The 1,036,513-nt window shown below is 53.1% G+C and overlaps 376 protein-coding genes and 4 non-coding genes across 405 annotated transcripts, besides 439 other annotated features; 210 read left to right on the top strand and 170 right to left on the bottom strand.

Moving 5' to 3' along the window:
• Positions 1-1,321: part of a mobile genetic element that runs on past the window's edge.
• Positions 1,312-2,855: a mobile genetic element.
• Positions 2,837-2,927: a dispersed repeat.
• Positions 2,854-4,725: a mobile genetic element.
• Positions 3,716-3,927: a mobile genetic element.
• Positions 3,719-3,927: a mobile genetic element.
• Positions 3,725-3,921: a mobile genetic element.
• Positions 4,719-5,097: a mobile genetic element.
• Positions 4,866-4,901: a tandem repeat.
• A 2,349-nt stretch (positions 5,098-7,446) lies between the features above and the next one.
• Positions 7,447-7,477: a tandem repeat.
• A 117-nt stretch (positions 7,478-7,594) lies between these two features.
• On the bottom strand, positions 7,595-11,290 carry EKO05_0006690 (uncharacterized protein; the record flags this gene model as incomplete). Its single annotated transcript, XM_059636850.1, has 1 exon — positions 7,595-11,290. One exon carries the CDS (start codon positions 11,288-11,290, stop codon positions 7,595-7,597), a length of 3,696 nt encoding a protein of 1,231 aa, XP_059492833.1.
• Positions 11,291-11,344: 54 nt separating this feature from the next.
• Positions 11,345-11,370: a tandem repeat.
• Positions 11,371-11,374: 4 nt separating this feature from the next.
• Positions 11,375-11,431: a tandem repeat.
• A 330-nt stretch (positions 11,432-11,761) lies between these two features.
• Positions 11,762-11,800: a tandem repeat.
• Positions 11,801-12,657: 857 nt separating this feature from the next.
• On the top strand, positions 12,658-15,999 carry EKO05_0006689 (uncharacterized protein; the record flags this gene model as incomplete). The annotated part of the gene is made up of 2 exons (XM_038940262.2): positions 12,658-13,182; positions 13,243-15,999. The coding sequence occupies 2 exons, from the start codon at positions 12,658-12,660 to the stop codon at positions 15,997-15,999; spliced, it is 3,282 nt and encodes a 1,093-aa protein (XP_038798187.2).
• Positions 16,000-16,185: 186 nt separating this feature from the next.
• Positions 16,186-16,248: a tandem repeat.
• Positions 16,249-16,352: 104 nt separating this feature from the next.
• Positions 16,353-16,404: a tandem repeat.
• Positions 16,405-16,473: 69 nt separating this feature from the next.
• Positions 16,474-16,505: a tandem repeat.
• Positions 16,506-16,516: 11 nt separating this feature from the next.
• Positions 16,517-16,557: a tandem repeat.
• A 257-nt stretch (positions 16,558-16,814) lies between these two features.
• Positions 16,815-16,832: a tandem repeat.
• Positions 16,833-17,663: 831 nt separating this feature from the next.
• Positions 17,664-17,713: a tandem repeat.
• Positions 17,714-18,123: 410 nt separating this feature from the next.
• Positions 18,124-20,785, top strand: EKO05_0006688 (Acetate--CoA ligase; the record flags this gene model as incomplete). Of its 2 annotated transcripts, XM_038940325.1 has the most annotated exons (6): positions 18,124-18,212; positions 18,449-19,643; positions 19,694-19,954; positions 20,001-20,130; positions 20,178-20,452; positions 20,723-20,785. In XM_038940325.1, 6 exons carry the CDS (start codon positions 18,124-18,126, stop codon positions 20,783-20,785), a joined length of 2,013 nt encoding a protein of 670 aa, XP_038798186.1. The 2 variants fall into 2 exon arrangements, with proteins under 2 accessions (XP_038798186.1, XP_059492832.1); XM_059636849.1 differs by having other exon boundaries at positions 20,178-20,785.
• Positions 18,360-18,397: a tandem repeat.
• Position 20,786: 1 nt separating the features above from the next.
• Positions 20,787-20,854: a tandem repeat.
• A 13-nt stretch (positions 20,855-20,867) lies between these two features.
• Positions 20,868-20,949: a tandem repeat.
• A 523-nt stretch (positions 20,950-21,472) lies between these two features.
• On the top strand, positions 21,473-24,006 carry EKO05_0006687 (uncharacterized protein; the record flags this gene model as incomplete). Its single annotated transcript, XM_038940391.1, has 2 exons — positions 21,473-23,515; positions 23,569-24,006. 2 exons carry the CDS (start codon positions 21,473-21,475, stop codon positions 24,004-24,006), a joined length of 2,481 nt encoding a protein of 826 aa, XP_038798185.1.
• Positions 21,487-21,561: a tandem repeat.
• Positions 23,622-23,658: a tandem repeat.
• Positions 23,703-23,748: a tandem repeat.
• Positions 23,889-23,915: a tandem repeat.
• Positions 24,001-24,032: a tandem repeat.
• A 2,154-nt stretch (positions 24,033-26,186) lies between these two features.
• Positions 26,187-27,598, top strand: EKO05_0006686 (uncharacterized protein; the record flags this gene model as incomplete). Its single annotated transcript, XM_038940375.1, has 2 exons — positions 26,187-27,126; positions 27,177-27,598. The coding sequence occupies 2 exons, from the start codon at positions 26,187-26,189 to the stop codon at positions 27,596-27,598; spliced, it is 1,362 nt and encodes a 453-aa protein (XP_038798184.1).
• Positions 27,599-27,859: 261 nt separating this feature from the next.
• Positions 27,860-28,315, top strand: EKO05_0006685 (uncharacterized protein; the record flags this gene model as incomplete). Its single annotated transcript, XM_038946186.1, has 1 exon — positions 27,860-28,315. The coding sequence occupies one exon, from the start codon at positions 27,860-27,862 to the stop codon at positions 28,313-28,315; it is 456 nt and encodes a 151-aa protein (XP_038798183.1).
• An 881-nt stretch (positions 28,316-29,196) lies between these two features.
• Positions 29,197-30,100, bottom strand: EKO05_0006684 (uncharacterized protein; the record flags this gene model as incomplete). The annotated part of the gene is made up of 2 exons (XM_038940383.1): positions 29,197-29,993; positions 30,049-30,100. The coding sequence occupies 2 exons, from the start codon at positions 30,098-30,100 to the stop codon at positions 29,197-29,199; spliced, it is 849 nt and encodes a 282-aa protein (XP_038798182.1).
• A 469-nt stretch (positions 30,101-30,569) lies between these two features.
• EKO05_0006683 (uncharacterized protein) lies at positions 30,570-31,534 on the top strand (the record flags this gene model as incomplete). Its single annotated transcript, XM_038940528.1, has 4 exons — positions 30,570-30,841; positions 30,896-31,125; positions 31,182-31,283; positions 31,335-31,534. The coding sequence occupies 4 exons, from the start codon at positions 30,570-30,572 to the stop codon at positions 31,532-31,534; spliced, it is 804 nt and encodes a 267-aa protein (XP_038798181.1).
• Positions 31,535-32,486: 952 nt separating this feature from the next.
• EKO05_0006682 (uncharacterized protein) lies at positions 32,487-33,757 on the top strand (the record flags this gene model as incomplete). The annotated part of the gene is made up of 4 exons (XM_038940575.1): positions 32,487-32,630; positions 32,682-32,786; positions 32,839-33,143; positions 33,208-33,757. 4 exons carry the CDS (start codon positions 32,487-32,489, stop codon positions 33,755-33,757), a joined length of 1,104 nt encoding a protein of 367 aa, XP_038798180.1.
• Positions 33,706-33,735: a tandem repeat.
• A 1,087-nt stretch (positions 33,758-34,844) lies between the features above and the next one.
• On the top strand, positions 34,845-36,773 carry EKO05_0006681 (uncharacterized protein; the record flags this gene model as incomplete). Its single annotated transcript, XM_038940244.1, has 3 exons — positions 34,845-35,493; positions 35,543-36,250; positions 36,301-36,773. 3 exons carry the CDS (start codon positions 34,845-34,847, stop codon positions 36,771-36,773), a joined length of 1,830 nt encoding a protein of 609 aa, XP_038798179.1.
• A 406-nt stretch (positions 36,774-37,179) lies between these two features.
• Positions 37,180-37,637: a dispersed repeat.
• Positions 37,638-37,852: 215 nt separating this feature from the next.
• Positions 37,853-38,201: a dispersed repeat.
• Positions 38,202-38,258: 57 nt separating this feature from the next.
• Positions 38,259-38,586: a dispersed repeat.
• Positions 38,484-39,653: a mobile genetic element.
• A 215-nt stretch (positions 39,654-39,868) lies between these two features.
• Positions 39,869-42,717: a mobile genetic element.
• Positions 42,136-42,175: a tandem repeat.
• Positions 42,617-42,659: a tandem repeat.
• Positions 42,675-42,701: a tandem repeat.
• Positions 42,718-42,876: a tandem repeat.
• Positions 42,877-42,921: a mobile genetic element.
• Positions 42,907-42,921: a tandem repeat.
• Positions 42,922-42,981: a tandem repeat.
• Positions 42,982-43,000: a tandem repeat.
• Positions 42,982-43,447: a mobile genetic element.
• Positions 43,448-43,621: a mobile genetic element.
• Positions 43,622-46,893: a mobile genetic element.
• Positions 46,849-46,887: a tandem repeat.
• Positions 46,858-47,451: a dispersed repeat.
• Positions 47,033-47,072: a tandem repeat.
• Positions 47,452-47,737: 286 nt separating the features above from the next.
• On the top strand, positions 47,738-48,322 carry EKO05_0006680 (uncharacterized protein; the record flags this gene model as incomplete). Its single annotated transcript, XM_059636848.1, has 1 exon — positions 47,738-48,322. The coding sequence occupies one exon, from the start codon at positions 47,738-47,740 to the stop codon at positions 48,320-48,322; it is 585 nt and encodes a 194-aa protein (XP_059492831.1).
• A 310-nt stretch (positions 48,323-48,632) lies between these two features.
• On the bottom strand, positions 48,633-49,626 carry EKO05_0006679 (uncharacterized protein; the record flags this gene model as incomplete). The annotated part of the gene is made up of 2 exons (XM_038940459.1): positions 48,633-49,469; positions 49,525-49,626. 2 exons carry the CDS (start codon positions 49,624-49,626, stop codon positions 48,633-48,635), a joined length of 939 nt encoding a protein of 312 aa, XP_038798178.1.
• A 3,821-nt stretch (positions 49,627-53,447) lies between these two features.
• EKO05_0006678 (uncharacterized protein) lies at positions 53,448-54,464 on the top strand (the record flags this gene model as incomplete). The annotated part of the gene is made up of 1 exon (XM_038946185.1): positions 53,448-54,464. One exon carries the CDS (start codon positions 53,448-53,450, stop codon positions 54,462-54,464), a length of 1,017 nt encoding a protein of 338 aa, XP_038798175.1.
• Positions 54,465-56,001: 1,537 nt separating this feature from the next.
• On the top strand, positions 56,002-59,276 carry EKO05_0006677 (P-type Na(+) transporter; the record flags this gene model as incomplete). Its single annotated transcript, XM_038940458.1, has 2 exons — positions 56,002-58,293; positions 58,347-59,276. 2 exons carry the CDS (start codon positions 56,002-56,004, stop codon positions 59,274-59,276), a joined length of 3,222 nt encoding a protein of 1,073 aa, XP_038798174.1.
• Positions 59,277-60,027: 751 nt separating this feature from the next.
• On the top strand, positions 60,028-60,947 carry EKO05_0006676 (ATP adenylyltransferase; the record flags this gene model as incomplete). Its single annotated transcript, XM_038940476.1, has 2 exons — positions 60,028-60,141; positions 60,201-60,947. 2 exons carry the CDS (start codon positions 60,028-60,030, stop codon positions 60,945-60,947), a joined length of 861 nt encoding a protein of 286 aa, XP_038798173.1.
• A 1,322-nt stretch (positions 60,948-62,269) lies between these two features.
• EKO05_0006675 (Argininosuccinate lyase) lies at positions 62,270-63,749 on the top strand (the record flags this gene model as incomplete). Its single annotated transcript, XM_038940444.1, has 2 exons — positions 62,270-62,324; positions 62,410-63,749. 2 exons carry the CDS (start codon positions 62,270-62,272, stop codon positions 63,747-63,749), a joined length of 1,395 nt encoding a protein of 464 aa, XP_038798172.1.
• Positions 63,750-64,538: 789 nt separating this feature from the next.
• EKO05_0006674 (uncharacterized protein) lies at positions 64,539-66,005 on the top strand (the record flags this gene model as incomplete). Its single annotated transcript, XM_038940279.1, has 3 exons — positions 64,539-64,912; positions 64,998-65,096; positions 65,153-66,005. 3 exons carry the CDS (start codon positions 64,539-64,541, stop codon positions 66,003-66,005), a joined length of 1,326 nt encoding a protein of 441 aa, XP_038798171.1.
• Positions 66,006-66,291: 286 nt separating this feature from the next.
• Positions 66,292-66,295: a direct repeat.
• Positions 66,296-66,463: a long terminal repeat.
• Positions 66,296-71,580: a mobile genetic element.
• Positions 66,302-69,738: a dispersed repeat.
• Positions 68,635-68,867: a mobile genetic element.
• Positions 68,722-68,867: a mobile genetic element.
• Positions 69,739-71,570: a mobile genetic element.
• Positions 69,830-69,848: a tandem repeat.
• Positions 70,048-70,184: a mobile genetic element.
• Positions 70,447-70,748: a mobile genetic element.
• Positions 70,522-70,760: a mobile genetic element.
• Positions 70,549-70,769: a mobile genetic element.
• Positions 71,411-71,580: a long terminal repeat.
• Positions 71,581-71,584: a direct repeat.
• A 79-nt stretch (positions 71,585-71,663) lies between these two features.
• EKO05_0006673 (uncharacterized protein) lies at positions 71,664-72,515 on the bottom strand (the record flags this gene model as incomplete). The annotated part of the gene is made up of 3 exons (XM_038940275.1): positions 71,664-72,276; positions 72,329-72,392; positions 72,440-72,515. The coding sequence occupies 3 exons, from the start codon at positions 72,513-72,515 to the stop codon at positions 71,664-71,666; spliced, it is 753 nt and encodes a 250-aa protein (XP_038798169.1).
• A 723-nt stretch (positions 72,516-73,238) lies between these two features.
• EKO05_0006672 (uncharacterized protein) lies at positions 73,239-74,786 on the top strand (the record flags this gene model as incomplete). Its single annotated transcript, XM_038940276.1, has 3 exons — positions 73,239-73,509; positions 73,558-74,406; positions 74,458-74,786. 3 exons carry the CDS (start codon positions 73,239-73,241, stop codon positions 74,784-74,786), a joined length of 1,449 nt encoding a protein of 482 aa, XP_038798168.1.
• Positions 74,787-74,946: 160 nt separating this feature from the next.
• EKO05_0006671 (uncharacterized protein) lies at positions 74,947-75,429 on the bottom strand (the record flags this gene model as incomplete). The annotated part of the gene is made up of 1 exon (XM_038940550.2): positions 74,947-75,429. One exon carries the CDS (start codon positions 75,427-75,429, stop codon positions 74,947-74,949), a length of 483 nt encoding a protein of 160 aa, XP_038798167.2.
• A 297-nt stretch (positions 75,430-75,726) lies between these two features.
• On the bottom strand, positions 75,727-76,868 carry EKO05_0006670 (Alcohol dehydrogenase (NADP(+)); the record flags this gene model as incomplete). Its single annotated transcript, XM_038940319.1, has 2 exons — positions 75,727-76,743; positions 76,794-76,868. 2 exons carry the CDS (start codon positions 76,866-76,868, stop codon positions 75,727-75,729), a joined length of 1,092 nt encoding a protein of 363 aa, XP_038798166.1.
• A 2,651-nt stretch (positions 76,869-79,519) lies between these two features.
• On the top strand, positions 79,520-81,147 carry EKO05_0006669 (uncharacterized protein; the record flags this gene model as incomplete). The annotated part of the gene is made up of 5 exons (XM_038940424.1): positions 79,520-79,643; positions 79,689-79,751; positions 79,801-79,883; positions 79,934-80,331; positions 80,382-81,147. The coding sequence occupies 5 exons, from the start codon at positions 79,520-79,522 to the stop codon at positions 81,145-81,147; spliced, it is 1,434 nt and encodes a 477-aa protein (XP_038798165.1).
• Positions 81,148-82,925: 1,778 nt separating this feature from the next.
• Positions 82,926-83,881, bottom strand: EKO05_0006668 (uncharacterized protein; the record flags this gene model as incomplete). Its single annotated transcript, XM_038940555.1, has 3 exons — positions 82,926-83,136; positions 83,189-83,370; positions 83,417-83,881. 3 exons carry the CDS (start codon positions 83,879-83,881, stop codon positions 82,926-82,928), a joined length of 858 nt encoding a protein of 285 aa, XP_038798164.1.
• Positions 82,941-82,962: a tandem repeat.
• Positions 83,882-85,429: 1,548 nt separating the features above from the next.
• Positions 85,430-85,466: a tandem repeat.
• Positions 85,467-86,099: 633 nt separating this feature from the next.
• Positions 86,100-89,702, bottom strand: EKO05_0006667 (L-2-aminoadipate reductase; the record flags this gene model as incomplete). The annotated part of the gene is made up of 2 exons (XM_038940546.2): positions 86,100-89,301; positions 89,368-89,702. 2 exons carry the CDS (start codon positions 89,700-89,702, stop codon positions 86,100-86,102), a joined length of 3,537 nt encoding a protein of 1,178 aa, XP_038798163.2.
• A 378-nt stretch (positions 89,703-90,080) lies between these two features.
• Positions 90,081-90,114: a tandem repeat.
• A 426-nt stretch (positions 90,115-90,540) lies between these two features.
• On the top strand, positions 90,541-92,478 carry EKO05_0006666 (uncharacterized protein; the record flags this gene model as incomplete). Its single annotated transcript, XM_038946183.1, has 1 exon — positions 90,541-92,478. One exon carries the CDS (start codon positions 90,541-90,543, stop codon positions 92,476-92,478), a length of 1,938 nt encoding a protein of 645 aa, XP_038798162.1.
• Positions 90,611-90,640: a tandem repeat.
• Positions 91,451-91,506: a tandem repeat.
• A 252-nt stretch (positions 92,479-92,730) lies between the features above and the next one.
• Positions 92,731-92,773: a tandem repeat.
• Positions 92,774-92,875: 102 nt separating this feature from the next.
• Positions 92,876-92,892: a tandem repeat.
• Positions 92,893-92,931: a tandem repeat.
• Positions 92,932-92,970: a tandem repeat.
• A 438-nt stretch (positions 92,971-93,408) lies between these two features.
• Positions 93,409-93,437: a tandem repeat.
• A 133-nt stretch (positions 93,438-93,570) lies between these two features.
• Positions 93,571-93,599: a tandem repeat.
• A 98-nt stretch (positions 93,600-93,697) lies between these two features.
• Positions 93,698-93,732: a tandem repeat.
• A 120-nt stretch (positions 93,733-93,852) lies between these two features.
• Positions 93,853-94,003: a tandem repeat.
• Positions 94,004-94,148: 145 nt separating this feature from the next.
• Positions 94,149-94,232: a tandem repeat.
• A 22-nt stretch (positions 94,233-94,254) lies between these two features.
• Positions 94,255-94,280: a tandem repeat.
• Positions 94,281-94,405: 125 nt separating this feature from the next.
• Positions 94,406-94,459: a tandem repeat.
• Positions 94,460-94,766: 307 nt separating this feature from the next.
• EKO05_0006665 (uncharacterized protein) lies at positions 94,767-96,539 on the bottom strand (the record flags this gene model as incomplete). The annotated part of the gene is made up of 1 exon (XM_038946182.1): positions 94,767-96,539. One exon carries the CDS (start codon positions 96,537-96,539, stop codon positions 94,767-94,769), a length of 1,773 nt encoding a protein of 590 aa, XP_038798161.1.
• A 506-nt stretch (positions 96,540-97,045) lies between these two features.
• Positions 97,046-98,056, top strand: EKO05_0006664 (Amidase; the record flags this gene model as incomplete). Its single annotated transcript, XM_038946181.2, has 1 exon — positions 97,046-98,056. The coding sequence occupies one exon, from the start codon at positions 97,046-97,048 to the stop codon at positions 98,054-98,056; it is 1,011 nt and encodes a 336-aa protein (XP_038798160.2).
• Positions 98,057-99,911: 1,855 nt separating this feature from the next.
• On the bottom strand, positions 99,912-101,921 carry EKO05_0006663 (uncharacterized protein; the record flags this gene model as incomplete). Its single annotated transcript, XM_038946180.1, has 1 exon — positions 99,912-101,921. One exon carries the CDS (start codon positions 101,919-101,921, stop codon positions 99,912-99,914), a length of 2,010 nt encoding a protein of 669 aa, XP_038798159.1.
• Positions 101,922-102,425: 504 nt separating this feature from the next.
• Positions 102,426-104,209, bottom strand: EKO05_0006662 (uncharacterized protein; the record flags this gene model as incomplete). Its single annotated transcript, XM_038940626.1, has 2 exons — positions 102,426-104,117; positions 104,177-104,209. The coding sequence occupies 2 exons, from the start codon at positions 104,207-104,209 to the stop codon at positions 102,426-102,428; spliced, it is 1,725 nt and encodes a 574-aa protein (XP_038798158.1).
• A 657-nt stretch (positions 104,210-104,866) lies between these two features.
• Positions 104,867-105,680, top strand: EKO05_0006661 (V-ATPase V1 sector subunit E; the record flags this gene model as incomplete). The annotated part of the gene is made up of 3 exons (XM_038940628.1): positions 104,867-104,899; positions 104,971-105,479; positions 105,530-105,680. 3 exons carry the CDS (start codon positions 104,867-104,869, stop codon positions 105,678-105,680), a joined length of 693 nt encoding a protein of 230 aa, XP_038798157.1.
• A 2,781-nt stretch (positions 105,681-108,461) lies between these two features.
• On the top strand, positions 108,462-110,120 carry EKO05_0006660 (uncharacterized protein; the record flags this gene model as incomplete). The annotated part of the gene is made up of 5 exons (XM_038940315.1): positions 108,462-108,584; positions 108,633-109,396; positions 109,446-109,451; positions 109,502-109,812; positions 109,867-110,120. The coding sequence occupies 5 exons, from the start codon at positions 108,462-108,464 to the stop codon at positions 110,118-110,120; spliced, it is 1,458 nt and encodes a 485-aa protein (XP_038798156.1).
• Positions 110,121-112,393: 2,273 nt separating this feature from the next.
• On the top strand, positions 112,394-112,762 carry EKO05_0006659 (uncharacterized protein; the record flags this gene model as incomplete). Its single annotated transcript, XM_038946179.1, has 1 exon — positions 112,394-112,762. One exon carries the CDS (start codon positions 112,394-112,396, stop codon positions 112,760-112,762), a length of 369 nt encoding a protein of 122 aa, XP_038798155.1.
• Positions 112,487-112,526: a tandem repeat.
• Positions 112,763-114,963: 2,201 nt separating the features above from the next.
• Positions 114,964-116,646, top strand: EKO05_0006658 (uncharacterized protein; the record flags this gene model as incomplete). The annotated part of the gene is made up of 1 exon (XM_038946178.1): positions 114,964-116,646. The coding sequence occupies one exon, from the start codon at positions 114,964-114,966 to the stop codon at positions 116,644-116,646; it is 1,683 nt and encodes a 560-aa protein (XP_038798154.1).
• Positions 116,644-116,647: a direct repeat.
• Positions 116,648-116,865: a long terminal repeat.
• Positions 116,648-118,977: a mobile genetic element.
• Positions 116,863-118,729: a mobile genetic element.
• Positions 118,757-118,977: a long terminal repeat.
• Positions 118,978-118,981: a direct repeat.
• A 220-nt stretch (positions 118,982-119,201) lies between these two features.
• Positions 119,202-121,088: a mobile genetic element.
• A 348-nt stretch (positions 121,089-121,436) lies between these two features.
• Positions 121,437-121,461: a tandem repeat.
• A 497-nt stretch (positions 121,462-121,958) lies between these two features.
• On the bottom strand, positions 121,959-122,316 carry EKO05_0006657 (uncharacterized protein; the record flags this gene model as incomplete). 2 transcript variants are annotated; one of them, XM_059636846.1, is made up of 2 exons in its annotated part: positions 121,959-122,128; positions 122,180-122,316. In XM_059636846.1, 2 exons carry the CDS (start codon positions 122,314-122,316, stop codon positions 122,026-122,028), a joined length of 240 nt encoding a protein of 79 aa, XP_059492829.1. The 2 variants fall into 2 exon arrangements, with proteins under 2 accessions (XP_059492829.1, XP_059492830.1); XM_059636847.1 differs by having other exon boundaries at positions 122,199-122,316.
• Positions 122,317-124,628: 2,312 nt separating this feature from the next.
• Positions 124,629-125,221, top strand: EKO05_0006656 (uncharacterized protein; the record flags this gene model as incomplete). Its single annotated transcript, XM_059636845.1, has 3 exons — positions 124,629-124,709; positions 124,761-124,962; positions 125,058-125,221. 3 exons carry the CDS (start codon positions 124,629-124,631, stop codon positions 125,219-125,221), a joined length of 447 nt encoding a protein of 148 aa, XP_059492828.1.
• Positions 125,222-126,324: 1,103 nt separating this feature from the next.
• Positions 126,325-126,368: a tandem repeat.
• Positions 126,369-126,933: 565 nt separating this feature from the next.
• Positions 126,934-126,963: a tandem repeat.
• Positions 126,964-128,054: 1,091 nt separating this feature from the next.
• Positions 128,055-128,077: a tandem repeat.
• Positions 128,078-128,088: 11 nt separating this feature from the next.
• Positions 128,089-128,124: a tandem repeat.
• Positions 128,125-128,240: 116 nt separating this feature from the next.
• Positions 128,241-128,282: a tandem repeat.
• A 25-nt stretch (positions 128,283-128,307) lies between these two features.
• Positions 128,308-128,340: a tandem repeat.
• A 108-nt stretch (positions 128,341-128,448) lies between these two features.
• Positions 128,449-128,526: a tandem repeat.
• Positions 128,527-128,610: 84 nt separating this feature from the next.
• Positions 128,611-129,466, bottom strand: EKO05_0006655 (uncharacterized protein; the record flags this gene model as incomplete). Its single annotated transcript, XM_038940246.2, has 4 exons — positions 128,611-128,930; positions 128,984-129,052; positions 129,109-129,261; positions 129,319-129,466. 4 exons carry the CDS (start codon positions 129,464-129,466, stop codon positions 128,611-128,613), a joined length of 690 nt encoding a protein of 229 aa, XP_038798152.2.
• Positions 129,467-129,515: 49 nt separating this feature from the next.
• Positions 129,516-129,587: a tandem repeat.
• Positions 129,588-129,739: 152 nt separating this feature from the next.
• Positions 129,740-129,772: a tandem repeat.
• Positions 129,773-130,047: 275 nt separating this feature from the next.
• Positions 130,048-131,124, top strand: EKO05_0006654 (uncharacterized protein; the record flags this gene model as incomplete). Its single annotated transcript, XM_038946177.1, has 1 exon — positions 130,048-131,124. One exon carries the CDS (start codon positions 130,048-130,050, stop codon positions 131,122-131,124), a length of 1,077 nt encoding a protein of 358 aa, XP_038798151.1.
• Positions 131,125-131,180: 56 nt separating this feature from the next.
• Positions 131,181-131,212: a tandem repeat.
• Positions 131,213-131,449: 237 nt separating this feature from the next.
• Positions 131,450-134,683, top strand: EKO05_0006653 (uncharacterized protein; the record flags this gene model as incomplete). Its single annotated transcript, XM_038946176.1, has 1 exon — positions 131,450-134,683. The coding sequence occupies one exon, from the start codon at positions 131,450-131,452 to the stop codon at positions 134,681-134,683; it is 3,234 nt and encodes a 1,077-aa protein (XP_038798150.1).
• Positions 134,684-134,964: 281 nt separating this feature from the next.
• Positions 134,965-134,995: a tandem repeat.
• Positions 134,996-135,047: 52 nt separating this feature from the next.
• Positions 135,048-135,084: a tandem repeat.
• A 79-nt stretch (positions 135,085-135,163) lies between these two features.
• Positions 135,164-135,326: a tandem repeat.
• Positions 135,327-135,413: 87 nt separating this feature from the next.
• EKO05_0006652 (uncharacterized protein) lies at positions 135,414-136,536 on the top strand (the record flags this gene model as incomplete). Its single annotated transcript, XM_038946175.2, has 2 exons — positions 135,414-135,600; positions 135,662-136,536. The coding sequence occupies 2 exons, from the start codon at positions 135,414-135,416 to the stop codon at positions 136,534-136,536; spliced, it is 1,062 nt and encodes a 353-aa protein (XP_038798149.2).
• Positions 135,505-135,561: a tandem repeat.
• Positions 136,537-137,379: 843 nt separating the features above from the next.
• EKO05_0006651 (uncharacterized protein) lies at positions 137,380-138,050 on the top strand (the record flags this gene model as incomplete). The annotated part of the gene is made up of 2 exons (XM_038940627.1): positions 137,380-137,496; positions 137,556-138,050. 2 exons carry the CDS (start codon positions 137,380-137,382, stop codon positions 138,048-138,050), a joined length of 612 nt encoding a protein of 203 aa, XP_038798148.1.
• Positions 137,728-137,769: a tandem repeat.
• Positions 137,994-138,039: a tandem repeat.
• Positions 138,051-139,290: 1,240 nt separating the features above from the next.
• Positions 139,291-141,789, top strand: EKO05_0006650 (uncharacterized protein; the record flags this gene model as incomplete). The annotated part of the gene is made up of 4 exons (XM_038940305.2): positions 139,291-139,836; positions 139,889-141,376; positions 141,423-141,645; positions 141,695-141,789. 4 exons carry the CDS (start codon positions 139,291-139,293, stop codon positions 141,787-141,789), a joined length of 2,352 nt encoding a protein of 783 aa, XP_038798147.2.
• Positions 139,684-139,745: a tandem repeat.
• Positions 141,790-142,108: 319 nt separating the features above from the next.
• Positions 142,109-143,329, bottom strand: EKO05_0006649 (uncharacterized protein; the record flags this gene model as incomplete). The annotated part of the gene is made up of 2 exons (XM_038940360.1): positions 142,109-142,565; positions 142,617-143,329. 2 exons carry the CDS (start codon positions 143,327-143,329, stop codon positions 142,109-142,111), a joined length of 1,170 nt encoding a protein of 389 aa, XP_038798146.1.
• A 6,076-nt stretch (positions 143,330-149,405) lies between these two features.
• Positions 149,406-150,278, top strand: EKO05_0006648 (uncharacterized protein; the record flags this gene model as incomplete). Its single annotated transcript, XM_038940525.1, has 3 exons — positions 149,406-149,453; positions 149,517-149,924; positions 149,973-150,278. 3 exons carry the CDS (start codon positions 149,406-149,408, stop codon positions 150,276-150,278), a joined length of 762 nt encoding a protein of 253 aa, XP_038798145.1.
• Positions 150,279-150,315: 37 nt separating this feature from the next.
• On the bottom strand, positions 150,316-151,230 carry EKO05_0006647 (uncharacterized protein; the record flags this gene model as incomplete). The annotated part of the gene is made up of 1 exon (XM_038946174.1): positions 150,316-151,230. The coding sequence occupies one exon, from the start codon at positions 151,228-151,230 to the stop codon at positions 150,316-150,318; it is 915 nt and encodes a 304-aa protein (XP_038798144.1).
• A 132-nt stretch (positions 151,231-151,362) lies between these two features.
• Positions 151,363-153,364: a mobile genetic element.
• Positions 151,575-152,321, top strand: EKO05_0006646 (Translation initiation factor 1A; the record flags this gene model as incomplete). Its single annotated transcript, XM_038940551.1, has 3 exons — positions 151,575-151,595; positions 151,685-151,952; positions 152,134-152,321. The coding sequence occupies 3 exons, from the start codon at positions 151,575-151,577 to the stop codon at positions 152,319-152,321; spliced, it is 477 nt and encodes a 158-aa protein (XP_038798143.1).
• Positions 152,110-152,129: a tandem repeat.
• Positions 152,489-152,524: a tandem repeat.
• EKO05_0006645 (DNA repair protein RAD16) lies at positions 152,595-155,472 on the bottom strand (the record flags this gene model as incomplete). The annotated part of the gene is made up of 2 exons (XM_038940373.1): positions 152,595-155,378; positions 155,428-155,472. 2 exons carry the CDS (start codon positions 155,470-155,472, stop codon positions 152,595-152,597), a joined length of 2,829 nt encoding a protein of 942 aa, XP_038798142.1.
• Positions 155,473-155,838: 366 nt separating this feature from the next.
• Positions 155,839-156,349, bottom strand: EKO05_0006644 (Assembly factor cbp4; the record flags this gene model as incomplete). The annotated part of the gene is made up of 4 exons (XM_038940561.1): positions 155,839-155,969; positions 156,029-156,140; positions 156,187-156,259; positions 156,312-156,349. The coding sequence occupies 4 exons, from the start codon at positions 156,347-156,349 to the stop codon at positions 155,839-155,841; spliced, it is 354 nt and encodes a 117-aa protein (XP_038798141.1).
• Positions 156,350-157,381: 1,032 nt separating this feature from the next.
• EKO05_0006643 (uncharacterized protein) lies at positions 157,382-160,715 on the top strand (the record flags this gene model as incomplete). Its single annotated transcript, XM_038940336.1, has 3 exons — positions 157,382-157,907; positions 157,966-160,527; positions 160,585-160,715. The coding sequence occupies 3 exons, from the start codon at positions 157,382-157,384 to the stop codon at positions 160,713-160,715; spliced, it is 3,219 nt and encodes a 1,072-aa protein (XP_038798140.1).
• Positions 157,388-157,432: a tandem repeat.
• Positions 157,619-157,714: a tandem repeat.
• Positions 160,716-161,343: 628 nt separating the features above from the next.
• EKO05_0006642 (uncharacterized protein) lies at positions 161,344-163,023 on the top strand (the record flags this gene model as incomplete). Its single annotated transcript, XM_038946173.1, has 1 exon — positions 161,344-163,023. The coding sequence occupies one exon, from the start codon at positions 161,344-161,346 to the stop codon at positions 163,021-163,023; it is 1,680 nt and encodes a 559-aa protein (XP_038798139.1).
• Positions 163,024-163,049: 26 nt separating this feature from the next.
• EKO05_0006641 (uncharacterized protein) lies at positions 163,050-164,445 on the bottom strand (the record flags this gene model as incomplete). The annotated part of the gene is made up of 3 exons (XM_038940379.1): positions 163,050-163,479; positions 163,548-163,868; positions 163,946-164,445. The coding sequence occupies 3 exons, from the start codon at positions 164,443-164,445 to the stop codon at positions 163,050-163,052; spliced, it is 1,251 nt and encodes a 416-aa protein (XP_038798138.1).
• A 46-nt stretch (positions 164,446-164,491) lies between these two features.
• Positions 164,492-164,532: a tandem repeat.
• Positions 164,533-165,207: 675 nt separating this feature from the next.
• Positions 165,208-166,603, bottom strand: EKO05_0006640 (uncharacterized protein; the record flags this gene model as incomplete). The annotated part of the gene is made up of 2 exons (XM_038940610.1): positions 165,208-166,455; positions 166,532-166,603. The coding sequence occupies 2 exons, from the start codon at positions 166,601-166,603 to the stop codon at positions 165,208-165,210; spliced, it is 1,320 nt and encodes a 439-aa protein (XP_038798137.1).
• Positions 165,581-165,640: a tandem repeat.
• Positions 165,641-165,700: a tandem repeat.
• Positions 165,701-165,742: a tandem repeat.
• Positions 166,462-166,508: a tandem repeat.
• A 437-nt stretch (positions 166,604-167,040) lies between the features above and the next one.
• On the bottom strand, positions 167,041-168,844 carry EKO05_0006639 (Rab proteins geranylgeranyltransferase component A; the record flags this gene model as incomplete). Its single annotated transcript, XM_038940576.1, has 4 exons — positions 167,041-167,369; positions 167,550-168,542; positions 168,593-168,711; positions 168,771-168,844. 4 exons carry the CDS (start codon positions 168,842-168,844, stop codon positions 167,041-167,043), a joined length of 1,515 nt encoding a protein of 504 aa, XP_038798136.1.
• A 1,394-nt stretch (positions 168,845-170,238) lies between these two features.
• EKO05_0006638 (uncharacterized protein) lies at positions 170,239-170,500 on the bottom strand (the record flags this gene model as incomplete). The annotated part of the gene is made up of 2 exons (XM_038940634.1): positions 170,239-170,430; positions 170,480-170,500. 2 exons carry the CDS (start codon positions 170,498-170,500, stop codon positions 170,239-170,241), a joined length of 213 nt encoding a protein of 70 aa, XP_038798135.1.
• Positions 170,501-172,094: 1,594 nt separating this feature from the next.
• EKO05_0006637 (uncharacterized protein) lies at positions 172,095-173,048 on the bottom strand (the record flags this gene model as incomplete). Its single annotated transcript, XM_038940623.2, has 2 exons — positions 172,095-172,393; positions 172,445-173,048. The coding sequence occupies 2 exons, from the start codon at positions 173,046-173,048 to the stop codon at positions 172,095-172,097; spliced, it is 903 nt and encodes a 300-aa protein (XP_038798134.2).
• Positions 173,049-173,156: 108 nt separating this feature from the next.
• Positions 173,157-173,880: a mobile genetic element.
• Positions 173,261-173,763: a mobile genetic element.
• A 480-nt stretch (positions 173,881-174,360) lies between the features above and the next one.
• EKO05_0006636 (uncharacterized protein) lies at positions 174,361-176,476 on the bottom strand (the record flags this gene model as incomplete). Its single annotated transcript, XM_038940355.1, has 11 exons — positions 174,361-174,809; positions 174,862-174,924; positions 174,980-175,093; positions 175,143-175,189; positions 175,237-175,368; positions 175,423-175,502; positions 175,553-175,648; positions 175,702-175,767; positions 175,815-175,891; positions 175,944-176,262; positions 176,348-176,476. The coding sequence occupies 11 exons, from the start codon at positions 176,474-176,476 to the stop codon at positions 174,361-174,363; spliced, it is 1,572 nt and encodes a 523-aa protein (XP_038798133.1).
• A 401-nt stretch (positions 176,477-176,877) lies between these two features.
• Positions 176,878-176,920: a mobile genetic element.
• A 17-nt stretch (positions 176,921-176,937) lies between these two features.
• Positions 176,938-177,294: a mobile genetic element.
• Positions 177,229-177,462, top strand: EKO05_0006635 (uncharacterized protein; the record flags this gene model as incomplete). The annotated part of the gene is made up of 1 exon (XM_059636844.1): positions 177,229-177,462. The coding sequence occupies one exon, from the start codon at positions 177,229-177,231 to the stop codon at positions 177,460-177,462; it is 234 nt and encodes a 77-aa protein (XP_059492827.1).
• Positions 177,267-177,379: a mobile genetic element.
• Positions 177,363-177,444: a mobile genetic element.
• Positions 177,447-177,645: a mobile genetic element.
• Position 177,646: 1 nt separating this feature from the next.
• Positions 177,647-177,938: a mobile genetic element.
• A 2,834-nt stretch (positions 177,939-180,772) lies between these two features.
• EKO05_0006634 (Succinate--hydroxymethylglutarate CoA-transferase) lies at positions 180,773-182,393 on the bottom strand (the record flags this gene model as incomplete). 2 transcript variants are annotated; one of them, XM_038940296.1, is made up of 7 exons in its annotated part: positions 180,773-180,984; positions 181,044-181,337; positions 181,390-181,646; positions 181,708-181,955; positions 182,009-182,138; positions 182,197-182,228; positions 182,298-182,393. In XM_038940296.1, the coding sequence occupies 7 exons, from the start codon at positions 182,391-182,393 to the stop codon at positions 180,773-180,775; spliced, it is 1,269 nt and encodes a 422-aa protein (XP_038798131.1). The 2 variants fall into 2 exon arrangements, with proteins under 2 accessions (XP_038798131.1, XP_059492826.1); XM_059636843.1 differs by having other exon boundaries at positions 182,009-182,393.
• Positions 182,394-182,848: 455 nt separating this feature from the next.
• Positions 182,849-184,896, bottom strand: EKO05_0006633 (uncharacterized protein; the record flags this gene model as incomplete). Its single annotated transcript, XM_038940521.1, has 9 exons — positions 182,849-183,181; positions 183,251-183,502; positions 183,558-183,895; positions 183,946-184,018; positions 184,085-184,178; positions 184,247-184,310; positions 184,384-184,424; positions 184,471-184,479; positions 184,541-184,896. The coding sequence occupies 9 exons, from the start codon at positions 184,894-184,896 to the stop codon at positions 182,849-182,851; spliced, it is 1,560 nt and encodes a 519-aa protein (XP_038798130.1).
• A 454-nt stretch (positions 184,897-185,350) lies between these two features.
• Positions 185,351-187,501: a mobile genetic element.
• Positions 187,501-187,521: a tandem repeat.
• A 572-nt stretch (positions 187,522-188,093) lies between these two features.
• EKO05_0006632 (uncharacterized protein) lies at positions 188,094-189,320 on the bottom strand (the record flags this gene model as incomplete). The annotated part of the gene is made up of 1 exon (XM_038946172.1): positions 188,094-189,320. One exon carries the CDS (start codon positions 189,318-189,320, stop codon positions 188,094-188,096), a length of 1,227 nt encoding a protein of 408 aa, XP_038798129.1.
• Positions 189,321-189,731: 411 nt separating this feature from the next.
• On the top strand, positions 189,732-190,749 carry EKO05_0006631 (Acetyl-CoA C-acyltransferase; the record flags this gene model as incomplete). The annotated part of the gene is made up of 3 exons (XM_059636842.1): positions 189,732-189,872; positions 189,953-190,596; positions 190,662-190,749. The coding sequence occupies 3 exons, from the start codon at positions 189,732-189,734 to the stop codon at positions 190,747-190,749; spliced, it is 873 nt and encodes a 290-aa protein (XP_059492825.1).
• A 1,161-nt stretch (positions 190,750-191,910) lies between these two features.
• EKO05_0006630 (uncharacterized protein) lies at positions 191,911-193,967 on the top strand (the record flags this gene model as incomplete). The annotated part of the gene is made up of 2 exons (XM_038940503.2): positions 191,911-192,705; positions 192,777-193,967. 2 exons carry the CDS (start codon positions 191,911-191,913, stop codon positions 193,965-193,967), a joined length of 1,986 nt encoding a protein of 661 aa, XP_038798127.2.
• Positions 191,968-192,019: a tandem repeat.
• Positions 193,968-194,051: 84 nt separating the features above from the next.
• EKO05_0006629 (Homogentisate 1,2-dioxygenase) lies at positions 194,052-195,897 on the bottom strand (the record flags this gene model as incomplete). Of its 2 annotated transcripts, XM_038940489.2 has the most annotated exons (4): positions 194,052-194,171; positions 194,234-194,352; positions 194,443-194,800; positions 194,869-195,897. In XM_038940489.2, 4 exons carry the CDS (start codon positions 195,895-195,897, stop codon positions 194,052-194,054), a joined length of 1,626 nt encoding a protein of 541 aa, XP_038798126.2. The 2 variants fall into 2 exon arrangements, with proteins under 2 accessions (XP_038798126.2, XP_059492824.1); XM_059636841.1 differs by having other exon boundaries at positions 194,052-194,800.
• Positions 194,406-194,430: a tandem repeat.
• Positions 195,898-196,588: 691 nt separating the features above from the next.
• On the top strand, positions 196,589-198,121 carry EKO05_0006628 (uncharacterized protein; the record flags this gene model as incomplete). Its single annotated transcript, XM_038940425.1, has 2 exons — positions 196,589-196,744; positions 196,829-198,121. The coding sequence occupies 2 exons, from the start codon at positions 196,589-196,591 to the stop codon at positions 198,119-198,121; spliced, it is 1,449 nt and encodes a 482-aa protein (XP_038798125.1).
• A 371-nt stretch (positions 198,122-198,492) lies between these two features.
• EKO05_0006627 (uncharacterized protein) lies at positions 198,493-200,493 on the bottom strand (the record flags this gene model as incomplete). The annotated part of the gene is made up of 3 exons (XM_038940320.1): positions 198,493-199,774; positions 199,890-200,287; positions 200,350-200,493. 3 exons carry the CDS (start codon positions 200,491-200,493, stop codon positions 198,493-198,495), a joined length of 1,824 nt encoding a protein of 607 aa, XP_038798124.1.
• A 568-nt stretch (positions 200,494-201,061) lies between these two features.
• On the bottom strand, positions 201,062-203,104 carry EKO05_0006626 (uncharacterized protein; the record flags this gene model as incomplete). The annotated part of the gene is made up of 6 exons (XM_038940510.1): positions 201,062-202,047; positions 202,114-202,301; positions 202,352-202,513; positions 202,581-202,755; positions 202,817-202,857; positions 202,914-203,104. 6 exons carry the CDS (start codon positions 203,102-203,104, stop codon positions 201,062-201,064), a joined length of 1,743 nt encoding a protein of 580 aa, XP_038798123.1.
• Positions 203,105-204,590: 1,486 nt separating this feature from the next.
• Positions 204,591-204,801: a mobile genetic element.
• Positions 204,802-207,980: 3,179 nt separating this feature from the next.
• EKO05_0006625 (uncharacterized protein) lies at positions 207,981-209,393 on the top strand (the record flags this gene model as incomplete). Of its 2 annotated transcripts, XM_059636840.1 has the most annotated exons (2): positions 207,981-208,137; positions 208,192-209,393. In XM_059636840.1, 2 exons carry the CDS (start codon positions 207,981-207,983, stop codon positions 209,391-209,393), a joined length of 1,359 nt encoding a protein of 452 aa, XP_059492823.1. The 2 variants fall into 2 exon arrangements, with proteins under 2 accessions (XP_059492823.1, XP_038798121.1); XM_038946170.1 differs by having other exon boundaries at positions 207,981-209,393.
• A 471-nt stretch (positions 209,394-209,864) lies between these two features.
• On the top strand, positions 209,865-210,554 carry EKO05_0006624 (uncharacterized protein; the record flags this gene model as incomplete). Its single annotated transcript, XM_038946169.1, has 1 exon — positions 209,865-210,554. The coding sequence occupies one exon, from the start codon at positions 209,865-209,867 to the stop codon at positions 210,552-210,554; it is 690 nt and encodes a 229-aa protein (XP_038798120.1).
• Positions 209,925-209,975: a tandem repeat.
• A 723-nt stretch (positions 210,555-211,277) lies between the features above and the next one.
• Positions 211,278-211,298: a tandem repeat.
• Positions 211,299-215,151: 3,853 nt separating this feature from the next.
• Positions 215,152-215,182: a tandem repeat.
• A 660-nt stretch (positions 215,183-215,842) lies between these two features.
• Positions 215,843-215,876: a tandem repeat.
• Positions 215,877-216,422: 546 nt separating this feature from the next.
• Positions 216,423-216,478: a tandem repeat.
• Positions 216,479-216,837: 359 nt separating this feature from the next.
• Positions 216,838-216,902: a tandem repeat.
• A 1,119-nt stretch (positions 216,903-218,021) lies between these two features.
• Positions 218,022-218,059: a tandem repeat.
• A 978-nt stretch (positions 218,060-219,037) lies between these two features.
• EKO05_0006623 (uncharacterized protein) lies at positions 219,038-220,344 on the top strand (the record flags this gene model as incomplete). The annotated part of the gene is made up of 3 exons (XM_059636839.1): positions 219,038-219,389; positions 219,450-220,180; positions 220,234-220,344. The coding sequence occupies 3 exons, from the start codon at positions 219,038-219,040 to the stop codon at positions 220,342-220,344; spliced, it is 1,194 nt and encodes a 397-aa protein (XP_059492822.1).
• A 781-nt stretch (positions 220,345-221,125) lies between these two features.
• Positions 221,126-221,159: a tandem repeat.
• Positions 221,160-222,211: 1,052 nt separating this feature from the next.
• On the top strand, positions 222,212-226,375 carry EKO05_0006622 (Non-specific serine/threonine protein kinase; the record flags this gene model as incomplete). Its single annotated transcript, XM_038940273.1, has 5 exons — positions 222,212-222,846; positions 222,895-223,641; positions 223,695-225,685; positions 225,736-226,014; positions 226,158-226,375. 5 exons carry the CDS (start codon positions 222,212-222,214, stop codon positions 226,373-226,375), a joined length of 3,870 nt encoding a protein of 1,289 aa, XP_038798117.1.
• A 530-nt stretch (positions 226,376-226,905) lies between these two features.
• On the bottom strand, positions 226,906-227,908 carry EKO05_0006621 (uncharacterized protein; the record flags this gene model as incomplete). The annotated part of the gene is made up of 2 exons (XM_038946167.2): positions 226,906-227,841; positions 227,894-227,908. 2 exons carry the CDS (start codon positions 227,906-227,908, stop codon positions 226,906-226,908), a joined length of 951 nt encoding a protein of 316 aa, XP_038798116.2.
• Positions 227,154-227,208: a tandem repeat.
• A 459-nt stretch (positions 227,909-228,367) lies between the features above and the next one.
• EKO05_0006620 (uncharacterized protein) lies at positions 228,368-229,618 on the bottom strand (the record flags this gene model as incomplete). The annotated part of the gene is made up of 1 exon (XM_038946166.1): positions 228,368-229,618. One exon carries the CDS (start codon positions 229,616-229,618, stop codon positions 228,368-228,370), a length of 1,251 nt encoding a protein of 416 aa, XP_038798115.1.
• Positions 229,619-230,157: 539 nt separating this feature from the next.
• Positions 230,158-230,200: a tandem repeat.
• A 124-nt stretch (positions 230,201-230,324) lies between these two features.
• On the top strand, positions 230,325-231,102 carry EKO05_0006619 (60S ribosomal protein L24; the record flags this gene model as incomplete). The annotated part of the gene is made up of 3 exons (XM_038940352.1): positions 230,325-230,375; positions 230,546-230,689; positions 230,815-231,102. 3 exons carry the CDS (start codon positions 230,325-230,327, stop codon positions 231,100-231,102), a joined length of 483 nt encoding a protein of 160 aa, XP_038798114.1.
• Positions 230,895-230,943: a tandem repeat.
• Positions 231,103-231,809: 707 nt separating the features above from the next.
• Positions 231,810-232,319, bottom strand: EKO05_0006618 (uncharacterized protein; the record flags this gene model as incomplete). Its single annotated transcript, XM_038946165.1, has 1 exon — positions 231,810-232,319. One exon carries the CDS (start codon positions 232,317-232,319, stop codon positions 231,810-231,812), a length of 510 nt encoding a protein of 169 aa, XP_038798113.1.
• A 1,043-nt stretch (positions 232,320-233,362) lies between these two features.
• Positions 233,363-233,626, top strand: EKO05_0006617 (uncharacterized protein; the record flags this gene model as incomplete). Its single annotated transcript, XM_038946164.1, has 1 exon — positions 233,363-233,626. The coding sequence occupies one exon, from the start codon at positions 233,363-233,365 to the stop codon at positions 233,624-233,626; it is 264 nt and encodes an 87-aa protein (XP_038798112.1).
• Positions 233,627-236,819: 3,193 nt separating this feature from the next.
• On the top strand, positions 236,820-237,941 carry EKO05_0006616 (uncharacterized protein; the record flags this gene model as incomplete). The annotated part of the gene is made up of 2 exons (XM_038940380.1): positions 236,820-237,058; positions 237,110-237,941. 2 exons carry the CDS (start codon positions 236,820-236,822, stop codon positions 237,939-237,941), a joined length of 1,071 nt encoding a protein of 356 aa, XP_038798111.1.
• Positions 237,942-239,232: 1,291 nt separating this feature from the next.
• Positions 239,233-240,177, top strand: EKO05_0006615 (COPII coat GTPase; the record flags this gene model as incomplete). Its single annotated transcript, XM_059636838.1, has 4 exons — positions 239,233-239,249; positions 239,304-239,305; positions 239,567-239,800; positions 239,861-240,177. 4 exons carry the CDS (start codon positions 239,233-239,235, stop codon positions 240,175-240,177), a joined length of 570 nt encoding a protein of 189 aa, XP_059492821.1.
• Positions 240,178-240,583: 406 nt separating this feature from the next.
• Positions 240,584-242,049, bottom strand: EKO05_0006614 (uncharacterized protein; the record flags this gene model as incomplete). The annotated part of the gene is made up of 2 exons (XM_038940468.1): positions 240,584-241,823; positions 241,967-242,049. 2 exons carry the CDS (start codon positions 242,047-242,049, stop codon positions 240,584-240,586), a joined length of 1,323 nt encoding a protein of 440 aa, XP_038798109.1.
• A 246-nt stretch (positions 242,050-242,295) lies between these two features.
• On the top strand, positions 242,296-243,504 carry EKO05_0006613 (uncharacterized protein; the record flags this gene model as incomplete). The annotated part of the gene is made up of 1 exon (XM_038946163.1): positions 242,296-243,504. The coding sequence occupies one exon, from the start codon at positions 242,296-242,298 to the stop codon at positions 243,502-243,504; it is 1,209 nt and encodes a 402-aa protein (XP_038798108.1).
• A 1,666-nt stretch (positions 243,505-245,170) lies between these two features.
• Positions 245,171-245,204: a tandem repeat.
• Positions 245,205-246,209: 1,005 nt separating this feature from the next.
• Positions 246,210-246,798, top strand: EKO05_0006612 (uncharacterized protein; the record flags this gene model as incomplete). Its single annotated transcript, XM_038940255.1, has 3 exons — positions 246,210-246,335; positions 246,385-246,642; positions 246,742-246,798. The coding sequence occupies 3 exons, from the start codon at positions 246,210-246,212 to the stop codon at positions 246,796-246,798; spliced, it is 441 nt and encodes a 146-aa protein (XP_038798107.1).
• Positions 246,799-247,327: 529 nt separating this feature from the next.
• Positions 247,328-248,119, top strand: EKO05_0006611 (GAL4 enhancer protein; the record flags this gene model as incomplete). The annotated part of the gene is made up of 3 exons (XM_038940499.1): positions 247,328-247,567; positions 247,670-247,728; positions 247,786-248,119. 3 exons carry the CDS (start codon positions 247,328-247,330, stop codon positions 248,117-248,119), a joined length of 633 nt encoding a protein of 210 aa, XP_038798106.1.
• Positions 247,874-247,925: a tandem repeat.
• A 131-nt stretch (positions 248,120-248,250) lies between the features above and the next one.
• Positions 248,251-248,343: a tandem repeat.
• Positions 248,344-248,817: 474 nt separating this feature from the next.
• Positions 248,818-249,594, top strand: EKO05_0006610 (ATP synthase d subunit; the record flags this gene model as incomplete). Its single annotated transcript, XM_038940348.1, has 2 exons — positions 248,818-248,829; positions 248,959-249,594. 2 exons carry the CDS (start codon positions 248,818-248,820, stop codon positions 249,592-249,594), a joined length of 648 nt encoding a protein of 215 aa, XP_038798105.1.
• A 1,801-nt stretch (positions 249,595-251,395) lies between these two features.
• On the top strand, positions 251,396-252,120 carry EKO05_0006609 (uncharacterized protein; the record flags this gene model as incomplete). The annotated part of the gene is made up of 3 exons (XM_059636837.1): positions 251,396-251,515; positions 251,582-251,883; positions 251,952-252,120. 3 exons carry the CDS (start codon positions 251,396-251,398, stop codon positions 252,118-252,120), a joined length of 591 nt encoding a protein of 196 aa, XP_059492820.1.
• Positions 251,889-251,915: a tandem repeat.
• A 488-nt stretch (positions 252,121-252,608) lies between the features above and the next one.
• On the bottom strand, positions 252,609-253,775 carry EKO05_0006608 (uncharacterized protein; the record flags this gene model as incomplete). The annotated part of the gene is made up of 1 exon (XM_038946162.1): positions 252,609-253,775. The coding sequence occupies one exon, from the start codon at positions 253,773-253,775 to the stop codon at positions 252,609-252,611; it is 1,167 nt and encodes a 388-aa protein (XP_038798103.1).
• A 1,973-nt stretch (positions 253,776-255,748) lies between these two features.
• EKO05_0006607 (Mannan endo-1,4-beta-mannosidase) lies at positions 255,749-256,969 on the bottom strand (the record flags this gene model as incomplete). Its single annotated transcript, XM_038940484.1, has 4 exons — positions 255,749-256,238; positions 256,308-256,627; positions 256,686-256,789; positions 256,837-256,969. 4 exons carry the CDS (start codon positions 256,967-256,969, stop codon positions 255,749-255,751), a joined length of 1,047 nt encoding a protein of 348 aa, XP_038798102.1.
• Positions 256,970-258,578: 1,609 nt separating this feature from the next.
• Positions 258,579-258,647: a tandem repeat.
• A 258-nt stretch (positions 258,648-258,905) lies between these two features.
• Positions 258,906-261,961, top strand: EKO05_0006606 (uncharacterized protein; the record flags this gene model as incomplete). The annotated part of the gene is made up of 2 exons (XM_038940286.1): positions 258,906-261,224; positions 261,284-261,961. The coding sequence occupies 2 exons, from the start codon at positions 258,906-258,908 to the stop codon at positions 261,959-261,961; spliced, it is 2,997 nt and encodes a 998-aa protein (XP_038798101.1).
• Positions 261,962-262,777: 816 nt separating this feature from the next.
• On the bottom strand, positions 262,778-264,668 carry EKO05_0006605 (uncharacterized protein; the record flags this gene model as incomplete). The annotated part of the gene is made up of 2 exons (XM_038940485.1): positions 262,778-263,690; positions 263,737-264,668. The coding sequence occupies 2 exons, from the start codon at positions 264,666-264,668 to the stop codon at positions 262,778-262,780; spliced, it is 1,845 nt and encodes a 614-aa protein (XP_038798100.1).
• Positions 264,468-264,492: a tandem repeat.
• Positions 264,669-265,824: 1,156 nt separating the features above from the next.
• EKO05_0006604 (uncharacterized protein) lies at positions 265,825-267,054 on the bottom strand (the record flags this gene model as incomplete). The annotated part of the gene is made up of 1 exon (XM_038946161.1): positions 265,825-267,054. One exon carries the CDS (start codon positions 267,052-267,054, stop codon positions 265,825-265,827), a length of 1,230 nt encoding a protein of 409 aa, XP_038798099.1.
• Positions 267,055-267,087: a tandem repeat.
• Positions 267,088-267,253: 166 nt separating this feature from the next.
• Positions 267,254-267,304: a tandem repeat.
• Positions 267,295-267,331: a tandem repeat.
• Positions 267,332-267,364: a tandem repeat.
• A 3,301-nt stretch (positions 267,365-270,665) lies between these two features.
• EKO05_0006603 (uncharacterized protein) lies at positions 270,666-271,877 on the bottom strand (the record flags this gene model as incomplete). Its single annotated transcript, XM_038946160.1, has 1 exon — positions 270,666-271,877. One exon carries the CDS (start codon positions 271,875-271,877, stop codon positions 270,666-270,668), a length of 1,212 nt encoding a protein of 403 aa, XP_038798098.1.
• A 625-nt stretch (positions 271,878-272,502) lies between these two features.
• Positions 272,503-272,736: a dispersed repeat.
• Positions 272,737-272,771: 35 nt separating this feature from the next.
• Positions 272,772-272,973: a mobile genetic element.
• A 91-nt stretch (positions 272,974-273,064) lies between these two features.
• Positions 273,065-273,123: a dispersed repeat.
• Positions 273,124-273,254: 131 nt separating this feature from the next.
• Positions 273,255-273,292: a tandem repeat.
• Positions 273,293-273,772: 480 nt separating this feature from the next.
• EKO05_0006602 (uncharacterized protein) lies at positions 273,773-274,406 on the bottom strand (the record flags this gene model as incomplete). The annotated part of the gene is made up of 2 exons (XM_059636836.1): positions 273,773-273,885; positions 273,950-274,406. 2 exons carry the CDS (start codon positions 274,404-274,406, stop codon positions 273,773-273,775), a joined length of 570 nt encoding a protein of 189 aa, XP_059492819.1.
• Positions 274,407-274,906: 500 nt separating this feature from the next.
• EKO05_0006601 (uncharacterized protein) lies at positions 274,907-275,450 on the bottom strand (the record flags this gene model as incomplete). Of its 2 annotated transcripts, XM_038940428.2 has the most annotated exons (2): positions 274,907-275,007; positions 275,057-275,450. In XM_038940428.2, 2 exons carry the CDS (start codon positions 275,448-275,450, stop codon positions 274,907-274,909), a joined length of 495 nt encoding a protein of 164 aa, XP_038798097.2. The 2 variants fall into 2 exon arrangements, with proteins under 2 accessions (XP_038798097.2, XP_059492818.1); XM_059636835.1 differs by having other exon boundaries at positions 274,907-275,450.
• A 4,096-nt stretch (positions 275,451-279,546) lies between these two features.
• EKO05_0006600 (uncharacterized protein) lies at positions 279,547-279,924 on the top strand (the record flags this gene model as incomplete). Its single annotated transcript, XM_038946158.1, has 1 exon — positions 279,547-279,924. One exon carries the CDS (start codon positions 279,547-279,549, stop codon positions 279,922-279,924), a length of 378 nt encoding a protein of 125 aa, XP_038798095.1.
• Positions 279,925-279,947: 23 nt separating this feature from the next.
• Positions 279,948-279,971: a tandem repeat.
• Positions 279,972-280,029: 58 nt separating this feature from the next.
• Positions 280,030-280,078: a tandem repeat.
• Positions 280,079-280,449: 371 nt separating this feature from the next.
• Positions 280,450-280,764, top strand: EKO05_0006599 (uncharacterized protein; the record flags this gene model as incomplete). 2 transcript variants are annotated; one of them, XM_059636834.1, is made up of 2 exons in its annotated part: positions 280,450-280,549; positions 280,601-280,764. In XM_059636834.1, the coding sequence occupies 2 exons, from the start codon at positions 280,450-280,452 to the stop codon at positions 280,762-280,764; spliced, it is 264 nt and encodes an 87-aa protein (XP_059492817.1). The 2 variants fall into 2 exon arrangements, with proteins under 2 accessions (XP_059492817.1, XP_059492816.1); XM_059636833.1 differs by having other exon boundaries at positions 280,450-280,604; positions 280,651-280,764.
• A 251-nt stretch (positions 280,765-281,015) lies between these two features.
• Positions 281,016-282,013, bottom strand: EKO05_0006598 (uncharacterized protein; the record flags this gene model as incomplete). The annotated part of the gene is made up of 3 exons (XM_038940624.1): positions 281,016-281,315; positions 281,366-281,891; positions 281,937-282,013. 3 exons carry the CDS (start codon positions 282,011-282,013, stop codon positions 281,016-281,018), a joined length of 903 nt encoding a protein of 300 aa, XP_038798093.1.
• A 477-nt stretch (positions 282,014-282,490) lies between these two features.
• Positions 282,491-282,534: a tandem repeat.
• A 391-nt stretch (positions 282,535-282,925) lies between these two features.
• Positions 282,926-283,777, top strand: EKO05_0006597 (uncharacterized protein; the record flags this gene model as incomplete). Its single annotated transcript, XM_038946156.2, has 1 exon — positions 282,926-283,777. One exon carries the CDS (start codon positions 282,926-282,928, stop codon positions 283,775-283,777), a length of 852 nt encoding a protein of 283 aa, XP_038798092.2.
• Positions 283,778-284,963: 1,186 nt separating this feature from the next.
• EKO05_0006596 (low-affinity phosphate transporter) lies at positions 284,964-287,734 on the top strand (the record flags this gene model as incomplete). Its single annotated transcript, XM_038940559.2, has 5 exons — positions 284,964-285,046; positions 285,123-286,323; positions 286,369-286,713; positions 286,760-287,537; positions 287,589-287,734. 5 exons carry the CDS (start codon positions 284,964-284,966, stop codon positions 287,732-287,734), a joined length of 2,553 nt encoding a protein of 850 aa, XP_038798091.2.
• Positions 285,471-285,528: a tandem repeat.
• Positions 287,735-288,383: 649 nt separating the features above from the next.
• EKO05_0006595 (uncharacterized protein) lies at positions 288,384-289,343 on the top strand (the record flags this gene model as incomplete). Its single annotated transcript, XM_038946155.1, has 1 exon — positions 288,384-289,343. One exon carries the CDS (start codon positions 288,384-288,386, stop codon positions 289,341-289,343), a length of 960 nt encoding a protein of 319 aa, XP_038798090.1.
• Positions 289,344-289,781: 438 nt separating this feature from the next.
• Positions 289,782-289,839: a tandem repeat.
• A 378-nt stretch (positions 289,840-290,217) lies between these two features.
• EKO05_0006594 (L-glutamate gamma-semialdehyde dehydrogenase) lies at positions 290,218-292,044 on the bottom strand (the record flags this gene model as incomplete). Its single annotated transcript, XM_038940605.1, has 2 exons — positions 290,218-290,429; positions 290,484-292,044. 2 exons carry the CDS (start codon positions 292,042-292,044, stop codon positions 290,218-290,220), a joined length of 1,773 nt encoding a protein of 590 aa, XP_038798089.1.
• A 911-nt stretch (positions 292,045-292,955) lies between these two features.
• EKO05_0006593 (4-hydroxy-2-oxoglutarate aldolase) lies at positions 292,956-293,453 on the top strand (the record flags this gene model as incomplete). The annotated part of the gene is made up of 1 exon (XM_038940311.2): positions 292,956-293,453. One exon carries the CDS (start codon positions 292,956-292,958, stop codon positions 293,451-293,453), a length of 498 nt encoding a protein of 165 aa, XP_038798088.2.
• A 701-nt stretch (positions 293,454-294,154) lies between these two features.
• EKO05_0006592 (uncharacterized protein) lies at positions 294,155-296,065 on the top strand (the record flags this gene model as incomplete). The annotated part of the gene is made up of 4 exons (XM_038940258.1): positions 294,155-294,574; positions 294,625-294,731; positions 294,821-295,300; positions 295,351-296,065. 4 exons carry the CDS (start codon positions 294,155-294,157, stop codon positions 296,063-296,065), a joined length of 1,722 nt encoding a protein of 573 aa, XP_038798087.1.
• A 502-nt stretch (positions 296,066-296,567) lies between these two features.
• EKO05_0006591 (Aspartate transaminase) lies at positions 296,568-296,951 on the top strand (the record flags this gene model as incomplete). The annotated part of the gene is made up of 1 exon (XM_059636832.1): positions 296,568-296,951. One exon carries the CDS (start codon positions 296,568-296,570, stop codon positions 296,949-296,951), a length of 384 nt encoding a protein of 127 aa, XP_059492815.1.
• Positions 296,952-298,519: 1,568 nt separating this feature from the next.
• Positions 298,520-300,925, top strand: EKO05_0006590 (uncharacterized protein; the record flags this gene model as incomplete). The annotated part of the gene is made up of 6 exons (XM_059636831.1): positions 298,520-298,569; positions 298,618-298,740; positions 298,792-299,069; positions 299,123-300,117; positions 300,167-300,347; positions 300,396-300,925. The coding sequence occupies 6 exons, from the start codon at positions 298,520-298,522 to the stop codon at positions 300,923-300,925; spliced, it is 2,157 nt and encodes a 718-aa protein (XP_059492814.1).
• Positions 300,926-301,250: 325 nt separating this feature from the next.
• EKO05_0006589 (uncharacterized protein) lies at positions 301,251-302,608 on the bottom strand (the record flags this gene model as incomplete). The annotated part of the gene is made up of 2 exons (XM_038940556.1): positions 301,251-302,348; positions 302,399-302,608. The coding sequence occupies 2 exons, from the start codon at positions 302,606-302,608 to the stop codon at positions 301,251-301,253; spliced, it is 1,308 nt and encodes a 435-aa protein (XP_038798085.1).
• A 2,434-nt stretch (positions 302,609-305,042) lies between these two features.
• EKO05_0006588 (proline dehydrogenase) lies at positions 305,043-306,341 on the top strand (the record flags this gene model as incomplete). Its single annotated transcript, XM_038940497.2, has 2 exons — positions 305,043-305,485; positions 305,537-306,341. 2 exons carry the CDS (start codon positions 305,043-305,045, stop codon positions 306,339-306,341), a joined length of 1,248 nt encoding a protein of 415 aa, XP_038798083.2.
• A 323-nt stretch (positions 306,342-306,664) lies between these two features.
• On the top strand, positions 306,665-307,702 carry EKO05_0006587 (Pyrroline-5-carboxylate reductase; the record flags this gene model as incomplete). Its single annotated transcript, XM_059636830.1, has 2 exons — positions 306,665-306,776; positions 306,846-307,702. 2 exons carry the CDS (start codon positions 306,665-306,667, stop codon positions 307,700-307,702), a joined length of 969 nt encoding a protein of 322 aa, XP_059492813.1.
• Positions 307,703-308,673: 971 nt separating this feature from the next.
• Positions 308,674-309,807, top strand: EKO05_0006586 (uncharacterized protein; the record flags this gene model as incomplete). Its single annotated transcript, XM_038940495.1, has 2 exons — positions 308,674-308,806; positions 308,858-309,807. 2 exons carry the CDS (start codon positions 308,674-308,676, stop codon positions 309,805-309,807), a joined length of 1,083 nt encoding a protein of 360 aa, XP_038798081.1.
• Positions 309,808-310,218: 411 nt separating this feature from the next.
• Positions 310,219-311,246, bottom strand: EKO05_0006585 (uncharacterized protein; the record flags this gene model as incomplete). Its single annotated transcript, XM_038940464.1, has 3 exons — positions 310,219-310,320; positions 310,370-310,719; positions 310,772-311,246. 3 exons carry the CDS (start codon positions 311,244-311,246, stop codon positions 310,219-310,221), a joined length of 927 nt encoding a protein of 308 aa, XP_038798080.1.
• A 470-nt stretch (positions 311,247-311,716) lies between these two features.
• EKO05_0006584 (Proteasome endopeptidase complex) lies at positions 311,717-312,732 on the top strand (the record flags this gene model as incomplete). Its single annotated transcript, XM_038940420.1, has 4 exons — positions 311,717-311,760; positions 311,819-311,838; positions 311,906-311,956; positions 312,008-312,732. 4 exons carry the CDS (start codon positions 311,717-311,719, stop codon positions 312,730-312,732), a joined length of 840 nt encoding a protein of 279 aa, XP_038798079.1.
• A 338-nt stretch (positions 312,733-313,070) lies between these two features.
• Positions 313,071-317,542, top strand: EKO05_0006583 (Dicer-like protein 2; the record flags this gene model as incomplete). The annotated part of the gene is made up of 5 exons (XM_059636829.1): positions 313,071-313,219; positions 313,266-313,314; positions 313,368-313,620; positions 313,669-313,819; positions 313,870-317,542. The coding sequence occupies 5 exons, from the start codon at positions 313,071-313,073 to the stop codon at positions 317,540-317,542; spliced, it is 4,275 nt and encodes a 1,424-aa protein (XP_059492812.1).
• A 4,525-nt stretch (positions 317,543-322,067) lies between these two features.
• Positions 322,068-322,093: a tandem repeat.
• A 26-nt stretch (positions 322,094-322,119) lies between these two features.
• Positions 322,120-322,169: a tandem repeat.
• A 90-nt stretch (positions 322,170-322,259) lies between these two features.
• EKO05_0006582 (uncharacterized protein) lies at positions 322,260-326,337 on the bottom strand (the record flags this gene model as incomplete). Its single annotated transcript, XM_038940295.1, has 3 exons — positions 322,260-325,355; positions 325,545-325,919; positions 325,966-326,337. The coding sequence occupies 3 exons, from the start codon at positions 326,335-326,337 to the stop codon at positions 322,260-322,262; spliced, it is 3,843 nt and encodes a 1,280-aa protein (XP_038798077.1).
• Positions 322,724-322,781: a tandem repeat.
• Positions 326,167-326,196: a tandem repeat.
• Positions 326,338-326,633: 296 nt separating the features above from the next.
• Positions 326,634-326,695: a tandem repeat.
• Positions 326,696-326,936: 241 nt separating this feature from the next.
• On the top strand, positions 326,937-328,267 carry EKO05_0006581 (N-acetylglucosamine-6-phosphate deacetylase; the record flags this gene model as incomplete). The annotated part of the gene is made up of 2 exons (XM_038940382.1): positions 326,937-327,269; positions 327,362-328,267. The coding sequence occupies 2 exons, from the start codon at positions 326,937-326,939 to the stop codon at positions 328,265-328,267; spliced, it is 1,239 nt and encodes a 412-aa protein (XP_038798075.1).
• A 594-nt stretch (positions 328,268-328,861) lies between these two features.
• EKO05_0006580 (2-(3-amino-3-carboxypropyl)histidine synthase) lies at positions 328,862-329,645 on the top strand (the record flags this gene model as incomplete). Its single annotated transcript, XM_038940601.1, has 2 exons — positions 328,862-329,012; positions 329,062-329,645. 2 exons carry the CDS (start codon positions 328,862-328,864, stop codon positions 329,643-329,645), a joined length of 735 nt encoding a protein of 244 aa, XP_038798074.1.
• A 217-nt stretch (positions 329,646-329,862) lies between these two features.
• Positions 329,863-331,344, top strand: EKO05_0006579 (2-(3-amino-3-carboxypropyl)histidine synthase; the record flags this gene model as incomplete). The annotated part of the gene is made up of 2 exons (XM_038940402.1): positions 329,863-330,043; positions 330,098-331,344. 2 exons carry the CDS (start codon positions 329,863-329,865, stop codon positions 331,342-331,344), a joined length of 1,428 nt encoding a protein of 475 aa, XP_038798073.1.
• A 343-nt stretch (positions 331,345-331,687) lies between these two features.
• Positions 331,688-332,743, top strand: EKO05_0006578 (2-(3-amino-3-carboxypropyl)histidine synthase; the record flags this gene model as incomplete). Its single annotated transcript, XM_038946153.1, has 1 exon — positions 331,688-332,743. One exon carries the CDS (start codon positions 331,688-331,690, stop codon positions 332,741-332,743), a length of 1,056 nt encoding a protein of 351 aa, XP_038798072.1.
• Positions 331,860-331,895: a tandem repeat.
• Positions 331,880-331,940: a tandem repeat.
• Positions 332,618-332,756: a tandem repeat.
• A 165-nt stretch (positions 332,757-332,921) lies between these two features.
• On the bottom strand, positions 332,922-335,462 carry EKO05_0006577 (R8 protein; the record flags this gene model as incomplete). Its single annotated transcript, XM_038940252.1, has 6 exons — positions 332,922-334,301; positions 334,504-334,951; positions 334,996-335,130; positions 335,177-335,317; positions 335,361-335,397; positions 335,444-335,462. 6 exons carry the CDS (start codon positions 335,460-335,462, stop codon positions 332,922-332,924), a joined length of 2,160 nt encoding a protein of 719 aa, XP_038798071.1.
• Positions 335,463-335,780: 318 nt separating this feature from the next.
• On the bottom strand, positions 335,781-337,677 carry EKO05_0006576 (Ubiquitinyl hydrolase 1; the record flags this gene model as incomplete). Its single annotated transcript, XM_059636828.1, has 4 exons — positions 335,781-335,860; positions 335,911-337,136; positions 337,186-337,605; positions 337,673-337,677. The coding sequence occupies 4 exons, from the start codon at positions 337,675-337,677 to the stop codon at positions 335,781-335,783; spliced, it is 1,731 nt and encodes a 576-aa protein (XP_059492811.1).
• Positions 337,678-337,923: 246 nt separating this feature from the next.
• On the top strand, positions 337,924-338,532 carry EKO05_0006575 (Arp complex subunit; the record flags this gene model as incomplete). Its single annotated transcript, XM_038940377.1, has 3 exons — positions 337,924-337,926; positions 337,976-338,428; positions 338,479-338,532. The coding sequence occupies 3 exons, from the start codon at positions 337,924-337,926 to the stop codon at positions 338,530-338,532; spliced, it is 510 nt and encodes a 169-aa protein (XP_038798069.1).
• Positions 338,533-338,888: 356 nt separating this feature from the next.
• On the bottom strand, positions 338,889-339,538 carry EKO05_0006574 (Thioredoxin-dependent peroxiredoxin; the record flags this gene model as incomplete). The annotated part of the gene is made up of 3 exons (XM_038940482.1): positions 338,889-339,000; positions 339,052-339,393; positions 339,489-339,538. The coding sequence occupies 3 exons, from the start codon at positions 339,536-339,538 to the stop codon at positions 338,889-338,891; spliced, it is 504 nt and encodes a 167-aa protein (XP_038798068.1).
• A 610-nt stretch (positions 339,539-340,148) lies between these two features.
• On the top strand, positions 340,149-340,761 carry EKO05_0006573 (uncharacterized protein; the record flags this gene model as incomplete). 2 transcript variants are annotated; one of them, XM_038940532.1, is made up of 4 exons in its annotated part: positions 340,149-340,225; positions 340,277-340,459; positions 340,509-340,633; positions 340,700-340,761. In XM_038940532.1, the coding sequence occupies 4 exons, from the start codon at positions 340,149-340,151 to the stop codon at positions 340,759-340,761; spliced, it is 447 nt and encodes a 148-aa protein (XP_038798067.1). The 2 variants fall into 2 exon arrangements, with proteins under 2 accessions (XP_038798067.1, XP_059492810.1); XM_059636827.1 differs by having other exon boundaries at positions 340,509-340,761.
• Positions 340,762-340,846: 85 nt separating this feature from the next.
• EKO05_0006572 (uncharacterized protein) lies at positions 340,847-341,347 on the bottom strand (the record flags this gene model as incomplete). Its single annotated transcript, XM_059636826.1, has 3 exons — positions 340,847-340,893; positions 340,940-341,285; positions 341,333-341,347. The coding sequence occupies 3 exons, from the start codon at positions 341,345-341,347 to the stop codon at positions 340,847-340,849; spliced, it is 408 nt and encodes a 135-aa protein (XP_059492809.1).
• Positions 341,348-341,626: 279 nt separating this feature from the next.
• Positions 341,627-342,739, top strand: EKO05_0006571 (rRNA processing protein; the record flags this gene model as incomplete). The annotated part of the gene is made up of 3 exons (XM_038940563.2): positions 341,627-341,674; positions 341,725-341,797; positions 341,850-342,739. The coding sequence occupies 3 exons, from the start codon at positions 341,627-341,629 to the stop codon at positions 342,737-342,739; spliced, it is 1,011 nt and encodes a 336-aa protein (XP_038798065.2).
• A 372-nt stretch (positions 342,740-343,111) lies between these two features.
• On the top strand, positions 343,112-345,492 carry EKO05_0006570 (uncharacterized protein; the record flags this gene model as incomplete). The annotated part of the gene is made up of 5 exons (XM_038940346.1): positions 343,112-343,283; positions 343,331-343,393; positions 343,449-343,484; positions 343,533-343,701; positions 343,749-345,492. The coding sequence occupies 5 exons, from the start codon at positions 343,112-343,114 to the stop codon at positions 345,490-345,492; spliced, it is 2,184 nt and encodes a 727-aa protein (XP_038798064.1).
• A 267-nt stretch (positions 345,493-345,759) lies between these two features.
• On the top strand, positions 345,760-346,959 carry EKO05_0006569 (Type IV protein arginine methyltransferase; the record flags this gene model as incomplete). The annotated part of the gene is made up of 1 exon (XM_038946152.1): positions 345,760-346,959. The coding sequence occupies one exon, from the start codon at positions 345,760-345,762 to the stop codon at positions 346,957-346,959; it is 1,200 nt and encodes a 399-aa protein (XP_038798063.1).
• A 139-nt stretch (positions 346,960-347,098) lies between these two features.
• EKO05_0006568 (uncharacterized protein) lies at positions 347,099-348,001 on the bottom strand (the record flags this gene model as incomplete). Its single annotated transcript, XM_038946151.1, has 1 exon — positions 347,099-348,001. One exon carries the CDS (start codon positions 347,999-348,001, stop codon positions 347,099-347,101), a length of 903 nt encoding a protein of 300 aa, XP_038798062.1.
• Positions 348,002-349,237: 1,236 nt separating this feature from the next.
• EKO05_0006567 (uncharacterized protein) lies at positions 349,238-350,608 on the top strand (the record flags this gene model as incomplete). The annotated part of the gene is made up of 1 exon (XM_038946150.1): positions 349,238-350,608. One exon carries the CDS (start codon positions 349,238-349,240, stop codon positions 350,606-350,608), a length of 1,371 nt encoding a protein of 456 aa, XP_038798061.1.
• A 511-nt stretch (positions 350,609-351,119) lies between these two features.
• On the top strand, positions 351,120-352,855 carry EKO05_0006566 (uncharacterized protein; the record flags this gene model as incomplete). Of its 2 annotated transcripts, XM_059636825.1 has the most annotated exons (3): positions 351,120-351,205; positions 351,651-352,533; positions 352,583-352,855. In XM_059636825.1, the coding sequence occupies 3 exons, from the start codon at positions 351,120-351,122 to the stop codon at positions 352,853-352,855; spliced, it is 1,242 nt and encodes a 413-aa protein (XP_059492808.1). The 2 variants fall into 2 exon arrangements, with proteins under 2 accessions (XP_059492808.1, XP_038798060.1); XM_038940434.2 differs by having other exon boundaries at positions 351,120-352,533.
• Positions 351,223-351,253: a tandem repeat.
• Positions 351,897-351,989: a tandem repeat.
• Positions 352,009-352,040: a tandem repeat.
• Positions 352,246-352,280: a tandem repeat.
• A 561-nt stretch (positions 352,856-353,416) lies between the features above and the next one.
• Positions 353,417-355,208, top strand: EKO05_0006565 (uncharacterized protein; the record flags this gene model as incomplete). The annotated part of the gene is made up of 2 exons (XM_059636824.1): positions 353,417-353,661; positions 353,762-355,208. The coding sequence occupies 2 exons, from the start codon at positions 353,417-353,419 to the stop codon at positions 355,206-355,208; spliced, it is 1,692 nt and encodes a 563-aa protein (XP_059492807.1).
• Positions 355,125-355,172: a tandem repeat.
• A 450-nt stretch (positions 355,209-355,658) lies between the features above and the next one.
• Positions 355,659-355,687: a tandem repeat.
• A 75-nt stretch (positions 355,688-355,762) lies between these two features.
• Positions 355,763-355,803: a tandem repeat.
• Positions 355,804-355,965: 162 nt separating this feature from the next.
• EKO05_0006564 (uncharacterized protein) lies at positions 355,966-356,196 on the top strand (the record flags this gene model as incomplete). The annotated part of the gene is made up of 1 exon (XM_038946149.1): positions 355,966-356,196. The coding sequence occupies one exon, from the start codon at positions 355,966-355,968 to the stop codon at positions 356,194-356,196; it is 231 nt and encodes a 76-aa protein (XP_038798058.1).
• Positions 356,197-358,651: 2,455 nt separating this feature from the next.
• On the top strand, positions 358,652-359,471 carry EKO05_0006563 (uncharacterized protein; the record flags this gene model as incomplete). Its single annotated transcript, XM_038940511.1, has 2 exons — positions 358,652-358,998; positions 359,054-359,471. The coding sequence occupies 2 exons, from the start codon at positions 358,652-358,654 to the stop codon at positions 359,469-359,471; spliced, it is 765 nt and encodes a 254-aa protein (XP_038798057.1).
• Positions 359,472-360,267: 796 nt separating this feature from the next.
• EKO05_0006562 (uncharacterized protein) lies at positions 360,268-361,808 on the bottom strand (the record flags this gene model as incomplete). The annotated part of the gene is made up of 2 exons (XM_038940508.1): positions 360,268-361,573; positions 361,624-361,808. The coding sequence occupies 2 exons, from the start codon at positions 361,806-361,808 to the stop codon at positions 360,268-360,270; spliced, it is 1,491 nt and encodes a 496-aa protein (XP_038798056.1).
• Positions 361,809-362,289: 481 nt separating this feature from the next.
• Positions 362,290-364,330, top strand: EKO05_0006561 (Rhamnogalacturonan endolyase; the record flags this gene model as incomplete). Its single annotated transcript, XM_038940466.1, has 2 exons — positions 362,290-362,939; positions 362,995-364,330. 2 exons carry the CDS (start codon positions 362,290-362,292, stop codon positions 364,328-364,330), a joined length of 1,986 nt encoding a protein of 661 aa, XP_038798055.1.
• Positions 364,331-364,528: 198 nt separating this feature from the next.
• Positions 364,529-365,104, bottom strand: EKO05_0006560 (uncharacterized protein; the record flags this gene model as incomplete). Its single annotated transcript, XM_038946148.1, has 1 exon — positions 364,529-365,104. The coding sequence occupies one exon, from the start codon at positions 365,102-365,104 to the stop codon at positions 364,529-364,531; it is 576 nt and encodes a 191-aa protein (XP_038798054.1).
• Positions 365,105-366,501: 1,397 nt separating this feature from the next.
• On the top strand, positions 366,502-367,070 carry EKO05_0006559 (uncharacterized protein; the record flags this gene model as incomplete). Its single annotated transcript, XM_038940460.1, has 2 exons — positions 366,502-366,887; positions 366,941-367,070. The coding sequence occupies 2 exons, from the start codon at positions 366,502-366,504 to the stop codon at positions 367,068-367,070; spliced, it is 516 nt and encodes a 171-aa protein (XP_038798053.1).
• Positions 367,071-367,527: 457 nt separating this feature from the next.
• EKO05_0006558 (fructose symporter) lies at positions 367,528-369,289 on the bottom strand (the record flags this gene model as incomplete). The annotated part of the gene is made up of 2 exons (XM_038940309.1): positions 367,528-368,849; positions 368,899-369,289. The coding sequence occupies 2 exons, from the start codon at positions 369,287-369,289 to the stop codon at positions 367,528-367,530; spliced, it is 1,713 nt and encodes a 570-aa protein (XP_038798052.1).
• Positions 369,290-371,154: 1,865 nt separating this feature from the next.
• Positions 371,155-371,183: a tandem repeat.
• Positions 371,184-371,212: 29 nt separating this feature from the next.
• On the bottom strand, positions 371,213-373,873 carry EKO05_0006557 (uncharacterized protein; the record flags this gene model as incomplete). The annotated part of the gene is made up of 2 exons (XM_038940461.2): positions 371,213-372,222; positions 372,271-373,873. 2 exons carry the CDS (start codon positions 373,871-373,873, stop codon positions 371,213-371,215), a joined length of 2,613 nt encoding a protein of 870 aa, XP_038798051.2.
• A 2,079-nt stretch (positions 373,874-375,952) lies between these two features.
• On the bottom strand, positions 375,953-378,689 carry EKO05_0006556 (Protein arg-6, mitochondrial; the record flags this gene model as incomplete). Its single annotated transcript, XM_038940618.1, has 2 exons — positions 375,953-376,246; positions 376,302-378,689. The coding sequence occupies 2 exons, from the start codon at positions 378,687-378,689 to the stop codon at positions 375,953-375,955; spliced, it is 2,682 nt and encodes an 893-aa protein (XP_038798050.1).
• Positions 378,690-379,515: 826 nt separating this feature from the next.
• Positions 379,516-379,665: a tandem repeat.
• Positions 379,666-380,017: 352 nt separating this feature from the next.
• Positions 380,018-380,791, bottom strand: EKO05_0006555 (Vesicle membrane receptor protein (v-SNARE); the record flags this gene model as incomplete). Its single annotated transcript, XM_038940530.1, has 3 exons — positions 380,018-380,040; positions 380,091-380,322; positions 380,684-380,791. The coding sequence occupies 3 exons, from the start codon at positions 380,789-380,791 to the stop codon at positions 380,018-380,020; spliced, it is 363 nt and encodes a 120-aa protein (XP_038798049.1).
• Positions 380,633-380,666: a tandem repeat.
• Positions 380,792-380,835: 44 nt separating the features above from the next.
• Positions 380,836-380,916: a tandem repeat.
• Positions 380,917-381,971: 1,055 nt separating this feature from the next.
• On the top strand, positions 381,972-383,373 carry EKO05_0006554 (Mannan endo-1,6-alpha-mannosidase; the record flags this gene model as incomplete). The annotated part of the gene is made up of 2 exons (XM_038940341.1): positions 381,972-382,062; positions 382,115-383,373. 2 exons carry the CDS (start codon positions 381,972-381,974, stop codon positions 383,371-383,373), a joined length of 1,350 nt encoding a protein of 449 aa, XP_038798048.1.
• Positions 383,374-384,138: 765 nt separating this feature from the next.
• Positions 384,139-384,665, top strand: EKO05_0006553 (uncharacterized protein; the record flags this gene model as incomplete). Of its 2 annotated transcripts, XM_059636822.1 has the most annotated exons (5): positions 384,139-384,175; positions 384,275-384,337; positions 384,388-384,449; positions 384,516-384,592; positions 384,644-384,665. In XM_059636822.1, 5 exons carry the CDS (start codon positions 384,139-384,141, stop codon positions 384,663-384,665), a joined length of 261 nt encoding a protein of 86 aa, XP_059492805.1. The 2 variants fall into 2 exon arrangements, with proteins under 2 accessions (XP_059492805.1, XP_059492806.1); XM_059636823.1 differs by having other exon boundaries at positions 384,516-384,665.
• A 481-nt stretch (positions 384,666-385,146) lies between these two features.
• On the bottom strand, positions 385,147-387,352 carry EKO05_0006552 (ferric-chelate reductase Frp1; the record flags this gene model as incomplete). The annotated part of the gene is made up of 3 exons (XM_038940552.1): positions 385,147-386,077; positions 386,129-386,717; positions 386,773-387,352. The coding sequence occupies 3 exons, from the start codon at positions 387,350-387,352 to the stop codon at positions 385,147-385,149; spliced, it is 2,100 nt and encodes a 699-aa protein (XP_038798046.1).
• Positions 387,353-388,274: 922 nt separating this feature from the next.
• EKO05_0006551 (uncharacterized protein) lies at positions 388,275-388,913 on the top strand (the record flags this gene model as incomplete). The annotated part of the gene is made up of 2 exons (XM_038940386.1): positions 388,275-388,744; positions 388,802-388,913. The coding sequence occupies 2 exons, from the start codon at positions 388,275-388,277 to the stop codon at positions 388,911-388,913; spliced, it is 582 nt and encodes a 193-aa protein (XP_038798045.1).
• Positions 388,914-389,706: 793 nt separating this feature from the next.
• On the top strand, positions 389,707-390,407 carry EKO05_0006550 (uncharacterized protein; the record flags this gene model as incomplete). Its single annotated transcript, XM_038940390.1, has 2 exons — positions 389,707-390,111; positions 390,162-390,407. 2 exons carry the CDS (start codon positions 389,707-389,709, stop codon positions 390,405-390,407), a joined length of 651 nt encoding a protein of 216 aa, XP_038798044.1.
• A 767-nt stretch (positions 390,408-391,174) lies between these two features.
• On the top strand, positions 391,175-392,045 carry EKO05_0006549 (Nascent polypeptide-associated complex subunit beta; the record flags this gene model as incomplete). The annotated part of the gene is made up of 3 exons (XM_059636821.1): positions 391,175-391,206; positions 391,462-391,634; positions 391,780-392,045. The coding sequence occupies 3 exons, from the start codon at positions 391,175-391,177 to the stop codon at positions 392,043-392,045; spliced, it is 471 nt and encodes a 156-aa protein (XP_059492804.1).
• Positions 391,959-391,982: a tandem repeat.
• Positions 392,046-393,080: 1,035 nt separating the features above from the next.
• Positions 393,081-394,361, top strand: EKO05_0006548 (uncharacterized protein; the record flags this gene model as incomplete). The annotated part of the gene is made up of 1 exon (XM_038946147.1): positions 393,081-394,361. The coding sequence occupies one exon, from the start codon at positions 393,081-393,083 to the stop codon at positions 394,359-394,361; it is 1,281 nt and encodes a 426-aa protein (XP_038798042.1).
• Positions 394,362-394,633: 272 nt separating this feature from the next.
• EKO05_0006547 (uncharacterized protein) lies at positions 394,634-395,662 on the bottom strand (the record flags this gene model as incomplete). Its single annotated transcript, XM_038946146.1, has 1 exon — positions 394,634-395,662. The coding sequence occupies one exon, from the start codon at positions 395,660-395,662 to the stop codon at positions 394,634-394,636; it is 1,029 nt and encodes a 342-aa protein (XP_038798041.1).
• Positions 395,309-395,372: a tandem repeat.
• Positions 395,663-396,223: 561 nt separating the features above from the next.
• Positions 396,224-398,577, bottom strand: EKO05_0006546 (Non-specific serine/threonine protein kinase; the record flags this gene model as incomplete). Its single annotated transcript, XM_038940622.1, has 3 exons — positions 396,224-397,941; positions 398,007-398,468; positions 398,538-398,577. The coding sequence occupies 3 exons, from the start codon at positions 398,575-398,577 to the stop codon at positions 396,224-396,226; spliced, it is 2,220 nt and encodes a 739-aa protein (XP_038798040.1).
• A 301-nt stretch (positions 398,578-398,878) lies between these two features.
• EKO05_0006545 (uncharacterized protein) lies at positions 398,879-400,836 on the top strand (the record flags this gene model as incomplete). Its single annotated transcript, XM_038940505.1, has 2 exons — positions 398,879-399,103; positions 399,157-400,836. The coding sequence occupies 2 exons, from the start codon at positions 398,879-398,881 to the stop codon at positions 400,834-400,836; spliced, it is 1,905 nt and encodes a 634-aa protein (XP_038798039.1).
• A 546-nt stretch (positions 400,837-401,382) lies between these two features.
• On the top strand, positions 401,383-402,360 carry EKO05_0006544 (uncharacterized protein; the record flags this gene model as incomplete). 2 transcript variants are annotated; one of them, XM_038940288.1, is made up of 5 exons in its annotated part: positions 401,383-401,491; positions 401,543-401,880; positions 401,934-402,059; positions 402,110-402,288; positions 402,339-402,360. In XM_038940288.1, the coding sequence occupies 5 exons, from the start codon at positions 401,383-401,385 to the stop codon at positions 402,358-402,360; spliced, it is 774 nt and encodes a 257-aa protein (XP_038798038.1). The 2 variants fall into 2 exon arrangements, with proteins under 2 accessions (XP_038798038.1, XP_059492803.1); XM_059636820.1 differs by having other exon boundaries at positions 402,110-402,360.
• A 1,176-nt stretch (positions 402,361-403,536) lies between these two features.
• Positions 403,537-407,008, top strand: EKO05_0006543 (uncharacterized protein; the record flags this gene model as incomplete). Its single annotated transcript, XM_038940598.1, has 7 exons — positions 403,537-403,660; positions 403,711-403,726; positions 403,779-403,801; positions 403,851-403,968; positions 404,018-404,117; positions 404,164-406,493; positions 406,543-407,008. 7 exons carry the CDS (start codon positions 403,537-403,539, stop codon positions 407,006-407,008), a joined length of 3,177 nt encoding a protein of 1,058 aa, XP_038798037.1.
• Positions 407,009-407,531: 523 nt separating this feature from the next.
• Positions 407,532-408,875, top strand: EKO05_0006542 (Mitotic exit network component; the record flags this gene model as incomplete). Of its 2 annotated transcripts, XM_059636819.1 has the most annotated exons (4): positions 407,532-407,554; positions 408,143-408,306; positions 408,357-408,450; positions 408,497-408,875. In XM_059636819.1, the coding sequence occupies 4 exons, from the start codon at positions 407,532-407,534 to the stop codon at positions 408,873-408,875; spliced, it is 660 nt and encodes a 219-aa protein (XP_059492802.1). The 2 variants fall into 2 exon arrangements, with proteins under 2 accessions (XP_059492802.1, XP_038798036.2); XM_038940639.1 differs by having other exon boundaries at positions 407,532-408,306.
• Positions 408,876-410,360: 1,485 nt separating this feature from the next.
• On the top strand, positions 410,361-411,459 carry EKO05_0006541 (uncharacterized protein; the record flags this gene model as incomplete). The annotated part of the gene is made up of 2 exons (XM_059636818.1): positions 410,361-410,648; positions 410,701-411,459. The coding sequence occupies 2 exons, from the start codon at positions 410,361-410,363 to the stop codon at positions 411,457-411,459; spliced, it is 1,047 nt and encodes a 348-aa protein (XP_059492801.1).
• Positions 411,460-412,345: 886 nt separating this feature from the next.
• On the top strand, positions 412,346-414,059 carry EKO05_0006540 (uncharacterized protein; the record flags this gene model as incomplete). Its single annotated transcript, XM_038940264.2, has 3 exons — positions 412,346-412,602; positions 412,648-412,932; positions 412,979-414,059. The coding sequence occupies 3 exons, from the start codon at positions 412,346-412,348 to the stop codon at positions 414,057-414,059; spliced, it is 1,623 nt and encodes a 540-aa protein (XP_038798035.2).
• Positions 413,662-413,716: a tandem repeat.
• Positions 414,060-414,438: 379 nt separating the features above from the next.
• On the top strand, positions 414,439-415,427 carry EKO05_0006539 (Alcohol dehydrogenase; the record flags this gene model as incomplete). The annotated part of the gene is made up of 3 exons (XM_038940473.1): positions 414,439-414,480; positions 414,526-414,844; positions 414,922-415,427. The coding sequence occupies 3 exons, from the start codon at positions 414,439-414,441 to the stop codon at positions 415,425-415,427; spliced, it is 867 nt and encodes a 288-aa protein (XP_038798034.1).
• A 1,696-nt stretch (positions 415,428-417,123) lies between these two features.
• EKO05_0006538 (Acetylornithine transaminase) lies at positions 417,124-418,683 on the bottom strand (the record flags this gene model as incomplete). The annotated part of the gene is made up of 3 exons (XM_038940253.1): positions 417,124-418,197; positions 418,248-418,487; positions 418,540-418,683. The coding sequence occupies 3 exons, from the start codon at positions 418,681-418,683 to the stop codon at positions 417,124-417,126; spliced, it is 1,458 nt and encodes a 485-aa protein (XP_038798033.1).
• Positions 418,684-419,061: 378 nt separating this feature from the next.
• EKO05_10t4 lies at positions 419,062-419,167 on the top strand. Its single transcript has one exon. It is a non-coding gene; the product is annotated as a tRNA-Met (tRNA).
• Positions 419,168-419,416: 249 nt separating this feature from the next.
• On the bottom strand, positions 419,417-420,153 carry EKO05_0006537 (uncharacterized protein; the record flags this gene model as incomplete). Its single annotated transcript, XM_038940299.1, has 2 exons — positions 419,417-420,016; positions 420,073-420,153. The coding sequence occupies 2 exons, from the start codon at positions 420,151-420,153 to the stop codon at positions 419,417-419,419; spliced, it is 681 nt and encodes a 226-aa protein (XP_038798032.1).
• Positions 420,154-421,151: 998 nt separating this feature from the next.
• EKO05_0006536 (uncharacterized protein) lies at positions 421,152-421,922 on the top strand (the record flags this gene model as incomplete). Of its 2 annotated transcripts, XM_059636817.1 has the most annotated exons (3): positions 421,152-421,251; positions 421,384-421,867; positions 421,916-421,922. In XM_059636817.1, 3 exons carry the CDS (start codon positions 421,152-421,154, stop codon positions 421,920-421,922), a joined length of 591 nt encoding a protein of 196 aa, XP_059492800.1. The 2 variants fall into 2 exon arrangements, with proteins under 2 accessions (XP_059492800.1, XP_038798031.2); XM_038946145.2 differs by having other exon boundaries at positions 421,152-421,867.
• Positions 421,923-422,909: 987 nt separating this feature from the next.
• Positions 422,910-423,648, top strand: EKO05_0006535 (uncharacterized protein; the record flags this gene model as incomplete). Of its 2 annotated transcripts, none has more annotated exons than XM_059636816.1 (2): positions 422,910-423,409; positions 423,642-423,648. In XM_059636816.1, 2 exons carry the CDS (start codon positions 422,910-422,912, stop codon positions 423,646-423,648), a joined length of 507 nt encoding a protein of 168 aa, XP_059492799.1. The 2 variants fall into 2 exon arrangements, with proteins under 2 accessions (XP_059492799.1, XP_038798030.1); XM_038940432.2 differs by having other exon boundaries at positions 423,482-423,648.
• A 1,158-nt stretch (positions 423,649-424,806) lies between these two features.
• Positions 424,807-424,832: a tandem repeat.
• An 812-nt stretch (positions 424,833-425,644) lies between these two features.
• Positions 425,645-427,004, top strand: EKO05_0006534 (uncharacterized protein; the record flags this gene model as incomplete). The annotated part of the gene is made up of 3 exons (XM_038940326.1): positions 425,645-426,078; positions 426,127-426,751; positions 426,798-427,004. 3 exons carry the CDS (start codon positions 425,645-425,647, stop codon positions 427,002-427,004), a joined length of 1,266 nt encoding a protein of 421 aa, XP_038798029.1.
• Positions 427,005-427,150: 146 nt separating this feature from the next.
• EKO05_0006533 (Peptidylprolyl isomerase) lies at positions 427,151-427,673 on the bottom strand (the record flags this gene model as incomplete). Its single annotated transcript, XM_038940363.1, has 2 exons — positions 427,151-427,594; positions 427,641-427,673. The coding sequence occupies 2 exons, from the start codon at positions 427,671-427,673 to the stop codon at positions 427,151-427,153; spliced, it is 477 nt and encodes a 158-aa protein (XP_038798028.1).
• Positions 427,674-427,859: 186 nt separating this feature from the next.
• EKO05_0006532 (uncharacterized protein) lies at positions 427,860-429,455 on the top strand (the record flags this gene model as incomplete). The annotated part of the gene is made up of 1 exon (XM_038946144.1): positions 427,860-429,455. One exon carries the CDS (start codon positions 427,860-427,862, stop codon positions 429,453-429,455), a length of 1,596 nt encoding a protein of 531 aa, XP_038798027.1.
• Positions 429,456-430,257: 802 nt separating this feature from the next.
• EKO05_0006531 (uncharacterized protein) lies at positions 430,258-431,893 on the top strand (the record flags this gene model as incomplete). Its single annotated transcript, XM_038940316.1, has 4 exons — positions 430,258-430,633; positions 430,681-430,830; positions 430,884-431,007; positions 431,059-431,893. The coding sequence occupies 4 exons, from the start codon at positions 430,258-430,260 to the stop codon at positions 431,891-431,893; spliced, it is 1,485 nt and encodes a 494-aa protein (XP_038798026.1).
• Positions 431,894-432,056: 163 nt separating this feature from the next.
• Positions 432,057-433,876, bottom strand: EKO05_0006530 (uncharacterized protein; the record flags this gene model as incomplete). Its single annotated transcript, XM_059636815.1, has 2 exons — positions 432,057-433,156; positions 433,219-433,876. The coding sequence occupies 2 exons, from the start codon at positions 433,874-433,876 to the stop codon at positions 432,057-432,059; spliced, it is 1,758 nt and encodes a 585-aa protein (XP_059492798.1).
• A 516-nt stretch (positions 433,877-434,392) lies between these two features.
• On the bottom strand, positions 434,393-436,223 carry EKO05_0006529 (Amidophosphoribosyltransferase; the record flags this gene model as incomplete). The annotated part of the gene is made up of 2 exons (XM_038940294.1): positions 434,393-435,630; positions 435,683-436,223. The coding sequence occupies 2 exons, from the start codon at positions 436,221-436,223 to the stop codon at positions 434,393-434,395; spliced, it is 1,779 nt and encodes a 592-aa protein (XP_038798024.1).
• A 1,038-nt stretch (positions 436,224-437,261) lies between these two features.
• Positions 437,262-441,029, top strand: EKO05_0006528 (uncharacterized protein; the record flags this gene model as incomplete). Its single annotated transcript, XM_038946143.1, has 1 exon — positions 437,262-441,029. One exon carries the CDS (start codon positions 437,262-437,264, stop codon positions 441,027-441,029), a length of 3,768 nt encoding a protein of 1,255 aa, XP_038798023.1.
• An 820-nt stretch (positions 441,030-441,849) lies between these two features.
• EKO05_0006527 (uncharacterized protein) lies at positions 441,850-443,693 on the top strand (the record flags this gene model as incomplete). The annotated part of the gene is made up of 3 exons (XM_038940427.1): positions 441,850-441,978; positions 442,031-442,165; positions 442,212-443,693. 3 exons carry the CDS (start codon positions 441,850-441,852, stop codon positions 443,691-443,693), a joined length of 1,746 nt encoding a protein of 581 aa, XP_038798022.1.
• Positions 443,694-443,830: 137 nt separating this feature from the next.
• Positions 443,831-443,847: a tandem repeat.
• Positions 443,848-443,963: 116 nt separating this feature from the next.
• Positions 443,964-443,993: a tandem repeat.
• Positions 443,994-444,174: 181 nt separating this feature from the next.
• Positions 444,175-444,216: a tandem repeat.
• Positions 444,217-445,127: 911 nt separating this feature from the next.
• EKO05_0006526 (Kynurenine--oxoglutarate transaminase) lies at positions 445,128-446,420 on the bottom strand (the record flags this gene model as incomplete). Its single annotated transcript, XM_038946142.1, has 1 exon — positions 445,128-446,420. The coding sequence occupies one exon, from the start codon at positions 446,418-446,420 to the stop codon at positions 445,128-445,130; it is 1,293 nt and encodes a 430-aa protein (XP_038798021.1).
• A 5-nt stretch (positions 446,421-446,425) lies between these two features.
• Positions 446,426-446,486: a tandem repeat.
• Positions 446,487-446,984: 498 nt separating this feature from the next.
• On the top strand, positions 446,985-448,640 carry EKO05_0006525 (DNA-dependent ATPase mgs1; the record flags this gene model as incomplete). The annotated part of the gene is made up of 1 exon (XM_038946141.1): positions 446,985-448,640. One exon carries the CDS (start codon positions 446,985-446,987, stop codon positions 448,638-448,640), a length of 1,656 nt encoding a protein of 551 aa, XP_038798020.1.
• Positions 447,150-447,187: a tandem repeat.
• A 633-nt stretch (positions 448,641-449,273) lies between the features above and the next one.
• EKO05_0006524 (uncharacterized protein) lies at positions 449,274-449,910 on the top strand (the record flags this gene model as incomplete). The annotated part of the gene is made up of 2 exons (XM_038940588.1): positions 449,274-449,363; positions 449,422-449,910. 2 exons carry the CDS (start codon positions 449,274-449,276, stop codon positions 449,908-449,910), a joined length of 579 nt encoding a protein of 192 aa, XP_038798019.1.
• A 2,107-nt stretch (positions 449,911-452,017) lies between these two features.
• On the top strand, positions 452,018-453,493 carry EKO05_0006523 (uncharacterized protein; the record flags this gene model as incomplete). The annotated part of the gene is made up of 3 exons (XM_038940306.1): positions 452,018-452,457; positions 452,510-453,050; positions 453,101-453,493. The coding sequence occupies 3 exons, from the start codon at positions 452,018-452,020 to the stop codon at positions 453,491-453,493; spliced, it is 1,374 nt and encodes a 457-aa protein (XP_038798018.1).
• Positions 453,494-453,951: 458 nt separating this feature from the next.
• Positions 453,952-453,976: a tandem repeat.
• A 2,389-nt stretch (positions 453,977-456,365) lies between these two features.
• EKO05_0006522 (uncharacterized protein) lies at positions 456,366-459,184 on the top strand (the record flags this gene model as incomplete). Its single annotated transcript, XM_038940608.1, has 3 exons — positions 456,366-456,696; positions 456,750-458,121; positions 458,176-459,184. 3 exons carry the CDS (start codon positions 456,366-456,368, stop codon positions 459,182-459,184), a joined length of 2,712 nt encoding a protein of 903 aa, XP_038798017.1.
• A 306-nt stretch (positions 459,185-459,490) lies between these two features.
• Positions 459,491-459,519: a tandem repeat.
• A 68-nt stretch (positions 459,520-459,587) lies between these two features.
• EKO05_0006521 (uncharacterized protein) lies at positions 459,588-460,775 on the top strand (the record flags this gene model as incomplete). The annotated part of the gene is made up of 1 exon (XM_038946140.2): positions 459,588-460,775. One exon carries the CDS (start codon positions 459,588-459,590, stop codon positions 460,773-460,775), a length of 1,188 nt encoding a protein of 395 aa, XP_038798016.2.
• Positions 460,776-465,181: 4,406 nt separating this feature from the next.
• On the top strand, positions 465,182-465,475 carry EKO05_0006520 (uncharacterized protein; the record flags this gene model as incomplete). The annotated part of the gene is made up of 1 exon (XM_038946139.2): positions 465,182-465,475. The coding sequence occupies one exon, from the start codon at positions 465,182-465,184 to the stop codon at positions 465,473-465,475; it is 294 nt and encodes a 97-aa protein (XP_038798015.2).
• Positions 465,355-465,385: a tandem repeat.
• A 967-nt stretch (positions 465,476-466,442) lies between the features above and the next one.
• EKO05_0006519 (uncharacterized protein) lies at positions 466,443-470,006 on the bottom strand (the record flags this gene model as incomplete). The annotated part of the gene is made up of 1 exon (XM_038946138.1): positions 466,443-470,006. The coding sequence occupies one exon, from the start codon at positions 470,004-470,006 to the stop codon at positions 466,443-466,445; it is 3,564 nt and encodes a 1,187-aa protein (XP_038798014.1).
• Positions 469,437-469,471: a tandem repeat.
• A 285-nt stretch (positions 470,007-470,291) lies between the features above and the next one.
• On the bottom strand, positions 470,292-472,527 carry EKO05_0006518 (ATP-binding cassette long-chain fatty acid transporter pxa2; the record flags this gene model as incomplete). The annotated part of the gene is made up of 3 exons (XM_038940516.1): positions 470,292-470,373; positions 470,426-471,960; positions 472,012-472,527. The coding sequence occupies 3 exons, from the start codon at positions 472,525-472,527 to the stop codon at positions 470,292-470,294; spliced, it is 2,133 nt and encodes a 710-aa protein (XP_038798013.1).
• Positions 472,528-472,912: 385 nt separating this feature from the next.
• Positions 472,913-472,940: a tandem repeat.
• Positions 472,941-473,473: 533 nt separating this feature from the next.
• On the top strand, positions 473,474-475,726 carry EKO05_0006517 (uncharacterized protein; the record flags this gene model as incomplete). The annotated part of the gene is made up of 4 exons (XM_038940342.1): positions 473,474-473,876; positions 473,944-474,508; positions 474,596-475,241; positions 475,298-475,726. 4 exons carry the CDS (start codon positions 473,474-473,476, stop codon positions 475,724-475,726), a joined length of 2,043 nt encoding a protein of 680 aa, XP_038798012.1.
• A 113-nt stretch (positions 475,727-475,839) lies between these two features.
• Positions 475,840-475,893: a tandem repeat.
• A 2,102-nt stretch (positions 475,894-477,995) lies between these two features.
• EKO05_0006516 (2-methylcitrate dehydratase) lies at positions 477,996-479,749 on the bottom strand (the record flags this gene model as incomplete). Its single annotated transcript, XM_038940256.1, has 3 exons — positions 477,996-478,594; positions 478,648-479,425; positions 479,480-479,749. 3 exons carry the CDS (start codon positions 479,747-479,749, stop codon positions 477,996-477,998), a joined length of 1,647 nt encoding a protein of 548 aa, XP_038798011.1.
• Positions 479,750-480,443: 694 nt separating this feature from the next.
• Positions 480,444-481,362, bottom strand: EKO05_0006515 (Acylglycerone-phosphate reductase; the record flags this gene model as incomplete). Its single annotated transcript, XM_038940310.2, has 2 exons — positions 480,444-481,254; positions 481,301-481,362. The coding sequence occupies 2 exons, from the start codon at positions 481,360-481,362 to the stop codon at positions 480,444-480,446; spliced, it is 873 nt and encodes a 290-aa protein (XP_038798010.2).
• Positions 481,363-481,705: 343 nt separating this feature from the next.
• Positions 481,706-482,629, top strand: EKO05_0006514 (uncharacterized protein; the record flags this gene model as incomplete). The annotated part of the gene is made up of 2 exons (XM_038940569.1): positions 481,706-481,784; positions 481,836-482,629. 2 exons carry the CDS (start codon positions 481,706-481,708, stop codon positions 482,627-482,629), a joined length of 873 nt encoding a protein of 290 aa, XP_038798009.1.
• Positions 482,630-483,556: 927 nt separating this feature from the next.
• On the top strand, positions 483,557-485,423 carry EKO05_0006513 (Meiotic Sister-Chromatid recombination aldehyde dehydrogenase; the record flags this gene model as incomplete). The annotated part of the gene is made up of 2 exons (XM_038940278.1): positions 483,557-483,736; positions 483,819-485,423. 2 exons carry the CDS (start codon positions 483,557-483,559, stop codon positions 485,421-485,423), a joined length of 1,785 nt encoding a protein of 594 aa, XP_038798008.1.
• Positions 483,778-483,812: a tandem repeat.
• Positions 485,424-485,457: 34 nt separating the features above from the next.
• Positions 485,458-485,588: a tandem repeat.
• A 32-nt stretch (positions 485,589-485,620) lies between these two features.
• Positions 485,621-487,133, bottom strand: EKO05_0006512 (Glutamine synthetase; the record flags this gene model as incomplete). Its single annotated transcript, XM_038940392.1, has 2 exons — positions 485,621-486,394; positions 486,450-487,133. The coding sequence occupies 2 exons, from the start codon at positions 487,131-487,133 to the stop codon at positions 485,621-485,623; spliced, it is 1,458 nt and encodes a 485-aa protein (XP_038798007.1).
• A 167-nt stretch (positions 487,134-487,300) lies between these two features.
• Positions 487,301-487,342: a tandem repeat.
• Positions 487,343-487,578: 236 nt separating this feature from the next.
• Positions 487,579-487,616: a tandem repeat.
• A 665-nt stretch (positions 487,617-488,281) lies between these two features.
• Positions 488,282-489,363, top strand: EKO05_0006511 (uncharacterized protein; the record flags this gene model as incomplete). Its single annotated transcript, XM_038940512.1, has 3 exons — positions 488,282-488,328; positions 488,528-489,073; positions 489,123-489,363. The coding sequence occupies 3 exons, from the start codon at positions 488,282-488,284 to the stop codon at positions 489,361-489,363; spliced, it is 834 nt and encodes a 277-aa protein (XP_038798006.1).
• Positions 489,364-493,239: 3,876 nt separating this feature from the next.
• EKO05_0006510 (Tryptophan synthase) lies at positions 493,240-495,576 on the top strand (the record flags this gene model as incomplete). The annotated part of the gene is made up of 4 exons (XM_038940293.1): positions 493,240-493,287; positions 493,343-493,430; positions 493,492-495,519; positions 495,572-495,576. 4 exons carry the CDS (start codon positions 493,240-493,242, stop codon positions 495,574-495,576), a joined length of 2,169 nt encoding a protein of 722 aa, XP_038798005.1.
• A 631-nt stretch (positions 495,577-496,207) lies between these two features.
• Positions 496,208-498,330, top strand: EKO05_0006509 (Succinate dehydrogenase (quinone); the record flags this gene model as incomplete). The annotated part of the gene is made up of 5 exons (XM_038940452.2): positions 496,208-496,353; positions 496,413-496,996; positions 497,054-497,193; positions 497,246-497,722; positions 497,773-498,330. The coding sequence occupies 5 exons, from the start codon at positions 496,208-496,210 to the stop codon at positions 498,328-498,330; spliced, it is 1,905 nt and encodes a 634-aa protein (XP_038798004.2).
• Positions 498,331-499,942: 1,612 nt separating this feature from the next.
• Positions 499,943-499,961: a tandem repeat.
• A 233-nt stretch (positions 499,962-500,194) lies between these two features.
• EKO05_0006508 (uncharacterized protein) lies at positions 500,195-503,606 on the bottom strand (the record flags this gene model as incomplete). Of its 2 annotated transcripts, XM_038940447.1 has the most annotated exons (2): positions 500,195-500,220; positions 500,273-503,606. In XM_038940447.1, 2 exons carry the CDS (start codon positions 503,604-503,606, stop codon positions 500,195-500,197), a joined length of 3,360 nt encoding a protein of 1,119 aa, XP_038798003.1. The 2 variants fall into 2 exon arrangements, with proteins under 2 accessions (XP_038798003.1, XP_059492797.1); XM_059636814.1 differs by having other exon boundaries at positions 500,195-503,606.
• Positions 503,607-504,924: 1,318 nt separating this feature from the next.
• On the bottom strand, positions 504,925-505,973 carry EKO05_0006507 (Very-long-chain enoyl-CoA reductase; the record flags this gene model as incomplete). Its single annotated transcript, XM_038940457.1, has 3 exons — positions 504,925-505,586; positions 505,642-505,857; positions 505,934-505,973. The coding sequence occupies 3 exons, from the start codon at positions 505,971-505,973 to the stop codon at positions 504,925-504,927; spliced, it is 918 nt and encodes a 305-aa protein (XP_038798002.1).
• Positions 505,974-506,171: 198 nt separating this feature from the next.
• Positions 506,172-508,039: a mobile genetic element.
• Positions 506,965-507,263: a mobile genetic element.
• Positions 506,965-507,299: a mobile genetic element.
• Positions 506,971-507,296: a mobile genetic element.
• Positions 507,316-507,473: a mobile genetic element.
• Positions 508,040-508,055: a dispersed repeat.
• Positions 508,056-508,136: 81 nt separating this feature from the next.
• On the bottom strand, positions 508,137-510,337 carry EKO05_0006506 (Arginyltransferase; the record flags this gene model as incomplete). Its single annotated transcript, XM_059636813.1, has 6 exons — positions 508,137-508,259; positions 508,316-509,183; positions 509,233-509,355; positions 509,405-509,543; positions 510,090-510,155; positions 510,310-510,337. The coding sequence occupies 6 exons, from the start codon at positions 510,335-510,337 to the stop codon at positions 508,137-508,139; spliced, it is 1,347 nt and encodes a 448-aa protein (XP_059492796.1).
• Positions 509,621-509,668: a tandem repeat.
• Positions 509,712-509,766: a tandem repeat.
• A 115-nt stretch (positions 510,338-510,452) lies between the features above and the next one.
• Positions 510,453-510,482: a tandem repeat.
• A 785-nt stretch (positions 510,483-511,267) lies between these two features.
• Positions 511,268-511,858, top strand: EKO05_0006505 (Diphosphoinositol-polyphosphate diphosphatase; the record flags this gene model as incomplete). The annotated part of the gene is made up of 2 exons (XM_038940606.1): positions 511,268-511,322; positions 511,431-511,858. 2 exons carry the CDS (start codon positions 511,268-511,270, stop codon positions 511,856-511,858), a joined length of 483 nt encoding a protein of 160 aa, XP_038798000.1.
• A 1,597-nt stretch (positions 511,859-513,455) lies between these two features.
• Positions 513,456-514,043, top strand: EKO05_0006504 (uncharacterized protein; the record flags this gene model as incomplete). The annotated part of the gene is made up of 1 exon (XM_038946137.1): positions 513,456-514,043. One exon carries the CDS (start codon positions 513,456-513,458, stop codon positions 514,041-514,043), a length of 588 nt encoding a protein of 195 aa, XP_038797999.1.
• A 410-nt stretch (positions 514,044-514,453) lies between these two features.
• Positions 514,454-515,960, bottom strand: EKO05_0006503 (uncharacterized protein; the record flags this gene model as incomplete). The annotated part of the gene is made up of 2 exons (XM_038940245.1): positions 514,454-514,888; positions 514,947-515,960. The coding sequence occupies 2 exons, from the start codon at positions 515,958-515,960 to the stop codon at positions 514,454-514,456; spliced, it is 1,449 nt and encodes a 482-aa protein (XP_038797998.1).
• Positions 515,961-520,392: 4,432 nt separating this feature from the next.
• Positions 520,393-520,625: a dispersed repeat.
• A 314-nt stretch (positions 520,626-520,939) lies between these two features.
• EKO05_0006502 (Lysophospholipase) lies at positions 520,940-521,764 on the bottom strand (the record flags this gene model as incomplete). Its single annotated transcript, XM_038940640.1, has 3 exons — positions 520,940-521,470; positions 521,519-521,609; positions 521,658-521,764. 3 exons carry the CDS (start codon positions 521,762-521,764, stop codon positions 520,940-520,942), a joined length of 729 nt encoding a protein of 242 aa, XP_038797996.1.
• A 205-nt stretch (positions 521,765-521,969) lies between these two features.
• Positions 521,970-523,667, top strand: EKO05_0006501 (DNA-(apurinic or apyrimidinic site) lyase; the record flags this gene model as incomplete). The annotated part of the gene is made up of 1 exon (XM_038946136.2): positions 521,970-523,667. One exon carries the CDS (start codon positions 521,970-521,972, stop codon positions 523,665-523,667), a length of 1,698 nt encoding a protein of 565 aa, XP_038797995.2.
• A 1,388-nt stretch (positions 523,668-525,055) lies between these two features.
• EKO05_0006500 (uncharacterized protein) lies at positions 525,056-527,574 on the bottom strand (the record flags this gene model as incomplete). Its single annotated transcript, XM_038940570.1, has 3 exons — positions 525,056-527,100; positions 527,153-527,320; positions 527,403-527,574. The coding sequence occupies 3 exons, from the start codon at positions 527,572-527,574 to the stop codon at positions 525,056-525,058; spliced, it is 2,385 nt and encodes a 794-aa protein (XP_038797994.1).
• Positions 527,575-528,193: 619 nt separating this feature from the next.
• EKO05_0006499 (uncharacterized protein) lies at positions 528,194-533,044 on the bottom strand (the record flags this gene model as incomplete). The annotated part of the gene is made up of 1 exon (XM_038946135.1): positions 528,194-533,044. One exon carries the CDS (start codon positions 533,042-533,044, stop codon positions 528,194-528,196), a length of 4,851 nt encoding a protein of 1,616 aa, XP_038797993.1.
• Positions 533,045-533,373: 329 nt separating this feature from the next.
• EKO05_0006498 (E2 ubiquitin-conjugating enzyme) lies at positions 533,374-533,979 on the top strand (the record flags this gene model as incomplete). Its single annotated transcript, XM_038940573.1, has 4 exons — positions 533,374-533,426; positions 533,483-533,571; positions 533,623-533,754; positions 533,804-533,979. 4 exons carry the CDS (start codon positions 533,374-533,376, stop codon positions 533,977-533,979), a joined length of 450 nt encoding a protein of 149 aa, XP_038797992.1.
• A 2,393-nt stretch (positions 533,980-536,372) lies between these two features.
• Positions 536,373-536,445, top strand: EKO05_10t3. Its single transcript has one exon. It is a non-coding gene; the product is annotated as a tRNA-Lys (tRNA).
• A 4,015-nt stretch (positions 536,446-540,460) lies between these two features.
• EKO05_0006497 (uncharacterized protein) lies at positions 540,461-541,983 on the bottom strand (the record flags this gene model as incomplete). Its single annotated transcript, XM_038940543.2, has 3 exons — positions 540,461-541,131; positions 541,181-541,519; positions 541,590-541,983. The coding sequence occupies 3 exons, from the start codon at positions 541,981-541,983 to the stop codon at positions 540,461-540,463; spliced, it is 1,404 nt and encodes a 467-aa protein (XP_038797991.2).
• Positions 541,984-542,836: 853 nt separating this feature from the next.
• Positions 542,837-542,860: a tandem repeat.
• A 465-nt stretch (positions 542,861-543,325) lies between these two features.
• Positions 543,326-543,362: a tandem repeat.
• Positions 543,363-544,783: 1,421 nt separating this feature from the next.
• Positions 544,784-544,833: a tandem repeat.
• Positions 544,834-547,283: 2,450 nt separating this feature from the next.
• On the bottom strand, positions 547,284-547,997 carry EKO05_0006496 (uncharacterized protein; the record flags this gene model as incomplete). The annotated part of the gene is made up of 1 exon (XM_038946134.1): positions 547,284-547,997. One exon carries the CDS (start codon positions 547,995-547,997, stop codon positions 547,284-547,286), a length of 714 nt encoding a protein of 237 aa, XP_038797990.1.
• Positions 547,998-548,282: 285 nt separating this feature from the next.
• Positions 548,283-548,320: a tandem repeat.
• A 297-nt stretch (positions 548,321-548,617) lies between these two features.
• On the bottom strand, positions 548,618-550,354 carry EKO05_0006495 (uncharacterized protein; the record flags this gene model as incomplete). The annotated part of the gene is made up of 1 exon (XM_038946133.1): positions 548,618-550,354. One exon carries the CDS (start codon positions 550,352-550,354, stop codon positions 548,618-548,620), a length of 1,737 nt encoding a protein of 578 aa, XP_038797989.1.
• A 1,304-nt stretch (positions 550,355-551,658) lies between these two features.
• EKO05_0006494 (uncharacterized protein) lies at positions 551,659-551,949 on the bottom strand (the record flags this gene model as incomplete). The annotated part of the gene is made up of 1 exon (XM_059636812.1): positions 551,659-551,949. The coding sequence occupies one exon, from the start codon at positions 551,947-551,949 to the stop codon at positions 551,659-551,661; it is 291 nt and encodes a 96-aa protein (XP_059492795.1).
• A 1,585-nt stretch (positions 551,950-553,534) lies between these two features.
• Positions 553,535-553,565: a tandem repeat.
• Positions 553,566-553,784: 219 nt separating this feature from the next.
• On the bottom strand, positions 553,785-556,188 carry EKO05_0006493 (uncharacterized protein; the record flags this gene model as incomplete). Its single annotated transcript, XM_038940571.1, has 2 exons — positions 553,785-556,032; positions 556,097-556,188. The coding sequence occupies 2 exons, from the start codon at positions 556,186-556,188 to the stop codon at positions 553,785-553,787; spliced, it is 2,340 nt and encodes a 779-aa protein (XP_038797987.1).
• Positions 554,806-554,848: a tandem repeat.
• Positions 556,189-556,446: 258 nt separating the features above from the next.
• Positions 556,447-556,471: a tandem repeat.
• A 1,041-nt stretch (positions 556,472-557,512) lies between these two features.
• On the bottom strand, positions 557,513-559,807 carry EKO05_0006492 (slightly ste11-like protein; the record flags this gene model as incomplete). Its single annotated transcript, XM_038940339.1, has 3 exons — positions 557,513-559,006; positions 559,067-559,212; positions 559,366-559,807. 3 exons carry the CDS (start codon positions 559,805-559,807, stop codon positions 557,513-557,515), a joined length of 2,082 nt encoding a protein of 693 aa, XP_038797986.1.
• Positions 558,783-558,818: a tandem repeat.
• Positions 559,751-559,774: a tandem repeat.
• A 482-nt stretch (positions 559,808-560,289) lies between the features above and the next one.
• On the bottom strand, positions 560,290-561,617 carry EKO05_0006491 (slightly ste11-like protein; the record flags this gene model as incomplete). The annotated part of the gene is made up of 3 exons (XM_038940321.1): positions 560,290-560,467; positions 560,519-561,312; positions 561,360-561,617. The coding sequence occupies 3 exons, from the start codon at positions 561,615-561,617 to the stop codon at positions 560,290-560,292; spliced, it is 1,230 nt and encodes a 409-aa protein (XP_038797985.1).
• Positions 561,159-561,197: a tandem repeat.
• Positions 561,618-562,669: 1,052 nt separating the features above from the next.
• Positions 562,670-564,972, bottom strand: EKO05_0006490 (Glutamate carboxypeptidase II; the record flags this gene model as incomplete). The annotated part of the gene is made up of 3 exons (XM_038940318.1): positions 562,670-563,549; positions 563,607-564,561; positions 564,675-564,972. The coding sequence occupies 3 exons, from the start codon at positions 564,970-564,972 to the stop codon at positions 562,670-562,672; spliced, it is 2,133 nt and encodes a 710-aa protein (XP_038797984.1).
• Positions 564,973-565,780: 808 nt separating this feature from the next.
• Positions 565,781-565,828: a tandem repeat.
• A 51-nt stretch (positions 565,829-565,879) lies between these two features.
• On the top strand, positions 565,880-568,873 carry EKO05_0006489 (uncharacterized protein; the record flags this gene model as incomplete). The annotated part of the gene is made up of 1 exon (XM_038946132.1): positions 565,880-568,873. One exon carries the CDS (start codon positions 565,880-565,882, stop codon positions 568,871-568,873), a length of 2,994 nt encoding a protein of 997 aa, XP_038797983.1.
• A 1,070-nt stretch (positions 568,874-569,943) lies between these two features.
• EKO05_0006488 (uncharacterized protein) lies at positions 569,944-572,193 on the bottom strand (the record flags this gene model as incomplete). Its single annotated transcript, XM_038940301.1, has 5 exons — positions 569,944-571,077; positions 571,138-571,512; positions 571,560-571,631; positions 571,679-572,060; positions 572,147-572,193. The coding sequence occupies 5 exons, from the start codon at positions 572,191-572,193 to the stop codon at positions 569,944-569,946; spliced, it is 2,010 nt and encodes a 669-aa protein (XP_038797982.1).
• Positions 572,194-573,328: 1,135 nt separating this feature from the next.
• On the bottom strand, positions 573,329-575,113 carry EKO05_0006487 (uncharacterized protein; the record flags this gene model as incomplete). Of its 2 annotated transcripts, XM_038940405.1 has the most annotated exons (2): positions 573,329-573,655; positions 573,710-575,113. In XM_038940405.1, 2 exons carry the CDS (start codon positions 575,111-575,113, stop codon positions 573,329-573,331), a joined length of 1,731 nt encoding a protein of 576 aa, XP_038797981.1. The 2 variants fall into 2 exon arrangements, with proteins under 2 accessions (XP_038797981.1, XP_059492794.1); XM_059636811.1 differs by having other exon boundaries at positions 573,329-575,113.
• Positions 573,390-573,415: a tandem repeat.
• A 381-nt stretch (positions 575,114-575,494) lies between the features above and the next one.
• Positions 575,495-575,524: a tandem repeat.
• A 1,028-nt stretch (positions 575,525-576,552) lies between these two features.
• EKO05_0006486 (uncharacterized protein) lies at positions 576,553-577,529 on the top strand (the record flags this gene model as incomplete). The annotated part of the gene is made up of 2 exons (XM_038940261.2): positions 576,553-577,125; positions 577,191-577,529. The coding sequence occupies 2 exons, from the start codon at positions 576,553-576,555 to the stop codon at positions 577,527-577,529; spliced, it is 912 nt and encodes a 303-aa protein (XP_038797980.2).
• A 300-nt stretch (positions 577,530-577,829) lies between these two features.
• On the bottom strand, positions 577,830-579,909 carry EKO05_0006485 (Deoxyribodipyrimidine photo-lyase; the record flags this gene model as incomplete). The annotated part of the gene is made up of 2 exons (XM_038940317.1): positions 577,830-579,249; positions 579,302-579,909. 2 exons carry the CDS (start codon positions 579,907-579,909, stop codon positions 577,830-577,832), a joined length of 2,028 nt encoding a protein of 675 aa, XP_038797979.1.
• Positions 579,910-580,839: 930 nt separating this feature from the next.
• Positions 580,840-580,874: a tandem repeat.
• Positions 580,875-581,076: 202 nt separating this feature from the next.
• On the bottom strand, positions 581,077-582,910 carry EKO05_0006484 (Glutamate decarboxylase; the record flags this gene model as incomplete). Its single annotated transcript, XM_038940418.2, has 5 exons — positions 581,077-581,220; positions 581,275-581,399; positions 581,449-581,763; positions 581,811-582,300; positions 582,350-582,910. 5 exons carry the CDS (start codon positions 582,908-582,910, stop codon positions 581,077-581,079), a joined length of 1,635 nt encoding a protein of 544 aa, XP_038797978.2.
• Positions 582,911-583,361: 451 nt separating this feature from the next.
• Positions 583,362-583,388: a tandem repeat.
• Positions 583,389-584,026: 638 nt separating this feature from the next.
• On the top strand, positions 584,027-585,433 carry EKO05_0006483 (uncharacterized protein; the record flags this gene model as incomplete). Its single annotated transcript, XM_038946131.1, has 1 exon — positions 584,027-585,433. The coding sequence occupies one exon, from the start codon at positions 584,027-584,029 to the stop codon at positions 585,431-585,433; it is 1,407 nt and encodes a 468-aa protein (XP_038797977.1).
• A 453-nt stretch (positions 585,434-585,886) lies between these two features.
• EKO05_0006482 (uncharacterized protein) lies at positions 585,887-586,759 on the bottom strand (the record flags this gene model as incomplete). Its single annotated transcript, XM_038946130.1, has 1 exon — positions 585,887-586,759. One exon carries the CDS (start codon positions 586,757-586,759, stop codon positions 585,887-585,889), a length of 873 nt encoding a protein of 290 aa, XP_038797976.1.
• Positions 586,760-587,277: 518 nt separating this feature from the next.
• On the top strand, positions 587,278-589,773 carry EKO05_0006481 (Ribonuclease P; the record flags this gene model as incomplete). Its single annotated transcript, XM_038946129.1, has 1 exon — positions 587,278-589,773. One exon carries the CDS (start codon positions 587,278-587,280, stop codon positions 589,771-589,773), a length of 2,496 nt encoding a protein of 831 aa, XP_038797975.1.
• A 415-nt stretch (positions 589,774-590,188) lies between these two features.
• Positions 590,189-590,683, top strand: EKO05_0006480 (60S ribosomal protein L43; the record flags this gene model as incomplete). Its single annotated transcript, XM_038940414.1, has 4 exons — positions 590,189-590,198; positions 590,256-590,335; positions 590,396-590,520; positions 590,620-590,683. The coding sequence occupies 4 exons, from the start codon at positions 590,189-590,191 to the stop codon at positions 590,681-590,683; spliced, it is 279 nt and encodes a 92-aa protein (XP_038797974.1).
• A 1,412-nt stretch (positions 590,684-592,095) lies between these two features.
• Positions 592,096-592,120: a tandem repeat.
• Positions 592,121-594,262: 2,142 nt separating this feature from the next.
• On the bottom strand, positions 594,263-596,437 carry EKO05_0006479 (beta-glucan synthesis-associated protein; the record flags this gene model as incomplete). Its single annotated transcript, XM_038940417.1, has 5 exons — positions 594,263-594,320; positions 594,370-594,850; positions 594,898-595,420; positions 595,471-595,753; positions 595,812-596,437. The coding sequence occupies 5 exons, from the start codon at positions 596,435-596,437 to the stop codon at positions 594,263-594,265; spliced, it is 1,971 nt and encodes a 656-aa protein (XP_038797973.1).
• Positions 596,438-597,282: 845 nt separating this feature from the next.
• Positions 597,283-597,338: a tandem repeat.
• Positions 597,339-598,720: 1,382 nt separating this feature from the next.
• EKO05_0006478 (uncharacterized protein) lies at positions 598,721-599,604 on the bottom strand (the record flags this gene model as incomplete). The annotated part of the gene is made up of 2 exons (XM_038940257.2): positions 598,721-598,950; positions 599,040-599,604. 2 exons carry the CDS (start codon positions 599,602-599,604, stop codon positions 598,721-598,723), a joined length of 795 nt encoding a protein of 264 aa, XP_038797972.2.
• Positions 599,605-599,937: 333 nt separating this feature from the next.
• EKO05_0006477 (glucose repression mediator protein) lies at positions 599,938-602,760 on the bottom strand (the record flags this gene model as incomplete). Its single annotated transcript, XM_038940545.1, has 4 exons — positions 599,938-601,980; positions 602,028-602,207; positions 602,259-602,545; positions 602,595-602,760. 4 exons carry the CDS (start codon positions 602,758-602,760, stop codon positions 599,938-599,940), a joined length of 2,676 nt encoding a protein of 891 aa, XP_038797971.1.
• Positions 600,752-600,849: a tandem repeat.
• Positions 602,761-602,899: 139 nt separating the features above from the next.
• Positions 602,900-602,968: a tandem repeat.
• A 34-nt stretch (positions 602,969-603,002) lies between these two features.
• Positions 603,003-603,048: a tandem repeat.
• A 53-nt stretch (positions 603,049-603,101) lies between these two features.
• Positions 603,102-603,200: a tandem repeat.
• A 660-nt stretch (positions 603,201-603,860) lies between these two features.
• Positions 603,861-603,907: a tandem repeat.
• Positions 603,908-608,944: 5,037 nt separating this feature from the next.
• Positions 608,945-609,004: a repeat region (potential rRNA).
• Positions 608,945-609,155: a repeat region (potential rRNA).
• A 230-nt stretch (positions 609,156-609,385) lies between these two features.
• Positions 609,386-609,409: a tandem repeat.
• Positions 609,410-609,472: 63 nt separating this feature from the next.
• Positions 609,473-609,674: a tandem repeat.
• A 328-nt stretch (positions 609,675-610,002) lies between these two features.
• Positions 610,003-610,028: a tandem repeat.
• A 1,040-nt stretch (positions 610,029-611,068) lies between these two features.
• On the bottom strand, positions 611,069-611,533 carry EKO05_0006476 (uncharacterized protein; the record flags this gene model as incomplete). Its single annotated transcript, XM_038946128.1, has 1 exon — positions 611,069-611,533. The coding sequence occupies one exon, from the start codon at positions 611,531-611,533 to the stop codon at positions 611,069-611,071; it is 465 nt and encodes a 154-aa protein (XP_038797970.1).
• Positions 611,086-611,187: a tandem repeat.
• Positions 611,534-611,795: 262 nt separating the features above from the next.
• EKO05_0006475 (uncharacterized protein) lies at positions 611,796-612,198 on the top strand (the record flags this gene model as incomplete). Its single annotated transcript, XM_038940333.1, has 2 exons — positions 611,796-611,986; positions 612,054-612,198. 2 exons carry the CDS (start codon positions 611,796-611,798, stop codon positions 612,196-612,198), a joined length of 336 nt encoding a protein of 111 aa, XP_038797969.1.
• Positions 612,199-615,642: 3,444 nt separating this feature from the next.
• Positions 615,643-615,665: a tandem repeat.
• A 1,034-nt stretch (positions 615,666-616,699) lies between these two features.
• Positions 616,700-616,936: a tandem repeat.
• A 252-nt stretch (positions 616,937-617,188) lies between these two features.
• Positions 617,189-617,232: a tandem repeat.
• A 132-nt stretch (positions 617,233-617,364) lies between these two features.
• Positions 617,365-617,420: a tandem repeat.
• A 119-nt stretch (positions 617,421-617,539) lies between these two features.
• On the top strand, positions 617,540-620,466 carry EKO05_0006474 (Sodium- and chloride-dependent GABA transporter 1; the record flags this gene model as incomplete). The annotated part of the gene is made up of 4 exons (XM_038940359.1): positions 617,540-617,811; positions 617,933-618,428; positions 618,569-620,392; positions 620,443-620,466. 4 exons carry the CDS (start codon positions 617,540-617,542, stop codon positions 620,464-620,466), a joined length of 2,616 nt encoding a protein of 871 aa, XP_038797967.1.
• Positions 617,847-617,875: a tandem repeat.
• Positions 618,055-618,110: a tandem repeat.
• Positions 618,111-618,151: a tandem repeat.
• Positions 620,467-620,631: 165 nt separating the features above from the next.
• Positions 620,632-620,665: a tandem repeat.
• A 650-nt stretch (positions 620,666-621,315) lies between these two features.
• Positions 621,316-621,345: a tandem repeat.
• An 811-nt stretch (positions 621,346-622,156) lies between these two features.
• Positions 622,157-623,874, bottom strand: EKO05_0006473 (uncharacterized protein; the record flags this gene model as incomplete). Its single annotated transcript, XM_038940350.1, has 5 exons — positions 622,157-622,581; positions 622,631-623,305; positions 623,353-623,437; positions 623,487-623,615; positions 623,665-623,874. 5 exons carry the CDS (start codon positions 623,872-623,874, stop codon positions 622,157-622,159), a joined length of 1,524 nt encoding a protein of 507 aa, XP_038797966.1.
• A 1,177-nt stretch (positions 623,875-625,051) lies between these two features.
• On the bottom strand, positions 625,052-627,510 carry EKO05_0006472 (uncharacterized protein; the record flags this gene model as incomplete). Its single annotated transcript, XM_038940371.1, has 14 exons — positions 625,052-625,076; positions 625,129-625,259; positions 625,322-625,395; positions 625,447-625,493; positions 625,548-625,619; positions 625,669-626,074; positions 626,128-626,258; positions 626,305-626,395; positions 626,454-626,539; positions 626,595-626,732; positions 626,780-626,850; positions 626,898-627,005; positions 627,057-627,218; positions 627,274-627,510. 14 exons carry the CDS (start codon positions 627,508-627,510, stop codon positions 625,052-625,054), a joined length of 1,779 nt encoding a protein of 592 aa, XP_038797965.1.
• A 1,255-nt stretch (positions 627,511-628,765) lies between these two features.
• Positions 628,766-630,241, bottom strand: EKO05_0006471 (uncharacterized protein; the record flags this gene model as incomplete). The annotated part of the gene is made up of 1 exon (XM_038946126.2): positions 628,766-630,241. One exon carries the CDS (start codon positions 630,239-630,241, stop codon positions 628,766-628,768), a length of 1,476 nt encoding a protein of 491 aa, XP_038797964.2.
• A 498-nt stretch (positions 630,242-630,739) lies between these two features.
• EKO05_0006470 (Mannose-6-phosphate isomerase) lies at positions 630,740-632,061 on the bottom strand (the record flags this gene model as incomplete). The annotated part of the gene is made up of 3 exons (XM_038940514.1): positions 630,740-631,627; positions 631,678-631,867; positions 631,916-632,061. The coding sequence occupies 3 exons, from the start codon at positions 632,059-632,061 to the stop codon at positions 630,740-630,742; spliced, it is 1,224 nt and encodes a 407-aa protein (XP_038797963.1).
• Positions 632,062-633,065: 1,004 nt separating this feature from the next.
• EKO05_0006469 (putative alpha-1,6-mannosyltransferase mnn11) lies at positions 633,066-634,201 on the top strand (the record flags this gene model as incomplete). Its single annotated transcript, XM_038940474.1, has 3 exons — positions 633,066-633,396; positions 633,470-633,911; positions 633,991-634,201. 3 exons carry the CDS (start codon positions 633,066-633,068, stop codon positions 634,199-634,201), a joined length of 984 nt encoding a protein of 327 aa, XP_038797962.1.
• Positions 634,202-634,542: 341 nt separating this feature from the next.
• Positions 634,543-636,858, bottom strand: EKO05_0006468 (Mitochondrial ribosome small subunit biogenesis protein; the record flags this gene model as incomplete). Its single annotated transcript, XM_038946125.1, has 1 exon — positions 634,543-636,858. The coding sequence occupies one exon, from the start codon at positions 636,856-636,858 to the stop codon at positions 634,543-634,545; it is 2,316 nt and encodes a 771-aa protein (XP_038797961.1).
• A 180-nt stretch (positions 636,859-637,038) lies between these two features.
• Positions 637,039-637,087: a tandem repeat.
• Positions 637,088-637,417: 330 nt separating this feature from the next.
• Positions 637,418-638,968, top strand: EKO05_0006467 (Aspartate transaminase; the record flags this gene model as incomplete). The annotated part of the gene is made up of 5 exons (XM_059636810.1): positions 637,418-637,528; positions 637,649-637,709; positions 637,761-638,416; positions 638,471-638,818; positions 638,867-638,968. The coding sequence occupies 5 exons, from the start codon at positions 637,418-637,420 to the stop codon at positions 638,966-638,968; spliced, it is 1,278 nt and encodes a 425-aa protein (XP_059492793.1).
• Positions 638,969-641,243: 2,275 nt separating this feature from the next.
• Positions 641,244-641,930, top strand: EKO05_0006466 (Phosphorelay intermediate protein; the record flags this gene model as incomplete). Its single annotated transcript, XM_038940250.1, has 3 exons — positions 641,244-641,276; positions 641,437-641,618; positions 641,675-641,930. The coding sequence occupies 3 exons, from the start codon at positions 641,244-641,246 to the stop codon at positions 641,928-641,930; spliced, it is 471 nt and encodes a 156-aa protein (XP_038797959.1).
• A 659-nt stretch (positions 641,931-642,589) lies between these two features.
• EKO05_0006465 (uncharacterized protein) lies at positions 642,590-643,708 on the top strand (the record flags this gene model as incomplete). Its single annotated transcript, XM_038946124.1, has 1 exon — positions 642,590-643,708. The coding sequence occupies one exon, from the start codon at positions 642,590-642,592 to the stop codon at positions 643,706-643,708; it is 1,119 nt and encodes a 372-aa protein (XP_038797958.1).
• Positions 643,402-643,434: a tandem repeat.
• Positions 643,467-643,494: a tandem repeat.
• A 78-nt stretch (positions 643,709-643,786) lies between the features above and the next one.
• On the bottom strand, positions 643,787-644,896 carry EKO05_0006464 (uncharacterized protein; the record flags this gene model as incomplete). The annotated part of the gene is made up of 2 exons (XM_038940364.1): positions 643,787-644,569; positions 644,753-644,896. The coding sequence occupies 2 exons, from the start codon at positions 644,894-644,896 to the stop codon at positions 643,787-643,789; spliced, it is 927 nt and encodes a 308-aa protein (XP_038797957.1).
• Positions 644,897-645,221: 325 nt separating this feature from the next.
• Positions 645,222-646,794, bottom strand: EKO05_0006463 (uncharacterized protein; the record flags this gene model as incomplete). Its single annotated transcript, XM_038940597.1, has 2 exons — positions 645,222-645,967; positions 646,020-646,794. The coding sequence occupies 2 exons, from the start codon at positions 646,792-646,794 to the stop codon at positions 645,222-645,224; spliced, it is 1,521 nt and encodes a 506-aa protein (XP_038797956.1).
• Positions 646,795-648,202: 1,408 nt separating this feature from the next.
• EKO05_0006462 (uncharacterized protein) lies at positions 648,203-649,219 on the bottom strand (the record flags this gene model as incomplete). Its single annotated transcript, XM_038946123.1, has 1 exon — positions 648,203-649,219. The coding sequence occupies one exon, from the start codon at positions 649,217-649,219 to the stop codon at positions 648,203-648,205; it is 1,017 nt and encodes a 338-aa protein (XP_038797955.1).
• Positions 649,220-651,913: 2,694 nt separating this feature from the next.
• EKO05_0006461 (plasma membrane fusion protein prm1) lies at positions 651,914-654,512 on the top strand (the record flags this gene model as incomplete). Its single annotated transcript, XM_038946122.2, has 2 exons — positions 651,914-651,950; positions 652,264-654,512. The coding sequence occupies 2 exons, from the start codon at positions 651,914-651,916 to the stop codon at positions 654,510-654,512; spliced, it is 2,286 nt and encodes a 761-aa protein (XP_038797954.2).
• Positions 652,199-652,239: a tandem repeat.
• Positions 654,513-656,053: 1,541 nt separating the features above from the next.
• Positions 656,054-659,562, top strand: EKO05_0006460 (Vacuolar morphogenesis protein 6; the record flags this gene model as incomplete). Its single annotated transcript, XM_038940633.1, has 4 exons — positions 656,054-656,135; positions 656,192-658,771; positions 658,821-658,929; positions 658,989-659,562. 4 exons carry the CDS (start codon positions 656,054-656,056, stop codon positions 659,560-659,562), a joined length of 3,345 nt encoding a protein of 1,114 aa, XP_038797953.1.
• Positions 656,339-656,378: a tandem repeat.
• Positions 656,443-656,487: a tandem repeat.
• A 406-nt stretch (positions 659,563-659,968) lies between the features above and the next one.
• Positions 659,969-661,025, bottom strand: EKO05_0006459 (Alkaline phosphatase; the record flags this gene model as incomplete). Its single annotated transcript, XM_059636809.1, has 4 exons — positions 659,969-660,319; positions 660,372-660,756; positions 660,808-660,885; positions 660,949-661,025. 4 exons carry the CDS (start codon positions 661,023-661,025, stop codon positions 659,969-659,971), a joined length of 891 nt encoding a protein of 296 aa, XP_059492792.1.
• A 60-nt stretch (positions 661,026-661,085) lies between these two features.
• On the bottom strand, positions 661,086-662,071 carry EKO05_0006458 (Alkaline phosphatase; the record flags this gene model as incomplete). Its single annotated transcript, XM_059636808.1, has 3 exons — positions 661,086-661,447; positions 661,508-661,817; positions 661,868-662,071. 3 exons carry the CDS (start codon positions 662,069-662,071, stop codon positions 661,086-661,088), a joined length of 876 nt encoding a protein of 291 aa, XP_059492791.1.
• Positions 662,072-664,234: 2,163 nt separating this feature from the next.
• Positions 664,235-665,896, top strand: EKO05_0006457 (putative U3 small nucleolar RNA-associated protein 7; the record flags this gene model as incomplete). Its single annotated transcript, XM_038946121.1, has 1 exon — positions 664,235-665,896. One exon carries the CDS (start codon positions 664,235-664,237, stop codon positions 665,894-665,896), a length of 1,662 nt encoding a protein of 553 aa, XP_038797951.1.
• Positions 665,897-666,199: 303 nt separating this feature from the next.
• Positions 666,200-668,773, bottom strand: EKO05_0006456 (ribosome biogenesis protein tsr1; the record flags this gene model as incomplete). The annotated part of the gene is made up of 3 exons (XM_038940579.1): positions 666,200-666,745; positions 666,800-668,604; positions 668,662-668,773. The coding sequence occupies 3 exons, from the start codon at positions 668,771-668,773 to the stop codon at positions 666,200-666,202; spliced, it is 2,463 nt and encodes an 820-aa protein (XP_038797950.1).
• Positions 668,774-668,996: 223 nt separating this feature from the next.
• Positions 668,997-669,050: a tandem repeat.
• A 608-nt stretch (positions 669,051-669,658) lies between these two features.
• On the top strand, positions 669,659-670,849 carry EKO05_0006455 (UV-damaged DNA-binding protein rad7; the record flags this gene model as incomplete). The annotated part of the gene is made up of 5 exons (XM_038940477.1): positions 669,659-669,720; positions 669,771-670,026; positions 670,075-670,236; positions 670,283-670,663; positions 670,748-670,849. 5 exons carry the CDS (start codon positions 669,659-669,661, stop codon positions 670,847-670,849), a joined length of 963 nt encoding a protein of 320 aa, XP_038797949.1.
• Positions 670,850-671,702: 853 nt separating this feature from the next.
• On the top strand, positions 671,703-673,385 carry EKO05_0006454 (UV-damaged DNA-binding protein rad7; the record flags this gene model as incomplete). The annotated part of the gene is made up of 1 exon (XM_038940518.2): positions 671,703-673,385. One exon carries the CDS (start codon positions 671,703-671,705, stop codon positions 673,383-673,385), a length of 1,683 nt encoding a protein of 560 aa, XP_038797948.2.
• Positions 671,756-671,809: a tandem repeat.
• A 280-nt stretch (positions 673,386-673,665) lies between the features above and the next one.
• On the bottom strand, positions 673,666-675,635 carry EKO05_0006453 (uncharacterized protein; the record flags this gene model as incomplete). Its single annotated transcript, XM_038940448.1, has 2 exons — positions 673,666-674,414; positions 674,465-675,635. 2 exons carry the CDS (start codon positions 675,633-675,635, stop codon positions 673,666-673,668), a joined length of 1,920 nt encoding a protein of 639 aa, XP_038797947.1.
• Positions 675,636-675,892: 257 nt separating this feature from the next.
• Positions 675,893-675,920: a tandem repeat.
• Positions 675,921-675,982: 62 nt separating this feature from the next.
• Positions 675,983-677,196, top strand: EKO05_0006452 (Protein transport protein yif1; the record flags this gene model as incomplete). The annotated part of the gene is made up of 3 exons (XM_038940443.1): positions 675,983-676,031; positions 676,150-676,409; positions 676,483-677,196. The coding sequence occupies 3 exons, from the start codon at positions 675,983-675,985 to the stop codon at positions 677,194-677,196; spliced, it is 1,023 nt and encodes a 340-aa protein (XP_038797946.1).
• Positions 676,093-676,127: a tandem repeat.
• Positions 676,841-676,880: a tandem repeat.
• A 478-nt stretch (positions 677,197-677,674) lies between the features above and the next one.
• Positions 677,675-677,696: a tandem repeat.
• A 109-nt stretch (positions 677,697-677,805) lies between these two features.
• Positions 677,806-677,846: a tandem repeat.
• Positions 677,847-678,176: 330 nt separating this feature from the next.
• EKO05_0006451 (PHO85 cyclin-5) lies at positions 678,177-680,270 on the bottom strand (the record flags this gene model as incomplete). Its single annotated transcript, XM_038940302.1, has 2 exons — positions 678,177-679,753; positions 679,811-680,270. 2 exons carry the CDS (start codon positions 680,268-680,270, stop codon positions 678,177-678,179), a joined length of 2,037 nt encoding a protein of 678 aa, XP_038797945.1.
• Positions 680,271-681,777: 1,507 nt separating this feature from the next.
• Positions 681,778-681,820: a tandem repeat.
• A 58-nt stretch (positions 681,821-681,878) lies between these two features.
• Positions 681,879-681,912: a tandem repeat.
• A 1,712-nt stretch (positions 681,913-683,624) lies between these two features.
• Positions 683,625-683,655: a tandem repeat.
• A 2,213-nt stretch (positions 683,656-685,868) lies between these two features.
• Positions 685,869-686,363, bottom strand: EKO05_0006450 (Cytochrome c oxidase subunit 6B; the record flags this gene model as incomplete). Its single annotated transcript, XM_059636807.1, has 3 exons — positions 685,869-685,967; positions 686,018-686,130; positions 686,306-686,363. 3 exons carry the CDS (start codon positions 686,361-686,363, stop codon positions 685,869-685,871), a joined length of 270 nt encoding a protein of 89 aa, XP_059492790.1.
• A 260-nt stretch (positions 686,364-686,623) lies between these two features.
• EKO05_0006449 (uncharacterized protein) lies at positions 686,624-687,169 on the top strand (the record flags this gene model as incomplete). The annotated part of the gene is made up of 5 exons (XM_038940531.1): positions 686,624-686,758; positions 686,816-686,831; positions 686,887-686,949; positions 687,008-687,020; positions 687,079-687,169. The coding sequence occupies 5 exons, from the start codon at positions 686,624-686,626 to the stop codon at positions 687,167-687,169; spliced, it is 318 nt and encodes a 105-aa protein (XP_038797943.1).
• Positions 687,170-687,534: 365 nt separating this feature from the next.
• EKO05_0006448 (Peptidylprolyl isomerase) lies at positions 687,535-688,054 on the bottom strand (the record flags this gene model as incomplete). The annotated part of the gene is made up of 2 exons (XM_038940441.1): positions 687,535-687,672; positions 687,725-688,054. The coding sequence occupies 2 exons, from the start codon at positions 688,052-688,054 to the stop codon at positions 687,535-687,537; spliced, it is 468 nt and encodes a 155-aa protein (XP_038797942.1).
• Positions 688,055-688,389: 335 nt separating this feature from the next.
• On the top strand, positions 688,390-692,298 carry EKO05_0006447 (protein transport protein S31; the record flags this gene model as incomplete). Its single annotated transcript, XM_038940384.1, has 5 exons — positions 688,390-688,598; positions 688,651-688,770; positions 688,821-691,855; positions 691,904-692,199; positions 692,254-692,298. The coding sequence occupies 5 exons, from the start codon at positions 688,390-688,392 to the stop codon at positions 692,296-692,298; spliced, it is 3,705 nt and encodes a 1,234-aa protein (XP_038797941.1).
• Positions 692,299-693,110: 812 nt separating this feature from the next.
• Positions 693,111-693,195, top strand: EKO05_10t2. Its single transcript has one exon. It is a non-coding gene; the product is annotated as a tRNA-Val (tRNA).
• A 390-nt stretch (positions 693,196-693,585) lies between these two features.
• EKO05_0006446 (Ribonuclease P) lies at positions 693,586-694,834 on the bottom strand (the record flags this gene model as incomplete). Its single annotated transcript, XM_038940500.1, has 2 exons — positions 693,586-694,713; positions 694,772-694,834. 2 exons carry the CDS (start codon positions 694,832-694,834, stop codon positions 693,586-693,588), a joined length of 1,191 nt encoding a protein of 396 aa, XP_038797940.1.
• A 2,050-nt stretch (positions 694,835-696,884) lies between these two features.
• On the top strand, positions 696,885-698,731 carry EKO05_0006445 (RNA helicase; the record flags this gene model as incomplete). The annotated part of the gene is made up of 4 exons (XM_038940280.2): positions 696,885-697,116; positions 697,547-697,963; positions 698,013-698,373; positions 698,425-698,731. The coding sequence occupies 4 exons, from the start codon at positions 696,885-696,887 to the stop codon at positions 698,729-698,731; spliced, it is 1,317 nt and encodes a 438-aa protein (XP_038797938.2).
• Positions 698,732-699,246: 515 nt separating this feature from the next.
• Positions 699,247-700,125, top strand: EKO05_0006444 (Sedoheptulose-bisphosphatase; the record flags this gene model as incomplete). The annotated part of the gene is made up of 2 exons (XM_059636806.1): positions 699,247-699,425; positions 699,513-700,125. The coding sequence occupies 2 exons, from the start codon at positions 699,247-699,249 to the stop codon at positions 700,123-700,125; spliced, it is 792 nt and encodes a 263-aa protein (XP_059492789.1).
• A 256-nt stretch (positions 700,126-700,381) lies between these two features.
• On the bottom strand, positions 700,382-701,269 carry EKO05_0006443 (uncharacterized protein; the record flags this gene model as incomplete). The annotated part of the gene is made up of 1 exon (XM_038946119.2): positions 700,382-701,269. The coding sequence occupies one exon, from the start codon at positions 701,267-701,269 to the stop codon at positions 700,382-700,384; it is 888 nt and encodes a 295-aa protein (XP_038797936.2).
• A 2,970-nt stretch (positions 701,270-704,239) lies between these two features.
• On the top strand, positions 704,240-705,259 carry EKO05_0006442 (uncharacterized protein; the record flags this gene model as incomplete). Its single annotated transcript, XM_038946118.1, has 1 exon — positions 704,240-705,259. The coding sequence occupies one exon, from the start codon at positions 704,240-704,242 to the stop codon at positions 705,257-705,259; it is 1,020 nt and encodes a 339-aa protein (XP_038797935.1).
• Positions 705,260-712,036: 6,777 nt separating this feature from the next.
• Positions 712,037-712,146: a tandem repeat.
• Positions 712,147-712,442: 296 nt separating this feature from the next.
• Positions 712,443-712,471: a tandem repeat.
• Positions 712,472-713,428: 957 nt separating this feature from the next.
• Positions 713,429-714,634, top strand: EKO05_0006441 (uncharacterized protein; the record flags this gene model as incomplete). The annotated part of the gene is made up of 2 exons (XM_059636805.1): positions 713,429-713,699; positions 713,748-714,634. The coding sequence occupies 2 exons, from the start codon at positions 713,429-713,431 to the stop codon at positions 714,632-714,634; spliced, it is 1,158 nt and encodes a 385-aa protein (XP_059492788.1).
• Positions 713,810-713,865: a tandem repeat.
• A 3,331-nt stretch (positions 714,635-717,965) lies between the features above and the next one.
• On the top strand, positions 717,966-718,706 carry EKO05_0006440 (uncharacterized protein; the record flags this gene model as incomplete). The annotated part of the gene is made up of 1 exon (XM_059636804.1): positions 717,966-718,706. One exon carries the CDS (start codon positions 717,966-717,968, stop codon positions 718,704-718,706), a length of 741 nt encoding a protein of 246 aa, XP_059492787.1.
• Positions 718,707-720,445: 1,739 nt separating this feature from the next.
• EKO05_0006439 (uncharacterized protein) lies at positions 720,446-721,204 on the bottom strand (the record flags this gene model as incomplete). Its single annotated transcript, XM_038946116.1, has 1 exon — positions 720,446-721,204. One exon carries the CDS (start codon positions 721,202-721,204, stop codon positions 720,446-720,448), a length of 759 nt encoding a protein of 252 aa, XP_038797933.1.
• An 870-nt stretch (positions 721,205-722,074) lies between these two features.
• On the top strand, positions 722,075-722,510 carry EKO05_0006438 (40S ribosomal protein S30; the record flags this gene model as incomplete). The annotated part of the gene is made up of 4 exons (XM_059636803.1): positions 722,075-722,129; positions 722,187-722,281; positions 722,330-722,434; positions 722,487-722,510. 4 exons carry the CDS (start codon positions 722,075-722,077, stop codon positions 722,508-722,510), a joined length of 279 nt encoding a protein of 92 aa, XP_059492786.1.
• Positions 722,511-722,992: 482 nt separating this feature from the next.
• Positions 722,993-724,269: a mobile genetic element.
• Positions 724,270-724,824: a mobile genetic element.
• Positions 724,825-724,966: 142 nt separating this feature from the next.
• EKO05_0006437 (uncharacterized protein) lies at positions 724,967-725,520 on the top strand (the record flags this gene model as incomplete). Its single annotated transcript, XM_038940272.1, has 3 exons — positions 724,967-724,990; positions 725,042-725,399; positions 725,456-725,520. The coding sequence occupies 3 exons, from the start codon at positions 724,967-724,969 to the stop codon at positions 725,518-725,520; spliced, it is 447 nt and encodes a 148-aa protein (XP_038797932.1).
• A 692-nt stretch (positions 725,521-726,212) lies between these two features.
• Positions 726,213-731,454, top strand: EKO05_0006436 (uncharacterized protein; the record flags this gene model as incomplete). Its single annotated transcript, XM_059636802.1, has 6 exons — positions 726,213-727,008; positions 727,065-728,214; positions 728,261-730,461; positions 730,512-730,671; positions 730,721-731,297; positions 731,350-731,454. 6 exons carry the CDS (start codon positions 726,213-726,215, stop codon positions 731,452-731,454), a joined length of 4,989 nt encoding a protein of 1,662 aa, XP_059492785.1.
• Positions 731,034-731,075: a tandem repeat.
• A 682-nt stretch (positions 731,455-732,136) lies between the features above and the next one.
• Positions 732,137-732,174: a tandem repeat.
• Positions 732,175-732,710: 536 nt separating this feature from the next.
• On the bottom strand, positions 732,711-734,276 carry EKO05_0006435 (uncharacterized protein; the record flags this gene model as incomplete). Its single annotated transcript, XM_038946115.1, has 1 exon — positions 732,711-734,276. One exon carries the CDS (start codon positions 734,274-734,276, stop codon positions 732,711-732,713), a length of 1,566 nt encoding a protein of 521 aa, XP_038797930.1.
• Positions 734,277-735,691: 1,415 nt separating this feature from the next.
• EKO05_0006434 (uncharacterized protein) lies at positions 735,692-736,294 on the top strand (the record flags this gene model as incomplete). Its single annotated transcript, XM_038946114.1, has 1 exon — positions 735,692-736,294. One exon carries the CDS (start codon positions 735,692-735,694, stop codon positions 736,292-736,294), a length of 603 nt encoding a protein of 200 aa, XP_038797929.1.
• A 472-nt stretch (positions 736,295-736,766) lies between these two features.
• Positions 736,767-738,099, top strand: EKO05_0006433 (uncharacterized protein; the record flags this gene model as incomplete). Its single annotated transcript, XM_038940370.1, has 2 exons — positions 736,767-737,183; positions 737,242-738,099. 2 exons carry the CDS (start codon positions 736,767-736,769, stop codon positions 738,097-738,099), a joined length of 1,275 nt encoding a protein of 424 aa, XP_038797928.1.
• Positions 736,910-736,963: a tandem repeat.
• A 252-nt stretch (positions 738,100-738,351) lies between the features above and the next one.
• EKO05_0006432 (uncharacterized protein) lies at positions 738,352-740,529 on the top strand (the record flags this gene model as incomplete). The annotated part of the gene is made up of 1 exon (XM_038946113.1): positions 738,352-740,529. The coding sequence occupies one exon, from the start codon at positions 738,352-738,354 to the stop codon at positions 740,527-740,529; it is 2,178 nt and encodes a 725-aa protein (XP_038797927.1).
• Positions 740,530-740,662: 133 nt separating this feature from the next.
• Positions 740,663-740,689: a tandem repeat.
• A 35-nt stretch (positions 740,690-740,724) lies between these two features.
• Positions 740,725-741,943, bottom strand: EKO05_0006431 (vesicular-fusion protein S17; the record flags this gene model as incomplete). Its single annotated transcript, XM_038940560.1, has 7 exons — positions 740,725-741,144; positions 741,199-741,210; positions 741,260-741,453; positions 741,504-741,602; positions 741,665-741,724; positions 741,786-741,849; positions 741,911-741,943. 7 exons carry the CDS (start codon positions 741,941-741,943, stop codon positions 740,725-740,727), a joined length of 882 nt encoding a protein of 293 aa, XP_038797926.1.
• Positions 741,944-742,321: 378 nt separating this feature from the next.
• On the top strand, positions 742,322-742,948 carry EKO05_0006430 (uncharacterized protein; the record flags this gene model as incomplete). The annotated part of the gene is made up of 1 exon (XM_038946112.1): positions 742,322-742,948. One exon carries the CDS (start codon positions 742,322-742,324, stop codon positions 742,946-742,948), a length of 627 nt encoding a protein of 208 aa, XP_038797925.1.
• Positions 742,717-742,763: a tandem repeat.
• A 2,118-nt stretch (positions 742,949-745,066) lies between the features above and the next one.
• On the bottom strand, positions 745,067-745,348 carry EKO05_0006429 (uncharacterized protein; the record flags this gene model as incomplete). Its single annotated transcript, XM_038946110.1, has 1 exon — positions 745,067-745,348. The coding sequence occupies one exon, from the start codon at positions 745,346-745,348 to the stop codon at positions 745,067-745,069; it is 282 nt and encodes a 93-aa protein (XP_038797923.1).
• Positions 745,349-745,388: 40 nt separating this feature from the next.
• Positions 745,389-745,430: a tandem repeat.
• Positions 745,431-745,600: 170 nt separating this feature from the next.
• On the bottom strand, positions 745,601-745,876 carry EKO05_0006428 (uncharacterized protein; the record flags this gene model as incomplete). Its single annotated transcript, XM_038946109.1, has 1 exon — positions 745,601-745,876. The coding sequence occupies one exon, from the start codon at positions 745,874-745,876 to the stop codon at positions 745,601-745,603; it is 276 nt and encodes a 91-aa protein (XP_038797922.1).
• A 933-nt stretch (positions 745,877-746,809) lies between these two features.
• Positions 746,810-747,121, bottom strand: EKO05_0006427 (uncharacterized protein; the record flags this gene model as incomplete). The annotated part of the gene is made up of 1 exon (XM_059636801.1): positions 746,810-747,121. The coding sequence occupies one exon, from the start codon at positions 747,119-747,121 to the stop codon at positions 746,810-746,812; it is 312 nt and encodes a 103-aa protein (XP_059492784.1).
• Positions 747,122-747,647: 526 nt separating this feature from the next.
• On the bottom strand, positions 747,648-749,723 carry EKO05_0006426 (uncharacterized protein; the record flags this gene model as incomplete). The annotated part of the gene is made up of 3 exons (XM_038940344.1): positions 747,648-747,676; positions 747,729-749,466; positions 749,514-749,723. The coding sequence occupies 3 exons, from the start codon at positions 749,721-749,723 to the stop codon at positions 747,648-747,650; spliced, it is 1,977 nt and encodes a 658-aa protein (XP_038797921.1).
• A 34-nt stretch (positions 749,724-749,757) lies between these two features.
• Positions 749,758-749,825: a tandem repeat.
• Positions 749,826-750,002: 177 nt separating this feature from the next.
• Positions 750,003-750,047: a tandem repeat.
• A 905-nt stretch (positions 750,048-750,952) lies between these two features.
• Positions 750,953-752,070, bottom strand: EKO05_0006425 (uncharacterized protein; the record flags this gene model as incomplete). The annotated part of the gene is made up of 2 exons (XM_038940429.1): positions 750,953-751,845; positions 751,896-752,070. 2 exons carry the CDS (start codon positions 752,068-752,070, stop codon positions 750,953-750,955), a joined length of 1,068 nt encoding a protein of 355 aa, XP_038797920.1.
• Positions 751,213-751,242: a tandem repeat.
• Positions 752,071-753,652: 1,582 nt separating the features above from the next.
• Positions 753,653-754,833, top strand: EKO05_0006424 (uncharacterized protein; the record flags this gene model as incomplete). The annotated part of the gene is made up of 2 exons (XM_038940431.1): positions 753,653-753,940; positions 753,988-754,833. 2 exons carry the CDS (start codon positions 753,653-753,655, stop codon positions 754,831-754,833), a joined length of 1,134 nt encoding a protein of 377 aa, XP_038797919.1.
• Positions 754,834-756,057: 1,224 nt separating this feature from the next.
• On the top strand, positions 756,058-758,016 carry EKO05_0006423 (uncharacterized protein; the record flags this gene model as incomplete). The annotated part of the gene is made up of 3 exons (XM_038940537.1): positions 756,058-756,573; positions 756,823-757,574; positions 757,629-758,016. The coding sequence occupies 3 exons, from the start codon at positions 756,058-756,060 to the stop codon at positions 758,014-758,016; spliced, it is 1,656 nt and encodes a 551-aa protein (XP_038797918.1).
• A 796-nt stretch (positions 758,017-758,812) lies between these two features.
• Positions 758,813-759,046: a dispersed repeat.
• Positions 759,047-759,093: 47 nt separating this feature from the next.
• Positions 759,094-759,327: a dispersed repeat.
• Positions 759,328-760,302: 975 nt separating this feature from the next.
• Positions 760,303-761,232, top strand: EKO05_0006422 (uncharacterized protein; the record flags this gene model as incomplete). Its single annotated transcript, XM_038946108.1, has 1 exon — positions 760,303-761,232. The coding sequence occupies one exon, from the start codon at positions 760,303-760,305 to the stop codon at positions 761,230-761,232; it is 930 nt and encodes a 309-aa protein (XP_038797917.1).
• Positions 761,233-761,784: 552 nt separating this feature from the next.
• Positions 761,785-761,811: a tandem repeat.
• EKO05_0006421 (DNA (cytosine-5-)-methyltransferase) lies at positions 761,803-764,269 on the bottom strand (the record flags this gene model as incomplete). The annotated part of the gene is made up of 5 exons (XM_038940491.1): positions 761,803-762,562; positions 762,613-762,870; positions 762,920-763,730; positions 763,778-764,101; positions 764,164-764,269. The coding sequence occupies 5 exons, from the start codon at positions 764,267-764,269 to the stop codon at positions 761,803-761,805; spliced, it is 2,259 nt and encodes a 752-aa protein (XP_038797916.1).
• Positions 764,041-764,088: a tandem repeat.
• Positions 764,200-764,231: a tandem repeat.
• A 577-nt stretch (positions 764,270-764,846) lies between the features above and the next one.
• Positions 764,847-765,649, bottom strand: EKO05_0006420 (uncharacterized protein; the record flags this gene model as incomplete). Its single annotated transcript, XM_038940439.2, has 3 exons — positions 764,847-765,296; positions 765,357-765,414; positions 765,507-765,649. 3 exons carry the CDS (start codon positions 765,647-765,649, stop codon positions 764,847-764,849), a joined length of 651 nt encoding a protein of 216 aa, XP_038797915.2.
• Positions 765,060-765,094: a tandem repeat.
• A 240-nt stretch (positions 765,650-765,889) lies between the features above and the next one.
• On the top strand, positions 765,890-766,891 carry EKO05_0006419 (N-terminal methionine N(alpha)-acetyltransferase NatE; the record flags this gene model as incomplete). Its single annotated transcript, XM_038946107.1, has 1 exon — positions 765,890-766,891. One exon carries the CDS (start codon positions 765,890-765,892, stop codon positions 766,889-766,891), a length of 1,002 nt encoding a protein of 333 aa, XP_038797914.1.
• Positions 765,949-765,973: a tandem repeat.
• A 357-nt stretch (positions 766,892-767,248) lies between the features above and the next one.
• Positions 767,249-767,324: a tandem repeat.
• Positions 767,325-769,054: 1,730 nt separating this feature from the next.
• Positions 769,055-769,115: a tandem repeat.
• A 674-nt stretch (positions 769,116-769,789) lies between these two features.
• Positions 769,790-769,875: a tandem repeat.
• Positions 769,876-769,908: a tandem repeat.
• Positions 769,909-769,940: 32 nt separating this feature from the next.
• Positions 769,941-769,981: a tandem repeat.
• Positions 769,982-770,166: 185 nt separating this feature from the next.
• Positions 770,167-770,231: a tandem repeat.
• A 1-nt stretch (position 770,232) lies between these two features.
• Positions 770,233-770,295: a tandem repeat.
• Positions 770,296-770,549: 254 nt separating this feature from the next.
• Positions 770,550-770,578: a tandem repeat.
• Positions 770,579-770,719: 141 nt separating this feature from the next.
• EKO05_0006418 (uncharacterized protein) lies at positions 770,720-773,418 on the top strand (the record flags this gene model as incomplete). 3 transcript variants are annotated; one of them, XM_059636799.1, is made up of 6 exons in its annotated part: positions 770,720-770,756; positions 770,942-771,062; positions 771,114-771,154; positions 771,220-771,652; positions 771,702-773,265; positions 773,334-773,418. In XM_059636799.1, the coding sequence occupies 6 exons, from the start codon at positions 770,720-770,722 to the stop codon at positions 773,340-773,342; spliced, it is 2,205 nt and encodes a 734-aa protein (XP_059492782.1). The 3 variants fall into 3 exon arrangements, with proteins under 3 accessions (XP_059492782.1, XP_059492783.1, XP_038797913.1); XM_059636800.1 differs by having other exon boundaries at positions 773,328-773,418; XM_038940455.1 differs by having other exon boundaries at positions 771,702-773,418.
• A 1,331-nt stretch (positions 773,419-774,749) lies between these two features.
• On the top strand, positions 774,750-776,790 carry EKO05_0006417 (Hexokinase; the record flags this gene model as incomplete). The annotated part of the gene is made up of 3 exons (XM_059636798.1): positions 774,750-775,206; positions 775,264-775,343; positions 775,402-776,790. The coding sequence occupies 3 exons, from the start codon at positions 774,750-774,752 to the stop codon at positions 776,788-776,790; spliced, it is 1,926 nt and encodes a 641-aa protein (XP_059492781.1).
• Positions 776,563-776,605: a tandem repeat.
• A 266-nt stretch (positions 776,791-777,056) lies between the features above and the next one.
• Positions 777,057-777,085: a tandem repeat.
• A 22-nt stretch (positions 777,086-777,107) lies between these two features.
• Positions 777,108-777,181, bottom strand: EKO05_10t1. Its single transcript has one exon. It is a non-coding gene; the product is annotated as a tRNA-Lys (tRNA).
• A 148-nt stretch (positions 777,182-777,329) lies between these two features.
• Positions 777,330-777,366: a tandem repeat.
• A 359-nt stretch (positions 777,367-777,725) lies between these two features.
• Positions 777,726-777,765: a tandem repeat.
• A 367-nt stretch (positions 777,766-778,132) lies between these two features.
• On the bottom strand, positions 778,133-778,981 carry EKO05_0006416 (uncharacterized protein; the record flags this gene model as incomplete). Its single annotated transcript, XM_038946106.2, has 1 exon — positions 778,133-778,981. The coding sequence occupies one exon, from the start codon at positions 778,979-778,981 to the stop codon at positions 778,133-778,135; it is 849 nt and encodes a 282-aa protein (XP_038797911.2).
• Positions 778,982-779,800: 819 nt separating this feature from the next.
• On the bottom strand, positions 779,801-780,794 carry EKO05_0006415 (uncharacterized protein; the record flags this gene model as incomplete). Its single annotated transcript, XM_038946105.2, has 2 exons — positions 779,801-780,651; positions 780,758-780,794. The coding sequence occupies 2 exons, from the start codon at positions 780,792-780,794 to the stop codon at positions 779,801-779,803; spliced, it is 888 nt and encodes a 295-aa protein (XP_038797910.2).
• Positions 780,795-781,682: 888 nt separating this feature from the next.
• On the bottom strand, positions 781,683-784,397 carry EKO05_0006414 (uncharacterized protein; the record flags this gene model as incomplete). The annotated part of the gene is made up of 1 exon (XM_038946104.1): positions 781,683-784,397. One exon carries the CDS (start codon positions 784,395-784,397, stop codon positions 781,683-781,685), a length of 2,715 nt encoding a protein of 904 aa, XP_038797909.1.
• Positions 783,465-783,492: a tandem repeat.
• Positions 783,493-783,599: a tandem repeat.
• Positions 783,600-783,612: a tandem repeat.
• Positions 783,624-783,640: a tandem repeat.
• Positions 783,811-783,855: a tandem repeat.
• Positions 784,151-784,176: a tandem repeat.
• A 71-nt stretch (positions 784,398-784,468) lies between the features above and the next one.
• Positions 784,469-784,522: a tandem repeat.
• A 79-nt stretch (positions 784,523-784,601) lies between these two features.
• Positions 784,602-784,641: a tandem repeat.
• Positions 784,642-784,747: 106 nt separating this feature from the next.
• Positions 784,748-784,785: a tandem repeat.
• Positions 784,786-784,840: 55 nt separating this feature from the next.
• Positions 784,841-784,872: a tandem repeat.
• A 386-nt stretch (positions 784,873-785,258) lies between these two features.
• On the top strand, positions 785,259-785,834 carry EKO05_0006413 (uncharacterized protein; the record flags this gene model as incomplete). The annotated part of the gene is made up of 4 exons (XM_038940304.1): positions 785,259-785,326; positions 785,377-785,466; positions 785,524-785,738; positions 785,791-785,834. The coding sequence occupies 4 exons, from the start codon at positions 785,259-785,261 to the stop codon at positions 785,832-785,834; spliced, it is 417 nt and encodes a 138-aa protein (XP_038797908.1).
• Positions 785,835-788,857: 3,023 nt separating this feature from the next.
• EKO05_0006412 (uncharacterized protein) lies at positions 788,858-791,421 on the top strand (the record flags this gene model as incomplete). 2 transcript variants are annotated; one of them, XM_059636797.1, is made up of 3 exons in its annotated part: positions 788,858-789,169; positions 789,251-789,782; positions 789,845-791,421. In XM_059636797.1, 3 exons carry the CDS (start codon positions 788,858-788,860, stop codon positions 791,419-791,421), a joined length of 2,421 nt encoding a protein of 806 aa, XP_059492780.1. The 2 variants fall into 2 exon arrangements, with proteins under 2 accessions (XP_059492780.1, XP_038797907.1); XM_038940270.1 differs by having other exon boundaries at positions 788,858-789,782.
• A 252-nt stretch (positions 791,422-791,673) lies between these two features.
• Positions 791,674-791,696: a tandem repeat.
• A 33-nt stretch (positions 791,697-791,729) lies between these two features.
• Positions 791,730-792,968, bottom strand: EKO05_0006411 (uncharacterized protein; the record flags this gene model as incomplete). The annotated part of the gene is made up of 1 exon (XM_038946103.2): positions 791,730-792,968. The coding sequence occupies one exon, from the start codon at positions 792,966-792,968 to the stop codon at positions 791,730-791,732; it is 1,239 nt and encodes a 412-aa protein (XP_038797906.2).
• Positions 792,969-793,896: 928 nt separating this feature from the next.
• On the top strand, positions 793,897-794,473 carry EKO05_0006410 (uncharacterized protein; the record flags this gene model as incomplete). Of its 2 annotated transcripts, XM_059636796.1 has the most annotated exons (3): positions 793,897-794,118; positions 794,181-794,318; positions 794,405-794,473. In XM_059636796.1, 3 exons carry the CDS (start codon positions 793,897-793,899, stop codon positions 794,471-794,473), a joined length of 429 nt encoding a protein of 142 aa, XP_059492779.1. The 2 variants fall into 2 exon arrangements, with proteins under 2 accessions (XP_059492779.1, XP_038797905.1); XM_038940338.2 differs by having other exon boundaries at positions 794,181-794,473.
• A 2,101-nt stretch (positions 794,474-796,574) lies between these two features.
• EKO05_0006409 (uncharacterized protein) lies at positions 796,575-796,988 on the top strand (the record flags this gene model as incomplete). Its single annotated transcript, XM_059636795.1, has 1 exon — positions 796,575-796,988. One exon carries the CDS (start codon positions 796,575-796,577, stop codon positions 796,986-796,988), a length of 414 nt encoding a protein of 137 aa, XP_059492778.1.
• A 498-nt stretch (positions 796,989-797,486) lies between these two features.
• On the top strand, positions 797,487-799,128 carry EKO05_0006408 (uncharacterized protein; the record flags this gene model as incomplete). The annotated part of the gene is made up of 2 exons (XM_038940557.1): positions 797,487-798,380; positions 798,433-799,128. 2 exons carry the CDS (start codon positions 797,487-797,489, stop codon positions 799,126-799,128), a joined length of 1,590 nt encoding a protein of 529 aa, XP_038797904.1.
• A 446-nt stretch (positions 799,129-799,574) lies between these two features.
• Positions 799,575-799,790, top strand: EKO05_0006407 (uncharacterized protein; the record flags this gene model as incomplete). Its single annotated transcript, XM_038946102.1, has 1 exon — positions 799,575-799,790. The coding sequence occupies one exon, from the start codon at positions 799,575-799,577 to the stop codon at positions 799,788-799,790; it is 216 nt and encodes a 71-aa protein (XP_038797903.1).
• Positions 799,791-799,865: 75 nt separating this feature from the next.
• On the top strand, positions 799,866-800,057 carry EKO05_0006406 (uncharacterized protein; the record flags this gene model as incomplete). The annotated part of the gene is made up of 1 exon (XM_059636794.1): positions 799,866-800,057. The coding sequence occupies one exon, from the start codon at positions 799,866-799,868 to the stop codon at positions 800,055-800,057; it is 192 nt and encodes a 63-aa protein (XP_059492777.1).
• Positions 800,058-801,196: 1,139 nt separating this feature from the next.
• EKO05_0006405 (uncharacterized protein) lies at positions 801,197-801,462 on the top strand (the record flags this gene model as incomplete). Its single annotated transcript, XM_059636793.1, has 2 exons — positions 801,197-801,304; positions 801,358-801,462. The coding sequence occupies 2 exons, from the start codon at positions 801,197-801,199 to the stop codon at positions 801,460-801,462; spliced, it is 213 nt and encodes a 70-aa protein (XP_059492776.1).
• Positions 801,463-802,851: 1,389 nt separating this feature from the next.
• EKO05_0006404 (Golgi membrane exchange factor (Ric1p-Rgp1p) subunit) lies at positions 802,852-805,468 on the bottom strand (the record flags this gene model as incomplete). The annotated part of the gene is made up of 3 exons (XM_038940625.1): positions 802,852-803,753; positions 803,802-804,899; positions 804,952-805,468. The coding sequence occupies 3 exons, from the start codon at positions 805,466-805,468 to the stop codon at positions 802,852-802,854; spliced, it is 2,517 nt and encodes an 838-aa protein (XP_038797901.1).
• A 1,120-nt stretch (positions 805,469-806,588) lies between these two features.
• On the top strand, positions 806,589-807,133 carry EKO05_0006403 (uncharacterized protein; the record flags this gene model as incomplete). Its single annotated transcript, XM_038940506.1, has 2 exons — positions 806,589-806,796; positions 806,883-807,133. The coding sequence occupies 2 exons, from the start codon at positions 806,589-806,591 to the stop codon at positions 807,131-807,133; spliced, it is 459 nt and encodes a 152-aa protein (XP_038797900.1).
• Positions 807,134-807,820: 687 nt separating this feature from the next.
• EKO05_0006402 (uncharacterized protein) lies at positions 807,821-809,668 on the bottom strand (the record flags this gene model as incomplete). The annotated part of the gene is made up of 1 exon (XM_038946100.1): positions 807,821-809,668. One exon carries the CDS (start codon positions 809,666-809,668, stop codon positions 807,821-807,823), a length of 1,848 nt encoding a protein of 615 aa, XP_038797899.1.
• Positions 808,196-808,240: a tandem repeat.
• A 2,285-nt stretch (positions 809,669-811,953) lies between the features above and the next one.
• On the top strand, positions 811,954-814,068 carry EKO05_0006401 (uncharacterized protein; the record flags this gene model as incomplete). The annotated part of the gene is made up of 1 exon (XM_038940523.2): positions 811,954-814,068. The coding sequence occupies one exon, from the start codon at positions 811,954-811,956 to the stop codon at positions 814,066-814,068; it is 2,115 nt and encodes a 704-aa protein (XP_038797898.2).
• A 498-nt stretch (positions 814,069-814,566) lies between these two features.
• EKO05_0006400 (Malate synthase) lies at positions 814,567-816,577 on the bottom strand (the record flags this gene model as incomplete). Of its 2 annotated transcripts, XM_038940487.1 has the most annotated exons (5): positions 814,567-814,599; positions 814,828-814,852; positions 814,903-815,687; positions 815,737-816,161; positions 816,214-816,577. In XM_038940487.1, the coding sequence occupies 5 exons, from the start codon at positions 816,575-816,577 to the stop codon at positions 814,567-814,569; spliced, it is 1,632 nt and encodes a 543-aa protein (XP_038797897.1). The 2 variants fall into 2 exon arrangements, with proteins under 2 accessions (XP_038797897.1, XP_059492775.1); XM_059636792.1 differs by having other exon boundaries at positions 814,567-814,852.
• Positions 816,578-817,461: 884 nt separating this feature from the next.
• Positions 817,462-819,342, bottom strand: EKO05_0006399 (uncharacterized protein; the record flags this gene model as incomplete). The annotated part of the gene is made up of 3 exons (XM_038940602.1): positions 817,462-818,716; positions 818,765-819,052; positions 819,107-819,342. 3 exons carry the CDS (start codon positions 819,340-819,342, stop codon positions 817,462-817,464), a joined length of 1,779 nt encoding a protein of 592 aa, XP_038797896.1.
• Positions 819,343-819,487: 145 nt separating this feature from the next.
• Positions 819,488-819,925: a mobile genetic element.
• Positions 819,750-820,091, top strand: EKO05_0006398 (uncharacterized protein; the record flags this gene model as incomplete). Its single annotated transcript, XM_059636791.1, has 1 exon — positions 819,750-820,091. The coding sequence occupies one exon, from the start codon at positions 819,750-819,752 to the stop codon at positions 820,089-820,091; it is 342 nt and encodes a 113-aa protein (XP_059492774.1).
• Positions 819,793-819,835: a tandem repeat.
• Positions 819,836-819,910: a tandem repeat.
• Positions 819,926-819,980: a tandem repeat.
• Positions 819,981-820,570: a mobile genetic element.
• Positions 820,325-820,699, bottom strand: EKO05_0006397 (uncharacterized protein; the record flags this gene model as incomplete). The annotated part of the gene is made up of 1 exon (XM_038940632.2): positions 820,325-820,699. The coding sequence occupies one exon, from the start codon at positions 820,697-820,699 to the stop codon at positions 820,325-820,327; it is 375 nt and encodes a 124-aa protein (XP_038797895.2).
• Positions 820,424-820,570: a tandem repeat.
• Positions 820,571-820,617: a tandem repeat.
• Positions 820,618-820,692: a tandem repeat.
• Positions 820,618-826,128: a mobile genetic element.
• On the bottom strand, positions 821,142-823,331 carry EKO05_0006396 (uncharacterized protein; the record flags this gene model as incomplete). Its single annotated transcript, XM_038946099.1, has 1 exon — positions 821,142-823,331. One exon carries the CDS (start codon positions 823,329-823,331, stop codon positions 821,142-821,144), a length of 2,190 nt encoding a protein of 729 aa, XP_038797894.1.
• Positions 821,148-823,354: a mobile genetic element.
• Positions 821,217-823,354: a mobile genetic element.
• Positions 821,220-821,380: a mobile genetic element.
• Positions 821,220-823,354: a mobile genetic element.
• Positions 821,328-823,159: a mobile genetic element.
• Positions 823,359-823,555: a mobile genetic element.
• Positions 823,362-823,555: a mobile genetic element.
• On the bottom strand, positions 823,626-824,837 carry EKO05_0006395 (uncharacterized protein; the record flags this gene model as incomplete). The annotated part of the gene is made up of 1 exon (XM_038940600.2): positions 823,626-824,837. The coding sequence occupies one exon, from the start codon at positions 824,835-824,837 to the stop codon at positions 823,626-823,628; it is 1,212 nt and encodes a 403-aa protein (XP_038797893.2).
• Positions 823,629-824,836: a mobile genetic element.
• Positions 823,629-824,845: a mobile genetic element.
• Positions 823,629-824,848: a mobile genetic element.
• Positions 823,656-824,215: a mobile genetic element.
• Positions 823,671-823,948: a mobile genetic element.
• Positions 824,853-825,307: a mobile genetic element.
• Positions 824,907-825,322: a mobile genetic element.
• Positions 824,913-825,325: a mobile genetic element.
• Positions 825,418-825,440: a tandem repeat.
• A 2,644-nt stretch (positions 826,129-828,772) lies between the features above and the next one.
• Positions 828,773-829,494, top strand: EKO05_0006394 (ribosomal protein S8A; the record flags this gene model as incomplete). Its single annotated transcript, XM_038940249.1, has 3 exons — positions 828,773-828,777; positions 828,830-828,898; positions 828,960-829,494. 3 exons carry the CDS (start codon positions 828,773-828,775, stop codon positions 829,492-829,494), a joined length of 609 nt encoding a protein of 202 aa, XP_038797892.1.
• Positions 829,495-830,150: 656 nt separating this feature from the next.
• On the top strand, positions 830,151-831,308 carry EKO05_0006393 (Alkanesulfonate monooxygenase; the record flags this gene model as incomplete). The annotated part of the gene is made up of 1 exon (XM_038946098.1): positions 830,151-831,308. One exon carries the CDS (start codon positions 830,151-830,153, stop codon positions 831,306-831,308), a length of 1,158 nt encoding a protein of 385 aa, XP_038797891.1.
• A 137-nt stretch (positions 831,309-831,445) lies between these two features.
• Positions 831,446-831,503: a tandem repeat.
• A 227-nt stretch (positions 831,504-831,730) lies between these two features.
• Positions 831,731-831,762: a tandem repeat.
• Positions 831,759-831,827: a mobile genetic element.
• A 75-nt stretch (positions 831,828-831,902) lies between these two features.
• Positions 831,903-833,617: a mobile genetic element.
• Positions 832,262-832,300: a tandem repeat.
• Positions 832,460-832,701: a mobile genetic element.
• Positions 832,460-832,707: a mobile genetic element.
• Positions 832,538-832,701: a mobile genetic element.
• Positions 832,544-832,701: a mobile genetic element.
• Positions 832,547-832,701: a mobile genetic element.
• Positions 832,553-832,677: a mobile genetic element.
• Positions 833,618-833,860: 243 nt separating the features above from the next.
• Positions 833,861-833,885: a tandem repeat.
• A 375-nt stretch (positions 833,886-834,260) lies between these two features.
• Positions 834,261-835,502, bottom strand: EKO05_0006392 (uncharacterized protein; the record flags this gene model as incomplete). The annotated part of the gene is made up of 1 exon (XM_059636790.1): positions 834,261-835,502. One exon carries the CDS (start codon positions 835,500-835,502, stop codon positions 834,261-834,263), a length of 1,242 nt encoding a protein of 413 aa, XP_059492773.1.
• Positions 834,446-834,484: a tandem repeat.
• A 495-nt stretch (positions 835,503-835,997) lies between the features above and the next one.
• EKO05_0006391 (ATP synthase F0 subcomplex subunit OSCP atp5) lies at positions 835,998-837,198 on the bottom strand (the record flags this gene model as incomplete). The annotated part of the gene is made up of 3 exons (XM_059636789.1): positions 835,998-836,204; positions 836,280-836,594; positions 836,722-837,198. The coding sequence occupies 3 exons, from the start codon at positions 837,196-837,198 to the stop codon at positions 835,998-836,000; spliced, it is 999 nt and encodes a 332-aa protein (XP_059492772.1).
• A 76-nt stretch (positions 837,199-837,274) lies between these two features.
• On the bottom strand, positions 837,275-838,781 carry EKO05_0006390 (battenin CLN3 protein; the record flags this gene model as incomplete). Its single annotated transcript, XM_059636788.1, has 3 exons — positions 837,275-837,782; positions 837,836-838,574; positions 838,667-838,781. The coding sequence occupies 3 exons, from the start codon at positions 838,779-838,781 to the stop codon at positions 837,275-837,277; spliced, it is 1,362 nt and encodes a 453-aa protein (XP_059492771.1).
• A 91-nt stretch (positions 838,782-838,872) lies between these two features.
• Positions 838,873-838,909: a tandem repeat.
• A 501-nt stretch (positions 838,910-839,410) lies between these two features.
• On the top strand, positions 839,411-840,183 carry EKO05_0006389 (uncharacterized protein; the record flags this gene model as incomplete). The annotated part of the gene is made up of 2 exons (XM_059636787.1): positions 839,411-839,732; positions 840,011-840,183. The coding sequence occupies 2 exons, from the start codon at positions 839,411-839,413 to the stop codon at positions 840,181-840,183; spliced, it is 495 nt and encodes a 164-aa protein (XP_059492770.1).
• Positions 839,527-839,571: a tandem repeat.
• Positions 839,884-840,040: a tandem repeat.
• A 72-nt stretch (positions 840,184-840,255) lies between the features above and the next one.
• Positions 840,256-840,294: a tandem repeat.
• EKO05_0006388 (uncharacterized protein) lies at positions 840,293-843,069 on the top strand (the record flags this gene model as incomplete). The annotated part of the gene is made up of 2 exons (XM_038940433.1): positions 840,293-842,091; positions 842,139-843,069. 2 exons carry the CDS (start codon positions 840,293-840,295, stop codon positions 843,067-843,069), a joined length of 2,730 nt encoding a protein of 909 aa, XP_038797888.1.
• Positions 842,140-842,163: a tandem repeat.
• Positions 843,070-844,450: 1,381 nt separating the features above from the next.
• On the top strand, positions 844,451-845,935 carry EKO05_0006387 (Fructose-2,6-bisphosphatase; the record flags this gene model as incomplete). The annotated part of the gene is made up of 3 exons (XM_038940515.2): positions 844,451-844,622; positions 844,677-845,263; positions 845,312-845,935. 3 exons carry the CDS (start codon positions 844,451-844,453, stop codon positions 845,933-845,935), a joined length of 1,383 nt encoding a protein of 460 aa, XP_038797887.2.
• A 107-nt stretch (positions 845,936-846,042) lies between these two features.
• EKO05_0006386 (uncharacterized protein) lies at positions 846,043-846,945 on the top strand (the record flags this gene model as incomplete). The annotated part of the gene is made up of 1 exon (XM_059636786.1): positions 846,043-846,945. One exon carries the CDS (start codon positions 846,043-846,045, stop codon positions 846,943-846,945), a length of 903 nt encoding a protein of 300 aa, XP_059492769.1.
• Positions 846,443-846,476: a tandem repeat.
• Positions 846,837-846,881: a tandem repeat.
• Positions 846,882-846,895: a tandem repeat.
• A 123-nt stretch (positions 846,946-847,068) lies between the features above and the next one.
• Positions 847,069-847,095: a tandem repeat.
• A 627-nt stretch (positions 847,096-847,722) lies between these two features.
• Positions 847,723-849,254, bottom strand: EKO05_0006385 ([Pyruvate dehydrogenase (acetyl-transferring)] kinase; the record flags this gene model as incomplete). Its single annotated transcript, XM_059636785.1, has 5 exons — positions 847,723-847,786; positions 847,846-848,837; positions 848,889-849,085; positions 849,138-849,162; positions 849,213-849,254. The coding sequence occupies 5 exons, from the start codon at positions 849,252-849,254 to the stop codon at positions 847,723-847,725; spliced, it is 1,320 nt and encodes a 439-aa protein (XP_059492768.1).
• A 244-nt stretch (positions 849,255-849,498) lies between these two features.
• Positions 849,499-849,545: a tandem repeat.
• A 440-nt stretch (positions 849,546-849,985) lies between these two features.
• Positions 849,986-850,028: a tandem repeat.
• Positions 850,029-850,344: 316 nt separating this feature from the next.
• Positions 850,345-850,370: a tandem repeat.
• A 74-nt stretch (positions 850,371-850,444) lies between these two features.
• Positions 850,445-850,483: a tandem repeat.
• Positions 850,484-851,164: 681 nt separating this feature from the next.
• Positions 851,165-851,769, bottom strand: EKO05_0006384 (iso-1-cytochrome c; the record flags this gene model as incomplete). The annotated part of the gene is made up of 2 exons (XM_038940524.1): positions 851,165-851,475; positions 851,754-851,769. The coding sequence occupies 2 exons, from the start codon at positions 851,767-851,769 to the stop codon at positions 851,165-851,167; spliced, it is 327 nt and encodes a 108-aa protein (XP_038797885.1).
• A 914-nt stretch (positions 851,770-852,683) lies between these two features.
• Positions 852,684-853,915, top strand: EKO05_0006383 (uncharacterized protein; the record flags this gene model as incomplete). Its single annotated transcript, XM_038940449.1, has 5 exons — positions 852,684-852,926; positions 853,008-853,091; positions 853,146-853,159; positions 853,440-853,854; positions 853,901-853,915. The coding sequence occupies 5 exons, from the start codon at positions 852,684-852,686 to the stop codon at positions 853,913-853,915; spliced, it is 771 nt and encodes a 256-aa protein (XP_038797884.1).
• Positions 853,916-853,931: 16 nt separating this feature from the next.
• Positions 853,932-853,988: a tandem repeat.
• A 155-nt stretch (positions 853,989-854,143) lies between these two features.
• On the bottom strand, positions 854,144-856,579 carry EKO05_0006382 (uncharacterized protein; the record flags this gene model as incomplete). Its single annotated transcript, XM_038946097.1, has 1 exon — positions 854,144-856,579. The coding sequence occupies one exon, from the start codon at positions 856,577-856,579 to the stop codon at positions 854,144-854,146; it is 2,436 nt and encodes an 811-aa protein (XP_038797883.1).
• A 415-nt stretch (positions 856,580-856,994) lies between these two features.
• Positions 856,995-858,503, bottom strand: EKO05_0006381 (uncharacterized protein; the record flags this gene model as incomplete). Its single annotated transcript, XM_038940324.1, has 2 exons — positions 856,995-858,405; positions 858,457-858,503. 2 exons carry the CDS (start codon positions 858,501-858,503, stop codon positions 856,995-856,997), a joined length of 1,458 nt encoding a protein of 485 aa, XP_038797882.1.
• Positions 858,504-858,922: 419 nt separating this feature from the next.
• On the top strand, positions 858,923-859,666 carry EKO05_0006380 (Required for respiratory growth protein 9 mitochondrial; the record flags this gene model as incomplete). The annotated part of the gene is made up of 1 exon (XM_038946096.1): positions 858,923-859,666. One exon carries the CDS (start codon positions 858,923-858,925, stop codon positions 859,664-859,666), a length of 744 nt encoding a protein of 247 aa, XP_038797881.1.
• Positions 859,667-860,676: 1,010 nt separating this feature from the next.
• On the top strand, positions 860,677-861,316 carry EKO05_0006379 (Iron-sulfur assembly protein 1; the record flags this gene model as incomplete). Its single annotated transcript, XM_038940335.2, has 2 exons — positions 860,677-861,226; positions 861,276-861,316. The coding sequence occupies 2 exons, from the start codon at positions 860,677-860,679 to the stop codon at positions 861,314-861,316; spliced, it is 591 nt and encodes a 196-aa protein (XP_038797880.2).
• Positions 861,317-861,453: 137 nt separating this feature from the next.
• EKO05_0006378 (uncharacterized protein) lies at positions 861,454-861,889 on the bottom strand (the record flags this gene model as incomplete). Its single annotated transcript, XM_038940337.1, has 3 exons — positions 861,454-861,609; positions 861,660-861,770; positions 861,824-861,889. 3 exons carry the CDS (start codon positions 861,887-861,889, stop codon positions 861,454-861,456), a joined length of 333 nt encoding a protein of 110 aa, XP_038797879.1.
• A 321-nt stretch (positions 861,890-862,210) lies between these two features.
• Positions 862,211-863,194, top strand: EKO05_0006377 (uncharacterized protein; the record flags this gene model as incomplete). The annotated part of the gene is made up of 1 exon (XM_038946095.1): positions 862,211-863,194. One exon carries the CDS (start codon positions 862,211-862,213, stop codon positions 863,192-863,194), a length of 984 nt encoding a protein of 327 aa, XP_038797878.1.
• Positions 862,445-862,469: a tandem repeat.
• Positions 863,195-864,522: 1,328 nt separating the features above from the next.
• On the top strand, positions 864,523-865,011 carry EKO05_0006376 (uncharacterized protein; the record flags this gene model as incomplete). The annotated part of the gene is made up of 1 exon (XM_038946094.1): positions 864,523-865,011. The coding sequence occupies one exon, from the start codon at positions 864,523-864,525 to the stop codon at positions 865,009-865,011; it is 489 nt and encodes a 162-aa protein (XP_038797877.1).
• Positions 865,012-865,458: 447 nt separating this feature from the next.
• On the bottom strand, positions 865,459-866,936 carry EKO05_0006375 (Agmatinase; the record flags this gene model as incomplete). The annotated part of the gene is made up of 6 exons (XM_038940637.1): positions 865,459-865,703; positions 865,760-866,292; positions 866,348-866,431; positions 866,507-866,597; positions 866,649-866,742; positions 866,799-866,936. 6 exons carry the CDS (start codon positions 866,934-866,936, stop codon positions 865,459-865,461), a joined length of 1,185 nt encoding a protein of 394 aa, XP_038797876.1.
• A 1,103-nt stretch (positions 866,937-868,039) lies between these two features.
• EKO05_0006374 (ethionine resistance protein) lies at positions 868,040-869,669 on the bottom strand (the record flags this gene model as incomplete). The annotated part of the gene is made up of 2 exons (XM_038940435.1): positions 868,040-868,983; positions 869,033-869,669. 2 exons carry the CDS (start codon positions 869,667-869,669, stop codon positions 868,040-868,042), a joined length of 1,581 nt encoding a protein of 526 aa, XP_038797875.1.
• A 1,176-nt stretch (positions 869,670-870,845) lies between these two features.
• On the bottom strand, positions 870,846-871,580 carry EKO05_0006373 (uncharacterized protein; the record flags this gene model as incomplete). Its single annotated transcript, XM_038946093.1, has 1 exon — positions 870,846-871,580. The coding sequence occupies one exon, from the start codon at positions 871,578-871,580 to the stop codon at positions 870,846-870,848; it is 735 nt and encodes a 244-aa protein (XP_038797874.1).
• A 1,028-nt stretch (positions 871,581-872,608) lies between these two features.
• Positions 872,609-873,958, top strand: EKO05_0006372 (Non-specific serine/threonine protein kinase; the record flags this gene model as incomplete). Its single annotated transcript, XM_038946092.1, has 1 exon — positions 872,609-873,958. The coding sequence occupies one exon, from the start codon at positions 872,609-872,611 to the stop codon at positions 873,956-873,958; it is 1,350 nt and encodes a 449-aa protein (XP_038797873.1).
• A 156-nt stretch (positions 873,959-874,114) lies between these two features.
• Positions 874,115-874,630, top strand: EKO05_0006371 (uncharacterized protein; the record flags this gene model as incomplete). Its single annotated transcript, XM_059636784.1, has 1 exon — positions 874,115-874,630. One exon carries the CDS (start codon positions 874,115-874,117, stop codon positions 874,628-874,630), a length of 516 nt encoding a protein of 171 aa, XP_059492767.1.
• An 818-nt stretch (positions 874,631-875,448) lies between these two features.
• On the top strand, positions 875,449-877,032 carry EKO05_0006370 (uncharacterized protein; the record flags this gene model as incomplete). The annotated part of the gene is made up of 1 exon (XM_038940381.2): positions 875,449-877,032. One exon carries the CDS (start codon positions 875,449-875,451, stop codon positions 877,030-877,032), a length of 1,584 nt encoding a protein of 527 aa, XP_038797872.2.
• Positions 877,033-877,798: 766 nt separating this feature from the next.
• On the bottom strand, positions 877,799-879,562 carry EKO05_0006369 (uncharacterized protein; the record flags this gene model as incomplete). Its single annotated transcript, XM_038940470.2, has 2 exons — positions 877,799-879,071; positions 879,120-879,562. 2 exons carry the CDS (start codon positions 879,560-879,562, stop codon positions 877,799-877,801), a joined length of 1,716 nt encoding a protein of 571 aa, XP_038797871.2.
• Positions 879,563-879,767: 205 nt separating this feature from the next.
• EKO05_0006368 (uncharacterized protein) lies at positions 879,768-880,589 on the bottom strand (the record flags this gene model as incomplete). Its single annotated transcript, XM_059636783.1, has 1 exon — positions 879,768-880,589. One exon carries the CDS (start codon positions 880,587-880,589, stop codon positions 879,768-879,770), a length of 822 nt encoding a protein of 273 aa, XP_059492766.1.
• Positions 880,590-880,677: 88 nt separating this feature from the next.
• Positions 880,678-880,710: a tandem repeat.
• A 202-nt stretch (positions 880,711-880,912) lies between these two features.
• EKO05_0006367 (uncharacterized protein) lies at positions 880,913-881,694 on the top strand (the record flags this gene model as incomplete). Its single annotated transcript, XM_038940548.1, has 4 exons — positions 880,913-880,950; positions 881,090-881,103; positions 881,203-881,286; positions 881,342-881,694. The coding sequence occupies 4 exons, from the start codon at positions 880,913-880,915 to the stop codon at positions 881,692-881,694; spliced, it is 489 nt and encodes a 162-aa protein (XP_038797870.1).
• A 261-nt stretch (positions 881,695-881,955) lies between these two features.
• On the bottom strand, positions 881,956-883,788 carry EKO05_0006366 (tRNA(Ser) (uridine(44)-2'-O)-methyltransferase; the record flags this gene model as incomplete). Its single annotated transcript, XM_038946091.1, has 1 exon — positions 881,956-883,788. One exon carries the CDS (start codon positions 883,786-883,788, stop codon positions 881,956-881,958), a length of 1,833 nt encoding a protein of 610 aa, XP_038797869.1.
• A 396-nt stretch (positions 883,789-884,184) lies between these two features.
• Positions 884,185-884,218: a tandem repeat.
• On the bottom strand, positions 884,217-884,869 carry EKO05_0006365 (Glucosamine-phosphate N-acetyltransferase; the record flags this gene model as incomplete). Its single annotated transcript, XM_059636782.1, has 2 exons — positions 884,217-884,561; positions 884,684-884,869. The coding sequence occupies 2 exons, from the start codon at positions 884,867-884,869 to the stop codon at positions 884,217-884,219; spliced, it is 531 nt and encodes a 176-aa protein (XP_059492765.1).
• Positions 884,589-884,637: a tandem repeat.
• Positions 884,870-885,372: 503 nt separating the features above from the next.
• EKO05_0006364 (uncharacterized protein) lies at positions 885,373-887,802 on the bottom strand (the record flags this gene model as incomplete). Its single annotated transcript, XM_038946089.2, has 1 exon — positions 885,373-887,802. The coding sequence occupies one exon, from the start codon at positions 887,800-887,802 to the stop codon at positions 885,373-885,375; it is 2,430 nt and encodes an 809-aa protein (XP_038797867.2).
• A 198-nt stretch (positions 887,803-888,000) lies between these two features.
• Positions 888,001-888,030: a tandem repeat.
• Positions 888,031-889,019: 989 nt separating this feature from the next.
• Positions 889,020-895,106, bottom strand: EKO05_0006363 (DEAD-box type RNA helicase; the record flags this gene model as incomplete). Its single annotated transcript, XM_038940312.1, has 3 exons — positions 889,020-891,030; positions 891,082-894,945; positions 895,081-895,106. The coding sequence occupies 3 exons, from the start codon at positions 895,104-895,106 to the stop codon at positions 889,020-889,022; spliced, it is 5,901 nt and encodes a 1,966-aa protein (XP_038797866.1).
• An 864-nt stretch (positions 895,107-895,970) lies between these two features.
• EKO05_0006362 (uncharacterized protein) lies at positions 895,971-900,824 on the bottom strand (the record flags this gene model as incomplete). Its single annotated transcript, XM_038940323.1, has 4 exons — positions 895,971-897,030; positions 897,078-897,307; positions 897,358-900,297; positions 900,357-900,824. The coding sequence occupies 4 exons, from the start codon at positions 900,822-900,824 to the stop codon at positions 895,971-895,973; spliced, it is 4,698 nt and encodes a 1,565-aa protein (XP_038797865.1).
• Positions 900,825-901,165: 341 nt separating this feature from the next.
• Positions 901,166-901,205: a tandem repeat.
• A 38-nt stretch (positions 901,206-901,243) lies between these two features.
• Positions 901,244-901,290: a tandem repeat.
• A 1,363-nt stretch (positions 901,291-902,653) lies between these two features.
• Positions 902,654-904,630, top strand: EKO05_0006361 (uncharacterized protein; the record flags this gene model as incomplete). 2 transcript variants are annotated; one of them, XM_059636781.1, is made up of 5 exons in its annotated part: positions 902,654-903,236; positions 903,284-903,385; positions 903,434-903,680; positions 903,727-903,883; positions 903,932-904,630. In XM_059636781.1, the coding sequence occupies 5 exons, from the start codon at positions 902,654-902,656 to the stop codon at positions 904,628-904,630; spliced, it is 1,788 nt and encodes a 595-aa protein (XP_059492764.1). The 2 variants fall into 2 exon arrangements, with proteins under 2 accessions (XP_059492764.1, XP_038797864.2); XM_038940456.2 differs by having other exon boundaries at positions 903,727-904,630.
• An 857-nt stretch (positions 904,631-905,487) lies between these two features.
• Positions 905,488-905,770: a dispersed repeat.
• A 344-nt stretch (positions 905,771-906,114) lies between these two features.
• Positions 906,115-906,139: a tandem repeat.
• Positions 906,140-906,479: 340 nt separating this feature from the next.
• Positions 906,480-907,209, bottom strand: EKO05_0006360 (uncharacterized protein; the record flags this gene model as incomplete). The annotated part of the gene is made up of 2 exons (XM_038940586.1): positions 906,480-906,752; positions 906,808-907,209. The coding sequence occupies 2 exons, from the start codon at positions 907,207-907,209 to the stop codon at positions 906,480-906,482; spliced, it is 675 nt and encodes a 224-aa protein (XP_038797862.1).
• Positions 907,210-907,657: 448 nt separating this feature from the next.
• Positions 907,658-907,694: a tandem repeat.
• Positions 907,695-908,117: 423 nt separating this feature from the next.
• Positions 908,118-908,161: a tandem repeat.
• Positions 908,162-908,293: 132 nt separating this feature from the next.
• Positions 908,294-908,384: a tandem repeat.
• Positions 908,385-908,651: 267 nt separating this feature from the next.
• Positions 908,652-908,762: a tandem repeat.
• A 469-nt stretch (positions 908,763-909,231) lies between these two features.
• EKO05_0006359 (transcription factor of the MADS box) lies at positions 909,232-910,063 on the top strand (the record flags this gene model as incomplete). The annotated part of the gene is made up of 3 exons (XM_038940591.1): positions 909,232-909,477; positions 909,598-909,732; positions 909,785-910,063. 3 exons carry the CDS (start codon positions 909,232-909,234, stop codon positions 910,061-910,063), a joined length of 660 nt encoding a protein of 219 aa, XP_038797860.1.
• Positions 909,351-909,375: a tandem repeat.
• Positions 909,512-909,543: a tandem repeat.
• A 2,441-nt stretch (positions 910,064-912,504) lies between the features above and the next one.
• On the top strand, positions 912,505-913,379 carry EKO05_0006358 (uncharacterized protein; the record flags this gene model as incomplete). The annotated part of the gene is made up of 2 exons (XM_038940549.1): positions 912,505-912,697; positions 912,775-913,379. The coding sequence occupies 2 exons, from the start codon at positions 912,505-912,507 to the stop codon at positions 913,377-913,379; spliced, it is 798 nt and encodes a 265-aa protein (XP_038797859.1).
• Positions 913,380-913,539: 160 nt separating this feature from the next.
• EKO05_0006357 (uncharacterized protein) lies at positions 913,540-914,013 on the top strand (the record flags this gene model as incomplete). Its single annotated transcript, XM_038946086.1, has 1 exon — positions 913,540-914,013. The coding sequence occupies one exon, from the start codon at positions 913,540-913,542 to the stop codon at positions 914,011-914,013; it is 474 nt and encodes a 157-aa protein (XP_038797858.1).
• A 1,025-nt stretch (positions 914,014-915,038) lies between these two features.
• On the top strand, positions 915,039-915,785 carry EKO05_0006356 (uncharacterized protein; the record flags this gene model as incomplete). Its single annotated transcript, XM_038946085.2, has 1 exon — positions 915,039-915,785. The coding sequence occupies one exon, from the start codon at positions 915,039-915,041 to the stop codon at positions 915,783-915,785; it is 747 nt and encodes a 248-aa protein (XP_038797857.2).
• A 499-nt stretch (positions 915,786-916,284) lies between these two features.
• Positions 916,285-916,317: a tandem repeat.
• A 515-nt stretch (positions 916,318-916,832) lies between these two features.
• Positions 916,833-918,730, bottom strand: EKO05_0006355 (uncharacterized protein; the record flags this gene model as incomplete). Its single annotated transcript, XM_038940251.1, has 3 exons — positions 916,833-918,190; positions 918,237-918,500; positions 918,553-918,730. 3 exons carry the CDS (start codon positions 918,728-918,730, stop codon positions 916,833-916,835), a joined length of 1,800 nt encoding a protein of 599 aa, XP_038797856.1.
• A 3,670-nt stretch (positions 918,731-922,400) lies between these two features.
• EKO05_0006354 (uncharacterized protein) lies at positions 922,401-923,967 on the bottom strand (the record flags this gene model as incomplete). Of its 2 annotated transcripts, XM_059636780.1 has the most annotated exons (4): positions 922,401-922,768; positions 922,976-923,255; positions 923,309-923,554; positions 923,848-923,967. In XM_059636780.1, 4 exons carry the CDS (start codon positions 923,965-923,967, stop codon positions 922,401-922,403), a joined length of 1,014 nt encoding a protein of 337 aa, XP_059492763.1. The 2 variants fall into 2 exon arrangements, with proteins under 2 accessions (XP_059492763.1, XP_038797855.1); XM_038940611.1 differs by having other exon boundaries at positions 922,401-923,255.
• Positions 922,999-923,046: a tandem repeat.
• Positions 923,679-923,706: a tandem repeat.
• Positions 923,716-923,818: a tandem repeat.
• A 179-nt stretch (positions 923,968-924,146) lies between the features above and the next one.
• Positions 924,147-924,180: a tandem repeat.
• Positions 924,181-924,192: 12 nt separating this feature from the next.
• Positions 924,193-924,226: a tandem repeat.
• A 174-nt stretch (positions 924,227-924,400) lies between these two features.
• Positions 924,401-924,452: a tandem repeat.
• Positions 924,453-924,802: 350 nt separating this feature from the next.
• Positions 924,803-924,863: a tandem repeat.
• A 17-nt stretch (positions 924,864-924,880) lies between these two features.
• Positions 924,881-925,136: a tandem repeat.
• A 209-nt stretch (positions 925,137-925,345) lies between these two features.
• Positions 925,346-925,385: a tandem repeat.
• Positions 925,386-925,830: 445 nt separating this feature from the next.
• Positions 925,831-925,879: a tandem repeat.
• A 122-nt stretch (positions 925,880-926,001) lies between these two features.
• On the bottom strand, positions 926,002-926,478 carry EKO05_0006353 (uncharacterized protein; the record flags this gene model as incomplete). Its single annotated transcript, XM_038946083.1, has 1 exon — positions 926,002-926,478. The coding sequence occupies one exon, from the start codon at positions 926,476-926,478 to the stop codon at positions 926,002-926,004; it is 477 nt and encodes a 158-aa protein (XP_038797853.1).
• Positions 926,105-926,189: a tandem repeat.
• A 2,764-nt stretch (positions 926,479-929,242) lies between the features above and the next one.
• EKO05_0006352 (uncharacterized protein) lies at positions 929,243-931,699 on the bottom strand (the record flags this gene model as incomplete). The annotated part of the gene is made up of 8 exons (XM_059636779.1): positions 929,243-929,353; positions 929,629-929,769; positions 930,269-930,477; positions 930,627-930,720; positions 930,858-930,892; positions 930,941-930,959; positions 931,007-931,122; positions 931,177-931,699. 8 exons carry the CDS (start codon positions 931,697-931,699, stop codon positions 929,243-929,245), a joined length of 1,248 nt encoding a protein of 415 aa, XP_059492762.1.
• Positions 931,700-931,924: 225 nt separating this feature from the next.
• On the top strand, positions 931,925-932,906 carry EKO05_0006351 (tRNA(Phe) 7-((3-amino-3-carboxypropyl)-4-demethylwyosine(37)-N(4))methyltransferase; the record flags this gene model as incomplete). The annotated part of the gene is made up of 2 exons (XM_038940475.1): positions 931,925-932,359; positions 932,406-932,906. The coding sequence occupies 2 exons, from the start codon at positions 931,925-931,927 to the stop codon at positions 932,904-932,906; spliced, it is 936 nt and encodes a 311-aa protein (XP_038797851.1).
• A 433-nt stretch (positions 932,907-933,339) lies between these two features.
• Positions 933,340-934,324, top strand: EKO05_0006350 (uncharacterized protein; the record flags this gene model as incomplete). The annotated part of the gene is made up of 2 exons (XM_038940292.1): positions 933,340-933,374; positions 933,421-934,324. 2 exons carry the CDS (start codon positions 933,340-933,342, stop codon positions 934,322-934,324), a joined length of 939 nt encoding a protein of 312 aa, XP_038797850.1.
• A 79-nt stretch (positions 934,325-934,403) lies between these two features.
• On the bottom strand, positions 934,404-936,468 carry EKO05_0006349 (uncharacterized protein; the record flags this gene model as incomplete). Its single annotated transcript, XM_038940631.1, has 2 exons — positions 934,404-934,770; positions 934,832-936,468. The coding sequence occupies 2 exons, from the start codon at positions 936,466-936,468 to the stop codon at positions 934,404-934,406; spliced, it is 2,004 nt and encodes a 667-aa protein (XP_038797849.1).
• A 238-nt stretch (positions 936,469-936,706) lies between these two features.
• Positions 936,707-938,720, bottom strand: EKO05_0006348 (Isocitrate lyase; the record flags this gene model as incomplete). The annotated part of the gene is made up of 5 exons (XM_038940327.1): positions 936,707-936,714; positions 936,764-937,017; positions 937,070-937,906; positions 937,959-938,247; positions 938,306-938,720. 5 exons carry the CDS (start codon positions 938,718-938,720, stop codon positions 936,707-936,709), a joined length of 1,803 nt encoding a protein of 600 aa, XP_038797848.1.
• A 117-nt stretch (positions 938,721-938,837) lies between these two features.
• Positions 938,838-938,922: a tandem repeat.
• A 370-nt stretch (positions 938,923-939,292) lies between these two features.
• Positions 939,293-940,927, top strand: EKO05_0006347 (Citrate (Si)-synthase; the record flags this gene model as incomplete). The annotated part of the gene is made up of 5 exons (XM_038940567.1): positions 939,293-939,340; positions 939,395-939,422; positions 939,478-939,634; positions 939,686-940,664; positions 940,715-940,927. The coding sequence occupies 5 exons, from the start codon at positions 939,293-939,295 to the stop codon at positions 940,925-940,927; spliced, it is 1,425 nt and encodes a 474-aa protein (XP_038797847.1).
• A 498-nt stretch (positions 940,928-941,425) lies between these two features.
• Positions 941,426-941,470: a tandem repeat.
• A 45-nt stretch (positions 941,471-941,515) lies between these two features.
• Positions 941,516-941,598: a tandem repeat.
• A 37-nt stretch (positions 941,599-941,635) lies between these two features.
• Positions 941,636-941,690: a tandem repeat.
• Positions 941,691-941,791: 101 nt separating this feature from the next.
• Positions 941,792-944,833, top strand: EKO05_0006346 (Beta-glucosidase; the record flags this gene model as incomplete). The annotated part of the gene is made up of 3 exons (XM_038940638.1): positions 941,792-942,367; positions 942,420-942,578; positions 942,635-944,833. The coding sequence occupies 3 exons, from the start codon at positions 941,792-941,794 to the stop codon at positions 944,831-944,833; spliced, it is 2,934 nt and encodes a 977-aa protein (XP_038797846.1).
• Positions 942,057-942,125: a tandem repeat.
• Positions 944,834-945,763: 930 nt separating the features above from the next.
• Positions 945,764-949,211, top strand: EKO05_0006345 ([NU+] prion formation protein 1; the record flags this gene model as incomplete). The annotated part of the gene is made up of 3 exons (XM_038940620.1): positions 945,764-946,432; positions 946,487-949,117; positions 949,170-949,211. The coding sequence occupies 3 exons, from the start codon at positions 945,764-945,766 to the stop codon at positions 949,209-949,211; spliced, it is 3,342 nt and encodes a 1,113-aa protein (XP_038797845.1).
• Positions 949,028-949,046: a tandem repeat.
• Positions 949,212-949,441: 230 nt separating the features above from the next.
• On the bottom strand, positions 949,442-949,627 carry EKO05_0006344 (uncharacterized protein; the record flags this gene model as incomplete). The annotated part of the gene is made up of 1 exon (XM_038940361.2): positions 949,442-949,627. One exon carries the CDS (start codon positions 949,625-949,627, stop codon positions 949,442-949,444), a length of 186 nt encoding a protein of 61 aa, XP_038797844.2.
• A 147-nt stretch (positions 949,628-949,774) lies between these two features.
• On the bottom strand, positions 949,775-951,439 carry EKO05_0006343 (uncharacterized protein; the record flags this gene model as incomplete). The annotated part of the gene is made up of 1 exon (XM_059636778.1): positions 949,775-951,439. The coding sequence occupies one exon, from the start codon at positions 951,437-951,439 to the stop codon at positions 949,775-949,777; it is 1,665 nt and encodes a 554-aa protein (XP_059492761.1).
• Positions 951,214-951,240: a tandem repeat.
• A 293-nt stretch (positions 951,440-951,732) lies between the features above and the next one.
• Positions 951,733-951,804: a tandem repeat.
• Positions 951,805-952,221: 417 nt separating this feature from the next.
• Positions 952,222-952,677, bottom strand: EKO05_0006342 (uncharacterized protein; the record flags this gene model as incomplete). Its single annotated transcript, XM_038940480.1, has 3 exons — positions 952,222-952,316; positions 952,370-952,476; positions 952,592-952,677. 3 exons carry the CDS (start codon positions 952,675-952,677, stop codon positions 952,222-952,224), a joined length of 288 nt encoding a protein of 95 aa, XP_038797843.1.
• Positions 952,678-952,716: 39 nt separating this feature from the next.
• Positions 952,717-952,753: a tandem repeat.
• Positions 952,754-952,874: 121 nt separating this feature from the next.
• Positions 952,875-952,904: a tandem repeat.
• Positions 952,905-952,995: 91 nt separating this feature from the next.
• EKO05_0006341 (uncharacterized protein) lies at positions 952,996-954,575 on the top strand (the record flags this gene model as incomplete). The annotated part of the gene is made up of 2 exons (XM_038940389.2): positions 952,996-953,153; positions 954,254-954,575. 2 exons carry the CDS (start codon positions 952,996-952,998, stop codon positions 954,573-954,575), a joined length of 480 nt encoding a protein of 159 aa, XP_038797842.2.
• A 482-nt stretch (positions 954,576-955,057) lies between these two features.
• On the bottom strand, positions 955,058-956,652 carry EKO05_0006340 (uncharacterized protein; the record flags this gene model as incomplete). The annotated part of the gene is made up of 3 exons (XM_038940501.2): positions 955,058-956,064; positions 956,116-956,352; positions 956,406-956,652. 3 exons carry the CDS (start codon positions 956,650-956,652, stop codon positions 955,058-955,060), a joined length of 1,491 nt encoding a protein of 496 aa, XP_038797841.2.
• Positions 955,957-955,975: a tandem repeat.
• A 1,001-nt stretch (positions 956,653-957,653) lies between the features above and the next one.
• Positions 957,654-958,409, top strand: EKO05_0006339 (uncharacterized protein; the record flags this gene model as incomplete). Its single annotated transcript, XM_038946082.1, has 1 exon — positions 957,654-958,409. One exon carries the CDS (start codon positions 957,654-957,656, stop codon positions 958,407-958,409), a length of 756 nt encoding a protein of 251 aa, XP_038797840.1.
• Positions 958,410-958,796: 387 nt separating this feature from the next.
• On the bottom strand, positions 958,797-962,043 carry EKO05_0006338 (uncharacterized protein; the record flags this gene model as incomplete). Its single annotated transcript, XM_038940621.1, has 2 exons — positions 958,797-961,781; positions 961,867-962,043. The coding sequence occupies 2 exons, from the start codon at positions 962,041-962,043 to the stop codon at positions 958,797-958,799; spliced, it is 3,162 nt and encodes a 1,053-aa protein (XP_038797839.1).
• Positions 962,044-962,737: 694 nt separating this feature from the next.
• EKO05_0006337 (uncharacterized protein) lies at positions 962,738-963,187 on the top strand (the record flags this gene model as incomplete). 2 transcript variants are annotated; one of them, XM_059636776.1, is made up of 2 exons in its annotated part: positions 962,738-962,846; positions 962,943-963,187. In XM_059636776.1, 2 exons carry the CDS (start codon positions 962,738-962,740, stop codon positions 963,185-963,187), a joined length of 354 nt encoding a protein of 117 aa, XP_059492759.1. The 2 variants fall into 2 exon arrangements, with proteins under 2 accessions (XP_059492759.1, XP_059492760.1); XM_059636777.1 differs by having other exon boundaries at positions 962,738-963,187.
• A 13-nt stretch (positions 963,188-963,200) lies between these two features.
• Positions 963,201-963,386, top strand: EKO05_0006336 (uncharacterized protein; the record flags this gene model as incomplete). The annotated part of the gene is made up of 1 exon (XM_059636775.1): positions 963,201-963,386. The coding sequence occupies one exon, from the start codon at positions 963,201-963,203 to the stop codon at positions 963,384-963,386; it is 186 nt and encodes a 61-aa protein (XP_059492758.1).
• A 346-nt stretch (positions 963,387-963,732) lies between these two features.
• On the top strand, positions 963,733-964,835 carry EKO05_0006335 (uncharacterized protein; the record flags this gene model as incomplete). Its single annotated transcript, XM_038940378.1, has 3 exons — positions 963,733-963,735; positions 963,785-964,507; positions 964,557-964,835. The coding sequence occupies 3 exons, from the start codon at positions 963,733-963,735 to the stop codon at positions 964,833-964,835; spliced, it is 1,005 nt and encodes a 334-aa protein (XP_038797837.1).
• Positions 964,836-965,632: 797 nt separating this feature from the next.
• On the top strand, positions 965,633-967,592 carry EKO05_0006334 (Transcription factor; the record flags this gene model as incomplete). The annotated part of the gene is made up of 7 exons (XM_059636774.1): positions 965,633-965,828; positions 965,897-965,919; positions 966,011-966,028; positions 966,084-966,396; positions 966,454-967,220; positions 967,279-967,475; positions 967,523-967,592. 7 exons carry the CDS (start codon positions 965,633-965,635, stop codon positions 967,590-967,592), a joined length of 1,584 nt encoding a protein of 527 aa, XP_059492757.1.
• A 2,970-nt stretch (positions 967,593-970,562) lies between these two features.
• Positions 970,563-971,471, top strand: EKO05_0006333 (sporulation-specific protein 22; the record flags this gene model as incomplete). The annotated part of the gene is made up of 3 exons (XM_059636773.1): positions 970,563-970,884; positions 970,936-971,111; positions 971,163-971,471. The coding sequence occupies 3 exons, from the start codon at positions 970,563-970,565 to the stop codon at positions 971,469-971,471; spliced, it is 807 nt and encodes a 268-aa protein (XP_059492756.1).
• A 106-nt stretch (positions 971,472-971,577) lies between these two features.
• EKO05_0006332 (uncharacterized protein) lies at positions 971,578-973,244 on the bottom strand (the record flags this gene model as incomplete). Its single annotated transcript, XM_038940358.1, has 2 exons — positions 971,578-973,160; positions 973,220-973,244. The coding sequence occupies 2 exons, from the start codon at positions 973,242-973,244 to the stop codon at positions 971,578-971,580; spliced, it is 1,608 nt and encodes a 535-aa protein (XP_038797834.1).
• Positions 973,245-973,674: 430 nt separating this feature from the next.
• On the top strand, positions 973,675-975,774 carry EKO05_0006331 (uncharacterized protein; the record flags this gene model as incomplete). Its single annotated transcript, XM_038940307.1, has 5 exons — positions 973,675-973,834; positions 973,890-973,958; positions 974,013-974,555; positions 974,603-975,393; positions 975,442-975,774. The coding sequence occupies 5 exons, from the start codon at positions 973,675-973,677 to the stop codon at positions 975,772-975,774; spliced, it is 1,896 nt and encodes a 631-aa protein (XP_038797833.1).
• A 900-nt stretch (positions 975,775-976,674) lies between these two features.
• On the top strand, positions 976,675-977,650 carry EKO05_0006330 (uncharacterized protein; the record flags this gene model as incomplete). Its single annotated transcript, XM_038940462.2, has 3 exons — positions 976,675-976,922; positions 976,975-977,167; positions 977,219-977,650. 3 exons carry the CDS (start codon positions 976,675-976,677, stop codon positions 977,648-977,650), a joined length of 873 nt encoding a protein of 290 aa, XP_038797832.2.
• An 890-nt stretch (positions 977,651-978,540) lies between these two features.
• On the top strand, positions 978,541-979,207 carry EKO05_0006329 (uncharacterized protein; the record flags this gene model as incomplete). Its single annotated transcript, XM_038940498.2, has 2 exons — positions 978,541-978,672; positions 978,722-979,207. The coding sequence occupies 2 exons, from the start codon at positions 978,541-978,543 to the stop codon at positions 979,205-979,207; spliced, it is 618 nt and encodes a 205-aa protein (XP_038797831.2).
• Positions 979,208-981,298: 2,091 nt separating this feature from the next.
• On the top strand, positions 981,299-982,630 carry EKO05_0006328 (uncharacterized protein; the record flags this gene model as incomplete). Its single annotated transcript, XM_038940479.2, has 3 exons — positions 981,299-981,602; positions 981,651-982,272; positions 982,321-982,630. The coding sequence occupies 3 exons, from the start codon at positions 981,299-981,301 to the stop codon at positions 982,628-982,630; spliced, it is 1,236 nt and encodes a 411-aa protein (XP_038797830.2).
• Positions 982,631-984,925: 2,295 nt separating this feature from the next.
• Positions 984,926-985,906, bottom strand: EKO05_0006327 (Inositol oxygenase; the record flags this gene model as incomplete). The annotated part of the gene is made up of 1 exon (XM_038946081.1): positions 984,926-985,906. One exon carries the CDS (start codon positions 985,904-985,906, stop codon positions 984,926-984,928), a length of 981 nt encoding a protein of 326 aa, XP_038797829.1.
• Positions 985,907-986,697: 791 nt separating this feature from the next.
• Positions 986,698-987,198: a mobile genetic element.
• Positions 987,197-987,337: a dispersed repeat.
• Positions 987,338-987,343: 6 nt separating this feature from the next.
• Positions 987,344-987,440: a dispersed repeat.
• A 126-nt stretch (positions 987,441-987,566) lies between these two features.
• Positions 987,567-987,753: a mobile genetic element.
• Positions 987,754-987,777: 24 nt separating this feature from the next.
• Positions 987,778-987,935: a dispersed repeat.
• A 106-nt stretch (positions 987,936-988,041) lies between these two features.
• On the top strand, positions 988,042-989,161 carry EKO05_0006326 (uncharacterized protein; the record flags this gene model as incomplete). Its single annotated transcript, XM_059636772.1, has 3 exons — positions 988,042-988,462; positions 988,510-988,896; positions 988,956-989,161. 3 exons carry the CDS (start codon positions 988,042-988,044, stop codon positions 989,159-989,161), a joined length of 1,014 nt encoding a protein of 337 aa, XP_059492755.1.
• A 90-nt stretch (positions 989,162-989,251) lies between these two features.
• Positions 989,252-989,284: a tandem repeat.
• A 180-nt stretch (positions 989,285-989,464) lies between these two features.
• On the bottom strand, positions 989,465-990,304 carry EKO05_0006325 (2-dehydro-3-deoxy-D-gluconate 5-dehydrogenase; the record flags this gene model as incomplete). The annotated part of the gene is made up of 2 exons (XM_038940367.1): positions 989,465-990,124; positions 990,176-990,304. The coding sequence occupies 2 exons, from the start codon at positions 990,302-990,304 to the stop codon at positions 989,465-989,467; spliced, it is 789 nt and encodes a 262-aa protein (XP_038797827.1).
• Positions 990,305-990,786: 482 nt separating this feature from the next.
• Positions 990,787-992,143, top strand: EKO05_0006324 (L-iditol 2-dehydrogenase; the record flags this gene model as incomplete). The annotated part of the gene is made up of 4 exons (XM_038940387.1): positions 990,787-990,894; positions 990,947-991,317; positions 991,367-991,778; positions 991,826-992,143. The coding sequence occupies 4 exons, from the start codon at positions 990,787-990,789 to the stop codon at positions 992,141-992,143; spliced, it is 1,209 nt and encodes a 402-aa protein (XP_038797826.1).
• Positions 992,144-992,981: 838 nt separating this feature from the next.
• On the top strand, positions 992,982-994,134 carry EKO05_0006323 (uncharacterized protein; the record flags this gene model as incomplete). The annotated part of the gene is made up of 2 exons (XM_038940415.1): positions 992,982-993,311; positions 993,364-994,134. 2 exons carry the CDS (start codon positions 992,982-992,984, stop codon positions 994,132-994,134), a joined length of 1,101 nt encoding a protein of 366 aa, XP_038797825.1.
• Positions 994,135-994,447: 313 nt separating this feature from the next.
• Positions 994,448-998,059, bottom strand: EKO05_0006322 (Leucine--tRNA ligase; the record flags this gene model as incomplete). Its single annotated transcript, XM_038940397.1, has 3 exons — positions 994,448-994,847; positions 994,902-997,591; positions 997,646-998,059. The coding sequence occupies 3 exons, from the start codon at positions 998,057-998,059 to the stop codon at positions 994,448-994,450; spliced, it is 3,504 nt and encodes a 1,167-aa protein (XP_038797824.1).
• A 256-nt stretch (positions 998,060-998,315) lies between these two features.
• On the top strand, positions 998,316-998,798 carry EKO05_0006321 (uncharacterized protein; the record flags this gene model as incomplete). Its single annotated transcript, XM_038946080.1, has 1 exon — positions 998,316-998,798. The coding sequence occupies one exon, from the start codon at positions 998,316-998,318 to the stop codon at positions 998,796-998,798; it is 483 nt and encodes a 160-aa protein (XP_038797823.1).
• A 1,157-nt stretch (positions 998,799-999,955) lies between these two features.
• EKO05_0006320 (Vacuolar ATP synthase subunit B) lies at positions 999,956-1,001,866 on the bottom strand (the record flags this gene model as incomplete). Its single annotated transcript, XM_038940408.1, has 8 exons — positions 999,956-1,000,509; positions 1,000,562-1,000,836; positions 1,000,884-1,001,209; positions 1,001,259-1,001,420; positions 1,001,466-1,001,501; positions 1,001,555-1,001,574; positions 1,001,627-1,001,711; positions 1,001,771-1,001,866. 8 exons carry the CDS (start codon positions 1,001,864-1,001,866, stop codon positions 999,956-999,958), a joined length of 1,554 nt encoding a protein of 517 aa, XP_038797822.1.
• An 883-nt stretch (positions 1,001,867-1,002,749) lies between these two features.
• Positions 1,002,750-1,003,667, bottom strand: EKO05_0006319 (uncharacterized protein; the record flags this gene model as incomplete). Of its 2 annotated transcripts, none has more annotated exons than XM_059636770.1 (2): positions 1,002,750-1,002,885; positions 1,003,112-1,003,667. In XM_059636770.1, 2 exons carry the CDS (start codon positions 1,003,665-1,003,667, stop codon positions 1,002,824-1,002,826), a joined length of 618 nt encoding a protein of 205 aa, XP_059492753.1. The 2 variants fall into 2 exon arrangements, with proteins under 2 accessions (XP_059492753.1, XP_059492754.1); XM_059636771.1 differs by having other exon boundaries at positions 1,002,750-1,002,808.
• Positions 1,003,471-1,003,527: a tandem repeat.
• Positions 1,003,668-1,004,246: 579 nt separating the features above from the next.
• EKO05_0006318 (uncharacterized protein) lies at positions 1,004,247-1,006,960 on the top strand (the record flags this gene model as incomplete). The annotated part of the gene is made up of 5 exons (XM_038940589.1): positions 1,004,247-1,004,553; positions 1,004,607-1,005,706; positions 1,005,756-1,006,043; positions 1,006,097-1,006,408; positions 1,006,460-1,006,960. 5 exons carry the CDS (start codon positions 1,004,247-1,004,249, stop codon positions 1,006,958-1,006,960), a joined length of 2,508 nt encoding a protein of 835 aa, XP_038797821.1.
• Positions 1,004,493-1,004,542: a tandem repeat.
• Positions 1,004,825-1,004,904: a tandem repeat.
• Positions 1,005,208-1,005,372: a tandem repeat.
• Positions 1,005,506-1,005,609: a tandem repeat.
• Positions 1,006,961-1,008,986: 2,026 nt separating the features above from the next.
• On the bottom strand, positions 1,008,987-1,010,474 carry EKO05_0006317 (uncharacterized protein; the record flags this gene model as incomplete). The annotated part of the gene is made up of 1 exon (XM_038946079.1): positions 1,008,987-1,010,474. One exon carries the CDS (start codon positions 1,010,472-1,010,474, stop codon positions 1,008,987-1,008,989), a length of 1,488 nt encoding a protein of 495 aa, XP_038797820.1.
• Positions 1,010,475-1,010,809: 335 nt separating this feature from the next.
• EKO05_0006316 (Aminoacyl-tRNA hydrolase) lies at positions 1,010,810-1,011,490 on the top strand (the record flags this gene model as incomplete). The annotated part of the gene is made up of 2 exons (XM_038940572.1): positions 1,010,810-1,011,119; positions 1,011,183-1,011,490. The coding sequence occupies 2 exons, from the start codon at positions 1,010,810-1,010,812 to the stop codon at positions 1,011,488-1,011,490; spliced, it is 618 nt and encodes a 205-aa protein (XP_038797819.1).
• Positions 1,010,998-1,011,043: a tandem repeat.
• Positions 1,011,491-1,012,216: 726 nt separating the features above from the next.
• On the top strand, positions 1,012,217-1,014,238 carry EKO05_0006315 (uncharacterized protein; the record flags this gene model as incomplete). The annotated part of the gene is made up of 1 exon (XM_038946078.1): positions 1,012,217-1,014,238. The coding sequence occupies one exon, from the start codon at positions 1,012,217-1,012,219 to the stop codon at positions 1,014,236-1,014,238; it is 2,022 nt and encodes a 673-aa protein (XP_038797818.1).
• Positions 1,013,820-1,013,863: a tandem repeat.
• A 1,194-nt stretch (positions 1,014,239-1,015,432) lies between the features above and the next one.
• Positions 1,015,433-1,015,526: a dispersed repeat.
• Positions 1,015,527-1,015,774: 248 nt separating this feature from the next.
• Positions 1,015,775-1,015,902: a dispersed repeat.
• Positions 1,015,903-1,016,011: a mobile genetic element.
• Positions 1,016,011-1,019,613: a mobile genetic element.
• Positions 1,016,708-1,016,716: an inverted repeat.
• Positions 1,016,708-1,017,048: a mobile genetic element.
• Positions 1,016,709-1,016,717: an inverted repeat.
• Positions 1,016,709-1,016,773: a mobile genetic element.
• Positions 1,016,765-1,016,773: an inverted repeat.
• Positions 1,017,040-1,017,048: an inverted repeat.
• Positions 1,017,116-1,017,119: a direct repeat.
• Positions 1,017,120-1,017,978: a long terminal repeat.
• Positions 1,017,120-1,023,450: a mobile genetic element.
• Positions 1,018,498-1,018,536: a tandem repeat.
• Positions 1,018,689-1,018,801: a mobile genetic element.
• Positions 1,019,613-1,020,174: a mobile genetic element.
• Positions 1,020,165-1,022,031: a mobile genetic element.
• Positions 1,022,032-1,032,650: a mobile genetic element.
• Positions 1,022,588-1,023,450: a long terminal repeat.
• Positions 1,023,451-1,023,454: a direct repeat.
• Positions 1,024,112-1,024,269: a mobile genetic element.
• Positions 1,025,615-1,025,624: an inverted repeat.
• Positions 1,025,615-1,025,679: a mobile genetic element.
• Positions 1,025,670-1,025,679: an inverted repeat.
• Positions 1,027,114-1,027,149: a tandem repeat.
• Positions 1,028,065-1,028,102: a tandem repeat.
• Positions 1,030,742-1,030,778: a tandem repeat.
• Positions 1,030,994-1,031,027: a tandem repeat.
• Positions 1,031,493-1,031,564: a tandem repeat.
• Positions 1,031,917-1,031,980: a tandem repeat.
• Positions 1,032,651-1,036,513: part of a mobile genetic element that runs on past the window's edge.
• Positions 1,032,758-1,032,779: a tandem repeat.
• Positions 1,032,803-1,032,826: a tandem repeat.

The raw sequence follows: 1,036,513 nt of genomic DNA, 5'->3' as shown, positions 1-1,036,513 counted from the left end.
TATAGCATCTAGAATAATAACACGTATAACTTTAATAAGACAGGCTTTATAATAGGCTAGATATCTACAGAAATAGTTATTACAGGTTTAGAGCGTTAAGGACAGCTAAAGGCAGTGCAGTAGGGTAATTAAGAGTAGACAACAGTTATATAGGGCATTAATGGCATAGGGTAGGCTATTCTACCCTTTATCATCTTTAAAGGCTACAACCACCTCTCTGCCTAGTACAAAGAGGACAACCTGCCCTACAACTAGGTTATTAGAGTCTCTAAGAACAGATAGACTACTAACAAGCTTAGTCTAGACTAGTTAAAGCACTTTAATGCCTATACAAAGACGCGCACTTAAGGAGTACACTAGCTACTCCTTATTAATAGCTACAAGAGCTATAACTCCCTTAACTTCTAACAATACTATAAGAAAGCAAAGATTATTACACTATGTATGCCTCTATACTTATCTTACCTCTTATAACTACTAGATGTAGGTTATTTTGCCCCTCTAAAGAAGGTATATATGCGCTAAGCTAAGAATCTTATATAAAACTACATTACTTATATTACTAAAACTAAGTTTCTACTATACTTTATAGACGCCTATAAGGAGACATTTACTTCTAGCAATATCTAAGGAGGCTTCTAAGGCGCTAGAATAGTCCCCTTTAACCTAGAACAGGTTATAATAGGTCTTAATGTCCGCCTACATACCCTACCACTACCTACTGTAGAAGATAAGCCCTGGCAGTCCTAAACCCTAAGCACTACCCTGCAATTAGGGTCGCAATTAACGCTAGTTTAAGAGAGGATTTAAAGGCATGCAAGCAGCTTACTAACTTTAATAGTTAAGGCCTTTAAAAAGCTTGCTAAAGGCGCAGCTATAGTAGCGCATAAGCTAGTGTTAGCTTAAAGGGAGATTACTAGGCTTTAAGCAGTAAATAAGGCTGCTATGCAACGTAAATTGCATAAAAGAAAGCAGTTACAGCAGGAGGGAGTCCTAACAGCTAAGGAAGGCCTTTAATTAACTACTCTAACTAAGTTTAGGGTGTGTAGAAATATTAAGAAGGTAAGGAAGCAAGTATGTGTTAAAGGAGGTAAGGTAACCTAAAGACGCTATAAAAAGTGCTATAATATAGGGCATAACTTGCATACGTGTAAAAAGCCTAAAGAAGGTGTTACTAAATAATATTATATACTGTACTACTATAAACAATGCTAATATAGGCTAATGCAAGCCATAATAGGGTAGAATGTTGGTGTGGTCTTGGTAGAGTGGCCAACTTACCTATGTAGCTAACTTACCTGTTAAATACGTTAGTATATACGTAGGCTTTGCTAGTAGTACTATATATATTACACTTATATAGTATTATAGGGTGTTTGTCTGCGTATATCTTATATATAGTGCTATTTAGACACCTATTCTCTATATGTCTAAATTACTAACATTTTTAGCATTATATAGTAGAAGGTATAGGAATAAACTTCTCTATTCTTATACTAGCTCTTAGTAGGTATAGTCTATTACGTATAGCTTATTATACTTCTTTTTCTGTTATAAACGCTATATAGACAGATCCTAGTTATTACTTTTATCTCCTTTTATAGCTTATTAGCTAGAATAGGTTTCCTACTATTATTAGGCCTTTATTAAAGGTAGTTATCTCTAACTTAAGCACCTCTAGGTCCTAGTTTGTTTCTAGAGACGTAGGGATGTTATATAGGATTACTTTATGCTATAGTTCTATTAGAAGGGCTTCCTTATAGGTAGTAACTAATTGCTAGATTACTTAGTTTTTAAGTAGGTATTTTATAGTAAAGGAGGGCGTTATAGTAAGAACAATATTATTCCTTCTACTTAGGCTAGTAGAAGTAATTATAGGGAGGCTTACTCCTTTATCTATAAAGGCCTTATTAAAAGTATTATACATCTCTAGAGGGGTAAAAGAAGGTAGTTCTTACTCTAGTGTAAGAACTAGTTAGCGTACACTTAAAGAGTTCTTTATAATAGTAGGTTACTTCTTCTTTATAACTGTTTACTAGTCTATATTCTTAGAGAGGTTAGCTAAAGCTGCAGATGCGTATAAAGTAGGCTAAGTAGAAGGTTAAATAGTAGGAGTCTTAGTAGTTAAGGTAGGTTTCTAAAGGAGTTTTGCTCTTATTTTAATTAATTTAGACACTGTTTTAAGGTTAGATACTTAGAAGGCTAGAATAGAGAGGCCTTATTTATTTATCCTGTTGTTTTCTATATAGTCTTAAAAGATTTCTAGGAGGTCTAAAAGGTTTAATTGTTCCTTGTTTAAGGTAGCTAGGGAAGAAGCCTAGATAACTATTGTCCTAGCAATAGATAGAGCTTCTTTTACTGTTTTAGTAATAGGAGCTTAGTTTATAGGCCTAGTAGCTATGTTAAATTAGAAAGGGGGAAGCCTAGGTGCTGTTAGAGTAGCAGGTCTACTAGCTAGTTATTTAGAGGGAGCAGAGGGTAGAAGTAATGTTATAGTCCTATTAAATATACTAGGTTAGTGTTTTTCTAGAGTAGATTATAGGTGTAGTATAGATAATAAGGGTATAGATAAAGGTCTTAGGATTAGTATAGGCTAGTACATCTCTCCTAGAGGGGTTAGGGAGCTAGGGGGGCTTATTTCTATTGTCCCTGTGTTTAAAGAGTAATCTCTATTAGGTAGTGGTTCCAGTTCTATAGTCCTAGGTCCTAGTCCTAGGTAGAGTTTTCCTTCTCTTTTTTAAGATAAAATAACTAAGAAATAACTAGAAGAGAGCTTGTTTTTGCACAGAAAGAGGTACCTAGTCTCTATCCGCTTTTTAGAGCTAAAAAACAAGGAAAAGGCAGTCTTAGCTTTAACGTACCCCACGGGCGAGCCGCTTAACAGGCGAGCCGCTCACTTTTGCCAAGCCCCCACCAAACTTCTCCTCCTACACCAATGTCTTCTTAACAACACTATTTAGACGCGTTAAAGGAAGCTTAGATACAGCTTGCGCTCTAGGCTCTTAAATAAGACGCAAATCTCTCTTAGCGACGCGCTGCAGCTATCTACAGGGTCCCTTAAAAGACACTAAGCAACTAACACACAGGACGACCTTTACGCGCAGATTCTATAGCTAACTTACAGAAGCTAGATAATAATAAGAAGAAGGTAATTATTAAGTATGTTCTTAAGCTAGATGTGTAAGGATTTTCCCCTTAGCTCTTAGATATAGCTACTATAGCTAATTCTTTGCGCACTAAGCGCAATCTAGGCCCTATTAGCGTAAACTGGCCTAGTATGTTTGTTAAGCAACACCTAGAGCTTAAAGTCAAGTTTAATCGCAAGTACAACTATAAGAGAGCCCTCTGTAAGGATTCTAAGGTTCTACAGGGCTAGTTTGGCCTAGTAGCTAATATTAAAGCTAAGTATAGCATCTAGGATAAAGACACGTACAACTTTAACAAGACAGGCTTTATAATAGGCCAGATCTCCCTAGGAGTAGTTGTTACAGCTTCAGAACGACAGGGTCAGCCAAAGGCTATCCAGCCAGGCAACCAAGAGTGGGCTACGGCTATAGTAAGCATTAATGCCAAAGGATAGGCTATTCCGGCCTTCCTTATCTTTAAAGCCTACTACTACCTCTCTGCCTGGTACAAAGAAGAGGATCTGCCTCACAACTAGGTTATTAGAGTCTCTAATAACGGCTGGACTACCAACAAGCTTGGTCTTAACTAGTTAAAGCACTTTAACAGGCATACAAAGAAGCGTACTATTAGCACCTACTATTTGCTTATTATTAATAGTTATAAGAGCCACAACTCTCTTAAATTCCAGCAATACTGCAAGGATAACAAGATTATTACTTTCTATTTGCCTCTTTACTTATTACACCTTACACAGCCCCTTAATGTAGGTTATTTTACTACTTTAAAGAAGGCATATAGGCGCTAAGCTAAAATACTTATATATAACTAGATTAACTATATTATAAAGACAGAGTTCCTGCTATGCTTTATACGCGCCTACAATACTGTAATTACTTCTAAGAACATCTAGGGAGGGTTCTAAGGTGCTAGATTAGTCCTATTTAACCTAGACTGGGTTATAATAGCCCTTAATGTGAAGTTGCGCACTCTATTACTACTACTACCTGTTAACAACAAGCTCTGCCAGTCGCAAACCCTAAGTAACACCCTTAAACTTAGGTTGCAATCAACGCTTGTAAAGACAAGGATTTAGAGGTATATAGATAGTTTGCCTACCTCTATAGTTAAGGCGTTTAAGAAGGTAGCAAAAGAGGCAGTAATAATTGCGCATAAGCTAGTGTTAGCGCAACAGGAGATTACTTAGCTTTAAGCTGCTAATAAGGCAGCTACACAACAAAAATTACATAAAAGAAAGCAAGTTTAGGTAGAAGGGACCCTAACAGTTAAGGATGGCCTGCAATTAATAACTCTGAAGGAGTTTAGGGCGCGTAGTGATAGGAAGAAGGCAAAGAAGCAGGTGCGCGCTAAAGGAGGTGAGCCCTCCCAAAGACGCTGTGGACAGTGCAATCAGACAGGACACAACGCGCGAACGTGTCAGAAAGAGGTAGAAGTAGTTTCTAAATAGTATTACAGGCCATACTGCACTTTACAGCACCAAACTAGGTTGTTTTAGGCCATAATAGGGTGGAGTTTGGTGGGGGCTTGGCAAAAGTGAGCGGCTCGCCCGTTGAGCGGCTCGCCCGTGGGGTACGTTACTATTCTTGCCTTTGTTCTATTCTTACTGGCCTAACTAGTAGACCTCTAGGAGTAGAAAGAAGGGGTTAAAAGCAGAAAGCTAAGGAAAGGCTTGTTGCTATCTAGTAGGGATAGGATGTTTTTTTTTTGGTTGTTGTGTTTATTAAGGTAAGATCTTAGAAGATAAGATAAGATAAGATTGTTGTTGTAGGGGAGGTCTGTGCTCTGCAAATCCGAATTTTTTTGCAACAGATCAGGTTGGATAACCAGGCAGCGTGCAGCAACCAGACGCCTAGAGGCTCTAGGAAGCTCAGGATAGTATATCCTCGCTGGGTTAAGATAGATTCTGATGTTTTTTCGGTGTGCAGGGCCCTATGTCGAAATTTTGCTTTTTGTTCGGCTTGATGCCTTATGGGTTCACAAGAGTGTAGATGCTGTTTTCTGTTACGATTCAGAGGCAGCGATAGAAGCTTGAACGCGTAATAAACTATCAGCGCTTCAGACGAGACGTTATACGCTACGTACTTGCATTTCCCGCAATCTACACACCCATTTCAGTACCCAAAATCCGCTTTTGCCAAAAATGAGATGTCACGCTATGTTGCGACTGTAGATAGATGGGCATTACGTAGAGGAAAGAAGGCTTGATAGCTTGCTTGAGCACTTTGAAGAGGTTGGTCAAGCCACTTTAGAGGTCACGGTACCGTTATGCAAATCTCTACTATGTGGTTCAATAAAATTTGATAGTACATGAGAACAGTGCTCACGCGTCATAGGGTGTGAAGTTTTCGTTCTACCTCGAGCAAATGACGCGACGACACATTACCACCATGATGCAGCTACAATACTCTATGATCAGATGAGGTACTTCTTGCTTGATGCTGATGAAAGCTCAAGTGATAGTGATGGAGAGAGTCAATGCAGTGAAGCCGAAGACGAAAAGAGTAAAAACCATACTGCCTCATAGAACTCGGTGCTGCATTGGACTGTCCGGTCCCCAACTATGAGGAAAAAAACGAGCAGATTCCGGTTACACTAGAGCAACAACCTGTGCATGACTATCGCAAAGGAAAGGGGGAAGGTATTATGCTTATGCACAATGCCCCACGCAGGGAGGGTGCTCCTCCAATAACCCTCCAGCCCAGGGTCGACTCACATGAGGGATCTGAATTCAAAGAGCCATTAAACCCCGGGTCAGCCACAAATTCCTCGTCTAGAGCTGAATCTGCGAAGGATGTTCATGATGAATCACAGACGCCTGTAAAGGAAACCGGCTATGGTGAAACATGGACGAGGGTTTCTGAATACAATAAGGCTACATCTAAGGCAACGTTTGAGACAGTAGTTGATGGAGCTTGGGATTACATCCGATAAGATCCTTGGTGGATGTCTCTAATGAGCGTTCCAAGAAACAAACAGGCTACATGTAAAGCAATGTTCGATCTAGAGTTGATGACATACTGGTTGAGAGCTGGGCCACGCCAATAAACGATTCTTCGACTCCGCATGAATGGCCAAGCGAGTACAGTACCGGGACCGCTAGTATAATGGCGAGGATTAGGTACCAATTGTCGATAGGAGAGGACACGACGTTGCAGGTGACAAGCGTTGTGTATAACGCGTATGAAGCAGTCCACAACAGGGACACAATAGTGTACGTGTGATCTGTGACTAGTAATCAGTACACAGCTAAATAGGAATAGCGACGTGGGTCCTCAAGTTCACTTTCAGTCCCTTCCCCAGGGTACCATCACAGACGAATGTTACTTCCCCATCAGTACCAGCTATCTTGCAACGAAGACGACTATAACGCTGAGTTCGCTGGAGAATAAGGGAAGGGGAACTTGGCTCTCCAAAAGCGTTGTAAACATAGAAGTATACCAGGTAACTACCTCTGCGAAGATCTTCAGTGGTCAATGCTTTAATCGATCAGATGCCCGTCGGAAACATCATCGACGGCAACACCCCCACCTCCTTGTCCAACTAAAGGAGCCCCAGGACCCTTAAGACAGCAGTCACGCACACCCCAAGCCTTCCTAAGGGTGCAAGCAACAAACCACCCAGCCACGACCGCAAGGCTTCACTATAGCAACAACATCAAAGCTCTTCGCATCCGACCAGAGTATACAACACCACTCTCAACCCCCATGCAACGCAAACAGAACTATGTTCCTTCTCTTCACCCACTCCTTTATTCATCCTAAGGTACTACCACCAATACACGCCTTGAATCTACGGATTCTACATACGCTCGCCCACCCTCCATACATTCCGGGTTCCTCAAGCCAATCATCCAGGCGCGGAAACGCATCTATTTCAACATATCTCACAGTTGCTTCCACCAGGCCTGTTACTCGCTTACGCTATTACACGTATAGCATTTCCAACATGTATTTTTTTTTTTTAAATTCCCACGACCCCCAAGTCCGACCCGTTATTCTCCTCTTTCCCCTCTCACTGCCAACCTGCTCGTTCAGCTTCGCTATCGCAATAGCAGCGTTGGAGGAGCGGAGCGGAGCAGGGGGGGTTGGAGGCAGTGAGAAGTATATTCGCTTTTTGGGAGGTGTAGCGTTTTAAATTCTACTTGCCTGTATTTTTACGGAATTTAAAAACTCGCCTTCTGTTGTCTTCTTCGCCTTTTGACTTGTTGAATTGCTGAGGCTGTTTTCCTACTCTTTAATTGTAGATTTATTGCTCTTATCTGCACTACGCAGAAGCAGCATAGCAGTAGAGTGTAGATGGTACGAAGAAGAAGAAGAAGAAGAAGAAGAAGAAGTGTATGGTGTATTACAACTATCTCTATGCGCGCGCAGCATCCATGTTCTGCCTCGCTAAATTCTTACAGACTTGAAATTCCTGCTTACTGCTGATTAGATCCCTCGGTTGGAAACAACTACCCCCGTACACGCGCGGCATTCTCGTCCCGCTTCCCCATGTTCTCGCCGAATCCGAATCCCTTCTTTCCTTTCTTGCCCTTCTTATCGCCAAATTGCTCGTCGAACTTCTTAATAGCAGATAAACTTGACATGTCCTCGCTGATCGATGCGCTGATCTCCTGCAGCGCGGCGTCAAAGTGGCGCGGCAAGAGGGTGCGGATGGCGGGGAAGTTGTAATTTATGCCGCGCACGAGGTGGCTAGGCGTTGGTGTTGCGGATGATGAGGGGATGGGGTCGGAGGTTGGTGGGGTGGGGAAAGAGGGCGTGGGGGGTGGCGAGGGGGGCCTTTCGGTGTGGTGCAGGAAGGCTGGGGTTGTCGCGTCGTCTTTGCTACCGGGCTCTGTTGTTCTGCTCTCCTCGGGTAGTGGGGTCGTGAGGGTGGCTTCCGCGGCAGCTTTGGCAGCGACTTCGTTTTCTTCTTTGACGCAGGCGAGCGCGGCGGAGACGGCGACGTTTTTCAGATCGCTGCCGCTGTAGAAGGGGGTGCGTTTTGCTAGGTCTTCGAGGTCGACTGTGGAGTCTAGTTGTTCGCCCTTGAGGTGAATGCGCAGAATCGCTTTCCTGTCGGCCTGCGTAGGGAGATCGACGAGCAAACGGCGCGGCAGACGTCTTATAACAGCATCGTCAAGGTCGAATGGCCTGTTCGTTGCCACCATGACGAAGACACTCAGGTCGTTCAGACCATCCCACTCTTTGAGGAACTGGTTGAGTATGTCACGGTGGCTTGTCCGCTCGCGCATGGCGTCTCTGCTTGCGAAGACAGCGTCCGCTTCATCCAAGAACACAATACATGGTGACAGTTTTCTTGCCAAAGAGAATATCGCGGCGACGTTCTTCTCGCCCTCACCCACGTATTTGTCCATGATTTGTGAGCCAGACACTTCGAGCACAGTGCTGCCGGACTCTTTGGCAACGGCCTTTGCGAGCAGTGTTTTGCCGGTTCCTGGAGGCCCGTAGAGCAGCGCGCCAGAGATCTTTTCTGTGGCGAGGATACCGTAATTGAATGCATCAGGGCGGAGAAGGGACAGAGAGGTGATGGTTCGGATCGAGTCAACTGTCTCCTTCGGCACATGAACTTGGTCGAACGTTGTCTTGATTTGATCGGGATTTGCGATGCCAGATATCAGCCGCTTCTCGTGCTTGGTCGCAGAGGCGGTGATACGTTGGAGATCGCGTTGACGCTGCAAATCAGCCTCGCTGTGTCGTTTCTTTGCTTGTACGTGGGCTTCAGCTTCTGGGCCAAGATCCTGCCGAGGCTGCTGCTTTTGTAATGTTTTGTCAAAGGAGAGGTATTTGGCGGTGTCACTCGTCTTCAACAGCCCCATCGCAAGCGCGACGTGTGCCCAGTTCACCTGGCCTTGTTCGATAACGTGCTCTGTGAGCCCAGCCGGATTCGTAACATGCAACCCAAGAGCTGTCAAGGCTATTCTGTGTACCTCATCGTAGGTCAGCACTCGGTTGAGGTATGCCTCTGGTATGATGGCAGCAAAATTGCGGTGGTGCTGTATGGTCAGTTCCATGTCAGAAATGCGTGCAGCTGCCACAGGGTCCAACGAACGAAGCATATCCTGGGTGTGAAGCATGTTAATCCCGCAGAACTTGCCCCTCTCTTTTGGCGATAGGATCGCCGACCCAACCTCGCCCTTTGACATGGCGTTGGACTCTTCCAACAAAGATGTTTTGTCTGAATCCGCTGCCACAACAATGGTCCTGAAAAAGCTGCTCTCTCCTTCAGACTGTAAGCCGTGGACACCGCTAGCCGAGAGGTCAGGAGTGAGCTCCAGGGAGCACGTGCTTCCAACAATCATGATGCTCTCGCCAGCGCTGCGTCTTTTCCGGACAAGCTCCTCAAGCTTCTGGATGATGCGACCGCCGTAATGCGTAGCGTTGAGCTCTTTGAAGTCTCTGACGTAGATGATCTTTGACTTTTTCGGCACTTGCGTCGCTGCTGGGACTGAGCCGACGTCTAGGGACATGCTCATTCCAGGTCTTGCAGCCGCTGGAAGGGCAGAGTCGAGTTCAAGTGGTATGCCTTCCGAGCTCACAGAGTAGTCGAAGAAATGGGGATCGCTCTTTCTCCGCTTCTTTGAGCTGTCTCCTAGGGACGATCGCAACTCATATCCTTCATTGCCGACTATGCCACGACTCTGCTTCAGCTCACTGGCATCAATAAGGGCATCAAGAAGGGTTGCGAGCTTCAAATCTTCGAGTTGTATCTCGCTCTGGCTCTGTACGCGACTTGGCTCGTCGCCGAGTGCATTGGCTGACGTGTCGAATGGATTCGAGGAAGTGGACTGCCCGGCTTTGAACTTGTTTGATAGCTCCTTGATCGAAGCAAGAGCAGATAGAGGTAGGATGAGGGGAAATGCGCCCATCCTCGGTTTTTCTGGTTGTTCCATCGATGAAGACTGAGCGGACTCGAGGTCTTCCTCAGCCCCATCGTCCTTCTCCATGTCTTCAAAGGCATTGGCCAGCTCAGAGCTCAGGCGGTAGGTTTCGTAGCCGAGCGAGCGTATCGAGCGTGGTGATGGCTCTGCGCCTTCTCCAAGATAGTCACCTGCCAGCTGAGCAAGGTCGTTGGCTCGCAGCACAACCAACTCCGAATCCATCTCCAGAGCGATGGCCTCCACGGCGCCACCTATCAGCAGCTCGTGATCAGGCACTGGCGAATGGAGGATCAGATTTGTCTTGGTGGCGGGAAATGTGTTGCCGGTGGACGGGCGCAATGCAGACAACGACGCTGCGATGCTGGCACGAACTTCGGCGAGTACAACAGGCGAGAGGCGCTTGGAACCGCGTGACGATCGTGACTTGGCATGCTCCCTCTTCAGCATGTAGCGCTGGGTCTTGCTGTTCAACTCGTTCACTCGATCGGCGAGCGGCTTGGTGGAATCCGCCTTCAGCTCCTCGGCAGCGCTAAAGAGCTGCTCACGTAGCTCCAACCTCATGCGAAGCTCTTCCGCGCCCATAGAGTTTGCCTTGTTGCCAATGGGGCCTAGCTCCGCGTCGGCGCTCGACTCGGGCTCGACGGTGATTCTGTCCTCCAGGTACTGTTCGATCTTGCGCTTTTCCTGGTCATCCAGGCGGCGCCCCCATAGGCCGCGAACCAGCCGGGCCAGGACCTTGACAGCATCCAAGTCTTTGGAGGCGGGTATTGAGCAGGTCGCGCTCTCACCTGACTCGCCGTGTGTGATGGAGATGGACAGCGCCTTGGGGGTGATGTGCTGCTGTAGCTCTGCGGGGACATCTTCGCGCCGGAGGACGCGTCTCTTGAGGAACCAGTCCGGGATGGTGACTGGGGGTAGGCCCTGCGACTTTCGCCCCCTCTGCTGTCGGCGCTGGGCTGCCAGGTAGCGCCGCGTGGTTTCGCGTGAGCGCTGGACCTTCTGCGCCAGGAGGTCTGGGTCCTCGTTTGCTATCTCAGCCTCGGCCTGCTGCTCCTCGGTTGCCGCCTTGTCGCGGTCGGCCTTGTCGGCGCCATTTTCGCCGATGGGTGTGCTGTCTGGGCCCGAGGGCGGCGTTGACGCGAATGCGAGTACGCGTGTGGTGTGAAGGGAGCGTATGCGTGGTATCGATGGGTAGCGGCGGCCGCGGATGAATCGTGCTGGAGCTCGTCCTGTCGATGCTCGCAGTGCAGACCGTATCGCATACATACGGGCGTCGAGGGCGTTCCCTGAATGCGAGAGGGGATGCGCCTGTGGGGTAGGGGGAGAGGGAGAGGGAGAGGGAGAGGAGGGGAGTGTGGTGAGTGCGTGCGGTGAGTGAGTGCGGCGAGTGAGTGTGGTGAGTGAGTGTCGCCGGCGCGTTTGATTGCTTGACTTTTCTGACGTCCAAGGGTTCCCAGCGGCAAACACGCGCGCTTAGCGCGGCTACAGCACGAATCAGATGATGAGGAACGCCGCAAAGGTTGGCGAAGGCGTGTTGGACAGAAAGGATAGGGCGAGCAGCATTGACAGGACCAGTGTGTCTTTGCGTATCTGTCAAGGAAAAGAAGTCGACTTCATCGTCTGGAGACGGGGCACCAAGACTGGCTTCGGAGAGGGATGCCCTTGTGGCGCTGTCCTGGCCGTGTACGACTCGAGGCTTGTTGCTGAACCACTGAGCGCTGTTGCTGACAAAGCGAGAAACCAAACCAAACCAAACCAAACCAAACCAAACCAAACAACATACAGTGAGCTGGGAACGGGATGGGTAACAGGCAAGCGCTCAGCTCGTCTCGACGCACCCGGCGTAGGCAATACTGACCGTCTACACGACACAAGAGGCAGATATCTTGAACGTCCAAGTGCACAGATCGTCAGCTCAAGCACGGAAGAACAGTGAGGCTCGACTGAGATGCTCGTGCTGTCCCCACACGTGACACGGCAGACGGGTACCTGCATGATCGATGCTGGGGTTCTTCCATGCCCTCATCGTGCCTGCGCACAACCGTACTGACGCTGCACGACTCGCAGGGAAACTGTGGCGATGCCCAACCGTACTGACGCTGCACGGCCCGCAGCGGAACTGTGACGGTGCCCAAGACAGCAAGGCCGCGAAGCTTGGGGTGTGATGGATGCAACGAGGCTAGCCGAGGGCCTCGTACTGGACCGTACCTGAGGCTGAAGAGGCACCGTCTCGACGATCCCCAGCTCTCATCGTCCGTGTTGAGTCTTGACTCTCGACGACGCTGGGCCAGCCCGATCGCCGAGCATGGGTCCCTGGAGCTGCGGCAGGCGCGACTTTTCACCCTCGCCTCTCCACTGCACCCCCAATTGGCGAGTGGGCGCGTGTGACACTGGACACACACTGGACACTGGACGCACACTAGACGCACGCCAGACCCAGCAGCACGTGGTGACGCACTCCAGTCTCGCGCGTGTCTGCGTCCCCTCACCAACGACCACCTTCTCCCGCAAGCAAGCCCCGGATCGTGCCATGACGTGTGGTTGATCGTTGACATGTCTGTTGTTGGCCATCGCTCTCCTTCTCCTCGACTGACCTGGAGAAAGCGATGTCGCTTACCCCGTCCACCGCGCGGATGAGGGATGCAACGCTGGGAGCAGGCATCAAGCTCACGCCGACGCCCTCACCCTTCGCGAGCGCCAAGAACAGCCTCCGTTCTCCCATCAAGGCGGCCCGCGCCGAAGCCACCCTGGCCCTGCGCACCGTCATAGGCACGACCACCAGCACCGCCAATGCCTTTGACAGCCTCCCTGCCGCGCGCTGCCTTGCCTACACAGCCGGCGCAGCCGCCGTCGTAGCCACCGTCGACGCGCAGAACCACATCTCCCAGCGCTTCTACCGCGCCCGTCCCACCACCCACCCCATCAACTCGTCCGCTTCTATATACGGCGGGCCTGCCACGCCCACGCAGAACGAGAGCCGCAACAGAGCAGCTGCTTCGTTGCGCGACGCCGGCCTCGGCCCGTCGCCTCACGCAACGCCAGCGGCAAACGACTGGAGCGACTCGCCCAACAACAGGGCATGGACTGCCCGCGAGAGGATCAAGGCAGCGACCTGCGTCAGCTTCAGTCCAGACGGGAGGTTTCTGGCAGTGGGTGAGGTGAGTGGGCATGCTGCTGTCCGTCGTTGCACTGCATCGCATTCGCTAACACCCGCACAGACAGGCTACAGACCGCGCGTGCTCATCTTCTCAATCTCCCCAGATGCGCCCTCAGACACGCCCCTGACTGTTCTCGCGGAACACTCCTTCGGCGTCAACTGTGTAGCCTTCAGTCCTGACTCGCGCTACCTCGCAAGCATAGGCACGGCGCAGGATGGCTTCCTCTACGTGTGGAGCATCAATTCTCGCACGGGAGCCGCCGCACTGCACTCCAGCAACAAGTGTGTGAGCAACATCAACCGCATGACGTGGATGGGGAACAGGCTCATCACCGTGGGCACGCGGCACGTCAAGGTGTGGTCCCTCGAAGATCGCAGTCCAGTCCAACGAGTATCGAGACCCCGTCAGAGCGACATGTTCTCCGGCAGCACACACAAGCCGCTGTCGGGCAGGAACTGTCTGCTTGCAGACCTGCAAGATGCAACCTTCACAAGTGTCTGTCAGGTAGCACCTAACAAGGCAATCGTAGCATCAGAACGAGGCGATCTGTGCTTGATAGACGAGACCGATCGAGAGCAAAACTTCGCCCGCGTCTCTCACGCTGGCTTCTCCGTCAGCTCGATGGCGGTTGACGACAAGGGGCGACTCCACCTCGCAGGCAGCCACGGAGGCTTGAAGACCCTCACCGTCGCCAGTCTCGTCAGCAAGACTCCACCGCCATCACCGTCGTCTCAGGGTTCCCGAGGTGACTCGCCCACCATCTCCATCACGGATGGCAGCAACCAGATCAGCGCAATTGCCTGTCTCGCCGACCACATTGTGACGGTAGATTCGCAACGTGCTATTCGATTATCACACTTGTGCTCGCGTGGTCCGCCCCAGGACACAGAATTCTCTGCTTGTTGTTCAGACGATGATACAAGTATTGGCGAAGTCATCCACACACTGCCGGCTCATGGAGATTCTGTGTTGGGCGTAGGGGTCTTGTCTCGGCCCAACCATCTGGACGCCTCTTACTATACGTGGGCTGCTGGCGGCAGTGCCATTTTCTGGAGTCAAAACGGCAGTACCCAGAGACTACTGCAAGTGGCGCTCGAAGAGTCCGCTGGTCCTGACGCTGTTTCGAACGAACTCCGTACCGTTCGCGCCTCGGCTGACGCCAGCTTTTTCGTCACCGGAGACAAGCTCGGTGTGTTAAGAATCATTGATTGCAGAACAGAAGCCATCATTTTCGAGTCCCGAGCGCACTCGAATGAGATCACGAGCATTGCCATTTTTGAAGACGACAGTTCGACTCTGGTCGCTTCTGCAAGTAGAGACCGTACCGTGCAGGTCTTCGGTCGAGAAAGAGGCGTCTGGACCCTGCTGCAAACTCTGGACGAGCATGCTGGATCGGTGCTCGGTATACAGTTCTCACAGAACGGCAAACGTCTCGTCTCGTCATCAAGCGACCGCAGCATCGTCGTCCGCGAGATGCTCTCACGGGAAGAGGATGGCGAAACCATGCGCGCTTTCTTCTTTCTCCGCTGCATAGCTTTCAAGTCTACGCCTGTGTCCATGGCGTGGGACATCGATCAGGACGATGTGCTGCTGGCTTCCACTATCGATCGTCAAGTGCACAAGTACGATCTACAAAGCGGCCAATGCCTCAGCAACTTCAAAGCATCAGATACAGATGGGGGTGACGCTGTCGTACTACACTCCTTGGCTCACATCCCAAGAGAATGGGGCTCCCCCCTCATTGCAGGAGTCTCGAGTACGGACAAGTCGATACGCATCTACGACGAAAGCGGTACCCTTCTCGCCCGCGACTGGGGACATACCGAGGGGGTCACTGACATCGCGTACGTGCAGCCGTCGACATTGCAAGAGGACGACTCGCGCGAAAAGTCTCTTGTTACAGTCGCGGTGGACGGAACCATTTTTGTCTGGGCCCTGGCACTACAGGCACCATATCGGCAAGAGTTGTCAAAATCAATGGACGTGCTGGGAGCAACATCACAATCGACACAAAACCTGCTAGCGAGTAAGCCTCCACTGCGCCGTGTGCTGTCACAATCCGAGATCGCCAAGTTCCAGCGCTCGCCAGACGAGAGTGGGTGTCCAACACCCACCGGCAGTCGATCACCTACTTTGAAGAAGAAATTTTCAAAGTATTCGCTGGAGAAGACGCAGACACCGAAGCTTGATCCGTCGCCGTTACCTAGTATTGTGCGGGAGAGGAGAAATGGAGGCCCAACAAACCACACGTTGCTCCGCAGAAAGAACAACACTTCGCCGTCACCTCCAGTCTCACCAAAGGCGCGCACCACACAGAGACGTGGCTCGGTTGACGTTAGATCTCGATCGAACCTCAAAGCGGCAAGCGATGTGGGAAGTCTCGCAGGAGCGAGCGAGAGCCTTTGCAGGCAGCTCAAAGCGTATCGCAAACGTCTCGCCACCAGCACGGAAACGTTGGACATGGACATGGTCACAGAGGTTCAGCGAGAGCTCGCAACGACCGCCAGAGCGATTGGTGAGCGAGCCAAGACGAAAGAGCTTGACGAGGTTGGTGTGTCAAAGCTCTTAGACCAGTACTCAGAGAGGCTGGTCAACATACTCGATGAGAGGATCGCGGCGAGCGTGGCTCTGCGGGCGCGTCAAGACAGCGAGGCTGGGCTATCGACACCGGTGCGGTCACCTGCGGATTACAGGCGGTCACCGAGCCCGCTGAGCAACGCTGGAAACGACACCAGTGCAGGCGATGAGGACTACAAAGAGGTCCACACGCCCACTGCGACGTCCACCGAGACCAAGGAAGAGATGCCGGACAGATGATGTGCATACGGAGTTTTTCAAGTCTGGGAACGCTGGAAAGTTCATGAGGCGTTTGGGTACTGAATGGCGTTTCGAGCAAAAAGGACGTCACGAGAGCCATTCTTTTCGCATCACATACCTTTGCATAGTTGTATACATTACCATACTCTTTAATTCCCAACCCACCCCAACTGCTCCCAATCCCATGCACCCACCAAGCGCGGAGCCCCGCAACGCAACGCAACGCACCGCACCGCACCGCAGCACCGCCCACTGGATGCGCACGTCGGCCAGTACCTACTTGCAGATCTGTCGCGACGCGTGCTGGAGATGGCATGGTAGTACGTCGATGCGTGGAGGAGTGAAGACCTAGACATCATCATCATCATCATCATCATCACCATCATCATCATCATCATCATCATCGCCAAAGCAGCAACGTGGTGCGGAAGCGGGAATGGGTGGGTTGGCGTCTGCCAGATCTGCCAGGTCTGCTAGGTAGTTGGTAGTAGGTACTAGGTATGTAGTGAGAGTACTTGAATATGAATTTCAATAGAACATGAATAGAATAGAATAGAACATCCATCGACACCGTTCGCCAAAACCGCCAGATGCAGGATCCCGAGACCAAGGGCGCGGGGAGCGCTTAGCGCCGCCGCGCACGATCCTCACTTTTCACATCCCTCGCCAGCCAGCCAGCCAGCAGGTAGGTAGCTTAGCTTAGCTGGGTTGGGTTGCGTGCGTGCGTGGTCGTGGCTCTATTGCCGTGGAGAGAGTCGCATGGTAAATACCCCCACCAGGTAGCCAGGCAGGACACTGGACCTTGGGTATGCCGTAGCAGCAGCAGCAGCAGCGTCCGACGTCGCTGGGAGGGAAGGGGGACGTGCGCGCTGTGCTGCTTTGCCGTTGCCGGGGCCTCGGGTTAGAGCGTGAGGGTGCGAGGCTTCCCCAGGTCCGGAGCGTGCGTGTGGATCCGTGGATGCTTGGGTGCTTGGATGCAAGCAGCTGTCGCGTGGGACCGTGGGTGCTCTGCAGAGTTGTGTAACGTCAGGTAGTGAGAGTTGGGTGGGAGTGTATCATCACGAGCAATGTTTTACTATCATGTTTTTCCTTTTTTTCGCTCAAATGTTGATGGAATGCTCGTTGAATGCTGGTTGAATGCTGCTCGGCGCTCAGAGAGCGTGGCAGCTTGGAATCGCTGTACCACCCACGCCTACACGGGACAAGATGCGAGGTGCTCGAAGCGAGCGCACGGAAACAGTGTAGGTAGGTACCTAGTCCAGCGAGACCCCTGGGCCAAACGCAGCATCGACGTTTCCGATTATTTCCTGCTGGGGTTGACCCACATCTAACAGCGTCTGTCATTTCCGGTTCTGTTTTTGTTTTTGCGTAGTAGCAAGGAACAGACGACTGAACAGACGGCGAGTAGCAGTAGCCGAGTGGCGAGACGCACGGGATTCATGTCAGCTCACTCCAAGTGTGGCCGCGGGTATAGGCTGTGGCATGTAATCCGGAGAAACGGAGCAAGGCCTGGTCTACTGTAGGCATACGCGCTGCTGAGTGGTCGGCGGCTGAAGCAAGCCAGCAGCGGGCCCAGACAACGGGCAGAGGGCTGCTCGTCATATTCCATGTCCCCGCAGTGCGTTCGCGCTCGCTCACGAGGGGTACTCTAGGGTTCCGGGCTGGGGCTGCGACGGGCTGCGACGGGCTGCGACGGGCTGCGATCGGCCTGCGATGAGGAGCGCGCAGCTTAAGAAGCCGCGCTCGCCCTTGGACTCGTCGCCGTGAACTGATTGCTTACTTGGCCGACGACCCCGTATACTCACCGCGCAGGAAGGAAAGTGTTCAGTACGAGTACCCCTATTACGCGACGAAAGCTCCACTTTGACAGACCACTTGTTTTCTTCTCCGAGCTTGACCCAGCAGCTTCAATTTGGGCCCCTGCGGCAATCAAACGTCCCACCGAGCCCTTTACCCGGGCATTGAGACCTATAACTGTCCCAGAGACCCGTTTGGCCGATCTCTTTTGGCTCTCCTGCACGCGCTCGCCCCCCCCCCCCCTCTCTCTCGTCCATTGCGCGCGCGGCCCTCGAGCTTTTCTGCTGCACGCCTCGTTCTTGGAAGCTACACAGCAGCGCAAGCACCATGTCTGAAGGCGACGTCAAGCCGAAGAACCCCGTTGTGGCCGAGGCCCACGAGGTCGACACTTTCCACGTCCCCAAGGCGTTTTTCGAGTGAGTTGCGCCTGATTGTGTCGTCTCTGACGCTGCGCCGTGACAGCTGCGGCGTTCCCACAGCTGCGGCGTTCCCAAGCTGCGGCGTTTCCAAGCTTCGCCGCAGAGCGGGGTCACCCCGCCGTGCCGAGTTGCGCCTATGCCTCGCCGTCACCGTCACCGTCACCGTCACCGTCACCGTCACCATGACAAATTGAGCTGCAAGACGCAGAGCAACGGCTGACTCGCGCTCGCAGCAAGCACCCGCACTCGAAACCGCATCTGGCCAACCTGGAGGAGTACCAGACGCTGTACAAGGAGTCCATCACCGAGCCCAAGCGGTTCTGGGGCCGCCTGGCGCGCGAGCTGCTCACGTGGGACCGCGATTTCCAGACGGTCCACGCCGGCAGCTTCGAGAACGGCGACAACGCCTGGTTCGTCGAGGGCCAGCTGAACGCGTCGTACAACTGCGTCGACCGCCATGCTTTCAAGGACCCCAACAAGGCCGCCATCATCTACGAGGCCGACGACGAGGGTGACGGCCGCATCATCACATACGGCGAGCTCCTGCGCGACGTCTCCAAGCTCGCCTACACCCTCAAGAAGATGGGTGTGAACAAGGGCGATGCCGTCGCTCTCTACATGCCCATGATTCCCGAGGCTGTCATTTCCTTCCTGGCCTGCTCACGTATCGGTGCCGTGCACTCTGTCATCTTCGCCGGTTTCTCCTCCGACTCGCTGCGCGACCGCATCGTCGACGCCGAGTGCAAGGTGGTCATCACCACCGACGAGGGCAAGCGCGGAGGCAAGGTCATTGCCACCAAGAAGATTGTCGACGAGGCCCTGAAGCAGTGCCCTGGCATCAGCCACTGCCTGGTCTACAAGCGCACCGGCGCGGAGATTCCCTGGACTAAAGGCCGGGACTGGTGGTGGCACGAGGAGGTGGACAAGTACCCCAACTACATCGCCCCTGAGCCCATGAACTCCGAGGACCCTCTCTTCTTGCTCTACACTTCTGGCTCCACCGGCAAGCCCAAGGGTGTCATGCACACAACGGGAGGCTATCTGCTCGGCGCAGCGGCGACGGGAAAGTACGTCTTCGACATTCACGATGGCGACACCTTCTTCTGCGGAGGTGACGTCGGTTGGATCACTGGCCACACCTACGTCGTCTACGCGCCCCTGCTGCTCGGTGTGGCGACTGTCGTCTTCGAAGGCACACCTGCCTACCCCAACTTCTCGCGCTACTGGGACATAGTCGACAAGTACAACGTCAGCCAGTTTTACGTTGCGCCGACAGCGCTGCGGCTGCTGAAGCGTGCGGGCGACGAGCACATCAAGCACCAGATGAAGCACCTCCGTGTGCTGGGGTCTGTCGGCGAGCCCATCGCTGCCGAGGTGTGGAAGTGGTACTTTGAAAAGGTCGGAAAGGAGGAGGCTCACGTTGTGGACGTAGGTTTCCTGCAGTGTTCAGGCATGGGCGACGCACTAACAGACATCAGACGTACTGGCAGACAGAGACGGGGTCGCACGTCATCGCGCCGCTTGCTGGTGTCACGCCTACCAAGCCCGGCTCTGCCTCGCTCCCCTTCTTCGGTATCGAGCCGGCCATCATCGACCCCGTGTCTGGCGAGGAGGTGCACGGCAACGACGTCGAGGGCGTGCTGGTCTTCAAGCAGCCGTGGCCGAGCATGACGCGCACGGTCTGGGGAGCACACAAGCGCTACATGGACACATATCTGAACGTGTACAAGGGCTACTACGTGAGTACTGTGGTGAGGGGCGCGAGGACCATGCTAAGTTGGATAGTTCACGGGAGACGGTGCTGGTCGCGACCACGAGGGCTACTACTGGATCCGAGGCCGTGTTGACGATGTCGTGAACGTGTCTGGACACCGGCTGTCGACGGCCGAGATTGAAGCAGCGCTCATCGAGCACCGTACGTTGTCGGCAGCGTTGCACCCACGAGCATACTGACACGTTTAGATTCTGTGGCTGAAGCTGCCGTTGTGGGCATCAACGACGAGCTGACGGGCCAGGCGGTCAACGCGTTTGTGGCGCTCAAGGACGGCACCGAGTCGAGCGAGCAGGTGAAGAAGGACCTGATTCTGCAGGTGCGCAAGTCGATTGGGCCGTTTGCGGCACCCAAGGCGATATTCATCGTTCCCGACCTGCCCAAGACACGGTCTGGCAAGATTATGCGTCGCATCATGCGCAAGATCTTGGCGGGCGAGGAGGACCAGCTGGGCGACATCACCACGGTGAGATTCTCTTTCCTTTCCCTTTTGTCCGATTCGGTACGAGTTCATTGCCCAGCGGACGTGTTTGCTCCCAAGGCGCGAGCGGAGTTGATGACGCGTCTGTGTGAGTTGACGAGTGTCGGCGAGGTGTCGTTGATGACACATGTACATGGGTCGAGGACAGTGGCTAACGGTGTTGATGACGCATCTACACGGGTTGAGGACGCATCTACACGGGTTGAGGACGCATCTACACGGGTTGAGGACAGTGGCTAACGACTTTGGGTGCAGCTTTCGGACCCGTCGGTAGTCGAGAAGATCATCGAGATTGTGCACCAGTCGAAGAAGAAATAGACGGCGCGGGCTGGCTTGGCGCGGGCGGGCGGGCTTGGCGCGGGTGGGCGTGATTGGCCGGGAGGCGGGTAGCAGGTGGAAGGCTGATGTAGCTGATGTAGCTGATGTAGCTGATGTAGCTGATGTAGCTGATGTAGCTGATGTAGCTGATGTAGCTGATGTAGGCCGCGGGGGACGGGGGCTGTGAGACGCCGCGCTTACGCAGCCGTTGCTGGTGGTTACCATGTCGGCGCACGTTGATACCTACCTCTACGAAGGAAAGAGTACTTCACAATCAGCACCGACTCGATTCACGTGCTGAATGCGTGGACGTCTCGTATGCACTGATGCAGGCCGCTGACAGACGCCTCGCGCGAAACGACTCGTGTCTTGACTCGGGCGTGGATGCACTGCCAAGCACGCTCGCTGCACCGCCCCTTTGCGCGCTGACGACTGTCCACGCTCGCCCGGCCTCGTGCAGGCTCTCCTTCCTCCTTCCTTGGTCTGTTTCTTTGTGCTTGCCGTGCTGTCCCCCACCGATGTCGTTCGCTTGTCGTTCGCCTTGACTGCATTCTCGCCCCCCGTGTATACTGGAGCTGAGCTGGCTGCCCTCGGAGCCTTCTACGCCACAGCCTCGCTCGCGCACAGCGAACAAGCACTCGACCCCCCCCCCTCACTCGCGCAACAGTGACGCACTGCCCACCGAGGATGCACTTCCTCAGCGCCCTCGCCTCGCTGCTCGCCCTCGCCACGTCGCACGCCGTCGCCGCCTCGTCGTCGCACCGCGCCCCGCTGCGGACGATTCTCTATGCCGAAAACGCAGACATCCTCACGCCCAACCACCGCGCCTCGGCCGTGTCCACGTTCGACCTCGCCTTCGATGTCGGCGCCCAGCGCGTCCGCCTCAGCCTGGAGCCCAACCACGACCTCTTCGTCGACGGCGGCCGCATCACGCACCTCGCGGCCGACGGCAGCGTGGAGCGCCACGAGCCGATGGACCGGCTGCAGCACAAGGTCTTCAAGGGCACCGCCTGGGCGAAGCGGGGGAGCCGCTGGGACCGCGTCGGCTGGGCGCGAGTCGGGCTGCGGCGGGATGGGCTGCGGCCGCTGTTCGAGGGCACCTTCACGCTGAACCACGACCACCACCACGTCAAGCTGGCCACCAGCTACCGCGCGACGCGGCTGCCCGAGGACCCGGACGTCGAGCTGCCGCTGGACGGCGAGGAGCGCCTGGTCGTCTTCAGGGACAGCGACATGGGCATGGCCCCGCACGGAGACCACGCCGAGCTGCGGAAGCGGGCGGGCGTCCACGGCCAGGCCTGCGCGAGCGACCAGCTGGGCTTCAACATGCAGGCCGACCTCCCCGCCTACGCCGGCATGCGCGCCCGCGACAGGACCAGCCGCGCGTCCATGCCCATGGACGCCCTGTTCGGGAAGCGGGAGATCGACAAGCAGCCCGGCGCCGGCGGGGCCGGCGTCAACCTCATCAGCACCTTGGGAAGCACCGCGGGCTGTCCGACCTCGAGGAAGATCGCGCTGGTCGGCGTGGCCGCCGACTGCACGTACCTGCAGTCCTTTGGCCGCGACCGCAACCAGACGCAGCAGAACATCCTCGAGTCCATCAACGCGGCCTCGGAGCTGTTCGAGAGCACCTTCCAGATCTCCCTCGGCCTCGCCAACGTCCTCATCACCGACCCGGACTGCCCAGCCAGCCCGCAGCAGTCGACGCCCTGGAACCAAGCCTGCAGCGACGGCGTCGACGTCCAGGCCCGCCTGAGCCTGTTCTCCACCTGGCGCGGCCAGCAGACCGACAACTACTCCCACTGGACCCTCCTCACCACCTGCAACACCGGCTCCGCCGTCGGCCTCGCCTGGCTGGGACAGGCCTGTGTCCAGGGCTCCGAGCCCAACCCCGGCAGCGACAACGAGCACGTCGCCGGCGCAAACCTCGTCGTCCGCACCGCCACCGAGTGGCAGGTCATCGCCCACGAGACCGGCCACACGTACGGCGCCGTCCACGACTGCACCTCCAGCGCCTGCGCCGACGCCAACACGGTCAACTCCCAGCAGTGCTGTCCCTTGAGCTCGGCCACCTGTGACGCCGGCGCGCAGTACATTATGAATCCCTCGACCGCCCAGGGCATCACCAAGTTCTCGCCCTGCTCCATTGGAAACATCTGTTCGGCCCTGCAACGCAACTCGGTCAAGTCGGACTGTCTTACCAACAACCGCGGCGTCACCACCATTGGCAACCCCGTGTGCGGCAACGGCATAGTCGAGGAAGGCGAGGACTGCGACTGCGGCGGCACCGGCCAGTGCGGAGACAATGCCTGCTGCGACCCGAGCACGTGCAAGTTCAAGAACAACGCCGTGTGCGACGACGGCAACGAGGACTGCTGCAAGGACTGCCAGTTTGCCAACTCCACCATCGTCTGCAGAGCGAGCCAAGGCCCCTGCGATCCCCAGGAGACATGCAACGGCACAAGCCCGTACTGCCCAGAAGACAGGTGGGAGGACGCCGGCAAGTCGTGCGGCAACGGACTCCAGTGCGCCTCTGGCCAGTGCACGTCGCGAGACCAGCAGTGCAAGACGCTGATGGGCTCCTACACCCAGGGCAACGAGACGTCCGCCTGCGACTCGCGCAGCTGCACGCTGTCGTGCCGCAGCCCCGAGTTCGGTCCCGGCGTGTGCTACGGCATGCAGCAGAACCTCCTCGACGGCACCGCCTGCAGCGGCGGACACTGCAAGAACGTGAGTTGTAATCCTTCAACACCCCTCCGCCACCCGCTGATTCTTTTCAACAGGGCCAATGCGACGGCAACGTCGGCAACGAAATCAAAGACTGGATCGACCGAAACCTCTCCCTCGTCATCGGCCTCGCCGCCGGCCTAGGCGGTCTGCTCCTCCTCTGCATCATCATGTGCTGCTGGCGATCCTACCGCCGCCGCCGCAGCCGCGCCAAATACGCCGCCACCGCCGCCGCCTACGGTCGTCTCAACAACAACGGACACCGTGGCGGCCGTCGACGCGCTCCCCCGCCACCTCCGCCCATGGGTCCGAATGGTGGGTATGCACCGCAGGGTGGTTACGCGCCGCAGGGTGGTTACACGCCGCAGGGTATGTCGCAGCAGCAACAGCAGCAGCAGCAGCACAACGTCCCGCCGCCGTACGGGTGGCAGGGCAACGGCGGGATTCCACAGCCGCCGCCGATGCAGCATCGGGATGGCTTGCGGTATGCATAGCATAGCGTGGCGTAGCATAGAATAGCGTCTTGCAGCTTCTCGCAGCCATCTCGTAGCATGACACAACACCGTGTTGTGTCCTTGACTCTTCCCTATATCTATTTATCATTTATTTGTAGAGGACACGCCCTCACCGTCGGCGTTTGGTATTTCTGAGCATTTCTGGCGTTTTTTTTTCTCTTGTTTTTTTCGGCTGTCTTGCATTGGTCACGCTGAAGGTAGAGAAGGGAACAGAACTAAACATGTACACTTACTCACGTAGGTAGATCGATAGATATCACACACAGTCCACTCACTGTCTTCATTCATCTCCGTACCTATCCAGCTAGCTGGCTTCTGTACCCTGTGCGGCTTGATGGAAAGGAGTTGGGGTTTCTGTGTTGCGTCTTGGTTACTGTATTAGATGTAGTGCTAGCGTTACTATAGCTCTGTACTTCTCTTGCGCTGTAGTAACCAGGCTACTAAAGCTCTACGCGAGCGCTGCACGGTGGTAAGCTATGGTTTCTGTAATTATATCTTAGATGCTTGGCTCTAAGCGCTGCATGGCAGGGATTCTTCATTTGCAACCTTTAGTTAATAAGTTCTTCGCTCCGCTTGTTCTTCTTGAACGGTGTCTGTGAGTATGGTCGACTCTTCAATATTGCTCTTGATGTGCGATTGATGTGTGATTGCTAGGCAAGAAAAACACCTCGAGAGCGAGGGTTCCGGTTGGCTAATGGCTGTTTGGAAGTCGGATCCGAGAAGTCGCGGTCAAAGCTTAAGATCTGTCTCAAGTATACATGTAGCAGATGATGACTTGTTTACAATCACCGAGTGTCACCCAAGACAGACCGTCGCTAGCCCAGGGACCAGAATACCTCAACCAAACACCAGTGTCGTACCACTTTCATGACATCACGTCCAAACCTCATCCCAAGGGGTGTCGCCTCTGCTCGAGTCCCTCTTCCAGCCCTATCGCAACTATGGGTTCGCTACATGGGACGACAAGCGCATGGCTGGCCTGGGCACGCGTGATCTAAAAACGAGGTCGATCTTCAAGAAATGTGTAATTTGTTGTTTTAGATGGGAAGAGCGTCGTGACCGAGGACGACCTGCGTTGTTCACAGACCACCACCAATGTTGCATACATATCTCCTGTAGCGCCGTTAACACTCCACGACAGAACTCAATGCATACCAGTACAGCAAACACAAACACACAAACACAAATGGAGGCCTCGTGTATCCTGGTACACCTGCTCATCTCATAATTCTTGCCTCTGCTGGCTTCTATCCCCGTGAGCTGTGCGATGGCGCCTTTGTTCATTTGTAGTTTCGTGTGCTTGGCGAGGGATGAGCTTGGCTAGTCTATAGTTGAGCTGGTTCTCTGTGGACATCAAGGTCTGGTGGGATTTACACGAGATCAAGATGGGCAAGAGAAAGAGATGATCAAAAGAATAGTTTAAGCCGTTGAAAAGTATAAGCATCAACTCTTAAGGGTAGGTGCTCTTGATAGATGGAAGAAGGAATATAGATGTAGCCTCTTAATTTAGTGGTACCTTTTAGAGTAGGGAGTTGGTCACTTGATTTATATCTAAGTAGTTAGTCTTGAGTCTTTCCGGCATTCGCGTTTTTAAAGCGTAGGTTAAGGAGTACAGCTGCGTTTACTCTTGCTTAGAGAATTCGGATTTCTTGCAGTGCAGATTTTCTGTTGATATTCTGAGCTTGTTTGTTATGTGTCTGCGTCGACTGCTGTTTTCTAGCGCGGTGGATGTAGACGACTGCCAACTCTCTTCTATAAGTACTGGCAGATCGCAGTGGCCATGAGATATAAATAGACGTGGAATCCTAAACGAGGCTGTGGCGTCTCCCATCCCCACCCGCATCAGCGCTAGCGTAGCGTGACTGTCGCGACAACAACCGCAGCTCTACGCTTCCCCAGCACTGCATCAACAAGGCCACCTGAGCTCTGGGCTCGCGCTGCACAGTGGTAAGCTGAGATGTCTGTGATAGGCTGCATCGTGCGAGCCTGCAGAAAATGGCTGCGGTAAGGCTTACACTGCGTTGCTGCGGCTGAGCGTGTGCGAGGGTGAGATGCGGGTGGGGAACATAAGGTGGACGTGGCTCCTCTCCAACGCTCTATTTTCTCTCTTCGCCTATTTTCAACCTGAGTTGCTGCTGTCACGTGCTGTGAGGATTTCAATGGATCAGGTTCGGAGAAGCCCGCAAGGCCCGGACTGCGGACCAGGAGAGTGTGAGGTCGAGAATACGCTTGCACCTACGCTTGCGCAAACTCTGGCGTCTGTAACGGATTTGCAAACTGATAGTATAGAACCGACAGCATTTGCTCAGACGTCCTATGTCTTGTCTGTGGATACCAACACGAGACTGGCTGCAACCGCAGTATTCACCGAGACTACGTCAAATACTGCCTACGCGTCTAGTCCAACGCCGACTACCTCAGTGGATCTGGCTGATGTAGTGCCGTCGGCGCAGGCAAGCAGCAAGAGCAACAACGCCAACGGAGTGAGCAAGGGTGCGGTGGTCGGTATCGCCATCGGAACTTGCATAGTTGGTGCCGCGGCAGCGTTCATCATCACTTTCTTTCTGTTCAAGAAACGAGACAGGAAGCTCGTGCAAAAGACATGTCCGTCGGGATATCCCATCTACGCCGACTCATCCCCGGAGCTGGTCATGGTGCAGAAGAGCGCTGCAACGGGCAGTCCGTACGTGCAGGTGTCGCAGACCCAGATGCGCACTCCGGTGCCGGTACCTGCACGTGTTCCAGTGGCGACACCGCAGAAAGCACACTCAGATGCGCTGGCTGGCTTTCTGCCCCCATCGGCAAGTGAACATGACGTCCAGAATCGTGTAGCTAGTTTGTACGGCCAGGTTCATCGACACGTCGATACGTACTATCGCAATGTTCACGCCAGTATCACGCCCAGCATGGACTCGGATCTGGCCTCGTTCGGAAAGGATGTGGATATGCTGGAACTGCTGCAAAACTGTTCCAGCCCGACCGTAGCACTCAGACACGCCCTCGTCGCCTTTGTGCTCAGCATTACAGGGCCACAGACAGGAGGCGAGCAGACGTTATGGCCAGATGAGCTTGCACTCGTCTTCAAAGCGCATGGTTCTGGTGAGTAGTTTAGACAAAACGCAATGTGCTGGTAGCTGACGAACTCACAGACTCTGCTCAAGTCGCCACAGCACAAGCTCTCCACCGCCGTCTCTCAATATACCTCTACATGCACAACAACGCCCTCGCACCCACCACCCCCTCGCAATCCCGGCTCTCCAATCTCTCCACCCTCTCGCTGAGCCGCAAGACCAGCTCCGCTATCCGCGAAGCAGCAGAGCACTTCTCACTCACCTTCTTCCCCTGGGCAGACCCGACGTTCGGCGACCAGGAGCGGGAGAGCGATCTCGCGGGCCTCATAGGCGAGACCTTGGAGTGTAGGATCTGGCTGTGTGGACAAGCTAGTGAGTGGGGTTTTGACTGGGAAATTCCTGGCAGAGGCGCTGTGGTGGTCGCGCCCGGTCTGGTCGTGAAGGACGACGGGCGGGCGCCGAGGCGCGTAGTGCTTAATCAGAGTGTTGTTGGGATTTAGGGTCTATTGTCGGCACGGAGGATTAACGCAGTTGTGGAGGATTTCATATCGATTATCCAACGCTTGATTGGCGAACTGATGCTCGAACCGTAGAACTTGATAGTGGAGCATCACACACGCACACCCAAGGTTGAGCCTGAACAACCACGAAGATCTTCCCTTTCGAGAAACTACCAGATCATAAATCTTCCCCTTTTCCTCTTTTGCACCTCTACACTCAAACTACGTCGATTCGCATCCCCCTCCACATCCTCAACCACAATGGCACCAGGTGGCTTCGCCAGCATCGCACTAGCGCGCACCCTCTCCTCGCAATCTGCCTCTCAGCGCACCACGTGCAAACAGCCCAGCTGCAACACCACTGCACCCAGCGACCCCAAGAAAACTCCGGGCGTAGAGCAGCACGGCACCAGACATGTCAACGTCCAGCGCTCGGCTACAGCTGCAGCGACGAGCACGACGAGCACGCCTAGCGTCCTGGGAACCAGTGGAGAGGCACAGATCTGGAGTCCCACTAAACCGCTTGATAGGTCGATGCAGACCTCTTCTGCACCGTTGATGACTTCCTTGAGAACCTCGATCGGGGGGCTGGAGAATGTGAGAGTCGGTGGCGTTGAGCTTTCGCCCTCGAGGCGATTTGAGAATGCGTTGGATGCAGGGCTGAGGGAGATGAGGAGGGTGGAATGTGAGCGGGTTGGGAGGGAGGTTTGGTGGTGAGGTGTGACGGATGTGTGCTGGGTTTTTCTTTAGTTTGCTGGGGGGATGAGATGGTTTGGGGGATTTGGGTGCTTGTGATATTGTGGGACGATTTGGGAGATGCTTTGGAGGATGGGATTCGAAGTGGTTGTTGGTTTGAAAGAGTTGCGAGTGCCCGGAGCCAGTAACATGAGTCTTTTAGATGGGTCTGTTGTTGACGGGTCAAGGATGGTGGAGTGTTGAGAAGTTTGAGCGATACTTAATTGCAAAGGAGTACATCTGTTGATTGAGACGAAAGGTTTCTGGCGACTATGATTCTTGATAAAATCCGCCGAAGCTGGTGCAGAAGGTAGTGCACGAGCAACGCGGAACAATGCTACTGTCACAAACATTTCCTAGGCCGTATGAGTCACGTCCAGATTTTGAAAAATAGTGCTTAAAATCCAGGGTCATGTTGAGTGGGGAAATGCCAGAACCAACTGGAGAATATGATAGTTAGGATGTTCTCTAAACAACTCCACATACTTGCACAAAATTATAGATTCTGAGGATGTTCTGATGTTTGCTGATCTAACACGAGCTTGGTGATTTGAAAGATACCACTAAAGTGAGAGTGGTGTGCATAGCAGGCCGTAAATTGAGTCTGGGCCTAGTACAACTGGTTTTTTGGAACAGTTATATTGAATCAGGTCAGATTCAGTAATGAATGCCTTGTGCGGGTTGAAAGGTTGCCTTGGGATTATAGGTATCGGCGGCATCAGCCAAGATACATCTAAGTCAACAATCGACTCACAAATCAAACGAAACAAGAATACCAACCGTCCGGCACAATGAGTGCGAGATAAGTACAAGTGTATCGTGCTTCCTATTCTGTGAGTGTGATATGACTGCACACGAGACGATCATCCCTTCGTCATCACACCGCCACCGTTGCTGCCGATGACTTGGCCGGTGATCCATCCGGCTTCAGGCATACACAATAAGCCAACAATGCCAGCCACCTCCTCCAAATATGCCGGCCTACCACCCATAGGCTTCACAGCTGCTATAGTCTCCTCCGAGTCGACACCTTCTCTCGCCGCCGCGAGTGGTGCCATGTAGTTCAATGACCACACCTTATCGAGCATCTCCTTCGGCAACTCCGTATACATACCCGTCGCCATAGCGCCTGGATTAATGCTGTTGACTGTGCAGCGTTCACCCAGTTCGCGAGCCCATACCCTAGTCATGGCCTCAAGAGCTCCCTTGGTGCCAGCGTAGCACGATTGCCACCAAAAGCCCATCGATGTTGTTATGCTAGAAACATTGATGACACGCCCTGTTCGGTCGGTTGGTAGGAACGGAATCGCTGCTTGCAGCACGAAAAGCGGGGCACGGGCGTTGAGGTCGAAAGTCGCGGTGAAGTCCGACAGTGTAACAGAACCCATCGGCGCTGGGTTAACGACGCCTGCATTGTTGATCAAGATGTCAATTTGAAACTTGCCATCTTTGATAAATGCTGTCTGGGCTAAATGGATGAGCTTCTCCGGGCCGTTGGCTGTTGTGATATCGACTTGCGCCAGCAAAGTCTTGACAGGATGTAGCGATTCGATTTCTTTTGCAAGGTTCATCGCCGCAGCAGTAGAGGCATCAGATGCGTAGTTGATGACTACATTTGCGCCCCTGGCAGCGAGATGGCGGGCTAGTGCTGCGCCGAGCCCTTATGCGAACAGTCAGAACATGTATTGTAAGCAGCATGGAAGAGCTGAACAAACCTCTGGAGGCACCAGTGATGATAGCTAGTTTGTTTTCAAAGGGTCGCGACATGTTGCTTCTGTGATGTTAGATTTTCAAACTTGGTCGTAAGTACCCTGAAGTCAACCATGACCGATTCAAGATTAATTAAGACACGCTTTAGCCGCGCAATGCTGAGACGGTCATTGCCATCAAATGCTCGCACCTCAATGCCCCGTATAATAGTGGGTCGACCGGGCATTTGGCCGTTGCCGCCAACGGCACGGTTGCTAGCATGTGCACAGGCAGTGGGTCTAATCCTTCGCTTCCATCGCAGGGTCTCCGTGTATAACTGGGATCTGCAAGGGATCACCAATTCTGAGATAGTGTCGGCAAACGATACATGGGAGCATGGTCGGCCTCATCACTTGAAACGTATGAAATCGCGCAGTATGTCGTTCCAATCACTCGCCTAATCACTCACCACAAATTCTTGCTAGTCGAGAGGTGAATCTCTAACTCATCACAACCAGTTTCACCCTCTATTTGAACAAAACTCGCCATGTCTGGTCAGCGCTTGCAAGATCGTGTTGCAATAGTTACTGGCTCTTCTCAGGGCATCGGCAGGGAGATTTGTAATCAGTTCTTCTTGGAAGGCGCGCTTCTCGTTTGTGCCGACCTCAGACCTCTTGGACAGGGTGAAGACGTTGCTACGCACGAATGGATCCTACAAAAAGGCGGCAAAGCGACCTTTGTGGAAGTTGATGTTAGCAAGGCTGAGAGCTGGAAGACCCTGATCGCAAAAACCGTGGAGATGTACGGCAAACTCGACATGTAGGTGTCCGCCCCATTCGAAGCACCTTAAAGAACCACACTGACTCGTCGTAGTGTCGTGAACAACGCTGGCATCTGCAGCGAAGCCAGAAACCCACAGCCCATTGACCAAGTCGATGAGCATGCATTCGACGCACACATGCGCATCAATGCACGCGGCGTGTTCCTTGGCTCAAAGTACTCGGTGCAGCAATTCCTGAGACAGGAGCCACGTGCAAACGGCATGCGCGGGTGGATCGTCAATTTCGCTTCCATGGTGTCCAACGTTGGTATGCAAGGTCTGAGTGAGTCCAACCCTCCAGGCGGAAATCCTGTTCTACACAAAACTCACACGTTACAGCCGGGTACACCGCATCCAAGGGTGCAGTCTCTGCCATGACAAGGACAATCGCCCTTGATGTAGCCAAGAAGGGAATTGTTGCAAACAGCATTGCGCCTGGATGTAGGTTTTCTCTGTATCATTTCTTGCTTGAAGCAGCTAATCACTTCACAGTCTCTCAAACAGCCATGCTCGATGATGCACTGGGTGGGGCACTCTCTGAAGCGGCAGAGGGCGTTAAGGCCGCCATTCCAAGGAGCATTTTCGGCCATCCGCTAGATCATGCGAGGGCAGCAGTTTATCTCGCTAGTGACGATGCGCAATGGGTGACGGGAATCACGTTGAACGTCGACGGTGGTCTGACGGCGCAGTAGACGCATCTAACCGTAAGTAGGTCTGAATAGCAACTTCGAATACCCGACTCAGTATCTTTCAACGTGCATCCAAATCCCCATGGAAATTTGCTCTCCTCGGATTCCTGCGCTAATTTATGTGGCAGCTGATTACCATGCCATCATGCGGCGTGCTTCATGCGCCGATATGCAAGTCAAGATATCTGCCCAACAAGCCCTGTACATGTCCATTGGGCAAAGCACGCAATCCCAAGCGCAATAATTAATTGGAATAATGCGGAGTTGCTTTTCTTTGTCAATCTAGACAACTACCAAGGGACAACATCAGTCACGTAGACCAATCATTATGCGACGCTCCATGACCTCCATAACCACGTCGTTAGTCTTACCCCAAGTTCATAGATCTGCATACCCAGACCCTTTGAGACAAACACACAAGGACAAGGGTTCCCTGGTAGCCGTCGCTGTGCCACGGCCCGAGCGGCTGGTTTGAAATGTCTAGTGTGGGGGCCTCGAAGCCCAGATAGGTTAAAACGCCGCACAAGTGACAAGCAGGTACTCTTTCAGTCGTAACTGCAAGCAATAGAAGTGCTATAGTAAATGTTTGTCTCGAGATCATCACAATGGCAGGGTTTGGTCCATACGGCTGGCTTCACATGTTCGAAATTGCCGAAAAAGCAACGGATTTTTAATGCTTGAGCGTACGCCGATCGCTATTTGCCGAGTACTAGATGCGACGACACAGACGGCCATGTAAGAAGGTGTGACATTCAGCGGCCAGAAATGGTGCGGATCAGACTCACTGCTGTTTCTGACTCCATGCAGGTGAGGCACAGCCACTCACGAATCGTTGTCTAAGGGAGGCCAGCATTTGGTCGCGGGCAATGGCACGTCTCGTGAATCGGCGTGTTCTCGAGCACTGGCTTGAGAGATATAAAATTGTTGCATATCGTGCAACCGTGAACGGACAATTATGTCGGGCCCAACTTCGCCGTCGCTGGCGCTGGCAATCCTGGTGCTACTGCCTTTTGATATCATCACTTGGGTACTACGTTTCTATGTACGTCTTTCACGGAAGGCATGGGGCCCGGATGACTGGTCAATGGTCATAGCAATCGTGAGTGAGCCCTTCTTAAAGCTCTGGACCTGAGCACTGACGTCGATGTAGCCGCTTTTTACCATATCAACGATAGGTATGCTGGGCATAGCATTCACTGGTGGCGGAAAGATGGACTCTGAGCTCAGTACAGAGCAGAGAGAGACCGCCATGTTTGTAAGTACATCCTGAACAGCCGCGACCGGAAGTTTGTCTCTGATCCGTCTAGTGGTGGTTCATCATGCAGACAATGTTTTGCTTAGCCGCAATTCCAGTCAAATGGGCTATCTGCTTTACACTGTTGCGCATTGCAGACAAAAGAAAGATATACCAGTGGTCAATCTATGCAATCATGGCTGCAGTATTTCTCGTCATGGCATCGACCACGATCTATGAATTTTTTCACTGCACACCAATTCAGATGAACTGGGAGGCCGTTGAAGGCGGCTTTTGCAAGGCACAGAGCAATATCACAGGATTTAGCTTTGCGCTTTCAGCAGTCTCAATATTCTCGGACTGGTTCTGCGCATTGATGTACGTTCAGTCTTGTTCTCTACCCCGATTCCAGTTCTTTGAAGCTCACAACGGGATCGCCTAGTCCTATACCTCTTCTGTGGAACGTGCAAATCGACATTCGTGTCAAATCCTCCATCATTGCACTTCTCGGTCTCGGTATCTTCGCTTCTACAGCAGCCATCGTCCGTCTCACCGTAACCGTGAACCTCAGCGCCACAACAGACTTCCTATACCATGCCATGCCAGTGGCAGCATGGGCCCACGCAGAGCTTGGTCTGGGTGTGGTCCTTGCGAACCTACCCGCTCTACGACCTCTTCTTGATAAACTTATCAGCCTGCGATCTACCATACGCAGCAATGGCAAGCGCATCACTGATCCTAGTGCTGGTGACAACTATCTCGAACTGGAAGAGGGGAAGAAGGGCAACAAGGGTACTCAGAAGGGAACCATGGGCCCTAGCAAAGGCCCTGAAACAAGGATCTATGGCGGCGACCTTGCTGATAGTAGCTCCTCTCTAGGTGACGACAGATCAACCAAGCGGATCGTTCGCAGAGAGCCAAGAACGGATTCAAGTGGAATTCAGATCAATCATCAGATTCAGATCAATCATGAAGATGTAAACATGAGATAGTTTCCGGGCTGTGTAGACGCTCAGAAGCGCATGAGCTGATAGGCGGTGGCTGCGACTGCCGATGGTTTTGGATCAGCTACATTGGTCGGCATACTCGTTGTACGATAGATTGAACCACATTCAGACAGGACCAAATTTTTTTGCGCTTGTAGTCATCCGGACCAGTACAGCTAATCTCCAAAACGTATTGTTTGCTGTAGCTTATCTATGGTCCATCTGCTACCCCAAGACAACTAAAATGAGGTCACATGGACATCTTGGACCGAAGGACATGATCATGGTTTGACCTTGCCTTGTTGTGTCCATCACCCCCACGCACTTCCAACACGGAGCCATGTGGATTTTGCAAACCCTGACTGTCACTCACCGCACGTCTGCTCCTTCACGCAGATTTTGTGCAGCTTGGCCCAATGTTGAATTATCTGCACGATCGACAATATGAATTTCTCTATTCAACTCCTCATGCAGCAACTGCTAAGCACTTGGGTTACTGCACATGCATGGCACAACTTTACACGCGCCAATCATTGCCATTTCGGTAATCCCTGCAGGCGCTACGGATGTCAATAGTTGACTCGGAGGCTAGGGTGCGTCCACACTTCGTCAGCCGCATTAGTGGAATGTAGCTGTTGAGGCTCCCTTGTCGTTCATCCTTACTGATTGAGGCACCTGTCGCATAGAGATGAGACAGCGAAGCTGAGTTGAGATAGCGGTCAGGACAATCTTGGGAAGGATGTATTGACCCTGACAAGTATTCTAATATAACTATGGCCAAAAGGGAATGGCCAACTCACGTTGAGCCATCCGAGGAGGAATGTACTAAGAACCAAACATGAGTCGTGGTGCCAGGGAGCTCATGGGGTTCAAGGCCCATCAGTTGGCACGTAATGGCTAGGCCTGCGGCACGACAAGTCGTTCGGCGGTTGCGAATGTAGAGTTCCGTCGGTGACATATCATTAAAACGAGAAACCGACGTAGAAACCTAGTTAGTGTGCGGCCTGTCGCTTCCGTTTGCCTTACCTTTACCTTCCTATAGTTTTACGTTCATCCTCTACTTTCATCGCCGAGTGTTCCAAACCTAAACAAGATGGTAGACACCCCGTCAGTGGAAAAGCCCTCTGATCAGAATGTGTCTACAATCGACTCTATCAACTCTGATGAAGCATATAAACTGCGGTCCGAAGCCCTCGCGACAGACGCGTCGAAATTAGACAAGGGCTATTTTCTGAGTCCCAGAATAGTGGGATCCTTTGTTGGCACCGGAATCGTCGTCGTTGCAACATACTTCCAGTTCCAGGCTCTTGCCGCTGTTTTGATGTCAGCCGTTTACCCAGAAATCGGCCCCAGTGCCAACGTAGCTCTTGTTAGCACAGTATGGAGTGCCGCGCAGCCAATTGCGCTTCTGCTATTTGGTCGGCTCAGCGATCGCTTTGGACGCCGAAACTTTGCCCTGGGTTCTTGTGTGCTGGCTATCATCGGTGGTGTTGTAGCTGCAACTGCTCAGTCAATCGAGACACTGATCGCAGCTGAAGCCATAATGGGCGTTGCATCTGGAGTACCAGCAGCCTATCCGCTACTGGCTGGCGAGCTCGTAAGCAACAAGCACAAGTACGTCGGCACTGCTCTCGTCGTTTTACCGAACGTCGTTGCTACTGGTTTCGGTGCGTACATCGGGTTGGCACTTGTTCAGGTGGCTAATTGGCGGTGGATCTTTTACATCTACATCATCATCATGAGTAAGCCTTCTACCTTCCAGAAAGTGGATACGCCGACTAATCAACGCAGTACCTGGTACTATACTGTGGTTCCTGTTTTATTATCCACCTTCGTACACTCAGCTGCACGGCAAGAAGTCTAGCAAAATCGCCGAGCTGAAGAAGGTTGACTGGGTCGGTGTAATCCTCCTGATCGCCGGTCTTGCCCTGTTCCTGGTTGGCATCTCTTGGGGTGGTCCGGCTCAGCCATGGTCGTCTCCGAAGATTTTGGGGTTGCTGATTTCCGGCGCTGTCGCAGTTGTGGCTTTTGTTCTCTACGAGACTCTTCTCACGCCTCAGCAGCCGATTGTCCCGATGCGCTTCTTCCGCGATTTACGTGGATTTACTTGTCTGGAAATCATCTCGGCTACATACGGTGTCATCAACATTGCACTATTTGTCATGTGGCCGCAGCAGATTACCTACATCTTTGGCTCGACCGTCAGCTCGTGGCAAGAATCTGCTTGGCTCTCCACTACAGCCGCATTTGGGCTCTGGGGAGGTATCGTAGTCCTTGGCCCTTTCATGTCCTGGATCGGCCACATCAGGTACCAGATCCTCGTCTCTTCCATCTGGATGACAGCCTTTCTGGGTGCAATGGCTAGTATCACCGTCGAGCGTAAGTCCATGGCGATTGCGTTCTCCTTTCTCGCCGGCTGGACCATCGGTTGGGGTGAAGTTATTGCGGCCATCATCGTTCAGTACGTTGTTGCGGACGAAGACCTTGGCGTAGCTTTCTGTAAGTGTAACAACGTCCGGTATTCGTCGATTGTTCCTGATAATCTTTAGCCGTTATCTCAGCTTCTCGTACAATCTTCGGTTCCATCTTTACCGCAGCCTTCATCGCAGTATACACCAACAAGGTCCCTGGATACATCGCCTCTATTGTCCCAAAGCGGGTTCTCGCCGCTGGTCTGCCCGAGTCTCAACTTGAATCATTAATGACAGCCGCTGCCGCCGCCAATCAAACAGCCCTTCTTGCTATTGAGGGCATGACACCGGAACTCCTTCGTACCACGAACATCGCCGTCAGTGAGGCATACTCCAAGTCGTACGCTTATGTATACTACTTCGCCGTTGCAATCGGCGTGCTTGCTATCATTGCTTCCGTGTGCATGCGCGACTTCGACAAGTATTTGACCGACCACGTTTCAAGACAACTGTACCACAAGAAAATTACTCATATAGACCCCCTGGAGAGAGTACACGAACTGAGTCTGAGCAGACAAGGTAATGGGGTTGATGAGAAAACTGTAGTCTGAACGATGATTGAGGATGTCCCGCTGTAGCTGTGCATTGGTACCGGTCCTTCAACATTCGTGCAGGAGACGCACGGAAGAAGATGAAATGTACTTAGAGCTGAGTCGCTTGATGAGTTACCTGAGTGTGTGGTAGTGAGAGTGTCGTACGAAGGATGGGAGAAGCGCGTCACATCAAGTGGGGCCAAGCCGATCTCCTTCATTGGCCAACAACCTCCGGTTCCCGCACGCGCTTGTTCTACGTGTTCTTTGCAACCCTGGAACCTGATAATATAATTGCAACATTATTGGGTCAATTGACTAGCGGTCCATTTATGCAATAATTCAGTGTGAATGCACGGGCGTCAAGCGTGACGCCAGAACGTATCCGTACAGCTATGACCAGACTTTCAACATGGGGCCTGACCTTTATCTCATCCACATCCGCCCCACAGAGCTTCTTAGCGTCTAACCTAGCTCTAATGAACTCTAGCAAAGTCACGCTAACTCTAGCAAGGTCTAGCGAAGTCACGCAAACTCTAGCAGCTAATTAGAGGACGTAGAGGCGGAGCAGGGCAAAGCTCTGCAGAGCGTCTAAGAGTTTTTAGTTTAGTAATATATAGGATGCAATTTTGCGTTTGTAAGGCGTAAGCAGCAATCTTCTACCCTATAGTTGTTACTACTAACACTATTAAATTATATTAGTTTTATGCCTAAATTAGTCCTAAGACCCTAAGATGTTATTTGTGTATAACTTAGAAAACCTAGCTGCGCGTCCTTAGCTGTTGCTACGCGTTAAGATACCACCTACTAGCCCACTCTCTAACATGCTAACTAATATATTTTTGCCTTAGTACAGCCCTGCTAGTAAGTCTATATTATTGCTAACCCTACAACTTAATAATTCTACTAAACTTGCGCCTTAGGACAGCTCTAATTCTTTGTTAGACAGCGATAATAGAGCTAACACTGGCACACTAAGACAACATAGATATGTTAGAACAAAGACAAAGTTTAAAAGGATCCTTTAGACGCTACAAAGCGTTAGCTAGTTATTTAATAACTTTCTTAAGGTCTAGGTTAGTTTAATAAAGTATTAACAGACTATTAAGGTGTGCTATACTAAGTACTAATTATATACCTAGCAGTATAATATCCTTAATTACACAATTAAACACTTTAGAAAGGAGAACGTTCTAGGTAACAACATAAGGTTTGCAGACAGCATTAGGTTAGAACTAGAGTACCTAATTACAAGAAAGCTATTTAGCAAATTTAGGTTCCTAGACACTACACCTAATTAAATTAACTACACTACCGCTATTTAGACTATTAAGACTTATGCTCCTTAGTAGTACAGCATGTTGCAGGTTCTAATAGTAAACTATTACGCCTACTAACCCTTATACGCTGCTGCTAAAGACTACGTTATAGTTAATAAATAATTAGTCTCTATTACTAGTATAGTGTGCTTCTCTTACATAAGACAAGAATTAGACACAATACTAACTATTATAGATCTGTATCTTTAGGGGTTAGGAGTACTGTAGTGTGTAGTTTAGATGCTGCACAGATTAGAGTTGTGTTACTTATACTATGCTAGACTTAAGCAGATAAAAAAGCTTAAAGAACATGCTAAGGTATGTTGTCTTACTTTCCTAGGCTATACCTATGTAAGTCTGCTAGAGTTAGAGAGACATACGTAAGCCTGTTTTTATCTAAGAGGCCTATATAAGTCTGCTAGAGTTTACTAGAGTTTGCTTAAGTCTATCTTACTGCTAGAGTTTGCTAGAGTCTATCTTATACATCTACTAACAGTAGTCTAGTCTATATAACTAAAGATTTAGGCTAATTCTATGCTAGAAGCTCCTCTAGGCCTAGGCCTTAAACTAACAAGCTGTTGCTGTTTATAACAATATTAACTTTGCTAATTATAAGCGCTATAAGCAGGTTAGCCATACTGTAGAGTTTTATTCCTTTACTAACACTGCGTAGGTTATGTGCAACTAACTACTAGCAAGTAGCCTAACCTAGGATATGCACAACCAGTCTATACTACTAGAGTTTAATAACATTATTGCTAGCCTAGGTCTCTGTACTAGTAACAGCTTTGCTTGTAATGTCTTAATATTCTATATCTTTAAGGCTGTCTAGCGCCTACATAGTCCTGCTATTCTTAAGGTGTTTAAGGACTACAAGAACATGCTACTATCCTTTCTACTACAGAGTCCACTACTGCTGTTAAAGACTCAGTTCTGGCAGTTTGCTGGTATTATGGCAAACAAAGGGACTATTAAAGGGACATACCAGGTCTATAATAGCATCTTCCTTAAACAGCTAGGGCTAACTAAAGACAACAACATTACACTAGGAAGTAATTTTGCAAACTAGCTGTTCCTTGTACATAGTGACTAGCTTACAGCGCACTAACTATATCTAAAGTATACAAAACAAACAACAGCATGCTTAGCAGGATTATAACTATTAAGAGTGGATCCTTAGGGTCCCTGCGTAGTTCTATATCCAGATAAATCTACTATACACTATTGTGCGCACTTACAGTACAGTAGCAGTAGGGAAGTTAAACATTTACACAGTGTATAGCAATACTTTACAATAAAACAGGTTACAGAATAGCAAAGAGAACGTGAAGTACCATCTTATAGAGCCTATTGTTGCATAGGGATTTACTGCCTATGTAACTGCGTTGTTCTACAGTGCTATGCAACAAGCCAGGCGCCTTAATATTAACGTTAACATCTACAGCTAGAAGGAGGACCTCTATGCTGCCATCTAGAAGCTTATAGCTACCTAGTTCCTAGAGTTAGTTAAGGACGTCTAGAACACTGCATTTGCTAGATTAACTTAGGTAAAAAACACTGCTAATGTTAACTTTGTTACTATTGTGCCGGTGCACAGAGTAACTACCTCGGTAATGCTGGTGAACAGGGGGGATAACCTCGGCAATCCCTTAGATGCCAGGTATAAGAGGGGCATCCATCCATCTGATAGACAGACACCTTACCTTACCACCTTACTCTCAATCAACCTCTCTACATCTACAACTATCTTCTCTTTCGTCTCTCTCTCTCTGCCTACTAACGGGTGCTTCCTACTCCTGTTCACTATGTGTTAGTTCCTATAAGAGACTAAGTTATTCTTAACAGTGCAGCGCGCGGTAAGGTATAGCAATATTAGCATCCTTTAACATATAGTTAACCCGCTTATAATTACGTTTTTTAGGGCTAGCTAGAGTAACTACAGGCGCAAGATGCTGTACTATTAGTGGCTGCTCTTACCTGCTAATACAGACGTGCTTCAGCATACAATCCTTACATCTAGCTTAGTTAATTAGCGTGGCTTTAGCAACTCTTTTAAGCCTATTAACTTGTTACTTAAGCACCTTAACTGTGCTTATAAGATTAACCTGTAGAATAACAAGAACTCTACTTATAATATTAAGGTAGTGTTTAAGCAGACTGCCCTTTGTAACACCTATGTTTAGTTAGTGCGTAATTACGTTAAGGGACAGTTTAGCAAGCAAGCGTCTAGGGCCTATACCTCCCTATCTGTAGTTAAAGATATATTCCTGTTAGTATAGACGTTATACTCTTACAGATAGTCTACTAAATAGAGTAGTAATTAACTTCCTAGGTTACCTATATACGCGTCTCTAGACATCTATACTAAGGGTATACATAAACTAGAAGCGTAAGTAGATTAGTTTAACGCTAAGCACATCTGTTAATCTGCTATTAGAGTTGTACCTGTTGTTAATAATACCAAGGACACTAGCTTTATTAACATTAATAATATTAACCTGTAGGAGTACGCTATAGTTGTATATAAGGGTTATAATTAGCACAACAACCCTACTATTTAGGTTAAGTCTTAGGAGATAGACATAATTAATTTCACGTAGAAGTTAGTATCTCTCTTACTTAGCAGACTAGAGTAAGTCCTCCTTACTACTAATAGCGAACTTAGTGCCTAGTAAGCACAACAGCTTCTAGAGGACTTTAGACAGGACCTAGGTTAGCCTGTTAAGCACAACAGGGTCTAGAGGACTTTAGACAGGACTTAGGTTACTCTTAACTGTATCTAGTTTGTCTATGCTTATAATCCTCTAACAGACACTAGTTATACGCCTATAGACCCTAAGGACAGTAATAGGTATAAGGTTAGATATGTAGGATAGGCTAATAAGGTTAGTTTATACTATGCGCAGGTGCAGGTTATAGTGTTAACAGAGGAGTAGAACAGGTCTTATAGGCTAGGATTACAGGCACAAGTTAGATCTAGGAGCAATATTTAAGCAGGACAAGGATAGCTGCTGCTAGAGTTTGTAAGAGTTACTAGCGCAAGCGTTAGTTAGCTGCTAGAGTTTAAGATCTGCGCTAGTACCTCCTACAGACTCTAGCAGCTAACTAACGCTTACAGCGTAGTAGGACGCCCCACCTTAGCTAAATCTTCCTGTCCCTGCCTGTACTAAACTACTATTATTGCCTAAAGCTGTCTAATGTCTTAACAACATGCTTTCCTACATACCACAATCTCACCCTTACTAGGGCTTTAACTATTTAGAGCTCCTATTGCTACCTTAACACTACAAGCACAGCTAGAAGTTAGGAGTTAAGAAGGCCGCAACTAGGAAGTCTAAGACTAAGGTTACTAGATACAATTGTTGCCTAACAGTAGGTTCTTGTCTAAAGCGTCTATCTCTTTATGCTAACCTAACCTAGAGAATTAAAACCTAGTCTACAGCTACACAGCCTAAAGCCTATAACAAGTCTTTCTTATCTACTGTCTGCGTATTGCCTCCGCTCCTCTACACACCTTAACTGCTAACGCACTCTACCCTCTAACATTACAGACAAGAAGTAGTACACAACACTTTACAGAAACTAGGCATAAGTTATTATAGGAGACTAGTTTAATTATTAGACTCTACCCCTCTAAACATAATAGACGATTTCCAGCAACGCTGTAAGTGTCCTGCTTACTAGCAAGCCTACTTACTGTAGAAGGTTTGCACTAACTACACACCTAAAGTATATTTAGTCTTAGTATTGTCTTACTAGGCCTAGCCTTCTAAGATATCTAGCTTGCTTTCCTATACAGTACTCGCAACTAACTAGGACCTAGTTAAACTAAACCTAATAAAGATGTTAACCTTAACCGCCACATACTTAGACTAACTACAGTGCTTTTCCCCTAGAACTAGAGGGAGGCAGACCCTTAGGGCTACTGCTGTTTCTATGTAGTAACAGTTTGCAGCTACTACCTAAACCTTACATCGTTTAGGGTCCTGTCTCCTTCTTCTGCAGGCAGAGACTGTAACTGCAGCTCTAGAGACGGCACTAATCGCAGGTCAGCTAGGCGTTAGGCAAACTACTACTGCCTTACAGCAATATGCATACTGCATAGCCCTTAGTCTAACAGTACTTATACCTGTTGTTGCTAGTCTAGCGCAGCCTAAGATCTGTCTCTGCTAGCACACCAGCTATTGTAAATAACTACTAGCGCGCTAAGCTTAACGCTTCTCCCACCCTATTATAGGTTAGGAAAACCACTAGATTATAGTATTAACTAGGGCTTAGCAGTACCTGATTAACAGGTACTGCCTTACCCTAGTAACCTCTCTAGAGTGCCACTACTAAAGGGGCGCGGTTATGCTAGGCACAACAAGCAGGTCTAGCTAGAGGTTCTAGCAAAGGAGCCCGCCCGCCAGTACCTACAGAAGAAGATCCTGAGGTGCTATATATATGTTAGCATTGTTTATATATAAGACTAGAAGGCTAGTTACCCCTAGGTAAGCGCGCTAGAAGCTGCTGGGGGGTTGTTTATAGGACCCCCACCCAAATCTACCTCCTCCTCCTCCTCTTCCTCCTCCTCCTCCCCTCCTCCCCCCACAAACCTGCCAAAGTTGTCGTCGTTGTCGTCGTCGTCGTCAGCAGCAGCAGCAGCGGCTGCTGCTGCTGCTGCTGCTTGCTGTTGCTGTTGCTGCTGTTGCTGTTGCTGCTGTTACTGCAGCTGCTGCTGCTGTTGCTGCTGTTGCTGCAGCTGCTGCTGCTGTTACTGCTGTTGCTGCAGCTACTGCTGCTGCTGCTTACTGCTGCTGCTGCTGTTGTTGTTATTACTGCTGCTAGTGCAGCAAGGCGGCGGCGGCGGCCTGCTGCTGTTGCTGCTGTTGCTGCTACTGCTGCTGCTGTTACTGTTACTGCTGCTGCTGGCGGTAGCAGCAGGCAGCGCGCTATTTATATTGTTAGAATATGTTTAAGACTACAACTATAATAAAATATAAGCTTACGCAGGCACAGCAGATAATAGCCTTAGGGTTAGGGCTAACCCCCCCTAGGTTGCTAATAAAGGCGTTAAAGAAGCAGCAGTTCTGCATATTTAAAAAAGAATTTAAACAGGCAGAGTTATATAAGTTTTAGCTACAGCTATCTATAAACTACAGACTTTTACTATATAGCTACGCTAAGCAGTAAAAGTAAACACTAGCTACCTAACATACTTAACTATAACATTTACTAAAGAGAAACAGGGTCCTATAGACTCTAGTAGGCGCTTCTATTAGCTAAAACAAATCTTGCAAACTCTAGCTATCTCCCTAATTAGCTAAATTTGCAGCACAGTATATGTATAACCTAAACGCAAACTCTATAGTAAAGGCTAGTCCTTTATACAGCAGCTAAACTCTAGTAGGGTCTAGTCCTTTATACAGCAGCTAAACTCTAGTAGGGTCTAGTAGCAGACCTGTTAGGCTAGTCCTCTACACAACAGCTAAACTCTAGTAGAGTCTAGTAGTAGACCTGTTGGGCTAGTCCTCTACATAACAGCTAAACTCTAGTAGAGTCTAGCAGTAGACCTGTTAGGCTAGTCCTCTACACGACAACTAAACTCTAGCAGGGTCTAGTCCTTTGTACAGCAGCTAGACTCTACCTGTTATCTGCAGTTCTACTTAAATACATCTATCCCTTTCTTAGTTAATGTCTACTTACGCCTACTGCAAGACACTAGTGTAAAGCTTAGGAAAGGCTTATTACGTCTAGGTGTAGCCTTTTTAACCCTAGGCGTGCCTAGTGTTAAAGGTACAACAATAGACAGTGTTAAACCCTTATAAGGCTTATTTCTAGAAACCTTACTTAAGGGCGCTTGTGTAGGAGTTAAAGCTACACTATTACTAGTGTTAGTTTTCCTGTTCTAACGCGTACACGTTAATAGTGTTATAAGTCTACTTAAGTGTTAGGACACTACTAGACTTAATGCTACTAGCGTACTCGCACTAGGTAATACTAGCTAGATAAACTGCGCTGTTATGCTGGCATTAAGACAAGCTGCAAGTCGCGCTAATTAAGAGTTAAGACTCCTATCTAGAGTGGCCTGCAACTGTGTAGCAGTAGAGACCTATAACTGCACTATCTAGTTATGCTGTTTCCTCTTCTTAGCCTTAGCTTCTCTCTTAGCCTTGTTCCTCTAGTAAGCATTTACCGCAAGCATAGGGAGCTTACCTACTAGCTACTATGCCTTGTTATTAAAACGCGTCTACTGCTTTAGACAGTTAAAGTTCTTAGCTAACTACTCTACTATGTATAAGTGTGTCTTACCCTTCTTCCTAATGCTCTTAGCAAAGGCGCAAACAAACTAGAGGCGTAAAGAGCTGCGTATAAAACCACTAGGTACTATAGAATAACCTAAATTAACAAACCCTAACTTAAGAGTAGCCCTTATTATTAATAAGGTGTTTAGCTCCTTAAGTACAGCAGTAGTAAGAGAGCTAGCCTGCAGCAGCTTAACAGGCTTTAGCTAGTCTAGCAGCTTAACTAAGTCTACGTGTAAGCTGGCGTTATAGGCAGAGCAACACTATCCTAGCAGAACAATCTGCTGTTGCTCTAGTGGCAGGTTGTACTTGCCTAGGTCCTTAAGAAACCTACAATAATAACATCTACTATTTACCATCTTCAGCTAGAACAGGATGCTATTGCGCTACTTCTTCTTGCCCTTAGTCTAGAATTAAAGTCTCTTAGGTCTGTTATAACTATTAACTATGTTAGTTAGATTAGGTTCCTCCTACAGCTTGTCTATGTTAGTAGTGTTACCTAGTGTTGCATACTGTAACAGCTAGCTTAGCTAAAAGCTACCTACTAAGGCGCGTAAAGTAGACACCTAAGCGCGCTTCCTTAATAACTGTTATAAGGACGCTAGAGTAGACAACTATGCTCCTCCCTCTACTGCTAGGGGCCAGGTCTTACCCTCTAAGTTAAAGAGCCAATATAGTAGCATAATAATAGCCTTACTAGATAGACTATCCCTACGCACACTATAACTAAGGTGTTACTAGAGATTACCTAAGCTCTTACTAATTAGTATACTGCAAGTTATAACCCTTACAACATCTTTAATATTAATACCTATACCTAACAAAGTTATAGTAAAGACAATATATATATAAGAAGTAGAACGTTTAAACTTAGTATATGTCTAGTTATAGTTAAATTTAGTAGTGTTAGTATAGAACATATATACTACGTCTAGAACGCATAAGCCTTTATTAGAAGAGGCTTTAGTGTACTTCTTCTTAGGCGGCAGAGTCTTAGACAGGAACACTAGAGCTTCTATAACCTACAGCGCTGCTGCCTAGAGCTGCTGTTGTCTGTTAATAAAGACAATAGTCTTAGGGATCTTCTCTAGTGTTGCCTTGCTATCGCACACAGCCTTAGTTAACAGAAAGGCTAAGGTGTCCTATACTCTCTACTTTATGCGCAGTATTAGTACTAGGTAAAGAGACATGTTAGGCTAATTAATTAATGTTTGTATAACACGCGTCTTATATACCCTTCTACTACTAACAGCTCTAAAGCTAGCTTTCTAGAGCACAATACCTTTAGCGGCTGTATTAAGAGTAGCAGTGTATCTCAACTATATTACGTCGTTATAAAGAGCAGTACGCAACTTACTTAGCATTACAAACTTTAGTTAGAAGGTTTCCTACTAGGAGACAAGGTGCACCTTATTAATAGCTACTAGTCTAATGCGCGCCTAGAACTCTGTCTACTTTAGTGTATCTTAAAACGCTGTACTAGATGCCTATTCTAGCCTAAGAAGAACGTATATAAACTCCTCCTTAGTAATCTAGTCTATAAGCTTCTTCTTAGCAGTGTAAGTCTTCTTATTTAGTAACACTAGGTTAGCACCTAGCAGTCTCTTAATATTATCTGTCTGCTCTTTGCTAAGCTTGTTTAGTAGCACTTACTGTAGTGTTATCTTCCATATTAGCAGTGTAAATGTATAGAAGATAACACTCTTACTAAATCTAGTACGTGTAATAAGTAGAACGTCTAATCTAGCAAATATAAGCATCCGCAGTGTGCAAATTTGTTCTAGTTAGGGCGTAGTAGTGTAACCCCTATAGCACAGGATAAGCATAAGACAATATTTAATAACCCTAGTCTAGAAATTAACATTTTCTTCTAAACGCGCAGTATTAATAAGTTCTAGGAAGGTCTCTATATCCTAATAGCCAGCAATTTAATCTTTAGACAGTCTAGCCTCCCTATTAAAGAGAGTAAGGATTTGTGTTCGCTCCTTTTCCGTCCTCTCCTAGAGCTCTCTTGTCTTCTGTCCTGCCCTAGAGGCCCTTGCACGCTTACTTTAACCATCTATTAAAGCCTTAGAGCTTCTATCCTTTTACTAGCCTATTAAGCTGCTAGAGTTTGCTAGACTTGCTGCCTGTGCGGGCAGCCAGCAGATAACAGATAGCTGCTAGAGTTTGCTAGACTTACTACCTGTGCAGGCAGCCAGCAGATAACAGATAGCTGCTAGAGTTTGCTAGACTTGCTACCTACTTAGGCAGCCAGCAGATAGCTGCTAGAGTCTGCAAGACTTACTACCTACTTAGGCAGCCAGCAGATAGCTGCTAGAGTCTGTAAGACTTGCTGCCTTTACAAGCAGCCAGCAGATAGCTACTAGAGTCTGCAAGACTTACTGCCTTTACAAGCAGCCAGCAGATAGCTGCTAGAGTCTGCAAGACTTGCCGCCTTTACAAGCAGCTAGCAGATAGCTGCTAGAGTCTATAAGACTTACTGCCTTTATAAGCAGCTAGTAGCTAGTAGACAACTAATCTAGCTGCTAGAGTTTATGAAGTCCTCCCTGTATATTAGATACAGTGCATAGTAGCATACAGCAGCAACACTACACTAGACTAGTTATACTAGACAGGGCGCTATAAGAGTCTTAATAGGGTTATAGACAATGCTAGTAAACACTGTAAATACTTTTAGTAATAATAGGTAGTATAGTAGGTGTTTACTAGTAGTAAATAGGATTAAAGTTTTAACGTAATGCCTTTAGCAGTGTAGTTATTAATAAGAAACCTAGTAGAGTTAGACATAATAGGTATAAGGAGAATTAGAATCTCTTGCTCTAAATATTTATATTGCTGTAAGATAATTAGACGTAGTAGTATTGTACAGTTAATAGCTAACAACAATTGTAACTAAGGCCTAAAATTGCTTTACACTAAACTAGGAACTAAAATCTCTTAGACACTCTGCTTAGGCTTTACGCTAACTTACGTTATTAATCTGTAATTAGCTGAAATTTGCACTAGTATGTGATTGGCTGCTAGAGTTTGCTAGAGTTTGCTAGAGCCTGCGAGGGTGCGCTAGGGTAAGCGGAGTGTCGGATCAATGAGATAACCTGACCTCCCGTTGTCGTACGGTAGTATCCGGAACATGAACGTGTATCCTTCACTAATTCTGGACCCTTGGAATACTCAGTGATCCTCAAACCAGTTTTGTGTTGGCCAATCTTACGACGAATGAAAAATATCCATGATTTATTGTCAAACCCGTATTTTGTTTAAATAGTGACCATATTTGAACACTTCTGACAGACTCAAATCTTGTACCCAAGATTGATGCAGCTTCACTAAGAACAGTCCCTTTCTCTTCACGACTACCATCGGCCGTATCGCCAAGCTTATGGTTTCGTCGCATCGCCTAAATCGTAGAGAGACTCACTATCATCTCAAAATTCTCACCGACACGCCAGAGTGGACTTTGGCAGCATCTCATCCGCGCGTGTCCCCGTCGTCGACAGTTTCGAACAATTACCGACTGCCAGACCATAAACCAACTCCAAAGAGAAGGACAACCAAACGTTCATCATCAACCTCATCAAGTCTGGAAAGCCAAACTTTGACTGCGAAACCAAGTCTCACGACCAAAAGGTCGGCAATTCGCAAAGTCACTAAAGTGAGAAGCCTCAAGATCAACTGGAGTAAGGATATCGCCATTCAAAGAATCGCAAAGAACCTGGCTCTTCTTTGTGACGAAGTCAAAAAGCTGAATCATGAGATCATCCGTCTTCGATCGTGCGTGAGCGCTGTGAGTTTTCAACAGTATAACGACGAAGCTCTCAAGGTCGGTGCCTCAGTCAAGGAATACATACACCGTTTCTTAGATCGGTCATGCGCTGCAAGAAAAGCAGAAGGCACCAAGAAGCTTGGAGATGGAGGCAAGATGTTTCATCGAAATCAACGACTCCAGGAGAAGGTTTTGAGATAAGATATGTGCACCACAGGTTTTTAACGTAGTTTGAATATGGCTTTCAGTCTTCCTTCGTACTCTCGCTCATGTGTCAGACTCTGTACAATAATTTAGGGAGCTTAAAGCAGACGACAACAGACAAATTATACAATCAGTTATCTACTAGTTTGACAAAAACCTAGTTTTAAAGAGAGATGCTGCACAAAAACGATGATATGAGGGGCTGGCACGATCGCGCAAGCTATTCAGTACTGATGATTAGAACAGTGCTCGAGCTTCGCAAAAGCCCTCAGTATGATTGCTGAGTGAACCCTCTGACCATTTCAATCTACTTCATCATCTCTTCAATCGTCTCCTCAAGCCGCTTCGGCCTTCTATTGGCATCTTTCAGCAGCCCCTCGAGCGTGTAATCCTCAATCGCACACTCCCCGTCTTTCAGCGCATCATACGAGCTGCTCCACCACTCTACGCTCGCCCTCTCTGTACCTTTCTCTGCATAGTAGTCCTCATACTCTTTCCTGCTTACAATCTTCAGCTTTATTTCCTCTCCTTTGACTTTGCTGACAAGCTTTGCGATATCCTGCAGTGTCCATGTCTTCTTCTGACTGAGATAGAACGTCTTACCGCTCCACTCTTCGCTCGGCGCCGCGAGTATTTTCGCAGTTCCATAGGCCATGTCTGGAATGGATGTCCAGCTAATTGGTCCGTCGCCCGCGACTATGACTTCCTTTCTTGTCTCGTCTTTCAGACCGAAATAGTACCCGAAGTACAAAGGCCAGGACTCGTTGTATAGCCCCTCCCTGATAATCGTGACCTTGACCTTGTTCTCTTTCTCCAGATCCTTCAAGTATCTCTCAGTTCGAATATGCGCGCGCATCACGCCTGCTTTGCTTGGGTTGCTGAAGCCAAGAGATGTGTAGTAGACGTGCTTCACGCCGGCCTCGAGCGCGGCATCGATAGCAGCGCGGTGGTGCCTCTCACGACCTTGCCAAAGTGGTGCATTGTTATAATCCATTTCTATGCGTGGCGTAGAGACAAGGAAGAGCTTGTTGCATCCTGCGTACGCGCGCTTGAGTGAGGAGGGGTCGTCGAAGTTCGCTTGGCGGATAGTGATAGATTGGGAGCGGAGGTAGTCGAAGCGCGGGTCTTCAGGGTCTGTCGAAGTCTGTGTGATCACATTTAATACATATTGACACATAGCAATAGTGGAGGAACCTTACGCAGACTATGAGCTCTTTGGGGTCGATAAGGTTGTTCTCGAGAATTGCGTTCAAGACGGCACCTCCCAGCTTGCCTGTTGCGCTTGTAAGAGCAATAGTCATATTGCTAGTTTGTAGTGCACTTTTTGTAAATAAAAGTGAAGTGTAAGGTGATCAGGTAATTTGTTGTGTATATGAGTTAGGATCTGTATTATTAATTCTGATGAGGTCATAGCATTCAGGGTCCACTTGGCAGTTGCAGTCTCGAAGGCCGATCAGTAAGAAAAACACTGAAATCGCCTTCGATTCGCAGTCGAATGAGCTGAAGGGAGGAATGATCGCTCTCCAATATCATTGGCACCTCTACAGATTTGATGTGCAGGATTTAAGTGATTCGTAGAAGAAGGCTAGGTATTACATATTATTCTACTAGCGTCATTCTCCTCCCAAAAATGCATCCTGGTCTAGGCGTAAGTGTAACAAAACGGTCCGCTGAGCGTGCTCGTCGCGTCGTCAACAATAATGTTCGGAAATCCGACATGCCCGAGGTAAAGTTGATCTTGTAGTGTAGCATTACGGGTTGGCGGTTGGCTCAAAAATGTGAGCGTTCCAGCAATAACGTGTGTCCTCTTCTTCAAGTCGAGATTCTGCCATGTCCACCAAACGCGATCAACCATACCCTAGAACTGTTAGCTTGAGCACATAAGATACAGATTTTGAAAGCCTACATGATGTTAAAAGAACGCCGGATCAGCTGGTGAGTTGTAGAGGTCGGAAGCAGCGTCGCCACCGATGATGTAGTGGCCACCACTATGGATACCGACGGAGCCTGGAACGAAATTTTGCATCAGATCCTGAAAGCTCCTGATTTCTGTGCTATTCTTGATGAGAAACGCGATTTTTCCGTCCGTGGTCTCGCTCGCAGCTTGCTTGCTAATGTCACGACTAAGACATCGAGGGTTGTACCCAAGGCCATCGGCCCGGGGATTGGGCTTGACGCCGGCAAGATGGTTCTGGAGAGGGCCCATGTTGACTTTCCAGCTGATCTAAGGTTAGCTTGTCTTTTCCACAAAGAGAACTCCTAAGGAAAGGCTTTACAAAATTAGAGGCGTGGTACTCACTCTTTCATAGGACCGGACTTGACGCAGCCACCACCATTCGCAGGCTGGAGAGTCACGAACAGCGAGCATCGCTTGGAACGCAAGACGCGTTGCGTTCAGCAACATATGCGCCGTCTCCTGAGAGACTTGTCGCACTACCGTCGAAAACTGGCGACTTTGTGGGATCACTTGCCCACCATGGCCAGCTGTAGTAGGGCTGATATCCTTTGTAACCGCATTCGTTGCGAAATACATGTTCGTAGGCCCATGTGTAGTATCGATGCCAAGCCAAGAAGATACCAGTGCCATGGATGTTCAGAGTCTGGATGATGTGGGATACTTTCCTGTATTGGACAGTGTGCAGGACAGCAGCTGCAACGGCCCGCGATGTGTATCATTGACTCTTTGAAAGCGAATTGTGAGCGGCCTGCCGTTGCCGTCCCACGCATTTCCGCTGTGAATTTGCTAATTGTTGTCCCGCCGTTGTGGCTCGTGGTCGGCTCGATGACGAACGTCCCGTTAAGATCCTTCTGAAGACTTTTGAGGAGACTGCGTTAGTGTTTCATCTCTTGGGGTCGGCAGAAATTGCCTAGGCGCTGCATCATGTCTGCTCCCATCGAACCTTCAGTTGCATCAAACCTTACACCCGAGCACATTGCGTTCACCAATGCTCCTGCCCTGTTGGCAAAAGCCGGACTGGTGTTCGGTTTTGCTGCCGCTGTTGTGGTTTCAAGGATTTACGTTAGAGTATGCATACTAAGGTCTTTTGGAAAGGATGACTGGGCCATGGTCTTAGCAATGGTGAGTGAACAGCATAATTCTTCCTGCTTCTATACTAACTCATGAAGCTGCTTGCAGCGGGCACTTTTGTTTGCTATGTGCTCGAAGTCCCTCTTGGCGTGGGGAAGTATCTGACCGCTGTACAAATGGACAAAAGCAACTATCGAGAACTGCTCAAAGTACGTCAAGTACATATGATCTGTGTTACAGTGGGACAATGCATGGTCAAAATATTCAGCCAGTCTCTACTTTTTGCGCCTCGTTGCAAGGGGATTACATACCTGGTTCTTGTACGGTGTGACCACCTTTCTGGTTGCCTTCAAGATTGTGTCATTCTGTACACTGGGTATGCTGCCTTCTAAACTCTGCCAACCAGTTTGATGCGCTAGTATCCACCAGTAGGTTGCTACTTACTTTTTCAACCATTCGTGGGCACTCTAGCAGATGGCCATCCATACAAGAAGTTTTTGCCGCTGAGATGTCCTCTCTCGCGCTGTGTCATGCTAATTCTGTCATTTTAGATGTTTCAATGTGTGCCGGTAGCAGCCGCCTGGGATACACGGCTGCGACCGCCACCTATTGGGAAGGGAAGCGCCAAATACTTCAGCATGCAGACATTTGGCCAGATCGGCATGTTCAATTCCAGTCAGAATGCCTCTTCTACTGTGTGGGCAGGTCGAACAACATGCAGTCATCAACATCCTCACCGATTTTCTTTTAGCTTTGCTACCTGTACCCCTCACATGGCAGCTACGGCTCAACCTGCGGACGAAAATCTCGCTCATTTTTGTGCTCTCTCTCGGTCGCTTCGCTTGCATCGCCGGCATTATGAAAATTCGCCTCAAAAAAACCATCCTATCCGACCCGAACCGCTTCATCTACGATGGGTATTCGATGTGGAACTTTGTCGAACTGGATGTGAGCATTGTAGCAGGGTCGTTTCCTGCGATCAAACCCCCATTCAATAAATTCCTGAATGCCGCGCGAGGCTTGACCAGGGGCTGTTCGAAATCTTCTGGTCTCGGCGATCAAAACATGCTCAGATATCAGAAACACGCTAATCAGTCTGATCGCGAGATTGCTTTGGTCGAATATGAAAATGGCAGGCCGTCTGTCAGAGCATCACTACACACACCAGCGTCCAGCGAGAAGGCCATCTAGAGCATGGAGAGAGCGAGATATAGTGAAGACAGCATTCTTCCGCATCACAAATTTGACAAAAGACCAAAAGCTGTCGTAGTGGCAAGCGATTCTCAAACTAGTTGATTTTCGATACAGGTATTAGTGCATTCTGCATTGGTCGATGATGCAAATTTCTGCTTTGTATGGTACCATCCCATTCGTATGTTCTTTAGCTTTCTCTATACTCGATGGAGGTGGGATGCGGGACGTACTGCCACTGTCAATGATCATCATCATAGAGCACAGATTTGCTGATTCCCGCCCACTCAGTTAAATAAAACAACCAGTCGCTTTTCACGGTGGCAACGTCGGGATTCGATGTAACAACGCGATTGGCTGGGCAATTTCCGAATCTTTTGGCCCGATGCGATTGGGCAGTCTGGCGGGCCAGGCGATTGGTCAAGTCTCCTAGCTTACACCGGTACAAGACTGAGGTGTTGTCGCTGCTTATAGAATGGACAGTGTTATCGATGGTACCCGTCAATCTCAGATATGATCAAATCTTAAGCTCCGTTTCGGGGTCCCTGCTTGAACTTTCCACGACATGTCGTTATGATATATGAGGCTGAGCATGCGTAGTTCTAAGAAGCAGGTGGGGCTGAATTATGAACGAAATTGACCGTGGCGGACTCGTTCCCGACTACCCTATGGGGCTATCTCTATCCACTACGCTCAGCATAATCAGAACAAATCGTATGTGCAAAGATACGAAACCGCGATGGAAAAGGATGGAAAGGATATAAAGAACTTCGTGACGCCCGCAGAGATTGCTTCATTAACCTGCAGATTCGGCAAGAACCACTCACTGTCTTTTAACACCCCACAGAAGCGACAATAGTCGGCAGCATTCAGCACTATTCTATCGCTCCCGCAAACAGCACGATGGGCATTGAGAAAGGTTCGGTAGGCATCTTGCCAGCATCGTGGTATTCTTCCCGAGAGATGTACGACTTTGAGCGCCGCGCGATATTCTCCAAGAGGTGGCTGTTTGTTTCGCACAAGTCGCGTCTTACTCAGACTGGCGATTGGCTTCGGTACAGCTTTGCGAGCTACGACATCATTCTTACAAGGGACAGGACAGGGGCCATCAACACCTTTCATAATGTGTGCAGACACCGTGCCTATCCGATCATCGAGAAGGAAGGTGCAGGCAACAACAAAATCCTAGCTTGCAGATACCATGGTTGGTCCTATGGACTCAACGGAAAGCTCGCAAAGGCGCCTGGATACCAAGAGATGAACCTTGACAAGGACCAGAACAGTCTTTTCCGCTGTCACACTAAGATCGACCGCAACGGCTTCATCTGGATCAATCTGGACGCAAAGGAGTCTCCCGAGGTGTCGTGGGAAGAGAGATCCGACAGCTTTGATGCTCAAAATCAACACCAGCAAATCGACTTTGACGAATACAAGTTCGAAACAGAACTAAAGAAGGAGGGATGCAGATTTAATTGGAAACATGGACCCGCCGAGTCCACGTCGGACCATGCAAAGAAGCAGCTCAACAGTACTACCATCTTCTACTTCCCCAATGCTTCTTCTACCGTCTCTTCCAAATTTGTTGTCATTCAAAAAGCCCTTCCCTGCGGACCGAACAAGACTACCAGGCATTTTGAGATCTACCGCCACAAGGACTGTTCGAACACTGAATTCAAGGCCATCATTGATGCGTATACAAACGCACTGCATACGGAGAAGGTGAGCGACAGTGCACCAACTTCCTTCCAGAGTATCTTACGCGATGCTATCACAAAGCATCACAAACAGGAGAAGGCAGTAGGCAAGGAAATTTGGCCATCACGACCAAAGGACGTGGGTGCTGCAGATCAAGCCGACGAGGACGAGGATATTTGCGCAGGCCTTACCTGCGGGACGCAGAAGCAGGTTTTGGCATGGTAGACGGTCACTTTTTGGTGGTGCCCAGCGACTTAGCGGTCATGTTACCTCCTCCTAAAACGTACCAAACATCTTATCCCATTTTCATGATCACCACAAACACAGTGAAATCTAAGAGACGCATTAAAACTACCCAGCACTTCGAATGCTAGTGATCTTGGCTTTCGCAGTATTCTTGGACATATTAGGGAAGCCTATTCAATAATCAGCCAGATTCATAACTCTTCGACGACTATAAACCTCGATCGAAATTGCGGGACCCAATAATCATCTCATCCGTCTCTGGTTTGCTCGACGTGTACTCTGTTCATTCATGTTTGCACAGTTCAACTCGGTGAATTGTCCTTCTGGTGAGAGTCGACCAGGGCGGCCAGTTAAACACCGGTTCTCAGTCAATGATGGAACTATTCAAAACACACCACTTTTCATACGGGGAACACATCGAGGCTGGCAGTTACTCAGAATTACAGTAGCATGCTCGTATTTCATTACTGCGATTATTCTCCAGTACAGGAATCACCTGGACTTTGTTCGGATCGATCTCCGATAGATCTTTGCAAGAAGCAACGGCTAGCTGTCGCATTCCGCCGCACATTTCATTTCAAGCATCAACGCAACAGGCCATGTCATCTACGGTTGATTTCTTTGTATAATGCAACTTGATGGAGATTGTGTCTGACCCGCGGGCTGCGATGGACCGCGCTATGGGTGTGCTATAAGACACAGCTTAGACTCCACAACATCGAAGGAGTCACTGCAACGCTCTCATTGGTTGAGCTATCATACCAGATGACGTCCACTCGGAACGGGCACGAACACGTCATGTGCACTCGCCAGGAGAATAGGCCTGGAGAGAGATCTGCATCCTTGACTTGGCATCTTGGCAAATACCGTAGAACGACTTGATCTTTGGACGTGTGTCTAGGATAAAACGGTGGGTGAAAACAAGACTTCAGGTCCGGGCTGGTTAGACACAATAGAAGTGCGCCATTAAAGAAAGATAACAACGAGAGTCATGATTAGTCAAGGAGTTTGTAGAAACGATTGTTGGTATGACCTGCTCTGCGCCGAGTCCGCCGTCTTCAAGGCCAAGATCGTGAACACTCATTAGTTCGACTTCACTCGCGAAAGTTTTGCATATTTACCTTGGCACATGCCGAACATCCGATCTGTGCCATTTGCTCACACACTTTTTTCTCGAGTTATAAATGTACGCTGATATCGCCTAAGAAAGTCTGTCGCTCACCGAGAATCACAACAGCATTTGCTCAAAAACTTCCAACGCCATTTCAGGCTCTGAAGACCCTCAGATCCCCGCGTCTTATTTCACGATCCTCATTCATATTTCCCTAATCGCCAACCACGGCGTAAACACGGAGGAGTCTGTCCCATAACCCGTGCTGAAGTCCTCTATGGAGTCTACATCATACAACATCGCTCAATTCGTCCACACTGGGACGAGGATAAGAAGAAGAATCACATAATAAACATTGTGGAACACCGAAACACTTTGCAAACGAACTTACAACAACGAAGCGAAATGGGTAACCCAGCTAAATCGCCCGACGAGGGGCACGTCAGTGGTCAATCAAACAAACCACTGTCGCTGCCGCCTCACAGCCTTACTCTCGCCCAAGTTGTGGACGAATTGAGCACCGATACCTGGTCTGGACTTGATGATGCTGAAGCCAAACGTCGATCTGAGGAATATGGCTCAAACGATCTGGGAGAAACAGCTGGCGTATCAGTTGTCAAAATTTTGATCGCGCAAGTTGCCAATGCAATGACAATGGTCTTGATCCTTGCCATGGCCGTCAGCTTTGGTATCCAATCTTGGATCGAAGGTGGGGTCGTCACATTTGTCATTCTACTGAACGTTGTAGTCGGCTTTTTCCAGGAGTGGTCGGCCGAGAAGACCATGGACTCCTTGCGCTCATTGAGTTCCCCGACCGCAAAAGTCATTCGTGGCGGACAGCAATCAACGATACCTTCGGTCGATATTGTTCCAGGCGACGTTATCGAAATCAAGACCGGCGACACTCTACCAGCTGACATCAGAGTTTTTGAGGTGGTCAACTTCGAGACAGACGAGGCACTCTTGACCGGAGAGTCTTTGCCTGTCCGCAAGAATGAAGGAGACGTCTTCCCGGAGAAGACTGGTCCAGGAGACCGTCTGAATATTGCATATAGCTCATCAAACGTCACGAAAGGTCGTGCTAAAGGTGTCGTCTTTGCAACTGGCGTCTATACTGAGATCGGTGCTATCGCTTCACAGCTGCGAGAGTCGAAATCTAAAGTCCGACCTGTCAAGAAGCGCGGCCCGAACGGTCGTGCAAAGCCACACCGCTACCTCGAAGCGTATACACTCACAACAACTGACGCCCTTGGACGCTTTCTAGGCCTCAACATCGGAACGCCCCTGCAGAAGAAGCTGTCCAAGTTGGCTATGCTACTATTTGGTATTGCAGTTCTTTGCGCCATCGTCGTCCTTGCAGCCAATGAGTTCAACGCGACCCAAGAAGTCATCATTTATGCAGTTGCAACCGGCCTATCCATGATCCCAGCTAGCTTGGTCGTTGTTCTTACAATCACAATGGCAGCTGGAACTAAAAGTATGGTCAAGCGTAACGTCGTCGTCAGAAACCTCAAGTCGCTAGAAGCTCTGGGAGGGGTGACAGACATCTGTTCCGACAAGACTGGCACCCTAACTCAAGGCAAGATGATTGCGCGTGGCGCCTGGATACCTGGTGTTGGAACGTACACCATCGAGAATTCTACAGCGCCGCAGGATCCGACGATTGGCGAAGTGCGCTTTGGGTCTGACATGCCAAGCCAGCTTGATCTAAAAGCTGCAGGAGACGCCTGTGGCGATCTTATGAGTTCAGAGAAGCTTCAACCAACTGCATCTAAAGGACTCGAGGAGTTCCTTAACGTCGCTTCCTTGGCCAATCTAGCTGCTGTGAAGAAGAAGGGGGATGGACAATGGGAAGCCCATGGTGACCCCACTGAGATAGCCATCCAGGTATTTGCGGCTCGATTTGGACTCGATCGATCTCGAATGACCAAAGGTGAAGCAGCTATCTGGGAGGATCTTGTGGAGTTGCCCTTCGACTCGGACGTGAAACGCATGTCCGTCATCATGCGACACTCCAGTGGCAAGACACATGCATTTACTAAGGGCGCTGTCGAAAGAGTCATCCAGAGCTGTACCTCCGTCGCCACCAGTTCTGAGGAACTCGGAAGTATCACAGACGAATTTCGTGATGACGTTTTACGCAACATGGAAGCTCTAGCCAGTCTCGGATTACGTGTATTAGCTCTGGCTAGCAAACCTTTTGACATTGAAGTTGAAAAGGGCGCCAACGTGGAGCGTACCTCGGTTGAAAGCGACCTTGTCTTCCGTGGTCTGATCGGTCTGTACGATCCTCCGCGGCCCGAGTCTGCTCCTGCTGTACAGCAATGCCACGAAGCTGGTATTGAGGTACACATGCTCACTGGCGACCACCCCGAGACCGCCAAAGCCATCGCGATAGAAGTTGGTATCCTGCCATCTTTAGAGCGCATGAAGCGCATATCACAAGATGTAGCAAAGTCACTTGTGATGGCCGCTTCAGAATTTGACAGCCTCACTGATGAGCAGGTTGACAAACTTCCTGTGCTGCCTTTGGTAGTTGCCAGATGCGCACCTAGCACTAAGGTTCGCATGATTGAAGCCCTCCACCGTCGAGGTCGCTTCTGTGCCATGACCGGTGATGGCGTAAACGACTCACCATCCCTCAAGCGTGCTGATGTGGGTATCGCTATGGGTCAGGCTGGATCTGACGTTGCTAAGGTATGAGTCCACATCCCCACCAATTGACGTGTTAGAGACTGACGCTTGTTTAGGAAGCATCCGACATTGTTCTCACAGACGACAATTTTGCCTCGATCCTTGCTGCTATCGAAGAAGGCCGCCGTATCTTCGACAATATTCAAAAGTTTGTCCTGCACGTGCTCGCTGAGAACGTTGCACAAGCCGGTACACTCCTTGTTGGTTTAGCATTCAAAGATGCCACTGGCTTATCTGTCTTTCCCCTTGCCCCTGTGCAGGTGGTATGGATCATCATGGCTACTTCTGGCATGCCTGACATGGGCCTTGGGTTCGAGCGCGCCGTCCCGGACATTCTCCAGCGTCCACCACAATCTCTCAAGACGGGTATTTTCACCATGGAGTTCCTGATAGATATGATTGTGTACGGTCTTTGGATTACAGCGCTATGCCTGGCCAGCTTCACTGTCGTCGTGTTCGGATTCGGTGATGGCAATCTAGGCATTGGCTGTAACGAGAGCTACAACGAGTCGTGTGAGCTCGTCTTCCGCGCACGAGCAACAACGTTTGCATGTTTGACGTGGTTTGCCCTCTTCCTGGCTTGGGAGATGATCGATATGAGGCGTTCGTTCTTCCGCATGCAGCCAGGATCGAGGCGCTACTGTACACAATGGATCCTTGACGTTTGGCGCAACCAGTTCCTGTTCTGGGCAATTGTTGCTGGGTTTGTCACGCTGTTCCCGCTTATCTATATTCCAGTGATCAACACCGTCGTGTTCAAACATGCGCCAATCGATTGGGAGTGGGGCGTTGTGTTCATCGAGGCCGGCCTGTTCTTCGTGGGAGTTGAATTCTGGAAGTGGTGCAAGCGGGTTTACTTCCGCCGCAAAGCTCGTGGGTCGCTTGGTGTTGACCACAAGAACATGGAGATCGAAGATCGAGTGTTTGGCCGATACTACACGACTGAGTCCGCATTGTCGACGGAATCGACGAAAGAGAAGGTATAGGCAGGATTGAGAGCGTCGTATTGTCAACCGACGATCGCTGGCATGCTTGGGGATTCAACTCACCTAAGATCCGAGCACAAAAGTATGGTTTGCGTTAATTATTGCTCATGTAGTCAAGAGTTGCCATCATTGGCCGATAGAATAAATCCAACTCAGTCGCTTCTTATTCCTGGGCGTAAATGTTCCCGCAGAGTGAAAGTGGTTGAGACTTAGCTTTGTAATCTCCACGTAGCCACGATTAGACTCATACTCTTGCTCTTCGCCTTCATATCTACAGCCTGGTCGATGGTTGTGAGCGCCTCTGCCGGTATATCCGAGTGGAGATGAGATCTGTGACCGCGTTCTTGCAGCCCTTGTAGTTCAAGAATTCGCCGCCGGTGCTGCGTGAGCCCTCACTTTTTCAAATTCCGGCAAAACCACTTTGTTGTTCAATGACGTGTACGATCAGGTCTTTCTGGGCATCACACTTCATACATACTGTGACTCTGCGAGTTCATCACCGTTATCGAACTACGGAAGTTACCAAGGGTTCACGACTCTTGTGTAATGGCGGTACAGAGCTGAGCGAGATGATGTGAGCTAGACACAAGGAAAACGACGACGCTAAGATGCCAATCAGACTAAACCTAATCGGGCACTAGCGCGCGTTGATGTTGTTTCCTTTCTAAGAGACAATATTTCACTTATCAGGCACCGGCGCCCATGCTTGCTCCCATATCATCTCAATCTCTCGAACACAGATTCGGTAAAAATGAAGGATCTGAATGAGGAAAAGATTACGGCTCTATTTGATGAGCTAGTCTCAGAAAACATCATCATCTACGGGCCGCACGAGTCGATCAGGTATGAGGCTGGACGCTATCCTGTAAGTTACTCGATCCGAATCGGTACGTCCTACATATGGCTGATTCAGGACGTTTTCAGCTCGAATTCCGAGTTTGCAAGCATCTGAACAAGAAACCGCACACCGTTGGTGCAAAACTCAGTTCCAGCTTCGACAAAAGCCGCAAATGGGGACCAGGCAGCGACATGTACTGTCCTGACGAGCGCTTGATTCTGGGTCAGCTGAACGACACGCATGATCTGGCGTTGAACTTGTTCTGCGTTGATCGGCCTCAGCTACTCATGTTGACGCTAGACTCTTATCAGCGGCAATACGACCCACTGGCGCTGGATGACTTCAAGGCTGCGCTGGAACTACTGAGGTTGTTTCCTGGCATGTATGTTATCTACAACTGCAGCGAAGCTGGTGGATGTAGTAGAATGCACAAGCATATGCAAGGCTTGAAGGGTCCACCATACGCGTTTGAGTACCTGATTCACGCGAGTGAAGAAAAGCTGGATGTTCCATTCCGGTACTTCACCCACCATTTTGATCAGACTTTGAGGTCCGCATCGGCAACTGAAGTACTGGATGTATACAGAGTACTCATTGACCGAACACGAGAGGTGCTGCAAATCGGGCCGGAAGATGTCTGTCCTCATAATGTTGTTTTGTGGGACGACAGACTCATCGTGATACCACGAAGAAGAGGCTTCTTAGAAGGTGCAAGTGCAAACTCTGGTGGTATGACGGGCTGCGTATGGGTTCCGGATGAGACCCAAGTGGATGAGTGGAAGAGGCTTGGGTTCACGAATGTTTTGCGGGAGCTGGGTGTTCCTTCGGCATGAGCTTCATCGTTGCCACCTCAGTCTATCGACAAGACGATCTATGTGCCCACGGCGACATACATCTTAGAACTAATAGAGAAAAGACGGAAGTGAACTCAAAGATGATACACCACCACTAGAATGCAAGAGCCAATGTCGCTTCTTCGATGCGCTTATTGTAACCTAGCCACAAGTATTTTGGGTGTATTCGATACACCGCGCAACAAAACAACCCAGTAGGGCCTATGTGCACCAATCGCACCCATGTTTTACTCCTGTGCATGGCTGCTGGCCGGTTGAGTGACCAGTGAATAGCTGCTTCGGCCTACAAAATCATCAGCTCGACCTGTTCTCGCTCTTGAACATCACTCCAACTTCGATCTCGAGACCGTGCGAGCTTTACCACGACTTTGCGGAATACAGACTAGGATTTAGGTACAATCATGAGTATGTCGATTTCGATCTTCTGCTGACAGTCGATTCAAGTTCAGAAAGGACAAGGGAGACAACAGCAGACTTCTGATCGTAGGCTGTAGTCTACGCAAAGGCATTTCCCTCCTGTGCCTGTAGGATAGGAAGTGATTGTTGGCGACTGTAGCCTTAGCATTCCGAACTTATAATGTGCAAAGTCAAGTCCTGACAATAATCGGGCCACGAGACGGGTTCCACAGTGTAGTGTAATCAACGCCGTGTGCACAGAAAAGGAATGTCGCAGAGAGAGACGACAAGGCATTTATCTCTATGAAGATACCCTAAGAGCGGCAAGAAAGAGCGGCAAGAAGATATAGGGAGTGGATGAGCGTGAGGATACCCGGAAGGCTCATCAAGATAGCTGGACTGCCTTTGGCCGCCATGAGCATTGCTGGCTTTGAGTCGGGTGAGCCTTGTGTGGGATGGATCGGTGACAACATGGAGAAAACAGTGAAACTGTCGAACGGAGCTGTGGTATTGGGGGAGTTTAACATTCAGGAGCTGGAGGCAGCTAACAAGCTGCGCATCGTTCCTATCGTCTCAGTGGGTAGTGACATTCGCTTGCTTCTACCGCAAGCAGCCTGCGAGTTTTGCTTGACATGCGCCGTTGGCCAGGAGCCCTCAATTTAAGAGACATGTGAACGAGTTGTATGAAAGCGTGATGGCCTAATGATACGTTGCAAAGAAACATGCGTCTGCGGGGCTGGTGAACGATGAAGGAAGGCGAGGCAGGCGCTAGCAGCTAGCTCCCTAGCGTGACCCCACCCCTGTCGCCGATGCGGAGCGTCATGTCTCTCAAACTTTCTGGGGTGAACAGTCACAACAGTTACACACCACTTTCCTCTCTCCCAGTTTTACAGACAACCTTCACCATGGCTTCAGAAAAGAAAGTTGCCGAAAATATGCTCTGGGGAGGTCGCTTCACAGGTAAGTAGCGCACACGATTGGTCTATCTGTTCGTGGTGCAAGCTGCGTCTCAACCATGGAGAGCTGTAAGCTAACTTGCTCATAGAGGGCCTTGACCCCGTGATGGAGCAATACAACGCGTCTCTCCCGTACGACCGTCTCTTCTACGCACAGGATATCGCTGGTTCCATCGCATTTGCTCGCGCAAATAAGAACAATGGCATCTTGACTGGCGACGAGTTTGCTGCCATCGAGAAGGGGTTCGTCCAGATCAAAGAGGAATGGGCGAACAACACCTTCCAAGTCAAGCCCAACGACGAAGACATCCACACAGCCAACGAGCGCAGGCTCAGCGAAATCATTGGCAAGGACATTGGCGGAAAGCTACACACAGGGCGGAGCAGGAACGAGCAAGTCGCAACAGACATGCGATTATGGTTGAGGGATCAGCTGCATATACTGGAAGGCTACCTCAAGCAGCTCATTCAGACATCAGTCCAGCGCGCAGAGGCCGAGATCGATGTGCTCATGCCCGGCTACACGCATCTGCAGAAGGCACAGCCGATTCGGTGGTCGCACTTCATCCTGGGCCATGCTACCGCCTTCTCCCAGGAACTCGAGCGTCTACGGGAAGTCATCAAGCGCGTCAACCGATCTCCACTGGGCTGCGGCGCGCTCGCTGGCAATCCCTTCAACATCGATCGTGACGCCATGGCTAAGGAGCTTGGCTTTGAGGGCATTCTACCAAACTCACTGAACGCCGTCGGCGACCGAGATTTCGTCTTCGAGACCTTGCAATGGGGATCGAGTCTCATGCTGAAGATGTCACGATGGGCAGAAGACCTTATCATCTACTCAAGTCTCGAATTTGGCTTCGTGCGCCTCGCAGACGCGTACTCGACAGGCAGCTCCCTCATGCCCCAGAAGAAGAATGCCGACTCGCTGGAGCTGATTCGCGGCAAGAGTGGACGTGCTTTTGGACACATGGCTGGTCTTTACGTCACTATCAAGGGCCTGCCGACAACGTACAACAAGGATTTGCAGGAGTCTGTCGAACCGCTAATCGACCACATCAAGACTGTCGGGGACTCGCTTCAGATCGCTACTGGCGTCATTTCCACTCTATCCATCAACAAGGAGAAGATGTACGCCGCACTCGCACCTGAGATGCTTGCTACAGAATTTGCCGACTACCTTGTCAGGAAGGGTGTACCCTTCCGTGAGGGCCATCATATCTCCGGTCGCGTTGTTGCAGCCGCAGAGGATAACGACATTCCCATGGATAAGCTGAGTCTCGAGCAGTTGAAGGCCATTGACTCGAGATTGGGCGATGATGTTGTTGAATGCCTCGACTACGAGCGTGCAGTAGAACTGAAGAACGCCACTGGTGGCACAAGCAAGAGTGCATGTCTTGAGCAGATCGCTATCATGAAGAAGTCTCTTTAGTTTCCTCGACAGACGACATGAATGCGAAGTCTAAGCTCTCAACTATAGAATAATAGAATGCTACACTACTGGACCAAGCGTACCTATTCTCTCACTTCTCGCTGAATGCGTACCCGTCAAGCTGAACAACGATACAAACACAGCGAAGTGATCTCGGACTCTCAGGCTTATCTAGGCCACATCGACCACCTTGTGCGTCGTCCTGAAGCCCTGAGCGGGCGACTGTTTTGGTACTCTTTTAGATGTGGGAAAGTGTGACGTCATGTACCTGAATGGTCAACATCATGCACGGTCTGGACTCTACGTTTTGTAAAGTTTGTGAGGAACGTTCACATGCATACAGGCTTTTTAGACAAGCAAGTTCCTTTGTACCAGCGTTGAGCGCAAAAGAGTTTACCGTGCCATCGACCAAGTATCGGGCCTATCAAATTGCGATCGTCTTTTCGCGCATGCTCGATTGGCCATTGCTGATTCGTTCAGAGCTGCGGAAGCACTAACTCACAACGACTATCTTAATGTCTTGGTCTTTCATTTGAGGCAACGGGCCGCTGTAGGACCCTGCGGCAATATATATTTCGAGGGCTATGTCACTGTGCGTGCCTCCACCTTCCTCTACAATTTGCCGATCTCAGAACGATCCCAGTAAAACATGCAGGGAACATCGACACTACAAACAATTTCTCGGCCTCGTCGCGATGCGTGCAAGCGTAAAAAGTCACGACTGACCATAAAAGACTTTGGGCCGACGGTATGTAAGAAATTGGCAATTACTGCTACTCGAGATTCAGCATGTCATCGACATTGTACACCCTCGTCTCACTGCTTCCTGTGTTCCAATTCGCTATAGCACAGACGGCGGGATCATTCAACACTCTGACCTTCAACGTCGCTGGTCTTCCTGATGTCCTCAATGGTAACGACGTACCTGGCGATAAAACAACCAACACGGCGCGTATCGGTCAGCTCTTAACGCAGTATGACATCGACCTCATCCACGTTCAGGAGGACTTCAACTATCATGCTACGCTTTACGCAAACGACAAGCACCCATATAGGACTGCGACAAGTGGAGGAGTCCCAATCGGCAGCGGATTGAACTCTTTGAGCAACTTCCCTTATACTGATTTCGAGAGGGTGAAGTGGAATCAATGTAGCACATTCGAGTAGGTCTGATCCCTCTAATTGAAGCATTGATACCCACTTCAGGTAACATCATATGCGGTCGTACTTTTCTGACAACCAATGTAGCAGCGCGGATTGTCTGACGCCGAAAGGTTTCACCTTTATGAGGGTCAAGTTCGCTGAAGGCGTTTGGGTAGATGCATACAACTTGCATGCAGATGCTGGGTATGCGACCCCTCACGTATTCGGTAATTTGACATAGTCGCTTATTGTTATAATAGCACCACAGCAGCGGATCTCTCGGCCAGAGCCTCCAACCTGCGTCAAATCTCCGATCACATCAAGACCAACTCGGTTGGAAACCCTGTTGTTGTATTCGGAGACTCGAATACACGCTACACACGCACTGGTGACATCCCTGCTGTATTCAGCACCGAAAATAACATGAAGGATGTTTGGCTCGAGCTTGTCAGAAAGGGCAGCCCGCCCACAGCAGGCAGCGATGCTCTGCTCTGCGACAATCCTTCGCCGAACACTACATGCGAGACTGTCGATAAGGTGTGGTACCGTGGATCTCCTGCTGTCACTCTCCAAGCTACTACATTTGATTACGCAGGAGACATGTTCCTGCAAGAGGACGGCAACATCCTCAGTGATCACAATCCCGTGCTCGTCGATTTTACCTGGTCACTCAAGGGGCAGCTGCAGATTGGCGACGCCTACGGAGGCGAGTACGGAACCTGGTTCAACGATCTGGACTCGCTGGCAAAGGCCAGCAACGCCAAAGTTGCGACTATCACAGTCCGTGGACAGAATCGCCTTGATGGCATCGCACTGAGCCTAGCCTCCGGACAGACACTCACCCACGGAGGAACCGGCGGCACAGCCTCCACTCTGACTCTGAACTCGGGCGAGACGTTGACTGGTGCGACATTATGTCAAGGGGAGAAAGACGGCGAGATGAGGATTTTCTACGCTCAGTTGCGAACAAGTGCAGGTAGGACTGTCAGTGCGGGTGTTAAGACCAGTACATGTGTTGAGAAGACAGCCGCGAGCGGGTCCAGCTTTGTTGGGTTCCTCGGTCGATCTGGAGATGAGATTGACAAACTAGGGTTTGTCAGTTTGAAGGCCTGAGTGGACTGATGCACGGAAAAGCATTACCGTGGTAATCAGTCAACTGTATCCTCAGACAATTGAATTGCCTTGCTACGCATATCATTCACATCTATACCTGTCCAGCTTGACCACGGCTCTCGTAACTCTTGAATCGCTTGATGGTGTGGTACAGAAAGCGAACAGGGTAGGGCCATAAGGTGGTGGGTTGGTGAAGTGCCACGAAACGAGTATATCCATCATAAAAACGCATATGAGCAAGATCATTCAACTAGTCAAATTTGACTACTCTACACAATCGAATCATGCTATGTTGCGGTATCAATTGGGTGTCAATCGGACCGTCTACCCACGGCAGACGGCCCTAGCTTAGTTGGTCTCGGGACAGGTATATATTGCACTCTCCTAGCTAGACAGCAATACAGCGCAGTCTTTCTATTATTCCCTACAGCGGCTAGTTACGCCGCCACAGTTATAAGCCCAGAAGCCTTTAGTTAATTGCTGCGTTCACCTGTTTATATACAGCCTGTACAACTGGCTGTTAACACAACTGGATTAATTGTTAACCCGTTAAATAGAGCATGTCCTAAGAGATAGCACAATAAGTGCATATAAGCAGGACCCGCTAGTAACAAAGACGTCAGTTATACTCAGCAAGCCTGATAACTGGAAGAAGTAGTTGTTTGTAAGAAAGGACACAGCAGACAGAGACAACCTGTGGCCGTACGTCAACCCAAGTCTGTCAGTGGACGAGCTGAGGAAGCTACAAGATAAGAAGCCACAGGAGAAGCCTGTGTGGAGGTTTAAGAAAACTCAGGTATCTGAAGAAGAGCAGGACGATATTGACATTAAGGATCTGTCTGCTAAAGAGATATCAGTCTACAACACGTAGGCAAGGAGGTTTAAGCGTAAGGAGGCAAGATGGTTACAGAGAGAGAAGGCCTTAAGAAGCTTTAACTCTAAGATTGCCCAGACAATCAACGTCAAGCACCTGGATCTTATTGTTAGCTGCTCAGACCCGTACAGTCGATTGACAACGCTCAAGAAGCACCTCTGCCCATCAGTAGGTGAGCGGAATCACCAGCTACGCAGCTGCTACAGAGCTGTGTGTACGAGACCAAGGAGAGCAAATCTGGATACCTGGTTTAACGAGTAGGTGACAATCACCAGACTCCTGACGGAGGCCAAGATGCCCGAAGTGGATGGTAACTGATCTCAAGAGGACTTCATACTGTCGATCAGGGGCCTTAACGATAGCTGGGCAGCTACACAGCTGCATGAGCTAATCAGGAAGGACCAGAGAGGAGAGCAGTACACGTCAACCGCAGATCTTGTAGCTGAATTTCGGTCTTACTATTGACGCACACGTCCAATTGCATTATCTCTTAGCACGTTTGCAACGTTAGGTGTTGCACCCAGCACGGCTAGCACACCTAGCACAGACAACCTGACAGCCTTAGGTGGATTAACACGACGTACGGCATGCCTGTGTGGGAATAGCCACAGATTCAAGGACTGTCAATACGTCAACCACAGCCTACAGCAGTCTAATTGGACGCCAGATGCAGCAGTAGAGAAGAAGTTTGACGAGCTACGCCAGGCTGAGACTACTATAGCTAAGGCACTTAGACACGTAGAAGCTCGCCTTAGGAAGAACGGCAAGCAAGAAACAGAGAGTAAGAAGCAGTCTGTAATCAGCATAGATAATGGCCAGCCAGTCAGGAGCACAACCCACTGCAATGCTATGCTACAGACTACAGCTATAGCTAATCAGAGTCAGCCACTGCTACTTACTAGGTAGATACTAGATCCAGGTTCAAACTGTCACGTGACAAACACTAGAGGATCCAATTAGACTACAACTATGAAGGGAGGACCCACAGACTACGTGTACGCTGGCGGAGTGCTAGCACAGATAGAGGAGTGGGGTGAGGTAGTACTCAACGTTAAGACGCCAACAGGAAGAAGCCAGATGAAGTTAACGTATGTGGCCTACATCCCTGGATTCTTCACAAGCGTGGTTGGATTGTCACGCAGCAGGCCTCTAGGAGTACACTTTGACTCAGGACGTGACTGCCTATACCAGGAGAAAGCGTCAAACGTCATATGTCTATTGCAGTACCAGGATAGACACTAGTTAATTAACAATAAGAAAGAGCAGGCACTGTAGCTGGCTCTATTATCAGTGTATGCGACACGATATCTAGTACCTAGGCCGTTACAAGACGAACAGAAGCCACTAACAGTCACCTAGAAGGATGCCTATAAGCTCCTTAGCCACGTAAGTCAGAAGGCAGTAGCTCAATTAAGTAACCACGTTGACGGGATACAGGTTGAACAGCACCCTAAGGCACCCTAATGGGACACGTGTGAGACGTGCATACAGGCGAAGCTACACAGGATAGTCAGCCAACAACCACCTAGGGAGCCAGCCATCCGTCCATTCTATAGACTTGGCATTAACCTTGTTTAATTGCGTAAGAGAACAGAGCGCTGTTACAACAGAGACCTGTAGATGTTCTATGCCGTTAACCAGTACACGTCTTGGCACGAGGCGTGCTACCTACCAGATAAGAGCTCAGTGACGCTAAGGCGTGCTGCAGAGAGACTACTGGCGAAGATTAGACGTTAGTACAATGCTGATGTGTCAGTTATAAGACTAGACAGTGACTGTGGCTATAGTGAGATGCTACAGATATTCAGAGACCTTGGTATTGTCGTAGAACCAAGAGCCGAGTACACTGAGGAACAGAACGGACTCACAGAGAGAGCCGGCAGCACGATTGTCACGAGGGGACGGGCTATCCGGATCGGCGGAGACCTGCCTATGGAGTTGACTAACAAGTGCTGCATAACAGCTGTATATCTCCTTAATCGCACACCTACAGAAGCACTGTCCTAGAGAACTCTATATAAGGTTGTCCACAGACGTAAGCCAACAGTTGCTTACCTGACTACTATTAGATCCCAAGCATACGCGTTAAACACAAAGCTGAAGCGCAGGGAGAAGCTACAATCACGTGCGTTGATGGGACAGCTAGTAGGCTATGACTCCACAAATATCTATTGCGTGTGGATGCCAACGCTGCAGAGAGTATTGAGGACACGGGACGTGGTCTTCCTGCCGTCAGAGCACAGCATGGAGGAGGTTTACCCAGAGAGACAGAGACTACGTGAGATTGCTACTGTTCTCAACATCCTAGAAAATCTAGAGGAACCAGAGCAACTTATAGGGGAGTCACACGTCAGTGAAATCATTCCCAGTCAAGAAAACGTCAACAAGACAGAGGATGCCCATGAGGCAGAGAGCGTTGACGAAGCAGAGAGTCAGCTAATGAATAAGATGGCTGGTCATCGAGAGTTACAGAAGGAAGTGACAGAGAGTACAGAATGGCTACCGACGCCTGAGGACACACCCGAGCCGAGTTGTCTGCTGGATGGCAACAGAGAGATAGTTGAGAGTAGTCAGGAGAGTGGCAGCATGCCACGAGGCTGGCAGACTCTTATGCCTGAGGCAGAGGCTCCAGATCGACGATCGAATAACGCTCCAAGGAGAGAAGAGATCAGCAGCCAGATTGACGAGGCAAGCGTGCTGACGTTAAGGAGACAGAGACGCCCGCTGGGATCGTACTACACAGCATTTGCACTGGCTGTCAATCCGTCAGAATCTTAGAAACTTATGGGCGAAGCGCCACGCACAAGGCTGCACAGAGACAGGCTCCCAGCACCCCCACAACAGTGGAGAGACCTAGAGAAGCACCTGCACGGACAGGAGTTCAGAGAGGCAGCTTATGCTGAGTTTGCTAGCTGTTAAGAGAAGGGATGCTTTGCAACCACGTTAGTAACAGCAGCAGCAGCAGCCGCTGAGGCACAGATACTCCCTCTGAAGTGGGTATTCACATACAAGTTTAACGAAGATAGGTACCTCTACAAGTACAAGGCAAGACTTGTTGTTAGAGGAGACCTCCAGAACGAGTGGGGAGACACGTACGCAGCCACACTGGCAGCACGTATATTTAGATCTCTAATAGCTATAGCTGCTGCATTTAGCCTTTAGGCGTATCAGTATGACGTGCTAAACGCGTTCCTGAATGCACCACTAGAGCAGCTAGTCTACGTTCGTACACCAGAACCGTTCGTAAGACAGATAGGCGAGCTACTCAAACTTAAGAGAGCCCTATATGGCCTTAAGGACGCACCACAGCTTTAGTTTAAGCACCTGAGCAGAACGCTGGTGAACCTAGGGCTGAGACTAATCAAGGACGTGCCGTGTCTATTTACAAGCAAGCATTTAATTGTGTTCTTCTATATAGATGATATTGTTGTTCTGGTACACCTATAGCATCTCAGCCATTACAGCCAATTTAAGAAGCAGCTGCAGGCAACGTACAACGTGCGAAGACTAGGTGCCCTAAAGTGGTTCCTAGGTGTACGGGTACTTAGAGACTAGGAAGCAGCATCTATATGGCTGGTACAGGACTCTTTTATTAACAAAGTGTCAGCCAAGTTCAACTTAGCACAGACGTCAGGGAGATACCCAGTGGTACCGTTAACTGAGAGCTACCTGCCGTTGAGCACAGAGGAGCCAAACGCCAGCCGCACACAGATATACCAGCAGCTAGTTGGCTTGCTGGCCTACATATCAACCTTTACGAGACCTGACGTGTCGCGAGCACACTTAGTCCTAGCACGTCATCTACAGAACCCTGGGCAGAAGCACGTGGCAGCTGCTAAGCACGTCTGGAGATATCTGATAGGTACAAAGTACTTGGCTATTAGAGCATGTAACAGAGCAAGGAGCAGTACCACATACATCAGCTAAATCAACAATCTGTCAACGTTCTATAGAGCATCTGATGCAGCGTTCGCTAACAATAAGGAATCTAGACAGAGCTTATATAGATACCTGTTTAAACTGTATAGTATGTGTATAGACTAGAAGGCAACACGTTAACGCTTAGTTGCCAAGTCTACTACAGAGGCAGAGCTTATGGCTCTCTCCGTGGCTGGGGGGGAGATGGAATGGTGGAACAGAGTGTTCAAACACCTTAGGTTCAATCCTAACGTGAAGCCAGTCATCTACTGTAATAATCAGCAGACAGTAGGCATAGTTACAAAGCAGGAGGACAGGCTACACACGAAGCTACGCCACGTTAACACGCATTAGATGTGGCTTAGGCAGGAGGTACAGCACAGTTGTATAGACGTTGCCTGGTGCCCTACAGCAGACATGCCAGCAGACGGCCTTACTAAGACTCTAGTACGACAGAAACACAAGAGATTTGTCCAACAGCTTAGATTAGAAGACGTTAAGCATCACCTTATAGACAGCACTCAGGAGGCTGGGATACCAGATCTAGCAGGCCTCACCGGGTGGTACTAGGTAGATAGATTCAGCCTTGTTGTTTACGGCAGCTGGGGGGGAGTGTTGCGGTATCAATTGGGTGTCAATCAGACCGTCTACCCACGGCAGACGGCCCTAGCTTAGTTGGTCTCGGGACAGGTATATATTGCACTCTCCTAGCTAGACAGCAATACAGCGCAGTCTTTCCATTGTTCCCTACAGCGGCTAGTTACGCCGCCACATGCTAAGATGGCTACAACATAGCAAACTACTCATGAAGACTAAAAGCACTACAGAGCTTGATCGAAAGCCAGCCATAACGTCGAAGGAGACGTTCAGGCATTCGCAGTCTTGTCGTTGTAGTAGTGAATCGTCTGATCCGCACACCCAGCCGGTGTCTGATACAAGTAGTTGCCCAGATTGATGTACAGCTGCTGACCCGTGCACACGTACCAAGCCGCAGCGTTCGGTCGTGTGACACCTGCAACAGTCCACGTCAAGCCATCACCGTTCCAAGCAAATTGACCATAGGTGTTCTTGGTAGTTGAGAACGTAACAGAGAGCGAGTTATCGTTGATGTACCTCGTCTCCGAGACGACAGCATAGAGCAGCTTCACAGGGGCTCCGGGCGCGGACACGAGCTGGACGAGTTGACCATCGACGACTTGGAATTGCCCTGCAGTGGTGTAGTCGCCAAGAAGGGCTGCACTCGTTGCATACAGAGGCTTTGTTTGCATGTATTTATGGAAATTTGGTGAGGCCACCGCGCGAATCCAGTAATAGCCTGTCTGAAGCGTTGTGCCCGGACCTGATCCTGCTGGTGTACCCGTCGCTGCAGGGGCACTGGGTACGACTGTGACGCTTGTCTTGGTAGCGGGGGATGAAGGCTTAGCCGAAGTGATCAAGGTTGTGACGGCAGCTCCAGGTTGGCATTGTGAGTAGTAGTCACTACAGGGTATCAGTGAACGATGACTGTTTGCTGGAGTTGATGAGATCTTACTTGATCTCCACACAGGCAGATCCCGCGGCACACGACGTTACTCCGCCCCAATTCACTCCGCCGCCTTGATGTTGTTAAAAGAGACAAGAGAGCATGTTCCAGGAGACTCACATTGTTGCCAGTCTCCCACCGCGGCAGAGGCTGCGCCAGCTAGGAGAACAATAGCACCTACACCAGTGAGACGCATGATGCTCGTGGATTGGATGGCGATAGCAGATTGACTGGTCAGTAAGGGTTTTAATCGGCGTATCTGCAGTTACTTGTACTGGATTTATATAGTAGCATCGTAGCAGAGTCAATCACAAACATGGCGTAATGAGCCGCCGGTCCGGAGCAGCCGTACAAAGTAATTGCACTGTACTAAGCGAGTCCCTGGGGGTCAAGGCCACAAGGTCGTGAAATCATGGCTTGGGGGCTTGTTTGGAACAAGCGTTTACCCTGGGTGTGATATAGGGTTTCAATAGACTCAGTCAAGGTCAAACCTCAGGATTGAGGCAGCTGGATCGTTGCGGTCGCTGCGCAGTTGGCAACAGCTTCGTTACTGGTTCTCATATACTCGTCACTTCAATTTGTGACAAGCGATATTGTGGGATGTCTTCGATTTGTCCTCCCATTGGCAGGATGCAGATGATGGAAACAGACAGGAAGTGTGGCTCGTGAGCGCTGGCATTTGTGATGGGGTGGTTCAGCGTGTGGGGAAGAAAAGGGTCCACCTGGACCGTGCGCGTCTCTTATCGATAGACTTTTCGCGCTGAACGCCACCGCTCCAGCGATCTCACAAGACATTCTATACTCCAAAAAGCCTTTGACGACGCTGTGCCAAAAGCAAGAATTTTCAGAGGATACATTAAAACAAGCCTAAACTTCTTCCGTACCAACTCACGTCTTAGCTTTTCAATTGGCCTTCGTTATGGCGAAGAGAAAGCGCAACAATGCCTCCAGCAATGCCGTGAAGAAGCAGGCGACAGCAAGTCTTCCCAGTCCTCCACACGAGAAGGAGACTGCTCTAGGAGCTCCAAGCATTCACGCTGTGATCTCACCGGAAGAAATGGAAATCGCTGTGGAAACACTTGAATCGCTGACAGAACATCCGGCTTTGATCAAGTCGAAGGCGTGCAAAGAGCTCAGGGCGGCAGTGTACAACTTTCGCCAGGCGAGCACCACAGGAATGGCCGCGGCTGGTATGCTCAGGTGTTACCAGAATAAAGAATCATGCTGAGTACAGACAGAGAACAGCAACCTCACAGGGCGCATATCTGCAGCACTTACAGACGGCAAGTACACAGATGCCATGATTCTCCTCGCAGAGATGCGAATCAGGAAAGAAACACCAACGCTCGGTGCCCTGTGCCGCTGGGTACGCACATTGGACGTGATTTCGGGTCTCTCGATTCACGTACAGGTGCCCAGCCAGACCGTAGTGGGCAAGAATGCTTCGAATGAGGAACTAGTACATGTTCTCGATGCTATCCTCCGAGTCACTGGCCCAACAGACACCACATCCCACGGCATCGATGCAACATCCGGACCCATTTCACTCCAAGAGACATGGAATCTGCGCCCTGCCACAGAACCGACACGCCAGCTTCGCCGCAGCATCGAAGACAAGTCTATCTTTGCATCCTCGGTTATCAACAAAGACAGCTTCCGCATCATCGAAACCACGCCTGGTCCGCTCCGCAAACCGCCCAATCTCCACCCTGCTGTCCTCTTCGCCTCCCAAGATGACACTGTCCTACTTGGCGAAGGCCCCAAGGCAGAATGCTACAAACACCCGATTGTGCCCGACCTGCGCCTCATCAAAGACGTTCTATCTCCCGAGGAATGCTCATCCATCATCGCTGCAGGTGAGACGATGGAATTTATCCCCGACGCGCCGATGCGGCCCCAGGGCGAGGACACAAGCATCCTCGCGCACAACTTCTACTGGATCATCGACCAGGCGTTCCACGACAAACTGTGGTCGCGGGTCAAGGCGTTTGTGCCCGAGTCCCTGGGCGGGAGAGCGGTGCGCGGTATCAACAGAAGGTTTAGGGTGTATAGATATGTGCCTGGTGCGGAATATAGGTGTCACATTGGTGAGTCGACCTCTCTTTTCATCAAAGCTCGGTGCTAACGGGATGTTATAGACGGCGCATGGCCACCTTCAGGCATCGATCCTACCACCGACGCATACCAGTATGATTCCTCGCCGGCTGGTGCGAAACAGTCCAGCCTGTTCACATTCCTCATCTACCTCAATGACGACTTTCGTGGTGGGGAGACGACCTTCTTCATACCGAGTGTGAAGGAGGGTGTCATCAACGCATACCCGGTCAAGCCGATCATGGGCAGCGTGGCTGTGTTCCCGCATGGTGAGGCGGCAGGCGCGCTGCTGCACGAGGGTACGGGCGTGGTCGAGGGTGCAAAGTACGTAATCCGCACCGACGTCGAGTACGATGTAGATGCCACGATCTGATGGACAGACGACCCCATGGCACGGAAATATATCCTGCACTCATCCCTCGCACTTCAACCCTCGTATAGACTTGATGTTCCCGTACTCGTGGCGTCGGCCGTGCTCGTGACTCGCATTCGTAACCGTCTTTCACCAGTCTCTCAAGCACCACTCGACTCCATCACGCACCCTCCTCCGTGCCCCTACCCACCGGCTCCGGCCTCCCCGAGAAGACAATCTTGAACTTGACCACCTCCACAATCTCCAGCTCCTCGCTCTCCCCACGCGCCTCCCCATCCCCTCCCCCCTCCCCATCGCGCATCACCACATCCGCATCTCCCCTCCTCCGCACAACCGCAAACGGTTTTCCCAACTTCTTGCACTCGCCCGTCATGCGCTGGTTCTCGCCCACATACAGATACACGCGCTTCATCCACTTTGTGTCGTCGTCGCCGTGCAGCAGCGGGTTGTGGTACGGAAACACGAGCTTGCCGACGCACGTCGATGTTGTTGTGGGAGAGGTGGGCGCGGGGAAGTGGATTGTGCCTTGGATTTCGAGGAGGGCGAGGCCCGAGGGCGTGTGCAGGAGCGGTGGGAGCGGGTTTGTAGCGGGGGTGGAGGGCTGCGGGGGGGTGGAGGGGGGGTGGAGAGGGATGGTTGGCATTGTGGGTTTGGGGTTTGAAGGAGGGAGAAGGAGGGAGCTGCGGAAAAGAGCGTTGGGCGTCCTGAAAAATGGGCGTTTGAGTTTATGATTTGTCGAACTCACCATCGTGTTTCTAGATTGAAGCTTCACACGCGACGCGCCTGGATGGACCGTGCGTCGCGGGGCAGAAAATGACGGCATGGAAGGCCACAGGTAAGTTGGAAGACAATGTAATCATGGGTTCATGTTCGCATTATTTTGGTATCTATGTACTCATTGACCCCCCAAACGGATATCATTAGTCATTACAGCAACGCTCTAGTAGCGCTTGCCGAAGATCTTGTCGTAGTTGGTGAGGGTGAACCTGTAGCGCACGTTGTCGTTCTTGTAGACACGCTCAACAGCCTGCTTGCAGCCCTCCTCGCTGATGTCGATGGTCTCGATCCAGCTCTTGATGTTCTGCTTCGATGCAAGCTCCAGCATCTCCTCCATCTCGGGACGGTTGCCAATGTGCGACGCACCCATGTAGCAGCCGTTGGGGGCGAAGACCTGGGCAGGCATGGCAGGGAGCGGCTTGTCGGGGAAACCGACCATGTGGAATGTACCGTTGACCTTGAGGATAGAGAAGTACTCGGACAGGTCGAACTTGTCGGTGGCATCGGCGGTGTTGATGACAAAGTCGAAGTGGAACTTCCACTTGTCGGCCCAGCCCTTCTCGTTGGTGACAATGAAATCCTTGGCGCCCATCTTGAGCGCGTCTTCCTTCTTGCTGGCAGTGTGCGAGATGACGGTGGTCTCAGCGCCAAGGGCAACCGACCAGAGGACACCGAAGTGACCGAGGCCACCAAGACCGATGATGCCGACCTTCTTGCCCTTGCCAGCACCTAACCTCTTAAGAGGAGAGAATGTGGTGATACCAGCGCACAGCATGGGTGCGGCGATATGTGTCTCGAGGTTCTCAGGGATCTTGAACGCAAAGTATTCGTGAACACGGACGTGAGAAGAGTAGCCTCCCTGAGCGACGGTGCCGTCAGGGTGCTTGGCACCGTAGGCGTCGACCTGGTTGGGGCAGTAGTTTTCCTGGTCATTCTTGCACTGGTCGCATGTGAGATCGGCACCGACCTGGGCACCGGAGCCAGCGCGGTCGCCGACCTTGACCTTGGTGACCTTGGATCCGACCTTGACTACGCGGCCAATAACTTCGTGTCCTACGCACAGAGGAAGGGGGATGTCTTCTCCCCATCCACCGGTAATGGTGTGAACGTCGGACGCGCAGACACCGCAGGCGTCAACGGCAATATCGACATCGTAGTCCTCGAACTTCTTGAGCGGAAGCTGGATCTTGTCAGCTGTGTTGGAGTGCACCATGCAGATGTGGAGCGTACCTCCTGGCGCTTGAAGGTGCTCCAGTTCTTGATGTCAGTGACGGCAAAAGCGTCGGTGGTCTCTGGGTAAGGCATTGTGATTGATGTGAAACTGAGATGGGTATACAGAAGGTACTAGAAAGGGGGAGCTGTTGGTGTGAGAGAGAAATGCATGCTTAGGGGCAGCTGGTCGTATTTGAACCATTCCCCCCTTTGCGCTCCATAATATCGGCCCATTGGTTTCCGCCAGTGATGTCAGGTGAAAAAGAGACGCTGTGTTGCCCCAGCCGTCATAACCCCCAAGCGTTTTGCCCGATTGGGTGGATCCATAGGCGGCGAGACCTTTGGTAGGCCTTTGGTGCCGGCTGCCTTTTCGCATCGTCACCAGCGCGTCAACGACAAGCGTACTTCTGCCCAAAATGTGAAATCGACGACATTGGCTGCGAACACTTGTGCCTAAACTCCCACGCCGTCGACTGTCAGGAAGGCGAGGGCGCCGTTGTTGAAAATCATATCAAATCTCGATTCCTAATTCGCGATGCCGTCATACTTTGTCGGAGTTCGACGCTGCCCCACGTAGGCAGAGCTTCAGCCTCCCCCACGTGTGGAGGGGCAGCCTTTGATGGACCATCCACCAATGGAAGCATCACTTCGGTTGCCAAGGCTCGAGCCGATCGGCTTTCCGTCCGACAGAGCGTGCACCGAGTCGCATAGACCAGTCTCTTTCCAGTATAGGGTTGCCGACAAACCGACAATGCATCTTCCACTCTTACGCGCTTGTGTGATGGCAAGGGTGGTATCCTCTCCAGTCGAGCATCTCTATGAGCTGCTTGACGCAAGACCGACCAGCGACGGGCCTCTGTGCGCTTCTGCAAACGTGGAAGCTCTCGTGAACGGAGTCCACTTGGAAATCTGTATGTAAGTGGTAGCGGGGGTCGCTATCCAGCGAGTGTCATATCTTGAGCTACTTAGCAATAGCCACTCTTCGTACGTGTATTCTCTGATATCCAGCGCATGACCACTATAATTCCCATCTTCGTGGTTAGGAGGCCATTGTGGGCAGCTGCGGGCTGATGAGAAGACGTATCTACATCGTTCATTTGCTCGGCAGCAGCGATCCTTGTTGGATCTTCTGATTCTTCGACTCTTGATATGCCTGAAAGATCCGGATGGCTTGATTCTTACCTTCCAGGTGGAGGAGTTGTATCGAGGTGTCGCCAACGCTGCCGTACGCCATAGAGCTCCTGGATTACAATGCTGATCAAAATCTGTGTTCGAGAAAGGATTCATCAGTGGTTGAGGGGCGTCTTCCGTCGACCTGGACAGTATCTCTTATACCATGCTGAAGCACGGTAGATCCGCAGGTTGCGACACCATATCCCTGCAAGACGTGCGACGGACGTTTTGAGCGACAGTGGAGAGAGACCTTTCTAGACTTGGACAGCCAAAAGCGCGAAGAGGAATGTTGAAGTAGCAATGGCATCGATGTTGTGATATACCTTCCCGCACGTAGCTCAGCCGGGTGCTCGCGCTAGCATGATTTGTGGGTCGATCTGTTCTTTCCATCAACCACGTCCTCGCCTCTGTCCTCTGACATGATCTGACGTCAGACTAGAACCACTCAATACCGGTGCTCTTTCATCTACAATCGAGTTGCTGTTGCGGTGTTGCGCCGCCCGAACTGAGAACACGCAATCTCCTTGCCTGCACCCTTATTGGCGAACAACCGTCCCCACGTCATTCACCTTTCCATCTGATGGGCCCCTAGATCATTACAGTAGACGGACCTGCATACAAGGCATTGTGGAAAGCGGGCTTGGTATGAGTCGCAGTGATACTACACTCTGAAACCGGCCTTGGCTAATTCGGAATGAGCCCGTCTGGATTGGACGGGCACCGGCAGCAAGATCGCTGCTTCGTCCCAATGCCGGCACTTTCGAACCCTGGGGCAGCGAGCACAGCATTTGTTGAGTAGAATCCCTGGAATTTCCACAGGCCCGGATGTGAACGTTGTGGTCCACGACGTCTACCCGCCATTTGTCTTGAGCCTGAGTCGAGTCGATGCTCTCAATAACATGGCACTGCTTGCCAACACGCTTGCGAGCTCAAAAACACTCGCGATGTGACATGTTGGCTTTACAAGCCACCAGGGCACATATCGAGCGGCGCCTGATTGATCAAATCTGAAGGAGTCGAATCCTCGAAAATCAACCAGGGCTCACAAGTGTGGGTAACAGCGCACTTTGCAGGCCATGGCGCATTTGCACGACACTGTGATACTTTTGCAGCCGCATTTAGAGACGCTTACTGTTGGGGTGCGACGTTGCGCAAGGGCGCCCTTCCAAGCACTTATTTACGGATGCGCAGCGCTGGCCAAGTTCTTGCTTATTTGACGGCAACTCCTGAAGCAACCCAGCTCAGCGACAATACCTGTGGAGCACCGTATTGGACAAAAATCGAGGCCTCGTCCGACAACGAGAGTTGCTTAGAAGTGGTGGCGATCGAAAGGTTCACGTGCAAATGACCCCGGGTGATCACTCGCCGCAGCGAATGAGAAGCCGGCTTCACTATAATCGGTTCGAGTTCTGTAAATGAACAATTGCGGGGGCGCTTTAACTGGGGGGGCTATCGCCGCGTCTAGGACCATAGCAAGGATCGGTGGCTGCCACCGTTATATCAGAAAGCTCACCCTCAAGACATTCGGCGGGGATGGCGATTTTTGTGCAGCTCACCTCCACGCCGTCAAGATGCCCACCTATCCACTCCAACTTACCTGCCTGGGTGTAATATATGGTGCGCCGGCACTGGCAGCAGTTTTCGTAGCGCTGAGAATCTACACACGGCGGAAGTTGAACCTAAGACTGAGCTGGGGTTTGTACTGCGGATCGTCTTGCATCGCGATACTGACAGCTGCAGATGACTGGCTTATCATCCTTCCTACGATCCTGTCGTTAGCTCTCATCGGGCCCTCGCACAGAAGTGAGTGCTTGAGATTGAACACACATTCCAGATTACTAAACCTATGCAGATGTGAAGATGTGGCATGTCGGAATTCACATATGGGACGTCGACCCTAATGAGATTGAGCCAAACTACGATGAATACTATGCTGTATGGCTGTTCCATACTCCGGCTTCGAAATAATACTGAACGGACCTTAGGTGCTCATGGCGTTCAACCTACTCAACATTCCAATCCTACCGCTTGTCAAAGCTTCCATCATCCTTCTCCTCCTTCGAGCCGGATCCATCATCACCTGGCTGAAGAAAGTGCTCTATTGCATCTTGTTCTTTACTGTCGGGAGCTCTCTGGTGCCATGGATCCTGTACATCTTCATCTGCCCACCCCAGACAGGCAACACCTGGAAGCCACGCACGTTTGGAAACCTGCACTGCATGGATCGACACCGGATGGGCGAGATGTTGATTTGGGTGACATGCGCGAACCTCCTTACCGACCTTCTTATACTCCCCATTCCCTTCATCATCGTCCGAAGGATGATGAGCGCGCGTCTGCGATCGAGACTCGTTGTCTTGACAGTGTTCGCATGCAGTCTCGCGTAAGTCTTGACCTGTTCTTGAAAAGCCTCAGTTTCTCACATCTACACAGCGTGACAGGCATCGGTGCCGCCAAAATATATCTCTCCTACCGCGACCGCCTCTACTCTCTCTATGTTCCCGATTGGACCTACCCCATAGACTATTGCATTAACCATATCGAAAACAACGTCGCCATCATCGTAGCCAACATCCCCATCCTCCGCGGCCTCGTCACACGCTGGGTATTTGACTTTCGCAGCACAAAGACAGCACGAACAGACCGCAAAGATCGACCGGTACCACTGAGAAAGCGATCGAATCTATCCGAGAGGGCATACCTGAAAGTGCACAGGAGTCCCATGGTGCGCAGGCTATTTCCCTGCATTGACGACTTCTCATCCAGTCTGGCGACACCAGAGCACTCAAAGCAGCTTCCAAAGCCACGCCTTAGCTCTGGCACTTTCACGACACTCTCTCGCCACACGACTCGCAAATTCAGCGCCTACCTTTCTCACTCGCGGCGCTCAAGTGCCGATTGCTACAATTCGGCGGATTCATGCGAGAAGGCGAACGTGAGGGAGACAGTGACCAGCATTGGCAGCGCACCTACACTCGTTGGCTCAGCGCTGGGGTCAGCGAATAGAGAGTCAAAACAGTGGGACAGCTCGGTGTTGCATGCAAAGCGAAGCAGCCCGACGTTGAGACCGACAGAGCCTTTTGGAACCATAAGGCCCCTGAGCGAAATCCAGCCGCTGGAGCAAGTGAGGATGAGAAGCGCACTCGATGGAGAAGAATTCGATTTCGATGAGGAGATATGGCCGTACCACAATCGCTGAGTAGGCTTTGTACACCCAAGAATTAACCAGGAACTTCAACCTCTTATGCAGTTCCTGCTGCTGTGCATCTCCTTGCGCTTTGTGCTTGAAGTACTCCGCTAGTTTCTACATGCTGTGTACCTCAACATTTTGCATTTCTTCTTGCGCTCAACATACGCGTGCAGCACGGCGCGCTCCACGATGCTGATCGGTATTCGTCACGGCCGCACTATGAGACCAACCGGCGCAGAGGCCCGCCGTTCCCGCTTCATCACGCCATGTACCGCCACTGTCTGTAGCGAAACCCGGGGTAAAACCCTGCTGTTCACGTGGTTCGCACAGGGCTTTCCACTCTAGACGTGTCGCTCGGTACGCGCTCGGTACTTTCTTTGTGCGATGTCCAGGGTGTCTGCATCGGGCCTTCACGCGGGTGTATGTTGGTCCAGCAAGGGTTCAGTTTGTAGGCATCGTTGTGGAGTTTCGTCTCCTTGCGCAAGCCATACTGAGGTTGTTGGAGGACTATCTTGACAAAGGGTGATGCGGCTTACCTTGCTCAAGACTAGTCCTTCAACGATGGATCGATACCGGTGCGAAGGACTTTCCGTTTTATACGTTTACGATGGAGTGTCGAAGACGAAAATAGTACTGTCTGGGAGAGGAGTGGAGCATTCTATCCTTTTGGGATTCTGGAGGAGAACTAGTGTATGTGCATAGGAACCGCACGCCATCCTAGGCAGGCACCTTGGATGCGTGGAAGTGCGGCGTCACTGTCTTCTTTTGGAAACAGAGTCCCGCATACAAGAAATAGAGAAGCTTGCGCCAAAGGATTGGACTACAACTCTGAGCGCGACTGAACGCTTTCAACGACACGTTGTAGGAGATGGAGAGGTGCCAACTAATACTCTGCAACAACCTCAACAACCTACTCCAATGCTACTGACCCTACCTTCTTGCGCAGACAGTATTCCCCTCGTAGACATCAATATTCTGTGGAGTTGATGCAGACTTACAGCGATGGAAACTGTCACTCGAGCACAATAGTAGGGATATGAATGAACAAAGAACCGCGCACATCCCACCCCAACCCACCTCCCACCCCGCAGCCCTCTTAAAAAAAACCCCCAGCCTCTCCATCAAAATCCACATCCTCCCATCCCAAAGTATCCCACAGAACCCAACGTCGACCTTTAACACCTCACCACAAAATAACCCCAAGCAACGTACCCCAGACCCGAACCACGAACCCATGTGACCCACCCTCGCCTCGCGTGATGCCACGCGTGATATACCCGCAATCTATGCGTCCCGCGGGTGATATGGATAAAGTGCCCCCCCAACGGACGCTTCTGGATTCGCTTAACTAGCCAGCAGGCTGGCAGTAGCCGGTTGAGTGGACAGAGGATTGTGATGCGTCACGCGGAGATGCGATGGATGACTGAGATGTGAGAAGTGTGGTGGAACCAAGGCAGGGTGTGATGATCAAATACGTGGAGCTGTGGGAGTGAATTGACAGGTGATTCTCCAAGGGAGGATGCATTACGACGTTGTATACATGTAGTGCTATTGACATGGAACCGAGATTTTGTGGTGTGATGTCTATACGGCTAATGAAAAGAGAGGATTTGTTCTTTTTGGAGGTCGCTGGATCGAGACAGAAAGCCGTGATATCGTTCCACTCGAAGCTGACTACGATCCGCCTTTTATCGCTACATCGCCAGATTATGATGACTCCCGCAATGTGCAGGTCCATTGCGACTGGCCCGGACGTGATCTGGGGTGCGTGAGCTGCGCGATCGTACTCACACCGCGGAGAAAGCGAGCAGCCAGCCAGCCAGCGCGGCGGCAGAAACAGTGGTGCCAAATCGAGTGCGCCTGGTCTGGGCGGACGAAGTCTTCGCTGTGGTCGTTGCGTTGCCGGAAATCTGCTCAGCTAATTCTTTCTCGTCGCTGCGCACGCAGCCCGTTTTCGCAGTGAGCTCACTAGGGCAGACGACGCGTTTGAAGTTTGCACTGTGCGAAGTTGGACTTGGGGCTTAGCGACCAACGAGGAAAGGAGTCATACCTCGGAAACAGAGCGTCTTGGAGCCAGTCGAAACGCCATTTGCAGGCGGGTCGTAGTGGCTCGGGGAGATTTTGGCAGTCTTCTATTGTGGCGACGCCTAGGCCATCTTGGCCAAAGACTGATTGCGAGACGCCATACTGCATTGTGCAGCCGTCAACTGAGGTCGTGTTCCCACCGGGTACCTGGAAAGCAGTCAGTGTCTGCCTTGGTGACTGCCCAGCGACGTACTGCTAATGTGAACCGATTCGCCGTGTTGACGTCGTAGGCTGTATTTGAGCCCTGCACAATCATGCTTTTCCCTCGCAACGGCTCGCTGGTAAAGTCGAGTCGGTAGCACGCACAACACCATGCTTCTTCCGTTGCGGCGCCTCTGAGTTCCTTGGTGAGGTAGACGCCTGCAAAACCGTACGAAAAAGTGTCGTTGACGGCCCAAGGCTGCTGTTCCGAGCACGCATAAGCAGTACCGCCTTTGCATCCGGTGCCAGCATCAATATCGATGGGTTTGTCGTCGGCTGTGCAGGAACCTACGGGATGGAAGACAGGCCCTTTGTTTGTCCACGCGCAAGACGGCTTGCAGCAATCCCAGTAGCGAGTGGTGAGCGCTTCACCACTGTAGTCGAGACTTGCGCATCGCGCTAAGACTACGAAGAGTTCCAAGACGAGGAAGAAGTTGCGGGGAGATGTGGGCGTCATTGCGTGATGAAAGAAGCAAATGTGAAGCAAAAACCAGAAGGCATGGTTTCATGGCAGGGGTAGTTGCAGACCACGAGAATGTATTTGAACGGCATGGACGAGGGGCTTGCTTTGTTTGGACGGCCGCAAGGAGAAATTGCTCTGGCGATGCGGTCGTCGTCTAGGGCTCTCCCGGCGGTGACTTGCTTCGCGCCCAAGCCGTTGCCCACAGGGATCGGCTTGGGTTGTGGAGCCACGGCAGCCAGTCTTACATCTGCACAAGGATCAGCGATTTACTGAGTGGCCGCAAAGTGACATGCATCCGAACCTACTCGGGTCAATGCGCCCCTCGCAATTTACTGAGAACACCTTCCCCACACTTTCGTGTCCCCACGTCCGGGCCGTGGCGCTGTTGCTCCGTTGAGCCATTGCTGATTCTGGTTGACATCCATGCTTTTGCTGGCTCGATCCATTGTGAAGCTGTTGTACTGAAGCTGCTGACGACTCAGACTGCCACAAGGCCATTTTTGGACGTCTCGACATACCTAAGCGAACCACGCCGTGATCGTATCGGCATGCATGGTCGCACAGCGCTCTGCAAGGGCGGAGCATGATCGGTTTCTGGGAGACGATAGGCACGTGGTGGTGTGGCTGGCGGGTAACCCGCCTGCAAGGCACCGGGCCTGTTTGCATTGTTTCGACTTGGAAGCAGGTGCGCCATTGGCTGCGATGGTGATATTGAGATGCTTTTTGTGAGTCGAGAGGCGTTCTTGGTGGTTGTGAGAGCCTGGAGCTTCAGGCAGCAGAAAGCAGCATCCCCAACAACATCCCCTTCGCAACCAGCCATTCGCTAATCTCGGCAATCGATTGCGACCGCGATTGGCGGAACCCCACCACTCACGCGCCCAAAGCAGTCGAACCTCTACCTCACAACCCCCGGCAAACCATCCCTAGCCATCTCTTTCCCAATCAAGCCGGGCCGCGATAGTCCTCCACAGCGTCCTGGACGTCCACAGGCTGATGGACAACGACCCACCAGACCGCCCTGCTCCAACATTCCAACCAACAGTATCCAGGACAGAATCAGCGCTCTCAAAATACAGCCCTTGTTAACGGCCAAGCCCCGTGGGTCTTGACGCAATCCTCGAACCAACACTGCACGAAAGCAGAAAACCGCCAGAGAACGCATCCGTCCCAAATCAGACGATCCCAATAGATCACCATGCCTCTAGAAAAACAATCATAAGCCCCTTTTATCTCGGGTTAGAGTGTGAAGCTAGAACAATGCGTTGTTGGTGTGCTCTATGGCTCTAGCGAAATACGAACACTTATCCTATAGAGCATAAGATAGAGATGGCAATAGTGTGTAGTTGTTTACACGGGGGAGAAACTGTCAAGATGCAGTCTTGGCTGATTAGTTCAGGTCAGGTCGGATGTGGTAGGAACTGCTGGGATTGGTATCAGTATCAGTATTGCCATAACCATCGGCATCACTGTTGTGTGTCAACATGCTCATTCTTACCGTCGCTGTCACTTGCAGCTCTTGCTCTCCTCCTCGCAGCTCTTTGCCTAGTCTAGTCTAGTCTAGTCTAGTCTAGTCTAGTCTCACTTGATCCCATCCACCACCACCTAACCCATCCTCTGCACCACTACACCATCATCGTACGCTATCAACACCATTGCTGTTAACACCGTGGTCAGAAGAGCGCAGACTGGAGAGCAAGGTGTCGAGACGTTGGGTTGTCGAGTTGCAAGACACAGAGTTGCAAAAAGCTAAGCGTAACAAGGTAGCCAACACACCAAAAAACAACCCACATCTAAAAAGAGTAACAATTCAACATTACCAAGTCCAAGTCTATTAAACACCACGCTGCCTACTGCAGCCTACAGTAGCTACTAACAGTCATAATTATCACCTTTACAGCATCTAAGAACCTACTTACAAGGTAGTCCCTGAGGCCCTTCTCCTCTAGCAGAGGCATAGCGAAGCTGAACAAGGTAGCTACTACACTGAGTAAAAACAACATGTTTAGGAATAGTGATGGTTAAAATCCAAGGACCAAGGCTCTGCCTACCTAAGCTAAGCGATACAAAAAGGTATAAGAATAATTGCGCTAATAGCGATTTTATGGCTAGGACAGTGGTTATTGCTGCGTAACCTGTGACGAAAGTAATAGGCTGAAGAGGTAGTTACTGCTTGCATGTGTATATTGCTGCGACTACCAACTTTACACTTTTATCAAACACCGCGCCGCCCACCGACAGTCTTGAGCGTCTCCTTCATAGCATCAGTGAGCTTGCTCGCAAGCAGGTCCTTGAGGCCCTTCTTCTCCGGCGGAGGCATGAAGCCGAGGTCGATGAGGTAGCTCAGGTACACGCCGACCGTGTCTTCGGTGACGGCGCCGCCAGCGCTCCAGTCCTGGCCCGTCCATTGCGCGTCCGCCTTCAGCGCCTTGGTGGCGTTGCGGTCGTCCATCTCTGGTGCCTTGGTGTCGGAGGGCAGGTCGCCGGTGACGAAGTGGTAGAGGGGGAGGAGCGCGTTCTCTTCCCTCGTGCCGCTGCGGTCGGCGACGTAGGCTTCCATGTTGTCCTTCCAGGTGGAGTAGGGCACTTCCGGGACGTTGTAGCCAAAGGATTCGAGGGAGCCGAGGAACTGCTGGAATGTGATGCGCGGGTGCGAGGTGATTTGCGCTACACCCAGTGGCGCGGTGGGTGGGCTGAAGCTCGATGCGACGACGACGCGGGCGACGTGTGTGACAGGGACCATGTTGATCGGGTTCTTGATGTCCGGGCGCGACTTGAGCTGGACGCAGCCCTTGAGGATGCGGACGAGGAAGTCGTCGGTGTTTGTGGTACCGTTGTCTGGGTCTCCGAGGACGTAGCCAGGGCGGATCACGCAGCCAGCGAGGCCGCGCTTGCCAGCCGCGCGGGTGATGTATTCGGCAGCCCACTTGGACTGGCCGTATCCTGTTCCGAGGCCCTTGCGCGCGCCCTCCAGGTCGTCTTCTTCGAGAACGCCGGTCCCGCCTTCTGCCAACGACTTGTCGGACAGCTTGACGAAGTAGTCGGTGTCAAGGACCGACGTGGAGGAAACCAGGCCAAAGTTCTTGGCCTTGCCGGTGGAGCAGAGGGCGAGGGCGGTCATGGTGGATTCCACGTTGGGGCCACGTAGGCGGGAGTAGGGCAGCACCCAGTGCACGAGGGCGCCGTTGTGGACGACGACGTCGACGTCGTCACATAACAGACTCCACGTGTTGGGTGCCAGGCCGAAGTTTGGCTTCTGCAAATCTCCCACGAGCGGTTCGAGACGGTCCAGCCAGCCGTGGTCCCAGATGCCGTACGCTTCGCACGTGTTGCGCACGCGATCGAGCGCTCCGTCCCTATCCCTGGCACGGACGAGGACAGTGACCTTGCCGGGTCTTGAGAGGAGGTCGCGGAGGATGTAGGCTCCCAAGAAGCCAGTAGCGCCGGTGAGGAAGGTGTGGACCTCGTCGCCAGGCTTCAGCGGCTCCCTGGTCTTGAAGTCGCTCAGCTGGGCAGCGAGGTCTCTCGCATCGGCAGAGTACGCCTCGTCTTCCGGGTCGTCCTCGACAGCGTCGGCGGTGTCCAGGCGCAGACCGATGGGATCGATTGCCTGGTCGATGTTTGCGGAGAAGGCACGCAGGGTGGGATGCTGGAAGATGGCCGTCATGGGCACATCGATGTCCTTCCATCCTTGACGAACCTTGAACAGAAGCTGCTGGGCAATGATGCTGTGGCCGCCCAGATCGAAGAAGGAATCGGAGCCGTTGATGCTGTCGGCCGTCACGCCACGATCGCTGAGCAGCTCCGCCCAGATCTCCGCCATGCTCTGTTCGGTGGGCGTCAGCGCTTGGCCAAGCTGAGACGGACGTCTGGCACCGGCGGCAGCGATCTGCGCAGGCTCGGGGAAGGGAAGCGCTGGGCGGTCGATCTTGCCGTTGGGGTTGAGAGGGAATCGCAGCATGGGGACGATGACGGAGGGTACGGCGTAGGCGGGTAGCTTCTTCTTCAGGTGCTCGCGCACGTCGTCTCGCAGGTACTTGAAGCGCTTGAGCATGGCCACCATGTCCGTCTCCTCCGTGGAGGGCACGTTGGCACCGCGCTCCTCGAGCCAGTCGTGCCATCGCTTCATCTCGGGGACGATGTAGCTGACGAGGGACTGGTCTTCGTAGGCGTCGCGCTTGAGCAGGGTGACGTTCTCGCGAACCAGCGGGTGGGCAGACAGGTGGGAGTCGATCTCGCCCAGCTCGATGCGGAAGCCACGGATCTTGACTTGGGAGTCCACGCGGCCGGTGCAGTGGACGTTGCCATCCGGACCGTAGTGACCGAGATCTCCAGAGCGGTAGAGCCTGTCACGTGGGCCCTTGTAGAATTCTCGCCACGGCTCGGGTGCGCTCATGGCCTCGACGCGCTGCTTGTCCTCTCGCGCCCACCTGCCGGGGTCCACGAACCAGTTGTCAACAAACTTGGATGCTGTCATGTCCGGCAAGCCCAGATACTCCTCGGCGAGGCCAGCGGCGCGCACGTAGATTTCCCCGCTCTCGCCCACGGCGCACATCTTGTTGCGGTCCTCGCGGTTGACGACGAGCAGCTGCACGTTGTGCATACCGCGGCCGGCGGGGACGACATCGCCGATGGAGTCGAGGAAGTCGGGGGCGTCTGTGGCGCTCGGGAGCTCGTAGTAGCTGACGGCGCGCTGTGTCTCGGTGGTGCCGTACATGTTGACGACGCGGACGTTGGGGGCAAGGGCCTGCAGTCTGCGGACATCGCGCTTGATCAGCAGATCACCGACGAAGAAGGCGTGGTGGAGGGCGGGGAAGACGGCGGAAGCAGCGCCGACGAGGATCTGGCCCATGGCGGGGGTCAGGTGGGTGACGGTGGCGCCGTGGGTGCGCATCCACTCGGCGAGCTTCTCGTGCTGGATGTCTTCCTTGCTGGGGACGAGCAGCTGGGCGCCGAGGAACAGAGGGGTGAAGATGTCGCGCTGGATGGGGTCGTGGGCGATGCCCGAAAGCATGGTGAACCTGTCCTGGTCCGACAGGCCAAAGGCGTCTGCCATCCACGGGAAGTAGTGCGTCAGGGAGAAGTGTCGTCCCTTGACGCCCTTGGGCAATCCCTCGGAGCCCGAGGTGAAGGACAGCGTGGGGGTCGAGTCTGGGCCGACGAGCACGGCGGGCAGCTCGGCCTTGTTCTTCTGCTGCTCGTGCAGGACATCCCTGCCGTCTTTGGCGCCGCCGAGCAGCGAGCCATCGTCCCTGAGCTCGAGGGCGGGGACCTCTGTGCTCAGCTGCAGGTTCTCTGCCATGTACTGGCGCACCTGGGGCGAGAGGGGGCCCGCTTCCTGCGTGGCCTTTTTGATGACGACGAGGGCGCGCGGCTGGGAGACTTGGAGGTAGATGCACTGGCGGTCCGGGGGGTATCTGGGGCGTGGTTAGCGTGTCGTGGGTCGTTGGCGCAGTACGAGGAAGGAAGCATGGTCGGCGTACAAGGGGTCCAGGACGGAGAAGGTGGCGCCTGCAGCCAGGACGGCCATGATGGCGACGACCAGGTCGACGCCGCGGTGGGCGAAGATGATGACGACATGTCCCCGCTGGATGCCGCTCTGGACGAAGTGGTGTGACAGCACGGCGACGGCGTTGAAGATGTGCTGGTAGGTGAAGGCGCGCTCAGGCGTGCTGCCTGTCGCCGTCTCGACGACGCATGGGCGGTGTGGGTGCTTGCGCGCGTTGGCGGCGAAGATTTGGTGGATGGGGCCCTTGAAGTCAGACCAGTGAAGGTCGGCGGTGGGGTCGGGGATGTTTGGCTGTGTTGTCGAGCCCATGGTCGCGTGCATGAGGGGGGAGGGAGTAGAGATGCGCGAGCATCCCCTGTGAGTGCCTTGGGATGAGTTGGGTGTGCGCCAAGGTGAATGGAGAATGCCCTGGAGTGGAGAGTGTCCTGGAGTGGAGAGTGTCGTGGGAAAAGTCTGGCGTCGAGGGAAGATGAAAGTCTGGCGTCGAGGGAAGATGAAAGTCTGGCGTCGAGGGAAGATGATTAAAATCGACCGAGGAACGACACGGCGGGGACATGCTTCGACTCATGCGGTATCGGCTTCGGTCCCTGTTCAGCCCTACACTAGCGCGACACGACGCGTCACTCTGCGGGAGAGACCACTCTAGAGTCTCTACCCACCAGTACATGGCATCGGAGAAAGGGCGCCCGTCTCGTCCCGTCTCGTCTCGTCTGGTCTCTCTTCCTCTGCGGTCTGTGAAATGCTGTAGGGTGCCGTCACTCCTTTGCCTCCCTCTGTCCCACCCATCAGTCCTGGTCTTGCTTGGTCTTGCTTGGTCTTGCTTGTTCTTGCTTGGTCTTGCTCGTGCTTGGTCTTGCTCGTGCTTGGTCTTGCTCGTGCTTGGTCTTGCTCGTGCTTGGTCTTGCTTGGTCTTGTTTGTGCTTGGCTCGCCTGTCCTACCTCCTGCTCCTGCACCGGCTCAACTCTCTTCCACGCGTATCCGCTCGACCCCCCTCTCGACCCTCTCTCTTCCACCCTATCCGCTCGACCCCCTCTCTCCACCCTATCCGCTCGACCCCCTCTCGACCCTCTCTCTCTTCCACCCTATCCGCTCCACCCTCTCGCAGCCGCAGCTCCACCCATGCCACCCTAATCGCCCTCGCTTGCCATGCCCGTCCAACACACCCTCTTCGGGCGCCCGGTCCCGCTGCCGATGCCGCCGCGGAGGTTCCTGGCGCTCTTCGTCGTCGTCGTGCTCCTCGTCGTCGCCCTCACCCTCCACGGGCCGCCCTCGACCGCCGACCTGCCCACGTACGAATCCGTGGCCGAGGCCGTCAAGCACCCCCACCTGCCAGACGTCGGCCCCCTCCCCGCCGTCCCCCACCCCTTCGGCCCCTCGGTCCACAAGCCGCCCAAGCCCGCCGCCCAGCCCAACAGCTCCCTCGCCACCGCCTACGGCTCCCTCGACTGGCTCGCCGACTTCAAGTGGCGCAACCCCTTCTCGTCCGCCGTCACCCTCGACGAGAACACGGCCCTGCTGCCCCCGCTGCGCCCCCGCCCGCCCATCTACACGTACTACAATGCCCGCCCCAAGCAGCCCCCCGCCGTCGTCGCCGCAGAGAACCGCCTGGTGCTGGCCTGGCGACGAGCCTGGTGGGCCCAGGGATTCCGCCCCGTCGTGCTGTCGCGCGCAGAAGCCATGCGCCACCCCCAGTACCCGCGCTTCCACCGCATGCAGCTCGACACGCGCGTCGCCGACGAAGTCATGCGCTGGCTGGCCTGGGCCAACATGGGCGGAGGCCTCCTCGCCAACTCCCTGGCCCTGCCCATGGCCGCCTACGACAACCCCATGCTGGCCTTTCTGCGCCGCCAGCACTACCCCCACCTGTCGCGCCTCGACGGCCTGGGCAGCGCCGTCTTCTACGGCCACCAGGCCGCCGTCGACGGAGCCATCCAGAAGCTCGTCGACAGCCCGCTGCTGAAGAACACCACCGCCAACACGGACCAGATCGCTGCCACGGCGACAAAAGACGGCGGCGCCGTAGTCAACCTCCTCGCGCCCACCGACATCGCAAAGGACGCCAAAGCCAACGCCATCGCCTACTACAGCACCGACGTCATCCGCAACGCCTACCGAACCATCGCCGACAAGCTGACCAACACCACCCAGGCCGACGGCCTGACCCTGCTCGCCCATCTGCTCAACGCCCATCTCCACCTCACCTTCCAGGAGCTGCACCCCGACGGCCTGGCCATCGCCCAACCCCTCCCCGAGCACACCACCGCTCTGATCGAGCCCTCGATCGACCTGGCCCGCAACCTGACCCAATGCCCCGCCTCGCCCATGCCCAACTCGTGCCCTCCCAACCGCCCCAAGTGCGTGCCCTGCACCGCAAAGCACGCGCCCAAGCTCCAGCTGCTCCCCGACTTCGTCAACAACACCCGCCTCTTCACCATCGGCACCGTCCCGCACCCCTTCACCATCAACTCGCTGCACTACACGCGCGACAACCTCGACGTCAGCTTCCTGCGCAACAACGCAAAGCGCGATCTCTGGATCACCACCTTGACCCGCGACTCCATCGGCACAGAGCACTCGGAGAGCTACCGGCTCATGCACTTCAAGGAGCTCGTCGCCTCCCTGCCAGCCCACTCCCTGTGGCTCACAGCCGAGCGCACCACGAAAGACGATCTCGACTGGATCTTCGGCTTCGAGCTGCCCACCCACGCCTCCCCGACAAAGGAACCCACCAGCCCGAGCGAACCCTCGGAGCTCATCCTCTTCCCGCGCCCGCCCTTCCCGCTGCCCATCCAGGGCATCGATGTCCCCGACAGCATGTGGACGGAAAAGGAAAAAGCCCGCTTGGCCAAGGCCCGCTTGGCCATCCAGACCCAAGACCGCTTCGTGCGCGGCATCGTCAACGCCGTCGAGCGCTGGAACCTCGCCGACACCGAGGCCTGGCGCTTCAGCAGGGCGTACAGCGCGCGCCGCAGAGTCGAGCGCAAGAAGTGGGAAGACGAGGAGAAGGCCTATGTCGGCAGTGAGCAGAAGGCTGCTGCCCAGGCCCACGGGAAGGGGAGGTGGACCGATCGCTTCACGATGTGATTTTCTTTCCTCTACAAACAAGTGTCGAGCATTTCGTGCGCCGTTGTGCCGTGTATATCATGACTCGTTCTCCTAGCCCTTCTAGCTACTCTCTTGAAGTGCTCAACTGTACTTGTATCCCTCCATCTCTATCTATTCTAACTTTCCATCTCCTTATTTTTCTTTATTACCACACACGTATCTGCTGTAAAAGAACACTACTACTAGACTACTAGAACTAAAGGATTAGCTGGTTAGTTTGTAATGTACTGACTATATCTATATCCCTCTCTCTCTCTATTCTAACTATTTATCTCCTTATATTTCTTTATTACCACACACGTATCTGCTGTAAAAGAACACTACTACTAGACTACTAGAATTAAGGGATTAGCTGGTTAGTTTGTAATACAGTTAACTATATCTATATCCCTCTCTCTCTATCTCTCTATCTCTCTATCTCTCTATCTCTCTCTAATCTAACTATTCATCTTCTTATATCTCTATATCTATATTACTACATACGTATCTGCTGTAAAAGAACACTGCTATTAGACTACTAGAATAAAGGGATTAGCTAGTTAGTTTGTAATGTACTGACTATATCTATATCCCTCTCTCTCTATCTCTCTCTATTCTTACTATTTATCTTCTTATATATCTCTATTACTACACATATATCTGCTGTAAAAGAATACTACTACTAGACTACTAGAACTAAAGGATTAGCTGGTTGGTTTGTAATGTACTAACTATATCTATATCTCTCTATCTCTATATCCCTCTCTCTCTATCTCTCTCTATTCTTACTATTTATCTTCTTATCTCTCTGTATCTATTACTACATACGTATCTGCTGTAAAAGAACCCTGCTACTAGACTACTAGAACTAAAGGATTAGCTGGTTAATGTACTGACTATATCTATATCCCTCTCTCTCTATCTCTATCTATTCTAACTATTCATCTTCTTATATATCTCTATTACTACACACGTATCTGCTGTAAAAGAACACTACTACTAGACTACTAGAATTAAGGGAGTAGCTGGTTAGTTTGTAATGTACTGACTATATCTATATCCCTCTCTCTCTATATCCCTCTCTCTCTATCTATTCTAACTATTCATCTTCTTATATATCTCTATTACTACACACGTATCTGCTGTAAAAGAACACTGCTATTAGACTACTAGAACTAAGGGATTAGCTGGTTAGTTTGTAATGTACTAACTATATCTATATCTCTCTATCTCTCTATCTCTCTCTCTCTCTATTCTAACTATTCATCTTCTTATCTCTCTGTATCTATTACTACACACGTATCTGCTGTAAAAGAACACTACTACTAGACTACTAGAACTAAAGGATTAGCTGGTTAGTTTGTAATGTACTGACTATATCTATATCCCTCTCTCTCTATATCCCTCTCTCTCTATCTCTATCTATTCTTACTTTCTATCTCCCTCTCTCTCTATCTCTATCTATTCTTACTTTCTATCTCCTTATCTCTCTAGACTCTATATCTTTATTACTATACACCTATCTGCTGTAAAAGAACACTGCTATTAGACTACTAGAATTAAGGGAGTAGCTGGTTAGTTTGTAATACACTTAGATCTAGATGATAAGTAATACCTAGACTGGTACTAGCGATTTGTGTAATACTGTGTGATGTTGTGTGATTTGGGGCGGTAGTGGCGGTAGTGGCGGTAGTGGTGGTAGTGGTGGTAGTGGCGGTAGTGGCGGTGGTGGTGGTAGTGGTGGTAGTGGTGGTTAACACGCTTGATTGTACTTGTATTCATTCATCCATCCATCCATTCATCTACTCCTTGCCTGTATGTGTACGTCTACGCTTATGTAGATTCCACCCTGCCTACTCATGGTCAACTGGCACATTGAGCAGCGAACCACCTTGGAATCGGCGGCGGGGTGAAGAAGGGTGGGAGGGTTGTGTTGTGTTGTGTTGTGTTGTGTTGTGTTGTGTTGTGTTGTGTTGTGTTGAATTGTTAATTTGTGTGTGTCTGTAAGGAGATGGAATGAAAATAGTCCTACTTATTACAGCTTTATTCATCATCGGCTAGAGTAGAAGAGAAGATAGAGAGGATTGGAGTTGCAAAAGTAGCTCGATGGAGTGTTTGCAGTCTACACACATCCTACCTCCTCTCTACACGTCTAGACTAAACTCTTACCCGCTGAACAGCACATACCAGCAGAGCATCTAAACCCGTCCTGCGCAACTGTGTAACGCGGGTAGGTGCAGCATGTCGAAATCAAAAACAGGCAGTGTTCAGTTCGCTGTATGTTGTTATCAAGGGCGAAACAAAGACCCTCCAGCACCAGGAGATGGTATGTATGCTCCGATAATCATCTCTGCTGACGCTGCTGGTGATACGGCACTTCTAGGTGGTAGTAAAGGACGCGGCTCCAGCCGGTACGACCGATCGAGTTTGCTGAAAAAGTCGCATAGCTGCACGAAAGCCTTTGCGCTGGTACGCATGTGCATAGTGCTGTATTTGGATTTGCTGACGCGAACCACCGTGATCGACGAGGTGGCTGGTTCCAGCGCGTCCGCCACCGTCGTCGCATGTCGTATATCTGCAAAGGCAAAGTCCCAGTTGGAATCGTAGGCAGCCGGACCACGTACAAGCGTCTGCGCCCAGCCGAATACAGGCTCGATTGGGTTCTGGTCTAAGGGGGAGTAGTCTTCCAAGATGAGCGCAACGCCTGCAATGGCGTGGCCCTGGCATTCCCGCCTGCAGTCTGCGCCGCAGAGTGGTATCAGTGCGCATCCGTGGAGTTGGAAGTTGCTGTGCCATGCGCCCGATATGCGTATCAGGTCGTAGGAGCACGACATGTACTGCAACCAACGGCAGGGGATGTACATATCCTGTAACCACCTTCCCCGATGGCAAGGTAAGCACGAGTGGAAATGCCACGGACCCTCGAATGGTGGACGGCGAGTGCCGGAATCGTCGTGTACCGCGTGTTCGACCGTCTGCAGGCAAGGGTAGAAAGGCAGAGAGACCTGCTCTGTCGTGGTGGGATCGGGCTCGCTCAGCGCTACGCTGATTGCGAAGTGCTGCATAAACCACAAGTAGTCTCTTACGAGGCCTGACTCCAGAATCCGATTGCGTACATGCCAGATGTCTGCTTCGTAGTCTACCAGCCGACGTAGCATCTTCGCTTCCTTGGGTTGCAGAATTCCCAGCAAGGAGAACATTCGGTCGCGCGGCACAGCGCATCGCATTGAATTGAATGCCTCGAAGAGGCCCTCGAAGTCGCGACCAAAGCGATCGTTCCGCATGCGGCGCAGCTGGAGGATTCGCGCGGCGATGCCTGCCTCGACATTCTCCCATTGTCGATGTTCGGCGTTGGCCAACTCAGCAATGGTAACATCCATCAGTTGGAAAGGAATCTGAACCGGTCCAGCTACGAGAATGATGCTTCGCGCCAGCAAAAACTCCTGAACGATCCACATCCGCGTCCAATACTCGCATCGTGCAAGAACTCCCATCGCATCATCTTTCTTTCTCAGGACTGCCTCAAACTCCTGCTCATTTGATCCGCGATTGCTTTTCTTCCCGACCTGAGCCAACGACGTAGCGAGAGAAGGGCTTGCGCCAAGCCAGCAGTGAACAGCCTCAGCACTGCGAAAGATTCGATCCATCATGGCGACTTGACTGCTTCTCTCTGCAAGATCTTGCTGGTTGATACAAATCGCATCGACCCACAGGACCACTGGCCTTCCTCTTTTACGGCGGCGGGCACACAACATTTCTGCCAAATTTTGGCGGACGAAAAACTCATGTCGATTGACGATTATGGCTGAGGTCGGTTCTAAAGGCCCCCAGACATATGAACAAGCGACGTATTGTCTAGGATCAATCAGGGGAACATTTATCAGCTCGCATTGGACTTGGTGAGACTGGTTATCGCTCCTTGGCAACAACAGAAGGAGCCGAAAGCTGGGCTCACTCGGATCGAGGGGCGAGTAGAGTGAAGACGGGAGAGCGGGTTCGGGGAGTTTCTTGCGCTGCAGCACCTGTTTGAACGATTTCACTGCGGCGCGGTAGGTGTCCATTGTGCTTCCAGCTCTGTTGTCAAGCGAGTCTCAGGAAGCGTCGTGCGCAAACCAAATCGGAGGCCGCGCCGTCTTCTTGTACACATACTTCCTCGGCATAGCGTTTGAAGTTGAGGTAGGTGGTTATTCAGCCGCGCTGCACCTTTTGTAGGTCGCAAATTCGGACCATCAGTCCCTCCGGTAACTGCACGTCAGCAAAGAGGCGCGCACAATGCTGCCCGACTGCTTCAATTGATGCCATTGCAAGCATTGCGTGACTGAAGTCCTGTACAAAATGGTTGGTAACGCTGGCGCCAGGCTCACATTTGAGTCGCAATGCACGCACGCGTCGTGCCATATGAAGTGCTGAGTTCTGGAGGCAATAAAGGTAAACAAGACAGATGATTAGGACATGACTTGATTACTTGACGGAAGTAGCTGTTTTCCAAGCGCGAGTTCAGAAGACGGTCCCTGCCGTTGCTAATACGTAACCGAAAGACGCTCTTGGTAAGACTGGAAGAAACGTCATGACCTCGCGGTACTTTCATCGACAACATGTGGTTCGTGCGCTTGTCGCAATCCCCACGTTAGGCAAACATCTAAATTACAATCTGGACACAAGCATGTCTTTTGCGAAACGCACCGTGCTGGTAACAGGCTGCTCCGACGATTCGCTCGGTTCCGCACTCGCACTCGCTCTGCACAACCATGGCGACCTGCAGGTCTTCGCAGCAGCACGAGATACATCCAAAATGACTTCACTATCCTCTGCAGGCATCACAACACTCTCCCTAGACGTGACCTCCTCGGATTCAATCAATTCCATTGTGGAAGAGATTTCACAACTGACCAAGGGCAAGTTGGACATGCTCATCAACTCAGTCGGCGGCGGTCACTACCAGCCGTTCCTGCATCTCGACCTCGCCGCTGCCAAGCAGCTCTTCGATATAAACGTATGGGGGTTTGTCGCTACGACACAAGCTTTCCTGCCTCTACTCCTCGCCAACGCCGAGCCAGGCAAGAAAGGAAGAAAAAGCGTGATCGTAAACAACACCAGCATCTCCAGCGTCCTACGTACGCCCTACCATTCGGCCTACTCAGCTTCCAAAGCTGCAATGGCCATGTTCAACGACATACAACGCGTAGAGCTTGAGCCTCTGGGCGTCAAAGTCGTCGATCTCAAAACCGGCTCTCTGGAATCAAACTTTGGCGAGAACAAAAGTAACCCCTACGACCTACCAGAGGACTCACCCTACCAGCCAATCAAGGACGAGGTTCTGAGAGTCGTCACTGGGGAGACCACGGAGGCGTATGCAGAGGATAGGAAGGCCTGGGCGAAGAACGTGGTCAAGGATCTGATGAAGAATCCAGATAGTCCGCCGCCGCAGATCTGGAGGGGTGGAGCGGCGGGGACCATTCAGACGATTAGTAAGATGGACAGCATTCTGCCGGACTATCTCACAGATGGAAGTTACCAGGGGCTGGGTGGGTTGGACAAGCTTGGAAAAATGCTGGAAAAGAAGGGAAAGGGGTCATAGGTGGCATGGTGATGACTGACGAGGATAGGTCTTTCGACTGGAAACGATGTATCAATAGAATAAATTTGGTTCTAAGTAATATCAGGCTGCGGCCGTACAAAGTAAAGCGTGCGGCTGAAGTGCGCCGCTGCAAAAGGCGACTCTTCCTCCTTCACCAAGCTTTCCTGTGATCACTATACACCGACAAAAAGCAGTCCTCATCCCAGTCGCACCCTTAGCTTCGCTCATCGCCGGCAGTTCATCTTACATCTATCTGTACGCGTGGTTACGCAGGAACTGTTGCCTACCCCGCTTTTCCTAGGGGTGTTTAGTCGTTAATCAAGCCGTCGAGCCATCCTTCCACATTCCGGCACGCAACGCCGCCCACGAACAACAAGCAACCTCAACCTCACGCTGTCTTGCAGACTGCAGGCAATATCGCCGACGAACAGCGAGCGACCTTAACTTACTCTGAGTCTTGGACTATAGGAAACGTCACTCCGTCACGACGAAGACGGGAACATGATTAGTACAATTCTGGAAGATGCGTGCGTTGTAATTGCGTCCTTCTATACGCGGCCCCTCTGTCTTTTATCTAGCTCCTCGATGCTACAGGCTACACCTGTTTATAATTGACCGTCCTGTCGCCATTGAGAAGTCGATTCTAGCGAGCAATTTGTCTCAGTAAGAAGCCTACTCGAGCAAACCAAAGCAGCGGGGATTGCGTGGTTGAGCGTGGCTGAGCGTGGTGTGCTGTGATTAAGAAGTGCTGGACTTGATTAGACTGGAGCGGACGTGACTATACTTGCAGAGTGTAGCTATTCGAGGATGAAAATGAGGATAATGATGATATTGTGAGTTACAAATAGAACGTGCAGCCTGCTCGACTAATCGTGTTGTAAGAAAGAAAGTATGCTAGTATCGTAACGTATCTCCTCTATACAGCACACACCAGACTAATATTAGCTCACGGCAAAGAGAGCACAGTCTCTACGCCACCTCAACGCGAACCCCCTCACCTAACCTGCCGCTGCAGAACAACTTTCTGGAATACCGCCCTTGGCCCAGCACACCCCTGTTTCTGGTCTCTGCGCTTGATGAGCAGGATGTAGAAGAGGTCCAACATCAATCCATACCGCGCCTCAAGGATGCAGTATGTCCGCTCTACACACTTCCGTGTATTGAATGCTTCAACCTCACATAAGGCGATGAGTCTCTGCTGTGCGGAATATCGCGATTCAACCCTTTTTTGCGTGGGCGATGTGGCATTGCTATAGACTACGACAGAAGTTATTACCGAATGGGCCCACTCGCTGAAGAGGATGAGGTTGACGACGTCGACTCGCGTGTGAAAAGTCCAGAACCGGAGGCGCGGAATCTCAGCAAACCTAGGGTTACCGAGCGTTGGTTTTGCGGACGGATGGCTGTGTCGGCAGGGACGCTCTATTGAATGCACGAAGGAGCCCAGGTCCGGTTCGATGTCTTTCAGTGCTACCTGTCTTGAAGGCTCAAAGGTAGAAATTGTATGCTGGTTGTCGGCCGCATCCGCTGTGGCTGTCACTTGGGCCAGCTGCTAAGTTCAAGCTTAGTCTCCGCGTTTCTGCGGGTTCTGATTCTCAAAGTGAGTTGGAGGCTAGGCGTTAGAGTCGGCCCCGAGAACTCATTGGCCTGGTTGATTTTTATCGAGCTGTTCAAATCACTGGTGGTTGTGTGAAGAGCTCTGGGTTTACGACCTCAACTCGAGGCGGTGGTCTTGGATAGAAACGATGAGTGCAAATTAGAGGACTAACAGTTTTGCGGGTGCCGTGATACTCAGTACGAATGTTGTCACACGTGTGTCCACCCTCTGGAATCTACGCATGCTGATGTCTGCTTTTCATATGAGTCTTAGTCTCTGTGTAGCTTTTGTCCCTCTCTTAACTAAAGCTGCAACTTCCCCGTTCATGTAGCCATGCACGTAGCCTTCACCAACAACCTGCCATGCGTCTTGCAGCAAGTGTTTTCTCAGAACAAGCGGAATGCTGCACCCGTATAGAATGGCCACGACGTCGCCAGGTCTTGCACGACACGGCGCCATACCAAGGTAACCTTGCTCGGTGATCATCAATCTACGTGCCTTCTTTCGCACCGTATCATGAAAGCGGGACAAGAACGTGTCTGGTTTGTCGTTCAGTCGGTGCATAGGGTGCGAAGGAGGTCGATGCAATGTCGGGGGTGGCGACGTGACCTCGGAACGGACCAGGTTGACAAGCCCTTGCAGGGTGGTGCTGCCGATCCTTAGCTGCCTGTTGTGCTCAAACCACGTCAAGAAACTCCAGTCAACCGGGTCGCCGTCGATGCAGGCATGGCAGAGAAAGAGGAAGTCGGTGACGTAGTGCACCGGTGCTTGAAAGCACAAGTATTTGTCCTGCCGGTCGACGACTAGGGAGCGTGCGACAGCTTCGAGCCAGTCCATAGGCTGCATTGTGGCTCTTGGAGCGCTACGCTGTTCTTCCCCAGACTGCGTGAGATTATGCCCAGACTCGTTACAGACGAAGCTTTGGCACCGTAATTCTTGCGTGTCTAGTCCACCAAGTCCGTGTACGATGTCCAGTACAACACCGTTACAACAGAGTTCCTTCAAACTCTCAGAGAACGTAACGTCCGCTTTCCTCCTTAATTGCGATCCCGGAGCGTCATAGATTGCTTTCCAGCGGGTCGAACGCAACGGTCTGAAATTACCGATGTGTTCGCTTGCACTTTGGCTTGCCATGAGCGGCACAGGAGATGCGAAGTCGATTGTAGTCCTCCAGTCTGGGGCCCAGGTTGGCACTGCACGGACAGGTCCTGGGTCGCTAGCTGCAGCATGTCGGCTGAACAGGTGCGCAAAGCAAATAATATCTAGAGAGCCATGTGTGGTCCAGAACGAGCGAACAAGCTTCGCGAATTGTTGCTCGATGTTAGTGGAGTATTCAGCAGGTCCAATGAGATCTCGATCTTGTTCGGTAATTAGGCCAAGAACGGAGTATATGCGATCTCTGCTGTCAGTTGCGGAGTGATTGCCCAAATACGCCATGATAGCGATCAAATTGATGCCAGTCGAGGCTGGTTTGGTATGCCACTGATGGATGCGACGGCGGTTGAACGCCCCATCAAACAGCTTGCGAGGGACAAGCTCGTGCTCGAACTCGTTGCTGATGGTGCTGCAAAGGAAAATGCTGTAGATTCCACTTTTGAACCTTCCACGACTGATGCTCGCCATGCCGCAATACAGCTTGGCTTCTTTGGGGAGGACGAACTCTTGCAGCGTCCAGACACGTGTCCACCAGGGCCTGGCAAGCAGATTGCTAACAGCAGCGCACTTCTCAGTGAACTCGGGGTTCTCGAGGTTGCTGCGCATGGCGTGGTCGTCGCCGTTGAATGCAATTTGCAAGCTGGACAGATAGTGTAGAAAGTCGATGGCATTTGTGCAGTTGCTGCCATCTTCTTTCTCTTCGCCCAGCCAGATGACCGCTCTTTTTGCTCGCTTGTAGATGTCTGCCATGATGCGCACCTGCTTCCCGCGCTCATGACTGTCGTCCAAATTGATGCACAGAGAATCGATCCACCACCAGTCCAGGGGCTTGAAGTCGCCATGACGAGTGACCATGTGCAGGAACGGGGTGAGACTGCTAAGTACTGGCAATGCCCCCGTCTTCAGGTTGATGCTCGTTCCTCGATGCGTACGCTCACCCCACACATAGCTGGCTGTGTAGTAGTGTGGAGCGCCGGCAAGGGGAAACGTCTGCAGTTTACCAACGAAGACGCCATCTTCAGGCTGCGAGAAGCGGAGGAGACGGATGCAAGTCTCATCAACGGGTTCCGAGAAGACTGAGGTGTTGGCTGGCGATGGTGCGTCAACGTCCATAGAGGTGCACGATGCAGGTTGTCTTTGGTGCGCCGCTTGAATGTACGCCCCCACACGCTATGGGTTGTTGACGAAAGACCATTTACACCCCGTGACTTAGGATTAGGACTGTAGTTCATATACTGCCTGCGTATTCTTATTTAACAATAAGATTGAGCGCCCTTATCAAAGGATAACAACCTTTACATTAAGTGCACCTTTACATGCAGAAAAAGAAAATTCACTCTTTATAAAACTTTCTTCTTTTACTAATATATATCTATAGTAGAAACCTTATAGATATCTAACTTAGTCATACTCTTCAAGAATCAATAAGCTGCTGATACTTCTGTCACAAGGTGTAGAAGGTCTTTCGTAAACACCTATAATTCGCCAGGGTACGAGCTACGGCGATCTCTAAGATGAGAGCGGAATGTCAGATATCAGCGGGCGCATGCTTAGACAACGTCTGTAAAAACTGTATGTGTAATTCGTCTATTCAAATTCTTGGGTCATATCGGGATATCATGCACCTCTACTCCTGGAAGTTTCGTACTCGTCGTCCGTCTCACCCTGCAACCGCTTCCTCCACCATCGCAGCTTCAGCCAATCACCAGGCCCATCGTGTGTGCTGCGCGTCCCTCCTCCAAACCCCCAGGTACCGCTCCTATGCGTGACGAGGTCTGAGTCAGAGTGGTCGTCGTCTTCTGGATCAGGGTGGTCAAGAAGTGCGGAGGAGCTGTCCGCTCGCTTCTTGCTCTGCGATGCACTGCGACTCCGTTGTGAGCCTGCGCTAATACCATCGAACCAAGAGCGCCGCCGCATCTGGTCCAGCCATGCTGATTGTGTGTTTTGTCTTTGTCGAGGGAGTGTGCCTGCTCGTGGGCGACGATCTGACTCGACTGACCGGCGGATTGGTGATGGTAACGAATCTCTGTCGTTCAACTCGTCCCAGATCTCGTTCGTCTCCTCAGAGAGGGTCATCCTTCGTCTCCGTGGCAGTCTGGGGCTCGGTCGTGGGCTGCGCATGTTCGCTTCCGATGCCGGGCTCTGTTTCGATCGAGATGTTGCGGTGTGTGCAGGTCCGGTTGTTGCTCGTGCTAGCAATGGTGTCCTTTCGTCGACAGACCTGCGCTTTGCTTGCTCCATCGCCGATCCATGGATGCCTGGCGTCGCTTGTTCAATGTCCAACGGAGCATCTGGCTCGTCCACTATGTGAGCGTGTAAGAGACCCAGACCAGGCTCGAGGGAGGATTGCGGCATGGGAACGTGCCCGGGGTGCTTTGTCGAAACAGGCGACGTAGGTTCTTCTTCGTTCTCTTCCAGCCTCCAGCTCAGGCACACGACGCCTGCCAGGAGTACCACCGTGCCCAGGGCAATCAGGCCGGCATGCAGACTCGATAGTCGTTCGCTCTGATGGAAGTAGATCAGGCCGTCTATGATGGCGATGATGTTGTAGACACAAAAAACGAGAGGGTACAGCACGCTCGTGCTGACGAGCTTCAGTCCACAGTGCATGTAGTAGAGTTGGGTCAGGGCGAAGGCGACGAGTCCTATCAGGATCATCCAGGACTGCCAGCGATCGAACTGGTTGTGGCGATCGACAATGGTGCGCACCAGCAGCTCCACGGCGCTCTTTGCAATCAACAGCGAGTGGGCGGAGAGGATGCCGCTGACGCAGCCGTAGAACAAGCCTCGAATCAGACGCAGACGGGGGGTGGCGCGCGGGTAGATGCGGTAGAGGGTGGCATTGGCGGCCAGCAGGAAGACGACGATGAGGGCGGTCGCCACCATCCACATGATGAAGTGGCGGCGGGCGAGGAGGGCCAGCAACTGGTCGAGGTTGTGCGAGGGCTCGGCGATGGCGCCGAAGAGGGCGATGAGGAGGGCCCCGGCGGCGACGAGCACGGTGCCGATCAAGGAGTAGCGGGTGAAGGGCTCGTGGAGGATGATGGAGGCGCATATCGAGTTGAAGACGAGGCCCGAGGCCTGCAGGGTGGAGAGGACGGGCAGCGGCAGGGTGGTGATCTGGATGGTGCTGCCGACGACGTTGGCGACGATGAACATGAGCATGCCCAGCTGCCAGCGGCGGCGCTTGTAGGGCGGGCGGCGGTCATAGTCGTCCTCCTTTTCCTCCTCGAGCAGGTGCGACTTGCGCTGCAGCGTCAGGCCGACGCTCTGGATGCTGGTGGACAGGAGGCCGACGACGACGCCAAGCTGTGCGAGCAGTGTGAGCTCCTGGGCGCATGCACGGGGCGCTGCATGGGGAGACTTACCGCAACGCTGGCGCCCGGCGAGAGCTCGACCATGGTGAGGTGGGTGGGCGGGGAGGACTCTGCTACCTCGACCGCGCGTGCATGCTGGGTGTGGGTGTGCTGGGTGTGCTGTTGTGCTGTATATGCTGGGTGTATGCACTGTATGTCTATGTGTGTTCGGTGGTGACGGGCAAACGTCACGCTGATCGAGTGGCCGGGGTAGGCTGAGCAGGGGTCAGGTGGTAGCGGTGATGTAGTGGCGGTGATGTAGTGGCGGTGATGTAGTGGCGGTGATGTGGTGGCGGTCACGTAGTGGCGGCGGGAGAGCAGGCGAGCAGAGCTTGTAACAACAGCCTCCCCGAGCAGCAGAGTCGTGCACTATATAGCGAATGCCCCCTGTGTCGCGTCCAACAAGGAAACAGCCAGCTTGTATGCGAAACCGTCGCAATCCTATGGTCGCCCGTCGCCTTGTTCCGCATTCAATCTGAGGCCTAGCCTCTTTCAGGCGCTAGGGTGTTGAGGGTGCATCATCGCTGCCCGTCGCTCGGACGGCCAATCTTCCAAGCTTCATCCAACTCGACCGCCAACGCAGCCAACGCAGCCACTGCACCTCCACCTCCACCGTCACCTTCACCTCCACCACCCCTCGTACCCTCTGCGCCTCGCACTTCGCCCACACCCTCGACGTCCTCCACACCCCCGCCGCCCGCCATGTCGCAAATCCACGCCCTCTCCGACGACCAGGTAGGCCGCCCGCACAGCGCCCCACCAACCTACGTCCACAGCTCCCGCTAACCCCGTCTCCCCAATCGCAGGTCGCCGGCGAGCTCAAGAAGATGACGGCCTTTATCCGCCAGGAGGCCATGGAAAAGGCAAACGAGATCCGCCTCAAGGCCGACGAGGAGTTCGCTATCGAAAAGTCCAAGCTCGTGCGCCAAGAGACGTCCACCATCGACTCGTCGTACGAGAAGAAGTTCAAGCAGGCCAGCATGTCCCAGCAAATCACACGCTCCACCGTCTCCAACAAGAGCCGGTTACGCATCCTGTCCGCCCGCCAGGAGCTGCTCGACCGCCTGTTCGAGGACGCCGGCAAGAAGCTGGCCGACGTCTCCAAGGACAAAAAGAAGTACCAGGCCATCCTCAAGGCCCTCATCCTCGAGGGCGCCTATGCCCTGAACGAGGACAAGCTGCAGATCAAGGTCAGGAAGGCAGACAATGACGTCGCAAACAAGGCCATCGATGAGGCCCAGACCGAGTACAAGAGCGCCCTCAACAAGGACGTCGCCATCACAATCGACGAGAGCGACCCTCTGCCCTCCGACTCGTACGTTGGCTGTGTCTCACTTGTACCTTGAACGTGCTAACCGCGTGCAGAGCTGGCGGAGCCATGATCGTTGGTACCGGCGGCCGCATCGACATCAATAACACCCTCGAGGAGCGTCTGCGGCTGCTCGAGTCCGACGCCCTGCCCTCCATCCGCGTCACCCTCTTCGGCGAGAACGAGAACAGGAAGTTCCGCGACTAAGCGAGCAGGACTGGAGTGGGTTGCCATACACACGACGACACGAGCATAGGCTGGAGAAGAGCGGCGACCAGGTCGACAGTCGTCGGCCTTCCGTGCACCACGCATGCGCAGGGGAGGTCCTTTCTGATTAGAGCCTGTAGAATACTGGAAGATTTAGCGGCTTTCTGTGCAAATAATCACACTTACTCTCAACAGCCAGTATATCATTGACCTTTTCATGCTGACTAAACTCGCGCGTGTCTCAAGATCAGGCCCTGTCAGCACAGAAATCAAGACGCGTGCTATGAAAGCATATCCCTTAGCGCCACCAAGACAAGGCCCATCGGAGCAACTACACAATGCTTGCTACTTCTGCAATTGCACCCATGACCATCCTGTGTGCGAATCCATGTTCATCTAGCTAAACCTTTCCAACACCTCCCATCTCGGACTTTCCACTGCTACGCTACTGCTACGCTAAAAACAGTATATGCTGACTTTACAGCTTCTCCTTATAAGATTCTAGCAGTGCATGCTTGGGTTGGTGTGATGGGGATGAGGATGGAATGTTGACTACATCTTCTGTACAGGATGGACGTGGACTGGTGTTGTATGTACTATATAGTCATGTGATGTCATGTGAGTGGCGTTGGTGAGTGCGCACTTGTACTGTACTAACATGCTACCGAGTAAAAAGAATTCGTTCTTGCTTTTGGCTCGTCCAAATTTGCTAAGCAGACTCGGACTTTGGGTTCGAGGTCTAGCAAATAACCTGTCGTGTGCACGACGTCCATTCGGGAGCGTAGGTAGTACGGCAGCTGCAAGCCTGCAACCATGACAGATAGAGCTGCGCGAGTGCTTATTCACTGACACCACGCACCGAGGTACCGTCAACTACAAAACTCAATGAACCTGGTAAAGACCTCGAGTCAGTTCCTGTTCCGTGCGGACGATCTTCATCCGCTGCCGTCCGGGTACTTTTCCGAATAGCGTTTCGCGGTGCGAATATAGGACTGCGATAGCCTGTTACCAGATCTGATCGCTGTTCTGTTTCCTTTGTTCAAACTCCTGCATTCCAAGTGTCAACCAGAATATGCTGACACATCACCTTCGACTGTGCCGCGAAAATTGTCGCGCACGCCAACAGCAATGATCGGCGAGGGCACGTAAGACCCTAGAACGCTGGTCGACCGTTGGACCTGCCCGAACTCAATCTACCCCATGGGGACGCACGTGCGTTGCTGTATGAACACCGTCCGTGTGGTTGATGGTTGTGGAGGGACCCTCATCTCCACGAACTGGCCGCGGGCCTACAAACAAACATCCTGTTGTCATCGCCACTTCCGACTCTTTTTCGAGACACGTGAACCTAGACGGCTCCGCCCTGGGTAATTCGATCGAACAGACGCCTCAGGATGCACTACCCGACCGCTACTAGACAACTTCCGTCGATATGGAGGTGGTTCCCAGCTGTTTGGGAACGCGCTCGGACGGCGCAGCTCCGTGAACTCGACTGAGAGACTATCATCGCCGTAGCTTGTCAGTCATTCTCCGAAACCCCCCGTGGGGCAAGTGTCTAGTGTTGCGTTCCGCTGGTAGCCAAGACAACAGTCAAACTTGGCAGAGCTGTGATAGGCTGGGTAGGACCCTGGTTTGTTCACTCCTCAACAACGGACTCGAGACGGAGCTCACACGCTACAAAGGTCTAGTCCTTCTGTGGTAGTAGTCGCATGTGGCGATGCACGCTTCACAAGAGCGTCATGTCCCACATGCAGAAGGCCCGGACGCTTCTGTTGGCTCTCCCCGCAATGAAGCCCCAAAGAAGTCTTGGTGTGGTCTGGGCCCTCCTTGGCCTAGCACCAAATGCACCACCCGTGTGCCATCTTCTGTAGACAAAAGCACGGCCTTGCCCACATCCAAGGAACTTGTGGCTTGCCATGGCCAATTGGTGTTTCTTTGACGGCGACAAGAGCGTAAAGCGTCCAGCTGGTTTCTGGGCTCCTCACCGGACCTCTGAGCGAGTAATGCAGCTGCCGGTCAAGATGTTCCAAAATGCAAACTCTTGCTGTATGGAGGGGTGGTGAAGGTCTTGGTAGGCGCCATTCCTCCCCAGACGATTATTCCGCTGATTGCTCATCATCTCACCGTTTGGCCGTTGAGACTGATGCAGAATTCGTATACGATCAAGAGGCGGATTCTGCGGAGTGTAGAAACGGGCAGAGCTTTTTTACTGGCACAAAGACGTCCGATGCTCGTACCGTGGTCACTATCGGAGCTCTAGAATAGTGCATTGTATCGGTGGTAACGCAAACGGTTAAGCTCAGCATCTATAGAGCGCTGCATGAACCAGTAAACTTCACGAGCTAAGAAGGAGCGGAAGGCTAGTAGTGCCCAGCAGTTGTCTGAGTGGACGCTTCCTCCGATTCTCACGCCACTTACAGTACTCCGTCTGCAAGCCTGAGGCTGAGTCGAGCAGACTTGCTGTCGGAGCCTCCGCTACCCCCTAGCACCCAAGGCCTAACGTTCCAAGGCGGCCGGGAGAAGCGTGCACAAGTGTCTTGGTATGCGTTGAAACGCAACCCCAGGACAGGTCGAGACTCTTCGGGCTGTCGCCAGCCCATGTGGAAACTGGCGTGTATTCCCCGCGGCGAGATGAGCGCCGGTTTCGTATAAAGATCTACTCCGCATCTCCAGGTTTTACTTCCCCAGATCATCAGTGAGCTCTGGAGATCGACTGGTCCTCTCCGCTTCTCCACATCATTTCATATCTCTTCACCAGTCCCAACTTGGACAGCAGCCACCATGTTCACTTCCGAGAAGAAGGACAACGAGGTTGTCATGCTCGAGCAGCAGAGAACCAACGAAGATGACCTCCAGAAGTCCACACCCATTGTCAACAAAGTCGACTACTCGGGTGCCTATGAGGTTTGTCTACTTTCTTTTCGCCCTTGAAGCGCATACTGACCCTTTCAGAAAACCGACCCCAAGGAAATCGCTCTTGTGAAGAAGCTCGACCGATGGATTATGCCTATGCTTTGGTCCATGTACTGGCTCAATTACCTGGATCGCAATGCCATTGCTCTAGCCCGTCTTGACAATCTTGAGAAAGAACTCAACCTCACCAGCACACAGTACCAGACCTGTGTGTCCATCCTGTTCGTCGGCTATCTGCTGGGTCAAATTCCCAGCAACATGTTCCTTAATAGAACACGTCCCTCTCGCTATATGGGAATCTGCATGATGCTCTGGGCTGTCGTCTCCGCCATCACTGCTCTAGCCAAAGATTTCAAAGGACTCCTGCTCACCCGTTTCTTCTTGGGTATCACTGAGGCTCCGTACTACCCTGGTGCTGTTTACCTGCTCTCGATGTTCTACAACCGTAAGGAGGTCGCAACTCGCATTGCCATCCTGTACACCGGTAACATCCTTGCCACTGCCTTTGCTGGTCTGATCGCGGCTGGCATCTTCCACGGTCTAGATGATGTCGCCGGCATCAGTGGATGGCAATGGCTCTTTATCCTCCAGGGTGTTGTAACGTTCCTCATTGCTATTGTCGGTTTCTTCCTCCTGCCCGACTTTCCTCACAACACTTGGTGGCTCACACAGGCTGAGCGCGATCTGGCTGTCAATCGTATGGCTATTGATACTGTCGGGAAGAGCGAGAACACAACTGTTTGGGCCGGTTTCCAGCAGGCTGCCAAGGACCCTATGGTCTGGGTTTTCGCGGTCATGGCTCAGTATGTCCTCCCGCCCCTAAAATTTGCATATATACTAACAATTCTTTAGTCTACAGTAAGAACCCTTCAACCAAACGACCGTATACACGTACTAACTTCAACTAGCTTGGCAGCCAATGGCTTTAAGAACTTCTTTCCTACAGTGGTTCAAACTCTCGGGTTCAATACGACTATAACGCTGGTTTTGACGTGCCCTCCCTACCTCATTGCAGGTGCGGTCACCATCGCAGTTTCCTGGTCTTCTGGGAAATTCAACGAGCGCACATGGCACATTACTATCTCTAAGATCGTTGCTACTATTGGATTCCTTGTGGCGTGCGCGCCCCTTGGTGTTGCCGGCCGCTACGTTGCCATGATCATTTTCACTATCGGCACCTACGGTGTCAACTCTCTAATTCTAGGGTGGTGCGGATCCAGTACGTATTCAAATCTATATCATAGACATGAGAGCTTGCTAACCGATATCGCAGCTTGTGGTCAGACCCCTGAGAAGAAGGCTGTAGCCATCGGTATCGTCACCACCATCATGAACGCTTCCTTCATCTGGACCCCCTACTTGTGGCCCAAGTCTGATGGTCCCCGATACATCATTGCGCTCTCATCCTCCGCTGCCTTCTCTATCGGCACGTTTGCCACTGCATGGGTTGCTAAGATCATTTTGATGCGCCGCAACAAGAAGCTCCGCGAGAGCGGCGACGAAGTCCAGACCTTCTTTGTCTACTAAGCGCTTCCGACCTCTTACGCACTGTGTGCGCGAGCTCCTTTTGAACGGATCTTGAGGATGTGAGAGCGACTATGATTGGAATTATGATTTATGAGAACCAACATGGAGATGGCAAAGAGCGCTGCTTGATTCGAACGCGTCTGCTTTCGAGCAATGTCAATACGATACCTGTTAATTTGCAATCTTTCTCCAAACCTGATCATGTGTACAACGCCAGCTTGTTTTACTTTTTCCCGTCAAGTGCCTGCTCGCGGCCATTGCCTCTGCGATGCCTTCACCGAACAAGACTAGCTTGGTATTTCGTGCGGCGCAACGCCACCAGCTCTTTCATACATACACGGCACCCACGATGCTGAAGCTGTTTTCTTCTCACATTAGCACCAAGATCTTACTAACACGTCACTCCGCATCTGCTCCTTAAGCGTCATCCCCGTCCTTCCCACAAACAACGCAACCACATTCATCAGCCAAGCATTAACCCGCACCACTCCCTCAATCACAGCTCAGCTCCCAATTTAAGCGTCAGCGGCGCCAACATCGTGCGTTCAAGACAAGCCTCGCCACCAAACACATCTGCAACGCAGACCTCCATCTTCTGACCCCGCACATCTTGGTTCTGCATGTAGCTTCTGGGCAAGAACATGGGGCGGCATAGAGTTTCCGGCCGGAGGCCTCGAAGTGATTAGTACGCTAGAAAGCGCACGGAAGCTGCAGGGAAGCGTGGTTCGAATGTGAGCCAATGAGTGTAGAGAGATGGAGCTCCGGTACGCAGTAACGAGCTGGGGTTGGCACACAGTGAAAGGAATGTAAGCCGCGCTAGAATATGGCGTCAAGGTGCAGGATGACATAAGAGCCAATGTCAAGGAGCGCGAAAATCTAATTCCCAAGCTTGAGATCGTGGGAAAGGTCAGTGTACATCTACTCCCTGAGTGTTTGTGCATGCAGACTTACGTAGTCAGTTTGCTATGATTTGCTCATCTCCTAGCCTTGAAGATCGATTGCTTTCTCACAAACACATTCCCAGGACGAGTTGTTGGCGCCAAAGCATATTCTTCACCAATGGCTGTCTTTCGTTCAAAGGGTCCGATGCCCAGGACCGTTTGCATACACGAGCACCTTCTGTCTCCGATCATCTTTCACTTAGAGCCTAGCTGCTTGTGTAGCGTATACGTCCGAACACCGACATCCAGACCTCCGACTCACAGGCTTTAGCGAGGTCCGACTATCGATTTGCGTGGGCTGGGCCTTTGATCACATGGCATTAGATGACCATGAGCCAAGTCTCCGATCAGCTCATTAGAGCTTCACTGCCGATGGAGGGTCTTCAAATCCCTGCCTGAACCTAAACTCTTTTGCATGTTGGCTGGTCATTTGTAGCGAGCTGAGTCCAACCCGTCAATATCATGTTTTGCACTTACTGACAACCAGGATCATCATGAAAAGCTCCTGAATCTCCACACAGTCTCCAAGATCTTCATCCGCGAATCACTGTGCGGTGATCTTGTACGTGACGCAGTCACTCCAAGCTAAGAACGAGGTTCGGTGCTGGATCTAGATAGCTTACACCCATGCGCTAGCTTACCAATACGGGTAGATCGCATGTAAGTTCCCAAGGCTCCTCAGCAACCCACCTGCTCTTGTTGCTTGGGGAAAAGAAGGGAGCCAGTGACTTGGAAAGTACGGAAGTATAATAGCGACCATAATTCTCAGCTGGCATATTCTGGAATAATCATCTTTGCAGCAAGAGAGATCGAGGTAATGGTTATATATTACGTACAGCTCATTAGCCTATAGCTTGACAGAAAAAGAAAGATCAGGTAGGGGTGACAGACGATTATATCCGAAATTGTGGCGCAGCGTGCAGAAGTCAATGCGAGGCTCTGCTTTGAGGCGAGACATCAGCTCGAGAAGTGCATCCGGCTAGCCAAACAGAACCTGGCGTGAATGCCCAAGCATCCTTACAACCATAAACCGTTACTGACCTGAGCATGTTCTAGTGATCCCACTCTTCCACCTTACTACGAGATTCAGAACCTTTTTCTCCTTTCGAGTGCTACAGAGAATGGAAGAGGGTGGATATCTGGAGACGGGCTGCAAGGCAGGCATACCGGACCTTCCATGAACAAGCTTCACAAAGGCGAGACACGGCTGCGCTGGAGGTAATCCTGTCTTGAGACAGTCGCAAGCACATCTGCTGACTCCTCGCAGACATTGAAGGGATTTTCAAACAGTTGGAGCAATTGAATCAATTTTTAGAGGAAGACCTTGCGGATATGTTAGACCAAGCGCGTGAGGAGCTAGTCTACACACTATCAAATGAAAGAGAAAACTTCTTCTGGGAGGGGTCAGCGTCTGACTTGGATGGCGAGGAGGAAGAAGACAAGAAGAAGGCAAAGGAGAAGACGAGGCTGCTTTCGGGCTCAAGAGTGAGGCAGACGTATCCTAGGCTGAGGGTGAGGATGAGGTTGCAGACTATCGTCTTCCCTATCCGCGAAAATCCGCCCCTCGGAAAAGCACTAGCCCCGAACTCGCTACTCTCGATGCCAGCGAAGCCGCTGCGGAATGCAAAGACGAAGATAGAGAGATTGACAGCTATAAAGACGAGGAAGACGACCTCCCCATTGCAGACAACGAAGGCCTGACGATCGAAAGTGGTGAAGTCGTGTCGGAGCCATCAACGATGACACATTCTGACCTGAGCATGACAGCTAGCGCCTTGGACAACCTACGTGGCGCGTCGAATTTGGGTCACGAATAGAGTACGCAGAAAAAGGAGGCATTCATGATGGTGATGAAAGTACTAACGGCAATAGCGTTCTGCTCAGAAGTCTGGTCGCAAGCTGTAGCATTCGTTGGCAGGTGTTCAGGTAGATACTGTAAACGGGAATACGTTCTAGATCCGCACCAACCCAGATTGAGAGAGGTTACACCCTATGCACCGGTAGTGAAGATGGGACAGTGTCTTATGTGCGCTTGTCAAACATTTCGGGTAACTGTAAAACTGCAATGGTGACCGCAGCAACAAGATAGGGAGGGCAGGTTGAGACGGTGTGCATGGTCTAGAAAGAAGCGCCGATCTTACATGGCAGAACCACCGGGGCAGAAACCAGGACTTACGGTGATACTGAGGAACCGCGCGTTAACAGCTTGATTACTCGCGCGTCGACGGGGTTCCGACGAGAGGTGCTCTCGGCGAATCAATCGTGACCGAGGACCGGACAGTCAAGCATCTGCTGGTTCCTCCGAACACTGCTGCAGTGTAAGAGTGGTGTGGAGCATGCGTAAGCGTCGTTGTTCGTTGAGACCGCCGTGTCACACTTTCGTTACGATGTTCCATTGCGATCGAATCGGCAGATAAGTTCTTTGACAGGGTTGACGACTTCCCACTTTCTTTCTGGGAACGACGTTCTGCTGTATCCAGTCTTTGACTCCTCGTTCGCAAAACTGAGAGACGGAAGGCCACTCTCAGTATGGTCAAACGAAAGTTAAATCATTCCAGTGGCCGTCCGGAAAGTAGAGACCAGGTAAGCGGGCCTTCACATGCTTTCGATTTCGGCAGGTTGCAATCCCCCAGCTCGCCGCTTAGCGCCACACCTCTCAACGACGTCCACCGGAGTTCGATCTGCGTGTTCTAGACAAATGCACGTTATCGAGCTAAGTTTCGAATCCAAAGCGGGTCAGCAGTCGCCTTATCGATACTGATCTGTCTTCTGAAAGCTTGTTGGTCGTTATCCAGGCACCGGGCAAGGTTGCTGACGTTGAAGCGGGCCAACGTTGGGTTCGCTGGCCGCGCTCGACCGGTCCTCCGGCGTCGCGTTTCGGTAGTGACGACTTGGGAAATGAGTGTATCTTGCAGGTCCCGGATAGCGACAGGAGGCGTCATGACGCACTCACCAGGAGAGATGTGCATACCAAGTCCAAAGACCCTATTCTGCATGGCAAATCTTCGCCAAAGGGTCGAGCTTGCAGAGCCGCGGACATGATCGCTGTTACCGTCACTATTCCCATGTTCATGGACCAGCGACAGCGGAGGCACCATGCGAAGATCCATTCTCGATTGGGGCTCGTGTTCGGCATCGTGCGAATGTCCACGTGTTTAATCTCCACAGACGCAGAGACGCTGCGGGTTTGACAGAATTTTCGGCAAACGATAACAGCGCGCAGCGGTCTTGTAGGTGCAATCTCAAGCAGGGGCATGCAGCAGTGTTTGAGGGTCAGCCACTCGCCTCTCGCGTGCGACGGTCGTGCCACTAGGCGCTCTAGTCAGGAACAACTGCTCTCTGGCAGCTCCGGCCCACTCTTCCACTGTTTGCAGGAAACAAACAATTACGCGCTGGGTGCTGTATTTCCAGCTCGAGATTGAACATGGCGGCAACAGGTGGTGCTGGTTTGCTGTGTGGCTGATAGTGCCGTCACTCACACATGGCAGCCCCTGACAAGATTTGGACTCCGTCTCCAACAGCGCGCGGCTCGAGGGCTACGATCTGCACTGGGCAGAGATGCACCTAGGCAGATCTGGGAAACTTTAACTCCCAAGCTAAACTCAAACCCGGCTGGCGTTCCCTCAGGGCAGCCCTCACCACGCCTTAGCTGCCTGCAGCGTGCTGAGACAGCGCTCACATATATCTTCACAATGCGCGCTTTCAGGCAGACGCTCCTTGTCGCTGTTCTGCACATCGTTCGGCCTCCGGTACAGGAATACCATCCATTCATTCTTTCTTTCGACCACACTCCTTGATCTTGAGTCCGAGACTCGATAACTTTCTTTACCAATACCCAAAACACTCCTTTGCTGGCCCATTCCTACAATCCGAGACCTCGATATCCCTTGCTATACGACACAATGCTCACCAACGTTTTCGCTGTCACGGCAGCTATGGCCGCCACCGCCTCTGCTTTCGACTGCAGCGGCCACTATTTCAGCTTCTTCAACCGCGCTGGACCAATGTCCTATCAGCGCGTTGATCCCGCCCTCTTCCCTGGAGCCGCGAGCCCTCATATTCACTCGTTCGATGGCGGAAATGCAGTCAGTGCGTCTTCGACCTTTGACACCCAAATGGGTTCGACCTGCACCACTGCCCGTATCAAGCCTGACAAGTCCTTGTACTGGCGTCCTACACTCTTCTGGAACGGCAACAACACTGGTTTCTACCGTGTACCTGAAAAGGCTGCCAAGGTCTACTACAAGTCTGGCGATGGCTCTGCGTGGGCCAACGTCACCGAGTTTCCTGAAGACTTCAACATGATCGCTGGTGACCCAGCCAAGCGCGCTGATGGCGACAACCCTGGCGGTGTTCGCTGGGCCTGCCACCAGGCCAACGGTGGTGACAACAGCATCTTCACCAACGGCTTCCCCAGTGGCTTCCAGTCTTGCGAATACGGTTTCGCAAGCGAAGTCACATTCCCTTCGTGCTGGAACGGTCAGAAGCTTGATCCCAGCAAACCCAGTGCTCACATGGCTTACCCCAGCAACGCTGGCGTTGGTATCGAGAACTGCCCTACCACCCATCGCGCTGCTCGCTTCCCAACCATTTTCATGGAGTTCTGGTACGACGTCTCATCCTTCAACGGCCAGTACAGCTCTAGCTCCACGCCGTGGGTTCTGTCCAACGGCGACCCAACTGGATACAGCATGCACGCCGACTTCCTCAACGGCTGGGAGAAGGGTGTTCTGGCCAAGGCTACTGGTGAGACCGGCGGTTGCAACTGCGGCTGCGCGTGCGGCAACGATGAGATGAAGCAGTGCTTTGGCGCCGAAAACGTCAACGATGATGGCGATTCGAGCTTCGCCGAGTGCTCTGCTAGCAAGAGCGACGCTATTGCTAAGCTCGACAAACTCCCTGGTTGCAACCCCATCCAGTCTGGTCCTGCTCGTGCTACCGTGGTTTCTGGTGCTGGGTGCGATGCTACGCAGGTGGCTTCTTCCGTTGCAAGTGCAACCAGTGCTGTCATCTCGGAAGTAGCATCCGCTATCCCATCAGCCTACTCCGAAGCCTTCTCCGTCACCGTGCCCGCTGGAGCATCAGTCACTGCCTCGGCCAAGACCTCTTCCAGCCGCACTCGTCGTATCCGCACCAGCAGTGCCGCTATCAGCATCAGCCTCGCTAACAAGGGCAATGCCAACGACTACGCGTACCCAACCGCCGCTGCTGACACCTCCTCGGCCCACTATCCCTACCCCAGCGCCAACTCTTCCAGCATCGCCCCCACCCCCACCGGTCGCTACTCTTCGTCCCCAGTCCACGCTAGCACCAAGGCTCACGGCCACAACCACAGCAGGTTCCACAAGACGACAGCTGCGGAGCCCAGCAACACCGCTTACCCCCTCACTCCTTCGAACCACTCCAACAACGACACTGGTGGGAAGGCGCCTTGCAACGCTTCTGTCACCGTTACGTACACTTCCACTGTCTACGTAACTGCCGCTGCCAACAAGACTGCACGGGAGGGCACGACCGTCACGCAGACGAGCACTGTCACCGCGCCGTCCACAATCAAAGCAGCTGCCAGCGGGTACGGGTCCTAGAAGCGTGGAACCGGATCCTGTGGTTTGATGCTGTGTCGAATTATGATTCTAGACTTGGGACATGGTGCATTTGTCTATGCAGACTTCTTATTTCTTCTACTTTAACATATATAGGGGGTAAGATTAGGGGTAAGACTTACAGTCTATATAGGTATATAGTTAGAAAAGCATAAGAACAAGATTAATATGCTTATAGTACTACTTTACTATTCTATATAACGTACTCCACAGGTGAGCGGATCAAACGGGTAAGCAGATCACTCTGCCAAGACCACACCAAACCTCCACCTTACCACGCAATGCCTTAACAACAACATTAATCTACGCCCTTAAGAGAAGCTGTAATACAGCTTGCGCTCTAGGCAATTAAATAAGACGCAACACTTACTCTATAACGCGCTGCAGCTATATATAACGCGCCTTACAGTATACTACATGCTTAATATATAGAACAACCTGCACAAGCTAATTATACGCTAGTTTAACAGATTATAGACTAGACTAAGGAGGACATAATTGCTAAGTATATCCTTAAGCTAGACGCATAAGGATTTGCCTCTTAGCTGGCTACTATAGCTAATATAGCTAATTCTTTACGTGCTAAGCGCAATATAGGCTATATTAGTATAAACTAGCCTAACACGTTTATTAAGCGCTGCCCTAACCTTAAAGTAAGGTTTAATTACAAGTACAACTATAAGAGAGCCCTCTATAGGAATCTAGAGATTATTAGGGGCTGGTTTAGGCTTGTAGCAAACGTTAAAGCTAAGTATAGCATCTAGGACAATAACATATATAACTTTAATAAGACAGGCTTTATAATAGGCTAGATATTAACAGGAGTAGTTATTACAGGCTTAGAGCATTAAGGACAGCTAAAGGCAGTATAGTAGGGTAACTGTAAGTAGACAACAGTTATATAGGGCATTAATAGCATAGGGTAGGCTATTCTACCCTTTATTATCTTTAAAGGCTGTAACTACCCCTCTGCCTGGTACAAAGAGGACAATCTGCCCCATAATTAGGTTATTAGAGTCTCTAAGAATGGATAGACTACTAACAAGCTTAGTCTAGACTAGTTAAAGCACTTTAATGCCTATACAAAGACGCGCACCTAAGAAGTATACTAGCTACTTCTTATTAATAGCTATAAGAGCTATAACTCCCTTAACTTCTAATAATACTGTAAGGAAGTAAAGATTATTATACTATGTATGCCTCTACACTTATTACACCTCTTACAGCTACTAGATATAGGTTATTTTACCCCTCTAAAGAAGGTATATAGGTGCTAAGCTAAGAATCTTATATATAACTATATTACTTATATTACTAAAACTAAGTTCCTACTATGCTTTATAGGCGCCTATAAGGAGATATTTACTTCTAGCAATATCTAAGGAGGCTTCTAAGGCGCTGGAATAGTCCCCTTTAACCTAGAACAGGTTATAATAGGTCTTGATGTCCGCCTACATACCCCACCACTACCTCCTATAGAAGATAAGCCCTAGCAGTCCTAAACCCCAAGTACTACCCTGCAATTAGGGTCGCAATTAATGCTGGTTTAAGAGAGGATTTAAAGGCATGCAAGCAGCTTACTAACTTTAATAGTTAAGGCCTTTAAAAAGCTTACTAAAGGCGCAGCTATTGTTACGTATAAGCTAGTGTTAGCTAAAAAGGAGATTACTAGGCTTTAAACAGTAAATAAGGCTGCTACGCAACGTAAATTAAATAAAAGAAAGCAGTTATAGGAGGAGGGGGTCCTAACAGCTAAGGAAGGCCTTTAATTAACTACTCTAACTAAGTTTAGGGCGCGTAGTAATAGTAAGAAGGTAAAGAAGCAAGTGCGCGCTAAAGGAGGGGAAGTAACCTAAAGACGCTGTACAAAGTGCTACAATGTTAGACATAACTTACATACATGTAAGAAGGCTGTAGAAGATGTCTCTAAATAATATTATGTACTGCACTACTGTATATAAGGCTAAAGTGGGCTAATGTAAGCTATAATAGGGTAGAGGTTTAGTGTGGTCTTAGTAGAGTAATCCGCTCACCTGTTTAATCCGCTCACCTGTAGAGTACGTTAAATAGACTTTTATATTTATATAGTTTAAGCACGTAGAACTAGTTCTTATAATTTAATGCTGTGTTAAATTATAATTATAGACTTAGGATATAGTGTATTTATCTGTGTAGACTTCTTATTTCTTCTACTTTAACATATATAGAGGGTAAGATTAGAAGTATGACTTACAGTCTATATAGGTGTATAGTTAGAGAAGTATAAGAATAAGATTAATATGCTTATAGTACTACTTTACTATTCTATATAAATAGACTTTTATATTTATATAGTTTAAGTGTGTAGAACTAGATCCTGTAATTTAATGCTGTGTTAAATTATAATTATAGACTTAGGACGTAGTGCATTTGTCTGTGTAGACTTGTTATTTCTTCTACTTTAACATATATAGAGAGTAAGATTAGAGGTAAGACTTACAGTCTATATAGATACATAGTTAGAGAAGTATAAGAATAAGATTAACACGCTTATAGTACTACTTTGCTATTCTATATATAACGTACTCTACAGGTAAGCGGATTAAACGGGTAAGCAGATCACTCTACTAAGACTACACTAAATTTCTACCCTATTATAGCTTACATTAGCCTACTTTAGCCTTATATACAGTAGTGTAGTATATAATATTATTTAGAAACATCTTCTACAGCCTTCTTATATGTACGTAAGTTATGTCTAACATTGTAGCACTTTGTACAGCGTCTTTAGGTTACTTCCCCTCCTTTAGCGCGCACTTGCTTCTTTACCTTCTTACTATTACTACGCGCCCTAAACTTAGTTAGAGTAGTTAATTAAAGGCCTTCCTTAGCTGTTAGGACTCCCTCCTGCTATAATTGCTTTCTTTTATGCAATTTACATTGCGTAGCAGCCTTATTTACTGCTTAAAGCCTAGTAATCTTCCTTTAAGCTAACACTAGCTTATGCGCTACTATAGCTGCGCCTTTAGTAAGCTTTTTAAAGGCCTTAACTATTAAAGTTAGTAAGCTGCTTGCATGCCTTTAAATCCTCTCTTAAACCAGCGTTAATTGCGACCCTAATTGCAGGGTAGTGCTTGGGGTTTAGGACTGCTAGGGCTCATCTTCTATAGTAGGTAGCGGTAGGGTACGTAGGCGGACATTAAGACCTATTATAACCCGTTCTGGGTTAAGGGGGACTATTCTAGCGCCTTAGAAGCCTCCTTAGATATTGCTAGAAGTAAATGTCTCCTTATAGGCGTCTATAAAGCATAGTAGGAACTTAGTTTTAGTAATATAAGTAATATAGTTATATATAAGATTCTTAGCTTAGCACCTATATACCTTCTTTAGAGGAGCAAAATAACCTATATCTAGTGGTTATAAGAGGTAAGATAAGTGTAGAGGCATACATAGTATAACAATCTTTACTTCCTTACAGTATTATTAGAAGTTAAGGGAGTTGTAGCTCTTATAGCTGTTAATAAGGAGCAGCTAGTGTACTCCTTAGGTGCGCGTCTTTATATAGGCATTAAAGTGCTTTAACTAGTCTAGACTAAGCTTGTTAGTAGTCTATCTATTCTTAGAGACTCTAATAACCTAGTTATAGGGCAGATTGTCCTCTTTGTACCAGGCAGAGAGGTGGTTACAGCCTTTAAAGATAATAAAGGGTAGAATAGCCTACCCTATGCCATTAATGCCCTATATAACTGTTGTCTACTTACAGTTACCCTACTACACTGCCTTTAGCTGTCCTTAATGCTCTAAGCCTGTAATAACTACTCCTGTTAATATCTAGCCTATTATAAAGCCTGTCTTATTAAAGTTATATATATTATTGTCCTAGATACTATACTTAGCTTTAACGTTTGCTACAAGCCTAAACTAGCCCCTAATAATCTCTAGATCCTTACAGAGGGCTCTCTTGTAGTTGTACTTGCAATTAAACCTTACTTTAAGGTTAGGGCGGCGCTTAACAAACATGTTAGGCCAGTTTATGCTAATATAGCCTATATTATGCTTAGTACGCAAAGAATTAGCTATATTAGCTATAGCAGCCAGCTAAGGGGCAAATCCTTATATATCTAGCTTAAGGATATACTTAGCAATTACGTCCTCCTTAGTCTGGTCTATAATCTGTTAAACTAGTGTATAATTAGCTTGTGTAGGTTATCCTATATATTAAGCGTATAGTATACTATAAGGCATGTTATATATAGCTGCAGCGCGTTATATAGTAAGTATTACGTCTTATTTAATTACCTAGAGCGCAAGCTGTATTACAGCTTCTCTTAAGGGCGTAGATTAATATTGTTGTTGAGGCATTGCGTAGTAAGGTGGAGGTTTGGTGTGGTCTTGGCAGAGTGATCCGCTCACCCGTTTGATCCGCTTACCTGTGGAGTACGTTATAGACTTTTATATTTATATAGTTTAAGCGCGTAGAACTAGATCCTGTAGTTTAATACTGTGTTAAATTATAATTGTAGACTTGGGATGTAGTGCATTTGTCTGTGCAGACTTGTTGTTTCTTCTGCTTAGACACATATAGAGGACAAGATTAGAGGTAAGACTTATAGTCTGTGTAGGTACATAGTTGGAGAAGCACAAGAACAAGATTAATGCGCTTACAGCACTGCTTTGCTATTCCATACGTGTAGACTTTCGCAGTCGCATGGTTCGAGCGCGTGAAATTGCCGTGTGTACTGTGCACGAGATAGAGTTATGCCTTGCGCCTTAACCCACGCGACTCCTCGAGCCCCCCCCCTCCTCCTCCTCCTCCTCGAAACCCTCTGCACGAAAGGCCGTCGATACCACGAGGAGCTCCAGATGTGTTTCCAAGCCAGCTCGTCTACCCATCTACAGCTGCCTCAAGCCGTGCGCACGACACGCTCGCAACGCTTCCAACCCATCTTCCAAGTCCACCGTGAGGTCCTCCGCTTTCCTTCGACGTCCTGCGCGCGTGGGAAAACCGACGGTGGCTGCTCGGAGCCCAAAAGCCGGCTATCCACACTAGCTAGCTGTGTTTTGTGTCCCGGGAGGCCCCGTCCGGGCCTCGCACGTGGCTGGGGCCAAGGCCCAATGGCTGAGTGAGGGCGTGCGCAGTGCCGATTCTGTCTTGCTGTTCGTCGCAGCCCGACGTGGGGCGTGTAGCGCTTGCTGGGCTGGGGATCAAGAGAGCGGTGGGTGGGTTGGCTGCATCGGTGTTCTGCTTGTCCTAGTGCAGCTGTGCTCGTTGTGAGGGGGAGGGACATTAGTAAACTTATCTCTAGGTAGCGATGCTATGCGCGGTGGTGCATGTTTTGTATCATCGCAGTCTCTGGTCGACGTTCTCGATGGAGTGCCACGCTATGTATGTACAATCCTACACAGCGGTGTTCGCACAGTGCCAGGACGATGCAGCGAGCTGCTCGAGGGGTGTCGGAACTCATCATCTGGGATTGCGGGATTACTTCATCGGGGTTAGAAGGTGGAACCACGAGTTTGACGAGTTCCAACAAACTGCTTAGAGTCAAGCTCACCTGACGTCCAGTTTAAGAAACATATCAGGACGTTGTTGACTTCGCCTTGCCCAAAATTCGGTATGCTACGTTCACTGTACCTACACTTGAGAAGCAGAAACCCTCCAGTTTCGAGCATGTGAATTTCTCAACAGATGACGGTTATCAGGCATGATTCAGGTCACCAGCATCCAATCAAGGAGCCGACGTATAGCGGTCTTGCACGCTAGCAAAGCCTAACATGACTTACCCCTTCTCCTTTTACAAAGGATGTTCCCTGGACTACGCCTCGGAGAGATGAGTCGACGAAGGATCAAACCTCAGATCCGAACGCCGTCCGCCATGTATTCCTCCTTGGGCATCAAACATGCGTCCGCGGAGCACCGAGGACAGGGTGGATGTTTCATTTCACTGATGGAACTCCAGGGCCAAAGGGGGCGCAGGATACCAGAATGCACAACGACCGCAACGGCGAAGCCATGCATCATGGAACATGCTGCGGGTAGCACTTCCCCACTCGAATGACCAAGGAACAGATGGGGCTGCTGATGAGCAGGCGAACGCTTGTTGCTTTTGGGAGCGGGGATCGGCGAGCGCCAACCGAGCTTGGATGTAGCTTTTTCGTTTCGAACCCACGGCCTGGAAGTGGGAGAGGACGTAAAGAGTCGAGCGAGCGTAGAAAAGCGGGTGAGGTGTACGTTTGCAATTTTAGTTTGAGCATGCATGATGACTTTTGCGTCCTTTGTCACGTGTGGATTGTCGAATGTCGCGGGACAGCAGCACCGGTCTTCTTTTGGCGCCGGCTCATGCGTTCAAGTGAGGCGTGTGGAAACATGATGCTGCGCCAGTCGTGTTTGTGGGTTGTGGGTGTGTTGCGACCCCACAGCCTGGCCACGATCAACAAGCTGCAGGATCGGAGGCGCGTGGAATGCAGCGAGCTGAATCGTTAAGTTGGGGGTGTGACACTGCTGCTGGCTCTCAGCTCTCGATAGTGTGACATCAGCGATCCCGATGCGCACTCTCGTACAGGCATGGCTTCCCGAGCTTTCGATGGTTGGACCAAAGATGGAAAAGGAAACGTGTCAGTGTTCAAGGCTGAGGCTTTGCTGTTGTGGGCTCGATGTGGTGATGGTGTGTGGATGATGCAGCCATAAGCATGTTCCTGTGCGCCTTCCTTATGCGGTGCGACAGAATCTTGATTATGCAGGTTGCTAGCTAGATCCACGTAGCCTCCGACCTTGCATTCCGATCGCGCGTCCTACCTATAAACTGTAAAGCAATTACGGTTGGCTGCTGGGCGCTATGCTTGAGCCTACGGGCCTAGTGTTTGTTTTTAGACCGCAGATCGAAGAGGCACAGCAAGAGGATGACCAATGGCGGAGCAACGGTGCTGGGGTTTTCCCAAGAACGAGCGTGCGAGGCCCGCGGGAAAGACTGGGAAATAGGATGGTAAGGCCGACGTGTTACCGCCAACTGCGCCGCAAGTAGAACGTAGGCGGCGTTTTATGCAGCATGTCGCACTAAACAAAGCAAGGAATGCATCGTGTTTCGCACGGTAGACTCACATGTTTGGAGTCTGCAAAAGTAACCAAGACATTCGAGCAAAGCAAAGACGTGGTTGCGTTTCGGCTTCTGCGGAGGCCTTTCTGCTTCACGGGTGCGCCCCAAGGATGCTCCCTGGACTTGCCGCACGTTGAAGGATCGGGCCGGGGTGGCAGTTTGTGTGTGCCCAGCTCCCGGTGAGGCGGCTGATCTACTTGGCCGTGACCGGATACGCTTGTTGAATTCCCCGTCCTCGGCATCAACGGTGTTGGAGTGAATCGTCTTCCTGGCACTTGTGCAAAAGTCGCCATTCGCCGGACACGCGAGCAAATGCAATGTCGCAAAGGCCTGAACATGAGTACAGCCACTCTGTACTTGTGCTACAACTGCCAGTTCCCGGACGGACGCTAGCATAGAAGCAAGCTTGATCATCCAGTGCAGTCAAGGAAGCAGCCATGCCGAAGACGACGGTGTCCGTGCTGAAGCGGTCGAACAAGCGACATTGCTTCAAAGTCAAATCTGGAAGCTGTATCGAGTCTATGGGTGAGCTCATGACCGGAGCAATATGACACGAGGTGCAACGTCCCGCATAAGAAAACTGGAAAAACAATGAAGCCGTGGGATTGTCGTTCTTACCACAAACCGGCCTACCAATGACAACCACTCGGACACGACGCACAAGCATTTCAGCCACCGCCGATTCCGATCAACTTTGGCCCGAGCACTGCGAAGACCGTCGTTGTCACTCACATCAGCTCTTTGCAAAAGCAAAATCCCGCCAAGACTAGGCGGAAGCGGGGGGTCGACCGCTGTGCCCTAAAATCTCTTGCTCCGCAGGCTTCTCGTGGTTCCAGAATCTCACAGCCTCCTTTCCAACGGTGTGGAACGACCTGGGGTACTCGTTCGAACATGAGTATACGGATAAATGCAACGGTCAACGAGGCCCGGGCTGCTGCGGGGCACAACAGGGAACAATGGGACCGATTCTATGTGAGTTGCACGGTGTCGCGTGGACGCAATGCGCCGGACTGACGAGACGAGTTTATAACCAAGGACGAAGCGAAGCGGCTCGCCGAGGCACACGAGGAGTGGGCAAGGTGGATCCTGATACCCGCAAATGAGAAGGAGCAGATGCTGGAAAGGATCAACTGTCGATTGCAGGCCGAAGGCATACCGCCAGTTGAAATGATCATCCTGAAGTGGCGGGTCTCGCAGCTGTTGAGAGACATCCAGCGCAAGTACAGTACGTGCCATGGCCCCCACTTGCACATTCGCATCGTTGCGTATCAGCATACGTACGTATTTCACTCGAGGTTTGGGCTGACGATTGATGCTTAGCCGAAGGCAGTATGACGAAAGGAATGCAAGGCTCGCTGTCCGGGTCGGCGATGCAGGTGCAGACACGGTCGGCGGACAGCAGCACGCAGCCATCGTCAAGCCCCCAGCGCTCGGAATATTCGCCAAGCGAGACCCGCCCGTACGACCCGATCCGGGATGTGTAACAGTACAACAGCACTCTGCTTTTGCACGCTCTCGCCCCTTGGACCCGGCAAGCTTTCGAAACGAGATGGCGAATGTTCGATTTTCATGGCGTTTGAGACAGATACCCTAGAGCGTGAGCTGCACGAGACTATACCAACCTATGAACCATCCATCTCGGAACATGCGCTGGATCCTTGGAAAAGGCCAGCATCGCCAGATGTTCTCGCGCATCGCAAAGAAGATAGCGCGCTACGCGCGATGGTTGGATGGAGCATGCACATGTGTCGGCGGACGTTGATGGAGCACGAGGACTGCGAATGCAGGAGCGAGAAAGTCCTGCTTCACAAGAGGGTCCAGGGTCTGGCGTTTTGCGACATGTATGGTATGTAGCCAGGAAAGATGTCCAATGTTGAACCCAACGCTTCTAGTGCTGTAAGGCTCCTCTCGCACACGACTTGTCCATCGCTGTGTCTCGTGCCAGATGGCGAGAAATCGGTGGTGGTCCATGTTCGATCGGTCTCTGGCTGGCGTGGGCCTTGCTGCTCTGAAGGTGGAAGTCATGGTGGTCGTGTTGATAGCTGCAGCGAGCAGCCAGTGTTGGCGGTGTCCCACAACCTGCACTCTCCCCTCCCATGTTCGACGAGTCCGACCTAGGCCGTACTCGTTCACACGACCGCTCGAGCATCGTCGTCAGTTACATCTGATGCACAGAAGCGGTGCAGAAGTCCCGTGTGTTGCTGTGTGGGGAGTTGGTGCATAGTGCGCGGTGGTCAGGAGGCTCCCATCTGCGCTTTCCAAGCCCACTGACATCAGCCTCTTGAAGAGGAGGATGAGCAGAGTCGACTGGCTGGGCAATGTAGCTTGGACAGGGGCGGACCCAGCGGTCGGGGGTGGGGCCTTGGTTGCAGTGTATGTGCTATGTCTGACGAGTTCGAACCTTCACCCAGCGACCGCGCGTAGGCTGCAGTATCCAGCAGTGGAGGCGGCATGGAAGGGGGATCCTTGGGGCAATCGACGGCGGTGGGAAAGCAAGTGAGCGTGGTGAGCTGACGTCCGCTGTTGCAACTGCCCCAAACGTGGTACCCTAGCTTTTAGTCAACAAGCCATCCCAGCAACGAAGGCTTGGAGCTGGAGCTGGAGCTGGAGCTGGAGCTGGAGCTGGAGCTGTGTGCAAGTCTCAGCTCACCACCTCCCGTATCGTTTTTCTGATTCTCAACACGTCCACCATGTCCGCACGGTGTCGATGCCAGTGTCGGCCTCGTTGAGTGCGGTGAAGGGGCTGCGCGGCACCTACACGCTCCACCTGCAGCCGACAGGAATGCTCTGCTCGCACAATCCACCAGCGGACAGCTGTTCCATTACCAGGTCAGTTTGAGATATCGAGTCCACTGACTCCTTCACCACCCTCGCGTAAAGTTGGCGCACGTCGGTGGAGAGACGGTAAGTCTGTGACCAACCGTTGGAGCAGCGAGGGCGGTAGACTGCAGGCAGCTCACGGGGCTTGTTTTGCGCACTCAGGCTCCGGCGCTGATGTAGGCCAACGCGTGCCGTGAGCTGATGAAGTATGGTGATGCACTCGAGCTGAGGCTGTAAGGGGCAGATGGATCATGGTACACAGGTCACACAACCCGGGACCCGAAGCATCGGTGGCAGACTACCGTAGTCTAGGGACAGCTGCTCGGCGCCGTGTCCGCGGCAGCTCCAGCCAGAAGGGTAAGACGCAGCATGGCGGTGTGGCATGTGCCATGTGCCATGTGCCATGGGAGCCAGTCCGTTCGTTGTCGAGCCAGCGCTTCTGCCCAACGAGTGCGGCGTGCGGCTTGCAAGGCGCTCACTGTCGGAAAAGCAAGGGCAAAACACGAGAAGCTGGACAACCACGCAAGCGTTGGACATTCTCACTCTTCTAGTGCCCCAGATCCCCCGCCCTTCACCCAAGCCACGGCACGATCCTCCACCGGCCCTGCCCGTCTTTTCGGTAGACCACTTGGCGACCCCACGCGCGCAGCGGACCTACGTCCGTCCTTCAGTACCCACGACGGTACCCACGACGGTACCCACGACGGTACCCACACCCATCTCCCACACGGTCCACACCCAGCCAGCACCACTGGCAGGATGGTGAGCCGGTGGACGAGTGACGAAGACTGTCGCTGTGATGTCGTAGCCTGTGGGCCCACGACACTCGGAGCATCGAGTCTACTCGACCGAGACGGACAGGAATGCGTTGGGCACATGAGAAAGCGAGCTGGCTGATAGCAAAGGGGACACGGCGAACGCTGCAGAGACGTCATCCTTCCCACGTCATGGCCACGACAAGCCCAGCGATCAACACGAGCCACGCAAACCACCACACCCACGCCTCTCTCCAGCTGTGCAGCTCACCCTGCCGAGCACGGAAATCCCTACACGGCTTGCGGAACAAAGAGTGCCGCACACTCCACTTCAAACTACACATCACCCCATCCCTGCTTTGCCTGTCCACTGCCCAGCGCACTTTGTATGACTCGCCGCACAAACACCGTGCCTATTGCACAGAGCATCCAAGACCACGGCCGCACGCTGGTATCCACACGGCGTGCCTTGTGCCGTGAGTGCCCCGCCAGCGCAGACAGAGGGCGCTGTGTGGACGTGAGTGTGGGTACGTGGATTTACTTTTCAACGTGCCGGTGCCAGGCGGCTCGAGCGTGTTTTCGCACTAAGCGTGGTGGTTCTTCATGTTCGTATCAATGTGTTGGAGTGGTGGTTGCATAGCGCGGCGTTGGCACTACAAGACAGGGAGAGAACAAGAAAGAAGACGAAATCGAGACGAAGAAAAACAAAGGGGAGCAGATGCTTCACCATCACGCTTTTCGCAGAGAGAGAGAGAGAGAGAGAGACGGGAGGATATTTTCTTTCTTTCTTTCTTTCTTTCTTTCTTTCTTTCCTCCTTCTTCTCGACATCGCACATGGACAGTCCCCGTCCTGGTATCATTGATATAGCACGTCACGACAAGGCCCTGCGCAGCTCAATCCCTCCCCTTGCCTGCGTATCCACGGCGTTGTGCATGTCCATGTCCATGACCGTATCCGTACCCATATCCAACCCGCTTCGTCTCCTTTTCCGATTTCTGGCTCTGGCTCTGGCTCTGGCTTGGCTCTGTGTGTGCGTGTTGTGGCTTGCACGCAACGTGATGCAGTCTTTCATGTGGTGGTGGTTGTTTTTTGTTTTTGTTTGCTTCGTAATCTCGTATCAAGAACCGTGACTTTATCTGCTTCCACTTCTGCTTCTGCTTCTGCTTCTACCTCTGCTTCTACTTCTGCTTCTGCTTCTGCTTCTACTTCTGCTCGCGCTCCGTCTCGTCCCAGATGATTCGCGGGATGGGAAGCGGGGGTTGTGCGCATGGCTTGGTTCAATCGCGATGAGCCGTTGCTATGCGGTCATGCCAAACCCAGGCTCGATGCCGGACTGCCTCAGCGCCTTCGCTTTCCGTGAGTCGACGTCCTTCTTGTCGGCTTTTTGCTGGGCTGCTAGCGAGCGGACGTGCTCTACAGGCGCATACTTGACGCCGCGCGGCGTGTCTTCCCGGTCGAGATCTACGGTGGCGCAAATCGTCACGTTCTCGCCTCGTATGGTCATGAGCCCCGGCAGTTTGACGTCGTGTAGGAGCCAGGCAGGCTCCGAGGGGGACGAGCCGAAGTCGGGGTTGCGCGCAGCTATTCGCTCGTGGCATTCCGTGAGGACGAGGTTGGCTGGGGGCTGTGTTAGTGGACGTGCTCTCGAGGGTGGATTGGGCAACACGTACCGAACTGGTCGTAGGAGCGGAGGATGCCAATGTACTCCTTCTCGTCACGGAGGAGGACGTCGACTTTCTCTGCAGCCGTGTCAGCCGTGTGCCGTGGCTACCGTGTGCCTGCTAGGGATCCGTACTGTCCACCATGTCGAGGAGCATCGCCGAGGTCAGGAACGCTTGTGGCGGGAGGTCGACGGGGAGGATCTGCTGCGGCCCAGCCGGTCGGCCTCCACCAAGAACAGGCGGGGCCAGAGGGGGTGGGCCGCTCGTACTGTACACGCCTCCATAGCCTGTTCGCGCGCGTCAGTTCCAGCTCGACACGTGCGCCCGCAGGCATTGGCTCGTACCTGGGCCCGAAGACGGTTGCCCTGGGGCGTCTACGGCGTGATCGGGCGGTGGAGGATCGACGGAGCGCTGCAGCATGGCGGTGAAGCTCTGCGCCATGTTCGGGGGAGCACCGGCGGGGCCACCGCGGGGTTGGTTGGGGAAGGACATGGCGAGGTCGAGGGTTCGCGGGGGTGGCGACGGCGGTGGCGGTGGTTGTGGCGTGGGCGTGGGCGTGGGCGTGGGCGTGGGCGTGGGCGGCGGCGTGGGCGTGGGCGTCGGCGTGGGCGTGACAGCGTCTTTAGCGGTTCTGGAGCTTGTGCGCGGGTGTTGCCAGCATGGCGAGGCCTGCGCGCGTTCTTGTCTGCCTGCCGGTGCTGCGACCTGTGCAGTGCACGCAGCTCGAAATCGCGGGACACGCTAGCCCGCTTAGTCATTCAATCGCCTCCCTCGCCTTGCCCTGCCCTGCCTGCCTGCATCGCCGAGCACGAACAAAGGCGAGCTGCGGGATCGGATGAATACACCACAACGTTTCTTGTTGGCTTAGGGTGCCGGGTGGTGACCCATGTCGGAATCCTTCTGCTTTTTGATTGCCTGGACGTGCTGCGTGAAGAAGATTGAGCTCGTCTGACGGATGGCGGACGAGTTATGTCATCGCATCCTCTGCTGCGGACGAATGATGGCACCCATTGTTGACGTGCTCTGTTGAAGCGTTCGCTATTTAGGTGGTCCCTTCTCGACGCTATTCTAAAATGCTCAACAACACGTCTCTCTTCCCCTCTGAATATCAACATCTCGCCCCATCCATCTCCGTCATGGCCGCTTTCATTCGCATGTTCAAAGACAAATGGATCACGCCGCCCCAGCCTACGACGGAAGACTACAGCGGCCGGGTCGTCATGGTTACCGGGGCGACGTCGGGCATTGGGAAGGAGGCCGCATACAAGTTTGCCGCCCTGGGAGCGTCGCAGGTCATCCTTGCGGCTCGAGACCTGAACAAGGGCGAGTCGACCAAGGCTGAACTGGCCAAACGCCTCGGTCGTGACGATGCACTCGCAGTATGGGAGCTGGACATGATGTCCTACGACAGCGTGGTTGCCTTTGCAGATCGGGCACACGCGCTCGAGCACCTCGATGTTGCCATTCTGAATGCCGGTGTACATCGGGCCTCGTACCACGTGGGCGAGCAGGGCTGGGAGGAGGACTTGCAGGTCAACACCCTGTCCAGCGTGCTCCTGGGCGTTCGCCTCCTGGCCAAGCTGAGGCAATCGAAGCACTACACTGGCAAAACGCCGGTGCTGGAGTTTGTCAACTCTGGCCTGCACCAGAGCGCGGTGGTGCCGAGTGAGGTTCGACAACAGCCGAGCATCCTGGCGTACTACAACCAACGCGAGCAGTTCAAGGAAATGAACCAGTACAAGTACAGCAAGGTGTTCCTCATGTACGCGACCAACCAGCTCGCCAGCGAGGTTTCTTCAGAGGAAGTCATCATCACATCCATCTGCCCTGGCGTCGTCAATTCAGATCTTGGGCGGGACCACTTCTTCCCAGGCGTGTTCGTGTTGGCTGCAGCGATTGTCTTTCTGATCATGAAGTCGCCCTCGCAAGGAGCCAACCTGGTTCTGAGTGGAGCCACACAGGGTGAAGCGGTCCACGGAAGGTTTTGGCAGAGCGACATGATCAAGCCTGTACCACCTGCCCTCAGAGGGGCTGCGATGAAGGAACTGGGGTCGAGGGTCTGGCACGAGATGGTCGAGACGTTGAAGAAGGAGGTGCCGCAGTTTGACAAGTGGCTTGAAGCTGCTCTTGAACAGAAGCAGAGGGGGTAGATTGTGGTTCAGTAGTTGGTGTTGTGTATTGTGTCGTCTATTGTGCAATCAGCTGGGCTTGTGCTTGTGCTTGTGCTTGTACTTGTGCAAGCATCTCGTGTCGTCTATTGTGCAACCAGCAAGCATCTCGTGGCGGCCTGGCCGGGCTCCGCCTGCTGGTCTGGACTCTGGACGAACACGACCCCGAGGCTCGAGCACAGACAATCAGCAATGACGTGTGACGGATGGCACTCGAGTGAACAGCGCACCCCCCCCCCCTCTTCCACCCTCCGCCTCCCACCCCCGTTCTTCTCCACTGAAAGCTTCGGCAGCCCGCGCTGGCTGGATGAGATCGCCCTTCCGCCGCACGCCCCCGTCCGCCCACGGCACCGCCTCTCTCGTGCGCCTCTTCTTCCCCCACACTCGAGCACGCGCACGCGCGGGACTCAGCAAATTCCGCCACAAGACGCTCCCCTCGCTCAAGCACCGCGCGCAGTCCCGCATCTACCAGTGCCTCGTCTACCGCCGCGCCCAGAAGCTCGGCAACAAGGCGAGCCTCCTCCAGCGGCTGCGCGGCCACACTCGACGACTCCTCGGCGGCAGCTACCTCGAAGATGCGGCACGGCTGAGGCGCAACGACCTGGCAAAGAGCACTGGCAGCGACAAGCCCCGGAAAGCAGGCATGAGCAGCTACCAGGGCGGCGAGTCGGGGGCGCGGCGACGGAAGCTTGCAGGCTACCTCAAGGCCGCCAACGAGCTGCGCCAGTCGTACGTGCAGCAGTATGCGCCCAACTTCAGCAGCCGCGAGGGCCACTACGACTACGAGGACGACACCCCGGGCAGCTTCCCCGATGCCGCCATCGTCCGCAGCGGAGAGGAGGAGATGATCCTGTTCCCCAGCTATGCACGCAAGCACATCAGGCGGAAGCCCGAGGCCGTCCCAGGCACCATCCAGGAGTCGGCTGGCGACGGGCGTGACGTGCGCGACTCGACCGGCGCCGGCGATGCCGAGTTTTGGAAACAGCAGTGGGACAACTACGAGGATGACAGTGCCGTCGTCGACGTCGATGTGCGCGGCTGGATCTACTCTCCTCACAAGGGCCAGATGAGCAGAAAGCAGCGGCTGTTCATTGGCCTGGCACGCCAACTCGTCGGTGTGTCAGCACCGCCCGCCGCTGCCTCGGCTTCCAACTCGTCTGCGAACAGTCGAGACCCAAGTCCCACTCGCACGGGCTTTCGAGATCGTGCTTACATGCGCCACTCCCAGCGGGACGAGATGCAGTTAGCAAACGAGGCCGAAGTGATCTTGAAAAAGGGCGAGCGCGAGGCGGCGGCGGCTGCAAGAGGCGCGTACAGCGAGCAGCCCAGCCGCAAGCACCAAGATGACACTCAGATATACCGGACGCAGAGCGGGGACAGTGTGCGCACCACGGGAAGCACGAAGCCTCGCAGCCTGGCGCACAGCCAGTCCAAGGATTCGTTGAGGAGCGACGACGAGCACATCACGCCGCTGCAGAAGAGAGCGTCGTGGAACCAACCCGCAGACATGAGTCCTGCTGAGCTTGTGGAAGCGAACGCTCGTCTGATGGCTCGGCTACGCCATTTCCTCGCAATGCCCATGGCCAATACACCCATCAGCGTCTTCTTCTACAACGACACGATATCAAAGCAGAGGACCATCTATACCAACGCTGCGGGGCACTTCAGTATGACCGCTGCACTAGACTTCGTACCCACACACGTACGAATCTTGGCCTCGGAGCAGCTGTCAGCCACGGAAGAGGTTCTCATCACCGATGCCAAGGGTATCAGTGTCATTAGCGATATTGACGATACAATCAAGCACTCCGCCATCAGCAGTGGTGCGCGCGAGATCTTCCGCAACGTCTTCATTCGTGACCTGAGCGACTTGACCATCGACGGTGTCAAGGAGTGGTACAACAAGATGTCCGAACAGGGCGTCAAGTTCCACTACGTCTCCAACTCGCCCTGGCAGCTGTACCCTGTCATCTCGACATACTTTACAATGGCTGGGCTGCCGCCCGGTTCTTTCCATCTGAAGCAGTACAGCGGCATGATGCAGGGCATTTTTGAGCCTGTGGCAGAGCGTAAGAAGGTCACACTGGACAAGATTGCACGAGACTTCCCCGAGAGACGCTTCATCCTGATTGGTGATAGTGGAGAGGCCGACTTGGAAGTCTACACTGATTTCGTCCTCGAGAACCCAGGGCGCGTTGCAGCTGTGTTTATTCGAGACGTGACGACAGTAGAGACGGGAGGCTTCTTCGACCCCTCGGTCGGTCCAACGTCAGGTTCGTCCTCACCTCGACGCGATGGCAGCTCCGGCCCTTCAAGCTTAGCGAGCCCGGCGAGCGCAAGCCGTGCGTTGACTGAAGAGCACGACCCTGAGCTCAGAGCCGCAATTGCCGCCTCATTGCGTGAGTTTGAGGAGGAGGACAGGAAGCGTCCGAAGCCACGGCTGCCAGAGAACAATCAAGACCACCCTGATAGGAGACCTAACTTACCAGCGCGAAAATCGTTTCAGACTACCAAGGAAGAGCCGGTAGCAAATCTAATCGACCTCTCGTCAGACGATGAGCCAGAAAGCCTACCGGCGTTGCGACGAAGAAACACAGAGACCGAAGCCCCCAGCGGACCACGACCAACTTCAACGAGCTCAAGCGTTGGCAAAGCAGCGCCCCCACCTCCGAAGAAGCCCAGCGCGCTTCAAAGTCCATCGAGCGACAGCTTGTACACATCTCCTTCGCCAACCACCAAGGCCAGAGCGCCTCTCCCACCCAAGCCCCGTCGACCGTCAACTACGATCCGCATGGTCGGTCAACCTAGTCCGCTCTCTCAACAAAGCGACGCGCCCACATCACCACCTTCGAATCGACCTGCACCGCCGCAGCCCAACTACAACACGAAACCTCAGTACGACGGCGGCCAGAGCTATGCAGGCATGGCCCGCGACAAACTCTATTCCGCTTACAACAATCTGCCCGCCTGGTCTTCTGAAGATCAACCGGCCTCGGACAACGCCAGCATTCGCTCGGGGTCAGACAACGGCAGCGTCCGCAAAGCGCCTCCGCCACCGCCGCCACGCCGCAACCCGGCTGGTGCAGCAGCATCCTACGTCGGCGGAAAAGCATCGTCAGCGTGGCAGCACGCGCCATCCCTGCCGCACCGACCACAGATGACATCGACACAGACCTCAGCACCCTTCTCTACAACCACGCAACGCGAGAAGCTGAACCGCACCAGCACGGGTAGCACACTGGGCTTGAACGGCGCAGGGCAGGGCCAAGCAGCTGACGGGCAATACACGAACAAGAAGGAGCAGCTTTGGCGGCAGCGCTGGGCAAGGGCGGAACAGGTGCTCAGCGAAAAGGGAGTCATCTTGCGAAGCTGGAGAGTGGGAACTGACGCCATGGCCGAGGCCGAGAGAATCATCAAGGAGAACGAGGAGAACAACAGAGGCGCAAACAAAAGCGGCGCCAGCGCTGCCACGGCCGAGATGACCAACGGAAACGGCACTCAAAACGCAAAGAGACACGGCAACAGCCCGCAAAAGCGATGAACTCGCGGTGTCGAAACAATAAACAGCGTCTTTTCCTCCCATGTAACATGTACAAACTAGTACCATGTATAGCGTACACGGCATTCTAAGAATTATAATCATCATTCTTATCTTTTGTTGTTCCAAATACTATGACTCTCTTCTACTTATCTCTTTATTCATCCATCTCTTTCTTATCCATCTCTATACTCATCCACCTCAATCTCGTATAGCGTAGCCTACAAAGTAAAAAATCAGCAACATGAAAGTATTAAGGAATTTTCAAATACATTCTTGAAACCTTTTTTTTTTTTTTTTTTTTTTTTTTTTTTTAATCGTGAAGAAGTTTTGTAAAACTTCTATATCATTCTAACAACTCTAATCTCAACTTCCATCTCAACTTCCATCTCAACTTCCATCTTAAATCGCTCTATATACTACATCTCTACGCGCGATACTTCCTTTACTCAATTCACCCACTCACCTGCCTCCGTCTCGTGTAGCACAGCACAATACAATACAGTACAATACAGTACAATACAGCACAGTACAGCACCCTACAGTACATTACAGCACAATACAATACAGCACAGCACAGCACAGCACCCTACATTACAATATAATATAATACAGTACAGTACAGCACAATACAGTACAGTACAGTGCGCCCTTTTCTCGCGCCCCGCACGCGGCTGACGGGCGCTGAAGGCTGGCTGGCTGTCAGCAATTAGCTGTATGGGATCTGGCGGGGATGTTCGGATCTCTGAGTCACGGTTGTGCTGGGCTGGGCTGGGCTGGTTGGTGGGGTGGTGCGGCTGTGATTGGAGGTCTCTTGGGGTGGGGTGGTGTTTGTGTTTGTGTGTGTGTGTGTGTGGATGTGGACGTGGATATGTGTTGTGGAGTACGGGGCGGGTACAATAAAAGTGTAATGCGGCAGAGTAAGTAAGACGCGACCGCGCAATCAACTCCACTGGACTTGACAACTGCCGTCTGAAACAGAACTCCGCGCACCTGCGACCTTTTCCCCGCCATTCACCCAACTCGCCAGCATGGCTTGCCCGGACTGCTTCAGGGGCGGGAAAGCGACTGGTTCCCCAAAAGGAGTGGCAGAGTTCCTCCATGGATACAACATCTACGTCGCTTCGCCATCTATCGCTGCGCAGGCTAACTCTACTGTCATCCTCTACACCGACGCCTTCGGGCACCTTCTCCCCAATAACCTCCTCCTCGCCGACGCGCTCGCCCAGGAAACAGGCTTCACGGTGCTGGTCCCCGACATCATCCCCGGCGGCGGCATGAGCCCAGACATCCTGCCACTGATGGACACCTTCTCTTCTCCGGAGACGGGGATGCTGGGGAAAGCGTGGGCGCTAGGAAAGGCAATGGTGCACGTGATTCCGTTCTTTGTGCGCGCGAGTCCGCAGAGCGAGGCGTGCACGCGCGCGACTTTGGGGTTTGCGCGCGCTGTCCGGGGGGATGTCGACCAGGGCGCAGAAGGGGGGAAGCTGGGACTGGCGGGGTACTGTTGGGGCGGGTACCAGGCGCTGCATGTTGCTGCCCGCCAGCACGAGGTGCGTGTTGATGCGGTTTTTGTGGCGCATCCGGCCAAGTTTGAACCTGTCCATGCGCTGGATGCTATGGAGGCGGGTGTGAAGCTGAGTTTTGCTCATGCGGGGCAGGATATGGCGTTGTCGATGGCAAAGGTGGAGAAGATGAAAGAGGGGTTGGAGGGTGGTGAGGGGTTTGAGTTGAGGGTTTATGAGGGCTGTGTGCATGGTTTTGCGGTGAGAGCGACGCCTGGGAAAGAGAGAGAAGCGGATGCTGCTGATAAGGCGTTGAGGCAGGCTGTGGGTTGGTTTGGGAAGTGGCTGTGACGGTGGTGGGAGGCCATAGGAGGAATGGACAGGAAGGCATTCAACATGCTGGATGTGGCTTTGGGTAGTCGGTGTTTGAAGGTCGCTGAGCGGTCTTGTTGTAGAAAGTATGGAGTCAAGGAAATGCATTTCGTAAAAGGAAGCCATCGAATAGATGGTTCCAGATGCATAGACTGGGTTATCAGATTTCTGCTGATGAGCGTGTTGTAGAAGCAACGCAGTGCTGCTAAAACCATCAAGCAGACGTAGTCATCAAGCCAGATGCGTTTCTTCTTGTCTCAGTCGTGCTACCTGCTGTGTACGTATACAGTCGAAGATGTGCTCATTTTTGCTGTTCCAATGGAGAGTTCAGCGTGTGCGAGACGACATGTGTTCGAGATGAGGCGTGTTTGCTGTGGCACGCTGTCGTGATATAAGTGGTGCTCACCAGTGACGATCAATCTGGGGAAGATGTTAGCGCGGTGTAGCCTCGACGCACTTGCGAGGCACATGATTGTGCAGTCGATATTGTCAAGTCCAGGAATGTGGTAGAAACTGGTGCAAGTGGTGATTGCATTGAGATGGTATGCCTGAGCCGAGTCCAGAGCAATGCCAATCCAGATGTGTCGAGCACAGGCTTTCTCAACAGACTTTGGTTGCGCTATTGCAGTATTGGCGTTGGATGGAATTGCAGAGGCTGGTACATGCGCGCCAACACTAGGCCGATGATGTCATGTGCTATCACATCAAAACAAACCCCATCTGCAGGTACGCGCCGTACGCGTCGACACCCTTTACCTCGAACCTGTGATACTAGATTTGATTGCATATCGACTTTGTCGCACCTACATCACACTCGCCAATATGCCTTCAAGCAAAGGAAAGCCAACGGACCCTAAGCTTCGCGAGAAGGTCAAGGAGGAGGTGAAGCAGAAGCCCAACAAAGACGGTGGTGGCAAGGGCCAGATGGCCGCGTGGAAGGTATTTCAATCGCGCAAAGAACGCGACTAAGATCAGAGAGCTCATTTTGACGCGCGCAGGCTGCTGAGATCTCCAAGGAGTACGAGAAGCAGGGTGGTGGCTACGAGAACGAGGCTGGCAGCAAGAACGAGCCTAAGAAGGGTGCGCCAGAAGCCAAGTCTGACAGCAAAAAGAAAACCGAGGAGAAGAAAGCCGACAAGGCTGATTCCAAGACCGAGAAGTCGGAGTCCAAGGAGGACGAGAAGGCAGAGGACGCCGTGGAGGAGCAGGAGGCTCCCGCAAGCGCGCAGAAGCCCAAGGCTAACGTAGGGAAAAAGGCGGACAAGAAATCCGACGACAAGGATAGTGAGGAGAAGGCTGATGCGAAGAGGAAGGCCGGGCCTAAGAAGGCCGCTGCACCCAAGAAAGAGAAGAAGGTGCCTCAAGAGGGCACCAGGCGAAGCACCCGAACAGCAGCGAAGAGGAACTCGCCCATCAAGGAGGTCGATACGGATGCCGATGAGGATGAAGACGAGGCGCCGAAGAAGAAGAAGACTAAGAAGACCAAGTCTTAGACTAGTTTGGTCATGTTTGTTCCGGTCATGGTTGGATAGGTATTCGGTTTTGGGTTTTGGAAAGGTGAGTCTTGTTTTCAAGCACACATGCGCACCACAACAAACGCGCTTCGACGATGCAACGTGTTTCATAGCTCTCTATCTGGTTCGTAATGGAACTCTTGAAGTGAGCTCTTGAGGTGACGTCTTGAAGTGACAGCTACCTGTTGGTGCCTGCGTCTGGTATAGGGCTGCGCTAGTGAAGCCTTGTAGGCAGACCACGTCACGAACTCGTCTACTGTGTACGGTACAGGCCTGCGATGCTTGTTACCGCTGCTGCTCCCATGCAAGGGGTGGCGCATAACCTCAACAAACAGCAGCCCAGCTACCACTGCCGACCTGGGCGCGCCAACGGTGCCTTGAAGGGCGACTGCCGCCCTGTACGTACCTCTGCGTACCTCGTGAGCATCCAGGTACGAATGCTGCTGTGCACTGGCAGGCTGGCACCAACCACCCCGTTTGTCATCGAAGCAGCGTCGAGACGAGGTAGCAAGCTCTGCAGCGGCCAGCCGTGCCTCTTGAGCGATGCCTGTCCATGTCTGCATCGGATCTCGGTTCCCGGCAACCGCTAGGCTAGTGGGAAGACAGGCAAACAAAGAGGAACTGGACCTGGCGCTTCCACATCGCTAAGCAAACCGCTAGCACACTTGGTTGCGAGCGGCATCAAGGGCCAGGCGAGCCAGCTCGGAACGAGTTTCGTTAGGGGCCGCATGGATTGTACCACCCCCCGCTATCGAAAGTGCAATCCAGACTGCCTTGCAACCTGTTTGAAGTGCTGTTCAAGACAGCAATCGGTAAGACAGCAGTCTGTAGGACAGCCATCTGTCAGCCAACGGCCGACATTGTTGCTTTTCATGAGCATGGTTGAAACAAAACGATCGACAGACAACTGGTTACCTACCCACTGTACATGGGCAGCGCGCTTACGGGACGATGCAGCTCAGACCACGCGGGAGCTATCCATGCAGCCTACCCGACATTGCATTGCAACTCGATTCCTGGCCCGCCTCTTGTGCGTCGTGGAGCCTCCTCCCCTCGCAGCCAGCAAACGACAACCTGAACGTGTAGAGCACCGCTCTCTGGCCTGAGGCCATCGCGCTCACTGCTCTTTCGATTGCTTGCCGCCACCACACGGATGAGCCACGCGCAGACACCCAGCTCTTGCTCTGAAGTGGTACGCAGCCAGCCGCAGTCCGCCTCCATGGCCAGTTCGCAGTACTACAGAAGTGCCCACCACCCTCTTTCGCACTACCAGAATTTCCCACACAACAGCCACGACCAAGCCTATGCCAGTTTTATAGGAACCTGGCAAGATAGCAGCCACACTTCGTATGTCGGCCCCTCGTCGGCCCCGTTACTCGACTACCCCCAAGCCGGGCTGAGCTCCGACTTCTCCAGATCGCAGCAGCCTTCTTCTGCTCCATCGGCGTGGAACGCTGGCTATCCGCAACCAAGCACTCAGGAGTGGAACACGACCGTGAGCGATCAAGTGAGCGACCAGAGCTTTGCGTCGCGCTTAAGTGCTCCCTATGATATCGCTGAGGGGGGCGCCTCTGTGCAACACACAACCTCTAATGCTGCGCGCCTGTACCCACATCAGCAGCATCAGCAGCATCAGCAGCATCAGAGCGATCGGCATCATCACCATCATCACCAGGTACCGATTGTGGCGCACGAGAATCCCCTGTCCTCTCATGAAGACGCTTTCAGGGACACAGAACGCTTTACTGCGTTGCGCATCACCTCGGTGAGTGTGAAGATGTCGTGTCCTACGCTAGTCTTCGACTAACCCGCCCCAGGAATCCCCTGCAACACCGGTAGACCCACCTTTCTCGGATCACATACAGAGGACACACTCACTCCCTCATCCACCGCATGCAGAGTCGCAACCGAGCGTAGACCACACGCATGCGCTGCTGCAAGCGTCGTCTGAGTGGGGTACTCCATCAATCTCAGCGCCTACCGAACACCAACACTACACTTCTCATCCCAGTAGTGGACTGTCATCTGCCGTAAGTACTATTGTGCCGGCTAACATTCAGGACGCGCAGTGGTCGACGGCGAATATAGCTGGCATAGTTCCCGCTCCTCCGATCTATGGTCACATTCAAGCTCAGCAGCAACAATGGCCACTTGTGCAAACCCGTCCGGACCAGAGTGTCTACGAGCATGGGAGCGCTCAAGTCGAACAGTCTTCGGAGCCGTCGATACATATGCAAGGCAATCGACGATCTGGAAGCAAGAAGAAAGCTGCAAAGGTCCCATCGTCGTACGTCGAGAGACAAGAGAAGATGAAAGTCTCAAAACGGAAGGGTCCCCTCGAGGAGAAACAACGAGAGAAAACACATACCATGCGCAAGACCAAAAGGATATGCGTCCGGTGCAGGTTCTACAAGTCAGGTTGTGACGAAGGCGATCCATGTCAGAAATGCAACAAGATTGAAGGACATGCTCGATCATTTCGTGAGCCGTGCTACAGAGAACACCTGGAGGACACAAGCATCATTAGACGGTGCAACGGTCGCGAGCAACAAGAAGTAGCCGAGTTCTTGAGGTACGACTGGAAACCTGGAAGTCAGCTATGGGAAATGGACATTCTGTGGAACCTGCCTGGCTATGGCCGCATACCAAACGCTCGACCCATGCGTGTTGCGTTCCGCCCGTATAGTCCAAGAAGAGGCTCACTTGATACAGCAACTTCTGTATGGTCTACTAGAGAAGGACATGTCCGCGCAATCGAGCAGCCCGCATATGCCATCTACGATACTGCCAACTTGGTATCTGCTTTCGAGCGTTACTTCTCAAGCCTTCAGCCCCACATCGAGGCGTGGATCTTCGACCGCATCCAACACGACGAGGTTGCCACACACACCTACCGAGAAGTGTTCCGCATGCGGAGCGTCCATGGTTCACGGGCTCTGGACCTGGCCATGCGGCTGCAGTGCCTCTCGGTCGTTTCTCAGGGCTATGGCACGGTTTGGTCAGACGACATCCCAGGCATACAAGAGTACGATTACCGCCATCTGGGAAGCAGCGATTATGAAGCCTATGACCGAAACTCTCGCGACCGACCTCTGCCTGGCGCCATCACACACCAGATGGACGTTGCCGCTGTCAAATACTTGCGCAAGCTGGAAAAACTGTTTGTTAAGGAGTTGGCCTCTCTGATCTTCAAACCCAAAATCAAACCATGGTATGAGCTTTTCCTCACCTTCTACGTGATTTTCTGGAATCTCGAATACATCAACAAAGGAGCAAAAGGATACATGAAAGCCAAAAACGGCACGGTAAGTTTACGTACACTGGCAGGACAACAACAGCTAATTCACTTAGCTCATTGAACATCAAGTCAACAACGTCGTCAACAACCAAGTCAAGAAATGGGAATTCGCATTCCCAGTGCTCCTGTATCACTGGCGCTGCACATTACGCGGCTACTCGCCCTTCAAGCTAGCACGTGACAACCCGGAAGAGTTGCGTGCGCGTGGACATATAGACGCTGAAGGGTTTGCCTACGTTACGGAGATGACGCAAATCTTCGACAGACCTAGCCCCGGTAAGTCTGCCACGTGTTCAGAAAACAAAACATGATCTAATACATACAGACCAATTCCAGCCGCCACTTACCGGATTCGCTGCAACGCATCATTCGTATGCAAGCGAATGGATCACGAAGCTGTTCAAAGAGGCTGGAGCGTAAGCGTAGTGTGTACTGTTTGTAAAATCACATGTCACCTGATGAGGATCAAGTAAAAGTAAAGATCCTCATGTGCTGAGTGAGATTGACAAGAGATTGGGTCCGTTTTAGTAGGTTACGATACAGACTCCTGTAAGTTACGGTACTAAATTAATAACCTGTAAATGCAGCTAGAGACCGAGTGCTTGATGTATTACAAAATCAATCCTGCCTCCCAAATGCACACAAACGATACTCCTCGCTATCCCATGAAACGTGGTAAATGCCTCAAGCCTGCATGACATGAGAGATTTCCTCTCAAGTCGCGGAAAAACGGTTGCGTTCAACCATGGCTCTCACGGCCACTGATGGCGCGCCAGGGATCCATATCAATGATGGGTAGTTCCTGGGGTCTGCCAGGCATGAAAGGATCGTTGAAATTGTTTCGGCAACGGCTCGGCTTGTTCCAGGCGTTTTCGGGATCCCGGAGGAACATGCGCAGCAAGTGTCGAGTACTTGGCTTCCCATTGGTTCCCTGGTATGCCTTGCGAGCATGCATGATGCTCAAGTTATTAATCAACTGTATGTCGCCTTGTTTGCGATCTAGCCGTGTGCTGAATTGTTGGGCTAGGTCTTGAACAACGTGCATGGCGTAAAGTTGCTTGCACGAGACCTTCGGCATGCTTGGATCCCGCTGGATACGCGGGCTGCCGAGGAGCGGCGCCTTAACGAGCTGGCATATGGGCTTGCCCCTGGAGAAGAACAGGGTCGGTCCGAGGTCGAGGTGCGGCGCTTGGTCTCTGCTGCTTGGTCAGTCTTCCTTCTTGCGTACCCTGAGCACACAGACTTACTTTTGCTTCAGCTCGAACGGCCAGTCCGACTCGGCCATTGTCTCCAGAACTTCCGGCTCAGTCCGTAGCAGTTCGTTGTATATTGCCCAGAAGCTCGCAACGTACTGTCCACCTCCCCTACCCGTGCCACCCTCGTCTCTCACATGAAGAGCCAGAATATCTCCTGAAAACCGATCGCTGTGGAAGTCCATTGCGGCTGTGATCTTGGAGCCGGCAAGCCCAATGTCCTTCGCCCACACCGGTACAGCTTCCTTGGTAGCATCGCGGATATGGCTGAGTGTCTGATTGGCATACGAGTCTGTCGCGCGCTCCGGCGCAACGTACGAGCACACACCAGCGAACGCGATCACGGCCTCCTCATCGTTGAACCTGGCTGCCTCCAGGCCACGCAACACGACCACTCCCGGGCCTTCATGAAGCTCCTTGCTGACAGTGGATAGCTTTCGCGCCAAGTCGGCCGCCAATGAGAACGTGCGCTGGGAGATTTCGCCACGAGGAAGCCGCTGTAGCTTGAAGCCGACAACGGCAGCTCGGACGTTGTCGACTTCGGCTCTCGAGAGCTCGATGACGTATTGCGATGCGTTCAACTCTGCGCCTCTCCAAGTCATAGGACCTGCAAGCGCTGGGGCAAGCTTGTCAGGGATTGAGTGGGTTGAAGAGCTACTCTGCAAGCTCTCTGTAGAGGATCTCTGGCTCAGCGAGTGCGTTGACATGGCTGTTGAGAAGACGTTGGTAGTGGCTGTAGTGATAGACTTGTGCCTGATTTTTCGAGGTTGTGCAGAAAAGCTGTCGAGTTGATGATGTGGAGAGTGAGTGGAAGTGTCGATCCGGCGAGCTATATAAGCTCCCGCTCATTCTCAAGGTACTCCAGGCTACAGATGGGTGACGATGGTATGGTGAAGGAAGCATGTCAGCCACATTGAAGCTGACAGAGCCGCAGACATCAATGGGCCCTTGTCACCTGCCTCAGCCCGCAGTTGGAGCATCATACAACCAACAAACCGCACTGGCTGGCTGCTGACTCCACTCGTGTCCTAGGCCAAGACCTCCTCTCCGCCTCACGTGGTCACCTGATGGAGACTGCGTGCTGAATTTTTGCCGGTCAGCTTGCCTGGCTGCACCTCGTCTGAACGCAACCTACCTCGCATCGCGGGCCCAGAAACCGCTATGCAGGTCAACGCGGGAAATGACACTTCGCCACATGGCCGGGACTGGCCTTCCTTCCCACCATCCCTGGTCCCTTTTCGCAAGGCCTATCACCGGCACATACCCGCTTCCCGGTTTCTCCACCCTCCAGCCTGGCTAGGATGGTGAAAGTGGGCCCTCGATCTACCGTGTGCACGCCACGCGTTATGTGGGGCACGTGGCGGGTGCTTCGCATATCTCGCCAAACTGCAGCTGTTGAGATATGGCAATATTGGGAAAGTCTAACCTGTGTGCGCATGAAACTCCACCGGGCAGCTAATGGTTGCAGGGGTCTCTTTGTTCTGACTCCTTTGCTGCATGGCATCGTAATCCAACCCGCGCGCCAGCCCTACAGCGAACGGAGAGCTTGTTCCCTCCGCTTCTCGTATTCAGTGCCCCGAAATAGTCACACGGAAGCTTGGCCCTGCATGTCACCTGTATTTGTAGTTTCTGGTCGTAGGATGCAACGCCTCGAAGGATTCTTTACTCAGACAAAGCTCACGGTCAGCGAACGAGCGGTGAACGGACGTTTCATCTACGTCTTGATCTAGGGGGGGGGTCGATGCTATAGCAGTCACGCGGCACGCATTCCATGCGGAGCGATGTCGTGCTAACTTGCTCGCCACATTCGTTAAAGTCTGAGGGCCCGAGATACCGAAACGTACTTCGCCTCCGGGCTGGTCATGGTTCACCGGCATGCACGCGATAAGGTAGGGTGATTAGCAGGTAGAGGTAGCCATGCGCACATGAGTTCTTAACAGGCCATGGCGAGCATATACAACCGCTTTTAGCCAAGCACTGTCAGGATCTAAACCAAGGCTGCGCTCATTGGCTGGACCATGAACTTCGGACGGCCGAGGCCTGAGTTCGCCGGCTTCTTTGTCTGTTATTGGTGAGACGTTGTGGATGTTAGTGCCTATCTGCTGAGGAGCCAATGGAATGCTGCATTCTCGGTCGGATGGCGCTCCTAAGTGAAAGAGCTTGTGGAGCTACCCTGCCGCATGGCGCAAGCGCTACCGCTACTGGCGCGATGAGTGGGTACTCTATGTAGTACAACATAGCTGCAGTCTCTTGCTGCTCAGTTGCTGGTGATTTTCGGTTCGAAGCGATAGCCCTGAGACGCCGCAGGCGGCTTGCTGGACTTGACGGGGACCGTCGTTGACCGTGATGGCCGATTCTCGACTCCGACAGTGGAAAGCAAATCCATGACGACGACGACTTCCTGTGCGGTTTGCGAACTTGCGGATAGTCTGAGTGGGAACCTGCAACGCTGCGGGTCGCCCGATGAGGGATGCTGTAGCGGTACGTCCAAGAAAAAACCTCAACATAGTTCAATGGACAGAGAAGTGGCGTATACTCATCTCGATCTAGCAGACAACACGGGAAGCCTGGACAATAAAGGCTTCGATATTGCATAAAGCTGCGCCATCACGGAGCGGAGAACATGCAAGTGAGAACTCCGCCGGATTTGCGGCAATGAAGCTGCTTTTCCACGCCCCGTCAGACGCAGGTGCTTCGCTTGTACTTTGGGCAGTTCCCCAACCTGACGCAACCCCCTCAACACGCGAGAACAAAATCCATGTGGTCGATTCAAGGGTCTCCGGCAATTGCCATAACGGCAGGGAATTGCGTCCGTGCTTGCAGTCAGGTTGTTCTGGTGGATGATCATTGCTGGGATTTGATCAAGGAACTCACGAAACCATGACCCCACTGCAGGCCCGCACAGAAGCTGGCCGAAGTGCGGCTCAGGTAATAATTCGTAGCGTCGCATGTTCAGCCCATCTTGTCTTTTCGGGTGGGCTGGAGCGAAGCCGATCCTTGGCTTTTCCATGCGTCCTCGGAGTCAATCGCCAACCGGATTCGGGTATCACGCTCAGCTGAATGCTGAACACTTTAACATAACACTCATTCAATCCAGTGGACAGCTTCGACAGCTCACCGGAGTACGCGTACTCTATCAACGGGGCAGAGTGTCTGGAGGTGGTGCCGCGGATAGCGCCACGGATAGTTGGCACATGTCGGATTGGAATCCACAAGCTCAAGCCCATATCTTGCAGCTCCCTGTTTGAGCCTCAAACTAGCGCCGTATTATCTTATCTTGTCGCTCAGTGTAGCAGTCTCCCAAGAAGCTTTCTGTGGGAACGGCATCACGTACGTTGCCTCTTTACTGGGTTGTGAGTACACTGGAGGCTGCTGGGGTACAATTGCCGAGCGCCAGCTCTCGCTTAGTCTCCTTTGGCGAGACAGAAGGAGCGGCTGGCGACTGGGTAAACGTCTGGAAAGGATCGGCTAAGAAAACCTGCGCGCACGAAGGATGAAGGATGGCCATGCGAACTTCAAGCCCCGATCGATCATGGGCGACGGATCAGGAGCAGCGGTGAACCGCACGACGTGGATCTTTTTCACACTCTCGGTCCTGCTTCCGTATGCAACGGCTGCGAGGCCCAGCTGATGCTTGTCGGATCCGACCATTTATAGTCTGGTTTCGGACGTTGTGTACCTTGGCTACCTCGAGCACTCGTTTGTCAAGGATGCGAAGCCAATGGCTGATTTTCCACGAATTATCGACGTGTAGACTCCGAGGCTTTGACATGCGATGTTTTACAATGGTTAATGATGACGCTCTTGCTGTTTGTACAAATTCCATATTGGAATCAGCAGTCTACATTCGGCTAGTCATTGAACAGATGAAAGTAATGGTAACCAAAGATGGACGAGAGTGGAAATGTACATGCAGTGCTCACCTAATACCAAGGCTGCTCCAAGCGCGCAGTTTTCTAACTAGTAAGCACAAGCGAGTCCGCGGACAAGGGTAAAGACAATTAGAAGTGCACAAGTTGAAGCTTCGCGTGAAGAGACCGAAAAGTTCACGTGGACCTCGGTTGACGATGAAGGAAGTAAACATCGAGGACGTGTTACACTGCAAGAAGTGGACGTTCGGAGTCCAAAAGGGGAAAGCCATGAGCTGCCTTCCCACTTCTGGACTAGACCAGCGTGACCCTCGAGCGCCCAATCACCGAAGTCCGGACGTTGTTTCCTTGAGGCGTCTTACGGTCGCCTTGTGCTACGTCAATGCTGATCCTAGTATTACAAGGGACATGCTTGGCGTAGCAAACTACACCGCCCCGTTCTGCTAGTGAGCAGTTACTAAGGTCCTTCGCCATTGGCGTCATGTCTGGCATAAGGTTGGCGTCATTTTGCGACAAAGGGGCTTCACTGTGTCGAATATCATCACCTATCAAAAGATTACACGCCGAAGCCATTTTGCAAGTACAACAAAACCTCGATTCGAATGTCTGGATTGAGCCTGACCAGTTTCACAACTGCTGCAGGGTCTGCAAAATTTCCGTCAATGAACGACTAGGTAGGGTAGTTCATTTAGAATAAACTTGCTCTTTGGCATGGCGCCACAAGAACTTGACTAGAGTTACATCCTATCTAGACAGTTGTTGGTTACGAGCATACCGCCACGGTCAGAGTATGGAATGTCAGGGCTGCCGTTAAACCATCTACCTACCTTGTAACAACGCCAGCGGGCTCATACTGCTCACACTTATTGCGAACGCCTACTTAATGTCCAGAGAAGCTATCGCCTTGCGTGGCGGCCCCAATTATGTGCTCAGCTGGCTCCTCAAGCACGAATGGGCAAGCGTAATCATATCCTTCAATGCGTATATGCATCTCAGCGCCCAGACTATAGTATATGTCGTGATAGGGTGTTCGCGGTCCTAGGTTGGTTGTCACCACATCGTGCAGTGGTTTTTTTTGCATCGAGAGCTTGCAAATAGGCACAACGCCTAACATTCCAGTATACGCGACATAGAACGATCACCCTATGTACTCAACATACCGGCTCTTTCCATCGACCTTTCACCTCCTACGACTCATCTCTGGGGTAGCCGGTGCTAGGCTCTTCGAGATCACGCTACTTCCCGCCAGTAACGAAGCCCTGAGGTAGTACAAGGAGGCATCTTTGCCTGTGCATTTGATCAAAAGAAGGAAATCAAGAGAAGGAAATCAAGAGAAGGAAATCAAGAGAAGGAAGTCAGGAGAAAGAAACCAGGAGAAAGAAGTCAGGAGAAAGAAGTCAGGAGAAAGAAGTCAGGAGAAAGAAGTCAGGAGAAAGAAGTCAGGAGAAAGAAGTCAGGAGAAAGAAGTCAGGAGAAAGAAGTCAGGAGAAAGAAGTCAGGAGAAAGAAGTCAGGAGAAAGAAGTCAGGAGAAAGAAGTCAGGAGAAAGAAATCAAGAGGAATCTTGTAACTCGCAGGTCCTGGAATACAGAACATGATGTGTCGGAACGCCTGCATACCATCTTCACTGTTTGATGCGCTTGAATCCGCCGCCAAGATGGCTGAAAACCTCAACAAAGATCTCCATGCTGGCTTGAAGACGTACTTTTCTCATCGCTGGCTCCCACACATACGCCGCCTGTTGCAAGCATGCACCTTTCCAGCGTCTCGGTCTTTCCACGGATACGGCTTACATGCAGTTATCTGACGGTACTGCCATAAGCCAAGTTATCTCCAGCCGTTATCCGAGCCCAAACGTTGAATTCCAATGCCATGGTTGTGAGAGCTGCGTCGGCAAGACAAGAAAGTGATGTATTGTAGCATCTCCTGCCGAAGGTTTCACGCAGGAGCCTTCGACCGTAGCCGAGTGGTGGCAGAGTTGGAGCTGTGCTGGCGCATGCCAACCAAGTGAGGAGGGAGGCAATCATGTTTGCAGATAGCGTCTGACAGATTTTGACTCAGTAAATAGCTCGTTTCTGCCCAGTGGAAGCTCAGTCGTGAATCTCAAGATAGGGCTCGATGACTGTCCATGTTGACTTGGATACCATTTGAACACATTAGCATTGGTACAACAAGGTACTCCTTGAGACAATATCGCTAAAACGAACGCATTGACTACAGAAACGTCCATGTACGTCGAGTCACTCCAGCGTACATGGCGCTCAATTTCGGTGCCTGACACGAGATGACGACATCGATATCCCCAGGAGAGCGGACTTACAATTGAGTCAGTAGTGCCACGTAGTCGCTGAACCAATCACGTCTGCGAGAGAAGACTAGTGAAGCCGTTGTCGTGCTTTTTGAACAGTTGTAATCGAAAAGTCCCTCCAAACAGCGTGAGAACAGCATTGCATCAGCGGAAAAAACCGAACAGGTCATGTTAAGAAAACGTAGTGACCACTACCACGGCGCTCTTATCGATACCCCAGGTTTTCCACCTCGTCTCCTACGTCACCCAACCCGCGAGTAGCATTGCGCCGCCACGGCACCAAGAGCCTGAAAGAGCAGATCAATTCACGTTGCTCGGAAAAGCGAAAACAATACCTTGCAGCACGCAGCAGACCCACCCACCCACATAGCAGAGCAACAGCGTCCAAGCGCTAGCGGTCAGCGCACTGCAGCAGCGGCAACGATGATGCAATTGCGCAACCAGCGATCGACGACATGTAGCTAGATTGACAAATACATAGTACCCTACCCATGCCCGTTGCTGCTCGATTCCTGTTGTGCTTTTCTTACGCAAGACTCCAGCGCCCTGGACCTCACCCAGACACCCATAGTAAAGCATTGCCAAAGACGAGAGAGACTAGACAATCATGGCACCCAAGGGACTTGCGATTCTGATCGGCGCGGGGCCTAACACGGTATGCGTTGCATTGAAGTGTAGACAGCGTGTAGCTAAGAAAGCACTACTGACAAGCTCACAGGGCACTGGAATCGCGCGCATTCTCTCGTCGCCCTCGCACGGTAACCTAGCCGTTGCGCTGCTGGCGCGGCGTCCCGAATCGCTCGAATCGGTCATCTCCACTGTTCGTAAGACGTCGCCGGACGCTGTGCTCGAGGCTTTTCCGTCGGACACGTCCAAGGCGGCGATCGAGAAGGCGTTTCGGGACATCAAGGCGCACAAGAGCTTCGCGGGTCTGAAGGCGGAGGTGGCGGTGTACAGCGTCAAGCACTCGTCCAAGAAGCCGTTTCTCGAGGAGACAAGGGAGGAGTTTGAGGGCAGCTTGGAGGAGTATGTTGGTGGTGCTTTTACGTTTGCGCAGGAGAGTATCAAGAGGTTCTATGCCGATCATGGGGAGAAGGCTCTAGCGGAGGGCGGAGAGAAGAAGGGAGTGAGTCTTCCATGCTGAGAAAAAAGAGTTATGGCTGACTGTTCCAAGACACTCATCTTCACCGGCACACTCGGTGCGCTGCGGTGCAGTGCGCAGTTCGCTGCCTACGGCGCTGGACGCGCTTCTGTCCGACAGCTGGCGCAGACACTCGCGAGGGAGCTGAGCGAGAAGGGCGTGCATGTAGTGCATACCATCGCCAACGGGGGTATCGAGGACAAGGACGGCGAGGACCAGAAGATTGGTAAGAAGATGAGCGCTGATGCTGTTGGAGAGACGTATCTGTGGCTGCATAACCAGAAGCCGTGCCTGTGGACCCACGAACTCGACATGCGACCGGCTGCGGAGAAGTTCTAGATTAAGTCTTGGTAGGAGGACCATGTCGCCATACAATTCATCCACTGCGGTTTTTCGATATAATGCGCAATCCTGTTCCACGATCCAGTTCTGTGACTGACCTTCGAACGCGAGCCCGTGGAGGCGCGGTGCGAGCTGGAGACTGTCTGTGCGCATCATGTGTGGTCCTGGCTGTTTCCGGCTGGTTTGTGGCATTCGTTTGTGGTTTCGTCTGCAGAGGCTTGGATGCAGTTCCTCTCTCGACAGACCCAGGAGGCGGGCCTCGGGTGCGAGTCTGACGTCCAGAAGACGCTGTCTGCGGTTTCATCCGCGACGGCTCTGCCGTGACATGCAGCTTCTTTCTAGGCCCCGACGGCACAGCTAACGGCCTCCTCTCCTGCGGTCTGCGAGCCTGCTCAGGAGCTCCAGCGCGCGCCGACCTTTGCCCAAGCCCACTGCTCTTCTCACCCTCGCCAGCAAGCCCCAACGCAGTGTCGACAGCACTCTGTATCAGCGCGTCGATGACGCCGCGCACCTCGTCCTTCACAGTCTCAAACTTTGCGGGTATGAGTGGCCCTACACCGTGCATCCTCAGGCTCCCGGTCAGGTCAACACTCTTGCCCAACCTCACGACGTTCATCACGTCTCTTCGGTCTTGCATTGCAGCGGCGTCGACGAGTTTGCCCGTCTCATCGTACCCCTTCTGCTTCAGCTCCTCCACAAACGCCTGGCGCAGACGTCGCCGGGCCCAAGTCCTCACACAGCCGGACTTTGAGATGTCGATGCCATTGGTCGCGTGCCACCACAGGCCTTCCTTTTTGAGCTCCTGCTTGCGGCGGCGCTGCACGAGGTAGAGGGGGTGCGAGGGGTTCGCTGCGATGTGGTTGATGATGTAGCTTGTGTAGGTGGGCGAGTAGCTGACTTTGAACGTCTTGAGCTTCACTTTGGAGAGGCGGTGGGCGACTGCCTTCATGCCCTGATTCTGTTGCTCTGCTGGGGGAGTGGAGTGGAGTGGAGTAAAGAGCGTATGCGGTTAGGGCGCGCGCGCTCTGCAGTGAATCAATCAGAATGTCTGGAATCATGTGCAATGACATCGTCTGGGCAATCACTACTAGTGCTGTTTCTATCAAGTATTTGCTCGGGAGGCGTGCTAACCGAAGCAAGCAAGCGCGCACAGCTGAGAGGCCCACACGGCGATGACCCAACATCCAACACCCGCCACGCACCTGTGGACAGAATACCACAACCTGCCGCCCCCAGGCACACACACCACACCCCCCCGACGACTTGGAACCCAACACCGAAACAGTCGCCAGCATGCCCAAGAACAAGGGAAAGGTGCGTAGTCCTCTTGCCGCTGCCAGTTTCTGGAGGGGCTGCCCCGCGCTGAGCAGCTGCCCTTTTGAGCGCCTACTCACACGTCGCAGGGTGGTAAGAACAGGAGACGTGGAAAGAACGAGAACGACAACGAGAAGCGCGAGCTCGTGTTCAAGGAGGAGGGCCAGGAGTACGCGCAGGTCGTCAAGATGCTGGGCAACGGCCGTCTGGAGGCGCAGTGCTTCGACGGCGCGCGTCGCCTTGCGCATATTCGCGGCAAGCTGAGGAAGAAGGTCTGGATCAACCAGGGCGACATCATCCTCCTGTCGCTGCGAGACTACCAGGACGAGAAGGGCGACGTCATCATGAAGTACTCTGGTACGTTGCCATTTCCTACAACCCAGACTTTACACTCCAGACTCCACAACCCAAACTTTACACTCCAGACTTCACAACCCAGACTTCACACTCCAGACTTCACACTCCAGACTTCACACTCAGACTCGTCGTCTGGTATAATGCGCGTGGCTGCTAATCTTCTTCTTCTTCTTCTTCACAGCCGACGAGGCCCGTTCGTTAAAAGCCTACGGCGAGCTCCCCGAGAATGCAAAGATCAACGAGACAGACACGTACGGCGACCAGGGCGACGAGGGCATCGGCTTCGAGTTCGACGAGGACCGCGACGACTCCGACTCGGACGAGGCTGACGGCACCGGCAAGAAGGAGATTGACATTGACGACATCTAAGCCTGTTGCCACGTCGTGCACCGATGGAGGACGTTTGGGTTCCGCCATGCTGTCTCGGCTGCTGTGCGAGTGCACGGGACTGAGCTGCTCAAATGCTGCTTCTCGCGAGCGGGCGGATGGACATGGATGGTGGAAAAGTGCTACTTTGGAGCGGCGGTGGACAGTTGGACGACGACGACGACGACGATGACGACGGCGGCGACAATATGGGATAGACGAATGAATACATGCATACCCCTTTCCAACACTTCTCACCTTGACTGTTCTTTTCTGCTAGCTGAACGTCGGCATTTGCACATCCTCATACACGCTGCGATTGAAGAACCGATACACCCGCCTCCCCACATCCGTCCCAATAAGCCAGCAAACCTCCCGCTCCAACATGTTAGCCAGCTCCTCTAGATTCTCCACCCGCAGCATCAGCGTCGTGACGATACTCTCACTTGCGCCCGGCAGCGTGCGCAGCATATCCTGCGTCGTCTGATTGAACGACCTCATCTCGTCGCCGCCCATGCTGGGATCAAGGCCGAGCGAGACGGCCTTGAGCGGATCAGGCTCGTCCTGCTGCTTCTTCAGCTCGGCGAAGATCTCCGCCGTCTGGTACGGGCTGCTCGACCAGATGATGCGCAGGCGGGGGAAAGCGAGGGTCAGCATGACGAGCTTGCCCTGCAGATCCGGGGCGGCCGCGAGTCCGGACGTGTTGGCGCCTGCGGAGCTGAAGTCGGCAAAGGGCTCCAGGGTGAAGGATTTGTTGGCGTCGAATTCGATGAGCAGCATCGGGTGCTTGTAGTGCTCTGTCATGGACTCGACTTGGTTGTACAGCCGTCCGTTGGCAAACGAGCCGATGAGGTCGCGGACGGATTTGCGCTCGATGCATATCTGCGGGCTGAGTACGTAGTCGCCGACCGTCAGCATGCATGGCACAATGACCATGGAGCGTCCGTGTAGTAACGAGGGGAGTGAAGAGCGAAACTCGCGCACATCAACGACAACGCGCGGCGGTTCTGTGGTTGCGGTCAGGCGACCACCGCCTGCTATCCTGGTGTTGATTGTGCGGAGGAAGGTCTCTTCGGGGGCGATGTTCGCGTTCGTGTTCAAAGTGAGGGCCATGTTTGCGCGCTCCTTGATAAGGCGCGTAAAGGCATCCTTCTCGCGGCGGACAGCGGAGAGGTAGCGTTGCTCCTCCACGCTGCCGCCATAGTACATGAAGAATACCTTGACGGTGCGGTCCGTGTGTGACGAACGGTAGACTTCGATACGCCGGATGAAGGCGGCATCGGGCTCGTACATGACCACGTATCGCGGTTTCGTTTCCTCGAGAATGTGCTCATCAAGATCGCCAGAGTACGGGTGGATGACGATAGCCGAGTCCATCGAGAAGAGCTCGTAGTAGTCTTCCATGTTGTCGAGCGGATCGTAACCCACTTCGCCAGGTTTCTGCGCAGCTTCTAGCTCCGTGGGCTGGAGCTCAGCCATGAGGCTTGCAATGTGTGCGTCTTTGTCTCCTGCGGTCCGCACAGCACCAAAGTCGTTTCGGGTAGACGTCGCAGTGTTGCCGCCTCCCCTAATACGTCGCCGCTTGTTGGGAGGTGGTTTCCCCGATGTCTCGCCACTCTGGACTTTCTGATCCGTGCTGCCATTGATGGTCTTTTGGTTCTCCTGGAATAGAGTGGAGCTGACTTTGCTGAAATCACGTTTCCATGAGAGGTAGTTGCGAAGCTTCCGCCTCATCATGAATTTGCCAGACGGCTCCTCGTCGTCCTCATCCTCGTTGGTAGCCTCTTCAGATCTGACATACATGGTCTGGAGATACTCTCTCAGCTGCGAACAAGTGCCGTGGTCGCCGCACATGATCAAGATGGAGCCATTAGAGCTATCTTGAGGGGTGGGGTTGAAGTACGCATCCTGTTCAATCTCCCGCAGAATCTCGGCAAGCTGTGCCCACTTTGGGAATTCTTCGAGAACAGGCTCTAGAGCTTCCGGAGCGACGTTAGCGTCTCCTGCCAGCTCAGCGTTGGTAACCTTGCCAGTATACACCCTTCGTTTTGCGGTGCTGAAGATGGTATCAGCAGCATCGAGAAAGAGCCACGGCGATTGGTTCTGTTTCGTCGAGCCTGGTGGTGGCTGTGATGCTGCTAGGACGGTGTCGAGGTACTTGTTGAAGCTGACCGCGTCGTAGGTGAGCAGCGCGTGCAGGATCGTACGGAGCAACGACAGGTCGCGAACAACCTGGCGCGTCTTGAACGTTGTACGATGCCAGACAGGATCCAGCTGCCGTCTGATGATCTGATCGAAGTTTTTGTGCAGTGCGCTGTCCAACGTCCAGTCCTCGACTTCGAGTCCAGGGTTCGCCTTCTTGAGCTCGCTGATGCTAGCTTCCACGCACTCGAGCACCGCGTTCTGTATGTCCTGCATAGCATCTGTCATGGGCACTTCCAGCTCAATGACTTCTGCTTTCTTCCGCCCTTCCAGCGAGTTGGCGACTGAAACATGGAACCTCGGATACAGAGCCGGCTTCTGCAGAAAGAGGTTCTTCATCATGTTCGTGAGCGGCGAGTAGCCCATGGTGAAGGGCTCCGGTGTGTCTGAGAACGCCTTCAGGAAGCCCGCCTTGTTCTTCTGCCGGTATATCCTCAGAATGAATGCCTCGAGCGACGTTGCGACCACCTTCTCAGCATGCAGCACCACCAAGCCCGTCACCGTCTCCGGGTTGAGCAGCCCCGACAGAAAGTCCACAATGAGAATGCGCGATGTGATGCTGAAGATGCCGCCTTGCGCGTACATCTTCTCACGTGTCCCTACGCTCATCAGGTCTGTGTTGACCAGGCTCAGCCCTCGGCACTTCGGCGCCTGGCTGACGGCTGCATGCTCAGCGAGCGCCTCGCCGATCCAGACATTCTCGCGCTCATCTGCGCCGACGAGCAGGATGAGGTTGTTGCCGGCAGCATCGTAGGAGTGGAGGAGGTTCGTGACTATGCGCAACAGGCCGAGGCCGCGCGCGAGCAGGACGAGCTCATCCTCTTCGCGCAGCTCTTTGAAGATGTCTTGCTGGAATTCCTATGATGTCATCAGCGAGACCTGAGGCCAAAAGGACGGCTGCAGGTACAAGAGGCAACGAGAGCTTCACGGGGGCTTGTGCATCGCTGGGCATTGGGTGCAGCTGTGACGGCGGTGGTGGGGTGTGGTGTGGAGCATGCGGGAACGTTCAAGGCGCGTCGAGACTGGAAATGGTCACGAGGCCGGCGCTCCACAACCTGCACAGCATGTCGCTCCGAAGAACGTGTTCGCGAGACTCGATACCTGCAAATGCACAAGCATCGGACCTCTGGTAATACGAGTCTGCTGTCGCTCCCTGGGTGCTGTGACTTGATCAGAGCTTGGGATCCAGTGCGCAGCGATCAGGCGAGGTCACTATGGACCCTATGTGAGGCGAAGGGTAGATTTCGTTCGGTCTCGTACTCATACAGATGCACTCTTACACAAAAAGAAGATGACGCCGCCAGCACCAGGGCTGAGCTCATTGCGAAGCGTTCCTGATCTCTTGCTGCAGTCTTCTGCTATCCGCTGCATACGCGTCTCTCTCCTCCCTCAGTCGCTGCTGCTCTGCCAACGATCGCTTGGCATCGTGCTCTTTCTGTGCGATCCAAACTGTGTACGTTAGTGGGCATCTTTCAGGCTTTGGTGATGAAGCAAGTTCGTGCACGTACTCGGCTTCTCTGACTTGGACAAGTCCTTCAGCTGGTTCACAAAGCCATCGAAGTCCTTCTGGCGCTGTTCCCTGTTGGCCAGTGCCTTCTTCTGGAGTTCAGGGCTGTAGGCCTGGGAGGCGTTAGTTGCGTCGTGTTGCACGTGGCGAATGCTTTACCTTGAATATCTCTTCCTCGGTCGGCGTCACCCACATGACCAGTGCCGGGCCTCCGATAACGAGTACTGCGCCTCTATGGCACGTTAGTCTGGAAGCTGGGGGGTGCAGCAGAAACCTGGACGTACGCCGAGATGGCCTTTATGTATGTCCCCATTCCAGGCATGTTGGCAGTTGTTGCGAGGATTGCAGTGTCAGAGCGATTCGGCAAAGGATGTACCTATCGAAGTCGGTCAGAAAGGGACAAGCTGTCGTGGCTGGAATGGCAAGGTTGCTGTTGTCGAAGCCCAAGTCTTGGAGAAGGCGATGATCGATATCATCGGTCCAGAAGAGTTAGCTGTGGCGCAACTGCGCCACGATTATCCAATGTGATGGCGCTGGCGCTGCTGGAGTCCTTGGCCGTCCGCCCCACCCGACGCTTGCACCCCTGCTGCATGAGACCACGAGCGTTCCGATCAGCATTCGATGGTCTCAGGGCCTTGCAGACTGTCATTGGCACATCTCAGTGGGTGGTCTGTGTTTGCAGCGGCTACCTCTGCGACCGTCGTCGTGCAAAGCATGCTCGAGGTGGACGAATGCAAGGCTTGACAGGCGCAGCTGAAACTAGAGGGGCACTTGGATCGTGATGGTACAAACTGCGTATGCTCTTCAACCTCTCTACATTCCTCATCTGTTCTCTTCGTCTGGTCGTGCTGAGGTCGCACGAATCTTTGTCTGATTGTAATCTCCAAAGGTTCCCCACGTCGCGACACTCGACTGCCCTTCCACTTGCTTCAAGGCACGGACGCATCCACTTCTTCGTCTCAAGCACAGCCGTGACACCAGTGGCGCCTGAAACCGCGCCCAAGGGTACAACATCTGACTACCTCCACGTTGTTCGCTGCCAGCAAACGCCTTGTCATAGCTGCAGACGTTAAATCAGCGGATCCCTCCCGTCTGCCGTCCGCGGCCTTCTTTAAATTAAGACCCCTGCCAAGTACCACGCAACCTTGCTGGCAGTGTCCACCCTCCTAGCCCCAAGCTTCTTCAACCTTTGGTTTCCTTGTCGAGGAGAGTCACGTCCAAGCGCAGGCTTTAAAGCCACAGGTCCCCGCCGTTACGGGCGCGATCCGCACGCACTACTCCACGATAGATGACGCGCGTGCCCGGTGCATGTGGCTTTGCTGAACACGGTATACGATAACGCACCTCGCCCACGATGGCACAGCAGCAGCAGCAGCGGCAGCAGCAGCAGCGGCAGCAGCAGCAGTATGACGGCCGCGTGCAGGCGCGACAGCAGCAACAACATTACGACCAGGGACAGCAGCAGTATGCAGGCTACGACAGCCAGTACGACCAGCAGTACTACGATTACAGCTACGATCAGCATGGATACGAGCAGCATGGATGGGGTGATGGCTACTACAATGATCCGCAGGCCGGACATGGAAATGCGCAGCAGCAGCAACACCAACAACAGCAGCAACACCAACACCAACAACAACACCAACACCAACACCAACAGCAGCAGCAACAACAACAACGACAACAAGCTGGCTACAATGACGGTTATGGGAGACAACCTCCACAATCCCAAGGGCGCCGGCCACCACCACGACAAGCGCAAAATGCACAGGACCAGGCATACGACAACCACCAACAGCAGGATCCCAGGAGGCCAACCGGTCGAGGAAATGCACCGCCGCCGAATGCGCAGCAAGAGCGCGGCGCACGGAGACCAGCAGGTGAGCCGGCTCAAGCCATATGACCCACACCGACATGCTAATGCTTCCTTCCATCCAGGCTTGGATCGCTCTCTCTTGCAGCAAAAGTCGCCCAAACGGATACCCCAGGACAACCCATTCCCAGCCTTTCCTGTCCAGAACGCAAAAAAAGCGCCCCCAAAAGACAGTCTGGACCAAGCCATGTCACAAGTGGACATCAACGGCAGCGCGCCACAGGAGAGGCAACGACGCCCTTCAGCACGAGCACAGGGCATGCATCCGGAGGATCGAGGTCCGCAGCCTGGGAGACCAGGACAAAATGGCAGAGCAGACTCCGGGCAGTTCGAGGGCAACGCCCAGGGCCAGCGTCAGCCACCGCCGAATCGCATGCCCCAAGGGCAGCGACCACCGCCCATGGACATGGATGGCAATAGAGGGCCCCCTCTCCTACGGCAACAGGGACCGAGGTCACCCTCACAGCAGATGTTTGGACCTGGCACGCAGCGTGCGGTGACGATGCCCCAGAACATTGACACAAACAAGCAGCAATGGGCCGATTCTGGCGCCTTGGATAGCTACCACGGCCCTGAGTCGCCTTCGTACATCCCTCCCAGGCCCTCGACCGCTGGTAGCAACAGGCAGAATGCACCTCCCAGACAGCCACAACAGCAGCCCCCCATGCCACGAATGCAGACCCAACAGCAGCAGTATGTCACGCCAAGTCAGCAACTGCCCTCGCCAGACGACCATCGTCCCACCCTTGACACCTTCTACGATGACTACTACCAACAGGACAACAAGAGGAAGAGCATAGCTTCGACGATAGACATGCCTAATTTTGATGCAATACCAGAGACGAGCCGCGGCCACAGGCGGGGTGACTCGATAGACAATCATATATCGCCCACAAATTTCAGCGGGCCGCAACAAAGTACCGTAGGTGTGATGGATGCAGTTCCTGCTTCAAGCAATTTTCAGCAGCACTCGTTGCGGAGCAGGTCGCAGCCTGATCTGAACGCGCAATACAAAGGTGCCTATGAAATGGCTGCGGACGCTCCTCCCATGCCTGCGCCGTCTAGAGCGAACACAGGTTTCGCGGACCGTAGTGGGCTACCGAGTGGACCTCGAGGACGAGGCCGGCCTCCACCTGGTACAACTCCGGACGGTATGCCATCGAATCCAGGTTACAACGCAAACCAGCAACCACCTTTTGACCCTCGATACGGACGAGGCCCGCCACCAGCTCAAAGAGGCTATTCAGATAATTCAGTTTACTCGGAGCCAGCACCGAACACCATGAGAAACGCCTCTTCGCCACTGCCTGGCAGCCCCATGGTCCGGCCTGGGACAGCAGCACCTGCACCCGGGCGTCACCCGAGCGATCCATTGGGTCGACGACCAGGCACGACTCAACCACAGATGAACCCGGATGCACTACCAGCACATCCAGTTCCTGTACGAGCCGGACTTGTGCAACAGCAGCAACCACAATGGCAGCAGACCATTGCTTCGAGGCCACCACCAATTCGACAGTATAACAGCGACCAGTCCCGGACCAGTCTCGAAAGTCAGCACTCCATCGCCCAGCGGTCCCAAGGCCAGCGGCGCAGCTCTATACCGCATCCTGTAACGTACGATGAGCTCAATCGGCTACGCAAAATTTGGAAGGATAACCCTTCAGATGAGGCTTCCGGCCTGAAACTAGCAAAAAAGCTAGTGGAAGCTGCAAGTGTGCTAGCAGATGAGAACGGGACAGCGGACAAGCGTGCGCGTGACAGGAACAAGGAGAAGTTCGTTCTCGAAGTACATAAGATCGTAAAGAAGCTAGCGCAACACCAATATGTCGAAGCAATGTTCTACCTTGCAGATTGCTACGGCCAAGGACTCCTCGGCCTGCAAGTCGACATGAAGGAAGCGTTCACGTTATATCAGTCGGCCGCTAAAGCTGGTCACGCCGCAAGTGCCTACCGGACCGCCGTCTGCTGCGAAATGGGCCATGAAGACGGTGGTGGAACGAAGCGAGATCCGCTGAAAGCAGTGCAATGGTACCGCCGTGCCGCAGCTCTAGGCGACACCCCAGCGCTCTACAAGATGGGAATGATCCTCCTCAAGGGCTTGTTGGGACAACAGAAGAACCAGGGCGAAGCGATCAACATGCTTCAGCGAGCCGCCAACAGCGCTGACAGAGATAATCCTCACGCCCTCCATGAACTGGCGCTCATCTACGACCAACCAGCTAACGGGAACGAACGCGTCATTCCGGATGAAGCCTACTCCCTGCAACTCTTCATGCAAGCCGCAGACCTAGGCTACAAATTCTCGCAATTTAGACTCGGTCAGGCGTACGAGTACGGATTACTGGGCTGCCCCATCGATCCGAGAACGAGTATCGGGTGGTACACGAAAGCCGCAGCACAAGAAGAGCATCAAAGTGAGCTTGCGCTTTCAGGGTGGTACCTCACCGGCATAGAAGGCGTGCTGCAGCAGAGCGACACCGAAGCGTACCTGTGGGCGAGAAAGGCAGCGTGTGCAGAGCCTCCGCTGCCAAAGGCGTTGTTTGCAATGGGCTACTTCACCGAGGTGGGCATAGGGTGTCCAAGGAGTCTGGATGAGGCGAAGAGGTGGTATGGAAGGGCCGCTGGTAAGCTCTTTCCCCCTTGACGACGAGACGAGTCGTGCGGTGGCTAATACAATGCAGCATACAAGTTTCCCAAGGCGCAGGAACGACTCGAGGAACTGAAGCGTGGTGGGTCAAAAGCCCAGATGAAGCGCGAGCGTCTTAGTAGGAGCAATCAGAAGCAGCAGGAAGAGAACTGCAGCGTCATGTAGTGCTTAAGAGTTTTCAATGGCACCTTGACTGGCGCGTTTACGCTCGATGACTATACAACATTCTGGCATTTGGCGTTTCTAGCATCAGTGGAGTTGTGTGCAGTCTAGAGCTAGCATCAGGAGCGATCAATCGAGACGTTGGTGCTGTTTTCACAACTTGTAAATCTGCATTTGGGCGCGTGTATGCAATTACCTGCCTACATACTTCGTAAGCAGAAGTACTCCATTTGGCTCTGGCGCGGTCGCACCGCATGTTTTTCAGTTTTGGTAAGCCTCGGCGTTAGCTCAACTCACAAGAAATAGGCAGCCTTGTGTCTTTCTCCTCATCTTCATCAACCTACTATAGCACGTTCAAATCTATCTGTACCAATGCGCATTTGAGGTTTTCTGACTCTAGTCGACACGTTGTTCTCTTCTTGCAGCCCGATATTGCGACCATTGAGGCTGCGAGAGCACAGCCTTGTCTGGGACCGGCACTCTACTCCGGTTCGACCTGGTTGTGCGTTGCGCTGTTCTTCGACCTTTACGCCTTCCATGTTCCAAATCGTTTTCCGGACCTACAGGCTCATCGGCGTGTCTTAGTAAATCCCGACCTCGATCGGTGGTTGATCAAAAGAGGGCAACAGCGATGCGATTACTCAATACCAGAGACAAGATTCTGACGGAATTCTTTGAAGATTGTCCCGAATATGCCATCCTCTCACACATGTGGGGGCATGGTGAGGTTACTTTCAACGACATCGATAAGCCACACGCGCAGACCATGGCTGGGTACGAAAAAATCTCAAAGTGCTGTCAACAAGCGCTCAGCGATGGATTCATGTGGGTCTGGATCGACACTTGTTGCATTGACAAGAGTAGCAGTGCTGAACTGTCAGAGGCAATCAACTCGATGTACAATTGGTATTGGCAGGCTGAAATATGCTATGCCTATCTTCAAGACGTCCAACATCCTATCAACTCAGAGCTGGGTCCGTTTCATTCTGATTTTGTTAAGAGCAGATGGTTCCGCCGAGGCTGGACGCTGCAGGAACTACTGGCGCCTCCGAGTGTCGTTTTCTTCGATCAAGACTGGAGACGCTTTGGCACCAAACACGACATGTACATGATCATCAAGAGGGCATCTGGAATCGATGAGCGGCACATACGGCACCGTGAAACAGTTTACGATGCTAGTATTGGCACCATCTTCAGTTGGGCCTCCAAAAGAGAGACGAAGCGGCCCGAGGACGTCGCGTATTGCTTATTGGGCTTTTTCCGTGTCAGCATGCCTCTGTTATACGGGGAAGGCACCCGAGCCTTCTATAGGCTTCAATTAGAGCTGCTCAAGCAGACAGAAGACCACACCATATTTGCATGGAATCCACAAGAAGGAGAAGTTTACGAAACTATGGGCATACTGGCTCCATCTCCCAAACAATTCCAGGGTATACCCAATATGGAACGAGCACCTCTACACTACGGGATAGCGTTGAACCACAAGAATGCGGATACAACGTACGAAATGACAAACAGAGGCCTGCGGATTGCTTTACCTCGTACTGAGAAGCATGCTGATGGAAAACTGAGGATTCTAGCAGGCTTGACGGTTAAGATGAGCTCTACTAGTGTGACGTGGCCCAAGCCATATGCGGTCGTTGTGCTCGAAAAGATTGGCCCAGATCGTTACCGCAGAGCGCCGGGGACACAAGTACGCACTGTTGTAAGCTCAGGGCTTTCGAACTCATATACGCACAGGATGTACATCGACGCAGAGAGTCGCCTGAAAGACACAGCAGCACTGCATAGAGCGCCGTGTCCTATGAAAATCACGAGTTTGCATTGCGAATTTGGAAGCTACGAAGTCCATGGTGTTGCCATCTACCGCAACGGAAATGTGCAGCCGTGGAGGAATGGTGAAGCACAGCTCAACCTCCAAGAACTTATGGTTTCCGACAATGAATGGGCCAGTATAAGGTTCAGCGTCCAGAACACACCATTCACCATCACCATTGGCCAACACCAACGGAGAGCTGGATTGTTGGTAACATATCCAACGCCACCCGAGACAACGACCGATACGAAAGCATGGACAAAGATTGTGCAGAAGGAGTTCAAGATTCAACGAGACCGCAACCAGAATACGCGCGCGCACGAAACGTGGCATCTAGATCCGAACCTCATCATAGATCTTAGAGCAAGAAAATCGAGGACTATTGAGGATGGTCCACGATGGACAATAGCAATCAAGATTCTGGATGAAAAATGGGGTGTTCCAACGGGAGATTTGGCCACCATACAGGAGCAACTACGCTTAGCCGGGGTGTAGGGAGTCCCAGCGTATGAAACAACCGACTACGCTGATATCTTTGGTCCAATGCCAAACCAGTCCTGCTCTCGCTCATGCACCCACAGACCGTACTTCAATAACGACCCCGTCCAACTCTCCATACTCGCACCAACAGCAAGAATTGTCCAGACCAAACCCACCAAGCGCCAGAACAAAGAATCTTTGAAACCTAAGCGTTTTCCAAATTCGAAGAGATGATCCTCAAAGAAGATGATGACTGCTTGGGCAAGAAAAACCTTAATCGCCCTGTCATCCTCAAACGAGCCATGGTAAAGCATCGACGCCCCGCCATGCACGAGACCCGAGATACCGAACCCAATGAACAGCTGCAGATACTTTGACGCAAAAGAGCCTTTGCGGAGGTGCAGCACGTCTCTGACGACAAAGACAGCGGGGCCGGAGCAGACCCTGCGGCATTGCTGGTGCCAAACGACACTATTCAAGATCAGCACCCGTCGCACCAAAAACTAAAGGAAAGGAGAGGAAAAAAGAGTAGAACTCACGACCACGCTCTCCTAACGCTCCACAGCCCTTTCAAATCCCCAAACGAACTCGGACACTCGCTCGGCCGTGCTAGTCCGGCGGCCACACTCACGATCCCGACCACGGTGTTGTAGAGCTCCAGCGACACATATGTGAGTACGATCTGCATCCAGGAGAACCAGAAGCGGTGCCAGAAGGGGTAAGAAGCGTAGCTATGCTGAGGTTTTATAGCGACAATGTCGACCCAGCTGCCATGGGGTGAGGAGGCAGTGTAGGCGTAGAGAGCGTCTTTGGCGAGGTAGAACACCACTGCACGAAGGGACTTGCGGATCAGAAAGCGCCTGCTCAATTTAGTCGCTGTTAGATCTTGAACGCTGGGCGTTGATGAAGACAGGAAGATAAGAAAATGGAGACTCACCACCGCGGATACTCGTCGTCGACTTCAACAGGCACATTCTTGACCTCGCACGACCACCCTGTGTAGCGGTTCGTAACCCCCAGCCGCACCGCCCACCATAGCCTTTCGCGGAACGCCGTCGGTGCAGCTCGTTTCTCCCTCTCTACACCACTGCTCTTCACAATGCCGTTGCTCTCCACACCCCCACCGCTCCCTCGCTCCCCACCGCCATCCCTCCGCCCCAACTTAACCCACCCCTCCCGATCCGGAGCAGCAAGGACGACCCAATCAACATAGGTAGCTATCAGACTCGCCACGCCGCAATTAACACCATAGTGAACCCCCCAGGGGCCCGCGTAGTCTCTGTACCGCGACTGCGCAGCCAGGAGGAGCAGGACGGGCAGAGTCAAGCCGAGCTGTAGAAGGCGCTGACGGGGGCCGATGGCCAGAGCGAAGACGTTAGTTAGGAGGAGGAGGGGGAGTTGAAGCGCCGTGAAGACGGGGGGGAGTCGTAGCGACATTGCACTTTCTTTTCTTTGTGTAGGTTCGTGTCGGCTGTACGTATACGTGTAGGTGTAGGTGTAGGTGTAGGTGTATGTGTATGTGTATTCTCGACAGTGCAAAGAATGAATGGATAATCGAATGAGATCTTAAATTGAATTGGAGCGGAGCGGACTCGAGGAACAGGAAAATAATTGAAAAATAATAATTAGAGAGTGGCACGATACATATACACGCTCTCGTCCCCCTAATCACAAACAACTAAACCACACATCAGACTGCCTTACTCCTTCGGCACTCAGTAGTGTACCGCGCACAGCACACCGTCCGTCTGCACGGGTAATCTCTGCACTGGGCACCGCGTCGCCCCACATTACATGCGTATAAGCAGCCTGTGCGCCCGCGCTGGGCCAATCAGGGGGCTGCGAGTACGCCGGCATTGAAGTTGGTGCCGTCTTTTGACATGTCTGACATGTCTGACTTGGGTCGTTGTTGCAGTTGTGGGGGGGATAGGGTCGAGTCGTATATGAGTTGGCATGAGTAGTTGATTGAGTTCGGTGGTGGGGGTTTAGGCGGTGCTTTGGGCTGAACTTACTGCGGTGGGTGATGTTGGTAATACTGCGAGGGTCAGCATGTTTTGGGACTCGGTAGATGTCAAGTGCGTTCAAAGAGGAAGGCTTGGCATGTTATCGTTGTTGCGTCGTTGCTCACTATCGCGCCTCGCTCGTACCCCATGCAGTGCTCTCATCCAGCCTGTCTCGTGGTCGTGGACTCGCTGCTGCCTACAATGCCACCTCCTGGAAACTCGCTCCATCGTCTCCGTCCTCGTCGTCCTCGACTGTAGGTTTCGGTCTACTCGGTAGCCCTGCCTCCAGCTCCTTCACCTCCCCGCCCGCAGGCTGCTCGTCCTCTGAGTCTACCTCCTCCTCGTCCGCCTTGCCCGGTTGAGGCTTGAGGTCCTCGGGCTTGGCTTTTTGCTCGTCGTGTTCTGGCTGGGTCTTCGGTTCTGGTGCGGGCGAGACGCTTCTTTCACTCGCATCGTCTTTGGGGGGTGGTGGAGGCGGTGGTGCGCTATCTGACTCGCGGTCTCGTGTTGGTCGTTCGGGCGTCGGTGGTGTGACTTCGGTGCGCGGGCTCTGGATGGGACTTCTGATTTGCGGCGGCTGTGGCTGTGCTTGTGGCTGTTGTGGTGGCTGTGGCTGCTGCTGCTGCTGCTGTTGTTGTTGTTGTTGTTGTTGTTGTTGTTGTTGTTGTTGTTGCTGTTGCTGTTGTTGTGGCTGCTGCTGCTGTTGCTGCTGTGGTGTCGATGCTCCTCCTTGGCCGACTGTCCGTAAGCGGGGGTCGGCGTTCAGATAGTAACCCCTAACACCGACAATCCTGCCGTCCCTCTCGCAGCCAATGACCCAGTCGGGGACCACGACGGGGATGTTGTTCTCGACGGCCTTCTCCCAGGCAGGCCCGCGTCCCTCTGTGCAGACAAAGTGCGTCGTGTCGATGCGCACCGTGTCGGCCAACTTTGCGCCAATGCGGTCGATGGAGCGTTGCAGCGACTCGCGCAGGGCCGAGGGCATGTGGCCGGGGGTGATTGTGATGCCCGACAGGTCCGTCATCTTGTGGGTCTGGACGGTGAGCTTTTCGCTGCTGAAGGTGCCGGCGCTGGTCTTGAGGACGAGGTGGAAGACGTATTCCGTGTCGACGCCCAGGCCGCTCAACTTGGTGCTCTGGACGTCGCGGGGGTTGGGAATGGTGCCGGCCTTGTTGCCATTGCGGTACAGGGTGAGGCTGCGCAGCTCGGCCGTGGCCACGTCGATGGGGTCCCACTCGAGCACGACCGATGTCTGCGTGGCATTGCGGCAGCGCAGGACGGGGGCCGAGGGCGTGCGCTGGCCAAAGGTGCGGAAGATGTCCGACTGCAGCTCGTGAAAGGCGGTGGCGGCGTCCGTCTCGGCCTTGATGTTGCGCGCGACGTCGATGTCGACGATGCTGCCGGACGAGATGTCGGGCGGCAGCAGGATGGACGGGAACTCGATCTGCGCCAGGGTCAGCTGCGGTGCCGGTGAAGGTACAGGTACAGGTGCAGGTGTTTGTAGAGCGGGCGGGGCGTACGAGGCGCTTGTCCTCGGTGAGGAGCACGGCGACGCCGGCGTCGACCTTGCCGACGGTCAGCGAGACGAGCATGGCGCGGCGGTCGAGGGCGGGTGAGGTGGTGTTGTGACGACGTAACGCGTCTCGCTGCTTGCTGCCCCGGCCGTTGCCCTGTCATGTCCTCCGCATGCACGGGCAGACCGAGATTCAGCCGCAGGAAGCCCATATATCATGCATCAGGCCACCACGCCTTGAAGCTCTTCAACTTGGATTTTTGCTTGGAGCTCTTGAATTTGGATTTCCGCTTGAAGCTTACTGATTTAGATCCTCTCCAAAGTGCTTCCACATCTTTGCCATCGTGGGGGACAAAGCAGTCCAGCTCGAAAAAGGTAGATGAGTACACCCAAACACACGGCTACATGATGCAAGAGCGCAACACAGAAATCACTAGCTGGCTCATGCAATGGTGTTCCGACTTGGAGTAATTCATGGAATCGTCATTGTAATACATCTACTTATCGCCACGACCGCTACTCATCGTCGTCGTAGACTTCCCTGTCTTGGAAGACGAGGAACTCGCCACCCTCATCACCAGCGATGCGTTGCCACAGCTCTTTGACGTTGTCGAGTACAGCGTCATCGAAGGCGAGATCCATTGGCGGAGACCGGAAGTGTAGAATGTGATCGTCGTTGGGCAGATGTGACTCGTTGCCAGCAGAAGCTCGCTGTCGGTACTGCACCGATAGGAGCACGCTAGGTTGCGGTGAGACTTCCACAGACACTAGCAACGCGTCAATCGCCCTCTTCAGGAGATTGAACCCCTTTTCAGAGCTTAACGATGTGAATGCGTACAGGATACCTGATGAAGTATTAGCCATGTGAGTTTTGGAGTCGCATGTGTTAAACAGAAATGTGCGTGGAGCCGTTATATCAGTTTGTCAGAGGATGTTATCTTCAAGTAGTTCAGACAATGTAGATAAGTATTCGTAAGGTTTGATCATCATAACAGCAGAGAGTGCGGAGGAGTGTGCAGACTTACATTGACCTGATGGACATTCGCCGGTATCGCTCGAGTGGACAAAAATGTGGACCGGTGGCAGCTCCTTGTCTTCGCCGTCTAGATTGAGCGATCCGGAGGGGAACACGACCACAGCAGAGGCTGGCGCCGGTGCTTCCTCTGCGATGGGTGGAAAGAGAGGTGCGAGCGCTGATGAAACAACGGTGGTCGAGCGGCAACACGATGTCTTCTTGGCGGCTTCCAGCCCGCCTACAATCCACTTTGTGCTAACAGCTTCTCCATCTTTCAGGCGAAGCTTCAGACCATCATCGGTGGTTGCAGCCTCAGTGGGGTCGGACGACAATCCTTTTCCAAGGACGTACACCCCTCCACCAACTGCACAGGCTCGACAGGAAACCTGGCTGATCTCAGCAAGGCCACCCCACTTGGGTATGACAGCACCAAAACCAGCTCCGAAGATACCGATGGATCGAAGGTGCCTTGCAATCCGTGGCAGTGCGTACTCGGTAGTGGTTTGCGACGAGCTCGAAGGCGACAGGGCGAGGGCCAATAGCGGTCCTTGTAGTGTTGCGGGGACTCTGAACTGCTCCGCGAGGAAGTCGAAGAACGGCTGCTGACGATGAGCATCCCAAACCTCCGTCTGTTCCTCGTACTCGGTGATGAACCGTAAGAACTTCATCAGCGCCCGCTTGGCCTTGAAGTCAAGCTGGTGGTCTTGAAAGACATCCTCGCGCCCGTTGGGGACTCTGAGGAGCTTTCCAGGCAGTGTGGACGAGGTTTCACCCTCAGTGTCCGCAGCATACACCCACCAGCTGCCGACAGCAAGAAATTCGAGCTGACGGTAGACTCGTGACGATACGAGGTGCTGGAGCAGCGTCGACCTCGCATAGATGATTTGAGGACTGAGAGCTAAGCTATATGCTCTTGAGAAGCCCAGCTTAGTCTGAGCGTTGTCTACGCCGGCAGGCTCAGGTTTCGTAATCGCAACGCTATCGAAGCCAGCACGCTCTCCAGCTAGGCAACGTTAGTGTCCACGCCCGCCCTATGTTAAGACTAGTACTTACCAGCATCTACTCGTGCGGCCCACTCTTCAACTTCCTGCAAGCTGAAGGCCGCCTCAGCGCCGCCATAGTAGTCATTCTCATCGATGTGGAGGATCTTCTTGCCCGAGCGCGACAGAGCTCTTCAGGTGCTGCGTCAGTCAGACCGCGCCACACCTAGCCATGCTTTGAGAAGACATACAAAGCGAGCAGAGACTGCTGCAGGCCCGTGCCTACAATGAGGACATCCCAGGAGGTGTTGTCGAGAGTTTCCATCGTGGGTGCGCGGAAATGTGATGCTCGGAACGGGTCAACCTCTGCGGCGCAAAATTAGCGGAAAGCTGACGTAATCCCAGTCCATACAAAATCTGCGTGGGTCCGCAGGCTTCCCTCCTCATCGCGCACGCAAAGGACTTGGGGCTATCTACGCCATGTCCGCAATGCACCGGCCCTTCACTGGGACGGAGAGGTGCGCGAGAGATGGATCATTTCGCCCAGTATCTACCGCTTTGGATTTTACCTGAATCTGCGGCTCGAAGTTGGCGGTACATACGTATCAGCGTGCATGTGCTTTTGAAGCCTTTCCCATGTGGAGAAATCGACGTTTAAGTCTTGAATAAGGCTATAAGGTGGCTGCGTGGTTCGAGCTTGACGTCGAAGATCTCACAATGCACAGTGACAGCGTTCAGTCGCTCCCTTGACGATGTGGAAGATTCTGCGACTACGTTACTTGTGACAACAATCTTCCTCTATCCATGCTCGACGTGCTATGAGGGCAAGCTTCTGCCACAGTTTCACCACCATGTAAAAGGCTGCACGGTTTCTATAAACGAAGGCTGAAGCTGTACGTTCAAGCTCAGCACCACTTTCAAGGGAGGCTGCGAAGGCATCAATCACCATGGTTGCTCAGTAGTTTCATTGTACGCACCATCTCGTACCAGTACTCTGAACACGTCTCCTCTGTTCATCGATTGACACAACTCAACCTGAGACCGAGACTCATAAGCTTATGCCACCGCAAACCTCCTGAATGCCCCATCCTTGCCATCCTCAATCAAAGCTCACTGTCCCTGAGCATGTGTCTGAAAGCATCAACCTTGCTCTTACAGTGTTACAGTGAGGGCACTCTTTAGGCTGTTTGTACCGCTTGTAATCACAAAATTGATGGATACGGTAGGAAGTGTGCATTGACGTGAGTTTTTTTGCGTCTTCGACGCACAATTTCCCAGGCTTCCACAATGTTCGTAAGATTGGGAATCAGTTACTTGCACTTGTGTGCAGTGTTCTATTCTGATGCGGTGACGGGGTTGAATGGAAAGAATGGGTAAAGTCAAGAAGATAATACGGTGGATGGAATAGGCTGATAAGATGTCACAGTACGGGAACGAATATTTGTTGAGCACTAAATACGACTCATCGGAAAGGCTGGGGTATCTATGCGCCATCGTGATCAAGAATGCATCCACTCTTCATCGGGTATCCGCGGCGCATTTCCGTATCGTACAAAAGAAAACTTCGACATGCCCGTCGCTCATTACAACTCCTGTTCCGTCATCGTGGGAGACTCGATGGTCGCTTTGCTAGATGCTCCACTCCCTCATACGTCCGACTCCCGTCTTATGCCCCTCACTGACACGGCATGTCAACAGAGCAGCTAGGCCGGGTCGCGTCTAGACTCTACTCGTGTGTGTGGTACGAGTCTTCATCCCCCGGCGTCGACCGCCGCCGCGTCCGCAGGTCAAGCAGGAGATGATGATATCGAAAAGGGAGACAATCGCGTTGATGATGGCCTTCAGTCCCGCAGCGATAGCGTTGACAATGGCCATGATGCAGTTGCCGATTGTGCGGAAGATGGACTTAATCTGTGGGCTGTTAGTGGTGAGAATGGGTAGAGAATGAAGATGAACGTACGCAAGAAACTACGGCGCCCATATTTGCGGTTGTGTTGTGTTTGTATAACAGGTGCTCTTAATGTGCTGTCTTTGGCTTTCGACGTGGTGGGAAGAAGAGCTGATGTGCGGAGAGTGTGGTGTTGTAATAGTAATGTGGGTTTGTGTATGGAATGAAAGTACAGACAAACGCGGCTCCCTCACTTATAATGAGCCAGACCTTCCCTTGCACCTCGTGTTGACGTCACGCCCTTACTCACCTCACCTCACCGCACGCACCGTGCATGCCAATTTCCCAAATCAAACCTGCAGCGTGACCGCAAACAGCACACGCCCATGCTCGCGAGAAACCTGCTCTTTCAACTGACGTTGTTAGCCGTCCTGAAACGGCAGCGATAGACGGACGATATCTCTTTGCAGTAATGTAAGCAAGGTTTGACCTTGTTTATCCCGCGTTGCGAAGTCATACGCCACATGCTTATTTACTCGTATGCCGTCATAAGCAACGTGAGGTTGCCCAATGCGACATCGATCTGCACGGGCTGTGGCTGGAACACCTCAAGAGACAGTCTTTTGTTACAATGTCACCAGCCTCTTGGAAACTCTTCCGAGAAGATCTTCTACCAAGAGATGCAACGATAGCCAGCCGTGCGCGTCGCGAGTATCATTGTACCAACCAACGGTGCAGCCACACCACCTGCATCGCCTCTGCTCAGCATCTGCGAGCGTTTGCATGACCGCACGAAATAAACTCTGCGTTCGTATCTGGCACGCTGCACCACGCATGTCCCAAAATGGCCATTCTCACTGACGTAGCTGTGGCTTCAGTGAGATCTTTTGACGATCCGGCATTTCGGTCCAACCTAATTGGTGACGCCACCAGACAAGGGTGCAAGAACAGGGTTGGTGCGCAAAACAGGGCAGCATTCTCGTGCAATCTCACCGTTGTCATACAGGAAGTAATGAAAATTCTCGTTGTATGATGAGTGAAAGGATGAAATTGCCGTCTTGTGTCAATTTCGTTGTGACTAGTCTTTTAGGGTCTTAGTGCTGATACTGGTCCCGGCCTAGGTGAAGCTCCTGCAAGCTCCAACGGCAACCGTTGGAACTTGCAGCGCGCCGTTCAAATGAAAGAATGGATCGCAGCACGACTGTGGCGCCTTGCAGGCACAGCCTCCACCTGTCACTGTCTAGCGCAAAGGCCACTTATCCTTCAACTGGCAAAAGTAGTGCACATGTTTGTGCGGTGGCCCAGCTGCAAAGAATTCTTTATACAGATTTCTATCAAAGCAGAGCCCACATATATGCTATGTCATCATTATGCTTAGGGCTGATTGGTAAAACCTACTAATACTTAGCTCTACAACCTCGGCCTATATCTCCAGTTAACACGGACGTATACAATACTTTTGCCGGATACTATAGCAGTGTATGCTCTTGTTGTAGACCATGTTACTACTCGATCTTACGCCGACTACACCGAAGATGTCGTAGTGAATGACTTCCTCCGGAAATGGTTTCAAGATTACTGCTTCTTGCAAGATCCAAAGATTTGCTGATTTGGTGCCCAGCACGCTCCAAATCCTACACAGTACCACTTGTTGTTTTCATGATATATGGCATCAATATTCTCCCTGTCAACTGGTGATTGCGGGGGCAGCAAACGTGCCCTTGGCCCTGACGCAGAGTTCACCTTTGACGCTCTCTAGTGTCCCAATAATCTCGATCAATTGTCCCGGCTCAGACTTTTTTGTCATGTCCTTCTGTGGTGACAACCAAGACAGCCAGGACTTTGTAGGCTCTGCCTCGGGTTCCGGTACAGGTTCGGTTTGGGGTAGGGTTGGTTGCGCAAACGAGGCGCGCAAGACGTAGAAGTCAAGGCTGTATGTGGGTTTTGCGTACGTTACTTTTAGTGAGCTTGGGCGGTGGACCTGCTCTGTGTCTCAAGTCAGCAATGTCTCTGTCAGCTGCCAGCTCAATTGCATACCGATGTTCCCATCTGGCCCTCTGACCATCCTTGCCATAGCCTCCTCAAAGATAGTCGCAATCGCGCCTCCATGCGCAACGCTAGGCCAGCCTGACAGGCCCCCTCCTATCCAAACGACGGCGACCATTTCTCTTGTGTCGGCATTCCAAAATGCTCTCTGCACACCCAATCCTCGTGTCCCGCTCATAACACTCAGCAGACCCCCTTGCTCTACCTCGCTCTTACCAAGATCCATCTCTAGCCATGCCTTCGGTACCTCTACACCTGCTGCACTTGACAACGGCACATCTGAATGTACGCTGTAGCTCTTCTTCCTCAGCTCCTTCACAATGTCAAGCTTATCGACGTCCGCGTTCAGCGACTGCAGTATAAGCGCATCGTCGCGCGATCCAGGTTCAGGCAGACCAAGTGGTGCTGCGAAATGTCGGGCGCCGAGGCCTGTGGATATCCCCAGGGCGAGGATGCTGCCATACCAGAGGTATGACCACCGAAACTTCGACTGCAGTGGAAGCTCAAAAGGCGAGTGTTGGCAGCGAGAGTGCTGGGACGTTCTGTTGGCTACATGGAAGGGTGTACGGTTCAGTAAGTGACGCGCACGAAACATTATGTACAATGCGCTACGTTAGAAATGTGATGATGAGAATGCTTGGGCATGGAGCTTTGAATGCACATCGCTAGCGGCTTGGCGGTACAAAGCACCGCGGCACCCATCCCCCATAGCGTTGATTGCGGCAATCAACGTCACCCACTCACGATCACCAGGTTGGATTCCAAGTGGCTTAACACGTCTCTCAGATGCAGTTACCACCTTAACAGACTACCAATACCCATTTGGAAGCCAGTCTCGTCAAATTTGTAGGTATCTTGGTCCAGGAAGCTATACTTGGCTTTGACGTTGTGTACAAGGTTGAACCAGGGGCTAATAATAGCCAGATTACTGCACAGGACCCTCTGGTGATCCCGTAGTCCAGTCACCTGAGATTTGATATCAGATCTCCGGTTAATCAGACGGTATACCCAGTTGACTTCAACCTCGCCACCACCACGTGTTGCTAGTAGCTGATTGGCCATACTGCGTACGTAGGTAAACATAGGGGCAAATCCACGTGCGTCGAGCTTCCTTATGTATTTTACAATCGTCTCCTCTTCTAGCTTAGATAGCTTTGACTGGTTAGGGTGGGTATTGTGTCGTGGAGTTCGACCAGCGCGTCGGTAGCTGATTGTGCTTTGATGAATGTTGTAGATAGCAGCAGCGCGTCGCTGACTTAGTGACGCTTCAGATTTCATAGCTTGGATAGCAAGGATTATCCTGTCCTCACGAGGAAGCGATTCGAATTCAGGTTGTTGTGGCATGGTGATGATTGGTGGGAAGAGGTGTGGTCTTGGCATGGTGATCAACTCGATAGTGTGATCAACTCGATGATGGATTACGTTAAACTAAAACTTCTTACCTAAAATTATTCTTTGTTAAACATAAGTAATGATATTATTATTGCTAGAGCAAGCGTGAATGTAACGAACCGACCTTGGGAGTCAGTTTTTACCGACTCACCTCCGACTCAAGCCCGCTACTTTCTCGTACCTTGTTTCACGACAACCCAGTCCTCTCCGAGACAAGTAGTATAAAGGCACCATGCGAATCATCTATGGGTAGAAATTTTTTGAGTACCTTTTCGTACAAGATCTATATGAATAGAAGAGTCTCTGCGTACCTGTGCATTGGCCGTATCTAGGGGCTTCAGTCACCCGCTTGATAACTAGAACATGACAGCTCGTTGAAATTTCTCGTGTTATTTATAGTGATAATGATTCTAAGAAAAGATCACTGTCTGGACGGCTCAATACGTCAATTCCAATGCATAGGCAGTTGTCTTGCTAATTTACAGGAAGATATAGGTATCTTATATACAGTAGAACTAACTAGCAGCAGTGAGAAGATTGAAAGCAGTAGATCTGAGCTTTTCAGGTGGTGGGAAAGTGTAGAGGGAGGGCAAAGGCTCCACAAAGGGCTCTTTTCCATCTATGCGTTCAGCATCAACCCAGTTCCCATGTACCGCGCTGCGCAACCGAAACGGCAGGATGATCCTAGCAACGATTTCTTCGAACTTCCGGGTATCTAGGATGATGATTTCGTTCCTGCCTGTTTCGATGTTGTCGATCATGGTGATGAGGAATCCATCGCCCTCTGGAGCGTCAGGCGTGCGTGGACTAAACGCAGGTTCTTGCACAAGGCAGTTCTCACTAGGGATGCAAAAGTCTGTTTTACCAGTGCTGTAGTCATAGCGGGCAAGAGTGTTGAGACCGTTGTACAGGTTCTTCTCCGCTGCGACATCTGGTCTGAAGCAATCCAGGAACGTGTATCGAGCTTCGTGTAAACCGTTAGCTAATGCTCTATAAGAATGCTTCTTGTGCAGTACTTTTTTCAGTCAGGAATCTCTCGTCGATTCGAGGGAACTCGCATGGGACTTCTAGCAGAACCTCTAGAATTGAAAATTAGCAATGTACAATCGACCTCGTTAGAATCCCTCAACGTACCTCCCAAAGGCATCTCATCAGAATCGCTTTCGGGGTCTATGCAGAACTTGACGTAGTTGACGGTAATATCGGCTGGGTCTAAATTCGGAATGCGCTTGTCGCCACTCTTGCAGGCTGTTCAACTCAGCAGGTGACCACAATTCCGAATATGTTTATGACTTACGCAAGAAATGAAAGGCATTGTGCGAGGCCACCGTCGCGTCGAAGTAACTACTCGGCGTTAGTGTAGCTCGCTATAGTAAGGGATGGATCCTCACATTTTCCCATCCTCTTCCCAAGAAGCACCAGAGTGAACCGGCATGCAATTTTTGTGCTTGAACCACCTAACACTCTTCGATTCATCCCGGGGTACGACAGCAAACCAGGTTGGCATCTTTTCGTCGTAGTACCTTCAGCGTGATTTAGTTCCATTCAAATCCTAAAATTGAGTGGGTTTGTTTTACCACTGGTGGTTGCCCTCTTTCTCAATGTCTGTGAAGTCTACGTTGAAAGGCATCATCATGAGAACGACGTAGTTTTGTGTCTGTATGACTTAGTATCACCATCTCCTTTAAGCAGCACCAGGATTCTTACAATAGCACAGTCATGAACCATTCCCACGATCCCGTCAAATTTAAAGTCTCGCTGCCAATTCTTCTTGCCATTCTTGTCGATTGAGTAGACAGATAACTATTGTGGACCAGCTATCATTGTGGTATGTTCTGGTGATGCGTAACACTCACATCAGGGCTCAGTAGACCGTGCAGGTTATAGCCGAAGGCTAAAAGCTCACCAGTCGCGGGATCGACCTGTTCCAAAATCAGCCAGAGTTATAGTGTATGTCATACCAACGTACATGGGGATGCGCAGTGAAGGGAAGATTCGGGCTGATTTCTCCCGGGAACGGCTCATGGCCGATTGTTCTCAAACTGTCTTGACAACCATTAGATTCATAAATTTTTTCGTAGAATCCAGACGAACATACTTGGTTCGAGCTCGTACGCCGGACCTTGTTCTGCCAAGGCCAAAAGCTTTCCCGCATGGACGATGACATTAGTATTGGCTAGGTTGTCGATGACACTGCGTACACAGGGATGGTGGGAAAAGGGACTTTGTAGCATGCCGAATAGTGCCTTTCCAGCCTTTCGCTCGGCAACAAGACGTTCTGTCAAAACGTATTTTTGCTTGTAAGAAACCTTTCCATCCTTGATTCGGAAGGCACTGATGCTCCCGTCTCCATCGAATGGTATAGTCTTTGCACCACCAAGGTAGCTGTCGCGGTCATAATACGGGTCCTGCATAACCTGTTGCTTTTAGCGACGATTCCGGTCTACATCCGATCATACTTTGGACACATGTCGCTGTCGTATGATACAGGCTGCGACTCACTCGATAATATGTCCCATCAAGCTCCTTGGGTATCGTTCCTTCAATTTCCATTTCCTCGAGCTCAACCTCAGCTCGGAAAGGCTTCGAGACACCCCCAAAATCGTCGAAATGCTTATGTGCCTTTACCATGTCTGCGTTTATAATCTGCGTCGTCAAGGTTATCAAGCAAAGGAAGTAGTGTACAGATATTATTTCTTCCCTACCCACCTCAGCTGCTTAAGTACTTCCTCCACAACTAGCTTTACATCCGCAAGATACGGTGAGAAAAAGATTGAACATGATCACACCACAATAATCAGCCAGTTGCAAGCCCCCGGATGACTCTCACTCCGGCGGCGTGACTGGAAGCTCCAGCTTCCGCATATCCGAATCTCTTCCGGTACATGTAGATGTTTGTCACGGACCGAATTACTGCAGGCGACGAATTGCAAAGCAGCTTCTCACATTGGTCAAGTCAAACTGAATTGATGCCAAGACCGGCAATTGCATACCCTCGGTTGATTGGTTTGCCCCGACTTCAGCGGAAGCTTACCATGTCCGTGCGCGTGATGCACGGGCTCGCCTGATGCACGCGTTTTATTAGTAAGAACATGTCACGAGTGTCCTGCCCTTGGTCTGGGGATACCTCAGATGGACCCTGGACCAAGCCTGGGGACCTACAGGGACACCACGTATATAATATTCCAGGGCCTTAAGACTTATCCATTAAGGATTTGTCTTATCTTATTAATTAACCCCTATTATCTATCCTATCTTACTCTGCTAAATGGCCTGCCGCCTGCCTACAGTGCCCTATCAATTTCAATCCTTTATACTCCTCTTAGAATAAATCAAGAAACAGCTATTAGCAGCAGAGAAGTTACAGAAAATAGATATTAATAATGGCTAGAGGACGACGTAATCTCTGTTTACCTACAAGTGATATAGACAAGCTACCCCCTTACAATTGTCAGGCGCTGGGCCCGGAGGTACCTCTGCCAGTCTTGGCGAGCTACCATGGGGCTAGTCAGCCCGGACTATATAAAGGTGTCAATACACCTGCTATCCTCTTCAACCCTATCCTCCCTCGTGATCGCCTTGTACACTCTTTACAACAATATGTGAGGTCGCTGTAGGCAGGCAATTGAGCAGAGTGAAATGGGACGAATAATAGGTGGTATTTTGAGAGATGAGACGAATCCTTGATGGACGAGTTTCAAGGCACGTGAATATTATATACGCGTGTGGCCGGTGGGTCTCCGGGCTTGGCCCGGGACCTGGCCGAGGTATCTCCCGGCGTGGGGAGAATACTCGTGACACAATAACCCTAGTTAAGAGCTAGAAGCGTAACAGCGCAACAACGTGCTTAGGATATTACCTAAGCCTATAATAATAGCCTTAGACCCTTACACTAAGGGAGAATCTAACATAACAATAGTAGGTATTACTACCCTAGAATCCTAGATGCTGCTACGCTATATGCTATATAGTTAGCTATAGAAGCACTATAGGCTTCTATCCTATTATTACTAAAACTAATTAACAAAGTAGATCTGTTAGGTGCTACAGAACAGGAAATTAAAATTTAGAAACGTTTATTTAACTAGGTAGTAGACAAAATCTTCAAAGTCAACACAAAACAGAAGAACTGGTACGAGGTATACCTTACCGTCTTTGTCTTGTTGACCACGGTGGAGTATGTGTAACAAAAACAGAAGAAGTCAGTAAAATTGCACATAACTTCGTATAGCGATAGACTATAAAACAGGCACCTTGGCGTAGAGAATGGCGCAGTAAGTGCTCTGATTATAAAATATGATCTATGGTCACTAATGTTGCGTACAGACAACTGATAGTATTACCAATGTGAAGTTCATATCAAAGCAGATGTTGCAGGAGTGGGAGCACTCGGCTCAGAATCTTATCAAGCACTTTCGTGTCGCATTGCGAGGCATGACACCGTTCTCTCTTAATTGGGAACCCAAAAGCGGGAATATCCAGCGTACTGGCTTGGACAGTCAGGCTCTGACTTATGTTTTCAAGACGAAAGAGCTTCCACTTCAGAGAAGTAAATGATAATGTTTGCAAGATTTCCTACTTGTGCTGACCATTCGACAGAAGAGGAGTTCGATGATCTACGGGCAGAAGCTAAAAGTTGTGTATTTGATAAGCCACTTGTGTGGTTCGGAGAGCTTTTCCACATGGGTAACGATGAATGAGCTGGCTGGGACTATGATCTTGTGTTTTGTAAGATTGAAGCGCTGGAACAAGTGCTCGCCACCCATCTACTATCTTATATGACACAGAAGGGAGCATATAGAAGGGAGCATAACCCAATTTCAACGACCAACCACATAGCTCTATACCCCTTCACTTATAACAACCGTTGCCGCTGTCACCATAAGCCTCCTTCTGCTGATAGAACGGATCGTAAAACCGTTCGGCAAATGTACCAGCATGACTTGGCGTGTTGATCCAGCGCGACATGCTACTGTAGTCTCGAAGACCGGTGAGGGTATCAACACAGGGAGCGTTGGTGCCAGCTTGGGTGTTATCAGTGACGCCGCTTGAAAGAGACGCCAGATTTGTTGCTGAGCCGGTGCTGGTTGTAGTGCTTAGACTTCGTTAGCAAAGAGTGAGTTAAAACATAGTACAGATACGTGGTAGACAAACCTGTGACAATCTTTCAAAGACATGATGAAGTCTGTGGGGTGTTCTTGTTGTTGTGACCTGCCGTTCATGTAGATACTGGAGACATGGAAGGCTTATGTACAACCTCGACTTGAACATTTGACTTCTTGCTGGTTGGGATCTCGATATCCAGTGTCGACCGGTCATACTCTGATTGGCTATGACAAAGCTACAAGCTAAGAATGATCATGCTGGTCAGATCCTCATTGGCTTCTTCTTGCAGGGGCATAATAGTAACCTTCGCCGGTCGCTGCGTGAAAGGTTGCCTTATATATTTCTCGTATCGTATATCAGAAGGGACTTGTGTTGCCTAACTTGCGTTGGCATGGCGAGTCTACGCTGATAGCGAACATCGAAGACAATATGGGTTTGTTACCGGTAGTAGTATTTTGAGTAATAATATTTGCTAAGAAGGCATGTAAGACGTACTTGATGAATCATTTAATGGGTGAATTTCTGCTTAGTGTCACTGAGGATGATCTACACTTAATGATCTGTTGCTACACGTGTTGGCATAGTTATAGCGTTAATTGTAGCAGTAATGCGCGCTAATTCTAGTACATTACTCAGAAGTTGGCACACAAGTATCGTATAGTCCGGAGTGTAGTCTATGATGGATTCTTTTAAATTGACCAGCTGGTTGTGCAGCAGACATAGTTACTGTTTGTTTACATTGAAAGCTTTAATTGAAAGACATTTGCAAATTTCTCTATAACGCCCCGTTAGTTCCCAACACCGTCAACCTTATAAATGCTTTCCATTCACGAACACACACATCGAACAAGGAGACACGTCCTTATTAAAGACTGAACATCTACCTATTATTTCAGTGCGGTTGTCTTCAATGCTGATGGCCAGCCATCAATCAATGCCTCAACGGCATGTACAAACACGCTGTACATGCAACTAAGGTACACAGCAGTATACCAAAACCTATCACAACTGGTATAACGTCGTTTAATCACCTACAAGCGCATAGAAGATACTGATTCTTACGGCCTTCCTTATTAACGCAGTAGATGTGTCTAACGATGTGTGCATTTCTTGATAGACTGAGTATGAGCACGAGTCAATGGCGTCTGCATGTCAGACTATTGATATCAAACCCAACGGGAGTCGGGACTTTAATGTGGAGGGGTGAAGCATGTGCAAATGTAGGCAGACATAATAGAGTGACCAAAAAAACATACAACAGCGGGTATTCGCTAGTGGTCACCCACCTAACTACTAATCCGCCGGTACGTTGCTTAAATAGGGCTGAGCGAACGGGAAGCCTTGTTTTCAACGTCCTATGGTCGTATGTGACAAATTGGGGACAATGTATAAATATATCCAGCTTAAAAATTTGCCGGTAGCTTGATTATTGTACATGATGCTTCGATTTTCAGGTACCGGTCTTTGCCAGCGCACGTGATAATGTGGATCTCTTGCATGTAGGCATACCTATACGGATCTGCTCTTGCAAAGCTAGCAGCTGGCGATAGTGTTAGTAAAAAGCGTAACGTAGTTACACACGACTGTCAACTCACCTACGAAAGAGGAGGTGAGGTACCGCCTGTCTGGACTCCATTTGCCAAAACTAAGGTATGTATCTATTGAGTAAGTCAATCGAAAGAATTAGATAGGGTTAGTCTTGCGGTCTGTGGGGGTTATAGGCAGGCGGGTTGTGAAAAGCTAGCTTCCAGATGCTCCTGAGGGCTGGCCAGTGGGTATATATACAGATCCAGCTCCCGTCGCAATGTACCCTTGGAACATCTATCTTATAACCTCTTCCTTTCTCAATAGGGCGATGGTGGTATCGTCTAGATCTAGCTCTTTTCTTAGAATTTCGTCAGTGTGCTGTCCTAGCAGGGGCGGTGCTGATCGAATGTTTGGCTGCGAACGTGAGTATTTGACCGGTGAGTTGATGAGCTCCATTCGACCACAGGAAGGGTGATCTATCTCTACAATCATGTTCCTGGCTCTCACTGGTTCATGAGTTAGTGATAGGAGTACAACTAGGAGACAATTGTGGGATTCGTCTTACCATGGTCGTGATGCATCGTATCCCAGAGATCGTTTACTTTCGCGTACGGCAATCCGGTGTTATTGAAGATCTTGAGCCAATCTTCTGTAGTCTTCGTGATTACGATGTCTTCTATCTGCTTTTCTAGAATATCACGGTGCTGAACTCGCGCGGTGTTTGTAGAAAAGCGTTCATCCATGGCCCACTCGGGTCGGCCCAGTCCTCTACACAAGATGGCAAATAGGCGGTCATTGCCTCCACCGAATAACACATCACCGTCGGATGTCCTAAATGATCGATATGGAACCACCGATGCTGAAGAGAGTCAATGTATACGTCGGCGCTGAAAGAAGGGAGATCTACTCACGGTGCGCGGTACCCCAACGACCTGAGTCTCTTTGGTTTGTTACCAACACAGACTGGGCCATATTCGATAGCGTTGCAACCTGGCAGTCACTGAGACAAATATCTAGATGTTGTCCCATGTTTGAAGAGCTTCGCTCAATTAATGAAGCAAGAATGCTAGTAGTCGCATACATGCCGGTCGTAAGATCGGTCACGGCGCAGCCAACTTTGACTGGCGGTCCGTCACGAGGGCCGGTAATATGCATCAGCCCCATCTCACTGAAATGTCCAAGTTAGCTTTCGATGATTTGGTGATAGAACACTGGCAAGGAGACCTTACGCTTCGACCATGACATCATAGCCAGCTCGATCGCTGTACGGACCAAATTGTCCATAACCGGTGATGCTCGCGTAGATCAGTTCAGGGTTAAGCTTGCTCAGCGTCTCATAGTCCAAGCCGTACTTCTTAAGTGAGCCAGGCAGGTAGTTCTCAATGACGACGTCAACCTTTTTCGAAAGATTGCGAAGTATCTCTGCCCCTCTCTCATCCTTGAAAGATAGCGCTAGTGACTTCTTGTTACGATTGACCTGGCCTGGTTGTTAACGAAGATTGTTGTGGAAATTCAACAGTGAATTCCTACGGAGAGGTAATAAGCACTCTCCCCTGTACCGATCGCCGAGTCGGCGTTGTCGAGACGCGGTGCATATGGCGGGCCCCATGATCGTGTATCATCGCCCCTGACCGGATGCTCCACTTTCAAGATGTCGGCCCTGTCTCTATCAGTTGAAGTATCAACGCGAAAATGGAAAGATTGGACTGGAAGCATACCCCATATCACCAAGAATCTGCGTGCAGTACGGCTACAAATCGTTAACATGAGTCAGCTGCACGCATGGCGAAAACGCCCCTCGCGTTTATGGCAGGCTTACCCCAGCCAGGACTCTGGTCAAGTCGAGCACTCGTATGCCGTCCAGAGGTAGTTTTGTCGCCGTTGTGCCTGTGGCAAGACCACGAGAGGCTGGCATTGTGAATTTCTTGGGGACTAGATTTTTCCTCATCGAGCGTACCGCTCCAAGGCTTCTGCAGGATATGTTGGCCATCTCGATAGTGCGAACAGACATCTGTAGGTTATGCTGTTTCCGGTCTGAATGAGCTCCATCTCTCTTATTAGAACCTTTGCTTAAGCCCAGCATCCACCGTGGGACGACGTAAAGAGACCGCATGGGCCATATGAGCCTGCTTTGTGGGGAACCCACATGGAGTGGAGGTACCACTTCTCTGTGGGGCTTTATGCGCTAACCCCTTCCAGTCAGGACAGGTCGAGGAGGCATCTGAAGATTTGGGTCATGCAGATACATCAACGTTGATATAACCGTTATTGTCATGCCGCTCTAGCCGTTCTTCCTGTCACTTCGTTGTTGTGAACGAGCAATACCTAGGTACTATTAAAGAGAGGCTTGCGAGGAACTACCGTCTGCGCTCATAAACTAGGGTTTGGAACACCTTGGAGCCGCTCTCCCAAAGCAACGGACTTAGCTAGGCCAATCTCAAGAAGCATTTTGGCCCTTCCTTGACGAAGGCGCAGGTCATACTCTTCAGGGCTACTGTAGTTTATCTCGTGGTTCGGCCCAAGTGCAAGGGCTTTGCTCTTTCCTTGGTCCTCTGCATATGCGAAACCTACCCATTTTTCAAGCATTCTCTTGCCGAAATTGAGACCAGCTTCATTAAGCCATGGATCGAAGTTACGAAGCAAGTATCCCAGATCTAGGACATGTGATGCAAATCCATGGAAGGCGCCTTCGAAAGGGTTGGTCTGCCGATTATGATCAATAGAAGCTCAGACAACATACCAGCGATTCAATCATGGTACTTATTAACTGACCTGATCCATATGATACTCTTGCACCTGAACGTTTTTGGAAAATCTGAGCCCCTTGGCTGCTGCTATCACGGGTAGATAGAACCGAAGCTCGGAGGCGAACTTCAACATGCCCGAATACGGTTCATCGGCACCAAGGTCATATGCGTTTTGAATTTTGCGAGATTTGCTCGCTCCTAAGAGATCTTCACAGGCAATCATCGTCTTTTTGTAGGCCTGCGGATCATCCAGATATTGTGAACGGAGAATTGTACCCTGCAAAGCATCTATCAGTGGGTTTCGCCGTACAGGCACGACCGGAGTGACTTACATCATGGGCCATATCACCCATCATAACGTGTTTGCACCAGGAATTCTCGATATAAAAGTCCTCTTCTCGGAGACCGGCGAGGAACCCATCATCCAAAGTCGGGCTCCAGTGTTGGATAAGAGGAATGGTTTGAACAAGCTCTGCAGCTGGAATTGCACGCAGCTTCTCGATAGCCTCCGATAGATCGAGACCTCCCAGGCTCAGGTGCTTGAGATTTTCACAGAGCAAGGCGTCTTGCCATGTGACTGTACGCGGTCTCCGTAACGATACATCACCCGACATCAAAATGACCCGAGAAAAGAGCGGCTCAGTTGTTGCGAGGAGTGTAGAAAGACTAACTGGATGGTTCTTAGTTGAGCGATCGTGATTAGGTTCAAGGTCAACTCACTTGCGCCAGCCGACTCTCCAAAGGCAGTGACAGAATCAGGGCATCCTCCAAATCCCTCAATGTGCTGTTTGATCTGAACATGGCTATCAGGCGTCATGTCCTACGCAATCGAGTCTATCCATGTTCACGGATTACTCACCCACTGGAAAGCACAGATCTGGTCTTTCAAGCCGAAATTCCCGCTGATACCTGCTTTTCCGGAGGCCAAGAAGCCAAATATACCGAGTCGATAACTGTATCAAGATCAGGGAGGTCCTCTACAATTTTGTAGCTACCTGCTGCTCCCAGATATTATACTTACTTGATCGAGACGCAAATGATTGGCCTGCCCTGATTCGAAGAACACTGTACAATTTTGGCGAGATCTGGAAACAATGAGCTTCTTGAACACTGCAACTTTGACCACTTTTGTAATTGTACGACTCGAAAGCCACTTACCGTATTGAGGCCACGCATTACATCCCACACAAAAAGCGCCTCTAAACTCGATTTAGTAATGCCTCTTCTAGGAATAAAGTGACTGACCCATGGACCCTGAGTCACAGGCGTCAGTCATGTATGGCCGATTGCCAGTGTCCCTGGATCTAGCACTTACCAGACCAACACCGGGACTTTAGTACCCACGGCAAGCCCTGTCGGGCGGGTGATGACCAGGTTGAGGCAATCTGCCTCACTTTGCATCACAGTTTCCGCCTGGAGCTGCATGTTGCCTACTAACGAAGCATCGAACTTTTGTCCTCCAGCACCCTGGGGGCAGGATGGCCCGAAACGAGTCGCGTCGAAAGTATCCTGGCTGAGTCTTCCACTCCGAAGAACGGGATCAGCCCATCTCGCGGGAACAACGCCAAAAGGAATTCCTCGGAATTGCTCTATGGTGTTATTTTCCAGAAGGACTCCCTTAATTTGACCCAGGGATGGGTGTTCGATTGTGGGTGATGATTTGGACGACATTTCATTCAGGCTGTGTGTCGGCCTTGTGATAGAACTAACTTACTAACGCCGAGATTTTTGTATATGAAAGTGCCTGATAGTATTTTAGGTTGATTATAGGTGTAATATTCGGGGGACATCTTCTTGATCTGTGGGGTATGTATGATCCTTGGCAGGTGGGGAGACACAGCAAACCCAGGCCCCACATCATTTGTCGCCCATGGTGGGATCTAGAGGTCAGGTGGTTCCTGCACAAAGGTACAAGTAGCGTAGGTACAAGGAGGTAAGCACTAGATGGAATCAACTCTATGCACTCAATCGTGAAATCTCCTATGGTTCGTGCAATTCTCAATCGTACCCTAGACAGCAAGCTTGTCAACAATCAAAACAAACAAAGTTTCAGGCCTCTGTTTGATTTGTTTGACAATTTTTGGCTGCAGGCTTTTGTTTGATTGTAGTCTAAGCCTTAATTGGCTACCGTGTCCGTGCGCGCAACAACCGGAGTCGCGCAACAACCGAAAACCACCTTAACACTCAAAATTAGATAAGGCTATAGAGCCACCTACAACAGCTATTATTTTGTAATTTTGTAGTGTAGTACTAATTAATTACTTGCAAAAAAGATGTACTATTTAAATTTGGCTAGTAACTTAATGTTGTGGCTACGTAATGTGGTTTTAAGTAGGGGAGCTAGGGACAGCAATAGGGGACTATAACTACCAATATTATCCCTAAGACTATATTTTTAATGCTTTTTTAGCTAGGTTGCTTATAAAGCTTTCCTTTTACCCTTTTAAGGTAATTATATAGCTTTTGCAGCATTAAGCTCTTGTTATTAATGCTGCTTTTTAGCCTTCTGTTTAGCCTTCTAATTTGCTGTATTAGCCTTCTTCTTCTTATATACTACCTTAGCTGCCTCTTATGCTATACACCTCTCCTCCTTCTCCTTCTCCTTAACCAGCTTCTTAGCAGCTGCTACTTCCTTACTAGTAGCTTTTCTAAGCCTCTTCTTCTTCTTCTTATGTTGTCTAACTTGCTTACAGAAGCGTGCTTTGTTAACCTTTCTAGGCAACTAGAACACTGCACCACTATAGTACTTCTGCTGTTACTATAAGTCTAAGGTTTTACTCTTCTTTTTGTGCTTCTTCTACGTCTTTAGAGTCTTTTTAAGGCTATCTATCTTATACTAGAGGAGTAAGGTTTTAACTAAGATATAGTAGATTAATTGTCTTATCTTTTTAATGTTACTTTTACTCTAGTTTTTAACTATATGCTACAATAACATCTCTATTTTAAGCTAATCCTTGTTGCTATAAACAGATAATAAGGACCTATCTAAATCTAAGCTCTCTAGTGTTTTAACAAAGTGGTAGAGGATAATGTTAGGATTAAGTAGATAGATACCTGTTGCCTTAAAGGACTTAAGTATTAGCTTTTTAGTAAAGCTACACATCTACACTGGCTAGAATAGGCAGAAGAAGTCTGCTCTAGTAATAGGTGTGTTATTTTAAGCCTTATAGATGTATGTTATAACTGCTTTTAAGTATACTATTAATAGAGGCTTAAACAGCACTATATTAAGCAGCTAGAGCGTTTAGGTTAAGTAAGGGGGAAGGACAGCTAGAGGGATCTTGTAGTTATTATAGTACTTAATAAAGTCTATTGTTACATAGGATCTGTGGCCATCTAGTATTAAAAGCCTCTACTTTCTTTGTGCTTTCTCCTTAGTGTAGCAATTAAACACCTGCTTAAGCCAGGCAAGGCCTATATCCCTATTTGTCCACCCTAAGAGAGATAATGTAACTATTACAGAGTGTTTTCCTAGCTTAATTTCAGCTACCTAGTCTAATTTAATGCTAGCGTTAGCTAACTTATAGATAATGCCTAGCAGTAGTACTATCCTATTACTACACACACACGCTATAAGCGTCTACTAAGCTTAGTTACTATCCTAGATAGATGCTTTAATCTCTCCCTTTATCTACATATGCTTACTAAACATGTATTTTATTCTACCTATAATACTAATTATAAAGCCCTTCTTATCTATATTATATATGTAGCAACCCTTAATAGAGTATTTAGAGATTTTGTGCTATAGCAGGTTAAAGTAGAGCATATATTTATTGTAGGAATTAGTATTATAACATAGTTAATCTATCCTAGTAGAGTAATGTAAGATAAGATAGATAGAGTACTTGTTAATAAAGCAGGTAACCCAGCTCTTACTGACTGGATTTTGAGCCACTAGCAACGCGAAATTCTGGATTATCTCTCTAGTAGGTAGTAAGTAATAAGTACTAAGCAACTCTATATACTTTATAAGCTCTATCTCCTGTTATAGCGTTAAACGTTGCTAGTTAATGTCCTTAGTCTCCTAGGAGTCCTAAACGTGCTTGTGTCTCTAAGCTAGAGTTACGCAGTTAACGCTAAACCTGGTAGCAAAATGCTAATATATAAGTTTTTTGCCTAGTTTTAGCACATTAATTGCTATAAGCGCTTTATTAATAGCTGCTATAGTTGTTAAGTTACGACGCGTCAAAGTATAGTGTAGTTGTGATGATTCGGTCGTTGCGCGACTCCGGTCGTTGCGCGACTCCGGTCGTTGCGCGCACGGACACGGTAGTTTGTTTGTGTGTTTGTTTGAATATTGAAAAAGCAAGCAGGTGGCTGGGGAAGAAGCATAGGTGACTCAATAGGAGGCAATTGATCGGAAGCGTGATCCTTCCTGTCTCTTACGAATAGCACAAACAAAAGGGTAGATAAAGGCTAGGACAGACTATTGTAAACCATGAAAGAGAACCGGTCCCCCTTCTGCGACTTGAGGCACCCTGAGCCTGCTCCCACATCAATTTCATCATTCTTGATAAACAGTTGACTACGTGCTACGCCTCGATTGTAGTCTGATACCGCCGTCGACCAATGGATCCACGACAGAATGTAACCCGGTTCCCACATGTCCCACATGCCCCCATCTTCCCCGTTTGCCCCACATCAACCAAATGTCCCACCTCACCCACATGTCCCATGTAGACTACGAGTTTACCTTGTGCATCCCGATAGAAAGACATGGCGGGTCAGAAGCAGAGGCCGCTTTCGTCTGGCGATTGCTAGTATATTCACAGCTAATTATGCATTATTGTCAATATGGGTCAGCGCATGTGAGTACGACGTGCAAATCTGAATCTATGTATGGACATGTTGTGAGGATGGATAAGCTAGATAACCAGTGCCAACAACTCCATCATCTGGCTTTCCTTAGTGATGGGAATCGCATTCGTCTTGATCCAGTGATCTTGTAAGCTATTCTTTGCCAACTGCCGCAGCTTCTCGTCTCCCTCGACACCGACTTCCGTCAGGGTGCGTGGCATACCTAGATGACGCAGGAAAACGTCCAGTATCTCTGCGAGTTGCACCTTTGCTGGATCAACGCCCTTGGTTTTCAATAAGTTTGAAATCGCAGGTATGTCTAGGAGTAGTTGGATAACCTTGGCTTGTTTCTGCACGTTGGCAGGCTCTCGCGTGTTGAAAGAGCATACCGCTGGTAGCATGACACAGCTGGTCTCGCCATGGGGCACACCGAGGGGGCCAAGTTGGTGACCAACCGCATGGCTCGCACCCATGGGGACACCGCACGAGACTGCACGCATGGCGTCGGTGACGGCGAGTTGACATTGGTGCAGGGCCTCGAGATTTCGCGCGTCTTCTTTGCAGTGAATCAGTCCTTCGACTAGCCTACGTAGCCCGCGGCGGGCGTAGTCATCGGCCGTTTCATCGCCTTGTAACGAACACAGTGTTTCGACGCAATGATCAACCGACCGTACACCCGTGCTTAGCCAAACTCGTTGCGGTGTTGTTGAGCAGAGCTCGGGATCCTGGATGACCAAATCTGGATCGCGAATGGGATCAAACAGCATCTTTTCCAGTGTCTCGTTATCCGTGACCCCAGCTATGCCTTGGTACTCGCCCCCAGACAGCGTCGTCGGAATACAGACAAGCGTGATACTTGGTAGCTTATGTTTGTGTGGCCGGGACCCCCGCAGGGTACGGATGTCGGCCACTGTGAAGACGACGTTGGCGAGGGCAAAGCGAATTACTTTGGCGGCATCCGTGATACTACCAGCACCCAGGCAGACGAGACAGTCAATATGGAGGTCCTTGACTTTGGCCACAATCGCGGCGACCTCGTCAATGGGGGTGTGTGAGCTGATGCCGACATGAACACCGGCCACCTTGTCTCCCAGAGCATTAGTTAGTCTGTCGAGAGCATCGGTGTTGCGTGACAAGCTTGCCGAGGCGATGATAAAGACCGTACTACAAGCCAAATCGCCATTGATGTGTTGAGCGCATGCATCAGGAAATCGCAGGCCGTGGGTCACGCGAGGTGTGGGCTTCAAATCAAAAGCAGGTCGACAGGTCTCGACATTGGCGAACCAGGCGGCCATATTGGCTGTAGTGAGTATTTGGTGAGGCGCAGGATGAGGCTGGCTGTTTGTATATTTGTCCAAGCTCGATGGTGGCAAATCTCGGAGCCACTACGGTGGGATAAAAATTGGGATCCGCTGAGCGAACTAGCCTCCCCGCATCCGTGGGGGCTCCGAATCCACACCTGAAACCCACATCAGTGGATATCTACTGTGGTATCACGGGAACCCTAGATGGCATACCTCCAACCAGTGATGTGGGGTCTCCAGCTTCCATCCTGGCCCCGTGCTCAACCCTCATGCCGACACTAAAGATGCCTCAAGAGCCATAACCTCGCATAACCCACGGCATGCCGCCCATTTTTGATCTTTTATTTTTTGCTTGCGAGAAGAAAATACTACTCTTATACATGCCAGCCTAATCATCTCAGCATGTCGGTTCGTGCCGTCGGGAGAAGCATTGTGCAGAAGAGTCCAACTGATGTCATTGTCCTTTCGGCTGTGCGAAGTCCCATCACCAGGGCGTTCAAGGGAGGCTTCAAAGACGCTTGGCTAGAGGATGTACTTCGACCTGTAAGCTTGCTGTATCTCAGCAGATCCTGTTGTTAATGGCCCACCAAATAGCGCTAACGATGAGTTTTGGCCCGTCTAAGGTGATGAGAGAGGCAGTTATCAGAGCGAAGATCGAGACAGAGGACGTGCAGGACGTCCTCATCGGCAACGTCTTGGCTGAACTCGGTTTCGCCAAGACAGGAAGAATGGCACTCCTCGACTGCGGCTTCCCTGCCAGTACCACCTTTCACACAATCAACAGGCAGTGCTCCAGCAGTCTACAGGCCATCACGCACCAGGCGCATGCCATAATGGCTGGTCAATTCGATGTCGCCCTGGCCGGTGGGGTGGACAGCATGACACGTAACTACGGTTCTCGCGGCCGTCCAACGGACGTGTCTCCTTCTCTCCGAGCATCCAACGTCAAGCAGGCCACCGACTGTCTCTTGGCCATGGGTGAGACATCGGAGCGTGTTGCCCAACGGTACGGCATTACACGCCAAGAGCAAGATGACTTTGCTTTTCAGAGTCATCACAGGGCACTGGTGGCCTGGAACGCAGGTAAATTTGCGTCAGAGATAGTCCCAGTTACCTACCAGGCTCCAAGCGAAACAGACAAGGAAGGGCTGCTGACAACCTTTACCGTGCCGCAGGATGATGGCATCCGACCCAACGTGAGTAGAGAGAAATTTGGAAATCTGGAGCCAGTGTTTGGCAAACAAGGCCAAAGCACCGCAGGCAACTCGTGAGTTTGTTCAGTCGCCTGCATTTTTGCACGGCAGTGTTGTTCCGTGTGCTGAAATGGGCAAGATCGCAGATATCCGACGGCGCCTCTTCGGTGATACTTGCTCGAAGGCCGTTTCGCAGGCACACAGGTGAGGGGATGCGAGCCGGATGAGATGGGCGTAGGCCCAGCCCTGGCGATTCCGGCGCTTTACCAATACATGGGGGTAGGTCAATACGACGTCGGAGTCTTCGAGATCAACGAGGCGTTTGCGAGTCAAATGGTCTACTGTGTGCGCGCGCTCCATCTCGACGTGAACAAGGTGAACCCAAACGGAGGCGCCATCGCGCTCGGCCACCCGACAGGCGCAACGGGAGCACGACAAGTGGCGACTTTACTGGCTGAGATGCAGCGGTCTGATCACGAGCTTGGGGTCGTCAGCATGTGTGCGAGGTAGGAAGTTCTCGTTCTTTCATGGTCCACGTGACCATGTGGTCCAACACAAAGAACCAAGCTAATTTTACGGCCGAAATGTACAACACCGGCCTCGGAGTGGCATCTCTTTTGATCCGAGAGTAATAGGACGGAATGGTGGCGTTAGCTTGCCTAGCAAAGGCCGAATTGGGGTCGATTGTGTCTGATTCCAAGTCAGTGCATGGTAGTGGTTAGTGGTCAAGACGTGTCAGTGTAGGTATGCACACAGCAGTGAAGTCATGGACGGCCGCCAAGAGCGCGGCGGGAAAGAGGGGCACCCACGAGGCACTAGCTGTTTCCGAAGTAGTGTTAGCCACCAAGATGTGGGGAGGCGCGCTAGCAAGCACCAGACCACCCCTGCAACAAGTAGAGGATGGAGAACGACAAGGCCATGTAGATACCGTAGCAGTTGGATAATATGGCCGCTAGCTAACACAAGAGGTACGGCGCGATCTGCCGGAAGGCGCGGAATCCAAAGCCAAAAGATGTACCTCACAACACGCGCTCCCCATGCACCTCCTCATGCACAGGCACATGCAGTTCAACACAGCTCGCTCGACGACGTTGGACCGGTTCGCTCTCTCTGCTCATGCCTCTCCGGAGGTGCTCGTACTGCGACGCCAGCTTCTCCAAGACTGAGCATCTGAAGCGACACGAGAGAACACGTAAGACAGCCCAAGCAGGCGGAGCACAGTGAAGCACAGTGAAGCACAGTAGATCACAGCGGTCGCCATCCTTCTCTGACCACGCTCACATGAATAGACACTGGTGAGAAGCCGTACACGTGTCGATTTTGCAACAAGCGATTTGCGCGCGGGTATGTAGTCACGCACCTCGACCGCCCCGAGTGAAGACGACGCAATGCTCATGCCGCGCAGCGATGTCCTCAAGAGACACGTGCGCGGCCACACAGCCCAAGACGACGACAACGAAGCCGACGACATCGACATCGACGACAACGACAACGACGGCCCCCGCCCACCCGGCCGCGCTTCTCCCGCGTTTCGCCGCTCGACGCTGCGGTCCCCTCAGCGCAGCGACACTCCCGCCGACGGTTACAGCGAGCTTGTCCAGTCCATGAACGCTGCGGACAGTGCATCGCTGGACATGACCCAGCAGCAGCTCACGAGCCTTGATGATTTCTCCACCGTGCTGGGTCTGCCTCACACCCCCGCCAGCGCCGTATCAGCTGATCGCTCCGATGAACGACGCTACCCCATGGGCAACACTGCTTGGCTGTCCGCCCTTAGCCCAGCCGTGCCATCGTCTCCGGGGCTCTCGGGCCTCTCGGACCTTTCGAACCCCTGGGATGCCTTCTTGCTCTCCATGAGCCCGCCTGTGCCCTCGGACGCTATTAGTATCCCCTCGCGCAAGCATAGCCTGGGCTCTGACATACCAGACGAGCGCTTCACAAAGCTGGCCGGGCTGTGGCCCAAGAAGAGAGAGCCCCAATGGTCCCTCATCCAGACGCTCTGGACCGATGCCGCTTGTTACAAGGGCACCAACCTATTTTCCGAATATTCTCCGCGAACTGCCGATAACTACAACAACGATGATGGCAGCCTGCTCTCTTTGCCCAACAACGGACTCCAGAGAGGCCTGGACGACGCAAGACGCCTGTCGCTTATCCAGTTCATGCTCCCAAACCTTGGCACCGTGAGTCATCCCCCTTCTTCCTCTTTCCCTACCCCTCTCTAACTGCCCGCTGATCTGTCTGCGCCGCGCAGGAGCGAGACTACGAGTGGTCACGCAACTCGCGCTTCCCCACCGTCGACACGCTCGCCGTGTGCATCGACTACTACTTTCAGAGGTTCCACCCGCTGTTTCCCTTCATACACGAGCCAACTTTCTCCGCGAGACAAACACCTAACATTATGCTGGCACCGATATGTCTTATTGGCCTTCACCTGCTCGACCCCGATACCACCCGTCCGTTTGTCGCAACCAGATTGGGCTCGAAGCCCATCGTTCATGTCGACCGATTGAATATCTACGCCCCTTGCTCAAATCATCGGTTCAATATGCCCAACGCAAATGGTTGGGAAGATCTCGCCTCGGCAATCAACATGTCGTGCATGAACTCGTGCATTTCCGACTTCCAGTGTCAGTCGATCGCCAATACCGTCGCCATGCACACCCTGCTCTCGGCGTCTTCGCTTTGCATCGCCGACCTAAAGGCCAGCAATCTTATGCATGACACTGATCCTGAAAAAAACATCCTCTATCCTGCAGAATCCTTTCAGTATAGCGCCGCTGGACCGGCCCTCGTACGACTTCTTTGGGACATCAACATCTATCATGGCGAGGGACTGTTGGCCAGTGACCCAAATGCCACAGTGTTGTGGCATAACATGTGTATGAATATGTCGGCCAACCTCAACCTATTCGAGCTAGCAGCCGGCCGAGAAGGGGTCAAGGTGGCCAAGGTCGCGCTCGAGAAGATCCTCGTGTGGGCGCACAGCCCCTACTCAAGACGCGCCTGCCTCCATGCGGCGCAGGTGTACGTCTGCATGATGAAGAGAAGGATCACGGACGGGACCATGTTCATGTCCGAGGTCGCCCTTTTCAATGCCGCCCTCGTAGTCGGCTTGTACGTGTACGCATCACCCTCTACACTTCAAGGAGGCACTGAGCCACCTCTTGAACTACTGGACCAAGTCGACTGGAGTCAGATTGGTGATGGAGGTCTTCCTGGCTGGAGCCCGTCGCAGAACAACCCGGCCTATGCGGCGAGCAGGTTCATTAGCAAGGGAACCCCTATCTCCTTCAACAAAATGGTTTGCCATGGGGGGTACATGTCTTCCCGCCGCATCCTGCTCAATTACGTAGGTCTATTGGAAGAGGTAGGCCGGTGGAATTGGCGCAAGTTCCGACATATTCTGCGCATCATGGCCGACAGCATGGTGGAATTGGAGTAATAACCCAAAAACATTTTGCATTCATACGACTACAATACTCTTATACCACGAGTACAGTCATCATAGATGCTTGGATGCTCCCACTTAGCTTCTGTTCCAAAGATTTACGTTGTGGTAAAAGTCAATTCGAGCACGTTCCGCAGCCTCATCTTCCTTGGCTCGCTTTAGCATCTCCTTCACCCTTGGGTTGGCAGAGAAATTGTCCTGTAGGTAGAAAAGACATTAGTCCAACGTCGGTCCAGCCGGCTTGATGTAGCTTCACTTACCGGTAGCCTATCCCACACGGCGGGATTCGTGCCTTGCTCCTGAAGCACGCCGCAGGATTTGCGCGCCCATTCGGTAAACAGCAGCGTCCTGCTGGTCTCGACCATGATGGTCATTTGCTCTGCATGATATTAGTTAACGCCGACGACCCTGGACCAATCGCATGGTTTGAGCAGAGAGAGAGAGAGAGAGAGAGAGACTGATGATGTACCTTCCAAGATGCGCTCCGGTTGATTAACGGTCGGCTTCTTCGAGTTCATAACATAGCTATCGTCAAAGCCTCCATGCGGTGTGTTTCCCCTATCGTAGCTAGCACCACCGGGCCGGAAATCGTCCGAACGACTCAGGCCTTTGCCGTACAGGCATGCGAGGAACTCGGAGGCGGCGTTACGGTGGAAATAAGGAGGGCGGAACGTGTTGGATGCTACGTCCCAGCGGGGACCAAACCAGAGGAAGTCGACGAGCGACGTATTGGGATCCCGTGACCGCGCGGTCAGGACGGTGTTGATGCATGGGTCGGTGTGGTCGACGGATGTGGCGTTCTGCGATGCGAACTTGGTTAAGTCGTACTGTGGACCTGGTCAGCTCAGTGTTTGCTAAGTCACACTCTCTCTCTACTCGAGTACACTCTTCTCACCTTGTACGGAACAGCATTTCCATGCCATGCCACGACATCGAACGGGCTGTGGTCCTGATCAATAGCCATGTGTTGCCCGTTATTCTTGACGACAACGGTAAAGTCCCGGTGGAGATCCTCGTCTATGTAAGCCTTGGGGAAGAGAAAGTCGCGCGCGTTGGCCAATCCGTGACCGCCAATGGGGCCTAAGTCAGGCAGTTCCCACGTCGAGCCCCAGACCTCAATGATGTAGCCACGAGCGACCGCGACGTCCGGGCCCAGATCGACCCGGAACCGAATACTACGTTGGATGACGCAGATCTCGCCGGGCTGAAGGAAAAGTCTGCCCATCTCTGTCTGGATGTTCAGATTGCCCAGCTGAGCTACGATGAGAAAGTCGCCGTCCGTGTTGCAGTACGCCTTGCCGTCCATGTTTTTGTTGAAGGCGTAGATGGAAAGCGCTACGCCCTCGCGCAGATTCGGGTCGCCGCTCCCGCCCAGCGTATGCAGTCCGTCGGTGAAATCTATCTCATCGCCCGCGGTTGGAAGAGGGAAGGGCGACCACTCGGCCTGGGCTGGGAGTGTTTTGACCTTTGGGTTCAGCGACAGGAAGCAATTCTCCACGTTGGATTTACTGTCGACCGATCTGTAGCCACGATGGGCTGCGGATGGTCGCGCTCGATACATGAATGTACTCATGTTGCTGTGTCTCGGTGCTGCGAAGAAAGAATAGGTTAGGCCTTCTGTATACAGCCCAAACCCACGGTCCTGCGGGTTGTATTGGGCTACAGGGAGAGCCCCTGGGATGACTTCAGACTCATGACGGTTGCCGAAGCCAACGAGATAGTCGTACGGGTCATTGGCTCTAGTTGGCTTAGTTCGTTGGAGGTCTGTATAGTGGAACACCTTCTGCGGGTCCGTGGCTGGGACGCGTTCTTGGAGAGTTGGTTCAACGGTGGCAGGAGCATGATTCTCCATCGTCTGATGGCGGGCTGTGTTTTCGAGAGATGTGTTGCTCATACCTGCCGAGCCGCCGTCGTTGATAGTCATTGAGCTTGCGAGTCTTGGTATTCGCTTGTTAGATTACTACACAATATTCAAAATTAGCTTAAGGGACTCTTTCCTTTCTTTTTATAGGGTTTCAACGTATTTAGACTTACATCGTTAGGCTGTTGGGGTCTTCGTGGTAGAACTTGCACAGTCATAAGGCAGTTTGGTCTTGCTATATGCTACGGTCTCCTCATGCGGAGAAGCAACGCCACAGCTGCGTAAATTGTCAACGCCCGCACTACTGACGTTTTGAAAATCCCATTTGCGGGCTTGATGTCCCCATCCTGTGGGTCTGGGTAATGGCCGGGTGGGGCTATCGTTAGCACATCTGCTTGACGAATTTGTTTCTGGGACACAATCATTGCGGTTACTCGGTGTATCTCTCGATGGAAAAAGGGCCTTCTGCGGAGCGGAATGTGGGGAAACTGGTGGGGAAGTTGCGGCACAACATCCCACGTTCACTGGCGTTATGCCCCACCACAGGACGACGCCCCAGATGACCCACGATCTTTCAGATTGGAGCTGGCTGTGGGCTGGCCAACATTTCATGTTCTGAGTGATTCAGAATCAGTCGGGCAACTCTACTTCGACACGACCTGTGCTATAGCCAGATGACCAGGGTTGCAATTTTTCGCAATTGTTCACACCCTTCACGCACACCTTACACCGGGCCGTCCCGTCAAAATCTACAATGGCTGCTCTCCGAATTCTTGGCCGACGCGTGCTACCGCCTGGTGCACGAATGTCACAAACCGTATCTGCAATGTCGAGGCGCTTCATTGGCAGCACGAGCGCCATAGACTCGGCCTTATACCGAAACATGTTTGGTACAGGTGAAGTCAGGAAGGTATTGGCACTTCTATCTGGTCTGACTGCTGTGCAGAGTAACAATAAGTCCAAAATGACTGACCACAATTCTTAAATCTATTAGATATTCAGCGACGAAAGTTACATCAGACACTGCGTCACTGTCGAAACTGCTCTAGCTAGGGCGCAAGCGCAATGCAATGTCATTCCGAACGATGCAGCCACAGCCATCACCGCAAAAGCAGACGCATCGTCCCTCGACATCAAAAGACTGGCCGATGAGACTGAAATTGTTGGATATCCCATCTTGCCTTTGGTGCGACAACTTTCAAATCAGTGCGGTGAAGCCGGAAAATACCTCCACTGGGGTGCAACCACACAGGATATCATGGACACTGCATCCATGCTCCAAATAAAGGCAGGATTGGACTTGGTTGAAGTAAAATTGAACGGGGTCATCCGAGCACTTACATCACTTGCTAAAGAGTATCGTGATGCTCCCATGGCTGGGCGTACTCATCTTCAGCATGCGCTCCCCATCACCTTCGGGTACAAGTGCGCTTCCTGGCTCAGCGGATTCCTGAGACACAGGGAAAGGTTGCAGCAATTACGTCCCCGCTGCTTGCTTGTCCAATATGGCGGCGCTGCTGGCACCCTCGCCTCTCTTGGAAACGGCAGTGACGGCATTCTGGTCCGAAAACATCTGGCCGCTGAGATCGGTCTGAACGATCCCTCTATGACCTGGCATGTCGCGAGGGATGGGGTCGCTGAAATCATCAACATCCTCGCCCTCATCGGAGGCTCTCTTGGAAAAGTTGCCTTGGACTTGATCATCATGTCATCGAACGAGGTTGGCGAAGTAGCGGAACCATTCGTGCCGCACAGAGGGGCCTCTTCTACCATGCCGCAGAAGAGGAATCCCATCTCGAGCGAACTCATGTTGGCTGCATCGAAAGCTCTTCGGGCCCAGGCCAGCCTCGGCCTTGATGCTATGGTGGCTGATTTTGAACGGGCTTCCGGGCCATGGCACCTGGAATGGATGGCCGTCCCGGAGAGCTTCGTCCTTGCCGTCGGTTCCTTGCACCAAGCCGAATTTGTTCTTTCGGGTCTCAACGTAGACCGTGAGCGGCTGATGCACAATCTAGACTCTACAGGGGGCCTCATTGTTGCCGAAGCTGTCATGATGGGTCTCGCCCCACATCTCGGTCGTCAACAGAGCCACAACAGGATCTATGAAGCCTGCAAAGTCGCCATAGAGACAAAATTAACGCTGCACCAAGTTCTTGTGAGAGATAGTGACTTGGTTTCTCTGCTTGGCGAAAGAAAGTTGCAGGAATTGTGCGATCCGAAAAACTATTTGGGTGCCAGTACCCAGATGGTAGACGCTGTGTTAGCATTGAGTGATGAGGCCAGATAATAGCTTCTCATGGTTCATTGCATGTAGTGATTTCGAGGGGCGTATATCAATGTCGCATAGCATAGGATCTTAGCCTTGTTTCGAATGAGTTTACATCAGACAAACGGATTAATCCACAAGACTTCTACTCGTTGGAATTTTCTGTCTCAAGAGACTGACCGCCGGTGTTACCCAGAAACAGATGTAGTTCGTAGAACCTAACTGGACGTCTTGAAGATTTACTCTCGGAAGCATCGGTATGTAGACAAAGCTGACTTTGATTGTCCTGATGCTATTCAACTTGTTGACCCAAAATCTCAATCCCCATTAAGGTTTTAATCTTTAACGAACAGTCCTGTTTTCTCTCAAAGTGATTTTGACCAAACGAAATCTCAGTCGGATCCATCGATAGTCTTGGGTTCACGGATAGTGTCCATATTTACGTCCTCGATTCTTTCTTCTGTGGAGATATCCTTCGCATGAAGCTTTACTTCGGCGTTGCGATTCATGGCTGACTGGACATGGTTCGTCATGTAAGGTACAGGATCTTCAATCCAAAAGGAGCAGATTAGAGCGAATACGCCGAACGGGATCGTAACGTAGAAAACGATTTGAAACGCACGGCCATATGCAAGACGCACTGCCGTGCGGAGGGTCATCTCAATCGCAGGGGTCATGCCTTGAATGCCGTCGAGGGAATGCGGAACGCCAAGATTGTAGGCGATAGCTCCTGGGATAATGGTTCCAAGATCGGCAGCGTTCAGTCCACTGGCTAGAGCTGCTTTTGGGATCTCCTGCGCGGCGTACTTGCGGAACCTGTCCTGGAAGACTGTGTTGTAGATGGCGTTTCCAACGGCACCACCAGCCGAGCGAAATGTGCCTAGCAGTCCCATAGCCACGCCAAGTCGTGAGTGTGGAACGTGAAGACTGGCAATGGCGTAGCCTAGAATGGTGACCATGACGAACATGGGGACACCAAAGGCAGGAACAAAAGCCCAAGCCCATTTATTATTGGGGTTGACGGCACTGGCACTGGCGCCGATGAAGATGGCTTGCAAGGCCATGCCGGCCACGTAGAGCCATTTAACATGTCCGATTTTATGCGCGAGAATGGGGATGACGGAACCCGCAAAAGTGGTAACGACATTCAATGGGAGCGAGAGCAGCCCGACCTCAATATTGTTGGTAGTGAACATGTAGAGAGATCCCTGTGGCAAGAGAGCAGACATGGCGTTGAAATTCATGCCCGAGACGAATAGTCCGATGAGTAGTACGACAAAGCCGCGCCACATCTTGAACAGCTTCGAGGGAAAGAGCGGAGACGTAGCGACCTTGAAGTCATAGACGAAGGCAAGGCTCACAACTGCTAATCCGATGAAGATTGGAACAAGGGTACTCGCGCTGTCCCAGGGGTGGTCCGGGCTGCCGCCCCAGGTCAGACCAACGAGAACGGTCGCCAGGCCGAGAGTGAACATGCTTAGGCCAATCCAGTCGATCTCCTGGAGTTGCTGCCATCGTGACTTGTCGAAGTCACCTCGGGGTCTAGATGTCGGCCAGTAGAAGGCGGCTGTTCCGATAAGAGCGAGAGCCTCGACAATTGCGCCAATATAAAAGAGCCAGCGCCACGAGGCCTTCTTTAACATTACAGCCGCGAAGAGAGCACCAGCCATTCCCCTACCAAGTTGGATCATATGTTAGCTCGTATTGACTCCATATGCGCTGATCAGGTTTGATGTCAAGGAGTACTGCAATAGTCATGTGCTTCAAGGGGGGTCGAGTCTGAACATACCACGGAACCATGACGCCGCCCTCTAGGATTCCTACGCCCACGGCACGCCACTTGTTTGGCAGCATCTCCGGAACGCCAGCGTACGAGACGAAAACGAAGCCGGTACCTAGGCCGATGAGGGTCTCGCCCGCAACCAGGGTTGCCACGTTCTTCCCGACTCCTGACACGATGCAGCCGATCGTAACGACAAACTGGCCTGCGAGAATGAGTTCCCTGCGGCCGAAGATATCGCTTAGAGGCCCAGCGAGTGAGAAGGAGCATGCTGATGCCAGAGACCAAGCGCCGACGATCCAAGCATAATCGACGTCTGCTCCAAGGACATTGCTGACCGGGACAACAATGGAGGAAATGCAGGTGAAGCCGAGAGCGACAGCAGGGCCGAACGAAATAGCCATGCACTGCCGGATGTCAGTCGTAGTTACCCAGGCATTAGACCTAGTGTTTCAGAAGAAACTCTTACCAAGATGGCAATCCAAACCCTAGAGTTAACGGCAATGTGCTCGGGGTTGTCCGCGAGCGCTGCGCGATGAGGATCATCCTCAACCCCGACGAGCGCATGAAAATTTTCTCCTAGATGCTGAGGGTGTTCAATGTCCCTGGCCATTGAAGCAGAGTATGTGTCTATCAACAGTACAAAAGTGATATGTTACAATGGCCAACAGTTGGGCCCAGGTTGCCTTTGTTTCTCGAAAGATGCGAGAAATGCTGGGACTTTGCCACCACTGTCGCGGCGGTGCTGATGCGGCTGATTATCCAAGTCTTACATAGGAGTTCTACACAGTAAGCCTTGGCGCTTGCGTAACCTATGAGTAGCCCATGGTCAAGGTGGTTACGACTGCAGCTCGCCAAGTCGGTTCATCATACCTAGCCCCACCCCCGCACTGATACATTAGAGAGATATAGTAGTAGTGAGGGGATGCGGGGATGCGGGGGATAGTTATATGAACGGAAGTACCGGACACTACCGGTAGCCCCATCTCTAGCAATCGTCTCACGGCCAATCTAGTCATCCCGCCACTTGACAACCAGTAGAGTTATCTGTGGATAATCGCACTTCTCCGAACACTGCTTGATTAAGAAAAAGAGCTTTTTCGTATTGCAGTCGTAGAACAAAATGATGAAATTTTACTTTGGCAGACATGGACGAGCCTGAATCTTGGACTAAAACATATCTAATGCGAGAATGGGCGCTGCTGATAGGTCTCTGTTTCCTCGGGCTTCCCTTCCTTCGGCACGTCCAAGTACCTCTCCTCTAAGAACCACGACGGGTCGCCCTTGCTTAGAACCAAAGTGTTACCGTTACCCAGCCAACGCAGCAGATTGCCCGAAGGCTCCGCAGACTTCCAAATGTAGTCTTCCCAACGAGGTGACCTCAGGGTCTCAAGACAATGCAACGCTGAACCAGGCCAAAGGGCAACGATCCTATTGCTATTGCTGTGCGCGCGATACCACGACGAACACTCGTCCGTATAGACGGTCAGCTTGAAATATTCGTCAATGTAGTTGCTGAAATCGGCTACGCGTTCGGGCCGTACTTCGAAAGTTTCGTAGCTTTCTTTCTGTAGCTTTCTAATGATCTTAGTGGCGTAGTCTCCTTGTGCTTCAAACACGCTGAGGAGACTACCAGCCCCAAGGTTTGAGTTTGGCCCACCGATCATGAAAAAGTTGGGAAATTGATCCACTGTAATCGCCAGGTAGGACTCGGGTATAGGCTTCCATCTTTCCTCGAGTGTCTTGCCGTTACGCCCCTTCACCGTGAAGGTCGGGGGCGCCTGAACATCGTAGCCAGTGGCACAGATGATAACATCGAGATCAATCTGCTCCCCAGTCTCGAGTTTAAGACCTGTGCTGTTGAATTCTTGGATGGCCGTTTTACAGAACGTCACGTTATCCTGCTGGAGAGACTCGAGGTATCCGGGACCAGGAGTGAGGCGGCGGCAGCCCGGCGCAAAGGTGGGAATGATCGCTTCGAACAAGTCGGGGCGGCCTGCCAGGCGCTGTCTCATGTGCTCCTGGAACTTGACGAGAGCGGTCTCCTGACTTTGCGAGTTCTTAAGCGTGAATAGGTGCTTGCTGCTGGCCTCTTTCTCGAGAATCTTACGCATCTTGTGGAAGTGATCGGGATGTTTAGCCATGTGTTCCTGTTGGCTACGGGAAACTAGCGACAAGACACAGTCAGCTAATGCCGAAATGGACACACAAAAAGAACAGCGGAGGTGCTTACACTTAGTCTCGCGCGGATCCAGCCCGAGCTGGATCATAGCAGTATCACCAAAGGAAGTTGATACCCAAGTTGGACTTCGTGCGAAGTTCCAGACCTTGGTACCTTCCATTTTTTGAATCGTCGGGACTATCTGAATCGCGCTGGACCCATTGCCAATGACGCCGATCCGTTTGTTTGTGAGACGTACGCTGTAATAATGAGTATTGGCTCAGTCAGTAGTCAATGGGTTTGGACGTACTTGTCATCCCATGCGCCCGAGTGCATGAGTTTTCCCTGGTAAGTTTCCAAGTTCTTGATCTTGGGCCACTTGATCTGGTTGAGGTCACCCTTGGCAGTTACAACAACATCGGCCGTGTCCTCTATGATTTCGCCTGTTTTGAGGTTCTTGATCTCAACATTCCTTCACGGTAGACCTGTCAGTGTTCTACATTTTGTAATGTCGGACCATCATCCTGGGCAATACGAACCACTTCCGCCGAATCTCGTCCCAAGTACAGGACTGGACAGCGTGAGACACCTTGATAAAGCGCATTGCTCCATACTTCATCGCAACATCTTGCATGTACCTCCGGATCTCGGGCCCGGGCGCGTACAGTGAAGACCAGTATGGGCTAGGAGCGAAGGAGAACTGGTAAGAGTAGGCTGTTGGTGAACTCATGTCAGTAGACCTCCTATTTTGTTACTCGGCTCTAAAGCTACGTACAGGGGATGTCGCAAGCTAGACCAGGATATCTGTTCATCCACCTGGAACTCACAGTCAATATTGCGTCAAACTTGCAATGGGATGCTACTGGACCCACCACACGCCGGAAACTTCCTCATTCTGCTCGTATACCTGGATAGAAACATTTCGGAGCCGTTGAGAGAGTCTTATCGTGGTGTAAATACCGGAGAAGCCTGCACCAATAACAACCACCCTCATCGGGCGCTGGTTCTCAATAGGCTCATCCTTGATGGTGAAGGACCCTGTTCGAGAGCTACTATCGCCCATCGCGATAAATGACAGCAGGCGATACTCGAGTGAGGCACTACGACCTTCAGGTTTGGAGAGGCTGTTAGATATGGAATCAGATGCCAGGTGGTGCTTTTACGGGCATTTAGGTAGTGGAGGAAACCCAGAGTCTGCGTGGGGAACATGCAAAATACATCAATCTCAAGGGAAAACGCCATGCCTTGCGATGCATCTCTAGTTGGCTCTTACCCATGTTCCGACCGCCTCCGGCTGACCCCGCAATTATCTCCAGGCTCTGATCCTCGGGGCTGATGGACGGCAAGGCTTCCCCACATGCCGAGTACTGTGGTGTCGAAGCGTTGCCAATCCTATACCGAGATTCTCTATGATTGATGGATAGAGAGACGCCAAGCTTGTGCAGTCGCTGCTGTCCCCTTATCCGACTGTTTTAGTATGTTACAGTAGACTCAGAAGGGAAGCAATATCAATGGGAGGGTTTTCGATACTTGGTACATAGCTGTGGTTTAAATTGTGTTCATCAGTGTAACCATCGTTACTGTGTCGGCATTTGTTAAAATTGACGCAGCGCGAGTACTTTCTTTTGGGTGCACTATGTATTACTCATTCGTGTATAGTTTTTGTGGTGTTGTGATCATCGGTAGCTGATCTGAAAGTCGCAGCCAAGTGTGACGAAAGTCCATGCTGCATGCTGATTGGCTGTGGCTGGTATTTCGCACAACACTCGTATTGTTCTCCACGGGATCATCCTGGAAGATAGCGAGCACATCGGCCGCTATAGACCGACGCGAACTTGGACACGTTCTCTAAAGCAAAGTGTAGTCCAGATAGCTGCTGATATGCACAACCAGCTCTTGTGGGGTTGAGTCCATTTCCTGCCGCAGACAGAACGGATGGTGGCGGGCATGAACCGGCTGCAGGCCTCCTCTGAAAGTTGGTCTTCGAGCAAATCTTCGGCACCGGTACCGTGTCCGTGCACGCAATTCGCGGATTCGTAAGCTACATGTGTAGATAACATCCCGTGTAATAGAGTTAGCTATGCAACTCTCGGTCACATTGGTTGTTCAAGAGGAAGACTCTGCTTCCTTCCCTCCACCGTCCTTGTTATTAGCAGCTAACTGAGCCAGCCGCTCCTGCTCTACCTTATTTCCATACTCAGTCAGAACGCCGTCTTTCATGGTGATCCGGATCGGCCCTCCGTGGTGGGCCATTTCTGTGCGCGGCAGACCAAGCTAGGAGGTCATCTATAGGTTTGCTTCGTGGATTTAAGGTTGACGAGCTGTCCTTCAGAGAAGATGGTGAATTATTGCTAGGGACCGAAGAGGCCATCAATGATGAATTGATTGGAGTTGATGTGGTTTGCGTTAGAAATGCGCAATTTTGAAGAAGTCAGCCCTAACGTGGGGAGGAGCGCCTGAACGACCTGGAGAGCACACAGTAGGAGGTAGGTGCGTCTTATATACACACGTCTATCGCCTTGTTTGCGTTTGTCTAATCCTGATTCTGAGTAGGAGCTTAGCTGCACGTTGGCGGCGGATCGCTCGTTTAGACAAGCTATAGGTAACGGCAGCTCTGCGTTTGCACAGGGTGAGTAAAGAATCAAGACAGGAGATATCAAGCTGGATGACTAAATTGTCTCAAGCCAATGTAACAGCACTGCATTGAGCCATTGTAGGTTGAGATGAGAGAGATGCGCAATGGTGGGGTACAGCACTCGCCCAGGTTGATCACAACCATCTCTGCCCGTTATAAGCACGCGGAATGGAAATGATGTGACAGTGCAGTCGATCTGAGGGATATAGGCGAACAATTCACACATCAAATCCGAACCGTGTTTGAGGTTTTAAAGGCGGTCCACGGGCGCTCGGCTCGGGATCCACCTCACGACATATGAGCCCACACAAGCAATTGACTAGGAGCTGGGTTGCTATCATCAAATGTTCGTTAGCTAGTGCGTCCATCTTCTTGCGCCCTCTGTATTGTCCAGCCTCGGCTGCGTACATACTTTGACCGTCAAATCTTCAAAACGCCAGCTCTACGACAACGGACCTGCTGACATGGTGCTGCAGAAATCAGGTCTTCGAGTCATTCTTGACATTGCCAAAAAGTTCCGAAATCTAGAGTTAAACCGATGCAAACTTGGGGGCGACAAATGGTACAAAGATTTTACACAAAATGCCTTGAAGGCTATCACGAGGTATTGGATAGGTCCTCGACAAAATTCGCGACACAACTTCGGCAAAGGCCTTGAACGTATAAATAATGTGCTTCCGCTTCTGAAACACATCCATTTGGATTTTCTATACCCTTCCAATTGGGTTGAGTGCATTGACCAGCGTTCGGCATTGCCCAACCTTACCTCGCCAGCACCATATGACCTGTTTAGCTCCAGCTAGCGTCTCCTTTCTTACCAGCTTTGTACTTTGAGTCTGCGATTGGTCGCAAATAAGGCCTTGTTTTGGCCCCTAGACGGTACCACACCTGTCTGACCGAATCTAGAAACGCTCAGCGTTTTGTTCCACATGTCTACCTCTTCAGGCTCTTGGTACTTTCATGGTCTACCTGGCCCGGGCGCTACACAAGGACATAAAATGATATCAGACCGCTCATATCCGCCACTTACCAGTCAAGATTACGATGACGTCGATTTCGCTGGAGAGCTAGGTTGGAGCTGGCTACATGATCGCGTTAATTTCACGTTCCGGACATGTCCCAGTGGAGAAATTACACCATTTCTTTCTTCTTTTGCCAAAGCTGCGGCATCAATGCCATCACTGAAGAAGTTCATATTATGGTCAACACTCAGCATCCAGTGGCCCCCTACCTCTGATGTGTACGAAGACTTCGACACCACTCAGGTGACCAAGTTCCCAGACGAAAAGCTGGCTTGGGGAAGCATACACGAAACCAGGCATTCAGGCCTTTACAAATCATCCTGGCGAAAACAATGCGGACAGATCTCAGATATAGTGGCCAGTTGCAGAGTGGCGCCAAGACACTAAATTGTATACTCTCTTCAAAGACATTGGGGTGGGAAGTTATGGAAACGAGCTGTTGGAATACTGGGAAGATGACCATGCAGGCCAAGGCTTTGGTCGCCGAGATACTTTCGGAATTTGGGGACGGACGAGATGGTCTATTGATCCCAAATAACAAATGACTAAGGGCTGGAAATGAGAAACAGTGTGGACGCTGCTGTGGCGACAAACGTTATAATGGGACTCAGCTCGAAAAAGGTTCTGAGTATGCTTGGGTCCAAAACGGTGCAGCCTATTTACCCCGAGCACTACTACAATAATCGCCAGCTCAACCAGAAGAATACATCTGTTGAGTCCTATAGTTGCGCAGAACTTATAGACTGCGAGAGAAAAAATCCATCCACAAACAATTAATTCGTGCTGGAATCCTAAACTATAAGACTGCGGCAGGTATTTTGTTAACAAGCCGCTGTTCAGTATAGCACCTTGCATCTCGAACGGGACAGTTCAATGCAAAAGATGCAGATGCTCTATCTTAGCAAAAGTCAGTTGAATTCTCTCTATTATAATCCTTGTATGGTTCCCCTTGGAGTGTCCATATGATGCACCTGTGCCGAGAGCTCAACGGGCTCCATGTTGATGTGGTGCCCGCTGTACATTTCGATTGGACCTTGAGTGCTACTCCAATGGTCGCTCTCCTTTGTATTTCCCGAACTGTGCGCATACGGTGTAGTATCGTCCACGAATTCTTTCCAGCCGTGGTTGGTACAGCCAGGAGGTGTCATCGCCTTTCCCTCAACTCCATGCTTACGTCGTATGAGTACAATTCCAACAACCGTTAAGCAAATCACGGTAAGGCCTCTAATGACTCCTCCCACTATAGCTCCGAGGTTCATTGGCTCTTGCTTAGATAAAGCAGGGATTGGGCCTGAAGTCGAAGATATGGATGAGAAACTCACAACAGAACTGGAGCTCGATGCAAGTACGGAAGAGGTTTCAACGACTGTGGCTGTCGGTCGCGAGGCAGGGCTGGTCAAAGAGCTGCTGAGTACAGAGATGGAACTTGACTGTGTCGTTGTTGCTTCCACGGTGTTCAAAGCTGGGAAGAGCTTATCGGTTCGAGCTTCTGCTCCGCAAGCAATGTACTCGAAGGACTGATCAAGACCATTGATCAGTAGCACAGTGGAACAGAACTGTGACTATTCGCTAATGATTCTTATTTTCATAGACATTTCCGTCATTTGATGTACTATGGAATTACTGACCAAGAGAAAGTGGTGATGTCCGCTCGATCAGAGAAGCGGCCACAACCCTTGGTGCAAGAATGACTGTCCACGCACACTACGGCTAGACCACAATACCACGCGGATACCACTGTTGTTGGACAAAATCGCCATAATCCATTTACAGTATCCAAGCGGCAATCGTAGCCAGACTGTGCTGTTCGGGCGCTCTGAGGGTTGCCGTCCTTGTATCCACATGTTTTCGCACGCGAAGCTGTCGTTATGCTAAGATGAAAAGACAATATATGAGAAACATCTCTCTATGTACAAACGAGCGTTAAAATGAGTGATTGTAGTGTTGGTTCGCCTGACTGCGCCGCAGCCTCCTAGATCTTAAGATACGTAAGATTAATATTTTTATGCAGCTGTCCGCGCACGTACACTGTTGGCAAACAGCCCTACGTGATATGTACTCTAGGCGCCCGCTTATCTTTTGGGTTTAGCGAAACGGTGCTTGAAGATGATTGGTGGATCAGGTGTGTTTGCTCGCGGGCGTGGAGCTTCGCAATGAACACTAGCAAGTGGCACAGTCGCGCTCGGGTCTGCATTTACCTTGGAAGTCACGTCGATTTTTCTCTATGAGTACCCTCATACATTTAACGGATTTTTGGGCAATTTGGGTCCTCAGCTGTGTCCATGGCTAAACTAAGAAGCTTGCAATCCCTCCTCAAAACCATCGCGTTACTTGCAGCCATTTTTCTTCTCATCCTTGGATTCGGGTTCGTCCGGTACGGCGACCGTGTGTTACGGACACAGCCCATCAGCACTGGAAACCTCAATCCTCCTTCAGAGAGTCGGTATTCCTTTGTTCTGGTATCATTGAATGCGGAGAGCTTACAATCATCAGAGGAATCGGGTGGCGTGCATCCTACCATTCTGTCTGCCACAGCTCCAACCGATCTGCCAAGGAAAGCCAACGACACTCTGCTTGCGCAAGCATCACCGTATATCCACGCCATCTTAAATTCATCAGATTCAACTTCTGATCGCCTGGAGTGTCCAAAGCCGGACCTTGACCGCTATGCTTACCTAGGGCACCCACCAGAACACTCTGAAGCCCTGCAGCATCCCAGGTTCTTTTTCGCGCTCGATCTACATCAATGCGTCCACCTGCTTCCACGGTTGCTCGGTTCGATCGTAGAAACAATCACGTTTCTCGGTCCAGAGAACTGCGTGCTTTCCATCGTTGAAGGTCGATCCAATGACGGCACCTTCGAAGTCCTTGACAAGCTTCGTCCCAGCCTGGAAGCCCTCGGTGTGACGTACTTCTTGCAAACAAGCAACGTCAATCCCACGGCCCCAGGAGAGGACCGCATCGAGGCCCTCGCAGGTTTGCGGAACCTCGCCTTGCAGGACGTTCTCGCTAATCCAGCGCACTACGATCCAGACACCACCATAATCTTCCTTAACGACATTGCACTCTGCATGGAAGACATTCTGGAGCTCCTGCACCAGCGGAGATGGCAAGGCGCCGATCAGACATGTGCCATTGACTGGACGTATGCGGGCGAAAATCCGACATTTTACGATGTCTGGATCGCGCGCGGCATGACGGGCGATTCATTCTTCAAAATCCCCGAAGATGGGAGCTGGGACTTTGCCTGGAATCTTTTCTGGAATGACGACAAGGCGCGCACACGGCTTGCTGCTGCAAAGCCCTTACAGGTGTTCGCATGCTGGAACGGCGTCACCACGTTCACTGCGAAGCCGCTGTTAGAGGGGCGCATCAGGTTCAGGGCACGTGGACCGGGTGAATGTTTCCAGGGCGAGCCGAAACTGTTTGCAAAAGACATGTGGGCGAAGGGACATGGCAAGATCGCGGTGGTGCCGAGTGTGAATGTGGAGTATAGTGATGAGGCAGCGAAGAAGATCAAGGCGCTCAGAGGGTATGTGGCGAGACATGCTGCGAACGAAAGAGACGATGGGAGGATCGAGTGGGAGACCAAGCCACCGGAGAAGGTGAAGTGTATGCCGGATTATCAGCACCAGACTTTTGTCGATTGGGATGAGGGACTGAGGCCGAGAGTCCGGGGGAGGCAGAGAAAGTGAGGGATAGACTGATAGTGTACAGATGCATGTTATAACAACTGGAAATGCATGGAATTTAATAACATTGGCATAGTTGACACGAATTCTTTGTCTGCGCTTAATCGTTAAGCAGATGTCAGACGTGAGCAACAGGTGTACGGAATTTCGCCCTACACAGTTATTGTTTATACTTCCCCGCTTTTTTTTTTCTTCCGCATGATCTTGTCTAAGATTCATCAGAGTTTGCGGATGGGAGGGACAGCAGATGTGAGAGACGAAGGCAACAACAGATGATCGAAGGAATTGGAACAGACAGAAAGTTCGTAATAACTGCCTTATTTACTGCCTTGACCACAACTTTGCACTAGCTCACAACAAGCATAGCGCGCACTGCTGCTGCCTATCGCAGCCTGGCAAGGGGTCCACAACCACAGACATATAACGTTACCGCATCTTCCATGCGAACCACAGGTACCATATACATGAACAAATATGGCTATCACACGACAACAAACGAAACGCAAAGCGACGGTAGGGGAACCCGCCGGGTCGCCACCACCAAAACGACCACCAAAATCACCACCAAAACGCCTCCAACACGACAGCAACAAGCGATGCGCCTTCCTTTCACTGCCTCGAGAACTACGCGACGAAGTCTACAAACACTTATTGGAATCAGACAGCTCCACCACGATGAAACAGCGCAACTTCATCATAAAATCCGGCCTCGTAGGAACCAACCGCCAAATCTGCGAGGAATTCCTCGACGCCGTCCTCTTCTACGCTCCCACCATCAATACCACAGTCCGCAACCACAACTTCGCGCACATAGTAACCTTCCTGAACCGGCTCTCAGCCGCACAGCTCGCGCGCTTCCAATCCAACCAAGTGGCGACCCAGCAGCGCCGACGCAAGATCCGCATCACGCTCACTTACTCGCCCACGAAGCAGAGCACCAGGCCGCAGCTGAACCGCTGGCTGGACCGGTTCGACGATCCGAAGCGCAGGGGTGCGGAAATTCAGTTCGAATACGAGCTTGATCGCGCGAGCTGGCGCAATGGTGGGTATAAGCAGAGACCGCACATGATGGCAACGGCTGGACCAAGGAGTAATGAGGAGAGGCGTAAGATGATAGCTTTGATGAAGTACACGGGGGGAGGATTATTTTATCCGGGCATCTGAGATTGTGTATTGAGCATTTATGGTGAGCGTTCAGGCTATCTTTCTTTATTTTCCCACGTCGCATGTTCGTAGTAGCCCAGAGTGCAGTTGTTGTCTCTGTCTTGTGGTGCTTTGAGCAGTCAGGATGTTTGATCAAGTCTTGCTATAGTCAACAGTCGCCAGCACTTCGTGGGACATGAAGGAACATCTCCTTTTCCATCACGATAGCCTTGCATTGTCCATGCAACCTAACTTCACCAAACCTAAAGCCAGAGGAATCGATCAGTATTTTGTGCAACTCGTAGAGAAATGAAAACAGGACAGCAACCAGCCATCAGCAAGGTAAAAAGACGTTGTTTTCATCACAAATCTGCGTCAGAATCGACAACAGGCCAAGGGAGAAGACTCCACTCCTCACGTCTTGGGACCCTGCACAAAGGGGTAAAAGGGAGAGGAGACAACTACACGCTCAACACCACATTCCACCGACTTCTCTTCTGCTGAGCATGCATGGCCCGGTGTCGGTGGGCACGGCACTCCCCACCTAGCTGATATCTACGTGCGGTGCAATTCCGACGAGATGGGTAGGACTGCCTCTCGCCCAAAGAGCGCTCTAGTTCCATACCACGACATGCAGCCATCTCCAGTTTGCGCTGGGGGAAGCTCGGCCTTGTAGGCCGAAACGAGGACATGCATTATTGGGAAGCCAGACCAAGAATGCCGGGTCGGGGTTGCACGGGAGGAAAAAACAACAACAACAACAACCCGAGCTGGTGCAGCGCTTGCAGCGTCTTCCAAATTACTTGCGTCGGCTCGGTGGGTGTCAGATCTGTGTGCGCGGTGGCACCTCAATCTGTGCATCTGCGACTTTGGTTGTGTGACTCGAATCGGTAGCTGGCGCTCGTGCTACGAGACGCTTCGACGTGTCTGGCGTTGCGTCAGTAGCTCGATCTTCTAACGGCATGAGGCTCTGCAGTCGTTGCTGGAGGGCGGTCTTGCTTGGATGGCATGGAACGCTTGGACGCTGCGCACTGATACTGGATGGCTGTCGTTGTCTCGGAATGGTGGCACAGGACACGGTGTTGGCCGAGACAGGAAGCTCTGTTGTCTAATGCAGTGCTTGATGTGTAGATGAGGACAAGCTGCTTCGTAGGCACCATGTGAGAAGGGGCTCTCTGCTCCATTTGCATGGAAAGCCTGGAGGTCGACAAGATCGGTGGTCTCGTTGGCCTGAACAACGAAGCTGGTATGACAGTTCTGCAAGCCATGATCTGGACGTCAGCTGTGTAGCCTTGGTTGGGTTACTAGTGATGTGCGGGACATCAGTTCGACTTCCACAATTAGGCAGGTTTCAAATTGAAGATTTTGCCATAACGGAGGACACCACGGGCTGACATGCCGCGAGACAGCACAAGGTGATTGCGTAAGGTTGTGAACCGGCCTTCAGCTCATATCTGAATCAGGGGCCAGAAATACTCAGGAACACGCCTAGTAGCCTCATTAACGTTCGTGGGTGTTAGCTCCGCCATCACTGAACTAAAAACCGATGAACCAACACAGCATCAGATGACTGTTCAAATGCGAGCTTAACAGTAGCAGAATCTGTGCCTTCTACCTCAACAACCTCTGGTGGCCAGCTAGAGATTGACAATGGCATCTGGTCCAGATGTGGTCGCAAGCTTTGCTGCCGAGACCGTTGGAAGGATAGCATCACTGCCAGCGGGGTTCTGGAGCAGGTTATGACTGATCGGTTCCATAGCTGGAAAAGTAACACGCTCGAGGCCATGTAGCGCATAAAGCCTCAAGTTCGTGCCAGGTAGTCCAGAGCTGTGCGCACGTCGAGCTTTGAACGTCGCCTGCTGACAGTATCTGGATCGTAGACCATACAAGCTGCCGGGTCGGTTACAGCGTGTCGGGTTCTGTAGACGAAAACTTGCCGCACAAAGCAACTGTATGCTGATCCATGGCCGTAGTCTGCTCTAGGATGTTGTTGAAGTCAAGTCTTCGGCGTTGCCGATGTCACTGCCGGTCTGGGACTTGGAGTTGGACCACGAATACGGGCTCGATATTCAGATGAAGTTTGATGCAATTCGCGCAGGCGAACGGAGTATTGAGCGAAAAGGTAAAACAAGCAAACCTATCAGAACGCCGCGGAGGGGGGGTCATGCAAAGATGGCGGGTATGGGGCAAAAAGCCTTTCATGACATGACGTACCTTGATGGACATTGGCGGATCTGCCATACATAGTTGAGCAGCTTCCACAACTGTCAGATCAGGAGCATTACAACGTTATGGTGCCTTGTTTTCCGCATCATCAATTGCTTTGTAGCAATTGGGTTGGGCGCAGCGCCCAGAGTTGGCTGGTTGTCCAGCCTTACAGGGCGTACACCAACCGGTGTGGTAGATGATGCACTAGAAGACAAGCTTGGTGTTGCCCTATTGGAGAGTTTTGCTGTCAGGGCATGCAATCAAACCATTCTGATGAATCCAGAGTTGTCAGCCCGGTCGAGATGGGCGGTAAGATAGCGTGTACTACCATCGCATAGCAAGTTATGCCCCAGCTCAGACATGGAGTGTCGGTAGTAAGCTAATAATCCGAAGGTTCTCCTGAGTGCATTGATGAGACTAGAGGGCGCACGTAGTGAAGAGCTCTAATTGGCTAAGGGTAGGTCAAATCTTCTAGAGCCTGATGATGGAGTTTCTTTTCTGTCGCACTGCAGCTGAAGTGGAAGGCAGGGGTTGAGTCTTGCGATGCGTCACAGACTAGGAACTCCCTGCGTGCATCGCGATCCTGGGTCTGCACGATCCAGACGGGGTGGCTGTAATGGCGTCGAGCCTAGCGGGCACGATAACTGGCGTTCACTCGTTCAGGTAATGAACGACACACCTAACAACGATCAGCGAACTTACAATGTGGAGTGCCGCTGGCGCCCGCCACAGAGATCGGTGCTGGACGATCAGGCTGTGACGCAGGTACAACTGCACATGGAAACTCTGTTTTATGACGATGACGGGACGCGTTTCCAAGATGAAGTTATCCACCCACGTTTTTAGTAATATTGATCTGCCGCGGCAACAACTCCGAAATCGGAACAGGCTGCGCTACTAGACGCGCATGATGAAGCCCGGAAAGTCAATCTGTAGAAGTGCTCTTCGCAGCTAAGGAACAGCTGAGACCTGATCTGACTTGGGGGTTGCGCATGCTCCCACCATAATCTGAAGCATGGACGACTAGAAACGCGAGCGGTCGTAAGCGACGAACGGCTAAGGGAGGCAGACCAAACGTGCTTGACGCAAGTTGTGTTTTTCTTAGCGGTGGCAGGGTTTGGCGAGGGTGGGTTCAGCGAGTTTACGATTGGCCAAAGTTGCCAGGATAAGAACATTTGCTGTCGGCTGCATCACGCAGGAGAAGGAGCTGCCGAAACTAAAGTCGCGTCTGAAGACAAGGAATGGCAGTGGGCAGCAGCTTAGTGGTGGTGCAGGGGACGTGTGCCATGCTCACAGCTGGCCTGCATCAGGGTGCTTGCTTGCGCAGCCTTCTCAGCGACTACCGGTGCATGGCGAGCGGTGCGCGTGGAGAAGTTGGATATGAGGCTGTGGGGTAGGTACATGGTGTTGCGCAGGCAGTTGGTGGTCATGTATGACATGTCAGCAGTCCGGGAGGAGCAGCAGAGTGGACAGGTGGAAAGAGGCTCAGAACGTGGCCGCCGCAGCCCGCTGACGAGAGCGAATTGACCTTGGGAATGGCCCTTCGCCTGCTGTGCAGCACATAATCCCAGCAACGTGGTTGGGCGTCGTCGGCTCGAGGTCTCGAGGCTTCCGGACCAGGATGGATGAGGGCTGGGCTAGAGCTTGCCAGACGCTAGAGTCGTGAGCGTGTCAAAATTTAAGATGTGCAGCCCGCGTGTCACAGAGCCGGCTGTGGGGACACGGGCGCTCCGAACGCTTATGATGGCGAAGATCTGGTAGACCAACGGGCGAGATCCTAGCGCAGCGCAGCGCTGGGCGGAGGGCGCCGTAGATGGTGTCCGTGAAAACGGAGAAACGGAGGGAGAATGGCGGCGGTGTGTCAGACGGGATAACACGTGATCATTGGTAGCTGGCAGTCGGCGATGACTCAGCGAAGGGTCGGCGAAAAGATGATGTGCTTGGTATTGAGTGGATCGCGAATATGTTCGATTGGCACTTTTATGCTCGTCGGCCTTGGACAAACGGCGCGTGGTGATTGCTGGAATGCAGACGGTGGATGCGCAGGGCTGATCGGTCTACGCCATGCCCATGACGATTACTGGCGGGGTACGTACGGATAAGGCGAGGACAACGCGCGACTGGCGCCACCGCCCAAAGCGGTTGGGATTTAATCAAGCTGGCGCGCGAAAAACCGGCAGAAAGGTCAGGAAGAAGATTTTTGGATTTTGGACTTTTGATAGCCCCCGCGGAGGGATGCCAGGGAGGCCAAGGGTGTGCATGCTAATAGGCTGCCTTGGTAGGTCGATGGCGGCGCTACGTATGATGCGCGCCATGGGTCACAGGCACAGACTTTGCCGTGGCTCTGTCGACGAGCTGCTGTCCCTGAAGAACAAGCGCGCACGAGAAGGCCCGGTAGGCTGCATGAGCGCGACAGTCGACAGCCGACAGTCGACAGTCGAAGAGAATGTCAACATCCTGCGGTGGGAGGTGGGACTTGTCGCTTGGCGTTGGCCTCTATTGGGCGCATAGGCCCAGGATTACACGACACCCGCATTGGTTGTCTTGCGTGACAGAGGACGCTGCGCGAGTTGAAGGGCTGTCCCGTGTCTCTGTTTCCGGTGCGCTGCTCGTTGCTCGACAGCAATCCAGATGGGTACAAAGATCAGGTCGCTGTCCTACACTGCACTGACTACAGACGTCGACAGGGATGGCAAGCCCAAAAGCCTCTGGTCAACGTGCAAACGGAGGGTGCAGGGCTGTGGCTACAGATCTCTGCACATTCTTGCCGCGCCCAGGTGGGCCAAGGCAGGTTGGCGCCGGCCATGGCTGGCCCAAATGTGCGGTCTGTGGCAGCAGCCTCGCGCACGGCCTGGGGCGGGTGCAGACTGCAGACGAATCGAGCGCTCGATCGACGGCCGGACTGGTCCCCAGTTCCATGTTATGTCGTCTGTCTGCCGCGAGAGCGCGCAACCAGGCCGTCGGTAGAGACGACTGAACGACACAGCATGCACCGGACGTCAGTCCATGCACAAACAGCGCCTGCAGCTCCGTTGCGTTGTTTGCAGCGGCTGTTAGCGAGCCTCAACCGGCGCCTCGTACTCCTGAGCGTGGACGAGGAGGGAGCGAGGAGCAAGGAGCAAGGAGCAAGGAGCATGGGGGATGAAACTGTCAGCAGCAGCAGACGGCACAAGGCCATCACATCAGACGCGCGCAAGATAATGAACCGAGAATCAATCCACTGCACACCTCCTGCACGCCTGCACTCCTGCGCCTCCTGCACCTCCACGTGGAGATCCACACTCCCAAGGCAAGCCGTGCGACGCGCTGCGCCGGGACATGCGCAAGGAAATGAGAAATGAGGGAGAGCAGGGGCTCTGCTGATGGCGCCTTGCCCCTTCAGAAGCACACGTGCCGTAATCAATACAACAGTCTCGCCAATTATAGGCGGCACCGAGCGGCAGCGAAAGCGAATCCGTGCATGTTTCGGGGCCAAAAAGCATATTCCGGCAGGGTATGACGTTGCCGATATTGGGAGGCCCTTTTGCGCATTGGGAAGGGATGGCAATGCTGGCAGCCTACAGGGAAGGGAACGGGATGCCAACCAGCCAAAAGCTAGCCAAAAGCTAGCCAAAAGCTGACCAGTGTCCCAAGCTGACGATCGATAAGCTCCAACAAGCCGAAAGCTAACCAGCCAACAAACGAACAGGCGAGCGGGCGAACAAGCGAACAGGCGAACAGGCGAACAGGCGAACAGGGACTGCTGCTCTCTGTCTCCGCCGTCGTAGCACCAGCTTCAAGCGCAGCGCAGCGCAGGCAGGTCCGTTGCCATGGCCATGGCAGTCGCAGATAGTCAGCCAAGCAGTCAAACAGTCCATCATGTGCAGCTCGCACTCTTCTTCTCACTGGGTTAGCGCCATCTCAGCACTTCAGCGCCTGTTGTCAGCCAGGCTGGGCTGGGAGCAGGATCGAGGCACAGTCGGTTGCTGCGTTGCTGCACTGGTCGCCGACGCACTGGCCGCCAGGATTGCTGGGCAATCACGCGCCCGTGGAGGAATAGACGCCGTAGTTGACAGTGTTGCTGTGCTGGCGAGGAACGAGTTGCAGTCAACGTTGATCATGCTGGTCATGCTGGTCATGCTGGTCATGCTGGTCATGCTGGTCATGCTGGTCCTGCTGGTCGTCCCCGTCGTCCATATCATTCAAAGCGCTTCGCTGCGCGGCCAGCTTACCTGCACAGAGCGATCAGCACAGCTCGCAACGGGGATTGGCTTCTGGAAACGGTGAGCTTGAACAAACGAGGAAAGGCTGTCGCTGCGGTAGGCGGCTTTGTCTTTGTCCATGTCACGGCCAGACCAAACTCCCTGGTCTGTGCGGCCCTGGTCGATTTTGCCCTCGTTGGCGCCAGACCCGACACATGCTAGACGTCGTCCTGCGCGCTCCCCACCCTTGGTACCTGATCCTGGGCCATGGGCCAAAAAGCATCTTCTCTTGTCTGTGTCTTGTCATGCCGCAAGTCTGGGTCGGAAGAGTGCTCGTCAGGCTGGCTCTGGAGGGGTGCCCTCTGACAGGAGGCACCCCTCCATGGCCCACCAAGAGCACTCGGCCACGTCCAGTCACTGTATACCCTTTCCAGCACCAATGTCCATTCAACTGTGCAACTCACACCTCCGGCCCGGCGCAAGCGGCACCTCCACTGTGCTGGTCCAAGCCGTCCCGCACGCCAACAGCGTCCGACAGACAGCCAGCGGCCAGGGTCTGCGTAGCCCTGGGAGCCTGGTGGCCTGGTAGCCTGGTGCGTGCATTCACCCCCGGCGCCGCATGGATGTCGGCGGCCTATGCTTGTCTGGTTCACTGAACCGCGCCTGACTGAGCAATGTTGCATGCTTTTCATTCGCTGCATTTGCTTCTGCCGTGCCTCGTCTACGATGCCCCAATCTGCAAAAGTGCGCCTGCGAATAGCGCTCCCGCCCGCTCACCTGAGGCCTGCACCTGTGCCATTTCATCTCCCATCCCGATCCAGATCCTCACCACGCTCGGACTAACCCTATCGCCCGGTTGGGCCCTTGACGTCCTGGAAGCCCTCAACCCCCCCCCCCCCCCAGAGCGCCAGTAAGCCACGCGAGCCCGCCCACCCTGACGCCTTTAGCCCGCCATACATATACGTGACCTGTGCTCTCCACTCGCTCGCGGCAACAAAGCCTCGAGCCCAGGTTCCAGCCTTCTCCGCCATTGCACTGCTAGGGCGCCCAGGTACTGAGCTTAACAAGGAGGGATCGCCGCTCCGCACGCCTCAAACTCCACCACCAACACCACCAACACCGCCAACACCGCCAACAACAGCTCACTAGGCTTGCCTCCCCCCACCCAAGCATCAGTGGCTCCCGATCCTCAACGTGCAACACCAGATCCTGCAACGCCGCTGCCGTGAACGCTCACAAGAACGACCTCACCTGTGCCCATCTCCGAACAAGGAAGGCGACGCCGTCCCAGTGCCTTGGTTCGAGCACTAGAAGCTTCACCACCAGCCAATCCAACGCCAGTCGGACCACGACACCAGCACGGTCATAGCAGGACCACCACCATCTTGACCGAATCCCATCTCTCACACAGCCTGTGCTACCGCCCCAGTAGCACTACGTCTGCGCAACCAGGAATCCGGGCCCTACCCAACGCTCCCTCTTGGACGTCACCACAGTTCCACCAGCATCTGCTTTTGCTCTTCTGTGCGCCCTTCTGCCTCGGCCTGCGACGTCAACCGCCACTGATACCAGGCACTGACTGAGACTTCCTAGCAGTCTTTCGGTGAGGCCTGCATCTGTCCGTATCACTGCCCGCCTGAACCAGCGCAGGTACCATCTCGAGGGCCGTCCACCAACGAAACCATCGTCAGGCCTTCGGACCTGCCAGTCGCCGTCCGAGCAGCAAGACACTAGCCAGGAGCACCATTGCAGCCTCTCTCCATCCACCCGTTGCGTGTTCGTGCTCACGAGATCCTTTTACCACAGCGCTTCCCCTCCGTTGCCTGCATAACATCACTACCTTGTCCCCCTCGACGAGAGCCACTACTTTGCCCAGTACGCCTCGAAGCTACGAGTAGCCAGCCGCCCTCCGTGGATCATCCTCAGCCTACACGTGGGCTATATTGGTCTGGTGCTCATTTCTCAAGTCCGCCTTTTGCAGCGTCACAGCTGCACGCTCTTCCAACTCCTTCCCCATCCGAAGCTGGTAGGTCATCAGGACCTTACCGGAACACAACCGCCAACGTGGCTGCTGCCGTGGCTCACCCGGCTTCTATGCATCCTGGGTCTGACCCAATGGGTGCGCCTCCCAGCTTTGCGCAGCGGAGGCCTCATGCTGCTCAGTTGGGTAGCTTCGAACTTCCACCTCCGCCAATGCACAAATATCCCTTCACTAACCACGGTACCGTCCCGCAGTCGTCACAAGCGTCGACAACCATCGCTAGTGTAGGCAATCTTCTCACTCCCCCGAGCACCATTCACGGCGACGTGATAAGCCCTTCGTCGGGAGTGTCGACGAGCGGCGCGGCCTCGACAACAATGGCCTACTCCCAAAATTACAACCACATCTACTCCCCACCCACACAGCAGCCTTCCTACGGCTACTCACCCGCACACTCCCAGCACAACCAATACGGTCAAGGCCGAGGTATGTTTGCTCCCCTGCACTACCACCGTCAGCTCGGGCACCAAGACTCACTCCCCAAAGGGCTGAACCCGCCACCCTATGAGATGAACAATCAGCTGCCACCATTCACGCCATCATCCAGCGCATCACATATGCCACCGATGCCTGCACACCACCATCAGCCTCACCACATGATGAACGCGCAAACACCTGCATCCTCATCGGCACCTCAGCAGTCGCCAGCACTACCCCAGGACTCCTTCAGGCAACCACACCCACCAACGCCAACTTACAACTACCAGCCATCGGGAACGCCTCAACACTCCAACTTCCCCTATTCCACTGGGCCATCACCGACCCAGCAGCATAGCCAAAGCCCGATCAGTGCTGGAGGCTCCATGCCTAGGATGTCGCCAGCGGTATCGCAAGGGCAGATGCCTTCGGTGCCATCCAATAACCCTGTGCAATCGCCTTCTTACTACCAGCGACCGCCACCATCAGCCTACGCATCAGGACCGGCACCGGTTTTCTCCAACGTCCAGAACCCGAACGGCGGGCTTGCTTTGGTCGGTGTGCACCCTGGAATGATGCCTGGCTTCAACAGTGGACACGCAGCTCAAATGCCTCACTTCATGGGGCACAACCCCCATCAGCAACCAGCTTCAAATGACAGGCCATTCAAGTGCGATCAATGCCCACAAAGCTTCAACCGCAACCACGACTTGAAGCGACACAAAAGGATCCACTTGGCAGTCAAGCCGTTCCCCTGCAACCACTGCGACAAGAGTTTCTCGAGAAAAGACGCGCTGAAGGTATGTTGAGCTTGGGCTTCGAGCAGATCAACCGTTGCTAACCAATCTCACAGCGTCATATTCTTGTCAAAGGCTGCGGCAAGGCTGCTGCGAACAGCGACGACACGAAGAGGGAGAGCCACTCTCCCAAGTCGGAAGCTGTCGAGTCGAAAGCGATGCGCTAGTATCGTCGCTATACCTTCTTCCCGAGGCTTTGGCCTCGTTTACTTCTCTTGTATTAAAACCCCTTTTGGTCTTTGTCACTATGGGTTACGGCGCAGGTTGTTATGAAACCGCTACTTTCGCTGTGGAAGTATTAGGTTACGATTTGTCACGTCTTCTGTTTATCGCGCATTGGACTACCCCCGGGACGCTGGATATATCATATTTGTGGAGTTTGTGGGGGTATAGCATCCGACCAAGGTCTTTTTTTCTTCTTTTTTTTTTCCACTTTTCTTTTTTTTTCTCTTCCGCCCGCGAATACCTCTAGCCGGTTCTGTGGGGGGTTGTATCAGGTATGTGGAAGGGGTTGCTTTTGCGGTCATATGTTGTTTTACTCGCACTGGCAGCGGCGGAGGCGGCACGTCCGCAGCATCGGGGATGGGTCGAGAGCAGGGGTATTTTGGTTATAATGTTTTGACGAGCAGGAGGTTATGCACCTGTGTGGCATTAGGGCAGATGTCTGGCTGCGGAGGGACAAAAGGTGCTACAATACCGAATACCATGATACGACTGTCGTGCTTTCAAACAATCTACCTTGCACTGTGCCGTTTGTGGCTATGCGTGCGTCGCGGAACATGTCGCTAGCCAGCAAGTGATGTCCAAGTACATGCAGTGCATTCCAGAAGGGGAGGACGATACATTAAGGTTCTTGTACGGATGGCTGGTTGCAGTCTGTGAGCGACCCATGTACCTGGCGCGCTAGACGGCATGTTCCATGGCTTTTCGCCTCGTGATCAGCGCGTTCCTCACGCACACTTCACCTCAACTCATCGTCACCCCGAGCTCCTGCCCCAGCTCGTAACGGTCGAGACGCTGCGACTGCAGCAAGGTGCATCTATCCCAAATTTGCTTACTTGTCAACGGCATGTTGAAGAACGGCGTACACCTCTTCGTGCGCTCTGTCTGCCTCTTGTTGACGCGCTCGACTGCCTGCATTTGTTCGCGCTGTATGCACATGCTTGTCCACTTGAGGTACCTAGGTATACGGCTTCTGTTGGTCTGCCAGCCTTCAAGGTAATTCACGACTTCACAGAATAACGCTGGCTAAGCGGATTCCGTCATTGCAAGGTACGACAACTACGCAAGGAAGGAGTCCACAACAGTCCACCCAGAATGTTGATGGTTTGTTTCTACAATTTCGGCTCTTCGTGCATATCTCTAGTCCTCTAGCCAACCCATTCCCTTTCGCTCCTTTGGTACACAAACAGAAACATCGCTTCTCCATTATTTCCATCTTGGCACATTCCTCAGCACAAGAGCCTCCAACGTCGATCTGAGAAGGGTTTAGCAAACATGCGACTCCTCTGCTCACGAGGCCTCAGTTCCTGCGGCTGTTCCTGACGGTGTTCGAGAGCTCTTTCCGTCCCGTTTGCACAGCAGCCTCGCTCTTTCCGAAGCGTCCGTGCGCTGCGTATCCCTTCCTCCCCCCAGGCTTGCACACTATCGCGTCCACAGTCCTCTCTACCGCATGCATTCAGACTTTGTTAGCTTTTTGGCAGTTGAATAGTTTCCAATTGCACTTGCACAGCTAGCCGCCCCTCCTTTATCGGCTTCGTCAAGCACCCCACAGTCCACCGATTGCCCAGCGCCTTCAGTGTCAACAGCAAATACCAAACAACAACACAACACGGCGGCCCGGCCATGGCCTAAACACATCCTGGCATCACGAATACGGCGACAACTGGTACCTACGGCAGCACTACTCGCTATCTAGTGCTCGGCCTCACTACACATCCTTTCTCACTGTACATTTTTGGTCCATCACTTTAGCCAACAATCTAATAGCCGTCGAGGTGACCCCGCCTTGACCGGTGCAAACACCAACGCGCCATGGACCACAATTACCACGGCCGTCCTCCAACACGCCGGCGCGCCCTTGGCGACGGCACTCACCGTGCGAACGAGAATCCTCAACCTCAGCGACAGGGTAAGAAGGACAGTCACGAGCGTATGGCTCCTCCACCCAAAGTGTTACCCCACAACGAGTCGATGGTGCCTAATGGCACACTCGCTGTACACCACGAGCAACAGTCAACCACACCCGAGAACAAGCGTCTCTCTGCCGTTGTGGCTCATGAACCGCGTCCACATAATCCCAAGCGCGACTCAACCATCTCCAATGCCAGCACCAACGCGTCAAATACCAATCGTCGCCGCAAAACGCACATTGGGCCATGGCAGCTGGGCCGGACTATAGGTCGAGGCGGATGCTCGCGTGTGCGACTGGTCAGACACAGCATAACAGGACAGTTCGGCGCTGCCAAAATCATCTCAAAGACGACTGCAGAAAAGGTGCGAGCCTTGAGTCTAGCCAACCTGATCCAAAGCGCAGAGCAGGACCCCACCCTTTACCCTGACGGCAAGGCCATTCCCTTCGGCCTGGAGCGCGAAATCTGTATCATGAAGCTGCTAGATCATCCGAACATCGTCCGTCTTTATGACATCTGGGAGAACCGGGACGAACTGTAAGTACTTTATGCAGCGAATTTGCTACCCCATCTAACTTGTCACAGCTACCTCATCATGGAGTACGTCGAAGGTGGCGAGCTGTTCAGTTACATCCACGAACAAGGCGGCCTTATCGAGATCCACGTCGTCCACATTTTCCGTCAGATCATCGCGGCCCTGATCTACTGCCACCGAATCAGTATCCACCATCGCGACCTCAAGCCGGAGAATATCCTGCTAGACAGGGACACAATCACAGTCAAGCTGGTCGATTTTGGCATGGCGGCGTTGCAGCCAGCCGGCAAAAAACTCACCACACCGTGCGGCAGTCCTCACTATGCAGCACCCGAGGTCATTAAAACCACGGCGTACGACGGCGCTAAAGCCGACGTATGGAGCTGCGGCGTTATCCTCTACGTCCTGCTCACAGGTACACCACCGTTCAACTACTCTGGTGACGACAGAGATCTCAAGTACCTGTTCAGAGCAATTGAGAGAGGCGAGTATGTTCTACCCGATACTCTCTCGCGCGAAGCTGCCGACCTCATAAAGCGCATACTCATACCAGATCCTAAGCGACGTGTTGGTCTCGAGGACATCTGGAACCACCCTTTCTTACACAAGTACAGCAAGGAGCTGAATTTTGTTGGCGAGAACACATCGGCCAACCACTGGACCGGACCGTTGCCATCGATTACAAGTTGGGAGAGCCTGGAGCGAACAACAATTAACCGCGAGATTTTGCGTTACCTTCGCACTCTGTGGCACAGCGAGAAGGAGGAAGTCATTGTTCAACGTCTCATGAGCGGAGAGTAAGTGCTTGTGTAATACAAACTGCATTAGCACCAACTAATAATCATGACAGAGCGAACCAAGAGAAGTACTTTTACTCTGCGCTAGAGAAGTACCAGCAAGACCAACTTGAGAACTACCAGCCCAGTGTTCACCACCCCATCACACACTCTGCCAGCGATCATCACCACAATGTGCGACATACTCCGACAACTGAGGATGTTGAGCAGATGCCGAAGCAAAAACACAAGCGCTCCCAGTCCGGTTATTCGATTCTGAACAATGAGCACATGTACTCAAAACACAGCTTCTTCGAGTCTCTTGCGTCAGAAGTCAGCTATGACCCCTTCCACGCATCTAAACAACCTATTGTCCCAGAAGAGGCTACGCAGAATGTCACTGTTCGCCGCAAGGCAAGCATCGATAGTCGCAATCTGCGTCCGGCTACCGCGTTAGGTCACCGCACCGGCAGCTCCCTGCGCATCCAAGCTCTGCGGAATTCTAAGCGAGGTTCTGCTGTTTCTCGCGGCTCCTCCAAGCAGACTACACCATCTCAACGATCCGTAAACGTCCGATCTGTGTCTAGATCCTCGCTCGCAAGCTCACACTGGCCGAGTAGTCCTCCAGTCATTGCTAGATCTGGTGGGATTGGTAGACGAGGCGTGAGTTTCTCACACCTGCATCGTCGTCATGGATCAACAGCCACAGCGAGCACAGCAGACACTGGTGTTCTCGCTTACACACCAGACCGGTATACGTCGGTCGATCGCCGTCGTGAATCGGTTGGATCAAACAGGTCGTCCCCTCGATCAGGTGCTCTCCAGCCATCGCCCACTACACGGACGAAAACGAGAGCTTCTGCAACCGCAGCCGTACCTCGCCTTCGAGTGCGGAAGCCTGAGAGTCCCAGCAAATACATTCAGAGCGAGGCACGGAAGGTCAGCACTGAACTTGAGAAAGTAATGGAGGAAGCATTCAATCGTTCCTCCATGAGCTCTAGCATACGAACCACATGGAATAGCGCTTACCAAGACGTTCCTTTCTCTCAGTATGACACACCTCCTACCTCGTTCTCGAACCGAGATTCCGGTGGCAGCACAATCGCCACCCCAAACACCAAAGCCATGCTTGCGTCTCGGCCACTCCCTCCAATTCCCAAGGAGACGCCAAATACCTTCTTGCACAGGAAGCTTGTTGAGACTCGAGCAGATATCGCTCGAAGGCTAACTGAAGACGAAGGCAATACCGAGCATTTCACGGAAGTGCTTGAACACCTTGATCGCTTGATTATACCACCCGCTGACAACAAACGCGTGGTGTCTGCTCCTGCTAGGTCGCCTGAGCACCCAGCACCATTGCATGCTATACCAGAGGAGGTGAAGGTCGATGGTGAAGCTGGGTTTGAATCAACCTATAGCCCACACTATCGAGCTTTCACTGACCCTGTTAGACCCCAAGCTCGTCGCGCAGTCACAGCACAAGATACAATTCGCCTCGTTAATCAGTCACCTACTCGCGTCGCTCCGCTCAACATCCGTAAGCGGAGCGGCGCCAGCGTTTCTTCAAAGTACACGAATGATGTACCTCCCTCCGTCCCATGGCCAGGCCCAAGCGCGCAGAATTCCATTCGATCTTATCGAAATGTGCACAAAGATTTCCTGGCTGCACGTGTGAATATCGCACCTCCACCACCGCCAGAGAAACAGCCTATGATCAAGAAGAAGAAATCTTCGTGGTTTCGTCGCAACACGGGGGAAACTGAACCACAATACATGCACGAGCCTCATGTGAGGACGAAGAAATCGACCGTTTTGTTACAGATTCCTGAAGCATGGCAGGGGCTCGATGATCGTATCAAGTACCACCCTTCGCCCACGCTGACTTCTCACCACGAAGCTGCTAAGCATGTGTCGAAGCAATCTGACGTTAGCAACATCAGCGAGTTTCCTATGCGCAACAACGGTTCAGCTGCTGCTAAGAGCGACAGTTCAGCACGAAAGGGCTTCCTTGGCTTCTTTGGCAAGAAGAAAGAAGAGAAACCTAAGACCCCTATGGAGCTAGGTCGTGAGTGTGCCTTTGATTCAATAGATAGATCCTTGCTAACCTTCTCATAGTCAACTTCAGTTCCTCGTCCATTCTCTCGAATTACGACCGTGGCCCAGAGTCGAGCGAATCAGTCAATCGGAACGGCCCACCTGAAGTGCAGATGAACTGGTTGTCACGCTTCCTGCACATCAAGCCCGCCACCAAGACTCTCTGCTTCCACGTCGGTCGTGGGAAAGTTCGCCAGGACCTCGTTCGCTTACTTCGAGACTGGCAGCGTTTTGGCGTTCGCGACGTGGCTTTCGACCGCAAGACTAATGTCATCAACGCTCGTGTAGATAAAGTGAATCGTACGTATTCTCCTCCTTTGCACGTTCTCAGCGAGTCAGAGGTCATTGGAGTGACATTTGTTTTGCAACGTAATCATGTGCTCGCTTTGTCGTGGCACTTTTTGTTTTGGTAATTATATCTTGCTAATATATCTGTGCTACAGATCTCAAAATTAAGCCTGTATCTTTTGTCATCGAACTCTTTGTCGTTCTGGAGCATGGGCACCGAGCAAATCTGTGCCTCACCCGGTTCACTCAGACTCGAGGCGCAGCGTCGAGTTTCCGCAAGGTCGTCGACATTGTCGAAGACGTGTGTCGTGCTAAAACCATGCTAGTCGAGGATCCAGAGAAACAAGCGACGATGATGGAGGTATTAGACTAGGAGATTGGGATTCACATCGGAGGCCCGAGCCAACGAAGGCGAGTGTATTGGACACTTGGTGGTATGCTTTCCTGCGCATGAGGATGTACTGTGCCCAAACATTGATTCAGTACGTTTGGAGGATGCCTGGATACACAATCTTGGCGATTGGCCTCGCACACAGTAATCCCAAGCACCCTTACCGTAGCATCGAGTCCTCAAGCAGAGCCATCCCCAGCATACCTCCATCGGGTCCTTGTTCCCCACACCAAAGGCCCAAACTGCATAGTTTCTTTCGGCTTTCTCTGTACCTCCTTAAAATCTGGTCCAAGTCTATAGTTGAGACGGAATTGGGTGTCCCATAGCATTTGTGCAGCTGCCGGATGGCAACAAGCCTCCCATAACGGATTCATGGATTTTTTTTGATTCATTCCGATCGCTGCAATCGTGTCCTTCTATCATCTAAACTTCACAAGCCGAACACTGTCATCTACGTTCGCCGGCCCTCTTCCCCTCTCACTAGCTGAGATATGCTAGTTAGTTGCCCAGGCCTACACTCCCGCCTTCGCCGAATGCATGCCTTTCGAAGTGCTCTCTGCCCTCTCCATAGCCTCAAGGGCATCTCTCGAGATGTATCTCGTCTCGTCCGACACGTCATCCATCTTGCTAATAACAGCCAGCCTCTCCTTCCACAGTGCCCACCGCTCCTTGCTGAACCCAGCCGTACCCTTCCACAGCTCCCCACCTCGCGCAGGATTCCCCTGCTTGCGATCCGACGGCGTAAGATCCACCTCCTTATGCCACAGCGCACGACGCAAGCCAAAGACCCAAGCCGCAGCCGCAGGAACCAGGACATTGTACTTCTGCGCCGCCGTGCCCTCGTCGTCGTCGTGCGCCTCGTTCTCCAGCGCAGCGCGCATGCTCCATATAGCGTGGATGCTGAGATCCAGCAGGCCCGCCTCGGTAACGCGAGCGTAGAAGAAGTTGAGGTTGGCCCAGGCGTCGATTTCCACCTGGCTGGCGTGCGCAGCCTCGGGCGCGTCGTTGTACGCTTCGCGGCACGCGAGCGAGAAGTCGGTCAGCGACTCGTACAGGTAGTTGTACGCATCGTGCGGCGCCGGCAGCGTGTGCGCGCGGAACGCGCCGACAATGTCGACGACTTTGGCGTGGAAGTGCTCGTGCGTTTTGCCGTTGGCTTGCACCGGGTGGAAGGTCTTGCGCCGTGCAGCGTGCAGGACTGAGTACCATAGGTCGAGGAAGTTGACGTCGTCGAGTTTCTGCGCGGCAATCTTCTCGTCTATTGGGGAGAAGAGGGTGGATGTCACCGTCTCCATGTCGATTTCATCTTCGACATATTTTTGGATCGTCGGGTAGTAAATGCTGTTTTCTTGCGGGCGGAACCAGCCTCGGATTTTGGCGATTTCATCAATCTTCTCGCCTTCTCCGATGTTGCTTGATATGACAGTGGCGATCTTGTTCTTTTGGTCCTGTGGTTGCATGTCAGTCGTGACTCGCATCAACAACATAGGCACAGTTTACTTCTGATTTCGTCATCTTGAAAGTTGCGTTTCGCAAATGCAAGGACTTCGTTGAGTATCGTCGTTGTAGCTGGGCGCGGTGTTGTTGTTGTATCTGGCCGGTGATGTCATGGCCCGTCCGCACGTGCATTTGATACCTGCCTAATTGGAAGCTCGGCGCCGAAATGCTGCGCTGCCGCAACGTGAGTCTGAACAAGCGCATGCATCACGATAGTGTTTTTGATTGGGCAGTGGTGGGCTGAAGTGGCATCTGTATTAAATTCCAAACGCCGGAGAGATAAGGATCGCTGCAGATCAATACATCAACGGGCGCTCCCGAAGTACACGTTGCATCTGTCTGCGAATAGCAGAGTATAGGATCCCCGCACTGGTGCCTAGAACACCTTTTCACTTGCCTTATCTAGAAGTGGTCGGTGCTATCTACTGGCTCGAGCATCATCGTTTGCACTTTACAAACGGTCACGACGACAGTAGCTTACAGACCTTCACCGTGCGTCACATGCCCGGAACGGAGACAATGGAGGTCGATGAAGTGTTGCCGAAGACGGTCGGTCGGAGAACCTCCAGCAGGCATGTGCTCTACGCGAAGCTTGCAGAGACGACAAGCAGAAGACTTCTTACGCTTCTGCTCGAGTAACGCGAGCCATGTTGCTCGATACTTATTCTCAAGACCCCGCACGACTGCTTTGTCTTCTATGGCGTCAAGAACACGGCGGAGGTTATTTCGTAGCACCTCATGCTGCTGGCAGATCTCGGTTATGAGCTTGCTTGCGTTGTAGTGCGGAAACGAGTCGGCAAGGACTTCCTGCAGGTCTTCAACGAATTCCGTAGCGAACGCCACTACATGTCGCTGGCCTTGTTCTTCGCCTGCAGGCCACAGATGAGCCGTAGCTAGGAAGTCATCGAGGTACTTGATTCGATCGGTAAAGACCATCGCCGTTGAGACGTGATATGCGCTTGAGACGGATGTCTGGGTGGAGACACATACCGTCATCCAGAGTGGCGGCAGGATCAGAGTCTGCCCTGCCTGCTGGATAATGGCGATGCCATGCTGGAAGTTCACTAGATGTTCCACGGCAAATGTTCCTGTAGTGGTCAAGAAGGTCTTGTACTCTGATTGCAGTAGAGCGAGATTGTCTGGAAGAGGGGGGTATGCAAACCAGATCTTCGTACCAGTAAGCAACGTGGAGAGAGTATAGATGTCGTAGTATTCCACCTCTTGAAGGTCGCCGGCTGGCGTTATGGCCATGGTCACCTGCGAGACACTGAGCATACCATCGAACGGCCACTTTACCTTGTGCTGACAAAGACGTTCGAATGTCGGTGATTTCATGCGAGGGATCGAGCCAGGCTTGCTGTAGTGTGGGTTCCCAATGTTATTGAGGAGCTCCACGATGGCGCCCGCAACCTCCTCAGGCGAGTCGCGGGTTGGAGAAAAGGTATACTTGTTCTCGCCCCCGATCTCATTCAAAAGGACGCTCTTGATCTGGTTGGTGCCAAGTATGTTTTCGAACGGATGTTGGTCGGTAAGAATGGGTGAGGCCCACTCGTTGCGATGGAAGACTGTACCTTTCTTACGTAGAGGGCCGAGTTCGTTCTCATCGAGCGAGTGGACATAGCCTGCTTCTGCCAGTTCGTGAAGCACCTGAGAGCGAGGGTTGTTGCTGCGATCCAGCTCGACCATGATATCAACCAAGTCTTGGGTGTGCAGCTTGAGAAGATCCATCTCTGTGATGCACTAGTAATCAATATGCTTTGGAGATGAAGATTTTCAAGGGTTGTTGGTAGAGGTTCGTACTGTAGAGCTGGGGAATAGTCTGATGGGCTGATAAAGCTGTGAGGACCCACGCTCGAGTGAAACGTCCCGTTAAGGCTGTATGTGTGTACTGTAAACTATACATGTGCATTTTTTCACCTGCTCCTCGTCTGTACAGTCCGACGACTCCACAGTAATGTGAATGGCACAGAGAGCATGAGAGCGCTAGTGATGCTGCTTGTGACCCATACTCACTGCTTGGCCAACCTCGCGACAATCCTCACATCCCTCTTGAACAGTGCTGCAGCTACACGGCGTACTGCGACGGTCTGGGTGGAGCAGTCAAAGCATGCTTTTTGTTGCTGGTGATGTTGTACAGGTCAGTTGTGTGGTAGTGAATGCACGTGGACCCAAATCATTAAATATGCAGAGGTTTCCATGGCTTCAATACAGGGATGATTCGCATGCATCGCAGACACCTTCCGCAACGATGCGACGGGTGCTAGAAGGGTGGCGTGGAGTGGAGTGGTGGTGCTGGTGGCGTTGGTGATGCGGACGCCAAGCTCGGCTAATAGTGCGTCCGTTCACACACGCGCGGCCGCAACGCAGACAAATTACTCAACGCTGCGAGCACTAAGACGACAACTAACCACAGGTCACCGCCAACACCGCCAACATGCGTACCTACGACGACTCCTTCAGCGGCCAGAAGATCTACCCTGGCAAGGTGCGTTCCGCCGAGCACCCCAGACGCGTCCGCCCGTCCCATGTCGAAACTCGGCCGCGCGCACGCAGGCACCGTGCGAACACACTGGACATGGGCGCGGACGGCACAGCTGGGCAATGCACAATGCCTCACGGGCGACATGGAAAAGCGCAATGCTGACGGTCACACAGGGCAAGCTCTACATCCGTGGTGACAGCAAGATCTTCCGCTTCCAGAACGGCAAGACCGAGTCTCTGTTCCTCCAGCGCAAGAACCCTCGCAAGATCTCATGGACCACCCTCTACAGGAGGCAGCACAAGAAGGGTATCTCTGAGGTACGCTATCTGTCAAGGAGGAACGCTCGTGTGTTCGCGGCGACATGAAAATGTTGCCTGCGTCGCACGGCTTCCTCCTGCGACGTGCTTTTCGCCAATGTGTCAGGTCACTGACCCCCCTCCAGGAGGTCGCCAAGAAGCGCACCCGCCGCACCGTCAAGCAGCAGCGTGCCATCGTCGGTGCCTCGCTCGATGTGATCAAGGAGCGCCGCTCCCAGCGCCCCGAGGCCCGCACCGCTGCCCGCGCCGCCGCCGTCAAGGAGGGCAAGGACAAGAAGGCCGCCTCCGAGTCGGCAAAGAAGGCCGAGAAGGCCAAGTCCGCCGCCGCCGGTGCCCGTGGCCAGGCCGCCAAGATCCAGTCGAAGCAGGGCTCCAAGGGCGCCGCCCCCAAGGTCCAGGCCAGGACCCGTTAAGTGGGTTGTGCTGAGTTGAAGATGGAAAACATGTGTGCATGACTGGGGTTCTAGCGAATTTTCGGGGTGACTCGGTGTTCCTTTACTCTCCTCCGATCAACACGGAGTCAACGAATGGGATGGGATGAATTACACTCTTCTTGCCGGATACAAATCTCCGGCGTCGCCATAGGGCAAATGCAATACCACGTCCTCACGAAACACGTCTACCAGTGACTGAGTAAAGTTGTTGATATGGCAGGAAAGAAAATGTCGCGAACTACACTCAAGCTCAACCACTTACAGTTCACGTGCAATTCCCTTCATCGTCTCTTTTGATGACAGCAGAGCGCTCACCTCAATTGGTCGATGTACTTGTTATGATTGGTACTCACGTTGACTCGTTCCAAACGATGCTTGCACAGGTCGCTGGTTTTCCATCGAAAACATTATGCTGTTTTGTTCTCGCAAAACTCCTAATATAGACTTTTGCCAGCATCATGAACAGTCCAACGTTCGAGCTCTTCACAGACTTTCTCACTCGAACGACAGTCATAACATGCTTTTATAGTGTAGTATGTGGGTTGTTCGTTGGAAGCTGGACTTCGCAGCAGTTGCTCGGAAAATACCGAAAACTATAATGTGTCTCAAAGACTACACTGATGCGTACGCTGCATACAAACAAGAAACAAAAACGGCAACTACTTCAAGATCCACCTCCTCGGCGCTTAGGCAGGTTTCCTCCCCGCAGCATACGTCCCAATCATGAACAACACACCACTGCTCAACCCCACCCCAGCGCCGCCCAGTGCCGCATTCCCCAAGCTCACAGGAAGCACACCTCTCCTCGCAGCCACCACGCCAGCCACAGCCCCAGCGCTCGTCGCAGCCATCGTCTCCCAATCCGTGTCCACCTCGCCCTTGTTCTCCAACAATCTCCAGCTCCGGTCCTGCCACTCAATCTCCTCTCTCCCTCGCATACGTCCCCATGTCATTGCCGCGCCGGCAACAGTCCCTACCACAAGACCGCGCCCGCAGTTGAGGAGCGTGCGCGACAGTGCCGTGGTGATGGTGACAGGCTGACGGCGCAGGCGAGATACCAGGAATGTAACGCCGCTGAGTGGGAGCGAGAGGAAGGAGAAGGTCATGGCTGAGGCGCGCATCACGTGGAGGTAGAGGATGGCGTGGGCGCTGGGTAGGTCTTCCGCGTAGGATGTGTTGGGGAAGAGCGATGCCATGTTGATTGCTTTTGTGTGGCTGAGGAGTTTCAGGCTTCAGAAGCTGGTCTCCCTCGAATTCTCGTAGCTTTTGTGGTTGAAGTGGGAAGTTCGGGGGATTTCAAGCCGTGGCTCTGCTTTGCAGGACTTTTGCGAATTGAGGATGATGTTGAGTGTGAATCATCAGCTGATGCTCGCCCATCCCCTCATCTACATTGCATCGTCTGGGGGCCTGGAGCAACTTCTCCCCGCCGGTGAGGCTGTTCGACCGCATCAGTCAGCCCTGTTAGGGATGCCATCCCCAAAGTTGGTTGGATTTGGCACGCCCCACCAGACAGCTTCACCAATCTGATCGCAAAGATTCCTCAACAGTGGAATGCAGTCCTGACTGGGTGTGCCTGCTCTCGCGCGTAAGAATCCTTCGATCGCACTTGAAACGCCCATGACTGTTCATATTCATCAACGTCTTGACGGACAGGTTGTACATCGTTTAGACGCTGTAAATGATGGAAGTAGGCAATATCTCTTGTGCGCTGTCAAAATACGCAGTGGGCGATTTTAGAGCGATTAATCAGTCGCTGTCACTGTCGCGCCTTGTAGGGTCTTTTGAAATTGCCCTAAACCTAGTACCGTAGTTTGATGATACCCTGCGGTAATGTGATGTCTGTCGCACGTCTGCCAATTGACCTTGGTTGTAAACATCCATGCAATGGCGGCAAAGGCAGATCAGTACGAAGATCCGCAGTCTGTGAATGGTCCACATCGTCCAGACTCCAGAGCGCAGCAAGTCCTGTGCAAGCCACCAACTTGGACACAGCGCATCCCGTCCCTTCACAGCCCCATGACGTCACACATCGAGTGTCCGTATAACAGCCGCCGGCACTCGCCCTAACACACACCAAAAGCTGCACTATCGTCTTATACCATATTAGCACAACCCGAAAACCAAACACCCTGCTCCGAGGATAGCGAATATTCTCAAACTAGACCACGAGTCAATTCAAAGCCTACCTATCGTTATCCCGAAAGCAAGGCGAAAGCGCCGATCGAATCAGGCCTACACCATGCCCATCGGCCAGCAGGAATCCGGAGTGACGTCCGGCGTAAAGTTCGTCACATCGACGGTTGGCAACACGGTCGGCGGCGTTACAAACACTCTTGGTGGTGTTGTTGGGGCCTTGGGGCGAGGTGTTGGCGAGACGCTCGAGGGAGCCACTGGGAGCGCAGGAAGGCCTGTAGCCAGGGGCATTGCGGACGCGACGACGAGTATTGAAGACGGGGCTGCGAAGATCGCGGGCGGCGTCAAGAGGGCGGGCGAGGGCAAGTGACTCGAAGCTGGGCGATGGAGAAGGATGAGCTGGCTCGGATCAAGTATGGGAAGAGAAGGGTTGGTTATGCTTGAGATAGGCCAATGATACCACTAAGCTGAGTTCACTGTCGCTATTCACTGAACAGAATGTGTGTTGATTGAGACTTCGATACTTCGAGTTCGTCTTCACACCGTGCACAAGAACAACCTCCAGATAAGATGGCTATCTACAGAATTCTCAGATACCTCAAACACTTTCTATGTTTCGTGCCGGTTAAGGCAACATCAGCCTATGATCTGGTTGCGTCGGACTTGTACTTGAATGTTGCCTGTCCGCTGCTAAAGCCACTCAACCGCAGGCTTGTAATCTACACAGTCAAGTCAGCTGCTACGTGGATATCTCGCAGCGTAGAAGGAAACTGCATGTTAGTGGGAACACTCTCGAATTCCGAGGGGTCTTCGGCGCAAAACTATACCGATTACAAGCTTACAGAGTGTGAGACAACTCCAGGGCTTTTTATGTGGCCTATGCAGAATTCATGTCCATGCTTAAGGTCTCTACACAGCGCTTTGCGTGTGAGGGCTGGGGCTGCTATGTCTGAGTGTTCCTGCACTACGAGAGTTCGATATTATGCACAATACCCTCGCATCCACTACTGATGTCTGCCGTGTTCGAGTTCGGTAGTCCGGAAGCTCCATTACGATGACCAGCGAAGCATGCGTGATAGCCGTAGCGGATTCCGTCCGATAACTACGTCGGCGCAGAAAATTCGAATCAAATACGAGCGCAGATCGTTTTTGCAGGTGTTGAGTATATCTATGTTTCTTACCTAGACTTTGCGCCCTCTTTCAACTCTCCTGAATTTGTCCCTCGGAGCGAACTTGATTTGCGTTTAGATGTTTCCTTCACTCTAGGTGTGTTTAGCGCTTGTGTTGGCGGCCTCGAACAGCGGTGAGCATAGCTTGTTGCGGCCGCCGAGTCTGCTGACTGTGTATGAGCTACGGTCGACGCGGGTGTTCAGTGTGGTTGGAGACACTCTGAAGATGCCTGTCGAGGCAGTGAAAGCGAGGAGAGAGGGAGCTTCGAGATGTAGGTTGTGGCTGTCGAGCAAACAGACAAACATGCTGAGCCATCACTTCGGAAAAGTATTCCAAAACAGCTTGGAAACACGGTAAGAGTAGATTGAGATATCAGCGGTGCAGTGAAGACGTTTGCGATTGCCCAATGTAGCCGAGCCTATCAGACACGGAATGCGCATTCCGCAAAGCTTCCGGGTGAGACAGCCGCACTGCGAAATGCAAAATCCCATTCTGCGTCCCCAGGTCGTTTGCGGACGCCATGTGTTTCTCCAAGCTTGGTTTCCGGTACCTGGTACCTGAGTACCAAAAAGCAGAGCAGGCCCGCGTCCGAGTGCGTCTAGACAATGGATGAATTTCGGCATTCGTCTCAACATTGCTGTTGACCGCGCGGTCAACTGATCGAACCATTGTTCGCACTGAGGAGCCGACAACCTGGTACAGTCTGCTCAGATAGGTCAATGCCTGTCCAGTAGCCAGTCTTATGTTTCGTTTGTGTGTCTTTGAAAGCGGTTCCACGACTCAGTCTTGAATGGATTTCACAAATCAGTGTTTGTAACTCGATGGCTAAGATCGTCTTCGGGCACTACCTTTTTGCCCATTTTGCATTTTGCCAATGCTGCAGGCGGCACGATAGTCTGGGGGAAGCAATCAATACAGCCTAATCCAATGATACCAACGGTAAGCGTGGTGGCGGAGAAGGATGGCGGGACTGGCGGATCAGCTCGCAGACGAGACTAGTACGTCATCGCCCAATCCAATCGCCTGCAGTGCGCTTGCCGTTGCGTCGTACCTAATCCTCCCGTGCGTCTGGCAACGCGATCAAGCAGTTGTGGTGTTCCATCACACAATCCGGGGTCGGTCGATCAGCATCAACGGTAGGGATTTTCCTTGCCAGCTATCTTGAGCATTACGCTTCCAGGTGAACCACGAGACCCATTGCTGCATCGATAGCAACAGGCCACGCCAGCGCTCAAGCGTCGACAAGCGTCTCCGAAGCGTCTCAACGAGCGCGAGTAAAAGCGGGCGAGCCTGGGAAAGCTGAACGAAACAGCCACATCTTACCCCACAAAGGCTGCACCAGCGCAGTTAGCGCGCCCAGCTTCGCGGCTAATCGACGTCCCACCCGAGTCTTGACATCACCCCTCCACACGGGCTGCGCGTCCCCGGGGTTTTCACTTCCTCACGCCTTTCGGCGTCGATTGTCTCCAGATGCTCTTCAAGTGAACTGTTTTGGTCCAATCATCTCGACAGGCATGCTATGGTTTTACCACCAAAGCACCTGCATGTCAATACGGGGTCCAGCGAATGGCACGAGAAAGGGTATGCAGAAGGACTGCAGGTGTGCATGCAAGCGAGACGGGATTCAGCGCTAGCATGTACCGGGAAAGAATGCACCTAGCGGATCGTCTTTTTCTCTTGTTGCTCACGGTTGCCTCCCAATCCGTGGGCGTGCGAGCCACCCGTCTGTTTGTATTGTTGAGACGGTTGACAGTTCGGCTGATGGACTTTCAATGACACCATGACAGCACGGTGATGCCTACCGAGAGCCGGAAACTGGAGAGGTTGGAACAAGCACACCCTTGCCCCTCGTGTGCGAACGCTTGGGGTACAGCGCCGCTCGGGTTGGCTGATGGCAAAGTAAAGTCAAGAGGCGGGATATGCTCCCTCTCATGCATTCCTGCCACTGCACACGACGAGTAGTGGGCTAGAAGGAGGGGTTTTACTCATCCGGCCCAATGATACCGAGGCGGGTCCACTACGGCTATCTTTCCACACTCTCGCGTGCGGCGAACTACCTCCAGCCTTCCAACTTCGCAGCTCGAGCGTTAAGCTAACGATTTGCATTGACGCGTTCAGTAGATCTTCCGTGGCTGACTCTAACAACGCCGATCTGCAGTGACATGCTCGATGAAGTAGGTCGGACACTAACTTCTCCGCTAGGTGTTGGTATTTAGCTGTCTTACTTCCCGGTCGGTTTCGTTTCTTCACGTTCGTTGTCACGGTTACTGCTCACTTGTCGCCTGATTGATACCTCGTTCATCAATCTATCCTTCGTTGTCTACTTAAAGTCGCTGTCCGTCATCACTGTCGCTCAGTATCAACCCACGTTATACATTAATACCTCCTCTACAATGAAGTCCTACATCGCTCTCGCCCTTGCGTCCACCGCATTGGCTCTTCCCCAGACTTCCGGCTCCTCAGGATGCGCGTCTTCCGCCCCGGGAACTTTCCAGATCCAGACTGTCAACAAGCCCAGCTCTAAGCGTGGCCTTGTGGAGCGCCAGCTTGCCGGTGCTCTCACTCTGACCCTGGAGAACGGTATCTTGAAGGACCAGGCTGGTCGCCAGGGATACATCGCTTCCAACGACCAGTAAGTTTAGCATCAGTGGTCATTCCAGCTCAGCATACTAATTGATGATAGGTTCCAGTTTGACGGTCCCGTCCAGGCTGGCGCTCTCCAGACTGAGGGCTTTGCTCTTTGCGGCAACAACTCTCTTGCTCTGACCACTGGTCAGCGCCCCTTCGGCGCAACGACCTTCTGGCAGTGCTTGTCTGGCGACTTCTACAACTTGTACGCCGACTCCCAGGGTATGCAGTGCGTACCGATCTACATCCAGGCTGTCAACAAAGGCTCTGGTTCCGCCTCTCAGATCAGTGACGGACAGCCTCAGGCAACCACTCCTGCTGCTTCCGCCACCAATGCCGTCTCTCAGATCTCCGATGGTCAGCCCCAAGCTACCACCCCCGCTGCCTCCGCTGTAGTATCTCAGATCTCTGATGGCCAGCCCCAAGCCGGCACCCCCGCTCCCTCTGCCACTGCCGTCGTCTCCCAGATCTCCGATGGCCAGCCCCAAGCCGGCACCCCTGCTCCCTCTGCCACCAACGTTGTCTCCCAGATCTCCGACGGCCAGCCCCAAGCCGGCACCCCTGCTCCCTCTGTTAGCAACGTTGTCTCCCAGATCTCCGACGGCCAGCCCCAAGCCGGTACTCCTGCTCCCTCTGTTAGCAACGTTGTCTCCCAGATCTCCGACGGCCAGCCCCAAGCCGGTACTCCTGCTCCCTCTGTTAGCAACGTTGTCTCCCAGATTTCCGACGGCCAGCCCCAGGCTCCCGTCGCCACTGGCAACACAACCATCTCGCGCCCCAACGCGACCACCAGCCAGCCCGCCGCGTTCACCGGCGCCGCTGCCTCCGCCACCTTCGCCGCTGGCGCTGTCGCTGCTGGTCTGTTTGGTCTGTTCGCCATGTTGTAAACCACTTTCCAGTCTATCGCGTCTCAGCATAGCGGATCGCTTTATGTGTTTATGATGTCCATCTTAGCGATTGATACAAGTGGATAATGTTCCCACTTACGACCTTCTTATTGAATTATGTCGGCGCATCGGCGTCGGCATGATGGATCGCTCTTTAGATCTGTATATATTCACGGCGTGGTGTTTTGGTATTAGTCGGCGGAATCAGGGCCAGTTATTTAGCTTAGTTAGCTGTGCATCTTTGGGTTGGATCCTAATGCCAATGGTAATAAATCACATCACTTATATGTCTGCCTTCTTGCATCGATGCATGTGTTCCTGCTCACATCCTGACCACTTAGTGCTCGAGCGCAGTTTTGGAAAGGGTGTTTGCTAGAGAGAAAACATTAACCTCTTTGCATTGCGCAACATATGCAACCCACCACTCACTGCTCTTGTTCAATATTGCCCTGCAGAACTCCATCATGGCGCTGCATATTCTAGAGCCTCAACAGCGTCAGCCTCTTCTAAGGGCCGGATTACGCTTGGACAGTACTAGTCTAGATTTAAGCCGTGCCCTGCCAGCAACCTGTAATACTCTTATGCAGGTACTAGCACTGCAGTTGTAGGATTACAAATCTTTTCAGATCCTAGCTTAATTCCAGAGGGAACTATTGCAACGCCAAAGCTGCAGCTAATTCGCTAACCTTCCAAGGACTGCACTTGGACTACAGTTGTAGACCTTTAGGCACTGAAGTCATTCAATTACCAAAGCGCGTTCTTCTTTCGCCGTGAGTGCAGCATACACACCTACTTTGAATTTTGAAAATCTAGTATCAATACAGCGCGCGCGATCTGTGAGGAAATATGGAAAGCATGGTTTGAAGTTCACAAACCAAGGCGTGTTCGAGGTAAGACTACCGTGGTGTTGTTCCTCTTCGTCTTCAATTCCAAGTCGAGACAGAGTTCATGATAGAGACAATGTCAGTTCACGACAGTTTCAAGTCGATCTAAGTCCTCGAGACAGCCTCCTTAGATGCACTCTCCCGAATGTGACTGCGGCGAGTGTGCACCCATATCTCCTGGATAAAACCAAGGACAGGAATCTTGGTTGTAGTCCTAGACGTTTAACACGATGTGCAAGAGTGAAACCCCTTTCGTCTAGAGGGTCTAACGCTGGGAGCAAATCGAAGGTGGTTTACACGTGATGTGACGACGTCAGCAGGGTCTCGATGGATTTCCCCAGCTCGCAGCTCACGCAACCACCCGTGAACACGTCACTCGATTCCACGACTCAACACCCACCGCCAACATGTGGATTTTCGATTGGTAACTTCCTGCTCCTCTGTGTCTTCTTAACATGATTGGCTAACTCTAGACCAGGTGTAAGTACTCGTCGTCTTTCCCGTCTCCTCCGCAACGTGGCCGCGCAACGCCGGCGGTGGTAACGTGCGATGCATACCGCCTGCGTCTTTCCTAAGACAGTCGTCATTCCAAGAACCTTTGCGCGCACACACTATGACCTAGCGCAGCTGGTCTCAATGCAGACATGTCAACGTCATATCTATTATATCACAACTGCAAGCGGAGAACGGACATGGGCATTGTACAAGCGTAGACAAGTGTGATACTGACACAGCGCACAGTCTGGGAGGTGCTGGCCTCGCTCGGCCTCGCGAACAAGCACGCCAAACTGCTCTTCCTCGGGCTCGACAATGCCGGCAAGACGACGCTGCTGCACATGCTCAAGAACGACCGCGTCGCCGTCCTGCAGCCCACGCTGCACCCAACCTCGGAAGAACTCTCCATCGGCAACGTAAAGTTCACCACATTCGATCTGGGCGGCCACGCGCAGGCCCGTCGGCTCTGGCGCGACTACTGTACGTACTGCACCAAGCAACAATCAAACAAGACACGGAGCTGACGCACTTCACCCCCAGTCCCCGAAGTCTCCGGTATTGTCTTCCTCGTCGACGCAAAAGACCACGAGCGCCTGCAGGAATCGAAAGCGGAGCTCGATGCGCTCCTCGCCATGGAAGAGCTGAAGAGCACACCCTTTGTCATTCTCGGCAACAAGATCGACCACCCGGACGCCGTGTCCGAGGACCAGCTGAGGAGCGAGCTGGGCCTGTACCAGACGACTGGCAAGGGCAAGGTGCCGCTAGAGGGCATCCGGCCGGTTGAGGTCTTCATGTGCAGTGTGGTGATGAGACAGGGATACGGCGAGGGCATCAGGTGGCTGAGTCAGTATGTGTAGGCGGTGAGAGACTGTGCAGGGAGGCAGCGTGATGCGAGGAGTCTGAAGCTCGAGTGGGACATGGCTGATGCGTGAGGGTTGCGTGGGAAGGATCGAGACCTTAACACGATGATGTATGTATCGTACGCACTAGATATGCTGTGATAGGGCGTTGGCGCTTGCATGTTCGCGAATTAGTACTCTTTTCCACCACTCACACACTCGATTCGATGCAAGCCATATCGATATCCAGAGTTGTGCACTCGTTTGCTTGCTTGCAGGGTGCAAACGCAAAAATAATCAAATAGCAGAGTAGATGAATGCGCGCCGACATGCCCAACTCCAAAACGCCGCGCAATGCTACCGACGCCTTTCCTCCGTGTCATGTAGCGGTATTATTTTCCTTTTTTATTTTTTCACTTGCTGCCTAATCGTCGTACTCGGCATCCCTCACTCCGCAGAAATCCGTCCCCAAGCACGAGTCTACACTGTACCACATTCGCCAGTACAAACTGGCGGTGTTCGCATCGAAGCTTCCGTCTTCCTTCCGCGGTACCTGATCCCCTATGATGCCCTGCCCGCTCCCAATCACCCACCCGATGATGGGCAGGGAGCCGAACGTTTGCTGCCAGCGCGGCGGCGCGGGGAGGAATGCTTTTTCTTGGGGCATGAAGACGGCGGGTTTGACGTTTGCACCTTTGAGGCGCAGGGTTGCGCGGCGCGAGGTCGGTGCCAGTTGCGCGGACGTGGTCGTCGATTGCATCTGTGTTTGTCGGGGCAGGGCAATAGGCGCTGGGGGTACGCGGTCGACGGGCCCATCGTCCATGGGAAAGGAACCGCTAGGGAAGAGCGGCATGGTCGTTGATCGTGGGGGGAGGCTTGGCGCGTGGGCGGTCGTTGCTGTGGCAGAGGACACGGTTGTCGATGTGTCTGGTATTGTGCTGGAGGACGTGGTTTGTGGCGAGGAGAGGAGCGATACTGCGCCGCCAACCTGGGCGCGGAGAGCGCGATCGCCGCCCTGAGGGCCTGTGCCTCTGTATGCTTCGGCGAAGACAGTGTAGCCTTGGATGTTGTGGGGCGAGTAGTGGCATGCGCGCTCAGCGGCTTCTGCTGAATCGAACGTCACTTTTATCCAGTGATCGCCGCCTACGAACTGGTTGACTCTGCTCAGCGCTGCCTTGGACAGCGAGCGGTAGTGCGAGGTCCGCTGGGTGCCGAAGGCGTAGTTGAACTTGGGATTGTACGGCTCGCGGTCGTATTCCTCGTAGATGATGCCGTTGGAGACCTTTTCAAAGAAGTCTATCGCTGCCCATTGCACGTCGGAGCCGTAGCCGTACAGGATGACTTCCTTGGGCTCTTTCGCTGTGATGTTGGTGGGCGCGCCGCCGTCGAACGATGTCCCAAGCAGACCACCGCCCTCTGTTAGGATCGGCGCGGACGCAGACGGTGGCAGTGCGGCTACGGAGTGGCCTGAGAGCGACCGCTTCTTGTCCTCGTCGACCTTGAAGCGCCCGAAGATGTCGTCAATGGCGCGCAGGTTGTCGAGCTTGGCGCTGTCTTCGGCCGACTTGGCTGTGGGTGTCTTTGCGCGCGTAGACCCGCGTTTGCGTGCTTTGCCAAAGGGCCCTTTCTCTTCGGGTATGCGTGTGCGCTGGTTGTGGTCGTTGCTGTGGATTCACGTCAGTATTGCTCAGTGAAGTCATGACAGCGCCTGACATCATCCAGTCTCGAGCGCCACACAGCAACGCGACAAATGCGCGCGTGTCCTGCTGTCTTGCATCTCTTCCTCCGCCAAACATTTCTCACTTACTCTGCAAACTCGAGCCCCCATGGCAGTCTTCTGCCTGTCGAGTCGAACGCACGCTCTGCTTCAGGCACAGCGTGGACCTGCATCTTGGATTGCGGCTGTAGTGGTGGTGTCGAAGAGCGAGCACGCAGGCTTGTGGTCCGTGGATCAATCAATGTTTACGATGATGGAGCTCAGACAAATGGCCAAAGCCGCGGGAGAGACAGCAGAGCGTCAGCCACTTCACTAGGAACTGCGCCACAGACGTCCAACAGACCTTTCCCCATTCACCCACATCGCATTGCATATGCAGCGTCCGGGTTTCTGCTGCCTGGCTACGCCTGCGCATACAAATGGACCCCGACCTGCATCTGACGCCTGTCAAGATACGAGGAAGGAAACGAAAAGCACCTCTGCTACCAATTGCCGCAACAATCACCTCTTCAGCGAATGCAGCACCGACAACAGGAGCTTTCAACCAAGCAAAATATCAACACGCAAAGAAATCTAGAAAAACCCGCAAGCACACAGTCGCAGCCATGCCCACCCTCCTCGGCCTCCCCGTCGAACTCCTCGAGCTCGTCTTCCTGCATTCAATGAACATCTCCCTCCCACGTGCTTCACCCCTGCTCGGCCGCAAGCTCAGCTCCCGCGCCGTGACACTGGAATTCACCATGCGCAGCTTCTTCCACACCGTCGACCACCGCACAAACTACCGCGACCGACGGAAGACCAGCAATCCTGCCATCCAGAGCGAACTGCTTTGCTGCCGCTTCTTCACGTGGGACTTCTTCCTCAGGTACGTCGACAGGGCGCACGATGCCATGGTCACTCTACGGGGCAAGGCGTGGGAGAAGACCGGTGTTGAAGTTCCCGGTGTCCGCTTGTTCGACGGACTTTGGCCGTTCAGATTCACCACGATCCCGTACCTTGCTTTTGCCGAGGGCTTTCACGTCCCGGAGAAGCTGCTGCACGGACCGTGGGACGAGGGCAAGGTCAACATGCTGTATGTCCTGGTTAGTCTGAACGCGGAGATTGATTGGGAAGGCAGTATGGCAGGCGAGACGGCGAAGCAGGGCATTAGGGGGGCGGTGGCGGAGGAGAACGAAAGAGCTGTTGCGGCGCTGAGCACCCTGCTAGGCGTCCCCAAGGCGATTGATACAGGACTGCTGCGGTATGCGGTTCTGGACTGTGGGTGCAACATCAACATCCTAAGGCATCTGCTTTTCAATGCGCAGATCCTGGCTCAAGCGGTAAGCAAGGATGTGCTGGACTTCCTGGACACGAGACTCTGGGCTTGGGCAGATGCAAATGGCGAGAGAGGGAACGTGCTGAAGCTCATGTTGAGGAAAGCCAATGCTTTTGATCTCGAGTTCTACTTTGAAGACGATGCGGATTGGACCAAGATCGTGCCGTTTCCCTACGGTGGGAGCAAGTTCGACTCAAGAACAACATTCGATGACGTGGTTAGGGAGCTGCTGATGAACCTGTACTGGAGCTATGGGCGCAAGATCACACGACGAAGGACGCGCCAGTTGGAGAGTGGGGAGCGAGTCACATAGGGGTTAGATGGATGATCATATGCGCATCGCATTACAGGAGTATTGGAGGACATCTCGCACCAAATGCACTCCCACAATGCCGGGGTCGGATACCCACACGGACAATCATTGGAGCACAGTGGCACTAAAGCTGATAGAGACAGCAAGTATCTGCAAGCTTGTTAGCCTATACCCAAAGCAAACAGTGTAAAGCAAGCATGAGATGATGATTTCCTCAGTGATCTTGGTGTAAAAAAGTTAATCACAAGCTCGGATAGATGGTCCGATCAGTTACTATCTATTGCAAATTGTAATCATTGGAAAGGGTGGTGCACAAAACAGGCGCAACTGACTTACCGAAGGGTCTGCTGTAGAGAAGATAAGCTTGAGAGCGCCCGTGGTATGGCGGCGAGCAGCATGGGCATGATGCTTGCGTATCAACTGTAGTCTTTGACGGTCAGCCAGGCTCGCTTCCATGTAGATGATTGCAAACAAGGAAAAGTGGCTCGAAAAGCTCAGAATATGTAAGAAATTGAATATCACTGGGCCGGCGCCGTTATGAGTCCCCGGCGAGGGACTCCGACGCCAGACTCAATCGCAAATTACGTCATCATAGGATGAGGCGGTGCAGTCTAGGAAGAGGAGAGAACGTACCAGTGGAGATGTGCAGGCCCTGCTGGCCGTTGCGGAGAAATTAGCATCACCAAGCGGCGGAGCTGTGTGAGCGTGCAGTCCATGCAGCGAGATCGAGAGGGTCGTCGGATATACTGTAAGCGCAGCAGGCGCAGGCATACAAGTGCGCGTGCGGTGCATTGATTATTGTTCTAGTCGAGGTTATTGCTGGTGTTGCAACGATGGAGCGCGACGACTTTTTAACGGCCCATGCACGGGCCATGTGATTTAGCGTCGGTCAATCCGATCTCCGACTCACGGTTGGGTGTTGTGGGCACGAGTCTGCATAGCTTCATCAAGTCACAGAAACATTGTGAACATTCATGGTCTTGATTGTCTGAAGTAGCACAATTATGTTCCAACTACTTGATGTTCTCGTCCATATCGGTATCGTCATTAAATCCTGTCGCGCTCGACACCGAGCACGAATGTTTCACTTCTGTATTCACGGACGCTGCAACCACAATAAAACAATCCGCTTGTGGCTCTCTATTTATCTGAAGAAGGCCTGGCAAAGCCGTCATCAATCTTGCTTGTACACTTCGTCGTCGTTGCCTGTGGCTGAAGACGTCCTTTAGCCTGTGTATCACTTCCCAAAGTACTGTCCACAAAGTCTGTGGCCGACAGAGATCCACTCCACGTGAACTGAGTGCCCATAGATTTGGTTCCAGGACTGCTTTTGATGGTGTCTGCTCACTAGTACTGCTTTGCTGGGCAGATATCGTTTGTGCAGATATCGTTTGTGCGGGTGAATTGTAGGGCTGCGAAACAGAGTCGAAAATTCGAGACCAGAGACAGAACAAGCCTCCACTGACTCACTGATCAGAATCTCATACATGATTTTGTCATCCCAGTCGTCCTCCTCAAGACAGACAGCTTCCGAGCACTGCCGTCGACTTCTTCGCTGGGTTTTGCAGATCTACCAAAGCTTTGGCAGCTGCTACATGCTACAATGGTGGGCTGCGTCTTTCCAGTTCTCTGACATTCACATACAATCGCTCTTTGCATTGACTGCATCTGTAATCTGTAATCTGGAATCTGGAATCTGGTATCGTCCTGTATCTGCCAAGTTCCCAGTCGAACCGCTCAAGCTGGCTGGTGACCTCACCTTTCTCGTATCCAAAAAGCTCAAGTCTTGTGCTTAGAGCCTCGATGGGATCTCGTACGACCACGTGGACAGTAGTAAATATTTTGATCGTTTCCACAAAGCCTGGTGTGAACGTCAAGGCCCATGTGGTTGCGTTCTAGTAGCATGTAGGAGAATTGTGCAGCAAAAATGAACATACACACCATCCACGCAAGGCGGACCTGGGTCTTCGACAAGAATGGCGGGTTAGAGGCGGTCGAACAGCTAGGTGCTCTCAGCGACCGGCTTCCCCTCCAGATGAGTATGTGTCCACTCTTTTCCTGGCGAGACATCGTCTTTGAAAGCTTTTTCTTCAGTGTCATCATAAAACATGCATCACAGTAGTTGTGATTGAACTCTTAACGTTCACTAGCATCAGCTGGACCTAAACTGCTATTAACCAGCTTGCAACGTTGTACAGGAAGCCTATGGCGAAACGCATGTACGATGAAGTAGAGCGATGGCAGCAGTAGGCCGAGAGGCAGCAACAAGAAGAGAGCGGAGACACGTCTGGCGATGCAGGTCTTAGAGATGAGATGGTGGCAGAGATTGGAAAAATGATCGCAACTGCAAAGTATGACTTCCAACCTCTTTAATCATATCTGACACCGTTCATCGACTAGCGCGCAAGCAAGAACGAGCAACGTGGGCGAGAGAGAGGAAGAAACGAAGTTCTCGCTAACGCGCAATAGTAAGTGTGTTGTGGTGTTGCAAGACGGTGGCGGCGTTTCCCATTCGAAGCCAAGCGAATCGCGACTAGCGCCATTGCCAAGGTGGATGCCCACAACGAATTTCGAGGATCGATTGTTCGATTGCAAGTCTGCAGCGTCGTTTCTCCAACTAACCACAGCACACCTTTCCGGTACGCCTGCGATACCTCACACGCTCTTTTACACGACCTAATAGATACTACAGCACAACCGACGAAATGGGTGACGCCAACATCACAACGAGTGCCTGGAGGCTGGTCGAGGTCGGCCGCGTTGTCCTCTTCAACGAGGGTGTCTTCGAGGGCCGCCTTGCCACCATTGTCGAGATCATCGACCACAAGCGCGTACGGAGCCCTGCGATGTGGGAAAAAATGCAGCTGCTTACAGCCACAGGTCCTTGTTGATGGCCCCTCCCAGAAGGCCCCCGTCGCCCGTCAGGAAGTCGCCCTTGCCAAGCTCTCCCTCACCCCGATTGTCATCCCCAAGCTGCCCCGCGCCGCCGGTGTCGGTCACGTCGCAAAGAAGTGGGAGGAGCACAAGGTTCAGCAGAAGTTCGACGAGAGCGCCTGGGCCAAGAAGCGCGCTGCGATCACGAAGAGGAGGCAGTTGAACGACTTCGAGAGGTTCAAGGTCATGAAGCTGAGGAAGCAGGTGGGTTCTCCAGTACTCCGGCGATGCTGGTGCGCGGTGTTGCACCGCCACTCAGTGTGCGCCTCGGTTGGGAACATTTCACTGACATGCATTGTGTAGGCCCGCTACGAGGTCCAGAAGACCTTTGCCAAGATCCGCGCCAGCGCGAAGGCGTAACCGGTTACGACGATGTCGGGAGACGCTGTGTAGTGGTGGTCGCTGCATGCAGATGCTGGAGGAGGCATGATGTGCACTTCTTAAGCATTCCGAAGGCGACCAAGGGCATTCTAAAATTCAAGACCTGGATCGGGTGCATTATTTCAATGATTGGCAAGGTGCAATTCGGATGGGAAGGTCAACACGGCTCTTGCATGCATCAACATGTAGCAAACGAGTCCAATCCACAAGTTCATGAACCACAAACCGCAACTAGAATTGCAAATGATACCCATTGAAATGACTGCATGTCTGTATGACTGTTCGAATGTGTAACTTGAATATGCCATTGCAAGCCAGTAAACATGAGCCCAGAGAGTGCATAGTGGATGTTCGACACGGCATTTGCTGTGAAGTCATCGAGTGAGGGTAGAGCCCCAGAGCTGCGCACTCGCTTACCGGCACTAGCGGAATTTCGCGCCGGCCGCACAACTGAGCGGACCGACATCACGAAGAGCGCGCTTTTAGAGACCTCGACAACACCGCAAAAATGGCCAACCCCCGCATTGAAGAGCTCCCCGACGAGCCCGAGAAGAAGAACGTCCAGATTGAGGAGGATGAGTCCAGCGACGAGTCCGAGGGCGAGGAGGGTGGTGATGCCGTGATCCCCCAGGGCTCCTCCGTCACCGTCCACTCGCGTAACGAGAAGAAGGCTCGCAAGGCCATCGCCAAGCTCGGCCTGAAGCACATTGAGGGCATCACACGCGTCACCCTCCGCCGACCGAAGAACGTGAGTGCTTCTGAGGGGCAGTGGGAGCTGGCAGAAGCTGTGCACGACACGGCAGAGCTGTGTGTGCGGGGCATGTGGAATAATGGCTAACATGCTCCCCAGATCCTCTTCGTCATCAACCAGCCCGAGGTCTACAAGTCCCCCTCCAGCAACACCTACATGTAAGCATCGACGCCTGCTCAATGACACTTGGCGCGCGCATACTGACCCCGCACCAGCGTCTTCGGTGAGGCCAAGATCGAGGACCTGAACTCGCAGGCCCAGGCCTCGGCCGCTCAGCAGCTCGCCCAGGCCGAGCAGCAGGGTCACGACCACGCCGGTCACGACCACGACCACGACCATGACCACGGCGACGCCAAGGGCAACGCTAAGGCTGTTGAGGAGAAGGCCGACGAGGAGGACGACGGCGAGGAGGTCGATGACTCTGGTCTCGAGGCCAAGGACATTGAGCTTGTCATGCAGCAGGCGTCCGTCTCCCGCAAGAAGGCCGTCAAGGCCCTGAAGGAGAACGACAACGACATTGTCAACTCGATCATGGCGCTGAGCATATAGACTATGGGAGTCTAGTAGTGTGAGCAAACAAGACGACTATGCACTGCCGCCTGAGAAGGAGGCAATTGCTGAAGAGCAGGAGGCATGAATATGAATCCTGTACAAGTCATTGATCTGCCTTGACCTTCCTCGACCTGACTTGACCTGACTTGACCTGGTTGACCTGATTTTACCTGACTTGACCTGGTTGACCTGACTTGATATGGTTGACCTGACTTGGCCTGCAACCGTGACTTTCCAGGATCATGTGATGTACCAAAAGCTTATTGTCCTGCGTGTCTGCAAGTGATGTCAATCGACGATCCATGCAGACACCACGACGCCCGCTAGCTTTCATGTCCAGCATCGAGAGGTCTGGACATGTTTTTGTTCTACCATGTTCTTGTGGATAAACGACAGTGGTAGTCGATGTTCAGTATACAAGTCTAGTACACAACATTTGAATGACAACATCCTTGACACCCCCAGAATCCCATGATTGGGGGGGAAACTACTAGCAACTGGTCCAACACTGCACTGCAGAGTGACTCTCGTCAGGTGTCCTGTCGTCTGTCGTGGTGGTGTCTGTCGTGGACGGATATGGCTCGGGCGCGCTAAGCCGATTGGAATGGCTTGGCTTCCCGGCCGCGAGAAGTTCACTTCCAAACGCACCCTACGACCCCACGACCCCATCCCACCACCCGTCCCTATCCATCACAATGGCCGTCGGAGTACGTTGACCCCCCGCCGGACCGCCGCTGGGAGCTCGCGAAAGCTCAATTGCCGCTTCCCGCGAGCTCCTGCGCGCGCAATGGCCGCCCGTGCAGCAACGCTGAAAACTAACCCTTCTCCCGTAACAGCGCAGCGCAGCCCTCAAGCTCGACTGGACCAAGCTCGGCCAGCAGCTCGGCCTCAGAGGCAACACCGCCGTCGCCCTGCAGTCGTTCAAGAAGCGCAACGACGACGCCCGCCGCAAGGTCACCGTCCTGTCCGAGCAGCCCCAGACAGTCGACTTCTCCCACTACCGCTCCATCCTCAAGAACCAGGCCATCGTCGACGACATCGAGAAGCAGTTCTCCGCCTTCAAGCCCCAGACCTACGACGTCAACAGGCAGATCAAGGCCATCGAGGCCTTCGAGGCCCAGGCTCTCAAGAGCGCCGAGGAGACCAAGGCTGTCGTCGACAAGGAGCTCGGCGACCTTCAGAAGACTCTGAAGAACATCGAGGACGCCCGGCCGTTTGCTGACCTCACCGTCGACGAGGTCGCCGCTGCCCAGCCCGAGATCGACCAGCGCACCGAGCAGCTCGTCTCTAAGGGCCGCTGGGCCGTTCCCGGTTACAAGGCAAGTCACAGCGATTTCACGTGCGCGCGCATTTCCACGTATACTAACAACCTCACAGGAGAAGTTTGGAGACCTTTCCGTATTGTAGACGTCTCTTTCTCGATAGCCAAGTTTTACCCGACCTGGGGTTGTATACCTACGTATTGTGAATAGTGGCCGGGGAATGCAATCATAGATCTGATATCCTGTGTTCCTCTACTATCACTTACCTCGCGAAGCCTACATCTGACCGAAGAAATGTCAGTGAATACATCAAAATCCTGCAATCAAGAGGCAACGGCACAGGAATTACCGTGAGATGACAACACAAAGTATCCACTCCGCGATACCAACCTTCAGCTGAACCGTGTTATGCCGGAATTCAGGAGCTGACCAAAGCTCGACATTGGGCGACGAGAAGAAGCTCATTGCTAGGGTATCTTGCATTCGAATCAAAGTAAAGCGTCAGCGAACGCGCTGACCACCTTACGCCTGACAAAAGACAGTATAAGCATATTCCTAGCTTGGGCGATCGTAAGAAGCTTGAGCGACCTGCACCCAATCCGCTGTCGACATTGTTCGATTGAAAGGTATAACCAGCTGGCGTCAGATGGGTCCAGTAGCTCCAAGCCAGTGCCACGTGCGGGCCTGCGCATGGCCACAATCGCATGTCTGTCTGATGTGATGCACGCTCCGAGCGCAAGGCTGCTGACAACAGTCGTTCAGCTTCGACGAAATGTCGAATTGACAGACCAGTGAAATGATATCGAGCAAGCCTCCTACGGATAGCAGGAGATCCGACGATCAGGATGAGGCTGAGTGGCATGTGTGGCTTTGAGGATCTGGGTAGGTATGAACAGTAACCCTCAGGTACAGCTAAGAATGGGCGATGCGTTCTTCTAACTCGTGCGCAGAAGGCCACAAAGGGTTCTGTGCAGACCCTATCGACGAGCTCTGCGAGTACCCCTTGCTGTTGTTTCCAAGCTTCTCAAGTCTCCGCATAAGGCTGGCGACGCAGCGGTGAACTGCACTTCGAGGGGACTTGGCGGTGGCTGTGAGCCGCGCTAATGCACGCTTTAGCCACCACAAAACGGTCTTCGCGTCAGCAACTCCTCGACTTCAACACTCCTGACTTACGAAATCCTACGGGGATTCACCTACCCGGTTTCGAATCGCCCTCTCCGAACGATTTTGTGCGCTGTGTTCTATGAAAAGCTCCACGTTGGCATCCTTAGCTGGACATGCTGATGAATGTTCACGCCCGGACAGCTGTTCGATGCATGTGCAAGACAAGCGTCATCGGTAGCATCGTTTCAAGCCTTTCCAAAGCCCGTAAACATCCACAAAGGCCAATGAAGACTCGCTTACTTCGTCCTCTGAACCAATGAAGTGTTAGAACCACATGCTCAGCATCAATGTCAAGACAACGTCATCAACTATGCCACCCTGGTCCTGATCTCCCGGGCCGTGAAGATCAAGGACAAGTGTTACTAACGAGATCTGGCGCTCACACTCACATCAGCTTTCGATCTTGACAGACAGGCATCCCGACGAACAGAGCATCCTGTCCACTGACACTGGGTGCTATGACCTTGAGGTACCGGAGCTGGGTGCAATTTCATCATCGAGCATACAGCTTACCTTCGAACCTCCATCGGATTACTTCCAGCTGTTCGCGTGCAGTCCTTGCACACATCCATGTCGATGAGTGCATGCATATGCCCATGTGCCCACGGGCAACTTGCCAGTATCAGACTTCACAGTCAGGTCTCGAAGACACCATCTTCAATTGGCTCTCGATGCTGCACAGTATTCGCTGCTGAGCTTCCATCCTTAGCTCGGCGGTTTCACTGGTGTTGACGTGAAGGTATAGACATCAGCGGCGCGTGTATTTCTATATAACCCCCACAATGACACCTCGAGACACTTCCTCATCCCAAGCAAGCTCACAAGCCCTCCAATATTTTCTCGCTCAATGTCAGGATACTCTTCGTCCTCATCCTCGTCCTCTGCCACGAAACACAACTCCTTCAACACCCCACCAGCCCGAGAATACCGCCTCCCAACCATGTCTCCAACCCACCCAATGTCCCTCGTACGCCTTCACCCACTCATTTCATCCCATCCTATACCATCCCAGCTCACCCCTCTAATCCCCCAGGTCGAAAAACACGAAACCCTCCTCGCGCTGCACCAACACCGCATCAACACGCTCCCAGACCTACGCCGCACAGAGCGCGCCCTAGCCCAGCTCAACACGCCCGACGTCAGCGCGCCCATGACAGCCGCATGGACGTACTACGTCGCCTCGCACAGCCTGCTCACCGAGCTGCGCGGGTTCACGAAGAACTACCCCTTCAGCTCGCACTGCGTCGCCGAGGCGAAGCGGCGCGTGTTTGCGGATCCGCAGAGTAATTGTAGTTGGAACCTGGCGTGGTTGGTGTTGCGGAAGATTGAGGATGAGTGAGTTTTTTGTCTTTCTTTTTTTTTTTTTTGGTAACGAGGAAGACTCGCCGCTGATCATCGTACAGTCAACTCATCGCATACTATGCCCGTCACCAAGCGAGTCAACCGGCGACCTGGGGCGGACTGGGGCCGTCGAGCGAGCAGGTGGGTCGGCTTGCGGATGCGATTGGGGTTGAGTGGAAATGGGCGCTGGATCAGATGTTGCGGCATTGGGAGACGCCACCGACGCGGTGAGGTGCGGTGGACGTGAAGGGCTTCAGGTCGCCCCTTATAGGAGACATTGCGTGCGGCATGGTGTATGAGTTGTTACGATTTCATTGGGTTTCGTTTCTATCGTCGTTGGTTGCATCTGTGCTTCATTTCCTTCCTTGCGCTTCTCATCCCTGTCTTGTCGCAAGCTCGTCGGCGGGACCGATGGTGCTAGACTTCTGCGTTTAGATATGCTGCGGCTGGTGTCTTTGCTTTTGCAGTGTTACGCCCTTCAGCCAATCTATTGTACTCGACTGTTATGACTTTCTACATTTACCCACTTGCATATAACCTTCTGTCATCTTCCTTCGAGAAGCCGTGCGGTTCTTGTGTTGGGCTGGCACTGCAATGACCTCTGAGTAGCGGTGCATGCAGATTATAGTCAAGAGCTTAGGAGCTTGCTAAGCGGGTAGTTTCAGGTGTTAAGTTTTGTTCGTGCGTTTCGTAACCCGAGTGGCTTTACATGTCGCTCTTCATCCGAACGATGACATGGCAAGGGAGCATCCAACAGTTAGTATTGCCAGAGCCATCAACGTAGGCTGCTGTCCATGCATCATCGAAGCAGCACCAGGCAGCGGGCTCGCCTTGAGTTCCATATTGGGCGGACGGGCCACGACATCTGACGAGTCAAAGTAGGCGAACTTGTTCCTTTCCCCGTCTTGAAGCTGTTCGTTGGTGAGAACAGACAGCTCGTTGGGGAAGTCCATGACTGGCACGTTGGGGTAGAAGCCCTTTTTTACGATGACATAGCGCGCCTGGGCGTACAATGCGTAGTTCTCGGCGTTGTTGGCGGCGTCGTACGGGAGTTGGGTCGAGAGAACTGCCAGTAGCTTCGACCGCGTCACGCCGTAAGCGTACTTTAGGGTCTGGATGTCGTCTGGTCCGTTGCCATCCGGGCGGTCGTTCAGTACTCCAGCAAGCACCGTTGTGTTCATCGGTCCTTCAGTGACGATCGTATCCCACTCCCGGCCAGATGTTGAGTTCGGGCCCGCTGGAATAGGCTTTTCGACCACTGCACTGCCAACCCCTTCGATGTGCATTACCATCCTTGCCCACAGTGTTGCCCTGTTGTAGTATTCGTGCAGCCTTTCTTTCTCCATCTGGTTGCCTGACTTCCTGTCCACCCTCTCCTCGAGACCGTCAAGCATGAAGTAGTCCTTGCAGAAGTTGATCATTGGGAGATTGCCCACGTTGTATGCGACGTGGTTTCCGTCCCTCTTGTTCCCCATTTTGCAAGTCTTATTCGGGTCGTCGCATCGCACATGGACGTCTGGGTTGACTATCTCATTCCCCTTCAAGTTGGCGTACTGTGCTGCGCGTTCGAGATTCGACTGAATCATCGAGGAGTAGTTTACGATCTGCAAGGGCTGACCGAATAATTCAATGGCCGGCTGTCCGTTTGGATCGTACGGTAGAGCAGCTTGCAACAGTTCGGTCATCTCCACGAAGCCATCTCGAATGTCCTCAATATCAGATGACGAACATCCTTCGCCACCAGTCAGGGTTGCGGCAAGTTCAGGCTTTTCTTTGCCCTTTCCTTCGGCGATTACTCCGTTGTCGTCCGGAACAGCAATTGCATGGGCGACTAAAGCGATCGAAAAAAATGTCGGTAGCGACAGAAGAGTACGAAGAGTGAGCATGGCCACCCTAATAAGCGACTCGTAAGCCTAACGTGACGAACGATGAGAGGACGGTCTCGTCTATGAGACGCGTTGCCTCTGCAAGGTTCCCGTTCCTAACCAGAGGAGAAAGTAGGTTCTGTCTTTCGCAGCAGAGGCTATGGCGCAATCGATCGTTTTCGGTGTTCAATGGTCGCCGCGGTGTCACGATAATCAAAGAACTCGCGCGACGGAAGAGCAAGTCCGCAGAAACTTTGGATGTCGTGAAAGTACCTGAGGCACACTGTCACAATAGATGGAAGTAGAGCGCATTGCACCAGCTGGGCACTCCAGGGTATGTGAGGAAGGTTGGCCATAGTTCTCCAGAACCTAAGACCAGCATGTGGGGCCCGGGATTATGGGCTGGATCTCCCGACACAACTTTCGAGACGCCAGACCCGCGAATTCTGCACGGTCAAGGACTCGAGTCATGCATGTGTATTCTGATAAGGGGACGGGACGATTGCGGTTCTTCGAAAACTCTTCTTTCGGTCCGAAGCATGTTCAAGTCGATCTGTTCAGGCTCATGGTCGCGTGCTCTGAAGAGCTGCACGAATCTGCTGAGTTCATCTTTTGTAGAAGCGTGGCCTTCCACAACGGGCAGGGCGCCCTATCATGATGAAACGCTTGGCGAGATAGCGGGACTCTTATACAATGCGTCGCTCCTAATTCTCCATCGCTCTCAAAGGATCTTCACCGCTGCTCGCCGAGCTTAAGTTTGGGATCGACGGGGTGCAGGCATTATGAGTGGGCGATTAGTGGTGGTTATTGTGAAGTTATGCACTGAAGAGGAAGAATTTGGACGATTCGATGCTGTCTGAGGAGTGTCGAGGAATGCAAGAGCATAAACGAGCGCCGAAATTGCCAAGCCCATGGCCCCTGCCCTCGCGATTTTGACAAACTTCAAACTTACTTGCGACAAGTGTGCACACAAACTTGACTCCCGTGTTGTAGTGCTATGGACAACCCTTCCGCACTATGCACATGTTTTTGCACAACGATGCGACCAAGCCAAGACTGAATAGTTGCTTCATTGCTACCATCCATTAATATACCCAGCGTCCGTATTAAGCTTGCTATTTAGATCGTGGTCTCAGATTTTCATGTTATTTGAACAGACTCGCTTATAATATGTGAAGAGACACACTCACGTCAGGCCATAGTATACAAGTCAGGGCCAGGCCCACACTGATGCACCTCATCGTCTTCCCTCCCACACAAGGTACCGCTAAACAGACGGACAAGCTGCAACCTGCTGATTACCGCAGCACGACGCAGTTCCAGGATGTCTATCAGCCTAGCGTGAAACCAGACCTCGACATCAGCATCTTCAGGGTTACTCGCCTTCTGGTCATACAGCCGTGATCTGATGCGTGCCTCGCCTTTATTTTGCTGACAGACACAAGTCCAATAACGACCAGCATGCACTCCTGAAAGCTCTCCTGCAGCAGCAGTGCATTGTTGTGACTGTTTTGCCCCGAGAACATGCCAGCCTGGCGTGGATACCCAGACAATGAATCCCACTTAGACTTGACGGGTGTTACTTCTTCGCTAGTAAAAAATAATCAAGGAGACCCGAGACGCTTTTTGAGTAGTTGGAGATGATGTGTCGAGACGACTCGGACGAGTTTTGAACTAATGCAAGAAATTTGGATACTTCGTTGTGTGTTAAAGTACTGTCGCAGTAGAGAATAGGCCAATATAACGTGGCTAGGAGGGCAAGTAGTTGTGCGTACAAATATAACCTTTTCAGCTGCAACAAGTACTCTTTGAAGACAAAAAATCTTTGGACAGATGTCGGAGGTGGGGAAATGCTCGGATTCGTTTATTTCCTCATCTCAATTTGAGTCATTTGCTGAAGAGCTTAGCAGTCATCTCTGGTTGGTGTTGGTGTGCGCTTTGTTCGAATTAAAGTGAACGTTCATCTATTTAACACTACATTGGTTTGGTTAATGTCAACCAATCTTCTTGATATGGTCTGTGACAAGACACGTCCAATCCGAGCTGTTGTAGTAGATGGTATTCCCATCATTGCTTGTCAGCGCTCCCGTACTGGGAATTGTATCACCGAGCTGCCAAAACAAATCTGCAGCCATACCTGCATCTTTGAGACCCAAGCTGGTCGCCTGCCACTCGCTCTCGACTGGGCAATGGTCAGCGGCAACTTCCACTCCATACTCTTCCAGCAAACAGGGTTTGTTAGCTTTCTCGCATGCGGCGCCATGCGCAGTGATCCACGCACTACCCCAGTCGTTCGTTGTACCCCAGCTTTCGGGATAGAGATGGAAGGTGCCGAAGGAGACGTTGGGCAGTGCGAGGTTAGCGGCGAAATCAAGACCCTCGCCGAACTGGTAAGGGTACGAGCCATCGCCAGTGAGACCGAAACCCTCGTCGCCGATAGCAATCATATGGTCTGAGTCGAGGGAGCGGACGTAGTTGGACGAGCTGCGGATTCAGTTGGTCAAAACAGAGGTAGCGCAGCCGTTGCAGCGCGGCTCATTGGCGAGCTCCCACGCAAAGACAGCAGTCGAGGTGCGATAGCGAGAGACCACGGCCTCGACGTATGCTTGGTACATGGCCTGGCATTTAGTGGACTGGTACCATTGAGCGTTGCTGCTGACGCCGCAGGCGGAGAAGTAAGCTGCCATGCCACCGTAGTCAGTCCAGTTGTTTACGAAGTTGATGATGAGCTTGATGCCGTTCTTCTCGGCAGCCTTTACGACTGCGTCCAGGCGCTGGAGACCGTTGGCGCCAGTGTTAATGGTTGCTGTTGAGCCGGAGAAAGACTGGAAATACACGGTGCCAGAGCTGGGAATGGATGTGACATCGTTAACCTGTTCGAGGTATCAGTATTAGTTCGTACGATGCGAAGACACACGCCTACCCCCATACTCTCAGTATATTCTGCTTGGAAGTAGCCAAATGACCCATGATTACGTTCACATCATTGTCGTTGGTTAGGAAAGGAATCCAGTAGCTGTTGGTGCCGGCATAATCTGAGGAACGTCAATCTAGGAATCGATGACTGCTGCAACCGACTTACATTTCGTAACACCGTCGATGTTGAACTTGAGACCATCCACCTTCGAGTAGGAAGCTCGGGCGGATACATCGTTCCTAGCGGCCGGAAGTGCAGCCACTGCACCGGCGAACGAGAGGATCGTGGCAAGCTTCATGGTTGCTTCAAGTTAAGATGTCGAAGCAATGACGGACAAACAACGAGAAACGACAGCTCTTTATGAAGCATGTCCAAGCAATGTGCCCAGGACCAGACGTGAGCTTGACGGAGATTACCTTTCCGTTTCGAAACGTGTCATTTTGTTGCCGGCATATGAAAGGACTCTAGCCGTGGGTTGTATGTATGCCCTTGTGCTGTCGATCACAGACTTGTGCCATTCCAACAAGCATTTTCGTATGGCCTTATAGTGGGGTGCGCAGCTTTGTTGGAATCGTTCCTCACACGAGCGGAGGAACTTCACGGAGCCCAGCAATCCGGGCCGAAAAGGACCATATGACGATGGGAAGATGAAAAGTAGTCAAGTCATGAGGCTCCCTGTAGACTAAACGTGTGTCAAACGTCCAGGGTCTTCGATTAGCGAGACGCCAAAATCCGGGGGTGCAGTGGGTTAGTAGGTAATTGCTTGACGTGCGAGCCTGTAACAAGACAAAGTGGATATCACTCTCCGTTTCGCTCGTACGCGTATTTGCCCTTTGTCGATCATGTAGGTGACAGGTGTGCGCGATGCTCCAGCAAGCTTTGCGTGGTTGCAGCATACGATCCATGCCGCTGGTCTGTCGTTGTGGGCACGAGAATAACGGATGAAACTCCGAAGCCCTTTGTCTTGCCATGGAGACTCTTGACAAGTGGGGCGAATTAAGCCTGGCGGTTGGACGCGGAAATTAGATGGTTGAGGGAAGCAAAGGAGGCAACGTAGCAGAGTGCACGTCCAATACGGAACTCTCCCAAATATGTCATCATGACAGTCGCGAGAATCTCTACACGGCAAATATGATTATGTAAAGCATCGCTAGGCTGCCGTCTGCATGCATTGATGCGGACCTATACGCAGTGGATTGCATTCTAGAGAGCTTATCAGGAAGAAGGGAGGGAGCTCTTTCCATTCTGGCAAGGCAGCCACCAATCTCTCTCTCTCAGCAACTGCGGCGTAGCTGCCTATACATAGCACTCGCAACTCCCAGCGCCCTCTAGAGGTCGTTCCTCTTGTTGTTCCCGTCTCCCCACGCTTCTCCATACGTGCATGAGCTGAGCCTTGGAGCTGGTCGCCCGTCTTACACCCTTTTAGCATCTGCTGTTCCAAGCCAGCTGCACCACTTGACACCTACTGACGCGTCCCTCTGGCTCTTTGGCGAATCATGTTCACAAACACACCATCCTGGACTGCCGCAGAATGTTTGACAGTGCAGGGTCGCTCGCGCCGCAAACCATGGCACGGGCGGTTCCATGCTGCCCTTGTTTGTCAGGATGCCACCTACCCAGCTCGCTACAAGCAGCGCAAAGTGTCCCCGACGAGAGCAAAGCCTCCAGAGCCTGTCTCGACAACTCGCACAGTACGGCCTGGGCCTTGGTGGGCAATTCGGCGCGTTGAGCAGGCGCTGGCACGTCGTTGGGGGCTGGAAGCAGCCACGACTTGGCTCAAAGGCGCTACAGCAGCGCCAGCTGAACGTGCACGCTGACAGCGCTGAGACGATGCAGCCGTGGAGCCGCAGGGCCTGAGGCAGCCCGCTGCACAAGGCTGGACATGTCAGGCGTATCGCTGGCAATGTCTCTCACTCGAACTTTCACTCTCACTCTCACTCTCACTCTCACTCTCACTCTCACTCTCACTCTCACTCCTGCGTCTGCTCTATTGCCGACTTCTCGCTCAATGACGTTGCAACACTGGAGCACTGTTACAGGCCGTCGTCGCACAGCACAGGGTACCCCGGCCTGATACGAACACAGCCTTCTCGAACTACCAGCTGCAATTCGGCGATAACCAACGACGGCTGAAACTCGCTCAGGCAGCGCTGCAAAGAGCGGCAGCAGCAGCGGACTCAGCGGACCCTAGACAGCCCTGCACTTGACCGCTATCCGCTATCCCCGCGCCAGCCATGGCCGACCGCCGTCGCGAAGCATCGAGCAAACCCAACAGCGCCGACTCAACACCTGCACTGCCAGCCCTGGGCTTCGCAAACAGCCCTCCCTCCTTCGGCCTAAGCTTTGGTCAGCCGTCGTCCACTCCACCAACCTCACACACGGGCTACACGCGAGTGGGCAACGATGCGACCGACCGACCGGCCCCGCCCACAATTGCGGAGGAAGATGAAGGAGACATTGCACACAGCTTTAGGCGACCAGGCAGCGCTGGGCTGGGCATAGCAGCTGGAGACTCTCCCACCCTGGGCGGTGCGGCCATACCATCCCACGTTCGCAACGTGGGAAGCGCCCCAGCCTGGAGTCCAGACATCACACTGTCGCCCCCCGGCACGACCGAACCTTTCCTCGCCAGCTTCCCCTACGACTCGGCCGAGGGAACACCCGACTTGCGCCGCGAACGCTCGAGCCCGTACACTGGAAGCTATGAGCATTTCCAGCGTGGCATGCTGGAGCACGCGCGGACCCATGCCAGCACCACCGACTTCCAGCAGTACATGCATTCATCAGACACACAGCGGCTGCGCGGTGCGCCCTCCATCAAATCGGCATTCGAGAACAACACGTTCCACCCCGGCCAAGAGTGCCAGACAAGAAGAGACTTCTACCATTCTCGCTTCACATGGCTCAATGGCACAATCATCTTCATATGTTTGTTCTCTACAATCTTGTCGGGCATTTTCCTTGGACTAGCGTTGAGAGCGCCTCGTTATGGCCGGTATATCAGTACCAGCCCGGGCGCGAAAATGCGCCCTGCCACTGCTATTCTCTGGACTTCTATCTTGGCCAAGATCATCGAACTGTCCTTCGTCACTGGATTCGTCGCGTTCTTAGGACAAGTGCTCTCTCGAAGAGCCTTTTCGCGGGCTAGTGGAGGTCGAGGTGTGACACTGTCCGAGTTGAGTATGTGGCGTTGGGTCGTCCAGCCTGGTACTCTCATCACCCATTGGGAGACTGCCAAGTACGCTGGCCTGTCCTTTTTAGGCATGCTGAGTCTGCTGAGCGCAATCCTGGCAACACTCTACGCGCCTGCAGCAACCGCTCTGGTCCAGCCAATGCTGAAGAATGGCTTTCTGGAAACAAGGGTTCTGGCAGCGAGCGTCAAGACCGACTTCGCAAACATCAACTACATCAAACAGATGTGTCAGACTCCGATTACCAGTGACAAAGAGTACGGAGGTACGACTTGCACACAGATCGAGCATGCTGGCCAAGGTTTTTACAACTACCACAAATACCTGGCCGACTGGGAAATCGAAGCCGATACTGGCAATAGCTCATCAGAACAGAAGAAACGTCCGTTAGGTTTCGGACTCTTATATGAGAACACAACGGTCGAAGCCCAGTGGGTTGACATTGTCGATACAAAAGCAGTCTCCCAGAAGTACAAACGCGCCATTAACAACGTCTCTCTTGCTATGCCCCACGCGGGTGTGTTTGCAGCGGCACGCGACCAGAGGAATGGCATTCTCCAGCCAGAAGAACTGGACTCAGAAGGGACCTACTCGCTCCATGCATCTGTACCTTCGCCAGTCATGAAAGTCTTGTGCGTCAACATGAACGAGAGTGAGCTTGCGCCCATCGTCTACGACACGTGGAACGATCGTGAGACAGTGAACATCACGACCTGGCCCAAGCTACAGGGTAACGCGACCACCACAAATAGCACGGTAGTAGACGAGATCTTTGGTTGGACGAAACAAGACAAGAAGGCTATGCTTGATTATCCACCCGTGTTCGCCAGGTTTCCTAAACCCTTCAACACGATCCTGAACCATACCAGTCTTTCTTGGGGGAGGTCTGCCATTTATCTGATGGGGCAAGGCGGAGCCGGCGCTCCCGGTCCCAACATGACTGGTATTTACTCGGTCTGCAAAATCGATGTCGACATTACGCCGTACTGTAGCACACGATACGTAGCTGGTGGCTCTGGTGGCAAAATGGAAGCACTCTGTGAAGAAAGTGCTGGCGACATGGCGTACATCAAGAGCCAGACAAACGCGACGACACAGCAAGGTCTTAAGAACTGGCGAGACGTCGGTACCGACTGGTCAAACGCTCTCTCGCTGAACAATGGAATCATGGATGCGGATGCTAGTAACTCCAGACTTCTGATGCAGTTACAGTTGACGCCAACTGGCGCGAATGAAGCCGATCCAGATAACATGGACGTTGATTTGAGTCCATTGCTTCCTAGTATGAGTGAAGCTCTGGCTGTTATGTCTGGATGTACGCTGCTTAAAAGCTTCCTCGACGCGCCTTTTGTACCATTCTGGGTAAGTGGCTGATCTCAGTTGGTTCCAGCAGCGCTCTGAAGCCATGCTAACATGGCTAGAATTACACTAAAGCGATACTCGAGACCCCGCAAACTCAGTATTTCAACGCAACAATCGTAGCACAGCAGTATGCTTCTGGTGGAGTCGACAATCCTTCCAAAGCCTGGATGGTAATTCTCTTCCTAGTGTTCCTGATGAACATTTTCGTCCTTGTCTACTTCCTCCTGCACCGCGGTCTTGTCACGGACTTCTCCGAGCCACCGAATCTATTCGCACTGGCTGTGAACTCTCCACCCAGTCAAGCTCTCGCAGGAAGTTGCGGCGGGGGTCCAGAGGGCAAGCAGTACATGGTCAACTGGTTCGTCAACCATGAAGGCGAACATCTGTACATGGAGCCCGGCGAGAAGAGCGCTCTTCTAGCTGGGCACGAGCACTCACATGCGCATCCGCACGTCCATGACCACGACCACAGTGCCCCACCACAGGTACAAGCAAAAGAAAGTGGTTTCTTTTCAAGTCTCAAAACGGCAATCAGCGGAATGCAGCTACCTTTCGGGTCCAAGAAGAGAACTCCAGCCAAGGTCAGCCAACCCGCTGGTACTGAGCGACTTCGACCTCTGGGCACAACGGAGAGTAGGCGGTCTGGAGTATCGCTTTCCGAATACGAGATGGAAGACGGCGAGACAAGGACACAGCGGCAGTATGCCAAACTATCGAAGCGTAAGAGCATGCTTTGAGCATTGCATAGTTATCACATTTGTCTTCGTATGTACCATAAGTCTAGCCAAATACCCAACATGACTCTTATCAAGGTGTATTAGTAGGCACCGGAATTCTTCTAAAGCCTCGGGCCAGTCAAAAACACTGTAAACATGACCAAGGCAAAGAGAAGAGCAGCCCTCCAGCCCCCATCGACCTCAACGCCTCCACAACCACCAGTGCATATCCTTGAGATCTTACCGGTCAAGGTGAATCTTCGACGTTCACGGAGGCCTTCAGCCTGCCTTCCTCGCAATCAGCATCGTCCACAATATGCCGCACGACGATGCCCCCACTGCTCGTTGCCCACCTCACTACAGACGTCCCTCAGCCTGGAAATCGTCTCTGTGTGACTAGTGACGGCCTACCTACCTAGCACAGCCATGGGTTTTCTGATGGACATCCTAATCTCTAGGAACAGGGATGTGGTGGTACATTGGTGCGCGCAATGGCTCGTGGCTTCGAGGATGGAAAGGGAGCGCGGGACGCTGTGTAGCAATGAAGTTGGGAGGGATCGGGGACGGTCACAAGTAGATTGTTCTTTCGGTTCTTGAAGCTTTGTCCGTGCATGAATTCACATCGCCTCACACATGGCGTTGCTTTTGTAGTGGGTGTCGAGTAGCGCGAGAGATGGGTCGAGCGTGTTAGATGCGCGGGGTATTGAAAGAGGCGCGATTGTCCATTACCAAGGTCTTTCAGAGAGTGGAGTACGTAGAGGCTGCTGAATCGTTGAATGCTGGAAATTCTATTACTACTTCTAGCATCCTATCATGACATGCTGATGCATTAGCCATTTACCTCAATCTCTGCCTCTTGCCGGCCGGCTCCACATCTGGCTGAACCTTCGACTCCCGACCGGTTCTACTCTTCCTTACTACCGTGCTAGGTTCATCGGTAGTAGAAGACCTGGTGTGCTTCTTCTTTGCCTTGCTCTTCTTCAGGCTAGATGGCGCCTCGATGGTGAATGAGAAGACCTCGCGCTCTGGTCTGCTGTGTTTGCTTCGGCGTGGACGGCTGGACTCGCTGTCACTCTCGCTGTCCGCTGTCAGGTTCTCGGCAACCTTGCTCTGTGATCGAGCGACGCGCTCAGTCTCGTCGGCCCCTATTTTGTTAGCAGGATTTCCGTCTTTGCTCTTCTTCTGCTCATCTTCCTCTTCCTCGATGGCTTCGGTGTAATTCCAGATCAAGCTTAGCTCGCCTCTGACCACTGCAGTCAACCAGACACTACCTAGCACACCAGGCACAAGGTACAAAAGCGCCGGCTGTGCATGGTCCCATATCATCATGACGCCCAGTGTAGCCAGCAGGCCTAGCACGTAGCCGACCAAACTGGCCCTGAAGTATGTCTTGGGAAATGTAAACGGTGCTTCTGGCTTATCGCTGTCCTTTGCCCATAGCGGCCGTCCAGTCAGCGAGTGTGTCCAGAAGTGGTCGCTCCAGCGTCCCGCAAGTGGGACGTAATCTGCCTTCTCAATGGTCTCAGCTCCATCTGCTGATGCAGCGCGGATGAGTTTTTGGTGGCGAAGGTAGAACAGATACAGGTCAAAGCGTAATGCGAGCCCGATCACAATACCAGGGAGAACTACGTCGCCGAGTCCGAGCATAGCGTGAGAAGGAAGTGAGGTGGGATCTTTGGGATCGGCAGGGCGAGGGAACATAAGCTTGATAGGGACATCGAGTGACTTGGCTACGGTTACCATCATGGGTCTGTGGCCATGTTAGTAATACAGAGGACGCCACAGGGCAGACTTACGTGTAGAAGACGAAGTAGATGTCGTAGAAAAACAGCGCTCCCAGGATCAGACTTCCAGTAGCAAATGTCGTTGGGCTCATAAGTTGTAACGCACCATACGAGAAGCCAAATCCAAGAAGATTTGTAAGGTACCATGGCTTGTCGACAAAGTTGAAGTACGCCACGACAATCAGTCCAGTCAGCGCACCTACGATTCCGTGAACTCCGATCTTAAATTTGGCAGCGAGTGCGCGGTGTAGGTATAGCTTCAGAGACCACTTGTTTCCTGGCATGGCTCGATCGCTCCACACCATCTTCCGCAGACTCTTGTTCAGCGGTGTGCTCGCCAAGAAGCCTGGTAGAGGTGTGTTGAGCAACTGCCTACCCTTGATGTTGCCTGAAACTGGTACAGCTTTCTCCTCCTTGCTATTGATGTGGTAGAGTGTACCGTTTATGACGTGTCGACGCGGGAAGATGATGGAGTGTCCAATGTCAAGTACGTCTGTGACGAGATTCGAAACAGAGAAGACGCCAAAGATGGCAAAGTAGGCGTTGAGAATCTTGTTCAGTAGCGTTGGGTCGTTCATCCACTTCAGTAGAAAATACAGCCCCGAAAGTGCTATGCCTGCAAACAATGGCATCAGGATGGCATCCTTGGGCGAAAGACCTTCCATTCTATGCTGCTCCTCCTCATCGTCCTCGTCGCTTGACTCATCGTCGTCCTCGGTATCTGAATCCTTGCGGTGGTGAGCCTTCTGCTTCTTCTTCTTCTTCTTCGTAGGATTTGCAGCTGTGGAGGGACGAGAGAGCGAGGCGTGTGCGCCGGTGTAGATGGGAAAGAGGGCGGAGGCGACGAGGTGTAGGTATGTTGGCAGCATAGGCCGTGCCTCTGCAAATCCGTGGACGAGACGATCGAAGATCTGAGCGACCAAGGCGGGCTCGGCGTTTGCCATGGTGGCAGCGAGGTGTGTTGTAGCGAACGGTATAGAGATGTGTCCGTGGACGACGTTGATGCTTGTCGTGATTGGCCAGACTTGAACAAGTCAGGAGAGGCGTACGACAGGTGAAAGACCGTCAGCGACAGCACAGCGCCTTGGTGAGCAAAACCAGCTCCATCCAAAACAGTGGAGCTGTGGCGGTCACGAAGAGCTCTGAGCACTCACAAAGCTATGGAACAACACCGTGGCCCCTACCGCGGTTGGACGCGTTTAAGTGTGTCGAAATAGAACGACAACAAACTCTATGCTCATCGAGAAGAACAGAGAAGAAGAGGAACGCGATAATGCCTTGGCATAGATGTGACTGTTGCCCACAAAAAGTGGTGACTGTGGGGCTGCAAACGAAGCAAACAATGACGTAGCCCCACTTTTCGCTCGTGTGCGCGTTTGGTTTCTTCCCGAATCGTTTACCGATCTGCGCTGCAGGGACAGAGATGATCTGCAAAAGACGGCTGTTACAGCCACAACACCAAAAGTTGGTTGAAACTAGTGGTGACTAGTTAGTATCGCCTTACACGAGGATGATGGTTACATTGCTAGCATTTGGGTTTCGGTGGTTCTGTGGGCATACACGCTGGAGTCAGGGGTACAATGGTACCTTCATCACAAGGTTGATGGACTTGACGTACGTCTGGGAGACAATTCTTTGTATGGTCTTGGATATATTGTGTGTGCACGTATGGCCCTACAGCCCTACCATCGCTGTTGTTGCTTTTTGACAGAAATCTTCCATCCTCCGCTCATTGCTGCCGGAAATCAAACTAGATTCGCAAGGTACCCCTAGGCTAAGAAGAAAAATCGTGTGCGTCGTACGCTCGTTGTGTATGGATATCTGAATGGCAAGGAAAGAATACTGTAGCCAAAGGAGAAAGAAACAGGCGTCGAAGCCCAGGACCGGCAACCTATATGTGCAAAAGCAATTACAAAATCTGTATTTTTCCTCGCATCAACTCATAGTGACAGAGGATATGGAGGATGAAAGATCGCAACAAGCGGTAAGACCAGCTGTACCACAAGATGTCGACCCGGTCAGACCGAAAGCATTCATATGCTGAAGAAACGAACATCATCACCCCGTGTTACGATTGGGGGCAAGCTAGAAATCGACGGGTCAAACTGGTGTTGAGACTCTGCTTGTAGGTACGATGAAGTCGCGCAGCATATCGAATGACAAACCATCGACATGAACACGGTGCTGCGACTCGATGAACAAATCGTGAACATTCGATAGCGAAGCGCCCTCGAACGGAGAGACCGCACTCAGCATCTTCCCTTTTGGGGGCGTGACTGCCGCAACGATCCGTTCTTTCATATGAGGCGGGAACAGGTTCGAGACGGGACGTTTGCATTCAAAGTACGATGGTGTCGAGGCTAATGATGAAGAGATGGATGGCTTCGAAGAAGAGGTAAGCTGCGGCCGCGATGAATGGGACGATGGGTAGTAGTCGGCATCGTCATCGTGGGGTGGTGAGTGGGATTCGGTTGAGGAGCAAAAGAGGGCTGGCGGGCTGGGAAACTGGAAACCGTTGGCAGTATAAGGCTCCTCTTCTTCAGGCGTGGACGAGAACAGGAACGACTCGTTGGAGTGAGCGTAGTATCTCAGCACTGAAGGTGTGCTCCGGTTGCTTGCTTTGGACACTGCGTTCTGAGCGTACTGTTCAACCTCGGGTAGTGCGGGTACATAGTCGTCTTCGGACTCGTCGGTTGAGCTCCACGCAGAGAAAGCACTCTGCATCGGGGGCCGCACAGGGGGGATGTTGATGACCTGGGGTGCTTCCAAAGGTCTCCTTGTGGCCTTGTTTGGCGACTGCGGAGGAGTCCGCAGCTGGAAAGACAACTCCGGACACGAACGAGGAGAGATCTGGTCAGATGATGATGTGTAAGCGGGTATGGACCTCAGTTGTGCCTTGATGAAGGATGCAAGATTGGCGGAGTAGTCTCCCAGTGGGCTTGGGGTGCCGCGACCGGCCAAGTCACCATCCCTCCTTGGTGCAACTATTGTCGATGTACTCTTGTCTGTGGCATCGGAGGTATGTCGAGAGTGGTTGAGCTTGGCAGTGTGTGGCGTTGATGAAACATGTCTCTGGTACAAACTATCGAGATATTTGAGATGGTTCCGAGGGTCGAAAGTAGTGGCGTTTTCTTCTTCATTGACAGGCCTGTTTTGGCGGCCGCGTCTCCGGTTACGAACTGCAGCCCTGCCCTCGGCCAACATCATCCTGGCTTCTGGGGTCGAGCAGCCCAAAGCCTCCATGAAGGGCAATGAATTGCTTCTCTTTCTGTTGGTGGGGGGCCGCGGGCTTCTTGGCTTTAAAGAGGGGGACGAGCGCCGTTGTTCCATTGTGTTGTGTGAGTGTGTGTTTGTGCGTATGTGGGCTGGCGCTGGGTAAAACTCGGAGTTGGCCGGCTTGTAAGCCAAACGTCATCACCTCAGAAAATCCGTGGCTGCAGCGTCGAACGGTGGGTCTGGTTTGGGTGGAAGAGAAGTGGATTGACCGTCACAGAGGTCGGTGTGTTCCAGAAAGACAGACCAAAGGGCGGAGAGAAAGAGAGAGAGAGAGAGTGTGTGTGTGTGTGTGAGAGAAAGAAGACAAAGTCGAAGACAAAAGTCGGAGACAAAGTCGAAGTCGAAGTCGAAGTCAAAGTCGAAGAGGCTGCGGAGCGGAGAGGGCGGAAAGCAAGATGCTTATGGACGCCAGCTCGGTCGGTGGAAACGGGTCAGGCTTCTGGTATGAGTGGGGTCCGCGGTCGTTGCTTGCGAAAAATAGAGCGGCACCCCCAAGCCGACAAAGTCACTTTGGCTGTGCACATGACGTTTGCGAGGAGCATGGGCGAGTCTTGCGCGGCCTTGGAAAGGCGCGAAAGCAGGAACGAACTCATCGACCCCTGAGTAGTATGCTCTCCACCTTGCTGGATCCCGCTAGGCTGCACCTAGCGTTTCGTCCGCAGGCCAATCACCAGCACAAGCCACACACATCTCACAGTTAACGTCGTGGCGACTCTTGGTCGGCTTCCTGCTGGTGCTGCGCTATGGTGAAATGTCGTTCGACGCCAAAACACGAGGCCGAGGATACCCTAGACACTGCTGCTTGCGGCGCGGCAGCCAGAGTCCGTCGCACCGTCGCAGCAAGCGAGGCTGATGCTGGGTGATCACCGCGATCGCCGCCATCCTTGCCCTTCTTCGCCTTCTTCGCGTGTCTGCGTTGCTGCGCGGCCTGATCAGCCCTGCCACAACCCTGAAGCCCGCCTTGCTCGCCTGAAAACCGTCTTTCTGACTGGACGGTCGCCTGCCACAGCTAAGATTGAAGTGAATCGATCAGCGCGCGTCCACGTACGCCGCTTGCGCTGTGTGCGCCGTGTGTGCGCAGGGCCACTCGTCGCCGCCTACGGTGTAGAATAGAGGCTCCGATAGCACACCGGCAGCCGTGGTGCGGACCGCCAACATGCAGACTTTGCCGTGCCAGAAAAGCACCGGCACCCGCTGCGGGCTGAAAGGCTTATCCAAGGTTTGTCAGAGGTGTTCGGTTACTGGCCCGACTGCACGCTTCAAACCAGTTGCGGTCCGACGACATGGCACCGAGACTGTGGCACCGAGGCTGTGGCACCGAAACGCCAAACTCCAAGAGAAAACCGTTGCAATTCGACTGCACCCAAACACCGACATAGGGAACTCTAAAAGGCTGACTGCGTGATGCGTGATGGGAAGAAGCGCTAGCTGCTGGGGCTAGCCTGGCCGACAAACTCAACACAGACCTCTAAAGCAGAGACCCGTGAGACACATCAGCCGCAGCATCTGCTTGTACGTCGGCTTGAGACCAGCTTGCAACCTTCTGCAACCTTGTTGCGAGCCCAAATCCAATTCTCTCTTACAACTTACGCACGCAACGGCCTTGCTGCGGGCTCATTCGGTCCAGCTAACCTATCGTTTCACTGACCACGCCACGAGCAGAGCAGCAACGATACCGCTGGCGCCGCTTCGGTCCGCACGACAACTCTATTGCCTCCTGATCATGCTTGTGCAAACCATCATCGATAAAAGCATATTGCCATACATGACATCACCGGAGCCTGCGGGTAAAGCGAAACGGCCCCGCGAAACACCACCGCAACTTTGACATTGTTTGAGCACCAAGTGCCAGCTGTCAGACCTTGTCGCGTCCTTTTCCTCAAAAACAGACAGCCATATTTGTCCGAACCTTAAGCTGGCGTCCAGGCACTCTTCTCAACAGCACCTGCCTGCGTTACAATCATCTCCGCGTGTTTCACCAGCTTCGCCGGCAGCGGCGCCGCTGGTCGCCCAACGCAGTACCATCGATCGATCTCGCTCTTGTTCCACACACCAACGTCTCCCTGTCGATATTTCATTCTACTCACCTTGTTGGCCTTTTCTCGACGTCGTCTCGCGCGATGCGAATGGTTGCTCTGCCGTCAAGCACTCGAGCTCCGCCACTGCATAACCACTTTGGAAGTCAATGTCCATCGCAGCAAGTATTGCTGGCGTCACCATTCTTACCGTGTTGCCCACCTTGTTCCTGACCGCTCGGCTTGGAACGAAAAGGGCCAAGAGTTTACCATGGTCGTTGGATGATACACTGCTGGTCCTTGCTCTGGTGAAGCTTCAGTGGTATCGTACATGCGCGCTTTCTCTGACGCCAGCCAGTTCTTCCTATATGTCGTTGTCGCAGCGTTTGTTGTCGGCAAGTCATTCGCAGACCTACACCATGAACGACGTGCTGACGCCGACAAGCTATTGCAGTTGGACACGTTGGTCGGCGCAAGCCTACAGCAACTAAGAAGGACTCACAAGTGGCACTTTTCGTACGAAGACCTACCTCGACGTTCTGACTTGGCTTACGTTAGTGGATACTCTGGTTTATCCGAAGTCCAATGGCTGTCGAACTGTCCCTTACTCGCTGCGCCATTTCGATCTTCTTCCTCCGCACGGTCTACACGAAGATGTTTCCATGGCTGAGACGCATTGGTACCTATCTAATCCGCCTCAGACTCCTATATCAAGGGAAACCTCTCGTTGACATCTTGCACAGCGTACTTGTGCATTACTATCTCAACGGCTTCGTCCATCGTTACCGTAGCCGGAATGCTCCTACACTGCCGGCCCCTGCATCACAGCTAGGAGTTGCCGATACATGCCAGTCGTTCCTGCTTCGACCTTAAGCCTTTCATAATCACAATGGCCGCCGTAGGAATTGTCTTGGACGTCGTCATTTGGAGCACGCCTCACTATGTTGTTTGGCATCTGCACTTGCGCCTAGCTCATAAGCTTGCTATTACGGCTATCTTTGCTTGTGGGATACTGTTCGATGAAACACCATAATGAGGCGAGAATTGCGCTGAAACAAGCTAGGACAATCGTTATTGGAGCTTGTCGTATCACTGCTACCGCCAGAACTTCCTTAAGTGACCATTTGACCTACGACGTAGGCACCAACCTACTCTGGGCCCTTGCCCAGATGAGTACGGGAATCATTGTAGCCTGCTTGCCGAACTTGCGGCCCATATTCGAGAAGATGGTACCAAAAAGGCTTACGCAAATCAACATACGGAGCAGCCCACACATCGGTACCGGCGGATCACCAACCACCCGACCAAATTCAATCACTGTTACAACGAGGCTCGATGTTGGTAATGTTATGTCTTCCCCAAAACTCCCAGTGCAGTTCCAAAATAGCAGCCAAGAACCCTGGTGTCTCACATTCGAGGTTGCACAGAGTGAAGTCGCCTGGCGGCAGCATACGTCTCTTCATGATGAGGGTCCACCGCCGGCTGTTGGGTGCTGCTGCCTCAGAGCTTGAGCGTTTGTGTCAACACATGCTGGCTTTTGATGGTCTTCCGATCTTGATGTTCCCCGATGTGTTCTGGTATGGCAGGTGGGAAGTCGTGTTACCTTAGAGATCCTAGCCCCCCTGTTCCCCTTCAATTTGCAAAACATTCTCATTTTAATCCACCGTCTTCTGTGACCACAAAGCTGGACCATCCTGCTGCCTCTACTTGCACAACCAGTTTACCCTTTGTCGCGACTACCAACTCAAACTCTTCCAGAAAGTCAACCGTCCTGCCTAGACCTAGCTGCCCTTCGCTGCCACAGCCAGCGACAAGCACTACATGCTCTCCCTCGCTGTTCTTCGCTGCGACTAGTACGTGCCCAAACCCTATCGCAACATCGAATGCTGTCGCATTGTTCCCGCCAATAGTTATGTTGAGGCATTTGACGTACTCATCCTGCTCAGCGTCGCACCAAACGATTGCCTTTCCCTCCAAAGCAGCATTGGAGTCATAGTTCTGTCTGTGCAGTACACCCAGTTCTCCATCGGTGCCCGGAGTTGACTGTCCCCACAGAAACAACTCACCATCTTCGCTGATAGCGGCAGTCATGTAGCCTCCCGATGCTATCTTGGTGATGCGAGTTTCGGAAAGGTAGGCCACAGGTTCGAATTTCGAGGTTCCTGTGTGTGGTCGGCCGGCGCAGGCTGGATACCGTGGGTCTGCGGTGCGTGTGTGCACTCTGCCGTATGCATCTAGAGCTGTTGCCGTTGTTGCATTCACAACGAGCTGAGTTGGGGTGAACGAAGCGAGGCACTCGGTGTCTGTGATGCTGTAGCAGTGATCTTTGAGCCCTTGCATGTCTTCGATACTACCTATCTCTGCTGTTCTTTTGTGGTTGTTTGCTTCTGCATGTTTGTCTGGAACAGGCCTGGTAGCGAGGAGGAGGGAGGCGTCGCTGCATATCCTGACGTCGTGGTGGAATGGCGAAGGAATACTTAGATTCGTAATGTCGCTGTACTGACTCCCTAGTTCCACCTTCTCGGCGGGTGTGCCGAAGATGCAGATCTTGTGGCCGAGAATATAGCCTCGTAGGCCGTCGTGCATGGTGCTGCCAAAGAAGCTCAGACGACATTGTGGGTCTGCAGAGAACGCATCGATGGAGCCAAGAGACGTCAGACGTTCTTGCTGAGAAGCATTCAAACTTGTCCCGCGATATATAGTTGCTTGGGCGTTGGTCGAATCGCACGTGGTGTATATCAGGTCGCACCACGATACCCAGAGGATGGAAATTTGCGTAGTGGTGTGGATTGCAGTTGGTGTGGTGGTCTTGTTTGCTGGATGGGACGGGTCAACGCCAAATCCGTACAATGTCTGCGTCATGGTGTTGATTTCTGTGCTGAAGCAGTCTTGTCGAAGCTTCGATCTCAATCAAGGTCTTTGTACTGCCGATTTCGATGGAGTCGTTTGAACCTGTTGTCAGTATCCATGCGACTACAAGGACGTCCACCTCTTCAGAATAGCAGCCACACCGTCAACCTCTCACAGTCATTTGTGGCGGTGCGTAACATCGGTGGATATCCGGAGACGCGCTCACTGACTCGGCGCTAAGCAGGGATCTACGCGTTTCTGTCAGCTCCACACGACACGTCCACACCGTTAAAGATCAACACTTCTACACATTTCTACATCGCCTTCATTTCTCCATTTCACCCACAACACGCAAGGATCTTCCCGCATTCCCTGAAACATGAACGGCGCTTCTTGAAACGTAGCTGCCTGTCGTGATGTCGATCTCTAGCCCGCATTGCAGTGATGTCATCGTTGCTGTACGAGGCAGGGATCCCATCAATCTCATCTCGTCTCCTATCTTGCATTTTTGAACACATCGGATCCTGAATTGCTGTGATCGGCGCTAGGATGCTGACAAGGAACACAGCGGATGAGAAAATCCTAGCAGATGCCTATTGATTCGATGAATCCCCCTATTCTCTAACGTCCGTTCGTACTATGGTCTCTGGCAAAAGTAGAGTCCCATGGCCAGTGCAATGTGGAGGAAAAGCAGAGGCTTAGCAAGTCCGACTTCTGAAGTTTTCTTGGCTTTACACCAATTAGCGGACATCTTCTCTCTTTGTTATTTGTAACAGCATCCGTGCGCGCTTGTTATAAATATTAATAGGTGCTTCCGCACAAGACCCACCGCACTGGCCATGGGACTCTGCTTTCGCCGGAGACCATAGCAATAGCCCGCTCGGTAAGCGCCCGATTCGCTGGTACACTGTGGTGTGTCCCATAAGTTCTGTTAGTAGAGCGCCGGAACAGGGATGTTTGGCTGTTTTATTAAGTGTGATATAGTCATACTTTACATACACATTCTAGTATTTTGTGTGACCCTGAGCGTAAATTACTGCCTGGCAACAATCCTTTATTGTACCTACTACCTTAGCAAGCAACTCAGGAGTAATTGAGTCCCACGCCTTGCGAGAGTAAGGTGCTTACTGTAGTGGGGAGGGGTAGATGGCTGAGATGACATTTAACAAGGAGACGTTGTGTGTGGGAAAATTAATCAGCATAGTATTATATACAAAATTAGGTGGGATTCGGTGTTATATAGATAATAGAGCTATTCGGCAACCTTCGGAACAACCCCTGTCGTACTAACAAAACTTATGGGACATACCACAGTAGACAATGCCATGAGGAGACGTATAGCCCAGCATTTATCTTCCGAGGACAGCGGGCCTGAGTCCTGCTGGGGTTTGTTTCCGTTTTTGTTTCTTTTTCTGCCTCTTATCTGTCACACTACTTCCTACTTAATTTGATACACTTGCTATCGTCTTGGCATTTGTTCTTAGCAGACTGCAGGCTTAGCGCCCTTTAGTTATCTTGTTTGTGTGCGATTTCATCGTATCCAAACGCTGACCTACCTCTTAAGCCCTGTACAGCACAGGTTTCTTAGGCAATAGCTAGCTCAAAAGAGAGCCTGTTAAGCATTCACAGCCTTTTCTAGCTAAGACTATAACGTAGATGTTTGGGCATATAGCGAAGTTTTGCGGCCGGACTATAGACCCCCCACATTTACAGGCGTCAAAAGTGCCCCCTGGGAGGCGGAAGTAAACTGTTTTACACGACGTAATTTAATATCAATTAATCAATCAACCTTCCAAGGACAATAAATTGGCTTTATGTTCAGCCTTAACTTGATTGATGTCCGTTCGTTCCATCTCCCGCCTCCGCGCGCACCGTCGTACGATACAGCACCCCTAAAGGACATGCCATCAGTCGGTCAATGCCGCAGCCATACCATGCCCAAGCGTTGGAAAAAAAGAAAACAGCGAACCCTTGGGCACCAAACCGCTGTATGTTGACTGCCACCACGATGCGAAGGAGCCTAATGTGACAGTTTTAGCTCCGCACCGAGCTTAATCTTACAACGCTCGGTACACGGTACGTACCTTCCATAGGCCCCAGCTCGGCAAAGCCCAACGATTCAACCACCCACGGTGCGATGATGACAAGCACGCCGAGCGCGATAATGGTGCACATGACCGGATGCTGGATGACGAAGCCTTCGATATCATTCGCAACGTTCCATGCTTTGTGGTAGGCATCGCGGATCGCAGGGCCGAGTTTGTCATGCGCGCCTTGCAGGGCAGCACCTAGCTTCTCCAGTACCTTCTCGGCTAGATACTCCTTCCATCCGTACGGGCCGACGATAACGTCAAGCTCCGCTCTCAGTTCCGTACCGGCCTTATTGGCACGGAGTATGGTGCTGACGACATTTCTGGCGACTTCGTCAAGTTGGCGGACGTCAGAGCTGCAGTTGAGCGCCTGTTTCTCGTCTGGGTAGATCGGGTCTTCCGGCGAAGTGCACATGATGCAGTCGATGATAGCGGTGATGAGAGCTGCCATTCTGTGTAATGCAGTGCTCGTTGTGAGGTAGGTATTGTGTCGGTAAGGCTGGTTGATAAGGTGGTAGGTTAAGCGCTGTGGCTTTTGCTGCGCCGCACAGTAAAAGCGAAGGTGAGCAAACAAGCGACCACTGCGAATCAAATTCCGCACGCCGTCGCCCTTGCCTTCTTCATAGGAAAGAAATTGTACAGTGTCGTGTAGTACCATCATGACCGTTTGACTGAGATCTGCGTCAATTTCATTGTCAGACTCTTGGAGATCCTTTTCTGAGGCAGTGAGTAAGGAGCACTGAAGGCATTGTACGCTATTTCCATCCATTTCCATGCTACACGTTCAAATCAAGCTGCATTACCCACGAGATGTGCCTCGCGTATTTCCGAGTTTCTGACCAGCCCAGTACACACGCCAGCCTGCCCATCCAAATTGAACATCCAACAGCTCTGAAAGCTTAGGGTGTTCCAAAATGACTCATGTCTCCTTTATCAGTCGCAAGGAGCTATCTACACTAACACTGTCATCCTCAGGTGCTGCAAGTAAGAGAAGAGGGTATTTGCCGGCACAAAACCACCGTAAGTAGATTCCCATGATGCAGCAAATGAACCTTTTGGGTCAGCTGTGGGGTTTAAAGAGCTTTGGGAAGGGTAGCGCACCAAGAGCAGGGCCCTTTGACGTAAAGCCTAATAGCTGGAGGACCCACGGAGCCATGATGTACAACACACCAAGAGCAACAACGAGAGAGAACAAGGGATGGTCTTTGGTGAATCCTTCGATCATCTGCGTGCCTCCCAGAGCCTTCTTGTAGGCTTCGCGGAAAACAGGACTAAATGTGTCGTGTGGATTTTGGACAACAGCAGTCATCTGATGCAGTGTATCTTTCGCAAGGTCCTGTGTCCATTCAACCAGGTTGTTCGTGGCGCCGAGTTTTGGGATTGCGCTGCTGTGAACTCCCGCTAGCAACTCGCTCATGAGGACAGACTGTGCTGTAGATGCAGTTGTAGTGAACGGTGTCAATTGACCAAGAATAGCTCTTAGACGGGCAGCCATACTGAAAGGGTGTGCGGGTTACTGCTGCGGTGTAGGAGGTGAGGTATTGATGAAGATATGTTAAGCGCCGGTGGCTTCGCTGCGCCGCGCAGCGGCGTAAAAATGAACACGGTCCGCAACGAAGGATCCCCGTACATTGCAAGGGTCAATAACTTTTTGGAATCAAGGCTAACAGGCTTACACGATATTCTAGCATCAAGTAGATTACGCGTTACTGCCCACTGAAACATTCACACAGTATCAGGAAGCTGCTCGCATTCTGACCACGTGAGAGTCCTATCGTTATGTCCGACTGCAATGTAACAAACCATTCACCACGTCACTTCTCTACTGTCATCATACGGTAGGGAAACAATGGATCCTTTACGTTTGTCTTTTCCAGAAGATCTCATGGTTTGCTTGAAGTCCCTCTCGCTATATCACTGCATTCGTTATCACTCCTTTGGGCCGATTGAGATCACCAACGACCCATCGTAGAAATGCCTTTAGAGAACGAGCGCCCTGGGATGTTCGCACCCCGCGATCAACAGCTATCTCGAGATTCATCGGCGAATGTGCCGCCGTTGGCATGTGGTCGACCAAATAAACGTCAACGTCCAGAACGAGAGCATTTTCGGCAAAGACGACAGGGTGGCCTCGAGCAAACACAGCGTGCGGCTGTTAGTGATCAGAGTCAGTATCGTGCGTATGCTCCAGGACTATCGGATAATGGACAATCGCAAATTTTCCCGTCGACGGCCCCGCAGGGAGTCAGTACTGGAGAGAACAACAGATCTAGCCAATGCATCGATGGAGGGGTGTACAAAGGCTCAGTCGCATTCGAATATTCTGGAACAAGCTCACAAAATCTTCAACGCGACGATCCTTCAACTGATCCGCGCCATACTGGTCACCAGCAATGGCCTTTAATCGTGCCGCCATCAAGGTTGCAACCTTCTCGTGAATCAACAACTCAGCCTCCGATTGTGCTTTCCCAGCATCGTCGCCTCAGCCCTCCATCATCTTTGCATTCTCGACGAAGTCATCATAGCAAACCCTTGGCGCACCTGCTACCAATGCATGAGACAGAACCTCCAGGAAAAATAACTTGGTATGTAACGAATCCGGATCCTGTGCCCCCAGATGCATTGCCTCTTTGCCCGATAGACTACTACACAGGAAGACCAGAGCATCGCGAGCTCCACTTCGGTGACGAGCAACCGGATATGTTCCCGTCGGAGGAAAGCTATCCAACATCTGCGCCCTTCGATGCGGTTGAAGCCAACTCAAGGGTTCTGAATAATAGGTTCTACATGGAATCGTATGGGATGATACAGCTCCCAAAAGACTTACCCTCTAGGGACGTTGCTGTAGACGAGGAAGAGGAAGAATATCTCCGAACACTTGCTTCAGCCATTCCTGCCTCAGTTCTGCATACAAAATCGACACCTGAAGCTGCACCAACAAACCTAGTCGATAGAAGTATTCAAGCGCATCGACCAGTCGCGACGATCTCAGATTACTACCAAGCGACAAGAGCCTGGAAGTTCGAACACGAAGAAGGCGTGGCCAACGAAGCTCTGTATCCTCAAAAGAGTGCGCTTGATTATGTTCAGACTCAGGCTAACAGTCCAGCTGTAACTGCGTTAGATACTGACAAAGGAAAATATGAAGCGATAGTGGGCTCTCTGGTGGAACGTCGATCGAGCCTTGAAGCAATCATCGGTCACTTCATCACAGAGAACTTGGAGAGAGCTGTGCCCACTGCGGCTGCGATATTGCAACACGGCGTAGGAAGTGAATTGGCAAAGCATTCTCATGATAAAACAACAAGTAATCAGCGAGTGTAGGATCTGGAAGAGAGAAGTGTCGATAATTGGTATTGTAGCAAATATCAGGAGATTGTGGTAGTGAGCTTCCCAGTATGGTGAACGTAATTTCTTTTGCAGCAATTTTCACTCGTGTTTATCTCATATACGAGAACTTCCGTGTAATAATTGCTGCAGAATTACCGTTTGCAGTCTAATCATACTATTCAACGCGGTGAGGTCGCTGCTGGTTGAGGTGAATTGCTCCTGCACTTAGCGTGATGACTGATATCTTTGTGAGCAGGCACTGCCGAGGTCTTGACGTCTTTCGCATCGCATTCGCTCTTAACAATGACAATATTCATCGATACACAACACTTCAGTCGCTCGACAGCTTCTGACCAGGGTAAGTAACGCGTGTGATCGATGTCGTCGCAATAAGAGCCCCTTCTCCACCGCAACACGCGCAGTTCGCTAGGAAAACCATAAGTGCGACCCTTTCCGAACATGCTCGCTCTGTGTCCGCACTAACACCGACTGCTCAAACAGCAACGTAGACACGCCTGTTCTCGCGTCTAAAAGGCGACGGACACAACCTCCGTCACATGAATCATCTCGGGACGATACCGAAGCGCCTCGGGACCAACCCGAAGCACCCCAGGAAGATGCAGGTGTGCATCTGGATTAAACGACTGATCCCACCGATCTGAGACTTCTGCTTATGAAGAGAGCCGTCGGCCCAGCATTGCAGAGGGTGAAGCAGACTCTGCTATGGGTATCACGCAGAGAATTTACCAACTGGGCAATCAACCTCCATTGAAGCGAACAACGTCCGCGTTTCCAGGAGGAAATTTCTACATCCAGAACCCTGGTCTTCGTTCTGACCGTACCCAGAGACGACCTATTGCTTCGATTCTTGGATATTCCCTACCAACGTTGGAAGTCATGCAAGCTCTCTTTGAGGAATGCTTTGACTCTGTACATTGGTTCTCACAGGTTATCTACGAACCTAGGTTCCGGCCTGCATTCGATTCTATCCAGGGTGGTCTCGCCTTTCCTTCGCAAAAATCATTCCTTCTTTTGCTGTTTGTAGTGCTCGGTATGGGCGCATGGTACAAATCTCGTAAGAGCAGGATTGACATGCAATTTCCAGGTGAGGGCTGGCACAGCTGGTCGCTCGCACTATTAAAAGTCACAGAGAAACAGCTTACAGGACTGATGGATCAAACTTCAGTTGCTTCTGTACAAGCGTGCATTCTTCTAGGCTCTTACTGTGTGTACCACGGAAACCCAAATCTGTCGTTCGCACTGCTGGGCGCAACGATACAAACAGCACAGGCCATAGATCTCCATCAGCAACCATTAAGAGGTACTCAGGCTAGCATTGAAGAAAGAAAGAGAGTGTGGTGCACGATTTATACATGGGACAGGTGTTAATCTTCGTGAGCTCTTACTAGCACAGGACCTGACCTACCGCTATGTCTGCTTCTGTGACTTATGGTCCGCCTCTCAGAATCAACGACAAAGGCTGTAATTTCACGCATCTCATCGATACGAGCGAGATGCGATTCTTCAGGGCAGGCTCTTCTTCAGGCGAAGATCCCTCAATCTGCTGTTCTATCTACCAACGAGAGTTGAACAAACTCTATCTGATCGCACCACCGCGGATTCAAACCGGTCTCTGGCCAAGAGCTCTTACCTAATGCGATTAGCGCTAAGCTCTGGTGGTATATTCACCTCAGCCTCCACTGATACAGAATCCCCTAAACAAAGAGAGTAATCTTAACCAACAAAAGAATGCAAACTAACCGGCCAGTGCGACAGTGACCACTGTATTCTCAGAAAGAGCACTAAAAAGTCTTTATATTAGTAGAGCCGCATTACACTCCATTTTGATCATGGTGAGCATGCACAGTGGGAACATAAGCCAATGACACAAATACCCTCCGCCAAGCATCTGTAGTATTATTAGGCATTGTTGTATGCATACTTTGGATCGAATTAATGCACGTATTCTCTATCTCCTTTCTCCTAATTTCACTTTTAGACTTCAGACGATCGGAATCAATGCTTACATGTCTCTCGAATCATCGTTTACTTTCCAAGACAATGAACTATCTAAGCTCGATCTCAACACACGGAGAAGCCTGAAACAACTCTAAATTAGAGTCACACAGAGCCATTGTCTCATCAACCACATCGTGCACAAGCTCCGGGCGACACCAGAATATACAAAGCCTCGATCTCCACTCTCTTCCTCTCCCCCCAAGAACCAAAACAAACCAGAAGCAAGACAACAGAGATTACCAATGGCAACCTACAGCTACATCCCCCCAGAATACCAACCGACCAAAACTATGCCCTCTACTACACTCTCCTCTGCCCCTCGATCGCAGCAATCCACTACCATGGAGTCGCACAAGCCTCACATACCCTACCGCGACACAGGCGCTGCTGGTAAGTGCATCTACGGACAGCCGCCGTCGTGGACGTTCAAGCCGTTACCCCCGTTTCCGTTTGAGCGTGTGCAGACGCTGGAAACGGAGCCTTTTGATGATGATTGCCACAGTATGACGACGCAGACTGGTGAAGACGATGCGCGGTTGGAGCAGAAGAGGGAGAGTAAGGTGATCAAGGCGGTGAAGAACCTGTCTCGGAAACTCACTGCGGCTGTTTCGAAGACGTAGGGTTGTGGGATGGTTGAGGAGGATGTGTGTGTGTGTGTTTGTGTGTGGTTTAGAGCGCGGGAAATAAATGGAATCCCTTTCGATTCATATTGGCAGGAGACTCGCTGACTGTGACTGTGACTGTGACTGTGACTGTGACTGTGACTGTGACTGTTAACCACTTGCAGCTATGTTTCTTTCCATCATCAAAGCATGCTTCAGTGCTCGCTCGTCGGGCTTCTCAACCATACACGTGCCTTCCCAACCCAACATCCACATCGCGTAACGTCATTCACCTCGCCTCCATTGACACCCACACGGGCACTGTGAGTGGACAAGGTCCACGCCTCCTTTTTCACCACTCCACGGGGAGACGTCAATGGTGTGTATACACGATGCTTCGCGGCCCTATAAAATATAACAAACCCTGGTCCGCTTGAACCTTGAAGCAGACCGGATTCCAAAGACCACGGCAACCGCATACACTCTCTCCAACGCGTATTCGAGAACAGAATGACTTCTTCACTGCGCTCCGACCCCACCACCATGCCCCGCCGCGTCTCCTTTGGCGCTACGCCTGCACCCTACCGCTCCCCAGACCCCTGCACACGCTCTGGATCGTCTCTCAAGACGGCCGAGCTGCAGCGTACGCAATACGGCCACGCTGCCACAACGTCTGTGACTGACTCGACGCTAGAACGGTTTGTGCCTGCTGGCAAGATGAAGACCATGGCTGATCTGGATAAGGAAGAGGAGGCGCGGATGACGAAGACGTACAAGGAGAAAGCGAAGAAGGGGGCCTTGGGGGTTGTGGACTGGCTTGGGAGGAAGATCACGGGTGGTGGGGGAAAGAAGGATTGAGGTGGTGAGCAGCTTAGTGACGATGGGAACGCTGAGAATGTACGAAAACCGGACGTATTGTAGAGCAAGGATACGTGGCGGAGCGTCTGGTCAAATCAAGTCAATTATGAGCTACTTACTCTGTAGCCTACCAAGCGAGTGGAGCGCCTATAAACGCCCTTCTAATTGATGTTTTGTGAAACGCCAGACACGGCAATTGTAGACCGTGAAGTGAGTCCAGATGTGGACTTTTAGATCGAACTGTGTTGTTTTTAGGCCCTTGCCCACTCCTCGGTCGCTGGAGCGTCCATGGCCACATTGCCTGGCAAACCTGTCCCGACTTGAGCATTGCCAGTCTCAAGGGCGCGTCGATTCTCAGGGCTTAGTGGAGTTGTCTCGTCATCGTCCTCCTGAAAGCGGTCTGAGTAGCGATTGGTGTCCGGCAAGTAATTGATGCGGCGTCGTTCGCCAGTGCTGCCGTGCTCTTCGGCGGCGATGAATTCCGATACTCGTTCTGGGGCGATCTTGTGCAACCAAGTCTCGCGTTGCGTGGGAATGGCAATGATGGCGAACTAAAACAAATCAGTATTTGAAGTGCAATGCTGGCTTCGAAAGCACCCACCGCCCATACTGCCACCAAACCCACGACTCCCATCAACAAGCCCGCAATATGCTGCTCTTCAGCCTTCCACGATCCCATGCAGCCGTTGGTCCGTCCGAACGACTCTTGGCAAGAGTCAGGCTTGTGGCTCTTGTCTGGGAACGGCCAGGCCATGTCTTTTGAGTTGGCGAAGCCGCAACAGTTGTACTGGTCTTGGATTGTCCGGATTGCACTTGAATCTTTGTGCCTGAAGAGGGTTTGCCATTGCCGTCGCAGTCCACAGTCCAGCTCCGAGGGTGGGGCTGCATGCGTGCCCAGCAGCGTAATAACGACGGTTGAGTAGATGAAGATGAAGAAGTTGGCGACGATGACGAATGGCGGGCGCTGGATTTCACCCCGCTCCATGTGGGCACGGCGCTCTTTGCGACGCGTGAGATCGTAACCGCACTCGAGGAGAAGGCCAGAAATGACGGGAAGAGCGGTCGTGAAGCCGGTGAGGGTATCAGAGATGGGCACAGAGAGGCGGTTGGCGCGAGAGCTTGCGTATCTGGCAAAGTGAGCAGACGACGGCGCGGCATCACGAGCAGCTTACCCTGCCATGGCGGTCGCAAAGACGAGGTATACGATGCTGATGAAGGTGACGATCTGTTTCCTGGTGTAGCGAGCCATGTTGGCGCAGGTGTTTCCTGAGAGGGCGGGGTACGCGTTGGTGAAGAAGCAGAAGCGTTGGTAGAAAAAGACAAGGAGATGGACGGGACGGGTGGGAGAGAGGAGATGACAGGAGCAGCAAGGTCAGTGTCGGAGTGAGTGTCTTGATCAACCGTCTCGTACGACGACTCCGCTTTCCAGCAAGGCGGATGAGACGCTCGAGCGGGGGAGCGATGGAGCGATGTAGCTCAGCAGGTACCTGGGTGCATGTACCTCACCTTAGATGCGCAGCGCACAGCATGACAATGAGGCAGCTACCACGGGTATTTGCTATGCACCTCGCGTGACGTGTGCAGGGCGAAGGCGCAGGCCGAGCATGTCGCACGCTGCTACAATTGGCGGCGAGGCGGCAAGTGAAGGAAGCAGCGTGAGCACCCCTGCCACTGTAAGCTGAGAAGCGAGAGAAGTCTTGTGATGGGTGATGGGCTGAAATCCTTGGCCGTTGCCGTTGCCTTGCCGTTGCCATTACGGTGTTCAGTTGCGTCGGGCTGCAACGCGTTTACCAATGAGAAGCCATTAGGACCGCATAGCGCGTCTGGCACAGAGCGCGGGCTCCTGTCTAAAATGCCATGGATCTCGATCGATTCCCCACACGCAACAAGGCAACATCGTGGGGCTTCATCACAACCGTAGCGCTCGTCGAGTGCGTCTTCTCCCATGCTCCACGCAATCTGGAGGCGCGTTCGCTGTCAATACAACTCAGCTCACGCCACCGGTTACCTCGAGCCAACGTGGCTGAGACGCGTGGACGACTGAGGAATGCGGACGTCGCGTGCGGCTGTGTGCTGTCCCTAGGCAAATGTCCCTTGTCCACACGATCGCAGTCACGACTATGCTAGAAGAAGGGTCTTTGGCCCGCTACGCGCCCTTTGTATGCGGGGGTGGCCCGTAGTATCTACGTATATACCCACCGACCTTCCCTTGTCCGGTTTTTCATTTGGCCGTCCCCTTCCTCCCCTTTGTTCTCAGACAACCGCCCATGTGGTTGTGGATCGCTGGCTGGTAGCACTTCACTTGTGCATGATGATGCTCTTTTCACCGCCAAGGTGCGACTTTCGCGTACCTTCCGCATCTGGACGGCAAACGGTTGCCGTCCCCTTCACTACTCAAACCCCATCTGTGCTTGCTTGGCTCGTCGACTCTCTATCCACGTCGCCCTCACCTCGAACCCGCGAACCCGCGAACCAGCCTTCCTCCGTACGCAGCTCTCACCCACACTCCTCTCCGCAACCATCCTCACCAAGCGACAACAAAGAACCACGAACCTCTCTCTCCTGTCCCATGTCGTTCGACTATGATTACTACCCGTGCGGCCCACGGTCACCTGCGTTTGAACCCATCTTGGGCAGCATCACCGAGGCCGCCGAGTTCGAAGATGCATCAGACGTCGAGGTCGAAGCTAAACCAGTCAGGCCAGCACTCACCAAGATCGACTCTGCCTCTCAGGATGTGCCCGAGGCCTTTATCCCTGACATATCCATTGGTGTGCCAGAGCTCACGACCAAGACTGCCAAAGGCACGGTCATCCAATTTGCGCGCATGACGACAGCCAAAGCCACTTCAGTTCGGCGCGTGCTCCGCAAAGTGCTTGAAGCGGACAAGGTGCGCCGTCGCAAGGCCCTCAAAGTCTACCTCAAGGCCCTTACCTTCTTGCGCTACATGCTGAAGGCCCACGACCGCTACGGATCCGCGATGATGACGACCGGCATGTACATGCCGCGGTGAAGGAAGACTTGGCCTGACCTAAATCATTTACGAGGACCTGTTTGGCCGATTTCTACGATTATGCATGAGTGTTTTTGGGTTGCAGCATTGCACGGCGTTCTATACCCAATGGCATTTGGGTCGCGGGAGGAAGAACACAAGACTGCCGTCTCCTTTTACGCTTCAAATCACATGCGACGCCTTGGTTGCAGCATCTGACGACAGATAACTACGCGATTTTTCACCACCCACCCCGTGCCTTGTTTTTCTACGACGTGAGTGCGCGTTCTTTTGCTTGGAATCAAATCCATCTTTGAGGTTGGGCAAGAAGTCTGGTGTTGCTGCCCCTTCCCAGATCACTTCCTGGCTTTCGAGGGTACCTGCCTCGTGCAACGCTTCACCGTGCCGATTGGAGGTCTGACGTGTCTTCACTCGAATCAGATCCCAATCGCATCCCGCTGTGGAGCCTACTGGTGCTCTCACACGGTCGTCCGCAACCGTTGATTTTCAGAAGCCCAGTCGAGCCGCAAATTTGAGCCTGGCTGCGATGGATGACGTTGGTTGTGCGTGGACTTGGCTAACCTCAGTCGGCCAGTTGGTCAGCTAGCGCGGCTCCACATGGAAGGGCCCGGGCGGTGTGCCGCTTGTTGGCGAATCTTGTCAACTTAAATGTCGTGAACGATAGCAGCAGAGGTAACGTGGCTGTTGTGAGGGCTGCAGGGTTGGCCTCGCCTTGCTCAGGTATCTGCATCCATCTGCGTCGAGGTGTGGCCGCTGGGCGCGCACCAGGACGGCGAATCATCCACGCACGGGGTACGGTGCTTGGCCTCTGATGCACGTCACAACCAAAAGCTGAAGAAGCCATTTGCAACGCCAACGACCCACCAATCCCCGCCGACGTGAATTCCCTCTGGCTGCACTCCGAGGCCGCTCTCACTCTCGCACCTGACCCAGACCCAGACCATCATCTGCACGAATGCCCTAGTCTTCCCGCACCTGCGCTCCGCATTGACGCTCTTTTCGTCCCGCTCAACACCCAGCCTCCACCCTGGACCGCTTTGCAGCCCACCGCGACAGCCTGCCCGAACAAGCCTTTGAGCTCCACAACCTGCCCAGCGAGGGAGAAAGGACCCAGACTCGGGCGCGCGAGAGCAACAGAGAGCGCAAAAGACGGGAGAAGCTCGAGCAGCTTCACGAGGCCGACGAGATGAAGTTCTCCCACAGCCTGCAGTTCAACGCGGTGCCGGACTGGAGCAACCACTACGTCGCCTACAGCAACCTGAAGAAGCAGTACGTCTTGCCGGTGACGGAGCTGGGGAGCGTGTTTCCTGGCGGTGAGGAGGCTGACGAGCAATGCGCTGTGTAGGATCTACAGTCTTGAAACACAAATCAACCAGAAAAACACTGCGGCCACTGATGCCGAGTCGTCGCCGCTGCTGAACGGCGCCGCAGATGACCCAGACAAGGCCTTCACCAATCTGCTCGATGCTGAGCTGGAGAAGGTCACTTCCTTCTACCAGCTGAAGGAGGCCGAGATCTACGGAGAGCTGGATGCTCTGATCAACGATGAGGCAGGCTATGAGCGTGGCCAAGAAGAACTCGACCAAGAGCAGCAGAATGCGCCGCCCGGGAAGCAGACACGCAGCACTAGCGTGTTCAAGCAGATTGGCTTCAACCGACCGCGCGCAACGAGCACAGTGAGCGGGCGATCAACCGGCGACGGACACGACGATGACGACGACGACGACTCAGACGTCGACGCAAACGAGACGTCAAGGCTGCGGCAGAAAAGCCCTGACGGCCAGCGTCGGCGACGACGCACAACAGACGAGAACAACAATTCTGATGGTCTCTCCTCGAAGCGCAGAACAAGCGTGGCCTTTGATGACTACAATGACATGGCATTTTCCGCACTATACGACGAGGGTGTATCCTTGAAGAAGCGCACCGTCAGCGTATACGTCTCTCTCTGCGAACTGCGGTCGTTCATCCAACTGAACAAGACCGGTTTCGAGAAGGTCTTGAAGAAGTTCGACAAGATTCTGGACCGCAAGCTCAAGAGCCAGTACCTCAACCAATACGTTTACCCCGCATACCCGTTCCAGCAGAGCACAATGGACAAGTTGACGCAGAAGTTGGAGCACGTTGAGCACGCCTACTCGCAGATCTGCACCAAGGGCAATGTTGCAGAGGCGAAACGCGAGCTGAGGCTGCACCTGCGAGAACATGTAGTATGGGAGCGCAACACAGTCTGGAGGGAGATGATCGGCATCGAGAGGAAAGCACAAGCTGCGAACATTGGCATCACACAGACTCTGCTCGGCCGCGACGTCAATGCAGGGCGAGTACGACGCCAGGGAGATGAGAACGCCTCTGAGATCAAAGAGGTGGTCACGCCTATAGGGAGATACAGGTGCCCCCAATGGCTCATCAGCAAGACATTCTGGACCCTGGTGGCATGTATAGCAGTGTTTGTCGTATTGTTGGTGGTTCCCATCATGGAGAAGCCAGAGCAGCAGAACTGCTTAGCTATGGTCATCTTCGTCAGCGCGTTGTGGGCAACTGAGGTACGCAACAACTCCTGTATGCTTGCCCTATGCTAACATTCACAGGCTATTCCACTCTTCGTCACATCACTCCTCGTACCGTTCCTGGCAGTAACCCTCGACGTTGTACGGAGCGATGTTGAACCGCACAAACGACTGGGCTCCAAGGCGGCAGCTGGCTACGTGTTTGCGGCCATGTGGACACCAGTCATCATGCTCCTTCTTGGAGGATTCACAATCGCAGCCGCCCTCTCAAAGTACAACATTGCAAAGATGATGGCTACCTTTGTTCTGAGTAAGGCCGGGACAAAGCCAAGGACGGTTCTCCTCACGAACATGTTCGTCGCCATGTTCGCTAGCATGTGGATCAGCAATGTCGCCGCACCTGTACTGTGCTTTTCCATTATCCAGGTATGCTACTAGCCCCAAGTCTATCGCAATCATACTAACAGGTCAGCCTATTCTTCGCAACCTTCCAGCCGACTCCAACATGACAAAGGCACTGCTCCTCGGTATTGCCCTAGCATCCAACATTGGTGGCGCTGCATCCCCGATTGCCTCACCGCAGAACCTCATCGCGCTTCAGAACATGAACCCTGAACCGTCATGGGGCCTCTGGTTCTTTGTCGCGTTGCCTGTGTGCATCATTTCCATCCTTCTGATCTGGGGTCTGCTCGTTCTTACCTTCCAGCCAGGCAAAGGCACTACAATCGTACCTATCCGACCCATGAAGGACAAATTTACAGGCGTTCAGTGGTTTATCAGCATCGTCACGGTCGTAACCATCATTCTTTGGTGTGTAAGCCATCAGCTGGAGGAAATTTTTGGCGACATGGGCGTTGTGGCCATCATACCACTTGTGCTGTTCTTTGGCACTGGCATACTTACAAAGGAGGACTTCAACAACTTCTTGTGGACCATCATCATCCTCGCTGCCGGTGGTTTGGCGCTCGGCAAATCCGTCAACTCGTCCGGTCTGTTGCACACTATTGCCGAGTCCATCACCAGCAGCGTCGAAGGCATGAGCCTGTATGGAGTACTCGTTGTCTTCTGCGGTCTGATCCTGGTCATCGCGACTTTCATCAGTCACACTGTCGCGGCGCTCATTGTGCTCCCGCTTGTGCAGCAGGTTGGCCAGAGCATGTCGGAGCCGCACCCCAACCTTCTCGTCATGGGCGCCGTCCTCATGGCAAGTGGGGCTATGGGTCTACCTACGAGCGGCTTCCCGAATATGAGTAAGTCCTCGCACCATTTTCGATGATCAAACTTGATCTAACGTGTCGTAGCTGCCATCATGATGGAGGACCAGCGGACTGGACAACGCTACCTCGAGGTCAAGCACTTTCTCACCCGTGGTGTTCCTGCCTCAATTGTTACCTTTGTTGTTATCATCACTGTAGGCTACGGGCTCATGCTCGCGGCAGGCTTTTAAGCAATATCTTTCCTGTTTCCATGTACAAAGTCCTGCACCTTACCATTTGCTGCATGCGACATCGCGTCGCGGAACCGGCGTTCTTGCATTGTTAGAAATCAGTTGTAGGAGTAGAATGTACCAAATCGCACGCATAGGCTACTTAGGCCTCCTACGCTAGTCAGCCATGCTCCATGCATTTCACCATCGTGCACAACGGTTGGCCCAAGTCTTTTCACGCTAAGCGAGACGCCGAGACAACGAGACAACGAGAGACGGACGATCGAGGGAGTAAAACGTCCTTTCGAGCTGCATCGAGTGCTAATCTCCGTAGCTTTACTAATATGTTTTTCTGTTCTACCGTGACAACAGATTTGAGGTGACAGTTCAGGCTGTAAGCTAATACTCTTCGAGCTTTCGTGTAAGCTGACAAGCAAAAGCTTAGCTGTGTATGGCAATGGATTGCTCAGCGGATGAAGGCGACGTCGGGCCTTGGTATGTACTTGCTTGCACATACCGCTGCTACGATGAGTACAAAGAGGATACCGACCCTCGCTTCTAAAGCTATCAGTATCGACATAGCATCATCGAAACTCTACTTCCTATCCTACGACAACTCCCTCATCAACGATATCCTCAACCACAGCAGCCAGTCCCTCAATTCGTGAACATGAACGCTCTCCTCACCACTTTCCTCGCCACGATGACGTCCTTATTATTTGTCTCGACCCACGCCTCCAATGTTCGTACCATCCACCAATTCCCCAACCCAACATGGCTCGAGAACATTGCAGCTATGCACAACGGATCGGTTCTCGTCAGTATCCTCGGTAAACCAGAGGTCCACATGGTCAACCCATCGATCACACCCTCATCCGACACCCTCGTTGCAAGCATCCCAGCCGTAAACGCTATCCTTGGCATCACTGAGCTCTCAGACAACGTATTCGCCGTTGCTGTCGGAAACGTCACGCCAGCCAACGTCCCAGTCCTCGGCTCCTTCGGCGTGTGGTCGATCGACCTGAAGCACAAGCACGAAGCAGCAAAAGTGCAGAAGCTAGCCGACACACCGAACCTGAACATGATCAACGGTCTCGCTGCACTCGACCACCGCACTCTGCTTCTCGCGGACTCATTGGCAGGCAACATTGCGTCGCTCGATGTTCGGACGGGCGAGACGGCTATCTGGCTCGGAGACGAGAGCACAGCGAGTAACGCCTCGGCACCTGGTCTTCCCTTTGGCGTCAACGGCATCAAAGTCCACAGCGGGCACGTGTACTACACCAACACAGTGCGAAACTCGCTGAACAGGATCCGCACATCGTCCAATGGAACAGCCATCGGGGACGTAGAGATCCTGGCACAGGGCGAGGCAATCTCCGTGCCTGACGACTTTGCCGTTCTGAACGATGGAACCGTGATCCAGGCACGGCCCATGGGCAACGAACTGGTCAAGGTGGGCACAGATGGAAACATACAGGTCCTCGCGAAAGTCGCGGGCGTCACTGCTGTGGCGATTGGGAGTGCGCACAGGGATACGACGACTGCCTATTTGAGCTCCATGGGTGGATTCAGCGCTGATGGCAGTGTCGAGAGCGGCGGAATGGTCCTTGCGCTGAAGCTGGAGTGAGGATGCGTGTACATCTATCTTCGGGTAGAATTGAATATGTCGACAGCTCTAGAGAAGTAGGTTGAGGTTACGACAAAGCGGAGATCTACCTAGCTGCTATCGCCATCAGAGTTTGCATTGAAGCAACAAAAGCCAGTTCCTGCCAACACGTCTGCTCTTTCCTCTTTAGACACACTGTAGACATCTACGGCGCCGAACAGGTTCTTTTTCGGTTCCTGGGACACTGGACGTCTTCGGTAAACAACGAGGCTGGACATGGATGCTTCTATCTGGTCATTGGATTTACCTCTGCTGTTCCTGCTACCTAGACGATACCCCTCTACTTCCAGCGCTTGATGTAGACCCTCTTACCCTCTCATCGCCTCCACTACAGCCTTGAGTAATGCAGCTTAGCTAGAGATACATCCAGCGCTTGATAAGGTGGCCAGGCAGGGAGAAGTAGATGTAGAGGTAGAGGTAGAGGTAGAGGTAGAGGTAGAGGTAGAGGTAGAGGTAGCATCAAGGTCACACAGCTGTGCCATGCAGTTCGATTGGAGGCATTGCGCAGCAATGTGAAACAAGTCCAGACGTCTCACCAGACCAGACACATTGGATTTGCACGATGCGGTTGAGTGGAGAATCATTATGGTTGGATTACAAACCACCGGGAGAAATGCTAACATGACCTTCTCTAATCGTACTCGTTCCAACTCCTGAACACATGCAGAAAAGCTGCATAACAAAGAAGTTCCTTTTTGCTCCCCGCGATGCCGTGTCGTTCATTGCTTCGTTCTTGCTTCTAACACTGCAACACAAAGGCCATCGAGCGTTACGTGCTGCGGCGCAAATCCAGCTCGAACTCGTGAAAATCGTCCGTCAGATGGACATGAAACATTTAGTGCTGGGCGCCCTTGACGTCCTCGCGGTTCTCGGCCGGCTTGTTGCTGGGATACAAGAACTCGGTCTGGGGGAAGAACTCCTCCTTGATAAGGCGAGGGGAGGTGAAGCGGAGGACAGGATTGGAGGAGCCGGCTTTGTCGTTTGTGCCTGAGGCGCGGGAGCCGCCGAAAGATTGCTGCCCGATAAGGGCGGCTGTTGTCTTGCAGTCTGGGATTTTGGTCAGCGATTTGTTACATGTGAGAGTGGATGGGAGAGGCTTACTGATGTAGAAATTGCCGGCGGAGTAGCGGAGAGTGTCCTCGGCTTCGCGGATAGCAGAGCGGTCGTTGGCGAAAACGGAGCCTGTCAGGGCGAAGCCGCCACCGGCCTGGTCAACCTTCTGGAGGATGTCCTTCCAGTCAGCGTCCTTGTAGACGTGGATAGCAAGGACAGGACCAAAGATCTCGTAGTTGAAAAGCTTGTGGTCAGGGGAGTCGGAAAGATAGACTGTAGGCTTGACAAAGTAGCCCTTGGAGTCGTCGTAGGTTCCACCAGCAATGCACTTGAGCGAGGGATCGGCATTGGATTCGTCAATGATCTTCTTGATCTTGTTGAAAGAGCGGTCGTGGATGACAGGGCCCATGAATGCAGAGAGATCCTTGTCGGGGTTACCGATGGTGATCTCGTTGACATCCTTGACGAAAGCGTCGAGGAATTCCTTGGAACGGGACTCGGGGAGGTAGAGACGGGAGGTGGCAGAGCACTTCTGTCCCTGGTACTCGAAAGAGCCGCGGATCGTGTGCTTTACGGCAGAAGGAATATCGCCAGTTGGGTGGATGAGAGTAAAGTTCTTACCGCTGGTCTCACCGACCATGCGTGGGAACTCGCGGTACGTGCCTTTGCCAATTCCCTCACCAATGCGAGCACAGAGCGAGCGGAAAACATCCGAGGAACCAACAAAGTTGATACCAGCAAAGTCGCGGTGGGCGAAAACGACATCGTTGATGACCTCTGGGTCACCAGGAATGAACTGGATGACGTCCTTGGGGAGACCAGCCTCCAGTAAGATCTTGTAGACAAGGGTGGAAGCGTAGATGTTGGATGGAGATGGCTTCCAGAGAACGACGTTACCCATCAGAGCAGGCCCAGCAATTAGGTTACCGCCGATGGCTGTGAAGTTGAAGGGAGAAACAGCGTAGACGAAACCCTCAACCGGGCGGTAGTCCATGCGGGACCACATGCCGTCCGAACCACGATCGGGCTGGCGAGACAAAATCTCAGCAGCATAGTTGCAGTTGAGACGGAAGAAGTCAGCCAGCTCAGCAGCGGCGTCCACTTCGCCCTGCCAGATGTTCTTGCCCTGGCCGAGCATGGTTGCAGCAATGAGCTCATAACGGTATTTCCCCGCAACAAGCTCCGCAGCCTTTAGGAAAATGGAAGCACGGTCGACAAAGAGAGTTTTCTCCCATATCTTCTTGGCCTCCAGAGCTGATGTGATGGCATCTGAGGCCTGCTCCTTGGAGATGAGAGGGTAGTTTGTGAAGACGGTGTCCTTCTCTGCGGGGATGGGCTGATCCCAAGATTCAGCAGCGGGCTGAGATGTGCCGTTGAGGAAGATTTCAGACTTGAGAGGAAGCTGAGATCTGAGTCTCTTGAGCACCTTGACAAGCTCGGTGCGCTCTTCTGAGCCTTCCTTGTAAGTAGGGTTGGGCTCGTTGCGTGCAGCAGGTAACCTGAAGGGTACTGTGACGTTGGTGCGAGCCTGGAGGCAAGCAAGGCGAGGCGCCTTGATCAAGGGCCGCCGTGTGGTACGGAGAGATGTGATGGTGCGAATGCTCGACATATTGAGGACTTTTGTGAGAGGACTCGAAGGTTTGAGGCTGCTCGGTCTCTCAATGCTGGGCCTCTGCCTTTTGAGTATGCACAATGAGGGGTCTGGTGGAGAAGCTCCATAAAGGACCGGTTCGCATCCCGTTCACGAACTCTGGCTTAGCCGTTGATTGCCGCGTGATAGACACAGGTTACGTTTGCTGAAAGCGTTGTTTGGATTGCCGATATCGTCAAAGGTCTCATTCGGGTGCCAGCCCGAGTATACCAAAGGTTGAGTCGAAGCAGCAACGGCCAGCAATGCGAGAGGCTTATGAGAGTACAATAAATACTGCGCGAAGAGGCTCAAGTAGACTGCAAGTAGCATCGCTATACCCGTCCATATCCCTCTGGGTTCATTCTCCAGTTCTTCCGGCTGGTGTCTGGTGCCCTGCCGTTACTCTCTTCGACCCAAAGACAGACAAAGTCGATTTTGAGAACCAGGCACGCTACTTCCACTACCTCTCTACCACAGGGCTCGCAGGCCTTGTGGTTCTGGGTACAAGTGCAGAGGCTATGCTGCTTACGCGGGAGGAGCACAAAGCGTTGACCGCGACCGCGCGGCGAGCCGTAGGCCTTCGTTTCCCATCATGGCGGGTGTGGGGTTGCACAGCACCGCACAGACGCTGGAGTTCATATCTGACGCCGCTACGGCTGCAGCCGACTCCGTCCTCGTTCTGGCTTGCTGTTACTTTGGTATGTAGCAACCAATTATCTGAGTTGCAAAGAAGCAGCGACTAGCCTGGTCTCAAAGGTGGCGCTACCACACCTCAGGTTCTGGACAGCTTCTACGGCCAGGCTGCGGCTCGCAGCGAGTTGCCTATCGTCATCTACAACTTCCCCGGCGTGTGCAATGGCGTCGATCTTTCTTCAGACTTCATCGAAGCCATGGCCAAGCGCCACAGCAACGCCGTGGGCGTGAAGCTGACGTGCGGCTCCGTAGCCAAAACCACGCGCCTCGCAGCTGCACAGCCCAAAGAGAAGTTCGCCGTCTTTGGAGGCCAGGCAGACTTCATCGTCGGTGGTCTGAGCTCAGGCTCGTCTGGCTGCATCGCTGCTTTTGCCAATGTTGCTCCTCGATGCATCGTTCGCATCAACGAGCTCTATCACCAGAGCAAGCACGCAGAGGCTCTGGCCCTGCACCAGAAGACTGCACTGGCCGAGCACGCTATCAAGGGCGGCATTGCGCCTACAAAGTACGCTGCGGCGATACACAGCGCTGCCTATGCCGGTATTCAGGACGCACCCGCCAAGATGGCACCGCATAGGCCCTACGTTGCGCCAGCCACTGCCGTCCGAGACATGGTCAAGTCGAAGACAGCAGAGGTTGGGAGGATTGAACAGAGCCTGCCTCTGATCAACAGGCCTATCTCTCCAAGGATATGATAGCACGATGTTGTCGAGTCTGGGTGGGTCATAGATAATCATCAGTTCAGCAATTGCATTCCTTTACCTTCGCGCTTCCACCATCTTGGCAGCTTTGATACCTTATTGCATTTCCGCGCGGATACCGAGTGATCGCAACCTCAAGCCTGGGCGCAGTCAAAATGCTGTGGCTTATTTACACGTGGGAGGCTAGACTCAGATAGGATCCGGCACGAGAACCGAAGATGTATGAGAGCGACAGTGACGGTTCCGTGGCGTGGCACGAGAGTGCTGGCTGACCCTTGGCATGTCCATGGCAGACCCTTGGCTGACTCCTACGTTGGTCTGCATGTGGAGACGCGAATCGAGTGCTTACCCCAGAAAGATCCCTGTGTCTGGCCCACTCGCCACGCTCGGCTATCCCCAAAGTCCTCTAGACGTGACAGACACCCAGAGACACCTAACCCAGGCCGGTGGTATGGGCGAGATTCGCAGGGTCCACGCTTCGTAGCCCAAATTCCCTTGATTGGTTGTGCCAGCGATATCAACACTATCCCATCACAGCAGGATTACAGGGCGACCGTGATCTTGACCTTCACCCTGGTTTTTATTAGGGCAGCCCATCCACCCATGAGCCACCTCCCGGACCCATCGCCTTCACCGTTTCATTTCACTCCGCCACGCTTCATTGTATCTTGACATAGCTGTCACGTGCGGACAGGATGGCTGACAGCAAGGCCTACGAGGTCAACGAGAAGTCTGCCAAGGCCTTATCAGATGTCCGAGCCAAGGACGGGGGCATCTACCGTATCCAGACCGAGCACAGCGTCGTCCAGGGCCATGTCGACAATGCCGACCAGCTGCAAAGACACTTGGGTAACCGTCAGGTCCAGTTGATCGCCATTGGCGGTTCGATTGGAACTGCCACCTTCGTCTCAATTGCCAGTGGACTGGTCAAAGGCGGACCCGGAAGTCTGTTCCTCGCCTACGCCATCTACACATGTATGCTTGGTCTTGTCAACAACGCCATGGCAGAGATGTCGTCTTTCATGCCCGTCACTGGTGGCTTCATCCGCATGGCAGGCCATTGGGTTGACCCAGCTATGGGGTTTTGGGCTGGCTGGAACTTTTTCCTTTACGAGGTAGTGCCACACGGTACCAATGTTGCTTTGCCGCTAACATTTCTTACAAGGCAATTCTCATCCCCTTCGAAATCAGCGCGTTGAACCTGGTACTCAAATTCTGGAGCGACGACATTCCAGTCGCCGCAGTTGTCGCCGTCTGTATCGTCTTGTACTTGTAAGTCACCCCACCCCACCCCCTGAATGCCTCCTGGCTCTTCTTGATAGGAGTGCGTGTGCCAAAGCAGTAGCTTACTGTGCCTACAGTGCCATCAACGCGTTCGTTGTAAAGGCGTACGGAGAGGCTGAGTTCTGGCTTGCTCTTGGAAAGGTGCTTCTCATCTTGATCGTCTTCTCCTTCACCTTCATCACTATGGTCGGCGGAAACCCAAGGAAAGACGCCTACGGCTTTCGCTATTGGAAAAACCCTGGTACTTTTGCCGAGTATAATACCACCGGTGAGCTTGGTCGATTCGAGGGTTTTCTCGGCTGCCTGTGGAGCGCTGCCTTCACCGTTGTCGGTCCTGAGTATTTGTCCATGCTTTCTGGAGAGGTCAAGCTTCCCCGGACGTACCTCAAGAACGCCTATAAGGTCACATACGCTCGTTTTGCTTTCTTCTTCATCGGTAGTGCGCTTTGCGTTGGTATCGTCATCCCCTACAACGATTCGACTCTCCTGGAGATCATGTCTGGCGCGGCCGGTGGTGCCGGTACTGCCGCTGCCTCACCCTATGTTATCGCTATGAAGTACTTATATATTCCCCAGCATCACTCCGCTCCTACTAACTGTCGAATAGAAACCTGGGAGTCAGCGGTCTTCCCCACTTGACCAACGCCCTTCTGTGCACGTCCATCTTCTCCGCCGGAAACGCTTACACTTACTACGGAACCCGTTCGCTGTACGGTCTTGCCCTTGAAGGCCAGGCGCCGAAATTCCTGAAGAAGTGTACAAAGAAGGGTGTCCCGTTCTATTGCCTGCTTGTCACCATCTGCTTCCCCTTCCTCGGCTTCCTGAACGTCAACGCTGGATCGGCAAAGGTGCTTACCTGGTTCACCAACATCATCACCGGTGCTCAGATCATCAACTACATCGTTATCTGCATCACATACCTCTTCTTCTACCGTGCTGTCAAAGCCCAGGGCGTTGATCGCAAGGCTATGCCTTACTACGGATACTTCCAGCCCTACGGCACATGGATCAGCATGATCTTCTTGATCCTCGTTCTTGGTTGCTACGGATATGGTACTTTCCTTCCCGGCAACTTCACCGTGGTTGGCCTCTTCACATACTATATGATGGTTTTCATCGCTCCCGTGCTGTTCTTCGGCTGGAAACTCCTCAAGCGCACAAAGATGGTTGAGCCGCATGAGGCTGATTTGGTCTGGGAGAAGGCATACATCGATGCGTACGAGGCTTCGTTCGCTGAGGAAGCCAAGGGCTTTTGGCAGGAGATTCTTGAGATGCTCATGTGCGGTATGAAAGGTCGCAAGAAGGACAGCGAATACGCCTAGACGAAGCATTCGATGGCGAAACGCCGGTTTCAAGGTCGACGGATGTACCTGGCTTGGACTGTGTCGTGAGGGGGAGGTCGTCTGGAAGCCCAGTATTCGCTCTAAAACTTTGTATAGATAGTTTTACAGAGAATGAGAAGTGATTTCCCGCAATTTTGTTCCACTGTGGTCGCGATGGTCTCCCTTCCCCACAGGCCGCCTACGACGCGAGCGCGCCTGGACAGTGCTAGAACTTGATCAACCACGAAACGAGAAGTGCACCGGCTCCAAGTGCGGGTATACACGGTCAATGCTAGCGTAACTCGGTGCGATCTCTACTGTCGGGAACACTCTCAGGAGCGGTACCGGTCGTGTGGACGCGCTGTGCAGCACGGTCGCGTGTCAAACCAGACGACCGAAGACGGCACGTGCGACGATATAGACTGCAGGGAAGTATTGCAGAACGCAAGCAAAGCCTTTGATCCAACTTCGGTCAGACCTCGCATCTCAGAAATCAGCAGCCATGTTCCGCTCCGTTCCCATGGGCCCAGCGGACCCAGTCTTCATCCTCAGCTCCAAAGTAAAAGCCGACAAATCGCCCTCGAGAATCGATCTCGGCGTTGGCGTATACCGGAATAAGGAGGGTAAATACAACGAGCTCGGCGTAATGAAGCAGGCGAAGGAGATTCTCACAAAGGCGGAACTAGGTCACGACTACGAAGTCACAACGGGAGATGACGAATTCGTCAACAACGCATGCAAAGTCCTGTTCAGCGCAGAATCCGAGCCTGTGAGGACCGGCCGCATTGCGTCTGCTCAAGATATCTCGGGTACTGGAAGCATTCATCTTGCTGCTCTGTTTCTGAGCCGCGCCAGGGAGTTCAAAGGAAAGAAGGTCTACTTTTGAACCCCAGCGTGGGGGAGCTACGAGCCCCTGTTCAACCTTGTTGGATTCGAAGTCGTTAAGTACCGACATTACGATGCGGGGCGAGGCACTGTCGCATTCGGCGACCTCAGTGCCGTCGAGAGAGCTCCCAGTGGCAGCATATTTGTCCTCCAGGGGTGCTGCCACAATCCCTCGGGCGCAGATTTGAGCAAGGAGCAATGGCGAACACTTGAGCGGGCTATGAAGCCCAAGGGTCATTTCCCCTTCTTCGACATGGCATATCAGGGGCTCGGTGCGCCACTGGCGGAAGATGCATTCGGTCTGAGGCACTTCACAGAGCAATATTTTGAATTGCTCGCTTGCCAATCGTTCTCGAAAGATTTCGGACTGTATGGCGAGAGGTGCGGTGTAATGCATATTCTCACAGAGAAGAGTACTGTTGCAGCCAACGTATACGACCAGCTGAGATGCTTGGTCATGTGAGAGTTCTCGTCCAGTCCAGCGTACGGATCGAGGCTGGTGAACACTGTTCTCAAGGATGGCGATCTCACATCACAGTGATAAAACGAGCTGGTAGTGATGCGAGAGCGATTGGTCGGTCTCAGGAGGACATTGTACAACTTACTGACCAATAAGCAAAAGGTGAGCTTCCCATCGCAGCCTTCATCCGTGTCCAACCACTGACAACGTACAGACACCCGGTAACTGGAACGCCATCCTCAAATCAACCGGTCTCTTCTACTTCCTTCCTTTGAGCCCACAACAGTGCGAGGCGCTTGGCAGCAAGCACCATATCTACATGCTCCTGAGTGGACGTATCAACGTTTTGGCCATGAACCAGTCAAATATTGAGAGGATTGCACAGGCCATCGATGAGGTGGTCCACGGCGCACCTCCATCGCGATTGTAAGCTGCAGAAGGACCGAGTTGATAGTGAATTGTCTTATCAATGTGCATGTGATGCCGTGGTGCAGGCTGGGCGTAAGCTGGATCGGAAGGGAAGCCGTCGATCTCGGGTCAGCTTCCGTATCCTTTTATGCCGCATACTGTCGCATACTGTCGCGCGCATCTCGTGATCTAAATAGAAAGTAAGATCCAGTGCTTTAGCAAATTTACTGCGGCTCTCAATGCGAGTCGAAGCGCGTGTGTTGTATAACATCGACGGGTGCGAAGTCGCTGATACTAGGTGAAAGGCCAGAATTTACCATAGTCTGGCGCTAGGCTTTAGTCGAAAGCGATAGCGATGCAGGGCTATCTTACTCGAAAGCTTCTGGAAGGATTTGAGGTTCTGATGAGATTTCGCTGACCTGGGGATCTCTTGTTCTTAATGGAGACGTCGGTGCTTGGTGGTGCGTACCTAAAGGGAATAAAAAACCGCCAAGCCTTTGTTACCAAAGACGTCACTTGAACCCCAGCGTTCCCCGCACATAGACGGGACCAGAAAACCACTCCGACTCGAGTCTCATTGCGCTGTTGACACCAATTTTGCTTCGGAGTAGGCGGAGCCTTATCGGCGTTATCGGCGCCCCGCCTGACGATGTCCGAGTTTCTCTCTAAGGAATGCTGCAGAATGACAGACATCTGCTGTAATGGCTACCTCGAATGAGCACAGACGAGTAACAAAGAGATCGTCGAACGCGTATGCTGCTGATTGATGGTGGTCTTGGCCTTGCTAATTTTGCTATAGCTGCTCCAGATGTCGAAGGCAGAAGATCAAGTGCTCCGGCCAGCAGCCTTGTGCGAACTGCGGCAAGCGAAATTTGACCTGTATTTTCGATGATCGAGACAACAAGGTTTTGGTAACCCAAGGGTTTGTCATCCATAGCCTTGCCATAAGCGACTTCTCTAACCAACAATGTAGCTACCTCTCCGACCTCCAGGCCAAGGTAGCACAACTTCAGAACGCAAGCAATGCATCCTCTGCTATCAATCCGTTGCTAGAAGAGGATCGAGATGCCCGGGCACGGGCAGAGAGGAGTCTTTCTCCTGGTGAGACACCAAGGCGGTCAGCTCAGCCCAGCGGCGGAGGCACTCGAGAGAGCACACCAGGGACAGATGGCCCACGCGAGACTGCAAATCTGACAAACCCTCTTACTGAGACACCTTCTAGATACATGGCAGCTTCTAACGGACAGACTTGTAGGTCTTCCTATATCTTCCAGATTACTCCACAGTACTAACGCACCCTTCAGTCTACATGGGTACCTCGTCCAACTGGTCTTTTCACGGACAAGTCCTGAGCCTGGTGCACGAACACATGCACAAGTCGCCTCTTCCAGCTGCAGACCTACTGTTCGACGGATCCGCGTACAATCTCCTCTGGGACGGTACTCGCAGCTTACCCGAATCTGCTTCCCCCGTAATCCCAAGCATAGACCACGCTATCTTCCTGATCAACGCAGTCAAATTCCACTGCGCGCAGATGATGCATCTCTTCGAAGAAGACGAGTTCATGTCCAACCTACATGCTTTCTACACAAGCATAGGTGACAAAGCTATCTGGAATGAGAGCCTCTGGTACATCCACTTCCTGCTCATTATAGCTTTTGGTAAGACGTTCGTTCAGCAGAAGAACCGTTCACCAAGACCGCCTGGTGCGGACTTGTTCACATACGCCTTGCAGCTTCTTCCAGATACGAACAAGCTCTGCCGGGACCCCATCGTAGCGACGGAGGTGCTGTGCTGCATTGCGCTGTACCTGCAAGCGCTTGACTCCCGCAATGCTGCACACGTCACGATCGGCCAAGCTATGCGGATTGCTCTTATACAAGGAATGCACACAGACATGCCAGTGATGAATCTGGGCGACGTTGTTGTCCAGCGCTGTCGCAAGATCTGGTGGACCATCTTCATTCTAGACCGTCACATGACCTCTTTGATGGGGCTGCCGCAATCGATCCGTGACGAAGACGTATCCTGTCAACTACCTAACTACCAAAACTCACCTCAGCGAGCAGCTGCACTGAATATGCAGATCAAGCTTGCCAAAATTCATACTGATATTGCCAATACTGTGTATGGCTCCAAAGGCAGGCTTCGCAAAAAATTCGTACTAAGCATCAAGACGGTGCTTGACAACCTAGCTGGACTAGCAGAAGAGCTCCGCACTTCATTTCCCTTGCATGCTGACGAACGTTTTGGCGGCATTTCTAGACTACCGGCGCATTCTCATTTATACTATTACCAGGTTAGTATTGTCGTTCCTTCATAAAGTATAAGGTAGCTAACTGCTCCAGACCATCGTTGTTGTCACTAGACCGTTGTTGTTCTGCTGCATGAAGAAGGTCTTCGAATCACCACAGCAGGTAGTGCCTTTGATCTCTTCACCCAAAATTCGAAAGGTACTGCACGTGGCCCTAGAAGCATCACAGAAAATTCTGGTGATACTCGAAAGCCTTCAGGATCAGGGTCTACTGGGTAAGCGCCACCCCTCCTGTGTGTCTGAACGAAACTTACCGTGTCCAGAAACATTTCTTCCGTGGGACCTGGACGCCCTTTTCGTATCGACCATGGTCCTCATCGTAACTCGTTTCGTTGACCCGAGCCTGCTCGACGACCGAACCCTTTGGCTGGACACAGCGTTTTCGCTGATGGAAACCATGATAGCTGGCGGCAACCGCATCGCGGATTACCGGATGCACGAGCTGCGCAGGCTTGAGGAGATGCTAGTAGAATATGCAGCAATGCAGGAGCGACCACCAACGATGGAGGCGTTCAACCAGCAGCAGCTCGCTCAACTCAACACAAACATGAACCAGACCGGTTCAGGAATACGTGATGAATCCTCTAGCGCAAAACAAATGTTTGCCTCACCAGATGGGGGTCCCCTGTACTCAGGGTTCAGCGACGAGGGCAGTGGCTTTGGTGACGATCTCACGGCCGAGCAGATTCTGGCTGTTGCCGAGTCTATGGATATTGAAGGGACTGATTGGCTTTCTTTTGGCGTTCTCGACAACTACCAACCTTTGGAGATGGTGGACCCACAGATGCAGTAAGGAGTAACGAGGCGCACGATACATGCACGGACGGTATAACGACCTAGAGACATATATATGGGGTTTGGCGCAAGGCCTGAAACTTTTGATATCTACGTACTCGATCCTGCATTCAGACGGCTCTCATCGTGGTCTATTTTGCGACTACCAACGTGACTACCGCATGTTGTTTTGCTATCAGAACCTATCCGCGCGGGAGGCTTGGCGGCATACCTTTGGTCCATAAGTCGAGCGTGGTTGCTTCAACATGAGGGCAACATCGAGGTTGAGGTTAAAGATGAGCCAAATGCATTACTCAGATCTATACTTTAATCATGCTAAATGATTAAAATTTTGAAACATTCGGTGTAATGTCCCTCAGCTCTTGGACGTCACCAACGCGCCAACTCACATCGTCTTGTCTCGCAGTACCATCGTTAGGCTGGTTTGTCCTCCACTGCCACCTCTTTTCTTTTTGCTTGCCCTCGGGAGCATTGAGAAGGTTGTTCACCCACGAACCGACAATTGGGAACATCTTGAAACCGTGACCAGAGTCACCAGACAGGACTATGACTGACCCGCCAGTCTTGGGTAGATAGTCAATGATGAATTCAGAATCGTTGGTGTCAGCAAACCAACATAATGTTTTCTCGACAAGTGGCCGATCGGCAAGGTAAGGCAGAGTTTGGCGGAGGAGTTCGCGCATCTTGCGCTCATCCTCGGGAGGTACAAAGCGCTGGACATCCTCGGGTGCTTCAGAGACACCAGTCGCGGGGTTGGTATTGATAAAACCACCGCCCATGGGGCAGAGCTTGAGGAGGTTGGTCTTCGGGTCAGGCTCGAAGAAGAATCCAAGATCGCGCGCATATGTGACGGGAATACCGCGCAGCGCTGCGGTCTCTTCGTCTGTAAGACGGATGTGTGCAACGGACCATGACTTCGCAGAGACGCGAGCGCCAATTTCTGGAACGATCTTTGAGGCTGCCGCACCAGTGGCGACGATGACGAGCGAGGCAGCGTGGAACTGTCCATCTTTGGTCTTGACGCCGACGCTCTTCCCGTTCGCGCCACTGCCCTGGTAGACGATCTCCTGGATGGCTCCCCTCTTCTCGCCGAGGAAGAATCGTACACCGTTCGATCTTGCAGCACGGTAAATACCACGGAGAGCGTTAGCAGAGTGGACGTAGCCGTCGTAACGGTTGAAGTAGCCCTTCCACCCTGGCATCTCGCCCTGGTTAAATTGCCAGCAAATATCTTGAAGCTCCTGGCGGGTCGATACACTAGAGACCCAGGGTTTGATATCTGGATGTGCCTCGCCTGCAGCTTTGAATGAATTCATTGAGTTGATGGCTTTTTGTGTGCCAGCGCCGGACACACAGTTGAGATAGCCGACTCGATGGAAGTAGGGTGCGTAAAGGGCTGTTTGCCATTTCTTTGCGGCTTCCTGAAGACGAATCAGTACTATCAACTGACCCAGAAGAGCGGACTACTTACGACACCGAGTTCTGTGTACCATGGGTCTTCGTACTCAGCGCGCATGATCTTGTTCAGATCGTTTGCGGCCGACCATCTTGAAGGAATCTCTCCATCCTTTTCAAAGACCGTAATGTCTGTATAGCCCTGCTGCGACAGCTCGAAAGCAGTCGACAGCCCAAAAGCCCCGCCACCGACAATCGCAATGTGTTCGTTCTTTGAGATGCTCATCGTGACAATTTTGTTGGTAAGATTCAAAGGCGACCAACTAAGAGCGAGGAGGTACCTGATCGTCCTCTACTCAAGGGACTCTCACATTTTAACACTCCCGTAATCAACGGTAGCCAATTCCGAACCCTGCGACTCTTTCCTTCCACTCGCATAGAACTGCGTGAGACTACCGGAAGACTCGCTATCGATAAGCTCCGCATGCGTTAGCGTGAAGGGCGATGCGTCGTTGCCCCGCAGCCGCAGCACTACACACCTGCTACACACCACCGGCAGGCATACCGTGAACATCACGGGCGCGAAACCGACACCAGTACCCCACAGATCTTGACCATGTATTACCGAGGCCTGGGTTACGATGGCCAGAAGGTGCGATCATGGGTCCGGAAAGGTAAAGTAATGCGATGCAAAGCGCAGTTGAGGCCGGCGTTCGGTATTGTTGACGCGACTCGGTCTAAAGACTCAGCAAGATTGTGCACGTTGACGTTCAAGCCAGACGTCGTGGATTCATGAAGGCCGAATTAGCAACCATCACGACGTTTCCCGCTACAGCTTCATGTCTTCGATGACTCAGCAAGTTTCTCATGAACGACCAAATTTCGAATGGGGATGTTGGAAAGGAAGTACGCTTCCAGGACAGCTGGTTGGAGATCTACGTGCTGCAACTATGAGCGCGACGTTGTTGTCACTTGTTCTTACAGCGATTGACCGGTAAGTGATCCCACCGGAGTCAGGTGAGGTCATGTGAAGGCATATAATGACAATGTTCAGCGCAGTCGTTGAAAATGCTGCTAGATCAGGCCAAAACCCACTTGCTCAGGCGTCGAGAACCAACATTCTCTGTTCATTCCGACATCCTAGGCGTTTCTTTGGCACAAAACCGTTCTTCATCATCTGGATATTATATGCAGCGACATACACGACAGCAAACATTGTCGAAACCACAGCCCGCCACTCAACTCGGAGAGCTGACGAGCTCCTGGTGCAATCGATCACCTTTCTTTTGACAATTACCATAAATGTACCACTAGGAGTCTGGGAAGATGTACATTTCGTTCAGATGTTTGGCAGACCATCGACACCGGTTGCTGCACAGACGGAAGCCGCGAGGGTGAAGTCTCCACCGGTTCAGCGACCGAGATTTCCCAGGACAGTGGCAAGAACCTTCCTCGTTCGTGACGCAATTACCATCTTCGGGGCGGTCAACTTACCTCCAATGATTGCATCAACACTGCCAGACACATTCACCAACCCTATGATGAAGATGGCGACGATTCAACTTTTGGTGCCCGTTTTCTCCCAGGTTTTTGCCACTCCAATCCACCTCCTGGGTCTAGATATGTATAGTCACCCTGACATCACGGCGCGAATGTCGAGGATTATACAGAACCTCGGAGCAACAACTCTTGTGAGATGTGCCAGGATCATTCCGGCATTTGGTATAGGACTTGTTGCGAACACTGGGTTACGGGAGTACTTCGATGAGAAGGTCGGGCACGTAAAGAAGGCTGCATGAAACCACAACGTCTGAAATCAATCTTCGCGAAAGCATGAGACATGGACTCTCAAGGGAGAAATCACCATAGAGTTCTTTTCAACATTTACCAGCCTACTGTAGTGGCTGCAATGGCTTGAATCGAGGAACTTCTGCGCCTCTTCCATACATCTTCTACCGCAGCCTCACTTCGCTTGATCCAACACGAGAATAAGCCGAGATGATAACAAGCCACCCAATCGAGCATCGAATAAGTGGTTGTGACCAATTGGATGGCTTAGCGTATCAGCTCCTGCAATGTTAAACCGAGATCTTAACCCGATCCGATGCACCTCACCCCGCACGCCGCTCCTCGACACAGAAGATGTGTTGGGCCGCAGCTCGATGTGCGTATCGATTACAATGATGCTTTCCACATTATCCAAAAGCGTGATAAGCATTGTGGCATAGAAGCTACGCAATTGTCGGTACCGGATCTGGGCAGTAGGTGCGAGCCGGCAGTGCGTCCGACCTACGGTACTCTGACGCGGAAGTCACGAGGCCGAGTAAGACCCACGTTATCGAATCACGTACTATGAAGCGGGGTCGTGGCATACATATCGTATTACAGTGTGTGGGCGTGGGCGATAAGGCAATATAATACCTTTCGTTGTGTACACAGGAAGGCTTCCTCACTCACAACTGCATTGTCTCTATTCAAGTTCAGGGCTCAATCACGCATTATACTACCACTATACACTCTACGTCTTACAGCTTAGCGAGGGTAATATGCTTCACATTAGATATGGGGCCCCTGCGGTGCTGAGGGGCGTTGGAAAAAAGGATGGAATTACATTCGCAGCCATTAGGCTGTCCTCAACCTATGCAGCAAAGGAGAGAGGGACAATGAGCCCACCCACATCAGAGACAGGACTGTTGGCAAAAGCTTCACCACTGTCAGCTATGCCTCTGCCCATGTTTCTGAGATCACTTCTGGTCGCCACAGTTTCCTCCAGGAAGTGGCTACTCGTGCCTTCTATTCATATTCTCAACTTCTTTGCAAAGCCAGAAAGGACCTGGCTATTCAATCTCGACAAGAACCCAGTCCTTAAAGCAATCATCAAGAAATCATTCTACGATCAATTCTGTGCTGGTACCACACCAGCAGAGACCAGAAAATGCGTCAAGGCACTGAAAGACCTTGGGTTTCGAGGTGTTATCCTCACGTATGCACAAGAGATGGTCTTCGACCACAAAAGCGGTAACGGGTACAGCCCCGGATCCGCTGCAGAGGAAGCGGCGGAAGAGGCGGCTGGTATTAAGATCGACAATATTATTGAGTCCTGGAGAGCTGGCACTGTTGGAACCATCGATTTGATCGAAGAGGGAGATATTTTGGCCATCAAGTAAGTATACCCTTACAACATCGAAATAGGTTCCATCTGACATCATCATAGGACTTCCGGAGCCGGACCTGCGGTTGTTAATGCTTTCAACAAAGGAGACTTGCCGCCACAGCAGATGCTTGACGCTTTGAACGAGATCGGCACCAAGTGCAAGGAACGCAACATCCAGATCATCGTCGACGCAGAGTCTCAACACTACCAGAGGGGCATTGATCGCGTCAGTCTCGAGATGATGCGCAAATTTAACACTGATGGCCGTGTCGTCGTCTACAACACGTACCAGGCCTACCTCAAGGGCACCCAGGCACTCCTCGCATCTCACCTCGCTGAAGCTGAGAAAGACGGCTTCACTCTCGGACTCAAACTCGTTCGTGGTGCATATATAGCTTCGGAAGACCGCGCCTTGATCCACGATACAAAGCAAGACACAGACGACAACTACAACGGTATTGCCCAGGGTGCTCTCCGTCAGCAGCTCGGTGAATACGGTGTTTCTCGCCCCTTCCCCTCACTTAAGTTGTTTCTTGCATCTCACAACCGCGACTCTGTCATCTCTGCGCAAAGACTACACAAGCAAAGGATCGCTGCTGGCTTGCCTACCGTTCCAGTCAGCTTTGCTCAACTTCACGGCATGTCGGACGAAGTTAGCTTCACACTTCTGGCCGAGAAGGGTAACGACGGTCAACCTCCAGCTGTTTTCAAGTGCTCTACATGGGGAAGCATGGGCGAGTGTATTGGGTACCTAATGAGAAGAGCAGTTGAGAACAGGGACGCCGTTTTGAGGACGAATGACGAATATGTTGCGCTCCGCAGGGAGGCGGGGAGAAGGATGCGATCCATGTTTGGCGCTGCATAAGTTCACGAATGAGCGATGTTACGGTCTTTCTCATGATAACTCATTGGGACGAAGTAGACGAAGGTATGAAGGTTTAACACCACCCACGATCTCCAAGTTTCAGCAATGTGACATCTATCTGAATGATGGGGCCTATCATCCGATTCACACGGTGGAGCTGTGTGGATGCATTGCGGGGTTCAAGTGGGGACACGGCCAGCGTCGGTCTCGCGAACAATTTCTCTGCATGTCAAACTCTTCTTATCTAAACGGGATCATGACATAGTTTGCACTCGGGAGGCAACCCGAAGCGGGGCACTTCGCGGTATGTATTTTGATTGACTATGAGACGCGACGTGAACGGTTTCTTCCTGAACATCCGCAATTGCATCATCTTCCCGAGACTCAACTGGGACGGCGAGGACGAAAGCATCGCCGAAAACAATGTCCGGGAAAGTTCTTTGTATCTTGGGTTGTGGCATGTTAACAATATCCTCTAGGCAGACTTGGCTAAATTTCACATAGGAAACCTTGGGCAGCCTATCCTGAGCAGCTTGCTCAGCGAGTCGGGCAGTGACAAGGATGCGAAGTTCGAAAAGTACATTGCCTGTGTACGGAGCGAGGCTTCCGAGAAGAAGCTGGCCGAGAAGTACCCAGAAGCTGTCAAGTCTGGAAAGCTCTCCATCTCACGAGGCAACAACGTCAAAGCTGCAAAGGATTCAGACGTCGTCCTCCTCGGCGTCGATCCATCCGATGTTGAGGAAACTCTGAAGCAAGACGGTCTCGCCGATTCGCTGAGCGGAAAGCTTCTCATTAGTCTTGCGGCCGGGTGGACGCGAGCGGATATTGAGAAGCTCATTTCATCAAGCAAAGACAGGGTTTGGGTTATCCGCACCCTTCCCAACATCGCTGCACAAGTTTCTGAATCGCTCACAGCAATTGAAGATCCAGACAAGGACATCCCGAATGAGTTTAAGAAAATTACCGATGCCGTCTTCAACCAAGTTGGAAAGACTGCCCACATTGATCCTAAGCTGATGAACGCTTCCACGGCCGTAGGGGGTTCAACACCAGCCATGTTTGCCGTCATTTGCGATGCATTGATTGATGCATCGGTCGCCGTTGGTATGCCTAGAGCAACTGCGCAAACTATGATCTACCAGAGCATGAAGGGCACAGCTGCGATGCTGCAGAGCGGCATTCACCCGGGGGTCCTGAAAGATCAAGGAACATCGCCAGAGGGATGCACGATTGGCGGTCTGATGGTGATGGAGGAGGCAGGCGTACGAGGGCATCTCGGAAAGGCGCTGAGAGAAGCGGTGACCATTGCTCGTTTGATGGGCCAGAATCCTCATGTCAACGACACACGGCAAGGACAATAGATGCTAGCAACCATCAGATGCACATCAGGAGCGTTGCCAATTAACTATTTGAGATTCCTACTCGATCTGATTTCGCAAGGTACTCTTTGTGTTCTTTGGAGCCAGCCACGTCGATTGTACTTTCTCCTTCGCGCCTTTTTGTCCTGAAGATTGACCTGCGAAATCAAGGCAATTTGTTTCGCCTTCCTCGAAGAAAACACCCGCAACGATAAGGACACGAGAGATTTCCAGAGACAATTTCCGAATTTCTCGATCTTAACCTCTGGTGCGTTTGATCAATAATGTGAGGCAGACAGCCTCTAACACACTTCGATTACCCACCTTTTTTCTTGCGCGCATGAAGACCGCTGACGCCTTTGAGGTTGAATTTACTACCCTCATCATATAAACTGCAAACGAATCGTGCAGCACACTCGATGAATGGTATGAGATAGAGCGTCGTTGAATTTACTCTTCAAATTCTCCAGTAAATGCATGCACGACACACATTCGTGCATTCTTGATGTATCACAGCCAACGCTGATGAACGGCAGAACCACATGTACACCCCTCTTCCACAAACCGGAAGACTCAAAGCAACACTCCGGATGCGACACTCCGTGAACGCCCTCGGTGCAGTACCCCGCGATTGGGGCGCCGGGCCGTTCGTCGATGCGGGGTGATTGACCAAAGGATTACCGCAACGGGTATACCGTGTTACTCTCATAATGTACCTAGAACGAACACGCGACTTGAAGCGTGTCTTGGGGGAGCGAATCGCAGTGCTGCGGACGAGCAAAGATCTTGACGTGCTATGCGTATAACCGGAATGACGTGAGGTGGTAGCCTTCCTTAAGATGAGAGCTTTCCCTCTCTGGCGTCGAGGCTGGCTTTTGAACCTGCATAGGTAGAAGCGCAAGTTCACTGTTCATCTGTCCGTTGGAAATTGGGAGAGCACGGCTACCGAAACAACCGACAAAGACGATTCACACATGGCGAACGGTAACATGAATGCGGTGCGGTTCCACGGCAAACACGACCTGCGATATGAAGAAATTCCAATTCCGGAAGTGAAGGCTGGACAAGTCAAGATCAAGCCTGCTTGGGTGGGTATCTGTGGGACTGGTATGTTGGGCAAGTTCGAAAGCTTGTAGAGAAGGCCCTGACAATGTTTAGATCTCCATGAGTATCTCGGCGGTCCAAATCTTTGTCCAACAACACCACACCCAATCACCGGCGAGACCGTCCCTCTGACTTTCGGGCATGAGTTCAGTGGCGTAGTCGAGGAGGTTGGCGAACGCGTGTCAGACTACAAGAAGGGCGACCGTGTCGTAGTACAGCCAATCATCTACGACGACACATGTGCAGCGTGTGAACAGGGCTTGCACAACTGCTGCTGGAGCAACGGCTTCATAGGCCTGTCCGGCTGGGGCGGTGGGTTGGCAGACCACATTGTAGTGCCGACCTCGACGCTCTACCACCTTCCAGACAACGTATCTCTGGAGATTGGCGCACTCGTTGAGCCACTAGCGGTCGGCTGGCACGCGGTCAAAATCAGTCCGTTCAAGAAGGGCGATGTTGTCCTCATTCTGGGTGGCGGTCCCATTGGCATCTCGACGATCCTAGCGTTGAAGGCGAAGGGTTGTGACAAGATCATCGTCTCTGAAGTTTCGCAGAAGCGACAAGAGTTTGCGAAGACGTTCGGTGCGAACTACATCATCGATCCTATCAAAGAGGACATACCGAAACGCTGCAAGGAGCTGAGCGACGGCAAGGGTGTCCATGTCGTATATGACTGTGCAGGCGTGCAGGCCGCATTGGATCAAGCTGTGCGTGCAACACGGCCCCGAGGTTGTATTCTCAACATTGCCATCTGGGAAAAGCCTTGCACGATTACCCCAAACGATTTCAACTTCAAGGAGCGTATGTATATGGGTATCGCAACATACGAGGTTGGAGACTTCCAAGAGGTCATTGACGCGCTTTCTTCAGGAAGCATGAAGCCGCATGGGATGATCACGCAAAGGATCAAGCTGACGGAGGTAGAAGAGAAGGGATTCAAGTCGTTAATACATGACAAAGACAACCAAGTCAAGATCTTGGTCGAAGTCGGAGGTGGAGATTGAAAGTACCATATTGGTTGTACTACGGAGCACCTTGATGTCACATTAGCGTTCGCCATCCGTATCTCCAGCAACATATCTACAATGCGACCTCTAGCAGTCTTTTTCAAATGTTGGAAATGTTCCGAAAGCACCTTCACGTTCGAGCCACGTCGAATGTTCGAAGAACAACGAATGCTCATTTGAGCGACCCAAAACTGTAGAAGTTGCCAAAGGTGGTAGCGCCGCGTTCCAAGGGCCGACAGCACAAGACGCGCTGGTCGATATGGAGGTCGTGGGCTGTTCAATCTTCGCACGTAGACTAATTGACACGGTACTGAGCAGATACCCCGTGGCAATTTAAGAAGGTGCGGTTCCGAAATGGTCACTCTGGAGTGGAGCTGAGAGGAATCATTGCGTTTTCTGTAGTATGCACTACTCATCATCGTCATCATCGTCGCCCTGGACGTCCATAACGCGTTCGCCAGCTCTTTCGAGCGTGCGGCGGCTCCATACCCGAACGCCTTTGTAGATTGCCTGTCCAGCATCAGTCAGGGACATGGTATCCAAGATATATCATACTCACTGCCAAGAACGTCCCTACGCCAATCAGGATAATAATCCAGCTGACCTGCTCGTACCGATCTCGGCCAGTCGCCCGCCCCCGACCACCGCCAATCCTGAAGTAGGACAACGGGCTTGTGACAAAGACCTTCAAAAAGCCGAGCACACCCATGCCAGCGAATCCTTTGGCGAAGTGCTCACCCCAAGAGGCAGCCTCGTCCTCAGGTTCGTAGTGGTAGTCTCGACTAGAGCTTGTCCAGGGCATGAGAGTGCTCCACGGGTCAAAATAGAGATTGAGAATAGGGTCGGCAAAGAATCCAAGAATGAAAACCATTGACGTCATAATCAGAACAGTCAGTACGATCTGAGCAGCTGCAAGACCGTTAGCATCGTGCGTTTGGAGCCCTTCGCTTGAACAACTTACTGATGCTACCAACGAAGCGACCTGCCCCAAGTCGCGCGAGTCGATACTTGAAACCGCAAGTTGGGCATTGCCAGTAGTTTCTTCGACCATAGCTAGGATCTGCGTGACGCCATGCTTGTAGACATCCGTCATGGACATACTTGGAGGATCCTTTGCACAGACAGGGCCTGATTAAGCGGCCGCCTTCGTCTTCGTAGACCACGTTGGGATTAGATGACTGCAGAAAGCCCGGAAGACTCTCAGACGGCGCGTTGAAGGTAGGCTGAACAATCTCTAAGCATATCCTGCACTGTCGCGGCGGCCAGTGGGTACGTCTGGGCCGTGTGCTTTGTCCTGTCTGTGAGGAACCATCAGGTGCTGAGGTACCCGTAGGACGAGATTGCGCTGTTGATGACGAGGCTGAGGGTTCGTCCTTTGGCACGTCGTCTGGCCAATACCAGCCTGGCATGGGTTGGAATCCAGATGAAGAGGACATTGCGAAACGACAATTGAGTGATGAGGCGCAGTGCCTGGAGAGATTAATTATACGCTTACCGCAAAGCCTGACAATGAACGAAACATGAGTACAAAGATGATGTTGCAGGTAAGATCAATCGGGCAACCGCGGGGATGACATTTGCCAGCACAAGCGCCTCAGACCGGCTAAGAGCCAAGGCAGCGTTCTAGATATGCAAGTGTCACGGAGAGACACGGTGGCCGCGAGAGTAAAGGGAAGAAGATGGAACAGTGCAGATAATTCGCAGGCTGAAGCGGCCCGCACGTGGCCTTGGCACATGTCACGTGCAGGGTGCGGTGGCCCATGCTCTCCCGCCGCCGCGTCCATCGATTGCCTGGAGCTTCGACGAGCTCCAAACTCACGTCCATCTCGCACCCCGCAAAGGCCATTTGCCCTCTCTCCATACCTACTTTTCCCTCGACCCTCTCAGTACTGCACCGCACATCGCCATGGCGGACAGATATTCCTTCTCGCTCACCACCTTCTCGCCCAGGTAAACATGCACTCCCCGACGCAGTGGCTCACGTATTCGCCTGCTAACATGACGACAGTGGAAAGCTGGTCCAGATTGGTACGTCTGTTTCTGCCTGCCGCCCGTGCGGGCTATCTCTGTCGAGGCAATACTAATACGTCTGCAGAGTATGCTCTCAACGCCGTCAACCAAGGTGTCACTTCGCTAGGAATCAAGGGTACGTCTACATGTGGTGGCCGCGTAGCCGGGGACTGACGGGCGACTGCAGCTACCAACGGCATCGTCCTCGCGACCGAGAAGAAGTCATCATCACCCCTCATCGACTCCGCATCATCATCCAAGGTCAGCCTGGTAACACCAAACATCGGCATGGTCTACTCCGGCATGGGCCCAGACTACCGCGTCCTCGTAGACAAGGCGCGCAAAGTCTCACACACCGAATACAAGCGCATCTACAACGAGTACCCGCCTACGAGGATATTAGTGCAGGATGTGGCGCGAGTGATGCAGGAGGCGACACAGTCCGGTGGTGTCAGGCCGTACGGTGTCAGCTTGCTGATCGCTGGGTGGGACGACGGCATTGAGCCCGAGGCCGAGGGCAAAAGCGACGAGCAGACGAGCGAAGAGAAGAAGAAAGTGAGCGGCAAGACGGGCGGCATCCTCAAGGGCGGGCCGAGTCTCTACCAAGTCGACCCCAGCGGCAGCTACTTCCCCTGGAAAGCAACAGCAATCGGAAAGAGCGCAACGAGTGCCAAAACATTCCTCGAGAAGCGGTACACAGACGGTCTGGAGTTGGAGGATGCCATTCACATTGCCCTTCTGACGCTGAAGGAGACGATAGAAGGAGAGATGAACGGCGACACTGTCGAGATTGGCATTGTTGGGCCTCCGGAGGAGAGGCTGCTCGGTGTCGAGGGTGTCGAAGGCGCAGTGGGCCCCCGTTTCAGGAAGCTGAGCCCTTCTGAAGTCGAGGACTACCTGACGAACCTGTAGTGAGCCAGCATCTCTCTGTGCTCGTGGATCGGCTCTCTCGTGCTTTTCATGTGCCTTCATAGAATGGACAGCAAAGGCAAAAGACCATAGCCGACTCGATGTAGAATTTACGAAAACCATGACTTCTCTGCTTCTGCTTCTAATTGCTGTTGAACGACGCTCTAAACGCCAGCCACTTAGATGCTATGCTAATCAAGCACAGGCTCATCCATTGTGGGCCTGGCCAATCACGAGCTAGTGGAAAACCAACCCACGTCTGCAGGACCTCGTCACTCCCCTTCCCCGCCAAAGCCATGACCTGAGGCACCCAGTCCTGTAATGAACGGATGGCGGCCACCATGGAGCTCGATAACGGTGCATCAAATCGTGCGGCCCAAGTCGACGCTCAGCCATTTGTTCTGCGCTCATATCAGGCTGAGATGGTCGAGGAGAGCCTCAAGTCTAACATCATCGTTGTTATGGACACAGGCAGCGGCAAAACGCACATGTTCGTTGAACTGCCACAACCGATTTTCGCAGCTAACAGCGCCCGGTGCAATCGAGCGCACACGAGCTGAGCTTGAGACTTGTAAGCCTTCCAAGGTATGCATCCCTTCCACGAGCATCTGCCCAGGTTCTTATGCTGCACCGCAAAGCGCGTATGGTTCCTCGCACCTACCGTCACGCTTTGTGAACAGCAAAGTGAGGTCTTCAGTCGCCACCTACCAAATTACAACGTCCTAGTGCTCAGCGGTCAAGACGACGTTGATCACTGGACTGAGCAGGGCGTTTGGGATGCGGTACTACAGAACGTCCGCATTGTGCTGTCTACGCACCAGGTCCTGTATGACGCTCTCGCTCATGCATTCGTCCGAATGCACGATCTCGCCCTTTTGATCTTTGACGAAGGTTTGTCACAGCTTTAGGTTCTGATTGCAGGGTCTGATCATTGTGTAGCCCACCATTGCACTCTCAAACATCCAGCCAATCGCATCATGTCAAATTTCTACACACCAGGAGTCGAAAGAGGAGACGAGTATCTCCCCAAGATTCTTGGCCTGAGCGCAAGTCCGGTAATGAGAGCAGATGCCACCGAAGAAGCTCTGGAGTAAGATCGTTGCCTAGGAACTCAATACATAATGCTGACATCAACTCGAGGCAAATTGAACGAAACATGCATGCTGTGGCAAAGACACCAAAGAAAAACCGCTCAGAGCTTATGCGGCACGTACACCAGCCCGAGCTGATCAGGGTAGATTACCAAGTGGAGAATCAGGAATCCTGCCAGTCTCGATTGCTTGTTGCTCTCACACGCAGCCATACGGAGTATGACCTCATGGAAGACCCTTATACAAAAGACTTACTGCAAAAGCAACAGGACAGTATCGACGTTTCCAGGCAGCTGCAGAGGTTGTTCATGAGCCAGAAAACGTACTGCACTGAGCAACTCAAAACTTTGAGTAACAAGTCGCGAGACATGATGCAGGAGCTGGGCTCGTCTGCAGTTGATTGGTATCTACATCAGTGCATGGCAAGGTTCGAGAAGACTGTATGCGATGCGGAACAACTCTTCGATTCGTCCAACGAGGAGAAGGTACACCTGCTGCACATCTTGCGGAAACTCCCATTCTCGGAACTTCCTGCTCCTTCCCTGTCAGTCGATTACATTTCTGGAAAGGTGCAGGTGTTGATTGATACATTGATTAGCGAGGCACAAGATAACCCCAATTTCACAGGCCTAGTTTTTGTTGAGCAACGCGTCTGGGTGGCTGTCTTAGCCGAGCTTCTGTCCGTACACCCGCGAACCAAAGACCTTTTCCGAGTGGGCACGTTCCTTGGAACCTCACAGTCAGGCAAACGCAAAGCGATGATTGCGACCTTCGCGGAACCAAAGAATCAGCAAACCACTTTGGAAGACTTTCGAGCAGGTAAGATTAACCTGATACTTGCAACAAGTGTCCTCGAAGAAGGCATCGATGTGTCTAGTTGTCACCTCGTCATTTGTTTCGAGCGCCCCAAGAACTTGAAAAGCTTTGTCCAGCGGCGCGGCAGAGCTAGGATGCAAAAGTCGCGATACTTTGTCTTCATGCCTCAAGTAGGAGGGGGGCGTCCACCAGAATCCTGGGAAGCACTCGAGCAGACAATGAAAAGAGCTTATCTCGATGATTTGCGGCAGGCTAAGCTGGCGGACGCGAGCGAGTCGGAACAGGAGGAGGGATCACGCTGTTTCGAAGTCTACACCACCGGCGCCTGTTTGACACTGGACGATGCGTTGCCGCACCTCAACCATTTTTGCACGCTCCTGGGAACCAGCCCATACGTTGACCCGCGTCCACAGTTCCGCTTTATTAGGTCTGAGTCTGACAGTATCGTTGACGCGGAAGTCACGCTCCCCATTTCAGTCGACTCTGCAGTTCGCACAGCTAAGAGCTTGGAATCATGGCGAACCGAGAAGATGGCGAGGAAAGATGCCGCTTTCGAAGCATACAAAGCGCTGTACCTTGCCGGTCTGGTCAACGATAACCTGCTACCCGTACGCCAAGAAACTGATGATATGGTAGCAGAGTTTCAGGTGCCGGATCATACGCCTTCCATGGTACCCACCTCACCAACTCTCAATCCCTGGCTCTCCGTCGCTCAATTGCAACAGCTCAAGCCTCAAAGGTATTGCCGAACACTGGTAGAGGTGCAAGCAGCTGGTGAAGACGCCCTGTACTTCAGGCTATTCACTCCAACTCCTGTCCCAATGGTTGGCAGCATTGAGCTGTTTTGGAACGAAAGCAAATCCTATACAGCTAGATTTTCGAAACAGTCCGAGGTCACTCTCACGGCCAATGACCTTGCACAGCTACGTTCTGTCACTCGAAAGATCCTCCTTTCTATACACGCAGGGAGAATGCAGGAAGACAGACACGACTTTCTGTGGTTACTGGCTCCCTGTGATAGGGCAGGTAAGACTCCAGAGCTAGCGAAATGGGACAGTGCCACAGACGGCTGTCAGCCAGCTTTGTCGTTGATTTCCAACTCCATGCACCAGACGTCGCAGTGGGGTATCATCTCGCAAAACGGTGATAGTCGAAAATACTTTCTCAAGGCCATCGGCGCTCCGCAGACGAATAGCCCACTAAGCCAATCGCCAGCAACACAGCTTCAAGTTACTCGCGTGCCACGGCGACGTGACTACCTACACCGCGTGTTGAATAGCAACAACCTCAATGATGCGTATACAAGAGTGGAGAATTTCGCATCATTGGATTGTGTGGTGGACAACTTACCCGCATTATACTCGATGATCGCGCTTCTACTGCCGTCGATACTGCATCGAATCGAGGTCGCAATGATCGCCGAGACCTTACGTACAACCCTTTTCGAGCCTGTGAATGTCAAGGCAGACGATTTACCACTTATGGTTACAGCACTTACCGCTTCTTCAACCGATGAAGATGATAACTATCAACGCCTCGAATTTCTCGGGGACTGCATATTGAAGTTTGTTTCGTCTCTCCATGTGATGGCAGAAAACCCCACTTGGCCCGAGCACTATCTCACCGGAAAGAAGGGAAAGATTGTGAGCAACGGCTTTCTTGCGCGAGCTACCTTGGCAGCTGGACTTGACAAGTTTGTTATCACCAAGCGCTTCACAGGAGCAAAATGGTCGCCCCAGTATGCAGCAGATGTACTCGCAGCGACCACTCTACCAGAAAAGCAGAACCGATCGTCAAAACTCATTGCTGACGTTGTCGAGTCTCTCATTGGTGCAGCTTATGTCGTTGGCGGGTTCCCCAAGGCTTTCGTCTGCGTGCAGACACTTTTACCACTCGAAAGGTGGACGCCGATATCCGTAGCCAACGACGTACTGTTTAGAGCAGCCCCTACAAACCTTGCGGTAACGAATCTTGACATCTTGGAACCAATGATTGGTTACACATTCAACAAGAAGATGATGCTTCTTGAAGCACTTACACACGCTTCTTACACCGGGCCGAACGTTCATTGCAGCTATGAGCGACTGGAGTTTCTCGGAGACGCAGTACTCGATTACCTCATTTCCGCACGTCTATATGCGCACGACCCACCGCTGCCGCACTATAAGATGCATGCCATGCGGACGGCAATGGCAAACGCAGCGTTCCTGACATTCAGCATGTTTGAGACAACTATTTTGGAGGAAACGATCAACAAGACAACTCTGCAATCGGAAGTCCATCAAAGGGCGCTGTGGCAATTTCTACGATCTGGAAGCCAACAGCTTGTCGCTACAAGGGATGTAGCTTTGCAGCAACACACAGAGGTTAGGGAGCAGTTGCGTCGTGCATTGGAGCAGGACGACGAATTTCCCTGGCACTTGCTGGCCATGACCAATGCCCCAAAGTTCTTGTCGGATATTGTCGAGAGTGTGATAGGTGCGATCTACATCGATAGCCACGGTGACTTCTCAGCCTGCGAAGTGTTTGTGCGCCGTCTTGGAATCCTCAGTTCGCTTGAACGCATTCTGCGCGACAACGTAGATTGCCTACATCCCAAGGAGCGACTAGGCCACCTAGCTATCGAGCGCAGTGTCCAGTATGTTCATGTGCAAGGCGACGCTCAGCACAGCATCGGCCTGCCACCTGGCATGAGTAAAGTGTACCGATGTCAGGTCAAGGTTGGTGGAGAGGACGTTGGAGGAGTCGTACAAGGGCTGACGAGGTTGAATGCTGAGACTGTTGCTGCCTGGAGCGCAAACAAGATCCTCAGAGGTAAGAGGGACATTGTCATGGGAGGCAGTGACGGGGAAGATGTTTTCTTCGATGCCGACGAGGGAAGTGGTAGGATGCTTGGAGACTGGTAGCGGTCAGCGAGAAATGACCTGTAACAAGCTGCTCAGTTCATCGCATCTCGAAGCCCAAAGATTGGTAGCAATGCAACCACAGTGCCCAGGATGGCTTGGCCGGACGTTCGGATCCCGTCGAGGAGGCAGTGTCACGGAAAGCGTCGGGGAGGTCCTGGGTGTACCTCAACTTCGCGAAGTAGCACAACGCTTGGATCTGGTGATTTGGCCGCGACAGACGTGCGTCCAAGGAAACAAAGCCGAGATGGAGTTTGTGGGTGCGTTCTACGCTGCCTAGCATGACACGCGGGAGTTCCTGGGTGGTGATGTGTCGGCGAATCAATTGGTCGGTTTCATCAAAGTGAGTAATGGAATGTCTCGCTTTTTCCAGCATGGCCTGCGACTTTTGTCTGGATCAATCAGGAGCCGATGTTTGAGTGTAGGCAGCTCTCGAAGCAACCAAATCACCGTGATGATAAGCGACCGCACCCCTGCAGATGATGGAAGAACAACCCCCAGAACCTCACATCTGTGCTCACCTTCCAGTTTCTGGTCACCAGATAAATCATGTCTCGGCGACAGAAGGAGGATCGTCGGTGCAGTGCCGCTGCTTTGACCTTGTGGGGTTTTGTGTGGCGTTGCTCTCGGTACTGGTCATGAGGCGTGTGGCGTTCATCGACTATTGCACTCGCACAGGACTGACCATGCCGTACGCTGACTCCGGACCGTCCCTTCTCATATGGGGGCCATCTGCCTCAGTTTGTCGTCGCGTTATTGCGGCACTGAGACACTCGACCATCATCGAGGCAGCATGAAATCTCTTGCCAGTATAAGACTGGTCGACATCGTCGTGGCAGAACAAACCAACGGCAACCCCGCACAGATCTCTTCGATACTTTTCTACTAGACGATACTGGCATCTTTGAATTATCGGAAGCATTCGACCGACATCCGCCTCTACTACCATCATGTCCTCCTCCCAGCAAAACTCCCAACAGCCGTCCGCTGGGAGAGCAACAGGTGCGTCGGGTGGTGCATACGGCAAGTTTCCCTGCAGAAATGCATGGAGGGAAGGACATCCTAGAGAGTATCATTTGGTGGATACCGCTGATGCTCTGTGTGCTTCGTGCCAGGTAAGATTCAGCGATTCCCAGTACCGTGAGCTAACATGCCACTAACCCTTGCACCAGTGCGAACCTCGCCAGCGGCGCTGAGAAAGATAGCGCGTCCCGGCGACTCCGTACGATTGCTTTCTGGATGACGGCATCACGTCTGGTCGAGCTGTGCAGTTGAACACTCGTGATGACTGTTGGGAGGATGCAAGGGATGCAGGACGAAGGAGCACGCTGCATGAACCGACTAGGAGGATTTTCAGAGCTTCTAAGCGAGCTACAGTGCTTAATTGTTTGGGATTGGCGGCTATTTTGAGGCGTCTCTGGAATGTGCGTGCGCATTACTCTTTGGAGTAGCACTGCGCGTGTAATGGACAGCCGGATTCACTGGGCGTCCTGCTAGATTTCTTTCCCTGTCCTGGAGCTTTCATGGTAGAGCGGGAGGATATCTTCATACGTATAAAAATTCAAGACCGCACTCAAGCAGCCAGTTCCGAGTCAGAAGTCTGTACCGAGATGCACGTCCACAGCGGGCTGGAAGTTGATCTTTGCTCCCACGATAGCAGCAAATGCTGATTCCTGAAACACCAAAAGCGGCGTCGTAGCCAAGAGGCGCGAAACCAGCCGGCGTCAACGGGAAGGACGCACTAACTGGCACTGCGCTTGCCGCGACACCATCATCATGGCAGCTGTCACCTGATGAGCAGCGCCAGGCATGTACACGTGTCATGGCCATTATCTGTGCTGCGGCGATGCCTTTCTTCCTCCTTACAATCATGTCTGACTCGAAATCATCACAGCAACAATGTCTGCTAGCTTAGGTTCTTCCTTCTCATCTTTCCCTGCATGAGCTCGCCTTCCTGACGGCTCCTTTCTTCACCCGCCCCGCATGCGTCATCCATCACCTGCTTGCTACGCTGCAGGCTGAGCGCCACCATCACCCAGCTGGCCACTGAGTATAGGCTGTCTGCTTCCGGATTCCATCAATGGGTGGCTAGTGCTCAGACTGGCCTGTGTGGCTGGGCAGGAAGCATGCTCACCAGCGCGAGTTCGTACAACGACTGGCTCAGCCTGGAGCAACCCTGAAGTTGGATAGTCGCGAGGAGTCGACTCGTAGTCTCTGCCACTGTACAGTAATCCTTGTATCGACGGTCTGACATGCCCATGCCTGTCGACACCCGCTCTACCGATCAGACCGTATCTCTGTCGGCGAGTCTTACCGCTCCCATACACCAATCTTGTACTGTCCAAAACGCTCTCTCAACCACATCAGTGGCATCATCCTGTATGTGCCGCAAACGAGGGGACTCCTTCGGCCCGACATCCAGCACCCATCGTCAGTGAGAAGCACTCGATTCGTCACTGACATGACGGTGGAAAGCATCACTGGGTCAAAGTCACACGCGATTCAGTCTCAACAAATGACCACGCGGGTCATGCCGATGGCCTTGACAAGACTCTAAAACTGTATCGAAGCGGCAAAGCAAATCCTGTCACCACTAACAACCTCAGCATCGTTTATTGATGGCTTTCGACACCTTGTAGGCTGACCTCCCTGTGGGCTCGTACCAGTGAGGCACAGGATGTCGCGACTCGTACTCATTCCTCCTCGCAAGAACGGACAGCCAACGTGCCTTACGACGATCCGAACATTGCGCGACACGGCGACCCCAGCGATCGAATCGATACAACATTCACAACGGCGGCCGGACCGGGCATGAGCTATTTGCGGCACAGAAAGAGTCAACGAGCCCACTCTAGAGGTTGCGAACGCGCCATATCAGTGATTGCAGAGCACTGATTGCATTGTCACCCGCATACCGAGCTGTCAAGCACTGCTGACTCGAAGTTCATTCACGGGACGGCAGAGGCTGCGCCTGCGTCGAGCTCCGCTTCACAGAGTTGGCCCCTCGCTGCACGCCCTGCCTCCATCACCACCACAGCACCGGTAAAGGTTCCTCAACACAGGCTGGCCGTAGTCAACCGTTCTGGAAGCGGATGCTCTGGCGAAGCAGACGCCCGAATTGCCATGCATGCACGCCCGTTTCGAATGAGCACGGCAGCATGCACGTCAGCCACGCACGCGTTCTCGACCGCCTTACACGGTCCTTCATCGCACGGCTTTGCAGGCTAGCTCAGTCCTCCAGAAAGATTTGTGTCTGTCAGGAGGTCTACAACCGGGCTGTCGGCGCACCTTCTTCTCACAGCATCGTCAGTGTATGAAAGGAGACACGCGCTTGCGCGCCACTGACCAGGTCTGAGCTGTGCGTGTCCTCAGCCGTAAGTCCATCACCTTTGTAGAGCCCACGCCTCACGAGCACGGCCCGGAAGGATTGTGACCTCAGCCACCCCGGATCCCGAACGCCTTGAGCGCTTGTTGAAATCCACCGCTCAGCACACGGAAGCGTTTATGCCAGGGCGCGCGGCACAACCTGTCTCTACCAGATACGGACGGATGGATGGATCCTCTTCGACTACATGCCTCGATCCACGAGCTGGTTTTTGGCAATATTCCGTCCTGATTCGGTCCGAGGACATTGCCCAGCTGTGCCGCCATAAGCGCCGCTCCTAGTGCGTAAGGCTGGCTTGGGTCCCGGGTTGCCGGGTCGGTTGGGCAAAAGGAGTGGACGAGAGCACGATTGATTTTGGGCCGATGTGAGACTAGTTGTCCTACGCCGCAGGATCTCCGAGTGTGCATGTGGCAGTCAGACAGTCGCACGCGTGCGCATGACGCGGTGGATTGATGTGCCATTCACCGGCCAAACGCCGGGGCACGGACCAGCCAGCGGCAAGCTGTGGGGCCCAGGGATCCTTGCAGGCGGCTGGCGGCTTACTATGTATGTCTCAGACGGTAGGATGAGACGCACTGATTTCTAACAGCCACGAAGAGGCGTGGGGCAGTCCTATGCATGAGCGGCGCAGCTCGCTGTCCGCATGAAAGGCATCATGGCGAGCTGGGTGCGGTTCCGCGGCTGTAGTTTGCACGGCAGACGTCGCTGCATCGGTCGCCGAGAGCAAGCAAGGCAGATCCATTGGAAGTGGCGTGCAAGATAGCGTGATAAGTCTCAGACTGATGAACCTGCTGTTGTGACCCTCGAGAGTTCCGAGCACCCCCTCCCTTCCTTATTTCTTGATCTTGGTGGTCTCTGACGAACCCGACCCACCAGCACGGTTGGCGTCAAGTACGCAGCCAATTGTTTGGAGAGATGAGCAGTTCCATGGTGAATGTGTCATTGTTTCCCTTGTACTGTTTCCAGTAACTCTGGACAATGGCATCTGCCTAGTATCCATCAGCTTGCCAGTGATGGGGTGACATGTCAATGTGACAGGAACAGAAACGTCTCGAGCCGTGGCGGACGAGGCAGATTGCAGGTCGAAATGATATTACTTATTTTCTACACTCAACTATGCACCGTTTTCCCCTCCCTTCATTTGCAAGCAAGCAAGCAAGCAAGCAAGCGTACCGTGTTAATCGTCATTAAACCAAAGAAGAAGAAGAAGAAGAAGAAGAAGAAGAAGAAGAAGAAGAAGAAGAAATCCATGTCGTTCGTAAACCGTATCTGCACCATAACGCCATCGCTAGGCCAGAACCGGATTGGGAGTGGGAGTGATGCAGGTGAAAATGGTTAGCTTCCCGTTTCTGTCGATTTGTCAGCCATGTACGAATCAGTGGTGTTTGTGAAGACACCAAAAAAGAGAAGGAACAACGCACCTGTCTCGACGCCAGGCTGTCTGCCCTCCAAGCCGCCCGTCAGCTTCTTGCTCAGCTTCTTCAGGCCAAGCTTGCCCTCGTCTTTGGCAAATACCAGGTTCCGCGCGGGCTTCCACTGCATCAGCCCGCGGTGCTTGCGCTCCTCGGCCCGCTTGTTCTGCTTGTTAACGCTCTTGACCGATTGGCTGGATCCGTTGGTGTCTGTCGTCTCCCATGTGCGTGCCGTGCTTTGGCTGGGACGGGGCTGGCCACCATCGGGCGAGAGGTCGGTGCTCTGGTGCTTGATGCCGCCGTTGGGGTGCTTGGATTGGTCACCGCCGCCAGGTCCGCCTGACATCGAGGCCGCACTACCGGCCGTGGTTGCGTCCTCAACACCCAAGTCTGAGCTCGAGTTGGAGTCGTCGTCGTCGTCCGAGTCGTCATCATGGTCTTCGTCCGAAGAGGGGTGGAAGGGGTCGTGAAGCGGCTGCTCGGCGCCTGGTTCTCTGCGCTTACGACCCTTGGTGTCCATGTACGCCTTGGGATCTTCGCCAAAGGCACCGGACCAGTCCTTGCCGTCCTTTGCGAGCCACTTCTTCTTCTCTTCCTCGTCTGCATTCTTTAAGATGTCGCGGCCAGCTCTGAGGGACTCTTCGTGGAGCTGCTGGACACGCTCCGGCAGTTCCTTTTCGACCTTGCGGTTGCGGACGCCTTCGGTAAGACAGGCCTCCCAGGTTTCGTACGTCTCCCGCGAGTCGTTGTCGACTACAAAATCTTGATGCGACTCGTCGGTGCCGGCCTTGAAGCGGGCACGGAACTGCAGGCGGCCAACCTCCTTGAGGTCCTCGAGACCTGGCTCCTTCTCGCAGTTGTCTTCGGTGATGTAGTTTTGTGTGAGCCGCTGAGGGTGTGTGGTTGTCCAGATGGGGATGTTGATGTCGGTGTCTTCGTTGTCGATAAAGTGCTGGAGCCAGACGACCGCGTACGCATCAGCCTTGCGCTTGTTGGCAACGTGGAACTCGAAGACGATCGGCGACCTGTAGCGGTGCTTGACGGGTAGGCGGACGTCATCACGGCCATCGTTCTTCTGCAGATCGAAGTAATAGCCGTCACCCTCGGGCAGCTTGTGCGCGTGGGCACGACTGATCTTACCAGTGCTGCCACCTGTTCGCAGCTTGAGTTTGGGAGAGTGGTTGTAGCCAGTGATCAGGATATCATGCGACCGGAACTCAAAGGTACCGACATCCCAGCCGAGCATCTGGGGAGGCAGACGAGTCTCGATGCCGCGGAACAGGAGCGAAATACGGATGCGACCAAAACCGATTCCGCCATCGAGCGGATACCAGCGCGTAACCTGCGAGGATGTCTCGAGGATGTCCGAAAGCTTCAGAGGAACCACACCCAAGATGGGGTCGTGCTCGCGGTTGCGGGAGTCGCGGACAGTGACGGTGACAATGGCCGAGCGCCAGTCACGGACGAAGCGCTCTGTTCCTGCATTGAAGATGGGCTGGGACGAAACAGCCTTGGCTCGTGTGCGGTACACCAGCTGGTCGTTGTACAGAATCGTGCAGTACGAGGTGGGCAGGTTGCCGCCAGTTTCCTCAGTCGCCTCGCCGTAGGGCTTGGCAGGCTCGTACTCGCGGCCGTTCCTGCTGCCTGAAGTGCCCTTGACGTTCTCCAGCTCGAGGTTGACGATCTGGTGAACGACAATGCTGCAGACACCGCTAGGCCAGAGTGGATCTGGAGGCGTGTGCATGACGGCATCGTCCTCTTCTGAGTTGATGACGCCCTTTTCGTCTTGCAGCTTGGGGTCGTCCTTGAGCTGATCAGGCAAGGCCTTGTTCTTGCCGTCGGTCCTGAGCTCAGGCCTGAACTTGGGCTTGCCAAAGTAACCGACTTCCCAGTGGAGCTCACCGGGCATCTCGCTGTCGGCGTCCATGCCGGCCAGCTTGGAAACCTGAGGGTACATCTTGCCAGGGTGCTGGATCATCTTCTGCATGGAGAGCTCGACCTTGCCGACGATGTCGTCTGCGGTGTGCCTGTCAGAGTCCCACAGCTCAACGCTGAGGTTCTCGTCGGCCTTGATCAGCTCGGGGCTAACGAGCAGAGCAGCCGTTTCCTCCCAGATAGGGTTCAGGTCGTCGGTGATGACACGCGTGCAGTACATGGGCTTGCCGTACTTGGAGAAGGCGAGGGTGATGTAGGGGTCGCTGCCACCGTGCTTGGACCCACGGCGGTCCTGCTTGCTCAAGCCAACGGCGCGGTGAATGCGAATCCATAGCACGCCCAGCGCTTCGGTGTCCTTTTGGATGGAGTCTCCCTGCAGGATGGCCCTCATGTCGATGGACATGGACTTGGGTGCAACGTACATGCTCGCGGCGGCCTTGATGGCGTAGTTGACAAAGTTGCTGATCAGCGGGAGGTTGAGCAGGTTGGGCGCCTTCTCGGACATGGGCACGCAGCCAGCGGTGACTTGTGGGACGCCCATGAGGGTGAAGGTCAAGTTCTTCAGGAAGGGCGCCTCGGGTGTCATGTTCATGCGCAGGCGAACGGTGCCGACCAGCGACTGGAGCTCGACGAAGATGGGCAGGGGTACACCAAAGAGACCCTTAATCCCGAGGTAGAAGACCAAGTTCATGTGCATGTTGCGCGCCTTGTCGGAGGTGCGCTTGCCGCTCGGCTGGGCGTGGTAGGCGAACGAGACCTCGAGGTTGTAGTAGTCGCCGCCCTCCTCGTCAGCGGCGGCCTCCTGGGGGTCCTTTGTCTTCTTGTTCTCCTCGTGGATGGCCTGCTTCATCTGGCCCATCTGGTTGTCGGGGAGGGCGCGCATGCTGAGGATGCGCAGCGGGTTGCTGCCCTGGTTGATCTCAGCGACGCGCACGTTCTCGATGACGCCTGGGACCGAGGCCTGCATGACGTCCTCGAGGGTGTCGGCGACGCCCTGGAACATGTCCGGGTTGATGAGGCCCCACATGATGCCGAGGAAGGTGTTCATCCACTCGACGGATTCGGGGAGCAGGTTGAGGGTGGCCTGGGGTGTTAGTGGTTGGATTGGAACATGTTAGGGGTGTAGTGGATGATGTGGTGAAAACATGGAAAACGAATAGAACGAGGTGGTTGGACTCGAATACGTTAGGGGTGTGGTGGATGATGTGGTGGATGATGTGGTGGATGGGAGGAAGAGGGGTGTGGTGCAAGAGCAAGAGAAGCAAAGACCTACCATCTGGCCGCGCGACTGCTCGCTGGACCACTCGACCTCGCGGCCGCTGCGGACAAGCTCCTTGGTCCAGAGCCAGACAGCAGAGGCCAGACACATGGCCAGCGGGACAAGGCCCTTGAGGGCGCCGCCGAAGAGCTTGCCGACGACGAGGGTGACGACGAGGATGCCGATGCACAGGATGGCGGCGCGCTTCTCGAGCTCGGCGAACATGGGCTCGTAGCTGACCGAGGGCGTGGGGTGGAAGAGGACGTTTGTCTTTTCGCCGTGGATGGGCACGTCCGAGGTGGTGCCCTCGGCGACGGGGTCGGGGGGCGCCGTCACGTCCTGGGCCTCCTTGTAGTCTGCGAGCGACTGCGAGGGGTCCGTCTTGATGGGCTGGCGGGGTCAGCAACAGGACGATGCAGTCGATTGCTAGGCCTACCGTGGGCTTGCTGAGGTTGGCATTGGGCACGATCAGGTGCGGGTTCTCGACCTCGTCGACCATGTCCTTGCCCACGTCGGCAATGACCACCTCGCGGCCCGTCGTGGGGTCCGTCACCGTCTTCTCGGTGCCCTCGACCGTCTTCTGCGAGAGCTGGTGGTCCTGCACGCCATCCTGGGCCGGCGTCTCCTTGCCCGGTCTCGTGGGCGTCGTGGGCGTGGGCGTGGGCGTCTTGCCGGCCTTGTTGCGCTCGTCCATCTGCTTGTCGCGGTTCTTCTTGTCGCTGTCGAGGTTGTCGATGAACTGCCTGACCGTGGGGATGGGGTTGCGGCCCGAGTAGTGGCCGCCGGGGGCGTGCTGCTGCTGCGCCATCGTTCGGCTGGGCGAGGGGAAAGGGAGGGTCAGGGCACGGCGGCAACAGGCTCCCTCTGCGCAATGCAGGCGGTGGATGGGGATGAGCTTCTCTCCCGTGGGACGGCAGGGAGAAGTTGTCCTGGGCGGGCGGGCGTGGTGTGCGTGGTGTGCGTAGCGCAGCGTAACGTCAAAGCAGGGAAGCGTGCCCTGCCGCCCTGGAACCTGGAGCTGATCGAAAAGGCCGGCGACGGTTGGGCGTCTGGCTGCATGACATCATCGCCCGAACAAGCGTCGACGTCTCTCCGTCTCTCCGTCCCTCCTGCCCTCCTGCCCTCCTGCTCTCCTGCCCTCCTGCCCTCCTGCCCTCCTGCTCTCCCTGCGGCCACTCCCCTCGAGTCGTGCGCGCTTTCCCAGCCAGCAAGCCCGTAAGAGCTAGGCGCGCGGCTCAGGCCTGCTGTGATCGCTGTCGTGACGTACGTAGATCCCGCAACGATCGCTGATCGCTGCTGCGGGGCGGCCATCCCCACGCGCGCTTACCGCAACGGGAAGCCACCCACGCCTGCAGCTTGCACCGTCACTCGACGTCGCTGTGGCTGTGGCTGACGGCAACCACGGACATGTCGGGCTGGTTCACGCTCTTCACAAACTGTCGCTATGTCCTCGACGGCCAGCTGGTCGACGACCACCTCGTCGTCTCAGACGAGACGGGCCTGATACTGAAGCGAGACGGCTACATCGGCGGCGAGGCCGTGGATCTCGACGACAACATTGTGGCCCCGGGCTTCCTGGAGCTGCACACCAACGGCGCCAATGGCTTTCACTTCACCCACTGCCAAGACGACGCGGGCTACGCCGGGAGTGTCGATGAGCTTGCGAGGTACTATGCAACCCACGGCGTGACGGGCTTCTGGGCCACCCTCCCCACCGTCAAGGCCGACGAGTTCCAGAGGGTACGTCGTCGAGCGTGAAATGTCGTGTAGTGGAGTAGAAACATACGAGCCATGGCATGACTGTAGACTTGACCCCTGCTGACATCGCCCAGATCCTCCCCTCCCTCACCCCCCGCGACATTCCCAACGCTGCCTCCCTCCTCGGCGCACACGTCGAGGGCCCCTATCTGCACCCCGCCAAGCAAGGCGCCCACAACGCCTCGCTGTTCCAGCAATGCACCACCCCACCGGCCTCCATCTACGGCGCCTCGCACCTCTCCGCCGTCAAGCTGCTGACCCTCGCGCCCGAGCTACCACACGCCCCGGCCCTCGTCTCCTCGCTCACCTCGCAGGGCATCAAAGTATCCATGGGCCACTCCACCGCCACGCTGGAACACGGCCTGTCCGGCCTGCGCGCCGGAGCAACCTGTCTCACCCACACGCTCAACGCCATGCCGCCCTTCTCATCGCGCGACCCAGGCCTCGCCGGTCTCATCACCCTGCCTGCTTCACACGCCCCGCCCCCACCCTACTTCACCGTCATCGCCGACGGCGAGCACCTCCACCCCAACACCGTCTCCCTGCTGCACCGCGCCAACCCCAAGCGCTCCATCGTCGTCACCGACAGCATCGAGCTGGCGTCGCTGCCAGACGGCATCCATCCCGGCCACGCGCAGATCCCCTTCGAGCAGACCAAGAAGGGGACCAGGGCCACCATTGCGGGCACTGACACGCTGATTGGCGGCTGCATTCCGCTGCAGCAGAGTGTGAGGAACCTGATGGCCTGGAGCGGGTGTGGTATCGCAGAGGCCGTGGCCACCGTAACGGAGAATGTAGCAGGCTTCATGGAGATTGATGGGCAAGGAGGGAGGGGCGTGCTGCGAGAAGGGAGGAGGGCAGATCTGACCGTATTGAATGAGGCGGGCGAAGTGCTGCAGACGTGGATCGCCGGGCACAAGGTGTGGGATGCAGACGAGGAGACGATGCGCAGAGACGACGACGGCGAGGCGAGAGGATAAACGGTTGGATATGTGCATGTTTGCATTACACTCTCTCTGGATGCAATAGCCACTCAGTAAAGCGCTGCGAAAACAGCCCGGATCTGAATGGGAAGAGACAGTCGAACAGCTGTGTTTCAAAGCCGTCGCTTGATGCACCCTCCCAAGCTGGCTCTTTCTATTATACGCGCACTTCACCTCCATGCTTTCATCCAAACGTTGACTATCAAGGCAATCTTCTCTTCATCGGTATAAGCGTCCGATTCGAATCTCTCTCCACGCCTGCAACACTCAAAATGGTCAACAAAGAGCTTACGCCACAATTTCCACTTCTTTCGGTTGGGAGTAAGGCTGCAGTCGAGCTAGAGGAATGAATGAGAGTAGCAACCGCACTGACCAGGTGCAATTGCGTCAACAGTGCTGAGGGGAGGCACACACACCGCATTCACTCTAAACACTTGACCGTTTTCGAACGCAGACAGATCTCACGATGACTGTACGTGCCGCACGTGCTAGCAACTTGGTCTCACGATGATGTGTGCTGGCAGCTGTAGTTAACAAACCCCAACTAGGCCTCATACGGTGAAAGAGTGAGCAACCGTGGAACCAACAACAATGAAACCAAACTCCATCCCAGCCGGCAAGAACCATTCTTCCACAGATACTACCAGGAATACTACGAGTCTCATCACCATGGATGAAGATACTGTCAAAACTGGGACTGAGCAAACCACTTCGCCAGGACCACTATTGGTCTTCGTGCTCGGTACTCACCTTACTCGCTTTTCAGCACTCTCTCACTGACCTTGGTACAGGAGCGCCCTGCTCTGGCAAGTCCACCCTCTGCGCCGCCTTAGCTAAGCGCTACAACCTAGCTCACCTCTCGCTCGGCGACGAATTACGCTCGCTCGTGAGCGATACGCCCTCAAATCCTGTTTCCCGCATCAAACATCTCTTCTCTGACGCTGAGCTCGACACTTTTCGCAACAATCTGAGCGCAGGGACACTCGGCCCCGTTCACCTCACGCCCAAGTACGTCAAGGAGCGCGTCTTCCCAGCCAGCTGCGAACCAGAGAACGTCCGCATGCTGATCGATGGCTTTCCTCGAGATTCTGAACGCTGGGTGCCGTTCAAGGAGTTTGCAAAGCCGGTTTGGGCGCCTAGCAGGACGAGTGTGCTGATAGTGCTGGATGTTGATAAAGAAGTAGCATGGGAGCGTTTTACGAGAAGAGGAAGGGCTGGAGATGTGTTTGAAAGGAGGTTCGAAGAGCATACGAGACTCGTTCCAAGCATTCTGGAAGCGATGAGAAAGGATGAGATGATCATCTTCAGTGTAAGGAAAGAAGAGAACGCTAATGTGGAGGCAACTGTAGATAGGCTGACGGGGCTCTTGGGTTGAGGTAGTTCCAAAAGGAAACAAGGAATAAATCGTTCTGAATACACAGCAAGTGGTTCTACAGCAACATACAGACGGGTTCTATGGGCGGCACCTCCCTCACGATGCTGCTGACGATGTTGTGAGTTGTGGTTAGCGAAGTGCCTTTCAGGGTTCAGCCCTACGAACATTTTCTATCCCACTTCAACCCCGCGACGCGCCTGAACACGCCACCACCATAATGGAGGAAGACCGCGCAGCCACGAACCTCGGACCTGAAGTGGACGAGGAAATCACGGAGGAGCCAGCCGCAGTGCCCAAGCAGCCAAAAAGGAGGTTTGTGGGTAGGAAGACGGCCGAAAAGAGCGGCGAGCAGCAGCCAGACCCCAATGCGAACATTGAAGACTCAAGCGCAATACAAGGTGTGAGGCGCCTGGAACCACTCATACATGCAACCATGGCTAACTCCAATACAGTCGCTCAACCTCGCCGCACTGCCCGAGCCCTGAACGCCATCCCAGACTCCATCCTGCACGACAAAGACATCAACGATGCAATCGCCCTCCTCCCACCCAACTACAGCTTCGAGATCCACAAATGCATTCACCGCATACGTACATCTGGCGCCAAGTCGATAGCGCTGCAGTTTCCTGAGGGGCTGCTGCTCTTCGCGACCACCATATCAGACATCCTGACACAGTTCTGCCCTGGCACAACGACACTGATCATGGGCGATGTCACATATGGCGCGTGCTGCATCGATGATTACACAGCAAGAGCGCTTGGCTGCGACCTCTTGATTCACTATGCGCACAGCTGTTTGATCCCGGTGGCAGTGACCAAGATCGCGACCCTGTACATCTTCGTCTCGATCAGCATCGACACCACTCACCTCATAAACACCATCACCGAGAACTTCCCCACCGGCAGAACCATTGCGCTCGTCGGCACCATCCAGTTCAACGCCACAATACACGGCATCGTGCCCATACTGCGGAGAGAAGGCTACAATCCCATTGTTCCGCAAATCGCACCCTTGTCGAAGGGCGAGATCCTGGGCTGCACATCGCCGTCTATGGCGATCAAACCAGGGCAACTGAATGCAAAAGGCAAAGAGGAGGAGGTTGCTGATCTCATACTGTACCTTGGTGATGGACGCTTCCACCTCGAGAGCGCCATGATCGCAAACCCTTCCTTGCCTGCATACCGTTACGACCCCTATTCACGACGACTCACTCACGAGACCTACGAACACGACTCACTGTACGATCTACGACGAACAGCCATCTTGACGGCCAAGAAGGCACGCACATGGGGCATTATTCTGGGCTCCTTAGGGCGACAGGGCAACCCACACACTCTCACGCTCATTGAGAACGAGTTGAAACGACAAGGCATCAAATGTATCAACCTCCTACTGTCTGAGATCTTCCCGGGTAAATTGGCGATGATGTCGGACGTAGATGCTTGGGTACAGATTGCCTGCCCACGACTAAGCATCGACTGGGGCTATGCTTTCCCCAAGCCGTTGCTGAGTCCATATGAAGCACTGGTAACTCTTGGTGTACGGGACGCGCCTTGGCTGGAGGAGGATCCGGCACAACGGAAGGTGGAGGAGCGAGAGAGGAAGAACCTATATCCCATGGACTTTTACGCAAAGGAAGGGTTGGGCCGGACAACGGTGGACCACATCAAGGCTGCCGAAGTGAAGATTGGTGCATGAATAATGTCGACTTTTTCGTTCAACGGGGCGTCAAGATGCCAACAATGCATCACAAACACATTCTCAGCTACAGGATCTGATATCTCCAGGGACGTTGCATTGACCCTACCCATCACACTGCAATCGAATGAACCAGATACCGTCATCGGCTCCACCATCTTCTATTGCAGCAAATACAGATCCATGACGGAACAAAGAGTAGTCCTCTTACACATTTCGTTTCTGTTCCACACCGCACCGTCAAACAACAAAGTTTGATTTCCAAAGTTTGCCCTCCCGTCTTCAGACACTACAAAAACAAGCCACTAGTCGCTCTACTTTCCTCCTGACTCACCACTTCAACATGGTTGTATCGAAAGCAGATCTACAGGAACGATCGAGACACGCTGCGCAGCCTACGAAAAAGATGTCTGAGGATACCACAACGGACGAGTCTGATGCGAGGGAGCTGGAGCAGGTCAGTGGCGTTGCGGATGTGGATGTGTATGATGACGACTATGATCTTTTTGGCGATGTGGAGCTGCGGCTGGAGCTGGAGCGAGAGCGAGAGCAAAGTGATGATGAAGAGGGAGAGGAAGAAGAACACGAGCAAGAAGCGCAACATCCAAATGCCACGCCAGAGGCTCTCACCGATGATCAAGATAGGGACGAGGTCGCAGTCCCGACAGAGGCCCGAGCAGGTTCGAGTTTGACCGGTGCGAAGAGGAAGCACGATGATACGATTGAGCTAGCGGACAACCATGTCTACAATTCTCTCAGCCCAGCGCAAGAAGAACTGAACGAACTGAAGGAGCAAGACGAGCACGAAATCCCATCCATGCCAGTCCCAGAAGCCGACACAACATCCGCATCTCTACACAAGCCACCATCCTCCATCCAACCCCTCCACGCAGTCCACCCAGAAGACACGCCACCACCCACCCCTCTACGAAAAACCTCAAACGCTCCCCGCTCCTACAAACCCATCAAGAAACCCCACCGAAACACCCCCACACACATCGCGAAATCACTATCACCCCACCAAACACCCACCACCGCTCCGTCCGCAGAAGCCAAAATCACCAAAGCCCAACGGGACATCACATCGCCCGCCAACGAAGCTGCGGATTTGGAGCTATGGTGCATCTGCCACGCACCCGATGATGGGGCGTTGATGATCGCGTGCGATGGGCCTGCTTGTCCGATCGAGTGGTTCCATGCAAACTGTGTTGGTATCGAGAGGCCGCCGGGGGTGAAGTGGTATTGTGAGGTGTGTGCGCCGGGGCGTGTGGGGAGGAAAGGGGAGGGAAAGGGGAAGGGAAAGGGGAGGGAAAGGGGAAGGGGGAGAAGAAGAAGAGGAGGAGGGTTGGGTGAGATGGAGATGGAGACGGAGATGGGGAGTACGACGTGGAGCTTGTAGAGAGGAGAAGGAGTTGGGATTGAAAGCCAGAGGGATTGGATGGTACGTTTTATTTGCTGGGATGAGCGGGGTGGCATTATGAGCTACGGAGGGAAGCTACAGCAGGGTGACTAACCCGTTTTCATGCAGAGAGGGAGATTGCTCAAGATGAAATCGCACGTATATGTCGCTAGATCATTCAGAGCTCGTCGTAAAGAGAATCGTGGGCATGGTCATTGCCGGCAACAGAGTGGCCTCCAGCCATCTGCTCCTGGAAGTGGCTGTCGTCTGGCTCGGGCAATGCATCTCCGTCTCCAGCCTCTGTCACGGAGGACTGGTCCTCACCAGCGCCTCCTTCTTGATCCACCACCTCGTCTGCCGGCCCGTCACCCTCAACTCCAAAGGTCTGCAGCGTGTTCGCCTGCTCGGAGATGCTCAGTGTGATGTCTCCGAATGCGGCGGACTGCTGGACGTCGAGCATGCCCTTCGTGCCGAGAAACAAAAGCATCAGGAAGCCCTGGCAGGCGATCATCTTGCCCGTCTCTGGTGGTGGAAGTAGCTGCTCGAATGTGATGGTTTCGATACCGTCATGCACACGGTCGCGCTTCTCCGTGATGGCGTCAGCGACGAATGTGAAGAAATTCTCGCCCTCAGCGGACAGCGCTTCGCGTACACGCGCTGAAGGCTGCGTGGTACCCTCTACCTCAGCGGGGTCCGATGTTGGAGCTGCGAATGCAAAGTCGTCTCCACCCAGGGCGTCACTGTCGAGGCTCTGCAAAGCTTCGAAATCGCTAGGCTGACCAGTGCTGCGGCGGAGCAGTGGAGATGCAGACACCATGCGGCTGCCGGCACGGCTGCCCTGTCGGCCCTGCTCGCTCATCATCGTGACGCGTGCGCTGAGCGGAATAGCAGAGGAGCCACGCTTGGAGGCGCTGATATTCCACGGCATCGCAGAGAAAATCTGCTCGTCGTCGAGCGCAGAGGCTGCCTCACGGGGAAGCTCCACATCTTCGTCACCACCGAGCATAAAGAAGCCTTCGTCGTCTTGAGCTCGACCTATCTCCTCAGGTTCAGCGATCTTCTGTCGCTTACGATGTGCCTCTTGCTGTGTAGCTTCGTCGATGCCACTGTCGCGGTCACGTTTCGGCGTGAGCTTTGGGTTCCTGCTCATTCCAGTGAACAGCTCGAAGAGATTGTCTCCCATAAAGCGACCCAGAGGGCCTTGAGCACCGAACTCATCCCGCCCAAGACCACCGATGCCTGCACCCCAGACGTAGTGCTCAGCATTCTTCTTCGCCTGTTGGAGAATGCGATGTTGTACCTTCGAACGGGCTGCCTCCTTCATGTTGCTGAGGTAGTTGGAGTTCCAGCTCAAGATTTCCGCATTGCGTAGCTCCATTCTCCTGTCCTGTGGCAGGGTCGGGGCGGCGCGTTTCTTCCGGTGCATGGGTGCGGCTACTGATGAAGAGGACTCTACGACTTCCTGATGTTGAGCCACAGCTGAAGAAGTGGCTTCGACATCTGGCAAGTCATCGCCGTAGATGGGGAAATCAACGTCCACTTGGTCGCCAACGAGGACCTTGAGAGTGTGAGAAACGTTCGGAAGAGGCATTAAAAGTGGCAGAACAATGGAGAGGAACATGCAAGGCCAAAGAGCTTTGCTTTCTCAGGTGAGGGTGTTGCGCACTCATGGTGAGGAATAGCTCAGATGTAGATAAAAGCGTGGTGGACAGGAAGTGAAGCGGCAATGTAGAAGCAGTGAGAGATCACGCCGTACTCACTTGATCGCCAGCCTGCTGTCCTTCCTCATGCTCCCATCTCACTCTTGCACTGGCTCCGGCATCGCTGTGCATGGTTGCTCCTGCGACTGCAGGCGTTGCTAGCGCAGGCTGACTGGGAGTGAACTGAATTATGTTGCCATCTTCCCCAAACGTGAAGTCTGGCTCATCAAGCTGCAGTATGTCGTCAACATTCGGCCTGCCGTCGTCATTCTCAAGTCTGTAATGGCCTGGTCGGTTCGGTGAAGAGCTCGGAAGGACGAGACCGAAGCCTGCGACGTGTGAAGATTGCGAGGACTGCCGGGAGCCAAACGGCGTCAGTGACTGGGACTCGCCAGAGCGTGGGAATTCGAGGTTAAAGCCGATATTGAGGTCTGCCAGAAGCTCTGCTGGAGGGAAGGCGAACTCGGGGAGGAATGATGGATCATCTTGGAGGACGAGCTGCTCAGGCCTAGCTATATCAGATTATTCAAACGTCGGGATCGGAGTGCTTACCTGGCCCTGCCAGCTTCTGGATCAAGGGCGTAGTTCTTTACCGTACGCAGCATGAGCGTCATGGTGTTGTGTGCCGTCTGCGCGTCTGAAAGAACATAACCGCACTGCTGCAGATACACACGAGATACTCCGTACCTTTGTGCATCAGTCCTGTCTTGTTCGTCATCACCCGGTGACTCACAACAAACTTCCCTGCAGACGCAGCGCCATGGGTGCCACAGGGTCGATGATGGTCTTACAGGCTTTTGCTACATTGACATCGAGCATCTGCTTGCGCGTGATCCTTTTCAAGCTGGACTTGGAGCCAAGCGTCGCAACAAGCCTGAGATGTTAGCAAGGAAAGTACTAGACAAGAATTGGCATACCACACTGTCGCCACGCCATACTTGCGGTTTGTCAAGACTGCGCTGTCAGCTTTGGAGGTGTGCGGCAGAAGGTCGAGGCTCACCTTCGTGACTGTAAAACATAACGACACTAAAACATGGGAAATACGAAATCGACGCGATACAGAAACACGAGGCGCGGGCGTAAAGAGAGAAAGTGAGTGGTAGTGTTTGGGGGTTAGAACGCCAGGCCTTGGCAGCCACGAGTGTTGACGCATGGTGAAGTGAGGATGAAGACGGCATGCTAACATTAAGGTCTTGAATTCATCATGTCGTAACACATGTCCTGTTGTGCCTTTATCTAGCCTATGCAACGCCGTTACTATGCACCACCGACGGCGACGATGCAGCAATCAAAGCCTATCTGCATAAAAAAAGGTTATTCAACAGAGGAGCGCCCACCTAAGACATCTCCACGTCCTCGTCCACAGTGGGCAGTGGCAATGCACGGTACAGGAGGATCAGGGCCGAGTGGCTTTGACCTGGATGACTGTTAGCGGATGTGCTGTGGTTGAGAGGACAGACTGCTTACCTCCACCAGACAGGGTCTGAATTCTCTCGGCGTCGACCTCAGAGACCTTGTCATCGTTGAACCACCACCACTTGCCGTCCTCGGCCTTCCTCTTACCCGTGACCGGGTCCTTGGCGCCCTGCTTCTTGACGAAGGAAGTATAGTGACCGCTGTCGGCGCTAGCACCCTGATGTGTGATGACGCCACGCAGCTCGTAGAGGCCGGTTTGGTTGGCACCATCGTCTGCGGCGAGCTCGGGACTCACCAGCGACAGCACCTCCTTCTTAGCGGCTAGGATGGATGCGGCGCGTTCAGCCTCGATTTGAGCGTCTGTCTTGTACTCAATTTCCTCCACAGGCTCGGCGGGCTTGTTTGCGTCCTCCTTCTTCTGTGCAGCCTCCTTTTTCTTCTGCAGTGGCTCCTTCTGTGCGAGCGGGTCGCTGTCGTTCTCCTCGCCCGCCTTCAGGCGCTTCTGGCGCTTACGGGCACGCTCAACGTCGACCTCTTCTTTGCGCACGTCACGGATCTTGTCGCGCACGGGGATGAGCTGTTTCTTCAGTGTATCCGTGCAGAACTCTATTGCATCCAGCTCGTCCGGGAATGTAACCTTGCGCATGATCTTTGCCTTCTTGTTGGTGTCTCGGCGCCAGTCGAATCGTACAAAGTGGACGGGCAGGTGTACGGGGAGTCGCGAGATCTTGGACGTCTTTGTGTAGACTGCGTTGCGCCCCAGAAGCTCTGAGCGCTTCTCGATCTGCTCCTTTAGACCAGCAGCCAGACCGTCGCGCAGGTGGTTTGTCTCGACGTTGATGTGGCAGTTGAGCTTGAAGAAAGTGTCCTCGCTCGTGACAGGCTCCTCGCCCATCTCCTTTGCTGCAGGCTCGTCGCACTCCATAACCGACTCGAATTTGCCAGCCATGAACTTGTCAATCCAGGAAACGTCCGCCTTCTTCTCTGCCTCAGACTCGTTCTTGACCCGCAACTTTTGTCGCAGCTGTGCGACAATCTGTGACCAGGCCTCTTCCGCGTCCTGCTGTGCGTAGCCGTGTCCGTCCTTGGATTTCTGGGCGAATTGGGGGAAGGCGGTTCGTAGGGCGTTCAGGAACATGAGGGGAGGGAAGCCCTGCTGGGTCTCGCCCATCTGCCTGAAGAGGTCGCGCAGAGATCCTGTGAGGTCCATCGAGGCGCCGAGACCACCGAGACCGAACTGGCTAAGCTGGTTCGCCGAGCTGGATGAGCCAGGGCCGCTGGGAGATGTCAGTATGAGATACATTCTCGGCGGCAAATGTGACATACCTGTCAGCGTAGCGCAGCAGCTCCTCCTGCAGCTCAGGAACCGACCTTAACACCTGGAGCGTCGAGTTCATGTAGCATGTGTTGCCCAGGTTCTGCAGGCCCGCCGGGGTGGCGCCTTCGAGCTGCGCAGCCTCCGCCTCGTCCATGTCCTCCAGAAACTTGATCTTCTCCTTGGGCTTCTCGATGATGTTTGTGTCGTCGCCTGAGGGCGTGCCCATCATCATGATCGTCTGGCCGGACTTGAGCCCCAGCTTCGACATGTCGGCGTCATCCTTGAGCTGGCCGCCCTTGACGAGGATCTTCTGGCGCTCAGGCTCGACGCCGGTGATGGAGAAGAGCTGGTACTTGAACGTCTCGCCGTTCGACGACGTGTCGACCTCGATTTCGTGCTTCTTGCCCTGGTGCTTGACGATCACTACACTCGGGGATTAGCTGTGGCGCTGGAGGTGGGGGTGAAGTTCCTGGGGGTTGCATGCCTGGAATGGACGCCATCTTGGGCCGCTGTGGTTCTGCGTGTATACGGTGTATTTGAGCTCCCGCAGTGGCGGTGGTGTTGTTTATAAAGCGGTCGCGGGGCGAAAGCGTAGTAGACCGCCGAACCGTGAGGAAGCCACGCCAAGCGCCACATCCCGGACCCCCCCAGCTCGAGACCCCACGGCATCACTCCGTGCTGGCATGTCATAGCCCGACTGCAGCTCGATCCACCGCGTCCAGGGCTGACCACGAGCTCGACATACAATGGTACCATTCCCTGCAGATATCCGTCGCTTCAAGCCACTGACACGCGCAGTCCCAATCCCTCCGCCCGTACCTGCAGTGCGTGCGCACTTCGCTCACAGCCGCCATCTCACTCTCCAACTTCGCCTCGCAAGCCTCGGAACGACACAATGTCCCCGAGATCGAAGCCGCGTCGTCTCCCGAAGTGATCCTGAACCCACTCACCGTGTCGCGCAACGAGAACGAGAGGGTCCTGATCGAGCCCAGCATCAACAGCGTGCGCATCAGCATCAAGATCAAGCAGGCCGACGAGATTGAGCACATCCTGGTTCACAAGTTCACACGGTTCCTGCAGCAAAGAGCGGAGAGCTTCGTCATCCTCAGGAGGAAACCGATCAAGGGATACGACATCTCGTTTCTGATCACCAACTTCCACACCGAGGAGATGCTCAAGCACAAGCTGGTCGACTTTATCATTCAGTTCATGGAGGAGGTGGACAAGGAGATCTCCGAGATGAAGCTCTTTGTAGGATGCCTAGAGATGCGCACGGCAGACCGAAGCTAACATGTGTCCAGTTGAACGCGCGAGCACGTTTCGTGGCCGAGTCCTTCCTTACCCCCTTTGATTAAGCGTGTTGTGTTAGTATGGGAGTAAGAATGGATTGCATGAGAGCCAAATGGCTTCAGGATGATAGATCGACCATAACCGTGCTAGCGGTGCTGCATGCGTTAAAACAAATGACAAATGAACCTCTAACAGAACAAATGCTCCATCTGGCACTCTTGTCGCATCCCAGGACATTTCATTCGTGCACAACCGTCCAATTGTTTCAGTATTGGCATAACAGGACGTAGCGATCAAGATTATGTGTTTCACTTTTAATCGTGACAGTCATGACTATGGAGTCTCTTGTGTGTTAACGTCTACATCTAAGGTGTGCACGACACTTCGAGCCAATCTGGTGTAAGCGGTCTGCCGACTGCGTCTACAACTTGGCGAGAACCTCCTCGGCACCGGAGACGGTGACCTGGCCGGGATTGCTCTCGTTCTCAGCGTACGTGACCTTGCCGTTGTCGAAGACCATAGCCCAGCGACCGCTGTTGTTGTATTAGCACTCGTCTCCTCTCAATGTTTCTCAAGATACTCACTTCCTGTCGCCCATACCAGCAGCCCAACCGTAGTTCTTGGAGAAGAAGGTCTTGGTGTCGCTGAGGAAGAGGATGTCGTCGCCCTTGACGCCGTTGACCTTGCCCCAAGCGTTCATGACCCACGAGTCGTTGGACGCAATCACGGCAACAACGTCGACGCCCTTGCTCTTCAGCTCAGACAGCTTCTGGATGTACGGAGGCAGGTGGTGCGCCTGGCAGCCGGGCGTGAACGCGCCGGGGACACTGACGAGCACGACCTTCTTGCCCGCCCACTCCTTGGATGCGTCGTACTCCTGGGGACGGCCGCAGGCGGTAGGATCAGCGTCTGTGATGGGTGCCCATCTTGGGGGTGTTAGCCTGGGGCTGGGGCACGATTGCATGGCGGCGATGCTCGAGGCGAGCACCTGCATGGCGGGCGTGCATGGCGGGGTACGTACTCGAACTTGACGCCCTCGGGCAGAGAGTCACCGACCTTGAGAGGAGCCATTGAGTTGATGTGTGTAGATTGAAATTTGAAGAAGGGTGTGTGATGTTTGTGTTGTCAAAAGAGCTCTCAGGTCTGGAGGGGCAGAGAGGGCTTAAGCTATAGCTCTCGGAGCTTTGCCGGCATCAATGGGTATGGTGGGGCACGCATATGACGAATGGAGTCCAGATGGGCACCTGCCCAGGCTTGACAAATACTTGTACCCTATCAACTCGACTTCTGGACACGCTCCATGTTTGTAAGCTGTTCCTGTCTTGACTTGATGTGGATGCTGTGACTTGAGTCGTAACCGCTAGCCTCGGTATCTGGCATGAATCGTCTGCAGATGGCTCAGACTTGATCAGAGCAGGTTGGCATCTCCGCAAAACGGCACTTTCTTTCGAGTGTAGACCAAAGGTGACATTCCGGCCCCTGCATGTCACACGGAAGCTCATCAGCAAAGCAAGCTGAAGCCGCACGGCCTCCAGTCGGCATGATCCACATTCGAGACACGTCCTGGTGGATCGCTCACCAGAACGCATCAGCCATCACAACCCCATATTCTGCGATGTAAACAGACCTCGAACTTCATTCATCGATTGCCACGTCAATTTGCCTGATCTACAAATCAACCATGTCGCTTGCCCCACCATTTACCAGGCACTCGGCGAATGCGAAAGTGAAGAAAGCCCAAGACCTCTGGAATGGCCAGTGAGCAGTCCGTCGTGACTGGCATTGTCGACGCTTGACTAAACCCGTCAGGGACCCCAAGACAATCGCCCAAGCCTACACTGCAGATACCATCTGGCGCAACCGATTTGCCTTTATTACAGGCACCGCTGCTATCGAGGAGTTCCTGATCCAGAAGTGGGAGAAGGAGAAGAGCTACCATCTGCGAAAGGAACTCTTCGCCTTTACAGACGACAGGGTTGCCATTCAGTTCTGGTAAGACTCGAAGACCTCATGTTGAGGCTGCATTAGCTGACCAGGCAAGGTATGAGTACCAAGATGCGTACGATGGTATGGAGTGGAAGCGATGCTATGGTCTGGAGGACTGGACCTTTGCGAAAGACGGCCGAATGCGCAAGCGTCAGATGAGCGGAAATGACATCGATATCAGTGAGACGGGGAAGTAGCCTCTCCGGTCAAACTCACTTCCGCAGCCATGTGCTGACTCACGTTTAGAACGGTGGTTTAAAGACGGTGTGGACGTCAACGAAGTCGAAATCAGCGAGGCTCACTGGTAGAGGGCGTCTTCTCGTTCTGAACATGTGGGGTATCATGACGCTGGAAATACCGATGCTGGCTCGTACGTTGGAGGATTCTATGGCCTTATGCGGGCGGTGTATCGTGTATGACGACTAGAATGAACTTGGGATCTTGCCCTCGATTAGCGGGGTGGTGGACTTGAACAAGCGTACGTACCTGGCACAATCACCAGCTCGTTCTTCTTAGTGCGCAGCCGCAGTAACCGAACGTCGTCCTCCTTGTCCAATTCGTCCACGAGGCTTCCTGCAGCCTCCAAGAACTTCCACACAGCACTCGCTACATCTTCGGCACTGTGTATCCCACTCTCTTGGCGTCCGTTCGTGTAGTTGTCCGCTGTCGTCTCACTTGACGCAGGCAGTGTACTGTTTGGATTCGCTAAAGAGGTGTTTGATATAAGGCCAGAAGTGCGCACTATGGCTCCGGTGTCGCGCGACAAGATGAGCGTGCTCTGAACGCCGGGCTTTTGACTCAGGCGAGTGAGCAGTGAAAGAGATTCGTCGGGCTGTAAATCGTCAGTAAAATGACGATCAGTGGGAAAAGCGCACCCACCGTGTGCTGAGCCATTCTTCACGGCGGCGGTGTAGCGCGACAAATGCGAGTGTGTTTGTTGTAGTTGGTTCCCATGACATCGCGCGAATACCGCGGCGCGGACCCCTGCCGCCTTAGCGCACGCTAGCGCTGTCTTGCAGATATTCAATTTTCCGCGCAGCATCGCAACGCAGGTAGGCAGCTACAAATGAGATAGTTCTTGTGGCTTTGACCACCAGTATTCATGCTTCCGGCGACCACTATCTCATCAGGAACATATCGGAGCAAATACCTTGACTGCGGCTGAAGCCCAATATGACGACCAGCTCGAAAAAGAAGAAGGACAAGAGGAAGGATTTCCAGGTGCGGAATCCAAGACACATTTCAAAGCATACGCTTTTAACGCTTTGTAGAAACCCAAGTTGAGGGTTGGAAAGACCGCCCCAAAGGCTGCCAATGCGACGAGCACGAGTTTCAAAGCGAAATGTAAGCTGCGCTCCAGGCGTTGTGTTGAGATGAATAACTTACGGTGATGTAGCAATATCTTTGAAGCAGCAGGCACTCTCTGCAAATGCTCCAACACTCGAAGCACAATGTGTACATCACCTGGGTCTCCTTGATCACAAAGCGGACAAACAGCGACAGGAATCGCTGGCCTTTCTCACCACAGCCATTACAGGCGTTGCTCCAGGAAGTCCATTACCTCAGCCCGCTTCAGTCATCATCCCTGCTGTGCAGAGACTTATCTTGGACGCTTCAAATGCCGTTCGGCAGCAGTTGCTAAAGCTGCTCAAGGCTCTGCCGGAGAGCGACGTGGCCACTCATGCAGATCAACTCCTGCTCCATACGAGAGCTGGGATGACACATCTGTCCGCGGAAACTCGCACGTTCGCCCTCGAGGTGCTCCAGTGGCTTATTGGTGTTGCGGGCGATGAAGTTGTGAGCTGCGCAGGTGGGTGGGTAAAGATGCTGAAATGCTTCCTGAGCCTGCTTGTCTGGAAGCCTGAAGGAGAGGGGAAATGGTCGCAAGCAAAGTCGTACGGCAAGAGCGACGCGAAGCTCCAAGTGAAGCAGATGGACGCTCTCACCTCCTTCTTACGAGTCGGTCTATATCACGCACAGCTTGCATCGGTCACGAACGACAGCAATTTTCCGCTCTGGCAGACCGAGCACCACATGTTGTCTGAACGATCGAACGTGTACGCCCATCTAAATCTCTTTAGCGCGACAAGAGACGAAGAAGCAGAGATGTTGGAGGATCGCGAGGACCGACAGAGGGTGTTCAATGACAGAGCTGAAGCCGCTGTCGTTGTCGGTCTTGAGCAGGCCCTGAAAGCGGGCGGTGAGATGGGTCGCGCAGCTGCGCAGCTACGGAAAGTGGTTAGAGACGGTATGGCAGACTTTCATAGAGAGGAAGTCATGGTATGATCAAATTGCTTACAAACAACAATCATCTTCATGCCACAGCAATTTATTGCTATTTTCTCAGGTCTGTTTTGCTGCTGCTGCCAAGCTCCTGACGCGCCCGCCCCACCTTGTTGCCCTTTAAAAACCCCGAGTTTGATTTACTCCTTTTTTCTAAAAGCCTTTAATTCTAGCTCTTTACTACAGAAACTTAACGATAAATTTCTGAAGAGTGTAACTGAATTAGAGAAGAGAAACCCCCTCTTTTTTACCAAGCCCTTTCTTGCAGGTAGTTCTAGAGCTAGGTAGATTACAGCAGAGCTAGGCTCCCTTTTAGACCTCCAACACCTAGCTACCTAGCTTCTAGCAACACCACCGCACTGGTCCTGGCCGGCCATGGAAATCAACCAGACCAGCGCTAGACCTCCCCGCCCTGCCGATAGGGCAAAACATGACGCTGCACCTCAGCCGATTATCAAGCAAGAGGATGTTGAGGACGAGACCTACAGGCCACGGCCTCAGTTGCCACAGCCGGTAGTTCTAATGCGCAACTTGGGATATCTGATGAGTATGCGAATTGCCATTTCTTGGGTGACCGCAACCTGATTCTCATAGGTCTCATGGAGAGCGGTGTAATAGATGTCGACCCAGTTTACCAGCGAGAGGTCGTTTGGACAGGTGAGTTGGCAAATGTACGCAAACGCGCTGCTACCAAACTAACGCTACGATACAGCTGATCGAATGACGGGCTTGATCGATTCGCTGATGGGTAAGTGCATTCACCACTGCAGACAGCACGGCTGACAAGGGCGTCCAGAGAATTACTACATCCCACCCATTATCCTAAACCAGAAACCACGGCTGGACCAAGATGCTGCAGCTCCTCAAGAAACACTTGTGTGCGTTGACGGTAAACAGCGTCTGTCTTCGGTCCTTATGTTCATCAAAGGCCTGATTCCATGTCACGACTATCGCGGAGAGAAGTGGTAGGTGCAGCGGATGATCCGTTCTGCAGCGACACTAACACCCTCAGGTGGTTCTGTGAGCCTGCTGGCAGCAAACGGAAACGCGTTCTCTCGACACGGCTACAACGGCAGTTTTACAGGAAAGAGTTCGTGTCGTTCGAGTTCGGCAACTTATCGCCGAAACAAGAAGAGGATCTCTTTGCTAGAGTGCAGATGGGAGTGCAGCTGAACCTGGCTGAGAAGATGCGTGCGTCGACAGGGCCCTGGCAAGAAATCGCAAGTATCTTCGTCAAAGACTTCCCGACCGTATACTCTCTGATGAAAGACCGGGCGCGATCCAAGGACTTCCAGCTTACTCTATCGTGCTTCAGCCAGATCGTCGAATGCATGCACCCGACGAACGCCAACGGGGTTCCAATACTGAAAACCAACCACACGCATCTACCCAAGCTTCTGAGCAACAAAAGCGCCGTGGACGATGGCCTTAAGTCACACCTTGCGAGTGTTTGGGTTACATTTAGAGACCTCATCGAAGCAGATCCTAACACATTCACAAACGGCAACAAGTACCTACGAGGCGTACAGACATTTGCCCCTGTCGAGATGGTTGCAGTCGCGGTCTTGATCTCAACACACTCCGAGACACGTAACAACAGTCTACTGCTCGGCGACATCCGAGCGATGCGCACTGCCGTCCGTGAGAGCTTTGTCGACCTTCGGCTCAATGCATCTGTCTGGAAATGGTTCTGGGAATACATTGAAGAGTTGGAAGGGATTCGCGGCGCTATAGATGGGAGCACTATAAATCGGAAAACAACAAAGCTGCCTAAGACAAGCGTTACGGCATCTACAGGAGGCTCGACTGCAGCAGCAATCACTGCTGCCGCTGCTGCTCCAAAGAAGGGTAGAATTACGGCCCGCACAAAACGGCCAGTTGTAACAGTAGCCGAGGAAGCACCTGTAGGTGTCAAGCAGGAACCAGGAGTGTCCGCAATGCCTGGTGCGCGTTCATTCAAGCGACAGCGTACCGGTGACAGCTCACTCGAACAACTGGAGGCACATACATTGAGCGAATCCCCTCCATCCACCGACAAAGCTCAATTCCCAGCCGATCTGCCTTTGGGGTATATGCGCTCAAAGCCAGAATTGCCACCAATGCTTACACACGCTTCAGCACAGAGCCATCCGCCTGTGAATCGGAGAAAGCCTGCGCGGGAGACGCCAACATTCTCACCACCGCTAGACATTGCACCCATACCTGTCATCGGCACTCAGAGTCGATTCAGCCAAACCCTACTGCCCGCACCTACTGAAGCACGCCAGCAGCGTGTTTCCGAATTGAACAGCTACCAATCTTCCCACCGTTCTCCCGCTGTCTCGCAGCCTCCTGTTCCTACAGCCCCAATGTTCAGCAGCGCTGATGGTTTCGATCTTCGAGGTGAATCGGACTATCCACAGACCCATCAAGACTATCTGCAACCAGGCGGTCTTATAGGATCTGAGGTCCCATCAGGGCTTCCACCTCGCCCACGCTTGACCCAGCAAACTCAGAATTTGGTTCAACATTCAAAACAGGGAGTAGATGAGGCAACTATTGACCTGAACAGCGATACGGAGCAGGAGCGACAGAGCCTGCTCTCTGCATTCAGAATAAAACCCAGCACTGGCGAGCTAACGGAAAGGAGCTCAGGTTCTGGAGTAAAACCAACAACTCACAAGCAAGGATTCACTGCTAGAACGTCGTCGCAGGATCTACCGACTAGGGAGAACAATCCGTATGCCAAGTTCAAGTCGCCTGGGGCAGCCCCCTAGTACGATACTAAGCGTATAGTTTATCCACATGGCGTTTTAATTGAAAGACGAGTTTAGTACGAAGGGATATTTTCAGAAAGCTGGCATAATCAAGAACATTAATTCCTACTTGATGTCCATCAACTCTGGTACCTGGCCAATGCATATGCTAACCCCCATAGGAAGGAGGGGTGAGGCACTAGCCCTCGCTTATTTCATCATGATCCCTGCAATAGCAAAAAATGTCAGAAATCACCCAGAGCAACAGGAAAAAAACAACCCAACAAGATGGCAGAGCAAGCAACCGAACAAGAGATCCTTCTGGCCAAGCGCATCATCTCTACGGCAGAGCGTCACGATGTTCCTGCACTGAAGGTTGCGCTCAAGGAGGGCTCAGCCAACGTCCAGGACCCCACAGCAACGGTTGCAACTTCGCCGCTTCATGCTGCCATTGCGTCTTGCGGTCAGGCTGAAGAGGGAAAAGAGGCAGATGAAAATGCCATTCAGACAGTCCATATTCTGCTTGAGAACGGCGCTATCTGGAATGACTTGAACAGGGAAGACGAGACTCCAGGATGCATTGCCCTCCGCCTGGGCCAGCAGAAGATTTACAACTTGATGGTAGAAGCCGGTGTCCGTGCTGAACTTCTCTTTGCTAAGATGCAGGCCCTCGGTCTTGGAACATCTGCCATTGAAGTCGAAGAGGAGGTCAGCGAGGAGGTCAGCGAGGAGCAGCCCGCGGCCAAGAAGCAGAAGGTCTCCGAGGATGAGGCGCAAGCTGTCGCAGAAGCTATCGAAGAGAAGGTTCTCGATGATGTCTCCCTGGACAACAAGGCGTACATTCGCAGTCAGTTACGTTACAAGCCCGGTATCCTCCTGGACGAGAGCGACAATGCCGTCATGATGGACTGGGAGACTGAGATCATGCAGCGCCACGCTGAGACCCTGATTCCCAAGAAGGGTCTGCGAACCATGAACGTTGGTCACGGAATGGGTATCGTCGACACAGCCATCCTGACACACGACCCTTCTGAACATCACATCATCGAAGCCCACCCGCAGGTTCACCAGCGCCTGAGGGAGACCGGGTGGTACGACAAGCCCAACGTTCACATCCACGAGGGCAGATGGCAAGACGTTCTTCCCAAGCTCGTCGAGCAGGGTGTTGTCCTAGACGCCATCTACTACGACACGTTCGCCGAGGACTACGCGGCGTTGAAGGAGTTCTTCGCCGAGTACGTCATCCAGCTGCTCGCAAAGGACGGAAAGTTCGGGTGGTACAATGGCCTGGGTGCTGATCGACAGATCTGCTACGATGTCTACACCAAGGTGTCCGAGATCGATCTGTATGAAGCTGGCTTCGACACAACTTGGGAGGACATCAAGGTGCCCGCTGGACTGCACGGAAGCAAAGAGTGGGAAGGTACAAGGAGGCCGTACTGGACCATCGACGTTTACCGTCTGCCGGTGAACACCTTCTTGAAGTAAAAGGTACATAGTTGTTCGTCCGGGACAGAGCAACGCATGAAAGGAGCCGTCCATGTGAAAGAGCTCATGAGTAAATGCAACACAAACAACAATGTGAAGAACAAAAATCATGCAATGCTTATTATTGTCTCTGCAAAGTTTAAACTTCATGTGCCAGCTTACCCGCGAACGCTGCCTTGATAGTGTCCTCGTAGCTTCCCTGCTTGAGCCCCAACTTCTCGTTCCATAGGCCCTGCGGCTTCAGATCAGACAGCGCCTGTTCATCATATATAGATACCTGAATCAGATTTCCGATACCAGAAAAGTCACCCTTCGCCAGCAGCTCGTTACCCTTCGCAAGGTGGTCTTGCACGGCAACCTTGTTGACCGTCCATTTCTCCCCTGTGATTTTCTCCGCTGCAGCCAGGATCTCGTCCTGGGTTGTTTGGAACTCGCTTACGAAGACGCGCTGGTTCTTGGTGGCTTCAGCATTCTCCAGTACCTTGACGGCCGCAACGCCGATGGTGTAGAGGTTTGTAGTGGAAAAGGTGACCTTGCCGCTGCCGATGATGGTGGCTGTCTTGCTGGGGGCGTGGAAGCCTAGGAAGCCGACTTTGAGACCCCAGTCAAAGAACGGCCCCGTCGCCACGGCGGTCCAGCTGATGGCGTCCTCCTTGCTCTTGAGATAGTCTAGTATGGCGACCTTGGCTTTGAACATGGGGACAATGGCTTGTGCTTTGGTGTTTTCTGTGTCGTTGCCGAACTCTGAGGGGAGGAATCGCTTCACGCCTGCTGCGATTGCGGCATCGATGAGCTTGGTCTGTTCGCCTAGGGCAGCACCGCCGACGAGTGAGATGACGGCATCCTGTCCTTTGAAAGCCTGCGTGAGGCTGTCGATGGACTCGTAGTTGGCACGGAGAACCTTGACGCCTGAGGGGAATGTGGAGCTTGAGCCTTCTCGCGAGAGGACGCTGGTGTTGAGTGACGAATCGAGGAAAGCCTTCAGCACGGATGGTCCAAGGTTTCCTCCAGCGCCGACGATGATGACGTTCTTGATAGACATGGTTGTCGTGCTCTTTACTGTATGCTTTTGTGTGTGACTGGAGTAGTTGAAGATGAAGCTTGGTTGGTGTACTTGTTGATGAGCTGATAGTGATCTACGGAGTAGGAGCGTCAGCCCTTCTTATAAGTCCCACATGAAACTCTCCAGCACGACATACCCAGGCTCCGGACTCCGTTTTATTATATCAGCACAACTTGGCTTGCATGCTTATCGACACGGATGGATTGGGATCGAAGTCGAAAGTAGCGGTGAACTGGCGAATGATACAGCAGGATCAGCATTGACCTGGCGTGTATAGGACCGAATTCCTCAATAAATCATGCATCTTGCGCAGAATTGCGCGGGGCACACCGCCCATCGCGCCATCGTCGTGTTCTGTCTGGCGTTGCTAAGCATGCGGAGACAAAGCCGCGTGAAGTCCCCACGTTATTAGCCTCGCTCGGCTTGTTTCCTTGATCACTAATCCTCTTTATCGGCTTACCATACACCAACTGTCGCAGCTAAAAAGTAGTATTATACGCACATTTATTTGCTTTCTTAGCCACGTTATATTGGCCTGGTATTCTGCTGAGACAACGACGCTGTGTTCCGCGACACTTGGCGTGATCTTATAATGGCTCTATGTTAGTGACTCCATAGGAATACACACATATCAGATCATACACGCGTACTCTCCACAGCCCCTCTGTGCAGCTTAGTTGACAGCTCAAGCGAATCTGGACAATTCCACGCACTCGCATCCCTTGCAGCTCATGATCTAGACTACGTCATGCGGCGAGAGTTGTCTGTCGTCCAGATAAAGCGCCGCTGCGCAGCGTTCAGCTCGTGAGCATGCCCCAACAGTGCTTGCGTTCCCAAAAGCGCTGTGAGAATGCGTTTCGGGGACCATGTTGAGAACTCGAAAGCCATTTCACTCAGTACAAAGAGTGGCAGTCACAGTGTACTGCCATGCTTGTCCAGCACTGTGGACTCACCAAGAGCCTTTCGTCGCACTGCCATGAGGAGTCATAATCTGGCTCGAAGTCTCCTGAGATGATCACAAACAGTTCTGACAAGCAAGATTCTACTGCACACAGAGCCTTTCACTCGCGCTGCAGTACTAACACTTGCTCACCGACAGCGTCACTTTACTTAAAGTCCTCCACAGGCTGTAAACCGAATCCAGCCTCGAATCCCACTGCCACGCCCAGTACATCCTTTTCTTTGCTAGCTGTCACGCAAAGCTAATCCTACATCATGCCTGGCCGATACAGTGGTGCAGGCCGATACAACAAGCTGGAACTCAAGCGACTGCATGAAGCGATGGAATCACACTACTACCACGACGAAGGTCTGTCGCGCGACAAAGCTCACAAGAAGGCTGAAGAGACCCTGCTCCAGAGGACAGGACAGAGCCTTAGCGGGCCGTTCGGTCCTGGTGTCCTGTTCCAGGACTCTCCAGAGTGCGGGTCTCCACGAGGCTATGCGGAAAAGCATGACCGTGGCAGGCCTGTACGCGAGACGCGTTTCGAGCGTGAATTCTATGGCAGCCAGCCTCACGATTGTCGACGCGACGGTGATGATGACCGACATCGCGCTTCTTCCCATGTCTTGACCCCTGAACAAATCAAGGCGGAGACAAAAGCTGTCGTCGAAGAGTTTCTGGACAAGGGTGCTTCTGAGGACCATGCTCGTCAACAGGCTGAGAAATTCTATATTCGAGAGGCTGGTAAGGCCTACCGGGCGGCTGCAGCCGGCGCATCTCGACGACCGCAGCCATCACGAACTTCTGCGTTTGACTTCAGCGGCATGGGAGATATTCTCGATGACGACGAGGGCTATGCCAGTCGATCTTCTGGTCCATCGCGCGCTCACTCCCCGCGTGGGCCTCGTGCTGGGGCGCCCCGGCCGCCTGGCTGGGAAGATGCACGATTCGACGAGTATTTCACGGATGAGCCACGACCTCCTCGTGGGTCCTCTCGTGGGCAGTCTTACTACGACAACGACAACGATGAAGTCCCACGCTCTCAGACCCGTCAAGGCTTCTCGTCGTTCTCCAACGGCTACGAAGATGACTATGACGATGAGGCTTCTTACGGGGTTCCGCGTGGTTACCGCACAGAAGAGCGACGCCCTGGCGGCTTCTCATCCCCTTTTGGCGGCTGCGAAGGTACCTACGACGAAAATGAGCCTCCCCGCTCCTCTCGTGGAGGACCACGCGGCTACCGCACGGAAGAGCGTCGTCCCGGGGGCTTCTTCTCTTCCTCCTACTTCAGCCATGGCCCAGAAGAGCACTCCAGCGGCCACAGCAACCGCAGTCACGGCCCTCCACCTGGCAGCGGATACGGTCGGCGGTACATGGAGGCATCCGGCATCAAGCCCGCCGAGGACTTGTACGTTACCTTGGGAGTCTCACCGTCCACGAGCGAAGCGAGCTTGAAACAAGCGCACCGAAAGCTGAGCATCAAGCACCACCCGGATCGCGAGATGGGCGGTGCGGCGGCAAAGAAGGCGGCGACGAATCGTATGGCGCAGATCAACCAGGCGTTTGATGTGTTGAACGATGGCAAGATGCGAGAGTTCTATGACCGCACAGGGTTGATTGCCTCGAAGGGACTGCCACCGTGAGAGGTCGATTCCCACAGGCGTAAGACTTCACTCACGTTGGAGGGGACCAGACGTGTTCTGCCGACTGGACATGCAGTTTTTGATCTTCCATCGGTGCAACTGGGTATTAGAAGGCGACAGAGAGTACGCTCTGCTGTTAGTAGCTAGTTGGAGCTGCACCGTGGCATGAAGGATGTGCGCAGCCGTACAGACGTGAAGCACACAGTAAAATGGAATGAAGTGAGTTGCACTGGATAGATGCTTTGTTGAGTGAACGCAGGTGTTCAAACCTGATGGGTGGGTGCAACAAGTCAGCAACGTGGTGGTTTCAACGCCGATTTAATGCAGGGCGTGGAGAGACCAGGTACGGTACCGAGGCACGGACGCGCCTTTCCTCTTTCGAGCTTCTGGGGAAGACGACCAGAGCCTCAGATGCAACGCACCAACGGGCTTTGAACCTCGACGACGTCACTCACATCTTCCTTGGGAACACGCTGCTTCGCCTGTTGCCATCCTTGCGCGCTCTTCTGCAATGACGGACCGGGCGGCCAAGCGCTTACGGCGGCTCAGTACCGAGTACGATGACTCGGAGGACAACGTCGAATGGAACAACAGCAGGTATGTGGCTGACAGCACTCGCCCTCGCCCTCGCCCTCGCCCTCGCCCACGCACACGCGAACGCGTGGGTTCGCGCGGGTTCGCGCCTTCTTTCGCGCCAAGGGCCATGTAGTGAGGCACGAGGCGGCCACTTGGGGGTGCGAGCAAAGCATGCGCTGCAGGAAGCTCTGCATCAAGCCAATGCCATGAGCTCTCAGCACTACGTCGTGCCACCCGCGTGAATCCCTGCGCACATCCAACTGAACGAAGTCGCTTCCTGACGCCATCTTGCGCACTCTGACTCGTCCTTTACTCCTCCTCCGTCCCTTCACTCCTCCTCTGTTCCTTCACTCCTCCGCCGCTCCTCCTCCACTCCTCCCCTCCTCCGTCACACCACCCTGCCACTCCTCCGTCACACCGCCATGGCCCGCCTCCGCACTCGCGCAGCTCCTAACCCCCCTCCCAGTGCGCCCACCGCCTCCTCCACACGCCCACGCCGCGGCACAGCGAACCGCCACGACGCGTCGTCCGCCACTATCCAACGCTCCTCGCCCGAGGAGACGCGCCAGTCCCTCTCTCTGACCGTCAAATCGTCGCCCAACAAATTGCGCCACGCCATAGGCGTACCTGCCGTTAGCAAGGGCAACCTCAGCAACACCAACATCGTCTCAGGCAAGCGCGCCTCGCGGAACAGTCGAGTCGTGCGCGAGGTGGACAGCGAGGAGGACGAAGATGAGGACGACAACGACGACGAGGCAGACGAGGTCGATGCCATGGACGTGGACGACGACGAAGACGAAGACGATGTAGACGCTGAGGGGAGTGAGGAAGAGGAAGAGGAAGAGGAAGAGGAAGAAGACATGGACGCCGAGGGCGACGAAGATGACGAAGAGCCTGTTGTGGTGCCCACAGGCAAAGCGATACCAGTGGCTTCCAAACCCAAAATCAGCCTCACAAAAGCACAAGATGCAGTCGAGGCAAAAGAAATGGCCATGTCTGACGACGACGACGAGCTCAGTGACCCCGACTCGGATCTCGACGACATGGAAGATGCCGAGGGCGAAGATGAAGATGCAGAAGGGGAGGAAGACGACGAGCTCGTTGGCCCAGATGGCGACGTGGACATGGACAGCGACGAGGACATTGGCCGCGACCAGACGCCTGACATGAGCAAGCTGACGCGGCGACAACGTGCTGTGCTGGACCACGAGGAGGACGGGAGCCTGCTTGCACTGAGCAACGAGGCGCAGAAGAAGAAGCACCTCACAGCCGAAGAACATGCCATGAGGAGGGCAGAAATGGCGAGACGAAGGAAGAACCTGAGCGAGAAGAGGAACGAAGAGGAGAAGGTACATTCACCCCGCCTGATACACTTTCCGGATTGCTAACACTGCACAGCTTGATACCATCAACCGTCTTCTCAAAAAGCAGCCCCCAAAGCGAGGTCGAAAGAGCGCCGCTGCTGAGCTTGGCGAATCAGGGCAGGAAGAGGAGCTCGACCAGGAACGCGCCAACCCACTCTTTGTGCGGTACATCCAAAACACAAAAGGCACCAAAATCGCGGTCCCGGACGAGTGGCTGCAGGCTCCGGTGGGCAGTGTGTTTGCAGGCACGACAGCGCCCGCGAGTAAGACGCCTTGGAGTGGGAGGATGGTCGAGGAGGTTACATAGTGTCCCTGCTGCATCGGAGCCGACACATTCAAAGTCAGCGTTGGCCGAAGTCCGGGCATCGATGCAAAGACACGAAAACTCTCGTCATGTCGATTAGGCAGCACACGGTTCGTCTCATTGATACACATGACCACAGGATATTGAGAACAAGCATTTTTGTCCGACGCGATGTCTGATTCCCTTCTCAACATCGATATCGCGTATACGTCGAAGTAGAGGGAAACAGGACAGGCGACAACACTGCCCCTGTTGAGACGCCCCATGGAGCTTATACCTTGCGCTGCTGAGTGCAAACTCAAGCCTTGTATCTGGTCGTCTTCGTTGTCGCTGCCTCCCCCGTCTCTGCGCCCTTGGCGATAACCCTTCTTGACCGCTGGCTTCTTGTTATCGCAGCGCTTTAATTTGACATATATACTTCTTCATCGATAGATCTCTTGTATCTCGATGCTACATTCTAATGCTCACGTTTTCAGTATCACATTCACTGGATCTTCATGCTCCTGACAAGGAATAGAGAGGCACAACCTTGACTATGCTCTAAGAAGCCTTCACATACCCAAAATGAGCATGAGCCGTGTCTTGGCTACCCTAGCACAGTTGCCTAACGAACTTCAAATGTTCAAATACCCCTCGTCGATCCTCTTGACTCACAGCAGAACCAAAAGAATCCGAGAGCATATTTCAGGCACCATGGAGGCCTCGGTCCAGTTGGACACACCAGCCTTCACCAGGCTTCCGGTCGAACTCCTGACCATGATCTTAGATCAACGCTACTCGAATAGATCGGGCACTTGTTGGGGACATGTGTTCGTCTCTAGCATTGCAACCCATCTTCTGTCCAGGTTCTCTGACAATAGAACGTAGCGTCGATCATGCTACCCTGAAATCACTACGTCTTGCCTGTAGGCAGTATGCCTACCTACCAAGGCTTCTGGAGAAAGTGTTTCGTGGCATTCAACTGGTGGCTTCGCACGAGCAGGTGAATCTTGCGGAAACGCTTGATCTGTCGGTGATCAAGCCATATGTTAAGACGATCGCAATGGAGCCTACGAAGTACAGCTGGGCCATGACCGAGGAGGTTTTCCGAGATATTGTCCTGGTCACGCCGTTACAAGAATGGTGCTACGATGTAAATCAGAAGAGGTTAGAGATGATGAAAGCAGGTGGCGATGTCAGCGGCTCGATTATCTTAGGAAGAAAACAGTTTGCGGAACTGGGGATGAGAGGGTTCGTGCAACAGTACATGGGTGGGAAGATGCCAGTTTCAAGTGCAGAACTCGGCGAGGGCTTCCAGCGCTACATGCAGCACGCTCAATCCACGCATACTGTGTTCGAGACACGACAGGTGCAGCACGCTTGGACGAGAGTATTTACGCAGCTGCCAGATGCGCACGTCTTCAGGATTGGGAGGTGGGAGTGTGAGGGCAGAGGTGAAAGCAGTTGGAGAGACTGGGGCTGCGACGTTCAACCGCATGAGCACTACTATGGCAAGGGCTATGACAACGCTGTCTGCCGGCGGCTTCAAGAACCAGTGGGTGAAGCGTTGTACAGCACAGCCATCGCGAGTCTTGTTGCTGCTCGAGCTAAGATTACTCAACTACACATCGAGTCTGTTGTTGACGGCAACTTCGCTTGGGCGCACAACGGCGCATTGGATGACCTTGACTTGTCCCATCTCCAAACTCTCTCATTTCAACCGTTAGGAGCAGAACCCCGGGTGGACTACGACTCCGGTTCAGAGCGTGAAGCTGCCGTTCACACCTACTGCAGCCTCGCCATAACAACCCTGCTGCGCAAGTGCAGCACCAGTCTGCAGAAGTTAACCCTGTTCCCAGGTTTCTGTTGCTACGATATGGCATGGCCGCTCTCGGACATTCCAGCGTCGAACAACCTCCTCACTCTCCCGGCACTCAAAAGCCTCACAACAGGTCTCTCCCTCGCGCTTTTTCTGCACCAATGCTCTGCCTTGGAGTATCTCCAGCTCGATAGCTGCCACAGGGAAGACGGTGAGTGGCGCGAGCTATGGGACGCCATTCGAGATCATCCTGACCGCATGACTCTCGAATTCACCGAGCTTCCATGCAACAGCTGTGCAGAGGTGGGCGTGTCTCACCACACGGGGGAGGCTAGTGGGGTAGCATTTAGCAGCGATCCGTGGAGTAATATTGGATACAGCCTGGAAAACTATTTATCAGGAGGAAGGCATTGGGGCCGATCGCTGAGGATGCGGTTTGAAGAGGGGAGTGGGAAATCCTCGGAATCGGAAAGTGACGAGGATGGAGACGAAGATGAAGATGAGAGTGATGCTGATGAAGATATGGATAGCGGAAGCGAAGTGGAAGACAACGAGTAAAAATTCAGACGTACCCACACACTCGCTGCTTGGTATTGAATTGCACGCATTACATCTGGACCGGCCCTATGATGTTCAAATTCGAGTCAAGACGTTTGTTGTTTCAATGTGTCACATGACTCTTAATCAGCAGACAGCGTGGCTAAGCTCTCACTTTCCACCCACAAGCATGTCATCATCGCCTTCACAGCCTTCTCTCGATACGCTGGAAACGGCTAACTCGGATCGCACCGCGCGCTAACAACCACTGCTTTTCAGCGTTCGGTGGCCAAAGCCCAGCATTGCGAACATTCACTCGGTTGGCCCGTGATCTCCTGTGGGCCAATGACGTCACTTGTAGTTGGAGGCCTTGAACCAGAACCCCGAGCAAGCCGACTCGGATTGGGGCAGTGTAGGTAGTGTAGTATCGTGCGGGTACTGTGTGGGGGGGTGGAGAAAGAAGATGGTCTGGTGAGTGAGTGAGTGAGTGAGTGAGTGAGAGGTATATATAGAAGAGATGAAGACAGACGGTGTTAGTACTTCAAACCGCAAACCAAATAAATCCACCTCTTTACTCCTCGTCATCATCGTCATCATCGTCATCAACAACATATCAATCGTTTGTTCTTCGCTGGAATCTCAATCCGCGGGCACCGAAGAATGAAGTGTGCTGAGACTTGACTCTAACGCACAAGCGAAGCAGAAGCGAAGCAAAACAGCCTGATCTCACACACTCCCGTTCAACCCCTGCCCATCTCAACGCACAGCGATCGCAAGCATGGGCTGCGGATCTAGTAAACAGGCCGATGGCCAGACGTCCGCCAAGAAGACGCGCAGCCAGAAACGGAAGACGTATAACGGCGGCGTTTCGATACACGACAACAAGATCGCTGGGATCGGTGGGGGCCCTGGCGGGCCCACGGCTGGGGGTGGTGGCGGTGTTCTGGGGGAGGACTTTGGTGGCGGTGGAGATGAGAGGTTTGGTGTCAGATCATCGGGCGGTCGGTGAGGGGTGGTGTGCGTGGGATTGTCTATGATGGGTTGGCGTTGTTATGCGGTTTGTGAGGGGTTGGTTCTGTTGGTAGTATTGGGATATACCCGTGTTCTGTCTTTCGAAGCTTCCAGGCTGATGCAGGTCGGTGAACATGAGGTGGGTGAGCGTAATGCCTGTTTTGGGGAACATGTACGAATAGAAGACGTTGGAGACAAGTTCCCGTGCCCGACCAGCTCTCTCTGTCGAACCACTCTTTTGAGGATGCAGTCAGGTTTTTCCTGTTTTCTGTAGTCATGAGTCTGTCTTTCTTGCTCGCCTAGCTGATTATATTAGGTTGATTTGCTGAGAATAAAACACTAGACAAGCGTCCTTCAAAAGATAGGGACGGAGGCTCATTTTGTGTGAGCACCTACAGCACGTTATGTATAGTCTCACCTTGATTGGTTTGCACAGATATACACGTCTCTTTGAGAGGCCGATGTAGCGGACGTTACTATTCGTCTGTGCCTTCTGTACATCGAGCATATCGTTAAGCTTTTCACGCATTGTTATTACTGACGAATCTAGAACGCAGTGATTGAAAAGTACATGTGTTTAAGCTACCAGCCAAATACAGATCACCAAGATGCCGATGCCTTGAACTGTATACATACGAGTGAGCCTTCACTTCCAACAACATGCATGGCGTAAATATCGAGAAAGCATAGTTTAATCTGTACTAAGAAAAAGCTGCTTACATCGCTTAACCTAGCTAAATATGTCATTCGTTTTCTCCTCACCTGCAACAAGTGTGTAGGTTTTCACCATTGGCTACACAAGTAGACAGCTCGTGATGTCCAAATTGAATTGCTCGTTAGTGTCGGACCAGGTAAGACTACTAAATCTGCTACCAGCAAGGCCATGAGCCTAACAATCAAGACGAATGCAGGCGTCGCTAGAGTTTGTCGCAATATTAGCTATTGTATGTGGCTCAGTCGCACCCCGTTGTACGTGCTGGTAGTTTTAGCGCTTCAGGTGACCTTTAAGCCGGGCTAATGATTCCGCCGCAACTCTCAGTATGACCTACGGAATCAATGAGAGTGTAAAATAGGTGGTGTGGGTGGGCCTGAGTGATGCAGGATTCGGTCAAATGTCCATAGCCTGGGAGTTCGGCTTACCATGCCGGCATATTCGCATGCAGCCGCCAGCGCATACACGAAGGAGCATTAGACTAGCACACGAAACACCTTCTCATTTCAAACCCGTAAAAGAGGGTTTCTGGGATCGAGACTGTTCTTTTTTCAACTCAATGGACCCTAGTGTGATATCTTGCTGCGATCGCACCCGATTCTCGAACCACTTCAGCTGCGGGCCGCACTCCTATTCCAAAATCCTCCGTGGAGGTCAAACTCGGTATTTGCAGCCTACTAGAGGTAGATACCATACAATTGTGTGCATACTGAAAGGACATGAACTACCGTGCTGCAAATATTACGGTCCTTACTCGCAGATACGTGTGCGCGAAGGCCAAGGTCCTTGCTTCATGCCTTCTTGTCTGCAGCGCTGCTTGGATGTGAATGTCTTAGGGCAGTATGCAAGAACCATATTGTCCAATGAAATACTGCATCCTACTAGAGTATACCTCGCTAATCACCTGGCGGCTGCGGATGCTGCCGCTTCAGATGCCTAGCGTTAGGGCTTCACCACAGCCGAGCTGTCAGAGCTTGTTACTAGAAACAAGAAGCTGAAAATATCTTGTAGGGAATTCATCCTCATCACCCCTGTTGCTATTAGTGATACGGAAGACATGGTATTCGCTGCCTTCAACACGGTGGTCACCACGCGTCCGATACCCCCGACAATCCGCATCGTCGGTGTATCACCCAGTCTTACAGAAGATCCAAGCAGCTCGACCTAACCATCACGAGTTGGTCCGCTCGTCACCAGCTGGATCTTTCAAAGGAACAAAGCTCCGTAAGACAGCAAAATTGACCTATAACACGAAAATACTTGCTACCGAGAGATGAACCTGTGACTTGAAAACTCGGTCAGTACTTTCACACCCCATGTACGCAAAAATGATTGGCTGGCTCACCCAAGCAAAGCCGGTTTGAAAGGACTATTTCGATAAAAGGAAGCTGAATAGAACCACGGCTCTAAGTTAGACTGAACGTTCGCATGCAGCAAAACACGCCACGATGAGGCGAATACACACCAGAGAACAAAAGTGTAGGCCCCTACTCGCTTATGATTTGCCACTGACCCATTCGTTCATACTAAAGAAAACGATTGATCTTGTCAGGGTCAGGTCTATGCCCATCAGTATGTTAGAGGGATATTTTACAAGACATTGGAAGTATAAAGGGTTCATCCCCGTCCATAATAATATGTACAATATCATCTATCACTTCAAGCATCCTTCAATCAGAGCAACTTCTTCCTGTTCCTGCAGCCCTAGCTTCAAATCTCACACGACAATCACTCCATCACTATGAAGTTGACCATTCTCACGGCCGATGGATTCGCAGCTCTGACGTTGTTAGCAACCTGCTTCAGCGGACTCTCCCTTGCTGCTCCTACTGTTGAAGGACTTGCCCTGGAGAAGCGTGCACTACCGGTCCTGTTGGGCTCTGCTAAATCTTTCGGTGCACTCAGCGAGACAGCACTTACCAGTAATGGCGCCACGGCCATCACGGGTGCAGGTGGAGTAGGAAATGCTGGAGTTTGGCCGGGTACAGCTATCACTGGATTCCCCCCTGGGACTGTTTCAGGCGTCCTGGCACGGGGCACAGTTTTGGCACAGAACGGAAAATCTGGTTGTCTTACGGCTTACAACAAGTGTGTATCTTCGTCCAACGTCTGTGAAGAATATCAACCACTGACTCTGAGGTAGTGCTCTATCTATTCCAGCTACGAGAGCACTTCCATCGTCAAATCTTGGAGGAATTACCCTTACCCCGGGCGTATACACGTTCCCAACATCAGCGGTGACCTTGACAGGCACTCTCACACTGAATGCTGGTGGCGATGCCAGAAAGCAATTTATCTTCAAGGCCACCACCACCTTTACCGCCGCGGCTCTCTCCAGGATTGTTTTAACTAACAATGCTCAAGCGTGCAACGTTTACTTCGTTGTCGGCTCTTCAGCAACTATTGGAGCAGGTGCGCAGCTACAAGGCAACATCATCGCATACACTGCGATTGGAGCAGGTAATGCAGCAAGCAACAAAGGCACTTGGTGTGCCCTGAACGCTGCTGTAACGTTGATCAACAACTCTCTTGTTGCCCAGGCTGGAAACTGCCCTACTTAGGCTTTAAAAGCCGGCATGGTCTGATACACTTTGGGGGCTTTGGTTTCCCGTTGTCTTGTGTCTATCCAAAAGCAACATGTTTCGTTATCGACGGTACAAACAGAGGACATATATTCACTCTCTTCGATAGAACCTATCAAACAACCAACTACTTCCTCAACCCTCCTAAACTTTAATGTGCCCTGTGCATGAGCCGCTTAACTTTGCTAGTCCCTTAAATCTAGCTACGATACTAAATGGCAACGTAAAAAAAATGATTTGGACGAGCCTAAACAGGATTGAATTTATGTTTTAGCGTTGCAGAGGTACTTGTTTAGGGAGTGTTAAAGTGACGCTCATCTGTAAGCGCCACAGGCCAATTGTTGCAGTCGGAATTGGCATGTTTTTCGTCTTCTATGGCGCCAATGTGCACTGTGGCTGACTTAGGTTCTACGATTCTGGTGTTGAGACATGCTTATTGACTATCTGGTAGGTCATTGCAGATGCTGTTGTTGCTGTTACGTTCACACGTAACATCATCTCAAACATGTTCGTCTTTGCACCCACGCCAAGGGTGACAAGGGTCGGGCTTTAAGATACCATGCTGACGTCTGCGTCGATTCCTGTCATCGCGCTCGCTTTCACCGGTTTTTTTCCTCAAGTTCGGTAGACAGTATCGCATCTGAGCCGTGGACGAGTAGTGGAGTAATGCGGATGGATATGTTGTAGGTTCAGAAACTGTCTTGGTTCTCCAAAGTAACCTTCGTTTGCAGTTGCAGCAGCGCCCTTTCTGTGCGACGACAAGGCTTGACCTATCTCAACCCTCTTCATCGTCGCTTTCATCCTCATGTGCTGTAGCCCAAGGGCTACGCTTACGTAGTGACACTCCGTATTTCTCCAGAACGAATGGAATTGGTGCTAGAAGCACGGCCAGTCCCGTCAGTACAAGACAAGCATTTCGTGTGCCAATACCCAGAAATAGGCTTCTTCCCACCAACGGAAATCCTGCGCCAGCCAAGTTACGTATTAGTCCCACTCCAGCAAGACCTGACGCCGAGAAAGTCTTGTATGCGTCTTCCGTATAGGTAAGAGTCATCAGGATGAGACAATAGAATGACCAGCCCCATAATGCGGATGCGAGGACTGGGAAGAAAGGGTGAACATCGGGGGTTGCTGTAAAAGCAAATGCAAGTAATGAGATGGGCAGCACCACAGCAGCAAGTTTCGCATGGTACACGCGTGCTTCTGGAACATCGCGTTGCCCAGCCTTGACAACTTGCCGCTGGTAGTACCTCTCTTGAAATATGTTTGTGAACAGCCCAAAACAAATGCCAAACACAATGCCTAGGAAGCAGATGCCGATGCCAATAGTATCATACCCATAGCCACCTGGCCCAAATATTATGTGGAAGGCACCGTTGAATAGAAAAGAGAGACCGTAGAGGAAACCGTTGTATAGCGCACCAAATTGGACAATAGCTTCTGTCGCCAAGAAGCGGAACGGTCGTGCAAGTGCTGTGCCGAAGAGCTGCTTGGGTCCCCGTTGTTTCAATTCACCTGGAACTTCGATTTCGTCGTTCCCAGTGGCCTTCCTCAACTTTTGTGCTTTCTTCAAAAGTATTATGCTGTGCCTCGTCTCTCCAAGAGCGCACAGTGCTACAACCATGACGATCCAGAAGGATAGACAAATGAAGAACATGATCCGAAACACGGCGTGCCACGTCCTTCCATGCGCGATGAATGAGAACAGCACAAAGCCAGTTGGCGAACCACCAGTGGCTGCCCACAGAAACCATGACATGGCGGGTCCGGTGTCGTTGTGGTGCCATAAATCCGCAATAGTCCCTCCAAAGTTTGAGATTGTGGTCGATGAAAAGTACCCAGAAAACAGTCGGAGGACTAAGAACGGCCCAAGGCTCTCGACATACGCAGTTGCCAGGAGGAGCAGGAGGAAAGTGCCGTATGAGAGGATGTACACAGGTCGTCGTCCATAGTACTCCGAAAGCGGAGCTAAAGTCATCGGTCCAAACGCCAGTCCAAGAATGTACATGCTCAGTCCGAGTGTTGCAACCTGTGCAGGGACATCCATATCCTTCGCAAAGTCGCCAGCCATCGGCGAAAAGCTGAGAGCGCGTCAGCAGCGAATTTTTAATGGTGTGGAGAGCCGCGTTACCCTGAAGCGCCCCAACTGACACTGAGATCAATTGGTATGATGGCAGCTACCATCAGCCATTTTCGCAGTGTTACCCAGTTTCTTGGATCGTCCGGGTCGTCCTGACTGAAGGTGACAACGTTCGTGCCTTCATCGACGCGCAGTAGAGGCGAGTCTTCTCTTATGACGTCAGCTGACGACCTCATCTCTGCTTCAAAAATATTCCACCTCGTCTAGTTTCGAACAAACGTGCTGCGTGTAGATGTGTCGAGGCGCAGCGACAGATGATACCAACTCGATGACGTCACTCTGTCACGCGCTTGCGTGCGTGGTGTTGTTTTGTGGGTCTTCTTATCTTTCAACTTTGATCACCACTCCAGACACCCCACAGCAGCATTCAGCAGCAAGCAGCTTCTTCATACAGCAATCATGAATCGCTTGGACGCATTCAATATTGCAACAGGCTATGCGGCTCACGCATTCCTTAACTCGGTTGTCTTCACACCGAAGGACCGATGTGAAATTGGCATCCCCTCAATTACCCCGGATTCAGCGCGCATTTGCCCCTATGTCCCCATATAATTTTCCCGTATACCCGGGTGAAAACATGGGGTTCAAACTATAAACATAGGACAGGTGTGTTGTCCACGTTGTCCAGAGGTCACTACTGGCGCTGTTTTTCCAACAATGCGTTCCACTCTTGCGACAACAGCCTTGCTGTCGTTGGCATCGTCAACATGGGCCCTGCTCAAGGCTTCGGAGAACAACAGCAGTCTGACCATCTCCAATGAGCGTCTTGTCGCAGGGGTCAGCAAGACCCGTGGCTATATCAATCTGCTCACACTTGACGGACAGAACTTGCTGGGCAAGGAGGATGGCAACACTGGTGTAGGGCCATATCTCGACTGCTACTGCACTCCTTCTGGGTTCTGGACGCCTGGTCGGGGCACCAAGGTCGATTACAAGCTGTTCAACGGTACAGATGCGTCAGGCGTTAAGTATGGCGGCATCAGCATGGGCGAGACATACGCGCCTACGGGCCAACGTCTGGAACAGTACTGGTTCCTGAGAGAAGGTGAAACGGGCCTGCACACGTTCAGTCGCGTTGCTTACTACAACGAGACCACGCCGTTCCTGCGCAACCTCCAGGAGCTCAGGACTATGTTCAGGCCTAATCATGATCCCCCCCTGTTTACTCACTTTGTGACCAACGAGGAGTTTGACGCTCCTAGACCAAACACCGAGGGTCAGGTGGTTGTGCAAGATGCGACTTGGTACTTACCCAACAAAGATGACTCTTATGTCCAAGGCGTTGGTGATTACTTCACCAAATACACGTATGTTGTGAAGCGCGTAAATGCAAATCCGAAGTATTGTGCTGACTCAATCTAGATTTCAGGATACTTGGAGAAAGCATAAAGCACATGGGATGTGGGCAGACGGATCCGGCAGCGCTAATGGCACGACATACGGCGCATGGCTGGTGCACAACACGGTCGAGACTTACTTTGGCGGGCCGTTGCATTCGGATCTTGTGGTGGACGGTATCGTCTACAACTATATCAGCAGCAACCACCATGGCGACCAGACTCCTAACATCACCAATGGTTTTGACAGGACCTTCGGACCGCAATACTACCATTTCAACAAGGGTGGCTCTCTCGATGAGCTCCGTGCCGATGCTGAGCAGTACGGTCTTAAACCGAGCTGGAACGCGAAATTTTATGACTCCATTGCCAAGCATGTTCCCAATCTGGTCACCGCAGCTGGCCGTGGTACGTTCAAAGCCAAGATCGATCTCCCAAAAGGTGCTCGAAACGTGCTCGCTGTTCTTGCACAGACCGGCGTAGACTTCCAGGACAACGTTTTCGATACGAAAGCCTATCAGTACTGGGCCGAGGTTCCCTCGAACGGCGAAGCGAGCATTGATCGCGTCAAGGCTGGCAGCTACCGCCTCACAGTATATGCGGATGGTATTTTCGGCGACTTCACTCAAGACGACATTAAAGTTGCGGCGGGAAAGGAAACCAACGTCAAGGCGAAATGGAATCCTGAAAGCGCTGGCACTGAACTTTGGCGCATTGGCACACCTGACAAGTCCTCTGGGGAGTATCGTCACGGCTACACGCAGTCTCCCACGCACCCTCTCCTTACCGACGAATATAGGCTCTACTGGGCCGACTACGACTTCGTGACAGAATTTCCTGATGGTGTCTCCTACAAAGTCGGTCGCGACGACCCCTCCAAGGCGCTCAATTATGTCCACTGGAGCATTTTTGGTGGCAAGGCGAACTACGAGCGTCCTGAGCCCGTCTACGAAAACATCAACAACTGGACTATCTTATTCGATACTAAGGCCCAGCAGCTTAAGAACAAAAAGACTGCAACCTTCACGGTCCAGCTTGCCGGTGCCAAGTCTGCAGCGGGCAACACAGATATCTACAACGCAAGCGAGCCATACTCCAACCTCCCTTACACTGTCAATGTTAATGGGAAAGACTTGCAGCCATGGGTCATCCCCTATCACCATTCCAGCTCTTGTGCTGTTAGATCAGCTGTTGTCTGCTACAACATCGCGAATAAATTTGTATTCGATGCTAAGCTGCTCAAGGAGGGCGAGAACACGTTTGTACTGAGTCTCCCATACGGTGGGAAGAACTACGAGAGCGCTGTTCTGCCTGAGGCTTTGTACGTGCAGTATGATGCAATGAGGTTGGAGGTGAAGTAGTCTCTTTCACGAGCACTTGTTGTACACAATCAGAACATTTGTGCTCTCCAATTCAATTTCTATAATTGACCACCACGACTCTGCGCTGAATCTGACCCATTCATTATAGGTTGTTGGAAAGCTTTACCGGTCTACTGAAGGCCTGCTTCTCATGCCGTCCCTAGATAACCAAACATCGATCGACAGTCACCAGGACCGCTATCTTAGCGTCATAGGAAATCCCGGCCCTAGCTTCTGCATTATCGCTGGTCCTCCGCCATCCTTTCCGCCATTGCCTTTGACAAGATCCATACCCAAGACTCCCTTATACAAGGGCACACTCCTCTCCCAGTCGCTTGTAAATAACATACTCCTTCTTAAGTATGGCATGGAGTCATGCACCTCTCCCACACATCGCACAATCCACTTCCCAAGCCCCTTGCCCTGGTACGAGGGAAGAATATACACGTCTGTCAGGTAGGAAAAAGTGCTGAAATCGGTTACGCAGCGTGCAAAACCGATCAGCGTTTTTCGTTCTTCTGGGTACGGGTCGCTGGGTTTTGCGCTGCTGTTCGTTTTCTTGGCGTCGTGCTGAATATCGTAAAGGCCAAAGCACAGAGAGTTGTCGAGCGTCTCACGCATGACGTCCTCGGGCAGCGGTTCTGCCCAGTAAATGAGGTCTGTTGCGAAGGCCGCGTTGAGATCGGATATTGAGATCAGTGATGGGTCCGTAGAGATGAAGTAGGACTCTCGGGTCCAAGTTCGGTGTAGGAGGGTCTGTTTGGTAGTTTGCATGCTTGAGCCGGCAGGTAGATTTGATTCGAAGCATAAAGTATCGGTATCAACATCTCTCTCTGACTTGAAGCAGTAGCCCTGACAAAGACTTTTAGGTCATGTAATCCAGAACAAAGAAGGTGCACACGAAGATGAATATAAGCTTTTCTGGAAGAACATCAGCCAGAATTTCCGCACTTCTCATGAATCTCCTCACCTTCTGCGCATATAATTACTGATAAGAGCTGTGCACGGCTAGGCATAATCAGCTAGCTCGGATATACGCGGCTGAACAAGGCTGTTGTTATTTCCAGATGTTGACAACAGAACAATGTCAGCACTGCAGCCCGGAAAGATGAAAATTGGTATCCACAGTTCGACTGCCATTACGGCAAAAACTTCGAGCTGGTGAGAAAGCGCAGCGCCAAGTCTCTTGCTCACTCACTCTGGTGAAGAAACCCAGCCTCGGTTCATTTGTTGCTCCGGAACACTCCACTATGTACAGACTCCTACTGTGGAGGAATATTTGCTCGAAGCTTTCGATAGACGACACCTCACGCGCCAGTTATTGGATTACGGTTAGGCCGCCGAATGTGAATTCAGTAATCGCAGTCGGCCTCTGTTCATTTGTTGCTGTCCACGCAGCAGACACATCAAGTGTCGCACCGCCGCACACCACCACTGCAAGAACAGCAATCGATTTCGGATCAGGTCCAAGAGATCTATAGACGATCCAACTGCGTAGCTGTATATACTGTCTTAGTCCAAGATGGCTGGTGCACATCACGTGTCCGAAACAGGGTGTCACAACATGCTTGACGACTCACAATAGGTACGATGACAACGTCTCGACAGACTCAATTTGGAACCTCGAGGTTTCTTCCGGTGTTGGCTGTTTTCATCCCGCGACGACCAATACATGTGTGGCGAACGTGGCGCGTCGCACTCGATATTGGTAAACTCTACGTTCGGTAACATGAAGTCTTCTCGTCACCATTGAGTCTCAACACCATGAGGCTGAGACCCACCGCATCATACTGTCGGAAAGTACCAGGTAGCGCGACGCCTGCCGGACTGAACTCCGCATAGGCCCCAAGCCTGATCGAGGCTGATGGGCGGCCGAGCCTCTTGATGGCGTTCAGCTTCCGTGTTTTCCCCGCACACGGCAGCACTTCCTGCCCTTCGAACCAGGCACCTAGACCCGAATGTTGCGGTACGATCGGTTGTCAGTTGTCACTGTGCAGCAGGAATACCAGAGCCTGGTACCTGGCCTAGATGGCGGCGTGAGTATAAGACCGAGGACCCAGAAGATGCATTCGAATTCAATAAATGCTTCTTCTCCTCGACCCAATTGAACCTGCAGAAGGCAATCGCATCCAGTCTATACACAAATTAACATACCACCGTCTCTCTCCAAGATGCGCTTCATCACCCACCTCTTCGCCCTAGCCAGCCTCGCCTCTGCTCAAATCATCGGCACAAACGGCATCGGCACCACCCCTTCCCAGCGCTCCGTCGTATCTGCCGACCAAGCCTACAAGATCATCCAAGCCGCCGTAGCAAACGCCACCGCTATTGGGATCCCGCAAAACGTGGCTGTAGTCGACCCTTCCGGCCTTCTGGTTGCGTTCTTCCGCATGGACAACGCATACATCGGCTCCATTGACATCAGCCAGAAGAAGGCAAGGACCGCGGTGCTGTTCAATGGCCTGACAAGCGCGGCCTTGTACGATCCGAGTCAGCCTGGCGCGGCGTTGTATGCTATCGAGCAGACGAATGGAGGGCTGGTTGTGTTTGGAGGAGGGTGAGTGGCAGTCGAGATGTGTGCATGGAGATGGTGAACTAATAGCATGCTAGGTTGCCGATCTACTACCAGGGAAAATTGATTGGTGGCGTTGGTGTCAGTGGAGGGACTGTGCCGCAGGACGTCGAGGTTGCAACGGCTGGGTTGGCGGGTATTGGGGCGAGTGCTGCTGCGCCGATGTAATGGCCTTTCGGATCGGGATAGAGTATAAATCGTTGGCATAGTATGGGACACAGGTTGGGTGTCTTATACGCTTTCTGGTTATATGTTTCTACATTCCGGTAGCTTCGCAAACTAGAGAGAGGGCTAGGGTACTGTGTATCCTATGCTTCTACTACTAACGCTTTAGTGTGAACTACTGGCATGTATTTCTCGGACGAGTATAGTTCGGTGCACTTGACCTTCTATCGACGAAGAGCAAAAAATTCGGGACGTCGTTGTGAGCTGGTAGTCAAGGCGCCTAAGTGAAGACAGCCAACATTCAAACAAACTACTCAAGTTAAGACTGAAGTCTTCAAGAATCATAACAGATATAAATTCGCAATTCGCTAAGGGTATAATAATCCTATCTCATCCAAAAACAACATAATCGACATAATCTCAAACACTCATTACTCTTCATCTATTCGTATTTTTAAAACTAGTACTCGGCCTCGGTCCGGTTGTTCTCAATGAACACCTTCTTGAACCTGCCGTGCAGCAGATCATTGGTGACACCAGCGGCGCTCTTCGCGTTCTCCTTGACAAGCTGGCTTGTAGGCTTCATGAACAGCTGGTCAATCTCCTCGAGCGTCTTGTTCTTGGTCTCGTACATGAAGAAGATCTGGTAGAACCAGCCGAGCACTGCAATGCCGCCATAGAAGCCGAGCGTCAGACCAGTGCTGGTGAATGCCTTCTGCATGCCGGTGAAGTTGTAGGTGACGATGAAGGAAGACAGGAATAGCCATCCGGTGGAGGTGGTCATACCGTAGGAACGGAGGTAAGTGGGGTAGACCTCTGAGGGAATGACCCATGTGAGCGCTGCGTAGGAACCGAAGAAGAGCTCGTAGAGAATTAGGCCGGTGAAGTAGAGACCCAGTTTGCCCTGAAGATTGCCTTCAGCAACATGGTAGCTAGCACCGACGAGGACCAGACCGACGAAGAAACCGGGCAGCATGGCAATAGCCCAGAAACGACGGCCGCACGTTTCCATGAGGAAAATGGCGGGGATGGTGCCAAGAAGAAGGGAACCACCACCAACAAGGGACATGTAGGTAGCGTCGTAGTCGTTGAATCCAACCTGGGACATCAAAACCGACATGTAGTACATAATTGCGTTAATTCCAGTAAATTGACCGAGGAATATCATAATATTGGCGTAGACGATGGCCCGGCGAGCACGAGGTTTGGTGAAGAAATCCATCCAGGGAAAGCGGTTGGTGCGGCCGGCGGCGACCTCAGCCTCCTCCTCCTCAGTGCTCACCTTCATGACGAAGAACTCCTGACGCGCCTCAAGTGTCTCGATGCCACGGATGCGGCGCCAGACCTTGAAAGCCTCGAGGGTCTTGCCCTTGTGCATGAGGAAGCGGGGGGACTCGGGCATGAAGAGAATACCGACACCCATGATGGTGGAGAAGACGAGCGAGGAGCCGAGAATGTACCGCCAGTTACCAGGAACACTGACGAACATGGCAGCGACAGCGTATCCGAGGACCTCACCAAGGGCAATGTTGAATTGGTAGAGGGAAACCAGGTTACCACGGAGGCGACTCTCGACAGTCTCGGCGACGTACACGGGGACTGTACCTCCCTCAAGACCGACACCAGCGCCGAGGATAACACGAGCAGAGACGATCATGCCATAATTCATGGAGCCAGCTTCGAGCGCACCACCGATGGTGTAAAGAATGCAAGAGATGATGATAGCCCAGCGGCGACCGAAGTACTCGTTGCAGGGAGAGATGAGGAAAGCACCAGCGACAGCTATAAGGCGTTAGCTAGCCTCCGAGGTTGCCGGGTTCGAGTCACTTACCACCAAGGGGCATGCCAGAGTTGACTAGGGAGTTTTGCTGGTCGGTAAGGTTGAGATCCTTAGGCAAGAACAGGTTGGCACCGGAAATAAGCGATTGATCGAGTCCAGAAAGCAGACCACCCATAGACGCGAAGGCGACGAGGAGCCATGTGAAGTGCTTGGGGTTCTTGAATTCAATGTCAAAGATACCCCTCTTGTAGCCAGACTGCTCGAGTTCCTTCTCGAGGTTGTGGATCAGGTTATCCGACTCCCAGCCGTGAGCGTTCTCGAGTTGCTCAGTCTTCGCCTTGGGTGCGCTGTAGTCTGTAGGAGGAGCGACCGCGATTTCTCCAGCCTTGCCAGGGGCAGGGGCAGCAACCTCCTCGAACATCTTGGGGTCTTTCTCGTCCATGATTGGCAGTGATCAGCGAAGATCAGCGAAGGAGAGAGAAGAATGAACAGGCAAGGAAAGTACTTCGTTTCGCTCTGCTCTGGGGCATGTCTCCGCCTTTTAAATCCCCAGTGGAGACGCCCAGGTCCATGGGGAAGATCCCCATGGCACCCTCCTCAATATCGTGTGACGTACGCGTGGAGTCTCCATGGCACATGCAGCAAGAATCTGCCACCCCCGGCTCAAGAACCTGGCGATGGTGCATGGCCGGACGTTGCGAATTCGCTGCGAATTGCACGGGAATAGCATAGCGTAGTGGAGCACATAAGAACCGGTCCTGTCTCTTGGTGGAGCTTGAGTGCAGCTTGATTTCGAAAAGCTTCTAGTGGACCCACATGAGGCTCTGCGCTGATCCTGATTATGGTTCCGAAATTCCTACCGATTGAATGATGGAGAGAACATGGAGACAGCTTGTTTCCCCAGGTTCGCTGGTGCGTGTGGGTGTTTGAAAATTCCAAAGGTGTTGTAGACGCATCTGCAGTGGTGATAAGCTTCCTGAAGCCAGACGGTAGTGGCGTACCCCTACAGTAGCTCGCCGTTCGATGCCAAAGTTGAGACTCTACAAAAGCTTTTTAGCTGCCGATGAGGATCCGAATAGCAAGTCTAGGCGCAACACTATGACGACGAGACGGCATTTGAATCAAAAGCCGGTGCGGAGTCGAGGTCGATTGTTGGAAAAATCCTTGCAACATCGGAGACCATCTGTCGAGGTTACCATCGGAAGTTCGGACTTGATACTGCTTTGGGTATACTGTGAACAGGAACAACCTTAGCGAAGTAGACCATCCGCTATGGTGTCTCCGAACATATATCGTTTGCTCGTCCCGGATGGCGCTGTGCCGTAATCCCATGTCCAGGGCATGGGACCCATCCACGATTGAACCCGGAAGAAACCGACCAACAACTTCCCAGAGCCGAGTGTGTCTGGGGAGAAAAGAGGAGACTACCAGAATCGCTACCTTGGGGATTTTCTTGCAGAGAACTGCTGTGAGCATCAAGTAAACTGCATTGAGATCGCTCTGTGAGAAAATCCCTGTACTCATGACGTTCGAGGAGACATGAGCCGATCATGCCACAGTGGCATGCAGACCGCCTTCAGGTCCCAGCCCGTACCTCACTATCGTGTAATAGTCATCTCCAGTGTAGAGAAGAAGCATGAGGCTCTGCGGCCAGGCCAGTAGTACCGTTGTCTGGGCCCACGAAGGATCTGGCGTCGTCGACACGAGGCGAGTCGCGTGTCGTGCCCACAGCGACTTTTCAAATTCCCAACAGCGTGAACTCGACATCCTCGAGAAAGGTTGACCTTCTCTTCGGCAAATTATTGCGATTTCAATTTGGTGTTTTCCTTGTTGACGACTGCGATCTGGAGCGAGGAAGGTCTAGCGAATGCACCCCACGCGTGGCAAACCTAACCTGCTCCTTAGTCAGATGCGTAAACTTTGAAAATTACACACGCGAAACAAGTGTAGGTGGAGACTCCGCTGGGTATGCTTCCAAGGCTCCCAGCCCACGCCAACAACCTCAACTAGTGCCCCATCTCCACAAGCCGAGGGCCCATCAAATGCGAAACAATATGTACGACGTCACATCGAACACAAGCAAAATCAGCAGTGCAAGGTACACATGTAACAGTAGTCATCGTGAAGTTCCATCTACAATGACGAATGATATCCTAACGGAGAATGGGTATCTTGCGGAGGTATACAGACTAGAGACAAAGCCGACAGAATCGTGAAGAAGAGAGAAGTAAAGCACAAGTCGCCAACGCCCTTTGAACAAGAACAGCAGACCAAGATGGGCAAAGCCGAGGAGAAGAGGGGGCTCGCAAAGAAAGGAAAGAAAGCAAGAATCAAAGTACGCGAACAGACACCAGCAGACTGCGCTTTACATCTGTCGACTCAATAGCAACTCAACAGCACGATCAACCCTCAACCCATCGCCCAAGTCTGTGACGCGCAAAGCCTCCCTCGCTTGCTCGGCAGTGAATCCCATCTCCACGATCCGGTAGATGGCCTTCTCGGCCGTGTGCTCGTGGGCCGGGCTGTCGAAGATATCGGCTTGTGCCTGATGCTGCTGGAACACTGGGTGGTGAGCGAGTACCGCGCTACGGTCACTCTCGCTCGAGTCACGCGAGCTGGGGCTGATGTCGGTTTCTTTCCTGGTGACGTGTGGTCGCTGGGCGCGGAAGGCCGGGTGGTTCGGGAACGGTATCTGCGGAACGGGATCTTGGGTGCGGAAATCTGGGTACTCGATGATCGAGGCCATGGTTGTTGCTATGCTGCTTCGATCGCGCGGGCCGGAGATCGTGGAGGATGGAGGAGAGGGAAGCAGAGGTTGGGCTACGGTTCGTCGTGGCGGCGACTGGGTTATCAGTGGCGGAAGAAGGGCCCTTGCGGTGGGAGGTACTGCAGGGACTGCTGCAGGAAGTTCGGCTATGTGAGTTGAGATTTCCTGTGCGATGGTAGAGGTAGGCCGAAACGAAGGAACGTGTGAGGAAATATTGTTCGTAGTCGGCAGAGAAGGGTGCTGCCGGATCAAGCTGCTCATTACGCTCTCCCACTCGCTCATGGGTCGATCCTGACTCTGGCGAATTATTGGTCCTTTGCGAGTCTTGAGCTCGTGAATGTATTTCTTTACGCGTTGCTTCGACATTAGGCGCTGGAGCTCGCGTGTCGAGCTTTCCGCATAGACATGCGCAAGTCTATCTTCGTAGACACGCGAAGCTGCCTCTTTCAAGAAACTCCTTCGACTGCTACCACCAACAGGAGGCTTCCAGCTAGTCAAGCTCCTCTCGTGAGCTAACTCGAATGCGATCGCGTTGTTTTCATCACAGGGGCGGGCAAGCACTAGCACGGTGGAGAGGCCGAAGCTGAGAAGGTGGTGACACCATTCGTCTGTATGCATTAGTACGCAGAATTGCCCTTTTGGAAAGAAACGCTTACCCAGCATCATCTCCTCTCCATCGATGTCACCTCCTCGAATCTCGGTATGATCGTAAATGCCAAACTTCCGCGCATCAGCAGTACGACTTCGGAATCCCTGCAGCAAAACACCCAAGCAGTTCCAGAGCTCCATCATGTCAAACAACTGCTCTGCTGTTAAGCCGCCCTCGTTGCCCTTCGCAAAGCAATCCGGCGCGCTGATCAGAGTATCATTCATGAAGTCTGTGCTCACGAGACTGAAGGTGCATGCTTGTTGGTGGACCTGTGCACCCCCCTTGAGCCAGTCTTGCTGAGCCACGATATCGTCTTCACGTCCTCTTCCAGACCCAAAGATCTTGCAGAATGACCAAATGCGCCACAAAGCATCGTTCACTCTTGAGGAGTTGGGCGACTTTTCGTCGACAAGCGCAGCAGAGATTTCAGGCCGCACAAATGACTGGCACTTCTCCTTGATCATCGTCTTGATCTTCCGCAGAATCTGCTCATCACATTTCTGGAGATGGAGATAACTGGTAGGTGTGTACTCTTCGAATGGCCGCGTCATCTCAAGGTCCTCATCGTGTAGCAGGTCGTGTCCAGGGAAAGCAGTCTCCCTGAACTCCCACGCAGGTGCTGATGAATTATGGAGGACAGACTTGATAAGCTCGAGCTCATGACGTTTGAATACGCGGTAGAGTCCACTGCTGACAACAGCTGTCGCAAACAGTTCATCAAGCCCATCCAGACTTTGTAAGATCTTGTAAAGCACCTTCTCGGCATCGCTCGGACTGATAATTCGAGGCTCTTGCTTAGCAGAAAGCTGGAGCGGCGGCAGCACAGGCTTTCCAGTTATTCCATGGCTGGCTGGAGAGATGGTAATAGTCAGTCCCTGGTCCCTTTTGAGAGAACGTCCTCTTGCGATTTGGGACGCGATATGATCATTCGGTACTCGAGATAGTCTGAACAACTCCACGTTGATGACAGATTGTCGCTTGCTTGATCTTCTCGGTAACAACGGAGCAGGTTCGGCTGACAGCTTAGTCATGTGCTTTTTCCATGGCTCTGCAAGGCTGTTCTGGTGAGGGGTCAGGTGCTGCAGGTCGTTGTCCGCCAGCCTGCCTAAGAAAGCATCGTCTGCGAGGTAATCGAGTGATCTTTCAAGCTCGCCCTCCGCCTCACTCAGTGTTGGGCTTGTGCTCCGCCCACGATCTGACTTGTTCGATTCAGAGCGGCTTGGCGATTGACTGATGGCGCCCATACTCGGGTGCGAATCGAGACTCTTCCGGTGGCGGCTCAAACTCGACATCTTGCGGCTAGCGGTGGGGTGATGGGCAATGTCGTTCGTGGCACAGCGTGTAGGTCGAAGCGTGCAGGTAGGCTGGAATGCGGCATCTTGTTTCGCAACACACGGTGCATATCGTCGCGGTGGTATCGCTGGTGGAGGACCGTAATCAGCATCGATTGCTGGATATGCGTCCATATTCTTGGGAGCCATATGGGAATTGACCTCTTCAACGCTGGTTTCCGAAGAATGGTTGCTGTGCAGGGAGAACGCATCGCTTTCTCGAGAGTCAATAGACGAAGTAGTAGATGTTGTGTCGTTCTTGCGGTGCTGTGGTTTCATCGAGTTTGATGATATAGTAGGAGTTGGCAGCTGGAACTGTCGGACAGGCGCCGCCTGGGGGTGATTGAGTGGCGATACAATCGAATCGCGCCTGATTACCTTGCTCGTTCCCGTTGGTGGAGACATGCCACATGCATCCTCAATCTCAGCGGAAGCGGATCGAACCTGCGCGTTGCCAGGGAGTCCAGAAGTCGGCGCTGTTGGTTGGGTTCGATCTTGTGCTCCACTAGGGATTACCACATGTATCCTCGGTTTCAAGCTCTTTACCGCACGGAGGCTGTGCTTGTCTTTGAGCCGCCACTGGATCTTCCCGTGTTTGTATGTGCCAATAGCCCCCCTGAGCGACGCAATACTCGAGGCCCTTTTCGGACTTTCGTTGTGTTTTGTGGGGATAGTGGTACTGTGTTGGTTCCAACCCTGGGAAGCTCCATCTTCTGTTATCGACGATAGAGCTGGGCTGCTGGATGCTGACTTGCAGCTCCTGGCCTGATGAGTTGACGTAGGCGTGTCTCGCTTGTCAGCGAGGAGAGCCGGGTCACATGCAGTCGTTTCTGGCACTGCACGCAGCACAGTGCCCGACCTCTTCGAACTCTTTAATCTCTGAAACGACATCCTCTTGTTAGTGCGATCCTTTGAGGCAGGGCTTCCAATGCTGTGAGGTGATCTGTCGATCCACGGTTGGGTATTGATTCCCTTTTGTTCTTCCGCTTGGGTGACGGTTCGATAGTCATCAACGGACTGCAGGCGCAAAATGCATCCAAGTGAAACGACGTTGACGACTGAGTGCTTCAACGAGGGAGCCACCTGGGTAGTCATGACCAGCAGCGGCCGGGCAATGATGTGTACAGTCCGGGAGCCAAAATAGCCCGCTCAACTAAGGCCCGCAAACAGCTGCGAATTACAAGGAGCTGCAGGTTTGTGGCGTCCGGGACCGTTTTTCTCGGTATTGGCGTGGGATGGAACGACGAGCTTCCGACCAGTAGCGGTATTACCAAGAGCAGATGACGAAAGTGGTGATGATGAAAAGTAACGGCGATACCTACATGATAATATTGCCCACATTCTATCTATGAATGGGTCGTCTATTCCTATGCGCGCATGCAGCGTGGAATCCTCTGTACTCAGAGGCGTAGTGCATGGCGGGTTGCTTACGCGCCTTCGGATTCCGTGGAACGGGAAGGTGCGATCTGCGAGGCACCCCAATTTAGCACAGCTCAGCCGCAGGCAGGATCGCCATGCGCACATCCCGAGGTCCCCCCATCACTTTGCACCGTCTTGGGCCCGCGGGTGTTCAGGGATAGTGGACGATAGTTTCCTGTTGTTGTTCAGGACTCGGTTGGACTCCCATCAAACTTAGAGGGGTTTCGATGTTCGTTTTTGACGCCTGCTCTGAAGCTGACGAGGGGACAACATGCATAATGAGCCGAAAATAATGTGGTCGCACAGCATTATGTGACTGCAGCGACGTGGAAATCATGTTGTTGACATCAGCTTAGGTGGAGAGCTGACATGCACTGCTCATCACCCATCTAGTTGGAAGCACTACTAATCCTCCTCTGTCCTCGTCACAACAGTCAGGTCTCAGTCCATGTTTGCTAGCCGCCAACATTGCGCAGGGTAATGCGGCAAAGCAAGGTTGTCAACCACGCCCCACGCCTGTCTGTCTTGTCTGCATTGCCGAAGACCGAGATCATCGCACTTCCACAGCGGTTCTGTGCCAGGTGTCAGAATCCAGGCACAGGTCCTTGCAAGGATGAATACATGGAAGCGCTTCACCACGTGAAAAGATGGGCAGGGTTTGAAATATGAACCCAACAATTGCTAGCGCGCAAACGCTCTATACCGTACAAGCAGTACAATGTGGATATGTACAAGGGAACAGCCATGTCTAATGGTGCTTTGCGCCGCCAACCAACTCGCGCCCTCATGCTTGGTTCTTGGCTTTCTGCCTTACACAACCTTGACTTCTTCTATTTCGCCCTCGGTCAGCCCCAAACGTGCATCCTGACTGACGACAGGGTCGTACACACTCCGATCTTTTTCTTAAAATGCCAACGAGTCCTCCAAGATCCCATCCATCTAGTAAGGGATGCCCTCGTACTCGCCGTATCCGAGCGCCAAGTTCATGTTCTGCAGACACTGTGTCGCAGCACCCTTGAGCAAGTTGTCAATGGTAGCGTTGACGACAACACGCTTGCCTGAGCTGTGGACAGCAAAGCCACCAATCTCAACACCGTGCTTGCCGGAGATGTTCTTGACGAGCGGCGACTCGCCGACAATCTTGACCAGCTTCTCGCCGGCGTAGCGGTCTTGATACAGGTTGCGAATGTCGCGCGAGGTCATTGTGCGGTTAAGAGGGATGGAGATGGTGTGCTAAGGGGCGTCAGTGAGTTTGGCACAGAGGTATGCGGCGGTGGTTAGAACTTACGTGGATACCCTGGAACCAAACAGCGACGTGAGGGATGAACGCTACCTCAGTACCCAGTTGCCTCGATATCTCCTTCTCGTGGATATGGTCTACTAAGCTGTAAGGAATCAAGTTGTTGGTGAGGTTGTTCACATCGTTCTTGGGACTGGGCTTTGTGCCTGCTCCTGAGTATCCAGAGACACCGAAGACGGTGGGCTGGCCGCCGATGAATTCGAGAAGAGGCGCGATACCAAGCTGAGCGGCAGTCGCGTAGCAGCCGGGGTTGGCTATCCGCGTGGCGCCATCAATCTTACGGCGGGGGATCAGCTCAGGGAGACCGTAAGTCCACTTGTCGTCAAATCGGTAGTCTGCACTCAGGTCTACAATGACAGACTCCTGGTTACCAGATCTCTCAATGGCATCTACAAAAGGCTTGCAAACACCGTTGGGGAGAGCCATGACCCAGCAGTCCACTTCGCCCTTCTTGGCCAGCTGCTCAACGTCATCAGGCGAGAGATTCTCGTATGTGATTTGGCGCTTGGTGTAGCCCTCGAGCTTCTGGCCATTGAGCTCACGCGATGACACGTGGCGCAGATCCATGTTGGGGTGCTTGTTTAGAAGGTCGATGAGTGCCTGACCAGTGTATCCACGGGCACCAATGAGTGCGACCTTGGAGGGAAAATCCTTGCTTGCAAATTTGTTGCCGTAGGGTGGGTTAGGGTTGGTGGAATCTTGGGAGAGTGATGCGGTGGTTGCAAAACCACAGGATGCAGCTGGTGCGATCTTGCTCTCTCGCAACGACGGCCTGGAAGACTGACCCATTGTTCGTGATCCAGCAATGGTCGAGAAGCTACGAGTCTGCTGACCCTGCTTCAAGCCTGCGACAAAGTCTGCTGCCCTCCTGAACTGCGACTCCAAGCTGTCCTTGAGAATGGAGCGACCCTGCTTTGAGTAGCTCTCCAGAAGACCGAATATCTCAGAAGACTCTGCGGATCCCCACCAGCAGAAGATCTCCTTCTCGCGGCGGAGGAAACCATCAGTCTTCTCGAGATTCCACTTGACGAGGTTCTGCTCTTGGCTCTCAACGACCCAGTACATCTTGGGGTACTTCTGCTTCATGCGCTCAAACACTAGATCCGAAACGTTGGTGAGGAAAGCGTCCTTTGTGGTTGTGAAAGTGGACAGCTGAGCAAACTCGCCGTCCTTTCCGGGAGGGTATACAATGGCAACGACACCCATGGCATCGTCGAAGAACGCCTCGAAGGGGCGTGTCTTGAGGTTCTCAATGTACTTGCTGACCGCGTTGCTGGCCTCGGCGCCTCCGTGCTCCCTAGCCAATGCCTGGGACAGAACATTGACGTCGAGGTCCTCGAACTTGCTGACCTCCTTGACGCTGCCGCCGTTGCGGATCAGGGTGCCGCCTCCGGTGTGTGTGAACAGCTCCTTTCCGAGGTTTTGAGGGTGGGTGATGGCGACACTCGACGTGCGAGGAAGACCGTCCAAGAGCTTCTTCGCCTCTACAATCTTGAGCTTGGTGCCATACCTGACCCAAGGCTGCTTCAGGTAGCTGTCGTACTCGCCCTCCAGATTGATGTGGGAGATGAGCTTGCCAGTCTCGGCGTTGAACAGGCCACCCTTCTCGGACAAGTAGATGACCTTCATGGGCTCGAACTCGCGGGCGAGAGCGGCAGCGACGACATCGGCGTTGACGTTGAGGATCTGGCCATCCTCGGTCTCAGCCATGGAGCACAGAATGGGCAGTTCCTTGTTCTCGATGGCATCCATGATGGCCCTGGGGTTGATCTTGGTGATGTTGCCGACGTACTTCCACTTCTCCTTGTCGAGGTAGTCTGCCTGCAGAGCACCGGCGGTGATGGGACGTGCAGGGACGTTCCAGTTCCTCTTCAGCGTCATGACCAGGTCCATGTTTGCCTCGAGGAAGAGCTTGCGCGCAATGCCCAGCGTCTTCTTGTCTGTAACTCGGATGCCATCGATGAAGTCTGGCTCTACGCCCGAGTCCAGGAGCGTCTGGTTCATCTGGGGGCCAGCGCCGTGGACGATGATGGGGTACAGGCCAATAGCATGCAGCTGCTGCAGAGCGAAGCACAGCTCATCGAGATAGTCGGTGAGGATGGCGCCTCCTACCTTGACTACGGCGAACTGGTGCGGCTTGACGGAGCGGAACTGGCCGAGGTACTGGTCGACTTCCCTGCGGGAGCTGGCGCTGGCGAGCAGGTTCAGGAAGGCGGCGTAGACGGACGACTTCTGGCCGTCGCCCGTCGTGTACAGGCGGCTCGGTGTGGTGCTGGCGACGAGGGCGCGAGGGAGGGTCCGTCGACCAGAAGCCGCAACTATCTGGCGGGACGAGCGTGCTGCTGCGCGCGCACCGGCTCGTACGACGCCCTGCATGGTGACCGTCTCGCTGGGCTTGGAACAGGCTGCTCGAGGGGTGCGAGGCCGAGGGAGGGCGGGCTGGCAGGTGGATAAGGGAAGAAGAGTCAGACAGATGGGCAAGAATGACGCTGGACAGCTTGGGAGCTATAAATTTCGCTTCCGATAACGCACGCAGCCTCCACCATCTATCCCGCAAGTGGCGCGACAATCCCTGGCCTGCGTCTGGGGAACCGCCGGCTTATTGGCCGCAGCCGTAGGTCGCCTAGCAGAATTGCCTTCCTCGGCCGCAAGCCGTGAGCGAGAAGGGCACCGCCCGTGTCTGGTGGAGTCGGTTTAATCAGATGGAAGGATCTGATAAAAAGCCACTAGCATGTCTGGCCGAAGCCGAAAGGCCTCACCGCGTCGGTTGCTCTGAACATGCCTGACCATGACCAGCCGTGCGTTGTTTTTGTGCATGGAACCGCGTGGCAGACTGGCGTGAGCGACATATTGAAAATACCACTGACAGCTTATCTGGAAGGCAGTTGTCTGGCTAGACCTGAACTTGGCTAGGTCCATGTACTGTGGATCTGCGTTGAGAGGTGTACCCACTGAGAGTGTTGTGGGACGTCATTGGAATCAGCGTACCTGACGACGACTGACCTGGCAGCGTGTAGGAGAGATCCATGGTTGCGCGATTACACCTGCATGGCCGAGGTTTGGAGGGTACGGAACGCTGTGCCGTGGCCCTGCAGACTGCACTGTAATGGCAGGCGCCAGCTAAATCACGCACCTGAACATGCAAGCACGTGAGGTACAGCACAGAAGATACAACATAGAAGATACAGCATGGAAGATTTATCACACAATATACAGCACACAACATACAGCACACAACACACAGCACACAACATACAGCACACAACACACAGCACACAACATACAGCACATAAGAACAACATATACTATACAGCACACAGCACACAAGAACAGCACACCATATACAAGCACAACACCAAATGAACATTGTGCAATTGACTATGGACAAGAAGACGAGTGTAAAGCATTCGAACTCCATTGTGAACGTCTCCCGGCCATGCCCAGAACCGCTCTTAAGGTATCATATCGTAAGAGAGCAGTGCCAGGCACCATGGCGCAGGGCTGCGTCCCATGCCGGTCGTCCAAATGCAAAGAAAGACAGGAAAGCGAGCCTCGCTCCCAAACAGTCGTAGACATAAATCCTACAGGGTGTCATAAAATGCAGCGCACGTGGGTGCCACGCTCCCGACCTCGTGGCCGTGCAGCTGTCCGCCGCTACGCGATTATTATATCGGGTGTTTTCATGGTATCTGGCGTAAAGACGTTTATTTCTTGTGCGTCGCAACGACTGTCTGGTGTCAGTTTTCGGGCCATGACGGCAGTCTGTGCAGCACTCACCAGCAGGGACAATGATGACAATGAGCAAAATGATGATGCCGACAATGAGGCACATGCGCATCTTCATGTCCTTCCACCACATCTGCTTGCGTACACGGTTCGCGCCCCTTCGGAACCCCTGTGCGGAGACGGCGAGGTTGTCCGTCTTGTCTTGCAGCGAGTCCAGGCGGGCCCCACGCTCAGAGACCTTGTTGATGTTGTCGCGCATGATGCCGACGGTGCTGTCGATTTCCTGTTCCAGGCATTAGCAGCTGCCTAATGGGGGTGGCCAAGGAGCGTAGAGTGTGCATAGGTCGACAACACAGAGAGGCACAGGTCACGAAGCAGAGTGTGCACCAGTCAAGCGCGCAGAGCATAGCTCACAGTGCGTATTGCACCGCGAAAGGACAAGCCTGCGTGAGCGTGCAACGTCTTCTGTGATAGCCGCAGGGCTGATGTCATGTCTCTGCAGGTCCACCACTAGCTTCTGCATCTCGACTGCTGCGCCGACTCTGCTTCACTACACTGTGGCCGTCACAGGTGCACTCTGCACTCCTCGGAGCGTGGTGGTGGTGGTGGTGGTGGAGGTGGTGGTGGAGGAGTTGCTAACATACCGCCTGGAGAGCGGCAGTGCGCACGTTGCCATTCTGGCCTTGGGCGCCCTGCTGGCCGGCGCCGGCAGAAGGGATGTAGGGGTCGTAGGGCTGCTCGCGGTCGGCCATTGTGGCGGTGGTGGATGTAGAAGACGGGTTGCTGGCGTGCGACGGGGGTGGTGATGGGTGATGTCGTGAAAGTCGTTAGGGTGATGGGCGTGGAGGTGGTGTGGTGGGTGTGATGTGGTGTGGTGGTTGGGCGCGCCGAGGAAGAAGGCGGAGCAGCTGGACCGCTGCCTGGCTTGCTGATGGCTGGGCAAGGGCAAGGGCAAGGGCAAAACACACGCTGTCTGAGCTTGGAGGCTGATGCGGCGTGAAACCCAAGACAACCACGATTTTTCCTGGAATGCGAATACGTGTGACAGAGACGCGGGAGAGCGCAGAATAGCCCAGGAGCGTGCAGCAGCCTTTATTCCTGTTGGCAGGCCAGCTCCTCTGCTCGGCGACGACGGTGACGACATCACGTGCCAGCCAGCCTAGAGTACGAAAGGCGAGCAGCTGGCGTGGCAACAAAGAGGCCGAAATTAACAGCGCCGGCCTCGTAATCGCCGGCACGGGGTCTGTCTGGTCTGTTCGCACGTCTATCTGGTCTGTTCGCACGTCTGTTCGCACGTCTGTCTGGTCTGTTCGCACGTCTGTCTGGTCTGTTCGCACGTCTGTCTGTCCGTCCCCGAGCGCTGCTCAAGCCTTTACCAAGACTGCTGGCATTGGTCACGTTGCTGCAGGTGCTTGGTGTGAAGCATGCTGGAGCTGGATTGGGAGGAGGGAAGCACATAGTAGACGTCCACCCTGAAATGCATCACTGCCAACTTGATGGTGCCTCATGCACCCCAGTGTCGGTTTGCGGACGGCGGCCATGACGGTCGTTGGCGCCGTCTCTCGCCCTCGCCCTCTCCAGGGCTGGCTGCGCACCCGCTGGTGCCGTTCACCACGACTGGCTCCGGCGGACTCCTGAGCGCGCCGTCCAGCCCTTCTGCCCTTCACTAACAGCAACCACACTCTTTCAACACCCTCCGCCTCCGCGCACAGCACAACCGCACAGCACTCTCTCATCCTCTCGCACCTGCACCGGGCCTTGCTTCCGCACGCGCTTTTCTGCCCCGGATTCTGTCGCTCGTTTCAACCCGGCGTCCACCATTTCCCACCCTGGCCGCGCGGCGCCTTGGTTAGTACCAAGCCTGGCGCTTGACTCTGGGCAACTTCTCGCCTCCCTCTCCATTCACTACACTGCGCCTTTGGCTCGCACACCATGAAGCTCGCCGCTGCTCTCGGGGCCATAGGAGCCTCGAGCTTGCTCCTGTCTGGTGTGGGCGCTATCCAGCTGGACGTCAACTCGCCCGGTACGCTTGCTCGCTGGCTTGGCGCAATGCCTGTTAACGTAACCATGTACAGACAATATCAAGTCGGCCGCAAAGGCGCTGTCCGCCAACATGCGGTCCTACTACACCGGTGACCGTGTCGGCGACACACCTGGAAACCTGCCGGATCCATACTACTGGTGGGAGTGCGGTGCCATGTTCAACGCCCTCATCGACTACTGGTACTACACTGGCGACGACCAGTACAACGCCATCACAACGCAGGCTCTGCAGCACCAGATTGGAGACTACAGCGCCTTCATGCCGGCCAACCAGACCAAGACGCTCGGAAACGACGACCAGGCTTTCTGGGGAATGGCCGCCATGTCTGCTGCGGAGAACAAACTACCCGACCTGGGAAGCGGTCAGCCTTCTTGGCTCGCCCTTGCTCAGGCTGTCTTCAATACCCAAAAGGATCGCTGGGACAACCAGACCTGCGGAGGAGGGTTGAGGTGGCAGATCTTCACCTTCAACAACGGTTACAACTACAAGAACACCATTTCCAACGGTTGCTTCTTTAACATTGCTGCACGTCTTTACAAGTACCTTGGCAACGATACGTACGCAAACTGGGCTGAACAGGCCTGGGACTGGGAGCTGTCTGTTGGCCTCATGAGCCAGGACTACCACTTCTACGACGGTACCGACGACACCCAGAACTGCTCGACCATCAACCACATCCAGTGGACCTACAATGCCGGTGTACACATGGCTGGAGCTGCTGCCATGTGGAACGTGACGCAGAGCGACCTCTGGAGGACTCGCCTGAAGGGTCTCATTGACGGTGCCGGAGTCTTCTTCAAGGACAGCGTCATGACCGAGGTCGCCTGCGAGAACAACGGCAAATGCGATGTCGACCAGCGTTCTTTCAAGGCCTACCTCGCCCGCTGGATGGGATACACTGCGCTCATTGCACCATGGACGCGCCAGTACATTGACCCGCTGCTTCAGGCTTCGGCCAAAGCTGCTGCTGCACAGTGCATTGGAGGCGCGAACCAGACCTCTTGTGGTCTTCGATGGATCGACAACGGTGTGAACGACGGTAGCTTCGGTGTTGGTGAGCAGATGGCTGCCCTGGAGGTTGTTCAGGCTCTCCTTTATCCCACAGTTGGCGGGCCTGCAACGCAAAACAACGGCGGTGTCTCCGCATCCAACCCCAACGCCGGTGCAGATGTGCCTCAGACGCCTGTCTCGTTCAACGCCGTAACGACCGGCGACAAGGCCGGCGCTAGCATCCTGACCATCATCGTCCTGGTTTCTATTGTTTCTGGTGCCTGGTGGATGATTTCATAAGCACGCACCTACTTGTACGACTTGACAGTGTACCTACTATGCGTCTACACATCGTCTGCACGACATGCGGGCGCTTCCTTGCACTGTTATATTCTGCGATACACTAGGGCACACCCTCGGCATCCAGTCGGTCTGCCTTGCTGGGCCTATAATCATGTTTATTTGAATTTGGAGTCGAAGGCGTTCAAACCAACCCCCCACCGGGATCTGTAGCTCGTACATTTCGGATTCTAGAACCATACACTTTACTGCGCGATAGCCATGACTGCTGAAGCTTCAAGCCTGTCACTCGATGCTTTACCACGCTCGCACTCTTAGAACCCTAACCGCCACAGCACAACATGGAGCCCGTGTCTTCCGGTCATTACCAGTATACACAACGATGGCGACACGAGATACCCACCCCCAGCTCACCCCGCACTAACCCAAAGCACCTGCCTAGATGCTCCATGCCCCACCTTCCAAGCCCATCTCACCATCCTCTCCTACGTCACCAGGCGGCAACAGCCCTCCTGACGCGCGAGCTCCGCACTACTCGTGCCTGCTTTATAAATATGCCACCGTCACCAGAGCTTCTGGGCCAAATCCACTCTTATCTTGAGACTCGCAAAACAGCCGCACCTGTCGTCAAAGACACACATATACAGCTACCTAAGCTTCAAGACCTCAAAGTACACGACGCCCCAAACTTCGCAGCGGCGTTCCTAGACATCGGAGGCCCACACGTGTTAGACAAGAAGACCAACAGCCAACAGAACAGCCAACATGCCAGTCCACTCAGCTGAAGAGACCACCACCGGCAGTACGTCTCCCTCGCCACTACCGTCCGCTGCACCCACTGCCTGGCAACCCAACATGCCGTTCTTACTTGTGTACTTGGTGCTTCTGCTAACCATCTCAGGCATCACCGACAAGGTAGCCAAGGAGTCCAAGGACTCCAACGCATCCTCCCACGAGCTTCACAGTACGAACCACTGCAAGACCACCGGCTGCAAGCACTGATGCAACATGTAGATGAGGACAACCAGGCCACAAGCGGAGGATCTGTTGCCGCCAACGCTCACAGGGCCAACCCGGTACGATCTCCACCGTCACTGATGGACAGGATACAATATCAAGGATGGAGGCTAACCGGTAGACAGGGCCCTGTCCACGCAGACAACCTGCCTGAGGCGGCAAGCAAGGAGGAGCTCAAGAAGCGGGCTGAGGAGCTGAACAAGTAAGCGACTGCGATTATGTAGGGAGACCAGACGTTGAACAGTGCCATCAGGCCCACGTCTTCGAAGATATAAGAATGCCAAGAAGTTATGGCACCGTGTCTTGATAACACCAGGCCTTGAGTGTGTGAAGGGACAGAAGCAGGTCTCGCACAGAATCTGGTTATGTTGCAGTTTCCGGGTCCCTGACGAAATCAGCATCGTCTCGTACACCTCTTCTGCCCGAGCTTACTTTTCCATCGTGTCCTTGGGTCGTAATAGAATATTCGTTTTCGTCCAAGGGAACACAGGAAGCCACACAGCCGTCAACATTCAACAATGCACATCTCTGCCACGACCGCCATCTCCCCGTAGCCAGGATCTGATGGGCAGAGGACAGTCAATATCTGAAGATTCATGCCACACAATTATCCTGTACAAATCTCTCTTTGACTACAAAGTCGGTGTTAGAGCCGGCAAGTAACAAAGAACAGTGCACCAAGTCGCCCACATACGTACAAAGAATCAGACAGCTTCGACTAATGATCGTTGTGATACACTGCTATTTGACTATCGGCTAATACCCAAACCCCTCTGTATGCGAGTACACACCCTGCGCCCCGGTCCCCTTGTGCACAGCCCGCTCATCACTCAGCTCGACCACGCTCTGCTTGACATCGCTGAGCAGGCCCTGCGGCCCGCACACCACGACTGCAGACTCGCCGAGGGCTTGCTCGAGCGAGCGGCGGATGATGTCTTTGATTTGCGGCCGGCCGCTGAAGATCTGAATAGAGGGGTGCACGAGGAGGGTTTGCTTCCGGGATGGCGGAGTCGAGGATGTGCTGGTGCGGGTGCTGGAGCGGGGTGCTGCGTTGGCAGACGTGCTGCAGCAGCATGGTTTCGGGGTGGAGGTGGAGGCTTCTTCGACGGTGGCGCGGCAGCAGCATGCGTTAGTTTCTTCGTCCGTTGAGCGGGAAGATATTGTTGTGAGCTCTTTGGCTTCGTCTTTCATGTCCTTCATGTCCTGTCCCTCGCCTGATGCACGGCTGCGAACTTCCACTACACCATGTTCAACTGCCTTGCTTTTCAGGGTAGAGGAAGTCTTCGGTGCTGTCACGTTGGAGAGCAACGACCTGTGCTCTTCGGTGAAAGATTCGTCACAGGTAACGTATACCGTCACCTCCAGCTTGAGACCTCTCATCTGCTCCTGCAGAGTCTGGAAATCCGAGTATGCAGATGACAGTTGCTCGGAAAACATCTCCAGCTGGCCTCGGCTCTTGACAACCCATACGAAACGAACATGGCGCGTGACTGCGCCCTTTGGCGACGAGAACAAAGACGAAGCTGTTGCGGGGCGTTCATTGTTCTCTCTCCAGCCTTGTACAACATCTCGAAGCAATGGCACAGTAAACGTTGCGCCAGTGCTTCCCGCGAGCAACACCACGCTGTCGAATTGGCGAAGCGGTCTATGACGCCCGTATGGACCTTCGACGGTGACAGTTTTTGGTCTTGAGAATTGTCAACAATAGTGGGTCATATCGTTCACGACAGGGGCATACCTTGAATCTTTATCAAACAAGCCTTGCGATTTTTGGGCATGTTTGAAGAAGCGCCTTGTTCCTCCAGATTGAGCTTTGACCAAGAACTCCATCTTGCCGTCTTCGGGAATGGATGCGATAGTGAATGGGTGATTCTGTAAAGGAGCGATGCCTTGACATGACAAGAACACGTGTTGGCCAGGACACCAGCTTATGGGTGGATTTGTGACGGTGATCCGTGTGGTATCGTGAGACAATGGTGTGAACTCGGCCTTGCATGTCCACAGCCCATCCCGCGTTCGTGACGGATGGAATATTGAGAGGTTGGCATACACGACTCGCAGAGCTCGGAAGATGCGATCGAAGAAGAAGAGAGCAACTGCTGCCCACACATAGCCTTTTAGCTCAGGTGGTGCGTGGATGTAGACGAAGCCAATAAACAGCGCGAACGAAGCTACGTGTTGAACCACGAATAACTCATAATTCCATCCGCGGATGGGTGTTGTAGAACTTAAGTTGATCCATACCAGCACGCACCAGGCCGCCAGTCCACGCCACACGAGATTGTTCTGTTTGAACTGAGCGCCAATGTAGTCGTAGGGAGCCCAAGCTGCAGTATCGTTAGCAGAGACAAGGTAGGTAGATGACCAGAGAAGATGACGTACCACTGAAGAAATAGCCCATGTGTATTGTAGCAGTCAAAAGCATACACCTGGCGGCCCATCGGTGCAGCCAGTTCAAGCGCTCGTAACTGACACCAGTCAACCACCCGATAATGTTGTTTTTTCCGGAGAGTAAGAAGATGAGCGGCAATTGACCAATCGTCACAACACCGCATCGAAACCCGACGTTTTCTTTTTGAAACTGATTGGTAAGGTTGAGCCCATAGAAACAAAGTACAAGCAAGACAATCATGTTGGCCAGAACCAAGCTCGTTCGGCCGAAGGTAGGCAATCTCAGAGATCGACCTTTAAGTGGTAATCTGACCGAGTAGTTGGACGCTTCTCGCGTCACAGCGAATATCGTCGCGTTCCACCGTGGGAACCAGGACTTTGGTTTCGCGGGCGACAACGTTCCTGCTCTTGCTGCAGACAGTCTTTGTCTGTACAGAATATGGTTGTAAATGTTGGCTAGGGTGGCAACAGCAACTGCGCTCCCTACAACGGCGTAATAGAACTTGGGAAACTCTGGAAGGGCAGGCAGGGCCATAGAGCCCATCGACATGCCACCATGGTTGTGGCTCATGATGTTTCAGTACCGGTCAATGCCGATAGATGTTGTTTTCGATTTGGTTTTTTTTTTGACTCCGATCGGCAACGTTGCGATGATTCCAGACCGTCGCTTTTTGTCGTAGTAGGGTGGGTGTTGGGTAGTTCTCTTCGCTATCGCATGGTTGCAGTCACAGCTCCGGCCACGTCGTCAGACTGTATTGGGGAGGTTGGTGTCGAAGGTCAGAACGATGACACTTGGAATGAAGGTCTGTTCGAGTGGTTCAGCACCGGAGTTGTGGTACATGGAAAGTGGCGTATGTCAACCCGACCGATAAAGACGGATTCACTGTTGCCGTCAGCCACGGCCCTAGTAACAGGCGGCATGCTACCGCACGGCGCGCCAGAATCTGCTCTCTCGATGCATGTTTGCTAGCCTGTGAGTGGAGGCCTAGAGCATCGCGCTGGTTTGTGGCGTGAATCAAGCATCAAACGCTAGCCCCTTGCGGCTAAATCTGCTCAAAGTTGCTCCTTCCTACCACGGCTCTTTGAACGTCGCTGCAATCTCCGCAGCCAGACAGGCCGAAAGCAGGCCCTCCCCAGCTGAGCACTTTGGAAAGCCGAGCACTCGCCATGCGTTTTGTGGTAGGTGCCACGGTGAGCAAGTCTGATTTAGGTCTCATACACTTCGCGCCTCAGCCTGGGCTTGTCCACCCTTGACTGACACAGCAACCAACGCATTTGCGCTCTTCTACACGCGACACATCTATCCTATGCGTTAATGCTGAGAGTTCTATTGTAATCAGCCGAGTGGAACCTACGTCGGTACTTTTAAGCGATCGTCGCCCAGTCCCATACACGAAGGTCAGTCTGGAACTCACCTGTTTACCCCTCAGTATACTCGAAACTCCCGTTGGATTACCACCCTTTAATCCTTTTTTACCTTCACATACATCACAATGGTTGCTCACGGCGATGAAATGGCAGGCATGGATATGAGCGATATGGACATGGGAGGCTCGGCCTCGAGCCATAGCGGAATGATGATGGCCTTCTTCACAGCCACGAACACACCCCTCTACTCGGAGGCGTGGACCCCGCGGAATGCTGGACAGTACGCAGGGACATGTATTTTCCTTATCGTCCTGGCCATCACTCTTCGCGGCATCTTCACGGTCAAGAGTCTGCTCGAGGCTAAGGCATTGGAAGCCGCAATGAAGCGACGCTATGTTGTCGTCGCGGGGGAGAAGGCAATTGCAGAGCAGGCGAACGACGCGAGCTCGATGACCGGTATCCTGACCACGAACGGCATGCAGGAGGACGTCCGAATTGTGTCAGCACCGGTGAAGCTCGTCCAACCTTGGAGATTCAGCGTTGATCTTCCGCGGGCTGCGTTGATGATGGTTGCAACAGGTGTTGGTTATCTTCTGTAAGTTGCGCAGTCACTGTTCCACCGACAAGCTGTCAGTCACTAACAACCATTCAGCATGCTGGCAGTTATGTCATTCAACGTCGGTTACTTTTTGTCCATTCTAGCAGGCACTTTTATTGGAGAATTGGCTTTGGGACGTTACAACCAGGCCAGCATGGCGATGTGAGGAGGTTTTTTACAGTTCAAGCATTCAAAATGTTCGTAGTTAGCGATGAATGGAAATGTAATACTGCTTGAGCATAAACTGAAACCACTAGCAACTACAGTCAAGAGCGTGGGGTTCTTTTTGAAACCTACAGTACCCAAATTGTGATAGCAGGATCTGTTCAATCAGAGTAGGCTGCAGGACCAGAAGTTCACGTTTTCCAAGTCGGCCACAACCGCTAGTCAAAGCTTGAATGTCCTCAAAGAACGATTCAACATGAATCTCTACGCGTAATTTCCGCAATCGTCCCTTCTGCCATCCGGTGAAGCTACACCGAGTCCACGAGACCCCGGAATCGATGTGAGGCCTATATCGCGCTTAGCTGTCTTTGTGCTAGCGGGCGTACCTGCTTTGGTAAGAAACTTGCTCACGCTCCTGCACCTTTGCCCGCGGCCACCTTAGCGCCCCATGCGCTGATGGAATCTGGTGTTCTAGTGGAAGCCGCCAGTAATGCAAGATCTTGCTCATCTGCTGGAAGTGTGCAAGGGCGCGTCTGGACCGGAGTCAAGAGGCTCAATGGCTCGAACGCGCGAGCCACGCGAACTCCCTGAGACGGATTGCTCGGCATACAGAGAGTGTTCCTGCTGCTGCGGCGCAATAAGTACTGCAGGGCGCCCCAGAGCTGGACTTCCTCATTAAACTCGTGCTTCACCGTACTTTGTGCTCGCTTTCCTTCCTCTTGTACGTTTTCGAGAGCATTCATCTACCTCAACTCTCCTACCAAACATCAATCAACTAGCCCTCGCACTCTAATATGCTGTCCCAATCGGTCCTCGCGCTCGCGCTTGCTCCTGTCGCTCTCGCCCACTTCAACCTCAACTACCCTTCATCTCGTGGTTTCGATGAGGACAAGGAACCCACTTTCCCTTGCGGAGGTTACGATACCGTGCAGTCGCAGCGCACCAACTTCCCCATCAGCGGCGGGCCTATACAGCTCAAATTGGGCCACCAGCAGACCAACATTGGTGTATACCTGGCTGTTGGCGACAACCCTGGAGACGGCTTCAGTGTAGTGTTGTACCCTCAGTTCCAGGTATCTGGGTTCGGCGACTTCTGCTTGGGCGACGTCAGCATCCCTTCAAGCCTGAACGTCACCGACGGCACAAAAGCTTCCATCCAGGTCATCACAAACGCGCACGGCGAGGGAGGCCTCTACCAGGTAAGCCAGCAGCGGTCAATCTGATCACCTGACAAGGCTAACATACGCAGTGCACCGACGTAAACCTGGTCAACACCCCGCTCTCCCAGTCAGACTACACTACCAACTGCAAGAACGGTACTGGAATCTCGGTCAGCCAAGAGAACATCTCTGGAAACCCAAACTCAACCAGCACAAGTGCGAGTGGAAGCGCCGCTGCTTCTCCTACAGCGAGCTCCACAAGCGGTGCGTCGCAAGCAAAGGCTGCCTCCTGGGTTCTGGGTGCTGTCGGTGTGGTTGGGTTGGCTATGCTGTAGACGGCTCTCAGAGGAAGTCCAGCTTGCCTGGGGTAAAATAACCTGGCGCTCGCATCGATGATACCTGTTTGTACTGCATTAATGATACCAATTTTCAACTGTGTAAATTGTGAACACGCATCAAAACTGGATTGAATGTGGAAGGAACTGTCAACTAGATATGTGCTTTCAGCATGCATCCTGTTATGGAAAATGTTTAACGCAGCAACCACTCTGGGTGATTTACTGGAGGTCTTTGGTGTATCACGAACGGCCTCCAAACATATCAAGTACGCAATGCAATATTGGTAGGATTGTCAGCAAGCAATGATAGTTCAATGGACTTGGACCGTCTCCTAAAATTCGAGGCAACTGGGATTCATTGGCGTGACCTTTTGACGGGGATGCGCAGCGCCTGGTTCAGCGCAACACGCTCAGAGCCCATAGCATGAACCATCCCATCAGAAGCATCGCCAGTGGCATGCTGCACGACGCTGATTCGAGCTCGAAAGGCATAGATGGTGTGTTGCAGCGTGTGATGATGTGTAGAGCGAACCTTGCCCCGCAACTGACGACAGCAAGCGAGCTCGCACGGACTCGCAGCTTCAATCCGCACATACCGCAACACCACGCTGAGTCTTGCCTCACAACGCCGAATCTAGGTGAGTCCGAACCGCGCCCGTACCCGAAAGCTCGAAGCTGCACCGATCGAATTTTTCTCGACCCTTTGCTGACGATCCATCGACCGCAGACCCTCCCACAGTCACTCTCCCCCCACAACCGCAAATATGGATCAGGCCAAGCTGGCACGCATGCAGGCGTCGGTGCGCATTGGTATGTTGTCTCCGGCGCTTTGGAGCTATGGACTCTCGAAAGGGGTCTCGCACAAAGCTCGAATGGGCGATGGATTGGCTAACATGTGTGAATAGGGTAAGCAGACCTCTTCCACGAATTTTAACGGCCCCGCATGTACATCATCGCAAACCTCGGAAACTCCCAGGCGAACGTCACTCACACCGAGATTCGAGCCCACTGCGGATACATACCATGAACCACGAGGCTAATTGGGCAACAGAGGCAAGGGCACACCCCGCAGGAAGGTCAAGAAGGTCCACAGGGCGGCCGGTACCGACGACAAGAAGCTTCAGGGCGCGCTCAAGAAGCTGAACGTCCAGCCCATCCAGGCCATTGAGGAGGTCAACATGTTCAAGAGCGACGGCAACGTCATTCACTTTGCGGCACCAAAGGGTGGGTCCACACATTTCCCTTCTACATGACGGCATTGGAGGTTCTCTGTCAGAAGTGTCTTGCGGGTGCGCACGCGCATTGCTGTACATGGATGCTGCCAGTCGACCCACGTCGAGGAGTTCATCAGCTAACATAGGCTACACAGTTCACGCCTCGGTACCTGCCAACACCTTCGCCATCTACGGCGCCGGTGAGGACAAGGAGCTGACCGAGCTCGTCCCCGGTATCCTCAACCAGCTCGGCCCCGACTCGCTTGCATCGCTGCGCAAACTCGCCGAGAGCTACCAGAGCATGCAGAAGGAGAAGGGCGAGGCTGGCGAGAAGGACGACGACGAGGATGACGATGACATCCCGGACCTCGTTGCTGGCGACAACTTCGAGTCGGCCGAGAACAAGCCTGACGTCGAGTAAGGTGCTTAATTCTCGAGCAGCTGGAGGAACGGAGTGTGTAGAGCGTCCGTGGCGCAGAGATGCAGCGGTGGTCTATGGGTGTACGATCATGGCTAGCACGACCAAGCCCATGTAGTCATCAACTTCGTCTGAGTTGGGCAGTCCTGGTGGACCGATGATAGCGGACATCAGACTGGCGTATCGTGAAAGATATGAAATGAAAAATATCCCAGCACGCATTGCGAAGACTCAACCCCTGGCCCTGCCTATCAAAGCCATAGTCAGACTCTAGATATCTCTGGTCAATTGTGGCTTTCGCGATTTGAAGTGACCAAACTCCAGTTTCCCAGCCCGGTACACTAGTACTTGAGACATGATACAGAGCAATCACAACATACAGGCTGTTGCATTGCAGGAACAGACGAGAAAACAAACAATTTCGACGTTGTACAGGGTATTTGTTCAGTGAAGCTTGATCCAGGAGCCATGTAGCAGTCCGCCTGCTTCCAAACATTGCCAAAATGCTCCTGGGCGTCTCACTGATGCAGAACTACTGCTAAACAATGACTCTCGTTCTTGCATCCGGTAACGCGATGAACAGCCTCGCCGGCCGAGGAACGACTCGTGGGAGCTACCGAGTCTAGACAGCAACAGGCTAGGCTCGCGGGTTTCAACTAATGTTTGCAATGTCAGCCTCCGCCAACAAACTATCACTCTCGCGATGCACAAGCACAACTGGGCATAATACGTCCATAGAGCTCGTATACCCTCGTCGATGGTGCTTGAATTCACACAGGGCGCCAAATTTCATAACGGTTCGCGACCAGTGTTCCACAACTGACCGTTGATGCGCATCTGTTGCAACTCTCCCGAGATCTCGGCTCCCCATACTTAGTCCTGAGGCACGCTGAAGCTTAGGGCATCCTCAACTTTATTTTAGGCGCGCCGCTGTCTTGACGCTTTGCTTTTGTCGCGACATATTCTGCATCCGTTTCCTCTTCGCTGTTCTCTTCGTCCTTTCTTGATACCCCTCTCGTCGTTGTTTTGACCGTCACCATGAGCACAGAAACAATCCTCATCTTAGGCGGCTCCTACGCGGGTATCAGCGCTGCGCACTACGCCCTCAAACACACCATCCCCCAGCTTCCCAAAAAGGACGACGTGACATACAATGTCACCCTCGTCAACCCGTCAAAGGACCTCTACTGGCGCTTCGCTGCGCCCCGCGCAATCGTGTCCAAGAAGATGATGCCCTCGGAACAGATCTTCTACCCCATCGAACCGGCCTTCACATATGCATTCCCCAAGTTCAAGTTCGTTCAAGGCACAGCAACGCACGTCGATGCCGCAGGCCAGTCCGTCAGCGTAAAGACAGTGGACGGCGAACAGCAGTCGATCCCCTACGCGGCGCTCATCATTGCGACAGGGTTCACGACGCCGAGCCCGCTGTTCACACAAGCAACAGACCGCGCAGCGCTAGAAGCCATCTATGATGATTTCCAGAAGGGACTCAAGACGGCCAAGACAGTCGTCATTGGAGGCGGTGGGCCAGTCGGTGTCGAGACCGCCGGCGAAGTGGCTGAGATTCTGAACGGTCGTCCCGGTTTCATGGCCGCTGGGCCAAAGAGCCCAAAAGCGCAGGTCACCCTCGTGTGCGCAGACAAGAAGCTGCTGCCCGTGCTGCGCGAATCCATCGGCAAGACTGCCGAAGGCTTCCTGAAGAAACTCGGATGCAGCGTCACATACAACACGCGCGTCGTTTCGGCAACCAAAACCAGCGAAGCCGAAGGCGCCAAGACGCATGTCGAGCTCTCCACCGGCGAGACGCTCGAAGCCGACATCTACATCGACGCCACGGGCTCGAAACCAAACACGTCCTTCCTGCCCAAGGCATGGCTCGACAACCGCAGCAAGGTAGCCTGCAACCCACAAACGCTGCGCGTCGAGCACGAGTCGGCCGGCCCGCGCGTCTACGTCCTCGGCGACGTCGGCTCGTACACGCGCGGCGGCGTCATGGATCTCAGTCTCGCCGTGCCCGTGGCCCTGACAAACCTCAAGCAGGACCTCGTCCGCCACATTGACGGCACCGTCTTCGGCGGCGACAGACACTACGTGCCCAATCTCAAGGAGCAGCAGATCTGCCCGATTGGTACGCAGAAGGGCGTTGGCGCTTTCAACGGCTTCAAGGTTCCTAGTCAGATGGTGTGGATGATCAAGGGCAGGGATTATCTTATCTCGCAGCTCGCGCAGGGCACGCTTAGAGGCGATCAATGGAAGAAGGAGACGAAGTGGACGCCGGTTCAGGATTTTGGCAGGGCGGGGCTGAGTCAGGGGTGAGGGTACTCGTGGTCGGGGGTTGCAGTGTGAGGTTTGGCGGGTTTGCTCTTTTTACATGTTCTAGTAGCATCGAGTCCGGATACCCTGGAGACATAATACATTGTAATGTTTTGCGACTTGTATCGTTGCGGCTGCTGATGTAGCGCTTGCCTTCTGCTTCGCCGATATCCTATGCGCACGCATATTTTGCGAGCTGCATTGTTCCCGCTTCCTGGGCGAGGTTACGCTTTCAGTAAACCGAGCTTCTTGGTGTCTGGTCATTCAACGAGCGCTCACGACCTCCCACTCACTGCGCCCTCGACAACACGCCATCTCTCTGTCGCCCTCTTCACTAACCCCTTCATCGTCTGCCTCCCCACGGCTCCGCCACCGCTCTTCTCCAGGCGCCTAATCACGCCCTCGTCAACAGTGATTGTAACCGTCTCCCTACACACACCCTCCTCAAACGCATCGGGATCGCTCAACACCCACTCTTCCCCTTTCTCGCCATCTCCCTCGCCTCTCCCCTCGAACACAGCAAACGAACTCGGCACAGGCAGGCCCCTCAAGTCCAATCTCCTAGCCTCGCTCGGATCGTCCGAGCACAGTATGCCCTCGTACTCTTCGTCAAAGTAGGCGCGGGGCAATCGTGTGTTCTTGAGCGCGGCGAGGATAGACAGCCAGGCAGCATCGAAGGCGTTGCCGTCTATGCTGATGAAGAAGATGTCGAGATACAGCACCCAGTAGCCCTTGCATTCTGTCTCGGGCGCGGCGTCGGCGTCTTCCGGGTTCGTGGCGGGCGTGTATGTGATGCGCAGATCGCGGGCACGCAGCAGGTGCGTCGAGTGCAGCAGGCTGCGTATGCGCGTGATGAGGGTTTGGGCAAAGGTCGAGGGCGCGTTGCCGGGAATATGTGCGGGTGTGGAGCCGGTGCTGAGCTCGACGTTGGGCACGAGCAGGCGCAGGCTCTCGACCTCGTCGCCTTCCACGTCCTCGGTTTCGTCGCCGTCCACGTCGCCGTTGGCGTCCACGGCGGCTGGCGAGGCGGTTCCTGGTGTGTCCTCCTCTTTTAGCATCTCTGCTCGTACGCCACACACGACGCTTGTGTTGCCCAGTCGCACTACTGCCGAGCCGTTGCAATGTGTCAGGCTCCCTGTGTTTACGCCCGGCGCGCGGAACTCGTGTGCGGCGCGGCCATTGGCGCGGAGAGCGGACTTGCTGGCGGAGAGATGCGCTTGTAGAAACGGGTGAGGCGACACAGCGGCGAAAATAGGGCGCGGGAATGTGAGAGCGGGTGGAGGCGCGGAAGCAGTAGTTGCCATTGTGTGTACCTTGGTCTCTACCTGGCTGAGGACCGGATTGGAGATTGGTGACGTTGTGGTGTTGGAAATTTTGGAGCTGGAGCTTGACGGCGCTAGGGTTAAGCTTAAAGTTGGTGGGGCTTGGGGATCGTTTCATCACCACCAAATATGCGACTGAACAGACCAGATGGTGTATGTCCAAGTGTCGTGGTAATATGTCGAACAAAAGATAGCCTACAATAACAAGCCTCTCCAACGAAGCGAATCCGCCCAACCCAAATGCCAAACTGAACGCCTGCCCATCGTAAATGTCGCTGAAAGATGCTAGTGTGCTCGCTGATATAAAGTCTCCGTAAGAGGCAATGCAGAGAAATGCCAGTAAAACGCCTGAAGTCGAACAAACGGAAGAGACCGAAGGATAGGACGGAAAGACAAAGGTCGATCCAGGCTGCACTTCTTCGCTCCATCCTCTCGGTGCCCGTATATCCAAATAAGCCTCCACCTTCTACGCAAGGATGGTATCCAACCCTTCCAATATTATCTGGTATCATTATCATCATTAATGGGTAGCCACCACACACCTCACCGCACAATCCGCTTGCTCCTCACGATGAACGGACTCGGCATATCCGGTTCAGTCTCTGGATCCCAGACCGCTGGCTCCTTGCTCCTCAGCTTCATCGGACTCCTGTACCCGAAAGCGCGCTTCTTGATGCCCTCGTCATCACTCATTGTCTGGACGGGTATGCCTCTTGCTTGCTGAAGCTCAACTAATGTGCGACCCTGCACACCGCCGTTGTTGCGCATTGCCTGAATGCGAATGGCTTCGTTGCCCTTCTTCGACTTGAGACCAACGGCAGGCTCAGAGCGTGCTGCAGAGGCTGCCGTGGGTTGCAGGTGTGTCTTTCGTGGCGATGGAGAGAGCCCGTCGGCAGATTTCGACTTCGGTCGACTGGGTGATGTGGCGATGATGGGGACTGCAGAAGCAGGTCGAGGCTTGTTCGTGGGTGCGAGGTTTGGTGTGCTACCGAGCCGGTGGTGTGGTTTTACCAGCGGGCGCGCGGCCGCAGTAAGGAGCTTGAACGGGTCCTCGTTTGCGGAGCGGTTGCTGTTAGCACTGCGAGCGCGTGTAGGCGACGGGAGGACGGGGAGGTCATCGTCGTCGTCAAAGTCGCCGTTCCACTCTTCTTCCGTAGGCGAAGGAGGGACTTCTGCTTCCCATCTCTTAGCTCCATTCCTTGCTGCAGCGAATATGTTCTGGCGAGACACCATCTTACGCGGCGAGAGCGACAGTCCAGCAAGCGAAGCTGGTGCCGGTGAGGGCTCGCCCATCTGGATATCTACAGGCGATGCGGGGGCATTGGGGTTGAACATTGTGCGTGCGCGAGAAAGGGGAGCACGGCTGGGTCGCTTGAGCTTGGCCGTGATCGTAACGTGTTCTGGGTGCTCTGGGGAGTCTTCAAGTGACAGGGCAGAGATGTCAGTTCCACTACCAAATCCAGAGTTGGTGGCCAGTGTGCTTGTCGAGCCATCTACGACTGTTGTTTCCGTCTCGGCGGAAAACAGCAACTCCTGGTCTGCCGGCTGCATGATGGGGGTATTCGATCGAGGTGCGAGCTTCGGTGATGTGCTGGGGCGCTTGGGGTGCTTCTTCAATGCCTCCTTGACGCGTTTCTGGACCTCCTCCTCGAACTTGGCTTGCAATTGGGCCAGCTCCCTTTGAAGACGCTCCTCGGTCTGGAGCTTGACCTGGCGTTCTATCTCCAACCGTGCCTTCACCTCCCACTCTCGCCGCAGTTGGTCGTCGATCTCCTTGCGCATGCGCTCAATGGTTGTGTTTGCTTCTTGTTCTCTTCGTGCTGCCAACATCCGCTGCTCCTTCAGATCTTGTCCAAGCTTGACCACCTCCTGCTCTTTGCGCATCAGTTTCACGATTGGTAGGTTCAACAGCGCGGCGGTGTCTGGTCGGTGGTCTGGTGTAACTTGCAGACAGCTGGCAATGACTTTGCGCAGTTCGGCGGAGTAGCATGCTGGTATGTCTGGATAGCGGCCAGTCTTGATCTTCTGAATGAGGTCGAAGTGTGTTTTGGCGTTGAACGGCGGTGTCTTCGCGCACATCTCGTATATTATGCACCCCAGCGCCCAGATGTCCGAGTGAGGGCCGTACTGCTCGGCCTTGCAGATCTCCGGCGACATGTAGAAGGGGGTGCCGACATAGGTGGACGCGAAGTCGTGCGACTGGAGAATCTTGGAAAGACCGAAGTCACCGAGCTTGACCGAGTTGTCGTCGCCTAGGAAGACTGTTGTCACTGTTGTCAGTATGCATCGAACGATCGTGATGGGTACGTCATCGTGATCCACTCACTGTTCTCGGGCTTCAAGTCGCGGTGAAGAATCATGGGCCTCGAGCGCGCATCTCGAGTGGGCTTCGCATTCGCAGCCAGTCCCATGACGTTGCGGCCAGCAGCGGGCGGGTCCTCGCCATAGTGGCAGCGGTACAAGGCGCTGATGATCTGGCTGAAGATGCTCCAGACAAACTCTTCCTCGCACACCTGGTTCTTGTTCTTCAAGTCGCGGATGACGCGTCCCAGGTCTCCGTTGCCGCAGTACTCCATGTATAGGTGAAGGTCCTGGCTCGCCTTGATGTGGTCGCGTTCGAAGTAGGCGACGATGTTGGGGTGTCGTAATTCTTTCAGGATGGAGAGTTCGGCCTGCAGCTGCTCGCGCTCCTTCTGCGACATCTTGCAGTAGCTGATCTCCTTGCGACAGAGGATGTAGCCATCAGACTTGCGCTTGACCTTCCGGATGATTCCAAAGGAGCCATGTCCTGCAGTGCCGTCAGCATGTCATTCCGTCGTTGAGACACCTATCCCCGTCTGTGCCGCCATGCACGCACCAATTTTCTCCAGGACGTCGTACTTGTCGTCCTCTGGCATGGTGGCGGTGTAGTACTATTGCGCTGAATACATGCAACGAAAGTTATATGGGGGGGGTGGGATGCTGCGGCGTTAGTGGTGCTCGTGATGGGAAATGCAATGTTGCGGGCAGACGTGCCCTTTGGTTGTTTAACCTTGTTTGGGTAGCTGCGGTTGGCCGAGCAACTTTGCACGAGGGCGCCAGGGGTCCACTTGGCTGCTTCGCCGCTTCGCCGCCTTACCACCGAGGCTCTGACGCCACCGCTCCAAAGATGTGACGAGCATCTTGGTGCGTGGTGAGGAAGCACTCGCTTTCGCCACAATGGACGTCAAAAAGAAGCACGAGCTTGAGGCAGCCCTCGCGACCGAGGCGCAGGCAATCTCGTCTGGGCAGCTGAAGGAGGAAAATCCGCTGGACCTGAGTGATGACTTTAGGTTGTTCTGCGAAGCATGTCGGCGGGGTGACTTGAAGGTCTGCCAGGAAATGATCTCGCAGGGTGTCAACCTCAACGCGAGAGACAAATACGATTACACGCCATTAATTCTGGTAAGCTCGACAATACTGTGTGCCCCCACCAAACGGCGCTGACGGTCTTCAAGGCCAGCTTGTGCGGTCATTACGAGGTGATACGGCTGCTCCTCGAGAATGGTGCGCTCTGTGAGCGAGACACCTTCCAGGGCGAACGATGCTTGTACAATGCCCTCAACGACCGAATACGAAACCTGCTGCTCTCTTACGACTACGCGAAATCAACAAACCCGCTGCAGCCGCTCGCAGCGCACATCACCTCGCTCCTGACTCGACCATCACCCAGGACCGCTGACATTACCATCACTGCCTTCGGCCAGACCTTTCACCTGCATAAATTCTTGCTGGCTGCTCGATCGCCCTACTTTGCAAAGAAGCTGACAGCGGCGCCCTCTACAGCGTCATGGAAACTGCCGGACAAGATACCCGCAGAGTCGCTGGGAATGGCGCTGCAATATCTATACTTCCAGGAGGTATCCATCCGGCGCGCGCTCTTGGGCCTGGATGATGAACAAGAGCTCATGGTTCTCAACGGGATTGACAAGATTGGCAAGCAGCTCGAGATTGAGAGGCTTTTCGAGGATATCACGGAGATTGACGACCGGAGACGACTACGACAGCGCAGGGCAGACGAACTCTCGCGAGGTCGCGATCAAATGCATGATTGGTTTCAAAATAACATCGTGAAACACAAGAGGGTCGTCAACACGGACAAGGTCGACAACATCAAGTGGGATCGCGACAATTCCATCTTTGCCGACATTCTATTGCGCGCAGACGATGATGAAGACGACGCGCCTGAGCTGAGCACTTCCACTCGTGCCACAAGATCTACAAATGGACCGCTCAACGGTCTCCCCGTGGGTCCGGTACGGTCGCGATCTCCCTCGCGGCAACGGAAGCCTAGAAAGTCGACCGTCTATCCAGCGCACCGTGCAATGCTGCTACGGTCCGAGTACTTCCTCACAATGTTCAGCTCAGAGTTCAAGGAGGCGCAGGAGACACCACATCTTCAAGTCGTCACCGTTGACTGTTCGCCAGCTGTCCTCGAGACGATTCTCACCTTCATGTACACCGAACGCGCTGACTTTGGTCTTGATATTGCCATCGACGTGCTTTTTGCCGCAGATATGCTTTTCATTGAAAAGCTGAAGCAGCGCGCTGCCATCATCATATCTGCGCTAGGTAATGGGTCTACATCAGCCGTGGAGTCCGATAACCCGCGTGGTGCAACTGATGCTGATGAGACGGTTGACATTTACGAAGTCCTCCAGGCTGGGTGGGAAACCAAGGTACAGCGCCTAGAAGAGTTTGCAGCTCGTTATATCGCCTACCGACTCGAATTCTACATAGATGAGCCTGAGTTCGCGCAGATCGTGCAGGAGTCTGCCAGCAGGGTCAAAGCGCGTCAGGAGACAGATACTGTCGAGTTGGTGGATGACATTCGTTATTATCTTTCGGAGCGCTTCAGACTTCGATTTGAGGACAGTGGACTTGATGAGATGATGGATGAGGATGCTGCTATCAAGGCCGCCGAAGCGGACCTTGGGGTTGCCATGGACGACGTTTCCCTGGAAGAGAAGAAGAAAGAAGAGCAAGCACCTCTACTCGAGCAGCAAATGGCTGCTGGAGCTATACGAACTCTCGATGGCGATATTATCGGCGACGAGTTTCTGCAGGATGCTCAGAACTATCAAATCCTGCTAGGCAAGATTGACAGTCTACTAGAAAGGCTCAACTTAGACGCTTAGACGTGCATTAGCATACAAACTGATATTATCAACAACCAAGAGGCAGCTCAGGCATCGTTAGCCAGCACCGGACCCCACTAAACACCTCTCGGCCATTGTAGCTACGCAGCATTGGTCAAACTAGCTTTTATGTATGTTCTCTAGGCCCTGCAGACAAGAGCTGTTGCCAGCATCCGCCAGATCGTACAGGATTGGGGGTTTGCGCACACAACGATGTTGTACGAAAGCATCAATACTGATTTGCATTTGTTTACATGTTTGCTTTAGGCCCTCAGGAATGTTCGCGCTCATCGATGCAAGTGTGACATCATGACAGCGGGGTAGCTTCGGACGAGCTCCAGCAGATCTACATCAGAAGTGCTTTGACAAATACTACATCATAGTATAACGCGTGTAATTGCTCGTGCTACCTCAATTCCACGCTCCTCACTCTCAAAGAAAACTTCTCGAACCGTTGTTGGGAAGCTCACACAATCGCCAATTGCAAACTCAAGCTCACCAGCAGCTGCCCCTACAGCACACCACATAACGACACGCACGGCACATATGTCGAGCGAAAGCACGCAATCGCAGGCCTGCTGCAACACGCCCGCTGTTACTGGCGGTGACTACAATGAAAAGGGTGAATGGATTCAGACTGACGGATTGAAGACATGTACGTTCACTACGAGACGTTTTCGACTTTTGCTCTAAAGCTCCAGGACAGATGCCACTGGCTCCAAGGATGCAAAGACTGGAATCCTGATCGTCTATGACATCTTTGGCTTCTTCCCACAGACACTGCAGGGCGCCGATATCCTCGCCTACACAGACAAGGAACAGCAGTACCAGGTTTTCATGCCCGATTTCTTCGAGGGCAAGCCAGCCGACATTTCCTGGTATCCTCCGGACAACAAGGAGAAGGAGAAGAAGCTCGGCGAGTTCTTCCAGACACAAGCTGCCCCACCAAAAACACTGCCTCGCATCCCTAAAATTGTTGATGAGCTGAGTAAGAGCAAGGGTATCGAGAAGTGGGCCATTATTGGCTTCTGCTGGGGTGGAAAGGTACCACCAGGATGCTTGTTCGGTGCATCGACTTGTAGCTAACGCGGGTCCAGATTGTCAACCTCTCCTCACAGGAGAACACCAAGTTCAAGGCCGCAGCAGCCTGTCACCCAGCCATGGTTGCTAAAGACGACGCGCCTGGCATCACCATCCCCTACATTATGCTGCCATCTGGCGATGTGAGTTCTCTGCGTTCTCAGAGGGAGGAGTTTGCTGACCATGTTTGCAGGAACCAAAGGATGACGTGAAGGCATGGCAGGAGGGTGTCAAGGTACCTAATGTTGTTGAATGGTTCCCCGACCAGGTACACGGATGGATGGCTGCGCGTGGAGACCTCTCGCAGGAGAAGGTCAAGAAGGAGTACGAGCGTGGGTACAAGCTGGTCCTGGACTTCTTCCACAAGCATCTGTGAGTTATCAGCTTGGAGACCACACAGGCGGATGCTGAGAACATCTCAGGGGTCCTGGCTCGAAGCTGTAGACGGCTAGAAGTGTAGTAGATATAATCCTTTCCAGCGCAGTCAACAATGTTAAATCCACCCAACGACGAAAGCACGAAAGCGGCTTACGCCAAGTCACGTGAACAGGCGTTTCCACATTTCTTTTTCTTGCTGGGCTTTGAATGTAGCGCAGGTGCCTATTGTTTCGAAGACGAGCTTGATATTTAAAGTAAACTAACCGATTGCACGAGGAATAGACGATCATGGTCGTAGAACTGGTCAGTCGGTATCAATCTACGTGCCAGCCGGCGAGAAACGGATAAGCTCAACACTGTTGGCCGACTAGTGTCGCCGTATGTGTCGATCCGACAGTAGACCTGGAGTCTTGACGGCGCACACGTGTGATTGCACAAGAGCTGTATGTGATGGCAAAGTCTGGGCTTGTATCGCAATCTCGATGCCCCCCACTTCTCCGTGATGGCTTGCGCATGGATGCGCTGTCTCCAGCTCCATACATCATCTCCACACCCCCAGGCAGATTTGGCCTCCGCGTCAAAGCTCGTCGCGGTGGAGCACCGGCACCGCTACTGCGTTGGGCCAGAGCGTCATGAGTATTTTCGCTACAAGCGCGCTCAACAATCCAGCAAAACTCGCTGGTAGCAGCGCAAAGCTCGCGCAGAGGCGCGCAAGACATGTGCGACAGAAGCCATGCGAGGCGTGAGTCGTGAGAGTCCGATTGAGGCTCTTGCTGGGCCTGGCCCTCTGCATGGGAAGTGAGCGCTTGCCCTGCTGGAGCATGGTCGATAAGGACGTCCCGCTGGCACGGGCCTATGACGACGCAGGAACTCCGTTCGTGAGTTCTTGCATGCGATTGCTTTACGGCAGGAAGCACGTCGGCACCGCCTCCAAAACCTCTTGCAGCGTGTTGTTGACTTGCCTTCTACTCTCTCTCTCTCTCTCTACACCCCCCTCTCTCTCTTCCTCCCTCCTCGATTTCGAGCCTCGACGACGCTCTCCCTGCTCGACTTGCAGCATTTGGCTAGCATCTGCCTATTGTTCCTGTTCCCCATCTTTTTCCCTTGCACAGCCGCTTGCATAATTCCTTGTCCAATTGCCTGCATATCCACATCGATACCGCCCACCGCGCCGAGTCGCAGCCCTCGCCCATTCACCGTTGACGCGATAGCCTTTGCATTCCACCGAAGCATACCATCATCATGGTGCTCATTGAGAACCAGGAGTATCTCTGCGAAGAGGAGAAGCGCCTCAAGGAGGACCGCGAGCGCTCTGCTTACTGGAAGCGATGGGGACCCTATGTAGCTGAAAGGCAGTGGGCGACAGGTCAGTCTCGACTACAATGCTCTACCCGATACCTTGCTAACGCAGTCCAGTCCGCGAAGATTACTCGTAAGCTCCCCGCATGCTGCTGGTGCCTTGCAATGCTAACATCTTACTACAGCCACGATGGAGATGCATGGAGCCGTGAGTATCCCTGTCCTCGCTCCCAATGGCTGTCACTGATTGGCTTCAGACTTCACCCATGACATGGCACGCTCGCGCGCCTTCCGCTGGGGTGAGGACGGTATTGCTGGTGTTTCTGATACGCACGGCTTGCAGAATATCACTTTTGCTTTCTGGAACGGAGAGGAGTATGTTGGTGTCTACCACGGCTACTATCGAGTATACTGATTTCGACAGCGACTTCCTGAAGGAGCGTCTCTTCGGTCTCTCGAACCCTCAGGGTAACCACGGCGAATCGCTCAAGGAGGCTCACTTCCACCTCGACAACACACCAACTGTACGCCACGCGCCTCGCTTGAGTTGCACCGTTAACAATGTTACAGCATTCGTACATGAAATTCCTATACAAACTACCCCAGCGCAAATTCCCATATGAAGACCTGATAAAAGAGAACGCGAAGCGCAACAGGCTGGAGAAGGAGTACAACATCACCGACACTGGCATCTTTGATGACGATCGATACTTCGACATCTTCATCGAGACCGCCAAGGAGGCAGACAACCCAGATGAGCTCCTTTTCCGAGTCACGGCATACAACCGCGGCCCAGATGCTGCACCCCTACACATCATACCTCACGTCTTCTTCAGGAATACCTGGGCCTGGGGACGCGAGGACGCGAAGTTGAAGCCATCGATCCGCAAAGTTGGCCCGACCACAGCTCAAACGAGCCACCACAAACTCGGAGACCGCTTCTTCCAGCTCTCGCCTTCTCCTGGTGTTGGATCGAGCGGCGACGATGTACAGCCCGAGCTGCTCTTCACAGACAACGACACCAACTACAAGAAGCTGTGGAAGGTCGAAAACAAGACCAAATACGTCAAGGATGGCATTCACGAGCGTATCGTGAACGAGAAGATTGACTCTGTCAATCCTGATCACGTCGGTACCAAGTGCGGAGCCTGGTATGCTTTCGACGAAGACGAGGGCGTTCCTCCTGGCGAGTGCGCTGTTGTGCGTTTTAGGCTGTCATTGAGAAGCGATGGCTTCCTTGACGAAGAGCTGTTCGACGACATCATGGAGCAGCGTCGTGCCGAAGCGGACGAGTTCTACTACCGCATCAGCCCTCTACCCATGGCCGATGATTTGCGCAACATCCAGCGCCAGGCTTTCTCGGGTATGATGTGGTGCAAGCAGTACTACCACTTTGTGTGGGATCAGTGGGCGAACGGCGACCCGGGCATGCCTCCTCCACCTCCGGACCGAAAAGCGATTCGAAACAAGGAGTGGAAACATATGTATTTGGACGACATCTTGTCCATGCCCGACTCTTGGGAATACCCCTTCTTCGCTGCTTGGGACAGCGCTTTCCATTGCATTCCCCTTGGAATGATCGACCCTGACTTTGCCAAGAAGCAATTGGATCTCTTCACTCGCGAATGGTCTATGCATCCCAACGGTCAGTTGCCAGCGTACGAATGGAACTTCGGCGACGTCAATCCTCCGGTCCACGCTTGGGCTCTTTTCCGAGTTTTCAAGATTGAGCGCAAGATGTACGGCCGCGAAGACTTTGATTGCCTCGAGCGCGTGTTCCAAAAGCTGTTGTTGAACTTCACATGGTGGGTCAATCGCAAGGATGCTGACGGCAAGAATATCTTCGAAGGCGGTTTCCTTGGCCTTGACAACATCGGTATCTTCAACCGATCGGATCCTCTGCCCACTGGCGGTGTTTTGGAGCAAGCCGACAGTACTGGTTGGATGGGATTCTACTGCTTGAACATGCTGAACATCTGTCTGGAGCTTGCGAAGCGTCGTCGCATCTACGAAGACATGGCATCCAAGTTTTTCGAGCACTTCATCATGATCAGCGACGCCATGCAGTACCGCAGTGGTGGCGAGGCTAAGCCACTGTGGAACGAAGAAGACGGATTCTACTATGACGCTATCTCATGGGGCGGTCCATGGAGCCAGCAGATGCCCGTCCGTTCCTTGGTTGGTCTGATCCCTCTTTACGCTACATTGACTCTGGAACCGGAAGTCATCAACAGGCTGCCCAACTTCAAGAAGCGAGTCGAATGGTTCATCAACAATCGCCCAGAAACCGCTCAGCGCAACATTGCATCAATGAAGAAGCGCGGCCAAGGCGATCGTATGCTGTTGTCTCTTGTCAGCGAGGACCGTCTCAAGCGCATCATGCAACGCATGCTGGACGAGGATGAGTTCTTTGCTGATCACGGTATCCGATCGCTGTCAAAGTACCACAAGGATCACCCGTACTCCATGGATGTTAACGGTCAACGCTATCAAGTCAGCTACCTCCCTGGTGACTCGGACAGCGGCCTTTTCGGTGGCAACAGCAACTGGCGTGGCCCAATCTGGCTGGCAGTCAATTTCTTGCTCATTGAGTCCTGTCAACGATTCCACTTGTACTACGGCAACAACTTGAAGGTTGAATGTCCTGTGGGCTCTGGCGACTTTATGCATCTTGGTCACGTTGCTGAAGAGATCCAGCATCGTCTTCAGCATTTGTTTGCACGTGGCGATGACGGTAGAAGGGCCATCAACGACGGCAACCAGATGCTGGACTACGATCCGAACTGGAAGGATTATATGTGGTTCCACGAGTTCTTCGATGGTGACTCTGGACGTGGCTTAGGAGCGACTCATCAATGCGGCTGGACCGGCTTGATTGCAAAGATGATCCATGACACTGGGTAAGTTTCCTTTCCCCTTGACGGATGTATTGGGGCTAACATTGCATAGTATGACTTGCCGACTTCCGCAAACACCACGCACACCAACTGCTGCCGCTGCTCATTATTTCGACGATGTTCTTAGCAGTGGGCCCCGGCCGAAGAAGCCCTCTAACCTGCGCCGATCATCGACAACGCGCAGTATTGGGTTCCGTAGCGATTACGAGACTAGCATCAACGGCGATGATGAGGACCCGACTAGCCCAGCCAGGCGGAAGAACTCGGTTGGCTACCTTGATGAGGACGCTATCCAGGCCAAGAAGGAAATTGAAGAGAGGTTCAACCACTACGTCAGTGGCCAATTGGAGCGTGTCAAGACTGGCAGACAAGATTACGAACCAGATGAATTTGAGACGTCAGTGGATGGCGCAAATGAGCGACCGAGAGGTAGACCTGGATCTGGACCCAATGCAAAGTCCAATGGCCACAAGGAGCGTCAGGATTACTTTGAGCAGGACGAGTACTTCAGCAAATGATGGAACTGCAATGTAGACATTGCAACGTTTGATGAGCGGCAAAAGCTGTAGTCGACAGCACCTCATATATCCCTAGGCCCTAGAGTAGATTTCAGCAATTCATTGGTTTCTCATTCAATTGTTATCTCTTCATGCAGTGCAACAACACGAAGTGCAAAGGTGATGTTTTGAATACAAGCGAGCTCCACGTGCTTGCGTCATTGGCCCGTGTCCGGGCAGTCGGGCAGTCGCGATGGCGATCAGATTAGGGTCCAAACACCAAAACAGTCCCCACACAGTCCAGACCAACGTCAGTCAGATACACGACACCGCGCCCTTTCCTCCGCCCCCTCTTTTGCACACGATCACTTCTGAAATACGCGCTCATCACGCACTCTCGAAGCCTCTACCGATCGCAAACTGTATGTGTCTGCATTCTTGCTGTTCTACCCCTCATTGTCCCCTAGCTAACCACTGGAATGCGATGACAGACAGCACAAGACGCCGTTGACCTATATACCTGAATATTCAGAGCACGAGCGCAATGTCAAACTTCATAACTACAATGTTCGTCTCATCCCCGTCCAATATTCAGTTCCCCGCGAAACCCAAGCCCATCTCCCCCATATCTACATTCGTCCAGAGCCAGAGCTGCATGAACCTCCGGATGAACCTGCTCGATTACCAAGAACGAGGTATAGCTGGAGGGATATCGATACAGAATCTAGCATCGTGCGACGAGAAAGGCATGCCCATGGCCCTTGCGAAACTAAGGGAAACGTACAAGAGCCCGCTGCAGAGGTTGGGAGAGGCGTTGAAGCTGCCACAGTCTGGCAATGCGCTTACAAGGGCGTTGGCTGAAGATGGGGCTCCTGCTGCGAGAGGTCGACGGCCACTTAAACACCCTGTCACACAGACGGACCGGCAGGATAGCCCTATGCGTCAGCCTGCCAACTACTCGTACAGCCTTGTCCCTGGTGGTAGCAATGCGACAACATCGACCGAACCGACAAGCAATACAGCTCTGGACTCTGGGCAGCGATACTTCGCTCCGAAGGATCGCAGCAATATGAAACCTACATCAAGACCACCCGTGGACCCGCCGCGCAATCATGGCCATTTTGCGAGCCCAAGCTTACTCTCTTCTCTTTTTAGTAACCCGCGCACTCGTGCACCGTTCAAGCCACAGAAGTCAAATCGAGGCACAAGCAGCTGGCAACTGAAACAATATGCAGAGGCCACACTCGGCAGTGGCAGTCTGAGGAAGGCTGTGAAGCTGCCCGAGGGCGAAGACAAGGACGAATGGCTGGCAGTCAATAGTAGGATTCACAATCACAGTCAATGGAGGCTCCACTGACGATTGTGGCAGTCGTCGATTTCTACAACCAGATCAACTTGCTCTACGGGTCCATCACCGAGTTCTGCTCGCCACAGAGCTGTCCTGAGATGAAGGCGACAGACGAGTAGGTCATTGCACAACCTGGTTGCATTTGATTTGACAAGATCTAGGTTCGAATACCTCTGGCAAGACAGTGAGAACTACAAGCGACCTACGAAGATGCCGGCCCCTGAATACATTGAACATCTCATGGCATGGGTGCAGTCCAACGTCGACAACGAGCAGATGTTCCCGAGCCGTATCGGTGTGCCTTTCCCAAAGACTTTCCCATCCCTCATCCGCAACATGTTCAAGCGCCTGTACCGCGTCTATGCGCATATCTACTGCCACCACTATCCCGTCATCATTGAGCTGGGTCTTGAGCCTCATCTGAACACCAGCTTCAAGCATTATGTGCTGTTCATCGATGAGCACGGGCTGGCGAACGGCAGCAAGGATTTCTGGGGGCCGCTGGGTGACCTTGTAGAGAGCATGTTGAGGAGTGATTAGATGCTTGCATCGAGGCAAAGTGTCATACGCATATGTTTTAATGGGGTGTTAACACAATGGTCTTCAATTTCGTGGGCTGCAGTCAGCAGCCACAACATAGGGCAGGACTACGGCGTTGAGGGAATTGAACCATGCATGTACCGGGGGATATCCAAAGCACTTCTTTACGATGTACGGGCGTTCAGGCAGACGTACACAAAATTCCACATCGGTTGCCATTTTCCCTAGGTTTCCACGCAGGATGTGGATGCCTTGCATGGGCGGCGTGCAGCCAAACTCAAGGAGTATCCAAGATAGGTACATCGTTCGATTCTTATGCATGAACTCGCCGATGGGAGGCCTGTGTAACGGTTCAGATTTACCACACGAATAAGCGGCTGTTACACTGCGTTTACTCCTCTCCAATGTCAGGCGGACAAGGAGTGGCAGATCTGCAAGCACGCTGTGCTGTGTATCTATTCATCTTTCCAATCGCCGTCTGTTTCATCCGTAGCTTGGGTGTGCGGGCAACACGTTACATCAGCTTTTCGGTGGAGATGGCTAGTGCCAAGTGTTGCTTCCGTCGTTGGGCGGCGAGGTACGTAGTCGGCGACGCATGGTATACAAGCATGTACAACCGAGGCCTCCGAGGTTACGAGAACAGATAGTCTTTGAAGACTTACAACGGCTAGATAAGTAGACTTTTCAAAGGATGGGCAATCATGAGCTTGTTACATCGAATGGTTGAGTTGGCACACGTGGCTGTGTGTTGGTGTTGATGCCCGTTCGGCGTTCAGACGAAGCCTGACCAGCAATTACGTCCAGAGCCTCAGACAATGTCCGGAGCCACCTCCACTTGCTCGCCATCGCCAACTGTTATTGCCGGCACGTAGCGCAGTTGCTACAAAATCTGATCATGCTCGCCAGGCGCTCGGCGTCTCTACACAGTCGGCGAGGTAGACGAACACAACCACGCGATTTTCACACGTGAAACGCACCGCACAACGGCGACAGCACTGCGCTAGTCGTCAGCCTTGCGCATCTCGCCTACGATCCTCTTTCACCATAGGGCCCAGCGTCGGCGAGGTCCCACTGGTAGACGCCACCACGCGCGAACCACGTTCAGGGTGCAGACTAGTCTACATGGGGATGATACTGGATGCCACTAAACCGTCGCACACTTGCGGCGGGTTGATGTGACCCGGACAAGATTGCACCTCAACGTCCAGCTCGCCGAATTGGGGACCAAGGGATTACTATGATTGGCGAGGATGAGTGCCTCTGGATCACCCGGCGACGAGTGTAAGAGATGGCTGCCTGTCCTCAGTGGTGTGATAACAACGGTGAGTACGCCAGGTGAAAAGCTGTTGTTGTTTGTCAAGTCTGGTACGCTACCTAGCCTTGTACTATCTCCTTGTCCGATTGCCCTGTCTTTTTGTCTTCGTGTTCCAACTCAAGCCGGTTTGCATGTCAACGGGAGGTGTAAAAGCGGGAGAGTGAGTCCGGATGTTCACGCCTGTCGAAACGACTCTGGGTGCGGTGCTGCTGCACCAAGCTACCAGCAACCTCCTATATCAGAATGGCAACATCCTGGGTCTTTCTGGCTTTCTGAGACGGCTCTTAACTGCGCCAACAGCGGAAGTACTGGCCTTTTTCGCTGGCATGGCAGCTAGCTATCCACCGCTACACATGCTGGCTCCTGAATTGGTTACGAAGTATCCTAGCATGCCAATGACAGTGCAGGCTGTGGTATTCACAGCGAGTGCCGCGGCTCTGATAGGATGGGGGACCAAGGTACGTGGCGTAGTCATGAAAAAGTTAAGTATCAGAGACTGACCCTGTCTAGGCATCGAACGGCTGCACATCTGGGCATATGCTCTGTGGTCTCTCGAGGCTCAGTGGGCGTTCCGCTATCGCCGTTGCAACGTTCTTCACTACAGCCTTGATCACACATCACCTCGTACACCCGAGTCTCTACACCGACGCATGTTCCGGCGACATACCTTGCTACACGCCTATCTTGCCCTCGCTAAGAACGGCCGTAGCACTTGTGTTTCTTTCGACCATTACAACGATAGCTGCTCGAACGATTCCAGCCCTCCTTGCTCGAGCAACGTCCTCTTACGAAACCAACGCAAAAGTCCCCTCGAACAACCAAGCTCCGGCACGCTTAGCGACACAATTCTTCACTGGTCTGCTCTTCGCTCTTGGCCTACACATCTCCGGCATGGCACACCCGGCCAAAGTCACATCCTTTCTCTCCTTCCCCGTCTGGCACGCATGGGATCCATCTCTCGCACTCGTGATACTATTCGGCGTGGTCCCCAACCTCCTCACGATTCAGCGCAAGGGCTTCAACGCGCCGCCGGCTTTCGCAAACTTGTTCGCGCTTCCAACAAAGACATTCAGGGACGTTGATGTCAGGTTTGTGGCTGGTGCGGTAGCTTTTGGGATGGGCTGGGGCCTTACAGGTACGTGTCCTGGGCCGGCGGTGTTGAGAGCGTTCGCGCAGCCGCTTTGGGGGGCGCTGTGGGTCGGTGGCTTTTGGGTTGGGGGACGCTTGGGTGAGGCGCGAGTCGGGTGCGACGTGTTCTTGCTTTCATGATACCCAGCACGTTATTAGTTTACTGACTCTCAAATCTATGGGACTGCTAAATGTTATTATTTCGAGCTCAGAATGGCGTCTTGATGGTTGTGAGTCTTGCATGTGTCACTTGCGTGGGAACGAACGAACCAATGAGGTCTAGCGATACCGGCTAGTGTTCACCCCAGGACCTCACCCTCGCACCTTCACCACCAGCCGTCATCTGCACCTGCTTTGTAGACAATATGAAGTATTCCTCAAATAAGACACTTCTCAAAGAGGTGCTTGCCTTGGTGGAAAAAGGCTGCCACACGCTTATTTAGAGATGGCTAAGACAATCCCGGTCCGTGGGCGTGGTTGCCTGCGTGCACAGACAACTTGACGAGGTATCATGACCATGGTCGTTGCTTTCCCAAAAGCCATGTCTCGCGCAGTCCCTTCCATCGTGTCTCCAGCTCATACTACAGTGGTTTCTCATCTTCAATTTGCGCGAGCCGCACCTATTGCAGACCACTATCTTCTGGGTTCGCTTTGCTCATTGAACCACGGGTTGATAGTCGTACCGCAACCACTCTCTGTTACCGCGAATATCGACAAACTGTTTGGACTTTATTCGCTCGCATTACACGCCTCTTCTGAACCGCCTGGAGCACGGCAGTTTCTGGTTCGCGAAAACCCTCTCGGTAACGACCTTTGGAGTCCCACCACGAACCGGTCTACAAGTGAAGCAGGAGCGCGGAGGTGCTAGTGGGTCGATTTTTCGCCTTGCAATAAATGTTAAAGGTTCAAACCCTAGCCTTCACTGCCAGCTTGCATTATATATATCCCAACCGCCGACCAGGGCGTGCCCGCGAACGGATGTCACAGTACACTACTGCCTAAAACCACCATTACTTCCAATGCCAGCATGGCGAAGGCATGCATTATCTGTGGCAGTGGCGAGGCGAGCGGCGAGAAACTCGTCCCAGCCCCGTGTCAGCATCACTGGGTTTGCATAGACGATGTGGGTAGCTTCTTCCAGCGCGCTACCGAGAACGAGAGCCTATATCCACCCAAGTGCTGCGGCCAAATCTTCCTACTCGACATGTATGATACTTTTGTACCTTTCGACGTGCAGTGGGCCTATCAGTTGAAGGTGCAGGGAGAGTACTCTGTAATGGCGAAGTACGTACCAGTGTCGGAATTGTCTTTTCAAGCTAACATGCATAGATATCGTGTCTACTGCGCCAGCCCGACTTGCTCAAAGTTCCTTAGTCCCTCCGTACATGTGAAAGATGCGTCTGCCAGCATCACCTACGCTGTATGTCAGGAACATGCTTGCGGCAAGCTGACGTGCACGTCGTGCAAGAAGTTGTTAGATAGCGTTGAGGGTCACGCTTGCGAGCAGGACGAAGACTATAAGAAGTTCAAGCAAACAGCTACAGAGAAAGGTTTCCAGGAGTGCCCCACCTGTGCCTCTACCGTTGAGCTGGCAGAAGCGTGCAACCACATCACGTACGTTGGCGACCGACTATATGGCTACATTTACTAATCTCGATAGGTGCGCATGTGGAGCCGATTTCTGCTACATCTGCGGCAAACCGTGGCAAGACGTACACGGCTGTCCACATTACGGCCCCGCAATCTACGACGAAGAGGGCTACAATCAAGACGGCTATCACCGCATCACAGGTCTTAATCGCGAAGGCCGCACACGTCGTGAGCAGCGTCGGATCAACCAAGCTGAGGGCAATGATAGCGATGGGGAAGACGATGGAGAAGAACAGGAAGATGCTCAATTGAACCACACCGAGTGGGAGATCTTGCAGCACGTTGACCCCAATGTTCGCGCGACATTTGTAGCGCTTCCTCACGGAGATCGCGAGATGTTTCTGGTCAACCTCCAGATCCAATTGTTCGAGGAACGTGGCATCACGTTTGCAAATCCGGAAGCTGACGGCGAAGAAGATGACGGCGATGGAGAGGAAAATGACGATCGCGATGACGACCCCGATGAAGAAGGCAATGATACTGTGCAGATCGAGAACATCGAACAAGAGGCAGATCTAGCTGCTCAAGACGAAGATCCGGTCGAAGTCCAGACTGGAGCAGATGTCGATTTCGAGACTGCTAGTATTGCCCTGGCCGAGGCGACGCAGAATTTGGAGGACTCGACAAGAGGGCAATCCCCCGAAGATCCCGCAGAGAATGAAGTGGCTGTCAGTCAGTACACTTCGGACATCAGCGAAGAAAACGGCGCAAGCGAAGACGAAGGGGAAGCCGGAGTCAGAACTGCGAATCTTGCAGGATTGAGCGTTGTGCTCCAAAGAATGCTGGTTGACTTCGCCCGTGAAGCCGTTCCACTTGAAATCGTCCGTGAGGCTCTCGAAGTGCTTGACGCCGATCTTCCTGGTAACGCACAACTCGCCAGCTTTCGGTGGCTACTCTCGCGTGTCAACCAATCCTTGAATCGGCACAACCCAGAGCAAGATCAGAACCATGGCTCTTCTTCAGCGGCCATTCAGGACGAGGATGAGCCAACGACTTCAATGGACATAGAGCCGGCGACTGAGGGTGGCGAAGAGGAGCGCCCGGGCTGGAAAGGGCCACCGGGAGGATGGCCAGATAACGAAGAGTTGTAGAGAAGGCACTTCCCCTCGCTTAAGGTCTACGTCTGTTCGGAAGGGAACGCACCATTTCATGTCAGAAAGGGAATGTCCGAGATACACATAAGCACGTAGAAAACCAGGACCTTTTACACCAATGGGCTGTCTTCAAATAAATAGAAACGCAATAATTGATGGACGCCGCAGAAGATTCGAACAGTGCTGCGAGTCGTTCCGTTCATGTCCAATCGACCAGAGGACCGCGTGACGTCATGAGCACTTAACGCGACCTCGACCCTACAGCTTCGATGATGATTAATGAACAAGTGCAAGAGTGGGGAGTACGCTCAACCATCAAAATGGCGTTCTTCAACACATTCCCTCCAGCAATCAGCTAACCAAAATACCATCCACCATGTCCTACAGCAGAATCGGTGTCGTCACGGGCGCAAACAAAGTAGCACCCCCCCCCTCCTGCCGCGGTCCCCTCTAACACTCCCAGGGCGTTGGCCTCGCCATAGTGCGGCAGCTCGCGCTCCAGTACCCCAACTCGGCGCTCAACAACGGCCCGTTCCTCATCTACCTGACGGCACGCGACAAGGGCCGAGGCGAAGCCGCACTCGCGCAGCTACAGCAAGACGCGCAGCTGAAGCAGGCCAAAGCGCTGAAAGCCGACGGCGGCCTCGCAGAGATCAAGTACCACCACTTGGACATCACAGACGGCTCCAGCATTGAGAGTCTGGCCAAGCACTTGAAGGAGGCGCACGCCGAGGGTGTCGACTTTGTGATCAACAATGCGGGCATCGCACTGAATGGGTTTGGTACGTATTCCCCTCCCCCGCGAACGAACCGGCAGGAGACGCGACGGCGGAGAACGCTGACAAGAGGGGCTGTGCAGACCCGCGGATTGTGCAAGAGACGCTACATACAAACTACTACAACACGCTGCTAGCGTGCCACGCCCTCCTCCGCGTCCTAAAACCCACTGGTCGCATCGTGAACGTTGCGTCCTCCTCCGGCGCGCTGTCCAAGTACTCAGAGTCTGTGCGCACCCGCTTCCTCGAGTCCAAGACCGAGGACGACGTGACATCCATCATGCAGGATTTCGCCTCTGCTGTTGAGCAGGGCAGGGAGAAGGACGCCGGGTTCCCCAGCGCCGCGTATGCGACCTCCAAGGCTGGATGCATTGGCGGGACCAAGGCGTTGGCGCGGAAGGAGAAGGAGAGTGGGTCGAAGCGGCTGGTTAATGCGTGTTGTCCCGGCTATGTCAATACGGATATGACAAAGGGGAATGGAACGAAGACGCCAGACGAGGGCGCGCAGACGTCCGTGTTGCTCGCGATCCACGATATTGGTGGCAAGACGGGCGAGTTCTGGAGGGATGGGAAGGTTGTTGAATGGTAGCGGATTTATGAAATGTTGGGAAAGAGAAGTCTGGCATTGATGGTACAGTGTGAGCGGAAATGCTCCTTTGTGGCAGTGACAACCATAGTCTTCATCAAACTGCAAGATATTGTGACTCGGCGATTGCGACTTTCTCTTCCTCCACCGATATCATCTCCATTCGGTAGTATGAAGAGAGTAGTGATAGGTAGAGCGTCAGGTCGTTCACGAGGCGACAAACGCTCTCAGGCAATCAACCAGGAGCATCGTTGTCACACCTCGTAGTTCAACGATTATCTTTCTGCTTCCCATTCGAATTGTTCGTACCAAAGACGAAATGGTATTCCAGCAGCTCGCTGGCCAATCGTCTACTACGCTTGCTGTCCTGGGAGCGTGATGGTAAGCTCATGAACCTTTCAGATGTTCTCAAACTCAAAAGGGCGGGACCAATATAGATGGAGGTCCTCTACTGTCAAAGCAGGAAACTGTGCTCGTAGAAATTGGTACATATGGGAGGCAAAGACGTTATAGAAGCCTTTTCTTCATGTTTTCGACGGGAGCTGGAACGCTTGGGTCGCCAGGGTGTGCTCCTCCTGAAGATTACGTAGCCAGTCCAGTGCTGATTCGGGTTGTGTTCCAGCGTCCAGCTCGGCCTTTTCGCGTCCTCAGGCTTGGAGTTGGTGCATCCAGAATGTACCTTCCTGGAACCCGCCATAAAGAAGTGTCCATAAGCGTACTAAAATGGGCACTTCCACGCACCGACATCACCGTCAAGTGGTGTAGCACTCGGTGGGGGCTGATTGACGTCCGTCCAGTCGTGGCCAGGGAAATCCGTAACGTGATGATGGGATGGTATGATGTCACCGCTTGACAGAGTGCCATAATGTAGAGTTTGTCCTACGACATGTTCGCCAAACAGCACGGCTCTTGAACGGGTGTCGGGCCGTGGGTACGCTTCTTCCGGTGTGGTAGCAAGACTGTAGTGTGGCGGCACGAGAGTGGTATGAACAGATTCGTCTTTTTTCTCTTCGTCTTCTCCGTCACTGTCCAGCAATCAGCCACTTCTCGCCACTCACCAGCCGACACTCATACTTCCATAGCATCTGCCCACTACTCACCAGCAAAACCTTCTTCTTCCCGTCCAGACCCAAGCAGACCTGCCGCTTGCTGCCAGACCCTCTCTCGTGCACAAGATCTCTTTCCAACTAACCGACACGCGCTCTTTCTTCAAGAAGCTCCTGTTCCATCTCACTGTTACTTGCTTGCAACATCTCCTTTTCCTGCTCCAGCGCATGCAGATCTGCAATTGATATTTCGCTCGTGCTCCTCTCGCCCAAGAGCTTTGTCTCGATGCGGTGCAGACGGTGCGAGTGCATGCCGGTTGGATAGCGGGTGCCATTGTGTGCTGGTTGTTGCGTGTGTCGCAGGGAGGAAGAGAACAAGAGGGAATTGGGGTGGAGAGAAGGATTTGTTGGGAGTGGGGCCTAGACCAGAGAACTCAGGGTGAAGACAAGTTGAGGCAGGAGCTCGATTGTGCACAATAGACGAGGGCCATTCCGTCTTTGCTGTGGTTTGTTTTGACATTTTGGCGTCATGTCAATGCATCTAGTATTTGCTCTGGAGGCTATGCAAGTGAAGTGACATCTCGCTCTATCGCTCAATGTGTGGAATCTACAAATCAGAAATGTACCGTGATGAAGTGGACACACGACTACGCTCATCGCATCTCTTGCTGGCCATCTGTGCCCTCGACCTCCTCGCCCTTGACCCAGACGCTCTTCATCGCCTGGCCCAGAATCTGCATACCCTCATTGATCTCCGCCTCGGTGATGGTCAGAGGAGGCACGAACCTCAATGTGTTGGTGCCGCAGGTGATGATGAGCAGGCCCCGCTCACGAGCAGCAGTGACGATTTCCGTGGGGTCAGCGTCGAGCTGGAGACCCAGAATCAGGCCCTTACCGCGAACCTCCTTGATTTGGGTTGGGTATTGCTGGCGCAGAGCATTGAAGTGCTTGCGGAACGCCTGCTCCTTTGCTGGGATAGCGTCCAGGATCTCCGGCGATGAAAGGCGAGACAGGATGTACGAGGCTACGCGGCTACCGAGTGGATTGCCACCGAACGTTGTGCCGTGGTCGCCGGTCTTGATGTGGTCGCAGACGAAGTCGTTGACGATGGTAGCACCGATGGGGAAGCCATTGCCGAGAGCTTTCGCCGTGGTGACGATGTCTGGGTGGGCCTCCTTGGGAAACATGGCGTGTGCCCAGAAAGTGCCTGTACGGCCGAGACCACACTGGATCTCGTCGTAGATCAGGACCGCGCCGACCTCTGTGCAGCGCTTGCGAAGGGCGAGGAGGAACTCGGGTGTTGCGACGTTGACACCGCCCTCTCCTTGAATGGGCTCGATAATAACTCCACATGTCGACTCTGTGACCAGACTGTTGATGCCTTCGATGTCGTTGTACGTTCCATACTTGAACCCCGGCACCATTGGGGAGAAGGGTGTCTGGTACTTGGGGTTTGGTGTGGCGCTCAAACTTCCCATGGTCCTGCCGTGGAAGGAGTTGTGGAACGAGAGGAATTCATGCTTGCTTCCATCTGGCTGCAGAGACCTTCCGGTCTTGCGCGCAAACTTGATAGCAGCCTCGTTGGCCTCGGATCCGCTGTTGCAGATGAACGTCTTGGTTGCGCTGGCGAAGCCGCCGGTCGCGTGCGTGAGCTGAATGAGCTGCTTCGAGAGCAGACCGGTGTGAGGGTTGTGGTAGAGGTTTGATGTATGCATGAGCTGCTTTGCCTGTGAACCTGTGAGTGAGCGCCTCCATGTTCGAGAAATGATGCGCATACCTGCTGAGCAATAACCTCTGCGACACCAGCATCGCAATGCCCCAGAGCATTGACTGCAATACCAGCTGTGAAGTCTAGGTACTTCCTGTTCTCAACGTCCCACATGTAGCACCCCTCGCCCTTCTCGAACATTGGTGGTGGGCGGACATAAGTCGGGACCATGTATGGTAGCTGCTGGCCGACGAGGCCGGCGGTTTTGGAGCCCGCTGGAGGGTCTGGAGTCGCCAATGTCGCATCACGCTGTGTAAAGTCAGCAATTGACTCGGTTGGAGTATTACTTGAGGGGACATACAGCTATCGAGTCCTTCACATCTTGTGGGAGACTTGAGCCCTGCACCGCCGCCGCGGCCGACGAAGCAAACCGAGTCGACACGCAGTTGACGCGGGGCGCTCGCAGCGAGGCGCCAGCTCGCCTAGAAGCAATTCGGAATGCCATTATGTGTTCTGGGTATCGTACAAAAACAACAGAATGCAAGGGAAAAAACGTCAATGAGGCATTTGCAGTCATCGGCGCGGGATGCACTAGGAGTCTGAAATTCCTTATCGATATCAAGCGGTTGGGCCGAAGCCGGAGAATAAGTCGTATGCACAAAGACTGCAGTCTCGACTACGATTCTCGCTGCCAACGATACACTCTCCTCATGATTGTTGATAAATATATTTTAGATTGGTATGCGGATTGTACAGACCTTATCAGTCGCGAGATGAGCACTGTGACGAGCGATTGCTGTGAAGGCCCCCCAGGCACACAGTAAGGGTTTTTTGAATCAACAATATATTTAAAAAATCATTTTGTCATTTCATCAAAACATCAGCTTCCTTGGTGTAGTCGGTTATCACGTCGGTCTCATATCTCGTCGAGTATGACTGTTCTTAGAACAGAAATCCGAAGGCCGCCAGTTCGAATCTGGCAGGGAGCATATTTTTTGCACTTGCAATAGTCAGTTAGGCGAAACCACAACATTGATGGTAGAGCATTCTTGTTTTTCTTATAGACCGCGCTGCACTACAGTAGCGTTCAAGAATCTTTTGCAGTTCAAGAATCTATTGTAGTTCAAAAATCTATTGCAGTAAAAATGGGTTGGGTTGTCACTTCAGGTTGCTGTATGTTTTATGATTGTCTATGATCTTCAGTGCAATAGTTCAACGACTGTTGTAGTGACGTCTGATCAATGCTTCTTCGCATCCTTCTCTCGCTGCTTCTCGGAAATCAGACGGTCCAGCCGCCAGAAGCTCGTGATGCCCTCCACGAAGCTACTAGCCACCCACAACCACCAGGGGGCATCGGCGGGACTCAGTCCATGCCTCCTCACCTTGTTCGCCATGAGCGTAGTCTCGTAGACATGGATGGCTAGCATGATAGGCAGCACGATGCACCGAACCTGTAGCACGAACCTCGCAAACGGCGGAGCCATGAACAAGAGGTTGTCGTACAGCAGACTGCCTGGTCTGAAATTGGCTGCTCTCGGCAGCAGGAGATAGACCAGCAGGCATTGGGTAAAGTTGACAAGATGGCCCAAGTGGACGTACGGGGGGATGTAGCGAGATACGGTGATGTCGCTGCGATCTAAGATTTGGAGAGCGTCCTTGTCCATCTGGACGACTCGCTCTCGTGCTTCACGCAGCGAGTGCATGGGCGGGTCAAAGGCGATGGTGCTGGTTTGGCCTCCGCAGCGGAAGGACATGGAGGTGAGGGTGATGTCTGTCATCTGGGCGGAGTGGCTTTGCCTGGGGCTTTTCGAGGCGTAGGCTTCGACATAGCGGCGGATCTGATGTTGTCATCAGCAAGTGCTGGTTTGTATCGGCGGTACACAGTATGACGCACCGAATCATGATGGTCTGCGTTCATGTGCTTGACGATTCGCTCCCTGGCTACTGCCTCATACGCTGGTACTGGAGTCACCATTCTGCGGGTGGATCGAGGTTCCGGTGCCGATGCGTTTCTAGTGCGACGTCCGAGCGATTCGTTCGTTGTTGTGCTCCATTCCCGCGAGGTGAGGTGCTGGCGTCGAATGCAGATGTCATGTACCCGCTCGGCGCGACGGCGGAAGAACCCCGCGATCCAATCCACGCGTGACTTGTCGCGAAAACTTGCATGTCTACGCTCGTCGCTCTACGCACTGCACTCGCTCCATCCCAGTCCAACGGCCATTAGCCCAACGCTGTTTTCAATGAGGACGGACTTGCATCGCACAGCGTTGTTTCGTCGTCAGCCAATCTGCGCGGATCTGCGCACGTCTGTTTGCGGTGAAGAGGTTGCATGTGCACAGGAGCTACGGAGGCTCTACCAGGCTTCAACAGCGAGCTACAGCGATCGCAGTCGATTACGTGGTAGATGCCTCGAAGGCTCGAACACCAGGACGCAGGTTTCGCCTAGGCGCCTCCCAAAGAGGATGGATGGCGTCAAGCGCGGGTGCAGAGGCGGCGCTCGATTGAGACATGCTGAGCTCCGAACGAGCTCACCGCACGCGAAACCCGCCAATGGAAGTCGGCGGGCAAGTCCACGCAAAAGGACGTGCAGGCAAGCCAGAAAGTGGGCAGGCCGACGAACCGTTTGGGGCTCGGACGGGCGCTCTCGATCGATGCGTGCAGGGATAGTGGCAGGTTTTGGCCCTTTGGGCATGGCTCACACGTCGTGGCGGGGAGCAGCTGTCGGTTCCACCGTTGCGTCAGACTGCATGATGGGCATGGCTCGTGTGCGAGCAGGGGTGTCAAGGTACCTCTGCAGCTCCAAACCTGTTCCCATCCCGCTGCTGGTTCCTCTTAACAAATTGGCTCCGTCGTCTTGGGTTCTGCCATTTCCAGCCTTTCGAACTTGCTTGCAAACACCCAGCCTTTTGCGCCTACGAAACACATCCACCCACCAGTCCGTCCCAGTCCATTTGAACAACAACGCTCCACACCATGGCGGACACTGTCGAAGAGAAGAAGCAGTCGGTCGAGGGCGAGGGCCAGGCTGACGCCAATGCCTCTGCAGGCGGAAGCGGCAAGGCCGAATCATCGAGTAAGAAAGAAAAGAAGACCCCGAAGAAGCTGGGCGGCAAGAAGGCCCAGCAGCAGCCCACTCCCGAACCCACCCCCGCCCCGGAAAGCGATGCTGAAGGCGAAGACGCAGAGGCTGAGCAAGAGGACGCAGGCAAGAAACAAGAATCCAACGGCAACGCCGATGCCGACGAATCAGAACCCGAAGCTCAGCCTCAAAAGTCAAAGTCGCAATCGAGGCGTCGCCAGTCTCGAGGCCGTGGACGACGAGGCGGAGATTCAGAGGACACGGATGCGCGATCCGACGTCTCCCAGTCAGGAGGCCGCCGCAACCGCCAGCGCCAGAAGAAGGGCGGCAAGGGAGGAGGTCCTCTCGACGACATCACCGAGAACGTGCCCGGAGGCGAGCTTGTCGGCGGTGCTGGCGACATGGTCCAGGACACGGCGGGCAAGGCCGTTGGCCAGGTTGGCGACACCGCCGGCAAGGCTCTGGGAGGACTGACGGGCGGAGGCGGAGGCGGCGAGGAAGAGGGCGGCGACAGCAAGGGCGAGCAGCTGCGTTTGCGACTGGAGCTCAACCTCGACATTGAGATTCAACTGAAGGCCAAGATTCACGGTGATCTGACGCTGGGTCTGCTGTAAGTTGCGAATGACGACACCAAGTGCTTGCGCTAACATTTCCCCAGCAACTAAGCTATCTCGCCCGCAACGCAACGAATACTGCATGACTGTTATTGACCTCCTTTTCACGACGTTGGGAGCATTGGGTCTTGGAGCTTTCCAGGACGGCGTTTGGCCTGGGGACTTTTCACGTAGTGTAATTCTATCCAACTACCACCCATGAATCCCTAGATACCATGTGCTCGTGCTGATTCCATCAGACGAGAGCAGCCTGACTTGACCAAAGTGAAGAACTTGAAGAGTGCTAAATGATGTGTGTTATAGCTGCAAGTTGGTAAGACTAGTGAAGAACTTGAAGAGTGCCAAATGATTGGTGTTACAGCTGCAAGTTGGTAAGACTAGTGAAGAACTTGAAGAGTGCCAAATGATTTGTATTACAGCTGAAGTTGGTCAGACTAGAGAAAAACTTCAAAAGTGCGAAAATCCAAGTGCGAAAATCCAAGTGCGAAAATCCAAGTGCTGGATCGGAGCCCCCACTTCGCAGCAATGCAACCCTGGGCAGTCCCGCCCTACCCACTTTCCACCCCATGCGTCGTCAGCCGGGAAGACGTGCAGCGAAGAGCCCTGCTGCCCCAGGGCCATCTCCGCCTCTTAGCCCACACGCCCGCCACGCAACGGCAGAAACGGCAGAAACGGCAGAAACGGCCAGCACACCAGGCCCAATCCCGCTGTGACGTCAGCTTTTCGGCGGATCCTGCATTCGGCTGCCACGACAGGGGTACCCAATCGGGGTGGGGCGTGGATTGCACATCCCAGCAGGCATCAATCTTGATTTCGACTCTTCGAGTGACGGCTGCTCTTGCCTCTAGCTCCGCCCAGCCCAGAACTCCCCTCCTCTGTACGCAGTCCTCTCCGTTTATTTTGCTGTGACCACTTCCAAGTTGCTTTGACCTCGACCAAAGCCTCATCAACGCAAGTATAGGTGCCGCTTCTGCACCCCGGGTACCGCCTACCGTTTCAACCCCAGAAAAAAGGCCCGCCGTAACTACAACCACAAACATGGCGAACAACAACCAGAATGACGCGTCCGATTCGGAGCCGCATGAGCGCACCACCATGCAGCAGGAGAAGGCCATATTGAAGAAGAAGCAAGACAAGCGCGAAGCCGGCCTCCAATCGGCACGCTCAAGATCATCCTCGCGCCGCGCCCGCCGCCAGCGCATCCAGAAAGGCATGGAAGACGGGAAATACATGAAGACGACTTCTCTTGAAGCCCTCGAAGAGGCTGACGCCAACAATGAACTCAACCAAATGGGCATGTTCGAGCGCATCGGACCAGACAGCACCTCCATGGACGGTCCCGTGACCCACGCCCGAGCTATGCGCGGCGAGATCCCAATGCGCGGCACCGACCCCAACCAACCGTACCGTATGGAGCCCGAGAAGAAAAAGGGCTCACTAGAAGACCAGGATGGTTTGAAACTCACACTAGAAGCGAACCTCGAGATAGAGATTGAGCTCAAGGCCTCGATCCGCGGCGACCTGACCCTTTCGTTATAGTAAGTCTCTTTCCCCATCACCTCCCACTTCACCCTGCACTCGATGTATTTGCGTCCTTACCTTGTCTGCAGCGGCGACATGCTGCCTGAGATATCGCTGCCCAGTCTACCCAAGCTTCCCAAACTGCCCCAGCTACCCAAAGTATCCAACATCGCGAAGCTTGTCCCCAACACCCCGAAGCTTTCAAACGTCCTCTATTCGTTTCCTAATTCGGGTCTTAACAGTGAATAGTGCATGATTGGCCCTTTCCGTACACATGGCACCCATACCAGTACCACGAAGCTCATGACCCACACCACAACTGGTAGCGATCCCACCCCTCAACGCGGATCACGAACCCCCTTCATTCGAGGAGAAACTCCCAATTTTACCGTCCTGAGAAGACTAACAGCACTGTTCTGAGCGTTTGGAGTTTAACCCTGCCGATATTTTATTACACGGCAGTTTTGGGTTGTGTTTGTTTGGCTAGGCAAAGAAGAAATGATCATGTCACAATAACTGTGTTCTTTGTCTGTGTCTCATGTCCTGCTTCTCACCTCGTGCTCTCTCCCGCGCTCACGGAGTGTGATGCTGACTCCGCAATCTGTATCCACGACCAGCGGAACAGCGCGCGCCCTTGTTCAACGTGGAACCTTCAGAACCCTCAACGCCAGTAACGTTGCTCTTCCCTATTGAAGTCGTAATGTCTTCAAAAAAAAAACCCCCCTGTTCTGAGCACTCCTCCCCACACAGCATCCCCTGTTGGAGCCTGACACGTGGTAAATGACGAGACTGGAGCGCGAACGCCTTATCCCCAGCTCATGATTCCCACACTACCACCGAGCGGGACGAAAGCCCTACTAGATTCGCCACAACAAAGTACGGTATTCAGCGCCACCCCCCCAGCACCCTGGCAAAAGCATCCATCTCGATAACAGCGCTCCACACCCGTCGCGCATCGAAGCCTGGCCTTGCTGTGCGTTGCTGTGTACCGACTTCATCGTCTGCATGCCTTGTTTCTGCGCTCGGCGCACATGTACTCGGGTGCCGTCAGACCGTCATCCACAGCGCGATCAAGCGGAATACTACACACAGCGAGGACAGGGATCAAGGCGCTCCATCACAGCGTCGTTGGACCCGGGACTGTGTCCTGGAGGCGAAGCACCTCCAACCTCGGCGCAGATCGCTGCGTTTGGACCCTGCGCCCTGCGCCGACCTTGTGGGGATGTGCGCAGGCGCACCGTGTCTGTCGTCTTGTGGGCCTGGCGCTGCGGGTTTGGCGCGGTGTCATATGGTTTGGCTTGCTTGCGTTGAGCGCTGCGACGTGAGTTAAGCAGTGCATGTGTGGTGGTGGGAACATTGGCCAATACTACCTCTTCGGAGTGGTGGCGCTGAGGAGGAAACTCTGCAGGGTCGTAGAGAGAGAGAAAAAGAGAGAGAGAGGGCTTTGTTGCTGTGTACACTGGGTGCTACTCGGAGGGTTGAGTTTTGAGTGGAGAGAGGGGACGATGGAGGTGTGGTGGTCAAAGTTGAACATGATCTTCACATTATCGGTTGCAAAGCTCTCTGAGAGCAGGTGATGTCTAGCAGAGGTCGGAGGAGATGTTGCTTGATAGGCAGTGGTGCTGGTAATTGTGGCTACCGAGATACCCTGCCACGTTCTCGTATACTGCAGTCTGGATTGAATGTCTACCGCCGTGCTTTTCCATCTAACATGGATAGTGAGCTGCATCGTTAGGTTCCGCCAAACCTCCGTTTCTCAATATTTCCGGCCTGTTGTCACGGAGTATACTCAGGTATTGGTGACCCAGTTGAAGTTTTGTAGTACTATGTTACCGAACCACCGGACTATCTTGGCTCCATGTCAAGACGATCTACAACTTTCAGGAGTTGGTTTGGTTGATGCAGCCTTGGGAAATGCAAAGGCTAAAACTGCCTCGGAAGACACGCACGCTGCACTTTCGCTATGCAAGGCTTTGACATCCCACTTTCAGCCAAACAGAGACGTGCGGAACGACGGTCGAGCGGTTGTTAACTCCGGTTGCGGCTGTGACAGCTGTGCTACCCCACAGTGGATCACCAGCATCCGCAAGTGCCCCTCCAGCCCCTCACAACAATGACGCCCACTTTCTGAACTGCAAGGATGGGGTTATAAATTGCGAAGGTGGGTGTTGTTTTGGCCCATCCAACACCTGAGGCCTTGCATTGTAATCCTCGTACACCGCTGTTGCAATCGTAACACGCATATAAACAACATGGCACGCGCCCCACAAAACAGCGGGAATATCATTCCTCTCCTCGACCCCGATCACGATCCAGGGCAGGTACCGGCCGAGGACACATCCGCGAATACTACAAACACGTCTGCCGACAAGATGAAGGCGGTGCATTATGAGGGGCCGTTCAAGGTCTCGGTGAAGGAGATCGGAATGCCAAAGATCGAGCATCCAGATGATGTAATTGTCAAAGTAACGACTGCAGCCATTTGCGGTTCGGACCTGCACATGTACCAGGGCCGCACTGCCGCAGAGTCAGGACTGGTCTTCGGCCACGAGAACATGGGTGTTGTAATCGAGACCGGCGCAGGGGTGACGCTGCTCGAGAAGAATGACAGGGTAGTCATGCCCTTTAACGTGGCCGATGGAAGGTGTCAGAACTGCGAAGAGGGCAAGACAGCCTTCTGTACGGGGTAAGCAGAGGGATTCACTCGTCCGAGCAAAATCTAACAAGCGTGCAGCGTAAATCCTGGGTTTGCTGGGGGGGCCTATGGCTACGTAGCTATGGGACCTTACCAAGGTGGTCAGGCACAGTACATTCGTGTACCGTTTGCCGACTTTAACGCACTCAAGCTACCAAGAGGCACAGAGCATGAGGCGGACTTTATCCTGCTGGCAGACATATTCCCTACAGGGTGGCACGGCTTGGTGCTATCAGGGTTCCAGAGTGGTGAGAGCGTTGCAGTGTTCGGAGCCGGCCCCGTTGGTCTGATGGCGGCATACAGTGGCGTCTTGCGAGGCGCAAGTAGGGTGTTTGTCGTCGATACTGTGCCTGAGCGATTGAAGGCAGCAGAGAAGATTGGCTGCATACCGATCGATTTCAGGAAGAGCGACCCTGTTGAGCAGATCATTAACGCCAATGGTGGCATGGTTGACAGGGCGATCGATGCTGTAGGCTATCAAGCAGTGGACGCCTCTGGATCCAAAGAGAAGCCGAACATCGTCCTTGACCAACTAATCATGGTTACTCGTCCAACTGGCGGTCTCGGCATCCCGGGATTGTATGTGCCAGCGGATCCTGGTGCGCCAGATGAGCAGAGCAAGAAGGGACAGATTCTCATCTCGTTCGGAAAGCTCTTCGAAAAGGTACGTTTAGATTCGTGATGGTGCGATCGGCTGCTGACACCGCTAGGGACTGTCGCTAGGCACTGGGCAGTGCAACGTCAAAGCTTACAACAGGTATCTACGTGATATGATCATCTCAGGCAAGGCAAAGCCAAGCTTCGTTGTGTCGCACGAGATCGAGATTGATAGCGCGCCTGAGGCGTACCAGAAGTTCGACCAGAGGATCGATGGGTACACGAAAGTGCTGATACATCCCAACGGACCACTAAACTGATCAACTTCTTGCGCAAAGACTACATGTAGCCACCAAATCGAGAAACTCACTTCAATATGCGCGCACTTTTCAAGCCGGGTATCGTTCATGCCATCGAATGGGCCTTCTTCCGTCTGCTATGCGCTCGGTCGTCGTTGTAGCCAAACCTATTCCTTGATGATGTATGCCTTCAGAATTTTGACTTCCTCTACTGGCTTGTCCTCTCGATCTGTCTTGACTAAACCAAGTTTCTTGACCGTCTGCATGCCGCTCTTGACTCGCCCGAAGATAGTGTGCTTTCCATCCAACCATGGTGTCGGTGCCAGCGTGATGAAGAACTGTGAGCCGTTGGTGTTGGGGCCAGAATTGGCCATGCTGAGAATGCCGGCGCCCGTGTGCTTCAGAGCTGGGGAGATCTCGTCCTCAAACTTCTCGCCGTAGATTGATTCACCCCCACGTCCGGTGCCAGTAGGGTCGCCTCCCTGGATCATGAAGTTCGGTATTATGCGGTGGAAGATCAAGTTGTTAAAGTAGTTGCGCTGCGCGAGAGTAGCAAAGTTCTTGCATGTTTTAGGCGCGTGATCATTGTAGAGTTCGACCGTGATGAGGCCCTATGTTGGTCAGCACTTGCAGAGTGGCAGTGTGAACAAACATTACAATAGTGGTGTCGAGTGCGACTTCAGTAGTCATGATGTTCTGGCAGCGAATCGCGCGTTGATGGTGAAGGAGTACAATGTTGGTCGACTCGCATCTTTTCGAGACCGCGCACAGACCAAGACAGCCACAGCATGTGGCGTCCCTAGTGTGCATGACATCGTTGACTCGACCCGAGAGCCTCAATTTCTCCATAAGCAACAACAGCACAACTTCGCCAAAATGAGCCTCTCAGAATGGGCGCTCCCGCAGCTCTCGAAGCTTCTTCCTCTGGACAATGATTCTTTGAAGCAGATCATCTCTTACACGGAGTCACTACCAAACAGGGAAGCAGCGGATCACCTGCAGAACATGCTAGGTGATAGCCCTCAAGCTCTAGAGTTTATCACATCCTTCAACAACAGAAGAAAGCCGAAAGGTCCAGCTCAAACAGCGCCTGCGAATGGTCTTTCTGAGGTGCCCAAACCCAAGTCACGCAAGAAGAAGCAGACAGGCATAGGCAAGCCACTGCCAGCGCGACGGGTAGAAGACGCTGGTAACGTCGCTGGTGCATACATGAAGAGAGATGAGGACGACTACATGTCTGGAAGCTCAAAACACAAAGCTCCCAAACCAAATGCTTTCGGGCTGTCGCAAAAGCCAGATGCCCTGCAGTTACCAACAGCTACATCCTCAGGCACAGCGACACCAGCATCACGCGGTGTCTCACCAGCATCACGCGGTGTCTCACCAGCACCACAGCCAAATAAACTACCACCGTCGGCCGCAGGCCAACTGATTTCTGAGGCAAAATCTTCAAGGAACTCGTCGCCGAAGCCGAAGGCGAAGATTAGTGTGGCGGGCGGCACCCCAATGCATGGCGCTTCTACAGCGCTCAACGACCTTGAGTCTGCGATAAGAACCTTGGAGATTCAAACGAACCCTACATTGTCTGCACAAGACAGTAGCAAACGAAAGTGCAATTGCATGGCGACTCGACATCCACTTCTCGACGCTGCGCCAAATTGTCTCAATTGCGGCAAGGTCATTTGCGTCAAAGAGGGCATTGGGCCATGTACATTCTGCAACTCGCCACTCCTCAGCGCTGATGAGATTCAATCAATGGTTCGCATCTTGCGTGAAGAGCGAGGTAAGGAGAAGATGGCTGCGAACAATGCCAATCAAAAGCGTGCGGAGGTCGCGGTCGCGCCTCGTCCATTCTCAACACCAAAAACGTCCGCGCCATCCTCCGATGTCGATTCTGAAAACGAGAAGCTAGCAAAGGCCAAGCAACACCGAGATAGGCTTCTCGCCTTCCAGGCACAGAACGCAAAGAGAACACAAGTCCACGATGAGGCTGCCGATTTTGAAACCACAACTGCAGGGTTGAGCATGTGGGCATCACCGCAAGAACGTGCCATGCAGCTGAAGCGGCAGCAAAAGGCTCTGAGAGAACAAGAATGGAACGCTCAGCCCGAGTACGAAAAGCGAAAGGTTGTTGCCAGCATAGATCTGGCAGGCGGTAAGATCGTGAAACGTATGGCAGCAGCAGAACGGCCAAGAACACCCGAGAGCGAAGACGAGCCACCAGAGCCTAAACAGCAATACGAAACTGGCGCCATCTCGAAAGGCAGTGGAGCATTCAGCAGAAACCCGCTGCTTGGTGCTCTAATTCGGCCTACAATCACTGTCGAGGTTAAGGGTAAAGACAAACAAGTGGAAAAGAGGCAAGCTTGGAGACGTGTTCAGGACGACAATGATGATAACGAGCAGTGGATCCTGGATGGTGGAGTGTACGGCGGGAAGAACGAGACTGGAGAGCCAGAGGCCGGTCACTGATCGTTGACTCTGAAGTCGGTCCTCGTGCCAATGCTGTTCCCCGGATATACATCTGCGTCCGAATCGTTGACAAAACGAACAACCGAACAGGAGGTGAAATACAGCCATAGCCAAATACCGAGAACCCTATTAGTGGTACGCTATCGGCCTGTGATCACAACGGCAGTCGACTACCAATTATGGTGCAGATCACACCTGTCAAAACACTCATACGCGATCTTAAACCGCATCACTCAACAATTGAACGCCAGCCAAGTTGAGCTAATTCTCTTGTAATGCCAATTGCCGCCCTCGAATGATCGTACCTTCCTTATGCATTGCACGCAACAATGGCTTTCATGCAATTGCCGCGGCCCAAGACTACTTCCAAGAGTCCAAGACCTGTTCCCCGCAAACTTTCCCAAACATCCCGCGTTCATCGCCCATCACCGTAGGACTGATACATGCCGTACATACATCATAACCGGTCATGGCCGTCTTCGGTAATTTTCTAGTCGTTGAAACAAATTTCGTGGCGCTCGCCTGCAGTAGAAAGCCCACATACGCTACCATTATGCATCGTCTTCTTCGCTTAGAAACGCGAGCAACCTGGTGGTCTTGGAGAGCATCACTTGCGTTGCTGTGCAGGCAGCGGCAAAGGAGCGGGGTATGGGCGCTCCAAGAGGCTTGCCTCCAACATCAGATGCGGGCAGTGCATGTATAACTGATCTTCCCCAGGTTTTTCCTTACCTTCCCTCCTCTCTATTCACTTTGAATACCTCCAACCCTCTGTACCGTCTGGCTTGTAGGCTTTCCCTACGACATGACAAAGAACATCACCTTCAAGGATCAAGGAGTCACGCATCTCGAGAACGTTGAGAACGAGAAAGGTCTCTCTACCCCATCATTATCATCTCGGACCGAGGCGCCTTTCAGCATCGACCCGAAAGAGTCAGCTCGCCTTCGCCATGCTATTGACTGGCGTCTCATCCCTGCTCTGGGCGCTATGTACGGCATCTCCCTTATGGATCGCAAGAACGTCTCTAATGCCGCCATCGCCGGTATGCTAGTCGATCTAGAGATGGGTAGGGGAATTGGCTATAATCTCGTCAATCTATGCTTCTTCATCACCTATGTGCTGTGCCAGCCCTTCATGGTTATTTTGTGCAGAAAAGCCGGACCGCGGTACTTCCTCCCAGGTATGTGTGTGCGCATTCCACCGTAGTCAGTAGCTGACTCCAAAAAGGCATTTGTCTCGCATGGGGTGCTGTCATCGTTGGCTTCGGCTTCACGAAGAATTGGCCTAGTTTGATCCCACTACGACTTGTCCTGGGCCTGTTGGAATCGGGATATTTTCCAGGATGCGTTTTTTTGTTGAGTTGTTGGTATACGCAGTGTAAGATCTATTCTGTAAACGGGGAGCAGTACTGGAATGCTGATACTGGACAGTCGAGATCGGGAAGCGTTACAGCGTCTTCTACTTCATCGGCAGCATCGCATCGGCACTTTCCGGCATCCTAGCCTACGGTCTCCAGCAAATGGAAGGTGTCAACGGCATCCGCGGCTGGCGTTGGTACGGACTTTCTATCCCACAGCCATCACTGTCGTACTGACACAACCCTAGGATTTTCATCATGGAAGGCGTGATAACCTGCGGAGTCGCCATCTTCGCATTCGCTTTCATAATCAAGTTCCCGGACCAAGAGAAAGCCTCCCCGTCATGGGGCTTCCTCAAGAAACCCGGCGATATCGACATCATCATCGACAAGCTCAACGCCGACCGCGGCGACGTCGCCCCCGAAGCTTTCTCGTGGAAGAAATTCCTCGCTCCCGCGACACAGTGGTACATCTACGGCTTCGCATTCATATTTTTTTGCGTCACGACCATCGCGTACGGATTCGCTTTTTTCCTGCCCATCATCCTGAGCACGAAGCTGAAGTTCAGCGTTGCCATGGCGCAGTGCATGGGCGCGCCGCCGTATGCGGCGAGTGGCTTCATGATGTACGGCGCTGCGTGGTTTAGCGACAAGTACAAGACGCGCGGTCCGGTCGTGTGTTTCTTGTGCCTCATCTCTCTCATCGGACTGCCGATCATGGGCTTCGTGGAGAATCCGTGGGGCCAGTATGTCGGAGTCTTCATCACAGTCTCGGGGACGAACAGCGCTATACCCGCTATCATGGCGTACCAGGCGAACAACATCCGTGGACAATGGCGCCGGGCGTTCTGTTCAGCGACGCTCACGGGCCTGGGCGGCATTGGAGGTGTTGCGGGCGCGTTGATCTTCCGGACTGAAGACGCTCCATCATATGTCCCTGGATTTGCGGCGTGCATGGCTTGCAACGTGCTGGTCATCCTGACTACGGGGGTGTTAACATTATACTTCAGGAGGTGCAATGCGCAGGCGGATCGGGGCGAGAGGGTAATCAACGGTGATCCAACGTTCAGATTCACTATCTGAAATCAACAATCTCTGAAAGGTGGCGTTGAGGTGTCATGCAGCCTTGCCATGAGGCTCGTACTTTAGTAAACCAAGGAACCATTTCCCTGTTCAAGCCAGACCCACAGATCTCAAATCCTCCCCATCAGCTAAAATCATATCCTCCAACGGACTTGTACCGCCCTCACTTCTCCACCTCGACCAGCAATCCCAACACCCGATTCAGCGTATCCAACCTTTCCAACATCTTCTCCCTATTCTTCCTCACCAGCTCCTCTGCCTTCCTCCCAGCCTCTCGCGGCGCCTTCTCGAATCTCCTCACCACCTCTCCATTCTGCACACCCACCTCCTCGGCCCCAACACCCTCCTTCTCGAATCTCCTAGCCCACATGCCCCGCCAGTTCACCACACACTGCCGCACCCACACACACCACCACACCTCGCTCGCCCACCGCAGCAGAGCTTCCTCGCTAGCTCCGCAGGCGATGGCGTCGCGCCACTGCAGGTTGAAGTCTTTTGCGTGGGGCGAGCGGAGCAGGTAGGGAACTCCAGCGGCGGAGAAAAAAGTCCAGCGCGCGAGACAGGAGAGTCGAGCGGTGGGGGACATGGTGGATGGTGGTGGGGTGGGTTTGCATGTGCGCGGAGGTTGGCGGGGGAGTGTGTCGATGGAGAGGGGTGTTTCCCATGGCTTGTTGATGGAGGAGGTTCGCGGCGGCGATGGGGTGGATTTGCATGCGTGGCGAGGTTGGCCGGGGAGTGCGTCGGTGGAGAGAGGTGGAGGGGTTTCCTGGGAGATAGGCAGTGGCGATTGCGACGGTGGACTCTTGAGGTTGGTGGGTTGGTGCATTGGCGATGCCGGTGGTGTGAGAGCTCCGTGCTGCATCGTCGCAGGCGTGCTAGGGATCGACTCTCTAACATGGATGTGTGGGAGCGGGAAGTCGTCGCTCCAGCCGGCAGTGCCGGAAGGAATCGCGTTCGAGATGAGGTCCCGAAGTCTGCGCTCCTCAGCTGCTTTGGTGTGCTGAGCGCGCTTGGTGTAGTACTCTGCAGCGACATGTGGGAAGTGGGTGAATACCTTCTCTCTGACTGCTGTTCGTGTGCGCGCCGTCCAAGCCTGAATACCTCCATCTCCAGCTTCCTCCGTATCAAACTCGTAGTCGGGATAGCGCTCCGGGATCCACTTCTTCAGGAAGTACGATCTGTGATTGTGCTGAACGAGGTAGCTTTCTTCTTCCAGCCTAGCCCTGAAGTGCTCTGGGTGGAACAGCCAAGACGCGGCATACTCTGTATAAACTTTCATCGTCAGTATCTCTTCGCCATATTTTTCTCAGCCACGTTCAACTTACTTTCCTCGCTACTCTCAAACCCCCCATCAACAACCCGCCTCCCCAGTCCCAGGATTCGACACACCGTCCACGAATGTCGCGTAACCCACACCATGCTCCCCGGCCTGTCCGTGTCCTCCATCTCCTGGACCCGGATGTGCAAACCCTCAGGGTCAAGCGTCAATCCCAGCGGCTTCACCATGCTGCCCAGCACACCACTCTGACTCGCGTAGTTGAGCCCGAAAGTCATCCACGAGAACATTTCAGGCTTGAAGCAGATCTTGACATCGACTTGGACCCACGATACTAGCTCCTCGTCACTACTGTCCGCGCCGCCCTCAGTGAAGGCGTTTGCTGTCGTGGGCAGTGGAATGGCAAAGTACATGCAGTCCGGCGTTAGGAAGCCGCGGCGGCCGTGAGGCGTACCCAAGGCATCCTTGATGGCTTCGATGACGGTTGCGAACGGGAACGTGGTGAGCGATAGGGTGGAGCAGTCTCCAAAGGGAGCCGAGACGAGGAAATCAATGTCGCCAAAGTCGGACTTGCCAGGAATTTCGAAGGGTACGGTGACATGGTTGAAGATTGCCTCGAGAGCGTTGGTGGTGATAGTCTTCACCTTGGCGTAGACCTCGGTCGGTATGCGAGGGCAGTGGAGCGTCTTGAAGGCATTGCCGCCCATGACGGTGGATGTGCTTGAAGGAGTAGAGTCTGATAGAGCTGCTTTTGAAAGAAAAATAGGTTGGCGAAGGAGGACAAAGTAAGTGTCGTGGTGGTGAAGGCAAGTGCTAAGCGTTTGCTATGCCAGGTGAGACAAGGGCACGGCTAGGTGAATCAGATTGTTGGTAAACGCAAGCTACAATCACAGTCCCGTGCCAAAGCAGAAAGGTCACCGTGAACGGAAGGGGTAGACACTGAGCTTGTGGTCATTGAGTTTGTGTGATTACTGGATTGATCCATACCAGGTCATACCAAGTGAATGACAGTCTAAAACTCACTGGGCTGAATGCCTCCAGGAGTGTCTAACTGTACCAGAATTCCACCGACGCCACCAATTCCTTCCCGAATTTTCATCATTCGTGTTGCAGCGTATCGTCGTCTCTCATACTGGAGAGAAGGTGTGTTCACCAAGGTCGTCCAAACCGCAGGCCAATTATTGAAGGTGTCCATTTCGCCTTCTGTTTCAATTCAACAACGTCTAGTAATCGTTGTGGTTGTGCAGGCTGATGTCCTGGCCCCCATTCGAGGTTGGGACGTTCTCCGGGCCGTTCCCGCTGTTGAGACCTGAGATGTCATCTGTAGGGATCTTCTCGATGCCGTTGGCGTTTACGGGCTGCCACTCTGGGCTGAGGCCGTTTTCGCCAGAGGGAATGACGTTGCCGTGTTGGTCAACCTCGACGCCCTTGGCGGCCATGCGGACCTGCTGTGGGTCGGCTGTACCATGCAGGACGGCGGACCTAGCGTTGTCCAGCACCTTGGCCTGGCGCCTCTCACCGCGGATGCGGTCGATGTGATCAAAGTAGCCGTCGTCGACAGGCGTGACGTACTTGCCACAGAAGACACCCACCTCGAAGGCTTGTGTCTTGGGATCGCGTGGAGATAACGATGCGCAGGCTCTCTGCAAGTCGTCAAGTGTCTGGTAGATGACACCATCCGCACCAATGTGTTCCGCAATGGCGGCAGCGTCTCGCTGATGCGCGATGAGCTCAGATGACGATGCAAGATCGATACCGTAGATGTGAGCGTTGGTGATGGGAGGGGCGCAGGAAGCGAAGTACACCTTGGTAGCACCAGCTTCACGAGCCATCAGGACGATCTCGCGCGAGGTCGTGCCACGGACTATGGAGTCATCGACCAGCAGCACGTTCTTGCCCTTGAACTTCTGCACCATGGGGTTTAGCTTCGCGCGAACGCCCTTTTGACGAAGCTTCTGGTTCGGCATGATGAACGTGCGGAAGATGTATCTGTTCTTAACAAAGCCGGATACGTAGGGCTTCCCCAGTGCCTCTGCAACGCAGACGGTGGACGTGATGCTCGTCTCTGGAATGGGCATGACGACGTCGATTTCGTCGAGTGCCTTTGGGCCGAGCTGCTTCTTGATCGTGTCGGCGAGCGTGTAGCCCATGTTGCGTCGACTTTCGTCCACGTCGATGCCGTCGATGACCGAGTCTGGACGAGCAAAGTAGACGTACTCGAAGATGTCGGGCGTGTAGGACTCCTGCTTGGCAACCTGCTTGAAAACCGGCTCCTTGCCCTTTTCGAGGATCACGGCCTGGCCAGGCAGGATGTCCTGGAACGTCTTGTATCCGCACTGGACGAGGGCCACGCTCTCGGAGGCCATCATGTAGTCGAAGCCATGGCCGCTGTCCGAGGGCCTCGAGCCGAGGACCATGGGACGAATGCCGTAGGGGTCACGGAAACCGATCAGCCCGAAGCCTGTAGACTGTTAGGATGACCAATGCGTCCGTGAGCGACTGCCTCGACGTACCAGCAAGCATGGCCGTGCATGCCCATCCACCGACGCAGAGCTTGTACATGCGCTCCAGCGCAGCAAAGCAGTCGTTGGCGTTGATGCGGGCCTTGCCCGTCTCGTTGAGCTCGTCGGCGAAGATGTTCAGCATGAGCTCGCTGTCGCTCTCCGTGTTGATGTGTCGGTGGGCCTCGTGGTCGAGACGCTCGCGCAGAGCAGGAGCGTTGATGAGGTTGCCGTTGTGTGTCATGCAGATGCCGTACGGGCTGTTCACGTAGAAGGGCTGAGCTTCCGAGTTGGCGCTGCTGCCGGCGGTGGGGTAGCGAAGGTGGCCCAGGCCCATGTATCCAGGCAGGTCCGCCACGCGAGACCCGTCCTGGAAGACCTTGGAGGCCATGCCGTTACCCTTGCACTGGTGAAAGCGGCCGCCAGAGCTGCAGCTCACGATGCCAGCCGCATCCTGCCCACGGTGCTGGAGCAGGTACAGCGCATCGTGGATCTCGACAGACGCCGACGACGACTTGGCATCACCGTGGATCACGGCGATGATTCCACACATGGCGAAGAAGGTGTAGTATTAGATGTCGGACGCAAGGGTCGTCTTCTGCGCAACCACGTCAGTCTGCGATATCGCTGGGAAAAAGCAGTTCTCTCCATAGTGGGGGTCCGGTGGATCAGAAAGTCTTTGTGCGCTCATTCGAATGTCGCAAGTCTAACATCTAAAAAAATGACAAATTCATCATAACAGGGGGGGCGGTGAAGGAGGACACGCGAGCTACACACCTTGCTGTTGTAGGGTGTACGCGTACTGTGTAGGCGCAACGCGCTGGCAACGCGCTCAAGTGTTATGAATGTTGGGTGTGGGAGTAGAAGCACGACCAGCGGCTGTTAATGGGAAACGGCCATGTGTCTGGATCGTAGGGGGGGCAGGCGCGAGGGGCGTCAGACAGCGCTGAACGGTTCTTGCGTGCGGAGACATTTTGTGAAAGGAGGAGCTCGTGGGGAGCAGAAATTTTGGTCAGAGCAATGCGTGGATCGGGCGGACCGGCCAGTCTCGGAACGCCTTGGCTCTCCTCTCCACATTGGGGAGCTTTCACGAGTCCGACGTCGAGTAATGCGCGCAAGTCATCACACTGACACAGCGAAGGATGCAGCGATTGTCTCTTGGCCCAGGCCAGCCCAGCGTCTCGACTATCGTCAAGGGGCTACTCAGGACCTTCTGTTCTGGTGTGCGGACGTGCTACGCCTCTTGGCAATTGGTGTTACTGTGCACAGGCTCGTGAGTTTGGCAGTAACGGTGTTGGAGACGTGGTCGTCTCCTATAGCAATACGAGAGCAAGGCCATTGATTGCATATCCAGAGTCTGGCAAGTTACTCACAGACTCACTCACTTGATGCACCGCTGGCTGGCATCTCACCTGGTCGAGCTCACACCTGCCGGGGTTAGCACTAGCGCCATATTATCTCCCTGGCTGTTGCCTCGTGCGAATTCTGACTGCAACACTCGCACCAACGACAACGTCACCCTGGACGACCGTGTCACTTCCAATCAATACTCCTCTACCGTCGTCTCCATGCTTGGAAACGCCCCGTGGTCATGAGTGGGTCGCTGTTGGTGGAGCGCGGCATGAACGGGCGCATGCATCACTCCAGTTTGAACGCAATTGGCTGCAGCACAGCAAGTGGGCCCAAAAACACAACTAGAGATGACGATGCAGCTAGCAATGCAACTGCAACTGCTGCGTCTACGCCCCAAGCCTCAGTCTCGTCATCAACTGAGGAGAACAAGCTTGAGGACCTGAAGCATTACATCGCGCTAGGTTGCCTACACTTGGACCAACACATCCCTGCGCAAGGCGGCCAAGCGCCCATTTTAGATTTGGCATGGGACGAGCTATTACACTCCCGGTTCCCGGGTGAAGTCAGGCTGATCATTGGTAACGAAGCCTCTCAGCTGCTTGATGCACAATGGATACGGTTGTTTCTCCATCGCTCTCAACGCGAGACACTCGGCAGCGTCGCCCGCGTCTATCTACTTCCAGAGGACTGGAGTCGCCGCTCGATTAGTCGCAGCAGTATCACTCTGAAGAAGGCACTGCGCCAGCTTCTCAGCCGGATCGATACATCACCGGATGCATGGGCTGGCAACGTATCAGACAAACAAATCCAGCCATTTGATCCATGGGCTGGTCAATTGAACACGTCCCTTTACTACCTGTTCAACAAACTACCCTCGCCGGCACCATCCCCAGCCAACATCAAAAGCCGCTATGCCAGGAGAGCAGCCAACGATCTGATTGGTTCTGCAGAAGCTTCAGATTGGGAAGAGGACGGGCAACAACCGCTCAAAGGCCTGAGAACAAGGCTGTATCCTTATCAAGCCAGGTCAGCGAGCTTGATGATCGAGCGAGAGTTTGCACCCCAGTTACAGCTTGACCCGCGTCTGGAAACTCGCAAGTCTCCGAACGGAGACAGGTTCCTATACTGTGCACGCGACGGGTCATTCTTGCAAGACCCGCGGTTCTACGAAAGCAATCGCGGCGGCATACTCGCCGAGACTATGGGCTTGGGCAAGACCATCATCTGCCTAGCAGTCATACTTGCTAGCCAAGGTAATCACCCTCAGATACCTGCATTGTACCAGCGCCCCCTACCCGTGCGCACTCGGGTAGGCACGCTGAAGGAGATGGCATCGCATGTGCCTGGACGGTATGCTATACCTGGCAAGGTCTGTCTGGAAGAGATGGCAGACCACGCCGATGTCAACTTACCTCGCTTGAAAGATGTGCTTGATGAGAACATCCCATTCTATGAGATCCCACCAGAAATGCCACGGATGAATCGCAACACTAGAATGCCCCCTGCACGTCAATATGTCATGTGCTCTGGTACGATCCTAGTGGTGCCTAAGAATCTGCTGCACCAATGGCAGTCTGAGATTCGGAAGCATTTACTTCCACAAGCCCTCAAGATCCTTATAGTCGATACAGTGTCTAAACACAACAAGGTGAAGGCAGTCCCACTCCACCAAGAGGACTTTGCATATGCACATGAGCTGCCAGCGCCGACCGAGCTCATGAAGTACGATGTTGTGTTATTCACACGCAATCGCTTCGAGCAAGAGATCCAGGATGGGGTCGACAATCAGGGTAGGCGATATGTGGCCGGTGTCTCACGCGCCTGTATGTGTCCCTACATTGGCGCCACACGTATCCCAGATTGCAACTGTTTTGGAAGCGGCACCGTGTACGAGTCACCCTTGTTGAAGCTGCACTGGCTCCGCATCATCATTGATGAAGGCCATAACTTCTCATCAGCGACGTCCAACGCAGTGCTGGTCGCGAAGCAGATCCAGGTTGAGAGACGATGGGTAGTGTCTGGAACGCCTGCCAAGGATCTGGTGGGAGTGGAGGTTGACATGTCAACACTAGAAACCAACGATGAAGATCCGACTTCTCTCCGTGCATCAGCCATCGAGCAGCGCAAAAGTTTCAATCTTACAGATGAGTCGAAGGCGGTCAAAGCACTGGGTTCATTAGCCTCAAACTACCTCATGGTTCGTCCTTGGTGTGCTTCAAGCGCAGAAGGAGGCCTTGAATGGGACGAATATGTCTACCGGCACGAGCATTCCCATCGCAAGACCTACTCGGGCTTTTCTACGTGCTTTCAAAGGATTTTGGAAGGCTTGGTGGTGAAGACAAGGCCGGAGGATGTCGAGAAAGACATAGTGCTGCCACCTTTGAGGCACAACGTTGTATACCTCCAACCCTGTTGGTATGACAAGATGACGGCGAACCTGTTCATCCAGGTTTTGCGGGCTAATGCGATCACATCGGAAAGGATCGACGTGGATTACCTCTTCCATCCTAACAGCGTCAAGGACAAGCACAATCTCATTCGTAATCTGAGGCAGTCTAACTTTACATGGACTAGTTTCAGTGTCGAGACCGTAGTTAGCACTTTGGAGACGAGTGCTAAATACCTTTCCAAAGACGACAAAAAGTGTTCCGTAGAGGACGCCCAGTCACTTTTGGAGAGCAGCCATTCTGTGGCAGGTCTCCCAGCGACATCTGACTGGGCAGCTTTGAGTACGGCACACGAGGTCGGTGTTGCAGTTGAGAAGTGGCCAGCAGAATCCGAGGAGTCTTTTGCATTTGCATATCCTGACGAGCCTACAATGATTGGCATGACGCAACTACTCGAGGGTCAACTGCATGTTGATAGCAACATCAGATCTGATGATCCGTCCAACAACCTCGTCCTGGTTGGCGAAGCAGGAAAAGCGAAAATCAGGGCAATGAACGAAGCCGAGCACAAGATCAAGCAGCCCATTGATGATGCTTCTGCCGACGCTGAGGCAACGTCCAGAAAGACCGGAATACCTCCGGTACTAATCGAGGGCTCACAGCCCTTGAACAGTCGCAGAGCATCGATCCTTGCTAGTAAAGTATCACCCATAAAGCCAGGCAGGACCGAGCCCACAGACACTCCTGAACCTAGCACACCACTGCCGGCTCGACCCAAGAAACGCAAGCTCACACACGATGACGAGACAGCGACACTACCTGCTGGCTCGCCATTGCTTGAAACCCGCATCATCGGTACTACCTCAGCAAAGCTCACATACGTTGTCGACAAAGTGGTGGAGCACCAAGCATCCAAGAAAATCATCATCTTTTACGACGGTGATAACGCCGCTTTCTACATCGCACAAAGCCTGGAAGCGCTTTACGTCAACCATCGCATATACGCCCGTCAGCTCGATAACACAAAGCGTTCAGAGTACGTCCGACTGTTCAACGAAGACGATTCTGTCAGGGTCTTACTCATTGATGTTGCTTGCGGTGCTCTTGGTCTTAACCTCAACGCTGCAAGCGTGATCCTTATAGTGAACCCCATAAACCGTCCAGCCCTAGAAGCGCAAGCCATCAAGCGAGCGCATCGCATTGGCCAAACCAAGGAAGTTATAGTCGAGACTTTGGTACTGGAGAACACTATCGAGCATGCCATTTTCGAGCGCGCAAAGAACATGAGCCGTGCCCAGCATATGGAAGCGAAAGAGCTAGAGGACGATGCCGGTATTGTTGAGATCATTCAAAACGCGCAGATCCTGCCTGTGTTGGATGAAGAGCTGGGACTTGCGAAATACGCTCTCCTCAAGAGGCCGCAGCAACTTTTCGGTCGACCGGATCGGGACAGATACCACCGCATCCCGGTGAAGGATACCCCAGAGAAGTCCAGGAAGAAAAGGAAGATTTCCAATACCACCACTCCTTCGAGAGGAAGTGGTGTTGACACACCTATCGTGATTGGGGGTCTGTCATCGATGAGCTCGCGGGCAGGCCCGCTTGTATCGGAGCTTTGAGCGGCTGGGGAGCAATTTTGAGCAATTTTGAGGGAAAGTCAGGATTGGAACATATATTGCAGGGCCTGCCTACCCTGCTCTGCTCTCCTTGTTTGCCATTTGACATTTATAATGCCATACAGGTCGTCCATTGAAAACTTCATGGTGTCTTACAACCATCCGACTGACCTCTTCGCTGCCATTCACCGTACAACTATGCGTACTCACAGTCTACGCAGACATCTTACAGGCTAGGCCGTTTTGCTTCGGATATCCGAGGACTAGTATCCGCCAAGGTCATCACTATCACTGGGCATAGGGACAAGTGAACGAGCTTGGTGGTCGGGTTGACATCATCACTAGTGGCATGCAAGCCAAGTGGCAGTGGTTGGCACTCACGGTATGATGGATACAACAACAAACGGAGAGAGCGGTCGTGAATTGCGCACAGGCGATTGCATTAGACTGTGCGGTCGAAAGAGCACAATCACCTAAGGTCAGAGACGCTGGAAGGCACACATCTACCACCGGAGCGCAAAAAGTGGAGGCGGGGAAGCCAAGACGTCCTCTGCCCAAGCCACCGCTGCCAAGTCCGCTATCATCTCGTCGTCGGTCAAATGTTCGCTCCAGCACCAGCCTTCACCTCTCAGCTTCCATGCCTGCCACGAGAATCCAAGACAGATATGACGGCACCGTCACTAGCTGTATAGGGAAGGTGGTTGTGGATGTAGTAAAATACTTTGTGTGCCTCGAGTATTTATATCGGCCTTGCCATGGAAACCTGTCGATCAATCGCACCTGTAGCTTCTCTCCAGCTTTGAGAAAGAGGTAAACAGTCACGATGGTTCAGATACCATCACTCGTCGCACTGTGCTCATCCCTTGTGGGCTTGAGCAGTGCTGCTGCTCTTGGGTCCGCTGAAGAGTATGCCGATGGCTCTGTACACGCCAAGATCATGGGCATGAAGATGGTAAGATTTTGCATTCCCATCGAGCCTGGACTCGGCTAACATGAAGATTCAGGCCGAGTGGGATGCTGAACTTGCTTCAGGTGCGATGGACAGCTCGCGGTACCCTGAGCTTGGATATAGTGCTTGCGAGAACGGTTTTGCTGCTGCCATTCCTGGAGATGCAAACAACACTTTCAAGTGCAACAACGTAGGTGCTTTGCCGTGTGGGAGAAGTATCAAGCTGAGAAGCCCAGATCGATCTGTATCACTTCCTACCCCACGCCCAGCTCGGCAGTGTCGGTCAGGGTTCGTCTTCTTGGGGTTGGACCTCTGAGGACGGTCGTGAATTTGTGGCAATTGGCCAATTTGACGGCACTGCATTCGCTGAGATCTCCAGCGAAGGCAAGCTGCTTTACCTCGGTCGTCTTCCTCAATATGACCCCGTCGGCTCTCGATGGCGAGAAATTCGCATCCTGCGCGACTACGCTGTCATCGGCTCTGAAGCAATCAACAGTGGCGTCCAGATCTTCGACATGAAGAAGGTTCTTACCCTCGACCCCGCCAACCCGCACAACTTCACCCAGGAGGACCTTACTGGCTATTGGAACGAGCTTCCCGTCGGCCGTACGCACAACATCGTTGTCAACCAGGAACTCAACTACGCTATGGCCGTCGGATCTGTTGGAGGTAACGAGACGATTCGTGTCCGCGGTGACTTGCCCTGCCGTGGTGGTCTCATCTTCCTTAACATGACGGACCCCGCAAATCCGTTCTCGCCTGGCTGTGCTGCCGGGGATGGCTACGTGCACGATGCTGAGTGTCTGGTGTACCGCGGCCCGGACAAGCGCTACTATGGCAGAGACATCTGCTATGGTTACAACGAAGATACGCTTTCGATTTACGATGTAACCGACAAGAACGGCAACGTCACCAACCTCATCAGCGTCACGTCGTACCCCGGCGCGGAGTACGTTCACCAGGGCGTGGTAAATGACGAACAAAACCAGGAGTATCTTTTCCTCGACGACGAGTTCGATGAGCGCGATGCAAAGGTCGGGCCTATGACGCAGGGCCTTCCCACGACGCACATTTTCGATATCCGCGACTTGGAGAACCCCCATTACACGGGCAACTTCGAGGGCAAGCGCCGAGCTATCGACCACAACCAGTACGTAGTCGACGGATTCCTGTACCAGAGCAACTACGGCGCAGGTCTTACTGTTTATGACATTGGCTCCATCACCAAGGACCCATCCGGCGACTCCATCTGCGAAGCCGGCTTCTTCGACATCCACCCCGAGGACGACGAGCTTGAAGGCGGGGGCACTGTTGCCTTCCTCGGTTCGTGGTCGAGCTACGCCAACTTCAAATCCGGCTACATCTTCGTCCACACCATCGAGCGCGGCTCCTTCGTCGTGAAGATGACATCCAAGTCGTGTTCCCAGCCCGCCGTCTGCGAGTCGGACGCCTGTCTCTCTTCGTTGCGCGCCAGCAGCATCGAGGGCCGGCTGGAGCAGAGCATCGACTTCTGCGACGGCTACTCGAGGCGGCAGCACGACGACGTTGCCGCGATCCCGGACTATGCGCGCCTCGGCTGTGCTGCTAACGCCACTGAGGAGGTGGTTGCGAGGGTCAGCAGCGCGTGTGCATGTGTTCCCACCGTAGCGGTCCCGGAGCTACCGCGCACGACCAGCCGGCCGCCTGTGCCAACTGTGCTGCCGCCGAAGAGGAATTGAGGCCCACGCCGCCAGAGTGGGGAATGTCAGCCATGTGCTGCCGGTGATGATGAAAACACGCTACTCGACAGTCCTCGCAATCCTCCACTTCGTTTCCAACTCGTCCTTGATAAATTCAATCCTGTGTCGTGATACAACCCCCCCCCCCCCCCCCGGTTTCGACTGCCATCCCGAACAACCAGCCAGCATGGCAGGAAAAGCTCAAACGACACAGTGACTGCTATCCAGCCCCCAGCAACAACATCTAGAGGCCATCAGCGGCGTTTATTTATAAAAATAAAAAATATATATAAAAATAAAAAATTAAGTCACCATGGAAACGCGTAATGGCTTAAATACTTCCAAGTCCGCTCTGCAGAGGTACAGCCACACCACTTACCTCCCACCCGCCCACGCTCTCACCGGAGACAAGTCCAACGTAGCCAGTCTCGCCAGGAGAGTCCATGCATTTGAGAGTAACACGATGAGATTGGAGTCAAGTGTGTTGGTGTTGGTGTTGGTGTTGATGTTGATGTTGGTGTTGCGTAAACACTGTCGTCATCTCCACCGACCGCGGTTTCGAGATCCCAGCAGCGGGCAGGTAGCCCGGTAATGGATACCACGGGAATATGTCTCTAGATATGGGGGGTTCTGTTCGTTCTCTCGGCGTAGCGAGTCTGGGTTCGTGCGGGGAGGTGTTTGGGTTCTGGTGCGCTCTGCTCTGCTGTACTCTGCTGTACTCTGTAGTGACGAGGTCTTTTTTACGCGCTCCTCGGTTTCCAAGGCTTTTGGGTTATTGTGCTTGGGAGAGAGGACAGGTGAGATGAAAGAGTTGTTGAACGCGAATTGTAAGGAAGAAGGAAAATGGTAGATTTGGTGCACTGGATGTGTAGATGTATTAACATCTGGTAAAAGATTTTACGAACTTGGAATCTTCCTTTGCTAAACTGATTTTTATAAAAGCAGATCTATTTGACATAAAGAATAGACTTGCATATTAGTAAACACCTATTAGAAAATAAAGGCTATAATTTTCTACTTCTTGAAGATTAGCTATAGTAGATTAAGAGGTATTTAGATTATAATACTTTAAAGAGGTTGTAAGTAAATAAAAGAGATATGAAAAGCAGATTACAAGAAAGAAGAGAAATAGTAGATCAAACCTACAAAATATATAGGTATATTAATGTCTAGTATATATTATAAGAAATTAGAGTCTTCTTTACTAAACTAAGTTTAAACAAAAACAGGTCTATGAAATATAAAGAAAAGACCTGTGTATGAATAAGCTTACTATTAGCATACAATGTACCAGGGACTATCTGCGTTGGTAGTTGTGTGTTCGGAGAGCAGCACCTGTTTTTCCTTTTTATTATGGAAGAGTTGTTTAGTTGACCAAACGAGCATGGTGTTGAGATTCGGTCAAACGGCTTCTTATTCATTGAAATCTACAAGTCATGACGCCGAGATGTACTTCTTCAGCCCCCGTAGGCGCTCCATGGCCGTGTCCAGCACGTCGTCATTTTTGCACACGGCGAACCGCAGCCAGTCCTCGACAATGTGCGCGTTCCCTGGGGTGAAGAACTCGGTGGGCGGGATGGCGGCGACGCCGAGCTCCTTGATGAGGAACCAGGAGAGTTTGAAGTCGCGCGGGCGCTCGGCGACGTGTGGGGGGAAGTCGTAGTCTTCTGGTAATTTGACCTTGGCCATGTTGACCAGCACAAAGTAGCCGCCCTCTGGGTCCGAGTAGGGCAGATCGAGCTCGTTGAAGACGGCGGTGAACCTGTCCATCTTGGCCTTCATTTCCTTTTTGCTTTCGTCCCAGAAGTTGTGCGCGTCGGCCTGCTCGAAGCCGACCGCGGTTGCTTCTTGCAGCGGCGAGACGGACGAGTAGCAGATGCGCGTGTGGGCAGCTGAGACGTATTTGATCAGGTGCTCCGGGCCGATCAGCCACCCAACGCGCCAGCCTGTGGCATAGAAGTTCTTGCCGCCGGAGCCGACGGTGAGGGTGAGCTTGGCGATTTCGGGAGAGAGGGTGGCGACACGGGTGAAGGGGACGTAGTACAAGCGGTCGTACACTTCGTCGGACAGGATGATGATGTTGTGCTTGACGCACAGCTCGCCGATGGCGGTGAGCTCGTCCTTGGAGAAGACCTTGCCGATGGGGTTGTGGGGCGAGTTGAGGACGATGATGCGGGTCTTGGTGGTGATGGCGGCCTCGAGCTCTTTGATGTCGAGTGTCCACTCTGCGGCCGAGGTCGTCTTGGTGGCGCCGTGCTTGGGCGGGTGCATGGGCACGTAGACGACCCTGCCAGCAGGCATCTCGATGTTGGAGATGTACTGGTCGAAGAAGGGCTCGAAGACGATGACCTCGTCGTCCTTTTCAAGGAAGCCCATGAAGGCGCTCAGCATGCCCTCGTTTGCGCCCGTGGTGATTGTGACCTCGGTGTCCGGGTTGAGGGTGCGGCCGAAGAAGGGCGAGTAGGCGTCGGCGATGGCCTTCTTCAGGCGCGGGCGGCCTTTGGTGGGCGAGTACTGGTTGCAGTCGACCTGGTCCAGGGCAGCCTTTGCGGCGTCGAGGACAAACTGCGGGGGGTTGTAGCCAAAGAAGCCCTGGCCCATGTTGACAATGGGCTTGATGGGCGAGGCAGCGGCGGCCTCGTTGACAATGGACCACACATCTTGCTTCTGGCCAGCGACGCGCGCGGCGGGCTTGAAGGGGTCCTCGCGGCGGGCGGTGGCTGACATTGTGCGGAGGGAGAAGGAGAGGGGGAGGGGTTGGTGGGGTGTGAAGGTGGAGGTGGAGGTGGGGTGTGCGGGAGCTCTGCAGCGTGAGGAGTTGGGAGGACTGCGTCGTGAAGCTGCCGTCGCAATGCGCCTCATGTCAGCTCAAGCAACGAGTGGCCTGGCCCGGATGGCTGCTTGGAGAATGCTCGGCGCTGGGAGAGAAAGAGGTCAGCAGCATCGCAGCTGTGATTGCGTGCTCGTTGCTTCGTTCGTGCGTACAGCCGATGCCGTCACTCTCCAGGGCCGAGGTAGCCCCGCAGCCGGCGACGCGTGGGAAGGCAAGGCGTTGCTGGTTGCTGGAAAAGGGACGGCGGGAGGCCTTCAGCGTAGTTGGAACGGCTGTCCAGATGGAAGAGAAGGCGCCGAGGTCTTGTGACGTCTGTTCAGGCTGCAGATGGACTTGGAATCGCATTGGAGATGTGCTGTACTGTAGTCAATCCACCAAGGACTGTTGGTTGGTAGCCGGCCTTTTCTGCAGTGCTAGAGCCTAGAGCCTGTCACGGCCACGGCCACGGCCACGGCACCATGCTCGACTGTCCCATCTGCCAGAAGCCGGTCAAAGACGACAAGATCAACGAGCACCTCGACAGCGACTGCCGCGACCACCTCGCCGACAATGAGCCGGTGAAGACGCAGACACACAGCTTCTTCACGGCGACCCAACGCCAACGCCCGCCCTCTCCCTCGCCGCCGCTACCACCGCTGCCACCGCTGCCACCGCTGCCACCCAAGACGCCCAAGACACCACCCAAGCGCTCCCACGATGAGGCCACCGAGGGCGCCACCGAGGGCGCCACAGAGGGCGATGCACCCTCGCCCCCCGCAGCCAAGCGCCAACGCCGGCTGCGGGCAGTGGAAGACGCCATGCCCCTGGCAGAGCGTATGAGGCCGACCTCCCTCGACGACGTGTGCGGCCAAGATCTGGTTGGGCCCGGGGGCGTCTTGCGTGGCATGATCGAGCAGGGCCGGCTGCCCTCGATGGTGCTCTGGGGACGTCCGGGCACAGGCAAGACGACAATCAGTCGCCTGATTGCCAACACCTCGGGCGCCCGCTTTGTCGAAATCAACAGCACGAGCACAAAGCTGGAAGAAGTCCGCAAGATCTTTGGCGACGCTGCACGTCACCTCCAGCTCTCCGGCCGCAAGACCATTGTCTTCTGTGACGAGTTGCACCGCTTCTCCAAAACTCAGCAGGACGCCTTCTTGGGCCCCGTCGAGTCGGGCACCATCACCCTCATCGCCGCCACGACCGAGAACCCCAGCTTCAAGGTCATCTCCGCCCTGCTCAGCCGTTGCCGTACCTTCACTCTCGACGACCTGCGCGAGCCCGACCTGGTGCGCATTCTCCAGCGCGCGCTCGCTGCCACCTCCGTCGCCTCGCCGCTCCTCGACGACGACATGCTGATGTACTTTGCCCGCTTCTCCGACGGCGACGCGCGCACTGCGCTGAACCTCCTCGATCTCGCCATCAACTTGTCCAGGAATCCGGACACGACAAAAGAGAAGATGCAGCAAAGCCTGACCAAAACGCTGGTATACGACAGAGCAGGCGACCAGCACTACGACACCATCTCCGCCCTGCACAAGTCTATCCGCGGCTCCGACGCCGACGCCGCCCTCTACTATCTCGCGCGCATGCTGCAGTCTGGTGAAGACCCGCGCTACATTGCCCGCCGCCTGGTCGTCGTGGCCTCCGAGGACGTGGGACTGGCCGACAACGCCATGCTCAGCCTAGCAACAGCAACCTACGACGCCTGTGAGAAGCTTGGTATGCCCGAGTGCCGCATCAACCTCGCCCACTGCGTCACCGCCCTGTCTCTGGCACGCAAGAGCACGAGAGCCTACCGCGGGCTGAACGCCGCCATGCAGGTCCTCGACGAGCCCGGCATGGCGGCCCTCCCCATCCCACACCACATCCGCAACGCCCCGACGCGCCTGATGAAGGACATGGGCTACGGCCATGGCTACAAGTACAACCCAGAGTACCTCGACGGGCGGGTCAAGCAGGAGTACCTCCCCGCCGCGCTCCGAGGCCGCTCGTTTCTGGACGCCAGCGACTTGGGAGACAAGCGAGATCCCGATCTAGACGCTGAGCTGACAGCAGACGAAGACGAAGAGCTCGACGACGAGCTGCGGCCCGAGGTCGATGATAGAGTGCCCACCTCGCCTGTGCTGGAGTAGTTCTCTCCTACCCATGTTAGTAGCTCTACCAATACCGTGCAGGAGTGCAGTAATCAATATCGTATACCCCTCACGTCATGTGTACTCTGTGTTTCTTCCACCATAAAGGTCCCTGGGGTCAGCCATGTTACGTTGCTTCGTTGCTGTGCCGGTGCAGTTGCTTCTTGTGTTGATGCAATTGCTTCTTGTGTTGATGCAATTGCTTCTTGTGTTGATGCAATTGCTTCTTGTGTTGATGCAATTGCTTCTTGTGTTGATGCAATTGCTTCTTGTGTTGATGCAATTGCTTCTTGTGTTGATGCAATTGCTTCTTGTGTTGATGCAATTGCTTCTTGTGTTGATGCAATTGCTTCTTGTGCTGGTGCAATTGCTTCTTGTTCTTGCCTAAACACGTCTTACGTCATGCTCGGTCACACCTAAACCGAGGAGCTGGTGTGCACACCCAAAACGTTCCTGATACCTCTAAGGAAAACTGATGTGCTGGCCACAACGATAGTCTTGGACGCCCTCTCTCTCCTTAACACAGCTCACTCCCCTACCTACAAACTTTGCACACAGTCTCCGACCTCAACTTTGTCGTTGCACCGCATATCCACCTAATCCCCCGCCATCAACACGCAGGCCACCCTCGTCATGTCTATGGTATCACAGACGCTGCAGGGCGCGGTGCTCAGCATCACGTCCAACGTCCTCGCGCAGGGCTTGTCAGCCTACAAGGATAGCGTGCGCGACATCTCACCTGCTTCCTGTGAGCCCTGCTTGCTGACGCGCATCTGCACAGACACCCTTTTCTCTCAACATCAACCAAGTCCTCAAATTCGCCGTCTTCAGCATCGTCAGCAACCCACCAAACATCCTCTGGCAAGGCCTTCTCGAGGACCTCTTCCCCACAAACGTCCCCTCCACCGCGCGCGATCCAGATGTCAAGACGGTCAAGCCTGCCAAGACGGAGAAGAGCAAGAAGAATATATTCATCAAGTTCCTGCTGGACCAGACCATCGGCGCTGTTGTCAACACACTGATGTTCTTGGTGTTCATGGGCTACGTGAATGCACCCCAGCAAGGCACGTTGAGCACACAGAGCAGCTGGGATGTGGTTAGGAAGGAATGCGAGCAAAAGCTGTGGCCGATGATCATGGACGGATACAAGTTCTGGCCGGCCATCAGCCTGATCAGCTTCGTCTGGGTGCCAGTGGATAAGAGGGTAGTCTTTGGGTGCTCGGTCGGCGTGGCTTGGGGCATCTATCTTAGCCTCATGGCTGGTGCGTAATCGGGCGGACGGGGCACGCCGGGCCTGACGACAACGAGGACGGTGGAGAATCGGCTGCCAGGCAGCGGGCTGGCGGGCACAGTGAGCTGATATGCAAGTCGGTTTGGCCGACATGTACAAGCAGCAGCATGTACATTCACAGCGGCAAGAGGCTACAAACATGCAAAACGACGGCCGCGCGGGCTTCCTCTGACAGCTGGTCCACTTCGGCTTCATAGCTGCAGCTTGCTTGCGAGCTTTCGACGTAGCGGCGAATATCCTGGGACCATTGTTGGGCATCCCTGCAAGCTTCCTCGCTATCTATTCCCCTTTTGTCTATCGTTACTGCCGTGAGCAAATCTGTCAAGACTGACAGTGATGGATATGCACAGGCTGCAGACACGAGAACCAGGTCGGGAGGCACAAATGGCTTTCCACCGCCAACTTCACACGGCCCAGAAAATGCTGTATGATAAGCAAAGCGGGAGTGGCTGACTGGCATAGGTGGTCAAGATTGCTCAAGATACGGCTATAAGCACTACTACAGAGTCGACAGTTCATGACCTTCCTGGGTCCGTCATCTTCGTTGACATGACCCACGTGCTATGATGGATGGATGCGCAGGCGAAAGCTGCACGCAGGCATCTGGTCCACGGCTAATAGCGAGCTGGCTTTGCGAACCCGGGCGGACATGACTCCTTCGCGCAAACCAGAATTCTCATCCTCGCCTTGATGCGGTGTCAGAGCCTAGCGATGATGGACTGAAAGCTCAAGGTAGAGCTGTCAGGGCCGAAGCGAGGCTGGTTGGAGGACAAACCAATCTGCGTAGGAAGACCACGTCGCTTCCTTCGCGCCACCCCATGGATGCGCGTACCGATTGATGCATAAGTCCAGAAGGCCAGAAAGGAAGGCCCTCGGCTCTAATCCGCATCGAAAGCGTTTTCGACCTTCTTCAAGGGTGCCAAGCGGCGACAGTGCAGCTGCATCCCCTGCTCAGCTCTCCTTTCCCGTGTTGGTTCACCCATCGTCAGCCTCGTCCAGTATGTGTGTCGGCTCTGAACCATACATCATCAATGTCCACGGTCTAGGTACCGGCCAAACCTCGTTATTGGAACGTGGCTTGCGCTACCAGAGCCTCGTAATCTTGTGTCCGGGAAACCAAAGTATACCGGGATGCCACCAAATCACGATTTGCGGCACCAACAACCCAATCGCGATGTTACCAATCGCGATGTTGAGATAACAGCCAATATCGCTATATATAGGGGCCACACCTTGATACCAAACTGCACGCTAGACACGGATACTTGCAGAAGCTCAAACTCCAGAAGCCTGTTGATGCGGCAATATGCAGGCGCTGCATATCGAAACCTGTGCATTCCGAATAGTCATAGTTCCCGCTATCGAATCTTGTTAGTGCAGGCGGCGCCGCAGTAGCGCGAAGCCTTGCAGAGTCTAAAGCAGCGAAAGTATCGAAACTCTGGCGTGTGGCTGGTGAGCCGGCGCGACTGAGTTGCCCCGGGGTTAGAACTCGGTCCACTATCGCAAGGACCTCGCAGATCGGTCCAGGCGGACTCTGCGGACGTCGACAGGGCTGCGGCAACTGTCAAAACCAATCAGGTAGCGCTATTTGGACAAGAGCCGCTTGACAACCAAATCCATTGATTCCCTCCGGGAGAGCTGAGTACCCACAGTTTTGGCCCTGTGCACGACCCTGCTCCGTGGAGCACTGCTGCCCTAGGACAGCGTGGTGTGTCGCGCTTCAACCTGTTGGCGACGCTAAGCATCTTGTGTGAGCCACATCCCAACATGGCGACCAAGCTCGAGCTATCCAGGAACCGAATCTGGTTCGGAAGAGTCTGTCGCTACCACTTACAGGCCTGGGAACGGCGACGTTCTAGCCGTTCTTACTAAAAACAGACGCTGTCAAAGTCGGAGTTCATAACTTCCAACAGATCACGCTCTCTTTCTTCTCGAACAACCACCATCCATCCATCCTTTTCGTGAAACACCACCGTCGCTCGTTTTTGGGGTGAGCTCGAAGCAAACTTGCACTTCCTACGGCGATACCCTTCCATTTGACCATCCATCACCGTTGGAACATTGGCATAAGCCAACGGCTCCAGACATGGCTTCCTTTGGCAACGAGAAGTACTCAGGCGAGGCTGACGCCGACCGCATTGAACCTCACAACCCCTTCGCTACACCAGGAGCGCAAACACCAAACACACTCACTCCCCGTGGCTCTCACCAGAACTCGAGGTCAGTCAGCAGAGATGGCTCCAGTTCTGCCTACCGCAGTGCAAACACCCCGACCTACTTCCGTTCTCGACGAGTGAAGAAGGGCGAGGTCGAGAAGCCCTGGCTCGACAGGAAAGACCCAAGGGAGAAGTGGGTCACCATCATCCCCATTGCCGGTCTTGTCCTCGGTCTCATCATCACTTGCATCCTCATCTGGGATGGTGTTCGAAGTGTAGCCGTCCACAAGTACTGCCCAGTCTACACCGACGACTTCTCCTCGTGGAACGAGAACGTCTGGACGAAAGAGGTCGAAGTTGGTGGCTACGGGTAAGTCATCCGCAGTTGGGATAGAGAGTTCAATAACTGACAGCGTGTTCAGCAATGGTCAGTTCGATGAGACGACCAACACCGAAGAGAACGTCTTCATCAAGGACGGCGTCCTCGTCATCAAGCCCACCCTGCAGGACGATAGCTTGATCAACAACGACAACGTCATTGACCTCCGTGGCAACGGCTGCACTGGCCCCAAGTGGACCGACTGTGTTGCGGTCACCAACACCACCAACGGCACAATTGTCAACCCTGTCAAGTCTGGACGCATCAACACCAAGCTTGGTGCTTCCATCAAGTACGGTCGCATCGAAGTAGAGGCCAAGCTCCCTGCTGGCGACTGGCTGTGGCCCGCTATCTGGATGTTGCCCAAGGACAACGTCTATGGCGAGTGGCCCCGCTCTGGTGAGATTGACATCATGGAGTCTCGCGGAAACAACTACACGTACTCCCAGGGTGGAAACAACATTGCTTCCAGCACCCTTCACTTTGGTCCCGACACAGCCAACGATGGCTGGTGGCGTAACAACGTCAAGCGCAAGGCTCTGCACACCACGTACGCCGCTGGCTACAACATCTTTGGTGTCGAGGTTTGTACCCCCATGTGTACCCTGCACTACCCAGGCTAACTCTGTTCCAGTGGTCCGAGAAGTACATCTTCACCTACATCAACACACGTCTTCTGCAGGTCATGTACACGCACTTTGACGAGCCCTTCTTTGAGTATGGTCGCTTCCCCCTGGCCGACAGCAACGGCACGCGTCTTGACAACCCTTGGGCGGCCACTGGCAGCAACACGTCGCCCTTCGATCAGGACTTCTACCTCATCATCAACGTCGCTGTCGGTGGAACCAACGGCTGGTTCGAGGATGGCAAGTCAGCCAAGCCATGGCTCGACGGCTCCAGTACGGCCAAGAAGGACTTCTGGCAGGCCAAGGACCAGTGGTACCCTACGTGGGAGAAGAATGGCCAGATGGAGGTTAAGAGTGTGAAGATGTGGCAGCAGTCTGGTTACAACGGTTGCAACGCGTAGTCGCGGTTCGAGGGACATGCATGAGACTTGACGTTGGAGGCGTTTGGTGTACGGGGTGGCTTCAACGGCGATCGGCGCCTTTGGCCGCGCTGAGCTGATGACAACAGCTACGAATATACAACCTAGATAGCATAATTTCTATTCATTGACTTGCACACCAATGCATTCCGAGGTCGCGTGTAGCGAAACGAGTGCTCCAAGCGCACGGCACTCCCGCTCGGAAATGCTGACTTTGGTCCAGGGGTTGGAGAATGGTGTGACAAGGGTTCGACGGTTCGACTCAGCAGGGTCCACTGCTAACCCTGTACCTTGCAGAAATCCTCGTTTGACAAGCAAGACGCCCAAGTCGCACCGGGCACCGCTCCGTCCTCGAGTGACGGATTTTCTCTCAGCAACCTTGTCGCCAATTCGACGTCACCACTAGGTAGATCCGTAGACACTTACACCTGCACCACCCCCTGCTGCTGCTGCTGCTGCTGCTGCAGGGCAAGATAGATACAATCGGCTCAAAAACCTTGTCGGCTTGGCCGTGACAAGGTCATACAGCCACCAAATTGCTGCATATCGCCTCAACAGCTTGCTTCAACACGAACGCCATCGCAGACCCTGTTCAGCCCACCAAGCGCCCCGGCAGCTGCCAACTAGCAGCAAGGTGAGTGCGTCGTCCATGGCGCTCCATCGCTCCAGTCTCAGCCTCACCATTTCGCCACACCTCATGTGCCCTTTCGCTTCGTTACAAATACTTACGCACCCTACCGCAACATTCCGGCTGGACGGCGCTATCTCAGGCCCCAAAGTATCCAACCCGCCTAAAAACAGCTTTGGGTTCGCTGGGGCCAGACCACAAGGACTAGTGGCCTCCATCACCGCGCACCCCCGGCCCGCGACGCCGCCGACTCGACTCGTTCGGTGCCTCGAACGGGATCTCAGGTTCTCAGGCACCCCCCCGTCTAGGCTTATCGCCGCTCTATCACTGCACCGCCACATGCAAGGAGAATGACCAGCATGTTGGATTTGGGGTTAGCGCCAACGCTATCAGAACAAAGAGACATGCTCGCCGTTTGATCCTGGTGTTCCAGACTATCGACTGACCCACCAATGTGAGCTAATGGTCGCTTTGCCCTACCCCCCGCTGTTCCTCAGTCTCGGTCCCCAGGGTCACAGTGTGTGCCATGGTAGAGGTACTCGCTCGGGAGAACACGTTTTTCCAAGAAAACGGCCTTGATTGTGAGGTTCAGGGACCTCGGGATGGGTCGTCGTTTTCCGACCGTGGGTTGCGTAGAGTCGCGACCTTCCTGATGGGACTAAGAGTGCGCCAGCCTGTGGTGGACAGATGCAGGATCCTGGGAGACCGGTAAAGTACCGTGAGTCAAGCGAGCTGCACGTTTGGGCCGAGAAACACTATCACATCTGTCAGGCAGTAAAGTTGGAGTCGGCCAACACATCCTGCAGCGATGGTTTGTTGGGGCTTGACATCATGCAGATCTCGCGCTTATCCAACATTTTAGGCTGAGGCTGTCCCTCCGAGGGAACCACTGTGGATGTCACTACGACCGTCATCATGAACACCGCTCGAGACAATGTGGTGCATACCTTGCCACAGTGACACGTTAGCAGTGGTACGCTTGAGCTGTCAAACCTGTAGAGAGCCAAGCATCCCGATCCAGGATACGATCGAGCTCTGACAGCCTTGCTCGAGGATCCTCACATGTGGTCGTATCCACCACGGACGCCTTCGCTCACGCTCGGCGTGCGGGAGATGAGCATTTTAGCATGCACGGTGGGCAAGAAACAGCCCGTCTCATTACGATTGGCTGAAACGCACCAGGAACACACTTAGTTTAGGCAATTATCGTCCAGCAAAACTAGCTAGGGACCAAATGGCGCTAGCTGAGCTGGTGTGGGGCTGTATCGCCGACTACGCTCAGCCCCTGACAATTACAACGTGATGGTCAAACACCGCTGTCTTGCTCGTACCTTGGAGCATATCCCTCTACGCGACGTGGCGTTTGTGATGGAAGCTGTCGGGTCTTGGCGTTCGTCGAGGCTTCGTCCGCGCTGGCCAGAAATCTTTTAGGGGGGGTTTTTTTTTTTTGAGAAGCCAAGCATGGCTCGGCTTGTCGGTTCGATGGTACGACCGGTCAATAGTGAGGATGTTCTCAAATCCTGCTCGTCAGGTAGGTTCCAGATGCACTCAGGTGCAGCTGAATACGTCGGTACAAGGATGCTCACATGCAATGTGCCGTCGCGTACGTGTGCTACAGCCACCTCTAATCTGTGCATGGGCCACCTTGGACCTGCGGATTGTCAATCCTTGCCAGAGCTTGTTGACTTGACATGGTCAGCATCTCGATGAGGCCACGGCCTCTTAGCTTGTTCTGGTCTATCACTTCTGCTAGCCTACAATCAAGTATCCGCCCGACTAGTTGATACTGACAGAAGTTTGGCCCGTGCCGAGCGAGCTCGTTCTTCAGCTGCCCACTTTGCATGGCCCGAGTCTAGTTTCTTGCAACTGTCAATCGCTAGTCTGGCATCAAGCAGTGTTGGGCTACCTATCTTTTCAATCGACGGTTCAGGTGTTCTAGTCCTGGCGCCACGCTGTGGTATCATGGTAAATAAGATCAAACTCGGATCTCCTCTTACCTATTCTATATTTGTTGAACCTTAACAAGCGAGAGTTACCAGTCTGACGTCCGCTTTCGTTGTTATTCAAGTGCCCATCACCCGCGGCTGATCCCACTTTCGTCCACGACACATTCACTCACTCTCCGTCGATCGTTGACCAGTGGCATCACACTCCACAAGACATCATCATAAACACTCGCTTCTCCTATAGACACCCACATTCGTTAATCAACACACGTTAATCAACATGAGCAACAACGTCTTCGAGACGCCGGCGCTCAGCACCCAGTCGTCGGTGGATGACTTCTCACAGAATGCAAGCGGTACACAGACACCACGGAGCACAAGAGCGTCGCAGAGGCTCGGGCGACACAAGTCGTCGTTCATCATGGAGTCGCTTCCTCCTCCATCACCATCATGGACACCTGCACCGTCAATCGGACCCATGAGCGGTACCACCACAGCGCGCACATCGCGACGAAACTCCTTCACCTCTATGCACTCCATTGCGAGTCATGGCATCATGGAAGAGATCAAGCACGAGGCTATGGTCAACTTCCTCTTCCAACAGCAGTGCAGTAAGTGTTGCGGTGTCTGCACCATGGGCACCTTGACTAACGCTCAACCTTAGAGAAGCTGTGGATTAGCAACGGCACTGGCAGCGTTGAAGGCGTACTTGTCCGTAAATCGCGAGGCAACTACGCAGCCTGCCCACCTTCGTTGGCCGAGTCTGCGCTTGGCTACTACGCATCGCTCATCAACCTTCCAGTCGTCATCACAGTCAACTCTCGTGTGATTCAGACCTTCGTTCAGTACACACCTGATGCGACCGATGTCCCTCTCGGCAAGGGTCTCCACATCCAGATCCTCCCTTCCATCGATGACCTCCCCAAGGCTCGTAAGAACCAGGGTGCTGCTTTCCTTGCGTCCGAGCAACTGCTCCTTGTCTGGGACGATGACCCAAACGCCATCTTCGCTCGCGCTGTACACATCGAGGACGAGCTGATGAAGCTTGTCTGGAGGGCTGGTGAGCCTGAGCAGGAGGAAGACTCAAACGAGAAAAAGGGCCCTGCCGTGGTCGAGACTGAGATTGACGAGGAGACTGGCGAGTACAAGCCCGAGAACCGTCCCACAAACATCATGAACGGTGTGTTGGTTGGATGCACTCTGGTCATCATCACCGTGATGTTGGGTCTGGGATTCAAACAGATTGCCGTCCAGGTCATGGTCGACCACAACTACGTCCGCATCGCTTTCTTGATCTTGATCCCCGTCCAGATCTTCTTCACTCTCTTCTTCGCACAGGTCATTGTCGGTTGTATCGCCCAGATGATCGGACCCATTCGCCAGATGAAGAGCAACTCCAGGTACTACTCTGCGCTCCTTCCCCGTCGCATTACCGGCAAGCTTCCCCACATCACCGTCCAGTGCCCTGTTTACAAGGAGGGTCTCCACTCCGTTATTGCGCCCACCGTCAAGTCGCTCAAGGCTGCCATGGCTACCTACGAGCTCCAGGGTGGTTCTGCCAACATCTTCATCAACGACGACGGTCTTCAAATCATCGACGAGGAGGAGCGCCAGGCACGTATCGAGTTCTACCAGGACCACAGCATTGGCTGGACTGCCCGACCCAAGCACGGCGAGGATGGATTCGTCCGCAAGGGAAAGTTCAAGAAGGCGTCTAACATGAACTTTGGTCTCATGCTTAGCAACAATGTCGAAGAGAGGCTCCTCTCCGTTTCGCGTGATGAGTCTTGGACCCAGGACGACGAGGCCAAGGAGTACGAACACTGCCTCAAGGAAGTTGTTGAGGAACACGGCCGCGCCTGGGCTGATGGCAACATCCGTATCGGTGACTACATCATCCTGATCGATTCTGATACCCGTGTGCCAGTCGACTGCTTCCTCGACGCTGCCTCCGAAATGGAGCAGTCTCCTGAAGTTGGTATCATGCAATTCTCTTCCGGTGTCATGCAGGTTGTCCACAACTACTTCGAGAACGGGTAAGCATGGCTTAATCACATTGCCTGTATGAGCGCGCAACTAACAGTTTTCAGTATCACTTTCTTCACCAACATGGTCTACACTGCTATTCGTTACACTGTCGCCAACGGTGACGTTGCTCCTTTCGTCGGCCACAACGCTATTCTCCGCTGGTCTGCCGTTCAGCAGGTCTCGTACTTTGACGAGGACAACTACGAGAAGTTCTGGTCAGAGTCCCACGTCTCCGAGGATTTCGACATGTCTCTGCGTCTCCAGGTCAACGGCTACATCATCCGTCTCGCAGCGTGGGCCGGCGATGGTTTCAAGGAGGGTGTCTCCCTTACCGTCTACGACGAGCTTGCCCGTTGGGAGAAGTACGCCTACGGCTGCAACGAGCTTTTGTTCAACCCCATGCGCTTCTGGATCACTCGTGGACCCTTTACTCCTCTTTTCCGCAGCTTCTTGTTCTCCAACATTCGCTTCACCTCCAAGGTCACCATCATCTCGTACATTGGAACCTACTACGCCATTGGCGCTGCCTGGATCATGACAGTGGCCAACTACTTCGCTGTCGGGTGGTTCAACGGTTACCTCGACAAGTACTACCTCGACTCGTGGAAGGTGTGGTTCTCGATTGTCATTGTCTTCACTGGTCTCGGTAACTTGTCGCTCGCTATCATGCGCTACCGCATTGGTGACAAGGGCTTCTTTGCCTCGCTCTTCGAGAACATCAAGTGGATCCTCATGATGGCTACCTTCCTCGGTGGTCTCTCCCTGCACGTCTCCTCGGCCCTTCTCGCTCACATGTTCGAGTACAACATGCAGTGGGGCGCCACGTCCAAGGAAGCCGAGTTCTCCAACTTCTTCATCGAAGTACCCAAGGTCCTCAAGAGCTTCAAGTACTCTATTGCCTTCGGTCTGTTTGGTATTGCTGGCATGGTTGTTCTTGCCGTCGGCCCCTTCATTCCCTACGGCTGGCAGATCACCGATTTCGTTGCCATCCTTCCCATGGCCATGGTCTGCGGATCGCACTTGCTGTTGCCGATTGCGCTCAACCCTGCGCTCATGACATTCACTTTTTAAGTTTCTTACTCTACTGTGTTTTGGCGCTCTATCGAGCCGGCGAGCTCCCCTGTCGTTATCCGCTGGAAGTTTCCACGTACATACCATCTGCATTGCAAGGCGCAATACACTCACTTCACCTGCGAATGAGTACATAAAGATAGACATATAATGTAATCAGAAACACGCCCAAATTCTTCACTCTTGCCGGTTGTCTGTGACTTGGAGATTCATCGTGAGGAGTGGGATAACGAAGCTAATTCCTTGTTCAGGAAGGTGGTATCTGCACGTGGGGTCGGTATACCGCATGAGGTAACCCCACCGAGTCATCATCACCACCACCACCACCACCACCATCTGATTGCGACGCAGCATCAACCAGGCCGACATTCGGACCACACATGGCAAGATACCAGACGAGCACATGAACAATCCAACTCGAGCCTTTCTAGCAGTCAACCCACAACCGCACTCCCGACCTTACCACCCACAACCAACCAAACCAACGATGCCGTACGCCCCCAAAATCGGAGACCCAATCTCCTCCCTCGACACTCCCTCCATGATCGTCGACCTGACCCAGATGGAATCCAACATCACTGCGCTCATGACCCAGCTGCTCCCCACAGGCGTCTCCATCCGGCCGCACAGCAAAACGACAAAAAGCGCCGTGCTGGCGCAGAAGCTCATCGCGGCGGGCGCAAAGGGGGCGTGCGTGGCCAAGCTCAGCGAAGCAGAGGTCATGTGCGCAAGGGGTGTGAGCGACCTGCTCATCACGTGCGAGATCGTGGGACCGGCCAAGGTCGCGCGGCTGGTCGAGTTGTTCCGAGAGCATCGGGGGATTAGGATCGTGGTGGATAGCGAGGAGGGCGCTAGGGCTGTCGAGGCGGGGATTGCCGCCGCGCGCATCGAGGATCGCATTCTCACGCTTGTCGATCTCGATGTGGGATTGCATCGGACCGGGGTCCAGCCTGGTGAGCCTGCGTTGCGGCTTGCGGGTGTGGTGGCCGAGTTGCCGCATCTTAGGTTGATTGGGGTGCAGGGCTACGAGGGGCATTTGCAACATGTGCATGGTGTGGAGGAGCGGAAGAGGTTGTGTTTGGAGAGCATGAGGATCTTGGTGGATACGGCCGAGGCGTTTAGGAAGCAGGGCCATCAGATTGATGTTGTCACGACTGGCGGCACGGGCACGGCGGAGTTCTGTGTCACAGTCCCCGGCGTTACGGAGGTACAGCCGGGGAGCTTCTTGTTCATGGATACGGATTATAGGAATGCGGTGGGGACGAAGTACTCGAACAGCTTGACGATCCTCGCTACCGTCATCAGCAAACAGGGTCCGAAGAGCATCACCATCGACGCAGGGTTGAAATCGCTCACGACGGACAGCGGACTGGCCGAGTGCAAGACACTGGGGTACACATACGGCGTGTTGGGCGATGAGCACGGGTCGTTATCGTGGACGGATGGAGCGGATTTGAAGATTGGGGATCGTGTCGAGATGGTACCGAGTCACATTGATCCTACGATCAATTTGCACGACTTCTACTACGCACATCGGAACGGTGTCATTGAAGAGATCTGGCCAGTTGACGCAAGAGGGAAGGTTCAGTAGACTCGGGATGAGGTGGAGCGTATTTTGCTTTTAGACCGGTAATAGGCACGTATGCCAGGGGACCTTTCCCCATCAAAACACTCTGCTGCACATTACGTTCTGGTGGAGATCGTGATGTCGTAGTGGTGTTTGCTTGGCCTAATCAAAAGTCAGTACTTGTGCTTATAGTCTCAGGACAGCATTGCGATTCCATGGATCATAGTCGGTCGTTCGTAGCGGTTCTCCAGCTCTTTGCCCGACTTCCCACCTGAAGGATCAAAACCGAGTGCATACTCTCACTGAGCCAAACGATTCGAGGCAACAGCCAACGACGAGCTGTCTCGGATTATTTCAAGCTTCAGTGCGCCAGACAACACATCGGCCTTCGATACCATGTCCAGGAAAGTCACGGAAATTCTCTAGATAGCAGTCGATGACGAGATCTAGATCAAGGGGCCTTGAGTGCAAGTTGAGCTCGCCGGCCTTATCCAGAGCGTCGATTGAAGTGAGTAGTGGCGGGCTTATAGGTTCCACTAGACTGCAGAACATATCTGAATCATCCCCACCTGACACGTCGATCAGCCACGATCTCAAGGTACACATGCCGAAGCGAGCATGTAGATACTACGTACCAATGAGTCCATACACGTCGTCTGCGATGTTCAGTCTCAGTTGAGGGGCTTTCATCACTTCCCACGACTTGTCGACGCTTTAGTCATTCGAGACTGAATAAGGCATTCAAAGCACTGGTACGTACTATGTTCTTGCCGAGCTCGCGCAAGCCCGAATCATGCCAATGAGAAGAGCTATGCACATGAGAGTTGTCAGGGTCTCAGTACCTACCTTTTAAGCAAAGGCCGTCGAATCGCTGTCAAGCACCCCGCATGATGACCCACTTGTGACCTTTGTATTACCCAACATGCAGCGCCGAGGATGTCCATGGAGTCTCCGGCCAGCAAACCAGGCATTTACATCTGCGTCCGTGTCTCGGACATGCTTGTGTTTTCCGCTGTGCCGTTGTGTGCGTTGCAAAGTCTAGATGTCGAACTGGGAGCGATGAAAGCATGTGTAGTCATGTGAGGCGGGATTCAGCTGTTTCGAGCGCCCAGGCTGAGTCTGTCAGCAATCGGCGCTGTTCTTGCGGGGTTTGAGCATACATTGAGTCTTCTCACACACTCTCTGTGAGGTGGGGGACTCACAAGTTGGGGCTCGGGAAGGTCGCGAGAATGCTCAGTTCCAGAGGAATCGGAGAAATTAGAGACATTTGAACAGCTGGAGGAGTCGGATGATTCAGAAGAACATAACTCAGACACGCGACGTCGGCCAGGCGGATCTCTCTGAAGACTCTCGTCAGAACGATGATCAGAGAAATCAGAAGACGAAGCCCCTCCAGTACACATCCTTGTTGAAGTAAACCACTCTCAGGATGACCTATCATGTGGCGCTTCGAAGGAGGCATTGTATTCTGGAGTCCACAGAATTTTTCTCGTCTTTCCATGATACGTTATCAGCGGAATGGTAGTGAGCCTTTTAAACTGTATCCTACACCCGCATGGGAGTCTGGTACTTGGTGCGACGTCAAGCTATTCGTCGTTGTCGCCAAAACGCGGATCGCACGCGACACACGTGCATCGCAACGCGAATATCAACAATGACTACCTACTCAAGGGGAGATCAGCAGAGACCTCGAAGCCATAGCCGCCCACTTAGACAAGCCGAATGCAACCTTGGACGACCAAAGGCGCCAGGCTGTGAGGGCCTGCACGACAGGCTGATGGTGCCATTCTGTTTGTGAGCATCATCTAGGCCAGAACGAAGACCGCCGAGATGATCGCTCTTGCAGGCACGCGTATGTGGCGCATGATGCACCTTCATGCGGTTTTCAGTGGTGGAGATGGTGAGAAGGATTGCAGGTTTGTTGTTCGGGGTCTGCTTGCAGGGGAAAGCGCGACAGCTCACTGGTCCGTGCCTCGGCCCGCATGCCTCTCCTCTTCTCTTCTTCAACATCACATTCCACTGGCGTCATCGAAGTATGTCTCAAGCCTTTCCCATGGACGCAACGACGATTCCACAATCTGTGGCCAACATCGTTTGTACAACCTGCAATGTCTTTCACACCGCTGCAAGCTCCTGCCAAACATCAACGATACATCTGGCGACATTCAGCCACCGTGACAAGTGGCCCTGGAGTTAGTTGTGCAGCGAGCAGGTAATGCCACAATGTTACACAGATCCAATTCTGCGGCCCACCCGCATGCTTACGGCTCCTCGCGTTCCCATGCTGCTGTGTCTGGCTGCATTGAGACACTTGTTGCTTTTTTCGGCTGACCCGGGCTTGACCGTGGAGCAGCACCAGCGCGTGGGTTGAGTCCACAAGATGTGAGAGCTGGTGTACTGCCATGTGAGTGTTCCCTCGGAGTGGGGTTGAGCTATATGTCACCATTCTAGGCATATCAAGACTAGCTCTGCCCTCACTTGAATGCAAGCTGTGGAATCTCGAGACCTTTCCAGATGATGCAGGTGCTGAGAGACACATGCGAGCTTCGGGACGATCCGAATCCTACGACAGTGGACCACCATTCCTCGCCAATATCTTCCATCAGCAAGCGAGGGCCAATCATAGGGTTGCATTTCCCGTAATGTCCACTCTTGACGCTCTTAGTATACCGTGGTTCGCAGCTTGAATCTATCCAGAAGCTATACGACCTGTGCTGTCCTTGCATGCGAATCCACGCGTCCCGGGATCGGTCGTGCAACGCCAACAAAACATCAAGATGTCCATAGATCAGCGCTCCGGCCCGAGGCAAAACCTACATGCAAGGCTGTAGCACGACAGTCAGCTGGAGTTTTCACCGCTCTCGAGGCAAAGAGAACAGCTCGTTCATAATTCAATACTTTCAGCGACCCGGCTTGCTGTGTATCGGGACCATCCCTTGCCTTTGACCATACCGTGGTACTGGAAACAGCGCATGGTATCTGAGGTAGTGCCTGAACCCTTTCTCCGCATTTCTTGTCACCTCCTTAGAAACACTTACCTGCGTCTATGTGAGCACAGTACCCTCCGAGAATTCTTATCTGCCTCTAAGCTCTTTGCTCGAATTTCGGTTCACCCTTCCCGAACGCTTTCAAACACTTCTCCCCCAAGCCTTTGCGATAGATTTACAGATATGCCTCTCCAGAAGCTGCCACCCAATGGACCGATATCGGTGAGCGCTCCTTCGAGCCAGCGCCCACAATTACAGAATCGAAGAAGAACATTGCAGACGATCAGCGAACTGTCAGCCATCGACGGAGGCCTCCCAGACTTTGTGTCCTCAATCGGAATCGAGAACGTTCGGCGAGGGCATGAAAGCATTCCTGGGATAGGAAGAACAACTTCCAACACCATCGAAAGGCACAGTCTTCCACAGTGCCACTCGAGTCCTGATGTGCATCTGTCACGCCCAACAAGAACTAGAACGCCCGCCCACGCACAAGAAACGTACCGCTCGCAATCGATGCAAGGCTGTAGACCTATGCCAATAGCAATGGAGCAAGTGGAAGGTTGGAACGCTAAGAGGGAGCGAGCAAGGATACAACAGCTATCGGCATTCGCAGAAGCAAGGGTACAGCAAAGCATGTCGGATCAAGGCGTTGAAATTACAATGATAGCTGGTCGGCCGAGCCTAAATGGACGCCCCAAGTCTATGCGGCTTCCTGCCTGCCAGCAGATGCCGCTCAAGAGTAGCGAGTCCGACAGTTTTCTATTTGGACATGTCGAGCGACGTGCAAGCCTTACAAGCACCAACAACGCTAGTCAATACGACGCACGAAACGAAGCCCCCGAACGCGCAAGCACAGACTCCAGCTCGTATCAATCTCGCGATAGCGCCGTCAATCGCGCAAAGTCTTGTTCTTCCAATACTTCGTATACTTCTCAAGATGCGCCTCCTTTGCCAAATGGCGCGACTGCAGATATGAGTGGCTATTGCGCTGAGCTCATTTTGCAAAACCAGAATCTGGTGTCGTTTGGAGAATCGGCTAGGTCGAAGAACTTGAACCCTAATAGGTCAAGCCGCCCCTTGTCAATACATGCGGTTGGGATGAAGCATACGAGCGCGTCGCACCATCGATACGCGACTGCCCCGGATCTTCGCCAACTGCCAATGCAGCAGCCTCGTCAGATCAGTGCACAAAGGGCGCGCAACCAAGCTTTAGCAGCGCTCACAGCTGTGAACAGCCATTCTCGGACGAATTCAAAAACACAACATTCGACCTCTGCGTACAGCTCACCCCACCAGAATCGCCATGCCAGTCTAACATCTCATCCACCCAATGCCTCTGCAAACCGGAAGTCAGCGTCTCCACACCGGAACTCAGCACGCTACCATGCGCAATTCGAAGCTCAGCGCCGCATTACCTCACCTTCGCCAGCCCATTCCAACAATATGAATCATACTTCTCTACACCGGCAGTCTGACAGCTCGCGCCGTGTCAGCTTCGAGCAGCGGACTGTACCGAAGCGAGAGAGTTTGACGCAATGGAAGCAAGAGCGGGAAGAAGCCAAAGCAAGCACGTACACCGACCACAAGGCGAGGATGCAGGAACGCGTTAGGCGTGCGAATGAGCTAGAGGAAGAGAGAGAGAAAGAGCTCGTGTTGATGGGCAAGCGTGTCGGCAAAACTGAGAGTAGAAGCTGCTTCGGTGGGTTGTTCACTGTGCTGAGAGGCAAGAGCGGCTGAGCAGCGATGCCATAAGCGCATCACGGCTCTCCTTTTGCATTGACTCACAGAGCATCGACTCTGTTGACGGCACGTGTGCTGCCCTTGTCAAACCTTGCACATCTGCTTTCAGTGGTTGCACGAGGCTCGAGTGTTGTCGACTGACAAGTCATGTTCTTACAGTTTATTATACTGTATCGCTTTGCGTTCGCATCCACTTGGTATCAAATTGCACTTTTCTCACACCGACACGTCGATTCGGTGCTATCGCCCCACTGCAGTCTTTGCGCTCTATCACTATCATTGATAGCATACCGGTATACAAAGAAGTAATTAGTCGTAATAATAAGAAAGAAAAGGATTCACAAGTCCTGCTTCCTTCCCTTGGTCTGCCACCTTCCTTTGTGCAGTGTCCCGACCCTCGTCAGCGTACACGGCTAACTGGAGTTTTTCGCGAGCATCGATGCTGTGTGTGATGATCTTGCGGGAGAACACGACGACACATATGAGACAGGCGCTGAGACTGGACGGAGAGGATGGCCGCATCAAAGAAGCTTCGAATCTGCTGGAAAAGAGCGGAAGAAGTGAGCGAGAGTTGAATTTGTCTCCTGTGTGCGTTTCACCCACCGACTTGAGCACTTGGTACCGGGTTCGAGATGGATATTCTAAAGGTTCACAAATTGGACAGTGATACCAGATTCGAGACGAAGATTCTAAAGATTAACAAATTGGACAGTCGGGGAGCAGGGTTGGGAGCAGTCAGTATATCGAAAGAGAAGCGCGGATGCTATTCGAATATGGAAATCACGACTCTCCATCGCGATAGGATACACATAAGACAGCATGCGTATGTGTTCCACGTATTTCCTTCTATCCAACGCAGGCAGCACGCCGTGCCGCCGTGGGGTATATTGCATAATAAAACAACTCCATAGCCATGCTTGGGCCGGCGCATGCATGCTCGAAGCCAGAACAACGCGCTGGGTGCTCAGAGAGCCATGATGTTCTTGAGTGGCCGCAGTCCCATGAGTTCACTGTCAAAGTGCTCCACTGCTGGCGATAGATCTGCGAAACTCAGATCCTCTATCTCTGACCAGTCAAAGCGCCCGTTGCTCTTGATCAAATCGAGTTGCGTCTGCAGTGGTGCTAGCGACAAGGGTGCTCTCTTAGGTCGATGGGCTCGCATCTGAGGGTTACCCCCATAGCTTAGCTTAGCATTGGTGTTTGCGTCGCTGTGCTGGGAGATGCTGGTAAGAATTTCAGGTTGTTCGAAGTCATCTGTCAGCCACGCCAAGCTGAGCAGACTGTCGGTAGCAGCAGACAGTTTGCTCACTTCACGTCTCTCCATTGGCCGCATTGACGTAAAGAGATCCATCTGCTTTGCACCGAAAGCGTCGCTCTGGTTCCTCTGGCGCAACCAGCGGTTTTCGATTTGCAAGGCGTCGAGAAGGGACATCAGGCTTGCTGGTGCACTGCGCGAAGTGGGGTCTGCGGGTTCAGGTCCTGGCGTTGCAACAGCAGGGCCCTTCTCTGACTCCGCAGGTTCATTTTGCGCGGCATGCGCAAGCCTGTAATTCAGATCGTCGATCTCCTGTTTTTGGACCTTGTCTTGCTTCTGCAGCTGTTTGATGTCTGTCTGGGCTTTTTCGATCTCTTCTTGTAGGCGCTGTACGTCTTCACCCTTCGTTGTCGCGTCGCGGTTCTTAGCTGCGAGATGTTCGATCTCTAGTTCTTTGGTTTCGATGACCTGTTCGCGCTCGTGCAGTTTCAGAAGCGTTGCCTGGTGCTCGGCTGTGATCGACTGGAGTTTGGTAGCTGCTTCATCCACCTGTCTTCTGGTTGCCTCGACCTCCTTCGCCTTCTCGCTCCAAGGCGCAGGGCCGTGTTGGAACTCGAGATTGTCCTTGAGCAGCAAAGCGTACTCGTTCCAGCTGCTAAGTGATGGGAATACGCTGTCAAGCCTATTCATATGATCCTCCCAGTATGAAATCAAGAGGTGCTTGAGGTCCACAGGTTCCATGACGGTTCCGTCAGTGTCGATTGACCGACTCAGCACCTCCACAACGTTGTGCGTCCACTTGGCTGCATCGCGAGTAGCCCTACTCAGGTACTCCTCAGTCTCAACGACTGAACCAAGATCGCCATTGAACTGAGGATATAGCGCATCCCCTCTTCGGTCGCTGCATGTCTTTAGCAATTTGGCAGCAGCCAGCATGCCCTTGCTGCAGATTGCAGATGGCGCGGCGAAGCGCTCCAGAACGTGATGTGCTTCGTCTGCGAGTGTCTCGCTGGTAGACGCTAATGACCTTAGCATTGTGTTCATGGCTGAGCAGGTAGACTCGAGGTATGTCAGGCTTGCGGCGATAGAGCGAACTCGCAGCATCGTCTCGTCCTCTGGCCGTTCTGCCAAGGCTTTCTGGTGGGATACAAGAACGGCTTTGTATACTTCTGTCGAGCCACCAAAAGACTTTGCCATCTCGGAGAAGTTGACTCTATCGGCCTTGAGAGCCTCAAGTCCTTGGTCCAGATTCCTTTCGACAGCAACCAACTCAGCATGCGCGGGACCAAACGTCGCGAACTGTGGAAGTGTCGACACTGCCATTGCAGATGATATACGTTCGCTTCCGTTCTTGAGGCTTGTGAGGTAGTAGTTGGCCTCGATACAGAGCAGCTTTGAAGATGCTTCCTCGACACCATCTTTGTGCTTGGTGTGCTTATCTGCGTTTGACAACAGGTTCTTCAGCACCGTCGATTTGAAGGTGATGCGTTTCGCCGCGAAATAAGCCTGCATTGGCTCACTCCTGCCAAACTCTTGAGACTGTGTTTCACTCAAGATGTCCAGCATCTCAGTCGTCTGATCGGCCTTGAGTTGACGGAGCTCCGAGGTGATTTCCTTGCTTGTCGCATTGACCTCTGCGGCACGGAGACGCCTGTTGACGTCCATGACTTCGTTGATGCGGCCTGTTGTATCTCTGACCTGAGCTTCTGTCATCGTTTTCGAGGATTCGGCCTCTTTGATCTGCGCGAGTAACTCGGACACCAGGTCTCGAAACTTTGTGTTCGTTTCCTCGAGGTCCGAAATGATCACAGCTTGCTCGAGAGCACGTTCACCCAGCTGCTCAAGTTCAATTTCCTTGCCCTCAAACTCCGCCCGTAAGTCCTTGGTCTCCTCATCTTGCTGGTCTAGTAACTCTTCGTTCAGCTCTTTCAGGCTTTCCAGATCCGTTATCGTAAGTTCCTGGTCAGCAACTCTGCTCTCGAGTTCCTGAATCTTACTTGACATATCTTCCACGACATCCTCGAGCTCATTCCTGTCGTTGACCTGGGCTTTTAGGTGCTCTGCAATACTCTGAGCCTCAGCCAGCTGCTGCTGCAACTTCTCGTTCTCATGTTGTAAAGTCTCCATTTGAGAAACATCTTCTTCAAGCTCATCCATGCGAGCCTTGCTCTTGTGCGCTTCTTCTTCGGTGACCTCTTTCAAGAGCATCAAGGCATCGCGCAGACGATCGTTCTCGTGCTGTAGTCGGTAGTAGCCAGCTTGTTCCTTTTCTTCCTCGGACATGTCCGCGGTGAAAGCCTCTGCTTCCTCCCGAAGAATCTCCAGCTCGAGGTCCCGCTCTTCTACCCTCGCACGAAGCGCCTCCAGTTCACTTTCGTTTTGCTCAGCGCGCTCTTGCGCCATCTCCTTTTCAAGTAATGCATCTTCCAGATCGAACTCATGATCTTGTTCTGCTTTGACAAGACGCTCATTGTCGCTTTGAAGCGTCTTCAGCTGTTCCTTGGCATCCACAGACTCTTGGTGGAGCGTCTGGCACTTCGCCTGCAGCTTTTGTATGATCCCGTGGAATCGATCCCGCTCTACCTCGGCTTGTGACAGCTCTTTCAGACGCGCCTGGGCCTCTGAATGCTGCTTCTCCAGATGCTTGATCTTCGTCTGTAACGCATCGACATTGCTGTCTCTTGTAGAGGTCCTCAACGGGTTTTGTGTTTGTGTTTGTGGTTGGGGTTGGGGTTGTGAAGTCGAGTTGACTGATGCTGTACTTGGTCGCGAGGTGACCGAGGGTCGAGTGGGAGGTGGAGAGGGTGCTGCCGTGGAAGCACTGGCAACACTGGGCTTGCGCGCGGGACCTCGTAGCGGCGTTCGTGGAGCAGCAGGCGCGACGGATTGGCGCTTTGCGTGGCCAGGTGTCTTAGGTACAGCTGGAGGAGAGGTGACACTGGCAGGTCGAGTGGATGCGGGCCTGGGCGCAACGACGCTCGCAGGCCGTGATCGTGGGGTAGGTGCGGTGGGCTTGGGCTTTGGTGCCACTGCTTTTGGTGCTGGCTGCGAAAGGATCTGGAGAATGTCCGTTTCTTTTACAAAGAGGCCGTGTTGAGGTGGGCAGTCGAAATACCGCTCGCCGCGAACGGAGCCGTCGTTCTTCCCGGTGGGCTCTTGCAGATCAATGCCGAGCCAAGCACCCTCTGCGACGTGAATGGAGCCAACATATTTGACAAGACCCGTCCGGTGAGTGTTTGTCTCGATCTTCTGGCCGACTCTGAACTGTAACATGGTGTTGTGGCTGCCGCCAGGCGCAGTTGCGTGTTGACTCGGCAGCTTCGAGCTGTGTTGTGGAGAGTTGCAGGGGGACGCGTTTTTGAGGACACGGAGCTTGCTTTCACCGACTGGCGCGCGCTAAGTGCGGCATCGACCCGCCTGCCAGGAACAGGGGCCGTCAGTATCAACCAACTTCTCTATGCACCGTCTGTCATATTCGTGGTTTTCGTGCGCAGTTGCCTTGTCGATTCTTAGTGGCACGAGTTGATATTTCTCTAGCTAGTGGACGCGGCCGCAGGGTCACATGGCAGCCTCCAATTCCGCAATCCTTTGCTCAATGTCCGGAACAGCTCGCAACTGCAGCTCGATGTCCTCCTTCTCACTGTCGTCAGGTTAGCAACAGACCATCAAAAAGTCAAAGTCGCTAGACTTACTCTTCAAGCTCCAGCCTTCGCTCTGCATCCAACCTTGTGAACACGTACTTGCCCTGCCCGTCGAATTGCAAGATCTTCTCGTGATACTTCCATAGACTCCTCCTGTGCGACACAGTCATAAGTGTGATTCCAAGTCGCTTCGCCTCATCGTACATGACTCTCTCGATCTCTAATGTTACAGAGCTCGTGCACTCGTCCAGAATCGCGTACCGAGGCCGGTGGTAGAACAATCGCGCCATGGCCACGCGCTGTTGTAGACCACCGGAGAGCACATCGGTCCACTCTTGTTCAGCATCCCAGCCACCGGGACGATCAACTATGGATTCAATCTCCACGATGCTGAGGATGTTGTACAGGTCATCGTCTGCAACGCCCTTGTCGCGCATCTCGCGCAAGTTATCAGGGTAGATGATTTGCTGGCGCAATGTCCCGCGAGAAAGGTAAGGGCGCTGAGGGATATAGAAAATGTCTTCAAACGGTGGCTTTCGTACTGTGCCGCCATACACAGGCCACAAGCCCCCGAGAATGCGGAACAAGCTTGATTTGCCGCAGCCATTGGGACCGACAATCAGCAGGTGATCCCCGGGCTTTACAGTGAACGAGAGTTTGCGCACGAGTACATCGCCATTGGGTGATACGATGGGTACGTCAACAAATTCGATGTCTTCGCCCTCCGTCACTGTGCCACGACCACGTAGAACAGCTGCGTTTTCCTCTGTGTTGGCCGACGAGACTAACTTCTTCTCGAAGTGGCCAGCCTGAATGTCATCAATGACGTCCAGTAAGGTGGACACACGGGATGTGTAACCGGCAAGTTCAGTGATCTCCTTGTACGAGAACATGACACGGCCGAAGGCGTCGGAAGACATGAGCAGCATGCGGCGGTTGGTGACAAAGCTCTCCGTCCGATCACCCATATTACTCGAGTTCTGTCCAGGGACCTGGAAGAATACAGGCACACTGCAGAGCATAAGCCCCAATGCACCCCAAAAGTACTTGATCACAAAATCCTCCATTACACCGTGATACAGTCGTCTCCGCAGTATCCTGTTGACATGCTTGATGAGTGTGAAGTAGCCTTTATCCAGTGTATCTTTCTCTGCTTCGTGGCCGTGATACAGTGCCACTTCCTCGCTGTAGTCGATGAGCCTTGAATGCTGGAATCTGAATTCGCCCTCGAGCCTCGCCTCGTCTGCAACGTATTTTCCAAACGGTGGAGTGAGCGCGCGCATGACGTTCGCAGACAGCTGAACGAGCAAACTCATAAAGAAGAGACCTTCCCCTCCTACGCTCCGTGATAGGGAGTAGTTGTATACTATTATGTCGAGTACCGGCTTTGCAAGATTCGAGTAAAGTTCCGCAAGACTGTTTGCGAATTTAGCCACATCCACGGTGATGAGCTGATCGGCATTCTTGATTCGGTCATCGAGGGCTGATAGCGTGTAGAACGTCATTTGTGAAAGGTACTTGTTGTGGACGTAATTCGTGAGTCGTGTGCGGTACTGCAGGGACAATTTGCACTGATGGTAGGAGAGCTGCGCATGTCAGTTGTCCGGCCGTTACATATTGAGTATATAATCACGTACCATCGAGTTCGTGAAGGTTGCTGGGATGGCAACAGTCATCCACCACACAAGCCCTTTCAAAAACTCACTCCCTTTTCCCCGCACCAGACTGCTGACCAGCCTTCCGTCGAGCTCGGCAACATACAGGCTGATCATGGTCCGCAGCACCAAGAAGATGCTGTGACTGATGATCAGTCTGAACTCCTTACTCCGCCATCCTGGTATGCATATCTTAAGCAGCCGCAAGAGGTTTTTGAAGAACTCGCGATTTAGCTCGACCTTCTTCCGACCTGTCGCTTCACCTTCACTTGGCCCTGTCCCCGTCTTTCGCTGTGCTTCACGCCTTATCGAAGCGGCTTTCTGTTCGGCGATGGCGTTGCGAACGCGGTTGATGAGGGCGACAAAGAGGGTGAGGTACACAGCGCGTGAGATGCGCGTGCGGTTTTGGAGGTAGATGGACGTAAAGTCGTTGATGAGCGATTTGATCGAAGCGTTGGATAACCTTTTCTTCGACCAAGGTTTCGACAGGACTGCCATGACTACCGTGGGAGAGTCATTCGTGGTAGGGCAAGCGTGTCAAACGTCACCATATACTCGCTAATCGTGCTGCGTTGAGCGATGGAGTAGGTGAGCAGAATGCTTGTAGCGGTGGCCTGGCAAAGAGGATTTTTTAGAAGTCACTTCGCGTATGCGCCTTACATGTGAGCCTTGTGATTGAAGCAAGACGGGGTGATGTGTGACCATAGAGCTTGCGTCGCGACATGTGAACAAGAGCCTCGGCTTTCCCCACGATACGCTAGATCAGTTATGGTAAAGCGCCAAGTCTTCCAGCTTGTGATCGTTTCCTAAACTCGACCAGACAAGTAACATGTAAATCTCGACCTTTTGATGACCTTGGAGTTACCTTTTGACTTCCAGTTTTTCTGTCTGTCTGTCTGTCTGTCTGTCTGCCTGCCTGTAGGTGTCCCACTCTGAGAGAGTCGGACTCCACATAGGGGCTAAAGGAGGCTTACATGACCCCACCATGGCCCGCCAGTCGCGTGCCTTCAAAGTACATCCTGAGCAGCAACCCAGCTCTGCGTGTTTCCCAATACAAACCATCACTGTTTGTTGGTATCAACCCGGGAAGATCTTGTTTTGCGCTGTGCTGGAGCTCTCAGTGCTAAGGGCGCCCTTGATAGGGCTCGCGTTCGGTTTTCATCTGATCTTTTCGCTGTCGCTGTGTTTTCATGGGACGACAAAACTAAGAGCTAGGTGATCGTTGTTTGTGAAGATCTCGCCTTGTTAGGCGTCCAGGAACACAGTGCTCAAGACAGGGTCTCGTAACAGCCACAACTCAAAGCTAGGCGATGCATTTGGTGGGGCTGCTGACATGCAGCCCCCCATGCAATAACTTCCCACCTTAAAATGGTATCGGTGCCTCTCTCTGTGATGATGGTGTCTTCCTTCATCGCCTCGAAAGCTAATCATCAAAGCTGACAGTATGGCGACTTACGCTGTCCAGGGTTCAATCGAAGACGACATATATCTTGGCTTCTGGAATAACAGGTCTTTCAACAGGGTACAAGGAGCAACCCTGACCTTGGATCGCGAACGTGGAGGGTTACTCATTGCGTTTCTGGCGTTGTTCGTAAGCACAAGCGGCCGCAGCTTCTGGAAAACCACTCGGTGCTTTCTGCACTTCATATGCTCCTCACGAGAAGGCTCCGATGGCATTCAGATTCAGCGGCAGGCCATACTACGAAACACGCCATTGCCACTTGATGCAGCTTTCGAATTCATTGGAATTTGTCGTGCATGGTTTCGGCGGGGAGATGCTGTACTCCGAAGAACTCTTTATCTTGCATCTTTAGCCTTGCTATTGGCTATCACATTCATCGTCGCCGGTATGTGACACTTTTGTTCGCAGTTGGTCTTTCTGCTTTCTGCACATGGATGCTAAACATCGACAAGGTATCTTCTCTTCGAGAGTGTCCAACGGCTTAGCAAACGAGACACTCATCATTGGAAGAGAATGCAACATGGATCTTCCTGGGCGCTCGTACACGGACGACTGGACAAATGAGCAATATATATCTCCTTTTCTGAATCGGAAGGCCGCCGAACACCTGGCATACGCCCTGCAATGCTATCAAGAACAGGAGTCGTCTCAGTCAGACAGCTGCAAAGTGTTGACAGTTCCAAGCTTGCCATATGTCCTGGACAACAATGCTTCGTGCCCTTTCGCAGCAGAAATGTGCAAAATGCCCTTCGGCAATCTTATGTTCGACACTGGAGCACTTGATAGCTACAAGGATTTTGGGCTCAACAAAGGCCCACCTGTAACACTTCAGATAAAGGAGCATTGCGCCCCGTTGACTACTAGCGGCTATACGAGTAACTACGTTGATCCAGACCGGTCTAATATTAATTTCACCAGGTACCATTTTGGAGCCGCATTCAAGCAGAATTACTCTTTCGAGGTCGCTGTCAACGCGACAACAGGACGCTTGGATACTGTAGGCGATTACCAAGTTTTGTAAGTCAGCACATGTGCCCAAGAGCAGACAACTCGTTTCTTTTCACATTTTCTTTTTGTCTGACTTGTGCTGATTATTCGACGTAGTCCAGTGCAACAGCTTTCCAAATCTACACCCTACATACCTCAACTCGCTGCACCAGGAGCCAAGACACTAACGACCTTATTCTTTCTGGTGTCATCAAGTATCATGTATTTGAACCAAACACAAGACCCATGGTTCTCTGCAACTACGAAATTGTCTTACCCAAACAGCACTGTTGAATGGTACATACCAGATGAGCCGGCCACCGTCTTGGGCTGCGTGTCAGATCGCATCTACTGCAACCCTAGAGTCCCCTCTTCGATTGGTTGCATCAACTTATTCACTTCTACGGAAGATGACTTCCGAAGAGCATGGCCTGATGCACGAGATCGATTGGCGCTTCGCCCACTGTCGGTTTCTATTCAACAGGCTGGTGCTGCAGGCTTGAGTCCATACTTTCAAGCTAAAAGTGTGCCGACACTACTGTCAAGGCAGACCTTGCTCCCTATTTCCGGGTCGTTTTCAAGATTCACAACGGTCCAAACGAAAGCATTGCCTCCCACCCAGTGGCAGAAAGAGATAGAATACCTCGGTCAAACTACGTTGGCTGCAATGCAACATTTCATCGTCGATTATGCACGAGGAGCCTGGCTTGGAGGAGGCTCATCCTGCGACAAGGAGCCTTGCCGCAGGTCGTGTTACAGCCAGGTATGCCGTATACAACACACTTTTCCAAAGCCATATGCTGACGGTGAACCCTACAGAAAGTCCGAAGCTCGAGACATTACTCATTCAGCATTCTCGGTGTAGGCCTTATACTCGCAATAGGCGGGACTTTCATGGTTGCAGCAATGCTTCTGGAGCCGATACTTGCAGGTTTGTTTAAGCTGCGGTGGTTTCGAAGAAACGCAAGGTTGTCTTACGCCTATGCGGAATGGCAGGCTGGTTCGACACTCCAACTTCAACGACTAGCGCATGAGAGCTTGGGCTTGGGCAGTTGGTCAAACGCAACAGGGTCAGTGCCTGTCACAGCGCCGGGAGACGCGCTCGCTGTACTCGACGCAAGTGATCGTGGCCACCCGCGTCTTGTATCTCCTTCGACCGAGCTGGCAAAAGTCGACTATGCCGAAGAGTCTATCGGGAAGAGACCATCGACCGGCTACGCAAAGGTCTCGAGCACTGAGCAATTCTGATCACTCAGTTGGGTCTCAGTCCGGAAAATTGCGAATGACTTGGCCTCATCGTCGTTCAGCATTGGACTCAGGTTCAATTTACAGTGTTTGTTCTACAGCGCTGTTCAGACTTCTCCGCTATCCGTCTCCGCTATCCGTCTCCGCTATCCGTATCTTTTTCCATATCCTTTGCCTTCTTCTTCATACCTTCCTCCCTCTGCAACTCGCTCGCCCATATCAAGTCACCAGTGATTACGCCTCGGATTGTGCCAACCCAGTTCAGCAAGTAAACAATGACCACAAGCATATAAAATGCAGCTGTCAAGCTTCTGAAGGTTGGCGAATCCATCGACTAGCCCAACTGCAGCCAAGCCGTCACCAACGTGACAGTCGGGAGTACCATATTCCACCAGGTCAGCGTGTACGAGAATTGCTCCTTAACAAAGACATCAATGACGCCGGCAACCGTGAGTCAGAGTTTAAAATAGTCGAATCCGAGTAGAAGCAGATGGAGAAGCAGCCTCGAGTAGTCGATCCCAGGGCCAGTCTGCTGATCCCAAAATGTGGCACTAGTAGCCTGCAATTTGTACTGTGGGAAGTATTGCATGACCGCAGTTCCCAGAATCTGAAATGCAGAGCTCAACTGTCCGCCTGCACCCATCAAGGTCAACAGTCATGCTCTTTGCGCGAATGGATTCAACCATGCAGCCAACAGATGATGGAAGAACAGCGTATACAGAATGATGCGCATGAATAGCGCAATCCCGACTACGAAGTAGCCGACTACAATCATAGGTACCGCGAGTCTCACGCTTATCTCGGCGGCGTTGTTCGCACTGTTTCCGGCTTCGACGTCCGCGGTTGCCAGCCCAACGGTGCCATGAACAGTACAGGCGTCATGCTTCGGTTCATTTGGTTTCCGGTATAGATGCAAGTCACAATGACCACGACACCAGTCGCGAACATCCAGAACATGCCAATCCACCAGGGCACGTACGCGACCAGCGTAAACGCATGACCGCCCCATGCTGTTGTAGAGACCTGAGTGGCGGTCAACGCAGAGATGGTCAACAGGACGATTGGCGGGATGGCGTACGCTTCGGAAGTCAATGGAGTCTACATCATAGTTGTGGACGTCAGCGGCCTGCTACGCATTGGTGTGCGTGAAGGCCCGAGCCCGATCCGATGATTCTTCTTGATACGTAGTGACAAACGATTCGTCGTCTCCACAGGAGGCGATAGAGGCACATGCGCAGCAGTTTCTAGTTAGATGTGTTCATGTTCGCATCAAGGGAATGTCAGGCATCGAAACGCAACGAAGTGCTGGGCACGTGCTGATAGTCTTTTGCTATAGTCCGGCTCAAACCAAGGACCGCCCAAGCCGTGAAGCGCTCACGACTCGTGAAACCTTCCTCGATGGTGTCTGGAAAAAAAACCCAGACAGATGTCAGCATGTCCGCCATATCCTCTAGACTCTGACTAGGTGCTGTGAAAACCTGTCTTTGGTGCTTCCTGCATGCATGCATTTGGAGACTTTCGAACCGCTGGTGGATACAAGTCCTCCGAGTCCCCCAGCTTCGGAGAAAAAAGGCTTCTGCATCCAAGACACGTTGCTCGGTTGCGCAGACACAGGGGCCCTGCTTCCACTTGCAAATTGCAGAACCGTCTCCAAGCATGGATACCAGCTTAGGGCCGCAGCTCCCTCCAACGGTCTGGCCATTGTGGCGAGCTGCTGATCTTGTCACCAACCCCTACACAGTACCGTACTCAACGAACCTCACCTTCGTCATCGCAGCACGATATGTTTCTGACGAACCCGACTTTCCACCCCAAATCACCAGGCTCTGGCAACTTCTAGAACCCGGCAAATCTTCTACGTCTTTTCCTGCATATGAAAACAGCTTCACCGGGTGTTCTTGACGTCTCCTGCTGCATTGATTCTTTTCGCTCCACATCACAAAGAAATACGCATATAATATCGGATCACCGAAGCTGCCTGTCGAAAGACATCACAATTCCATGTTGTCGCAGGGCGTAGCGTCTTCATTAAGGGTTGCACAGAGAAAAAGACATGTGTGAGCAACGGATCGGCGGTTCTGCAAAGCAAATGCTAGCATCAGTCGAGTCATCCTCTACACTTGAATCAGAAAGATTGCGAACTCGGTGCGATGTTATTCTATTGACTCGAGGTCGAGAATGCTCCTTCCTTGATCACTGGCAATGTGGTCATCTGCAGGATTGATTGACAGACATCAGGGTTCTCTGAAACGCTGTAGCACATTTTTGATATCTAGTTCTTCACATACAAATCAACGTACTCGTCAACGTCCATGTTGTCAATGGTCTTGGCATCCTGCGCCAACGAAACGAGCTTGTCAACGTGCTCAGCCGGGTAGTGGGGGCCAAGATGCCTCTTGTACTTGGCCAGGATCTCAGGCTTAGCCTCTTCACGGCGCAGACGGTGGCCGAGAGGAGCCTCGACAACCTCCTCTTCAAGGACGGTGCCGTCCTTCAGGGTGACGGTAAGTGCGTTGGAGATGGTGCGCTTCTCAGGGTCGTGGTAGTCCTTGGTGAACTGCGGGTCCTCGACACAGCTGATCTTCTGGCGCAGGGATTCGACGAGGGCGGATTGAGCGGCTTCGCTGTCATCGGGGTAGTCGGTGGCTTCAAGACGGTTGAATACAAACATGGTGGAGACCATGTACTGGACGCAGTGGTCACGGTCGGCAAAGTTCTCCATGGGCTTGAACTGCTTGTCGATGATACGGATGCAGGCCTCGTGGGTGCGGTTGACGACGTGCTCGATGTCCTCGGCAGACTTGCCCATAGCCTTGAGCTTCTTGTTCAGGCGCTGAGCAGCCTCGACAGCGGTCTGAGAGTGGAATTCGGCTGTTGGTCGTTAGCCACTTTGTCGAAAGGTTGAGTACAACTATAATGCTTACCAGGGTAGGAGACCTTGAAAAGGACATTCTCCATGACGTAGCTGCCGTACGGGCGCTGGAACTGGAAGGGCTTGCCGCCAAAGTTGACGTCGTAGAAGCCCCAAGTGGGCGCCGACAGAACGGTGGGCAGACCCTGCTCGCCCTTGAGCACCTTCAAGACGAGGTTCACAGCCGTCTGGCAAGCATCACCAGCAGCCCACGACTTGCGCGACATGGTGTTGGGGCTGTGCCTGTATGTGCGCATAGACTGGCCGTCGACAAAGGCCTGCGAAACAGCGTCACGAGTCTGGCCCTCGGTGAGGCCCATCATCTTTGAGACGACTGCGGTCGAGGCGAGCTTGACGAGGATGACGTGGTCCAGACCGACCTTGTTGAAGGAGTTCTCCAGAGCCATGCAGCCCTGAATCTCGTGGGCCCTGATCATGGCCTCGAGAACATCGCGAACCTTGAAGATCTTGCCGTTACCGAGGTTGCCTCCGTTCTTGTTTGTGCGGTTGATCCAGTCAGCGGTCGCGAGGATGGCGCCCAGGTTGTCTGAAGGGTGACCCCACTCAGCAGCGAGCCAGCAGTCGTTGAAGTCCAACCATCTGATCATAGCACCAATGTTGAAGGCGCCGTTGATGGGGTCAAGCTGGTAGTTTGTACCAGGGACCTTTGTGCCGTTGGGGACGACAGTGCCCTCAACGGTAGGACCGAGGATCTTCCTGCATTGCTCGAACTGCAGGCCCTCGAGACCACAGCCTAGCGTGTCAACAAACACCCAGCGCGCTGTGTCGTACTAGAAAGTCTTCATGTCAGTTCAAGCTCGACTTTGGCAGTCCATTGGCCATACCGCGAGCTCAGAGTCGATGGACACGTTGTGAACATAGTTGGCGATGTCCTTGATCTCGGGGTCGTACTCGCGCTTGCCGCTGACGGGCGGTGCGGCGCTCTTGAGGGAGGCCATGGTGGAGAAAGAGCTTGCAGCTGCTGCGCGGGGAGCAATTGAGGTTGTGGGGGCAGCTCGGAGAGCAATTGGCCTGACAGCTCGGCTGATGACGCTGGATCGCTGGCGAAGCGTGCGTGAAGCGGTGCTGCACAGATTGCGACTGAAGGCCGACATGGTCAGTTTGGCTTCTTGAGCTCAAGGACCACAATGCAGCTTGAGAAGGGAGTGTCGTACTGGGCGCAGATTGAGAAGCCTTGGACTCTGAGGAAGTAAAGCAGAGGAGCGACGCTCGGCTTCTGAAATTCGGGAAGAGGGATGCGCTTACGCCGTCCTCAACCGAGGCTGCAGTTTTGACGTGTCAGCGGTCGATACATGCATGCGGCACAGCGGCGCGCATTGTGGACGCTAGAGGAGGCTCAAGCAGCAGCGTCATGTTTGAGTATCTTTGTTTACAATGTGAGAGCAGCTTTTCGTCTTTTTGATAGCACGCGATCATGGGTGTCGGGCCTCTTCAACCTCTTCAACCTCATCATCCCTACCCCGCCTTAACCCGCCCTCCCGCACCCCATCAAGGCACGGACGTCTTGTCCTTGGTATAGCCGAGCCTCACGGTTCTCTTGGGCACCTGGCCGAGTACCGCCGAATGCTCTGTCGCCCGTCGAGGTGTTTGTTGTTGTAGCAAACATCGTATGTGTGCCATCTCAGCCATGAAAGTGTTTACTGTTGTACCAAACATCGTATGTGTGCCATCTCAGCCATCTCAGGGTTTATTGTTGTATCCAACATCGTATGTATGCCATCTCAGCCATCTCAGGGTTTATTGTTGTATCAAACATCGTATATATGCCATCTCAGCCATCTCGCCAACTCACACGGTCTTCTTGTTGGGACCCACACTCCCTCTGAGCTTGCCAAGCTTGAAGACGTAGGTAAAGTACCAGTCGAAGATCTTCGTTGGCATCCACTTCCACCCAAACCACACGATCCAGCTCATCTTGCCTTCCCAGATTTCCCTCTGTCTACCAAACCAGCCATCTCCACGCAGCACCTGGTTCACACAGCTGCTTGCATACTGCTTCGTGTCCATGCCCAGCTGCTGGCTGTGTGTCAGCCTTCGCTCGTACTCGGGTGCAAGCGGCTGCATGTACGAGCCTGGTGGCAGCTCGCGGTGTGTTCGTGCAATGTTCGACTTGACTCCACCCGTGATGACGTTGACGACGCGCACGCCCAGCGGTGCAAGCTCGACGCGCAGCGTGTTTGTGTACGAGTGCAGAGCAGCTTTCGAGGCGTTGTATGGCGCGCCCCAGACGTACGGTAGGATGCCTGCCACGGAGCCAGTCTGGACTATGGTGCCCTTTGCTTCGATCAGGAGCGGGGTGAACTCCCTGCACATGTGCATCACAGCGAAGACGTTCGCCTCGAAAAGCTCGTGCAACTCGTCCGTGTCGTAGTCGAGCGCGGGGACTACGTAGTTGCGCCCCGCATTGTTGTAGAGGATGTCGAGCTTGCCGTTGGTTATCTCGGTGACGCGCTTGCGGAGCTCTCGTATCGAATCGATACTCGTGAGCTCCAGCGAGAGGAACGTGATGTTCTGGTGCGGCGACGTGTACTTGGAGGGGTCGCGAACCGTACCCAGCACCTGGAAGCCTTTCTCAGCGAATTCCAACGCAAGGAAGTGACTGTTCCATGTTAGATGTGACTTTCGTGCTCACACAATCGACCTACCCAATGCCTCCAGGGGTACACCCCGTGATCAGCGCAGACTTCTGCCTCTCTTGCTGAGCCATTGCGAACGCTGTGGGGAGTTATCAGCAAGCCTCGTTCACTTGGATCACTTTCTTCGAAGCTGGAGCTGGGGCACGGGCTACCTACCTCGGTTGCTCTTGCCCCACTGCCAATTGCCTCTGACGTCTGATCTGCTCCGCTCCTGCTTTCTAACTTGTCGTTTCGGCGCCGGCAATCCGATGGCAGTCTCCAAAGTTTCAAGTGCTATGGAGCTCATCCCTCAGCTAGAACGTCTTGTGTTCTCAGCTCCTGTTCAGAACCCTCCTCTCCCACGTTAACAGCTCTATCGTTATCAAAACCGTCTTCATCAAGAACAGAGCGCATCAATCACGGAACATCTTCAACATGCCTCCAGCAATATGGATACAGAACAACATTCCTGTTCTGCTGCGTCCCTCGCTGCTCCTCTTGACCTCTGTCTATCGTGCGTACATGCAGCACTTGCAACGGTCGAAATCGTCCTGACGACGCACAGACTTTTTCATGACCCTCTTTGAAGTCATCTTCGTGGAGCGCAGGCCGTTCACACTTTTCAGCATCACAAAACTCCGCTACAAGTCCTTCGCGCGTCTCTGGACCAAGAATGGCGAAGCCATGTCGATTGACATGCCCGGGCCGCTTACGGAGCTTCTCTCGACTTGCGAAGGCGTAGTTCTCGACATAGGCCCTGGCTCAGGCGAGATACTGTCTCGCTTCAACCCAGACCTGATCACGGCCATGTACGGCGCGGAGCCTGCCGAGGATCTCCACCAAGGCCTTTTGAGGAACGCGCAGAAGAAGGGATTCAGCGACAAGTATCACGCGCTACTGTGCGGTGGAGAGCCTGAGAGTTTGATCCCCGCACTGTACAAGAGTGGTATTCTAGAAACCGCTGGCAGGGCTGGATTGGCTTCGGATGGTGTCTTTGACGAAATCTGCTGCGTGAGGGTGTTGTGCGGCGTGCCTCATGCGCAGGAGACTATCAATGGCCTGTACAGCCTGCTCAAGCCTGGTGGCCGCATGATCATATGCGAACACGTCGCCAATCCGTGGAGGACCGAGGGTCGTGTGCTGGCACGCTTCATGCAATTCGTTTACACACGGCTCGGATGGCCGTTCTTCATGGGCGGCTGTGAGCTGCAAAGACACACGCCGGACTACCTCAAGAAGGCAGGCGAGTGGGACAAGATTGATTTGAAGTACTACGGGCCGAAGGACGTGATTCCGTTCGTTGTAGGGGAGCTGGTTAAGAAAGGCGGCAAGTCGTACGCCGAGGTGGTCAAAGAGTAGAGGTAGCCAGGATGGAGCCTTTGTATCCAAACCACATGAACACCATCTCCTTTGTGTTGAAGCTATATGATCGCAATCACGTATGTCAAAGCTACCAAGACAGCACCCTTGTGTTGAGGCTATATGATCGCAATCACGTATGTCAAAGCTACTAAGACAGTTACTTTTATAAAGCTATATGATTACAATCACGTACATGTCAAAGCTACTAAGACAGTTACCCTTGTAAAGCTATATGATTACAATCACGTATGTTAAAGCTACTAAGACAGTTACTTTTATAAAGCTATATGATTACAATCACGTACATGTCAAAGCTACTAAGACAGTTACCCTTGTAAAGCTATATGATTACAATCACGTATGTTAAAGCTACTAAAGACTATTACCCTTATTCATCCCCCGGTGCCGCAAGAGACTCGCCCCTGAAGCTCCAAGAGACGGGCCAGTGCGGTCTCCTGGGGCAGAAGAGTAGGATGAGAATCTGTCGTACATGGTACGTGTGTTGCTACAGCAAAGGTGGCACGCAGAAAGGAACCAGATGTGGCAGTGCGTGCTCCTTCTCCTCGGGAAGAAGGAGGTGAGGGCCGAGGGTGTTCTTGGGTGCAGCGCTTGATGCAGAGTCAAGTGCGTGCACACTGCAGGCATGTCCAGCACGACCAGGGCAGGGGCCAGGATCAGCTCCCTCCCTCTACTGGACTCGGATCGGTGAACAGGGCAAGGACAGGAACGCCAAAGTTGCCCCATGGAGCAGGTAGCGATGATTTGTCGGAGGTTGTGTCCGAGGCGTTGCAGAGGGGATGCGGGACGGTGGAGGGCATGTGATCACGCGTCCGAGCGCGGTAGGGTAGGCGCAGAGCTCCCAGGGTCCAGCGACGGCTCCTCGACGGCTCCTCGACGGCTCCTCGACGACAGCCATTGCGCACCATGGAGCACGTGAACGAGTGCAGCGGCTATGCGCTCGGCGCTGTGGGTGCGGTGACGCTCTGCTTGCTGTATCTGCTGCTGCGGACAGACGCAGAGGCGCCGGTGCCGTACCGTGTCGCGCCGCCCGCGCAGGCACAGCCGGGATGGAGGGGCGTGGTCCTCCAGGAGCCCACGCTGAAGGTACGAGGCGCACAGAGACCCTCCCTCCCCATCTTCCTTTGGATGCTGACGCTGATGCTGATGCTGATGCTGATGCGGCCAGGTCTCGGGCTCGGCGCTCATCCAATGCTACGCGCCCGCGACGGGTGAAGCTCTCGGGCACGTCCACCCGTCCACAGCAGCAGGCATCGACCGCGCCATCGCCAGAGCAAAGGCGGCGCAGGTGCCGTGGGCGCGCACAACCTTCGCCGAGCGCAGACGCGTTCTCCGCACGATGCTCCGCTTCTTGCTCGAGAACCAGGCGACGATTGCGCGCGTGGCGTGTCTGGACTCGGGCAAGACCATGGTCGACGCCGCGCTGGGCGAGATCCTGGTGACGGCGGAGAAGCTGCGCTGGACCATCCGCCACGGCGAGGAGAGCCTGCAGAACGAGCGCCGCCCCACCAACCTGCTCATGGCGTACAAGTGGAACGAGGTCGTGTACCAGCCGCTGGGCGTCGTCGCCGCCTGCGTGTCTTGGAACTACGTCTTCCACAATCTGCTCTCGCCCATCATCGCCTCCATCTTCGCCGGCAATGCCATCGTCGTCAAGGGCTCCGAGGCCACCGCCTGGTCGTCGTCGTACTTTGCCTCCATCGCCACCCGCGCCCTCGAGGTGTGCGGCCACTCGCCCGACATTGTTCAGTCGCTCGTCTGCTGGCCTCACGTCGCCGACCACCTGACCTCGCACCCGGACATCGCCCACATCACCTTCATCGGCTCGCGCCCCGTCGCCCACCTCGTCTGCGCATCGGCCGCCAGAGCCCTGACGCCTGTGTGTGTCGAGCTCGGCGGCAAAGACCCGGCCATCGTGCTCGACGACCTGTCCGACGGCGACTTCAGGCGCGTCGCCAGCATCCTCATGCGCGGCACCTTCCAGTCCGCCGGCCAGAACTGCATCGGCATCGAGCGCGTCGTCGCCCTACCCAACGTCCACGACCGTCTTATCGACCATCTCACCCCCAAGATCCGCGCCCTGAAGCCCGGCTCCATCCTCACCGCCTCGCCGGACACGCCCGTCGACGTAGGCGCCTCGATATCTTCCGCCGGCTTCGACAACCTCGAGGCCCTGATCCAAGACGCCGTCGACCACGGCGCACGCCTCCTCGCCGGCGGCAAGCGCTACACACACCCAGACCACCCGAGCGGCCACTACTTTACGCCCACCTTCCTCGCTGACGTGACGCCGGACATGAAGATAGCGCAGACGGAGCTCTTCGCCCCCGTCTTCCTGCTCATGCGCGCCACCTCGGTCACCAACGCCATCGAGATCGCAAACAGCACCGTCTACGCGCTGGGCGCCAGCGTCTACGGCACGGCGACAGCCGACCTCGAGCGCGTCGTGCGCGACGTGCACGCCGGCATGGTGGCCGTCAACGACTTTGCCGTCACCTACATGGTGCAGCTCCCCTTTGGCGGCGTCAAGGGCAGCGGCTACGGTCGCTTTGCGGGCAAAGAGGGTCTGCGCAGCCTGTGCAACCAGAAGGCTGTCACGCGCGATCGCTGGCCCGGCGTCAAGACGAGCATCCCGCCGCCCATGGACATTCCGCTGCGAGGCAGCGGGGCTGGAGAGAGGGCGTGGAGCATGGCGCAGGGCATTGTGTGGTTGGGGTATGCCCCAGACTGGAGGGGGAAGCTGAGGGGCTTGAGGGGTGTCGTGGGGATGTAGCCAATGACGTCTTGAAACGCTACTCTAGATTCACGTACCTGTACCTAAAGTCGTATCTTTTCTCTTGTATCTTTTTTGTATATGTGTCAGTATCAATATCTGTATATGTATCCGTATCAGTGTCTGTATGTGTATCCGTATCAGTATCTGCATGTATCTGGTATCATAATGCATAACAAATCACACCCGTTGCGAGTCTACACCGTCTCGATATAGCGCCTCACCTCCCAATCGGTAACGGCCTCGTCCCACAGCCTAATCTCATGCTGCCTCGTCCCGCCAAAATGGTCCACAAACGCATCGCCAAACACCTCCCTCGCCACGCTGTCCTCGCGCATAAACTTGTCCGTCGCCTCCTTGAGGCTCTTGGCCAGGCGCTCGCCTTTGTCGGCCGCGCCGCCGACGTCCTCGCCTTTGCCGAGCGGGGGGATGGTGATGGCCATCTTCTTCTCGATGCCGCGCCAGCCCAGGGCGAGGATGGCGGCCAGGACAAAGTGCGGGTTGGTGTCGGCGCCGGGGACGCGGACCTCGAAGCGCGTGGCTTTTGGGCTGGCCGTGGGCGGCGCTATCAGTCGGATCGAGGCGGCGCGGTGCTCGAGCCCCCACGAGACGGTCACGGGGGCCCAGAAGTTCTCGACCAGCCGCTTGTACGAGTTGACGTTGGGCGCGAGGATGGGCATCATGTCCGGCAGGCCGTCGATGAGGCCGGCGAGGAAATGCCGGCCCAGGTCGCTGAGGTGCCGGATGTCGGCGTAGGGCGCGTTGGTGTCCTCTTCGTCGCGCGCAAACAGGTTCTTGCCGGCCTGGTCGACTAGGGAAACGTGCATGTGCCCGCTGTTGCCCGGCAGGCCCTCGCGCGGCTTGGCCATGAAGCAGGGCGTGATGCCGTACTGGGAGCCGAGCGACTTGACGACGAGCTTGAAGAGCGAGGCCTTGTCTGCCATGGCGCTGATTTCGCCGAATTGGAGGGCCTGTTGGACCTTGCTGTCAGTGGATGGGTGCGAGGGCGACACGAGGCATGCTTACCGCTTCAAACACACCCGGCCCAGACTCGGTGTGCCATCCCTCGATGCCGCAGTTGAAGCGCTCACAGGCGTCGAAGATGCCGTAGAAGTAGTCCTGGTTGTGCACGGTGCGTGTGATGCTGTAGCCAAACATGCCCTCTGTGAGACTGGGCAGCGCGTTCACGGGGTTGTTTCTCAAGAAGGTGGCGGTGCCGCTCGAGTTGCGCTCGGGTCCGTCGTGTGTCTGCGGGGCCCTGAACTGGTAGAACTCGTACTCGGCGCCGGCCATGGCGCCGTAGCCGCTGTGCCTGAGCTTGTCGACGGTGCGCCTCAGGAGGCTTCGGGGGCATGCGTACAGGGAGTCGTGCGTGTCCGGGTCGTGGAAGGAGACGAGGAAGAAGGGCACGTTGTTCTCCCAGGGAATGCGGCGGAACGAAGACAGGTCCGGGATGGCGATCAGGTCGCGGTAGCCGTTCTCCTTGTTGGACACGCCGAGCTCGCGGAAGTAGGTCTGGTCGTGCATGTCCCAGCCAAAGACGACGCTGCAGAAGCCGAAGCCGTCGCTGGCAATGGACAGGAACTTCTTCTTGGCCATGAGCTTTCCGCGCAGCATGCCGTCGACGTCGATGCCGGCCACCTTGACGGCGACATCGTCCTTGAGGAGCTCGGGCAGAGACTCGACCGTCACGGGCTTGTCCGCGGCCATGGTGTCGGTGGGTGTAGGGAGAGGTGGAGACGGTGCTGTTCAAGAGGGCCGGTGGTGTCAAGACCAACAACCAAAACCCCGAGACCAGTGACCTAGAGATGAACGAGCTGGAGAACAAGACCAACAAGCAGTGGCTTAGAGATGAACGACCTACTGTGCAAAGAATAAGACCAACAGACCAACAGACCAACAGACCAACAGCCAAAGACAGCGCCGCCAGGTTTTCCACTGCAGACGTGCACGCGATAGCCGCGATAGCTGAGCGGAGGCATGGCGGGGCGAATGACGTGGGGGGGGGGGCGCATCTGCGGCTGCAAGTGGAAGGGAGTGCAAGAGCAAGTGGAGGTGGAAGTGGCGCGACGCTTTGCAGCCTGCAGGTATATAGCAGCGCATGCCTGCGCAGACACGCTTCACACACGCACACACAATCACATCTCACCCACCTACACATACACACACACACACACACACACACACACACACCAGTACATGTCCACACTCTTCCATACACTCCAAAGCGACAATCGTGATGCCCTCCGACCTCGCTGTTGTGATGCCGTGGCGGGGTATCCTCGGTCTCGCTCTCTGTGCCACACCATGCTCTCCCTTACGCAGCTGTGACAAGGCCTTGTAGCTGCGCTCGCGCACAGAGCCACGCTTCTCGACGGCCTCGGACGCTCTCACCGCTGACCGCTCTGCCCTGTGTGCTGTCACCTGTGACGCTTTCATCCCTGAGCTGCGCGCCTTCCTTCGCCGACATGACGGACATGACATGGTCCCTTATCGTCCACTATCTATCAGCCCACGCCGACTTCGCTACGGGTCCCTTCAGGCTCACCGACCCGTCACCCCCCGATAACTCCCTATACACCGTGACTGACGCTCCAAACGCCGCCCCCATTCTCTCCACAACCTCCACAACCTCCACAACCACCTCCGTAGTCACAGGTACGCGACTCCGAGCGTTGGTGCTGCGCTGGCACACCTTCCCCGTTGATAAACCGACATGACGCTTCTGCCATGTTCATATTAGTCATATGAACCATCGTGACCATAAAACTTCAAACTTCGCCTCTAACGCCCCGGCAGAACTCTGATACCACCCCTCTACCCCTCCCACTTCAACTTTGAGATTCTGCAGATTCAACATGGGCCGTCTTGAAGGAAAGAACGCTATCGTCACCGGCGCTGCTGGGTAAGTGCCGTCATCTTGCGTGTTGCTGGAGCTCTGCACTTTCTGCCTCGCCAATGGCCAACCGACACAAAATCTGAAAGAGAAGCTTGAGAATGGGGCGTTCGGAGCCAGGGAAAGAGAAAGAGAAAGTGAAAGAGCTGGGAAATGAACCTATCCACTCATGACGACTGTGTCCTGAACGGCTACTAACACCGCGTAGCGGCATCGGACTGGAGACATCGATCCTTTTTGCACGTGAGGGCGCCAATGTCCTCCTCTCTGACATCTCCGGCCCAGCACTGGAAAAGGCCCTGGCCAAGCTCCGCGAAGTAGTCCCGGCCGCCAAAGACCTCAAGGTCGAGACCAAGATCTGCGATGTCTCCAAGGAAAGTGACATCGAGGCCATGATCGCACACGTTGACGCCTGGGGCGGCCTAGACATCATCTTCAACAACGCCGGCATAATGCACGCCGACGACGACGACGCCGTCAACACACCAGAGAAGATCTGGGATCTGACCCAGGCCATCAACGTCAAGGGTGTATGGTTCGGCAGCAAGCACGCCGTTCTGAGCTTCCGCAAGCACGGAAAGAAGAAGGCCAGCGTCATCAACACTGCCAGCGTCGTCGGTCTCGTCGGCTCCGCCACACCCCAGCTGGCGTACACAGCAAGCAAGGGCGCTGTTCTGGCACTGACGAGGGAATTGGCCATGGTGCACGCCAGGGAGGGCTACAGGTTCAACTCGCTGTGCCCCGCGCCATTGAAGTACGTCTATTCAAGCATCCCAATAACCGCCCCATACTAACCACCACAGCACGCCTCTCCTGCAGGACTGGCTCGGTGACGATGCAGAGAAGCGCCACCGCCGCGAAGTCCACTTCCCCACCGGCCGCTTCGGTGAAGCTATCGAGCAGGCCCAAGCCGTTCTCTTCCTCGCCAGCGACGAGAGCAGCTTCGTCAACGGCACCGACTTTGTCGTCGACGGCGGCATGACCAAGTGCTACACAACGCCCACCGGCCCGCCCACCGCAGCGCCGCAGAACAACGCCCGGTAAACGCGCTCACTCAGCCGCCGGGACTTTCTTTTTTCTTTCAGCAACATAGAACAGGGCTTTCTTCTTCTTTTGCTCAGTGCGAGCTTGCCGTGGGATCTGCAGGGCGCGACACGTCTTGGACAAACGAACGTAATGACTAGAATATAGAATAACACGCTTTCTAACAATGGCTTCATGTCTCGCGTGTCGTGTTTGCAACCAAGAACCCCGTCTAAACAGACGCTACACCTTGGACCCGGTCGTCCAACACGTTCCTGCAAATGGAGGATTTTTTCCCCCAGGATGGCTACGTATATAGCTACAGACACCCATCCGCTTCATATCCTCGACCTCGCGAACACCACTTCTGGAACTAATACACACCGCATCCCCTTGCAGAGTCTGTGCGCACATGCGAATCACTGCCGGCCATCGCCTGCGGACTACTATCAGCATGTGCACTACCTGTCAGGTCGGTTTCTTAACTAAGAAAGTCGCCGAGAAGTTCAGACACCGACATCGTCTTTGGCCTGTCGTGACGTACCACGGCAGCAGCCGAGTGTCGAGTCGTGTTTGGTTTGGTTTGGCTCGTTTTGCGCACGAGGCATCGCGCTCAGCTGTGAAGATTCAGGAATCGTCGGGCTAGACGGACCACATACCTGTCGCACACCACAGCAAGAATCCCGAAGGCTGTCAAGTGGAAGACGATCCTTGTTCAGATCCTCCTTCGAGCAGTGAAACCTCAAACACTTTGCGCTCGGCCCGGGGTGACTACGCTTTGCTTTCCAAACCGAGCTTGCCAAAGTCTCGCATTCTCCGAAGCTTGTGTGGGTTGTTGGATACACTATTTTTGGGCAAAATTTCAAAAGATTCAAGTTAAAACTAGCCAGAAGTAGTATTTCTAGAGAACCGGACTAGAAACTAAAGAAGGTCTATATTAGAGTTATTCCAAATTCAAAGTTTACTAGTTACAAGGTTTCGGCGACGACAGATCATCTTTTCACGACCTAACCACGACTTGGCCTAATCATGAGTTGATGCACCCTTGCAGCCAGCGTTCGCTCGCATTGTCCCGGCAAAGAATAGGTCGACGACAACGGCTTTAGCCTCCGCACGAGGCTGTGTTGGCCAGTCTGAACGGAGGGACCAGGGACGGACCTGGGCGTTGCTACATCATCATCGACTAATGATCGTAAGACCTTTGACCACTCAACGGCCCTTCGCATTGAACGATGCCCAGTTCAGAGCAGGTCCGACGCCCAGTAATACCTTCCAACAGCTCATCGTCGTGGTGAGACTCTCGGTGGGTCTCTTTGCGTCCCTCCAGGCTCATTCGGATATAGCCGCAAACTTTGGTGGCGACGAGTGAGAACTCGAGACTGAGCTGATCAACGTCCCTCAAGCCCAACGGTGCTTTTGGTGTCCCGCTTTGACCTTGCCAATCTGTCGGATTTGGTGCCGTAAATCGCAGAGGGTCAGCCTCGAGGTGACCATAGCTTGGTCTATTCGCATCACGAGCGCAGAAACCATGGATTACTCCCTTGAAGAGCTGCCCAAACAGACATGATACGGGCGCACATCGATCAGCTAGGCGTTTCACACACCGTATCGACGCCCGTTGGACCAACATGTCGGATATCGAATGCGCCAAGCAAAAGCTTCTTTCAATGTGTTTGCAGCTGTGTGTACGTCAGACGCTGCAGTATTTGCCGAGTCGAATCATACAGGAAACACCGGCTCTACTTTTGCTACTTTCGTACCTGGACCTCTACTCTCGGTTATTCCTTAGCCACGACAGAGCGCTGTGCCACCAGAGCAATGTTACTCCCACCAACAGAATAATATGGTCCCTCAAAACCAGAACCAACGTCAACCTGCTGAGACTCCTGGTTCCTGACAGACAATTACGTGGTTGTCCATGCATTGACGCGAGCTCACGGCAGAGAGTGGAGCGTGTCAACCCCAGCTGAGTCCAGACATCCGAGCTTCTTCGCGATCCTATGTCTTCAATTCCTAGGGTGAATTTCAAGCCCCCACCAATCGTTGAGTGTATATCGCAAGGCAGCTGTCTCGGCATCGGGCGGAAGGTCTTCAACCCTCATCATATTTGCACTGATTGTCTTACTCGACACGATCCTTACCAACTACGGACCTGGGCCTACAACAGCTACGCATCACTCTCTCTTATTGACGAAGAGATTCGTCGTAAGCAGACCGTGAAGCAAAATATCGAAGCACACAGTCGCTACCTCTGCGCCTTTGAGGATCCAGATTTGCAGTACTGTAGGTGGCGAAGGCCTGATCTGAACCTTCGGGGCACCAGTCTCACCTGCAAAGTCGTCCGCCGGAAAGGGACAGCTTGCACAAGGTGCTGGAGGCGGCGTCTGCAAAAAATCGGCATCGTACAATACTTCACGCCGAGCGGGCTATGTCATGAAGAGGCAGACAAAGTCGTGTCGTCGAGGTCGGTAGGATCGGAGGACGAAGAGGACGATGATGTCGAAGGCTACAACGAAATCTTATATTGAAGCTGAAAGGTCGCCGCTGGCCGGTAAGTATCCTCTCCGCTGCACTGTGCCCTACTAACGAAGAAGTCAATAGCCCAACGACTGATAAAATATGCTGGCACCACCGCCGAGATATTGTTGCGCTTTGGGAACTGCCTGCGACTCTCGTCCCAAGGGACAAGAAAGAGGTCCAGACATTTGTTCCTGGTGCAAGAATTTGAGCTTTGATGCTCTGTACAAAAAGGCATCGTTGCAACCTGACAAGAGTCATCTGTACCGTCTCATTGATGACTACATGCGTCAACTCCAGCACGACAGCAACGAACGCATTAGCAAAGAATGGTCCTATCTCTGCGCCTGCAAGGACCCGGAGCACCGTCTCGACACGTGGAGGCGTAGCTTCAACCCTGAAGATGCTCGGCTATGTGGCACAGTGCGCCATCGTGGGCAGCTTTGCGCACGGTGCTACCACAAAGCTCAGGAGCAACGCTGCGCTTGGCTCGAACTATTCGATGGAGACAGACTTGGGTTCCCCTGTGTGTTTGAGGACCAACGATTGATGAGGTTGGCTGACCGCAATTGGAGAATTGGACCGTTGGACGAGTGTGGAGACCCAGATCCGCACTGGGAGAAGGACCCAAGGAGACATGGACAATGTGGCAGAAGAAGGGAGAAGAACGGCTTGTGTCAGCGATGCTTCAATCGTATGTGTGAGATCAGAGGCTTTGGGAGGTACTTTGATCCTGTCTGGGGTACACTACGCTCCAACTTCGGACTGTGATACACTGCGAGACGACTGTTGCAAGCCGAGTTGTGCGCTGAAAACGACAACCCAAGGCGAGAGAGGGCATCGAATAGGTGTGAGATGCGGGGAGTTGTACATCTATCTTTCCCTCGGCCTACCTATACACCTACTTGCAGGATTTTGCCTCGAACACTGCGAGAAAATTTACCCTCGATGCTCGAGTCTCATCGACATGCTCATGATCGCACGACGAAAGTGACGTCAGAGGGCGAAAATGATTCTTTGGGTCTTGTGCGTGTGAGGGCTGAGAGCGAGGCCAGTCTTCATGCAGACAGGAATGAGGAATGTGGCACAAGCTCTCTGCTGGACAATAGAGACTGGTTTTGAGGCTGCCCTGTCAAAGGGATGACAGTCGATACATGGCAGAATCAGGCTAGTGCGGGGCTAGATTCGACCGCCTCCGACTCTCCGCCTTCGGCATCAATAAATATGAATGGACGACTCATCACAGCCCTGCAACTCCAATTTCTCCGACAACTCTGAATCACCCGAACGTGACTCACGTTTACTTGCACCTTATAGAGGTCAATTCGCCTTTACGGCCTGCCAGACAAGTTTTCCTACGCACTCGATCAAGAACCCACGATGGAGCACATTAAGAAGACGTTTGCACAATGCAAGAAGGAGGGCAGGGTAAGACGATGAAGCCCAATCGTCGCGAGCATGAGTGCTGACAACGGTGATCCAGTCCGCCCTCGTCACGTATGTGACAGCAGGTTACCCTACTGCCCAAGAGACGCCCGACATCATGCTGGGCATGGAAGCCGGTGGTGCAGGTACGCACGACTCACACGAGCAGCAACAATAGCGCAGGAATCAGTCGATTGACTTGTGCAGACATCATTGAGCTTGGAATGCCCTTCACCGACCCCATCGCCGACGGCCCCACGATCCAGACCGCCAACACGCAAGCCCTGAAGAACGGCGTCAACACCTCCGACGTCCTCCAGATGATTCGCGATGCGAGGAAGCGCGGCCTCAAGGCCCCCGTTATGCTGATGGGATACTACAACCCTCTGCTGAGCTACGGCGAGGAGAAGATGCTCCAGGACGCCAAGGAGGCGGGCGCCAACGGATTCATCATGGTCGACTTGCCCCCCGAGGAAGCCCTGCGCTTCAGGAACTTCTGCCGCAGCTACGGCCTTTCCTACGTTCCCTTGATCGCACCGGCTACTTCGGAGCACCGCATGCGCGTCCTTTGCCAGATCGCCGACTCTTTCATCTACGTCGTTTCCCGCATGGGTGTCACTGGCGCTTCTGGATCGATGAACGCTGCCCTCCCCCAGCTTCTCGAGCGCGTGCACAAGTACTCTGGCAACAAGCCGGCTGCCGTTGGTTTCGGTGTCAGCACCAGGGATCACTTCTTGAGCGTTGGTCAGATCGCCGAGGGTGTCGTTATTGGAAGCCAGATCATCAACGAGATCGCCAAGTCTGAGCCTGGCGCAGGCGCAAAGGCAGTCGAAGTTTACTGCGACAAGATCTGCGGCAAGAGCAGCCGCCAGACCACCCGCGAAGTTGGCATTATTGAGGCCATCGACGGTGCCAAGGAGCCCACTGGTGTGCACGTCGACAAGGTCATCACCGATGCCGACACACCCGACGGTCCTGGACTTGCCGACCAGCTGGAGGCTCTGAACGCCGATTCCGATGGTTTCAACGAGGAGCATGCGCTGCCGCCTCGTTTTGGTGAATTCGGCGGGCAGTACGTCCCTGAATCCCTCATGGACTGTTTGTCCGAGCTCGAGAAGGGCTTCAACCAGGCCATCGAAGATCCGAAGTTTTGGGAAGAGTACAGGTCTTACTACGACTACATGGGTCGTCCGGGACATCTGCATCTTGCAGAGCGCCTGACAGAGCATGCCGGAGGTGCCAACATCTGGCTGAAACGTGAGGATCTGAACCACACTGGAAGTCACAAGATCAACAATGCTCTTGGTCAGGTCCTGGTTGCCAGACGACTTGGAAAGACTGAGATCATTGCCGAGACAGGAGCCGGTCAGCACGGTGTTGCGACTGCCACGGTCTGCGCCAAGTTCAACATGAAGTGCACCATCTACATGGGTGCTGAGGACGTCAGGCGTCAGGCTCTGAACGTCTTCCGCATCAAGCTGCTCGGTGCGTCGGTTGTTGCTGTCGAGGCTGGTTCTCAGACCCTTCGTGACGCAGTCAACGAAGCCATGCGCGCTTGGGTCGTCAACCTTGACACCACTCACTACATTATTGGATCCGCCATCGGCCCTCACCCGTTCCCAACTATCGTCCGTACATTCCAGTCGATTATTGGCAACGAGACCAAACAGCAGATGCAGGAGAAGCGCGGCAAGCTTCCTGACGCAGTCGTAGCCTGTGTTGGAGGTGGCAGCAACGCCGTCGGCATGTTCTACCCCTTCGCGAACGACCCTTCAGTTAAGCTCCTTGGCGTTGAAGCCGGCGGTGACGGTATCGATACCGATCGCCACAGCGCTACCTTGTCTGGAGGTACCAAGGGCGTGCTCCACGGTGTGCGTACCTACATCCTCCAAGACAAGCACGGACAAGTCAGCGAGACCCACTCTGTCTCCGCTGGCCTTGACTACCCTGGTGTTGGGCCTGAGCTTGCTAGCTGGAAGGACAGCGCTCGTGCTAAGTACATCGCTGCTACTGATGCTGAGGCCTTCATTGGTTTCCGTCTTGCATCTCAGTTGGAGGGCATTATCCCCGCTCTCGAGACTGCTCATGCCATCTTTGGTGCTGTCGAGCTGGCCAAGACCATGAGCAAGGACCAGGACATCGTCATCTGCGTGTCTGGTCGCGGTGACAAGGACGTGCAGAGCGTTGCTGAGGAGCTGCCCAAGTTAGGCCCCAAGATTGGCTGGGATCTGAGGTGTAAGTACATATGAACTCCACGTAAATTGATCCACATGCTAACCATGCCCAGTCTAAACTCGAGTTTGAATTTGATTGCCTTACCGGCTCGTCTGGGTAAAAGCGCACGCTGATCATCGTTGTTCCAAAAGCATCCCCTATATATAGGCAGCATTACAAGCTACACTTAGTCCCACCATGATTCGTTTCTTTCCCGCAATTGCTACTTTTGAGTGTGGCTGTTACTATCGTTGATCGAAGTGAGGGAAGGCTATAAAGCCGAGTTCGGTTACTTCGCTTCAAATGCTTCATCGCTGATTGGCTGTTTTGCGGCTGATCCCTTCGCAGCGCACGAGTTGTGAGCTTTGACATCGGCTACACCAAACCTCACAATCGCAATCACAACAGACATACAGCGCGCATGGGTCCTTGGGACGGCATATCTTATACAGGCTGTGTGTTTGTAGAAGCTTCTGACGCCACGCCAGAATTGATATTGCGCAGACCGTGCTCGACAGGAGCGGGATGAGGTACCCCGGATACATAGATGCGCTACGATGCAACCGAGGATTATCTCCATCAGTAGGAGGGGCCCCGGGTAGCTAAGTTAGCGCCGCTTCTTACACCTCTGGCTCTAGATGTCGACTTAGACGACCTACTTCCACGGGGTCCTTCTCCAGATGTTTGTCCCTTTTGCTCTCATACCCCCATGATGCGTGCGATTTGGCGCGCTGTTCAGCGACAGGAGTCCGGCAGCCACGGTACATCTCCACAGCACTTAAGACAACAACGTGGATTCACCTATGTGAACAGTCAAGACGTCAAGGGCTTGACCGTCATTGACCACCACTATGAGTGAGACCATGATATCCTGCCATTGGCCTGATGTCACGAACTTCACTAACGACGTTCAGCGCCCTAGTAGTAGGAGCAGGAGGCGCAGGTCTCCGCGCCGCCGTAGGCCTTACAGAAGCCGGACTGAAGACAGCGTGCGTGTCGAAGCTCTTCCCCACACGATCTCACACCGTCGCCGCTCAAGGAGGCATCAACGCCGCGCTCGGAAACATGACGGAAGACGACTGGCGTTGGCACATGTACGACACAGTCAAGGGCTCCGACTGGCTAGGCGATCAAGACGCCATACACTACATGACAAAGGAAGCCATTCCTGCGGTCGTCGAGCTCGAGAACTATGGTATGCCGTTTTCGAGAACAAATGAGGGGAAAATATACCAGAGAGCGCTCGGTGGGCAAAGCCTGAAGTATGGTAAGGGTGGGCAGGCGTACAGGACAGCTTGCGCAAGTGATCGGACCGGACATGCTATGTTACACACACTCTATGGACAAAGTCTAAAGGCTGGCGTGCAGTTTTTTATCGAGTGGTTTGCTTTGGATCTCATGATGAGTGAAGGGCAGTGTGTTGGCATTACTGCGCTGAACATGGAGGATGGTACTTGTCATCGCATGTTCGCTAAAAACACCGTTCTGGCTACAGGAGGTAAATGCCAACCCTAGGTCGCCTTAGATGAGAAAGTAAACCGACTGACATGGACAGGCTACGGGAGAGCATACTTCAGTGCAACAAGCGCCCATACAAGCACAGGTGATGGGAGCGCTATGGCTTCAAGGGCAGGGCTTCCACTGCAGGATATGGAGTTTGTCCAGTTCCACCCTTCTGGTATCTACGGTGCAGGTGTACGTATATAGGTGCAGGGAATCTAAACAGCATGGTTAATGGCTCATTTAGGTTCTCATCACAGAAGGTGCACGCGGTGAAGGTGGATACCTCCTGAATTCCGAAGGCGAACGATTCATGGAACGCTATGCACCAACAGCCAAGGACCTTGCTTCTCGAGACGTTGTATCACGGTCCATGAATCTCGAAATCATCGAAGGCCGGGGATGCGGTGAAGGCAAAGACTTTATCAATCTGCAACTCTCACATTTGCCGAAAGAGATTATCCACGAGCGATTACCAGGCATTGCTGAAACAGCTGCAATCTTTGCTGGTATCGACATCACAAGAGAACCTATCCCAGTTCTACCGACTGTACACTACTGCATGGGTGGTATACCAACTAACTATCACGGTCAGGTCATAGATGTCAAGGAAGGAAAGGATCATGTTGTTGATGGCCTGTACGCTGCAGGCGAGGCGGCTTGTGTTAGCGTACATGGTGCAAACCGACTCGGCGCAAACTCCTTGCTCGACATAGTAGTATTCGTAAGTGACAAATTCTAAACACGATTGGACATGTGCTAACATTGCACCAGGGCCGAGCAACAGCCCTGCACATAGCCGACAACCATGCCCCTGGCGCATCTCATAGTCCATCTGAGAAGAACATTGGCCTCGACTCCATCAGTGATATAACGATCTTCCTCGACTCTGCCGGCTCAGCACCAACCTCCTCTCTCCGCTCAGACATGCAGTCCACCATGCAAAAGACCACAGCCGTATTCCGCACTCAGGATTCCCTTGCCGAAGGCAACTCGCATCTCTCCGCCATCGAATCCTCCTTCAAGCGCGATCTCCGTGTCACCGACAAGAGCCTGATTTGGAACAGCGACCTCGTCGAGACGCTTGAACTAAGGAACCTCTTGACGAACGCGGCTCAGACGAGCAAGGCAGCGTTGACACGGACAGAAAGTAGAGGTGCGCATGCGAGAGACGATTTCAAGGAGAGGGACGACAAGGATTGGATGGTGCACAGTCTGACATGGCAGAAAGGCGTTGGAGAAGAGGTCCGGTGGGGAACAAGAGGGGTTACGATGGCGACGCTTGATGAAGCGGAGTGTAAGAGCGTGCCGCCTATGAGGCGGAGTTATTAGCCAACTGCTGAATGTCAGGGGGCAACATCGAATTCTACTTGTGCATCAGCAGGAGCTTCAACATGTCAGGGGAACCCAAGCTTCAAGCTTGCTGACTGACTAGCTATCCAGCATACAACCAGCACCTTGTTGCAGCCGTACAGTCCAAAGTCCCCCCGAATACCTAGATGTTAGAACTACCAGCAACATGATGATCACCAAGATGCGAATGCCTTGATTGGTATATATGTGAGTGTACCTTCACTCTCAACACTAAACATTCCCTCCCTCCACAAGATCGCACCACCTCCTAAATTGCAGCCACTCCTCAGCACGACGCCGCAGCTCCCGCGTCGCAGGATCCAGCATAGAGTCGCGACTAGACGCGCGATCCCCCAACGGCGTCCGGCAGCCTGATGCAGCAACAGTCAGTACTTCAACGCGGCCGCAGTCACAAGATGAGATGATTCGGTTACCAACTTACAGCGAAAAATGACCACTGCCCATCTACGAAGCCTCTTGGAAACGAGTCCAATGGCGAACAGTACCACGGCTGTCAGAACACCCACGAGGGTGAGAATGGCTTCTTTCGACCAATCAGTGGCCTTGGGGGATGCGGTGTTGGGGCCTGAGGTTACCGGAAGGCTGTTGGCGCAGGCTGCGAAGGATAGGATGATGACACTGATGAACCAATGAGGAAGCGACATGTTGCCCCGCGAGGTGTGGTAATAGGAATCACGTGATCTGTTTGGGGTGGCCGTGTGCGTCGTGTTTGACCGGGGTGATCTCGATTGGGTACAGTTGATGCAAAGGCACGCAAGGTTATGGGGCCAGTATGGATAGACGTTTGGAGCTAGCTTGGAGAAAGGGTTGAGAAGGAGAGAGGCCAGCAGAGCTTCAACAATGGCTTGTGTGTCTGAGTCTTGGAGGGAATTGGGAGTAACGATGAAGGCTGGCTACGAAGCTAACAGTTGTCTGGTCTTGAGAAAGCGGGAATACCTCTGCATTATATCTCCATTTTGAACCTACCGCGCCTATTATTGTATATAGCCACTCCAGGAATCGATCAACCAACGAATAAGCCTAATCAGCAGTATGGACCCGAACGGCTGGGAGTGCCTAATGCAGTGAAATCTCGGTGCTGTAATCCAGTTCAGCCAATCGCGTTGGGTGCGCACCCACCAGTACCGGTCAGGCAACTTGACCTCGCAATGATCACTCTTGGTGCATGGCCCATGTCCCGGTGTTATAGAGGCTCTATCCTTTCGAGTTGGTATACGGTTTAAACACAGAGCGACAATCCGGTAGTTTCTCTTCCATTCTCTATACACAAGTGACGTATTCAACGAGGCGTAGCACGACTAAAACCACGGCTCGACTACAATCGCACGATCGATTGATTTCGAGAATCATGGCCATGTGACGGCCTGCATCTCGCTAAAAAAAACATTATGCTCGAATCGTCATTGCCACTTTTTGAAAAGCTTCAGCCTTGCAGTATCACCAACCAGCCTCATGGCCAGCGGCTCTGGAGATGCACTGCTCTTCTTCCCTACGCCAACGCGAGTCAGTATACACGGCTCGACCCTGGATTCGGCTTGCTTATATGCAGCGCGCGCCAGGAGTCAAACTCAAAAAAAAAATAAAAAAAACCACAAAGCACCGCCACTTCTACGCTGAGTAAGGTTCAAGAAACCACTGGGTTGGCGAATTTGGAAAGATGGGGTGCAAGACGAGTGAGTGCAGGTCTGCTGTAAATGAGTCTCAACTGAGATCAAGTATGGACACTGCAAATACGCCCGACTGAACGAAAATCAGGAATTCTCGAAACTTTAGTCCCTCGATTTGTACAAAGCTACTCATCGCCACATTTGTGTAAAGCCGTTCAATCGTCCCAGCAAACCTTCAAAGCTGCGATTCGTCAGTACTCAAGTCTCAGAGATCATATGGGAGTTCGACTTACCACAAGGGAACGGGAAATACATATCCCAGTTTTCCGTCAGATAAGCATGGTACGGGTATTTCTCATCCGGAGACAACTTCTTCTCGACCTTGTGCACCTTCCCTTGATCGCCCTTGGCAGGCCTCAAGTTCTTCAGCTTTGCAACCTCCTTGAGCATACACGTAAGCGTGACCTTTGCCATCGGCAGCCCCAAGCACTGATGCGATCCGTAGCCAAAGTGGATGTAGCTGTCCATCGGCCTGTTGAGGTCGACTTCATCCGGATTGGGGAAGATGGTTGGGTCGTGCGATGCGGCGCGCAGGTGGATGAAGACTTTGTCTCCGGCTTTGAGGTTGAGTGTACTGCCCGAGTCAGTGACGGTGGTGTCTTTAGCGGCCTGTCGAATTATGGCTGTTTCGCCTGCCAGGCGCGAGCCTTCGAGGAAATAGCGTTGGAGTTTCTCGAATGCTGCCTCGCTGTCGTCATGTGCGAGCTTCTGAATATCGGCCCAGTGTTTCTGACCTGCACCGAGGAGGTAGTACTCGATTGTCTGCCCAAATAGTTGGCCCTGATTCGATACCATACCGCTCGCCGTGCCGAGTATATGGCCCCAGACTAGCTTCTTAGGCTCAATGCCAGACTTCAGCAAGCGCTCAATCATGTGGATACCGTAGCTCTTGAGTGCAGAGTCGTTGGGCCATATGGACTGAGTAATACGTGACAGAACACCGGAGTGGGCAATGGCCTCGACATTCTTCGTGATGACGTTACCCAGGATCTCTGTGGCTTTGTGCGCTTTCAGGTGTAGAGGAAACGAGCCAGCAGGATCGACGTCGAAAAAGATAAGCGCAAAGACAACTGACATCAGGAGGTAGAGTTCTGCCTCAGTGAAAATGCCGTGAGGCCGTTCATCTGTCTTGAGAGGCAGCATGAAGAGCTCGGCGCAGAAGTGTACATGCGCGAGGTTGCCGACGTCGCGGATGATGTCTACTTGATTGAAGTCTGCAATTTTTGCACTTTTCTCGGCAAGAAGCTCTCGAGTTTTTGCGGTGTAGTAACTGCGCACTTCTTTGTCCCAGTCGGAGATATATAGGGCTTTCTTGACCATCTCGCGAGACAATGCGTTTTTTGGACCGTCACCGGCGAGCATAAAGTCTTTTGATGCAGCTCCCATGATGTATTCTATAGCATCACCCCATGTGACCTTAAAAGTATTCTGGTTCTTCATGATCTCTGTTGCGACCTTGTATTCCTTGACGAGCTGTGGGTGAGAGCTTGTGCTAGGTTTCGAGAAGTCGTAGATCTTGTTCTTGCGCAAGTCCTTAAGTGACTCTTCCATGGCGGATGGGATGGTAAGAGGATAATGCACATAGACACTGTTCGACTTGAAATGGTTCGGGAAGGCACGGAGGAAGAGCTTGTAAAACACACATCCGTTGTCAACGCCAGTATCTGAGTCAGCGAGTGAGTAGCCCCAGTTGGTCAATGTTCTTGGATTATAGTCGTGGGTGTAGAACCGGTCGCCACGAACGAGAGCCACGGCATCTGAGAGCACAGCACGCGAGACGGTGTATGGAGGTGTCAAGCCAGACCCAGGTGCCATGGGTTGTTTTGCATCTTCAACGACAATACCAGGGTAGATCTCCACCTTGTCTGGGTGGTCGTAAAGATGCTTCAGCTGCTGTTGCACATATTTGTCGCTGGTGATGTCCTCGAATGTTCGGTGTGGCTCCAATTGGAAGTATTTTCTGAATTCGTTCAACGAGCCAAGGTTCCATGTTCGCGCTTGCTCAATACCTAACACTTCGATGGCACGGAAGACTTCAGGAACTCTGTTCGGACCAAAAGAGTTGGCGCAATCCTCAACACTGGAAGTGAGGATATCGACAAGATCATCGTCGGGAAGCGTGCCGTCAGCATTGCGCTTCAAGCCAGCGAAGCTACGTTTCGATGGATCTTTGTCGGTGTTCTTGTAAACCTTGTGCAATCCGTCGAGGAACACATCTCTAGTTATCGTTTTGGGATCACGATCTTCACCGAAGATGCCGTCGAACAACTCTTTCGTCCATTTCTCATCTCGATCGGATACCGTTGAATGCCACCTGTATACAAGGTTGAACTCGGCAGAAACTTGGTTGCCAACGCCCATAGGCAGGTCTTTTACTTCAGCCCGTGGGTTAAGCTGCCAGTTGCTGTCGGTTCGGTTCAAATCCAGAATTGTACGCACGTAGTCGATAAGGATGATGTTGACATACAGGCCACACGTGATAAGGCGGCCAGTCTGAAACAAATCGTTGTCGTATTTGATCCAAGCCGCATCCCATGCCGCCTTAGCGTCACTGTCCTTCTTCTCGTCTCCGTTAGGTTTGGGAGCTTCTTCAGATGGTTTGGTAAAACGACCCAGCTCGTTGATTGTCGCCAAGTTCTCAACGACGTAGTTGTGGAATCGATTGAACATTATGAGAATCGCACCGACACCGGGAGGGAAGAACAACAGCCTCCCTTCAGAAAAGCAGTCTGGTTTGATCTTCCCGTCCTTCTTCGTTCTCATTTCATCCTGCTCCTTCTGATTGCTTCCATATAGCGGTGAAAGATCCAGATATGAGCTTGTCATAGAGTTGGCATAGTCATCTGAGTGGTCTGTACGGAAACAGTCATGGATGATGATTGATGCGATGTAGAACAGCATACTCGAGATTCGGTTCGGATGCAGCTCTGCGTGCTTTCGAGTCATGATGCTGTCAAACACAACACCAGCATCCGGCCTCGCTGGAGTTTGCATCATAGATGGCTTGACTGTCCTGGCGTAGGGAGTCCCAGCAGCACCGAGTTGTGGGTGGATCAGACTGTTGTTGGAGCCATCTGCAGATCTGTACTGATATTTTGATCCAAGGTAAGATTGCGGTGGGTGTTCCAGATCGTTCCATAGTTGTGTGACAAAGCTGTCGGTCAAGGTTTTACGTATCTTCGAATCATCCGGCAGCGCTGCGGCAGTTCTAATCAAGCCTTCCATAAGGTAAGTTTTGTCGTCTGTGTATCCTCCGACCATCTTGTCCTTTTGGATCTCGAGCAACGTCTTCACGTTATCGACACCGAGATACGAAAGATCGCCCAGGCCATCCGCAATCTTCTTCAGGACGGTAGGATCATCTTCAGGTGCGATCTTCGAACCATCTCCAGTGTCAGGAACTGGCGCTGCTGCTGCACCAACAATACCAGCCGCCCTCTTGAAGGGATTGCCGAGCGCATTTCTCAGCTTAGTCAGTTCAGATGGCTCGGCGGCTTTTGGCAGTGGTTTGCCTGTTCTGGTGTCGACATGTGCGTCCCAGGCAGCCTTTGCATCGGCAGCGGCCATGTTGCGCAATTGATACTGAAGGGCTGGTGTTAGTGATGCTGGCTTTCTAGCTTTGCTTGTGCTGTATGATTAGTGACGTGAGACAAAATGCTACGGTATGCAATGCGGTTGAAACCCCGTGTTCAACAAACGTGCTCGCAATATTGACTCGGGAAGGGGCGGGCGACTCACATCTACTCAAAGACACCAACAACTTCAAGCTTCAGGTACCGGGTGTTCTTTGTCTCTCGCCTTCTCGCTACGTGAAACGGTCAAATCAAGTATACAGCTAGTTGCATGAGTTGCAAAGTAGGATGCTATTCAGCACGCGAGCGGTCGTGCTGAGATATATATTTGTCCCGAGTCGGGACCGGGGTGATACTGATTTGCGTGGAGGTGCAGTAGTGGGTATTCAATTACGAATGCAACTCGCACAACATGCGAGGAAACAGCCTCTTAAATAACGCTGCAGCCCTCTTCGAAGATCAGAGGCCGGTGGTAGTGGTCTTCTCATCCTTCCAGGCTGACAGTTCCATCGGTCGTAGTGCCGAAAAGAGAAATCTGCTGTCTCAGCCGCATGCGACCAGCTCAGCCTTCAGCGCTGGACGTGGAGCGCCAAACCCCTCGGCTGGCCAATGGAAGTGTTGGAATTGTCAGGGCATGCAGCTTGAAGATGGGCAGATCCTCTAGCCCACACCAACTGTGGGGTCAAATACCGAAAACGACGTCCTCCCTGTCCAGAGCCTGCTGACACGCCAACCAGACGATCAAGCCTGCTGGCAATAAGGACGTAGATACCTACGAAAAGGCAAATAGTGATGTCGCTTGCAAGGGTCAAGTTGACTGCGAGCTGGTATCCCTGGCTAGTAGGAGAGAGCAATGAAGGCCAGTTTGCGCTAATGCAGGGCCTACGGCAAGCCCAAGGCGCCTCGGGCAGGTGAAAACGCCCGCGGTACATGCGGTTGCTCATTGCCGCTGTGTGTTTTTAGGTCAAAAGAAACTTGAGTGTACGCACGCGGTCGTGTTCGAAATTATGGGTGACTACCGGATCGAGACACTAGCACTGCTAAGAGAGGTCATGAATGGTTGGCCAGAAGAGATTCCGGATCACTCCAATGCTGAGATCCCACACATACATCTACATTCTGCGTCCTGAATGCGCCTTGCGCTTAATTCAGCTTGACCGATATTACTTGCAGTCCTATTTCCCTTGTGCAACTTTCCCCGGACCCTGGTTACGGGACTCGATCTGCTGTGCGACGCAGATTCAGCTTCACGGCAGCCGCCCTCATCTTCTTCATTGTTCTCCAAGCCATGTTTCGGCCGAGCGCGGGTGCGCTCACCAGAGACCAGGCAGAATGGCGTACCTCTTGCGCTTGTATTTGTCGCCGAATTCCTTGCGGTACCTCTTCTCCTTCTTCCACGCCCAAATACCCATCTGGCCCACGGCAACAATGATGAAGATGACTGTACTCAGACTCCAGTTGACAAGCGCCACGCCAATCCACGCAATCGCCTCGAACATGTAGTTAGGACATGTCACCAGATTGAAGCCAAGACCCTGCGGAATACCTCGGTCGGTGCTGCCTGGACGACGCAAGTTCTTGAGCGTCAGGTGTGTGCGGTAGTTGCAGATCTCGCCAATCGCGAACAAAGCCACTCCGAGGTAGGTAAGCGGTGGATTCGACGGTCGAGCTGTGGGGCTGCTGGGTCCATATGACCAGTATGCCAGGTTGAAACCAGACAGAAGCCAGTAGTAGCCGCTGTTCTTGACGATGTTGCTTGCTGGCATTGTCGCGGACGAGAAACGGTGGACAAAGAGGGTCTCGTACTCGCGCTTTGCGAAGTGCAGCACACACATGATGAGCGTGAGCTTCTGTAGTTGCGAAGCAGGTGCGTTGGTGCCATATATCCATGGCCGAGCGAGGTACATGAGCGGGTGGATGAGGAGGGGGCCGAGGTACTCGATGATGAAGACGGTTCTCCAGGAGATTTGAGCACCTAGGTATAACGGTTAGCTATGTTGTACAGATTCTGGATGTAGAACTCAACATACCAAGATCCTTGACGTCCACAGCACTCTTGTTTCTTAGGCCCGTCTGGTGCACCGTGATCCCTGCGGCGTTAGGGACAGCTGATCCGTCGCTGCCCTTCGTGACTCTCAATCGGTGGATCGAATACTTTGAAACAGTCGCGATCTTCCGGAGGATCTCTGACGCAGGGGCATCCGAATCAACGGTGACAGTCTCGGGGAGGCCCTTGATCGGGCGACCTGGTGGGGTCAGCGATGCAACTGGAGGCTTGGGGAAGATACAGTCTCAATTGAGCTGTAGCACAGAGACACATACCACGCGGGCGCACCACGAGCGTGAGAGGAGATGCCGACATTGTGGCTGGGTATGGTAATGTGTTTCTGTCTGCTCATGCGACTTTTTGAGGGAGGTTGTTCTCTTGGCGCAGACCTCGGTACCAGCAAGTCATTCAGAACGCTAGACCACTCAATGATGATTGGCCATACATGATGCCCAGGAAACATTGGGCATATAACATTGGGCATATAACTATTAGGCATATAACCATTAGGTATAACGTACCCCACAGGCGAGCCGCTCAACGGGCGAGCCGCTCACTTTTGCCAAGCCCCCACCAAACTCCACCCTATTATGGCCCAAAACAACCCAGTTTGGTGCTGCAAAGTGCAGTATAGCCTATAATACTATTTAGAAACTACTTCTACCTCTTTCTGACACGTTTGCGCGTTATGTCCTGTCTAATTGCACTGTCCACAGCGTCTTTGGGAGGGCTTACCTCCTTTAGCGCGCACCTGCTTCTTTGCCTTCTTCCTATTACTACGCGCCCTAAACTCCTTTAGAGTTGTTAATTGCAGGCTATCCTTAACTGTTAAGGTCTCTTCTACCTAAACTTGCTTTCTTTTGTATGATTTTTGTTGTGTAGCTGCCTTATTAGTAGCTTAAAGCTAAGTAATCTCCTGTTGCACTAACACTAGCTTATACGCAATTATTACTGCCCCTTTTGCTACCTTCTTAAACGCCTTAACTATAGAGGTAGGCGAACTATCTATATGCCTCTAAATCCTTGTCTTTACAAGCGTTAATTGCAACCTAAGTTTAAGGGTGTTGCTTAGGGTTTGCGACTGCTAGAGCTTGTTGTTGACAGGTAGTAGTAGTGATAGAGTGCGCAACTTTACATTAAGGGCTATTATAACCTGGTCTAGGTTAAATAGGACTAATCTAGCACCTTAGAACCCTCCCTAGATGTTCTTAGAAGTAATTGCAGCATTGTAGGCGCGTATAAAGCATGGCAGGAACTCTGTCTTTATAATATAGTTAATCTAGTTATATATAAGTATTTTAGCTTAGCGCCTATACACCTTCTTTAAAGCAGTAAAACAACCTATATTAAGGGGCTGTATAAGGTGTAATAAGTAAGAAGGTAAATAGAGAGTAATAATCTTGTTATCCTTGCAGTATTGCTGGAATTTAAGAGAGTTATGGCTCTTATAACTATTAATAATAAGCAAACAGTAGGTGCTAATAGTACGCTCCTTTGTATGCCTGTTAAAGTGCTTTAACCAGTTAAGACTAAGCTTGTTAGTAGTCCAGCCGTTATTAGAGACTCTAATAACCCAGTTGTAAGGCAGATCCTCTTCTTTGTACCAGGCAGAGAGGTAGTAGTAGGCTTTAAAGATAAGGAAGGCTAGAATAGCCTATCCTTTGGCATTGATGCTTACTATAGCCGTAGCCCACTCTTGGTTGCCTGGCTGGATAGCCTTTGGCCGACCCTGTCGTTCTGAAGCTGTAACAACTGCTCCTGGGGAGATCTGGCCTATTATGAAGCCTGTCTTGTTAAAGTTATATGTGTCTTCATCCTAGATGCTATACTTAGCTTTAATATTAGCTACTAGGCTAAACCAGCCCTGTAGAACCTTAGAATCCTTACAGAGGGCTCTCTTGTAGTCGTACTTGCGATTAAACTTAACTTTAAGCTCTAGGTGTTGCTTAACAAACGTACTGGGCTAGTTTACGCTAATAGGGCCTAGATTATGCTTAGTGCGCAAAGAATTAGCTATAGTAGCTACATCTAAGAGCTAAGAGGAAAATCCTTACACATCTAGCTTAAGAACATGCTTAATAATTACCTCCTCCTTATTATTATCTAGCTTTTGTAAGTTGGCTATAGAATCTGCGCGTGAAGGTCGTCCTGTGTGTTAGTTACTTAGTGTCTTTTAAGGGACCCTGTAGATAGCTGCAGCGCGTCGCTAAGAGAGATTCGCGTCTTGTTTAAGAGCCTGGAGCGCAAGCTGTATCTGAGCTTCCTTTAACGCATCTAAATGGTGTTGTTAAGAAGACATTGGTGTAGGAGGAGAAGTTTGGTGGGGGCTTGGCAAAAGTGAGCGGCTCGCCTGTTGAGCGGCTCGCCCGTGGGGTACGTTAGAACCATTGGGCATATAATATTGAGCATGTCTCTTGCGAAAGGCTCGTTGTGATTTTCGTGCCTTGAAACTACGTTAAGCTGCTCATGTTGGTTCCCTCAACCCAGATCCACCACGACCTGTGACGCGGCTTCAGGCCCCAAACATGCTACTAGCTCGCCAATGATGCCCTTGATCGAGTGCGGCTGACGTATACCTCCATAGTCCCATGAAACGAGATGCTGCAAAGAGTTAGTCCTGATGCTATTTAGCTGATCTTCCAAGAATAGCTTCTTACTCGAGCTTCGGCCAGGCGACCTCTCACTCGGATTGGCGTTGATCCAAGATCCAAAGTACTTAACAACTCATCTTCTGTCATAACCCCAGGAACCTTCAATTCAAACAGTGACATGCCACCCTGTACTGCATCGCCAGCTTCGGCGGCTTTGGGCAGAAGATAATCTGAGAGGTCGACCTCGTCGATTTGAGCCGTGTCATCGCCCTCGACCTTGGTAGAATTCACCGAGTCTGTCTTCTGACGCTCCCTTGACATGGAAACGTATCTTTTGTGATCCAACAAGCTTTTCAACTCGCCATCCAAGGGATTCCACTCGTATGATTCTGGGTCCAGGACGTACTGAGGCTTGTAGTCACCCTTGTAACGCATTTTCGTACAGGTATGAATGTAGTAGCCCATGTAATAATACTGATAGCCACCTTCAATTGCTAGAGCAGCCTCTCTCAACGCACTCAACTTACCAAACTGCCACTTCTCGTAGTCGGAGTGATATAGCATGTACACACCACTGACACAGTGGGGCAGCAAATCAAGCACACCCATAGCAATCAGTCGACCATCTAAACGATAGCATTGATGGTAGGAGCCAAGTTTCTGAGACTTCCCATCGATCTGTCGAGCGACGCGTTGCAGCGGCGAGGTACATAGGAAGCGTTTGAAGCCTGACTGCGATATTTCATTCGGCTTTTCTTTGTGGACATGCGACTGGTAGTCGCGAAACAATTCGAACTTCTCGGTAGTGAAGTCGGCCGGCTCAAGCGTCACCTCGAATCGGTGTGCAGGCTCTGGTGGCTGCTTGACATTGTCGAGATCAGCTTTATGGACTTCTAGGAGAAGGTCAAATGCGTTCTTGAGGCGCGCCTTTTCTCTGGTCAAAGTCAGTCATGTCGCCAGCTTGTTACAAGACCTTGACTGACTCTTTCGACACAGGGTGAAGTTTTGCAGCTCCCTTCTTGTAGTCTTCACCCAATACGAAATCGTTCCATTTGTTGACTGTGCGGCGCTGGTCTTTCGATGGCTTCAACTCGGCTGCAGGCAGTCTATGCCCGTGTCAATCGCGGTGGTTGCTGCCATGCAGGTGCAGCTTACCGGATCGTGTAGTGGGGACAACAGTGACGCAGGACGTCAGGCTTGTAGAAGATCGTGCCTGACCGTCTCCATCCGCGATCAACCAAGCTTTGATATACGTCTACTGACAGGCTTTTTGACGAAAAGTAATAGCTGGCTCCTGATTATGTAAAGCAAGTCAGCATTGGCACAGCTCATGTAGCCCTCTGGTTTCCTCCGGACGAAGATGGTGAACATCAAGAGCAAGAGCAAGAGCAAGAGCAAGAGCAGAGTAGGAGCAAGAGCTTGACGTGGCAGCCAAAGGAGGCAGGTACCCATCTGACTCGTATGTTGCTGTTCTTGTTCTTGTTCTTGTTCTTGTTGTTGTTGTTGTTGTTGTTGTTTGATCGTCAACACTTGCATATTCGCGTATGCCTAGGTAAGTAGAAGATGAGGAAGAAGCTTGGCGGCGACGCGTGCTCCGGCGCAGGTGTTGGACCATGCGCCAGTATTAGATTTGTTTCATGCAGCGCGGAGACTCAATTGCCAATGCCACGCATGAAGGGGCAACCTTAAGGGAACATCAATTGAAGCAGAGCCAGTGGCGCGCCTGCCATTGTTTGCCACTGTTGGCGCACTGAACAGGCTGACCGCTGTGACAGTGACAGATTCATGCACGCGTGACTCTGGATGACTGGGACGGGAGATGAACGGAATAGCCACGTACGAGAATTGGGCCTTCTCTGACCACTCGATACATCTTTGCAGTACCCGCAGGACTCGCTACTGTAGCCTAGGCAGGAGCATCAGCAGTTATTGTCGTGTGTCCAGGGATAGAGGCCGTGTGGTATGCAGTGTGAACGGCGTGGAGGACGACTCTGTGTTCAGCCATATCCAGCCAGACGAGCACGGGCGCGATTCAGGAGAATGGTTGGAGCAAAACCTACCGAAGGGCTGCACGTACGAAAGGGCCATCCGAGAGCTGGCCTACGACGAGCTGCAGGAAGGGGCGCAAGCGTGGGATTTGGTCAAGCGTTCAGTGGGGGTAGGCCAGAGCGGGAACAGCGTGTGCGCGCAACGAGGGCTGCTCGGGCGGTGGGCGGTGGGCGGTGGGCGGTGGAGAGCAACGGCAGCCGTTCTAGGCAAAGGTGATTAAGGCTCCCCTGGCCGCGCCGACCTCTCAGAACGGCGGGCTCTGCTGGCTTTTATGGCTCTACTGGCTGCTGAGCGGCGCTGATCGCTGGTGCACTCGTACATGTGCGGAGCAAGGCGGTCGGCGGGGGGTGCTGCAGGCTATATGGGCGATGAAAGGGTAGGGAGGGTCTTGTCTCATTACACAGCGCGCGCAGAGCCACGGCGCCCACTGAAAAGCATGCAATTGCCCCCGTGATTCTGCCTCGCCCGACGTCATAGGCGGACTGTCTACTGCACAGCGACCCTGTCTACAGTTCGGGGCGAGTGAGTCGCAAGAGTCCGCACGCGCCCGCCGCCGTCTCGCAGCTCTCCCCGGCCCCGGCGGGCGCTGGTTTGCTGGCTTGGCAAAGAAACGCTCGATTTTCTATGCGGTCGAGCACCTAGCCTCCCACTCCACCTGTCTAATAAAACATCACCATGGCCTCTTTTGCTACCCCCAGGGTCCTTCAGCATCCTCCGCCCCGTTCCCCCCGGGACTGAGCAACCGTCGCCCCACCACGCTGTCACTACAACACCCCCCCATCCTCGCTTGCCTAGTCACTCCCTACCACCACGCCCGCCTTCGCCGTTTGCTCGGCTTCTTTTCTCCGCCCCAGTGCGCCCTTGCCCCTCCGACCAAGCCCCTGTTTCGAGTCTCGACGGTGCTGTGAGCACGTTGCCCGCCTGCGGTGCTGTCCACCCCCGTCGCAGTTACTTTTTTGACCGCCACACATGGCTGCCACCCAGCAGCTGCCCATGCAGTCGCGCACTGGTCGCGTGAACCAACGTAAGTGTGCTCACGAGACCCGCAAAACATGGTCCCAACATTTCGCAAACGCCCTCAAAACGTGTTCAAATGGCCCTCCGCTGTCTTGTTTGGCTAATTCGCCTGCAGGGTACGGTCCCCAGGGCGAACGACTAGTCGCCGGTGTTGTTCCGCTCTCCACGGACAAGTACTATGTGCTCCTCATCCAGTCCACACGCCGTGGCGGCTGGGTTCTCCCAAAGGGCGGATGGGAGCTCGACGAAGCAACCGCTCAAGATGCCGCCAAACGTGAGGCCTGGGAGGAGGCCGGCATCATCTGCAAAATCAGCTACGACCTCGGCATGATCCCCGAGAAACGGAGGGCCGACCAGCTGACAGCCACCGCACCCAAAGCCTCGTATCACTTCTTCGAGGCCGTTGTTGAGAAACAGGAAACACAATGGCCAGAGATGCACAAGCGCTCAAGGCAGTGGTTCACCTACACCCAAGCACGCGAGGCTCTGGCGCCAAGGCCCGAGTTGCTGGACGCACTCGACAGGTGTACAATGCATCGGTAGAAGGTGCCCCGGTGTCTGCAGGCGCGCAAAAAGGATTGTCTGTGCGCAGGCACCTGGTGTGGAGTTACAAAACATACCCTATTCGGACCTAAGAGTTCCTCCTTGTTTTTCAATACCACAGAGCGGGTGTCAAGAAAAGCTACAAAGGTAGCGTTATAGACTTTGGTCTGGTCTCATTCAGCAGTTGGCGTTGTGGTTGCTCTTCCGTTGGTAGAAGGATGCATAGGCGGCTTCCACGCAGGCGAGCGTTTTGGGCCCTTGTCGCTCGCACCAATGCAGTTTGGCCAATGCCGATCGCCCTGTTCTCACCTCTCTTCAACGCAGTGTGGATTTGAAATTGAAATCCGAGCTCGACTCTTGACCGTTTGCTCACAGAAGCAGCCTGGTCCATACTAGCTACTGTACGTAGGAACGGCGAGCATCAACAGCCCACGCAAACCTTGCTTCTCGCTCGCCAAAAGAGGGTAGGAGCAACGAGCTAGGTTGGTGGCATAGACTGTACATTCGGTCGATCGAGGTTCAACCTCAGAGTATAAAACTATCAGGTAGAATGGAGGAACGCATGGTTGTGACAACGAGATGAAGCATCATCTGCTAACCCACTTCAATCCCCAACATCAGCTCAAAAGCGGCGAGTACTTTTTTTTGCAGCCAGTGTGTTCTCAAGTCACTTCTGCTGGAGTAGCCTTGATTGAGCACATGATCCTTTGGTCCAGCCTTTCCATTCGCTAGGCATTCATAGCCAAGCCAGGAGGTGACAAAGCGTCAGCAAGAAGTCAGCCAGTGGAGTTTTCCCCCTCTGTCGCGTTGTGGAAGCGATATGAAGCACTGTGCTTGCATTCTATAGGTGGCGTTCACCTAAGGTCCTCAATCTCCTGCCTTATCTATCTTTACGCCTATGACTTGGCCGTCATTATTTTATATCATCATGAGTACTGGCTGACAGTAGTTGGAAACTCAACATCTTAAGTGGATGGGTTTCAACATACAGCGTCAGCTGAGACAGTGACATCCGGATGTTACGCTGTAGTACGTACACCAAGGCGGTTTTTCCACGGTAGATCTCGACCGCAGTGAACAAACACGCCATTAGCTCCACATACTACTGGCTCTGCAACTCGAAGTTCACAGGCCAGATGATACTGTCGTACGTCCAGGTTTCGTGGTTGGGACCTGAAGCAGATTTGTTTGTGTCGCTTCTTCACCATCATGACTTCATATACAGCCCAGGCATGTAGCATCATGCAGCTCGGCGATGCCCCGCCGGCGGAGACACGACATGTGGTCAATCATTAAGTGCCGTTGTGATTGGTGAATTCACTTGAGTTTTACGAGGAATGCCAACGCGAGTCCCTGTTCGAGCGTAGGGTCATCACCACACTGCATGCGCGAAAGTATTGGTACATCCGTCCCTGGAATATTTGGCATTCTAAAATTAGTGTCACACATCCGACTCTTGGGGGTATAAGTTGGGGAGTAATACTCCACGGTGAACTCCATCGACGTCAGACAAACTTTGCTTGCCTCTCTCAATACGTTTCACTATCACCTCAAGGTTCAACTCCAGTCACCATTTCGACAGCATCTCCTCTTGAAAATGCTCTTCGCCACCTTCCTCCTGACAGGCCTCGCCTCTGCCGTTCTTGCCATTACTCCCCGTCAGGTCACGACTGAGTTTGCTCCGTGGAATATCACCAATGTCTCGGGCGGCAGCCCTTCCGGCCGCCCTGGCAGCAGTCCCAACGAAACCCTGTCCATAAGCATCCGAGAACCTAACGTAATCCGCCTACAACGGGTTCCTAGGGGCTATGCCGCCTTCCTACCTTGGGAAACGACCTGCTCGTGGGCCTGGGACCGAGCAGGTACAGCCAACTTCCCTATTGGCATTGAAACGCTGTGCAGTCCTGTCGACGACACGCTGGGCAACTTTACCATGACTCTGTCTCAGGGCGAAAGCAGCAGTGACTTCACGGTCAAGATCAAGGAGACGAAGGAAGTGACTGTATTTGGAACACGCTACGTTCGGGTCTTTGAGGCTGAGAAGGCGTTGAAGGATGAGCTGTTCAAGACTTGTGGTGGCAGTGGAGTTTGCGGGATTCAGTTGGCGGATGGACCGGTGGAAGTGCAGCAGGAGTTGACGACAAGTATTGGGACCTGTGAGGAGGCTAGTATTGGTGGGTGCTGAGGTGAACATCAATGGTGGCGCTATGGACTTCACAGAAAATGCGTGTATATCCACAAAGTGTGGCGAGTATTGGCTTCCTGGAAGAAATGAGGTTGCGTGTCTTACAAGGAGATTAAGGAAAGACATTGTGCTTAATTCTAGGCAAAGCTCCAAAACATGGAAATCCAGGACCTTTAGATCATTTTTGCAAGCGGTAGGAGTTTGCTTTGTGACACCAAACTTAGAAAGAATCGTGATACAAGTGGACAACTGCTATATCACACCTGTTGAGGAAATCGTCCGTGCGAAGCACTCAACGCGAAACGCTTGATAGGCATTGATAGCTAGAGATGATGAGATGCACAGGATAGAAAAGCTCTTCTTCATTGTATTCAGTTTGATTTACAAGACTTTATATCGCAGAGTTACGCCTAGTAGCCGTGGCCATCCCATATGCTCATGTGGAGGGGGTTGGTAAATCTGATACCGGGCTCAGCTGCGCCTCCAACTTTTTCTTGAACCCCGCGCCTGTCCCATGCTTTTGAGTGTCGCATAACGCAGGTCTTCTCCAAGGTCAACTTTGGCGTACTTGTGTTGGGGTTTTTGAACAATTCGGTCAGCTGCTCCCACTCCTCGTCTTCATAGACACCATCCAAGTACAACTCCTCTAACGATTCTGGAAGATTGTCTCTCGGGTCTGTGATTGCCTCTTCTGCGTCTTCTACAGAATGGAAGCCTTGTGATAGTGCCTCACCGTCGCCCAGGCCAGTGTCGTGTGAACGTAGCAACCAGCGCGTTTCACAACGTAAAGCTTTGAGCGTCGTGAATCCTTGGAGCGAGGTGAACAGGAGATCATTATCTCCATCCTAGAACGTGTTCGTCAGAATCTACGTTAGACTTCTAGGCTTAGGAAGATGTACATACCTCGAAACCTATCTCACAGCCCAGTAGTTCGGCCTCCTCTAGTGAGTGGCCAGCGTATGTTGCAAGTGCTTCGATTACCCTTCTTGGCTCGTAGTCTGAATAAGCGACTGTGGCACCACCAGATTGGTAGGAGAACCGTTTCAGATTCTTGAGCATTGATAGGATCACCTGCAAACTCTGTGAGTCGAACTGGCAATAGTCGAAACTGAGCTCTTCTACGTTTGACACCGGCGCTCCTGTAACGTTGCGCAAATATGAACCGCTACCCCCCTCATGCTCGTCCAACCCTTCGCTGCCCATCGACTGCGCAGCGAAAGTCCGTAGCGAGGGTACACACAAAAAGTAAACTGCCCAAGCTATATTGCAAGAACCCTCTGAATCATAGTGGGCTATTGCGGCGGTTCTCAGATGCTGTAATGGCATTCGTGGCGCCAACGTAGGGTCTTGGTAGCCTGCAGCAACTCTGTGCATGAACAGCTCGAGACATGCACCGGTTCTTCTTCCTCCATCCGTCATTCGAAACGTCCTGAGCTGGGGAAGGTGGTGGATCAGGAGGACAACAGCAGCTTCCTCTGTGCCACTCTCGATGAGATTGTCCATACTTTCATCAAAGTCTCCAGGGTCGTCATCAGGCTCAGCGGCGAAGAAGGTAGGTTGGTAAGCACAGAACGATGAGATCTCCTGAGCTGCATCTTTATAGAGTTTCAAGTCTTCCTCTGGTATAATATCCGTGACCAACTCTTCTCGTGAGTTGGGCAGGTTCAATTCTCTTACATACCAGCCCTTTCGTGGATCCCGCAATATTTCTCTTAGAGCATTCCACAGGACAACAGGCCCGGCATCGTTTGCTTCGATGATGGAGTGCTCTGCGAAAAGCCGTGTATGCTCTCGCAGAATTGCTTGACATAATTTCGAATGGTACCTGTTGGTAAGAGCGAAACGGAGGCTCGACTCTGGGTCCAAATGCTCGACAATGCTGAGCTTCAATTCCGGGGGCAGATGAGAAAGAAACATTGCGCGTGAACTGAGTTGCAAATATTTTGTAGCTTGAGCAACTTTTTTCCACTGAAGTTGAAGTCTTGAGGATGTATCGCCTTAGATTGTCTCATCAATCAGACGCTCCGCTTTTTCCACGCTAAAAGTGTCTGACACTATTTATGTAACGGGATTATTCCGGATTGGACCTCACTTTGGTGCTGTGGTGTTCTGGATCTATTCACTGTAGAAGCTAGCAAGCTAAGCGAGGCAGCTGCCTAAAACCTGCGCCGCACATAATCTTAGGGGAGGATAAGTATTATTCTCATTATACAATCTATCTGTTGTCATCCCTCTGCTATCTATCCTAGTGTGAAGCAAGTACTATTGCCTATAACCAGAACCTCGTAATTGAGAAGAGTCTTAGATTTTTTAAAAATATCTAATAAGCTACTTAGATAGTGCCAATGTAATAGGCAGTAAAGCGTTAGCAGAGCATCTATGGAAAAACCATCTAAGTTTTATATAGACGCTAGGTAAAACGCATTTTTTTTTTAATAACTATTCCTCTCTATAGCATTAAAGTATCTTGGTTTGTAATAGATCAAAAAGATTAGAAGGTATGCTTTCTATTCAACTATGTAGAAAGTAATAATACCTTTATTAAGTAGATAATATATATTAAAAATAGGGTATTTCTGGGCTGCCAATGAGACGGCAAGGGGGAAAAACATACTTATCAACCCGAAGATGCTCGATGCGCAACAAAAACAGGAGCAGGTTCTCCGGCTGAAAGAAAATCTCACCAAGGTCTCAATTTATGCCAGAGTGCTGCAGAAGCACTTGCCGAAGAGGAAGACTCCTATCACGGATTTCGCCAAGCGTTACGTGGATGATGCGATGTATAAGACCTTCATCGTTGAGCAGCTAAAGGACATCATAGAGACAGATGTGGCGTCATATCGCTTAACCCTGTATCTGGAGTTCTTTGGCGTGCTGTATGTAACGACCGCGAGATTCCTGTACATGGCGAGCTTATTGCATCATTCGGTCTCCAAATTGAGAAAATTGCGGATGCAGATTTGAAGAGACACATGAAAGATTGGCTTGAGGAGTCCTACGAATATACGCTGCAGAGATGTTGGGTGCATTGGACGCTGTGCCTGAGCATCAGCGCTTCCCGTGTGTCTTCCTTGATCCCACGATCGACTTTACACAAGTGGGAGCGAAACATAAGCACTGCGACGGTGATGATGATGAACAAGGAGATGACCTTCCGGTAACCACTTTCCGCCTGGATGAGCTGTTGGAGATGAGTCGCTCCTGCGAAAGACGTGTCTTGCGTCGGCTAGGAAATGTATTGACCAGGATTACCTACATCGAGTCTGCGGCGGATCTTCCGGCCCATGTAACAGCAATGTCAAACACAGACATGCCGTGGATTCCTATGGTGCTGGTATCCAAGGAGTTTGAGTGGAAGTTTTGGAAGATCTCGTTGCATGTTATACTACCTGGGACAGTGCTTCTGCTCGTCCAGCCGTGGTTCTGGCAGCATCAGCCATCAGGATGGATTGAACCCTTTGTTCAGGCCAGCATGCGCAGCTATGCTGTTCTGGCGCGACAAGTGGAAGATTCTCGAAGTACCTTAGACTTGGAATTCCAACTGCCTAGGTCTTCTCCTCGATGCAGGTGCCGAACATAGGAAGCAAGTCGGCCTCGGTGGCGAATCCACCAGCGGCGATGGGCTCTTCCTCAATATCGATCGTGATCGCTTTACCCGTCTTTTAGACCACCAATACGCGGGTGCAAATCTAACGACAAAACTTACGGCTGAATTGGGCTGGACGCCTAGGAAAACGCAGGTATCTCTCGGTCCTCTGGTTATGTGTCGTAGATGTAAATTTCCTCGATCTATTACCATTATGGCTGAGCGTTCAGGAGGCAAATTCGGCATCTGCATCGAGGCATTAGAGTTTGATACCGTCCAGCACAGAGACCGAGCCATCCGCACTAACGTGACTATGACAGACACTGCATCAACAAAGATTGCTTGGGCCGAGTGCAGCATCCGCACTTGTCGCGCGCAGTACGTGTGCTACAAAATCGTCGACCTGAACGTTCGACCAAAGTGCTGGTATTGCCGTATGCAAACCAAGTTGCTACCGGAGAAGCGTTCCAACGATCCCGCTCCCACTGTTCAGTGTACCGAATGTCTCAGCAAAGTTATCTGGCCTCAAGAATGGCGGCAAATGCTGACGAGGCCATTCATATGCACAGTCTGTCTTGACTGCGTAAAAAGCATTACTGACGTTGATACATCTGTCGGTCAGATCTGCAGGGAGAATGGACAAGACTGGATTCTACAGAACGAATGCAATGCTCTTAAAAAGCCCTTTAGGCGCATGCTTTTCGGTACCATCACCGCCACAGGCATATATTCCTTCCTCAAGAACGCGAGAATTCTTCCACAGCTCGAACCAAACCGAGTATTTACTCTCAATGGCAAGCAAATTCGCAACGTACCCACATCGGTCGCCAGTTTCCACTCTTGAGTCCAACGACGAACTGCCGAAAGGTCACACTGCAGTCTTTGCTTTAGCACGTTCCCTGAAACCCGCCTTCTGCCCGCAAGTCGTCGACGTGGATGCCATCAGAGTATCTGCAAAGATTGTCTCAACGGATAGTACGCTCTGAACAGTCCAGGGATCATCTTCAATACCGCCGCACTCTTTTGCCCATTCTGCCGTCGTCCCCCAGCTGCGCGCACCCTCGCCGCGTACGGGCAGAGTATTCATGCTGTTGGCAATCTCAAGGCAGCATATGAAGAGAGAGGCTCATGGATCCACGCATGGTGCTACGAATGCGGTAAGGCTAAACGCTTGATGGAACGGGAATGTGTCAGAGGTGCCCCCCGAGGCTGTGATGCAATGGCGATGCGAAGAATGTATCAATGTCGCACTGGAACGTGCGCGTATGGCCGAGCAGGTGGCTCGGCAGAAGATGGAACACGCTGCTCGTCTCGAAGAACAAGAAAGAATAGATGCAGAGCTGCGGCTGCAGCTGCGGCATACAGAAGCTATCAGGGATGAGCTAGAACATCCTATGAAAATGTGCCCTGGTTGCAATGTCTCTACGCAAAAGACAGATGGGTGCAACCACTTGACCTGTCCTTGTGGTACGCACTGCTGTTGGACGTGTGGCAAGAAGGGTTGTTCTGCTAGAGACGTCTACAGCCATTTGAGGCATGTACATGGGGGGCTCCTACGAAGGTGAACAGGGCCTTGGACTTGATTATTATGAAGAGAATTACTACTAGCCAACTTTTTGGATTTCAAGCGATAAAGAGTGTAAGTGCTGCGCTTGCTTCTCTTAGATATCATAATCTATACGCTTCAAACCATAACTCTTAAAAGCTTCGCTTGCCATTCGCAGTCTTGAAATCTGCGAATCACTGCACCTCTGGACGGAAACACGTACTTGGCTGGACAGAGTAGAGACCAGGAAATGGCCTAGAAAAAGGTACAAGTGTCTACTCATTGTAGAGCCCATCATTGTTCAAAAGACCAAATATGTTATTGAGGCTTGGTAGGAAAATCCTATTTAATTTGAAGATGTTGGTCTCAAATAAGTGTTCGTTCTCCTATAATAGCAAGACACTATGGAGTTGAAGCTTCTCTAGCCATTGAGGTTTTTCCAAGGCATTTCGGAATTCGATGTGGCTTACGACATTAATGTCACTGGTCTAGAAAGATTCGAAATCTGAAATTGGGTGGAGTGCTATGTAAGAACACGATCTAGAGAAAAGCGGTGAAATCTGTCACACTTATACCATACTCGTGCAATTCTTATACAACCTTACACAATGCAAGGCCTTAGCTTTCGTGCTGTGTCTTATGTGGATCTAGCTTAAGGTAGTGAGCATGTACTTGACGTGTACATGCGGGTTGTCAGTCTCGTGTCAAACTATGCTTTCCTAAGATATTGTTCTTCTCCTGTGGGCACACAGTGGGGCGCTGGACCGAAATAGCACTTTTGACCCTCTCGCCCCTCAAGATACATCCATGTCAAGCACCCTGGATTCGCAAAGAAAATACTTCTATCCTACAAAATACCAAAGGAACATTTTGTTTTGGCATGGAATAGAAACACAACAGTGATCGGTCGTAGACGTGACGTTAGAGCGGTGCGGTCTCCGTATCCAACCAAAAAGAAATCTCTTTCACACCCCAAACCCACCACGACCACTTCAGTGCCTCCAACATGACGAAAAACATCCTTCCGTCACGGTATCCTAGCCACTAGGCTATAATGGATAATGATTTATGAAAGATTGACAAGCTATCTTGAATAGATACAGCTACAGAAATTGTCGACAATCGCTGAGCTGCGAATTAGGTCGAATAACGGAAGTTTCGTCACATTATCTACCTCTTTTGAGTGTGCTAGACCTCCGATAAAGAGACCGCAACTACTATGGTATCCGGCAAAAGTAGAGTCCTGTGGTCAGTGCAATGTGGAGGAAAAGCCAAGGCTTGGCAAATCCGGCCTCTGAGCTCCTTAACTCTTACACTAATCAGCGGGCAACTTTTCTCTTTGTTATCTGTTACAGCGTCCGTCCGTGCTTGATATAAACACTGATAGGCGCTTCTGCACAAGAGCCACTGCACTGGCCATGGGACTCTATTTTCGCCGGAGACCTTAGTAGGGATGGCATCATACTAGTCACCTAGCAGGTGAGTTCATGTAAGATAGTTTATATTCAAGGAATTACTGTCAAAGTAGCTGTGGGTATTGAGGTAAGACATGTACGTGATGCCACCACGTCTGTTGTGAAAAGCAAATCTCTCTTCCAGCACGCAATTCTCAACAGTCGGCCGTTAGGTGATTGGGGTTGAGGTCTCGACAGTAACACCATCCCGCTTCTTGAACCAGGCAAGCCACGCAATGAGTAAAGTAATTGTCAACACCAGGCCGGTATATACTTCGGTCGAGGGTTGGGTGAGCATGCTTTCGAGCAGTCAAAGAGAGGTATCGGACTTGACATCGCCAAGAGCGGGTATCTGCTGCTTGAGGTAGGCCTCGAGGTGGTCGATCTCATCGGCGTCAGCCGAATGCACAAGGCCCTTATATGTCCTGAAATCGACCTTGTAACCATGCGAAGTGAGCTCGTCAGCGCTCAGCTTGCCGTACTTGTACGCAACGACTTGATCCGCATCGCCGTGGCCCATGAAAATGGGTGTGTTCTTATTGGGGTTCTCGGTGGGGATCATGTCCTTGAGCTTCTTTTGCAGCAACAGGTAGCAGCTGAGACCAAAGATGCCCCCCAACTGGTTCTTGTATGTGACGCCCGACACTAGGGATATAGCACCTCCTTGTGAGAAGCCACCGATAACGATTCGGTTCGCGGGGATGCCCTTTGCAACTTCCTGGTCGATAAGAGAGTGGATGTAGTCGCGGGACCTGATTATGCCGGCTTCGTCTTCTTCGCGTTCGTTGAGGTTGCCGAGAGACTTGACGTCGTACCACGCTGGCATGCTCATGCCCATGTTCTGTGATTATCAACATACTGCAAGCTTCAGTACTGACGATATGCGTACCAGGGTAATGGGAATGTTAGGCGCATTTGGAAAGACGAACGAGACTTCCTCAAACTTGCTGCGTCGACGCCAGTTCTCTGCGAGGAAGATCCTACGTACTGTTAGTATGCCTCGTTGCTGAAGAAACAACGCGACTCACCATCCTGCACCTGAGTCGCCCATCCCGTGAGCAACGATAACAGTCGCAGTGTGCCTCTTGAGGGCAGGAACAACAAGAGGCGTTTTTCCGGCCATGTTTCTGAACATGTAGCTATCGATATAGTGGATACAAGGCTATAAGGGAGGCGCGATACGGAGGACTAGAATCGCGGGGCAGCCGTGCAATCCCGAGGATGAAGCGTGTCACGCTAGACATGCAGGGTCCTGGGGGTCAGAGCGCCAATCAATGACGTCCTGTGCCTTCTGCCATCTATCGCCCCTACCCATCGAAAACAAACCTTGAACTCTCTTCATGTCAGTTTTGTTTCCGTTTTGGACTCGCACCGGTAAACTTCCAAGCTGCTGTCCACTTCTGTTATTCATCACTCGTTTGTTGAGTCGATCTTTCTATCAATTGAGCCTGACAAGATCATTCGCCATGGCAAGAGCTACACGAGGTTCTACACGAATCGCAACGGCAAAGTCGTTGAAAGATGAGCCGGTACAGCTCTCAAGCCCGCCATCCAGTCCTCCAGCAACACCCAAACCTGGCAAATCACGTAAGAGGAAGGCTATCAAAGAGGAGGATGCGTCACCTGAAAACCCACCAGTAACGCCCAAAAGCACTAAACGTACAAAGAAGATGAAGAAAGAGGAGGATGTTGATGGCCTACCGCACAACCTCGGGTCTGGTCCCGGCCTGTCGCCAAAGACCGAAGTAGAAGACAAGGCTCCGTCTACAGGCAAGACGAAGAAAGTAACAAATCCTAAGCCTGTTACCAAGACGAAGAAAGAAGGCGTCAGCGCCCTTGTTGAAAGAGCTACAACAACTGAAAAGAAACTACCCAAGAAGAAAGCTAGCTACGGCCTAACACCAGGGCAAACTCCCTATCCTAACTACCCTCACCCCACAGCTGAAGAATGTGAGGAAGTGACTCGCCTCCTCTCCAAAATACATGGCTCCGTCACCATGCCTAAAACAATTCCAACGCCCTCCCTCGAAGTCTCTGGGTGCGGCGAAGTTCCCTCCGTCCTCGACGCGCTGATCCGCACGCGCTTATCAGCGGCAACATCTGGCACGAACTCCTCCCGCGCCTTTGCAGGCCTTGTCAAACGTTTCGGCATTCTGCAATCCGGCATCGGCAAAGGCAGCGTAGATTGGAACGCTGTCCGCCAAGCCGATGTAAAGGAGATCTTCGAAGCGATCAAATCCGGCGGCCTTGCGGATGTCAAGAGTAAGGACATTAAAAAGATTCTGCAAATGGTATGGGAGGAAAATCAGGCGCGTCGTGACGCATTGAAATCTTCATCCACCACTGCGAACGAAGCAGCAGAGGAAGAAGAAACTGAGATGCAGAAAGCGGATGAAGAAGTTGTCTCCTTGGATCACCTTCATCTGCTATCGAACGACGATGCATTCGCCCACCTGACTTCCTACCCTGGCATTGGTCCCAAGACTGCTTCTTGCGTGCTGTTGTTCTGTCTACAGCGCCCCTCGTTCGCAGTCGATACACACGTCTTTCGATTGTGCAAATGGTTGAACTGGGTACCACCTCCAGGTGACGAGCGTGGTCTTGCACCAGGCGCGAAAGGCACGTTTGCAGGTCCTACTCGCAATTCTACCTATGCACACTGCGAGGTCAGAGTGCCAGATCACTTGAAGTATCCATTGCACCAGTTACTGATCAAGCACGGAAAGAGCTGCCCGAGATGTAGGGCAATTACAGGCGAGAGTAGCGAGGGATGGGAGAAAGGGTGTCCGATTGACCACTTGGTGCAGAGGAGTGGAGCGAGGAAGGGAGATGGGGCGAGTCCCGTGAAACCGGCAGGTAAGGCTACAAAAGGCAAGAAGACAAAGACCGAGATAAACAGGAAGAAGAATGTTGACAGCGAGGTTGAGAGTGAGGCTGAGGTCAGCGAATTGAGCGAAGCGGAGAGCAGTGCGCTCAGCGATCTTGTAAGTGATGCAGAGATCGAAGTATCAGAAGATGAAAGCTCTGTTTCTGAGTGAGCTCATCTACATGTTCATTTTCTGGTCTTTGGCGAGGTGTTATATGTAAGGAGCAGCATGCTTCTGCTGATGTGTCTTGAGTTATTGCAATACTAGCAGCCGGTATCAATATTTGCAGGATTTTTACCAGCAAGCCAATCTTCAATTTCAGGTTCTCGGAGTTAAGACTTCTCTTTTAACAAGAACGACTCTTCGACCAACACCCTGTATATCTTTTGATGTCGGTGTCGGTGGCGTTCTTCGTTTCGACCACAAATTTGAGAGTATAGTTCTTGGCACGCAAAATGGCTTGACGTGAGGCGCAGTGACAAGCGGATGTAACTATGTACGATGCAGGGTATTGTATCGTTACCAGCTTTGTGCGCACGACTTGGAAATCAAAAAATCAAGCGTTTGTAGATTCCAGAACGCCGATCATCAACGACCGTGTTGCGTGTTCGGGGTAGCAAAGTGTTGAAAATACACAACGATAGTACAATGAGGCCAGATCCAACCCTTAAGGTAACTTCATCAGCTCGAATGAATCAGGTCCTTATCATCAAATCGAGCAGATGAGTTTGCCTTCTAAAAGGAATCTGCATTTATTTGTCATCAGCATCGTCCAACAAGCCACGAGGGACCTTGCAGAGCTTGAGACCTGCTACATGCAACATTGCTCAGTATCACAGGATCGCTGTCAGTCGGTGATACTGCAGGTGTCGATAACCGTTACATTTCGGGTACCTGCATGGTCAAAAGACCTCAAAGTGTGTGGCCGATGATTGGCAGCTGGAAAATCTGTACCCTGCCATACCCTGATCAACGGTGTGATGATGTGCGTGATCGATGTCGAGGGAGTTCGTAGGCTCTACGAAGCATGCTCCGTAGCGTACGATTTACAGGTATGTCGGTGACGTGATACCCAAGTTTCATGGCGGCCTACAGGTGACGTTTGGAGATGTTTAAAAACGCAACACTGAAAATCAGTGGGTACATTGAAATGGACCATGGTCATTTGCAGGGTAGGGTACGAGCTTAAAATTCTAGGGTTTGGACAGAAAGTGAGGCAATGAAGCACTCCGTGCACACAAATCGATAGTCGATAGAGCTACTGATCGACGATGATAGACTTGCCCTAAACAGCTTACCACAATGGCCGGCCGACTGAGATTGCAAGAACCTGCTCACTCGTTACTCACTGACCAATGTTGGTCTAGTCCAGTTGCACAGGACTTTGGACGGTCTGAAGGCATGATTGGGCCTGCGGTCGTGGTAAGAATACCAGTGGAACCACGTCTTGATCATCAGTGTACATGGAGAAGCCTTCATATAACCGAAGAATAATGTGATTGTTATTAGAATTTTTATCAGCCTAGCGACACTATAGGGCTAATGATGGACACTCCTGATCAAATCTTGAGATTCCTGCCTTCCCAGTTCCAGTCCTGCATGACACCCGACCAATGCAAGTGCCCCTCAACCGTGTATTCTGGGTCGAGTATTTCAGTTTCTTCGCTAAGCGTCGAGACGTGTTCCTTAGTATGCTGCTCGAATGGATAGGCAACTGGCGTCGAAGACGATAGCAACGAATTGGATGCTCTCCTTTTGGATATCGATCCAAACCAGCACACATTTTTGTCCTCGCCCTTGTGCCCAATGAACGGGTTGAGATCAGGCTCGAGTGGTCTACTCAGAGAGGCGGCATATTTACGCTTCGCTTCCAAGATGTTGTCTCGCTCTGCGTATGCATCTCGTCGTGCCCATAGTTCCTTGGTTACTGTGTATAGTTTTTCCACAATTCCGAGCTTCGTTCTGGATGACAGAAGCTTCCAACGTTGTACCACCCAAGCTCGGTCCTCTTCTTCGATCATTTCGCAGCCTGCCATCATGAGAGGATAGACATGTATTATGCACGAACGAGAGCTTGGCTCGACTGCGGCAAGCTCACACAAAGCTCTTTTAGCAAGGACAAGCGCTGATGGTGACGGGATGCTAGGGACGGACTGATGGAGATACAGTAATGTTGCATACTGGTAGGCCGTGGCAGCCCTAATTGAATCCTTCGGGTTCGTTCTTTCGTTTTCGGATGTCTCGATATAGGGCGGCGGAGTCCAGTCCTCCAGCTGAGATTTTAGATCCATCGCTTGCGCAATCAAATTGGAGGACCTCCCATTTGTCCTCCGTACTTTTCGGATGAAGGTCGCAACTCGGCCAATTATGAGAAATAGCGAATGCGCAAGGCCCATAAAGGGATCAAGAGACAATTCTGTGTGGTCTGCCGGATGTATGCCGTCGTAGATGTTATCGACATCATCGGACTCGCCATCATCATCCGCCAATGTCAAGCGAGCGACAACATCCATGTAAATCCAAGTGTCGCAGAGAAACTTCAAGCGTGTCCACTCTTTACCTTGCTTTGGTACGTGACGATGTTGCATCAGCGCCTGGTCAAGCGATACTCTGGCGTCTCTGATATGGTCTGTCCCTGTACTGATATGTACATCCCATGATTCAGCGAAAGCTAAGACCAATTTTGTCGCTACGGCAGCATCGAGGCGCATACCGTGTGTTCCTTCTTTGAGTGCCTTAATGGCAGTGCGCAAGTGGTTGATACCCTGTGTTCGCACGTGTGAAGACTGAGAAGATTGATGGAAATACGTCATGAAAGCAATAGCATGGTACAACGCGGAACACTCGCGTGCAAGTGGCCAGATGAGAGCTCGCCAGGGATTCTCGGGGAGTCCATCTTCCACAGACGATACCCCGCATCTGTTGTAATGAAAGCTTTTTGAGATCGTGTCGGCCGATGTGATCGCTTGCTGTGGTTGTGCAAGTGTGCTATGATCCTGAAATCCTGTAAAAAAGCTGGCTCTGCCCAATGCTGTCGGGGACAGGTACCGCAACAACCAAGACCCCTGAATGTAGTACGAATTCCGCGGTACTTTTTTGTTGTCGTTCTCCCCTGGTTCGTGTAAAGGCGCACAGTCGGTGGGCTGGTAGATGGCTTCAACCCAATTGCGATACGAAAGATGCTCCTCGAGAGGTGCACACTGATATGTTCCAGTCGACGGAAGGTCGAGAAGCCGGGGTGAATACCCAACGGTTACACTAGATGGTGCAGTAGCTTCGCTCTGTTCTGTGGGCATGGAATCATCTTCGTATAAGCTGCGTGATTCCTGGAAAAATGGCGTAACAGCATCAACGGGTGAGATCGATTGTGACGTAACAAGGTATGGAGACAGGGTTGGTGTAGTGTACATACCACCGACGGGCGCAACTGGAGCATGAGAAATGGTAGTGGCAGATAGCTGATCATATGGGTCGAAGGTTGCTGAATATGGTGGTGTGTAATGTACATTTGTATTGGTGTCGGCGTAACCGTGATATCGATCACAGAGGGTTTCTTTGTAGCTGCTGCAAGGCTGTGTAGAGAGCGCAGTAGAAGAGCTTGAATCTGCTCATGTCAGGGAGACTCAAGCGAGAAGGTTCCATGTGCGCAAGCAAACCTTTTCTCGCCTTGTTCCGTCGTTTCCCTATACAGCTGGGCTCTTCGAAAGGCCGCCATTTGAAGTCCCTCTTGTATCCTTCACAAGATACGTTTCGCCTTTTGCACTGCTTGCAGGAGGGCTTTGCCTCGTCGCATTTGAGACGCTTTGTCTTGCAGGTGACACAGCCTTTGACCAAGAGTCAGCACTGTCGTTCGGGTATGTATCGAGGCAAAGCTTTAAATTCAAAGCCGGCATTTAGGTGGCATACCATCGCGACTCTTGGACTGTTTTTTCTTGATAACACCGTTGCCCTCAGATGCTATCGGCGCATCCCTGAATCTGGGTCGATGGGATTGTGCATGACTTGATTTTCGAGTTTGGGGGTTCAGACTAACGTGTGGAGAGACAGGCAACACCGAAAGTATATTAGTCTCGGCCATGTGAATGTCTGGAGACTCTGTGGCTTTCAATTGTAGTAGGATTATGATCGTTATATGGCGGTAAAAAAAGGGTGGAAGTAGTCGACAGACTGACGAAAGGAATTTGTACCTAGAGCAGACACAGGGCAGTCTGAGGTCATAATTGCACTTGCACTTGATGGACTATTGCAAAACTTAGAACTCGGGGTTGGGAGAGCGAACCAGATACAGCTTCCGCTGATGTGGGGTGTGGCGCATCGTCAGTGCCACCGAAGACCTCGGGACGACCAGGGCACCTGTAAGATTCGGTATTGCTTCGAGACACTGCTGGTGTTCTTGTACCTGGTTGTGGCCAAGTCGAGTCCATGTACGGGTGTGACAGCTGCAAGAGGCTCTGCTTTTGGCAATCACATTTCGGTAGCACGGCGTCAGAAATTTGACTGCGCCTTGCCGGATTGCACCGTCCGAGGCCGGCTTCACAAACAGAAGTTGCTGCTCAATAAGCAGTTACTTCCGATAACGTAGAACATGTTGCGCATTTCGAGTACCTGATAGTAGTACATGGGTATCATTTGCCAAATTACAGTTTCCTCCTTAACTTTATCACACAACGAAATTGTGATCAGGCCTAGATACGGGTTCAATAATAACTCAACCCCGAAGCCCTAACCTTCTTCTTACCCTTCTTCTTCTTCGTCGCAGTGGGTGTTGGGCTCGGAGTGCCCCTTCCATTCGACTTATCTTTTCGCTTGTCGTTGCCAGCGCCTGCGATCTTTGACACACCTCGCCCCCAATTAAAGCCATCGAACATGCTGTTCTCAGAGAAGGCGCTGGGCGTAGCAAGTTCCGAGTCTTGAGGTAGAGAACGCATCCAGGCCTCACCATCCTCCCAAGTGACACCAGAAGCAGTAGCAGCCCTGACTTCATCAATGTAGGCCTCCATCCTGGTCCTCTCATCTTCGACTTCAAATCCACAGCCGCAGCCACAGCCGACCACGCACTCGCCTTCTTCTACGCCCATCTCATCGTCGATACAATCGAAATGCGCAACGTGACCGCATGAAGGACATAGACGGAAACGTCCCGAAACCTTGATCCAGCAGATGCTGCAACTGTATACAGGCTCAGATGCAGCAGGCTTAGGTATGGCATTCGCAGGGTCGATTGACGGTGCGCGTCCGCCCATTATAAGTGAAGATCTGGATACGTTCGAGGTCCCGCGGGAGAGACTGGGTCTGCCGGGTCTTTGTTGTCGCGGATGCAGGCTTATTCGTCCTGGCGATGTGCCTAGACCAGCAATGTTTTCATCGAATTCCTTTGATGGTGTAGGTATTGGTATGGAAAGACGCAGATAACGTTCCGAGTCAATAGATATGTCATTCCGAGCGGTCAAGTCCTCGTGATGCGTGAATGCCGATTGGCCTGGTTCGAATGCCATTGCTTCCGGATTGAAAGAAAACTGCTGTGCAGATGCAGCTGGCGAGCGTGGCTCAGGAGCGGGCGATGGAGGCATCAGCATCGTTGAAGTCACAGATCGATGCTTCGAAGTGGCGTTTTCGCCCCTGTCGACACCTCCTTTCCTGAGCGCCAGGTGCAATGATCCTGCTTTTGAGCTGCTGCGAGAACTCTCTGCCGGGAAGTAGGACACCAGCCCGTTGAACTTCAAGACTTCGGCTCTCGTACTCACCAATTCCCATCCGCTCAGCATCTCGGCGTATTGTTCTCTCCAAGCACGATACAACCAATCCTTGCTCATGTCCAGCAAGGGTCTGCTTAGACAAGATTCATCATCGAACTGATCTTGATTTTTAAGAGTGACCTTGATCCGTCCTCTGGGATCGCTGCTACCGTCATCCATCTTCGTTACAAATGGTCGATGTTCAGAAGCTCCGTCGTAAGCGAAAGCGCTGCAATTGGGAAGTTTTCCATCCTCGACGTCAGAATTATACAGATCATCCACCTCGACACGTTCAGTCTCAGCAAAGCTGGTATGTTTATGGTGCTTTGTTCGCACTGGCGCAAGAGTACTGCGGTCCTGTAGATCACTTCCGTAGAATGTCGTTGTTCCCCATGTGACTCCGCTAGTCGGTGCTGATGTGGACAAGTCGTCCGTGCGCGACCTTACAGGCGGTGAAGCCGACATGGCGTTTGCAAATGGCCGAGACAAAGCTGCCACTGCGCTTGCGAAGTTTGCAGTCGAAGCTCTTTTGATGGTCGAGTGGCTCTGCTCAGGTGACGTGGAGTAAAGCGTGTGGTTTGTCGTATGAGCATTCCTAACAACTGACGCCCTGGGGATGGCTGGCGGTGTATTACCAGTAGAATAGGGGGTGATGGGATCAGAGGCTATCGTGTCACTTCCCCAGGGTCCGTTCGAGCTACTGTGGCTACCGTAAGTACCGCTGTCTTTCGCAAGCTTTTGCCACCCAAACTCGTTCACTGGTGTGGCAAATCGTGAGTGTGATGGCGTTGATGGGATAGAAATGATAGGGTTGAACAGACTCCACGCTATCTCTGATGACGCAAAGTAATCCAAGGAAAACGCCGGCGCTGTCATGGACATCGGAAGATGGGACTGTCTTGTCTTGGCCATTGCTGAGGTGACTCCCTCACAAGCAGCGGGTTCTGCAAAGATGCAAGACAACATTGCAAGCATCTGAGTGTCGGCGAGACGCTCGAAGTGATCAAATAGAGCAGGTATAAGCCAAGAGACAATAGCATGGTTGCCCCACTTTATGCGTCCTGTCAAAGAAGGGTTCGTCACTGCATCTGCTTCATCGAATTGCAGATCCAGGCCACTGTCCTTACGTTTAATCCTCACCAGAGCTCTCCGTGCCAGTATGACAACCTGCTCTCTACGGTGCTGTTGCGATAGGATTCCCAAGGGCACTTCGTTGTTCAAAATTAACTTGCAGAGCATCCAGATGTCCGACAGATCGTCTAGGCCACACTTCTTAGCCACCTCAGCATTATGTTCACAAACTTCCGGCCCAGGCCCAAAGATTCGGTATTTCTCCGCAAGGCTCCGCTTACTAGGTACCAGATCATCCACGGCTGTGGAAAGGATAGAAACGATGAATCTATTCCTGGCTGCTGGTTTGCCGGCACCAGTTGACGACGGTAAAGAGTTTCTGGACTGGAATTGAGCTCCTGCTTTCTGCCACGCCATAGGCGGTTGGAAGGTGCCAAGATGCGCTTCCACTACAGGTTCAGATCCTGATGCGGATGAAGGAGAGCTCGATGATTCCCAAGAAGCTTCGGAAGACCCGGGTGACGATGCCCCATTTGAATTTCCAGTTCGTTGAGTAGCGAATCGGCCAAATGAATCGAAAATATCGTCTTTCGCGGGTCCATGCCGGTTGTTTAAGCGAAACGGACTAGCAGTCAAGAGTGGTGGCATCCTGATCAAGGGTACTCTAGCCACAACAAGAGATCCGGAAGCAGAAAAGCGAACAGAGCATTGGACGGGGAGCGGTACGTTGGCGTTGGTGTGAGAAGATTGCATGACGTCGTTAGTGAACTCACCCTCGTTCTCGTCGTCTTCACTAGAACTTTCTCCTCCTGGCAAGTTGTCTAATTCATCTGACAGGTGGTTATCGTCGGGTAAGTCGAGGCTATCCTCGAATCCCCGCTCTCCAAGAGCGTACGAAAGGATAGGTTCCAGAGCTTCACGCTCCTGGTTTGCACATGTTTGAGCAATCTGGCTCATGCGTTCAGTCAATGCGTCTTGGTTTGCTTTCGGGATCGAAGCTGTGGTTTTTTCAAACTCAATGTCCAGAGGTGTTGTTGCCCGAATAGACCCAACGTCCGTCTCAAGATCTACAGCCTTTGGATAATTAGCTGGAAACTTGATGGTGAGTCGTAGGAAAACAAGTTTGACCTCGTCGACAGTTTGATCGTAGTCACCCCAGGGCCCGTTGAACGCGACCGTCAACGTACGGTTTGGTATGTCGATGACTTCGAAATCCAACTTCGTGTATTTGCTGCCAACTTGCGAGATCTCAGCTCCTATGTCGACCTGCTCCTGGCTGGGAAGTCTGTCTGCACGATTTTGGTCTTCTAGGCGATCCAAGGCCTCTTCAATCTTGTCGTTCTGACCACCGAACCTAACGCCATCCATCCACATGATCTGAGTGGCTACGCGGGTCTTGTTGCGCCGTATAGGGATAGCAGTCATTGTCTCTCGTGTAGGTTGTAATTCAGCAACAGTTTGGGACCGAATGTCACCAGCGTGCCTTGAACTGAAAACATCGTTGCTGAGAGAATAGTTCTGGAGCAGAGTAGACAGGTTGCCCTTTGGTGGAACGCGTGGAGGTAGGATTTCGCCCTGTGCATTTGTCGTTTGTGTTGGTATGGGACCATCACGATACGTGACGTATGCCGCTCCTCTCCGCATGAGATTGGGTGCCTCAAGTCGCGGCTCACCCGTTCGAAAGCACACAGACTTGTTAAGGAGCTCCGAACTCACGCGGTGAAGATGCAGTCGCCGATCGGTGCCCCAAGAGACTAATTGAAATTCTCTGTCATCTAGGTGGTCGTCTGTACCTCTGACACGCCATAAGAATTCTCGAACTTGTGCATTGGGCTCATGTCCACGAAACTCGTGAACAGCTTCGTTAGTGAACGTCTCCCTGTCACTGTCATTCACATGTTTGTAGAGCCATAAACTGGAATTTCCACGCTGTGGCATGGCAATGAGACCGTGTGGGAAGGGCGTGTGGCGAGCTCTCCATATCGGATAGTGCGTGTGTATGATGCGTCGAGGGGTGTTCGTGGCTGCAGTCTTACCGACATGGTCCCACAGCTTAATAGTCGAGTCGAGTGAACATGTCAATATTTTGGCAGGATCCGAGCGATTCCAGTCAATGCCGTAGATCTTGGTGTTGTGCGCAGCAATGGTGGCGAGAGGTGTAGCCCCTTTGCGGACATCCCAAATATGGAGGTGCTTGTCGTGTGCACTTGCAATGATCTTGTCGTTCTGCCGATTCCACTTCACCTGCGTCGCGCCTGCTGTGAAGTCTGCAAGTTTTAAGGGGGGGCGCTGAGAGCGCAAGTCATGAACGAAGACGAAGCTGTCAATGCCGCATGTCGCTAGTAGATCTGGATGATGGGCAGAGAAGTTGATGTCGGTGATGGCGCGATCGTGTGCTCGCAGCGTGTACTCGATTGGTGCCTTCTTAGAGTTGTGCGACATGGACAAGTTGTAAACGAGCGCCAACTGGTTGCGAGTCGAAGCAATCCACTCTGCCCGCGCAGCAAATGGGGACCATTGAACATCTGCAACATCCCAGGAGGACTGATTGGCGATGAAACGTGGCGGAGTATACAAATTGTCGAGATCTAAAATACGCAGTCCTGTCCTGCTGGCCAGTACCACGTCCCGGCCCGCCGGTGAGATGGAAGCCGCGCCGATATCATCATCAACCGCGATTGATACATCTCGGTCGAACGTCGAGCTTTCGTAGGCGGTCGCAGGCCCAGCCGCAGCTGCCATCGTGATGGAGGTAGGTATCGTAATGATGCTTTTAAATCTGGTGGCAGGGTTCGAGATGCCTTAGTCAGCATCTTTCCGACAGCCGCTTGATGTTGATTGGTCGAGCACGTTGCGATTAGCGGCACTTTCCAACGAGCCCCGCTGAGGTCATGCCTGTCTTGTTGTGTCGACCTGTGGCTCAGACCTCAATCGTGTTACCACATCCACCAGCGCAACTATTACAAAACCTCTCATAACCACGCATAGGGTGCCGGACTGACCGTCTCACCCTCCACCGAGCGCAGTCCAACGTATCTGCGTTCCACGTCGCCAACTGTCTATAGCCTGTCATGGCTCTTCCCAAGCGCATAATCAAGGAGACCGAGCGTCTGATGAACGAGCCGTGAGTAGAGTCACCTGTGCTGTGTGCTATAATTACTGACCGAGAGATTTTCACAGGGTGCAGGGCATATCAGCGACTCCTCACGATGACAACCTGCGCTACTTCGATGTGACTATCGATGGCCCCTCGCAGTCGCCGTACGAGGGTAAGTCTGGACGAGTGAAGTGGGACTGCTGCACGGATTGACGGTATACAGGCGGCGTCTTCAAACTCGAACTCTTTCTGCCGGACGACTATCCCATGACTCCTCCCAAGGTCCGCTTCTTGACCAAGATCTATCACCCCAACATCGACAGGTTGGGCCGCATTTGCCTCGATGTTCTCAAAAGTGAGACACCCAGTCACCGACATGCGCAGAATGTAGCTGATATTCTCAGGTAATTGGTCGCCCGCATTGCAGATCAGAACCATCCTTCTCTCGATTCAAGCCCTCCTCGGTGCACCAAACCCAGACGATCCGCTCGCGAACGATGTAGCACAGGCGTGGAAGGAGAATCAGGCTCAGGCTATTGCCACGGCTAGAGAGTGGACTCAGCAACATGCAAAGGCTTGAGCGCAAGCTACCTACGTCTGCAACCGAATCTGCTCGGGCAGGCGTGACTCGGCAAACTTTTGTGCTTCTTGCATCCCTTCCAAAACGGTTGACTCGTCCTCCGAAGGACCTTTTCTATCGTCTTCTGTCTATAGACCTCCGCATTTTCGCGGCACTGATAGCCTGGCGCTGGTCGGACCACCTGAATAGCACATAAACTGTACGTCCTGGCAGGACGGAGGCTTGTGACCTAGTCCTCCACACACGATCCTGGCCAGTCTGACGAACGAAAATGAATGTTCTTTTGACATGCGCATCTTTGTCGTCTGTCGGCTGACGACTGACGACTGGCTGCTTTTGTGTGCTCTTTGCGCGAACATATTGACAGGCTAGTGTAACTCGATCCCACATCTCTTGCAACTCACGTTGCTGTTCTCAAGCATAGCCTGGCAGACATCGGGCGTTCTCCGTTGTGCACGATAAAGTCTTTGTACTGACTGGAACCTCGTGATCCAGAATCGAGGTTTATGTGTATATGGATAACAGAGACAGGAGCGATACAACGAAAGGTACAACAGGGCGTACAGTGAAGCATTTATAAGAAAACAGAGCCGCATGTGCTGCACTTGTTTTCTTGCTAGGAGCGACACTGGAGGATATTTCATCGCCCGGAGCCCACCACGCTGTACTTGTGCGCTTTTGCAATGAGGGCAAGTTTTTAGGAAAACTTCGATGTATGAGCAAGGCCGGGAAATGTGGTTACGAATGGCTTCTCGAATCGGGGGAGCATCTTCAATGCGGAAAGAGATGTGGAGGGCAAACGACGACCTTGACAAGGACGGCTTCCAAGGGGAGAGTATGCGTAGCTGTTGACGTGACGGGCAAGACGATTGCAGAACCATACGAACCAGGCGTACGTTATCGTATGGATCCGCTGGCTGCGAGCTCTCAAAAGTTAAGCAATGTCGTGGCAGACGCCTTGTGCCTCGGCATGGTCGAGCTTGTATGACTTTGAGTCAACCTTGATATATTCATCTGATTCTTAGGAAGACAAAACGTTCCCTTGATTGAGTGCACACATCAAGAGCACAACAAACGTCAATGGAGTAAGGGGCATGCATCTACAGGTCCCACGCTCTTCACCTTGTCCACTCAACTGAAAATAGACTCGTGCACTTCCAGTTGCGTCGTATCTTTGATAGATGTGTGCTGACCTAAAGTGAGTCTTACCTCATACCATGACTTTGCTCTCGAGCATTCGCAATCTGGTCGTATCCTAATGTAGCACGATCATCCAGTACGCAGACGCAGCCACGACCATTTCGCTGCCTCGAGACGAGGCTACCATAATCTCGACTCGTTATGGATGGCGACATTGACCGACTCGCGTGATTCGGAGAGTTTGGAAAGTAGCCTTACTTTCAAACTCGGTCTCGGTCTCGGTGGACCATGGGCCGGGAGATCGACATTACGCCCCCTTGGCTCAGATCGTCTTGCATGACACCTAACTGCCGGGACTACCAACAGCTACTCAGTTCCAAGGCTTACAGAGTTTCGGAACTTGCCATGGCCTTCAAGGACGGGAGTCATTCTAGCCTTGCGTTGGTGTCTGACAGCGTAGAGCGTTGGTGTTTCGTGTCGCTTCTAGAAAACTGGTTAGAATGCCGGCTAGTTAGGAGACGGTTCGACCGTAGCGGGATCTTGTACCCTAGAATTTCCAGTCTCGAATCGTGGCGAGACTAAGAACATTAACCCTGCGTGCCGCTATTGGATGCCGCATCCGGTTGTCTGACAATGTGGTGCATATGGGGCCTTCCACATTGTCCCACATGGGGCTCTGGGGGAAGCTGCTGAAGTCAATACATACTAGCATGTTACCCAGAGTCCGAATTCTAGATGAGACTCGCGTTAGCACATCTGGTCGTCGATCTGACTTTTCTCCTGTCGATCACCAGATTGTATTACGCGTCGTCATTTGAAACTGTTGATGCGCCGAAAACTTGAAGATGTCGATCGACTTTGTAGAGACTTCACTGTGGATCACATCCATAGCAAGTGTAAGTGGTACTACCGTAGCATCTTGGATGCGTGAATGAGGTAACCAAGATCAACATCGTCGTCATCTTAGCGTTTTATGTGCTAGCTGTTTAGGACAATAGGTGATCAACATTCTGGACAATAGCTGTTGCAGTCCCGGCAACTTGGTCAAGGCCTGCAGCTAAAGCGAATAAGCGAAGAAGTTTTTCTCGGGGCCCACACGATCTGCAACCGGCCAATACCGACCTCAAATGTGTGATTGTAATATGGGCGGGTAGGTGGATGGTTGAAGGCATTTTCGACTACAGGTGGGAAATTAATATCACGTATATATTGTAGTTAGCTCAGCAGTCTTCCATCAAAGCAACAGCACTTCAGCCCGGCTGGCACAATCGGTAGCGCGTGAGACTCTTAATCTCAAGGTTGTGGGTTCGAGCCCCACGTCGGGCTTTGTCTTTTTGTCTGTTTAAAACGTCTGCAGCGGCCGCGGTTGTGGAGCCATCGAATTTTTTTTGTTGCCCTGTTTGGGCATGGTGGTAAAGGGCCGTGGGCGCTAGCGAGACCACGTCGGGTCACATGCTCACACCTGCACTCTTCACACGTACCATGAATGCATGGCGAATAGCATGTCTCCAAGTTACTCGCGGAACTCTGCAAGGTGCGGATGCATATCATCCATCGCCCACCATCTCTGATCCTGGAGTTCTTTGCTTTTACAGACTGTCAGGATGACTTGCAGCCGTCGAAGTTGTGTTGCGCGTATTTGTAGTTATCAAGGGCTGCGCGCTGCATGATTGATACCTTCCTTCTGCCGTTATACGTCGAGATTCTCTTTCTGCTATCGCACGCCTTCGTGGACCGCCGCAGGATGACCGAAGTGTCCATTGGTCGATGGGCCTCACACTGTCGAGCTGTGTAGCCATAATTCCCGAGACAGAAGCACTGCCTACAATATCTGGTGTGCTTTACAGGAAGCTATCTTGAGTCTAGTACACTGGCTTGTGTGGACGCTGCTGCCTGCCATGGCGCGACTCATCTCGCTGTCTGACTTGCGCTGAATACCCCGTCTACAGCAGTCTTCTCTGGGACATTATTGGCCAAGTATATGCTACGAGCTGTTCGGCACACTGACATTCTACCACGATATGAAAGCCTCGTTGGCCCACTGGGCAATCAAGTATACGTCGTATTCGTTAATGAGCCTGCGTTCAGATCTTCCGCAAGAAAGACATGGGTTAAATACGAAGTAGCTTTAGCCGCCTAGGCGCCGGAGTACGCATAAGACCCGGTGGACTTTTGCATAGTGACAGGGTACTGTTCGGACGGTCAATCCCTCCGAGTTGATCGGACGAAGCGAAGCAAGTAGATTAGAAAAGGGTATAAGAGCTGAGCTCCAATCCCTGGGCAGTGCTAGTCACCATGGCTTTACCACATGCCTCGGGTCTACCTGTCTGCCGCCGTATACGGTCCAGGGGCCGGCATGATGGAAAGCTCACAGACAAGCCTTCACCACCGTCGATACTACCCCTAATCCGTCCAGGGTAACGCAGGGGCAGCGCATTCACTTCATGCGGGTGATCGGTGATGCCAAGAGACCGAGATGCAGTGTGCACATGTACGTACGCATACGATAGGATGCATGATTGGTGGCGATAGCGTAACCATCCATCTGCAAAAGGTCGCCGTCGTAAAAAAATACGCGGCTTTCAAACCTGGACACGCATGCATGCGGGCATTTTACGCATGGCACAGGGATCTTGCGATTGGACGGACTATTGTTTCCGTGTGTCAAGGCTTGGTGCCCAGACGAACGACCGAGTTGAGCGTCCGTAAAGCGGGTCGACAGTCGTGACTTGCATGGAAGAGCAAATGAGGTCTAGGACTGATTGCCTTGTGCGACGTAGCGACCATCAGCAGCCATTACGAGAGACGGAGCGGGACGGAACGTGATCGTGAGTGATAGGCACGAGCTTGCTGCGAGCAGGGTGTGGACAATGTCGATCAGTGCAGAACGCTCTACAGCTCACGGCGAACTGTGCCGCGGAGAGACGTTGCCGAAGTTTTAGAACTAGCCCCGGTCGTATGGATTCGGCACGCCGAGCAAACCTTGCCGAAATCACAGGGTAACATGCCGATGCTGTAGACGAAGGACGTTGGTGCTTATGCCATGGATAAACAGGCGATCTGACTGTCCTCAACGCCATTTTCGCGCGCTTGTCGCTTTGGTGCATGGATTGGGCGTCATCCCCGCCATGACAGCATATTTGTGGCTAACGGAGATAACTCGAAGGTGGTGTGGGGAAGAAGTGACGATGGTGTGTGTGTGAGAGTGGGGACGAGACGCTCAGTGCAGGAACGCGTCCGGCTGTATGGGTTGCTAGCCGAGTACAGAAACGCGTGTATTGCAAAATCACAAGTAACAACCAGGCATGATCCTGCATGTGCAGGGTAGAAGCAAAGTGCTGTGAGCAGTCAAACATTTCTTGACCGTGGAATTGTGCTGTTTTAGCATCTGCTAGCCTGCGAGCTAGCGTCCAGGCACGCGTTCCCCTAGCGTGGGTATCTGCGCTTCCAGGTAGAACAGGTCTTATCCGCCTTGAAACTACCCTTGTTCCTTCATGTACAAATTCCTTGTGTATTGCTTAAAACACACATAATACTCGCCGACGTCCTTTCTTTAGGCCCGGTCATTTCGCGCGTTATGTCTCATCGTGGCAATTTTACCGGTCAGCACAAGCTGCCGGGGTCTTCCGGTTCTTTGAGAGTCGATAGTCCACGCACGATTCGTAACAGCGATCAACACCCACACTGCCTCTTCCCCGGCGGCGACCTTACTTCGAAGGGTTTACGGTACAGCAATGACAAACCCTCCAACCCGGCTATGTGGTAGCGGGGACTTCATCACAGAAAACATCATGTTGTGTCACAAACGTCTGAGTTGGCGGTAGGAAGGATGGGCATGCCAGACCAAACGCAGCTGAGTGCTTTGCGCAATGCAAAAGCGGGTCTTGATCTCCGAATTACGAATACCGGAGTTGTTTGAGGGTTGTAGGAGCCTGGAGCACGCAGCCTGAATGAGTCTCATTACACGTGCTGGGATAAGTCCATCGGTTGCAGTTAGTCAAACGTCAAAGGAACCTTAACAGCTGACGGAACGCCGTTGCAGCCGTTGAAATTAAAGTCGGTCAGCGATCCGTTAATGATCGGTGGTTTTTCTTACGATTCTGTAAGTGTTAGTCTTGGACATGACCTCGTGTTCGGACCAATCGGTGCTTCCTTTATTCGCTGACAGCCGTATCGTATCGCTTGCACGCTTGAACTGAATGTATGTACAAAGACAGTCCCATGTAGGTTTCTTGAGTCGTGCGTTGCTCATACATGGGTCGGGATCCTCTCTGGTCAGTGCGTAGACTCTGACAAACAGAGACTTGGATTGGGGAGGAAATATTTCCGTTTCGACGCTGTGACTGGTCCAAGCTGCAGGAAGTAATTCCGGGCGGATGCTCAAGAAGATAATTGCTCTGTCGCTTGCTAGTTTCAAGTGGAGAACTTCGCGTACCAATGCCGAGTTTGAAAGTCAAAGGCCCTGTTCTAGCCACGCTACGCCATGTGGAGACCATGTGTATCGAAGATCTTACTGTCAGGCGAACACGTCAAGATAACGCGACTGGAGTTTTATGAATACGGAAGCTCAGGGAGGTACCCGAAGAGACTTATCAAACGTGTTGATAGCAGTGTAGAATGGGGCCACTGTGAGAGTTCTGATGAAGGCTGTGTCGGTGTATTGCCGCAGTAAGAAGTTGACGGCGGATGAAGGGGTGCCAGCGTTCGCATTGACGACGGACTAAGCACGAAACCATGCGGGTGTCGGGTCGACCCTGCGATGGTGGGGGCGCCACATCAGCATGAGAGACAGTGATGCACAAGTTCATGAGGAATAGAGGTCATCAGATTTTCAATTACCTTTCGCAAGCTCAAATTCCTCATTTGTCTCAAGCTACGAACTTGGTGCGCGGACGCTCCGTGACGCCCTTCCTGATGGTGTTGCGACAAACAGCAACAGTCGTCTTATTTGTACATGTGAATCTGAAGAGAGATCTGAAAACAGATCGCCGTCTAAATGAAATAAAGTCGCAGACGTATAGCAAAACCCCAAGGACGCCCCAAAAAGCACGAATGTGCCGACTTGATCGATCATCCATTGAATGCGTGTGAATTGTTGAAAGAAGAGTTTCCCGTGTCTTGATGGACGAAAGCTGACCTTTTTCAATATCAGGTGTTCCCAAAATTGATACTCTGCGCCTATGCCTCCGTGAAATTTTTTGCCGTCATATTAGCCCTTTGTGAAGGTGGACGATGTGTATGCCACCTGCTTGAGTTCATTGAAAGCCTCTTATAACGCTGGGTCGTGAAAATCTTGTCGAGAGCCAGTCTGCGGTGATGGAAATAAATTTGTGCTTCCAGATCATGCACCGGAGTAATATTGCGGTACTCCATGTTGGTTATAAGCCATAGGCGGACCGCCTTCTTCTTGCACCTGATTCAGATGCCCTGGTTCTGCGTACCATTGCGCGCTCATTGATCGACCAGGTATTTGCATGGGCGAAATTTGGTTCTGTTCGTACGAGCCCCAAGCTGGCGGATAAAACTGGTGAGATTGAAGTACTGGAGCGGAAAGAGGGCCTGATGTTGATCCTCCCATGGTAGTAGTGTGTAACGTTGGTTGACTCGTATCTATACTGGTTGGATAAGGGTACGGGGAGGTTCGCCGCCCAAAGTTCTCATGCTGGATTCCAAGACCATGGCCGGGGTATTGCGGCGGTAGCCCTTCAATGTTGCCGTAGGACATTGATCGTGTTGGAGGTGGTTGGAACGATGGTTGCTGGCCCCATGCATGGTTCTCTGGGTGACCATACGACATTGTCGAGCTCGTGCTCATAGTAGCTGGAGTGTGTACACCAGAAACACCGGACTCGCTTCCATATACAGAGTTCGCTGTCGACGGAGATTGCCGCCAGTATGTTGCGTTCGAGTTAGGACTCTCTGCTATCGTTGACGAGGGGAGATAGCTAGTCGTCGGGGGCCACTGTGTCTCTAACGGAGGGGGGTATGGGTAAGCTGCATGTTGCACCGGGACTGTACCTCTTAGCAAACATCACACATATTGGGACCATATAGATCTTACCTGCACCTGAACTGGGTATTTGATGGGGATCTATTTCTGATTCACCCGAATATCCGTAAGGCGCATTCGGTGCGGCTGCCGGGGCTCCATGAAACGACGCACGGTAGTCGCCAACCTTTTCACCTGCATGCGAGGGTAGGTGCCGTGGAGATGAGGCTACGGGTGTTGATGGTGTCCCTGTACTCAGATCTTTGACTGCGCCTGAAGGGCGCTGCGTATCCATGATGTGTTCTACCGGAAAGAAGTTGCACTCTTTCTTCAATCGTATGCAATTGGAGCAGCGACCTTGTGGGTCATCTGGAGCCAGAAGGCATCGGATCTTTCTCCGTCGGCAGTGTCCTGCATTGGGTTTGAATTAGTCGCTGCAGTCGTATTTGAGACGGAGGAGAGGTTGGCTTTGTAGACATACCACACGCGACCGAGGTTCGGTGGTACCCCAACTTGTTGCGCGCCTTGTTACTTGTTGGCGACAACTCGTCAGAAGTCGCAAGAGCCAGATTGCGCATGTGTGGCGTAGATGTCGATCGTCGAAGTTCTCCAGGTATCTTGCTTTTGGATGAACGTCTCTTCTTGCCGGAATGATGATGTACCTGACTGGTGGAGTCTGGCCCAGTCAAGGTGTTCCTGAATTCGAGATGCTCCGTTGGACTTTGGATAGAGGTGGGTTCTGCAGCAAGAACGTCGACGCCAGGACTGTGATTCGGAGGATCAAAGGACATTACGTTAGCGACAGGCTGTATAAGTAACGGCTGGTCTAGTCTGCAAGCGGTCTTCTTCGCACGGCGGTCCGTTCCCACAGCCATGTGCAGCACTGTATTGTCGCAATTCCCGAATCTGAGCGCACGAAACCAGACAGGGCATTGAGGTGTCCTGGAAATATGAGCATCAAATGTTTAAAGTTCGGGAGGATCCACCGCGCAAATGGGAATCTAAGCGACATGCGTACCTAGAAAGTCAGGCAAGAGGACTTCTCAAACGTTGGAGCCCGCACTAAGAGTTGTCTTGGGACGGGAGCAGTTGGCGGAGGCGATTGCGGGCGATCGACCATGCCACAGGTTTTCAGGCGCAAAGGGTGTAATGGGCAAGGATTCAACAGGTTTAGGGCCAAACGACAAGTGGTGGTCCCGGTCCGGAAGTGAAGACCAAAAGAAGGGGAGATGGTGAAGCACTGGTGCACTGTATGTAAGCTAGCTGTCACCACCGCATGGGCCACTCTCACAACGAGCCAAAGTGCAAAGTGACAGGCGCCAAAAGCAAAGGCTGCACGAGACGAAAAGATTCAGGGACCTGATGTTGAATTCTGGAACGCGTCTCTTTGGCTGAATCGAGTGGATGAAGAAAAGTGGCGAGGCAACACACGCTATTGCCGTAATGGGCCTGCTGCGTTGGAGTGCCCAATCAGCCCATACAGCAGAGGATTCTGCAGGCATCCTGGTGGCTTGGCCGCCATAAGACGATCTTGTGCCAGTGTGGAAGGAGGAATTGGCAGATCCCTGTACTGTGGGCTCAGACCAACTGATGTGCGGGATGGATGAAAGCTCGCTCCCAGGTTGACGAGTCTGTACGTCGTGGTGCTGCCCTGACCCGCGGACACTTTTCCACTCCCACCACGCCATCGGTGGTTGACAGGCAGGCCGATGACACGAGCGGTCCATAGCCGCGGCGGCCGCCGCCGCCGCCTAGCGTCAGCAACGGGCTTAGTCGACGACTGCAAACAGGTACCTAGCAGGACCCAAGTCTTTGTGCGCGTGAGTCTGGGACGCCGTCGGCGGCAGTTGCAGTAGGTAGTCGGCCTTTGCACGTCGTTCCGAGGGTTCACCTGTAAGGGGCCCACCTGGACGCATGCTGCAGGAGCCGGAGACACTTAGCCCTGCTCTGTGCGCTGGGACGAGGCCTGGGGAACGTAGGTTGCATCAGGGGTACCTTTCATCAACATGGCCGGATCTGAGATGACGAGGATGTTCGTGGAGACAGGGCCGAAATGCCTGAAGCCGAAGCTGACGCGCTTAGTGGAGACACGCCAATGACGGCAGATGTTGCGACGCTCCAGCACGAGGGCATCTCAAGACGTACCTACGCCCCTCTCCAGGCCTCTTCTCTGTGCAGACGACATTACCCGCGGTCGCTGCAAGACCGCAGGCAGGTAAGCGCAAACGCAAACACAAGCGCAAGTGCAAACGCAGGGATGACGCCTGCGCAACTTGCTGGCGCCGGCACTTGCAAGTTGCAACGAGAGCGAGAGCGGATACGCTGCGACAGATGGCTTCAGAAAAGGAGTCCTTTCTCCACACTCGTTCATCTCGCTAACCAGGTGCTGAGAACAGCGTCCATTCATTTCCACACGCGTCATCGTCACCAACGACCAGCAGCACTGTCGCTACTGCTGTTGCACAGCACATGTCACTGGCTGCTGCACTGGCTGCTGCACTGGCTGCTGCACTGGCTGCTGCTGCACTGGCTGTTGCGATTATCATTGGACGTACCCGAGGATTGGATCATCAATATTGGAGCGCAGCAAGGCCAACAGAGGCCTGACCCAGCGCAGTGGCTCTGAAGACGTGCATGACGTCCACCACACCCAAGCCTGGGCACTTCCACAGGGCAATCGCACGTGGGACTCGCCTGATCGAGATGGAATCGGGCCTTTGCATCTTGCCTCCATTGCGCATCCAGGCCGAGACCACGCGCATCAACTTCGGTCGCCTCTGATGGCCGTTCCCCGACGGCATCTCCGTCACCTCCCCACATTGGCGTGATGGACCTGCCCTCTAGTGCGGTGGCCGCGGTGGCCTTGCATGAACGTCCACGTCCATAACGAGCAAGACCGGATCGTGCATCTGAATCTTCCATGAGCATTTGGCTACCCTGCCTGTTACTGCACATGTCAAGCATGCACCGCAACGCGCCTCTTATCTCCGTCCTCCTCTGCTTTGGCTGCTTTGCCCCTGCGGCCTACATTGGCTTCTTCCCTAGTACTTTGGTCGTGCCTCTCCGTTCATACCAGGTCGTCGGATTCTCACAGCCAAGCTTTGCGAAGACACTGAATTTCGATTGGGGCATTGAGTGGGTTGCACTACTCACACTTGCCCATCTACTGTGGTAACCTAGTCTTAGCTCGCTAACTTCTCTTCTTACTCAAGCCCAACACCACAAGCCGCACATTAATCACCACCACCTCAAGCCGGCGCTATTCAAAATTGCTAACAGCCTGCTTCGCTATTGCAAGCTGCATTCGGCAAGTGGCTCGTCACTGCGACCCCCACAGAGTGCCTTGGAGGCATCGGCCGACCCTTCACCATGGATTTGTTCGAATCTCTTCGTTGGTGACTGTAGAGCTCTACCAGTACCTATTCAGGATACGACACTACCAAGTCAATCAGGGCTCTCACCTTGGTCATCTCCAACTTCCTGGCGCTCAGAAGAAGTCATGCTGTTGTCGTTGGGAAAAAGCAAGCTACTCACAATGCGCCATACATGGACCGACATGAACTGTACCAATGGTCATCAACAGAACTGTCACGGCTACCATCATGCCAAGCTATAGGATCCCTGTGCTATAGTACGATGCAACAGACTCTCATTTTCGCGTTGTGTTTCTCGTCACTTCTTCTTCTTCTTTTTCTTCTTCTTCTTCTTCTTCTTCTTCTTCTTCTCCGTCCTATGTGCGTCCAACAGCAACCGTGGCAGTGGCATCGGTTCCCGACTTCAAGCAACATGACCCACACGTGACATCAAATCAAGCACTGTAGTTAATGCATACGAACAGCATTGTGTCTAGTTCTCTACCAAGAACTATTCCTTGCTCTGCCCTTCTCTACAGTATCCAGTCAAGGCTACGCCAAACCAAGGCAGCTTCGACCATGTACAACGCCAACTCTCATAAAGAGTCACGTATCCATTTCGCTGACTAGAGATCACCTCAGCAAGTGTGTTGTCTGTGCGACCAATTTGCGCTTGCATGTCACTGAATTAACATGACTGGGACGTCGTAACCTCACAGGACCTGCTCATTTTCGTAAGTCTTCACGCCCACCAAACCCCTTAACCAAAGCGGCTTAGTAGGGGTCGAGCAGCCCTAGATTCCCGCAATCAATCAATCTGAACTTGTTTCAATTTAACGTTGTAAAGTTACTCGCGCTTGAAATGATCGCCAGTACCTACGCGTCTAATTTGCCGGAACTGCCACACGCCCGAGTAAAACAGTCGGTGTACTGCGCTCAGGATTCGAGCCTCTTCTTGGAACGAGGGCCGGTTTGATGTTTCTCTCTTTCTTCGTTCGGGTTGCGTTATGGTGGAACGTCAGGATTCAAGTCATCCAACGATACGTCAATGAGAGAATCTACTCCGATGATTCCTATTTCTATACGACGAAGCAATACCCTTGAGACGGAGTAATTATTCTTCGCACCCACCAGCAATCACATCATCGGGTTTTGCGGCCAGGTCCAACTTTTTGCAGGACGCGCAACTCGTCGAGGCTAATGCAGCAGCAATCTCTATCCTCAGTTTCGTCCACATCTCTGATCACCAACGAATATGCTGATCCTGCCACAATGAGTTGTATCTCCTTTACGCTAACCGAGCTACCGGAGCTGTGCGTGAAACAGCTGATGAGGCGGAGTATATTCCGTGTCTACACCATGTCACTCATTGAAGCGCCACAACCGATACGCAAGCCCCACAGCTGTCTGCTTCACCGATACCTAGTGACCTTTCGCTGGCTGCAAGCCTAGACGTTAGACTCGTCCGGATTGCGAATACCCGGGCCTCGAGACAGCTGTAGGCTCAAGGGTGCGCCGTTGCGCCGGGTTGTCGTAGCTAGAACGCGTGCGTGAGTTGGATTCAAAGAGCACTAGGCCTACGCAGTTTTGTACATGTGACACGTTGCAACCGTCTGGTACCCTAGGCTGCAAAAGAGTTTTTTTTTTTTTTTTGCGACTCAGCATAACCACTACTGAATGACCTGATCGAGTTTGGTCTCGTGAACGTTGTCAGGAGGCTTCTTTCACACCCAGCTACTCAATGTTAACCGCTGGGACTATTTGATTCATGCCAAGTTCTCCGTCTCCAAACGAGTCGGGCAGCTGTTGGACTCGTTTACGCTAACGATCATAGACAGTCACTGTGCTCCGGGGGGCTTGCTCTTTCCAGCCTCTCCTGTATCAATCTGACGATTGATCGTTTACTACCTACAGGACTAAGAAATTCGCTCCGCGGCCAGCCTTGCTATCCAAAATCAGCACTGCCGCAGACTTTCTCCTCTCTTCGATAGCGAAACACGTGCCCGCGCCTGTGGTTGTGCCCTTACACATTCGGCAGCATCAAAACGCAGTCTCATGCAAGCCACCATGAACGCCAGCGACTATAGACGATTGGATGGAAACGGATCCTCGATGCATTTTGAGGATCGCCGTTTCGCTACCGATCACCGACTCTCACCCATTCAAACGCGCATGTTCAGAATGCGATACCAGCCCAATCGAGAAAATGAGCGTCATAGCGACCTATCTATAGGGCTTAGAGTAGACGCGGACCCCGCACGCCATATGCGCACCCTCGCGCCGACTTTGAGTCTGTTGACTACTGTTATCTCGGCTCAGGCCCGGATTGGCTCTGCAAGCTTGGCTTTTGGGGGCTTTGAGCGGAAATTCGCCATCAGCTACGCAGCGCTAGGTTGCTGTTCCACCCAGTCTACCGGAAAGTCATGCTGGTTTGGATCAAGTGCGATCAGCATCGCTATGCGGCTGTAGCCTCGTCTTCGTATTCTTCACTTGTGCTTACAGTTTAGCTCTGTATCGCCGATCGAGCACTGTAAGAGGCGTCTTGTAAGGTCCTGAGTGATCCCCTGCTGCGCGCGGCGCGCCTCAACACTGCGTACTGGTGGAAGTTTGGTTGTCCTAAGAGTTGTGCATACGCCAGACGTTCAGGAAATGCGTGAAGCTAGCATCAGGAGAAGGGCCTCGGTATGTAACCTGTGCAGAAATACTGGTGGTACATGAACCTAAGCCTACGCTACCAGCGCCAACATGCATTAGAAAATTGTACGACCGCAAGTATGTCCGATGTTAAGCTCGGAGGCAGCACCGGTATCTTCCTCTCGTGCTCATTTTACGATAGCGATCAGGAAACCATCATAATTCTTATCCCCGACCGTCTGGATCACAACGCCGTCGAGTCTATCGTCATTGCCCACGTTCTCGACGACACGCCGCGCTCCAACGATCCTTGGATCGTCCGTATCGTTCGCAAGCCGGCCTTGCCTTACGACATTGTCTACAATGATACACGATCCAGGTTCGCAAAGCTGGATGGCGGTGTCGACATAGCTCCAGTTGTTCTCCTTGTCCGCGTCAATGAAGACGAGCTGGAACTTGCCCAGCTTTCCTTCCTTGACCTCATCTACTATCTTTGGCAAGACTTCGACTCCAGGACCAAGACGCACATCCACTCTATCCGCCACTCCGGCATGCTCGATGTTCGATCGCGCAACCTTGGCATGGTGTTCGTCTACCTCGACACTTATAACCTTCACATCAGGACTTGCGTTTGCAAGCCAGATGGTTGAGTAACCACCCAGTGTGCCGACTTCGAGGACATTCTTTGCTCTGAGCAGGCGCGCCTGCAGCTGGAGGTATTTGCCTTGCGAAGGCGACACGGCTATATCGGGAAGGCCTTGCTTCTCCGAGTTCGAGAGTGCGTGCTCGAGCACGTCATTTGAGGGCGTGGTGCGCGAAGAAGGGTGCAGGTGGCCAAGCGAGTAGGTGTCAACTGCAGACCAACGAGGGTCTTTCTCGTGAGGTTGGCCGTGGCCTGACATGGTGACTTGGATTGAGGACGAAAGCTGAATGTTCAAAGGTGAGTGAAGCTCCGTAGTTAGCAGAGCTGAGGGGTAGGTGGCTCTCCTCACAGGCGGGCACTACGGGCGCTTTATACGCGGAAACTCCGGCAGTCCATACAGAGTGTACTATATTAATTACATCTCGTGACTTGGTTGCCTGTTCATGATGGCAGTGCAATTGGTTGTGTAGAATGGATGAGTGTTCTGCCGCAGGCGGGGGAGAGCTGCAGGGCTTACGTATCTTGCATCTGATAAGCGACACGTATCTCCGAGCCGCATCTCCGTATCGCCGAGCTCCATCTGGCAAACAACATCATCATCTTACACTTGGTACAGCTATTGTAAACCTAGAACGACACAGAAAAAGCAGACCACCTGCACCTGATGTCTGTGAGTTTACAGCGCTAGCTTTCCGCGGCTGGATGACCAGCTTCCAATGCTCGTCAACGACTCAGAACTGTTCAGATTTTTTGATTCGGGACAAGCAATCTCCATTCTGTCTAATGGCACCAACGCCTCGCACTCTCGAAGTCAGATAACTAGGAACAGTTATTCTGCGTTTCAAGTGCTACATCTCACAACCCCACCACCTATATTCCTCATAAACCGCCTTCCTCCTTCTCGCCGCCCTGTGACAAAGGCAGAGCCGGCAATCTCTTATGTAAGTCCATCGACGAAGCTACTTGCGCACTATCACGTCTCGTAGACGCCTGTCTCCCCAGAGCAATCTCCATGCCTTCGAGCCCTCTCAATCGGTCAGCAGCGCCGTGACACGCGCCTTCGGAATGTCTGTCCAGCATGGACAGAGCTAGACCGTACTCCGAAGAGCGTGTGGCAGGCGAGGAGTAGACATCGCGTGGCTCCCCGAGTCTGACACCCCGTGTTGTCTTCCGCTCTGCTGATATGGTCTTGTCGGGGCTGCGCATCGGTCGAGGCCTGTGTTTGGACGACGACGGATCTCGACTCCGCATGCTCACGCTGTCCATCGAGATCCTACCGGCTTCGATTGCCAGAGACGTTCGACATGCCCAGTCTGGACTTGCGCTTTCAGGTTTCGCCTTTTTCTCTGTAGCCTTGGAGGAATGCTGAAGATCTAAGCGAAGCTTGCGGAAATTCTTCGATATCGAATCGGATTTACTCCATGTTTTTGTTGAAGCATCACCCCGTCGGTGCATGAAATTGAGTGGCCTTTTGCTAGGTATAGTAGGAGCAGACCGTAGGTGTTTATCTCTCAGGTCTAGAAGCTGTGGATCAGACGCGTCGTCGAAAGGAGACGCATACTGGTCGATCAAATGCTCCACGAGGATAGATTCCCTTCTCGATAAGGTAAAGTCGGTGATAAACTGATGAGGATATGCTTGCTCGTTTTGTAAAGAAGTTCTTGTTGTACGAATAGGAAGAAGGTCTTCGTCGTTCTTCGTAGTGAAGTCTTTCATGGTAGGAATCTTCGATTTCATAGGAAGTTCAGACTTTAGGGGACTTACTTTGATGACTCTCATCGCAGAATCTTCGTGGATACTCGCCGAGGTAGGCATGATCTTGACGTGAGTAAACTCAGCTCTCCGGATGATTGTGTCTTTTACGTGCTTGTCTTCGTTCCCCTCTTTTTGGACAGAAACACTGGAAAGTGTCTCGCCCTTCTGATTGCGTGAGATCGCATCGCTTAGGCTGCTCTCCACCTCATCGTAACAGTTCCCCTCCAACGCGGTACTGATTTGCGGCTGGGAAAAGCTCTTGTCTTCACCTTCAGACATATGAGACACGTATCTCCGGGGTATCTGCAACAGTATCTTACGACCTTTCTGGATTGGCGCATTGTAGATCCTCCTCGATGGTATTGCGATCGCCTTGCCGCTACTGCGAGCTTGTTCTTGAACTTCGAGGCGGAACTCCTGGTGCTCTTGCTCTAAAATGCGTGGATGGGGTGTTCCACCGAAACTCTTGCCACCGCGGAGTCTGTACCTCTTCAAGACACTGTCAAACCCATTATTCCCGGGCGTGTCTGATCTTCTGGCAGATTTGGACGATGCTAGTGCCTGGTAATAATGCAAGTTCCTCTCCAGCAATACCCTAAGGTCTCCATCGTCCTCTTCTTTGACTTTCCTTGCACATTTGAGACATCGCGCCACTGTGTATTCCAACCCATCACTGCAAGTTTGACCGTGTTCTTGAAATACCTCAAACGTGATAACGTTATGCACTTGTTGACTGTCACTATCTCGTCGAACCTCAATGAACTCATCTGGGTGCCCGCATCTGAAGGTGCGGCGGAAGATCCATGGGTGAGGTGTGTGGCCGTCTTTGCGCAGGCCTACTGATGCTGTAAGATCGTTCATCGCTAGTTGCAACCCAACTATGGGGCTTACAAGATTGCGCAGTTGATCGAGGTGTTTATGAGAAGATTGCAACAAAATGCGACTTTACTCCTTTCACCGCTGCTGCGTTTGCTCTGCTTGTTGTTTCAAATAGCACCCAAGAGACAGACAAGCATCGACAGGTAAATGAAAACTGCAATCACCGTCTAGCAGGCCATGAGAGAACCTTCTAAAACTCGCCGTGACTGGCTAAATGCAGTAGCGCAACAGGGCAAGCTTGATTCGGTTACCTCGATGTTGCTTCGACTACGCTCCCCGTCCTCGAAACCGATCGCTTGTTCTTCCAACAGTTACCATGAGATTAGAGGTCACTGTTTGGCGATCAAACACCGTAGGTCTCTTCACAGGATGTGTCGACATTCAGCACCAACATTTGTATCTTCCGAAGAGATCAGTAGCGACCATTCAATTAGGAGGCGTAATCGAAAAAGTAAATGAATCCCCGCTGCTATGCTATAGAAATCGACGAATCCAGGGTACTCCAGAAACAGGGTATAGATACAGTTGTTATAATGCTCCCCTAATAACATTCCTTCCTGACCGCCGCTAAAGATCATCATCGCTTCTGGCCCCCTTGCTAGAATGAATCGGGCGCCCTCCGCCTTTGAGACAAATAGTACTTCACAGGCTCTAAGAATACGAGCTCAGTTGTGGCAGTTTGGACAGCTAGGTTCGAGAGACGTGCAAGTGGCGCTGCGGAGTATGCATATCTGCGGTGACTTGGCGTCAGATATTGGTCGGCGCACGTAAAGATGTGATGTTTGTCCAATCCATTGGTGTTGTGTTGGTCCGATATTGCGTTTGTTTTTTGTTCGCCGTTTCTTCCTCCTCTTGTGCAGACGTCGACTATCGCAACACACTTTCCCACATGCAGCTTTTGCACAAGCCTTGACTCCTGTCAATGACCTTGTGCTCCCTCTGTGTCTCAGGGCAAGGGAATCCAAGACGTTCTTCTTCGGCCTGCCGACACAGATGTAGTACTTCTCCGTCAAGTCGTTGGGGCTGCGCCACCCAGTGCTCGCAGGCGTAAATTATATACTGGACCGTACACATGTTGAGGGATTTGGACAAAGTAGATCCTTGAGGGTTGACGTCTTTTGCAGCGGTTATGGGGTGACAGTCTAGTGTAGACAATGGTGATTCGACAATGTTTGTGCTGATGATGTAGTGAAGTCTGAAAGATGAGAGCTTGCGTAGTAGGACGGAGCGGAGCGCAGATACAAATAGCTGATAGGAGTAACAACAAAAGGTACGTGACTTCCAGGTCATATGGTATTTATGTGTGAAGACATGTAGAAGTGCAGGTCAGAAAAAGCAACCTTGGAACGCACCGACATGTAGCACAGAAGCACTCCCTCAGCTAGGACCCCATCATCGCCACCCTTACCGCTGACCTCGCATATCCCTTCTCCTCCAACGCCTTTCACGAGAACACCATACACGACGAACGAAGCAAGAAGGGGATCCTGCTCAAACAGGGTGCCTGAGTGGTGCGGAGGACGACCCAATGCGGCGGTCGGTTCTGCTCGAACGGTCAGCGGCTGCAAGTGCGGCATCACGGCCGACCTCGCAGCTCACCGCCACCGGTGGCAGCATGAGGAGATGAGAATTCTTCGTCGAGACGACCAGCAGGCATGTTGCACGAAAAAGGATCCTGTGGGGTCGAGTGACGCAGGCACAAGGGCGAAGCCAAACGTCCGAGGTGACTAGAGGGTGACTAGTAGGTGACTACGGTGGATGCGCGCTAGTCAGATTGTGTCCAGCCCGCAGCCAAGTCCAACACCAGGCCACTGCAAGTCATCCGCACCCACGAGTCTTGCCGTGCCCACATATGCGGCCGTCGCCAGGCCAAGGTTCGGCTCGTTGCAAGCAGCCGGCGACTATGCAGCAGGCCAGGTTAGAAGTCAAGGGGCGCCCCATTCTGTGCGGATCGCAGGGCTGGCTATCCAAACGTCCAACGGCAGCTAGCTATGCGACCGTTACACCCCCGGTAGCATTCCAGCCCAGGCCCAAGCTACCATGGGACTGGAACAACCGAATGGGAAAGGAGGTGCATGAACAAAGCGATCGCAGTCCGATGCGAGGCTGCAATCTTACTCGACCAGTCCCTTTTCTGACGGCGAAGCTGTCACAACAGGGGAAAGAGCGGTCAGAATCCGACATGGTGGTCAGCGATATTGACGTGCATACGGAGAATCTGGTTCGGCTCGACTGGGCCGAACTGCCATCTGCGAGGGGTGCTCAATCCGTATGCTACTCGCTGCTGCAGAGTGCAGAGTTGCACTTGACAGGCTCCGCTTGTCGGACCACATGATTGACAGTACAATACAACGTACCATTCGGCCACTCGCCATGTCGCAATACTCACCGCTCCAACACAGGCTGGCGAACAGCGAGAGTACCTGAGCGTCTGGCATGATATTTCACTTTTCGTGCCGCCATCTTGAAAAGATTGCCTTATGACCCTGGCTGTGTACGACGACAGCGGAAGCTTGAGCACTTGAAGATCGAGACCTCTCAGCGCCACTGCCACGAACGGCAGGATGCCGTCGACCCTGGGACGCTACACCCGAAACATGACGAGCAGGGAGCCCACTCCAGCACTCCAGCACCCAACATGAAGTCGTCACGAAACACGGACTCCAGAGGCAGTGGACTCGGAGCTGCGAGCAACGAAAGCCGCGACCCACAGACATCTGCCGTGGCCAATCTATGTACCACGCTCAACGGGTCTGACAGTATGCACCTCATCTCTACCAGGGAGGGCTGCCTACCCGGTAACCCATGACCGTATTTTCGCTGCTACCCACCGTTGCGGTACCTTGTCTCAGCTGCCAACGTCACTTGTCAGGAGCTGGCCCGGCTACACCTAACCGCCGAGCTCCCTGATATGACTTCAACAGCACAAGCCGATACCACCTGCTCTAGCGTTTACCCTACACAGTTTACAGCACAGCAATTACACTACAAGGTCTTTCTTCTAGCCTAACACATGACAGCCAAGCTCACTAATATGACTTCAACAGCACAAGTTGACACTACTCTAGTGTTTATCCTACACAAGTCACGGCACAGCATTCACATCGTGAGGTCTTTCTTCTGGTCATGCCACCTTGTATCCTCAGCCGGGCGACGGCATCAAAGGGAAGGGAAAAGGAAAGGAAAGGAAAGGGGAGGGGAGGGGGGTAGATTGGATGGCGGAGATGGTGAGTGTAGGTGCGTGAGTTGTGACTTGCGTGGCTCTAGTCATTGTTGTAGTTGTGGGTATATTATGGTATGCAAGTAAATGGAATGATATGTATGTATAAATGCTCCTACCCTAGGAATGCATGCTATGCTCTATATATGCTCCGGGCCCAAGACTTCCTAATCAAAATTCAAGACTCGAGTTTCAATCGAGCAGTCCCTCCCCGCCAAGACCGCCGGTCAGACCCTTCATCCTCCTCCCAAGCAGATCGTCCTCGCTCGCCAGACTGACCAGGCTCTTGCGCCGCCCTCTCTCGCTCTTCCGGGCCCGGGCCCTGCCCCTGCCGCGCGCAGTTCGATCGGGCGCGGTGGTGGCTAGACTGCCGTTTTCCGCCGGCGGCGTGAGATTTGCCTTGTCCTTGCGCAAGACCGTCATTTCCAGCGGGCGGTCGTCGTCGGCGCTGCTGGCGGTGCCGGAGCGGTAGTGGTGTCGTGTGCGGCGCGTCGAGGGGGAGCGCAGGCCGTCGACGGCTTCGGCCAGCCCGGGCGTCGCGCCGCTGCCGAAGTAGTCGTCGCGGTCGCGGCTGCGCTGCCACGGGGTGACGGCCGCGCTGGGGGCGGTGCTGTCCGGCACCTCGCGACCTTCGGCGGCGGCAAAGGCTTCGTCGATCCACTTGCCGCAGCGGTAGATGTACTTCCAGCCTTCTGGGAACACACCGACGAACTGCAAGAAGCCGTGCGAAATGCCGGGGACGAGGTCGACGTTGACCCAGTCCTCCTCTCTGAACGCACCGCGCGCCCAGTCCAAGCCCAGCTCCTTGGCCGTGGCGAACTCGGCACGTTTTGCCTGCCGCAATCTTCCCGCAAAGATGACTGTGTCGTCGACGAGCGGATCGCGCTCGCCCGTCAGCATCCAGGTCCGTGGGAACTTGGCAAGCAGGCTCTCGGGCGCGAGGAGGGGCGAGAGCAGGAAGTCGGTGCTGAAGTCCGGGCGGTGGTGAGGCCCAATGTATAGGATGATCATGGCGCGCATCATCTCCGGCGTCAGGATGCGGTCGTTGAAGTAGGATATCATGGACGACGTTGCCAGGCGAGTTTTGATGGCTGTAGCCGGAGGCGCTGGGCCGGCAGCGGGTGGTTGGAAGACGCGGGGCGTTTCAGGCGAGGCTCGCGTGGCTACCGGTGACATGCGGTCGGGCGTAGCGACGGGGTGGGCGTTTGTGAGATTGGTGTTGATGTTGGGGAGGGCGGTGGTGTCTTTGTTGGTGTGCGCGGCGCTGAGCTTGATCATGGTCTGGGGCGAGGTGAGGACGCGTTCGCTGGTGGGCGTGTTGGCGTCGGTCATGCGCGCTCTTGGCTTCTCGTCTTCGCTGCCGGAGTCGTCGGAGCCGTAGGGGGTGTTGGGAGCGAGGTGGCGGTAATCGTCGCTCTTGTGGCGGAGGATGGGTCTGTTGGTCTTCCTCACTCTCCGGTCGCGAATGAGGGCCATCTGCTCGTCTGTCATCCAGTTGCCGATGTTCATGTCGAGGGCAGGGTAGATCAGCATGCAGCCCACTGGCGGCGGCAGCTCGTGCTCGCCCTGCCAGCGCCGCGTCGCCGTGGAGCCGCTCTGCAGAACCATGAGCACCATGGCGACGGCCAGGTTCCCGCCAGCCGAGTCGCCGGAGACGACGATCTTGGGCTCGTGCTCGCCAGAGAGCCCCATGCAGCGTCCTCTGGTGGCGACGATGGTGTGGTAGACGTCGTAGCACTCGTTCAGCGCGTACGGGTACGGCCACTCGGGGGCCTTCCGATAGTCCAGGCTCAGCACGGGCAGCGCCGTCTTGCCGGCCCAGCCCATGAGCTTGTCGTCGTGGTTGCGCGGGTCCATGGCGACAAAGCCGCCGCCGGGCACGTCGAGGACGAGCTTGTCGTGCTTCTTCAGGGCGCTGAGGGGGCCGTTGAAGTACAGCCAGGCGACGACGGGGTCCCTGTAGCTGCTCTCCTTGGGGCGCGGGATCCTGATCTGGCGCGGGGGGTACCACATCAGGCGCGGGCGCATGAGGCTGGTCAGAGCAGAGATGTAGGGCGTGGTGCCTTTGTTCCAGGCGACGCGCAGGTGATCGACGGTCAGGGTGGCCCTGATCTTGCGGACCTTCTCGTCGGCCTGCTCGGCGCAGACGAGGTAGTAGGCGCTGAAGACGATCGACAGCACGTCACGCAGGCCCCTTGGCTTCACCTTCATGGCGGACCAGAAGCCGGCGTCGAGGGCGGTGGTGACCCATGTGGCGCGGAAGTAGGAGCGCGAGTAGAGGGCCGCGAGCGGCTCCGGGCACTCGAGGCCGACGAGCTTGCCAAAGTTGCGGGCGACGTAGAGGTAGAGCAGCGTAACGAGCACCGTCTGCCACACGGTAAGCCGGGAGCTGAGCAGCGCCGAGAGGCGGCGGAGGAGCGGCGGGCCGTGGCGGTCGCCTCTGGACGTCTGTCAGTGTGCAGTAGGGAGCAGCGTGGAGTTACGCGCGGAGCAGAGAAGCCCACCTGTACAGGTAGAAGGACCAGAAGGAGACGACGGCCAGCACCTGGATCTTCCTGAACTGCACCGACGGCCGGCCCAGGACGTGGTCTATCATGACGCTGCCTCACTTTCGATTGCCTCTTTTTCGATATCCTTCTATCACGTCTCCTTTTCTATATTTCCACTCGAATTCCTTCTATTTCCACTCGATTTCCTTCTATTTCCACTCGATTTCCTCCTATTTCCACTCGATTTCCTCCTATCTCCACTCGGTTGCCTTCCCTACCACGTCTCCTCCTCGGCAGCGTCGTGTGCTTGGGTCCGCGGCCGTCTAGTCCGTGCAGCGTCGTCTCGTCCAGACGTCATGAGGCCATGAGGTGAGGTGAGGTGAGGTGAGGCAGTGGAGCGCTATCTGTCCTTTGCACGGTACACTGGGTGCTTCTTCCCAGCCAGAAGAGCAGCAGCAACGTGCAGTGAGGGAGTTCAACCACGTCAGCCGTCGTCGCCCATCCTTGCCTTTCCCCACACACAAGCCGCCTCGTCTTACTAGTAGCTCCATCCGCGCCTGTGGTTGGTCTGAACCTTGCATGTGACAACGGTGAAAGAAGCCCCGGCCTGCCATGTGAGAAGGCCGTAGCTCGCACGTGAAAGCGCTATGATGCCGTTGCGCTCTTGGCACCCTCTGGCCCTTGGCGCTCGCCTCTTCACATGACCGTGGCTCGTGCTCTGTGGCGGTGCATGCCTCCAACGGCCACTTGACCTATCCTATTGGGAGAAAGACCGCCCGCCGCGAAAACTGGCTTGCAAGGACGATGCAAGGGGGATGGGTCGTGCAGAAGCTGGCCCTTTGTCTCGTGAGTCCTGCCTGCCCGTCGCACAAGGCGAGCGCCAGAAGCGCAAATGAGCGCAGCTATGTATTCCACCGCCTCCATCATTGTACATCACGCGCTTCAGTCGCGCTGTCTGTTCTAGCTAGGTTGTTTTACACATCATCACCGCTGTTACGGCGTGTAGCTGCTGGCGCAGGTGGTGGTGGATCCAACAGAAGCGTCCACCAGAAAAGAACGAGCTTCTTCGTGACAGTATATGTAGAAGGAGAGTTGCTCAGGTGCCCTTGATCATGTCCTGTGCAGGCAGGCGGTTGCTCGCTCCACCCGCAATGTTATGTACTGCAAGTGGGATGCCCCTGTGTAGTCCACTTTTCTTCCGACACCATCCTCGCCAGGATTGTTATCAACAACTGCAGGAGAAGCGAAAATAGGGAAGGTGTAATCCCGATCCTGATATCACCAAAGAAAGCTGCTCAAATGAGCAATGTCATCAAATGACCGTATCCCTCTTACACGCTCTTTCAAGCCTCTCTTAAGCCTTCCTCAGAATTCCTTCACGCCTCTTTCAAGCCTCTTTCAAGCTTCCCTTAACCCTCCCTCAACCCTCCTTTACGTCTCTGTCCTCGCCCCAATCCCCCGCACCCACTCACTGACCTCGAACCCCACCCTGCGCAGACTCGCATCCGCAAATCCCTTGCCCTGCGCCTTCAGCACCGTCAGGCAGCGAACCTGCTCGTCCAGCTCCACCATCTTGCTCTGGCCCGGCCCCTCCTTGGCCTCGTAGCTCTTGACGTACAGCGTCAGATCCGGGCCCACGGTCCCGCGCCACAGCGTCGCCATCCACTGCCAGTGATCTGTCGGGCTGTACGCGTCTTGGATGGGGATGCGGGAGGCATACGCCACAGATGCGTGCAGTTGGAACGTGGGGAGGATGACAATCGGCTTCTTGGATACGCTGCATGACCTGACCGTCGACGTGGTCAAGCTGGGAGACGCTGATTTGCGCGGCGAGTCCGGAGGCGTGGCCGAATCTTTGCGGTCGCTCGTATCCATCTCAGAATCCTTGCATGACGGCGATTGGGACTGCGCGATCGGTGTGGTGATGTAGTGAACCATCTCCTTGGATATCCCGTGCCAGTCCTTGATGAGGTCGAGATAATCTTCAAACGTAGCTTCTTTCTTACTGTCTGATGGCATCTTAGGCGGCTTGCCGAGACGAGCGCTGTATTCTTCATCTTTGGCAAGGAAGTCGTTGAGCCAGACTGCCAGCTCCTTGACAGCCTTCACATCGTCGCCCTCGATGGCGATGATGGCACCACGCGTCTGAACAGCTGGACTGCTTGGACCAGGGTCTTTCAATGGAGAACAGATGCGGCCGAGCAACTTGATCCGCGCCTGGTAGGGAACGCTGAGCACCATGGCTTCGACACTCCTGCTCTGGTCGTGAGACGGTGGTACAACAATGTTGATATCCGCAGCCGAGGAGCCTTTGCGCGCTAACTCGTGCTGAGGCAGGCGCACCTCACGTGGAGTTCGAGCCGAGGGAGGGTGCATACCAGCAGTGTTAGGAGGTGACACGCGCACGTGCATAGGCGGCAGTGAGTCGCGACGGGCTGCACTCTGTGGGTAGTATGGCCCTTCGGGTCTACGAGCAGATTGAGGCGGGCCGTAGTCGTATCGACGTCTTTTCTGTCCTGGCGTGAGAGGGCTGTACATGTCCTGCTCACGGAGAGAAGAAGGGACCTGGATGTTACTGAGTCTCGATGGGCCCGGTCCACGTCGAGCGACAACGGGCGAGTCCAACGACAGGCTGCTCATCGTGGGCAGGTAGCTCGTAGCGGGTTTGAGTTCTTCCACGGTGTCTGGAGGCGGTAACGTTGATGTGGATGTGGATGTGGATGTGGATGTGGATGTGCTTGGAGTCTCGACAGCGTAAGGGCTAGTCGGAGTTTTGATGCTACGACCACCACACTTTGGGCAACGATACTTATCAACGGTAGTATGCTGACCTGTTGGGTTTAAAGGCGACGATCCGGGCTTGCTGATTCGGCGAGGTTGATAGCGATAGTCTGGATACTGTTCGTGATGTCTAGCTTTCTCCTCCTGCGCGTCCTGTTAGTCTACACAGCCATGCAGCAAGGGGGACCTGGGGGCCACACTAACCTGGGCAAGGTCCTGCCAAACTTTTTTTTGCTCGTCACCTTCTGCTTTCCACTGCTCGCCGATGATCTTCGAAATGTCGGGATTGTTTAGACCAGGGTTGCGACGGATGATGGCTTGTTGATGATGTTGTCGATAGAGGATAAACGCTACAAAGGAGTCAGTGGCCGATCAAAATAACGCCGCAAACAAAGAAGTCGGCTGTCTTTGTCGACACACAGGGGTGTCAGGATTGTGCAGTGCCACCAACCGCCCTAGCCGATCTAGCCGCCGAGACAGCAAACAAAGAATGACAGACGTACCATTCCTTGGACGGGGGATTTTCGGCTCAGGCTGACAGAGACAAACACGTGGTGAAAGATCCCCAGACCCTACAGACACAGCACTCGCCGGTGTTTTTACCTCCGTCGAGCTTTCACTTTTGACGGCTTCTTCTGTACTGTCCTCAATTCCAAGGGATGCATTCCTCTTCCTGGCTGCTCGTGGCGAAGTAGGCGTCCGCTGCGCTTCCTCCTTGTGGTGTTGGACGGGGCTCGAGTTGGGCGCACATCTCGGTATCTGGATCCTACTGCTTTTCCTCAAACTACGGCCAGGTTTGCCGTCATCTGTTGGAGAAGGCAGGTTGTCATCGCCAACTTGCATGTTCGACTTGACGTATCTCCGGGGCACGCTGAAGAATGTTGCAACAGGAGGCGGAGGAGGGGAGGAAGACCGAATCGGCGGCAGTACACAACTTGCTAGCATTTTGCAGAAGACGACGAACCCGCTGATCTAATGGGTCCCTTTGAGAGAGCTGCTCATTGTACCGTTGAACAGGAAGGGAGAGACTGTCCGTAGAGACACCGAAGTATGTGATGCTGGATGAAAGCATTATGTGGCGCTGCCATGAACTCTGAACCATTCAGTACTCTCCGCAATCTACTCCGCAATTCAATTGTCCCAGCCAGAAACGGTGAGAGCGCGTGTCGCGTTCGACAGCAGACTTCTTTGTTCTCACCCGGCCCGAAGCGGCCAAGACACCCTCTCAGACATTCCTGCACCCCTGCAACCAGTCATGCAAGGGGACAACAATGCCGCAACCTTGCACAACTCATTACAGACCTGCTGGTCTCGGAAACTGCATGATGGTGTTGTGGCCGACATGTCATCCCTTCCTCATGAGGCACAGCTGCAGCCATCCAGGATTTCACTGGCCGTTTGGTATATGCTGTGTTCAGCATGGATCGCTAGTAGCCAGGAGGGAACTTCAGCTTAAAACTTGGTGTATCCTTTATTACTGTCTTGTCGTCTTTGTCAGGACCTTGGGTTGACTCTCCGACATTGACAGTGTGGTTTCTGCGTAGCAGGCTTGCGGCTGCTCTTCCGATTAGTTGGTGAGCGGGCCCGCTGAGATGTATATCATCCCTGTGTCACGGTTAGGCTAAGACAAAGCTTTTGTATGCGCCAATCACTTACCAAAAGAGGTGTTTGGCTGCGTCGGCACATTTGTCAACTCCAGCTGCTTGCAGTTTGCTCACATTGTCATCCTCCTTCGACTTCAAACATGGCTCTTCTACGTAGTCGAAGAGAGGTGCTTGCTTGCCCGTACCGGATGCATCGGATATTTGTTTCGAGTATAGCTGTTTAGCTCGGACTTGGTCCATAATCAAGTTGTTAGGTTCCGGCATGAAGATCTCGCCGTGCTTCCACCGCGATGCTGTTTGAGACAAGACCGTGTTCCAATACGTCCACAGAAACACCAAGTGGTGTTGGTCTTCTGCGAAGTGTTCTTTGTTCCTGTCTTTTCTTGATTGGAAGCGTGGCAGGAACGTAATATCCAATAGCTTGAGGATTACAATCTTCATTGGTGCTGCGACATGCTGCGCCAGCTGGTCAAGATTCTCAAACAGCCCCTCGATACTGCTGTCAATCGCCTTCAGCGCATACTCCTTCTCTAGCGTAGAGTATTCCAGCAGGTCCCAGAGACCGAACGATACGGTGAAGATGGACCACTCGTCGACCTTGCGCAAACGTTCCGGAACACCGATGCGGTGTTTCTGCTTCTCATATTCTAAGAATTGTTGCACCTGTGTCTTGAAGTCAAACGTGACCTGGGTGTTGTTGTTGTTGTTGTTGTTGTTGTTGTTGTTGTTGTCTGTGACAGGGACGGCCTGGGCGCGGATATCTGAGTCAATGAGAGACCCGATGGTCGTAACATCGCCCTGTGGCGGCATGGAGCGAGCAAAGTTATCCATGAAGTCGCAAGCGAGCTACATGGTGTTAGCAAATGCAAATCATGAATTCGATGCGGACTCACTTCTTTACACAATGTCTCGGTCCATATTTCGCCACGACTAGAATCTCGCACAACAGCCTCAGACTTCAATGGTGGAGAAACTCGATATTTGCCTGTGTCAGACCAATCGTCGCCAAAGACAACCACTCTGTGTGCTGTACCTCCCCACGCTTCGTGTATGTTGTGCCCTAGGTGATCATGTTGTAGCCACCCGAGGTACAGCACAATCAATACGATGGCTGCAGCAACGGCATGTAATAGTCTCGGAAAGAGCCTCATGCTTATCCGGGGAAAGAGAAAACAAAGAACGATGGAGAGTATGATCGGCCCAACGCGACAGAAAAAAAGGCCGGGACGAGGCGACAGAAGGTCAACGTATCGCTCAAAAGAAACCTAAATGGATGCGCAGCTAACAGTCAGAAAGGCCAAACGGGGTCGAAGGCATGTTTGTTCAGATATCGCAGGTTAAACCCAGTCTCACTTGGGTTAAGGTGGCAGACGAATGACGACGCCTTGCAAAACAGGAGGCGCGTCGCCTTGCAGGCCGGTGCTCTGACCCCGGGTACTAGGAGTAGATACAGTCTGGTACGCCCTGGAAGTGGGAACATGTCGCGTGCGCTTCATTGCGCGGCATTGCAATCCCAACTGTGGCATTTGATGCCTGTCGTTTCGTGGGTCTTTCGGAATGTTCGGCAAAGGAGCGATCCAGTCTTCATCGTTGCTGTGGGCCCGTCCCGCTCAGGCAGACCTTCCCAGACAAGAACCTGGTACAGTTGACACCGTTGTTGGCATGAAGATGCGGTCAAGCTTTCTCGAGCTCTTGGATAAGGTGCGCCAGGTGAGGACGTGGCCCGCGACAGCCGGACAAAGTTACAGCGCTGCTCTAGGCTGGGTTGGGCATGGCGTCAACGCGAGAGCCCGTTTCAGAGGGAGCGCGGATAATATCAAAACACCGTGGCTTCATTGAATCGTTTACTCATTAGACTACAATTACGTGCTGCGCCTGCAGCATGCGTTGCATATCCACCTCTACCGTACCTCGATCCTGGTGCTTGCGTGAAGCTCTCTCGTGATGCTAAACTGATTGACCGCAAGTAAGACTGGCAAAGCAGAGTATTGTTGCAACCAGATATACCGATGCAACGCTCAGACAAATCTGCAGGAACAACTCGAATCTGCACAAAAAATCCCAAGTAGCTTGCTTACTCGTTTTGAAGGGATTTAGATTTTTGGTTGTGGTGCTGTTGGGAAGTATCCATCATCACGTTGTTTCTGATCATAAAGCCTTGCGAGAGAACCTCTACGTGACCGCATTGCCGCCTACATCTCCACTAGGTCTTGAGGATACTGGCAGCGACCAGAATCGCAGCACTGGTCTTTTCCACCCACTCCTGCGCCAGCTCGACATCCTTATCAAACGTGATGCTCTCGGTGATGCCTGGGAATGTTACCGGCGCATAGCCAGTGTCGCGTCCAGGCGCGAAGATGGTGTGCTGATAGAACTCTCTAGTAGGCAGACCACCCTGAGAAGTGAAGCCACGAGAGAAGTCGCGCGCCTTGTGGTTTTGAACCGTGATTAGTGCGGTGTCGTTACTTGCGACAGCATGGTCACGGAGGTCATTAAACTGCCGTGCGGAGGTCTCGAAGGTCGAGATGGCATCTACTAGGGCTGAGAGATCGACCGTAGCGTTGGCAGAAGCGATTGTGGTGTTGAGCGCTTGGAGGTAGGTGTTCAGCTCTTCGACGTAGTCTGCAGGCTGAAGAGGGACCACGGGGTCATTGACCATGTGGTACAAAAGGAGAGTCAGGTACTGGCCCATTGCTTTGTGTGTGTGGAAGCCTGGGTCGCCAAATGTGGCCATCCAGTGGTACGAGTCGTAGTTGGAATGGTAGGGGTAGACTGGATCGTTCGGTCCGCCACCAGCACCCATGTCGATGGCAGCAATACCACGGTGGAGAAAGGCTGTGTAGTCACTGCCGCTACCAAGGACACCAACTGTACCGTCGAGTGTTGACCACACATCGTACATAGTCTGGTCGCTGCTGCCGTGGAAGGGATAGATGATCTTCTTCATGAGGCTAGTGCTAATGGCATGAAGATCAGGCGTAGCTGAAATTTCAGGGATTGGTCCCGAGACGGCGACGTCAATGTTCAGGTAGGAGACTGCGGCGTTCTTTATCCACGGGATGTACTCTTCCATCCACTCGGTGCTGTATGGGAATCGAATTAGCATACAGGAGCATACAATAGTATTTAAATCATCGTACCTTCCAACCAGACCATACTCTTCGGCATCCCAACTGCAAAGTACGATGGTGCGAGCAGGCTTCCATCCCGTCTTTGCAAGCTCGCCGAATGCTTTGGCCAGTTCAATGAGTACAGCACTTCCAGAGTTGGGGTCTGCTGCCCCTCCAATGATCCAGGCGTCGCGATGGTTGCCAACAATGACAACCTCGTCCTCGAGTGTACCATTGATGATGCCGATAGCATTCCAAATAGAGCCATAGGTGTCATTCATGACATTGCTCATATCAAGAGTGGCGCCCGATCCAGCGCCTGTGCTGTAGTTGACGCCAGGAATGGCACCGACCCAGCCAGTGCGGTTGACTTGTACACCTGAGGAGCCAAAGCCATTTAGGGCTTGCAACAGTGGCTGTGCCTCGAGCCACGAGATGGGGAGGGAAGGGATCTGAGGAGTAATGATGCTGCGGTCAGATCTTGGAGAGTCTTTCTTCGACACGTAACCTGGAGTCGTGGGGTCACCAGGATAGGTGCTCAGGAACTGGACACTACCTCTTTGGACAGTGGTAGGGTTTCTTGCCGGTCCGTTGGGGTACGCCAGTTGTCCTTTGGCCTCGGTCATGTTGCCATCATCACCGGGATCAGAGAAGATGACCGCACCGATCATACCATGGTCTTGGGCGTTCTTCACCTTGAGACCGCGGAACGGACCACCATATTTGGCGAGAGCGATCTTGCCTTCGAGCTCGACGCCAAGTGCCTGCAGACGCTCGAAGTCGACCTGTTGACCTCTTCCAACGTAAACGTATTCTGCAGAGGCGTTACCGGTGAAGGAGTAGCCGTGGAAAGTCGAGATGCTGTTCGGGTAGCTGGTGGTAGGGTCTTCTTCGAGCACGGCTTCTTGGAGCGTTGGGGTGTACGTGCTGCCGTTGGGATATGTCAAGACGAGTGAGTGTGAGACTGGGTAGTTGAGGAAGACATCTGGAGGTCGTCAGCAGATAGTCCACCACTGCAGTTGGCCTTTTGACAGCGTGGTCCGGTCCACTCCGTCCTCACTGTAACGTGAACAGTGGGGAGGTGTTTCGAAAGCTTACAGTATTCGTCCAGCCGAGATGTGAACCCATAACTTTCCCATTTATCCGCGGTCCATTGTGCCATCGACTCGTTCCTTCCTGCAATGTGGTCGCCATGGGTGTAGTAGTAGGACCATGTAGAAATGGAGGTGTTGTCAAAGGAATTGATCAGAACCTGTTCATTGGGGTCCAATACAGGTGGGAAGGTGGCATTGACAGCCTGTCGTTTGATATGGGCGTGGGCATGACGCTTGAACACACGCTCACGCTGGCAAGCTTCGGCGCCAATGGCAGCGAGCCAGAGAAGTGATGTTCTCATGTTTCCCACTGGAGAGGCACTTCTCGATGGCGGGCAACATGATCAGGGAGCGGACATGTCGCATTTATAAGTCGGAATACATGTCCATCGCACCCTTGCACCAAACTTCTGATAACGGCACCACGTCGTGCCGATTCTAGCACAGCAAAACCGACGAGAGAGTTGCCATGGCGGCATTTCCAAGCATGGAGACGCAGAGCTTCTGCGCGACCGTGGAGTGACGTGGGTAAGCTTCAAGCTGTATAGGGAAGGTAGCAGAGATAGCGAGGCGGGGTGAAGGTCAGTAGTTGCTTGGCAACAGGACGATGACGACGTCGTGCAAGTGGGTGCATGGGGGAGGTGAAGAGAGACGCTCCGTTCCGTGCTCTTCAGGTCAGGTGCTAGGACAACGTCGAGACTCGAGAGGGTCGAAGCGAGCACCGATGCTTAGGCTCTGCTGCGTACTATGTAGTAGTAGCAGTAGCGCAATACTCCCTGCCCGGAGCCTGGATCCTCCGCATCACGGCTCTCGCCCTTGCCTTGGGCTGGATGGAGAAAGAAAGAGTGGGTCGGCACTACGGCGCATGCGGCTAGCCTGTGGAGGAGGCGCCCAGGTGTCCCCGGGTGCATGCGAGGCGTCCGTCAAGTGGTCGCAAGCTGTGCTGCTGCGTAACCAACAACATCGCGCGGCAGACGGAGCGTCGTTGCTGAGGAGAAGGGGGAAAAGAAAAAAAGAGCACCGGCGGCGCGTACAGGAAGCAGCCACCGGCATCCACCAGACTTTGCGACATCGCCGCCCCTCGGGAGAGCTCACTCGTGCCTTTCTTTGCTCACTCCCTCACTCCCTCACTCCCTCACTCCCTCACTCCCCCACTCCACTCCTTATACATGTTCGCGCCGTCGCTCCCTCCCGCCCACGTTCACCACCATGGCCGCCTTGCCGCCGTCCATGCGGCTGGCGCCTCCTCCTACAGCGCGCCGCGCTCCGTCGCCCATGATGTCGCCCGGCACCCGCAGGGGACGCGTGCTCGGCAGCTCCGAGGACACACACCTCCGCGATCTGTCACCAGAGACCACGCTGCGCGCCCTCACCGAGGAGCCCGTGCCCTTCGATACCACACGTGACGGATACAGAATCTTCGCCTGCATCGACTCCCTCACCGTCGCCGAGCGCGATCTGGGCACGCGTGTCGCCAAGGCTGCGCAGCAGCTAAAGGGCTGGTGCGCTGAGATTGAGCAATGGGGCTGGACAGGCAGCTTCGAACAGCCCAGTGAGCAAGACAAGGAGCAGCGCCGCCGCAGTCTCGAGGCGCGCATCGCAGTGCATGCAGGCAACACAGATGCGCTGGCCACACTCGACTACTGCGGCTCGCTGCTGTCGCTCGAGCTGGAGCAGCACGAGGCACGCCTCGACGACATGGCCGAGGAGCTGTTGAAGCTGGACGTCGACGAGCTGAAGGAGTTTGTGCTGGACATGCACCCCCAGGGCAAGTCACGTCCTTCCTCGGCCGGCTTTGGCGTGAGCCGTGCCAACTACCGACCCATGGACGACTTCTCCTTCCTCGTCACCCAGACGCTCCTCTCTGCTCTCCCTCATCACGCCCAGCTCAAAGACCGCCTCAACACGTGGACCGCCCGTGTGTCGATTCTCCGCTCTGCACCGCGATACCTCGACGACCTCACCCAGGCGCAGAAGGCTATGGGCCTGGGCTGGGACGCTGTTGAGATGCCGACAGACACATCAGATGTAGCTTTCAAGCAGTGGAAGGAGGCCGTCGACACCATCTCGGGCGTGCTGCGCGACAAAGTCAGTGACGTGGGACGGCGTCTCGACAGGATGCTGGACACGTTGGAAGGTCGTGAAGATTGCCTGCCAGAGCGCTGGATCGATGTCTTTGAGGCCATCGAGGCCGATTATGGTCGGTGGGTTCATGAGTCTACAAGAAGAACGATCGAATTCCATGTGCTCAGGCAGTCGAAGCAAACGAGGCAAGGAGACCTGCAGGTGGAGCGGGAGGAGCATCCACCTTCCAAGCAAGAAACGCATTCCGATGTACCCGCGACCCCACGCACGCCGCTGCTGCCCATCGACAAACGTGTACACCAGTTATCGACAGAGGTCCAACTCCGTCGACCAAAGGCACAAGAAGTCGGCGTGCGATCGCCTACTTCAGCCAGAGTAGATTCAGCTCACGTGCCAGAAAATGAGTCGAACCCTGTACTGAACACCTCATCATTCGAAGACAGCACCAACCATGTACCTCACGAAGTTCCTCGACCAGCCTCTGACGCTCGATCACTACAGCCCCAGCCAAGCATTGTTGTCAACGCAGGTAGTCTTGACGCTCTGGACCACCATGTACAATCAATCGCGAGCGTGCGCCCTCACAACCTTGCCTCGGAATCTGCATCACCCCCTACCGACGATGACTACGAGTTTGAAGAAGGCAGCACCGTAGTACACAACGATTTGGACGACAGCCCAAGGGATGCCATCCGTGTCGTTGCGAGTTATGAAAGCCTCTCACATATCCCAGGCAGCGAGGACGGTAGCCCCGCCAGCTTTATGCACAAGTCTGAGCCCAATGTCTTTGCTAACTCTCCGGCACTCACCCGTACGAGTGGACAAGACGGCGAGGTGCCTCAGACCCCACGCTCGCGCCGACAGAGCACAAGTTCTACCTCGTCCAGCACCTCTTTCGATTCCAGTCTTATGAGTACGGTTGAGGAGTCGCCGACAATGCGCGGCGCTGGCAATCGCAGCATCAGAGCCCCTCGACCCGAGCTCAATGCTGCCATGTTGAAGCGTCGACCTGGAAAGGACGCAGCTGCACCCAAAGCAGAGAGCGCGCCCTGGCCACCAACACAGTTTAGTCACAAAAGACCGACCACTGTCGATGATCTTGAACGAAAGATTTCGGATATTTTGACGACAATTCCGGCGCACATCCGTCTTACCTCAGGACCGGGAGCAGATGCACATGAGATTAGACCATCTCGAGGCGTTGGCCACAAAGATAGTAGGGGATATTTGCGTGCCGCTCGCTCTGCAAGTGGCTTGAAAACACCTCAACTTACCTTGTCGCCCGTCAAGAATGAGTTCGAGAATGCCAATACCGGTGCAGGACGCAAGTCTGCAGCCGCAAGAATTGACAATGACATCAAGCTGTATCACCTTACACAACCTGGCAAGGAACAGCCTATCAAGCTTTTCATTCGTCGCGTAGGAGAGAACGGCGAGCGCGTCATGGTCCGAGTTGGCGGTGGATGGTCTGACCTGGGCGAATATTTGCGTCAATACGCCGAGCATCATGGCCGCCGCACGGCAAGTGAGGGCAAATTCGAAGTTCTCGGCCTCGAGGTTCAGAACCCCGAGGTTTCATCGACAAGACCTGGAAGTGCAATGAGCACGACGCGGCGCTCTAGTGGTGGCGGCCGTAAGACTCCAAACACAACACCAGACGCCAAGCTCGCAGGTCTTGGCATTTCAACCACTGACTCCCCGCCACCTCCACTGCCTAGGTTTGAGAGGGACTCCACACCAGTCATTACAGAGGAGGCTGCTACGCCTCCTTCGGACAACCCCCAGAAGTTATGGCATGGAACTGAAGTCGGTCTCGCAGGACCAAAGACGAAAAAGGTCGACCTCACTGGAGAGAAACTAGAGTGGATTGAGGGCATGATGAAGCAGGCGCGCACTGTAAGCAACAGCAGCCTGAACAAATCCATGAAGGAGGATGAGCGCGGGGAAGGCAGAAGCAAGAGCCGGAGCGAGAGTTGCTCGGCTAGTCGATCTACAAGTCGCGCAGCTGCACGACGGCCGGTCCAGGACTTTGTCGATCTGGGCAAGACCGGCAGCACGAGGAGAGTCTTTATGAGAGGAGGAGCTGGTGGCTCCAACGACCGCTTGAACGAGCATTGAGTGTAGGTGCTCTGTTGCGCCGTCCGCGTTGGTGCGCGTATGTTGCTTGGTGGATTACCATTCGTATTGATACCCCGATTATAGATATTATGGATTGGGATTGCAGTTGTACAATAGGGTCTGTTTGGGAGTTTGGTTTCGGCATATAGAAAAAGCTCGCTCAGGCCTGGACTTTGTTTTGTTGAGTATGTTCTACAGGCGCTGGATACATACCTACCCAGGTCACTTTGCTAGAAGTGATGAAAGGAACTCACCTTTTTGATATTTGTCGTTCCGATTCTCCCATCATGTATCCGTCCTTGAGGATCACCCGTGTTGCTGCTCATGCTTCGAGTGAAGTTTGCAGACTCAATATATCGCGCGCTACAGGGCTCACAAGCATCGTTCAAACCAGGTCGAGCCACCGGAATCTGCGATATGTGCCTTTTCTTTCTTAGGCTACCAACACACAGGTCACTCCACATCCCACGCATCCAAACCCGAACACTACCGCAAGCACCGTTACCAAACATCTCACGCTAGCCCCCGCGCCTCGCGGACGGTCCAAAGAAGCGACCCTAGCCCTCGCCGCAGTTTGTGTAGCCCTACTCGGCACTGCTGTTGCCTGCTGGCCATCCAGTCGGCCAAGATGCCTACGCACGCCATTCTCTAACAGGCGTAACGTAACTCCACCCGCGTTCCAACGATACGGGTACTTGAGTACTGGTCCTCACATCGAAGGCTCTCCCTCGCACCACTGATATCTTCGCCCCTGAGATATCCATGTTCGGGGTTCTCGCACGATGCCATACGCGATGGGACGTTGCGAGATCGCGAGCAGGCCAGGCAACAGCTGCAAGAGCGGTACGAGGAGTTGCTTGAGATGAGGCGGCAGACGTTTTTGGAAGAAGAAAGAAAAGGAAGCGTTGTTTTTCCGGGCTTAGGCTTATATACGTACTAGAAATGCCATGCTGCGCAAGGAAGAAAAGGGTTGCGGAATGTTTTTCGTGATGCATCATGTTCGTTCGCTCTCATCGCTCTGTTCTAGTCTCGCTGGCGTTCTCGGGTGCCATACCCTCCCTTTTGCCATGTCAGTGGGCCACGGGCATATATCCGCCGGGCCCCCTGCCGGGCGTCATGGACGGGCTCTGCAGCGGCGGCGTTTGCACTCCCTCCTCGATGCCATGAGCGCTGTCCCCGAGGTGGCGGGAGCTGTACTCTGTGTTCTCCTTGGACAGCTCGAGCGTATCGGCGTGGATGCTCCAGCCGGCCGACTTGCGGTGGCCCTTGAGCTCCGGTCTTCCGTGGTGTACGTTTCCCCTTTCCACGTCGTCCGTCATGTGGACTTGGCCGTGGCTTTCGCCGTGACTGCCGCCGTGGTGGTGCTCTTCCTCGAACTCGAGCGCGTAGGGCTCGCCGGACTTGAAGAGCCGCCAGTTGCACCAGAGAGAGGCGAGCTTGTCGCAGCAAAGAACAATGAATAGCAGCACCACGGCCATGGGAAGGATGGCTGGAGAGTTGAGGAGGTCGAATAGCCTTTGCTTGTTGGCGAGGACGGCGAGCGATGCTGCGCCAGCTCCGAGTACAAGACAACGAACGAGGACTGAGACGTAGTCAAAGACGTCGACCTTGTGGCGGCGAATCAAGAAGAGGAAGACGATAAGCGAGATGACCAGGACGCAGAAGCAGGACCAGAAGTAAAGGTAGGTGAGCTTCCAGCTCTTCTCAGCGATTTGGATAGGCTCAATGTATTTCTCCAGTTTGTCGATTGGCATCTTGACGCCGAGACCGGAGTAGATACCATTCGAGATGGCATTTCCAATGTAGTTGAACTCCTCAGGCCAGAGTCCGCTGTTGTAGCTTGTTACGTTTTGTGGAGAGCAGATGCCAGTGGCGTTTCCGATGTTATAGACGCTGTACATAATGTCGTCGTAGTATCCGTACGTATCGAGCTTGGACTTGAACTGGTAGTATTCCACCATCTTAGTAAGTGCATCTCGTAATTTGACTCCATCCAGCTGTTGCTCGCACATTTTGTGCAAATCTGCGGTGCCCTTAGCAGCGTTTTTCAGGACGTAGCGTGCCATTGCAATTTGTTGTGCACCCTCGACCACGCCGACAATGGCGAGTTGAAACGGGAAGTGGAGCAACGACCAGACTTGCTGACGGATGGTTCCGTAGTGGCCGTGAGGGAAGTTGTCGAAGTAGAGTGCCCAGAGGAGGACCTACACGTAGAGTAGTGAGCAAGTGGTTCATGTGTGGTAAACGAAGGGAAGCAAACTTACTAGGATGACAATGATACACATGACAAGGAAGCAACCCTCAGAGTCGAGACCTGACTTGCCCATGATTCTGCCAACTGTCTTTGTGACTCCAATGGCTCCTTCACCAATGACGATGATGGTAAGCAAGCTCATCCGCTCCATCAGATGCGTCTTCTTGAAGCTGAGCATGCGCCAAAAGCACGAGATGGTGATGACTATGACAGCTTCGGCCACCATGACAGCATACCAGACCATGTACAAGTTTCGAGGGGCTATTACAGTGGGCCTGTAAGTGGGAGTCATGGCAGCGAAGGCGCCGGTGCCGACTAGGTAGGTAACAACCATCAAGCCAAGGGGTAGGTACAATTTAGAGTACTTGGCTCTCCACGTGTAGAACTGAGTCAATCAGTAAAGGAAACAGCGTAACAATAGACACGACTCACAAGCACTACCATGTACTGGATGGCAAGCAGTCCTCTGCTGATGATCAGGGTGTAACAGAGAATGGAGAAGTTCTGAATCTCGTTAGATGTCAATGTAGTATAGATGCTCGGTAGCTTACCTTGTTGTTGGCCTTGCCAGATGGATTGAAAGACGAGCCAGCGAGAGCCAGACCAACAAAGGTAATGAACTGTATGGTCTTGCAAATGCGCTCATAGAGCGAGTCTCGTGCGAAGCGGACATCGTGAAGTGTGATCTGGAACCAAGTCGCCCACAGAATCCCAAAGAAACCGATGTATGCGAGGAGGTAGTCGATGTCGGAGATGGAGTGGTAAGCGGTGAACGTCGCAAGGTTGGCCACAAAGAACAGATCGAAGAAGAGCTCGACCGAGTTGGCTTCGTGTCGTTGCGAAAAGACAAGGTTCTCTTGATCGGCGCCTGTCAACGGTGACTCGATGAAGGGTGTCGTCTTGTGCAGCCGTTTGAGATGCTTCTCAGCATCGCTACGCGTAGTCAGTATGAAAGTCAATCCTGGTCTAGCATCGGTAGCATACACGTCTCTCTGCACGTAGTTAGCTTCAGGATATACAATCGGTCGATCATGCTTGCCTTCTTGCCATGGAAGCTCCAACCCATTCTCGCGTTCTTTTTACCCACTACAGCAATGAAGTTGTAGGTTTGATTGAAAAGGCAACAATGGGTTGACAAAAGACCCGCCGTGATACAGCATCTCAAGACCGCAGGTCATCCTGGCATTTATCTGAACCTCTGCACGACGCTATCACCACGCATGTTCAAGTGCAGTCTAGTCTAGTGCTGCGCTCATGCAGCGTTACCAATGCACGCACGCATGTCAATTGCAGTGCACTGCGGCTTGTCCGGGTCTGTGCTTTCATAGAAAACGCATGGAGCTGAACAGTCAAGTTGGGAGAAGCTTCACTGCCAAGCGGGACTCGACCGGGTTTCAGCCCAACACTGGCAGCGCCACGCTGCAAGAAGAGATGCATCGCAGCCAGAGATTCAGAATAAGGTCCGTAAACAACATCACTAGTGTTGAACCATGCATGCGGGCTCCTTCACAGCCACTAAAATCTCTCGGCGATACTCAGCTCTTCTTGGCAACAAAGCTTCGACACCATCTCGACTTTCGAGTCAGCAGCGGAGGACCCGCGTGTGGCTTTGAACACAGCGCACTGTAGCCAGCCTCACGACTACCTTATGCAGTGGTGCAGACTGCTACTGTAGACTCGTGATACGGACTCTGAGTTGGCACGGCGCCTTCGTGGTCTAGAGGTGTACATTCATGTGATGGTGTTCGTCAGTACTTGAAGATGGCGGCGTGGCGCTCCAGAGCTACCACTGCAGCCCCCAAATTCCGCTGCTGTTGGCAGCCTTACCGGGAGGCCTTAGTATCGTGAGATTTCGCCATACCCTATCGTCCGATTGGTAATCTCGTGTGTTCTTGTCTAGTAGCCATTAGGGACGACACGATCCACGTCTCAACGGACTTGTCATCTATTCCATGGGCTTACTACAATACGCTTTTTCTAAGGAATCAGGGAAGTAACTTGCGATTGTACGCTCGCTCTCGTAGGACCGAGAGTAGAAGTGGACAGTGTTGGGAAGAATCCAACGTGTTGCCCCTTCTGAGGCAAGGAAGTATCTATTGCAGAAGTTCTACTTTACTGGCAACCAAACAACGCCGCGCTCATCTATGCCGATGGGATATGCAGATTATCTATGTAATACACGTCTATACAGTGTAATGCGATCACTTGCGCAGCAGGCCAGAACGCTCGTTTGTATCTTGCCTGTCGTGGCCGATGTCTTCTTCCTCGTCCTCGTCCTCGTCCTCGTCGCTCCACCCTTCGGCCTCAAGATTCTCACCACGGATGCCGAAACTCAGGAAGAACCCCAGCAAGGAGATGCCAGCAAAGATGCCGAAAGGTATCGCTTCTCCTTTGGGTTGAATCTTCGTTGCTGCAGTGAAGAGCGATCCTGAGATAAAGGGACCAGCAGCGCGACCTGCAGCTGAGAGGGTCTGGGCCAGTCCATTAAGGGTACCCAGTACGTTGTGGTTGGGTGCTGAGTTGGTGATCTAATTCTGTATTAGCAAGGTGGAGTCATCGTAAGCAACGAGTGCACAGCTTACCAAGAGCAGAGCAGCTGTCAAGCCACCGACACCCGCGATTGTCTTGATGACGAGTACGACACCAAGCTCGAACCACAACCAAGCGGTCCCTGGATTGTCCTTGTAGCCCACCCAGGGCATCAAGCTGAAAGCTGCAACGAAAAAGGCCAAACTGGCCCTGTATGCAATCTTGTTGCCCAGCTTGCCGCGAAGCTTGCCAAAGATACCCACTTGGAAAACAATGGTAATGGCCCCCGCAAAAGACAGCGACAGTCCAACGGCCTCAGGCTTCAGCCCTCGTCCCGTTGGCTCTACCTCCTCGGCGAAGATGGGATACAACGAGTTGTAGGAGATGTTTGCGAGCTGGAAGATGGTGTATGTGACAAGGAGCAGGACTGTGTCTCGGTTGAGAATCTCCTTGCTTGTCAGCTCGCCATTGGTCTCTGGGAAGAGAGCAGCTGCGACTCCGTCCGAGTCAGCATCAGATGTGTCGTCTAGATCCTCGTCCTCTTCTTCAATGCCGTCCAAGTGCTGCGAGTGGTGGCTCTTCTGCCTGACTAGCCAGCGTGGTATATAGGATGGGCGTGTGGAGCTTGTGAATTGCCAAATGCGTGTGAAGAGGTTTCCTATCCGCTTGCCAAGGGGTGGTAGATCTCTCGCTTCCTCCAGACTCTCCTCGAGAAAAAGCATGCACACTACAAGATCGATGCCGAGAACAAGAGCCGAGAACAGGTTTGGCAGCAAGTAGGGGAATGGGTTGGGCTTTCCCCCATCGAGAGGGTTCTTGTAAAAGACCAACAGGCCTCCCACGATGGGTCCAGTGATTCCGCCGATGCCATAGACGACCGGTAGGTACGTGAAGGCCCGTGACTGGTTGCTGCGGTCGGTGATCTCGCCCAAACAGGTAGACACAACACCGGAGTTGCCGTTCACTATTCCCATGACTGCTTGCACGAGAACGGCCTGCCACAAGGTCCTGCAGAAGCCAAACGCGAGGAACGACAACAGGGTCAGAAAGGTGCCTGTGAGTATGACGGGCTTCCTCCCGATCTTGTCTGACAGCCAGCCCCAGAAGAAGTTTGTGGTGAACTGAGCTAGGGCGAACGAGGATGCAATGAGGCCAACGTACAAGCCCGTCTGGCCATCCTTGACCTCGGGGAAGCCTTTTGTCATCTCGGGCAGGTAGGGGCTGATGGAATTGAGGGCCGTCTGCTCGGCCAGCGCAATGATGGCCAGCACGATGAGCTGCCTCTTGGGCAGCGGGGACTCATGGTGTTGGTCGTCCGGCTCCGAGCCGCTGGCAGGTCCATTTGGCGGCGAGTTGGACGGCCGGGGGCCCCGTGACGTGGGTGGTTTCGTGGGGAAGGTCTGGTAGTGCAGCGTCGACGACTTGCGCTTGTCGATGGGTGGCCGTCGTCCGCTCATGGCGAGGCGCACGCGGGCGGTCGGGGGTCGTCGCTAGGAGCAGTTGGCCTCGTCGAGGCAGAGCTATGCGCTGCGATTACTGCATGCGTCAAGAGGCTCGAAGAGGGGTGGCGGTGCAGCTGGCAGAGGTGAAGGTGCACGCCGTGCACGCTATGTGTGAAAAGACAAGCTGCTGGCTGCGCGTGCGTCATACCCGCGCTTTGGGCAAGGCCCAGCTGAGCTTTCGGCTTGTCGGTGACGGCAGGAACCCGCACCTGCCTCGTCGATCACCGCGTGCTCATTTGTCAACCATCAACCATCTCAACCGACATCTCATACGGTACCACGCTGTCACTCATCATGTTCGCTTCCACAAGAGACACTGGATGCACGTGGACGCGGTCGTGCTCGTGCTCGTGCTCGTGCTCGTGCCGCGCTCCTCGTGGTCGTGGTCGTCGCTGCCAATCACCAAGATGCCTATTGGCCAAGCCTCCACCTGGGACCCACGCAGAGGACATGCCATTGCAAGGCGCACAAGGCTTTATAACCCCCAACGTTCCTTGACAGGTGCTGTACGCGCTGAGCACAGCCAAGATCCCGCTCCAACAACGCCGATATCCGTGGGAGTCCTTGGCACCAACACCTAGAAGCCGTTACTCTGCTGCATGTCCGTCCTACTTGGAGCAACACGACCACGTCGGTGAGCAACTCGGGACTCGGTACTCGGTACATGCAGATAGATGACCGGTGCAACCGAATCCGCGGCATGCCTTCAGTCGCCCAATGCGAGGTGATCCTACCCATGTCGACTGCGCCGCACGTGTTGGCTTACGTCTTGGCTAATATGGCAAGCAACATCTGAATGCTCACGCTCATCTATCCAGCTTATGCTTCCACACACTATGTGAACAGCAATCTCGCCTGCATGTGCCTCTGGAGGTCTGGTTTGATCATAGCCGCTGAGCTCCACACTGCCGTCCCGCATCCTTCGACGCCGTTCCAACATGATATGGCCTGGCCACGCCGCACAACAAAGACATTGATCCTTTGCGCGTGTTTCATCATCTATAACTTGCTCACTCACCGGGCCTGGATCTCTACTCCGAACCGCTGGCGCATGCGCCTCAATACCTAGAGATTGATCAAAGGCACGGCAACTGCAATGCTGCAAAGTGGAGTCGGATTCTGCGCCCGGAGGTGGTCGTTAACATGGCCCTTTCATCATGCAATGCGACATAAGAAGCAGTGGTGAGGCTTGAGGGAGATTCCAGTCCTATAAACTGTCTTGTCTTTCCCTCTCTCTTCTCTTGCTGTCACCCCAGCTTCTCTTGCATCCTCGTCTCAAAAACTTCGCTTTTAGTCATTCCCGTTTTTTTTTTGCCTACTCTCCTGATACGCCAGAACACATTCTCCCAGCACCTACACCCAACGCCAGCTTGATCGAGATGCGTGTCTCCACCATGATGCCGCTCCTCGCGGCTATCCCCTCAGCACTCGCCGCACCACAGCAACCAGAGTTCACCAACACCACTGTTCTACCCACACACTTCGCCATGCTTCTGTTTCCACACTTCCAAGCTCTCGATGTATTTGGCCCGCTGGACGTTCTTAACACCCTGTCCATGCTCTACAGCAACAGTACCACAATGACCCTCACTTTGCTCAGCAGAACCATGGACCCGGTAGGAACCACAATCAAAGGCATGCACGGCAAAGGCAACTTCGGTGAAGAGATTCTCCCGACCAACACCTTCGCCAGTGTCCTTGCCAAGAAGATGAACTTTCAAGCCAGCCCAGGTAAAGCCCACGATCAAATGGCAGCGAAAAGCCATGGTGGAGGGAACGGCGATGGCTGGGGCAACGGATACGCCCGTCGTCACGAAGGACACTCACCTACGACACCCCAAGGGCCGCCAATGAACCACACCATGCCCATAGACAACGACATCGAGGTTCTGCTCGTCCCTGGCGGCGGCGGCACAAGGCAGAACATGACGGAAGAAATCGCTTTCGTCAAGGAAATCTACCCCAAGGTACGCCCATGCCCCCTCCTGCCTTCTTGCCCTCGAAGAGCAACACCGCTAACCAATGCCCGCAGCTGAAGTACATCATCTCCGTCTGCACAGGCGCCACGATCCTCTCTCGCGCGGGGGTCCTTGACGGCAAGAAGGCGACGACCAACAAGCGTGCCTGGCCGTGGGCCACCTCGACAGGGCCCAAGGTAGAGTGGGTGCCCTCGGCACGCTGGGTCGAGGACGGCAATGTCTTTTCTTCAAGCGGCATCTCGGCTGGTATTGACGTCACGTTTGCTTGGGTCGGCAGGGTGTACGGCGAAGAGGTCGCGGATTATCTCGCCAACAGTATCGAGTATGAGCGCTGGACGGACCCGCACAAAGATCCCTTTGCCAAGGTGTGGGATGTGCCTGGTGCGGTGTGAGGCGGTGGTGGTGGATTTGCCGGTCGTTGGGTGCGCGTTGTCGGGCGTGGCCTTACGAAAAGTCTGAAATGGGGCGCATGCTGTGCTTGTCGTGCGAGAGGTTGTGACCATAATATTTACTTCATGTCCGTCTTGCGAAGGCAACTCTTATACAATTTGAATAGTACGACGAATTGAACTTGTTGCACTCACTGATCATGCTGGAATCGAACGTATATCGTATCGATAGAAAATCTCGCGCTAAAATACCAACACCAAAGCACCGGAACCTTCCCGTCGTCGGTCAACCAAACCCACAGATCATTGAGAGCTAACGATTGTCGGGCCGTTTGGCACATGCTGCTTCTCCTCATTAGCACCTCTCCTGTACTCTCGGCGCTGTTGCTGCCGTTGCTGCTGTTGGCCTCCACGATGACCTCCTCTTCCTGGTCCTCCGCCGCCGCCGCTTCCGCCTCGGCCAGGCCGTGTGCCTCCACGTCCTGGACCGCCTCGTCCACGTCCAAAGGAGAAGTTGATATTCACGAGAGGTCGTTCGACCCACTCGAGGCCTTTAAGGCCCATGCTCTCCTTTTCCCATTCCGTGAGCTTGTTGGCCTGATACAAGCCCATGAGCTGCTGCTTATCAATCTCCTCTTTCCCTTGACCAACGGACTTGGTCAGCTTGACGCTTCGCAGCTCGGGGACCCATGCCTTGATGTATTCGCCACGCGGGTCGTAATCGAGCGCTTGCTTGACCGGGTTGAAGACACGGCCTTGTCTGGGGTCGTTGCCCACGCCAGCCACGTATTGCCAGTTGCCCCAGTTGCTGCATACGTCGTAGTCTGTCAGCATGCATTCGTACCATTCTGCGCCAATTCGCCAGTCGATTTCGAGATGTGATGCCAGGAAAGACGCAACGTTTTGTCGTGCGCGGTTCGATGTGTAGCCTGTGAGGAAGAGTTCGCGGTTTGACGCGTCGATGAGGCCAACTCCTGTTCTCCCTGAGCGGAAACGGCCAAATGTCTCTATTGTCTTGACGGGGTCGCTGCCTGGGGTGGATTTGTCGAGCCGTCGCCAATTCTTCGGTGGTGGTGGGGTTTTGTTGTTTCTACTTTCCTCAGGACGAATGCCGTAGATATGGAACATCGCTGGGCCAAATTTCCGCATGCAAAGACGCATATAGTCCCGCCACAGTAGTTCGAACCTGACAGCAGCTGTGCCCTCATTCTCTCCTTGGCCGTAGCCTGGAATGTCTTTACCGGCCCCTCGCCCTTCTTCAAAATCTATCATCGCCCAATGTACCTGCCGTGCTGTGATATGTCCCTGTGCGAGGAAAGCGGAGAGCTTGGTACTGAAGTCACGTCCGAGCATGCCGTTGCGTGTAGCCTTGTATGAGCTCATCGCTCCGCTGGATATAAGATGCGATATTCGCTCTTGCCCGTAGGATTCACCTCCTGTAAAAGGATGTGCTGACTCGACGTTGCTCGGCCATTTGGGGGGTACTGCCAAGCCGTATGTAGGATCTTTTTGGAGGGGAGCTAGGAGGGCTTTCAGGAGACTCTCAAAACTTGAGGGTATACTAAAAGGTGATTGCTGAGGGGGGGTATTGGGCGGCAGTGGTGGCAACTGTGTAGGTGCTGGTAAGGTGCTGCGGGGTTGGTCGCGTAGTGGTTCGACAGATTTGCGGAACGATGTGTAGATGTTTGGGAGATCGGATATGCTGTCGAAGGGGAGGTCGCGACTATGACGTGTTAGCACACGAATACGTAGGGAGCAAGCATAGAGGAACGCACTCGTCAACGTAGTACTTCTCGTCGCTCCAAAGCTTGAAATCAACCCCGCTTTGTTTCGCAATCCCTTTCACAAGCTGTTCCTCTTCCTTCTCTTCCGTAGCCTCATCGGCGGCCATCCAAACTCCAGAAATTTCACCTCTCGAGTCGCCGCTCTTTGAGTAGTATTCAAGAATGTTCTTGACAACATCGCTAACCTTTCCGACTCTTAACTGTAGACCGGAACCGCACCCGAGGCCTTCGAGTGTTTGCTTCAGATTCCACACTCCCTCGGCGACGAATCTTGCGCGATGGGGTCCGGTACGCCATATTTTCGCGACTTGGCTGCGTGCTTCGGGGTATGGCGATTGCTCAAACGAAGAGGAGAGGAAACCTGAGACCTCAAACTGTTGTGCAGGAAAGATGTACACGGGCAGTAAATGTGTAAACGAGGTGCCACGGTGCTCCGAGGTCAGGGAGTCGTCTCTTGTGCTTGTATCTGTGTTGGACAAGGGGGTGGGGTCCCGCTGGCGCGTGACTTGTCGTGAAGCGGCTGTGAAGATTGGGTTGTCTGAGAGGCGAACATCGCGACGCAGGATGTAAAGCAAGATACGCGGCTTCTCGTCGGCCATGATTGAATAGTCGCTGCTAGTGTTGGGACACCGACGGGAACACGAAGAACAGAGAGAGAAGTTGCAGGCGTTGCACAGCGGCCAGGAACTGCTGCGTCGTAACATCAAAGAGAAGCGACTCATTGACGAATTGACTTGGGCTCACGGACGAATCGACTTGATGCAATCGAGATCGATCATAGCGGTGGCCACAGGCGAAGGAGAGCCTACGTACGGGCTGCGATGTTCAAGAGCCGCGATGCGTCATGACACGATCGTGGAAGCCGAGCCATGTTCCACCGAAAGATCTAGGGCACGAAGCCGCTGGCACTAAAAGAAACCCTAACATGTCATCTGTCAGCTATATCAGGACGCCTCGTCCCAAGGGAGCGCACATGTATGGGACTGAGGAGATCCGTTTCAAGGCAGCAGGCTGGTCATGGTTGGTGCAGCATCTCGGGGCAGGGTATGACATGGGCCCTGTCAGGACAGCCAGAACACGTGCGCATCATTGGCCGACAACCACTGCAGGGACGCACGCAAGAGCGAGTTTGGGACGGGCCGAAAAGTCGTGGGCGTCGTCTTGATGGCGATGGTCGTGCTGCCACCAAAGCGGGCCTTGGATCGCGAGAAGCCTGACTGATGTCCCCGTTGTCTCGATGCACCAGGCCTGAAGCAGACTCGCCGCACAGATCGCCACGTGCCAAGGCCTCAACATGGCCAATAACGCGCGCACATCGCCGCAGATCTGGCGGCGATGCTTGATCTTGCGTTTCTTCGATTTTTGGAGCAGATCGCGCACACCGCACCCGAGCGGCCGTTTGCGCCGCCGCCCATCCAGTAGTCGCGGCTGATGTTCCTGCATGGGTGCCCATGGTCATCATTGTACGGACTCGTCGACTTGACATGTTGCGCTCGGCTCGTGGCTCCGACAAATTCCGTGGAGATGCTTGCTGCTGCTGCTGCTGCTGCTGCTGCTGTTGCTGAGTCGACGTTGACGACTGTCCGATGGGGTAGCGAAGCAGAAAACCTGTCGCTGGCTTCCTTCCACAACTCGTTTCACGTGCTGTCGAAGCTTCCTACACATCATGCATGTACGATCTGACAAAGCCACCGATTTCCATTTTGGCCTAGACTCCTTGGATCCTGCCTGATCACTTGCATGAATCCCGCAGACGATGAAGCTCGCTAACACACAGATCGGTGAATTCCCTCATGCATCGCCCTCTTGGCCTTGTGCCTGTTGTGCGCTCGGTGTCCAAGAGAGGCATGCGACTTCTCCGCGCTGGCGTTCGACTGCTGCCAGGCTGCCACGTCGGTTGCATCCGTTCTCTGTACGCATGTCAGCAAAGCATCGCCAAAGGTCTGGTGTGGGCCATGTTGTACCTGCAACTGCTCCATGACTTGACACATATCCGTCACCAATCGATCAATCATATCCAGAGACAAGCTCTCGCGTACAACAACTCGCAAAATCTCGGTCTTCTCCTCGTTTGGCGGCAGCGGGTAGTCTACCCCCGTGTTAGCCACAGTGCGCCACACTGCTAAAGACGTACTTACTCGGGATGATGTATTGCTTAGCGCGCAATAGGTTGCTGACTGACTCTTGCTTCACGTGCGGATATGCCTTCTTGAAGTCGTCGGTTAAGGTGAAAGCCACTACAGGGAGTCCGGCATTGTAGGCTGCACTGTTCTCTCCCTCGTCGTACTGCTTCTTGCCCTTTTCAAACTTTACGTCTCCCTTCTTTCGGTGAATATCACTGACACAGCGGAACCAGCCGGTGTGCTCCAGCGCCCTACTCAACAGGCGGGCATTGGCGAGCGTGTTTTCCATGATGCTGCGGAATCCATTGAATCCTAAGTGGATCAGGTTGTCTAGTCAAGTTAGTCTTGCTGTCGTACACAGTGATCGTATGACCTACAATACTGTGCGATGATCTGTGCTCCTGGTCGCGAGAAATTGAGCGTGTACGACTCTTCTGTACCACCGAGGTAATGCAGCTCGAAAACCAAGTGCTTCGGCAGGTAGCTCTCGTCTCGCCAGATGATCCAACCAACACCAGCGTACACAAGACCAAACTTGTGGCCACTCGTGTTGATAGATTTGACGCGAGGGAGCTCAAAGTTCCACTTCTTGCCGGCCTTAGCATGCGTGAACGGTGCGATGAAACCTCCAGATGCAGCGTCAACATGAATGGGAATATCGTGGCCCGTCTCCTTCTCAAACGCGTCCAGAATATCGTTGATCTCCTCTACAGGCTCGTAGTGACCTGTGTACGTACTACCCAAGATCACAAAAACACCAATCGTGTTCTCGTCGATATTTTCCTTGACCAGCTTCGGGTCTAAGCGGTACGAAGAGTCCTCGGAAACAGGCAAAATTCTAGCCTCAACCTCAAAGTAGCGGGCAAACTTCAGATGGTCAGCGAGGAAAAAGAGGAAAAAAGTTATCGTTCTGTACCTTTTCAAGAGCAACCTGTGCATTGGCGCCCATGATGATGTTCGGCTTGGACGTGTCCTTGCCCTCAGCCATGCGCTTCTCTTGCCAGCGTCTCTTCATTGCCAGCCCACCAAGGTGAATGGCTTCACTGGAGCCCGTCGTTGCTGATCCGATAGCCTTTTCGCCTTTTTGGACGCCCCAGAGATGAGCAATGATTGAGATACAACGTGCGTGCATGTCCATCATCGCGGGGTACTCATCGGCATCTGACATGTTCTTTGAGATGTTCTCGATCATCAACGCTTCGGCTTCACGCTCCATGTATGTTCCTACGAACGAGGCCAAGTTCAAGTTGGGCCGTCCATCAAGATCAAGCTCATCTTTGAGCAGCTGGTGCACAGTATCTGCGGGCGCGCCATCCTGAGGGATCTTGTATTTCGAAAGCTCAACACTGGCGGCATACCTGCTCGAGTAGGGAGTAGTATGGCTGACTCCTCGCTGGTGTGCACCAGCCTTGTGCAGTGGATGATCTTTCAGTGTCTTAATAAGCTCATCAGGGTCGACGTGTCGTGCGAGAGCCATTGTGAATAGAGCTTGTTTGAATAAGATACTAGCTGAATGTTAAAGTGAGGTTGGTTCGATCCTCAGTGCACAACGCAAACGCAAACAGTAGTATATAGGTAAACGGCAATGACGACATGACGCGTCAATTCATGAAAGCACTTGCCCTCTTGCTGCACGTTTCCGTACCCTCCGCAGCATTACTAAAGATGCATTCGGTCTCCCAAAAAGCTTGATCGAGGCTTGGAAGAAGCTTGTTTTACCAGAATATGGGACTACGAAGCACTCTCCACTCAATGGACGAATCGAAACTCTGCCATGAGGTGTATTCAGCAAGGTACAGTTCATCTGCATCCAATAGTAGTAGGAGGAGAAGCTGCGCCTTGTTCCCGGAGATCCACAGCATCGCGATTCTGTAGAGAAAATAGCGCATTCCACAGAAATGACGATGATGGATGACGAAATGTTCTGCACAAACACACAAACACACAAACATAACCCCGAGTCAACTAAGCGAGCGTACCAATGCCTGAGCTAAGGAAGTGGAGAAATATGGAAGCAATCGTCACGTGACCAAGCATATGAGCTGCTGTATCTCAAAACTATCTTTTTGCGAACGCTTTACTTCAATGTTGGTTTCCAGCATTCACAAATGCACCTGACTTTCAAACAAAATGATCCCTATCAGTTTGGAGGTAATGTCAAATACCCCGCGCCGAGACAGCAACCGCGCCATTGCGTCATCGGTCGTCGTCGTCGACAGCTTGATAGCTCGCCCCCGCGTCTGACACGCGTCCTAAATCGTTGCCTGGTGGCCAAACACGCGGCTTCAGCCTGGATGGGCGAGTATTCACAGAGTCTTGTGAAGTGTTTCACTACCAAGTACACGCGCGCAACTAGACCGTAGTCTTGATTGTCGAAGCCATTTTTGAGGTCAATAAACAATCACGCTATACTGGTCTGATCTGATTCGTCCGTCCCACTGTCATCATCGGCTGGTGAAACACTACCGAAGCTCCGACATTGCCACGCGTGGTGGTGTAATCGACTCGTCGTGCCTTTTAGTCGCTGAGACGGGTACCTCACCTCTTTCTTTGTTTCCCTACACTCTCCATACAATTTTCAGTACCAGACATCATGCGTTTCTCTCGCGTGGTACCATTCATCCCGTTGGCTTCCGCCTTGGTGATTACCGAAGCGGAGGTCTTCGAAAAGCTACCTAAATCCAACAGGCAAATCGAAAACGCCAAGTTGTCGGGGAAGGAGCTTCTTGACAACGCCCAAGAGGTTCTCGACGACACCTTCAACAAGGTCAAGGAGAGCGCACAGGGCATCTACAGCCGGATCCACGACGCTGGTGCCAATGTTGAATCGTGGTTAGAAGGCTCGTCGTTCGACGACGCTACTATTAACTTTGGTGGCGGTGAGGACCACCCTCCCCATCACCCACCTCACCACGGGCCCCCTCATCACGGCGGACCTCACCACTCACCTCACGATGGCGAAGACAAGCCCAACAGGACAGTATACGAGCTCATCAATGAGAGCAAGTACACCACTAAGCTTGCTAAGCTGATCAACAAGTACGATGACCTCGTCGAGACACTGAACAGCACAAAGGCCAACTACACCATCTTTGCCCCTACGGATGAGGCTTTTGAAAAGATCCCCGACCATGGAAAGCACCCCTCAAAGGAGGTACTCAAGGACATTCTTCTGTACCATGTTAGCCCTGATTTCTACCCCGCCGGCCGTGTTCTCCATAGCTACACCATCCCGACTTTGTTCGAGCCCGAGAAGCTTGGCCACAAGCAGCGCCTGACCGTTCGTGTCACTCTTAAGGGCCCCACTATCAACTTCTATAGCAAGCTTGTTGCTGTCAACATCTTCGGCACCAACGGTGTCGTCCACGGCGTCGATTCTATTCTCGTCCCTCCCCCTAAGGTTGCCTCCATCATCGAGCTTCTCCCCGGCGAGTTCAGCACTCTTGAGCTTGCCCTACAAAAGACCGGCATGTTCGAGAAGATCAACAACACCGACTATCCTCACGAGGGCGGCACCTTGTTTGCACCCTCCAACTTTGCCTTCCAAAAGCTTGGTCCCAAGATCAACGCCTTCCTTTTCAGCACCTACGGTCAGAAGTACCTGAAGGCACTGCTGAAGTACCACATCGTGGTCAACCAGACCCTCTACACTGACGCCTTCTACGACGCCAGCAAGAAGCACAGCGACGACGACGACGAGAAGTCCGCTGATCGCCCGCCATACTACCACTACGACTTGCCCACTGTGCTCGACGGCAAGTACTTGGCTGTTGACGTTGCAAGATACGGACCGTTCGTGTCGATCCGCATCAACGGGTTTACGCGCGTCACCGTCCACGACGGCGTTGCCAGCGACGGTGTTATCCAGGTCGTCTCAGACGTCTTGATCCCGCCCAAGAACGCCAATGGCGAGCAGGTCATGTGGCAGGGTGAGGAGCTCAGCGTTGAGGAGTTCAAGCAGCGCCTTGAGCCTTTTGCCGGTGAGAACATCGAATTGTAGATGTTTGACACGTTTGCTCAAGGTGGAAAGGCTGTGCTTTCTTAGTGCATGCCCGCCCACCTGGATTAAAGAGAGAACTCTCCCGAGCCATTGCGGCCTTGTACGATCCTTATGAAGTCCACACATATTATCATCTTGCTGTTAGCATTGCGCTACACTTTGTAAATACAGCGAAGTACTGTGAAATCAACGGCCAAGAATCGGCATCTTCAGTTTACTTTCTTTCACCGCTCTTTGGCCGCTCCGCGTGAAGTTTTCGCACGACGCTGTATTTGTTAGTCAGTGTTGGTCATTGCCACATGGCTGCCTGAAGTCGGAGGTGTTGTCAAGTCAACTAGTCTACGTATCCAAGACAACAATGAGTAATAATATTCAACGCTATAACGCGACAACTATGCAACAGACATGGGTGACCCCGGACGCTATCCTACCATTTTATCTACACCACCAAAATCAACATGGCATAGCATTCCGCGCTAGTCCGTCACCGATGTAACTTGGTCGTCTACATCGCAGTCGCGGGTGCCTGGAGTAAGTCTCGTAGGCCATCAAAACAGGTACAAAGGAATCGTAGGGTTCGGTGCCGTAGAAAGGCTCGTAGTTGGCGAACACGCGGTGGTGACGCTTGAGTGCCCAGTTGGGGTCATCAGTTCGTAAATCTTGGGGTTCTTCGTGAATCTGTTCTTCCTCGTCCTCTTCCGGAATCTCCGGAACACGCATCATGTCCACATCCTCCTGCAAGCTTCCAGCGCTGTGCCCACTGTCTTTCCTCCCGTGTTTCGGTGATTCAAGACCAGCTGGTAGACTCGAGTACGGTGTTATAGGTGTCGGTGCACCTCCTGCCCGCGCACGGTATATCTCGTCGTACTCTGCTCGTGCCTCCTCGTCCGCCAGCAGCTCCAGTGCAGTCGTTAATGCGCGGTACTTTGTTGCATCGCTCTGGAAGTATGCTACGCGTAAACGACGGAAAGAAGCTTTGATCTCGTCGACTGTGGCCTCCGGGCCTAATTCAAGGATGGTGTAGTGGTCGACAAACTCAGCGGGCTCGGGCGAGAGGAGTATCGCGGGGTCGCTGGTAGGCGAGAAGAATGAATCGTAGGGTGATTTTCCTACGGGAGAAACAACAGAGTTGCGATGTGAGAGGAGTGTAGAGGCTTCGGAAACGTAGACAGAGGATCGTTTGCTGGGCGACATTGACATGATACTGAGGGGTCGCGGGATGATTTCTGATTCGGTGCGGCTGTGTGTAGGACGTTTCCGCTGTGGGCTGAATTGCATACGGAGCATGTGCGGAGAAGGCTCTGGGAGGGGGGTGTAGGACATCATTTCAAGTGTGTCAATTGTCTGCTTCGAAGAGTGTCAGGTGTCAGGTGTCAAGCAAGACAAAGGTATTGTTGCGTGTATGAATGACGACGAGCGTGTTGTGAAGAAAGAATGCTACGATTGCGCGCAAGAGAGAGGCTGTCTTGGACAAGGTCCCAGGGTTGGCCGAGGCGCAGCTGCAGGCCCTCCCTGCAGGTTGCTAGGGGCAAGCGGAGTGGATTTCAGTGCCAGAACCGAGATGAACATCGTGTGATGCGCTGTTCGACTTTGCTTTCGTGATAGGGCAGGCGTTCTGAAACACATGGCTATCAGCGGCCCTGCATTGTCTCGTACTAGTTGTTTGTTTGGAAGTTGTGCACCGGATGAAATGGTGGACGCACGCGAATCACGCGAATCACGCGGATGACGCTAGGCCGGGCCCGGAGCTATGACTCGCTAGTTTTCAGAAACTCACCGATTTGGTGCAGCCGTTGGCTGTCACACTGTCGCATTCCTCGCTGCTCCACACCGGCCGAGGAACCATGGCCGACGCTTCAAAGAAGAGGAAGCAGAACTCAGACAGTGCGCCGCATGCAAAACGCGCTCGCTTTCCCCAGAAGCCACAGCACAACATCCCCACGATACCGACGAGGAACGCGTACCCCAATGGCGAAGTCAATGTCAAGAACTTCCTCAAGTCACACGAAAATGAGATCAAGTCGCTGGAGGGGGCGATGAAGGCGGCGAAGAAGGGGCTGATGAGAAGAGCTTTCCAAGATGTGCCTAGAGACCTGCGCAGAAGGACTGCAAGCCACAACCCGAATCGCGTACCAAAGCGGCTGAGGAGACAAGCACGTCAGGAAGCCAAGGAGGACAACACGCCGATAACACGGGGCACAAGTGGCAGTGGAATTGGAAAGGGCAAGAAGAAGCACCTCAGGAAGGAGGGCATCGAAAAGAGCAAGAAGGCGCGGGCGCAGAGAGAGAGAAAGAAAGGCAGTGAGCCGGTGGGGACTAAACCAGGAGCAGAGAAAGTTCAACCCCTCTCAAAAACACCAAAAGCCAAGCCCAGGTTCCCGTCGCTCGCCACGCCCGCCACGCCTCCTTCACGATTTCGCAGACGCCAGCGAGACAAGACATGGCTACCAACACACATATGGCACACCAAACGCGCACGTATGACCGAACCGAAGGACCCGCTCTGGCGGTTCGCGATCCCACTTGCGCCAGTCGTAAAGGCATACCGCCTCACCCATCGGGCTGCAGTCCAGCGCGGAGCCGTTGCCTGGGACATGAGCTACATGTCGACGATTGGGCTCGAGGGCGTGGAAGACAGCATCGTTGGGCTGCTGAAAGGGCTTCACTTTGGCGCTGAAGATGCTGAAGATCCATGGCAAGGGCGCGGCAAGGCGAAAAAGTGGAGGCAGGGCACGAGAATCTGCGAAGGCTGGTTACACGAGAGAGATGCGAAGCCTCTGAAGCGGATCGCCCACGTGACGGTCGTTTGGTGCGCGCCTGATGCAGTTGGCAAAAAAAGGAAAATATTCATTCGGGTACACCCAAGTGCGTTTCTGCAGATTTGGAACGAAGTCATCCGCATCTCAAAGGTTCAAAGGCCGGCAGTTGCTGTCGAAGACCTCCGATTCGAGGTTGGGTCTATTGAGATCATGGGCCCTGCAGCGGCAGAGACGCTGTGCTCCATATTGCATCCAGCTGCCTCTGACGCTGCGCCTGACGCGCCTCAGTCACTATGGTCTACGCTTGCTTCAGTCACAGATCCTGGCACTCTGCCAGCGGGCGCATTGCTTGCGTTCGACGTCTCAGATCCTCGCCTTCGAGACCCCCCTACACCATCTACGACACCCCCAAATCTGTCGGCCCTGATTGAGACACTCGCTGCCTGGCCCATTGACAACACTTTGACCTCGCCCTCCATCTTCAGCCGCGCTGCTCGACTAGAAGGGCAGAGGACACTGCCGTCGCAGAAGTCCATCAACCGAAGACAGAGTGCGAATACGCTTGGTGGATATCCAGAGCCGAGACCAACCGATCCACGGATCCCTATGCTCACCTACGTCTCGAGAGAGAGTAATTCTTGGACCATCTTGCTTCCTTGGAAATGCGTCATGCCCGTATGGCGAGGCATCATGCGCTACCCCGTATCCACTGGAGGTAATAATCGCTTTGGTGGACTGAAGGAGAAGCGACAGGTTACGTTCGAACGCTCGGTGCCGAGCTTCCCGTACGATTGTCCCGGTACCGCTGCTGGCTGGGCATGGGAGCTGAAGCAACGAGACGTAAGGAAGCACGACTGGACAAAGCGGCCGAAGGGCAAGAGAATTGAATGGTCTACCATTGATCTTGGTAACGGGAGGAAAGGTGAGATTGGCGACCCTTGGGCCTGCGAGTGGGCACGGTTACTGCCAGATGGGCCTGCAGAACCGACAACAGTGCAGGACGGGATTGAGAAGTTGGTCTCGCCATTCCGTCAGCTCTCTTCAGCTCAGGCGACCAAAGGTGCAGGGGATCCTTCTACTGGCCTTAAGCTACCTTATCTTCTTACTGTCAAGATCACAGTAATGGGGCGCGGGTACCCTGTCGATTGTTCTCGAGTCTATCGCTTGCCCTCGAACAACTCAGAGCTTCGAAGCAGATGGCTATCGCTAATGCCAGGTCCGAAGACCAATACAAATGGCGTGCCAAGGAGGCAGCAAACTCGCAGCGGCGATGACGTCCCTGAGCATCTGCGACGAAGACAGCTTGCTGGTAATCTACTCGAGCCACCAGCGACAAAGAAGAACGTCCCGACGGCAGCAGACAACGACTATCCTCTAGTTCCTGACGAAACAGATCTTATTGGGTTTGTCACGACGGGCAACTACAATTTGGCTGAGGGCATGCCGACTGCTGTTGCCAATCTCGCTCTCCACAAAATTACTCTTGGTACTAGAGAAGCCGGACAGAAGGAGGATCACATCTGCATTGTCAGGGAGCCTGGGCGCACTATAGGTAGGCTTGCGAGGTGGGAAGTCGTGTAGTGTAGATATGCTTGGGAATATTCAAACCCCTCTGCAAGCTCCACAAGAATGTACTGCCTACATTACATCGCTTCTGTATAGCGTTTCTTCCAACATCATCAGTGCTGTGGTGCCTAAGCAGTATTGATCATTTCCAAGACTCTCTTCCACCTCGTGCGGGACGCCTTGTGCGTGCGTCCAGCTCGCAACTCCAGCTTATCAATTCTCGTCTCATCCCTCGATTGATGTTGTTGATGTTGCTGTCGATGCGGATCCGCGCGCTCGCTTATGTCGGTGAGGGTTGATCCGTCTAGAATCTGCGCCCAACTAGGCAAGGCGTCGCCAAGGATCCCGCTAAGCCGCTGCCCACACGATCGAAATTGAACGACGAAACTTTCGACTTCGTCAACCCATCAACCCACACAACACCGCCAAAATGACCAAGCGTACGGCTCCCCCTTAACCGCTGGAACGATAAGAAGACGATATTGATTACGATGTAGGCACTAAGAAGGTCGGCATCACCGGAAAGTACGGTACCCGTTACGGTGCTTCGCTCCGTAAGCAGGTCAAGAAGATGGAAGTGCGTACACACCCGGAAATCCGTAGCGCCTAAAGGACGCAACATTGACGCTCTCTCCAGGTCACACAGCACGCCCGCTACGTGTGCCAGTTCTGCGGCAAGAACGCTGTCAAGCGTCAGGCCGTCGGTATCTGGAACTGCCGCTCCTGCCGCAAGACCACCGCTGGTGGTGCTTACACCGTCTCGTAAGCGATCTCGCTCCGCACCGCGCATCGTACACCTCGATACGACGATTCGACTGCGCGATGCAATACCGCATCAACAAGGCTAACACGCGCCCACAGTACCCCCGCTGCCGCCGCCACAAGGTCGACCATCCGTCGTCTCCGGGAGATTGCTGAGGTTTAAGGGAACATTGGGCAAAGGGATGGTGGAGTTCTTCGAGCGTGTTTCTCTGCATCAGCAGCCATCATACGAATGAAATGGTCTGTGGGAGCATTCGGATACCTGTCCTGTAACGATCATGGAGTCTACAGGATTTCACACAAAGAAATGGCACGATCATGAACAAAACCATCACTTTTGTCGAACTCGTGCACAGCGTAGAGTTGCTCACAGTGACAGGCATCGCGACCTACTGTGTGCCACATTCACAGCTCCTTCCGTGCTCATTCCTAAACACCTTTCGAACCGCTTAGTTGTCAGTCACAAGCAGTCTCTTCTGACATGACCGATGGAACCAGTCTCCCAACCACGCTCCTCCCACGATACGGTCTGTACATTACAACCTGCACTCGTACTCACGAATTGCTCGACCGCTCGCTCGATCACTTCCAGATATCTACAAGACAGTTCCTCTCGATGTCTTTCCACATTATACACCGTGCACGATGCAACACCAGATTCCTGAGCATTGAGGATCTAACGAGCATCAAGGATGCCTCCGTGTAGTTGTTGCTTGCAATCACTCCTGCTGCAGACCAGATGCAGTTGCTAACATGCAGTCTAACATTCTCTAAGGGTCACTACCTTCCTCTTCAAAAACTTATATCTTTCAGCCACATTTGCTCTTTACTATCATGCTGTACTTTTCCTGGTCTCCAAGGGAGTCTTCTCGCGGATACTTGGCTACACATTGTGTTCCTCCCCCTTTTTTTTTGATCCAAACGGCAATCGTCGTTTCCCTCCCACATCACTTGCCAATCTCGCTGTCCATGGAGGACGACACATGTTGTACGCCGCCCCGGACGCTGCATACAATCATTATCTAGGCCTCGCAAAGTACACTTCCGGACCCTCTAGCGGGCGTGGTGTGAGTAACAAAAACACGCCATATCTGACCATAAGCGCTACAATCGCAAGTATTCCAATTCGATCACAGGTCGCGATACAATCGCTCTACCGATCGACTCCGCGCCTTGACAACGTCTAGCATTGTAGAAAAAACGAGCACGTGAAAGCGAAGATGTTGCAACGGCCCACCGCTGCTGAGTTCTCTCGCAGGGCAAGTCCTCCGTCGCCTTGCTGATCGTCAAGTTTCGTTGGAGACGAACATGGCTTCCACTCAGCACTTTCTTTTTAGTGGTTGGTGTCAGCTCAGCGAGCCGCAGTGGTCGAGCGAGACAGCGCGGTTAGCATGCTCGTTCTCGATCTCCCAGAAGTCCAATAGCAGGACGTTATCCCAGCTTCGCCGGCTGTTGAAAACGCGCATCTCGGTTGGAATGTGCCGCTTCTTCACTCCAGGACCTTGAAGTGCGCTGAACAAGACGTCCTTGAAACTCTATGATGTGAATTATGTCATTGACAGATATCGCGCGCGCGAGAGAGAGAGAGAGAGAGAGAGAGTTTCTGCAGGCGCGGTGGCAGCATATCGTGCATGGCCAAGCAGTCGGCCCAACTGGCATCTGGCAATATCCCGTCACAGTCGGTCGTGTAGCACTTTGGTCGACCCATGAGCAGTGCTAAGAGCAGGTTCAAAATCCCGGAGGTTGCTGGAAAACCTCGAAAGCCCTGCAGCGTTTCGAAGGACTATCCAATATCGACCAAGGTGTGTCCTCCTTTCACGTGAAGCCCCAAGGCTTTGAGAGAGCCGCTAGGCGAGACAAAGCCTTGCAGCAGTCGACCATGCATACGTTGCCTTGTGCAGACTCTTTTGCCTAGCCAGACAATCAGAGATCCTTGACGCTCCATGTTGGTGCTATTGTAGGCCGCTCTGTTTCTTCCGTTGCGATGAACTTAACGTTATTTAAACTCAAGTCTTTCAAGGCGTGGGCGGGAAAAGTGACGGAACAAGGTTAGTGTGAATGGGCTGTGCAGCCTAGCTTCAGTTGCATGTGGCTCTGAGTCTGCTGTACCCTGGCTCGGATTGGTGGGGATGCGCTGTGCAACCGGCATGAGCCAGAGTGGTATACTTGGTAAACTTGCAGCTTTGTGGCATGCGAACGGCCTTTGGTTTTGCGCTTGAGAGACCAGTAAGACCAACTCTAGGTGGGCAGGCCCTTTCTTGAGCGCTGCTCTATGGCATTGTGTAGGTTCTGATCTGATCAAGAAGAACAGCCTAGTAGGCGCGATGGCGCAAAATAGACGCTCTATACTTGCATTCCTGACCAGAGGAATCGAACCATATATTGACATGCTTCAACGCGGTTTGGATGTCCCTTCTAGACCCCAGTTTCTCTACGAAGCCCGGCAACGGTTTCCAGAACATCGCCTCGTGTCGCCAATACAAGTATTATTCTGCTATTGGACGGGACTTGTCACAGCGTACGCCTACAGTGTCAAACATTCCATCGATGGCCATCGTCATCGATCTTTCCCCACGGTAAACTAAGCAACTACAGCGACTTACGAGCTCCACGCCAGCGCTGGCTGTAGATCCATACTGAGGAGCCCTTGTTCATCTTGTTCGCGTTTTCAGCAATCCGCTTTGGCAATGCGAAGGTGCTGGGTATTTGACTTGTGCGCGCTGTCGAACTGAACTGACACTGCAAGCTTGACCACACATGTCCAAGATGCTGATCAATGTATTGCGCTTTCTCTGGTATGTACAAGGTTGCGCTACGGAAGGGAGTGTCGAGTGCTCGTGGGTGGCTGAGTAGTGGGAGAGACACATCGACTGCAATCCCCAAGGATAGCATAGATTCCGCTTACATCGATCCATGGGCAGCCCACACCACCTACGTGTACTTTCTAAAGTAACGCTCTTTTCTTGTGTTGTAGGATATTCGAATTTTATCTCATCTGCTACTCTTGTTCCATCCCCTCGTTTCGGCATCACCGCTCCACGTGATTATCACTCCCCTATTATTACGTAAACGCCTGTCAATGGAGTATAGTTCGGCCCTTCGTGACTCCATCCAGCGCAAACTCCAATATTCAAAGCTTCGCCTACAGCAACCCCCAGAAATGGCAAAGTACGCGCGTGTAGAAATGCTGGAAAAAAAGAAACCCAATTGCAACAATCTCTTAAAATGCTGATTTTGTACAATGCTGCAAATGCAATGAAGAAGGGAACAGCCATGATATACAAAGGCGCCATATATATGATGAGAGGTACGGGCCAGAGCTGCGAGACGCCGAGATGCGGATGCTCCAGATATGTTCCGTTCCAATGGTGAGCAGCGCAGGTGGTGCTCGAAGAAAATCCTTCAAAGCAGTGGTTACTACTTGGCGTCCTAGGTGCTGAGGCAAAGCAGCGTCTGCGGCTCATCATATCCCGGTAATCGGCCGCGATGAGATGGTCTACGCATGAGATGTCGCATAGATCCGTCTGTTGAATCCAATGCGAATGCGACCTGGGGGAAATGCCACCAAGAAGATGCGATATAGCTCAAAGAAGGAAACGTCTATGATTACGTGCTTTTGCGGTAATCGATCTGGGGTATTGTCGTTCGTCGTAAACAAATGATCCGCCGACGTTAAAAGATCCCGTCAAAGAACTTTCCAGCAGTCTTTGACGAGAGAAGAAGGAAAGAATGCTCGATTGACCTATTTGTCGCAATCGTGCATGAATGAGTTCTTCGGCCAAGGGAACCCTGTCGATTTCCTATATATCGGTTAGTATCGTTCAACCTCAGCTATGATGCGGTACATACCATTCTGTGTGGTTGGGATTCTGGTAAGCATCCGGATGGTTCTTGATGTATTGTGTTGTGGGGTAGCCATCTGGATCGCAGGTTATGCTCTCGCTACCCTCAGGTTGGTAGATGCGAATGTAGTCGATACGCATCGTGGCGGGCAACATAGCAGCAATCTGTGCAAAGTCGATGGCTGCGAAACTGTTGGACATGCCGAAGTTGGCAATGATGGCTAGAGGCTCTTCCGGGATGGTTCGAGTTCCAATATTGCCAGTGGGGCGCGTAGCCGGAGCCTTCATGGTCCAAGTTTTGTCGTCACCAACGTACCAGGTGATGAAACCATCGCCGCCAGTCTTGTACTCAAAGGCATACTTCTGGTACTGCTTGCCATCATACCAATCATTATTCAGGTTGGTCAGACCAGAGATAGCCTGCTGGAAGGGTCCACCCTTGTACGCGTTCATCATGGTGATTGAGGTATCGTAGATCTCCAGTTGTTCTGATGAATGTTAGCAAGCGTTGGCGACTTGGTTTGCAAAGATTTACCATAATCCGGCATGTACCAGGTGTCGAAGGGCGCGGCCTGAAAAGACTGGGATACCACTCCCACAGCGTTGCTTTCACCAGGCCCAAGGAAATGGACGGAGCCTTCCAAGGCATCGATTTCAGGAGCGCTGCGAGATTTGCCGGGGCTGGGGTGGTCCTCGCCTGGGCAAGTGCAGGCAGGAAGCCTCATACCAGGGAGAAAACTGAGACCATCGTACGAACTCTGATTCGGCGTAATTCCCACGTCGCACTCATCGTGGTAACTGTACGGCCACAAGCCTTCGGTCGAACCAAGGTAGCCCGGACGAGCCAGGTTGCCCATGGTCCAGAAACCAGGCCAGAATCCACTAACGTCACCCTTACCGGGTAACGAGATACTAGCCTCCAAATGGCCGCCCTTGTAGCACAACTTGTTCCAGGACTGGATCATACCCGATCGGTAGTTGAGACCGTGGTTCTTGAATAGGTCAAATTTCAAGTTGAGCGTACCGTTTTCGGTGGATACCGCATCAGGATCATACCACTATGTCATGTCAGTGCCTGGTAGTAAACCTCGAGTTTCATATCATATACCTCCAAATCCTGCGTAGCACCGTACCAAATGTCAACGGCCTGGAAGAATGGATCGTCGCCATCGTAGAAAGTACGGCCATCAGTGTTGAATTCGTCGGAGAAAACCAGGTTTTGTGTGGAGCCATCATACGACTTGCGTGACATAGCAGAGTCTGGTGTGTCGGGATCGATCAGGCCCTTGCGCAGGTTGGTCAGAAGCGGCTCGTGCTCTTTGCCCTCGATACAGAGCGGATTGTTTGTGCAAGGTCCAACTTTCTTCTCCGTTAACTTGTCGACGAAAGTACTGTGAGTTTGTCAGTGAATGCCGAACATTGAACACGGCTGTTAGAGGCTGGACATACAGGATAGGGTATCCAATGAACAAGAGGAGCAGGCCAATCACCATGATCCCAAGACCACCCAAGTTGACCATTCCTCTTTTGGTGAAGATGTCGCAGTCACGCTTGTCTTTCTCGCCCGGTTCAGGGTTATGCAGGGCGTCATCGGCCTCAACATCTTCTGGAAACAGCAGTAACCCTGCAGACGGGTGAATGTTGAATTTCTCCGACACCGTCTGTGTGTTCAAGTCCTCTTCGCTGCCTGCACGCGAGGGCGCCCTGGAGTCGTCGAAAGGCGAGGCAAACGGACCTCTCGATGACATGTCCGACTCCCAACTTGTTCGCCGTGAGGATATAGCAGAGGGGGAGCGCAACGGTGATTCGTCTCGGAATGCCTTCATCTTGGACTTGCGCGGTGGGAGCAGCAGGTCTCCGGATTCTGCCAGGCCGACATTGGAGTAGATGTTGGGTCCGGGGCTCGGAGCGGTGCCAGGGCGGATGGAGGTAGTTAGTGATCGCGCCGAAGTTGATCGTGCTGTGCTCGGTCGTGCTTGCGGCGGCGAGTTGTCGTCTGTGATTATGTCGTGCGATCCAGAGTTGAGGCGAAGATGCGGCGGGTTCTCCCCTCGAGGGGACAGCGGCGCCGACATGGTGAATGGGCGTGTGCGGGGAGGATGCTAGCGAGAGTGTCGTGCTATAGGGGTCCAAGAAAGGGCGAGCTCCAGTGGAGAACAGGTGTTGTTGTCGGCGATGTGCGCGGCATGCAACTGGAATGCCTGAGAAGGGAACGACGTGCGTAGGGCGCTGCAGGTGGGTGTCGGGGCAACAGCAACGCCGATGTGCGCGATGGAAGCCTCGTGGAGCAGTGTCCGAAAGCAACAGAGAGGCAACAGGCAGCTTGGTGTCGCTGCTGGTGAAGAGCAGAAGAAAGGACGCCGCGAGGAGCGAGAATGGAGGTGCAGGCGCACAGGGGATGGGATGTGTCTTGCTCCTGGTCTAAACGGGGGCGTCTAGGGTCGGCAGGTAGGCCAGGAACGACGACTTGGCAGCAGCACTTATGTCACTACCTAGTACCTACTGCCTACACGCGGCGTGCGTGGGGAAAGCCGCGGTGCAGACGGGAACAACGCCGTGGTCGAGTGATGTGCAGGGGGTAACTTGGAGCGGTGCACAGGCGAGAGCTGCAAGAACGCGAATGCGCACGCGCCGACGGACTACGGTGGATGGATGAAGAGACGATGAGGCTGGCACCTGGCAAGCAGAGGAGGGACCAGGATTCACCAGGTGGCGAGCACGGCCTCCAGGACGAAGATCTCGAAGCGCGAACAAGGAGCTGACCAAGGAGCAGCCAATCACCCTCGGGAAGCCTCCAAGCAAGCTGGACAAGGCGCTTGCATGGTGGCGACTCTTTTCGCTGCCGCTTGCGCACCCACTACCCAAGCCTAGGCTGAATGTACTCGGCCTAGAAGCTCAACCACCGCAGCCCATTCAACAACATGTTTCCGTGTTTCCGTGTTGCCATGTTGCCATGTTGCCGTGTTTCCATGTTTCGGCGTGCGATGGGCCTTCCCTGTGCTGCAACTGTCACAGCAGCCTGCCAAACCAAAAAAACCGAGGGCCTTGCAGACCATGCTGTATTCCCGGCCTGGTTCATATTGCTGTCATGCGCTGTCCCAGAACCAGCCCCCCGTGCCCCTTTCGACGACCAGATCGTCTCCCTGTTTCTCGTCAAGTCGTCATGCGGCGGCGGTCCTTGTCTCTGCTGAAACATCGGCATTTTGCTCGTCCTTGACCGCGTCTACAGCCGTGAGCCTGTCGCGCAAGGCAGCGGACCACAACCGCAACGGTTCCCACTGCACGGCTGGGGACAAGACGTTGCGTCGGTGGACTGACTAGCTCTGCGATCGTCAACATCAGTATCGAGGGTGACGCGTCGCACCACATATAATGTCCCAGCGTAGAGCAGCATGACATGAGTGCCCTTCAACATGTCCAGCACTGCCACCATCTTCGTCACGACGTTGCGAGTCCGATACGATCCTCATCTCGCCTTCACCCTTCGACAGCCGTATCGCTGCGGGAGCGGGATCACCGCTACCAAGCACTCTACTGATCCTTCAAGCACCAAGTAAGATTGCGAGGGCTGAATCCTGTGGCCGAGGCTGCAATAATTCATGTCTTAGCAATCCAACGCCATGCATCGATAGTTACCGCACGCATGCACAAGGTCAAAGAATGCTAAGATCTGCGCAAGAAAGGGGCGTCGAAACTTCGGTGGCAGCCGCCGCTGCATGGCTCGGGAAACGCTGCGGGAAGCGAGACTCCCTCCAGCCGGCATTCTGGAAGCGTGGCCAGCCGCGGCCAGTGCACGATTGGTTGCTTAAGAACATCGCTGTCCGACTCCAGTTCGACCAATGAAGCCGAGGGAGATGTGAATCGACGTGTTTGAGGAGGAATGAGGGAGTGGGGCGTACCTGGGGCCAAATACGCGTGTGAGAAGAATGACGCTGTCCCTGTACTATGGTATCCGGCAAAAGTAGTGTACATTGGTCAGTGCTGACACAGACTGGACAGGGGTAAGTCATCTCTGTCTAGGTATCTGGTGATTTACGAGATAAGAGCCAATCACGTCACTGCCATGTATGATGTTTGTGCGTCAGCATTTTAAACACAGCCACCGCTCTGACCAATCTACACTACTTTTGCCGGATACCATAGTACTATGTATGTGCAGCTCTTGTGCTTTGAATGATCCGGGAAAGGCCCACTGTTGTGCCATGGAGAAGAGCGTTGTCCTCGACATCTCTAATGTAAGCAATCTTTAGTTCGCTGCTGTCCAAACAGCTAATTGCACAACGGTGGGATGGAACAACGCAGGGTAACTTTGTGCTCTTGCAATGGCTCATGCTACACTCCTCATCCCACCTGGGTATCTACGACTCAACGCTCAACGCCTTCAGCCCTATAACCTTGCCTCCCTCCTTGTCGATTGACACGACGTAATACTCTGCTCGTGTGCCCTCGAGCTCGACTCGAAAGACCTTGACCTGACCGTTGCCAGCCTTCTTGACAGCATCGATGACTGTCTTGTACTGTGTCTCGAATCCTTTCGCCTTGTGCTCCTCGACCTCCTTGTCGCCACCAATAAGTTTCGCTAGGTCACCTGCGTCACGTTAGTGACACGCTCAACCGTCTGCCTCGATCTTCGTCTTCTACATCTCATTTACCCCTCAGTCAGCTCGAAGCACTTACCAGCAGTAATCTCATCCCCGCTAAACTCGAGAGCAACAGGCTCAAAAGGCTCGTCTGCATCGCTGACATAGTACTCCTCGACGCTTTCCAGGGCCTTGGGCACCGCTGTGTTCACATTCTTCGTGCCGTATCCCTTCTTGCTGCTCACGTCCTGCTGCTCTGCCGGCGCAACATCCTGATTCGCTTTGTCGAGGAACGCGGCGTAATCTGCGTCTGAAGACATGGCTCGTGCGGCTGTGTGTGTGAGAGCGTGTGGGCGCAGGGTGTTTGCGGTGGAGGCGCGGTTGGAGAGCGGTCGAAGCGCGTTGTTGGCGATCGTTAAGCGTACAACGCTTGAAGGCAACGTAGTGTGAAGTGCAGCAGTTGTTCTGTGGGAGGGGTATTGTGGTAGAGCGCGTCGTAGGAGCGTTTTCATGGTTTCGCGATGCCGATGACGCAACTGGAGAGATGCATGTGCAAGGCGGGATCTGTGAGAGGCTAGTCCGCCCCACCGGCAGCTGTCAGAGCTGCTGACAGCACTGTTGACAGCACTGCCAAATACGATTGCGAACACTGCACAGAACATATGATGGTAGCTTTGGTAGAAGTCATCCTGAATACTAATATAAGAAAGCAATAAATACAGGCCCAAGTTGCAATATCGCTTTTGGTGATCATACAAGCGTGCAGCCATATGAGGGTATCTCCACTTAAACACCATCTACAGGGCCTCCGAACCCATTCATGAGCATTCAAACAACGAAAGGAAAACGAAGGACTGGAACTATGTACGAGATTCTAGATTGCGAAAACCTTGCTCGAGCCTCGATTTCTTACAGTGATTTCCTGAGACTTGAAGTCAGCAGAAATTGACAGGAGTGAAGCCAGCAGGCTTGGAAACCCCAGCAAACAGGCCTTCCTAAGACTTCTGCTCAGCGGGAGTGGCAGCATGGGGAACGCCATTTGTGGGCGCTGTGCGGGGGCTACCGCGCTCAGACTTCGTCCCATTTGCCTTTGGCTCATCACCCTCGTCATCGTAGTTCTCGTCAACGTCTACGTGGCGAGCGGCTGGCTCATGGTGTTCGGGACGGGGGATTTCCTTTGTCGGTGCTGGTGTCTCCGACATGCGAGGCAGCGGTGCTTGTGGGCCCACGATGGGTGCTAGCGAAGGCGGGTGGTGAGCAGCTTCAGATGGGTGGTAGCCGTCGTTGAAGCGTCGAGCATCAGGAACAGCCTGTGGGCTCTGACGCGGGATTTGTGGTGACGACACATGGTGGGGAGGCGAAGGGCGGCGGCTGTGGGGCTCTTCGAGCTTCTGGCGCTTTTCGTCGTTGCTCTGCAACTTTGGGCTTTCCTCCCACTCCCTGTGACGTTTGGGTGGTGCGGTAGGCGGGCGATCCTCACGATCTCGTGCAGCTGCTTCAGCCGCAGCGAGAGCAGCAGCTGGGGGAGGTGCACCGCCAGCAATACCACCACTGGCAGAAGGGTCAGCGTGATGCTGAGTCTGGTAAGGTCCCTGATAGCCGTTGCGCGGAGAGCCTGCGCGGTTCTCGACGATAGGTCGCACCTCTGGTGGCGGACTACTTGGACGGCCATAAGGTGGGAGTGGTCCAGGTGTTGACTGGCCTGGAGGACCAGCCAATCCAGCAGGGGGTGGAGGAGGTGGCGGTGGGACACTGCCAGCGCCAGCGTGTGGGCCATAATTAGGGTTAGAGATGCGGTTTGGTTGGGAAGGCTGCTGAGGCTGCTGAGGCTGCTGAGGCTGCTGGGGCTGCTGGGGCTGCTGGGGCTGCTGGGGCTGCTGGGGCTGCTGGGGCTGCTGGGGCTGCTGTGCTTGGTGCGGTGGAGGCGCCGGCTGCTGAGCCTGTACTGGCTGGGGGGTGAGCTGTGGCGGCTGGGGGTGGTACGGACTCGGGGCCACATGGTGCGTTTTGGGGGATGGAGACATGCCGCGACGGAGAGACCCCGGGCCTGGAGGAGGTGGGCCAGCCGGGCCAGATGGACCAGGACCGTTAGTGGGAGGTCTCGGAGGCTCGCCGTAGGTCCTCGGAGGCTCCTGACGCGGGCTCACGGGACGCTGGGCAGCATGTTGCGTTGGTGGGCGAATGCCCTCGCGCTGCTCGTATGGGTTGAGAGACTGGGGTGGTAGGCCTGGATCCCTAATCTGAGCCAGAGGACGGTCCCAGCCAGCAGTGCCAAGAGCCGGCGGAGCGGGTCCTTGAGGCGGTTGCGCAGGCTGAGAGCCCCATTGAGGAGCAGCAGGCCCGTGAACAGAAGCAGGTTGGTAAGCTTGAGGGTGGACATCCTGAGGAACAGGAGCGTTGCCCTGATTGGGAGCGCCAGCGGATCCTTGACCATTCTGGAGAAGCTGAAGACGAGCCTTGATGTGAACGTTTGAAGGGTCGAGGTCGGCTGCACGCTGGTACGCGTCGAGAGCGTCAGCTGTCTGGTTGTTGCAAGACTCGTATAGGGTTCCGAGATCGTACCAAACCTCGGAAATGTTGGGGTTTAGTCTGATCGCACGCGAGTAGGCATCGAGCGCATCACGATACTGGTTGATTTGGTAGTACAACACACCAATGCTGCACCAGAACGTGGGGTTACGACCGTCGCGGTAGACGGCTTGCTGGTAAGCCTCGTATGCCTTGGGGTACTTCTGCTGAGACATGTAGCAGCGACCAAGGAGGTACCAGCTCTGTGCATCGGTCTGATCGGAAGCCACGGATTTCTCCAGATACTCAATGGCCTGTTCCTGGCTGGCATAGTTGGTGCTTTGCTGGTGGTGCAGCCAACCCAGCTGCTGAAGTACTTTGGCGTGGTTGGGATCACGCTCGAGTACCCGACGGTAGGCACCCTTGGCAGCTTCAAATTCCTTCTGCTGCTCGTAGACGTGGCCAATCTGGAACCAGATGTCCTCTTCAGTCAACGGGCGAGGCGGGTTGGTGACGATGTACTTGAAACACTGTGCCTTGTTAGCATTGGTCATGAGACGAAGGCAGTTGTACTTACGTCGAGACTCTGGTTGAATTTCTGTTGCTGCTTGTATATTATGCCAAGACGGAAGTAGATCTCGTTTGCCTTCTCAAAGTTGGGCTCCATGCGCATGACCTGGGAGAAAGCTTCCTCGGCGTGCTCAAGAGAGCCATAGCGGTCGTATAGAATGCCAATGCCATACCAAAGCTTAGGCTCCTGTACAACTGTCAGTCGGCTGGATTCTGGCGGGGCGTATGGGAGGCGTACCTTTGGATCAGACAGGTGGTAGAGCGCTTGTTGATAGGCAGAATAGGCCTGCTGCAGGTCGTCCATCATGAGGTAGCAGTGGCCGAGGCTGCCCCAGACGTCGCCGTTGGCAGGGTCCACCTTGAGGATAGTGCGCAGATACTCTACGGCCTGTGGAAACGCATCCTTGGTGCGCAAGATGCACGCGATACCCTGCATGGCTGGCACAGACCACTGGTTGTATTTGAGGGCGAGCTGGTAGCATTCCATGGCGCTGTCGAAGTCCTGCATCTGTTCCGAGAGAGAGCCTGCGAGAGAGATGAGTAGAGGTCTGATGAACAAGGCACGCTCACATACCCATCTGCGTCCAGACAGCCTCGGTCAGCTGGCCCAGATACTGCGACGGCGTCTTGGGCTGGGAGACATGAGGCGGGTGGCCGTTGACCTGCGCGTGCGCTGGGTGCTGCGCGCCGTGGTGCGGCGGGATGCCCGCAGTGGGCGAGGGCTGCTGGTGGCTCGCCATGGACGCTGTCGTGGGGGAGGGTGCCAGCAGAGACGGCAATGTCCAGGCGTTGTGTGGCGGCGAGGCAAGGCAAGCAATGCGCCGGCGAGAAGTGATCAGGCTAAGTACACGTCAATCGCGATGCTAGGGAGCGTGCGGGGATGCAGTGGCAGTGATGCAGTGATGTAGTGATGCAGTGATGCAGTGATGCAGCGGTGCAGTGATGCAGCGGAGCAGTGGTGCCGTGGTGCAGCAATAATGCAGTGATGCGGTCATATGGTGATGTGGTGATGTGGTGATGTGGTGATGCGTACCGTGGTTGCTCCTTCCCAAGAGCCGCGCGGGCGAGCGAGTCGCGTACGGCAGAGGCAGTCGCGGAGAACGACAGGAGTGTGCGGAGCAGAGGGCAGGCCAATCAGACAGAGCAGCAGAGCAGCAGAGCAGTGGCTGGCAGTGCAGAGACACGCACGACGAAGCAGGAGTGCGGTGGTGATGGCAGAAGGCCGGTGCGGAGATGGATGGGTGCGCCGCGTATACTCACTGTGGCCGAGGGAGCGTGAAGAAGCTGGAAGCGCGGAGGCAGGCAAGAAGGCGGGCGGGCGAGCTCGAACAACGCTCTTTGCAAGGAGCAGTAACCCTAACCCACGCCAAGCGGTGCCACATTGCACTAGCACCCATGCTTGCAGGCTAACGCCAAAACAGCCACACTCTCCTTAGCTTCTCAGCACCGCGTCTGCGGGATCCTGGCGTTGGACTGGCCCGCCCGCGCGATGAAACCAGCGCTGCGAGACGCCCTGAGCCGGGCTTGGAACTTAATCTTTGGCGCGGGCCTGCCACCGGAACGAACAGGACGAGTTGGTCGGTTTGTCCCATGTCCGTGTCGGCTCCTCCGGCGCGCGCACGCTCCTCGCCCACCCACCCACACTGTGTCCACGCACCCTGGGTGAAGCAGCGTTCCTGAACGGACAGCGCAGTTTGCCTGAGATGCCGTCGCTGCATCGTGTGGCGGTACGACCCTCGATGTTGTCGCCGTGTGCAGAGTCGTGGCAGGCATCCTTCACGTCGGGGCATGACAACGGCGTTGCCATCAGAGACATTCCTCCGTTGCGCACCGTTCACCAGCACTCCTGCACTCCTGCACTCCTGCACTCCTGCACTCCTGCACTCCCGAGGGCTGGAGGCGCTCTGGCGGACGCGCTCCCAGCCACCTGACTTTCGCGCGGCATACCTACGAGGTCGTGTTCCGACCTCACTGCAGCTACCCATCAACGTCGTCGACTCGTCGCGGGAAAACTGAGCAGACCGTGCGTCTTGCACTGCGCGCACCTCTGCCTCGGTCTCACGGTGCTGCAGTGCCCTAGTGCTGATGCCTTGCAGGGGCGGACGGCAGGCCGCACAAGGAGGTTGCGCCAGGCGCGCGCACCAGGAGCCGGGAGCTGATGGACGATGGATGATCCTTCTCCACACGACATGACCACAACCAGCAAGGCTTCGGTTCGTCTATTTAGCGTCCCTTGGTGGCACCCCGGGCGTGACGCATCGTTGAAAGCTCGTGTCACCACCCGTCCGCCCAGAGCAGCTCGTCATTTGCTGCATGAGCGTGCAACCGCGCCTGCGTTGTCCAACGCTTGCATCATCGTACCTGGCTTCTGGTGAGCGCATTCGGCCAGTCGAACCATGGTCGTCCACAGCTGCACTAAGCAGCCACCACTGTCCGCCTGGTGGCTTACTGTGCTGGGAGCGTGACGAGCGACACGTCTGTCGATGCTGCATTGGGCCATGGCTTCGCCAGGCGGCGTTTTGCCGTAAAGAGCTCCTGCCGCCGCTAGGAAGCCACAAAAACCCTTGGCGGCGTTGCTCTTACGGGACCGCAGCCACGTGAGTGGGCTGGGCTTCCGCCACATTAGACGAGTGGACCCAGGGGTCTGCGCGTCATCCGCAACGCAAGGTAGCCGGAAACGGAGAGATCCATCCGTTAGAGGAAGACTGAGGAAGTGAAGTGACAGGTCCTCCACACGCCTCAACCCACGTTTAAGGAGGCTCCATAACGCTCTGACATCTCAGCATGGCTTCCTGGTCTGCTTTGTCGGTACTCGAGCCAAGGCTGGTGCCGAGCAGAGCCCTCTGTCAACGGCAGCGTGCATTAGACCGAAACACACCACCAGACCGCTATCACCGCCTTCCCACCACGGTAGCCACGTCAATGCAACGGTTTTGAACCTCAAAGCTCCTGTGAAGAACACCATCTGTCCTACAGTGTTCGACACGCAGCACGCCGACACTCACACAACAGGATGACCCCTGCTTTGCCCCATGCGCGACCACTGCATCCTGAAGTGTCTACTTTTATGCTGCAGAAATGCCATACACAACGGCACCTGCCTATAATGTCTAAAGAGCCCTGCGGCTCACAAAGTTTTACAGCCTTCTAGAAACCCCACAAGCTTGCACTGAAGACCTCCAAAAACTCAAGAGCGCTCACCCTCGTACCTGACGTTTCCTGCACCGCAAGAGTATCTTCTGGTGGTGGATCGCCGCAACGCCGGGCTCGGCCGACACCAACTGGACGCATTCCATCACAGTGAGCAAGCGTCTCGCGCAAAACAAATGATCCATGATACAAGACGCATGCCAGATCACATGTCTGACAGCTCAGCCTCGCCTTGGCGCAATCCATGGCAGTGGCTGTCCCGTTGTAGCCGTCCAACAACCTGGACATTCCTTCATCTGCAAGGTTGTAAATTGTGGCAGCGCCATATCGCACCTGCAGCCTTTCCTGATGAATCTATACAAGTAGGTTAGGCACCAGAATGGTACAGCACCGCAATTTTGTTTCAACCCAATACGGATGACGGCCAGCACATGTGCACACCAATCAACGACCATTTACGGATACCCAGCACTCTGCCAGAAATGCACCGTCGCTTCGAACATACATCCCTATATCAAGACAATGCGGTGATACGACGTCTCAATGCTTGTGCTTACCACTCTAGCAGCATGTCGTGTCCCGGGGAGGCGCCATATTCGCTTGTAATGTGGGTAGTTGCCGTTCCGTGTGCATCTATGCGAGTCCGCCCATCACATTTCCGAACCTGCCTGCATGCTGCTACTGCGGCCAATCGAGCCTCGCATGGAGACAGGTGTATCGTCAAGGCACCGTTGGCTGACGGGTTATCGCATGGACGATGTGGTGAGATGGAGCCACAGAGTCCGTGACCAAGGCTGGCTTGCACTCTGATCAACACACGTCTAAAGAGGTACATTGATCCCCAGATCTGATGTATCGCGGTACATACCCCTTGACCGATCGGCATGCGGAAGCCGAAAGGTGAATCGTCAGCCGGACTGCGACTAACGGGAGGCCGCATCTGCATGGTTCCAGTCGCATTCCCGACGTTCCCCGCCCTTGCCTCGTGGTCGCACAACTGTCGCCCGCCAACCACCGAACGGACCTTTTCAACCCATTTATTGATTGGTTCAGACTTCCGACGTACGAGGTCAGCTTTCGTGGTCAACGCTTCCCGCGGCAACGTGTGGGTGTGCGGGGTTCGTCCAGGATTATCTCGGATCTGGCAAACGAGTTGTGTTGCGCTGGCTGAGACATCTGCAGGGCCGAGATTGTTGCGAAGAAGCAGTTGTCATGCTGGGCGCTCCCGTATGGCTTCAGTCGTTCGAGATGTCGCTTTCCAGATCTGGCCATACAGTAGGTAGACTGATGAGGCCGACCTCAGCGTCATGTCTCTTTTCTCGAATACGTCACCACTCGTTCAGATTCCACTCGTAAATAGCAGGTCAGCGTCGTCTTGGCAGATCTTGTAGATAGACTGCATGGCTAGCCTTTAGCGTTCGACCCCTCCGTTTCTTTTCCACAGATCTACAGACGTCAATCCCCAATTACAGTGCAGCTATACTCCAGGCAAATAGAGCCTATCACACTACAAATCCACCAATTGTTTTTAGCTGCTACTCTTGTAGAAAGACATGTTCCGATCTGCATCACCACGCCGATTTTCGCTAAAGCCGTGCAGTAAGCGGTGCGATGTGGCATGCCGTAGCCACACCACCACACATGCAAGCAATTCCGGCCACATAAACGGCTGTACAGATGACGCTCTAAAACTCTCCGGACCAGTATGAGAGAACTTCAAATCACCTCCGGAGCGGCTTTCACATAGTGTACTGTGTTTGAAAGAACCGTTGTCCTGCCTGTACATGCGAAGGTAGCTAATGTGCGCTGCTGCATTCTTTCTGTATTTGTTGCAGTCACGGGGGCCTATGCACTTGGCAATCTTTGTCTTTGTTGTTTCGGAACAGTCACTGGATGGTGTTGGGCAGTGCTCCACAATGTTCAAGTCGAGCGAACAGTCGTGCGTCGCTGTACCCTGGGGGGCGAAATACTCGCACCTAGTCAATCGAGGCGGAATCTGTCCACTCAATGTCCCTCAATGTTTACAACTACTACTCGTGCGCTTTGTATAAGACTGTCGCTTGGGCATCCTAACACATTTCTGACTACATCTTTGCTGTTGTTTCTAGCACGCTCGTGTAGAAGCAGGTACAATACAGGAAGCAGGAACCGAGCTCATTGCCGTAAGTCAGACGAATACCTGCGCCTGAACTCAACTCGGTTTTTGGGAGCCTGACTCTCTTGAATGTCTAACTCCCGCGGGGTGTCTAGTCTGCCTACGCCCATCTCGACACCACACGCTTCGTAAACAAGCTTTTCCTTTAATTTCACCAGCTCGCAGTGCAGCTTCAGCAGCACGTCTCACGATGCCTCTACGCGTCGTGCGAACACTGAAGCTGGTTGCAGAGCTGTGACGATAGCCTGACTGCTCCGAAGGAACAGATACAGCGGTCTTTGGATTTCGGGGGACTAAACAGACAGTACGTCACCCTACCGTGGCAAAGCTCAGCCATGGTCTTGCGACGTGGGTTATAACACTGCAATGTTAGAATGCCCTAGAAAGCCATGCCTTGATAGTATGTGGGATCTTTACCCGCGAAGTGCCATTCAAGAGCACACACTTGAACGAAACTCCACCTCTTCCGGGTTCGGATTGCACAGTTGACCGTCGGTCCTGTAGCGCCTTTACTGGCTTCAAAGACTGATACTCGATTCACTGTCTTGGTTGTGGCGCCTAGGGAAAGCGGAACCTACATTGTTAGTCCGACACGGCTATTGGAATTACCAGACGTGGTCCACGGGAGAGGTTTGCTCGACCTGTAGAATATACGGGGACTAATTGACGGTCAACGACTACGTTTGAATGGCAGGAGTGCCGCCTTTCTCTCGTGCCATGGATTGTATGGAGATACAGCAAAAAGCTCTGTTCTTTGTGTTGAGCAGTTGTAAATATATTCCATGGCAATGCTATGTACGAGTACACTGACTTAGAGAGGGTCGAGTCTTGAAAATGTCGACTTGGAACTATGCCGCAAGCAGCGCCATCCCGTTACCACGTAACGTCTACTTCTGCATCCAGGACGTTTCCTCTCTACGGGCTGCGTACTGGAGCTCGGATGAGGGTGATGCTCTCTACCCCATCATTCAACATACAGTCCTGATATAGAATGGGGGAATTGATTCTAGCTTCGGCTGACATGAACAGCTAGGTACTCAAAAGAAGAAACCTCATCTCGAGCATCATGCACTTCTGCAGGTAACATGTATTCTGGAAAAATCACAAGGGGCCCTTTTCATGTATTACCTCTAACGAGTATACAAGGGCTAAGTAACAACTATATTCCCCGGCGTCAAAACGGACACGTCAGATCACCGCCCCGCGAAACGTCCAGCCAAGTGCAAATCTTCATTAACCGGACCAAGTCAGAAATAACGACAGCGCACAAGAAGCCTCGGCTCTCGTTCCCGAACGACAGGCGAATCGCTCTCCCAGCCAATGCGGAGAAGCCGTGAGGCCTTCTTCTCGACCGAAGATATGTCTATCGTAGGAGTATACACAGCGCCCGGGGTTGGAGAACAAAATAGCCTCTCGTAGCACAAGACGAATGACACGCACCCAGCACTGACCAATCTTCGCGTGGCCAGCCCAACCCGGATGCCGCGTTGTGGGCAGAGTATCTCCCATGGCGCCTTTTTATCCACTCGCACTCGCGCCTGGACCGCAAGTGTGGGAAAGCCGACTGGAGCCACCTCCTCCCGAAACCGAGATGGCATAGTCAAAGTAGCCAGCCAGCCAGACATGCATGACTTAACCTTTGAGACAAGCATATGACTACCGGCAGAATCAACCAGGTAACCAACCATCGTGAACCCGAGCGCCGAAGCAAACGAGCGAACCCCCCGAAGGAGGCCAGGATGTACCAATGGGAAGGGAGAAGCCGAAGCGACCGATTCAATCGCCCCCACCGAGTTCCCCCAAGTTGCGGTCCGCGACGGGTAGGCATTCCTCGAGAAACGAAAGCGCTACCTCGATGCCTTGCGCTGACCATCGTAACCCGTACTGCGTAAACCACCGCTGTGCTCGGAGGTTCCAAGCAGCCGTGCGAGCCCGTAGGTCCAGAGGTCCAAAACGAATGTGCTAGCGTGAGAACGGTAGGGGATTGGAGTCGCAATTGTGCAGGACTTCCCAGGACCGACTCTGGATGAGATGAGTCTTGTGCTTTGCGTTGTAGGAGCGCTGGCTGGCTGGCTGGCTGGCTGATGTACGTGTCTTGCGCACGAGCGGGGTGGGTAGAAGATGGCTTTCAACCCAGCTTCTGCTATCAAATCAAAGCAAAGCAAAGCAAAGCAAAGCAAATCAAAGCAAAGCAAAGCAAAGCAAAGCAAAGCAAAGCAAATCAAAGCAAAGCAAAGCAAATCAAAGCAAAGCAAAGCAAAGCAAAGCAAAGCAAAGCAAAGCAAAGCAAAGCAAAGCAAAGCAAATCAAAGCAAAGCAAAGCAAATCAAAGCAAAGCAAAGCAAAGCAGACATGGGATTAACCTCCAAGCCAAGAACCCCCCGAACAGCCTCTACACCAACCACAACATCAGATGCGCGACATGCACCACTCCCTCCAGATCCAAAGTGCTATTCCTCTCCCCACAACGCCACACCTGCTCTGACGATGCTGCGTCGTCGATGCTGCACCCATGGGATCCACGCCACGTATCGAAGCGCCCCTGGGGTCGAGTGGGCTGGAGTTTGAGATGTTGCTTGGAGAGGGATTGTGTTGCTTCTCTTGTCGAACAGAGAGAGAGAGGGGGGGGGGGGGGGTGATGGGAATGGAAGCTCTGGAGCAAGGAGGGTGATGGGTGAAAAAAAAAAAGGAAAAAAAAAAAAATTTGAGAGAGTACGAGCAAGATCAGACCGTGTGGGCGTTTCCTTTGTGATTTTAAAAGGTATGTTTTGTACGCATATGGGTTTCTACATGCGCATACATGTTTCCTCATGGAAGATCAACCCAAGGTGGATATGGAAAAGATGCCTCAGCGTGTCACCTGCAGTTCTGTTTGAGACTGGGAAGGTCACAGCCGCGACCGTCCTGTGACTTGAGCTATCAAGTGAAGATTGGATGTGTACACATGCAGCCAATACAAGCCTGCGTTGGGGTCCTAACAATATGCTAGCACCATACAGTTCGACGCACCCCGTACTATGATGGTTTTCAGTGAACTGAGCTGCACTGCAAAACGATGCGTTTTTAGCCGCGGTTCGAGCGGTTTACGGCGGGCCAAGTTTGGTGGTGAAGGGGCAACTGGAAGTCTATTCATCGATGATGATGCCTCTGCGCGGAGTAGAGATAAGGCAGATAAGACGCTACGCGTTCGTTTCCGGTAATTCGCGCTCGGGACTATAAGGGGCCGTGTGTCGCAGCGCACGAATGAGGTTCAGTTGCGAGTCCTTGAGACGCGATTCGTGCTGAGATGGTCGAATCTCGGCGTTGATGTTGTTGTACCTGGAAAGGGGCAACTCGACTGCCCAGCTGTCAATGTTGCAAACACGCCCACTCGGAAGTCGGCCATCGAGCCTCCGTATTCGGAAAACCAGATGTGAATCAGAGATTGGCTTTGTTGTTCGTCCAGCTTCAGGTATGGTTTGTGTAGAACACATTGGGCCAGCGATGCTTTGGTACTCGTGGAGGGCTTCGAGGTGAACACAGGGTTGTGCAACGATCAGTGACCTCAAGCAAACCAAGTAAACCAAACCTCAGACAAGGTATCCCGTTGTTTCCAGCAAGCCAACCCACCAGAGCCGCAGTTCTGATGCGTTCAGACTCGGACCGGATTTCTGTTGTGTTTGCCAGAGGCCGCGGCCATCATCTGGGTTGTATGTGTCTTGTCGGCGGCCAACAGGGTACAGTCATGTCGCAAAGTGTCCTCTTCATCTCGGCCGTTGTAGCTGCTTCAGCCGCTTCTGTTGCTCCTCCCGCTCCTGCTCCTCTCGCTGCTCTCGCTCCTGTTGCTGCTGCTGCTCCAACTCCTTGGCCTGCCTCTGCTTCTCGTGAAAGCCAGCAATCTTCCTCTCCATCTCCTTCTTCTTCATCACGAGGTTGTCGCGTGCGATTTGGAGCTGCGAGATGATTTCCTCGGGTGAGGCTTGTTGGTAGCGTTTTCGTTCCTTGAAGCTATTAGTCACAGGCCTGAAGGGCAGAGGTGCTGCAAGGTTAATGTAGGACATGGTGCCTGGTGCCGAAGGAAACGACGCGTGAACTGGGTTGTGACGTACCGCTATGACCTCTCGATCGCTCTTCAAGCCAGCGCCATAAATCGTTCCGGTGACGGTGATGGCAGCGACCGCGCCGGTCAGGATCCACCTTCGAACGGCTTGGGCCTGAGGGGTAGCCATGTTGTGCGTACTCTCGTGCAGGGATGTGGGAGAGGTAGGAAAGGTTCGATGGGCTGTTGTGGACGAATTAGGTGAAGTGGTGTGAGAGAGAAGAAAAGTCTCCGTTCGCCAAGGCTTGTTCGCCGCGGGAATCTCGTCGCGCTCGCCGCAGTCCTGCTTTCGACAACAAACAACTGCACGCACCTTCAGAACAGCACGCAGGGGAGTGCCGCAACGCTGCAATAGCCTCTATCGACCGGGACGAACTACGAGCCAATCCACAATGTCGCACGGCTCCAGACCCAGCACCTCACGCATCAGCAGCGTACCTTCGCAGAAGCCCCGCCAGCTCTCGCACCTCCAGGCCCAGCTTGCGCAATTGACGGCGAACATGGCGGACCTCGAGAGTCTGATGCGCATGACAGCAGGCCAGGCGCAAGACATGCGCGCGCTGGGAGGATACTCGGGCGCGATGTGAGTGGTGCACTTGCGTGTTGTGCAATCCGCTAATGGAACGGCTGGGCTAATGGTGGACGTGCAGGTTCATGGCAGCAAGCAAAGTACTGGGCGAAGAGACTGTCAAGGGCGGCGAAGGCAAGGATGGCGAAGGCAAGGACAGCGAAGGCAAGGACGGCGAAGGCAAGGACGTCGAAGGCAAGGACGGCGCTCGTGAGCAGGACAAGTGAAGGGAGACGAGGAACCTGCTGCAACATCTAAGATTCGAGAGGGAGATGGCCGTCCCTCGGACCCTACCCACGATTCCCACGATTCCCACGATACCCGAGATACCGTATCTGCGTCACTACGCCCTCATACATGCGGGAGGCAGATGGCGGGTGTGACGGCCAGCCTGGATGACGGTGGACTGTGCAAGTGTTGGACCAGACACTGGAGCTGGGTGGGCCAGGGAGAAGACAGGAGAGCCGACGGCTGGCACAAACCCAGCTGTTGTTGCCGAGGTGGGGGCTGCATCTCCAAGGTCGCAACGGTCGACTGTCGAAGAAGGGAGGCACCCAAGAACCGTCTTCACTAGCTGTACCTGCACGTGCCTGGCTCCGTTGAGCACCTGTGAGGGTGTGAAGCAATGACCAGCACGTCTCTGCCCTGGCATCCTCGAACCAAACAAACCATCTCTGTGCTCGCCGGCGGCCATCTAAGTAATGTTGAATACGAGCCGTGTTGACTATGGATGCTGTGCAGTCCGGCAGAGCCGAATGCGTGCGAAGTAGCAAGGCAAAGCAAAACCAAGGGCCAGGAGCCTTGTCGGCAGCCATCTTATCAGGCAGGCGTCCTTCCCCAGAGGCGTCTCATTGGCGAGGCATCTCCATGTTATCCAGCTGCAGCGCGTCGCGCTCGCGTGCGCGCACCTACCAAGATAAGATAGGTTTCACTTTACTCCACGATAGGAAGGACACGACGAGAGAATGGCCCAAACGCTCGCAGATAGTCACGCAGGCTCCTGTCATTGGTGTGCCCGTCTTCATTCCGTAAGGGGGACATGAGCACTGTGAGGTCCGCTAAGCAATGTCGCTATCATTGCGCCATGATAGCCAATATGGTCTCACCGTTCTCCGCCAGGCAAGAGGCCTATAAAGTGGAAGCGTGCTCCACGAAATCCGCCCTCTGAGGTAGAGTACCGCATACGATCGATTCAGTCTCCGCTTGTCCTTTCCGCTCCGCTGTCGATTGTTGAAGCCACCACGAACGCCAAGCCAGGGCCTTGCCACTTGGACCTCGTCTTCCACCTCGACCTCTGAAATCTGAGGGGAGCTATGAAGAACCGTCTGAACCACTCGAAGGGTTCAGGCGGTATCCATGCTCGGCCTTTTGAATCGACCAGACGCTGCCTACGCCGGCGAGTCGAAGCCACCTGCTCCGTTTGCTCGGTCTGTCGCCGAGATTGCGTTCAGGCGCTGAGGCTATGCGCACACAACACGGGAGCCTCGCATCTCAACACGGCATAGGCCGACTCGTGCTCGTGATAGCGCCGCACCACCGCCCGGATCAACCACCCAAAGCGTTGGTCGCCATCGAAGAAGCTGACCGAGGCTGCCCAACAACGTTGTCCAGAATCTAAATGGGAAACCACGCACACGATCCTCCACGTCAGCCCAGGAAGGCACACGAGCCTTGTTCGTCCCGCTGCCCGCGGCTAGCCCGTCCACGTTCGTACTCGTCCACTCGCCCAGATGTTGATCGCAGCGTCGCGTGCGCAATCGAGCGTGATTCTGACCACCATCCGCAGACGACTCCAAATCGTATCACGTACCTGTGTATCTGACCCCCACCCCATCCCGCGTACATCCCGCGTACACTCCAGGGATCGGATGCATGCTTGCTTTCTGTGGCTCGTGTGACTGGCTGACAGGAGCCTGCACCGGAGTATTAACAGCGGTGTCGGCGCTAAGCACTCTGCAGGACTCAAGACGCCCAATCCGGACGTTTGGATACACTTCTCCGGAATTTCTTTCTTTCGGCTTGCATTTCCGGTGTTCCGGGGGAAACCTGGCTGTGAGCACGGAGATTGCAATGCAGAAGACCGATGTGTTGAACGCGAGAAAGGGCGAAATTTGCAAGCAATAGAACTCGGTGTTGTTCCTTCTTAGTAGACCGGCTAGGCCTGAAATTAGCGGACTGTGTCGGTTGATCTGGGCTCCGCACCCCTGCTCCGCCATGCAAGTCAGATGCAGGTGGCTTAACAGGCCTGCACCAGCATGTCAGATGCAAGTAGGTTAACAGGCCTGCACCAGCATGTCAGATGCAAGTAGGTTAACAGGGAGCAAGTCAGAGGCAAGTGGCTTGACAGGCCTGCCATACCAGGGAAGCACCTAGATCCACCGTTCCCAAGACAGCAAGCGTTGTGGGGGTCGCGCAGCTCTCCCTCTCCACTGAGCCCTGCTTGTGCATATGTGCAAGACCTAAGTAGGTGGTAAGTCGAAGCGGCATAGTATCCACGTGGAAATGAACACTGTAGAGAGGGTTTGCACTTTGTTGAGTACGGGTGATTGTCACATGTGAATGGCGCAGAGCAGACGTAGTCTAGCGGAGGCGCGACGCCGAACACGAATGTTGAACGGGCCGTGAATGAGTCGTACTCTGAATGACAGGGCACCTAGATCGTGCGGTGCTGTGATGAAGCTGTACCTGGTCCATCAGTAGGTTCATCAGTACCTGGTCCATCAGTACCTGGTCCATCAGCAGGTTCATCAGTACCTGGTTCATCAATAGGTTCATCAGTACCTGGTTCATCAGTACCTAGTCCGTCAACCTGGTCAGTACCTGGAGCACGTATAGGACGGTAGATCGCCATGGTAGCCACTGGGTTTGCAGCAGCCATTGTCCACCACTCAGGGCTGTACTTCGGCTGTCTCGGCATGATTAGGAAAGTCTCCCATGAGGGCGTGGATGGTGGCGCGCGCATGGTCCCAGGCGACCTACCTGCAACCTGAGACTTTGATGTGAGACGCAGTGGTGTCGCTGGTGCCGTAATGCAATCAGCAAGTGTTTGTGTTGGGTAGGTTCAGAGATAGCGATGGAGCACATGGCATCGTGTGTGCCCCACCATCCAGTGCTGCGGTACAGTGTCCCGAGGCGTGCTCGAAGACTACTACCTAGTACGTTGAAGACGATGAGGCCACATGGAGCCTCCCAGCGACGAGTGGAGTTACTGTTGCATCCAGTGCTCGATTCGGTTGGCTTCTGCGACCCTGAGTGGAGGGTACCCTCCACATTCCGCGTCATCTACGCTACCAGTACCATGCGGAGGACGGAGAAGAGTGGGTCCATGGGTTCGAGGACATTTCGAGCTCCGGTAGCCAAATGGAGTGAGGATGCAGAATCGTCTTCTAGAAGATCCAGGGCGTGATCGCCGCGTGTGCAGACACCAAACGGCCCTTTTCTAGAGCAAGCGTGTCCCGAAGATGCAGGACAAGTGACTCGCCATGAAAACGCTTCCCAACTGTCAGGCAGCCAGGAACGTCGTCGGACGTCCAGAAGCGCGGTTGGGATAGACTAGAGGCTCTGGGCGCTGCTTGAAACGTGCCGCACGCCATGGGCACAGCCGATGGTGGAGCTGTCGAGCAGTGGAGCCTCATCGAGGACCCTGAGGTGGGTGACATGTCGGGTAAAGTAGGAAGGAAGGAAGGAAGGAAGGGGAGTGCGGTGACGCAACGAGGGTTCCGCGATGTAGGCGAGAGGCTGAGAGGGCTGCTTCCGATTCGGGTACCGGTACCTCGCAGTGGATGAAGTGGAAACGGGCGTGGAGAGGCTGGCTCTTGGGCCGTTTCGAGACATGATTCGAGCTGTGAGCAGCGGTACGGGGAGGGTAAGGTGGTGCTGGGAAAGCAGTCGGCGGTCCGTCTCGACGTTCGAACTCGACTCAGAGAGTGGCCGTTGTCGGCCCATTGTGGGCGCGCAACCAGTGGCAGACAGCAGAGTTGGGATGACGGAGAGCTAGCAGACGGAGTTAGCCTCGCACTACGGCGTTAGCGAGAGCGACAAGGAAGGCTTGTAGTGGACAGCAGCCAATCAGAGGAGGTATGTGGGGTGTCGGCAAATGCAGTCTTGCCGTGAGCTCGAGCCGGGGGTTGGCGGTGGATCGGTCGCCATGCAGGACTAGAGGACGTAGAGGAGCCAGTGGGAGGACATTGGCGCTGGTTGCAGAGAGTGACGTCCGAGGATCTGCATTGGAGGAAGGAGCGGCGCAGACAGACGGCAGGGGCCCTTTGCTGGGCAGTGTGCTTTGGAGCGTGTGCACTGTGCAGTCACTGCAGTGTGTTTTGGAGGCAAGCTTTTGGAGGCAAGGTTTTGGAGGCAAGGTTTGGAGGCAAGGTCTTGGAGGCAAGGTCTTGGAGGCAAGGTCTTGGAGGCAAGGTCTTGGAGGCAAGGTTTGGGAGAGGTACGGCTCTGGCGCGAGGATACAGCTCTGGCGTGACGATACAGCTCTGGCGTGCAAGGTTGCCTGACGTTGAGCTGGACGCGGCCGAGTAAGTTTCCTAGTTGGATGGGAGTGAACGCCTCGCTAGAGAGGCTGTCTACATAGGGCTCTAGGTTTCCAAATTTCCATCCTGCACGGTACGGGACTCGTGTGCGCCTCCTGACAGGGATGCTCTCCAAGCGCACTGTACGTGAACATGGAGGGACAGACAGGCGTCCAAGCATTCCTCCTGCCTGCAGCAGCCCACTCTGAGAGGGTGCAGAGGGTGCAGAGGGTGCAGAGGGTGCAGAGGGTGCAGAGGGTGCAGAGGGTGCAGAGGGTGCAGAGGGTAGGGTGCAGAGGGTGCAGAGGGTGCAGAGGGTAGGGTGCAGAGGGTGCAGAGGGTAGGGTGCAGAGGGTGCAGAGGGTGCAGAGGGTGCAGAGGGTGCAGAGGGTGCAGAGGGTAGGGTGCAGAGGGTAGGGTGCAGAGGATGCAGAGGGTGCAGAGGACCAAGTGGGGGGTTTCGTAGTCTCCACTACCCTTCTCACCAGGCAGGCCCGCCTTTACAGCCAGCGACCCGCCAGGCGCGCCACCGGCTGTCTGTCGCATGCTGCAGCGGCAGGCTGGGTGTGAATTGGGTCTCGCGCCGTTCGCCTGCGGGCCCGAGTGCTGCTGTTCGAGGGCTTCCCCGTGGAGGCAGAGCCAGAACAAAACGACGAGCGTGTCCAAGCCAACCTACGCTGTCGCACGCCCGCATTGCGCACGCCTCTGCACGCCTCTGCTCGCCGCTGCTCGCCGCTGCACACACGCCCCCGCCCCCGCGCGCTTCTGCTACGCTTGACCCGTGACGCTCAACGCTCGACTGTGCTCGCAGCAGCACGGCTGTGGTTGCAAGCCGCAACCCAGTGGCCCACGCCCAGGCCACACCAGGCCACACGCCTACCGCCGACCGCATACCGCATACCGCCTACCGCCTACCGCCTACCGCCTACGTGGGGTGCGCCCGTCCTAGCAGAGCACGCGCCGACCCAGCGACTACATCATCGCCGCTCGCAGACACGCCGTGCTCTTGTCGTGTCTCTGCGCTTCCCTCCCCACGACCACCGTCGCCATGGATTTCGACCAGCTGCGCGAGAGCAGCCCCGCGCCCTCCCCCGGCCGCGTCCTCGAGGAGCCCATCTTCCCGGCCTTTGGCAACGACGCCAGCGCCGTGAGCCCGGAGTCGCCCACGGAGCTGCAGAAGAACGATCCCCTGGGCACGCAGATATGGAAGCTCTACTCACGCGCCAAGACACAGCTGCCCAACGCAGAGCGCATGTCCAACCTGACATGGCGCATGATGGCTCTGAACATGCGCCGCGCAGAGCTCGAGCGCAACAAAGGGTACGAAAGACGCCATGCTCCTAACCCACTTCCCCCTGCCACTGCCACTGCCACTGCCACTGCCCCTGTCCGTGTCCGTCTTGCCCGACACAGCTGCTAACCCTGCGCCCCGCCTCCACAGTCCCAGTTCGAGTCCCCAGAGCCATGAATTCACCTCCCCGCCACCACCCACCTCGAGGCCGTTGCCCCGGACTGCCCCCAGTGGCATTGCACAGCAGCTGAGACGATCTGCCGACCAGCAGGCGCACGCGCAGGCACAAGCGCACTCGCACTCGCACTCGCACTCACACTCACACTCGCAGCCCCAGCCCCAGCCACAGCCACAGCCACAGCCACAGCCGTCACAGCCGCCTCAAGACACGATGAACCTGGACGATTTTATATTTCCCTCGTCCGTCGGCAGCCCTGCAGGTTTGTCGCCAGAACCGTCGAATGGGGCCGAGGGCCCGTTGCATGCAGGCTCCGGGGTGCCGATAAGGAAGGCTAATCAGCTCCACGACCACAACCTCTCCCTCGCCCACGCCTCTGCTCCACCAGTTCCCCCCCAGATCAACAGAGAGAATGAGTTTGGCTACGTCGCCCGCCACGTTCGCAAGACCAGCATCGACGAACGCCGAGTAAGTCGCTTATCTCTGTCGCCCTCTTGTCCCCCCGTCCTGCCCCCGTCTTGTCCCCGTCCTGCCCCCGTCTTGTCCCCGTCCTGCCCCCGTCTTGTCCCCGACCTGCCCCTCGCTCTTCTGGCTAACTTCCTTATCAGCCCCCCAAGCGACGAGCAGAAGCCTCACCCCAGCTCCCTCCTGCCAACAGCATCATGATACCCACCGACCCCCAGGCAGAGGCCGACTTGAACCACTACTCCCTCGACCAAACCATGCAGCCTCCCGCCTTCCCCGCCTCCCAGGCCCAGGTGCCCTTCTCCATCGACACCTTCCAGATGCACGAGGACCCCGCCGTAAGCTCAGCAGGCCCCTTTCAGCAGAGCTTCGGCTTCTCTCCCGTTGGCTCGCCTATGATGAACCACGCCGCTTCCTTCCCAAACATCTTCAACCAAAACTCCATGGCCTCTTCCCTCAACTCGACAGACTACTACTCGCCCCCCAGCTCTGCCTTTCCTTCCGCCGTCTCGACCCCTCAGCCCATGAACGACGACAACCACGTCTACTTTGATCGTCATGGCATGGACATTCGCACCCAGCACAGCACCAGCGTCTCGTATGGGTCCCACCGTCCTTCGACCTTGTCCACCTCCATCCAGCCTCAGTTCGTCTTCAACCCCAACGGAGCCGGGTCAGACTCGGTCTTTAGCCCCGTCACAAGCGCGAGCTCGTCCCTGCCCTTCTCGGCCACCTCGTTTGGCCACTCTGCGCATGTCGACCCCTCCCAGGTCCTCAACAACAGCCTGCCCTTTCGACAACAGCACGAGATGCAGATGCCACGCCACGAGAACATGTTTACCTTTGGTGCCGACTCCGACGCCGAAGACGACGAAGGCGGCGCATTTGCGGATCGCAACATGCCCTCGCAGGACTTTTCGCCCATGGACGATGGGTCTTTTGACTTCAACACGAACTACCAGTGGGAGACAAACCTGTCCAACCAGTTCAACCCCATGCAGGCCCGATACCCCGCAGGGCCTCCGCGCAAAACCGTTACAATCGGCCCTACCGAGATACACTCACCACAAGATCACTGGAGTCCCAGCAGTCTGGGCCGAACGCATGGATCAGCTGCCTCTGTGAGCGACATTCGAAACCGTGGGAACGATCCGCGTCGTCAAAAGATACCCCGCACTTGCTCGACTCCGAATGCTGCGGGACTATTGCACCAAGCTATACACGGCCGAACACAATCGTCGCCGAATTCACCGCCAGAATCGGGCTTCAGCTCTGCCGCGCCCTCTCGCCCTCCGAGCCCGGGCGGCACAAAACCAGGAGAGGGTGGTGCTCCTACCACCTGCACAAACTGCTTCACGCAGACGACGCCTCTATGGCGCCGCAACCCCGAGGGCGCCCCACTCTGCAATGCATGTGGGCTGTTCTTGAAGTTGCACGGCGTGGTTCGGCCACTGTCCCTCAAGACAGATGTCATTAAGAAGCGCAATCGCGGTAGCGGTAACGCTCCGGTGGGTCCGTCGTCATCGCGAGCTTCGAAGAAGTCGTCCCGCAAGAACTCCATTGCCATGACGCCAGTAACAACACCGAAAGCAGCAGACTCGGAGTCCCCAAACTCAACAGGGTCTGCTGGCGGTGGGCTCACTAGCGTCAATCTCGCTCCAGCTGCCGCAAACGCTAAACCAGCTGGCGTAGTCCCTATAGCTCCCGGTCCGCCGAAAAACGTCACTCCAGTGAGCGCCATCCAACCTCGTGGACCAAGTATGACGCCGAGACGAGCCCGCGCTCAGAGCAGGAGTGGTACGCAAGAATTGGACATGGCCGATGCCGATGACACGAGTGGGAAAACATCTCTTCGAAGAAAAGAGGCTCCCATCGCGGCTCCCAGTCCATTCCCCAGTCAGAACCTGGGTGCTCTTCCCATGGGTGCCATGGGTCAGGGCCTGCAATCTTCTGGTCCTGCAGAATGGGTGAGTTGACAACATACAACGAGATGGATCACGTACTGACCCTGACGCAGGAATGGCTGACCATGAGTTTGTAACGGTCACGAACTCTCTTGTGCAAATATCTCGGACGAGCTTGGGATTCTTGCACTTTCCGCATCACATCCGGAGTTTGAATTCGTATACGCCGGTGGACTATTTACGTTGGGTTCCTTGCTTTTGTGTTTTTGCTTTCAGGTCTTCCACCTACCTGATTTGATACCTTTTTTTTTTTTCTTTTTTTTTTCTTTTTTTTTTCCCTCCTCTCTCCCTGCGACGGACGCAGCAAAGATTAGATTTGGAGTAGCTCTTGTTTGTTGACATACCCCTTCTCTCCTTTTCAGCAGCCAGATGGAGGAAGCTGGCGCTCCATCAAGCCTTACACCGCTCTTATAATGATATGCAAGAGGTGGACACGAGACGGAGGATTGGCCCTGATTGGCTTCCGTCCCCAATCTTGCTAGGGAAATCGCATCCTGCACGAGCTTATGAAGATATCCTGGGATTTGGTCGCAATAGAAGGCGCTTGCGGGGTTATTCGTATATTTGTGGGGGTTTCCACGTCTCATCTGGCGCTCTGAATGTAGTAACGGGAAGCTGTAGCTCAGGCGCATGTACATAAGATGAGCGTACTGAGCTTGCTAGTCGTACCTGTTTCGTGCGAGTCGAGCCGTATTGGGACACTAGGAAGCAATGCCAGTCAGACCATACATTTCTCGTGCAGTCCAGTTCGCCTTGACGTTGCCTACGTGCTTGTATCACACACCACAGCTACATTTGGTCACATGTTTCTAGCATCACGCAAACCTGAAGCCCTCTGGACCTCCCTCCATGAATCGGCACAATGCACATCCGGCAAGCCAATCTCGCTCCTTCCGTTCCGCTCCTCGAAACCCGTCTTGGCGTTCCTCTACTCACTCCATCACTCACTCGCTCACCTATGCCACACAATCACGACACGCACCATCCTTAGCACCCCAATCGACCTGCTGCTCTCCCTCAGCCAACAAGCCCCGACACACACGGCACTCTGGACATCCCGCGCGGCGCTCTCCGCGCTCAGCTCAGAAAGACCGAAGAAAGACGTCCGGCGACGCTGGCGGGGAGGCGCTGCAGCTGCACTCGATTGCTGCGTTTGGATGGTAGCTGGTCGGTTGTGCTGTGCTGTGGCCATCTGAGCGGGCACGGCGGCGTACAGGGAGGGGGTTAGCCTGAACGGAGTCGAGATAACAAGCTGCTTGCTCTGAACACCTGGGCTTCTTTTGCATCAAGATTACACCCGCTGTGGCAGGTCTTGTTTCTGCTCCCTTCAGGCATCCCCCTGTATTGTCGGGTTGTCGGGCCCAGAGGAGTGAGGTGGGGATGGGGACGTTGCTGGTTATTCTCGTGTGAGGGAGGATGGAGGTATAGTGAGGAGAGGGTCGTGCTTGATGTGAGGATCATCACGTCTTGAGAGTATGTTGGTACTGTTGTTTGGAGGGGGTACAGAAGTGTGTTGTTGGGCAAAAAGAAAAGGTTGCTGGTGATGTAGTGGATCTGGGACTGCAATGCTGTTCACACTTGTGATTGCGGAGCTGCTGGCGGGCAGGGAGAAGAGGGACGGGAATGCTGGACTGTGAATCGTAGCCGGTACATTGTAAGCACGTAGTATGGTATGTCAAATCATCGTCATGTCTTGTGTCGAATACCATGAACCTTTGATACGCCTAGCTTGCTCACCATCCCATTCCATGTCCAACACGCGAGATCCTACGACGCCACCTTCTTGAACAGCAGAACCTTTGTCGGATCCGGCATGCTATTCCTCCCCATCTCAATCTGCGCATATCTCTCCGTCCGCCCCTCCGGCATCTTGATGTCGTAATCCAAAACCATCTTGGCGACAATCATCTTGATTTCGTTTGCCGCGAAGAAGCGCCCAGGGCAAGCATGTCGCCCGTACCCAAACGCCAGGTTCTGCTCGTTGGTGGTGACGAACTGATTGCGGGCATGGTCCGTCGCGCCACCACCGCGGCGCAGCTTGTAATGGCGGAAGCCGTCGAACCTGTCGCTGTCTGGGTAGAATTTCGAGTCGTTGTAGATGGCTTGCGAGGGCACTTCGACCATGACGCCAGGTGGGATGTATTGGCCGTTGGAGAGGGTGATGCCTTTGAGAACGCGGCGACTAAAGGAGGCTGATTTGCTTAGTACAGATGAGGCCGAGGTGGTGTGGGTGCGACTTACTCATGCCTGGTGTGTAGACCCGATTGACCTCCTTCATGTAGCTGTCGAGCTTCTCCATCTGCTGCAGTGCTTTTGCGGTGATGTTCCCATCGTGCTCGGCGACGACGCTGCGGATCTCCTCCCGCAGAGCGTCGATATATTCGGGTGTTGATGCCAACGTGTACAGTATGTTCGTAGCTGTAAGTGAGGTTGTGTGAATGGCGGCAAAGATCAAACCGAGCTGCCCTTTGGCATATTGCTCAACAGGAATATTATCACCAGCGCTGCGGTCCAATATCCACTGTGTCATGTCATCCGGCTTCTCCCAGTTGGGGTCGTTCTTCGCAGCTTCCTGCCTCTTTTGAATAAGAGGGTAAAGAAATTCGGTAGCCCTCTTCTCTCTCTGGCGCAGGCGGCGGACTTCAGCCGTTCGTGGCGCCATGAAAGCCCGAAGCCAGGGTCGCAACTTCTTGATAGCAGTGACCGAGTCTATCAAGTCCATGGTGTAGTTGACTGCACAATCAAGGTACTCAGGATCTTCACACAGCTCTGACCCAACGAAGACACGGCCAGAGACCTGGGCGACGACATCGACCAAGGTCTTGTAGATGGTGACCTCCGCCCAGTCTTTGCATTCCGGCAAATACTTCTGAACGCAAGTGTCGACCTCTTCCCGTATGATATGGTTCATGCGACCTGTCGCTGTCAGTGTATGATCGTATGTATGGTGCTTATGTACGTACCAAGAGCAGGAGTGAGATCTGATCTCACAGAGTGTATCACAAGCTGAAAGTCTGGATCGACTTTTGTGTACTTGGTCTCCATGGACTGGTCGTTGTTAGGCTCAAGACATGCTGTGTGGCCTTCACACACTAACCTTGTCAACAGCTCTAGGGAAGCTGAGAACATCATCGGGAAGCCTTCGTAGTTCGGGCAGCAAACTGACAGGAACAACAACGTTGTCTTCTCCGTCAGATGATGCAACGCGGTAGACTGAGTCTTTGAACTGCCGCCTCATCAGTCACCACCGGTATACGCTCGTGGAATGCGCTCACCTTCTCATATCCATCAAGATACATCTTCTTCGCGGAGGAGAGATACGCCTGACGCTGTTTCTCTCCACTAGCTGACCCACCGAAGACGGGCAGCTTCGCCAAGTGCGATCTGTAGTTGAGCTTCGGCAACAATGTGCACACTGCAAAGATCAGAGCAGCAATTGCTGCCGTTTGCAGAGTATGCGACAGTCCTGTGTATTGAATTTCCATGGTGTTCGACGATGTGTGATGGTGGTTCGTGAACACTTCGACTTAGCCATATTTAACGTTGCTGTCGTCCGACCTTCCGGAGGACTCCCCACAGCCCTAGGTGGAAAGGCTCCGTGATCTGCGTGAAACACACAACACGGAGAATACGGTCTTGATGGTCAAGCGATGTGGTTCCAAACGCAGGATCGCTTGCTCGGGGACTAGTAATGAAAGGGTATGGTGCCTGTCGATCACGGCGCCGCTGCCACTACCGTCTCGTCAACAAGGCTCTAAATGAAGTCGCGTACGTATTCAACCCATTGTGCCTCCTCGGTTGCAGAGGTGCTGTTGGAGACGTGCAGGAGGTGATTGTGGGAAACATGCTGTGTCACCGGATAGAGGTTTTGCCGCCAAACCCCTCCTATCGGATCACCGGAGCGTGCAGAATCAAAAGAAGTGAATCTCCACAATCAGCGACGCTCGCATGACTATGGGCTGGAGATGCAACGTGCATGTAGAGTAAACACTTTGGTGGACGGAGGTTGTGTGTCATGCAGGCCTCGATCGACGCTCTGCATCAGCTACGACCACCCGAGCTATTACCGGCCCTTTGAACTCTCAGCACACATGGCACGGTCGACCAGGAGTAGACTGAAAGAACCATTGAGTTTCTGGTTGTAGCACCGCGAGTGTTTGAGTCTGGTGACACAATAGCAGGAATGTATGCATGACTATGCGAAAGCGAACCTATCCAGGAGCGGAACAACAGAATGAAGCTGCGAAGGTTGGTGAACCGGACTCAGTGTAACGTGCAAACTTGCTTGTCAAGCAGTCCAGGCGCGAAAACCACGAGGTCGCACCAAGCCACGGTTTCGCAGCTTTTCGGCACCCATGTCAGTGCGAGTGCCATTCTAGGCACCACTTACTTGACGTCGACGTCGGCTTGCAAGCATGCAACTCGCTGCATCACCAGACAATGTTATTCGTTACGCATTTTCAGTCCTTTTCATTCTCATGTTAGTATTGCTAGAGAATCTTATTTATACACCCTTGAGTAAATTTGTAACGTGTAGCCCTGCAGTGCCGACCAAGCTGCATTACGGTGTCTAATAGGCTTACGTCACCAACCCCCGGAGAAGCTCATGTGAAGGGGGCAATCTCAGCATCCAGTGCACTGCCTGCTAACCTCGGGCATTGACTAGGTAGCGAAGCGGAAATCAAGGCTGTCACACTGTCAGACAGAATGGCTTTGTGTGGAAAGAACAAAGCACTTACCGTTTGTTCCCCTCATCCTTTGTAGTTGTGCTGTAACTGTCTTTCTCCTCTTCAGTCAATGCATCCCACTTCTTAGCCTTCGTCTTATTTCTCCATTGGTAGTAGAAGTAAGTTCCAGGGTATTGAACAAGCTGTGCATGTGATTAGTCTCTGTGAAGAACACTTACCATAGCGCAGAAAGGGAGTTACTTACACACACCCATACGCATACGACGAGAAGACCCTTGTTGGCTTTGAAGTATCGTGGCGCATCGGTGGGTTGGTAGACTGAGAGCTGTCAGCAGCGTTCATCCGCCTTTGAAGAGCCTAACAGCTTACTGTTGGCGCCAATCATTCCGCTCACTTGGACAAACATGTTGTACAACCTGAACATAAGTTAGCAGAATCTATATCAACCTGGTGAACGTAATTTATCCTACGAGGCGGAGACGGTTCGATTTTGTACAGAGCCAGCATTGCGACTTGTCCAGGTGACCTGTATGGGGTGGGTGCTATCTTTGGTCAGCTTTTTGATCTCGAAGCCATCCGTACGTTGCTTACTATGGGAAGGATAGCAAAACAGTCGAGATCGCAAAATAAGCCCAGCCACTGATCGGATCCTTCAGCGCGATTAAAGCTACGAAACAGGGCAGCAGCCAAGCGTCTTCTGCCATGGACACGAAGCTTCGATTGCTGACCAGTTCACTGAACGCAGTAATCAGAAGCATGGTAATACTGGAGCCGACGATGTACGGAATCGACAGCAAGTTTGACTGGATGACGTTGAATCCCAGATCGCGGAAAGAAAGTGTCAAATACTGCGACACTGGATATTTCGGGATGCCAAACAACAGGCCCAATGCATACAGTGGCCACATATCGTAGTCCTTGGAGCATTTCCAGATCTGGCGGACCGAAAGACCTTGTCGGTTGTACATACCACCTTTATGGGGATCGTCTCGGATTACTGAGCAGCGAAGTCAGATCACGTACATCGGTACTGTTGCCGAGGCAGCTTACCTGAGTTTACAACGATCTTCTGTTCCTTCTCGTTGAAGTATCCCTTAGGAAACAACCAGCTCTTCGTTTTTGTCGGGCACTGCGGCATCAGGAAGAAAGACGCAAGGCCAACAGTGAATGTGAACATTCCTCTGTTTTTTGTTAGTAGTGTGTAAGCTATGCTTGATTGGAACTCACTCAATCAAAAACAACCAACGCCAGCCCTCATAGCCTAGAATACCACGCATGGAGACCAACCCGACTGCGGCAAAACCAACACCGATATCAACTGCGAGTAGGGTCAGTAAAAAGTCTACGCCTAAGCAACGCAGTGCTGCAAAACATACCCAGCTGAGAGGACATCCAGAACCATGCTAATCGAATGGGCAAATTTTTACCAGTGTAGAAGTAGCTGAGGTAAAGAATAACTTCACTTTTGTACGTCAGCTATTGATGCATAAACCTCTCAAACGTACGTTGCGACTCACGGGATGAAGCCACCCTGAAACGTAGCGATCAGATATCTGGTAGCGAGAAAAGACGCTCGACCCTTCAGAAAGAACTGCATTGCAGATATGAGGCTAAAGATACAGATCTGTATTGGGATCCATAGATCCGGACCAATACTGTGAATGTCAGTTGTGTCATTGACCGTCTCTCCAAGCATACTGACCGCTTCGAGATCAACTGCGAAGGTAGTTCGGCAACGAGGAAACCGACACGTGAGATGGTTTGACCAAGGTTCTATTTGCAGTCAGAAACGTTGCCCTTAGCAGGGAAGAGAAACTGACATAATCGCTTCGAGTGATGTTGATGTCGTCCAGCATGTTGTCAGACACCGCATTACTGATGTTGTTACGATCAATGTTCAGAGCCGCAAACATGATGCAGACCCAAATCTATGAGTGTCAGTTTCTGTCGGAGCACCTTTCTTGCAGGTGGGTCGTTACCATGATCTTCCAGTCCACCTTTCGCCGTACTGCATTCTCCTCCCGCCAACTCCAGCGGAAACTGGGGTCAAACGCAGACCAGTTTTCCCATTGCGGGTGTATATGGAGGCTCTTTAGCTCCTCTACATTCTCAGAATCCCAAATGCTTGATTGCGTCGCAACCTAGGCCCTTGTTAGTATGCCATACCGATATTCCCCACTGCGAGCTGGCACATACCGCATCGAGATCATATATATCCGTCCTCTTTCCCTTTCTGATTCTCAGAAGGCGCAGAATGTAGTCTCCCAACGCTGCTTCCATCAGCTGTGTCTCAGCTGTTGCTAGGTTCGTAACGGTGGCTGTCTCCTTCACTGGTTGTTTGCCATCGATGTCGCCCGTTGAATCTCGATCATACTGGTCGGGAGTATTCGACCTTGCGGGCGTTGATGATGTGGCTGGAGGATAGAAAGACATATTTGCCCTTGACATTAGTCCAGTCTGATCGACGCTTCGATCACTCCTGCGTCGCTGTGTGGAACTGAGAGACGTGGTGTCGTAGAGTTTACATTCTTGTGAACCAGAGAATACCGTACGTACATAAAAGCATCCCCTATTATAGTGGGAGGCGTCAGACCCACCGTTCGCCCATGCCACTGACACCGCTTAATGGCCCAAAAGGTAACATAGAATCACATCATGCGGACTGAGTGGAGGTATGGATGCAAACTCTTTGCATCGGCCCCTGTAAAACACGTCTAGCCGACATCACGCAAAGAGATGGGAACATTTCGTAAGTATGGGCCGTGGAGGTGTTGGACCATGCGACGCGCCAAGCATATCGTCATTTGCATCGATTTCGCGCAATTGAGTGGTTCCTCGCGTCGATGCAACTCTACTTATTAAGACCGGCCTTTGGAATTGGACACCGGTTTCAAGGCTTACACCACACGGTTGTTGATCGTCTTCAGTGGACACGATGAAGAAACATGCTATCTTGCTTTTCACGTTGTTCTCGCTCTCGCTTTCGCTTGCCAGAACGCTTGAGACTGGTGTCTACTGCGTAAAGCTGCTCAGCAATGGCCCTATACATTTTTCGGGGCGTTACAGCCCTGCAGCGCATTGTATACAGAGCAACATTTACAGTGCTCTCCCTGAACGGATCGTTACCCTCTGATTTGGCGGCAAGGGCGTCACCGAGGATATGAGCCGACACAAAAAAATCCAGACGGCTACTATGCCTGATTTTTCCCATGTCAAGCGAAGGAAGGTTAACGATCCGTCCATGCCAAAGCACTGTATGAAGGGAACGTGAGGGTGTTGACCGTTTCATTAACGTCCAGTTCCTCCCAGATTAGCGTGCTGGTGGCCCCACTTGTACATTCAAGCCAATCACAGAGACGTGTATTCAACTCTTAGCTTTTCGAACAATTGAGCTGGAATGTTGAAGGAGAAGACATGGATGTCATCGACTGTGCAAGCAGCGAATGTATTGGGAGAAGCAGATGACGGGCAAGGGAGTGGCAGCTGTATACAGGGAGCTGATAGAAGCTTGCATGAGCTGCCAGCCTAAAGTGAGGATATATGTGAGTCTTAGTGTTGTACTGGAGAAGGCAAAGGGAAGAAATGGCATCGACTCAAGTTTATCAATGCGACAGGGTGTGTTGCCTTGTCGTGGACTTAGATTCATACCCAAGGATGTCTACATGCCCAAACCTCAGTATGCCACCACTCACTCTTCAAGCTTGCTCGCAGCGATCTTAGCAGCGCCTCTCAGTCCGCTTCCAGGCTGAACACGTCCTTTGAACATGCCCTCCCTATCGCTCTCGATCCCCATCCTCGCCTTCTCAAATGCTGCCTCGACTTTCTCCATTCCTTCTCTCGATCCCCACATGCTTAACGCTCGCTCAAACGCACCGGCCGCAAAGAGGTATTCTCCAAGAGAAGTGTGAACAACGCCTAATGCATACCACGTCTGCGCGCGGTCCTGCTCAGAGAACCAGTTTGGCTTGTTCGGGGGGATGAGTTCGACGGGAAGGGAGAGATACCACGGATTCGAAGCCGGAGAAGGAGAGTCGGTGGCCAGGCTCAGCGCCTTGGAGATGCTCGACTCAGCGAGCATCAGGTCCTTTGCGGCTTCTCGCCTCTTCTCCGCAGGCAGGCTCGTGTCTCTGAGCCAGTCTTTATGCGTATCCAACTCCTTGTGCATCAAGCTCAGCGTGATACCGAGACCTAGCTCCACGCGCCATCGGAGACGTTGGATGGCTTTGAATGTGTCTTCCGCATGCTCCGGCCCGTGGATTTGCTCGGCGGATGTGAGGAACCCGTATGTCAGCGCGATGATGACAGACTGTGCATACTCAACGCTCAGTGTATAGTTCGCAGCGCCGTTCTCGGTCGTGACTCGTGCAGCATCGGAGAGGTCGGCGAGCTCGGTGACGGTGCTGAGCCATTGCTGGATTTCGAATGACTTGGTCGTCATGGATGTGCTGAGGCCGGCGGCGTAGTGAGGGAGAGTATGGTGTGGGGAGACAGTGACTGAGGAGAAGGTCTTGAGGACACGGAAGCCTTCTAGGAGGTCGCCTTGTAGTCTTGAAATGGGGAAGTCGTATGCGTTCAGAATGGAGAGGTGCAGCGCACGCGTAGCCCCCCATGACTTTGTCACTTGGCCGGCTTCACGGAGGAAGTTAATCAGACGTGGGAGATACTGAGCTGGAAACATGACACTCGCTCGCTTCTTGGTGCTCTCTTTTTCGACAAGGGAGATATCGAGAGCATGGAGTGTGCTGGCATCTAGCGCTGAAGGTGTACACGGAGCGAACAGGATACCGGAATCTACCAGCATTGTCTTTGCGTGTCGGGCATCGGAGGTTGCGATGCTAAAGCGTGCGAAGAGATTCGAGGAGTAGAAGAAGTGAAGTGCTTCTTTACTGATCAGCTTGTTTACGTAGAACAAGCCGGTCTCCACAGGAAATGGGGGTCTCGAGGCCTTGAACTTCAACAGTCCCGTGGCGTTATCGAGAGAGTGGGTGTAAGATACGTTTGGTAGGCCGGTGTTGACGAGCTCGGTATCGAGTGCGTACTTGTAGATCGTATTGCGGACCAAGGGCGGGAGGGCAGTGAGGCTGATCTTCTTCTTGGATTGAGCTGCGTCAAGGCGAGGGCTCGAGGGCTTCGTAGAGAGTGGTGTTTCGACACTCGCCTCCATCGAATCTCTTTTAGGCAAGGTTGAAGCCATGACAAGAGCTGAGTAACAACAGATTCAACAGTGATTGCTCTAGAGCTTTTAAGCAGAAGTGCCAAGGCCTTGTTCCGCGTTGGAGCGTCAAAACGCAGTCACTTATTGTGTTGATGGTGCGAGACGAATCGATTGAGGAGCTGCAAATCAGTTCGGTCACGCACTGCCCGGGGCATAAACAAGTGCACTTCCATCGTGGTTTTATAGCCCCGTGATGAGGGGCATGCAGAATAGGGATGCATGGACAAAGTGCGGGGGAACAAGGATGATGTGGGGGACGGCAAAGCCGGATCCGCAATACCGGGTACAAGACTATAAAGCCATAGGCGCAGTCTCTTAAACAAGTTACAATGGTATACATTCGTATCTACCGTGTGCGGAGAAAGCTTTAGTAGTCGTAAGTCCTCCAATCGGTCGTAACGTCATGCCCGTAGGGCGTACTTCAGTACTCAGCCTCAAAACCGCCTCTTACTCGGCATGAGCCGTGAATGCCTTCAGCTTCTTAGTAGCCGAAAACTCCAACTCGGTTCCCTGACCAATGAAGAAGATGTAGCCCTCGCTCAACTTGTGTTCCTTGCCATCTGCTTTCAGCGTACCCTCGCCCTCGGTCAAGATCATGACGCTGGGGCCGTTGATCGCACGGACTGTGTCGCTCTCACCATCACCAAGAGTAGTCACGAGCATGTTGAACTCGCTCATTGGTGGTGCGTAGATCTGGGTGTTGCCGTTCTTGCTGCCATCGAACATCCGTGGCTTGAGGAGTGCTTCGCTGGTGTCGTGTGGGTTGAACGTCAGACAGCCGATAAATGTGTCGACATTGTTGCGATCAGCGCGAGGGCAGAAGCCGGTGTTGAGAACATTGTCGGATCGTGCCATGCACTCGATGATGTTGCCAGATAAGTATGCGTGAATGCCGTCAGCTGGAATGTAGATACTGTCGCCCTCGTTGAGTTGCATGTAGTTCATAGTGGCGAGCGCGACAAGAGTACCATTGTCAGCCTTGTCGTACTGCTCCGAAAGACGGGGGATGAGCTCTGGGATGTAGGTTGCCGTGCCGAATTTCTCTTTGGGGAGCTTCCGAAGGGCGTCGTTCGTCTTGCGCACGTCCTCCTCGGATGCTTTGAGCATAGTCTCGACAACATGCTTGAGAATCTGGTCGTCGAAGACTGGCTTCTTAGTCTCTGGAAGGAACTTTTGAAGAGGCTCGAGCTCCATCAGCTTCTGGATATCCGCCAATGGCTTGAAGCCGACGAAGGCCTCGAAAGGTCCGAGCGCCAGTGCGATCTCAGGCTTGTGGTTGGCATCGGTAAACTGTTCGGGGTCTTTTGCGTGTAGCTTTGCAGCGAGGTCCTTATTCTGGAGAGGCCGTCAGGGATGAAGCAATCTCAATCTGCGGATACACGTACTGGGTGTAGCTGCAGGGGCAATGCCTTTGCTATCGACAAGACCTTGGGCAGATAAGGTAGCTTTGTGTGACCGAACTTCTTTATGACTTGCTGTCCAATAAGCTCGTCTGAGTGCTTGTCGAGGACGTCTTGGAGGTTTTCCTTGGTCTCGAGAACGTATGACGGTAATGTTGGGTATGTGCCCATCCACCTGGTCTGGTTAGTGCTCAGCTATGCAGTTCTGTGCCTCCGAACTTACATTTCAGCGTAAGGCTTGCTCTCGTCAAGCTTGAAGCCATTGCCTGGCGTCTTCTCACAGAGTGTTGCTGCAATCGATTCGCGACCAGAGCGGCCCCAGGGGTATTCGTTACACCCGCAAGACAATTGAATGACCTTGTTGACCATGTTGCTTGTTTTGCTTCGAAGATCAAAAATGGGGTTTCAAGAAGCAAGATTGTATGTCGTGTTTGTTGTAGATTGCAATGCGACGACGATTTTGGTTCGAAGGCCGGGAACAGATTATCAAGAACAAAGTTTGAATGTCGAGTTTGTTGTAGATTACAATGCGACGGAGCTGTGGATATATGCAGTTCTTTGAGAGCGGATGGTGACAGTACTGCGACGTCATAGCGGGTATGTGCTATTTCTAAGCTGCAGAGGAGCCACGATGAGACTACCGCGTGAAGTGTGACGTTGGAGGTGAGGACTCTGAAAGATTGTGTACCCGGTTATCCGCCGAAGAGCTCCAGCGGAGCGCTTGGTGATCTCCCGCCAGCCCTGTGCCAAGGTGAAGGACTTTGGGAACGGACACGGAGCATCTCCAGTCTTGGCATTTTAGAAAATAGAGCCACGAGGCTGACTGCGCTGACAGAGCAGCCGTCTGAAGCCACTGAGTGTACCGTGCTTGCATGACCAAGTGAATATTCTTCAAGCTGAGAGAAGATGGTGGCCTGCGCACCGGTCGTCCTCGGCAGGGGTTCGCGGTGAGGCTCGACTCGACGCATTGAGGGTGAAGACGACCAGTCCTCGAAATCATGTGATATTGACGTCGTCGTGAACAAGCAACTGAGCAGCGCTCCTCGAGTAGGGCGTGCAGACGGGCGGCATGCGTATATACCAGCAGCTGGCGAGCACCGTATTGAATGGGCACTAGTAGCGCATCGAAGCAAGGGTCTCACTCCCGCTACTGCCAAGTCTCCGCAACCGCGTGTATAATTTGTCCCTATCCCGCGACACATGTCATCTAGGCGGTTCTGAGACAAGCGATCGCTGCTCCTCCACGTTGGTCTGTCGAGCCTCAAGCATGATTTCCTAGCCCTATTCGTTTGAACCTCGATCCGTCTCCCACTGCGACCCTCGTTCCCGTCCCCAACCGTCCACACCTGGCCTCCTGGCCCCACACCTTCACCATGCACTTCGCCATGCCTCCGCGCAAGACATCGAGGCCCCCGCCCTACGCCACGCGGAACAACCAGAACGCCTCCTTCATACCGCCTGCGTTCAAGAACCTGCTGCGGAGCAGGTCCCGAGTGATTGTCGGCGCCGTGCTGGGCTTCCTCACACTGCTCTGGCTTCTGGGGATAGGCGGGAGTTCCCGCTCCACACCTCTGGCCAACATACCCAAGGTCGCCGTTGGGAGTGGCGCGCCTGTAGTCATTGTCACCGTACTCGACCCGCAGGCAAATCCGGCATGGGTGCAGAAGATCAAGGCGAACAGGGAGGACTATGCTAAGAAGCACGGTACGTCCCCTACCAAGTCCGGAATAGATATGCACATGGTAGACGTGGCCGAGAGATACTGACACACCCAAAGGCTACCTGACGCACTTCCCCACCACGACCCAGTACCCCCTCAACAATGCGCCTCAAACATGGTCCCGCGTCCCCGCCCTCCGCCACGCCATGACCCTCCACCCCGGGTCCACGTTCTTCTGGTACCTCGACAGCAGCGCGCTGATCATGGCGCCCGAGATCGACCTCCAAGCCCACCTCCTCTCGCCTGCGAAGCTCGAGAAACACATGATCACCAACGCGCCCGTTGTGCCGCCCGACAGCGTCATCAAGACGTTCGGCAACCTGAAGGGCGACAGGATAGACTTTGTGATTGCGCAGGACAAGGAGGGTCTTGCGCCGAGCAGCTTCGTCGTGCGCAACGGCGAGTGGGCCAAGTTCTTCCTGGACAGCTGGTTCGACCCCATCTATCGAAGCTACAACTTCCAGAAAGCCGAGAGCCACGCACTGGAGCACATTGTGCAGTACGTTTTTCTTCTTTCCTGTTCTATTTTGGCTTGACAAAACTTGTTGAAGAGGAATATCAAACTAACGACCCTCTAGATGGCACGGCACCATTCTCGCCAAGCTCGCCATGGTCCCGCAGAACCTGCTTAACGCCTACGTCTCGGGCCCGAATGCCCAGGACGGGCAGTACAAGGAGGGCAATCTAGTGGCCAATTTCCCCGGCTGCGACAAGGACGGGCGAGAATGTGCCAAGGAGCAGCAGCCGTTCTTCGAGGTGCTGGAGAGGAAGCGCCAGGGTTACAGTTAGACGGGCAAGTTCTTGCATCACGATGATCAACCAGCGGCCAAGTGGGGTCAGAGTGAGCATTGGATATGACACGACATGACAGACAGGCTGTGATCAGCAAGGTGGGAGGAGGTGTGTGTGTGTGCATTGAGACCTTCTGGCGTACGGCGTTAGCATACCACCCAGCCCGCACACAGTGTCGAGCAACTGGAAGTTGCGTGTGTATGAAGTGATAGATATATGTGTACAGTTGGCGTTTTCTAGTCTTACAATATACAATTGCCCCAAAAGGAAGAAGGAAAAACGCCCTGCAATGCTGAACTACATGCATATCGTATCGTACAACACGTTGTGGAAGCGCCTCACCTCTCCGCCGGCCGTCGCTGCCGCTTCACGCTCACCATGCTCCTGCGCGGCCTAGCCACTCTCTCACGGCTACTCACACTCTTGGGCCCCATGACAGTACTGGCGCACATGGGCCTGCGGGCGCCGACAAACTTGCCATGCGGCGAGAAGACCTCGACCTCAGGGTACACGTCCTCCCACTCGGCCATTTCGTCGCCGGAAGCACCGTTGTCTGCAGCGCTGGCAGCGTCCTTGGCAAACTCGCGACTCAGCGCATCGTCTACATCGTCGCCGTCGCGCTCCGCTTTGGCAATGGCCGAGAACTTGCGGTCCTTGTACTCTCTCTCCTCGCGCAGGCTCTTCTCGCGCTCGTGCCGCGCGTGGTTGGGGTCCTTCTTCTTCATCCCCACGGGCTTCCAACCCTGGGGCCGTCTGGTCTGCGCACTGATCTCCACCCACCCAACGCCTTCGATCAGGATGTCGGTGCTCCAGATGCGGAAGGGGAGGTTCTCGGGTTTCATCTTCGCCGCCACGCTGCTTGTAAGCGGGCCGGCGAGCTTCTTGGTGACGTCCCAGCGCAGTTGAAATCGGCCTGCGGAGTTCATCTTGTCGCCAACCGAGGGCGCGAGGATGGGAGGGACTTGCAGTTGCCGGTCCGAGGTCTGCGTCTGGTAGGCTTGCGCTTTTTCGGTGCGTGTTATGTGTGCGTGGATGGGCACGAAGGGATGGACTAGGAATATGAGATCCTCAGTCACAGGTGTAATTCTGATCAGCCCTCCGCCAAGGATCAGACTCTGGCCTGGTTTGAGTGAGAAGCGTTCAGCGTTGAGGCGATTCGTCATGATCAGGTCTTGGTGGTGAGCAGGCTGGACAAAAGTTTCTAGCCCGGGCGTTGTTCGTGCAAGACCGGGGAGGTCGACCAGCTCGCCCCGATTGTTACCGAAGGGGATACGGATTGGGGAGGCGGTCGTGCCAGGGAGGGAGGAGGCGATGGGGAGGACAGGGTAGGGTGTGTATGGCTGTGGCGGCGGCAGTAGCGCATCTGGATCCTCTTCCTCGTGCTCCTCTTCTTTGGGGTCGCGCTCGAGGGCTCGGGGGGGTTGATGGACGTGTTGGTTCGGTTTCTTGTTGTGGCGTTCGGCCTCGGCGTCTTCGTCTGCAAGTTGTTTTTGTACCTTTGTCAGGTCGTCAAGGGATTGCGCAGCGTTGAGCATAGCTTCACGCTCTGCGGCACTGCGAATCTTGCGCACATCTTGGTAATCGGCGCCGCGGCCTTTGGGGAAGACGGCTTCGAAGAGGTTGGACTTGCCGACGTTGACTTTGCCGACCATCCAGCCTGCGCCGCCGCGCTCCCAAATATCGTCTTTGACTTGCCGTGTCCACCATCCTCGCTTTGCGCTGACGAGCCTTACATTCCCCAGACGCGCCTTGCTGTTGTCTCGGCCCAGTGCATCGCGGAGCACTTCGGTTATGTAGGGCATGAGCGTGTCTACCTGCTCCTTCTTTGGCGCCAGAAGATCCGCTCTTGTGATGATGAAGCTTACTTCTGCGATGCGGTCGTTTGCTACCCATCCCTTGTGCTTCGCTCGACGGTTCTGTGTTCGCAGCTTGGGGATGCGGAGTGAGGACTGGAGGTTGGGGATGATGGACAGCGGGAAGTCGGCGGCGTCGACGACATGGTAGATGTGGTTGCGACGGTGCGGCGACTCGGCGATGGTCTGCTGGATAGAGTCGACGGTGGGATGGTGGATGGGCGTGCCTATGCTGTGGTGGATCAGGTTGTGGCAGCGGTCGCACACGGGCGTGTCTGGCGAGAGTGCCTCGGTGGTGGTGGCCGCATCGAGCACACCCAACTCTTCCAGCAGCTCGGGATTGGCATCTCTCAGCGCTTGGGCGTAGACGTTGTCTGCTTGCGTGGCTTCTTGGACCTTGGCGGGGTCCCAGTGGAGATAGCCGCGCACTGCGCTCCTATCGATGTTGTAGTACCCTGCCTCTTTTTTGTCGAGCAGCTGCGTGGGCGCACCGCATCCTGGACAGGCTCTGGGCAGCGACCTCCTCTCTGGGCGAGTGCTTTCCGAGGGCGCGTTCGGGGGCTGGCTTTCGGCGGCCTCGGTGCACGGGAGCTGGGGAGCTGGAGCCTCCTGTTGCGCCCGTCCGAGGGCGGTGGAGAAAGGGCGCGCTGCCTGAGCTGGTCGTGCTCGTGCTGGCTGTGCACGGCGGCGAGGCGTGGGTGTCGAGCTCCTCAGCAGGGCAGGGCAGAGGAAGGCGGGTATGGAGGCCTGCAGGGCGTCGTGGTTCAGCAGCGTCCTGGTCTGTCGCAGAGCAGGGCGCATACTGAGAGGAGCGCTGGGTACAGTCGCAGTCGCAGTCGCAGCGCTTCACGCCGTCTGCGGTTGTGGACTGTTGCAGCTTGCAGTTTGCAGCTTGCAGTTTGTTGCTGAGTCAGGCAGACCCTGGAGATGGCGGCGTACGGGTCGTCCGTGTGGGTCGACAGCTGTCCAAGGCTGGGGTTGGGTCAATGGTCGATGGTCGATGGTCAATGGTCGATGGTCGATGGTCGATACGTCAATGCCAATGTCCACAGCTTACCCGCGCAGCACCCCCATGGCTCTCGCGTCCAGAAAATTATCGCTGGCGTCGGACTTACGGCAGGGATGCGGGAGCTCAGGCAAGCTCGGGCCACTCGCCGCAAATCGCTGTCCGCTACAACGGCCTACTCTCCGATGTAGCTCGCACCGCCCTACCCCGGACTCTCTCTGTCTCTCAGACTCTCAGGCCACCGCAACGGCTAGTGCACAGCTGCTCCATCGCGCTCCGTCCCCCTTGCTCCTTCCTCACAATTGCCTTGTTTGCCCCATCCACCACCCACATCCACACTCAGTCACATTCGCCATGCTCGCCACATCACGAACCGCGCTGCGTCAGGCTGCGGCCAAGCAGTTCACCGTCAAGGCCGGCGCCCGCGCTGCCTCCGCCTGGTCGAGCGTGCCGCAGGGGCCTCCCGTGAGTCAATTCAATTGGGTCCATTGAAGAAAGAGCTCTGGTCATGCTAACAGGCCCGCAGGATGTAAGTACCGGCTCAGAACCAACAGCAGATGAACAAAGCTCACCGCCGACTGCCAGGCCATTCTTGGCATCACAGAAGCTTTCAAGGCCGACTCCAACCCCAAGAAGATCAACCTTGGTCAGTAACGTGGCAAGACGCCATCAGGCAAACTGCGACTGACGGGTGCAGGTGTTGGCGCGTACCGTGATGACAAGGGCAAGCCCTACGTCCTGCCCTCCGTAAGGGAGGCCGAGAAGAAGATTGTCGACTCTACCCTCGACAAGGAGTACGCCGGCATCACGGGTGTCCCCAAGTTCACCAAGGCTGCTCTCGAGCTCGCCTACGGTTCTGAATCGACGCCTCTCGCTGAGGACCGCGTCGCCGTCACCCAGACCATCTCCGGCACCGGTGCCCTCCGCATCGGTGGCGCCTTCCTTGAGCGCCACTACCCCCATGCAAAGTCCATCTACATTCCCACTCCCTCGTGGGCGAACCACGCGGCCGTCTTCAAGGACTCTGGCCTCAAGGTCGAGAAGTACAGGTACTACAACAAGGACACCATTGGCCTCGACTTTGACGGCATGGTTGCCGACATCAAGGCCATGCCCAAGAACAGCATCGTTCTGCTCCACGCCTGCGCCCACAACCCCACTGGTGTTGACCCCACCGAGGAGCAGTGGTTGAAGATTGCTGAGGCTGTCAAGGAGGGCGACCACTACCCCTTCTTCGACATGGCCTACCAGGGCTTTGCTTCTGGTGACACCAACAAGGATGCTTTTGCGCTCCGTCACTTCATCAAGGAGGGTCTCCGCCCCTGCCTTGCTCAGTCTTTCGCAAAGAACATGGTATGCCAACATCCATCACTCGACTGGCACCGGCTGTAATACTGACTATGATAGGGTCTCTACGGCGAGCGTGTCGGTGCCTTCTCCATCGTCTGCGAGTCTGCCGAGGAGAAGAAGCGTGTCGACTCTCAGATCAAGATCCTCGTCCGCCCCTTGTACTCCAACCCCCCTGTTCACGGCGCCCGTATTGCTTCAGAGATCCTGAACAACTCTTCCCTCAACCAGCAGTGGCTCGGTGAGGTCAAGGGCATGGCTGACCGCATCATCACCATGCGTGCTCTCCTCAAGGAGAACCTTGAAAAGCTCGGTAGCAAGCACGACTGGAGCCACATCACCTCGCAGATTGGCATGTTCGCATACACCGGTCTGACTGCTGAGCAGATGGACCAGCTAGCTAAGGAGGTGAGTAGTTCATGGTTCATTCCACTGAGTTCTTACTGACAAAATCAGCACTCTGTCTACGCTACCAAGGATGGTCGTATCTCGGTTGCCGGTATCACCAGCGAGAACGTTGGGCGCCTTGCCGAGGCCATCTACAAGGTCAAGGGTTGAACACCTTGTCTGACGCGCTTTCTTGCTTTATGGTTCTCGGATATTCGGCATAGCACGGCGTGAATGGTACACTGTACTATACACCAAAAGGCACTAGACTACATTGTGTAGTGTACGACCAAAATTTACGTTCTACTTCATGATTCACAACCATCTCACCAGTTGCCAACCATCTTCTTGTTTCTCGAAGCTTCACTGATCTGCGTAGACTGATTTACCCCACATGCTTCGATCTTCGGCTTTCAAAATTTCCTTGACCCGGATCGGCAGAATTGACTTCCCTGCTCCGTGCATCGCGCTCCATACATCACACTGCACATGCAACGACACGATGCCCCTCCCCCCCGGGCAGGGTAGATCTTGCCCCACAGTGGTATAGCCTCTGCCTCACTGTGAATCTTGGGTGAGTCCCATCGTGGTACTGCACAAACTTGTATTTGACTTCCTGTTTGCAGACTGCCCTTGTGAGAAATCTACCAGGACAATTATGTATGTTGACATGATACGAGCTCACGCCGGTCAGCATTCGATTGTAGTCTGTTCGCTACACAACGTCCACAAAGTCATCTCAGGGTCCAACGGCCCTGATTCTTGGCGCGTCATGAGCCCATTGTGCAGCGCGCAAAGTACACCGCCCTTATGCTCTGCTCTGTGAACGGGAATGGCAGGCTGTAGCGAGCAGGCGGCCCCTGAACCCGAACGTTATCTCACGATCCTTGACTTTACGTTCACGTCCTGCACATGCTGGGGACTGCAGCTCGACAGACGAGCCAGAAGTAAGCCACAAATCAGTGGCTCGCATCCGCGAGCTGGTCGACTCCCCAATGCAATGTGCTGGCTCGGAAAGGGCCGGATGTACAGTAGCCACCCGCGCCAAAACTTCGTTTTTCAGGTTTTACGAGCCAAGAGAGGGGATTGTGGAGAACAATGCCTGCACTTAGACTATCTTGCAAGTCCACATCTTGATGTCTGAGTGGCCCTGCATCGAATCGAGCCATTACGTGCCAGATGGCTCAGTGTCGAGGATACCTCGCCTGAAGTCCTTCGTCTTGCTGTCGACATGGTTTTGCTACCGTAGCAATTAACAGCTGCTCACAAACCGTGGACGTGGGTGATGCTAGGCGGTATCGGGAAGACGCAGGGTCACAGCCTCATGCAGAATGACGAAGGAGAGCAGTGACGTCGTTTTGGAGGATCGCAGCCAACCCGCACGCTTCATCCTTTAAATGCACCCGCCTGACAACCCTCCCTGACGCCTTTTATCAGCAGAAGACAGCATATTCGAACACTTCTAGACTTCTTGGCGTCCTCTCCGGGACAAAGCAGCACGAAGTAGCTGGTAGTCAGCCGCACATCTGTGGACGGCTAACTAAGGCGCGCAACACCTATGGATACCAGGCTGGAAGGGAGCTCTACATGCGTTGAGGGATGTCGGTCGAGTTAATTTCGTGGTCGCCGCCGCCGCCGCCAGAAGGGCTGTGGAAGGGCCAGCGAAGGTGTCTGCACCGATGATCAACGGCGAGCGCTGGCTCAGGGCCGCCAATTGACGTCGAGGTATCCACACATTGCAAGCCTATTCCCATACCCATCACTGTGTGCCCCTCTTTGGCGGTGATGCAACAGTAGCTTTCTGCAATCTCTAGACCACGGTAGTGTTTTGACATATGAGCGCTGCTCCCGTAACTCCCCGCTGTCAGAATTGCTCCTCTCAATTATCTCGATTCCCCACGTCGCCGACCGCTAGGTCGCCTTTCCTTTTCCTACCGCGAACAGAATAGCCGCCGCCGCACTTTTCGGCAACTGACTCCGAGGAATCTGCAAGCTCAAAGCGAACCAGAGGGGGTTAATACAGTGCCTCTAGGCAAACAAACTGCCGAAAACACGCAGGCATTCTGCCCTCTGACATCTCTCTCTCTCTCGCAACGCAGCACTCTCTGTGCTCGACGCCGCACCACTCCCCCAGGCTTCTCCCACACACTGACAACGGCGCTCAAAATTTGGCGGGCCGACCCTCACGACTTCGTCATACACTAGGCTAGAATCGAGGATTTCCAGTGAATCGGTTGCGCACGCACACGCCGGTCCGCAGACAGCAGACAGGATCTAGGATCCATACGACCACGTTCCCGCGACGCGAAAAATTATCCGTTGCGCTCGGTCTCACTTCTAGACTCTCGCATCGCAGCGTCTGCGACATTGAAGAAGCGGCGTTGCTGAGTCTCACCTCTACCGCCTGATTTGGGTTGTTCGCGGACTGTCGCGAGTTCTACGCAACATGGCGCCTAGTTCAGTAAAGGATGAAGACAGGGTTCGTGTGCCCCTCCATTCACGTTGCTCCTTCCATTCCGTGACCCTCCACGCCACGCACGCGCTTTCACAGAGCCCCTTCGGCTGCCTTTGCATCCATTCACCCCCCGTCCGCCCCGCCTTGCGCACACTCCCAACGAACCCCACTCTAATTTGTACAGAGCGTCAACGGCGGCGAGGGCATCATGTCGATTCCCGGCGCAGAAGACACCATCGACCCCTCGACCTTTGAGCAGATCCTCGAGATGGACGAGGACGAGGAGGAGCGCGAGTTCAGCAAGAGCATCGTCTACGACTTCTTTACCCAAGCCGAGGGCACCTTTACAAAGATGGACACCAACCTGTGCGTGCCCCAGCCTCCCAGCTTCCTTCATCAGTGCACTGCTGACCCTCTCCCAGCGAGAAGAAGGACCTCAAGACGCTGAGCGAGCTCGGCCACTTCCTCAAGGGCTCATCTGCGACACTCGGTCTCACCAAGGTCAAGGACTCGTGCGAGAAGATTCAGCACTACGGCCAGCTGAAGGACGAGGCAGGGCTAAAGGACATCAAGGAGGAAGAGGCTCTCAAGAAGTTGGAGACAATCATCAAGCAGACCAAGGACGAGTTCCACGAGGTCGAGAAGGTGCTCAAGGAGTTCTACAACGACGAGGAGTGAGCGCCGCCGCGTCCCTCCTTTGGGCGAGCCACGCCAGTCGCACCGCTGGACACGTACAGCAAGGCAGCACTGGCAGCCCTGGCAGCCCGTCGCTGCTCGCTCTCGCCTGCCACGACCCGGAGTACCTGCATCGAGACCGCTCGGAGCCATCGCTTTTCGCAAGCGTCATCATTAGGGTCTGCTCGTCCTGTCTACGGCCAGCCTCTGCATTTCTTTTTTTGCGAACGGTACCTTGATACCATAGATTCTCAGCGTTTTGAAAAGCATCAAACCATCTACTATCTTGAACCCCACTTCCAGTCCAATGGCGGCATGCGCCCCGACAACGCAGCGTGAGATACAATGTGCCGACAGAAGGCCCGAGGCCCAACTCACAACGTGCTCTGGTGGGGTGACGCCGTCCTACGTCATGCAAATGAGCGTATGTGATTGGCTACCAGGTCTTCAACACCAAGCTCTAGCATCGTGATGTTACGCGCATCAGGCGCCAGAAGATTGTGTGCCGCGCTTCCGCGCCTTTGTCGTCGGCGTTCCCTTGTAGTGTTCTAGCTCACCACGGCAACCGTTCCTGCCTTCGTGTCTCCATGCTATCCACACCATTCCTTCGACAAACAACGCGCCAATCCCATTTCACTAGGCCTTCATTCATTCGCAACAGTATGGGCAAGAAAAAGGGAAAGGGTGAATACAACGACTTCCTCGAAAGTGCCAGACCCCGCGATAATAACGATATCCGCACTACACTTCAGACCACATCAGCACTGACCCGCAACATCTCGCCGCCAGCGGTTTCGGCACCACAATCTCAACAACGCAACCATGCAAACCTAAGGACCAAACCTAAGAAACCGCCCTTGACGCACTTTCTCTGTTTGCCACTTGTCTCCGACCCGAACCGCGCACAAATCTCGACATCACTTGAGAAGCTGAAGAAGGATGTCGAAACCTACACCCCCGTACCACCAAAAGCAGTTCGACCCACCGGCACACTGCACCTCACTCTAGGCGTGATGTCTCTATCCCCCGCCCAGCTCTCCGACGCCAGCACGCACCTATCCGAGCTAGACATCGGACAACTGCTGCGGGGCATCACGACGCAGAAGCTCGCCGAATCCGTAGCCGACACCCGCACCGTCAGCGAAGGCTTCGGCGCCGTCCAAGACCCCAGCCTCTCGCCCGCAAGTCCAGCCTTGAGCGCCGATCCGGCATCGCTGGCCGTCGAGTTGCGCGCGCTCGTGCCCATGCAGAAGCCGGGCCAGACGAGCATCTTGTATGCCGAGCCGCGCGACGCAACGGCCCGGCTGCTACCGTTTGCGGAGAGCCTGAGGCGTAGCTTCGAGGAGCAGGGGTGGGTCGTCCAGGATGAGAGGTCCTTGAGACTGCATGCCACCGTGCTGAATACCATTTATGCGAAGCCCAAGGGGAGGGGGAGGGGCAAGCAGACGTCGAAGGCTGCAGCGTCCACGAGTGAGGCGGTGCGAGATGGTGGTGGTGGTGGTGGTGGCGATGTGCTGAATGATGGCACGGACGGTGAGCAGGAGAAGGAGAAGGAGAAGGAGAAGGAAGAGAGGGACAAGGGACACGGCCCGGATGCGAAGAGCTGGATGCGGTTCGATGCCAGTGAATTGATAGACATGTACAAAGACTTTGTCTGGGCAGAGGATGTGCGGATCGATAGAGTGCAGATCTGCAAGATGGGTGCTCAGAAAATCTTCCGCGAAGGCGGGGATGAGGTTGTGGATGAGAGGTACGAGGTCGTTGCTGAGAAAATGCTCTGATTTTCTTCTTTTTCCACCCACCCGTCCCATCTCTGCAGTATATAGACAGAGTCCGCTTCAATGCAACACCCAGACCTCTCAACCACCACGCTCCAGTGACACAATCTCCTTCTCAATCCGCCCCGTCTCGCTATCCAAATACATCTTCCTCTTCGCCAACTCCCGAATCCCCCTCTCCCCCGCCTGGTCATACAACTTCAGACTCTGCCTCGCCAGCGCCTCTCTATCCCTCAACGCCCTCTCTCCCGTACCCTGGCTCTTTCTGAACTCCTTCAACGCCGCTACGAATTCAGCCGGCGGCGGGTGCCCAAACGTGTAGCACCTGGCCTGCAGTCCGAGCAGCGTAGCGCGGGAATGCAGGAGCTCGGCTCGCGCCTTTGTGTGCCGCGCCAGAGAGCCGTGTTGGATTTGCTCGAGGATGCGGATCGAGGTCTCGAGGACGGATTTGTGCAGCGCCAGGAGACTTGTTAGGCTGTTGGTGAGCTCTGTTCTTGTGGCGGCAAGCTCTTGCGGCAGGTCGAGCGTTGCGGTCTTGACCAGCTCTTCTGCATTCGTCGATAGAGAAGCTGGTGCGGGCGGTGATAGAGGGGAGGCAATGGTGCAAAGATGCTGGGTGATTGTTTCTAGCTGTGTCGAGATGGCTGAAGCAATGATGTCGACGTTGTCAAGGAAGATGGTCACATCTCCGGAGAGAATTTCGCGGTCTGAAGGATCTGGGATTTGGCCAGAGAGCAGAGCAGAGATCAGATCTATACAGGCATGTAGCTCATCCGGTAGGGTTGGCGCGCGGGAGGGGAGGGTGGCTAGCGTGGTGATGAGGATTTGCGTGCTGAGGAGAGTAGACCGCGCGGTTGTTAGGCTCTGAGATATGTTAGTGTCTGACGATGGCCCTTACTGGTTGAGATGATTGAGGAGTGTAAGGAGACTTGAAAATCGACAATAGGGAAAAGTAAACAACCAGGCTATCTGCGAAAAGAATGGAAACGCTCTTTGACTAAGGGTGATGGGGGAAAGCGTAGTGAAGGAGAAAGAAGAGTATCATACCCGCCGTATCTCATCGTGCATCCGCTGCTTCTTTGTGTCCCGTGTTGATCCATCCGGGTTCAATTTTCGAGTGCGCAGATCCTTGTACAGCAGCTCGAAGTTAGGATTCCGCCGCAATGTTGCTGGATCCACAGGTGGTAGCATATTTAGACGGATATGATCCCCTACCGTTGCGGTGCGTCACAAGCGGGCAGCTGCTGCTCTGTTTGGTGTTGACGGTGAAGCGGAAGGGGCGCCTAGACCATAAACGGCTAGAGGCGGGTCTTGACAACAGGCGCTGGCTGCTCTGTGGATCACCTCCTCTCCATCACCAATCGAGCGAGTGTAGATGTATTCAAGCCTGAAATTGAATCTGTATGCATGTGGGTATCGAGACATGAATGGCTTGAAATGTACGCGAGCTAAGCACTGAATAGAGTTATAAACTTTCCAAGACAGCCAGACTTTCAAGCACTCAGCTATCAGCGCACTACTCCTCTCTAGGTGTCAGACCGATCTTGCAACCTCCGAGACCAGTACACGTGATACTGAACTTCTCCATCCATTCCTCAAAGTCCCTCTGTTCGACATTAAAGCCCTGAATCAGTCTAACGACCACGTACATTGTCTCCGTCAACGCGAAGTTCTGTCCAATGCACACTCTCGGTCCACCCGAGAAAGGTACATACGCCCACCCAGGCCTGAATCCTGGCTCAAGCCATCTCTCAGGCCTGAATGAACCGGCATCTATTCCGAACAAATCCTCTCTTCTCTGCATGCTATACATATGCCACGCCACGTAAGCGCCCTTCGGCACCATGACTGGCCTGCTCTCATCGGCTCCACCACCACTTGGTAAAACAGTGTCAATGAGGGCTTCGCGGCTATTCACAGGAACGATGGGATATAGACGCTGACTCTCGTTGATAATGGCGCGGAGGTACTTCATATCTTTCAACTGCCCGTATGTTGGTTGTGCATCGCCAATAAATTCGTCAATCTCGGAATGGAGTTTTGAGAGTACCGAAGGGTGCCGTGGTAGTTCCCAGAGGATGTTAGAGAGGAGTGAGGCGACCGTATCTCGGCCAGCTAGGAGAATGTTGAGAAGTTCGCTGCGGATTTTAATACGGTCTTGTGTTGAAGCAAAGAGCGCATTGAGGAATGTGTAGCGTGTTTCGTCCTCTAGTGAGTCTTTTGATTCTTTGAGATGTTCCTCGATAATACGGTCAACAAAGTCTAGTGAAGTCAGCGTGTTAAAATACGGGCTTGTTGGTTGTGGTGGAAGTACCTTGCATCACTTTCACGTGCTGTTTCTTCTTCCTGTCGGGCAGAAACAGTGCAATCGCGCCCCATTTCTTGAAGCTTTCTCGTTCGAATGGATTGGAAGCATAGTCGAACGCATCGCAAAAGGCTCTGACTTCGTGATTATTACCATCCCGACTCAGGGCATTTGTACTTTTGCCGAAGAGCAACTCAGTCGCTACATCCATCGAGAGGTCGTGAAGTAGTGGCTGGAGATCCACGGTCGTTCCATCTTTCGGTAACATATCGATCAGTCTTTGTGTATGCCGCTCCAGCATATCGACGTCAGCAACCTGCGAGCGCTCGAAACACGGTCTGAGCATTTCGCGCGAGTGCTTCCATGCTGCACCCTCGTTGACAAAGATACCGTATCCAAGGTACGACGACATCTCAGTGATGCGCTCCTGACCCAAACTCCATGCGCTGAAATTTGTCGCAAGCACTGCTTTGATGTTCTCCGGATCGTCGGTGTTGAAGAACTCTGTTCCAAAGATGTTATGGTGTCTGGTGTGCCCAGCCACCTCCTTGAATTGATTCGCCATGTGTGGCAGCAACCGGTGTTCTTTGATTGCCTTCACTTGACCGCCCCAGCATAGTGCGCCTAGTGTGAATGGGATCTGAAGCCTCTTTGCTGGCAGACAATCATGTTGCTTGGCGAAGGCACGCAAGCGTGATCCAATCGTTACTTCCCAATATACACGGTGTGTAACGTAGAGACTGAGAAGGCAGACCGCGACATTGGTGAATGTGAAGAATGCCATGACGAGCTGAGCCGTACATGAGAAACCGAAGTGGCGCAAATAAAGATGAAGTATGCTACTTTAGTTGTGCACTAGATCATAGAAAAAAAATATGATGGATGTCCTATAGTATGCTCCAAGGTGCGGGCTCAGCTCTGGTTCTTGAACATGGCGTCGACCATTAGGCAGCCATATTGGTACCCTTCTTAGACGAGAAGACGATGCATTAGCGGCGAAACCCGCGTATCATCGTCGGAGATTTCAAGTATTACACCGCTAGCTCTTGCTAAGGCCTGGCATCGTATCGTTAGATACCGGATGTTGTATTCTCTTAGGAATATGATGAACCCGGCTGATGACAAGACGGCAGCGAAACAAAGTTAGCGTGATTCCAAACATAAATTTAGCAGACCAACAAAGTATCTTGTATTATGACCATGGCTTTTGATTACATGCTCTGAGCAAGAGAGAGTTAAGTTTGGGACCGTTTCAGACTTCTGGCGATAGTCGCACAGTCAGCATATCTCCATTGCAATTCAGGCAGCAGACTGGACAGTATCCAGCCCCGATGTGTATTGCCAACCGGTAATGTTAGCTCCTGAATTGCAGCTGGACGCCTGATACGTAATGCCGAGTGTCCGACACTGCACTTCAATGGTCCAACGCACGATCTTTGCAGCAGAGAAGAGCTGGAATAGACAAAATCATTCGATGTTAATGCGAATATCAAGAAGACATGGGACTTCAATAGCACTTTTCCATCTTGATTGAAGAAAAAAAAGACTAGCAGTGGAAAATCTTGGGGGATGGACATCGTCAAAAGAAACGAGAACACCATGATGCAGAGTCCCGTCAAAAACTCTTTCGCTCTTGTCGAAAACTTTGATCCAGAACCTTGGGTTCTCCAATACTCAGCTTTGAGAGGTTGCCAAACCCCCTGATTGTTCGTCGTAATGTGAAGAGCCCATACTTCAGAAGACCAAGCAACTGTGCTACGCAGGGATTCCGTAATTCAAAAAGAGCAAAAAGCTTTGTGCAGTCGTATTCAAGGACGTGATGCAATTCTGATACGGTCGTTCCGCAGTCCGTAATCGTATGGCCGTGTGTGTGGTGGGAGCTAAACGTGAATTGAACCGTAATGCAAAACATGGAACATGACAGAACACCAAATCAGTGGAGGGAGCCAAAAAGGTTAGACATATGGAGCACTCCTCCCTTAGTACTGGGACAAGTAGAGCGAACAGATTTGGTGAGAGGTTGCCGGTGACAGTATTGCTTACGGTTAGTCAGTGGTCACATTGGATGCTGTGGCGAGCCAAATCGTTGCGAACTCGTGAACGCTTGCGAAGGGGTGATGCGTTGAAAGCCTTTCAAAGCATATTACGAAGAGCGGCCCGATGCCAGCTGGCACTTTTGGGTATGTAGCGTTTCAAGACTCCAGGTAGGCATCCATGGCATCTTCGAGGTTCTTGTTCAGGAGACTGTACTTGACTTCTTCGCCAATCTCGTCGACAGGGAGGTACACATCTTCCATGGTAGGGATGCAAGCGATCTGATCCAGAGGGTACTGTTCGACAGCTTGCAGCTGATTCCAAGGAAGTCCAACGGGCCCCTGCTCACGAGGAAGAGGTGGGTAACGCCCGACCCCAGTCTTTGCACGATCATCTCCCTCCCACTTCAGCTCTGCCAGACAAGGCCATGGCGCAATTTCATCTTTTCCGTTCTGCCAATCCTCACACCAAATGGTCTTTTCCCCGAGAATGCGACCATGGTTGCCGGTCTGATCGAAGTTGCCCTTGAGGCCGCATCGCCTCATCATGTCCTGTTGTTGAGGAGAGATAGGTGGAACGCGCAAGACGGCTTCGTCCTCTTTATCCTGGACCTTTCTTAAGAGTTTCTTGGCTGCAGACGCCATCAATGCCTCGCGGTGCGCAATATAGTCCGTCACCTTCCATTTCGCAACATCAGCATTCTTGAATAGCCGTTTCATGGAGTTGCGGACGACCAGAAACTCTTGGGCAGCACGAGCTTCTTCTGACACCCAGGTACGGGTATTTAGATGACTGCCTCTACCGTAGAAGCCGTTGCCAGAGCCCATGTGGTGATTGTTGCGCCGCAATTGCTGGATAGGATGGCTATAGGCAGGAGCAGGCCTATTGTGGTATCTGACGTTGCTGTAGGAGGAGCCAGGAAAATGATCGAGGTCCTTTTGAGGATACGAGAGGTCGTCTTCGTGGATCTTCAAGTCCCCGAAGTTGATGGTGGCTATGGTGAAAGGACTGATATTGGGGATTTTGCGGTTATCGTCGGAGCTCTCATCGTCATGCAGAGTGTCACTGCTGTTACCGGACGGCGGAGAAGGAACAACGTTGGTACTCGGATGATCTGGGGCGACGTCTGTGCTCTTGATGAGCTTGTCGCTGACGTGTGTAACATTTCCGGCCATCGAAGGTCTTGATCACAAGTGACGCCTGCACCGATATGCTCGAAGTGCAACTAGAGCTGTACTTCTGCTGCCGTATGGATGTGCTGGTCGCAACTTGGGCAAGTAATGAAGGTGTTCCGGGTACAGTGAAATTAACAAGAAACAGCAGTGGGCGCGCTGTGGAGTAGGATTTGGGGTCGTTGCCTAGGTAGTAATTGTCTGAGCTGTCAGCGACTATACAAGGAGCTGCAGTAAGTGGGTTCGAGATAGAGTCTTTGGTCACCGCCTACAAGCCTGTGAAGCCGTATACAGATAGTGCAGACACATGACAATCACAAGGTGTCGGTGTAGGTTTCCTCAAGTTGTTTATGAGTGGGGTAATGACAGCTGAGCACGTAGTTTCACCGCCTCGAAACTCTGAAGGCTGCATTGAGCATACATCAAACGCAGAACCAGCCACGTACCGTGGTATGTGACGCTCCGACTTGTAGAGCCGATCTCGCGAAGGCTAGGTGTCCGATGACAGAGGTTTAAGCCTAGAGGTGATGTCATTGGTAATGTTAGGACGCCGCACGTCGAAACTTATTGGGTGATACTTACAACAGGTATGGGAGTGGGGCGAAATGAATCTTCCAGGCAATAGAATCAGACAGATGTAATACTGCGCCGACGATGGTCGGTGAGATGTGTGACGGGCTGCAGAGCACTATTGTCCGAGAGAATTCCTGGAGTTGGGAAGAGTTTGGTAGAGAAGGGATGCTCACAATAGGTTCACTTTTTTGTACTTCTCGACTGATGCCTGAGAGCTAGGCGAGATACAAGGTGAGAGGCCTGCTTGATTGAAGAGGCGGTGACTGTACAGCGTGGAGAGAGAACTTTTGGCGGTACGTTGATGAGCGTATGACAGACTCGATTCGAGTCTTGCGAGTCTAAATGATCCCCAAAAACGTTTTGGTTGCTATACGAAAGCACTGGAGTGACAGATGACGGGATGATGTATGCGCAAGAAACGAGCTAGATGCTTCAAAGCGGGCAGTGGCGAGAGCGAAAAATACTGCGTTGAGGCAGGTTGTGTCTCCTTCTTGGTTGACTACAGAGTGGCCGATCGAAAAGTCTTTAGGCGAGCGCGCAGCGGAGTGAAGAGCGAAAAGCGAAGTTTTTGTTGAAACGTGATAGGAAGTTTGCCACGGTGTACTACAGGTGGTCGTCTTTCGAGTTTAGTATCTGGCGCCTCAGACCGAGCACAACTTGTGGACAAGCAGTCTCCTCGACAGATGGTTGGCAGCATCCAGCACCGCCGTGGAGAAGAGTGCTAAGGATAACAAGGGACGGCGTGGAGCGACGATGCGGAGGACAGCAGAAACGAGGTGAAGGGGTTAGAAGCCATTGTAAGAGTTTTGCCAGACTGCGCGCAGAATTCTGGAAGCTGCAGTTGTGATCAAGGCGCTGTTGCTGCTATGGTCTTATTCTGGAGAAGACGAAAGAGACACCAATCGACAAGAAAGCACAACTGTGACCACTTCGTGTGAACAACGGTTGACAGTGAAATGACGTGCAAGAAAGGAAAGCAGTCACTCAAATGCGACCCAGTCCACCCCGACAGGCTCCGTCAGACACGCAGCACATATCAGCTTTTGGAGTATGTGAATCTAGCTTTCCATCAAAGCATATGCTCGAGTTAGAAATTTGTTGGTGTTGTCACTTCTTACAGGCGGATCTCAAAGTGAAAGGAGGAGGAAACAAGGCTGCGGATTCGGACGAATGTCGCCGTGGGACGTCGCCTTTTGATCATGTGAGTCAAGCTAGGGTGAGGCAGATGTCGAGGCCTCTCAAGGGACGTCAGCAGGAAATCACGACAACCTGGGTGGAGAGGTTGGGATGAAGCACGGCCGTCGTGTTTGAGATCTGCCCAGCCGCCAGGGCGATGATTGGACAGGAGCGATCGATCACCGACTTCCATCCCCGCAGCGGGCGCTACGCCTCAGCCATCTCTTGATCAGCACCTTGGTCGATGCATTCACGAAAACACACTGCAAGCGCTATCGGGCAGCAATTTGCGCAAGGTATTGATGCGAGTGTAAAGTTGATCGCAGTGACTGGGAGGCTCAAAGACGAGAAATGCTGGAGAGACACACGGTAACAAGAGCATTCCACGTGCGAGATGACGTCGCCTTTAGCTTGCACAAAACCGGGATAACAGCGCCACGCAACCGTGCGGTGAGAGCCTACAAAACATGGCGTGCCTGCAACTTTTGAACTTCGAGCACCTCCTCTGCTGACGACTGACGCTCGGAGGTCGTGTTCCCTTGCGCTCGACAACAACCTACCTGCGACAGGCTGTGCGTCACGAGATTGCGCAGGTCGCCAGATTTGACTCTCTCTCGCGCCCGTACGACTGTCGCAGATCGCCAATGAGCGCAAGTCGTGGAACAAAGAACGCCCGCTCGGACAAATTGCGACAGCCACTCGCAAACAAAGAGGCTCAGAAATAACAGCCGCGCAATATCGTTCTAGCGCGTTGTTTTGGGCTTCCCCAGACCGACAGTCTGACAAGCAAATGACTGGTCGGTAGTGGCTTGCTCCACCTCCAAGGGCGCCTATTTGGGCCACCACCACTTCCCGGATCCACCTGTTCTAACTTGAGCCTCAACGAGCTGGGTGCACTGCTGACACGCAGAGGTCGAGCAGGCCTCTCCATGAGTTACCATTGGTAACATGTGGGCCGCCTGCAGCTGGTCCTCGCTCTCTCGCGGTACGTGGCTTGCTTCCTTACCGCATTGTGAAGAGTGATATTCACGCTCCTCAACTCACTCTTGTATTCGCCTTCACCTCATATCGCCTTCCAAATCCTCTTCCTTGCATTGTGCGGAGCGTTGGGTTTCCCTATTGTTTCTATTGTCTTGCTTTTCTTCTTAAGCGCATAATACCTTTCTTCCTCTGCAGCCTATCTCTGGCAGATACACGTTATAGCTGGACTATTCTTTCGACAACGCACCCTCCACAACTACACAATAACACAACAACACGAAAACGACCACAACGCTCGATTCTAATCCGACTCTCAGACCCCGTTGCACAGCCACCTGCCTCCGTTATGGCTTCCTCAGCGAACCAACAGCAATCCTTTCCGGCTGTGCCTCCATCTATGTCCGCTGGCGATCATGAGATGCGAGACTACTACGCCCCGCAAACTTCACCACGACCCCCAATGAACCAAACACCAAACTTCAAACCATACCTTGGCCTTCGAGCTAGGCTCTCGCAAATATGGATCAACCGCTGGACGATTCTCCTCCTTCTAGTGCTCGTTCGCTTGCTCATCGCCATCGCAAGCACCGACTCAAGCCTTGCTTCCGCACGTCGCGAAGCCCTCAGTGCTTGCACTCAAGTCGAGAACATTGGTAGCTCCATGGCTTCCATGCCTCACTACATGGCGAAGGGCGTCAACGAGATGACCGCTTCCGGGGTTGAGAAGGCAGTCAGTGGCCTCATGTCCATGTTGGAGATGAGTGTCACTGGTATCGAAGAAATCGTTCTCTTCGTTATTCACATGATGACAAGCACTTACCTCTGCCTAATCACCCTGGCTGTTCGCGGCAGCCTTCACGCTGCTGTTGAAATCGGCACCGAAATCAGCAAAAGCCTCAACCAGACCATTGATGAGGTCACCGACGACATGGGCAACGCCGTCAAGACTGTCACAGACGGCATCAACTCTGTTCTTGACAAGATCAACTTCAACATTCCCGGCTTCGACAAGCCGGAGATCAACCTGGACGAGCAGATCACTAAGCTGAAGGGACTCGAAGTACCACCTGAACTCCAGCAAGGCCTCCAAGAGTTGAACAACTCGATCCCAACATTCGAAGAGGTGCAAAACTTCACCGACAACATCATCCGCATCCCCTTCGAAGAGGTCAAGAAGCTGATTCAGGCTATGAACAACTTCACGTTCGACCGCGATGTGCTTCCTGTCCCACAAAAAGACCAGCTCAACTTCTGCTCCGAGGGCAACTCCATCAATGAGTTCTTCGACGATCTCATCACGATGGCCTACGACGCACGCAAGATCGCTCTTGGCGTGCTGATTGTCCTCGCCATACTTGTCTGCATCCCCATGGCGTGGATGGAAACCCGTCGATACCGCCGGATGCAAGAACGTGCTGCACTGTTCGCGGAAGGCCACGAAGGCATGGACGTTGTCTACCTGGCCTCACGACCCACTTCTTCAGGCTTCGGCTTGTGGTTCGGTAGGCGCTTTGGCTCAGCTCGCCGTCAAGCCATCGTACGCTGGGCGTGGGCTTACGCCACCTCCGTTCCCATGCTCTTCCTGCTGTCTCTGGGCATTGCTGGCCTTTTCGCTTGCTTCTGTCAATATCTCTTGTTGAAGGCTATCCAAGACAAGACTCCCGAACTCACAAACCAAGTCGCTGACTTTGCCGGCAAGGTTGTTGCTTCTCTCAACAACGCCTCCGTGTCCTGGTCTGAAGGCGTCAACGGCGCCGTCGCCAAGCTGGACGACGAGATCAACAACGACATCCTGGGCTGGGTCAACACCAGCACCACGGCAGTCAACGACACTCTAAACACATTTGTGAGCGAGATGAGCAACACCCTCAACTCGACCTTCGGCGGCACTGTTCTCTACGATCCTATCAAAGACGTCTTGAACTGCTTGATCGGCTTGAAGATCGCTAGCTTCCAAAACGGCCTGACCTGGGTCCAAGAGCACGCCCACGTCAACTTCCCTGGCGTGTCGAACGATACTTTCTCTCTTGGTGCCATGGCTCAGGTCAGCGATTCTGGCTCAGCCGCCGAGCTCCTTTCCGACCCCAACGGCAAGGCCAAGGACGAGATCACCGAAGCAGTCGACCACGTTATCGAGAAACTTCTGAGCGGCATTCAGACCGAAGCGCTCATCTCTGCCGCCCTTGTACTCATTTGGCTATTCATCGCCATTGGTGGCCTCGTATACGCATCGACTCATCTCTTCCGCCGTGACCCAGAGACAGGAACCGCCTACTACGTCGACCCGTCCATCGACCACCAAACCAAAGCCCACGTCCGCGCCGCTGATTCCGCTCCACCGCAGTACGTTGCCAACGACTACCAAGTCAACAAAGCCGCGCCCTGGACCATTACCCCCCGACCCTTCACCACTGTCGAACCCGAGACAGAGAAGATCGGGCAAGTAGGTGCGCGCGCCGTCACTGACTCAGCCCGTCCCGGTCACGTACGCATGAGCAGCCATGGCCACCTCGCCGACCCCTCGCCTCTCGATGAGAAGCACAACCCCTTCTCCGACCGGCGCTGAACCATCGTCCAGCACTCGTCCATTGTCGGTAACTCAACCGTCTACCACTGACCGCCGCTTCTGCTTCTGAGTCTCTACCAGACGGGCGGGTTGCCACTCGACATTGCGACTGCAGCCGTAATTGCTCAGACCCTATTTGGTCCCCTGAAGTTTCATTTCACTTTTTTTTTCTTTCGATGATGTGTCGGACGATGCGAATACGCTCTCTGGCGCGGAGACGCGCGGATTGAACGACCCTTGCTCTTCTCCGCGTTGTGTGAATTGGTGTCTTACAGTTTCCCTGTTCAATGCCCCCAAACTTGTATTTTGGTTTATTCTGCGTTGTCATTGCTCTGTTTTTGCGGGGCGTTGAGAGACCCCTCCTGTATCCCCTGCCCAGAAGTCATGTCAAGTTCTTCATCGTCTCACATGTTACGCACGAGATGCTGCCATGTGATTTCTTTGCAGGAGTCGATCCGGAGTTATGCGACCACACCCCCCCTCTCCTTTTTCTTCATAGTAAGGAGTGTTGTGTTGGAGTGCTTGCGACGCATGCGTTGAATTTCTCTTCGGTCAGTCTGTCCCCGAGGTCCCTTACGCCTGATCCTCTCCAGCGCACACCTGGAACTCTCCATTTCCCTCTGCGCGCACGGCGACGCGCCCGCTCCTCCCGTGGCTTGCCCGTTGGACCCGGCCCCTCGTGCGTGCGTGACGGAGGCTGCAGTGCAGAGACGCAGGCCTGTGTGCTGTGCACGAACCGGCAATATGTGGATATGATTCGCTCATTCGCCGCCTTCCCAACATATATTTTTTGGCTCTTGTCCCTTTCTCATACCACCGGCCCCTTGGTTGTATCGCAAGACCCGCTGTGGCTGTTGCTGGGGAGGAAGGGAGCTGGCGTGCTGACTGGTAACGAGCGTTATGTCTTTCCTCCTGTCCATGCCGTCCCTTGTGCCTTGCGAGGGGCACTGGGGTGCGGAAGGCAGATGTTGTTGAAAGTCGACATTTTTGTGTTTGTTTGTACGGCTGGTTTTGTTTACAAGTAAAAGCAGTCCCCGTCCCCCGGATGTGGGGTTGGTTTTGTGTGCGCTCTGCGCCGCCGCTTGAGTTGATTTGTGGCTTATGCCCGACCTGTATGAAGGATGAGATGGGCGTGGCGTGGCTGTCAGATGGCCTTTGGGGGATTCAATCACCCAAGGCGTTCCTGTCACGGCCCATAGTGGAAGAAAAGCGAGGGAGAGGCAGTCTGGTGTCCGCTGAGGACTGTCCGTAGCAATGTCAAGCACCCCCTCATGTATGTTCCCACGTCCTCTCCTTCACAATACACTCTCGTTTCGTCTATTCCCCTCTGTTCGTGAAGCTGGTGCCCTTTGCCTTGCTGTGACTCCGGGAGCATGGCATTGCTGCACGTGGAAGCTTGGGCCCGTGGACACGGCAATGACGATGCAAGCTCCGGCCACGACCAATGTGCAGCAACCTCATGAGCTCTGCATGCGCGCAACGGCGGGCGCACACGGACATGTCCCCCTTCCCATGATAGCACAGGCCACGCATCGCCCAGCATGCTCTCCGCGTTCAGCGCCCGGCCGATTGTCGAGCTGAAGCAGCGCGACAAGTCCAAGATCGAGTCGATCCTGGCGTACGGTAGGCAGCGCGCGCCGACGGGCTTGCGGGGACGATGCTGACACAGCTGCGCGCAGGTGACCGCGTGCTCGTCGGCCTCAACACAGGCGCCCTGCGCATCTACCGCGTCAACGAGGAGACGGGCCAGCCCGCGCGGAACGGCGCAGCGAACGGCGACCCCGGCACCGACACGAATGGCGACGCGAGCACGACAGCGACGGGGACAGCACCAGCACCAGCACCAGCACCAGCACCAGCACCAGCGGCACCAACACCAGCGGCATCAACACCAGCGGCACCAACACCAGCGGCACCAACACCAGCGGCACCAACACCAACGCCAACACCAGCATCAACAACGCCAGCCAAGGCCGCCGAACTCCTGCGCGAAGAGGACAAGTTCTCGCGCCGCCCGATCCAGCAGCTCGCCATCATCAAGGAGGCCAACATCCTCGTCTCGCTGTCGGACAACCATGTCTCCATCCACGACCTGCAGACGTACCAGCTGCAGGAGAAGCTCGAGAAGACGCGCGGCGCCACCACCTTTGCTGCCGCCAGCAACATCGTCAAGGACCCCACCACCGGCATCCCCTCCATCGTGAGCCGCCTGGCCGTCGCCGTCAAGCGCAAGATCATCCTGTGGACATGGCAGGACATGGAGCTCAGCGGCGACGCAACCGAGCTGGCCCTCATTGCCTCGGTAAAGAGCCTGACCTGGGCCACGGGCACCAAGCTCGTGGCCGGCATGGACCCGGGCTTCGTCATGGTCGACATGGACACCCAGCACGTCCAGGACATTGTCAAGCCTGGCGCCATGGGCGATGCAGGCGGCCAGGGCGGCCAGGGCGGTGCCCGCTTCGGCGCCGTCTCGTCGTCTGGCATGGGCTACATGGGCATGGGCAGCTGGGTGCCCAAGCCGCTCGCGACACGTCTCGGCGAGGGCCAGATGCTGCTCGCCAAGGACGTCAACAGCCTGTTCATCGATGCCGACGGCAATGCCCTCGACAAGCGCCAGGTGCCGTGGCCTTTTGCCCCCGAGATGCTCGCCTATTCCTACCCATACATGCTGGCGCTGCAGGCACCCTCAAAAGGCAGTCTGGAGGTCAGGAACCCAGACACGCTGAACTTGCTCCAGTCCATATCGCTGCCAAACGTCACATTCCTCCACGTACCGCAGCCCAACATCAGCTTGGCCCATGCCGGCAAAGGCTTCCTCGTCGCAAGTGACCGCTGCATATGGCGCATGGGTGCGCAAAGCTACGAGACGCAGATCGACCAGCTGACAGCGAACGGACGTTATGACGAAGCGCTGAGTCTGCTAAACATGCTCGAAGATACACTCTTACAGGACAAGGAGGGCAGGGTCCGGGAAATCAAGACCCTGAAGGCTGAGGCTTTGTTCCACGACAAGAAGTGGCACGATGCCATGGACCTGTTCATCGATGCCAAGGCGCCCCCGGAGCGTGTCATAGCGCTGTATCCGCGGGCTGTGGCTGGCGACTTGTCGCACGAAGAAAGCGTAAAGGGCGATGGGAGTGTAGCAGACGAGGAGGAGCACGAGAGCGAGAAGCACACGGAGGAGTCCGAGGAGGTTAAGAAGATCAGCAGGGAGAGCACCTTCAATCCTGCGACCACAATCGGCCGATCAATGATGGGTAGATTGGTTGGTGGGCACAAGAAAGTGGACTCGGACACAGCTTCAATTCGCTCCTCGGTCCGCGAAGATGCAGCAGAGACAGCAAGCATCAGACCACCTAGGAAGGTCACAGAGACTACACAACCGGACAAGCAGGTCGACTTCAGTAATGCTGTTCGCGCACTACAGTCGTACCTCGCCCAATGTCGCGTCCAGATCAAGCGCTACATCGATACCGACGGAAATCTGAAAGAGGCACTTCCGGCCCCCAGCGACAGTCAGCCTGAGGAGTACAAACCCCCCTTCCACTACTTTATCCAGGACACTGCGGGCGAGGTGGACTGGACTGCAAAGCTCCTCCATGTCGCGCAACTTGTTGACACAACCCTCTTCCGCGCCTACATGCTCACCAAGTCCACGCTAGCAGGCTCCCTCTTCCGTCTGCCTAACTTCTGCGAGCCTGATGTGGTACAGGAGAAACTCTACGAAACAGGGCGCTATGCTGATCTCATCGATTTCCTGCACGGCAAGAAGTTGCATCGTCAGGCCCTGGAACTACTCGAGAAATTCGGCAAGAACGAGGCAGACGAGGAAGTCGCACCTGCCCTGCAAGGCCCTCAACGCACGGTAGGATACTTGCAGCAGCTGCCGCCCGAGATGATCGATCTCATACTCGAGTTCGCCGAGTGGCCTCTCCGCACCGATCCAGGCTTAGGCATGGATGTATTCCTTGCGGACACGGAGAACGCCGAGACGCTTCCGCGCCATAACGTCCTCGAGTTTTTGGAAAAGTTGGATTTGAAACTCGCAGTCAAGTATCTCGAGCACATCATCGAGGAGCTGAACGATCTCACGCCAGATTTCCATCAGAAGCTCGTTGATCTGTTCCTTGAGCGGCTGAGGAACGGTGATTTTGAAGACGACGAGGAGAAAGGAAGGTGGCGTGAGCGACTGCAAACGTTCCTGAAGACAAGTGGGAATTACAACAACTACCGCGTGTTTAAGCAGCTGAGCCCTGATGGTAAGTCGCCTGCCAGGCTAGGCAGCAACAAGGTTAACATTCATGGTAGATCCCGATTTCTTTGAGTCTCGCGCTATCGTGTTGAGTAAGATGGGCCAGCACAAACAAGCGCTCCAGATCTACGTTTTCCAGTTGAAAGACTACACAAAAGCCGAAGAGTACGTCACCCCTTGTTTCGCTTCTTCAAAACTCCTTCATACTTACAACATCCCTGCAGGTACTGCAACACCATCTTCCTCTCCGCTACCACCCCCTTCACAACCCCGCACCCCCAAGCGCAAAGCCCATCCGAAAAAGACACACAAGAGCCCTCCATATATCATACCCTGCTGAGTCTCTACCTTACACCCCCACCCCCGCACTCAGCCAACTGGCCTCCCGCGCTAGAGCTGCTCTCCAAGCACGGCGCCCGTCTCCCGGCGGCCACGACTCTGGACCTGGTGCCACCATCGCTCCCCGTGGCCGATCTGGAGAGCTACTTCAAGGGACGCATTCGGGCGGCCAACTCACTCCTCAACTCGGAACGCATCGTCGCGCGCCTGCGCGGCGTCGAGAAGATGGGCGTTGAGAGTAGTCTGCTCCTCGGGTCCGAGTTTGAGAAGAACCCCCACAAACCTGGCGGGCTGAATCGACGTGTCGTTGTTGACGAGGATCGCCACTGTGCCGTTTGTCACAAACGGTTCGGCGGGAGTGCGATTAGAGTCTGGCCCGACGGGAGTGTCGTGCATTCTGGCTGCATGCGGGGCAGCGTGGGGCGTGGTGGAAGCGTGGAGAGGCCAAGGGCGTGGTAGCGGATGTATATATGACATGGTAGTGAACTGCTAATGAGATGCTCTGCTAGGCTAAGAGTCTCGGTCTGAAATTGCTGTGAACAGCACAGACAGTTCTTGTGTAGTGGAGGACACGAGGTTATGAACGTGTTCAGAGACGACAGTCGTATTTTCACGTCTCTTTTCGTAAGACTTACGCATGACTTATCTCACTCATGCCCATAATTCGACGACGCTAAACCACAAAACACCCAAGCACCTTTTGTTATCCTCGATAGCTACGGTATAGTCGATCCGAGCACTTCCCTTAACCAATGCTGGCAAGCGCTCGATTACAGAAAGACAAGAAGGGCAAATTCCGAATATGGTCAACATGAACTCTCACCAGCGTGTCATTGCTCAAGCAACCCAACCCACAACACAACTTTTACCATCCCAACGCCCACTCCAAACACATGGTGTCGAAATCATGGACAAACCACTCGCCCGTCTCGAGATCCTTGGTCAGATTCGTACCACGCAACTCGCCCTGACCATCCGCAATGGCACCAGCTTCCACAGCGCCAGTGGCAACAGGGCGAGCAATGTGATTAGCGCCCGCCGCGACGGTGAAATTCGCAAGCGATATTTTCAGCGCATTGCGCGTCGCTATCGTCGGACATCCCCAGTACCGCGCCTCGAGCTGGTTGCGCGAGATGTGTAGCTCCGTGTACCCACGGTAGTATCCCTCCTGCCACAGCAGCGCGTCGTTGTCGCGGACGAATGCTGCGCTCATGGTCTCTGTGTCTGAGATCTCCCCGTCCAGGCCGTTGCTGCTGGTCCCCCGTCACGGCGAACTCGACCCCAATGGCACCCGCGCCTGTGACCGGGTCGTGGGGGATGGCGTCCTGCCAAACAAGGTCAGAGACCCAGTTCTGGTGCGAGTCGCCGGCCAGCATGATTGTGTTTGTGATAATGTTGTCGTGAAGGTGTTTGAGGGTTCGGTTGTGGCTGGCTACAAAGCCGTCCCAGGCGTCGACGTCGACGGGAATGTCGCGGTCGCCTTCTTCGCCTGTTCTGTTGATGTGCGAGAAGATCATCTGGTTGCCGATAATGCGACACACTGCGCCGCGGTCTTGTGACGAGGAAAGCTGCCTGAAGAACCAGTTCTCCTGGTGCGAGCCCATGATCGAACGCCCTGCGTCGTTGGAGATGTCGTAGACGTACTTGTCGTTCCTGGCTTGGAGGTTAGTGCGGCCACAGATGCTGAGCGATGACTATACTGACCATCCGACTCGCGTGATACTTCGGTCGTAGCTGCGAGTATCGAGCATTACAAGGTCTAGGAGCTTACCCATTTGAAAGCTGCGTCAAATGCGCAGGTTATCGTTCATGTTGATTTGTCGTAGAGGTATCCATTCAGAATACGCTCGCACTGCGTTCATCTTCCTCTCATCGAACGAGATACCGCCAAACTCGTTGAAGGACTCTTCCATGTTGTCCATGGTGCTAGAGCCATCGCGCAAATTGTTGTTGGTAATTTCGCGGTCGTCTTGTTGACCTCCTCAGTTGGACTTCTTCAAAGGTGAACAGGCAAATAAGCACACCCAAACCGTAATGAACGGTAACTTATCGTGCGCAGCTCGCAGATCCTCATCACTTCTATACTGCGCAATCCTCGTCCTGTAGTCGTAAAGCGTAACAATCTCTTTGGCAGGCACCATAGCGCGCTCGTCTTCGCCTGGAACACCGACTTCGTCTTCATAGATATAATCGCCAGGATGCAACGCGTAGTCGATACTGTCCTTGCGGGCAACGTTCCCATATGCGTTGAAATATCCAAGAGGGTAATTGGCACATGAGAAGACGCCCAGTCTCAGCGATGACACGTCGTCGTCTGGCGCAGGAGCAGTCTTTGTCCGCCCAACTGGCGAGGTTGTGTTCGTGCCACACACGATGAATGGATAGTTTCAGGTGGTAAATGGACTGAGCCCATCAGCCTCGATCTGCATCAAATCAGTCCACGGATCGCTTTTGTCCAGAGATCCTCGCCTTGATGGTGTAGTCGATATCAGACGTGGTGTAGGCCTTGCCGTGGAGATAACCTGGTCGCTTGTATTCAACCCAGTAAACACTTTCCAATCGACGCAAATGGGCGATTTTGAGGCCTTGATGTACCGCTCAGTGTCGTGGCTGAAACAAGGCTCCGCGCCCTTGACTGTGACGTTAAAAGCGTCGTTCTGGAGCACCGGCGAAGCTCTCATCCAGAGCATGACCGACTCTGCAAACGGGTCGCCCTACCAAAGTCAGCTCTGACAAGTCTTATAACTTACAGATGCAAGCTCACCGATGCAACACCATGCGTGAATCTGACGTCCATGGTATGATGATACGATCCATCTCGTTTCACGAGCATGCGCCTCTTGACTTTGTGCATGTTGATGCCCAAGGCTGTATGGCGCGAAGACGGACTGCCGTAGTTGATGGTGCCATTCCAGCTTGCAGCCGCAACGGCCGTGTAGACTACCAACACAATCCCTTGGGTCAACATGGTTGTGAAACTTCAGCTGTTCAAGAATAAAGATGGGGGGTAGAACACTAGACTCGTTCTGTTGAACATGTCGCGAAATAATATATACTGTTCTCATCACGTTATACGCGAGAGCTATGAAGTATGGCAGTCTACAACAAACTTTATATTGTAGCACGAACGTGTGTTTGACAGGCATACTGTGATTGGTAGATAGACGTCAAGAGGTACATAAAACTTGTGCTCGACATGAATGTAGAGCCTAAAGAGGAGATAGCATTAGGCTCTTACGCAGGCTAAGAGCGTTCCGCTATTTTGGCCAACTTGGCAGATTGGGAAATGGGTTTTACCTCTCAACCTCAGTGCACGTGGAGTACTATATCCATCGAAGGATGATTCTGTGCAGTGGCAGAAGTCCAGTTAGAACAGAAATGGACTGTCGCATGTGTAATCGACTCCGGATACAAGAGAGAAGTCCTGGACTAGGCTTCCATGGCATTTTGCTCCTGAGTCTCCTTCAGCCCCTCAGACCGGTTTGTGGGAACTGTCTCGAGATAGGCGTTATCCTTATCTTTGCTCTTCTCAATGGCGATATGCGGTGCGGCAGCCCCCATTGTGCTACCATGTACCGCAGTCTCGTACGCAGTTGGTATGAAGGGTGTGCCGGTCACCTTGAGAGTTGATAGAAGGAGGTGGAAGAATCGAGACAGAGATGGCGTAGCAGTAAGATGAGAACCACTCTTTATACATTCCAAGCTACTCCACGCTACCCCAGTTGGATCTCCGACGTACTACTTCACGTCCGACACACTACTCCACATTTCTGGATAGTTAGAGATGATCTCTGGCAAAGTCAAGCCGTCGGATGTTGGTATCAAAGGATCTCTCGCTGTCCCACATTGGCATCATGTCGTACATGCTTGGTATACAGCGTGCGCCGTGAAGCCGTTGGAACCACCTTGGAAAGCAGACTCTAAGAACGTAAGTTGGCAGTCGATGTGACGACACGACCATGTAAAACAACCCGCCGGGTTCCCGCCTAGAGGCGATAGGACTGGGCAGATGATCATGTGGATACTGGTCTCACTGTATTGTGGAGGTCCTATCTTGGTGTTGTTCGGTCAGCCGAGAATCTGGGGTTATGTTAAGGAAGCCAAGCCGGACACTGTGCTGAATATCGTGTGCCACCGGCGCACGAATCATTGGAGCTGTTTGAAAATGATTTTGCGGCATCGAGTGAACAGTTTCATGCCTCCAAGTCGTAGATCGCATCCGGTGAGCCTGGCGGATTCAGGCGATCTTGTTTTGTTGAAAAGAGACGTTCAAAACAGTGTTCATCTTAGCGCACGTTCGCCACCGAGACGAGGGTTCGTCCTCTAGGAATTTGCCTGGCCGGAGAGCGGATATTGCATCCAATGCCTCAAAGTTGTGCTGTAGTGGATTCTTAGGCCTTGAAGCGGCTGGGCAACTAGGCACGATCGGAGGCACGATTAATCCCGACGCGTGTTGGCCTGCAAAAATGTTGTCGGTCGACAAGGAAACATCTTTTTCTGAAACCCAAGAGACGCCTTAGACGCCGAGACGCCGAGACGCAAGTAGGAGGCTCTTGGACAGCCACAAGAGGGTTCACACCTATTCCAAGCAGCACCCATGACACGCTGCAACCTCAAAGTCCAAGCTCTTCGATGTCTTTCCACATGTGCTTTAGTAAGAACGTGTGTCGTCGTCTCCCCTAAGGCGACTGAATAAGTCTCCACGCGTGTCCACCAGCCGGACGGCTTGCCACCTACCTGTAGCTCTGCCTCAACCAGTGCCTACAGTCCCAGTCAGCCATAGTTATGCACGTCCTGCTAAAGTCAACCCCTAGACTATGGACTTAGTCATTGTGCTTGCAATGTCTTCAAAGCCAGCAAAATTAAGAGCATTATACAAGAATGGCATCAAAAGTGCTGCACTGACAACGTTGGAAGGCTGACGTGGTAGTAGTGTTCTGATCTAAAGTGCTTTTGGCTAGACGCGCCAAGAGTTCGCGCTGCGAGCGGTGAAGTGTAGCAGAATTAAAAAAGTGGCTGTCTTCCACTGGCATGCCACCGCATTTGCGCAACGTTCGTTTTCGACTTGTAGTTCTCCTCATAGCAAGGCCGAGGCTCCAAGAAGAACCTATCGCAGTATTGAACCGTCAGAATGGCCGCCGAACGAGGGCCAAAGCCCAAATCTATCGAGGCCAATCGCAAATCACAAAAAGGCGCGCCATTAGACGACGAAGACGCCCGAGCAGTCGCACGATTTACCGAAGAGGCAACTAAACAATATGGCCGAGGCGATAGGATCAGACCAAAATCTGTAAAGGACAAGAAGCTGAGGTCGAATCTGCGCTTGCTGGAAAATAAGAATAAGCAGGCAGCGATAGAAGCAAAGAATGTGGAAATCCTGCTCGAGAATAATGAAGGACTGCTGGAAACCGAACACGAGCTGGAAAGGACATACAAAGTTCGACAGGACGAAATCAAGGCAGCAGTTGGAACGGAGACAGCAAAGAAGGGTTTTGAGCTGCGACTGGATGGGCTGGGGCCATACGATGTTTGCGAATACAGCAGAAACGGCCGAGATCTGCTAATCGCAGGGAGAAAAGGGCATGTTGCGACATTTGACTGGAGAGACGGAAAGCTGGGGTGCGAGTTGCAACTGAACGAGACGGTGCGAGATGCAAGATGGCTGCACGTCAGCAACCAGAAGAATTTTGCCGTCGCACAGAAGAAGTGCGTTTACATCTACGGTGGCGACGGTGTAGAGTTGCATCAGCTCAAGAATCACTCCGAAGCCACACACCTCGAATACCTACCTTACCACTTCCTCCTCTCTTCGATATCGACGGCCGGTATCATAAGATACACGGACGTTTCGACCGGTCAGTCGCTGGGAGAGCTATACACGAAGCTTGGACAACCGACCGCGTTCGTACAAAACCCGCACAACGCCATCCTGCACGTTGGACACCAGAAAGGCCTCGTTACACTATGGTCTCCCAACAGTGCGTCTCCCCTTGTTAAGCTCCTCCCACACCACGGCCCAGTCCGCAGTTTGGCAGTCGACAAGTCCGGAACATATATGGTCAGCACATCGCAAGACCGCCGCATGTCTGTATGGGATATTCGCATGTTCAAAGAAATTCACACACACCACCTGCGCGTCCCCGGCACGTCCCTTTCCATCTCAGATCGCAACCTCACGGCCGTTGGCTACGGCACACAAGTCAACATTTATAAGCCCGAGATCTTCACACATAACCCCGACCTCGTCTTGCCCACACCATACATGGCTTGGGGCGGTGAGGGAATCAGCACCGGCCGCGTACGCTTCTGTCCTTTCGAGGATATTCTGGGCATCGGGCACGAGAAGGGCTTTTCCTCCATCATCGTACCAGGCAGCGGAGAGCCCAACCCCGACACACTGGAGCAAGGCACTAACCCCTTCGAGACGAGCAAACAGCGCCGCGAAACAGAAGTGCACGCACTGCTCGAGAAGATCCAACCGGAGATGATCGCCATCGACCCCAACTTTGTCGGCAACCTGGACCTGACCTCGCACGAGCAGCGCGTCAAGGAGCGCGATCTGGACCACAAGGAAGAGGACAAGATCGCCAAACTGAAGAAGCGCGGCCGCGGCCGCAACAGTGCCCTGCGCAGGTATCTGCGCAAGAGCGGCAGCCGCAATGTCATCGACGAGGAGAAGGAGCACGCGCGCGAGATAGTCGAGAGGCGCAAGGAGCGCAATGTCGAGAAGCAGAAGCAGCTCAAGCAGGCATACGGGCCAGCGCTGGAGCGGTTTGCAAAGAAGGGCGTCTAGACTCTATGAAGAAGAAACAGGTGGCGGCGTTTTTTGCTCTTCTTCTTCTTCTTGGACGTGGCGGAAAAGCATCATCTGGACTGCATTGGTACGGCGTTTCGAGTCCTGTGGGGTGGTCTGATAGCATATACCCTCGCAACGGCAGCGTAGAGTAGAATTCGTATGTCAATCAACGATGAATCGAAAGCTCATGACCAAAGCACGGTGCGGAAATATCTAATACATGCAACACGAACGCCGTAACCATTTTTGTCTACCTAGGTATCTACCTTGTCATGCAAGTCGTATCTTCATGCTCAGGACTTAGGCCTCGATAGCCATTGAAGCTTCATCCTCAGCGCTAGTAATCGCATCATCTGCACTCCAAGCCCTCGCAGTCCTCGGCCAAACACGCTTGTACAAGCTCACAGCCACCGCATCCATAGGGTTGATCTTTCCATCGAACGTCGCCTTGAAGTATCCATGCGTACCCAGACTCTCCTTGATGAATCCACTCCTGCCTCTTCTGGTCCACAGCGGCAGGCTCTTGAACCACCGCACGTCGCTGTCGTTGAAGAACATGTAGCGTACCGTTACCACACGCTTGTTGATCTTGTACGGGTGACCGGTAAGCACCACACGCTTGGCGATGACGCGGTTCATCGAGGGTGGGAGGGAAGTGCCTGTGCCGATGAGCTGCAGGCTAGAGGAAGAAGGGGAAGAGTCTGAGGTGGTGCGCTGGAAGTAAAGGAGGGGAACATTGCCCCATGTTAGCGGGCCAATGAAGGTGGCGATGGCATTTTGGCCGGGGTGCAGGAAGCGGTCGAATTTGTGGACATTGTTAGGAGTGTTGCCGGCTTGGGAGAAGAGCTGAGATTTCGTTAGTATTCGTTCGACTTCAAATCATCAAAGGCGGGAACTTACGGGGTTGATGACCATACGGCGAGCACCGCACTGGACTATCATCTCTGTCTTCGACTTGATCGTCATGCCGTGGTCGGTGCTGAGCAGAATGCTGTAGTTGCAGGCTGTTCGCTTGTGCTCGTGCCTGAGCAGGGAGAACAGGGCCAGAGGCTGTGCTTGTGATTGCTGGAACCGCAATGGTACGCCACGGAGATGGAGATGGACTCGAGTGCCGGGCTTGACGCCGCCAGCCCAGGCTTCGCGCATGAACTTGGTTGCTGTGCGCTTGTAGTCTGAAATTTCGAGCAGTCGCTGCCACTCCTCAGGCTCGTACGGTCGGTCCTCCTCGGTCTCCCATACACTCTGCTTCAAACTCTTCAATCCACGGTACTTGATGAGACGCTCCCGCGCATCCATGTTCGGGTGCAATTCAATCTCATCTGGGAACTCGAGATCTTGTTCTTCATCCGATTTCCTCGACTTTCGGTAAGCCTCGATCTGTTCAGCTTCGTCTTCTGGTGATGGATCCAGGAACATCTCCGACTGCGGGTATTCCGAAGGGCCTCCCTCGGTCATAGCCTTTCCGTCAACGTCCATACCCTCGACACCATCAGCAGGATGAGCGGGGACGCTCTGACCCTCCTCAACGTCCTCCATTTCAAAGTCTTCTAGATCCGAGTCGGAATCGGAGAAGTCGTCGAGGTACCACGCAGCCTGGTATTTACTGGTACCCTTTGGCAACCTCTTCGGTCGTGGCCGAGCCTCCTCATCCTCCTCATCAGAAAAGTAGTGATGGTCGTCGAGCAGCACTCCCTTGCGCTCGGTGGGTGCGATCGAGGCGGCGTACTGTGTGACATCGTCCATGAGTGTCTCTTCAGGTGCCAGAGCAGCAAGATCGTCCTGGTCCTCAGTTGGGCGCTCCAGAACGTCCTCCTCTTCTGCATCGACCATCATATCGCCGTCCTTGCCCTTCTTCCTGGCCTCCAGAGGAGCTGCAACAATCTTGTCGACCTGGAAATCGCCCCAATCGCCGACCTGGACCAGCCTGTCGGCCTTCAACCCTAGTCCCCTGACGACACCAGTCACGACGACCTCTCCAGTACCGTCCTCGTTGACTACCGACTTGCCACCGGGCCACGCGATGTCTTCGATGAACATGTAGCTTCTCTGGTCTCTCCACCTTACGCCCTTTGTGGTGATTGTGCATATCGATCGAACGAGGTTTGAGGACTCCTGGCGGTTGTCGAGGGAGTAGACGCGCTCGGTGGTAGGCAGCCAATGCGAGATGTACGACTTCAGCGATCCAACAACCTGAGGCCTGCGTTTTGCGGGCTCGACTTTGTCCAGCGCCTGCACCACAGTGAAGCTGTTCGTAAGGCCCTGGCTCTCAACCGACTTCAATATCACTTCGCCCTCCTCGTCAACCTCCTCTTCTGCAGACAGCACGAAGACGACAAAGTCGGCGACTCGGCAGGCATCTAGAGATGCGAGCAGGTCTCTCTGGACCACCAGATATTGGATCTTCTGCTTAAACCGATCCACGTTTGTCCGTACCCACCCCACCTCTGGAACTTCCTGCTCAATGTCGAGAGCCGCGTTCAGGCTTCGCACTGCCGATGCAGCAGAGAGGTCGGCGCACAGAGGAATGATAGCAACCACGCGTGGTGCACTGTCGCGTCCAGCGAAAACGTTGGTGGCCTTTGCATGCTCGTTGTCCTTGTTGACGCGCATCTGCTTCGAGCGGTTGCGGCGGTCGAACTTGGACATGACCTGCTGGTGGGGCGTCTTGCGGCTTCCTCGTTCGAATCCTACGGCCTCGACTTTGCCTAGGGAGAAAAAAAAGTCAGCATGGAGGTGAGCGCATTGTGTGCAGAGATCGGTACCCTTGCTCTGCTCCTTCAGCGAGCTTTTGGTGGCATGGCGAGACTTGAAGCCCTTCTTGTGCTGCTTCGTCGTGCTGCGGTGGTGGTGGTCTTGCGCGACTGAGGGAGCCATGTTGCCACTGCCGCCCGCCTTGAATCTGAAGGGAATCGACGACGCCACGTTTGCTGCGATGCGTCAGAAATGTTGCGCTTCGTCTCCAAGTGCGGGACAAAATCGAGGATCCACTTTCACATTTTTGGGTGGCCCGCTAAGCTGAATTCCTTATCGATATGGCGCTATCGTCCAGGGTCGGCCGGCCGCAGCCCTCCCATCGACCCTACGCCCACCAGCGGGTATCTTGATCTTTCTATCTTGATCTTTCCATCTTGGTCTTTCCATCTTGATCCTGCATTGTGTCGAGCAGACAACGCACAGTCATGGAGGTTTGTGCTGAGGAGAAACTCAATGACGGCTGGTTTGTAAAACCTAAGTACCCGACCGGTTGAACTACCACCATGATCACTGAGTAAGATCCTGCTCTAGTACATGCACAAGCTAGATGTGTAGTGCACATTCGATTTGGAAGGCCTTGTGGTTTGAGTACAAAGGATGAGAGGTCGACTGTTTCTACCGGTGTAAAAAGAGGTTTGAATGCCTTCTTATGCCACTGTGCACTTGACATCCATGATTTCCACCGTGAATACGCGCCTATTGAGGGACGATGAAGATAAAAAGACCCTGTCAGCCGCCGGTAGATTTTGGTTTGCAACCTTTATCTCAATTGTTCAGCTGTTCAGTGCGCCGGTTGCTCCTGCCTTCACCCGCGCCAAGGGCAAACGCCAGCTGCAGGCTCTCCCCACTCTCACCACGATCCTGTGCTCTCGGCTCACCATCTCTCTCACTTCATCCTTCTCGCTAGCAGGATGAAAACATTCCACGTCCCCTCCACACACCTCTTCACTTCTACGCTCATACACCACACTGCCACTGTTCATCACTGAGCCCAACACCGCCAACATGGCCAACAGGAACAAGACCAGGAAGAATTACCATGCGTACGACCCCGAAGAGATGGAGCGGTTTGTTTTCCCACTACATTGCCACAACGCAAATCACTGATATGCTGCAGCCTACGCCGTGTTGCTCTCCCATCAAGACTCAAGTGCAGCATGTGTTCAAAGAACTTTAACACTGCCCTTTTCAGCGAGAAACAGCTCGCCGATGCCCGTTGGCAGATTTCGAGATCTGTACCGCTGAGTAAGATCTCTACCAAATGCGTCAAGTGCTCCGGCCAAAGGGTTGTCGAGATCGAATGTGTCATGTGCCACGAGACAAAGGGTCTCGAGGCATTCGCAAAGGCGCAACGCAAGAAGCCAGATGATGCTGTCTGTTTATAACAATAACTGTGCTGAACAACACTGACACATATCCAGACATGCTACGCCTGCGTGGATATCCAGGTCAAACGCGAGGCTGTCAACGAAAGGCGTTATGAAGATCCTACACTGGCCTTCATCAACACGGACAGTTCTAGTGGCGTCTTTCCGGACTACTTCACTACTGCCAGCTCCATCGGCGATACCGCTTCAAGCTCTGTCAGTGCGATACCATGCCCCTCTGCTTACTTTGCTGACTATGTAGGGCGATTGGGAAGACACCGAGTCTACTAACGGAGGACGTCGTAAGCACGAAGGCGGCGGTATCGACCTGTCCGATCACTTCCAGCATGCCGTATCTCTCAATGGCGAAGTCTCCGAAACGCTCATTGACTCCGAGTTCTCGTACAACCCCGCCAAAGACAGCAACTCAGGCACGTGGAGCACGGGAGCAGGTTCCTGGCATACTGGATCTGCCGCTGTCCTAAGCACCAACTCTGACTTTAACCGCAAACGCTCCGGCAACCCATCTACCAGCTCTGTCCCAGGATCTATGCGTTCGTTCAACTCTAGCATTGCAGAGCGATCCCAATCGAGCAGTGAACCGATCGAGGTTAGGAACGGCTTCGCGAGGGTTAGGGCTCACGTAAGTACATTCTAGTTGCTCTACTCAAGGTTGAATTCCTTCTTGAGTACATGATAGTCTTCAGACAGAGCTAATACTTAGTAGAAGCCCGTGCCGCAAGAAGATCCATTCTCCGACGAGGAGGAGTCGTCCTCTGATGATGACGACAACGACGATTACAGTGATGGTGAAAACACAGTGGTCTGAATAGCGAACATGCTGTGCTTACGGATACATGGTCTTACAAATTTTGCACATGGGAATTACGAGGCATGGATACTTGAAGCGATCTCCAGGTGCTATGCTGCCGTTAGGTGGCTGGCGTCTTCATTGTCCTGGCTATGTTCGGAAGAGCAAATCTGTGCTTACTTTTACCAAGATCTCACTTGCTACTGTTCAATTGATTGGTGATCACTCTTTGCGTGAAGTGAAAAAAGGAGCACTCTAAACTCCATTAAGGTGAGGTTCGCCACCACGTGATTGCGTGAGGCGCTAGTGGCCTGGACGCGCCTTCTCCGGTCGACACTCTGCCCTCACTCGTCGACCACTGTCTGCTTTTCCAGCTCTCAATAACCGTTTCTCCACGTCAGACACTCGTTACTCTCCCTTGTGATTGTGGTAGCGGACAGTGGAACAAAGCACACCATGTGAGTTGCACATCTGATATAGCGTGGCGATCAAGGCTAATGAGTGGCGATAGGGCAGGACGACGACCGAGAGGCAGCGGTATTCGAGGGCCGCATTCTGCATTGACAGACTTCTTAGCTGTGAGTATATGTTTTCTGCCATATGCATTACAAAGTGGTTAGCAATTTGCGCAGTAACATTTAAGGCTTTCAGCTACAATTTACTCTACAGTGCTTAAAGCAGTAAAGACTCAGCGAGACGATGCTGATTCATACTTCAGGCCAATAACATCTCTGCCCAAGAGATTCGCGATTCGTACCGTGATCGAGTACAACGAGCCGAGCAAGACACTGCAGCTGCCGCCGACAACGGCGAGGGTCCTTCAAATGCTGGCGGGGATGTCGAAGAAGACCTGCAGGCCGAGTCATCCGCCATGGCAGCCGAGCGAACGCGCAAGCGCAAACGAAATCAAGACGAAGCCATTGCGAAGATAAAGAAGGGCAAAGAGGCCAAGAAGAAGACGTCAAAGAAGAAGAAGAAAGGCCCGGACGACTGCTCAGACGAAGACTTTATGGACATGTACAAGAAGGCGAAGAAACTTCCTGGACAGCTAGAGAAATGCGAGCTTTGCGACAAGCGATTTACAGTCACACCGTACAGCCAGGCTGGTCCTGAGGGTGGTCTGCTTTGTACGCCGTGCGGCAAGGAGCTGAAGAAGGAAGTGAAAGCACAGGAGAAGGCAAAGAAGCCTGTTGTTCGAAAGGGCCGCAGAAAGATTGAGAGCAACCGCTTGGACGGAATGACTGTGCGAGGACCGAAGTCGTTGCAACAGCTGTGCATCGAGAAGCTTGCAAAACACTCCGAGGACATTGATGAGCTGGGTGAGATGCCGGAAAACATTATGAACAAGATCAGCGAGATCTTCTCGAAGAAGCGCGCGATGAATTCCACAACCATGAAGCTGTTCCTTCAGCCGGACATGGACACTGTGGCTATCCACGAGGCAGCCTTACTCGAGACGGAGGACTACAATCAGATTTTTGCGGTTTGCCCAACTGTCAAGAAGCTGTCCCTCCGCAACTGCTGTCAATTCAAGGACAGCAATGTCGACTATCTGATCGAAAAAGCAAAGTCGCTGGTTGATATACAGTTGTTGGGCGCCAATCTCGTTGCAAACGACAAGTGGATCGAGCTGTTCATTGCACGCGGTCAAGATCTCAAGTCTCTGAAGCTTGAGTGGCTGGATGCCGCGTTCGATGACCAAGCCGTCGAAGGTCTCACTACATTCTGCCCAAACATTGAACGCCTTAAGCTTGAGCGGTGCAAGAAGCTTGGGGTTGACAGCATCGACGCAATCGCCCGACTCGAGCAGCTTGAGCACCTCACACTCAGGTTTTACGATCAGGTCCCACGCGAGAAGTTGATCCATCTAATCACCTCCGTCGGAGCTCACTTGCGCACGTTGTGTTTGGAACACTTCCTTGACGGCGACAGCGAGCCCACGGATGACGTCCTCGCGACCATTCATAAGACATGCCGACACATCAGCAAGTTCCGGTTCAGTGAGAACAACGAGTGCACTGACGATGGCTATGTCCGCCTCTTCACGAACTGGTCGAATCCTCCTCTGCGCTACATTGATTTGAACAGCCTGCGAGATCTTGACAACACGAACCCGGAAGGTCCTGAAGACTACCCCATTGGCCTCGCGTCCGGAGGCTTCCAGGCACTTATGGCACATTCTGGGTCTCGTCTCGAATACTTGGACATTTCGTCGTGCCGGCACATCTCGCACGCCACTTTCGCCGACATCTTTGACGGCACAAAGCAGTACCCGTACCTGCGTGAGATCAACGTGTCGTTCTGTCCTGTTGTCGATACGCAGGTCATTGCTGGTATCTTCCGGTGCTGCCCGCAGCTGCAGAAGGTGGTGACGTTTGGCTGTTTCCAGGTTGCGGATGTGGTTGTGCCGCGGGGTATTGTGTTGATTGGTGCTCCAAAAGCGCAGGACCAGATTGAGCAGTTTGGCGATACGGTCATGGAGTTCCAGGAGGCGTTGCAGAGGGAGCTGGACCAGATGAAGGCAGCGGGGAGGCTTCTGCCGATGGTGGCTTAGATGAGTGTTTGTGTGCTTTTGGAGTCTGGGGTTTTCATGATACGAATGATCGGTGTCCAAGAGGACATGAAAGGATTTTGCAGATTGATGGATTAAACGTAGATTTAACGACTCGAACGCTTTCCTTTCCATGCTCCAAGCTTGTTTCAGACTGTACAGGCGGGTATCCCATATATCCAATGTGCCATGATACATTTTTTCGAATACAACATTACAACCAACCAACCGCTTGACATCATCTTCGTCATCGTTCCCTCTGAGGCCATGTAGGCATTCGAGGCTACGACATGAGCAGCCTGGTAATAACGCCGACGTTCAAATTCCTCAGGTCGCTGTAGTGCTGGCCCGTACCCAAGAACACAACGGGAATGCCCGTGGCATGGACCATGGAGACGAGGGTGCCGACCATGTCGCCGACGGTGTCTGTCTTGGAGATGATGAAGCCGTCGAGCTTCCTGCCGGCGCCAAACGAGGCGTTGAAGTTGCGGGCCTGGGCGACCGAGTCGGTGCCGACGAGGGCTTCGCCGACCATGAGGATCTTGTCTGGGTTGGCGAGGTTGCCGAATTTCTCGAGCGACGACATGAGGCGCGCGTCGTTGTGGCGGCGGCCCGCTGTGTCGATGAGGACCACGTTGAAGTCGTGCTTCTCGGCGTAGACGACGGCGTCGGCGGCAATGTTGGCCGCGTCTTTGCCGTAGCCCTTTTCGAACAGGTCGACGGACCCGCCTTCGCGCTTGCTGAGCTCCTGCAGGTTTCGCACGTGCACGCGCAGTTGCTCGACGGCGCCGGAGCGGAACGTGTCGGCGGCGGCAATGAGCACGCGGTGGTGGTTTTGCAGTAGGAAGAAGGCGATTTTGGAGAGGTTGGTGCTCTTGCCCACGCCGTTGACGCCGACTATGGAGAGGACGTAGGGGCGCGTGCGGCTGGAGTTTGTGGCGGATATTTCGCGGAGGAGGTCGAGCGAGGAGGTGGGTGTGAGGATGCGGGTCAGGGCTTTCTCCATCGAGGTTCGGAGCGTGGATTCGATGGCTGTTGTTGGGTTAGTGGTGCGGTCGAAAGGTTAGGGTGCGTGGACGTACTGGTGAAGCTGGGGGTTTTCATGCCGACGAGATCGCGCTCGACGGATTCACACAGGCGGACAGCGGCTTCTCGTGCGACGTTTTTGCGGAGGAGGTGCTCTTCCATGCCCTTGAGCGACTTGGCGAGGTCTTCCTTTGTGAGTGTCTTTCCGCCCACCACGTTCCTGAAGTAGCCTCCTATCGCGCCGAGACTGGAGCCCACGATACCGCCGGCTGCAGGCGTGGCTGCTTTGTCCCTTTTCGCATTCTGCTCCTGGATGATGGCGTCCATCTCCTCGTCGAGGTCCTTGAGCACGAACTCGCCCTTGGTCGTCTTGCGTCCCCATGTGTCTTGGTGAATCTCCTCGAGCTGCTCTGTCTCGGGCGCCCCGTGGCGGAGGTCCGACTGCGAGTAGTCGAGCACGATGTCGCCGTCGTCCTCTTCTGCGCCTAGCTCGCCCCAGGTCCTGTTCTTCTTTGTGCTCTTTCCCTTGCGCTTTGTAGAGGCCTCGTCGCCCGAGGAAGCGGGCGCAGGGCTGCCAGAGGCCTTCTTCCTGTCTCTCCGCGACAGCTTTGCGCCGGCTGGTCTCGCCTTGCCGGCTAGGATGTGAGTCGCTGGCGTGCTCGGTCGCGAGGTGTCTGGGGTCTGCACGGGTGTCGAGTCGGCGCTGGTGTCGAAGAGGGGCCGCTGTGGTGTTTTGTGCAGGGCGGGTGCTGGGGCGGTCTCCTCTGCGCTGTCGCCGTCGATGCTGGAGCTTGGGGTGGTGACCTTGATGCCGGGTGCGCTGGAGTCGCTCTGGCCCTCGAGCTCCTGCATCTGCCTGTCAAAGTAGGCGCCGAACTTGTCGCAGTTGACGACGCTGCTGAGCTCCGTCTTCAGCTGCTCGCCGTAGAGGCCGACGAAGAGAGCGCGCACATTGTCGAGCAGCTTGTCGATCCATGTCAGGTGGACGAGGCTCTGGTAGACGGCGACGAAGATGAGGCCCAGGTCTTTTGCCTGTGTCCACTTGACCGTGTAGCCCTCCTTTTTGTACGTGGGCTTGGAGCTGCCGTCGTCGGGCTGGGGCAGGGTGCGCTCCTCGATGAAGACTTCGCGGATCAAGCTGTTGATTATGTTTGCGCCGACGGGGACGTATGTGCGCGACCACAGGACGACGCCGGACGTGGTGACGATCTCGAACGAGTCCAGCATGGCGGGTGCTGGGCTGCTGAGCGGGTGCTGAGCGGGTGCTGGGCGGGGTGCTGGGGCGTGCAGTGGGGTGAGGCAGAGTGGTGTCGGTCCCCTCGCCGGCGGGCCGCCAATGACGGATGGCGACTGACGACGTTGGCGCGGATGTAGCCAGATGGTCGGAGTCGGAGGAGAGCTGCATCAGGCAGAAGATTGAAGAAAGGACACCGCCCAGCTGACAACGCGACAACGCGACCACCTGGCCGATTGCATTCCCTGCGACACACACACACACACATACACACACACTCCCCTCCCCCTAGCATTGATTGCATACCCACACTCGCTGCCAGCAGCCGTACATCGCCAGCATGCAGCGCCCAGGCTACCCCCAGCAGCCGCCTGCGCACTCACCACCGCGTACGTTCACCACGGCCCCTCTTCTGTGCGCTTGCTTTGGTGCTGCACGCAAGAGGGCATGTCCTCGCTCCTCGCTCCTCGCTCCTCGCGCCTCGCCGCTGACCGCTGACGACCCCAGTCCACCACCCCATCCCACAGCACGTCTCCACCGTGCCCCAGCTGCGCTCCCCCCCTCCACCACAGCCACCCTCGCAACCACAGAGCGGCTATGGCTACGGCCAGCAGGGCGGCGGCATGCCCCAGCACCAGCAACCACAACAAGGCGGCTTTGGCCAGCACCCTGCCTTTGGCGGCTTCATCAACGACCCCAGCGCCCAGCTAGGCCTGCAGATGGGCCAGACGGCCTTCAACGCAGGGCAGCACTACATTGACCAGAACGTGCGTCCTACATGCTGCCATTCACCCTTTCCGAGGGCCGGGTGCAGGACCTTCTCTGCTGACGCTACAACAGATTGGCAAATACGTATCCGTCGGCGCCCTCAAGCACTACTTCAACGTCTCCAACTCCTACGTCCTCTCCAAGCTGCGCATCATCCTCTTTCCCTGGTGGCACAAGCCGTGGTCGCGCCAGCAGCGACACTCCGCCGACCCCTCTGCTGCAGGCGCAACACTCTACCTGCCGCCCCGCGAAGACCCCAACTCGCCAGACATGTATATCCCCACCATGGCCCTGGTCACGTACATCCTGCTCTCCACATTGCTCGCAGGTCTGCGCGGCGCTTTCCACCCGGAGTTGCTTGGATACACAGCCTCGGTCGCCATCGCCGTCATGGGCGCTGAAGTCGTTGTCCTGAAAACAGGCACCTACCTCCTCGCCATCACCTCGTCCTCGCAGCTCCTCGACCTCGTGGCCTACTCGGGCTACAAGTTCATCCACGTCATCGTCTCGCTGCTGCTCAGCCACCTGCTCGCCTCGGTCGGCATCGGCGGCTACTGGCTCTCGTGGGCCATCTTCGCCTACTTCTTCAGCGCAAACGCCTTCTTCCTGCTCCGCAGCCTGCGCTACGTCCTGCTGCCGGACCAGAGCGCCCAGGCAAACATTGGCGGAAACGCCGCCGGTGGCTACACCGTCGCAAAGGCCCAGAGGAACAGACGCACCCAGTTCTTGTTTGTCTACAGCTACCTAGTCCAGCTGGGCTTCATGCTGTGGCTGAGCAAGGTGTGAAGGCACGACGTACAAAAGGTGGACGAAACGCATGGCAAAGCGCTGGGCGGAGGAGAAAATAAGACCTGGGTTGCGAGCGAGACAGCCATGTCTCCAAGCCATGCTTGGTGGCATATCTGATGGTTGTTTTTTCATGGTTGCATGCATACGCAAGCGCGGCGCACAGCAAAGGGACTCGGATCATGGAAAACAAACAGACGTCGCACACCACCATGCTCTAGCGACGTGAACCTGCTCCACGATGAGCACTATGAAAACAGCACAAAGACTAGACACGAGCGCATCTGTCCATGTAGCATGGTGCTATAGGCTAGACGTGGGGGCCTGAGAAAATAATAATAAAAATAAATAACGTGCATACACACCACACAATCTACTGGGTGAATGTAAAAATACGGAAGAACAAGTGCAAGAACGAAAGAAACAGGGTCCAATGTAAAGGCAAAAGGGGTATAAATTTCCTCGTCAACCGCCACTTCGACGACGACGACGACGACCACTATTACTAGTACTCCGTGTCTGCAATACATACCCTCCTCGTCTCTCCACCTTCATGCGAGGCTAACGTACAGGGTCGCCAGTCCAGGCGCGCATACGTCGTACCGTTTTATACCATACCATACCATACCTACCACACCATACCATGCCATGCTAGAAGCCTTTACTACTCCGAGCCCAGGCTGTCATGGCCTACTCCCCAAGCACAAAAAGCCACCCACCAAAAGCTCTGTCGAGCCGTTTCAACTAAAACGCCAAAACGATAAACGCCAGCAAACAAACCAATCGCTGGAGCAAAAAAATCCATGTACATACACTTCTGCAGCTTGGATATCTCATACACAGCTGGAGAGGTAGAGACATGTACATGTGCACATCGAAGAGCTAGCAAAAAGGGACATGCAAAGGCATTCATGCGCCTTCTCTTTCTTCGTAGCCCATCTTTGGGGCGGTTCACTAGCCGAGAGTCCATCTTGTCGACTCTACAATAGGACTTTGTCCCACATGCCAGGCCCTTGCCTGTGATACGCATGCGCTGCCTCGGTGGAGCAGCACGTCCGCTTCTTCCCAAAGTCTTTCTGCACTGGCAGACGCGAGCATTCGGGGGCAAAGTTCTTGGGCGGCTGCAGCCCCTTCAACTCACTCTCGAGTGTCGAGAACGATGGCTGGGCAATAGATCGGTCGGGCAGAACGGTTGGCTGACTGTGAAGAGTGAAGCTCGGACGCGAGTTATTCAGCAGGTGACGAACACTGTGCTGAAGATCAACAGATGACCTTCCACGCTTGCGCGAAGGGCTGATAGACTTGACAGACAGAGGACTATCGACGCGCATGGGGGTTGCTTCCGCATCATCGATCTGGTAACGGTCCACAGACTCGGGAGACGACGTAGGCTCGCTAGGGGCGTACTCGTTGCACTTCGAAAGCACCGGGTACGGCAGCTTCGCATTGCGGCAAGTCGCCAGTCGAGCCAAACTGGCCTGACTTGGTGGCGCCCAGCCAACAGACGAAACTGAGGAGATTGACGAAGCGCGCGAGGAGCGTGAGTTGTCTGTCATCATCGACTCAGGAGACGATGAGATGGAAGAGACGGATGGCACCAGTGAAGGCCTGCGACTCGAGAAGTGGTAGGCTTCGAGCCCGTTCCTGATGCTTGGGTTGAACTGGTCGACACAAGTGCGCGCCAGAGACGAGCACTGTGCTTGCTGCATTGCCGTGCACATCGAAGGACGACGCGAACCCATCGCCATGGCACTCGCTGCAGGAGTGGAACTGGCAATGGACTGCGGTGTCAATGAAGGTGTAGGCAGAGGTCCCAAGCGCATGGGAGTAGGAGGAAGCAGATCAGGCTTTGGCTCCAGGAAGCGAGGTGCTTGGTACAGAACAGGTGTGGGTGTGCTCTCTTGCGAACCGTAGCCAGCTGAGGTAGGCGAACGAGTCGCACGATGGCTGAGTGCCGACCTGAAAGAAGGGCGCACAGGTGCTGTAGCTGTTTTTGGCTTCACAGTAATGACTTCCAGCTCGGGCGTCAAGATTGGGATGACATCCTTCCAGGTGTTGGGAAGATTAGCTCCGGGAGATGAGGGAGGGTTGGTGGGCGTGTGACGCAGAACAACTTCCTGCCACTTCTCCCATACGGGATCAGTGATGTGAAGCTTCCAGTTGACAGCTTGCAGGAAAGCCATTTCGTTGGTGTTGATCTCACAGACCTTCAGGCCAGAGATCTTGCTCCATGCGCGAGCGGAGTAATTGCGATCTTGCAAGTACTTCGAGGCGAGAATGAGTGCCGCGAGGAACATGCGACGTCCACACTGCAAAGCGCGCACGGAAGCTTCTTCTGACTGCTGCTGCATGGTGAAGTCATGCTTGGGCAGATACGACTTGATGAGAATCAGATAGTACAGTGCAACCTGCAGAGTGGAGTAGCTGGTACGAGATCGGCGAAGAGTCTCCTGGATGAAGGTGCGCAGGGGAAGCACACCGCGTCCAGCAACAGTCTCGCAACGGCTCTTGGGCTCAGAGAGCTGCCAGATGACCTCTACCATTTGGGTTGCGGAATCTTCGGGGAAACAAGTCAGTGGGAGAACGAGGCTTCGAGGATATCGATGGGACTAACCGACGAGGCAATCGACGAAGTTGACCTTTCGGTCGCTTTGTCGTACTAACTGAGGAGGAGCACGCTGGTTGATGGTGGTTGATGATCGTCTCGGGTGTTGTCTATGCTCCGCCGGCGCAATGAGCTCAGCCTGGCGCAACGATGGCAGCCTTTCCTGAACAGTCTCTCGGCAAGCCGAGGCCTGATACTGAGGGAAGGTGCTGACACGGTTGATTGGCTGAAGCGCAGCCACGTTAGAGAAGTTGACAGCAGTTGCCGTGGCAATATGACCTGTGCTAGAGCTCCATTCATCTGACTCCCAGTTGGAGGGGCATGATGTTGAGCTTGTGCTGGATGCTTGTGACGCGGCATCCGAGAAGACGGAAGAGGTGGAAGAGGAAGCGGAAGAAGAGAGAGCAGCAGCGTAGGGGAGGTTCTCTGGCGAGATACCAGAGTTTCGGAAGTAAATGTCGAGACTCATGTTGAAGCAAAGGAAAACAGTAAGCAACGCTCTTATAAGGAGATGGTGACAAGTAAGGAGTGAGCGGGGATGTGACTCGGCTTTGACGTTACGTCTCGAAGTGCTGACCGTTAGGTAGACCTTGAGGTGTGGCGCAAGGCGTGATCGGGTGGTCGTGGGGTGACCGAAAAGTTACCGATTCGACAAATCGTACGGAATAACCTTGAAATCCGTCGTGCGATTTCGAAGTGTCTTGTGCACTTTCGAGTTCTTGATGTCTTTCCGGGTCGCGGTTTCTCTTCAAGACGTACTGGACTCGTGGAAAGTCGCAATGTGGTCGAAGAGATGTGACGGTCTTCAAGAACAGGGAAATGGTAGAGAGCAAAGTCGAGATTGTACACGTCGAAGCGTAGGGTTGTGTGACGAGTTCGCAGCTGAGAGTGATCTCCGAGCAGATGTTATGTGATCGAAGGTATCCAGTTGCGGAACCAGAGCGTACTCCAGTCACTTGTCAGCTGCAGAAATTACCGTGAACAAGACCTGTGAGAAAGACGGGCCGCGAAGCACTCCGAGTGCGTAGCTCTTGTAACAGCTGGCGCTGTCGCAAAGGCTAAGAGTTGGAGGTGGTGCGGGAGTCTAGCAGGCGGAACCTCCGATGAAGAAGGCCTTGTTTTGGAAAGTGGTAGATTCTGAGCGACGAGTGACTGGAGTAGTAGTGTAGACCGAGATAAGCATTGCTATGTTCTGAAGCTGTCGATGGAGGAAGTATTCGAGTTTGACGATGACCGTAGGATGGAGGTCACCGAGCTAGAGCTTCCTGTCGGCGGTATAGAACCAGGAGTGCGTTTGGCGTGTTTCGAGTGTTTGGAGTGTTTGGAGTATTATTATTGGCTGATGTGCATAAGAGGTGTTGGAGTTGGCCGAGGTGTTATGCCGCGTGACGTGGACAGGGAAGTAGCGGTCGGGAGGGCGGTGGGTGAGCGGAGAGAACAGATAGATGCTATGCGCAACTAGATGTAGGGGTCGTGTGGCGGAGGGGAGATTTATGAGGCAGCCTCGTTGTCAGGTGGATGACTATAGGTTGCTCGATGAGTCGTGTGGCAGGCGGCAGCGTGGCGGCGACGGGGTCGAAGCTGGGCTGTTACCTGGGCAAAGACGGAACGGGGGAGGGTTGATGGGGCGAATAGGCGACAGTGGGTTTGCGATACAGGAGACGGCAGCAAGATGCTGTTGCTTCCTCTAGTTAGGGCCTGAGGGCTCGCTGTAGGGTATCGTGAAGTCCATTGCTGCTGTTCTGAAGAGGGAGAGCGGGCTGGGCGGCAGCCGCGAGGTTAATAGGCAACCCCGACTCACAGCCCAGCGGCCAGTCATCGCGGCAGCGCAGCATCGCACGGGCCACTTTGCCACCACTTTCCGACTCATCGCGCCTTTGTTGGGTGAACACTGGGTTAAGAATTTGCCATCACGAACGACCTCGGATCGTGATGCCCGTCGTGTCACTGGTGTTGCCTCCGAGGTGATGATCTGCTCTGCTCAGTCTGCCCAGTCTGCTCCGTCTGCTCCGTCTGCTCAGGCTGCGCGCGCGCGTCAAAGCGTTGGGGTGAGACTGCAGCGCTCGAGGCACTCCCATGCCCTGCCCTGCCCTGCCCGGCCCTGCCCTGCCAGCCTTCAGATGCCAGCTTGATGCAAAGTTGCAAACACTGCCCGCCGCCTGCGCTGGTGCAGCAGTCAAGGCTGGTGTGCACCCAAGCCCCAACCAATGGATGCAACACACGGCGACGCCTCTGGCCATGCCATGAACATAGCCCAGCATCTGGAACACGCGTTCGCACCGCACGGCCAGCCGCCAGCGTGTCCTCTCCCTTTCCTCGTCGGCGTCCATGGATCAGCGTTCAGTAGCTGACCTCCTGGCTGTGTGAACGCGTCCAGAGGCATGGATCGCCAAGTGATGCACTCATGGCGACTCCTCACTATGCCCAGACGCTCATTGGCTGGAGCTCACCACCTTAGCCGAGACTGGCAAGTGAATGCATAGCCCACCAGCGTCGAGCTGCCTGTTGTGGCGCAATTAGGGGCCGAACTCCAGACACGCCCCTCGGTCACAGCTGGGTTGTGCTAGGCAGATGCGACATTCCTCATTTGCGTCTCCGGCGCTCCGCCTGCTGTGCGGTCGATGAGTAGATACCTTCGTCTCATGTGCGTGACGCAAACGGCACTGAGAATGACATGCTCCTGCCAACACACGGTTGCGCTGCTCGGCGTCCGGCCACTGGTATGCGCTGTACGACAGCCTGCTGGTGCCGGAGTTCTGCCCATAATCATCGAGCCATGCGTGGCCCTGTTCTTCACCGATGCACTGCGCATCCCTCACAATTTGGGCGGTCATTGGGTGCAAATCTCGGGGACCTGAAGTGTGCCCGAAGATTCTCCAGCGATCAGAGATTTTGCGCCTCTTGCGTACACAAGCGCAGACTTTGCGCCTCGTGGAGGGCTGCAAATGGCGATGAATCGTCACACCTCGGCCTCTACATCTTCTGGAAGCAGCGCCCATAGCCACAGGAGCCAATCCTCTCCGGCTACACGGGCGCTTGGCCTGGGCTGAGTCAACTTCACACCACCATGTCCAGGCACGGCAGTTCTGCTAGTCACGACAGCCAAGCATTCTCGGTCGCCGGTGGACGATACATCACGCCTCCACCCATTCAGCTTTCAGCCCCCCGACAGTGCGAAGATCTTGCATCACCAGCGTGACCTGCAAACACCTCGAGGCAGCGCGAAGTCCGCTGACAGCGTGACTCTACTTGCAACGTGTGCTTGCGCGACGGCGCGTCGCCATGAGCTAGAGTGATTCAAGCTTGATCATATGGTAGCATCTGAGGAGTCATCACTCACTGCAGCCTGGAGAGCTTCCAAATACAAAACGCACATGTGGCAAAGGCAAACCGGTGTCGCTGGTACGGCAAGGTAAGGCTGCGCGGCTCAGTGGGTCATGGATGGAACGTGACGAAATCTGCAATCCTCGTGTGAATAAGAGTCTCGTTTTCAAGATGCTCTGCCGTGATATGGTTTCATCCTTGAGGAATTGCACTGGTGGCAGTAATGACAGTAACGCCACGGTCCACTTGCAAGCCCAGCGAGAGACGTGAAGCGTCGACAACGCCATGTGAAGTGGCAGCGACAGGACGATATCTCAGCGTATCAGCATGTCTCGTATGCCCAACGTGACATGCTTTCACTCACTGCGAAGCAGCACAAGAGGGATCCAAGTTTGCCCGAGTCAAACACCTCATTCTAGCTTTTTTTTTCTCTTGAAAACAGCTCAGCACATACAAGCGCCGCGTCTAGTGTATGGTGACCATGTGTAATCCTTCCCAGGCAGCAGCAGCAGCAGCAGCAGCAGCAGCAGTAGTAATGGTAGTAACGGGTCCATAAGCCTCAGATCTTGATCGCCAACCACAGCACCGTTGAACCGATTCCAGTAAGGTGAGAAGCATGACGAATGGCCTTCGAACAATACAGGATTGTCTGGAGGGGATCAGTTGTAGATCTTTGTTGTACGCTGTAATCAACTCTAGTATTAGTTGCAGGATAAGGCCGCGAACCTGTCCGTCTGCAGACCACTGTCGAAGGCTCGTATATGTGTCTGTGTGTGCGCGTCAGGTGCGTTCAGAAGCACCGAATCTCGGTGTCTGGACACCGAGGATGGAGCTCTCCTCCTGCATCGCACGTACCCCCTTCACGGAAAGAAAGCAGTCGTGTTCCGTTGTTATCGTGGTTGCAACTTGATGACATGAGAACTTGGGCAAGTTAGTTCTGTTTTAATAACCTATTCGCAGAAGAGATTCCGATCCTTCAGCAAATACCTCATTATGATCTATGTCCGTGTGTACGAGCTCGCTTGCTCCAGCGAACAGATTGTAGTACAAGTCGAACGAACTAGACGATACGTAGAGCTGAGCCCTGCAACTAGAGTCGGAAGGTTCAATCTATCTGATCAGGTCCTGGGGACGTTGTCAGACGATTAGCGGTTGGTGTACCTGAAGTCTTGATTTCAGCAAGGGTATTGTGGATGTTTGTTTAGTCAGTGCTTCTTTCGGTGGTCTTGAGTATTTCGCACTGTTCAAGGAAACTTGATTGGGTTTGGGCCTTGCCATCAAGAGGAAACTATCTACAAGTCCTTGCGAAGCCTGCTAGACATCCAAGCAGCCGCTCTACAGCAGGACTGATACTATACCAAAACCGTGGAACGATGATTAGTCTCAGCATCTTAGCCCGAAGAAGACTGAAAAGCCCAGTATCGATTCATCTGCATGAGCAGAAGCTTGGCTCTTCACACCATCTTGCAGATCAGTCATCGTCTATTTAAACATTTGCAAGAGTCACGTACCTTATTGGCGGCACCTAGTTACGCTTGTTGCACTTGCACTCGCACGTCTCCCAACCCCACATGCAGCCACCGTCGTCTTCGTATTTGGTAACACTCTCTGGACAACATCTCTCACCCGCAGCGGCGTTTAAGCAGCGTTGAAGGCAATCATTTCCCTAGTTTCATTCGCAACCTTCATTTCGCCAGTGAATCCATGTTCCACGATATGGAGCATGTGCTTCAATAGTTGCACTATTGGAGTCGTCCATAGGGCTGTTAACAGGGGCATCAGCCGCAGTCTCAGTTGGGACCGTCACAACCATGGCAGTGGCTAGAATCATTGCAATGGTGAGATAAGCCTTGATGTGTATGTCGGGTCGTCTTAAATGGAAGCTTTGCCATCAGAAGTGGGTATCGAGTGAGTTTACCTCGTCCAACTCGGAAAGTCTGTGTTTTCAAACATGGCCGATCTTACAACTCTCTGATTACTGGGCCGGGTAAAGCAAATTCGTACTCTCTTGCGGACCGGGCTGCGTGAGTTGCAATCTGTTATGCTTTTGTTCTTGAGCAACACCAATTTCACGAGGCTTCCGGTGAAGGCTCTTCTGATGTTCACGAATCCCTGGAGCTCACATACACCGTTGCATACCATCCGACAAACTGTATCAGTAACAGTCCAGCTTAACGCTAGTGTGGAGTGTACGACTTCTGGCAAACGATGTTCTAACGAGGGCTTGGAAAAAAAAGGTACTGCGTCCGTGCAGTTTTCATTTGAGAAGCTTGGCGGTTAGCTTGTACTATATGAAGGTGGTCGTGCAAGGTTGCTATTTCGCAGTTTAAAACATACTCGTGCTATAGCAAAGATCAGCTTTTGGGTGCGCAACGACACCTTGGAGAGGTACTGAAAGTCAGTGGGTGAACCATTTGTTGAACATGACGCCAATGTTCAAAAGAATACATACTTCAACCTCATGGAATGCTGACGAATCTGGAACCGAGTCCTCGTCCAACGTACATTTGGCATTGAACGAGGGATCTTGCCCACACCATACCAAAATCGTCAAGGCTCATGCTCTCTCCCGCGGCGAAGTCATCTGTTGGAATCACAATGTTTTTGCTAGGTCGTTGTGGAATCAAAGCTGCATTGGTGTCGATTGATATGGTACAAGTACTGAGGTGCATATGCCAGACTGTGATCCACTCTTCCCCACCTCTTTACGTCTATGCGCGCGAACTTCGCCGTAGCGAGCAGTTTACTGGTTGAGGTTGACGGGGAAGTTACCGGCTTCGCGCTGGTCGTCCCATCGCGAGGTCCAGCCGCTGGGGCAGAGCGACTTGTAAGCCAGCACGAACTGCAGACCGTTAGCATGTGTCGCGTCTCGCATCTTCGGTTGGAGCGCACCTGGCGGCAGGGAGAAAATTCCTCGCCCTTGGCAATGATGCACTTGTGGTAGTCGACGTAGTTCTGCCAGCAGTGCTTGGTCTGGTTCTGGTTGGGGAAGCGGGCGTCGAAGCCTGTGGCGCGCGAAGATAGTCAGCATACTGCAGCATCTGGCGCAGGTTTGAAGCTCGGGAGGGTTGGCATTGTGCACGTGCGGGGCGCTACGGGAGCTCTGGGGTCGTCGTACCAGCTGTGGAGTGAGGTTAGCTTGCAGTCTCAGAAGTTGTGCGGGAGCCCAGGGCAGCGTACCAGTCACGAACTTGAAGGGCTTCGTCACCATCTCGTCGCCATTCTCGTTGTCGGACATGATTGCGGTTGGTGTGGTGGAGTGGAGAGGGTTGGTGTGGCGGTAATGGCTGGTGGTAGACGTCAGGTCGTCAATGAAGTTGTGAGGATGATGGGCGATGGGCTGACTGCGCTTGGACTCCACACAGCCCATTAGCGACTCGGCGATTGCCGGGCAGCGACCTCCGACTTGACGAGCTGCAGGCAATGAAGCTCCTGTGACGGCACTGCTTGCACTTCCAGCAACACCACGACTCTCCACTCTCCACTCCACCCTCCATCATGTTTAAAGCTACCCGCGCCCTGGCCATGCGCCCCTCGGCCATGATGATGATGCGCCAGACTCCCAGGATGACGATGCGTCAGAGCCCCCAGCTCTTCGTGCGCCAGACGCTGCAGCTGCGCAGTCCTGTCCCCGTACGCCCCCCATACTCCCCCACACACTGGCAGAATGTATGCTAACGGTTTCAACAGAAGCAGGAGCAGGGCGGTAAGCCAATTGCCTGAACAATCGCACTACAGGACCCGAATTGACCACGCAACAGCCCACACTGCCTCGCAGCGCCTCCGCCAGCTCAAGAACATTCCCACTGAGATTTGGCCTCTGAGTACGTCATCACCACTCTGCAGGACCTATAACTGAGTATTCGCTAACTTGCCCTGTAGTCATTGTCCTCGGGTGAGTCCTCTTTCGCGACATGTGGGGTCTGGAGTTGGTGGTCTGACATATCTTACAGCGTTGCCGTTGTCATGGCCTTCTTTTCCCTCGGCAGGAAACTCTGGGTCGACAAGACCCTCCGCCTCAAGAGGCAGGGTAAGGAGCAGTAGATGCCTGATTACCAAAATTGGACGCTTCTGGGCAAAAGAGCTCTGTGTACACAACAACCGGGCATGTAGACCACTGAAAACTGAAATATAACATGGGGTTTCATTTGTGCTGCATACGACTGTCGTTTTCTATTAGGTTAGTAGGAATTGTCGCAATGGTGTGCTCGTTTCTTCACGATTTGCACTCTATAAATGTGGTACAGAAACATCATTCGATTCGCACAATTGGATATTCCAAACCCCTACCAGACTAGCCACAAGAATCACACCCAATGTACAATGACAATGTGCCTATGACATCTTCATGCACGCCCTAACGCCTCGCCTGCCATGACGGACTGAAAATCGACAACTTGCTCATACTCTCAAGCAGCCTTAGGTCCTGCTTCGTCAAGGCCCTCAAGCCCTTGCATCGGATCCATAGGGCCGTTTGCTTCCTCCTGTAGCTGCTCGGTTGCTTGACGATCTTCTTCGCTCACAGCATGCTTGGCCAACCATCCTTCCTGTAGGCTGTTAGCACGTAACTTGCAGCATATAAGATTGAAGTAGATCTACCTGCTCCCACACAGCTGTTTTGCTCCCCAGACCTTCGGTGTGGTCTTTCTGCGGCTTAGCTGCAGCAACTTTGATGACCTGGCCGTACAGTTCGCTCCGGTCCATGTTGTCTATCGCATCTGTAGCATCCGTAGCAGCTTCAAACTCAACATAGCCAAAGCCACGATGTGTTTCGTTCGAATTTGGTAGATCTGGCTTTGGCAGGTTGACTTCGACGATGTCTCCAAACGGCAGGAAGGCGTGGAACAGGGTTTGCTGGGTGACTGCTTGATCGAGGCCGCCGACGAACACCGTAGCCTTTAGGCGTGATGCGTCCGAAAAATTTGACATTTTGGCTAGAGTTGGAATATGTTTTCGCGTGCAAGGTTGGTTGCATGCTTGTTCAAGGTGCTCGCGGTAAGAAAATCGATGTCACGTGCGCCGGTTCGGTGCAGAGCAGGGTGGTCTGTGCCCTTAGCCCGCCCGATGATGGAAGGGACAGGTGGTGGATGCTCGAGGTCAAGTATACCGTTGCCTTGCTAACAACTTCGCTTGCAACACTGTTCGAGACTTTTCCTCCACGTGTACCTCTCCACATAGCGTCTCATAAAGCCGCCGTTTCTGATTGATTTTGTTTTCCTTGCCCAACTCGCTACTCGACCGCCTCGGTGCGACCACAGCCCACCATGGTCCGCCTACGAGAAATACCCCGGACGGCAACATTTGCTTGGTCGCCGGGACCGACCCAGCCATTAATTGCTACGGGAACAAAGTCTGGAGCTGTTGATGCCGACTTTTCAGGCGATACACAATTAGAGCTCTGGGAGCTCAAGCTGGATGATGTCGAGCACGGAGTAGAGCTCGAGCCTGTTGCGACGGTGAACGTGGAGTCCAGGTATATCGCCAGGTTTTTTTCGAACGTCAGCAGGGAATTGAGTGTATTACAGGTTCAACGACATTGCCTGGAGCCAGCCCAGCGAGCAATACCCCAGAGGAGTAATAGCGGGGGCACTCGACAGCGGCGCACTGGTACTCTGGGACGCGGAGAAGCTACGAACAGGTGCAGGGTAAGAGAGCATATCATCTGGCAGGTGATATGGTTGCTGACCGCCCACAGAGATGCCCAGATTGAGCAGATCGACAAGCACACCGGACCCATTCAAGCCCTCCAGTTCAATCCCTATCGATCGAACATCCTTGCCTCCGCAGGTGCCAAGGGCGAGCTCTACGTCCACGATCTCGATGATCAATCGAAGACCTTCCGTCTTGGCAAGGCTGGCGCGAACCCTGATGAATACACAACATTGGACTGGAACAAGAAGGTTGCCCACATCCTTGCGACTGGAAGCAGCGGAGGCTTTGTTACTGTCTGGGATGTCAGAGCTAAGAAGGAGACTCTCACGCTCAACCACTTCGGCAGGAAAACAGTCAGCGCGGTATCCTGGGACCCCGAAGTCCCTACAAGGCTGGTCACTGCCATTCCTACCGATCAAAACCCGCTCGTCCTGGTCTGGGACCTCCGCAATACGAATGCGCCCGAGAAGACGCTGCAAGCACACGATCAGGGTGTACTGTCTCTTTCGTGGTGTACACAGGACAGCGATATCCTGCTCTCTTGCGGCAAGGACAACCGAACAATTGCATGGAACCCACACAGCGGAGAACAGTTGGGCGAGTTTCCAGTAGTAACAAACTGGACGTTCCAGACACGACTCAATCCCTCAAACCCGAACCTCCTCGCCACCGCATCGTTCGATGGCAAGATTGCTATTCAGACCCTGCAGAACACTGGGGTTGCAACAGAACAGAGCAAGACCGCTGCGCAGGCGCCAGAGGGCGAGGACTTCTTTTCGCAGACACACGTGGAGCCTCAGGGCGCATCTTTCTCACTGAAGACACCCCCTAAGTGGCTGAAGAGGAGGGCAGGCGTGGCATTTGGCTTCGGTGGAAAGCTGGTACGATTCGGTGTTCATGACGCGAAGTCAAAGATCACCATTTCTACATTCGCTGTAGACTCACAGATTGGCGATGCTAGTGAACAGTTCGACAAGGCACTTGAGCAGGGTGACCTCACCGCCATCTGTGGAGATAAGATTGCCAAAGCAGCTACTGAGGAGGAGAAAGCCGACTGGACTGTCATCGAGACTTTGACATCCGAAAGCCCTCGAAGCAAGCTGGTCGAGTATCTCGGATTCGCCGATGCAAAAGAGGAGGAGCCTGCAGAGGAGAAGAAGGAGGCCGAGACCAACAGTGCTGATGATGGGTCGTCTTTCTTCGACCAGTCCGGTACGGATGAGGGCAATTTCCTGTCTGATCTTGCTGCATCGAAAGGCGCAAAGACAAACAACCCCTTTCAGGTGTACACCGGTGAGGAGTCCGACGCCGATAAGAAGATCACTCGTTCACTCATGCTTGGCAACTTCGATGCCGCTCTCGATGTTTGCCTGAAAGAGAACCGACTTTCTGATGCTTTCATGATCGCAATCTGCGGTGGAGAGAAATGCGTTGCAAAGGCTCAAGCTGCATACTTTAAGAGGCAGTCTGACGCGCCAAACTACCTCCGGCTACTTGCTTCGGTGGTTGGCAAAAACCTCTGGGATCTCGTATACAACGCCGACCTTAAGGACTGGAAAGAAGTTATGGCTACACTTGCTACTTTTGCCGATCAGTCAGAGTTCCCTGACCTCTGCGAGGCGTTGGGTGATCGTCTGGAGGAGGCAATCTCAGAGGAGTCTGGTTCCTACCGAAAGGATGCATCGTTCTGTTACTTGGCTGGCTCCAAGCTTGAGAAGGTTGTTGTCAACTGGGCGCAAGAGCTCAAGGAGAACGAAGCTGCCGGTCTGGAGAAGTCTGAGGAGGACAACAGTTTCTCGATTCATGCAAGATCGCTGCAGGAGTTCATCGAAAAAGTTACAGTGTTCCGTAAAGTGACCGGATTCAAGGACTCCGAACAGCAGAAGGACGCTGATTGGAAGCTTGAGCCTCTGTACGCAAAATACGTTGAGTACGCCGACATCGCATCATCGCACGGACAGCTTGCCATCGCGGAGAAGTATTTGGATCTACTGCCTGAGAAGTACCCTGCTGCTGAAGTTGCAAAAGACCGGGTCAAGCGCGCAACAAGGAAGGCTGCACCACAGCCAGCTACTCAACAACGAGCGCAGCGTGTTGTTCCCACACCAACACCGCAGCAGAACTCTTCACTTTACACGCCATCTAACCCACTAGCATCATCGGCACCAGCGCCAGCGCCTTCGCCTTATGCGCCCATCAACCCACTTGGGCCGCAGGCTCAGCCTTCCCAGCCATCAGCTCAGAATCCATACCTTCCTACACCTAATGCTTTCGGTCAACAGCAGCAGACCCCTGCTCGTGGGCCTGGATACAATGGTGCCTACAACAACAGCTCCTTCAACCCGTCTCAGCAAAACCCAGTGCCACCTCCTCCACGTAGTTTTGGTGGAATGCCTCCGACTTCCGCTGTTCCTGCCGTCAGCCGAGGTCATATTCCTGCGTGGAACGATACTCCTGACTTTGGACCACCCAAGCCAGCATCACGTCGCGGAACTCCTCTTAACACTGTAGGTTCGCCTTTCCCCAACCAGCAACCAGGCTTTGGCGCGCCACCTCAAGGTCCGCCGCAGGGACGACCAACACCTCCGCCTCCACCCAAGGGCCCACCTCAGGGGTCTTCTAGGGTAATGTCGCCGCCCCAGTCGAGTGCTTCACCATCTGCGCCCAACCCCTACGCTCCATCGCAGCCGACTGGCTTTGCTCCTCCACAGCAACCACCAGTGCAACGTGGAGCTTCGCCGTACGCTCCACCAACGTCGGCAGCACCAGCGTCGAACCGCTATGCGCCTGCACCAGGCTCGCAGCCATCTCCCGCCCCAGCTTATGGAGGTATGCCACCGCCGCGGAACATTGCGCCACCGCCTGGCCAATTTCCACTGGCAGCGTCACCGTACGCGCCTTCGCCGGCTCAACAGGCGCCACCGGCAGCCGCACCGCCTCCACCCAGAGGCCCGCCTCAAGGTCCTCCTCGTGCTGGTCCCCCGTCCGGAGGACCACCCCAGGGTGGACCACCAAGGCCAGATTCACGATCGAGCCTTGCGCCACCCCCAACTGCTGCACTTTCTGCATCCAAACACCGTGAGTTGATCCTAATGCACGTGAAACAGCTTTGCTAAACTGACGCAGCTCGTGGCGATCGAACGCACATCCCCGAGAGTTCCCAGTTAATCTACGAGATTCTGAATGCAGACATGCAGCGTGTCAAGTCCAAAGCGCCCGAAAAGTTCAGACTGCATGTGATTGATACCGAGAAGCGTCTCAACATCCTGTTCGACCATCTCAATAATGACGACGTCAAGCCAGATACCGTTCAGCAGTTGAACGAAATGGCAAACAACATCCAAGCGCGACAATATGATCAAGCGGGTGTGATCTTTTCTGACATTATGACCAACAAGACAGATGAGGGCAGCGACTGGATCGTGAGTACCCCTGCATATGTTGAAAAGCTGAATTGTTGCTAACGAAGACCACAGGTCGGTATCAAGAGGTTGTTGCAATTTAGCAAGTCCACCCAGTAGATGGTGACGTAGACATAAGTTGCGGCCTGAGCGTAACACGGTTGATGTATCAGTGCAGTGTGCAACGTAGACAATCCGACATCATTCATCAACGTCCTTCAGCCTTCACTGCGTGATCTACATATCTTTGCTGCCCAATCACCCCTCGATTAGCTCGAGATACCGCATAGACTTGACTCCCGAGCGCCCCTAAGAAGTTCCATAGTCTTTACACGCTATGTCTTCGAACATCTCCAGCCCCAGCTTTCTTGTTGGAGTTAGCCTTCAAAAACCATGGCTTTGAACAACTCAAGCATGACTTACCAAAGCTCTACAAGCCAAAAACCCCTGCATATCTAAATCCCAATATCTATTACCCCATCTCCACGAGAAGCTCTCTGCATATCCCTGAAATTGACCGGACGCGTCAGTTCGCCCTCAAGAGCACGTTGCTGTAGCGATAGTATGCTCTCACGACCCAAGATTGGGTACCCGTCTTCAACAGCAAAAGTCTCGTCTCTCAGCTATGAACAGAGATCTCGCGGTTAGGTCATTGCGCGAGGAGTTAGCATGCAACCGAGGGGCTAATGAAAGAAGATCGACTTGGAAATGACAGAGGCAAAATAAAGCAGGCGAGGGTGCGAATGTAATGAGGTGGTTTGGCAATCAAACGGAGTAGTGAGTTTGCGACTACGGATTAACGGACTTACAGATCTGTCGCGTCTGGGAAGTGGGAGGCGAGGTGGGGCTAAAGATATGGGTGAGATCGAACCTCAGCTGTAATTGTAAGATATCTTATCTCAAACAAGTCAAAGATTCATAATAATAAGCAAGGTTCGATGGTGTAGTTGGTTATCACGTCAGTCTAACATTCCGTTGGATCACTGAAGGTCTCCAGTTCAAGTCTGGGTCGAATCATATTTTTGTCCCGCTTTCATCATCGCGAGAGGTAGCGAGGGCACATTAGGGCAATATATATATTTTGCTTGCAGAGGATTCGTAGTAGATGTACCCGAGAAAATTGTCAGATCTGGACTTGCTTGGGTGTTGGTGGCATTACGCGATAATTCCAAACTGTTGGTGCATATCTCCATCACCTTGCCATGTACCCAAGGTATCCTCAGTATCTTCGGTGCGTCTTCTCATTGATCTAATGCACCTTGGGGTTATTCAATGATCGTAGGAAAATAAAAACTTGAAACGCCCCTGGTCTTTGTTGACCACCCGCCTGTTGTGGTATCCCCGTCCTTGAAACGCCAGAACGCCTGTTGATGCCATCCGCCCGAGTATTTTACATCCTAAAACGCCTCAATCACCCGGCTCCACGCTTGCACTTGCCCTCTCCTTTCCACCTAGACTGAGCTTGATTTTCTTCTTTCTCGGCTCCTCGCCATCATCACCGTCTCTCTCCCTCTTGCCCTCACTCCTTTCGCTTGTCTCGCTGACCTTGCGCTCAACCTCAGGCCTACCGGTCTTGAGCTTAACCTTCAAACTCCCAGAATTGGTACCCTTTTCGCGATCCGCCTTCTTGATATATGGGCTTTTCTTTTTCTTTTTGCGCTCAGGAGTGTCGTCACCAAGCTCGTCCAGATCGTCGTCGGCCTGCAAGAATTTCTTTGCCGGACTGATACCCTTGCCCTTCGCCTTGAATCCTACGGAGTCGCCTTGTGGGCCTGGGTTGGGCGTGCCTAAACGGCTGCCGAGTGGTGTGTTGCCGAGGCCCGAACCTGTCCCATTTTGGCCTGCCAGTTTGGCCATGGCGTTGCGGCTGGATTGACGCCCAGAGATGCCTAAGCATTTCTCCAGGTGTTGCGCAAAGCGCGTAATGAGCAGCGAACGCTTGCAGTTGGGACACGTGTGCCATGGGATGTATGATGCGGGTTTGCCGCCGGTGTTGAGCTTGATCTCTCTTGCGTCGCCGCCGGTCATTTCCGTGTCTTGTGAGCCTGGCGTGCCCACACTCTCTTTGTCGGCGTTCTTCTGCTGCTGTTTGATGAGCTCGCGCTCCTTCTTGCTCTTAGCCATGTCTGTGGGGAACGGATTGCCGTAGACATCGTGGCCTGATCGCTGAACCCACGGGTAGAGCATACAGTACTCTTTAGTCAGGTCTGGGTTCTGCATGCCCTTGCCCATGATTGGGTGCATCAGGCGTGGCAGCTTGCAGTGTGGACATATGATTTCAGGCGTTGTCTTGAGAGGATTTCCTTTGAGGAGGACACGCCCGTTCTCATACTTCGCAGCGGATGTCTCAGCGATCGGGATTGCGGGCTGGCTGGCTGCGCCTGCTTTCAGCGAGGCTGGCTCGAGGGTTGCGAGGGCGATGGACTCGGCTTGCGTTGCGGCGGACTGCATGCGCAGAAGCTTTTCGGAGCGGTGACATGACAGAGCGGTCTGAAGGACTATGTTCGATAAAGTATCCTCGAGAATGTCGGTAATCTGCGTTGCGCATGTGCTTAGCAGTGAGCTCCCCAAGCTTGGGGACATTTCAGCCTACCAGATCTGCCAATGTATCTGGGGGTAGGCCCGACGCAGACTCTCCGGCTGCGTCCTCAGACATGCTGCTGGGTCGCGATGGCGATGTTGGCAGTGCAGCAGCCAGTCCAAGGCGTTACAGACTACGTCGATGTCAATGGTGGAACGCTTCGGCGCGGGAGTGTCGAGCGAACCCCTGTTCGGGGAGGGCGCGTCATCCCTGCAAGCGTGGATTGAATCCCCACAGCACACAGTCCCGCGGTCCACTGCATATCATATATCATGCACCGCGCTTTTTCGCAATCGCAGATGATCTTGTATGGACTATCGTTGACTAGAAGCAGGTAAAGAACTACTGCTTGTCTGAACTACATGAGGTCGTCGCTTCAAACTGGCTGAAGTCTCCCAGACTTGACTATCTAGATCCAGGCGGTGTACTTGTGCAAACTGACCGAGTCCACAATCACCTTGATGTTCCAATCATCTGTCAAAGCATCGATCCAGGTGATTGAAACGCTCTGCCTCTGAGATTTACGATAGCGAGCTCTCAATCGTGGTCTTGCACACCTGCTGCGCGAAAGCTGGATGTTCATCCAGATGTCTGAGAGCCTCCAGGGGCATGTGAGATATCAAGCGTACACATGATTTGTCTTGTGGAGCGCACATATAGCGACCTCGTCATAGTAGTGGCTGGATAAGCAAAGCCACGAACAGGACGTGGCGTGGTGATCGCGAAAGAAGAAAGCGATTTTTGACATTCTTCTTAGGGAGCTGACTGATGTAATCGCCAGGTGTGTCAGCCGTCTGCTTAGAATGCCGCTGGATTGAGCAGCAGTTGCGCTTTCGCATGTTGTTGGTGTGCGTTGGTGTGCCAGAGGGTGTTTGAGATTCTCCAGCAAACACTGATGGTTCTTACTTTACTATACACTCGGCTAGGTTGTAACGCGGCAACTTTTCATGACCATATTCTCGATTTGTACAGAAGTGTGGACAACTCGCGGCGAAAGTCTTCTGATGTTTGAAGAGATTTCATGATTGTGATGTGATATGGGTGACCTACGACCAAAGAAGCTCGAGGCATCGACGTAGCGGGAAAAAGGGTATCAGCTTTAGCTAGGGCTTCGGTCCGAGGCTGTGTTTACTAGAGTTGTTGTCGATTCAACGCCTTTCATGTCGCTTGGCGCTGTGGTTCCTTGAGCGGCAAATCGTTGGTGTTTCTTTGGCTGTCTTTTTGCGCCAACGGGCAACCGTTTCTTGCTACCGCAACGATTGCAACTGATGACCAGGACATCTGCCCATGGTTTCTTGCTCCATTTGCTTTGATTCTCGGTCATCTGAGTTGCGGTATGCCCAGGTATCAGTACTGCATTGCAGCTCTTGCACATGGACCGCTTCAGATCGACAGAAAGACGGAGTTGTGCCTTTCGAGAAACAGTATGAAGATCGGCGCCAAGCTGGAGGGCAAGAGATGGCGGTTGCTGGGTCGGGCATGTTTCTGATAGATCTGCTTCAGCCGCTCCAGCCTTGTTGCGGTCGACAGAAGCATGTAAGGTCAAGTAAGTGGCAGCCTGGTAGAGAAAAGTGGTCCGGGCGTGCAGGTGTTTGTTCGGGATTCCCTTGGGCTTTGAAGATTTGTCTTTCGCCATGCTGCGTCACGTCCAGCAGCGTTTTGAGTGATCTTGCAGACAAGATACTGTGGTACCTGTAGGGCAACGGGGTTGGACACTGGACAGATTTCTGTGCATATGTGCCTTGTACCGTGTTATCTTCTAGTCCTTCTCTTTGAGATCAGTTGAGTAGCGTCGCGAGTAAGGTCTTCGAGCCTTGGTGATTTACGCCTGTGCACGGACACTGTTTCCTTACTCAGCTAGCGTGCTTTGACACGCCGAGCTTTTGGTCCCACTGCTACGTCTCGCTCTTTCCCACCCACCACCTGCGACAGCATCCCATCTCCACAGTCGCGTCACGCCGTGCATCAGCAAATCGCCCGCTGATTCTCTTCTCTTCCCAGCTACCGCCTTTCACAGCTTACCCCATCGTACAGCTGCCTCTTCATTGTCCGGCAGCCTTATTTGCGACACGCGCAACCACAAGCTCCAACCTCACCTCACCACTATCACCAATACTTAATCATCATGTCTCACGAGGAGGACCTCATCGATTACTCCGACGAGGAGATCCAGCCAACGGAGGCGCCTGCCAACGGTGCCGCAGCCGCAGCTAAGGGTGGCCTTGCTGCCGGTGACGCCGCTGGCGACAAGAAGGGCAGCTATGTCGGCATTCACTCGACCGGTTTCCGCGACTTCCTCCTGAAGGACGAGCTCGTGCGAGCAATCACGGACTGTGGCTTCGAACATCCTTCCGAGGGTTAGTCTAATTATTCCCCTCAGCCTTCTTCCACCTGAAAGCGTCCGTCCATTTGCGCAACGAAGCGGTATCACTTTGCGGCCCTGGTTTTGTCTGCACACGAGCGAAGTAGCGAGGGACCCAGTTTCCTTCCACTACACACGAGCCACCAGCCGACTGCCGTGTCTGGACGCGATTAGATCGGTCTTGTTCACAAAGGAGCCTGCAGGCTCTTTGCCAGTACATCGTCTTGGAACGAGAGCACTGGTTCTGGCATATGTGTGCCCCGGGAGGGCTCGAAAGAGATGGTGTATGAGTTGTATGGCCTCTGTTTGGCCAGGCTATCTCGTGTGGAGGATTTTGACTGCGCATGATGGACGGACGCTTCCCTTAACATACTTCGTTGCGACCGCTTTAAGATCCCGTTCTGACATGCCCTCGTGCTCTACAGTCCAGCAAGTTACCATTCCTCAGGCCATCCTCGGTAACGACGTTCTCTGCCAGGCCAAGTCTGGTCTCGGAAAGACAGCCGTCTTCGTCCTTGCTACCCTGCAACAGATGGACGAGAAGCCTGAGCCTGGCGCCGCCACGATCCTCGTTATGTGCCACACTCGTGAGTTGGCCTACCAGATCAGGAACGAATACAACCGTTTTGCCAAGTTCTTGCCCGACGTCAAGGTCGGTGTCTTTTACGGTGGAACACCCGTTCAGAACGACATTGAGCTCCTCAGCAACAAAGACACCCACCCCCACATCATCGTTGGTACACCCGGTCGTATCAACGCTCTCGTCCGCGACAGGCATCTTCGTCTCTCCAACCTCAAGCACTTTGTCCTCGACGAGTGTGACAAGATGCTAGACCAGCCTGGTTAGTGCAATGCAATGTCGACAACCGATTATATCTGACACAGACATAGACATGCGTAATGACGTGCAGTCCATCTTCCGCGCCACTCCTGCTCACAAGCAGGTGATGATGTTCTCTGCCACCTTGGCGAAAGAGATCCGCGAGACCTGCAAGAAGTTCATGCAGAACCCTCTTGAAATCTATGTTGACGACGAGAAGAAGTTGACGCTTCACGGTCTGCAGCAGTACTACATGAAGCTTGACGAGCGTGAGAAGAACAGGAAGCTCAATGACCTTCTCGACGAGCTGGAGTTCAACCAGGTCATTATCTTCGTTCGTTCGACTCTGCGATGCACGGAGCTTGACAAGCTGCTGCGCGAGTGCAACTTCCCCAGTACTGCAGTACATTCTGGCATTGACCAAAAGGAGCGGTATGTGCCTAGACACCAATTTGTAAGGCTATTACGCTAACGAAGTTGCAGTATCAAACGCTACAAGGAGTTCAAGGACTTCCAAACCCGCATCTGCGTGTCTACTGATATCTTCGGTCGTGGTATCGATGTTGAACGTATTAACGTCGCCATCAACTACGACATGCCTGACAAGGCCGACTCCTACCTCCACCGTGTCGGTCGTGCTGGTCGTTTCGGAACCAAAGGTCTAAGTATCTCCTTCATCAGCAGCCCTGACGATGAAGCTGTTCTGAAGTCGATCGAGGAGCGCTTCGAGGTCTCGCTTCCCGAGTTTCCCGAGAAAGGTGTCGATGCCAGCACCTACATGGACAACTAAGCTTGCCCGCGTATGGCCTGTGTATGAATACCTGCGCAAAACGTCACACTCTACCGGACGATGGCTTTCGGCAGAAAGCGCCGTCTCGTTCTGCAATGAAAAATGTGAGCACGGCGCAGGTGGGTTTGGCTTGTTATGACTTTGTGCTTTAATCTGGGGAGCTCTCAGGCCAGAATCGAAAAGCAAATTGACACGCATTTATCCCAAACATAACTTGCTGTGTGTTTGTGGTTCCATTGTTCTACTGAATTGCCCGAGGCGGCTAACTTCGCACGGACAGGGGTAGCTTCAAGCTGCCCCGCTACGCGTCGTTTATCAAATCTATCATCGACGTCAACGTCATACGTACGGAACTTTAGCGGGACCTTCGGGTTCGCGCGTTCGATCAAGCAAGATGTAGTCTTTTGTTGATACATCTGGAGCCTCCCAATCAATCTCTCTGTCCTGTATTCTTAGGTTGCGTATTGTTCGCGCTTGCACTCTGACTGATAGCTTGCTCTAACTTCGACCCCGCCATGCCTGATCCACGCGTCTTCATCATCCGTCACGGCGAAACAGAATGGTCGCTCAATGGCCGTCACACAGGCACATCGGATATCCCACTCACAGAGAACGGCGAGAAGCGAGTGCGCGCAACCGGAAAAGCACTTGTAGGCGACGACCGACTTATTGTCCCAAGTAACCTGGCACACATGTAAGCCCTTAATCCTTCTCTCTCCACACAGATATACATGTTCTCTCCATCACAGACATTACAAGTACAGAATCTGATACGCAGTAGCTACGTATCCCCGCGCACGCGCGCCCAACGCACACTCGAGCTACTCGACCTCGGCTGTCGCGACCGGTACCCATGGCACGAGCACCCGACGCAATCCGACAAGGAGCCCACCAATACGCTCGACGTGCGGACAAACGCGTCGATTGAGATTACCGAGAGCGTGCGCGAGTGGGACTACGGCGACTACGAGGGCATCAAGAGCAGCGAGGTGCGCGAATCGCGCAAGAAGAGAGGGCTGGGCGAGGACTGGGATATCTGGCGCGATGGCTGTGAGGGCGGCGAGAGCCCCGAGGATGTGACAAAGCGTCTTGATGAGCTGATTCATGAGCTGAGGGAGAAGTATCACAAGGGGAAGTTTGGCAGGGATGGGAAGCCAAATGATGTGCTCATCGTCGCCCACGGGCATATCCTGAGGGCGTTCGCGGCGAGGTGGATTGGAAAGAAGTTAGAGGACAACCCGAGTTTGATATTGGAGGCTGGTGGTGTGGGGACGCTGAGCTACGAGCACCACAGTCTCGATGAACCGGCGATCCTGCTGGGTGGTGCCTTTGTGGTTGACGCCATTGAAAAGGAGGAAGAGCAGAAGGAGGAAGCAAACAAGAAGTGCCCTTGAATGGCTGCGCATGAGACGCCGGTATGGCAGGTCTCTCGTTTACTGAACCTCTATGAGGCTGCTCATGCGGATATGGTCAACCAGTTCCACATTTTTATGCAAGATAACGTGCAGGTCATTATAAGTATCACTTGCTTTTCTTAATCCCTGCTTACAGTTGCTTTTCGTCTCAAGTATGGCATTACACTCATGTCTTCCGCGTTCAGTACTGTTCACCAATTCACACTGTTTCGCGTCTTGTACTTGTCTCTTAGCTTCAAACCTTGACCGGGTTTATCAGCTGGTATTCCTTCGTCTTCTGCTTGGCCACCTGTTCGAACTGTGCTCGGTTCTTAATCGCCCACAGTCCAATCTCGCGCGCTGCAAATGCGCCCATAACGCAGTCACGTCCGAAGACCGGGTCCGTCTTCAGCTGCGCAACATTCGCAACATCCCGGCACCAGCTGTCGAGGCTAACCTGGATCTTGGACAGCGGTCCTTGCGCTGCCTTCTCGATCACCTTGGTGATGTCAACAGCTCGACCATGAATGATACGTAACGCGTCTAGCTCAGAGCGTAGGTTGTGGCCAACGATAATGGTGTCCTTGTCGATCAATCTGAAGAGCGCCGAGCGGGCCGCAGCCCAACCTTTAAGAACTTTGTAGCCACCCTGGCGAGCATCTTCCATGTCCTGGAAGCTAGCCAAACCCGTGGCGGGGAAGCACCAGTCCCTGACCTCTGCATTGGGATCAGTACAGACCAAGTGGCTCATTAGGACCCGGCAAGTGAGGACGTCGATAGTGGCAATCTTGACCACTTCATGGTTCCCGTTGCTGAGAATAATCTTGCTGCAGGCCATGGCGATGATATTCAGGCCAGGTCTTGCTAGATTTCGGTCAGGCGCACATTTGAACTCTGTCACAGGATACTGCGTTGTGTACTCGGTCATGAACGTCTTTGGGGCCGGGACGTATTCCAGCGGCTGAAGCTTGCGAGGCAAATGGCACATGTCGTCGAACATGCCAACAACAGTAGGCTGTCGCTCCACTCCAATCCGTGTCCAGTCGACACCGCTGACACTAATTTTGCCGTCGTGATGGATGGAGATGTCGGTCTGAAGGAGCAGGCGCAGCGTCTTGCCACATATAGACTTAGCTTGTTCCATCTCCAAGGCACCGCCAATGTTCTGGCTCGTTGGGAGAGGGAGAGGAGCGGCAACACCGGCATGATGAGTGGTTTGCTGACGATAAGGGCCATAGGTAGCTGGTGCGCGTTGTACAAGCACAGATGGAAAAGGCGTACGCTTTGAGGCAGGGCCGGTGGGTATTGATGGTGTGCGGTCACCACGACTGTCGCCACGTTTACCACTACCTGCTGGAGTACAACTTGTCGAGTTTCTCGGTAGATCTGCACGCGGACTGAGTGTCCAGGAGCCTCTTCCGTGAAGACCGAGGTCATTCCCGCCAACACTGTGAGCGTCCCTCCGGTGCATCTTCAGATCTGATGCGGAATCGCAACTTCTCAGACAACCTTCTGTCTTGCAGACAAAGGTACCTGTGGCAACAGAAGATACAGCAGGCGCTTGAGTTAGGGCTGAGGTGTCACCACCGTATGCCAAACTCGATTCCTGCCTAAGGACTGGTTTTGGCTTGTCTGGGTCGACGTACTCTGAATGCCGACTCTTCTTCCAGGCAGTGGAGTGATAACCGTCGCAGCAGGGTTGACCAAGTTTGCGGTGTTGGTTGTACTCTTGCCGGGTGCCAAAGGTCAGCGGGCATCTATCGCAATCGAACTGCTCAGATGGCTGTTGCGTGGTTGAAGAATGACCATTAGTGATGCAATGTTTTTCGAGCGCCAGCGAGTCGTCGAATGACCAAATACATGCAGAACACTTGAACGAAGCGGGCAAACTACCTGGATGGCCAAGAAGGTGGCTACTGAGCGCGTGCCTGCTGTTGAAGGATTGGGGGCAACGACCGCAGAAATGTTGGGCAGCTGCTGGCTTCTTCGCCATAACAGCAGGCGTAGAAGCAAGGCGTGGTAGACGAATGGTGCGTTTCCAAAGAGCTTGGCTGTCCATAAAACTCCAAGGTGAAGCTAGGTAAGGTGAGGTGAGATGGTGAGAGGCGGTGGTGTATTTGCCTACTGGTCCGGGGAAGGCGCAAGCGCCGCACGGACGGTGAGAGTGAGGGAGTGGTGCCAAACGCGCGCAAAGCCCTGAGGAACCATGGTGAGCCCCGACGACTTTAGGAAATTGAGAATGAGGGTACGGAATATGCATCTTGTTTACAACTGACGGATTTCGGACACCGTAATCTGCTTCAACTTTGGAAGTTTTCAGTAGGCTGGAGAGCTCACGGTGTTTGTTGACCACGACAACTATTCTTCAATTGCCTGTGGAAGTATACGACCACACTTGCGTCGTGCGCAGACTCGGTTACATTAGGCTTGACAATTTTTTAGTACGTGCTCACCTTGCACCTCTAATTTATCACTCCATATTCCTCATTCACCCTGCCCCTCCATCTTCCACTCATGTATACGGAAAAATTAAGCTAATGCGGTCATTCCAGTAACCTGCATATTGTTGCTGGACTTCACAATCTTTCAGGGCTAGGAATTGCCGTCCTTGTCAGATCTGTAATATGCCTGTTGTGGCGTTGTAATGGTACTTAAGTTATCAACGTTTGACAGGAGACTGTTGGATTATTAGATGCCTTGGTAATTCAAGTCCTCAAAATTTATCTAAGACGTTTGGATAGCAATCCCCAAAGTCTCCAGGATCCTTATTTTGCAGAGCGGGCTGTGTACCCTTACGTTTACACAGTGGATTTGCTATCACTGCATACCTCAACCTAGACACAGGTTCAACGTCCTGCCACACCATCCAAGGCAAACCTAATGTCTCGACGTTGTCGCTTTCACTTACTACTACAACGCACTAAGAAGTACCTTGTTAACAGATAGGTAGGCATTAGGACATGTTCGTTGACCTTACGTCGCTACATCTATACTGACCGACAAAGAACAAGCCCATATGCTTCATGTACTAAAAGCAATAGCACGCAATTTTGGAGGCGTTCGTAACCATCTCAACAGTGTAATTACAAAGTTACTTTAGTCGTCTTGCTTACCAGGGAGCTCTGGGCCTTACCAACACACGTCTTCGAATGGATGGAAAATTGTCTGAAGTATACAAAAGATAAGAAGAAGTGGAAGCAAACACTGTTCCAGACGAATTATCATTTACTCTATAGTTTTGTCTAGTGTGTTACCTTATCTCCCTCGACAGTTTTTTTTCGCTTATTAGCCCCGAGAAACAGTTGTCCTACTCGCAGACGCAGTTGCATAATTTAGGCACAAGGATGTTCACCAAGTCGAAGGTTTTGACAGAGACTTCGTAGAGCGGGCCTAACCTAGATATATTGCCTGAGGACATTTATAACAAAGTACGAAAAGCTAAGGTTGCATCGTAGAGATTCCAGATAGCTAAGCTGCTCAATAAAATGCGACATTGTTGATCTCAAGAATTAAGAAGGGCTTAAGGACCCGTCCAGCACAAGGTAAGTTTCCTGGGAGACCTAGTAAGGGTCGAGCGACAAACAAAGCTTAACCACTGTGAATGCAAGAAAACATCAGCTCGTCAGGAAGTATCTAAGAGGGGTTCATGGTACGGATATAGTTGCGTTTTAATTCCGAATCGAACTCGATGCCTCATCCTCACGTAAGATGCAGTGGTTGAACTCCGCAGTCTAGCCGTAAATGTGCCATCATCGTTTTTACATGCATCTCCTACCGACGACCTCTTTACCTCCATTCAAGCGGCTGACATGCAGACGAATCATTGCTTCAAACGTCTTGCAAAAGTCGCTCTCTCACCGTCGTGACACTGTCGTCTGGTCGGATTCCTTGTGCTGCCGTGAATTCGGGAGCGGAGTATGCAGCGGCGTTAGGCTGAGCGACCTTAAGAAGCCATCAAGCTGTGCGTAGGGGAAAAGTATAAAGCGAAGATTTTTATGTACTGGTCGAACTCAAACAACTCTAAACATTCTCATTTACAAAGACTTTCTATTCAGTCTTCATTTTCCACACACTGGTCAATCAGCGAAGACCTTGCTCGCCATTTCTACATACAATGACCTCTTACAGCAAAGCACACAAGAATCCTCAAGGACCCGGCGATGCTCGTCCCACGGCTCAGCAGATCATTGAGGACAACAACCTCACCGGCCACCTTTCTGGCAAAGTCGCTCTCATCACTGGGGTCTCCTCAGGCATCGGCATTGAGTCCGCTAGAGCCCTCAAGTCGACTGGCATGCATGTCTTCGGAGCAGTTCGAAATTTAGAGAAGGCTCGGGCTGCCCTGAAAGATGATTTAGAGCCTGGACATCTCGAGCTTCTTGAATTAGACATGAACTCCCTTGCAAGCGTTAGAGCCTGTGCAAAGGAGTTCCTGTCAAAATCCAACCGACTCAATGTACTAGTCACCAACGCCGGCATCATGATGACACCGGAGGGCAAAACTGCAGACAGCTTTGAACTACAATTCGGCACCAACCACCTCGCGCACTTCCTGCTCTTTAAGCTGCTAAACCCCACGCTCCTGGCTTCCGCGACTCGTGAATTCGGCTCCCGCGTCATATGTCTATCTTCCGTCGGCCATCGCGGCGGTGCATTTGACTTCTCCGACGCAGATGATATCAACTTTGTCAACAAGCCCTACGATCCCGTCGCCGCTTATGCACAGTCTAAGCTTGCAGCTGTGTACATGGTAAACGAGATCGAGCGGCGCTTCAGCAGCCAGCACCTCCACGCTTTCAGCGTGATGCCAGGTGGTATCTGGACAGGCCTACAAGCTTCGTTGCCCGAAGCCGTAGTGTCGACGTGGCAGAGCGACGCGGAGTTTCAGAAGGCATTCAAAAGTACCGAGCAAGGCGCTGCAACGACGGTCTGGGGCGCGGTCGCAAAGGAACTGGAGGGCAAGGGTGGAATGTATCTCGAAAACTGCGCGGTTGCTGGGCCTGCACCTGCCCCAACGGGGGATCCTACTGTGGATATGGGTGCTGCGGGGTATGCAGCTTGGGCGTTTGACGAGGCCAAAGAGGGAGCTCTGTGGAAGATGAGCTGTAACATGGTCGGTATCGACGAGGTCTGAAACATCGCCAGGGCCCCCGTTCGTATTGAGAACATCATGTAGTGTTTTCGAGCTTGCTATCCTTTTCAAGTTTTTATTACTATGTATGGGCGGTTCATCTCTTTTGGAGGATTCATCTCACTTAACGGATATGTTCTTTGGACTCTTTGGTATACCTTCAAGCCTTATTCATGGTCGCTACGACCTCTGTAGAAATAGATTTTCAATCTTGCTTTGTCACGACCTTGAGTTGCTTGCTGCTAGCTAGAGCAGAGGGAAGTGTGATCAATTGCATAGCCACACTCTCACGCTTAGTCAGCCCTACCAGGGGTGTAGGCATCCGATCCATGTAGCTGATAGACTGCAGTCCTGCTTCATGAAGTTCATACCAAGACCAATAGCCATCTACCAATCTCCTTTAGTCCGGCAAGAAGGCTTGAAAATTGCATGTGCCGTCACGTTCCTGATAAATGGTGTCCAAGAAGCGGGCGCCTATCAAGCGCTGCATGCCATGCCGGCCTCGCTGCTCGGTGTAACACATGTGCCGGAAAAGTGATAATTTCCATACGATCTCGATGATCACAGAGTATAAGGCCGACATGGTGCCTGGCTTGAGGGTGTCCTCCTCCACGTGGTTTCATTCATGTACATGCATCGTATATGTACACCGTATCCGATTCATACCCGCACTATCTTGCGCAGATCTTCTGTCCAGCGGCCGACAGTAATCCGTCAGCTTCCGGAGACATTGCATTCCCATCCGACAGTGTATCGCGTTGTGCAGTTCAGCTGCAACGTCAAGGAGACCACATTCGATAGTTCGATGTGACTTCTTACGTGAGCTGATCGCTTGATGCGCGGTCGGGCCGAGAGCCGTTCAGGCATTTGCAGGCATTCGCTAAGGCAGTGTCAGCTTCCAAGTGCTCGTTTTGCGAGTGCACACGCGATCAGCGCCTAGGGTATACGCATCGGCAGCGATCACCTGCCGATGCTTGCAGATATTCCTGTTGTACCGTTGGCTGTTCAGCGTGATATTAGAGGACAAATCTATCATGCATCCCGACTTCTGATATGTGGTATATGCAACGTTAGGATCAGGGATATATGCATGCGACTGATCAGTTACCACCTGGAACGTCATTTGTGAGAGATCCGATCGACATTTCTCTCTTGTTACTGATGGTCGTGCACTTTGAAAATTATGCCACGTCCTAGCTTGCTTTAGCCAGAACTGAGAGTGTACGCGTGGATTTATCCAGTGTAATCTACAACTCTTGTTTTGCCCAAGATGAGCTATTTGATTGAGGTTGTGCCCAGTGGATTGCGGGTCAGCTCGACCTCGCTGAGATCCAGCAAGTCGCCAAGGCAGTGACCATATCACTACAATGTCGTCATACGGATCCTTTGTAGAAACAAGGCAGAGTATTAATTTCCTGATATATATCGTCGGGTGGACGATTTCTGGAGCCAGTTGTCTTAGTGTCAGACGTCAATTATGTATGTCGTCATGCCGTGATGCCCTTGTTCAATATCAACGGTACCTTCCACAGATCCGCAGCATTTGCAGCTCACTGCCCCACAGACCCGTCCTGCGCGTGAGGGACATCTGCGAAGGATGTGAAACAAATCCGTTGCGTGGGGAGCTTCCAAAATGTGCACATCAAGCTTGTGCATGAACCAGTGAACGACCGCGATGTTCGATAACGCGTTGTCCCCCTTGTCAAGATGAGAGGACAGAGTGACCCGATACCCAGGTGTTGTATTGCACCCATTTGCAGCCATGTCGACACTGAGTGGGAAGCCCCCCCCCACCATCCTGGACCCCCTTCATCTCTGATCCTCCGGCATTAAAGAGGTTTGGCAGCCAATATTCAGCGCAGTAGTAGTCTCGGAATATTCGCTAGCGGATGCAATCAGTCCTGGCAAGCCCAGCCTCTGAAAAGCACCCTTTGCAAGGGTACACGCAAAGTAGATGCACACAGATTGGAGCGCTTCCGCAGATTTGCCGCTATACGTGATAGCTATGCAGATGATGGCGGGCCAACCCCCAAAAGGGTCTGCTCGTGGAACGAACAACTGTATTGATATGTTTCTTTGGCACCTCCATACTTTGTTTTGCAACAGTATATAGGAGCCAGCTGCGGGTAAATCCGGCTCTCATCAGCAGTCCACAGATCCTCGAAGCTCTTTCAAGGTCTTCAGCAAGTAAGATGTCGTGCACTCACAACGCGATTCGCTTGATCGATTGGAGGGCAGCTGGTAGCAAGTTTAGCGTTTCATCCAGATAGGTGTCTGAACTTGCATGTTCTTGGAGGTACGCGAGCGCCTTCACTTGCTCAGCACGTGCTGAAATACTAAACAAGTAGAACTGCCGGCATCCTTCGCGCTGTACGGCGGCAAATCTTGGTCCAGTAATGATCGGCAACGATCGCACTCTTAGATGCAGGAGAAGCATTGGATCGCTCAGTAAATAGTGGTGGAGATACATCGGCGAAATTGAGCCTTCTGCAGGACTTGTACGATAAGGCGGGTTTGGAAGAAGGCTGTGCTACCGCGTTCAGCGCGCCTTCGTCATCATAGCGGGAGTAGCATTGGCTACCTCGATACCATGTGCTTGTGCTGTAGACACAACCAATGAGTCGAGTCGTTGTTTCAAGTGCACGCATCTCGAAGGTACTCCGGACCGGACACATCACGATTTGCATCCGCGAGTAAGCCGATGCAGATCGAGGATGCCAGATGAGTAACCCTGAGGGTTTGGGCAGGTGTGTCGATAGCGCCCGAGTCACCTTGAACCAATGTCTGCGAATGAGGTTTGTTGCGTTCATCCACATAGTGGAGACAGCGTTTGACCTTTTGGGCAGTGACAGGGTAGGGGAGGCAGGCCGACGCGGACGTTGGTGGGGAGCAAAGACGTTCGAACGTCTTGAGAAGGCTAGAGGAGAAGCATGGCTGTAAACCGATACGACCTGCCGAGACCGCCAAACCGCTCTTACTTTTGGCTCGGTAAGCCTTTTCGACCGAGCTGCGCCTGCGCGAAGATTGCAAGGGATGGCACATCAGGGGCAGAGTATCATGATCGACCGAGGATTGCATCTTCTTGGGTACTTCTGCGACGTCTGAGAACGATGAAAGGATAATGAACCATTGGTTTCTGCCACAAGGGTGGATCTGAAGGGTTGTGAAGGGAGCTGAAACAGGATAGAGCAGCGAGCCGCTTGAGTTACGAACGCCCGTGACTCTGTTCTTCCGTTCTCTAACAATCTTGGAAAGCACAACGAGGACATGGGTGTCGTGGCGAGCCAGGTATACCCATGCGCCCGGCAGATCGTTCCATATCAGTGGATCGAATATGATGCTTCGATTTGTGATTCAAGCAGGCGAAGCATCCGAAGTGTGCCTTTCGGCTGATCTGAGACTTGATCGGTCCTTCGCAGAGAGTATCGACGGTCAGCCGAGCACATCTCGGTGTTAATGGTGGGCAGGACCTGCGATGGATCTACGTCAGCCGTTCTCAAGACCTGGTCGTGGCGGAGTGGTTCCGGAGGATAACCTCAAAACGGTCAACATGGACCAGGGCCTGGCGATCCTTCGAGCCCACTTCATTTTCGCAATAATTGACCGCTCGAACGCTGGCCGAGTGTTCTCCAGGACAGAATGCGCCTCATTCGACTCGTTACTTTCCGGGCTCCCAGTCCCCCCCTACAGTTAGACAAGATGATGGACGCCTGTGACTCCGTGGCATCTGATGCAATGGTGGCTGGCTTTGCCGTTTGCACCATTTGCTGCGGAGTGGGTAGATGCGTGAACGATCCGAGTAAACCGGACACATAGATCGCAAGCAATCCCAGCGACCACATGGGTTTCGCACGGCTACGCAGGGACCTTCAAAGGAAAGTCGCGCAAGTCGCGGAGATTTTGAGAGGAGATACAAGGTCTTGGTGGGTAACAGCCTTGCTGTACTGACCGAATGGCGGCGCCGTTCTTGAAGGATTCAATGTTGCCGACTTCCGGAAAGCAGTACAGAATTGGTGATCGAACCAGGTTTCCCAGATGAACGCAAATTCGTATCGACGCTGCGCATAGGAAAGGCAATGTTGTGAGGCGGTAAGGTAGCGCGATGGTTGATATGGATACCCCGGTCGCCGCAGTTATTGAACAGCTTCGAGTCCTGATGAAACACAAACAGCTTGTTTACAAGGTATTGCTTGTAGCACAAAGCGCAATTCCAACTAGCTTTTTCTGTCTTACTTGTACTTTGTGCCCAAAGGATACCCATGGCCAGCGCTGTATCGATGCTGTTCACCTTGCCATCACAGCGGAGAAAGTTCATTTCTGATCAAGCTCATCGTCAGGAGACAGCCTTGCCTTCCAGTAGTGTCGCTTCCAATCAAAGCAGTAGAGCCAGCCATGATATTTAATCAGTCACTTCGATGTTGACCGTCTAGATTGTGGGTTATGGCGAGGTTGAGTTTCAGATGCTTCCTCCCCATAAGAGTGAACGATTTCTTCGGCAGTTGCTGGAACTTTGAACACCATGCAGACGGCACAAGGCATCCGACATCTGGCAAAAACATGTCCATGAGTGTCAGCGGTACTACCAACTATTCAACCTCGATGGTGACGGCGAATGATGGGTTCATCGATGTTGCGTGTGTTGGTGAACATGCTTCCAGAATGATCACGGTCCATTGTCGGTACCAGGACCAATAGGATTACAGCAAAGTGGGGTCGAGGTTACTTTATTATCCCCCCAACGTCACCCCCCAACGGACCTGCACAGGTGCTGACGAGGAACAGCCTCGGTGGCAATAGTGGTGGAGATGCCGCTGCCATGCCGATTCGTAACATTAACTGGCCGAGACGATCACTAGGATGGCACAATGGAGACGGTCTTTTGGAAGCAAAATTATCCCGTTGTTAACGGATCTGTCAGCGCCCAGAGCAGCGGTATCCCTGCGTCTGATGGCTCGCTTAGAGAGACACGAAGCGGAAGATCATGCAAGTCTCCGGCTAAACACACAGTTGAGACGAGCATGACGCCTATTGAAACGGCTCGCAAAATGCACTCGAACCTTAAGACGGTCGATCGCAACGTCGCCTCAGCCATTGTTGCAGCGCTCTATTGCGTCTATGGTCGTGGAGGCAGCGTCTTCCCGAAGGCCGGGTAAATTCGATACTCACATCGGGCATGGGATCCAGGACGGTGGAGGCAGGTGCTCCATGAATCGCGCGACTGGCCATGTCCGAGGTGGGAGATTTTCCATCAACGAAGACCCTGGCCGTTCATCTCCCACAACGTCTGTGCGCTACCGTGTCCGTGATGTCGTGTACGCAGAATAGAAAAGCGGATACTTGTGTGGTACCATACACAGCTTGCTGTGGTTTCTGGAAAGACAGGTAGACACGTGGTAGAGGAAGAAGAAAAACAGCATCAGGCAGAGTCATGTTATGTTGTGAGACAGCTGCTTCGCCGCTTTAGGTAAGTTTCTGGAGTCTATGTCGAGATGTTTGTGGTGGTTGTGATGGCTCCTGCGTGTTGCCGCCGCAGACGGGCCTTCGGTAGACGCGCATTCTGCCCCTGATAGACACCGCACGTGGGTGTCGGCTCCGAGGCAGCTCCGTCTCGGCGTGCTGCGCAAATAGCTGTAGATTCAAGAAAGGATTCTTGTGATGGCATGCAAACCACAAGGTGACCTTCTCAAAGCTGCTCGAGAAGAGGAGCTGTGAAGGTTTGTGGTTGGACAGCGGGAGGTCGGCTACAGTGAGCAGATGGTGACAGCAGCCAACGTGGCTTCAGGGTTTAGCTGCATACGCTTGTATTGATCGACCCGCCTCTTTATCAAGATCCTCCACAGACGAACGAGGCCAAGCCGTGGGATAACGCCGCCATCCATCCTCGCGGCGTCGTGAGAAGCTCGCGTACGGGGAGCGGAGGTGATTACTGTAAACGGACACTGCCCGTCGAGTCGTCACTGTTCGCTCTCCCGCGCTTGCCTTTGCTCTGAAACTCTGCAGACCACGCGGCCTAAGTAGCTAGCTGAAGGAGGTTGCCGTCGAGCAAAGGTGCGGTGAGGATGCTCGATGTAGATGAGCCTCCACTCGGCAGCAGCTCGATGGTGAGAGAAATGGGGAATGTTCGAATCGCGAGTCAAGAACGGAATGCCCAGTGCTACAGCTCATCGTAACAGCGGTTGCGACACCGCCCATGGGACTTGTCTGTAGCAGGATACAAGAGCGCGCACGATGACGGCTGACGACCGCCGCCTCTCAATATTGTCGTCACATCGTCCCGTGCTCGCTTCGCCAGCGGCTGCCGCCATGTGCACCAGCAGTGCGGGAGCACTCTAATCGCTTGTAGTGGGTTTTTCCAATTGCCGGGCAGTGAGTGGCCAGCAGGGCCGGCTGGCAAGAGCTTCAGCGCCAGTGTTTGGCCAGTGAGTCTGGCAGCGGGAACGACATTAGACAGGTTTGGTGGACGCTGGCGCCATGGTCGCTCCCTAACCGCGCACCCTCCATGCCACTGAGCCTTCGCGGGACGATACGGTACTATGGTGGCTAGTGGGCATCGCTCGCCCTCGAGGGACTAAACGCCCGCCCGCCCGCTTTGGTGTAGACGATATGAGAGGAGAGGCGGCTGGGAGCTTAAAGCGTGCCAGAATCGTCTTTCGTCTCATGTGTGTCCCTTTCTGAAGACCAGCGTCTGCCGTTCCGCGCCCCCTCCCCTGCGTGATCCTTCGCCAGCCCATTCCGTGCTTGTCTCGACGCCCTGTTCGCAGCGCTGTCGGCCTCGCACTGACTGCTGGCACTGACTGGCACTGACTGGCACTGACTGGCACTGACTGGCACTGACTGGCACTGACTGGCACCCACTGGCACTGACTGGCACCCACTGGCACTGACTGGCATTGGCTGCGAGAGGGTTCAACCTGTCGGCGTTTTCCTAGGACCTTGCTCCACGACACCGGCAAAACGTCTCCGAATCTGGGACCGGGCCATTTGCACCTGACTCTGGTGACTGGTCTGACACTCTCGTGACTGGTCTGACTCTCTCGTCTCCGTCGACATCAGGCTGGGTGCAGGTGCTCGCGGGCCTGCTGTCGATCGATCGCACGTCCGAGTGGCCTGTGCAGGGGACGCAAACCACCCCTACCACCTGCACCCACGCCGGCACCACGGCGTCTCGCGCGCTGCTCGGTTCGGACAGTAGCAGCAGCAGCGGCAGCAGCAGCAATCGGCGACGCACAGCTTCGAGGGCTGTGTTACTAGCGACTGACTGCAGGCGGCGGGTGCGTGACTGTGTGACAGTGTGACAGCGTGACTGCCTCCGGGAAGGGTTGATCCGCTCCGCCGGAAAGGCACGATCACGACAACCTTCACACACCTCGCCATCCAACCCACGCCGGCCAGACGTGCGAGAGCCCAGCAGACGCACAGGGTGCTTGCATCCGAGCGTCAGCGCACAAGACAGACTGCCCTCAGGCGTGGCCTGCGAGGGTCGATCTGCGGTGCATCACGGCCTGTCCTGGAACAGCAGCTGGGCACCCCTGCAACGCCGCCCACCAGCCATCCACTGCCTCCGTACAAGAAGCCCAAAAGCGACTCTTCGCCGGCGCTGCGCAGATTGGCTGCTCTGGCAGGTCTGGCATGTGTGGGCGGATCGCTCGGCCAAGGCATTGTTACGGAGGCGTGCGCATCGCCGCCCTAGTCCCCTTTCACCCATCATCTGCATTGCCGTTGCAGGGCTGGCAGCGTTCGTCTAGCCGTGCTGGGAGGTTGGCTGCTTGTCACAACGGTCCGCCGCCTCGTCGACCGCTCTTGCAATTTCGACAGGGACCTGACAGGACTGGGGTCGTCCGCCGTCTGACCCACCTCGTTGGCAACGGTTTGGTCACCGCGGGCCTCTCCACTGACGACGCTACAGTGCGAACGGGCGTCGTGCTGAATCTCGCCAACCGCTGCTCTACATAGGCACTGCACGCCGCCCGGGCTCCTGGCGCCTCATATCTGCCACTACCCGTCCCTCGACTGCAGCATACCACCACCCCTTCCATCTCGTCATCACTTGCTCACCCTTCACTCCCTCTCCCAACTCTACCCACGCACCTCAACATTCAAACGTTACAACGTTACGCAGCCCTGCTGTACCCCGTGACCTGATCCTTCTCCATGGCAATGCATCTTGCCAGCATGGTACACGGTAGCGTGCGCGAGCGCGAGGCCTTCCAGCAACCTCCGCACTCGGCCTACTACCAGCAACCACAGCTCCGTGGATACCCAGTATCGACCAGCGTTGCCCCCACCCTCTACGCCGCACACCCACAGCAGGTCGACTACCAGTACCACCGCCAACGCCCTCAATCACCACCATCGCCGCCTGCAGAAGAGCACAAGCCCTCGTTGCCTTCTATTTCTAGTCTCCTCGAATTTGCCGGTGGTGACAAGCCTAGTTCAGACTCTGGTAAGTACCTCGTCGCCACTTGCCTCTCACTAGGCCTAACGAAAGCAGCCGCAGGACAAAGCCCACAGTCACAACACAGACAGTCGTGTTCACCACAACTGAGACAGACACAACAACAGCAACAACAGCAACAACAGCAGCAACAACAGCAACAACAGCAGCAACAACAGCAGCAGCAGCAACCACAACTACAACCTGGCACCGGCACAATGCAAAGACCCCAGCCACCCTCAACCTACGTTGCAGCGCCAACAATGGCGACCAACACTCGCATGACCCTTCCTCCCACACCACCAATGCACCCTGATACTGCTGGGGACGGCCAAAGATCCCCATCTTCCGTCTCTACTCATTCCGCCGCATCGGCAGCCTACTTCATGGGCGCATCGCTCAACAACGTGGAGCCCCACCAGCAGCGTCAAGCGTTATCATCAATGCCACCTCTGAAGCGGGATTCACTTCCAACGCACTCCGTGTCTCCCTACAGCGGCTCCATGTACGCTCAGTCGCCCTACCAGTCGTCTCCAGGCAACGCCTCAGCGACGTCGTTCTACTCGCCTGAGCAGCACTCGTACAACAGCGCCGGCATGTACGCTCAGCGGCCGCTGCCCTCGAACTACCAGCCGACCATGCCCATGTCAATGCCTCAACCCAGCTCCTCGGCGAATGGCTCCAACCCCTGGCAACACCATCACTACATCAGCACGTCCAGTCAATCAGCTTTCCCCCAGTCCCAGGACCGATACATTTGCTCGACCTGCAACAAGGCATTCTCTCGACCGAGTAGTCTGCGCATTCACAGTCACAGCCACACTGGCGAGAAGCCGTACAAATGCCCCCAGGCAGGATGTGGCAAGGCCTTCAGTGTGCGAAGCAACATGAAGCGTCACGAGCGAGGGTGCCACGCATCGACCAGCACTACCATCACGACATAACGATCCAAAAACTAACCTCGACTGTCATCTTTACCGGCGTTGTTTGGCTTAGCCTGAGTTGCCAATAATGTATACTTGGATTCAGCAAGGCGACATTTGTTCGTTTGGCGAGCGTAGCCGTTGATACCATCATCACGGCTTTCGAATTGGCGTTTTTGGAGACATTCTTGTTGTTTACCAGCATTTACACCGGCGTCGCCAATCTTGCGATACGTTTCTCTCCATCTACTGACGCCCCCATCCATTTGGCTCGGCGCTTCCTCTATTCCTCTGTACTATAATAGGGTTCCTGCACAAGCACTTGTGCTTCGACATATGTCAAAATATTTGATCTGAGTGCTCGAATGTTCTTCCAGGGTACATCCCAGTAATCGTGTGTTTTGATTGAAGCGGTGAACCAGGGATTGCATGAGTTGTGTACATGATTCTTTCGACAGTACTCAGTACTATTGCAGGCTCGCATACCCAATGCAATCAAAACATATTGTGGATCACCCATGTCGACCCCGTCATATCGCACGCTGTTAGTAAAGGTTTTTATCATTTGCGAAATGCTTGCCCGTGCAGCAAGACATCTGCTTACGCATTCAATCTCCCATCCACGTCACTAACAGTGCCCGGTACGTGCCTGACAGCGCTGACACGAAGCTCTTTCTATGGAAACCACTATGGTTATGCGCATCTCCCGTCACTATGCCGCGCACGTGGACGTAGGATGCCAGCACCCCTAATTCTTGGTGTGGAGAGATAGTACTGCTCTACCAGCGGTTGCCAAAGCAATAACACTCAAACTTCACCGCCTCATCGAGCAAGGAGTGGGACGAAGGCAAAGCACTTCAATTGCTACCGTGTTTGCCGGGGCTCTATAGCAACGATACAGTCTACACATTTTCGCTTGTGGCCTGATGGGACCAAAGAGTACAGTGCAATTTCTTCGCTCGCCCCAGCAATAAAGAGAGCTGTGCAGGCCAACACTTGTAACAGCTTCATCAGCATCCACACCAAAAAACATCGGCAGTTTCTGGACAGTCAGAGACCGCTTCATCTGCATGGATCCACCTTCCTGAAGCAAAGGAAAGCACAATGAGGTGATCTATAGTCTTCCTTGCGTTCTTTACAACTTTCAACGGCAAGAATTTCTGCAGCTGCTGAAGCTCAGCGCAAGGAACAGCGAAGGCGGCCCCACTTCTGCTTAGCCAGGGAAGCGGTTTCGTACTCCTCAGTGGCGTCTGTTCAACACCCTGCTTGTTCTCACACTGCGTCCTTATCGAGCAATAGTGGCCTGGACTTTCGTTCAAAGTCGGTGAAGGCCTTCTGCGGTTTCGCCCAAGAGCGTGCGCCGAAACACGCTGTACAACGACTGCTTCTTCCTGACCATCGGCTACAGAGTTCGCCTCCGAGGTTTCATCGCTGTCTTCACAGCTGGTACAGTGTGATAGAGCCACATGCGGCGCCCGTCGATCCATTGAGCGCAAGGAGCTCTTAGTAAAGCTCTTGACGCGAAGCCACAATTAACGCCCTGACTTTAGCGTGTAATTACATGTCCCGATTCTCGTGCTGGGGGGACAGGCCATGGGTGTCAAGATCACCCGTCTCAATAAGATCTGAAGCCGTCCAGTTTGACTGCGATTCATGTTCTCATAATCAGAAACACATTTGCACAGGAACGTTCAGATTAGCATGCTCGTTTATGGCTTGAACCATCCGTGCCGTTTAAAAAGCAATACGCATCGTTCGATCAACAGACAAAGGATGCGGTTGCACGACCGGGGGAACAGCAAAAAGCATCCTTCCCGCTACCATAGTGATTTGTGCAAGCCACACGTTGGGACACGCGCCCGCTGGAATTACCCTTCTTGACGGCTCAGCCAAAGGCGCGCAAAAGCAAACATGTACTGAAAAACGAGACTTGAAGACATCGGTCTTCCCCTGGTCGGCTGCGGTACGATCCTAACTGCTCGCTCTGGTGGGCTGCAGAGCGCCACGGCAGACACTTCGGAGCTTGCGCTTGATTCGTATACACGCTGTGAACACCGTTGTTGCTTTTTCTCGCGCGCCCGTCACGAGTTGCTCTCTTCCCCAGCCTCATCGACATATCCGTAAGAATGGTAACGTCGTCACCATGCAGATCTCTGCACCGGTAAGCAGGAAAACGGTCGTCATCATCAACCCGACGAGATCCCTTCAGTGACGGCAGAATCATACGATGTCTTGGTTGAAGTCGAGATAAGTCTGTCCCAGGGGGCAGGTACATCCGTTACGTCAACAACCTAGCACGACTGTCCATCAGCAAACAGAGGCGAGTGACCCGAACCGCGCTGCATCCTCATATCGTATCGTGCGCTCAAAATAGCCACACTCTTGTTCAATTTTCGTATACTTATTGCGCAACGACGGACAACCGTCAAGCCCTTCAGGACTCATTCACGGAAGTGTGGTTTCGGCGCCTGCAGCGTTCACTAGCCTCGATTTTGGCGCCCTACGCGACCGTCACCCACAACGACAACAACAACTCCCAGGTCGCAGCGATAGCCCAGGGAGGCGGGGCTTCGAGAAGAAAGTTTGACGGGGTCTTCTAGACGCCGATTCACTGCCTTCCTCGCGTGCTCTCTTGCATGCCTTGTTGCGGAACACATACTGCACGAGCACAGCAGCAACGTGGGCATTGCATCCACTTTTCGTGCCCACCGCTGCCAGGGTTCCACTCCGCAGGGAGACCCTTTGCAATGTGCCTCTTTTGCACGCTCACGTCGTCGCACCTGCAGCCTCAGGATCAGTCAGCTGCCACGAGCAATCTGACGGCAAACGCTTGATTCTGCACTGTATCTCCGGCTTTTCATGATCGACCACGTAGACCACGGTCCCCCGCCCTCCACCGCCGTTGTTATGGACACCGTAGCGTATGGACACCGTAGCGGTGAGTCTCGCCTCCAGCATTAATCCAGGCGCTATAGGTTATGAGGGTCTTTCCAGAAGCCTACGAGACACGTCAACGTCTGGCACTTGCTTCAGTCGCACAGTCGCCACGGGCACGACAGCTGTGATCGCCCTATAAACTTTCGTGGCCCGTCATACCCTTGCGCCCCTCAGACCATCACCTCGTGCGAACAAGCGGGCCCCGGTACCTTTGCTCCGACACTAGCTCCAATACGACCATCATCGACGAGGAAGTCCTTAGGAGCTAGTAAGCTCAGGGCCGTCCCTGCACCTCCTGGTCAGACAACGATGACACTTTACAAACACGGAATGGTGCGAGTCAAGAAAATTCGGCGGTGTGCTAGTCGGCAAGTCATTGCGTCCTCGAGGTCCGCTCCGGCGCTGTTGGAACGCAATGATCTTTCAACGGCTTGATGGTAGCGGCCAGCCTCATCTTCTGACTCTCGAGATTGTCATTGCGCGCAAATCATCAAGTCTCACCAGTATATCGCGTCGGTTCATTGTCCTCCCGAGTACAAAGTTTGGGTCGCTTACCGGGAACCAAGATGGCTTCCAATCGGTAGTTTTGTGCGTCTTTGCGTGCAGGTTCGCTCCGGCATCATCCCGGGACGTGCAATGCTGGAGGGAGAGGAGGCTTGCTGTACGAACGGACCACGAGGGGAAGACAGGGCGCCATCAAACCTCGGTATCCCTACTCTTGCAAGATTGGATGGATTTTGCTCCGAAGTGGGCTGGCCAGTGTAATTTCGTTGCGTTTGAGAATGCCTGTCGCGAGTTGCAAGAACTGATGAAGATGTTCAGGTACCCGCGCAAAGATTGGGCGGTAACGAGCGGAATGGCAAGCATGGATGAGCTTGCTAAAACAGCTGTCAGGTCGGGCGATTGTCATCTCGTCGCGCATATTGCTGCATGCGGCGATTTCTCTATCTCATTTGCAACTCTGTGGCGCTCGTATACGTACTTTATCATCGTCATGCCAGAGATGATCACACACGAGGAGCGGAACTTGGGGCCTGATCGTCACCGGATTCACAGGTTACGACATCGGTTGACGAATATGTGTATATCGCGACGATCTGAATCGAATGCGACAATTGATCAATCCCATGGGAGCGCGGTCTCGTTGGTAAGATGAGCCGACGAAAGCACAAAGCTCGGCGCCATTCACGATTCCAACGGCACAGATCACAGCCCTCGTTGCATGTCATCCTCAAAACGTCGATCAAACCATGCTTCACAGTCACCAATCTTGTATGCGTTTTCAGGTGCTGACTAAAGATGAGCCAGAGTATATAACCAACAAGTGACCAATATGACGATATGTCCCGCAAAGCCATTCAACGGTCAAACACATCGAACAAGAAGCATATAACGATTGATGTAGGTCCAGTCAGGTCAAAATGTGTACCGTACTGTCCGTCCACGTAACTCTATCAGAACCAACAAAAAGTATTGCAGGAGCTCCGCACCACTACATTGCTCCTCGCATGTACTCGAGTATCGAAGTCTTTGGCATAATAGAGCAGGTTGACTTTCGAGCAGTCTGATGATGAGGCAGTTTGAGCTTGCGTGTGGGTGTCAGTCCGTATCAGAAATTTGTCGCTGGCAGTAGTCACAGTCCAGCTCAAGAAATTCCAATGGTGTGTTCGACCCACGTCAATTTTGCTTAAGTTGAGAGTTCATCAATGGTCAAACTCATCTGATATCGCAGCACATGCCCTCCGTGTCCTCGCTGAATCCGAAATTTTCTTATATGGCATTGTGTCTAGCGCCGCAGCGCCTGAGCTATACTTGCCCACATCCTTTTCCGCCGCAATCATCCGCACCCATACGATCTCCAGAACTGTCGTTACCCAAGACAACACCATGTCCTTGTTTTTCCAAACAGAGTAACGGCGATTGTGGCGCCCAAGGTAGGAGTACGTAAGGAAAGAACCTGATCATCGTCTCGGTAGTGTGGCACTTGAGCCCAGAGCAAGCTCTATCTGACTACTGTGACTCAAGAAAAGATGCCAACTAACCTACTCGCAGTACTCGACCAGCTGTCTTCTTCATCTGCAGGGGTAAAAGGCCCTGGAAAGCCGCTCGGTGGATGAGAATGTTCGCGTTGAAGTACGCTGGACAATGATAGATCTCGCTTACACCAAACCCTAAACCATACCTTCACCACCCTTCGACGTCACGAATCTACTCCATAGGCATCTGCGTGGCCATGTATCCGGAATGTTTGTTCACACTCAAGATGCGAGTCGTGCTCCTTTGGTTGAACAGCCAGCTGCTGGGCCTTGAAATGCGGCCACTAATGTTCGTAGTATGATAAGAGAAGGAAGCATCGCAAATGTTAACAGTTACGCAATTTGCATGCGTCGGCCAAAGTATACCTTCACCAAACCAAAGTCGACAGCCCCGCTGCATGCCTAGGGAACGGGGGGGGGGACAACATGCAAACGCTAATTCTGTCATAGCCCAGGGCCTCCACAGGCTGGAGAACGGCTACCTGGCATTTTGACTTGGCGCACGCGGGAAGTACACTGCCAGAGGACTGGAGCATGTATTTGCAACACTGCAGCGCCTTGACGGACACGGCGCCCTATTCGAAGCACCATTGAGGCGGCAGATAGAAGCTGTAGTGAGGTAAAGAGTGTCTGTGAGGTTGTTGCTAGTGGTGAGACGTGTTGAAATGGACATTTGTATGATCATGTATTTGTTCAATGTATTTACGCTTTGATAACGCCGGGATGCCATTTGGCAAGAATATGTGTCAAACATCGCGTCAGCACATATATCTGGATTCATAGCAGTGCTCAATATAGTCCTGACCAGTCTCCCTGATCACTAGGATGTCACCGATGCTACGCTTGATACGGAGGCACCTCACAATTCAAACGTCTCCTCACCACCAAGTCCGACCCAAGACTTCCAGCTGTCCCACCCGCTCTTCTTCTCACCCGGCAGCCTGACGGCCTCGATCTCCTCCGGGGTCACGCTGTACCACTCCTTGGTAGGGATCCAGCCAATATATGCACGATCACCGAAGCCTCCAATCCAGTACACCTCGTCCACGACCAGCCTCACCCACTTGCTCTCGTGGATACGATTTCCAGGCAGCCACCACGCAGCATCGGGATGGTACTTGACAAAGCACGTCGTAAGATTCTGCTTACTGACCTCGTCAGCGCTGATATCTTCCAGGTGTCCCACAAGCGAGAAGCGTGGCAGCGATGCTGGGCTGCGCCACACGTTGTCCTGTGGATGCCAGCGCATGCTCAGCGTGATGTTGGACCCGGCATCGACGTTTTTGAACGACGTCGCGATGGTGATGGCGAGGATGGTCGGGTTGCCAGTGTCGGGCTCGCAGTCGCCAAAGTAGTCCATCAGCCCGATGGGCGCGCCATCGACAGCAGGCCGGTTCTCGGTGGCGTGGTGCGAGCTGGATGGGAAGACGGTGGAGAGTGTGCCGATGCTTTCGAGGCGTAGAATCCGGCGTGCTTGGACGGCGGACTCATGAACGGTGGGAATCGTGAAGCCGGCATCGTGGTGAGGCGGGGGATTCGTGAAGAGGCGCTGTGGTGATGGGAGGTTGGAGGCCGAGGCTAGAGAGATAAGGGAGAAGAGAGCTGGTGAGAGATACATGGTGCTGGACAGAGTATGCGATGCTGTACAACTGAAAGATGGTCAAACTAGAGCACGCTGATCTACTAGATAGTAGCTAGGATGCTGTCACCAGTGTGGTGTAGGAGGTCAAACGATGCTTCGAGCGGGACAAACAGGTGCATCACGCGGTTCTGCAGGCGGTGGGTGCCGGCTACACGATCCCATCCGGGCTCAAGGATTATAGAACCACGTTGGAGCTAGAGAGTCGTCAAGGCCCTGCAAAGTTCCCACATCAAAGTGCATCGTGACGCTTGCCAGATTGGTAGCGCATGCGGGATGTGGTCGCGAACCAGATGCGCGTCCATTGTTTGATGTTCACCCGTTCAATCTGATAAGACAGATCTGATTGCAGAAAAGCTCGGACGCAGCTGCCCTCGATCAACGATGTCTAGTGGTCTTGAAAGCCTTCAACAGCTGAGAAGACTAAATGCCACTCCGGCATTTGTGATTTGTGTTGCTTCTATAAATCTACTATTGAATCTCCTCAAAGGTTTGAACGGACGCACTTATATTTATGTTTCTCTGCGGCTGGTGAGATTGCCACACCGCAGCGCCAAGACGAGCTTGGAGACCCAGGATCATGTGATCTCGGTTAATGCACACGAACGGGAAATCCAGTCGTACTCATCATTGCCGCCGCCAGTCATCGACACCCACGACCGCATCGCCAACCTGTACGTATCCCACCCGCACGAGCGCATCTTCGACGGAATCCACAAACGAACCTTGCAACAAAAACCTTTTTTCGCGCCGTTCGCACACGGTTTTTCGACAATAGAACACAGCTGACCTGCGATTTGCCACACAGAACCAACAGTCGCCAACTCATCAAACCCATCAACCGCAATCATGGGTAAGGTTCACGGATCCCTCGCACGTGCCGGAAAGGTCAAGTCTCAGACTCGTAAGTCATAACTCTTCGAATGCGACACAAGATCAGTACTAACATGCCACAGCCAAGGTAAGCTTATACATCTGCATCCGCTTGCACATCGACCGCAACACCGACCCAACCCGATTTCTTTCATGACGGACACAATGACGACGCAAGACGTGGTGAAGATGGACGAATGCATGAGCTGGAGGCTGACACGCTGGAAATAGGTTGAGCCCCAGGAGAAGAAGAAGACCCCCAAGGGCCGCGCCAAGAAGAGGCTCACTTACACCCGCCGTTTCGTCAACGTCACCATGACCGGCGGCAAGAGGAAGGTCAGTGGAAATGAAAGTCCCGGGTGAAAACATAAATGCTGACCGGGCGTAGATGAACCCTAACCCCACCTCGTAAACAACTCAGTAACGAGAGGGCGTTTGGAACGAGCACGATGAGCTAGATGTTTCTGTCATGAATTCGGTTTCCTCGGGCTAGCTATGACTCTGGATCAGAGGGAGTGGGAATCTCCGTATCAGGTGGGCGTTGCCACGCACGCCACCCCGCAGCAGCAAGATCCCACACTTTGGGATGATGGGGGCATACTCATGGCGTAAATGTACATTCGGCTTTTGCACGGCTACATCACGAAATATAGCCTTCTGTGACTCAAACCCACTTTATTTTGTTCTGCGTTGCTGTTGTGTCTGCTTATTGTGAAACACGCTTGTCGGTGGAAGTGAGGGTTGCGGTCAGTAGCTTTCCTAAAGTGAGTTCTATGCTATCACTGCTAGCTCAATGTTTCACATGCACATCGAAGTAACGTACATACCCCCGCAATAGCTATACATATCTGGCGGAGGAGTGGGTTGCAGATCCGGTTGGTCAGCTTTACGACTAACGTGTTTCACCAGTAAGCGGCCAACACCAGTATCCGGCCAACCCCACCAAAACGCGTCAAACTTCTTTCATCCCAACTGTGATGGCTCAACCACAACGTACTTAAGCCTCCCTTACAGAGGGTAGATGCCTTCTTGCTACCTCTGCTATTAAATTAGGACGCGTTTAGTTAAAAAATAGGGCTGCTTTGCTCTACCAGGTGCCTCGTACAACGCTCCGCTGCCGCCTCTAGGGCATTAAGTCAAAAGACGCAACAACGTCTGTCAACCTTAAGCTTAGCCCTGTTAAAGAGCAGTCCCTTATTTAGTAGATCTTAGACCTTAATTGTTGTAGATTTCTACCCTAGATTATTAATGTACAACAAATAGCAGACACTCTCCTTACTGCCTACAGCTAAAATCCTCCTCCTCCTTTACTAGGCAAGAACTAGGTAGCACGCTTTATTAAGCGCCAGCCAGAACTCTAGATAAAGTAGAATAGGAAATTCTATTTATAAAGGGCACGCTGTAAAGATCCTGTCAGGATTAGCGCGTAGTTTAGGCTAGTAGAGGAGACACGCCTTATATATAGGATACCTAATAAGGACATCTACAACTTTAATAAGACTAGGTTTATAATAGGTGTTGCCTTAACATCTAAGGTTATTACTAGCTCTAACACAGTTAGACGCGCTACTGTTGTTCAGCCAGGCAATTACAAGTAGGTAACAACAATTAAGTGTGTTAACGCGTTAGGTTGGTCTATCCCACCCTTCCTTATACTAGCAGGGAAGCTCTACTAGGCTAGCTGGTATTAAGACCTCCCACCTGACTGGACTATTGCTGTTAGTGACAACAGCTGGACAACAGATAAGCTAGGCCTTGACTAGGTAAAGCACTTTAACAGGCACACACAGACTCGCTTATTAGGTGCTTATTAGCTACTTATCCTTAACAGTTACAGCAGCTATACTACACCTAAGTTTAATTAGTACTGTAAGAACAATATAATTATTACCCTCTATATGCCTCCTTACACCTTACACCTTCTCTAGCTACTAGACGTTAGCTGCTACTCTCCTCTTAAGGTGGTGTATAGACATAAGGTGTCTAAGCTTGCCTACTAAAGCATCTTCTATGTTAATAAGCTTGACTTCCTATAGATATACCTAAGGATTAGACCAACTGCTCTATTAGAGAGCAATATTAAGGCTGGATTTTAAGCAACAGGGCTTATCCTATTTAATCTAGAGCGTGTCCTGTTATGCCTTACTGTTATTAGAACACTATTACTACCAGGGACAGCAGTAGGACCAGCAGGGCTGTAGACAGCAGAGACACCACGTACAGTTAACCAGCTTCAGCAGCAAGCTTGCCTTATATAAGATCTCCTTAAGTATCAGTTATAGAGTCTAACTAGTTAAGCTATATCCCAGCTTATTAAGGGTTGTTAGCTTATAATATAGTTAGTAATAATCTTAACTTAGGAGAACACTAAGCTATATACTTTAAATTAACGCTAGTAATATAAGTGTTAAAAGCATAGATAGTATATAGCACATAGGGGAGCTCTATAGGTTAAGGAAGCTTAATTACTAGTCTTATAGGCTAATAATGTGGTTAAGGAGGAGGCCTAGGTTAACGCTGCCCCACAGCGTTAGCGAGCACTACTAACGTGTAGCAAATGCCACGTGCAAGGCCACAACAGGACTTAATATAGAGCTATCTAATCTATTATGCTTTAAAACCTTACTTAATTCAACTGCGTGGTTGTGGAGTAATTGCACGCCAAGTTAGGCTGGTTTTGGTGGGGTTGGCCGGATACTGGTGTTGGCCGCTTACTGGTGAAACACGTTATGGCATTAAGCTCCGACCAAGCGATCTACGTCACATCCAGCCTCAACTCATCAGCTGCCCAAGCTCCATCCAAGCTCTACCATCTAACAAACAAAGCGTTCCAACTGCCCGATACTCACCAACCCCCAATTACCAAAAATGTTCAAGCGAATCTTCGGCGAGGTACCTTTCTCCTTAATTGAGCCCCATGATGCATTGCTGACAGTTTCCAAGCACGGCGCAAAGAATGTCGTGACCCTCTTCCACAAGCCCTCCAGCCAGGCCTCTCTACGTGCGCACACCATCCTCAAGCAGGCGAATGCTCAGTCCGTTGCAACCGCCACCGAAGACCAAGCTAGCCCCCACGATGCGCAGAACAAGGCAGAGAGAACCGAATTCGAGCTCGATGTCACAGAGGCACCTCCTACAGCAGATCAGCTAAAGAACATCCTGGAATACCTGGGTGGGCCCAGCGCTGTCGGAAGGGTCATCCAGGGAGCAAAAGATGAGACAGATGCGCTGAGGCGGTTGAAGGCTGACGGAGATGCGTTCCAGAGACCGCTGGTTGTAGACTGGAATCAGGGCAAGGCCGGTATGCTTACTTTGCACCTTGTCTCGTTCGCACGGATTGCTGACGCACACTTATAGTTGCTGGCGATAACGAGTCAGAGATTCTCACCTTGCTGAAGAATATCTCGGCCGAGAAGAAGTAGGCTGTGCTTTGTCGTAGAACAACAGAAGCATTTGACTCAAGGTTGGTAATCTGTTTCCTCCAGTAAGGTCTTTTGCGCTGCTCAATTTGACTGTTCTCTTTTCGAGACTGCCTGTTCTCTTGTCGAGACCGCAAGGACTCTCACCGCTGCTCTATGCTTCAGCACATGCAGCTAAGCGACGGGCACCTGCGCATCGACTGAGTGCATTGCTTTTATGCCAGTCCCCGAAAACATCTCAATTCAGACTTTCTTGTGTCGCTTATGTGCTGTTCTCCTAGTTCACCGCCTCCCATGTTTGTAGGCCTGTATTTTTGCTTCCGCTAGTAGCCAGTCCGTCTGATCAAAATGATGCTTATCGTTCTATAAGCATACAGTTCAATTACAACGCAGGATGGAGGCGCTCAGTGCTATCTGTCTATTGGTCAGATCGTGTGGTGTTGACATCCTTACCTTCACCTCCATTTCCTGGATCCGCCAAGACTGCACTTTCCCTCTTGGTGGTCAATCAGCTCCAGCTTCCCACTCCCACCTCTGTAGCCTTCTTGAAATCGCAGAAACAACCTTCACCTCTCTGTCTCCTTCTGGCGTCCGGCGTCCTACAGTATGCAGCTGCTATTTTGAAGCTGCTGTAGCTTGACTCTTTCTCTTAGCTTCTGTACGCTTTGCATCTTCTTCTCTCCGTTCACACCAGTATGGGCGACGTACTCGCGCCGCTTCCGGTGGTCGCGACTTCGAGCGACGAAATGGCGCTCAATCATTCAAACCGGTCAGCGGTATCATCTGCAGGTTCAGACAAGACCATTACTTCACCACCAGCACCAAACTCCACCGCAGTTGTGGAGCCGCAGCTGGGCCCTGGAAGCGCGATGTTCAGTACAGATCTCGGCAGGCGAGCGCCGCGCAAGCTTCAGGGCCCGCCGTATGCACCGGTCATTGCGCGCAGCGATATGGTCCAGGGCGTTCTCATTGCTGCAGGTATGTGGCGCCACAAATACCCTCAGCAGTATCTGTGCATTTTCCCACAAGCCGGATGGCAGATCGGTGACCTTTGGGACGAGGAAGACATCCATCTCGAGACAGAATCGTTCTGCAAAGAACTGCTGCGGTTCATCGAGTACGATGTCTACGTTCGAGCGAAGAAGTACGCGCAAGACTGGTCGAGAGTGCATCCTGAGCGTCTTTGCATTGTCGGTGGTGACATGACTGATCTCTACGATACGAACAATCATCTCTCGGTTGTGGATAACATCTTCGTCAACGGCGAGCAGCAAGAGTACCCCCCCATCTTTCTTTGGCATGTTGCGCACACTATGCGTGCCGCTATGCTTGAGATCAAGGGCGTAAGGCTACAGGTCAAGGCTGCAGTCGGTGTTCCTAAGCATCTGGATATGGAACATGAGGAACCTGTTGTGGACGGCACTGCACAAGTTCCAGCAACGGCCAAAGGCACGACGAAATTGCCTACTGCCCCGAGCACAAGAATAAATTGTGAGACAAGCCACCAGATATCTCAATCTCAGCAGTACAGACTGACATGTCTACAGCCTCAACCCACATTGTCGTTCCATCACCTTCAATGCCTATTCCTCAGCCTGTCCCTTCGTATCATGGTCGTCGGTCCTCACCGCACGTTCCATTTTACGGTACGACAAATCAAGGCGGTCGCTACACTGAGCCTGTGGGCCACATGGTTGCAGGCGTTCCTGGACACCAGATGGGTGGTCTGAACTTGGTTCACCCTGGCTTGCGCATTCCCAAAACCAGATCGGGGCGCTCCGCGTCTAGCTTGCATGAACAGAGCATACCATCAGGTCCGTACATCGAGAACATGCCTTATGGCCCCTCTGGGTCCTATTCTCGCCAACCCACAGGCTCTCTGTCGATGGTTCAGTCACCACGTTTCAATCCAGCGCATATGACAATCCACTACCCAATGGTCAACATGTCTCATAGCACAGCACCATTTGCTTACGAGCAAAATCTGGTGGCACCCGGGATGATCGCAGGTCAGCCACTTCATCCTGGAATTGTACATCCCAGCATGATGCCTCTCCACTCGACGCAGAGCACATCGATGATGCATGGCTACATTCGGCAGACTTCAGGCTCCTACGGTCCATCACACGCCACACCCATGGGAGACATGACAAACATGCATTTCTCCTCTGGCATGGTGCCGTACGACACCGGTCATCGGCACCCTGGTGGTCGTCATTACAGCCAAACGCATGGGAATGGTAGTGCGTTGTACGACCCCTACGAAGGTAACAATCCGGCTTTCAAAACTGGCAAGAAATCATATCAAGGCGGCTTTCAGCACGGCTTTCAGAATTCAAATGGTCGCCCACGTAAAGCTTCCATCCCGGGCAGCCGACCCTATCACACTCAGTACACTAACGATAGGTCGAGCAACGCTCAACCGAGCGGCCACCGTTTTCCTGGACCAAAGGGTCTTGGTGAGGACGATCCAGCAATTACACAAGATCATGAGCACGGTTGCCATATTGATTGGATTGGCCCTCAGAATACTACTGTAACTGATGTTTTCATCAAAAATCTGCCAGGAGATGTTCAGGATGCTGAACTGGAGGAACTATTTCAGAACAGGATTGGTTCTAAGCCTAAGTCAATCAATACCAGAAACGCTTTCCAAGCACAGCACATCTACCCTAATCGGAAGCATGCATTCGTTGGGTAAGTTACTTTCTTTCGCTTGAGTTCATTGTTCTAACATAGTCAGATTCTCCACCACCGCAATCGCCAGACAGGCACTCGGAATCCTCAATCCTGCCATCCGTGGACTGCCAGTCTCGATCACAGTTCCTAAGCGGTTCTTTCAGAATATAGTCGAAGTCCCGATGCGAGATGCAGTCGAGGCAGGACCACCTTCTAATTCCCGTTATTTCAGCCATGCGAAAAATTACGAAGCACGTAACCGTGGACCTTCAACTAACGAAGGCAGCGATACTACAGCAACGAACGCAGTAACTAAAGACAATCTGTCGTACTCTCCACAAGACGCTAGAAGCGACTTGCACAAAAAGAAGAAAAAGGGCAAGCCGCCACAACAAGGGTCAGCGGTCGCTGGAAGTCCCGAGGCACAAAAGACGAAGCCGAAAAAGCGTCAAGAGTCGCCCAACAAGAAGAAGCCTGTCGAGCCTACACCAGCGGCCCAAAACAATACCACGAACGAAACTACTGAGATGGGCGACGAGGCACCCGCCCACGACACAGCCAAAGAAACGTCTCCCGCTGTTGGAACACAGATCGAACAATCTCAAACCGACAGGGATCCTTCCTCCAAACCTGGGGAAGAGATATCGCCTACGGCTGCTGCCGACGCTTACACTCTTTTCGGTGATTACACGCTGGGTGTATCTAACAGCAGTTGCACTTTTTCAAAGACCCAGCAACAACAAGTGGCTCCGCAGAAAACGGACCCAAATCCCCAACAAGAGACCCCAAAGGTCAATGCCCATAGCGACAACACAAAACAGGGTACTGCCAAAGCGCCGAACAAAGCCAAGAGAACTCCTGTAACTACGGACCCTCTTGGAGTAGGAGGATTGATCTCCGACAATGAGCTCAAGAACGATGCTAATTTTCGCTCCGCTGCAGAGTCACAGGCTGACCTGGAACAAAAGGTGGAGCCCGGTGCCGATTTTCATGTTACGAACCAAGGTACAACTGCCCCCTCGCCTAAGATCACCAAATATTCAATCTCAGGCAATATTTCGCCTACACCTCACACCACCTCAGAAAGACGAACTGCCAATCCTGCAACTGAAAAGGATACCATGGCTGCAGTAACAGGAAACAATCCACTTGGCTCAGAAGTGACAGAATCTGCCATGTCGACTGCGGACCCGGAAGCTGTCGATACCTCGGTAGCTGTTCAACCAGAGGCAGCATCATATTCAGCAAGCCCTGATGTTGCTGGATTAGCGAAGAGAACCGGAGCTCAACATACCGAGTCGCTTCATCCCTTCTCCAAGGCCAGCAAGGCTCAAGCTAAAAAGGAGAGGGAACAGAAGCGAAAAGCCCTGAGGAAAAAGAAGGAGCAAGCCGAGAAGGCCAGAGCCGCAAAAGCTTCGGCGACCAAGCTTATCGCAAAGAGCGCATCCACCGAAAAGGGAGAATCTAGCAAAGAGAAAGGCATTGCTCCAGTGAGCGGAACCACGGACAAGATCGACATCACCGCCGAGAATGAGTCTGCTCAGAAAAGCACGACTTCTTCCGTTGTCGAAGATCCTTCTGCACCTACACAGGACGTCTCTGAATCAGGCTCACCAGCCAAGAAGCCAGTATCTGCCGTGAAGATAGCCAAGAGAATAGTCGACAGCTGCGACCAGCCAGAAAAGCTCAAAGAAAAGAAAATGGACACTACTGCCACAAGCGCTGCAGCTGTAGCGAGAAGCAAAAACGATGACCATGGTAAGCAGCCCGGCAGCACAGTCAGCATCCCACTTGAAGCCGGTTCAGTGACCAAGAAGGAAGTGAAGTTCGACCTACCAGGGGACGATCTGGCCTTGGGTGCACCGTCTCCTGACCTGGAGGGGACCAAGACAGCATTCAACGTCGCAAAGGAATCCATCTCTACTGCGACCACAGGGGTAGGCCTTTCTAAGTCTGCGAAAAGAAGAAAGAAGAAGAAGCTTCGTAGGGTCTGGCCATCTTTGGAATTTCGTCCCAGGTCCCCTAACCCGGAATGGATGGGCCCAATCGATATGGAGAATGACACTCACGACTACGACTCGATCATGAATGAAGCCTGCGGTGGGGAGGACGACTCTGACTTCTCTTGGGACGACTTACCAAGGGTCTCATCCGAAGACGACCAGTCTAGCTCGGTCACAGATGAGGATGGAGACGATGCCGATGACGGAGACGACGCCAAGAATGAGATCCTCAAGCGTATTGCAGACCTCGAAGCTCAGAAAGGTAGCTCTGTGTGCAGCTGTTTTGACTGTACTAGCTGATAATCATAGCAGCAGCGGTATTAGTGTCTATGAGAGGCATCATCAACACAGGCCAACAGAAGCAAACGCTCGGTGAGGCACTCTACCCCAAGGTCCAGGAGCTGCAGCCTGAGCTTGCTGGCAAAATCACCCATATGCTCCTCGACTTGGATAACAGCGAGCTTCTCAACCTGTATGTTTCACCACACCACCTCTCGTAAATCGTTTGCTTACTTTCGCAGCATCTCTGACGGAGCCGCTCTACGCGCCAAGGTGGACGAGGCCATGAGCATCCACGACGAACACATCAAGAAGAACGGGGAGGGCAAGGAAGAGGCTCTCATAGAAACCGAGACCCTAGAACCTAACGCTGATGTCGAGGAGGAAGACATTCAGCAAGGGCTGGCGGCCTCTAAGGCTCGCATAGGCAAGTCTCCATTGGCACACGCCCAATGGCATCGACTAACGTCCTTAGCTATGATCAATGAGGAAACTGCACAGCGAACAGACACGCAAGAACCATCTGTTGGTGTTGTCGCAGGATCTCAACCAACAAAGAAGAAGAAGAACAAGCACAAGAAAAGAAAGAAGCAGCAGCAACCTGATGCAGCAGTCGAGGCCGCTATCGACACCGTCAACGCTGCTGGATCCACAGAGACTGAGAAGTCAACCTCAAAAAAACCTACCAACGATCCAATTGACACTGATGACCCGTTCTACGATCAGCTAAAAGACATTGACGCAATCAAACGTGGCGAAACTGGAGCAGCAAGCACACAGGACACTCGCTCGCAGCACCACGCTGAGATTGCCAAGTCAGTATGTTGTTACTCATCTGATTCACTAGACGCCAACTAATGATGGTTCACAGTTGAAAGATCCTCAATTCATGCGAACAATGGAGGGCTACCTCAAGGAGACTCAAGGAACGAGCCAGTCCAAGGGAAGAAAGGTCTCGAAGGACGACCTTTTCTAGCTGTGCCTTTCCTACTGGGAGCATTTACGGAGCAAAAACCGGAGGATTGCTGAATACATGGTATCTGCAGATCGCTGCTTCTTTTTCTGCGTTCATGGATTGAGCAATCGTACTCCTGATGTGTCAAAGCGGTCAAACAGGGACGAAAAGACGTTTGTTCCTGCTCATATCGTATCCACTAGTGTAGCTCAAGATGTCCTGTCTCTTACATATTTTGCATCACTGAAAAAGCGTGAGATCGACTGTGCTAACCCATCGTCCCCTATCAGACTGGAATTTCGATTGTCAGCCTCTCCGGCTTTCCCATGCACTCTACAGGCTTGTGACCCCCTTTCCTGTCACATGATTCCCTCCATTTCTCTCTTCCATCAAAACACTCTTTTCCATAACCTCCCTGCATTCTCTATTAGTTATTTCTGTCTTACGTCCTCACCTCATGCATCATTGCCATGTTCACCTTCCCGCCCTACTCTTCCAGCTGCACCCCAGAGGCGCGATTACAAGTCCAAAAAAAAAGGCTGTAAACGAGCTAACCAAGATAGATGGAGCCTCAATCCGTAAGCACCGTATTAATCCACCTAGACTGCTCTCACTCTTCGATGCGTCTTGCGTCCGTGTCCGCACCGTTTATATAGCCGAAGCCAAAGTACTGGAACAACGCGGACTGGTTCCATGTAAATCGCTCAGCCTCGTCATATGACGCGGCCGCGGCCTCGGCCTTTTCGCACGGCAACAAAACTAAGCGTTATATCCGAATGTGCGCGAGGGACGTAGGACGGCGGCACCGGAAGCCGGGAGTTCGCGCAGGCTGGCATCTTGAGGTCCGCTTGCGGTGACGGCTGAGTAAGGCTGCACTTCAAGTGTAGCTTTGCATGCCACTACGAGTACTGAAATCGTGAGGTTTCCAGAAGCCACCTGGTCCAATCCATCAGATGTGCATCCAAGCTTCAATGTAACTTGATTGAATTGATCATTAATTGACATGGGGCTTTTGGGTCGAGTAACGCTAATAGCACAAGACTGAAAATAAGTCGATGAAGCGATTTGTTTTTGAGAAACAATCCGCGCTTTATCGCGCTGAAAAAATAGCGAATATCGTCCACACAGTTGACATTTGCCTTGTGCTGCAGTAACGAGATGAGGAGAATCTCCACGTACAGGGTTCGAGGGGTCTCTGCAGTCTCAGATCGAGAAGGTTGGTGTTTCCCACTGCGAACGAGTTTTGTTAGCGATTGATGCCCAGATGTGACAACACATCACAGGGCAAAGCCGCTCACACAAGCTCCCTGACTCATGAGCACTGTGGCTGTGCTGAGATCTTTGTTTGCGTTTGCTGTTGTGTATTGCGTCTCCGTCCTCAATGCCTTGTCGAGAGCCTCTTGAGGAATACCCAGCTTCAGCAGTGCTTCCGTGAGCGGTGCTTTCTTGGACTCATCTTGGAGAGCTATTGTGTACTGGAATGCTGGTCCAAGCAACTTGGAATTGGCTGCAAGCAGTCTCTCCACGATGTCAAGATTTTCTGGTCCGCCTTCGATCGCGATTCGCAAAGTCTGAAGTGTCGATGTATCCTCAGTCCTGTATGGCAGTAGTGTGTCCAACAACGCGAGGGTTCTTGGGTGCCTTTGGCCCTGTGAATCAAACACTAGAGGAAGCGCTGCTGCTGCATGCGATGCTTCGATTGGTGTATTCATTATGGCGTCGACTAGAACCCAATTTTGATTTCCTATGGCAAGTCTTAGGCACTCGGCATCGTTCGTGGTAGTAGGGACTCCGTGGTTGATCATCATCTTAGACCCCGGAGTGTCGTTCTTGCGCACGCGACAGATCAGAAGATCAGGCAGACCAATGCTGGTTGGGGGCAAGCCGCAGCAGAACAATAACTGTAAAAACTGTAATGTAGCTGCACATGTTCGCAGCCGCATTACAGTATCAAGCAGTCTTTGCAGGTTCTGCGATGTGAGAGGGATTGGTCCGGCGACCAACGTGAGAGTCATCTTCCAATCTTCCTTCCCAATAGCCATGTTGAGGGCACCGGCCGAATCGAAGTTGGGATCGGCGCCATGAGCGATGAGTAGCGATGCAACAGGTTCGGAATTTTGACGCACAGCAGCAGAAAGGCAGGAGGATATAATCTCAGAGCGCAATGCTTTGGGCGCTCTGAGCAGTAATCGAACGAGGTTCTGGTCGTTTGACAGTACGGCATTCCCAAGTGCATTGGGAAACCTGTTGAGATCCGCTCCGTGGCGCAACAGCTCCTCGATACATGCTTGATCATTTGCAAAAAGGGCAGCCTTCAGTCCCTCATCCAGGGTGGTCTGGTCGGCGCCAGAATAGGCGAGTAGCTTGACGGATTCGGGCTTACGAAAAGTCACAGCTTGCTGCAACACTGTGCTTCGACGGCGAGGAGTGGGGTTGGATGTGTTGCTCTTGGTTCTTCTCTTGCCAGAAGCATCAACGAAGTTAACTCCTGCCCCCATTTCCAGAAGTGCTGACACGAGGCCAGGGTTTGGATCAGGATTGCGGATGACCGCAGACAGAGCTTGGTCCAGCTCATCATGGGAGAACTCCCATTGCGCTGTATCTAGTGCCTTTTCCTTCTCTTGAGGGCTTTTGAAGATGCGCTTCAATACAGCATTTTTGTTTTCTGGTTTCTTCTGCCGCTGTTTGATCAGGATGTCTCGGGCTTGCATGCGGTGCTCTTCGCTTGTGAGGCTATTGGGTTGGGAGGGTGTGGATAAGCATGGCTGTCGAGTAGTGGACGAGATGATGCCTGCAGCTCGGATGAGTTCTCTCAGGCCGACTCTTCTCTCTGCTTGAGCCATAGTGGTAATGTGTGCACATGTCGAAGGGCTGGGAATGCATCGATAATACCAGATCACCAAAAGCCTTAGTCGTGGCGCATTGCGTAGGCTTTACGGATACGGATCTGCACCAGTCGGATCCGCGTTCTTGCCATTGCCAACCAAACCTCGACGTCACCCTTCTGCCCATCGGAAGGTGCAAGGCCCCGAGTGCTGCATGAGCGCATTCTTTGTCGTCCCTACATTGGCTAACAACCGTCATCCGAGGCAGACTCGCCTACTTCCATGCCTCTCAAAGTCAGCCAAACGTCATTTCGTGCACCTTCAAAAATCTCTCATTACCCCAGAGACCCCGATCGGCAACCGATGTCCTTGTACTGCGGAAATCGGCTAGAAAAGTCTGGAGATGCAGAGGATGCGGGCTAGTTTCGTTAGTGTCGTTCGTTGACTCCAAACCGGGCCTAATTGAGAGTTATTCGTTCATCGCAGCGATGAAGACGGGGGGTTATCTACGGACGAAGAGCGGAATCTGTTGTACGCCGAGCGTGCGAGCGAGTTCGAGACCTCGACTGAAGAGCGCCCGAAAGGGAGAAGGGCAAATGCGCATTTTCGGCTGGATCGGACAAACTAGTATGCTCGAGACTCGAGTCTCGTGTTTCCAAGCCATCCTTCCGAGCCTGAAGGCCCCGCGTTTCGATAATCTGCAGGTACTGTTTCACTCAACTTTTCTCTAGCGCATCCTGGTAAACTGCGAAGATCCTTTCCGCGTCACAATAGCCTTCAGATGCAGCATGAAGGCTTTCTTACGGCACCGATCCTCGCAACTCTCCAATCTCTAGACACATGCAGCATCTCCAACACTTACTGAGCCAAAGTGGACGCTGCGCCGGTTGCTGTCGAATAGTCGCAAGGTGCCTAGATGCGATGTTTCGGCTCGGTTGCCTTTGATCACAGACTGTGGGAAGCAAGTGCCCAAGCACACCCTGTCGACAGCTGCCAGTTCGTCTCACGTCCAGTAGGTGGGAACATTTCAGCAAGAACTCAACACCAACTTGTATACTTGAAACTACGCAACCGCGTTCAGCAAGGGAGCTGCCATTGTATTGTTGAAGAACCCTGAGCCAAGTCATATCGATCGCAACGAAACACAACCAACATGCAGGAGGGTTTTGTATATCGTCTTGAATTCAATCCTTCAGCATTGCCAGGGTGGCTGCTGGGCCGTGAGCTGTGCCACCGGATCCGTGGTAACACAGTGGCGACCTATATATTGACCCGCGAAGTTGCATCAAACCAGCCAGCGCGCGCGTAAAGTCACAGCCATCTCCTTTATCATAGTTTCTTTCTCTGGGCGCTGGTAGCTCCGTTTGCATTTGTTGTGTACAATTGACTCTTCCCTTTTCTCCCTTCATTACCCATTATCAATCTACAGAAAAATGCTCTCCTCAAGCATCATCGCTGTGTGTGCACTGCCGCTTGCTTTCGCAGCACCTTTCTGCATTCGTCAAAACAGCACGGCAAATGTCACTACAACATGCGACCTCAGCAACATCTCTCAGCCTGCCAACACTCTCACACCACCTTCTGCGGACTTGCACCTTGTCTTGATTGCCCGTGGACAAGGCACGCAAAATTACACATGTGCGACAGCGACTTCCGTACCTTCAGCCATCGGCGCCGTAGCCGAGCTGTTCAATGCCTCCTGCGAGGTCGCCAACCCAAGTGAAGCCCAGAACAGCGTGGTCCAAGCAGCCACCATTGGAAACCACTTCTTTGCCGATCTGACCACTCCCGACTTCGCTATTGCAGGCCTAGGAAACACCAAGACAAAGAAGGTCGAGGAGGTTGCTGCACCCAACCCAGGCGCTGATATCAAGTGGCTCAGGCTACAAGCGCAAGCCTCGGACTCTACGAGTCAGGTCAAGTACATCTACAGACTGAAGACTGTTGGTGGGCTCGCGCCAACGAGCTGTGAAGGGAGGGCGGAAGGGGAGGTAGTGACGGTGCAGTACGAGGCGCAATACTGGATGTATGCTTGAGACTAAGGCACATGGAGCCATGAGATGGTGCTGTGACCAGCTTCTACATTTTTGGACGATAATGCATGACGAGCTGGAGAGACTATCTCTTGAGTGCAACTTATGAGCGAAGGACTCGGGCGCAATTTTTGTGCGAAGGACTGGGGCGGTACAGATGAGGATCCAAGACCAAACGGCACATCACAGAGCGGCTATCGAACCACGCTCATCCAATAGATTTTGTTCATGCATCCGCACAGGCACGTGTCCGAAATCGTTTCCAAAGGTGGTGTTGCGCCTCTACGTGACAAACGGCAGCGAGCCCGAGCCAAGCTAGTCCAACAGAGGCAAGGCGCCAAAGGGGAGCTCTTGCCTCGGTCCAGCCATGGTTCCCGAGCGTTCACACGCGTTCAGCAGCACAGCAATACGCTTTCCGTCCCATCGCCACGTCCTTTTCAGCGTACTCACCAGTCATACAAACGAGCGCGCAACCATGTCCAAACCGTCAATACCCGCCTGGCAACGAACAGCACCCAGAGAAGCAGAGGAGCCGAAACCGGAGAATGCAGCAGAGGATAGCACAGTGCCTGTAGCGGAAGAGAGTGCGATGACAGAAGAGGTCGCGATGTCAGAAGAGAGTGCGGATGCGAGTGAGCGTGCGAGTGCGAGTGAGAGTGCGAGTGCGAGTGCAGAAACCGTAGAGGCAGATGTGAAGAGCTCAGGACTATTGGACCAAGCATCACGCTTCCTGGAAGACGCAAACATCCGCAATGCGCCACGGGAAAAGAAGGTCGTCTTTCTGCAGGCCAAGGGTGTATCTGCCGAGGACATTGAGACATTGCTGGGGAAGGCGATTCCAGAGGATGCCTCTCCAGATCTGGAGGCAGCTGGCGCGCGAGCCTGGTCTACAGTAAGTAGCAGCCGCTGTTGCTTCCCACCGCATATGACGATATGACTGACGTGCACAGACGCCACCCAAACCCGTCGAAGCAGCGCCTACAACACCGCCCCGAACTCGCGAGATACCACCCATTGTCACGTACCCAGAGTTTCTTGCGCAGACCGAGAAAGCACCACCCTTAATAACGACCAAGCGTTTAGTAAATACTGCGTACGTAGCAGGAGGGCTCATGGCAACCATATACGGCCTATCCAGGTACATTGTTGCACCGATGGCACAGGACCTTGCAGAAGCACGGCACGACTTCGCGACGCATACAAAGGAGCAGCTGCAGGAGCTGAACAAGAAGCTTGGGGGGTCTGTCTCGGTGGACCCAGCCACCAAAGTGAAGAAGAGCGTATCGGAAATGGGCGACGATGTATCAGAGGCCGACTCAGACCCCACCGAGCTCTACCACCGTGACTACGGGACACAAACCACCCCGAACCTTTCGCGACGCCCCTCAGTGGCCGATACCGATGCGCATCCTACAGTGACAGCACACGAGAAACGGCTAAAGATGATTTCATCGCATCTTAATGAGATCGCCGCCAACCGAACGAACAGCCATGTCGCCCATGATTCGTTGCAGACAAAGGTGTCGGACTTGACAAGCTACCTCAATGACATGAGCTACCAGAGCCAATACTACTCCAGCATGAACGGACTCTATGGGGGTAGCTACGGTCTGCCTTCGGGCAAGGACGGGAAGAAGGACCAGATGGAGATATTGAAGCAAGACATCAGAGCGGTCAAGGGTGTCTTCCTCAGCGCTAGGAACTTTCCTACAGGAGGGCCACGCATTCCTGGCTCACGCACACCTCCAACGGCTATGCCTACAGGAAGGCGAACACCGCCAATGCCAACAGGTCGTGCTGGGACATAGACTGCGCAGAGAACATAATGAAACTTAGAGGCGTCCAGACAGAAACAAGTCCAGACGACCATCACCATGTAACATGCTTGCAACAAGACAGCACAGTGTCTTCGATCGTAGTGGAATGTTGCGCGGTCTAGCCATCCATCCCTGTCGTACTCCCCCACTGACGTCACGTAAACGGGGGATCTACACATCGCCAACAAAGCACTTCTACAACTGCCCTGATTCACACATCTCCACCAGTAAATCCTATCGACCATGGACTGGGCATCGAAACTGCCCTTTGGGCAATCGAAACATGCAGAGCCACACAAGGATGAGCAGTCGCTCACCACTCTGCTGAGTGCAGAGCAGTGCGCAGATCTTACGTTCTTGATTGCGACTATTACAGCTACCATGCGGCAATCCCTGCTGGACACCTTCATTGCTGAGGAAGTACGACCGGATCCCAAAGCTGCAAAATCAGAAGAACAGACCTTGATAGATGCACCGTCTGATCTTGGCAATGTCGACGTGGCCAAAGAAGACAGATTGAAGCAAGAGCGAGAGAAGCGGGAACAGAACGCAAAAGAAGAACTTGCAAAGCCAGAGGTACAGGAATTGAAGCAAGAAATGTTGAGCTACTTCGACGAATGGAGAGGTAAAGTCATTAGTCGTATTGGCGAATTGGTGAACTCGAGAGAAGAGGCGAAAGAACAGACCAAACACGTCGAAACTGAAAAGGTTCAGGGGCTCGCCGAGATGTCTGGCACGGAGACAACGAGCCTCAGCAGCCTCTCACAAGAGGACGAAGACGAAGACACAGCTTTCAAAGAGCGCTATCCAGCCGTGGACTCGATACTCGCACGTCTGGACGAGCCCAAGCGTGCCCTGATCCTGCACTCCTTAGTGCTTATACTTCTTAGTCTGGAGCACTACTCGGCGCATTCGCGAATCCTCCTACTTTACCTCACCAGTTCTCTCCACCTCCGTCTTTTCATCCTGAAGAAAGACGAAGAAACAGTCGCTCAGGGCCTCCTCGAAGCTGCTTCCCAACAGCTCAACGCAGATGCCGAAACAAAGAAAGCAGCAGAAGCTTCTCAAACCGCACGGAAATGGAAGGTCGGCCTCGCCAGCGTTGCGGGTGCAGCCCTCATCGGTGTGACTGGTGGTCTCGCTGCCCCTCTCATCGCAGCAGGTGTAGGCTCCGTCATGGGTGGTCTAGGTCTTGGTGCCACAGCTGCTGCAGGGTATCTAGGCACGCTGGCGGGCTCTTCAGTCCTTGTCGGCGGTCTGTTCGGCGCGTACGGCGCACGCATGACCGGCGACGCAATGGATGCCTACGCACGACAAGTCGAGGATTTTGCATTCTTGAACATCCACCGCTCGCAAGACCCTTCGAAACAGGACAACGAGACGCGCCGCTTACGTGTTGCTATTGCCATCAGCGGCTGGCTGCGTGAACCTGAGGAAGTCGTTGCGCCTTGGCGCTACATCGGCAAAGGGACTGAAGGTTTCGCGTTGCGCTGGGAGCTTGAGGCTCTGCTCAAGCTCGGACATAGTCTCGAGACTTTCATCACGAGTGCGGCGTGGGGCTACGCGAAGAAGAAGATCATTGAGCAAACCGTCTTCGCCGCCGTTTCGGCCGCTATGTGGCCCCTTGGTCTGCTTAAGATCGCAAGTGTACTTGACAACCCGTTTAGTGTGGCAAAGTATCGCGCTGACAAAGCGGGTGAGGTGCTCGCCGACGCTCTAATCAACAAGGTTCAGGGCGAGCGTCCGGTGACACTTGTCGGTTACTCGCTTGGTGCACGACTCATATACTCGTGTCTGCAGCGTCTCGCGGAGCGAAAAGCATTCGGACTCATTGAGAATGTTGTGCTGCTAGGTGCACCATGCCCGTCCGATACCGCGGACTGGCGCAAGATGCGCTCTGTGGTCAGCGGCCGCGTAGTCAATGTGTTCAGCACGCAAGACTACATCTTGGGGTTCCTGTACCGCACTTCGAGTGTGCAGCTGGGCATTGCCGGCCTACAACCCGTTCTGGGAGTACGCGGTGTTCAGAATGTCGATGTTACGGAACTCGTGGATGGGCACTTGCAGTACCGGTTCATCACTGGTTCGATCCTGCGCAAGATCGGCTTCGAGGACGTCGATATCGCGGAAGTGGAGAAGGCCGAGCGTGAGATGGCCAAGCAGAAAGAGAAGGAAGAGGCTGAAAGGAGGAAGAACGAGGGCGAGACGACAGGGGATGAAGAGAGGGACAGCGAGAAGGAGAAGCAGAAATTGGAGGGTGAGGTGCAGAAGAAGAGTGAGCAGAGCATGTGGCAGGTTATGCAGGAGAAGACGAAGAGTCTCGATATTGGAGGCTTCTTCGGAACGAAGGAGGACGCAGGGAAGGTGCCGCCACCGACATCAGCAGCAGCTGGTGAGCAAAAAGAGCTCAAGAAGGCCTAGGCACTGTCTCAGTATGTGCCTAGCTGTGGTGGTATACACGTCTGGAAATTGGTAACTGTTACACAAAGAACATGTATCAAAAATTCTCTCATAAACATCTGAAATCGTCCAATGTGTGTGCTCGGCTCTGATCCACACACACACACACACACACACACACGTCTCGATCCCCAGAAATCTCTCAATAATGTACATCTAGGAGAAGTCCTCACCCGTCTCCTCAATGGTAGCCTTGATCCTCAACAGTAGCGTCGTCTTCCACTTGTCTAACTTGCTCATCTGATCGTACTGGAACAGCTTATCAGCAAACATCTCCTGATCGCCCTCCTGAACCGCCGCTGTAAGGTCACACAGCAACTGATGCTCCCTCTGCTGGCTGAAACTCGGATCCAGCTCCCTATACCTGTCGAGCGCGGCATTAACACCGACTTGGTCGCCAGTGCATAGCTGGCAGATTCCTGCCTTGAGGAGGTACTCCTTGACAGACCAGCGCATGAGGTTGTTCTGGATGGAGGTCTTGGCAACCTTTTCGTAGAGCGAGATGGCTTTGTAGTAATCTTTGCCTTCCAGCGCAACGAGATCGGCTGTCTTAAGCCAGAGTTTGTTTGCAAGTGCCTGTTGGGGTTTGTTAGATTCTTCCAAAAACGAAGAGTGGGGTGCGTGATGTACCTCGGCATTGTCCTGTTGTATGTTAGCTTTTGTTGTTTGAGTATTCAGGTTTGGGACTTACACTCTCATACCAACCAGCTGCCTCTTCGTAGGCTGCGCCTGCACGGGCATTGTCACCGAGCTCGACTTCGTAGAGTTCGGCAAGGTTCTGTTTGTGAGTGGCTGCGCGGCGGAAGTTGCCTTTGCTGCAGTAGTGTGTGATGGCCTTGTCTAAACACCTTGCTGCGGCCTCCGGGTCGTCCTTACGGTAGGCCTCTGTTCTGGTGTTAGAAAGGGCTTTATCGTCATAGAGAGTACAACTGTACTGAAGGCTTCTGTGAGTGAATTGGCTTCGTCGTCTGGCTCGTTCAGCTGTTGGCGCTGGACTGAGGCTGCCTTCTCGAATGCTTCGCCGGCCTCCTTGCCTGAATGTAATTAGTTTCCAGACACCACGACTTCAGTTTGATTGATCCCAGGAATCTATTACCCATCTTTTGCATGCGGAATGCATTTGCTGCGGCGACAAACTGTTCAGCTGCTGCCTCGTCTGTCACGTGCGTTAGATTTTGATTCCCATCTTGATCTCAGGCTTTTGAAGCTGATCATACACTTGTCTTGCCGCCCACCAAAGAAGCTGAATCCACCGGATGCCTTCTGCAGCGAGGTCTCCGCCTGTTGTAGCACTTCAGTATCAGTTGTCTGTTTTGTGGCTGAGTTCAAGAGAGTGCCCCACCTGACGGAGCAGCGCTCGTGGGTCGCCAGCCATCTTTGCGTCTATATGAATGTCCTGGGTTGTGTTCTGGTTCGTGGTAGTAGCAGAGAGGGGAAAGAAGTAATTCACAACGTATATCTTGAGGTTCCGTCGAGACAGGTGGCTGCGTTAGCTGCTTCAAAGGCAATGACGACCCTGGATGGCCAGTGCGGCTTCCCGCTGACTCTACGACCCTTAGCCACAAACAGGCTAGTGGAATTCGAGCTTCGACAACAACTTACTGTCTGGAGCAACAGCTTCCTTACCAATCGTATGTGGAGGTAACCGAACGACGTGAAAGTGTGTCCGCAGCTGGAAGACTGGGTAAGCACCCATAATCAACATCATCGACACCATCGATAGCGCTTGTCGCAAACGGACCACACCTTCACAATGGCCTCACGGTGCGCGTTACTAAGCACCAGATCGCTCCTCCAACCTTTACGTCGCGCCCACCGTCCGTTTCATACGTCATTACGGTTGTCGAAAGTTCAGTCATCCAATAGTTCGGTGACGCACGGCCAGGAGAGACCAGGGATTCATCCAGACGAACTGGAGCAGCTTTTTGCAGAACCTACCTGGTCCGTCGAATCTCTGCTACCACCGAAGACACGCGCCCCAGACGCACCTCAGATCTCCTCGAAGCAACTTCACCATCTGCTCCGGCTCTCGGCGTTACCGCTCCCCGAAACGCCTGAGCAGGAACAAAAGATGCTAGACACGCTGGCAGCACAGCTGCACTTTGTGGGCGAGATCCAGCGAGTCGATACAACGGGCGTTGAGCCTTTACGAGCGATACGTGACGAGACGAGGGCAGCCGAGCAAGAGCAGACGATTGGATTGGATACACTCAAGGAGGCGTTGGCAAAAGAGAAGATTATTGGCAAGTGGCACAGGCGCGTTCAGAGAGACACTACGTCGGTCGATGCCAAAGATGTCGAGGACTGGGATGTTTTGGGATCGGCTGAGAAGAGAGCTGGCAGATACTTCGTCGTGGATAGTGAACGACCATCGGAGTGAAGGGCACACGCACGCATCCAATGTAAGTCATTAATTGTCGATATTCATCGTAAAAGTTATGTATGCTGATACATGACTTGCCATAGAAGAAGAGGCAAGACACAAAACAAGCCCGCTCCATGATGCGCCTTGGTATTGTACTGAAAAAACATCTGGAAACAAAAAGATAAGTAGATCTTAAAGGCCGGACGTGGAACAACAAAGGAAACCACAGCAGACCGCGATTGGCATGAAAAGCCTCCATTTCACTGCGTAAGCACCGCGGCTGGCTGGAGCCATTCTGGGCATTGACCCAAATTTCACCAAGACGAGGCGGCGATCTCTCGAGGATCGTGGTCGCAGTCGCAGAAACATCGTTCTTCGTCAACGTCAGAAAGGTCTGGCGTTGATAAACGGCGTAGTCGTGGTGCTGGGGGAGGTGATAACGACTTTGTGTATTTGATATCCCTCGACTTGGTTCCCGACCTGTCTTCACGTGATTGGACGATGACGCTTGACTCCTTTGACCCTGGTCTAGGGAAAGATTGCTCAGCACACACGATGGGCTGTGTCCTGGAACAATCTCCCTTTGATTGCAGACGCTGCTTTGGCGGTGCTTTGACGGGCGGTGGCTGGCGCCAAAGTGGATACGACTGAGCGACATATCGACCCTGATCGTCCTGATGGTACGCGACTTCTCGATACTTGTCGGCCCTCGGCAGATGGCTGTTTTTCCCCAACATCTCTGGCGCCGACAGTGACGAAGGCAACGACGGCATGGTGGAGACAATAACTGATGCGCAGGGGTATGAGATGCCAAGTAAGAAACTACTCTGAAGTGTCCAAACCTCTTTGCAATGGGCAAGAGATGGAAGTTGATGGCAGTTTGGTGTTGCGTGGATATGGTGGTGTGAGAGTGGAGGTGGGAGGAACAGAGAGGTAGATTTGAGAGGTGGGCGGTGCGAGGTATATCAGTGCAGGTCAGCCCGCCAAGCCGAGCATCCCCCGGACACAACTTGCTACCCCCCCAACCACGTCACCCCTCTACGACCATGCAACTCTGCGCCGGCTAGCTGCGAGAATCTTAATGATGGTCAGGGAACCCATCCACAAGCAAGAAGAGTTTACACACGATCTGGGTATCTCAAGCAGGCCTCATATGCCTCCAGGGTGCAGCACGAGCGGCCTCCGACGAAGAGTCCTTTCTCACGCTACTCGTGTGCAAAAGAATTTGTCCAATTCGAGAGAACATCTCCAGGCCACTTGTGTAGCCGATGCATCTGCTTGCGCTTAATGCTCGACATCACCCATGCTGCCGCTGAGCATCTGATATCTGACTGCCAAGCAAAGCCGTTCGACTGTTTGAAAACAACTTGGTGAACTTCTCGAACCACTCACTGAGATCTGATGCCCTGGAAAAGCACTTTGCTTGTCCTCAGAGCTATCATCACAAGATTGCACCTGGGTGTTGAGCACGCCAAGCGGTATCTCTGCCAAGCATGAGGAATACAGTTGGCAAACTTTGCACCATCGCTAGCACATTCGATAGGTTCTTCTTGCAGTGTTATTGTTATTTCTGTTCACATGATCACTGCCTTCAGCACTCGTTCGTCCAAGCACGTTTGTGGTATGCGAAGACGACCCCAAGGCCAGACATCGCATCATGTGTCAGTTTTCTGCGTAAGGCAGCCATCTGGTGCCCACGTATCTTGGATTTTTATCAATCACATGCTCTAGGAAACGCTACTCTTGCAGCACAAATAGCCAAGTCTGATACACCCCCAGTGCCATTTTCAAATATACTCATCAACACTACTAAGGGCGATTTCTTAGTCCTCTTTTCCAATACTTCCACCCACAAAAGTCACCTCAGGCCACTCCACAGACGGCAAGTCTTTCTCCGGCTCCAGCTCCCCATCAAGTACTCCATCAAAGAACTTGGTCGTGAACTCCATCAAGATATCGTACATCCTTGTACCACTGAGCGTCCCAATGGCGAAGTCGTCCGGCACCTGCTTCCTCAAGTCTAGCAAATCCAGTCATAGCCCAACATCTGAGAAGTCAACATGACCATTCCCATTCACGAGCAGCTCCCCGTGCCACCCAGTCTGAGCACTTAAAGATAGCAGCTGGCTCGGATCACCGAGGCCATGCATGAGCGTCAAAAGATGGCTTCTTTGCATTAACAGTGTCGTTAGCCAGTGTGTCGAAGAAGGAGCCGTCGTAGTCGAGACTTGCAAGGACCTCGTCATGCGCAGAAAGCAGATACGTTCCGACGCTTCCGCCCAGAGAGAAACCAAGATTCAGGTAGCTTGAGGTGCTAAACGGCGCGCCGTACTCAGCAACCGGTCTTGGAAGCAGCTGAAGCAAAGCGTCGAAGTCGCTCTTACGGATGTCGTTTACACGGAACGTGAACGGCATGTCGACACCCCACGGTAGTCTATCGACACGCCGTGGACAGTGGTGTTGGTGTTGGTGTTGGTGTCGGTGTTGGTGTCGGTGTATGGAATCTCAAGGACTGCAAATTCGCCGGCATCATCGACGCAGATGACCGTGTACCCACGATAGGCCAATTCAGACTGCATGACAGTGCTGACGACGCAGGGCGAGCTGGCGCCGGGAGAGAGCAAACAGAGTCGGTAGCCCGGGGCTGCTAAGGAGAACAGGAGCTTGTCATTGCGTGTGTATCCATGGTCGCTCCAGGGCGGTTGCTGGGAGCTTGTACTTTTTCGAGTTGTCGAGCGCGACGGCGATCTCGGGACTCGTGTATCGGAGTGTAGCATTTGCGTTTGGCGCTTGCTCAGTAGGGGAGAGGGTCGTGAGAACAAAGTAACTGCTGATGTTGGTGGGAGATAGTGGGTCGTTGACTGTAGTGTGGTTGAAGACGTGTTGGGTCTTGCTGTTGTGGTACCGCCCAGATGGCTTTGGTAGGTAGACTCTGTCAGTCATAGCCGCCGCTACAACTACCGGCGTGGGTCATTGTAGGTCGCCTTACTATGGGTGTTGGCGTTTGCATCGGTGCGGGGGCTCGGTGAGTTGATAGCACAGGACCATGCACCATCGCTCACGGGAGCTCAAGTCTAGACGATGAAGCACAGTAGCTTACGCAAGTCACGACGTCGGAGTAGAAACAGCATAATTCGAGGCGCCCCAGAGCTGATCCGTTGTCTGGATGCAATTGTGGTAGTTGTCTGGCGTGACGTTTGAGGAACCAATGTTCGAGATGGGTCCTGTCAGCCTCGGCCACCTTGCGACCCTTCTGGACGCTCGGCAACCTCGCAACCATCACCGCATCTGGGGATATCTCGTTTCCTGTTTATGAAAGGGAATCGGACGTGGTTGCTCTATGTATTTCTGGAACCAGACCTGGTCACTCAAATTACGCGCAAGGCTTCCACACGAGCATCATCTGTGGAGTCTCGAGCATCTCGAGACTGTGGTTTTAGTGAAAGTCATCTGAGCGAGACAGACCAGCGAGCGACTTCAACGTCGTGTTCTGCGTTGATCGGGAAGTTGCTCGATTTGTCACGCTACTGAAAAGCTAAGGTACTGTGCAGAGTAGGATATATCCGTGGTTCTGTTTTAGGGAGACTTGTTGTTCCTGCTGGCAAACACTTATCTTCTTCGTGTGTAGGATCGAGGCAAAGTGCCTTGTCGGCGAATGTTTCCATCGGCCTTGCAGGACTGTCAGTCGCGCAAAGATCCCACCCAACAGCTCAGTCGCGACCTATCGACAGAGATCTGATGAGCTTCGATCTCGCTTGGCTCTCACATACTCCTTCCACCCCTCCCTCCCCATGTACTTCTCCATCAACGCCCTATGCCCCGCCAGTCTCGCCAGCCGCGCAATCATCGCCTGAAGCGTCCACGGCAGCCACCATCTCAACGGATCCAGCCACCACGCCGTCGGGAACAGAACAAGCTGTTCGCCTTGATCCACACATGGTCTTGTACGTCCCAGCCCGTCATTGTGCCGACGGTGCCTTTGGCTACGACTGAAGTTTCAGATTGCGAGAAGTGCAGATGCCGCGGTGGGGCTTGGGGGTTTGCTTTTCCTTGAGACATGGCGGGGAGGAGGTATGTGCAGCGCATGAGGACCGCGGCGTTTAGGAAAGGAGGGGGGTTAAGAAACTCGAGGATGAAGGTCGAGCTGTAGAGAGTATGGGGGTCTGAAATCAGCCTCGCTGCTTCCATCTCAGCGGTCACGCTTGAGTTGTGTGGGGCTATGGCGATTTATCTGTGACGCTTGATCTGTGGCACGTGTGCTGCGTGCGAGAAGTAATGTTCAGAAGTACAAGTATCAGCAGGAAGCGCAGTATAGATGTATCTTATCTTGGCGTTCAGCTCCCGACCTACGCAAGTCCAACCAAAAGAGGCAAGGTTTCGGCGGTCTAAGTCAGCGAGTTCAAGGATAGCCAAAGTTGATCGACAAGTCAAGCAATTTGCATGCTGGTGTGAACTAGCTGTAAATAGGTGAACATGGGTTTTTATGCTTTGTACGCTCAGCTTCTCCGTACCGTCGTCTTTCCACCACCAAATTCCGGTCTTTCCGCTCCCTCGCTACTACGTCGCGGAATGTCTGCGCTTACAACTGTAGGCACATTTGCCAACTTGGACGCCAACACGCTGCACAAATTTTTGGACGGCAGCGTGCACAGCTCGGACAGCTTGCGCTTTCGTTGTGGTGTATCGTCTCGTCTCGTTCTCCGGTAATATTCATCTACCAGTCGTCCTTGTCGGACTCATCGTCTATGAATGTATCAGCATGGTGGCAACATGAAGAAAGAGACGTTGAACTTACCACTGTGGCTAACTTTAGCCTTTCTCGCCGCGAGCGCGCTAGCCAATGCTCCAGCCAAGCCAGCATCTGCTCCTGGTGTTGCGGGACCTCCACCAGCCCCAGGCGTCGAAGCTGGCTCTGACCCTGGCACTGCTGCTCCACTGCGATCCTTCTTCTCCGCGTCCGAGACCTTCTTCAACCTCGCACCTCCACGAATGTCTGCAAGCAGGCCATCGCGCCCAACTGCAGCTGCCTTTGGCAGTGGAGGACCACCGGCTGGAGGCGGTGGTGGACCAGCATCCCTTGATGGCATTGGCGGAGGTGGAGGCGGTCCGGAGCCAGGTGGCATTGGGGGTGGTGGGGGAGGGGCGCCACTGCTGGGCATTGGTGGAGGAGGGGGTACTGCACTGTTGGGCATTGGCGGAGGAGGGGGTACTGCACTGTTGGGCATAGGCGGAGGAGGGGGTACCGCATTGTTGGGCATGGGTGGAGGAGGCGGGATCGACCTCCCTGGCATTGGAGGAGGAGGGGGAATCGAGGATGTGGGAGGTAGTGGCGGTGGTACAGGAGCCGAGCCAGCCGGGGCGGGCGGCACAGGCCGAGACGATGTCGGTGGTAGAGGAGGTGGTGCTGGCGGCGCATTGTTCATTGGTGGTGGAGGTGGAAGTGATGTTCCTGGCGTCTTCGGCGGCAGTGGAGGCGGCGCTGACGGAGTGTTTCGCGCAGGAGGCGGAGGTGGGACGGGTCCGCGACTTGGAGGTGGAGGTGGCGCGCCTGAAGGTACTCGGTTGCCTGTGAAGGGAGGCGGTACACCGAACTTGCCTCCCGCAGGCTGGTCCTCGGCAGGTACGGGTGTCTTTGGTGGTAGTGGAGGCGGAGGTGGACCAGAAGCAGCACCTGACTGCGCTCGCACTCGGTTTGGTGGTGGAGGGGGTTGGTTGGCAAACTTGCCAGCATCTGCGAGCGGAGGAGGTGCCCTGAACACCGGCTTCGGGGGGCCAGGAGGTGGAGAGGGCTCTCGTGGAGGCGATGGGGGCGCAGGATTCGAGGATGAGGTGGGGTTGGGCAGTTCGGTCTTTGTCCTTCGAGCTGGCGGCGGCGCTGGAGGCGGTCCTCGCTTCGAGTTGCCGGTGGTTTGAGGACTGATGGTTCGCGCTGTCGGCGGCGCGCTCGGCGGAGGAGGTGGCGGTGCTCTCGCTCTCCTTGCCTCGTTGTCAGCTTGAGCTTTCTCGTCATGCTTCTTTTGCTCAATGTACAGCTTGATAAAGTCTGCATTTTCCTCGATCTGGTCTTCTGTGATGCCCATGGCCAGCAGTTCCTTCAGCAGTGGCTGCCACGAGGGGTCTGTAGTGTCGATTGCGGAGCTTCTTGCGCTTGTTGCGTTGGAGTGGCTGCTCTGTGAGGGCGACACAACACTCAGGGCTGGTGGTGGTATGATGGACTGCGGCGGCGGTGCCGGGTTCGAGGAATGCCTGTGTCCAAACAGCCCTCCCAGGAGACCATGGCCGTGGCTCTTCCCGTTGGCGACAGGCCCGCTGCTTCCTGCTGCCGCGCCGAACGGCTTGTTCTTGGTGTTCTTGTGCGCGTTCTTCTCGCGGTCGTCCAGCTTCTTCTTGAACGTCTTGGCCTCCTTCTCGTCGGCAAACGAGAGGCCAGCGAGACATTCTTCGAGCTCGAAGGTGTGGAAGAAGACGCGATCTTGGTTGTAGGCGAAGGTGTCGTATATCTCCTGGTCCCAGATGACGCCGCGGTTGGCAGACTGCACGAGGTTAGCGTCCGACCGCGCAGAGGGCTGCGCGTACTCACGGATATGTCCACCAGCTTGATCCAGAAGGTGTTGCCGACCAGGTCATTGGCGAGCACGGCGGCGCCCTGCAGTCCCGTGTAGGTCCAGTTGTGCCGGTCTGGGTAGGCAACGTACAGCTTGGCGACGGCGACGGCGTGGATCTTGTTGGCCGACTTGGGCACGGTGCGTTTGACCGTCAGCTTGTCCTCGTCGGACAGGATGGAGGGCATGGCGGCGGTGGGCTAAGAATGGCGGGGGGAGGTTCGTGGGTTCGTGGGTGCGTGGGTGCGTGGGTGCGTGGGTGCGTGGGTGCGTGGGTGCGTGGGTGCGTGTCGAGGTGGGAGATGGGGGTGCTTCCAGCTCAGCGGGGCCGTGGTGCTCTATGCGCCGACTAGGCAGCACATGAATGCTCTGGTGTCGCACTCGTCCGGCTTGCGGTGCGGACAAGTCAATGGCTCGATGCTGAGTAGCCGCGCGTCGCACCCGCCACAAGCTGGGGAAGAATGGCTGTGTCGGTGGTGTCGGTGGTGTCGGCGGTGTCGGCGGTGTCGGTGCTGAGTGCGAGATGCGAGATGCGAGATGCGAGACGTCAGTGAGCGCTGCTGCGGCTCTTTCCCGACTGGCCCGTACCAGTAATTGCGGTTCTAGCGTCAGCCAAGAAGAGCCCTGCCTGTGTCAAGGTCGTCGAATCTCGACGGACAGGAGGCAGACCAGGAAAACCGTCTTCCCGCCTGTAGGACAATGGCAATACACGGCCTATCGACGCTCGTGACTATGTACCCTCGTTGCTGGTGCTGTTTCCACCGCAGGGGTTCGCTGCGTAGGCTCAGGTCCCAATGCCCGCACGCGACACCGCCAGCTCCTTCGACCAAGATGGCAACCCAACGACCCAGTCAGGAAACACACAAGTTCTCGAGACAATCTTCCCCGGATCAGGCAGTTTGATCGCTTTGCATAGACACCTCATGCCACATTTGAGCACATTAGAAGCGCATGCTGTGAGTGTGCGCTTGCTCCCACGTGGTTGCACAAAGTCAGGGTGCAACCAACCGCCAGGGCACCCATGCTTGCAATGAATGACGCATGCATGGCCTTGGACACCCGCCGGAGCAAGCTGCAGCACGAGCACCCTTTACAGCCATCACCATAATCAGGTCTTCTAACCAGACTCGCCCATTCTCTCACCTCCTTCCATGATCCACCTTGACCACAGCACTTCTCCAACACCATGGCCGTAAACTGCCATCCCTTGCCATCTGCACAAACACAAACAGGCCGGCTTGCTCGTCGCTCCTACACGAGCTCGTTCAGTTGACAACAGGCAGCCTCACGGATGGAGATGATATAGGCGAAGCTCAAACAGTGGTATTCTTCTCAAATCGCATGCACATGCAAACAAGCCGCTCTCACATGACAAAATCACAAGCCAACACTCTCCCACTCTTTCCAAGCTGCAGGCTCAACGGAAGCCGCCAGGCATGAAAGGGCGATCGGCAACCTCCTCGTCGAACTTGCCATGCTGCTCAGGGTCAAGCGCTGTCTTGATAGTCTCCTTCTCGTTACGTGACTCGGCCACAACCTGTTCCATCTTCTCCTCGATAAGAGGGTGGCCTTCGGGGAGCTTGGCCTCGCCGTTCTGCTTTTGTGCACCCGCAGCAAAGGGACAGCCTGCAGCAGCAGCATTGTCGAGGCCCATAGCCTCAAGCGCTTCGGTGACACTGGTGGTCGTGGTCGTGGTGGGTGTTGCTGCACCACTTGATGTGCTGTCGACTATGTCGGCCGGTGCCATGCCTTTGTCCACCGTCTCCTTCTTCACGACGCCGTTGGGTGCGATTTGCCTGAACATGTCCATGGGATCGAACCATGTTCGCACAGACTGCAGCTGCACCTTTTCGTTGACGGTGGCCACGGTGACACCCTGAATGTCGATTGAGCCTCCGTGCGCCTTTGCCGTGACCTTCTCGCCCTTGTTGTTGATACCAATATAGTCATTCTTCATAACACCCCAGTGTCGCCACCTAAAGCTGACGGTAGGAGGTCCGCTGTACACCTCTAGAACTTCCCACGCAAAGGTAGGCATCATGCGCTTGAACGTCTTGTGACTGCTAGCAAAGTCGGAGTAATCAGGCGAATAGTACTCGTTCGGTGCGATGATGGCGTTGTACGTGCCGACCTTGAGCATGGCTTCCGCGCCTTCGGGCTCCGAGCCGTTGATGGCGAATGAGTACTTCTCGTGATCGATGGTACGCCAGTCAGAGATTACGGGCTTGAAAGAGGCTTCAACCTCCCAGTTCTTGACAAGGTTCTGAACGAGCTCTGGGAGAGAGCCGGCTTCGTGTGACTTTTGCTTCGCTGGACTCTGTCAGCTGTGTAGTACAGATTGCCGATCCGGTGATACCAACTCTCGGAGAAGACCTTTCTTGTCTTGGAGTAATCCGGAGCTCTGCCGTACCGCCAACTGACCTCTATGTCCTTCAAGACAGCATCGGGATCAGTAAGGTAGTCTGGAAGAGCGGGAGGAGCCGGCTCCTGAGCAGCCTCCTGGGCAGGCATTTGCTGAACATCTGCGGCTGCCATGGCGGAATCTCGACCTGCGATGATTTGGGGTATTCCAGAGTGTACGTGTCAAAAAGAGAGCAACGGAAGAACTGAAAATTGAATTGAACGCTGCAGTTGCAATGCCTCTCAAGCAGCTATTGATGATTTAAATGGCCAGCAACGCGTCTAGAACGGAGTTGTATCCAAATATGCTTGTGCCAGTGGCGGACTAATCATGCAGACATGCAACAATAGAGTCGGAGGCTTCTGTGTGGTCGAACAGAGACACCCTAATTGGTCGCGCTTGCGGCGTTTGAAGCAGGTCTGGTGGGTCCTGAGGCACTTCTGTGCGTGAAACGGGACGTTCAGCTCGGCATCCTGCCGATGTGGAGGTCCAGACAACAGTCTGGCACATCAGCAAGGCACTGGCTGGATCAAGGACCCAGGACTTGGGTCAGTGAGGAGCTGATTGCTTGAGTGAACGAAGCTCCAAAGACGATTGTCATCGCTAGCACAACGATAAGCATCTAGATGATTATGTAGCACCACAGCTCAACGCCCATGTTGAGCATGCTGCCAAATTCTACCAACAGAACAGGGGCCTGCTATCATCAACGGTACATTCATGGTTCAGCCAATATCGCTCTGGTTGATTATGAGACACTTACCCTTCAAGGTGGTGGGTCCGAGATTAGGAAGGCGGGACTCGATCCGAGCGGGAGATTGTTTAACCTCCTGTGGGGGCTGGTTCGTTACCGGGTCCAGATGTCACATGCCAGGAACGGGATGCTGTGGCTGAACGGTATCTCCCTTCACTCCCAAGGTGTCGTTCAATCAGCGCTCCATAAGCATTCAACCTGCACAAGTAGGAGCAGCTCTTGCGATGTGCATCGGGCGATACGTTGTTGTGCCATCGTAGAGTATCGAGCCTGGAACGAAAGCGGTGATGCGCGGACCGACTTACCTACCTGCACAGCTGCGGCGCAGTCGACATTAAGTTCAAAGGTTCCAGGGTCCCGTGACACACTGCAACATCGACCTGTCAGCCAGCGCTCTCAACCGCGATCTAGGAACAGAGATTCGGGACATGCACCTCCGTTTGGAATACGCATCAAAGTTATGCGGATGCCTCAAGCCACAGCCTTTTTCAAAGAAGCTTGCGAAAAGCTGACAGATCTAGACACTCTGCTCAATATAATAGTGTCCGCCTGATGGTTATGCGGTTGACAGGCTTTCATCGACGCAAGCTCTGGGCTCCGATCGTTGCGAGAGACGCAAGGATTCCATGCTCTGGTGCCGTGTCGACCGCTAGTTGCGGGGTTCCTTGCCTTCTTTCGTTGGTTGCTAAGCGTTAGCTGCAGGTCAACGGTCAATTTTAGCTCAGAAGTGAGACTTCACCCTTTTGTACTTCTTGCGCTCCGCGTGTTCTTCCGCGGCCTTGGCTTGAAGGCCAAGTGGACATTGCTGGGTCGTTGGCGTGAAGAAAGGAGGTTGCAGTGATCAGAAGAACGCATGTGTTCGTTAGCGCGATAGATGTGACGTCAGGTCCAGGAGACGTAAACACAACTCTGCACTTGTTTGCGCCTTACCACCCCCGTCAACGACAGTATCAACACTCAAGATGGGACGTCGGCAACGCCTAATCAGTACTTCTATCCTGCGCGCAATATTCGTTACGAAGCCTGTGAGCGATGATCATACTGCTCATCCCGGACTGCTCGCGCGCATCCTTGCCTTCTTGTCCATATTCCAACTTACACTTGCGCGTTATTGCGATCAAGTTTTCAACAGGCTAAGAAACGAAACATGGGGCATTGAGGAGGAAGAGTATAAAGAGAGTTTTAGGAGTCCCAGCAAAGGGAAGCGGACCGATCTGAAGCCCGTTGGAGACTTGGGATATTCTGGCTCCGTACGTGAGGCTTTGATCTGGTATAACTCGCCTCTAATAGATCACAGACATTCTTCACGACGCCAAATACCAAGTTTTTAGTCAAGTCGTTGCCGCGTCACTTCGAACAATCCTTCTTCCGTAAACGACTCCTCGAGCCTTATGTCGATCACATGCGGTTCAACCAGGACTCTCTTCTCGTCCGCATTACCGATCTTCTCTATTGCCCAACATCTACTCTTGGTGCCTTTCTGGGTGCCGCTCCGAGCCACCACATAGTGATGGAGAACATCTTGTACGGAAAGTCAAGCTGCAGCAAGAATCAACAAAAGCAATGGGAAACCTTCGATTTGAAACCGAACGACTACTTCTTCCCGGAGCGAGATATTGCTGGCGGCAGACTGGCCCCAGAAAGCGTCAAAGACCGCCTCATCGATGAGTTCGAAGACAAAATCAGAGTAACCATCGATGAAAAAGAGGAACTAGTTGCGCAACTGTCCAAGGACAGCAAGCTTTTGCAGGAGAACAATGCGGTCGATTACTCACTCTTCTTGGTTCGCTTTCCCGCAGACATAAACTCCGGAAAGCACAAGGTCCCGACCCCTCCAGGTCGTGGCTCAACGTGGCGCACTGGTGTTGTCTCGCGAGATGGAAAGTGGATCTACCGGGCCATTGTACTGGATTTCTTCTGGTCAAAGGATGCGCTGCAAGCACAGGCTTTCACTGGCTTGGTAAAGCTGTACAATACGCTCAAGTTTGGCAAAGACCACGGACCGATGAGCATCACGACAAGCAGCGACGAGTACAGGCAGAGATTTTTGGGTATGGTGGAAGACATGGTCGAGGTGCCGGACAGTTCGGGACGACCATCAGGTGAGATCAGAGCTGCATCTAGCAGCGCTCAAGGAGTTTGATAGAAATTCGGCCAAATTCGGACCGTCACTTCCCGTTTGACTTAGTCTTGGAGTCGCATGGTGTTCAAGGTGAAGAGATACCCTGCTCATTGGAATCGATGTCTTCCTACATGATCGTCGCACGAAATCGTTTTCTTAGGTGATTCTGATGTCAATTAACGACTTCGTTATGAAGCTGGATAACGCACCGGTGATGCATGCCACGAGAGTCCCTGTGTGCCCTGCATAGCGCGTGATTCGTAGCCAGGGTTTTTATACGGTATCTGCCGCAAAAGACGGTGATTGGTTTTGGGCCTGTCCGCGTGTTCTTCATGGTTACCGCAGCCCTACCCGTGCTTTTTGCGGCAAGGATGCAGGCGTTCACGAGATCACCTGAAGTGCAAAAGACGCTACGTCATCGATACAGCGGGCACGACCGAGGCTCGACCTCCATAGCAAATCAAGTTCGACTGCCTGAACATACCCTTTTCTGAAGCTAACACGATGGAAAGCCATGTGCAAGGGAAAAGCATCTGAGGCTTGTACTATGGTAGTCGGCATAAGTCTCGTGAGTGGGAACAGCATGCCAGGGGCCCGTATCGGAGACGCAAAGAGCTCATACTAGGTATATGGTCCAATGAGAATAGACGCAGATGCTGGCACCCTATGCAGAGCTGCGGAAATCCCAATACGAAGCCACAGCGCGATCTACTCACAAAACTCATGCCAGCTACTAGAGGTAGTAGGCTGTTTCTATGGAAAGATCTGCGGCCTTCGCGTTCAAGCGTGCCACCCCGGCGGAGTGGGCGGTGTCAGGACAGGGTGATGTCATCTTTGTACTCCACGAGGCGCTACACTTCACGAGCGACAAATCAGAGCTATCGTGACTTTGGAGCGCAAATGCCAGCTGTTGCTTCCTTCCCAGTGCGCATTAGAACGCACTTGCCGCCAAAGCAATTATACCTCGCTGTGCCTTCATCACGCTGGCAGTTGATCCCAACCTCCCCAAATCCCATCCTCCTCGCACCTCAGATCTATATTGTTTATACACAGCTACCATCCAAGGCTGCAGACGCCTAACTAACCCTCACTACGGTCTTGCCCACACGCCATCGCCCACCAAGCCTCCTTGTGCTTCCGTAGGTACGCTGGTTGTGACCCAATCGCAGCCGCGATCGTTGGGCCTGCCTTACGTCACACGCCTGGCCACGCCATCCGGTATCCTAGCGAGCGCCCCATCGAAAGATGTCGGTTCTTGCGTTCAAGGCGATCGGTTACGGTGCGGAGCAGATACCAGACAAATTCTTCGAAAAGATCCCAGGCGGTTATTTCAAGCCTGAAGAGAAGAAGAAAAAGGGCAAAGCCAGTCGATCGCCACCCGAAGAGAAGAACAGGCGCAACGGTGAACGATCACGACGAGAGCGCAGCCCGCAAAACGACTATTCAGATGACAGCGAATACGATACAGACCACGAAGAAGAGTTCAAAAGGAAAGAGCGCAGACGCCGGAAGAATTCAGGAAGAAGCACTAGCAGAAGCTTAAGCCGCGGAAGAGACAAGCAGCGCGGCGGAGACGTGGACGAAGAGCGCAGCGACAAAGACATGGCGTATCCCGAGCAAGGTCAGGGTCAAGGACCGTATTTCCCACCACCGCCAACGTCCGAGTATAGGCCGTACGACCCCCAGGAACATGCCTCCAGGCGAAGCCAGGATGGTTATCGACCAACGTCGGCCCAGCCTCAGTACGGCTACCCAAACCAGGTAAATAGTCTCTTTCGTTGTCGAAGTGCGACAGTTCCCATGGTGGCCTCTCATCCAACGCCGGTGAACTCGCGTCCACCGATGTTGCTGAACAGACCGTCTTCGAGCGCGCCGTCTCCTTTTGCTGGTCTGCAGCCTCATCTTTTCGAACATCTTCGTCGGGGCACTCCCATTTCAGCTTCCTTCTCCCCGTCCTATGAGCCGCCTCTCGCGGCTATATTACGTCGCCCACCTACTAACACCCCCCAGCCAGCAGATTTTCAGCCATTCCCTGACCAGCCGTCCATCAACAGACGTGATGGCACCTCGCCGCCTGCAGTAGCATATGGTGACGAGGCTGCACATCGCTATGAGGAGATACAGCGTGCAAAAGCAGGAAGCACACAGCATCCGCGATCCGGTTCGGCAGCGCGCTACACTCCTGGCCCTGGCTATGCGCCATCTCCTGCAGTGATGCCTACTGTGCCAATTCCACCACCACCTGTTGGGATGAATTCTCCCCCAGTTGGCACAAATGCGCCATATGCTCCTTACAACCCCGCGACCTATGCTGGCCACGATCCTGCTTACGCTCCCGGAAACGGTTACGCCTCACCTCCACCATTCTACCGTCAGCAATCACGCTCCCAGCCTACCTTTGACCAAAATCAGCGTTACTCTTCCTACCATACTCGCGGTTCTGACCAGCAAGTCTCCCAGTACAATGACCGCCACTCCCCAAGCCGCCGTAGCAGTACCAAGCCCGACCGTCGAGAACATCGGCATAGAGCTAGGTCTGCAGATTCCCGCAATTCTCGTCGCGAAAGTTCTCGTATGTCTGACATGCGTGCAAGGTTCGACGATATGGATTTGCGCACAAAGAATCTAGGGGCGACAGTGGCTGGTGCGTTGGCAGGTGGCTTTGCGGGCAGGGCTGCAGGTAAGAGTAGGCTGACAATGCTAGCAGGTGCCGCAGCCGGCGCGCTGGGTGGACAGGCCATTGCTACTAGAAATCTCGACAGGTAGGTGAAATATGACGATGCCCGGAGTTTGCACTGGGACTTACCAAAGAACAGGGCCAAAGACGAACACGGGCGACTCCCATCGCGCTCACGCTCACGCTCACGATCTCGACACCACAAGCGTGACGATCGCGACCGCAGCCGTGATCGGAAGAGCGGTGGTGGCCTCAGAGCTAGAAGCAGAAGTATCATTGAACGTTTCCGCTCAAAGTCCCAAGGTCGAGACGATCGCGACGACCGCGATAGACACCATGACAGCGACAGTCACTACGACAGTGACGACCGCCGCCGACGTCGTGCCAGGAGCAGAGATAGTCGACGTCCCGATCGTGGTTACAAGGTTCATGAGGAACATGATTACTTGACTGAAGCTGATTCGGACGGCGACGGATCACCTGTCGTTCAGCGCAGGAAGAAGACTACGAAGCGAAGGGACTACTAAGCTCTTGTTCTCGGACGTGGAAAGAAGAATGCGAGAGGGTTTTTGGTAGACGAAGAGACGATTGATTTTACGACTAGCCTTGGGTTTTTGTCTTGCCTTTTGCCTAGCACTTGAGACGCTATTAAGTCAAGGAATGATTGATGACAACGAGATATGAATGCATTGACATTGGAAACATTATCCGATTGAGTATTTAGTGCTTATTCTTGGCATGTTCGGTCATGTCACGCTCGTCCGCCGCACTACTCGAAAGGGTCTTGTTCCGGCCTAATCTATTAATCTATGAGCAAGTGAAGCCCCGAGCAGCACGGTCAACAGCGGCCGTTACTACGCTTTTCATCCGATCTTAACCTTGCAGCGGCCGACTGTGTTCTTTCTCTCGTCACCTAGCTGCAATCAGCTGGCGGAAATGTTCCGTCTACTATAAAACCGGTCCCTATGTTCGGCTCGCCTTCCCTAGGCATCAGAATCTCACGCTTCTCGGCGAAACTCTGGCTGCGCACCATCGGACGACTGTCGCCGTCGCTCACCGTAACTCATTCACTGTCAGGATATTTTCTCTTGGTCACGCGAGCCGGAGTTGAGTCCGGTGGCACGTTTACGTATGGACGCGCGGAAGCGATGGAACTCACGCCATGATTGGTGGTGGACGTGTAGGTTTAGCGTACGGGCCTGAAACAATAGGCAGAACAGTTCTTGCTCCACGAGAATTGCCTGGTAAGGGACGTGGATCCGCGACGTGTGCAATCAAGTCTTATTAGAGAGGGCGGGACGGCGCTGCTTAGACGCTCCTGTACTATGGTATCCGGCGAAAGTAGAGTCCCATGGCCAGTGCAATGTGGAGGAAAAGTAGAGGCTTGGCAAGTCCGACTCCCGAGGTTTTCTTGGCTTTCCACCAATTAGCGGACATCTTTTCTCTTTGTTATCTGCATAAGCGTCTGTGCGCGTTCGTTATAAACATTAATAGGCGTTTCTGCACAAGACCCACCGCACTGTCCATGGGACTCTACTTTCGCCGGATACCACAGTATGTCTGGATTGTCGTAGTCTGCGTGGAAGATTCTTCCTGTGTGGATGTACTATGGTCTCCGGCGAAAGTAGAGTCCCATGGCCAGTGCGGTGGGTCTCATGCAGAAACGCCTATTGATGTTTATAGCGAGCGTGCACGGATGCTGTTGCAGACATCAAAGAGAGAAGATGTCCGCTAGTTAGAGTAAAGCCAAGAAAACCTTGGGAGTCGGACTTGCCAAGCCTCTGCTTTTCCTCCACATTGCACTGGCCATGGGACTCTACTTTGGCCGGAGACCATAGTATGGACGGTGGTTTTGATGGCAACTCTGGTTGTCTGGGACGTCAGCGGCGATCTCCTCTGTGCTAGACTACCACGTGTGCTCCTGTGGTGCGGCTCTAGGCGAGTTCTATGTGGGCTTTTCGATACGGGCTTTGATATTGAGGGGTCTGCATGGTGAGATGTTGCACCGGAAGCGTTGAGGCTACTCGCTTCCGTAACGAATTGCCTATAATGCCGAGCGTCACCGAGCACAGGACTAGAACACACTCACCAGACAATGTTTGCAGCGAAAGAAACACCACGGTAGCCATGTTTCACGGTTCACGGTCTTCCTAGTTGCATAGCAGCTCCTGCTTAAGCAACCGCTCAGATCCTCACGTCGCATCATCCCGCCGTTCTAACTTCTTCTGCTATTTCAGCGTTGGTGCCTTTTCCTTCTCGCTTTGTTCTTTGCATGATTAGCGTTCCTCCGCTGTTCGAGAAAACTTCTAGAAACGCGCCAGCGTCGCCGCAAGCGCAGCTGACAGGGCCCGGAGCGCTTCCGTTGCAGGGATCAGCAGGGATCAGCAACGGTGGTCGCCATGTAGGCGAGTGGGACGACATTCTTGAACGGTAGGTTCTGCGAGTAGGATTCGAGGCGGTTTGAGAGATCGTGAGTTGGGAAGGGGTGGCGAGTTTGTGGGTAGAGTGGATGGGGGCTTTGTGGATGCAACGTGTTTTGGGGCGCATGTCAGGCGTCTGGGGCGTGATAGGGGTGTTGAAAGGTACAAAGGCTGTGCTGCGCCCTGGGTTTGGCTGTTTGGTTAGTCCATATATCTTACCCGAATATCAGATCCCATGCGAGGTTTGGAACCTGCAAAGAAAGAAAAGGCCTGGTGGAACCTTGAATCAAACCCCACGCACACACCCCGCTATACATACTCGCTATTTCCTTCGGTGCAATAGCAACGAGCCCCTTCCCTGTTGCAAACACCGCAAACCACCCGTTCGTAGCCATGACGTCGACAACCGAGTCTCCTTTCCTCGACATGCTCCCGCCTGAGCTTCGACTGCACATTTACGACTACCTCCTCGTTGCAGACGAACCTTTGAGAGGTATCAGCGCCAGACGAACCACAAAGCACGGGCTGGACACGAAGATCTTCCGAGTCAATAAGCGAATCTACGCGGAAGCCAGGAGTGTCTTCTTCGGCAAGAATACCTTCTACATCACTTCGATGCCGAGCCAGTTCGGCGATGATGTAGAAGGATCGGGCGCATTCGAACCACCACTACAAGTCAAGGATCTCCCCTTAATACGGCACCTGACAATTGATCCGTTATACTACCCTAAGAAGTTGATGACAGAGCCGGGCGTTGGCGGTGGGAAGCCCATCTGTCCTGCTGCGGAACGGTATGTCATGAACTTGACGCATCTGCTCGCTTTCGTCAAGTCGACCCTGCTGAGTCTAAGCTTCAAGGCTGACACGCGCCCATATGCGAGCTTCAGCGATGAAGTGTATGGCGCGTTTTCCCCAGACGATGAGAGCTCAGAGGAAGAATCATTGGATGTGAGGAAGATGTTGACAGGGTTCCATGTCATCGAGGGCAACAGGCGTTTCACAAAGGCCATGTCTGAGCTCACTGCAGTGAGGAGCATACCGGTTGCGTTTTCGTTCCCGGAGTCGGACTTCAACTTCAACGTCGAGAAGAGCGAGCTGTGCAAAAGAGGACTGTTGTTCCTCGCATGCCAAACGGTCTTTGCAAGAAGTGAGATCAAGATCAAAGCCATGCTGGGAGGGCTCAGCGACGACGGTCTTGACGAAGTGGAGGAAGAGGAGGCAAATGAGAGTGCTTATATGCAAGCTGATGCAGAAGGAGGGCAGCGTCGACAGTCGGTCTGCATAGTGCAGGGAGTGAGGCGCGTTGTGGAGTTATTGAAGTGATTTTCCTGCGCAGAGACGGCCGATAACTGATGAGGACGACTTGATGATACCCACGTTTGTAAGAGTTTGGTAAATAGATTTATGGGGCAGGGATCTGCACGGCTGTAGTGACAGTGTAGCCATGCAATGTACATATCACACATTACCTGAACGTAAAGTGGAAAGCATTTTGTTCATTCTGATCCACTACATACCGTAACGCAGACACACCTAACAAGCTCTGTGCGGCTATGTTACCTAGGCAACAGCAGATAGACATTCCCCGTAGAAGCCAAAACATTGCCTCCATCCGTGCGAGCTTGGAATTCGTGTCCACAGAATTGGGGGCTCTTGCTGAATGTGTAGTGAGGTCGACAGTTTGCTCGCAAGACTCTTTGATGCAAGACTCGAGGAGGTACTGAAAACACACTGTCAGTACTGCGCAGACTAATCGGTGGTGAAGGTTACGCTCTGCGGTACCATAGTGGGAGCTATTGTGCTAACAAATTCGTAGCGCATCATTGTAGAGGTGAAGCTCAACGTCTCTTGAGAGTGCTTCCCAAGAAGATAACCTCGTCGTCTTCTTCTTCTTCATCTTCTAGCTGAGTTGTCGGTCGTGACCGAGGCCTGATCGATAGTATGTGAGCGTCGGGTGTCTGTTATGCCATCTAAGCCGGCCGATGAGATTATCGCTGCTCTTCTGACCCTTGGAGGTCGATGCGGTACATCAGCTTTGCGTGACCACAAGATCAAAGGAACCCTGGGCTTCACTGCCTTCTCCAGCCGTGACAGATAGCGATACTGAGGTTGAGCAGACACAGCACCATCAAGCGCTGAGATACCGTCAAGGTCAATAATCGGCCTCGCAATTTTGATACCCTTTTGCTCCAGAAAATCATACAGATCCGTAATGTCATCCTCTGCTTCGATGAGGCCGTTATCGAATGCCTCGAGGGTTGCCGCCCACAGGAGAAAGTATTTCTTGTTTGACGTCGGTGCCCAGGCATTACCGCATTGCCTCTTGGCCTCAGTAACAGATCCCGCGAACTGGGCTTGTAGACCAAGACCTTGAAGTTGAGCCAGTTCCATGACTGTCATTGCACGCTGGCCCGAGTAATGAGCATTGTCACCCCCGTTTGTCGTGATGCAGTTTGCCATGGAGATATGAGGATCAATGGGGGGTACGTTCATACTCTTTTCTCGATGCTTCCGGTGGTACTTGTTGTTTGCTAAACGATTCTCAACTCGCATCAACGGTTGCAACGCATCTTCGATTGTCACAAATCGTTTAAGACCCGTACTAGTAGGGCCATGCTCCGGCTGCGGAAATGGTGGCAATGGCTGCCCGATCCTGTTACGCGTCAGTAAAGTTTCGTTCTTACAAGCAGTCGAAAGTCGTACTTAGCACCAACGAATACAAGTCTTCTTCGTTGTTGGGCCAAACCGAGCCAAGCTTGGTTTTGTACTCGGTAACGGACATTGTAACCCAGAGATATGAAGTCGTTCAGCAGTCGGCGAAAGTGGAGTCGGTGTTTCGCTTTTCTGATAAGGCCAGGCGCCTGCTCCATAGAGAACAGACGAGGCTTCAACCTCAGCAGCCAGCCGTACGGAATATAGATGGTCTCCATGTTGGCTTGGTCGTTTACACCATCAACCGTGCTACAAGCTGGTAAGCAGGAGTTAAACAGGCGAAAGAGTTCTCACCTACTGATTATCGCTCCAATATTGACATGGACAGGAAAAGTGTAAAAGGTCTACGCCGTGGATGCAGCGCTTGGCGATGTCAGGAAAATCCCAAGCATCCATTTCTAGATGGATTGCCGCAGGAAAATTCTTTCTGTAGGCTCTCATGGCCATCTCGTCCTTTTCTAACCCCCAAACGACTTTAAGTCCTGCTTGCATAGCACCACAGGTTGCCCCACCACAACCGCAAAAGCCATCACCCATTGTGTATTCCGTGCTCTTCTGTGGGAGTCGCTGACAGCGTTTTGACGCTGGGGGATCAACTATCTCTAAGGACCTCACACGCTTGTGAGCTGAGGATGGAGATTGTACAGATGTCGCCTTAGAGGGTGAAGGTATTGGCGTAGGCGTCTTAGAATCGCTTGTTGAGGAGTACACTGGGTTTCCAGACCCTGAGAAGTCTGCAGCTTCTCGCTTGTACAGGCGTCGTACTTCGCCAGCGTAGGATGTCCCGGATGTTCGATCATATGTTTCAATGACATGGACCCACCGGCATATCAGTGTTCCCTTGTTCAGTAGCCATGACTTGATAGCTTTCATTTCCCTGCTAAGAGGTCTTAGTTCCTTGTGAAGAGATTTCAGGTTCTTGTAGAGACGTTCCGGTACGCCAGTGTTCGCTTGCTGCAAGCCTAAGATGTCGAAGTGGAGATTGGTGAATAGGCACTTGCGCAAGCCTACGATCTCTTCGATGTCGACCTCTTCGAGACCTTGGACAAAGGACGGACGATCGTCATTGGTGTCAGTGTGAATGAGCATGAACAGTTCATTCGTCTGGCCTGGATTCTTGTCAGTGACGAGAGCAGTAGGGATTTAAATGTTCTACCTGCAAACAGAGGCCAAAGATAAGCACATCGCCTCATGCGGTATCCGCGAATCACGACTTCTTCTGTCTCAACGCTTTCGATGATGGCTCTGACGAGCAGGAAGTCCCCGCTTCTCATAGCGTTGGCTTCGCGTCCGGACCGATCTTGCAGTTCTACCACGCTGCCAGGACGAATAACTCCACATTCCAGGCTGAGTGATGGGAGCTCAAAGTCCTTAAGAATCGGGTAGTGAGTCATTGGCGCTGGTACTGGTGAAGACAAGTCGTCATCATCGTCAATCAACACATAGTCAGGTTCATCATCATCTTCAGAAGCTACATCGTCTGTGGTAGGAATGTCAGCTCTAAACATTGCTATTTGCAAGTATCGAATGGAAAGAACGTACCATATCCCTGCACATCCACTTCATCTGCCAGATATGCGGCCTCGTTCTCGTCTTCGTCTTCGTCCTCGACTAGAGAGATAGCGTCCGCGATACTGCGGCCTGCCATCGTGTCTGAGGTATATTTATCTGAGAACGTGCCGTTGTAACTTGTCTGGTTCAAGTTGCGTTGTCGGAGTGTGCAAGAAGGCGAGGGCCAAGGAGAAGGCCAAGTGAGATTGAAGGAAGCGCGTGTAGAAGGAAGAAGATTGCACGCCGTTCCCAGGCTGCGCGTTTGTGGGCGTATCGCGCGGTGAGAGTGAAGGTAATTTCAAACTCGCGAAAGGCGTGGTGAACCAGGATTGCCCCACATCTCCACGAGGGTGCGGATCTGAAGTTCATGGTGAAGGCAACTGTACGCTAGCGGAGAAAATGGGAGGCAGAGTCAAGTAGGAGACAGGAAAACAAAGGGAATGAACGTGACATTGAAAGGCAAGGAGCAAGGAAAGAGGCGGTGTATGGCCGTGCACGTGCACGCATATACCAGTGGTGAGATTGCGGCTGGTCTAAGAACCAGCGTGGAGGTGCGGAGAAATAGGGAATCGCTCATGGGTCGCTTCTACAGGCCCGCTCTATCTGTACAGAACCCCACTCAAGTCCGCTCGTCTGTCGTTTGTTGGCCACGTAGTATCGCCGCTCCAGACCGCTCATCGAATTGTCCTCTCGACAAACTCCTTCTCCAGCCTGCCGACCTCCCTCTTGAATGTCTCGACCTCCTTCCAGCAGTCCAGCGGTCGGCGGTCGTGCATCCTTAAGCATGTGACGACATCGTCCTTTGCCTTGTTCAGGTCTGCGTCGACCTGCTCCAACTTCTTCCTCTGCTCGAGCTTGGCGCGCAGCTGCTCAATCTCCTTGGTGACGCTTGTCCTGCTCATGTCCTTCTGCTTCTGCTTCTCGGCGAGGGTGGAGGAGGACGAAGTTGCATCGGCAAGCTTCTCTGTGAAGGAGGGTTCCGAGTCCTGGGGCTGCTCCTCGCCGGACAGGGTCTCGCTGAACTTGGAGAAGTCTTGCGATCCCTGTTCGCGCAGCTTCTCAAGCTCGGCGGTCAGGCGCTCCTGGTACTGCAGCTCCTGGGCTTTTGAGCGCGTGGCATCCGTCTGGTCTGCATATCAGCCACGATTCATTGTGTCTTGTGCTGCCATTGGCGGGCGGCTCACAAATGTGTTTTTCTGTAGCGAGTCTACCAGTTCGTTTGAGAAGCGTACAGGATGATCTCTGCGCGCAAACTTGTCAGCACTCGTATCCAGCTTGCTTGCTGCTTCCCCGGCGAGCCGCAACAGCCATTGATCCGGCGGAGCACGACATACGTGGAGAAGACATGCTGCTTGACCTCCGAGGAGGGTTTCGAGTTCTCTGCGCCCATGTTGCTGCTGCCGGAGGTGCGGGATGCCAGACGCGATGATGCAGCCGCTGGGAGAAGTCGGAGCTCAGAGGCTTGGCCGAGCGTCATGTACGCTACGACGAATACAGCAAGGATCGGTGCGGAATGTTGACTGCACGAGAAAGTAGACGCCATGTCTAGAACGCAGCAACACGACAACTGTCCTCATGGCCAGGCAGTGCAGCTGATCGCTACAGTAACAAACACATTTCTATACAACCGTACTACCTTGCTTTCCATTGCTGCCACCACAGTCGCGCATTACTGGAATACGCCCGCAGTACCGCAGCGCGTACATCGTCCACAAACATGCTACAGTCCTCCTTGTCAGGATGGCTGAAGAAGCCAGCAGCGAGCAAGGACAACGTCCAGCCACCACCACCGCCTCCACCAGCCTCAGCCGTACCAAAGCGGCCTCCACCACCCCCGAAATCCATCTCCGCACCACCCCGCATGCCTGTGAATCGCGCACCATCCAGCACCACGCCCATGCCCAAGACAACAGACCAGTGGAACGACATACCAGAAGACTTCTTGTCGGCGCCATCGTCACGGCCGCGGTCGAAGAAGAGTCCGCGACCGTCCGCGACAGGTACACCAGCGAACATGTCGAGAGTGCCTACGCCTACAGCACTTTCAAGCGAAACACCTTCCACCACCACTGAGACAACCTCGACAGCTGTGTCATCACCTCCAGCACCGACTCCCCATGCCTCGCTACCATCGCTGTTCTCTCTGCGACCACTGCCACCAAATGTCGAGCTCGCGCCGCTCACAGACGAGCATCTCGATGCGTTCAAACGCCTAAACGCCCTCACACTGCCCATACCCTATCCCGAGAGCTTCTACAAAGAGACCATGACGGAACCGCACCACAGTATAACTCTGATGGCCCTGTGGCACTCGGCGTCCGAGGAAGACACGGAAGAAGAGAAGGAGAAAGCAAAGCCGCGCCTCATAGGCGCCATCCGGTGCCGTCTGCTCCCTTCCTCGCAGCTGTACATCAGCACCATCGGCATGTTGTCGCCCTACCGCACACACGGTATCGCCATGCACCTGCTTCAGGCAGTCGTCAAGAAGGCCGTGGCAGAGCACGGGGTGAGGTGCGTGACGGCGCACGTGTGGGAAGCGAACGAGGAGGGGCTGGAATGGTACCAGAAGAGGAAGTTCGAGATACTGGGCAAGGAAGAGGCGTACTACAGGAAGCTGAAGCCACAGGGCGCGTTTCTCGTCAGGAAATGGATCGGTGTCGGGGATCTGTTGGGGAACGGAGAGAAGGAGAAGGAGAAGGAAAGCAACGGTCACTCGTAGAAGCAAAGGCGCGGTCGGAACAGAAAATTGCCGTTGGAAGAGCATTGTACGAGTAGGAAGTTGACGAGTTATGATACCACGCACGCCACAGGAAAACGAAGTACACACGGTTGAAATGGCAAACTATTCGCAGACATGCTTGCGTCTGCGCCTTCAACCCCCACCGCCAGACTGTTATGCAGAGCTCCTGCATTCTGGCACACCGCTGACAGGATCCCAAACAGTCCCTCAGAAGCCTCGTTTCGTTGGCTGTAGAGCGAGGATGCAGGTCCGTTGAGGGGATGGGCTGGGTCGGCGGCACGGACGAGGTGCTTACGTTCTGCACATATACCCCTCCTGGTATGTCGAGGGGCAGAAAGGGAGGTGGGGTGGGTTGGGGTGGGGTAGGGTAAGGTAAGGTAAGGTAAGATGAGGTGAGGTGAGGTGAGGTGAGAGACGACGGGACATGATGTTGATCAGTGGCCAATGCATTAAAACATCCAAGCGAGATGTTGCAGGCCGCACGGTACACGGATGTGATTGACCACTCATCGGTGCATGTACATCATTGCGGCCGTGGCTTGTCAGAACAGCAGGTTTTGGCTAATCCGGTGGCAATGTGTAAACGCAGTCTCCCATGCTCGCTTGTGCGGTAGGTAGGTACAACCAACCGTACAAGGATACCTTTACCGTTCAGCCTAGGTCTGAGCGCTCGGTGACAAGAGCATCCGGATCCTGCACTCTTTGTGGTGCACAGCCAAAATTGCGGAACCGAGTCTTTGGACTTCTGTCGTCCAGTAGCAGGGATGCGCAGTTTGTTGATTTTGCGAGGGGACACGGCGTGTCCATGTTGCCGCTTAACGCACGACTGTTATTGCGAAGACGAGAACTCTTCATCCCATGCAGGTTGAATGGTCCCTCTCCGGTTGCACGTCACGTCCAATACCTCCACGACGATCTGAAGTTGCGATAGTTTGCTATATTGGGTCGCGGAGGCGCAAACGCGTCTACAGAGAAACAAAAGTGGGTAATGACATACGATCGACGGGACAGGGGACGGGGCCGCGGAATGTAGTGGAGCATCACGGCGGAGACGTTTGCGTTCAGGGGAGCACGAGGTGATGATGCTGGATGCGGCTAACTCGACTTTACTATCAAGAAATGCGCCGAGAGGCTGGAAGCCGTGGCTTTGCGCAACCCGGTGTGTTTCACGGATTTCTTGCATTTTCCATGTCGAACATGGACCGCCGGGTACTGTGTCTTGGAGTGTTCATTGCTATTGCTTGACGCCAAGGATTGGGAGCGGAGCTGAAATGCTGTCGAACACTGACCCAATGCCAACTGCCATTGTTGGGGCTCGTTGCCGCCCTTACCTGTGAACATGCAGACCTAGGGAGGAGTTAACATGTGCTCAGATAACACGTGCTCCTCGTTTTGTCCAAAGCAGCCCGCTCTCTGAACCTGGTTTGGCGCGTGGCATCCCGCTGTCAGTAGCTGCCAATGACTCGCGCTGCCTGATTGGGATAGCTGAAGCTCTCAGAAATCGTATGTTTTGCTTGAGTCAGTAGGTTGCACATGGTGTCTACTAGATCCTCACGAGCAGGATTGCGCAGAGGTTCGCAATGCATCTAGGCTCTTGTTGCAAGGCCGAAAAAGTGGTGAAAACCTGTTGTGATACCGGCAAGTTGGAAGATGGCAGTACTGCAGAACGGCGCCAAGCCGCGAGGGTTTTCGGGGTCGGAGCGAGTCGTGCCGGTTGCACGTCAACGAGTGCAAGCTCATTTGATTCGCCGCACAGTTATGGTCGATACGGGCTTCCCGCGCTCACAGCGAGCCTTGCCAACTCAAAAGGGGCGCGCGTCCACGCTCCGCGCTGACTGGCAACAAGCATGGCTCCCACCGCGGACGGCGAGCGTCCCCAAGGAGGAGTGCGATGCTGGCAGTGGCGTGGAAGCGAGATGAAAGTGGCCTGTGGCGAACTTTATCTCGGGCGAAGCCATGCCCAGGGGGGAGGTGTACAAGGCAGCCGTTGTCCGTTGTGAATTCTGGCTAGGCTTGCTAGCGTCTTGTACGCGAACTCGTCCGTCGACGTCAGGCGCGTTGAAGTGCCGGACCGGGCAGCAGAAATTTCCCACTTGTTGCTGCTACCACCGCCGTGGGCCTGATCCGTTCGCGCCAGGCCCGGCACCCAGCACCCAGCACCCAGCACCCAGCACCCAGCACCCAGCACCCAGCATCCAGCACCAGGGGGTTGTGATTCGGACAGACACGCGGCAATGCGGTGGTGTACGGACTACGAGCAGGCGTACGAGCGGGCATCCAAGTAGGTACAGCGTGCAACTGCATGCTGTGCATAGGCCGCAGCATCGTGCTGTAATGCTACGAATGACGCGGACGGTGGTAGTGGTAGTGGTAGTGGGGGCCTGTCCCCCTGATAGGCGCCTCAGATCTGCCAGTCTTGCATGCGGATCTCCAGGCTGGCCGGAACGCCGCGCAAGCGGCAGGGCAGGGTAGATGAGAGGGCTCGCTGCGCTGCTCTGCTTATTGCGCGTCCAGAGCACGCACGCGTACAAAGTAGACCTGGACGTGGCGAGACGGCGCCATCGGCCGGCAGCATCTGCGGCCACACGGCGGCATTGGGCATGCGGTCTCGCTGTCGTCGTCGCCGTCTCGCCAAACCGTGGCTGCACACCTGCGACGCGTCTGTGATGCAGAAACAATGACGGCACTGGGCACGGCCCCACCATAATCTTCAAAGGGCATCAGCGATAGGTAGTAGCTAGGCCAGGATGGTTAGGTCAGGCTAGAGCAGTTAGACCGGGACAGTTGGGTGTGTGTTGCGCGATAAGTGCAGGTGGCCTGGGCTAGCGACAGGATGCAGACAGATGGGCGCTGCAGTGAACGGGTATCCAGCAGAGCAAGCAAAGCAAAGCAAAGCAAAGCAAAGCAAAGCAAAGCAAAGCAAAGCAAAGCAAAGCAAGGCAAGGCAAGGCAAGGCAAAGCAAGCCAAGCAGCCAGGCAGCCAGCCAGGCAGCCAGGCTACCGGTGCTGTCTGCTCAACTGTCCGCTATCCGCTGTCTGCAGTCCGCAGTCCGCATCCGCAGTCCGCAGCCTCCCTCGACCGACGGGCCTACCACCGCCCTCCCTCTCCGCGTGCACTCCGCCCATTCCCGCCCACCACTACCACCCACCGCTCACCGACGCATCCTGCATCCTGCACCCTCGTCCAGCGCTGCATTCCCTTCTGCTCTGCTCTGCTCGCTGCCAGCGCCCGCTCGCTTCTCCCATTCTCCCTCCCCTTTTCCCTCTTCCCTCTTCCCTCTTCCCTCTTCCCTCTTCCCTCTTCCCTCTTCCCTCTTCCTACTTTGCACCTGGCACCTTGCACCTTGCACCTTGCACCTTGCACTTTGCACTGTGCACTTTGCTTAGCACTAGCCTGCCGTACACCTGCGCTGCATCGCCCGCGCGCCCATTGGCACTTTCCACACCGTCCTATTGCCGTGCCTGTGGCTGCTTCCCGCCTTCCGCCGTCGCGACCGTTGCGCTGCGCCTTTTGTGTCGTGCCTCCCCGTCTGCCCTCACCCACCCGCTCCCTCGATTTGTTCCATGTCGACCTGGTGAACGAGTCCTTCGACACCGCACGCTCGTTTCTGCCGTTATCTTAATCAGTAATCGTCCTGTCGCCGTCGCCGTCGCCGTCGCCGTCGCTGCCCTGTCAGGTTTGCTGCTGCGTTGTCCGCCTCTAGCATCGCAGCACCCATCGCCCAACTTTTTGGCTCCTCCGTCTCCGCCGCTCACGACACCTCTCCGCACCCATCACACTCACCACACCCATCCACTTCGCCCCTCATGGCTCCGGCCGTCCCTAGGCTACGCATTCTGTCAGGTGCGTCTATCATTCACCGCCCTCGAGTGCCTGCTCTTGCCTTCGTTCTCCGGTGGCAGGGTGCAGGCTGCAGGGTGCAGGATGCACGCAGCCAAGCGCTGTATTGTATACCTACACACCACCCTGCCACGGAAACGCCGAGCAGGCCTCCACCCTCCACCAGAGCCTCTGCTAACAGCGCACAGTGGGCGGAAATGCCGTCTCCGCCTTCCTCTCGTGGCGGTTACAAGCGACCAACGCCTGCGACGTCACGCTCGTATGGAAGTCTGGATACGAGAGCGTCGCACAGTACGGCATCTCGTTCAAGTGAGCACCCTAGTCTCAGACGGTCTCAACCCACACTGACACGCACTCCAGATCTGCCCTCTATGGCAACGAGCGCTTCAAGCCTCACTCTGGTGAGTTTGCACCTCTTTTTTCTTCTTTCCTCACTCGCTAGCACCGCACTAACACACCCTTGCAGTCGTTCGAACCCCCGAAGATGCCGCCCATTCTTCCAAACAGCCCTTTGACTACGTTCTCCTCTGCGTCAAAGCCCTGCCTGACGTGTACGATATCGCAAACATCATCGAGTCGGTCGTCTCTCCCCAGCATACCTGCATCCTTATGAACACCACACATAGCCTGGGCGTCGAATCATACCTGGAGCAGCGTTTCCCTACAAATGTTGTCCTTTCATTGGTATCGGGAGCAGAAATTTCACAAATCGGTGCGAGCGAATTCGAGCACAAGGGAGCGACCAACATCTGGGTTGGCCCGGCCAGCAGGAACTCTGCCATTCCAGCACAGATTCAGTCGGATATGGCTGAGGCGCTGGCCATGACGTTAAATTCCGGCCAGGTCGACTGCCAAGTCGCTCCCAACATAAGGCAACAGCAATTTGAGCGTATGATAGGGTAGGTTACAATTCCTCCCATCCGCACACATGTTGTTAATGAGTCGCAGTCCCATCGCTTTTCACCCGGCCAGTGTTCTCTTTGAAACAGCGAACCACGCAGAGCTTATGGAGAAGGTCGGCGTTCGTGCTCTTATTACTGGAGTGCTCGACGAACTACTTGCACTTGCCAGCGCTCAGGGCTGCACATTCCCCGCTGACTTCCGGGAAACAACCATTCACCAGATGACCCAATCACAAGAGAACAACAGCACCATGTGGTTGGACTTTGAGGCTAAGCGTCCCATGGAGATTGAGACTTACCTTGGATCCCCACTGAAACTGGCTCTTGAAGTAAAGGTCGCTCTACCCCGTATCGAGACCCTCTACGCTACCCTTCACCACCTCAACGTCGTCAATCGAACCAGACCTGCTGCTGGTGCTACACCCACACCCTCCCAAAACATGCAACACCCACCGCCTCCCCCACGACTCTCGTCAGCTCCTCTGCCGCGAGGACCGCCAGGCCCGAATGGTCCAGGACCCATGATGAACGGGAATGGCCCTATGAAGGGTGGGCCTCGTCCGGGAAACCGCGCACCCTCAATCACCGGCGTCCCACCCATGATGCGTCGTGGCCCACCGCCAGGCATGAACGGCTACCCCCCACGCATGAACGGAGCCCCCAACGGCCAGCGTCGCCCGTCTCTCGAGGCCAACGACTTGGAAGAATTCTCACATCTGATGCTGTACGATGACATGGTCGAAGGCGGTCCTCCCGGCGTACCCAACGGCAATTACGAAAATGGTGCAGCTTCGTCGAACAACATCTCGCTTCGTGAGAGGGAGTTGATGATCAGACAGCGCGAGATACAGCTCCGAGAGCAAGAGCTCAACATGCGCCGCGGCCCTCCTCCAGGACAAGGTCGAGGACGGCCTCCACCACCGCAATCTGTGAATGGCTTCGACGATGACGAAGATGAGGACGATTTCTTCGATCCAATGGCAGGAGGTCGCCAACCTGGACCTACAATCGACCCTGACAATTTTGACATGATGAGTGTCACTTCGCGGCGCTACCGCAAGGCCCCGAGTGCCGGCCAAATTCGTAACAACCCAGAGGGCACGGGATACATGCCCGGCCCTCAGGGTCGCTCGAGGAACCCATTCGGACGTCCCGGAATGAACAAGAACCGAGCTTCATCACGAATCATGGATATTCCGAATCTTCACGACTCGATCATGAACAACCCACTGCTGGGCTACTCGTCTAACCGATACGCCGATGTCGATCGTGGCGCTATGGGCGCTCAATCGAGAACGAACTCACTGACTGCATCACGTCTAGACGAAATGCAAGGAGGTGGAAACTACGGTGGCTATCCTTCAATGAGCCGCCGTACAAGCCAATCGCCTGGCAACCCTCTTAGCCCTGGTCCACGACCAGTGGGCCGACCATCTCCTCCCAACGGCTACGCACCAAATGGGATGCCTCCAAATGGAATGCCAATGAACGGTATGCCACCGAACGGCATGCCTCGCAATGGGCCCAACGGACGTCCTTCCCCTCCCGGCATGAGGCAGCCCATCCCTCTCCCCAACGGGGCGCCGCAACCAATGGAACAACATGCTGGGGTGAGCACTCTTTACCCGCCCAAATCTCGTCCAAATGTTCGCAGTCTGACTGGATCCGCAAGCGCTAGCGCGGGTAGTAATTCCACCGAAGAAGATTCGGCACACAGCAGCCAGAGCAGCCTTGGACCTCATCCTCCACTCGGCGTCCGGTAAAAGAGGAGACGTGATTCCACATTTGCAGCGATTGGATGGAGTTTGTGCGGACTTTGCATGGGCAGCGTTCTCGATTCGGCGATACTTTGACGAAACTATCTATTGTATTTGGAAGCTGGCGGGCTTTCCAACGGAACCCCTTCTCGGACCCCTACCTTGGTGTCGAGACTCTCACTCGGCTTCTTTTTTCGAACACGCATACCCGAACCTTCTTCCCGACTGCAGCACGTTGGGATTGGAAGCCTTCACAAACGGCCAGGGGCTCATTCAGCTTTGTGGTGGCAGCTACTTAATGATGATTATAGAACTTGGCTGGGGAGGATCATTTCACGTATACAGAGCGACCTGTCGGGGTCGTTGCTTCAGTTTTCTCCTTTGTCACCATCGTACATATTGTAGACGTTTTGTTGGCGGCGTCGTTTTCACATGGCACTGGCACTCGCTAATCATGTTTCCTGCATGAGTTGCCCAGTGGGTTGGGTCTTGTTTCGGTTAGGAGTTTTGATACATGCACATGCTTTTCTCTTTCTGGCATTTGTCCGAGCCGCAAAGGGCACTCTCTACACTGCTGTGTCTGGCTTTGGACTGACGCAGTGTACACTACCACCATCTATTCCCTTGGCGACGACGTTGCAGAGCAGGTGTGGCGGAGAGCAGAAGGGGGGGTGGGGAGCATGAGCGACAGACCATGTAGTAGTACATAGTTTGTTGAGCACCTAACCAAAGCAAAACGCTCCTTCAGACCGACTGTCCTTTGAGCAACAGTGCCAGCGTGGAGGCCGTGCGACTCGCTACTGCTGGTTGACTTGAGCACATGTAGCAAGGCTATTTGACATGTGCAGGGATGGCAGTACACGGTAGTCGTACAAGCCTCTGCTATGTTGCAGGTAGTGTGCAGACTGGGGTTGTGAAAGCTCTGTATTTTTGGAGGAAGACAACCAGATGCCAGCGAGTGCGTCGGGCCGACACCCACGCCTCTCGGGTGGTCCTTCCAGCTGGTGCAGTCTAGCTGTGTGTAGTCTGAGACTGCTGATGGCTTGACGACTGCTTCACACGATGGATGCCGCTATGCCGCCGTGCCTTGCGTCGGTCGGCGGTCCCCCTCGTCTCGACTCCGCTAGCGTAGTGCCGTGCGAACATCCACCTCCTCCGTGAGATCGCAGCTCGTTCCAGTTGCGAGGGTCAACGTCTCCGCCCGTTTCCTCAACGAGCTGGCATGCATGTCTTCGCTGTTGGCTGCATGCATGTAATTGAACAGAGCTGCCCAAGCTCGAGCCTACCCCTCACGTCATAGCTGTCGACCAAACACAGAGCGGGGCACACGGGGCGTCATGGTCAACAGACACTTCAGGAGCACCAGCGCTCCTGCACGCCCATTTAAAGCCACCACCGCGCCCAGGAGGCCCCAGTCCAACTGGAGCCCTCCCCATCGTAAACCTGGTCGAGTTTCCCTTGCGACCCACACTGTGATCGGTGCAATCGTCGTCCTGCTAGCGCTTTTCTTCCAAGTCTTTGCACCCCACTTCTCTCACACGGCCCTGCGCCTCTTCACCAAAGACCAGCATTGGCACATCCGCTCCCCAGGCATCACGCTCCGCAACCCCGTGCTCCTCCACGAGCCCCAGATCTGCCCAAAGCCCGAGCAGGCCGTCGAGTCCGAAGGCACCTTCAACACCCGCCCCACCCGCAGCATGGCTCTCACCGACCAGGCGATGCGGGTCGCCGCCGAGTTCGACTTTAGCAACGATGCTGTGAACAAGGCGGTGAAGGAGTTCATCAGGGAGATGGGTATGCGCCCCAAGCACAAACGCCACAGCAGGCGAACAAGACGCTGACAGTGCCCAGATGAGGGTCTCCAGCAGGAGGGCACCGAGCTGAGCCAGATCCCAACCTACGTCACCGCCGTGCCCAATGGCACTGAAAAGGCACGCGACCACTTTTGAAGCACAAACACGGTGCCAGCAGGGCTGACTGTGAACCTAGGGTCTTTACATGGCCGTCGACTTGGGCGGCACCAACTTCCGTGTCTGCTCCATTCAGCTGCACGGCAACACCACCTTCTCCCTTACCCAGAGCAAGGTCGCGGTTCCGCAGGAGCTCATGACCGCGAAGACCTCGAAGGAGCTCTTCTCTTTCCTCGCCAAGCAGATCGAGAAGTTCCTCCAAGCACACCACGAGGACCACTACGCTGGCACGTTGAAGCGTCGACAGACAGGAGGACAGCCGGAGGAGGTCTTCAACCTCGGATTCACCTTCTCCTTCCCTGTGAACCAGGTCGGCATCAACAAGGGTCTGCTCATGCGCTGGACCAAGGGCTTCGACATCCAGGATGCAGTTGGCAAGGATGTCTGCGCCCTGCTGCAGACCGAGATTGACGAGCTGCACTTGCCCGTCAAGGTCGCCGCGCTGGTCAATGACACCGTTGGAACGCTCATGGCCCGTTCGTATGCCTCGCCAGGCAAGACCGGCACTTTGCTCGGAGCTATCTTCGGAACGGGTACCAACGGTGCTTACGTCGAGAAGCTGGACAAGGTTACCAAGCTCACAAAGGCAAAGAACGTAGGAGAGTTTGATAAGTCGACCGGTGAGATGATTGTCAACACTGAGTGGGGTTCCTTCGACAACTCCCTCCGCACACTGCCCAACACTCCATATGATGTCGAGCTCGACAAGAACTCTGTCAACCCTGGCATCCAGATGTTCGAGAAGCGCGTATCTGGCATGTTCTTGGGCGAACTTCTCCGTCTCGCTCTTGTCAAGCTCATCAAGGACCCCAAAGTGCCTCTCTTCCAGGACGACAATTCCTCGTCGAACGACATCCACAGCACAACACAGATTGACAGCGAGAGTGCGATATTCAAGCAGTGGGGCATCGACACAAGCTTCCTGAGCATTTGTGCGGGTGACAGCAGCCCAAGCCACCGCGTGATCAGGCAGACGCTGGACAAGGACTATGGCATCTCGGCTGCTAGCACTGAGGATGCAGAGGCCGTCAAGCAGATCGCTGGCACCATCGGCCGTCGCGCAGCTCGCCTTTCGGCTGTGGCCATTGGCGCCATCATCATCAACACCGGTCGACTAGACAAGCACAAGGGCACCGCCACAACTGAAGACAAGGCTGGTATCAACCCTCCACGAGGAAACGTCGAGGTCAATGAGGACGACGTCGTCGATGTCGGTGTCGATGGCTCGCTCGTCGAGTTTTACCCCGACTTTGAGGAGCACATCAGGGAGGCTCTCCGCACGGTTCCCGAGATTGGGGAACGTGGCGAGAAGCACATCCGCATCGGTATCGCAAAGGATGGTTCTGGTGTCGGCGCCGCGCTCATTGCGCTTGTTGCTGGACAGGTTCCCGAGCCACAGCTGGACTAGATGCATCTTGGAGAGCAGCACGGAGCTGTGTTAGATGGACGGTATATATGTGAAACGAGACTTGATGTGCAATGTCATCGCTATGTGACCCCAAAGAGCAAAACGAAACACGCCACAGTGCGAACCACCACTCTGAAGATTGCATTTGATGTTTTGGACATCCCGCCTCTACCCACACCGCAAGCAGCGACCACAAACAGCCGCACGTAGCACTCACAGCCCTCGCGTGTATGTCCGCACGAACCCATGCAAACGAACATCTCGCCAGAAGAAGAAGAAGAAGAAGAAGAAGAAGCCAGCAACAAAAAAAGCAACTTCGCCCGACCAGGGACTCGAACCCTGAGCCTTGAGATTAAAAGTCTCACGCGCTAACCAATTGTGCCAGCCGGGCCTTTTCATCTTTCGATGCAGGTGTTGCCCGCATTAAACTTCATATACCCAGCGCCTCACATCACTACCGTATCACACTTCTGTCCTCCTCCTCTCAAGTGCTGCCCTGCATTGCGGACGGCTGCTACGGGCGCCGCTCTGGCTAGTCTGGAGGGAGCGGGGCGGGGCGGCTCGGGGCGGGGCGGGTTAAGCTCGCCGCGCGCGCTTGCTTTGAGCTAGCTAGGGGGGTGCTATTCTTTGGGTGCTGAACTCACGATTTTTTGGATTTTTATTTTTATTTTGGCGGGGGATTCGGGGTCTTGGGGGTTGGGGGTTGGTGTTTTTGTGGGCTTTTCTTTGGGTTGTTGGTGTGGCTAGGATGGGATGGGGGGGCTGGTGGTCGTTGGATGGGTGGATGGATAGACGGATGTTGAGACGGTGTTTGGTGCCTGGGGTCAAATCCTGTTGGGTAGATGATGGATATGAGCGGTGGGTTTGAGTGTTGGTTTTTTTGTAGCTTCGGGGTATTGATCAATACCCCTGGGACGATTCAAACTTGCGCTGTTTCTCTCTCTCTCTCTCTCTCTCTCTCTCTCTCGCTCTCTCCTTTCGATTCTCCCTTTTTTTTACAGTTACGGAAAACTCAAGCTGCAACGCAGTGTCAGGTTGTGTTCTGATATAGTGCTATGGATCTGACTGTATTGACTTTAAACGCACGACGTTCTGATATCGCATCACCAAAACCTCAACGCTTGTCCTCGTTATACTCAGGGCTCTATATATCCAAAAAATCCCAACGACTCCATCCAGCAGCAAACTCGTCCTATTTTTACATGAGACCATTGGCCTCCGTTGGGAAAGCTGGGGTTGGCTGTAGATACGGCCAAGTGGAACAAAGACGTCAACCTGGTAATCTCGAGGTCTGCTTGAGGAGACGAAGTAGAAAGTGCCAAGGTTGGCTGGAAGCGATGGCTTACTCCGTATCCGTATCCGTGGCATGACTGTCCTTCGTCGCGTCCGGTGGCCCGACACGAAGGAGAGGTCTAATTGGCCCATGTGCAGATAGAGGGACTGTGCTTTCGAACAGGGATGTTCGCTGTGTGTTGACGACGAGAACGACGTCCATGGAAAGGATGCGTGGGTCGTACGGGCCAAAAGTGCCCCCGAGCGGCAGCAGATAGACGAGGCCATCCGGTTTTAGTGGCTGCGTGCAGCTCGTACTCAGGCGGAGCAATATCGTCAAGCTGCGTGCCCGTAGCATCTGGCGCAGTGTTCGGCTGTAGTAGCCCTCGAGCTCCTTTTGGTTTGTGATGATGAAGTTCTCGCTCTGCATCAGCGCAAGGGGCTGCTCGAAGCGCCGGAAGAAGTCGCAGAAGCCCATGGGCACGTGGCTGGCGGACGACGAAGACCAGTGCTCCAGCCAGTAGTGGTAGCCGCCGAGCAGCATACGGACGACTGCGCTCAGACTGCGAGAGTTGGGAGTGTCGATGGTCATGGGGGTCTTGGGGAGGTCGAGGGTGAGGACGAGCGTAGGGGGAATGTCCCGACGTAGGTCTCGAAGAAGGGCGCGGGCTTCTCTACGCACGAGCTTACAGCACTGAAGGATAGCGGGATCTATATCGTGGTAATAGAGGAACACCTTGTCCAGAGGTAGACGGCGTTCCGCATCGCTAGCCATGTTGTTGTAGATCAATAGGCGCAGCTCAGGTGGGAGCCGCAGCAACGGGGAGACAGTCCCACTGTTGATAGACCCTGCAGTAGCCACAGGCGCGCTTGGCATGCTGGTTTGCTGTGCGAAGGAGACGTAGAGATGATGATGCATCGCAAGAAGTTCAGTGAACTGAGGCCACACGGGCCTTTACAAAAAGGGTCCTGGTATCCAAGTCCGGAAGCGAGACGTTGAAAGCCAAGGACTGACATTGTTGGTCCTGTTGGACGCCACGTACAAAAACATATTGTATACCTGGTTGTTAGTAGACTGTGAGGTTGAGGATCAGTCATGGGGATGGGTGTTAAGGGACGCTTCAAACGAGATTTATATCTACGCACTAAGGCACTACCGCCGCAATCTACGGTACCGCGAGTTCGATGGGCTTTTAGGCGTTCGTGATTGATTGATTTCTGGTACCGAATGTACTGCCAACCTGAAAACGCCAGCTTGAACTTGCGCCCTGATTTGTCAGCGAACATACACTTTATGATGGTAAGATCGAATGGGGATGCAATGCTTGAGTTGGAAGGTACCTAGAGATGTCGAATGAGACGCGAGAGAAACCAGCATATTTGGACAACAACGATGCCAAAAGCTCGAGGTTAAGAAGATGAATAAGCCGGGTGCCGCACACGTCCCATTCTCTTGTTTTGTGTTTTGCTTGAGAAAGAGCATGAATTTTACTGTATATATTGAACATTTCCAGCATGCAGACGTTCATTATACCTGGACTTGTAAGAAATTGACGAATGGTAGAATGACACCAATACGCCAACGATCATTCCGATTCAGTCTGTGTTATGGAATATAACAGAAGCACACGGAGCGTACGTGTGGTAGAAAAAGAGTAGGGTATCATATGAAAGCGCTTCATGAGTTGCGAGATGCCGAAGCCAGCCGGTACTGGTGTGAAGAGAAAGAGCATCAAAGTTAGCGGCGGCGTGTCTGTCCTTCGGGGACGTGCTGCAACCTCTGCCGTCCGACGCCTCTACCGTTTCTCTCGCGTAGCGGCCCTCGTCCTTGTGTTGTCACAAAGTTACTCGGCGCGTGTGTCAGGTTGTGGTTGCCACCTTTCAACTCTTTCAGGTCTTGGTCGCCGATGAGACGCTTCTGCCAAAGATGGTGGAAGAGATGGAAATCCGGCCGCGATGTGCGCAAGTTTTGACCAAACGCAAAGTGTCCGTCCGCAAGATGGTGCATTCGAAGGCCCCATGCTTCTGAGCCGTGACTGCGGGATGTCTCCCAGCCGCACAACGGACACATTACAGAACGTGGTGGATCTTCGCCGTGGAAGTGGCTGAGGCAGTGTGTTTTCCACTCATTCCTGTCTTGCGTCAAGTAATGGCAGTTCAAGAACCAGAACACACATTCGTAAACGGGCGCCTCCACTTCGGAAAACGGCTGTACCAACACGCCACCGACTTCCTCTAGCAACGAGAAACCCAGAATCTGATCCGCGACGCCTGTGCAGACGGAGCTGTCTGTACTGGTATCGGTTCGTGTGTGGCAGGAGGTTAGCGAAGGCGGGTGATTGGAGGCGGTGGATGCGCAGGGTTGGCGACGCATAGGCGCCATGGATGAGCTGCTGTGAATCGACGGCGGGTATAGGTACGGCGTGGCCGGAAGGTGCGAATGAGAGGGGTTGTAATCCCCGTCAGGAGAGCCGATCAGCACCAGGCGATCCTGAAAGTGTTGTGGAGAGCCTTGCACCCAGTCGTGCATCAGCGAGGTATAAGGTACGGCACGGTCAAGCATGGCCACAGTCATGTTGGCGGGGTTGGCTGTGGCGCCCGTAAGCCTTACGTCGCACGCGTGCTGCCTTACAGCCTTGCTTGCGGGTCAGGCAGTCAAGGCATGTAGCAGTATCATTGGGCAAGTCAGACTTACTACTGCGATTTCGTGGTGTTCGACGCTGAGACGCCATCAGGATTCGATGTTTGGTTTGGGGTCCTGGTAGGGCTTAGTGCGATGTGGGGTAGCTCTAGCTCTCTCCAATGTGAATGTCCTTCTGTCTACTCTACTTTTCCGAGCCATCCCACTTCTTTAAGTACGCAGAGCCAATACTACCAAACAGAGCCATATCATGCGAACATGTTCGCTATGGCGCGGCTCTGCGGCCTGTCCGGTTTCCCGCTTGACAACTCACTCCTCGTCATCCAAAGACCACACATCACGCCAGCAGATGACGAACCGAGCAGCCCCAAGAATCGATTTATTGGAGCGCCAAGACCCACCTCCACGCGCGGCTTGCCATCTTACTGGTACAACAAGCTGCATGCAACGGAAGCGGGGCATGATCAACCCCATCTCCCGTGCGAACGCACCTGCAAGCAGACAAAGGCCCGACCGCCTTTTCGCCATGAGTCCCACATCTGGCGTATGATAATCTGTCGGTGTAGCTACACCTACTGTGGATACATCACGGCGCCACAGGCCTGAAGCGTCTGTCACCGTGAGGATATACTTGTCGCGCAACTGAGCAACAGACTGCTGGTTTCTCTGCCCAGTCCATGCTACGCACAAGTACAACTCTAGCTATGCACAAGTACAACTCCATCCCTTCGAGTTGGCTGCGATGAGAGGCTTGGTTGCGTGCCAACATTGACCACCTCTAGAGATACCGCCCATCTACATGGAATTCAATGTGTTGCAAGACATTGAGACAAGTCTACGCTGGTTCGTACGATACTTGTACCACACGGGCAGCACAAGACAGAAAGCTTGGGTTCATGGTGATTGATGCATGTGAACATGGTCAGGTTTGGTGCCATCCATGTCCGGGCGTAGAGCTGCCGAGCACGGGGACATGGTTCTACACTTTCCTACGCTTGCTGCTTGTTCCCTCCTCCTCACCCTCCATAGGCGTGCCTTCGCCTTGATCCGCTCTTCCTTGATTTCTGCCATGCACGTTGCGCCAGCTCGAGACGCTCCTCTGCACAGACTCGAACATCTCCCTCGCATCCTCCACGACCCCCTTTTCGCCCGGATTGAACATCATGGCGTTGACAAACATGCGCATGAGTTCCTTCTCCAGCTGTGCGGGGTTCACAATGGCCTTGGGTGGCACAACGTCACTGCTGACAGGCAGCTCGATTGTCGCGCCCGCGCCGCCAGGGCTGCCAATGGGCGTGTCCGAGGCAGTGGCGGTGACGTATTTTGCGCCGTTGGTCAGGGCTTTCTTGATGGTGGAGAGGTCCGTCGGACGCTTGATGATGTCGTAGTAGCCTTCTGCGTCTTTGGGGCGGACGGCTACAGTGAAGATGGATGCGTGCTTGTGGGAGGTGATGTCGTCGAGCATGGGCTGGCAGGTGCGGTGGAAGTTGCGGTGTGCGAGAACGATACGAGGTGGGCCGGGTGTGCCGGGGGTGTCTTCGGACTCTGCGAGTGAGGCTTCGCGGGCGTTGCGCTTCCGGCGCGTTGAGAGGGGCGCTGTTGTGGTTGCGGCGCCTCGTCGGCGTGTCGTCATCTGCGAAGGTGTGTTCACTGGCTCTTCCTCGATTCCATCGTCCATGGAACCTCTACGCTCGGTTTTGATTCGATGGCCGGCTTGGGAGTCCGTGTCGGCTATGGTGTCGGTGTGGGATAGGATAGACCGACTCCTGCTACGGTCTCGAATAGACCCACCTGCGCGTGAAGAAGCAACACTACCAGGTCTCCCGCGCTTCGCGGGTGCTTTACGCCGTGACCGCCCTTGTCGAGTACCTGAGTCGGGGGCAGGTACTTCCAGCGAACTCGTTGGTAGGGGTGTTTCTGGTTGTGTCTCCGTTTCCGGCACTGGCCTCTCTTCCAACGTCTTCTCATCTTCCCTCTCCTTCGCTTTGCCCTTCCCTCTTGGCTTCCGCTGTGACCTGGGCTTGACTGGACTTGGTTTCGAAGCGCTCAGTGGCACGAAGTCGTCGATGGGCTCTATGGCAGGCCTCGGTGTTGCTGGGGCGCCGCCGGGTGTAGCAGAGGCTTGAGATTTCCAGAAAGTTTTTGCCGATCGTGGTGTGCTTATGGCGCTGTGTGGCGAGCGACTGTTTCGTGGAGTGGAGAAGGACTGCCGGGCCTGGGTTACCAACGGATGGATAGGCGGCGCGCCCGGCCTGCTGGCGTTGACGCCTGGCGTGTGGTGATGGGACTGAGAGGAAGATCGCTTGTTGATCGGTGTGGACACCTGAGGGTTCTGTGGTGTCGTGATCGGCGGATGGTGGACGCGCGAGGGATCCTGAGGAGAAACCTGGAAGGGTGGGAGCATGAAGCCGGCCTGGGGTGGCGGTGGGTGGTTCAAGTGCTGGGGAGGATGAGATGGCGGGCCCGGGTGCGGGAAATAGGCCTTGTGCTGCTGTGGTGTGTGCATGGTGGGAGAGTGTGGCCCTGGCGGCTGCTGTGGGAAGCGTTGGGTGGGGGAGAAGTGGGGTGGTCCATATTGAGGTGGTCCGTTGGGCGCGTAGGGCTGAATAGGTTGGGGCTGGTGTGGCGGCCCTGGCGGCCCTGGGGCAGGCGACTGAGGGTGGGGACGAGCGTGGCCTTGCTGGAGGCTGGGTTGGAGTGGTGGCTGTCCGCGAGGGTAGGGCGAGAGAAGTGGGTATGGAGGGCCGTTGTATGTTGCGCTTGGTGGTGGAGGTTGGTGGAGGTGTGGGGGCTGAGACTGAGACTGAGACTGAGATTGAGACTGAGACTGAGACTGAGGCTGGAGCTGAGGCTGGAGCTGAGGCTGGAGCTGAGGCTGAGGCTGAGGCTGAGGCTGGGTTGGGTGGGGGCTTGGTGACGTAGCAGCAGCAGCAGCAGGTTGTTGAGGTGTGGCAGCAGCGGCGTGTTGTGATGTAGCAGGCGTCGATGCTTTGTCCTTTTTCTTCCTGGGAGACGGTGAAGTCTTGGGTGCGGCAGCAGCAGCAGGTTCCGGTTGTGGTGTCTGCGGCGGTCGCTCTGGTCCCCGTGCGCCATTCTGGACAGCAGGCTGGGGCAAGGGGCTCTGGGGCAAGGGGCTCTGGGGCACACGGGGCGACTTGCTGGCCAGGCTGGGACTGCGCGGCGACGGGGTCCTTCGGTTGAGGCGTGCGTGCAGCTGCTCATCCCACTCGCCGCGCTCGATGCTCTCCACGTCGCGCTGCAGCTTCTCGTAGCGGAGCTCGTCGGCGCGGATGTGGTCGAGCATCTCGGTGCGGTAGGTGGCGTACAGCTTGTCGACGAGCTTGGGCATCAGGTGGGTGTACTGGAGCGAGTCCTGGACGGTGGGCAGGGTGGGGCCCGCGGCCTTGCGCTTCTTGGGGTTCTCTGCATGGCGGGCGGGCGTGTCGGGGGCGTGGGCGTGGGCGTGGGCGTGGTCGAGGTCCAGCTCCCTCCGCAGGCGCTCGAGGTAGAAGCTGCGCAGGGCATCGGGGCTCAGGCGGCCGCTCTGGAAGAAGCTGTGGCCGGTGATGTCGGGGTTGGCCTTGAGCAGCTCCGACGTCTTGGTGAAGGCGTTGGGGGTGACGCCATAGCTCTTGAGGCACTGGAAGATGAGGAGCGACTCGAGAGTGGTGTAGGCGGAGACGCTCGCCGGCATGCCCCGGGCCGGGTGCACGGCGTCTGGGGCGCGCGGCGGGCGTGCGGGCTGGGGTGGGATGGGCGCCAGGGCGACGACGAGGAAGACGACGACGACGACGACGACGACGTTGACGGCGACGACGATGGAGGGCGAGGGCGAGGGCGACGTTTACGAGAGGCAGACGGGCATGGCAGGGTGCGTCACGTGAATGGGAGGGGCGGTGCGTTGGGCGTTGGGCGTTTGGCGATGGGAGGGCGCGTTGATGGAAAACCCGTCGACGCGGCCGGCGTTGGTGTTGCGGCGCACGGCGCATGGCAATATGCAATCTGCAATCTGCAATCAGCGGCCGCTAGGCGGTGCAGGCGCTGGCTTGCCCGCTTGCACGCTTGCACGCTTGCCCGCTTGCACACTCGCCCGCTGGCACGCTCCCCTCGCTTCCACCCCGGATTGCTCGTCTCTCCACTGCGACTACGACGGCGACTGCGACGGCGACGGTGAGCCGGTCGTTCTTGCTCTTCGCTGATCGCGCCACCCACACGGCGCTGGGCATGGCCGTGTCTTGTTCCTGCCCGACAGCTCCACCAGGGATCGACGCCGTGGAGCTGGAGCTGTCTGTGTGCAACGCGCTTTGGCCGACGACCCCTTTCCGCTCCGCAGATTAATCACCAAGCAATCGCATCTCTATCAAAGGACCCCCTCTTCATGCCCCATTCCACGCCCACGCCCATGCCCATGTCCTTGGAAACATTGCCGCTTGCCTCCCTATAACCAGCTGCCCGCTCACCCAACCTCCACACCACCTGCCTCCGTCCGTTGCCTCCCCCCCTCTTCACGCCACCTTCCCCCTGAAACCAAGCTCGCCCTCCCCCACCTCTCACCATGCAGCACCAGAACACCGTGCAGGAGGACCCTGACCACGCCTGGAAGCCAAACAACCGCCCGCAGTCGTACGATCTCCCGCTAGCACAGCCCCCGCCGCCTGTTCTGACGGATCCAGCACCGTTGCCCGCAACTTCATGAACGAGCTCGACTCCCTGTTCAACCTCGACAGCAGTCTCGACACCCTGGACAAGACGGTCCACGACAAGTGCGTCTCGATCCACGCCCCTTCCCCCCCACCCAGCTACCGCTGACGCCATGTCAGGAAGCAAGCCGTCAGCACACAAGCACAAGAGCTCGAGGCTTTGCACAAGAGATTGCGAGAGGCCGAAGAGCGACTGAACAAGGCAGCCGCCACCTCCCCGCCACGACAAGACGCCCCCTATCGAGCTCCCACGCACTCCCTCTTTCCCAACAAGGACACTGCGCCCGCCAGCAGCTCGCTCGCAGCAAGGCACCCACAGACAATGGACATTCCAGGTACCCTACCTGCAACACGTGCACACACACCAACCCAAGCTGACCACCCTAGAACGGCCACACTCTGCACACTCCCGCGCCAGCGTCAAGGTCTAGACGACCAGCCTCATGTAGCCCGACATACCCCAGCCTCGCCCCCACGCCGAACAGGAGCGACGCTGACCGGACACTCTATCCTTTTAATCCACAAACACCGCAGCCTTTCTAGACGTCCTTTTTCTGCACTTGCATTCTGTATAGCCCATGGTTGGCTGCTTTCTAGGAGGGAGGCATATTCACAGGCGCTGGAGAGCGTGAAAGAATCAAGAAACCAGAATTCTTCATCACCATAGCGTCATGCTAGCTGGGTCAAGTACACACTACAGTCCATAGTCCTTGTTAGATGGTAACTATTGCTCTTTACTCTCAAGTACACACTCCTCTAATCGTCTAGCCCTCACTCATACACACTATTGCTCTTTACTCTCAAGTACACACTACTCTAATTGTCTAGCCCTTGCTAATACATACTATTGCTCTACCTACTCCCAAGTACATCCCACTATAATTGCCTAGCTCTTACTACTAGTATACACTACTACCCTACTACACGTAGATAGTATAGCTATTTAGCTCTTACTGATTATTTCCACTATTACTCTACTTTACTTAGGTATTACTATTTAGCTCTTACACCAATACATACTAATATTCTACTACGCTTAAGTATAACTATTTAGCTCTTACACTAATATATACTATTACTCTACTAAACTTAAGTATTACTATTTAGCTCTTACTTACAACATACCCTATTACTCTACTAAACTTAAGTATTACTATTTAGCTCTTACTTACAACATACCCTATTACTCTACTAAACTTAAGTATTACTATTTAGCTCTTACTTACAACATACCCTATTACTCTACTAAACTTAAGTATTACTATTCAGCTCTTACTTACAACATACCCTATTACTCTACTACGCCTAAGTATTGTAGCTATTTAGCCCTTACTAATAATATACACCATCTCTCTACCCACACTCAAGCTCACACCTCATCTCTCTCTACCCACACTCAAGCTCACACCTCATCACCCTCGTATCGCCGTCTCCTGCAGGTACACACCGCCCAACCGCTCGCCTTACCCACCTGCACCACTTGCACACACACGCACCCCACACGGCTGCACTTCGGCACGCTCCGGCACACCCCGGCACGCTCGATTAAAGTTGCAGCCATCCAGCACACCAGCGAGCGCGTAACCGTCTAGAAGCCAGACACCGTGTCCCATCCAGGGTCCCCCGTGCGGGCCGAAAAACACACTTGTGTGCTGTAGGGCTGGCGCTTAGATGAGGAACGCTTTGCACGGCGGGTCGGCCTCGAAAGAGGCCGCTGGGCGCCTAGGAGGTGCCGCTCGGATGGGGTAGCTGTTTGTGCGATATCACGGGGAGGAGTCGAAGGTGGATTGCTGGCTGGGCTGGTGCTGTCATGGCGATTTGTTACACCGCCGTGATGAAGCAGATGCGACCGCTCGAATGGCGAGACCGCAGGTAAGACTCCATCTTCAACATCAAGTTCCAAACCATCAACGCAGTTCTGTATCTCATGGTGGCCAGTTCCAAACTATCAACGCAGTTCTGTATCTCATGGTGACCAAGACAACACCAGCTCGACAATGACATGTCACTCTGCTGTCTGCTGTCTGCTGTGCCGCAAACTCTTCCGTGCTTGCCGTAATAGGGACGGGAGAGGCATGGGCCGTCTATACGAAGCTTGTCTTGGTCCTTGAAGGCAATCTTTTCCACAGCCGGATCAGGACCCAGAATCTCAGGAGCAATGGAACCACCGCACATCCCAAAGCTTGATCTTGGGCTAGTCCTGGTTGGGATGGTCGGCGCTTCGACGACCACTCAAACCTCAGAACGTCCATGCCAACCCCGCTCCACATCTCTGCTGCCCATGCATCGTCTGCACTCCTCCAGTCAATGCACTGCGATTCCAATTCTCCAATTCGCCTGCACTCAAGTCATGCGAACCGAAGCCAGCCCATTTGGGGGCTCCGCAGCATGGTTCGGAGAGTTAGAGCCCAAAGTCACCATGCTTTGAGAGGCTGTGATTCGACCGTACGCCCACGAGGTGATCTGTCTCGCAGTCGCTTTCTCGCCCAGGCCGCTATCACAATGGACAGGACTCGTGAGCAGAATCTGCTCAGCTGTTGCCATGATGACGACTCTTGGATGCAACGTGGAACGGAGAAGGATTTCGAACGAGCATTGCAGCTGTACGACTTCTCAAAACGACTCCCCCCTTGCGTTGACAGCGCATGCTCTGCAGCAGGAAACGGGGAACGGATCGAGTCGATGGCCCGCTGCAACCGAAAACGCCATCCGCTTGAAAGACTTACCCACGGTGCTACTGCCCTAGACCCCGTTCTCGCCCCATTGGCAGATTCCGTATCTTCCAACCAGTCACAACTTCTATCCCGCACAGTGCATACCGTCGATGCAGGATTTCAGAATACGCATCGTCCGTGCAGTCCGCGAATGTGATAGTGCCTGGGTCCGTCAGTTCCTATTTGGTACCCATGTTCAAATCGTTATCACACCTTGGTCCAATAGTGCCGGCTATTGCGAGCGGTTGAGTAAGATTCGCCATTTGCTGCCACAATACAGATGCCCTTGACCATGCGTGTGACTCGTTCTCCACTCCAAGTACGGAACATAAGGGTCGCACTGGGCCGCCGCTCACGCACGTTATCTGATCGCTGTTGTCAGAAGACGGTCTTCGGTCTCCATGCGCCCTCGATCCGAAGCAAGACGAAAAATCACAACTCTACACAGATGAAGAGCAGGATATCGTTGCATTGCAACACGTAAGCCGCGCACATCGGTCGGTTACACAGGCACGTCGAATCCGGTTCGCTCTACTACGCCTTCACACCGCATGAACACGACCTACGCCACTCCACACTCGTACCCATGTAGAAGCGTGTTCCCGATTATTCTATAAGCAATCGCTGTCCCAACCTCATCATCGGCCGGACTTGGCCAAATCAACTCTGCGATCCAGCTTTTGCTGGCAGCAGGTTCTACGAGCTTTAAACTTTTGCGCACACGAACACCAACGACCAACATGCCGGCGATAGTAGAAGCAATAACGGGCCAATCAGGGCTGGCTCTGGGGAACATCGAAACCACAGCTACACATGCGCAGCGTGATGTCGCAAACGTCGTTGCGTCGCTCGTACGACGGTTAAACATACCATACAACAGCACAAGTCCATCAGGATTGATAGAAGCCAACACATTGGACCCTTGGAACAAGAGTGGCAAATACGCTCTTGCCTTTGTCTACTTCTGCATACCGCTACTCACCATCGCTGCGCTGCTGCGCTACTATCACCTGTTCACGGATAAGATCCGGACCGCGCTACACCAAGAAGAGGTATTACAATCCTCGGCGACATCCTCCCCCGATACAGACTACGAGATGTCAGTTCTCTATACTGACAAGTCTACTATGAAGTTCTTCCCTCGAGAAGGCCCATTGCCAAGTGGGCCAAAGACACAGTCCAGTGTGTCGTCAGTCAGGCCAATCAATAACTTGGTGGCCCTTTTTCGTTTCATTTTCTATCGACCAGTTCGACAGATCAACATCCGCAAAGGCTGGAGGCCACTGGTGTTTCCTTCATTGAGCGTCATTGTCATCGTACTGTTGGCCTTTGCGGTAGGGATACTCTACTGCTGTTTACCCCAGCCCCTGTTCTGGCAGAGCATCGCCTATGGATCGCCACCACTTGCCGTTCGTGCTGGCATGATGGCAGTCGCCTTGCTACCATGGATCGTTGCGCTCTCAATGAAGGCCAACCTGATCACAATAGTGACTGGTATCAGCCACGAGCGGCTGAATGTGTTGCACAGGTGGGCGGCCTACTTGTGCCTTGTGCTTAGCATCTTGCATACCGTACCCTTCTACGTCACTCCAATCTGGGAGAAAGGCGCTCGAAAAGTCTTCGAAAGCTTCTTCCAGCAGAGCGGCTTCTATGCCTACGGTACTGGTACGTATAACTGAATATTTGTGTCACCGTGTTTGGAGACGGTCAAGCTAACATGTGTATAGGTATCGCCGCTTTCGTGCCGCTATGCTTCCTGTGCACGCACTCGATCGCGCCGCTTCGCCATCGGATGTATGAGCTCTTCGTAGCCCTCCATGTACCTGTCGCTATGGTCTTCCTCGGCATGATGTTTTGGCATTGCAACAACTACCTCACTTCCTGGCACTACCTTTTCTCCACCCTCGGCATCTGGATATCTTCGTACTTCATGCGCTTGTTCTTTTTGAACTGGTCGAACCCGTTCCGGTTATCGTGGCTCATCGGAGACGAAGCAGCTGTAACACTCATGCCGGAGAATGCTGTCAAGATCACGATCCCCACCCAGACCAAGTGGAGACCTGGGCAGTATGTCTACCTCCGGATGCCCGGTATCTCAGTATTCGAGAACCATCCCTTCACCATCGCATCGCTGTGCGACGATGACTTCCCCTCGGAGTACGGGGAGGGCTACAGAGACATGGTCCTTGTCTTTAGACCGTTCGGTGGCTTCACGAAGAAGGTGGTCGAAAGCGCGTTGACACACGGTCCGTGGCACACATACCGTGCCTTTGTAGATGGACCATACGGTGGCATGCAACGGCGCATCGAAGCATTCGACGATGTCGTGCTTATCGCTGGAGGCAGTGGCATCACCGCGATCATCTCGCAGCTTCTCTGCCTCATCAAGAAGATGCGCGACGGCAAAGCTGTCACGCGCAAGATCCACGTCATCTGGGCACTGAAGCGTCCCGAGACGATGGAATGGTTCAAAGAAGAACTGCGCATCTGCCGCGAGTTTGCGCCTCCAGAGAGCGTAGAATGCCAATTCTACATCACCGCAGCGAAACGAGTCGTAGGCGGAGGACTCGTCAGCGCAAAGACACCAACACGGCCTGTGTCGATGTTCTTCCACGACAAAGTCAACGATGCCTTCCAGAACTTTGCAGACCACCGCCTCTCCGGCATATCTGGCATCTCCTCGAAGCGTCACTCGGCCCTGATCCGTGACGAAGCCCAAGGCGACCCGGAGAAGGAAAACGAACTACGCCGCGAGAACGAAGACCACATCACCGCGCTCCCCCAAGCACACGTGAGACACCTCGCGCCTCCCCGACCAAGCTACCAGAGCAGCTACTCGGACACATCATCAAACCACGACATAATCTCGCCCGCGCCCGAACCCACGACGGCACGCCGCACGGACCGCAATCTCTCGCTCGACATCTCGCAAGCCATCAAATCCAACGCAGCCGCCATAAACCCAGACATGTACGACCCAGGCGAGCCCTCCAACGTGCAGGGTTTCGACTTCGGCTTTCCCTCGACCCCCACCGAGTTCCAGAAGAACCTGATGCGCTTCGCCTTCCTCCCTGCGGCCGTCAAGAAGAAGGACGGCTGGAGCACAGAGTACGGACGTCCGGATATTCCGTTCCTGCTCAAGGGGCTGAGCAAGGGCTTTGGACGCCGCACCTGCGTCTTCATCTGCGGTCCGCCTGGTATGCGCGTCAGCGTTAGCGAGACGGTCGCAGATCTGCAGCGGAGCGTGTGGAGCGACGGCGAGCGGGACGAGATCTTCCTACATGCCGAGAACTATGCGCTGTAGTTGGGTGTTGCCGTACACTGGACCCCACGGGGCTGTCTTTCCTTTCTTCAGGAAACCTCTGTGCATAGCGGTCTTGGATGAGCTTCCTCCAATTATTTTTTTTACGTTTTCCTTTTTGGTGTATATACCCCCTGGTCCTAGCTAGGCATTACAGTACTCTCTTGTATGTACGTTACGGCGCGAGACGATCGAGATTGGCAAATGCCCAAGACTCTCTCTCCACCACTGCAAATCTTAATCCTTACGCTCTCCCACACACACACACACACACACACGTGCACGCGTACTTGTCCCCTCAACCCGCGACGCTAATAGCCCGACTCATCGTTCCAGTACAGCGTCTCGTGCTGCACCTCTGGCCCCGTCGCCGCAAACTCCCAGCCGAACTTGATGCGCAGGTACTGCAGCACGTGGCTCGCGATCTTGATGTGGCCAAAGTCGGTCGGGTGGTACTGCGGCCCGATGTCGTTGTGCTGCAGGATGCCAGTGCTGTTGAAGTAGTGCACGTAGCCCTCGGCCTCGTAGTGCTTGTACACGCTGTAGATTTCGTCGGTGAGGGCGCCGACTTGGTGGTACGTGTTCCCGCGCCGCGCAAAGCCGTTCCACAGCGACATGAGGATGATTTGCGCGTTGGGGTAGACTACGTGGACTTTGGAGACAAAGGAGATGTACGAGTCGTAGTACTCTTGATTCGTGACGTTATTGGCCGTGTTGTTGTCGTTGGTGCCGAGATTGATCAGGACGATGTCTGCTGGCTGGTGTGCGGAGAAGTCCCAGGGCTCGGATGCGTTGCCGTGAATCTGTTCGGCGCGGCCGTTGGTATCGTATGTTTCGAACCACTGATGTTCTTGGCCTCGGAGATTGCCCCAGCAGTTTGCATCGTGCAGACAGATGCCTGGATGCGCAGTTATGCTGAACTCGGCGTCGCCAAGTCCGGCGCCGATTGCGTAGCCGAAGCCACTGAAGGCTTCGTAAGAAGTATACATTCCAGCGCTTAACGAATCCCCGATGACTTCAATCGACTTTGAGAAGTTCGGTACTCTGATAAGCTTCGAGCCAGTGGAAAGGTGGACGGCAGAGACTTGGACTCCGTAGCCCCAGTTCGTCACTCTCATCTCGAAAGCCAGCGGTAACTGATCTGGCTGTGTAAGGTTCAGACCAACAGTTCCTGCAGAGACCAAGTGATGAGTTGCATTCGTGGTGATATTGGTGAATTGCCAATCGAGCCCCGCGACGCGGTAAGCTATCAGTACGCCATTTGATGTATGCTGGCCAAAGGTGATGGCTACATCTTCGCCCTCAAACGCAAACTTGAGACCAGGTGCTGCCCACCAGGAGACATGTTGGCTATCCCATCGACCCTTGTATGAGAGCTGAGAGGAGTTGGCTCCGTATGTAGCCCACGCTGTTGAGTTCCAGCCGTTGCCAATGTTGTCAATTCTGGTGTCCAGGAAGTGAGTTTCTCGAACCTGTCCATTCTGCAAGATGACAGCGTTGACGGCTGTTGTGAATGATATTATAGTTTGCATGCACTGAAAGAACCTCATGATCACTGCAGATGGCATCCGGTAGCTGGCTGACCTATCTGAGTGAGAGAAATGACAGCGTTAGAACTTGCGAAGAAACGTCAAGTTACGCAGTGACACGACTTGAGGCTATTAGCACTATATCGTCATAACCCCAGATTTCTTCACTGCGGTAGTCCGCATGGACAACACTAGCCCGGTAGGTCGTTGACGTTCCTCGATCTCGGAGGGGTGTCTCCGGTACGTCCAAGGTAAGGCTGCCACGTGAGCTGCTGATCAGTCGGTGCAGTTGAAGTAGATTGCTAAGTCAGCATCACACCAGTCCAGTTCATCTGCCGGTATCACCTTCTTGTTGTGGGGCCTGCCCTCCCGTGCAACTCCGCGCAAGATGGCGGGGGTTGGTTCAACCTCCCGGCAAAATCCATCACCCTGGCCCTTAACAGGCAAGACAACGCCGGAGAGGCGTACACGGCTGCTGCGTGTTCGTTCAAACTGAGACTGCACCTGGGCTAGCGAGGCGATGGACTACAGGGGGACTCGGTAAGGGGAGGTGGATGTCAGGTTCCTTTTCACGGCTGTTTACTGGTAAGCACAACCGTTGAGTCCCACGCGGGTTGCGGTGCACGCTGAGCTGAGGGATGTTGCACACGGTGGTGTAGCAACAGACAAGGGCGAATCATCCCACTCGGAAACTAGGGGATGCGGATGGTCACTCTGGTGTGTGTGATGAGACGAATGGTTCATGCGATCGTTGCTTCTTCTCGGCGGCTGAGCCCACGGCTGTTCTTGGCGCCTCGCCTGCCATTGCGCTCCCCTCTTCCTGCCATCACAACGCCTGAGGCTTCCTTTTGCGGGTGCTGTAACGTGCAACAAACCCACAGCGTACGACGGCTGCTAGCTGCTTGTAGGCTGAGGAGCGTCCCGACAATGTCCTTAAGATAATGTGCACATGTCCACCGTTCGGGTCTCTGAACTGGGGCTCAACTCCTCAGAGCAGCGATATCTCCAAGCACAGATTGCAACGGCCGCATCGCAACAGGGCAGCAGCTCATCCCGCGCCGCTTCGAGAGCATCCAGCCAAGGCCGATTACTCCTGGATCCCACCAGTTTGCAGGCGCTCGGCGCCCACTTTGATCGTCTGATGTACTCGATACAGCAGCGATGGCAATACGTAAGCTGGCGAGACGGATCGCGAAGCTCTCGAAGACTCATGAAGTGCTGATGGCATCGCAGCTTACCCAACAGACTCAGACGGCGACCCAGGTGCAGTACGACCGCGCTGGCAACGCAATGCAAATGGCCGATGCTGAAATCGCCCGTTTCCGATCCATACTTCGCGAGATCGACGAGCTCCAAGTCGAATTCGATAAAGTACGTCGTATTGGGGAGATAGTCAAGGGCTTCAAAGCACGTGTTGACTATCTGGACCGCCGATTCTGATCCCTCACCATAAACAGGGTCTATCAACCAACACTCCTTCCCAACCTTACGACTCACGACATTACATCAAGGCTAGCCAATCTTGATGGACCACACACAATAAGAGAGGAAGCCTCACGGCTCGGAAAATCTAGGCGGGAAATCGAGATTTGGGTGCCTCACGGCAGTTGGCTTTCTGATGCGTTATGTTTGGAGTAACTGCGGGCATACCCACGTCGACATCTTTTGGTTCTTGCTGCTAATCGTTATTCTGCAATCCCATCATACTCGCTTCTCCCTTGATGCTCTTACCTTTTGCTTGGTATCAGTCAAACGATCAATTCTTGTTACGACATGCTACCCTATTTGAGATAGCTCTGCACCCAAGTCTGCTTTGGTCGTCGTACCGTTCTCACGTGGCATCCCTGCCACTCACTTGTTCCGATCGAAATGCGAACACAGGCTCATCAGTTCAGTCAACTTGCTTTGTGCACTACCTTGTTTCTACGCAGCAACTCGACCCAATCAGTCCACGCAAAAGCCCAGTGCTAGGACGACATTCCCCATTGTCTGTTTGTGTTACCACTGTCCCCTGACCACCCTTCCTCTCGACTCTTTCGTACATGTACCACAGCCAAGACCACTCTCGCTATCCACCTTCGCTTCGTTCCAACGATGATTCGATATGTTCCAGTTGCGCATGGTGAGACACAGAACCGCGAAAACGCCTCCGTCTGCATGTCAACGCGTGTTTGGCAGCTGCAGCGCCTGTCCAGCCTACTAATGATAATCACCGACGTTTAGCCACACGTTCAAGCCCGGTGGCGTTCAAAGGGGTCCGCAAAGGTCCGTCTCCTTGAAGCAATTGGTTACTTGGCTGACGTGCTAGTTAGTCTGATCGATTACAGACACCAAGCTGAGAAAGGGAATGCTATCATCTGGAGGGAACCATAGTGAAGATGCTAACGTATGATCGTGTTTGGTTAGACCTGCATAGGACGCAAACGCGATATCTCTAGCGTGGAAGCGAGGGCCTTTGGCTAGGTAGTGTCAATGGCGAGTAGCACGGTCCAACGCTGTAACAGACTTGATAATAGATCTAAGCGCCGCGTAGAGAACATACATCTTGCTAATAGCCCTACTAACACAGGTGGTGGACTATCTGTTGATTGCTTCGAGTTCAACATCACTCATGGCGCCGTCAGTCATGTCCCCTCCAGAAACCGTTCACGACCGTCATACTCCCCTTACGCTTTCGACAGGCTCGACATGGAAATCCTGCGCATCGTCTCAGTCGCTTCGTGTCGCGGCACTGGAAAGCTCTGTTTTTTTGTAGCCTTCATACTGCTGCTTGAGCTTGCTTTTCACATTCGCAGCTTCAATGTTGTCGGCCCACCAACAAACCTTGATCCTCATTTCTACGTTGGTTGACAGGAACCTGCGTTGAATGACACCATACGGGCCAATGCAACAATAGTGATGCTTGCACGAAACTCGGACGTGGACGGCGCAGTGGCAAGCGTCAAAAGTGTACAGAGGCAGTTCAACGAGAATTTTGGCTATCCTTGGGTGTACCTCAATAACGAACCGTGAAGTGATGAATTTCCGACGAGAGTGACGGAGGCTGGCGCAGGAGCAGATATGGACTTCGAGAACATCCCAGCGAGCATGTGGGGACACCCTGGGTGGATCGACAAGACGAAAGCCCGAGAGGACATGGACAATATGCAGCGCAAAAATATCATGTATGCAGGCGTGGAGATTTACCATCATTCATGCAGGTTCCAATCGGGGTACGTTTTCGCGCACGTATCATGCCATTCACTAGTTGACATTTCCCCTGTAGCTTCTTCTACGACCCCCCCCCCCTTCCAGCCCTACAAGTGGTATTGGCGCGTCGAGCCCGATATCTCGTTTACCTGTTCGATAACACACGATCTCTTTGTCGAGATGGCCAAGCATGGTAAAATATACAGGTACACGATCACGCTGTAGGAAAATGGTCGCACGGCAGCATCCCTCTTTCGTAAACTCTTATTTCATAAATCGGCTATGCACTACTCTACAACGTCGCTCTGGACATCTATGATGGCCGCTTCATATACTCGCTGGCCCTTTAGATACTTCCTGGCATTGCTACGCAATCGCGACACAAGCGGTGACCTATGGAACATGTGCCACTTCTGGTAGAACTTTGAAATTGCGGATATGGACTTCTTTTGCTCGTCACAGTACCGGGATATGTTCTGCTTCCTGGACGAAGATGGCGGTTTCTATTACGAGCGATGGGGTAATGCGCCAGTACATAGCCTGGCGGCTGTGATGCTATTAAAGCCTGAACAAGTGCATCATTTCTCAAACTTCTGGTACCGACACTCAGACTTCCAGTACTGTACGTATGCGCCAACAGATGAGGAGAAAAGAAAAGGCACCTTTGTTTCGAGCGCGAGTGAAGTGTGGAACGAAGGAATATTACCTAGAGAAGAGCTGGGATGCAAGTGCGTTTGCGACCCTGGGATCAAACAAATTGACGAGACCTGCTTCAACCGGATCAAAAGAACAGTCATGTTATCAGCTTTCAGAAATTCAACGAACTTTAAATGCTTTCACCAAATCCAATAGCGCACGATTCAATCCTAGAAACCCCCTCAGTATCAGCAAAGAGCTATATTCTGTGCTTCATTGAGACTTTTCCGCAAACGTGTTGCGTGGTCCTGCGGCGTTTTGGCGGCCTCTTTCGATAGCGTATGAGAGGCGAGATGGAGCAATTCGTTGAGTCACGCCATGCATGCCCGATGCGCCAGCCAATCTGCATAAGCCTTAGAACGTGATGACCTTCGTGTTGTGGTGCTGAGCGTTGATGCTCACAATCTAGATCGATGGCGGGACGATGTAAGGCACAGACCGGAAGGCCATTCCTGTCTTGGTATACGCTAAACCGTATTAGGAAAGACTCGGCACAACACTGCACATCATCGTCATCATCTGCCGCAAGTATCCACCACCTAACTGAGGTTTTTATGACGCGGGAAGACACTTAACGTCTTTGTCTACGCTGGTGCTGCGTTTTTTCTTCAAAGATTTACCTTTGCTTATGCAATTGCAACAAGGACCGCAAAAATGACTATCATCACGGACCACATACGCTCAGCATGGAGCGACAAGCAAACACATGTCGTTATGTTCTCTGCAACCGCTATTGCGCTCTATGGCTACGACCAGGGTTTGCTCTCTCTCGTCAACACGAACGAGAACTATCTATCTACGATGGGTATTGGGAAAGAGTCGCCGATCGTTGGTGTTGTTGTGGCGGTGTACTATCTAGGTACTGCAGTAGGAGCTGTACTGTTCTCCTGGCTAGCGGACAGGTTGGGGCGAAAGAAGAGTATCTTCTTCAGCTTAGCTGCGGCAAGTCTTGGAAACTTGATCATGTTCGTTGCGGGTTTCAAGTTCCAGCAGATAGCACTGGGTGTTATGCTGGCGGGAAGAGTTATAATGGGTCTTGGAGTCGGAGGTATCGACGCTGTAATTCCAACGTACTCCTCTGAGCTTGCTGCGGACGATGCTAGAGGAAAATCACTAGCACAGGAGTTCCAGTCGAACATCTTTGGATTGCTGATGGCATTCGGTATCAACTTGGGCGTCACTTTAGCCCTTGGAAAATCCAACCAGTGGGCTTGGAGGATACCGATTATTGTCATGCAGGTGTACCCCGTTGCACTGATGTCACTCGTGGGGACTCTACCAGAAAGCCCGAGGTGGCTCGTTTTTCACGACAAACAAGATGAGGCCAAGGCGGCTCTGGAAGAGATTTACGGTGACGATAGTGAGCAGCAGTACGATGAGCTAGTTGAGGCGCATGAGAAAGAGCAGGGTGATAGCGTGGGCTACTTGGACATGCTCAACCCGTACCATGCGCAGTTCCATCCAACTGTGGTCACGATCATGTGTCAGGTCAATCAGGCACTGACTGGATATGGAGCCGTCTCTGTATATGGGCCTCAAATCTTCCAGGTAAGAACATTCCAAAACTGGCTCAGTCGAGCTACGTTTGACCAGACTACAGCTTCTCGGCTTCGATACTCGCACATCCGAGTACCTGACACTTGGCAACTACACTTCTTATTTCTTCTTGATGACTTTCGCGTGGCTGCTCATCGATGCTATCGGTCGCCGCAAACTTCTCGTTCAAGGCTCCATGCTACTGTCGGCTTCCTTCCTCGTACTTACGGTTTTCGGCGGCCTGTCCGAGAATTCATCGAAGATTGACATCCCGGTTGTCGTCCCTGGCATCCTCGGCTCCATTACGCTGTTCATCGCCACGGGCGCGTTTGGAATTGGGTGGCTTGCAACGGTCTGGCTAATTCCTACGGAGATATTCCCCACGACTTCAAGAGCCCAGGGCACTGCCATCTCAGTCGTCATCTGGGGGTTCGCCAATTTCGCGATTACTTTTTTGACGCCCATCATGTTCAACAACCTATCTTACTTCATTTTCTTGGTGTTTGCCGCAACGAACGCCACCGCCGGAATATGGACATACCTCTATCTCCCCGAGACTGGTGGTAGAAGCTTTGACGACAATCAAGAGTTCTTCAAGCAAGCAGGTGAAGCTAAGACGTGGCGCGTAAGCAAGGTTGCGAAGGGTGAATGGTCCAAGATGCTCTACCCAGACCCTGAGAGCGATGGAGATCGTCTTATTGACGCAGAGAGGGTGCCTTTGCTAAGGAGGGTGCAGGATCAGGTACCAAGTGCCGAGTAGAATCTCGGCTTTTATAGGCAGTAGATTGGATAAATTCGCGCTTTCAGACGCATTAAAATAGGAGAGCGAACTTGAGAAGTCAGCCACATCGATCAACAGATGTTGAGTGGTGTCAGGAGAATAATCGATCAGCCTTATGGTTGTCCAGCGATTTGAGAGCCTTTGCTTGAGCTAGTACTTCTTCAAAAGTAGTGGTTTCCGGAGCTCCAGCCCTAGAGTCGTATGAAGGGTCTTGTCCAAAATCATAATTGCTTCTTATTGGCGAAGCGCCGCAGCGACTGTTCGCTGATTCTTATGGTCCGAGCGCAGCGGACCTGAAAGTCAGGTTGCTCCGTCACATCTTCATTGCCAACAAAACTACCTGAACCTCAAACTCGAAACGCTCGTTACTATCTCTTTATCCTGAATTGTCTGTACCAATCTAATATTTCCTCAGCGGAGTAACGATGGACGATAACCCCAATAACATCACTATCAGCAGGTCCTTCAACCAACGCTTCAACGAAGCCAACAAGCTATGGGATGAGGATCAGGTAAACGCCACTATCGAGACAGCTCGCAAAATCCTAGACGATTCTGCTATGCCTAACTACCATCGCATAGAGACGCTCATACTGCTTGCTCTCGCACTTCCTGATAAGGACGAGGCAAACCGACACTGAGATACGGCAGACATTATATGGCGCTGAATACGGAGTTGGAACCGCGAAGGAGAGAACGCAAACGTGGAAAAACACATGAACGACCTATTTCTTGAGCTTGACAAGGTTCTGGAGATCATAGACGAGGAGCACAAACAGGAGAGCCAGCGACTGTTTGACGCGGCCTTCGGGTCTGATGAAGAGGACGCAGACGTTCACGAAGACCTGGACGAGCGTGACAACAAGGAGCTTGCTGAGAATTCCACAGCTTTCTGCTGGCAGGAATAAAGTCAGAGCGAGTGTAAGCTGCATTCCATTGGTAAACCCGAGCTCTTTCAGACCATAGCGCAGTTCACGCTCTCAATTAACCCGGCTCCCCCTTCTCAAGACTATTCCAAATCTGCGCAAGTACAATGACCAACCTCATCCGGGCTCGCCCACGCTTACGAGCAGCGACTGTAGGCCATAACAATGATTGTTCATATCAGAATTTACTCTAACCAAGGTACATTAGGGCGAGCTACCGCCCTACCACTGACTTCGAATCCTAATGAGATGGATTGGAGACGACAAAAGAACGCTTCTTATAGATAGCGAGGGGTGTTCAATTTTGTGTTCGCTGGATACAGGTCGCAGGCACATAGTGACAGCCTGACGTGTTTTCTTTTGAACTCCATTGCAAGAGACTAGTCGAAAAACAAATGCTTAAAAGTAGAGCACGATCGCAGTCATAGTACTTGCTGTAGTGGACCAGTACCATATGGCAGAATTTCTAGTGGCTACTACATTACTGCGAATGACTTTATTAAATACAAACGGCTTACTTTGTATATGTTGGACCGAACCGCTTTCGCTGATCTCGGTGGCTCTCGGACATCACTTCGGCCTTTGCCACATCTCCGAGCACCTCAGCCTTCCCTTCTCACACACCAACTCACCAGGTAACAGCATCACAATCCGAGAGTCTCCATCACCGACCCTGATACCCTCACTAATACCCCGCGGATATCGCGGCCGCTCGCACGCAATGTCCACAAATAATTCTCTGCAAGCCACGCACGCCCCTGCATCGGCGTTCCCAGGTCTCCGTCCCGGATGCACATGCATTACATTCATGCAACCACTCCCGTTCCAAACTAGCGCTCGGATGGCCTGATGGTGTGTGTTTGCAGTACTGAGGGGTATAAAGCGACTGTTACTCTCTCGAGTACTGTGTCTGTATCAGCATCTGTGTTTGTTGTTTGACCTTGAGTAAGCGGCCAGGCTAAGTTAGATCATCGAGTTGACCAACGACAACGCAAGGAATTGTGATTACTGCGACACCAGGCAAAGGGAGCATTAATATTGCACCACAGCCCATCTTGAAGACCCAGACAGGCTTGAATTCCTTCTTATCGAATTGACATAACAACAATCCTACCTTCAAGATGTCGACGATTCGCCTTACAGTCTACGATCTACTTCGCATCACCTACACATACGAAGGAAGAGCAATGGAGGAAGCAGCCCGAAGTCGTTCAGACTCGGTTTGCTCCGTAAGTTTATTCTATCGGATTTCTCTCTGCATCGTCGTTTTAACAGCCCATAGTCACCAGAAATGTGCTCGCACATGTCGCCACCTTCGCCGTCTGGCAACTTCAGCATCCTTGAAACCGACTTCACACAACGATACTGCAGGAAAAACAGTCAATGAATTATGACAATCTCTAGCCATTCTTCCGAGCATTCCAGGATGCAGAAGTACGACCATATGATCGATACAACGAGTAAAATTCCCAGGCGGACACCTTTCTTTGCAACATCCCACGACCTCGAAAGAAGCAAACTGAAGAAACCGGCTGCGACTTCAGACGAGACAGGGAAGTAACAGTACTCTCCACGCAGCGCGTGCAGCGCTTAGAGCTTTCGCAAGTAGTCACCTGGTCTCAGACGGACCGAATCGAGTACGCAAGCTAGCAGGGGTAACCGAAGATCAGTAGAGGAAGCGAGGCGAGCTGTGCACATTGTCGCAGTCGTCGTAGACTATCACGAAAGAGTCGCATAGGTAGCGTGGGAGATGTGGGTTTCTACAGGTGATGTGTAAACGAAGAGTGTTTATCCGCCAACGCCTCTACATTTACTCCGAACGGTATAGCTCTAGGGTGATGAAGGTCAGCAAGGTTCAAGGTGTACGCCGATGGTGTTGGGCGCGGGCGCAGATCTTTTCCATACACTGTAATAACAACACGTTTCGGTGAATCCGGTTTCGCTGCTCATGCCTCAGATGAACAGTGACCAAGGCAGACATCCATCCCCCAACCCCGCGCTACAGTCCGCTTTGTCGCCCCCGTGCGAACCTTGTCTGCCTCACAATCGCATTACTCGCGGATTACCACTTCTCTCTCTGGGGTCATCCATGGGGTCAGCAGAGCTGTCCTTCACCTGTCGTCGCGGTCCTTTTATTCTCTCTTCCTCAACTGCTATGCTACCCAGCAAGCGTTCCGCTCATAGGATACCAAGTTCAGGAGAAAAGACACTCAACCACCGCTGGTTTTGGTTGAGCATGTGCAAGTTCAAGCAGGGAAGAGGTGCGTTTACGACGTCTGATCGCTTCGTCGGGCAAATGAGATCGTGGTTGTCATCTCCGAGACGTGTCCCTGTTCCTTCGGATCGACACATCACCTCAACGCGGCATTCCCGCTTTACCCATATCTTCTTGTCACGCCCTCAATGAGCTATGGAGGTGTGGTTTGATGCTTCAACAAGCGAAGTTGGGCGACGAAACACGGGATGAAGAAGAGCACAGGTGACAGGAGTTGATCTTGCCACACTTATCATTACTGTTATCCTGTACTACTTCTGCTTGATACCCACGTGGGGTTGTTTCTATGCCACACGCCATCTCTTGCACAGACCGCAACTTCGTCGCTCTTGTATCCAAATAGACCTGGTCTCAGGCTGGACTTGAAGTGACCGGAGTCTGATGCTCACAGTGGGTGTGTATACGCTCTCTTGCATCATAGCACTTTGCCATGCCAGTACGGCATCAGAACGCCGTGTGATGCCCGGCTTGTTATCCTACCCTACTGCTCGCGGGGTGGTTTCACACAGGCAGGCCCTCTTCATCAGGCGCATCAGGCGCTCCTGTCACGGCGCCATACACTTTGATTGGGACTTGTACTTCGAAACTTTCTGCTGGTAGTCTCTGTACTGCTGCCAGTATGACACCCCTATCGTCACTGGATATCTCCTCAAGCAGGTCGTCGAACGACTGTACTCCTCCGTCGTCATGGGTGACACGCGGCGTGATAAATTCGATTTTGAGTTTCCACTCTAAGCTGATGCCGCTGGTAATGAACTCGGGTGTGGCGTTTGGCGGTATTGTAGGTGAAAAGGCTAGCTTCTGAGCAAACAGTGCGTTCCCAGAGAAAGACGCGTGAGCTTTTTTCGTGACGCGGTAGATGGAGGCATTTGATCGTAGAGCAATAGCTGGATCGACCTTCTCCGAGGTTTCGAGAGAGATGTGAACGGAGTAGCATGGTATGTGGGAGTCGGTAAAGTCGATTACGGCCGACATAGTCTCTCCCAGTCGATACGCCGGTCGGGCCAGCATGATGACTGCAACACGGCGTCCGCTACGAGCGATCTCGAATCGATTAGCGCTCTGATTTGCTGCGCCTGTGAGGTTGCTGCGGAGAATGGCCATATCGATGGAATCCTTCATGGTTTGAGGATGATCTTCAGCATGTGATGATTGCCCTGGTATCGTGCCAGTTGGCGACAGCAAACCTATGCTCGAGTTCTGCCGCGGCCGATCTAGCAGGTTGTCGACATATGTTAGGAACTCGGCGAATGGGTCCTGGCCTGCTTTACTTGCAGTAGCTGCTTTCTTTGTTGTCAAAGCCGAGTCGGTTCCCGCGGCTACGTCAACACTCGCGGTTCGAGCTTGGTCGCGTAGGATGATGTATGGAGTCATCAGATCGTGACCGAGTATATCTCCTCGCCCTGATGGTATATGAGCAAACACAGTCTTCGAGGTGGAAGCCGACATACCGTTGACACTGCCAAAGATTCGGAAAGGAACATCGACATGTCTCACTTGTTGCTCTTTGGTCGAGCCTGCCCGTTGTGTGCCAATCGTCAGATGGTAATCGACCTTTATCGAGCGCCCTTTGTGCGATGGTGGCAGCCCACGGGGCAAAGTGAAGCTGTAAGTGTAGCTACGACTCTCCCCGGGCGCGAGTTTGAGATCAACGAACAGAATCGACTGTGGCGTGGTGATGAGTGGGACCGTCTTCGAGCTCGCAGTGCTTCGCATTTCGCGAATGCTTGAAGGCTCAGATGAGCCCAGTAAGCCGCCTAGAGATTCTCCTATATTTCCCCAACCTAGCGCACCAAACAGCCCGCTTTCGTGTTTTTGTCTTTCTACTCCAACCACACCGCCGCTCCCCTGACCACCTACAACGCCTTTCCTCTTCACTTCTTCGAAAGGTGCCTGGTTGATCAAAGAGCCATCGAGGGTGAAGGAGCCCATGATTTGCGCATATCCCATCATCAGAGACTCCGGCTGGAGCTGCCGCTTTGGTGGTGCCAGATGGCTTGCTTGTCTTTGGTGCAGTGCCCTCGGTAGAAATCGTGCAGAGGGATGTGCGACGTGTTCGGAGGCCAGGGTCTCTGACGAGTTGTTGCTCATGGAGTAGAATTCGCCGCTACTACGCGGTGTGCCTTCCATGCTGGACGCAGATATTATCCGGGCGACTGGCGAGAGGGTCTCTAGATGTGGATTTGCAGGCATCCGGCGACCGCTATGTGTTGCTTGTGGGGAGTGGCCTCTCGCTCGCGGTGTCTGCACAGGGGGGGTGTGCAGTGGCGGGGTGTGTGTGGTGTCCTGCATCTCGCGTCGTTCTGGCGAAGGGTCGTTCGCTGGAGGGCCCATTGGAAATCTAAAGTTGGACGAAAACGAGCCTGATGGCTTCCGTCCTGTGACAGGAAGAGCAGGCGTGCTTGGCGTGGTGGTGACGCCTGGCCTCCTTCTCGCTGGACGTGTAGGAAACGCAAACTCGTTCGAGGGTTCTTGGATGGTGGGTGGGAAAGAAGCGCCGCCTGCGAGTGGTGATGGGTGTGTAGCTGAGCGGTGGCCCGGAGAAGGCACTGTAGCTATGTCAGTCAACGCAGCCGAGCATACCCTCTGCGCTGCCCGTACCTGGATACGAGGAGGGCCTGTTTGGCACGACCTGCAGACTGGCAGACCTGCCGTGTGCCCGCATTGGCCGTGTAGGCGTTGCGCTGCCATTGTGGCTTCCTCCCGTGGCCGCGTCGGTGCCTAGGGATATGATGGATATGGACCGGCCATGCGTGTTGCCCCTTCCACTGTTGCCAAATGCCCCGCCGGGTGAGATGGGCGATCGCGCGTCTCCAGCAACCGACGAGGCATGGAGCGACTGTGCAGGGCGGTGGCCGCGCAGGAGCGGGGAGCCTGGTATCTGAGAGACAAAGGACGAGTTGCGTGATATCGACGGTCTCGCGGAGGAGTGGACGGGGGGCAGCTTGCGCTGTCGCTCTCCGCCGGGCGCAAAGCCGTTGCGTCTGCGCGCTAGCGAGGGGTCACGTCCGTCTGGGTTGGCTACGTTCTTGAAGGTGATTGTGCATTGTACGTCTTCGCCGGCGAACACGGTCGAGTCCTTCCATTGTACGAATACCCGGATATTCGACGAGGACATGGTAAGGAGGGCAGGCGGCGCGGGCGGCGGAGGTTTCGCAGGCGGCTCATCTGGTGCGTATATCCCGCGGCATGACGGTTGTCGTGTAGAAGGCGCCCAAGAATGTCGGCAACACCAGTTCACTGACGGTTGCTGGGTGTTGCTGTCATGCCTGTCCCGTCATCATGGTCCGCACGGCCGCGCGGGAACGGTTGGCTAGCCCCGGGGCCCGGGCACGCTAAGATCTGCCAGGGTTCAAGCTCGTTCTTGTCTTCGAGCACGTCGAGACCAATGCAGGCAGAGGCATCTGCCTTGAGCCCGAGTCCACCGTGCGAGGCGCGGTGCGAACATGCCCAGAGAGAGAGAGTTTCTGCGTCCGAGCTGGAATGGAGCAGCAATGTCTCAGTAGAGCGTGGCGCAACCGCGTCACGAGCTGGCAGCTCCAGGTACCAGCTGCCTCGATCAGCAGCTATCTTCACGCGTGTTCAGTGTTGGCGCAGATCAACCACGACAGTCAAGATGCATTCAAGTACAGACAAGCCTGTCTGGTGTCTGCGTAGGCCGTATGTACGCCTAGCGTTCAGAGGCACGTCTATACAACGCACCAATACGCCCTTGAGCCCCGTTCAGTGCCCATCGAGCTCTCCTTTCTTCACCAGGCAAAGCGTCCCAACGCGCCATCGTCCCTGCTCGGGCCTTGTATTGCAAGCAAACCGCACGCTTCCCGTCATCAGACCTACACGGTTCTCGTCTGCCCATGTTCTGGGACTGCAGGTACCGTGCTTTTTCTTCTCACGGCCCTGGAAGCCTTCCAGATCAGATCAGATCGCCCAGCTGAACGCAGGCCAGCCTCGTCCAGCCCAGAACCAACACCGCCGCGTGACATGTGACATGTCGTAATTTAGGCCTAGAGCTGGCTTCATTGGCTGCTATGCCGCCGCCCATAGCCACGTCAATGGACGCAGACAAGCTTGACCTGATGTCCGTCCCCGCTTCCAGTCCACCTAGCTAATGATGTCATGCCAATGTCAATGCAGGCACATCACTCGACCCCACCACCACCCTTTGACCACATCGCTCAATTCAATTGATCCTCGACACTAAACAGATCTACAACCACCTCACACATACCCAATACACAATGGACAAGATCAAGGAGAAGCTCCACATCGGCTCCAGTCGCAAGTCGCAGCCCGAGAACGATGTCGCCGCCACCTCAGGCTCGTCCAACACAACACACAGCACTACCTTCAACTCTGGCCCTGGTCATGCAACCACTGACACCACTGGCACTACTGGCACCCACGCCACCCATGGCAGGGCTGGCAACACCATCGAAGACAGCTACGGTATGTAAAGCTTCAGTGAGCATGTAGCAGGAAGCTTAGGGCACACTATCATCCAACGCAACGAGGCTGAGCTGATTGTGTTACAGAGGACCGTGGCAGCTTCGATGAGGAGCTCGCAACCATGACTCCCGACGAGCGTGTCGCCTACCTCGCCGAGTATGACGAATCAGACAAGCACGACGAGCCCAAGAAGGGTGGTCTTATTGAGAAGCTGATTGCACGCGGCAACAAGAGGACTGAAGAGCAGCTTGAGCGCGAGCACCGTGAGAGGACTGCCGGGCAGACCAACCTTGCTGGCGCAAGTGCAACCGCTGGCCAGAACCCTGTTATCCGATAAAGAGCTTCGAAATTCCCATGATGAGCAAGAGCAAGGCATGATATGACTACTTGAGTGGAGAATGAGCGATTCAACAGTGACACCTAGCGGCCTCTCAGCAACCAATTGAATGTCTACAAACTTTTCATGAAACTCCTCCTGCGGATGTGCTGCTACAGCGTTAGGTATGACCGCACTAAGACTGCACTTCCGTCAACAGTTATTTCATAGACGATCATCACGAAGGGGTGGGTTGACCCACAACTTTCAGAGGGCTCTAATGTCACAGGTGACGTTCTCTGAAGCCATCGCCAATCATCGTGCCGGGCTTCGAGTGATTGCACAGCAGGTGTCATGTCTAGGTTGGCGTGACCTCGCCTCGTTCGCAAGGCAAGACGCTGACGACCGCGATAAGATATGGACACGCTACAACAGTAAGCTGCAAGGTGGCCACATCTCTACGACAGACCAGAGATGCAGACTTTGCTTGTCCATTATGGTTCTACAGATATGATGAAGGCGGAACAAATGCCCGGTCCGCGTATACAAGTGGTATCTAGCAACAATATACAACATGCCATCGCCCCGATAACGCCGCGCCAGACCCAATACAACACACCGCCCCTTTTTCAATGCTTCCCAAACCCAATACAATACATCGCCCCTTTTTCAATGCTTCCTAAACCCAATACAATACATCACCCCTTTTCAATGCTTCCTAAACGTCTCAGTCAATGGACTCACACCTGTACCGTGCCCACCGCTCCTCGGCGAGTTGATCATAGTAGCATCGTCACTGGGCGCCCAACTCCTATCCTCCGTCGGTGTGCCACTGCTCTCTCCGCCCATCTCGTGGTAGTGGTAGCCGTCCGGGCGTGCGAGTGACACTTCCTCCCATCGCGCCGCTGTCGCCGGCGAGTACGGCACTGCGCTCTCAGCGTGCAGCTCCACCGGTGTGCTGTTTACGCTGATGGCGCGCTTGTGGTCCAGAGGAAAGGCCATGGCAGCCGGCGATGCAAGCTCGGTGAGCGGCGTGCCGCCCATTTCCTGCGGTGGAAGCGGGGCTGGGGCTTTCATGGCGGCGTTGTTGTTGTTGTTGTTGTTGTTGTTGTTGTTGCTGTTGCTGTTCCCGGCGCTGGTGAGGTGGCGTTTCGAGCCTGTGTCTGAGACTTCGATGGCGGCGAGTTCGTACTTTCGTGTGCTTTGGCGACGCTTGCGGAAGAAGAAGAAGGCGGCGAGTCCAAGGAGGACTAAGAAAAGGGCGATGCCGACAGCTATTCCAGCTATTGCGCCAGTGCTGAGAGACGAGGAAGAGCCGTTGTTGGTTTCCTCGTCGTTAGGTGGGTTGATGGTGACGACGTTTGCAGCAGGTAAAGGGTCGGGGAACGTAGCCTGGGCGACAGTGAAGTTTGCCCGCTCGTAGTCTACTACTAGATAGGCCTCTTGGAGCAGTGTACGCCCCAGTACGTATTGTGAATCGTTGTTAGCGCGGCGTATGGGGAAATACCGTGTGGCGTTTGTGTAGAAAGGATACGAGGCTTGAAGATCGAACGCGGCGTAGGGCAGCTGGATGTTCGTGTATTCCGTCGATGTATCTTGGAACGAGTTGACAAGTTTTATTGTGATGGTAGGGTTCAGTGTCGTGAGGTTGGCGTGTATGGTGTCGTTCACGAGATAGAGATCGGTGTTCGCATCATATGTGAGGCCGAAGGCTTCCTCGAACTGAGTGCATATATCCGTTGGTAGCCACAGCTGGGCTACTGTCGAGTCAATGACCGAGAAATGTGAGCCAGACGAAAGAGAGAAGGTCCCTTTCAAAGTGTTTGTCGCCGTTATGCTTTCAACGCCGACTGTCAACAGTTTCGAAGGATCCGAGGAGAAGGTGAAAGAAAAGTCGTTCGCGTTGGGTGTAAATCGTGTCGAGTCGTAACCTCCAAGGATCAAGCTTCCAAAAACCGACTTCAGCCTATACTTTGCGCCGGCTGTGTAGGCATAAGACATGCTGGGGATTTGAGAAAAGTTTCGTAGATTCCAGATGAGGGATTTCTGAGGCTCGCTCAGGCTCGAGAAACTCGACTCTGCTTGACCCAATGGAAGAACGCCCATGTAGTAATCCATGTCCGCAATCACAGCAACCACTTGGTGATCTATCGATGAGACATAGATGTCTGAAACAGTGTCCGCGGATGCTCCCAGTGCAATATGGTCATACCCAAAAAGCCCTTCTGCAGTCATGTTCAACGCGTCCTCCAGATCCACACCGTACTGCCCTATCGTCGACCATTGTGTCGATTGCGAGATCCGGAAGCCTGTGTTCTGTGACGATTCGAATGGCTCTGCGCCGCGCAAGTTTGCGCAGTTTGTGGGATCGGTTGGAAGACTACAGCCCTCAGGTGCTATCACATACGTAACGCCGCTCTTGGTGGATGGGAGCACGCGTGAATCCTGGCCTGGTATGCCCACGCTGATTTGGAACGTGCTCCAGCTGCCATCGTTGCCGTCGAACTGCTGCGTGGGAGGAACTATGTAGGGGCTGGGGATCTCAGGTGATGGCATCGTGGTAGCGAACGTGCGTACAGAAGGAAAACTGGAAAAAGGCCAAAGTGGTGTCAGGTCATGTGTAGCAGTGCAAATGACAAGGAGCTTTGGCTATGCAGCCTGCATATCCAAAGGGAATCGCAGATCAGGGCGTTGTTGAAGTCGCCTTCCTGAACGCTAGAAGGTCAATGTCAACTTTTCCACTTCCCGAGCCACGCGAAAGCCTTTTTGGAACGAAGGATGGGTGATCTGGGGGTTGCCCGTGAGGCCGTTCGAATCATGGTTCCTTGCTAGTTGGAGCTTGGCTCAAGACTCTTAGCGGTCCTAGCGAGCAAGCCAATACTGAAGATCGCAGCATGATTCGGCGATAATGAACGCGTGCAGGGAGCCGGCCAAGTGAAAATACGAGGTTCCACGGCAAGGGCGCAGACGGAGCGATCGGATGGGTCAGGGCGGAGTGCGGTCGATCATGAGGCCAACGAGGCAAAGCGCATCCAGAACACCAGCGCGTTCGCACTCGGAGCTACTGACATTGATCCACCAGCCTCGTCAAGAACGTCCCCGCGTGGCCGGCATCTCAGCACGTCGGCTGCCCAACCAGCCCGGCTCGTCCGGGCACTTGCAACATGAAACACGCCTTAATGCACTACGTCAGCTCACAGGAAAACACCATTCTTCCTGATTGTAAAAGCAGACCGATGCTCGCCTGTCGTGGCGAGCGCTCACCGTGCCAAAAGCGGACAGTCCATGTACGTGTGCAACCAGGTGGAGGGTTGCATTCCACGCTTCCTCGCCCAGTCGTCGGTCCTGAGATTTGATTGGTGCCCATGGACTTTAACGTGTCCGGACACAGCATAGAGCTGTTGCTACTTCTGAAAGCTGACAGGCGGTGCAACCACGGGACGGAAGTCCAAACGGTGCCTTGTCGTTGAACCTCCAAGTCCTCTTTGCTTGACACAAGGCACAGGCCGCATTTCTAGTGATCTGCTCTGCAGCCCATCGGGTGCCTTGCTCGACCGCTAGCTGCCACTAATGGATGAGCGCATGGATCACACTGCTGTCTATTCATCGCGGCCGGTGGCTGTCCAGTCGTCTGGCTTGCGTGTATCTTCTTCGAGAGATACTTTTCGTCTTCCACGGCTTGCTTTGGCACTGTCTTCACCCTCAATTCGCGTCGCGCCATCTTTGTTCGCACTTCGCACACTCACTCGCTCATGTGCGCAAGGTGAATGATGTGGAGGTACGCCCTATTAGGGACGGCGTCGCTCATGACCGCCTCTAACAACGCTCCGAGCACAACAAGCCGTAGGTATTTTCGCATTTCGCAATTCTTGGAAAAGACGGCTAACCACAAGCAGAACGTATGTCTGTCAATATTGGTTTGTCTGTTATCATAGTTAACATTACGATCAGACGGCAACTATTCAATTCCAGCAGTGTCGGGCAGTCCTTCGTTACAGGTACCCGTGGCGGACGCGGCGTCCCCCTCAAGCACCACCACGTCGGCTGGTAGCCGAAATCCAGTATCCGACAATCCTTCTTTACAAGTTTCAAGCTACTCGGGGGCGGAAGTGGCGCCTTTTCCCGATCCAACCACGGTTTTAGAAAGCCAGATCCAGGCGTCTTCGATTCTCACAGTAGTCCAGCCTTCCTTGGATACCAAAACGTATCTCAATGGATCGTCTGCTTCGCTCAAACCCAGCTCGCTTTCCCCGACTTCACACTATTCCCCAGCTTTGCCAAGCAACAGCACGTACGCGCCTTCCAGAGCACCGTATCATTATAAAAACAGCACTGCTGCCATTCCGATAATTACCAGGGGATCTTGCACAGGATGCGCGCTTGCGGCGTTGAACCCTTCGACAGCAGTGTATCAATCAGACCTGTTCGGCAACTGGACAAGCTTGGTGGTGACAGAGACCATTCTGACAGAGTTCATCACTTATCTGGATGGGTCAACTATTGATACGGTTGTCACCGAATTGAAGACCGTCAATCAGACCAAGACAGTGGATGATATCACCGACACATGGGCAAACTTCAACATTTACCTGCCAACCCCTGGCTTGCTGTTGACCTTGGAAGTTGGACCGACATATGTGCTTTATACGGACTTGTATGGTGGCCCCGATGCACAAACCAAGGCAACAGCACCAAACAACGCAACACACAGCAGACTGAATCCAACACAAAGCACTTGCCAACCGCATGTTTCAAGTCTGCGAAACTGGGCACCAACGCGGATTGAAGACTGGGCCTTCTTCATTCAGACCTTCAACGGAACTGCGCCAAAACCGGCAACCATGGACAGCCCTTTGCCAGTACCCACCAAGCTTGTCAACTTTCTAGCACAGGATCCAGCCCTACAGGACCAGTTTCAGGGCGCTGATATTGCTACATGTACTTTGGCAGGGATTTCGGAAATCCTATTAGGCGATCCGACTAGAACTTTTAACCCTCCTGCTACAACGTCTGCACCAGCAGAGATATCAGTTCAACCGACAGCAACAGAAACTAAGACTTTACCGGCAGCATCTTCGTCAAGACCACCAGTCTTTTCCAGTGTTCCAGGCATGAATACCTACCTCTCGACAACGTATGCTTCGACGTCGAAGCATATAACCAAACAAGGTTGTTTGAGATGCGATACGAATCCCGGGGACCTACCTAAAAACCCAAAGCCTACAGAACAGGATCCCAGTACGAACAAGATCAACGGTGATCCGGTTCCCACCCAATCGCCCGATCCAGAGAGCGACGACACACCAAAGCCAAACGATAAGCCAAAGACCGACGACAGCCCGAAGACTAACGGCAAACCTCAGGATCAGCCCCAAAATACTGCAAAACCAGATGTCAAAACGACGCCAAGTGTACCGGACATCATCAACTCAATCGTCTCTGATAACCCTAGCCTTACAAGGATACCGCAAGAGCAGCCCACAGGCTCAGGTCAGACTGTCACCATCGGCAACAGCGAAGTCGCTCTCAACCCCCAACCATCCAAGCAGAGCCAAGGTGAACCCAATCAACAGACCGTTGCACCTACGGTGGTTGTGATTGGGACTCAAACGGTCACTGTTGGTCAGACGACGACAATCAACGGTATTCCTGTCGTTGTTCCCACTGCTGGAGGAGGTTCCACAATCATAGTTGGCGACAAGACCATCGGCATCAACCCTCGGATAACACAACTGCCATTGCCGGTTGTCACCGTGGGACACAACACCATCACGGCAAACTCGCAAGGACAGTTCGTCATAGGCACACAGACATTACAACTAGGTGGACCCGAGCTCACCATCAATGGTAACACACTCACACTAGGTCCGAATGGCAAGATCGCAATCTGGAACAGCGTCACACAGACACTTGCAACCATGGTTGGTCCGTCTGGGGCTCCCACCGTGAGCTTCGGTGGACAATCCATTACTGCAAAAGTTATTGGCGGTACCACAGTATTCGTTCTCAATGACAAGACCCTTGCACCAGGCGGCGCGGTCACTGTGGATGGTACAACCTTCAGTCTCCCATCCGGCTTCCATGGCTCCAGCGTTGTCATTAATGGGCAGACGCAGCGCCTCAATGCTGGCCTCCCTGCCCTCACTATCAACAACTCACCCATCACAGCGACCGTAGCAGACGGCACCACCGCATTTGTTCTTGCGCCTGGCGAAACGCTAACACCTGGAGGTGTTCTTATCATCAGCGGCACAACGTACAGCCTCCCCACATCCGGCGCTGGCTCAACCATCGTCATCAACGGCGCAACGTCTCGCCTCAATCCGTCACACCTTCCTGTCCTTCCACTCAGTGGTGAAGCTGCAACCGCAACTGTTGCCCACGGCACTACAGCATTTGTATTCGGCCCGGGCGTAACGCTAACCCCCGGCGGCGTGGTCACCGTCTCAGGAACCACATTGTCCCTCCCTGTATCCGCGTCCGGATCCGTTATTGTCATCAACGGCGTCATGTCCACGCTTGGTCCTGGGCCAGGCATAGAATCTCCAACGTCCGCACCGCCAATACGCGTAGACGGAAAGACGATTACAGCAACGACAAGAGATGGAACGACAGAATACGTGCTCAACTCTGCGACCACGCTCAGGCCAGATGGGCAGATAATCATCGATGGGACGACGTACAGTCTTGTACCAGGCGGTACGGCGTTGGTCATCAACGGCAAGACGAGCATCATTTCCAGTACGCCGGCGAGCAACAGCGCGAGTACAACAAGCAGTGCAAGCAGTGCAAGCAGCTCTTCTACAACAAGTGAGCGCGGTGCCGGTGATTTCATCGCGAGTGGAATCGGCGAGTCGAGTAAGGCACTGGGAAGCTGGACATACGGTGGGGGAGCCGATAAATGGGTGGAGAGCCTCGTCATGGGCGTAGCTGGGTGGTTGTTGTGGATGATGTGATGAAATCAGGGCGTTGGGCATTCAGCGCGGCGTTTTGGAATATTTGGAATGGCTAATTTGCACGGGCAATATGCCCTGGGATAGGGTTATGGGGGATACACACAAGGCTTATGGCGGAAAAGGTTCTGGTTTATACGGATCACTTGGAGGTTTAATTATGGATAGATGGCACTTAAGAGCCATGAGCTCAATGATGACTTATTGTAGTTCCGAATCAATACACATCTACTGTGCACAGTGCAATTGAAGAAGAAGAAAGAAAAACCCCCATGAAATGTAACGGAAGGGAAATCATTGCTCGTGCTCGCTTATTTCGCAGATCGTGAGTCGTGCCTCGGCCGCTCCTGCCTGCTGACCGGGTCTTCCACCGTTTCTTCACGTGTGCACATCCTTGCTCATTCTAGTCCTCCCCGCATGTGAACCCAGTCCCACGGGTCGATCACCCCCGTTGTGTATCGTGCCTCGGCTCGTGGAAACTCGTACGTCACGTGCGCGTGCTCATAGCTTCGCAGCGGGTGTGGGTGCAACGGGCTGTGGGAGCAGTTAGCTTGCAATGCACAAGCGAGCGTGTGGTGCGTATGCTTCAGGTACTTCAATCAAAGAACAAGCGTGTGAGGTGATGTAATCAAGCTTTTGCATTCTGCTTACGGGTCTTCATTGGACCTTGACATGATGGGTATGATAAGTTACAGAGAGGGTGTTACGATCTGGAATGGCGTAGCCAATCTACAACTTCGAGGCGGGCCTGGAAGCACTTACATTTGTAATCTCGTTGTACAGCAATCTGCTCATGTCAGCGTGTATTCCTGCAGTGTGATAGCATGAATGACTTACGATGTAAGGAACTCGGCGTAGTCCTCTCCAGTGACCTGGCCTTCAAAGTACTTGGCCGCCAACTGGAACTTGTTTCCCTTGGGCGCCTTTTCGCTGAGCTTCGCTGTCTGTTCCTTGAGCAGCTTAAGGGCGTAGTCCTTAGTGACAGTCTGACCCTCGGCTGTCTTGACACCGTGCCTTGTCCACTGCCAGAGCTGACTCCTCGATACCTCAGCGGTAGCAGCGTCCTCCATGAGGTAGTTGATGGGCACACAACCGACGCCACGAATCCAGGCCTCCATGTAGCTGAGACCGATGTCGAGATTCTGGCGAATGCCGGCCTCGGTGATCTTTCCAGGAACATTCATATTAAGCAGATCGTTGGCGGAGATGTTGACGTCCTCGCGGCGGACGTGCATCTGGTTGGGCGTAGGCATGTGCTCGTTGAAGACGTCGGTGGCGATCTTGGCGAGCGCAGGGTGAGCAACCCAGGTACCGTCGTGACCGGCGCGCACCTCGCGGAGCTTGTCGGACTTGACCTTGGCCATGGCGGCGTCGTTGGCAGCCTGGTCATTCTTGATAGGGATTTGGGCGGCCATACCACCCATGGCGTGGACACCTCGCTTGTGGCAAGTCTTGATGAGGAGCTTGACGTATGCGTCCATGAAGGGCGAGGTCATGGTAACTGCATCACGGTCGGGAAGAATGAAGTTGGGGTTCTGGCGGAAGCGCTTGATGGTGTTGAAGATGTAGTCCCAGCGACCGCAGTTCAAACCAGAAGAGTGGTCACGGAGCTCGTAGATGATCTAGCTGTGGTTAGTAGAGCCTCGCACTTTAAGCAGAATGGCGTCTCACCTCATCCATCTCGAAGGCAGCGGGGATGGTCTCGATTAAGACGGTACCACGGATGGTTCCTCGGCGCATGCCAATGTAGTCCTGAGCAAGATTGAAGACATCGTTCCACAGCCTAGCCTCAAGATGCGACTCCATCTTGGGCAGGTAGAAGTATGGGCCAAATCCTCGCTTGACGAGCTCGTGTGCGTTGTTGAAGAAGTACAGACCGAAGTCGAAGAGACCACCGGAGATGGGCTCACCATCGACAGTGAAGTGCTTCTCCTCGAGGTGCCAACCACGGGCACGGGCGATGAGTGTGGGAAGTGTGCGGTCGGTGCGGAGCTTGTACTCCTTCTCGCCCTGCTTGAAGTCGACCTTGCGGCGGATGGCGTCGTACAGGTTAGCCTGGCCGTTGATCATGTTGTCCCATGTTGGTGCGCTGGAGTCTGTAATTGTTAGACTGACACTCCGGCTGAGGTTTGATGCTCGAATGCTTACCCTCAAAATCGGCCATGTATGTCCAGACATCAGAGTTCAGGGCGTTGACAACCATCTTACGGTCTGTCGGCCCAGTAATTTCTACTCGGCGATCGACCAGACCAGGAGCTGGCGGTGCTCCTCTCCATGTGTCGTTCTCGCGGATGTGCTTGGTCTCGGGAAGGAAGTCAAGAAGATTGCCCTTGTCGAGCTCAGCCTGTCGGATCACCCTTCTCTGCAGAAGCTCCTTCCGGCGGTTGTTGAATGTGCGGTGGAGGAGAGCTAGGAAGACAGCAGCATCCTTGCTAAGGATATGACGGTTGGAGTCGTTCAGTTCGCCGAGGATGTTAACCTCGCGAAGAATTGAGTCGGCGCTAGCTGCCATTTTGACTTGTGTATCTGTGTGGTCGTTGTGTGTATGCAATCGAGTGTATACTCAAGGTACAGAAAGTGAGGAATGCGATGATGTATGCGTGCGGAGAGGGTTGGGCGGCCGGGCTATATAATCACTGTCACAAACGTCACCCATCTCGAAGCTGGGCCGAGGATCTTCTTCGTGAGGTCTAATGCAGGCTAGGCCGGCTACTGTGAATGGTGAACCAGAGGCACGCTCGGGCGGAGGGGTGGTTTGAGAGCTCCCAGCTTGTGACGATGCCAAGATTTGCGGGGACAACGCAACCGGATCAGCGCAACAACGCCAACCATGCTGCTGAGCTTTGCAGTGTTCCAATCATCGGAGACGGTGCAGCTTATCGCATATGGCAAGCTAGAGTATCAGATGCACTGAAGCCCAGGATGCTGCAGGATGCTGCCGTTTATTGACGGAAAGGCGCGGCGCGGAGATGACCGGGTCGAGCAAACTGCACGGACTGTTTCCCGATTGCACTCACTTTCTGTAGTCTACGGGCCGTTGGAGCGTGTTCTGTATCCCGGCAGTCACAGATTCGCATATTGTGACAGAGCCTCATCGAGTAACGGTAATGACACGAAGCGCAGATAGCTGACAGCGTCGTACATTTGCGAGGAGAAGTTCTTGGGCACCTGCTCTTTTATGGCGCTTCAGCTCTGCCGTTGCAAAACTTGAACTTTAGCTTTTGCTATCGAATCCTCACATGTTGCTCGGTAGCCGATACATTGGAATAACGAACGTAGGTATTATGACTATAACTTATAGCTAGCTCTCGAATTGTTCCCTGTCGCCACCTCTTGGTTGAAAGTATAATTCCATCTCTACGCTGTAAGTGCTTCCTCGACTGATCACGAGACGATCTAGAAAACACGGCCCTTGACCTGCTTGTTGTTCTTGATGTTGATGTCGCGCCAGAACACAGCACAGATCAGGCCCATCGACAGCATGCAGATACTGGTAATCAGCATTAGTCTTTGCGAATCACCATAGGCCTTTGCGATTCCCAGACGTTCGGGAGAACCCCACTTGTACGATAGCTGCTTAGGCAGTGAGGCATAGATGTCGCGAACGTTAACGCCCTCTGGAACATGCTTGACAAGGTTCTTGTAGAATGTTGCGGTCCAGATAGCCGCACTGACAGTGGAGCCAACGGCACTGCCGATTGCGCAGAAGAGGTTAAGAACGGCGATAACGACAGCGAGATGCTGGTGGCTGGACGGTGCCATCATGGCAAGCTCGCCGCCGATGACAATGGTTCCTCCAGCCACAGCTGTGAAGATCTGTGTCATGACGAGATATCCGATGTCTGTACCAGGCCGGCGGAAGTGGATCATAAGACCAATCGCCAGGATATCCAGCGGCAGAGCAAAGTAAGCAATAGTCCACTTGAAGCGTCCAGTGTAACGAATAAGGGGTCCAAGGACGAAGAAGCACCAAGCGCAAGAAACGACACGGTAGACCTGAGTCACATAAGAGGCTTCTGTGACGTTGAGGTTCCATACGACTTGCAGCATGGAAGAGAAGTATGAGCCCCAGACCGCGTTGTTGAAGAACACGCAGACGAACATGCAGCCTGCCAGGAAGACGGTGCGGTCCAGCAGCAGCTCGTACGGGATGAACGTGACCGGGGCGAAGAACCTCTCCCAGATGGGAAAGGCAATTAGGAGGGCAAAGCCAAAGACAATCATGCAGATGATCATAGGCGATTTCCACTGCTCTCCTTGGTAAGACCACAAGCTGAATGGCAGCAGAAACAGAGCCATTCCCGCTGTCAGGATGAAGATACCGACCAAGTCAATGTCCACGCAAAACTGCTTGATGTTGGCTGCTGACCACTTGAACTTGGTCTCGTCGATAAGGCCCATCTTCTTGGCCTTGCGGTCGTTGTAGAGCACAAGCGCGGCGAGAGGAACCACGACAACAGGAATGATGATCGTGAAGATTCCGAAACCCCAACGCCACCCAGGACCATGCAAGACGGATTGCGCGACAGGCCCTCCGATCCAGGTTGTGATGACATAGGGCGAGGTAGCGAACGAGAGCATGAGGGCACGGTTCCTCAGAGTGCTAGTATCGGCGATGAAGACGGTGAGGATGTATGATACAGCCTGAGATCTAGCATGATGTCAGTGGGTGTACACCATTTGATGAAGTAGCATTTACCCTGTAGAGGAGAAGACCTGCGCAGCTGCGTACGTCTCAACATTGTTGCATCCAGCCATCATGATGTACCCAACGATCCACAGGAAGAGGGATAAGAGGAGACCTTGAGGACGTCCCCATGTGTCGAGCAGCTTCGCAAGCGGGATCTTGAACAGACCACCAACGATCGAAGAGACAATTCCAGTAGCAGCGGTAAGCGAATGTAGCCTGAAAGCGCTTACCACGTATGGATTCATTGCGCGGACAACAACCTCCTGCAGCGCAGTAACGAAGTAGATCCACCAAATGCTGGAAGGAGTATCAGCGATTGCAAAGCACAAACTGCACAGTTCGATGGCTTACATTATGTAGGCGCCAACAAGATGCCATTTCGTCCAGACGGTGGTAGCCGCCTCGACTCTCTTGACACCAGCCTGAGCATTGGCAGTGAACGTAGCATCGTCGCTGGCCTTCTCTGACGGAGTGGCGGACTCAGCGCCCTTCTCCGCATCAACAGCAACATTGGAGATAGGATCAATGGGGGTGGTCTCCTCCTTGGTCTTGCTCTTTGAGAGAGTTAGGTCTGTTAGGAAGCCCATGGTGAGTTAGAGGCGCTGGAACTTGACAAGAGGATCAAAGTTGATCAAAGTAGACGACCCTGATCATCCAAAGCTGCCAACGCAGCATCTTTATCCCTCTTCGAAACTCATCTGATCACTTCCTTTTTCTTCCTACTATCTACTATGCCAGTGTTTGGGCCAGCGGGTGCAGAGCTTTGCGTTTACAGGGGTAGCGGGGTAGAGAGTTAGTAAGCAAGGGAAAATCACAACAGTAACAGGAGTGTAAATAGCACTGTAAACACTGTTTCATTCATGTGCAGACCTGTAAACTATTTAATCCTTATCATCTTCATCACTGTCCTCTGAGGAGGAGGAATCTATAGCAAGCTCTAGAGCCGCTACGGACTTCTTTACGTCCCGTACGCACTTACGGACCTCTGTAAAAAATGTTAGCAGCCAGTAGATTTCTTTTACAGGCCTGTAACCTACTCTTCTTCTTCCTCTTCCTCTTCTCCTTCTTCTTCTCCTTCTTGGAGGCGGTGGCGGTGGTGGCGGCGGCGGCGGCGGCGGCGGGGGAGGCAGCAGGGGTGGCGGTGGTGCGGCGGCGCTTCTTGGAGGGGGTGGCAGGGGCAGCGGCAGGGGCAGGGGCAGCAGCAGCGGCAGCGGCAGCGGCAGCGACCTGGCGGCGGGACCTGGAGGGGGTGGCGATGGCGGGGACGGGGACGACGGGGGCGGGCGTGGCTGTAGCAGGGTCAATAAGGTCTGTATGGGGAATGTGGAGGCTGTAAACTTACGGCGGAAGGAGCAGCGGGCGCCCTCACTGCCATAGTGGCAGTTGGCGCACGAGTTGAGCAGCTGGCCTGTAACTACCACGCAGGTAGTATACGGGCCAGCTGCTCGCTGGCAGGAGTCGCATTCGGTGGGGGCGACGCGGCCGACAACCTGCGCGAGCGCAGATTCGAGGTTCTGCTGCCGAACTGCTTACTGTCAGTACAGGGCTCTACAGGACACTTACAGGGGGTTACTTACCAGCGAGGTTGAACTTGCTGGGCTCGTAGCCCGCGCGGAACTCCAGCTGGCGCTGGACTGGCCGAGAAGCCAGCCTTGTGCAGGCCCGCGAGGCGGGCGGCATGGCGAGCAGGGCGGCGGCGGTGGGCGGGCCGGGGGCAGGGGGGAGCGGCGGGAGGGCGGGGGCGGCAGCGAGGGCGGCGGCGGCAGTGGCAGCAGCAGCAGTGGCAGCAGCAGCAGCAGCGGCGGCGTCAGCGGCGGCGGTGTTGGCGGTGTTGGCGGGGGCGGTGTTGGCGGTGTTGGCGGGGGCGGCGAGGGCAGCGGCGGCGTCGGCGGCGGCGGTGTTGGCGGGGGCGGCGACGTCGTCGGCGGGGGCGGAGGAGTCCATATTGATGACCTAGAGAGTAGTAAAACGGGGGAGGGCGGCTGCCTATATAGTATATCGCAGCCAGCTAGCAGCTGCCAAGACCTGCGATATTTTGGTGTTGTAGCTCACCGTGAATAGTATATTCTGTTTGTCGGGCCAAAACAGTGAATAGGCAGCTATCAAATAACGTTATAGGGCCTGTGGCTATACTGTATCTGGATTGTACGGTCACTGTACGTGGCCTGATTGGTGCTGGATACTGGTACGCGGGGGGTTTGTAAGCTCACGGTGAAGGTCAACCTGCGGGCACAATAGCACCTGTAACGGCAGAATAACTAGGCGGTGACGTACTATTAATAGCCGTTAGCCCGATATACTAGTAGGTTGTGGCAGTGACGTTAACGGGCTGATATACTGGTAGCGGCAACGTTAGCGGGCTGATATACTAGTAGGTTGTGGCTGGCTACAGGAGCACCTCTGGGTATACGATATTAGGGACCGTACGGGATGGCTCATCGCTAGTATCAGGTGCTGGCAGCAGGATTGACAGGCCTGCAAGTGTAGTTACACGGGACATAGCTACGTATAGCTGGCCATGTGTAAACACAGCGTGACGCAGATCAACGCCTACAACAGAGAGTGACTGGCCCTGTGACTTGTTTACAGTGATTGCAAAGGAGAGGCGAACTGGAAACTGGACCCGGCTGACGATAAACGGGAGCTCTCTACTGGTTGAAGTGAGCCTGATACGTGGCAGCAGGCGGAGCTGGCCTGCAAACTCGCCAGATAGGATGCGGGCCTGGATACAGCGGGAGGATATCTGTGTAACCGCTAAACGGGTACCGTTGCAGAGCCCCTGGCTTGGGTACAGGTTCTGTAGAAGCATTATTGGTACGCCTACCTTGAGCAGAAGGCGTGACGGGGGCAGTGACGGGGGCTTAAAGGACTGCAGCAGCTCTACGGGAGGCAGATCCTGTGTTGTATTGTCCTCAACCTCAGCAGAGTCCACTGCAACCAGCTCTACTAGCTCACCAGGGAAGGCAGCAAGCATTGCGGCGTTGATTACAGCCACTGCGTTGTTCCGTACGGCCAGTATAGCACGGCCGTTGAGGACCTGATAGTCCGCAGCAGCCTGCTGGAGGAGGTGCGGCGGATAGACGTGATCCAGGAAGCCCTGTAGGCTGTAGTAGACGGTCATCCAGTCTGGGATGGAGATCAGGCCATCCATCTCACGGGTAGCCAGTCCCCGGCACCAGGCTGCAAAACAGGTGTTGTCAGCCCCAGATAGCACCCGCATATTCTGACGCAGGTGCAGTACGGTCATGTGCGGCCATATGAGCGTAGACTGCTGCAGGCAGGCGTTGACGATGGCAGGCCGCTGGCCCCGGCGGACAACGGGTAGGATCTGGGCAAAATCGCCGCTGGCAATTACAGGGAGGCCGCTAAACAGGGCAGGGGAGCTACGGACGTCCTGCAGCATACGGTGGACTGCCTCGAAGCAGTAACGGTGCTGCATAGGCACCTCGTCCCAGATAACTAGAGTAGCGGCCTGCAGCAGCCGCCCAAGCTCCGAGCCTGGAGCAACAGGGCAGATGGAATCGTCGTGGATATCCAACGGGATCCGGAAACGGGAGTGGGCAGTGCGGCCGCCGGGCAGCAGGACAGCAGCTATACCCGACGACGCAACGCACAGGACCACCTGGCCTGTAGAGCGATAGTAGGCACATATACAGCGCCAGAGGAACGTCTTGCCTGTGCCTGCTGGGCCCTGTACGAAGAAGTGGGCAGTGCTGTGGTCAGCCTTAATAGCGGCAGTAACGGCATCAAATACGGCGCGCTGGTCTATATTCAGCCCTGTAACAGTGTCCCAGAAGGCAGTGTCCTGCCCGTCTGTATCGTAGGCCAGCTCAGCGGCAAGAAGCTGATTCTGCAGCCGTACTCCCCAGTTGAACTGGCACGCAGGGAGTGAGAAATCCGTAAGACGTTTGCCAGACTCTGCCAGCAGCCCTTCTATCAGATACAGGCCGTAGTCAAGGTACGCGTCTGGATCTGCGGATACTAGCAGGGCAGCAGCAGCCTCAGGTAAGTCGTCACACAAATCCGCCTGGAAGGCTGCCCAGATAGCAGCTGGATCTGTAACAGGCCCATTTAAGAGAGCAGCAACGAAGAAGTACCGTAACGCCTGGCCTGTGGCAAACGTAACGGCGTCCTGGAAGCAGGCTACCCAGTCTCCATCGTGTAGCAGTAACCCGCGGGCAGCTGCGGCGGCCTGGAAAGTAGGATACTCTGTGCCGCTAAAGGTACGCAGGTCCGCGTAGGACTGTGGACCCCGTACGGTAGTCAAGAGAAGCTGTAGATAGAACCGTTCACCCTGTAGCGGGCTGCAAAAGTACATGCGGCCAATCGCAGTGCCGCGCTGACGCACGTGCCAGGTCCGTGACGGGAGGTGCCAAACAAACTGGGATGGATAGTCCTGATATAGGACCTCACAGCCATACTCATGGTCAGCGTTGCGCTGGAAGAACGCCGTAAGCGTAGTTACAGATCGCTCCAGGCGGGCTGATAACTCTGCAGTGGTAGCGTTAGCAGGGAACGTAACTATCTGCTCATTCGGTAGGTGGACCGCTAGGGGCACTACAGTGGGCCGCTCCATGTGTACTGGGTACTCAAACAGCCGCTAAACAGCCTCAGATGGACTGATATATCGCCCGTTTAGATGCTGCTTAACCTTATCTGCTTCTGAGACGTTTAGTACTGCCCTGTCAGTGCCCTTGTAGATGTACTTGTGGACGTATTTGATAGCGTGGATAGTGCCGCAAACCTCTACATTGATATGGGCCCAGTACTTACGGAGCAGACCAGGGTTATACGGGACAACCTAGCTGTTATTAAGGTGTACAATACGGCCCTTACACCGTACAGCAAGCGTGCAGCCATCATCCCGGCGCTAATACTCAGGGTACCTGTCCTTATGGACCACTGTAGATGGGCAGTAACGCTTAGGAAAGTTCTTAGAGCACCGCGGCGGGGCGCTGTCGCGCTGAGGCACCATACACGGGGCCTGCAGATTGTGCTCCCCACATGGCCCGTGAAGCATGAAGGTCCGTACAACCTCTGTAAGCAGGCCGTCTGGGTCATCCACAGGGGAAGGGATCTCAGCCTGGATAGTGCTATCAATTGTTACAGGATCCGTGAACGCCTCGCGGTTGTGTGGGGTCAGGAACAGCAGCAGGTGTATATGGGGCAGGCCCCGTTTCTGGTACTCAATCGTGTACACGTGGCCCAGATGGGTGCCGAACAGGTTGCTCTTCACATCGGCTACTAGCTTCTGCACCTTCAGATGGAAGGCCTGGCAGATTAGATCAGGCCGATTCAGGCCTGTCTCCCCAGGGCGGAGCTCACGGGCAACCTCTGGCCAGTATGGGCTAGCTGTAAAAGTGATAAACAGGGTAGGGCGGCCATATCGACGGACGATAGCCATAGAGTCCTGATAGCACTGGCTGACAAATTGTGAGCTGCCTAGATAGGACGACGGCAGGACAACGCGGCGTCCAACAGGGCCTGCCTGGGCGTCGTTGTTGCCCATAACGGCATCAGCAACACCGCTATACAGGTCTGCCCGCAGCTGTGCCTGGTTTGCTCGGATCCAGGCCAGCCGGGCCTGGTCGCAGATAGCCCAGATATCCACAACGTACTGCTGAAACAGCCTGTAGAAGCGGAACGGATTTGTAGTCTGCCCAGGGCGGGGGTGTAGATAGTATCGATAGTAGGTTTGCTGGGTCAGCGACGTCTGCAGACGGGATCCGTCCTGGTTACGGAGCGTTAGCCCCGGCCGCCACCCAGAATCCCCGTGGGGAAACATCAGTACGTAGTGTAGCGGCATGTAAGATGGGTGGGCGGCGCTAATAGTAAACAGGGCGCTGGAGTTACGGGCTGCTAGGACGATGGGACGGGACGTCTCTGCACCTGCTGCGTCAGGTATCACTAGGCCTAGCTCATCGCTAGTAGGTACGTTCTCCCTGCGGCGGTCCTGCCCAGTCTCTAGGGCTAGTGTAAGCCTGCTGGTTAGTATGACGCGGGCGTCTGCAGCGCTACTGTTGAGCCGATCCTGGGCCGTGCGGTATATAGATATATATGGGTTATTGATCTCATATAGCATTGCCGTTAGATCTTAGAGAATCTGGAGCTGTAAGTGGCTGTTCCGCTGGTGGCGGGCGTTGGCAGCGTACTGTGGGTCGTAAAAGTATAGCTGAGCGTACTGCGGCAGGCTTCCCTCGAGAACCTCTACAGGGCCGCTGCGGTGGTATAGGGCCCCGTGGATCTGAAACACCTGCACGCCAGGGCCCTGCGCCCCACGGCTGGTAGGTGTACAGTCTACCGAGGTAAACGCAAAGGCAGCGTTGTAGGCCCGTAGCTCCTTACGGAAGTGCCGCGCTGCTAGAGTATTCGTGTTGAGTAGCTGATACAGGTACGACGGCAGCGGTGTGAGGGCTGGCAGGTCGACCTCGCCGTCCAGGCAGCAGAGAGTAAATCGCGGGTCTGTTACAGAGGTAGTGCTCTTCCGCTCATCTATCCAGTGTAAGGCGCCGCAGGCTGAACAGGGCACCTGCATGCTGCCAATATCGTAGTATACACCATCAGGACGACGTCGCAGGAGCGGGGTGGTGTCCTGTTGGAGCCCTACAAGGACTGTCTCGGGCAGGTCGTCAAACGGGTTATCACTATACTGGGAGCTAGGGGCAGCAGCTGGAGCAGCAGCAGCCGGGTTATTAGGAGTATTACTGGCACTGCCCTCACGGCGTGAGGCCTGTTCAGGGGCGCTAGCACTGGGCGCTGGCTGGGAGGCAGTTAGGCGGTCCCTCTGGGGGCTTGATGGACGTGGAGGTGTAGAGAGACGGCGTCGCCGGCGGCCTGCACGGGACGTCTACTGACTGTAAGCGTAATCAGAGAGAGGGGGAGGTAGTAGTTACGGCACTGCAGTTGCTACATGGCTGGTAGACGCCCCCTATCCGGTTGCGGCGGAAGTTAGCAGATGGGAGATAGGTCCTACAGCTGCTGCAAAATACTTGGGATGATGGCTGGCTGACGGCTAGGGAAAAGACTGGAGGGGGGGGGGGGCTAGAACACGCCGTGGACGGGCCATACGAACCTGTAGCGAGCCTGTACAGGACCTGTAAAGCTTTTTACAGGAGTTTACAGGAGCAGATTACCGGAACAATATAGGGCCGCTACGGGCGGTGTAGGACGTCAGTATAGCTGAGAGTTGACGCTAGAGGGTGCACGGCCAGAAAACGACAACTTTACACGTCTGCTGCGCCCGCTACAGGGCTGATTAATTTGTCTCAAGCAGATAGGCAGGTAGCGGCGAGTTTTATCAGCCATCTGGCACTTATTTCAGGGCTTACAGGGGCTTTGTTGGGGAGATCACTTTAACCTGTTTATATATAAGATTCGACCATACCAAGCACTCCCGACACTGTGGTTCATCTCCATTAAGGTCTCTGTGCCGTGGTGTGTCGCCCTCTTATTCGTATTGGCAAATGCATCTTTTCTGCTCCAGGCAGCTTGGCAAGCCGAAGAGTGTGCTTCTCTCAGGCAACGCTGCCAATCGCAAAGGGTAAGCTGCGTTGCAAGTGGAGTGGTGGTGGTACTAGTGGCCCATTAGCGTCATCAGATAAGATCAGAGTTTTTGACGGCCGAAACTCGGAGCACGTGCCAAGATTGCCTTAGGTGTGTGCCAGGGCGCCTGAAAAAGGACCAATGTACGGCGCAGTCGGCAAATGGTGAGAGAAAGCTGTTCATGAGGCTTTTTGAGTGGTGGCCTTATTGTGGCGTACGGAGGCTCTTGATTCACGCAGACGGATGGGGCAAGTAGCCCCGAACAACATTGTTCTTCCGTGGAGCGACATCTATGATTATGAGTTGGGAGCCTGGAAACACTCTCTACAATCTCTTGTGAAAAGAAGTCTCAGATTCTCAACTCAGCGACGACAGCCTCGAGGCTAGCGACAATTGTTTGCCCGCTACAGCGTTTCCTCGAAGGTGAGTGCGGGGTCGCAGCAGTCCACGTTGCACCCATCTTCACCCCGCAGGCTCATATACAGCCCTTGTAATATAAGGCTTGTGCAAAGTGCATGTGCCAGATGCACCGAAGGTCGCACAAAAGCCCAGCTACGGGTTCCCCCGATTGTTCAATTATCCGCCTCCTCATTGCGATAGGTCACTTGTTTATTATCATGCTGTAACATTGTTTCATGCCTTATCCACATCAGGTTCGAAGTAGTCTATGATGCAGATATGTTTGGACCGAATGTTGTAAGTTCTCGCACTTTCTTGGCGCCATGGTCACAAAGGATACCTTGGATACAGTCAGCACTGTGATCCACTGTCCGTATAAAGCACCCATGTGTCAGTAAAATGCTTGTTAGGCTGGCCTTCCGTTGCAGCGATCTTGTTTCGACCAAAAAAACCTTTGAAACTCGTTTACTATCCTATGTGCTGATGATCTGTATCTGCTACGTGCAGATGCTCATTAGAACGCAGCTTAGAGTCTTGTCATTATTGCTCCATCTACCAATTCCTGCCGTTATTTCGGGCCACTAATCATTGCTGTTTTTCGTATTACCTTCAACTGGACTCAGAGTGTCCCTGTAACAGGGACGAGTAATAACTTCGCTGGAGGGGGATCAGAAGTGTCATCACTCATCTTTAGACCTGATGGACGGATGTGAACCGTCTATCGCGCCACAGCAACCACTCGACAAGCACCGAAAATGTGTCGTTCCGTTAAGTCCTGCCTTAGACATATGGCTGGGCAGTTCTGTATCTGGGGAACTGCCAGATATCCGGACTGACGGAAGGTCGGTTACAGTGCTAGTTACTCCTAAAACCAAGAGTGTATCTTTGAGGATCTCCAGAGAAGTCGCTAAGGCAAAGAAGCTAGGAGCTAGAGCGGCAGTGAAGATGCAGCTGATAGATTGCATGTCGAATTGCGGTAGTGGTAATGGAAGAATTACTGGCAGTATTGTACTCTGCTTTTGAGATGCTCCAGTAAGGTCTTGTATAAGTTGATGGATTTTTGGGCATTGCAATTAGGATTTGCGCATTATTGTATGCTGCAAGTTCTCGACCTGACTCCTCTGAGTGACAGTGGTGAAGACAGGGTTTGAAGGTGAGTGCGCAGAAGTGCATGCGATACTACTCATCGAGGATCTGGCCTCCAGGGTTGCATTGGATCAATAGAGCTAAACGCTGATATTTTGAAAGGTTACGGCGCCATGGCAGCAAATAATGAGATATCAGGTACGCAGACATGTCAAATGTCTTCCATGGGCCGGCAGAAGCGCAGGCGTCTTGTGGTTTGGCGCAGCGTAGTATCCGAATATCACTCTAGGTGCCTTCGACGCACATAAACATGTTCAAAATACTTACAGAAACCAATGAAGTTTTGAGATACTCTTCTGAGGCCTCAAGAAATTTACATTGACTGCTCCCTGAGATCATGAGGGGTGCGCTCGTGCATGTTGCTTGACAGAGGCGTTGGTGTAGTTCGATGGGACATCAAATGCTCAAGGTTGCTGAACCACGATAACAGAGAATATCAACTTGCTCCGAATGTGTATTGTGATTGAAGGTCCTAGTTGTTATTGTGGTTGTTGTCTCATGGCGGCGAAGAACAGTGGGGGGGGGGCGCACAGACCAGGACCAAGACCTCGCTTGCTGCTAGCGCCTCTCGCACAGTTCGAGGTAATTCGAACAACTTTTGCAGCTTTCGACCTCGACAAGCCGACTAACCCAACAGACGACCCCAAAGGTACGCTTTTCACCCACCGAGTTCGACGATGTGCCAGACAGAGCCTGCCCGCGTTGCGGCATCGAGATCACTCCCGCCCTGCACAACCGCTCAGCAACGTACCGGCGCGCGCGATACTACCAGCCATCGTCACAGCTTGATACGTTTTTCTGCGGAATGGGCGAGGGATGGTGGTCTGCACTGGTGGTCTCGAGGCAATCGCTGCGGGCACTGGAGCACCTGAGATTGGGACGAACAAAGGCTAACAAACTGTGAACAGCAGTCTTCTGTAAACCGCAAACATGGGGTATCTAAGCACGCACCCTTCTTTACACTCCACCACCGCTAACACTTCGCAGTATCTCTCGCGACTCTCGCCACAAGCGCTCCGCTTCCGGTGCGAAGCGCGCATACTACCGCAAGAAGAGGTAAGCAAGCTTCTTGCATAAACCGATCGCATCTCAAGTCATGTTTCTAACATGGCTTCAGGGCTTTCGAGAAGGGCCGCCAGCCTGCCAACACCCGTATTGGCGCTAAGCGTGTCCACCTCGTCCGCACCCGCGGCGGCAACCGCAAGTTCCGCGCTCTGCGTCTCGATGCCGGCAACTTCTCGTGGGGTTCCGAGGGTATCGCCAAGAAGACCCGTGTCATCGGTGTCGTCTACCACCCTTCCAACAACGAGCTCGTCCGTACCAACACCCTGACCCGCTCCGCCATTGTCCAGATCGATGCCGCTCCCTTCAGGCAGTGGTACGAGGCCCACTACGGCCAGTCCCTTGGCCGCAAGAGGCAGGCCAAGTCTGGTGAGAAGGCCGAGGACATCAAGAAGTCCAACTCCGTCGCCAAGAAGCAGTCCGAGCGTCTGTCCGGCTCCGGCAAGGTTGACTCTGCTGTTGAGAAGCAGTTCGAGGCTGGTCGTCTGTACGCTGTCGTCTCCTCGCGCCCTGGCCAGAGCGGACGCTGCGACGGTTACGTCCTCGAGGGTGAGGAGCTCGCTTTCTACCAGCGTCTCCTCAGGAAGTAAGGGTGATGTTTGGGGATTCTTCGGTGCATTGGTCAGGTCACAAAAGGTGTTTAGTCATGTATCTGGTCTGCACAATCGCAGAACTTCGAATGAACAAGGCAAGATAATGCCGCTTCTCTAGATACCACGAGTCTATGAATTCTCAATTTCAACGTTACGTGGTCATTCTTTTGTCGTTTCTTATTTCCTACATCGTTATTTTTCTCAAGTTTGCGCACCAAACCGCAGATAGCAATATTTTGTTTTGAACATTGCACCTGTAATGGATAGCCATATCCCGACTGTTGGACTGTTCTTTCTGCGACTGTGGAAAAGCGCAGGGATTTACCACGCTAGTGCGGGCACCAGCGCCAACCCACCAGCAGCGGTCCTTACGCAACCTCCAATACTCCATATTGGTGACCTGATGTTCACGATTGCCGCTGCTATCTGATAGCGAGAGGGGTAATCGAATGGGTTCGTAAGCATGTCCTGAGCCGATTGGAGCGACATCGGTCGTTCGCCGGCCCACTGGTGGTTGACGTGCTCTAGCGTGCAGCTGTCGACATTGTCATCTCACGACGGACGGCATTATAAAAGAGAGGGAATGTCGAGGATCATGTCAATCTGCATAGCAACGTATAGAGTCTTTGCAATCCCAAATTACAGCCGCCGTCATGCCTACCGAATTCATATCTGTTGCGTTCCCTAACGCTTCAACCGAATTGGAGCCTATCCCAGGTGCAGCCATCGATCCAGACTTCCTCAAGCGTTACTCCCAAAACCTTGACGACTATGGATTCAACTACACACTCCAACCCTATGACTCCTCCTACTTTGACCCCTTCACCACGGGTGCTACCATTGCCTCCTTCACCAAGAACCTCAAGGTGATCATCGCACTCCGCCCCAACACAGTCTACCCAACCGTAGCCGCAAAGTCTCTAGCAACCCTTGACCAGCTCTCCAAAGGGCGCGCGGTTGTGCACTTCATCGCCGGTGGTAGCGACGTCGAGCAAGCCAGAGAAGGCGACTTCCTCTCCAAAGACGAGCGCTATGCACGCCTCGAAGAGTATATCAAGATCCTCAAGCGCGCATGGGAGTCGCCCGAGCCGTTCGATTGGGAGGGCAAGTACTACCAGTTCAAGCAGTTCAGCAACCGCGTCAGGCCCGTCAATGGGAAGAGCATTCCCATTTCTGTAGGCGGGAGCAGCGACGAAGCGTACCGCGTTGGCGGCTCGCTGGCTGACATCTTCGGGCTGTGGGGCGAGCCGCTGAAGGAGACGAAGCAGCAGATTGACAGGATCTACGCCGAGGCAGAGAAGGCCGGGCGCACGGATAGACCGAGGATCTGGGTTACGTTCAGGCCGATTGTGGCGGAGACGGAGGAGCTGGCTTGGAACAAGGCGCATCGCACGCTAGATACGCTGCAGACGCACCGTGAGGCCGGTCTAGGCAAGGTCCCTGCCAATGCACAAGCGCCGCAGAACGTCGGCAGCCAGAGGCTTCTGGACATTGCGAAGAAGGGCGAGGTGCAGGATAGGGCGCTGTGGTATCCCACCGTCACGGCCACGAACGCGAGGGGCGCTTCGACGGCGCTGGTGGGCAGCTACCAGACCGTCATCGATTCCATCTTGGACTACGTCGATCTCGGCTGCGAACTCATCTCCATCCGCGGCTACGACAACCTCAACGACGCGATCGACTACGGGAGGTACATCCTGCCGGGCGTGAGGAAGGGATTGGAGGAGAGAGAAGGCGCTCAGCAGAACGGCAACGGGATTGTGGACAAGGTCGCCGAGGCGGTGGAGAGCGTCACTGTTCGCGATGGCTAGGTAGCGTGCGTAGAAGACACTTCTCAATAGCAGTCCCGATAGACAGACCCGCCACCACCTGATCACATGAGAGCCCTGCATGACGCGAAAATCCCCACCTCCTGACCCTCTGACTCCGATTCAGTCGACGCCGCGTAACCCCACCACTCCCCAATTCACCACAGCAACACCACAGCAACACCACAGCAACACCACGGAAACACCATCTAGGACCTCTTTGCGCGTCTCAGGCGTAGTAATCCTCCCGTGCCAAGTGTCAGTGCCAGTCTCCATCACAATCAGCCCCCAAGTCGTCCTTCATCGCCACCTAAGCCACGGTTGCCACACACGACAACAGCGAATCTCTCTATGCAGCCGCGCAAGGGAGGAGTATGTAGATGAAGGTACGTAGATGAAGCTAGAGAAAGTTATACAGGGAGAGGTAGGATTAGGATTAAGATTAGGATTAAGGTTAACGTGTTTTATAAGCGAGCGCCGCGTACAAGCGAGCGCCGCACCCCACCAGGTTTGCACATATCTGTAAGCGTGTATCTCAACAACGTAATAACATAACAGTTAGACAATTATAGAGTAGATTAAGCAGTATCTAAAGTATCTTTCTTACACGTGCGTGAGTTATAACCAGTCTCTCTGCACCTTGTACAGCGCGCAAGAGCCTGGCAGCTAAGGCCTGATTGCTCGCCTCCTTGACGCTCTTCACGAGCAACCTGCTGATCAGCCTTACGTTAAGCAAGTATATCCTTGCTAGCTTCCTTTGTTAAGACTCCTTACTTCTGTATACGCTTTTTCTTACGTTATTTCTGCTCTAATACTGCCTTATTAGCCTTCTTAAGGCTAGCAATCTAATCGCTTATTAGCTTAGCAGAGAGCATTATTACCTCAGCACCCTTTTTAAGCTAATTAATTGCTTTAATAATTAAGGCAGGTAATAAGCTCTTATGCTAACGTACATAATTACATATTAATATTAATTAAGTATTAAGCTTATGTATATTGCTTGGCGTACAAGCCTCCTAGAGGGTCTCTGTAAGAGCAGCAGGAGAAGGTGTACAGAGCTGTACGTCTAGCTTTAATAGAACAGCGTCTAGCTAGAGGGGAACAAGGCCTGCGCCTTAAAAAGCTAAGCAGATGTTAGCTAATATAAATAATTAATTAAAGGCTGCCTTAAACGCTAGTAGAAACTTAAGCTTAGTAATGTAGTTAATGTAGTAGCAGATTAGGCTCTTAATCTTACAACTGTACGCGCGCTTTAACGGCAAGAAGCAGCTAATGTTAAGAGGCTGTAGCAGGTGTAATAAGTAAGGCGGCATACAGAGCGTGTAGATGTTATTCTCCTTACAGAGCTGCTTAAATTCAAGAAAGTAGTGGCTCTTGTGGCTGTTAAGGATAAGCAGGTAACGTGTGCCTACTACCTAAGCCTCCGTATGCTTAATAAAGTGCTTTAGCTACTTAACTCTAAGCTTGTTAGTTGTCTAGCTGTTGTTGCTGACTGCAATCGCCCAGTTGCGTGGGATCTCTGCCTCCTTGTACCAGGCAGACAAGTAGTATTAGCTAGCAAAGATAAGGAAGGGTAGGATTGTCTAGCCAGCAGCGTTAATTGCAGCAATAACTGTCACCTACTCGCAATTGCCAGGCTAAACAGCTTTTAGCCTGCCTTTCCTCTCTAACCCTGTTATAATAAGCTAAGTTATAATCTTGCCTATTATAAAGCCAGCCTTATTAAAGTTATAGACGTTATTATTACAGATGCTATACCTAGCCTTTGTCTGCTCTATAAGCTTAAACTAGTAGCTAATTAAGACTAGATTCTTATAGAGGGCTCTCTGCCTATTATACGCTTAGTTAAAACGCGTTATAAGACTCTTAGTATACTTAACAAAGTTACGTAGCCAGTAGACGCTAACCTGACCTACACTACGCGCAGCTAGTAGCTTATTAGCTATATTACGTACGGCTGCGTACGTAGGCCTAAATCTACGTTAGTCTAAGTTAAGTATATACTAGACTATTACCTCCTCTTCTATCTAGGTTAACTTCTTTAAGTTAGGTTAGCAATTACGTTAGGCAGGCTTGCTAGCGCGTTAGTGGCGGATTGTTTGTTTAGACATGTTATAGACAACAGCAGTATTATAATTACTCTATATTTAATAGGAATTAATAGATAAGATAGCAAGCTAGATATCTGCTTTATTTAAAGCTAATATAGTAGCGCTGCGTTAAGCTATTGTACGTTGAGATAGGAGAGGTGCGCAAACTTGGTGGGGTGCGGCGCTCGCTTGTACGCGGCGCTCGCTTATAAAACACGTTAGGATTTATTTGCAACATGTAGTTTCTAAGGGGATAGAGGGTTTTAACCTAATGTTTTGTAATAGCCAAGTACATAAGTATCTGATGCTGTTAACTAGGATAGTAGTAGGTAATGTAGTTCCCTAAATTGCGCTGTTTGTTTAATTACTGCAAATCTCTTAATGTAGCTGCGTAAGGGAGGAGTATGTGGAAGGAGGTATGTAGATAAAGCTAGAGAAAGTTATACAATACATACAAGAGAGAGGTAGGATTAGGATTAGGATTAGGATTTATTTGTAACATGCATTTTCTGTAGGGGATAGAGGGTTTTAACTTGACGTTTTTTAATGGCTAAGTACATGAGTATCTGATGCTGTTAACTAAGAAAGTAGGGTGTGATGTGGTTCCCTGAATCGAACTCTTCGCTTGACTAGTATGGATGGAGTGGATCCAATGTCTGTCCGAAATATGCGCTCCTAAATGTGAGCTACAGTATGATGATGGGCTGTCCAGAAACCTACAGGCTGCGGTATCTGGTCGAACACAGATAGCGCACTGCGCCATGTGATGAAGTGGATGCCGCGGGGGGTGATGACGGACTGATTGCGGGACCAAAGAGAAGTCGGAGACGTGAACGGACTGCAGGAGCCTGGAGATGAATCCAGCCTACTTGCCGCCCTTCTTGAAAAGTTCCCAGGTCTCGACCAGGGCGCTTCTGAGCTCGCTGCGCTTGACCTGCTCCATTCTCACGCTGCTAGTTACTGCGACGCCAACATTTTCGACAGAGGTACAGGAGTTTCCCTCGTAGGCCTCGCCACCAAAGAGAACGCGCAGGTTGATCGACGTTGGGATCGTCGTCGTAATCGTCGTCGTCGTCTTCGTCTTCTTCGACTTGGCCTCGCCAAATAGATCTTCAGCCAATTGGGCCTGCAGGCGTCTGATGAAAGTGGTCCACTTCTCACCCTGCTTCCTTGCCCATTCACGGCCGAAGCTTTTCGTCGCTGAATCCATCTCCAAGATCAGCGTAAGTGTGCGCAGACCACGGTAGTGGTTCTTGATGATGTTGTAGCCGCCACTCAGAAGCCAGTCGAGGGCGTAGAACGTGCGGATGCGAATGCTGAGCTTTGTAACGAGACGCTGGTACCCAGATGGGAAAAGGGCAATGCTGAAATCGGGCTGGGGTGTCAGCTCGTTGGTGGGCTTGACAATTTCGAAACTGTTCATGCTGTACATGACCGCCCGTGCCTCGGCGAAGACTTCTTTGCTGATACGGAGCATGTTGAGGTTGGCGCCTGGAAACTTGGAGAAGCGGGTTTTGAAAGCGTTGACTTTGGCCTGAGCAAGTGCATACGCAATGCCAGGAAGTAGTTCGCGGCGCTCGGCGTAGAGAAAGGCCTTCTTCTCGTCATGGAAAGATGTGTGCTTCTGGCGCACGCAAATAAGGGCGGGTATGACCAGGAGGTTTTCGTAGATTCGGTTGCGGACAGAAGGAGGGAGCTTCATGAACGGAAATGACTTGGTAACAGCACACGTGTCGATTTTTGTGATAGGCGAAGCGAGGAGGCTGGGTTCTTCGAAGGTGGAAGGTCCAGGCATGTAGGTACCGGTTGAAACGACGATCGCTGTAATCGGAGATTCGCCATCGGAAGGTTGTGAGGGGTTGTCTGATCGAGCAGGGCTGATACTGCTGTGGCTGTGTTCGATCTCGGTGTTGGAACCTTCGATATAATCCTCGAAGAACTCAGTGCATGTCTCACCTCCACGAAGCTTGGCTTGACGCCTATCATCATAGAGAGCCTCCTGCTGCCTAGCAAACAGAGCCTGTTTGACAAAGCCTCCAGTGGACGGCGGGGTGATGAGCCCAGATGTTGGTGGAGGCGTACATGGTCGATCCTTCGAGAGCCTCATCTTGCTTGGGTTGGCTGCTTGACTGGGTAGAGTTGAGCCCCGAGTGCTGGCGAGGTTGAGAAGGTGGGAGGTGAGCGAGCCAAATGATGGAAATATATCATGAAGCGTGAAGGTGAAGCCCGGTCAGTGTCCAGCGCTAAGCAAGACCTGGCCAGACTCGAGGTCACGCTCGCTCTTAAGCACACTCGAGCCATGGTGAGGTGAAGGAGGCAAGATTTCCACTGTTGCGGGATCGAAGTGCGGTGCGAGAGCGCGGAACGGTCTGCGTCATCGTTGAAGTATAACGGACGAGAGAAACAATTGGCGAAAGCTGCAAAGTGTAAGCGCTGAATGACGTGGGGAAAAGCGGCTTGGAACACAATCCACAGCAGTTGCGCAATCTTGTAGATGAACACCAACTAAATTTCTCTTCACGAATCATCTAGCGTACACAATCCTACCACATCCACACATGCTTGGTGAAGGCTGTCCACTCGGTACATCAGATTGCTATATTTACAAAGTGTCCTTGAGGAGCTTGTTCATCTTGGCCATCTTGGAGGAGACGGACAGGTCGATGGTGCGGTCACCAATCTCAACAATGAGTCCACCACGGATCTCGGGGTTGACCTTGGAGACAACCTTGAGCTTCTGGCCCTGACCAACGTACTGCGACTTGCTGACGGCGGATTCGAGGCGGGAGAGGGTCTTGTTGTCGAGGGCCTGTTGGTTGTCAGCATTTGGTCAGCATTTGGGTGCTCTTGTCAGGGCACTGTTTCGACGCAGGCTTCAACGTACAGCGGCGCTGGTGACAACGAGCTCGATCTCGCCACGGTGCGCACCCATCAGGATGCCGAAGTTGTTGACGACGCCCTCTAGCACGCCCAATCGGTTGTTTTGGGCCAGTGTGTCGAGGAAGTTCTTGACGATGCCATCCTTGTCGGAGCCGATGTGCTTCTGGAGCTCCTGGACGATCTGCTGCTTGTCCGAGACGGACAGGGTGGGTGCGCGGAGAATCTCAGCGAGCTTGGCATCGCGCTTGAAGACGGCGGAGAGCTGCTCGAGCGACTTTGCGGTGTTGTCGAGGGTGCTGGTCTTGGCGGAAGCGGTGTACTGTTGGTCGCATAGCTGTTAGCCCGGTTCTCGCAGGTCATCTCTGTGCTGGTTTGCCCAGCCATTGCAGCCCGAATCCATCCGCCTGTCATCTGCGCGGGGCCAATTGGGCTTGTGAGAGTCGTACCAGAGCGCTGGCGTATGTGCCATCGACACCGAAGAGGGCGACCGGGGGCTTGGTTGCTGCGCTGCTGGGTGCGGCGGCAGCGAAACCACGGGTGGCAGCGAAGCGGGCGGCGACGGGGGCGCGGGGGGCGGCAGCCCGGAAAGCGGTGCTGAAAGCTCGTGCGGCAGACATGGCGGGTGGAGAGGAGATGGGTTGCGGGATGGGCGAGCTTTCGGAGGGCTTGTTGCGATGTCGAATGTCGAGATTCTGCTCTGCCCTCTCGGCATGCCGGTCTAACCAGATCCAGACTGGCCCGAGCGTCCATCCTTTCGAAGCTCCAGCACAACCAGCACAAGTAGGCACGCTCGATTGATGGTTTTCATGTTTGTATCGATTTCCGAAATACACTGCCATCAATTGGACGTCTCTCGTTTGCGGGCAACTATTCAGTCTGATCACCCAACGGCGCACCTGTCTTGTTTGCGCGCCGCCATTCATTCTGATTACGCAACGGCGCACTTGTCTTGTTTGCGCGCCGCCATTCACTCTGGTTACGCAACGGCGCACTTGGCCGCTATGTCAGTCTGCAGTAGCTTCGTCCATGATCGACCTGCCATCTACACAACCCAACCTCGACGGCCATGCTCAAGAAGCCAGCTACGCAGATGCCCGCGGAATCACTCACGCTCGTCGCTCCCAAGCTGAACTCGCGGTCTTCCTTATTCACGTTATCTGTGATTTCGGCAAACGTGCTCACATACACGAGTCCGCCGAGCAGGCCCTCCCAGAATATTACAACGCACACGATGTAGTAGCTGGGAATGAAATCAAACATGGCGTGTAGAGTGAGCAGAGCCAGATTGGCCATCTGGAGAAACGAGGGCAGGTACAGATGGTGGATGCGTATGAAGGGCGTCGACGACCGCGATATAAAGACGCCGACTTGGTAGATGACAGCGTAGGTGCTGTAGAAAGAGCGGTACTCGGAGAAAGGAGAGTTGCGGAGTGGAAAGAGGAGGGTCGGAGCCACGCCCTGGTTGATAGTGTACTCGGCGACATAGACGAGGAGTAGGGGAAGCATGCTATCCATGGTTAGCATGTAGCATGCAGTCGCGTAGATGGAGGGAGAGCTCACTAGGGAAAGAACAGCGCGCGAGCGCGGCTCAAGTTCACCTGGAAGCTGCCGAGGGCGCCCGTGACGCCACTGTTCTTAGCAGACGCGAAGCTTCGCTCGGATGCTGAATGCGCTGAAGACGATAGTAGTCCGTCGTGCTCCCTTCCATTTGCCAGCGCCTCGTCCTCGTCTTGCTGATCGTCGCTGGTTATAGGCTCATATGCGTGACTCTTGCTCGTTCCCGTCTTCAGTGGGCCGAGAGGAAGCAGCCAGTAGAAGCTGGCCAACATGATCAAAGGCAGGAAAGAGAAGACCAGCAAGCTCGTGCGAGGGCTGATATGCAGTGTGTTGGTCGCCAGGGCGTAGGCTCCCGCGCCCACCAGTCCCGCCCCGCCCGTGCCAGAGCCCCAAGCCGCAAGAGCAAAGTGGCCGTAGTAGTGTGTCAGACCCAGGAAGCTGAGCTCACCGGCTCCACTGCTTAAGCTGGCCAGCATAACACCGCACATCTTGATCGCAATGGTTCTCGAGTCCTGCAGTGCTGGTGTGAGGGCGATGATGAGCATGCCGCTTGCCGACAAAGCCACGAAGATGCATATTCGCACGTTGTAAGCTATCTTGTGTATGAAGTAGGGCGCGCAGAGCTTCGTCAGAAAGGAGGGTATCACATCGCAGAGCAGGACGACGCCTTTGGGCACGTTGGGGCCGACGAGGTCGAGGGCGGCTGAGAGGATGATGACGTAGAGGACGTTGTTGATGAGCCCTGGTGGTGTTAGCTGGGCTCGGGCCGTGATGCTGAGAGGCCTTTTGATGGCTGGGACGGATCAGGCTGGAGGGGTCGAGCCAAGCACTCACCAAACAACCAGAAAGCAGCACAAACCCTAGGATCGGCGCCGTCAAAGACAGCCTTCAGCCGGGCACGATAGACGGCCCACGAAGCAGCTGGAGAGCCGGGCATAGGAAGGGCCATGGAGAGCAGTGCACGGTGCGCCTTGACATGACACGAGGATGTTCAGTTGCAGGTGGTTGCGCACGTGCGCAGCGAGACAGAGGCAGAGGCAGGCAGAGGGCATGTGATGGGGCATGTGATGGGGCATGTGATGGCAGATGGATGGCAGACGAGGCTCGACGCACGGGAGAATGGCGGTGGAGCTGATTCAGGAACCAAACGCAGGGATCTCGCGACGGCTGCCCTGCCGAGTGCGTGTGGGTTGTGCGTGCTAGGTAGGGTGCTAGGTAGGTACCTATCAGGCCGGGCGCAGTGTGCACATCACGTAGCTGGGGTTCTTCCTCGAGGATTTGCGGGGCTGGACAGGGATCACTAGCTCGCGGCTGCTGGCTTACCTTCCGCGCATAGATGCTTTCTCTTCCTCGCATCCTGTGCGCTGTGCGCTGTGCGCTGTGCTCTCGCTCCTGCTGCCCCCACCGTCTTCTCGGACCTGTCTCTTGCACAGTCACAGCGCCTCCGTGCCGGCCGTTGTGCTTCTTTCTCGACCGGAACTTGACCCGGCCCACGGCCACTGTACCTTGTTAGTTGCCTTTGTTGTCACTCTGGACAGCTGCTGCTTTGCTGGGTGAGCCAGACTGGCTTGCAGCAACATGGACGCTCGCCCGCCTGCACCGCCGTCCACGTGCCCGCCTGACCGCCCTCTGATCCGCCATCCAAACCACCAGCCGTCGACCGCACACGCTTTCGCCGGCTACCCACCGTCGACGCAGCCCCAGCCGCCCCAGCCCCAGCCCCAGCAGCCCCAGCAGCCGCTGCACGTACCCTTCTCGACCTCGACCGACCCGTATGCCTCGCCTCGACGCGATCCTTTCCACCCGCAAACCTCGCACCACGCACGGCACCGCAGCCACGGAGCGCCTGAGAGCGCGTCGCAGGCCTACAGTGAGAGCGACGGCGGGTGGGAGAGCACAGGTATGCACTGCACTGCACTGCACATTTTCTTGGGAGCGAGACGGCAGCACGCGGCTGTGGCGGGCGATGGGTCCAAGACCTGCACGTCTCCCACACGTCCCCCACACGTCCACGTTGTGAGCGCGGGACCGTGTCTGAGACGGCCGTGGCGCAGCTCGTACAGCTCGTCCAGCTCGTCCAGCTCGTCCAGCTCGTCCAGCTCGTCCAGCTCGTCCAGCTCGTCCAGCTCGTCCAGCTCGTCCAGCTCGTCCAGCTCGTACAGCTCGACAGCTCGACAGCTCGTACAGCTCGACAGCTCGTCCAGCTCGCATCGCTGGCTGGGCTGGAGACGCGAGGGAGTGAGAGGGGCTGCCATCTCGGCGAGGCGCCCGTTGCGCGATTCTCTGATGATGCCGTCTCCGCACACCGCACACTTGGCGAGCTCGCCAAAGCTGCCCTATGCACCTCCTAACCCCTTGCGGCAATCCACGGGCTGATCACGTCTAGTGCGCAATCACGGGAGCTTGTCCCATGGAGCCCATGGCATGCATCCTCCCTCCGGTCCTCCATCACAGCCATCCATGAGCGCGTCAAGCAACCCGTCAGGCCCGTCGCCCTATGCTTTCGATGCCGCCCGCAGACGCTCGCTGAACGGTACGCCCCTCCCACGCGGACCTGCTGGTGTCCCTGCGTCCGCGCACCAAGCCCAAGCTTCGTCTCATGCTGAACCTGACCCAGCTTCCTCCCACGACCCGGCCCTGCCGCCATCCTATCCACGACCGCACATGCCCCCGCCCTCCTCGCCTCCACAGCAGCAGATGCACCCTTCGCAATCCCAACGCCCTCCGTTCGCGTCCACCTTCGCCGCCAGCAGAGACATCCCTGCACTCGGCCCTGTGCATCGGCCAGGAAGCAGCATGTCCATCTCGTCCCTCATCGGTGGAGGCGATGCAGCTGCTGCCGCCGCCCAGGCCTCGCAACCACTGACATCGCCTCCCACGCATGCGCCGCAGCCCAACAACCACAGCATGCAGCCACCCTCGCCCCGACGCGCCTTTCCCTCGGCACCGCGCGCAGACTTTGCTCCTTTCCGTCGACAGCCATCGCCCGACAGGCCCATGCATGGCAACAACACCTCAAGAGCCTCTGAAGGCCACACCTCCTCCGTTAGCTCCCCACCTACACGGCCCTACAGCAACCATGGCTCACCCAATCTCAGCCGACAGTCGCTACCACCTTCACACCAAACCTACAAGCCCTTGGGCTTCCCTTCCCAACGCCTTTTTGGGCCTTCGCCAAACGACGCGCTCGCCCGAGACACTCGTCAGCTCCCCGGCAGTGTTCCTCCGCGCCCCAACAGCCAGCCCAACGGTCCTGCAGGTCCTGCAGATCGAGACGGGGCGTCGCTATACGATGTAATGGGAGCGCGACGTGGTGCTTATGGGCCACACGAGGAGCGGCGAAGAACGCTCGGGGAGCAGTCGAGACCGGACGCAGCAGAGCTCTTGCGCGGAATTGGTCAAGGGGCAACGGACAGGAATCGGCCTGTTACCGTGCATCCGGTCTCGCAGTCTGCTTTCGAGCCACCACGAGAGCAGCATAGCACTGTCGGCCCCAGCGAGCCTTCGCGCACACTCTGGCGACCCCCGGCGCCCAGTGAGCCTCCGCGTGAACCTGCTGAGACGCAACGGGAGGAACCCGCAGCACTCTATCGCGGCTACGGTACCTACCCGCCCCCCATACCCGGTCCTCCACGCTACGGCCCCTCCACCCTGAACGACATGGCACCGCGACGAAGCTTGGATCAACTCAACAATCGCGTAGTGGAGCAGTATCATGCGCCGCCCACCTCGGATCCAAATTCAAAGGAACGGCACCAGACTGAGCCACTCGCCCGATCCTTCTCTTCGGGTGGAAGCTCGTATCCAGGACGATCCATGTATGGAATGGGTGAGCCAATGCAGCACTCCAAGTCGCACATCGGCTTAGGTTTGGAGGAGAGCAGGAGAACAGGCCGCGCCTCTCCATTACCGCAGGCCGTGCAGGGCGCGCAAGCACCACCCTTCATGACCGGTAAAGATCCTGGCATCAAGAGCGAGTTCGGGCGCATGTTCTCTGGTCTCGGCGGACTGGGATCATCGACGCCACTGCGTGGGAGCCCGTTGCCACAGAACAATTCAGACGGACAGGAGCCTGGCGAGATGATGAGGAGAATTAGCTCGCAGCAAGGGAGAAAACCGAAGCGGGTCAAGGATGAGAGCAGTGTGTTTGATGACGACAGCAATGATGGGAGAGGAACGCCTACAGGCATACGAGGTGTCAAACGCAACAAGCACACTCACCCTCCTGGTCATCACCATCATCATGCGCCACATCACCAGTAAGTTACTTGTACCGAACGCTAGCAGCTACCTGCTAATGTCTCAGTCACCACCATCATCACCACCACCACAATGAAGAGTCAGCTCCAGTCACGTCGGCGACTATCAACGGACGGCAATCGAGCCTGCTCCAGAGCGGCCCAGCGCAGCCTGTGCACCACCACCATCACGCTCAAAGTGCACCGCATCATCATCATCACCACCACACAGCTCGTGCTGCGCTGCTCACTGCAAAGCTTCCCCCCAAGGTCCACGACATCCAGCCTGTTCTTGAGGAAGCTGCCAAGCTCCCACGCAGGCACCTTGGATCTCACGTATACGAAGCTACTACTGACTTGCCGAGACCGAACTCTTCGTTGGACGATCAGTTTGGATACGCATCCAAACCCAATCGGCTGCCCCGATTCGAGGTAAATCCCATCAACTGCACCTTTACCATTAGGGTGCCAAGGTTCTATCTGAGGCCTCGACAGAGGCAGCACATCGTTCTGGAGCGGCATTTATGGGGTGCGCGTGTGTACCGGGACGACTCTGATCCGATCGCTGCTGCTATGCATTCGGGTTGGATTCGAGGAGAGTGGGACGATACCGTCGATGTCAGCATGCTCGACCCACGCATCACAGCCCCGAACGACCCAAGCGACGCCGAGGACACGCTGAACAAGCTACCGGCTGCTCCTGTCACACCTCCTGCAGACATGGATCTTCAGATTGAGATTCTTATACTGCCGCAGATGCAGGAGTACACTGGCTCTGTTGAATACGGCATCTCGAGCCGGCAAAGCAGAACACACGACGGCTTGAGCTTCATGATCAACAAGATCAGATGGGTCGAGGAAGGAGTCGGCAGTCGAGGGCAAGAGCGAACAGCAGCAGCGCTGAAGCGTAGGCTCGACGCAAGCGCAACGCTTCTTGCCCTTATGAATGGTGGAGAAGGCCCACACCGAGCGAACGGTATGGCGAAGCTGCACGCCTGACTACACGCTTCCCAAGCAAGGAACAGCCATTCTTGAATATTTTGCATTGTCCATCAGCATTCGTTTCTCGGCATCGTTGTATGATTAGGACATACGTTTGAGCATTGCTATATACCCGTAGTTTCACGACCTTGCGCTTTAGCGCAAGGCTTGCACATGTATGGATATTTGGTAGAGGCTATATAAGCAATCTAAAGTTTGACTTTGTACACACATAAACCGTCAAGTATGTATCTAGTCTGCGAGCTCGTACGCAAGATGCCATCATGCACGTGGCCGCGATAGGGACAACGATTGCATCAGAGATAGCGGTGTGTTGTACCTTTTTGCCGTGTCGAGGTGCCTGATAAGGCAGTCTAGACGTTCCAAGAGCAAGCAGGCGCGTCCGAGAGCGGGAAGAGCAGTCTTGTCTCTACTTAATCTCTCCTGCTGCAGAGAGTAGAAAATCACCTTCACCTGACCTGAAAGTACCGTTCTGCCTTGACTCTCCTGACAGCCCCACCTACACACAACAGACACACCGCCAAACGAAGCAGCAGCGCCACCCGGCAACTGTGCTCCAGCAACCATGGGTCACGCTAGGACCTATTCCATATCGACGGTGAGTTGGCTCGTTTTTTTCTGCAGCGTTCCTGGTGGTACGCGGTCTTTTCGCCGAGTCTGGACGGCTGTCACTACACGTTGAGATGAACCACGTTCCGGCATTCGGCGGCTTAAGGCATACGAATTGTCGTCCCACAGTCTAGCCACAAGTGTCGTCATAGGAGAGCAGCGCAGCAGCACGCGCACACGAACAGAATTGGAAGCACAGCAACCGCTTGGAGCTCCCCAGGTGCACCAGATTGAAGTAGGCATTCGGAAACACGGACGCGGGGACTGCAATCAGCGACAGTCATTGCCAGCGTTGCGCCAGCCTGGTGGAACACTATACTGCGAACCAACGCTTGTCATCGAATGAGATTCGCGTGTCGCGATTGCTCCACTGAGTCTTTTAGCACGGTGCCCGAACGCTCGTGAAAAGAAGAAGGCCGCCGTTCCAAATGCGGGGAACTGTCATCCATCATCAAGCTTCCTCTCCTTCGCTTCTCAGTGCCGAGCCGAATCCACGACTCTGTAACATACCCCCCACATACATACAGCTGCCGCTCCGACAGTCTCGCGCCTTTCGGCCCTGCTATTCCTTGGATCTCTCCTGACCGCCTGCGCTTGACGTTGCCCTTGAACTTCATCCGAGACCGCAATTTCACGCCGCTCATCGGAAGTCCGCTGGCTAGATTCCGAATCGTATCGCCTTTTTTTTTTTTTGCATTCGCTGTATACGGGAGATACCGCTGTTTCCTGCCTTTTTGGACTATTCGAGGAGCTGGTCTCACCGCACACTATGACGGAATCCAATGGCTACTATGCGCCAAACATGCGCGCCGTGCCTGCTGGCGAATTTGTAAAACCGCTCAGAAGAACTAACGGTGCCGGTGTGCAGGCTGAGGACACGCGGATATGCGTCGTCATGGTGGGGTTACCTGCCAGAGGCAAGAGTCTGATCGCACAAAAAGGTAAGACACACTCTGTGTAGCTCATCATTGCCCTTGGATCTAACCGAGTACCAGTTGTTCGATACTTGCATTGGCTGTCGATCAAGTCGAAAACCTTCAATGTGGGGCAGTATCGTCGAACTGCGACACCAAACCCCTCCGCCGAGTTCTTTGATCAATCAAACCCCGAAGGAGAACGACTTCGAAAGGCTGCTGCCGAGGCTGCCGTGAACGACATGTGCAAGTGGTTTGCAGAGGGCAAGGGTCTCATTGCGATTCTGGATGCGACAAACTCGACGAAAAGCCGTCGCAGGTGGATACAGGAGCGTTGTCAGGCGGAGAACATTGAGACTTTGTTCGTGGAGTCAAAGTGTGATGACGAAGACCTGATCATGAGCAACATCCTGGAAGTAAAGACGACGTCGCCGGACTACGTGGGACAAGACCCAGAAGAAGCTGCAGCAGATTTCCGAAACCGTATCCGGAACTACGAGAAGGTCTACCAAACGATAGACGAGGACGAGCGCGATCTTACTTACGTCAAGTTGATCGATGTGGGCAAGCAGGTCATTATCAACCAGATCCAGGACTACCTCCAGAGCCGCGTTGTCTACTATCTGATGAATCTCCACATCAAGCCGCGATCGATTTGGCTGTCACGAGTAAGTTGATGTTGTTGCGAGCAGAGTCCAGAGTACTAATTGTCACAGCACGGCGAATCGGCATACAACCTGACTGGCCAAATCGGAGGAGACGCAGACCTCTCAGAACGTGGGGACGCTTACGCCCACGCCCTTCCTGGACTGGTTGCACAGTCTGTAGGCGATGGCCGAAAGCTGACTGTCTGGACGTCCACCCTGAAACGAACGATTCAAACCGCACGATTCCTGACATTCGAAAAGCTCGAATGGAAAGCGCTCGATGAGCTCGACTCGGGCGTCTGCGACGGCCTGACGTACGCCGACATCGAGAAAACGTACCCCGAAGACTTTGCCCAGCGTGATGAAGACAAGTACAACTACCGCTACCTTGGTGGGGAATCGTATCGCGATGTAGTGATCCGCCTCGAACCCATCATCATGGAGCTTGAGCGCAGCGAAAACATCTTGATCGTCACACACCAAGCCATTCTGAGATGCATATATGCATACTTTATGAATGTGCCGCAAGAGCAGAGTCCATGGATGGAGGTTCCACTCCACACGCTCATCAAGCTCACGCCCAAGGCATACTCGACACAAGAGGAAAGGCTGAAGGCAGATATCCCCGCGGTCAGCACGTGGAGGGGAAAGGGCAGTAAGGCTGAGCACCAGCAGGCAGAGGGACATGCATAGAATGACGCTCCTTAGGCACTGTTTGATCGCTACCAAGTAGACTGGGGCATGGATGACTTGACCGATTGGTGAGTCTAGTGAAAGCAAGAGAGACGCAGGACCGGCGCATGGAAACTGGCATAGCTCGACATGTTTGTCTCAGCGTTTTGTTGCTACAGCATATACCAAGCAAATACAACTTGAATGCCCACGAAGCAGGCAAACCAAGCCAGAGTGGTGTCATGGTCGTGCGGTTTGATTTCCCTTCGGTTCCACCTTCCTTAGCCAGCCCTCCCTGTGGAGATCCCACATCTCAACCCCCATCATCCCTACGCGCCCGAGCAAGTCCGCACGCAACGCTTGCACCGTTCAAGCCCGCGACCATGTCTACCAGCCCCTGGACTCCCGACTCGCAATACCTCTCCACTGTGCTCAACGAGCCCAACGCCCTCGCTCCTCACGTCGCCAGCACACAAGCACCAGCACAAACGCACACGTCCACACCACCACGCCCACGCCCATCCTCGACGCACCCGCACCCGCACCCGCACCCGCACCCGCAACACCACCAACACGCACAACCAAGCCCCTTGACAGCCGCCCAGCGAAGCGCCCAAGCACGCGGCAAGCCCTTCGCGGCAGCGGCAGCGGCAGCCCACTCCAGCAACGGCGCGCGCACCGCACAACCGCCAAACGAAGCCGAGAGCTACGCGCTCCGGCAGCGGCGCTCCGAAGCCGCGGCCATTCTCGACAGCCAGGAGATGCTGCTGTGGTATTCCGCGGCGCGGCACGAGAGCGTGGCGCAGACGCGCGAGTTTTACCGCCGCGTCGTGCTGGGCGTTGGGCATGAGGCGCCCGTGTGGAGAGAGGGGTGGCAGCGCGGTGCGGGCGGCGAGGCTGGGGAGAGAGCTAGTCCTAGGGGGAGAGGGAAGGGGAGGGAGAGAGAGAGAGAGAGAGAAAGAGAGAGGGGGCGGGAAAGGGGTAGTAGTGCCGGGGGTGCGCATGGGGGGCCTGGAGAGGGGGGTTTCTAGTGGAGTGGGTAGAGCATGTCGTCGTGATTGAGGTTGAGGTTGTTTCTTTATGCCGCATTATACCCCCGGCGCGATGGATTTCATCAATTCAGTTCAATTCAGTTTGTGCGGCCTCACGAGTCGGAAGATGGTGATGATGATGATGATGATTTGCAAAGCTTTTTATATTGCCCGTTCAAACATTCCTTGCGCTGCTAAACGCCCTTTTCCAGTACGTCGCTGCTTCTCCGAGCTGCGATACATGGTAGAAAACCCATACGGTGCTCTATATACACAACGACGACGACGACAACCACAACCACAACCACAACCATAACAACCACAACAACCACAACAACCACAACAACCACAACAACCACAACAACCACAACAACCACAACAACCACAACAACCACAACAACCACAACAACCATAACAACCACAACCACAACAACCACAACCACAACCACAACAACCACAACAACCACAACAACCACAACAACCACAATTTTCATGACAATATCCATCTTACACGCCCTCCTCCATGGTCACGTTGCGCCACCACGGCTTCTCGCCTTTGGCCGAGAACATCTCCTCAGCATCGCCCACCTGCCGCCTCTCCGACACCTCCCTGCTGACCTGCCCGCTCAGCTTGAGCCGCATAGCCTTGAGCGCGAGGAAGCTGTTCCCCTTGGCTCCCAATTTGCCACTTCGCGCCAGTCCTGGAGACGCGGATGCCGAGCCCGAGCGGATTAGCTCCGACGAGACCCAGCCGCCGTCTCTCGTGACGGGTAATTGCTATTGGAGCGGTTCCGACGACGAAGAGAGCCGGTTGAGGTGGAGGTAGACGTCTGTGCCGTAGCTGCTCGGGCGTTAGTCGAGGAGAGACGGGGAGTGTGAGGAGAGTGCAAAGAGACTCACCCTTCCATGCTTATCAACTTCAAATCACCGCCAAAGTACCGCGCATACAGCCGCGATATAGGAAGTCCGTAGCCGAAGCCAGCCATCGGGGCCTTGAAGTCGCTCTTGTTGAAATCGGGGTCGAGGCTCGGTGTCTGGTCTACCGTTGTGTACATGTATGTCCATACCAAGGGGATCGCGGATCGCGGGATACCGCCTCCCTCGTCGGAGATTTTGATGGTAATGTCCTCTTTGCCCTCGGCGACGATGACTTTGGTGACGGGGAAGTCGTCCTTGTCCTGGCCGTGGCGCTCTACAACGGCACGGAGAGAGTTCTTCAACGTCTCGAAGAGCATGTGCGACAAGTGGCCGGGCACGTACATGAAGCTGATGTCGTTGTTGCAGACGAGCTGAACTTTGGGCGCGTCAAACAGGCCGTAGTGGTCTTCGCAGACGAAACGCGCGTTCTCAATGGCTTCCTGGGCGAGTTCGCGGACGTTGGTCTTGGTGCAGATGATGCCGACGTAGTTGGGATCGGAGCGGGAGCGTTGGTCGGTGAGGGCGATGTGCTGGCCGATGAGCATGCGGATGCCAATGCGAGACATGTAGAAGCGGTCGAGGAAGGCCTGGATGTTGTGGTCGATCTGCATCCTCTGTCTCTTGCGCTTCCACTCTAGGATGCCCTGGGCGACGGTGGTCACGACGCTGTCGTGCCGCCTCTTGATCTTCTCGAGGGTGTCTGCAAACTTTGTGTTGTAGGCGCTCAGCTCGGGCGGCCAGTCCAGGCCGTCGTCTGCGGCAGCAAAGTATCTCCGGCTCGAGGTTGCGCCCTTGTGGTCTTTCCCGTGGCCGTGGCCGTTGCCATGGCCGCTCTCGGGCGCCGAGCGGTACTGGCCCTTTTGTATGCTGGGGTTCTGCGTTGCCTTGATCAGGGGCGATGTGCGCTTGGCGGGCTTCAAGAGCCGGTCTTTGACGTCGCTGGGCAGGTTCGGCCGGGGCAGCTGGACGAGTTCCTGTTCACGTCGTGAGTCACGGGCACAGCAGACGGCGGTCGGCGCGCATACCTCGAACGACTGGGCATACCAATCGCGGACCCTGCATATGGACGGCATCTCGTTGAGGCCGTCGGGGAGGTCGTTGAGCTCCTGCACGCGATGTGCCAGTCGGATGGGCAGCTCCTCGGAAAGGAACTGCGAGGCGCGGAAGAGGGTGCCTGTGGACGGCTTCTCGCCAAACTGCACCATCTGGCGGAGGGAAACACCTGGACTGACATCAGACGGTACACGCACACAATGGCTCGCGGGGGCACGCACCGGTCGCGGGAAAGTTGCTGTAGTGCTGCTCTGGCGTTAGCTCGTGGAAGCGCGGGGTGCGAGGGCATTTGCTACCTTGATGGTCTCCATCAGCTTCTCCGAGCGTTTCCACGACATGGCTGCGAGTGTTCAAGGCCTTGCGGGGCCCGTTCGGTGTCTGGTCGCCAAAGCGCTGTCGGCGGTCGACGTTGGTCGTGGATCAACTGTTCCGCCCCGCTATGACCTCAGAAGACAGGCCGAGGTAGCAATGCAGCAATGGCGCACGCGGTGCAATTCGAGACGACGGCTCCTGGTCCCTGCTTCCTGCTTCCTGCTTCCTGGCACAGCAAAGGGCGCGGGCATGCGAGTCTGTGACGGTGCACGAGGCGATTGAGCGTGCGTGGATATGGCGAGGGCGATGGCGATGGCACCAGTGACACGACACTTGCCTTGACTCGGATGGTCGGATGGATTCCGGGACCTGGACTGCACCCCACAGATCAGCCTCACGTGTGACCACCGAGCAGAGCAAACCCACGAGTCGCACACGTTCTGGGTCGACGCGGCTTGCTTCTCCACCACAGCCTTTCATCTCCTCTCCATCTCCTCTCCATCTCCTCTCCATCTCCTCTCCATCTCCTCTCCATCTCCACGCAGTGCAGCTCGCGCCAGCTGCTGGTGTTGTGCTCGCAGCGCTGCACGCTCATGCATGGCAGAGCTTCAGCCACAGCCAAGCTCCACTCCTCCGTACTACCGAGGTCGCCTGAGCTTCACCACACGCCTGGTCCCGGTCTCCGTGATTGGCTGACTCTGTCACTACACGTCTGCTATGATCCGTGGACTCTCCACTGTCAAGGTCCGCATTACTGCATGCAAACATGCAAACATGCAAACATGCAAACATGCAAACATCACCGCAAGACATCACAGGCAGCCTCACCAGTGCCCGTTGGCGCTTCCAGAAACTCACCCAACACACGCCGTTACTGCGCACCAAATGAGCAGACAGCCACGGCCTCTTTGCATCAGAGACGACTAAATACTATGAGTCTGCAGCCAACCCATACTGTAAAGTGTGCAGCATACTATAGTCTGCAGCCAACTCACGAGAACACAAAGCTCAGCGACACTCCGCAGCTAGAAGAAGCAGTCCAAGACACTCCCAAGGATCGTGTTGAAGCATCCAACGTGTTGTGAGTCCTGCTTGATCTCAATGTACTACATACCATGTGTGTGTGTGTGTGTGTGTGTGTGGATAGATGGTGAATCATGCAGTGTGGCAAGAGCTTTCTTCTTGGGTAGGGATAGTCCGGGTGCGTACTTTGCACCGAATCGAGTCGAGTCGAATCGAATCGAATCGAATCGAACCAACCGTCAGAATATCAAGACACGCTGCAAGTATCACACAATTTCAATGACGTGTTTTCTTCGTCGAACAACAATGGAAGCTGTACGGCTCGCTCGGCTAGGAGGATGACAATGGCTCGGTATCCACCAGGAGCCGCACGTCCGGGCAACGTTGGAGTTGGTGGAGTGGGCCCTCCGCATGCACGTCAGAATTTTTACCGAGCGTGTCATTGGTGGACAATCTTGCGCGCAGAGGGAGGCTCTTGAGCGCAGAGCCGCAAGCCGCGACGTTGGCCTCTTGTCTCGAGCAAAATGCATCCATCACGCGTAGCCAGGAGGGGCGGTACGGTGCCAACATGTGTACCACGTCCAAACCCAAGGCTGGGTGGCAATAGCAGTACGATCAAGAATACAACACAAAGGCGCACGACACGAGAATGGGAATGGAAGAGGAGAAGATCTTTATTTCGGTGTGCCGCTGATTCCAAACCGAATATGCAGCACTGGAAATCGAAAGACGCCAGATGATATACCAAACATAATCTACACAGGGAAGCAGCGCACCAAAAGCACGCGTCGTCGCCGCAATCGTACGTCTATCGTGGGTGTTGGTACAATCGGAAGAAGGTCGGTGGTTCAAAAGAGATTATAGAAGTGTCATGACGGGTCGAGAGATGAGGAAAGCGCCGGGGAAGAAGCGCTTATTTGGTCTCCTCCTGGAGGAAGGTGATGAGGTCGTTGCGGTCCTTGGGCTTCTTGAGACCACCGAAGGCCATCTTGGTACCAGGGATGTACTTCTTGGGGTTCTCGAGGTACTCGAAGAGAGTGTTCTCGTCCCATGTGATGCCCTTCTGCTTGTTGGCGTCGGTGTACGAGTAGCCCTCGACCTGGCCGGTCTTGCGGCCGAAGAGACCGTGAAGCATGGGGCCGATCTTGTTGCCCTCACCCTCCTTCAGGGTGTGGCACTGCGCGCAGCGCGTCTTGAAGAGGTTGGCACCCTTCTTAGCATCGCCTGTAGTCGTCTGTTAGCGGTGGTCTTGTCGACATGAAGCCATCGTCATCATCGTCATCCGAGGCCCTCGCCGCTGGTCCTCCCTTGATCGCAAAGCTCGCGCCTTGTAGATCGCACTTCATGAGAAGCTCGAAGCTCGTCCAAGCAGCTGCCAGTGTCAACTGGCGGCTTGCTGCGGACAGTGCTCGTGTTGCGCAAACTCAATGAGCGTCGAGGCCGTGGCGTGAGGAAAACGTTGCGATGACGTCCGAGGCTTGCTAGCGAACGTGGTAACGTACCCTTCTCGTAACCCATTGTGAATGAAGTTGGTGGTGGTAGGGATTGGTGATAGTGATGGAGGTGTGGTAATGGAATCTGGAGCTGTGGATGAGCTTGATGGCGATAGTAGGAGAAAAGGGACGCCTGGCAAATTTGAAGGCGCTTTTGACAATCAAGTTCAAAGCGCGCTAGTAAAGCGCGCTTTCCTCATCACCCGTACGCACGGTCGCAGCTGCCACCGCCACATCCAATCACATCCCGTTCAAAAGTCAGAGAGAGTCACGTGCATTCATCAGGAATCTCGTCTCAGCCCTTGGAAGCGTCTACTACCATCACCACAGCCGGTACTGTCCTGAGCATCTCTTCCAGTGGCCTCTTGCGGACCTGCGCCAACTGCCAACTACCAAAACCCATCGTGTGAACCATTCTCGCCGTCATGAAGTTCCAAATCGATCGGAAAAGGTGCACGAGTAGTTGCCGGGCCTGCTCGGGCGACCTCGGACAGTGTACCGCGGTTACGGCCTTTTCTGCCGAAGAACAACAGTGACCTGTGGCAGTAATCCGTGCGCCTATGTCTCTGGCTAGATATTTGACTGCTGTATTTATGCCAATCGACATGTAGTTCTGCATGCTGTAGCAGCTGCAAGCAAATAGTGCCGTCTGTACATGGTCAGCAAAGGACCCCTGCCATGCACCCATAGTCTGCCTATCCGTGTACGATCAAGCGCTGGAACTTGTTTGCGCGAGCTTGTGCATGACCTCGTCCACTACCCAAATACCCTGCGCCTTCCCTGTCGCCGCCACAGATCCTCAGGGTCGTCGATTCAGAGCTTTTACTTACTCGCGGTTCTCGTCAATCTTTCCTCACGGCTTCGTCCGGGGTGTCCGCCCATACGTCAATGTACCCTATCTGACCTGATTATCATCCTGTACCCCGCTGCGCAGCACGAATGGATCAGATCCCCAGCATATTATATGCCGATGAGGACTACACTACATGGCTGATCCTTGGTGCTAGCAGAGGCATCGGGCTGGAGTTTGTGCGGCAGCTATTGAACAAAAATGAGCGCATCATTGCGACTGTGCGGGAACCGTTTGCTGCACATGCTTCAGCCTTGTGGGGTCAGGCTGGCGGGGATCATGGCCGCTGTCGAATGGAGATCTGTGACATCTTGTCTGAGGAGAGCATCGTTGTATGTTCCGGCCATATTAGCCCTTTCTGTATTTGGAAGATAGGGCGTTCTGTTGTGGTGTTGTAGGCTGACTCGGGCTAGAGATTCGTTTCAACGCTCACCACCATACCAAACCTGAAGATCGACTATGTAGTCTTAAATGCCGGAGTGCTGAGGTATCCGAATGTAAGGTATCCGAGCATATGGGTCTGACTGAGCCGCACTAACCCACCCCTGCAGAGAGCTACTGAGCTGTACGTCTTCCTTTCACCATACCACATATGGTTTAAAGCATGCACCCCCGGGCTTCAGCTGAGTGTTGAGCCACACACTATGCGTCCCGGTAGTGATTTTTCGTGTTCACAATCCCAGCTGAGTGTCACTGTCGAGAAACGGTTGCCAGGTGTATCGGCAACGGCGCTCACCATGACTATCAGGATCTATGGTATCGCCGTTGGCACTCAGCCATCTTCCCTCCAACCACTATACTTGATGAGAACGACAAGCTTGTTTGGATGCTGACCATACGAACAGCTCCTTCGATGAATTTGCATTTCACCTGCACACCAACACAATCGGCCCCATCATAACCGCCCAGAAGCTTCTTCAAACCAACATTCCCATCGGCACTATAGTCTTCATGTCATCCGACTCCGGTTCCATGGCACATTTCCGCGAGATGGAAGACGGCTTCGCGGCCTACGCCGCCTCGAAAGCTGCTCTGAACATGGCGGTGCGTCACATGGCTGCCGAGCTGAGGAGAAAGGACGATGACACCATCCTACTCTGTATGCACCCAGGAGAAGTGGCGACGGATATGGCAAATGTGCAGTTGCCGTGGGAGGTACAGGGGATTATCTCCCCGGAGGAAAGCGTGGGGAAGATGATCCAGGTCATTAAGAGCAAGGGGATCCAGCATAGTGGGACCTTCTGGACATGGGAGAACAAAGTAGGTTGCATTCTCGTGTGCGTGATTACCTACTGACACTGTACAGCCGTATGTGTGGTGACAGACCCATTGCATTGCTACTACTACTACTACTACTACTACTACCACTACTACTACTACCACTACTACTACTATTGTCGCATAATTCCGATAATCACCACTGGGATGATACTGCTACTAGACCGCATAAGCATAATAAAATCCTGGAACCCAAACCTTGATCTGCATGAAGGATCTGACTAGACCACGTCAGTACTCGGAATCCTTATCTGTAGTGGGTGAAGAATCGTTACTCGATCTCGCCAAAAAGTCGCCTCACAAGATCAGTATCCCAGTCGAGACGCTGGTCGCCTTCAGGCAGCTTGTACTCAGTTGCACTGTCGGTACCTACGGCTGTCTTATTTGGTGACACTACACTGACTCCTGGGTATGCCGTTTCCTCGCGTGCGGCCTTTCCCTCCTTATGTTCTGCTTCCTGTATGTGGCAGAATGCCTCGCGCCTTGCATGCTGCTCTTCGTGGATGGCTGCCCGTCTTCTCTCTCGCGACAAACCCAGAGATGCTTGCGAATACTCGTGCGCCACAATCGTCTTCGGGGGCCCGTTTGGCGCATCTTTGCTGAGTGGCCACCATCTACGAGGATCTTGATTCACAGTCTGTGACGTCTCTGAAGCCTTGTTGGTGTCGTTCTGAGCTACTGCGCCGGCGGCGTCCTGCAGACATGACGTTAACGATACTCTCGGCGATGATGCAGAGTCTTGGACTGTCCACTCTTGCGTTGCCTCCACCGAAGATCCTCGCATGTCCTGGCTCGCACTCGCAATGTCGAAACCCGACTGTTGAGCACGTTTATTATGTGGTGGTTTCTTGATGCAGTATCGTGGCTCTCTTCGCATCTTTTCTGAATCGCCAATCGGCAGTGTTACTGTAGGAGTGGATAGCCCCTCCTTGACACAGAAGGAAGGCAGAGAGCGTTGCACCCCGAAAGTATTTGAGTGAGCGTTGCGGCCTTGCGAGATCGAGTTTTCTTCTTCTATTTGCAGGCGTAAACGCTCGGCAGCATTCGCGCGTGCCTGACCTTTGCCTCCCTTTCTCCGTCTCCTGGCTCTTTTCTTTCCTTGTGTCCGGTTCTCGTCATCAACGGTGAAAGCAAATTCAGTCGGAGCAACACACTCCTTGAGCTGTTTCTGCTCCATTCGGCGTCTGACGATACCTGAGGGCTGAGGTTCTGAATTCCCTAGGATACCATTTGAATGTGTACTTTGCATGGCTGTCATGTAGTGGCGCGGTGGAAAACTCCCTTTTTCGTAAAAGGATGAACTGCTTACGGCAGAAGGTATCGTTGATTCAAACTTGATCTTGAGTTGCCTGCTTCCTGCAACCAAGGCCGGCTCTTGCCTCTTTCCTCGAAAAGTTTGTAGCCTAACCGGACATAGCTGGAGTGGGCACATTGGATCGTGGTTGTCGATGCCGTTTGGTAGACTGACAGTCTGTTGAGATGTATCAACGGCATGGAGGTAGCCACACCTTCGACCGCGCTTTGGATTACAGTAGCCCTTGTGGTAAAAGAAGAAGCAAATCAGAGGGGGTACATTCGTGCTACGAGGTCCTTTTGGAGGATGAAAAGGCTGCGGTTCAGACGATGCAAATCCCTTGTTGGCTGTAAGTATTGGAAGTAGCTGTGGCGAGGAGATGTGCACAGGAGCGAGGTGCACTGCTTCTGCCTCGAGATGATGAATGCGGCCAATTTCAAAGCTGGGCGGCTTGATGTCCCAATGCGACTTGACGCGTGGACGCTCGAGGATGGAGATAGCGTTGCCGAAATCGGGTGCGGTGCCTTCTGCAAGCTTGACGCGTTTGTTCTTAATATCAGATGAATGCGTTGAAGGCGCCTGGCGGTGTTTACCCAGAGTACCAGGATGGCTGATCGATAATGAAACTTCTTCTTGCATGTATGAATTAGACGGCAGGCAAGACGGCTGTAACAAGTCGATGTAGCCAGATTTATCGAATTCGTGGCTTCCTGCTTCTTGATGCAATGCCCCCTCGCCTTTCTGGCCCATTTCTTCTCCACAGACATCACGAGCAGAAGTCCATGAGGCAAGATCAAACCGTGCGAAAAGGTTTACATCGTGATCACACGAGATCACGGCTGTGTGCTCATCGATCTCAATCGTGTCCGCATTGGTGTTGCTACTGTTGTCGCCGTAGCTTGAGCTCCTACTTGATGTCGTCGCACGGCTGAATGCTGCGCCGTCCATCTGACCGCCGATTGCGCGGCAGCGTCGTTGATACTCTTGAGGCTTCTTAATAGCTGCTAGGTCTGCACGTAAAGGGCACAATGGGAGCATGCAGGGCTGAAAGTGACGGAAGCCAGGCGGAGGTGGTATAGGCCAAGTAGGATGAGCTTCATGTGGACGATCGCAATCGTCACCCCGTCGACATGAGCCGTGATACCAAAAGAAGCACGTCTCTTTGGGCGGACCAGGTGGAGCTGTAGTTACTGGCTGGGTCTTTGTACGGCTGGGGACAGGAATGTGGTTGACACTTGGGCCGAACCGGGAATCAGCTGTGTTTCGGTCAGAATGGGTGTTGGTCATGTCTCGAAGTGTTGATGGGTCTCGATCGATCTGCAGGCGTTGCGCTGGTACCCAGAACTCAGGACATCCACACACTCCACTGTGAATGTTGAAGTGCGGGCACTGGCCGCTCTCTTTACTGGCCATTTTGTATGTCAGCCGCAGCGTTGTTGGATATGGGTTGCGATATACCGAGCAACAGTGGATGCGTGGTGAAGTCTGTAGTTCTTCAATGTAGTTTTGTAGGTGTTGCAGTAGATGAGTGAAGGTAAGAAAGATGAGGGCGAAGGAGATTAGAATTACTTAGGGGATCTCACGTGGCTTTCAGCAGGCAGAGATGGTGTACACGTGCAGTGTAAGGCGATATGGACGTTCTCAGTGAAAGACCTCGAGAGAAGATGGTACCACACGAACAGTATGAGCAAGCGAGTTTGCGCGTAGAAAACAAGGAGTGAGACACAGAGGAAAGCTAAGAACAAGCGGTGAATACAACCTAAAGATATACATGAAAAGAGTTCACAAGCCATGATTTAAAGAGACAAAGCGATCGAACGCGACTGTATTACCACATGGTTCCGACAATTCGGGATGCCACCTTTACTGTGGCATATGTGCCAACACTCAAAGCCACCAGAGAGATACCAGCAAAGATAGCGAAGGTTCTCAGGTTCCTGGACTCGATGCCGGACCTCTTCAGCTTACGCTCCTCGTGTTTGCCCAATTCCGTCAGAGTATCGTACTCTGGTACATACTTGAAGTCGAATGAAGTCTCCTCGTTAGCAAGACCCCACTTCGCCTTAACTATCACATCCCAGAACACTATCTTTGCTCGTCTGACATGGTCGCGATCCCAGGCAGGGATCAGGCGGTTCATGTAGCAATATATGGCGAAGAAGAGGCACTGGCCAGCCATCAGCGCCCAGTAGTATAGAGACACCTGTCTGAGACCAAGAGCATCGGACAAGGCATTTCCGTTCAACCAGCGTGCACTAGCGGTAAGCATATCGGCGGACACAAAAGTAGGAGGTGTCTCCTTGAGAGAAAGGATGATGTTGTTAGCCATTGTTTTTGACATCTCTGAAGGATGAACCTCGTTGTAGAAGAGTGACTCCATGATGGCTTTTGCCTTCGGTGTAGAGGTGAAAAAGGTGTCCGGTGTGCCAAGGATGTACGCAATGTATCGCCACAGAGCAAGATAATCCTCGATTTCCTGATTGCTGAGAAAGATGCCCTGGCGAGGGAAGCTGAGCCATATTAACGACGAAGAGAACGTGCCGATGGTCGCAATCTGGTCCAGATCATTGACCGGTATCCCCCACTCTTTTACATTGTAGTAAGTAGGTTTTGTTTCTGCGAGCCTCAAGATGCGTTGGCGCACCGCCGCGTGCAGTAAACGCACCCTTACAGACGAAGCGTGTCCTTCACCGCCAGGTTTGATGCCTTCCAGGGACCTTGTACACTGGAGGATGTGCTGTGTGGTTTCGAAAAGTCGCCTTCTTGCCACCTTCGTATTGAATCCTCCAGTGCGAGCCAGAGTCTCAACGACTCGCGCAGCACCCATCCCCCCAAGTAAAGATTGGAACGTGAGTCCAGTCAGTGCAGGACCCCCATAGCGGTAGAACACGTCCTGGCCTCTTTCGATTTGATCCCAGTCTACCCAATCTGGTACAGTGTTGATTTGTTGCCACAGCTCATCGAGCTTTGCGTCCGTTTCGTGGTGTTCTTTTAGCAGAGCATACAAATCCCGCTTTGGCACCGGGTAGACATCCTTCTTTTCCTCGTCGGTGCCCTTGGTGCGCACGGGTTCCGGCTGCTGATTGCTGTTTCTTGGCAAGACCCCCTTCTGAGGTGGCGAGATGGTATTGAGTCGGTCCAGACATTCTTCGGCCAGTACATCGTATGAGTGTTTCAGTGACTCTGACTGCTCAGGCGTAAGATGATCATCCGTCCACTCGAACTCATAGGCCCAGGCACTTAATGTTGTGAGTAAAAGGATCTTCACAGTCTTCCTAATCAGGACGTACCTTCGAGTGTTCTCAGTGCGCCTACGGAATGGGTTTGGCCAAGCCATGGCTGCAATTTGGATTATGGATAAAATGCAACAAAGCGAACAGAGTTATAGGTGTAATAACGTTGTAAAGGAATTGACTGATTGCAGTTTTGTAGGCTTGCATACTCTGGTACCGTCATGTACAACCAAGGCGGTTAGCGCGCTGAGAGGAGTCCCATTTTGCCGCCTTTGACACAAGATCTGAGCACATGGTGCTTTCTTCCGACCGATCGGGACTGGGAGGTGCTTCTGCGGTGGCATGAAACTTGTCAGTCTTGTTGCTAAGTGTGTTGCGTCACCATTCAGCGTGTTCACGGCGCGTCTGCGGCGGAGAGAATTAATCTACCGATTGGTCAGTTGTTCCCAGATGTTCGAGTCCGTGCGCGAGATACTAAACTTTGATGTGGACGTTCCTTGCCAAACAAATAACAGCATTCGCCATGAACTGTCATTTGTGCGCACAAAAGACACTCCGACTCTTCGTTCGCTCTGTCACATATGTAAAGCCGTCATTTGGCACACGACAAGTGCACAACAAGTACAGCCGGCCATCAGATCCCTTCCCTGACGCTCGTCCATCGCACAGGACACGCGACGCTCCCTCAAGGTCGCCAAAAGCAGTCGCAACCACAACCTTCGATGAGAGCACAGCAGAATGGACGGAGGGGCGCTCGAATCGTCCAGCGTGGCAAGCCGAGAAGGAGGCCATGAAGAGGAAGCTCAACGGAGAAGCCTGGAATCCGCGCAAGAAACTGTCGCCTGACACCATGGAAGGCATACGGCATCTGCATCAGACCCAACCTGCCAAGTTCACAACACCGGTACTCGCCGAACATTTCAAGGTTTCATCCGAAGCCATACGGCGCATTCTGAAGAGCAAGTGGCGGCCGAGCGACGAGGAACACGATGAGCGAATGCAGCGCTGGGATAAGCGAGGCGAGAGGATCTGGTCGAACCTGGTGGAGATGGGCATCAAGCCGCCGAAGAAGTGGAGGGACATGGGTGTTGGTCGTGCGGACAATGGTAATAGACGGCCTATTTGGAAGTCAAGGAAGAGGAACCAGATCGAAATCAAGGACAGCGCTCCTGAAACATTTCTTCCCGAGGAAGATATTATACCGACCGTCGACGCGTCGGGGAACCGAAAGACGAAGACAAACATACCACTGTCAGACAGGCTATAAGATCTTGTCGGAGCAGCCATCACACATAGGCGGCTGTACACTTCACATACAGGCTAGGGCCCGGTACTCTACGAGCAATCTCTGGGTGCATGTGCGGTACCATTGGGTGTGGACAACACTCGACATGCGTTCTTGAAGGAGGATGCGACGGTACACAATAGAGAACAGCAGCGAATTAAAGACGCTGGGTATGCACCATACGAAACGGCGACGACATTGTGCGCGCAGACCCAAGTCTATGAGTCGATCTGAAAGGACGCTCAAGACTGATCCGTGCGGTGTAAGCTGCTGAAATACCAGTATCCCTCAGCGCGTACGTTGCAGACACAGTCCTTGGATGCAAGGGTCTTTGTCGCGTTTAGAGCGCAAGCCAAAGAGGGTTTGTGGCGGAGGATCAAGGGGTTTGGCAATTGTCAGACCATAAAAACAACACGTCGAACGCTGCGGCTGTAGCAACGACGTGATTCGCACTATGCAACTCATCCTGGGTGGAACGACCACCCGAATGACATTGGAGCTAGGAGACTTCCATAGCACGAACAAGACAACGGAGACTGGGCTGCAACTCTACAGGTCCAGTTTACGAACAGCAAGCCGTTTGTTCAGTCGCGTGCTGGACAGGTGACGTTTCTCCGAAAGATGACCCTAGGACCCTTGCACGACGCAGCTAATGAAACGCATGCTTGGTAATTGGTGTGCCATGTGCCGGCCCCGCCCGCCTTTGCCCGAGCTATGTCATGAACTTTGGATGACAAACATCGATTCTTGTCCATCGCACCAACGGCGCCAGCACCACCACACACACCTATTCAGACCATAGCCAGTCGCAGCAGTCTCTCAGGCCTTCCTCTGCGACCATGTCTCTTCCCTGCACGACTCGCGCACTCACGCGCTCCTCGGCATTCGCCCCATCACGACTCGCCGCATCATCCTTCGCTCCCCGCCCATGTCCACAATGCTCACGGGCCCTCTCATCATCAACATGGCACCGTCAATCGTCCAGGCGACAGATGCAGACTGCAACTGCCTACCAGCCCTCGACACTGCAGCCTCCTCCGCCGCCACCACGAACCTTTGGCGTTCCGGACACATCGATAGCGGGCGGCGCATCCGAGGTCAAATCTTGGACAGCGTCGCGGCTGGCCCCAGAACAACAGAGCCAGACACAGACGCAAGAGCGACCAAATGCCAGCATACCGGAAGGCGAAGCACAAAAGACACAGGCCGCGCCGATCAAGCCAGCTCGGCCACGGCGATACAACTTTGGGCCGAGAAAGGCGACGATCAAGATCTCACAATCTGCCGTCCAACACCTAAGAGATCTACTCAATCAGCCAGAACCGAAGCTCATTCGGATCGGAACAAGGGCAAAGGGCTGCTCTGGGCTGGCTTATCATTTGGAGTACGTGGACAAGCCATCGAAGCTGGACGAGCAAGTGGAGCAGGATGGCGTAAGGGTTCTGATCGACAACAAGGCGCTCTTGAACATCATTGGAAGCGAGATGGACTGGCTGGATGACAAGCTGAACCAGCGTTTCATTTTCAAGAACCCAAACATAAGTGAGTACCCCCGAGAGATTGTGCCCTGAACCAAGCTAACACATAATAGCGGAGCAATGTGGCTGCGGAGAGTCGTTCAGTGTGTCGTGATACCCTTTTCATTCATTCATGTACAACACCCAGCATTATCTGGCATGATACAGCACGGCATTACATACGGCGTTGACGTGGTAGCTTTAGACTTGTCTTCCTGAGATGCACTAGATAGTATATACTTCAACACGATGCTACAGCTTTCCAGGCTCATAGTCTAGCACCTTCACATTCTGCAGCAGCTCTCCAGCAAACTTGATAAAGTCTTGATGCGCGGGGTCCTTGCTCACGTAGTAGTCTCGATCTTGTTCGCTCTCAAACTCTACTACGAAGCCATGTGTGAAGGGGCTCTGAGCACCCGTTAATCCAAAGAACCTTCGAATCGCAGAGACGCACTCACTGCATGGCCTTCGTTGCTGTTGTTCCTCCCACCTGAGAAGGACTTGATGTACGGCTTCTGAGAACTTGCACTCAAGCACTTATCTTGCAATGCGAGCATACGACTGCATGCCTAAATATTTGCACTTAGTACTGGAGTGAACGTCATCTGACGGTGGTACCCACTTCCTCTACTTGAGCGTGACTTGCAGTTGACTTCCACTCGAAGAAGACAATATGTATGATGGTCATAGCGAGCTTTGGGAGAGGGTGTTTCAAAGAACGTCGAACTTTCAAAAGCAAAGAGGCTTGGGGTACGACGGACCAAAGTTGGGGTACATGAGGCTCATGGAGCTATGACCTCAGCGTTGGTCGTGCCGAGCTTCGCTCTCGTGGCAGCTCCGCAGCTGATCAACAACCTCTCTCCACCATGATCTCCAAGCAGCCTTAGTGCGCACTGTCCTCAACACCAATCATGCGTGGTCACAGACTCGACATACTTCATCAGCAGCTCAGCCATCCAGCTGCGTCTCCTTTCCGCATAGCACACCACCAACCCCTACGAGCTCCGACATGACGACCATACCGCTGCTCCCTGAGCAGATTGTGTATCTGATCATACGATTCTCCGCCTCGATACCAGATCTGTCCCTATCGATACCTCTGCCGAGGTTTACACCGACGCTCTCCCTGAAGCAGCTTATTCGATCACACCTGCCGCCTGATCAGGCTTCAGCACGTCTACGCCTTATTTACGCTGGCAAGGTGCTCACAGACACTGCGCCATTATCGACGTCCCTAAGACTACCTCCACCTCCGCCGCCGCCGCCGCGCGACGACACATACGATCAACATGAGCCAGGCAGCAAGAGCAAAGGGAAGCAGCCAGCACGGAACACGCCAGCAGCAGAATATGGCGCGACAGCACCCTCTGAAGCGAAGAAGTTCTACATCCACTGCTCGTTAGGTGACGCGCTCACCCCAGCCGAGTTGGATAGCGAGGCTACTCTGGCGCAGAACACCGAGACGTCGCTCAAGACACAGTACGAGGCAGCGCAAGGCTCAGCCAGCCATCGCCGCTCTAGTAGCGGTGCACACAGTAGCAACAACAATGCCGCCCAACGGCGAGGTTCCTCGACAACAACCCCAGCGCCACAAGGCTTCGACCGCCTCCTCGCCTCAGGCTTCACAGCACAAGAAGTAGCAAGCCTGCGTTCACACTTCCAGACCAACCTCTCCTTTACCCATACCCCCGACACCATGCCTTCACCCGCCGAGATGCGCGTCCTCGAAGACCGATGGCTGGACAGCACAGCCACAGATCCATTGCCAGCCTTGGCTGGCGAAGCGGACGCGGGGTGGGGCGCAGGGTTTGCTGTGGAGGAGGGTGGTCTGGACGACATGTTGTGGGGTTACATGACGGGGTTCTTTTGGCCGCTGGGCGCGCTGATATGGGGATTTAGAGAAGACGGAGTCTGGTCGCGGAGGAGGCAGTTGGCTGTGGTCATGGGGGTGCTGATCAACGCGATCTTTGGGTTTATGAGGTGGAGTGCCTGAAAGCCCGTAAACACAGGAGAGTAAGGCTTATGGTATGCAATGGGCACAGAAGATGCAGTTGGTGCATGCGCGCAGTAGCGCACCATCTCCAATATCGCGAAAGCCGCGACACAGAAGATGCAGTTGGTGCATTGTGTACAGTGTAGGCGGAGATACTACAGAGGTCCAGAGTTGTGGAAGGACGAGCGCATAGCAGATATACAGGCGGGAAGACAAAGAAAACCAAGCTACTCCAGCAATCCGGGGATGGCCTGTTACCGGAAAGAAACCCACGATACAACGGCGAGAGCGTGGACCGACTCAATTTTCCTCAACTAAGGCGCGATCTCACGATCGCATCCAATCTCGCGATCCTCCCTCAACACCCTCACGCAATCCACACCGTGTGTGCGACGGTGAGACAGCAAATTTTCCCCACTTTACCTCCAAAGGCACCCTCTATGCCTCCAAAGGCAGCATCCCATAATTATAACGCTCAATTTTACGTACAAGCACCCACACACAATGCAACAACAAGCTTCTCGTGCAAGGCGTGGCTTCTAGACCAGTTGACCGACACGATGCTTGCGGCGCGGATGTGGGCCGACGAGAAGCGACGGGAAACTTGTAACCGCCAGGGGGGCGCACGAGCGTGGTTGGATGGAGTGTGCAAAGGCAGAGATTTCTAACGCGATGCCGTTAAGTGAAGTCGTTAAACCTCTAAAGGCATTGACACGAAGACTCTGACTGGCCTTTACGTACTCAAAGCCAACTTCGAGCTATTTTCAATGTGCGGCGGCAGATCGCCGACGGAGAAGCGCTTGCGGGAAAGGTGCACGGACGCGATGCGTTCAGGTTTGCGTACGTTTTGCGTGTTTTGCAAGCGCAATGTTACAGGGCGCCGACATACGCCCTGCGCGAAAGCCATGGGTTGCATGTCACCTCATGAGACTCTCCGGTAGCCGCACGGACGCCTCTGCGCCTTGTCGCTGAGAAATCCACTGTTTGGCAAAGCATGTGAGCCGTCTCATTGGCTGAGAGGTGACCAAGATGTCATAAGACAATGTTTTCCATGGATGGCAACATGCGCAAGGCGTGCTGAGTAAAATTCTGTTGCAAAATGAGGTGAACGGCGTGTGACTGACGATACTTGGCAGGTGTCACGGTTTTCCAGGAGCCGTGGTGAGGACTTTGTATATAAGAGTGTGGGTCGCGGGTCTGAGGGAGTATCACACAACTCAAGCATCACTTCAAAGCATCAGACTTCGATCTACTACCTCGAATCAAATCGACTACTACCATCAAACATCCTCGACTACCAAATCAAGTCAACACCCCAAATCAAAACAATGTCTTCCACCGCAAGCACCCAGAAGAGGCAGAGCATCCTCTCCTCCTTTGTTGCTCACGCCAAGGCACACCACGAGGGCGTGAACCAGGCATACTCCGCCTACTACGGCTCGACCTTCACACCCACAGCCTCCACCCCCGCCTCGCTCGAGACATCGCGCAACAACTCAGTCGTCGCCGGCATGGTCGGAGCCCCCAAGCCCAAGACCAACGCCAACAAGCTGTGGACCGCCATCAAGAACCACCACGATGAGATGAACGCCGCCTACACCGCCTACTACTCCCCCGGTGCCTCGCGCTGCAACTCTCCCCGCGGCTCCACATCCTCCACTCCCCGCCACTCCATCGAGGAGCCCAGGAACGAGCAGGCCGCGCCCAAGCAGCCCACCAACCTCTCCAAGCACTGGAAGCAGCTCAAGACCAAGGTGGTCGAGCACCACCGAGGCGTCAACGCTGCCTACAGGGCTGCATACGGTGTCGGCTACTAAGCAGAGCGATCAAGGAGGAAACCCCAAAAGTGATTTTACATTTGCGAGCGCTGGATTTGGACTACGGTTCCGCGATATACCATTTGACTTTGTCTGGTCTGGGAACTTGGAGGCGTTGATGGAAAAAAGAGCATGGAGCTTGGTGACGACCAGGAAGGATGGGAAAAAGGAATACCCCCCGCTACTTAATAACATAATTCGAGATTCTACTATCAAGCATACTTTGCAACGCACATCTACGAGTGCCTTACTTTGACGTCATCTTGACTCTTACCTTGCGATATCACGCCTCACACTTTCATTGCTGGAGCTCTTGCTCGACATACCCCTGCACTACAAATCAGCCTAGGACACAGAGTTCTACATCTAAAGGGGAGGAAGGAGAGGGGGTCAGCTTGCCTAGTGGGTCTATGGCCCGAGTCCGCGGACCGTGGCTTATCACTTGACTCAGAGCTCAATGGTCTCCTGCTTGCCCAGCTCACTCAGGGGGCCCTTCTTGACCATCAAGGTCATGACCTCGTACAGAGTGTCGGCAGCAGCCATGGTGGTCAGCTCAGCGTTGGTGTCGTAAGCTGGGGCGACTTCGACAATGTCGGCAGCGATGAGGTTGATGCCCTCGAGGCCGCGGATGATGGTGCGGAGCTCGCGGGTCGTCCAACCGCCCGTCTCAGGAGTACCTGTGGCAGGGGCGACTGTCATCAAACGTTAGTGTCTGTGAAGCAGAGGGTCGACGGCAGAAGGAACTTACAGGCAGGATCGAGAGTGTCAATATCGATGCTGAGGTAGACGGGCTTCTCAGTACCGACTCTCTCCCTGATCTTCTTGATGATACCGTCGGTGCCAATCCTGTCAACCTCGCGAGCTTCAACAATCTGGAAACCGCAGTAGCCGTCGTTCTCGTAGTCAGAGGGTCCAGACAGCGTCGTGCGGATGCCGGCATGGATGTTGGTGTCGTTGGCCAGGAGGCCCTCCTGCGCAGCGTGGTAGAAGTAAGTGCCGTGGTTGATCGCTGCTTGCTCACTGGGTGCGCCACCAAAAACCTTGGGTTTCCATGTGTCGAGATGGCTGTCAAAGTGGATGACGCTGACGGGGCCATAGTTGCGGTTGATGGAGCGCAGAAGTGGCAGGGTGATGGTGTGGTCGCCTCCAAGAGTGATCAAGCGAGGCAGTGTTGTTCCTTTTTTGGAGGGTCCAGGCTTGTCGGCATGAGTGTGTGGTGCTCGGCTCAGAAGAAGGTTGTGGCCTTCCTCAATTTGCTGAAGCGCATAACCGTTGTCGTACCTATCGCTTGTGTCAATACTCATCGTTTTAAACTGAGGAATGGTGAGACCCTTACGAAGTGACCGGGATGTCGCCGCAGTCAATAACCTTCGCCCATGAGTTGAAAGGGTTCGCCTTCAAGGGAACATTGTATCCGCCACTAAATCCAATCCTGCGTGAGCCTTTGTGCCCAAGCGGACCAAAAGTAAGCGTGTGATGCTTCAAGGAGACATACTAGAGATTGAGACGGCGAGAACCTTGTCTGATCCCGCTGGGTCCAAAACGGGCTCCTGGGCGGTATGATGTGCCAGTGTCAAAGGGTGCGCCTTAGGGTTGTCAGTGGCCAAGTGGCTTACGGGCACGGAAATGGCGTTTACCGATGAAGGCAATGTCAAAGTCAACCTTGCTGGAAAGACACGGGTGGTATGGGAGACGACCAAAGGTGGAAATTCCACTGAAGATAGAATCGGCCTTCGTGGATGTCAATTCTTGTCGAAGCACCTTCCTGATAACGCAGGACAACGAACCTGTTTGCCGCCATCACCAGGAAGTGTGTTGTACCACAATCCCTCATGTGGGCCAGACAATGGCTCCTGGTCGTGGTCGTGGTCGCCATGTGCGGCTACAGCAGCTGCGAAGCTGAGCAAAGCTGAAGAAAGTTTCATAGTTGCGAAAAGTTGATGTGAGGCAAATTTTGAGGACGCAGATAGTAGGATCGCAAGTGAGTCGAGCGGGACGTCGCAGTATATAGCTGGGAGTCGTTCAGACCATCCGTATCACCGGCTGTTGACCAGGTCCTGTTAGGTAAACAGCTCGAAGCTACCCTGGCGACGTAACTATGCAGATTCTGTACCGTTATACCTGCATTTGGCTAAAAGCTTCCGACGAGCATGTAGTATCGACATCATAGGCCGGCGGACAATTGGAGTTGTTTTTTGCGATCTTCGAGAGGACGTGCTGCCTGCGATAGGGGTTGAGTCATTCGAAAATTCCATCAATGTGAATCTGGAGAGACTCGAATAAACAAGTACCTCCTGAGACCATCTAGGTACTGATTTTTACCTTCACCTTGCACCCAATTCCCAGCAAGATCGAACAGCAAAGAGGTGGCTTCGACCCCGCCCATGTGCAATGACGCTGGGGACTGCACAAGACACCAATGAGAAGGCCTTCAGGCGATGCCGTAACTACGCAACTCACCATTCTGTATCTCGGCAGATAGCCTTATCTGAACTGGACAAGGTCTACATGCAAGTCGTTCTCTTGGGGCGCTTGTGCAGGCTTTGCGTGTAGCCAATAGTGCTCCAAGTCGTCACACGGTTTTGTAAAGATTAGAAGAACATCTCAGGCTGATTGGAGCTAGGTTCGGATGATCCCCTTGGGGCGCGCTTCGTTGATGCGTCTTACTATCGGGCGATGAGGTCACGCCCCGGACAATGACAGGTCAGGTCTGTGCGGACCACAATAAGATACGTGGGCGTGCATGCTGTTCCCCATACTCATGTAAGACATGTCATCGGCTCGTTGCTTAGCGACAACGTTGAAGTGTGGGGAAAGCAGCGGAGTTTGCGGAGGTGGAATCTGGATGAAGTGTCGTTCGAGGACAAGGGTCTAGATACAAGGCACGCTTAACTCCATAGGGATGGTACTCAACAACAGCTGCATGAAGTCCCCGGTTTTCCTATCTATCTCTAATGTCTAAGAAGCGTTGCTAATGCTTAAGAATTCTCCGATTCGCTTCTCTGGTTTCTCAACACCAGCAATCTATCTACAATCTCTGGTTGTGAATGGTGTTCGTTACGACTTCTTCCGAGACGCCCAACTCTGCACGGTCATCCGAATCCATTCTCTCAAAAGCCTTCTTGACTTGGTGATCCCAGTTGCTCCACGCCACGATGGCCCACTCGGCAAAGCCTACGAGATAGAGAGCAATGCATTGGCCGACCCACAAGCCGGCCAACCCCCAACCATTGAAGGCAAGCCAGATGCCGAGTGGCAAAGCTCCACAGTAATAACTGACAATATTGACGGTCGCTCCGACGTGTTGTCTGCCCATACCCCTCAGAGCCCCGCCGCAGCTTCCGTTGAGTCCATCTGCAATCTGGAAGAGAGCCACATACGGCATGACTTTCGCAGTCAGCCGAATGACCTCGATGTCGTCGTTGAAAATCTTTGCGTAGAAGTCTTTGACTCCCATGAGAACAGCCAGAACGAGTGCGCCCAGAACCATACTCAAAACTGCTGCCGTGTTAGCTGCTCTTGCGGCGCCTTTGGCGTTGCGAGCACCCAGAAGATTACCGACTCGTGAGGATGTAGCGACTCCGACTCCAAACGGAATTGTGTTCATGACCTGATCGGTGGTCATAATGACGCTCTGTGCAGCCAGCGGTATTGTCCCGAGCTTTCCTGCAACCAGAGCGACAATTTCGAATGCCCACCATTCAGTGCCGACATGGATGACACCAAGAAAGGCTAGGCGTGCAAAGACCCAGGTATTCTGCAAGCACTTGCGATCCCACCCTCCCCAGCATTCCCATCCATTGACAAAGCGTGCATATGCGAGGAGAAGTAGGAATGAAGCCCAATAGGCAATTCCGGTAGCGAGCGGTGCGCCGAGGAGCCCCATATCAAAGGTGTAAACGAAGAGGTAGTTCAGTCCTGCACTGAGTGGGGAAGTGATCAAGAGGACGTAGGTACCTGGCCGCATGATTTCTTGACTTGTCAGCAGGCGAAGACATTGTGTGAAGGAAGATGAACGTACCTTGGGCTTGCATGTATTTCTTCAGAGCTTCAAAGAAGATATAGCCGATTCCACCTGGAGCGAGGACTGTAAGAAACTTTGCTGAATCTCGTGCAATGTACTCCTCTTGACCCAAAGCCCTGAACAATGGAGCCGAGCAAACCCAAAGGATAGCAATAGGTATGTAGAACAGTAAGAGCACCACGAAAGCGCGCTGCAGGATGATACCTAGATCGTGGCGATTCTTGCTTCCTGTAAAACTTGCAGAGGCAAGGGTGTCAATTGCCGTAGTGCCTCCAAGAGCAACGAGCCATCCGGTAGCCATAGCGAACATGTAGGAGAATGCAGCTGTCGCAAGAGCTTCTGGTGACAGGCGCCCTACAATCAGCACTGACACTGTCTGCAGGGAGTTCTGAAGGGCGTATGCTAGGACCACCGGGATGGATCCCTTGAACAACACCCAAAACTCTTGCAGCACAAGCTGAAGCCTGGTGTTAGAACCATCTTCGAGCTCGTAGCTTTCGGCCGTCGACCACTCCTCCTGCTGTGATGGCGGAAGGAGGGGTGACCTTTCGTTTGGTTTCATGCCTGCCTTTGTACTCGAAGTTGTTTTGAACAGTCTTGGAATCCAAGACGGAGCCTTGTCATCGTTCTCCATGATGACAAAAATGAAGGAGAGGTTGGGTTGGAAAGAGTGATTTGGAAGAGGGTAGAGGGATTTCAAATGTATGTAAGACGATCCTGAATATGGTGGAGTCTCTCCCTATTCCAACGAGAAGAGCAAGCGGAGCGTCATGCTGCTCATGCAGCTCAAGTTCCCGATCGCGTTGAAGTGGATGTTGATACAGCGGGATGACAATGCCGATGACAATACACGGTGACGGTCTTTTGCAGGTGTTATCGCAGAGATCTCAATCCGTTGGACAACGTAGGTGGAGCGGGTAAAGCATGCTGCATAAGAAACTAAACTAGATTAACAGTGATGTCGAACTTTTGTGACTAGGTCTGTAGTGCTGCGGTAGCCTTATCAACATGCGTCTATTTGGCCTTGACTAAGTGCCCTCGGTAAGCTGTACGTGACTCGGGCCATGCCTCAATAAGGCCAATCAGAATTGCGGGACAAGGCGTAGATTGTCGATACTGGTTGGAGGAGCTGGAATTGACTGCTCTTAGAGACCGTAGACCAATGCTCCATTAACTGTCCAAGAGCGCATGTGCGACCTGACATGAGACAGCGTGTACGTGGGAGCGCAACGTTGTATATCGCTACTGCTCTTCGAGCGAAAACGCCCGAGAGCTGTGGTCAGTCTTAGGTGATATGTGCCGTCTTCGAACTGCCCGCTGTTCTTCTGTGTCTGGGCTGAGTACGAGGCTACAGAGTTGTTCTCCGTCCTGCAAGGCGACTGGCCCCACCTTCAAGACAGTAGCACATACCGCCAAAGAACTGGCTGAGCGGGCACAGCGGGAAGAGGACGGCAACTGAATGAGGGCGGGGTCTGAGGCTGTTGACCTGAAAAGCGCCGCGTGGTCCGAGTGCCTTCCCCACCTCAACTTCACTCTTTCTCCTTCGCCGTTGACCTTCATCGGACACTTGAAACTGTAGAAAATGCTGCAGTCAGCTCGACATAGACCGTGCAAATTGGGAATTGCGTGCACCACATGTGATTTCGTTGCATTCTGATATCTTATGTCTCTCCGTACATGTTCCCTCTTCCGTCAATGTTTTCCTAGTCGTTGGTTCTCACGAGTACGCATTCTTCCTGAGCCAATGCTGCCAGCAGTACTGTTCGTGCTGCCATTTTATCATTCGTAGCAGTGTTTGACGACCAACGCTTCAACAGTCATCAACCTCAGTCTCCAGCATCACGGACTTTCTTGCAGCGTGCAGGTTTGTCGATGCACGTATGGTGTTTTCGCAATAGTAATCAGTAGCGCAGAAGCCATGCCTACACTTGAGGACGCTGGCGCGGTCCTTGGAGCAAACGTAGAGTGCGCTCTCCTTCGGATTGCGACCTCTTGCAGCGAGACTGATAGCCGCGTCTTTAGGTACGATCCGAACTTCAGACTTAGCACCCTGAACCGAGGGAAACGCGCTCTTGCAGCAACTACAGTCGTCCTTGCATTCGTTGCCGCTTCTGCAGTAGTGGTCTATGGAACAGAAGCCGTATTTGCAGATCAGAACGCTGGCGCGGTTTCGGGAACAGGTATAGTGCATGTCCTCTTGAGATGAAGCATCCCTGGCGGCGACGTTTACACCTGTTACTGAGATGGAGGTCTTCCGAGCGGTGATTTCGACGTTGTTGGAAGTTTCGACAGCAGGCGCACCCAAGTCAACGCATGAAGCGCCGCTGTCGTGGTGGAAGCAGTATGCCTCGCAGAGGTCCATAGCAAAGCAAAAACCTCCGGGGGTGGTCTCACAGCGGACAATGTCGTTGCCCTCGCAGTGATACTCCTGTGTTTGCGTATTCTCCCAGGCAGTAGTGGAGCCGGTGCTAGAGTGTGGGTTACCCAAGTCGGCAGGTGCGCCCAGAGCGAGTGCAACCAAGGCGAGCCCAGCAAGGACGGTCATGGTGAGTCGCATCGTTATGCTTGAGTCAAATTTATTGTCGGCGCCGTGTGTGGTTTGGAGATGATCACTGCGATGTGAAGGGCAGGGTCTCGAAGGTGATCGACCGACTCGACCGTTTGTCTACCCCACTCACACAGTAAGTAAGCGCAAGTGAAGGCACCAGGCGGAAGTCGCAGTTGGATTGCAAGAGGCAAGAGCGTTCGTTGCGCAGTGAGGTTCGTTCGTGGCGAGTGGCATTCGATCACGATTTTGTTGTGAAATCTGAGTGGATACACGACGCCTTGGGTGCTAAATGTTCATGGAAAATGCGACGAATATGTTTAATCGCTGAACGAGTACTGGGGCTACGACTCTTTCGCAATTGGAGTTCAGCAACTTGGTAGCACTTGAGAAACGTTCTTCACAGCGACGTGGTAGTACCTAATTTGCAAAACTCACAAGCGATCCAAACAGCACATCAGCGTGCTACTTTACAAGAATATGAGCTCTTAGAGAGCACATGATAACGATATCAGATAAAAAACCTCACGCCGCGAGGTTAGACGCTAGAACGTTCTAATTCTATTTTTGTGCGTCAGGAATCTCATAAGCTCTGGACGCACAAGACTCCAATACGTTTACAGGTAGAGCAACAAAGGGACGGTTTCGGATTCGAACGCGACTGTCTCAAGGGCAGTGACTTGTATTTAAAGCACCTGTCTCTTTTCACAGTTGTATATCTTATAGGAGCATGATGCGTCAGGATGTCAAGAGCAACAGATCGTAGTCATACGACATGCTTCGAAACTGCGTTCCTGGAGAGCTTGACTGGTACATGAAGCCTTTGGGAGCCACCTTTATCACTGTATTGTGTATACCCTTTGTCTAAGTTCGGGCCAGCGTGCTAAAAAACACTGTTCACGGACTGTGCTTTTCAACAACGTGTGGTCGGTTTGGTCAAAGACTACTACTTGATTTTCGCGCACTGCTCAACGATCCCACACAAATTGGATTGTCATCCTCAACTGCAAAGTGTCTAAAGTCGACAGATGCTTTTCTGGGCAGTCCTACTAATCCAAGAAGCCTTCGATATGCTCAAGGCCTATGCTGAGCCAAAGCGTTGCCGGTCAATCATGGCTCAGGAAGGCGCCACGCAGACGATGTCTACTCAGACAACTATTTACCCCATTTGTGAAGATCGCCGGTCGATCGACAAGGAAGTGACCAAACATGCGACAGATTCGGTGCTGAACGACACATCCAAACAGCAGGTTGAAGCAAACAAACCCTCAAAAATCCCGCTTTTTTCAAAGGCTACAAAGAAAGAGACAAAAGACATAACGTTATACAATTTATTTCACAAGCACTGGATTCAGGAGCGGGTGCTAGGTGAGGGTGGAGATGGTATAGTGTACCTCTATCAGTCACGGAAGCAGCAGAGCAAGTGCATCGCTGTAAAAATACCTCGAAACAACTCGATCTCAGCACGTAATGGCCTAGTGCAAGAGGTCAAGAATCTTTGCCTACTCGAACCGCACGATCATATTCTGGATATGTGCCACGCAACTGGAGGTTGGTGGCCTTGCGGACCTGCAATATTTCTCCCAGTCTGTGAACTCGGTGACCTGATCAGCTACCGGGAGTCTTGGTGCGCGCAGCAGGCATCGGAACGCAAGCCTAAGCACGTATCAGAGGTCACAATATGGAAGCTCTTCCGAGATATGGCACTAGCCCTGAACTACATCCATCACGAGCTTGGTAGCGGTATCCGCTATGTCCACAACGACTTCAAGCCAGCCAACATCTTAGTGGTCACGCCGCCGGGCCATACTGAACACGAGACACTACCCGAAGAACCTATCTTCAAACTTTCGGATTTCGCCCGGCTCACAACTTGGCCAACACCAACGGGTCAGCGCGCACAAGGCTTTGATGGCACTCCTGAGTACGCGCCACCAAAACTGGAGCAGATCGCTCCTGTCCAGCCCTCCGCAGACATATGGGGTCTCGGTGCCACGCTGCAGTTCATGGCACTTGGCATTCACCCAATACAGTCGCAAGAGGCTTTTGTTCTGGAAAGGAAAGCACAAGCTAAGCCATATCCCGACCTTGAAGACAAGCGAGAATGGATGTCGGAATACTGGCGGCAACGTATACCAACCGTTTTCAGGCCAATTCATGTAGCCAAGGCAGTCTTGTGCAAAGAGCACGACCTGCACGTACCGATCGATTATCAGCCGTACAGTGCGCGTCTTGGCTATTGGTATGCACAGCTTTGGAAGCCAATCGCATATCGTCCCAAGGCTTCGAAGCTGGCTTCGCTTGCGATTCCCCACATGGATGATCAGATCGAGCGCATCAAGAAGTTGCGTCAGACACGCAAGAAGATATCTGATTAAATTGAAAACTGGACCAAGGCCGGTGTATATTGAAATGAAAATCTGATGAAGTACTGGTTGTTGAAACATCGATGCTAAGAGACGCACAAGAGACAAGAGTGAGACCTTGCGCTAGTGAAGAGCTAACGGAAAGTCGGGGAAGGCCACCACGAAGACATGACCCAAACATCACAATCAAGAATGTCCGAAACCGACTCGAAAGCACTCGTCTACAAACCCCCAGCTCGTCCAACACTCAACCGACCTTCCGTCATTCTGTACGGCAGCATCGAACCTGACCCTGCCAACGACTGGCAGACCAGCCTCGCGCGTTCCCTCGTAGACCTCCCAGTCACCGTCATCAATCCGCGCTGTGATGCCTGGGACAGCACTTGGGTCGAAGATGCTTCGGATCTGAGATTCAAGGAGCAGGTCGAATGGGAAATGGACTACGCGAAATTAGCTGATGTTATTGCGTTCTACTTTAAGCCTGGCACATTGACGCCTATTACGTTGCTTGAGTTAGGAATGTATGCTGGTACCGGGAAAGCTGTTGTATGTTGTCCGAAAGGATTCTATAAGAGGGGTAATGTGCAGATCGTTTGTGCGAGATATGGAATTGAGCTTCTGGAGACGTTGGAGGAGCTGGAATCCGCTATCAGAAAGAGGATGACGGACAAGCTTGCGACGTGACATGGCTACACATAGCTATCCATTTTCTAGATAGTAGATGCTCTTGCCTGGTGTATTGACTTGCTTCGCACTCGCGATCCCTGAACTGGCAAGGCCGAGGTTCAGCATGCTCGATCATCCACCTTGTGCAGCATGTGCGCAACGTCACCTCATCCTCCAACCGCCCACTTTCTCAGTTTCACGTATTCGGCAAACGGCAATCAGAATTGGTTATAAACTGTTCATGTACATGTCACGCTGATAGCATAACGCACGTAGAAGGCAAGTGTGTAGGCTCGTTCCACTCGACTGTAGTGGGGGGAGTCCAGGCCTGTCAATTAGCTTACTTGGGATACATGGCTGCTCCCACACATCCTTGTGTATGCTTACAGAAGCACACCCTTCTCGCAAGGCAATATATTACTACGCATGAAGATTGCGTTCGATTGGTCGCAGTATGCATGTGAACCCACCCACTCGGTACCTGCCAGCTCAATCCACCCACTATCGAGGGGCCGTCTCGTATTGGGACATGCGAGGAGCCCTGTCACCGATAGCTTGAATCAGGCAGCTTGATAGTGGGCGCGCATGTCTGTGTTGTGGATCCTTTCTCTGCTGGACAATGTCGCAGGACTGTGAACAGCCGGAGGCTGGAGATGGCATGAAATGAACAGATCCCGCTACAACATGCGTGGTGTGTGTGTTGACGTGCTACTGCCCCGCACAAGGCTGAAGAGATTGCGGGATGTATAAGTAAGGCTACAAGAATGGGACGCTGGATTGTCTCCCATCGCACTAATCATTCGTCGTAGCACGTTGAGTTTCGTACTGATCTGACTATGGCGCTTCATTTATATCAAGTCGCTTTCGTGGCGTCCTTTATCCTCGTATTCGTCCGTCTATACCGTTACAGCAAACTCTCAGCTCGTCCCGCTGGCTATCCCCCTGGCCCCAAGACCGCTCCATTCATTGGTAATCTGCACCAACTCCCCGTGAGTCGACCTGAGCTCAAATTCACCGAGTATGCACGTCAATTCGGGGCCCTCACTGGCCTCAAGCTTGGCCGCCAGAACCTTGTGGTCCTCAACACCTGGGAAGCAGTGCGCGATCTAATCGAGCAGAAAGGTTCCATTTACTCTTCTCGACCTTCAATCCCCGTGTGCGATATTGTGGTGCCAAATGGTGAGAACCCTGCTCTGAGCGTCTATGGAGACCAATGGAGAGGGCAACGGAAGCGACTTGTGGAGTTCCTGGGCGGCGATCGGACTGATAAGATGAAGCCTGTTCAGGATGCCGAGTCGACGCAGATGATATACGACATGATGCATCAACCAGAGGACTTCGAACGCCACGTCGATCGAAGCTTTGGTGCGACGATTCTTGCGACGGTGTTTGGCAGGCGCGGTAAGACGATGGAGCCTGGTGGGAAACTCGACAGTTTCTTCAAGGTTGAGGCGCAATGGGCAGCGTCTCTTGGAGCCACGTCGTACCCTCCACTTAACAGCTTTCCGTTCCTAGCCAATGTGCCGGACTATTTGACACCGTGGAAAGGCTGGAAGGACAGGGCCTTGCTGATCCGAAATGAGCAAGAGCGGGTATATGGTACGCTTTTGAGCGAGACCAGGGAGAGGTTGACTGAGGGAAAAGGAAAAGACTGCTTCTTAGCGACGGTTCTCAAAACCCAAGTAAAAGAGCGGTACACCGACAAGCATCTTTCTCATCTTTCTGGTGTGTTGCTCGAAGGCGGCGCGGAGACCTCCGCGAGCTCGATCATGATCTTCATCATGGCTATGGCTGCGTACCCAGACGTGCTGGCCAAAGCACAAGAAGAAGTCGATGGCATTTGTGGAACTTCGAGAATGCCGAACAAGGATGATATAGACAATCTGTCGTACATCAGATCTTGTATGTTGGAGGTCCTGAGACATCGGCCCATTATACCACTGGGTGTTCCGCACAACACGACGGCCACGGATACATATGGAGACTACACCATCCCAACCAATACTGACATTATAATCAACGCTTGGCGGATCAACCATGATGAGTCATTCTATGATGAGCCTGCGACGTTCAATCCTGATCGTTACATGCAGGATGAATACGGTCGCGGTGCATCTGTGAGATCGCAAGACATAAAGGGTCGACGGATGAACTACACATTTGGCGCTGGCCGCCGCGTATGCCCTGGCCAGAAGTTTGCCGAAAACAGTATGAGGATACATTTTGCAAAATTAGTGTGGGCCTTCGACATCAAGCGCACAGGAAGCTTACCTTCGCATGATTGGAACGGTTGGACAGATGGACTAGTCATCCGACCGAAGAATCTGAAGGTTAAGTTCGAATTGAGAAGTGGCAGGAAAGAAACTATTGAGCACGCGTGGTCGGAGGCGGACGCCTTTTTACGTCAATTCGAGGAGTAGCGCCGTCTTTGGAGATTTCGTCGGACCTGGCAACCATGATCTGCAGAGGGAGAGTATGGATACCAACACATTGTCTGTATTTTCGTTATTCATGATATTCCCCATGTGAGTCATCTGGTTCGTGACATGCTTCTTGTGACGTCGCGCACCGATGTAGTGCAGGAAGCTCCACAGACCAATGCAAATTGACATTGCAAAAGACTGCAGCTTTGTAGGTAAGGCGTGGCCTACAACATTACTTCAGTTATTAGCAAAATTTGAAGCCATATTTCAGACCGCGATGAATTTTGCCCGGGTCAAGTGGCGCTTTCTTTCCGGTGAGCAGGAATGACGTCGTGACTGTGAGGAAGACACAAGCGGTGATGAGATGAGAGTGGACTTGGAGCATAGCAGATGTGCAATTAGTCCATCAGACAATTAAAGAGGGTGGATATGGGTGAGGTGCGCAGCTCAGCCTCGCACCTGCCATGTGATCATCCCCACCTTTAAAAACTGCAGCCGAATGTGGCAGACGATGCAATGCAGCATTCTGACTGTGCCGCTGCAAAATCGAAACGTAATTGCTGGAAAAAGAGGTGTTCAGTAAAGCATCAACTCTAGCGGAGTATTGTTGGGGGAGCAGTTTCGGGACATGCCATGTCTTCAGTATACGGTCTTTGACAGCAAGCCCAGGATTCTCGCTCCCCGTACATACAAGCATTCTTTCGCACACGCTTTTACGTAAAAGTTCGTATTTCATTATATTCGTATCAGCAGTAAGGCCGACTCAGAGCGTATAAGGTTCCTGTTTCCAAGTAACCCTCCTCTCATCTCTCATCCGATCGAACCTCACCACACTCTCCAACAAGACTTGAGCACCCAATGCGCAATCCACCTCCTCACAGAACTCTCTCGGATTGTGGCTAACGCCCTCTCTACATGGCACGAATATCATACTCGTAGGGCATCGCTTGCTTGCGTATACACTATCATGTCCTGCACCAGATGTCATTTCCATAACCAGGTTCTGGCTGTTGGGTCCTAGAACAGAGGAAGCAGATTGGCGAACCGCATGAATGCAGTCAGAGTGGAACGTTGTGGCGGGCGAGTCGAAGTCTTCGGTTATGGTGACGGAGAGGGGCAGGCCTGGAGTGCAGCCGTGGTTCAGACCGTCGATATCTTCGCCTGCTGCGATCTTAGGGAAGTCTTGCTCAACAAGAGCTTTAAGCTCAGCGACTGTGGCGTCTTTCTTTGCTCGGATATCCAGACTGAACGTCACATCGCCTGGAACAGTGTTGGTGGAGCCAGGCTTGAGGTTGAGGATACCTGTTGATGCGAGAGCGCCATGAGCAGTCGCTAGTTTGTGGGAGTGCAAAATCATCTTGGACGCTGTGAGGAGCGCATCAGCGCGTGATTTGAGGTCCGTGGTACCGGTGTGGGTGTCGCGGCCTTTGACTTTGACGGTGAGCCACTTGTAAGCTTGGACGCCGGTTACTACGCCAATTTTCTTGTTAGCCATCTCAAGTAGAGGGCCTTGCTCGATGTGAAGCTCAAAGTGTGCGGCCATGGGCATGGCCTCATGGCTCGCTGGCGTCGTACCAAGGTAACCGATTCGTTCGAGCTCAGACTTCTGAGTTGCGGTTCCTGGGTGTACTTCACGGAGGTTGTGTGCGGTTTCAAGACGTATAGAGCCCGCCCACACACCAGAGGAAGCCATCGACATTGGAAAGCGTGCGCCTTCTTCATTCGTCCAGTTCACAACACCGACTGGATATTCAGTCTCAACCCAGTTGTCAGCTAGCACTTTCAGCATTTCCACGCCTGCTGTCACACCCAGGATACCATCATAGCGCCCACCTGTTGGCTGCGTGTCCAGGTGGCTTCCTGCATACGTTGGTGCCTTGTCGTTCTTCAATCCAGGTCGAACTGCAAATATGTTCCCCATCTCATCGACTGTAGTCTTGCAGCCCAAAGCTTGTGTGGTCTCCACAAACCAATCTCTTGCAGCCTTATCTGCATCAGAGAGGGCAAGACGAGACATTCCAGTCTCCGTAGGGGCTCTGCGATCGTTAGTATCTCATGTGACTTCGAGCTCAAGAACAACTAACTCGCCCCACCGCTCCCCGGTTCCCCATTTACAAGTGTAGTGAATGTCTTCCATCAAACGCGCTTGATTGACCTTTAGGTCTTTGAAGTGCTGTTCGGTCATCTCTTTGGTACGGATCTGCCATCTCGGTGTGGTTGAGAAGGTAGCTCTGGAGATAGCATTGCCTCTCAGTGCGGGGTATCGTCTGCTGGCAATGCGAACCGCAGGGAATCTGGCGACCGATAGAGCCATCGCGAAGGTCTGGAAGAGTGTGAAGGAAGAAGCATGGCTTGGGTAACAATAAGAAACACGGAATCGCGAAGGATGCGCGTAGTCGTATGACATGCGCCTGGTCGTGGGGTCGCGGGCTACATGTTCCGATAAGAATGCGGGAAGGGCTGGTTTTGATAGGCTTACCCGTCGGCGACTTGCCCGCGACCCTATCCGTGGGTCCAACATCATCATCAGTGAGCATTGCTCGAATTGTGTATACTGGTGGTGTTGCGAGTACTGGAATGAGATGAACAGTGTGTATTGTTTGTTGTGCTTGCCGAAGCTAGTATACAAGCCGGGTATCGAGATGAATCGCTGGAAGAACGCCTGAACTTGAGCAATGCTGTAATGACTGCAACTACAAAACATGCGTCATAGAAACCCATGGCTTGCGCGCCTACGCTGCCTTTCCTTTCCCTTTACCCTCAAACTCCGTTTGTTTGACGTCCTCCTCAGAAACCTCCTCTTCCTCGTCGCTGTCGCTCATAAACTCATCATCCTCGTCGTCCCAACCAAATATAGCTCGCTGTTGCGCAGGCTTAGACGACGAAGTGGACGGCTTGGCCTCATCTTCGTCTTCTTCCGAGCTTTCCATCTGCGCGAGCAACATCTTCTCAATCGCCTCCTTCGTCTTGTTCTCGGCTTCCTCCTTGTCTTCCAGCCATTTGCCATCCAGTCGTGCCTTGCCACCAGCATTCTGTAGCTCCTCTTGCTTTCGCTCGGTACTAGCCACAATGTCTTCCCACCGCTTTCTTCGCTCGTCTTTTTCGCGCTGCTCCATCTCAGGCTTGATTGCGAGGTATTCGGCGAGGGTCTTGGCTTCAGCGACGGTGCGTAGTCGGCGGCCATCCAGGTTTCGCGACGAAGCGTTTGCATCAGCCTGATTCTTCTTCTTGCGCGATGACATGCGGCCACCCTGTGCACGCAGAATGGAACCGAAACCACCCTTTCCACCACATAGAGGTACGGTCAAACGGAGCGATACGAATGTGTCTGATGGCGAAGAGAGGAGGGTCGAGATAGGTTCCTCGCCATGTCGAACAGCTCGGCGCGAGTTTGTTGTGAGTATGTACGAGGAGTTCTGGATCCACGGAGCACGCTCATATAGTTTGTTGTAAAGAGAGGCAAGGGAGGCATCCCTGGGAGTTGTGAAAGCAATGTTCTGGTCCTTGATGCTGTCGACAATGACAGTCACGGGTGACAGCGTGGTCGACTCCATGTTGGATGCTTCCAAAGTCCGTTCTCGCAGATTTGTTTCCCGTAATAATGCTCTACGAGGAGTGTTGGGCTGTCGCAGTCGCAGAATGTGGTGTCGGTAGATGTTGATGTTGGTGTTGGTGACGATTGAGGCAGCGGCGAACTTTGACGGTCGCGAACTGGAGACTGGTCCGTGCGCCTTCCTCTCCACGGCCAAGCACTCGCTTACCGCTTAGCGTGCACCGCAACGAATATCGACACTGGCCGTCTATCAAGCGCCTTTCCTCCCATCGCCAACCACCAACTAATCCCACAGCATCCCCGAGACTCCTCGCAACAGTCAAGATGCTTATCCCCAAGGCCGATCGCAAGCTCATTCACGAGTTAGTCTCCCACCACATCGTCAATGCGACGCCGCGCTCGAGCTCTGAAGTTTCGCACGAAATTACGACTTGATCATGAGCCTCACTTGGCCCCCCTCAGCTCACAATTGCAAAACACATGCTAACATCTTGTTCCCAGGTACCTCTTCCGAGGTTAGTATTCTACCCACGCGCGGGCCATGGCTATGGCACACTCGTATATTTTAGCAGTTTGGCTGCATACAAGGACAGGCTGACACACGGTCACCACAGAGGGCGTTCTCGTTGCTAAGAAGGACTTCAACCTTCCCAAGCACGGCGACATCGACACCAAGAACCTTTTCGTCATCAAGGCTTGTCAGTACACCTAGTCGCTTTTTTTCTGCGTGACTTGGGCTCTAACACTGTGCAGGCCAGTCTTTGACCTCGCGCGGATACGTCAAGACCCGCTTCTCGTGGCAGTACTACTACTACACCCTCACCCCCGAGGGTCTCGACTACCTCCGCGAGTGGCTCCACCTGCCCGCTGAGATCGTCCCCCAGACCCACATCAAGCAGCAGCGCTCTGCTCCTCCCCGGGGTATGCTCGGCGGTGACGGCGAGCGCCGTGGCGGCCGCGGTGCTCCCCGTGGCGACCGTGGTGACCGCGAGGGTGGCTACCGCCGCCGTGATGCTGGCGAGAAGGCTGAGGGTGCCGCTCCCGGCGAGTTCAAGCCTGAGTTCCGTGGTGGCTTCGGGCGAGGCCGTGGCGCCCCTGCCTCTTAAGCGATTGACCTTTGCTTAAGGCGTAACGGACTAGATACAGGATCATCTTTTGCTGCATTACAAAAAGGGACTGGAGGACCTGGTGGTATACGGCGAAATGAAAGGATGATACCACGAATGTATTACTCGTACGAGATGCGGCTTTGCACTCGACGACCACTTTCACAATGATACCCAATTCGATCAGTGGGCTCCGTAATGTGCTTGTCATGTCTCACTGTCCCAAATCTTGTCTATCAACCCAACTGTCCCCCGCAATTTCTAATGTCCCCCCTTTCCAGGCTTCATCAACCCGCTCCCTCTTGCTACCCACTGCATCCTAACCTGCTCAATGCCTACCTCCCCACCCATCTCCTTCTCCACCACTGTCCTTGCGTACTGCAATCGCTCTTCTAAATCCCTGCTAGCATCTCCATCCTCAAACCTCCTTCCCACCACGGCAATATTCCTGGTGCTCGGGATGCGAAGGTGCTCCTTCTCCACCACAAATCCCATACTCTCCGTCAACGCGCTCGTCCAGCTACACAGACTGGCGTACGCACTCGGCTGCGCGCCCTTGTTCCCCTTCGGCTGGCCGTCGTCGAGGACAAACTTCTTAATGGCCGGTGCGCGGAAGCGCGTACCTCCGAAGTCGTGGCTGCAGCACGGGATGGCGATGAAGGGGGATGAGGAGAGGGAGGCGAGCAGGGGGGTCCAGGGCGTGAGTTCATCGGCGTGGTTGGAGACGATGAAGGTCCCGGCGGGGAAGACTCCGTCGTGGCTCGCTGGCCACGGCGTCTCTGTCGCCTCATCCACGGAAGCTCGATGCGCGCCGAGGACCGCGGGAATGAGCAGCATTTCTTTCAGTCTCTGCGCATACACGGCCGGAAACGTATCCCACGTCTTCCGCTTCCTGGCATCAAACCCCCAGCCTCTCCACCCTTCCTCGTTGAGGATGTAGATAAGCAGACCATTCCCACACCCAATATCCACAAACCCGGGAAACGCCTTCTGCGCAGCCTCTCTCCTCTGCTCCCCCGTCAGTTTCTCATCACCGTACATGTCCACCCACAACTCCATCAAAAACGCGCTGATGCCCAGATCCTCAAACACGTGTTTGCTCGGCGGCGTCTGCTCGACCCACGCTTCAATCAGGCCCTTTGCGTACTTGCCCTTGAGGTAGGCATATGTGTCCTGGAAAGTCTTCTGCGGGATGATCTGGTCGTGGTGCACGCGCTTCTTGTACCCCGCTTGTCGGCCGCGTGAGTGCTTGTGGATAATTTCGAGCATCTTGAGCGCAGTGCGCGAGAGCCGGTTGTCGAGCGGGTGGGTGGAGAAGAGGTCGAAGTAGATGCTCAAGTGGCCCGGGGAGGAGATGGTAGTGGACGGCTTTTCCGAGAGAGACGGAAGGTACGTGTACACGATGGCAAGACGGCCGACTTTCGGGTGGTAGTAGGGGATGGAGTCTGGGTTGTCGACGTGCGGGATGTAGATCACCAGGTATCGCTCTGCTTCGATGGTTTCTTCCTTGCCACTGGTTGGGTCTTGTATCGTGATGGGCGCGGTCGAGGTGAACAAGTGGCAGGTCTGCACCATCGTATCGTCCAGTTTTGGGTTTCGAGGGATCAGCTTGCGAACTACAGTCCACGTAAGATCATAGCCATCTATACCGCCCTCGATGAGACGCGGATGGTGCTCAGCGCGTAGGTGTTTGATGATGTCTGCCAGGTCCAGAGATGTCGTGGCATTGGGATTAAATGTAGCATCGTTGAAGCTTGCGTACGACAGCTCCGCACGTGCGAGGTGCGAGGCTGTCAGATTTGGGTTCTCCAGTAGGTTACGACTGACATCAAGGAAGTACTGCGGCGTGAAATTCGCAGGTGCAGACTGTACAATGCTCCAGATTTCGGACGGTAGGCCAGAGGGAAAAGCCGGTGCGGAGGCAGGGTCATAAGGTGTAAATTTGTCTGCCACAGGTTGCGAGGCTTGTACCTTCTTGCCTCCTGTTTCCGATCTCTGGGCTTCTTGTGCTGGTTTGTCGTCCCCCAAAGTCAAATTCGACATGGTTTTGCGGGCGTCTACTTCTGCCATGCCCGAGTTGTCTTCCAGTACCATCTCTTTCTGCGATGTGAGTCACAACGCTTTATCATGTACTTTGCTCGAGAATCAGTATATTTAGTGGCGCAAGTGTGTTCGAAATTCAGCACCTCTACGCGCTCCGTGACAAAGCGAAGAAGACGGGTGGTTGTGCTGCAGGTCAGAGTTGCCGTGTTGATGCATGGGGAAGTTGACTAGTTTCTCGCTTCTGACCTGGAAACACTCCACGCCAGGGCCCTCATATGCTGCAAGAGTGACTGAACTCAAGACCGGCTGTGCTGCAAGACTCCAAGATGAGTTGCACGACAAAGCGCAATTGCAAGCGAACAAGCCTTCTATCTAGCGTCTAAATATCCCAGCTCGAGATGACACCCATCATCTTCTAGTTGTAACGCCTCCAAATGCAACCCCACGCTCTCTCTCTCTCTCTCTCTCTCTCTCTCTCTCTACCGGCCATAGTAATGCGCCATCTCCAGCCCAGCGCGCTTGAACCCACACTTGACGTAGAACCCCTCATTAGCCTCGCTGCAATCCAGGATAGTCTTGTAGCAGCCGACCTTCTCAGCGACAAAGTCGAGCGCCTGGATGATCCTCAGCCCGAGCTTCTTGCCCTGCTGGTCCTTGGCGACGGCAATGTCCTCAATGTGGCCGACCAGCCCCAGCTGATGGATGAACTTGCGCTCGACAATCAGCGCGCCGGTGCCGACAATGTGCGACGACGAGTCGAGGATCGCAAGCAGAAAGTACGAGTCGTTGCGCGTCGCCATCCATGTGTAGCGCTCGTTCCACGCCTGCCGGAAATTGAGGGTTAGCAGCTTTCTCTCTCTCTCTCTCTCTCTCTCTCTCTCTCTCTCTCTCTCTCTCTCTTTGTTTGGAGCGGAACAAGTGGGTTAGGGAAAACGGGCCACGGTACCTCTTCGGAAACGTCGCCGACCGTCGTCAACACCCTCAAGACGTCCAGGAAGCCATTGTGGTAGTCCTGGCGCTGGATAGGCCGGCAGGTGTAGCCTTCGGGCAGCGCCTTGAGGACCTCAGGGGAGATGAGTTCTGAGCTGAACAGCGGGGCAGTAGCGTCTGTCACGGGTGTTTGGAGGGCCATTGTGGTATGCTTGAGGCGCTCGAGGCTTGCCAGCGTACAGGGACGTGTGATGTAAGACGTGAGGGTGCAATTGCGCTTGCAGTCGAGCCGTTGGGTGTTTGGAGGGGTGCTAGGGGTGCTGAATCCTTATCGATAACGACACTGGCGCTGAGAAACAGGGCGTTGTTGAGCGTGCAAGAGGGAGGAAGATGTGCTCTTGAGGGCGAGTGTCTCGAGGAAGGGGAGTTCGGCCAGTAGAGTACCTTTTCTGTAGTATGAATCTATATGCACTGACAGCTGAAAGTCAGGCATCCACGTCCCGGTCAGGGACCAGCTCGTGTTCCAAAAATAGACCAACGGCTGCATTCCAAGAACATCGTCATGTATCAACCACAAGCTCGCGTCGCCCAATATCCTCCCGGCCGCATTACCATGGATGTTATTAGCATTATGTTATAAACAAACTGTCGTGTGTCCAGCATTGGCAAGCGGGATATCTTCGTTGCCGTCAATGCATCGACACCTCACCACCCACTCGGTGTCCTCGAATGCCTGCACCTCCTGAACGTCTGCAGTACATGCTCTGGCTCTAAATCCCCGTTCTCCAACTCCAGCCCCACAATCTTCGCCAATGCCGCGGTCAAGTCCGTATTCTGCCTCTGCAGCAGCATCACCCTCTCCTGCAGCCTCGTCATCTTCTCACTCGGGCTGTCTTCAGTGCATGCATCGTCTTCCAGTACTCTGATCTCGATCGTTGAATCGAAAATGGGCTCTGGGGTGTGTCTGGGCGTTGGCAGCGCACCGGGTCCTGTGTCAGAGTGCCTTTGCTGACTCGATGTCGACACTGACATGGTAGAAGGTATGTCTTTCCTCCTGATCCTCTTCAGATCCCTCAACTTCCTCGCTTTAGTCTGCTCTTCCCTTGTCATAGGGTGCTCTGCTAGCGGGTGCTCCACTACCGGAATCAGTGTCGGACTAATAGGAGGACTTTTCCCCTTCCGCATCGCACTGGCAGCGACATCCATGATGTTTGGCGCGGAGAATGACCGACTTGCACGATCATAAGAGCTAAAGCCTTGGATTGCACGCTCGACTGCCGGTGAGGCAAGAGGTGGAACGAGCATATCTTCGGTGAAGCTGAGGGACATGTGTCGAGAGCGCTGTTTCTGGTGCTGTGGTCCGGAGACAGCCAAGGGGAAACTAAGGTTGTCTGTAGCTGATATCCTGGGGATGATGATCTTGAGATGCTTCGCGCCACTTGACGTGGTCATTTCGCGCGCACAAGTAGGCACCCTTGGTTTCTGGCGTGCGCGCTGAGGAGAGCCTTCCACAGATCCGACGCGGGCCGCAAGGCTCTTGCGCTTGACCTTGAAGATCTTCGGTCCGCTCTTCGCTCGCTGTCGGCCTGTTGCTTGAGAGTCCAGGTTAGGTCCAGTATGCTTGAGGTAGTAGCTGAGATCGTTCAAACCCAGGTCGCTACTGGCAGTAAGTGCATCGTGGCCGAGGATGGGTGGCGCCATCCGTCCTAGGTTGGACGAGCCAGCTCGGGCGGCTTGTCCTACGCTGCCGTACATCTGACTCCGCTTCCTGGGAACTTGAATCTCCGTGTCCCTCTGGTCGTACTCTGTAAATTGGCCTTCAGCCGCACGTGCAAAGTCACTGTCCACAGACGTGACAGACTCCTTGCGAAGTGGGAACCGAGGGTTCGTGACACGCTTCGGGCTACGTTCTGGTACAGCGGGTGGTATGTCGGTCGTCAGATCCAAGTCTTCCATAGGGAAGATAGCGATTGGGTCTTTCGTGCGCAATGTCGGGTCTGGCGAATGTGGTAGTGGCATCTTTGGTGGGCTGGGTGTGTGACGGTGGCGCACCCTCTTCAGACTCGACTCTCGACTGTCGGCCTGGCTTTCAAAGTATTTTTGGATGACGCCTAGCGGCGCCACCTCCTCGAGCTTTTCAAGATCCTCTTGGGTAGGCATGTCGCTGTTTGTACTACTCGCATCGCGTTCGTGCTTAGTTATCCATGGCTCCAGTGAAGCGTGTGGAGCACCCGCGTTCACTTCTGGACAGCTGATCTTGTAAGGTGTCTGTCGACGTGACTGTTTTCTTTCTTTCTGGTCATGGTTTGGCGTGGTGGTGCTTCGCACGCAAACTTCCCTCCTTTGATGGCTATTTGAGATGATGGCCCGTGCCTGGCGTGGCTGGTAGGTAATGATCTTGGTCAATGGACTCGAGATCGAGCGACGATGTGGTGGAACGGCAATTGGACGATATACCTCTGGAGCCATTCGAGGAGTGGAGGCTACACCGACTTCTCTTGAGTCGAGCTCGACCGGAGCCCCAGGGTTGACTGTCAGCCGCTTCTGCTCGAGATAAGAGCCGACCGATGAGCTGTGGCTATTCCGACTGTTGATTCGAGGGCGTGAGTAGTTTTCGTTTGAAGAAGACGTCGAGGGTCGATACACTTCGACGCTCTGTGGTGCGCGCATGTCGAAGTCTCTTGGGGTATGGTTTACAAACATATCCTTCCGCTTACGTTGGGCGCCAAACTCGTCAATATAATGCACAGGAGCGAGTGGCAAGGCGGTCTCGAACTTTCCCGTAGCTGCAGGCGTCTTCGCTTTAGTGTTTTCGTTGTGCGTCTCGGCGGTGGACTTGCGCTTCAGGCTTGCTGAAGCAACACTGGCCCTGCGGTTCTTTTCTTTGGATTCAGCAAGCGTTCCGGCGTACTCGAGCGCACTAATGCCAGGATGACCAAACATAGGGAACGAGTTGATCAACCGCTCTGTAGATTTGGACTCCAACATGTTGTAGGTGCGGGAGGCTGTGCCGCCTATATGCTCAGCGCGTGTGCAGAACCGACGTGTGCCAGACCTCACGGGTGTGGGCAGCTGCAACGGCTGGCGACAGCTGAGCTCAGAACGTGGCACAACCAGGAGACTGGTACTCAGCATATGCAGTTGTTGTTGTACCAGAGCACTGCAGAGGTGTTTTCGCGATATGCTGGCCCTTACATTGCAACGTCGGCCAGGGATAATGGCTCCATGCAGTGTAGATTGCTGCAAGCAAGGTAATCATCCGAATCTGAAGGAAGGCAAACCCTGCAGTGAAACCAGTGGCGGTAATTGACAGTAGGGATTAGTTCTTGAGCTCGTGATGGACGTTACGTGACGCGACGTGACACAGCAGGTACTCATAACGAGACGAGTGGCTGGCAGCAATGATCTGATCCTCAACGAAAGTTCGCAGACATGGAAGACTGGGGTAAGGCCCAATTGTGAGCTGTGGTTCGTCCATCTCGTTTCTTTTTCACAATAGGTGCTTGCGGACTTTGACTCAAACAACCTACAGCGTAGCTATCAGCGCTTTCGCTATACTGCTGGTGCTGTTACGTATGTCGGTTTCGCAACCATCATTATCGGAAGCTTTCGTCAGCATATGACGGGATGTTGCCTGGAATGTGGGACGAAATTGTCGCGTTGCTGCGCGAAGAAAGCGTCGTGTAACTTGCTTCTTTGGCAGCAGCGAAGGGAGCCTTAAGCAGCAGTTGCAACCCACGAGTGTGGGGAAAGCCAATCACCAGTAGCTTGCTTCTAGAAGACAACTTCATGATAGCCGTCGTATTGATGTCTGAGACGCAATGGATGGGGTTTAATTGTCGTTATGCGTTCCGTCGTGGTGTTGACCTGTGTCGTCTAGCTGCAACCCGCGTGCGTATGTTGTGTGCCATAGGCCTTGCAAGCAACCCTTGAAATGCAACTACACACGAAGAGCGCTGGCTTTCATGAGCATGCACATTCAGTTGCCTTCTGCGCACAACACCTGCAGAAGTGAGCCTATTTGCTCTCGGTTGCTTGATAAGAAGTTTTCACCCGCGACGAACGGGATCCTTCGAGAGTGATAATAATCCATGGCAAGCCATCTCAACTCGGCGGCCGGCACATTTGAGAATCAATGTTGATCATAGCCATCGGATCTACACCACGAGCGCCCTCAAGCTTTGTGGCCAATCCTCGCAACTTGACGCACTTCTATCGGGAGACCCGCAAGAAGCAAACATGCGCAGATCTCTGCTACGTAGTCTACACGAATGCTAACTGTACAATGAACGCCGATCAAATGCTAAGCACAACGTCTATCATGGTCAAAGGCCGCAAATGCGATCCAGGGTTTACCCTGTCCTTGGTTTCTTAGGTCTGTTGTCGATGAAAGGCCCACTGGGCTTCGGCCTCTTTTTGATCTTAGGCTTCGCCCGCACCCCGCCCAGCATATCCTGATTTGGCGTATTGGCTCGGTCACTGTCGACCGCTGGCGAACTCCTTGCATTCGCATCAGAGAATGCGGCGGGTGTTGAGCGACCACTGCCTCCGTTGTAAGCATTGGTGTTGGCGTTAGACGCCGTGTCGGACGGGGCATCGATCATGTCGAAGTCGTCGCCATTTCTCTCGGCTTTGACGACCGGGCTATCGCTAAGCTTGCGCTTTGCATGGTGCACAAGGCCTAGCTCTTTCTTAACCTCTTGCTGGTCCTCTTGTTTGACCTCTTGCTCGTTTGCCTGTTTGAAAGCACCGTTTCCATGAGACTGGCCACTTCCGTTTCCACTCATTGGCTCAGATTTGACCTCCGGCGTTGGACGATGCGATTTGACATACCCTTCTTTGGGCGCTGGGTACTTGTTGGAGTGTTCACTGAGCATCCTCATCACGTTACCATCTGTGTATCTCTTTCTTTCTTTCGCGTTCACGACGAGCTTCTTCCAGAACTCTCCACGGACAAGCGATTGTGAGTTACCCAAGACCCACAGCGAGGACTTGGCACGTGTGAGGCCAACGTTCATACGACGGATATCCTGTAAGAAACCGATCCCGCCTGCCGGAGACGCACGCACGCAAGAGAAAATGATGACTTCGCTTTCTCGACCCTGGAATGCATCGGTAGTGTTGAAGTCAATTTCGTCGATGATATTAGCGCCATAGACGTATGTGAATTGGCTCTTCAGCTCCTTGAGTTGACTCTTGTAGGGGGTGATGATGCCGACTTTGCCTTTGAAGTCATAGCTGGAGTAGTCGCTGGTCAGTCGCTTGTACAACTGTAGAGCAACATCAATTTCCGCTCTGTTGATAAGCGAATGACCCTTAGGTGCAGCTGATTGCTGACCCTGAACGTCGAAAAATCGATATGGTCCAAGGAGCATACTCTGGTGCCAAGGTTGCTTACGCAGACCAGCCATGTCACCACCATCCAGGAGTTTGCCGTCGTAGAACGTTTGGCTCGGGAACAGACTGATTTCAGGATGCATACGATACTGCGTATCCAGAAGATGGACATCGTCTGGATGGTTCTTCTGCATGCGAACGAACAAACTCTGCTCATACGCAAAGCGGGCAGCTTCTTTCGAAAAGACCGTCGGTGGCAGCTGTTTGGGATCACCAACAAGGATACACTTAGCGCATCCGTACTTGAGAGGGATGAGAGCACTCATCTCAACACACTGCGCGGCCTCGTCCACTATGACTGTTTCAAACTCAATGCTAAGACCTTGGAACATTTCGTGACCGGAGCCACTGAGCGTTGCGCAGATGACATGTGCATCGTTCAAAATCGCTTCTTGAGCTCGTCGACGATTGAGATCCGCGTTACGACCAGCTAGCTTTTCGTCATCCTTCGCGTTGTCGATCTTGGTCCCAAGATTCTGCTTTTGCTTTCGGAGAGCGTTGATATCGTCCTGGAGTTTTGTGGCATCATCTCCCTTCAGCTCACCGGTTTGAATTTGCGCAATGGCATTCCTGAGCTTCTCCGATATCGCTTTGTGGTCTGTGAATAGCTTCTGCGTCGCCTCACGGTCGTTGTTTTTGGGGTTGGAAGTGCCCAACCTCTGGCTGACAAGCTCTTCCAGACAGACATCCTGGACATTGGCTTTGATAGCATCACTGCGACCAAGACGTACAATATTGAGTTTGCGCTCTTCACCGCCCAAAGTCTTGACGCCAGTTTTAAAACGCATGACCAGTTCATCAACAGCAGCGTTGCTGGGTGCGCAGACTAACAACTTCTTTGCTGCAGTATCGTTTCGCTGCTGCCCGCCGGGAATAGGTACAGCTGTACCACCTCTACGTAAAGCGTCGGATAAAACCGCCCCGACAATGGCAGTAATAGTTTTAGTTTTTCCGGAACCAGGAGGACTGTGACCGCATTAGCATTGTGCTCAATATTGGAAAAAATATACCGCGTACCCTTGGATCAACGTGAAAGCATCATTGTCGATAGCTGATTTGACTGCCTTGGCTTGTGCCCTGTTCAGATTGTAGTTTTCCATCAACGAATCGGTCTGTTTGTCGCTGTACGTCAAAAGAGGTGATGGCTTCGCCCGTATGATCTCATCACACAGATCGTAGTACTGAAGACCCTTCAGCGCGCCATACTCGCGCTCAAGCGGAGTGATGGACTGCAGCTTTACTCCAAATACAGCGCTACTTGGGTTTAGAGCGGACGAGAGGGGGTTACCAGGTACCACGCGGTAGGATACTTCAATGTGCTGCTGTTTCCTTTTGACACGGAACACCCTAGCAAGACATGTTGGCACCTCAGCAGAAGGTGTTTTCGTCCGCGAAAGGAGAATGATGTCGCCTTCAGAGATAAAAATGTCGCGGTTCTCTTCGTGTGTCATCGTACTGCCGACTTCCTGGAACATATCGACACTTGCCCGTGACGTGATACGGACTTCGTAAGCTTTGTTCTGGTTTTCTTCACGAGCTTTGACAAATCCTTGCCACGCTTCAAGTGTCAAAAGAGGTTCAAAGGTCGCCTGGTAATCATTTGGTGTTCGGAATGTGTTGAGTACTTTGGAGTAGATTCCAGGGTTCGAGTTTGGTGGGTAGTCGCCTTCGTAGTAGTAGTCCCAGCTGAGGATCGCCCTATGGAGTGAAGACAAGTCAGGAGCAAGACGGGCTCGCATATCCTTGATTGAGCGCTGTACCCTCTTCTTCTTGAACGGCATTTGAATCTTGACTTCGTTGACAATGTTGGTTTTCGGCCCAGTGGTTGCCTTCGGCTTCTTGATCCCGAAAAGATCCTCGTCAATATCGCCATCGCTGTCTTCGGACTCATCAGATGAGTGCATGAGACCTTCTCCCTTAGCTGCTGAGTCTTTACCCAGCACACCAAGGCCTTCGAGCCCCGAGCCTGCCTCGTTAGTCTGCGTAAGCCCTCGAGCCTGTTTGGCTTTGGCGATAGCGGCGGCCTTCTCTTTCTCGCGCCTCTGTAGCTCGAGCTGACGTTTCCTCCTAAACTCATCTTGAGAAGCATTCTTCTGGGCATCGAGAGCCTTTTGCTTGGCAAGTTTCGCTTCTGAGGCTCGCATCGCTTCGCGTTTCTCTTTGAAGGCGACCGAACCTGAAGTAAGGCTTGACAACAGCCTCGCCTTTGCGTCGCTTGGCGATGCTGCTGCGCCGGTAGACATCCATTTGCTAATGGAAGCTTGCTTTGGCTGTACGGATTCCTCTTCTTTGACGATGGAATGACCAAGATGGGTTTCAAGAGCTTGTTGCAGCTCAGCCTGTTGTGTAGTGCTGAGCTTGGCGCGGATGTCGCCGGTCAAAATCCTCTCCATGTAAGAGAGTGTGTCAGTGTTGATCTCAATGGATACGTTGTGCAGGCGAACAAGCAGTTTACTGATGAGAGTGACGGACTTGCTTGACAGGAACTCATCTCGAAGACGCAACCACTTTGCTAAGCCCTCCATGGCATTCGCTGGAAGTTCGAGCAGCTCCTGCAAAAGCTCCGTCTTGGCCTTGCTCTCGTCATCACCTGAACGAGCTTGCTTCTTCAACGCAGTCGCGAAGATACTGCACTGGTCGAAGACTTCGTCAGCAAATTGCATAGTATCTCGACAGAAGTCCATCATCATCTGCTTGTCGTAGAAACCCAGATTGCTCCAAGCCTCCGTAGTCGCGAAGATCATGGTCAACGAATCCCATAGGTTCTTCCACAGAGTCATCGTCGCCGCTGCTTCTGCAGTGTTCAGATCTTTGGTTCGTAATATACCATCCTGTGAGTTGCACAGAACATCGATGACGTCCCTACACGTCCTGATCATACTTGGTGTAGGAGCGAAAGCCTTTTTGCGCATGACCTGACGAACCGAGTCCGAAATACCCATGACTACGTTCTTAAAGTAGTTCTTCAGAATGTACTGCAGAGCGTTTCGTCGCTCCTCTTCCAAGCTGATAACCTTCATCAGCTCAATAGCTGAGCTTCTGGTGTCCTGTGTCGATGAAAACAGCAATGAGACGATCGCACTTGCTGCGACCGGCTTTTCGAAAAGGGCGTGCAGCTGCGAAGGGTTGAACTCAGAGAGCCGATCAACCACATCTGTGACGGACTGAGATAAAAGCTTAAAGCGGTCGTTGAAGTGGCGCACTTCAGCAGGGATCTTCTCGATGCCAGACTTCATCGATAGAGGCTCAAGTCCAATCAGGCTTCTCCCCGCGACCAGTAAATGGGAAGCAAGCTCCAAGCTCTGGTGGTCGATCGCCTTCAGTATAGTTTTCCATATCGGTGCAGACGATGGCGTCTCTGTTGGAGAAGGCTTCTTTGCAGAGATTAGCTGTCTCTCAATGAGCAAAGACTGAGCCTCGAGTAAAAAAGCATTCTGGATCACAGTCAAGGTCAGGTCTTGATCCTCCAAATCGGTGTCACTGTCGCCAAATTGCTTCAGTCTCGACACCAACAGCTGAACATGTGTTGAAAACATGTCCATCATGCCGTTGACCGTGGGCTGCCCCACAAACTTGTCTATTGTCTTGCCTTCGCACATCTTCTTGAAAGTAAATTCCAGCACTTTCAAACCCTCGCGATAACACATAGCTTTAGAGACTGATGGATATCGTCCGTCTTGAAACCGACCGAAAAGCGCCTGGGCAAACGGCCTAGTCGCTGGACCAAGATTTGCTGGCTTGATAGACGCGACAAAGAGCGGTATCCAGCTGAATGACGCTTTGAGGTTGGACATGCCCTGCTCGTCCCCTTCGTTTGCTGCAATGAGCACTTGTTGTAGGACAGGGCTGTTAAGAATTTGTTCCACTACCGTTGCGATGGAGGGAGTCACAGCATTCATGCCTTCCCAGAAGTCGACCGGTGCCTTTTTCAACAATTCCTCCATCGTAGCGAGTATGTCAAGGAAAGCCTCCGACTTCAATGAGAGGTGATCGAGCATCAACCGGTAGAAGTTCCCGTCTAGGCCACGAATATATTCCGTGATCAGTTCCCTATCCATCTTGCTTATGATGAGCCGAGCTCCACTCCAGAATATTGGAACAAGCTCGATGTCGAGGTTGTTCATCTGAATCTTCATCATGGCGCTGATCATGTAGTCTCGCACGGCCCACTCGAACTCTGACTTGATAAGATTGCGCTTGGAGGTTGACCAAGAAAGTGCAGCCCACCTTTGGCGGCGCTCCTTCTTACTGAACAGGAACCGAGTCATGGCAGGAAGGTAGGTCTGGACCTTTAATCGCTTCTTGGTCTGTACGAGATCGAACGGGGCGTCAAAGTGCTGAGTGAGGCGATCCTCGTTCCGTACCAATGCGTCGCAGCTCAATGCTTCGAAAAAAGCATATGTGCACTGTCCTGGTAGTATCCGCACACCACGAGCCTTGGGCTCTGCGCTGCTTAGTATCGCGGTTGCCTTGTCCAGACCGGCTTGTATACGCCCAAGGCATTGGTCGTCCACCACATTCAAGAAGTCTCCGATATTCCCCTCATCATACGTGTCGACCAGCCGTGTCTTCCACTCCGCTCGAGATTGGTGGAACACCCGGACGCAGACATCACAGCTCTGCATCAGCTGGTTCAGCCGACTCAATAGCCATTCTTTGTGCGGTGCTGCCTCCTCTCCGTCAAAAGCTAGAATCTCAGTTGCCTTCAGTGCTGCCCACTTCCGTTCCTCGGCTTCTTGTATCCGTAATTCGCGGTCTTTGAGTGCGGCCGGGTCGGTCTCGGGTGGGTAGTTGGCCACATCTTCGTCGTAGTATATGGTTCCATCTTCACCAACGCGAGGGCAGAAGAGATGTTGGTCTTCTGGCAATGCTCGAAGCTCGCTGTAAGATTCAAGGTTAGACATTGTTCTTGATCATGCAAAAGGGCCAGTGGGCGGCAGTGGTGTGGAAGAAAGGAAAGCTTAAGCTGAAGGAGAGACAGGGTCACAGGTAAGATAGGCTGCCCGTCGTACTTACTTGATCTTCTCGAGAATCTCTGCCATAGTCTATCTTGCGCAGTCCTTAGCCCAGCGCTCAGGCACAACACACCTAATGACTGTGCAGGGCAACGAGACTCAGCACACTTGTGGTAACCGTGTACGTTGTACAAGCGTATGCAGTCGCTGGTACGGAAGAGATGCTATCTACGGCTGTCCAAACACGGCGTCCGCCCTTCCTTGTGCCTACCTGGGCTATCTTGGAAGTGAATGGCAGGCACGTAACCCCGCTTCATAAACAGAAGACAAGAGAGCGTCGGTGAGGGAGCGGCATGAAGCGTTTTTGGACGTCGAGAAGAAGTAGAGCGGTTGGGTGACAGATTGTACGGTACGGATGACGGGCGTCATTGCGGCCAAAGAATCTCGCAAACGCGACGCGATCCGCTAGCGTGCCGATTCGTGCCAAGCCTATTAAACATTCACCTCGCTACTCCGTACATTCACTTGCGTCAAGCAACGTTTAGGTTTGTACATCTGTCATATTGCAGAAGTTGGTCACTCGATGATGCTCATTTGTCACGGCATGTGATCGAAGTTCATTGAAGATTCGGCCAGCCCAAAAGGACTAGTCATGCATTAACTATTTACACCTCAGAGACGAAGTCATCAGCACGTCTGTCGTTGCTGGTCTACGAAATTTACAACCGTTAATCTTTCAAAGTCGAATGTTGCAACTGGATGAGCAAAACGCAGAAAGGAGTGGGAATCGCATGTGCCCAGAAACGTACAACCAAAAGACGCCTACTTGCACCTGAGGCAAGAGCAAAGGAAAATAGCAATGGTGTATTCGTGAACGCCCGGTGCGCAACATGGTGGGGAATATTTTTATATACAAATCGTTAAAACAGTGGAAGTGCTGGATCACCGCGATCACCTAGGCGGACTCGTTGGCGGTAGTTTTGGCTCCGGGGAGCTTTTTGTTATCGTAGGTACAGCAGGCGCATCATGGAAATCTGAAGGTGCTTCCTCTCTCGTGATTGTGGCGCGGCGGATGGCGTTCTTCAGTCGAATTCCGATGTTGCCAGCTGACCCACTTTGGCTGCCAGTGCGACTGCGGTCGATGTAGCTGTTCCGGCTGTGCGCAGACTCGATACGGGTCAGCATGGCGGCTGACGTGAAGTCATTGCTTTGTTCAAAGCTTTGCCTCACACGGTCCATAGACATCCTAGCGCGGTCGAAGCTGGGTCGCACTCGGTGTTCATAGCTGTTTGGTGGGTGGCCTTCGGATGACATACGAGGGGCCGCAGGCAGGCCCTCCATTGAGCGGCGGTATGTGTAGTCAGTGCTGTTGCTACCATTTTGGCTTCGTGGGTTGTGCGTCGTCGCGGTGGGTGCTACGGAGGGTGGGTAAATTGGTCGAACATCCTCGTCTGTAGGCTCGGCGTTGGCAGCCTTGTATTTATCCGCATCAACCTCCGGTACAACGGCTGGAACTTGTCCTGGAGGGAGAGGAAGATAGCTGTCGCTATCATTCAGGTAGTCAAACTTTCCTTGCTTGACCTGCTCTCGAATAATGTCGACGTCAAGAGGGAAGTACATCTTCTGTGCAGCTTTGAAGATGAAACGTGGAAGCAGACACATGATCGTCGCGACGAGAACGTATGCCCAGAAGTTCAAGTTACCGTAAACCTCTGCACCGGCTTTATAAAACTGGGCACTCCCAGTAAACGATGTGTAAATACCTGTCCAGACCCAGACTAGAACCGTACTGATGACAACAATCAACAGCATCAGCCAATCCCATCGGTAGGTGTTGTAAAGGACGTAGATGTTGGCAGCAGCGACAGCAGTGGTGGCAGCGTAGACACCCATGCGTCGGTATTCTGCGAGATCCAGACCGCTGGATGTTGCAAACGTAGCAGGGTGGAAAATTTCGTATACCAAGAAGAAAGCAATAGCTGATTGGTAGACACCGTCAACCATGTAGGCCCTGACAATTGTTAGAAATTACCTTCCGACGGTCAAGTATGAACGTACCAAAATTTAGGCTGAGTCCACTCCTTCCGCTCGATACCACGGCGATACAACTGAGGAACTGCGAGCGATATCTTATCATCGACGTCTTGATCCAAGACACCCATGACAATGACCGGGAGAGAAGTGAAAGCAAGATTGAAGAAGATGATGTAAGTGTAGTCGAAGAGATACTGGCTGTCAAAGTTGGTGTAGATCTGGTACCAGAAGAGCGCGAAGGTCCAGATGATGTTCTGAATACACGTTAGCAATCAGGTCAACTATCGGTTTTGTATGCACTGACCTTGTAGAAGAAATTAGCGATAGTCTCTGCGAGTCTTCGGTATGACCATCGACCGTGGACCAGAACGAGGCGAGTCAAGAAGCGGAATTGTCCAATAGCGTAATCGGAGGACATGACAGCTGCGCGACCCTCTACACCAGCAATACCAACACCGACGTGGGCTTCCTGGATCATGGCAACATCGTTGGCGCCATCGCCAATGGCAAGGGTCAAACAATCGAGACCAGTCTTTACCATGTTAACGACAGCAGCCTTCTGGCTAGGGCTGACACGGCAGCAAAGAACCGATCGGCATCGTCTGCAGAGCAGTAAGAACTTTCTCTTCAGCGAGTCGTCCAATGCGAGTTTGAGAGTGTCACCATCAATGATGATAGCATGGGTTGGTGGTGGGGGTTCATGGTCAGTCTGAGCGGCCTTGAGTTCCTCCTCAGAGCCGGTCAAGCCGAAGATAGCCAGCTTCTCGTCAAGTTGAGCTTCCACCGATTCAAGACTATCATCGGTGACCTTGAGAATGACGAGATCCATGTCGTTGTCAAGGAGGTTGCAGGAGAAACCAATGTTGATGGCCGTCTCCACCTTGTCACCAGTCAAGACCCACAGCTTGATCCCGGCTTGACCAAGAAGCGAGATCGACTCGGGCACACCGTCTTGCAGTCTGTCTTCGATGGCGGTGCCACCAATCAACCACAGCTGATTCTCAATTCGGTCAGAGACCTCTTCCAACTTGTCCTCTCGATCAGTGATGGAGTTGGCGGCGATGTCGTAGTCTCTGTTCCATTCGGCGTACTCCTGTTCGGAAATTTCCCTCTGAGCAATGCAGAGAGTTCGCAGCCCTTCTCTTGCGAACATCTCGAGGTGTTCCCCAGTGGTGATGCGAAGCTGTCTCTGCTCGTTGGGGATCAATCGAGAGTATATCATACTATCCGCACCCTTGCAGAACAGCATGATCTTTCCGTCTGGCATCCTGATGATGGCACTCATGCGCTTTCGAGTCGAGTTGAACTCAAGGGTGTTGAGGACCTGGTATTTGCGCTCCTCACCAAGAGCATTAACAATGAGCTTGTCCTCTTCTCGGCCAATGAAGGTGAAGCCAACGTCACGGGCCGTTGCAACAAGCGCCGCCTCATCGGGCGACTGGGCCTTGAATTCGATCCTTGGTGGGTCTCCGGGTGTTCGCTCGGTAACAACAGTGTGGCAGAGGGCTAGCACGAGCATAAACTGTTCGTTGGCCATTCTCTGTTCGGCTCCAGACTCGCCAGCAAGGTCATCGATATAGTCTGGCGCTACAAAGGTGAGTTCTTCGTCCCACAGGTATGGGTTGTTGTGCAGCCTGCGAGCTCCTTCGAGCATTCTCACGCGATCACGAGCGATTTGCTCCTTCGCACGAGCACCTTCAACCTCAACGTTGATTCCCTGTCTTCTTTGCATACCAGCTTGAGCCTCGGTGTATGCCTCTCCGTAAGGAACACCGTTGATTGTGCACTTTTTGAACTCCATAACGTTCTGCGTAAGGGTACCCGTCTTGTCCGAGAAGATGTATTCGACCTGACCTACATCATCAGAGATGTTCCAAGATTTGGGTGTGCAGGGATAATCGAGCTTTTCGTAGTACATCTGCACATCGCTGTAGATGAAGAGAGCCTGTAGTGTGCGGATGATTTCCAGAGTGATGTAGAGGGAAATAGGCACCAAGTTCTGGAACAGAATCACAGCGGCCCAAAAGGCGATGACACCGTCGACTGATGGGGTGCCACCATAGGATCCATATTCGAAAACCGAATGCGAGGTGTCGTCTCTAGCCCATGTGACACCAAGCACAACTCCAGAGACCAAGCACATGAGGGCCAGGATGATGAAGTTGTAAATGACGTTCCAGTTGAGATCTTTGGAAATCCTGGCGCGCTTGCTAGGTGTGACACCCGAATTAATCATGATCTTGGTCTCTTCACCCGTGAAAACCACAACACCGAGTACCCACTCGGTGTTTCGCAGTTGGCAGCCACGCAAGAGCATGTTGTTGATCGATATCGGTTCGACCATCTCATAAGAGGGCGTTTCTGGGTCTTTCTCGTTGTGTTGCTGCCATCTGATGGCGGCACTGTAGGAGTACAGATTTGAATGTGGACCCTCGCTTTCGATGGTGAACTCGGCGCGTTCGCAGTGGCGAGCGTGTCGTACGTCGCGTGTACAATGAAGGGCGTTTCTAACCTTCAGATTCGTTTCTCCATCCAAGTTCTTGGTCTCGACATAACAAGCACCATCGTCGGAGGAGGACGACATGATGATGATGTCGGCAGGAATTTCCTCGTCGTTGTACAAGCGGATGAAGTCACCAACCTGCACACTTTTCCATGCATCCTTCTTGAAACGAGCTTTTTCTGGCGACGTCTTGAAAGGGTTAAGCACACTGCCCCAGAACTTCTTCGTGACAACTCCCTTTGTGTCAGCGCCTCGAATCTTGTCGTTGTCTCCAGGCCCGCGTTCGGTCGGTGACGGAGAATGACTGGGAGAAGCGCCGGGCAAGGGCGACGGGACCGGGGTCATCTGGATGCCCTCCTGAGCATCAAAGTACGACGATCTGCGTGTAGCGACTGAAGCGCGGCGAGTATCGATGGAAGGTCTCGAGCCTTCGATACCACGTTGGCTGTCCTCCTTGCCCTTTGCGTCCTTTTTGCTCTTTGCGTTCTTCATAAGCCTCCATGTGGTGACAATGGTCCTTGTGCAGGCTTTCTTGAACTTCCTCCACATGGAGACGGTGTCTTCTGCAGTGTTGACGTTGTTGAAGTCGACTAGTCTATGCACTGGCGCGTTGTTGAGGTCGTTGTCGAGGACAGTTCTCCTCCAGTCCTCGATGGCATCCTTGACGGCCGTTACTGCGATGATGACAATGAGCGGCACGGCGTTCAAGGCTGGATTCGAGGCTCCAAATATCTGGAAGATCTGCACATGTGCTGTTAGCGCTGCACCAGCCAGTCTCGAGGAAATGAGGGAGTACGCACACCCAAGATGATGATGAACAAGAAGTAGATGTTGGCGATGTTGTGGAACTGGAACCACAGGTTCTTGGGGACGAAGCTGATAGGGGTGTACTTTGCGGTTCGTATCTTGTTGCGCGCGTAGGACTGCAGTGGATGGCCCTCTTCGTCGCGCTCGGAGCGAGGGAGCGGCACGTTGACGTAGACTCTGCGGCCAGAGTCCTGGTCGTCGCCACCTGCATCAGACGAGTCGGGCGACTTGTCGCCGTCGAGGCCACCGAGCGAGCCGCCTTCTTTCCCCAACGAGTCGCGCTTCTCGCCCGAGCCTATGCGGCGATGCAGGCGCTCCTTCAGCGAGTGGCGCTTGTTCTCAGCCGTGGTGCCGGTCGCACGATGTGTGGCCCATCGTATCCTCCTGACGGGGTTGGAGATCTCTGGCTCGAGCTCGGCAAAGGGCGGCTGCAGGTTGGGGTTGTTGTTGTTGGAGCTCATGGCTGCTGCGAGGCGGAGGTTCGGGGGTGCTGCAATGGCCGGCCGCAGCCGGGAGGGCCTCTACGCTGTCGAATTCGCCAATGCGTCGGCAGGAGAAGATGCGCAGAGGTGCTGGGCGTGCGGACGGGCAGCCGAGGGGCGGAGGGGTGGGTGAGAGGGAGTGGGACGGTGGGCGGTGGTGCGAAGGGGGTGGGTGGTGAGGGATGGTAGCGTGGCAGCGTGGCAGCGTTGCGCGGGATTGCCTGTGCAGATGCTATGGAACCCCCCGGGCAGCGAGATGGCCGCACCAGGACAGTGCGGGCGGAGCGGGCGTCGGTCGGCGTGCGAGTGTCTGCGCAGGCGCAACTGCAACTGCAACTGTCACTGCAAATGCAAAAGCAAAAGACAAGGACGTGCGGTGCGGGAGCAGAGGGAAGTGACGGACAGCGGACAGCGAGCGGACAGCGGACAGCGGACAGCGGACAGCCCGGACATGCAAACGTCAAACGTCGTCTTTACTCTTTAGACCTGCACTTCTGCGCGTTGCTTACGAGCGCACCTGGCCGGGGCGCGACGGCGTTTGCACTGAACCGTGCCGAAAGCCCGCGCTGCTCTCTACCGCGCTGTGCTCTACATAGTATAGGCACAAGGGCGGGCCTGCATTGCATCCACACTAAACCTACGAGTTGCATGCTTTTTCGTCCGTGTAGAAGGACGTTCACTGCAGTGAGTGACTGCACGCTCCACGTTCGCGCTGCGTGGCCTCATCGACACCATCTTGCAGCCGCCGTGCAACGCCAGAGTGATGTCCACAGGCTCGCCGGTCACGGCCCTGCGCTGGGTAAGCAGCCTTCTGCCGTCAGCGTCATGCTCTGCCAGTCTGCCTCGAGCGCAATGCCTCAGCGTCTGTCAGCGGCCATGCTCTCGGGGCCTCGATGGTTGACAGGATACACTTGATCACGCCCGTGCCTCTCGTTGTCATTCCTCGACGACATTTTCAGAGCCGCTTCGTGCTGGTGGCTGCGAGCACGGCCTCGTCCAGCGGCTCGTACGAAGCTGGTCGTAATTTGAGCACGGCGGAAAATGCCACATGGATGCTGTGGCCCTGAGAGCCGGGAGCGCTCGCTCTCTGACACGGAGGGCCCCGGGAGCTTTCATGAAGATCAATGCGATACCATCACACAGCCTCAGCACACACCACCGTTCTCCTCGACGGTGCAGTGGTGCACCTCCTCCCACGCGCATCCAAACACAAGACGCAAGAAATTAAAATAAAAATAAAAATATGGAGCACAGGGCCCGGATGCGGACGAGCGAGCATTCCGCTGCGCGTCGTTAGCGTCCCGTACGTGGTCCGACCTATTCGCACTTTAGCCCCAGCGCTGCGGTCCCGTGATGGCGCGCTTTGGTTTGGACAAACACGCCAAGCCAAGCCTTCTGGGCTTCTGGGCTTCGCACTCCAGCCCCGCTCTCTCCATACCGCGTCGCGTTGCGTCACCGTCGCAGAGGGACGGCCGTCATGAACCGGCACAACTCGTCCAAGTCGAACGCAAACACGAGCAACAAGAGCATCCTGCATTTCTTCAAGTCTGTCCCGCCCGCTTCGCAAGAAGACACCCCAGGTACCGCGCCGCCTTGCCTACCTGCGTCCCCGCACGAGTAGTTGCAGCCTCAGGCTGATCGTGATCCTGATAGCGACAACAGTCACAGCCACCGATGGTGCCTCGCAGTCACCCAGCTCCAGCGGTGCCCCGCTGCCAGAAGGCGCGCAAAACACCACAGCCGGTCCCTCCCTATCGTTTGGCTCCAACACATCGACCAACGCAGACGCACCAACCACCGACACAGTCATGACACCAGTCGAGACACTGCCGTTGAGCACCTCGCAGACCTCTGCCACCTCAGGCGCAACCAAACGCGTCCTGTCCCATGGACAGCACGTCGTCCTCAACTCCGACTCGGACTCGGACTCGATGGCAGAGCTGGACTTCGGTCTGCCTGCGCCTAAGCTCAAGATACAAACACACACAGGTCGCCCGAGTCGCAGAACAGGTCGCGGTGAGCAGGAGCTGCGCAGACCGCCCAAAGAAGGCAGGAAGAGTGCCAAACGACCCTTCAGTCAGCTCATGGAGACCGCCCAAAAGAACCTGGACGCAGAACGCGAAATTCAAGAGCGCAAGGCTGATCTGGAGAGAGTGGAGGAACAGACTGCTCCTGTGCCTACGGCACTGGATAAGGACACGCTTGAACAGGCCATCAACGACGCCGAGGATCCGGACCAAGCCGATCGGCTGTTCAAGGCGATGCAAAGAACGAACCAAGCACGCGCCCAGACCGCCTACCACTTCTTCGGAGATACCCACCAGCTGTCGATGGTACCATCATTCCCTCAAAAGAGCCTACCAGATCGCGGCTGGACAGCTTGCTTCGAAGGTACTCCACCACATTGACCATATTTCAGCTGCTAAAGCAACTCTCAGTCCCATCCACTCGAGACCAGGCCTTCATGACTGGCTTTGCGCACCAGATCTTCCGGTTGCAAGAACTTCCAAAAGAGCTTGCTGCCTGGATGATAGATCAGAGTAAGAACCTTTCCTGTGTTGCAAGGTGCGTTTGCTAAGCGGGTCCAGTCTGTCTCGGTCGCGATGCGGCGCTCGATCAGAAGTATCTCGAGATTCTCAAGACACACGAGGAGCACCTGCAGAAACTACTCAGCCCAAAGAGGCTCGACGTCATGTTCAAGTCAATCGGCGCTCAGGTTGAAAGCCTGAGCGCCAGGGATGAAATATCCATGTCTGAAGCGCAAGCAGACGGTCCGCGGCCACCTCCACCGTCTCTGAAACGCATTGCTGCTCTACTTACAACAGCTGCGCCTTGGTATGTCAGCTCTCACACTGACCAGGCCCCAGCTAATGTTGGTCAGGCTTCATGCAAGAGCTAGAATTCATGCATTCCACCTGCTCTGTTACACCTGCTTAGACGACCGTGTCGTGCTAGACGCAGACGTTCTGAATTCTGTTCAAGACGCCATGGAAGCAATCATTTGCCAGTACGCCGACAATCACAAGTTGACTTCAGGCGTAGGAAGCCCTCAACCGGATGTTATACATTCTCTGATCACTTCTCAGCTCGTACATGTTATCCCGAAACTGCTTTCGCGTGTAACAAACCCCCTCTTGCAAGCAAACCTCATCCATGCGTTTCCGACGAGATCGCCCTTGACTGCTTACCTGCAACGATATCTGGCTCTGTCCTTCCTCCTTTATCCCACCTCCGTTGACGTACCTCTCGCAGATGCTCAGCTGCCCGACCTCATCCACACACATCTAGAAACGTCACCACATTACCGCATGAACCAAGGTACAGATTACAGCTTCCTGACCGCTCGGCTTGCGCTCCTCGATATTGCTATCGGACCTGGGCCGTTGAACGTGCCATACATGCCGCTTGTTAGCCCGCCACCTTCAGAAGCAGGCTCTTCTCCTTTCTTGGCACCAACACCTGGCTCTTCGGAGGTCAAAGTATTCAACAGAGCAGTGGACGTGCTGGCTCAGCATATCAAACTCTTAGGCAACTCTATTGTCGAGACGGGTGCAACTCTTGACCTGACCATCTTGGAAGCAAAGGAACGTTGCGAAAGAGTATACTGGCGGCTGCAACATGCTGTGCGTATCGGTGGGAAGAAAGCAGATGATGTCTTCGGTGACGATGAGGAAGAGAGGCAAACGAAGATCAGGAGCTTCCTCAAGCCTTTCCCCAAGAATCCGGCACCAAAGGTGGAAGACAGCATCTTCGACGGAGACGGCGATACTGGGGTACCAACATAGGTTGTGGCAAGCCTGCCGCTGAAGGAGTCGTTACAAGCCATGTACAACCGCTCAGAGTGTTGATCTACCCGCGATGACGGACCTGTTGTCTGTTCCAATAGTCACGTGCAGCATCTCACAAAAAATGTATCCTTGATCACCACATGTTACCTTCTCCACCAACTCGAAAGCAGGCCTTCCTTCCCATCTCATTCGTGAACGCAACCCAAACCAAAACTCGCACCAGCATGCACGGTTCAGGGGGATCAACGCAGCCAGCATCCTTCGCGCGGTACCCACCAGGCCAGCTCGCAATCTCGCAATCTCACCATCTGACAATCTGACACCTCTGGCACATGACCTGCTCACCCGCGGCGCAGCGCCAAGCCAGTCTAGAAGAGGAAGTGCGTGATCATCTGCAGCCCGTCTGCATCGGGCTTACACAGAACACACACTAGGTAGGCCGCACGGGCGCCCGTTGAATGGACAGGGCGAGCGCGACCCATGCGCTGGCTGCCAGGCGCCCATGGAGAAGTCGGACACGGCTGCGGTGCAGTGGAGCAGCCTGTGGCGAGCAGAACCGGACGTGTTATGTGTTGCTTGCTTTGCTCACGTACAGCAAGCCAAGGGCACACAGTCCGCACATGCGCCCCATCTGATTCTAATCTCCGCCCCCCGTCTCCACGCTTCCCTCTCGTCGCCGCGCTACGAAGAAACCACCGCGACTGCACGCTGCCAACCGAACCCGACCTGACTTGACGTACCTACCGGTAGTCCCACTCGCCAGGCGTGCGTACTCCTGACTCGCATCGCATCCCCGTCGCGTCGCACCAAACCCCTCTCTGATTCGACAAACGGAGCGCCCATCCAGCCGAGGTGTGCAAGTGGAGAAGCGCGACAGGGGTGATGAGCTGTAATTTTTCCAGATGGATTGATTTGATTTGTATTACTCAGTATCTTTGCATCGTGGTGGTGCCACGCATATGCTGGCTTCTAGAGACAAGTAAACATTGTATTATATATACAGAAATAGCTGGGGGGGGGGGGGGATGTAAATCTACTCAATAGAGCCATTCCGTGTCATTTGGAAGAGAAGAAAAAAAACACCCTGGCTACGCCGGACCCACCTACACCACTCACTACCTTACGCCAGCAACGATATAGAACCTACATGAAACAATTTTTTTCTTTCTTTTTTTTACTGGACTAAAAACGTCGATACACGTGTTTGAGGCTCTGGCCGGTTGCCGACACGGAGAGCGGACGGACTGGGGAGTGGAGTCCGGATGGGAGGGCGCCCGAAGCGGTTTGGTTTCAGGCGTGTGCCCCGGGTGCCGGCGCGAGGGGGAACGCTCGGTGTGGGCGCTGGGATGAACGACGAGGCCGGGGCGGTGGGTGGGTTGTGGCTGGACGGCTGTGGTGGTGACAGCTGTCGCGGGTTCTTGGGAGGCTTGGTCGGGCTCTGGCGTGCTGACTTGGGTTTCGCGCTCGTGGATGGGTCAATGGAGGGAGAGAGAGAGAGAGAAAGAGGGCTCATGCGTGAAAACGGCTCGTGTCTACATGTGAAATGTTTGAGATGGCTGAGTTTAGATGCAACAGTCAGAATAGAGATTTGTTTCTCGTTGTGATATTCGGGTCTATGAATCATGCCGTGTGCACTGTACGGGAAGCACAGCTGAAAGAATACTTGGATCGTCAGCGTCGCTGAGTCCTATCATTACTGCGTCACCTCATACAAACGTGTGAGGGGAAAAAAGAGACGTTCAGGATTGGGTATATGTGGTTCGGTCTCTCGTCCCATCTCCTCCCAAACCCACAATTCTCCTCGCTCTCCTCCGTTCCATAGGCTGCGTCTCTACTCTTGACATCTCTACAAGCCTCCCGTGCCGTTCTTCTCGTCGATGTGCCTGTAGCGCTCTTGCTCCATCCTGTACTTGAGGACCATGGCCACGCAGAGAACCAGGATGAAGTCGACTCCAACAATACCGAACGCAGCGGTGAAGATCTGGTCGAGGTACCTGTTGGTGAAGGAGGAAAATGGACGGATGCATCCACCTTTCTGGGCTGCTACGAGAGCGTTGGTGCAGATGGAGTCCTGGACAAAGGGGGGTGTGTTAGCATTGACGTATCCGCAGCAGCCGAACTGGTATACATGTTAGCTTGCTTGTGCGCAGTGCATGTCTTGTGCTCGGGTGTACCTTTTGCTGCAACAGGGACTGGACCTGTGGTGTCTCACGTCCCCAGAGGACGCTCAGGTTCCGGCGAGTCTGCAGGGTTTCTATCCAGATGGCTACACCCAAGGTCAGGGTGAAGGTTGCGCAGACGACGACAAGCCAGCCTTGAGTGCGAAGCCAGCCACGGTTTGTAGGAAGGAAAAGTGCAGGTAGGGAGAGCAGAAAGGTGGCAAACACGAAGATGGCATTGACGACACCAGCTGTCAATGGACACTGGCCGAGAAGGAGATTTTGCGCGACGTTGGCTACGGTCTGTGTTTCCCGCATTGCTGCCTCTGACGTCAAAGAGAAGCCCAAGAGGAGTCCTCCACATCCAGCGAAGAGGAAGTCGAATCCAAGGAAGGCCAGCATCAACTTGTTCGGCATGATGGCGGTTTGTGATGGTGGGTTTCTTTTTCTTTTTCTATTGCGTCCTGCGGCTGAAAAGAATACGATGGAGCGGAGTAAAGAACGGAAGTCGAGTGCAGCGGAGCCGTCCGGCGTGCTCTCGATGGACTACGACGACAAGTGCAATGATTAGGTATAGGCACAGCTACGGTGAAGAAACGAAGAGAAGAGGAAACGGCAGCAAAAGCGGGAAGACGGAAAATGCATGGCATGGTGCAGACGGGCAGCTCGAGCATTAAGAGGCTGTGCTGGGCGCGTCGCAAGCGGACGAAGACGAGGCGTGTGTGGTTTCAGTGGTGTTGGAGCCTGTCCGTGGGCGAATCACCGTCACGGAGGTGCATGGTGGTTCGATGTTCGGCGCCGAGGCAGTCCGCGACGTTGCGCCTCACACGATCAGCGAAGCATGGAGTGCGTGTGCGGAGAGAGAGACGACGACGACGACGACGACGACGACGATGACGACGGAGGGGCGCCTCCCAGGGCAGCAGCTCGGTGTTTGTCTCGCCATGGCCAAGTCTCCAAGTCTCCAAGTCGGCGTTGGTGTTGAGCAGGAGGAGGCATGCCCGTGCGGCGAAGCGTGTTGGTGGCGCCAGCGGCGGGGGGAGCGCGCGATGCCGAGTTTGGCAGGAGCGTAGCAGGATCGGGGCTAACGTCAGCCGTTTGTAGGCGAGGGGCTAGCCAAGTGGGGCTGGCCGGAGCGAGCCGACGATGATTGGTGGAGTGAGCGTGGGCCGAAAGCAGGATGGCGCTTTGCGTGATGAGGGAAGCGCGCTCTGCTGCTCTGCTCAAAGCGTACTGACAGCTTGAGCAGCGAGGTGAGGGCACGATGTCGATGTCTGGAGGCTCGCAGCAACGTCCTCTGCCGGGCAAGCGGCCCACGGTGCATGGCAGCCAGCAGCCGGCAGTCAGCAGCCGCGCACCGCCGCGAGCCTCCCATTCCACCCCCAAGCGCGCGATCTGCGACTCAGCGTCCAGCGTCGACCAGGGTGAGGGTGCACGCTCAAGCGGTCTCCCGCCCCCCGTCGTGTCGTCTGCAACCACGGCAGGCAGGCGTCTGGTCTGGCTGGCACTGACGGGCACTGGCACTGGCACTGGCACGGCACTGGCACGGCACTGGCACTGCACTGGCACTGCACTCGCACTCGCACTGGCACCAAAGCAGCTGCTATACTTCCCCCTCCGCCGCCCGTTTCACTCTTTCCCCAATCTCTCTCGCTCTTTCCCTCTCTGAGACAGCTCTCTCGCACCTGCACCACCCAGCGTGTGCCCTGCGTCGCGCTGCCTTGCCTATCGCTGCCCCTTCTGCCACCCACCCGCGGCCAAGCTCCCACTGCCTCTCCGCGCTCCTGGTCTGCCGCCCTGCTCCACCCGCCCGAGTCCACGTCGCACGCTGCTCTGCTAGTACGTACCGCGCGCTCTTCTTGCTGTTGCTGTTGCTGTTGCTGTTGCTGTTGCTGTTGCTGTTGCTGTTGCTGCTATTGTTGTTGTTGTTGTTGTTGTTGTTGTTCCTGTTGTTGTTGCTGTTGTTGTTGTTGCTTGCGTACTGCGCGCATTTGTCGCACCCCAGCCACCCTTCCCCCCCCCCCCCGGTCCGCCGAGCCCTCTAGTCGACTCGTCAATCAGGCGGCGATTCGTCAATCAGGCGGCTGGCGGTTGGTTGGTCTGCGCGCCCGAGCAGGTGCGGTCCTCTGTCCGCCGCAGCGCCGTGCAACCGAGCTCTTGCCCTCCCCTTGCATTCCTTGCTCGCCGCCACCAAAGGGTTCAGCACCCGCCTCTTCACTTGTCTCGTTCTGTCCCCAAGCGCGCCTGCTTTTCCCCATTCATCGACCCGGGCCTAACCCGACTCCAGACAGCTGCACTCGTCTCGTCTGTCCTGTCCTGTTACGCGCACCTCTCCGCCAAACAGAACGCCGAGCGTCTCCCCACACAGACACCCGGCCAAACGCAGTTAGGACCGCCAGACGTCAAACACCCGCACCCAACGACAGCGCGCCCACCACCATGGCCTCTGAGATCACCGAGCACGACCAGAACGCGTCGCCGTCTGTCCACGACGACGGCAACGGCGCTCTGAATGTCGGCGATGCAGCCCGCGGCACCAAGCGCCCGCGCCCGGCTGCCGACGACGACGACGACGACGACGACAAGCCCGGCCGCGAGCGCAGGAAGATTGAGATCAAGTTCATCCAGGACAAGTCGCGTCGCCACATCACCTTCTCCAAGCGCAAGGCCGGCATCATGAAGAAGGTACGTGCCCGTGACGGCTGTTGCGCTCTGCGCTCTGCGCCCTGCACCCTGCACCCTGCACCCTGCGAGAGGGGCGCGCGTCGCCGCATCCATTGCATCCCAGCTGACACCCTGCCCCAGGCCTACGAACTGTCCGTCCTCACCGGCACCCAGGTCCTGCTGCTCGTCGTCTCCGAGACGGGTCTCGTCTACACCTTCACCACACCGAAGCTGCAGCCTCTTGTGACCAAGCCCGAGGGCAAGAACCTCATCCAGGTACGCTGCACCTCGGATGCACCTGTCGCATGGCATCGCTGACCCTCCACAGGCTTGCTTGAACGCTCCTGAGCCCTCCAGTGGCGATGCCAACGGCGTCGAGGACAACCAGGTCGACTCACCCGAGGACAACCACGCGCAAATGCCGCCTGGCCAGCCCCGCGGCGTCCCCAACAACGCCATCCCCCAAGCATACATGACCCCCGAGGCTGCTCTGCAATACCAAAACTACCTCCAGGGCCACCAGCAATCACAGCAGTATCCCATGGCCCAGCACGGCATGCCCCGCCATCCCAGCCAGCACTACCCTCAAGATCAGAAGCTCGGCTAAGTACATCATTTTGCGGGCCGCTACCAGATTTGGTAGCTGGCCACGATTCGGGCGTCGTGCACATTGCCCAGGACGGATACCCCTTATAATGGCCAAAAAGTAATTGAACAGCGTGGCTCACGAGCACTGCTCAGCTGTACGGCACGCAATGGCGCTTATTTGCAAAGGTGCTAGAAGGACGGGACGATATGCATGTGGAAACGCCATGTTGGAAGCCAGGCGGCTGCAGCTCTGATCAGACGATTGTACGTCTTTACGTGGATACCGGCGTGGTGTGGTGTTTTCTTTCAACTCTCTTGTGGTCTCTATGGACATCTATATCATCTTCCTCGTGCCATTTACGAGGTACTGTGTATTTCGATTCCCCTCCCTGCTGGAAACATCGGTACAATACGATAATTCGCTAAAAACAACCACTTTGCGTAGCTGACTCCATGGAGCCTAGCCGCTCTGGGCATATTTTCCCATCCTAGCCCATCTCTGCTTCTGAACAGCAAGCTACCCTTTCTACGTTCTGCGACTCCTAAAATGCGCTGCTGCATCGTACTGCGGGGTCGTGCGAGGAGACAGCCGAGTCTACTGCCCCCAGGGACCAGACAACTCGTTATCTCACTTTCTGCTACCTCATCATGACCCTTGTTATGCTGCCCAAGTCCACCATCTGACGCCTTCCGTACCCTGGCACAGCCGCTTTGCCCAACTGTGGCGGTTTCGCGTTCCCTCTCCTCCTTGTGGTTCTCAAGGACTCGGTATGCTTCGGGAAGAAAGCAACATGGGGCGCGCCGTGCACGACAAGTGCTTATTGCAGTACCACCCGGCGCTTGGCCAAGCATAGCCAGTCTTCCCTAATACCGCAGTCACGCAGTCGTACACAGATGCTCTGAGCCACGGTTGTGTCACGCTGGCGTCGGCTACCACAGACTCGAAGCTTTCGAAGCAACGTAGAAGGTGCAGCGTTGCACTCTGCATCTCAGACAGTGGGATACATGAGAAACAAAAATCACGAACAGGCAATGTCTGGTAGCGGACACAACATCGAGTCGTGAAACCAGGCTTCATCACACACGGTGTTACGCACATGCACCAACAAATCGAGATTCCCGATACTCATCTCGGCTTGAATAGGCAACGACGATGTGATGTTGGCGGGTTAGACAATGACAGTTGACAGCGATCACCATCTACAAAGATGGACTGTGATTTGCGCGCAACTGCGGGTTCACACCCATTCGTCGACTTCTACCCGCAAAGCCTTTCGGAGGTGGATACCCAGTTATCTCAAGGCCGTTTGCTTCTCAAGTCCAACAACCCACTCTCACACTGTCAGCAGCAAGGCAACATGTGCTATCTGGAAGGAACAACGTACGCCTCCAGTTTTACGTTCCTCCCATCCTGCGAGTTTGCCGAGTGTCTTACTCCCGCAGATGGCTGGTAGGCTTCATCGGTCTGTGTGCATGAGCTGAAGGCCGTTGAAACAATCCCAGTCGACAAAGTATGTGGCAATGGCTGTAAGACAGAGTGCTGTGATCGCTAGACTTTCGAGTACTCAGACCACGCTTCGGTCGCCGGACAACGGTTGAGACCGAGTGTACTGTCTACCAACATCCGCACATGGCTGAAGAATGATAGATGTCTGGTATACTATATCTCACAGACTGCGAAAGAACAAGATCATCAGCAGGTTTGTCGTTGGAACGAGCTTCTACAGAGTTCCGTCGAGAGGGCCGCCGCCACCAAACGACGACCACTTGTGAGCTGACTCTGGACGTACTTTTGCAAAGGCTGTTTGAACAGGCGACAGATTACATGGTACTCCTAATCCTTGCAAACCGACTAGCATCAGGCTGTGGTTTCAGGCACCAGGCTGTGATTTCAACCACCAGGTAGACGAGGAGTCCAGGTATGATGGATGTCGTTGATGAGCCTTGATACCATGACCTTTGAGTACACATGCACAATTTGCCTACAGAGCTTTCATTGTAGCTGTAACGCTAAAGCTTCGGGCAGTGGAAGCATGTATGGATAAGTGTTGTCTGAGGATCACGCGTACGATATGCAGAAGTGTAGCCTATGGTATCGTTCAACGTAGCATCTGTAGGTGCAGTGGAATAGTAGCAGTTTGGTCAGTGTGCAGGCCGGAATTCAGCAGACAAGAAACATATACTGCCGAAGTGGATAACGCAAAGCTTTGAGAGTATAGTTGAGATGATTGCTGCTCGATATCCATCTTTTGAACTTGAAGAGATGCAACGAGCATTCGCAGTGTCGTGTTTGACGATTTGATGCAGAGTATACGCTACGCTTAGAATGATTAGTTCGATCGATAGGGCAAGTATGTCATCATCGATCGCGCTTCGACCACGGTTCCATCAACCTCAAATCTATGGTGTAAAGCCGTCAAACATGATCGTACACGTCGCAGATCGTTCATTGTTGTCACGATGCCACCATGGTCCATGATCTCGCCTGCCTCGCGAGGCATTGGCTTCGCGCTTGCCAGAAGAGTACTCCAGACCACCAATGCGCCTGTTGTCGCGACGGCGCGTAAAGATCTCGATAGGACGAAAGAGCAGCTCCTTGAAGGGTTAGATGTCGACGAGGCACGGCTGAAGATGCTTAAACTCGACGTTACGGGTATGTTTACAGATGTGCTGCCAGCCATGCCTTGCGTGCTCCCAAACATGACTGCAAAGGCTAAGAAATCACTGCAGACGAATCAACAATTGCAGATGCAGCCGCCGTATGCAAGGAGAAGTTTAAGCCAGGAGACCATCGGCTCCAGCTTGCGTTCTTCGTCCCAGGATTGCTCTTCCCTGAAAAGTCGCCAGCTCAAATCGATGCCAGAGATGCGCTGCTAACCTTCCAAACCAACACGCTAGGGCCGATGCTCATGATCAAGCATTTCTCATCATTCTTGCCCAAGAAAAGTGCGTCGTTTGAGGAGGACGTGGAGGCTATGAAGGGACTTCCAGCTGCCGCAAGCATGGCGATCATGTCTGCCCGTGTGGGTAGCATATCAGACAACCGCCTTGGGGGCTGGTACAGCTATCGCGCGTCAAAAGCTGGTGTCAATCAGGTAGCAAAGACATTCGACAACCACCTACGAACTGCGTCTGGCGACAAAGCCATTTCAATTTCTCTGCACCCTGGCACGGTCAAGACCGAGTTCAGCAAAGAATTTTGGGGCGGTGTTAAAGAGGATAAGCTCTTCGAGAAAGAGTTTGTCGCAGAGCGGCTCGTGGATGTGGTCAAGCAGGTAGGAGTGGATGGACGAGGCAAGTGCTGGGACTGGGATGGCAAGGAAGTGCCGCCTTGAAGTACTTGCGGTGCAGCCACGTGCGGCCTACTTCTTCCAAATGACGAATCCCACGCTGCACTTTGATACGACTCACCCAGATTATCGCTACTTTCGTGGTTCAACATCGTTCGTTTCTTGATATTATCTCTGTCGTTTTACCAGTTACTAGCTCATTACCATGGCAAAGAGAATGTCTGAGAACAGCCAGCAGTTGGATGACACGCCGCAGAAGTGTGACAAGGGCAAGCAGCCAATAACACATAATCATAGCACTTCAGTGACCCCGGAGGTGGTTCGCACAAACCACAGTCTCATGTTGCAGCAACAGCTATCCGGAGAGAACGCACTGAAGGCCATGTACTCGGACGATCGTAGCTCGACAACCTCACCCGCACCTCCAAGCCCCAAGCAAGTGCCCGAGAGGTACCCCTTGAATATCAGGTGGTCCTTCGAAGGACACAGGGAGTCTATCACTATCCCACAGTTTGGGATCCAACTCCAATGTCGAATTGTCCGATGCATCGGGAAGCAGCAAAAATCTCACCTCAGCACCATGTTGGCGGTGAACACAAGAGTCATGAGAGCCATCTCGCTCCCGACCCTAGATCTCCTAGACCTGTTCACGGTTCTGGCCTACAAACTGGATCATTGACAGTAGTTTCAAACGACACCTCAGAAGTAGTTACACGGGTACCCACCAACCATATGGACTACCAACAGCTGTCTCTAAACGACAGTTCAAGTTTAACACTACTACCCTCCAGTAGTGGCATCAGTGCGACTCGAGAAGAACCTAAGAACAAAATCGAGCCGAAGGATGGAGAGGGCAAAAGCGGAGCAGCCAGAGCAACCAGAGGAGGCTGATGCTACATCTTCTTCAGATAGTCATGGTGCTTCGACAGTTGTTGATCTTGAAAGTAAGCAAAGCCCTCAAGAAATCTTCTTCGGGTCACTAATCTGTAGCTGCAGGCGATAGCCGATGGTAGCTCTATCCTCGTTGCAGGTTCCAACGCTGGGGGACGAACAACGACAGCGAGGAAATCGCGTTGTTCTCGAGCCTCAAGTGCGCTCCACTGGCGAGGTTCACACAATGATTATCGGAAATAAATCTTAGAACCTACACGTCTAAAGCATTTGCGGCACCAGCCCAACGATAAATCTCGTCCGCTGGCATCAAACCCATGGTTGCTGTCTGTACCAAAGCAGCGACTCACAACAACTCTTTCTGAGGATGATGCGTGGTCCCGAAGAAGTTACAAGCTAATCAGACATGCACCACTCAACTCCAACCACGGACTGCACCCGTGGCTGTGGGCACCGACAGCAAGCTCCCAGGTTCAAGATGCTTCCAATAGCTCGTCTAGTTTGCATTCAAGACCAAAAGCTCCGCCAAGGCCAGACTACTGTTGCCCGATGCCTGAAGGTAGTCAGACTAGATCGTTCTCGTCAGTCCAAACCTCAGACAGAACGAAGTCTCTACCGGGGCCTACCATTCAAGACGCAGCTATAATCATTCCAGATCGTGGCAGAGTCCAATATCTGCCATGCGATACTTCCAACTCGAGTCGCCACTAGCAACGGACCTTCGATAGCCGAGAGAGAGAGGCCGACCCCTACTTTGAGTCGGATGAAATAGATGCTCTGCACAACCTCCAGTCTCGCGCTGGGTTTCACAACATGAAAAACGCGACCCCAAGCGTTAGAGACCCCAGGGCATATTACGACCATAGTTTGTATGACATCCTGTCGTCATACTTAGAGGACAAGAGTGAATTTACGACTCTTGGAGACGTTAACGCTAAGTCTGTAAAGCCTGAGTTTCCAGATCCACATATAGCCTCCCATAGGACAGACTGTGAACGAGACACAGAACAGTCTCCCGATGGGCATCAAAGCTTGCGGCACATCCCACGAGTCGTTGACGAGACCAGCAATTCATCTACTGACGAATACTACACCTATCCGCAGCACGGCGAACCTAGCGTGAATCGATTCTCCAAGCCCTCCGCAGAGCCTCATGACGGTTTGTTTCCCTGCCGTCACAACATGCAGCAGGATCACGGTACTATGTCTCACAGCAACCTTTGTTCTTCATCAAGTGGCGTCAAAGGCAAAAGGAAAGCTGATGTGGACCCCGAGGTGCAAGCATCGCTCTACGTCAACCACCCGGCAAACGGTACTGCAGATACAGATTACGCCGAAGAAGAAACCTCCACTGATCAAACGACCTCCACACATACCGAGGGGTCTGGAGATGCTCAAGGCAGATCAGACGCGACACTACAGACTGATGGTGCGAGGGACGAAGAGCAGTCTCATAAACAACTAAAGCGCTTTCAGGAAGTGGAGAATGCAAGACCTGCCGCCTCCTCGAACAATGGCAACAGAAAAGAGGGGTGGAGAAGACAAGAGCCGGTGCGTTAGGAACGGAGAGTACGGGATGGATGAGCAGCCCTGCACGACTGATCAGATCGCGCGCGCCGCGCACAGAGCCTGCTCCAGCATCCCGGCCCGGCCCGCTACCTACCCTTCACACGGCAGATGCTCCGGCAGATGCTCGGGCAGGCAACGCACCCTACGGGAGGTACACTGGGTGCTCTTGCGCCTCTGGTATCGACTGAGCGGCCCAGACGCATGCGCACCCGAGAGTGTACCACCAATGCTGGAAGGGAGACTGTGTTGTTCGTACCGACGTCAGACGACGGGCCTTGATCGACTGATGCTAGTCGTGGTTCCGCGAGGCGAGGCGAGGCATAATGCGCCCTGGCTCTGGTAGACACGGTCGTTCTGGGTGTCAGTCGACGGAAATACCAGCTAGCGGCTGTATGGAATGTGCGATAGGAGTCGGGTCTTCAAGCTCGGGAAAAGCGACAGTAGTGCGCACCTCGTGCGTATGTGGCGCCGCTGCTGCGATTCATCCTCGGTGTGTGTGTGTGTGTGTGTGTGTGTGTGTGTGCAACCGATGGATACCCGGTTTGGGTGTATGGAGCACGAGGGATTTCAGTGTACAGCGTACTTTCAGGCCTCGGATGCAGCCAAACATTTGAGCTTGAGCCGTTTCTTTGTTTCGTTCTTGGACGTGCCGCTTTCACTCGTGCTGGGGAGGTGCCGTACATTGCGGGGACCCTCTAATCCCACGACTCGAATATCAACGGCAGCATAGCATGTTGATGCTTGGAAACTTGGAGACTTTACGCAGCGCTCACCACGTAATACGTAGTTGGTTTTGCCTGGCTCTGCTCGCTCATGCTCGTGGCGGAGAGGCAGTGTCGATGGTCTGAGTACATGGCTATAGATACTCTCAACTGCTACAGAATCTCCCCTTCGTCTGCTCTGGGACACGTTCTCCACCTCTCATCACTTGTCCCTCTCCCTGTCCCCCCTTGGACTCGTCCCTCAACTGCATGCTTTTGCTCGAGGTACACTGTCAGTATAAAATGTATTATCCGCAACTCTCCACTGTGACCCGAGCTAATTGCCAGCGAAGTCCTCCTCCTTGAACTTGGAATGTCTGACCGACTGTCTTGGGCTGCGAACGCCAGATAGCTCATGTGCAGGCACGAGCAAGCGCTGTTGCTTTTCGTCGCCCAGCTCGCTCAGGCCCCATGCATGCAGAGTGTGCGTGTCGTGGCGGCCGGCGTTTGCCCAGCTTCCTGCTGCGCCGTGCGGTGGGTAGGTGTAGTGTGGCGTGTATGGTAGGCTGTTTGGCTCGCGAGAGTGGAGCGATGTTGACGAGTAACTGCGGGCGAGTGCGCCAGGGAGCTCGACATGCGGACTTGACTGCGAGATGTGGTAGTGCGATTCTGGGGGTGTCGTGCTATGTTCACGTCGTCGTCTTCGGCGTATCAAGATGAGATAGTATCCGATTGCAGCAATGAGGAATACGCCGCCTATGGTTCCTCCGACGGCGGGTCCGAGGATGGATATTTCTTTTGGATTGGAGCTTTTGGCAGCTGGCGTGATGATCGGTCGAGTTGGACTTCTGGGGACGGGCGTGTATTTTTGCCCGAACACGACACCTGAATCTTCACTCTCCCAACCGTCTTTGGGGGCAGTGACTGTTGCGTGGCCAGCTGAGTCACCACCGATGACATCGGTGACTTCTTGCGGGACATCGTATGTGCTCAGGCTGGCGTTGAAAGCTGCCCGTTTCAGGCCATCGATATTGGATCTGCCCAGATACAGACTGTGTTGTCCATATATCCAAGGGACGTCGCAGTCGGTGCTTTTCGTAAGATGGCCGCCCACGATGACCATCTGCGAGTTCTCGTAGACGTCGCAGGTAAGCGAGTGGCGTGGAGTCGTTACTACGATGTCTTCCGCTGTCGGGACAGATTTGATCCAAGTGAATGACGGTAGGCTCAAAACCCAAACATCACCGTAGCCTTCGCCTTCCCCGACAGAAGCACCGCCATAAAGGTAGATATTGTAAGACGAACGATCTTCTGCCCACACTACTCCAGCACAGGCTCGTCTTCGGCTCCCGGGCAGCTCAGCACCGCTTGTCGTCTGCCTGTACCACCTGGCGTTGGCAATATCGTATATAAAGATATCCGACATTGGAAGTGGCTGATGTGTGCCGTTGATGACTTGTATACCTCCGAAGTAAATGAGAACCCCAGCATCACCAGCGGGTACGTACAGCATCACACCCTCGGCGCGACCAATCTGATCAGGGCCCAACTGTGTGCTGAACTTGTTCTCAAGCATGTTGTAGACGACCATTGTAGAAAGAGCTTTAGTGCTACTGTCGTCAGAATTAGTGGAACTCGTGGGCCAGCCGCCGTAGTAGTAGCCCAAGGCCTTATTCGAGGCTATCGTGCCAGCACCTATGATGGTCAGAGACAAACCCCAGGACCAGCGAGCAGGACTCACCCCATGCGGCCGGACTGATGCTTGTAATACTGTTTGTGATGGAAACATTCCACGTGTCGTACAGTATGTCATAGAACCAAAGCCTCTTGTCTGCCGTATCACTGTTCTCGTGCTCACCGCCGTATGCATAGATGATCTTATTGACAGTATCCGGCCATAAGATCCCGCCACTGACTGAAGGTGCAGCTGCGTTCTTCTCGAGCGTGGTTTGGTTTGGGAAACCCAAGCGAGATGTGCCGAAATCAGCCACTCTAAGCCAAGTGTCTGATGGCAACAGGTCAAATCAGCTCATCACCACACTTGAGGAGGTGCGTACTAGTCTGATTGGCAGGATCTGCTTTGATCGGTGCCCAGTTGACAAAGCCAGCGTCGACATAGAGCTTACGGTCAACAACTGCTGTCCGGTGACTATGCAACCGACAGAAATCGACCAATGGATCCCGTGCGATTGTGAGTCCGACCAGTATGGGAACGACCAACCAGAGAAAAGACATGGTAAGATTTGGCTGACCGCTGCAGCGTATGTTGAAAGACAGACTCTACTCCATGGACATAGATGTATGGACAGCAGCTAAACGCCGCCAACCTACCATCCCTAAGCTGTGCATGGTGTGACGTCGCTTTTGCATCCTTCCTAGAATTTTCTTTCTAAACCTGTCTTCCTAGACCCGTCTTTTTAAACCTGTCTTTGTCTGTGGTCTATTGTTGAAGAATATAGCGAGCCGACGATATAACGGTGCCGCCTGTGCATTGCGGCGCGGTGCTTATAGTGGACTCTATGTGCCGCTCTCCAACGTCAAACCTTGGGAGCCATGGCGAACTAGCTTCAGTGGCAAGCAAACAGGGCGGCGGCACAGTTGCGAAGAACCACATTACTCTGTTTGACGAAGCACCGTGCGCGAAGTCATGGCTTGTGTAAGAGACGTACACACAGTAACCGTTTCTACAGAAATCGTCAGCAGGATTGAGAGCTCTGGCGGTACATTGTCTTGCAAGAGCGTAGAGTTGTGCGTTCGACGCAGGATTGAGGTAAGGCGCAGCAGCTCCCATGCACAGCGCCTTCTCACGTCTACTGACTAGCGTCACTAGCGCGACAACACTCCTTGGGGCGTTTAAACAAACACTGCGCGCTTAAATGCACCTAAAATACACCAACTTGTGAGAGTACAAGAGCAGAGCTTACTAGTGTTGTATACAACCCAGGCTCTCCAGTGAGCGGCGGTGATATGATGCCGGGTACAGCTCGGAGTGAAACGGGCTTATCAGTCTAGCCGGAATGGGCGCTGACCACAGTTGAGCTGTGAAGGAAAGAGATGAGGTAGTGTTGACTCCTACACATGCACTGATCATTCGCTCTTGAATGTTTAGAAAGGAAAGAGATAGAGCTGTTTGCTCGTTTGGCAGTCTCCGTTTGACAAGAATCTACACTATCGCATAGTGAATATGCTCACACGAGTGTTGCCTAGAGTGCAGCTGTTCTTAGAGGTCATAGTGAAGACGTTATCCAGAAATACGAGTTAGATATTGTTGTGGGTGGACGGATACCTACTTCCAAGGTTCGAACCACTGAAATATGGCCCGCACCATAAACCCCTTTCCTTGACCAGCAGACAAGCCCCTCTACATGTCGTGCCACACACACGCGGCATCACCATGCACCACGATCAGCATCATGTGCCGAGATATCAATAACAAGGTCCAGGATACTTACACGTTTCAAATAAATGACATGGGCAATGACTCAACCGAAACGCCCAAGCGTTTCCTTCCAGAAGGAAAACTCCAAGCAAATTTCTTCCCCCCCCCCATCCTGATCCAGCTTCTTGTCCGACGACAACCAGGCGATCCAGGTGGCCTCATCGTAACCATGTCTCGGCACTAAATCGCCCACGATCGATCCACTTTCACAACGTGGCAGACCCGAGTCGGAGGACCGCCACCAAAGTGACTTCCCCCCTCTCCTCTCCCCCACATAACGAAGCCGTACGACACCTGGAGTCTGCGATATCCATACTCGGTCGGTGCAACATGCGACAGAGAGCCGAGACGATTCTCTGCGTTTCGGTGGTCCTTCCGCCTATTGGCCGTAGCCCGTGGCCCACCTATGTGCCAACGCCAGCGTTGTTGCTCACTCAGCAGCTCCACTTGCAATTCTGGTACACTAAAAGCCCTAGCACCTCGTCTGTCGTAGTCCATATCACGCGGGAACCGAAATTCCTAGGCTTTTCTCCTGGCTTGCCATTCCTTCCTTTCCATTTGCACACCGCTTAGGAGGGGCTACTTCTGCGGCACTCGCGGTGTGTCCATTGTGCCGAGCAGCGTACGGTCGAACCGTGGTATGGAGACGCATTGCCGCTTTGGTGTACCGCTTTCGGTAGTGGGTCTTGACTGGGTCGGCTTGCGCAGATGAGTGGAGGACGAAGCGGGAAGCGGCTGTAAAGCGGCGAGGCACGCGAGGACGTGTACCATGGTACGCATGTTTTAGCTGAGAATTAGAAAGGTTTCGAGGGAAGAGGACACCTGGACACCGGGTGCCGGATCACAGTGGCGGTGCCGACGTTGCTTTGGATCGATAGATCTTGCATTTTCGAGGGGTAGATTCCGGTACTCCCGTTTGCAGAGCTGCGGGAGGGAGTGGGAGGGAGGCCCGCGGTGTTGGGTTGAGAATGCAACCACCACAAAGGGGCACTGGAATGCAGGATGAAAGACGCAGCATCACGTCTGATCTCTCGGTCTCGGCTGCTGTTGAGTTCCATTGATAGGTGTCAGCCACTACACTGCAGCCGACAGCAGTATCCTAACATCAGCCGAACGATGATCAAGACACTCGTGACATCCCACTTCCCCGATCACAGCGTCTTACATTCTACAGCCAGGACGGCCGATTTCACCGTATCCAGTGGCTCTTCCTTACCGGCATTGCGAAGAAAGGAGCTGGACGAATGGTTCCTGCGTAGTGTAGGCCGGCCAGAAGCAAGCCGGTTGCCCGAAGATTAGCAGTGGAGAGCAGTCAGTACATTTTGGTACCCTAGGACAAAGGTCCGAGGCGCGCCGATTCTACAAGCTCGGGTCCCTGACGCCGTCCACTTGCCCTTTTAACGCGACGCACCGGTCCGTGACCTCCCAGACGGACCGTCAGTTTGCAGAATCGATAACGGACCGGTCCAGAATATAGTTGAAGTCTGGTTGAGCGGAAATTGGTTGAGCAGGTTGGTTGCGGCCGCCCTGCGTCGTGTACCGTGCGTCAGCGTGACTGACTGGCAGACCCTGAAGCCATAGGTACCATGGTTGACGCTTTTGATGTCAGGAAGGCTGCGGTGATGTTGCCAAAGGGAGAGGGAGTCGCGCCGGATGAAGTTGGAATGTGTATTAATCCTTCAATTTAGATAGATCGAGATCCAGTAGCTAGTATACGCTGTTTGGGTTGTAAAATTCAGATTGCCGCCCAAGCCAATGTACCCAAAGAGGAAGAAAGAAACCTCAGCCGAAGGAGCCGAGTCGCGGTAGGGACAGGAGAGAAAAGAGGAAGCCGCACCATTTTGCCAAGTCGAAATCCAGACAAACTAAGAGAGTATATGGCGGTAATGAAACACAAAGGACCACGGAGTCCAGCAGGATGCAGCGAAACACAATGCTGGCTCCAACCCTACACGTGCAACGATGCTTGTGGAAGTAATCAGAGCACCTCCTGTATGCAGGCCCAGATCTAGTAGCGAGAAAGCGCAGATATCCACCCAGTTTCGAGGAAAACGTAATGAAAAGTGAATTGAGCGCTTGCCACCAACGTATGAAATCGCCTCCTTTCCAAGGTGGCAGCGAATAGTCGAGACATCCCCCCAGTACGAACGTGAAGCGGTGATCGAAAGCTCGGCACAGAGACGGTACCCGGGAGGGATGGGCTCGAGACGAGTATTGGAAAATCGATTGATGCTCTTTGACGCTGTGAGATTCAGATATCCGCCCAAAAGTAGACGCTATTGCCGGCCTGAACACCTTGCGAAAGACAGGCAGTGCAATGGCGACGAATTCAAGGTTGTACAAAGAAACAAAGCAGCAACAGAGGATGGATGCTGCGAACAGCTCTGCTCGTTGTTTGTTGCGCCATGCGTGCTCCTTGGGAGAGCCAGCTCTGGAGCCTTTCTTCTGGATGGGAAGAGAGATTTATTACATGGGGCGACGGTTGAGCATGTTGAGCATGTCGGAGTCGGTGGAGCTGCGCCCGTTGCCGTTGTCGCTCACCAGGTCGTTGATACGCATGCCAGGTCGGCTGGCAGGCTGGGAGGTGGGGGGCGGTGGTGTCCTGCCGTCGCTGCGAGGTGGGTTGGGCTGCAGAGCACCGTTTTGCGGCGGAGGATAGTAGGGGGCCGATGCTGAGCCAGGCGTCGTAGGCGCTTGCGAGTGTGGAGAGGACGAGGTACGGCTCGGATCGTAGCGGTAGGCGCTCTGCGGGGAGGCCTGGCGAGGCGGCTGTGCGGTGTAGTATGGCTGGGTGGCGGGGGGAGGGGCAGACGAGTAGGGTGCCGAGGGGGTGGCTGTGCGGGGCGGTTGGGTTAGAGACGGTGGCTCTGGGTATGCATAGTCTTGACCAGAGACTCGATGAGGGGCCTGTGACGCCGGGCCAGGAGCTGGCGGCGGCAGGGTGGGAGTGTGAGGCTCCGGGTGGGGCCTCTTCCTGCCAGTCAGGTCGTCACGGCTACCCTCATCTGAGTGAACACTGGGCGGACCATAGGAATACGGACCTGCGGTGGGGCTGGGCAGATAGTGCTGCTGCTGCTGCGGCGGCGGCGGCCCCTGGCGAGGTGGCTGCTGCCCATAGGCGTCTGCGTGGTTCGCAGGCGGGAGGGGCTGTCCGTAGGCGCCGTACAGAGGCGGAGGCGCGCCGACGCCGCGCCAGACGGTATGCGCTGGAACAAAAGCCTGTGTCTGTGCGGAGACGGGCGTGAAGATGCAGTCCTGGTTGAAGCGCAGGCAATTGGAGCAGCGGCCGTCCTCGGTGGCCTCGAAGCCGGAGCAGCGGATCTGGGCGGGGTGAGCAAGACAGGTTGAGCACAGCGGTCGTCAGTTGGATTTACCTTGCGGCGTCTGCAGTAGCGGCAGGCAATGGCGGTGCGCTGGCGGGGCGCTGGAGGCTGGTGGTGCTGCTGGACGTACTGCGGCGGCGGGGGCGGGCCCTGCTGGCGGTAGGGGTCTTGGGGCGGCGGGGCGCGTGTCCACTCGTTGGGGCCGGGAAGACGGTATTGCTGCTGGTACTGAGGGTGCTGGTGGGCGGCCATGTCAGGGCGCGGCTCTTGGGGAGGTGGAGGGAGGGTGGTGTTCATCTGCGTGGAGCTGTGTCAGCGGGCGGACAGGCGGGCAGCTTATGGCAGCCGCGAGGCTGGGCAGCAGGGTGGTGCGAGGGACGTTGCACAGACGGTGCTGACAGCGCGCCGACGACGCGCGTGACGAGGGCGAGGGCGAGGGCGAGGGCGAGTGCGCAGTGGTGGTGCAGCGGTGCAGTGGTGCAGTGGAGCAGCGGTGCAGTGGAGCAGCGGTGCAGTGGAGCGGCGGTGCAGTGGTGCAGCGGTGCAGTGGTGCAGCGGTGCGGCGCTGCTGCATCAGGTCAAAGACTTACATGTGAGGGCGGCGGCGGGGGATAGGCGCCGCTGGCGGGCTGCTGCTGCGAGGCGGGCGGCTGCCAGTGTGAGGGCATCTGGCCGTGGCCCTGGGCCTGGGCCTGGGGGTGAGGGTACATTGGCGACGTGTGTGCGGGCTGGGTGACGGGCGGTGGAAGCGTGGCTGACAGACAGGCGACAGGCTGCTGGGGGCGTGGTGGGCACGGCCGGGCTACAACGCTACAACGCTACAACGTGGTGCTGTCAGGCCGTCATGAACCGGTGGAACACAGCTCAACGTGTGCGCGCAGCCTCGGTCGCAGTGGCAGTGGCAGTGGCAGCGGCAGCGGCAGCGAAGGGTGAACGTGGGCGCGGGCGTGGGTGTGGGTGTGGGTGTGGTGGTGCGGGAGATCCTCTGGGGCGGGAGAGGTGTCACAAATACTCGCGGCCCGCAAGGACGGCTGCAGGTCAGCGAGAGGGCAGTGCAAACGGCGTCAAGGGAGCCAAGCAAGGCCGACGCTGGCGGAAGGGCGTGGACGGTGTGGGCGGAGTGGGCGGCGTGGATGGCGGGCAACAGACAGACAGACAGACGGACAGACGGACAGACGGACAGACAGAGAGACAGGGAGACTGACTGACAGACCGACTGGCTGACAGCTGTGCGCGCGGGGACAGAGGACAGAGGAAGGGAAGGCTTCTCGAAGCGCGCGTGGACGTGTCCCAAGAGCGTGGAAACGAGAAAGGAGACTCAGGTCTTCGGCGGGATGGTGGCCGCTATTACTACCCACCACGCCGCCCGAACTCCCAAACCTCCTCGCCGTTCAGACTGGGATGGTGCTCTGATCCCTGCACGGCGGCCATGCAGCGAACGAGTGCATCGGGTCGAGCCAGTCCGCCATCTAGCGCGGCTGCCACTGGCACTGTCGCACGCCCTGAGCGCCCCCCCCAGTCCAGCACCAGCGCGCGCCCCCCAGTCCAGCACCAGCACCAGCGCCAGCACCAGCACCAGCACCGGCACCAGCACCAGCACCAGCACACGCCGCCGCCCCAGCGCACACACCCCAGCACACACCCCAGCACACGCCGCACGCCGCACGCCGCACGCCAGCAGCACCCACTCCTGACCACTGACCACTGACTGACCACTGACCACTGACCACTGTCCACCACTAAACACTCACCACTCTCCACTCTCCACTGTCCACCACTAAACACTCACCACTCTCCACCACTAACCACTCACCACTAACCACTCACCACTAACCACTCACCACTCTCCACCGTCTACCACTAACCACTCACCACTCACTCGTCGCTGACCAGCCCTCGCCGCCTCGCTGCCTTGCCACTCCCGCGCATGCAGCCCGTCTCCTCGCTGCCCTCCTCTATCCATGCGTGGTTGCGTCGATAGCCGCGTGCAGCCCGGCGTGCAACAGCGCCAAACGGTGCGCCCCCGCCCCCCTTTCGGTCGGCAAGCTGGGGGCGGACGGCCTTGGGATGCTGGGGTCTGTCACTGCATGGCTTTGCTGGCCTTGCTGGCGCTGCTGGCCTTGCTGGCGGCCCGGGTCCGGTCAGGTTGCTTTATCAAAGCCAGCCTGCCAAGAGTTCGGGATGGCCCGTCAACGTGCGATCTGCTTCCTCTAATTAAAAATACACGTCTGCCGCACCAACACGGCTGCACACTGCGCACTGCACACCGTGCCAGCCCCGCTAGCTCTCACCCACCGCCACGAGCGACCGCCTCTGCTCCTTGCTGCACGGCGCCTGCCCAACGCACGCAAGCTGCGTCAACACACGCAACCTGACCTGCTTTGGTCGTGCCACAGCACGTTGCAGCAGCGTACAGCAGCCCACCGCAGCGTCGCCCTCTTAGTCTTGGTCTTGGTCTTGGTCTTGCCTGGGTCTTGCCTGGGTCTTGCCTGGGTCTTGCCTGGATCTTGCCTGCGTCTTGCCTGCGTCTCGCCTGCGTCTTGCCTGCGTCTTGGTCTTGGTCTGGGCCATGCTCATCGTCGTGCTCATCGTCGTGCTCATCGTGGTCATGCTCGTCGTCGTGCTCTATGCTCTCGCGCCTGCTCTGGCTCATGCTCATCTTCCCCTGGTTTGCACCTCGCATGCAAGCACAATCGACAAAAGGCCTCTCCTCGGGCAACACACGGACCTGCCATGTGCGCGACTCAATCCATGCGGGCCGTCTCCTCCTGCGCACTGTTTCCTCTTTGCAACACCGTCGTCATCGCACGGGCCTGTCGTTGGTGCTTGTCCTGCTCGGTGTGCTTGTCGTGCTGCTCGTCTGCTTTCTGCTGCTCGTCTGCTTTCTGCTGTTCGTGCTGCTCGTGCTGCTCGTGCTGCTCGTGCTGCTCGTCGACGCATGCCCACATCCTGAAGCCTGCACGCCAGGGGCCTGCCTGTACGTCGCCGCCCGTCGCAATTTGAGATAGGGCTGGTTCCGCTCTTGCATCGGTCTTTTGTCTGTTGATGGCCTTACCCACAGCCCTGTCCTGGCTGTTGGCGTGCAACAAATAGGCCAATGACGTCCGCGCAGCCTTGCTACCAAGCACAGCCTGCACGTCTTCACGACTTGGCCACTTCACGCGCTTTCCTGTCAGCGGCGCGCCGCCATCCCAGGTAGCGCAACGCAACGTCTTTTGCATCTGCCCTTCCTCCTCCCTCTCTGCAGCACACGGCAGCGTCACCTCGGACGGCCAAACGCGTGTGGAATAAAGCCGAGGCTAGCCCGCCCACCGACCGTCGTGAACTTGAGTTTGCTGGCCCTCAGCTCTCGTTTGCCTCGCCTAAGGCGGGCTTGGGCACGCGGCGAACCCACATGAACCACCAAATCATATCCCAAAACCTGTCAATCTTCATCTGGTAGATCCTCCCTCCCTTGCGCCCGCGGCACCTTGCGGACGCATGTTCCCTGGAAGCAGCCTGCTTCGCGTCCGTGATTGGCCAGAAATGCCGCACCGCTCGAGCGCAGAAACGCCGTTAGTTTCTTGCACTGGGGCCTTTGATTCTTTAGTGCCGGGCTTCCCGCCGCTGAGAATGACGCAGCCGGAGGAGGCGGATGCACGCATCGCGGGACGAAGGAGAAGGGCGAAACACTCTTCGCTTGCCGCTAAACACTCCGCCTCGGCACCTTGCAGCGCCATGGAACTGCCTGCGCGCCGGTGGAGTCGCAAAAGCCTAACGACAACGAGAAAGCTATCGTTCGTTAGCCACGAGCTCTATCGATAAACACCAAACCTTTGGGCTCCCTTCGTCTTGGGCAGGCGAGGCAAGCCCTGACGGCCCACTGATGCACAATTCGGCCATTCCGGTGCCCAGGTTAATAATAAATGTCGTCCAATCACTCTCTTTGCTGCCGCTATATCCCACTCGTATTTCAACTTCTCAGCTGAGTGCCTTGCATGGAGCGGGTAAATCATCGCTTGCCATGCTTGAATGAAAACCTTGCATGGTCAGAAGGTCACAGGACGAGTCAAACGCCTCGTCCTCCCAGCACGCCTGCCCTTGCTCGAACATTGTCGTAGGCACCTTGACTCGCTGCGACCAACCGCGCGACCCATCGCGCATGACCGAGTTGCCTACCACATTGCATCCCACCCTGTCACGAGTGCATCGAAGATGAGCGCAGTTGCTGTGAGCCGTCTGAGGTCAGCCCAACAGCGCTGTGCATCTCAAGTCAGCTACCGCTTACTGTGGTACATAGCTGTGTGCTTGACAGCGACAGCCTTGCATGGAGCGATATTCGACTGCCGTCTAGGCGCATCTGTCGCCCGCTGAGAAAAGGTAGTACCGCCGACTGAACCGCGTATTGTGGGGTAAGAAACCGGAAATGTACCAGGATGCCACAGCACCCATGCCCAAGCAGGCAAGGCAAGCCGATAATCGCACACCGTACCCGAACAAAGGCAGCGTCGAAACTGCTTGAACAATGCATGCCAGTGTCCTGAGTACAAGGCTAGCAACCAGCGTGATGGTTACACAATTTCACGGGTCGGCACGGGTGGTGGATGTCAAACGCCGCATCTTTCGGTCGAGTTTAGATTGACGAGCTGTGTGTCACCAATGGCTGTTAGGCCACCAGACGGACATGCTTCGCATAGGTCAACATGCGTCTTCTGTCAGACCATAAGGAGTGCTATCACTGGTGCGAGCGACCCCGTGTGGCTCGAGCGCGTATGACGTACCTTGACATATGCCCGTGGGTTCGAAAGGAGCAATAACAAGCGGAAGAGATATCGTCAAGATCCCGAGATGAGTGCTGTGCCGTGTCGTCAGTCAGCCCACACCACCGCTGGCCACTCCATCCGTACTGCCATCGATGCAGCTCCCGCTGGCCGTTGCGCAGAATCGCCGGTCCAATGGTCAATAGGGACAGGCCCAACTCGTTGGACAGAGTCAAAAACTTCACGGTTGCAGGAAAGTCTGAGAAGGTCGGCATCGGTGGTTATGCAGACTGCAAGCCACGGTGGATCACAACTCCAAGCCATTCGTCGAAAAACCAACAACCACCGTCATCACACCGATGACGAAGCTCCACATTGGCATGCAATTCTGCTCTCCTTGCGCGCCGATAAGTCGCAACTTTCGACATTGTGCACAAACCTAGGTTTGTGTTGACGGGTCGTTGCATGCAGGAGCTTGCGGCGTGGGCAGAATTGGTAAGCTCTCTGACACAGGCGCAATTTCCATTGCCATGTGCAGCGCACCGGCACGCCCCGATGCAGCTCCTATCACATAGCCGCAGTTGATCTAACGGGCTTAGGTGATGAGATTGTCTCGCAATGCGCATGGTCTGGTGTGGGACGCGTCAGGCGGGAGAAAAAGGAACCCTTGCATCGCGCTCCGGCCCGTCCTCGCAGCTGAACTGTCACCGGAACAGCAGGGATCAATGCGCGAGATGACTGCTCGGATTGCCGTTAAGCTATTGCTGGCAAGTACGGGAAGAGACGCATGCGCGGCGAACATGGTGTCGTAGGATGAGAACTGTGGCAGTGGCGATGGCCCAGGCAGCTTTGTTGAGATCAAAAGCGGAGAGAAGGTTCGATCCCACATCTCAGCCGTCTCTGCCGCACACCAACATGGGAAGGCGGATGCTAAGAGCAGCGGCCCGGCGACTAGAAAAGGGGACCAGGGTCAGAGCATCACATGACCGATAGTGCATGCGACGCTAAAACAGCACGGTTGAAGCTAAGGTGCAGGCGCTATGCAAAAGTTGTTCGCGCTCGCTTGGAGCGCGTCATTTAAGCGCTCATTGGCTGGCTTCGCGCTTGTGAAGCCAAGCCAACAAGCCCTCTCCATCCTTCTCCACCAATCCAAACTTCCCAATGTATCCTTTCTGCAAGGTATAAGTCGAGAAGGAACAGAGATGGACCCAAGTGAAAAGCAGTTGAGCAAACCGGAAAAAAAGGTTCACTCGTCGACACCCTCTGCTGCCGAGCTGCCGTCTTCGTTCTCATCGTCTTCCCCGCTGGAGCTTGACGACTCTTCGTCGGGCATGACGACGCTGTTCAGGTAGGTGATCTGCAGCACAGTGTTAGCGCCGCGACTACCCATGCGTTCGTCCTCGAGGCAGCCAACAACAGGCGATGGCGCTTCCCATCCTTACATCGGCGGTGCAGCTGTCGGTGAAGCAAGTGTGCTGCATTGCCAACGCATGCTCGACGAAGCCTCTTTCCGCTCGTACCCGTACAAGGACACCCTGTCGTGCTTTCTAAAGCCCACTGCCTTCCAGCGACCTTTTCCAAAGATGGCTGAATGGTCTATCATGACGAGCAATAGGCTGAGGATCTACTTACGAAGGGCTCTATGCAGGCAATTAACTCTGCGATTCGGGTTATACCCTCCGGTCCAATAACCGCTTTGTCTGGGAGTTTCTTGCCAAGGGTGAAACTCCTCAATCGAAGCAAATCGATATCTTTGTGATCTATGGGGTATTCCTATGCAGACTGTCAGCAAATCGGAAGTCTTTAACGGAGCAGTTACGCATGGGTTGCAAATGAAATCGTACGATGACGACAGTTCTTGGGTGCCTTGTGAGAGTTGTCGGTCTTTGCCGTGTGTCTCCGAGCTAGGCAGCATCGGTGAGCAAGATAGGTAGCAATCTAGCCGCTGTTTTAAGACCGAGTATCTCTTTCGCAGCGTCGAGCGTCAACCATACAGCGAGTGGCGGCGATGCGTCCGTTTGAATTGCCGAATAGGTCCGAGCATATAGTAAATGTCCATGGGTTCGCTAGATTTCATTATGCTTGCGACCGGTATGTAATGTCAACTCCAACGGCTGGAGACATCAAAAATCTCGACAACCGGGCCTTCAACTTCTGTCGGGGTAAGAACGAGCGAAATCTGCTCAGCTTTCCCCTTGTTTCACCGAATAATGGCCAGGGCGTGTTGCAGGTGTCGTATGAGATTCTGCGAACTAAAAGAATAGTCACTCACTTTAGGATTGCGCTTTAGCGCAGTTGATGCATTAGATGTCAGACCAACAAAGGCCTTGACAACTTTCTTTTCGTTTTCGGGGACGCCCTTCAAGAATGATGTGCGGATCCGCTCGTCTGTTAGGATTTGCTTTATCTTGTAAGGTTTGCGATCGAATTCGTGTCGCAACTTTCTGAGCGACTCCGCGTCTGGCTGCCACAACCCGCCGCCTTCTGCACGTTAGCATCTATAAGGGCGGTGACAAAACTCATCTGCCGAGAGCAGGTGATCTGTGCGGAGCAAGTGCACATAGCTGATGGCGGAGCGTAGTCCGGACGCACACAGGTCAGCCCCTTGTGCAGTTCCAGGTAACACTTACCAACGAAGCTGCCTCCATTTGGCTGGATCTGAACATAGTAAGCGGCATATGGGCCTTTGCGGCCTGTTCGTGACCACGCCGCTGAGAAGTAGGTCTGTTCGTACGTCAGCTCCGTCAAGATTGTCTTCTGCAGTCCTGATTCAACAAACAAACACGTTTGCTCGCGGCTGGTCAGCCACCAGAAAGGAGACATTGGGGACTGTTTGCTGCTGTTGTTGCCGCAATACTTACCTTGTACGGCGTTTGGTCTTTCGAGAAACGGACATCTGTTTGCGTTAACTCACTCCAGCTGTAGCATTTTTGATAATCTATACCTCGATATATCCGATACACCTGACTTTGTAAACATTTCGAGCTCTGCATAGTAGCTTGATACTTACAATGTCTTTCACCGGTAACTCTGGTATCGTCTCATCTATCTCCACGATCTTCTCAGTAAGCTTCCCGATGAAGTCATTGAAATCTTGTACCGCAACTCGATAGTCTGGATCGTGTACTGTCCAAGGTCACTTCGTTTGTTAAGGGCCAAAGAATTACCGGACCTACGTACGCTTCAACCACTGACGATCATTGTTGGCTTTGATCTCCTCGAGGAACAGCATAGTGTTAGGGTGAATGGTACTCTCGGTGTACGGTGTGTCGCCTGCGTCGCGAGCCTTAGGCTTCTTGATGATGAGCTGCGTTCCTGGCTCAAGCTTCGCACCAGGTTTCCACAGCTCTTTTTCTTCGACGTTTTTCTTGTGCAAGGAAAGAGACTTATTTTGCGGTCGGCCCCTTGATGTTGCGTTCTTGGAGGTAGGCTCTTCATCGCTGGCATTGGGATCTGGTTCGGATTCAGAGGACGCTTCTTTCTCGCTCTGAGCCTCAAAATCAGATGCATCGCCAGACTCTGCGTCTTCGGATAAATCTCCAGCGTTCGAGGTTGCATCAGAATCCGTGCCTGGTTCAATGTACGACTTCCTCGGCGTTGCCCTTGCTCTCTTAGATGTCCTGCTGGGCGTTTCTGCAGCAGGGCGCTTGGAGGTGCTCCGCGATGCAGGTTCCGACGGTGGCTTTGCTGGCTTTCGTGGCATTTTGTGTTGAGTCTGAGCGAAACGTACGCGTCAATGTCGGGTGCTGCACGTTATTGATGGATGGCGAGTGTTTGGCAGCCGTCAAGGCTAGTGCAGGGGCCATCGCACAACTGTGATGACGCAGACGCACCAATTGGAAGGCGAAAATCAACACCACGTTCGCGTCGCCATATCACGGGACCAACCACTCAACTTCCCTCCTGCACTCCGCCAGGCACAGCCGCAATGACATCACGCTTTGAGGCTCGCAAGCAAAAAATCCTGGAGCAGCTCGATGCACCAGACGGCGAGTACCGTGACCTCTCACCGAAAGGCTCCATTGATACACCGATCCGCGACCTGATCAACGAGATCAATGGTTTCGACGGCATTGTTACAACAAGTAGCTGCTCTGGCAGAATCAGTGTCTTTCTTGAAGGCCGAAGGGCAGACAGCGACCCTCTCAAGCTTGCAGAAGAAGGCGAGGAGTCGCGTGCCGGACCAGGTGGGAAGGGCGGGGGAGGTGCATGGCTTTTCATCTCCCACGATCCTGTGGAGGTGCTGGGCACTGCAGCCTCTTCAGACTTTACATCGAAGTTTGGCATGATAAATGCCGTGACTGAAACAACACAAAGGCCTGGCGTACATTGTAGATTTATTCATCTGAAGTTCGAGCCAATGGTGGGTCTACAAACCACTATCCCTCGTAGTTTCTGACCTCAATCAGATCCTCCATATCCTGAGTGCCTCATTAGATCACGCACAACGGGTACTCAACGCTGCAATGGGTGCTGGCTTTCGAGAGAGCGGTGCAGTCAGCCTGGGTTCATCCAAAACTGGAGAGGCCAACCCAGTGGTGGCTGTTCGATCCACCGGCTACTCATTCGACTCTATCATCGGTTATCAAGATGGTGAGGGTCGTAACATCTCTCTGATAGACGAGAGTCATCTGAGAACCCTGGTGTGCATTGCGAATGAGCGATTTAAGATCAACGTCGAGCGAATAGCACGCTTCCGTACACAAGTTTTGGAGTCGTACAAGTCTTCACCCACGTCAATGTCTGGTTCTTCCAAGCCTATCTGGGAAGATGCAGACGCCAGGAAGCAACGCAAGAGGGAGGAAGGCCTGGCGCGACAACGAGCATTACAGGTCGCAAGTTCGGACAAGAGGGCAATTGCTGAGAATGACTCACTCACTGTCGGCAACCTTGAAGGAATGTTTCCGTGAGCCAAAGTGGCGTTACAACCAACTTCAGGGTCGAATGTCTCCGGTGCTGAGGAGAACAGTACCTAGAGTGCAGAAAACGGCCTCAGAGAGAAACCATACTACGTTTGACTGCTGGCTGAAAGTACGTAGAGTGTATAACTGGTTAATTCTTGACTTGGAGAGAGAGCACATAGGCTGCCTCTATCTGTTACTGTTCGCAATGGTAGACTATGCTGTGGAGCTAGCAAGAGGTGCGACCAATAGGAACGTTTTGTCAGTAACTCCGCGGCGACATTATTAACTCTCCACAAGTCCACAACCATATATCAGACGTATAGGTAGCCTCACGACATCACTTTAATCACGGCCACCTCATCAAAGAAGTTTCAAGTACATAACACACTACTCGAAGCACTTTCAATTGTAACTGTCTCAGGTGCACTCGCAGTCCAACATGTCTCTCGCAGAACTCAACCGCAAATATTTCGAGTAAGTACATCACCTGCCACAGTAAATCTCAATCTAACAGACCCAGCACCATATCCGACTCGTATGACACCAAGCCCTGGTTCGCTGCAGTCAACACCCAAGTCGCCGACGAACTACGCTCTCGGCTTAACTGGATCGGCATCCCGTTCGCCAACACCGGTTCCAGCGCTGATGGCTCCGAAGTCCGACTCTTGGACTACGCATGCGGCACTGGACTCATGACACGGACCTTCGGGCCCTATGTGACCAGGACGCTCGGCATCGACATCTCACCCAACATGGTTTCCACCTTCCAGTCGCGCGCCGCCAGCGCCGGCCTGCCTCGGTCGACCGTCGACGCCGTCGTCGGCGACCTCTTCGACAAAGCTAACCCCCAACCTGCCGAGTTTGCAGGGAAAGAGTGGTGGGACTTCGACCTGGCGACTGTCGGCTTCGGCTTCCACCACTTCGAAGACGTTGTCCACGCAGCCACGCAGTTGAAGGAGAGACTGCGGCCCGGTGGCGCACTGGTGATTAACGATTTCCTCGAGGGCGGCGACGTGCTCGCGGACGAGCATGGCCGTCCTGTAGAAGGAAGTCAAGGTAATCACGCAGTGCACAAGCATGGTCATGGCCACAGTCACTCGCATGGACACAAGCATGGCGACGACGGCACACATCATGACTCCCTCGACCACGCACACAAGCACCAGCACAACCCGGACAGCGCGAGCCAAGACTTCACCAAACACGACCCAGAGCTGCGCAAGAAAATGATGGACTCGATCGTAGTGCCGCACTTCACCATGGACGGCGTGAAGCAGTTCTTCACCGACGCAGGATTCGTCGATGTCGACGTCGTCACGCTGAAGGAGCGGTCGTACATGGAATTTGGCGGGAAGAAGTTGTGGCGGACGATACTGATAGCCAAGGGGCGACGGCCCGAGGTGGCAGGAAAGAGCGAGTTGTGAAAAAGTGTCGGCAAGGGTGGTATTGAAACATGGTGAGGGAGAGCTTTACATAGAATGCTGTAGGAAGAACAGATACACGTTAGACCAGCACAATATCCCTCTCCTCGACGTCCAAATCATCACTCTCCCCATACATCAACCCATGCACATACGCGTCCCCAACGAACCTGTACCGCGCCGCACCATCGCGGTCCCGCACTCTCCGCAGCACATGGGGCGACACGGCGTGGTTGAACACACAGACCACGTCGCCCCTCTGCACACCCGTAGCCGTGAATCCGAGCCGCCCATGCTCGGTGCCGAACAGCTGGTGATGGCGCGTAAAGCACAGCACAGCAGCAAAGCTGCCCACGGGCTGTCCGGGACCGCGGAAGCTATGCATCGTCTGCGTTTCCTGCTCGCTCGAGGCCCAGTCCGGGAGGGTCCAGGGGTCTCGGCCCGTTGTTCTAGGAAGAATTGAGTTAGGAGGAGCATGGGAAGAATGGTAATGGGGGTTGGTGTACGCACTTTCTGAGCTCCTCGAGTCGCGGAACGAGCACCAGCATGCGCTGTCCGGCTTCTCGGAATAGCAGCCATGTCTCGCGCGTGAATTTTTTGTTACCTGTGAAGTCGACGCGGGCATCTGCGAGAAGCGTGCGCCAGTACGTATCCTCTGATATGCCGCTGTATACAGGTTCCTCGCTGGCTGCGCGTGTTGACTGAGATGGTGGGTGGTAGAGTACTGCGTCTGCAAGCTTGCGCTCCCATTGGATAACGTCGGTCATGACTCGCAGCCATGTCATGCCGTCTCCATAGCCAGGTTCAGAGTCGCCGGGGAAATGCGGCACCTCTGGATGAACGAGCAAGACTGTGTCCAGCAGCTTGCCTCGGAGGATAATCTCATCGGACCGCGATCCCTTGGAAACTATGCAGGGTCTGGAGCTCGCCTGCCACGGAGGATCACTGTATACTCGAGCGGCTAGCATTGATTCGTAAGGCTGACGTTTGCACTTGGAGTCATTGTGGTGGAGATCTGGCACCCACGATGGCAGTCCGTCAATCCTCTTGAGGTTGAAGGCCATGCTGAGGTAGAACCACCAATGTAAATCTGTGATAGATGGCCCGGAAGCAGTGAATAGCAACGTACTAAACCGTGTGTAGAGATGCGGGATGGATGTGTATCTGTGTAGCTCTCTGCCAGCGCCTTCAAATTCTTCCTGAACCATCCCCAGTATCCCGAGAACCCGGTCCTGCGGCGCGAAGCAAGTCTGGTTGTCTAGTAGATTTGCGATGCGTATTGTTTGGTGTGCGTTACCTTCTGTGTTGTAATCCTTGTGGTCTGGTTGGACAATATGTCGAATCTTGAAGACCACGCTGTCGTCATGTGATGGTGCCTGAACTCGCATCCGTTGCCCATTCGTCAGGTCATATATGGCCCAGTTCCTAAGATTCCAACTGTCAACTACCGCCTCCTCCATCAACTGCAGACTTATCTCGTGGTCGCCACAAAGGAACATAACACCCTTGGCTAATGCCACTTCCTGGACTACCCAGACTCTCCAGAAGTAGGTGTTCCTCACGAGATGTAAGATTGCCTCCCAACCATCGCGGCCAAGATGACTAAGTTCAGGGGCAACTTCGAAGTACGGACCAGCCGTCGACAGACGATATCGTGCGTGCTCCTTGACGAGCAATGGCAAGAGCTCAATTGCACGTGGTATTAGGTCTTGTTGTTCTTGTGTCAGTGCCTCGCCGAGCCAAACCAACACTTTGTCAGCCTGTCGATATATAGTGTTCATGAGTTTGATCTGGAGAGTCTTCTCCTCATCGTCTGCTTGATTGATGCAAATTGCATCGATCCAGTAAGGTATGATCATCGCATTCTCAGCCCGAAAGCGTCTATCCAGAGAAGATAGAGCGCGATAGAGATTGTGGTGTACTCGCAGTTGACACCCATTGCAAGAAATGATATAAGTATCAGGGTGAGATTGAGTCGCCCAGGCGTACGACAGTGCGACGAAGTGGAGATCACTTTCATCAAGACTGACTGTTTGGAGCGACCAAGACAGCTTTTTTGCTGGACCCGAGATACCAGGGACGAGTACTCGTATCTCGCGCCCTGCAAGTGCACTGTATGCGAACGGTGGTAAGTCAGCGAAGGGCATGACCGTAGGGGTGGTAGATGTCAGTATATGTGTATGAGGGATCAGGCTGGGGTTTGATGGGCGACAGCACCAGATTGGCAAGGGCGAGACTCGGCTGACCATCTCGCTAGATTGTTTCTGGCTCAACCAAGCGAGGAACGTTCGGCGTACTGCATGGCCGTGTCAACAAATATATAGCGTTTTTGAATGTGCTGCTTGATTGATAGACTGTGTTTGGTCTGCGTGGGATGATCTTCATCTAGAAGCCTTTTGAATGTTAGCCTGTGGAAATCAATATTTCGGGTCCTGAACATACCTGTTTCTGTGTTGCCCTCTCCCATACTTTTGCTGCCTGAACTACCACTCTGTATCGCGCCGAGGATGCCATCTATGTAACCAGCACCGCTCCACTTCTGATGTGTCAAGACATCGCAGCCTAACTCCTTCTCTCGAGATTGGACAAGCTTGACGTATGCTAGCATACCCTCATCCTTGAAAGCGCGTGACAGCTCGCAGGTTATCGTTGCTGTGGAGTGAATGCCAGCAAGCGAGATGAGCTGAAAGACGAATCTAGTGCCTTGTTAATTACCACTTCATGGTCAGACTGAGGGGAGACACGTACCCATGCTTAGCCAAGTCCCAGACGAAGCTCTTCAGTGCCTCCTCACTGAAACCTTGACCCATCCAATTGAAGCTAGGCGACAGATTGTAGACAAACTTCTTGCCAGGGTACTGCTCCCTAATCTCACCAGCAAAGCCAGCAGCCTTCTCCACACTCGGGTCACCGGTCTCAACCCACAACAGGTCAGCGTATGGTGCGAACTCCTTCCCTCGCTTTGTCGCAGCGGCCATGCCAGCCTTGTAGTGGTAGAAGCCTTCGCGTGTTCGTGGGATGTCCCAGTTGAAGTACACAGGGGTCTTGGTGTGCTTCGCAGAGAGTTCGCGGCGCCTAAGGAGGGACAGGTTTGGGTTCTGCTTAGTCTCGTTTAGGTAGGTGTGGATGGTGGACTGGGAAGCGCCCTCTTTCTCTAGATGCTGTACGACGGCTTCATCGTAGGTGACGAGCTTGTGCTTCTTGACCCACGCAGCCTCAAAGGCATCGATTTCCTTGCCCGGTGCGCCCTCTGCCTCCATGTTCTGCAGGGTCTCGGCCAGTGGTTCTGTGTCTTCCGTGACACCCTTGATGAATTCGTGGTCGCGCACGTCGACGGCGCTTGACAGCAGCTTGCCGCTCTCCGAGTCGGTACGGGCAATGACGAGGTTCTCGCAACCCATGGTGTCCCACTGAAAGCGTGCGGCCACGAGGCGGTTGATGTGGTCGCCAACAGGTACCAAGACCTTTCCAGCCAGATGTCCGCACTTCTTGCCGCCGTGGAGCTGATCCTCAAAGTGCACGCCGGCAGCACCGTTCTCAGCGAAGAGCTTCGCCAGCTTGATGACTGCTGAGAGACCGCCGTGCCTGTTCGGGATGTCAGTACTGGGTGTGTGCTCTGCCATCCATCCTGACTCACCCGGTATCGCCGTCAGCAATGATGGGGCGCATGTAGTCCAGGTAGGGTGTCTTTGCGCGTTCCTCTGGGCTCATCTTCCGCCTGTTGTCCCAGTTTTTGCGGTCATGGAGCTGCTGGGCCTTGAAGAGGCGTTGCACCTGGTTGGGGACGGTGTTGTAAGGGTAGTCACCGAAATCGGCGGAAACTTCGTTGGTGGTGGTCAGGACGGAGGAACACGCCCACCCGGAGATGTAGAGCACTTCCTGGTTGGGCGCTTGCTGGGACATTTGCACGGGGTCAATGGCACCCACTGCAGGAAGGAGGCATCAGTCGTGGTGTGTCATGAGAAGAGTGTGGATTGAACGCACTCGTATGTACAGGCTCGCCCTTGGCCGCGCGCTCCTCCAGCAGGTTGAACAGCTTGCGTGCCATCAGCGAGCTGGGGTACGACTGCTGCAGCGCCCCTCGCTTGCTCACGACATCCTCGGCTGAGTATGGCCGCTTGATGCCCTGGTAGCGCGGCGACGCCCACCAGTCCCTCACGGCCTGCACCTGCGCATCGAAGAGGGCGTCTTCGGCCTGGCCTGCCTTGGAGGCCTCGGGGAGCAGCTGGAACGAGTCGCCTGGAAGCGCAGCTGACACGGGAGCGTCGACTGGCTGGAGCGTCGAGCTCGACATGCGACCCGCGGTGGTGGAGAGGGGACGGAGCCGCGGCGGTGTTCGGTGCTCGCTTCTCAGTGTTCGGCTCTGACGCGCGACGGAGCGGGCTACTGTGCGCAGCATTGCGATTGAGGGCTACGAGAAAGAGCGCGAGTCTGCCAAGCTCGAGTCTTCAGTTGGGTGCACTTTTACTGCGGGCGGCAACAGCAGCAGCCAATGCCGGAGATGTCGCTCTGCGCACGTGCCGTCGTGCTGTCGTGCTGTCGTGCCGTCGTGCTGTCGTGCTGTCGTGCCGTCGTGCTGTCGTGCTGTCGTGCCGTCGTGCCTACTTGTAGTCCTGTGGTGCTTTGGTGCTTTGGACCTTGGGACCTTGGGACTGTGGCGAGCGTGTGCCATGGCTTTGGCGCAGCTTCTCCGCACCGAGAAGCCGAGGGTAGCCTGTGCCACTAAGCCGCCTGCGAACTATGCCCCTCGGTACATTGACGTCGTGCGCATCAGCGGACGGCGGACGCATCTTTGCCCTGGGGATTCGAGTAGCCGAGCATTGCCGCTGTGCGTCCTTCGTGGCTTCTTCTCTGCCCTGTCTCTGCACCCTCCGTTGTCGACAGCTTCTTGACCCTGCAGTCTGGTGAAGAAAGAAAGCCGCCGTCTTCCCCGCAAACCGTGCCCCAGCTTTCCCCTCCCACGTCCGAGCTATGGCCCTGAGCGCACGAACTGCTGCGAGAGCTCTCCGAGCTGCAAAGGTGGGCGCGCACCAACCCAACTGCATGGATGGTAGCTGACAAAGACTACGGCAGCCCTCGCCCACTCGTCCTTTCGCATCTGGTATGCAATTGAGCGCTGCGCTTCCAGACGGAAGGAGCTAACACGTGTGATGCAGTGCAGGCATGCACCTACTCGTCCTCTGCCGAGCCTACACTCAAGGAGACCTTCGAAAGAGTCCTGCCTGCGAAGCGCGAGCTGCTAAAGAGGGTCAAAGCTCAGAGCGACAAGAAGCTCGGTGAAGTCAAGGTCGAGAATGCGTTAGGAGGCATGAGGTATGCGCCCTCCAGCAAGCGCTTCCTCAACAGCACCTGACACGGCCACAGAGGCCTGAAGGCCATGGTATGGGAAGGCTCCGTCCTCGACGCCAACGAGGGCATTCGATTCCACGGCAAGACCATCAAGGACTGCCAGCAAGTGCTCCCCAAGGGCACGTCTGGCACCGAGATGCTGCCCGAGGCCATGTTCTGGTTGCTGCTCACAGGCGAAGTCCCTTCGGTCGCCCAGACCCGTGTTCTGTCTCGCGAGCTGGCGGAGAAGGCGCAAATCCCCAAGTTCGTCGCCAAGATGCTGGACGACTTCCCCAAGGACCTCCACCCCATGACGCAGTTTGCCTGCGCCGTCTCCGCGCTCAACTACGAGTCCAAGTTTGCAAAGGCGTACGAGAAGGGCATCAACAAGGCCGATTACTGGGAGCCGACCTTTGACGACTCCATCAGCCTGCTCGCCAAGCTGCCCACCATTGCTGCCAAGATCTACCAGAACGCATACCGCGGCGGCGGTGCTCTGCCCAACCAAGTCGATCTCGACCAAGATTGGTCGTACAACTTCGCTGCCATGCTGGGCAAGGCCGGCGAGGAGAACGAGGGTTTCCAAGATCTCCTCCGCTTGTACCTCGCTCTGCACGGCGACCACGAGGGTGGTAACGTGTCGGCGCACGCCACGCACCTGGTTGGTTCAGCGCTCAGCGATCCCTTCCTCAGCTACAGCGCTGGTCTACAAGGTCTTGCTGGCCCACTCCACGGCCTCGCTGCTCAGGAAGTGCTGCGCTTTATTCTGGACATGCAGAAGGCGGTTGGCGACAAGTTCAGCGAGAGCGACGTCAACAAATACCTCTGGAGCGTGTTGAAGTCTGGACGCGTCATCCCCGGGTATGGCCACGCCGTGCTCAGGAAGCCTGACCCGCGTTTCCAAGCTCTCATGGACTTTGCCGACGCTCGTCCTGATATCGCCGCCAACCCGGTGTACCAGCTCGTGAAGACCAACTCGCAAATTGCTCCTGGTGTGCTCACCGAGCACGGCAAGGTAAGCCGGTCAAGGTGTCATTGCCGTCGAGTCACTAACGCGTGTTGTAGACCAAGAACCCCTTCCCCAACGTCGACTCGTCTTCGGGTGTCCTGTTCCACCACTACGGCTTCAAGGAGACACTCTACTACACTGCTACATTCGGTGTCAGCCGCGGCCTTGGACCGCTCGCACAGCTCATCTGGGACCGGGCACTGGGTCTGCCTATTGAGCGCCCCAAGAGCATCAACCTGCAGGGCATTTTAGACCAGGTTGGTGCGTAGAGGCAGAGAGGTTGAGCTTGAGCTCCCTAAGAAAAAGCCGTGTTGTGTCGATGGCAGATTTCCAGCGTTTGGCCAATGAGAAACGGAGTATAAAATAGGTTGATGCTGCTGTGATGGTGGATATAAAGCCGAAGCCATTACGGGAGGGCGTGTTGACTACAGGTTGCCGATTGTATCGAGGCTCCACTCTTTAGCTTTCAAGGACCCGGGCTGCTGGGTGATGCGGACCAAGCCAACAGCCCTTGATTGTGTAGGAGGTATTCAATGCTACTCTGCAGCTCTCTGCAACCGAAAAAGGCAGTACGAGGCTTCAGCGTTTTTGTTTTTATTTTTAGTTTTGTAAAAACTGCAGAGCACGAGTACACACGCTAAAGGCCTCTAGCACTACGTGCGCTACGTGAGGAACTGCCGCTAAAGCATCATAGCCGGCTTTCTCGGGAGGCGCCTCCTAGCTTCCTAGCTTCCTAGCGCAGGAACCAGGGGCGGCTGCTGCCACGATGATTGACTGCATGGCTGCTTGGTTGCTTGGTGGCTTGGTGGCTTAGTCGCAGCCTCGTCGCTCGTCACCTTCCGCAACCACATCACCACCTCGCCGCTCGTCGCCTTCCGCAGCCACATCACCGCCTCGCCGCTCGTCGCCTTCCACAGCCACATCACCGCCTCGCCGCTCGTCACGCCGTTGGCTCTTCCCTCACGATTGCTGCCACTACGCATGCCAAACGCCAACGCCAATACCAAACGCAGGCAAACGCAGGCAAACGCAGGCAAACCCATGACCCGCTCGTATTAGACTGAGCTCGACGCTCCCCGTCACTCGCTGCCATTGGCCGCACAGGAGCACGCTCGCCACCAGACCGAATCACCATGGCGCCCTACGAGTCCCACCAGCTGCGCCGGGGCAAGTACGCTAGGATCGACGCCCCGACCGACGACGACATGGAGCCCACGCCCACTCGCTTCTCCACCGACTCGCACGCCACGCTGGAGGACCTGGAGGAGCACGACCCGCTCGCCTTCGACAGCAAGCTCAAGCGCAAGAAGAGCGCAGGCGACCTCAAAGTGCGCAAGGCCTCGTTCAGGGACGCAGAGGCCGCCTCTGCCACGCTGCTTGCCCCGAGGAAGAGGCTCACGCCCGGCCGCTGCTGCTGCTGGCTGCTGACCTTCGTCGCCGCCACCGTCCTGCTGCTCGCCGCCGGCGGCATCTGGGCCTACAAGGCCTCGGTCCCCCTGGATGGCTTGAGTCCGCCCTGGTACCCGGCCCCCAAGGGCGGAGCAGACCCGGCGTGGGAGGAGAGCTACAACAAGGCCGCTGCGCTGGTCAAGCAGATGACGCTGGTCGAGAAGGTCAACATCACCACGGGCACTGGCTGGAGCATGGACATGTGCGTCGGCAACAATGGCGCTGTCCCGAGGCTCAAGTTTCCGCAGTTGTGCTTGCAGGTAGGCGACACCACCACCACAGCTGCGCATCACGACGCTAACCCCAGCACAGGACGGCCCGCTCGGCATTCGCTTTGCAGACAACATCACCGCTTTCCCTGCCGGCATCACGGTGGGCGCCACCTGGAACAAGGAGCTCATGTACCAGCGCGGCAAGGCGCATGGCAAGGAAGCACGACTCAAGGGTATCAACGTCCTGCTCGGACCTGCCGTAAGTCCATAACATTGCATGCCTGCTCGAGAACGCTAATAGTGACGTCTTGGTAGATGGGTCCAATAGGCCGCATGCCGGCTGGAGGACGCAACTGGGAAGGCTTTGGCAGCGATCCGGTACTCCAAGGTATCGCGGCCGCACAAACGATCAAGGGCATCCAAGAGGAGGGCGTCATGGCCACCGCAAAGCACTTTGTCGGCAATGAACAGGAGCACTTCCGTCAAGCCTGGGAGTGGGGTCTCCCCAATGCTATCTCGAGCAACATTGACGACCGTGCCTTGCATGAAATCTACGCCTGGCCATTTGCCGACTCTGTCAAGGCTGGTGTCGTGTCGGTCATGTGCTCGTACAACCAGGTCAACTCTTCGTACGCCTGTGGAAACAGCAAGCTACTGAACGGCGTGCTAAAAGACGAGCTGGGCTTCCAAGGATTCGTGCAGTCGGATTGGCTCGCTCAGCGATCTGGCGTTGCGAGTGCGCTCGCCGGCTTGGATATGTCGATGCCTGGCGACGGGCTCCGCTGGGCCAAGGGTGACAGCCTTTGGGGCTCGAAGCTCACCCAGGCCGTGCTGAACGGCAGCGTCCCTATGGATCGCCTCGACGACATGGTCACTCGTGTTGTGGCATCCTGGTACCAGGTCGGACAAGACAAGTGGTCTGACCAAGGCCCCAACTTCTCGTCCTGGACAAACGACAAGATTGGGAAGCTTCACGAAGGTAGCCCATCGGATAAAACCGTGGGTGTCGTCAACCAGTTTGTCAATCCACAAGGCGACCACAAGGATGTGGTACGCAAAGTGGCAGCTGAAGGCACCGTCTTGGTCAAGAACGAGGACAAGGTCTTGCCGTTGAGCCGCAAAGGCCTCGACAAGGCGAAGAGGCAGACCAAAACTCGCGTCGGTGTATTCGGCGAAGATGCACGTCTTCCTCACGACGGCATCAACAAGTGTCCTGACCAAAGCTGCAACGACGGTACGCTGGCTTCTGGCTGGGGTTCCGGTGCCGTGGACTTTCCATACCTTGTGGAGCCAATGTCCGCGATTCGGAGTGCGTTCGACGAAGAGAACGTCTACGTCACCGATTGGCTTGAGAACAAGCTGCCGAAACAGAAGGAAATTGTCGAGGACCAGGACCTCTGCATCGTCTTTGTCAACTCAGATGCTGGAGAGGGCTATCTGAAGTGGGCTGATGTCCGTGGTGACCGAAACGATCTCTCTATCCAAAAGGGCGGCAACCAGCTTGTCAAGGACGTCGCCAAAGGTTGCGGCAAGGGCAACGGCGACGTCGTTGTCGTAGTCCACACCGTTGGCTCAGTCATCCTGGAGGAGTTTATCGAAATCCCCAACGTCAAAGCTGTGCTGATCGCCAACCTGCCTGGTCAGGAGTCTGGCAATGCAATCGTTGATGTTCTCTTTGGTGACGTCAACCCCTCTGGTCGTTTGCCATACACAATTGCTAAGAAAGAGGACGACTTTGGTCCTGGCAGCAAGGTCAAATATCTACCAAGTCCCTCTGACGGTCTTGCGCCTCAGCAGAATTTCTCCGAAGGTCTGTACATCGACTACCGCCACTTCGACAAGCAAGACATCACCCCACGCTATGAGTTCGGCTACGGTCTATCGTACACGCAGTTCAAGCTCTCGTCCCTGCTCATCCGCTCCAAGCACGCCAAGTCTGCGCTGCCTGCCGCCCGCCCTTCCGGCCTCGCACCACCGAGCTACCCGACCGACGTGCCCGACCCCAAGTCCGCTCTCTTCCCCAAAGACTTCCACAAGGTGGAAAAGTACATCTACCCCTGGCTCACCTCCACAGAGGGCACGTCCTTGTCCGCGCCGGACCCTGTCCCGCAAAGCCCACTCAGCGACGCCGGCGGCGGCCCAGGCGGGAATCCAGACCTGTACACGACGATCCTGACCGTCTCCGCTTCCGTCACCAACATGGGCCCTGTCGACGGCTCGACCGTCGTGCAACTCTACGTGTCCTTCCCACAGAACTACAAGGACCCGGAAAGCGGCGAGCCCGTCGACTTCCCCGTCCGCGTGCTACGCGGCTTCGAAAAGGTGTTTGTCGAGGCCGATTCGCAGGAGCACGGCACCGGCGGCGGCACAGCCCTCGTCACGTTCGATGTCACCCGCAGGGATCTGAGCTACTGGGACGTCAAGCGCCAGAATTGGGTCATGCCTACCGAGGGCGCGTTTGGGATTGCCGTTGGCTTCTCCAGTAGGAACCTGCCGCTTGCGGGGACCTGGTAGATGGCCGGATTATACGGAGGGAGGTGTCTCTGGAGTCTACCGGCTGTGTTTCTCATTGGCGTTGGCGTGAGATGGATCGTAGATGTGTTGTTAGGTTAGAGCTCGTTTTGTATCTCCTGTCTTCGTTGGCGTGGGCATTTCTCTCGTCGTGTCTTTTCGTTTCTCTCTGTAGATGATGCATTATATTGTTCAAACCATCTGCTTTGCTTGTTCCCTCTCCAGCTCTGACTTGGAACGTGCATTGTCCAGATGACTGTTTTCACTTCGTCCATCTCGCCATTTTTTCCAGCTCCCAAATGCACATGCATGTGGCGCTGTGAGGATACAAGGCGCGTTGGGCAGAAACCAGAACCAGGAACAGAAACAGAAATCACGATGCTCTGGACAGATTCTCCATCATCGTCGGCCCCGGTGATACACAGTGCGTCCATGCACACGGAGAGAAAGCAGTGGCCGGTGTTGAGCGAGTTTGCTCCATACGGGCCGTGGGGAACGCGAACGTGCTGACGGTTGTCGCCACGGTAAGTCGCTGGGCGCTGAGATTTGCGGCAAGGCAGCCCTAGGCCGCAAGCGGAACAGAACAAGGGTCTCAGCAGAAAATATCCTCCATGCGCGGGCGGATAAGGGCAATAAAGCCCCAGCTGCCCCTCGACTTCCTCGTGCAACTTTTCAGGGCCTCGGGATTCGCTGCCTTTTGTTTTGTTGTACTTGTATAGACTCTCCACTCTTCGTCTGGAGCGTCTCACGAGCACGATACCGCCTGTCCGTTTGCTCTCTTTCTCTTGTGTTTCTGTGCCCGCCGTGGAAATTTCGGGATATCGATAAGCCCCTCGACGCCCCACGAAAGAAATCCCGCGACAGCAGCAGCACCGGTCGCAAACACCGACACTCACGCGCCCGAGGGATATGCCACACTCTGAGTCGCCCACCATGGCCCCCGCTATTGTCGTCGACAAGGCCGGCGCTGCCCCTGCGCCCTCGCAGGAAGACGTGCAGGCGTTCCTGAGCAGCATCGTCACCGCAAAGACGTCGCACGCCTCGGTCGAGGCCGCCTACGCCCTCACCGACCTGCTGCAGAACTCGGTCGGCTTCCGCGGCCTCAAGGGCTACGGCGTCCTCGACTCGCTCAAGAAGTCGGCGAGCAACAAGAAGGACCCGGTCCAGCGCGAGGGTGCCGCCAACGGCATCGGCGCCCTGTTCGAGCGCTTCCCGCGCTCGCAGAAGCTGACCGAGGTCGTCTTCCTGCTGCAGGACGACGCCCTGCTGCCGCTGACCATCGACCTGCTGTCTGACAAGGCTGCGCCCGTCCGCGAGTCGGCCAAGTATGCGCTCGACTCGCTGTTCGAGAACCTGAATGCCGAGGCCAAGGTCTTCGGTCTTCTGCCCGTCCTCATCAAGTACCTCGGAAAGAAGTCTGGCAAGTGGCAAGGCGCCGTCGGCGCGCTCGAGCTGATCGGCCGCATGGCCGAAAAGGCCAAGATGGGCATGGAGAGCCTCGAGGTCGAGAAGGAGAAGGACGTTCTCCGCGAGGCCATGGGCAAGAAGCTCGAGCGCCTCATCCCCATCGTCGAGGGCAGCATGCACGACCTCAAGTCCGAGGTTGGTACACCTCTGAAGATGCCCTGAACCCCTCTTGCTAACCACACTCCACAGGTCGCAAAGCAGGCAAACAAGACAATGAACAGCCTCACCACCCTCCTCCAGAACGACGACATCGCCCCCCGGATACCCCTCCTCGTCAAGGCCATCGAGGACCCCTCCACACAGAGTCTGCAGAAGGCCATCCACGCCCTGTCGCAGACCACCTTTGTTGCCATTGTCACTTCTCCTGTCCTCGCCATGGTCACGCCTCTGCTCGAGCGCTCCCTGAACAACCCCAACACAACCCAGGAAGTCACTCGCCAGACCGTAGTCGTCGTCGAGAACTTGACCAAGCTCGTCCACGACCCCATCGAGGCTCGTGCTTTCCTGCCCAAGCTGAGGCCTGGCGTCAAGGCCGTCCTCGACCGCGCCTCCATGCCCGAAGTCCGTGAGATTGGTGGTCGCGCGCTGGCTGTCATCGACGACGCCATGGCAGACAAGGACGGAAACGTCGAGCACGGTGCCCTGGCCCGTGTCTCGCCCGCAGAGATTGCCCAGGTTCTTGACAAGCACATCAGCAGCGTCGGCGGCATGCAGAACTTCCCCGGTGATGCTGAGCTTTGGGCCATTGCCAAGGGCTACATCTCGGAGATGATCGCCGAAGACATTTTCGAGCGCGAGATCAAGCGCATCTCGTCGCTTGTCGGTCCTTACCTCCAGCCGCTGATGAACGCTGGAGACGCCGACAAGGTCTCCGAGGCCGTCTCTCAGTTCTACATCGACGAGGACCACCGCAAGTTTGGCCAGCCCGTCGTCGAGGACGACGGAGAGACCGAGATTGTCAACGCCACCTTCTCCCTGGGATACGGTGGTATGTTGCTTCTCTCGCACACCAACCTCCGCCTGCTCAAGGGCCACCGTTACGGTCTTTGCGGTCGCAACGGTGCCGGAAAGTCTACGCTCATGCGCAGCATCGCCAACGGCAAGCTCGAGGGCTTCCCTCCCCAGGACGAGGTCAAGACCTGCTTCGTCGAGCACAACCAGGGTGAAGACGCCGAGATCACCATTCTCCAGTACATCGTCAACGACCCCAGGTTCAAGGACGAGACCAGGGAGCGTATCTCTGAAGTTCTGGAAGAGGTCGGCTTCACTTCTGGTCCCGAGGGCAGGCAGTCCAACAAGGTTGGCTCTTTGTCCGGAGGTTGGAAGATGAAGCTTGCTTTGGCGCGCGCCATGCTTATGCGTGCCGACGTTCTGCTGCTCGACGAGCCTACCAACCACTTGGATGTCGCCAACGTTGCCTGGCTCCAGGAGTACCTCAAGAGCCACACCGAGATTACCAGCTTGATCGTCTCCCACGACTCTGGGTTCCTCGACGCTGTCTGCACAGACATCTACCACTACGAGCAGAAGAAGCTTGTTTGCTACAAGGGTAACCTTGCCGACTTTGTCAGGCAGAAGCCTGAAGGCAAGAGCTACTACACTCTCTCTGCCTCGCAGGTCCAGTTCAAGTTCCCTCCTCCCGGTATCTTGACTGGTGTCAAGTCCAACACTCGTTCCATTCTGCGTATGACCGACTGCACATTCACATACCCCGGCGCCTCCAAGCCGTCCCTCTCCAACGCCTCCTGCAACTTGTCGCTCTCCTCTCGAGTCGCTATCATTGGTGCCAACGGTGCCGGTAAATCGACCCTTATCAAGATCCTTACCGGCGAGGTTGTTCCCCAGGACGGAAAGGTGGAGAAGCACCCTAACCTGCGTATTGGATACATCAAGCAGCACGCTCTCGAGCACGTTGAGATGCACTTGGAGAAGACACCCAACCAGTACCTCCAGTGGCGCTACGCCAACGGTGACGACCGCGAAGTGCTGATGAAGCAGACTCGTGTTCTTACCGCAGAGGACAAGGCGCAGATGGAAACACCCATCGACCTTGGCGATGGCAAGGGCCCACGTAGGATTGAAGCACTGATTGGTCGTCAGAAGTACAAGAAGACCTTCCAGTACGAGGTCAAGTGGCTCCACATGCTTCCCAAGTTCAACACTATGATTTCACGCGAGACACTGTTGGAGAAGGGTTTCCAGAAGCTGATTCAAGAATTCGACGACCACGAGGCGTCCCGTGAGGGTCTCGGTTACCGTGTCCTCGAGCCCAAGGTCATCTCCAAGCACTTTGAGGACTTGGGCATGGACCCTGAGATCGCCAACCACAACGAGATCTCTGGTCTCTCCGGAGGTCAGAAGGTCAAGGTCGTGCTTGCTGGTGCCATGTGGAACAACCCCCATCTTCTCGTCCTCGACGAGCCGACCAACTTCTTGGACCGCGACTCTCTCGGTGGTCTTGCCGTCGCTATTCGTGAATACAAGGGTGGTGTCATCATGATTTCCCACAACGAGGAGTTTGTCGGTGCGCTCTGCCCCGAGCAATGGCACGTCGCTGACGGCAAGGTTGCGCACAAGGGCCACCTTGCTATCGACATGGGCCGCTTCGAGGACTCTCGTCCTGGATCGTCGGTCGCTAGCAGCAACGTTAGCTCCGCCGCACCCAGCTCTGCTGGTACACCGATGGGATCTGACACCGAGGGCAACAAGGACGACATGAAGTTCAAGGCCAAGAAGAAGAAGAAGATGACCCGCCAGCAGCAGAAGGACCGTGAGGTCAGGCGCAGGTTGAGATACATTGAATGGCTCAACAGCCCCAAGGTACGTCACTCTACGCCCACTGTCTTGTACGGCATGCTAACATATCAACCAGGGTACTCCCCAGCCCCCTAATACGGATGACGAGGCCGAGTAGACGATTTGTTGTCACGACATGATATCTTAGACTTTTGTTCTTGCATTGTCTGGCGTTTTAGAGGATTTATCCTGGGGGTTTGCATTTCTCACGCTTATAGACCATGACTCACGGGGTTGGCAATCTTACTTGGCAGACCAAAAGCATATTTTACACCTTCCCCTTCCTTCTTAATAAGGTGATGTCGCCCATTCTCGTTGTGCGTGCTGCCTTGACTCTTTCGGGCCTGTTTAGCCTGGACGTTCTACTCCTCGCAGTGTCTTCTTCCTCCATTCCTGGGTTCTTGCCTCCCTCGCTTCGTTCTTGGACTTGCCCTCGACCACAGCCTTGACGAGACCCGGTGCTACGGCTGCGACCGTCGCGCCGGTCGCGACACCAGCGACGATGCCGCTGACGACGGCAGCATCATTGGTCATGAGCTAGCTGGATGTTCAGTGGTCGAATCACAGTTGTGCATATCATAGTCCCTACCAGTACTTGTCTATGTATGTGATGGTCGATATCTCGTAGCTAGGCTTATTGCGCTCCTCCCACGACTTCCTTAAACCAGCAGTAACGTGTGACTAGCGCACAGCATCCTTATGGGCAGATGCAGTTTGAGACGACAGCGGAGGATAGTCATTCCCCTCGTAGCTAGGCATTCCACCCATCTCCCGCGCGCCAGCAGTAATCTGCGCGGCATCTTCATTACCAGAATCAGTTCGAGGCGGCGTCACTGGCAGCGTCACGGTCTGCGTTTCCAGTACGCTATCTGAATGGCGCATCTTCTCTCCCACCTTGTCTTTCTTCCTCTTCCTCTTCTCCTCTCCACTGATGTACCCGTCGATGAGCGGGACTAGATCCTTGACCAGCGACTGAGAAGTAACCCGCAGTTGCCGATTCATCTCCCACAGCTTCGCATACCACCCATTCAGCGTAGCACTGAACGGCCTGAAGCTCGCAGATATGGGTTTGGGGATGTCCCACCGCTGCATGAGTTCGCTGGCTGGGAGGTCCAGCGGGCGGTAGGTGGCGCAGAACTTGTCGCGCCAGACGCTCTGCGCCCATAGTTCTTCATCGCCGTGGAGGTTTGGATGGGGTTGCTCGCGCCGGTTCAGCTTGGCTACCATGGCGTTCCGCGACTGCAGCGGGCAGATGCCCAGGGCGAATTCCTGCAGCGTCGCGCCCAGAGACCACATATCGCCCGCCGGGCGCGCAGGTTCCTTCTCGTGGCGCTCCGTGGGCGGGGGCGCGTAGTCGAGTGTGCCGGCCCAGGGGCGGATTTCACCGTCTTTGGAGGGATAGAGAATTGCGCGGGAGAAGTCGCAGAGCTTGAAGACGGGCACTGTGGGGACCGAATCATCGTCGTTGTAGCCCAGTGGCGCGGTGACGAGGATGTTGTCCGACTTGACGTCGCGGTGGATGAAGCCGCACTTGTTGTGCAGATGGTCCAGCGCGAGAATCATGTCTCTGAATAACTTCCACACCGTCGCTTCTGCAATCCCATACGGCCGGCCACACATACCCTCCTGCTCGCGCCAGGCGCCGCGGTAGTCGATGAGATTTCCAAAATCGGCGCATTCAGAGAAAATGGCGGGACAGAAGGTGTCTCCAAAGTCCGGCTGGTAGGCAAGGATATGCGCTATGTTCCGATGCCTACCGTACTTTGCAAGATCGACCAGGACCTTGGCTTCCTTCTTGATGGCGTCGGACGTCCAGTAGCGGTCCGCATGGGGGATCTTGACTGCGATGATTTGACGCGTGGAGAGGTGCTCGTAGCCCAGGACTTGGCCGTCGCTGCCTGAGCCCAGCGTGCTGTCGAGGGCGAAGAAGCACTCAAAGGCCTCCGAGTCCTGGAGGTGCTGGGTGATTGTTTCTTCAACGTGGGCTTCCATGGCTGGCTGGGTAGAGGCACGGCAGAAGCAAACGAGTAGGAAAGAGAACAAAGAAGTGTACGCCAGATACAGTTTCAAACGAGAAAGAAGGAGAAGAAAGGAATGTACACCAGACACAGTCTGTTCTCTGGTGTGGTTTGAGTTGGTTTGGTTTGATCGGCGTGCAGAGGACCAGCGTTTGGGGAGGTTTTGTAGCTGTACACCCAGGATTGCAGAAGGAGTGCTGTTGCAAGCAAACACTGTGTCTATACATGGCAGCGCTGGAGAGGTGTACAGTGAACTGGAGATGCAGCGTCCGTATATACATTGTACCTCTATACAGTGTCTTAGCGCAATCAGCACACATCTTGACATGTGCGTATAACGGCACACGACGTGCTCACAATGTCTCAGTGGTATGGCCTACAGCGGCAGCCACTCTGAGCAAGACTGGCGGATTTGAGGCGTGTGCGTGTGTGTTGTAGAAGCAGAGAGAGTTAGGTAGGGTAGGTAATAGTAGATTTAAGACACATACATTATGGAAGCAGAGAGAGGTAGAAAAGGTAAATAAGAGTAGATTTAAGATATATACATTATAGAAGCAGAGAAAGGTAGAAAAAGTAAATAGGAGTAAATTTAAGATACATGTATGTGTTGTAGAAGCAGAAAGAGGTAGATGGAGTAGAGGATAGTAGATTCAAGATGTATATATTATAGAAGTAGAGAGTAAGATGGAGTAGGTAATAGCAGATCTAAGATATATACCTGTGTGTTGTAGAAGCAGCAAGAGTTGGATGGAGCAGGTGATGGCGGATTTGAGGTGATAGCGAGAACCGGAATGATGAGAAAGCACCAGCTTAGGAAGAGGCATTCAGTTCGGGCATGAGTATCTGTGGAATCCAATTCTCCTTCGGCCTCTTTCACGTCAGTTGAACGTGGCCAAATAGAGGCAGAGCGCTGTAGATGGGTGGGTGGTGGAACCAGTACATTGGTCATAATACACGTGTACACTGCACTAGGGTGTGCTCGAATTTGCCGCTGCTCTTTCGAGTCTTTTCTCTTGGCTGCTCTTTCGAGAGTCTTCTCTTGGCTGCTCTTTCAAGTCTTTCCTCTTGGCTGCTCGCCCTCCTCCCTCTGCGTTTTACCTTGTCTCGCCGTTATGCAGAGTCGGAGTGCACAAGCTCGGTGACCTTTTGCTCAATCGACTTGTCGTCCAGACCGCGCAGTGTGACCTTCTTCTCCTTTCCGTAGTCTGTGCGGGTGTTAGTAGTCGTGTGCTGCATGGTGGAGCGGAGGGAGGCGCACTGTATCTCGCGTAGAGGGTGGGCTCGATGCCGGTGGCCTCGCGGATGAGGATGGGCGTGTGCGGGTTGTGCTTCTTCATGGTGGGGTAGCTGCGCTGGAGGAAGTTCCTGTGCGCCGCGTCAGCTGCTTTCCCGCCCTCGACCCTCGTTTGTTGCGCTTCGTGTGCTTCATGCGCTTCATGGCAGGAATTGTGCTGCTGTCCGTGGATGGGGGCGTCTGTACCGTGTCGCGGCGCTGTGCTCGCTCGTCTGGCAGAACAGGAATCTCAGCTCCTTCAGGCCGGCACTGAATGCATACTTGGAGGCCATGGTGTCGTGTGTGAGCGGCCGGTGTGGGTCTCAATGGGTGTCGTCGTCGTCCGTCGCCCGTCTTCGGACATTCGTCAAGCTCTCCCAGCGCGCGACTCGACCATGCCGAAAGGGGAATGGACCAATCGGAGCAGCACCCAGCACGATCCGAAATGCTGAGTGAGCTTCCTGCTTCCGAGATCGCGACCAGAGCAGCGCGACGACGACGACGACGCCGACGACGACGATAACGACTTCCTCACCGTCGACAACCCCCGCACCCCCCGCCCACCGTCCACCGCCGCTCCCACGCCCCCCTCGACGGTCCACCCAGCCGCCATGTCGTTCCGCCCGGGCTCGCGCATCTTCAGCGCCTTCCGCACAAACTTCCGCCAGTACTACGCCCGCCGCAATGCCTCGACCGCACCGGGCGCCGAGCCCAGCGGCTTCGCAAAGTTCTGGGCGTCGCCCGTCGGCCCCAAGACCGTCCACTTCTGGTGTGTAGCCCGTGCAATGGCTGTCCACGCCCAAGGGGCCGCGATGCCTTGAAGCTCTCCCTTCAGCCACACATCCACCATTGCACACACCCACACCCACCGTTGCATACACCCACACCCACCACTGCATTCACCCACACCCACCACTGCACACACCCACACCCACCACTGCAACACCCACACCCACCATTGCAACACCCACACCCACCACTGCATTCACCCACACCCACCACTGCATTCACCCACACCCACCACTGCATTCACCCACACCCACCACTGCACACACCCACACCCACCACTGCAACACCCACACCCACCATTGCAACACCCACACCCACCACTGCAACACCCACACCCACCATTGCAACACCCACACCCACCATTGCAACACCCACACCCACCACTGCATTCACCCACACCCACCACTGCATTCACCCACACCCACCACTGCACACACCCACACCCACCACTGCAACACCCACACCCACCATTGCAACACCCACACCCACCACTGCATTCACCCACACCCACCACTGCATTCACCCACACCCACCACTGCATTCACCCACACCCACCACTGCACACACCCACACCCACCACTGCAACACCCACACCCACCATTGCAACACCCACACCCACCACTGCATTCACCCACACCCACCACTGCATTCACCCACACCCACCACTGCATTCACCCACACCCACCACTGCATTCACCCACACCCACCACTGCACACACCCACACCCACCACTGCAACACCCACACCCACCATTGCAACACCCACACCCACCACTGCATTCACCCACACCCACCACTGCATTCACCCACACCCACCACTGCATTCACCCACACCCACCACTGCACACACCCACACCCACCACTGCAACACCCACACCCACCATTGCAACACCCACACCCACCACTGCATTCACCCACACCCACCACTGCATTCACCCACACCCACCACTGCATTCACCCACACCCACCACTGCACACACCCACACCCACCACTGCAACACCCACACCCACCATTGCAATACCCACACCCACCACTGCATACACCCAGCCATGCCACCCACTAACACATCCCCCCCTCCAGGGCGCCCGTCATGAAATGGGCCATGGTCGCCGCCGGCGCCTCCGACTTCTCGCGCCCCGCCGAGTCGCTCTCGCTGACCCAGAACTTTGCCCTCATGTGCACAGGCGCCATCTGGACCCGCTGGTGCTTCGTCATCCGCCCCAAGAACGTCGCCCTGGCCGCCGTCAACGCCCTCCTGTTCTGCGTCGGCGCCACCCAGGTCGGCAGGATCTACAGCTACAACCAGAGCGTCAAGGCTACCGACTTGGCAAAGGCCGAGGGCAAGGAGCTGGAGACGGACCTCAAGGCCACCGCTGCCAAGGCGGAGAAGAAGCTGTCGTAGAGCCTCTGACGCGTGGAGATGAACCAAGGGAAGAGGACATGTGGACGAGGCAGGGACGAGGCAGGGACGAGAGAGCAATTGCTCAAGGCATGAGAGAGCATTCTTTTGTCTACACACACAGTGATAGAGCGGTCCATTTAATTTCACCTCGATGTGCAAGCATAGCACCTTCAATGGCATGATTTGGCGATACAACATGCACCATTCAGTACCTACTGAACCTGGAGAACACAGCCATCCCACCTGATCCCCACGTCCTCTACCGTCCACAGTCCCCCCCAAATGCTCGCCGGACAGCTTGCTCTCAATCAGCATGCCCTCGAACAGCAGCCAACGACGGCGTCCTCTACTAGTGCGGATGCGCACTCTGCTCATGCTCATCGCGGGCCGTCTTCGCTTCGAACACCGCCCTGCAATGCCTGCAGTAAGGATGCTCATCCTCCACATGCCCATCGCGCGTCTCCTCCCTCTCAAACGTAGCTTCACAATGTCCGCACTGCCCAAACCTCTCTCTCCACTTCGTCAGGGTGCGCTTCTGCTTGGTGCTTCAGACGTCCTGTGTCAGAGTTGAACGTGTGTGGGCAGTATTGGCACTGCGGGTACAGCTCCTCGTCATCATCGTAAACACTGTCCTCTTCTCCGTGTCCTTCTTCTTCCTCTTCTCCCTCGCAAAGACTGCGCTTGTCCTGTTGAGACGGCTTTCGTCCAACCCCTCGACTCAAGTCCGTGCTCGACGGTTGAACGGGCAGCTTGCCTCCCATCTCACTGTGGCTTGACGTGACGTGTAGTAGCAGTGCATCATCGCCGGAAAATGTCGCCGAACAGAAGCGGCACTGCAGGAACAACTCGGTAGCCTTCACTGGCCGCTTGCCTTTTTCTTTGGCCTGTTGCATGAGCTCGTTCGGCGGCCCTGCTACAATGGCGTTCAGCGAATGCGCGGGTCCGGAGGCCTCCATCATCTCTTCGGTTCTTCTCGAAGCGAACGACGCCTGGTCTGAATCAATGTCCGAAGACCGAGAGAACCGTTGCGAGTCTGGTGGCTCTTGAGGGTGGTGATCCCTCCTGCTACCACCACTCCCGTCACTCACACTTCGCAAAGGTTGGCTTGCTGGTGTCGAACTTGCAAGCCGTGTGTCGGACTTGACTCGTTTCGAGAGCTGGAGAGTGGAGAGTGTCAACGGTGGTGGTACATCTGGTCGGTCTTGTGAGACCGACTTGAGCGGTGCCGTCACCACTTTAACAGACTCGCTGGTATCCGAGTCGGCCGTGGGTCTATTCAACCAACCGAGAGTGCCTACGAAAGCCTTGCCTTTCTCTCGAACAAAGCGCTTGCTCTTCGCCCAGCCTTTCTTCACTCTCTCAAGCTTCTTTGTAATGCGCCTCTTCTTCTTCATCTTCTTGAGCAATTTGGTCGTAGGAACAACCTCGTTCTTTCCATGGATCGTAAGCTCGCCCTCAACAAGTGGTTCTCGGAGTTCTTCCACAGTATCTGCAACACTCGTCAACATACGCAGCAGGCAGAGTTCACAACTTGACGTACCGAGGGCACTGTCTTTCCTCCTTATGACTACCAGCGCCGTGCCGCAGTTTGGGGCACTGCATTCGAAGAAATACCGACCGGTCCGTGCCAGGTTCATCAGCCGCTCTGGGGACCTCACCCGCTGCGACTGACACCTCGGGCATTTCCAGTACGTGAACGAGTTGGTGTCCTTGATGTGTACGCTGTGTGAGTCGTCGAACGGGTCATTTACTCCTTTGGGTTTTACTGCTGCGTTGACTGGATGCTCAGTGAGGATTCCACCCACCTACTCTTACAGACGAAGCACTTACCTCCTGCTTGTGGGCGATGTGTATCAGTTTTCCGTATCGGATCACCTTCCTTGAAAGTGGGTGGGGAGCGAGAGGACTCAGGCCAGTTGCTGGGCGCGTTGTTTCTGTTCTGTTGAGCTATGAGGGCCTGCTCTCGGGCAACGCCGTACGGTAAACGATTGCTTATCGACATGTCGGCAGTAAAAATGGCGATGTAACGAATATGTGTGGTCTGTAGCGATGGCGATACGGGATGAAAGGTGTGCATGGTCCAGGACGCAGATGGCCAAACTCATCCTGACAACAGCCGTGGCTCCTGTCGTCCATGTGTACATGTGCAGGAGCATATCAGCCACTGCAGTTGCTGTCATGTCTTTGTCGCCTGTTGCTTTCCTGCTAGATCCATTTCTTTCTGCAGCCACGACTCCAGGCGCTTGTCTCTTCTGCAGAATCGCTCAATTTGTGCAGCAGCTCACCACACTACTGCAACACTCTCCACAGCAGTCACCACAGCCACTGCAGCAGCCCGAACATCCATCACTGCAGCCGTCAAAACATGCCAGAATGCCGGCCCAGCAACCTGCGATGCAACTGGCAAATATGTCGACCCCCCAAGGTCCAGAGCGATCGCAGCAGCGGTTGACGCGCGAGCCTGCATCGTCCATGTTTTGAGATTGGGATACCCCATAGTCCTCCGGATCAGACATTGGCGCATAGTTCATCGTGAAGAAATTCTTATCTCGTTTTGATGAACCTGATTTTTGGATTTGCTCAAGTGAAAAACTGTGGTGTAGATTCTGGACAACAACGACACGATGAGGTAGGGGGACAGGCAAAGCGACTGGCACATGTCAGGGTTTGCAGGCTCACATGAACATGCCCAAAATTAGATCTGCGGCTCAGAGATGGAAGCCAGGTGAGATGGTAATCAGACGGGGTCACAGGCGTCCAGCGCGTCTAGCCGCATTGGACTCGCTTGGAAGAAACCACCTCCAATGGAAACACCGTGCCCTGCACTGCCATGGATGAGCCACCACGGGTTCTGTTTTGGCTCCGTTTTGATTTGCGCTGGTATGCTTGTGGCGTGAGAACCGAGCTTATGACTCGACATTGGATGCATTTACTCACCAAGGCTGAGGTCCAGGCATGACTAACAGTAAAGTCCACCGTCGATTCTTCCTAAGCATACCTGCTCCATCTCACCTGCGAGCTGCATGTGCATATTGTACACACAACTCACAATTCCTGGAATTCATTCACCCATACACCATGTCTGTTCCGCAATCGGAGTACCTCCAAAGCCCGTTCGTTCTCGTCACCACCCGCCTCATCATCGTGCCAACTCCGATCGCAGTTCGATGCATCGCTTATGTCCAGCTCTATGGTAGCTTGCACGCCAACGAGGCGTTTTGCCAAATGGCGTTCGGTCCGCATTTCCTCGCTCGCGACCTAAGCGATGAAGACACGACAAACATGATCGTCACACGTGACCTCGAAAGATGCTGGAGGAGAAGAGGATTGGGCGATTTTGCAGTCGGTCTGCGTACCAGAGACAATGGACTGGATATCAGTCCTGGTCACGTTGGGAGGGAACTGGAGGGGGAAGTGCCCGTAAGACTTGTGGAGGTTGTTGGTGATGGAGAGCTGGACGTGTCGGTCAGTGGACTGAGTTCCCAGCTCCTGAATCGTGTCAAGTGGGTGGGCTACGCAGGCGTCCGGGATGCAACGACGACATCGATGCCAGACCCAGTCGCAGGTGATGAGCCGCTGTCGCCGTGGCAAGACATGGTCGAGCTGAGATATGGTGTGCACGGCGACTATTGGGGCAAAGGCGTGGCGGGAGAGGCAGCGAGAGCAGTGATGCAGTGGGCGGCTAGCGAGAGAGGCGTGAGACGGTTTATCGCGGAGACGGAGAAGACAAATACGAGAAGCGGGCAGGTGTTGCAGAAGATGGGGTTCATGCAAAGCAATACAGACTATTGGAAAGAGCCCAGTGAGCTGGAGTGGGAGAAGGTTGTAGTGTAGAGTACGAGCTATCAACAACAAAACGACGATACAACGCCAGCTATGTTCTTGAGAGGCCTTGTTCAGCACATTCCGCTTGATACGGTTGTCCAGTGCATAGTCTCTCGCCAGCTCCTCAGTCTTCAGTGAGAATGGTAGCCAACTCGTGAACGCTGCAAAGGTTTTGGGACCAGCGTAGTGTTCAGGTCATAGCTCAGGAAGAGGAGCGTGCGAGGGGAAGAAGGGACACAACGTACTTTAGAAGCAAACACCTATGGTCATAAAAGAGTAGGGCGAAGTGCTGCGTTGTAGATTTGGGTATCATGTACATATGCGCCCGCAGAAGTAAAGAAATCAATCGCCGGTTGTATCGACGCTAGACACAGTCAATCAGCCGCAAACGCCCACCTATACCCTGATGACGACATTGATGCCCAAGCCACGCGCTTCGCGAATGCAACAAGCAAGGCAAGTTCTCTCCACGCGGCCAATGACTGCGTGGAGACCCTTCTCCGCACACCAAGCCCTCGCAAGCAGCTGCAGGTCTGCTGTACCACGCGCATCAAGAACGAGCACAGCCCTACGGTCATTGACACCTGAACGGTCTTCATGCATGTCTCTCGGCAGAATCGAAGAAGAGCACATCGGCAACCGGTTTGCAGACATGGTGAAGGGCAACGTGAATTTTGGTTTCAGAACGTCAGTGACAGGTACGATCACGTGTGTATAAGACACGTGGAGAGGGTGAGCGATTAATGGCCTCACCAGTGCTGTAGATTCTGATTGCACCTCGTCCCATTCGGTGGTGTGGCTGCGCTGCGGCCCAATGCCAGCCGCCTCGGGAGGGTGCGACAGAAGGGGTTCAAAACCATGGCTGTTGCTCCTGGACAGTTTTGTGCTGACGCTGCGTTTCGAAGATGTGTGTGATAGGGTGCCTGATTTTGAGCTCTTTACCACATGTCGCGGGCTTGCAGCTGATGTGGAAGCTGGTGTGTAGCAGGGCCAGGATGCCACGAACTGTACCTCGTAGGCGAGAGTCAAAACGCACTCTTCGTCGGTCTTTTCAATCATAAAGGTAAGCGAAGGCGTGTTTATGTCGCTCTCAGTCGGTGGTCCAAGGTTTGTGTCGACATCAATCAAGTCAAGATTGAGTGGTGTGAGATCCCATTGAAGGAAGCGAGCTGCTGTCCCTGGAGAAAACTCAAGGTCTTTTGGCATAACCAAATCTTTGGATCTGACAGGGACGTCTGGACCTGCTGGCACAGCGCTTGCATCTGCTGCTACCAAGTCCCTGTCGACGTTGATCCGCGAAGCAACAGGCAGTTGTTCACTGTGTATGGAATGCCAGCCGACGGATGCCCCTTCTGGTAACTTACTAACGTAAATCCAGCCCATGCACTCTTGTGCTCCTTCGGTGCAAGCTAAGACCCGGCCAACTACGGAAGCTTTGCTCCACCATGTTTTACCGTCATAGATGAAGCCACCGTATAGGTTGGCCGAATCACCGAGCGCAGAAATCGCGAGCTGGTCGTTTTCCAGGAGCGTCGAGATCAAAAAGTGCGAAATGGCTTCCCCTGGAAGGATCATGCCGGTAAGAAAAGAGCGACTGAGCCATCCACCAATGTCGACCATTGTTGGGCTCGGACTGTCTTGTAACGTCACAAGCGTGGTAGACAAGGGAACACGCAATGATCGTGAGTCGTTACGTCTTACGATGGGTTTCTGGACTCGCCCGAAATAATCATCCAGCTGATGGGTAGCCGATCGTGGGGTCTGCAACGGCGTTCCGTACACACTGACAACCGAAGGCGTTGTAGGATTGAAGGACCATCCACTAGGAGAAGATGGTGTGATCGTACGCTCAACGTCCTGAGTTACCACCCCAAGCTTCTCAGCCAGTGACTTGGTGAGCGAGTCCATGTTTGGCCATTTGATCGATTCCGCAAAGTACAGGAGTCCCGAAAGTTGCCGAGACTGATGCTGAGGCAGGAAAATGACATCCGATCTGGGAAGTTCCTTGGGTGTAGTCCCGCCAAGGAGTGAGAATAGTCCGCGCGGCTCAGGCACTGGTGTCAAAGCACCATTGTCATTGCCCTTGATGACCAGAATGTTTTCCAGAAATCTGTGTGCCAGAATCAAGTCCCAGTCCGTCTTCCTGCTTGTAAGGTTGTGAAACGTTTGTATTTCCTGCGCGCTTATGCGGGTTTGGCCATCGGTCTTGCCAGCATAGGTCGCTGCAATTGCATCCAATCTGAGCAACAGCTCGCAGGACAAGCTAATCTGAAGCAGCAGAATATCGCGTTCTGTCCACAGTGTTTGAGCGTTTCGCCCGGGCATAGCCTCCGGGTCGCAGAACAGAAGCTGACCAAGCCTAATTCTCCACTCGACTAGGCTGAAGTCGTGCCAAATCCCCTTTAGGTTTAAAACCCTAAGGATAGCTACAATTTGGACCTGCAGACCTGTGGGATCGAGGTTGGCTCCAGCATAGCCGGGCGGTGTCAAGAATGTGCTAAAGAGATGCGCGTAGAGGTCGCCTGGACTTTGGTTGTTGAGTATTGTAATGCGTTCCGGGCTGTGTTGAAATGCTTCGTACAGATCTTGGAACTCGATGAGGCGGTCGTATACTGCGTCCATATTTACATAGCGTATGCCAATACGCTCGGGGGTAGTTTGCATCAGCACTTTGTTCCTGGAAGTTTCGATAAACTCCTCACTGGCATCATCGTACAGAGAATCTGTGACGAGATTGTCAGCTTGAGGCAATTCCACAAAGTGAGCGAAGCCGATGCTCCCTGGCTCAAAGCCTTGTGCACTGAGCCAGCTTGGCACCTCAACAGCATTCACTTGATATATTTGGTGACGATTCTCGACACCAAATGTAGAGTGCTTCTTGCTGGGATGTACGTGCACAGTTGCAGCCATAAACGAAGGTTCCACGGGGTGTATCGAGTCGTCAGCATCATCATGCTCCACCTCGCTGTCCCAAGGATATGATACTTTAGGCAATGCTCGACCAGCCATGAACTCGACGCTGAAACTTGGGGCGCCAGAGAAGAGAGCTTGTGTGCTGGCTCCACTCAGCAAGTCGATCTCGTCCTTGTGCTCTTCAGCAGCCAGCCGAGAGTGCAGATGCGGCGCGTTGATTTGGTCTGTAGGTGCAGACAAGGTTGTAGTATCGAAGGATCTCTCCAATGGAGTGATTCCCACACTCTTATCGTCCGTCTGTTGATCCTCGCCCAGTATTGTCGAAGTCATGGTCTCTCTTCTCACCTCTTTGAGTGACGATGTCCTCAGCGCGTCGATAGAGCTGCTTGACGGCTCTGAGGTCGTTGTGCCGGCGTTCTTGAATCGAGAGGGCTGCAACGAAAGTGTCCTATCTGGACTTGGACTTGTCTACAAGTTAGAGTGCCTCGTCAGCCGGAGTGCTTGAGCAGCGGTGTCTTGTGTTAGACAAAGAGAGAACGTTGGGCAGGCTTACAGGTGCTTCATCGTACTGCTTTGGCTTTTGTTTCCTCGAACGAAAGAATCGCGAGATCCGTTCCCTCTTGCTTGTCCTCCTTTCAAGTTTGATGCTGTCTCTTTCATCGTTCAGCTGCCTGCTCAGGCGTCGCAACATATCGACAAGCTGCGGTGGGGCGGTGAAGCATGCTGGCATGACGCATGATTAGATTTAAAGGATAAATCTCCTTGATTTGTTAGGCGACATGATCCCACCTGCATAACAAGTCAAGCAGGGCAGACACCCTTGGACCTGTGATCGTTGGAATGGCTGCCGTTCCCTGTCACGCATCATGACGTATCAGACGTTCAGAAGCACGCACCTGGCTGCTAAAGCACACCAATGAATGGCCGCAGCCTCCTATACAACTGCACTCATGGCGGACGCAAGGATTGCCAGATGTTCAGCTTTTGCGCAAAGCGTCGCGTCCACGCAGGAGACACAGCGCGACTGCACGGCACGACTGCACGGCGCGGTCGTAATGGCGCTATTCTGCCCGCCCATTGACAGACGAGGGCTTCCGGTCCGCCGCGGTGTGGGTCGAAGGCCTCTTGGCACGAGCAGAGACCTCGAACACATATTCCCACTGTCCACTCGCGTGGCCGTATCGCTCCTTTCATCCCGAAACAGTACCCCTTGATTCTTGTGGTCTGCACATGCTTTGTTCGTTTCTTGGGGCACGAGCACTGTCTCTCCGTGTTTGAACGACATCACCTATCTTGTCCTGTCGCATTGTCTCCCTGAACAACGCACTGTCTATAAGAGTTAGAAAAGAGATCCCAAATCTTCTGCCATTTCCCCCATCGAAGACTATCCACCATTTCGAGAACATCACTCGAGTAACAAAATCATGATCGGTGTCAACGACCAAATCTCGAACATCTGTGAGGACATTGTTTGTTCGACCGCGCCTACGTCTGCGCCCGCGACATCACGTATTGGCTTCTTTGCACAATGGGGTAAGCGTTTATCTGTTGCGCCATTCACGAACGCCACTTCTACGGCTTCTACCATCATCTTTGGTGGCGATTGTGACTCTTGTGATCGATGTGAAGATCTCAAGATGCAGTCTGATATCAAACAGAGCATGCTGGACCAGTGTGCCACCGGTCTCCAGGCTAAGGAGGCCGAGGTGGAGGCTCTCAAAGACACACTCGCAAAGCTGCAAGCCCAACTTGATACAGCGGGCCAGGCGAACACCGAACCTCGTCTTGAGCAAGTCAGCTTTACTTGTGAGCTTCAATCAAAGGGCAGCCAGCTAGCTGGCCGAGAAGGTGAAAGAATCTACGACATATGCTAATGCGGCGGCACAAATGACCGATAAACATAAGGAGCTCACAGACCAGTCTGCCCAAGATCAGCAAAAGGCCGACGTTGTGCACGCTGACCAGCAGCGAGAGCTTGCTTCCCTCGAAGCCAGACTCGAAGCCAGAGACCGCGAAGCTGCGTACCTTGAGGGCAAGCTAAAAGAACAAGAGTGCTGCGAGCTTGGCAGCTGAGAACACGAAGCTTTATGCTCACGTTTTAATTGAAGACGACTGGAATGCTAGAGATTGTTAGGCCAGATGAGGTAGAAGAATGAACAGATGTAGATGACGCTTCCTTGAGACGTCTTGTTGGAGAACCTAAATACCTCAAGGAAGGGGGCAATTTGGTTCCAGATATTGATGTAGAGTGCATAATTCGGATGCGTGATGCTGAAAAATAACCGTCCTTATCGTACAGGGTGGATGGGGAGGGGGAAGCTGCGCGATTCAGGGTGCTCTCCACTAGTGCTCGTGCACAAGTCATGCGGACGCGCAGGTAAATAAGAGCGGACGCATGCTGCGACTCCAACACGACGTCATGGTAAGTGTCTCAACGCAGGCAGCCACTGTATATACTAAACTCGAAGTAGGCGCCGGCTCGAGACCATAATGTTGCGAAGAAGCGAAGAGGCAGACCTCCTGGGAGCCGCAATGGGGGTGCGACCGCAAGCCGAGTCGCGAAGCCTGTAGCAACTGCAGCCAACAGCAAGAGGACCAAGCCAGGGAAGAGGCCGCGAGGAGAGGAGGAAGAGGATGAGCTTTCTATAGTCGCACCCACGCAGACTCAACGCTCTGAATCACGGAAACGCAAGGTTCGCGTCAACGCCGGCGAGATCGCCGCAGAACCTACAACGATCCAGAAGAAGTATGTGCAGCTGGAATCGAAGACGAGGAGGATACCACAAGATGTCATCGAGACATGGCCACATTTATCTCCATCAGTCCTGGAACAGATCAGTGCTGTCATCAAAGACGCAAAAAAAGACATTACGAATACGCAACGAGATGAACGCAAAATCATGTCTGCACACAATACATTAAACCCACTCGTTAAGAGACTTGTGCGCCAACTCGCTGCTTCGAAGATACCGCCCCAGGCTAGAGACATTCACTTCAATATCGACAAGCTCACAGAGCGCAACGGACACGTCTTTCGCGACGTGACAACGGCACGCCATTCGAAGCAACTTCTTAGCGAACAAGTCAAGGCGGCACATGTCCTACTGTCCAAAGATGAGAAGAGCCTGGATGGGCTCAAAAAGGATGCGAAGGAGTGGAGAGCAGAGTGGAAGCGCCAGCAAAGACACGGACGGGTAAACTATGACCCCCATATTGCACAAGTCGCACGCTGATCAGGCGCAGATTCATCCCCTGCTCGAAAATTCCGACAACGTACATGCCGACGGCGACGGTCCAAGTGACATTGCCCTGAGGCTGTCAGCTGCTATAGATTCCTCTGCGTTCGATGCGCCCGACGCCGAGCTTGCGCCAATCCTCGAACAACTCCGACGCAGTCTAGAAAACATGCAAGGAAACCATGTGCAGGTAGCGGGCATTGAGGCAGGGGTGACATATGCGCGGACGGCTCTAGACGACGTGCTCTTTAAAAATGCCAGTACGGAACAGTACGCTGCGCTGTGAGCTATTGGCATGCAGGTCCAACCTACATTTGGGGCGCTCCAGGAGTTTTGATAGGTTTAGCTGGGTATGGGCTGTGGCTATATGCGTGCAGCAATGCGGTGAGCACGGAACGGGGTCTTTTACTGGGATACATTAAGGCGTCAGTGGGATTGGGCGCATTTGTCCAATACTACCTTGGAAACGGCTCTTTACGACAAACAGGGACGGTCTGCGTCCCATCGTGTGGCTGCACTCGCAACAAGGCTGTATCGCAATGCAGATAGCATGGTTGGTACATTATCGTCCTCGCATCAGTTATAGCAATTGAATTTCCGACGTGATGGTCACCGGAAGTCGTGCATGCATGTAGACATCATCCAGCTGTAGTGCACTATTGGCACACGTGAAGGGATCCACACCCTCCAGCTACTGCCGGACATCAGTCATGCTCCCACAGGACGCTGCGGCTCTTCGGTGGAACTCCTGCGAACTCAGCGTTGCCCAGCCCGCCGTCGTTGTAGGCTTGTAGCGGGGTCAAACTTTGTCTGATTCCAGGGCACGGGGCGCAAGATCCGACGTTCCGGTTCCTCCTCTTGAGTGTCGGCTAACCACGCGACCATGAACATTCACTGATCGACGCCCATATACTGACTCAGCTCCCATTCACTACACACGCTGCTGTGTGACCCAGGAACGTGCTCCACTTGCCAGCTTGTTTTGCCTCTTTTGGCGTTCACACGCGTAACAGACCCATCTATCTGTACCACGCCCAAGCGCCCAGCTCTCAGCTCTGAAACCCACCCACACCAACACGGTTGATGCCGGAGGTTGCGCGAAGTTCCAATGGAGCCGCCTCGCCTAATATGACAAGTGCCAAAGAAGCAGATCAGGGGACGGTCGTCTCCGCGTCCAATGTATCCAACAGTAGATCACCTACCAAGGACAAGTTTTCATCCGCACCTGGCTCAGACGCGCCGGCGCGGACCTCCAAAAAACGAAGAAAAGTCAATCATGGTGAGACTCTCATGATGTCCTCCGGTGATGCTCTTGACAGTCTGGCTGACTTCTTTGCTTCCAATCAGCGTGCATCTATTGCAGACGTTCGGTAAGCCGCCGCCGTCTCCCTGACATCTAAAATAGTGGCGTTCTGCTGCGGCACATCATATTGCAATACTTGCTAATAGGATAATTCTCAGCATATGACTTGCGACCTCGTGAGTGGGTTCGGCGCCTTCCTCCTTTCCCTATGCTGATCCTCGCTGCTTACAGGAGCGACCATGTACAAGATGTGTCAAACGAAATATCGGACATCTATGCCATGACGAGCCTCGTGAGGGCGTCAAGAAACCTAAATCAGAGCCTGAAAATGGCAGTGCTCCAAGCGAGGCTACTACGAACGGAGCATCTACCTCCGATGCTGCTTCAAATGCCATGTCCCAGCAGATCAGCGCTACAGACGCAGGACTGAATCTGGCGCCTCCTCCCCTACCTCCTAACAGAGCTGCCAGTACGCCGTCAACTACGCAAGCTGATCCAGTATCCGCGCCACAATTACCTGCATTGACTTCCGGCAACCAGTCTTGTAGGTTACGCACGTTCCTAGCTTTCCACTGAATCTCTTACTAACACACTCGTACAGTTGTGAACTATGACAACCTCCTTTCTTCCTCTTCCCAAAACAACTTTCAGGATATGCACCATTTTCATCCCTCTTATATGTTCAACACACCAGAGGTCAGCAATGAGTACAATCTGTTCAACGACTTCCTGAACAACAACCTCATGGATGATGGCTCTTTTTACGGTGGTGGCGATCTTCACACCTTGTTCTCCGATGCCTCTCTAATGAACTCCATGGGTACTCTGACTAACAACACCACCTTCGACCCGAACACGTCAAGAAATGCCCAACTACTCCCGCCACCTGCCCAACCCACCGTCAGCAATTCTGTCCAACGGCCAACAAACAGCGCTACCGCCGACAAGGCGCGAGAGAGGTACCTAATGGCAGCTGCCGACCCAGCGGGTAACGATAGTCCTGAAGAGCGTATGAACAAACTGCTCAAGGCTAAGATGGACGCCGGTCTTTTGAGACCTTTCAACTACGTCAAGGGTTACGCAAGGCTGAATCAGTACATGGAACAGAACTTGCAACAGGTCTCGCGTGTACGTATATTACGGCAGCTTGATAGGTTCAGGCCCAAGTTCAGGGAGCGAGTACAAAAACTCAACGACATGGAGCTGGTGCGCGTAGAGATGTGGTTCGACAAGAGTTTGATGGAGTATGATCGCGTCTTTGCGAGCATGGCAATACCTGCATGTTGCTGGCGTAGAACAGGCGAAATATACAGAGGGAATAAGGAAATGGCACGTCTCATTCATGCGCCGATGTCAAAGTTGCGAGACGTAAGTGCCACCCTTGTTGGCTAACCCTGGCCAGACTAGTATGCTAACGTGGGCGTAGGGTAATATCGCACTGCACGAGATCATCGCCGAACCATCACTCGTCTCGTATTGGGAGAAATTCGGTGCCATCGCCTTCGACCATACTCAAAAAGCTATCCTTACCAGCTGCTCCATCAAAAATCCTGATCCGACTTCGAAAGACCCCGAGATACGATGCTGCTTTTCTTTCACTGTGAAGCGAGATATGTGGAATATGTGAGTACTCTCTGCTCTCCAGTAAGAGCTATGCTGACTTGACGAAGACCAGCGTTGATTGTAGGTAACTTCCTACCAATAACGGAGCCAATATCTGGACCCTTGCCGATCTCCTAATACAGAACAAGCTATTGCGATTGTAAAAAAATACTGGAAATACTTTCTAAGCTACCACTGTACACTAGTTTGCTACGCAAGTAGGCAGGCGTTCATCAGGCAAGGGTATCACGTTGTCGTTTCGGTAAAACCTTTCTTTATGTTTCGCAGAGACACATCTCTCACTTAGTATACCATTGTGCAATCCGCACATATCTTTCGCATTAATTGAATGATGTTTTGCTGTCGTGCTTCCTATTGTTGGTTTTTGTTTTGTAGCGTTGGCTGGCCCGTAGAAGGCAGTCACGATCTCAAACATCTTCCCTCACCAACTCGTTGCCGCTTCAACTCTGCACCCCAACGATGGCTCCAAGTCAGTCCGCAGCAAATACTGAGCGCGAAAAGAAACTTAAGGCCGTTATCAGTAGGTGTCGCTCAACGCAGTTGTCGCTTTCCAACCCTGACAACACGCAGCTTTCGCCTCCACCCTCACCTCACGCATCAAGACCGCCGAACCAGCACTTCTCAACGATCTGTATGCGCAAATACGTAAATTACCACTACAGTCTTCACCAACCGTCCTCGCGAAGCGCGATGAGCTTGAGAAGCTAGGCACTGAGCTTTGGAATCTATCCACTCGTCTACGGCGTGACGAGCCAACCCAGAGCGGGAAAACCAATGATAGGAAAGCTGGCAATAGCAGCACTATCTGTCTTCTGCGCGCATACGCTTTTTTGCTGCTTGACTCGGCTGGTGATCAGACCGTGAAGAGTCGCGAGTGCAAAGCATGCATTCGCCTCATGAAGGTCGCATTGAAGGCGGCGAAGGCTTGCATATTGGCACAAGAGTTCGAAAGCGCCACAAAGGTGCTCGAAAAAGCTGCGACTTACGAAGACGTTATGAGTGGTGAGCGTAAAGACGGTGACAGTCAACGCGAAGAAGCCAGCATCGCGAGGTCTCTGTGTCTCGAGTATTTTGCGGTACGGACTGTCCTGGTAAGCCTTGTCAGTGTTTTCTTGATAGCAGTGCACTGACAAGAAGCTTTTCAGGCCTTCTATCAAGACCGTCTTGATATGGCAGAGCACATGTTTGCGAGGTGTAAGCAACTCACCTATGTGCCCTCCCCTAGCACGGCAGAGCACCTAGCGGACTTGCTCTTCGAAATTGGGAAGCAAGCCCTGTTTAAACACAGCTATGAGATTGCGGTGAGGTGGCTACAGCGTGCTTTCGATGTATTCGGAGAGCAACACCTTGAGATGATGAGCCCCGAGGCTGGCGAACTAAGACTGTGTATGATGCAGAGTCTCGGTGAGTTCTTTATCTCTTGAGCAATATCAGGGCTGATACATCTCGTAGTCCAGGCGCATATGAAGCTCGACGTACCTGGAGCGTCTGATAAAGCATGGCACTTGGTCAAGCTTATGGAAGCTGATTATGGAGACAAGTTGGTGGTATCTTTGTTGAAACTTGAACTCATCTCAGCAGCAAAACATGATGGAAGCGAGTATTGCAACGGTAAGTCAGTGTTTGGCCGAAAGCTCTGGACTAATGGATGTAGTGCTTGCTCGAATGATCCGAACTATTGTACTCAATGATACCAACTTCAAGACAATCATACATCATATCCATAGATTGAAAGAAATCAGGTATGAAGACAGATTCCGATATTTTGACGACCGGTACTAAAGAACAAAAGCAATGTCTACGCATGCAAAGTACTTGACGATTTGATCACAATCCGGTTGATCAGAGAAGAAAATACCTCATGGATTGAAAAGGCCACAATTACTCGTGTCTGGATCAGTACAACCAATGTTCATGCTGAGAATACTCTTGAGCAGCTGCAAGATATGTTCGACACTGTGCTGCAAGAGTCCAACTCTTCGCTCTCGGCTCCTGCGACTCATGCTGCGCAAACGTTGCTCTGGAAAAAAGTTGAGGAGTTATCAGCCCAAGAGCAGCACAACGCAACTGAAGCATGGTGTCGACTTTGTCTTCACCCCATACTCGACAAGGCCGGTACTCAGAACAAGGTGAAGGTTACGAGGTGCGTGGTCGTTCGACATATTCTGTCACCCTAAAGTGTAGTGACTGAACATGTGCAGAAAAATCATTCAGTCTGCATTGTGGCGACATGACTATGGAGCTGCTCGGAGTGCGTACTGTAACATACCCGAAACTGGTCGAGATGAGCCGGTGACGCGATATTTGATGTACAAAGTTGGCCTCAGAAGCGGGGATGCAGATTTCAGTAAGCTCAGCGACAGCTGTAGATCATTCCCAGGCTCACTATCACAGCTTCTGAATGCTTAGACGCTGTATGTCGAAACTCTTCGAAAGATGCAACACTTCTCTATGCTTGTGTGATGGAGGCACAGAGCGTCGGCAACAAACGCCAAGCGATCCATGCTCTCGAACGAGTCCTGGACAAATATGACTACACTGCACCAGCTGGTATTAATCTCCCTGCACTCTTACGGTAAGCTCTCAGGTACTGTTATTGTGGTTGGTCTAACCCTGGGAAGTGTCACATTAAGGCTCTTGCAATCAGAACTTACGAAAGACGGTGCGGTGGATGGCGAGATTCTCAACCAGCTGTGCACAGCTTTCGAAGGAGCCTATAACCAGGCCAAAAGATCTCGGCGCAGACCCAGCACGCTTGAGCAGCAACTGTTCACCGTACAGGAGCTCGAATGGTTCTCAAAGAATTCATACAACATGTCGTTGAAGTATTGCGCGGAAATAATACCGCAAAGTTTGGTCAGACTGCTGAATGCCTGTGCCGGGGTGAGAGGTGTTTGAAAGATCTTATCAGGCCTCCACTAACGATCAGCCAGTTCATCAGGCTGCAAAAAGAGCAAGATCAGTCAGAAGCGACTGCCGACTTAGGCTTGCGGCTTGGCTTTTGCGAATTTCTTACCGCTTGTACGTACACCACGTTGGCGCGAGCAGAAGATAACCAGGAAGCTCACGTGGGTTTTCCAAGTCTTGATGCGGTGTGCTGGACTAACAAACCAGCTTCAATACTACTTAGAAGTACGTAAACATTGCCAGGAGTTTCGCTGTGTCACAACCGAGGTAGCGAAGATATTAAGCGGAGCTGCACAAGACGACATACTGTCCAAACAACTGCAGATAGTGAAGCTCGAGCTGGAAGCGGTTCTGAAGTTACAGAGATGGGATGAGCTCGACAGCCTTTTTGAGCAATGTTGGACCTGCAAGAGCTCAGATCGTTACGAAACACTGGCAGATTTGGTCCTTGTTATCCATTCGTCTCTCGTGCAAGCCAATGCGGATGCGAGATACCAAGGCAGTGAGTCGCAAGCAATATAGTTTTACGGGTGGCGTGCTAACTGCTGGCCAGAAGCTTTGTCGATGCTGCAGAAGATAATCAATTTGACGTCGCGACAAAACGGTAGCGATGTCACGAGACTATCGCGTTGGCTTCGATGTCTTTTCGAATCTACCCTCACATTCGATGAAACCATCAGCCTCAAGTGCCTCGATCAGGCTACGCAAATTGCAGCGAAGAAATATGGGGTACGTTTGCATCCAACTTCGTTGACCTTGTTGTTTTCTAAGCACACTCAGCGTCCGCATCTGTCTGGTGCCTTATTGTCATCCATGGCCACCCCTCCCCCAAGTCCTGTAAAGCTCGAACATGACGTCGATTCAACTGACGAGAAGCTAAAGCAGCCCGATCGATACCCGGCTACAGAACTTGAGTGGCTAGCCACGTCGTCTTTCAATCGTGCTGTGGACTATTACTTGGCAGACAACGATACGTTGTGTAAAGAATGGGCGGAGAAAGCTATGACAGTTGCGCAGTGGCTCGAGGACGATGGACGCCTAAGAGATCTGCTGATGGGAAAGTTCTCGGCTTTGCAGTTCGACAAATAAGTTTTCTCGTGTATGCATCTCCAGCTTGACCGTATTGGAGAGTGACCCTAGACGGGCGATGGTCATGAGATGGGAGGCGTTCAGGAGCTCAAAACTTGAAATAAGCTCAACCAACACCGCAACACACTCTGGCCTTGAAAACAATGTTTTCCAATTCTGTGTCAGCCTCAACTTCATGGCCGAGCTTCTTCAAGCATGGAAAGACACAGAAACCAAACCTATGTGCTGTGTGTTGGCCATTGCCCTCGTCCGTGGAATACTCTAGATCATTCACTGGCTCCATCGTACGGTTCTCAACGTGATCTCTTTCGTGCTCGAGGGTGTCGAAGAAATGAACGCGATACTGGGCCTTCTGTAAACAAAGTGTCCGCTGCAGTTCCGCAGCCGTGTTCAAAATACCGAACAACGAAGCCCGAGCACCCGGCGTAAGATTTGTAGACGTAATGGATAGCAGAATTGCTTCAAGCTCGGTGGCAAGTCCTTGCAGTATCTCGTCTTTTTGTTCTTGGAAAGCCGGTCCGAGCTGGTATTTTTCAACGACCCGAAGCGTCGCACGTCTCCACTCACAAAACTCGGCGCCAGCATTCTGTATCTTTGCAGAGAATGCTCTAACTCCAGCATACATACCCCAACCTGGCATGCCAAAGACCACAAGCTCATCGAAGATTCGCATGAGGAAGCGGGACACAATGGCTTGATACAGTGCAAGCTTATCAGTTGCTATGATTTCTTCGTAGTCGGTCTTGATTGACTTGAGTAACTCGGTAGTCGCAGAAGGAGCGTCAACGAGATTCATCTTCGTGCGTCTATAGTTCGACACGACCCATTCTCTTACTCGGTTGGCCAGTTGCGCGAACGCTTCTGCAAGCTCGCTGTCGGCGACCTGTGAGTCTGTGCGTGTGAGGGACGAGATGCTAGACTTGAGCAATAGAAGCTGTTGGAGGCGGGAGTGCGACTCCTTCTCGGCCTCGTGCAAACGTAGCGTCAAAGCTTCCCAATTTTCTTCGTTGTGCATGGGGGTTGGAAGCTGTCGTGCTGATTGCGCCATGTGCTGGTCTTGGGGTTCGACGAGGCGATAGCGGAGGTCATGGTTCTGGTTCATCAATTCCTCGTCACATTGATGGTGCTGATGCTGAAGCTTGCAGTCCACCTCGTGAGCTTCATTTTCGACAGTCATGGCGAACTCTCGTGTGGCGTTTTGATGTGCTTCCGCTGCCTGGTACCTGGATATCTCAACAGAGGCTTGCGCATCCTGCTTAACTCTCTCCAGCTCTTGTTTCAACGCCGCTGTCTCGGCTTGCGTAGCTGCCAGTGCTTTCTCGAGCTCTGTGAGATGAACGTCGCCTGGGCCATGCGTCCTCTCAAGCTTGGAAATTCTGCCATTCTCTGCAGAAACAGCTGCATTTGCCGCTAAGGAGTCCACATGATTGCTATGGCTGTCATGTGTTTGAGATGCACTTGGTGCAGGATCAATCAGCGGTACAGGGCGGGCGCTGTCTTTCTCCTTGGACGACGCACGGAGCATCTTATGGAAAGAGTTCTTGCGTCTCTGCACCTCATCCTTTTTTACTTTTGACGCGCCAACGGCAGCTTTAGGCGGGGCGCTGACGGAGGGCGCTGATGAAGACTTGCCGAGCGTCTTCGAAATCAACTTTCCTCCACGTTTCACGCTGAGTCTACTAGAAAGATCTGCTTGTGTCAGTATCGATCCAGACCAGCGCAGCAGCTTGTGCGGCGTGGAGACTGACCAGTGCTCTTCTTTTCGCCGTTCATAGCTTCAACAAGTTCGTTCCGCTCTCAGGGTTTCATCTCCAGCACCAACCATTCTCGGGAGATATGGCTGCAGTACCGAACGGCTTAGATTGTTGCCTGGAAGATCTTGTAAGGATGACCGGAGCACAGCGGGGCTGCGGCGTAGCCATACGCGACTGACGATCGACAGTGCTGCAGCTGGACGCCCTGGGCATAGCCTACCGCCAGCTTCAGGCTTCACTATTGCACGAGAAAGCTCGGCAGGCGCCTGGATTCTGCGATGTCTTTCAGGCTCCCCTTTACTTGACCTTAAGGTCTACTGCGCCCTCGATTTAACTCGTCTCCGCGTGCAACAGCTTGACGATAGCTGATTTGACCCCGCAACGCGACCGCGAGAAACGAGACGATAACCTTGACGCGCCCGCCTAGCCTTGTTCTCATACAAAGAGAAATGAGCACGACGTTGCCGTTCAGAGGGAGCAATGCCCCCTTCGCTTTCAACCCAGGGTCCAATGCGAACCTGGCGACAAGCGCAATCGGTGCCGCTTCGAGTGCAAGCACCACGTACGATCGCCTGATCGTCGGTGTCGATTTTGGCACAACATACAGTGGTAGGTGGCTCGCAATGCGCAGACCATAGAATACTCGGAGGCTGACCTGATGGAGGCGTGGCCGCTGTTTATTCTGCGACTCCGGATGACATTGACATTATCAAGACGTGGCCTGGGGGTAATGGTACGCCACAATTTCACTGCGACCGGAAAAACATGAGTGCTCATTTGCTTTCAGGAATCACATCAGACAAAGTCCCCACCGAAATAGGCTACACCGATGCCCCTCCATCGAACGGCTCTACGTCGTCGCTTGAAGCCTCAGCGAAGCCTGCAGCAAACGTAAAATGGGGGTTTCAGTTCAAGCCCGAAGAAACGCGCCTGCGGTGTATAAAGCTGTTCCTCGACCGCAATCAGAAGCTCCCTCATTTTGTATCGCCGCTGGAGACGGCAGCTCAACTCCGCAAATACGAGAAGACGGTCAATGAGGCGGTGACAGACTATCTGTCGCATATATACAAACACACAATGGAGACTCTGACAAGGAGGTACGGGGAGACCTTCATGAGCCTGACAGAGGTGCAATTTGTCCTGACGGTGCCAGCTGTATGGTCAGACTCAGCGAAGGATGCTACATTGAAAGCTGCGGAGAAGGCAGGTATGGGAAATCGACACGATCTGAAGATCATATCTGAGCCTGAAGCTGCTGCAGTGTATACACTCAAGGCGATACAACCGAATCATCTCAAGGTTGGGGATAACTTCGTCGTTTGCGATGCTGGTATGTCGATGGCTGCCGAAAGGTTGAAGAAGGCTGACCGGACTTAGGTGGTGGTACTGTCGATCTCATCGCATACAAAATCACCCAATTGTCTCCTCTACGCGTCGAAGAAAGTGCTGTCGGCACTGGAAACCTTTGTGGCTCGGCTTTCCTCAACTACCGATTCGAAGACCATGTCAAGCAGCGCATCGGCGCCGACCGCTACAACTGGATGCGCGAGAAGAAAGCGAAAACCTGGAACATGGGGTTGAAATACTTTGAAGAGTTTGTGAAGCGCAACTTCAACGAGGACGAAGACAATGAAGTAAACGTACCTTTTCCCGGTTTACCTGATGATGAGGAGGCGGGACTCGATTCTGGTTTTCTAGTTATGAGCAATGAGCAGGTCAAGAGCATCTTCGATCCAGTTGTGCAGGAGGTCATCAACCTGGTAGAGGGTCAAGTGGAGACTATAAGAGCGGAAGATGGTCTTGTTTGTGGAATTGTCCTTGTAGGGGGATTCGGACAGAGCAACTACTTGTACGGTCGGATGAAGTCACACTTCAACAGCGCACCACCCCCGCCCTACTCGGAACGTCCAACCCACGCCATTGCAATGAGCGCTACGCAGTCCGTGGAGATCTACCACCCAATTCACGCTTGGACTGCAGTAGTACGAGGTGCCGTGCTTCGCGGCCTAGAGGGCAGTATGGTTGTCAGCAGGAGAAGCCGATGGCACTACGGTACAAGCTACGCTACTGTTTTTGACGAATCTAAGCATCCCATATCCGATCGATACTGGAGTCCACTTTGGGAGCGGTGGATGGTGAGCGATCGTATGCAGTGGCATATTGCAAAGGTAAGTGTGCCGCAAACTTTGGACGAGTACGTCGCTAACATTATTCAGGGTGCGCAAGTGTCAGAAGCACAACCAATCTCATTCCACTACACGCGCAACTTCCGACCGGGCCAGTCTTTAATCGTCGAAGATGATTTGATTGCCTGCGATATGGACGTTGCACCGGACTCCTTCCAAAAAGGTCTTATCAACGTGTGCACGCTGACTACGGATTTGGACACAGTGCCAAAGAGCTTGTTCACTCGATTGACAACCACCAAAGGAGTGGTGTTCGACAATCTCGACTTCACGCTTGACATGCGGATAGAGAGCGCTGGCTTGGTCTTTGAGCTGAAAGTCGATGGTGTCAGATACGGAGGCGTGCAGGCAAAGTTCCATTGAAAGACTATACAAGACTCGATACCAAAGAACAAACATGGCCTCGAATGAACTAACAAGAAACGCCGTCAGCTACATAGCCGTCAGTCAGCAGTCTAGAGATTTTGAGTCAGACGTTGCTCAACGCTTGCCCAAATAAACAGCCCAGTTTCTGGAAACTTGAAAGTACTGGACCAAGGAAAGCTCGAGGTTTTGGCAACGCTGTAGTCCTTGTTTGGTACATCTATGATCAGCATGAACCTGGGTGTAGCTGGCAGGAAGGTGCATGGCGAAAACGGCAATATTCGAACTTGGACATGATGGTGACGACGTCGTGAGAAAATTCGGTACGGATTGGATACGTTGGACACATGAATTCTTCATGGATGAACACCCAGGAACCAATGTGCAGGGCTCCGACAATAAGGTTGAGTTGCAAGAATCTGAGGAGAACGACTGCAAGGTGAGCGCGGCCCACACCATCAACGACGCTCCCTGGCATGGGCGACGCTCCCGCGGGTGTGGTTCGTACGTCCAGCACACGCTTTGTTCAGTCGTCGAGCTCCAATAGGCATTGGCCAATGATGTGATGTCATGAGCACGTTAATGATCGAGGCCGCTGCAGCTCGTGCACGCCTCGCAGCCGACGAGTATCTCTAGCCTGCACTTCCCCTCTTATGTTCCACCTGCATTCACTTTTACGTTCCAAGCGCTCGACAGACCGTCATGTTCACGAAAAAAGTGCCCTCCAACGTCATCGGTCTTGCTCGTGACGTCAGTCGTCGACAACACAGTTTCCGCTGTTTATCAACTGCCACACGGCAGCCCCTTCTCAAACACCCTACACCAGCTCATAGGAATCTCATGCCCGCACCAGAAGGCGCAAACCAGATCTCAAATCAATTGCAACACCCCTACTCCACCATGTCCAACAACGCAGAGCTCACGCAGTCCAACATCTTCAATGTTAAGGACAAGATTGCCCTCGTTACAGGTGGTGGATCTGGCATCGGCCTCATGATCACACAGACTCTTGCAGTCAACGGTGCCAAGGTCTACATTGTCGGTAGGACAGAAGAGAAGCTCGCGAAAGTCGTTGAGGTCCACGGCAAAGACATTCCTGGCCAGATCATCCCCATTGTTGGAGACGTTCAGACCAAGGACGGTGTACAGTAAGATGCCTCCAGATATTCACCTCGATTTTTGAGACTGACTATGTTTGAGGAAAATTTTAAGGGAAATCGAATCGAAGGAAAAGCACTTGGACATTCTCGTCAATAACGCTGGAATCGCGTTTGGCAAGACCAGCACCAAGGTGGACAGTGCTGAAGAGTTCTCGAAGAACATGTTTGGCGAGACATCTGAGAAAGAGTGGCTCGACACCTACCAAACCAACGTTGTCGGTCCATTCCTGATGGTACGTCTAACGATGCTCTCACTCCGACCAAATCCAGCTAACGTTCCCCAGGGGACCGCCTTCCTTCCTCTTCTTGCAAAGGGCACACAACAAACGCATGGTTGGTCGTCCACGATTGTCAACATCTCTTCCATCTCCGGCCATGTCCGCATCTCACAAGACCACTTCTCTTATAACGCCAGCAAGTGCGCTACTATTCACGTCAACAAGATGCTTGCTACCGAGATCGCGAAGAATGGCATCAAGGTTCGCGTTAACAGCATCGCCCCAGGTGTGTTCCCAAGCGAGATGACTACCCAGGAGAGCCGCGACGACAACCAGAAGTCCGAGATGCCAAAAGAGAAGAAGGAGGGCCTTCCTGCCCAGCGCCCGGGCAAGGACACAGACATGGCTGCTTCTATCCTCTTCGTTACAATGTGCCAGTACCTCAACGGCCAGACTGTCACCGTTGACGGAGGCTACTCCATGCAGGCTGGAAACTAAAAGACACTCTTTTTTCATAGTGCACGTCTTACCTTCAAGCTCACTGGCGAGCTTATGGATTACCTAGAATAGTGATGCAGCTTAAGGCCCCGGAACAGCAGCCTGCTCAGCCCAGCCGCACATTTCGATATGAAGCAATGAAGCCATGATCAAGCCTCGTCTCTCCCTTTCAACCCAGAAGTTGCAAGCGACATGATAAGCTAACGCCTCAAAGCTTCGTGCTCGACGGCGTCTGGATCCGGAGGCAGAATCAGGGGCAAACGTGGATAGGGTCGTGATTGGATCCGGCCGCTAGCGCTTGGCGTTTGCTTAACTTCGGCATTGACGGCTCCACTCCAGCTCTTCATCCTCGTCAGACTGCGCATTTTCGTGCCTCGTGTTCAGCCGGTCAGGCCTGCTTGCTGTCACAATGCTGATAGGCTTCTTTGTGTACGTCAGTCAGCATGTTTGAGTGTAAACACACGCACCAGCAAACTTCTTCATTCCAGTGCACGATAAGCCGCCACCTCGGCCACCACGTCCCCCGAAGGCAAATCTCCGAGTCAATGAGATCTGTTTTGGAACCGCAACGATCCCTGCAATTAACCATGGGCTTACTTTTTGACGTAAACTGGCAGCCCATAGCGCCCGCTAACGTTCAAAGCGTTCAAAATTCACGAGAACAACCTTGCAAAGCGCCCATCAGGCCTCACTACACGCGGTGGTGATTGGACATGCAAGGTACGAGCGGGCAGAACAATACGGGGTCATCTAAAAATATGTCTACATAAGACAGCTGCACTGGACATCCGCGGGTTTCTTTCTGTTGTCGATTGTACTTTGTTGTCTTGTCGTGTCGCATACATTCGTTTTCATAAAAGCCATTCGTTACAGAATCAAACGTAGTCATAATGAAGTTCGCCGCTGTCACCATCCTTTCCCTCGCTGCTGGTGTCATCGCTCAGATTGACCCCGAGCACTGTGGCCCTAAGTACGGCAACTTGGTTTGCAAGGACAACAACTGCTGCTCTCAGTATGGATGGGTATGTCGCTCTAAGTTGCTGTGTTAGAAACTATAACTAATTCATACAGTGCGGTAGCACCAAGGACCACTGCGACGCCTCTAGCTGCTTGAAGTCCTTCTCTGCCCCCGGCTCCTCCTGCGCTCCTGAAACGACCTCCCCCGCACAAACCTTCCCTGCCTCTGTCCCCGTCATCGATGTCTGCGGTCACGCCCAAGGCGGCGTCACCTGCCCCGGTGCCGGAGCCAACGGCTACTTCTACCGCTGCTGCTCTTCCGCTGGCCATTGCGGCCCCAAGAACGACATTCAGGACCAGAGCCTTTACTGCGGTGACGGCTGTCAGGCCGGCTTCGGAAAGTGCGATAACGAGAAGGCACCTGCTGAGCCGACAGTTGCGAGAGGTCCCGATGCGGGTGAGGGCGAGACTTGCGGACCCATTGTTAACAAGAAGTGCAAGAGTGGACTGTGCTGTTCTGGATCGAACTTTTGCGGTAGCGGAGCCGATTTCTGTGGTGCAGCGAACTGGTGCCAGAGCAAGTGGGGCAAGTGCAACTAGATCTTGATGACACACGAGACAGTGTCGAAGAACAGGGAGATGGTTTGGCGGAAGTGTATGTGAGAAGAATCAAGCAGGGCCGGTGCTGTTACACACCAGTGTGTTGTTCGTCAATGAAGGAGAACCAGAAGTGGAATCGAAAGTACCGACCTTTTTCACACAAAACTTGGTCCTGACTCCACTACTATGAGTTACAACCAGGACGCTATGGATAACTCACCAAATTTCTGCATCCCACCTTCTAGCAATTGAATTCCCGCAGCTGCAAATACAGAGTTGCTACTACCTTGCCTGAGAAAGCGTCATGAGATTGCGGTCCCTCAAAACCTCGAAGCTCTCGACGAGGTCTTTCTGGGGAGATGTGCTGAGGTGTAGCCTAGTAATTACTTTTTGTGCGCTCTTTTTTCAGTGTATAGAATCAGGAACTGAAGCGTAGGACTGGCAAGCAAAGTGCAGGCTTGGCTCTCCAGATGCTCGTAACAGAAGTACGGTGATACGTGTGAGACAAAATGCGCTCAGAACTCGTCGTTGGCTCGACGTGCGCGTTCAGATCATAGTCTTCCTCAAAATACTTCTCACTGTGGTTTCAACACTTCTAGACGTGCTGATGAAAGATCAGCATAGCTAGATCACTAAAGACTCTTGCGCCACACTAACGATCGAGCTCGCAGTTTTCTAGCAAGTCACAAAAGCACACTGCATTGCTCTTGATCGCTCGGAAGCCTTCGTGAATAAACAACTTTACCACAGGTCACAAGCTAATTGACGATCATCATTGGCCATTCATTGCGGCATCTCAAGACTGGCATCCTGAAGGCCATGTTTCCTCCACTCCTGCGCAACCCGACACTGAACCGGGCGATGCCGTGAACATCACTTTTGTCGATAGCCTGCTAAAGCAGGAGACCCAGGGCGTCTATGCCGACCATTACATCGCAGGAACATGGCGTGCCGAAACTGAGGATGGGGTGAAAAACCGACCGCAGTACCTCGAAGGGTTCCGCACAACTGACAGTTACATCAAATAGCACGAAACCACTCTTTTGACTCTTACTCAGTCTTTGCAGATAATCAGTACCATCAGTTCACGGCATTGGTTTCAAAACTGACAATACGCGGTATCGAGACCTTGATCATCACTGGTCTCATCACCAATGCCTGTGCCCCAGGAACATCTACTGTTGGTATCAAGCTCGGCTACGACGTAGTCCTGATCGAAGATGCAACGGAGACCATCTCAGCTGAATTCAAAGCAGAAGCTGTCAAAGGACTGAAGGATTGCAGTAAGTGCTCGTCCACCTCGTGTGATCCTCGTATACATACTGTGTCTGTAATGTTATAACTGATCTTGTGCAGGAGTTCGAGTGATGGACCTCACCGACTGGGATATTGCCGACCCAAATAGGCTCAGAAAGTAGTATATTCGAGAGCTGTAGCACACTTTCACAAACATAGAGAAACAACTATAAGACCTGATGCATCCACACACAATATTGCTCGAACTGTCTTTTGGCTTATGATTCGAATCTACACTGTTGTGGCTTCATGACGCTCCATTTAGTCATATTTTGGCTTTCCCATCATCTATCGGACCTTCCCGAACAGAGCTTCGCTTCGACCTTGTCAGATAGCAAATTGCAGCACGTCATGTTCCAGATACACCTCGGAATGCGCATCTAGAGTCCGTCTGAGCCTCGAATTGGTCCTGCCGTATAGCCAAGAAACTGTCTTCCCACCTCCTTCTCTATTTGGCGGGCCAAGAGCGCTCCGAGCCAATCGTATTCTTCCCACACATAATCTGCCAAGTAGCTCCCAAGCACCCTCGAGTAAATGAAACCACCATTCACAGCAGTAGATTCGCTTCCGGCTTCTTTCAGTCGTGCTTTGCTGGCGCTTGTAGCAGATCATTGTGGGAGCTGGGGAAAGCGAACACCTGCCTAATCCATGTGGTACTCTGATGGCCATCTGAAAGTGTCGGCGACGGACGAGACGGGCAGGCAACTGCATGCGCTGACTACAATCAGCATAAAAGGTAGGCCGGTCTCTTGTTCCTACTGAGCAACGACGATTACTCCAGCTCCACCACCCAACATGAAGTTTATTCTTACCTCAGCGTTGCTTGTATCCTCCGTCTTTGCCTCGGTGGTTCCAAGGGACAACAAGAAGATTGACTACAGTGGATTCAAGCTTCTTCGCCTGGAGAACATCAAGGGTCTTGAAGCTAAAATTGAGGAGCTATCGGCCCACGTTCTGAACCCTGGAAAGTCCGCTCAGCTCGACGTCGTTGTGTCGCCTGATCATATCGATGCGATAAACTCGCTGGCAGAGAGCAAAGTCATTAACGATGATGTGGGTGCCAGTCTGGCTGAAGAGGGCGAGATGGGAGTGTACGCTGGTAGGGCTGATTTCCGACTTGCATTGCCTCTATATTAACGAAGAATAGTGCCAAGCGAGAGCTGGTTTACCGCATACCACTCGTATACAGATCACATTACGTTTCTGCGCGATCTCCAGGCTGGTTACACTGGCAACTCAGAAATTGTGACCTCAGGTTCTTCGGTGCAGGGTCGTGTCATCACCGGTATTCACATTTGGGGTTCTGGCGGCAAAGGATCGAAGCCCGCAGTGCTCATCCATGGCACAGTTCATGCTCGCGAGTGGATCACTACGATGACCACCGAGTACTTTGCGTGGCAGCTGCTCACCAAGTACGCATCAGACGCGAACATAAAAGCGGTTGTCGATAAATTTGACTTCTACATCATGCCGATCGTGAACCCAGACGGTTTCGTCTACACTCAGACAACAGACCGCCTCTGGCGTAAAAACCGCAAGACAATTAGCGGGAACAGTTGCGTCGGCACTGACATCAATCGCAACTGGCCTTACAAGTGGGAGCTCACCAACGGTGCCAGTACCAACCCGTGTGCCGAGACCTACAAAGGCCAGGCCGCGGGAGATACCCCTGAGAACCGCGGTCTTGTCGCACAGGTTCAATCTCTGAAGAACTCGCGTGGCATCCGATTGTACATTGATGTGCACTCCTATGGACAATACATTCTTTGGTAAGTCGTGACCGCTTGTAGGATGAGTCAAGACTGACATATTTCCAGGCCATATGGTTACGACTGCAGTCTTCGTGCCGAGAACGACGCCCAGCACCGTACTTTGGCAACAAACGCCGCATCTGCTATTCGTGCTGTCTCAGGTACTGCTTACACTATCGGTCCTAGCTGCTCGACTTTGTATGCCACCACTGGATCCTCCACTGATTACACTGACGTGACTGGTAATGCAACCTACTCCTACACCTACGAGCTTCGCGACAAATGCACGTACGGTTTTGCTCTGCCCGCAAACCAGATTCAGCCCACCGTTAGGGAGACATGGGCTGGGGTTTTGAGCATGTTCAGGGCTGCTTGAATTGCATAAACTCATGTAAATGTAAAACAGTCCATGTGTTTGCGGATGTGAACGAATCAATACGATGACTCTTGTACTATGTGGGACTGGGTCCTAGAATTCTTGTGGTTAAGAACTCCGATATACTTATATACAACCCGCTTGCTTAGGCGCATGCGAAGCACACTCGAAACGCACTATCCACAATGGTCGGAACCCCCTCCTACCCTTCCCTTACAGGTTTTCACACGCATTAAGTGTTGCAGAACCCTTCTTTTCCTCCACTTGCAGACGTTCCGCAACAATACTGGTGGATATCGACAGTATTGATGTTGTAGTAGCCATCTGTAGTGATCCAGAACGCCGCCTGCCGACTCCCGCCGTCCAGTCGAACGTATTTCATTTGGACGTTCTGCTAGGAACTTTCGCCATATATTTGGCCGCAGTCGTCGGAATTGGGTTCGCAAATGTATTTATCGCCGTTGTTGATTTGGTATAGGACCTTGTGAGTAGGAGTGTTGCCGCGTCTACCGTGAAGGCTGCCAGTAAGGCACTGCATAAATCCAGCACCAAGAGTATCGACCGTGCTAAAGTCGATAATGATGATTGGGATTCTTGAGTGCGTTTTGATTGCTGTTTATCGCTAAAATTTAGTCTACATCCCTGTGGAACTGTACAATCAGGTATTTTTCTCACCTTCGTTGAGGAAGACATCGAAAAGATCGATCATGGGACCACGTAGCGTAGCTGTGGATAAGATTCCAAAATGCTCGCTAGAACCATGGCCTCTTTCTGCAATTCATCAATACATATCTGAGGGCAGAAAAATCGTTGCACTCCGAGTGTTTACACTCCATAAACAATGATGGGCTCTGCTTAATTGGACGCTTACTGCCTCTGGAAACCACGAGTCCTTACACTAGGGCAACATTGTTCTACCCTAGTATCTCACCGCACTAGTCTTATTCTTCACGTAAAAGCAGTAGTCTGCCAAAAGCTGCTGGAAACTAAGAAATGACGCGGTAATTGAGGACCTCAGAGCAAACGAGCGATGGAGACAGGTCCTGCCTAATCCGTCAGCCAGAATGCAAAAGTCCTAATCGTGGTTGCTATAGAAGAGTCTTTTCCTTCCCTTAGGCACTCAATTCTGCACTATTGGCAACTATTCTAACCTCGTTCTTTTGCTGTAGCAATTCCCAATAAGTTCAACGGCGAAAAGTGGCGAAGAAATATACCGCTGTCTTCGGAACGAGCAAGCGTACCTTTTATTCAGACCTGCTTTATCCATATCAATGTGCTAATCATGGTCATATTCACAGTTCCCACAGTCAATAATCATCTCGAATGAAGCTCCTTTCCATTGCTACCATTTATATGGCCCTATACTTATAGGGGCTTTGTAGTTATCGTTAGGAAGGTAACGGGCTTCAAGGCTAGGTAGTGTTATATCAAAACTCTACTACTAATAAATAGAGAGTCCGCCCAGCTTCTTGGTCCGGCGTTAAAAAGTATCATTATAGGCAACAAAGCCCTTGCAATACTAAGTAGTAGACTTTAAAGCAGCCTAGAAAACGCGGAGTGGCTTATCGCCAACTCTAAGGAGCAGTATAGTTTGTATCAATGCATGTGTTTCCTTCGCTGGCGTAATGTTGGTGGTGGTGGTAGACGTGCGGGCACAGAGGTTCCTGCTCGATTAATGAAGTGCATTCAATCCTTCTGCCTCATTTGACCAAAGCTTTCAATACCGAGTAATTGATTCTTGGGCATACGATAAAGTCAGTGGGTGCAAAGCCCAGAAACCAAGCTCGTGCTTGATAATGTCCATCTTTGACTCCTTAATATGTATCCATATACAACCGCCGATACATGTACGGTCATATTCGCAAAGCAAAGTCCCCGAAACCTCGATTTCGAGAGCACGATGTCATACCTTGGGTTTTCTCAGAAGCCATGAATTGATGATGTGGCCTTCATCAGTTGGTATGATTCGTGCAACTTGGCTAGTTTGGATGCTGAGGGATACTACGACAGCGACAAATGTTAGAGGTTATGGTTTTGGTTCTACAACTCCTACACACGAGTGAAATGAGATGATAGCTGCAGGTTTGCATAGGGTACATGTGAGCATTTGCCGAAGACACGTCACCCAATGCAACAATGATAAGTCTTTTGAGCGAAGATCCAATGGTCGAGGTTTCTTCGAAATGAAGATGTAACAGAATATCATTCACGGGCCTCTTGGCTCTCCGTGTCGCTATGTGTATAAATCAAATCGTGTAAAAATTCGCGGAAACCGAACGATTGTCTACCACTTGTCTACCACTTGATCTTCTTGTCCCTGCCGATGAACTCGTCAATGATGCCAAGGTAGTACTCCTTCAGATCTTCAACCTTGGGGATCTCGTCAGACTTGCTGTACAGATCGTATGGATTGAAAGCCCGGACTGCCTCAAGCATCTTGTGGTCCTTGTCGTTCATCATCCACCTGTACGCGTTCTCCTTGTGCCAGGGGTAGAAGGAGTGGTAACGGATCATCGCCAGACCCTCATCAGGTATGGTAGACTGGTCCTTCATGATGTGGTAAAGGTATTCGTCGTGACCCCATGACAACATAACGTTGTCGAGACCACACCCAGGCAGGTAAATGCCGTGCTCAGTGCTGTAAATCTCGTCGTTGAAGTCGGGGTTGTTCTTAAATGTGTCAGGGTAGATGATGCGCTTGTCAAAAGCGCAGCCGACAGGGAATGTGTCGCCGACGACGTCCCACTGACCCTGAGCGTCATAGAAGAAGAGGAGCTTGCCGAGATCATGGATAAGGCCCACGAGCTGGAACCAGCGTGGCTTGCCATCACGGCGGATGGCTTCGGCGGACTGAAGAAGGTGATCGATCTGGGAGAGGGATGTGTCGGGGTCGGACTCGTCGATGAGTGTGTTGAGCTTCTCCATGGCTTCCCAAATGGTCATCTCGGCGCGGGTCTTGCCGTGGAAATGGTTGCGAGCGCGCAGGTTGTAAGCAACGGTCTGCTTCTCGTGCTGCTCGCGGTAGAAGTTCTTGACACGATCACACGCTTCTTCGTACTGGCGGAACTGTGTCTTGTCCTTTTCTGTATCGAACTGGGATTGTGCGTAGATGTCCTTTTCCTCCTGTGTAGCAGTGCCCTGCTTAACCTTCATGGCGGCCTTGAGGACATTGACGTCGTCGATCATGTCAGATGTGGCCTCGAGAGCAAGGCCATCGCGGTGGTCGTTGAAGTTCTCAGCCACGTTGGGCTCCTCGAAGATAGCACCTGGTGCCATTGTGGTGTATGTGCGGGGTATAGTAATTGGGTGGGTTGTTAAGCGTGTACTCTCGCTGTTTTTCTCAAGTGATAATGGTGGAGTTTGAAGATTAGAGCGGAAAGATGAAGCTCAAGTATAGTGCTGTTGATGCTAGAAACGTGGCGCGAAGACTGAAAGTACTTATCCTCTATCATCCCAGCCCATATCGGCGGGCTCTTTCCAAGTTCAGCGACATCACCATGTCCAGAAGCAGTCTCTCTGTGGACAGAGACTTTTCACTGTTCTTCTCAGGTCCACTGAAACGAGAACTCCCCGCGACGAAAGGCTCAAAGTAGAATGCGGGGAAATTCTGCCCGCGCGTCAAATCGCAGACGAGAGATCTGGGGTTCTGGAAAGCAGCACTGACGGATCTGCTGCAGCATTGTGTGCTCTCTGGTTGGCAGATCTTTCTTAGCTTTCACATCGTCGAACAGTTTGTGGACCCTTGCGTGTGTCATTGGCGCGAAGTAGCCAGATTGAGATCCAACAGAGTAATTCTCGCCGACAGGCTGTCACCAAGACGCTAGTGTCGGTTGTCGAGCGAGTTGTTGATCCTACTCACGGATACAGGGACTGCTGCGCATCGAAGTTTAGTAAGCTTGTTTGAGTCACGTGATTTTCGGCAACGCCTCGGTCGAGACTTCTCCGACTGATATGGAAGAGGCAAGGATGCTCCTCGAGCGGGGGCGCGCCAACGCTCTCCCAGCGCCTGCGGGCTCTGCTCTACCGGTGGGCAGCTTTGGTGGGGGCAGTTCGGCCTCCGGAAGAATTACTGTGGTGTCCGGCGAAAGTAGTGTAGGTGGAGTCGTTTGACAGGGGTGCTCGGCTGTATTTCTCGGATGAATTGAGTCTTTTTAATACTTAGTGTACCCACCACGGGCATCTATAACTGCCTAGCATCTATCCTTCATGCTTATTATAAGCTCTTTAAGGTACTTAGGGATGATTAACCCCTAGGCCTCCTAAATATTCCCTCTAAATTAATTATAGGTACACTGTCTCCTAGTATATAGATCTAGATAGTTTATCTCTATATAGTGCTTTATCTTATTCTAGACAGCCTTAATAGGGTTAAGATCTAGTAAGAGTAGATGCTAGAAGATAGGCTTAATCCCTCTTTTATAAAGCTCTTAAAGGGTGTATTCTACTCTATAAGCTGCTGCTCTATCTGATATATATATAAGGTTAGGATAAAGGGTTATCTAGCTATAAACAAGTAGTATAATCCTTTTACAGTACCTCTCCTTATTAATACTTCCCTACTCCCTGTCAGGCTCTCAGCCTCAGGCATGTGGCAGCGTCCACCTCTGACCTGTGTTAGCAATAAGTACTGTTCTAACTACAGGCTCACTATCTGTGTAAGCATTGTTACCTTTTAGATGCTTAGCACGGTGGACAGAGCCGTGTCCTGACATTATGCTCACTCAGATAGTGAGCCTGTGGTTAGAACAGTACTTATTGCCAACACAGGTCAGAGGTGGACGCTGCCACATGCCTAAGGCCGAGAGCCTGACAAGTATATAATTGTCAACGGACTATAGCTAGTTTAGCAGCAATTTGTCTATCTTTACCTGCAATACACTCTTATCCTTCATCTTCTCCTACTACGTGACCCCCCTGCCCCCTTAGGGCCTAATAATCGCCTTCTTAGCGTAACCTGTTTACTAGCAAGAGCATAGCTAACTTGTCTCTCTATAATGTTAAGAAGTTTAGCAATAAACCTGTAGGTGTGGCCAGCTAGACAGAGAGTCTGTATCTGAAGACCCTTATTTTGTAATAGATACCAGGAACAAGGGGGGGTAGATTGCTGGGGTAATAGCTGAGATAAAGGTTTACTAAACATAATAGAGATACCACGTAGATGCTTCTAGAGACAGGGCTACATTGTATTATATACAGAAATAAGGGGGATTTAGTGTAATTTAGTTAATAGGGCTATTTCGGGTGACTTGGATAAAACCCTGGTTATGCCGGACCCACTACACTACTTTCGCCGGATACCATAGTAATATCATCAAATCACACACCTCAGAACGCTACAGCGTGGGGATACCACGCAATGGGGCGCCTATAATTCCATCCGCTGCATTAGATACATATACCCAGTGCCAGACATGAACCCCGCACTTTCCAAGTTCATCCTCAAAGCTACCCCTTCATCCATCCTCAACCCAGAGCCCGAAATGAACACCGCAATCCCTCTCAACACCGGCGCCACAATCCCCGCCCTCGGCCTGGGGACGTGGCAGTCTGCGCCCGGTGAAGTCAAGAAGGCCGTGATCCACGCCATTGAGGGCGGCTACAGGCACATCGACTGCGCCTACTGCTACCAGAACGAAGACGAGGTCGGCGAGGCGCTGCAAGACGTCATCTCGCGGGGCATCGTGAAGCGCGAGGAACTGTTCATCACCAGCAAGCTCTGGTGCACATTCCACACCCGTGCTGAGGAGGGGCTTCAGAAGAGCTTGGATCTGCTCAAGACACCCTACGTTGATCTCTACCTCGTGCACTGGCCGGTGCCCATGAACCCCAATGGTGAGTCTTGTGACGACTGTGTTGCAGCCACATGCTGACTTGAGCAGGAAACCACCCCCTGTTCCCCAAGCTCGAGAACGGTGATCGTGACCTCGACCGCTCCATCACACACGTCGACACATGGAAGAACCTCGAGAAGCTGATCCAGGCCCACCCTGAGAAGGTCAAGGCTATCGGCGTCGCCAACTACTCCGTCAAGTACCTCGAGAAGCTGCTCGCACAGGCTACCATCACCCCTGCCGCCAACCAGATTGAGAACCACCCTCTGCTGCCCCAGCAGGAGATCGTTGACTTCTGCAAAGAGAAGGGCATTCACATCACCGCATACAGCCCGCTCGGCAGCACAGGCTCGCCGCTATTCAAGGATGAGGGTGTCATCGCTGTCGCCAAGAAGCACGACGTTGCTCCTGCTACCGTTCTGCTTTCTTACCACCGTAAGCCCCGCCTCTGATTGCTCATTCTGACTTGTGGATTCAAGCTAACACTGCAGAAGTGGCTCGCAACTCTTCCGTCCTCGCCAAGTCCGTAACCCCGTCGCGCATCGATGAGAACCGTAAACTCATCTCACTCGACAAGGACGACATCGAGAACCTTGAGGCAGTCCAGAAGAAGAACGGTCCTACGAGATATGTCTACCCGCCGTTTGGCGTTGATGTCGGCTTTGCTGATAAGCCTGGTGGCATTGACCTCTCTGGTTGAATCGCTGTGAGCAAGTTGTGAGAGGTATGCCGTGGATAGATGAATGATCATGACTTGAATGAAAACAGTGTTATGCCCTTGTACTGACTTTGAGGATGTGAGGATGTGAGGATGTGAGGATGTATGCTTCCGAAATCATTGCCAAAGCGCCGTGATTCTGCTCAAGGCAAAAGCAAAGCTATTGGATGTGGTAAACTGTGGAGCAATTGTCTTGCGTGCACTGCCGACACAACGATTCAGGATGCGTGACATTGTCTTCCAACTTCATGAGTATTAGCCATTGCAACAGAACCTCCAATCCAACTACCTGCCCATCCACCCCCCGTCAACAGTCAACAGCTCTCCACTAACATATGCACTTGCCGCGCTCCCCAGAAATACCACCGCACCCTTGAAATCCTCTGGGTTTCCCCACCTGCCTGCCGGAATTCTACTCAAGATACTCTCCGCGCGCTTCTCATCCTTGATGAGTGCCTCGTTCATATCGGTTGCGATATATCCCGGCGCAATCGCGTTGACGCTGATTCCCTTGCTCGCCCACTCGTTGGAGAGAGCCTTGGTGAGTTGCCCGACCCCGCCCTTTGATGCAGCATACGCGGGGACTGTGATACCGCCTTGGAAGGTGAGGAGTGAGGCAACATTGATGATGGAGCCTCTTCTCTTCAGCGGAAGGTCTGCTGCTTGCTCGAGCATATGGGCGCCGACATCGCGACAGAGTGTGAAGACGGAAGTGAGGTTAACTTGCAAAACGGCATTCCAGTCGTTGTCGGGAAACTGGTGAGCAGGGTGTCGTTTCTGAATACCACCGCAGTTGAGAAGAACGTGGATTCTGTGGCCATCGGCGAGGATTTTAGGGGTGAGTGCTGTGACGGACTCGTTGGAGGACAGGTCTGCGATATAGATTGTTGCTTTACGACCGAGTTTCTCGATGGCTTGTTTTGTTTGCTGGTTTGACTCGTCACGCTGGGAGCTCATCAGTGACTGTTAAGAGGGCTCAGTGGGTTGTGAGCGTACCTGGACAAGAAGGACATCTGCCCCTGCTTCGGCGAGGGCGATAGCCATGGTCTGCCCAATACCTCTGGTACCTCCTGTGACGAGAGCTGTGTGGCCCTCAAGTGAGTAGAGCTGCTGTACGGTAGACATTGTGCCTGTTTTGGCGCTGGTGCTGGAAATCGGAACGGTGTGAGTAGCGGAATCAAAACACAAGGTCTGTCTGTCTCCAGAGGATTTGAGCTTCGAGAGCGAACAGGAGATCAGGCGCAAGCAGGTATCGACTAAGTGGTTAGCTGGCAGAGAATTGTTCACGGCACTCTAGCACCAGCGCATCATGCTGCGAGCTTGATCAGCGCTCGGAAGCCTCTCGGAACGCGACCCCACATTTTCAAACGCCGACGTGCGCGAATGCGGGACAGCAAATGCCGAGGTGGGAAGCTGTCACCACGATCGTGTGTTTCTGGGTAAAGCTCGCCGCATGCGCGCATTAAGTTTTCTGTGGGATGACGAACTGAAACCGGGCGCGAACACTCTTTCTACATTCGACCCACCCGATTCTTGCTGCTGTCAAGTTCTCCAACCATATCCCAGTTGCAGTTGTGAACCACTTTGTTCAGCGCAACCTATCCACCATGTGCGCAACACACGCTCAAACGACGACGGACATTAAGCCAAACGTCTCGTCAGGTGAACAGCAGATCCGCGCATCTGTCCTACATGGCGCGAAAGACCTGAGGATTGTAGGCTGCGACTCGTAACCTCTTCACGACAAAGGTCTAATTCAAAGCACAGGAATCTCGCTCCATCTTTCCCCCAGGTCCAACAGACCTTCAAATCAGCATCCGTGCGACGGGCCTTTGCGGCTCAGACCTGCATTACTACCGGCATAACCGCAATGGTGACATTCTCGTGCAGGAGCCTTTATCCCTGGGCCACGAATCCGCCGGCGTGGTTGTCGGCGTGGGCTCTGATGTTAAAAACTTCAGTGTTGGAGATAAGGTAGCACTGGAAGTCGGATTACCGTGCGAGACATGCGAGAGGTGCAAGGAGGGGAGGTACAACATCTGTAAGGGCATGAGGTTTAGGAGTAGTGCGAAGAGCTTCCCGCATGCACAGGGAACGCTGCAGGATCGGATTAACCACCCTGCGGCTTGGTGTCATAAGTGAGCTCGATATGTAACGCTGACATGGAAAGCATGCTAACAGGCGCAGGTTACCTGAGGATATGTCGCTCGATTTGGGTGCACTTTTAGAGCCCTTGAGCGTAGCAATCCAGGCAGCGAAGAGAGCGCAGCTGCAAGCCGGTGCGACCGTACTGGTGTTTGGGGCAGGTGCTGTCGGTCTGCTGGTCGCCGCAATGGCGAAGATATCTGGTGCTGGCACCGTGGTCATCGCAGATATCGATGCTGGGCGAGTTGAGTTTGCAGTCAAGAACCACTTTGCAGACCGAGCGTTCACAGTACCTATGAAGCGCGGTAGTACGATTGAGGAGCAGCTTGAGATTGCAAAAGAGACAGCTGCAGAAATCGGAAAGACACCAAGGGGAAGTGCTGGAGAGGTTGGCGAAGTGGATGCTGTATTCGAGTGCACTGGTGTACCGTCGTGTGTACAAGCGTCGATATACGTGAGCAAGGCTGTTCTCAACACAGAATACGCGTTGACAAATGACAGGCTACCCGACCAGGAGGCAAGATGCTGCTCATCGGCATGGGCACGCCTATCCAGACCCTGCCTATCTCAGCTGCCGCACTTCGAGAAGTCGACATCCTCGGCGTGTTCCGATACGCGAACACGTACCCAACTGGCATTGAAGTTGTGTCGAAGAAGGGACCTGATTACCCAGACTTTTCGAAGCTCGTCACACACAAGTACAAGGGCCTTGAGGCAGCCGACGAAGCGTTCGAGATGGCTGGTAAGACAAAGGACGACAGTGGTAACCTGGTCATCAAGGTTGTGCTGGAGACTGGCGAGGAGAAGAGAAGCTTGTGAGCTCGGTGTAGCTGCAGAATAGCTCTGGCATTCTTAGCGTTCCATGCTGCAGTAGAGCTGTTCATGTTCTGTAAACAAAAGCAATGACGTAAGCGGGGAATTTGTCTAGTCCTCACTCCAGACTCGACAACTCAAGAGTCAAGACGGTGCTGCAGGTACATGGTAGTGACGCCCGCATCGCGTTGCACGCTGTCTCACCGGCCGCCACAACAGTGTCAAGCCGGCAGCAACAGGCATAGGCATTGACTCGTCTTCTTCACGTGCGTCAAGAAGCCGAAGCGTGCTCAATGCGTGGCTTTTGCGGGGATAGGTGCGCTCGAAGGAGAAGGTTTCCCCTTTGGGTGCAGCCGCAACTCCATGGCTCCACAGCGTCCTCCCCACCATCTGCAAGTGCAAGTCTCAATGTCTGACTCTGGGCGTCTAGTGGGCATGTCTGGTCCCGAGTCCTGCCAAGAGGTGCCAGCGTGTAGTCCGACTGTGCCGGCTGTGTGGTGAAAGTCGGCGCGAAACCCACGGGGACGAGAATTGTGTGAAGGAGGGGGACCCCGGGTTCTCCGGGTTCTCAAACGTAGCAAATGCGGAGCACTGGGGAAGAGACGGACTCGGTTGTTTTTGCCTTGTTTACCGAAATGATTGTTTGGACGCTGGGAGCTATGGCCAGCAACTCTTGGGTCTTTGGTGGTCGTCTGCCACGTAGAAGCTCATACTTAGAAGACTGAACAGCATAACTTGGTCGCTGCTCGCCCTTTTCTCTCGGCATCTCGTCTCTGCCCTCGCCACTCACCTCGTTTTTCGTCACTTCCAAACTCTCCCTACCACTCACCTCGCACACTGCACAATGGTCGAGCTGCGTAGACTCAAGGTCGCTTGCTCTGGCCTCGGCCGCATGGGCGCTCGCCATGCCCTACACTTCCTGCACCGCACACCCAAGGCCGAGCTGGTAGCCGCCTTCACACCAGACCCCAAGGAAGCTGTCTGGGCCAAGGAACACCTCGAGCCATGGGGCGTCAAGGTCTACAGCGACTTCGACCAGATGCTGCAGCACGCCGGTCTGGAGGCAGTCGTCGTTGCCACCGTCACCACAGCACACGCCGAGCAGTCGATCAAGGCCATCAAGGCCGGCAAGCACGTTCTGTGCGAGAAGCCTTTTAGCACAAAGCTCGAAGTGGTATGCGCTCTGGTCTCGATGAAATGGATTCTGTAGTTCTAACCTCTCACAGTGCCAGGACCTCCTCAAGACCGCCGCTGCCCACCCAGACATCAAGGTCATGTGCGGCTTCTCTCGCCGCTTCGACGCCTCATACCGTAATGCCTACGCCCTCACTAAAGCAGGCGACATTGGCCGGCCCTCTATACTCCGCTCCCAAACTTGCGACAAGTACGACCCCTCAGGCTTCTTCGTTGAGTACGCAAAATTCTCTGGTGGCATCTTTGTCGACTGCAACATTCACGACATCGACCTGGCCCTGTGGTACTTCAGCGCCGACTCCAACGGCAAGAACCTGCCCAAGGTCAAGTCTGTCGTTGCCTTTGGTATTACAGCTCTTGAGCCCGACCTTGCCAAGTACGGAGATGTTGACAACGGCGTCGGCGTCGTCGAGTTCTACGACGGTCAAATTGCATACTTCTACAGCTCGCGCATGAACGCACCTGGTCAGCATGACATGACCGAGATTATCGGTACAAAGGGCAAGCTTTCCGTCAACTCCAACCCTACCACCGGACTCATGGAGTCGCACCTGCCTACTGGCATCCATCGCGACATCCCCCAGAACTACTACGAGCGCTTCGAGCAGGCCTTTGTCACCGAGGCAAACGAATTCACAGACGCCGTCCTTAACAACAAGGAAGTCCCTGTCGACATTGAGAGCTCTTACGAGGCTGTCAGGATCGGCGTGGCGCTGCAGGAGAGTTTGAGGAGTCAGAAGAAGATTTGGTTCGACCGCAATGGCAACCAGACAGACGAGGCCCAGACAAAGTCCAAGTTGTAGGCATTAAAAAGCGTTTTCCTTGTATCATCTCGTGGTAGAAGAAATTCATAGACTAGAGCCATGAGTGCTTCGAGACAAGCCCATCGATATATGTCCAACGGTTACGGCCGGGCGTCCATTTCAGTTGTGGTTACGATCATCGCACCGGGCACGATGTTGTTCGTCATGACCCTTTGCTTTTTTGAATACCTGCGTTTGTACGTGTGCTGACTTTCCAACGAGCCCATTTCATCGCCAACCGTACCCGACGGCACGTCGTTTCGTATGCATCGTGAACATTCATGCCTATCGTTTACTCTTGTAGGCTCTGGATCTACCTCACAGCCAGGTTCTCGACGTTCTCGAACGCAAAACTCGGGCTTCCCGGCTCCGCACTGCTCGCCTGTGGGGGCAATTCCTTCCTTTGCTCGCCCTTGCTTCCGTCCTCCTTGATCACCACACCCTCCTTTCCGCCATCAGAAACAGAGATGATCTCAACATCAGCACACTTCTGCACCGTCTGCTTGAGGCCAGGTACCATGGAGCGCAACGTATCAAGCTCGTTGAATGCGAGCTCGCGGTTGAGGACAACGTCGGAAGGTTCGCCGGCGTCCAGGCGACGCTTCAAAGCATTGATGAAGGGCATGGCCTTCTTGGACTCGGACTTGTCGATCTGCTTGCTGAGGGCCTTGATGTCAAGGTTCGGGTAGTTGTCACGGATCATCTGAATGTACCTGTTCATACGTTAGCATAATGCGATGGAAAGGCGCATGGCAAGTGAGCCATACTTCTTCTGCCAAGTAGGCCACTCTTGTGCTGCAAAGATGGTAATCTTCTTCTCCTTCTTGGGGTCGAAGTTGGCAGCCTTGCCCTTGCTCAGACGCTTGACTGCCGCGCCCTCGGCAGAGGTGATGTTGGACTGTGTTGTGCGGACGAAGTCGCGGGCCGCAGAGAGCCTGGCATTGGCCTCGGGGACCTTAGGCCACTGCGCTTTTTGGATGGTCTCGGGCTTTTTGAGGACCTCGAGCCAGATGTGTTCGGCCCAGTGAGATGCAATGGGCACGATCATCAGGGCCTGCAGCTCGATGAACTTCTTGACAAGGTCCTCATGCATACCGATACCGGCGGCCTTGGTAGCTTCGCGGTAGAAGTCACGAGCGGAAGTGAAGTCGTGGTAACCGGACTTGAGGGCCGCCTTGTACATCGTACCGGAGTAGTGACCGTATGTCTCTGCAACGAGGGCGTTCATCTCGTTGTCGAAAAGGTCATCGAGGAGGATGTGCTCGCTTCCACTTTGGCGCTGGATGACGTCTGGGTTCCTGACACGCTCCCTCTCCTTGGTCTCTGTGTATTTGGAGCCATCGGTGATGGTGATCTTCTCACGGACAAGCTCCTCGCACCACTTGCGGAGCTCGTACATTTTAAGAATGTTAGCGTTAGCGACGGTCTCTTCGAAGTTGGCATCGTTCATGTCGTCTCCTGCATCAGCAAGGGCTAGGCGTGTAGCGTCGGCACCAAACTTCTCTACAGCACCGGCGATTGTGAGGAAGTTACCAGTCGACTTGCTCATCTTGTCACCGTTCAGGAGCAGGTGGCCGTTCACGCGGAAGCTTCGCGGCCAGTTCTCCCGGGGGAAAATAGCAGTGTGCACGTAGAGGTTAAAGGTCAAGTGGTTCTGAATCAAATCCTTACCACTGGTACGCATGTCCAGCGGGTACCAGTAGTCGAAGTGACGCCTCAGCGTCTGGAGGGCCTCTTTGGGGATATCTGACTCTGGAAGATTGGTGCGTTCACGACGACCGAAAGCGTAGTCCCAAACATCATCGGTGAATTGCCCAGGCTTGATGTTGAGAGGTCCAGGCTCCTTTCCAAACATGTCCTTGTGGAGGAGATGAGCGAAAGAGTAGTAAGCTTGGTAAATGGTAGAGTCTGACAGAGACTCTACCATGACTGCCTCGTCCCAAGGCACCTTCGATCCGAGACCGTACGAACGCGCACAGGCCCAATTGCCCAGCCAGTCGACTACACGCAAGAACTGGTTCTTCGCCTCAGGATAGTAGAGGTTAAGCTCATTCTCGATATGAGCGCGGACTGTCTCAGCCCATTCGCCATCTCCGCCGTTCTCTGCGGTGCCGTAGTTCATGTACCACTGGTCAAGCAGAGCAGCAACACAGTCATCTCCACTTCGGCTGATGACCTTGCCATCAGGCTCAGCGTAGGGGAAGGCATCTCCGGCATCGATGAGGTGTTTGCGAACAAGAGGCTTGGCCTCTTCAACAGATTTACCCTTTTGCTCGCCATACACCATGGTACCCTTGTAGAAGCCCTCCTTGTACGCCTTTTCCTTTGCGTCTGCAAGCTTTGTAGAATCTTTGGGAGACTGGATCTTCATGTCTTCGACAAGCTTCTTTGCGCAGAGATTGCCGTAGGTAGGAGTGTCGATGATAGGAAGAATGTTGTCGAACTTGACCCACTCCTTCTTGATACCGTAGTACTCTGCCTTCTTTGCCAGATCAAAAGATGTGATGTAGTCATCAGGCGAATCAGAGGGCACGCAGGTCACAACTGCTGTGCCCTTCGTGTCCTTCACAGTCTCCATAGGTAGGATGTAGACCTCCTTGTGAACTGATAGAGGAGCGTTGACAATAGTACCAACAAGGTCCTTGCCCTTGAAGCTAGCGATTTGGTTGATCTTGCCTTCCTCCTTGAATGTCCCGGGTGTGCCAGGCTGGTAGCTCATATTGCGTGCCGCACGCTGACTGCATACGAAATACTCGTTGTCCTTCACATGAAACAGCCCGTACTCGATGGTTGGTCCTACAAAACACGAAGTCTGGCCGTACATAGTCTCTGGCCTCAAAGTGGCAGGAATGAAGTACGCGCTAGCGCTTTCTGGGAGCTTGTTATCAATGATAGCCTTCGCCGAGTCTGACCACTGAATTGTCTTCATCTTGAGTGCCGTATACTCCTGAACACCAACGCCTTCTCCAGACTGCCTGTCGTGATCCATACACGCCTGCCCATCCTTGGGACTGTAGATTGTGTACCTCTTGGCGAAGATGATCTTGCCCAGTTCCTTGAGCTTGCGCATCTGCCACGCTACGAAGGAGTCGTAGTAGGGATTAGCATCGGTGGTGACGAACTGTCGTCGCCAGTCTATCCTAGCACCAAAGTTTGTAAGGTCACGTTTGGCCAGCGGCGGGAAGAACTGGATCCAGTGGTATGGGTCGGCGAATTTGTGGATATCCTCGACAGGAATACCCTGTGCCAGCATAATCTGGAACTGGTACTTGGTCTTGACAGTCTTGGCAGCAGCTTTGCCCTTGGTAGCCTTGAACTTTGTCAGGTCAGTCTTGGCCTCGGCCTGTGTAGGCGCGGGTGGTTCCTGTAGACCGCCGTCGATGACATCTTCAGTAGGGCATCGTTCAAAGTTCTGTCCGAACTGCTCGACCTCCCTGACGAGTTTGTCTGCGCATGCCTATACAGTCAGTATGCGTCATTTAACAACGTGTTTTACGCAGATCTTGCTTACTTTAATGGGCATACCAGTCACGTGGTAGCCAAGAGGAAACAGAGTCCGTTTGCCGGTCATCCTCTGAAAACCCGCAGTGAACTCGACTTTGGACGCCGTAAAGCCATGACCGGCGTGAAGAGTTCCATTCATGTATGGGTAGGCGAAGTTACCAAACCATTTTGGGTGCTTTGCGCGCAGGTCCTCCGGGCTGGTGTCGAAAGGGACTTCCTCCAGGGACGGTGCATCAGGCTGAAAGACCCCCTGCTCTTCCCACAACTTCTGGTAGCGCTTCTCGGCCTCGATCAAAGTATCTCGCTTTTCGGTGTTTTCGATCTTGAGCGTCTTGTCTTGGGATTCCTGCGGCTTAAGCAAGTCAATGGTCGCAGAAACAGCGTCCTTTGGAACGTCATTGGGGACTGCGGCTTCCGCCATGTTTTCGACTTGTTTGAAATGGCAAAAGGGAGCGTAAGAAAGAAGAAGTCTGCTAGGTGGATGTGTCAAGGCGGGATGCTGGAGAGGCGGCCAAAGCGCTACCCAGTCATATGTACTACCTTTTCAGCAAAAGTGCGCTGCCAAGGCTGGCCCCTGCGCGAGCTCTCGGAGATTCGTTCCAACATCATCATTAAGACCGCGCAGCGCCGAATTCAATATCTTACTGTCGCCACCTGTCGCATACCCAGACGACATCATGTCGGCAATGGGCTCCATTAACCGCCTGCTTGGCCGGAAGCAGTCCACGCTTCCACCCTTCGACTTTGCTCGCAACCGATTCCGCGCGAAGAAGACATGGCCGCCCAACCTCCGTGAGCTGACCGAAAAGCAACAATTCTACTTCGAGCGGAAGTTCAAACGCCGCACGAGGTTGAAGTCGATCAAGCCTCTGTGGAATAAATGGACTAAGATAGTGCAGTGGAGTTTGATCAGCTTCATCATCGTGCACGGCATCTTCTTCTACGACTTTGCAAACGACCCAATGAATCCACGCAAAGGCCAGCAGCCGTTCCAAGGGTTGAGAGACAAGATGTGGGCGATACTCGGCAACTTCTATACGCAAAGTCCGTCTACGTTTGGGGTACCAGAGCGAGGGGCCAAAAGAGTGGAAGCCATGGGCAATCCTCGGGCAGGTGTGGAGGGAATGGATGATACACGTCCCGTCACAAAGGCAAAATAAGACTCGGAAATTACGGAAGCGTTGCATGTTAGCGAAAGGCATTCAGGAATGACGACAGCAAGAGCAAGAGAATGTACAACACTAAACATACCAAGTCAAGGTCCAAGCATCTGTCAGAGCTTTTCAGAAAAGGGTGACATCAAGTCGAAAGAAGCGGCTTTAGAGGCCGGTGCTGGTGGTGATTGATCGTATGGCTGCGAAGACCCAAAATTGGAAGAAATGGACGGAGAAGGACTGGATGGTGCTGATACGGGGAGTCGGACGAATGACTATAACAAGAAGAGGAAGGCCGGTAATAATCGAGCATCGGCCATCGAGTTGGACATATACCCATCAGTCAAGGGCCGTTCCTCCGCATTGGATCAAGTCTTTTGCTGAATGCTTCAAACGGATCAAGATGCCCTGCCCAACTAGTAACACCACACGGTCCTCTAGTTCAATCGTACCGACTGAGTTTGTTGGAAAACTCTGAATCCACGTTGTCCAGGCAGATATGCGCCGTAGTCACGTCTAGATTATTGCTGAACAATCACACGAAACATCACGGTAGCTACAACACTGTACAGAATGTTAACCTACAGGTTTCACGTTCAGACGAGTTTCATCGTGATGTGCAGCTGCGGTTCTGCGTGCAACGGGTGTCTGACTCGTGAGTGTAGCGCTTTGTCTTTCTACAACGCGTTGCATGGCATACATAGTAGACTCTCAACTCAACCCTCGCATTCGTCACCACTCGAACCCAATCACGCAATGACACCAGGAGGCCAAATAGTGAGCATTCAGCAAGTTTTCGCTGTATGATCGAAGAAAAGCGATGATCGAAGAGAGGTAAGATAGACGAGTGCGCTCGTTTCATTCATAAATAACGCTATCGTGAGGATGATGGTACTGAATCTGCAAATTAGACGGATGATGAAAGAGGTGAGTATTAGGCGGAAATTGCAGCAATAACAGTCAGGCAGCAGATTGAAGGCTCGCCATGATAACAAACGCAAGCCACCACTTTCATCTTGGAGTTCCCGTTCATTCCCCGCTAAATCAACGTTCTCACAATATTTATGATGGTCCATTGAACGCATTCGTATATACTTGAAAAAACAATCAAAATTCTATTTCGCTGACTGTGACTTAACGACCTATTACACGCCCTTCATGCCTCATACATCGATCAGGTTCTCATCCTGCTGCCCGTTCTGGCCTTCATTCTGAGCCACATTGTCCCGCGCATCCTTTACAGCCGCAGTCTTCTTGTCGTCGCCCTGACCTCGACTCCTCTGGTAGTACTGATCGAGAATCTTGGCAGGGATACGGTTGAGAAGCTCCTTGGGGAAGATACGGAGCAGGGACCATGCCAAATCAAGCGACTCGAAGATAGAACGGGCCTCGTATGCACCCTGGGCAATGAAAGAGCGCTCGAACTTCTCAAGGAACTCCAGGGACAGCTTGTCTTCCGAGGACAAAGCTTCCTCGCCAACAACTGCCTTCATAGCGGCAGCGTCACGACCGATAGCATACTTGGCGTACAACTGGTTGGAAACATCGCCGTGGTCCTTTCGTGTGCGACCCTCACCAATAGCAGACTTCATGAGACGGGAAAGCGACGGCAGGACGTTGATCGGTGGGTAGATGCCCTTGTTGTACAGCTGACGGTCAATGAAGATCTGGCCTTCCGTGATGTAACCTGTCAAGTCGGGGATGGGATGTGTGATATCTATAATTCGTCAGTCTGTGTACGGTCGAGCATACTGTGACGAGGTGCTTACCATCGTTGGGCATGGTTAGAATGGGAATCTGGGTGATGGAACCATTTCGGCCCTCGACACGACCAGCGCGCTCATAGATGGTAGACAAATCCGTGTACATGTATCCGGGGTAACCACGGCGACCGGGGACCTCCTCACGCGCGGCGGACACCTCACGAAGAGCATCGCAGTAAGAGGACAGGTCAGTCAGAATGACCAAGACGTGCTTCTCGAGCTGGTAGGCGTAGTACTCGGCGGTGGTAAGGGCAAGACGAGGAGTAATGATACGTTCGATGCTGTTGCGCATTAGTTGAAGCTATCAAGCTTGTTCAAGCTCACTTACGTGGGGTCGTTCGCCAGATTCAAGAACAGAGTGACACGCTCCATACTGCCGTTCTCCTCGAAGTCTCTTGTGAAAAAACGGCTCGTCTCCAGGTTGACACCCATGGCACCGAAAACGATGGAGAAATTGTCTGCGTGTCCATCGTGCACGCCCTTGTCAACCCTCGTAGGTCCACTGACCAAGCTGGCCTGTCGGCAAATCTGAGCAGCGATTTCGTTGTGAGGAAGACCAGACGAGGAGAAGATGGGAATCTTCTGGCCACGGGCAATCGAGTTCATGGTGTCGATGGCTGAGATACCGGTGGAGATCATTTCTTCGGGATAAACCTGCAGCTGTCAGTCTCAAAGCCATTGTTCGATGCCGAACACATCTTACTCGGGAGTACGGGTTGATAGGGCTACCGTTGATGTCGAGGTAGTCCTCGGCAAGCACCTTGGGCCCCTTGTCGATGGCCTTCCCAGATCCATCAAAGATACGACCCAGCATGTCCTCGGAGACACCAAGCTTCAAGCTGTGTCCGGTGAATTCGACTTTGGTCTGCTGCTGTCAGAGATGCCTCCAGCACGGTGCGTTCACTGTTACCTTCTTGACGTCAATGCCAGACGTGCCCTCGAAAACCTGCATGGCGATTAGGAACGTGTACGATGGCGCGCGTCATTGTGATAGCATACCTGGACGACGGCTCGGTCACCTGTACACTGAGATTAGCTTTTACGGGCAGATGCAGGAGCATGGGAGCTTACCTCGAGCCTCCAGGACCTGACCAGAGCGCTCGGTGCCATCAGGCAACGTAAGAGAGACGATCTCATTGAAACGCGGGAACTTGACCTATCCACCAGGCGTGTAAGCGTATATCGCATTGCCCTGGAGCTGCGACAGCTGCGTACATTGTCGAGAATGACCAGAGGACCGTTCACGCCGCCGATGGTGTTGTACCGTATCCGGGGCTGAACGGACATCATGCGGGGGTCGAGGGTGGCCATGTTGGCGGTGGTGATGAGCGATTCGAAAGAGGAGGAGGGGGTCGCTCGAGACAGAGGGTTCGGCGGGCGCAATAGGCGGTGGTCACCGTAGGTCTGTCTGTGACGAAGCTGGTGGGTGGGCGGGAAGCTAGCGCAGCTTGGAACGTCAGTGCGCCATGACGCCGCTGCCGTTGCCCTTCTTGGATGAAAGCCACCTGCACGCTGTACGATTCTTGATCAGGTCAATCATTCCACAACACGCGGCCGTCGCATGTCCACTCTGTACGCGGATGTTTTCCAGAGTGTGACATCGCCTGTCTTTTTAAAAGACGTTCACCAATGGATCCAGTCGAGACGCTGGTGCTCGAAGCTGGTAGAGGGCGGTGATACCAGTCGCGCGGTCATTACAGAAGCGGAGTCACAGATCGTGCATTGCAAGAGGAGGTCAATGAAAGACGATGTATTTAATTGCATGGTCAAGTCACCGATTCCAGCCAATGAGCCGATGGTTCTTCTACCTGAGCAGGAATTGTGCCAGTGCAACACTAGAGAGTTGTACGATAAAACATTAGTCGAGCCTACAAGTTGCCAGATCAGTCCGCTCCCTCGAGTATGTCTGCTCCAGATGTGTCCATTAAGACGTTGTATACATGCGCAAGGGTGCGGTGCAGTAAGCGGCGGGCGGGACATCTGTCGTACCAGTTAGCATGTGCTTGTAGGGAACAGATCAAAGAAGCAGTGTATGGATAGTTGCAAGAAATCAGACATCCAAGGAAGGTATTCGCGCTCATTGTCCTCTGTTAGGTTCAGTCGAGGCTAGCGTGGAAACTGCGAATTGTGGAAGTTTTTCATCATGTAGGGAGCAAGGGAAAAGAAAAGGAGGTTAGCATACCAAAGAATACAGCTACGCAAGCTGGGAGGGTGCTCTGGAGACGAGCATGGAATCTATAGCCCAGATAGTGACTTTAACGTGGTGCGTCAGTAGGAGCGCCTAGCGGGTAACAGGCTAGCAGACTGCCATCTACGTCCCGTGATCGAGTCTGTGCTTGAGATTTAGCAACGTAGCAGCAAAGAGGTTCCGAGAAGAAGACGGAGTGGATCTGGAGGTCAGACAACAGTACTGGCAAGTAGCAGTCGCCCGGAGAAGGGCAACCGAACAGCGCTGCTTTCTTCAAGGTCGAATCGGATTGGAAAAGAAGTTGCATGAGTATCATCTCGCCAAAGGTGTGGAGGGCAGAGAAGCGGAGAATGGAGAATAGAGCCTACCTGATCGAGTGGTGAGTGGGAGCCCAACACGGAGCTCAAGAGCAGCTAGCGGTCGTCGGCATACAAAGCGCGACGGTGCGTGGTGTGCAGTGTGCAGTGTGCGGCAAGAAACTCGGTGTTGGGCGTTGTCTGCAGAGAACGGTGGTAGAGGAGAAAAGTTGAGTGGAAAAGTGCGAGTGTTAGCGCGGCTGGCCCGCCAAGCCGTGGAGGCACCCAGTGAGCCCAGCGTCAGTGCCCACCCGCCAGACGATGGGCACCGCCAGGCGTCGAAGGATCTCCACGACGCAAGGAAGGAGCACTGCCGTAGACGTTGTGTGAGTTTCCTTGAAGTTAAGCGTGTCTCCCCGTTGGTCCCCGTGGCCGCCAGAAGGGGGCAGCGAGCCGCGTGCCGCGAGCAGTGGGCAGTGAGCGCGCGACAAATCACGCTGCCAGCCACCGAAACGGGCGTGCGGGCCTCCCCTAGCCGTCTCCTACAGCGCTGCAGATCACCTCGACACCACCACCACCCAACGCCCGCGTCCCTGGCACTACCCCCGGCCCTGGACCCTCTGTGCATCGCGGATGCATTGTCGCATACTCGCCCGCTGACAGACGACACGTCCCGCGCCCATTGCGGCCGCTCCTCTGCTCTCGGGCTCGCTTCTCCAGTGCTTTGCTGGCGGGACCGCATGCGACACGACCAGACCGCACGACCCCATATCGCGCCAGCACCCGCCGCGCTCGTCGACATCTCCAGGACCGCCCGGCCCCTCGACCCTGTGCTCGACCCTCTGCCCTCTGGACACCACTGCTCTGTGCTTCCGCGCGACTGCAACGCCCTCCAGCCTTCATTGTCGTGTCTCAGCCGCGGCACTTGCCGGTCGCCGACCGACCCAGCGTTTGTCGCTCTGCTCGCAGCATCTGCGCGGGCAGCCCACCCTTGACCGCCGCTGCGCCCGCGTAGGCCCGCCTTGCACCGTTGCTAGACAGCGGCGTAGCTGTGCAGAAGCATCCTTGCCCCTTCGCGACTGCCCCTTCGCGACTGCCCCTTCGCGACTGCCCGTCTCGCCATCGCCTTGCAACCGACTCTGCTGTGTGAGCGACAGCAACACGACTTGCGACGCACCACACGCCCCGTACATAATAGCCAAGCACGATGATGACGACGAGCTACCCTCCGCACAATGGCGGCATGCATCCCCAAGGACTGCCACCTGGGCACCCCATGGCTGGCGGAGGACCGAATCCAGGCCAGCATATGCCACCAGGCATGCACCCCGGCGTCTCAGGCCCCAACGGTCCCGTCAGCCAGGCAGGACCCATGATGGGTATGCAGCCCGGCATGGGACCAAACGCCCATGCGCTCTCACACTTGCAGCCCCAGCAGGCCCAGATGTTCCAACAGCAGCAGCAGCAGCAGCAGCAGCAGCAGCAGCAACAGCAGCAACAGCATCCAGGAATGAGTGAGTCAATACAACCGCTTTTTCTCATCCACCATGCTAACCACGGATCGCAGTGAATCCTGCAATGATGCAGCAACAAAGAAGCGCTCAGCAGCATGCTTTCATGCGGCAACAGCAACAGCAACAAATGCTTGCTCAGCAACAGGGCGGAATGGGCATGGGATTTCCAAACACTATGGGTGGCATGACCCCACATCAACTGCAACAGCTACGCGCTCAACAGATGGGACAGCAGTCGTTTGTCCAATTGCCTCCACATTTGCAGCAATTACAGCAGCAGCAGCAGCAGCAGCAGCAGCAGCAGCAACAGCAACAACAACAACAGCAGCAGCAACAGCAGCAGCAGCAGCAAATGGCAAACCAACAGGGAGGCAATCCTCAGCAGCAGGCTGCTGCTTTAGCACAGGCTCAGGCCGCCCATCAAGCTCAGCAAGCTCAGCAGCAGCATATGCATCAACAGCAAGCAATTGCTATGCAACACGCGCAATCGCAGTCAAGCAACCATAGTCAGTCAGGGAATCAGGGACCGCCGGCGACATCACAACCTCAACAAGGTCCATTGCGCCCTCCGTCTGCAATGAGCCACCAAGGACAGGCTTCGCCAGCCGCACCACCCCAACCCCCACAGCAGCCACAACTACAGCAGCAACCGCCGCAACAGCAACAGCAACAGCAACAGCAACAGCAACAGCAACAGCAACAACAACAGCAACAGCAACAGCAGCAGCAGCAACAACAACAACAGCAGCAGCAACAACAGCAACATCAGCAACAACAGCAACAGCAGCAACAACAGCAACAGCAGCAACAACAGCAACATACTCAACAGTCTGGCCCCCCGTCTCAGCAACACACACCAGCACCGGCTCAGCCACCAAATTTACCCCAGCAACCGGGTCAGCAGCTCCAGATCCAAGGCCAAATGCAGCAGCGTAACGCTGCGATGGCACAGCAAGCTCAGGCACAGCAAGCTCAGGCACAGCAAGCTCAGGCACAGAGTGCTCAAGCCCAGGCTCAAGCACAAGCACAGTCGCAAGCACAGGCCCAGGCGCAAGCTCGAACTCTAGCTATGATGAAGCAGACCCAGGCGCAGTCTGGCGGGCAGGGAACACTGAAATTGATGAACTTTGTAGATCAGTTGGGAAAGTTCACCGTGAGTACAATGCTCTTTATACAGAAACATTGACTAACAAGTCTCGAAGTCACGTGGTGAAGACAATGCGGTCAACTTGTGGCAAAGCTTTGTGGACAAGTTCTTCAATGAGAGCGGGTCCTTCATTCACGTGCTTTATTCTTCTGCTAAGGAGCGCACAAAGCAATTTGAGATCGTATGCGCCGCACTACCACGTTATTTCTACACAGTCTTCAACACGGACATTCAGAACATCCAGATCACATTAGACGGAGCCAAGGAGAACACCGGATCTGGTGAGACTAAAGTCACCTGCGACCGAGCGAAATTCATCTACACATATGAGAACCAATGCCAGGTGTGTTCTTCTATCAGTCACTACATTTAGCTCAGTACTGACAAGTCAACCAGGTCGTGTATACTGGGAAGTTGACCGCGTTTTGGTCAGGCTCCGATAAGATGGAATGGCTGCAGTTTGAAGGACAAGGCCATCAACAGTATATTCCACGCAGCGCCCTGGAGCAGTTGTTCCTACAGCCATCATCTCCCAACCCGATGAACCCAAATCAATCTCCACGTATGAACAAAAATGCAGCCAAGAACAAACAGCAGCAACAGCGCAACGCACTCGAACCGCAAGAACCGTACCTACCTCTGTCCAAGCTGCTCAGTACCGGCGTTACCGACCTTGGCATACCTCCCGCCCTGCAGCATTATCTTGAGGTCAGCATTATTCACCATTCGCGACCTGTGTATCGACACTGACCGGACCAGATCTACGAAACGATGAACAATATGTCAAGTTTAATGACACATTACCTCGAGAACTCCAACATGAAGCCAAGCGAAGCACTTGAATCCTGGAATAGCATGATGCAGAACACACCCGCTGCTATGGGCCAACAAAATCCACTGATGCAAGGGCCACCAATTCCTGGACAGCCGCAGGGAAATATGCCTCCCGGCGCTCGAGGCCCACAGGGGCCGGGGCAGCCCGGCCAACCAATGTTCATGTCCCCAGCCATGGCGAACCAACTACTCCCCAACGGAGCAATGAACGGATCGCCTCACATGATGCACACGCCATCCCCTGCATCGCATCCAATGGTCAAGCAACACAGCACGAGTTCACACACAGCTAGCGTTAACACCTCACCCAACATCACTGGCAAGCGACGGCGGAGTACAGTGAAGATAGACCAGGACGACGAGGGGCCTAAGGTCAAGCAAAGTCCACGGGTAGGAGGCGGCAAGAGAATGAAGGCAGGCAATTGAATCTTGCCCCAATAGCTCTCAGCTTCCTACGGGTGTATCGTTTCGCTTTGGCGGGGCTCTGTCCTGGTTGCGAACAAGCTTGCCTCACCCAAGGCAAGCCATGCTGCTACAAAAGCGTACCCAGGAGCCTTAGGCAGGCCAGTTCATGTCATGGCTGATGTCTCAGAGGTTTAGACCACTGGCAGATTGCTGAGAAGCTCCATGCTATCAGTTTCACACCTGACCTGCCTTAGAGGATTTCCTGCCCCTGCTTGTTTGGCATCCAGACCGCGTTCCCGATCACGTTCAGTGCGGCGTTTTAGTTCTACCGTACTTTTCGTCATTTTACGCTTGATCTTTTGCCACGGCGCAAACCGTGATTTGACTTTGGGCGGAATACTTGTTTTCGCTATTTCCATCAGTTGTCATCACCCATCTTTTTGTTGGTGTTCAGGGCATCTTGTGCGCATATCCTTATTGCCTGCTGTTGCGGCTATATAATCACTTTCTTGTACATTACGGCATGGTTGCGCTGACGCGGTATGCGATGCAGATTGTTGGGTTGGGAAAAGCATAAGGGCTTGACATGTAGAGACGGGCATCGACAGGGCTTTTTTGGACCGGGCTAAGGATTTTATGATTTCGATTTCAACCACACAGGTGCGCGCCATTATTTGCCATGAAACAACTCTTGTGATGAAGTCTGCAACACAGCTAAGGAGGGCTGAGCATCGCCTCCTCCGGTAGCTAGACTCGTGAAGCTCAGCCAGGTTTTCAGATGTCACGCGACTGCACTGAGGATTGACATTCACAGGGGCACAATGGCACCCTTCATTGCCACGCCTGTTTACATCTAACATGTTATCCCTCGATGTGTGTGATCTAGTAACAATCTGGCCTTGCTATACCTACACAGACAACAAGCAAGACCACTAAATGAGCAGGAGTCCTTGACATACGTTGCCGTCGTGTGTCAGGCGGCTTTCGCTCGGCTGTCTGGAGAATCGTGCTTGTCATTGAAGACGGACTGCGGGTGTCCTTTTAGGATGAGGATGAGGATGTTATCGTCAGATCTCATCAACCACCACTGAGATTTGGTCGGCGTGCGGAAAACAATTGGACCCTTTTCGCCACAGCGATGAAGTCAACAATGTCAGTAGCGCTTAATTATGGTATTGAGGCTCCGAGCAAGCATGCAGTCTGGAAAGACTATGATGGGTGCCTGACTTCGAGACTTGAACACGTACACTGCTGGGACGCAATTTCAAAGCGTATAAGCTATTGATCTGTCAGTTTGACAGTCTCTCTCCATGAACCATTTCCATAAGTTTCACTCTTCATAGCAGATTTTGAGGGTTGGTACCCATGCGCCTAGTGCGATGACTACATGGCAAAAGACGAATACGAGTGCTGCGTAGTGATCAGAGTTCAGCAGTCAAGAATTCATTGCTTAGTAAGGGAACTGACGCAGACGAGGATCCGCGATTGAACGTGTTGGCAGTGCAAATTCGCGCTTTTGCAGGTACGTGTCAACTAGCTGGTCAACACGACTATGACAAGTGGAAACGCAGCTGATGGTTGACTACTTTGAGGAAAATAATAATCATTCAGCTACACGATCATCTCGCCATGTTTCCGACTATGCTGGTGACGTACAGTACAAAGGAGAGGGTGCGTTGGGTGTTGTCACTGAGGAAATAAAATGGGGAATGGTAAGAGGGAAATGAGGCTGTAGCACGGGAAGCCGTGCAAAACTGGAGTCGTGATAACGATTAATTTGAGATGTTGACACGACTTCAGCTACGTTCCTGCAGAGACAAATGCACCAGTATGTCTTCTAGGCCTAATTCAACGAGGCTTCTTGTACCGTCAAGAAAGAGCAGGAGCAGGTTTGGAGAGACCATCAACAAACAAACAAAGATCAATGTGAATGCATGACGTGGACATGGCGATTTGTAACTCCATCCAATGCTGTAGGAGTACAAGGAGTATGAACAGTGATTTTACAGACAAGCTTACACTTCACTTACACACCATACTTTCTCTTTCAGGCGTTCAACCTGCTCTCCGCTGGCTTGTTGCTTGATTTGACCAACGCCGCCCAAGCATCACCGCCAGCGCTCTCTTCCGTACCCGAGCTTCGAAATAGCTCGCTCAGACCTGGACTGCTCGCTTGCTTGATCTCCTCCAATGTCAACTCAATGTACTCCTGGACGCCGCCCGAAGCCTTGGCCTTGATAGCCCTGTCGGCCTTGGTAATTGCGTGCTCGTAATACTGCCGTGTCTTTTCATCGAGCGCCTCATTTGTCGACGCAGTCTCGGCTTCCGCAACAGCTTTTGCGTAGCTAGCCTTTCTACTTGATAACAGCACCTCAGGACCGCCAAGCGAGTCAATGATAGCCTGTTTGTGAGCAGCCTTCTCTGCGCTCGCAGCCCTTTTGGCTTCCTGCCATGCTTCGTAGCCTCCAGCTGCCTGAATCTGTGCGCGTTTGTGTTGATTGTATGCAATTTTGCGGAGCTGGTCAATGTGCATGGTCTTGGGAAGTTTGAAGCGAGTCTTGAGCTCGGCGAGGTTTTCGCCGCTGAAAAGTTCCTTAGTCTTCTCTGTGAACTTGGCGGCAAGTTTTTGTCGTGCTTCAAAACGCTCTCTGGAGCGAACAAAGGCAAGCTTCAATCCCTCCTCTTCACTATCAACTAGCCCTCTTTGCAAGTAACGTTCTGCAGCTTTGACGGCCGAGACGTATTCGCCGTAGGCCTTTCTGCGAGCGATTATCTCTTGAAGTTCGAGTGCCTCTGAGACTGTTGCTTCTGTGCCGTTGACCTTGTCCTCTGCACCCTCTTCGCCCTCCCACATGCCCTGTTCGACGTCGTGCATTTCTCCTGCCTCAGCAAGAGCCTGCTCGCGAGCCAAGACTCGGTCTGCATGCTTTTTTTGAGAGAGCATCTCAGGCGTAGGCCACTGCTTGTCGATGGTAGCCTGGTCGAGCCCCAAGGCGGCAGCTTCGGCACGTAATCGATCGATGACTGCAGGCCTCTGCATCAAGGTCCATCGTAAGGCCCAGCCTGTAGGACCCAGCTCTTTGATGCGCTGCACACTGTCTTTGAGCAGGTACTCATCGAGACCGCCCTCTCGGTCGATGGTTTTCATAACATTTGACGTGACACGCAGCTTGATTCTCTTCTTCAGGGCGACCGAGTACAAGCTCTTGGACAAGACGTTGGGCGTCCACTTCCTTCTTGTCTTGGTCTCGGTCTTGCGCGAGACATTGTTGCCGAACTGAATCATCTGCTCGCCGTAGAGGCCCCTGTTGGCCTGCTTGAAGAGCGCATGGTCGCCGTAGGGGTAGTCGGGAATATGAGGGTCTTGCGAAATGACGTGTTTGGGCAGATGGGAGCCGAGATCGCCGCCCTTGCGCCGTTGCAGGGGATTCTTGTTGTATAAGGAGGCAGAGGTGGTGAAGGATCGCTGCGCGGCTTGGGGGCTGCGGAGGACGGTAGCCAGATGCCCGGACAGCAATTGACAGCGGGGATGCATGATGAGGTTGGCGACCGGCGGTAGTGAGGTGGCCGCGGCGATGTGGCGGTGGTGGATAATGGCAGCGACACGGAGGTCCGATGCCGCCTGGAAAGATTTCGAGATGGAGACGTCTGTGCTCACCGCGTTGACTTCGTGAGGTGCTAGCAGTTGACACTACCATCGCAGTCTGGCGCACCTTTCGCCTCCAACAGGGCTACTCTGGAAAACGACAGTCCCAAGCTGCATAGTCACATCACTGTGTAATCACATCATTGTATAGTCGCACTTAGCCCTGGTCTGCTCGTGCTCACACGGCTTCAGGTCGCAATCCACCAGGTTCAAGCACAACCACGATGCAAGAGAGCCCGCAACCTTCTACGGCAAACATTGCCGTGGCGTGCGCCATACTTGCTGGTATCACTGGCTACTTTCTCGGCATGGCAAAGTCCTTGGGTCTCTTTGGAGGCAGCCCAATCTCCGAGCCACCGCAGTGGAGGAGTGAAAAGGCACAACATTCGGACGACGAGTCCAGCAAGTCCAGCGACGACGACGAAGACGAAGACGAAGATAACGACGACGACACGGCGCCTACCGAGTTCCCTGGCCACACAGAGGAATGCAAGATGGTACTGGTAGTGCGAACAGATCTGGGCATGACCAAGGGTATGTACACGACGCCAGCAAGTACCACGGCCCCGAGTATACTGCATACTGACTGCCTCTCAGGCAAGATTGGCGCGCAATGCGGACATGCAACATTAGCATGCTATAAGCAGTTCCTACGACACGCACCCAACTCGACCCTCCTGCAGCGCTGGGAACGAATGGGCCAGGCCAAAGTGGCACTGCAGGTCAAGGGCGAAGAGGAGCTCGAGATACTGCAGGCACAAGCTGTGAGTTTGGGGCTGGTCGCGCACATCATCCATGACGCAGGTCGAACTCAGATTGCTAGCGGCAGTGCGACAGTACTGGGCATTGGGCCTGCGCCAAAGGGTGTGATTGACCAGGTCACCGGGCATCTGAAGCTGTTGTAGCGCAGAGTGGGCAATCCCGTGACGCACCTTGTCCCGGCGAGCGCTCGGTAAACAGTATGATATGTACTGTATGTACGGTGACATGTACTATGAGAGGCAGTCGAGTGTGCAGCATGCAGTGCAGTGCAACGATGCACATGAATGATATGTAGCCAACTGGGTTTGTCCCAAGCGTCATGGACCGACGGTCTAGCAAAAGGGAACAGGAATCAGTCTGCCTGGCACGCGCCTTCCACCGAGCTCAAACCTTCCGGCGAACTCAGGCTTCCAGCAACGCGCCGACTTGCTCTGCAGCCTGTCGTTCGGATATTGACGTCCACTGCTCAAGACGGCTCCATGGTCACGAACGGACTGCCAGCTCTCGACCGAACACACCCCAAGGGGTGGACAGGAAAACTGGCACAGGCTGTTACAAGAGCAGAGTCGACAGGTCGTGGAATTTTATTTTGTACCTGCCGCGCTGGGACCCGGTCACGCTAGCAGTAGTGGCTTGGCACCAAAGCGCGCAAGAGCGCAGCAGCGCAGCGAGTCTGCTGATCTATGCGCCGCTCGACCTTCACCTGCACTGCTCAACTGCACTGCTCCTTTGTGCACTCCCTCCCGGCGTCCGCGCACACACACCTCCTCCTTTTACATGTGCCTTCAGCTGCATCTTGCGTTTGCCATCTAGGCCTCCCGTCTTGACCACGCCTCCTCTGCTCATCCCGTCAAAAAAAAACCGCAACCATGGCGGACCTTAGCATCGATGAGGCCAACAAAATCCGCCTGTCCATGGGTCTGCCTGCTCTTCCAGGTGGCTCTGCCAATGCTACCCCGGACGGACCAGCCTTCAGAGCCGCGAAGGATGACGACGAATCCTCTGATGAAATTGCGAGCACCATCGATACGCGCCAGGCTGCTGCCCATGACAACTGGTTGAAGCTCAACGCCGGACAAGAAGCCAAGAAGAAGCGCGAAGAACGCGCAGCTGCGATCAAGAAGGAACGTGAGAGGGCCGCGCGCACAGCGAAGCTCGAAGGCAGTGGTCTTGCGGACGAAGCCAACGATGACGATGACATGGCCTGGCTGAAAGGCAGCAAGAAGCGCCAGAAGAAGATTCTGAAGGCTGAGCAGATGCAGAGGGAGCTCGAGGAGCGCGAGCGTCAGGCGCGCGAGGCAATGCAGTACACAGAGAATGATCTCGCAGGCGTCAAAGTTGGCCACGAAGTTGATCAATTTGATGATGGCGAGGACCAGATTCTAGTGCTCAAGGACACAGCAGTCGACGGTGAGGATGACGATGAGCTCGAGGCAGTCGCGTTGAAGGAGAGGGAACGATTGCAAGAACGATTGGACTCCAAGAAACGGAAGCGCGCATATGATCCTAACGACGAACACGACGCCAAAACCATTCTAGCCCAGTATGATGAGGAGATTGAGGGTAAAAAGGGCAAAGCATTTACTTTGGATGGCAAAGGCCACACAGTCGAAGCTGTTCAGGCTGTAATTACAGGTGCCTCGCAACCGAAAAAGATCGCTATCAGCCTCGACATTCTCAAGGACGATGCGCCAGCCAATGACTACCTGGATCTGTCCGAAATCAAAATGAAGAAGCCGAAAAAGAAGAAGTCCAAGAAGGCCAAGCGTGAGCGCGTGGAAGATGACGACGAGATGATGCTCCCGCCTACAGAAGAGCCGACTGAGGAGATGGAGCTCGACGGAGCGGACACAACCGTACCCAAGGCCAAGAAGAAGACTATCTTCGATGAATCTTTCATCGATGACGATGATCTGCAGGCCAAGCTAGCTGCGCAGCGACAGAAAGCACTCAAGAAGCGGAAGAAAATGCGTCCAGAAGACATTGCACGACAGCTGCGAGAAGAGGCGTCGACGCCACAGGCACTTGACATGGTGGAATCGATCGAGGATGGCGATGCGGACGGCCTCGTGATTGATGAGACAACAGAGTTTGTGCAGAATCTTGGAACAAATGCAGATGATGGCGAAAGAGAAGAGGCGAGAAAGAGTCGAAGGAAACCTAGCCACGTTTCCGAGGGCGTTAAGGCTGAACAGCTCACCGACAACGACGGCGACATAGACATGCACCAATCCTACGCTGAAGCAGCCGAAGCCGAAGACGCACATCAGCGCAGCCAATCCCGTGCAAAGTCTGTCGAAGATACGGACACCGGTCTCGAAGCTGAGAAGACAGTCGACGGTGGCATGGGCGCCACTCTCGCGCTCCTACGGCAGCGCGGCCTCGTTGCCACTGACAACGACACAAGCAGCAAGAACGCGCTCTACCGCGACCGTCAGAAGTTCCTCGCCGATAAGCAACGTGCCGAAGCCGACGCTGAACGTCAGCGCAAGATCGCACGTGAACGTGAACGTAACTCGGCACGCTGGAACACCATGACGCCACGCGAACGTGAAGATTGGGCTCGAAAACAGAACACAAACGCCGATGTCAGCGAGAGTCGCAGGTTAGCGGAGATCTTTAACAAGGAGTATAAGCCGAACGTCGAGTTGAACTACGTTGATGAGCACGGACGCCAGATGAACCAGAAAGAGGCGTTCAAGCAGCTTAGTCACCAGTTTCATGGCAAGGGCAGCGGAAACACGAAGACCAAAAAACATCTTGAAAAGGTCGCTCAGGAGAAGAAGAAGATGGCTGAGAGCTCGTTGGAGGTTACAAGGACAGGCGGTGTGGGAAGCGCTCACGACCAACAGGCGAAAAAGTTGAAGACTGCCGGTGTGCGATTGCAATAGACGTCCAAGTACGGCAGTAGCCCGAGGTAAGTAGCGCTGAGCCCTATACCTCGTGAGCATTTGTTAATAGAATTGTTCCGATAGAATGTCCTTAATGGACCGGTAACAGTTACTCTCTCATTCTGCTATATGCTGATAACAGGAGTGATGCTCGCGTGCCCTTGTGCGCACCTGTGTTCTTCGTGCGCCCCACTTCTATTTCTTTGCGCAATCATTTGCAAGCTTGACTGAAGGAAGCTGTTGCTCTATGTCCCAGCTTGCACCTACACAAATACTGACCATGGAGAGTTTCCAAAGCCCACAAAGTTGTATACCTACGCCAAGGTTTGAGGAGACTTTCACTTTCCATTACGATTTTCAGAAGCTGCTGCTTTGGTGTTCAGCAGATGGTCTCGTTCTTCCAAATGGCAAAATGCCGCTACCAGTACCAAAGGTCCTGCGATGCGATGTCACGAGACACGTCTCTGGTGCTTGGCTTACTCGTATCGTGTGGACATCTTCCTGAATGTATCTCACCTCCGACAAATGATCTTCAAACGAAAAGCCTGAACTTGGGGATCGTCCACTAGTTGACATTGGCCTCCCTACATGCTAAATGGTATTATCGCATTTCTCGAGGCGCGCACCATGATCGATTAGTGTGAATGTTGCATGTTATGTGGTTTCTCTGGGCTGTTCCTGATACATGCCCTATACCTGTTAGGTAGGTCACGACGTCAGTCAGCCAAGCACAGAGTCAAATTAGATGATCTACGAGTATGCGCATCCGCCGACATTGTTTTCGTTGCATACCACAGAGATTCGTAAAGAGCCTGGTCTTTATGTTTGATTTTGCGCGATAAAACAGTCGCGTGTCAACCTTGTGCTGTGAAAGTATAATTTCGGAAATTTGTCCTCAAAAAATGGTTTCCCTATGGCGTACATCAGTCGAGCGTGTTTCGTCACACAGTTGGAGCAAATACAATCATGTTCTTGTCTAAGATCATCTTCATCTTATTCGGCCTTGATAGCTTGCTCGGGCGCCCACTTGTCTACACAAACCTAATTCGTAAATCCGGGAGTGTAAGTTGTTGAGTAAAAGTTAATTCATTTGAGGAAACGGAGTTCCTAGTTTATAAGCTATTTACTAGTAAACACACTAAGGGGTCATCGCTACCCAATGAATATATATTACTTCCCCTGCTGAGAACTACCTGTATGGCAGACTTCACGAGCATAAAAGTGGCGATCTGGTGAACTGATAAATTTGAAAGTAGAGTAAACAAAACAGCAGACCACGAGCTACAAGGTAACAAGAGTGTAAAGCACCAGTCCTTCCAAAGGTCCCTGTCCTGAAACATACCTGACTTTTCTCTAATTTAGTGCTTTTATATCCCGTTTCTATCCTACATCCTAGTTAGTACTCTAATTCTTTCTAGTACTTAAAGGTATAAAGGCATAAGGAGAAGTAGGCTTAGATAGTTAGTTTTTAATTGTCTATTATGTAAGACCTATAGAAATAGAACATTTCTCTATATAAATATCTTAGTACTCCTATATACCTTAGAGCAGATATCTATAACTATTAGAGACTTCTATTATTCTATATTATTATATTACACTTAAAGACCTATTGTAGCTAGTAAAAGGCTCTTAATAATATTATAAAGTTTGTTTAGTTATTTAATGTTAAGCAATAGGCCTAGAGGTACGTTTCTACCTACTATCCTTAATCATAACATCTTTATACTACATTAAACGTTAATACTCCAGCCTAGACTATATAAAGGTGTTGTTAGGCGCTAGGCCCAGGGGTACCTCTGCCTGTCTTGGCGAGCTACTATAGGGCTAGTTAGCCCAGACTATATAAAGGTGTTAGAGGTTATTACTAATACTCTAGTAATTAGTCTTGTTACTACACACTACGTACCTTAACACACCTACTATCCTCTTTAACTCTATCCTTCCTTATAATTACTTTATATACTCTTTATATTCTAATTACTTTTATATTATAATTAAAGATAGACCTAAGCTACTATAAGTCTTAAACTAAATTATCTAGGCTTACTGTCTTTAGAGAGGGACTAAGATAACCTACATGTAGGAGAGCTAGTAGAGCATAAGGTAACACCCCCCTCTATAGATAAGAAGATACCTTAATAGACACTAAGTGTCTATAGTGCCTTAAGAAGATCTGTAGGTCCTCTAGGTAGTACACTTTACCCTAGAATTTATATCTATAGGGCAGCTTTAGCTAAAGAAGGCTAGAATAGCCTAGAAGTAGGTAATTAATAATAGGAGTTAGAAAACTTGCGTAAATAGTTGTAAGAGATAAAAGACTAAGAGAAACTTTTTTTTTTTATAAACTTAGACGTAAATATATTAAAGGAGATCTAGTAATAATCTTATCTTTCTAAAAAGTACTAGAAGAAGTAGAGAAACTATAGTCTTTCTTACCTATAAATCTTTTATAACTTAAACCTCTATAGAAGTATATAAAGTATAACTATGCTAAATATAACTATTAGAAGAGAGATTATAAGAGATACTTCTTATAATCTCTAGTTAATTTCCTTATAAAGGAATAAAAGATTAACTTTAGTATAAGGTACCTCTTAGAGAACCTAAAGACGTTATAGTAGGCCTACTACACAACTAACTACTATAATTAGCTAACCTAGGAACTAATATAGTAAGAGCTAAAAAGAATTATACTAGATACTTTAGGAATACTAGCTAAATATAAGTAAGTAGTATATAAATCCTTAAAGTAATATAAGTAGTAGAAATCTTAGTCCCCTATAGATCTATTAGACTTTATACGTCTACTATAGAAGAAACTAGGTAACTTATATATACTAGATCTTTAAGTCCTAGAATATATTACTATACTGCTTTTTAGTATATAAAAGAACTAAATTTTTATCCTTTATAATTAAAGGGATATAATTTTAAAGGTAGAGGAACAAGCTAATATTATTAACTAGAGACTAGGTTATTATAGCTAACAGCTAGCTAAGAAGACTCTAGCTAAGGGCAAGATAACTAACAAAGGACTACAGAAGCACTAATTTAGTAACTCTAGGTTAGAAGGGAATATAAAAACCCTAAAAAAGTTATTTAAGTCTAAGAAGTTCTGTAAGGAGCTAGTAAAGGGTAAAAAGGGCTAAGATAGGCTATATAAGGGCTAAAACGTATACCTTAAATATAGAGAAACTAGTTACTACTACTCTAACTGCCTAAAGCTAAAGTTAAACTAGAAAGACCCTGCTCTAGATAAGTTAGGAAAAGATAAGAGGCCTAAGACTTAATCTCCTCTCTTATAGCCTATATTAAATTATCTAAAGAAAAGAAGGAAAAAATATCTCTTTATAAGATAGTGTACCTAGAATATATATACCTACTTATAGTTAAAGCATCTATAGGTAATATAGAGAACGTAGAAGCCTTAATAGATAGAGGGTTATAACTAAATTTAATTTTAATTCTCCTAGTAAAGGAGTAGGATCTAGAGGTTATACTATTAAATAAAATAGTGGCTAAGGGTGTAGGCAGAGCAGAATTGCCTATCTACAGAGTAACTACAGCAGAAGTATCTATTATTAACTCCTGTAGAAGATAGAAGGTCTAATAGATACCTTTTGTAGTTACAGACCTATAAAGGTACAAGATATACCTTAGATTACCCTAGATTAACTAGATAAACCCTAAGCTAAGCTATTTAAGCTAGCGTATACTTTTCTAAGGGAAGAAGTATAGAAACTCTCTTAAATAGAGAAAATAGTGTTAAAAGATACTAAAGAGTTTAAACATACTATAAAAAGTCTCTTAGTAGATGTTTATATATGTATAGTAAACTTAGTAGGTATATATAACCTAATATCTGCTAAAAAAGGCCTAAATCTAGAAGTGTATTACAAATATATGTACTTAGGATTAGAAGATAATACTTAGGTCCTGCTAGAGTATAGAGAGCATAACCTAGCAATTAATATTATAGAAGGAGCTACTTCCTTCTACTAACGGTTATACAGGCTATCTGTAATAGAATTAGAAATACTTAGAAAGTATCTAGTAGAGTATCTACAACATAGCTAGATATAACACTTAAGGTTGCTAGTAGGGGCGCCTATTCTCTTTTTAAAGAAGAAAGATAGTAACCTATAACTGTGTGTAGACTATAGAGGTCTAAACAAGATAACAGTTAAAAACTACTATCTATTACTACTAATTACAGAGTTACTAGAACAACTAGCGTAAGCTAAGTTCTATACTAAACTAGATATATATTAGGCATATTACTATATTCTAAATTAAGGAAGGTAATAAGTAGAAGACTACTTTTTAAACTAGGTATAGACATTTTAAGTATATAGTAATGCTGTTTAGACTTATAAATACTTCTACCTAATTTTAGACCTATATAAATAAGGCACTAATAGGATTAGTTAATGTAACTTATATTATGTATCTAGACAATATATTAGTATACTCTAAGACAGAGGAAGACTACGCTAGACATGTTAAGGAGGTCTTAAAAAGGCTTTGTAAAGCAAACCTCTATATGCGCCTAGATAAGTGTAAATAGTACTGTTAATATACAGAGTACCTTAGGTACATAGTTATACCTAAAGAGGTAAGTATTAACCTAGATAGGGTTAAAACAATCTAAGAATAGCGAATCCTGCGCATAGTTTGTAATATCTAAATATTTATAGGCTTTATAAACTACTATTAGAGGTTTATTACAGGGTTTTCTAAATTAGCCTTACTATTAACCTAATTAACCTAGAAAGGGCTAAATTTGGCTAAATCTAGTTATGTAATAAGGAAGAAGGAGAGTTAGCCTTTTAAGCTAAGTAAAGAATCCCTATAAGCTTTCTAGAATATAAAGGATTTATTTATTAACGTACCTATCTTAGTTCATTTTGTACCTAGAAGACAGACTAGAATAGAAGTAGATGCCTCTAGAGGCGCTATCTTAGGAATCCTTAGTTAACTAGTCCCTAAAGAGGGGAAGCTAGCCTAATAGAGGCCTGTAGACTTCTATTTAAAGAAGTTAATCTAAGCAGAGTACAACTATAATACTTATAACTAGGAACTTCTTATAATTGTCTAGAGCCTACAGTATTAGCAAGAACTTAGACAGTACCTTCTTTAAGATCCTAATAGATTACTAAAACCTAAAATAGTTTATAGAGATATAGTGTTAGGCGCTAGGCCTAGGGGTACCTCTACTAGTCTTAGCGAGCTACTATAGGGCTAGTTAGCCTAGACTATATAAAGGTAATAGAGGTTATTAGTAATACTTTAGCAATTAGTCTTGTTACTACACACTACGTACCTTAATACACCTGCTATCCTCTTTAACCCTATCCTCTCTTATAATTACTATTAGGCGCTAGGCCTAGGGGTACCTCTGCTAGTCTTGGCGAGCTACTATAGGGCTAGCCAGCCCAGACTATATAAAGGTGTTAGAAGTTATTGCTAATACTCTAGTAATTAGTCTTATTACTACATACTACATACCTTAATATACCTACTATCCTCTTTAACCCTATCCTCTCTTATAATTGCTTTATACACTCTTTATATTCTAATTACTCTTATAGTATAATTAAAGATAGACTTAAGCTACTATAAGTCTTAAACTAAATTATCTAGGCTTACTGTCTTTAAAGAGGGACTAAGACAACCTACCTGTAGGAGAGCTAGTAGAGCGTGAGGTAACACCTCCCTCTACAGATAAGGAGATACCTTAACAGACACTAAGTGTCTATAGTGCCTTAAGAGGATCTGTAGGTCCTCTAGGTAGTATACCTTACCCTAGAATTTGTATCTATAGGGCAGCTTTAGCTAAAAAAGGCTAGAATAGCCTAGAAGTAGGTAATTAATAACAGGAGTTAGAAAACTTACGTAAATAGTTGTAAGAGATAAAAGACTATAACGTATTTAACAGGTAAGTTAGCAACACAGGCAAGTTAGCCACTCTGCTAAGACCACACCAACATTCTACCCTATTATGGCTTATATTAGCCTATATTAGCATTGTTTATAGTAGTACAGTATATAATATTATTTAGTAACACCTTCTTTAGGCTTTTTACACGTGCGCAAGTTATACCCTATATTATAGCACTTTTTACAGCGTCTTTAGGTTACCTTACCTCCTTTAACACATACTTACTTCCTTACCTTCTTACTATTACTACGCGCCCTAAACTTAGTTAGAGTAGTTAATTAAAGGCCTTCCTTAGCTGTTAGGACTTCCTTCTGCTGTAACTGCTTTCTTTTATGCGATTTACGTTGCATAGCAGCCTTATTTACTGCTTAAAGCCTAGTAATCTCCCTTTAAGCTAACACTAGCTTGTGCGCTACTATAGCTGCGCCTTTAGCAAGCTTTTTAAAGGCCTTAACTATTAAAGTTAGTAAGCTGCTTGCATGCCTTTAAATCCTCTCTTAAACTAGCGTTAATTGCGACCCTAATTGCAGGGTAGTGCTTAGGGTTTAGGACTGCTAGGGCTTATCTTCTATAGTAGGTAGCAGTAGGGTACGTAGGCAGATATTAAGACCTATTATAACCTGTTCTAGGTTAAAGGGGACTATTCCAGCGCCTTAGAAGCCTCCTTAGATCTTACTAGAAGTAAATGTCTCCTTATAGGCGTCTATAAAGTATAGTAGGAACTTAGTTTTAGTAATATAAGTAATGTAGTTATATATAAGATTCTTAGCTTAGCGCCTATATGCCTTCTTTAGAGGGGCAAAACAACCTATATTTAGTAGTTATAAGAGGTAAGATAAGTGTAGAGGCATACACAGTGTAATAATCTTTACTTCCTTATAGTATTGTTAGAAGTTAAGGGAGTTGTAGCTCTTGTAGCTATTAATAAGGAGCAGCTAGTGTACTCTTTAGGTGCGCGTCTTTATATAGGCATTAAAGTGCTTTAACTAGTCTAGACTAAGCTTGTTAGTAGTCTATCTGTTCTTAGAGACTCTAATAACCTAGTTATAGGGCAGGTTGTCCTCTTTATACTAGGCAGAGAGGTAGTTACAGCCTTTAAAGATAATAAAGGGTAGAATAGCCTACCCTATGCTATTAATGCCCTATATAACTATTATCCACTCTTAATTACCCTACTACACTGCCTTTAGCCGTCCTTAACGCTCTAAACCTATAATAACCACTTCTACAGATATCTAGCCTATTATAAAGCCTGTCTTATTAAAGTTGTATATGTTCTTATTCTAGATACTATACTTAGCTTTAACATTTACTATAAGCCTAAACTAGCCTTATATAATCTCTAGATCCTTACAGAGAGCTCTCTTATAGTTATACTTACAATTAAACTTTACTTTAAGGTTAGGGCAGCGCTTAATAAATATATTAGGCTAGTTTATGCTAATATAGCCTATATTGCGCTTAGTACGCAAAGAATTAGCTATATTAGCTATAGCAGCTAGCTAAGGAGTAAATCCTTGTGCATCTAGCTTAAGAATATACTTAGCAATTACATCCTTCTCAGTCTAATCTATATTCTATTAACTTAGCGTATAATTAGCTTATGCAGGTTATTCTATGTATTAATTACGTAGTGTGCTATAAGGCGTGTTATATATAGCTGCAGCGCGTTATATAGTAAGGTTTACGTCTTATTTAAGTGCCTAGAGCGTAAGCTATATTACAGCCTCTTTTAAGGGCGTAGGTTTATGTTGTTGTTAAGTTATTGCGTTATAAGGTAGAATGTTGGTATGGTCTTAGCAGAGTGGCCGACTTGCCTGTGTGGCCGACTTACCCGTTAAATATGTTAAGGAACTTTCTTCTTTCTATAAACTTAGACGTAAATACAACAAAGGAGATCTAGTAATAATCTTATCCTTCTAAAAAGTACTAGAAGAAGTAAAGAAACTATATTCTTCTCTATCTATAAACCTTCTATAACCTAAACCCCTATAGAAGTACGTAAAGCGTAACTGCGCTAAATATAACTATTAGGAGAGAGATTATAAGGGATACTTCCTCTAATCCTTAGTTAATTTCCTTATAGAGAAATAAAAGATCAACTTTAGCGTAAGGTACCTCTTAGAGAACCTAAAGACGTTGTAGTAGGCCTACTGCACAACTAACTACTATAATTAGCTTACCTAGGAACTAACATAGTAAGAGCTAAAAAGAATTATATTAGATGCTTTAGGAATACTAGCTAAACGTAAGTAAGTAGCGTATAAATCCTTAAAGTAATATAAGTAGTAGAAATCTTAGTCCCCTATAGATCTGTTAGATTTTATACGTCTACTATAGGAGGAACTAGGCAACTTACATATACTAGAGCTTTAGGTTCTAGAATATATTACTACACTGCTCCCTAGCATACAAAAGGACTTATTTGTTATCCTCTATAATTAAAGGGACATAATACTAAAGGTAGAGGAACAAGCTAATATTAATAACTAGAGACTGGGTTAGTATAGCTAACAGCTATCTAAGAAGACTCTAGCTAAGGGTAAGATAACTAACAAAGGACTACAGAAGCGCTAATTTAGTAACTCTAGGTTAGAAGGGAATATAAAAACCCTAAAAAAGTTATTTAAGTCTAAGAAGTTCTATAAGGAGCTAGTAAAGGGTAAAAAGGGCTAAGACAGGCTATATAAGACCTAAAACGCATACCTTAAGTATAGAGAAACTAGTTACTACTACCCTAACTACCTAAAGCTAAAGTTAAACTAGAAAGACCCTGCTCTAGATAAGTTAGGAAAAGAAAAGGGACCTAAGAGCTAATCTCCTCTCTTGTAGCCTATATTAAATTGTCTAAGAAGAAGAAGGAGAATATCTCTCTTTATAAGGTAGTGTACCTAGAATATATATGCCTACTTACAGTTAAAGCATCTATAGGCAATGCAGAGAACGTAGAAGCCTTAATAGATAGAGGGTTACAACTAAACTTAATTTTAGTTCTCCTAGTAAAGGAGCAGGATCTAGAGGTTACACTATTAAATAAAATAGTGGCTAAGGGTGTAGGCAGAGCAGAATTGCCTATCTACAGAGTAACTACAGCAGAAGTATCTATTATTAACTCCTGTAGAAGATAGAAGGTCTAATAGATACCTTTTGTAGTTACAGACCTATAAAGGTACAAGATATACCTTAGATTACTCTAGATTAACTAGACAAACCCTAAGCTAAGCTATTTAAGCTAGCGTATACTCTTCTAAGAGAAGAAGTATAAGGATTTTCCTAAACTAGAGAAAATAGTGTTAGAAGATGCTAAAGAGTTTAAACGCACTATAAGAAGTCTCTTAGTAGATGTTTATATATATATAGTAAACTTAGTAGGTATATATAACCTAATATCTGCTAAGAAGGGCCTAATTCTAGAAGTGTATTGTAAATATGCGCACTTAGGATTAGAGGATAATACTTAGGTCCTACTAGAGCATAGAGAGCACAACCTAGCAATTAATATTAAATAAGGAGCTACTTCCCCCTACTAACTGTTATACAGACTATCTACAACAGAATTAGAGATACTTAGGAAGTATCTAGTAGAATATCTACAACGTGGCTAGATACAACACTTAAGGTTGCTAGCAGAAGCGCCTATTCTCTTTTTAAAGAAGAAAGACAGTAACCTATAACTGTGTGTAGACTATAGAGGTCTAAATAAGATAATAGTTAAAATCTGCTATCTATTACTACTAATTACAGAGTTACTAGAATAACTAGCGTAAGCTAAGTTCTATACTAAACTAGATGTACGTAAGGCATATTACTGTATCTAAATTAAGAAAGGGGATAAGTAGAAGACTGCGTATTAAACTAGGTATAGACATTTTAAGTATATAGTAATGCTATTTAGACTTATAAATACTCCTGCCTAATTTTAGGCCTATATAAATAAGGCACTAATAGAATTAGTTAATATAACTTATATTATGTATCTAGATAACATATTAGTATACTCTAAGACAGAGGAAAACTATGTTAGACACGTTAAGAAGGTCTTAGAGAGGCTTTGCAAAGTAAACCTCTATATACGCTTAGATAAGTGCAAATAGCACTATTAATACATAGAGTACCTTAGGTACATAGTTTTACCTAAAGGGGTAAGTATTAACCTAGATGGAGTTAAAATAATCTAAGAATAGCTAATCCTGTATACAGTTTATAATATCTAAGTATTTATAGGCTTTATAAACTACTATTAGAGATTTATTATAGGGTTTTCTAAATTAGCCTTGCTATTAACCTAATTAACCTAGAAAGGGCTAAATTCGGCCAAATCTGGTTAAGTAATAAGGAAGAAGGAGAGTTAGCCTCTTAAGCTAAGTAAAGAATCCCTATAAGCTTTCTAGAATATAAAGGATTTATTTATTAACATACCTATCTTAATTTATTTTATACCTAGGAGACAGATTAGGATTAAAGTAGATGCCTCTAGAGGCGCTATCTTAGGAATCCTTAGTTAACTAGTCCCTAGGGAGGGGAAGCTAGCCTAATAGAGGCCTGTAGACTTCTATTTAAAGAAGTTAATCTAAGTAGAGTACAACTATAATACTTATAACTAGGAACTTCTTATAATTATCTAGAGCCTACAGCATTAGCAAAGATACTTAGACAGTACCTTCTTTAAGATCTTAACAGATTACTAAAACCTAAAGTAGTTTATAGAGATAAAGGTTCTTAGCTAATAGTAAGTAAGGGTATACTTAGTGTTATCTAAGTTTAACTTTATAATTACTTATTACCTAGGGTATACAAACCCTATAGATAGACCCTTACAGCGTCCTAATTATATAGGAGAGGCGTAAAACCCCTTATAAAAGTATAATAAGGCTTTTATATAACTGCTTTAGGAGATCCTAACTAGGAGGAACCCTAATACCCCCCTAGTAGCAGCTATAACCCTTTGTTTGTCTGTAAAAGAAAGAAAGAAAATAAAGGATCTTAAAAGAGAAGAATTTAGAGAGAACTGTTATATAAAGCTAACAACAGACTTAGACAATATAGACAAACTCTCTAGCACTAAAAGAGAGTTAAGCAACGTTAAAATAGGATAAAATAACCTAGAAAAAGACAATATAGCTAAGGAGAAGCGTATTAAACTTATAAGGCTAAAAGATAAAGTGTAAGTAATTAAAGAACGTTATAATAACCTAATGTTAGGACATTTTAGAGCACAAAGGACCTTTGAGAAGATTTAGCACAGATATACCTAGAAGGACATTACTAAGGATATATCTAACTACTGCTACAACTGCTTAGTATGTAGGAGATCTACTACTGCCTAACACAAACTATACAGGTTATTACAACCTTTACTAGTACTAAGCTAACTATAAAAGGATATAACAATAGATTTTATTACAGAATTACCTTCTTGTAAGGTAGCTAGGCTAGTGTATAACTCTATACTAGTAGTAGTATATAAACTAACTAAAATATTACACTATATACTAGCTAGGGCTAATTAGAATAGAAAGGATCTAGCGCACACCTAGATTAGAGAAATTATCTGCTTACACAGCACGCCAGCACAAATTATCTTAGATTAGGGGCTGCTAATAAACTTAAAGACGTAGGAAACCTTTAACCACTATTTAAACTTAAGACAAGTTTTAACGTTAGCCTATTATCCCTAGACAGATAGCTAAATAGAAAGGCAAAATTAGACTCTTAAATAGTACTTACGTTGCTATTATTCTCTAGAATAAGACAATTAGGCCCTATAGATTTTAATTACAGAAATTATATATAATAATAGTATTTACGCATCTATAAATATAATACCTTTCTAAGCCTGTTATAGTATAGATCTAAGGAGTATAGATAAGCCTACTTTAGTATTAAAAGGCAGAGAATCTCCCCTTATAAAGGAATTAGCTGCTAGAGTTATTGCCTTATAGGCTACCTGTAAAGTAAATATAGAAAAGTTAAATAAGTACTAAAAGAAATACTTAGATAAGAAACAACTACTAGCACCCTTTAAAGTAGGCAACAAAGTACTAGTCTCTAGTAAAAACATTAGGACAGTACGCCTAAAAAAGAAGCTAGACTAGAAATACCTAGGACCTAGGACTATTATAGCCTAGATTGGCCCTAGTGTGTACAGAGTAGACCTGCTAGGAATAAAAGAGATCTATTTAGTATTCTATGTGTTACTGCTAGACCTATATATACTAAGAAGTTAACTTCTAATTATATAGGAATAAATATAAGAACCTATAGTTAAAGGGGAAGAGAAGGTGTAGGATATAGAGAAAGTCCTTAACAGAAGGTAACTAGATAATAGACAGTAGGAATACCTTATTAAGTAGGACAGATTCCCTAACTTAGAAAATTCCTGAAAAATTAGCACAAATCTTTCTAAAGAAGTACTAAAATAATACTAGAAAATAATAAAGTAACTACTTAGACCGCGTAATAAGACGTTAAGGTTAAGGTCTTAAAAAGAGGGGGACTAAAATGGCTAAATACCTTTACTTAATTATAATTTTTCCCTATAGGGGTTTTTAAATTAATAAGTGTTTAATAGTTTATGCTAAGAGAAAATATAACCCTACCTTACCCTAAGAAATATAGACTAGCTAAAGCAGACATCTTTTAGCCTATTATAGCTATTTCTAATATAAAAAGATAAAGAAAGTTATATACTATATTATATAGTTATAATTATAAGTAAATATAGAAGAATTAGTATAGAAGAACACCTTTCTAGTATTATTTAGACTATCTAAGAGTGTAATGCACCTAATTGCTATATTAGCCTAAAACTGTCTACTAACTATAAACTTAGGTATTATTAATCTAAACCTTCTATTATAGAGAACATCTACTAACTATAACTACTACTATAGGTATAAGTAGTAGCCTTATAACTACTATAAGGCTTGTTAGCAGCAGCAGCAGCAGCAGCAGTATTAGCGGCGGCCTGCTTAGCAGCCTCTTACTCCTCCTACTCCTCTTAGAGTTAACTAAGTGTCTTTCTAGTGCCTGTAATCTAGTACTTTAACTATAAAAGAAGTTAGATATTATTAAAATAGGTTAAAATATGCTATAATAGCTTCTTACAGGGGGTAATAGGCGCATCTAGATTAAACTTACTACTGCTCTCCTCTAACATCTTCTTTTGCTTTATCTTAGCCTTAACAGCGCTAGCCTTAGATTAATCTTACTTCTTAATATAGATGCTAGGTAAGGTTAACTTACGTATATAAGTGTTACTATTATAGAGTATAAGTAGCTCTTTCTATAGTAAATAGTTCCTATAAAGGTTAGATTATGCTATAATAAGCTAAAAAGAGATAGAACGTACTCTTCATTTATACCCAGCAACAAGCTAGCCTAGTTAACAATAGACTTACCTATTGTAGTCTTCTTGTTAATAGATATAGGCGCAGTAGTAGCAGATATTACAGGGGTAGTCTAAACACTAGCTGCATTAACAATAGTAGTATAAGTAGCAGTAACTAGGTAACAACTAGAGTAAAGGTGCGCTATATTGCTAGAAAGCCTTAAATAGCTATTAGTGTACTTATTAGGGCCCTAAATATATTAAAAGATGCTAAAATAAGCTAAAAGGAGATAAAACACGTACTAATAGGCAATTCTTATTACTATTATAACACTCTCTATAGCAGTAGGCCTAGGCGTCCCTATAACGCAGGCTACCCTATAAAGCTAGGTTAGTAGAGAAACAATAGTCCCTATAGACATTACTATTAGTAATATAGTAGAAATAGAGCATACAGCACTACTTAGTAGTCCTACTATTCTTAGTAATGTTAATCTTACAGTAAGCAGGCATTAACATAACAGCTATAGTAAATAATAGTTAGTAACAGTTAGTAATAGTTAGTAGTAGGCAGTAGTAGTTAGGAGTAGTCTAAAAAAGTTACTAAGGTGTATTATGCGATGCTATCTACTAAAACGTGTTAGAACGTGCTTAAAAGACCTAGAAAATCCCTTAGCTATCCTTACAAAAGTGCTAGACAGAATAGGTTAGTACTTACTAAAATAAAGTAGAATGTAGTAGTAACTAATAAAACTAGGGGTATAGATAGCTTATATGCTGCTAGCTACCTAATTAGAGCTTTAGCCTGCGCAGACAGCTGCCTAGACCTTAGAGGTAAAGTAAGAGGTAAGAGAGGATTTCTGTTTAACTTTTACTAGGTAAAGGTAGAATTACTATTAAGCGCTATCCAGCCTTATAAGGCGTCTAAAATAGCTAAAACTAGTTAGAATTAGCTATAACAGGACAGACAGAGTAAACACGTCTAAAGCTAGGCTAAAATAATATAGTATTACTAATTATACCATTGTTTAAGCTAAACAATTTAGAGAGGGGAGGCATTATTAGGCGCTGGGCCTAGGGGTACCTCTGCTAGTTTTAGCGAGCTACTATAGGGCTAGTCAGCCTAGATTATATAAAGGTGTTAGAGGTTATTGCTAATACTTTAGTAATTAGTCTTGTTACTACACACTACGTACCTCAATACACCTACTATCCTCTTTAACCCTATCCTTCCTTATAATTGCTTTGTACACTTTTTACATATAGGTTCTTAGCTATTAGTAAGTAAGGGCATACTTAGTGTTATCTAAGTTTAACTTTGTAATTACTTATTACCTAGGGTCTACAAACTCTTTAGATAGACCCTTACAGCGTTCTAATTATATAAGAGAGGTATAAGACCTCTTATAAAAGTATAATAAGGCTTTTATATAACTGCTTTAAGAGATCCTAACTAGAAGGAACTCTAATACTCCCCTAGTAGTAGCTATAACCCTTTGTTTGTCTATAAAAGGAAGAAAGGATATAAGGGATCTTAAAAGAGAAGAATTAAGAGAGAACAGTTACACAGAGCTAATAATAGACTTAGACAATATAGACAAACTCTCTAGTACTAAAAAAGAGTTAAGTAATGTTAAAATAGGATAAAATAACCTAGAAAAAGATAATATAGCTAAAGAGAAGCGCATTTTACTTATAAGGCTAGAAGATAAGGTATAAGCAATTAAAGAACGTTACAATAACCTAATATTAGGACACTTTAGAGCACAAAGGACCTTAGAGAAGATTTAGCGAAGATATACCTAGAAGGGCATTACTAAGAACATATCTAACTACTACTACAACTACTTAGTATATAGGAGATTAACTACTGCCTAATATAAACTGTATAGGTTATTATAACCTTTACTAGTGCTAAGCTAACTATAGAAGGACGTAATAATAGATTTTATTACAGAATTACTTTCTAGTAAGGTAGCTAGGTTAGTGTATAACTCTATACTAGTAGTAGTATATAAATTAACTAAAATATTACATTATATACTAGCTAGGGCTATTTAGAATAGAAAAGATCTAGTATATACCTAGATTAGAGAAATTATCTATTTATATAGCGCGCTAGCACAAATTATCTTAGATTAGGGGCTGCTAATTAACTTAAAGACATGGGAAACCTTTAACTACTATTAAAACTTAAGACAAGTCTTAACGTAAGCCTATTATCCCTAGACAGATAGCTAAACAGAAAGGCAAAATTAGACTCTTAAACAGTACTTATATTGCTACTATACTCTAAAATAAGATAATTAGGCCCTATAGATTTTAATTACAGAATTTGTGTATAATAATAGTATTTATATATCTATAAAATTAACACCTATCTAAGCCTATTACAGTATAGATCTAAGAGGCACAGATTAGCCTACTTTAGCATTAAAAGGCAGAAAATCTACCCTTATAAAGGAATTAGCTGCTAGAGTTATTTCCTTATAGGCTACCTGTAAAGCAAATATAGAAAAGTTAAATAAGTATTAAAAGAAACACTTAGATAAGAAACAACTACTAGCACCCTTTAAAGTAGGCAATAAAGTACTAGTCTCTAGTAAGAACATTAGGACAGTACGCCTAAAAAAGAAGCTAGACTAGAAATACCTAAGACCTAGGACTATTATAGCCTAGATTAGCCCTAGTGTATATAGAGTAGACCTGCTAGAAATAAAAGAGATCTATTAATTATTCTATGTGTTACTAATAGACCTATATATACTAAGAAGTTAACTTCTAATTATATAGAAATAAATGTAAAAACCTATAGTTAAAGGGGAAGAGAAGGTATAGGATGTAGAGAAAGTCCTTAACAGAAGGTAACTAGACAACAGACAGTAGGAATACCTTATTAAGTAGGATAGATTCCCTAACTTAGAAAATTTCTAGGAAATTAGTATAAATCTTTCTAAAGAAGTACTAAAATAATACTAGAAAACTATAAAGTAACTGCTTAGACTGCGTAATAAGATATTAAGGTTAAAGTCTAAAAAAGGGGGGACTAAAAAGCCTAAATACCTTTACTTAATTATAATTTTTCCCTATAGGGGTTTTTTAATTAATAAGTATCTAATAGTTTACGCTAAGGGAAAACTTAACCCTACCTTACCCGAAGAAATTCAGACTAGCTACTGCAGATATCCTTTAGCCTATTATAGCTATTTCTAATATAAGAAGATAAAGAAAGTTATATACTATATTATACAGTTATAATTATAAGTAAATATAAGAGAATTAGTATAGAAGAACACCTTCTTAGTATTATTTAGACTATGTAAGAGTGTAAAACACCTAATTGCTATATTAGCCTAAAACTATCTACTAACTATAAACTTAGGTATTATTAATCTAAACCTTCTATTATAAGAAACATCTACTAACTATAACTACTACTATAGGTATAAGTAGCAGCCTTGCAACTACTATAAGGCTTCTTAGCAGCAGTAGCAGTAGCAGCAGCATTAGCAGCAACCTACTCAGCAGCCTCTTACTCCTTCTACTCCTCTTAGAGTTAACTAAGCGTCTTTCTAGTGCCTGTAATCTAGTACTTTAACTAAAAGAAGTTAGATATTATTAAAATAGGTTAAAATATGCTATAATACCTTCTTACAGGGGGTAATAGGCGCGTCTAGATTAGACTTGCCACTACTCTCCTCTAACAGCTTCTTTCGCTTTATCTTAGCCTTAACAGCGCTAGCCTTAGACTAATTCTACTTCTTAATATAGATGCTAGACAAGGTTAACTTATATACGCAGGTATTGCTATTATAGAGTGTAAGTAGCTCTTTCTACAGCAAATAGTTCCTATAAAGGTTAGACTATGCTATAATAAGCCTAAAAGAGATAGAACGTACTCTTAAATTATACCTAGCAATAAGCTAGCCTAGTTAATAATAGACTTACCTATTACAGTCTTCTTATTAATAGACATAGGCGTAGTAGTAGTAGATATTAGAGGGGTAGTCTTAATACTAGCAGTATTAACAATAGCAGTATAAGTAGTAGTAACTAGGTAGCAACTAGAGTAAAGGCGCGCTATATTGCTAGAAAGCCTTAAATAGCTGTTAGCGTACTTATTAGGGCCCTAAACGTGTTAAAAGTGCTAAAACAAGCTAAAAGGAGACAAAACACGTCCTAATAGGTAATTCTTATTACTATTATAACACTCTCTGTAGTAGTAGGCCTAGGTGTCCCTATAACGCAGGCTCCCCTATAAAGCTAGGTTAGTAGAGAAGCAACAGTCCCTATAGATATTACTATTAGCAATGTAGTAGAGACATAGCATACAGCACTGCTTAGCAGTCCTACTATTCTTAGTAATGTTAATCTTATAGTAAGCAGGCATTAACATAACAGCTATAGTAAATAGTAGTTAGTAATAGTTAGTATTAGTTAGTAGTGGGTAGTAGTAGTTAGGAATAGTTTAGAAAGGTTACTAAGGCGTATTGTGCAGTGCTATCTGCTAAAACGTGTTAGAACATGCTAGAAAGACCTAGAAAATCCCTTAGCTATCCTTACAAAAGTGCTAGACAGAATAGGTTAGTACTTACTAAAATAAAGTAGGATATAGTAGTAACTAATAAAACTAGGGGTATAGATAGCTTATATGCTACTAGCTACCTAGTTAGAGCTTTAGCCTGCGCAGACAGCTACCTAGACCCTAGAGGTAAAGTAAGAGGTAAGAGAGGATTCCTGTTTAACTTTTACTAGGTAAAGGCAGAATTAGGATTAAGCCCTATCTAGCCTTATAAGGCGTCTAAAACGCCTAAACCTAGTTAGAATTAGCTATAACAGGGTAGACAGAGTAAACACATCTAAAGCTAGGCTAAAATAATACAGTATTGCTAATTATATAATTGTTTAAGCTAAACAATCTAGAAAAGGGAGGCATTGTTAGGCACTAGGCCTAGGGGTACCTCTGCTAGTCTTAGCGAGCTACTATAGGGCTAGCCAGCCTAGACTATATAAAGGTGTTAGAGGTTATTACTAATACTCCAGCAATTAGTCTTGTTACTACATACTACGTACCTTAATACACCTGCTATCCTCTTTAACCCTATCCTCTCTTGTAATTGCTTTGTACACTCTTTACAGTAAGAAGGTATTATAGCACATTTCAACCTGTTTTAATAATATCTAAATTCTTTTATAGTTAAAGTACTAGATTACAGGTACTAGTAAGACACTTAGTTAGCTCTAAGAGGAGCAGGAGGAGCAGGAGGCTGCTAAGCAGGCTACCGCTAACGCTGCTGCTGCTGCTGCTACTGCTAAGAAGCCTTATAGTTGTAAGGCTACTACTTATACCTATAGTAGTAGTTATATTTAGTAGATGTTCTCTATAATAGAAGGTTTAGATTAATAATACCTAAGTTTATAGTTAGTAGATAGTTTTAGGCTAATATAGCAATTAGGTGCATTATACTCTTAGATAGTCTAAATAATACTAGAAAGGTGTTTATCTAAACTAATTCTTCTATATTTGCCTATAATTGTTACTATATTATATAGCGTATAACTTTCTTTATCTCCTTATATTAGAAATAACTATAATAGACTAAAAGATATCTACTTTAGCTAGTCTGTATTTCTTAGGGTAAGGTAGGGTTATATTTTCTCTTAGCATAAACTATTAAATACTTATTAATTAAAAAACCCCTATAGGGAAAAACTAAAATTAAGTAAAGGTATTTAGCCTTTTTAGTCCCCCCCTTTTTTAGACTTTAACCTTAATATCTTATTACGCAGTCTAAGCAGTTACTTTATAGTTTTCTAGTATTATTTTAGCACTTCTTTAGAAAGATCTATACCAATTTCCTAGAAATTTTCTAAGTTAGGGAATCTATCCTACTTAATAAGGTATTCCTACTGTCTGTTGTCTAGTTACCCTCTGTTAAGGACTTTCTCTACATCCTATACCTTCTCTTCCCCTTTAACTATAGGTTTTTACATTTATTTCTATATAATTAGAAGTTAACTTCTTAGTATGTATAGGTCTATTAGTAACGCATAGAATACTTAATAGATCTCTTTTATTTCTAGCAGGTCTACTCTATATACACTAGGGCTAATCTAGGCTATAATAGTCCTAGGTCTTAGGTATTTCTAGTCTAGCTTCTTTTTTAGGCGTACTGTCCTAATGTTTTTACTAGAGACTAGTACTTTATTGCCTACTTTAAAGGGTGCTAGTAGTTGTTTCTTATCTAAGTGTTTCTTTTAATACTTATTTAACTTTTCTATATTTGCTTTATAGGTAGCCTATAAGGAAATAACTCTAGCAGCTAATTCCTTTATAAGGGGAGATTTTCTGCCTTTTAATGCTAAAGTAGGCTAATGTGTGCCTCTTAGATCTATACTGTAATAGGCTTAGATAGGTGTTAATTTTATAGATATATAAATACTATTATTATACACAAATTCTGTAATTAAAATCTATAGGGCCTAATTATCTTATTTTAGAGTATAGTAGCAATATAAGTACTGTTTAAGAGTCTAATTTTGCCTTTCTGTTTAGCTATCTGTCTAGGGATAATAGGCTTACGTTAAGACTTGTCTTAAGTTTTAATAGTAGTTAAAGGTTTCCCATGTCTTTAAGTTAATTAGCAGCCCCTAATCTAAGATAATTTGTGCTAGCGCGCTATATAAATAGATAATTTCTCTAATCTAGGTATATACTAGATCTTTTCTATTCTAAATAGCCCTAGCTAGTATATAATGTAATATTTTAGTTAATTTATATACTACTACTAGTATAGAGTTATACACTAACCTAGCTACCTTACTAGAAAGTAATTCTGTAATAAAATCTATTATTACGTCCTTCTATAGTTAGCTTAGCACTAGTAAAGGTTATAATAACCTATACAGTTTATATTAGGCAGTAGTTAATCTCCTATATACTAAGTAGTTGTAGTAGTAGTTAGATATGTTCTTAGTAATGCCCTTCTAGGTATATCTTCGCTAAATCTTCTCTAAGGTCCTTTGTGCTCTAAAGTGTCCTAATATTAGGTTATTGTAACGTTCTTTAATTGCTTATACCTTATCTTCTAGCCTTATAAGTAAAATGCGCTTCTCTTTAGCTATATTATCTTTTTCTAGGTTATTTTATCCTATTTTAACATTACTTAACTCTTTTTTAGTACTAGAGAGTTTGTCTATATTGTCTAAGTCTATTATTAGCTCTGTGTAACTGTTCTCTTATAATTCTTCTCTTTTAAGATCCCTTATATTCTTTCTTCCTTTTATAGACAAACAAAGGGTTATAGCTACTACTAGGGGAGTATTAGAGTTCCTTCTAGTTAGGATCTCCTAAAGCAGTTATATAAAAGCCTTATTATACTTTTATAAGGGGTTTTACGCCTCTCTTATATAATTAGGACGCTGTAAGGGTCTATCTATAGGGTTTGTAGACCCTAGGTAATAAGTAATTATAAAGTTAAACTTAGATAACACTAAGTATACCCTTGCTTACTATTAGCTAAGAACCTTTATCTCTATAAACTACTTTAGGTTTTAGTAATCTGTTAAGATCTTAAAGAAGGTACTGTCTAAGTATCTTTGCTAATGCTGTAGGCTCTAGACAATTATAAGAAGTTCCTAGTTATAAGTATTATAGTTGTACTCTGCTTAGATTAACTTCTTTAAATAGAAGTCTACAGGCCTCTATTAGGCTAGCTTCCCCTCTTTAGGGACTAGTTAACTAAGGATTCCTAAGATAGCGCCTCTAGAGGTATCTACTTCTATCCTAGTCTGTCTCCTAGGTATAAAATAAACTAAGATAGGTATGTTAATAAATAAATCCTTTATATTCTAGAAAGCTTATAGGGATTCTTTACTTAGCTTAAGAGGCTAACTCTCCTTCTTCCTTATTACTTAACCAGATTTGGCCGAATTTAGCCCTTTCTAGGTTAATTAGGTTAATAGTAAGGCTAATTTAGAAAACCTTATAATAAATCTCTAATAGTAGTTTATAAAGCCTATAAATACTTAGATATTATACACTATGCGCAGGATTAGCTATTCTTAGATTGTTTTAACCCTGTCTATGTTAATACTTACCCCTTTAGGTAAGACTATATACCTAAGGTACTCTATGCGTTAATAGTGCTATTTACACTTGTCTAAGCGTATATAGAGGTTTACTTTACAAAGCCTCTCTAAGACTTCCTTAACATGTCTAATATAGTCTTCCTGTGTCTTAGAGTATACTAATATGTTGCCTAGATATATAATATAAGTTATATTAACTAATCCTATTAGTGCCTTGTTTATATAGGCCTAAAATTAGGTAGAAGCATTTATAAGTCTAAATAGTATTACTATGTACTTAAAATGTCTATACCTAGTTTAAAAAGTAGTATTCTACTTATCCCCTTTCTTAATTTAGATATAGTAATATGCCTTATATATATCTAGTTTAGTATAGAACTTAGCTTACGCTAGTTATTCTAGTAACTCTGTAATTAGTGGTAATAGATAGTAGTTTTTAACTATTATCTTCTTTAGACCTCTATAGTCTACACACAGTTATAGGTTACTATCTTTCTTCTTTAAAAAGAGAATAGGTGCTCTTACTAGCAACCTTAAGTGTTGTATCTAGCCACGTTGTAGATATTCTACTAGATACTTCCTAAGTATCTCTAATTCTGTTGCAGATAGCCTGTATAATAGTTAGTAGGGGGAAGTAGCTCCCTCTATAATATTAGTTGCTAGGTTATGCTCTCTATGCTCTAGTAGGACCTAAGTATTATCCTCTAATCCTAAGTGCGCATATTTACAATACACTTCTAGAATTAGGCCCTTCTTAGCAGATATTAGGTTATATATACCTACTAAGTTTACTATATATATATAAACATCTACTAAGAGACTTCTTATAGTGCGTTTAAACTCTTTAGCATCTTCTAACACTATTTTCTCTAGTTTAGGAAAATCCTTATACTTCTTCTCTTAGAAGAGT

This window comes from Ascochyta rabiei, chromosome 10, assembly GCF_004011695.2.
Source record: "Ascochyta rabiei chromosome 10, complete sequence".
In the NCBI taxonomy this organism is placed as follows: Eukaryota; Fungi; Ascomycota; class Dothideomycetes; order Pleosporales; family Didymellaceae; genus Ascochyta; species Ascochyta rabiei.
This window is presented reverse-complemented; position numbering and strand designations above follow the sequence as displayed.